Source organism: Phoxinus phoxinus (genome assembly GCF_949152265.1).
Source record: "Phoxinus phoxinus genome assembly, chromosome: 16".
NCBI lineage: Eukaryota > Metazoa > Chordata > Actinopteri > Cypriniformes > Leuciscidae > Phoxinus > Phoxinus phoxinus.
This window is the reverse complement of record NC_136891.1, coordinates 7,684,001-8,828,927: the sequence shown is the minus strand read 5'-3', so window position 1 is coordinate 8,828,927 and position 1,144,927 is coordinate 7,684,001. Positions and strand designations below refer to the sequence as shown.

The 1,144,927-nt window shown below is 37.5% G+C and overlaps 41 protein-coding genes and 3 long non-coding RNA genes across 97 annotated transcripts; 22 read left to right on the top strand and 22 right to left on the bottom strand.

Annotated features, from left to right (window-relative positions):
* Positions 1-1,962: 1,962 nt before the first annotated feature.
* angel2 (angel homolog 2) lies at positions 1,963-10,184 on the bottom strand. Of its 2 annotated transcripts, none has more exons than XM_079639012.1 (9): positions 9,976-10,184; positions 6,604-7,064; positions 6,284-6,510; positions 5,684-5,753; positions 4,757-5,178; positions 4,437-4,545; positions 3,431-3,470; positions 3,041-3,207; positions 1,963-2,749 (listed from the first exon to the last, which is right to left on the bottom strand). In XM_079639012.1, the coding sequence occupies exons 1-9, from the start codon at positions 9,981-9,983 to the stop codon at positions 2,598-2,600; spliced, it is 1,656 nt and encodes a 551-aa protein (XP_079495138.1). In that variant the 5' UTR covers positions 9,984-10,184; the 3' UTR covers positions 1,963-2,597. The 2 variants fall into 2 exon arrangements, with proteins under 2 accessions (XP_079495138.1, XP_079495137.1); XM_079639011.1 differs by lacking the exon at positions 9,976-10,184 and adding an exon at positions 7,507-7,728.
* galnt14 (UDP-N-acetyl-alpha-D-galactosamine:polypeptide N-acetylgalactosaminyltransferase 14 (GalNAc-T14)) lies at positions 7,751-94,728 on the top strand. 3 transcript variants are annotated; one of them, XM_079639015.1, is made up of 20 exons: positions 7,751-7,844; positions 25,789-25,927; positions 26,122-26,187; positions 33,415-33,439; positions 33,527-33,634; positions 60,081-60,250; positions 71,893-71,991; positions 76,238-76,305; positions 77,099-77,164; positions 80,187-80,308; positions 81,204-81,291; positions 81,573-81,657; positions 85,321-85,424; positions 86,272-86,398; positions 87,732-87,824; positions 87,931-88,014; positions 88,593-88,737; positions 91,234-91,353; positions 91,742-92,057; positions 94,510-94,728. In XM_079639015.1, exons 5-19 carry the CDS (start codon positions 33,599-33,601, stop codon positions 91,898-91,900), a joined length of 1,566 nt encoding a protein of 521 aa, XP_079495141.1. In that variant the 5' UTR covers positions 7,751-7,844; positions 25,789-25,927; positions 26,122-26,187; positions 33,415-33,439; positions 33,527-33,598; the 3' UTR covers positions 91,901-92,057; positions 94,510-94,728. The 3 variants fall into 3 exon arrangements, with proteins under 3 accessions (XP_079495141.1, XP_079495142.1, XP_079495140.1); XM_079639016.1 differs by lacking the exon at positions 26,122-26,187; XM_079639014.1 differs by lacking the exons at positions 7,751-7,844; positions 25,789-25,927; positions 26,122-26,187; positions 33,415-33,439; positions 33,527-33,634 and adding an exon at positions 54,129-54,466.
* Positions 94,729-127,061: 32,333 nt separating this feature from the next.
* Positions 127,062-154,042, top strand: ehd3 (EH-domain containing 3). Of its 2 annotated transcripts, XM_079584731.1 has the most exons (7): positions 127,062-127,148; positions 127,572-127,790; positions 131,700-131,876; positions 133,588-133,685; positions 144,162-144,574; positions 149,924-150,088; positions 150,622-154,042. In XM_079584731.1, exons 2-7 carry the CDS (start codon positions 127,741-127,743, stop codon positions 151,147-151,149), a joined length of 1,431 nt encoding a protein of 476 aa, XP_079440857.1. In that variant the 5' UTR covers positions 127,062-127,148; positions 127,572-127,740; the 3' UTR covers positions 151,150-154,042. The 2 variants fall into 2 exon arrangements, with proteins under 2 accessions (XP_079440857.1, XP_079440856.1); XM_079584730.1 differs by lacking the exon at positions 127,062-127,148 and having other exon boundaries at positions 127,428-127,790.
* A 17,219-nt stretch (positions 154,043-171,261) lies between these two features.
* Positions 171,262-172,446, top strand: LOC306983470 (C-C motif chemokine 13-like). The gene is made up of 3 exons (XM_079583895.1): positions 171,262-171,765; positions 171,914-172,025; positions 172,122-172,446. Exons 1-3 carry the CDS (start codon positions 171,696-171,698, stop codon positions 172,246-172,248), a joined length of 309 nt encoding a protein of 102 aa, XP_079440021.1. The 5' UTR covers positions 171,262-171,695; the 3' UTR covers positions 172,249-172,446.
* A 3,760-nt stretch (positions 172,447-176,206) lies between these two features.
* Positions 176,207-178,558, top strand: LOC306983657 (C-C motif chemokine 2-like; the record flags this gene model as incomplete). The annotated part of the gene is made up of 7 exons (XM_079584212.1): positions 176,207-176,273; positions 176,463-176,571; positions 176,665-176,853; positions 177,037-177,165; positions 177,371-177,451; positions 177,590-177,700; positions 178,092-178,558. 5 exons carry the CDS (start codon positions 176,207-176,209, stop codon positions 177,402-177,404), a joined length of 528 nt encoding a protein of 175 aa, XP_079440338.1. The 3' UTR covers positions 177,405-177,451; positions 177,590-177,700; positions 178,092-178,558.
* Positions 178,559-182,530: 3,972 nt separating this feature from the next.
* stum (stum, mechanosensory transduction mediator homolog) lies at positions 182,531-207,271 on the top strand. Of its 3 annotated transcripts, none has more exons than XM_079639020.1 (5): positions 182,531-182,625; positions 187,743-187,971; positions 200,269-200,448; positions 201,567-201,575; positions 205,857-207,265. In XM_079639020.1, exons 2-5 carry the CDS (start codon positions 187,803-187,805, stop codon positions 205,889-205,891), a joined length of 393 nt encoding a protein of 130 aa, XP_079495146.1. In that variant the 5' UTR covers positions 182,531-182,625; positions 187,743-187,802; the 3' UTR covers positions 205,892-207,265. The 3 variants fall into 3 exon arrangements, with proteins under 3 accessions (XP_079495146.1, XP_079495145.1, XP_079495147.1); XM_079639019.1 differs by having other exon boundaries at positions 200,269-200,449; positions 201,559-201,575; XM_079639021.1 differs by lacking the exon at positions 201,567-201,575 and having other exon boundaries at positions 205,857-207,271.
* LOC307012402 (uncharacterized protein) lies at positions 182,568-187,338 on the top strand. The gene is made up of 3 exons (XM_079639017.1): positions 182,568-182,860; positions 183,933-184,227; positions 185,507-187,338. The coding sequence occupies exons 1-3, from the start codon at positions 182,857-182,859 to the stop codon at positions 186,381-186,383; spliced, it is 1,176 nt and encodes a 391-aa protein (XP_079495143.1). The 5' UTR covers positions 182,568-182,856; the 3' UTR covers positions 186,384-187,338.
* Positions 207,272-216,609: 9,338 nt separating the features above from the next.
* itpkb (inositol-trisphosphate 3-kinase B) lies at positions 216,610-254,571 on the bottom strand. The gene is made up of 8 exons (XM_079639597.1): positions 254,353-254,571; positions 250,992-252,248; positions 227,870-227,969; positions 227,471-227,684; positions 225,669-225,873; positions 222,271-222,372; positions 220,657-220,728; positions 216,610-220,172 (listed from the first exon to the last, which is right to left on the bottom strand). Exons 2-8 carry the CDS (start codon positions 252,060-252,062, stop codon positions 219,960-219,962), a joined length of 1,977 nt encoding a protein of 658 aa, XP_079495723.1. The 5' UTR covers positions 252,063-252,248; positions 254,353-254,571; the 3' UTR covers positions 216,610-219,959.
* Positions 254,572-257,378: 2,807 nt separating this feature from the next.
* coq8aa (coenzyme Q8A-a) lies at positions 257,379-286,718 on the top strand. The gene is made up of 15 exons (XM_079584258.1): positions 257,379-257,547; positions 261,917-262,102; positions 263,679-264,017; positions 265,334-265,400; positions 269,675-269,749; positions 272,357-272,482; positions 277,796-277,881; positions 277,978-278,118; positions 279,264-279,345; positions 281,342-281,435; positions 283,330-283,471; positions 284,564-284,671; positions 285,260-285,325; positions 285,414-285,500; positions 285,587-286,718. Exons 2-15 carry the CDS (start codon positions 261,938-261,940, stop codon positions 285,878-285,880), a joined length of 1,872 nt encoding a protein of 623 aa, XP_079440384.1. The 5' UTR covers positions 257,379-257,547; positions 261,917-261,937; the 3' UTR covers positions 285,881-286,718.
* A 108-nt stretch (positions 286,719-286,826) lies between these two features.
* Positions 286,827-289,344, bottom strand: LOC306983692 (uncharacterized protein; the record flags this gene model as incomplete). Its single annotated transcript, XM_079584259.1, has 7 exons — positions 289,258-289,344; positions 289,061-289,118; positions 288,820-288,944; positions 288,141-288,207; positions 287,806-288,039; positions 287,261-287,443; positions 286,827-287,032 (listed from the first exon to the last, which is right to left on the bottom strand). Exons 1-7 carry the CDS (start codon positions 289,324-289,326, stop codon positions 286,827-286,829), a joined length of 942 nt encoding a protein of 313 aa, XP_079440385.1. The 5' UTR covers positions 289,327-289,344.
* A 214-nt stretch (positions 289,345-289,558) lies between these two features.
* znf512 (zinc finger protein 512) lies at positions 289,559-298,151 on the top strand. Of its 2 annotated transcripts, none has more exons than XM_079584256.1 (16): positions 289,559-289,604; positions 290,104-290,192; positions 291,059-291,114; positions 291,774-291,823; positions 291,948-292,132; positions 292,739-292,816; positions 292,901-293,014; positions 293,101-293,225; positions 293,318-293,404; positions 293,513-293,611; positions 294,540-294,707; positions 294,825-295,019; positions 295,119-295,220; positions 295,379-295,441; positions 296,270-296,368; positions 296,541-298,151. In XM_079584256.1, the coding sequence occupies exons 2-16, from the start codon at positions 290,126-290,128 to the stop codon at positions 296,937-296,939; spliced, it is 1,887 nt and encodes a 628-aa protein (XP_079440382.1). In that variant the 5' UTR covers positions 289,559-289,604; positions 290,104-290,125; the 3' UTR covers positions 296,940-298,151. The 2 variants fall into 2 exon arrangements, with proteins under 2 accessions (XP_079440382.1, XP_079440383.1); XM_079584257.1 differs by having other exon boundaries at positions 289,598-289,879.
* Positions 298,152-298,549: 398 nt separating this feature from the next.
* gtf3c2 (general transcription factor IIIC, polypeptide 2, beta) lies at positions 298,550-318,925 on the top strand. 2 transcript variants are annotated; one of them, XM_079583803.1, is made up of 19 exons: positions 298,550-298,765; positions 299,729-299,929; positions 300,178-300,391; positions 300,737-301,016; positions 301,113-301,186; positions 301,298-301,375; positions 301,458-301,556; positions 302,884-303,111; positions 303,219-303,330; positions 303,997-304,108; positions 309,050-309,081; positions 310,330-310,459; positions 310,589-310,733; positions 312,777-312,938; positions 313,044-313,131; positions 313,218-313,337; positions 313,420-313,584; positions 315,745-315,852; positions 316,889-318,925. In XM_079583803.1, exons 2-19 carry the CDS (start codon positions 299,767-299,769, stop codon positions 317,108-317,110), a joined length of 2,532 nt encoding a protein of 843 aa, XP_079439929.1. In that variant the 5' UTR covers positions 298,550-298,765; positions 299,729-299,766; the 3' UTR covers positions 317,111-318,925. The 2 variants fall into 2 exon arrangements, with proteins under 2 accessions (XP_079439929.1, XP_079439928.1); XM_079583802.1 differs by having other exon boundaries at positions 301,110-301,186.
* A 4,177-nt stretch (positions 318,926-323,102) lies between these two features.
* On the bottom strand, positions 323,103-332,858 carry slc30a2 (solute carrier family 30 member 2). Its single transcript, XM_079584450.1, has 8 exons — positions 332,502-332,858; positions 329,030-329,238; positions 328,345-328,491; positions 327,738-327,891; positions 327,013-327,232; positions 325,884-325,989; positions 325,445-325,579; positions 323,103-324,810 (listed from the first exon to the last, which is right to left on the bottom strand). The coding sequence occupies exons 1-8, from the start codon at positions 332,579-332,581 to the stop codon at positions 324,665-324,667; spliced, it is 1,197 nt and encodes a 398-aa protein (XP_079440576.1). The 5' UTR covers positions 332,582-332,858; the 3' UTR covers positions 323,103-324,664.
* Positions 327,647-329,227, top strand: LOC306983782. The gene is made up of 4 exons (XR_013794435.1): positions 327,647-327,767; positions 328,107-328,228; positions 328,323-328,444; positions 329,122-329,227. It is a non-coding gene; the product is annotated as an uncharacterized lncRNA (long non-coding RNA).
* A 1,124-nt stretch (positions 332,859-333,982) lies between the features above and the next one.
* On the top strand, positions 333,983-360,242 carry LOC306983281 (uridine-cytidine kinase-like 1; the record flags this gene model as incomplete). 3 transcript variants are annotated; one of them, XM_079583528.1, is made up of 17 exons in its annotated part: positions 333,983-334,048; positions 334,148-334,171; positions 335,036-335,178; positions 336,695-336,891; positions 340,875-340,981; positions 341,325-341,495; positions 343,470-343,541; positions 348,099-348,288; positions 348,847-348,908; positions 351,883-351,902; positions 353,254-353,352; positions 354,077-354,170; positions 354,378-354,440; positions 355,549-355,671; positions 356,432-356,539; positions 357,961-358,117; positions 358,199-360,242. In XM_079583528.1, the coding sequence occupies 17 exons, from the start codon at positions 333,986-333,988 to the stop codon at positions 358,273-358,275; spliced, it is 1,770 nt and encodes a 589-aa protein (XP_079439654.1). In that variant the 3' UTR covers positions 358,276-360,242. The 3 variants fall into 3 exon arrangements, with proteins under 3 accessions (XP_079439654.1, XP_079439653.1, XP_079439652.1); XM_079583527.1 differs by lacking the exon at positions 351,883-351,902 and adding an exon at positions 350,793-350,809 and having other exon boundaries at positions 336,665-336,891; XM_079583526.1 differs by having other exon boundaries at positions 333,986-334,048; positions 336,665-336,891.
* Positions 360,243-360,488: 246 nt separating this feature from the next.
* mpv17 (mitochondrial inner membrane protein MPV17) lies at positions 360,489-383,879 on the top strand. 5 transcript variants are annotated; one of them, XM_079584251.1, is made up of 8 exons: positions 360,489-360,817; positions 361,823-361,904; positions 372,531-372,646; positions 374,711-374,803; positions 376,688-376,783; positions 382,239-382,271; positions 382,375-382,427; positions 382,869-383,879. In XM_079584251.1, the coding sequence occupies exons 2-8, from the start codon at positions 361,832-361,834 to the stop codon at positions 382,936-382,938; spliced, it is 534 nt and encodes a 177-aa protein (XP_079440377.1). In that variant the 5' UTR covers positions 360,489-360,817; positions 361,823-361,831; the 3' UTR covers positions 382,939-383,879. The 5 variants fall into 5 exon arrangements, with proteins under 5 accessions (XP_079440377.1, XP_079440376.1, XP_079440378.1 ...); XM_079584250.1 differs by lacking the exon at positions 382,869-383,879 and adding an exon at positions 382,512-382,758 and having other exon boundaries at positions 360,508-360,817; XM_079584252.1 differs by having other exon boundaries at positions 360,815-361,141.
* Positions 383,880-384,928: 1,049 nt separating this feature from the next.
* On the top strand, positions 384,929-387,654 carry uts1 (urotensin 1). The gene is made up of 2 exons (XM_079584255.1): positions 384,929-385,068; positions 385,758-387,654. The coding sequence occupies exon 2, from the start codon at positions 385,780-385,782 to the stop codon at positions 386,203-386,205; it is 426 nt and encodes a 141-aa protein (XP_079440381.1). The 5' UTR covers positions 384,929-385,068; positions 385,758-385,779; the 3' UTR covers positions 386,206-387,654.
* Positions 386,015-407,231, bottom strand: trim54 (tripartite motif containing 54). Of its 5 annotated transcripts, XR_013794419.1 has the most exons (10): positions 406,889-407,231; positions 404,117-404,289; positions 399,951-400,125; positions 398,197-398,292; positions 397,603-397,836; positions 395,031-395,053; positions 392,277-392,401; positions 392,056-392,159; positions 390,796-390,863; positions 387,815-387,935 (listed from the first exon to the last, which is right to left on the bottom strand). XR_013794419.1 is itself a non-coding variant. In XM_079584249.1 (9 exons), the coding sequence occupies exons 1-8, from the start codon at positions 407,054-407,056 to the stop codon at positions 392,074-392,076; spliced, it is 1,080 nt and encodes a 359-aa protein (XP_079440375.1). In that variant the 5' UTR covers positions 407,057-407,231; the 3' UTR covers positions 386,015-386,115; positions 392,056-392,073. The 5 variants fall into 5 exon arrangements, 3 of the variants coding, with proteins under 3 accessions (XP_079440375.1, XP_079440374.1, XP_079440373.1); XM_079584249.1 differs by lacking the exons at positions 387,815-387,935; positions 390,796-390,863 and adding an exon at positions 386,015-386,115; XM_079584248.1 differs by lacking the exon at positions 390,796-390,863 and having other exon boundaries at positions 387,432-387,935.
* A 1,867-nt stretch (positions 407,232-409,098) lies between these two features.
* dnajc5ga (DnaJ (Hsp40) homolog, subfamily C, member 5 gamma a) lies at positions 409,099-422,056 on the bottom strand. Of its 4 annotated transcripts, XM_079583648.1 has the most exons (7): positions 421,594-422,056; positions 418,386-418,519; positions 417,062-417,275; positions 416,098-416,260; positions 414,138-414,220; positions 411,713-411,751; positions 409,099-411,132 (listed from the first exon to the last, which is right to left on the bottom strand). In XM_079583648.1, exons 2-5 carry the CDS (start codon positions 418,508-418,510, stop codon positions 414,141-414,143), a joined length of 582 nt encoding a protein of 193 aa, XP_079439774.1. In that variant the 5' UTR covers positions 418,511-418,519; positions 421,594-422,056; the 3' UTR covers positions 409,099-411,132; positions 411,713-411,751; positions 414,138-414,140. The 4 variants fall into 4 exon arrangements, with proteins under 4 accessions (XP_079439774.1, XP_079439775.1, XP_079439776.1 ...); XM_079583649.1 differs by lacking the exon at positions 411,713-411,751 and having other exon boundaries at positions 421,594-421,778; XM_079583650.1 differs by lacking the exon at positions 414,138-414,220 and having other exon boundaries at positions 421,594-421,756.
* A 196-nt stretch (positions 422,057-422,252) lies between these two features.
* cad (carbamoyl-phosphate synthetase 2, aspartate transcarbamylase, and dihydroorotase) lies at positions 422,253-447,385 on the bottom strand. The gene is made up of 43 exons (XM_079583525.1): positions 446,950-447,385; positions 444,159-444,298; positions 443,914-444,043; positions 443,655-443,797; positions 443,419-443,560; positions 442,529-442,700; positions 441,368-441,553; positions 441,168-441,277; positions 440,885-441,027; positions 440,529-440,660; positions 440,141-440,374; positions 439,418-439,639; positions 439,084-439,272; positions 438,874-438,998; positions 438,644-438,777; positions 437,790-437,902; positions 437,424-437,674; positions 437,007-437,253; positions 436,798-436,896; positions 436,164-436,388; positions 435,867-436,049; positions 434,891-435,109; positions 434,628-434,795; positions 434,318-434,500; positions 432,981-433,085; positions 432,618-432,860; positions 432,417-432,498; positions 432,146-432,312; positions 431,891-432,055; positions 431,485-431,616; positions 431,155-431,356; positions 430,076-430,266; positions 429,858-429,998; positions 429,362-429,451; positions 429,101-429,257; positions 427,430-427,596; positions 427,253-427,327; positions 424,910-425,122; positions 424,102-424,227; positions 423,709-423,864; positions 423,510-423,611; positions 423,334-423,428; positions 422,253-423,198 (listed from the first exon to the last, which is right to left on the bottom strand). The coding sequence occupies exons 1-43, from the start codon at positions 447,041-447,043 to the stop codon at positions 423,099-423,101; spliced, it is 6,693 nt and encodes a 2,230-aa protein (XP_079439651.1). The 5' UTR covers positions 447,044-447,385; the 3' UTR covers positions 422,253-423,098.
* Positions 447,386-448,229: 844 nt separating this feature from the next.
* On the bottom strand, positions 448,230-450,256 carry LOC306983279 (epidermal retinol dehydrogenase 2). Its single transcript, XM_079583524.1, has 6 exons — positions 449,700-450,256; positions 449,443-449,577; positions 449,233-449,332; positions 448,946-449,090; positions 448,732-448,857; positions 448,230-448,511 (listed from the first exon to the last, which is right to left on the bottom strand). The coding sequence occupies exons 1-6, from the start codon at positions 450,063-450,065 to the stop codon at positions 448,343-448,345; spliced, it is 1,041 nt and encodes a 346-aa protein (XP_079439650.1). The 5' UTR covers positions 450,066-450,256; the 3' UTR covers positions 448,230-448,342.
* Positions 450,257-450,716: 460 nt separating this feature from the next.
* ift172 (intraflagellar transport 172) lies at positions 450,717-483,079 on the top strand. The gene is made up of 48 exons (XM_079639376.1): positions 450,717-450,890; positions 451,174-451,317; positions 451,440-451,552; positions 451,716-451,755; positions 451,840-451,905; positions 451,999-452,078; positions 453,149-453,236; positions 453,351-453,565; positions 453,636-453,759; positions 454,688-454,783; positions 454,904-455,065; positions 455,484-455,537; positions 455,698-455,801; positions 456,360-456,445; positions 457,663-457,775; positions 457,863-458,030; positions 458,913-459,049; positions 459,152-459,259; positions 460,614-460,698; positions 460,804-460,896; positions 461,309-461,386; positions 461,951-462,199; positions 462,369-462,447; positions 462,589-462,709; positions 465,787-465,931; positions 466,642-466,731; positions 467,154-467,251; positions 467,443-467,578; positions 467,712-467,828; positions 467,935-468,077; positions 468,244-468,337; positions 468,981-469,045; positions 469,954-470,134; positions 470,768-470,865; positions 471,888-472,017; positions 474,811-474,909; positions 475,226-475,335; positions 475,698-475,761; positions 476,990-477,076; positions 477,169-477,285; positions 477,425-477,535; positions 477,647-477,766; positions 478,633-478,728; positions 478,998-479,057; positions 480,445-480,543; positions 480,641-480,794; positions 481,205-481,296; positions 481,618-483,079. The coding sequence occupies exons 1-48, from the start codon at positions 450,852-450,854 to the stop codon at positions 481,705-481,707; spliced, it is 5,238 nt and encodes a 1,745-aa protein (XP_079495502.1). The 5' UTR covers positions 450,717-450,851; the 3' UTR covers positions 481,708-483,079.
* A 10,114-nt stretch (positions 483,080-493,193) lies between these two features.
* Positions 493,194-493,802, bottom strand: LOC306983686. The gene is made up of 2 exons (XR_013794418.1): positions 493,688-493,802; positions 493,194-493,509 (listed from the first exon to the last, which is right to left on the bottom strand). It is a non-coding gene; the product is annotated as an uncharacterized lncRNA (long non-coding RNA).
* On the top strand, positions 493,404-566,729 carry msraa (methionine sulfoxide reductase Aa; the record flags this gene model as incomplete). Of its 2 annotated transcripts, XM_079584245.1 has the most annotated exons (7): positions 496,898-497,952; positions 498,054-498,190; positions 529,618-529,686; positions 531,440-531,559; positions 538,127-538,231; positions 540,519-540,625; positions 566,275-566,573. In XM_079584245.1, 7 exons carry the CDS (start codon positions 497,879-497,881, stop codon positions 566,443-566,445), a joined length of 783 nt encoding a protein of 260 aa, XP_079440371.1. In that variant the 3' UTR covers positions 566,446-566,573. The 2 variants fall into 2 exon arrangements, with proteins under 2 accessions (XP_079440372.1, XP_079440371.1); XM_079584246.1 differs by lacking the exons at positions 496,898-497,952; positions 498,054-498,190 and adding an exon at positions 493,404-493,539 and having other exon boundaries at positions 566,275-566,729.
* Positions 566,730-569,588: 2,859 nt separating this feature from the next.
* rcan2 (regulator of calcineurin 2) lies at positions 569,589-640,444 on the bottom strand. 2 transcript variants are annotated; one of them, XM_079583521.1, is made up of 5 exons: positions 640,285-640,444; positions 636,737-636,954; positions 583,276-583,449; positions 582,608-582,779; positions 569,589-572,193 (listed from the first exon to the last, which is right to left on the bottom strand). In XM_079583521.1, exons 2-5 carry the CDS (start codon positions 636,950-636,952, stop codon positions 572,039-572,041), a joined length of 717 nt encoding a protein of 238 aa, XP_079439647.1. In that variant the 5' UTR covers positions 636,953-636,954; positions 640,285-640,444; the 3' UTR covers positions 569,589-572,038. The 2 variants fall into 2 exon arrangements, with proteins under 2 accessions (XP_079439647.1, XP_079439648.1); XM_079583522.1 differs by lacking the exons at positions 636,737-636,954; positions 640,285-640,444 and adding an exon at positions 592,553-592,766 and having other exon boundaries at positions 569,637-572,193.
* Positions 640,445-640,579: 135 nt separating this feature from the next.
* LOC306983276 lies at positions 640,580-642,663 on the top strand. Its single transcript, XR_013794331.1, has 3 exons — positions 640,580-640,718; positions 641,610-641,666; positions 642,559-642,663. It is a non-coding gene; the product is annotated as an uncharacterized lncRNA (long non-coding RNA).
* Positions 641,704-655,860, bottom strand: cyp39a1 (cytochrome P450, family 39, subfamily A, polypeptide 1). The gene is made up of 12 exons (XM_079583499.1): positions 655,524-655,860; positions 654,285-654,420; positions 653,947-654,121; positions 653,537-653,686; positions 651,814-651,907; positions 650,946-651,041; positions 650,764-650,854; positions 649,915-650,048; positions 649,452-649,547; positions 648,515-648,603; positions 643,722-643,809; positions 641,704-642,599 (listed from the first exon to the last, which is right to left on the bottom strand). Exons 1-12 carry the CDS (start codon positions 655,698-655,700, stop codon positions 642,531-642,533), a joined length of 1,395 nt encoding a protein of 464 aa, XP_079439625.1. The 5' UTR covers positions 655,701-655,860; the 3' UTR covers positions 641,704-642,530.
* A 443-nt stretch (positions 655,861-656,303) lies between these two features.
* reps1 (RALBP1 associated Eps domain containing 1) lies at positions 656,304-674,583 on the top strand. Of its 6 annotated transcripts, XM_079583490.1 has the most exons (21): positions 656,347-656,622; positions 656,737-656,944; positions 658,592-658,715; positions 660,994-661,178; positions 661,744-661,900; positions 662,273-662,394; positions 662,710-662,875; positions 662,959-663,022; positions 664,582-664,736; positions 665,659-665,780; positions 667,413-667,493; positions 667,903-667,990; positions 669,658-669,756; positions 669,842-669,914; positions 670,099-670,229; positions 670,331-670,398; positions 670,506-670,679; positions 671,769-671,858; positions 671,938-672,086; positions 672,259-672,364; positions 672,461-674,583. In XM_079583490.1, exons 2-21 carry the CDS (start codon positions 656,792-656,794, stop codon positions 672,527-672,529), a joined length of 2,376 nt encoding a protein of 791 aa, XP_079439616.1. In that variant the 5' UTR covers positions 656,347-656,622; positions 656,737-656,791; the 3' UTR covers positions 672,530-674,583. The 6 variants fall into 6 exon arrangements, with proteins under 6 accessions (XP_079439617.1, XP_079439615.1, XP_079439620.1 ...); XM_079583491.1 differs by having other exon boundaries at positions 656,304-656,944; positions 670,334-670,398; XM_079583489.1 differs by having other exon boundaries at positions 656,304-656,944.
* A 902-nt stretch (positions 674,584-675,485) lies between these two features.
* Positions 675,486-681,923, bottom strand: clu (clusterin). The gene is made up of 9 exons (XM_079583502.1): positions 681,494-681,923; positions 679,544-679,665; positions 679,308-679,456; positions 677,879-678,049; positions 677,382-677,793; positions 676,488-676,628; positions 676,114-676,340; positions 675,856-676,031; positions 675,486-675,758 (listed from the first exon to the last, which is right to left on the bottom strand). Exons 2-9 carry the CDS (start codon positions 679,629-679,631, stop codon positions 675,746-675,748), a joined length of 1,377 nt encoding a protein of 458 aa, XP_079439628.1. The 5' UTR covers positions 679,632-679,665; positions 681,494-681,923; the 3' UTR covers positions 675,486-675,745.
* A 4,681-nt stretch (positions 681,924-686,604) lies between these two features.
* scara3 (scavenger receptor class A, member 3) lies at positions 686,605-698,767 on the top strand. Its single transcript, XM_079639596.1, has 7 exons — positions 686,605-686,926; positions 691,580-691,615; positions 691,943-691,987; positions 692,472-692,591; positions 693,801-693,881; positions 694,530-695,573; positions 695,815-698,767. The coding sequence occupies exons 1-7, from the start codon at positions 686,920-686,922 to the stop codon at positions 696,249-696,251; spliced, it is 1,770 nt and encodes a 589-aa protein (XP_079495722.1). The 5' UTR covers positions 686,605-686,919; the 3' UTR covers positions 696,252-698,767.
* Positions 698,768-727,258: 28,491 nt separating this feature from the next.
* ccdc25 (coiled-coil domain containing 25) lies at positions 727,259-730,665 on the bottom strand. Its single transcript, XM_079583477.1, has 9 exons — positions 730,288-730,665; positions 729,997-730,044; positions 729,868-729,907; positions 729,726-729,777; positions 729,573-729,648; positions 729,398-729,501; positions 728,523-728,725; positions 728,066-728,111; positions 727,259-727,981 (listed from the first exon to the last, which is right to left on the bottom strand). The coding sequence occupies exons 1-9, from the start codon at positions 730,391-730,393 to the stop codon at positions 727,952-727,954; spliced, it is 705 nt and encodes a 234-aa protein (XP_079439603.1). The 5' UTR covers positions 730,394-730,665; the 3' UTR covers positions 727,259-727,951.
* Positions 730,484-734,901, top strand: esco2 (establishment of sister chromatid cohesion N-acetyltransferase 2). The gene is made up of 12 exons (XM_079583474.1): positions 730,484-730,636; positions 730,752-731,043; positions 731,553-731,607; positions 731,702-732,599; positions 732,703-732,781; positions 733,022-733,058; positions 733,272-733,410; positions 733,494-733,625; positions 733,712-733,801; positions 733,885-734,028; positions 734,114-734,298; positions 734,395-734,901. The coding sequence occupies exons 3-12, from the start codon at positions 731,564-731,566 to the stop codon at positions 734,525-734,527; spliced, it is 1,881 nt and encodes a 626-aa protein (XP_079439600.1). The 5' UTR covers positions 730,484-730,636; positions 730,752-731,043; positions 731,553-731,563; the 3' UTR covers positions 734,528-734,901.
* A 111-nt stretch (positions 734,902-735,012) lies between these two features.
* On the bottom strand, positions 735,013-738,586 carry pbk (PDZ binding kinase). Of its 2 annotated transcripts, none has more exons than XM_079583476.1 (8): positions 738,438-738,586; positions 738,144-738,217; positions 737,873-737,966; positions 737,641-737,780; positions 737,388-737,557; positions 736,219-736,348; positions 735,944-736,129; positions 735,013-735,849 (listed from the first exon to the last, which is right to left on the bottom strand). In XM_079583476.1, exons 2-8 carry the CDS (start codon positions 738,211-738,213, stop codon positions 735,614-735,616), a joined length of 1,026 nt encoding a protein of 341 aa, XP_079439602.1. In that variant the 5' UTR covers positions 738,214-738,217; positions 738,438-738,586; the 3' UTR covers positions 735,013-735,613. The 2 variants fall into 2 exon arrangements, with proteins under 2 accessions (XP_079439602.1, XP_079439601.1); XM_079583475.1 differs by having other exon boundaries at positions 738,397-738,509.
* Positions 738,587-741,855: 3,269 nt separating this feature from the next.
* On the bottom strand, positions 741,856-745,140 carry slc35d3 (solute carrier family 35 member D3). The gene is made up of 2 exons (XM_079583746.1): positions 744,567-745,140; positions 741,856-743,724 (listed from the first exon to the last, which is right to left on the bottom strand). Exons 1-2 carry the CDS (start codon positions 745,000-745,002, stop codon positions 742,895-742,897), a joined length of 1,266 nt encoding a protein of 421 aa, XP_079439872.1. The 5' UTR covers positions 745,003-745,140; the 3' UTR covers positions 741,856-742,894.
* Positions 745,141-747,361: 2,221 nt separating this feature from the next.
* pex7 (peroxisomal biogenesis factor 7) lies at positions 747,362-769,158 on the bottom strand. Its single transcript, XM_079583918.1, has 10 exons — positions 768,722-769,158; positions 768,588-768,645; positions 767,962-768,112; positions 767,796-767,873; positions 766,610-766,718; positions 761,380-761,486; positions 758,746-758,859; positions 757,176-757,231; positions 753,660-753,759; positions 747,362-748,577 (listed from the first exon to the last, which is right to left on the bottom strand). Exons 1-10 carry the CDS (start codon positions 768,825-768,827, stop codon positions 748,512-748,514), a joined length of 945 nt encoding a protein of 314 aa, XP_079440044.1. The 5' UTR covers positions 768,828-769,158; the 3' UTR covers positions 747,362-748,511.
* Positions 769,159-771,069: 1,911 nt separating this feature from the next.
* Positions 771,070-774,482, bottom strand: hey2 (hes-related family bHLH transcription factor with YRPW motif 2). Its single transcript, XM_079583505.1, has 5 exons — positions 774,307-774,482; positions 773,329-773,407; positions 773,146-773,229; positions 772,911-772,992; positions 771,070-772,507 (listed from the first exon to the last, which is right to left on the bottom strand). The coding sequence occupies exons 1-5, from the start codon at positions 774,387-774,389 to the stop codon at positions 771,843-771,845; spliced, it is 993 nt and encodes a 330-aa protein (XP_079439631.1). The 5' UTR covers positions 774,390-774,482; the 3' UTR covers positions 771,070-771,842.
* A 2,499-nt stretch (positions 774,483-776,981) lies between these two features.
* Positions 776,982-837,444, bottom strand: LOC306983272 (uncharacterized protein). Of its 7 annotated transcripts, none has more exons than XM_079583517.1 (5): positions 837,187-837,322; positions 836,714-836,868; positions 792,767-792,916; positions 791,542-791,644; positions 777,200-777,367 (listed from the first exon to the last, which is right to left on the bottom strand). In XM_079583517.1, exons 2-5 carry the CDS (start codon positions 836,858-836,860, stop codon positions 777,318-777,320), a joined length of 450 nt encoding a protein of 149 aa, XP_079439643.1. In that variant the 5' UTR covers positions 836,861-836,868; positions 837,187-837,322; the 3' UTR covers positions 777,200-777,317. The 7 variants fall into 7 exon arrangements, 3 of the variants coding, with proteins under 3 accessions (XP_079439643.1, XP_079439644.1, XP_079439642.1); XM_079583518.1 differs by lacking the exon at positions 777,200-777,367 and adding an exon at positions 788,308-788,348 and having other exon boundaries at positions 837,187-837,444; XM_079583516.1 differs by lacking the exon at positions 777,200-777,367 and adding an exon at positions 788,951-789,880.
* LOC307012677 (uncharacterized protein) lies at positions 801,158-815,000 on the top strand. Of its 4 annotated transcripts, none has more exons than XM_079639594.1 (7): positions 801,158-801,280; positions 803,453-803,545; positions 803,620-803,664; positions 806,855-807,877; positions 808,162-808,317; positions 808,457-808,549; positions 813,843-815,000. In XM_079639594.1, exons 4-7 carry the CDS (start codon positions 806,864-806,866, stop codon positions 814,155-814,157), a joined length of 1,578 nt encoding a protein of 525 aa, XP_079495720.1. In that variant the 5' UTR covers positions 801,158-801,280; positions 803,453-803,545; positions 803,620-803,664; positions 806,855-806,863; the 3' UTR covers positions 814,158-815,000. The 4 variants fall into 4 exon arrangements, with proteins under 4 accessions (XP_079495720.1, XP_079495719.1, XP_079495718.1 ...); XM_079639593.1 differs by having other exon boundaries at positions 803,620-803,668; XM_079639592.1 differs by having other exon boundaries at positions 803,620-806,336.
* hddc2 (HD domain containing 2) lies at positions 836,784-839,955 on the top strand. The gene is made up of 6 exons (XM_079583515.1): positions 836,784-836,933; positions 837,009-837,130; positions 838,135-838,237; positions 838,320-838,388; positions 838,487-838,625; positions 839,487-839,955. Exons 1-6 carry the CDS (start codon positions 836,889-836,891, stop codon positions 839,621-839,623), a joined length of 615 nt encoding a protein of 204 aa, XP_079439641.1. The 5' UTR covers positions 836,784-836,888; the 3' UTR covers positions 839,624-839,955.
* Positions 839,956-840,086: 131 nt separating this feature from the next.
* tpd52l1 (tpd52 like 1) lies at positions 840,087-857,078 on the bottom strand. 6 transcript variants are annotated; one of them, XM_079583507.1, is made up of 10 exons: positions 856,923-857,052; positions 855,481-855,522; positions 855,006-855,029; positions 848,804-848,919; positions 848,038-848,186; positions 844,889-844,990; positions 842,906-842,920; positions 841,713-841,751; positions 841,311-841,371; positions 840,087-841,143 (listed from the first exon to the last, which is right to left on the bottom strand). In XM_079583507.1, the coding sequence occupies exons 1-10, from the start codon at positions 856,939-856,941 to the stop codon at positions 841,021-841,023; spliced, it is 690 nt and encodes a 229-aa protein (XP_079439633.1). In that variant the 5' UTR covers positions 856,942-857,052; the 3' UTR covers positions 840,087-841,020. The 6 variants fall into 6 exon arrangements, with proteins under 6 accessions (XP_079439633.1, XP_079439634.1, XP_079439635.1 ...); XM_079583508.1 differs by lacking the exon at positions 842,906-842,920; XM_079583509.1 differs by lacking the exons at positions 841,713-841,751; positions 842,906-842,920.
* A 6,523-nt stretch (positions 857,079-863,601) lies between these two features.
* rnf217 (ring finger protein 217) lies at positions 863,602-879,918 on the bottom strand. The gene is made up of 6 exons (XM_079583495.1): positions 878,945-879,918; positions 868,576-868,806; positions 868,268-868,432; positions 866,414-866,615; positions 865,897-865,968; positions 863,602-864,524 (listed from the first exon to the last, which is right to left on the bottom strand). The coding sequence occupies exons 1-6, from the start codon at positions 879,791-879,793 to the stop codon at positions 864,445-864,447; spliced, it is 1,599 nt and encodes a 532-aa protein (XP_079439621.1). The 5' UTR covers positions 879,794-879,918; the 3' UTR covers positions 863,602-864,444.
* A 13,912-nt stretch (positions 879,919-893,830) lies between these two features.
* Positions 893,831-1,076,629, bottom strand: nkain2 (sodium/potassium transporting ATPase interacting 2; the record flags this gene model as incomplete). Its single annotated transcript, XM_079583513.1, has 8 exons — positions 1,076,345-1,076,629; positions 1,049,296-1,049,412; positions 1,047,290-1,048,306; positions 996,729-996,866; positions 992,823-992,903; positions 933,959-934,159; positions 901,482-901,542; positions 893,831-893,916 (listed from the first exon to the last, which is right to left on the bottom strand). The coding sequence occupies exons 3-8, from the start codon at positions 1,047,341-1,047,343 to the stop codon at positions 893,831-893,833; spliced, it is 621 nt and encodes a 206-aa protein (XP_079439639.1). The 5' UTR covers positions 1,047,344-1,048,306; positions 1,049,296-1,049,412; positions 1,076,345-1,076,629.
* Positions 1,061,634-1,105,544, top strand: trdn (triadin). Of its 11 annotated transcripts, XM_079583480.1 has the most exons (33): positions 1,061,634-1,062,016; positions 1,064,584-1,064,793; positions 1,065,666-1,065,704; positions 1,070,001-1,070,054; positions 1,072,593-1,072,721; positions 1,077,999-1,078,025; positions 1,080,114-1,080,140; positions 1,082,123-1,082,661; positions 1,082,770-1,083,430; positions 1,085,848-1,085,892; positions 1,086,094-1,086,195; positions 1,089,745-1,089,801; positions 1,091,135-1,091,230; positions 1,092,012-1,092,038; positions 1,093,338-1,093,382; positions 1,093,520-1,093,561; positions 1,093,682-1,093,726; positions 1,095,194-1,095,250; positions 1,095,395-1,095,448; positions 1,095,569-1,095,616; positions 1,095,817-1,095,867; positions 1,095,959-1,096,006; positions 1,096,115-1,096,162; positions 1,096,325-1,096,372; positions 1,096,450-1,096,485; positions 1,096,567-1,096,614; positions 1,096,844-1,096,885; positions 1,098,803-1,098,841; positions 1,099,794-1,099,853; positions 1,100,459-1,100,503; positions 1,101,921-1,101,950; positions 1,103,778-1,103,822; positions 1,104,463-1,105,544. In XM_079583480.1, exons 1-33 carry the CDS (start codon positions 1,062,001-1,062,003, stop codon positions 1,104,630-1,104,632), a joined length of 3,030 nt encoding a protein of 1,009 aa, XP_079439606.1. In that variant the 5' UTR covers positions 1,061,634-1,062,000; the 3' UTR covers positions 1,104,633-1,105,544. The 11 variants fall into 11 exon arrangements, with proteins under 11 accessions (XP_079439606.1, XP_079439607.1, XP_079439604.1 ...); XM_079583481.1 differs by having other exon boundaries at positions 1,082,123-1,083,430; positions 1,093,691-1,093,726; XM_079583478.1 differs by having other exon boundaries at positions 1,082,123-1,083,430.
* A 14,828-nt stretch (positions 1,105,545-1,120,372) lies between these two features.
* On the bottom strand, positions 1,120,373-1,140,958 carry clvs2 (clavesin 2). Its single transcript, XM_079583506.1, has 5 exons — positions 1,139,797-1,140,958; positions 1,137,908-1,138,082; positions 1,125,291-1,125,401; positions 1,124,835-1,125,055; positions 1,120,373-1,120,771 (listed from the first exon to the last, which is right to left on the bottom strand). Exons 1-5 carry the CDS (start codon positions 1,140,183-1,140,185, stop codon positions 1,120,678-1,120,680), a joined length of 990 nt encoding a protein of 329 aa, XP_079439632.1. The 5' UTR covers positions 1,140,186-1,140,958; the 3' UTR covers positions 1,120,373-1,120,677.
* Positions 1,140,959-1,144,927: the final 3,969 nt, after the last annotated feature.

Genomic DNA, 1,144,927 nt, shown 5'->3' with positions numbered 1-1,144,927 from the left:
GTATTTAAATTATGTCTAAAATCAACTAGAGCATGTATAAGCCTTTTTATATAAAGCTATACAGCATTCTAGTGGTTACACCATGGCATTACATAAGCTTTTCTTTTTTTACTCCCACCAGATGGCACTAATCTGTCTTCAAAAATTGGATTTTAAAGGCATTGTCTCTATTTTATCATGAAAAACTGCTTTAATTGAAAAGTAATACAAAATATATTAGACTTTTTTTTCAATGGAATTCTTTTTATCATATTTATTGCATAAATATTAATTAGTACCATGAAATTCTCTCAAAATACATAATATTATTGAACAAAAATATATTACATTGATTTGACTTAAAATAAAATTAAAAGTTTAATTTCAGGTGTTCGGTCACTTTTGACCGCTAACAACACAATTGTGACCCCCCAAATGAACAATGCCAGAGGGTTAAACCTCTCGCTGCACTCCCGTCTGAATATTTAGCTTGCTCTTTCTCTCTGTTAGCCAAAGAGCTGCACTTGCAAAAGAGAAGATTTGAGATTAAACCAGGTGATGTAAATTCAGTTGCCCTAAATCTCAGTTACAGAACCCAGCCTGAGTGAAGTGTTTCTGCAACAGAGGGAATATGCCTGCAATAATCTTCTTACAAAGACAGCGTCACACACAGGAATAGAGCCGCAGCGGATTTACCAAAAATCCTTCATTTCTCATCTCTTCTCCCAGGATAAAAGGACTCCTAGAACACCCACCATCGTCTCGCTCAGAGAAAAACATCCCAAAGAACACTCGGCTGAATCTCAACGTTTTATCATCTGGATTTTAATAATGCAGAAAGTTTTCCATTTGCTTTCAGAATATATATTTTGAGCTGTAATGCACATTTAATTTGCACAGTCATGCAAGAATTATTTTTGGAATAGACAAAGTTTCTGCATATTTAACTGATAGGAGAGCCAACAGTATTATTTTGGAAAGATGAGGAAAGTGCCGCTAGCTGTCTCACACAAATATGATCTTATATTTGAAAGGAAGGAATGATCTTGATGTAACTGAGTTGATTTGATTTTGTAACATTTTCAAACATCAAACATTTTTTAATTATTCTCATGTACCAGTAGGTTATTGATGCTCACTATAATTACAGAAATTTTCCAGTTTGGAATAAAATATCACAGAAACTGCATCTAGTTTCTCATCTTGTCAGTCTTGGAGTCTTAATATATATAAAACATGTGGCATCCCATATCTGTATATAAATATTACACGCTATATGCATGTAGCGTGCATTATAGCACAATAAGCTTAGTTTACTACTTGTGATGTATTACAAATTACGAGAAATGGGATCAAGTAGTTTGTTCATGATGATCTGGGTTTTAGTTTTTAATCTGAGAATCAGAGAAAAGGGCCAGGCTAAAGGCGAGAGTTTTTACAAGTCTAATTAGCAGGGTTATTATAGGTCAACTAAATAAAAATAAACATTAACTGAAATAATACAAAATACATAAACTTTATTTTATTTTGGCTATTGTCAAAGCATAATTTTCATTTAGTTTAACTTGATTTATAGGGCCTAGGCTACTAAAATAACTAATAACAATACAAATAAAACGTAGAACTATATAGGCATATTTTTTTAAAGAAAAATATGGCAAAACAATAAAATAACTAAAATTTATCTAAAAAAAAAAGAATATTTGCTTCTATTTTCTCTTCTTGTAGCTCAAATAGAAATGCCAAGGTCATGGTTTGATTCCCATAGAAAGCAAAAACTAATAAAATCTTGAATGCAATATATGTCGCTTTGGATAAAAGCATCTGCCAAATGCATAAACGTAATATTTAAAATTTTCTAAACTTAAGTCTAAACTTAACTTGAAATTATTTTAATTCTAAATTATATATCCATATATATATATATATATATAATTTAATATAAAAAAAATAACAACAGCAATACAACAACACTACGCAAATACTTCAACAGGTTAAAGATAAAATCATTTATTATTTTCTTTTTTTAATTATAATCTTTAATATGATGCAGGTCTGAAACAGAGATACCTTGTAAAACCTTGAAAATAAAAAAATATTAACATCTTCATGAAATGACTTGCTTAGTATCAAAGCTGCCATAATTCACAATAAAACATCCCTAATTTATTGGGTATAGTATGAATGTCCCCATAATGAACTGGAAAAATCAGGTATACTCACAACTTACAGACAAGACACATTATTACAGACAGTCTTAAAGGAATAGTTCAAATAGTAAATCAGTCATCATTTACTCACCCTCATGTTGTTCCAAACCTGTATGAATTTATTTCTTCTTTATGGGGCCCATCAACTGTTTGGTACTTCTTTTGTGTTCAACAGAAGACAGACATGCATACAGGTTTGAAACAACTTGAGGGTGAGTAAATGATGACAGAATTTTCATTTTTAAGTGAACTATCCCTTTAAGAGAATCTGTGAATCATGTCTTTGCTGTTGTGGAAAAACGGTTTGCATTGTACTGTGAGTTTCTTAAACAATTTATTTTCTGGCCACAAAAGGATTTAAAGGCTGTAGGATCATCGCAAACACTTTTCGTTCTGTCAGCCGTCAGCTCAAGGGTGTAGACGGAAGCGTGTCAAAAGCGGCAGGTGGTCAGAGGAGTTATGCTGGTTGGGAAGGCCATTAACCTCATGGAGTTCATCTTTCCCCACCAGGGCTAACCTGCCCAAAAGCTGCAGACCCTTCTCTGATGGCACACTGCATTCTGGGTAAGTGGAGGAAAAAAAAAACACTATGGTAACCAGCAGCAGCAGAAATTTTGCTGTTGAATGTACTGCACTGCAGCAAACTGCAGCATCACGGGTCACATGACTACAGGAGTGGTGATGTAACATTTACATTGATAGTCTAGTGGCATCAGCTTCTACTTTGAGGATATACATATTCATGTGGCGACACAATAGCTGTAGTAATAAATCATTTGAATGAAATGTTACATTACACAACAACTATCGAGTATTTCCTAGGAAAGATAATAGTAATGTAATGGTCAAACCTGCTTGAGCCATCTCATCCCCCAGAGCGGCGGAGTAGAAGATGTAATCGACAGTGATGGCTGTACGTGAGTGACATGTGGTGATCTCAGATTGACCGCTCTCTTTAAGGTGGTGGGAGTACGCAGAGGTCAGCTTTAAACCGTGCTCTATGCTGGGCTCGGTGAAACTACAAAACAGATCACATGAGAAGAATGATTACTGTTAAAAACATTTCAGTTCGACACGCTGACAAATTTCTTCACCTTAAATTTGCTGAACAGCACTGACTGTCAAGATTTTAAAACGTCAACAGTTAAGGAACATAAAAAGAGCTACAGAAACTCGGGGTAAGGGTTTATGTGAGTGAATCAAGCAAGCCACTGTAGAGATATATAGGGATTTATATTTACCCATCCAGTTCTGTTTGCTCCAAATCCTTCAAATCAGAATCTGTGAAAATAATTCAAACTAAATGTTAGCAGCTGCATATTTAAAGCTATTCCAGAATGCATTATAGCTGGGACTGCCTCTGTTTAAATCAATATTACAGTTTACTACACTGCAATGTATAGTAAGACTAAATGTCAAATTTGCTTTCAAAGTGCATATAGTGGCCCCAAAAAGTATTTGGACACTTAAGCCAAATAAAGTATGTACATATTTATATATTTTGAACCAAATATATATTATTTTATATATCATTTGCCTAAAGTTTAAATAATAAAACAATAGATATATTGGAGACATATTTGGATGTATTTGGACACTAGATTAAAACAGGTGAAGTAACATCAGTTGCCCTAAATTACAGAATACATGCATTAAAAATCATTTTTCAACGACACCAGCTAGTTCAAATTCACTGCAAAAATTACTAAAATGGAAGTGTTTGTTTTTTGAGAAAAGGTCTGGCATCATTTATTTTCACATGCCACTTTGTTTGATATTTTAATCTAGTCTTATAACAAATATACATTTGTATTTATGACATAACTGTATGAGGGTTACTGTATTTACTCTAACTGTTAATAACAGAGAAGCAAAAAAAATCCCCATAATGGTTATCATACAGTACCATTCAAAGTTTGGAGTCAGTACGTTGTTGTTGTTTTTTTTTTAAATAATGTTTTACTCTTATACAGCAAGGATGCTTTAAATGGATCAAAAGTGACATTTAAGGCATTAACATTGTTAAAAAAATATTTCTATTCCAAATAAATGCTGTTCTTTTAAATAGAAAACATCTAATATTCCTAAAATGTTACAAAATATTACTTTTTTTTACAGTGGTCATTAGAAATAACATTTAAAATATACTGTGGAACATAATGTTTGTTGTTACAGTTTTCAAATGTTCTTGGAAATTATAATTATTTGTTTATATTATATTAGATGTAATAAGGGCTGAAAGGTGACCTGTTGTTTGGCTTTCGTACTGGCACTGCTGAGAGATGCCCAGACTTTTGGGCCAAATTGGCACAGTAAGAATACGCTGCCCTCTTGGGTTCTCCTCCTGTCCTGACACCTGCAAAATCAAGTCAGAAAATTCAAGAGATGCCAAAACTGTGGCTGCATCCGAAATCGCATTCTTCCCTACCATATAGTAGGCAAAAAACAGTATGTGAAAAAAGAAATATGTCCAAATTTACAGTAGCCTACTCGTAGACAAAAAAAAAAATCGGACGCAGCCATAGTCTGAAAAATAAAAAGCAAGGAAATGCCTCAAGATTCTCTACCTTCCCAATAGTTATGCCATCATAGTCCAGTCTGCTGTCCTTAATAAAGCGATACAGGGGAGACCAGGGAATGGAGTTAAAATCCCCACAGAGCAGCACAGGACAAACGCTGCTGTCAGGTAACTGGGCCACCTGGCTTATCTCTGCCAGCAGCATAGCCAGCTGGGCCAGTTTAATGTCCCCGCGCCTAGGGTTGTACAGTAAATGTGTGTTGGCCACACAGACGTTGGTGAGAGAGCTATGGGGGTCGATGGGCCGCAGCAGAACAATCAGGCCCACGTTATCACGGTCCAGGAGAGGGATGCCACGCCGGAAATACTCCACAGGATGACAGGAGACCAAAGAGAAGCGCTCACGTTTGAAGACCACAGCACAGCCGTCAGGCTTAAGTCCCGTTCTCCGTTTGTATTCACAATGGTATCCTGTTTTAAGGGCAGAGAATTGCGGTGTTAAAAATTAAGTCCTATTCCTCAATATTTATTAAATAAAGTATGGTTAAAAAGTCTAAGTCCACTTGTAATATTTTATTTTACAATCAAAGTTTTTTTTTTTTATTATTACAATAACGTCATAATGTTTCATTGTTTTACATTTTGAAAATCCCTAAAACTTGCCAGGTTTACACAAGATTTGGAATCCCAGATTTTCATGTGAAATGGGCCAGTAAGATTTTTATTTTTATTTTCAAAGAAATTAATGCTTTCAGCAAGGATTCGTTAAATTGAATAAGTGACATAACACATTTACAATGTATGTTACAAATAAAACCTTTTTCAAATAAATAACCTTCTGTTCATCTCAAAATCCACAAGAAATATTAAGCACCACTACCATTTTGTTGATAATGAGAAATGTTTTTTTTGAGTCGATTATTATATTAAGCTTTGCCATCACAGGAAAGAGATATCAAGGAAGTAAAGCAAGTACCTAAAGATTCTAGCGAGGGTTTGATTTGTTGTTTATAGTGGTCCTCTTGCACCTCCTGCAGGCACATTATCTACGGAAAAAAAAGTTATTGCAGATATTTTAAAGAAAATTATCCATTCTTGTCCACTGAATATAAAAACAAAGCATCGTTAGGCATCTAACACTTAGTCTTTTTAATAACTCTGCTAAATGTAATCTTAGCACATATTAAAATCAATGTATTTATTTGTCATACTGCACATTATAACACCTCATTTTCTCCTGCATTTAAAATAATTGAGTTTTCATTTGAATTTATTTAGAGAAAATAGTATAGAATTTTAACACCTGACATTTACCGTTATCAGTCATAACATGAATGGCTTATTGATATTAGCCGGAATTTCAATATCTGTGTATCCCCACCATTACATAAAAGGCTTTCCATGTATAATGTATACACTCTAAAGTTAGAAATTTGCTGGCAAAGAGTTCGAGTCAGTCAGACAGTTCTGAAGGGCACACAAATTTTATCCAGCAATTTTACCTAAATAAGTTTTACGCGGAAATGATGAAAAAATTCGAACAAATGATTATTTCAAGAAAGGCCCATTCACTTACATCGGCGCTGTGTTGTTCCAGCTCTTTGATGATGTTTGAAAACCTATGGCGCCAATCCAGAACGGGAGGATTACAGTGCCTGTAAAGGTACGTGTTATCACAGAGCAGGTCTTGCGAGAGGATATTGTAGGACATCACAGAAAAATCAAATGGCCGTTTTTGTTCCCCCCCTTTCGCAGATGCAGCATTACAAAGCTGAGAAAGATCCTCCCAGTGTCTCTTCAACTCTGTGAAGGAAAAAGATTATGGATTTGGCTTTTTATGCACAACAACATACCAATACATCAATATGCATTAAAATGAGCATCCAAATCATTCACCTGGTGTGGCTTCAGTCCACTCTGGGCTTGAAGAAAAGTTCCCAGGAGGCACTGGAATGCCAGTTTTGCGTAGCCATTCAGGACTTCCTTTAGGACTCCTGCTGCCATTTGGAGGTGAGTGTTGAGATCTTTCCCCTGCCAGCCTTCCATCCGCGCTCTTCCTCCTCTTAGGAGGTGGCTCCTGGTCAGAGCGGTCCATCAGAAATGCAGAAAGGTGAAGGCCCCGTCTGGGTTGAGTGTGTGGCAATATTTCAGATCGCCTCCAGGAACTCCAGTTGTACGGATCCGGAGGTCTCGGAGGCCTGTTGGAGAGGTGTCTGACAGTGTTGAAGGAGGAAAAGGGATGCTGCCGGTGAGGTGGTTGTGTCCACCATAAATGACTAGGCTGATACCAGTGGTTGTAAACGGTCCGAGCTGGTGGAAAGCCCACTGTGCTCAGGTAACGGCTAAACATGGGATGACTGCAAGAGGAAAGAATCATCATAAATTATAAATAAGACTTTTTATTAAAGCAGTTATGTATTGTAAATGTGTTTATGCTAAAAAAAATTTCTAACATAGTTAGAAACTAAGCATGGAAATCAAGTCACTCATGCTTTTACCTGTGGTTACAGTAGTTATATAAACAATTCCAGTTAAACTGAGCAATTGCAATCAATAAATGAGCACAATGAACTGTATGTAAGTTACAAATAAATAAAAAATGACCTAATTTACGACATGATATACATTTGAATGTATTTATTTATCGAAACATTCCATGATATATTTAATAATTTCATTATTTTTATTTAGTCTGTTAAAAGCCTCCATAATTATGTTGAAATGTTAAAATAGATCATAGTATCATGCCGTTTTGCTAGTCATCGGCATAGTCAAAATTCACAATCCATATGAACTTACTCTGGAGATAATCCTGGTCGGACATAATTAGAATTAGTGTGTCGAGGCATGTAACGTCCTCTTATCGTAAAACGACTCTTTTTAGCAACATCTGAACTGAGTGAAACCAGAAAACTATTGTGAAAAGACGTCTAATGTTGTTACATGCTAACACACACAACAAACACAGACGATCATGGCGTTTGAATATGACGTCACCAGCCATGTCCGAATCTCGTGAATGAATCATTCTTTAGAGTCGGATCTTTTCTATGAATTACTATCAGCCGAGAACCAGTACCGACAAATTTGTTAGCCGACGCTTGGATGCACCGATGATTTGAGTGACGACGCGAAAAGTAAGTTACTAAAGCAATTTGTAGAGCCTTCACGACATTATATAGAAAAAATAACAGTGCTATTAAATTATATTCACCAATATTCATTTTGTCACATGGTAGACATGCCTATTCTTGCTTGCCTCTCAATTTTTAGCTCTGCATATGTAGTAGTTACAGTAGACAATAGACAAACTATCATTAGTCAGCTGGCTGATGATGACACCACTTATATACTTAGAAATTGCAATGAATAAAGACCAACAAACAAGATGTAGGCTATAGCTAAACTAAATATCGACCTTAAAAATGAAAACCCAAAGAAAAACCCAATTCTTGGCTGAGAGACTTGTCGATAAGAGGAAGAATTTTACTCTCTAAAGCTGAAAGATGGTCGAGACTTATTCCTTGGAAAAAGCTTGAAAGCATGTTAAATTATTTTGTTTGGAAAAATAAAAGAATTGTATTATTACTTTAGGCCTATTAGAAAAACTGTAAAAAAAAAAATATTTCATTTTGCTACCTTAATCAACACCTTAAAATTAATTGGCTTAAAATGTCCTCAATAATCCCTCTTCAATTTGGAATATTATTCCTAATTATATTTTCTCTAAAGTTGGTGGCCTGGATTTTCTCCTACTTTAAACTATAATGTTACAAAGATCCCTATCAAACTTTTTATAATTTCCATAGCAGATGCTTTTGACCTGGTCCCTAATACACAAACTAACATAAACAAATTACTTATGGAACTATAAGGATATTCTCTACAAGAATAAATCACTTTTCTTTGACAACTGGTTCAAAAACAACCTTCTTTTAGTTTTTTTTTAGTTTTTAACATTTACTCACATGTCAGACAGTTCAGATTTTTTTACAGAAATATAAAATTCCTATATAACTGCTAATGAATTCGCCATTGTTTCCAATGCCATTCCCTATGGAGTATCTTTACTCTTGCAAGGGACATTCCCATGGCCATGTAGGCCTACTTACCTTTTGAACTGACACAATGATCAGAATGAAATCTATGCTTTTCTGTAGAGTGACAAAAGAATAATTATATAATAAGAGCTATTAGAGATAATATAAGATTCCTTGTGTAATACCATATTTGAATAATATTGTAGATAATTTGTGGAGAAAGTATGGTCTTTGCCTCATAAGTATCTGCTTATCAATAAAGTAAAATAAATAACATTTAAATTAATTCACAAATGTTTTGTCAGCAAAAAAATGCTGCTTTTGTCACTCTTCTGAGGAAGATGATAATTCACTTGTTATTGTACACACACACACACACACACACACACACACACACACACACACACACACACACACACACACACACACACACACACACACACACACACACACACACACACACACACACACACACACACACACACAGAGAGAGAGAAATTTTGGTACACTCTTATTTTGTAAGATACTTTTCTTTCTGTTTTAAAGAGATTTTCTTTGGATTGTTTGACTACTCAAAAAAGAGAATAGGGAAATATTACATAATTAATTTGTGTTTCCTACTAGCCATATATTTTAAATACATAAACAAAACTTTACTGGTTCTAAACCTCTTTTTTCTCTATTCAAAGATGATCAGACCAGTAGCCTATATGGAAAGTATCCAAATATCTGATCCCAAAGCTGTGAATACTATCTTCATTTTTGTCATTTTCTTAATGTGTAAATGTATTACATTGTTGTTGTTGTTTTTTTGTTACCCTGACAACACATCTGTATCTGTATCTTTTTGTCTTATTTGTTTTGTTGTTTCCATGTTCCCATCTGTATGGCCTTAATGCTTTGATGTTTTGGAATGTTTAACAAAAAAAAAAAAACTGATCGAATGAATCGATTCGCGGAAAGGATTCAGATTCGAACTATTCATGACGGAAAGCATTATGTGACAAAATACTAGAACGGTCGGTCCTCCACAAGCAAATTTGTTAGTTACAGTAAATCTGTAGATTCTGTATACATCTGATTGTTTTTGAGCAGACTGATGATAACCCTGGGCATGGAACTGCTGTTATATCAAGGCTTGATCGATAGAATAGGCCTATTCATTAAGATTTGCGTCGCATATATAAGTAAACGTCCACTGTAGCAGTTGAAATCGCGTTTTACTTACCGGTGCATTTTACAGATAAAACAATGCAGCAGTGTCGATAAAACACACCGCGGAACTCTCGATCCATCCAGATATTAAATGATTGTTGTCGGTGTCGCAGTGGTGGAATGCTCAGCTTGTCGTCTCTTGTCTCCCTGTCTGTCTTCTCTGTCCGTATGGTTTCGTGCTGTTGTTACAAAACATTTGTGCGAAGCTTTTCAGATGCAATGGACCAGTCACATCTCGAACGTTTGGCCTTTTCTAAATATTTATTTATTTATGCTAGTAATTTGTGACTCATATAGTATATGTTAAATTATGATATATGTTATCCTATCAAGACAAAATATTTGTAGGCTACCTATTATTAGGGGGTACAAAATAATTCATCTGGGTTCAATGGGTTTAAATGTAGGCTATTGTGTGAACAAATGTTGTAACCACTAGGTGTCACTCTTGTACAGGTGAAACAGGTGAAAAATTGGAATATCGTGCAAAAGTTCATTTATTTCAGTAATTCAACTTAAAAGATGAAACTAACATACAAAGTGAGATATTTCAAGCCTTTATTTTTTATATAATTTTGATGATTATGGCTTACAGCTATGAAAAACTTTTCACAATATTTTAATTTTGAATTTGGGGTTTTCAGACCATAATAATCAGAATTATAACAAATAAAGGCTTGGAATATCTCACTTTGCATGTAATGAGTCTATATAATATATTAGTTTTACCTTAAGTTGAATTACTGAAATAAATGAACTTTTGCACAATGTTAAAAAAAATTGAGTTTCACCTGTATTGTAGATCCCGGGTCAAACTCCATTTACTCTACTACTCAATAAACAAATTGCCTTTTCAGAATTGAAATGGTTAACTTTTGTCATTCTTAAACTTGGGTAAACAGAATCCTCGGTTATCATGTTTCATATTTCACACTGTTCATACATTTGTTGTCAGGTAAACACTGGGATTATTAGCCATTAGCCTAATGTGTAAATGTTGCCATGTAGATCTGCTCTAGTGTGTTAAGTTTCCTGAAACATACAACAAAAGTAATAGTATGTATTTATTACTCCTATTATAAATTAAAGTCATCGTGAAATCATAAATTGTGAAATATTGCAGTATTTATTATAAATGATTTATCTGTGCACATCTTTTTTTCTTTCATCAACCTGCTACTCGAATGAGATCAACAATAGCAACGATCTAACAATCCAATCAGTTATCGATAGAGAAAATCAAGTCCCCGCCCTACCTATTCTCGTTCGAGAAGCTGTTTCACTCTGATATACTTCACAATAAGGAAGAAAAGACCATCACATCTTTCATTTCATGGCATGCTGACTTTAATTTTTTTCCAACTGTACAATGCATATGATTATTTAATAAGTTAAACAACTTGGGCGGTTTATAATTGGTTGTCTGATTCCAAAAATTGTAGAAGTATAGAAGGTCTCTGTAGCAGGTATTTAAGACCCAGGGTTTTCAGAATTAGAAAGAGCTTTATTGCTAAGTGTGCAGGAATTTACCTTGGTATTGAAGCTTCCAGTACACGCATAAAAATAACAAGACATAACATCTAAGATAAAAAAATATAAAAAAAGTTTAAAGACACAATAGGTATAGTCAGAATAAACATTTACCGATAATGAACATTGCAGTATTGTGAATAATAATATGAATAGGATATTGCACAAAAAAGTTGCATTTAACTGTTCAAGAGAGAAATAGCCTGTAAGAAGAAACTGGTCCTGTGTTTAGATGTTCTAGTGCCGTCCGGATGACAACAGTTCAAGGTTGTGGCCGGGGTGAGTGGACTCTGATGTTTTTACCTGCCCCTTTCCTCACTCCGGAAGAATACAGGTCCTGGAGGCTGGGAATGGGGGCACCAATAGTCCTTTCCACACTCCGGACAGTCCGTTGTAGTCTCCTGATTTGGTGCGTGAACCATACCAGACAGCTAGATATTAGATCAACACCGGACAGACCAGCTTACTGGTGGAGAGGAGACAGTGATGTAGCCAATCAGTGTATGGGGATGATTAGGAGGCCATGATGGACAGAGGACAAGGGGCAAATTTGGCCTTGATGCCGGGGTTACACCCCTACTCTTTTTCAAAGGACATCCTGGGATTTTTTTAATGACCGCGCACGCGCGCAGTGAGTCAGGACCTCGGTTTAACGTCTCATCCGAAGGACGGTGCTCTTTGATAGTATGTGTCCCCGTCACTATACTGGGGTGTTAGGACCCACACAGACCACAGGGTGAGTTCCCCCTGCTGGCCTCACTAACACCTCTACCAGCAGCAACCTGGTTTTAGGAGGTCTCCCATCCAGGTACTAACCAGGCTCAGCCTTGCTTAGCTTCAGTGGGCAACCAGTCTTGGGCTAGGATGATATGGCTGCTGGCATTATGGAGTCCCACTATGACTGTCCCACTTCAGTGAGATGGCAGTGCCCAGAAACCTGAATGACTCCACTTCTTCCACAGTGCTGTTCATGATGGTGAGTGGAGGGAGTGCTGGGGTGTTCCTCTTCCTCCTGAAGTCCACTATCATCTCCACTGTTTTGTGTGTGTTGGGCTCCAGGTTGTTATTACGACTGCCCCAGACAGCCAGTTATTTGACCCCTTGTCTCTATGCAGACTCGTCACCCTCCTGGATGAGGCAGATGACTGAAAACAGAGCTGAACACAAAGATTAATCAAACTCATAATCCTACGGATTAACTTGTGTTCCATATTTCCGATATTGCTGGCTAATGTGAGCATCAGAATTTTCCTAAAACAACGCAGTCACGGTCCCACAAATCCAGACCTTTCTGTTCCCTTTAATAAGGCTGTTGATCAACACTCTCCCGCCATCTGCCTGGCAGCATGACCTTACCCACCGACACACTCCATTAGCTCATATTGCTCTGTGCATTTGCTGCATAAATACCAGTTTTATGAGAACATTTCTTTAAAATCATTATTTGGAGAGGCTGTCAAACCGACAAGTAAATAAACAAATAAGTACACCGAAATGTCTTCATATACTAAATATAAATTGGTTGGGTGGAAGGTGTAATTTGGCGTAAAAACGTGTTGATCAGGTTGACACAGCAAGGGACATTAGAAGAGGAGGTGTTGTGCTGTAATTGGAGGCAATACTGGGAGAAAGACTATAATTAGGAGACAGTAAACTGCAACATTTTGTTAAAATGAGCTGATTTTTTAGTTGTTTTTTTTGCGATGTCTCAGAAAGGATTCATTATTCTTAGTCCCTTTTTTTAAATAGACATGAAAAGGCACATTCCGAACTTAAATGTTTGTAATTCAAGAATGCTTTGGAATATAGACATAAGATTGGTCTTGTTTTAAAGAAGACATTTGGCAGATTTTTGTAGAAGTGAAATAAATTAAGAAAGTTAAACAGAAAAAAGTTATAGAAGTTTGAGTTTATGAAAATGTACAATATACAAAATTTAATTATTCATATTTTATATAAAATATATTTTTTCAAAACCTGGGCGACTCTAAAACTGCAAAAAAAAATAATCAAAGCCAAAAATCTGAACAAGTTGTGTTTCAAATTTTAGGTTGATATAAAAAAAAAGAGCTTTCAGTAAGATTTTGTTTGGGCGCAGTACCAAACTTTTTTGTTTTTCTTTATATTTAAAACATTTTCAGACCTTTTTTTCTAAAATAATTGAATGGATGCTATGTTTTGAACTCTTGGCATGAAAACAAACTGAGGTTTTACCATTCTTTCATGATTTTTCATTTATCACTATTTCAAAATAAAGGTCTGAACACACCTTAGGAGTATGAAAATATTCTTGTTGCAAATTGATAAATTACAGCTTCTCTGTAATTTATTTTGAAAATCAGTCACCAAATATGAAAACTAGAGACTGTAAGCTTTCAAATGATATATAGTGTGTCAAGATTAGTTTAGGTTTAGTAAAGGATATTACTATTTTAAATATGTAATAACTTTGGGCCCAACGGTGGGCAATTAACAGGTTAACATTTTCATGCAAACCCCTCCAATTATTATTATCATGCAAAAAACCCAGGGATGAAAAATTAACAGCTTCTTTTATAACACTTGTCAGCCTCAGCAGTTTTGAGGTTCACCTTGGTCCTTTTGGCCACACATACATCAAATATTAACATCTGCAGATAACCGTGAGGCAGAAGGCTCAAGAAGTGTCACGGTAAATGGGTCAAAGTAGACGGAGATCTTGCATAAATTTAGTCTGATGTGTGAAATGCATTTTCAAGTCTTTCCTTCCCCAAGGACAGTATGAGGAAAAGGTCACTGAGAAATGAGACACTATGAAAAGCAATGATTCTCAATAAAGATATGCTCTTGTTTTAGACCACCAACAGTGCACTGCAAAACTGTGGATGCCACAGGAATGAAACATCCAATATTTTGCAATATTTGAAATACTCATTAAACTAGTCGGCCAATTTTTCCACCAATAAACGCATAAAGACACATTATTATGATTAACACATCTATTGTATTTAATAGCGATTACTCATTCTCCTCTTTAATGTTCAGTGCTCTCATAGTTATGATGAAATTAATTTCAGCCTGTCATGTGTGTAACGCAACAGAACACCGTTTGAACCTGCCTTTCTGTCGTTTTGAAGGCCCGCAGGTTTATTACGATTCAGTCTTTACGCGAAACATCAGGTGTCAGGCGTAGATGCAGATTAGTAGTTTAGCGAGCAAAGGCTATTGCCATCTCACTCTTTAATAGGATCAAGCTGGAGTGTAAAATGTGACTTGAATTAAAGTATAATTACCTTACAGCAAAGACAAGCCACCAGCGGCTCAGATGTATTGATTTAATAGTAATCGAGTGTGACTCCATGTTCAGCTGGTTGGAAATCGAGCCGCTGTTTAATCTGTTGTTTTATACCATCTTTGCAAAAGGACCGATCCTCAATCATGTTCGCATTTTCACACATGTAAATATTATTATAGGAATAGAAAATGGATTTTTGGCTCATGTTATGCTACAAGGTTCTATACAAGACATTTTTTTTAATAAGGAAAAATATACCCGATATAAATATACATACTACCATTCAAAAGTTTTTGGTGAGTAAGATTTAAAAAAAGAATACTTGTACACTCTAAAAAATGCTGGGTTGTTTCAACCCAATTTTGGGTCAAATATGGACAAACCCAGCCGTTGGGTTAAATTTTTTAATTACATTTTTAACCCAACGTTTGGATTTGTCCATATTTGACCCAAAATTGGGTTGAAACAACCCAGCATTTTTTAGAGTGTATTCAGCCAGGATTCATTACATTGATCAAAAGTGACAGTAACAACATGTATAATGTTACAAGATATTTCTATTTCAAATTAATTCTGTTCTTTTGAAGTTTCTATTTATCAAAGAATCTATCAGGGTTTTGGCAGAAATATTAAGCAGCACAATGTTTTCAACATTGATAATAATAATAAATTAGCAGTATTAAATCCAAATATTAGACCAGAAATATGTTATTCTTAAATTGTAAATTATATTTCACAATACTACTGTTTTACTGTATTTTTGATCAAATAAATTCAGCCTTGGTGAGCATGTGATTCTTTGACAGAATTGACTGAAACATAATACAAACACTTTATACAGTAAGAAACCATACTAAGACATAATACTAAGAAAAGTATTTACAGTGTACAATTGTGTGAATTGTCAAACCATCTCATATTGGTTAGTTGCTGCTTTGGGGATAGTTTAAGATGGAACAATTCTGTTTAGGATGTTGAAGATGCCCTTGCATTAGCCATTGTTCAAATCTGACGTCCGAGTGACACAGACAGGTCTAAAGGATGGCAAAGGTTGAGGTTGATAGATAAAGAGCAAATCTTCTAAAATATGAATTCTCTCTCTAGCCCTGCAAGCAACTCGTATCCCTGACAAATCTCCTCTGGAGTATTGGGCAGATCAAAAATAAATCTGTATTCTTCTCATTATCTAGAACATTCACAATGTTAAAAAAAAGAATATTCATTGAGCTCATTATCATCCTGTCTCGTAGATTTAGCTAAGATTAAATGTATTATGAATGAAACGATTGATTAATTTGATATAGAATCACAGATAACCTTTGTGTAGTTCAGCAAAAGATTGATATCGTTCAAAAGTTTGGGGTCAGGAAGATTTTTAAATGACTTTGAAATCTTATGCTCTCAAAGATAGTATTAAAAAGTTTAGCTATATTTTAATATTATATGTATATTGTGAACTATTACAATTATAAGTAACTTTATATATATATATTATACCTTATTTTTATTTATTTTTAAATGTAATTTATTCCTGTGATCAAAGCTGAATTTTCAGCATCATTACTTTAGTGTTCAGTGTCATGATCCTTCAGAAATCATTCTAATATGCTGATTTGGTACTCAAGAAACATTTATTATTTTTATCAATGTTCAAAGTTATACATTTCGTTTTGGTTTCTTTCATTTATTAAGGTTTACAAGAATAGCATTTATATTAAATATAAATCATTTGTAACATTATAAATGTCTTTTTTGTAACTTTTGAAACATTTAAAATTCCTTTCAAAAAGAAAAAATAATCTTACTGACTCCAAACTGTTTAACGAATAGGCTATAGTGGGATATTCTAATTTTACACATATAAAATATGTCCCAACTAGGGTTCCCCCAGTGAATCTCAGCCATTTCCACCACTGTAGTAGTGTATGTATACTGTATATAGAGAAGCTGAATGCCTGTTATCAAACGCGTATGCCTTTGTGATTGTGTTTCTGTTAAAAGTATGTGTTGTTTCAGTAGTTAAAGAACTAATCATGTTGATTGACAGCACCAGCAAACTTCACTGACCCTGTTCATGTAATCAATCTGTTTTCGTGGCCCTCTGTGGCATATCTTAAGCACAATTTGGAGAGAACTCTAAAAAAAACAGTATGTGAGACATCAGAATTCATTACTGTTGATTTTTGTTGAGTTGTAAGTGCAGTGAAATGTATTCCATACAAAAGTGTCATATTTAATTTAGAAAATGCTGTGAAACATGAATATAAATGGGAATTAGATGCTTGCGTGAACTAATTCCCAGGCAAACAGGCCACTTCAGTTTGTAATTTTACCTTCCCTTGATATAAAAATGTCTGAATATTGTGGGATAATGCAAACAAGAATATACAAAAAAATCCCTGGGGACCAGATTATGCAAGCGCATGTCCGTACGTTATGTTAAGACGCTTCTGATTTAAATGTGCGATTACGTAACCATCATGTCATTTCAAGAATATGCACAGGTTAGGGAATAGTTTACTCAAAAATCATTTAGTCACCTTCATGTCGTTCCAAACCTGTATGACTTTTATTGTGTGGAAAGAATGTTGGTGACCAAACAGTTTTGTAACAGCTCTTTCTTGGTGATGATGATGATGGCGGTTTGTTTTGAAGAGGTGTTTCTTTGAAGGATGCTGTACAGGAGACAACCTAGATTTGAGGTCATCTGTTGCAGTTTCGCTCCGGCTCTATAAACGCACTAGGAAATAGAACCCTCTGTGTTACGGGTTCAGAAAAGTGTGATTATCCTTCCTTACCGCTTCTGCTTGCAGCCAGAGTCTGTGTAAATAAAGACAGTCTCACTCCAGAGGGCTGTTGTGTTGTGTTCTCTGTATGAAATGTTAATGAACTGAGTGATACTGAGACCCTCTGGTTCGTTTGAGGCAGTGGAAGTTCTACATTGTCTTCAGCTCTCTGACAGCCGTAATGTGTTCAACCGTTGTCTCAATTTCCAGTTGATTAATGTACCAAGAAGTGGGAATGCATCCTTCCCTGTAGGGAGGGGAAACGCATGCCAATTTGAAGTGTAATTTCATGCACTTCTACTGAGGCATTCAAATGTGTAAAAAAAAAAAAGCTAGTATTCTTTGCGGGATCAAGCGGCTGGGTAAATGGGTTTGCATGATCTGACAGCTGTACTGTGGTACGAGGCTTTCATGAAGGTGGTTTACTGGCGTTTGAAAGACCTGAGCGATCCATAACCAAACATCAGTGCATCAATGCATATTCTCACCAAGTTAATTTCTGCTCAGGATTCATGTGCGGTGTCAAACAGGCATCTTGTTCTCTGAAATATTCATTTTGAGCTCCAATAGACTTCTGATAAAATGCACTTCATGACAGATTCATTTCCGATGGAACAAGCAATAATGTGGGGTACATTTAAGATGTTTTCATTTCCTTTTCCCTTTTTATCACATCCTCAATTCCAACAGGCATGAATCTTAACAGGCAATCTGCCTTGATGTATACTTGGAAGTGTTTTTGTATTCATTCTCCTGAGCTGCAAGACCAGGCAACACAGATATGTGACTATAGGGCTTTTAACACTTGAAACAGTGAACCCTGGGTCATTCTAAACCCCAGGTAAATGGAATCCTGCTAACTTGCTTCAGGTTTTACATTTCTCATAATTTACCCGAGGTTAACAATTAATCCTGGGTATTCATAAGCTACCAGTTCACACTGTCAACCTGGGTTAACGTTCTTATTTGCAGTGTCAGTGATTGGACAAATGGCACATGTATGCTTCCATAATGACTCTAGCATGCGCGTCATCATATCCTATTTATTGCCGACTTCACTGTCAAGTTTTTCCTAAATGGACTTTTCACACTATAAAGGTGTGAAACAGTCTCTTTTTCACTTCAATTGACCGTTCGCAAAGACCCGCCCCCCTTAGTTACTGTCGCTATGTCCGACAAGCTACGCCGCTCTCACACCACACACCATGTTCTCACGCAGCGAAAAATACATTGCGGAGCAGAGAGGACACTGACAACGCGCTGACAGACAGGACAGACCAGGTTACTTTTGATATTAAACATATTAAACAAAGTCTCACCTTTCAAATTTGGTAATTTTTAAAGAAATTTAAACAATAAATACCGTTTTGTGGCTCTTTAATGTGCCTGACAGATCGCTGTAGAGCATCAGTTAAAGCTGCTTGTGAACCGATCTTCTCTTCCTTCTAGTAAATTTATCACTTCAAATAAACATGAATGAACATCAGAAGGAATGTTGTTTTAACCGCTGAAAGGCGTCAGTACACTCCGTTTTTCAAGTTCAAATCCTCCCATGTTAATCTACTAACTCTCCTGACTGCTTTGTCGGACAAAATGGCGGATGGCGAAGTATGATCGGTCAGATCACCTGTCAATCAAGCTCCCTGCGAAGGGTCAATTGTTGCGTTTTCTGTCACCATTTAAAAAAAAATGTCCCCTCAAATGCTGAAACTACTGTTTATACAACGAATGAATATATGTGGCACGCTATTGGTTGTCAGTTGCTAAGCATCCATGTGTAACATTCTAACACTGCATTGTTTGATTTCACACTGTGAGTAGACTGTAAAAAAAAAAGATGTATGACGTGTCATATTCCACTGTAGAAAAATTAAGCCACTGTAGTAGAGGAAATGGGCGATGTTGACGTGACGATTTCGTAATTTGGAGCCAGAGTCTGCGCAGTAGTGATTCTGAGCTGTAGCCGGCCGTGGTATTAAGGTCCTTCCCACACTCCCACAGTTTCAATCGCAATGACGTTACACCCCATTTCTATAGTCTCAAATAACTAACTTCGATTACATGGAGAGAGTGGAGTTTATGACCTATGCTGCAGCCAGCAACAAGGGGGTGATCGAAATGTTTTGGCTTTACTTTTCAGGACGTGTTCGGCACACTTGCAATGTACAAGTTTGGCACAGCAATGTGGGATTAATATTACGAAAGTGGTGCTATCCCTGCATGCTTTCGAGTAGGTTTCATAACCAACCCCGGTGCCAACCCCCGCTTCTAAATTACAAGTGTGAAACGTTCCTTTACCCCTGGGTTAAAAGCGGAATAGCGTTTAGAATGATAACCATGCACAGCCTGGGGTTAAGCGCAGTGTGAAAAGCCTTTTTGTGAGTACACAACACTGTGAGCAAAATGAATGAATTAGTCAGAAATTTCAAAATTTGTGAGATGTGGGATGTGAATTTTTTTTTTAAAATCCATTGAAAGCACGATAAAGTTGTGATCGTCCTCCAAACTTGAGTAGAGTATGAAGTTCATTTGGTGACTAAGCTTCGCACATTTATCATCCCGCTGTTATGCTAGCCCTGACTGTACCGTGTGTCAGAGATGTGAGAGGAGGATATCAACACATCCGCTACAATCCAGTCTCTGCATAATTTACAGGACTGGGAACTTAAAATAGAGCCGGGTGCATTTGCAAGACCTTCTCCTGCATAACATTTGTCATACAACATCCAGAGACTGTAGAAATAATGCATACATATATTTAATTAAGAAGAGGCTTGCATTGGAAGCCATTACTTTTAATAAGATTTTCAACTGACTTGTTGTTGCATTGGATAAAGCTGTCTGCTAAATGAATAAATGTAATGGTATATTGATCAATAGATAAATAATTCTAAAATTAATTGATATATTTATTCACATCAAAGACAAAAATACTGAATTGGTTTAATTTAATTATTGGTTGAATTAAGAGGCTCTTTGTTTGATTGGTTTATATGTGACTTTGGTAAAAGATGCTACATACATTACATTTAAAGGGTTAGTTCACCCAAAAATGACAATTCTGTCATTAATAACTCACACTCATGTCGTTCCAAACCCCTAAGACCTTCGTTCATCTTCGGGGCACAAATGAAGATCTTTTTTATGAAGAGCTTTCAGTCCCTCCATTGGGAGCAACACAATTTACACATTCAAGGTCCAGAATGACAGGAAAGACATCATTAAAGTAATCCATGTGACTCTCCAGTGGTTTAACCCCAATTTTATGAAGCGACAAACGTGCTTGGTTTGCTTATAATGTACCTCTATATTTATAAAATAATAATATCCAAAGCGCGTTCACAGAACAACTTCTGGTCTTGAGTCAACAACACGCATGCGTCGTGGTGCTCAGTCTACTGGATTGCAGGTAAATATTTTCAGAAATAAAGTGGTAAATTATGTTTTTTATGCAAACAAAGCACTTGCGTCGCTTCATAAAATTGAGGTTAAACCACTGGAGTCACATGGATTACTTTAATGATGTCTTTCCTATCATGCTGGACCTTGAACGTGGTAGCCTTGCATAGACTGTCAATGGATTAACTGTCAATCTCAGATTTTTGTAAAAATATCTTCATGGGGTGAGTAAATGATGACAGAATTTTGGTGACGTTTTTTCGGTGAACTAACTGTTTAAGGTAAGCTTCTTTTTTTTTATAATATAAAATATATGCATTTCAAAAAATGATAATTTTTTTTGGATTTCATTTTTTATGCATTTCAAAAAAATATTTTTTTTTGGAGCACCAAATCAGGATATTAAAATTATGTCTGAAGGATAATGTGGCACTGAAGACTGGAGAAATGGCTGCTGATAAAATATATTAAAATAGAAAACAGTTTTGAAATGTAATAATATTTTCAAATATTATATATTTGCTGTATTTTTCTGATAAATGCGCATAAGAGACTTCTTTAAAAACGTTTGAACTGAAGTGTTATTGAGTTATTAGTAAATTGCACAGAAACACATACACATAGTTATAGCTTACCAAGATATTTTTAAATCAGCTGGACATTCACATTCTTCAATATTATATTCTGAACAAGTCAAGTAGCCCAAATTCTTCAGTTCAGACAGATCAACTTTCAAACGTGCGACATCGCAATGCATCTTGATAATTGTGCATTTGCTTTGTATCTCTGTTTACCCGGGGTCGATAAGCAATATGCTTACAGATGGATGTATTCATTTTAGAGACACTGATGGATGAGAGCAGGGAAGAAATCAATCTCTCTTTCCTTTTAGGTATTGATCACTTGTTCAAGAGAGTTCAGTGTATCGGGACACGTATTAGAGGCCAGGATGTGAGGAAGTGTAAAGATGTTTAAATCAGTGTTGTTAAATGTGTGACAGTGGGTTTTTATTAGCCTTGTGTCTGTGTCTTTACGGCTTCAGCACATTTATACGCATATAATAGAGTCGATCATGTAGAAAAGCACATAATGTGCGTGGCTTTGTTTAAAGCTTTTGAATCCACTATAATGTGTCCTATACATTTTTTTTCTTATTATAAGTTCATTAAATTAAAAAGTGAAATATGAAACCATAGAAATGTGAATGCATTGCAGTATTATTGCTAAGTCCATTTTATTATCATTATAATCATATAAATATATCAAACCAATATATAGTCATCCGGAACTTCTGAAACATATTACAAAAAAAACCCCAAATAAATAAACTCTATTTGAGCATGATTATTTGTTGCCATTTTCATGGAAAGACACTATGAAATCCTTTTCCAAGAAATTGATTTCCTTCCTCACCAGGCAAAGGTCTTAATCACTGCCAATTTTTGTTACAGTTTTGAATCGTTTGTAAAATTAAAATGACTTGAAATAATGAACGATACACTTTCCTTCCCTGTCCTTTCAGTGACATTATTATACATTTTTACTCTTCAAAGCTAATCGTCACAATTCTAGGTTTTTGTGGGCATACAAAGGTGCTGCTATGCGTTTACAAAGATTTTTCCGAGCACATTGCTAGGACATTCTGATTGCTATAGACTTTATGTAGCTCCGCCCCTTTTAAGCGCTGTGCTCGTTGTCTTTTGTCTTCCGGTCTGTATTTTCACAGCGATCTTGCGTATTTATGAATGAACGACTCGTTTTAAAACCTTCCCGGTCTACTGACATTTGTTAAGACATCTGATTTAAACATTACAATCCTCATGATGACTTTCGTTAACTTTACATTAAGTAAATCCACTTCAAAAGCTAGTCACTCCTGGACAGCGATGCCATAGAGCGACCGCAAAAACGGAAGTTCAAAGACAATATTCTAAAGATGGCGGCGCCCTCGTTTCTCTGGCGCATAAGGTCTATAGGTTTGCGTGCTTTCTTCAAGTCAAAAGAGTTGCTATATTCTGGTCTCAAGCTCGGTTTCCTGCTTTAATGCAAGTTTACGGAGGGGGGGAATGGGTGCTTCATTTATCGTCCATTGAGTTAGATCACTTAGAAACGTAATAGGACCTCTCCTGAACAAGCTGCATGATTTAAGAGACTGCATCATTTATGCCTATAAAGCGAATTGAGCTGGACAAGTTACATACCAACTTAAGTGATTTGTTTAAATCCCTCCATGTAAATATGAGCAATATGATGTTTGCCACAGCCACATTTCAGGCCTGCTTTACTAAGCTCTACATTACCTAATTAAACAAGATGCTTCAGCTCCTGCATGGTCGAGTGCAAAACTGGAATCTACCTCGCTTGTATTTTCCCGTCAGTGGTATTGGACCTTTTCTGAGCACTCCATTCTGCTCTGAGAGTTTGCACCTCAAGTAAAAAGCCACAGGACTGTCAGCGTGTAGCGGCGGTTTCAGTCGGTGCCCCGTAATCATCTTCACAGCCTGTTGTTATCTCCAAGAAACAAAATCCAACCTGCTGTCAAATTACTCACCATTGAACAGCTTCTCCTGAGAGCCACATTGGCATGTTGCCAGCTCCTGACCCAAATCACAGATTTTGGAGAGGGAGTTTTCTTTTAAATGCACTCACATAGAACCATCTTGTTATTTCATTGACATTAGATGGAGTCGTCATTAATGCTTATAGTCCCAGGACTAGTACAAGGAAGTTTTATATTGTCCCGCTGTACCAGACAGATGTTAACCCCAAAAATATAACTATTTGGAATTATTTGGCAGTTTCTTCTGTGCTCAACAGGACAGTCTGTCCTGTCGCTCTAACTAGACAAGACTTTTATTCTCGAGTCAACTTTTTTAAATGTATAGAGTTCCTCAACAATCAAGATATGATACTGTTTAAAAGTTTGGGTTCTTAAGATTACGTTTTAAATAAATTAATATTTTGTATTTAGCAAGGAATTGGTCAATAGACTTTTACATTGTTTCCAAGAAAATCTTTTAAACTTTCTAATCATCAAAGAATCCTAAAAAAAGATGTATCATGGTTTCCAAAATCAAATAAATATGAATATTAATTAGCAAAACTGTTTTCCACATTGATAGTAAGATGCTTCTTAAGCACAAAATTAACATATTGGAATGATGGCTGCTGAAAATTCTGCTTTTCTATCACAGGATTTAATTACATATTACAATTATTTTAGAAAGTTATTTTAAATTGTAATAATATTTGACAATATTGTATTTTTAATCAAATAAATGTATAATAATTTTTCTAAAACATTTGTAAAATCTTACCAACCCTAATCTTAATGATAGGGCAAATATATATTTCGATTTTTCAATTTTATATATAGTTTTGTTTTATAGATTTTTTTTTTTGTTTTATTTTCAATGTTGAAAACAGTTTTTGCTGCTTAACAATGTTGTGGGACAAAATGATACCATTAAAACATTTGTGGTGAGATTTAAAAGAGAGAGAAATGTACTTTTAATAATCCAGGATGCATCAAATTTGATCAACTGACAGTGAAGACATTTATAATGTTACAAAAGATTTCTATTTAATAAATGATTTAATAAATGCAAATAAACGCTGTTAATTTTTCTATTCATCAAAGAATACTGAAAAAATAAAATGTATCATGGCTTACATAAATATGTAGCAGAACAACTTTTTTTTCTTTTCTTTTTACATTGATCCACATATTAGAATGATTTCTGAAGAATCGTGACTGAAGACTGGAGTAATGATGCCAAAATTCAGCTTTGCCATCACAGGAATAAATTACATTTGACAATTATATTCAAATAAAAATGTATTTTGTGTTTATATATATATATATATATATATATATATATATATATATATATATATTATATATATATATATAATGATTTCAGTATATATATTGTGTGTGTGTGTGTGTGTGTGTGTGTGGTATACAGTATATATCACACACAAGGGAAGTATCAACAGTTCTTTCCATTTAGAGCGCTGTTAATCATGTATTCCATTAGTTTGTTATCTGTATAGATTTGATCGGTGCTTTTAGCACTCTGTCTTGAAAGCCCACATCCACCGCATAGAGAAGCAGTTATATCCTGACATTCTAACCTGTTTCTATTTCTCCTTGCACAATCCGAACAGTGTAGGAGGAATTCATTAACAAATGTTTACCTGGATTTTTTTACATGGTCGCTTAGCCTTCTGCACTGTCTAGAATGTCTGAATAAAGCTCTCCCTATCCTCACAGCTCCGTGGCTGAATTTACACGGCAAGAACTAATGCTCTGATCCAATACTTCGTCACATATTAATTTTTTTTGTAATGTGCGTGTGAAATTAGAGTTATCACCAGGATTGAATGCTCCATCATGGCCCTTAGAAAAGGTCTTGTAGACATGTTATTTTTTGGACCCCATTCTTCAAATTCCTTATTTTGTGTCTCACAGAAGAAAGAAAGCCATACATGTTTGTAACAACATGAGGGTGAGTAAATGATGACAGGATTTTCGTTATTGGGTGAACTATCCCTTTAAGGAATGTGTGATTAAAAAAAAGGTTTTCCAAGGACAACTGTAGTCTGTTGCCTCGTTTTGTGTGTCTTTTAAAGTGCATCTACATTGTTGTTGGGATTTAAATCTGAATGTTTCATTGAATAACTCGCATTGCTTTGTTTATTCGCTGTCGGCTTATTCTCTGAGTCAGAACCACTTTACCACATCACACAATAGTCTACAGACAAGGCTGGATCCCAAACGCTCTGCTGCTGGCTGTAGCTTCAAACACATTGAATCTCTGATACCTTTCCACAGATTCACCTCCGGAGTGCTCTGTCTGAGGTCAGCTTTACTCAGCCAGCTGGAACAGCTGTCTCGGCATTTGTTTCACCAGAGAAACACTGATCGCCTCAGATGTACCTTGCAGGTCCTGTCAGCTCTGTTCCGCTTCCCGGTGAGAAACATGCTGAGGGAGCTGCACATGCTCTGGGAGGTTGTATCGCAGGGCATGTGCATTCTCAATATAGCAGCACCTTACATTCATACTATATCTTTGTCGTATTTTCTCGTTGTTGAGTGTCTAGGTTGTGTTATGTAGATCATTTTCTTCTCATCAGCATTTAATCTCAGATGTTAATTTTTGGTCAGATGGTAGATTGTCTGGACCTGACTTGATGGCACAAGTTACACCTGGCTATGCAAGGTATTTTCTAGGTAATGTTTGGTTACACTTTATTTTAAGGTGACGTATTACATTGTCCTTACTCAAATAAGGGCTTGGTTTAGGGTTACAGTACTATGCATAAGTTTAGACACCCATGCTAAAGTTGCATATAAATAAAAAAATCATCTTTTGGAAATTGATCTTAATGCCTTAATTAAAAAAATGAGGAAAAATCCAACCGTTAAGGACACCGGTTTTCTTTGTGAATGAATAATGTATCGTAAATAAATCAATGTTCTTCCTTAAAATAAAGGGTGCAGGACACCCCTATGTTAAATTCCCATAGAGGCAGCAGATTTTTATTTTTAAAGGCCAGTTATTTGGATCCAGGATACTATGCATCCTGATAAAGTTCTCTTGGCCTTTGGAATTAAAATAGCCCCACATCATCACATACCCTAAAATAAAAGTATATTCCTTTCTTTCAAGAAAACAAAAACAAAATCTTACTGACCAAAAAGAATAGAAATAGAATAGAACTGCAGAATGAATTTACATAGACATGGAAATTTGCAGAATTACATTCAAGGTCAATCCCTAAGTGAAAATGCTAAATTGGTTTAAGCGACTAAATAAAACCATTTGGTCAGTAACTTCTGACCTTGGGTCAGAATTGCAGCATAATACTAGCCTGGCTAACATCAGTCCTCGTCATGCGCAAGGCAGCATGGGGAAACCCAGGCTAGCATAATACATGATCAAATTAGAATTGAACACTAAGAACTTTTCTGGAACTTGCTGTTGACACAACGTGAGCATTTTAAATCAAAGACGTACAATTTGCCTGCTAAATGTTGTGACCCACACGTCATCTAATAACTTTACCTCAGAGGAAATGAAAAGTTTTTTGCTCTGTCCAGAAGTCCATTTGGTGACACAATAGGAATATTCCTCATATTAAGAAAGCAACCATATTCAGTAGTTTCACAGACTGTAAACTTGCTCAAGTTGTATATGATGCTGCGACTGACGGTGAAAACCGCTACCGAATCCCATTGACATAGGGGCAAAATATATATATTTAGACATTTTTGGGGACGTGGCCTTTAAGAGACATTTTGCCGGAACATTTTCTCAATTCACCCACCATTGGCAGGTGTGGCACAAAGTTAATGTATGACCCTGATTACTTTAGATTGAACAAATAGCCAAGAATCAAGCTGTTCAAACTCATTGCCAACTATCCTGCTGTCTATGACTGACAGCATGTTGCCTTCTGTTGAAAAATGGATGCTGACAGCTATTACAAATCGCTTCTGCACATCCACAGGCTCTAATCAGCATTATATTTGGCTTCCTGTCAGCTTGTATCCTCAGACAGATGTCTATGGGCCAGGATGTTAGATTGAGTTTCTCCCTCGTGAACCCTGGACAAGAGAAAGTCAACACAATTCACACAAAAACCCACCTGGGTGCTGTATAATCATTTAACACTTACACTAAAGGCAAGGGTGGATTAAAGAGGGGACATGTTCATTCATGTTCAATGAATTGTCATTAGAAGCCTCTTATTTAGTTTTGTCTTGTCAGTTTATTTCTGTTTCACAATTGCTTTCAATCCATTTAGCATGATCATTCTTTATTCATTATTATTAAACAAGTCTATGGAATACTGGATTCTAATTAGTCAACCGCATCATCCAGTATTCCCCAATATTTCCTAATCTCCATGTCATTGTCATCATTATTTGTATCAGTAGTATTGCGGTGTTCGTCTTGTTGCTAGGCAGATTGTTTTGTACATTGTACTGGACTATTTTTTAAAAAAAAGATAATATGATAATATACTGTACAGGTAAGATTATACAATAAATATATAATCTTAAATATACTCCCCCCCCCCACCCCAAAAACCCCCAACCCCCCACATGGTTACATTTAACAACTGACAAATTACAGTGTGCTTACACAGTTAAAAAAAGTCTCTAGTCTTCAGCATAATGGTTTCCTATCATTAAATATATATATATTGCTTCTCAGCGCAATTAATGTTGTATTGATTTGGGAATTTAAAGCTTCACTCTGTCTGTGAGCTGCTATGTATGTTGGTTGTGTCTTTCTGCATGAGACTGGCAGTCAATCTGATGTCCGATCCGAATGGGAGTTGGACAACGACAAAGGCAAGGAGCAAAAATTAACTATATTTCCTGGTTGAATTCGGGCTGTGAGTGAATCGTTCTTCAATTTGACCTGAATAGAAAAACATTTGAATGGCAGCATTCATTTTCAGCTTGCATTAGGGACTTAACAAAAACTGAGGTAATGCATTAAATATAACAAAATTCTAAACAAAATTTTAAGTCAAAAACTGAGCATGCTCTGTGTTTGTTCTATATTTTGCCAGAGACTGGGGAGGCAAGCCAAAAAGATCTGTGTTCCTCTGTTAGTGTGTACGAACATGTTCAAAGTTAATTTACATCTTTATCTCTCCTTCTTTTAAAATAATCAATCCGTGCTGCTCTATTTTCACTTCTAAAGCGCAGATATGCTGGCAGAGGCTGCAATCTTTCTCCCTGTGATTTCATCTGTGGGATGTTTCCTATCAAAGCCAGCTTGTCCTCAAAAAAGTCTCATATCCTCAATTTGAAGCTGTGCCACATTTTGGCATTGGTGTGTGTGTGTGTGTGTGTGTGTGTGTGTGTGTGTGTGTGTGTGTGTACGTGTATCACTGCTCACGAAAGAAGTGACACGAGCAGCGATCCCTGGTGCTTCATTTTTTTCATCATCATGGTTAATGTCAGGTTCAGATATTTCTTTTATATAAGTAGATTCAATCCAATAGAGCAGACATATCTTGGAAAACAGGATTTTCTGGCTCTTTTGAAATAAAAAAGTTTGATGTTCCATGTAGACATGCTCTGACATTCATAAAGCAAAGCTTTCTCTTAGTCCACAGAAACTATTTATGGAGATTTATGCAGCAAAAATGGGGATTGATGTCACACCCATGAGCAGATTTACATATGACCACCTATGTTTACATATCAGCTCCTAGTATTTGGTATTCAGCAAATTTGTGGGGTTGTTTCATATTTGAAAAGGTTAACCAATCAATCATAATAAACATAATTTACACTCCTGTTCACAAGTTTGGAGATGGTAAGACATTTTTTTTTTTGAATGTTTTTGAAAGTCTATTATCCTCACCAAGGCTGCATTTATTTGATAAAAAAATTGTGAAATATTATTACAGTTTAAAATTATATTTGAATACATTTTAAATGTATTAAATGAGCCGTTACTCTTTAGTGCCACATGATCCTTCAAAATCATTATAATAAACATGTTGAAAACAGATGTGCTACTTAAAATAACCAATACATTATTCAATACTATTTGATGAATAATATGTTTGACAGAACAGCGATTACTTGTAACATTATTAATGTCTTTACTGTCACGTTTAATCAATTTAATGCATCCTTATATTATTTTAAATGAATATATGTATATATAGCTTTTTTCTAAATATACTGTATATGTATGTGTATATATACATTATATATATATATATATATATATATATATATATATATATATATATATATATATGATTATTTAGAAAAAAGGCTATTTCGTTTACAAATGATGGGATAATTTCAATAATAGAAAAAAGTTTCCTCTACTTGTGATTGCGTTAGACCCTAACTATACATATTAGATTTATTTATTTATTTTAAAATACTACTGACAAAAGTGATATACATATAACTGTTTGGTTTATTTCAGCATTGCTTTGTTAGCCGGTCATAATATGATGCAGAAACAGGTATTACAAGATGGAGCGGTGCAACCATATTGAATCCGCCAGCAATCCTATGAACTGTAAGTAACCTGTTTAATTATAATGTTTTATAATGTTTCATCAGAGAAGACATTCAAAATATAAAAGTAATTTTAGGCGGACAGACATCGAGTAACTGAAATGACACAGCGACCCAAACCGTTACAGTCACTCATCAGTACAGTGAACCCAGCAAATAATGCAAAATGCCAGTCACAGACACTTAAACTTATCTGGAGAAACTTAATAACAAGGCTTCACAGGAATAAGCTCTTAGGGCTGTCAGCGCAGTATCACAATAGGCTGATGAAATGGCTTAATCAGCCTCCTCCTAACCATTCATCTGAAACCTTCAATATTATCCCACCTCGGCAGGAATTACGCTACAATTCCATGCTAGAGACATAGACAGAACGAGAGAGATGATTAGCGTCTTATCCTGCCAGAACACTAGCTTTTTCCCAGACTGCCTTGCTCTTCCTGTTGACACGTGTGGTGTAGTCATTCATCCTCCTGTTGGACACGCTCAAGTGATTCAGTGCGCTGCCATATCCAATATGACTGTGATCTCTTGTTGTAAAACATATTTGAATGCAATTTCTTTTCTGTGGCACTACAATGCCTTCCCAGTAAACAATTACCGTCTTTCAACGTTGAAATATGGTTGAAAATATGTCGGTCCGCCTTGGACTGGTTTACGACGTGATTTCAACTAAGTAGTTTTGGCCGGACTGTTTGACTACGTGTTTTCAACTGATCATCTAAAATGTTTTCAACTGATAATCTAAGACAGCTAGGATAAGTCTGTTATACATGCTAAAACAACAGAGAAAACAAACTACCAAACCATGTTCATTATTATCTTAAATAAATTTAAAGAGTTTTACATATTCCGTCAAAGTTATAAAAAAAATTTAAACGTTGAAAAGTCGGACAAATTTGACGTCTTTTCAATTTTCATTTTCAACCTTCAGTGGACCGTAATTAGACCGTAAAAATTACGTCTATTCAACGTCTAATAGACGACTTTTTGCTGGCTGGGTTGTTTTTATCAGCATATACTGATATATATTCTTGTCTTATGCTGCCTTGTATAAGCGAGGCCCCTCTTGAATGGGAATATTTGAACATCCATCAACTGATGAGCTGAGCTTTTATGAGTATGTGTGTGTGTGTTTATATATACTGTACTGTATGTATAGTGTGTGTGTGTACTTCAAACGTGAGATTTCAAACGCAATAAAGTAAGACAATAAAATATTTGAAGCTATATTATTTCTTCTTCATCCTACATAATCCTAATTAAAGAATCACTCGCATACATTTCTCTGTGTATAAATGGATTTTGATTGGACTGTCTTTAGAAAACTGCAGACATACGCAGTCCAAGCGGAGTGCTTTATCAGCTTGTCAAGTGTGTGAAGCACAGGTAATGTTCCCTGCAATATCGTATTATCCTGCTCTAAATTGAAGTTTCATTAAAAAAGGCCCAATGGGTACTCGCTCCAGTGGTCGCAGATTTACAAGTCTGCCCACCTACCACCAGGCATTTTAATCAAAGTTAAATCAAGGAAAAATGAAATCTCATCAGTGCACGTCGGCTCATTTCTCTGTCTCCCCTTCCGTAAATCAGTCAGAGATCCCAGGGAATCATGACTTTATTCTTTACTGGTGGTTTGTACAAGTTTTAATTTCAGCTACGGCAGACTTTCTCAGCTTTTGTAAGAAAGAAAAGGTTGATTACGGCCTGAGGTATTCAGATGCAAGTTGGATTTCTGGGTGAAAACAAAAGGCACAGAGACAAAAACAAGCACAAAGGGGAAGCAAGAAATAATGACTTATTTTGTTATTTTTCCCCCTGTGTTTTTGCTAATTAATGCTTCCAGCAGAGTGAAATTGTCAGAATAGTTTTAGATGAAAATGGTGCTTGATTTTGAAAATCTTAAAGGAATAGTTCACCTTTTTCTTCTGTGGTTATACATTACATTACATGTGTTTATTATTGTTACACTCTCAGAAAAAGAGTGTATAGAGTACAACAGCGTGTACCCTTACAACATTACCCTTAAAAACTGTCGTTGTACCTTATTTACCCTATAAGGTTTTTAGTAGTACCTTAAGGTATATGCTACTCTAAGGTAGCATTTATGGTAAAGAAATATCTGTATTTATTTTTTTAACAGAAGGTCTCCTTTTGTGTTCCAGGTGATAAATACAACATACAGGTTTAACATGAAGATAATGAAATGTAATGTCAAACATTTAATGTCAAGTAAATAATGTCAACATTTTTATGTTTAGGTTAACTATTCTTTTAAGGCTGCATCTTCAAGTAAAATGTCTTCAGAGAAAAGACTAAAGATGTTCTGCAAAAATGTCTCCCTCAAACAGCTGCCTATTACAGTACAAATTGGTGGGGATATTGTCTTCCACAAAAGCAGTTTATTTAATATATTGTACTCTCCAGTCCAGAATTGAAGAAATGTGTTCCCTGCCTTGGGTTCATCTTCTTCTTCTGATGCCTATAAAGCAATAAACATCAGCATTATGGCTTCAGGCCCACATTAGACCAGAGCAGTGTCTGATTGGTTTGAATGACCTTGAGAGCACAATAACTGTCCAGGCCATTTCCTGCATATCTGTAAAGGAATTTTATTCACCCGTAGCTATTTTTTTAAGCCTATTATGTTTATTTTGAAAAAAAAAAAAAAAATTGTTTTATTCATTAGCTTCAAAGTATACTGTAAAGTAAACTGTAAAAATGTCCACCCATGTCAACTTAAAAACACAAGTTCAGTTGCTACTTTAAATTAAGTAGAATCAACTTGGTTGTACAAGTCATTCAACTTAAATTACATTAAAATGACTTAAAAAGTTGAATCTCATGTAACTCATGAATCTCATATAAATATTGTATTAAAAAAGTTGAAATTGCTTAAATTATTTGTAAATGTTAAAGTAATGTAAAAACATAAGTTGCCATGACTGATTATACCGGTATATATATATATATATATATTAACAGTGTATGCCTTCCAGCACTGGTAGCTTATTATGTTTATACATTTTGCTCTATCATTTGTAATCGTTTGCAGTCATGTGACAGCACAGTTGATATGACTGAAAAATGAAAGCCCAAAAAGATGTGATCAGTGCTTTTGTAGCCACAGATATGCTGAATTTCGATAGCCCACCTTCACTCTCATATTTCCCTTTTAATAATGAAAGGGATTAAGACACCACACAGGTAATCATTGATTCCCGCTTCCAATTCACTCATGCAAACAAAGTCGATACGAACATCTGATTTCTTGACTCGTCTCCACAGCCTCATCAGAATATCAAAGCCCTGCTGTCCCCATGAGGCTCTTGGTTATTTTGTGTCTCCTGCTTGCAATCTCAAATGTATAACCTCTTATTTCTCTCTACTCAGGTCTGCCTAGACAGAGGAAGGAAGGGTAAGAAGTCTCCTTTTATTTTCTCTTTCCATATTGTTTTTCAGAGTCTAAATGCATTTGATGCTCTTCTTCAATATGATCACCTAGGTATCTGCAATAAAGGCGGTACAGTGGCAGAGAAATAACAGCTTTAGTGTGCATTACGACCTGTGCACCAGAATGATGAAACCTGTCATGACCTCTGCAGTGCAAAAGGTAATGGAAAATAGACTGTTATTTTTAAGCCAAGCATTTATGTGGCAGAATGCATTTAGAACAAGAATTTAGAGAATTGCGGTTGAAGGACAGGATTGAATAGCGGGTATTGAATATAAACACCATTTGATGTGCGACATTTGTCATATGCTAAGTCAGCATAAGAATAGATGAATTCTCATTCGTGCTTCAGAATGAAGTTTCCCCGGTGTCTGAGTAACCTGAATATGTGTTCAAGGAACAGTTCACTCAAAAAAATGAAAGTTCTGTCATCATTTACTCGCCCTCTTGTTGCTCTAAACCTGTAGGATGTCTTCTTCCATAGAACATGAACAGAGAAATTTGGTCATATTTTTTGTATGCAATTGGACGCGGTTCTTAATCTTCCAAAAAAAGATTCAAACACACCATAAAAAAATGTAATTAAAGTGTTTGATGATATAACTATACAAGTCTTCTGAAGTCATACAATAGCTTTGTGTCAGGAACAGACATTTTTAAACCATTATTCACAGTGAGCTTGCCTTTTAGCCGTTGGAACAATGTCATTGAGTCAATTTTGAACTTGAGAACAGGATCAGTCTAATTTGTGTGTGAATTGATTATACTGGTTTTGTGAACCGGAACAGCCGAGAACATCCCACTCAAAAGAATGATTCACTCATGAATCAGACATTGCTACTTCTCTCATTTCTCATTCTCTCGTTAAAAAGTGTGTTAAACATTCTCCATTGCTTTCGCATGGAAGAAGTAAACTCATACGGGTTTGGAATGACGTGATAATTAAATGACAAAATCTTCAGTTTTGGGTGAACTATCCCTTTAAAGATGAATAGACACAATACTACTGTTAAATGTGTTCACCACTGTAAAAAAAATGTTGGTTTAACTTAAAAAAGCAAGTTACCTTAAAATGTTGAGTTCGTTGTAATTAAAAATTTGAGTTAATACAATGAAGAAGAATGGTTTAATAAACAGAAACTCAATAGTACAGTATGTTATCTTCACACATTAGTTATCAAAGTTGATTTGACAAAAGCTAAAAAGTTGTGATAACAAATCATAAAAATATTTTTTACAGTGCCAGGCTGACCATTGCTACTTTCAGTTTTATTTTCTTAGCGATGATGCATTTTCAAAACCCATCTCCCACTGAAATTGTTGGGGAAAAAACCCAACAAACAACAATTTGAATATCCTACAAACCCAAAAAGTCCATTTGATTTTAATTGGTTTTCATTCTGAATGCACCAACAAGTGATTGTCTGTCAGTAATTGGACCGTAAGACTGATCATGACTTTTTGGACTGTGCACCATCATATCTTTCAACCGCTCAAAGGCGCCTGGCTCTACCCTGGGTCTTCAGCGACGCCAAATCCAGCGTTTGAGCACCGCAGCTGTGTGGTGCAGATAGCTTGCTGTCAAAAGCTGTTTCTCAGGCGAGGGACAATTATGCTCAATCAGAGATGATGCTTTACTGAGTGTTTTCCTCCCTCTCATGCGCCTCTGATTTGCTTTACGAGAGAATGTGACTGATGGCGATCTTCCAGAGATGTTGAGCGAGTGGGGTTTTAAAATTGCAACAGCAGCCAATTATGGAACAGAGAGAGCACATGCTCATTAAATTTGCACTAGAATCTCGGCATTTCGAAACCATTAACTCTGAAACTTCGTTCTCTATTTCAGATGTTTCTCTGGGAGCATACTGATAATAGAAGTAGTGGTGTAAAGCATTATGGAAATTCTGTGTACCAGCAGCAGATGTGAACAGTTGAGAGTGCAGTGATCATGTTGATACACCAGCAATTGAGGCTGGAATTCAGTTTGTTTGTTTTCGGTGCCGCATGGTGCCCATTGACGGCACTCTGAAGTGCACTAGTTCATGTTCAAATAGAACCTTTAACGGGAAAGTCATCCAACTCAGTCTTTCATAGTTCATTTACTCACCTTGGAATGGGAATCGTGAATAATTTAAAGGGGTAGTTGACCCAAACATGAAGATTTTGCCATTGATTATTCCATAAGACTTTCATTCATCTTTAAAACACAAATGAAGATATTTTTTAATGAAATCTGAGAGATTTCTGTCCTTCTATTGATGGTCTATGAAGTCTATTTGATGGTTTACAATGACGAAGATGAATTGAACGATAATCTTATTGGTTTGGAACGACATGAGGGTGAGTAAACTATCCCTTGAAGAAAATTATTAAATTTGGGTAGCCTTTTGTTAAGGAAAATTCCGATTGCTTTTAGTGATTCTTGTCCCTTAACGATTCCATTAATAATGATGGAAATTCCAAATTCTGAGATTGAAGACTTTTCATGTCTTTTCAGAGGTAGCATAAATGCAATGCAATAATTCACCTTAATATTAAAAAAAATTGTTGTGTCGCGTCGCACTGCAGTGTCAATCTTAAAAATAATAGTTCTTTATTGCCATTGATTGTCCCATAAAGAACCTTTAACATTCATGGAACCTTTCTACTGTACAAAAAGTTCTTTATAGTGGAAAAAGGTTCTTTTGATTATTAAAATATGTTTGATACTAATAGGAAATAGGTACCTGATCACTGAAAGGTTATTTGTGGAACCCAAAAATGGTTCTTTGGCACATCTGCAAAAAAGCATCATTGATTATAAAGGTTTTTTGCTTTTTATCGCATCACAACGTGTCGTGCCGCTCACGTCCGGTGTTTGAGGACTCTGCTATTCTCTTAGAACAGTATTTATAGTTATATTTTTCATTCTTGGTGTGAACAGGCCTTTACAGTTGTACGTTGTAGGCCTATGTTTGTCAGTAATGAACTGGTTTTACTGATTATCTTTGGCTCACATTGCGCACTATTTGAATGATGCATGCTATGCAGAGCGTTTCAAATCAGTCACTTATGCTTCTTTCAGTTAGCATGCTGTCAGTAGCTACAGTATGTAGGTAGCGAGGCATTAGGTTATGGATTCTCTGTAAAAAAAAAAAAAATCGTCAAAGAACGTCCTGTTTTGTGCAAAAACATCAGCATTTTCTAGCACAAGTTTCAAGGAAAAGTGAGGTTTTTCCTTGCTCAGCAGAGAAAAAGAGGTTTAATTTGCGCTCCAAAGTGACAGCGACTGTAGATAAGCACTATCACACTCACCTCGCAGAGAACCGCATGTTTCAATTTGAGATTTTGATTTAATCCTAAAATCCTTGTTCCAAAATCTGTATTTTCGAGCGCAACAATAAAGCAGTGAATTTTAATTAAGATCTTCAAGCAGAGCCCAAGATAAAGATGGATGATACAATCAGTTATAGCGTGTCTGTGAAGAATGAGATGTTTTTCTAGTTACTAATACGCACACTACAGTGAATTATTAAGACTGTGCTTCTGCTCCTCGTGCATTCATAATAATGTTTCATCGCACGTTACAGACAGTCATCCAGCCTCATTCGATGCAAATTATTATTGCTGTAATATATTAGCACAAACATCAACACATTTTTTTTTTTGGCTTATTTATTATTTGTGACCCAACGTGTAATTCCACTTCCCATTGTAAGTGGGAAGAACATCATATTAGATCAATAACAGACAGCCGTGTGTGTGTGTGTGTGTGTGTGTGTGTGTGTGTGTGTGTGAGTGTATGTGTGTGTATGTGTGTGTGTGCGCTCACAAAACTCACCCTACCCAATGCGAAACTTGGAGGCGAGACCCCTCAAAAACTCATCTGTCTCTGGCTTCACTACATTGTCATCTGTATTCCTCTCTTTAAGGAATACCGTTATATGCCAGGATCAAATGGCATTCTGTCAGCATCCTGCAATGCATTTCTAGCTTCCCAAAAACCCTTGTTATTCTCCACAGTGACAGCAGGATTTGTAAAAATGGACAAAACAGAACAGAAAAACAGTGCAGGATGCTATCTCGACTTGTTCACGTATAAGCTATTAAACTGCAAAATGTCCGTTGTAAATGTGATAATTGCATTTTACACTTTCTGTGGTTGGAACAATACCTCTATTATATTATTGCTATTTATATTGTGGTAATTTTCTCTCGAGGAACTGTTTTACTAGAATGTGTTTCTCTGTTTTCTGTGCCAAACTCTGCAAGGATCTCGTGATTTTGAACTCCCACTTCAGAATGTGAACTCAGCGCACTGCCGTTTTGCATAATTTCTCTTATAAAGCACTGAATCTTTTGTTGGAGCCGTAGTCTGCATCCTTTGTACTAGTACAATCAATGCTGTATTTATGCTTTTCCCTCACATCATTTCATGTTTTTGTCTCTGATTCGAACAGAAAAAAAAATATATATATATATATATATATACAGTATATATATATATAACTGAGCTGTCTCAAAACAGACAAGCGTTCAAAGCAAGATTCATCCACCCACTTGGATTATGTCGTGTTGAAACAGAAGGCCGGAGAGGGATGCTTTGTTCCTGTGTAGGGGTTTTCCTGACTCAGGTATTAACGGATCTCAAGCAGCAGAGAGGGTGGACTTGAGAGTGCACGGATGGGAGCGATACAATTTCTCTTCTTGGTGATAGTGGGAAAGGAAAGAGTGGAATAAAAAGATACAAAAGTGATTCTGCTCCATTTAACAAATCTAAGCTAAAAATCTTGGATGCACGTAGTGTTCATCCCTGCTTCTCACTTGAATAGGTTTGTGATTAATGAGTAGCATCTGAAACACAGTATAATGAGATATAAATAATGTTGTTACCAATCCGCGTAGTGATTGCGACTGCCGGAACCGGAAAAAATCCATTAGTTAGGTAAAACACTTCAACAAACATTCAGCTGAAAATCTAGCAGAGGCATTTGTGAGGAGAGTATTGATTGAGATGTTTTTTGTGCTCAGCAGGTTTTTACCTTCAGAGCCGACGGTCCAGAGGTCTCTTAATATACGAGCGTGTGCCGTTTAATGAAAACCGTGTGCGATGCTTCCCATGCTGTGATTGCTCAGCAGCTTTGCTCTTTTCACAACTCAAGCCCTCCTAGGGTTAAAGTGCGGTCATTACTAATACAGGTATGATTGAATTAGATTTCCTAATGTATTTAGAAAAATGGCATATAGTTTTTCTTCTTTTTTTGTTTTTTACTTTAAAACAATGAAATCAAAATAGTAGTTTTGTGTAACTTGTGTAACTTCTAAAAAAAAATGTATTGCAATTATAAATAATACTACTACCATTCAAAAGGTTTGGGTCGGAATTTGCTTTTAATATTTTTGAAAGAAGTCACTTATGTTCAAGCTGCATTTATTTGATCAAAAATACAAATAGGAAACATATTATTACAATTTAAAATAACTTTTCTTTTTTTATACAGTTTCAAAAGTATTTATTCTGTATGATGGCAAAGCTGAATTTTCAGCAGTCATTACTCTAGTCTTCATCTTAGTGAATCTTCAGAAATCATTCTAATAACCTGATTTGTCAAGTCAAGTCACCTTTATTTATATAGCGCTTTTTACAATACAGATTGTATCAAAGCAGCTTCACAGTGATAACATGAAAATAATACAAAAAACAATTTCATCATCGTCCACCTTTAAGGCAGATCTATAATATTGTTGAATATTAAATGTCCCCAACTAAGCAAGCCAGAAGGTAAGGCAACAGCGGCAAGGAACCAAAACTCCATCAGTTGACAGAATGGAGAAAAAAACCTTGGGAGAACCCAGGCTCAGTCGGGGGCCAGTTCTCCTCTGGCCAATGAGTGAACAGTGTATGATTATGATTCAGGAGCATTACAGGTCAGAAGTTCAGAATGAATCAGAGTATTTGTCCAGTTCCGGTTGGTTGAAGTCGGATTGGAGAGGAGGAGAGACTGGTTGACACTTCAGGTCAGCGTCGTCGTCGTGTCCTGGCGCTGGTCCTTCATCAGATCTGGATCCGGCCTGGTTCCGGTGGACAGCGGTAAACCTCGGGATAGACAGAGAGACTAATATTAGCGTAGACGCCATCCTTCTTATGATGTACCAAGTACATCAGGATTTACGGGAAGTGTTCCCGGTCCCGGCTGTTCTAAACTATGCAGCCTAACATTGAATTATAGAAGTCTATAATGTGTTATGTGTATGCTAGGCCGAAGAGATGTAGTCTAGATTTGAACTGACAGAGTGTGTCTGCTTCCCGGACAATGTTAGGAAGACTGTTCCAAAGTTTTGGTGCTAAATAGGAAAAGGATCTACCGCCAGCAGTCGATTTTGATATTCTAGGTATTATTAACTGGCCGGAATTTCGAGATCGCAGTAGACATGAAGGACTATAATGCTTTAAGAGCTCTCTCAAGTACTGCGGAGCTAAACCATTTAGTGCTTTGTAAGTGATCAGCAATATTTTAAAATTTATACGATGTTTAATAGGCAGCCAATGCAGTGTTGACAGAACGGGGCTAATATGGTCATACTTCCTGGTTCTGGTAAGATCTCGAGCTGCTGCGTTTTGGACCAGCTGTAGTTTGTTTATTAAGCGTGCAGGGCAACCACCCAGTAGAGCATTACAATAATCTAGCTTTGAGGTCATAAACGCATGAACTAATTGTTTTGCATTATTCATTGAGAGCATATGACGTAATTTAGATATATTTTTAAGATGGAAGAAAGCGGTTTTACAGATACTAGACACATGACTTTCAAATGAAAGATTGGTATCAAAGAGCACACCCAGGTTCCTAACCGATGACGAAGACTTAACAGAGCAGCCATCAAGTGTTAGACAGTACTCTAGGTTATTACGTGTGGAAGTTTTTTGTCCAATAATTAGAATCTCTGTTTTTTCTGAATTTAGTAGTAGGAAATGACTAGTCATCCAATTTTTTATATCAGCTATGCATTCCGTTAATTTTGTGAATTGGTAAGTTTCGTTAGGTTTTGAAGAAATATACAGCTGAGTATCGTCGGCATAACAGTGAAAGCTAATTCCATGTTTCCTAATGATATCTCCTAATGGTAGCATATACAGAGTGAACAGCAGCGGTGCTAGTACTGAGCCTTGTGGTACGCCATACTGAACTTGTGATTGATAAGACATCTCTTCATTTACTGCTACAAACTGATAACGGTCAGATAAGTATGATTTAAACCATGCTAGTGCAATTCCACTAATGCCAACATAATGTTCGAGTCTATTTAAAAGGATGTTGTGGTCAATGGTGTCAAATGTAGCACTAAGATCAAGTAATACTAATAGAGAGATACAACCACGATCGGATGATAAGAGCAAATCATTTGTGACTCTAACGAGAGCTGTCTCGGTACTATGGTACGGTCTAAATCCGGACTGAAAATCCTCGCAGATATAATTTCTTTCAAGAAAAGAACACAGTTGTGAGGATACTGCCTTTCTAATATCTTTGACAAAAATGGCAGATTAGAGATCGGCCTGTAATTGACTAGTTTTGTAGGATCAAGTTGCTGTTTTTTAACAAGCGTTTAATCCTAGCTAGCTTAAAGGTTTTTGGTACGTATCCTCGAGACAAAGATGAATTAATGATATTAAGAAGAGGATCTATGACATCTGGAAGCATCTCTTTCAGCAGCTTAGTCGGTATAGGGTCTAACATACACGTTGTCGATTTAGATGATTTGACGAGTTTGCAAAATTTTTCCTCTCCTATAGCAATGAATGAATCAAATTTTCCCTCAGAGAGACTACAATGCACTTCCTGATGCGATACTGTATTAGACGGTTGCATAGTTATAATTTTGTCCCTGATATTATCGATCTTATAAGTGAAGAAGTTCAAAAATCTTCTTTAAGCGCAACGGAGCAACTGTGTCTAAAGTGCTGGAAAAGAGAGAGTTAAAATTTTCTTCTAAGCTATCCGGGATGCTGAGATGATGAAACTGATTAGGAAGATTATTGATAAAGCAATCTTTAGTGGCAGAAGTGATAGGTCTAACATATTTATAACACGGAGTCGGCTTTGCAGCCTTGGCTAAATGTAATTTACACGAGACTAGATAATGATCTGAGAAGTCATCGCTCTGCTGCAGTATTTCAACGGCATCAACATCTATTCCATGTGATCAGGGGCGGAGTGGCAATCGGGAGAGTCAGGACTTTTCCCGGTGGGCCGGTATTGTTTTGAGGCCGCGAGGGCCGGTCTGATAATAATTATACATTGCAAGTTAGCAACACCATCCGGCGGCCTGATGTGCGGCCGCTGCCCGCTGGTCAAACTGTGCAGCCTCTCTCTTTTTTCATCTCGCTGCACCTGGAAAAATGAGCGCGTCGCTTCAATTATGAGCGCACTTGCCGCGCGCCTACATTTGAAATAACGAACTCGAGCGCGCAAAAGACGCAATATGTGAACGGCCCCTTGGTAGCACTGGTAGCTCGCAAGCGACGTTTTGGAGACCCCTGGTCTAAATGATGGAAAGGCAAAAAAGAAAAGGGAAAGGTGGCGTTGAGAAGGGCAGACTCAAAAGGTAGCAATTCAATAAACAAATCAATCTAACCATATGTGACCAGTAGCGGTGGCTTTCTTAATCTAAATCTATTTTATAGATTCATAACTCCACAGTGGTGTAGTCTACGTGATACGCAGGTATACGCCGTATAGGAAATGCCAAGTATTTCCGTACCCACTAAAAAAAGCGTGAGGATACGTAACAACTTCGTTTTGTGACAGAACTTTCACACTTTCATTCATAAATTCACCGCGTCTGTGTTTGCAATGGACACAGATCAAATCGCGTGAATATTAAAAACTCAAAGAGACTGCAGTTGTTCAAAGCGTCTCTGGGAATGAGCGCTCAATGTGTGCTCTACTACACACACACACACACTGAAGCAAGCGCGTGCTTGTGTCAGCGCTTCACTGTAGCTATGAGGACATGATGTAGGTACACATGTGAACTTCATCACAGAGCTGCTATGAGAGTCACTTCATGAGAATTTCACCATTTCATTTGATAAAACTATCGCCATTCATTCGTATCATACACACACAGAAACTGTAATGTCTTTACGACAACCTGTCAAAATAAAAGTTCGGTATAAACTCAAAGAAATTATGAAAGAAATTGCACAGTAAAATGTACTGTAAAATAATAATAATGATGAAATCTATTAAAACTTATTTTAAAAAGGAATATCACACAAGTTTTCATACATGTTTTAATTTAAACAGTAAACTTGCCAAAACAATAACACAATTTTCTTTCAAAAGCACCATTTCTAAAAGTAAATTTGTATTTGTGCCTATAATGTTTTTTTTATTTTTTATTTTTTATTGTCAGCTGATAAAACCTGTCACAGTATACTCACTACAAAAAACTAGACTACACCACTGTAACTCCCCCTGTAGGGCCGGTGGTCTACGAAATTTCCCGGTAGATTTTTTGGTCCCACTCCGCCCCTGCATGTGATAGTATTAGATCTAGAGTATGATTACGGCAATGAGTAGGTCCTGACACGTGTTGTCTAACTCCAATTGAGTTTACAATGTCTTTAAATGCCAATCCCAATGCATCTTTTTCATTATCAATGTGTATATTAAAATCACCAACAATTAGTACTTTATCTGCAGCCAATACTAATTCAGATAGAAAGTCAGCAAATTCTTTGATAAAGTCTGGGCTTGAAGATTTGCTGCTCAAGAAACATTTTTTATTATTATCAATGTTGAAAACAGTTGTGCTGCTTAAAATAACCTGATCCATTTTTTTCCAGAATTATTTGATGATAAACAAGTTTAAAAAAACAGCATTTATTTGAAGTAAATTTTTATGTTATATGTTAAGTTTTATGTAAATTTAAAGGTTGTATCAGCGATTTCAGGCCCAAAAATAAATTATCACATTCATCTAATCTTTCCTAATGATCCGCTAGCTGCCCGCCCCATAAGCAAGCTGTCAAAAAATCGCGTCTCTGTAGGCAGCCTAGGCTCTGAGATCTGCACACAAAAACAATTGGTTTCACCGACCACTCAAAACCAAAATAAATAGTGTTCAACCAATCAGCGACAGGGGCTGGGTGTTGTGAGGTTTTGCGCTCGTGCACGGCTGCACGCGAAGTCTGAGCTGAAAAAGAAGCCAGCGTCTATCAATGAACAAGAAAAATTTAACATGGTTGAGTCAATCCCCAAGAGGAGGAGGAGGAGGATTAGGGCGAGGGAATACCATTGTGTTTATTCCAAGACACGACTTCTTCTTCAGCTCCGACTTCGCGTGCAGCCGTGCACGAGCGCAAAACCTCACAACACCCAGCCCCTGTCGGTGATTGGTTGAACACTATTTATTTTGGTTTTGAGTGGTCGGTGAAACCAATTGTTTTTGTATGCAGATCTCAGAGCCTAGGCTGCCTACAGAGACACGTTTTTTTGACAGCTTGCTTATGGGGCGGGCAGCTAGCGGATCGTTAGGAAAGATTCGATGAATGTGATAATTTATTTTTGGGCCTGAAATCGATACAACCTTTAAAATAAATAGTTTTCTTATTTAGTCAATGACACACAACATGCAAACAAAAATCAGTTTTATGGGGCCTAAATCACTTTAGATGGTCAACTTTGTTGATTTTTGTCTGCAAGGCTATTCTTTTTTACGGCAACACCGTTTTAGGTTCTACACTGATGAATGTTTTTTTGTAACTAACCGAATGAGACATCTCGGCTAACAAAACTGTTAAAGGTTAACTATGTTTAAACTCATCTGTCATCCTAATTCCCACACAGAGTATTCCCTGTTCTGCTATGTTGGTTCCATTAACTTTAGCTGAAGATAATCGCTTCTGCTTTCTCTTTACCCAGCTGGCCAGCTCAGATAGAAGAACTCAAGCCTAATTTGCACAGTCAGTATGCACCTACTCCATAGACAGTGTAAACCAGAGGAGGCTGAGTTCACCCATCCAGAATAAAGCGTTATTGAGGATGAAATGGGATTTTTAATTGGCTAGGGTTACAGTGCCATGGAAGGCCTCCGACAGGTCCGGTCTTGTCACAATGACACTGTCCTACAATACAATGCTGTGGCATTTGGCTGTCCCAAGCACAAATGTGTGTCTCTTCACATTAAATGGAATGATGGCATTATGGGACAGTGTTTTGTTGAGGAGAATTCAGGCCTTTCATAAATTATACCCTCACGATACTGTATTTGCATGTTAGACGGGTTTAGATTACTAGCACAGCAGTATCTCATTTGTTTTTATTAAACACTGGAGACGAGATGTTCTGCATTGCATTAACTTTGCATCTGAATTTATGATTAATGCAGGACTCCAGGGCTCACCTATCATGCTCCAAAGCCTGTTGTTTTTGGGAAATCAATATCTGAAAGGTGCAAGGTGGATTTCTCCCAGCGCTTCATGCATCGCTGGCTTCTTATTCAGCACGTGTATGTATTTCTAAATGTATTGCTTATCGACCAGTGTAAGAGCAGACGCAAAAGAAAAGCACGCTATTCATAATGCATCACGGCAATTTATTAAGCTGTTCTTTTACCAAAGGGATCAAATCTGTTAAAAACAGAAGTTGTCATTTTTGAACTCAAACTTTTAGAACCATACATTTGAGAAGTTAGACATTTGGTGTGATTCAAGGACGTCTTGTATACAAAGCAGCTAAAGGTTTATGTGAAGGATATTGCCAACATAAGCAGTGGGCAGATGGGATCTAGCCATTAATGAACCATTATACTGATTAAAGCCATTGCCAGCAGAAATTATTGCTTCAATTATTGACAGCCTTTACACTAAAAATTAATTAAGGCAGAGAGAGGGATTCCTGTTAGCCGGTCCTTAACGCACTAAATGCTCTCCAGATGCAATTCTGATTATATCCGTGCATATTAATTGAGATTCCAAATCGTAGGGAGTGTATTTGTTCAGTCCAAAGGGCACTTCAGATGGCATAGGGAACAAGTGATATTCTTCCCAGACAGAGATATTAATTTGGAACGCCCTGCAATGTCATGAAATAACAGCTGAACATGCAGTATATATATATACATATACAATAAACATATAATTATACACTAAATATCACACAATACATTCACATTATTACTACATTCATGAGTGTTTGTATAAAACGCAGTTACATATTTAAAATAATATTCTTCTGCAGTGGAGAGGGAAATTTACCCACCAGCCATTTCGCAAGTGCATCACTTGAATATTATACACAGTTATATTCATATTCATATCCATATATCATATTCAAAACTCCTAATGACTGTTATTTCATGATGTTCCGTAAGTAGTTAACCAGGAACAAGTCAAAGAAACGTACATCAATTTAAGTCTCATACTCAGAAAGTGGTGCTGCAAGAACAAACAGAAAAAGTTTGAGCAGAACTATTGGTACAGTTATATACTTATGATCTATAAAACATCTATGGAAATCTCTGATATCTGAACAGCATGTAGGGACCCTGTGAGTTTGAACACGGCTTCTATCGCTCTTTCTCTCTTTCTTGCAGGTTTAACTCAATTGGAAGCACATGGTTGCCAAGAAATGAGCTGGGAGAGGTGACCCCTTTAACGGCTAAAGTTTCTAAAAGGAAGAAAAAGCAGGAAAGTAGAATCTGGTTGGCATGAAGAGATAGTGTGTGTGTGTGTGTGTGTGTGTGTGTGTGTGTGTGTGTGTGTGTGTGTGTGTGTGTGATTGGTGAAAATGGGAAGGTGTTGGTCAGTCAAGTGGGAAAAGGCCTCAGTTTTTCATTTCATCAAGCAATAAAACCCCCAAGCCCTTGTGGCCTTTATCTGTGCTGTGATCTAAGTACATTATAAGGTTGAAACTCTATGTTGAGAGAGCAGCTGGAGGAAGTGATGATTACTACAGAAAGTCCTGGCAAAGTAATGAGAATGTAGCACAGGATAACATCAAAACCAATTAAGTCCATCCAGGTTCAATTCAACCTTGAAAAATTTCAACCTGCTTCCATTTATCTATTTTGAATCCTGTCTAAATTTACGGATTAATCTGCTTTAAAATACAGAGGGAATTTACTGAGAGTGAAAATGCAGTGTGCCCACTGATTGTTTATTTGCATGCTGTCTGCATTGTTTTAGTGCCCAATTCACCAAAGGAATTATGCAAATCTAGGCAACACAGCAAACATGCTCCCAAAAATGTGATTTTTTAAATAATTGCCAGTGAAGAATGCAGCAGTCTGTCAAAATCTGGCATACTTTTTTGGAACGGTAGTTTCGTTCCACCACTGTGACCTCTTTAAAAGGCCAAAATGCGCTTGTTTTTTTATTGTTTTTTTTATATGCCTGATTATTTCACTCTCCTCCATCATTTGATCTTTATTTGATGAATTAATGCTGCCATCAACAACAGAAAATGTAAACAAACATATCTTCTTAATAAAAAATCTGTTTACCTCCTGCTGTCTGTGGGTGGTAAGAGCACTGCGTTTTGTAAATAAGGCGCAATCTATAAATAATAAGCCTAATTTACATAGAAAGAGGCGTATTTGTGCTGTAAAGAATGACAGTGACTTGAACTGATTTTAACACTGATACGGCCTGGTTAAACTAGAGCTTCTGGTAAGTGAAATGAAATGCCATGCAACTATACTGTAGTCTCATTTCATTCTGAATGCTATCTTACAAACCCAGGATTGTGATGTTATAGCGATTAGCTAATGTGGATTTTTGTCAGTTTGATGAGCTGGAGGATGACTCAAAGTGAGCATGTGATAAAGAGATGCTCTGACAAAAAGCGTGACACACATACAGTGGATTCCTACCAAGTTGTGCTCTATTTTCAGTGATGACACCTTTAATTGATGCAGTGACTGCATGGGGACTCGTGTACCGCAAAATCAGATGGGTGTGAAAAGACAGAGGGACAGAGAAAGCGAGAGAAGTGTTGCTGCTGTTTTTCCCTAAGCATGAAAAATGAGACCGAGTCCATCTCAACCATATTATCCCTCTCCCAAAGTGCTTTGTGGACAGCCATTCATCTTTCTGCATCTCACTCCCTTTATCTGTCACTCCTGTCTCATCTTTACACCTCTCATCCTGCTCTACTCTCCTCCTCCACCTGAATACAATTTGCTAAAACTTTACCAAAGCAACTCAGGGACTGTAACTCATCTTCATTGGCTCAGATCACAAATCTCCAGTGTCTAACCTCACTGTTACCTTCGGATTCATAATAGCTCTGGTAGACCTGTTCCAAATGTAGTGTTTAATGACAAACAGTAATCAGGAGGGAATTGGTGACGCATTTAATCTCTGGTTTTACAGCTTTGTCCATGGATGATTTTATCTCTCGAGGCAGATTCTTACGAGCTTACTTACTCAGCCTGACAGAAAGCGATGTCAGAACAGCATGATAAAAAAAAAGCACCGCACTGGGGAAGAGGAAAAAAAAATCACAATTCGGCATTGTACTGGATCTTAACGACAACCACTGGGCAGACTTTTCCTTGATGGCAACTCATTACTTTTTCAAGTTAATGAACATTATAAATGTGGATGAATGAAGTCTCAATTTGACCAATTAGGATCCAAATCTCACTATTAACTAATTGCTTATTAGCATGAATAATGCTAGGATATTGGCTGTTTATTAGTACTTATAAAGCACATTTTAATGCCTTATTCTCCATGACCATATCCCTTAATCAACCCAATAGCTAAACTTAACAACCACCTTACTAACTATCAATAAGCAGTAGGAGTTTATTGAGGCAAACGTCATAGTTAATAGTAAAAATTGGATTCTAATCTAAAGTGTGACCAAAATATTAGAACGATTTCTGAACGATCATTTTTGAATTAAACATGTATAATTATTAAAATATTCCATTATAGAAAGTGATGTATTATCTGAATATACTGTTTATATTTGTTTCATTATTTATATTGCACTACCGTTATGGAACAGGGATTCACTCTAGGCCTGATGTTATTTATGCAGCTCAGCTTATGTGGTTCTCTGTGTTGTCAACAGTGAATATTAAGCATATTTGTTTATTGGTGGGCATTTGTGAATGCTTGTGTGTGAGGGGTGTACATTATTGATAAGAAATGCGAAATGAAAAATATTCCTCTGTTATTTTGATTCTCCATTCTTCACCACTCTTATCTGAATTTGTGAAAGGCAAGAGCTCTGCAAGTGTCTCCTGTTCACATCCATCAAGTGGTATTTGGACAACACCCATCCAAAGAGAGCGAGATTGTGTGTGTGAGTACACATCTGAGAAACACATCTCACGATATTACATTCAGAGAGATGAATGTTTCTTCTTTGTTGTTTTACCAACCACGATTATTTGGTGTGTGTGAGACGGTGGTCTCAAAGAGGATATTTGCTGATAAAAGTGCCAGAGAAAACAGCAGTCTTAATCGTGATGATGTTAACCCAAAGACCTTAAAGTCCCATGCTAATGTGGGATGTTTTATAATTTAGTCTTTTAACCTGACAAACACTCTTCCAACAAACTACATTAGCCATATATTCATAACGGATGGATTATGCTATCATATTTAGCAGATGCCATCTAAAATGTATTTTAAAGGGGTGGTAAAATGCTATTTTCACAAGATGTAAAATAAATCTCTAATGTCCCCAGAGAGTGTGTGTGAAGTTTTAGCACAAAATACCCCACAGATATTTTTATATAGCATGTTAAAGTTGTCACTTTTTGAGGGTTTGCAAAAACGCACCGTTTTGTGCCTGGCCCTTTAAATGCAAATGAGCTGCTGCAGAGGGCGGGTTTCAAGAGCTTGTGTGTGTTAGCAGCTGCGATTACCTCACGCAGACACACTAAAATGACAGAAACTGTTCTGTCTTTAATGTTAAAACGGAGTCAGACAAAGATGGAGAGAATCAAGCAGAAGTGACAACATGTAGAATGCAACAGGACGTCTCTGAATGGTTAGTTGATGAATTTATGTTGCTGATGTGGAGTTAACTATCTTCAATTAGCATATTCTGTCATGGTAATCTATAAACCGCTTGTATAGGAACTGTTGTGAGATGCACACGTCACACATGAGTGACTTTCGTGAAAAGATGGATGCTAAAGTTTGAGCTGACTCACAAATGTACTCTTATACAACAACTTTTCCTCTTCTCAACATGGACTGTGTGTTCCCGGGGGCGGGGTTTATGTACATTTTAGGCTTGCTGATGTCACTAAACCCGGAGGAATGTCGTGTAGTCCCTACCAGCCGTTTGTTGTAGTCCTTTTCTTTAAAAGCAAATATATTCGTTTGCTTTGAACTTTGAGCGTTGTAACTTTGCAGATGTTGTTTATGCTCAAACAGCAACATTACACACTAACTCAAGTTAGAAAAATGAAATGATACTTTACCACCGCTTTAAGCTTTCGCTCAAAGCATCATCACCTTGTTTAATTTAATTGAACATCAGTAAAAAAAAGAAAATTTTGTCCAAGTATATTTGAGAAAGAATGCTTTTCTCTGGTGTAAAGTCAGTGAAATTGTTTCTCTTGCAGTTGCACCTTGCCTGCTTTGCTGTTGATCTTTGCTGACTTTGTGAGGAAGGCTGGCTTTGAAAGCCTCCCATCTTCCCCACTGGCAGCTCCTCCATTACTTACAAAGTGCTTCATCTCTCTCCGCTGAGGCTGGGGTGTACTGTGCTACTTCTGATTAATGACTCTGCCATTCCAGCTCAATTTATTACCATACATTTCACCATGCAATATAATCCAGCACAATCACCCTGTATGGAGGTATTACCATTGTGCCGTGATACTTGACACTGTAATAGTGAAAATTATAAGAACTTATTTGTCTGGCATTTGAGGCAAATCCATTAGGTTGACTTGAATAATAGCGGAGCTGACGCTAAGGTACAACTTACTGCCCCTCGGTGCATATATGAACATTTAATAGTCAAAAGAGCATTATATAATAATAAATCCTTTGAGGGTCTGAAAAAAAGCCGACAGCACTGAATAGAAATGATCAAACCGTGATATATCATATACCTGTATGATATACAATACGTTGGGTGTAGAATATAGAGGATAAGCATAAATGTTCTCTTTTATGAGAGAAAAGTAGAGAATGTTTGTCAGCAGTTTTGTGCCTCACGGGATCAGCGCTAATTGTTGGAACTCTGGTATAGCTTAACAGGCAGATTGTGATGGTGTGAAAGTATGTCCTTATTAAGCTCTCCACATTCACTGTGCCTGAACAAACATGCTTGGACTTCTCACCCTCAACCATTTATTCTGTTAAAGTCAGCTTTTTTTCCGATCTTCACAGTTCGCCAGACAAGATTCATCTTGCACTTGTGGAATCTGACTAAGTCTCTGCTCCCACAGTCCTGCCTCCGCTTTCCCTTTCCAACATCCAAACACGCAGAACTGCCTCATCACCTGCTATTCTGCGTTTACTTTCTAGCTATGCTGGTATTTTGGCACATTCACTGCCAAAAACAGCAGCACTTTTATGTTATTGTGTGCCCACTCAGATAAAGCATTGCGAATACTGCAACAGAATCAGTCTCCCACATTTTCAATAAACTTTGCAGGATGGCGTTCTCACCCATTTTTTTTTTTATTATATTATATTATAATATGTTTTTGTCAGCCCAACATCTTTGACAATATAGAGAATTGAATAAGCTTTTCTCTTTGTATTTTTATATCAATATGGTTCAGGATTATCATATTCAAATCAATGTGATAAATTAGTTAGGTCAAAAGTAATCAAAAAGTAGTCCGATTATATTACCTGAAATGTAACCGATTTGTAACAGCACTGTAGATATACACACCTATATGCATATTTATTTATTTAAATCCAATACTACAATAGATATTTTTCTCTCTTAATTTGCTGGCTTCAAATGGAATACAGAAGAGTATGCTTGTATTTGGGTTCTTTTTCTTTTACTTTACAGTGCGCTAGTTCAGATACTTAAAAGACTAGCCATCCTAAATGATGCTCTCAGATGTTGTTTCTCTCTTCACGCTCCTGTTGGCTTCTTTTTGGCCATCCACTGTTATCGACCCATTAGACAAAGCAAAATGGAATTTCTAGCTATCTGCACCCTCTTAGTCTATTGTTTCCCTTTCAGTCACGCTAAGGTAATTCGTTTTTCAGGGGCCGTCGTTTCGCTCCCCTTTCACTGCTGGCTGATTGCCTTGTAGAACAGACCTGTCCATGTAACATTATCCTTGGTCTATGCTCTTTACCTCTAATTTATCTGTCTAGTAAATGCCAGGATAACCAGGGCTTCTGACATATCCACGCCCTTCTAAAATGCCATGTTCTGTTTGGCTCTTTTTAGCTAGTCAATAGAGCTTTTCTAATAAAAAAAGGTTATTTTTATTATCTGATTATTATTATTATTATCTGTAAATTAAAAAGTGGAAGTTAATATTATTGTAGTTTATGACCGTCTAATACATAAACTAAGGGGAAAGCACTTGTGAAAACCTCAAGCTCCAATCATATTGTCCGACAACCTTTTTGGTTTGTCTTCTCAGAAACAAAAAAGGTACTTGATTGATATTGCAACGAAGAGCTAATCACTTGATTTGCCAAAGTTTCCCAGGTATCCGGATTCAAATTGTAATATTTAGAAATTTTGCTATAAGTTAAAGATACATGAGCTGAAGTATTCAGCTTTGCTTTCTGAGTTGTGAAGAAACCACTGCTAGTATACAGCACACACTTGTGTTCTCATCTTATCCATAGTGCTTTTCCAGAGATGCTGAGGACACCACAGAGAGAATCAGAAATCATAAATCCAATTTCATCAAGAATAACACATTATGGCCATTTTTGTTATTATGTCCATTGTTGCTAACCCTAACTTGCATTCATTCTGGTTCCATTCATGTAACTCCCACTTTCCAAATAATTTCCATTGGATAAATCAATCTACATTCCTCTCATTGAATATCCAGTTGCACTATCAAATTCGTCAAATTGAGTTTCATGAGCAGAACTGTAGATTCAGCTTTCCTTTCTGAGTCATGTGAAATAACCACTGTCTGCAAGTGTTGTATTGCAAATGTGTTGTATTTGCATTGCATTTATACCACAACTGAAATGCAATGCACTCTCAAATACGTCAAATTGTGGGGTGTGAGGAAATGGGTTTCAAAAAGCAATTCACATTGACTTTAACAGGTGTACGAGATGAATTGCAGAATAAACAAACAAAGAATAAGCTAATGGTTTTCAACATCATTAGCAACACTGGCACATACAAGTGTGTCACGAACACTATCCACAATACTAGTGAATATGCAAAAAATTTGAGAGTGGGTATAGCATAACTAAAAGAGTTTTTCAGGTTTCTGTGAAAATATTCCCTGAGCTGCATATTCAACCTTTGGCATATGGCATAAGAGCTAATTAGAACTATGCTAATGTGCTCCCTCAGGCCCAGCGACTGAAGAGGAAACCAACTATGTGCTTTGATATATCTGTCATGCTTCAGCAGACACTAACAAGGATGAATCTGAGACACTAGACCCTGCATAATAGGTCTGTATCGTTCAAACTTATTCTTTACAGGTGGTCTTATCAGTTTAATTTGTGACTTTTAGTGAATTATTTACTTTTAACTTCTGCACATCATATATGTGGGAAATACTTGAAGCTTAATGTTTCAATATAGCTGATGATTTAATTGATTGCATCCTTGATTGCACTGCACTGCTTAATTCATAATTTGTCATTTAGCTGCACTTTTGTCCTCACTGTCTTACACTGCATTTAAAAGTCCTCTTGAGGTTAAGTGCCCTGTTTCAAGGATACAATGGTGAAGGATCAACTTAATCTCAGCCTCAGACGGCACGTCCACTGACCACCCACAGTCTGTGGGCTATACTGGCTGTCTGATGCATGTTGTGCTAAAAAAAATGTCAAGAGCCAGCTGAAATCGTTTGTTCCAATCTGATTGACTGGCACTATGCAACATCCGGGAGTCAAGGGAAAAAATGTACATGTGTAAATTAAATGTAGGCCTACAAGCGGTTAGGCGTCTTTGAGGCACTTTGTAGCTAGTAAACTATGTTCACAAGCAAAATGACCTGTTCTGCTTTGTTTTTTGTGGACTGGTACTTGTAAATGAGGATTTCAATATTGTGGTTATTCATAAATAACACAATATTTCATATTCCTTTAATTCAGATAAAGAGCTTACTAAATGACACTTAAAAACAAAACAACGTTATTAGCCTACGTTTCATGTATACCTGTAATCAAACAGATTTTTCCTGTCTGAAGTGGGAATTAATTTACATTTCATTTTCCTGCCATTCATGTTTACAAGACGGTTTTCAAGTTTGTATGCATTTGCATGGCTTTTCCAGTAGCCTACTAGAAATCGCCAATGATAAAATCCTCTGATATTGTCAGGCTTTCCATGGCAGTACATCCATAAGCACATTTCGCGAATAACGGAGAGAAATTCAGAGCGAGTCAATATTAGAAGCGCATCAGGAACAGGCAGGTCCGTGAAAGCTCCGTTCCGCGGTAGGTGGTGCTAAACTCATTCACATTTTGTCGGTACCTCGGTGGCTACACAGGATGATTTTAATCGCCCTGGACAGCGTCCAGCGTCACTCACAGTCTCAGCAAGTCAGCGCGCTGCGCACGAGAGCAACAACCTCATTCCTGGATATTAGGCACTACGGGCAAGTGCGCGAGCGCAGCGCGCGGACACAATTCGCCTTTTCGTGCGCTGAGAGAGGAGCGCGCGAATGGTTTTCAAACTGAAATGAATCGTTAACGGCCGTTTGAAAATGAAGAGGCTTTCTCGAAAGCTGACTTTAGCTCTCGCAGCGCTGTTTTGGATAGCCGCTTTACTCTATTTCATATTGCTGAATAGCCGGAAAATACTACCTGACCAAAGAAACGAGCAACCGAAAGTAAAAGAGGTGAGTGGTACATCATAATCTCAAAGACGAAATGGCTTGAATTGGTTGGTTTATTGTTTTTTAAGATCGGTCTGTAACTCTTTAATCCCTCATTTTTCTATCTCCGAGAGCAAATTATTTGTATAGTTGCGTCACTTTTTTGATATCGGAGCCGATAATAAAGAACAAAACTGTCCAATGTGTAGAATCCTTTTTTTTGTTAGGTGAAATTTCTGGAATCCTTTTCTGAAATAGAAGAAATGTTGCCTATTGCTATACTTTTCCCTTGGGAGACGAAATAATATGCTTTGCGATAACCTTTTCACATTAACGTTTTGTTGACACATTGATTCTTAGCTATTTTTTTTCTCTCTTTTCCTGTTCAAACATTAATTCCTATCAGTCAAGATGATGGACGCATGGAAACAGCTTTAATATATAAGTGCACATGAGGACGCAGATATTCAATCTAGATTACTGAGTGGAAAGTAAATATTTAAATAGTTCGTAATTAAGGCTATAAATGAACCAATACCATTTGTTCCCATGACATTTGCTCTAGAAACTGTGTTCAGCCACTTTCTGACTCCCCACGGGAAAGACACAAGCCAGATCTCTGCTATCATTTGTTTCTCATAGACATGCAGCTATCTCAGAGTTTTATTAGGCTTTATTTCATAAGTGTACTATTTTCTTTTGACTTATAGTGATCTCACATGTGGTTCTTCTATTCTGGACTTTCAAAGGAGTCTCAAACGGTTTGCAAAAAAGATACCAGTCTGAGATTGAACTCAAATTCCTTACAAAATCTAATTATGTGAGCTAGCCTATATATGCCATCCACGTTCATTTTATCTATATTCTTTTTTGTTGTTGTAAACAGCTGTTTGATTTGAATCCATTATAAGACATTGAAGGAGAAACATCCGAGACAAAACTGATACTTAAAGAACTTAAATCTATATCAAAGAGCAAAATTTTGGCTCATACTTCATGTTTAATTCCCAATAAGACTTATTCAAGATTATGTTTCTTATTAAGATGAACTCTGTATACTGCATAAAAAACAGTCAATTTTGTATGTGTGTGAGATAGGCTAGTGAATATAAACAATTGATAGTTCTCTTGTTCTGAATACGTAGTACTAGATTTTGCAGGAGGCAATCAATAATTCCACTATTGTGTTCAATATATCTGTCCCGACTAAGATAGAAAGTAATGGGAACAGAAGGTCAATGATATTCTTCACAAACAGTATAAAGTGAGATTATGCTCATATCTGTTGCATTAATGAAAAGATCTAGTTGCTGTATTGTTGCTGTAGGATGCGTAAATCTGCAGCAAAATCTTGTAAGTCAGTTTTTCACTGAAACAGCGGCTGGTATATGACAATAAAGTATCACTGAGGGTAATGGGGTATGAAACATGATATATGGTGCAATATATTACAACACTATAGGAACGGAAATATGACAACAGTTAGCACGTGCTCCTTACATCTGTATGGAGACAATGATTGACTTTTTATGGTATGATGACTGGATTCATCTCAGAAGAAACAGAAAAAAATCTTAGCTGGTGAATGCTTGAGTAGTGATGGATTTGACTTTTTTATTCTCAGCTTTTTTATGTTATTGTACGCCCTTGTGTGAGACGAGTATGTAAAACTAAAAAACAAGTAAACAGTTAATGTGGCCTTGAAAACCGCAGTGTGATAGATTTTTCAGACACTCCACTTTAAATACAAGAGCTGGGAGAGAAATATCTACTTTAGTATTCTGTGTTGAACAACATGTTTCCATTTGCGGTTTGCTTCAATATTTTCTGTAATAACCCTGACAGGGAAGGCCGAACCTGAAATAGCTGTTATTGGCGAGGAGGAATATGAAATACAGGGTTGGCACAGCGGCTGTTGAGGTGAATGCGGTGTGTGTGTCACGGTGGCCGGTGTGTTCAAACCATTCATCAAATGGTGGTGACATCTCACTCAGATTCGATGGGAAGATACTCCCCCATCAGCAGAGTGATGCATTATCTTTATAATGGTAAGGGAGGACTGAGATATCACCTATGACATCTGCTATTACCGTGATTCATGGCAGATATGTCCCACAATACAGATTACACAAGCAGACAGTGTTGTTGTGTGGTATATTCACGGTGGCTTCGTGTCACTGGTGTTGAGGTGTTAGACCGGACAGATGGGGTTTGATGGACTCATCATTTGCTTGCACATGAATTCTGACAGAACATCAGAATGAATCATTTTAATGCAGTTTACCGCAGACCAGTTTTACAGTCATGCATGACTTCTGTACCTGCTGAGAGTCTGCTGAGGCCCTTAAAAAAAGAGCAGGAATTCAAAGAAACCTTAGGAGAGTTCTGATGTGTGGTTTTGTGCATTGCAAGAGGGCAGAGGCTTTGGTGGTGTAGAATGCTCTATAAAAAGGACCCACACAACCACACATACAGAGTACAGACGACAGGACAGGGAGGATCCAATTACCACTTCCTCAGTCTGTCCTCCTCCTCTCATTAGAAGGCTGAGCTCTGTGGGAGCTGGGGGAACACTGAGCCCCAAACGTGGCACAGCTCAAATGCCCTGATCAGTGACTGTGGAGCATCAAGGAGCTAATAATTTCAGCGGGGAGAGTGGGGGTGGGTGCGCAAACGCTGCCTCTTGAAGGCGAATAAAATTGTTAAGCAGATAGGAAATTTGACACATTGATTCAGAACCTGTCATCTTTTTTTCATGCGCTAATTAAATTCTGTTTCTATCACTGAGTATGCTTAATCATTAAAAGAGTTCATTTTGCTGCGTGTCATTGTACCCTAATCCTAAAGTGTCTAGAACAACAATGTTACATTTTTACTTGCGATCTCACCTTTTGTCATTTAAACTTTAGCTCGAACATAACAATAACTAAACATTAACAATACGCTTTCAAATTATGTTGATTTTCTCATGAAATGTGGCATGGTGAATGTGATGTCTGGATTACATTCAAACATGTTCATATAGAACACTTTTTTTGTGTGTGGTTGTGAAGTAATTAGCCTACTTATTAAAAAAAAAGTACCTACTCAAGAGAGTATGAGATTTTGGACACACCCCAGGTGTTTTCAAACCTGTCCTGGATCATTCCCAGCAATGCACATTTTGTATGGCTTCCTTAGGCTGGCCACATTTGAAGATTTTAAGCCCGATTTGAGCCCAATTTGCACCCCCAAGCGATCGGGGGGCGTGGCCCGATTCGATGCTTGTTGCAAACGACTTTTTGTCCAAAAGATCAAGTGTTGTCAATTATTTTACTGCTCCGGATCACGTCGGAGCCCGCACAATCCCAATCGTACATATCAAACATGTTTCATATTTACGACTCTTGATTGGGCTGCCTCTGACTAAGTTTTTCTTCAAAAACTCACGCCAGGAGAACAAGCTGACGACTTCGATCGTCGTCCATCTGTTTTTCTTCTCAAGTCACGTTTGATCTTGCGAGTCTCTGTGAGATCTCTTCTCACTGTGATAATGTTAGTACAATCGACAGTATGTGGTCTACAAATCATTTGAAACTGCCCTTCTGTTTGTGGTCTCCCACAGTTTTAAAATTTATTAAGATTTGAAATAGAGTGTCCCAGGGCTTATCTGACTCACCTACTTCAGGTCTTGCAGTCTCTACTAATGAGCTGATGAGTTGAATCAGGTGTGTTAGATAAGGGAGACATACTAAGGCTACGTTCACACTGTCAGTCCAAATACGATTTTTGTTCATCCTTTTGAAATCCGATCAGATTTATCTAGTGTGAACGGCAAAAAATCACATGAAATGCGATTTTTTACAAATCTGTTTCAAGCTACATCCATATGTGTGATCTGATCGGATATTGCGCGGTTTATGTGACTTTTTTACGCCACGTAAAACGTAACGTCAGACGTTGTTATAGGAAAAATTCAGAAAGTCGCTGCCGAAACGAGCTGTGCTGTTGCAAAGTGACAATATTACGGAGACACGTTTGTAAACCGATGGAGATTCTAATTATTCAGAATTGATTTGAAAAATATGCCGTTTTGCATGTTCCTAATTAGAACATTTACATATTATATGTATTATCAAAATGCATCTCTGCATTTTAATATCACCCTGATTTTAAGACAGACAGAAACCAACAGTTTTGAGAGAGAAAAAATCGCCAATATATCTGATTCCAATACGAATGGGAAACTGAATTGGCGAGCTGAATTAAAAGCCCAGCCATTATCATGCTAAGCAGTCTAAAGAAACAGACATGTGCAATTACCTACCTCTATTACTGGCTGTAAAGATGCTGTTGTGGCTGTTGTAAAGCAGCGGGCCATGACATTCCCACCACACAGGCAATACTGTGAAAAGGCATGTGAGCTCACTGGTGAATTCTTAACTCACTCTGTTTACAATGCCCCGAAGTGTACTTAGTCCAGAAGTAAAATTGAATAGCTCAATATTAATGTTGTTTTATTGTAAAAAAGTGACTATAAAGTTTCTTGATATTATTCCAAGTGAGAACTGGTTTGTGCTTGATGACTTACAGGTATTTTTTATTTTTGGGCAATTTTTTACATTTGAGATTATATATATATATATATATATATATTTTTTTTTTTTTTTTTTTTTTTTTAACGTCTGTACACAAGCTTCACTAAGGCTTAGCCTATATTTTGAGAAAATCCATGCTTTAAAAAAATAACACTCTGTACCCCCTAAGTCCTAATTTGCAATACCTCTGAAACTGCACCGGTCATGATCATTGGTTATTGATTTATGATGTGTGTTTTCATAGTAACAACCCTCTCTATTATTTCAAGCAGAATCTCTACACAAATATGAATACTAGTTGAAATGATTTCCATGGAGGGTAGTAGCTGCATTTGAAAACGCAGGAGAGAAGGAAGCATCATCATCAGTCAGCATTCATACAGGCATCTGGGGAGAAACTAGCAACCTGCTGGCATGCGTAATCACTTGCCCCAACCATAACCAACAGCCTCCAGCCCCCTTAATGGTCTAACATCAGCAAAAAAAGCTCAAGAAAATAATAAGTGTGAAAACATGGAAACTCTTATACTGCTGTCAGTGCAGAATGTGGACGTTTATTAAATTATGATTGATATGGCCTCATGGAGTCCAAGATGTAGTGTGTTCAACCCTCAAAATATGAGACTACTGCTTGCCATGTGCTTTATATTTGAAGGGTTTTGGTGCGATGGTGCTGCAGAACACTGAAATATTAATGACTTTCTTATGATAATTGGGAATATTGCCTACAGCCACTTTATTTACTTTCCCTACTCTTTTAAATAGTTTATTGAACGTTTCTTTCACTAACTGAACATGTTCATTTTAAAGTGTTGGATTTTGCAGTGTGTTGTTATTGATTTATTTATTCATTCATTCATTCGTTTGTTTGTTTTTTCTTTTTGTTGAGATTTGAAACTCTGAGATGCTAGGCTTTTTGTTTGGTCAGACCTGTAGGGTTAACTTACTCAACTGAAGTGTCTTTGACTAGTATTTCTGTGGAACAAGACAACAGACAGTGAGAAATGGATAGACTAAATGGTTACAATAAATCTGACTGCTGTGTATCCATTATGTTGTAGATTTCAGATGCTGAGTGGGATGACCTGCTGGAAGAGTTTGAAGAGAAAAGCTACCTCAATGCTCACAAATGGAAGCCAGGCCAGGACCCCTACAGTCTGTATGCCTTCAATCAAAGAGAGAGCGAGAGAATCCCCAGCAACAGAGCACTAAGAGACACCCGGCATTACAGGTAAGCCGTGTGTGAGCGTGTGTGATCTATATATGATACCCACACGGTTCATAATAAATTAATGAAGGTGCCTCTGTGAGTTCTTGAAAACTTTTAGAAACTGATGAAAGGTGTACTAAGATAAAAAGAGTGAGAATTTGTGGTTCATGGCTGGGTAGTGGTTCTCAGGTTCTTTAAGGTCAGTATGCTATACGCGTTTACACTACAGTTGGAGTGGGTAAGATTTGTAATGTTTTTGAAAGAATTCTCTAACACTGTCCTAACTACAAGTGCCGCGGCAAAAACCTCATACTGGATTATTACAATTCCTTCAGTTTGAGAGTCACCTCTGGAGCGGAAACATCTGCATTTCATCGGCTTGAGAAGGGCATTATCACTGGATGCACTATTTCTGTGATATTGTTTGCTTTGGCGATGAATATGCTGGTTAAGTCAGCAGAGGTGGAGTGTAGAGGCCCACTCACCAAGTCAGGTTTACGGCAGCCCCCCATCAGAGCATTTATGGACTGACAAGGCCCAGGGAAAGGAAAGGCGACAGCTGATCCAAGATGAGGTCCGAGCTGGGGTGGAAGAAGCCCGCTGCAGTCGGACAGTAGGGATGCGGCAGCAGGGGGCATGGACCCGATGGGAGCAGGTGGTAGACCGGAAGATATCGTGGACAGAATTGTGGAAGTCTGAGCCACACCGGATCAAATTTCTTGGTTCAATCTGTCTATGATGTCCTCCCCAGTCCATCCAATCTCTTCCGCTGGGGCCTGGCAGACACACCACTGAAAGAACATCACGGATGCCGCCGAAAAGGCGTCAAGATGTCTGATCAACCCTGGCTGGGTCGCCTGGGCGAGGGTGTATGATGTTGTGAGACCCGAAACACCCAATGAACCCAGGATACATCACTGATGATGTGTCTGAGTTGCACCAGAGGTGTATTTCAAGAACTAACACCGTGTCCTAACTACAAGTACACGCGACAAAAGGTATCTTTTCCATGTTAATCCGAGTTTTTGTCCTAACCAGCTGCGACAGCGACACGCGATGATTGATGAACCGAGAAATGGTTTCTATGTCTGCGACGTCGTGCTGTAACAACAATGTATGGTAATCTCAGGTACTGTTTATGTGCTTTATTTAATGTGTGTGTGTCTTTTATAGCCGTACAAGCAACAATTCACATCAGATCTTCAAAATAAATAAAAGTGAACAAGAACGTTCAAGCTGTCAACTCATTGTTAACGGACAAGTGTATTCTATGACAATCGTTGTTTCAGTAACTCAGTATGTATTTTTAATAATGTTAAAATAGTGTAATATTCATGAATTTGATGCACTTAACCATTTCGTTTGCGAGTGCTGCGAGCTTGCCAAGAGAGCCCGCCACCCGTTCTTCTGATTGGCTGTGATCTTTATTGCGTCCCATAGTTGCGTCTGATCTGGTATAAACAGACAAATGATTTGTCACTAGCTGCGTTTACATGGACCCTTATAATCGGATTGAAGGCTCAATCGGATTGAAAAACCTTCATGTAAACACCTTAATTGATCCGATTGAGCTTGATCCGATTGAAATTTCGATCGGATTGAAAGGGGTGGTTTATTCCTTTTGTAATCCAATCAAGAGAACATGTAAACACTTAATCGGACTGAAAACCAAATCTGAAAGGAATGACGTAGAAATTACGTAATGACGTATGACGCACTGTTGTTTTGGAGATGACACGGTATTCCGCACAGCTGGCGAGTTTATACAGTACGATTGCGACTCGCATTGTCAATGGTATTGGTGCTCTCACCGTAATTTCATCGGGTGCCATGTACCCCTCTACCATTGAACATAGGGTCATAAATGACTGTCGTGTCATCGTAAAATTTTCCTTCCACTCCACGTCCGTGAAGTGGTGCAAGACAACGTTGTCCCACCAGTCCTTGCTTCGGACTTTCATCCACAAACGCCTTGTTCTGGGCTCTGGCAGAGGCATTTTAATTGCTTGATAAATACAAGCAGCACGGCACAGAACATCACACGCTCATCGTCTCCTAATTAGCAGCTGAAGTACGTAAATGTTAAATCTGATTTTTAAAACAAAAAAAATAAGCAATGGTAAGAGGGTGGCTGTTATGCGCATCGTGGAACGGCGGCGGGAATCGTCTAGTGCACTGATTGTGCGTAACTGCGCATGTCTAAAACGATGTCAGATGTAAAGCTTGTGACATGTAAACGCGCACATCAACCCGATTACTTTATTTGTCGTCCATGTAAACACCTTGTTCGGATTCGTTAATCGGATTGATTTCATTCGGATTGAGCCATTTAAACGCAGCTACTGTAATCTTAACGCTTCGCATCTGGTTAAGACACGGTGTTATGCTTACACAGGCTGAATTTATTTGATCAAAATTATAGTAAAATAGTAATATTGTTCAATATTATTACAGTTCAAAATAACTGTTCTCCATGTTAATGTATTGTAAAATATATTTTATTCCTGTGAAGGCAAAACAGAATTTTACTCCAGTCTTTAGTGTCACATAATTCTTCAGAAATCATTCTAATATGCTGATTTGGTTCTCAAGAAACATTTTTTATTATTATCAATGTTGAAAACTTGTGCTACATAAATTTAGTTGAAACTGATTTTTTTTTCAGGATTATTTGATTACTAGAACATTCAAAAGAACAGTATTTTTTTTTTATATAGAAATCTTTTGTATCATTATAAAGGTCTCTTTTGATCAATTTACTGCATCCTTGCTGAATAAAAATATTAATTTCTTTCAAAAAGAATCATACTGACCACCAACGTTTGAACAGATTTTGGTAGAATTCTTAAATCTAATTCTAATTCAGTGATTGCAGACAAAACTAAAAAAATTCAGTTTACTTGTGCCATTTTTCTCAACACATTTTTCTCACCCTCGGCCATATGCAATGACTAACAAATGTAATATAAACTAAGGGTATGTTTTCACAACAACAATTAACTAAAAACAGACGAGAACGCTGTCAAAACAACCCCGTTTCAAACATATCTGCGAAAATGACTAAAAAGGCTGTATTATGCATGACAGGCCAGCAGTTGGCAATGTTACTTTATCAAGTAACACCCCGCGAACATGTAAAAAGAATGGATGAACATGTAATAGGCATGCGCATGACGTCACATTTTTCACAAATTCACATTTTTGTTGTTTACATGGAGACGGTAAAGGCATCGTTTTCAGGCCCTGTTTTCAAGCTTTCAGGCCCCCGAATACGCTGTTGTCATGTAAATGAACGGCCACAACGTATAAAAAGTTTTCTGTTGAAAACGGTGCCGTGTAAACACCCTATAATATGGTTTGTGCTGTTTCAGATATTCAGCAATTAATTTGATTGTTAACATGCTTTCACTTACACCGGTATTTGTATTCGTATAAGCTTCTTAATGAGACAGCTGTTTGTGATATTTGGCAGCTCTTGGTGGCAACATGACCTCATGGTATTTGTAGCTCATGAAATGGGACTGCTCTTGGCCACAGTACATTTTCACCCTCTGCAGCACTGCGGGAGGTCGCTCACTCATTAGTGCATGTCACTTCAGTCAGACAGACTGCCATAGTTCATTTTTCAGCTATTTCTGGATTCTTTTCTTGTTTACCCTGTTTACACCTGGTATAAACATCCATCTCGGGTAATCAGATCGCAAGTGATCAGCTGTGACAGATTTTCTCATGTTACCACTTGTGTTCATATTCATTGAGAGGAATTTGTCATGTTGAAAAAGAAAAAGCCAACACACTGCTGCTTCCAAATATACTTGCATTTTTAAGATCACTGCAAATGTTATGCTTAAAAGGATAATCTCTTTGTTTTATTGCAGTGGATGATTAATAGATAAGTAAGCAGTCTTTAACTGTTGTCCCAGACACATCAGGACATACAAATATTTATACTACGGACATGATACTGTCACATGCGTTTCTGACTACCTCTAAATGTGTATGAGAGATCAGTGCTGTCCACATGTGATCATAAGGTAAATCCAGGCCTAAACAGGGTCAAAGTCTCAACTGAAGAATATTTTATTTGCATTCCTTGAATAAACAAGAACTTTCATCATAACATTCTCAACTTCATTGCTTGGGTTCAGAAATAGAAAAATAAGGAGTAATTTAAGTTTTTGTTCTTAAGTAACTAGCTTAAGCCAAGATCAAGCCCAGCCTTTCTGCAAAATAAATGCAAGTTCTTAGTTTGAATATCTTTTTTTTTATTAGATTAAAATTTAAATATGTATATTCCAATATTTATTATTATTGCAACTTTATAAATGTATTACAGTATTCATTTATGTATTACTTTAGTAACAGACTAGGCTTTATATAGATTACAGTTAAGTTACAGCTTGTAACAGCAACAAATAACTAAAATAAATTCATTGGGGTTTAGAAAACATCATACGTTTTCTATTCTTAAAACTGCAGACATATTTTATAACGTGGACCACAGACCCACTGTTTTGTCAACAGAGAAAATTATTGATAAATGTGCCTTGTCAACTAAAACCTAACCATGGGTTATTCTCAGTTGCACAGTCTCCAAAAATATGTGGGTAGGCTATATGTCAGGTTTATAAGAAATCATATAGAGAGCTGTTGGGACCTCTATAGCAGTGCAGTATAATTCTCTATAAAATTATTCTTGCAGGGGCTGGGAGACAGTAGAGAGAATCTCAGATAAAAGGTGAAGAGGCGGCTCATTATGCAGGCCCAGTGCTCTAATGCGATACTCTCTCTCTTTCACGGTGTCAACTATTTTCTATGTAGCCCTCGTTTCTTCCTTCCTCTGACATGACTCAAATGCCTTTGTAATTACAGTAGGAACACCACACTCATTGTTCATTCCGTTGTTGACCAGTAGCGCAATATTGAAATTTCCAGGGGAATGCAATCAAAGTGCCAACCTTACCTCTTAATTAACTTTAGCTGAAATTCGACAAACAAAGGATAATTCTACCGTTCCAGCAGGAGCCACTGTTTGATTGTGGCTTTGGACGCCTGTATTGACGCAAGGTTTTTGTTGACTATTTTTAGTCAATAAATAGAACCTTGCAGGTTTTAGATTTGTACTTTTAACAAGCTTCTATTGAATCTTGGTGCATTTTCTCATATTGCATGATCAGATTAGAGTACAACCTAACATGGACCATTCGCACTGAACATTTTCTATCAGTTTACACATTCCTTCAGGTGTCTTCAGACGAGCTTAGTCCTCTCAGTATGGGGAAGGCAAAATGCTACATCTCAGGCTGAACTGGAAGAGCATTCAATCAAATGCAGAATGAAACTTTGACAGCCATCTGTGGCAAGACCCTGGTCCTTTCACTTAGCCTGGTGCCTGAACCTCATTTTGCTTCAGAGAAAAGAGCCACCACCAGAGGAAATTAGCATGAACCTCAATTCAGAAGGACTTTCATTTCTCAAGGGCTAATAACAGATAAGCTCAGGCACCAGGAGCTTTGCAAATGTTGTTCATTAAAGCTGCCATTTATTCAATTCAAAAAGAGGCTTCCGAATCACCGTGATTTAAACACCAGGGAGGGGGTGGAATATAACCATGGCAAAGATGGCCTGTAGTTTTTAAGATTACTAAAACACAGCAGTCTGACTTGATGAATTTCTTTGAAAGACACTTACGTTTTTACTGTCTACTTTGCACCTTCTTGCAGAAAGCAGGATATTATCAGGACTTCCAATTTTAAATTGTTACATTTTATACAGTTAGTTTCAGACCTTAAATCTTCAAATGACTGGCCAAATAGAGTGCTGATAACAGTCCAACAGCACCCGAACTTAAGCCTTGTTCAGACTATCTGTCCAAATCAGATTTGTGTGCATATCCGATCGGAATCCGATCATATTTAGCAATTGTGAACACCAAAAAATCACATGAAATCTGATTTTTACAAATCCGGATTTCATGTAGCTTAAATGTGCACTTTCTCACGCCACGTAAAACGTAATCACATCAGGCGTCGTTGCAGAAACATGGTTGCATTGTGTTAGTGTCAATGTGCAGGTCACACAGAATTATAATATAATGGAGACATCTCTGTGGTCCAGTCACAGTGATTAGATGTCTTCACTTCTTTCACTGTGCGGCAGAGATGGCAGCACAGAATAAAGCCGCTCATGCTAGCCTCCGTTTCTGTCGCTGCTTCATTAGCTTTCCAGCACTGCAGCTACACATTGTCATATTCTAAGAGAACAATGCAAACCTCTCCATCTGTTTTTTGGTTTAGTCCTACCAACTTAATGGCAGTCTCATAGTGCTTCTTACACAAACCACATATAGGATTATCGACTCAAAAAAATGTGTTTATTAAAAAAAGTTTACCGTTAATATGTATCCAAGCTAACCGTAATAAGCATAACAATGCAAAGGACAAACATTATTGGAGCAAAATGGTCAATTAGTTATCTCAAAAGCCATCAAGGAGCTTGTGAATGAGGTTTTAGAATGCTGCCTACGTAGGCAGTTCACTTGGTTTTGGAACAGAGCCAATCTGTCTGGAAAGCCTGCTATTGAAAGTGACTGAAATTGACTGTTTAGCAGAGTGTAATTTAGGCTTTTCTATATTCTTTTCACTCTAATGCGATCATTTAAATATTGAGTCAAACTGTGAAATAACGTGATATAGATTTCACCATTCATTAGACAAGCCGTAGTCTCTAAAATGGTTTAAAGGGCACCTATTATGACATTTAAAATGTTCCTAATGTTGTTTAGGGAGTCCCCAACAACAGTTTTACATGCATGCAATGACAAAAAACACTTTTGTTGTCGTATAATATGCATTTATTTTTACCTGATTTGCTCACCGACTCCCATATGAATCGTTCAACGACTCATTTTCCAAACCCCTCCTTTGCGCGACGCTAATCTGCGTTGATTGGTCAGATGACCCAGCAGTGTTTACAGAGATAATACTTATTTTTAACACGGAGTACAATGATGCTTTTATCAATTCAATTTTGTTATAATAATGATTATAGTCCACTGCTTTAGTTTGTAGTAAAAAAAACTAAAAATAAGATAAAGAATTTAATGTTAGCGAGCATAGCCCAGAGTTCATATTGTAAAAGCACAATCAGTCTTTGTTTGCGTTAGCCCGATGCATAAACATAACGTTTTTACAAATTAAAAAAAAAAAAAAAAAATGCAGTTACATTACTAGTACGAGGTATTACTCTATTCTTTAAGACAACTCCGAAAACAACGACAAACACTTCACATATCTCAATACAATTGTCATTGAAGACCTAGAAGCTAAACGGTGCTTACACAACAAACAAAATAATTATTAAGCATGCTACATAAAATATAAAAGCAACAGTTATTAATAACACTTACAGGTTGTGATACGGAGGAGGAAGCTGATGCAAATACACTTGGAACTGAACCTTCCTTCAATATCAGCCGGCTCGCGAATCCAAGCTTGATTGCATTTAAGTTGGTAAAGCAATCATCTTCAAAATGGCGCGAACAAATCACAAGGACTATACTTCTGTGGTATAGTTGTATATATGAATTGTAGCCACTTAGTCTTCAAATGCTCCTCCTTGGGCAGCTGAAAAAAGTTGAGTTTGAGTCGCACTTCAAAACACAGCGTCTCGTCGCCATGATATTTTCCCTGCTGGCCTTGGAGCGCAATAAGTGGGCGTATCGTATTCAAATAACTTGACAAGTTGACGTCATCTAGTCAGAGAAAAAGCTTCGGTCTTCTAACGATTCATAAAAATGACTCCGAGTCGACTCTTACTTTTGAAAGACAATAACTTTATATACGGTGCACTTTCATATTTCAAACTTTGCAGGATGTTTTTGTTCACTTAGATCTATGTTACACACTACATGAAAGGTACATTTCAAAATTCCATAATAGGTGCCCTTTAATCAGAGCATCAGTGTTCTGTTGGAGCAACACATACTGTCAAAACTTTTGGGGGTTAAACAGTCATGATAAATTTGCTTTGGAATAAGGTACATATATATCCTGCTTTTGCTTTATTCATTCATCAATACAGTAAGATGAGCCTTAAACACACTTTATGAGCTAAGGGCTGCGTTCACAGCTTTATATGCTGTTTGAAGCCAGCCTGGGAGCGGGATCCATCGCTCAATACAGCTATAGCCCAAGGTCTTTTGAGATGGGGGATGCTTTAAACAGCAAAACACAGAACATCATTAGGGTTTCTGTCAGAAAACAACATCTGGGAGAGGGGAAGCATTTTGCTGTGTACTTGATATTTCGCCAAAATGATGGATGTGTCCCAGAGAAAATTGGGAACTGGGAATTTGGTGTTCTCATTATGATGTATACAGCTCGTTCTCCTTAAGATTGCTACTGCTGGACAAAATCACAACATATGGCCACACCAATGAAAATAGTGCATATGACAAATAGGAAAAGACAGGAAAAGCTAATTAAATAAGCTGCTCTAGTGAGTAATTGCTCTGCATGCTTTGCATATGCTTTATTGTTTGATATACGAAGAACAATGATGGGAACCGACGAGGAAGTTTATCATGAAAATATGTATTCATGTCTCAGATGCTCTGTGGAGATGCAAACGCCCTTCAGGTGCTCCTTTTGTTATACACACAATAGGATGTCTAAGAGCTCTAGGGAACTGAGTGACACTGCTTCAACCTTGGCGAGTGAGAAAGGCCCAGGAGGCAATATGCCTTTCATTAAGCTTGAGCTACAATGAGAAATGAACAGTACCAAAATATCCAAAAAGAATGCCTTATAAGGCAGTGGAGACCTAACATGAAGCAAGAGGGAAAACTGGAGATACTGTATCATGGTTCTTCAAGTAATGAGCATGAGATCATCAGTTTGAAAAGCCTGTGCTTGATTTGGAAGGATGCTAGTGTGAGGACACTGTCCTTGGTGTCTAATTGGCTTACTGCTGATGATCTGAGGCACTTCCTCTCAGGCCTGCCACATGCACATGCCCATCATTACTGAGCAGTGGGAGCCGATACAGAGGGGTTGACTCTAATTAGAGGAAAAAATTACACTACTCTAATATGAAGCCTAAAATGTAAGTCATAAAAGCATCAAAGAAATATGGTCAATTATGTTTCTGGTAGGCAGAAAATAAACACTGCAACTGTTACATATATCAGAATTTCAGTGTCCTGTCATGTGAGTACATTTTCAGTGACTTAGTGACATGCCTGACATTCACCTGAAATAAATTACATCTATTTAATTTTTCACTACAGTGTCCTTGCTATGTTAAAAATGTCTGGGGTGCTCAGTATAATGGTTTCCTATCATTGCAGAGATCTATCGATTGCAGTTGCTAACACTGTATTGATTTACAAATTCATAGTTTCACCATTGCCATGTAGGCTATTTGAACGTCATTATACAGCAGCCATAACTCACAATACAACTGAATTACAGTAACATTTCACTCATAAATGGCTATAAAAGGGTCCAGTCCTGCATTCATCAAGAAACAAAGGTAGATTTACAACATTAAATGTCGAATCTCTGCCAAATGTGGACATCTAGGAAAATTGCTTTGTTAGAATGAAACAATTTTACAAAATGTAGACAGTAACATATTCAAATGTATTCATCTCACTCAATGACTCACTTATAAAGAGAGTCAAGTTTTATTCTTGAAAGAATCAAGGTTTTGAACGAATCGGTTAAATAAATGATTCAATAACTTACAAAAACAGTCACTTGATTCGGAATTGAAAGAATTAATGATTCAGTTACTCACTTATAAAGACAAGAATTTAATCAGCAGAAAGAGTTACTGAAAAATCCCTAACACTAAAGCCTTGTTCACACTGTCAATCCAAATCCGATTATATTGAAATCTGATCTACGTGATTGACTGTCTGGACTGTGTATTGCAACTGTTCAGACCTGATTTGTGCGTTCTGTGACTCTTTCGTTTTGCGGAATATTGAAATGAAGTTGGTTTTCACTGCAATGGTGTTAATTAAAGAGTTAGTTCACCCAAAAATGAAAATTCTGTCAGTAATAATTACTCACCCTCATGTTGTTCCAACCCCATGAGACTTTCGTTCATTTTCGGAACACAAATTAAGATATTTTTGATTAAATGTATAGGCTTCTAGGTAATTTCATTCTTCCGGCCCAGAAAAGTTAGTAAAAACATTGTTAGAATAGTCCAAGTGAGTGGCTCAACCTTAAGTTTATCAAGCGACGAGAATACTTTTTGAGCGCAAAAAAACAACAAAAATAACGCCTTTATTCAACTATTCATTTTCTTCTGTGTGGGGCTCTGACGTGATTCCACGAGAGTGCCACGACGCATGCGCGAGAACTTAATTTGTGTCTTACAGGGTTGGAACAACATGACACTCTCTAGTAATTACTGACAGAATTTTCATTTTTGAGTGAACTAACCCTTTAAGTAGTCAGTGCTGCTACCTATATAACTAATTTTAAAAGGGTTTTATAGGAATAGTGGATATACTGTATATCAGACCACCTCAAATTTTTGGTTTACTGAAGTAATGATGATAAATGTAGTTTAGTGATGTTCAAAGATGTATGTGCTTCTATAAAGATAATGCTTGATCATATTTAATTTTTACTAAAGCCATTGCTGCGGGCAATAGAGTACATTGACCACCCACTTTATTTGGTTCTGGAAATGATTTTGCCAATAAAAAAATCATAAGGAGATTAAAGAAATCTTAATTTAAAAGTTAAATCAAACCAAAAGACATGCTTTTTGGGGGGCGTTAAATAATGGTGTATATACCAGTAAATTGACTAGTGTAAACCTTGCATGATTCATTTAAAAACTCTCCTCCCAAAAATGTTGCATCTGAAATGGAAACTCCTATAAATGCATATACAATAAGTTCAGCTGCAAAAATAACCCTGTCCATGCCTTTTCAGTGCAATTTTGTTCACTGTGTGTGTATTTTACAGTATATTTTTGACGCCAAAAGAGCTTTTGCGCTGGAGTAAGCTGTTAGTAAATCTGTCCATATGTGTTATACAGTATATACTTAGCTGGTCATTTTGATATTTTGTTTTTTTTTCTTGTCCACTGACACTTTTTACAACCAAAACCTAAAGTATCCTGTTTTTCTGAGGTGGAGCGATGCAGGGTAATGGTTGGTGTTTACCGCAAGTCAGAATGTTCATCCTCAAAACAAAGTGCTTTTTGCTGGCCCACTCCTCCTGCTGTTGGGGTGAAGCGAAAATGCTATTTATTTTTAATCAGATCCTCCATTATTGATGCTCCTGCTCCTCTGGGTTCTGCCTGCTGTCCTTACCATTCTAACCACATGCTCCCTCTTCCTCCACACAATGGGGTGCTGTTGGCCTGTTAACACAGGCAACATCTCTCTTGACCATGGCCCCTGTTTAATATTGTCTATCCTTAAATGCTCACTGGTTACTAAAGCACCTTAAAAACAGTTGCTTTACGCATTTCAGCAGTTGCTGTTGTTCGCCATATGCTTAAGGGCTGCCTTGACCTCCTTTAAGTTTGATTATTAAGTAAGTGTAAATTTAGCAAAGGTTTTGCTACACGTTAAACTGATGCTTAATTAGTACCACAGAGTCTCATTATTTTGACTCCCTCCTGTCTCCCAGGTGTACAACACTGCACTATGACCCCGACCTGCCATCCACCACTATAGTGATCACGTTCCACAATGAGGCACGATCTACCCTACTGCGCACAGTTATGAGGTAAGGCTTGGACATTAATCCATCTGTTCCATTCTCATGCATATATTTGTTCATTTTTTTCTTGTGAAATAAAATGTACTTTTTCTCCCCAATTTTGCTACATAATACTAGGCACTATTATTTCCTTTCCCCTTGTTCAGACAAAATATCCAAAAATGGTATCTTTCGGGGTACAACAGCTTTTCACTGTGGAAGTACTCTTAAAGGACATCTTTGTATGTTATTTACCACTAAAAGTATTTCTTCACTTCACTTCCAATCCTGACCTTTGACCTACTGTAGGTTGATGGAGCACTGAGCAAGTCTTACTGTAGCTGCAGGTCAGGGCACATGTCAATATAGCTTCAGTCTAGCTTAGAGTAGGCCACAAGAGACAAGGAGTCCATTTTAATCTGTTCCCTAAGCAGTTATTTTATTGGAGTAAAGCTTTGTGCATGCACTTAAGAATATATGAAGACATTACCATATTTTCCCTATCTTCTAATTACCATAAAGCAGAAGTAATAATTCTGATATCTACTTTAAAGTATTTATACGTGTCTATATTTATATTAGACAAGTATTATACTTTACATTTTACTTAAAATGTATACTTTTAGGTTTGTAAGTATTTGTTGGACTGCCTTAAATGTATGTTGAGTATTGTCAAATACCCAGTATATGAATTAACATGAATAAAATATATTGATTCAAGCACCTGAAGTATCAATGCAATAGATGCATTTTCTGTATGCTAACAATAATATGAAAATTCAAATATAATTTATCGGCAAGACTTCACAATAAGGTTACCGGTAGTTAATTTAGTTCATTACTGTGCATTAACTAATATTAACAAACACAAGTTTTGATTTTAATAAAGTAGCCTATTAGTAAATGTTGAAGTTAACATTAAGATTAATAAATGCTGCAGACGTGCAGTTCATCATTAGTTCATGTTTACCAATGTAGTTAACTAATGCTAAGCAATGAAACCTTATTGTAAAGTGTAACCAATTTATCTTTTTTTTTTTGAGGGGGGGGGGGGGGGGGGGTGAAATATGACTGCATTAGCAGTATCCAGGTGCAGTTTGGCTCTTGAGGCTGCGGTGAAGCGATGTGATGTGAGGTGTTTTGCCCTCGAGTGTGTGGAATCTAAACTAGTCTCATCACACATTAGTCATGGCAGCTCTTGTACACAACAGAAATGACTTTCACCCTGCTTTAACCCTCAACCTTTGTTAAAGTTACCAACCATTTAACAATATATTTGACAATAAAGTCAAAATATCCTTTTGACTGACTCAATTAGACACCTTGCTGTCAACGCTGCGGCTGTATTAAACCTTATCTTTCAATGGCCTATTCCCTATGTGGGGAATCTCTCTCTCATGCACATGAACACTCAAACATCCCTTCACATGAATGCTCTCATAAACTAAACATTCACACAGAGTGGGTTTGAAGTTTGGACCCCAGGCAATTTTTGATGGGTGTTGTTGCTGACAGAGGTTATTACTACAGGGGAGTCCTGAGAGGTGGAAGAGAACTTTCTGGAGCATTTCTTGGTTTCCTCAGACTGTCCTTGCGGCTACTTATCAGGCAAAGAGAGCGAGAGAGATGTGAGAGGAGGTATGCGGAGAGGCTGTTTGTTTTTCTTCACCCCTCAGGTATAGTGAGCTTAGAACAGACCTTGGCGACATCTACAGCACAGGTGCTATTTCCTCCTGTCTCAAGATGAGCTATTCGTACTGTAGACTAAAAAAAGCAGTTCAGGAAATAAATAAGAAGGGACATGAATTTATATGCCAGAATGTCTTTAAAAAACTTTTAACATTTCTGTCAGTGTGATGGATGACAATCAGCTATGTTGCATTATTTGCATCTGAAAGCAGCACAGAGTTTATGATAACTTGTATAAATTGGTGGAATAATTATTGGAATAATGAATGAGTTACTTTTTTTTAATTACATTTGTCATATATGTTTTTAATATTATGGCAGTAAATAATTTTTTTTGCCATACATTTAGAGAAGTATTTTATATTAGCAAGTTCAAGAAAAATGTGAATCCTCGTATAACTGCTTTAAGGTAGAAAATGAGTTGCAGTAACTGTTTTGTCAATGTGTTTTACCAAATGCTGCACAATTTAGAGCCACAGTGACTTGTCCAGTTGTCTTTTTTATAGTTCGGATTGGTTTCAAAGCCTCAGTTGGGCGTCATAGCCAATGCGCTATACCCTGCTCAAAGCCACCTACGAAACTAAAAATCAATAGACTGACATTCACTCCCACAGTCAGTACAGCAGTGATAGGAAACAGCAACAGAAATTGGTGTTGAAAGTCCTTTGATTTTTAATTAGTCTTTAAGCAGGTGTAAAATGATAGGAGGGACAGTATTCCACTTCAATCAAAACAAATCAACGAACAAAGTTACCTGTCACTTGAAAGCACAAATATCTCAATGAAAAGCAGTTAAATCCATGTAGTATGTAAAATGTTGTGATTGTTTAAACATTTCTTGACTGAGAAGTAAGGTAAGCCTTAGGGAGGTTTTTTTTTTAGTTTATATATATTATTATTTTTATTTATTTTTATTTGGGGGGTGCGACTGAGATCCGATAACCTTTAAGCTCTGTAGAGATTCCAAGTGAATTTGAATCGTGCATTTGTTTACTTGTGTATGTTAGCGTTGTATCTGTGCGCATGTTCAGTACAGGGAGTGCTGAGATGAATGTGTCTCACTGACTCAGACATGTGGAAACATACCCGTGAGGTGAGCGTGAGTGCAATGCAATCAGTCACCTAGCGTGAGGACAAAGAAAAGAGGTTTAGAAGAGGTCTGTGCTCTTCAACTGCACAGCACTGCATATACACATCACCCTGGCACTTCCTCCATACCTGGCTAACAACATATCTGTTTATTTATTTCTGGCGAAATGGCTAAAACTGAAACAACTGCACATTTTTTTGATAGTATTATGCATAACATTATTTCTGAAGATATGTAGTCAATCTAATAGTAAAACAAATTACTTATTAATAATTCAATTTTGGTATACCTAATAAGGCTTTCTCTTCAGAAATAGATCTCATGTGATATGTTAAACTGGATATGAAGTGTCATCCATACAGAACTCAGCAGTAAGTTATGGTGTATGCTTTGAAATGAAATAAAGTAATTTTGCTGTATATATAGTTTTTTTTACCTTGCAAATAGTAATTTGAGACTTTTTAGAACTTTCTGAATGTGAAAAAACTTGCCATTATTATTACAGTTTCTTAAAGTATTACTACAGTATTTTAAATACAAATCTGTGTAAATAATATGTATATAGACCTTTTTTGTATTATATATATACTATTATGGTATTTATTTATATATTTTAAGTTTTATTTTATAATTTCAGTTTTCATTTTTAAAGCTGCAGTCGGCAAGTCTGGCAGATTGAGGGGACTTTTAATGTTTTTTTTAATGAGGGGACTTTTAATTTAAAAAAAATTAATGTTTACAACTCTCATGCCCCTCCCCCACTATCATCGAGCTCGCGAGCTCGTCAGTCCGTGTGCACTTTTTCTCTGCGCCATCATGCTTCGTACAATCCAACACACCTGCGAACTTCAGGCGTGTGCATGTGATATTGTCACATGCGTGAGGGGGGATCTGTGGCGTGTGCACGAACTGTTATTGACAGTCAGATCTCACACAGACCTGCGCTGATTGGACCAGAAAAACCAGGAGCGGTGGATTTTTGCAAAACAAATAACAGGCTCCAGGTGGAGGTACAGTATAAGCGCGAGGTTTTTTTCTAAACCCGGCTGATTTATTTAGTTCTGTCGGAGCATAGTGACGGTTTCAGTGAATATGATCAAAAAAATCTTGCCGACTTCAGCTTTAAGTTTCATCTGCTTTTTGTCATTTTTATTTTTGTTAAGTAGACTTTTTATTAATAAAATATTTCCATTTAGCTTAAATGTATTATTATTTCTGTTTTAGAAATTGTAGTACTTTACTTTAAAATTGATTTCAGTTACAATAGTAGGCAATAGGCATGGCAACATTTCTTATAGTCATTTAAGTTTTTTAAGTTTAAGTTGTACATCTATATTTCAGTTGCTGAATTAAAATACAATTGTATTAGGTAACAATAAGAGGCACTGATATAGACAAGAAATATACATTTTATAGCCTACAGCCTAAAGAGATTTGTATTACAGTTTTCTGCTGGACAGCAATTCAGACCGTTTTAATTCTGTTTCTCTTCAGTGTGTTGAATCGGACTCCTGTGCATCTGATTCATGAGATCATACTGGTGGACGACTTTAGCGAAGATCGTGAGTACCAGCACTGTTTATTACAGCATTTTTTCAAATTATATATGTTAGAAATAAAGTACAAATGAAACATGACAGTGCCGCCCCCGAAGATGGAAGAAATGGAGAGCAACCTGCCGAAAAGCGGACCCTGCAATAAGACGGGACAAACGCTAGGAGAGAGAGAGAGAGAGAAATAAAGTACAAAACATGACTGCACTCTTTAGTTACATTCATATTTTTGATTAATATTTTAAATAAATAAATACATTTACAGTCAAACCAAAAATTATTCAGACACCAGATATACAGTAATTTGTTTTACTAGTGGGTGCAGGACACTATAGTTAATTTATGTGAGGATAGCAAAATAAAGTAAACTGTGACATATTATACCCCAATATTCTTCATACAGTGGACTACCAGTAACATTTATAAAAATGTGGGACCAAATATTATTAAGCACTTTGACCTGACCATGTTTTTTTTTTTCTTCTTCTTCTTTTTTTCTTTAATTGCTAATGTGACATTTTTACACCACAGTCTGAACAAAATTAAGCATTGCTTGGAAATTGGTGGACCGAAATTTGTGTTATCTAATTGTGTACTTAAATTTAACAGCTGACAGCTATTCAACCTAATTTATTTGTGAGACAGTCTAACAGAAGGATGGCCCAAACCAGTGAAATATCAACTGATTTGATAACTCTGAGTTCTTGTCATATTTTATTACCATTTTCTAAACTATAGCTAATAAACTGTGATAATGTGAGAAATGTTGAAGGTTGACTGTAAATCTATCTGTTCTTTTCAGCAAATGACTGCCTTCTTCTCACCAAGTTGCCCAAAGTAAAGTGTTTTCGCAATAACCGCAGAGAAGGTAGGCCTCTGCTGACGTCTCTCTCCCTTTCCCTATGAATTGTGTGGTGTCTGTCAAAAGTTAATAAATATCCATCATCCATCTTGTTTACTCATTCACTCATTCACACCTTACATCATTACACAACAGTTTAGACTTCCTTTTCAAAATGGTAGTCTTATGCTCTAATATGACCATCATCACCCAGGTGTTGATACCATGCGGGCACAGATGAGACCAAAACAGAACACATTGCCTTATGTTATTAAACTGGCACTCAGTGCTAATTCGGACAGGCACAAAACAATAATGAAAGAGCAATAACTGCCCGATGGCCCGGGGCTGCATTGCCACAAAAATTGATCAGTTGTGTGTGTTTTTAAGCCTTGCCAATTTAAACATTCAAGCGCAAGACGACGCTAAAGAGAACTCAGCATTTACGGAAGGCACGTTCAGCTGCTATGTTAGCTTGTGACACGAAGAAGGCTTTTAATGCATCCTTATACGTCATACCTGTGTTAGGCAATGAGTAGAAATTCCGTTGTCCCTCTGTACCAAGGCAATGACGCAGTACAGCTCTCCCTCGTTTGCCCGGCTAGGCATCCCCTGTGGCATCAATAACCCATAGATCATTTTCAAAAATCCGCCGCCATGTGGCATAGCAGGCTCACTGGGGCAAGGCAGGAAAAAACTTGGGAAAGGAAACTGCCATCTTCGTGACCAATGATGGTGAAAAAAAGTGCCTAAACCTTGTCGCCCATTTGTGGTGTCTGTCAGGAGTTAATAAGTAATGAAGGACATGAGACAGGAGTTGTGAACTTTTATGAATCTTATTTACTCATTCACTTCCGTTCTCCCCCAACTTACGTTATTACTCAACAGTTTAGACTTCCTTTTCAAAATAGTCCCAATATAATTCTACGCACGAACACAACAAATTAAATATTTCATTTTTGGGCTGGCCACATGCCTGTTTGTAATACCGTCCAGATTCTAAAAGCAGCTGTTTGATTTTCGCCCGTGTGCTGGCGAGTGTTTTAACAGCAGGTGGTGCGTTACAGGGAGGGTGACTGTGAACAGACTGTGAAGAAGATTACTGCACATTGACTGAACCTCTCGTCTGTGTTTCACACTTCCTTACATGTACCGGTGGCACAGGTGGAAAACAGAGCATACAGTTCCCCCGCCACGCACTCGTGCTGTCATCCGTATCTTTCCATTCGGATGAACAGATATATTGAGTCTAGAGGGTGACGGAACATGGATTAGTTGGCAAGCAGCTCGCATATACATAGATTTAAGCTCTTGATAAAAAATAAATAAACATTTAAAAGTCCATTTGTAAGCAGAGCATTTCGATGTGCATCTAACTGAAAACATTGGTCTTAAACTGTTATAGCAAGTATTGATTTTGCCACTGCTGTACTGCCTGTGGCAGATTTTATGTCGGCCGTTGTTCGGAATGGCTGTCTAAGCCCTTAGAGATTGACTTTGGTAAAAATGCCCACTTAATGTTTAATGAAATCCTATTAGCACGGTTTAACAACATTATGGATGTTGAAAGGTTAAGTCATCTTTATGGCTGGTTACCTTTTTGGTAAATTAAGCAGGTCAAGCTTTACATAAATTTCCATGTCCAATTTGGATTTAAATTTCTCATGTAGTTTATTAGCACTATGCTTTTAATGTCACTGGGCCAAAATGCATTCAGATGTTAATAACTAGATTTTCATACTTTCTGACGGTAATATGAGTAGGGCTTCCTTGTGCAAAACTCGCTGCCACAATGCAAAGGTGTTATGGATGATTGCAGGGTGCTGATATGCGGTTTTTCTATGTAGCTTTAATTAATTTTTAGTCTTAATATTTTAGTTGCCAAGGCAACATTTCAAACTCTGGTTCTGAATGGTTCCCCAAAAGTTGCTATGATATTCTTCTCCATAGATAAGGCTTGATTCCATCCTTCATTTTAAATCTGTTGGATTTATTTGCTAATTTCATCTTCTGCCAGGCAAAGTCCATAAGAAAAGTAATAGTGCAGCTCTTCTCAATAAGATGCAAATAAGCTAATCAGTCGCGTCCCTAGCTAGTAATGCACAAAAGTGAAATACCAGTGCTTTGAAGTTTGTTCCCTAAACCGAAGTAAGAGCAAGCTCCACTAATAATGATAATATTAATACGAATCATAATGTAACATTCACTCATCACTGTCACCTAACACGTGAAGAAAGAAACATTGCAAAGTTCTTATTAGTAATGATAATCCACTTGCTGCCCCCTCCCTGTTTATTCCAGCGCTCCGAGGTTCCATTACACACTGTCACACATTGTCGCTTAGACAGCATTGATTAATGCATAAAACCCCTGTGCAGCCAACTCTGTACAAGAGAAAATTGTTAAAAGGTTTAAGGCATTTAAACCCCATTGTCGTCCCGGAGCTACAAACAGGGTGTGCGGTTCTGCTATGTTAACTCTATTAGCTGTAGGTGAATGTAATCACTGCCGTTCACTCACTTTCTCTCTCTCTTTCATTGTCTGTCTTTCTCGCTCTTTCTTTCCTTCTCCATCTGCCCAGCGCATACACAGAGGCCACACTGGCCCAATATGCATGCACACACAAACACAGCCTGCTCTCAACAACTCTGTAGAGGGTGCGCTCACCCATCTGGAAAATACAGCCTTATTGAGGATGAAATGGGATTTTTAATTGGCTGAAGTTGCCATGCAGCGTGAAACTTTGCACGAGTCTTGCACGTTTACAATTATTATGCATCCTCAGTCAGGCTCTACCGATTTAACAGCCTTGACTTCATGGAAAAGCTTCTTGCTCTGATTCGATAATAACCATAAGGCTTTAATTGTCCCTTCAACTAATCAGATTTAAATGGCTCTTCTCATATCTTTTTCTGTGAATGAGATTGTTGAGATGAGAGTATTTGTCAGTTTAACAGGCTTCTCAACAGATGTAATGTGTTGCTCGAATTCTCCATTGCCCCTGATCACCCTCTCTCTCTCTCTCTCTCTCTCTCTCTCTGTTTCACAGGACTGATCCGGTCCAGGGTTCGAGGGGCGGATGCTGCGGGAGCCGGGATCCTGACCTTTTTGGACAGTCACTGTGAGGTCAACAAAGATTGGCTGCCTCCACTGCTGCAGAGGGTCAAAGAGGTAAAATTTTAACCTCATTCTTATTGTGGCCCGTGGTCTTTTGAGTATTTTTGCCTGGCTTCTGTGGTATTGTCTCCTTTTTCAGTTCATTTTCAATGGGAGAGAGTCAGCAGGCAGAATGGAGGCGGCACTGAATGCAGCACCGCTTGCCAAGCACATGCACGGAAATCCTGCCGCTTTGTTCTGTCTGACTGTTAGCAGCACTGCCATTTGACATATTTTAGAAAATCTATATATAAACTTTTATTTAAAATATCTTAGTAGTGCACAACATTAAACTGTTGATCCCCCCCCCCCCACCCCCCCACCCCCCAAACGGCAACCAAACGGCATTTCGCTTTTATTGGCACAAAAAAAACAACATGGCGGTGAACTTTTGTTCATTTCTCTGAGCACTTTTAAGGAGAAATAAATGTCATTTAGTTCTGTTTGATCACAAGCAAAGCTTGCCGTCTATTGTGTGGTGTGAAAAATACCCTTTAACCTGTAATTCAAGTGTGAACTCAAAACTCGTTAACTGAGAAGTGACAAGATTTTCTTACCTAGAACAGAATGAATAAAATCACATTTTTCTAAATGCATTTCATTAGCAGTTTGAAGTAGTTTGAAAGCCTTTAGTGCTGACACATCTCAAGTATTCTTTTCTTTCAGCAGGACTATTTTGTGAGGCATGAGAGGGTTGAGTGATGAGGTCAGAGCGTCTGGTGTAATGATGTTGGATGAGTGTGTGCACATTCACTCACTCTTAGTAACACAGATAATCCCAGCTCTCGCTGATTTTCCACCTCCTTTGTTGTGAAATCAAGCTGAACAGACAGAGAGTCGAGCCATCCACATTACCCTTTCAAGTCTCTTGTGCTCTTTTGTCTCAATTTGTAATATTTTCATTTTTCAGGACCCGACCTGTGTCGCAAGTCCTGTGATTGACATCATTAACATGGACACGTTTGCCTATGTCGCCGCTTCCTCAGACTTGCGAGGAGGTAAAAACTGCAATTATAATCCTCCATTCAATGTCCCAGCCCTGACATCAAGGGGCGTCGGTCATACTCCCCAATCAGTGGTGTCACCCAGAAACAAATCTAACAATTATCCATGATGAAAGCCCTGGCCTATCATCAGCAGTACACTTTAATCATCACCGCCACTACGGTGTACTGTATCATTATGACTCATATAAATTTAAGTTACAAGAAATTAGAGCCAAAAGATCTTTATTGATCTCTTTGTCTTTCCCCTGTCTCTCCCTCCATCTCTGCCGCAGGCTTCGACTGGAGTTTGCATTTTAAATGGGAGCAACTATCAGCTGAAAAGCGAGCCAAGAGAGCTGACCCTACAGAGCCCATTAAGTAGGTGAAGAGAAGAAAAGGGGATTTAAAAAAAAAAAAAAACATTCTGCTAAATGAGGACAGAGGTTTGGTCTAACATCTATTGGGCTTCATGTTTAGCTTCTTGTTTTTTTATTTGTTTGCTGTAAGTTCAAATCACTTTCCGAAAAAGCGTTTAAAAGGTTTAAAACCAACTTGAAATGGCATTCACATTTAATTTCTGTAAAATTACAATAAGTGAAACTGAATTTTTAGTTGGAAATAATGTAGGGTGGGATTTTTATCCATCAGGGTTTGATTGAATCATGAATAATATTTTATTAAATTTATTAATGGCATTTGTTAGCATGACTGTAACTATTGTTTGCATTTGGACTCCTGTTGAGGGTTAGCAGTTTCTAAGTATTAAACTAGCACAATGGTTCTCAACTAGGAGGCCAGGGGACTCTAGGGGTCCTCAGCAAGCCTCCAAGAGGGCCACAGGACTTAAAAGTATTTAAATGAATACATTATCAATTTACCGTATATTAAAATAATCTAACTTTAGTCAAAAATGTAACTTTAATCTAAAACCGTTAAAAGAAGGACGGAACCCATATCTCACATCTAGGGTCCAGAATGTCATAGAGATTCTTTTCACTTGGGCCAACAAACAATTACCTGTTAGCGCCCTAAAAAACCACTCACAACACTCTAGCAACTTCAAAGCCACATGCTTAAATCACTCACAACACCTAGCAATGCCCTGACAAAAACAAATCGATTGAGTCTCATCTATTGAGATTTACTTTGTTTGATTAGAATTATTTTGTATTAAATCAAAATTTTATGAAGTGAATAATGTCAGTTTGATGTACTAATTAGTTTTTAATTTTGATTTTAATTGACGATTAGTTTTTTGTGATTGGTGAGAATTGGCATGGTCTCAAATACACGAGAAGAATGGAGCCTCTTTTACACAAACATTGTGGGGGCGAGTTTTACATGGGAAAGCATCATTTGCATTTTCTTCAGAAAATATAAAAATAAGTTGGCTAATATTATTTTACTCCCTTGTGTGGCCTTGGTAGCAAAAAAAAAAAAAAAAAAAAAGTTATTTCAGATGTGGAAAAATATATTAAATTTTAAATCAACCAAACAATAACAAATTCTTCAGAATAACATGCTGAAAATCATCCCTAGTTAGAGCGGGGACATTTATTAGGAACGTACAGTATGTACTGTAGTATTTGAATTTCATGTCTTTGAAGGGAGAAAATGGCGTTTGAAGCATTGATTTCCACTGAGAGGTTCAGTCTGGTTGATCATTAAGAACTGAGGAATTATATCATAATTAAAATATTGAGTTGCTATAAAATGATGTAATTCATTATTTTTGATTGTTTAAACAAAGCAATATCAACCTTTAAATCTTGGTTGTTTTTCCTTCTCCTCAATCTCCTCTCTCTTTCTCCTCTTGTTGTGGTGTAATCAACATTGTTCCTAGCTCTCTCAGAGGCTGTTGTAATGAAGGCTGTTAATAGCTCAGATAAGCAGGCAGTCAGGCTGAGAGAGGCTCAGATCCCGTCTGCTCCCGCGTGTGCTGTGCACCGGCCTGGGTCTCTCACAGCCCATCCGCCAACAGATGCAGAAGAGATCGAGGATAACTGCTGAGTGACTGAGAGGTGTGTGTGTGTGTGTGTGTGTGTGTGTGTGTGTGTGTGTGTGTGTGTGTGTGTGTGTGTGTGTGTGTGTGTGTGTGTGTGTGTGTGTGTGTGTGTGTGTGTGTGTGTGTGTGTGTGTGTGTGTGTGTGTGTGTGTGTGTGTGTGTGTGTGTGTGTGTGTGTGTGTGTGTGTGTGTGTGTGTGTGTGTGTGTGTGTGTGTGTGTGTGTGTGTGTGTGTGTGTGTGTGTGTGTGTGTGTGTGTGTGTGTGTGTGTGTGTGTGTGTGTGTGTGTGTGTGTGTGTGTGTGTGTGTGTGTGTGTGTGTGTGTGTGTGTGTGTGTGTGTGTGTGTGTGTGTGTGTGTGTGTGTGTGTGTGTGTGTGTGTGTGTGTGTGTGTGTGTGTGTGTGTGTGTGTGTGTGTGTGTGTGTGTGTGTGTGTGTGTGTGTGTGTGTGTGTGTGTGTGTGTGTGTGTGTGTGTGTGTGTGTGTGTGTGTGTGTGTGTGTGTGTGTGTGGACACTGATGGGAAGTAGTGGTGTGTATATCAGGATGATATGTGAGAGGGACCGCACAACCATGACCCTGACTGACAGCCAGTTGTTTTCTTGGCTAGCAAGAGTTTGTGTATGTGTTACATACACTGTCATTTAAAGGTTTGTGGTCGGTACGATTTTTTTATATGTTTTTGAGAGAATTGTCTTATGCTCACTGGGGCTGTATTTATTTAATCAAAAATACAGTAATATTATTAAAATTGTATTATTCATATTATTAATATAAAATGTAATTCATTCCTGTGATGGCAAAGCTGAACTTTCAACATCATTACTCCAGTCTTCAGTGTCACATGATCCTTCAGAAATAATTGTAATATGCTGATTTGGTGCTCAAGAAACATTTCTAATTATTATGTTGAAAACTGTTGTGCTGCTTAATGTTTTTGTGGACATTTTTTTTTGGATTCTTTTATGAATAGAAAAGTTGTTAAGAACAGCATTTTTTTTAAAGAAAAATATTTTGTAACATTCTAAATGTATTTACTGTCACTTTTCATTATTTACGGTGTCCCTGCTGAATTAAAGTATTAATTTCTTTAAAAAAACAAAAAACGTATTGACTCCAAACAGTTGAATGCTAATTTATGTACAGAAAATTAACCCAAACACAGCAGGTGTGTGCAGTTAGCATCCAGGGTGGGTTTGGTGGCACTTAAAGTATATTTAATGGTTATGTTCTTCTATGACCTTCCTATAAAATAGTTATTATTAGAGGTATTTGCTAAGGCATACTTGGGATCAATGTCTGTTTAAACTCATAAATGGTCCCACATGTTTGTGCTATGGACACCTTCAATCAGGCCACTTAAGGAGGTGTACTTTTCTAAGTGATCCGACCTAGGATTATTACATCTTTTCAAGTCTGGCAGTGACGTATGCATTTCATTTATTTGCATACCTTTATCCTAGAAATTAATTTTATTGTATTATTTAAAATTCATTCACACTCTCACCTTTACAACCCTTGACAGGTTTTTCTACTTTACACTCACTGAGCCCAATTGTTGAAGCTTTTGGGCTTTGTTTCTGCCTCCTAAAATAAGATGAGAATAGCTTTGTGAAAAGTAAATGAATCTGAAATGAAAGTACGTGAGTGGCCCCGAGGAGAGGCAGGGGAAACGATGTGTCCTATCACTTCACATTGAGAGATTATGGCTGATGCAATTCAAATGCTTCCGATAATACCGGAGCCACTTCCTCTAGTGTCCTTCCTTAGCACTTGAGCAGCTCTCTGGGTACAGTGATTTTGAAGGGCAAGCTGAGCTTCATCGGGAGAATGAGAAATGGGCCACACACCCCCACTTCAGTGACCTTTTATCCTCTTTTCTAGTTCCAAGACTTTTCACCCAAACCACATTCAAAAAGAAATGCTTTCTGGCATCAATCCTGAGTGACAGCAGTATTTTAAGCAGTCACCTGGATTGAAGTGTTTAATGTCAAGAGAGACTTAATGTCTCACTCTTTTTTCACTCTTTCAACCCTCAGAACACCCATCATCGCAGGCGGACTCTTTGTGATTGACAGATCCTGGTTTAATCGCTTGGGAAAATATGACACCGCCATGGACATCTGGGGAGGGGAGAACTTTGGTGAGTTATTACTATGCATGAGAGCACCTGTCTGATGGCACATAAACCTTCAATCACTTTTCCTCCGTGATCGAGCACTGACGGAGGAAACTTAGTGTTGTTGTCTTATCACAGAGAGGAAATGGCTCGCAATGACATTTGAACGTAGAAATAGCTTCTCTTGATCTCTGGAATCAATTTTCTCAAACCGTACAGTATTTTGGTGCTTTTATTTACCTGCTAAGGGTTTTCTTTTCTTGACTTTGTAAAATCCTTAAGAGCAATGTACTGTGGGGAATTGGATGGTTCTCTGAGCTGAGTTATCATCATTCACCATGCATGTATGACAGAATTGTACTGGAGCTGTTGCAGCGCTGTATTTTTTTTCAGACTCAAGTATGCTACTGTGCTCATAATTGCAAACGAGCGTTGGGCAGTGGTATATTTAGACAGGAGATTTCAGCCGTATGATCTAATTCTTGCCATGAGAGTAAGACAAGGGAGTTTCCTGGAGGGCTACTGTAAATCACATATACACAAGTTATTTTTCTCTACATGACATAATATGCACATACAGTTTTATACTGTACATTTCTGCAATATATGGTGTCAGGAGAGCCACCTATGAATGTACACTACTGTTTTTTAAAAGAAATTCAGAATTTTATTCAGCAAGGATGCATTAAATTGATCTAAAGTGGCAGTAAAGACATTTTTATTAACATTTTTTTTACTATTTTACTGTATTTGTGGTTAAATAAATACAATATTGGTGAGCGTAATGGTGAGCATTATGCTCTAATGCATAATGTTTTTTTTTTTTTTATAAAACACACTGTGATTGGTGTTTATTGTATTGTGTTTGTAGAGATTTCTTTCAGAGTATGGATGTGTGGAGGAAGCTTGGAAATAATTCCCTGTAGCAGGGTCGGCCACGTATTCCGCAAGAAACATCCCTACATCTTCCCAGAGGGCAACGCCAACACATACATTAAGTATGTCCTGAGCAGTGCATATACTTATAATATCCTATCCACTGAGTTTTTAATAAAACAATCTGGCTTATAAAAGATGTAATATTTTTATTAACATTAGAAGACTGTTTTGTCCTTGGGGGGTTTTAACCTGTATATTTGAATATGTTAATCATTTGTATTTGTATCTCTGTTGAATGTTTTCCTGTGTTATTTGTTGGATTTTTCTTGCCAAAGATAGAGATAATACTCCAACTTCTGCCTGGAAGAAAATCTGCTGTGTAAAATTTGTTTTCTTTTATCACGTTTTGCCTCCGGGGAAAAACCTCAGCATGAAACCGAATGAAATATTAAGAGCATAGCACAACATTCTTTCTGAATCTGAATTGCTATGCAGTGTGCTCAGTCAACAAAATCTGTTTCCTCATATAGTTCAGAGGCTCTAATGAATAATTGCTGAAGGCATTAGCTGGCTTTTCTTAGATACTCTTTAAAACCATGTCCTTTTACATCTGTTAGCAAAGTTATTTGTTAGATATGTAACAATCCGCTATGGTTTTTTTATGTGGAGATTTAGTCCATTGCTTGCGATAAAATGTCTTGACGAACTGAGACGTGCAAAATATTGTCAGTTTTCATACAGAAACAAATCATTGATAACACCTCCACTCCCTCTGAATATCATTTATACAGCTGTTGGCATCAATCATGCCACACTTTAAATAAATACATAAAGTATTATAAAGTAAATAAATAAATTGATTAAATAAACGATCAACTACATAAAAGTAAATTAGATTTAAAGTATCTTGATATTAATTTCACAGTAACTGTATTACAGTAGGTGCTTTCTTAAAGTTCCTCTCAGTAAACCCCTTAATATTACACATAACCGTGGAATTCATCCTGCTCTGCTTGTGCCATAGACATGAATGAGAGCTCAATTTGTGCGACTTAAAAAAAAATCTCACATACGGGGAGAGACATGAGCAATATCTAGGGATCGGAATATTGAGAGAGGTACAATCTTTTGATTTTCGCCAGTATGAACCACCCAGGACACCCTTGCCGCTGCATAGCAATGTGCAAAACAAAAAAGTCTGAATACCTTAGCAACTGCATAGCAATTTATCTGACAAACCCCCACAATACCCTAGCATGTGACTGTGAGTTTTCCACTCAGATTTTCTTCACAATCTGTCTGTTCATTACCTGGCTGTACAGACAATATTTGTAGTAAATATACTGATGAATTGGCAAATCTTTCTAGTGATCTTCTTGAGGTTGAAGTGTGTATTTTAGAGGAAAGTGTTTAGCACAGTTTGGTGTTCACATTCAATGCTCTTTGTTTCAGGAACACCAGAAGGACTGCTGAGGTTTGGATGGATGAGTTCAAACTGTTCTACTACTCGGCTCGACCGGCTGCTCGGGGGAAGTCCTATGGAGAGTGAGTGACTGATAGCATGTGTGTGTTTATATGTGCATCTATAATGGGGAGGCATTAGGGAAAAGATTCATCTCTTATTCTGCTCATTCTCTTCCTCTCTTATCAGCATTCACGGCAGGCAGGAGCTCCGCAAGAGTCTCAAGTGCAAATCCTTCAAGTGGTATCTGGACAATGTCTACCCAGAGCTCAAGTGAGTCAGTGTGATGTGTGTATTTGAGTGTCTGCGGGTGGCGATGGATGATTGTAAAGGGCCACGTTATTATTTAGCATGGCAGTGTATGGCCTCTCTGTGTCTAAAGCTGGTTTGTTGTAGACAAGCTGCTGACCATCTGCTCTCATCTGTCTCGAGGGAAAGATTTTCCACCCACTAAGGCAGATTTTACTTAGTTTTAGATTGTTATTTTGCTTTTCTTAAAAGACGATTGTTATTTGTGTTTATTTATTAATCTCTAATCTGGCATATAAAAGTTGACAAAAGTCCAGGATACATCACCAGAGAGAAGTCTGTTGTTTTCACTGAAAGATCGAGTTATTATATTTTAATTAAACATACTGTAACAAGATCAAAAAATAAAGTTATACATATACATGGATGAACCACATGCAGATTTACCACATGCATTTACAAAATTGACTTTTTTCATTTGATACTAATTGCTTTTTAGGAGAAACATGTAATATATTTAAAGAATATTATTAGGTTTTTTTTTCTCTATGGGGTATTTATTATCATTCATTACACTATGGTGTTTCTATCTCCAAATCCAGAGTTCCTGATGATTCTGATGCCAAGTCTGGTGTAATTCGGCAGAGACAGAACTGTCTAGAGTCTCGAATAGTTGAGGGACAGGATGTCCCAGTGCTCACACTCGCACCCTGCACCATCACCAAAGACATACCAGCAGCCAACCAGGTACAAGACTCTGGCATAATATATAAAAAAAGCATGCTTGAAGCATTACATGAGCAGATTTATTTTTACTTATCAATCAATGTTGGTACTGCCATTGCTGGAGGAATTCTATTCTATTAAGATCAGAAAAGGATCAAAGGTAGTGTGTATTTTTACTCTCACGCCAGGAATCGGTGACATCTCACACAGTTAGGCTGCTACTGTGAGATGCTAGATTACATTAACTGCTATGCAACCAGGGGCATGTTAAAAGGGCAGCTTTTACAGCGGGGTAATGGGATTTAATTCAGGTCACATTTATGCACTGCTGTGTAATTATATTAAACAAAGAGGTGCCCTCTGGTCTCTGAGCAGCTAATCTGCCCTACTGTCACCCTTCATGGCTCCCTCACCTGCACATGAGCCTGGAAAAAAACAGCGTTGTGCGTCATTCAGAATTGAATCCATGAACAGCTCCTGAATTTTAATTGAGGCATCAAACAGGATACAGAACTGAATTTTGAATTTAAGGAAATAGTATTAAAGTGCAATACAATTCCATATTCATTAATCATAAACTACATATGGGGTATTTTAAAATGAACAATACATTTTTAATTGTAATAAATGTTTAACAATATATCATTTTATATGTTATACAATTTATAATTTGGTTAAACCAAAGCCATGAACTAATAGCCATAAAGCCTTAGGGCCCTATTTTAACGGTCTAAAACGCAATTATCAAACGCGAAACGCAAGTAACTTTGTGGGCGGATCTCGGGCACTGTTGCTATTATACCAGCGGGATAAATTACTCTTGCACCCGACTCAAATCTAAAATGGGTTGATCTGAAGTTGCTACATTACTCATAGGTGTGGTTTGGGCGTAACGTGCAATAAACCTGTTACGATTGAGGTCCACTGGAGGCAAGCTGGTTGAGAACCCAAATGCAACTTTACTTAACAAACGTAATCAAACACAAAACAATGGCATGGCATGGCAAGGCAAGGCATGAAAACTCAGAACTCGAATCTGGACAACGACATGAAACATTGAATACTAGACAAAGACACAGGGCAAACATGAGGACTTAAATACACAGACTAATTACAAGACAAGAAACACCTGTGAACAATAATCAGACGATTAAAAAATGACAAGACACATGCCAGGATCACATGACAAATAGGGAATCACATGACAAGACAAAGAAACAAAACCCAAACCGTGGCAAAACCAATCAGAGCATCATCTCACATTCGCTTTAAAAGCAGGCGTGCTTGTTCCATGGCGGATTGCTATTATACTGTAACTGCGGATTTGCCAAGCGCACGCAACTTAGGCTACATGATGGTATAAAGGTGATTTCTTCAGAAAAAAATTTTCCTGGTTCTTGATGGACAAGCCACTTTGTCAGATGTCCTTATATGTGTATTGCTACTATTGATCAAACAGGTTTGATCCGTCATTACTACAATTAGCCTGAATAATTTGGGTAAATGTGCAAGCTAGATTTATGCTGGACACCACAATGATTTCCCTCGTGTGGTATTTTTCCTTGTGGTATTTTCGCTGGGTGCAAGATAGGGCCCTTAGACTATCATTATTCCCAATCTCTTACACATTGTAAAAAAAATCATTTTTCAAATGTTTATTCCCTAAATTATAAAGCGCAGAGACGATGAGAGACATTAGATGTGGTGTTCAGGCACCAAAAGTGATTTCAGAGCACTTAAGTGTGTTCATAACACCACAAGACCATGTTTCCCTGCTGCCTGCTGCGTGTGACCTTGTTAAGCGTCTGTAAGACTCACCAGATGGGAAGCGGTTCATCAGCATGGCTCACAAAAGCACATTTTCACACTGCCCTCGTACGTCATTCTCTCTACATGTCTCAGAACAGCAAATGAGACCACCTTCTCAGAGGAAAGCAAAAAGTATCTGTTTTCTTCCAAGATCTCTCTCTCTCTCTGTTTACCATTTAAGTGGAGGTGACAGATTAGAACAGACATCTTTAAATGAACAAGTCTGGGAATGCTCTAGCTTGTTTCCTAATCTAGTTTTCTAATAAACCTGGCATTGTATACTATGAATATTGTTGTCTCGTGACGAATTGCTTATTTTCCTCTATTGTTAAATCGCTTTGGATAGTGTCTGCTAAATGCATGAATTTAAATTCAAACCTATTAAAGATGGATTGTGAAGTAAACCCATGGCATTACTGTTAAGAATAGTAAAAATTACACTCATTTACATTTTTTACATTGATCAAAAATTACGATACTTGATTTAAAAACATTGAGGTCTATTGAGCTTCCAGTCCAATCTGTCTCACAACATTTAAAACACCTGGAAGATCTTTTCTGTTAGTCAGTCTGTTTTCTGTTCTAGTCAGTAATGACATGCAATCTATTGAAATTTGTGTAATTCTCTGGAAAGAAAATTGCTATTGCTTTTTCATTTCATTATGTGTTGGTTCAGCATCAGAAAAGCCTGTGTTCTTTCCTGTACAGGAGTGGATCTACACCCACGGACAGCAAATCCGCCAGCAGCAGCACTGTCTGTCCGTCTCCACCACTTTCCCTGCCTCCCAGATCCTGCTCGTGCCGTGCAACATCAGCGACGGCAAGCAGGTACCTCCACTGCAGTCATTTCAGACGAGAGCACGGGAGACATCTGTGACAGACCATAAATCAGGCCGCACTTAGAAATCTCCCAGAGGAACCTACTGACATCAGCTCTATGAGTATCAGTCCCTGTGTTAGACAGCCCCTCAGGAGAGGCTTTACTCTCAGGCCGATGTCAGCGTTTCCACACGTCACATTTGTCATGTCAGTGTCAGGGACATGCAGCATACTGTAGCATCAGAAAACATTTTGTTTGTTGTGCAGGGAGGCGTACGTATAGAAATAGATATGTGTGAAGTATGAATGCGCACTAAACATTATATGCATGATATTTTATACTGTCTGCTGCAAATGTGTACTTATCCATGTGTTTATGTCTCCTGTGTTACTGCAGCGTTGGCAGAAATCTGGCACTCACCTGGAGCACCTGGCGTCTCGTTTCTGCGTGGACAGCGAGATGGCTCTGGACGGCATCGAGAGCAGTAAAATGCTGGTGATCAGCCCATGCGAACTGTCAGCGCACACTCAGAGATGGGAGATGCCTTTCTCGTGATCCTTCCTCCTTGGCCTCTCCTCACCTTTCAGAGCTCAGCTGGAGTCAAAGATGGATAGAGAGGCAGAGAGAGCGAGTGTGTACCTCCAGGAGGGGCTACATCTGTGTCCTGCTGTTCTGCTATGTCCACTCCCTTTGTCTCTTCAGCACACCCCAGGTATGGTGGGATTGCAGAACATCCTGACTTAATGAAATTACCTCATTACAATCACTCCGCCCAAGTAGCAGTGCTTCGCCTTCTGTGAATATAGTTCCCAGTACGGTTAGAAGATGGCTGTGTCTCATGTGACCTTGTTATTTGTGCACGCTGTGACTATACAAATCACAACATGTAAATAGGAAAATGTTGGCGTTATTTTGTCACTTATTGGGAGCAGTATGCTAGCTGGAGCCGTTTACCTCCAGTCTTTGTGCTAAGCTAGGTTAGCGTTGTGTGCGTCAGACAGAGTTACGGCACGCACGGAGATGAAATGGTTATGTATAGACTTATATAACTCTGGGGGATACGGTTAATAAGCTAAAGTCCCAAAAAGTTGCCGTGTTCCTTTAAGGGCTTGTCTGACAATGTTATTGTTTAAATGTTAACTCTTAAGCAAAACAAATTTGAGTCCGCTCTAGATAATCATGCAAATACTTAATGGTGAAGTATGTCATTTTCTAATGGCAAATTATTTTTTTCTATCCCAGCTTAATATGCAAAGTCAATTATAAGTTAGGTGCTTGTTGGCTGATTCCTCTGAAGACACGGTAAATATCAAAACGTTGCTTGTTTGTTTGAGTATCCCTACCAGGACTGTGTTTCCCAAAAGCATTGTTAACCTAAGTGGACTTTAGAAATGACTGGTACTAATGTTCTATATGATCTGTCAGGGTTGTGGTAAGGGATAAGTCGAAGACTTAAAGTCCGCGTGAACCGGAAGTTGCAAACGACTTTTCTCAAGTGTTGTGACGCATTTCCGAGTGAACCGGAATATTGAACAGAGGGCAGGGTTTTACTTTAGCGCTCCTCCTCTCCATCTCTCGCCCATAGCAGAGTAACGGTTTGAGGGGAGTGGTGAAGCGTTTAACCAACCCAAGTTGTCAAGCCTATGTCATCAGAAAAAGACCCATTCCAGAACCGGAAGTAACTTTTCAGACTTTGATTAAAGTTTGAATAGTAGGGAAAAAAAATACTATGGAAGTCAATGGGTACAGACTACTGTTTGGTTACTGACATTCTTCAAAATATCTTTCTTTGTGTTCAGCAGAAGAAATAAATTAATACAGGTTTGAAACAACTTGAGGGTGAGTAAATGATGACAGAATTTTAATTTTAAAGTGAACCATCCCTTTAAGCTGAAGTACAAGAATTGCTAAAACTTAAATAAAAATGAATTAAAGATGAATATTTTAAAAAATAATATTAAAGATGACTGTAGCAAGGTTAGATGTTATGGGAAGAAGGAGGCGGGAACCGGCGAACATTCAAAGATTTTAATAAACGAATAAAACAATTACAAAAATAAAAGTATAAGCCAGCAGCCCCTCGCGGACGACTGCTGGCCACACAAAACAGAAACAAAACATAACATAAAATCAGGCCTGTTCCTCTCGATCTCCACTGTCGTCGCTCCTCCTTTTATGCTTCCGCTCCTCCGTGAGAGATATGAGGCTGGTGCGTCGCGCAGGTTTCGCTCATCAGTAATCACGCCACCGGTCTCGCGCCGCTCTCTCACGTCCCTCGACCTCGTCCTGCTCGCCACATACCCCCATCGCCCCTCGCAGGCCGGGGGATACCCACGAGACTGCGCTCTACTCCCTCAACCAATAAGTGCAGTGTTCAGAATTATTGGTTAGATGCAATTAACATTGTTGTTTTAATGTCATAATTATGTTTAATGGCAAATAAATTACACATCTTTAATCACTGTATTCTATGCTGGGGCAACAATACTTTTAAAAGTACACTTCCAAAAATATACTCCCAAGAGAAAGTAATTGTTACATTTATTTATTTTTTATGGAAATAATGTATTGGTCACTATCTATCTAGCTTTTAGCTCTAACAATCAGTTGGCCGAGACTCTTCCAAAAGACAAAGTTGCAGGGGTTTTCTGGCTTGCAGTTTTTTTTTGTGTGTGTGTGGTGTTTTTTGCTGTGTTTATCTTCCTGACAACTTGCAGTGTAGACAGCTTTGTTGATTATAATGGGGGTGGCCTAGTTTTGTTGCTTTGCGTTGTGCCACTCGCTTGCAGTGTAGACACTTTTTCTCATGCAATGCCCAAGCCTACTTGACTGCATTATGGGGAGACAGTTAAAAAGTAGTTTTGGTGTTGTTATATTATACATTCAAGAAGTATCACGTATCTTTACTCATTACATCCAAAACATAATCTTGATATCTAACGTGTTCGTAATATCCCTGATTATTCCGAATAATTTATTGGTACAAATACAATCTTAGTTTGTAAAAAAAATGATGTGTAAAATGTGTAGTTTAGAAATTAAAATTGATTTAATTTATGAGTTAATTTTGACATACAGTGCATAGTAACCAGTCCAGCCTATAGGCCTACCCAGTCTCTCGTGGCTGTACCTTGGCTGATCTTCTCTTCTGTCTTTCTTTCAAGGTTCCCCAGAGTGTCAATCATACTGATGCTCTCCAGAACAGAGTTTGGCAGCTGGACACACAAACTTGCGGGGCACTCACCGAGTGTGATACACACTCACACTGGAGAACAACGCACAAACTTTTTATTTCTGTTTCGCTTGAATTTGCCCCAATACGAAGCACTTGTGAGATACATCTTCTAGCACATCGATATACAATAAATACCCTATTTTTTATTAATGGCCTGCCGCTTGCACTTATTCCTGGTCATAAGTAAAGAGTGATCCAAGTGTATTTAAGGTAGTTGCTAACATCATCATCAAAAATAACAAATCCCAAACGGATTGCAAAGGCCGTCTGCTTCAATTAGCATGTCGGCACAGCCTCATCAGTCCATAATGTAATGGCATAGCTTCTGCATGCAGTTGCAGAGAGCAAACTTCTGTTCTGCAAGCAAATGAGCTCAAGATGGTCAGGAGTGGTTTGTTCTCACAAGCTCTGTGTTTGCTGCTAGTAAGTGGAGAACTGAGACTGTTTGCCTGGAGGATCTAAATAAAGCACAGCCCCATCGCCACACATGCCCAGGCGACATGACAGGGAGGATCCAATTACCACTTCCTCAGTCTGTCCTCCTCTTCTCATTAGAAGGCTGAGCTCTGCTGGAGCTGGGAGAATACTGAGACTCAGACGGGGCACAGCTCAAATGCCCTCATCGCTTGCTGTATTCTAGTCTAACCCGGCAATTACATCCAATTAGGTTCTGCTGTTTCCTTACATACAACTTCCTGATGCTTTAGATGCCTCCTGATTTCACCACAGGGTTTTCACCACCAGCTTTGCAGAGTTTGAACCTAAAAGCTTTAATTATGTGATTCCTGACATGCAAAAAGTGTGCACGAGTCTCCACATGCCTACTTTATTTCAGTACGAATGAGTCATTATAAGGGAAGATCGAGATGAGAGGGGTGAGAGCAGAGAGATTTGTTTCAGAAATGTTATCTAATGATATGTGTAGGAGAGAGCTGCACTAGTCAATTGTCTATTTTTAGGCAATCTCGGAATCCTGGCGGTTAAGAATGAAGCGTCACAACAGAAGAGCTTCTTTATGATTTAAATCGTTATATCATAGAGGTTTCTTTCTTTCAAACCCAAATTGCGTCAGCAGTGTGCGTCAGAAGTGTGTAATTTTCTCAATTTTAAAATACTTTTTATCAGAGCTTAATGTGCAGAAACAAATATGAGCCTTTTATAAGTTGATTTCTCTGAAATGTGCAATGTGTAATCGCTGTGGTGGCAATAACAAAGTGTTTGTCTTGGCTTTTTGGACATCACAACCAGCAGTACAACAAGATTTCTGGTTTCCAGAAGTAAAAATACTTTCAGAACCAAGGCCGCAGAAAATTGTTTTTCACTCTAAGGGTGTGAGTTGGGGAACAGGGCTTTCTATTTTTCGTCTAATGGAAGACGTGTTCAGGAAATTGTTTGTTAAATGGAATGGTTGATTCCGCATGGCCAACGTCAACCTGTAATGAAATTTGCGTGGGGAATTCTTTCGCCCTCACACTAAATTAAAGATGGCATAGATTCCAATTGAGAGGACTGGATTTTACCTGCAAAATGTTGCCAATGTTAAATGACCACACATTAAAATGTGCGGGCGCTACTTCATGCCTCTCGTAACACACTACGGACTCGCTCTCCCTCCTTTAACACAAAGCCACCTTACATACAGTTATTGACTAGTGAAAATAACCTCAAAAGACATTTCATCAATTTAATCAATGTAATAAAATAGTTGTATTGTACACCTTGTTGCAAATAATCAATTATTTTGTACATTATTGTGGACTATTTTTTCTTAGCGGAAGCTTTAAGATAATTATGTCTCAAAATATCTAGTGTGTTAAGCTTAAAAGATTGTAAACTTTTCATGATAGAGAGAGAAAGCACTGCCTCACCAGAGGGCCTGAAAACGGCAACTCTGCATTAGCCTGATAAAGACAAATTCAGTGATGCTAAATAGAGAGAGCAGCCCCTGCCACAACCTTGAACATCATTCAACCAAGGTGGATTAACTTCCACTGTATCGAAGGAAAGGGGCTAGAGTCCAGATAGAGAAACATATTAACCAGCTTTATTGTGTCTCAGTGGACAACAATTACTCCAACCTTGGCATCGCATGAAAATGAAATGTAATCACTGAATAACAGCACCAGGTGTTTCATTCCTCTTATAAGTTCTTGCAATCGACAGAAAGGCTTTTGTCTCCATGTGAATCCCTCTGTCTCTCTGTCTCAAAGAGATTTTCCTGTCTAGACACATGGTGTGTGGGGTCATCATTATCCAGCTCTCAGAATGGTTATCATGAGGCAACTAGCAAGCTGTCACAGTGGGTTATCACAGACACTGACCAAATAACTCAGACCTACTGCTCTAACAGTGCTTCAAAATTCACAATATAAAGAACATTCGACCATGAGGAATAATGAAAGAGCATGATGATGAATTATAAAAATAGAAAGGAATAGAAGAACTAAAGTTTAAAGTATTGATTGTTTATACTTTTTACCAAGTAAAAAGCGTTGCACCAATCAGATCAATCTAATAATTATTGCAAGCAGATGCATTGGTGTGGAGGAAGAGCATAAAGCTCAGGCTGCATCTGAATATATACTTCCCTACAATGTGTGAAAAACAGTAAAAGAGTAGTATGTCCAAATTCAAAGTATTCATAAAACAGTAGACAAAAACTACTACCGGCGAGATTTTGAATTGCGCATCCAGTTTTTCTTATTCCATGAGGCTACAGGAGAGGAGTTGTTGTGAATGGCAGTGAAGCAACGCAACTGAAGCTGTAAGTCCCATGATAATGAAAACATGACAAATGTATGTGTCACAGTTAACAAATGAAGAGAAGAGGAATCTATGGCAGTGCCTATTTTAATAAACACTAAACACTGAGGATAATCCACACAGGAGTAGGCAACTCTGGAGAACACGTAACAGAGGTACAATGCAAGACCAAGAACTGAAGCAACTGAGGCCTAGAAATTCTGGTAACAAGGAACTGAACAAGAGACAGGTGAGACTAATCAATAAACTCATTGGTAACCATAGAAACACAATCACACAGACTAACACAAACAGAACAAAACTAAAGGGGCTGTTTACACATTTTACACTAAAAACTGTTTTTTTTTTTACGCGTTTTGGCCGTTCGTTTACACAAAAATTGTGTTTTCAGGGTCTGAACAGAAAACAGAAAACATGGATGTGTGAAAATGGTGACGTCATGCATATTACGTATTCAGTCTATAGGTGCGCAGCTTTTCTTTACAAAGTGACAACTTTGCCAAACTACTGGCCTGGCAGCAGAATACAGCATTTTTACGCAGATCCGTGTGAACAGGGATCGCTTTGACAACATTGTCTTCTGTACGCGAAAAACCCAAAGGAAAATCATCACCCTTACAGTATGTTCAGATTACTTTCATACACTTACTACAGTAGAACATACTTTTTTAACGTTCACAAAAAAAAGTAACTGCTAAGAGAGTATGCGATTTTGGACGTGATCCTTTTTCGGATTTGTGAATAGAGAAAATGATGTGTAGACTACACTTTTCTCACATCGTGATTTCTTAATTATTTGCTATTTCTTTTTCCTCCACGCAGTAAATAATTGCAGTATAATTCCTACTCTTTTACCTGTTTTTGAGGTTTTTTTTTTTTTTTTTCAGTGGCTGCCATGACATCTTTTTGAAATGATTTGAATTAATTTTAGTTTGTATCTTTTTGGTTTTCTTTTTGTAGCTCTGGCAACTATAATGCAGGCCATACAAATGTATTTTCTCAAAAAGCTAGCTACATAAAACAGTTAGTGCTTTTTAATTAAAATGTATGATTCCTGGGTCAACATAATATATACATACTGTATACATAACATAGTATATCTCTAGCATTTGTAATCTTTTTAATATTTAATAATAGGAAACTTGCTCTGCCTCCTAAGCAACAAGCATCTTTGGCATATAAATGGCACGAGAAATAACATTTGTGGTATAGATACACACTTTCATGAGATCGTGTTGTTGTTTTTGGTTGACATCACCAAGCCATCTTAACCTATAGCCCTACTGTATAACGCACACTTTTCATGATCCAATCAGTTTGTGATGGATAAAAAAGGGATAATAATAATAAAGGGATACTTCAGGATTTAGCATTAAGCTTTGTTTCAGTAGAAAACCTGTAGTATTTTAGAATGACCATGCTTTCCTCCCTCATATCCCCCTGAGACGAGAGATTTATGTATTTTTTGTCTGAAAAAAATATCCTCCGATGACGCAACAATCGTAATTTTGCGTCATCGGAGGATTTTTTGGCCAGAGGCTAAAAATTACAGTAGAAAGAGCTCTTCCGCATGTTTTCAACCCGCCCATAGATCTCAGTCACGGAATGTACAAATAGTGTCAGCCATCTTTTATTTGGAAGCTAAGCTAACAGGCTCTTGTTCTGTGGAGAAAGCTGAGTAGTAGGGGTTACCATACATCCTTTTTCCCGGACATGTCCGGCCGTCGAGATCGTCCAAAATGTCCGGGATTCGGCTTTTGCTTTCTGCGGTCGCCATTCATTGTTTACATGCACACCTTTTGTTTCAATCTAAGTGAATTCATTACGATTGGTGAATCTGAATGTAGTGTTTACATGAACGCTAAACAAGTGATCGGTTGATGTGCGTTTTAACATTGCTAAGAAAAATCCCGCTCCTTCGTGAGAGATACGAGACCGGTGCGTCTCACAGGTGTCGCTCACCAGTAATCACGCCACCGGCCTCGCCACGTTCTCCCGCGGCCCTCAGTCTCGTCCTGCTCGCCACAGTAAACATGATGAATGGCGACTGTAGAATGCAAAAGGCGAATCCTGGACATTTTGGGCAATCTCAAAATCCCGGACAGACTCATCACGGAGACTCACTAGTAGCATAGCCTTGTTGTTTAACTGTGGTCTCTTACCGGTAGGCGTGGCTTGGGAGTGGCCTCCTAGGGCAGTGAAGCAAGTGCATTCTGGGAGCAAAAATACATTTTCTGGCTTTTCTCAGTCTAGAAGGCTCCAAATTCAAAAATAATTTCACATTACTACATAAATGACCCATTTTAAAGGGGTGGTAAAATGCCATTTTCACAAGATGTAAAATATATCTCTGATGTCCCCAGAGTGTGTGTGTGAAGTTTTAGCACAAAATACCCCACAGATATTTTTATATAGCATGTTAAAGGACAAGTTCGGTATTTTACACTTAAAGCCCTGTTTACAGACCGTATCTGATGAAATAGAATGGTTAAGATTAAAATTTGGACACATGCTGCTGTCGCGAGAATTTTAGGTTTATTTAGCTTTTGTGGACCTATTTTGCCAAACGTGTCACACCCGTGATTCTTCCGTTGAGAGCTTGAATAATAGACACTCCAGCGGCGGAGTAATACCGCACCTCACACAGCACATTCAATACAAGTCATGGAGTTGGACAAAAACTACGATAAAACCTGTTGGAAAGCATCTTTTTCAGCGATTTTTTTTGGAACCGTATCAGTGAACACCCCTGACCACTCGGTGAGTTTCACGTCTTTGTAAACGAAAGTTTAATGTGTTTTAGGAAGGAATCTTCCAGTGCACATAGACAACCATTGTGGGGGTGAGGGGGGAAAGCGATATAAACCTAAAATTCTCGCGACAGCAGCATCTGTCCAAAGTTTAATCTTAACCGTTCTATTTCATCAGATACGATCCGTAAACAGGGCTTTAAGTGTAAAATACCGAACTTGTCCTTTAAAGGATTTGCAAAAACGCACCATTTTAAATGGCCCTTTAAATGCAAATGAGCTGCTGCAGAGGGCGGGGTTTCAAGAGCTCATGTGTGTTAGCAGCTGCGATTACCTCACACAAACACACTAAAATGACAGAAACTGTTCTGCCTTTAATGTTAAAACGGAGTCAGACAAAGATGGAGAGAATCAAGAAGAAGTGACAACATGTAGAATGCAACAGGACGTCTCTGAATGGTTAATTGATGAATTTATGTTGCTGATGTGGAGTTAATATCTTCAATTAGGATATTCTGTCATGGTAATCTATAAATAGCTCGTATAGGAAGTTAGGAACTGTTGTGAGATGCACACAGAGTGACTCTCTATTGCATGTGAAAAGATGGGTGCTGAAGTTTGAGCTGACTCACAAATGTACTCTTATACAACAACTTTTCCTCTTCTCAACATGGACTGGTGTTCCCGGGGGCGGGGTTTATGTACATTTTAGGCTTGCTGATGTCACTAAACCCGGAGGAATGTCGTGTAGTCCCTACCAGCCGTTTGTTGTAGTCCTTTTCTTTAAAAGCAAATATCTTCCTTTGCTTTGAACTTTGAACGTTGTAACTTTGCAGATGTTGTTTATGCTCAAACAGCAACATTACACACTAACTCAAGTTAGAAAAGTGAAATCATACTTTACCACCGCTTTAAATACACATTCATATTTCCAGAGGTGAAGTATCCCTTTAAAGGACAAGTTCGGTATTTTACACTTAAAGCCCTGTTTACAGATCGTATCTGATGAAATAGAACGGTTAAGATTAAACTTTGGACACATGCTCCTGTCCCGAGAATTTTAGGTTTATTTAGCTTTCCCCCCCCCCCCCCCCCACCCCCACAATGGTTGTCTATGTGCACTGGCAGATTCCTTCCTAAAACACATTAAACTTTCGTTTACAAAGACGTGAAACTCACCGAGTGGTCAGGGGTGTTCACTGATATGATCCCAAAAAAAATCGCTGAAAAAGATGCTTTCCAACAGGTTTTATCGTAGTGTTTGTCCACCTCCATTGACTTGTATTGAATGTGCTGTGTGAGGTGCGGTATTCCTCCGCCGCTTCTTCTTCTGCTTCTTCTGTGTATTCAATGAAATGCCAGCGGTTTGCTTGCAATTGGCAAAGGTGCATTATCGCCACCAACTGGTGTCTATTATTCAAGCTCTCAACGGAAGAATCTGGGTGTGACGCGTTCGGCAAAATAGGTCCACAAAAGCTAAATAAACCTAAAATTCTCGGGACAGGAGCATGTGTCCAAATTTTAATCTTAACCGTTCTATTTCATCAGATACGGTCTGTAAACAGGGCTTTAAGTGTAAAATACCGAACTTGTCCTTTAAGGGCTGTAAATCCTGTCATGCCGACTTCAGACATTTTCAGATTCATGCTTGCATTTCAAAATAACTATATTCAAAATCAAAACAGATGCAAATATATGAGGTATGCCATAGCTGTTCAGGGACTAATAGTTCAATGCTGATAAAAGGAAAATAATTTTCAAAGTCATTTATATTTAGGAGTAAACACTGGAATGATCTTTTGGCAGAGTGTAAAGAGAAAAAAAAATAGCTTGTCGCTCACAAATGGAAGCCGGGCCGAGACCCCTACAGTCTGCATGCCCTCCGTCGGTCATAGAGAGAGAGAGCGAGTGAAAGGATCCCCAGCAAGAGCACTTAAACACTCTGAAAAGTCTACAGCCTCTGGCCACATTGCCTTTTTAAATTCCACTAAAGTAATTGTTGGCTATTTGCAACATCATCACAACTGTGCTAAATACCATTTGAAAAGCATTTACATGATTTGAAATGGCTTCTCCATATAAGGGGCAGCTATATTAAATAATGATTTAAGAGAAGATTTTATTTTATCTGTGTATTATGTGCCTCCACTAAAAAAAAAGTTCAATTATATTGTAAAAAAAAAAAAATTGCAACAAGACAAAGCAACACTGAAACATTACTGTAATATATTATTAATACTAAGGTCCTCAGAGGTCATAATACAAGGAAGCAAATTGGCGGCGTGATACAAGATACATAAAGGTAGAGCCAGTTTGAGGGGTTCTGATATACATTGTTAAGGATGACTAGATGCCACGATTAACCAATCAGAATCAAGCACTCATTTAGGATATAGGAGAACATGGAGCTCATACTCAAGGAGGAAAAAAACAACTCAATTTATTCAGAGGCTCAAACTAAAATAATAATATACAATTTGGTGCAGTTGTTGATATGTATATGGCCGGAAGAAGAACTTCTCATAGATTGTATTGTAAATCAATGAGATCTTTATAACTGTATAGCAAACTACTTAAATAAAATGCATGTAAATATCAGTTTTCACTTTATGTCTCTCAATAATGTGTCTCAGTATGATATTTAAATGGCTAGTTTTAAGATCAAAGCTCCGTAGGTTTTATGGTGGGGGGAAAACATATAATGCAATGCAACAATGATGATCGAGAAATGTACAAATGAACCTTCATCAAAAAAACGATACTCTCATTTTAACACAATTTCTAAAAGAAATGAATGGATAATAATCAGGTAAACCTGAGTTGCTTCAGTCCAGTAATTGTTCATCTTGAAATATTACTAACAATATAAAAGTTATTCTCATGTTTACTTTATAAAAGTCAGTAAAGGTTTCACAGCAAAAAGCCACATGCACTAGTCTGTGGTGCCACGATCTGAAGGTGGACATTTTTAGAGTTACTTGTTATATATTCTTGATAAAAATGATAAACTAAAAATAAGATGACAAGAGACATGCATTAGATTGCGTACAACACGTTTTTCAGCAAAGTTTTGTGCCAAAAGCCTTTCTCTTTTTTTGCGGATAAAATATGCTTCAGGTTTAAAGGGTTAAACGCTCAATTTGTCTTTCCAGAATCCTCAGCAGGATCATAGAGTTCTTTGTTTTAGCCAGTGAACAGTTTCTATTCTGAAGTTTCCCCTGCCAATACCATCAACGCAGGGCTGCATGCACTTGAGGGGGAGGACACAACAGATTCTCCACTGGGTTTGTGTGTTAGCATAAACCCACTGACTCCAAAATGCTAGTCGCTCAAGAGGTCAACAATGGAAGATCCACGGTTCCACTTTTGCTTGTGCTCAGCACTGCCAGCACCCACATCTCCCATCAGTCCACATCGTTTAAAAGATCAGGAACAGTGGGGCCATTATTGATTTTCTCTGTTATTGCTGAGTTCATGTCTAGGAGTTTGGCAGTGCTTGTTATGTTCTGGCTCCTTTGTCAACTGCATAACCCCGCTGATATTTCTCTCTGATATTGGAGGGAGGACGATGAAATTGCTCTGCCAGAGACAAAGGTCAAGGAAATTACTGCTGCAAGAAAATGTGCGATCCTGCCAAAAAAGGCTAAGATGAGCGGGGATGAATTGCTGTCAAGAAATGAAGAATTGAGGATTTGGCAGCAATTTCTCTGCCTTTGTTCTTCGCCCCTTCGTGCTGATCACTCTACTTGTAAGCGCGTACGTTTTCCCCTCATTGATTTTGCCTCAAACTGTCTGTCAATCCGGAGAGGTTGACAATTACCTTCTTTAAAGAGATAGTTCAACAAAAGAAATCATATTCTGCCATTATTTTTTCATCCACATTCCAAAAAACGACGCATTAGAACTAAAATGAAAATGAGATATTTAAAAAATATTGGATTGAATATTTTTCAAATTTTTTATTTCAAGTGTGGCGTCAGTTCTGGCAGGTCACGTTAGACAAGCTCGCATCAGCTGACTCTCAGCTGATACACGTCTACCTATAGGAATATGATGCCTATCACTGTATACATATATAAGCTCCTTCAGTATTATCAACAGCTAGCGCGTTTCTCAGGAGCGAATTACCCTCCTCCATCCCCAGCTCCACCTCTCGTCAGTCAGGATTTGGCATTCTGGTTCCACTTTGAATCAGAATAAATCCTCTAATTATATCTGCAATACATTCATATTGGTTCTGTTCTGTTTACCGTATTATTGCTGCTCTCCCTGCTCTTATCCATGCTGCATGAATGCGCAGGAAACCCTTGCCCAGAACAGAACCATTCCGCCAATCCAAACTGTATGCTAATTGTCAATCGTATTTGACGATAGTGGTCCTGACAGAAATATATATTCTACATTACACTATAAAAAGTGCACATATACTTCTTTAAACAGTACATACATACAGTATATGAGTGTTAATTTCCAGGTTGGAAGGAACCATTCCTTTTAAATTGTCTGTGCAGGTGGTCTTGTTACACAGTGACCTGTGCTATTCTATTTCGTGTTTTAACCATATCTAGATAAAGGGTGTTCTACAATACATTTAGTCCTATACAATTTTACATAATGAGAAAGAAAAACGTGCATTTGCACCAGCTTCTTTTTCTGTAGCTGCCCAAATTAAATTAGTAACTGTAACTGCGCAAGACCCCAAACTCGGAAAAAAACCCCTCTTCATTCCCCATCAGTGCTCCTTCTAGAGTGAAATTAATACTGTCTTGATTCACCCTTGCATTACAACCCCCCCCCCCCTCTCTCTCTCTCTCTCTCTCTCTCTCTCTCTCTCTCTCTCTCTCTCTCTCTCGTTTTCCCTCTTTTGTGGCTCTCACCACCAAATTTGACTTTGCTTGATGTCTGAGCCGCAGTGAATCTTCCATGCTTGAAGCTTTTCCCCCTTGCATGGCTGGCTATACATGTATCTTGCGCTTTTGACATCAGGTAATCTTGTTTTGCGGCAGACACGCTGTGTTGTGACATTTTATTGCGCAGACATGGTATTTCAGATGTGCAGCTGAGCGTATGCCTTTTCTCTCTCGCTCTGTGTTTTCATCGCTCTGCCTCTCGGTCAGCCATCGATCTCCATTTGGCTGCTGTGGTTTAGTAATTACACAGCAAGCACAGGGGCACTAAATGAGTTGATTGCGCTTTGATGCCTCCTGGGTCCCTCCGACTAATGCGGTTTTCACGCGGCTCGATGTTTAACTGCTTAGGAACCAAGTCAAACAAAGAAATCATTTCATAATTGCATTGGATGATAAGTTAATTTATCATCCACCTACACGTTGCTCAGTAGAGGCCTTTTAATATAACACAAATACAAAGGGTGTTTTTTTTTTTTATGACAGATGAAACAAACTGTTTCATAAGATTACAAATACATGTCCAGTTGGAATACAAGGCTATAATAATAATAATATAGTTCTTGTATGGCGTCTTTCTTCTGTACATATTTTGAGAATCTTTGGTTACCAACAATCTTCCATACTAGACCATCTTCTTTTTTGAACTATCCCCTTAAAGATCTCACAAAAGCATTTGTTAACTGATTGCATGAACCATTTTTTCAGTATTTTTTCAAAAAATGACAATTCCGACAAAAGAGACTCCAGAATAATCCGCACAAGAATGTTTTGCAGGAACTGCTCTTTCCTAATACCACCGGTAGACAATAAAAGCATGTACAGTACGAACCTCTGTATGCTTGCCAGAAAACAAGACACCGGCGTGTCAGACATGAAAGCTTTTTTCTTCTTTGGCGCTCTGTCTTCAGAACAAACATGCGACATGTACAAGTACCTACAGATGTGTCAAACTACACGTCCACCTTCTGTTATGCACATCTCACAGGACCCGATGAACAGGAGCTGTCGCGGAAAGAATGGAATAATATAGATAAAAAAACAGCAGAATCTCTCTCTATAAATACTTCTAAATCAGTCTTATATTGTTATGCAAGTTATTTAAAACGGTAAGCATCATTTACCGCAGGTCTTCACCTTCTTCATGAACGCTGATTCTGTCCTCTACTGTTGCATTGTTGGTCAAAATGCCCTGCGATTTAATTATGCTATTATAACTCATCCATTTAATGACATCCAAATGCCCTGTACGGTTGTTTTAAATCTTGCATTTGAAATCTCTTCCTTTAAAATAAGACCTGAGTTGGGTTCAAATTAAAGGCAATCTTAATAACGTTTGTCGCCTCTCACGGCACTCGATGGGCAGAGGCACAATGGGGGAAAAAATACTGTCTGGCAAACCACTGTCTGCTTGACATTGAAGACTGTACTGTCATTTACGCCAGTCTGTCAGGTCCATCACATCAGCCACTGCTCCACTCTTGCATTATTTAGATTTGCTCTGAGAGCTGACTGGCAATTCGGTCTCTCTCTCTTTATATATATATATATAAATATGCCATGGAATGAGGAGGGTTGGGGAAAGACCTGGGAAACTACCCCGGAAAAATATAGAGGACAGTCTTTAAATGTAGTGTGTCGTAAATGCACTATAATCTCTTGTTACTTGCTTGTTTATTAAACCTCAACATTGTATTCACAGCTTCGAGTTTTAATGATGATGTCGTGATTCCATTATGAATTCTTTTAGCTTTAAGCGTCTCCACTGAGATTTTGTGACCTGAATTTCGAAGTCAGTACTCACCTGTGATCTTTTAATAGCCTGCGCTTAAAGTCATGCATGAAAGGATGTGAGCCACGTACAGAATCCGAAAAGATTTGAGAGCCAATCTCTGTGTGGAGCACCTCATCTGATGTCGCTCCCATGGGTTTGTGGGAAATCTCAAGCGACCCCCAGCTGTGCGAGTGGAAAGAGTGCGCTGTCAGATCAGTAGAACAGAGGATGTGTTTGGAAAGTAGGACGCATGTTTCTCAAAAGAGCCCACCAGTGGCACCACTACACTGTTGTCTGTAGTGTCTCCAGGGTTTTCTCTTATATGCTAGAATCTGACATCATCTTGGTGCACTTTTCTTGACTTCAGTAAGTCTGGTGGTTTGATCTTCCAGACAGTGGCTGTTACTGTCCCTTTTGCTTCTTCTAAATGTTTATAGGTTTCCTGCTTACATTGGGTGCAAACTAGATCTAGATCATAAAAACTGATTTACATAGAGGTCCTCCTGGAGGGCCACTGTCCTGCAGAGTTCAGCTCCAACCCCAATTAAACACACCTGAACCAGCTAATCAAGGTCTTGTAGAAAGTTCCAGGCAGGTATGTTTAGGCTAGTTGGAGCTAAACTACAAGACAGTGGCTCTCCATGCAGGACTTTGGACACCCCTGAATTTATATATATTTATAAGCATAAGTCAGGGGTGTCCTGGAGTCAACTCGGTCCTGGAGATCCCAAAAATCTACAATCATTTGTGACCATTGACCACAAAACCAGTCACAAGGGTCAATTTAAGGGTCAACCCGAAAGCTTTCCATTGATGTATGATTTGTTAGGATAGCAACATTTGGTCGAGATACAACTATTTAAACATCTAGAATCTGAGGGTGCAAAACATTGCAAACATTGAGAAAATTGCCTTTAAAGTTGTCCATTTATGTTCGTGATTTTGCTGCATCCACTCACAAAAATATATTTTTTATAAATATATTTACGGTAGGAAATTTACAAAATATCTTCATGCCATTATTTACCGTATTTAATATCCTAATGATTTTTGGCATAAAAGAAAAATCGATCATTTTGACCCATACAATGTATGGTTGTAGCCTGGGAAAACCCTGACGAACTTCCGGCAAATTTGAGATTTGCTCTGCAAGTCTGGCCAAGAGCCCATTCAAGCCCATTTCCATTTTTTTCCAAATCGAGGCACCAATCACAAACATTGAGGCGGGCTTTACACGATGACGATCGCTCTGATTGGTTTTAGGCCTATCCAATTGCGCCCAGAGGCATTTGAGTATGTCCGTTGGTGACGTCTCTTTGGAAATGGGCTGTGAATGAACCATCCCCAGACCCACTCTCAGTTACAACTGAAAAGGGTCTGATGTCAACCAGGCTAGTATTGTTGGCTATTGCCACAACTATACCTGTGTGACTCGTGAATGATTTTGAGGTCCTGGGTCATATTTTCTTATCACAATGTATCCATGATGTATGTATATCATAATCCATTCAGATGACCTCATAGTCTTTCTTACATATCTGAATCTCTTCATCAGGGAACCTAAACCCACAAAAATATAGAAAGGAAATTCAGTTTTACTTTATTTTGATTGTCCCTTTAACATTCTGTTGAATACAGTAACGTTGCACCTACTAACTCTCATTAGAGTGTATAGAGTATTAGTAGACTGGTAGGGTTAAGGTTAGAATAAGTTGACATGTAGTTGCAAAGTTACTTATAGTTAACAGAATGTTCAAAAAAGGACCATCAAAATAAAGTGTTACAGGAAATTATTTTAAATGCGCCTCTGATGGGAAAATTATGATAATTGTGAAGTTGTCAAAAATGTCAAATTTTGAAAGGAAAAAAACAATATCATACTAGATACATTCAGAATATGAATAAAAATAAAAATAGCTCTTTATTATTCAGAAGATTATGATCATTTATAATTGAGAGCACTAGGCATATGCTATGACACTAATTGCATCTCGTGCAACGTGATCTTTTTTGTTTAAGTTGTTTCTAAAAATATGGTATAATCTCAACATCTGCAATTTAATGGTAAAAACGTTTATTTTTTTTTTATTTTTTTATGCTTGATAGCAATGGTACCTTTACATATATTTATTTGGCAGGCATTTTTATTAAGTTGTATATCAGAATATGTGTTCACTGGAAATCAAACCATGACCATTTACATTTAGCAGACGCTTTTATCCAAAGTGACTTACATTGCATTTCAAGGTACACATTACATTCTTATCGGTTCTTGCTTTCCCTGGGAATTGAACCCATGACCTTGCCGTTGCTATGATGTTAAAGGAGTAAGACTATACATGAACAGTATAATGCATTATATACTGGAAGATACAATATGTAGAAGAAGGTACAATACATACCTAATTTTAATGGAAATTAAATTCTGGTATGAAGAATGGAAAGTGTACATCTTGGGTCCTGTAACTGCCACTATTTTTGCTGTCACTAATTCATGTGAAAATGTCCTGCAGTGTGACAAATAAATTTTTAAAGGACACATATTCCATGTAGTCTCTGAAGTGTTATCTGAACTGAAATTTTGTAGGACCAAAAAATGCTAATTTAAGCTCCTTGTTATTCCTAATAATGCAGCTCATTGTGGCAGCAAGTGTATGCTGAAGATTGCTTCTCATACACACATTGGAGGCATCCACTAAATAGAACAAGGTACTGCAGGTTTCATGAGGAATTTGTTGTTTTAGTTTCCAAATTGTAGTGAGCTATTTACCTCCCACCAACATATTACAGATTAGTCAAATTATGCATCACAATATTCATCACACTATTCTATGCCGTTTTGTAGTGTAAGTAGTGTGTTCACATTGAAAATTCCAAATAGAAAAAGTACACTTTTAAATACCTGGATGATGCCCTTAAAATGCTCCTATTGTGGCATTTGAAAGGTTCCTATTTTTGTTTTGGGAGTCCCCAACAACAGGTTTACATGCATGCAAGGACAAAAAACACTTTCATTGTCTTATAATATGCATTTATTTTTACCTTATTGCCAAGTGGGTAAACCGAAGCTTCCCCGGGGGCCGCCATTGGCTATCAAGCCATCACCTGCTGTTATCCTTCCATTGACTCCCATTCATTTTGGCGTCACTTTGACAGCGAATAACTTTACATTTGAGGCGTTTAAAGAATCCATTTGTCCATTATTTATTTCTAAAGAAACATGACAATATACAGTATAAAAGGCTCCATTACCTATATGTAGAAGCAGTTTTTGTAAAAATAGGCGAACGATTGCGTCATAACCACTCGAAATTACTGTGTAGACAGGCGGAGAAGCTCGCAAGCAATCGGGGGGACGTGGAGGCATAAAGTCAAGGGAGAAGCCCATAGAGAGTCGTAAAGTTGCTCCCGCTGCTAGCTCACGGACAGCTAATACTCACGCTCTCCGTCTCTGCAAGATTCGGAAGGGAATGATTCAGATTTCTCTTGGCACAGCTACTAGAAGACTTACAACTGTCAGACAGGTTGCTCACGTCACATATAGGCCTACGTCATCAAGCTCAGTTTGAGCCTACGCAATACGCTCAGCCATCAGGAAGTGAGTGCTTCTAATTGACTTAATTTTTCTCCGTTGAAATCTGGGGTCGCTCTGTCCATTTATTTGACTGTCTATGGGATTTGTTGCGGAATGGCTGTGGCCATGACTGACAGCTGAAGTCATGAGGACCCGCGATATCTCGCAAATTCACGTATGATCGCGCAATATAACCTGTCCCGCACAATCTGCCCTGTGCTGAATTGCTGCGGACTCGTGCGGCATCCGGCAGAAATAGAAGCTCTATCTGCTCCGGAGGGCTGCGGATCGCCAGAGCTGGGACGGAGTCGGAACGCAGCCGTTTCGCACTCAGTGAAAATACACACATTGACTTTAATGGAAACCTATTGACTCCGCCGCCGTTCCGCAGTTGGTGGAAATTGCCCGTAAGAATGTCTGATAAGTGACGTTCTGTAATCTGATTAATCTTGCTGTCTGTCACCATTTGCTAGTTCAGTGTAACGCGTCATAGACAAATTAATTACCGAATTTATTTAGGTGCACATGTGGGACCTGTTTTAAAATGCTAGGCTGAAAGTGTAGTGTTTCGTCTTGACATCACAATGTATGACTCGTTTGAAAAACGATTAATTTCATTGACTCAGAGTCGACTCTACTTTTGAAAGACAATAACTTTATATACGGTGCACTTTCAGATTTAAAACTTTGCAGTATGTTTTCATTCACTTAGAGCTATGTTACACACTATATGAAAGGTAATTTTCAAAAATCCATAATAGGAGCCCTTTAATTAAAATGAAGTTTGGAATGTTGGACACTTCTCTATACAGTAATTGCATTGGGCTCCTATCATACTCCAGTGTTGAATGAAAAAATAACCTCATAAAATGTATACACTACATGGTTGAGTACATATAGTGCATACTGTATAAGTGCATTTAGTGTATACTATATGCATCATTTGGGGCACAACTAAAGTGTCTTTTTCTTGGATATTGAACATCTTTTCCTCTGTGCATTCATTTCAAATGACTGACATTTGCTTTATTTTTCCTTGCCAAAAATAAAAAATAAATAATCTCATTTCAACATATGTCTGTGTGACAAATTTCCCTCTGTTTTGCACCTTTTGGCAGGTGATTCATGACTGCCTGCATGCAACTGGATTTTAATTAAAAACTGCCTCAACTCAACTGCCAGTGGAGCTGTTGTTTTTGAGAATTTGAGCGTACACAACATCTAAAACATGTTGACAGCAGCTTGCTGAGAACTAGAACATTAATAAGGTTGTCTAGCTGTCTTGGCCACCATCCCAACACTGAGGGTCCAAAGTTTTCCCACTATGACAGCATATCTCAACCTGAGTTCTCCAGTAACTGTGAACACGTTCAAAAACAGTGCACCTTAAATTGGACGGAGAGTGGATTTGAAGAGCAGGCCTTGGGTGCTGTTTGATGGGTGTAGTCTTGACAGTAACTATTACTACACAGCTAAGAGGTGCAAGGGAACATTCCTGTAGTGTCGGTACATACTTTCTGCCGGCTTCAAACTGCTGCTGGGTACAGATCAAGGCAGAGGACAAGGACAGGGGTGAGAAGGTGAAGTTAATTGAAAGTGGAAATTTAAAGGCAATTTTAATAAACAGTTGACGTCATGTACGTTGCGATAGCTTTTCTTCCCTATAGTGATGTATATGAGTGAAACGGCTTCTCGAACAAGAAAAAATGTGGGACTTTGATTGGATGGTTGTAGTTTGCTATTGCTGTGATGTCATGTGAGTGACAGGTTGTCCCGCCCTCGCGCCAGCAAACACGTCATCAAAGAAGAGATGTTGCTGCAAGAGGGAGAAGTTATTTTTAAGGCATATTCATTTCACGGTGACTTTAATACTTTTCTCATCTTTCCCTATTTAATGAATGTTTAAAAAGTGCTATGAGTCAAACTGTTTACGCCCACATTTTAAAGAAGACCCGAAGAAAGCAAAAAGACTAATTGTTTTCTCTGTTGCTATCTTTATCATCTTTAAGTCTAGGGTCATTTCTCTTGTTTTCTGTTGTGTGCGAAAACTAAAAAAATGGGCTAAAATGACATCCAGTTGGCAAAGTAAGCTGCATAAAACAAAATATTCTTCAGATGAGTGCTTTAGAGACATTATGTTTCCACCCACTTAAATTGCGCTGCACTCACAAGCTGTCTGACTATTAGGCTCATTACGCAGCTCTCTGGAATACTTGATTCTGATTGGTCACTTGCGCCAGCGGACTGATATTTTGTAATATTCACCGTCACCCACGGTAATGTTCCATGTTCTATATATCACAATTAATTTATTTAGGTATATTCATTTATTTTTCATTTTAGCCCCTTAACTTCCTATTTGAGCATAGACGTGAAACTCATAAAACCAAACTTAAATGTTTGTAATTCATTACTGTTGAGAAATACAGACCTAAGGTTTTTTCTCCTTTTAAAGAAGACAATTCAAGCACTTGAAAAATGAAAGTGTAAAAAAAAGTATAGAAGTTCACTGTAAAACAAATGTATTGTAATACAATTTTTTTTTTTTAAACAATAAAAATTATATTTAATTTAAACAAAATATATTAAATCAAAGCTATTAAATCAAAGTCAAGATGTGTTCCAAATTTGAAGTTGAAAAATATATAAGTTCCTTTAGATTTGCCAAAAATAGCCACCGGGTGAAAACCACATTTTTTTTTTTTAATGCGCTCTCCCGTGACAAATGAATACATTTCTGTCACAATATCTCTTCTCTCACAAGACAGTGAGTCATGCGTTTTGTCATGATTAAACATTTTTATATTATAAAATTGTAATATGAAACATCATGACATGTTTAAGTTGTAATACCAGTGTAATACACATGTCATTATACAAATTTGTGTCCTCATAAATCACATAAACAAACACACACACACACACACACACACTAGGGGGATGAGCCTCCTAAAATTATTTCAAAATGGTTTTCGCAGGATGAATTTGAAGTTTTTGCGCATTCAAATAATACCTAATTTATGATGAATACTAAAATATGTGATAGGGAAAAAAGAGCCATAAAAAATAACACAAAAGGTGACAGCTAAAGGGAGTTCAAAAGGTGATATATGACAGGAATGACCCATGTTTTACCTCACTCCATCTTTAATATTAAAACACTCAAACATGGTTATCCTGCTGTACTGGAGGACCACTGAGATTTTTCCATTAATTTAATTAAATATACAACAGAGAGGAAAGAAAATGCAATCTGCATGGTCTGTGGTCACAGCTTGAAAAGATTAATGGCTTCCAGGACATAAAATAATCTAATAATAACCTTACATTCTTGAGAAAGAATGTTCTTATCCATGGCGATGAAGCTCAAATGAAATATACATTCAATCTTTGGCTTCTACCATTTCCAACCTGGCAGTATGCCTGGTTATAATGTTGTTATGGTTCTCCAAAGCAGCTGCTAGCTAGTGAAGTGATCTAACAGCAGGTTGGATTTTGGTTTTGGAGAGATAACAACAGTCTGTGGTGATGACTGTGGTGTGTTGGCAGTAGATGCTGTCAGTCCTGTGTACTTACAACAAGTCAGAAGACAGAAGAACGGCGCAGTGTTTCCGAGGATGGACTTTGTTTAATTTGCTGTGTAGAAGTGGCTGTTTACTCGAATTTGTTGTGACGGCTTTTGTCTGTCCGCAACAAATATTTATCCAGTATCGCTCAGAAAACCTTCATCAAAACTCGTTTTTAGTAATAAGAATATCTGGTGAAGATTGTAGCCAGCTGTCTCTGGTGATAGTGCCTGCCTCCTGCGCGGTCCAGCAGATTTAGGTCTTAATGAGTATGTAGATTGCTGTATGTAGAGGTGTCCATAAAAAGTCTTTGAAGTTTCCTGCAGAGAGCTCACCAGCAGAATTAATCAGATGAACTTCACACAACCTTCTGCATTGCTGAGAAAGGAAAGAGAAAATAGCATTGCATTGTGCCCTAACATTTTAGGCAGTACATACTTTCATCAAAGAGAGTACAGTATATGGGTGAAACGTATGCGGCTCCTATGACTCATTTTATTCGTTTGTTATGAATTTTATTCATGATGTTCTCCATCAAGCTATTCGATGCATTAAAAATATGGATCATTTATAGAGATCACAAATAATGATTTATATTAAAATATTAATCCTTCTGCATAGATCTTGGGGGGGTGGGGGGGGGGTCAACAAATGGTCATTGAAAGATGTTTAAACTTTAAATAACATTGATTTGTCAACATTAGGATGTCAAACTATACATTCATTTATAATATTACAGTTTTATTTTCTGAGGTTTGCGATTTTGTACTCCTGTTGGGACATAAATACAGAGTAATACTGTTTTGTTTTTGTTTTTTGTTTTTCATTTTCTAGAAAAAAATATTAGTTAACTAAATAAGAAATGAAACCAAATTAAAGAAATGAAAATGTTGCTTTGTAGTTATTTATATAGTCATATTTCCTTTAAAATAAAGACAATTACCTGTTGATACGTATTTCTTTAATTAGAAAAGTCTTTAATTCTGCAATTGTGTAAATGGTATTTTACATTTTATTTCCATTTAATATGTTACTAATAATTAAAAATAGATTTAAAAATAAATAATATATTACAAAATAATATGATGTTGTTTTGATTGATATACAGTCAAGAAAGTTAAGGCCTCTGAAATCAAGATAACAATGCATTACAACTTGTGTGATTTAATCATGGGAAATAAATTATTTTGTAGTATATATTCACTATTTTAAAAAAAGTATATGATCAATTTCTTTAACTCGTCAAAAAAAAATCTATATAGATTCAACTAATTTAAGTTGTAATGACTTAAACATCTAAGTTGATTGTACTTAAAAAATTTAAGGCAGCAACTTTTCTTTACAGTGTTGTCCAAACTGTTGAGGAAAATTCTGGATGCTTCAAAGTGTGTCTGGCACTGCTAAGCAAATTAGCGGTTGTGATGAGTGGCAGAAAGTGGGCATGTAACACAGTAATTTGTGTTATTTTGTTGTGTTACCTCATAGTAGGAGGATCAGTCTGCCACCGGCTCTGTCTGGCCCGATTAGACCTCTTAAACCCCATCTGATACAACACAGCATGTACTGCTACACAAAGTCAGAGTGTGCAGGGGAAGGGGAAGTCATCCAACCAAATAATAAAGTGTTATTGAGGGTGAAATGGGAATTTTAATTAGCTGGAGTCAAACGTGCCATGTGGAACTTTAACAATGGTTGTGCACTTTCACAATGACACTGCGTCCTCAGTCAAGCCCTGGTGATGTGACTACTCAGCCCAAACGTACGTCCTTCAGCCATTAAATGCTTTAATAGGGTAAAATCCCTTTATATTGCAGTTATCGAGATGCCACTCCCCATTTATGAACTGAAAGGTCCATTTTTACTAATTACTAATTTGTGATTTCGCCAACACTTTCAACCACAGTGACACAGTAGCTACAATGATATGCCTAAAGTGACATGAGATGGATATACAGTATACAGACGTATATATTGTCTTTACCAGTGGTACTAGTAGAGCTGACCTCAGCTGGACAATGATGATACAGCAGAATTGAACTCTGTTTGCATCATTGGATCATTATTTTACTTTTTATCCCTGTAAAGCTGGTTTGAAACTATGTGTATTGTATAAAGCGCTATATAAATAAAGTCGACATGACTTGACTCATAAACAAGCTGGATGCATAATATCTGCTTCAAACGGTAGAAGACATTTCCAAGTTTTGTTTCCAGAAATGGATTGTAGGTAAATATCCACCTCATCCGGTGCTCTTTATATTATCTGTCTTTTAAAGTCCTGTTACTATTTCGATGTAAGAAACTGCTGGAAATGATTCAGTGAGTGATTCATTCATGAATCTAGAAAACACACAACATGGTTTTATGAAATATTGCAAGGGAAAATTATTATATGGTGATCTCCACTGACAGACAGGAATTTAAGTATTTTTTTAGTGGTTTAACTATCAAATGAGTAAGTGATATCAGATAGCACTATTTGGAATGTTATACAACTTTTGTGCTTTAATTCAACATTTAAATTAACAATTAAGATAATACCGTATATGATACGGAATAGTTAAAGAAGAGTTACTATACAACAGAAGAATCAACTGTTAACAACAGAAGAATCAAAGCAACACCAGACAAAGATGAACTGAAACAGATGGCATATATATCAGGGTATATATACAGGGTAACAAACTAAAGTACAGACAGGTGTGTGCTAATTAAAGCTACACTGTGTAATTTTTTAAGTTGATTCTTAACAAAAACCACTTTGTTCTTTCAAAATCATGTGTGCATGTATAATTACCAACTAATCAAATATTCTCGTAAGCGTAGAATCTGCCATTTATAATACATACGGGTGAGCTGCTCGAATGGCGGAAGCCATGTTGCGCCTCCATCTTGAAAATACATTAGCCAAAAAGGGGCAGACCTGGAAATTCATGCTTCGCCTTTCGCGTTTTTACACTCAGTGGCACCGTGACGAATGCGAGGGGGAGATTACTCGCGACTGCCGGCAGATTTGAAATAATACGGCCACCGTAGGAGTTAAAACGCCCTCGGAATGGGAGGGGCTAGAAAGTAATATTCACTTGGTAGTCATATACAATTTCACCGCTAGATGGGAGTAATTGCTACACAGTGTAGCTTTAATGATAATAAAAAAACATGGTAATTGATAATAAACGGGAGCATGAACAAGGAAACCGGAAGCAAAGATAAAACATACTCAAAGTCCTTGAAAACATAACCAAAACACTTCAAACTAAGAATAACTGCGACACCTATATTTTTTATACAATATTCCTAGTTACTACTTAGTATGTTTGCACTGCCATTGAAAATAATTTCAAACGAAGCCATCTGGAATTAACTACTTACGTGTCTCCATGAACGAATCAGTGTTTTGAATGAATCGATTGAGTAAATCATTCAATGACTTATTGATAAGACAGTGGCTGTGTTTGAAATCGCCCCTTATACCCTCATTCACTATTCCCTACATTACTCCACTAATACAGTCCACTTGAAGGTGTGAATGAAAACGAGTGAGGGAATTCGGACACTGAGTGTGCAGAAGGGCTGCTGTCTTTGCAGTTTGTGCTTGCTGTTTAATAAGCATTTGAAAACTTAGCAAACTGGCAGCTCCAGTAGTAAGGTGAAAATTTTTATCTTGAACTCTGTCATAGAAACTAGCATGGAAATCTTAATTAAAAAAAATTAATAATTAAGTAAAAAGGAATTTATACCAGCATGATATTACACTGGACCCACACTGGACCAGCGGTTTGGAAAATGGATGGATGGCTTGTTTCGTTCCTTATGATTCAGTGTTTTGAATGCATCGATTGAATTAATGAATTAACCAGATTGGTCCCTTGTTGCCACTAACCAGTGTAACTATGTAACTTGCAGAACTGAAAAGTCCCCACACTTATCCACACTGCAGTCTATCGACTGGCTATAAAATTATGCAATATGCAAATAAAAAATAAAAAGTAGCCTAAGTAAATTTCCCACTTTATAATTATAGACTGGGCTTTGTCAAGTACATTGTGTATTCACTTGAATTGGTGTGTTAATGTGTGAGTTTTAAGGGATATGAAGACAGAGACATCACGAACAATGAATGAGATCTATAAAGTGCACAGGCTCGTGCTCGTCTTGTTGACCCACGAGGATCATCCTGCTCATTGATTTACTCTTTAGTTGTGAAATCAAGCTGAACAGACCTGGGGCAGTCTGACCAGACCATAATAACCAAGGTTACAGTCTGAGCTCAGAGTCACTGCGAGGTCATGCGAGACAGATTTGATGCAATGACCCATATCATTTATTCTCAATTAGGTGCAATTAAATACAGCAACAATCTTAAGCGCTTGTGTTGAGCTATACACTTTAAGTTGAACTTAGAACAACAACTACAGTGCAATACTGTTTGTAGAGGCTATTTTCTGATCAATGAGAAATTAAGGAACTGTGTTTTGTTGTATTGTTTTGTATGGAGCTATAGCTTGAATCAGCTACAACAATGCTAGTCAAAATCGTTTTAAATATAAAACAATATAAACAACACACATAAAAAAAATAAGATGATTCGATCAGTTCAGTTACTTCATGCCATCTGAAAGAGACGATCTCACCATCTATTCAGAAGCTCAAACAGTGCCCATAAAGAAATGTCAGAGTCAATAGGGATAATAGCTCCTGCCTAGCTTAGATTGATCAGTTTAATTATTCATGCAGCTATAGCTCATGACATGAAAAAGATGTGGTGTCAATAGAGCTTCATTGATCCGCTGAGCTTCTTAGCTGCTGACTGCAGCAGAAACATTATTGTGCGATACTGCAGCATTGTACCTGTTTTGACTGTGCTTTAATGCGTCGTATGAAGCCATACACTTCATCTGACTTTTTAATGTGTTTTGGGACTGGCACGGTACAGAAGGAAAATGTGAAAATGGATTTCTCCTCTTTGGACGTGGATGATCATATTCTCCAAATGCAGGCCAAAATATTGGCTTTGATTGCCTTATTATAGCTCTAGAAGTATAGCCTCAAACACAATGGACCAATCCACCGCAATATACATTCTTAAGCTGTACTTGATAAATATATGCATGAATTCTCAATAATAATCCTATGAATCCCATGCCGAGAAACTTTTAAAGAAAGCTATATAGCAACTCAAAGTGAGTTATTAGGACCTGTGTATATTACATCACTGCTGCAGTTTTAAATTCATATTTGCTAGCATATCTCGGTGGAAAAGCAGTTACTGCTGCATGGCAATAATAGCAAGGAATGACATTCATGCTCTCAATAATGAATTGGCCCGGGAAAAACTCTCTCTTTTATTGTAGACGCACTTACAGGGGAGAGAGTGAAAGAAAAGACTGTCTGTCTGCAACATATGTTACAAAATGATAGAGGGACTATTTATAAAGCAACCATACTTGTTGAATACAGCAACCAAAAACAGTAAGCCTATAGTTTTTTTTTTTTTTTGTAGAGTGTAAAAGCCTATCAAGAATATGAGATGATGTGATTTAAAATAATCTTTCACGCTTAAAGGATTGTTCACACAAAAATGAAAGTACTGTCATCATTTATTCACACTCACATCATTCTAAACCTGTATGACGTTCTACTGTGAAGCTATTTTTGATAGTTTTCTAGTTTATCTTTTTTTGCATGCAATTACAATGGGGACTGGGGTTTTGAAGCTACAAAAAAGTATGTAAAACCATAAAAAATATGATTTAAGTGGTTGAAGTAGATGAAATAAACGAGTTTTTGGAGATGAATTATAGATGAAAATTGAAATGGCTACTATTTTACCTGTATATTATCCTAAATATTCAGGCGCAAGTTGAATTTGTATGAAACGAACGCTGAGTTTGCGATTACATCACAAACCGCAACCATCAATTCCCCATGAACAAAATCAAGTCCCGCCCCACATTATTTCTTGTTTGAGAAGCCGTTTCACTCTGATATACATCACAATATGGAAGAAACGGCTATTGCATCTTCTGTTGTGCTGACTTTTAACAAAAACATACACTCAAAACACACCAGATTCAAAGCATATAATTTCCATTGCACACTGACCACATTTCTGGCCTGTCCTGATATTTTTATCACTATTATCTGGTCACGTCATGTGGCCCGCTGATCATTTAGAACATCACCTTCCCTATCCTCAATTAGAATGTCATCCATCATGGCTGTAGCACCAAATCCCCACTCCAGTCAGAGAGGTGACAAAGAGCTGAACTGTGGGAAGAGTGCCTGAGTGTCTGACAGAGGGAATCACTCCACATGAGTGCACCTGACTGGCAGTGGCAGCACGTCACCTTTAATCTCTTTACTGACAAAACTCAATGTGTTCTTCAACAACGGCTCATTTGCATCATGCTACATCACATACATAACGTGTTGACATTAAGAGTTCAAATAAAAACTGTGTATTCTTTAGTGAGATTGCTTGCATTGATGTAGCTCCTCCATTATTTACAGATGTTTTATCTCTCTCAGTTGAAGCTGTCTTGTTCCGTGTCCGATGAATTAATCTGCCATTCAAGCATCATTCGTTCACTCACATTTCACATGTTCTTGAAAGCAGAAATTTTGCAGACATTAGTACGATGACCAAATACATCACATTTTAAATAAGTCTAAACCCAGCTAACAGGGGAGGGTTATGGTTAGGGTTAGGGTTAGGGTCAATAACTTGTGATGTTCTGGCAGGGTTCTCTCAAAGTTATGAACAAACGTTCTTACAGTAACGTTAACATAATGTTTTTTTTAAGTTATTTGGTATTAAATGTCCTCAAAACATTAGCGCAAAACATTCATACACATCATTTATGGAACTTTTTTTCCTGAAACGTTTTAGTTGGACGTTCATCTAATGTTGTTGTTTTGTTTTTTTTTATGTTAAAGCTACTTGTTACTTTTGAATGTTCTCTGAACATTCTGGAACATTCCCATAATGTTTGCAAAATGATAAAATGGAATCTTCTCTTTGAAATCCTCTCTTCTTTCAAACGTTTTGGCTCTAAACCATTTTAACATGAACATGAAGAAATAACATTAATGGCAACATTATCATTCTTAAAACATTTTGGTTAGACTTTATTTCGATGGTTCACTTTAGACATTCTAACTATAAGTAACTTGTCAACTACATTTCAACTAACTCTCATTAGTAGACTGTAGTTAGGTTAGCGTTAGGGTTCAGGTTAGTAGAATAAGTTAACATGTAGTTGCAAAGTTACTTATAGTCAGTCTGTTGGGGAGCATCAAAATAAAGTGTTCGCAGATATGACAGTCTACTAATACTCAACACTCTAATAATGGCTGTTGACATGTATTCGCAAATTTACTGGAATGTCTAAAGTGGGCCGTCGAAATAAAGTGTTACCCATATTTTTGTTAGCCTGGAAAGACGTGTATGCATTTCAAAATGAGTCATGTCTTCATAGGATCAGAATGTGAATCTATACACTAGAACCAGAATAAGTCATTTCTGCAGTTATTAGCCTGATGGCAGAGCGAAAATGCCTTCATATAAAAACTGAAATCTCATCAACCACTAAAGAAGCACAATAAGATCATAATGTATCCATCTAAAAGGCAATAGAGAATTTAGCGTAATAAAATCAGTGTTATTTCGAACATTGATCTTTTGCTGAAAGTCAGACAGGAAAATCGGAGCCACACAGCAGCAGCAGCAGCAGGCGTCCACGGGAAGTGATTCTGGACATCGTGGGAACACTGAATTGCCTTAATGGCCATAATAATGTTCAGCTATTAGCGTAGGGCAGTAATATTTGATACAGGCCACACATTTACAGTGCTGTTTAATCCTGCTGCGCAGTGGATGGCAGTGCTTTGATTGACCCACTAATATGCCTGTGGTTCTGACCCACCTGCAGTTTAGTCCATCAGTCCATTAGCTTCCTCACCATTAGTGATCAGGCTGGGTGATTTTCACATCTCACTCTGTCCTCCTTTCAAACCCTCCATCACTCCCACCTCCATACATTTGCATGCATATTATGCCTTTTTATCTTATTTTAACCCTTTGAACAATACTCACTGTGCATTTTTTCCTTCTGATAATGAGTGTGAATGAAAAACTAGCAGTCCTCCCAGAATAAATGTTATTGCTTTACATGTTGTTTGCATTGCTCAAAAGATGTTTTATTCAAAGTCAACATGAAACACCATTCACAATACACAAATAATTTCATAATGTGATATATTTCTGTGTAACAGCTATCGCATGAGACATTTTTTTTAGGATGGGACTTGATTGTATCCACTAGAAACTGATTGAATAATGAAAAATAATAAGAGCACAGTTGTGTCAGAGGTAGAGCAAGATATATTTTGATAAAAAATTATGACAAATATAATTAAGAAAGAAAACTGTTAATCAATATAAAGTATTTTAGTTTTGTCTTATATTTCTTCTAAAATCCCTTTAAGAGATATAAAAGAGACAGTTGTTGACTGACAGTTGAAATCTAGTTTAGTCATCAAAAGTCATGAAACTCTAAAGGGTGCAGAGTGATCGTGCTTGAGATGCAATCTACAAGCAATCACATCATTACCGAATGACACAAGCTGATTGGTCTACTGTATGTTGATCCTGGAGTCAATGAGAGTGCTTGTTCAACATTTAAATAGTCTGGTTCATTGTTTGCTGTAAGCTAGTCCTGCAACGCGCTATCAGAGTTCCTCTGAAACCCTCCACCTCCCCCAGCTCCACCTGCCTAGATCTGGTACAGGATTTATTACTATCTATGCAGCAGCAGCAGCATATCTTACATCCCAAAGTAGAGCTATACAATTAAAGTGGACAATCTGTGGCTGATCATTTTGGTTTCAAAATAATTTGAATACAAAACGTTTGAGTTCATGTTGAGCTTGCTGATTTTTCATTCAATATCTTGCCGAATCACACTGATGAGGTCTCATCTGAAACAATGACTGGGGTGTTTGAAGTCTTCTTTTGGTTTCTGTAATCTGCTGTCTGTGAATGCTGTCTAGAAGCAACAATTGAGATATTACTGTAAAGAGATCTCATTTGTGATATTCCTTTTCTGACTGGATTACCCAGAGCTAGCCGCAAAACCCCCAACATCTGATATGGTAAATACAACATAATTTTAACAGGATTGAAAAATACGCCTTGGCGTTTATGCTATTAAACACTCCACTGTATGGCTTAATATGTGTGTATAATTGGATCCTTGTGGAGCCACTCAAACTGTTAAATGCTCAGAATGAGCTGCCAGTCCACATCTCAGCTCAAGAAGAGAGTGAGAGAGAAAAAAAATATTTTTTTTCTTATCGATACAGTAATGCTACACAACCATGAACTGTTAGGAAATTGGACGTGTGACAAAAGCGCAAGAAGATAAATGCCGGATGGCAGATTCTTGAATTTAAGTAAGCTCTATTTGTGATTCCACTATATACAGATCTGCCCAGATAACTCAAGAGTGAATTGGCACAAACAGGTAGCAGGTCTTCATAGCCTCGTGGGCTCAACCAAAGTGACAGAATCACACAAACACACGCTATGCTATGCCTGGCGAACTCATCAAGATGTATGACAGATTATAAATCAAGTCTGCGCGAGCTGCCCCAGAGATTTAGGCCTTAAATATGATAAGACAGATGGAGCATTGCACTCCCTAGGTATCCACCTCTCTCTGCCACTTTATGAGACTGTCTCCTTTCATTGTTCCCTCAAAATGTACTCGAACACCTTCTGCGGTTTTTCTTGAGATTGCATTCCAATGTTTATTCTAATGTTTATGGCTGCATTAAATGAATGGTTCACCCAAAAATTACAATTATGTTATCACATCCACATTATTACATGACACACTAGAATTATTGATTCTGATTGGTCAAGTACTGCATTCCACAATTTCCTAATTCTTGATGTCGTCCATGGAAACACTGGACTGTACATCACTCTGATTGCCCGGGTAATGTTAACCGGTACTACTTTCCCTCCGATCACACTGCAAACTTACACTTTCTTGTTTCGTACAAATGCAGCTCCATCTAGTGTCATTTTCTCAACAATCAGTTTTCACCTGCACAAATATTACTGTAATATTGCTGCAGTATGCATCCTGTTGCTAGGCCAATTTTTTTTGTTTTACATTGTAATGGATTTTTTTTCTTTTCTTTTTGGGGATGTTTTAAGATAATAGGCCTACAGGTAAATAAAATAACTTAATTTCAAATTATTATTTTATGACCATGCATTTATTTGTTGTGGGTCATGAAATATGATGGAAAATGGATAAATCCGTTGTAATAGTCATTGTTGCAAGTGAGTTTTGATATGTGCATTTTGGAAAATATCTCCTTTTGTGTTTCACAGAAGAAACTAGGTATTAGAGGTTTGGGAAAATGTTAAATTGAGTAAATAATGACATTTATTCCTTTAATAATGGCCAACTTACTATGATATACCTACCCAAGAAAAAAATTATAAAAGCACACTGTGGAAGTTTTTCACATTAATAAAGTGATAGTTCACCCAACAATAAAAATTCAGTTATCATTTACTCATCTCATTCCAAAACAGTGTGACTTTTTTTCTTCTGTGGAATTAAAAATTTTGGAACATAAAAAAACAGAAAATATTTTTTTTAAATGTGTGGGGTAATCTGGCCATTTAATGAAAGTCAATGGTCACCAAAACTATTTAATTCCCAACATTCTTCAAAATACCTTCTTTTGTGTTTCACAGAAGAAAGAAAGTCATACAGGTCATACAGTGAGTAAATGAAGACAACATTTTAATTTAGGAGTGTCTTTGATACTTGTATAGCTTTGATACATTCCTGCTGAATTTAGACACATTCACGGTGCTAAAGGGGCAAAAGTCTTCTTATCATACACACTTATTTTGCTTTGATCGTCCATTAGGCAAACTACTGTTGTGTCACAGTACTACAGTACAACAGTTGGCTGTTGTAATGGGATTCAGAGAGCAACATGAACAGCCTCAGGCCTTCATGCACATGAAACAGAGCTTAGCAGAAGTGTGTCTTCGTATCTGTTGTGCTTCATCAGCCACTAACAAGGACAACAGTGGTATACAACACAGGTCCTGAATATTAAATAGCCCAGTTTCAATTATCTTCCTTTTTCAATTATAAAAATTCAGCCCCTCATCTAGGAAAACGTGTCATGGTTGTTTGCTTCCATGTTCCTTTCATCAAAAATACAAAGGAGAGGAATTTGTTTCTGCTCTCTATTACATGACCAAACTGCTTCACAGCATATTACATCTATTATCTGACTCTGTCTTTTAACTCACAAGAATGTAATAATAATATGATCTGATTACAGCAGCAGCAGTTTGTTTTCATTTGTTTCTCCAGTAATCCTATGTTTTTGTCCTCGATTTGAATTAAACTTTGAAACGAAAGACCAAACCCGTTTGTGTGACTGAGAGAGACATCTAGTGGTAAACTCATATAGTCACTCTTTCCAACTTTTGGAAGTGTTGATGTATTAAAATTGCCCGTCTACGTTTGACCCAATATATTTTCGCTTAACTTTGCTGTTACATTACATCAGCATATTCATCCACAGCTTTATGAATTGGACAGTGAGTGTCAACAAGTGTTGTTATCAAATTGTTATTAGGCTTTCGAAGTTAGTGTTTCGTTGTCTTATTGCACCATCTAGTGGTATGTTCTATTTACACGCTTTGTACTCGTTTAAAATGTGCATACTAGCACTTAAATACTCGATTTGATAAAAATGTCTTGTGTTCTAGCCTACTTCCCGTTTTATTAATGAGTTTAAGCTTTTTAAAGTAATACAATTTAAAAATACATTTCCATATTGTGTATAGTATAAAAAAAATATTTACTGAATCCTCTTCCATTCCTCTGAAGTATGTGGTAACATAACTATGCTGAATATTGCCTGCAGGCTTATCTTCTTTTAGTAAATTTCATTTGTTTTGTCATGATTCACTGCAGTCTTTGTGCCCACCTCATAGTCTAGTTCTTGAAGTTATTACAATCAAAACTGAACTGAACGTGCCATAGGCCTATCTAGCCTATTGTCACATTCTTGGTTTGTTCTATTCAACACATGAAGATGTACGAATTCAAAAGTCTTCAATAATCAAACCAAAACGCACAAGGTTGCAGGATAATACACAGGAATACAAAATAGCATAAACACACTCAAAGTAAAGACGATAACCGACAGTAAAGCAAACAAGGGGTACTAAATAAGACACAGGTGTAATACTAAACCAAGGAAATTAACAAGACTAAACTGCAAGAAAACACAAGAAGCAAAAGCATGAATGAAAACAATGAAATCTAACATAACCCTGACAATAATATAAAATAGGCTATATATATGTAGCCTATATAATAATTTGATTATAGGTGAGCACTGAAGAAAGCAATGTGCTGAAACTTTTGCTCATGCTTGTCTAGTTTTTAATTCACGTGCACTTTTGCACTATGCAGTTTAAAATTAAAAATATTTTTTCTAGACTTTCCCCAGTCTGGATCTAATTCAGTGTGTGGTTAGCAATTTCTTTGTTTGTCAACATTGACTTTTTGGGCTCTACACTTTTGAGGCAAAAGGGATTTAACCTATTTTGAGCACAATAATTTCTTCTATACCCTGTTTAAAATTTGACATGCTTCATTATCAAGTTTGTTGCTCTACAAAGGCTTGCCACCAGGTGGACATGTTCAACCACACTTGTTTTACCTTTACACATTAGATATGCGAATATAGCTAGTACAGTATGTATATGGGATGTTGTGATTAAATGTAAGTGCTGATAAATAATGCTTTTTTTATTTTTAACTATTTTTGAGGATTTTTTTATTTCTTTGAGATACATGCCACTGTTTACTATTATAATATTATATTATATTATATTATATTATATTATATTATATTATATTATATTATACATCCTTTTACGTATGTTTTTTTTATTTACCAATCATTGTGATGATGTAAACAAAAATCTCTCTGGAGGAAAGCAGCAGCAGTTCCAACCATCACCACCGGCCAGCATGGCGCTGCATCCCTGACTGAGCTCCTGTGCTCTGGGTGGGGCTTTGCCAGCAGTGGGGCATTTCCTCCAGTGTCGGGTTTCTCCAGCGCACTGGCATTTAAATCTGCTGCAGTGGAAAGCCTGTGGACGCCTGTCATCGTGAGTGAATCTGCTCCGCTGCAGGATTTCACACTCGTTTTCTTTTCTCTTTCAAATTTCCAACACTGTGTCTATTGCGTTCGCTGACTGATACATTGTTGCGTCTAGCGTCGCGCGCTTTTATTCCAACAAAGCCTGAATGAAAGGCTGCCTGTTTTGCTATGTTTTTGACCGTGACATATACGCAGAATATTATATAATGCATTATATTTTGTAATTATGGTCTAGTCTTTTGTGCATTTTGTGTCGTGAGGGGCCTAGAGACCAGGGAACATTTTCAATGGACTCTTAAACACATCTACGTCAGGGAAAAAAAGTCATTCATTTGAATACTGCTCGTTGGTGCGTATTGTGATATAATTGTCCAAAGAAAATCGAAATAATCGTGTAAGGTTGCCTATTCTCGAATTGCACCATGTTCAGCTGGTTGGGAACCGATGACAGGAGGAAGAAGGATCCAGAAGTCTTCCAGACTGTCAGTGAAGGACTCAAGAAGCTCTACAAAACCAAACTGCTTCCACTGGAGGAGCACTACAAATTCCACGAGTTTCACTCTCCCGCTTTGGAGGATGCAGATTTTGACAATAAACCCATGGTTCTCCTGGTGGGACAGTATTCCACTGGCAAAACCAGCTTTATAAGGTATGATATGTGTTTTGGCTCCTGTTTAACAGGTGCTGGTGTCCTGAGCACTGTAAGGACATCAGCCAGGAAACTTTATAATAATGTTCATTATTGTTATTCATGAGAATATATTTTAATAATTATAATAATATAATATTTAACAGGATACATGTAATAATATTTGTCACGCACCTATTTTTTGTGAAAGATATATTCAGGACTGAGAAGCTCCCAACAACGTGTTGCAGTAAAATCAGAAAATATTCCCCATTTATGATTTATGACCACTTAAATATTTGGTATATATTTAAATAACTGTCACAATCACATTTGCAACATCCAAAACCAGCTTTTCAAGTTCCATGTGAGATTCCTCACAATCCTATAAGCCACAAAATTTAATGACTTCAGTGATACAGATTTATCATTCATCTGTTTACATGAGAATGTCTGTGTTCATTGAATACATATCTTGATGTTACATGCTAAACAAAGTTTAACATAGTACTATCATTTTAGCTTGGACAGAGACTGTTAACCTGTCAACAGAACAGGCCTGGCTCCAGCCCTAAGATGTATCTGTATGACACAATGTCGCTGCTGTGGTGTGATGCTTGTCTGCAGGGTTATTTAAGGCTTTCAGGTCTAAAAAGAAACGCAACAAACTACTAAAGATCACCAGGCAACAAGAGACACGTCCAATGACTCCAGCATTGCCATAGTTACTTGTTGTCACTAATAGGTTCCAGAATGCAGAAAAGTTTAGAGATGTAAATGTGGATGGAGACATACCGGTTATCCATTTTAAAAGAAGTAATGGTCATTCCAACATTTTTAAGACTAACCTGAAGATTATTCTGATAGATAAATGAAACGAATAGCCTAAAGGTAGACCTTTGTAAACAAGTTTGATATTAGGGCTAAAAAAATTTTTTTTATAATAAAATATAATTTTATAATGCTAAATGCAAAAAAAAATAATTGGAACAGCATTTATTATGAAACAATCCTTTAAAAAAAATGTATTACGATTTCCACAAAAATATCAAGGTGCACAACTGATAATAATATGTTTCTTGAGTGCCAAATCGGCATATTAGAATGATTTCTGAAGTATCACGTGACACTGAAGACTGGAGTAATGATGCTGAAAATTCAGCTTTGCCAGAATAAATACATTTTTTAAATGTATTAAAATAGAAAAGGTATTTTAAATTGTAATAATATCTCAAAATATTACTTTTTTTTACTGTATTTTTTAGTAAATAAATGCAGCCTTATGTTGACCATAAACTCCTTTAAAAAATTGTATACCAACCCCTATACTGAATGTTAGTGTATATATTTTCTGATTCATAACCATCATAAAATGTAATGTCATTGGCTATAGTTAATTTTAATAACATAATCTGGGATTTTTTTTTAATAACTAGGCCATGTTTGTACTCAATGTGAGAGTGAGGTATTGTCCTGCACCAGCAGTAACAAATGTGCCTTCTCACTTTGGCTCTGGCTCTCTTTCCTCCTGTGCATTATTCATAAGGGTCGTGAGAGCCTCAGTGGACTGGACACAGTGTCTGTTCTGCTGACTGCACACATAACTATGAAAGAAAATAAGCTCAACTTTCTCTGTATGTTTCCTGAATGTGCGAAAGCCCATAAAACTTCATCATAATGTCATGAGGAGTTTCATGCTTAGCATTGAATCTTTTCAACATGGTGGCATAATAAAAAAGTGTTGCTCTGATTCATTTTCATCCCTTTGTTTAGAAAAAATGGTGGAGATACCCCTGGTTTTGACATCACAAAAGTGTAGCTCATGAATGTTAATTAGATTATGCACAAACCTTTAAAGTGCAATATTACCATTTAATAGATTAAATATACATTATGTGATGTATAGACCAGATCAGTGTATCTACCAAAAAGTTAGGCAATATTTTTTAAATGTTTATTTTTAATTTTATGCTCAAAAACACTAATATTGTCAATTATTATTCCAATTTAAGATCACAGTTTTAATATAATTTTTTATTCTTGTAACTGCAAAGCTGAATTTTCAGCATTATTACTCCAGTGTCACATGATCCTTCAATGCTGATTTTGGTGCTAAAGAGTTATTAGTTGTACACTTTAATATTTTTTGATCAATTTAATGCATTCTTGCTGAATAAAAGTATTAATTTCTTTAAAAACTCCTTTACTGACCCCAAACGTTTGAACGATTGTGTATATTTTGAGCCAGGGAGAGATTTGTTTTAATTCTTTTGTGATTTCACAGGGTTACAGAAAAGCGATAGATAACTTCCTCTGCATTAGATACACTGGCCTTGGCAAAACAGTGTTCTGTTGACAGACACTCTTGTGTTACTGGCATAAACCGCAGCTAATAAGTTTTCAGCTGAGGCCAAGTGTCCTGTAGTTACTAAAACTCTCATTTTGACCTACACTGTATTCCAAACAGTCTCAGTGCCGTCACATGTCCACAGCAGGGTTTGTTTGAATGAATCTGTGCCGATAACAGTAAACATTATCTTAGCAAACTCACATTCTCTTTTAGAGTGTTGCTTTAACGGCTGCAGAAATCATCTGAATCCTGTGAACATGGTCTTGCATGAGGTGTTCATTACAGGGATGGATCCCTAAGTCTGAGAACACATTGGAATTTTGGGATATTTTCCCCCCCATTTAAACATGGAAGTAATCTAACCTTTAGAAATTTGACAAATTTAAAAGAAAGAAATATTATGACATAAAATGCTTGAAATATTTAAGATCCTGCACTGTTGTTTAAGTAACTAGTTTATTTGTATATTTGCAATCAAATTGTTTTGTAGATTATTTAAAAAGTTAATTCAATTAGAAAAAGTGCAGAATCTGAGCATTTTTTACATGTGTTCTCAGCAGTGGTGTAAAGTATTTGAGTAAATATATTTAGTTACTTGCATATATTTTTGGATATTTTTTTAGCGTGAAGTAATTACATTACATATTCAAAAAAAGTACTTACTCTAGAGAGTGTGCAATTTCAGACGCACCCATTGCATTACTCATCATACTTTATACTCAAATTTTTGAATATGTAATTACCCCACGACCGGTAAAAACATGTTTTATAGTATGAGTGTGTGTAGTATAAATGTTATTCGGACTTACTACATTCGCCATGTTGTCATTATCATGTGACCTCATTTACGTCGCTTCACTACCATTCACAAATCCTCTCTCGTGGGATAGGAAAGTGTCCATCGTATGCTCACGTCAATCACTTCACAATCTAGAGATCTACTCTTTTATGAGTAGTGTAAATTCAGACATGCTTCTTTTGTCACATACTGTTTTTTGACTACCATACAGTAGGAAGTATGCGATTACTCGTTACATTTTGCATGGCCCCTAACTTTTTCTGCAGCAGTTTATTTCTGTTACAGAAGAGGTGATATCGCCATCTACAGGGCATTGAAGGTACTATATATACCGGTAGTCGTTTTTTGCCCTTACTCACCCAAACCAGCACATCAGTGCAAGTAGGCTTTGACTATTTCATTTTGCTTAACATTATTTGATTTATCCGTTATATTAAAGAGACCTTTTTGAAGGATATTGGTTTACTTACCGGTATGTCCTTTTTTGAGCACTTGAGCTTTTCCTGAGACTGTGTGAGTGTTTGTAAGCATTTAAGAGGCTGTTGTGGCGAACTTGATTTATTGCAATATTGAGGTGTTTTTTTATTTAAAAAAATAGTTTGCTCTCCTCTCAAATCTATTGTTTCTTGTTTTGTTTTTTTTAACATCTTTGAGCCTACATTCAGAATGAGTAAAAATTGACATACTCATAAAAATTTACATTTTAAAAGTTTAATTTATTTTACACATGATAATGTTTGTTAGAAGTGTTTTGATCTAAATGAATCTCTTTTTTTTATAGATATCTCCTGGAGCAGGACTTCCCTGGTATGCGGATTGGTCCAGAACCCACAACTGACTCCTTCATAGCGGTGATGCATGGCAACATGGAAGGACTAATTCCAGGAAACGCACTGGTTGTGGATCCCAAAAAACCCTTTCGGAAACTCAACGCCTTTGGCAATGCCTTTCTTAACAGGTGGGATAAAAACAATAATGTTTTATTTTAGTTCTCATGTTTATTTTAAATGAACAGTTCAGCCAGACTTTATAAAAGTTTTACTTTATAAAAAATGTTTTGTATTGAATGTTATGTGAACAAACCATAAAAGTATAAGCAATTAAGTACATTAACAATGGATGACAGAATTTCTAAACAAAAGGATGGAAGACAAAATAAAAAAATAAAAAAAATATCTGCAAATAAAAGCTCATCAGCATATTGAGTCATTCACAGTCTGAAAATTACTCAAAAATAAAAGTGTGCATGATAGAGTGACAGCTCTTATGAATAAATCCCTAAGGATGCAATCGCATGCTTGTGATTATTTGTGCAAGTGGTCTCTGCTGCACGTAGTAGTCTGGGGGTTTGGCAGGCTGCACTGCTTGTTGTGCAAATCAGCAGAAAAACTCTTGAGAAAATTGTCTCTGCCTTTTGCAATCGCAAAGTTGCATATTTGTAAAATTGTCTCTTGCAATTCTGTCAGAAGACCAGCAACACGCACTTTTTAAGGGATAGTTCACCCATAAATGATAGTACTGTCATCATCTACTTAACCACATGACAGTCCAAACCTGTATGACTGACTTTCTTCAGTGAGAAGAATGTCAATATGAAAAACAATGGGGACCAAAACAATAATGACCTCCATTGTGTGGACAAATTATTATTTTTTGAGTTCCATAGAAGAAAAGAATGACATGAAGTTGAGTAAATGGTTACAGAATTTTGGGTGAAATTCCTCTTTACCATGTTTACCGTCTTAATGCAAATAAATGCTCTCTTCACAGTTTGGTACAAGGAGGTAGTAAACATGCTCATGCGATATTACTTGTCATGCACCCTTTTTGGCTGTGGGTTTATGTCATTTGAAATGCTTTAGACAACTGCCCTGGTTTTAAGATATATTTTTAGATATGTATATCATTTATGAATGCACAAATAGCAGCAGCTCAGTGTACATGGTGTAAACTACTGCATATAATTATACATCAAATTATTCAACAATACAAGCAAGATCGCTACAAATATGGTTATTTTGCAATTAGATTTTATTTATTGTTTTAATAATTTCTCATATTAATTAAAACTCTCCAGTTTAAAACGTTCATATTTGGCCTAAACCGCTAGCTATTTTGTACTAGTGTGAGGTCTGGTGCCAGATGTTCAGTAAATGTTCATGCTAGAATGTGCTCTTCAATGCTTTCAAGTTGTTTGTGTCCAACATGTTCTAACTGTCAAAAGAAGAGCAAATGATGTTAGGAAAAAGTTTCCCTAGCCTGAGATCCTTAGCAATTCACTCCAAAACATGACACACTTTTTCTGGGCCTAGTTCACACACTATAAGCCACAAAAGCCATTCACAACATTTTGGCTTGCTTTTAAAGCGTCTCAGGGCCGCCATTTTTTCCCGGGCTATACAAATGTGAAGTCTTGCTTGCTTTTTATGTTTTACCATGTCCAACTTGGTCAAACTGCAGGGGTAAAATAATGGTTTATGGCACTCAGCTCCATATGTCTATGCCAAGTTACTGCAACTTCACAGTTTTGGATATTTAGGACTTTTTAGTTGAGAGCTTGTTGAGCACAAGCTCAAATCAAGAATGAAGCATATAAGTGTAGAAAGTGGGATGAAGAAGGATTGCAGTGTCCTTGAGCGTGACTCCTGTTTGTTTGGTTTGGCCTTCAGGTTTGTGTGTGCCCAGCTACCCAATCCTGTTCTGGAGAGCATCAGTGTGATTGACACTCCAGGAATCCTGAGCGGAGAGAAACAAAGGATCAGCAGAGGTAACCGACTGCCAAAATGCATAAACCCACATGTGCGCAAAATAAAAATGTCGACTGACCCAGGAGCTATTGTATATATACACTACTGTTCAAAAGTTTGGGTCGGTACACTTTTTATATATAGCAATATTTTTGTGGAAACCCTGAAAAAAAATTTTCTCAGGATTCTTTAATGAATAGAAAGTTCAAAAGTACAGCATTAATTTGAAATGGTAATCTTTTGTAATAAAGTCTTTATTTAATTGAATGTGTCCTTGCTGAATACAAGTATTTAAAACAAATCGTACTGATTCCAAACCTTTGAACCGCAGTTGACATGATATTAGATGCATATGCAGTTTCTCCTTGGCTTCCCCAAAACTTCTCAAATATAATTAAGTTGGATTTGCCAAACTTTAATTTCATTATACATGTTTGTACTGTTTTTTTGTTGTTGCAGGAAATAGTCAAATATGAAGGGTTGGAGATTTAAAGTTTATCATTTTACACATTAGCAATACTAGATGTAATAGTTTACTATTGTTTTGGTTGGTTATACCAGTCCATACCAGAACAGCATATCAAGTTCATGTGATTTTAACATTCGAATACTATTTTTTGTTTTCCATGTGACTGAAAAAGTCACAACTGAAAAAGATTTTCCTTAGGAAATTCGAACCACAAGACATGATCTTGAAAAAAAGTGATTATCATTTTTTTCAGTATTTGTCCATGATTTTCTCATGAAGAGTAACAGCATGTGATGGTGTATTGTGTAACCGAAGTTTCAATCTGTTTTTAATTGTGATGTGTTGAAACAACATGGTGAGGCGAGGCTTTATCAAGATGAAGGGTGTTGTTTTGGCTTGTAAACTATAAAGACATATACAAAATTCAATGGCCTCATAGCAGGCCTTATAGTGTGAAACTAGTGCATAAAACGTAATGGACAAACAAACAATAGTTTTGCACCGAAGGGGTTAGGTAGCCTAGAAATCTAGACGCACCCTAGCGGCAGCAAAATTAATTTTGCAGCCAGGGTAGTCTAGCAACTCTCCGTTGACTTTCGAGCTGGAAAAACCTATATTGGGTCAGGCCAATCACATCGTGTATAGAGTAGGCGGGACGGGCTTAACATAATGACGACAGAGTTGCGACGGTTCCCTGCCACTTGAAAACAAAGAATGGCTGCTGCTGCTGGCGAACAGCGGTCTTTTGAATCGGCTTTGGCCGCGACTCTGGAGGACTTGGAGTTACGTTTTTTTTTAGCAAAGAGCAAAGAACGGCACTTAAGTCATTCTTAAAAAAGGAAGAAGTGTTCGAAGTTTTGCTGGACCGGATTTTTGCCGCTCTGACTACGTCACCTTCTTCGTTGCTCTGGTTGGTTTTAGCGCTATCCTATTGCGTGCAGAGGGAATTTGAAAGACAATCGTTTATCCCGCCCCTCGGATTGAGCCATCCCAATGGTGAGTTGCCAGACCTAACATCAAGATGTTAGGTCTGGCTTGCCAGGCTATAGGTTTGCAGTTTGCACCAAATATTTTTTTCATCCAAAGCTGAATTTGTATCAAGGAATGGTTGGTGTGTGCTTCTTTCCGTTCTCTGGTTTGCTGCTTATAGTGATGGATAACAAGTTTGGCAGATATTTTGATACTAATTTGGTTTTATAATATAAGAAAACACGAAAACCCCGAAAATTTGTTTAAAAAAATTTCTGTCAATGGTGGCGAAAGAGTTAAACAGTTGATAGGAAAACTACCTTATGTTAAAATGTTTGTACAACTCTTATCTATTTGAGTGTTAATTATTAAATAAGTTTGATTAATTAATTAATTAATTCGATTTCGGTTTTCAGCCAAGTGCTTCTTGAATTTTCGGCCCAGAATTTTCATTTTGGTGCATGTCCACTTTCATATATAAATGTTGTGACATTTCAGTGATTTTAAAAGATAGTATACAGTAACTTCTAGTTAAATTACTGTACAGATGGCCTTGTAACAACAATTAGCACATGGTTACCTCATCACTCATTCAGAAAACTCCATTGCAGCTGAGGGGCCGTAGTATTACCACTGTGCTTCCTGGCATCAGCACTTTTCATTTTACCCAGTCACCGCACTGAGCCTCACCGACCCAACTGATACGCCAGAGGATTATAGACACTCATGTTTCTGAGGCCTGAGCCAAGAGCTGGGCTCCCCAAGGTCATTTCAGATGTGACTTCAGAGAACAAATATTTAGCAGCCCACATTCGTGCAGAAAGTAGTAAATGTTGGTTTAGAGGTAGTCACTTGACAGTCAAATTAGTTGTCATCTGATACTTGACCCTCTATAAAAATGACTTGTACTACTGCAGAACAGAAGTTCAAGCAGAAGTGTGTCATTGCTGTGCCTATAGATGCACCAAATTAGATGATCGATGCACAGTACTAGTGTATACATTCAATACTGCCTACTATTTTTCAAAATATCATGTGAAACGGTATGCATTATGTTATGATAATCATTTCAAACCGTAGTATGCTGCAATGTTGTCATATTACATTTGGCGTACTGCAATCATCTCAGAAATGAAAACTATTTTGCAGGCATCTGTGTTTGTGTAAGAAAATGTCTTAACTTTTAGTCGATCAAATATTTGGCGGGGGAAATTTGATGTTAATAGGATGTTTACTGGAAGGAAGGCCAAGCACATTGCATTGTGGGATAAAGTGACCCATGTAGTGTGCTTTGGTTGAATACTCCACATTTTTGGCAAATGTACTCCAGATATCTCATCTACATACTTTTTTAAAATTCTGTACATACACAGTAGGCTATACACTACCATTCAAAAGTTGGGGTTCAGTATGATTTTTTTTTTTTGAAGGATTTAATAATTGAATTCAATAATAATGCTTTAAATTGATCAAAAGTGACAGTAAATATTTATAAAATACTTCTATTTCAAATAAATGCCATTATTTTGAACTTTTTATTCATCAAAGAATCGTGAAAAAAAAAATGTTTTTAGCATGTTTTCAACATTGATAGTAATAGGTAATATTTCTTGAGCATCAAATCAGCATATTAGAATGATTTCAGAAGGATCATCATGAGACACTATAGACTGAAGTAATGATGCTGAACATTCAGCTTTGCCATCACAGGAATAGATTACATTTTAAAATATATTAAAATATAAAACCGTAATTTTAAATGAATCATATTTTACACTATTACTGTGCTACTGTGTTTTTGATAAATACAGCAGTGATGATGAGCATAAGACTTCTTTCAAAAATATTTTACAACATTTAAAAATGTTACCGAACTTTGGAACGGTTAAGTGTACAGTATTATGCTATAGTAGTGTTTACACTCAATTGGCAAATTATGTACTTGCAGTCTTTCTTAGGTAAACAGGGAAAAGTATTATTTAAACATCAAAATAATTATATGTTTAAAAATAACAGCACTAGAGTGCTAAAGGGTGCTAAAAGGGTTTGAAATGGACCGCTAATGATTTGGGTGTGTTCTAGTCTGTAGCTATGGCTTTAAAGAGCTATTGATTGCAGTGAACGCGTCGTTTTTGAGCTTTTAAAGTTGCCATTGAATTGTGGATCGAGTCATTTGGAGTGTTCTCACACATGAGTGCAGGGGATAAGAGCAAGCGGCTTCTTGCCAACTAATGGCACCTTTACACCAAACTGCATTCTGCTTCATTCATAGCATTAATCTAGTGTTTTACGATCAATCTTCCTGCTTGAACATGAGCTGCTAGAACAGTTTCACTACTTTCACTTTCTCTCATCGTCTGTCTCTCTTTTTTAGGATTGAGAATCAAGAACTGGGGCCGGTTGCATAAACCAAGATCTTTTTCTTTTTTTTAAGACTGCTCATAACTTTTTTTTTTTTAATCGGTTACATAAAAATGTAGTTTGGCCTAATTTGATACTGAAAGTAAGACTGAATGCCCATTGACTAACTGCTAAGTGGGCCATACTAGATCTTAAGACACTGTTTATACAACTCTTCATAAAATTTAGACTAAACTGCTCGATTCATATGGCTTAGTTTTATGATCTCTTTATGCACTTTTTGAAGCGTCAAAGTGGTAGTTGTGTGGAGTGTCAGTGGAGGGACAGAAATCTCTGATTTCTTTAAAAATATCTTAATTTGTTTCAAAGATGAATGAAAGTCTTACGGGTTTGATGACATGAGGGTGAGTAAATGATGACACTTCTTTTTTTTTCCATTTTGGGCTGAACTAACGCTCAGAGTCAGACCCAGATTTGTTAAATTAGCATCCCTGCTGTCTTCTTTTTCTCTCTCCAAAAGTCTCATTTACACGTCAATGTGATGGTTGTATTTAGCAGGACGTAATGAGAAAATGTCTGTCATGTGCCCTCTGTTCTTTGATTATGTCAAGCGTGACTGTGGAATTTCTCTCGCAGTCACATGAGATGACAGTTCTCTCCCGTATTTATGACTACAGGCAGCTCATTTCACTTCTTCCTGTAGACAGTGGTTGATATGCACTCAGTTTAATCGGTCAGCCAAGATGTCTGTTGTCGCTGTTTGTGAGGAGGGTTTGGCCAGGTGTGTTCAGCCAGGTGCATGTGTTTATGTTTATGCTCGCTGTGTGTGTGTGTGTAATTAGCTGCTCTTATTGTCTTTCTACTCAGCCTTGTCCCAGACGGCACACCCACAGGTCTTTCATGGTCGTCATTTGATTAAAAACATTTTTAAACACGCACAACATAAAAACTGGCTGAAACTGTCAGGTCTGATTTGCTTTCTTGCACTCAATTCTGTAGTGTTTATAAAGAGCTTTACAGAAGATATACAGTGGGTCCCAAGAGTCTGAGACCACATTCAAAATCTGGGATTCAGAATCAAATTTAAACCTATACGTAAAGGTTTAGGATTTTGAAATATTTAAAACATGATGACTTGATTTGATATAAAAATGAAATAAGAAACATAATAAGATTCAACACTAATTAAGAAATTGGACAATTTATAATTCTTAATTGGCAAAAGCTAATTTTTTTAGCATGATTACTCCAGTCTTCAGTGTCACATGATATTTCAGAAATCATTCTAATATGCTGATCTGCTGCTCAAGAAACATTTATTATCATTATCAATGATGAAAACAATGATGCATTCTTTTCAGGAGTCTTTGAATAGATTAGAAAGTTCAAAAGACCGGCATTTCTTTGAAATAGATATTTTTGTAACAATGTAAGTCTTTACTGCCACTTTTAATCAATTTAATGCATCCTTGCCGGATAAAAGTACCGTATACATTTCTTTAAAAAAATCTTAATGACCGTAATATATACCGGTAATCATAATTTGGCTAGGTGATTAACTGAGCCTTTTTCTGACAGCACCTGCAGTATCAATGTCAGAGTAACCCTACTGATGTAAAGTACTGTATAGAGCACCAGCACTGAAAGATGCTTCCTCACCCAGATGACCCCATTAATAATGTCTGTACAGTTCTGACAACCATCAGCACGTTTTAATGCATCCATTACAAAAATGGCATCTCACAGAAAGCATCAAACTTTGTCTGACAAACACCGAGCATACAGTATATTCGCAATATAGCCGATCGTGTGTGTGTGTGTGTGTGTGTGTGTTTAGGCTTCTATCTTTTAGGTTGTGTAGTGTAAGTATTTTTTTTATTTTTTTGCAATTGACAAAGGAAATATGATCCTAGTTACTCCACTGCTTAGAGAGTCATTAGTAGAGAATGGCCATTCGCTTCATCATTCAACTTTTCATCGCTGTAATACTGTAGGACCCCTTATCCCTTTCTCCCTCTCTTCTACTCCATATTCAAGTGTTTGGCAGTGCAGCGTGTTTCTGAGCGTGCAGCTGTAAGGCTCTATTGACCGCTTGCCAGCGCCGCTCCCAAGAGTAGCTTTATCATTCCCAGCTCTCCTCTACCTCCACCACAGTCAGGTGCTGTGAAATAGACCTTGTTTCCTTCAGGAAATACTTCCTGCCAAATCCAATCACTGGAGTTCTGTTGTATTATATGTTCAGCTGACTGTGTAAGAGAGTGTCTCCGGTGTTTGTAGATACGCATTGGTCATTGGTTTGTGGTTAAGGTTCATTTAATGGCATTAGTGTTGTAGTAGAATGGTGGGTTAATAATGCCTTGCATGGCTCTGAACCACACAGAGCTCAAAACCACACACCTGATGGTGTTTGTCTTTAATTAGAAAAAGGTTTGGGGCTCAGATCGCAACAATATGTGAAACACCTTGTAGCCTACGGCCTTGTCCACACGAACACGGGTATTTTTATAACCTTGACTTTTTTTACGCGGTTTGCCCGTTCGTCCACACGGAAATGCAGCATCAGGTCACTGAAACCGAACATTTTTGAAAACCCCTGCCAGGGTGAGGATTTTCAGAAACGCCGGTTGCAGTGTTGTCGTGTAGACAGTAAAACCGGAGTTTTTGCCTTGCGACGTCAAAGTGTGCGCCGTTATACGCTGTGTTTGACGTCAGATTGTGCGCCGCTGACGGCTTCTAATTGGCCAACGTGGCTTTACGGTTAGGGTTTTATCGCCGCCTGCTGGTGTGGAATGCTCTTGACGGCGCTTGATAGCGTGTTTTTGCGTTTTCATGTAGACGGAGATTTTTTCAAAAACTCCGGAGGAAAAACTCCAATTATAAAAATACCCGTGTCCGTGTGGACATGGCCTACATTGAGATTAAAAATTCTTAATCTGACAAACATTTTTAAATTCTATTGAATTAATTATTGAATGATGTAAATTTAGCAGTAAACCTGCTGTGAATACAGTATGTTTGCCATTTAGTCGCATCAGACATGTTTCAAACTGTGTTTGTAATCGCCCCCTATACCCTCATTCACTATTCCTTACATTACTCCAGTAAAATAGTCCACTTGAAGGAGTGAATGATATCGAGTGAGTGAATTCAGACACTGAGTGCCCCGGAAGGGCTGGCGCTTTTACATAGTTTGTGCTTGCTGTTTAATAATTAATTGAAACATAGCAAACTGGCAGCTCCAGTAGTAATGAAAATATCTATCCTGAACTCTGTCATGGAAACTAGCATGTATAAACCGTGTATAAATCGTAACATTGTGTTTTAATGGTGCATGTACTTTTTAAATAACCATAAACTTGCTCAATTTTCTACCGATTTTCAAACGGGTTGGTTTGTTATAAACGTCAGAGATGCTAAATGCATACTTATGAATAATTATAATATTATATATTTCAACATGTTCAAGCATCCAGAATTATAGCCACATTAATAACGTTTGTAAGAAACCAAACCGTTTGTAAATCCATCAAGATTTCAGCGAGATAAGAGTATTTGTGTTCGTGCAGATCACTCACCTTACATCAGGTACCACAGAGCCCGCCAGAAAGCTTGCCTGTGACAAGATGGCCATCGGGTGATGACGTTAGAGACTCCGCCGTAAGACATCTAGCCTTTATTATGTATATCTATGGTTGAGCGTACAGCAGTTCAGTTGTACACTTGTTATTGTGGTGCATTGTGGGATTGAATGAGTGCACTTCCACAATGGTTTCGGACATCACTACAAATGGCTGTCCCCTCAAATAGTGCCCTATTTAAGGGTATAGGGGGTGATTTCGGACACAGCCTTGGTGTAGTCTGATTCAAAAACAACTGATTCTTATGAGATAGTTCTTTTCAGTGAATCAGTAATACAGTACAACCAATAGAGTCTGAGTCATGAACAAATGATTCTTTTGAGATGGTTCTTGTCAGTGAATCATTAACATCTGGCACAACCAATGTAGTCTGATTCATTAACAAAGGATTCTTATGACCTTGTTCTTTTTAGCGAATCACTAACAACCGGCTCATACGGTGTAATCTGATTCATAATCAAATTACTCTTATCAGCACATTCTTTTAAATGAATCAATAACACCCAGCACAACCATTGTAATCTGATTCTGAGTCGTTTCTTTTTTTGCGAATCAAAAACATACATAGCAACCAGTGTAGTCTGATTCTTGGACAAGTCAGTTGTATCTCTTAATGTATAGTTCAAATGTTGGGTTACCAGTTTGAATCAGTCTGACTTCCACTGAACTGAATCCATAGAAGCGGTTACTGAATCAACATCTTAAATGAACTGAAAGAAATCATTAGTTTCAGTGATGTCTGTATAGACATTGTCCATTGAAATTATGTTTTTTATGATTGTTTTTTTGTTTGTGTTTGTATCTTTTTCTTCCCATGAACAGTTGCTACTGAAGACGGCTGTGGTTATAGCAGCCTGCATAAATGTCCGTATGGAGGTATTGTAGATATTACCAAACTACTGTTAACACCTGCAGCTTATTACGCCAATGAAGTTCCAGCACTCCAGACGTGCTGTGAAATCACAGGGCCTCCTGATATTAACACTCAGATCTGTCCCTCTTCAACAATATAATCACAGCTGTAATGCCAAGCCCAGTTTCACCGCTGTTATTGTCCTGCTCTCAATGACACCGTCTCATGTGTCTGTTACTGTAGATGTTGTCTTTATTAGATCTTTAGAGTTTGCTAGTCTCAGTCTGAAGTCACAACAATACTGGATAGAGATCTATAAATTGTTGAAAAGAAAAAACACACTATTGCAGGTGACAATAAAGCCTCTCCTTGTGAAACTGCCAAATCGGAAGGGATGGTCCACCCCATTCCTGTAGGCATGGGATCTTCCTGTGGAAGAAATGGTTATGTCGGCCGTATTCCATGTCACTGATTTGAAATATTAACACACTAATTTTTGATCTGATATCTATGGTTTATAACAGAGAATTCTGTGCGGAATTTGAATGCTTCTCACTAGATCTTGCAGCGATAATACTGCAGTGAATTTAAAAGCTTTCTCACTGGATCTCCTGGCAGCTGGCTCTGTGTAGACGGTGTCGTGATCGAACTCAATGCTGTGCTGTCTAATATTGGTCCGCGCTGATAAATTGCCCGTGCTGCACAGCTCAAACAAAAAGCGTGGTTTCATTGCGCTTACTTTTTGTTTGCCGTTTGATGTTTCTCATATTCAACAGAAATGCCAGCTGTTATCAGTTGGTCAACGTGGTGGTCACACCAGTGCAAACCTCCAACAAAATGTACTGGAACCAGCAAGAAAAAAGGTTGCAAAATGCTACCATTTGGTTGCAGTCTGGAGCCCTGTATAATAATAATATAAAAATTTGTATATACTATTATTAAGAATATTTCAAGTATTTATATAATATTTCAATAAGTATAACATTTTGAATAAGCTTTTAATATTTAACTTAAAAGTGTCTTTTTTATCATTTTTTTCTACATGGCTTTCATTTTTTTTATTTCAGTTTTAGCATGTAATGTAGAACAAAGGTGGAGTGAGGGGACAAAAATGTTTTTTTTTATTTTATGAGCATCTTTTCAAGATTTTTCTTCTGTCAGTGTAAACTTTAGCAATATTATGATTTTCTTGTCACAAGCAAACAGTGTCCTAACCGGTTGCAATGGGATAGTAATTTGTCTGTCACCACTAAAAGCAAACACTGCACAATAACTATCTCCCGTTGAGGCTGATTAGGACACAGTGGTGTGGTTTCTGATTCATTTTAACTGTATTTATTTAAATTTTTTCATAAAATGTCCTAGAATTAAGTTTTTAATCCTCTGTTGGATTGCAGCAATGCAAATGGATTGGAGATATCGTATCGTGCATTACAAGACTAATTAGACCGTAGCATTAGGTTTCATTTTTCAGGATTCTGACCCCTTTCAACATCTCAGCAGATAGGAAGTTGAACGTGCAGTCACCCAGATAATGTAAAAGCTAGTTTTACACTCCTCCATAAGAGTCTACAGTGTGAGATCCAGACTTTTAAAAAGGGTCATTCTGAATCATACAGATGGGCTTTTGCCATTAACATCTTCAGTACTTGATGTAGACTTGACTTACAGTAGAAGTATTTACAGTACAAATACCTGAAAATGCATATACTGTAGGGAAATTTACAGGTAAAACAGTGTTATATTATCTGTTAAAAATGATGTATATAATAATGTGGATATTATTATTATTTAGACTGACTTTTAATATGGAAAGACATTTGCTAATATTGCTTAGTGCATCTAAATACATAATTTACTTGAAATTTTTCCAAAACATTCTACATAATGGAGCCTTTAAAATGAATCATCATCTTGCTGTCGTCTTGAATGGTGGACTTGCTGTTTGACTCGCTGCATCACCAGAGAGAGCTGCAGAAGCCATTAACTGGCAGACATTAGATCATAAAAACCACAACAGGCCTGAGCATTTTAACGATACTTGGAAAAGAGTCAACAGCTTCAGTGCTATTGAGCGTCTAACAAGGTCATTTTACCCGTTCTGATTGGCCTCTCCGCTCTCGTGCTAGCATCCATGCGGTACAACAGCTTTGTGGACCGTAGATATTGGACAGGATATCAATCTCTTTTCCAATCTCTCCTTCAGGCTATGACTTCGCTGCGGTGTTGGAGTGGTTCGCCGAACGCGTGGACCGCATCATCCTGCTGTTCGACGCCCACAAGCTGGACATCTCGGACGAGTTCTCTGAGGTCATCAAGGCCCTCAAGAACCACGAGGACAAGATCCGTGTGGTGCTCAACAAGGCCGACCAGATCGAGACGCAGCAGCTGATGCGCGTCTACGGCGCCCTCATGTGGTCGCTGGGGAAGATCGTCAACACACCTGAGGTGATTCGTGTCTACATAGGCTCCTTTTGGTCGCATCCGTTGCTGATTTCAGACAATCGCAAGCTGTTTGAGGCGGAAGAGCAAGACCTGTTCAAGGATATCCAATCGCTGCCCCGCAACGCCGCCCTTCGCAAGCTCAACGATCTGATCAAGAGAGCTCGCCTGGCTAAGGTAAACTTTTATTACTTTAACCTATGAAGTTTGTCATGTAATCCAGCAAAGACATGACCCGCCTGAGGTTTTATCGAAGACACTGACATTTGCATTTAAACATTGATAAAAGGATGATCTAACCATTAGTATTTTCTGGAAATCACTTGATAAAGTCATTTACTCATCCTCATGTCACTCCAAACACATTAGCTGTTTTTTTTCCTTGGAGCTCAAAGGAATAAATTTGAAGAATCTTTTTATGCAGCTATTTTTCATACAATAGTTCCAATAGTGACCATGAACTCTTCTTGTATATGGGTAGATTCTCCTTTTGAGTAAAAAAAAAGTTGGAAAAGTTCCAAAGTCTTGAGTTCTGAACCAAACTACTACTGAAACCAAAAACTGGATATGGCTAACAAACTGCTCAATGTTTGGCAAGCTGTTTTTTGAGTCTCAGCACTTATGCTTTTATATGTTGATGTTCAAAGGGAAACTATTTGGTGTGTGATTCAGAATAAAAGTCTGTTTCTTCATTTATTCAGTTAACACGTTGCTGTTCCAATGTGTTTTGATGTGGTCCAGCATATAGCTCTAGTGTAAAAGTAATAGCAGTGTATACATGCATTTTGTGTGTTTACAGGCATTTTGTCTGTCTGAACTTGCAGACTTTGTACAGTAATGAGGCCATTTTCCAAACTGTACAGTCTGCTGATGTGGCTCTTTGATGAGTGGCTACATTTTTGATCAAGACTGAATTCAAGGGTCATAGGAGATACTGGAAATCAGCTACAGCTAAACTAGATGAGAAAATGCAAAGAAAGTCCTTGACTTTGACTCAGTGGTCAGTGATTAGTTGGGGATTGTTAGATGTGCTGAAAGATACTGAGGGATCATGAGTCAAAATGTCGTTCCCCATAAAGACATGATTATAAATGACCTTGAGTGATTTAACAGTCTTCCTTGCTTTAATTACAAATTCTAAAATAGCACATTCATTTTAAAGGAAGTTCACTCAAAAATGACAATTCTGTAATCACTTACTCACCGTCAATTTGTTCCAAACCTGTGTGACTTTTTCTCTTCAAAGGAACACAAATGATAGACTTAATCTGTTAACTGTCAACCCCTCTATTTGAGCATAAATCTGAACTTAAACTGCTAACTAAGTGTCTTCTTTAAAAAAAGAGAGAAAACTTCGTTCTGTATTCCAAAGCATTCATGAACTGCAAACAACCATTTATTGCAGAAGTGAGCGCTCTTCAAAAAATGAGAGGGTAATAAAAGTTATAGAAGTTCCCTGAAGGTCCCCTTTTTTTTCTTTTTTTACTGAAATTACTGGAAAATCGAATCAAATGTTGATGTCACAAAACTTGAGCCTGCTAAATGGTTTTAAAGTACCATGGTAAAGCAATGGCTATCACAGAATGATTTTTGAGTGTTTATGCTTTCGAATGATAATATAAAATAGATATGGGTAGGTTTAAGAGTGAATTAGGGTGCAAGAGAAAGGTCAATAGTGTAATTATAGATGTATTTACAGAAATTAATTACATATGTAAATACATGCAGGTATCTTTAAGTACAAATGTGAAAATATGTGTGTACACAATAAGTGCATTGTATTAAATGATTAATTTAAATATTAATACACAGTAGTTAAAGACTCTTGACCAGCATTATTTTTTAAAGCATATTACCTTTTTAATTATTACAGTGTTGATGTATTAATTTGACAGCCAGCGTTTTTATTATCTTTTGTCAGCTGCTGTAATGGCCAGATTCCACATTAAAACATTGTTTTTCCAACAGCAATCCACCGCCTAGATATAACTGTAGCTCGGGTAGTCAAACATAAAGCTGTCATTTAAAGCTGCAGTCCGGCACTTTTTTGGGTTTAAAAATATCCAAAAAGACATTTTTGAAAAAAAACGTAACCAGCCAGTGTTCAAAACGATCTGCTTGCCTTACCTCGATTCAAAACGGTAAGCTTGTAATAATGATTTTAATTCCAGTGGTACTGGTGGATTTCCGCGGGAATTTCGAGCATGTCTTTGCGTCATTACGTCACTTCTGAACATAAGAGAAGGAGTCCCCGGCTAGCGTGTGTGGATGATGGAGGTGGAGATTTAGCTTAGCACTTGGTATGGCGGATCCCGAAAGTTTAAAGCGACAATCACCAGTGACAACTGGAGATTCACCAGTTGTAAAACCCAAAGAATTCTACAGAAATGGCTACAGAAAAAATATATTTTTCACGTTTTGACGTGATATAAGCAATCGTTAGATATAATCAGCATGATATAGCTACTGCAATGCTTCCCCCCACCCCCCGAATTTGGTCAGAACAAAAGTGAATGTTACTTACTTGTTCAGATGACATTTTCCGATGAAAATTCTAATGTTGACACTTTCAAAAAGTATACTCTGAGATTGCTGATGACAGTAACGTTACAGTATCCACAGCGACGCGGCAGCCTCAATACATTGTGTTCATCCGCGCTGTTTCATGCCGATTTACTACCCACGCACAGTTAATAATTCCGCGAATAACTGCAATTGCAGATTTCTAACAGAGATGGCGACAAAGAGGAAAAACGACGGACTGCAGCTTTAAAAGGAAACTGAAACTCTCTTATGTCGGTTCATTTACGTCTGAAATCAATTATTATTCCCTTCAGTGCACATGTTGCTCAAAACACAAGGGCCAGGCCAAAGAGACCCGTTCTGGAAGAGGAAATGTTAGGGACTGTCAGTACTAGTCACTTATCAAACTCCATTTAGATCTCCAGGTCCAGTCGGATGCATTGAGAAATAACATTTAAGTTTTCTCTCTGACCCTCACCCTGATCATACAGATGTGCTTCCCCTCCTGTCATCATGTATACAGTCACCTTCCTTCCACGCGGTGGCCAGGCCCCTCTCTGCCGCACATTCAATTCAATTCAATTCAAGTTTATTTGTATAGCGCTTTTCACAATACACATTGTTTCAAAGCAGCTTTACAGAAAATGCATTTCAAAAATATACACACAAAATACAGTTAGTTAATCATGAAATTTAGGGCATAACATATCGCCGGCGTTGGGTCGTCTCTTCACAGGCGTCGAGTCGTCTCTTCACAGGCGTCGAGTCGTCTCATCACAGGCGTTGGGTTATCTGAAGTCTCCATGAGAGGCTGGATACATAACTGGAGCTGACGAACTCTATTTGAGTTATCTCGGGACAGGCGTCCCGAGATAACAACAAAAAAGGCAGATGGGAAATAATTAGCGTAGCTGCTGTTCATAATATGAATGCATTTGATCTGATTTAACAGTAGTATAAAAGGTATGAGATGCATCATGTGAATGCTTGGCTAAAGAGATGCGTCTTTAATCTAGTTTTAAACTGGGAGAGCGAGTCTGAGCCTCGGACAATATCAGGAAGGCTATTCCAGAGTTTAGGAGCTAGATGTGAAAACGCCCTCCCTCCTTTAGTGGACTTAGTTATCCTAGGTACGACCAGAAGCCTCGAATTTAGCGATCTTAAAGAGCGCGATGGAATATATGGCGATAGAAGATCTCTTAAATACACAGGAGCTAAACCATTTAGGGCTTTATATGTCAGTAACAATACTTTGTAATTGATACGGAACTTAATAGGTAACCAGTGTAGAGATGATATAATTGGTGTTATATGATCATATTTTCTTGACTTAGTAAGAACTCTAGCGGCTGCATTTTGGACTAACTGTAGCTTGTTTACGGAGGATGCAGGACAACCAGCTAATAAAGCATTACAGTAATCTAGTCTCGAGGTCATGAATGCATGAACTAACTTTTCTGCATCAGAAACTGATAGCATATTACGTAGCTTAGCAATGTTTCTAAGGTGGAAAAAGGCTGTTCTTGTGACATTTGAAATATGATTTTCAAAAGACAAGTTGCGGTCTAGTATAACACCCAGGTCTTTTACTGTAGAGGATAAAGTAACAGGACGTCCTTCTAGATTAAGGTTGTATTGTAAGAGGTTTTGTGGGCAGTTTTTTGGACCAATCAGTAATACCTCCGTTTTATCTGAATTTAATAGAAGAAAATTACACGTCATCCAATATTTTATATCTTTAACACACTCTGTCATTTTAGATAATTTAGTGTTATCATCTGGTCTAGATGAAATATATAATTGAGTGTCATCGGCATAACAGTGGAAACTTATTCCATGTTTTCTTATAATATTACCAAGTGGCAGCATATAAATTGAGAATAGCAGGGGGCCTAATACAGATCCCTGCGGCACTCCATAATTTACTGACGTTATCTTTGATTTTTCCCCATTTAAATGGACAAAATGGTAACGGTCTGATAGGTACGATCTAAACCAGCTTAATGCCTGTCCCTGAACACCAGTGTAATTTTGAAGTCGATCTAAGAGTATTTTATGATCTATAGTGTCAAACGCAGCACTAAGATCGAGTAAAACTAGTATTGAGATACAGCCTTGGTCAGAAGCTAAAAGTAAATCATTTGTAATTTTAACCAGCGCAGTTTCTGTGCTATGATGTGGCCTGAATCCTGACTGAAACTTTTCATAGATATCGTTTTCTTGCAAGAAAGAGCACAATTGAGCGGACACAACTTTTTCTAGTATTTTAGACATAAATGGAAGATTTGAAATGGGTCTGTAATTTGCTAGGTTATTTGGATCTAATTGTGGTTTTTTAATAAGAGGTTTTATAACTGCCAGCTTGAATGTTTTTGGAACATGTCCTAAAGATAGAGACGAGTTAATAATATTGAGAAGAGGCTCTTCCACTACAGGTAACACTTCTTTCAGTAGTTTAGTGGGTATTGGATCTAATAAACAGATCCAATAAACAGATCATGCACATGACGATTTATTTAGTAGCTTGTGTATTCTGGGTAATATTCAGCTTTATGAGTAATGTTTTAACACATGTTTGGGCTGAATACAATGGGTAAAAGCTACATCTTTTTTTATCTATAAAGGCTATACAATCTAGTGAAGCCTGTTAAGAACATTTTCAAGTCATATTTCAGACTAAAATCAAGAAGAAAATTTAAGCCTGTTTTAGTCATATTTGGATCGACCATTCACAGTCATTTTTAAATCCGAACTTGATTTAGCTGCAAAACTAATTAATATTGTGAAAATGTCACTATAAAAAAAAAACGTAATAGTCCTAAAACTATTAATTAATTTATGAATTAATCATTTTTTTTATTATACAGTATTGAGTTTCAGTCATTTATTTAATGTATTTTATTTCATTTATTTTTGTGAACTATAAACCAGACATGCTCTTTGTAACTGTACTGATGGTTGCTTTATAAACTTACAAAGAGCTTTGTTTTTGTGCTCTCACAGGTCCATGCATACATCATTACCTCCCTGAAGAAAGACATGCCCTCGGTCTTTGGGAAAGACAACAAAAAGAAGGAGCTGATTAACAGCTTGGGCGAGATCTACAGCCGCATTGAGAGAGAACACCAGATTTCCCCGGGAGACTTCCCTAATCTTAAGAAAATGCAGGTAAGGTCAATCGAAACAACAGAGGCTGATTCAAGAATGCTTCACTGGGACTTTTAAAAGGTCTTTCTCTAGAATCAGTTGGCACTTTTCAGTGCACATTAAAAAGCAGCATTCATTTTTCCACATCATTTCATTCAAGCCCATATGACTTTTTTAAATCAACAAAAGCAATAGAAATGCTTAATCTTTGGGTGGACCTCTTCATACCTGATTATGTGTCTGTCTTATAGTTAAAAAATGACCACTTGAGTAAGAATGCAGTTTATATAATTGATGCTTTTATAAAACAGCTCTACAAACAATTGAATATTGAGTAATTTGCGTTTCAGACAAAATTTGGCCAGTTAGTTTGTATGTTTCTTCTCCGCCAACACAAAACTATTTCCAAAAGAAGCCAAAGCATCAAGATATATTCATATTGCCAAGCAGCAACAGTCTGGAACAGAGTATGTGAGGGGAGTGGAGCTGTTTTACCCTAGAAGTATCAACAGATGTTGACAGGATCTTTTGTTGCATTCTTTCCCGCTGAATAGGATCAGCTTCAGGCACATGACCTGAACAAGTTCCAGCCTCTGAAAATGAAGCTATTGGACAACGTGGATGACATGCTGGCTCACGACATCGCCCAGCTTATGGTTCTGGTACGCCAGGAGGAGACGCAGCGCCCCAATCAGATGGTGAAGGGCGGCGCCTTCGAGGGCACTATGAACGGGCCGTTCGGACACGGATATGGCGAGGGAGCCGGCGAGGGCATTGATGAAGCCGAATGGGTGGTGGCACGTGACAAACCCATGTATGATGAAATCTTCTACACTCTCTCACCTGTCAATGGCAAAGTGACTGGGGCCAATGCCAAGAGGGAGATGGTGAAGTCCAAGCTGCCAAACACTGTGCTGGGTAAGATCTGGAAGCTGGCTGACATTGATAAAGATGGGATGCTCGATGACGAAGAGTTTGCCTTGGCCAACCACCTGATCAAGGTCAAACTAGAAGGTCACGAGCTTCCGAGCGAACTGCCTGCTCATCTTGTGCCGCCCTCCAAGAGAAAAGTTACAGAGTAAGATTGAAGCGGCTTGGAATCTGGATGGATTTTGGAAAAGCGAATAGTGTGCATTTAGGTTGCAGTTGAATTATTGATGGCTGGACAAACATTATATAGAAAAAAACAGTGACTTCTTTGAAATGTGTGGTTTATGCTTCATTTGCAAGAATGGATTTGAAAACGATCCACCTTTTCAACTATTTTGACCTGTGTATGGTTTTTTTTTTAGTTTATTTTTTTTTTTTAGTTTTTATGAACAAGTCGTACTGTCTGCCGTGTTTAAAATCGTTTTATGTGTGCTTTCAGATTTTACAGTCATATTTTTATGCCATAGTTTCAATTTCATCTTTTCAGCTATCATGACTCTAACACTGTGTCCTAACCAGACGCGTTGCGATAAAAGATATTATATGTAAAACAGCACATTTTGTTGATCGCTTGGTTGCATTTCTGCGACATTGTGCTTCCCCACATCGAAATCTCATTGGACCTACTTCACGTAACTACATTAAACATCAATGGTTGTCATTGTGTCATGTTGCATAGCTGTTTCGCGTTCCCAAGAATTACTTGTCGCTTTGCGTCTGGTAAGGATGTGCTAAGATGCTTTATCAATATATTTCACTTTCATGTTTAATTTACACTACTGTTCAAAAGTTTGGGGTCAATAATATGTTTTTGAAAGTATCTTATGCTCACCAAAAGTTAAAAAAAAAAACGTAATATTGTGAAATATTATTACAAATTAAAATAACTGTTTTCTATTTGAACATATTTTAAAATGTAATTTTTTCCTGTGGTGTCAACTCTGAATTTTCAGCATCATTACTGCAGTCTTCAGTGTCACATGATCCTTCTGAAATCATTCTAATATGTTGATGGGGAAAGTGAGATCAATATTTCAGGATTCTTTAAAAAATAGAAAGTTCAGAAGAACAGGATTTATTCGAAGTTGAAACCTTTTGTGACATTATAAATATCTTTTAATGCATCCTTGCTGAATACAAATATTTTCTTTTAAAAAAAATCGAACTGACCCCAAACTTTTGAACGTGGTGTATATCAGACTGATCTGTGTCTCAGGTGGGGTGTGTGTGAGACATCAATTACTGCAGAAAACCATGAATTTTATTCTGAATCTTCATATCAGTTGTTGTTTTACATGCGCAACTGGTAAAATCGAACGAGTAAAGCAAAATTACTTTTATAACTGTGTAATTGTATTCTCTTCTTGTTAAGGCGGCATCTTAATGAATGCGAGTCCTTTCTAGCCTGACCAAGAGACTGTTAAAACTGTATAGCCGTCATGTCAGAAGACTCAATGTTTAGTGTTTTGATGGACCCGTAGAGCTAGTATCCTTGTCAATAGTATACTGTATATGTTAATGCTTAACATATCTAAACTAACTTGGGTTATATTAGTGTTTATATAATTCCGGTCTGGTTTCCAAAGAAAATAACAAATAGATTGACTCTGCGAAACAGCTGTTACACTTTATTCAAATGATGTGAATGAGAGTTTCTACATTCAAATGCTTATTGAAAGAGCAGCGGCTTTGGATCTAATATGTATCAAGTCCTATTACTTTATTATATCAGCATTTAATTAACTATTTACCTCTCTATCCACCCCTTGAAAAGCAGTTATCTAGCTGTCACATTTTCTCCTGCAGATATTTAGGATCTGAAGGTAAATTGATTGGGTTTTATGCACTGAACTAAATGGTCTTCAAAGGGATAGATCACCCAGAAAAGGACAACTCTGTCATTATTTACTCAACATCATGTATTTTTTCCAACCTGTATGATTTTAATACTGTGGTTGACAAAAAAAGGAGATCTGCTTTGTTTCTATACAAGCTCAAAAAAGCCCCATAAAGTGTCATAAAATAGTTTGATACAGCTTATATAATCCATGTCTTCTGAAGCAAGTGATTATTTACTGAAAATCGCCATATTATGTACATATTGTAATTTGGCATGTTATGATTGGTTATGAGGCACACTGACGTTTGGCATCATTGACATTAAAGGGATAGTCCTCCAAAAACTAAAATATTGTCATAATTTACTCACCATCGTGTTGTTTCAAACCTATATGACTTACTTTCTTCTGTGGAACATAGAAGAAGATATTTTGAAGAATGTTGGTATATAAACAGATTTGGTTCAGATTGACTTCCATTGTGGACAAAAATACAATGCAAGTCAATGGGAACCAAAACTGTTTGGTTATCAACATTCTTCAAAATATCGTATTTTGGGTTCAGCAGAAGAAAGAAATACAGGTTTGGAACAACATGATAAAAAAAAAACACATTTTGATGGACCTGACTAAATAATAACAGGATCTTTACTACGTGTACTGTTCCTTTAAATCTGATCTGCTTTGATTTGACTGCCCAGTTGCTTATGTGAAATATCTCCACTGGTTCCAACAAAACCTCTAAGCCTGTTTAGTTTGATGAATTAAACCTAAAATCTGCCTCGGTGCCTTGAGACACACCCGCCTCAATCAGATTTGTGACATTAGAAATGTATAACGCACATTGTCGTATTCTACAATACCATTACATGCTAATAAAACGAACTGACATTCTTCAAAGACTTTCATTAATGCTCCATTTACAGTTTGATGTGAGTCTCAAATGAAAAAATTCCAGAAGTTTTGCACATCATATTTTTTTTGGCCATAAGGTAGGGTTGTGTATTTGTGTGTTTGACAAATGTACATGTATATGGGTGCAATATGGTTTGCAAATGTATTGTGATGTAGTTTGTGTACATGTGCTTGTGTGAAGCACAGATGCTCTGTTGCTCATTGTGTTTTAACCAGTGCGGACAAACTATGTGAGACACTACTGTTCAGGGAGGTGGACATTATTCAACTAAATAAAGATCAAACTCATTTAAAGGTCTTTTGTGTTCAGGTTTTTTTGTTTGAGTCTTGTTACATGTCGGCCCTATTATACTATTTTAAAGGTTCCTAATTTTGTTTTGGAGGGCTCCTACAGTTGGTTTAAATGAATCCTCCCCCCAAAAAACATTTAAATTCTCTCATAATATACTTTGCACATCACCTCATTTCTCAAACAGTCTGAAAACGGTACGTTTAAAGATTCAGGGCCCTATTTAACTCTAAGCGCACAGTGCAAGTGCACTTCGGGTGCGTCCGAATCCACTTTTATTAGTTTAACGATGGGAAAAATTGTCTGCGCGCCCGGCGCATGGTCTAAAAGGGTTGTCTCTATTCTCTTAATGAGTAATGGGTGTGTTTTGGGGGTTTACGTGGAATAAACCAATCAGAGTCTCATCTCCCATTCCCTTTAAATGCCAGTTGCTTTTGCACTATGGCGGATTCGCTATTTACATGACGGAATTTGATTGTGAAATGACTGAACGCTTCTCCAGATGGACTCTCTGACTGAAATGGATCTGGTCGTGCGCGAGGTTAAAGCGCGTAAGCAGACCATCTACAGGGACAAGCCGGATTCCACCATATCTTTATGTACACAATAATAATCTTTTACTTTGTAATCCGTTGAATTTGTTATATTTGGCATGTTTGTGTGCTGCTGCGTTAGCCTGGGAAAACCCTGACAAACTTCCGGCAAATTTGAGATTTGCTCTGCAAGTCTGGCCAAGTGCCCATTCAAGCCCATTTCCAATTTTTCCAAATCGAGGCACCAATCACAAACATTGAGGCGGTCTTTACACGATATCCCTCTGATTGGTTTTAGGGCTATCCAATTGCGCCCAGAGGCATTTGAGTGACGTCCATGGCCCATGGGTGACGCCCCTTTGGAAATGGGCTGTGAATGAACCTTCCCCAGAGCCACTCTCAGTTAGAACTGGTGTCAGCAGGCTACTGCTGCATGTCCCTGTGTGTGTAATATGCCTATAGGCCCATATTACTAACACGCTCTTTAAATAATAAAACAAATATTGCGCCATTGACTTTAGACCAGGTTTCAGTTGGCCAATGGCGCAGTCTATTTCAGTTGCCTCAAAATAGCAACGCGCCAACAATGCGCCCGAACACATCTCGTTTTCAGACCAGCACACCCATGGGCGCACAAATAGGCGGAAATGCATTTGCTATTTAAACAACGTGGCACAGGAAGTGGAAATGATAACTGCGTCGGGCTGAAACTAGCAAAAAACACTTGTGTTGCGCTTATAGTCTTTCTAAACCCCTCCTTTCCGCAAGCTTACTCTGCTCTGAATGGTCAGACGGCCCAGTCTGTTGGGATTGGTCTACCGCTTACAGCGCATGTCAGAAATGAAATGCCTGTTATATCTCAATTTCAGCTCCGGAGTCAAGTCAAAGCATCTTCATTTATATAGCGCTTTTAACAATGTAGATTGTTTCAAAGCAGCTTTACAGTGATAACCCGATAATTTAAGGTAACAGGGTTTGTTTTGGCTTTATAGCGGTTCTTGAATAAAGATATTTTCCAGCTAAAGTTAGTTTTGATTGATTCACTTCCGTCGCAACGATCATTAGTTATTAAATTAGAGACCGCTAAGGCGATACCGTTCTCTCTACACAGACTTTAAACGTGAACCTGTGAGAAACGCTGATGGCGCTCACGTGCCCATTAAGAATTAATTCTATAGTTATGCGCATTTGAATATATGTGCGCAGGTTTGTAATTCCCTACAAACCAAGCCTTAACAAGCTACTTGTCTGGCCTTAAACATTTTTAGACCGAATTTTATCACTTCGAGATAGATACGCGAAAACGAAATGATCCCGACAACGCTTTATCTGTAGAGTGGTAAAGGGACCCTCCATAGGGAGAGACTAGTTGGCACTTCAGCACTGCGTTGTCATCGGGTCCAGGCGAAGGTCCTTCATCAGATCTGGATACGGCCTGGATCTGGCAGGCTGCGGGAAAACCTCGGGATAAACAAAGACACTAAAATTAGCGTAGATGCCATTCTTCTTATGATGTAACGAGTACATCAGGATTTATAGGAAGTGACCTAATCTATGCAGCCTAACATTGAATTATAGAAGTCTATAATGTGTTATGTGAATGCTAGGTAAAAGAGATGTGTCTTTAATCTAGCTTTGAACTGACAGTGTGTCTGCTTGCCGGACAATGGTAGGAAGACTGTTCCAAAGTTTTGGTGCGGAGTCTTCCTCAATGATGAAAACAGCATGTTGTTAAATTGTTAAGTTGGTGTGTAACAGGAAGTGAGACAGAATATATTCTTTTTTTTAGGAGGCAATAACTATGCAGACCTTTTATCTTCACAAACAGCTACATACTGCATGAAAAGTAATATCTGAACATGCATAATAGTGGCATTTTAAACAAAACCACTACATACCTGCAGTAATAATATTCCTTCAGTTTTCCCAAAACATTTCAAGTCTGTCTTTGTCTAGAAATGGGATAGACAGGTCAGATCAGCATGAAAAAAAAACATTGGTAATCATGCTAAACACAGGAACTCCCGGTGGAGACAGTACATAATGTTTTCTGCAGATCCTCGTCCTGCATTAACAGGGCCGTCTGCGTGAGTGATGGCTTCCTGTTTGTTGCATCATGTATTGTATGTCCTAGGAAACGCAAGCACAGGGTGGATTCTCATCTGGACATGTTCTTGACAGCAGGATATGATAAGCAGGGAACACCTGACCCTTCCTCACTACCCGTCACGGAATATTCTCTACAAGTGATGGAAAATGCTCACTTAAGGACAAGCTACAGGGGTGTGGGGAGACTATGTACTGTATAAAATGATAAAACTTTGCATTGAAAAAATTTAATAAAATAAAAAATTGTATATATATATTGTTCAAACCACAATACGGAAAAATATTTCCACTACTGTTCAAAAATGGGGTTGGTAATGTTTTTGAAAGAAGTCTCTCATGTTTACCAAGGCTGCATTTATCTACTGCAAAAACAGTAAAATTATGAGGAGAAAAAAGTATGTTTTCTATCTTAATATACTTTAAAATGTAATTTATTCCTGTCATGGCATAGCTGAATTTTACATGATCCTTCAGAAATCATTCTAATATGCTGATTTGGTGTCAAGAAACATTTCTTTTTATAATCAGTCTGGTTGTATATGTATATTTATAAACAGTTGTGCTTTCTAATATGTTTGTGTAAACGTATATATATATATATATATATTGGAATTCTTTGATTTATATACAGTTCAAGAGAACAGCATTTGAAATAGAAACATTTTGTTACATTATTGTTGTTGTTGTTTTTTTTTATGTGTCCTTGCCGAATAAAAGTATTAATTTCTTTCAACAACAACAACAAAAAAATTGTATGGACCCCGAAGTTATCTATCCAGGCCAGGTGATCCCACCACAAGAGCTGATCAATAACATCTGCTGGGAGTGACCAGGAAGCCTATAAGATTATAGGACCCATAAACATACTGCAGATTTATCAGGCATGTTTGCCAGGTAAAATCAAAAGGGTGTTGGAACAGTGTGTTGTGGACTGATGAGACAGAGTTAGAGCTGACTGGCAGCAAAACCTGACATGTCTGGCAAAAAAACAACGTTTGCCTTTGGCTAAAAGCACCTCAGGCCATCTGTAATGTTTGGTGATGGAAGTTTTATGGTTTGGGGCTGCAGTTGTGCCTCAGGGTCTGGCCAGCTCACCATCACAGAGTCAACCATGAATTCCACACTGAACCAGAAAGTACTTGAGGGTAAAGTGAGACCATCTGTCTAAAAGCTGAGGCTGAACCACAAGTGGACATTGCAAAAACAAGACAATGACCAAAACACTCAAGAAAAGCCACAAATTAATAGCTTAAAATGAAGAAATTAATGGTTATGAAATTATCAAGTCAAGGTTTACTTCTTTCCACAGCAGAAGTTTTTACAGTAAGACTTATGTTAAATAAATATTCAAAAATAATGTTTTTGCCATGGTAAACAACTTAAAACAGGAATGTATAATCAAATCAGGAAGTCTGTTGCACCACTGATATGTATTTTCTTGATAAAAAAAAAACTGACTAAAATCTTAGTTTAAGAATAAAAAATAAAAAATAACTTATTTCACAAACAAATAGATTTGATTTCACCATTGATAATCTTGTCATGTGATTAAAAAATAAGAGAATACCACTGACTGAATCCTTTGTTTAAAAGTGCCTCAAAATAATGATAATAAAAATACAATAAAATGCCTCATTTCATATAAACAAACAAATAAATAAAAATAATACTGAAACCATTGTTTAAGAGTCAATCAAATCAACCAATAGAAAAAATTAATAAAAAGTTTTTATTTAAAAAACAAATAAATAAATATATTTGATTGTGCCATTGATATGCATGTCATGTGATAAAAAAGGAATAACTCTCTGACTGAATCCTTTGTTTAAAGGTTGGCGACACTGTAACTTTTCTTGTTCAAAATGAACAAAATTTAAATAATGAGTCAATACAGCATCAATCCTTCTTCCATAACGTGGTTTTGTCTTACCCTGATTCACTGCTAGGGTAAACTTATTATAAGTTATAGATATTTTAGACCTGACGGGACCGTTTTCAGGGGAAACTGCGTGCATACTTCAGAGACCCGTGCGTGTCTCGTCATATCCGTAAATAGAGAAAAGTTGCTCGCTACTTTGACGCGAGAGAAAGGTTGACATGGAGCACGCGAAATCTCCAACCTTATAAAACGAGAGTCAAGACTGGCTTGGCTTTTCGGAGATGACGAAAACTGAGGGATTTGGAATGGAAAAGCTACGCTGAGATGTTTTTATTACTCAGCAGGTTAGTAAGGTATTTATTGAACAGATAAATGACTATGTAGCACTAACATTTCATTGAGCATTATCTATTGTGAAGGGTCATTTCATTATTGTAGCTCTGTGCTGGAATTTATTTTCAAGGAAGTACATTTGATGGGTATAGCCTGCCCTACCTTATAGCTACAGTGACATCTTCAGCTATAGTCAGCTTGAGAACCTGTCAATCTAAACTGGTAATACCTCTTGTTTTATGAGCAGTAGGATAATTCAGCCACATTCATGCAGAGCCGAAGCACAACCAAAACAATGTTCTTCCGCAAAATGCATGTAGTGTTGTGTTTTTAACCGCTAGAGGGACAACGTCACTCAAAATAACGTTAATAAATTCATTTAATAATAAATAAATAAATATCCCCTGACCTTGAGTCCTTCCCCGAGTTGAACCATGAGAGGAAAAGGAAGATTTTCATGATTCGAAAACTCTTAAACATCCGGCGCTCTAGATAAATCCCTCAGGAAGAGGAACACTCCATCACAGCCGGTTAGGGATAACACGTGAATCCCTGTATACTAATGTATGCTATTTGTGCATGTGAACCTGAGTGGGATGTGTGAGGTTGTGACATTTAGATGCTTAATATTTTACAAGTGATTACATAACATTCATTAAAAAAAAAAACTTTCCTACAAGCAACTACATTCAAAATAGCTTTTAGAGTAATATAGACTGACATTTCTAGATTGAAAGGGAAGGCAATATGATACAATATTACTTGTTCTCAGGGAGATACATGACAGTGAAAATAGCAGCAGGAATTTAATCATTTTAATTTTGACAGAACAGTATATGGTTTTCAAGATAAGGATATCAGAGAGGAGGATATACTGTACAGAAATGTGAGCGCTTGTTATCAATTACATGCTTTATTAATGATGCTGATAAGATCATCCATAACTAAAAGGAATGTAGCTGTAAAGATTGTCTGAACACAGATGGTGAAAGATATAGTAAAGATGAGAAACTACAGCTCTCACTTCTGTTCCCAATTTTCCCAATTATGTAACTGGTTACATGTAATCTTTTTGGCAACCCAAAAACAAATGTTGATCTGTAAAATCAAATTAGCACATTCTAAAGTGTGTTTTACACTGGAGAAAAAGAGTAGAGCGAGATAAAACATTATTGTGAATGTTTTTCTCAGGGTCATCGGGTTTAAAACTAGAATCCTCTTTTGAGTCTAAGTTTGAATGAGTCCAGTTATTGTAGGCAATGTTGCAGGTCAGGCCTAATTTTCTATTGGTAAATAAATAAGCCCCTCTCAAGTTTGTGGATAAAAAAAATGGAATTTAATTGAATCAATAATATTGAGACTGATATTTCAGTGAGTACAAAATGTGTTCTGAACTATTTTACAAAGTTATCAAGTTTCGCAACTCTTTACTGAAATTCGGGACTATTTTGTATTCATTTTTGTCATTTTCTATAATAGACAATTAAACAAACATCAAAATAAAATAACATTTATCAAATTAAAAAGTAAAATAAAAAGAAACAACTCCATATCAGAATGAGAAACAGTGTTACAAGTAACATGTTTGCAGATAAGTGGTTACACAATAATAGCTAACTAGTTTGGGACCAAATGTTGGTTTATACCTATCAATAAGCCTATATTTCCATTAAATAATGAGAGAGGAAAAAATGCTTGATAATTTACTATAACAGGGTTGAATAGTTGAACTGTGTGCATAAATCCTTAACACTGAGCTTTTGCATTAAATTGAGAAAGTGAAAAATTATATTTTAACTTTTCATGCTGGTAATTGTGTTAAATAAGTTTATCTAGCATATCTAATCATTTTTACAAAAGAAAGGATATACCGTAATATGTGCTGTTCACATTCCCCTTTGCCAAACTGAAAGACTGTGTCACGAGTGTCAAGGTTAGACTGTTGTACTCATGAAAGCTCACATCAAGTTGCTAATTGTTTCAGACATGAAGAGCCCTTGGTTGACAGAGCTGAAGATGAGCTGGCTGATAGTAATGCAGAGAAGTGCTGAACCCAGGGCATGAGGCCTCACGAGTTTGTTACTCAGCGCTTGGACCTGAAGACACTCTCAAGTATGTGAGGAGAATGTCTATTAGTATGCAGCAAACCTGATTAACATCTCCATGCTGAGTTAAACTCAATCTCTGGAAATTTTGGATAGTATTTGGTGTGTCTGACTCTGCTGAAATTCATCCTGGCCATAAGAAATGTCTATTTGTGGCTGTGCGTACTTATATTTCCATAGTAGAGTGTGTATAGTAGAGTGTGTATATCATCTGCCTGTTGATGTTAGTCTGTGTTTGTTTGATTTAGAAAAAAACCTGCCTGCGTCATACTTAACAAAAAGGGTGTCACTCACAAACACCTACGGTGTGACTCATAATTGGAGATTTTTGTGAGTATTTGTCTCCCCCTAATGCACAACAATGAGTGACGCATGTAAAGCTTTGATTACAAAAGATGAATGATGCTTTAAGTTTGTTGTTTTTTCTGTACCAGTATAAAATGTTCCTTATGTACTACTACTTGACATATATCTATGGTGTCTTTGGAAATCACACCTGTCTTGGCGACAGTTGGCTATGTTAGTGGAAAAACTGAGTTGGCAGAGCGGACCAATCTTTTTTTTTGCCAATCAGAAACTACTAATTCAGAAACTGTCTTGCTGAATTTGGAACTAGCGGTACATACTGGCTCTATTCATTTCTGCCATAGAAAGACATGGTAAAAGTAATACGAGTAGTATACTAGTTTGCGGTTCTGAATTCAGCATTTGTCTTTTACGTGTTTGGATTTGCTGACACCGGGTTGGCTGACTTGTCTTTGGGGGATGGGGCTTTAAAGTGAAGGTATGTGTGTTCGACTTAAAGCGGCACTGCACTGACTAATCGGTGTATGGCATCACAAGAGTGATTCGAGCGATTCAAAAAATAGAATACTAAGACAATCTTAGGATTTCATATAGGCACATTCATTGCAGTGCACCTGACTTCCTGGTTGCGCCACTTGACTTTTGCAACTAATTTTACATTGAACAGGCTTCTATTTGGAATGCCTATAGCATTTTCCTACTTTTACATTGGTTGTACCACCTGACATGGAATACAGTTGTGCCAAAATTACAAATTCCTGGACAAAAGTTTTTCAATTATCTCAACCGTTCAACACAGTTTTGTTACTTTTTTGTGAAACATAAAATTATGCCATATTATTTTATTTAGAATTTCTTCTTATTAAAGCACCATTGTAAATAGGTTAAAAAAATATTTTCCATATAGAGTACAGTTACGTTTGTACGTGCAGTCTGACATTGTGATATCTGTGGGTACATACTGTATGCAGTTGTTCTCGTTTCCAAGTGTTTAGAAGGGAAAACAGGATGCAATGAAAATCTATCTCCGTGAGTGAGCCGGAAGCAATAATCCTGTGGGAAGAGTGGGTGAACCCTGTCTGTCCATGGCCGAGTCCTGAACTTCTCTCCTCGGCACGGGTGAAGGACACACAAGGACAGTGTCCTGTCCGTCTTGGCTAAACGTATGACTCAACCTACTCATGCCTAGCCCTAGATAGTCACAATGGTCCATTCATATTTATCACCACCCTCATATTACCAAAGTCCAGTTTTTTTTTTTTGCATTTCTACACGTTTCCTGTTTTATCACAACTGATAGCTTGTGGCCTCATGGGAATCGCTTGGCTTTGTTGTTGTAAACACTATGCAGTGGTGTTTTAACTTTTACATAATGTCTTTTAGCCTGGACATTTCTCTGATTTCTTTTGGAATACACCGTATGTAATATTCAAATGTTATTTTTTGAATATTTTTGAACCCATTCACACGATGATAGGGTATTGCTTTGGCTGCTTGGTTTTTCTGAGTGGTGAAAGTGGTTACGTACTAGCCCAAGTCAGTTGTTTGTTATTGTCTGTCCATAGATATGGCTCAGTACCTCATAAATGTAAGTTTTGGGGAATTTTTTATTTGCCAGCCAAAAATGGTCTGATCACTTTAAAAAGTATGTACTGTGTTCATATCATATTTGATATTTTTAAAGCTATGACACTGTACCTGGCACTGTCTTAACCATCACTACTGTGCATGTCAGTTTGAGTGAATATCTGTTTTAGGAGATGATCTTCCTTCTGCAGCCAACCAAAACATTGTGATGCATGATGTTCAAAGCACTTCTTCCATGAAATGTCAAAGAGGAATTTCTACTAGATGTGCAATTTTATAGCTTAGCTCACACAGAGATGTAATGCACTGAAAGACTGACCTTTGACCTTTGAGGTGAGGGCATGTGTGGAGGATGTATAGGAATGATCGCAAAAGTCCCGCTCGTATGGGCAAAGTTCAACACATGATTTTTCGTTTGGCAGATTTACAGCTTGAGAAAACCGATGAGGTGATAAACGCAGGAGGGATAAATCAAGAAAAATATTGAAAATATGTTTTTGGAGAAGGAGTAATCTGATATGTCTGAGAGAAATGGAAATAATAATGAACCATTGCTGCTCCAGGGTCATTGTAACAGCATGTAACCCCTAAAAGCCAATACTTAGATACATGGATGTGTAGTGTTGTCAAAAACACACACGTTGAAATTCCTCTAGGCTTTGTCTTTTTATATCTACAATATGTATCTAAAGCAAAGAATACAGTTGGGTTGCTTTGGTCATAAAAATGAGGTTGAAACATCGTCTGGTGCTCTTGTCAGGGTTTATTTACATCTTTTTGAGAGTCTCATCTCAAGAGGAATTTTCCCAAACTCAGTTGAAAGAAGTCCCAGCTGTGCTCTTCTAGGTCAGAGCCCCTGTCCCTATATCAGGAGGAGAGTTTCAAGACTCACTGATTTGTGTTTGGACATGTTGTCGAAGATTGTAAAATATGAAGCTAAATGAGAACTTGAAAGCAATAGTCCACCCACAAAATCCTCTCATTAATATTTACTCACTCTCATGTCATTCCAAACAAATGGATTAAATCTGTGGAACACAAAATAGACAGAATGTTCATTTTTGAACTATTGTGAAATTCAGTACAATCTCAAGGGAATTCGTAACTGTTTTATGTACGATTCATTTTATTAACTATTTGATGTACAAATTACAGTATGTACAATCTGCTTACACCCCAGTATGCTTAGGGGTGGACCTTTCTTGCTTACTGTTTTCTAATTGTAATGCTGTTCGTGGTTGTGGGAAGGAGGAGGCGGGAACCGGCGAACATTCAAATACTTTAAAAATAAAATAAACAAATACAAAATGAAAGTAAAGACAGCAGCCCCTCACGGACGAATGCTGCCACATAACAAAACACAACATAAACTATTTCGTCCTTCACTGTCGTCGCCCCTACTTTTTTCCTGTAGATCAGCTTGATAATGTTTGTTTTGTCATTCTGTCATCACAACTCTCGGAGAGATTGGCATTGTAATGGACATATCAATGTTAATGTGTTTGGTCTTGGCGAAATAGATCTGCTGCTGCAGAGCAAGTACAGAGACTTTTTTTACTGCCAATACATCCACAGATATGCTGCTGCTGCACATATAACATATGAAATTACCCGTAGCAGATCTATACAGCTGGAGCTGGGGAAGGTGGAGGGTTTCTGAAATTGCTCTGCAGACAAACAATGGCAAGTTTTTGAATGTTGAGCAGCAAGCTCATTGGCTGATGATGCAACCGCAACCAATCAGCTGCACTATGTGGATAATGATGTGATCGCTAACAAATTGAGTTAAGGAGCCTGCGCCATCTGTTTCATGACTTTGTATGTTTGTTTGTTTTTTAACAAGCATGGCCTTCACAGACATTATCATTACTGTTCTCTGATCTGATCGAGTGACTAATGTCTGTATTATCTATCCCCATGTTCTTAGGCAAATGAAGAACCAAAGCTGTACAGTGCATTAAGGCAATGGTTGACAACCAGGGACAGAAACGAACATTAAAATAAGCCGAAACCAACTAAATATCAAGATATTTCTTATTTTAATTCACACCTCCAAAACTGTCTTTAATACGCCTGAAACAAAATATAGGAGCTCAATTTTAAAACAGCTGGTCTATGGTTTGTCAGATAAACCCCTAAATTCAGTGCACAGTTGGCCAGTGACTCAGTCAATATTGGCATTTGCCAACAAAACACCTCTTATGGAGTTCTTAACCAGTCTCTTCTCCTCTTGAATTCATCCTATCACATGGCATTTTTCTAGCACAGTTGTCTTTGTTCAGCGATTTCCCACACTCTGATGAAACAAAATGGGGGACGAAGGGATTTTTGTTGTGGTTATTTTTGCAGGGTAACATTTAGCAAATTTCTTTCTTCTGATCTTCTTGAAAATGAGGATGTTTCTTACAGAGTCAAAACCACAACCACATCAGTTTCCTCCGTTGATCAGCAAACGTGCCATAATATTACACGTTCTCAATTGATCAATGTTGTTATTGTTAATTAAAACTAAAACTGATTTTGTAATTGAAATCATTTTGAAATAGAATTTAAATATCAGATGAAAAACTTTTTTTTTTTTGCCTTGGAAACTGACTGACAGAAATACGTTTAGGTTGAAGAACTAAAAATAGAAATATAAAAAACTAGAATTGAAATTCTTTCTTTCATATCCGTGTATGTTGAGTCAATGACAATGCTGCAAACGCTATTTGTCAGATCACATTTCTATCCGTTCTATCATCAGCTACATTTACGCAACAACAATGTCCATGGTTTATTTAAAGATTCAAGATATTGTTGTCTTTTCTGGAATGCCATCTAGATTAAGTTGCCTTCTTACAATGGATGATAAGTTTAGTTATACAGGGGTTTGATAAGAAAGACTGGTCTGTTTCTCAAATGAGGTTCATGCTAAATTGATAACAAAAATGCACAACATTAATGAAAAATGACATTCCTAAGACAGCACAGTGTTTCTGTCTGAAGATATTATGCAAGTAGATAAGAAAGAGGTTGAGGAAATTCAAAAATACAGTCAGTACTCTTTAGGAAGGTACATATTCCTGTTTTCCTAGGCCTATTATCAGCTTCTTGTATCCTTTGTCAAGAGAAAAATTGCCTTTAAGCATGACAGGATGTGTAGTGTTTTTGTTTTTTTAGACAGAGTCGTTTCATCAAAAGTGATTGATTCTGTTTGACACTGAGGACTCAAGAATAATATAAGATTGATTGATTTATCAGAAAAATCAGTCTTTATTTAATTTGCGAATACATTATTTACAGTCTAATAAATCATACCCATGGGAGTGTTAAGACTTTTTGGAATGTACCGTGTCCTTTTTTTGTGAAGAAACACTAGCTGCTCTCATAACAAGAGGTTTAAGGGCGCTAAATGAATTGACATGCAATAGCGCTGCTTAGTGGCTCGTCTCCTGAACTGCCTCTTGCGTGGTTCCAAGATTCAAGCCAGTGAAGCTTCTGATTTTATTGCTGTAAGATATCCTGACATCTGGTTTTGATGCTACAGACTTCTCATTTGTGAACAGGATCAAAAGGTTCATGGCTCTTGGTTTATTTTTACAAGGTTTGTAAAAAGTAGTATCGGAGAGGTTTTGACACGAACGGCAAATCTTTTTCCGGTGGCACAAAGTACACCAACTCTCCTAAGATCAAAGCTAATAGTGCATCCAAGGTGACACTGAAAAAGCATAAAGTTGTATAGAACCAGGATGGAAAGTTTCATTTCATTGATCATTATTTAAAACCAACTGGTGGTTTTATTCAAGGCAACAACAACAAAAATATTTTATAATGATTTATTGTGTGTGTGTGTGTGTGTGTGTGTGTGTGTGGGATGTAGCCAATTTTGTATTAAACACACTTATAAGTCGAATAGATTATACTTGCAGTAAAAATGTTTTGTCAGGGATTTTTAAAATATACTTCATGTGGGAGCTTTTAAAGGGATCGTTCACCCACAAATGTCATCAGTTGATGGTAGACATTGACTTCCATAGTAGGAAAAAATACAGTAACACTTTACTTGAAAGGGTGTGCATAAGATGAATAATTGTCTGACCACTTTTTTTTCCAATGGTACAAATTGAATTTGTCATTAAAATGTCATTAAGTGTTAATACTCTTTTATATACTATTTTATAACAGTGTCATGTATACTTTTCTTGACCTCAACTACAGTGGTACAAATGGAATTTACTGCATTGTTATCCACTGTAGTTGAGGTCCAGAAAAGAATTCATGACACAGTTACGTATAATGGCCTCATGACAGCCGATGTCAAAAAACCAATCGCATGACAGTTTAAGGTAATGTTAACCCATAAAGCTAAGTGGTTTCTTAAGTTTCATAATTAATCTGCTATGTCATGTTTACTTCCATATTTTTGACATATTTTTGATGACATATTTTTGACAATTTATGTTGTCTTGGTAATGTCAAGTTGTCATTACCAAGACACTGACATGTTATGATGTATTGGTTTATGTCAAGTTGTCATAACAAAGACATCTCAAACAATGTCATAGTTGCATTAAAAATGTCATAATTGAGCGAATGACACTTAGGGCCCTATTTTAACGATCTGAAACGCAAGTGTCAAAGCGCAAAGCGCAGGTAACTTTGTGGGCGGATCCCGGCGCTGTTGCTATTTTCCCGGCGGGATAAATGCCTCTTGCGCCTGGCGCAAATCTAAAAGGGGTTGGTCTGAAGTAGCTTCATTATTCATAGGTGTGGTTTGGGCGTAACGTGAAATAAACCAATCAGAGCGTCCTCTCACATTCCCTTTAAGAGCCGGCGCGCTTGTTCCATGGCGGATCGCTATTATAACGGCGGATTTGCCAGGCGCACCGTGCACGCCAGGAGCAGTTCACAGCCAAAGAGACCGACGTTTTCGTCAGGGCCGTAAAACACAGAAAACGCAGAGAAGTGACATTGGGGATGATGGGAGAAACCCACCCAAATTAGCTTCGGTTAAACAGGCGTATAATTTGGGTAAATGTGTAGCCTAATCTAGATTTATTTTTTTAAAATCTAGATAGATCTTTTTCACATCTTCACGGTCACAACAATGATTTCCCTCGTGTGTTAATATTTTTCCTTGTAATAATGTATGATTTGCAAAAATGAAAACTGCTGCGTCTGTTTATAATTATTAGAGAATCAAAGTGGATGCGCGTTCACACGCTACATTATGGCCAAGCACGCGCCCTTAAAATACCATATCACTAACGCGCAACGCGCCACTGTCTTTAGACTGTTTTTTTCCTGGTCAGTGGCGCAATTGCTTTCTAAAACTGGAAAATAGCACCAGGGCAGTTTTGCGCCGGAACACGCCTCCTCTTTGCGCTGAACCGCCCCCGCGAGCGCAAGTTCATTCCCTAATTTACCGACGTGCGTCTGTGGAGGGAAAAGTCCGCTGTGCTCGGGTGCAAAATAGGAATGATACATGCGTCGGTGTACAAAGTCAATTGCGCTGGGTGCAAGATAGGGCCCTAAATGACAGTTGTCATAAACATGCATAAAACCTCCTTCATATTAATGGCATGTGTCATGTCATGATTATGAAGGTGTCATGTCAGTCTTATGCACACCCCTTCAAGTAAAGTGTTACCAAAAAGGCTATGGAAGTCACTGGCTACAATGGCTACTTTTGTGTTCAACTGAAGAAAAACTCATACAGGTTTGGAACAACTTGAGGAGTAAATGATGACAACATTTTCATTTTTGGGTGAACTATCCCTTTAAACAAGTTGAAAATATTGTTCAGAAATTTTATTTTATGTCAAAAATATTTGTATTCATTTATAAAAAATATATATTCAGTATTATTCAATAAGACTGAACCAAACAAAGTCATTTTGAAGGGTTAGATCAGGTAGAAATAGACCCTTAAGGTGCATGTTAGCACTCTTTTACAGTTTGTATATATAATAACTACTATTATTAGTAGAGGAAGTAATAAATATTGGTATGTATGTGAATACATGTACACACGTATTCTGTCAATCGATATTGTATTTATATAGAAATTTGGAATTAAATGGCATTTGACTACCAGGTAAAACGTGGGGTTGAAGGGAAAAATACGATGTCAGTTCTCATCGCCTCTGTGGTTCTATTTGGAGCTCTGCGGTTTCATATCTTGCTTTTGCAAAAACCCACACCTGCTTATGCATGACTCTGGTAGACTGAAGCTTCTAGATGGATGGATGGATGGATAGATAGATAGATAGATAGATAGATAGATAGATAGATAGATAGATAGATAGATAGATAGATAGATAGATAGATAGATAGATAGATAGATAGATAGATAGATAGATAGATTGATTGGACTTTTGTGAAGGATGTTGTTGTTGTTATTTTTGTGTATTTAGCTTTATATTACATTTACAGTCATGTTCTTTGCAGAGGTTTCATTTTCTATGACACTTAAAGGAATAATTCACCCCCAATAAAAAAAAAATCTACTCACCAGTCGTTCCAAACCTGGAACAACATAATGGTGACTTTCGGTGGAACGTGAAAAAAGATGCTCTAAAGAACTATTTTTGTGCATCTGAGTTATTATCCTAACCTAAAAACATTTCTGTTCATTGAAATAAAGCTGAAATAAAATACAATTATAAATATTAGTTGCCTTGGCAATAAACTGAAATAAGTTTTAAGTAGAAGCACTAGAATTATTAACTGGAAATAAATACAAATTAAAACACTTTACTCTCTACTACTCATTTATTAAAATAAATGACACCTACAAAAAGCAATATTTTAAATATATATATACATATATAAAGACTTCAGATGCAAAAACCTCTAAATGCCATCTGAAAATTCCTTCTAAAATGAGCATTTTTATTAAGCTCGTATATTTAGGTTCAGTAATTTCATTTTAATGACAATTAATAGGTCATTTTCATTGTCATTAAAGTGAAATAACTGGACATAAACCATCAAGCTTGATAAAAATGATCATTCTAGAAGAAAATTTCAGATGGCACTTACTTAGAGGCTTTTTTTTATGTTAATCTTGTCAGAATCCGCTTTCCATTAAACATATTTTGCTGGACTGTAATACTTTTAAGGAATTTGTTTCATTCTGTTTAGTCTCAAGGTTTTTATTAAAAAAAAAAGAAGATTATTTAATGTTTTTAGTTTAATTTTTAAATGACTGCCTGGCTTTATAGAAGCCATATAAACTTATATAACATATATAACTTGGTGTTAAAAAATGAAAGAAAAAAAATTCACATGAAAACTAAAAATATATAAATAAAAGCTAATTCTTAATAATAAAACCAAAATGAAAACTAAAATAACACTGTTTTCCAAACAGTGAAGAACAGTGGGGAAGAACAGTGGGGTCATAAAAAATACACTAAGATATTTACTTCACAGAAGAAAGAAAAGTCATACAGGTTTGGAACGGCACGGTGACGGTGAGTAAATTATGACAAGTTTAATTTCGGGGGAACCGTAGCTTTAAAAAAAAAGCATGCATCGTTGAGTAGGCCTTTACAGAAACAGGTAGTCAAATGAACTCTAGGTCAAATGTGCATTTAGTACCAAGAACACTAAGAACAAGACGTAACCATAATTCTGAATATACTGCTGACATATTTACTGAAATTATCATTATGACTTGTTTCTAGCAATATGAGTCATTAGTTATCTTCAAACAAAACAAAACATCATGTTTAGTATTGTTGTGGTGATGCCATGGTTTGAAACATTATGTAACTAACGCACTGTAACTAATTATTATTCATTTAATCTCTTTAGACTTCCATCTTAGATTTCACGTAGAGAAATACTTACTTGTGAAGAAGGTATGTGAGACTTAATGGAGATCTGTCATTCTTTGATGGAATTTCTCACTTAATGCTTGAAACGGGCATACATAAAGAAAAAGTGCAATGGTGTTGGAGGAGGTGATGTAATGTTCCGTCGATAAAAAGAGCACACAAGCCCCCCAGAACAGGACATGTGAAAAACAAAAGGGATGAAACAAACTATCTGAAAAATCACAGTAAGAAACGATCAGTATTCGGAAAGAAAAATGTTACTCAATATGACTTTTTCATATGTCTGTGGTTAAATTGATTGCAAACATGATAACAAATCGTGATAAAGCGTTATTTATGTGGTATGAAGCGAGTGAGTAACTTCTGATATTAACTGTGTTCAGATCACACTGTGTGCATATCTGTTAACCACACGAAACACTTTCAGCCCAACCGCTTTTCCACCTTCACCGAGTAGAGTAGAGCTCATAATTTCCTGCATTGAGCCCCAGACTCATTTTCCACCATGCATTTGCAGAAAGGGACTTTTCTTGCATCGCTCTGCACTTAAGAACATGGGGCATCTTCTTGAGAAGATGCAACCTGACATTGCACATGCAAGATGGGTCATCCGGGGGTCCTCCTGAGGGTCCTTCAAGACATTTCCAATGCTTTCGATGGAAAAGAAAGAAAGAAAAAATATGACGCACTCAAAACGACTTGATTTCATTGGTTACCTTTGTCAGCAATTTCGACTAGATTCGCAGAATTGGGGAAGGGTACAACCGGAAGTACTACCTCTGCAGACCACATCACGGTTTTCCCCCGTCACTTGTTCCTCCTTGGCCAGAAACCTATAGGTTTGTATAGTGGAAAGTACAATCTCAGCCCTATATAAAGCAGATAACATCAGTGAGATTACCATCTTCCAGACGATCAGCCACTGATAAAGAAACCAGCACATCCAGATCTGATCATCGACCGACCACAGACTCAAACATGAGGCCACACTGCATCTTCATCGCCTGTCTCGTGCTCTTCGCCTTCTGCTCACTGGCTCGCAGTCAATGTGAGTCTTTTTATAGAATTATCTCATTTTTTCAATGACAGATAAACAATAGATTCCCAATGTTATGCATAGTTGTGAAGTATTGTCTTGATTTATATATATTTTTTTAATGCAATATCATTTTTTTCATCTCTATTTCTTCCTGCAGTCAGCCAAGGTCCCGATAAGTGCTGCTTTTCTTTTTCCAATGTAAGAATCCCAGTAAAGCAGGTCGAGAGTTATCATATCACACATCTTGAGTGTCACAGGAACGGTACCATGTAAGTATTTTTTTGTAATGTATTCATTGAATTCAAATGAATAGCCATTGTAAATATTTTGTGAAATCATTAACCATCTTCTCTTTGAAAATCCAGCTTCATCACAAAAGATCAGAGGGAGATCTGTGCCGACCCGATGGTGAAATGGGTTCAGAAACTGCAGTTTTTGGTGGACGATCGCTCATTAAAAAACATGGAGGTCAGCTCTGGGGAACAAGCCTGATATGTGAATGCTCTTCTATTTTCAAACTATTGCTTTGAACAGTTTCTAAACTGTGTGTACGTAAAAAAAAAAAAAAAAAAAAAAACGTAATCAGTTATGAAGTTTGTGATATATATTCAAAACATTTAAGCTAACAATTTGATCGGAATCTGTTTGAATTGTGCATTACTCTACACAAATAAAGAATATTGAGAAACACTGGATTTTTGGTCATTTGTTTGAATAATTTTTAAAAAATATATATTTTACTGATAAAAAAATATTCAATTAAACTATAGTTTAATGATATCAATAATCATGCCAGCAATGTGAATATTGATAGTAGTAATAATGTGTAATAGTCTGTATTGTAATATGTACTGTACTATGAAATATGTTAAAATAAATACACTTGATCTAATCCTTAAAAATTACTTGGATTCAATCATATTGAATAATAGAGCAAAAATGTATTTTGGTATAATTACTTGGGCTTATTTACTTAACTAGTTCAGATCCAATAAATAACTATTGAGAAGAGAGTAATTCATAAATACAGGACTATAAAAAAAGGTGGTACAGATGCATTATGAATATTTTGGTGTTGTTTAAATGATGCACATGTTTTGTTACCTGAATCACGCATAGGCTAATTTATATAACACAATTAATTTGTAAAACACTAATTTATATATAAAATTTTATATATATATATATATATATATATATATATATAACAAGTGTATTTTACCACTTTCTACAGTATATATTACAATATTTTAATTATCTTTTAAATTTCTATATATTATTTATAATATATATTAACAATAATATATACATAATTGTTTTGCTGATCAGTGAGATGTGATGTGAGGGTGGTTTAGTTTTACTAAAACTAGTTACTGTTGTGAAGAACTATCCCACTGTCAGAATTTGACAAAATCATGTTACCATACAATTACACTGTCTTTTGCAGGCAAATCTTGCCAAGGGCCCTACAATTATTTGATACATATCTTAATATTAATGTGCTTCTCTCTGCTATGGAAATGTCAATGGCAGAATTAATTCTTGAATAACATTTTTGTAATATTAGACTGTATTGTAATATAGACACAAATACACGTGTGTGTGTGTGTGTGTGTGTGTGTGTGTGTGTGTGTGTGTGTGTGTGTGTGTGTGTGTGTGTGTGTGTGTGTGTGTGAGAGAGAGTGTGAGAGAGTGTGTGATATGGATAGTTACTTCATGTAAACTAAATAACATAAAGCAAGAAATCTGGCCTAAACAAACATAAGTTCTTGTTTAAAGCTAAGTTTCCCTTTGACTCTTCTGATCCACTGATCATCATTTCATGAGCAACCTGTAGGCAGCATTCGTGTGGTTGGCTGTTACCACTGTGTGAAACTGTGTGAAACTGTGGCTGTTCCCATCTTATATAAGGGCTTTTGACATTGTTGCCCAAACATCAACTATTTGATCTGTCCTTATACTTTCATTCATTCATTCATGATCAATACTGTTACTGTTCTTTATATCAGTAGGCTATATATAATATATATGGAATTTAAATCTTATTCCATAATAATCACTTGCTCGTCACAATTATTCTTGAGGACATTTCCCTTTTTTTTTCATATCCTCCTTCCTGACTTGCCGTGCTTCTGTTTTCCTTGGTTTTTCTCTCTCTCTATTTCTCTCAGCTTTTGATTATCTGCCTTTTCATCAACGTTCTTTATTTTTACTTTTGCCTGATATCCAAAGTCTTTTTTTACTTTCCTGTTTTATTGTTTTATTTTGATTTATGCCACTTTGCCAGTTTCGACAAAAACCTTTTTTTTTTTTTTTTTTTTTTTTTTTCTTAATCTCTCTTCATTGCACTTTCATTTTCCATTCACAGAGAATGTTCACTCCTTTTCCATCATCCATCCTCTCCTCAGACCTCAGTATGTTGTGCTGCTCATTTAGTTGCCTTCTTTCTTTCTCTTCTTCATTTGGAGTCCATACACAAGACCTGTCGGCCGGTCGCTCCTCCTGACCACTAGAGGCCGCCATTCTATCACAATTCTTGTGAAGCACGGTGATGTACACTGCAGGCCAAAAGTTTGGAAAAAAAGAAGTCTCTTATTTTCACTAAGCTGACTTTATTTGATGACAAATACAATAAAAACAGTGTTATATTTTAAGTATGAATACTATTAATACTATTTAAAATAACTGTTTTCTATTTGAATATATTTTAAAATGTAAACCTAATTTATTCCTGTAATAGGTAAGCTCAATGTTCAGCATCATTACTCTTCAGTATCACATGATCCATCAGAAAGAACATTTTCTTATTATCAATGTTGAATACAGTTTTTACTGCTTTATATTTTTGTGGAAACAGCGATATACTACCATTCAAAAGTTTGTACGGTTTTAGAAAAAATACATTAATATTTCAGCAAGAACATATTTAATTAATAAAAATGATAATAAAGACATTTATAATGTTACAAAAGATTTCTATTTCAAATAAATGCAGTTCATTTGAATTTTAGTGTCCACAAAATATTAAGCAATAAAAACTGTTTTCAACATTGATAATAAGAACCATTATTAGACAGTAATGTAAATCTTGAGAAACACACAGGCACTTTATTAACTTTCTAATACTTTACCTCCAGCAATACATTTCACGTGGCATGAATTCAACAAGGTTCATTTCATATGAAATTGAAAAGTCAAAAAAGGATATCAGACGTCTCTTCTGTAGTGCAGTTGTGTGCAATATAAGCCCATTTCACATGAAATATATTTATAGTCTATAGATGAATAGTACATCTGGGTATCTTTTACATATCATTTTCAATGTACCTGTACTACGATATTAGTCTTGCATACAGTTTAGCAATATGCTTTAGAGCCGAGGACATTTTGTAAAGTAATATGCAGAGGACATTATGTACAAAAAAAGAAAGTATTTATAGACCACATTATGGTTTCTCCAACCCCCGGTGGCATGTGTAATATAGAAAAACAGGCCACATGCATGTACCACCTCAGTGAGATGATCACGAGAACTTGCTAGCGACAACACACACAAGACCACAGACTTGAACATGAGGCTTTACTGCATCTTCATCAGCTTGTCTTCTTGCTCTTTTCTCTCTGTTCACTGTCTCTACTGTATATGTGTCTTTTATCACATGATTTTTCATATGAATGCAGACTAAAGAAAATGTACTGAAGTTCATTCTGAAGTTCAAATTGAATATCTCAGTATGCTTAACTATCAGTATCAGCATAAATATTATAATTTTATTTTATAAAAACTGATCCATGAACCTGATTAACTGATTATGCAAATTTTGATTGTATATTCAAATCATATTATAGCTTCAATCTTTTTTATTTTTAAATCACCAGAGCAAATATTTAACCTGATGGGAATATTTTTTCTTAAATTTGATCCAAGGAAAATAATCAAAATCATATAGAGCAAATGTTAACTTGATATTTTACTATTAAATTACAGTATGGCCTTTTAATGCTTTATGGGTCTTAGTTTTTTGGATTGTGAGGAGTGTAGTGAAAATGTTTCTTGCAATAAACAATAAGGATCTTCTAATAGTGTGATAAAAGATTGTTTAAGATGAGCTGGGAAACTAAACACTTTGACACATGCCAACCACTTTTGACCAATAGAGCTCACCATTTCCTGCATTGAACCACAAATTAATTTTCCACCATGCATTTTTTCACCTGAAAATGCACACAGTGAGATAAACAATGGGGTCCTTATAAGGGAACATTCACATGAAGGAAGGGCTAACAGGAAGTAGGCCTATACCTCTGCAGACCACATGGTTTTCCCCTGTGCAAGTCACTTGTTTTAGACACACCATTGTACAGTGAGGTGATCATACACGAGACGATCAGACACTGATACACTAGCTGCACATCAAAATCTGACCATCGACTGACCAAAGACCCGAACATGAGGACACGCTGTAACTTCATCTTCTTCACGCTGCTCTTCACTTTCTGCCCACTGGCTCGTCAATGTGCGTCTCTTTCTTCATTTCTTTATTTTTATTTGGGGATGTCTAGATAATCAACTGCTAACAATTTCATATATATTTATGAGGTATTTTCTTGATCATTAAATGTATCTCATTCACATAATCTTTTATATTGAACATTTTGAACACATGTTAATTACATTGTATTTTTCATTTATATTATTTCTGCAGTCAGGCGAGGTCATACGTGTTGCTTTTCTTTTTACAAAAGAAGAATCCCAGAATCAAAGGTTGAGAGTTATCATATCACAAGTCATGAGTGTCAGAGGAGCGGTATCATGTAAGTAACTTTTGCAATGTCCTCATTTAAATTAATTGCAATTGTGAATCATTTATGTTAAAATTGTGAACAATCTTCTCTTTAAAAATTCAGTTTCATCACAAAAAAACACTTGGAGATCTGTGCTGACCCGACAGTGAGATGGGTTCAGAGACTGCAGTTATTGTTGGACGCTCGCACATGGACAGACATCGAGAAAAACATTATGACTGCTCGTCCAATTAAAATAAGGTCCAGACCTGAGACGGCGGTCGCCAGTTCTAAAGTGGACAGAGTAGCAAAGTAAATTGCTTGTTATAAAATGCTTTTTATTTTTTTTTCATACAAAAAATAAATAAATACTGACTGAGCAGAACTTGTGATCATATAAAACATTGTTAGTTGCAAATATTGAAAGAAGGCGTTTGAAATTATCCAAAGTCTTAGCAGGCGTTGTAAAATGACATCTCTTTTCTATTTTGAAAGGAAAACAGAGTCAATCAGGACGTCAGAAACTTCACCACTCCAGCGACCAGAGGAAACAACTCTAGTCCACCTCATAGAGTCCAATGACGGGTTAGATTTTGACACAACACAAGCAAATCCAAATACTGAGTAAGTAAAACCTAATGAACAAAATTTAATTTTCCTGTCCCATAGTCTCTTACAAACTATTAGTACCTTGTGAATGTTTTCAGTCGAGTCAGTAAATAGGCTCATGCCTTATTGACAACATATTAAAGCCTCAATTTCATATTGGTACCTCAAAATTATCTAAAGTCTTAGTGATGGTAGTTACATCTCTCTTTCCTTCCTAAAGAATGGCATCAGAGTCAATCGGCACAAGAGGATGAACAAGAATCCAGAGAGCAGATGAGTCCGCTGTAGTCCACCTCAAAGAGTAATAACAGCTTTGACATTTGAAAAGTATATAAAAAGATGGGGGTAGAGAACAAGGGGTTCCATATTGAATACAAAAATAAATCCATATCTTTATTATATACTAATCAATGGGCTTTCTCTCCTCTGTTCCTTACAGGTCTGCTTACTTCTGCATGCAGCCAGAAGGAGAATAACTATAGTATAACTTCATACAGTATCTACAGTATAATGAGACATAAAAGACTGAATACTTTAACCGTTTTAGCAGGTAAAAGTTCCATGAATAAATATATAATAAATTATATTATGTAAATATATAATTACAGTATATAGTTTTTGCATGGCACCTGAATGTTATATGACATTACCTAATGTTACCAAAAGTATCGTAATTTGCTTGGACTGTAGGGAATTTCTGAAACTGAAGCATGCGCCCTCTAGCAGGACACTGAAGTATTGTCATGTCATTACATGTATTGTACATTATGCTTTTAGTCTATAGATATGCGCGTTTAAATATCTATGTAGTCTTTCTTTAATTGACCCCGCAACAAATTACTTGTCTGGCCTTAAAAATTTATTATACAGAATTATTTATTGCTTCCGCGTAGCCATGTGAACTGGAAATATTTTTACAACGTTTTATCTGTAGCCTACAGAGGTACAGGGAAGGAGGCCTTGACACTTCAGGTCTGCGTTGTCGTCGTATCCAGGCGCAGGTTCTTCATCAGGTCTGGATACGGCCTGGATCAGAGTAATACACCATATACAGTACAATGCCACTAGCTTTTTTTAAAATACAAACAGGATGAGTATAGGGAAGAACATGTTGTTAAATTAAATAATATGTATAATACACAATGAAGAATCCAACATGTCAAAGTGCATGCATGTCTAATTCAGGCATGTTGGTTAGTTTATAATAACGTCACTGAGAGGAAGAAACTGTTCTTTTTCCTTCCTCCATTTGTCTTGCATAGGCCTATATTTTTTTTTTCCTATATATATTTTTTTTGAGAAAGGATTTTCAGCCTTTGCAGGCCATCTCAATGTGACGTACGTATGTGTATCATTTAATAAAGGCTACATATCCAGAACTGTGCATAAAACAAAGCAAATTTACTCCACTAAACGGCTCTTTTGATTCACTAATGATAGCTAATTCAGTGGCACACTGAGGCTGTCAGCAACATTTGTGAGGTTGATTGTTACTACTGTGTGAATCTGTGGGTGTCTGACATGTCAACCCTCCCCTTTTATTTCATCTTTTCTTCAGGCATGCTCAAGAAATAGTTCCATTTCTTTTCTCTTATTCTCCTACTTGACTTCTATTCAATCAGATTTTATTCTTCACTCTCTATAGCCACATGGACTAGAATAATTGTTCATTTAATTTTAACAATTGAACATCATATTTGTTTGTCTTTGCCTTTGTTTTCTCTTCATGCTAGCTTGTTCTCTCATATCACTCTTAGTTTGTCTCTTTTAATTTCTTCCGTGATTTTTCTTTGTTATATTTGATTTCTGCTCCTTTTTTTCTTTTTTTTTTTGGTTTCAGTCAAGACGGCTTGAACTTCACATTTCATACAAAGGTTAGCATGGTCGTGTTTGCCCCTGCTGTTAAATGCTGTAACTGCACCATCTGGAAACAAAAAACATCTTTCTCTTTTGACAGCCTGTCAATTCAAAATTAGAAGAATACAAACAAGCTAGAAAACAAACAAGCTAGTTGTGAGTAATATATGGTATTTTAAATAAATTCTATATATATATATATATATAGGCCTATTTGTCATTCTTCAAAGTGAGTAACCCAACCCTAACCCAACTAACTAATCACATTTTTTTCTGTAATTAATCGCCATTATATAACAATTTCACAGTTACTATCCAAATTCATGTAGAAACAACTTAAAAACAGTATATTTTAAATATATTGTTGTAATGGCATCTTTTTACGAATGAAGGCCATCACAGATAGCCTTGCTGCTACTAATGTCTTATGAGATTTCTTTTTGAAATTAATGACAGACATTCAACATTAGTATAATTGAAAGCTATCAATTTTAACATTTATTAGTTTTTAAAAAAGGTTTACAATAAGAAGTTTATAATAAATGTCATATTTACTGGTGCCCATCTTTCAGGTATGAAATATAGGCTACAGAAATGTAATACATTTATCAAACAAGTTACAGTCTTAACTGCATAGATTATAAATGAAATATAGATTATTCCTTATTAAAGCTACAATTTTCTCTGTTACTTTTGTTCTTTGCTTAACATTAATGAAAAACATCATGGCAACTGGTTTATTACGCTGCTGTCACTTTAAGATCTGCCTCTGCCACACATGATGCGGATCTGACGCGCTGTCACACACATCACAACTCTTTATGCTAATTTAAGACTTTGTTGAACTAATTTAAGACTGCTCTTAATACTCGACAAAACTGCCATTTTGGCAATTGTGTTATTGTTTGTTCAAGTGTGAAAGAGAACTGGATTCTGACCCGTTCTCTTTTGTCTTGTTAAGCTGGTTTAAAAGCATTTGCATTAATAAGAGTGTGATCATATAATGTAACTATAGCCAAAGGATGACAGAAAAAAACAGATGCTGCATTAATTGCATGAAACATTTTTAATACCTTAAACTGAACAAATTAATCGCATACGTTAACGCGCTAATTTTGATAGCAGTGATTATATTATATTATATTATATTATATTATATTATATTATATTATATTATATTATTTGTTGAGGTTCGTATGCAATTTTGGCCTAAGCTTCAATATTTTTTTCTTACAGAGCAACTGAAAGGAAAAAAAATTATTTGTCTGTCACAGAGCTGCAAATTGAATATTTCACTCCAAAACAATCAGCAGCCAAGAGCCGAGTCGAGCAGAAGACTACCTGAAGGAGACCGCTTTGATGTAGCAGATAAGACATGAGACCAGACAGGTGACCACACACACTGATGCCAGCCTGTGTCTTTTTTCTATTGCTGACAAATGGATTTGAAATGTGTTGTATTCAGACTTGACAGCCAAAATTCAAAAAATTACACTAAATAAATTCCTGGATTAATTGTCCATCTTATTCTTCATCCAGGATATCTTATTATTCAGGAAAACAACTGATAAACAAGCATCAAGGGAATTATGAAACAGACATTTTGACAAAAGGACAGACTATCATATTCTAAATACATTTGTTAATTTAGGTGGACAAAAGCTATAGCTCCAAAATATTTTGTACATGCATCTCCACTCCCCCCTTCCCTTTTCCCAGAAGGGCCAGAGAAATATAAAAAATGAGATATGAAGTAATCATTAATATTTAGCCCACAGCCACTCCTGTCCCTCCAGATGGAAGACTATAACACGTCCCATTATTACGGTGCATTTGATATTTCTTTGGTGTCCTGATTTCTAAAACCATGTGCACAAAATGCACTTCAACAAACATGAATGACTTTTTACCATTTCATGTTACACTTTTACAGCTGACGTCATAAAAGAAAGATTTGATATTAACCCCATTCGCCTAGAATACCCTGTTGCTAGGTGACCTGACAGTAAATGACTGACTTTGGTATGGGGGGAGGGGAGGGGGGGGTCACCCTTATGAATATTGATAGCAAAATGTCCAACGACGTGTTCCTGTTTAAGCTTAAAAATGGATCTAAATCTCACTAGTGGAATTGCTTTCACTCTCCAAAGACTGACACGATATGATTACACAAAAAGTGCAAGTGTACTTAAAATGTTAAAACAGTCTGAGAGCTGAAATCGATTGGCTTTTGTCATTTGGCTGGTTTTTTTCTTCTTCCCAGGGGCAAGAAATAAAGCAGAAACACATATCCACGGTGCATACTATACATTAGCTCATGCACCTAACAACCCTCAGACTTTATGCTTCAGCGGTTGGGTTGTCATGACCACCCTGAAAAAATTATACTGCAAATAAAAGAGTCTTAACAGCATATTTTAAATAGCTTCCTTCAGGGTAAAAAATAAGGACAAATGCATCACAACCCTAATTCCTGGGGGTCTATGGAGTTACTTGGAGATGAAATCTGGAGAATATGATGATGTAACACTCTTAGTTAGAATTAAAGGTTCCAAATGGGATTTAATTTAAATGCATCGAAATATCTTCATTATATAAATTATATTGTTTGGTAATTTTCTCAGTTTTTCAAGCATAAAACATCAAGTGTGTGCATGTTCAAATAATGGCACGAGAAGAAAAATGCACTGAAGTGATGCATATTATGCAGACTGTTGCCGGTCTGCAGGCTGGGAAATGGCAAGTGTTCTAAGTGTGTGCCACTGCTTCAGACCCACAGCTGTTGACACAACAGGCCCAGATGGTTTTGATTTGCAGCTTGGTTCATTGTGACGGCTCTGGCTTTGGATGGCCTTTTCAGTCAAGTTGCAACACTTCGGCATTTTCGAACACTGTCAGTGACAGGCTATGGCTCCTCTCAGAGTATGCTTCTATACAGTGCTTAGCATAAGTGAACACACCCATGCTAAAGTTGACTAAAAAGATTAATAAAAAATCATCTTTTGGAAATTGACAGGATATGCATCCATTATTCCATTGGCCTTTGGAATTAAAATAGTCCCACATCATCACATTCACCATAGAGATTGGCATGGTTTTATTTCAGTTAGCCCCGTTTGATTTGCATTGAGAGATGATCTTATGGAAAGTACCCCATGCCAATCTCTAGATATGGTGAAGGGTATGTGATGATGTGGAGATCAGATCAAGACTTTTTTTTTCCGTGTTCCCTAAAATGTATATTTTTGCGTTCAAGAAAAAAAAGTTATAGCCTAGGTTTAATAAACTATGATTGAATTAAAAAAAAAAAAAAAAAAAAAAAAAAGCTTTTAAATTGCTTTTAAATTCTGACAGCAAACCTACAGCTTTTACCGCCTTTGAAGACTTTGAGCATAAACAATTAGGGATACCCACAATATTACAAACAATCGGGATAATCCGTGAATAATCGTTCGTTTAGCTTCGTTAAAGTCACCACTGTGACTTTAAATCTATTGTGTAACGACCTTCTCATCTACTATGGCTCACTGACACAGTAGTAAGTGTGACGCCTACCGTTCGCTGCGCGCACTCACTTCAACATCAAGCTTACGCTCGCGCTGGAGCTGCGCCTGTTAGGCCGGTGACACACTGGATGCGTGGCGTGAGCGTGGCGTTTCTGTTGCGTGTCAGCTGCGTCGCGGCTGCGTCGCGTTTTCTCTGTCTTTACACACCAGAACCGTGCCTGACGCGGCGCTGGCGCGCTGCTGCTGCTGTAGGTGACAGAGGGAGGCCGTCGACAGACCAGGCTCTTGTCTTCACGACAACAATTTCAACTTTTTTCACACACCTACATCCAAAATCCAAAAAATGGGTAAGTGGGCTGTCTGTTTATTTCAATAACATTTACAAATCTGTGTAGCTTTAAATAGCTTATTTAGCCTACCTAATGTTGGACCGTCACTCAGAATACAGACTACGTTGTTATTGTAGTGTGTCATATTTTTTCATGTAATCACATTGTTAAGAGCATAATAAACAAATTGGGGAAAAAAAATTATATTATATTCTTATGTTATGCTATGACCTCTGTATTGGACACCAGGACTCGATTGTTTAAAAAATAAAATGACATGAAATGATATGTTGGCTATTGGCAAAAATAATGGGATATTTTATTTTCAGTCACCAATATATTTTGGGGTTTCAGGTTTTCTCTAACCACAATTTGTATTAAGATGATTCTCAGATATGTTATGAAAGATCTAACGTAATGATTTGATGCACCATTTTACTTTATCCAATATGTAGTTAAAATGGTCATAAATTAATATTCCCATTTAATTCAATATATCTTTTCACTGGATCTAATTTGCATATTAATGTGTTCTTGCAGTAAGATGTAATGATGAAATTAGTGTAATTGGAGTAATAATTTGCAACATTTTAATAATAATATCTCATACTTAATTGGAATATTAATGTATAATTTATTTCAATATTCAATTGTTGTTTCTCCAAAAATGCCTGGTAAACATGATTTAAGTCCTGATGTCCTCTACAGTGGACATATATGAAATCAACGCCCTGTTCTGTAAAGATGAAACCCCATAACGTTTTCCTGAGATGTTGGTTTAATGAAATTCAATTTGAAAAGTAGTTCAAATTAATTATGATAACAATATATTATCATATTTCCATAAATATGAAAATATGACACATTTTAAAAGTGCTAAATTTGATAACTAAATAAATGTCAGACTTAAACCTCAAAACATGTGGTGTCTCTGAAAAGCCCTGAATGTGTTATTTACAGGACACCAGATTGTGACATGTATGGTGTCAGAGAAATTAAATAAAAAATAATTTCCATAACAGTGGACAAAAGTCTATTCCTGGGTCCCTATTACTATTGAAAATTATAACGGTATTTTGTTCTTTTTCAGTTCGAGTTGTTGACAGAAGAAAAGCCATTGCGGCCCTTCTTCTGTTAAGAATTCGCCGGAGGAGAAACAGACGATGGTGGGTTCACCCCATGAATCAAAGAAGAAAAACTTTCGGCGCTTATTATCACCTCGTTGCAGAGTTGCAACTTGATTCCGAAAAACATCTGAATTACTTTCGGATGTCAGTGGAACAAATGGAGGAGATTCTGTCTATTGTCGGACCCGACCTGACGAGGCAGACAACCAATTTCCGTGATCCTATCGAGCCCAAGCAGAGGCTTGCCATTACACTCAGGTAGGCTTTTTATTCTCTATAATAAAATAACAAAAGACAGTTCAACAAGAATACTTTTTTTTAATAAACAATTGAACATTATAAACGTTTAAATAACAAAACACTATTCTTTACACTAAAACAGATACATTATTTCACATAATGTTAATTTTCAAAACTGAACTATTTACATTTTAATGCCATTATTTAAAAATTGTGGTAGCTGTGGGGTAAAGGGTCAGACATATTCTCCAAAAATGTCCTGGTAGGGTCATCTTGGGGAGGAACAGGATGATATTGGGACCGGGCTGTGTGTGCGGGGCTGTATGGGTGAAATGCAGTGGAGGTGGAAGAGTGGCTTCCTCTTATAGGGCCTGGGGTGTTCATCTGTGCCAGCTGTCTGTCCTCCAGTTCAGTGAGAAATGTCAAAAAATGAGTTTGGGCCTGGGCCTGTGCCTCACGTGATAGCCTATTTAGCCTAGGCACCAAACTCAAAGCAAAATAGTACATCTCCTCTTGCGCAGTAGGGACATGAGGGGGGACATTCGAAGTTGGAATGGAAATGATGTCCAGTAGCTGTTGCTCAGCTTCACTTACTACTTGTCTTCTCCTGTCACGTGCAGGTCTTGTTTGAGACTGGGTGCTTTGTCTAGTCTCTGACAGAATAGCTTGAATGCGGGGGTGGGCTGGAGTGGGACTAATTCGGGAGTGGGGTGTTGATGTGATTGGCCCAGATGGTGGGGTTGGGGTGTTACACCTCTGTGATGTTGGAGTTGCTGTGCGCTCCACATCCTCCTCTATTGCGCTCAAATCAATGGGGTCCTGTGTGTCTTCCAGTGGTTGTATTGGATCCAATGAACATCTTGAGCTAAAATAGAGTAACAGTGGTCCTTGTGATAATTAATTAACACTTAACTTTATACAATTAATAAACAACCTTTGTGTATAATGTAAACAATTTAAAGTTTTGTCCTAAGAAGTTATTAAGTATTTCTATAACCAAAATAAGGAAATTAAAGTACATACTAACCTTCTTGCATTCAAATGAGGCAGTAGAAATGACATTTCAACCTCGTATTTCCATTCCTTGACTGTTCCACCAGCAGAGCCACTGGGAGGATGCTTTTGTTTTTTATGTTTTACAAAAGCATCTCTCAGCACCTTCCACCTTCTTTTGCAATCATCACCTATGAGGATAAAATATAATCTCATCAATACTACTAACACTTTGTTGTAATATTATTACTACTATATTATAATTACTCATATTGATAATGACATTTTGTTCTTTCTGACACAGATACCTTGCAGCAGGAGAAAGCTTTGCTAGCCTGGCCTATCAGTACCGTTTGGGGGCAATTACTGTGTGCTCATCTGTGCACATGACGTGCAGTGCCATAGAAAAAAAGATGATGTCAACCCACATTCCTCCACCAACTGAGGACCAGTGGAAAGCCATTGCTTCCAAATTTTGGGACAAGTGGAAATTCCCAAACTGCTTGGGTGCAATAGATGGGAAGCACATCACCATCAAAGCACCTGCCAATTCTGGAAGTCTGTTTTTTAATTATAAGAAGACATTCTCAATTGTTCTTCTGGCACTTGTGGATGCAGACTACAGGTTCACCTACATCCAGGTGGGAGACTTTGGCCGGGCCAGTGACGGGGGGGTGTACGGCTCTTCGCGGCTTGGCAGGGGCATGGAGGCCAAAACACTGAATGTGCCCGAAGACAGCCCTTTACCAGGTTCAGGTGTGCAGGGTCCCATTCCCTATGTCATTGTTGGAGATGCGGCATTTCCGTTGAAAACCTACCTCATGAGGCCTTTCCCGGGTCATCGTCTGCCAAGGTGGCGAGAAAATTTCAATTACAGACTGTCTTCAGCCAGAATGGTTGTTGAGTGTGCCTTCGGCATCCTCACTGCGAGATGGAGAGTGCTGCTTTCGAGGCTGCAGATGGCACCACACTTTGTGGACACTGTCGTTATGGCTTCGTGCATCCTGCACAACTTCCTCACCAACCCAGCGCAAAACCGACGATGGCAGGATGAGGCAGAACATACAGGACACATGTTGCCTATTATAAGGAACATGGGAGGGAACAGGGGCAGCAAGGATGCCTATGGAGTGCGTGAGAAATTCAGCGCTTTCTTCAATTCTCTGGAAGGGAGCATGTGATCACATCACAACATTCATTCATTGTAAATAGTTTAACAACTTTATTTTCTATTCTATAGTTTGTCATGTTTGTTTGTAATTTAAAATGTTCACCTTGATTAATGACAAATATCCTTTAACTAATATCCTTTTTATGTTCATAATTATAATAATTATCTTAAATAAAGACTGACATCTCTACAAAATGACTTATTTTATTTATATTATCACAGTCAATAGGCCTGCATTAAAAAAAGCTCTGGTTTGTAGTCTATTTGGTGACTTGTGTTTTAAAAGGTTTTTCTGTGGTATGTGGCAGATGAACATCACTTCAAACTTTCGTTTGAAATGCTAATTATATTGTTAGGACAATGTAAAAGTGACAAAAAATAACACAAAATTTAACAACTGGACGTTAAAATATATATAAAAAAGATTTGTATGGCAAATGTATTTAATTATGTATTGAATGGATTTATAAACTTATCAGGAGACCGCATTAAAGTGTGTGCTGGTTGAGAAATAATAATGGAGGGAGGGATGATATTGATAACCGACCTGAAAAGATAGGCTATAGGCTATAGCTAATTTTTTTATACACCCTGAAACTTCGATTGAAACACATGTAGGCTATCGGTAAGTTGCCTATGTAGGCAATATATAGTAAACCTACCATTATAACCAATAGCTGTAGCAACTGAGTCCCATGCCTTCTCCTTTTTTCGTGGATCTTTATAGCAAGGATCCTGTGGATCGTACAGTTGTCGGTGTTTCTCCACCTCTTCAATCAACCTGCCGTCGTCCATCGTTGCAAACTCGAAGTGTAGCCTACTTGAAAGTGTCAAGTCACGTGATTTGGATCACCCTTGTTCACATATGGGGAGAGTTGTGGAAGGCTATACTTCATGTTAAGCATACATACATATAAAGCCTACTGATAAAGGACACCGTCAACAGTATTGACGGCAAAATAGACTGTTTGACAGGTGCAATATTTGAAAATCGATAATTATTTATTATTTATTTTTTTGTTTTTTAAATTACATTTATATCTGAATTTATGTAAACCTATAGACTTTCAAACATCAAAATGTCATTAATTAATATGTATTTGTGTACAAAATGACATATAAACATATTTTCCTATTATATTTTGCCTGGAAACGCTTCCAACACGCTTGCGTGTCGCGTGAAAAATAGGCGTCGGTTCTATTTCTAGCATGCACGCGTTTTCCGCGCGGCTCGAGCCGCGCCTGAGACGCGCGTGTCACGCAAGCAGTGTGCAAGCTCTAACCTGTTAACATGGGAGCCGAAATAAAAACGGACACGCCACGCAGCTGAGACGCTTACGCCACGCATCCAGTGTGTCACCGGCCTTAGTGTCCAGCACGCACCAAAACAAGGAGTTCAAGGTTTGTAATTAATTAAAAAAATTGGGAAATGGACCAGAAAGACACAGAAATGAACGAAAAAGGAGTTTCTTCTTCTACCAGCGGAGTTGTTGTTCAAGTCAGGGAGAAGAAAGGAGCTTTACGCGCTGCCATCCCATATATGCCTTTCCCAGTAGCTGTCATCTGCTTGTTTCTCAACACATTTGTGCCCGGACTGGGTGAGTACGAGTGGACAATTCGCTCATTTCACCACAACCACCTGCGAGAAATAACACCGTTTGTATTTGTATTTACACCCGAAATAAACTGCTTTCCATCAACAAGTTCTTTTAATGTGCACTTGAAGTAGCCTAATTTAAATGAGCTTTTCATACATATACTGTATAGCCTATATACATAAATATACTATAAGGGATATTGCATTGTTTATACTTCAAAACAATTGCAATGGGAATGTCTTTATACTTTTAGCAATGCTTATTGTATTTCTTTCTAATTCTAATTCATCTGTATGCATTCCCTAATGTGTTTTCATTATGGTTTTGGTGAAAGTATAGGCTACAATATTGTTGTACAGTACATTAATGAGGACACATTCATTATTATTATTTTTTTGTACTAATATTACTTCTCACACTACAAAACATTAAAAATGCACTTCATATAGACAATGGATACACCTACAATGAACATGTTTTCGATTTCTGAATTAAAAGCTATTTTTATGTTTTTGTGGGGCATGAAGTCAGAAGTGGGTGGTATAATGAAGAAAAGAAAAGTCTCATCAAAAGGCTGAAATTGTCAAAAGGATAACCCTTGAGTAGGTTGGCTCACCATGTGTTATTATTTCGTACAATAAATAGTGAATCCGTTTTGTTTGTATAGAAGTGGTATAAGTAACATGCAGAAAGCCATTTCATTGTCATGTGACAAGAAATCCATAAACAGGAAATGGTTAGGTCAAGTTGTCATATGGTAAAACCCAAAGAAAATGCTATGAAATTAAGGTTTAAATTAGCTAAATACTGATGAACGTTTTTACACTGTAGTCAAAGTGTAAGAAAAATATGTTGTTACTTGATGGCCGTTTTAGAGTTTGAGTTTATCTTGAAAAGGGTATACAAATCATTCAAAAATTCTTAAAATCAATATGAGTTAAAAGATTATACTTCTGACAGCATGGCACATGTTTTTAAGATAGATTATTTAATGATATTTTCTTTTTCATTATCATGTTTCATTATCATGCTATCATGCAACCTTAATTTCTCATTGAGCTTTAAAGCACCAAAGTGCACTTGGAGTATATGGACATGGATCAGATCAAGTTTCTTGCTAATATTTAGGTCAAAATTCAACGAGAGCTGTTTTTATTTCAGCTCATGTACAATTTTTATTCTGTGGTAATAGATCCATCATGTGAATCTGCAAGCGTACCAGAACACATAATCACAAAGATCATAAATAATTGCATCCACACCATTACTCTGATTGATAACTTGACCTTTTCTCCTTCCTAGCTGATCCATTCATCCATCTCGGTACTGTCATTTCCACCTTGAATCTCAGTCATGATCTTTTGGTCTAAGTAATTGTTAATCTTTGGTATTTGGTCATCTTCTTGCGACCATCTTCTTTCATCCCGTTTTCTTAATTGCATATATAGATTGTGCTGTAATGTTGTCTTCAAAGAGCAATTGGATTGTCTTATTTCTCTTTAAGGATTAGTAGCACTGCACATTAAAAGCATCAGCTGTTTTGTAGGATACTTTAGAAAGCATAAAAGCACACATGGCAGAAGAATATTGATCTCCTTTGTGTCTAATAAGGCTGGGAAGCATGACCTCAGGGAAAAGGAAATTATCGTACTCTTGGTTATTTTGCAGCAAAGTTTGTAAGCTTGTTTCTGCCTCAGAATAAAACATAAAGAAGGTAATTGTGACTTTTTATCTCACAATTCTGACTTGTGAGTTTACATTTTGCAATTCTTACTTTTTTTCCTCAGGATTGTGATATACTTTTCCCCCCTCAGAATTGGACTTTATGACTCGCAATTGCGAGTTTATATCTCACAATTCTGAGAAAAGAAGTTGTCATGATGGCTTTGTTTCTAGACACACAGTTGAAAAAAGCAACACACGTCTTCCGGAAATCCTATAGAATTCAACCAATCAGCTGACGACTTAGAAACTTCTTGTTTTTTCCCCCTCCATTTTGTGTGCCTTAAAGGAACAATATGTCATATTTTTGCATTAAAATATCCCAAAATATATCCCGGGTGAGCTGGGAGTCGCCAGTCAATGGCGTCATATCCGCGTTACCCTCGGTTTCCGCTCGTACTGCGTGGAGTCCTGGACAAATGCGGAAGTTGTAGTTGTAGCGTCTATCAAGCAACAAACGTTAGCTTGTTTCACGCAGTTGTTATGGAACACAATTATTCTTTACCGATTGCAGCTGTCGACAAACACAGGTCCTATAAACGTACGGGTCAATTTTAAAATAGTAGCATTCGGTAATAGTTCGTTTATGTAAGGAAAGTATTATTGCTTTAGGCTTGTGTTTAGTTTATTGACATTGTTTATCACGTCTGGTGTTTATGGCCATGTAAAAAAATATAGCATGTGTTATACATAAAGATTAATCAGTCTTTTGCCAAATGATGTGGGTATGTTCGAATGTACTTTTACAACAATTGTTTAGAACACGTAAAACTGCGCAGCGTTATCACAACAATGAATTCGACAAATACAGTAACATCTATGATAACCAATTTAGTTTTAAATACTTTTCTTGCGGTTAATTCATTTTAATTAAATAAAAGCATGTAATTAAACGCAACATTTATAAAAATAGAACTCTACCTCATCCATGAACCATGAACATGACTTTTCGATTCCTGTCTGACTGATTTACATCCACGGTGGAGTTAAAAACGACAGTTCCCATGATTCCACGCTCCTTCACATCGTCATCAAGCTACGCTGTTGTTGTTGTTTGGAATGTAGCGCCCTCTAGCGGCAGAAAATATTGCATATTGTACCTTTAATCATCAGATGTTCAGCCAACGGTCCGTGGGCATGATGTCGAGACCTCTGTGGGTGGAGCTATGTTTAGCAATAGGGTTATGGGTGGAGTTAGAGTGTGGTTGGACATCTAGCTCCGCCCATTACATCTAGTGACGGTAAGCCGGTCGTCAAGCTCCACCAGTGTTGCCAGACGTACGATAATTATCGTATTTGTATGATAATCTTGACCTTGTACGATCAATAATGAAAAAAATCTCATATTGTACGATAATTTTGTGACACTTAAAATGATGGTCGTTGTAATCACAGGGCTTCTATACTAATTGATCTAGCTGTGGATCCTATGTCTACCGTCATGATTGTGAGGAGAACGTGAATGTGGTGTTACGCATGTCTTCCATGTCATCTCACGTTACGTCTTCTCGGCCAATCATTGTGGAGAATGACTCTCTTTCACAAGCACAAGTTAACTTGCCGGGGTGCTTAGGTCAGTTGTTTCCAAGCTAAAGTCAATAGTTTAGCAATAAAGTAAAATGCAGGTCATGTCAAAAAGTTGTTGGTCTAGATAAATAACTGTATTCTTTCTGTACGTTTGACTAGTCTACAGTGATTTTCTTCCAAATACGAAAAATGTTTAGCTTCTGGTACGATACTGGACATTTCCAATCTGGCAACACTGAGCTCTACTCACTCGCTCTGCAGTGATCAGCTTCTCTTTATAACAAATACTGCAATATTCTATAAATAAATAAGAATTGTTCAGTTTTTATTTCATGGTGACTTTAATTAATGCATTAACTGATGTTAACAAATGAGACTTTATTGTAAAGCGCTACCCAAGTCCATCGTTCGTCTTGGTAGGTGAGCTGATACGCTTTGGCTCCCTCGTCTTTTATGGATCATGTAGGGCATCAGATATCTCTCTTTAACCCCACAGCCATGGATATTTACTCCCTTTTTGTGCGCTGGTGTGTGTGAACTGATACCACGGTACCAGGAATATGCCGTTCCTCTATGACATCTTAGCATCAGGGACATTTGCAGAGCTTGGAATCCATCTCTGACAGTTGCAGATAGATTGATCATACAGTAATCAACCCTGTGACCACATCACTCAGCCACTTGTGGCCCTCTGGTGTTTATGTCAATATTGGTTTCATCCATCAGGATACCCCCAGTGGACCCATGCCTAAAGTCATCTAATCTTGCAGTCCACTTCAGCATAGCGTTTCCTCCTCAAGTTTCGGCCAGTCCCTCTGGAGTCTGGAGGACACGGAGTGCTTTTGGAGGACGCAGTCCACGGGTCCGCACCATGAATCAATGCATAAACTACTGTATATAAATACTTACAAAACAAAGATGCATTCTACAGGCAGTAATGTGCCTGTCTCATATCATCTCTGCACGCGGGCTCCATCTTTGCCGAGCTCCTTTTTTGCCGCACAGTTGCTCATACATAAACTAGAGCAGAATATTATGACAAGAGAGCCCATGTTTGGATGATGAGGATACAAGGGAGAATGCCAAGAGCCAAATGGGGCTCTCTTGAGCTCACAGTCTGCGCTCAGGTTGTCAGAGACCATTACCACTCTAGTTAGTGAGTCATGCTTGACAAGCATGCTCTCTTCACCTTTAATTGCAGATACTTTGCAAGACATGTGTTGGGTGCCAGATCTAATCAAATCATGCTAATTTGGATGTGCACCAATTGAGATTCTTATTAGAAGATTTTGTTTAAAAGGAAATGACAAAGATCTGGGTACCTGGGTGCTTGCTTATGCAGAGATGTTGCAAGAAATGGTTGTTTGACTAATAGTACAGTAAGCTAATTTTTACTCCTTCCTTGCCAGCGTTTACTAAAAAAAAGTTGCCAGCCAGAGTGATTTTTGATCACTCACAAACTTTCATTTTATTCTAGCTTTATTTTATTTTTTATTTATTTTTGAACACTTGAATCTGGGCAAGTTTCATTAAAAAACAACAACAAACACATTTCAAACAAAAAGCTTTATCCGATATGATCACATTAGCTTACGTGCGCATAAGGAACTTCTATATCCGCTCCTTTACTTTTTTTTTTCACAGATCTTCTTCAATTGTTTTTGGATCTCGTGATGCTGTACTGTTTCAGAAGATCCGTAACAGTAAAAACATCAATTTCCAAAAAAACTCATCAATGGCGGGGAAGCGACGTGTCATAAATGACGGAAAATATCTTCAGTGGCATGGAAAGAGTTAAATAAGGTGCTTCAGAAGCTGTGACTACACTAAGCTTTGACTTGAGCATTGAAAATGCCTTTTAATTTTCAATTCAGTTCCTGAATTTCAAGTTCAACTTTTCTCTTATGATATGACGAGACTCACACAGGCAAGTGACACGTACGCAATATCCCGACAGGTCTAAAATATAAACATAATAGGCTTACCATATCAGGGTAAGACAAAAACACATTTTGGAAGAAGGATTGATGTTGTATTGACTTATTTAAATTGAGTGCATTTTGAACAAATAAAAGTTACAAACTGTAGTGTACCTTTAACCTTCATCAGGACAAACTTTGGATGGATGGATGGATGGATGGATGGATGGATGGATGGACGGATGGATGGGCGAACGAACATTTTTTTCTCAGAATTCAGGAAATCCCACTTCCTGTCAACCCTGGTTCCAATGAGTTTTTGAATCTGGTTCCTATACCCAACACTGCAGATTTCAAATTAAATTGTGATACTGGACTCAAACCTCTTGAGTGGCATCTTTCAATATTTTTTTTTTCCTTATGTGGTCAGCCATTCTGATAAATGTTGGCATCAAAATTATGTTGACAGTTGGATTTACAGCCGTTTAATTTTAGGCTTGCGTGCTCATTTGCATCATTTGTTCAGGGTACTAGAAAAACAAATCTCTTGTTTTGCATTCGGGCTTTGTGTAGACCAAGAATGTATCCTTTTCAAACAATATTTGCTTTAGACGTAATCAGATATGGATGGAATTTCATCTGAAGAAAGTTCTCAAGGTCTAAAAGTGGTAAAAAAAAAAGTCATTTCACATGGGAAAAATCTCAAGCATTTAGCTTAAAAATCAATGCTCAGAAGCACAGTTTTATGAAAATGCTAAAACTGAGCTAAATGTGGTGAATAATAAAACAATTTAATGAAATGCTTTTTGCTTTAATTTTCCCATTTCCACAAGATATTTTAAACCAAATAGGTTGAACAGTAAATCACAGTGACCAGAGGTGATGACCGAAGTAATTTACAGTGAAAACAACACAGCATAAATCTTATGCTGGTTTAAACTATTTTTTTTCAGCAGGGCAATTTGAGAGATTTGTGTTGCTCATGCCGATGCTATCCCAACACTCTTTGAATTGAACTTATCGCTCTAGCCCTGCTCTTCTAGTTTCCATGACAGCAGAAGCTTCTCTGCCTGTCTTCACTAAGATTGAAAGCGGTAGATAAGCCGGCACATGAATTCATTCCGAGGGGGTACTTCAAAGTGCACTTAAACGGATGAGAAAATTAAGCCTGGTTATCATTTTAGATTACATTACTTCTTTTAGATCTTTAATAAAATGTTAAAAGCTTCTTGTCTGCCTTTTTCAAAGCAAACAGAAGTATAGACATGCTGAAGACCCCGTGACTGTCAGGTAGAGGACGCTTGTGTGACTAACTCAACTCTCTTGTGGACTCAGGCTAAAAATAGACTGGCTGCAGAGGTCAACAATATAGTGGTGCTGTAATTTGGTGTTTTTTAATGTTACTCGGTTCATTATTTTAACATAATCAAAGCTTTGCAAGTTGCAATGCGAATTTAAGTGTCCATAATGACTTACAGTATGTATGATATTCAATGAAGAACTTTCTGCTCAACAGTAGAAGTACGTTAAGAACAGTATGCAGGTGGGAATTATGAAAATATACTTAATACATCCACTAGCTTAGCATTGTACTTTGACCTGTATATATTTTTTAACGGATGTACATACAACTGTGGAAATGATTTACTCATATGCTTCATTTAACCATAACTAACACGTTTATTGCTATACCAACGCTTACATTACTGATTTAAAAAAATAAACTAACAATTTTACAAACAAAATAAATAGATGCTTTAAACAAAGAAAGAAATCCTAAAAAAAAAAAAAATAGTTTGATCAAAAATATTAAGCTGCACTGTTTTGAACATTGATAATGATAAGCAATGTTTCTTGAGCAGCAAATTAGCCTATTAGAATGATTTCTGAAGGATCATGTGACACTGAAGCCGAAAATTCAGCTTTTACTAGAATAAATGACATTTTAAAATGCATATTAAAAATATTTAAAAGATTCAAGAAAAAAATTCTAATTGTATTTCAAATAATATTTATTTTAATTTTCTTTTTAAATAAATGCAGCCTATGTGAGCATGAGACATCTTCCAAAAACATAAAAAATGTCACCAACCCCAATCTTTCGAACGATAGTGTACATTTGAGCAGCCTGGCTGTTAGTTTAGTTTAGTTTAGTTATCTCAGCATATGCAGATAAACTTTTTCGCTGTTTGCATAATTGCTCTAGGGAAGTGTGCATTTTTGGACAATGTTAGATTTGATAGTCTAAACCTAGATCTTAGACTAACCAACAAAAGGTCTGGTCAACTTTTCATCTTATTAGGCCAAGACAAAACAAAAGCTGTAAAATATGCATCAGAGAGTCAGTGAACGGACAGTACAGTATGTGTGTGGTGGACGTGACTTATAAGGCTGAGACCCAACCCAAAAGTAAGGAAGAAAAACAAACTGGAAACCAGTGTCTCGCAAAAGTGCATTGAAAGAAACCGCAGAGGATTTCTTTAATTAAACTGGAGCTGATTGTTTTTTTTTTTGCACAGCTCAGTTACAATATATGATTACTGGAATTAGGGGTCATTTGGTGTTTTTGTGACAATAGTTTGCTTTGAGAGCAGAAAAATAGCTTCCAGCGCAACGTTTTTGGCAGCAGATACGAGTCCCTCTGAGCACTGTAACTTCCTAATTTTATACAGACGGTCTCTTCACTCAAAATGAGATGAATGGATAACATCATCCAGAGACTGTTATTGCTCTGGTCTCATTTTTAATACAGCTGCACTGTGGCAATCAGCAAAGACACCCGATAACAAATTACCGTACACTGATGCTCTTGCTTCAGATTACATAAGACATGCAGTGTGATTAATGAACGATTCTATATTACCAATAAACAGAGCTACAAACTCTGTGGACTGAAAAAACATATTGTAATATTCGGCAATAAAGTTTTGGGATGATGAAAATTACTTGTGGGTTTTTTCATATAGCAAAATGTTCAAGCGCACTTGTTTCTCACATTTCTGATCTTCTCAAGGCCCAGTTATTCCAAGTGAAATTGTCCCTTAAATTCTGTATTAAATGAGCAGTATTGGTGCTGTGAGCCTCATAAAAGACAGTGTTGACCTAAACGACTCTCTCTCTTTTTTGGAAAGGATTGAACAGAGAGTAAATGACCGATGAGTAATCAGCACCTCACAGAATGAGTGAAAACTGTGATGACTGCAGGCTGTCAGACTGACTTTTTTGTGTCTATTCGCAAGCTGTCTTGGCGCTCATCCTTGAGCTGTTATAAATAGAGGCCGCAGAGCTGTTGCGGAATTTCCGGTGCGATCGCTGTGCATGTTTTCTAGGCCTATACCTTGAGGCTAATCCTTCACCTTGCATTTGAAATACCTCTGTTATACTAGCTAGTTGCCACCTGTGGACCAAACACAGTGTGCATTGTATTTTAGAGGGTCAGTGTGTACACTGAGGGCTAGTGAATGATGCGTTTAATGTTTTCCATATGGATTTGAAAAAATTATTACATTAGCTTATGCTACCTAGCTAGCTTTCACAGAAATCACATTGATGTGACTCATGGATAGTAGATACCCTCAAAAATGAATAAATATATACATTTTATATTTTATTTAATTATATATATACATATACATACATAAAATCATACACTAGTGGCTGCATTTATTTGATCAAAATACAGTAATATTTTGAAATATTTTAAATAAAATGTAGCCTATAATTTTTTTTACATTTATTAGATTTTAGATTAATTTTAAAATATTCTAAAATGTAATTTATTCCTGTGATGGCATAGCTGAATTTTCACATGTCACATGATCCTTCAGAAATCATTCTAATATGCTGATTTGATGCTCAAGAAACATTTCTGCAAATCATTGCAAACTGCACTGCAAATCATCAGTGTGATCTTGCAACAATGCTTCTGCCTGTCAAACATGGCAAACGTCTGCTTGCATACGCCACACATGTAATTCAGACATGCACACATTCACGCTCGTTTTCTCTTTGAAGAAGGGATTCATGAAGATAAGATACAGTAGAGGTCCTAATCCCCGCACATTAGGCTCACAATCACTATAATTTCCCCTAGCCTTCCTCACATGTGCCCCATTGCCAGTGTGGGAGGTTAATTATCCCGTTGAGTTCCTTTTCTTTTGAGAGAGAGACAATGTTGCTAGGAGAGCGTTTGCAGACTGCTGAAGGTTTTCGGGTGCCACTGTCATTTTCATAAAAAAATTTGGTCAGTTTTAAACGTCTCTGCTATGTAAGCACTTTTGTTATAAATAGGCATGGTGACCTTTGGTTTAGCTACAAGAAATAGAAAATTACATTTTAAACTATAATCAAATTGAAAACAGTTTTTTTTTATTGTAATATCTTACAATATTACTAAAATTAGAAAATAGATTAATATAAATAGATGAATGAAAATGTTGGTGCATATCCTTGAGTAAAAGGGATGGAGAGAGAAAGAGAGATTGTTGTTTTCCATTTCCTAAATTCATTCTTTGTTTCTTTGGTGTCTGTTGTAAGCTGCTTTTTGGGACAGTAAGCGTATTGTTTGTATAACGGCCGTGGGAATAAGAACATTGAGAAAGGTTTTTTTTTTTTTTTCATCCTCAACTTGGAAAGCCCCTTCCAAAAGATAAACTTAAGAGGTTCTGTCCCAGTTACTCTCTATAATAGCCAAACATTTCATAGTGCCAGCCAGACCATACTGTTGACCAAAGGACAGGCTGTAACCGCTTACAGTACATTTCTCACAATCAGGAGACTCGTCAGTTTATGAGCTATGCGAATGTTCAACCCCTGTCCTCCCCATTTGAATCTATTATTGTGATAATACTAATGAGATGCTGAACTGCGCATGACAGCACAGTGCAGCTTTCTCACTCAATCTCTATCTGTGGAGCTTACAGTATGCTTATCTGCCTTACAAATATGGAAAGCTCCTCATAACCTAATTGCCCTGGATAGAAGAAATCTATATGACAAGAGATGTCTTGGTGAGTTACGGTGCCATGCTGGTTAAAGGTGCTGTATAAAAAAGCGTAAAAATACCATATATTTGCAGATATTTAGGAAACATGCTACATATACATACTTGTTTCTCCGTAAAACAATGCTACAGCCAGTTATTCTACTTTGAAATGAATTTCCTATGTCGGAATGTCTACTTTTGGTCTGTGTGATCACGCCCACTGCCAATTTACCCAATAGTATTTCGACACCCCGGGTTGCCAGTTGGCGGAAAACACAGCGCATTGCAGCTGGGTCAGAGATCACAGATTCTACAAGAAAAAAAGCTTCAACGTCTATTATAAAAAGCTCTATGTCCAGAGCGGCATGTTGAAACACGGATAAATCATCTCATCAACTTACAGCGTAAGGCTCGCTGCCTTCTATTGTCAATTGCGCTTGTGCCGGTTGCGTGTCCTCAATCTGACAAGTTGTGGCCAATGAAATTACCAATTTCAACCGCCAGCTGTAATGCCCCTTTAATACAAAGTTTCCAAAAGTGCCCAAGTGATACTCCTCTTAAAAGGCTGGTAAAATGCCATTTTCACAAGATGTAAAATAAATATCTGATGTCCCCAGAGTGTGTATGTGAAGGTTTAGCTCAAAATACCACACAGATATTTTTATATAGCATGTTAACTTTTTGAGGGTTAGCAAAAACGCACCGTTTTGCGTCTGTTCCTTTAAATGCAAATGAGCTGCTGTTCCCAACACAGAGGGCGGAGTTTCAAGAGCTTGTGTGTGTTAGCAGTTCTGATTACCTCACAGACACACAGTAAAATGTCAAAACCTGTTCTGTCTTTTGTTTAAACCGGAGTCAGACAAAGATGGAGAGACTCAAGAAGAAGTGATAACACGTAGAATGCAACAGGACGTCTCTGAATGGTTAGTTGATGAATTTATGTTGCTGATGTCGAGTTAACTATCTTCAATTAGCAGATTCTGTCATGATAATCTATAAGTCGCTCGTATAGGAACTGTTGTGAGATGCACACACAGTGACTTTCTATTACATGTGAAAAGATGGATGCTAAAGTTTGAGCTGACTCACAAATATGCTGGACTACAACAACTCTTCCTCTTCTCAACATGGACTGCTTGTTTCCGGGGGCGGGGTTTATGTCAATTTTAGGGTTGGTGATGAGGAACCCGAGAGGAATGTCATGTAGTCCCAGTGTTTGTTGTAGTCCTTAAAAAACGATTTCTTTAAAAGCAAATATCTCCTTTTGCTTTGAACTTTGAGCGTCGTAACTTTGCAGATGTTGTTTGTGCTCAAATAGCAAAATTACACACTAACTAAAGTTAGAAAAGTGAAATCATACTCAACCACCCCTTTAAGACTGGTCTTGCAGATCAGTGGATAAAGACCCATACCAGAATAGTAACATTTGAAGATTTACAATCTATTTCAAATTTTAAAGCAATGTACTTATGAAAAATTGACTTGTTATATATTATTACATGGAGTTTTGTATTGTATTGTCTTGTCTGGCTCCATCCGGCTATGTGAAGCCAAATTTTAACCATTCAATCAATACATTTTTTTTTCTTGTTACATTTCCTGTTTTACTTGTAAATACTTCAGATTATGGAAGTAAACAAGGTTGTGGATGCCAATTATGTTAAAAATGAAAATTTCATGTTGTTCCAAAAAGTTTAAAGATTCTTGACAAAGATCTTTTTTCATATAACAACAGTTAAAAACATAAAAACGACCAGAAAGAATCATATTAGTAGTCCATATAATTTGTGTGCTATGTTGTGTGAATAATAATACGGACCAAAATGTAAGTTGTTATTCAACGATAAAGTTTTAAGCATAGAACAAACATTAATTTCAACCCAGACCACCAATGTACGAAACCTACAGGCATGTCTGACACTGACTGCTCTTAAAACCACCATGTTCATTTATATTCAAGTTCTGTTGTTAATATTTTATGCCATAATTATGCCTATAATTCACAACCTGATGAATGATATCATGAGTGTGCGGTTTTAGGCTGAGATTAAGACTGAGATCATACTGCTTGCGTTAACCATTTTAACCACAGAAGAGGATCATATCGTCTCATGTTGACAGCATCTCACTGTATTTTTGTGACAGGTACATTCATCTCGGCCTTCACAGTTCTGTGCGGAGCCAGGACAGACCTGCCCGACAGGCACATGTGCTGTGTGTTCTGGCTGAACATCGCCGCTGCCTTCATTCAGATCGTCACTGCCATTGTCATGGTGGGCTGGATCATGAGCATATTTTGGGGAATGGACATGGTCATTCTCGCAAGTGAGTATGCTTCAGTAATACCAAAGCAAGGTTATTTTATTCTTCATTTATATTAAAAGGTCTTATTTTTGGTCCTTGCTGGATTTTGATAGCAACGATCTCTATATGAACTGTTAAAATAGAAACTAATAAAATAAATAAATCCCAAAAAATGGATCCTTAAAATAATTCTACTTTTGTGTTCCATTAAATAGTGAATAGATAAAGTTTAGATATACTTTATAATATAAAATATATTAATTTAAATCACACTTTAAGAAGTTGATGGTCATGATCTCACAGATCTTTTTTTTATAATTTCCTGAAAAACTAGAACATAAAGTTAAAGTGTTAGTTCACCCAAAAAATAAGATTCTGTCATCATTTTCTCACCCTCAAGTCGTCCCAAAACCCGTATGACTTTATTTCTTCTGTCGAACACAAACGATGGTATTTTAAAAAGATATTTTGTCTTTTTTAGTCCATACAATTAAAGTCAATGCCATCAAATGTTGTTTTGGGCTTTCATTAAATGGACAAAAATAGTTAAAACATCCTTCAAAATATATAATTTTCTGTTCCGCAGAAGAAAGAAAGTAATACAGGTTTGGAACAGCATGAGGGTGAGTAAATGCTGACAGATTTTTCATTTTTGGGTGAACTATCCCTTTATCATGCGTAGTAAGTGTAAGAAAAGATGACAGGATTTCAGCAGTCACAATTTGGGCCATAGTCAACTCCTTTCATGTTTAAGTTCAACCCCACGTTTCTCGCTCCTTATAATACCATCTCCGCCTTCTAGGGCAGTAGAAGATGCCAGAATTCTTTGAACAATGACTATTAGACCGGTCTGTTGGTAGGAGTGGACTGAAAGCGCTGCAGTAATTGTTCTGTGTAGGCGGACGAAGCAACTCGCAGAACTTTAATTTCTCACGTCACATGGTTTTCCTATGGAACAATTTTACTCTTATTGAATATTTTAACACAGATTCGATTTTATTGCGCTGTTGTTGAATGTGATTCAGGATTCCTTTTTGACTTGCTTTTGTTCTGCATGTATCTTTTTATGGATTTATTTCAAATATCTAATCTATTATTTATTTATTTATTTTACAACTTCACAACCTTTGGATTGAAAGTCTCTGAAGGTAGGTGGACCTAATATTTGACTTTTGTTGTGTCACAACTCATACTCAGACCTGTCTCAGATAGATATTATAATATTATAAAACATAACCTGCATGCATTGGCCACATACTGCATCTACACTGCAAAAAATAAGTGTTTTGTTGTAAAGGCAATGTTTCTTCGTCCTTTGTAACCTCAAGATCGTCCAGGAAAGTAAGGGATTTGACATCAAATATTTGAGTAAAATGCTCAAGCAGGTGAGATGCAGTGCAAAAATAAGCTTTTATTATAAACACTAGAGCTGCACGATTCATCGTTAAAAGATCACAATCTCGATTCAAACGGCTATGCAATGTTATTCCTAAATTACAATGATTCGGCTATGTCTATTAAACGTTTGACAAGTATGTCCACAGCGAACATTCAAATCGGTATTAGCACTGCTGAGCCGTTACTTTTTTTTTTTTTTTTTTTTATTAAACTTTGAAAGTTTACAATGACATTTAACATCAAACATAAAACAAACAGATATTGGGGAAAACGTATAACAGATCTTACCTTATACAGAGTAAAACATTAAATTCTACAAATTATTTTTTTCAACAAAAGAGATGTTTTTATGCATTTCTTATTTCTAGTAATTGAGTTCAATGAGTCATGGAATATTTTAAGATCTTTACAGAAAAAATTAAAAGAGGGTGTTATAGACATTACTTTAGCTTTATGTATATGAAACTTCCCCAGAAGAATGATTAACTTTAATGTGTTATCAATTATATCTGAGCCAGTATTACAGTCCAAGAAGAAAAACATGGCCTCATCTATTTTGATTATTTTGTAGAATGTATCAAAAACCATCAGATACCTGCTTCCAAAAGTCTTCAGAGTATTTACAGTTACAAAATAAATGTATAAGCGTTTCAGATTCAAGATTACAAAAACAAGCCGTTACTTCTCATGTATAAGCAAATTATTGCAGCTTTCTGATGACGACACAGCTTTTCCACGGTCGGTCGGATTCACCGATGACAACAATGACGTGTGTTTCGTGCTTATTCTGACACCTTCAGTTCCGTTAATGCAAATGTTTTTATAACAGAAAAAACTCTTTTCATGTAATCATAATGTTATATTGTGTCATGGCTATCAAAATAACACTGATAAAAATATATAGACCCACTTTATTGGTTTTAAAATAGTATAGGCTCATGAAATGTATTATTTTACAGATGGTGCTGTATTAAGCAATACATAAAAAGTGTTTCTGTTGCCTCGTGAAAACATCTGAAATTTCTATGTATTTGACTAATATTCCATCTAATCCACTTCACCTGTGATAAAGTAGCCCACGTAAACACCATGCGAGCATCGCTACGGGAAGCAGAAAGTGTCTGACTTGACGGCCCTGTTTTCAATTCCGCCCCCGACTGCGAGCAGCAAATCTCGTTGATCAGTCTGCGCAACACCACATTAACATCCCAATACTTTTTCATGAGTAAGTCATTGAATATATCTTTTTTTTTTTAAAACAGTGATTCATCCTGAAACAAGATACGTTTTTCAAGAATCATTCAAATTATAATATATTTTTTAAATAGATTTAAGCAAATCAAAATTTGTCCGAACCTCATGTAAATTACATGTATATTTTATATTCAGAGACATGAGCCAAATCACTCTATGGATAATCACTGTCAACTATTCCAATTTTTTTTACAGAATGGTAATTTAGGATTCACTTTTGCATTTGAATGCAAATGTTAAAACTTTGCAGTGTGTATGTGAGCATTATGAAATAGTACACTTATGTAAACCATTCTAAATGCAATACAAAAAAAAAAGCATGGCAATATCCTAAACAGCAAAACATAATATATTTGATACAGGTCTGCTGTCCTCACAGTTTGGTCACTCATTTCAGCCCATTATCACTACACATGCTGCAAGCTCGGCTTCTCCCATTCTGTTTATTCTGATCCATCTTGGATAATGTGCCTCCCACTACCTGCCATCTGCCAGTCTCCTCTCAGTCTGTTTGATCCACTTTTTGTCCATTAAATGCCAGTAGAACCATAGCGCTCATTAGAAAAGAAGCTTTGCAGACGTGAGACTTCATACAACGATGCACCACTATAACTCCTTCAGTCGCACGCTGAGCCCTTTGACTAGATCTTTAAGCAGCCTTGCCTTTGTGGCACAGCAGCCTTGAAAGACAGTTTAAAGTAATAGTTCACCTCAAGAATCAAACATGCATGATTTTAGTTTTCATGAAACTCACATTTTTTAACAATATTGTGTTTAAATGATATGATAAATGAGGCTAATATAATCAAATTGAATGAGAAATAGGGCTGTCAAGGTTTAAAAAGGATGCACCATAACAATAAAATAAAATAGTTAATAAAAGTAGTTCATATAGTATACCATATTTTCATAAAGTAGCTTTGTGGGCTGTTAACCTCCTGAATCATTTAGTCAGTGAGAATCGGATCAGTCTGTTTTGTGAATGAATCATTCAGACTATTGTGGAATGGATCGACTGAATAATTGAAGAGCTCTGAAGGAAGAAAGGACCAAATTCATGATACTTTTATGGTGCTTTTTGGTCATTTGTCAGCTTGACAGCCCCAATCCTCATTCATTTTCATTACACTGAAAAAAGTGGCCTGGAAGAAAGGCATACAGGTTTAGAATGCCATGAATATTAACAAATAATTACAGTTACTTATCCCTTCAACTAATACATTTGGCTTACGTTTTGCAGCACAGATTACTAAATGGCTTGCATGCAATAAAAAAAAAAAACTGACTTGTTATTTGAAGCTTGGATCTTGAAAGCTTTAATGCATTGAGTCATCTGCGTTTTAAACCTGTTATAATGCAATGCTTTAAGAAGGCCATGACGAGTCATTATAGTCTATCCCCATTCTAAATATCACTATAAATGCTTAAAGATAAAGCCAAAACCTGTAATATGTAAATATATGCAGACTCGAGCTGAACCAGCGAGGCACTTTAGAGAAGATGTGTAAGAAAACCGAACTGAGTCGCCCCTCTAGACGCCTCCAATTGATGTGTCAAGTGCCACTCGCATCAGGTGGTAACATTGAGCATTGTTGGCGAGGAGCTGATTTTTTTTTTTTTTTTACATATTTAGGTATGCTGAAGATGGTTTCAAACTTTCTGTAGGCTTTCTGTAAGAAATTAAACTGTTGTTTGGTCATTCAGTTTTTAACCTCGTTTGACATCACAAAAAGGATTCAGTGTAATAAAATAATTATCGATAACAGGTTTATTTTAGTATTATTTATATACAAAAAAAATTATCTTAGCACCAAGGCATTTAGAATTTTGCCGCCTATGTTTTTATGTTCAAGTTTTCATCGAATATTATTATTTTGACTTTATTTCAAACTATTTGAACTAGTTTTAGTTAACAATAATTATTACTTATTTGGTAAACTATTATGCTAAAATATAGCACACACTAAAACAAAATGAGGAACAAACCAAAATTGCAGTTATTAGTCACTAAAATTAGTTGTTTTGTGGCCTACAAAAATTATTTCCTACGAGTTTGTAGTGACACGAGGCTGAGTAAAAAAAAAGGCTTTATGGATATACTGTATTTGACTTTATGGATCAGGCTTTGATTAGAACCTACAACCTACAATCATTAAGCTACACAATCTACGTTTATTCTGTTCAAAAGTTTGGGGTCAGTAGGTTGTTTTTGTTTTGGAAAGAAATCAATACATTTATTAGGCAAGGACACATAAAATTGATCAAAAGTGACAGTAGACATTTATACTGTTTCCAAGGATTTATATATGAACTTATCAAAGAATCCTGAACATTATTTTAGCACGGTTTCCACAAAAATATTAACACAACTATTTTCAACTTTGATAATAATATCACCAAATCAGCATATTAGAACGATTTCTGAAGGATCATGTGACACTGAAGACATCTGTAAATTCAGCTTTTTCAGAACAGGGATAAATTACATTTTAAAATATATTGGCTGTTAAGCTTAGCGAACGAGTCAGTGCATCAGAATAAAAGCAAAAAGTGATGAAAGTAAGCAAAGAAGTCCGAGAGACAGACCGAGCAGAAATATTTTCATTCAACATAGTCAGCTTTTGTCGTCGCTAGTTCTTTTACGTCGGCTTGGTGTGTCACGGCCATAAGAAGACGTTTTAAAAACATTATTATTTTAGTGACCCTAAACGTTTGAATTGTGATGTATACGTACAGTAACAGCCGTCTTGTGATCTCTGATGTTCTTGTACTGACAGGCTACAGGGAGCAGGCCGCCCCTCAGCAGCTCTGATTGCTGTCCTCCAAACCTAATGTTGAATGTGCACCTTTCTCCTGCGCTGTCCGGCCAGCATGCTTGGGAGCTTTGAGGCGGACCCCACGTGGCCTGGGAGATCCAGGGGTTGATCACATGCAGATTTTCAGCCCAACTCCTGCTACTTCCTGTCCTGTCAGGTACTGCATCAAGGGGACCTGACTGTTGAGGGACAGCAGAAAAGAATGAACATTCTGTGAATATCTCAAAAAATTGTGCAAACGTACGTGCCGAACACATTATATTCCTGTCAGGGAAAACCGATCTTAATCGTACTTTACTCTGTAGTCTTAATTTATGTATTAAATTGACCAATATACATTATGAACATTTTAGCAGTAGCTACAAACAGTAGCTGAAAGAATCTTAAAGGAACAGTACACACAAAATGACTGAACCTCGTATTTGTTCATATAAAATCTAAATAAAATACATTTTGGGTGAACCATCCTTTTAAAATATTGCTTCTCACAGAGCACTATGAATACATATTACACTAAAAAAAAAATTTGTGTACAGTGTCTACAGTATTTCTTTATAGTGTGCTGTGTTTTTATTACTTAAATTAAGCATAATAAAACAGAAAGTGTGTATTTGTTTTATAAAATATAACTTGTATTCTGCACAAATACATCACCTGTTATTGGTAATCTCTATTAGTCCTCGTACCCAGAGACTACCAGCCAGAAACATAACCTTTTTTCTCCAGTAATAATCTGTTGTTAAGTAAAACAGCCAAGTATTGGTGAATCACTGTATGCCAGTTTCCATAGTGACTGGCCACTTTAATCAACCCGTGCGTAGGGTTTGAAATAACGCAATTAAGTGCGAGTTATTTTTATGTGACCGACATAGGAGAAAGGCAAATTGAAATAGGCAAAACATTATGATTTAAAACTGACATTGAAAAATTAACCACCAATTTCAAATGGCAGCACCAACCGAGCAAGCAGAATTTGTGCTGTTGCTGAGTATGCGATACATGCAGAAAATTCAAGCCCTAAATCATAAGTCATAAGTCATACATTTTGTTTGAGTCTCTTTTTTGGATGTTATAAATATATATATATATATACATACAGTAAGCTGGTCTCTGGTGTGAATGTGTGCTGTGAATGTATTTGAGGATTTGTTGTAAATATGGACAGAAAGTGAATTAGTAATTCATCGTAATTAAGTTGTGTGCTGTTGTGTTTAGTGCTGCCTTTTTAAACAAACATTATATTCCAGTGCTAAGTCCAAAGGCCTAAATATATTACGGCCAAACATATGTTATTTAGCAGACTTACACAATGACATTATCACATCTCTACAAATGTCAGAGGTACCATATCTAATAAATTCTGCTTTTAAAAAGTGACATTTTGGTGTCTTGTTTCGTTTTCTAATTACAAACTAGGAAATACACCCAGAAGTAACTAATCTGGTGGCATTATTAAAGCTTGAGGCAATGTTTATTTTTCTGCATTGGGGAAATCTTGCTCATTTAATCTTGAAATTTAATTTGTTTATTTGTAAGGAATTTTTATATCATCGCCATGGCGTTTTGAACTACTACATGGCCTGCCAGCGCGAGAAACAGAATGCCCATAAAAGAAACATTAATAAAATTAACCAGGCTATCATCTAATGATAACAGAAGCCGTTCCTTGGTCACAACGGCTCACAAATGAGTATAGAGACATGACTTAAAGGCATTTACCCAACTTACTGAAATTAACACCATTAAAAAGAGATGAAAGGCTTCCTCTCTTGAGGAAAGATGATGTTTCGCAAACAAATACGGATGTACTTTGGTACCAAATCGATGCATAAACAAAAATTAACGTAATTATATCAGTCTTTCTACTGTCGTAATGACTTAAACTGACAGACGGCTTTGTATTTCTGTGCTTGGTTTGGTAGGAGTGTATTCACACTTGGTGAAAATGCTCATCTTGGCAAGGTATAATGTAAACAGATGTTGGTTATGTCTTACATGAATGTAAACTGGTGGGACTTGAATTTAATTATGCATAACGTTTTTGCTACTGAAAAGCATGAGGCATGATAACCATCAAAACAGACTGCACTGCTTTTCCCCAATATTTGTAAGTCTAATTCCTGTTTGCACTGGAAGTGGATATGACTAAGTGCACAATTACTTCCTAGCTTAAGGGTTGGTTTTAATAAAAGCTGTGAAAGAAGTACATTTAGTACTTCTGTCAGAAATAATCAGGTGAGCTGCCATTTTAGCTTTCTACAAGCTGCCCAAAAATCCACAAACCTCACCATTTTTGTATAGAGGAAAGGACAAAGAATCCTGTCTGACATTCCAAATGACAAATGGTGTTACCATAAAAGTTGCTCTTTAATACGGTAAATAGAATGTTTTTTTTTATCACTTCTATGATTTCAGCAAATGTCAATACTGTTTTCCTAGTACACTGAAAATGAGAAAATTGCTTCATAAAACTTTTTTGACCAAAATGGGATTGACTTGACATGCATTTTCACACTGTAGTTGAGCTTAACCCGTCAGGACAGATTATAGTCAACCCTGCAAACATTCCTTCTTAATGAATTTTTTTTTTATATATATTTCCCAATTAAAAATAAAACTCCTTGAAAAGGTATATTTACTTTAACACTTATTATTTTCTTGAATTACATGAGATATTAAGAGAAAGAAAGAATCCACATTGAATATAAACATATTTTGTTACTGCTCTGGCCTTATTTTAAGTATACAAGTTAAAAATATCTTAAAATAAAGTACCTGTCAAAAGTTTGGAAACATTACAATTTTTTTATGTTTTTAAAGAAAGTATCTTATTTTCTATTTCAATAACTTTAAAAATGTAATTTATTCCTGTGATGGCAAAACTGAAATTTCAGATGTCTTCAGTGTCACATGATCCTCCAGAGATTATTGCCCATTGCCCAAGAAACATTTCTTATCATTATTAATAATAATGTTGAAAAAGGTTTTTGCTTCTTAACATTTTTGTGGAAATTGATACCATTCAAACCTTTGTTAGATAAAAAATAATAATAATACTTGTATTCATCAATGATGCAGATTAAAACTGACAGAGCCATTTATAATGTTACATGATTTCTATTTAATAAATGCCTTAATGTAAATAAATGCTGTTCATTGAACTTTCTATTCATCAAAGAATCCTGAAAAAAGTATTACCATTTTCACAAAAAATGTTAAGCAGTGCAACCATTTTCTACATTGATAATGTTTCTTGATTAGCAAACTAGCATATATCAGAATGATTTCTGGAGGATCATGTGACACTGAATGTAATGTAATGATCACAGGAATGAATTACAGTTTAAAATAACAGTTGTTTTACTTTATAAGAATATTTCACAATATTACTGTTTTTAATGTATTTTTTAAACGCATAAATGCAGCCTTGTTTTTATCTTTCCAGTTATATATACAGTACCTGTAAAAAGTTTGGAAACATTACAATAATTTTTTTTGGAAAGAAGTTTCTTATGCTCAAGAGACTTCTTTCAAAAAATATTAAACATTTGAATGTTTCCAAACTTTTGTCAGATACTGTATATAACTGGGAAGATAAACAAAAAGCCTCTTTTTTGCAGTGTAATAATTAGTAATTGGATATTTACAAAATACCTAATAGTTACAAAATGTTGCCTTTATGCGGTAGAGTAGGCTACTTTACATACAGCACTTAAAATCCATACCAAAACAGCTACCACAATTTTTGCTGCAGTTTTTCTCCCTCTTATAGCGTTTCTGGGTCTTGGGTTATCTCAGACTGTTTCCAAAGCGTAACCATTTGCCTCCTTTTCCAAATAAGGCTGTTCCTCATGCAGTTGGGCATGTAGGCTATTCTATCATAGCAGGCCTTTCCCTGCATTCCTCTAGTCTCGCTGGTTTTTCTCGTCTCTCGTGATAAAACCAACCAAAGGCACTGTGAATAGTTTCAGTAAACAATTTAATGTTATGTGTACAGCCGTGCTTGTAAAACCAAACACTTTCATGATCTACATGCCAAACAAACTGTTCTGTACTATGAAGACTCTTATGAACCATACTGGGCAGGTTTACAGCTGAGGAGAGATGGGTAAATAAAGAGATTCTGAGGTTAAAACTGATGTACACCAAGAACGTGCTCTGCACAACTGGCCCCTATTTACACGGACATCTTTAATCACTCCCTGTCCACATCCTCCGTTCTGAGAAAACCACTATGGTGCCAATGTGCCCTCCAAAAAAGGCGTCAAGCCGAAATGAGCAACCAGATGCACTAAGACGAGGCTCGTTTTAGATGTCCACTGCCTCCACGTAGTAAACAAGAGTGGGTAGTTACAGTCAGAGGGAGGAATTTGGTCAATTTGCTAACTCTTCTAATAGCCAGGAAAAAAATTCAAGACAATAATATAAATGAAAGTCAATAATAGCATTAACTACTCTCCACTCCTAAGGCCTGGCAGAAGAAGTGCAACATTACAGTCGGCTTTTCAAACAAACAAAAAATAGACTGCGCTCTACCTCTATAGGATAGCCCACGGTGGATGGCCCCTTTGGGTTCTCCGCCACCTGGTGGATGGCGACGTCTCACAGCCGCAAGGGACATGACAGGGCGTTCCTCCTTCCTCCCGGGTTTCGGCACCAATGTAACGAGGTGAGTTGTTATGGGAAGATGGAGGCGGGAAGCGGCGGACGTTCAAACAACTTTAATAAATCAAAATATACAAAACACAAAATTAAAGTAAAAGCGGCAGCCCCTCACGGACGACTGCTGCACACATAAACAAAACATAACGTAAAGTCCAGGCCTGGTCCTCTCTCGTCCTTCACTGTCGTCGCTCCTCCTTTTATGCTTGTGTAGCTCCTCTGTGAGAGATACGAGGCCGGTGCGGCGCGCAGGTGACGCTCATTATTAATCACACCACCAGCCTTGCGCCTTTCTGTCACTGCTCTCGGCCCAGACCTGCTTGTCACAGATATGAATCGAGCCGTTTAGTCCACATTTTCCGAAGAGACACAATAGCTTTATATAATGAACAGATTGAATTTAGCCTTTTATTCACATATAAACATTAATCATATTAAAACTCAGTCAAATCAATATTTTGTGTACAGTTATTTAACTATGCCATCCAGTATCATGGAGTTGCTCTCTTGTTTCATACAAACGCAGCTGCTGCCATTTTGTGACTATTGTTTTGTACACTGTTGGATTATAAGATACATGGAAGTTTTGCGTTTACTAATAAATATTTAAATTCAGATCAATATTTCGTGTCTATTATTTACTTATGTGGCAAGTAGATGTGTAATAAGCGGGATAATGTACATCCAGCCGGTTGTTCTCTCAAAATAAACCCCCAACAGGGTGATGAGGACTGTTCATCATATAAAGCGATCAAGTCTTCAGAAAATGTGGACTAAACCGCTCAATTCATATGGATTCGTTTTACGATCTCTTTATTAACTTTTTGAAGGATCAAAATGGTAGCTGCCAATGGAGGGACAGAAAGCTCTCCAATTTCATTATAAAGATCTTCATTTGTGTTGCGAAGATGAATGAAAGTCGCACAGGTTTGGACCGACATGAGAGTAGCCTAATTATTAATGACAGAATTTTCATTTTTGGGTGAACTAGGCTAACCCTTTAATTTGATTATGATTATGAGGGGAAAAAAATGTGTACAGGTAAATTATTTATAATAAATACTGCAACATTAGGGGGGAAAACAAGTGTCAATTTTGATTTCATGGCAACATGGTGTGCAATTCCTGTACCACTTGTTTGCCACTGTTTGTCTGAAAGCTGATTTTGTTAATGTACTGTTTGCAGATTTAAATTCATATTTGTACAAAATGTAATAAATGTTGCACATGTTTAATAAACATTATTTTTTTGTCTTTTAATTGCAGTATTGTTGAAGGAAAAGACGTTTGTTATTACTTGAAGACCCAGCAGATGGCGCTCTTATATTAGCACTCATTCTCCAGCTGATAACTAGACTACATAAGAAGAAAAATGAAAGGAAACTTAAAACAGCTGTCATAATATGTTATGCATAATAGGCTTATATAATAAGTAGCCTAGGCTATATGATCAGTCCTTTCAGTTTCTTTGTATCCACAGGACTACACACACAATTGCCACACAAATATACCAATACTTTCAATCACTCATCATGTCCACTGAGTACCACGAGAGTCAGCCAAACAAAAACGTCAGTGCCAACATTTATAAACGGTTGTTTATGTATTTCATATTTTCGCATATTTTTCGATATTCACATGATATTAGGTTTAAGGAATAAAACAGATGACGTCATTGTCTGGATATATGTTGACATAAACTTAAACCTCTCTCATTACCAAACTGTCTTCGCTGGCGAGGAATGTAGGAGATGCACTTCCCATGTAGGCTACGTTATATATCAATGCATGACATCACAAACATAAACAAATGGTATAGCTTCTTCAGAACATTCCACTTAAGTCCACTTAAGAGTTCCACAGGGAAATAAACTAAACAGTATTGGCTAGTTTTCCACAAAGACTAACGTAGTAAGCCTACTGGAGCCTACTTAAAATAAAATAAAATAAAATAGCTACATTGTAGGTAGGCTAAAACATCCTAATGTAATGTTATTAAAGTAGGCTATACAAACCCGTATGCTTAAAAATCAATATAGGCCTATAATATCTATAATAATAAATAAGAATAGCCATAGGCCTACTTACTGAATATTAATAATCCGGCCAAACGCTGTATAACTGACCGCCGATTTTATGGATTTTACCGATACCACTACGTTCGTCATTTTCATATCACTTCGCGCTGTCTATTTGGCGCCATCTATCGGCTCAAACGGTAACTGATTAGATTAAAAATGGCATCGTGATCATTTTGATTGATAAACTCAGGTCTCCAAGACATCGAAAATATCGGAAGAGTAAGGTACAGGTAAGACACACACAGTGCCGGGTGAGAGGGTAGTTAACAGATGATAAATATTTATTTATTATCAGACTATCTATCTGTACCTGTCCCAGGCCCGGTTCTACGGGGGTGCTTGAGGGTGCTAAGCACCCTCAAACAAAAGTGAAAGCACCCTCAGATGAAATTATTAATAGCACACATGTAAATGAGATTTTGCCGACAATAGAAACACAGACGGATTCACACCCATACATATAGGCTAATACACAAAATAAATCCATTAACACGATTTTTCAAATCAGAAATGATTTAATTATGCTTTCATGTTTAATGCATTTGATTGGTTGTGTCCTTTCGCGATCGTGATATGCATAGGTGAAGAGGTCTCTTTAATTGCCCACTTTGTTTGCGTGTGTGCGTCCTGCTCAGGAAATTAGTTTACGCTAAAAAAAAATGAAACCTTATTATAAAGTGTTACCATTTTTTAGATAAAATGCGTTTCTGCTGTTGGTTTGAAGCTTTAAAAGAATATTTAGTTGCTAGGCAGGCAACGTGAAACCTTTGAGCGCTAGTCAGCTTCATATCAGTGACTATACTTCACAGCGGTAGAGTTACTCACAGGACACTGCACTTATTCGCAATCACAAAAGTTCATTATTTGCTCGTGTTTTAAAGCTTTGCCGGGTTAACATTTCATTGGCGTTCTGTTCTGACATGATGCTCTTTTTCTGAGCGTGTACGCGCGCGCGCACTATCAAACGATTTTTGTTGGGTCAGACCCATCTGCTGGCGCTGGGGGGCCGAGACTGAGAGAGCTACGTTACATGGCGCCACATGGAAAAATATGCACCAAACAAGCCACTTTGAAATTTTTCTATTTTCATGAATACAAAAAAACGGTACAGTATGAAATTTGGGTGACCCTCCCCCTAGACTAAAAAAATTTGGATGACCCTACGTTTATGTAAGCACCCTCACTATTTTCAGAAGCACCCTCAGTGATTTGGTTCTAGAACCGGGCCTGACCTGTCCTAATGCTAATATTGTCTGCATGTGTGTTAGTGTGCCACTATTGATTAGTCCAAGGTGTAGAATTAATCAAATCACCCTGTAGCCCAAGACTGGTTGCCCACTGAAGTTAAGCAGGGTTGAGCCTGGATGGGAGAGACCTCCTGGGAAAACTAGGTTGCTGCTGGAGGAGGTGTTAGTGAGGCCTGCAGGAGGGTGATCATCTGTGGTCTGTGTGGATCCTAAAGCCCCAGTAGTGATGGGGACACTAAACTGTCAAAAAGCACCATCCTTCGGATGAGACGTTAAACCGAAGTCCTGAGGTCTGTGGTCGTAAAAAATTCTAGGATGTCCTTCAAAAAAGAGTAGGGGTGTAACCCTGGCATCCTGGCCAAATTTGCCCACTGGCCTCTGTCCATCTCCTAATCATCCCATATATAATGGATGCTGCACATTTGTGGTGGTTGAGGAGATTCCCCGCTTCCATGTAAAGTTCTTTGAGTGCCGAGAACAAATTATTATTATTATGTGCCATATTCTGTGTATCAATCACGATTCGATGCGACAGGTGAATGCACATTTGATCTATAGCCAGATTAAATGCTGTATTTCACTATATCATTTAAAGGCCTTATCAACAAGACAGCATTCACTTCTTCCATGCAGAGAATAGTCGATACTCTCTCTGTATTATGATGGGCCAAACTTCTCTTGTCTTCTAATCTTTTTCTCTCCTGGGTTCTGCCTATTCCTCTGAGCTGCTGCTCTGAAGTTTCACTTGTATGACTGAATTTATTTTTTAGCACTGTGCTTTCTGATGTCAGTGCTTTGTGGGAAGAGTACCGCCGAGGTCAAGGGCTTCATATTTGAATGTTTTGGCTGTATGGTCCTTTTATTAGTATAGTTGTGTGTGTGTGTGTGTGAGGCTGGTGGGCGGTTCAATAGTATCCAGCATGGCCTCACTCCAAGCTCCCCGCTCCCCAGGCTAATATTTCTGAGGCTCACTGCCAGCGGTGTGAATCAGTCCAAGTATGACTAAATAAGGTAGTCCAGTTTATTCAAGAGAAGAAAATGCTAACTAAGCTGCTTAACCTCCGCTATTTTTATGCCATCAGATAAAAATAGTTTTATGTGTGCACCATAGACTAATAGCCTACATCTGATCAGGTCAGGATAGATGGATGCCAAAAATATGTAACCAGTGCACAGCAACCACTGATTAAGCAACAATGTTTGACTGAGTGCATAGATGCCGTGAGTGTTGTCAGTGTCAGTATGCATCATTTTGAATAGGCTTTAGACCAAGTGCATTAAACAAGCGAGACACTAGGTGGCAACTATTCACTTTGAGAGAAAAGAACTTGCTTTACTTACACTGTAAAAAAAAATGACATCCCCAAGTCAAAATTTTCTAGTGACTGATAACATCTAAATTTTTCACTTAGTCTGACATATTATTTATCATAGAGCCAATGTTAACAGACTATTGCAACAATTATTTCAATTTATTTTACAGAATTTCACTTGGGCCAATTTAAAAATTTAGATGTGACCAGTCACTAGAATATTTTGACTTGGAGAGGTTACATTTTTTTTACAGAGTATTTCCAGCATATCAGTTTGTTTAAAAGGGATCCTATTATTATTTTTATTATTATTTACATTTTAAACTTAGTAAGCACTGTTTCTGAACTCCTTGAAAACTCCTTGAATGCAGTCTTGAGTTGTCTTCCAGGAATGTACATGTCCCAACATTTCTTATTTAAAAAGTTCTTGCCCCAAGGCATATGCAAAAAAAAGGGGAAAAACCTGTTTGAGTTGCTTCAGTTGTGTGTTGAAACACACGGTTAAAGGCAGGGTAGGCGATTTGTTCCAGAAACCTTTATTGTTATGCTGATTGAAAGTCTCTTCACATCCTGATAGCAATCGCTGTTAAGTGGTCTAAATGTATATGTATGCACTACTACCAGTCAAAAGTTTTGGATCTGTAAGATTATGTTTTTAAAAGAAGTCTCTCCTGCTCACCAAAGCTGCATTTATTTGTTTAAAAATACATAAAAAACAGTAATACTGTTAAATATTCTGACAATTTAACATAACTATTGTCTATTTGAATATATTTTCAAATGTAATTTATTCCTTGGATCAAAGCTGAATTTTCAGCATCCAGTCTTCAGTGTCACATGATCCTTCAGAAATCATTCTAATATCTGGATTCAGAATATGCTCTGGAACTAAACAGAATGTTACTGACAGACAGGATAGAGAAGTGTTGCAACAATGAAAAATATGTAGGGGGGAAAGGTGTTTTTTTTAACTTTCAAACATGGAAACCTATTCTAGACTCAAAAAACTAAATCAAGACTTTGAAAAAGGGCAAAATAGGACAGGTCCTCTTTTCTTGTAGTATGGGAAAAAAATATGGAAGTCAATGGAACATCAACTGTTTGGTTACTGACATTCTTCAAAATATGTTCTTTTGTGTTCAGCAGAAGAAAGAAACTCATACAGGTTTGGAACAACATGAGGGTGAGTAAATGAAGACTTTCAAAAAATTGCTGCATTGACATGGCAAACATACAGCAAGGTAGAGATGCAAGATCTTTGGTTTCCTAAAACATAGATAAAGGTTCTGGACCACAGCACAGATATTTAGGCCACAGGGGCATTTTAATGTTGTGTAAATGTTCCTTGTGTCAAACAGGCTGCAGCAAGCCCTTGACCAACATAAATGCAACAGGGTCAAATGTCACTGGTTTCAGAGATTTATTTTCTTGAAGAGACAGAGCACACTCTGAAGACGTTTGCACTTTTTTTTTTTACACAGCAATGAGCTTAGCTTATATTACAGTGAACCACTACGTCACCAAGATATGGGAAGCCAAACAAACAAGAAAAACAACAACAATGCAGCTACATTTAGTGTTCTTGTGCAAAATGTAACAAAATATAAATATGAGTATGCGTATGACACCACTAGAAATTCCCACACAATTTTTGACCTCACAAATATGGCATGAAATGTAAAACGTCAAGGGCAAGAGGAAAGACTTGGTCAGTTTTGTTTGTTCTCTGTAATACAGCACCATAAACAGCAGGGGAAGCCCTACTTCCATGTTTTAGCTTGTGTAGGGAGAAAGTACATCTGGCTTTAAGATTTAGTACATAAAAAAAAAAAGCATTTTGGGGTGAATAGACCTGATTAAAGCTGCTATAAGTGTTTTTTTATGCAATCAAATCAAATGCAAAAAATAATTTTAGTTTCCGAACAAGTCACCTTTTTCTTTCATTTTTCAGGCTATTTTTTTAGTTTAGTGTCACACATCATGTGGTACATGCCATAACTACACCATTATGATGGTGTTTGAAGAATAAAAAATGTTTCCTGATTGCGTTTTAAAAGCTGTGTATTAAAAAATATTTTTCTTAGCAAGTGCTTTATTATATTATTATTTATGTTTTTATATATCTTGGCTATGTAACCGCAATTTATGGTGTTTACGCATTGTTCTTATTAGTGCAGATTTATGTATTGTAGGCCTATTAAAAAAATCACTTACAGCAGCTATGATTTGACCTATTTCATTTTTCCTACCCATTTTAAGCGTGTTTAGGGAACTGTGGCTTTAGGACAGGGATTTGAGACCTTTTGTCCTCTCTGTTCCTTTTGCATTCGTAAAAGGTCATTTATTTAACAACAGCAAAATCTCATCGCAAATATATGACGGGTAAAAAAACAACAACATTGTGGTGACATTTGGTTCGAGGCCTCTCAATAACCCATAGCCTTTACTGTGTGACTGGAGTGCGTGGTGTTGACGTCCCGACCTGTAGGTCTGCCCTAGGTGTTCCTCGCCCCGGGGCTCAATCAACAACGAATAATCGCTGATTGCGTTTATCCTGGTGTCAGCACATGGTTTCCATACTGACCAACAAATTAGTTTTTATCTCCAACGATATTTTGCTTTGAGCATTATCTCATTGTTTGGCGGTGTGCAGGGATGGTTCATTTGCATGGCAAATAGTCATGCAAACAACAATCACCTCTCTCAAACATGATGCGCTCAGAGAGTGGTGAATCAGCATTCAGAGGCACTGCATCGAGCGGCGCCCTCGGGCACTTTTCAAAGGAAGAACGACATTTTCTTAAGGCTCTGGTGACAATCTGCAATGTTTGAACTTGCGTGGAATGCTTGACATTTTTGGTCAACAGATGTATAGATTAAGATCACAGTCTGTATTAATAAAATAAAAAATACATTGTAGCTCTTACAAAAGCTCTTATTTTACCCTTATTATAGTGACAACTGCTGATTTTTAAATAACTGTGTGTTAACAGGGAACTTGAAAACTACCACAAGCCGGTATTGAAAGATTAATAATCTCCTTGAACTGGAGCCACTTCCTGAGAAAAACTTTGACACTCAATTCATTATTTTGGGCACTTGGGGATAGGGCTGGGCAGAAATATAGATTTTCCAATTAACCATGATCTTCATTTGAACAATTCTGATGTGGATTCTTAATATCCCATTTGGTCAGTGGGTGTGTGATAAAGTATTTGTACCGCGCATCCCATCCTACAGATGGCACTGTGTTCACCTAAAATTACTCGCTCCAAATCAACTCGATCTTTAGTGACACAGCAACAAAACAAAAATCATAGTTAGCAATATTTAAAAGTTCACAATCCGTTTTGAATGTGATGCAAATCAAATGATGGCAAAAAAAATGTCTGGGGTTGCATGCAAAAATGTGACCAGTGGGTGAATAAAGAAAGTCGGGTCTTTCAACAGTGCGACCAGTATAGCGAGATTTAGATGTCTGAATTCCCATGGCACCTGACTTGTGGGACTCAAGTAAAATATACATAAAATTAAAATACAAGTTACTCAAATTTAGTTTATGTTTGAAGCTACTGAATGTTACTGTGCAAAAAAATATATTTAAAAAAATGTGCAAGAGTTGGAAACTCAATAGTTTTTGGTAGTTTATGACAGCTAGGCATCTTCTTTTTGCCCTCTGTGACAAATTCAGGTGAGGTCTGACTGAGGCGTTATATGTATGTGGGAATTGGGGGGGGGAAATAGCCTATGACACCGGAGAGGGACAGAATCTTACTGGAATGGGACTAATCTGTACCTGGGGGACAAAACTAAGATTTGTGGAAAAAAATAAGTCTTTTTTTTTTTTTGCGGGAGCGTAGCCTCATTCCCAAAACGAATGACTCAAGTCAAAAACTTTAACTGAAATGCATTCCCAAATACATCGGGATCGTATTAAATTGGATTGAAGTCCGAACTGAATTGAGAGCTTGTTAATTGCAATCAAGAATCGTAACTGAATTGGAAAATCTGTATCGATACCCAGCCACTTGGGCACAAAACCGGAGACTGAATTTAAGGAATGTCAATATGAAGAATTGAAGTATAAAAGCACAGCGTAAGACCATCCACCAAATTGGATAAATTAATTTGTTCTACTAAAGGCACTCAGTATAAATTACATATTTAAAAGTACATTAACATTATCTTAATAGGGTAAAAAAAGCTATAAAACAAATGAATATTGTTAGAATCCTAAAAATATAAATATATCTCAATAAACATTTTGTGGTTGATCTGATTGTTAGGCTTTACCATTATATATAACATTTAGTTTTTTGTTTCAAATAAGAAATGGTGGCTATAGGTGAGAATAAAATAAAAAAATCTTAATTTTCTGCAGCATCTAATAACAAAATATTAAGACGATCATGAATAAAACAGCTGCAACTGCTTTACACTTTTCCGTTACACAAGCATGTTGAAAAGAACGCACATAAAGGGAGTGTGGCTTTAAGATTCACCCGTTTGTTAAAGCGCTAGCTGCAAAGATCCTATTCACACATGTTCTGAACTAAAACACTGGCATTTACACTATATGTACAGCATCTACAAGTTTACAAACATACACACTCGTTTTAAAGGCCATTGCGGCTGGTATTCTGTTTTAAGTATTACAGTTTTCTTTTTTGGTGAGACAGGGCGAACGGTTAGGATAGCTTTAGGGGGAACCCAGCGAGGTCTTGAACTGTAGTGCGGGCGAGAAGATCCAATCCTCTTACTCTAGTGGGGTTTAGGAACTAGTATATGGGAAATAATGTCGATGAGGTGGTCTAGGCCGTAGAGGTATCCGTCTTCCCTGTTACCCTCCACCCAGGTGGCCCTGTGGCACAGCTCCTGCCCCTCCGGCAATGGTGTGGTCTTCCCAAAGTCTATCATCCACACTTTTGCCTGGTCCCGTTTGTCATGGACGAATAATAGAGAACTGCCAATCACCTGAGCACGAGAGAGAGGAAGAGTTACACGTGCACAACACGGAAATGCATTAAATGTCAGAGTCTGTTCCTTGGGTGTCGCGTCTTTACATTCAAACCATGACATAACAGACACAAAGATCCTGTTTCCTTCATATTTGTGCAGCAAACATACGCTCACTTATTAAACAGACAGTTGCGCATAACTGTGTGCTGTTTTCCACCGTACGGTTAGTTTTTGTTATCTATTAATGTGAATAAGCACGGCTCTGTGTTTGCATAGCCTGTTCTACCTTCTTGTATTAAAACCAAGCAGCTCTTCTGGCTTCAAGCATCCAGTGTAAACAGATCATTACTTCAGAGCTGCATAGATGCTATTGTGTATTATACATTTTCACATGCTCTTATCACATGGGTGCGTAAAAGGTTGCATTTTATTAATTCCGCCATGGTCGTTAGTGTAACTAATGTGTCTTAAGATGATAAACAAAAGAGTGACTGTTTACCTCGTGCGTTTTGAAAAATGATGAAACTTCCAAAGTGTCCCTGATCTCGTTCAGACGGTTCAGATAGGAATGCTTTGGGAAAAGAGACAAAGTGTAAGTAACTATAAAACAATAAAAATACCCGTGTCACAAATACTTTTTTCAGAATAATATTGGATGCATGTGATAAAAAAAGCTATAATGTAATGAGAAAATAAGCCTTTTTCTTTAAATCTGCATATAAATTTCATAATTTTATATTTATATTATACAGGTATAGTTTATTTTGTAAAAAAAAAAAAAAAACTTATATGAATTGAAGACAATATCAAGATATGTTTGAACCTTTTTTAAAGAGTTATTTAAATGTGGCACCTCAACAATAATGTTCTATTATGTTATAGCTTTAGTTAATTGCTATAGTGAAGTATTAATAAATAAATAAAATCTTGCATTTATTAATATTGTTCATTTCTACACATCCTAATACACTTAGCTATTTGATATATTTACCTCAATATTTAAAATAGTTAAAATTAACATTATTTAATATGTGTAACAGACATTAATTATCAAAGTGCAATATTTTATTTATAAATTGACATGAATATAAATTAATAAATTGCAATAAAATGTTGTTCATTTAGTTGATGATACCTTATGCATTAACTAATGTTAATTAATAAATAAATTGACCTTATTCTGAAGTTATATATATAACAAAACAAAACGTTTTAAGGTTGGACCCAGCCGTTGGGTTATTTAAATTTAAATTACATTGTTAACCCAACGTTTGGGGGTTTGTCCATATTTGACCCAAAATTGGGTTGAAACAACCCAGCATTTTTTAGAGTGATAGTTACATCCCAGATTTTTTCAAGTATACTGTATATTTGGATGCTTGCGAGTCAAGACTTATTATCAGGAATTATTAGTGTCCTATAATCAGATCATACAATACCACCACACTCTTTTCAAAATAATTGCATTAATTCAGCATTTAAATCAGAGGTTGTTAATTGTGGAAATAAAAGCAAGTTTATCTGACAAATCTAAAGCACATTTATCAGATGAATCACAGAGCAAGTGAATAGGGATGCACATCAAGCTTCAGGACACGCTGTGGACAAACATTGGGTTAAATAAATGCCCCACAGGCAATAGGATAAGTTCTTTGGTACTGTTTGTCTATAAGGCTTAACTTTAAGGAAACACCCCTGTTGCAACATGGGAATCCTTCCATGTAATGTAATTTCTTTGTGCTAGGTGCAAACATCCTATTAATATTTAAACCAGTAAGATTGCATTTACAGTACTTTAATATCACAAGAATACACAGTCGTGTGTCAACAACTGCATTATGCAAAGCATTTGCATGTGTGTATTTCTCTGTAATATAATCAAGTTTGTGCGCATCTTAAAGAGTGGTTTTGACAACAGGTGAGCTTTCGCTGGTTTCAGACATCTATAACTCTGAAGGGACTGCACCACACAAAGGAAACCCTAAGGTTCACAAACCACCCTGGGGGGTAAATGAGAGAGTTTGGCTCCACATGTCATTCACTTCCCCTCCTTGTGCCTCAGGAGACTTTGAAATTGGCCCTAGAGCACATAAACACATGAGCGCAGACTTACCAGGATGTTCTCGTTTCCTTTGACGAAGTCTTGGAAGGCCTCAGTCACTTGTTCTCGCGTTTTAGTCTTTTTAAAGTCCCTGTTTACTGTTCCATCCTCATTCTGTAGAAGGGAAAGGGAAGATGACTTCATTGTGCCGATCAAAAAAAAAATATATATATTTATATATATATATAAACACTGCCGTTCAAAAGTTCGGGATCGGTAAGATCTTTTATGTTTTTAAAAGAAGTATCTTATGCTCACCAAGGCTGCATTTATTTGATTAAAAATACAAGCAAAAAAACAATAATATTGTTAAATATGACAATTTTAAATAACTGATATCTCTTTGAATATATTTTAAAATATAATGTATTATAAACTCAAAGCCAATGCTGTTTCTAGGCCATCAGGGCACATGCTTAATCATGTTGATACATTTGAGCCAATGTTGCTCATAGCTCAATCAATTACAAGTTTAATTATTTGATATTAGTGTAATCATACAATTTAAGGATTTGTTGAAATAACCCGAATTATGACCATTGTAATAGTGATGGTAAACATCAAAGGGCAAGGCAATGTCATATTGATTGACTGTGGACAAATAAATGTGCTTCTAAGTTAAGACAGTAATCACAACAACAGGAAGCTCAACAGTCTGTCTTAAAGGAGCACTCCGCTTTTTTTTGGAAATAGGCTCATTTTCCAAATCCCCTAGAGTTAAACAGTTGAGTTTTACCGTTTTCGAATCCATTCAGCCGATCCCTGGGTCTGGTGATAGCACTTTTAGCATAGCTTAGCATAGATCATTTAATCTGATTAGACCGCTCTCTAAAAAAAAAAATGACCAAAGCGTTTAGATATTTTTCCTATTTAAAACTTGACTCTTCTGTAGTTACATCGTGTACTAAGACCGACAGAACTGTGCTGCCGTACCATGGGTGCAGCATGCGCAATGATATTACGCAGCGCCTGAAAATAGTCCCCAGCTAGGTAACTTCCAACGTGACCGGCACTAAGTTTGTAATATCATTGCACCTGCTGGTACGGCAGCACAGTTCCTTGATTATTATGCAGGAATGAGAGTATAGTTCCTACTGTACTCATATTGGCCTAGAAAATTGCAACTTTTTTCCGTCGGTCTTAGAACACGATGTAACTACAGAAGAGTCAAGTTTTAAATAGGAAAAATATCTAAACTCTTTGGTCATTTTTTTGAGAGGGATGCTAACGGTCTAATCAGATTCAATGATCTATGCTAAGCTATGCTAAAAGTGCTACAGCCAGATCCGGAGATCGGCTGAATGGATTCGAAAATGGTAAAATTCAACCGTTTAACTCTAGGGGAGTTGGAAAATGAGCCTATTTCCCAAAAAAGTGGAGTGTTCCTTTAAGGGTGGGACATATTGACTGCACGAAATTTGTCAATCGGTAGAGATTTTGGACTATTGTCTCTATCACGGTTATGCTCATGTGACGTTGCTGTTCTGCATGGTTACAAAAGATTATCGTTTAAGCATTGCACTTTAAAAGCAAGTGATTTTAAACCATTGAAGCCCAATAAGAGAACTCATTTCGCTATATTTCTCTCTCTGAGAGACTGTTTGGTCAGTCTGAGTGACGCGCGCACATGAAGCCGCTGACATTCAGCGTGTGAGGACTGAACTGAGTGTTTTTGCCACATAATTAGTTTCTTTGTTCTTATTTTATCACTGACTATTTACTTGTCTTCTGTAAGCTTGAGTTTTTTTTTTTTTTACTTAGGCTATTATTACTATTTTTCATAGTGATATGAAATTTCAATAGTATAAACATAAAAAAAAAAAAACTTTATTTAAAGCAATAAAAATTACTATATCGAGAGATATATACAATATCATTGAAATTAAATTACTTAAATCGTGATTTGTGATAGAAGATTTTGGTCATATCGCCCACCCCAAGTCTGCCTGTTATTCAGAAAAGACTTTAGAGCCGCCCAGGGCATCCCCCATCCACGAAAATAGTTAAAGAGGGGGAGAACCTGCCCTTTGTGCTAATGGAAAGTGCCAAAAGAGAACCTATACTTCCCTATTCATGCAGGACATCTGCAGAGCTCTCATTAACGAAGATTTATTTAGGAAAATCATGACATAAGCTTTCTAATCTCCTCTTGCTTGTTCTTAATGGAATCACGGCCGCCTGGTTTGGCTTAATTGGCTGACTGTTTTTAAACGTGTATTAAGTCTTTTTGACATTTTCCATGAGGGTGTATTTACATTATTAGGGCAGTGTATCTAGGCCGGAATTACAGAACTGAAATCATGTTGTGAGAGCTGCAGCCTGTCACGGACTGATGTTGAGCTCAAAGAGCGTGCCACAAACAGGCTGTGTGTGTGTGACAGAAACATTCAGTCACAATCAACCTCTTGAAAAAGGCCAATCCTGCCCCCTCACCTGAGTGTGAGGTTCGGGATCTAATTAAAACGGTACCGGGATTTCTCAGATAAAACGGCACTGCGCTTCCAAGATCCCTTTTGTTAACTCATGATTAAAGTTAAGCTCAATGAACAGCATTGTTGTGGCATAATGTTCATTCTCAAAAAAAAAAAAATTCATCTCGTCCCTATTTTTCTTTTTCTTTTTAAGCAAAAATCAAGGTTACAGTGAGGCACTTATATGCAAATAAATGGGGCCAATTTATGAAGGATTTAAAAACAAAAAGTTAGAAATTTCTTTTTTTTTTTAAGATAATTTTTTTAGTCAGGATTTTGCCACATGTGCTATCAATTGTACTCAATTTGTTTTGAATCTGGAATATTCCTTTTAACTCAAGTACAAGTAATGAATAAGGCAATATTTGGCACACGTGGTAAACACTAGCTACGGTTACATGGACACCTTTTGTGTTTACATGAACGGTAAATAAAGTGAACGGGTTGATGTGCGCATTTATGTGTCACAAGCTTCAAATTAGAATATATTATTTGGCATGCGCACATTGCACGAATATACAGAGTTCCCCACTCTTTGCGCATACTAACCATTTTCCTACATTGCTTCTTTTCTTAGTTTTAAAGAGCAGACTTAATATTTCTCTATTTCAGGTCCTGATTAGGAGAAGATGAGCCACATGATGTGCCGTGCTGCTTATATTTACCAAGCACTAAAAATGCCCCTTTCCGTGAATGAAATTTTAATTGGATTTGGCCAATTCATTCCTATTGACATGGTTACATTTGACTTTTATTTATTCTGCCTGTGCTACAAGCTACATGTAAACGTGGCTTCTGATTATCAGGAAACCAATACCTCCGTGTAGTTTGTCTAGTACACACTGAGAAAAAAAACTTAATTTCAACCTTTCAGTTGAGACGTGTAATGATGAAAACATGTCAAAGCTCCTTTAAAGCTTTTGTGACCGAAAGTCTCACCTTGATGCCCTCGATACGGAAGCCTAGCGTGGCTGTGGAGCTGATGGTTTCCCTCCACTGCATGTAGCGAGGCTTAGTGACCGCTTTCTGTTCTTGCTCATGTGCCGTGGGGGCATCGGGATCCACCTCGATCATCTTCTGGTACATGTCAGACCTCAAGCTAGGCTTCTTCCTGGCTTTCGTCAACTCCTCTTCCAGATACGTCCTGCAAGAGGGGAGAAAAACGACCCACTGGCTCAGTTTCTGTCATTTGACTTGTTGCTTGTGTTGCATCATCAATCCTATTCTGTTGAAATTTGTAGTGCCTACTAAAGTGTAGTTAGTCTTATTAGCTAATGGCATGATAACTAAATCAATATTTATTCTCCAACTTGACTTTTCTTGGAAAACACTCCCTTAGAAACTGAGAAGCGCACTGAATGTGCGTGAATCTGAAAGCATCACATTGTTTTGTTTGGCCAGGCCAGCAAGGATTCTGTTAATATCCTGACCATCTGGTTATCTCTATATTTGTCCATGGCTGCTGCCGTGATTCGGTCAAGCTTGCAACAGCAAACAGATCAGTCCCGGGAACAACAGAGATGAGAAAGTTGAAATGTGAGAGTAGGGAAAAAAGTGATGAGCGATGGACGACGTGTTTCATGGTCTCGCTGCACCAGCCGCAAACAAGCACAGCTATCTTTCGCCAGATTAGATGACACAGAGCGGCTCTGCTGTGAAATCTCTAGGGAGTGAGGTCCTTGTTCAAGTTCTCTGGTGCTTGGAATGTATAACATCTGTACAAATAATGGGTCAATGGAACTATTAATTTTGTAATAACATACAAGATTTTCAGCAGCGGACATGCAGTTGCATAAGTGGAAGATAAAAGATGAAGATTCCGTTTTTGCAGGAGGGGAATTTTTGGTGTACTTTATTTTGATTTATAGATGAATCTCTCTCTCTCTCTCTCTCTCTCTCTCTCTCTCTTTCTTATATTATACACAAGAGACAAGAAACTATTTTCGATTTGAATTTTGAACTCTTTCAAACAGGATAGAAGAACTTGTAAATCATTCTAGATTAGCAACTAAGCACAGTATTATTCATAAACTATTATAGTATTTATTCATATACTATTATTACTTTTTTTGTAACTTAGTTTTATACATTTTTAGTTTGTTTTGATAATTTTGTGATTTTTCTCATGTTTATTAGTATTTTCATATTTCTATTTAGCTTTAATTCATTTGTATTACTTAAATGAAAATGTGAAATGTTGCGTTGGCAACTAACTGAAATAAATTAAGTTTTTAGGTTAGGTATTTTTTTATATATTTTATTAATATTTTATTTTATTTCAGCTTTATTTCAATTAACGAAAACGATTTATAATAGTTTTAGTTCTTATACAATATATTGTATCTAAGCTGGAACCAGTAAGTTAAGTAACAATTAAAAAATTGTAAACACTAAAGTTTCAAGGTTATATACAGTCATGGAGCATTACTGAATGGTTGCTAAGGTGTTGCTGGACAGTTGTCAAGGTGTTCTTGGTTGTTGCTACGAGGTTAATGAGGTATTCTGTGTGGTGCTAAAAGGTGTTGTGAGTTTTTTCTTGGTAAATGTTTGCAGTGGTATACTGGGTTTGTGGGGTATTATAGAGTGCTATATTGTTGCTAGGTTATTCTGGGTCAGATTTAGATGGTCTAGGTGGTTACTAGGGTGTTCTTGGTCATTTCTAGGGTTGTAGATATATTTTTGTAAAGTAAAAGGTAAGGTGAGGCAGTGTAGCAGCAAGTGGACAAATCTCTGTAACTGACCTGACGCCCATCTTGCAGTCCATGACACAGGGAAGGTCAAATTCTGCCAGCAAGTCCTCCATCTGATTGTACCTCTCTCCATCCTTCTCTACATCTCCATGGTAAGCGGGAACGTATGGCTTTAGCACGTCTCTCATTAGCCTATCGAGACATTGCTGCTCACACTCACAGTGTTTCTTCAGGATGCGACCGTTTGCTCCAGCTTTGAAATTGCCTAAGGATAGCAGAGAGAGAGAGAGACAAATGGCAATGCATTGCATTCTCAGCATTACCACAAGGGATATGTAGCGAGAATTCTTTCAAATATAAAGCAATTTACTATGCACTGTTTTGAATGTATTAACTGGCTTAGATTCATGAAAACTTATGCAACATCTTTGGCTCATTTTTTAGGCCTACCTGCATGGCCAGCCAGCTGGATCCAAGGATACTTCTTCTTGAAGGACATAACAAATGGTGACCAGTGCACCATGTTCTTGATTTTCTTCCATGATTTATGCTGTTCAATGACAAAAAGAGAGCAAGATGAGTCCCCATTTAAAGTCACCATGAAATCAAAATATATTGCAGAATTTATTCTAAATTATTTATCCGTGCAATTCGTTATTTTTTAATGCATGTGCCCTCTTAATCTTTATTCAAAATAACTTCTCCCTCATGCAAAAACATCTCTTCTTTTCTCTGATGATGTGTTTACTGGTGCGAGGGCGGGACAACCTGTCACTCACATGACATCACAGCAATAGCAAACCACAACCATCCAATCAAGTCCTACTCTTTTTTTCCTTTCTTTTTTTTCTTGTTCGAGAAGCTGTTTCCCTCAGATATACCTCACAATAGGGAAGAAAAGACTATTTCAACTTCCGACTTTGTTATAAAACTAAAACAGTGATAACAGGGTATTTTAAACAACATTTTAATGTTCTTTTATAATTATCATGAATGCTGTTTTTATGACATTGTGTTATTTAAATGGTGTACATGGAATATTTATACTTTTAAAAATATAATTTTTCAGTACAGGAGTAATATATAATTGTATCATGGTATTTTGTTCAAAAATATCAAGCAGCACAACTGTTTCAAAATTGATAGTATCAACAATAATTGCATATTAGAATGAAAGAAAAAATCAGCGTTGCCATCACAGGAATAAATTACATTTGAAAATATATTTAAAAAGTAATAATTTATATATATATAATTATATAAATAATATATAAATTATTACTTTTTTAATATATTTTAAAATGTAATTTATTCCATCTTGCCCATGTTATTTTGAATAAGTAATTACTTATATAATGACATTTGGCAGGTGGGGTTCATTTTCCTACAACAAAACCCAGACTGGCACAACATGCGGGAAAATAAACAAACAGGTCTTTTGCATGTATTTACATACGTTTGCTGGCACTCCTACAGTGGTCAGTGCTGATAATATTGTTTACACAGCATAGTAAATTGCTTTTTGCGAAGGATTTATATACAAACATACAATCAGATATTGCACATAAACAAATGACGAATATGTGCTTTTTTTTTTTCCAAGCTTGTTTTCCTGCCAAGGTGAACCATTTCACCTGGAACCATCTCAAAATGTTCTTGCTCTATTTGGACATGCTCGCCCCCTGCAGAAAACTCTGTTTTCTAGTTCGAGAAGAGCTGCTCTGTTGAGCCATTACACTGTTATTCCACTTCACTAAATGTCCTTGAGTGAGAACTCTTTAACTCTCCATGTTGGCATGGTAAACACATTCTTTAATCTGCTCTCAGTGATAGATGAGGGGTTTCCTCGGGTGACCAGGGAAGCCTCTCTCTCCCCCCCCAGCACATTTTGAGCCAGCTCTCCCAGGAAGAGCACTTCAATGCTAGACATGCAATGACCACAAATCAGCCCCCTTCCCAATCTAGAGAACCTGTCTGGGCAACAAACACAAGTGCATTCAAAATCTGTTGAGAGCCGCTTAGTCGTGCATTAAAAAAGGGCAAACTGTCAACAGATTCGACCATGAAAAAACCCTTTCTATCAATCAAGGGTAATAAAAGGCCTTAAAATCAGAATAAAATTACAGTGATTTATCAGTTGACAGCTTTTTCTTCTTGAGTTGCTATGACATCATTAAATGAATACAATTCTGTTATTTATTTATTCAGCTACATGTGGTTTCAATCCTTTGTGACACAGAATGGGAAATTCTCATATTCTTGAATATTCTCATATTCATATGATGAAAGTGAATGTAGAGCTCTAAAATTACACACACACAATAACAAAAAGTCCATATGACTTCTGCATTTTTTTTTAAGTCTTCTGAAGCCATATGATAGCTTTGTGACTAAAATGTAAGGCTTTTTTTTTACTGAAAATTCGCCTCTAGTATACAGTATAACTGTGACCTTGAGAACTGAATCAATCTGATTTTTTAAATAAAATAATTCAGATCAGTTTTATGAAGCGAATCAAATGATTAATTGAAAAGATTTATCTGAATGAATGTTAAATGATTTGTTCACAGACTGGATGTCAATTCTTCTGTCATGCAAAGGCGAACTAGAGTGGATGTCAAGATTTTTAGTGAATACATTTTAGTCTGTTCCACATGCAAAACTATCACATGGCTTCGTGAGACCACTTTAGTTTTAGGGTGCTTTTTTAGTCCACATTTACTTACGTACATAGATAGCATAGAGGATGCCAGTTTGATACAACATGAGGGTGAGTAAATGAAGAATTTTTGCCTGAACTATTTCTGTAAGCTGGACATTTCTCCCTGTAACGTCTATGCCAAAAAGGTCTGATTTAATTTAGTCTAGAAAGAAGCCCATAAAAGGTATGAACCATCAACTGAGAGCTGCAAGAGTTTTATCTGTCACATGAAGGTTGTCCTGTTCTGCTCCAGTGGAGGAAAACCGTTCCTCCCGCTCTTAAGATGCTGTTAGAAAGGGGTCGGGAGCATGTCTGTAAGGGCTGGTTTGCTTTGTGTGTCCCCTGAAGGGTTGGTCAAAATCCCTTGTCTCTTCAGTCATTTATATATATATTTAATTCTATATCCTTTTGAAAGCTTACATTACTTTTATACAAATCAATAATCAAATATATGCATTATCACATAATCATTTCTATATTCTTTTGTGCTTGTGAAGCTATATTTTTCTCTTGAGAGCAATGCAATTTCTCTCCCTTTCTTCCTGAGGAGCTATGTTTTGGCTAACTGATAATACGAAGCTCAAGCACTCTTCGGCCTTGGCGATGTTATTTGGCGATGTTATGTGCGTGTGTGTTTGACTTTCTACGTAGGCATTTGGGACCCAACGCTCAGCCTCATCGACGCTCTCCTCTAACTTGTGAGGTCAACGCTGACCTAAATCTAAGGATTGGCGACAGCTATCCTGACTAATGGCGATTGGCACCTTTTATCTGCTCACATGTGTGAAATTGTTTATGGTTCTATATTCTCTCAGCCAATCAGATGTATGATGATGCTATGCTTGCCCTTGCAAAATGGTATAATTGGTGTATTATTTTGTGTAAGGTAGAGTTGGCTTGCGACCTCCTCGTGAGACTTTGACGCTCGCTCTACCGATGAAACTGCAAACTATTCTTCAGTAAATTTTTATCTTTTTGATTGAACCTCACGACTCCTGGTCATCTTTCATCATATCTGGTCTCGGGTCTTATAACTGTTACCCCCTAACAGTTTGGTGGAGGATTGGCGGGAAACCATTCTGTGGTGACATCTCTGGCAAATCAGCAAACAAGGTAGAAAGATTTGATTAATTATTAGGGCTGTCTGATTGGAAGAGATTTTGAAGGGGAACGGGAGAGCTTCACTCCGACGAGGCGAGTGAAGATTATTTATACTACGAGAGTATAAAGGGTTGCTGTTTTGTTTAAAACAGCAAAAGTGAAACGCACTCTGTGGGGGCCCAGTGGGGCAATACGGGTGTGGTACACCACCCCAGCAGAGGGCGTCCCTGGATTAGGTCCAGTGGCACCGCAAAACCTGATCAATCTCTTCCATCTCAGATAGGGGATCCCCGAAGTTAGTGATTCAGGCAGATAGGGAACAAGATGTTAGTTAAATCAATAAAATAAAATTAAAATAGTAAAATATAGGGTTGTTTGCCAGGGATGCATCAGGAACGGTCCCAAACATATAAATATATATATAGTCTGACCCAAATTGGCATAGACCAGTTTTATGTGACTTGGGAAGCGAAACATAATTTGCAGTTTCATTGTGTAGAAGTCTCACTATTGTTGCTAAACGTATTTTTCCGCCAAATTTATTGTTGTGGCTGCTAAATCTTTTTCTGTGGTGGTTTTTCATCTGTGACCAATAAGAATGACTGATAAAGAAAAAAGTCCTGACCAAATGGAAGAGAGCGAACGCTGTAAACAGCTCTGCTCTGACGAGCTCAAATCAAAGAAATATGCACAGCTCATTAAGAAAATGGTCAGTCAGGGGTTTGATTCTGATTGGAAAATCACACAGCAGTTAGACTGGCTGCAAAAAAAAAAAAAGAAGCTGATAAAGTCAAATTTTTATCTGTGTTTGCCTATTCATGGATTTGTAAAATGGGTGGTATACCAATAACTCCTGAAAAAAAAACAATCCCTAACATGATTAATGGGTGGTCCAGCTTGATTGCTCAACGTGATAGGATGACAAAAATTATCGGACGAGAGATAGGATCTGATCTGTGCAGTTTGAGTGAAGGTCTAAAGGCAGTGTGTGATCAGGCTGAGAGAGCTGCGAAATGTGAGACGGTCTCTCGTGCTCCCTCCGCCCCCACCATCTCTTCTCAGACTGTTCAGGCGGCAGCTTTAGCCGGTCAGACTGAGAACCAGTATGATGGACCCTATACTGAGGTGCGCGGACTGTTGAATGTGGCTGTTGTAACCAATCGATCTTGAAATCACTTCTGAAACTTTGTATATAGAAGGTCTAAATGGCAAACAGGTGTATCACAAATCTGTTTCTGTCCCTCTAACCATTTCTAACTCTGAAAATGTATATTAGACTGAATTTTGGGTAGGAGAAAACACTGTAGGGACAATTATTGGTGTTTACATTTTGAAAAACCTTGAAGCTGATGTTTTGCTTTCTAAAAATAAGCTAGTGCTTGGCTGCAATGAAACAATTCGCTTATCTCAGACTGGCCCCCACCACGAGGAGAGATGTGCAGTGGCTGATTCTGTGAGTATCGCTGAAGTTTATAATTTCTAAATTCCCAAATGTATGGGCAAAAGACAAATATGATTGTGGTCTGGCACAGATTCAGCCTCTGAGCATTCCAGGTCCCTTGCATGAAGCCAAAAGACAATACCCTTTGAGAAATGAAGCACGAGAGGGAGCTGAAACTATTCAGACTGTTTTGAAGGCCCTCCAAAACGGGGGATTCAAAGTGAACTTGAAGAAAGCACAGCTAGCATTACCTGAAGTGACTTATCTGGGACAGATTGTGGGGGTGCGTGGCCGACGCATCCCCCCCGAACGAGTTAAAGCTATTATTGAACTTCCAAAGCCAAACACTGTCACTGGTTTAAGGCAAGTGATGGGTCTTTTGAATTACTGCCGCCAGTATGTTTCTGAATAGACTAAACTCTCTAAACCACTCACAGAGGCACTGAAAGGAGGAAGACCTGGATCGGATTTGATCGACTGGACTGAGGAGATGGAGGAGGCTTTCGTGAGTATCAAAGAAACTCTTGCTTCCTCCCCAGCATTACGACATGCCGATGCCAGCAGGCCTTTCCACCTATGGACATGGGTGGGGACCCGGTCTTACTCCGCTGCTCTGGGTCAAAAGGTTCTGGGCCGGAACTCGTATGGGATGGTAGGATATTATTCTGCTCCTATTTCTGTTTCAATGGCAGGGCAACATCCGTGCCTGTTGATATGTGACTGTGCAGAGTGGGCAGTGACATTGTGACACATCAAAAGGTGATACTGCACACCAGACACCAGATTTTGAAACTGTTAACAAATACCCGTTTAGGCTCCATCTCTAATCAACGACGAGCCAAATGGGAGACCACTCTCTTGAGTAAAAATGTGGACATACAAATTGACATTGAAAACTGCTATCAATCCTGCCTCCTTGCTTCCAGAAGAAGGAACTGCACACAACTGTGCCCGACTGATCGAGGCGGACAGCCAAAGCCCTCTTCAATCTGAACCCCTGTCTAATGCTATGAACTTGTTCGTGGACGGCTCCAGCTTTCATGAGCAGGGAACACGCTTCGGCCCCGTATGGAGGCGCAGGGGATTTCTGACTACTGCAGGACTTCCTATCTCACATCAACAGCAGGTACAAGAACTTATGAATGCCTGTGATCTTCCCGCAGAAGGAGCAGTCATCAAAGTCACCGGGCACGCTACTGACAGCTCCCCGGAAGCCAAAGGGAACCACCCTGCAGACGCTGCTGCCAGAGAGGCTGCAAAGCTGACTGAATCATGTGTGAGTGTGATGACTCTTTCCCTTCAGGAGAATGAAACTTCCAGAGACATTTTTGAACTTTATGCAGAGGATGACCCTGAAGAGATAGAACAGTGGACAAAGTTAGGAGCACAGAAAAATTCTGAAGGACTTTGGAAATTTAATGGACGCTTTGTTTGCCCTGTTTCTGCTCGAACGGAACTTATGTCCTTGTATCATGGGTTGGCACATGCAGGGCCTGAGAAATTACATGCAATGATTTCAAAAACCTGGTGGTGGCCAAGGCTGAGGGCTTCTTGCAATGATTTCTGTAAGAGATGTTTAGTATGCCTTAAGGTTAATTCTTCCTCAAAGCTGAAAATTCCCTTAGGACATGCCCCTCGACCTCAGGGTCCGTGGACACACCTCCAAATTGATTTCATAGGTCCATTGCCCCCTAGTGGAGGGTTCACATACATTCTAATGATTGTTGATCTTTTCTCCAGATGGGTGGAGGCATTTCCACTGAGAAACTGCACCGCAGACGCAACCGCAAAAGTAATGTTGAATGAAATTTTCCCAAGATGGGGCTTACCCTTACAAATTGATTCAGATCAGGGTACACATTTCACGGGAAAGGTAATGAAAAATGTCATGAAACTGATGGGAGTGAAGCAACACTTCCACATCCCGTTTAGGCCTCAGTCTAGCGGCTCCATTGAACGTACAAACAGAACACTCAAAACGTCATTGAGAAGGAGATTGTTGGAGTGGGGGAAGGGGTGGCACGCAGCTGTTCCAATGATTCTTTTAAGTCTGAGAGCCAGCCCTAACAAAACTACTCAGATCAGTCCTTTTGAAATAATGACAGGTCGTTACATGCGACTGCCTTGGGATGCTCCCCTGCAACATGAGGGACCGTCCGGGCCGTTGAAAGATGCTTTACAAAATTATCTGAAGGCTTTGGATAACTGTTTACGCGATACACGAGTTAGTGTCAGTGTCCGACAAGCAGAGAGAGATAATGTTGAGCAAAAAGACATGCCTGCCTTGCCTGAAATAGGTGACAATGTAATGTTGCAAAGAGAGATTGTTTCTCCTCTAGGTCCAAAATTTGATGGACCTTTCCAGGTGCTCTTGACAACTAATACATCTGTTTTACTTGACAGAGGGGTTCTAGGTACTGTCTGGAGACATTGGTCACAGGTGAAACCACTCGATAAAGGTTCCAACCAAATCACCGCATCATAATAACGAACTGTCTCGTAAAGGTCTGTCGTTTATATGTGTGATAGTGTAAAAATTCTGTAACAATATTTTATCATTACAGATGGCGGAATCCGACGATATATTGAAGCTGCTAATTCTTTAGGAAGAAGTGCGAAATACCAAACGACTGAAAGTGAGGTGGGCCATCATTCGATTGGCACTCCCTCTCTCGTTTGTGGCTTTGATTATAATAGCCTTATCATTCCTGATGTATTCAGATTTCAATTTGGACCGGTAGACTTCATGCGTTCTCCACTCACTGGGATTGTGAGGAGATTGATAACCGTCCATCATGGGTTCAATACCCGTGCCTAAATTCAACTGAGGGTCTAAATTTAATTCCAACCATGTATCAGAACGTTAATGATCGCTGCTATCGCTTGGACGGAAATGAGACGGTGACCTTTTGGCTTGGTCACTCCCCAAATTATCCCTGTAATACCCTCATTATGCAAAAAGGTCGGTGGGATAGAAGTGGAGGCGTGGGTTGGCTCTTCTTTGTTTTTGTGTGTGTATGTGTGTTCGTTTCTTCTTCTCATATATTTGAAGGTCTTCTTGCAGTAAGTTGAATCCTGTCGAGGAGGAAAGCAGACTGATCAAGCTGACAAACCGCCTGATCGATAAACTGAGGAAGAACAACATTGATGCCCTGTTGTGAGTGGAAGGTGGGAGAGCCTTGGAATGGGGACTGGAATTTTTAGTTTCCAGCATGTCCGTAAAAAGGCGAAGAGACAATTGTGACCCGCCAGGGGAGCATGCGTCACCACTCCACCTTCCGTAGCGACCTCACTTGTTAGACCAGACGTGGCGGTATTGGACCCCACATAGGTCTAAAACGGGGGACTGAAGGGTTGGTCAAAATCCCTTGTCTCTTCAGTCATTTATATATATATTTAATTCTATATCCTTTTGAAAGCTTACATTACTTTTATACAAATCAATAATCAAATATATGCATTATCACATAATCATTTCTATATTCTTTTGTGCTTGTGAAGCTATATTTTTCTCTTGAGAGCAATGCAATTTCTCTCCCTTTCTTCCTGAGGAGCTATGTTTTGGCTAACTGATAATACGAAGCTCAAGCACTCTTCGGCCTTGGCGATGTTATTTGGCGATGTTATGTGCGTGTGTGTTTGACTTTCTACGTAGGCATTTGGGACCCAACGCTCAGCCTCATCGACGCTCTCCTCTAACTTGTGAGGTCAACGCTGACCTAAATCTAAGGATTGGCGACAGCTATCCTGACTAATGGCGATTGGCACCTTTTATCTGCTCACATGTGTGAAATTGTTTATGGTTCTATATTCTCTCAGCCAATCAGATGTATGATGATGCTATGCTTGCCCTTGCAAAATGGTATAATTGGTGTATTATTTTGTGTAAGGTAGAGTTGGCTTGCGACCTCCTCGTGAGACTTTGACGCTCGCTCTACCGATGAAACTGCAAACTATTCTTCAGTAAATTTTTATCTTTTTGATTGAACCTCACGACTCCTGGTCATCTTTCATCATATCTGGTCTCGGGTCTTATAACTGTTACCCCCCTAACACCCCTCCATGTCCCCAATCCTCACCCCTAGAGACAATTGTGGAAACTCAGTGATCCAGGGGTCGCCATCGTTGCTTGAGAAAGTAGAGGGCTGATGTTAATAAGATTGTAGCTATAAGTGTGTGAAGGTTGACGAGCCATTTCATAAATATCCAAAAAGCGAAAACAAGAATTCACATGCCGTATTTGAATACAGTGCTTTGATTTAAACATTTTAAACTTTAAACTTTCTATTATTACTATAATTATTGTTAATATTATTAGCCCCCCCCCCCCCCCTCCACATTAAAAAATATTATGATCAATAACATTTTAAAAGATTTAGTGTGTTTATATATATATATATATATATATATATATATATATATATATATATATATATATATATATATATATATATATATATATATATATTAGGGCTGTCAAAAGATTAATCGTGATTAATCACGTCCAAAATAAAAGTTTGTGTTTCCATAATATATGTGTGTGTACTGTGTATAATTATTTATATATATAAAAACACACACAATCATGTATATATTTAAGAAAAATTGGTTATATTTATATATAATACAAATTATATAAATGTATATACAGTATATAAATGCAATTATTCTTTAAATATATATACATGAATGTGTGTGTATTTATACATAATAATTCTACACAGTATACACACATATATTATGTAAACACAAACTTGTATTTTGGATGTGATTAATCTTTTGACAGCCCTAATATATATATATATAAATTGTGTCTGCTGACTAGAAGCAACATTGTGCGACAGTGGAATAGATATAGATGTAGAGAATAAATGTGTATACATTATTAAATGTTTTAGGATTTGCTACTTTTAGCTTTTAAGTAAACTTAAGTAACTTTAAGTAAACATTTAATAAAAAGTTAAGCAAGGAGACAATTCTGTCATTTAGCAGTTTGTTTTCAATATTCTGACATCAGCAAAATCTTAATTTAATAATCATAATTATAATTTATTATTCTACCATTGTGTGGAAAAAAAACTAATAAAAATCATGATGTACGAAAATTACTTCATTTTTTTCAGCAGCTAAGATTACTGAAGGTGACTGAGGAGAGAGGTCTGATCTGTTAAATACAACAAAATAGCTACAGTATGCAGAGGTTCTGGTTAATATTGAAGCATTTGACATGAAACAGATGCTGTTGGTGTGCTGTGGTTTGGGCCACTGCAGAAAACACAAGGATATTGAAGCACAGGTACAATACAGACATTAAGATCCGAACACCACAGGGTCCTAGTGTACCTCCTGATGACAACACAAATTAAAGTTCAATGGAAATACAAAGTGGATCTGAGAGAAATTTCTATAGTGAGGTAAATATTTAGGATGTGGGAAAACAATACAAGTGGAAAACTTGCAGGAAGAGATGTAGACTTAATCCGAGACAAAATACCCACTGTGTAAAACAACAGCTCTAGATCATAAAGACTTCTAAATGTGTCTGACACAGTTTACTTTCACAGATTATTTGCTTCCATGAAAAATTGTGAGATTTATAATTGTAAAAACACATAAATCTCATGTGGCTTTAAGCCAATACCAGGGTTTTTTGGGGGGGAAATTCTAAGTGTTAAACTGAGCTATACTGCACTCTTATTCATAGATGAAAGCATAGTCAAATTAGTCCAAAATATTTAATAACTGAACACTCAAATGGCCAGAATGTGATTTTACAGTCCAACTACAGAGAAATTGAAGCAAACCAGAATCTATTACCTGTAACGCTTTGAGCACCAAGATGATTGACGTGGCACAAAAAACCAGCACGGGGACGATCAAATTCCAGATGTGCGTGATGAAAGATGACATGGTAAAAATCGGTAAAATCATACACTAGTGTGCTGCGTGCAATCACAACGTAAGCTGGAATTTGAGTGAAGGAAAGTGCAGGGCAATGTGGATTTCTCATTTGTTTCCATACAAAGCATTCAAAAGCACAATTGGCCCATGCAAATATGCTGGCAGGCCAAGCTCAATGTGAAGAGACCACATTAAAACTCTTATGACATGCCTGCGAAGGCCACGAGCGATGCAAATGTTCAGTGTTCTTTAAACTCACCTAGATCTAAGAGTTTGGGATAACATGAGAAACAGCTTATACTTTATGACACCTGCCCATGATTTTGGTCCAAAGATTATATCTGAAACCCTCGAAAACAAAATGCATTGCTCTGTCGCATCTGCACTGTAAATGTTTTTTTTAAGTTTTAGCTCTTAAAAAAAGGTGGCAGTTGAATTATTTTTAACTCCTATGTTTTGAGTTAAATGAACTTGAACTGCTTTTGCTCTTTTAATGTGACTAAATGGGTTTCATGCGTAGGTGTCTATAATGGGTCTGTGGTGTGTTAGTCAAGAGGGTCAGCCATCTCAATGTTTATAATATCTTTAAATAACTAAAGGACAGTGTCACCAGTGTTTTCAGACTGAGATGAGGTCAGCACCTTGTTTTGACATCACCAACGTGATTTGTGAGAAACTGACTTCCTTTTCCCGAAACGGCATGATGAATGAAATATTTTTGTGAGTATTGCAGACCGATGATGAGAGAAGATTTTCATTACAGATTTTTACAGAAAATTACAGAAATCTAATCATAATTTGAAAGGAATAGTTCCCCCAAATATTGTTATAATTTACTCACCTCTGTGTCGTTTTAAAATTGTATAACTTTCATACGGTGGAACAACCCGGGTGAGTGAATGATGACAATTTTCATTTTTAGGTAAACTGTTCCTTTAAGATTTCATATAATAAGCTTTAAACAGTTTTGAAAGCAATTCATAACTTGGAGGCTTAAGATTCCATCATACATATGAGATTACATCAATCACAATGTATTTTAGGAGCAAAACTTTATCGCTAGGAGGTAAATTTACTTGAAATCCTGAATAGTGCTAAGGTTTGATGCAAAATACGAATTCACGAATCTGGTAAACAAGCCTCTCTAGACAGGGTAGCTTGCATTCAGATTAGACAGGGTCTGATATTTGCATGCAGAAACGCATTTGCATGGCTTAGTTTGTGGTTGGAGAAATACTTAAAGGGTTAGTTCACCCCAAAAAATAAAAAAAAATCTGTCATTTACTGATCCCTTTGCCAACCCTTTTCCATGCAATAACAATGAATGATAACTTTGAGATCTTTGAGATGCTCATACTTTTCATGTTCATACTTTTCAATTGGCCAGCATTTCTAAAAATCCTTTTTTTTTGTATTGGTCTTAAGTAATATTCTAATTTTCTGAGATACTGAATTTGGGATTTTCATTAGTTGTCAGTTATAATCATCAAAATTAAAAGAAATAAACATTTTAAATATATCAGTGTGTCTGTGTGTAATGAATGAATATAATATACAAGTTTCCCTTTTTGAATGGAATTACTGAATTAAATCAACTTTTTCATGACATTCTAATTATATGACCAGCACCTGTACTTTTATAATATTTTATGGTGCTTTTTATAGTTCTTCAAATCTTCTTCTTTTTTATTCCAGGGAAGAAAAACGTCATAAGGATGAGTACATGATGGCAGAATTATCCTTTTTGGGTGAACTGTTTTTGTTTTTGTTTTAGTACGAATTTTAAAAGCAGGTGTGCTCACACATTCTTTAGAGCATTACTTATTACAAGATCCAATGGAAAGTATTTGCTGCATGAATTGGGCAGTGACTTGAACAGTTTTTGAAGCGCATTCAAATTCGACTCAATTTTACAATCTGAATGTATTGCAGTTCATTTCCTGGATTGGCTTTGCTCATTTTATCATAAGCGTGTAAAAAATAAACTGAATATAAAAAAGGAGTTAAAGAGAAAACTCTAAGTATGTGTGGTGAAAGCTGACATCTTTAATAGCATTTGATTGCACGCACAACAGGGTCAAAAGGAGAACTAAAGGTAGGTAAGCGACCTCCCCTCTGATGATAAGTGCAACATCATCTCAAAACCACAAAAGTTTCCGACGGCAATGCACCCTGGGAAACACCAAGCACCTATGAGTTCAAGTAGATGTTTGCATGCACTGCAGCACTAGAAGACTATCAAGTCATGCTTATTTTACCGAAGACCACAGATTCTTGCTCTGTAAACATCAACCCGCAATAACAATCAAAGCAAAGCCTCTGAACAAAGGAGACTTAAAACTGCGTAATCTCACAGTGAGCCTAATAACAAGACGTAAGAGTTTTGCAGTCTTGCCTTTCTGGAATACCAGAAAAATAAACTGTCCCGTAGCGGACGTAAATGCAACCGCTTATTTAGACCCCCCTTCCATCTCAAACTCTTCTCCCTTTGCTATTGTATGGCCACTATCAATAGCTCAGGGTTTTGTTCATTTGGGCAGCGGAAGCAGGAGCGCCGTATCGCGAGGGGAGCACTCCGTGGCGCTGGGTCGTGCCATTGTTCTGATAAGGGCAGGGTGAGCTATATCGAGCACAAGGAAAGGGATGCCGCTCTTAACAGCGTCTCCTTGACCTCACGGGTGTTGTTGAAGTTTCCACTGAGCACTGAGGGAGGAAGTGGCTTTTAACCCCTCGAGAGGAACCTCTCTGCGAGACAGGAAAGCGCAGAGGACTCTGAGACAGTATTTTCCACATCTGCAAGCAATACTCAGCAACATAGCCAAAGACTGGGTGTTATTTTCTGGAGGCCTGACAGCCACCATTAGCCCCTTAAGCACCTAAATGCATCCATGGTCAATTCCAGCCTTACCACAAGCTATGACATGTTTTCTTTCTCTATATATATAGACCTATATATATTTATATATACACACACATATATTAGGGATGGGCGTTAATCTTTGCGATTCATTTGAGCTGTTTAACGCATTTTAAAAAAATAACGCAATTGACTGAGCACTTTTTTTTTTGCCTCGTTTTAATGACTTCTTGTTGCGGCTGCTATTGTGAGTGTGTAGAACCAAGTCACCCTGTCATGATGGAGAAGGACAAGGATGGAGTTTTAGGAGGAATGTTTGCATTTAAAAAGTTGCCGATGGCATGTTTGACAAAACAAAGATGCTGTGTACAATTAGCAAAGCTGAATTCAAATAGGCTACCATAGAAGCTGGATGCCCCGAATTTTCGAAAATATGCCGCGTGTTGATATTTTAATTATTTCTGTGTTGTTTAATTTAATTTGGTGATTCTACGTTCAAATATTGATGATTACAAGCTTGGGGGAAATGTGATTAATTGCAATTAATTACAGCAAATTGTGCAATTAATTAGTAAAAAAAAATTATCAATTCCCAGCCCTAATATATATATATATATAAACATGTCATAGCTTGTGGTAAAGCTGGCTACATTGAGCACGGATTTGTACACGCATACATGTATATTCAAATGTTTCTCAGAAAGACAATACTGGTATATATATTATTATTTTTTCTTATAGTCTATATCTATTATTCTTTTTGTGCTTCTGTGAGCTTAAATTTCGACATGCTCCTGCTATCCAAATATCAGCATATGTGGTTATGGTAACCAACAATTATTAATATACAATGTAAAATGGAAGTATAGTCTACTTTATAGTGGAAGTATAGTCTACATTAGCTCATGTACGGCTACATGTTTAAATAGAATGAACTTAAGTTGTGACAAGATGTTAAAGAGTTGTATCATCATTATCAAGTATCATTCGCTCATTTGTGATATTGTATCATCACCTTGAGCCTGACAAAGACATGAGGATGGTTGTTTTGCTTTAGGCTAGACAAATCTTCAGGTATGTATTTGTCCATATTGTTCATTCATTATTGGGTGTCACATAAATGGCACTTGAAATTATGTGACATGCTAAAGCGTAGAGCTTTCTTACGGGAAAAGGTAAGACATTTAAGATATGCATCCATATCTTGAAAATCCTGAGCTACAAGTTTCCATTGGCAAGTCAGGTACATGTCTAAATTCCAGCAGACCGTCCATGTCTGTTCAGAAAAACATGCATGAAAAAAATGAAATTGGGTACAGCTAGACTCGTTCATTCTGTTAGAGCATATTAGGATATACAGCTCAACACTTGTCGGATAGCATTATTTATTATGAATTCCTCTTTGACTGTTGAGAACGAAAACCGTCATGTTCCTTGACACTCCCGCCCTTTCAAAGTATGTCATAGCTGTTCCTGCTTGTCCTGAAACCGGTCTTTTCTCATCAATGACAGGAGAGTTCTTTCACAGAAGCGAGACCTCCCATTAAACTGTCGTTTTACTGCACCCTATGTACACAAAGGTGTAAAGCTGCTATAAGATGCTAAGTAGAAATTTGTATTATTCGCTCCTTGTGGGATTCATTGAAATAAAATACACCCTCTTCTTTACATATTTCCTTGTTTGAAGATGACGTATAATGGAGTAGGGGTGGGTCTGCTATGTAAGGGAACATGTACACAACATAATAGCTCTGCCCCAAAACACAGTGAGCTACTGCCTACATAGGGAGCTTATTAAATAGGAAGCGTCCTAATTGTCATAGTAAAGAGATCCACAGAATCATTTCTGGGCGGGGTTTAATGTAAAGTGTCTAAAGTGAATGTAAACAGACAAAAAAAAATCGGGAACGGTCAAAAAGATCAGATCTGTGCATTAAGACTTGCAGTGTAAACACAGCCTAAGTAAGCGGTCAGTTATTCTGTTTAGTGACGCGAAATGCCATGACTGACCAATTGGAAGCGAGCATTCCACTGAGCCATGCAATAAGGAAAGGCACGCAGGTTTTAACAAGGGGAAGGGAGTTGCAGGCCTGGGTTACGCCTGTGCATCAAAGTCACCACTTCAAGACAGTCTAGCGAAAGTGCAGGGGGCATCAAAGAAGTATAGCTCACTGCTCATTTCCAGGAGTAAACCATTACACACATCTGTTTCTCAGAAAGGCATCACAATAGCATTCCTTATCTTGGCCAGCTGTGCTGAGAATGGCTCGTCTCATTCTGTGTCTCTTTTTCTTTTTGCAAAATTAGTAGAAGTAAATGTTAAGCTTGCAAAACAAAAACAAAACAAAAACATTTAACTTGTAAAAGGCCTTTTCCTCGCATATTACCGGTAAGTGTAAACAACCACACATTAGTAGGTTTCCCAGTATATAGTGTTCTACGGTGCATACAAGTGAAGCCTCCTATTTTAAAAGAGTGGCCAGCGTGAAAGAAAAAACAAGGCCGGTGCACTTCCTGTCTGTTGCATTTGAAACGGCTCCCTCCAGCAGCACTGCTGCAGCAAAGAACCCCAGCTGTTTGAACCAGGCATGCCTTGACGTCAGCTGGTCGCCAGGCAACCGTCAACCACAGGGGTGTTACATTTTCCATTGCTCGTAGCCTTCAGATCCTCCAGTGTATCATGCTACAGCACTTGTATGCTCACAGTTAGGGCGATAGAATCAACCTCACACAAAAACTGTTTGTGTTGGGTTGGCTCGCACTGCGCAGCAGGAGTGTCCGAGTTCAGAGCAAAGCCACGCTAAGACTGAACAAACACTCAGAGCTAGTCTATATCTGGTTGGTGCTGAACATTTAAACTTTATTCAGACAACATATTTAGTATTTTTGGCTTTAAAATATATATTTTTTTGCACTTAAAACACTGTCCTGTCTTTGTTTTATCGTTCCAATATGTCAGCTTCTGGCTCAACCAGTGGCGTAAGTTTGGGGGCGGGACTACCTGTTGGTTTGACAAATGCAAGATTGGGGCAGGGTAAAAAAAATAATTTTAGAAACTATTATTTTTTAAGGTTACATTTAGTCTTGGTACCATGTAGAAGAAATTACACAAAATAGCATAAAAAAAGTAAATCTATAAAAAAAATGTACTGCACATTCTCACTCCTGTTGATATATGATATATTAGTGCATGTGCCAGTATTCATATTGGGTTAATAATCAGTATTGTTAGTGTGGGCACTTCAAAATATTGTGAATAATTGTAGGTAGCGGTACCTTATTATCCAAATTGTTTACATTTTTGAATGTACATTAGCTTATTTTCCATTAACTAGGTTTTAAAATGTATAACATGTATGCTGCGTAAACATTTGGTCCGATTTTCACATGGTCTGAACAAAAAATTTCAGATGGGCTGAAAGAAAATACAAATTCACTCTCTGACAATAGGTGGCGCATATGGAAAAGTAGAAATTAGGGCTGCAACAAGTAATTGATAAAATAAATAATAATAATGAAAATAATAGTGAATGTGTTATACGAAGCACTTAAAAAAAAAGAAGCATATCATTTGACATATTGTGCTTTGACATGCTGTTTAGTCAAATAGACTAGGTTAGGGTTAGTTACTTGTAATTGTAATTATGCATAATTTACTGTTATTAGTATAGTACGTACATGTACTGTAGTAACGTGTAAATAAACCTTAAAATAAAGGTAAAAATAATTTTACCATATATTCTTGTTATACTTTAAAGGTTCTCTAAGCGATCCTGGGTGACGTCACTTCTTGTTAACGTTCGAACTATTGTCAATCAAAACGGAGGCTAGCTAGACCCTCCCTCCTCCTCATCTGCGCACTAACCCCGCAAACCCCACCCCCAAATCCTTCTCGTCGGTTATTGGCTGGAACACTGTTTGTTATGTTTCGTGGTGCGGGTTAGCCCAGTTTGTTTTTGTTGCTGTTTGTGGAGCCTGGGGTGTCTACAGAGATCGCGTTTTTTTAGAGTGTGTTCAGGAGACAGACAGCTAGTGGATAGTGAGGAGATATTTGCTGTATGTGACAAAAAAAAGTTTGGCCTAAAAAATGCGTGACATCGCTTAGAGCACCTTTAATTATCTAAAATTCTTGTACAAGTAACTGTATTTTTATGAGGGCAGTAAAAGGACTATTGTAATGGAGTATACATGTTATGTTCAGTTGGTGGCATGTGTTTTTCCCACCTCGTACACAAGTTAACATTTACTCTATGCTTTTATTTTTCTTTATTATCATTTAGTAAATGAACTTCTGCTTTCAAATGTAAGCAATTGGTTTAAATTTTAACCACTTTTTTGCACAAAGTGATTAATTGTACATAGCCAGATACAATCACTTAGCACATTGTTTGAAGGACAACATTGAGCAGGATGTGGAATTTTGTAAATAATGGATCCATATTAAATTAATGTGCTATACTTTAGTTCGATAATTTTTTTATTTAATATTTTGTACTTTTAGGGGATTTTATGGTACTAAATTATATTTATGGAATAGTTATGATCCATTTATAACCTATTAACCCCTTTTTGAGCATTGACCGGAAAATTAAATTTCCAACTTAAACTGTCGAGGAACTTGAATGCTTTGGAGCACAGACTTTAGTATGGATCACACGCTTTAGATTATTGCTAAAGTGAAAACATTTTTTATAGAAGTTTATTATTATGAAAAAAATACTATTTTAAATCTTATATGAAATATATATTTTCCACAAAATGTTTTTATCTAAAACTGTGAGAAAAGCAAAGCCATAAATCTAAGCAAGTTGAACTTTCAAATTTGAGGTTAATACCCCCATAAATTGGCTTTCAGTATAATATTGTTTAGGCGCAGTCTCCCTTTCAGTTCATAATGCTCTTGCTCACTTTTCACTATCCAATCAATTCATGATCTCTCAAATGGTGACTTGTTAGGAATAATTAAATTATGTAATGCCAACTAATATGAGAACAACAACAACATTTCCCAACATACCGGCACTCATGTGAGTGTGTTCATTCAGTTAGCACCGCACATGAACATGTGTGCCACACACACTATCTCTAGAAAGCTGTCCGCACTTTCTGTTGCCTACAGCAATCCACAGGCCTAGACATGTTTCATCATATCTTGTTCACATTTTTACATAAACTTTAAAAGCCTTTTGGGTTTACATTAGGGTTAAAACAGCCAATAATATGCCAGAGCTTATTAAACTGCCAATTATTTTAGTGTAATGTAACATCATTCCAATATTGACCTATAGTCATCATCAAGGCCTACATAAGCAGAACAAATAGAGCAGTTTTTAAGCTTTACATTCCAGAAATGTAGTGTGCAAATAGATTAAGTAATACTCTAAAAAGCAATGGTTTTCAAAAAGTTTTAGTTTAAGACAGATTTTCACTAGAGTGGACATCAAGTGGTACCATAGTTGTTCAGACATTGAAATTATTATTTTATGTGTATCATTTTATATATTATATGTTATATTGTGTGAGGGGATAGATTGTTGTATTTCTTTTTTCCTTTTAGAAATTGATTAATCCTATTTATTTTGCTATCCTAACTAAACATGATTATATGGTTAGTTGCATTTTATTATTTGCATTTAACATTTTCATCTTCTGATCCTATAAGTCACACCAAAATGAGAGCCACTGCACTGATGTAAACTAACCTGAATCATGCAATATAATGCAACTCCACGTTTTGGTAAGTAAACAAAAAGTGGCAATGTAAATGTTCACAGCTTTGTTCACAGCAGGCTTGGTTAGGCTACACTTGCTGTTGGGTTTGCTAGAGCAAGTAACCACAAGCCTCTGTGCAGAGACAGACAGACAGACAAACACACACACACACATTCACAAGGGTTCTTCCCTCATCTGATTGACACAGGAAAAGGAGACACCATATCAGGGGAGATACTGAGCATGCAGAAAAGTGAACCACATCTCTGACTTGCACTGGAACAAGTGTATCTTGTGCATCTCATCTTTCTTAATTAATAGAACTTGCCGCATAAACAACAACAACAGTGCATTGCAAACGTTTAGTTAAAACAGCAGGTAGAACATTTTTCAAAACATTTCAAACAATAATTAATAGTGGGGCAAAGCATAGCCTATAGCAAATGGTGCATTTTTGACACACTTAAACAACCAGTCCAGGTGCATAGCCCAAAGCACATCCAGGTGATACACCTTTAACCTGGTTGCAAGTAGGAAGTGCACAGAATTTGAGAAATCTTGAGAAACTCATCTGTGGTGTAGTTTCACTTTCTGTGCTATTCGAAAACATTCGGTGATCCAAAAAAAATGTATGAGTTTGCAGTCTCGTAAAGTGAAATGTGCAACAGCTGTCAAAGGAACCAAAGGAACCGTGCTTGAGGGATCCCCTCTGCTGAGCACATGGGACGTAATTAGCAGCACTAAACCACAACACACACCCATTAGCGCTTAAAAGGCAAGCCCACTGGAAACTTTTCTGGGTCGCTTGTTTGACTAAAAGCACTGATAACAAGTTTGTGGTTTTTATCACTGTTCATTTTTTCCGAAGGCCCAGTGCAGCCCACAAAACAGAAACCACGCTGCAAGTGTTTGTAGAGTAAAATTAATACAGATATGTTTATCGCTCATGAATTTCACCCCATAATGTGTTACTGTGAGTGCGAGAGGCTAAGCAGAACCATGAAATGTGAGATAAACCTGTTTTGGAAAAAACGAATGAGATAATTGAAAGCATCTGTCTTTCCATTCTTAGAGTGATAACCCTTTGGAAAATGTGCTTGTGATATCACTTGTGATCCCTCAGAGCCTGGAAACAACCGAAGAAATAAACTTAAACAACCACAGAATATTTCAACAGTCTAAGAACACAGTGTGAGCCAAAGGGCTTTCCTACAAAGCTGTCTACAAAAAAGAAATGAGACCCTAAAGCGAAGAGCACACTGGTCTGAGCCAAGCCAATTTCAGTAATACATACATAAAAACATGAACTGAAGTCATCTAAAAAGGTCAATACATGTTAACTGAAACATAGACTAAGCCAGGGATGTGCTAAGAAACTACATATTTATTTTGTTTAATGACTTTATTTCGCAGGACAATGAAGGGATAGGAAAGTACAGGTAGAAAGCGGAGAAGAACAGGACAGGGACATGACCGTGGACTGAGGTGATCCCGGATCCCTCTGTGTCAAGGCACCATTGACAAATCTGTTGTAAGGAAACCCCCTGTATTATTATCCTGGTTTCAAATTCAACCGTCCCAAATCAGACACAGGGGCGTTCACATACGACACGTCCTTGTGCTCTAAAGCGGCTAGACAGAGCAAAACATAATAGAATAGAGTGCAAGGATCTCTTTTTTTTTTTTTTTTACCTGACAGACCATCTTGAAAATGCAACGTTGTCAGCGCCACGAGCAGCCATCAGACGTGCAACTGTACCTCAGGCAACCCGAGATCTGAGTCCTGACTTGTCCTTTTTAGTGTCCCATAAAAATTATATAAAATATTTCAAAAAATAAGTCAACATCACTAATTGATTAGACTAGAACACTTTTTAGCAGCAAAGCTTTAATTAGCGTTCTGACAGAATGCTAATCGACTAGTCAATTACAACCATGACCCATCCCTAATGTAAGCTTAATATAAAGCACAAATCCTAGTCTTTAACTTGTGCTGGTCTAGAGTGCACCAGTAAATATGACCAGTAAAGTGAGCAATAAAAAGCTCCTTTTTATTGACTGTTCCCTGAATCCCAACCACATGCGGCTCTTCTAGTACGTCTGCCCGCCGAAACCAAAGCCATTCCATTGTAAATGCACATGTCCGGGAACAGCAAAGATTCCATCGCAGAAATTCAAGTTTATCAAGTAATCTCGCCCTTGTGATCACTGAGAATAGTTAAACAATCTTTTATGAGTGCTATCATTCCTCCAGATACTACAATAGGATGTTTGCTCTCCCCGACTGTGTGTTTACAAGAAATAGACGTCACATAAAAGGGACCTACGGCATAGATCCTGTGTGGCAAGCAGAGCCACATTATTCTACAACTTAGTGTGAGGCTGGAGGACTGTGTGACATCCATGTCTAAACAATGAGCTCCTCTGTAACAGCATGCTAGCTGCAGGGTCTCTTGATGCGTCTGCAAACGCAACATGCCTAAATAGGCGGGCCCACACATTCTCACGAGGGCAAACATGTCGCAGAGACAAGCGCAACCCCAAAGAAAATGCGTCACACATGTCACTCTACAGGACATGATTGTATAAGCTAATGAGTTTTTGTATAGCTGCAAATGCAGTTGATTATCAGGTCTTCATGTTTCAATTACTTATATATGTTTTTGCTTGAAAAGCTAATTCTTAACATACTGGTAAAGTATTTATTCCCATGTAACCACTTCATTTAACGACAAATAATGAATAAAACAGAGAGTATGATACCATAGAATAGTTGCTGTCACTAACTTTACATGTACACCACTATGTGTTCCTCACTCTGTTTTGTACTTTGTTTAAAGGGCGGCCAACTAAAGTCAGAGAAAAAAGTCCATCTGACAGCAGGACACAGAAGTACCTTTGTATGTGAGAATGTCAACAGTTACTCTGGGTGAATACAGACGAGCACTGAGCAGGAAAGCGCAAGGACAGTGTAAATGCACTGGAGGAAGTCGAGAATACACTAGATTAATTGTGAGACTGACCAGTACGTGTATCTTCTCAAGGTAAAATCTATGCCCCTGAAATAATTTCTGCCAATCACAGAAATTGCAGACAAGCAATTGCATCTGAATCTGACCATAATAATAATTTCATAAGCATAAGCTTATGAAGCACAAGCACATTTCATAAGCATTACTGTAGCTTAAACAGAAGTACAAGGTACTACTAGCCACACCAAAGTCATGGGTCCGATTCACAGGGAATGCTTGAATTGATAACATGTACCTTGACTGCAATGTAATTCGCATTGGATTACAGTGTTAAATGCATAAATGTAAGCTAGATTTGCTGCCCCAAATTAAAAACCCATTCCAGGATCAGACTGCTTGAATTAAAACAAAAGTGTGTTGCTTGTATTATTAACGTGTTATTAGTGTGTTGCTCAGGACATATAAAAGGCTGTTGTGATCATGTGAAGCCGGGTTCAGGTCCTAGTTCTCTCTGACATCTTTTCTGACTTCCTGTATACTCCCAGAAATTATTTAGCAAAAACTGTACCTCTAGGGGTACAACAGCCTGTCACCAGGGAAGTACCCTTAAAGGGAGAACTTTGTACCTGATTTACCCCTAAAAAGACCCTAGTAGTACTTTAAGGGTACATTACTAGTATATACTATTATAAGGTACTAATATGGACCTTTTAGGGGTAGATAAGATTTTAAGATTTTTCCTTTAAGAGTACTGGATTGGTTGAACCCTTAAAGGTTCAATTTATTCACACTTTTTGACAGTGTACTTTCCTGTCAATTATCCACTATCCTGTCTACTAAAGCCAACAAATTAAATTAAAAAGGACATCATAATTATGTTGACTTACCGCTTTCTGTTGTGTCTGCAGGAAAGCTGGGGACCGCTCTGTGTCACTGGAGATGTCGTCCTCTGATTCCTCCCAGGACGAGGAGAATCCCGTTGAGGAGGCAGAAGAAGAGGAAAGCTTTCTCACGGCTCTGTTAGTTTGAGGACTAACCTGAGGCTCCGTGCCCTCCCCACTGACCTCCATGCCGTGGTCCGTAATAATGACAGCAGGGATAGAGCCCAACTCTGGACTAACCCAGTCACACTCTGCCTGAGTTTCTGCTGGCTCAGCTCCCGGCTTTGTCAAACATGTCTCGGTCCAAGATGCTGAGCACTCGTTGGCCTCTGGTGAAGTCCTGGAGTGATTGTCTGTAGGGCTGTCAGCTTCGCTCTTAATTCCTGCTGATGTGCTCTCAAGTGGGCCGCCCTCTTCTCTATTTGGGTCAGCCCTGTCCTTCTCCTCACTGCTGACCTGCAGCCCCTCCTCCGTGCAGGAGAAGCGCTTTCCATTTTGCAGTTCTTTGGGGATCCCTGTTGAGTGATCCTTGTTCTGTGTTGCAAGTGTTTCCTCTGGATTCAAGCAAAGGTTGGCGAGTTGGACAGGGACAAAGTTCGGGGGAGTTTTCCTGGAAATTCGTGGGCTTCGTTGAGCCTCTCTGCTGTGAGTCTGAGCAGATATTTGGGCCTCAAACAGATCCACCTTCTTGTTCACCTCCACATTCTGCAGTTCCTTGCCGCGCTCAATTTGCTGAGCGGCACGTCGCTCTTCGTTCTCCTGTTCTTCCTCTAGGCCGGACCCACTGAGTCTGCGCACACGACTTCCCACATGCACACCCAGTGATTCTGGCCGTCGGCATGGTGAAAGTGCCCTTTGACAACTGGAACCGGTACCTGTTGGGAAGACAAAGGATTTGCCTCCAGACCCAGGGCTCAGGCTTCCTGGGCTATAGGGACCTCCGCTGCCCCCCAGTACCGGGCTAAATGTAGAACGACTGGGCACTGGGAGCACAGGCCTTCCTGTTCGAGGGCTGCTCTTACTGGTCAGGTTGTTGGGGTTCATCATTATCAGGCTGTTCAGAGCATAAGCTGCCATAGTGGCAGGCTGACTCTGTCCGTTTTTTCTCCCATTTAGGTCTATTCATCCAAGGTCCACTGGCCTTTGGAGCCAACCATTGTTGGAGGGACCGAAGGAAAGCTGACACGTAGAATAAAATACAATCCCTGACTCCTTTCCTCATTCATATATTATGTCCACTTCTGGTTCATCCTTAGCAGAGGGCTGAAAAGAAGCACAAACGATTTTTAAATAGCAAATATCAAGTGTTAATTGTTGTGTGCCATTGTGCAAAAATACTGAATGCAATAGCTGATTTAACAAGCAAGACTGCCTGAATAAATTCTATAAATATGCGAGCATTTCAGAAATGCAAAAGTGCCTTGGGCTGATTATTGTGGTCACTCTCTTCATATTCATTTGCATGAAACACTTCTGCTGAAATACAGATAAAAAATGTCTCATGTGAATGCTTTGTTCGATTTTTAGAATTGTGTTGGTTTTGATTGCTATCAAGATGTCTCCGTTGGCCTCTGTGGTGAGACCTTGGCATACTGAAAACTTTTTTAACAAGTTTTGCTTGTCTTTCTATCTAATACCCTTTTATTTATTTGTTTGAGTAATCTTTACTAAATCCCACTGCTTATTCAGTTAGGGAGTCATATTATGAACATGAACCCACAGTTCTATGTGTGTCGGGCAAAATACTTCTTTCCATTTGTAGAAATATAAACAGAGCAGATCAAATATTGGAAACACTTACTACTAAAAGAGACGGTCAACATAACCTTTTATGTCTTCTTCACTGGAAAAAAGAATGACTGAGGCTGTAATACAATACAACTTCATGTAAAAAATAATATTCCACATACCATAACCCTCATATCACATTTAGTTTGTCTTGGCACTCTATAAACGAAAACATAATGGTGCACTGCACATTAATTCTGAAATACCAAAAAAGTACCCGTGTCTAGTACCTTGTGAGGCCTCAACCCCACTGATGTTAAACATCTGAGGATCTTAAGAAAAAACAGTCTGTGAGGTATCAGTTAGCTGCTTCCATTTATAGCAAAATCTATGACGTGGGAAAAAAAGATTTGTTTAACTTGTGTACTGAAATTGAATTACCTCATTGGCTGAAGCAAATTATTTCATAATGAACCAGAACAATTTTCTGCAAGTTTTCCAAGTGGGACTAATTATTTTTGCAGTTGAGGCAAATGATCCGAGGATCAACACACCGAAGAAAGAAGCAAAATATATTTGTATAGAAACGGTTTGGTTGCAAATAATTTTCCTAAACACTATGTCAAGATCCTCACCTTCCAACAACTATATGCGAATTAAAAATCCACCTATGAATTCGGATGTTTGATTGAATAGTGATGTCTTTCGCATAGTCAAGATTAACATCACTAAGAAGTTAGGTAGGATGGACAGATTGTGCTCTGCATGTTAACTCGAGGGGAGAGGTCAAGGTTGGAATGCACCTCCTCTCTCTCAGAACACAACCACCACCCTTTTAAGTGATTTTAACGGTCCATTATGCTATGACATTTCAAATGCATCTTGAGACATCCCACCTCACTGGTGAAACACTACCACAATGTGTTTCAAGTGTGATGTCTAAAATTATCACAGAGGATCATAAAGCTGCAGAGTGCTAATATGAACTAAAATGACTCAAAGAAAATTACTCTCGTGAGGCTCAACAAAAGCCCTTCACTGAACTGCCTACTCTTTGGCATTCACTGAATTTGAATGAGCTGGAAAACACGTGGTGACTCTTATGAACTCAGTAGAAGAAGCATTTGTCACATTCTTATTCCAAGAACATTTTTATTCCATTGGGATTATTAACTAATTTATAAAACGCGCATGAATATAGGAACATTAATGGGTAGTGAACTCTCTCTGTGTTACAAATAAAACTTAATCACATGTATTGCAGAGGTGGAAAACAATACTATGCATTCACGCCCTACATTGATTGAGTGTAAGCTATTATGGACAGTTCGGACGTATATTTCCAGAGTATTTCAAATGTTTTCAGAACAGCGGTGCCGATAACATAAACGTTCTATTGTCATCACTACTGGAGCTTTCTCAGCAACCCCTTATTAACGAACTCCGAAATGAAAATGCTTAAACCTACATCATTACAGTGCCATTAACTGAACTAGATATCTGCTGCTCTCTCTATACACTTCGTGAAGTCATATAGTTGAGTCTGGCTGTTTAAGTCTCCTTCATGTAGACGTTTAAAAAAAAGAAAGAAAAAAAAAGTGAACTTTTACAGAATGCCACACCAAAGTCGGATGCTTACCTACAAGTCTCCTTGTTGCAGACGCTGTTGTTTAAATTGTCCAAGAAGCGCGTACTAGCGAATTCGGGACACGTAGCAGAAGAAGAATAACTTGAGCTGCTCCGCTGCTGCTACATTCCAGGAGTTATTTCGCCTATTTAAATCAATGTATCTGTGTTACTGTGTATCGCACGAGCTGTTCGACACCTCGCGTCAGAGCCGTATGTTTGTTTAATGTACAAAAGGCAGGAAGGAAGTTAAAATGACAGTGAGTCTGAATTCAACGGAACAGGCAGAGCCTCCGCGAGCTCTTTCACACTTTCAGCGCAAGGGGAAGAAGAACGACTTGATGTCTAAGACTTCAGCTCAGAGGAGAAGAGCTCTAGTTGATTTATTGCTTTATTTATTAGGCTGCTGAACATATTGACGTTTGTGTGTTTGGACGGTTTCTTGCTTTGTTTACACGTAGGCTATTTTACAAATATGCCAGTCAATAGTTTTGAACCACTTGACTGAATGTCACTTGACTTGAGGCTTAAGCTTCAGTTGGTAAATAAACATCATATAGTAGCCTATATAGTAGTTAAATAAACATAATATAGTAGCATTAATATATAGCCTATAGGCTAGCCTACTATATTATTAGGCTACTACATTCAGTCATACATGACACACTTTCTCAATTAGCCTACATTTTAAAATGAATAAATTACATGTATAACTTTCTGCAAAAAAACAAACAAAAAAACATGAACTAATAATAACCAAATATTCAGAATAGCAGTTGATCATTATGGTTTTTGCAGTATTTGATTCTTAATTTATTACATTTATATCCATATTCCGTGCAGGACATATTTGCATCCTTGCTGTTAAGCATTATATTGTAGTTATATGTGCTGATCTATTAAAGAATATTGTTATTAAGTGTTACTCATTCATTCTTTTGACAACCAGTTGTAGTTTGAATTACTTACCAGCAAGTAGAAAAAGGGTCTTAGTGGCTCAGTGGAAATTCCTTCTCGGATGTATGGTTATGAAAAGCATAAAAACAGGCCTAGACTCTGTCAAAGGTCAAAAAGGAAGATGTGAAGTTCATCAACCGGGCTGACCTGCTATTATATAGTTCACCCACCACAACAATTCATGTTACTGCTGCCAATGTACAGTATGATAAAACTGTTCTGATTTTCTTTCTTTCTCTCTTATGACCAGCCCCATCAACAAAGGAAAGTGTGTCATATGCACAAGTAAAATGGATGGAAAATATAATGCTTTAGTGGCCACTCTGATTTGAATGAGACGGGTTTGCTGATAGGTGGTATGAAAATTCATTTTCCATCCTCTATGTTGGAGACGGGGTGCATGACCGTGTTCAGCAATACTATTCCTTTCTTCAAAGTATAGAGCTGTCTCTGAGATCTTTCGAAGTTTCAGGATATGTGGGCCCTCCAGCCAACCTAATTCATTTCCACCAACATTTCCCTATCAACTGCAACGACTATAAAGTCATGTCCGTGCAATCGTAGAGCTCATATATGCATTTCAAATGAGTTAGTTAGAAATCAGCCACATTAAACTAAATCATCTTTAAGACAAAGTTGAGAAATTGCACAATGATGTTCTTGCATTTAAACATGTTTGTTAAAATTACTTGAGAATCTTTGAGTATTGCATTGGTTGATGATTCAACCTTGCAGAAGCAGAAGTTGAGAAATAAAGCTTCACATACTTATTATGAATGTGTTGCACCAAAGCAAACGCTTATTCTATTTCTCTGTTTGTATATTTTTCATAATTTCTTTGTATTCTTTCTAAATGTGTCAAGTTATAGCTTACTGTATATAAACATCATGTACAGCATGCTTGATTACGTTTATGTTTTACTAAGTTTTAGAGTCCAGCTTTATCCAGTAAAGCAAGGCCTCTTTAATACGCAGGCCAGCCACAATATAAGCAGCATGGAACATAGACTAAACTAGGGATAAAACTCGGATGAGTTTTGACATATCGTTTATAGATCAAATTTTCTTCATTCAATTAAATAAGGAAACAAACAAGTAAAAGTTCACGATTAACATGTAATGAAGTCACTACTCTCAAATCACAGAATAACTCATATACAAGACACGTATTCCACCTAGTGGAACAACACAGAACATGCACCAATATTTTCAATGAATCATTAGTAGGCTAATACTTGAAAGAGCTTTTTTTTATGTCCTCACAAATACCCTTTGTATCATAAATTGCATGATGGGTTATATAGTCCTCTGTCAGGCAGTATAGGCCTATTTGTTTAATTATTCATAAGCATGCCATTCGGTTACTGTGTTTTTGGGTCAGTCGCCGGTTTTGGGCCAATAGACCTTATTCACACCAGCTCCATATTTGATTTTTTAACGAGAGTGAAAGCGAGGTTGTGACGATTTAAAGACATATCAGTGGGTTATACTGTTACTTAATGTGTTTATGGACTGTTCTGCAGACGAAACACTGCAACAAAAACATTTTTAAAAAGTTTTAGTAGGCCTAGACAAAAAACTCCAGACAGCGCTGTGGAAAATTATAAGTAACCAAGGAGCTTTATACAGCTTTTTACTGCGGATACCACTAACAACACACGGCAATCTCACAGCCTCGCTTTCATACCATGTTTCATCGTGCTGCTGTGACGGGGGCTTCTGAACCACTAGAGGGCAGTATATGATCAAAGCATGATGTTGTTTTGAAATTTAATTATGCGTAATTTCAATATTATGATTTGTTAAAAACTGCAGTAGGAATCGGTTTAATCCTTGTGATGCAACTGCTCATGAATAAATAATAAGACAGACTAATTAACTATATTACTAAAATATGGCTAATGAAGCACATCACCACAAACTTCCAATTTAGCATTGCGGTAAAAATTTCAAGACGTTCTTTGTAATGAGAGTTTTATATAAAATGTTTGTCCTTTGTCGTTGTCAGTATATAAAGGGTCAACCTTCGTTGACTGAAGAAGAAAAGAACCAATAAAATCGCAGATGAAGTTTCCAACCACTGCTCGCGTCGCGTCTACTGAGTAACCAATAGCAGCCGAGTGGGGGAGGGGCCAAACAGCTCTGACAAACACACTTGAGAAGGGTAAACAGATATCACCTCATGGACGCAGATCCAGCGTACACAGAGAGCTGGACACTGGAAACAGAGACGTATTTGATAATTCTGTTGGTAAGTACAAATTAATCAATTTCTTAGGCTGAATAAACTCATATTAATGCGTTTAAGTCGTTTAATGAAAATCTGTAATGTGAAGAGCGCAGATTGTTTTTAAGTAACGTGTACTTTAGATGGCTGGCTAACAGACGTTCAAAACACACGTGTCGTGGTACCATACTTTGACCTGGATTCGAATGGTGTTTTAATACGTGTATATTGTTATATTTATGTGCATATAGATTGGTAAGGTTGCACGTACATTGCGCATGTGTTTTGATTCTGTCCACGTGGTCCTGGGAACATATAGTGCAATTTTAATAACCCTTTAACCAAAGAACTCCGTAATATTCTGTATAGTCTATTCATTACGGTGTTGATTGCTATGCAAAACTCTGTCAAAGCACAAGGCCTGTTCGTTTACACTACACTTGAACTCCTCTAGGATTGCTGGTGCTATTATGTGCCAGAAATCTTGCAAAACAGTAAGGGTTGGTACACACAGGTAGAGATGTGGTATGCATGATCTGTTTTGTTTGGAAAACACACTACCAAAACAAAACAAAAATCAGTTATTGCCTTCTTTTGCAGTGAGGTCATCTTTAAAATAATAGACATTTAATTTAATTAAAAAGCAATAGCATATATCTTTATTATGATTAAGTTTATTTTATTACCCTATTTGTAAACTGTTGTAGCATATTGTACAGTACAAATAAAATGCATTAAAACACTTTTGCCAGTGGGGTACAATATAAACTATATGCAATTAACTAATACATACTTTAACTTGAATGACCCAACTGAAGGGCACAATATGGCTTGTTTTGATTTTGCGTTATTGCTTCACTGCAAATGCAACTGGTGTATCAGTCAGATGCCAGGTAAGTCATAAAATGCATCTTATGATTTTTATCTTGCACAAATCTTCTTACACAAATGTGCTTATCTTACACAAAATCATCACAATTCGTGCATTTATGCACTATTCTATGCCATTTTTGTAGTATGCAAAATAGTGAATAGTGTCTTCACACTAAAAGTTCCAAAAAGAAGAAAAAGTGCACTTTAAATACCGGGATGATGCACTTAATTAACTGAAAAACTGAAGTGTGGCTCAACTTTCGCAGCTTTACTTGCGTAGCGGAGGGCCTATCAGACTCTCTTTGTTGACAGAACAACCTTATAAAACTTATAACTTATAACTTGGATGACCTGACTTAAGGGCGCAATTAATATGGCTTGTTTTGATTTTGCATTATTGGTTCACTAGTCTGTAACTGATGTATCAGTCAGTTGCCAGTTAAATCACAAAATACAATTTTTGAGAAATTCAACTGCTTTACTTACGTTCATTTATATATTTTAATGTATATTAATGCAGTATTATATATGCTTATTGGTGCATTTTAGTAGACATCAATGCATTATTATATTTTTGTAATGTTTTGTATTGATATAATGATATATTCATACATGTATGTAGGCTATAGTTATCAGCCATAATTATCAACAATCCTTTTAGCATATTAGTTAACCAATGACCACATGTCACAGTTTTTGATTCAGTAGCTCACAACCTGGCCTCCTGCAGACAGAAAGAAAAGGGTGTTTCCCCTAACTAACTCTCTGATTGGCTGTGATTTGGGTTTACTCTTGGTTATTTCCCCTCAAAGCGTATCTCACAGACTGTCATCAAGTTCCCTTTCTATGTGACACATCAGCTGTCGATCGCCTAGCATTGCACAGTGCCTTAAGAAAGGGTGTCCAAAAATGGCAGACATTTGTTATTTGTTTCATGGTTATGACACAACAGTGTGTGTGATTTAAGAGTGTATTAAGAGGTCAGTCCTGTTTCGGGGAGGAGTAGCCATTGTTTTAGATGTAAAATAAATAAAAGGGTGTTGAAAGAGGTATGAAATGAGCTATGATTTTCTAACACTTTCTTTAAAGAACTTTATGCATAGTCATATGTTTGTACGAATCTTAAAAAAAAAAAAAATATTCCTACATTTTATGTCTTCTAAACTATATCAGTGTGATACATTTCAACTATTGTTATTGTCTTAAAACATAGTAATATTATTTTTGGGGACTCCTACAAAATATTAATTCCTAAGTGTGTGTGTGTGTGTGTGTGTGTGTGTGTGTGTGTGTGTGTGTGTGTGTGTGTGTGTGTGTGTGTGTGTGTGTGTGTGTGTGTGTGTGTGTGTGTGTACACAGTAGTCAACATTTGAAGTGGATAAAAACCTTTCATCAAAGTTATACATGAATTTTGAACAATACCCGTTCTTGCCTTTGATTAACTTTTTCCACTTTAAATGTTGACTACTGTATGTATGTGTGTGTATATATATATATATATATATATATATATATATATCTACTGTTATATGTACACTTGAGAAGAATTCGGTCCCACTTACTCTGCAAGAATGCATTAAATTGGTCAAAAGTGACAGTAAAAACATTTATAATGTTACAAAAGTTTTGTTTCAAATAATGCTGTTCTTTAAACATTTTAAGCAGCAACTGTTTTCAACACTGATAATAAAAAGAATTGTTTCTTGAGCAGCAGATCGGCATACTATAATGATTTCTGAAGGATCATGTGACATTGAAGACTGGAGTAATGATGCAGAAAATCCAGTTTTGGAATAAATTCCACTTTAAAATATATCAAAATAGAATATTATTTCCAATTTGAATAATATTTTGCCGTATTTATACTGTAATAAATGCATCGTTGGTGAGCATAATCAACATGTCCTTCTGTTAACCAGCTGAGCATTTATTGTTTGCAGCAAGCATTGTCAGTTTGACATGCTAAATGTCTCAGTTGCAAATATGCAGATATGTCCAGGCATGTGCAGCCTTACTCATGTGTAACAGTTCAGACTCCAGTTAGAATGCTGCTGTATTGCCAGACCACACCTAGTTCACTATAGATTAGGGCACAAAAAGTGGATTACCACATATGTACAAAGTGTTCATTTACACCCAGGGCCAAAACCAGTAAGCTTGATTGTAACTAAATGAAAAGTCACTTGTGTATTGTTTATCATGACTTGCTGTACATTGCTATTGTTAATCATAAACGGCGTAGAAAGACTAAAGCAAACATCATGAATGATGCTGCAAGCCGCCTCTCTATTGAGTTATCCATGTGTTAGTAGTAGGGATAAATCTGAAATCATGTGCATTGAGCATTTCCAGATGTATTCTCTATCCAGTCTTTGAAATAAAAGCTGAATAATTCCTTCCTTGTTACCTAGTGTCGTATGATCACGTTGTAGAATTAGCCTAAGTCTGCGACACAAACTGAATTTTGACCTATTTTCAGACGAGGTGTGTTTATATCTTGACTTGCTCAAGGTCTGTTTGAGAGAATTTTTCCTTGTAGGAGAACCTTTACCTCAGGAAAGAGGCCAAGTTTAAAGCCCTTTTTATTTACAGGATAGTCAGGCTCTCATCCAACCCCTCCCCTCAGTTAAGCTTATTTGTGTCTGCGCTCTGAAGAGTTTACTGGTGCAAAACCCAAGTTGCTGTGTAAGTAAAGAGCATTTTATAGTGGCGAGCTGGCAGAATATAAAAAAAACGTTCATCATGAAGTTTTACAGTAGTGCTTGGGCTGAACCACACGTTCACAGCTCCTCGTATGCTTCTTGTGATTGACTTAGTGTCTGCAGCCACTTTGTAAGACAGTTAGTCATTGGCTAAAGGCTTTGAGACTTGTGTCATCGTGAAAACGTTTAACCTTTGATAGCGCTGCCAGGAACGGTGATAACAGCTGTTTTCTTGATGCCCCATGACACTCCGGTGTTGATTTAAAGACATTCTGTTTACATATTACAGTCCCCATACAAAAAATATCCCATGTCAACCACCTATGTTGGTTTGGTGTACACTAACAATAAATATATACACGCTTCCATTCAAAAGTTTGAAGTTTGTAAGATGTTTTGTTTTCGTTTTTGAAAATTCTCTTTCCATGGCTGTATTTATTTGATAAAAAAATATTGTGAAAAGTTAAAATAGCTGTTTTCTATACTAATATATTTTAAGATGTAATTTATTCCTGTGATGTCAAAGCTGAATTTTCAGCATCATTACTCCAGTCTTCAGTGTCACATGATCCTTCAGAAATCATTCTAATATGCTGATTTGGTTCTCAAGAAACATTTCTTATTATCAATGTTTATATGAATCAATGTAATTTATGTATTAGCCTATATTAATTAATTCAGTAACATGGGCAATGTTATTATATTTGTTTTATTTTTCATTCTTAAACCAAATTTGTGTGACGGATTTCCACAATGATTGTTTGCTTAAAAACGGTTGAGGTTGAGGCTATTGAATCACTTCCTTCTCTCTGCTACAGAAGGTGTAAAGAGGAACCATCATGGCAGGCGACATGTTGTTGCTGATGAGGGGTTTAGCCAAGCTCAGCCAGGCCGTGATCGAGACCCAGGCCAGCTCTTTGCGCATTGGAGGGGTCCAAGCTGTGAGCCACAGCATGCAAATGACGGCCGAAGAGGGCATGAGCGTGGCCATGCAGAAGATCCAGGTGGGTTTCCACTATAAAAGATATTAGTTTTCATTATAAGATGGAAAGTTCTGGCTATGAATTTGATCGGATTATCCATGTTTGATGTCGTTGTAAAATAGCAGGCAATGTGCTCGCACCTGTGACCATGCATCAGTTACATTCTGTATTATTTATTATGCAATTGAGGCAAGTTGCTACAGAGTCGGACCATTGCAAAATGTAAACAGTCTATTGCTTATGAAGTTTTTGAGTAATAATAATCAAAGTAATATAAATTATTTACACTGTTGTTCAATGTTGGGTGTCAAGATTTTATTAAAAGCATTTAATTGATCAAAAGTGACAGACATTTAAAGTGTTACAAAAAAATCTGGGTGGTTTTCAATCAACTCTCTAGTTCAGTATTCAGGGCACTGCTTAGGGAGTCGGCCGTTTTAAGTTATATATTAAGACTATATAAAAGCTCCTCTTTTGAGCTTTTCTATTTATCTGAGAAGGATGTATCATAGTTTCCACAAACTGTTTTCATCATTAATAATAAGAAGATGTGAATGTTTCTTGAGAACCACATTGCAATGTTTCTGTAAATGCAGACCCCACCATTTTTAATGGTAGCATATATAATTTATTCTAACAACAATAAATGTTTTGCTATAATAACAACAATATATATTAGAGCTGCGAAACGATTAATCGCGATTAATCACATCCAAAATAAAAGTTTGTGTTTACATAATATATGTGTGTGTGAACTGTGTATAATTATTTTGTATATATAAATACACACACATGCATGTATATATTTGAGAAATGTTTGCATTTACATACTGCATATATATTTGTATATAATTTATATTATATATAAATAGAAATGTTTTATATATAAATAAAACCTTTTCTTAAATATATACATGCATGTGTGTGTATTTATTTATACAAAATAATTTGACACAGTACACACACATATTATGTAAACACAAACTTTTATTTTGGATGCGATTAATCGTTTCACAGCTCTAATATATATTACGATCATCATCATAGAACATTGGTTGCCTTTACCATATTGTTTTAAGAAAATAGCTTTTGTTTTTAACAAGGCTTTTCGTGACTCATGGTAATCTAGTTATGTGTATCTGTTATTTCTTCATTGATAGCTGTCTGGCTTTGTGTAATTCGAAGCGCTCTATAATGGTGTTTGGTTGCACCTCTGTTGTTCTCGGGTTTCTATTCTCCAACAACACATATAGGGTATAATAACTCCAACAATACGATTATGCAAATGAAATTTAGGCCTACCTGGAGATTGGATTACTGCCTGGGTTTCCAGAGCATAGGAGAGCAGTGTGTGCTGCCAAGATATTTGTGCCATCAAAGCCTCTGGAACTGATTGTGCATTTCATAGTGCTTTGAAAAGTTCCTTATCAGAAAAGCATACCTCATCACTTATAAAATGTATTACATTGTGTCTAACAACACCCTTTAGTCATGATTATATTCACAATATATCATTAATTTAATTTAATTTAATTTGTTTCAGCTGTGGGAAAGCACATGACAAAAGCAAATGATGTTCATCTACTTTATTTTTTAGGAGTTCACGGGCGGCCAGCAGAGCGTTTCTGATTTCAGCACAGACGTGGACTCCAAGTATGACTTGACAGCTTCAGAGGAGAACTTTGAGAGTGCAGCACATGGAGGTTTGGACAGTGATTCAGTTTTCAGGGACGCTAACGCAGGTGCTGCTAGCACATACAGCCAGGCCTCAGGGAAGTCAAATCTGTTCGAAGGCTACAAGGACCCTACTAACCAGTTCACCGGACAGACGCGGTCATATCACCAGGATCACTCTTCAGTGGGAGGCATTACGGCTGAGGACATTGAGAAAGCCAGGCAGGCAAAAAGAGACGGCTCCAAACCACATAAACAAATGGTACAGGCGACCTTTTCCAATCCCTCATCACCCATGAGTAACTAGCCATTTGTCCCACCTATATATGTCATGCCCTACAGAGGATAATAATAGTTGCTATGCAACTTGTTTGTTCCCCTAAAGTTAGAAGTCGTTTGCAGATATAGACACCTAGACCAAAAAAAGAAATAACTTCATTGGATTTTGTTGAAGGCCCCATGAAACAACAAAACAATTTGGCTGGACGTTTCGGTGGGCTCATCCCTTTTTTCATTCCTACATTAAATCTTACTATCAATTGCTTGATTGGGAAAGAAAGCTAACAAAAACATCGACACTAAAATCAACAAAACACCATTTTTTTAATATTTTGAGTTGAGAACATTAAAAATCAGGGCTCGACAATATGGCCCGGGGCCAGCGTGAACGATGCTCGGGACAGTTGGCAGAACAGTCACTTACCCGATCTGGCCAGTGCTGCATTGTCACAAAGGCTTGTCATTTGCACATGTGTTTTTTTTTAAAGCCCTGCCAATCTAAATATTCAATCACAAGTAGACACGAAAGAGAACTCTGTACTCGAAGTGTGTGCCGAGCAAGCCGCATCTCAGACAGCGTGCAAATAATTTCTTTCACGTCGTCTTGTGCTTGAATGGACATATTCTCAAAGCATTGCGTCAAAATGCCCATATTGGCGAGTGTCCTCGTAAACAGTCAGTTACATGTTGTGTTGTAACACTATATTGGATCCAGGAAGTCTAATAGAACTGCTGCTGTCTGTGTTTTTAATGTTAATCAAACAACAAAGGACAATAACAAAAATAATTACTCGCTGCTCTTTAACTAAATAACTTTTGTAATTTTAGTAAGGATTAATCTATATTTAATTTTTATAGATAATATTTACTTTTTTTTTGTATCAGAGAACTACTGTTAGAAAATTTTAATTGTTATGTTTGTTCTATTGTATGTATTTGCTCGTAATTAGATTATTATTTCATATTTTATTATTGACCGTTTACTTGTCTACAAACAGTATTTGGAATATATGAGTTGGGCTAGTAGTTTTTGTGTCATAATCTTGTTTATTAAGTGGTCAGGGGTTAAAAAAAAAACAATAACTAGGCCTGTTTTATTAGATTTATTTATTTATTACTTTTTTGTGGTGGGGCAAGTGAAAATTTTGGCAGGGCCAGAAGAAAAAATCCTTAGCATTGAGCCCTGAAAATCCTAAAGTTTGTATGTCCAGTACTTTTAAAAAGGATATTTGTACTAATTGGAAAGCACATGACATAGGCTAATGACCCACTCTAAATGCCTGTTCTTTCCCGCTGTAGCTTAGTGAAAGAGCGAGAGAGCGGAAAGTACCGGTCACACGGCTGGGGAGACTAGCGAATTTTGGAGGTAAGGTTATTGAAAATATTTCTTATGCATGTACACTTACCTTTCAAAACTTTAACACTCTGTTTAAAATGATGTACATTCTCTTGAGATTAAGTTGCCTGTTATCAGTAGCCTATAAAATGGCGTTTTATTATACGTGATTGCCTCACGTGGGCAGACAAATTATTGGCAGTTGAATATTTTACACTTGGTAATTCTCCTGTTACTGGACTCTATGGAGAAATAAATGAAGCATGGATGAAGGTAATTAGGGCATTTCTACAATGCCCATGGTAACTGAAAACTTGCTTTTGCACAGTGCATCCAAACCAGCGAGTGGATACTACTTCAATTTTGCTATTTTGCACTGTGCTGCCACCAAATCTATTGAATATATTTAGTACTGTACATGTTGTCTAATGCATCATTATGAGTTTATCTTTACCATACCATTACCAAGTTATGAATTCCTAAGGCCATTTTTTGGATTGGTATATTTGGCTTTCCTTTGTTGCTGTCCTTTCTGGCATTGTTAATCGTGCTATGATCTAATGCCTGTTTAAATTAGCTGCTTCTCTATCCTCATACAACATGTCAGAGCCAGATTGAGGGCTCAAGGTTAATCTGCATGTTGAACAGTAATATCGTAGACTGCGGCTGCCGCTGATTTGGATTATGGGACAGAGCTTAACCGGTCTGGGAATGTGCATCACCTGTTTCCCCTTAAGATAGAGCTTCCCATTCTGCTCTGGCGATGTGTAACTTTACACGCTTTTGTTGTTTAAATGACAGTGTATTGGTGATTTCTCAGAGGACTAGTCCTGAATACAGTTACAGGGAGTGAATGGCTAGATATAGACGAGGGTTTGAGCGAAAAGTGCTGTCACATGGGAAAATGAAAGGCTAGCGGTCATAGTAGCTCTCTGTCTCTGGTTCGCTGCAAGCTAGTTTTCCACTGACGTACACTAATTGAGACGTTAAAACGTGTATCTACTCTCATCTGCTGTTGGTGTGTGTGCGCATGCTGGGTGAAAGGTTTGAGTGTCTGCTATCAGATTGAACTCTTATCTACCACGGTTGCAAGAAAACATCTTCAGGCATCTGTTTACTACAAGCCCATTGGTATATACTTGCAGTGACCTAGGCTGCTTGGATTCAACATTCTCTGAACCACCAAGTCATCATGGGACTGTGTGAATTTATAAGGGGGATGTGTTGACAAGTCTTCTTTATGTGCTCTATAGGGATCAAAGCTACCGAGTCTGTTCAAGATGACTTAAGTTTTATGTGGCATCCAGTTTGAAGACTGCATGCAACATGCTGTTAATATTATACTGTGTATAAGCAAATTCAACAGCCATAAACATTACTACATTATTGTTCAATATTAAAGCAAATGTTTTTCATTATTAAACATTTATACTTGTATAATAAAAAATGTGTATAGTTTTATTATTATTAGAATTAACATTAATGTAGCAATAATAATAATGTATCTGTAGTTATTCTTTTAATCATTAGGCTATGTATTATTATTAACACTAACAGTAATGTAGTAGTAGTAGTAAATAATAATAAAATGAACAAAACTAACCTTGTGTAAATGGACCACCTCACGTTCTAATAAATTTCTGATGGATAAATCAAAATCAAGGCCGCCCCCTAATTTTTTTTTATAGATATTTTGATTACCCTTAAAGTGTCATATTACAGAATTTAAGTCATTTTGTTACTCTTACTGACAGAACGTCACTTCGAGGAAACATTGTTTGTGTTGTTATTTATGTTGTTGTCACAGTTGAAGTTGTTTTATGTGATGTGCGTCTGACCTCTGTCCTCACCTTGACCTCACTCCTGGACATGAGCAAGCTATCCAGTTCAACTCTTTTCTGGCTCCCTTCCTCTAGCTCTCGTTGGATAGTTAAAGATAGTGATTGTGATTGATTGAATCTAAGAATAGTATCCGTCACTTTGGCAGGCTTTCGTGTGGTTGCGTTCTTCTTCTTCTCAATTTTAGTGACTGTAGATGTCCCTTAAATCAGTGCCCTAACAACTGTTTTTAAGCAGCATGTTCATTTTGGTGTATATGTTCAGAAGCATACCTCTCTGTTTTTGTAACACGAGACTTGGGCCCGTAGTGGCCTTGGTCATGCTATCAGGCAATCTGAGAGCGATCTAAACCACTGTGCAATCTTGCAAAAAAAAATTTGCTTTGACGATATGTGTGAATATTACTCTGATGTTTATGAATTTCAGATAAGGAACTATAAAAACACTACCGTTTAAAAGTTTGGGGTGTGTAAGATTTTTAATGTTTTTAAAAGAAGTCTCTTATGGTCTCTTTATTTGATCACAAATACAGTCAAATCATTAAAATTGTATTATCAGGTATAATATTATCAAAGGGCTATTTTAATATATTTTAAAATGTAATTTATTCCTGTGATTGGCAAAGCTGAATTTTCAGCATCATTACTCCAGTCTTCAGTGTCACATGATCCTTCAGAAATCCTTCTAATATGCTGATTTGCTGCTCAAGAAACATAGCAGTTTAGCAGTTGTGTGCTTTTGTGGAAACTATGATGGATTTAAAATAAAAAAAGTCACTTTTTTCAGTCACTTTCACCAATTGAATGCATCCTTTCTAAATAAAAGTATTAAAAGTAAAAAAAACTTACTGTCCCCAAACTTTTTAATAGTTTACTATAGTGTACTAATAGTGTACTTGTTTTTGATTGCTAGATTTCTGAATTGTGTAGTCGCATGAATTAGTCCATGTGCACAATGGAATTGCAAATGTTACGTGTTTAAAAAGAGCAAATGCAGAACAATGCATCTGATGTTGCAGTGTTTGAGTACCCTGGCATGGCCCCTTTTCCTCGAGTCCTTAAACTCCTGCAGGCATGAAGAGACATAAAAACAGGAACCTGCTTAATCATCAACCTAGAACTTCCCTAGCAGTGTTGATGAAAAACGTAACCAGGATAAGAATAGGCATCAAAATGCGTTTCTGAAACGTTAAGATTCCTAGGAGAGAGAAAAAAGAAAAAAAAGAAATATATATAATTTATTATTTTTAAAAAATTTTAGTACAGAAAATTTAGTCTGCATATGGAATTATTGACTAAAAAAACAGCTATTGCTCTGTGTTTGCTTTAACTAGACTGCATGTATAATAAAATATGCATAATGACATTTATAGAGTTGTCCTTTCTAAAGTGCTCCTAAATTAGTCTCAGAGGCAGAGTGTGTATGTACATATATGTGTAAATTGAAACAAAATTTTCAATGATATATATATATATATATATATATATATATATATATATATATATATATATATATATATATATATATATATATATATATATATATATTCATATATCTGAATATATATATATATATATATATATATATATATATATATATATATATATATATATATATATATATTCATATATCTGAATGAAAACATTTCTTGCCAGCTTACACTGAGGCGTTTAGTTTCAGTGCTTGATTTACAACCGACTTGACACCCGTCCTAAATTTCTCAAAAGCAGGAGGGTTGCATAATCAGAAAATGATTACATAACTATTGAAGAAGATTGCACCCAAACTTGTTATTGATTCTCAGCTCTACCACAGAAAACGTGCTGACTACAGTGGTTTGGAAATGCTATTTCTGATGTTTCCTTCTTGTCAGGTTCACATTATACAGCATCAGTGTTGCTGTGGGTATTTTTCTCAAAGCAATTCAAAAGACAGATGTAAATACAGCTCTTTTTGTTCAGGGTGGAAGTGCTGTTTTGAGGTGTGAGATAATGATTGTTTCAGTATGTTTAACTTCTGTTCATTTATGGACCATTTCCTTGTTCCTTCTTTTTTTATCATGAATGTAGTCTTTTGAGACTAATTGCTTAAGGTCAGCTTGAAACGGAAGTTGTGAGTCTCTTCTCTATTGTGACTTATATCCAAGGGAAACGGCTTCTTGATCAACAAGAACAACAATTTTTTTTTTCCATCGTGAATTGATTGGATGGTTTTGATTTGCTATGGCTGTGATGTCATCTGAGTGACAGGTTATCCCCCTTGCGCCAGTAAACATGTCATCAGAAATAAGAAGAGCTGTTGCTGCAAGAGGGAGGGGAATTTATTTTGATTAAAGATTACAAGGGCTCACGACATGAGTTAAAAAAATGTGCACAGATAAATAATTTATATAATACTACAATATTACATTAAAAAACAAGAATTGTCCATTTTGATTTCATGGTGACTTTAATAATCTCTTGCAGGTCTTGCTGTGGGTTTGGGAATTGGAGCTTTGGCCGAAGTAGCAAAGAAAAGCCTAAGATACGAGGAGAAGAATGGTAAGACAATTGTATTCAATTCTACTAGATCTTTACAGATACAGTTTGGATCAGGACAATGCATTCATAATTATTAGTCATTAGTCTGTTTTATTGAAAGTGACAGGTATAGCATGATTACAAGTGATAAATCGCATACAGTCAGAGTTTTTTGTTTGTTTTTGGACTTTAAACCATTGCATTAACTGAGAGAGTGAGTGATGAGACAGGAAAGAATAGAAAGGAGATTGTGGGTATTTAAACTCCAGTCACCCACACATAAACACGTGTGCACTACTCACCACAACCCCACAATAGCCTATATCATAACCAATGTGCATCATTTGTAGAAATGAAAAAAAAAAGTCTTTCTTTCGTCCCTCCTTTCAGCACAAGCTGTACTAAAAATCTAGTGTGCGTATGGAATTATTTACTCTTAGACAGGTGGGCGCTATTGCTCTTTTGACTGTCTGTGTTTGCTTTAACTAGACTACATGTATAATAACATACGCATAATAACATTTATAGAGTTGTCTGTTCTAAAGTGCTCCTAAATTAGTCTGAGAGGCAGTTTTAATGTAGAGACAAGCCACTTTTGCAGCACAGACCATACACTATATAATACATAATCTGTGTAATTGGTATGAAAAATTGTCAGTATCTTATTGAAATGTATACTATTTTTAAAAATTTTGTTTCTCATTATTTAAACATTTAACTTAGTTCACCACTTGTGATTGTCAATATGTGCACTGCTCCCATCATCTAGGATCTCTCAGCTCAACTTCAAATCTTCTTACGCCACAGAAAGAGCTTTAGTCGGACATACACGCTGCCACATTTGTGTTGCCATGTTTAAAGGCAATTGTGAATGTGTAGAGCGTTGTTATGTTTAATGAAAGATTATGAATGCAAACTTTTATTTTATTGTACATTTTTGCATCTGGCAGACACTTTTATCCAGAACGACTTGCATTGAATTCAAGGTACATATTTAATTATGTTAATGCTTTGAAAGTAATAAATCGAACGTTCATGAATCAAACTTATGATCTCAGCATATCTAGCCACTTACTCTGCTGTTTTTTTATATTGTATTTTAATTTTTTTTATTTAATGCTTAAATAATTTTAGTTAGTAGATTTTTTTTTTTTGTCTTTAAACGCAGTAAATTTCTTATGCTCTGAGTGCTCTGTTTACTTAGATTTACTTTGCTTTAAAAAAAACATTAAACATAACCACAACCACAGAGTCATCGATAATGAGTTTTCAATATTACCATCAGTTTTCAGATTAGTAGATCAGTACAAGTTTGATTACTTTGGTCGTACCCTAATCTTGAATGTTGGTTTACAAACGTTGCAATTTTTTTAAACTGCTTATTTAGTTTGGTGTTTGGATCTACGCCCTCATCTTTTGACTCCATAGGCATTATCAGCTCAAAGTGTCATTGAAATGGCGTTATGTCAGAATCAGAATGCACTTTATTCGCCAAGGAAATTGGTTTGGTTTCCTGGAGCTCTAAGTTTTCGCAAACATACAGTAAATAACATTTATAAAAGCTTTCCTGTAGCTCAGACAGTAGAGCGTTGGCGATTGCAACGCTAAGGTCATGGGTTCGATTCCCAGGGAAAGTAAGAATGTAAAATGTGTACCTTGAAATGCAATGCCCTATTCACACTGGATTAGTATTATCTGGGGACCTCGTCTGATTTAGAAATTACCCACTCACATTTGAATTTCGTGTGGCGTGTCCGCTCGGGATAAACGAAGCCTGTGATGGTTTTTATCTTTCTCTTTCTGCGAATGTTATAGTTGTATGGTGTAGCGATATTTATCAGCACCCAAAATACTATTAAAACAGTCCAACGCAGCCTCCATTCTTCGCAAAAGATGGATAAAAAAAGCACAAAGAAAATAAAAACCTTGAAAAATATATATATACGACGAATTTTTACTTTACAAATTACAGACACGGCAAGGGATTAGGATCACAGGCAACCTCCGCAATTATTACAAATGACTAGAGGTCACCAGGTAATACTTATCCCGTGCGAATAGGGCTATAGTCGCTTTGGATAAAAGCGTCTGCCAAATGCTTAAAAATGTATAAAAAATTAAATAAGTAGGAGAAAATGAAGGGATAAAAGGAATGTACATTTAGATGGTAAGTAGAAGGCCTATGTACAGATTTACATATTAAATAAGAACTGTATAAATATAAATGTGTACACAAGTTATTATTGCCTAATGTCTTGGTGGCATCGACACCATATGGGAACTGAGAAAATGTGTTCTAAGGACAGCAGCCTGTAACTATATCTTATCTATGTAGATGCTGGATAATTATTACCGGTACCTTTGACCTCATCATCACATCCAGGAATAGCTCTAATGTCCTCACAGAGACCATGACGACTCTGATCTAATAGTTTGTGGGGTTTTGTTTACATGAGCAAATGGTTCTCAGCAGCACAGATTATCTTTGTTTCAAATGGCACATGCAATGGTTGTCTGAAACTTTTGGACCTCTCTGTATAAAAATGTGTCTATTTGTCCCATTAGGCATTATCAGTGTTCTTGTTTAAGTCCTGTCGAAAATGTTAACAGAGTTGTAATTTCACATAGGTGATAAGAAGGCAGTTCTGGACCAAAGCCCCTTCCTTTCGGAGGCCAACGCGGAGCGTATCGTCAGGACACTGTGTAAAGTTCGTGGGGCGGCCCTCAAGCTCGGTCAGATGCTCAGTATCCAGGGTAAGAGAATGCTGTTTGTGTAACAAGCTGCCACGTTAAGGTCACTCCTCAAAGATTTGTTAGGACCAATAAGGAGTCATCCATGACTGACAAGAGCTCATAACCTGCGGCTGATTCCTGTTTTAAGTCATGGGCCGCTCTCAAGTTAGGCTGGTATGTGATCTTGGCCTGTCTCGGATTTAAAGCCTGGTGATGTGAGTGACTGGGAACCGCTTACAGAAAGGTGCAGAGAAATTGGAGATGCAGATTATTTCCTCTGATATGCAAACGTCTAAAGATAAAATACCCTCAAATAAACTTCCTGCGTTGTTTTCCATACAGCGGTGGAAAATGGATGCTAACTTTTTTCCATGCTGGCACTTTGGGGTCCTCGCACACTACCAGTTTAGACATACTTGAATGAGTTTATAGTTATCATGATCTTAAAGATCTTTTCGTCTAAAGGTTTACACTATCTTCTAACCAGTTGAGACATCATAAGATAACAGCGACAAGCAATTTGTCTATCCACACTCAAACGGGAAAATTACTTATTTTTTGTTAATAAATGAAATCATTTTGGTGAATGTTTCTCAACTGCCAATGTTTGAGTTATGGTTAAATGTGTGAATGTGCCAAAGCATCAATTTCTTAATATGCAAATCAGCATATTAGAATGATTTCAGAAGGATCATTGACACTATAGACTGAAGTAATGATGCTGAAAAAATACAGCTTTGCCATCACAGGAATAAACTACATTTTAAAATATAATGCAATATTCCACAATAATAATATTTATTACTGTCTTTACAGTATTCTTGATCAAATAAATGCTGCCTTGATGAGCATAGGTGACGACTTTTAAAAAATATTACTGATCCCAAACTTTTGAACGGTTGTGTATGGTAGGAACTGACCGTTTGCTTTCCTGTTCACGACTCTTGAATGAAAAGTTCATGAAAAGTTGCCTGTCGTTTCCTCACGCCCTTGAATCCGCTTCTGTCTGCATTGACAAGCTGCTCAAACATTGTCTAACTTCTTCTGACACACAAATGCGCCTCTTCTCTGTGCAAATATGTTGATTATGTCTGGTAGGCATGTGAGGTCATTCTCCCCCGCTCTGTGTGCATTAACGTGTATTGGACAGCCAGAACGAAAGCATCTGTGTCACCCACTCAAGAATGCAGCGCATAGATCAATGCACACACAGCCTCCCTGCATGACATTTCCAAACCTCGGCCGCTGCTCATGCACCGGCCTCATGCACCGTGTCATTTTCATCAAGATAGGCAGGATTTTGTAAGCTGCAGATCGCACGACCGGCAGTGAAGGACAGCGACAGCACTGGCATCGGCGAAGCTCAAAATAAGCCCGCAGCTATGCCAGAAACGTGACCTTTGCGCTACACTTCAGGAAGTTCTGAAAAGACTGGCACACACAATCGCCCGTCAAGACATGGCTAAACTGTTGTGTACAGGGTCTGTTTTTACAGCTGGAATGGAGAGAGACCTCTAATGTTTTTATGAATGTCCATATTAAAATGTGGAAAAAAGAAATGCATTACCTTTCAAAAGTTTGGAGACAGAAAGCTGGGGTTTTTTTGGAAAGAAATTAATACTTTATTCAGAAAGAACACATTAAATACATTTAAAAGTGACCATAAAGAAGTTTTATAATGTTACAGAAGTTTCTATTCATCAAAGAATCCTTTAAGAAAATGATCATGGTATCAAGGGGAAAGTTTTTCAAGGTTTTCAACATTGATAATAAGAAATGTTTCTTGAGCAGCAAATCAGCATATTAGAATGATTAATGAAGGATCATGTGACACTGAAGACTGGTGTAATGATGCTGACAATTCTGGTTTGTCAGCACAGAAATTGCATCATGAAATATAATCTAAAATAGAAAACGGTTATTTTAAACTGTAATAATATGTCAGAATATTGTGTACGGGATCTGTTTCTACATCTGGAGTGGAGAGAGACCTCTACTTAAAAAAAAAAAAAAAAGTAATAAAAACATTAATGGATGTTACTGCAAAATAAACCCAGACAGTGTTTATTTGTGCAATAATGTAGATTGCACATTTATACTGCTTATTATATGGTTGCTTACCAAATAAATTAACAAATGTGTATGACATATTGATTTGAGGCAAAATTAGTTTATTTTTGTTGACAATGCAGTATTACGATAGACACACAACTATGCGAGAATTTGCTGGGTTGAGACAAAGGTCAATTATGTATGTATTTTGGGGAATACAAAAATACGAATGCTGCAATGTTGTTCTAATGTTTGTTATTGAACAGATACTGTAGGAATTACTGACACTATGTAGCCCACATTACTCAGTCACAGTATCAGCTCAGAAAATGTGAGGTCATCAGACTAATCTGGGTCAAACAAGTGAACCAGGATAAAAACCATGGCAACTGTAAAGCTTTCCTTTTTTTTAAGTTATGGAAAATCTTTCAACTTTCTTTCCTGCATTCTGAAGGAGAGGAGCTCTCACTGGGTTCGGATCAAGCGGGTTGTTTCTCTCTCTCTTTCGCACTCTCTCTCTCTCTCGAAGACTTAATTCTTTTACATTTATATAGCGCTTTTCTGGACACTCAAAGCGCTTTACATAGAAGGGGGGAATCTCCTCAACCACCACCAATGTGCAGCATCCACCTGGATGATGCGACGGCAGCCATATTGCGCCAGAACGCCCACCACACACCAGCTTACTGGTGGAGAGGAGACAGTGATGAAGCCAATTAGTATATATAGGAGGATGATTAGGAGGCCATGATGGACAGAGGCCACTGGGCAAATTTGGCCAGGACGCCGGGGTTACACCCCTACTCTTTCGAAGGACATCCTGGGATTTTTAATGACCACAGAGAGTCAGGGCCTCGGTTTAACGTCTCATCCGAAGGACGGCGCTCTTTTGTCAGTATAGTGTCCCCATCACTACACTGGGGCGTTAGGACCCACACAGACCACAGGGTGAGCGACCCCTGCTGGCCACACTAACACCTCTTCCAGCAGCAACCTGGTTTTTCTCAGGAGGTCTCCCATCCAGGTACTAACCAGGCTCAGCCCCGCTTAGCTTCAGTGGGCAACCAGTCTTGGGCTACAGGGTGATATGGCTGCTGACTTGTTTACAGTACATCTGTACATCTGTGGTGTACATCTGTCACACAGTGACACGAGAAGGAATACTCTGTTCCTTCTCGTGAAACCATCTCTAAAATCCTGTTTACATGTATATGGGTTGACATGCACTGCAACTGAGTAAACCTGTAACATGACCACAGATTTAATAAGATTAAGAAACGCAGGACAACACCGTTACCGTTTATACCTGGTATTGACATCTGCCTCAAGTGATGCAATCATTCAAACCATATTCAAATGTCACCACATCACATTTGTTGTGTAAAGATTAACGTGCCCTGAACAGAAAAGTGACCCGTCAGTCAAGTGTTGTGTGAAAATAAAAAAAGGTATTACAGGGCATTCTTTACAGTGACTTATTCTGTTACTATTACTCTGTGGGGTCAGTAATGTTTTTATTTTATTTTAAGTTGACGTAGTTACATGTTACAACGCGTACTTACTATAGTAATTACAGTAAATTATGCATAATTACAAGTAACTAACCCTAAACCAAACCCGAATCATCACTTTATTAAGTACACGTAGTTAATAATTATTACTCGGTACTTAATTAAGTACAATGTAACTGTCACCTTAAAATACAGAGTTACACTATTTCAAGGAGTCTGTGTTAGTGTAATTATACATTAAGTATTGAGTAATATGAAGTAATTGCATGTACTTACTATAGGTAATATGTATAAGTATATAAGGGTTAGGATGTGGGTTATACATAATTTATAGTTATTACTATAGTAACTATATCTAACACACGTAACAAGGACACTGTAAAATAAATTGTTACCAAATAAAGTGAAACTTTTTAGCTAAAACCCATTAAATTAATCAAAAGTAGCAGTAAAGTGTTTTACATCATTACAAAAATCTTCTAATTCAAATAAATGCTGTTCTTTTGAACTTTCTATTCATGTGAGAATCCTGAAAAACAATGCATCGTGGTTTTCGACAAAAATGTTACGCAGCACTATGTGTACCAAATCAGCATATTAGAATGATTTCTGAAGAATTATGTGACACTGAAGACTAATGATGCTGAAAATTCAGCTTTGCCAGCACAGGAATAAATTACTTTATAAAATAAATTAGAAAAAAAAAAATTAAAGTAATAATATTTCACAGTATTACTGTTTTTACATAATAAAGAAATAAATGCAGCCTTGGTGAGCATAAACCGACATCTTACCAAACCTAAACATTTGAACGATAGTGTATCTATACACTGTTTACAATTGATAAGCAATGTAGCATTTTTCTGCATTAATAGTAATTAGCATGTAGTCACAGGAAACCCATTTGATGTTAGTAATACCTGTAAAGGCGGGCATACACTGTGTGATTTCAGCAAGGTTACCTACTCGCACTGAACGAGTAGATCGCATTCGATGTAAAGCCAAAGCTCAGGATTTATGTGCTCACACTATACGGTCCGAACGTCGAGCTGCGACTTCACTGCTCACACTATACGTGTGAAATATGCACGAATCGATTACAAAAAATTATAGGCATATAATTAATTATTAATAGTCTAATATGTCCGAACAATGCAATAATTAGTCATCAATGAAAATTAAAAACATTTATTTCAAATGCATTGTTTAACAAATGAACAAAAGAGCAACACGAGAAAAGTTTGCAACACGAACTAGAGGCAAGCAACAGTAATTTGCAGATAGTTTGAGCTACAGAACTTAAAGATCTCTTTTTTTTTTTTTTTTTTTTTGCTGCAGATCAAATGGTTAAACTTCTATTTTCGCACAGTGAGGGAAAAACACTGAGTTTAGGGCAATCGGTTCATAGCTCTGCTTCAACTGTGCGATATAGTCACAAGGAGCGACCACAATTTCTAACATGCCAGAAATTCATCCGACCATCCGATTGCCGGTCAGGAGAGGTTAATCGCCTCTCGTTTCTCCCTGTACACTGCACGACAAACGACGCACGACAAAGCTGAAAATCGCCCCGACCCGAAAAAGTCGCACGAGTCATCGGATGAAAATCGTACAGTGTATGCCCGCCTTAAGTGGCACCCTGTCTCTGCTGAGCACTTGTGATTGGATCACCCAGGAAGGATGTTAATACCAGCTATAAACAGGGCCATTGTTTTCATTTGGCAATAGCATTAGTACTATACCAACATTGTATGTGTGTTTAATGTTTCAGATGATGCATTCATCAACCCACAGCTGGCCAAGATCTTCGAACGTGTGCGTCAGAGTGCTGACTTCATGCCCATCAAACAGATGACGGTACCATCTTCTTAAACTACAAAATATTTTAATGTTTTACGTCAGTATATAAAAAAAAAGGAAAACTCCATACATGTTGCTGGTTCATCTGTGCAGAAAGCTCTGAGTCAAGACCTGGGCCCGAACTGGAGGGATAAACTGGATTTGTTTGAGGACAGACCGTTTGCTGCTGCTTCCATTGGTCAGGTCCATCTGGCCAAGATGAAAGACGGTCGAGAGGTCGCCATGAAAATCCAGGTTAGTTGTGGGCAGAAAGTACTATTTTAAACTTGCTGCCAGTCAATAATGGTTTATGGTCATTAAAGGTTGTTTATGAGTTTAGTTAATTTTCAATGTGACACCACACAAGATAAAAAGATTTAAGCTGAAGCAGCAGTTGGATATCGTTGCTTGCATTCCACACAAAAATCACAAACAAAGCTTCCTGCCTATCACATACTGTATATAATGCCCTTTAAAGGTGCAATAAAAGTCTCCTAAGGCTATGTTCACACTTAGCGTCTTTTTTCAAACTGCCAGCGTCTGTTCTACATTAGAACCCTATGGAGTAAACCGTTTTTTCAAAAAAGTCCTGAGCGCTTTTTTAAACGCCACCGCCGGCGTCTTTTTCTGCAGCTCAGAGCGTCTTTTAAAGTTGAAAAAAGTTTAACTTTTCTGAAAAGAACGCCCTACGTCAAGCGCATTTTTGACAGCTGACCAATGACAAGCGAGTAGCGAGACCTGTCGTTTCCATAACAACAAGAAAAATGGACACGGTGCCGGTAGAAAAACTAATCGTCCTTGTTTCGGAGCACAAGGAGCTGTTTGATATGAGTACACAACTCTATCATAACATATCACAAAGAGGCTGTGTGGGCACACTACTGTTGCAGCTGTTGTTATAGCAACAAAAGACGCGCTCGGCTGCTATTTGTTACCGAATGCGCAGCGTTTTTTTTTTTTTTGCTAAAAAAACGCCGTTGTTAACTTTTTTTTTTTGTCAAAAAAGACGCTAAGTGTGAACGTAGCCTAACAGGTCAGTTTGGAGCTCCAACTGCTTGAAGTCCAAGGAGCAATTCCCACTATCAGCTTTTGCAAACAGTTGCAACCATGTTTATGATTATATAACCTAGATCTATCTGAATGTGGCACCTCTCAACTTTTTTAGTAAAACAAACAGTTTTGAACTTTTATTAAATGAAGTAGCCCCCCTCCCCCCAAAGTATGTGCAACAAGGTCAGGGCTGTTTTGCTGGAGGCCACTTGTGTTGCGTTTGTTTGCAGCAGCCCAGGTGTTCTTTCCCCTGGATGCTCTTACGGTTTGAACATGTTTTGGTTTACGAAATGAACTGCCTCTGCATAATGTTTTCTAAACCCAGTGTAACATACTCTTGGTTCCTGCAGTACCCCGGAGTCGCACAGAGCATCAACAGCGACGTGAATAACCTGATGACGGTCCTGAGCATGAGCAACGCCCTTCCTGAAGGTGATGGCCCCATCACTCATGTTTTAGATCTTGAATACACATGATTTATAGAATTTTAGGTAAATAAATAGATGGAGATTGTCCTGAACCTGGAGGGTAGTGCATATGCGTCGACACGGGCAGCTCGGGTCGCTTCCCAATCCCAAATCTGAGAGTATACACTTCCTGTCTGCCACTGTATGTCCTATAACTAAAAACATAAAAGTTTGGGGTTGCTAAGAGTTTATTTATTTATTTATTTGAAATATGTTGCTTGCACTCACCAAGGCTGCATTAATTTGATCAGAAATCCAGTTAAAGAAAATCTGCAATATTGTGAAATAATATTAGATTTAAAAATTCTCTTTTCTCTTTCAATATATTTTATAAAATAAATGTAATACATTTTGTTTGTGTTTCTGAAATTGTACTGATTTTGAAACTCTTTAATTGACCCCTTTTTTTCTAAGACCTTGGTGTCAGTGCACCCAGATCTATGTTTAGTGTGTTTCAAACTGAGAACTGAGAGCTCAAGGCCTGTTGGGTCTAAGTGGGCTGATAGAACTCAGACTGCATGACTGGCCAATCAGAGCCCGGTAGCGGTGCGCATGAGCTGCATCATCGTTACAACAGAGTCCACTGCTGCATGATCAATGCCGGTTAAGTATTCAGCTGTCAGAGAAGACTAATCCTCCAAATATAGTCTGAACTTTCATTTGAGCTCGTAAATACCACCAGAGCATTGCCGATCCTTCTTTTTGCCAGAAGAGAGACATGACACAAGGCAGATACCCAAAATATCTTTCATGTCACGGCAACCCTTGTGAAAAAGAAGTATACTTTAGCATACTTTATATTATGAAAATAGGTGCTGTATGTACTTTTTTTTACTGTCCTGAAGCATTAAAATACCTTAATATGTTTGAAGATAGGAAAAACAATGCTACAGCCAGTTATTCTACTTTGAAATGTATGTTACGTGTCAGAATGTCTGTTTTTGTTTTGATCAGTGTGATCCCGCCCACTGCCAAATTACCCAATAGTATTTCGACACCCCGGGTTGCCAGTTGGTGGAAAACACAGCGCATTGCAGCCATGGAAGTAGCAAACGAACTGGGCCAAAGATCGCAGATTCTACCCGGCCTATAAAAAATGCCTCGACGTCTATATAAAAAGCTCTGTGACCAGAGCCATATTAAAACATATTAAAAAGCCATATCATCAACTTACAGTGCAAAGCTCGTCACCTTCCGTTGTCAATTGCGCTTGACCTCTCGCTCCTGTTGCGTGTCCTCAATCTGGTAACCCGTGTGAGCGTCGAGTCTGAGGAGGAGGGGACGGGGAAAACGACTCTTTCACAATATTTTTTAATTTGGATTGCAGTACCGCTAGCTGTAAATATTACGTACTGCACCTTTAAGTGCGAACTGAATGTATTTTTTTCTGACACTTGATTGCATGTTAATTGCAATTAAATGAAAATCTTTTAGTTTAAATGTTATATTAAATGCAATTAGTTGAATGCTTTTGGACCCACTTAAGTATATCTTTATTTATAAGGTCATAATTACTAGTGTTGTCTTTGAAACATGGTTAAAGTGTTCTGCCAAATATACTGACAAGCATTATGGTAAACTAAAATTTACTTTAATATATAATATACTACTATACTTTAATGCCATTTAATTCAAACGCACATCATGTATTTGAATATATTTGAAATGAACTTCTTTAAAGCATAACAAATGATCATTAAAACAATGATTTAAAATGTACTTTAAAGAAAAACATTTAAATTTGACTATTATAAAGTGCACTTTTTAAGTGTACTTGTCTTTTAACAAGAAGTTATTAACGTGTATCCTCTAAGTACACTTAAGTGGCCTTTTATTTCATTACTGTTATATTATCTGCAAGTAGAGTTCAAAGAATTGTGAGTTCAACCTTGGTGAATCACATCATTTTATCTAAATACAAACTAACCTGTTCATCTCTGACTGTGTCTCTGAACATGCAGGTCTGTTTCCGGAGCATTTGATAGAAGTGATGCGACGTGAGCTGGCGCTGGAGTGCGATTACATAAGGGAAGCCCAGTGTGCTCGGAAATTCAAGTGAGTACACAAAAACAAGCTGGAGATGTTTTTCTCACTGCTATTTCAGAGCATCCCATCATTGTATTCGTCAATCTAGCCCTCTATAAAATCACGGGCGGCCCGAGGGCTCACAGACAGGACATTTCAGGCTTCTATGTAACTGATATTTGAGCTAAATCTATCCTGTGCCATTTCACCCTTTGAAAGAAAGGTTTACGCACGGGAAATAAACAGAATGATTTTGCACTTCTGTATCCTCATATAAAAGATTCACTGGAGCGGTGTGGCCTCAACACCCGGCTAAAAATATCCGCTTGTCATTTTCAGCCTAGCTTATAGGCTAGGGTTTAATTTTGATTTAAATTTAAGGAACAGTTTGCACACTGACCTATTTTAAATATAGCACAAATGTAAATAACTATTGACAACAAGCCCGTACCCTGCGTCCTGTCCTCTACTGGGGACCCTGACTTCGCAGGAGAGATATAGTTACGTATGCTTTCAGGATGGGATGTGTGTCTTTATGCTTTCAGGATGGGATGTGTGTCTTTTTCCTTTTGAGCAAATCAATGAGAGTATCAATGGTCAGTAGATTAGCTCGGTTTAAAATAAGTTAACATGTTTGCTTCCTTGAAGTATTGACGTAGTGTAAACAAACATTGCACACATCCAGAAGAGCTGAGGAAATAATCGAACACGTTCTTCTAGAATATCTTCTCTTTGTCAGGTAGTCGAATTGATTTTATTGAATTTGGACAATTGACCTTTTCACCTCTGTTGTCACTGTTGCTAATTTTACAGAATGTATATTTGAATAATTGAATAATTTGCGTTTAAATCTACCCAACTCAACCATCCTCCTTAGTCTTGCATTAGAAAAGAGCTAAAGCTTGTGGTCAGTATGTATTTTAGGTAAGTAAAGCTTTATTAAAACGGTGTTTACAATGTAGCTTTACAGAAAACATGAATGTATTAGAATAATATATACAGTAAAAATAACTGGAATTAGTTGAACCAGTTCGATTCACTGATTCAGTTTAGTCATCACTCAGTAGTGTTTACACAGCAAATTTCACTTTCTTTTTTAATATTTGTGTCTTGTTTCTAGTGCAAATATCAAGATACATTTACTAGACATGCAGAATGGCATATTAAGTTTTGTTATTTGATAAATTTGTTTGTGGTTTATGCTTAAAACAAGAAAACAAATATGCAAGAGTAAGAAAAATCAACTTTTCTCCAATTTTCTTAGCCCATTGGCAGAAATATTTTCTTGATTTTTTTTTTTTTTTTTTTTTTTAGAAAAGAAAACTTTATATGTAAATTTGGATGACTATCTATTTAAGAATGTTCTGGAAAACAATTAAGAAAATGACTTTCTGAAGTGAATGTGTGTTTTATGTATTAATTTGCTGCCTTTTGATTCAGCTGCATGTTTTCAAATAATCTGTTTAACACACAGACATGCAAATTTAATTTAACAACAAGTTTATTTGCAAGCTAAATATGGCTCAGATTTTTTTTAAAGTATAATCTGATACTTGTATATTGCCTTGTTAAATAGCCTGAGTATCTACCTTTTTTTAACACTGAAGGTGTTTCCTGTGAATATGTGTGAGACTATAATATAGAGCTTGACAATCTAGTGCTGCTATAATCTCTAATTCAAAGCTGACGTACCCCTTATTGCTAAGCAAGCTGTAATTTCAAGCTGCTGTACCAAATTTTAGGCTCCATTTGGGAATATCTCACACCCAAAGAATAGCATCACGGCTTTTCCCACATCCCTCAGACCAGACGCGTGCGTGTGTTCATCAGCACGTCCTGTCTGTGGTGCACGTGCGGGATGGCATGCTTTTACGGGATTGCTTGCTTGTGCTCAGTGACTCAGAAGTTTTGTGGGTTTTGGCAGGGAACTACTGAAAGATCACCCCTTCTTCTACGTGCCAGAGGTAATCGACGAATTCAGCGGCCAGCACGTACTCACCACCGAACTGGTGCCTGGGTTCCCCTTGGATCAGGCTGAAGCGCTGACAAAAGAGCTGAAAAATGAGGTATTCACTGATGCTGTTAAACCAGTAACGCTGTATGAATAACCCTGAATTATGAACTAATAGCCAGAAAACACCCAAGTTTTATTCAGAGGCCCAAACTGAGCAAACTACACAATTTAGTGCATTTGCTGATATGGCTAGAATGTAAGATGAAATTCGAATGGCTTGTAATGTAAATAAATAAGATCTTTGTAACAGTATAGCAGACTACTTGCATAAAATGCATATAAATATCAGTTGTCACTTTATAGCTCCCAATAATGTGTCTTAGTAAGATGATTTTTAAATGGTTATTTTTATGATAGTTTTTATTGTGGGGGCAAAACAAATAATTCAATTCAACAACGATGATTGAGAGATGTTCACATGAACTTTCCTTGAAAGCCTGATGTATCATATTTGATTTGATACCAAATTTTACATTTTCTTAAAAAGTATGTATGGACAATCAAGAAGTTGCTTCAGTCCAGTAAGAGTAATATTTAAATATATATTATAAAAATAACAAACAATATTGGATTATGAATTGGCTGCTACCCTATTGGGCTGGAAAACATATTTTCAGTTTACTTTCATTTCAGTAACTTGCATTTATCATACTGTTTAGCAAGTTGTATAAGTAAAAGCAAATTTGTCAAATCTTCATTATATGCTATGAAGTGTGTGTCACATGGTCTCAAATGTGCCCAGTAATGAAGCCAGTGGGCTTCCTGGAGCACTATCACCACCTGCTGGTGGAAGGATTTATTTAGCATTAGTAGGGCAAAGTTGAAACTAGGCCATGTCCATGCCAAAAAAAGTTAAGGAATGAGGTTTAAAATAAATAAAATGTGTTGACCAAATGCTCTACACTGACTGACATAAATGAAGACAATAAATGTGATTGAATTTTTTAAACAGACAATTTAAGTTTGATTTAAGCCTGCATCAGTCATGTAGTTTGTAAACAGTATTTTCAAACCGTTTTTTGTTTTGAGTTAGAACTGATCTATTACTTTATGTTAAGTGCTACATATGCTTTAATGCATAAATACTGTGAATTTATAGCAGTCCAGTGCATGTGTCGTAACCACGCTTTTTATTGATGCTCAGATCTGCGAGAATATCCTGACCCTGTGTCTGAGGGAGCTCTTTGAGTTCAGATACATGCAGACGGATCCCAACTGGTCCAATTTCTTTTATGATCCACAAACTCACAGGGTAAGTAAGAGTGTCATGATGATCATTCAATGATCTTGCCTAGTTACTTACACCACCAGAAAGTGTACATGCACTTTTATTACTGGAAACTAAAATATAAGATAGTTTAGATTTGTTAAACATTTGTTTTATTCTGTTATTCCTATATCTTCACACTTTTATTTGTATTAATTTACATATATTATATATTACTCCAGTATTCAGTGTCACATGATCCTCCAGAAATCATTCTAATATGCTGATTTGGTTCTTAAGAAACATTCATTATTCTCAGTGGTGAAGAGTTTCTTATTATTTTTGTGGAAACAGTGATGCATTTTTTTTTCTCCAGGACTCTTTATATAATTAATAGGATAATTTATTTTAAATAAATAAAAATTTAAAAAATGAATTTGTAAGGCTTAACGGTCACTTGATTAGTTTAATGCATCCGTATTAATATATATGAATAATTATATTATTAGTGTATGATTTATCATTATATTTGTTTTTAAATGTATTTCAATTGAACATTTTGTACAGTAAATCAAAAGTATAATTTGTTTTGACTTTTTTATTTTTATAATCAAGCTGTTCTTCAATCCACAGGTTGCTTTGCTGGACTTTGGTGCAACGAGGGGGTTTGATGAGAGTTTCACTGATCTTTATATCGAGGTAAATATACAGTTAGTTATAAAAAGTAAACTATTAAATAATGAATATTTCCTTTCTTAAACTTGCTGTATCTTTGTCTTTAAAACAGTTAATCAAGGCTGCATCAGAGGGTGATAGAGAAGGAGTGCTGAAGCAATCCATAGAAATGAAGTTCTTGACCGGTTATGAGACTAAGGTAGGAAAATTCCACCCTGATATTTTGTGTCCGGGGCGGCTACACGCGACAGTCACGTGTTTACACTACGTCTTCTCCTCATCCAGGCCATGGTGAACGCCCACGTGGATGCGGTGATGATCCTGGGCGAGGCTTTTGCCTCTGTGGAGCCCTTTGACTTCGGTGCGCAGAGCACCACGGAGCGCATCCACAACCTCATCCCTGTCATGCTGAAACAGCGGCTCATCCCTCCACCAGAAGAAACCTACTCCCTGCATCGCAAAATGGGCGGCTCCTTCCTCATCTGCTCCCGCCTGAATGCTAAGCTCAGCTGCAAGAACATGTTCAACAAGGCCTACAACAATTACTGGAGCAATCGGAAGAAAGGACCAAGCCAGTGACAGGGCTTTTCAAACAAAAGACACTTGAAAAAGCACAAAATGCTCCTGGCCAATCACTCGAATGTAAACGAATGGCACTTTTGTCTCGACTGACCCAACCATACCATCATACATGTTTGTTTTTGGCTTTTGTTTTTCCCCTCTGAGTGTGTTAATGGGAAATAATATCCATGATTATCCATGGTCGTGTGGTGCAAAGACGGATGTATCTATGTGCCTACGGAAATTCCAATAACCTGGAAAGCTGGTTACTCATCAAGTGTGGCGATTGGCTGTAGAACATTTCATAATCATGCCAACAGTTTTTTTCCGGGTTGCTGGACTACTTTTGTGAGGACCGTCTCCCTAAATCAGTATATTAACTCGGATGCATATATTGTTTGAGAAAGCATTACAATGGTTATTTTTCTTTTTTCGTGTTTGTGATTTGTGAATGATGCGCACAATATAGGCCAAAGTATGACAAAGAGAAGTTCGCGGAGGAAAAGATCCGAAATCAGCGCAGGTTTTGACGCACCTGCTACAGTCACATATGCGTTATCTATGTAGGTTGTATACAAGCTTGCTTGTTTAGCCTGTAAAAACACGCAACTTCTCATAATGCATTTTAAAAAGCCAGGTTATTAATCATGATGGCATGAGGTATCACTTCTCTGATGTGTGAGATGTACGTGAATTTAAATGTGCCTACTAGAAGGTGAGAACTAGAAGAAAGCATTTTGGCATGATATCACAGCATTGGTGGAAAAGGCTTTTTTCTAATCTTCCTGCTATTGGCGTTCTTACTAAAATAGTGTTGAAATTGTCTGAATATATTAAATTTTTTGGAATCAAAAAACCAGTCCTAAATGTTTATTAGCAGACTTGTTGGTTTTGTCCATTCATATGACCATATAACAGACATGCATTGTATCATCATTTTAAGAGTTTTTCGAGGCGGGACCGTTTACATGTTCTGGCAAAAGACAGATTGAAGTTTGTTAATAGCAAATTCATTTGCTGAACATTTCAGAAGTCCGCGTTGCGAGTCATGGAAGAGCATGTTAACATGTTCCACAATGTTCACTTGAGAAGATGCTGTATTACAGCTGGGAAACACATAGTTAGGGTTGAAGGTATGGTACATCAACACTAGGACTGCTGGTTTATCAGCTGTGAAGGTAAACAAAATGAGAATGAATTACGATTTAAATTGAGCAAGAATGTCTATGAAGGACTGAACCTATGATATTAGCGCTTACAGACTAGTTCCCTAACCATTGATTAAAACAGTGCTTTCTAAGACAACTGTATTGTACATTACACACGTTTCTGGATATATTGACGTTAACCTTGTCGTAAATTGGCTACATTCCTCTCAAAAACCTTATGAATAATTACCTGGAATTTTCCTCAATGCATCTTCAATGTCAGTTCCAGCTCGTGATACTATGGGACAGAAGACCAGTATAAACTGACAGTCCCATAATTCACTCATACTAACTCCCTTGAGCAGTGCAAAAATTTCCCTGTCAGCTCCCAAGGTTTGGCCACAGATAAGTGGATGCACTTTGACTAGAGGCTCTGCAAAAAAATAGAGAAATATAATAGGGTGGGAATGAAAGGTGGGACCCAGAAGTTAACTTTAACTTTTATTTTGTATTTTGATAAATCGCCACCTTGGAATTATAAGGTTCTATCTGCATTCTGACTTTTATTTTCTAAATAAAAAGTTCCAAGATATACACAACTTAAAAAACAACATCACATAATGTAAATAAGTTGTCACAGAATAAGAATGTGAATAACTCAATTTTGACAATGTCAGATAGAACCTTATAATTCCAAGGGGACGAAATGTAAAACTAAATGTAAACGTCATGATGTACAGTATATTGAATTATTAATTGAAATATAAAAGGTTCTGAATTTGAACTGTTACTCACGATAAGGAGTCTTTATGGTTGGAGAGTTTAAATCTGTTTGGGATGAGCTTGGAAGTTTTCTCCTGCTTGAAGTTCCTTCTGTATCCCAGAGCTCTTGTTTAGCTGATGCCTCAGTGAGACTGTTCATGACCTCAATGTATGGTTTCAGGGATGCCAGTGTTGTTTTGAGCTGCTCCTCCATTTCTCTAAAAGCTCGAAGAGACTCCTTCAAAACATCCTGAACAGCAGCGTCATCTGGGACAAAGTTGGAAGACTGCTATGAAACGTCTCTTACAACAAAAAAAAGTCACGGTTTGCTACAACTTAAAAAATTGTGGGGGTTATAAGTTACTCACTGCTGTTTTTGTCCATTAAATGCTTCAGTGCTCTGGCAAAAGTTTCTGGGCTAGATCGAAGTGAATCCTTTTAGGAATCAAGAAAAGAAAAAGAAAAAAAATCACACACACTTGCTGGTAACCAGACAGTTGACAGTAGCCACTGACTTCCATAGTAGAGAAAAAAATATACTATGGAAGTCAATGGCCACCGTCAACTATCTGGTTACCAACATTCTTCAAAATATCTTCTTTGTGTTCAGAAGAAAGAAACTCATACAGGTTTGGGACAACATGATAGTGAACTGATAGTAAATTATGTTAATTTTCATTTTGGGGTGAACTATCCATCCCTTTAAGTATTCATTTGAATGCCTTCTAGTTGTCAAACATTGGTGGAACATGTTTCTATTTACCATAATGAACTGCACCTGTGTGAACTTCAGTTTAGAGCAAGTGGCCTCAAACATTCATCAAGTGGCAAACATTCATCCAAAATAGGCTTTGGTACTGGTTGGTTAAAAGTTATTTCAAAACAGTTTGTTCTGAGGAAAGATCTAGCATCATTTGTTTGCATTATGTCTTTAAGCTTGAATTAGTGTTATCTAATACCATAAATATTACCACTTTTAGGAGTGTGTGAATATTTTTGGGGGCCACTTGAGTTCAATTCCACTAGCTTCTTGACCGCTGACATTACCTTCACTGTGTCTGTGATAAGCACCATAATGGTCCTTCGGAGCTGAAAGTTCTTGATACCAGGAAAAAGCTCATTCAGATCCTCTCTTGTCAAAGTAAGAACTTGAGCATCATCAATGTGTGCATCTAGAAACAGGTGGAAATAATGTAGCATGTCACACTGCAGGAGCTTTAGTTTAATACATTAATTTTTACATTTGTCATGGGGGTGTGTCATTAGAAACATCGGGTGAGACACATACCATCTAGGACAGTAGACCCAGATATTGCCTTGATTTGTTCTCGAAGAGCTCTGCCCTCCTTAAACATGTGACAATAAAGATTATTAACCATGACGTGTAATACACTTCCTTGCTAGCAGCTTTGGAGCAACAATGGCGTATTTTGGATTATTAGTTAGTCCATGACAGATTTTAAATGTTTGTTTATTGTAGCCTACCTTTTCTTTGGTGAACCCCAATGTGTTTGACATCCACGTCTGAAACCTAGAGGACCCTGAGCGACTCATTTCTGCTGTACTGAAACCGAAAGTTGATGTGATAAAACTAAATAGCATAAATTAATTTTGCAGACTGACTCCGGTTCAGTGAAGCCGTACCAACCGTAGCAAAGTGTAACAACACAGGCGTGTCCAAATCTGATCTGGGACCTGTAGTCTCAGAGATAGGTTGTTCTGAAGGGAGATCCGCCTCTTTTGGTGTGTGGATGGGAAGACGCGTTCTCATTGGCTGCTCAGAAAAGGAGGCGTGTCGTGCATGAAGTGATCTCGCCGAGAGGACATTGTCGGTATGCTATAGCTACTCTTGGTTGTTTTCTGAACATTGAGTGTTGGATATGCCCATTCAAATTGAAAGTGTATTGTATTTCGATGTCATATGAATTGTTTGACGGTCGGGTGCATCCGTGTAGGGCTTATTTATTTTGACGTAGTGCCGTCATGCGTCCTTTTTTGGCTGGAAATATTGGTGGGCAGTGAATGTGATGGTGGCAGGGATTTTGAAGACTAGTTATGCTCTGCAATAAAGCATAGGGAGCTTTCAGCTTCTTTGTGCAAATACAGGGTTAGTCCATGCATGCAAACGTGTTTTATTCTCAGATATCTGCCAGTATTGCCTGTTTGGGGGACATTGAATTAATGAAATAATGAAATTCCACATAGGAGCTTATCTATACTTGACTGTTGCTTATTTGTTTTTGATGATGATAAAGTAAAAATGTATCAGAGAATTAGTAGTAGATCCCTATTCATGCCTCTCTGTATCTATCCATGGTGTGTGTATAATAGGACGGATCAGACCCAGGGTAACATGTCTGCCATATGTGTACCCAGCAAGAGGAAAATGCCAAGACCAAAACTAAACCCCCCAAAACCAGGTAATTCTTCATTAGTCTGAGATTTATTAAACACTAAACTTTGTGAACCCTTATTCTGAAGTGATGGCTTTCCCACATCATAATTACGTGATTGTGAAGTATGTTCTGATTAGATAAATATACATGTATGCATTTGGCAGGCACTTTTATTCAAAGTGACTTACATTGCATTTAAACTGCAAATTTTAATTAGTTCTTGCATTCCCTGGGAATCGAACCCATGACCTTGGCATTGCTAGCGGCACCACCGTGCTCTCAGGTTTAAGCTACAGGAACTAAATACATTTACATTATAGGGCTGGTGATACATTTTTTATCTGTAAAGACAGTCAATTAAAGTTACATCGTTTAAAAGGTTTATTTGTTCTTAATTTATTATAAATCGATTCAGTGTTGGGTGTAATTCATCTATAAGTAATTATTAATTTTGAAAAAGTAAAGTAAGGGATTACTATAAATTTCTCTGTAATTTAATGACAGTTATTTAGAGATGTAATTGCATTAAATCCTATATAGACTATAAAACAATTATCTATCAAACAATAGTGGATCTAAAATTAAAATTGTACATCTAATGTTAAAATGTATGTTTGTAATGTAACCTTCAGTTCAAAAATAATTGTAACAATTTTATATTTATTTGAAAGAATTAAAAGTGTATTGTTCAACTGGTCGAGGTAGATATGGTATTTAGAAAGTAAAGAGTAATGCAATACTTTTTAGAGAGAGTAATAAGTACAGTAATCTAATTACACTGTTAACGATGTAATTTGTAGCTACTGATTACTTACTTTTTAGTAAAAGTAGCTTAGTAGCTTACGCGACACCGAATCGATTCAACACAGTTGATTGTCTTCCTTCAACAGATGTCATAAAGGATTTGGGAAAAGACGCCGAAGGTAGTGGAACGAAACCATCCAAAGTAAGACCAAGCATCCTCACCTTGAGTTGTGCATCAATATGCCAGTGTATATATATTTAGTATTATGACCCAGTTGTTAGGTTACCCTATTGGAATTGCTCCATTTATTATTGCGTTTGAGGTCTGGCTGGGGTTTTTTTTTCTCTCTCTCTTTTTGGTAGGTCTGATTGGGCTTGTAAACTACAATTTCTGATCTAATAAATTATTTTTTGAGCTTTTTCAGCTGTGCCGTCGACCCTTAAGGTTGCATCTTTGAGCAAGGTATGACACGCATATTATTAATTTATTACATCAGAAAATTAATAAAACAACATAATCAAAATATCAGTAATATACAATGTTAGTGAGTTGTGACTGCAAATAAATGTATGGATAACTTTAGAAAGTTTTCAGAAGAATGCATGAATGTGAAACAGAAACAACAGCCCCAAAACTGAAGTGCAGGTCTGGTAAAGTAGCTTAGCAGCAACCCAGACTAGCGACCGCACATCGTTTAAATAAGGTGCTATGATAAGCTTAAGTCACGCACCAATCAGATCTACAAAAAAGAACAATCATAATCACAAACATTCATAGCATGTTTATAACAGTCATAAGATTAGGTAATTATTCAAATGAAACATGAGCCCATCGGAACTAATTGTATTATTGCATTTCAGAATGAGGGGACAAGCTCTCAGAAAATAAAGAGAACTTACTCCAGAAAAAAGTGAGTTTCATGTGTTCACTTGTGTTCATGCATGACATTTAGTAGTAAAGTAGTAAACAGTAGTACATTTCATGCATAATCTACATTATGGTTTAATAATGGTGTCAAAACGTCATATCCTAAGGTATCATGATCTCCAGCCTGTGATCATGAGACCTTCAGAGGATTCAGGCCATGGGTCATCTTCCAGTTCAGTTATCGTATCCAATCTGATCAATGGTTTGGAAAGCCAACATATGCACACTGACCACACCAGCAGAATGATGGGGGGACTTGATGGATCCAGTTCAGATACTTTAATAGAAACAGGTTAGTAGACTTTCAGATATTTAAAGGGTTAGTTCACCCAAAAATGATCATCATTAACTCGCCTTCATGTCATTCCAAACCTATAAGACTTTCATTCATCTTCGGAAGATGTTTTTGATGAAATCTGAGCCAGTTTTCTGTACTCTTCTGCGTAACACATGAGAATGAATCTCATTGGGTCTCGCACGTCAAGTGACCATGCTTGAGCTTCCGTTTATCATAACTGATATGTGCATTGATGAATGTTTATATGTGAATAAAAGCCTAAATTAAATCTGTTCATCATATAAAGTGATCACTCTTCAGAAAATGTAGACTAAACCACTCAATTCATATGGATTAGGTTTATGATGTCTAACTTTTCGAAGTGTCAAAGTGGGAGTTGTGTAGCTGTAAATAGAGAGACAGAAATCTCTCAGATTTCATAAAAAATTCTTCATTTGTGTTCCGAAGATGAACTGAAGTCTTACGGGTTTGGAACGACATTAGGATGAGAAATTAATGACAGAATTAAAGATTTCGAGGGAACTAAACCTTTAAGTAGAATAAATGGATATACGACGGTCTAGATAATGTCCAAGACTACAAGTAGTATTTGTACCACAGATTTTAAATCGAAGAAGCAGAAGATTGAAGCTCACCATCCCTCCTTAAAAAAGTACATTGAGGAAGTAAAGCAAACAGGTATGAAGTTCATCTCTGTTTTTCCTCAATAATCCACATGATAAAATGTGAAAAGTGCAGACGGTATCTTTTTTTCTTTAACAGTACCTGTTATAGTTCCTGTTGCTCAGTTCACTCACAAGAATCCGATAACTGACAGCACGCAGGAGCAGAAATCATCTCAGTGCACCAAGAAAGAGTCGCCTGTTTATCTACCAGGTAAAAGGGGTGGGTGTTAAGGCTAAATGAAAATGATACAAACTCAAATATTCAAAAATATTTTTGTGTGATGCCTTTCTTTACAGGAAGTCAGGAGGAGAAATGGCAGCTGCATATTTTGGCAAAGGGTAGAGTGACCTGCCCCAAATGCAAAAGTGTTGGAAGAAAGACAGTGGATGGGTTAAAGAAGCACCTGGAAACCTGCAAACTGGTACGTCCATATATTGTAACAATGTTTATAAAAAAGATCATTGGTTTCATGATTTTCTAGCACTTGTTTGAGCTCTGAACCTGATTTTGTAGAATCCTTTTACATGTCCACACTGTGAGAAACAACTGAAAACTTCAACTGGAATGAAGTACCACCTCATGGCTGACCACAACGACCTGGTTAGTTTTTTTATATATTTATATATATATATATATATATATATCAAAATTGACAACGAAAAGGGTGATAGTGTTGATTTCAAGATTATTTTCTTGTTGGTTTTTCAGCCCATTCCAGATACTGGGAATGACCTAGTTGACCAAGCAGTAAAGGAGAAACTACGGAAAGTACTAAAGAGGATGGGGAAATTAAAATGTTCAAAAGAGGTGTGGTCATATTTTACTATTAAAATGTAGTAACATAATTTGATACTTATACAGCGCTGCATGGAACATTTCTGGAGATTTAATTTATGTGATAGCATAAAACATCATTTTTATAGTATATATACAAAATACTATACCTGGACAGCGACCTTGAGCTTAGGAAAGACGCTTTATAAATGAAACATTATTATTATTATCATTATCGTTTGAAGTACAGGTCACCATATTAAAAATGGAAAGGTATTAGTAATAAACAAGAAAATGAAAATAAAGTACACGACAGTTCAAAAGTGTAAAAAGTCGGTAATATTTATTTTAAATAAAAGATCAAATACTTTTATTTAATAAGGACACATTATATTAATCAAAAATGATAGTAAAGACATTTAAAAATATTTATATTTTTAAAAAATGCTGTAATTAATCATGGAAAATAATAAATTATGAAAAAAAAAAAAAATCATAAAAACAATCATGAAAAATAAACATAATCATAAAAACAATCATGGTTTCCACAAAAATATTGAGCAGCAAAACTGTTTTCAGCATGGATAATATTAAGAAATGTTTCTTGAGCAGCAAATCAGCATACTAGAATGATTAATGAAGGATCATGTGACACTGAAGACTGGAGTAATGATGCTGAAAATTCAGCTTTGCCATAACAGGAAAAAAAACATTTTAAAATATAAAAGAGTTATTTTAATTTGTAATAATATTCACAATATTACTTTTTTTTTTACTGTATTTTTGATTAAATAAATGCGGCCTTGACAAGAGAATTCTTTCAAAAAAAATCGTATCGACTCAACAGTAGGTGAAAAAGTGGAAAATATAATCAAATAAAAATAATGACTATATAGCATTGTGGATGTTTAGATTAGAATTATTGCTGTTGTACCATTCTTAAATTAATGTGTTTTTCTAGGGTTGCACAGGAAGTTTTACTAGTATAATGGGTTACGTGTATCATATGAAGAAATGCGGCAAAGAGGCGTCAGAACTGGAGAAGCTCTTAATGAACTGTAAGCACTGTGGGAAAGCGTATCGTTCTAGAGCGGGTCTGGAGTACCACCTCAAGAACGAGCACGGTCCGGTGAGTGTTCCTACCCATTATTTAGTTGTATAATTAAACATTTACCTTTTCTGACATGATTGATTCTCATTCAGGCTGTTGACGTTTCTGCAAATAAGACACCATTATCTGTTGCAGACGGACCAAGAAATTGAAGTAGAGGAGGTAAAGACACAGAAAGAGCCCGTCCCAGAGCGTACACCGAGCGGACGGGCCAAACGCTTGTCTGCGCAGGTGGCCGTGTTCCACCTGAGGGAGATCGCCAGTGAGGAGCTGCTGAAGGAATGGCCCAAAAGGAAAGTCCAGCGTGACCTGGTACCAGACGACAGGAAGGTACTAGACGATACATGCATGTCCTGACAGGACTGTGAATGAAGAATTGGCATTTCATTCATTTTTATAGGCATTTATGGTGTTTTTGTGTTCTTGTAGCTGAAGTATTCTCGTCCAGGGTTGCCGGCCTTCAGCCAGGAGACTCTTCGGAAGTGGAAGAATGAAGTCAAACTGCATAAAAAAGTGTTGTGTCCCAACAAGGTGTGAACATCATGCATAAACTGTTTTCACCATTATGTTAAACTTAAAGGTGCATTCATTAAAGTTTTGCATTGGTGGCATGAATGTAGCATTATGCAAAAGGAAAGATTTTTAGTTGGTTTTGCTGTACCAAAAAGTGATCTGTGTTGTCATTTTAGGGATGTGGCTGCTTCTATACCAGCGTATCTGGTCTAAAGGCTCATCTTGGGTTATGTACCTTGGTAAGGAATGACTTCCCTTTTGTTTTAAGTACTTGTACATACTGCTTACATTACAGGATATTTGGTATATTAGATTGAATAAATTCCTATACACTGCCGTTTCAAAATTTGGTGTCGGGAAGTGTTTTTTTAAGGCTCACCAAGCCTGTATTTATTTGGTTTAAAAAAGCACAGTAAAAAATGATATTCTGAAATATTATTACAACTTAAAATAACTATTTGTATTTATTATTTTAATATATTTTAAAATGCAATTTATTCCTGTGATATAAAAGTGTCACATGATCCTTCAGAAATCATACTAATATGCTGTTTTGCTGTTCAAGAAACATTTCTTATTACGGTATTATCAAAGTATAAAACAGAAAAAAAAAAGAAGAAAAAAAGTATAATTACATAATTATCATTACATGGATACTTATATAATTATAAGGATCCATGACTCTTTTTTTTCTGGATTGAATATACATTTGAAAAGAACAGCATTCATTTGAAACAGAAATCTTTCATAACATTATTCATTTCTTTACTGTCACTTTTGATTGATTCAATGAATCCTTACTGGATGAAAGTATTAATTTTTTTTTTTTTTTTTAATCTTACCAAACCCAAACTTTTGAATGCATTTTTTTTAACCAGAAAAGAAATCTATCTGCAGTTTAATTCAAACTAAATAACTACGGTATTGCCTTTTTATTTATTACCTGAATCAATGTTTTTCTTATAATCATTTTTTTTCTTGTTTGATTATTTTTCTTGTTTATAATTGGATTTGCTCTGGAACATTATTCAATTATGAAGATATGAAGTTTTGCTTCTTCTCTGCAGGGTGAGTTTGAGACTGGGAAGTATAAATGCTTGATATGTAAGAAAGAATTCAACTCTGAAAGCGGAGTCAAGTACCACATCAATTCCATTCATTCTCAGGTAAATTGTTAATAAATGTAATGACATTTAATTTAATGAAAATAAAAGGCAATACATTTTTTTAATAAAAACTGTAATAATATATGAAAAATACTAAAATAACACTGGGTAACACAAAACCTTTAATTTTATGCTCCTTAATAAATATTTTCACTGTTATTGTTTTACACAGGACTGGTTTGTTGTTCGGTCCAAGTCTAAGAGTTCAAAGTTAGATAAACTGCATAAGACTCAGCCAAAGGAAGACTCCATGAAGCCTCCAGACCTTCCTTCACCAGATCCAGCCCTCAGTTTTCCTCAGGTACCCGGCACCTGGCAGGATAGAAAGACGTCAGCGATGCCCATGTCAAGTGGAACAGCAACCCCTGGAAGAGTGGAAATAAAGAGGAAGGAGGGGCGAAACCGACGGAAAGAGAAAGAAAGCGGACAGGAGAAAGACTGCTATGAGTTCAGCGGCAGTGACAGTGCGAGCAGCAGCAGCAGCGAGAGCTCCAGCAGCGAGTCAGAGGCAGGGGACCAATGGGCCCTCACAAAGCCTGCGTCCAGCCAGAGACCTGGAAGTCATTCATAAATCATTCCTGCTCCTTTTACAAATTGAAATTTCTCCCGTGTTTACCTCCAAAGAATAAAGAGATACACTACCGTTCAAAAGTTTGGGGTCGGTAAGATTTTTAAAATGTTTTTGCGTCTCTTATGCTCACCAAGCCTGTATTTATTTGATCAAAAATTCATTAAAAATAATAATATCGTGAAATATTATTACAATTTAAAATTACATGTAATTTATTCTTTTGGCAAAGCTGAATTTTCAGCATCATTACTCCAGTCTTCAGTGTCACATGATTCTTCAGAGATCATTCTAATATGCTGATTTGCTGATCAAAAAATCGTGATGAATCGAAAAGCGTGATGTTTTTTTCAGGATTCGTTGATGAATAGAAAGCTCAAAAGATCAGCACATTAGCAATATCTTTACTGTCACTTTTGATCAATGTAATGCCTGCTTGCTGAATAAAAGTATTCTTTTCTTTAAAAAAAAAAAAAATCTTATTAACTCCAACCAATGGAAACGGTTGTGTATGTACTTGTAGGATGTAGACTTGTGTTTCCCTTTTTATTGACAGGAAGAGCTGCATATATTGAAAGGCCACAGCAAACATTTTAAAACTTCTCTTAAAGAAAGTAATATCACAAATTGACTTTTATTATTTATTTCATTTTTGGAATAAAATATTTTAAATAAGTAAATCTATGTATGAATGTAGTAGCTCTGTCTCATGCGCAGCAACTCTAAGTTTTACAGTAGACCAGTGACCAACTTATTGAAACAGATGCATGTTACAATATTCATGAATGCTGCTGTTTTTTGTGGAATTATTAAGTGTGATTCTTCAGTATGAAGTTACATGTGCTTTAGAAGAAGTGTTCCTGGATGCTAGGGGAAGTAAATGAGTTCAAAAACTGTTGTGTTGATTAAAATGACCCAAAATGAGCTTGAATACTGAGATACATCCTTATTTTTTGTAAGACACTCTAACGTTTTTGAAAACCACATCTGTCTTTATGAAAACCGAATCTTTTAAATATACATGCACACACACATATGCACAAAGTAAAAATGGCATACAAATGTAAAATAGATAGGATTAATAATGTGTAAATGTGTGTCAATAAATGTTTATATGTTAGCTTGTGGCTATTTTTTCTGTGTTCAGCAATGTTATATTATTACAGATTTTTTTATGTACTATTAGTAATATTAAATAAAGTTGTGTGTGTGCCTATGTGGGGTCTTTTCTTTTTTTTGCTTGAATGAATTTCAAATCATGTAAGCAAAAAACAAAACAGTAAACAAAAAAAACACTTCCAACATATCCATTAAAACCATAACTACTATAAAATGTAAAAAGAATACAACTCAAAACATAATTTGTGCACATGATTAATCATAAATACACCTCCAAAAGATTACACAGCTTTCTTGTTATTCATACATTTTAAGATTCGAAAAAGATAACAAATGGCAGAAGATAAGAGGAAGTGGTGTATGTTGTTTTTGTAAAAGTGTGCACGTGTACATGTATGGCAGTAAAGCTCTCTACTGTGCTTGACCACATTGACACCACCTCGTGGTCAGGCGGGATCACACACATATTTAAAACCTCTCTGGTGTCAGTGTTGGATAGGGGGCGGTAATGAGCAAACGAGGTCATGGGCGACCCTTAAAACATGGCGGCGGCTAGCTGATATGTCAAAAATGCTTTAGCTGAGGAGTTTCATAGAAAAGCAGCATATTTCTGTACAGCACATTTGAATACTTGTGTTTTAATTTAAATCAGGATCGGGCAGATTGTACCCAGCGGGCGTCTGTCGGCAGTGAGTCTTTCATTGTGTCAGGTGAGTTGGATTCGAACCCGCGTGAATCCCAGACCGTGTGGTTGAAGGAAAGAGTGGACGATCAGCCTGAGCCACTGTTAAAAGCTGTCAGTGTAGAGAAAAAGCCCATGTCTTTCCTGTGCTTTGTGGAAGCAAGGGTTTCTTATTATAAAGTTATTTTGTAGAATATTATGGACTTCTGAAGGAGAAGAAACATCCGTCAACTCAATGCAGTATATTACGTTGCTTATTTTAAAAGCAGTTTTCAACTTTTTACAATTTATTTCATTATTTATTTTGCTTGTATGAGATTTAAATTACTTGAGTAATTATAGTTTGGTATAACCTGAGTAAGCTAAGCTCAATGTTGTGTAGGCAAGTCGCCTGTCATCGGGACTTTGCGCATGCGTGGATTAACGTTACTATTTCTGAACAATTTTAGTATCATACTAACAAAGAAAGTACCAGAAAAGTGTATGTCATGATGACAATACCATGGTTTTGGTATGGAATTTACTATTTTTGTTTATATTGCATATACATATATACCGTATATATTATTTTTATATTCTATTTTTGCTCATATTTTATTAAGTTTTAGTATCACACTAACAGAATAGTACCAGAAAAGTGTATGATGCCTTGCCAATGCCATGGTTTTTGGATATGTAATGAAATGTTGCTTGAACATGCTTTTATTGCCTATATTTTTTGTTTTATATTCTATATTTTTTATTTTTTATTCTATTTTTATACACATTTGAGTTGATTTTAATATCGCACCAACAAAATAGTACCAGAATGCATGATGCCATGAATGCCATGTTTTTTATATATATATTTTTTTTGTAATATTATGGTAATTGATGAAATGTTGCTTGAACATGCTTATATTGCCTATATATTTTATTTTGATATTCCATTTTTGTACACATTTGATTTGAAACCATTGCATATAAAATCAACACATTTATTTTCTTCTAGACTGTTCTGGGAGCAGTTCTGTGAAAGAAAAGGTATTAATGGCAGCAGCTGCCCTGAAGTTGGGCGAGCAGAAAGGCGAAAAAATGGGTTTGCCATGTGAAAAGAACACAGATAACCAACCGGGACAGATTAACCAGGAGAGTAAAGGAGCTATTCAGGATTCAGAGCCGCAAAAGATAGAGTCAGAGATGCAGATGTCTGGTAAGCGTGTTATTTCAGTGTTCAATGTTTGTTTTATTTCAAGTTACAAAGGTACTATAAAACCCCTGCTCTTATATGACTAGTTTGTCATTAGAGAAGAACAAAGTTCTGCCAAAAAGGCATGTTTGACCTTCATGATGTGATTTAAATTGCTTTTGTTCTTTATGCCTTATAAGTGAATAAATACTCAGAAATGGATCTAATTCCCACTGCGTTCATGAATCTTTTATTGTGACTTTCTTTTCTAGAACTGGCCTCCCAGGTTCCCCCAGGTGTGGACCAGGAACGCCCTGTTAATGCAGAGGGAACCCAGAAGAATCAAGGTTCTAAGGCAAAGACTCCTGTCAAAAGGAGGAGAAAGGAGATCATTCCACAGACTCCACCAGAACATGACATTTCAGCAATCTCTGATACTTCTGAACTCACTTCTAGTGGTCGTCCCAAGAGGAGAGCTGCTAAAGTGTATGCTCTCCAGTTTTATGCAGTTTCCCACATATTTTATACAGCATGTATAGATTATGAATGTATACTATAGTGTATATTGCTGGATTAAATACATCTTGCTCTAGAAAAATCAATGGTCAGATGAAGTGTTCTGATCAGGACTTGAACTTGGTTATTCCACGTTGCGTAACCAACATGCTTACCATTGAGCTATTCACAACGTGTCTTAAGCATTTTCATATTTGGGTAAACTACCCCTTTAATCTAATCCCTGTCTGTGAAACCAGGTATTGGTGTGTAAAAATATTTTCTTTAGGATTTGATTTGTCCTAATCAGCTGCTAATGTTTTTCATCTTGATCAGTGCTTTAGATTATCTCCACAAGCTGGCCAAGGACCTCGGTACTCAATCAACAAAAGATAGGCCCGAACCTGGCGAAGCGAACAGCACCTCCAAGAAGAAGAATGCAGCAAGGGGAAGGGGGACGAAAAGGAAAACTCCAGAGTGTGACAGCGACTTGGATGATGATGAGGATTTTTTCCCAGGAAAGAATGAAGTGGCAGAGAGTGAAGAGGAGGAAGATTCAGAGCCAGACTTCAGCTTGAACGTGGAGCGCAGAAGCAGACCATCCAGGGGAAATTATGTGAGTTTATAGTCCAATACTCTTTGCTCTGTTATTGATATTGATTTCCATATCTGTGTGATCTAATTTTTTTAATTACGTTCTGCTCATCAGCAGTGTCTGCTTCCAAACGGCTTGGCTAACAATGTCATGGAGCCTGTCTGGAACTGTTTTAGTAGGACCAAATCATTGTAAGCTATACATTTTCTACAATATTATGTAAGAATTGCAATTTTAGCAATTTATAATATCTGTATCACTTGTATCTTTAAATGACTTTTCCTTCTTTTACTAAATGCTAGCCGGGATGAAAACTTTTCCCCCTGGGTGTTTCCTGAGTGGATTCCTTCTGCCAAAGATTGGCATTTCCTGTCCAACAGGTATTAGTATAGCTAAATACCACATAATGTCCATGGAAACAAAGAAATTGTCATTTTAACAGGTGTTTGTTTTGATTAACAGTGAGGCTGAAAAATATTTACCCCAAGAGAAAGAATCTGCCTCTTTTACCTTTACCCGGGAAAAAATCAAGGGACAGATCAAACCGCAAACGGTGAAAAGGTAAGATATCATTTGTAAGTTTCCACTAACACGCTTTGGTTCTTTAAAACTGCATTCACAGTAGCTATTCACCTATCATTTGCATTTTGGGATATCACATAAAAAAACACTGGATGGAAATGCCAAAATGTTTCTCAACAATTGAGGCGGCTACATTTTTGTTTTATCTGATAAGAAGACATGCGAATAAACTATGATGGAAACACATTTACTGAATAAATCCCTCAATGTACAGCAAAAAAACTCATGTGACTTCACCTCTACAGAGGATGTGATTGGATAACTGGACTAACCAGCGGATCAGTTTCATTGCACAGTCATCTCAAATGTTGGTTTTATCATTCTGTAATGCCTGAGCCAAACGTCTGTCATCAAAATTGATTTGATAATGCAATTTCCCTGGAAGTGACGATTTTGTTCTCTTTTCTCTCTTTTGCACGTAAGTTAAATTCGCAACTTTGGATGGAAACGTAGCTACTGACAGTGATTAAATCATCCTGTTGTTTGCTAGTACGCAAATAATTGAAACTGACAGGTGCTGTCATTGTCTTTTTCATACAAACATTTTTAGCTTGGTGTGATTGTTGCCATTATTTATAAATTAGATATGTTACCTCAGTCAGTCCCCTTTGACCTAAAATATTCACTGAGAGTTAACTTTAAAAAAAAAAATTTAACTACACATTCACATGTTCACGTTTCTCTGTTGTTGGTTATTGTTTGGTTAGTTAAACAAATTAAATAAATCTTTTTTTAGTAAGTGTTTTATTTTTTTATAATTTATTTACATTTTATTTTTAATTATTAGTACACTACCGTTTAAGAGTTTGGGGTCGGCTATATAAATGCCTCATCCATTAATTTATTCATTCAGTAAAAATGGCAATATTATGAATTATTTTTTACAAAAATAACTGTTTCCTATTTTTATATATTTTAAACTAATTTATTCCTGTCATGGCACAACTGAATTTTCTGAATCATTACTCAATCATTCAGTGTCACATAATCCTTCAGAATTCATTCTAATATGCTGATTTGGTGCTCAAGAAACAGAACACTTATCATTATCAAAAATGTTGAAAGGAATTTTGCTGGTTAATATTTTAGTGGAAACTTTTTTTTTTTTTTTTTCAGTGTTTGTTGATGAATAGAACGTTTAAAAAAAAACAGCAGTTCTGAATAATGCAGAATAAAAGTATTATATATATATATATATTATAATAATAATAATAATTATATATATATATATTTTTTTTAATCTTACTGACCTAAATGGTAGTGTATACTGTATGTGCTCTCATGTAAAATGTCCTCTGATCTGCAGGTTTGAATCATTGCCTCATCATTCTGAGCGCTGGGACGCTCTGTTCTTTGTGGGGGGTCCTGTGCGGTCCTTGGAGTGGTGCCCATGTCCTGACGGGGCAGCAAAAAGACAGTATGCCGCCATCTACTGCCACAAAGGCATGGACGAAAAACACAAAATCAACAACCTGTACTCAGGTCCTGTCTTACTGCAGCTGTGGGACATCGGAGACCTTCAGTGTAAAAACAGGTGACCAAGATATGGCACTTACAGATTGGCATTATGAGGAAATATGTATGGCGTGTTGGGCTTTATATAAAATAGTAATTTCTGACACTTTTATCTGCCCACTTCAGGCCCTCAACTGCTCCTCATCTAGCATATGCTCTAGCGATCGATGACGGGTGCATCTGGAATATAAAGTGGTGTCCTGCAGGAGTGTGGGAGCTGCCCTCCACCAGCAGAAAGGTAAGAAATTACATTAGACCAAATAGTCTAAGAAAATGTAAACGTATAGAATGTATATTTCTTTGGTCAATTAACAAAATTTAAATCGATACATCAACCCTTCTTACAAAATGTGTTTTTGTCTTACCCTGATTCACTATGGTTAAGCATATTAGTATATCAGTTTATATTTTAGACCTGTCGAGATGGTTTTCGCAGGAAATTGCGTATGTGTCACTCACCCGTGGCGTGTCTCGTCATATCCATAAATAGAGAAAAGCTGCTCCGGCTATTTTGACGAGTGTATTTTGTGGGAGTGGCAGAGGTTAGTTGTCACAATGAGAGAGAAAGGGAGCCGCTAAATCTCAAATCTCCGGGGAGGAGACGAGAGTCGTAATAAAATGAGAATCATTTCTTGGCTTTTCGAAAACGTCATAATTATCCAAACAGTCACACAACCAAAACAATGTACTTATTTGTTTAACCTCTAGAGGGCCGAATGTTACATAGTGTACCTTTGAAATATATATATATTCTTTAATTTTTATTGAACAAATATTTATTAAAATAATACTTTCAAATTAATTGTGTTTGTGAGAACATTCTTCTTAATACTTTTCTGTGCTCTTTTTTTATTGTGGTTGACTGTACTGTACATTGATGTAAATGTGTATTCATTTTTGTCAGGCTCCACAAATGCCTAGATTAGGTCTTCTAGCAGCAGCTTTCTCTAATGGAACCATCGGTGTCTACAGTCTTCCACACCCAGAAGCCCTTGCAGCACACCATCAAAGTAAAGGTGAGAGAAGAGAAAAAAAGAAAATAAAAAAAAGCTGTTTTTTCTAGAACAGGGGTGTCCAATCCTGCTCCGGGAGGGCCAACTTCCCCTAGCGTTTAGCTTCAACACACCTGCCTAGAAGTTTAATAGTGATCCTAAAGACCTCGATTAGCATGTTCAGATGTTTAATTCGGTTTGAGGCTAGACTCTGATGGAAGATGGCCATTCCTGATTGGACACTCATGATTTAGAAACACCCAGTGACTTCATGTGCAATGTCTTGATCCTTCCAGAAGAGGACAGCACAAGACAGAAGAGTCTCAAGCCAAGTGCTATAATGCATTTTTCTTACTAGCACTAAACAAACTATCTAAACTAACAATCAAATCTATATCGCATGTCTTTTCTTAAATTTTACAAACATTGGAAAACCGTTTAAGAACAGAACAAACGAAATTTACTGAAATTGTTTGGAAGATGAATTGAATTTATGTTATTGATTTATTGCTGTTTTATAATTGTTTGACTTCATTCGTCTATTAATTAATAATAATTATTTTACCCTATAATTACAATTTTAGTCAAGGTGTGGTATTCTCATAGACAGTATATAAAGGGTGTTCTACTAGGCTTTCAAACAAATATTTTCTGAAGCTATTCAGGCTCTTAAATGTGGATCGTGGGATGTTATTTTATTTCATTGCCCATCTTAAGGCCACATGCGCTGATAAAATGGCCAGCGTAGGCTGATTGTCCCGTGGGAGCTCGTAATGTCCTCTCCTCGGGGAGTGCTGGGAACAGACTGATGACCTGTCATTCACTGCATCATTCCCTGTTTTCCTCTTTTCTTTATTCTCTTAAACACATTATCTGTCCTGCTTGTGTGTGTGTTTGCAAAAGATTACCCTCCCAGGGCTTCTCATTCATCACGGTCGCAGTGAGAGTGCTAGGGAAGAGGAGGGAGGGTCTAGTGCCTATATGAGTTCCACAGCCGTTTGATTAGAGGAACCTCTTTTCACAGCAGAGAAATGTCGCTTGTCTACAGTTAAACCGATCCGATCGCTCCTCATAGCCGAGTCTCTTTTATGAGCTATTGACCATTTGTGAAAGCAAAACTCATATTTTATCATAACTTTATTATATAACCCGATCGGAAGTCAATTGAAGTCTACAATGCCTTCAATAATGTAGTGAAACAAACATTTGAGTGTTTGAGTGAGAGAAAGAGATCTCCCTCTTGCACTGATCTGCTGGGACTGCGTTCTGTATCCAGATGCCGCTCATGGGTTAACATGATGAATGCATATCATATTTGAATTGATTGAGCATACAGCCAACAATCCATCACATCTCAAGAGCTGATTATATATTCATAATGAGTTGTGTAGTGTACTTGTTAAATAACAAGGCTGCTAATTGAAAGGTTGCAGGTTTGTACCTGGTGAAAAGCAAAGCATTAACTGTTTCCATACCACTGCGATTTAATTAGTTCTGTAGCAGGCTTTAAACAAAACATCATGGAAACATTTCTGATATCGTGTGCCTGACACCCATTACCAGCAGTAAAATCATTCTCTCGCAACTTATTGTTTTGACTTCCACAATTTTACGATGCAGTAATGTTGCAGTAATGCAAAATTGTGTTTGCCATGATATTTATTGTTTAGTTAATGTTATATTCTAATTAATATTATTTTAATAAAATGAATTGTAATTTAAATATGTACAATTAGAAATTTAGAATAAAAGAAAAAGTACATTGGAATAGCATTGAATAATAATTGAATGAAATGTAATTTAATGAAAGATAATCTTATTTAATATGCACTAGCATTCAAAAGGTTAAGTCAGTAAAAAAATAAAATAAATAAAGTAGTTAATTATTTTCAGTTGATGTTTTCAACCCTGATAATAACAAGATATGTTTTTTGAGCAGCAACTCAGCATATTAGAATGATTTCTGAAGGATCACTGAAAACTTTTCAATCACAGAAATAAACTACATTTTAAAGTATATTCAAATACAAAACACTTGGTTTAAATTGTAAAACAAAACAAAAAATGTTTACTGTATTTTCGAATATATGTACCGGTACCCCAAAATTTTGAACAGGAGTGTATATCATTTTTGTATTATTATTATTATTTTTTTAAATGTAATTTTATCAAGAATCAATATTCATATACGGCTTCTCATGGCTATTGAAATCCTGGATATATAATGGAATTAATGGACTTTTCCACTTACTTTAATACACTAGTAAACAGGGGCAATTTCATGGCCGTCCTCACTATTTATCATTCAGACATTCAGCTTTTGTACTAGGCTTCTCTAGTTATTGAGCAGTGATATGGTCCGTCCTTCTGGTCCCTCGGGGGCCCTCGGTGTGGTAGACTCGGGCCCTGCTCCACTGGAGATAAGAAGCCAGCCAGCTGCCCACGTTCTTTAATGAACCGTCTCTGTTTCTTCAGCGCTGCCAGTGTCTTATTCTCCCTGTTTGCAAGCTTCTAATTCATCGATCCTACTCTAAGCTTTAATGCTTTCTTAATTACACTTTCCTGAGGCCAGAAGAACTGTTCGGATGTGACAAATGCTTTCTTTAAAGACCTCTTTCTCTCAAAGGACTGAAGCTGTTAGTGAGTGTTAATTCTTCTTTAAGTTGAGTCTTGAATTTAAAAGGGAATTTGAGAAAAAAGAAATCCTGGTTGAATGTGTGTTTTTGATCTTCACTATGATCTGGACTGAAATGGGCATGTACTGCACCGCTCGCATTTTATTTGTCTGTGTTGTAAATACTGAAGGAATGCCTGGATATTGAACTAAAAAAAGTGCTCCACGACCTTTACAAAGCTATTCCTTCTCTCGCTCTTGTATTTTCTGGATATTACTGCAGAAATTGCTTCTCACACTCCACCAGTTTAACATCTTTACACTGGTTTTGGAAAGTGTTTTCTTTTGACACTCTTCGTGGCTCTGTTTGTGGTTCTAACTGGACTCGCTCTCCTGGAGTCTTTGGTCAGTGACCCGGCAATGAGCTCTGGCCAAGAACTCTTTACTCCCTCAGGGAATTACACTTCATTACTGAACGCACAATCCTGCTTTCAGACCTCAGACCTGCTCTTTGGCTTGTGCTTGCGTGTGTGTTGGAGTGAGTGTGTGTTGGAGTGAGTATGTTGGAGAGACATTGTGCATATAAATGAAAATCAAAATGTTTTTTGTTTTTTTATAGGTTTTTATCTGTTTAAACAAAAAAGTTAGCTTTTTTTGTTTTTTGTCATATTTTTTTTAGGTCATTTTCATATTTAGTTCATTTGTTATATTTACTGTATATTCATTTTATTAAAGAAAATTACATTTTATTTTTGTTTTTAGGTCATTTATTCATATTTAGTTCATTTGTTATATTTACTGTAAATTCATTTTATTAAAGAAAATTACATTTTATTTTTGTTTTTATTTTTTATTGGTTTGGTTATTTTGTATAGTTTTTTCCAGTTTTAGTTGTTTTTATTGTTTGTTTTTATTGTCATTTTATTAATTTTTTATTCTGTTTTTTGTCTTTTTATTAGTTTATATTGTTTTTTTGTCATTTTTAGGTTTTTATTTATTAATATTTTATTTATTGTGTAATAAATACAAATTCATTCAATTATTTTTTAAATACAAAGAAAAACTTTTTTTATAGTTATTTGATTAAATTTAGTTTTTTTTATTGCTTCATTTGTTTTTGTACATCTTCTTGTTTTTCTCTTCGTTTTTATTTTACTTTAGGTTTTTGTTTATTTAACATTTTGTTCAAATTTCATGCTATTCATTTTATTATATCACATGAACATTAATTTGAACCTTTCGGTACTGTAGATTGATTATTGGATTGTCCATTGATTTGAAAAGGACTCACAGTAGCAATTATAGGACACGTTTCAAAAAGCTAGTGATAAAACAGTTAACCACATTCCCACTTTCCATTTATGGTCTCGGGTTTGGAAGGTTTATGCCAGATAATTATAAATCGGTTTTCTCTGGAGTGAAAGGGTGTCCCGGAAAAGGTGACGAGAGAGACGCTGACTCCTCCCTTCTCAATGGAGATAATTTACTGGCTTGTTTTCATCAGACAAGGATCTATAATTGAAATGACAAAAAAGATGCATCGCTACACAGTTGTTAGTGTTTGAGGCCATGAATTTCAGCCGAATACCTGACATCCGTTTCCTCCTGGCCTGTCAATCAAAAAAGCCTTAGTCAGCCTGGAGAAAGGGCCTGTGATCAGGACTGTCTGCCACGTTGCCTGAATGAGTGGATCAGAGGTGCGATGCTTTATCGACCTGATCGACCCGTCACCTCTCTCTGTACGGCTCCGACCTGAAGCCATGCGGCAATATATCACTTCTGCACTCTACTCCCATACACACAGTGTCTGACCATAGACACACACAGTTTCATACATGCGACTCCATTCACCACCTTTAGCACTTCTCTTTTGTTTTCTATTCTCTGCTTGATGAGAATATGAATCACCGTTTAAAGAACTTGATAATTCGTTCTCATTTTTGGGAGTTTTTAGTGGATTATTGAATAATTAAGTATTATTTATTTATAAATAAAAGCACAATCTCTACAGCTATACAGATTTTACGCAGGAGTCTTAAATGGATTGTAGCAAAACAGCCCATTTGATTTTAATAGTACATGAGAGCAAGTGGAAAATGGTGATGGAAACTAAATTAGGACTTTTTAACGGGGAAAAAAACTCTATAAGATAAAATGCACTGTATTTGACCCCTTCAAATGATGACATTGTTAAATTGCTGCTTGTTTATTCTTCACATTATTTCAGTTAAGCACATGTCATTTGATCCTTGTTCCCTTGATTGTTTTTCTTGATAAATGCAGTCATGTGTTGAATAGAAATGCTCCTGTCTATAAGCGCACATTGAACACATTTATGTGTTTTCCAATAGGAGAAACCAGCCAAGCACCGCTGATATGCCGGGTAGGTCAATATCCACTCTCTGCCAGCATGCTTCTTATTTTCACAGATAATACCTCAGTCTTTGTTTTTACACACATTAAAAAAACATATTGTATTACACAGTCATTGCATCAAACCTAAAGCAACTGATGTAAAGGTAGAATGGCAAGAGATCATTGGAATGCTTGCTTGAATCTGACGTGTCATTTTCACTGTAGCTTAATTTCACAGTTGAAGTGGTTTTTCACTAAAACTGTTCTGGTTATGGCTCCTCTGGGCCATTTTATGGGCTGTCTATGTAACATTTTCAAGCATCCAAGAGATGATCTTCTGGAAATTAGCTGTCATGGTAGAAGGAAGTGTTAAGTGTAGAGTGAAGGATTAATCTAAACTTATTTTGGATAAGGGCAGAAGGAAATAGCTTTATAGAAGTATTGAGCAAATATTAAACTGTTATTTACCTTGAAATATAAGGGAATTTAAAAATGGGATTTAATAAAATATATATTGTGTAAATATTAAATGGTCATAATAATAATCATATTTTCATAAACATAGTTCTATCATTTCTATAGTGGGTTGTTTCTATAAATTTTTGTATATTGTATATTTCATATAAATGGGAATCTCTATAGTGCATGTACATTTTTAAGCTGTGCTTTCATCTAAAATATATATTTTTAAACAGCTAGAATTTTTTTTTTGTTATAATACATATTTTAAAAAAAACAGAAAAAAAACCTTCTATGGAAGTAGAATACAATTTTGTAACAAGAAGTGAAATAAGCGTTTATACAAATACAATAAAATAAAATAAGTGTTTATACAGATACTGATTGTAAGAAGTCTATAAAGGGTTGCCAAATATTATAAAAACTTGAGAGATTATCCTTCAACAAATATAAAAAAAAAATCCAAATGTAAAGTATTGGACAGATCCTGAAGCCACATTTTGTCAGTGGGGTATCGCTGGCCCTTTCCATGACATCAGATATATGCACATTGCACTAATATTTTGCATTGTCATAAAAAATATTTATATATATAATACACTTATGTATTATGTATATAGTATATATTTTGAACTTTTTTGTATGTCATTTGTATGTGGTAATCATGGAAAAACATTGTAAAGTCATGGATATTCATTGGTCAAAATCTGTGGGAACCCTGAATTATGTATACCATTAATTTTGTAATTATTACAGATAGATGACGTGTTCTAGATCAGTGTTATATGACCTGTTTTATGATGGTGTGTTTTTGCAGGTGAAGAAGGTGCTTTCTTTGAAGATGGGCTCCAGCCAGGCAGATCATAAAGGTCAAAGTGGCCTGTGCTTTGCTATGGATTGGCTCCATGTCAAGCCACATAACCTCTTGGCAGCTGGCTTCTATGATGGTGATTTAATGTTTTGTCTAGAAGTCTATTTGTTTTTCTAAAGAGAATTGTAAAAATGTAAATATCTTTGTTTATTTATGTCGCAATATTTTACTTTTGTGATGTTTCACTTCACTTTCTCTTTTCCAGGTCTGGTTGGTTTGTGGGATCTTGCTAGCAAGTCTACACTACTGAGAGTCAAGTCTCCAGATGGAGTTGTGTCTCTCTTCCCTTACCACTGTTTTCATGCCCACGACGAGAACATCAGAACCCTGAGCTGGTGCAAAGCCTCGAGGTGAGAATCATCTGTAGTGAGGTTGGTTTTTATTTGATTGGTATAGATTTCTTCTGAACATGGGTATTATTTATATGAGATTGTAGTATCCAGTATTTTTCATTGGTATTTGTGGTGTATTTTGTGGTGAGCCCGCCCATGGAGTTTTCTCATTTAGCAACAGAGAAGCAGTCTAGATCAAATATATTTCATCAAATAGCATCACACATTGTTTCAGCATCAGTAGTTTCAACAGCCTGTTCGTAGCATTCGATTTAAAGAGCTGTGACCTTATAAAAGACTGCGGTTAGTGGCATTAGAGAAGTTCATTTGGGAAAGGACACCCTATCCCACTGCCCCACAGGGGGCTAGTGAAATCAAGTTGAGATTTCTTGTGTTTTTTTGTGTGTGTGTGTGCTTTAGGCTCTTTAAAAGGATAACTTGATTAAGCGTTAATTGAACCTAGGCTCTTTTTGTTAATCTACCCGAGTCAAACATTCGTGTAAAAGCATAATTAGAATGGAAACTCCACTTTTAAGTTTGACCGTATTTCCGTTTTTGGTCAAAATGTCTTTTGAATGGGAGTGCATGATAGCATCAAAATCGCTATTTTTAAAACACTAAGGAGGCTCGACACAACATAAAAATGTCACCAGGGGTGAACTCGACGCATGAACTCGAGCATTGAGAACATTGTTTGTGTACACAGAGTTTACTAAAAAGAAAGATTTTGAACAACTCACTGTGTTTCCGTCCGCCGGCATTTTGTCAGTCAAAAGTAGTCGAATGCAAATGCAACGTAATGAACTGACTCCACATGAGGAAATGTTGTGAACTTTTATCTAACTGATAAAGTGAGTCGTACAAAACCTTTCTTTTTAGCAAACTTTGTGTACACAAACAATGTTGTCAATGCTCGAGTTCATGTGTAGAGCCCCTGGTGATACTTCAAGCACAGTTTCATGTTGTTTCGAGCCGTCTTAGTTTAGTGTTTTAAAAATTGTGATTTTGATGCTATCATTGTAGTGCCCCTAGCACTCCCATTCAAAAGGCATTTTGACCGAAAAACGTAAATACGGTCAAACTTAAAAGTGGACTTTCCATTCTAATTATGCCTTTACACGAATGTTTGACTCGGGTAGATTACCAAAAATAGCCTTGGTTCAATTTTGGCGAGAGTTATCCTTTAAATGTGACTGCTCATGTAGAATTCAGATGCACGTAAAGAAAAGCAGTCTTTTTCTTACACTAGCCTAGTATTAGTTTTTGCTAAAGTAAAAAGTATAATTGTGAAATTTCACTGATATTTCTAATGACTCATTTTGTGAAATAAGACTGGTCATATCGCCCACCAATATTCGTGATTTCAATGTTGACCAAAGATAATCGTGTTTATGATTTTTGCAATAAACGAGCAGCCGTACCATGCACCCAATTTCAAGCATTCAAGCCGGAGGGTTTTGAGGGGGATCAGCTGTCTCTTCTGCCCTTTTACTGTCCAGATGCTCAGAGGAGAGCATCTGGGGTCAGAAGGATTTTATTTTTAAAGAAGTTACAACTTTTGTTCAGCAAGGATGCGTTAAATTGGTCAAAGTGACAGTGAAGTGTTTTATAATGTTACAAAAGATTTCTGTTTCAAATAAATGCTGTTCTTTTGAACTTTCTGTTCATCAAAGAATCCTGAAACAAATGTATCTCAGTTTCCACAAAAATATGAAGCAGCACAACTGTTTTCAACATTGATAATAATAAGAAATATTTCTTTAGCACCAAATCTGAATGAAAAAATGCATGAAAATTCTAAGGGATCATGTGATGTGTAAATTCAGCTTTGACATCACAGGAATAAATTATATTTCAACATGCTGTATAATAAAGTGGAAAGTGGTTATTTTAATTTGTACAAATATTTCAGAATATTTACTTTAACTTTTGAATAGTAGTGAGAGCATGTCGCTAGCAAGATTTCTGGGAATATTGTTAAAATGATTGGTCTGTTTGTAATTGTGATGAGGTATGAAAAACATGAATTACATGATGTTTTTATCTACTGTGGTTGGGAAGTAACTTGTTGGTGACAGTCGGAGATGATCGCATGGCTAAAATGTGGGATGTGAGGAAAACCTACGTGCCTCTTTTGGCAGTAAAGCGCTGCCTGTCCCCTGAAGTGTACTGGCCCCTCTTTTGGAGCGGCATCCTGATGGCTCAAGAGTGTTGCTTTGCCACGTGAGTCCACACATTTTCGCTCTTCTGAATATATGATATAAAGTTTTAAGTCAGGCATTGTATTTATATTCTTATCAAATCATCTTTTTCCTTTGCTTGGTGTAGGTTTGGACAACATGGAGTCCATTATTTTGATTCAGGTTACCTTGGAATTAAGCCTTACTTTGTGTGTCCTAGAAAAGCCACTATTTGGGTGCGTGGACATTTCACACGATTATCTTTACATGGTTTAATATAATCACAATGGTCTAATAATGACAGAACGACTCTCTCTTTCAGAGCCTGTCTATGTCTGATTGGATGAATACTTTTGCTGTTTCGGACAATGGAGGAGATTGTTTGTTTAGTTTGCTTCCTGAAATGGATATGGACCCCAACACTATCAGACGACGGAGATATGTATGTTTTTTTTTTTTTATTATCATTAATTGAATTCACACATATTAAAGCCTTAAATTAACATTTTGCTTAATCCCCACAGTCAGTGTACAGGACTGACATGGTCCAGTTTGAACCCGGTGAGAGGCCTGGAGATGAGGAACAGGAGGAAGACTTGGAAGACGCTACAAATAACCCTGGGAAGGAGCCATTGACCTACAAAGGAGCAGTCAGAAAGTACTATCTCCACTTTCATGACTTGGACCTGGTGAGAAACTCAAAAACACGATTCATTGTTTAACTTAATCATCGTCGAGCAGTTTTATCTCTGTGGAAATGAGAGTATTGATCTTTTTTTGCCACTTAATCTATTTTCTTTCACTTTCACCAGAGCATTAAACAAAATTATTTTTTGGAGAAGTAAAGGGGCTCACTGTAAACCTTATTGTCCTGGCTCATTAATATATTAATTAGGTGATGTATTGTTAATATTCATAAATGGCTTTCCTGTAGCTCAAACAGTAGACCGTTGGCGCTAGCAACGCCAAGGTCATGGGTTCGATTCCCAGGGAAAGCAAGAATTGACAAAAATGTAAAAAAAAATGTCTACCTTGAATGCAATGTAAGTCGCTTTGGATAAAAGCATCTGCCAAATGGATAAATGTAAATGTAAATAACTGATTTGCTGAAAATCAGGTGGGCGCTAGCCATATTAGGGTTTGTTGAAGCTGTTATTTTATTTGACCGACTACATTTTTGTTTTTGCACTTCGACCAAACAAACAAAAAAAAGCTTTTAAATTGTAAAAAAAAATTGGGGTATATTCCTGGAAGTGGGAGGGATGTGTCCACCCCAGTTTTAATAATAGATACGCCCCTGATTTTCTGTATGTTTTTCTGTGTACGAAGTATGTGTTTGCAAGACGATGTAAAAATCCATTAGCGGCCTCACTATTATGTGTGTATATGATCATGGCTGTGTGTATGATCTGTGTGTGATGGCTACTGTGTACTGCAGCCTATTCCACAGATCATTACACACGGAATGTGCAGGAGCCGTGGTCGGGCTGGATTTATTGGCTTAGTTATTTTCCCAGCACACCTGAGCGAGTGCAGGAGACACAGTTGAGAGCCCAGGAGTGCTGTCTGCGTGTTCGCCTCTTGGCACCCCTCTCTCTCGTATCCCTCTGAGACTCATCCCGCATCTCATGGGTTATATGTTGATTAAGTTCTGCACCCTTCATTAATTTAAAGTCATACCCGCCTGGAGGCCTACCCCCATCACCGAGATGCTCCATCTGTTCTGCCCTCTCACGCTCCAGCGCTCCACCCCCCCTCCGTCCGTCCATCCATGGCGCGCTGCACATGTCCACTTCATGGCCACGGTCTGGATCAGGCAGAGCTGTTTGAATTGGGTTAATTGAACTCTCCTCAGTCATCCTTGCACATACACACATTCAGGCAGCAAAGGAACAATGGTCTGAATGGTAGCACTGCTCTGTGTTTTGGATAAACTGCAGTAGTTGGGATGGAAATGTCCTTTTTAAAGCATTAATGGTAGAGCAGAATGCTAACAACACCAAGGTCATGGGTTTGATTCCCAGGGAATGCATAGATTGATAAAATGTATACCTTAAATGCAAATGCATAAATGTATTCAGCAGACAATATATATATATATTTATACTAACCTATATATATTATATATTTATATATATATATATTTACCTTTACAGTCTGGGCATCTAACACTCTCTTTAAGTTCTAATGTAATAAAGTTTTAATCTAATAATACTAGTAATTTAATAACACTATTAAATAGTAAATATTAAAATGAACATCCATTATACTGTACATTAATATATTTATTTTGTTTGTTTTGTTTTAAATTTTAGACCTATTAATAATTAGACGTAATATAATATTATAATACCATCCATTTATTGTTTATCGGCCATATCATGAAAATAATTATTAGCGGTATCAGACAGAATTTTAATATCAGCACATTTTAAATTCCTAGTCTTCTGAAGCATTGCAATAACTTTGTGTGAGGATTGGATATAGATTAAACTGCAAGTCATTATATTTACTGTCATAGTCACTTTATTTCTAAAATATATTTGTCATTTTCTTTTAAACCAACAAAATGTATAAACAGTCATATTTAGCATTCCAAACCAGAGTAACAACTGCTGTGTGAAAATCGCCAGTGATGCACTGTACCGTACAAAAGTAATTCAAACTGTGAGAGATGGAAACTAGACGCACTGGGTTTCAGGCGCAATCTTATTATGAGATTGTAAAGTTGTGAACGTGACATGGATTGTAATGTGAAGTAGTTGATGATATCCGCTTTGTACGTAACCGTACTTTCTATCTAGTGCTCTCTTAACTCTGGAGTTAACGGCTTGTTTTTTCTCTCTCAGGGGAACTTTGCTAAGTGTGAAAATCGGCCCATGATGAAGCACCTGCATCAAAACGAGGTCAAAGGTGTCGCTAAAGTGGACCAGATGCCATTGAGCGCACTCTTCAAGGTGAGATCACATTTATCTATACAACAGTAAACAAGACCAGCTGAGGCCCTCGCTGACACCTATTAGTGGAGAGCTGTGAAATACCCTGAAAAACTGATGCCAGCTGCACATGATACTTGTTTAATGCCAGAATAACCATGTGAAATCCCAACAGAATTTTTTGTAGTAGTTGACCACCTACTAGACCACAGGATGGGCTGCTGTAGACCAATCATAATCAAGTATCTGAGCTGTGTGAATTTAAGTACAGCTATATTGTTACTCACTCTGGAAAAGCTATAGTTGTACAGTATGTAGCAGTGGCTGTGCACTGCTGTCTGGAGTGTTTGCACTGGCCAGTGAAAGAGAGAAAGAGAGAGAGAAAGAGTTGGTGGTTTGCCGAGTTAAGCAAGAAGATGGACAGAAGCTAATGGCCTGTAAAATTAGGAAAATGTCACTCTGGATCTAGAGTGGATGATGGGAGGAGAGCAGGAAAGCAGTCTGTGTAGATTGAGAATGGTGGGTCTTTCTGAATAAAACACTGTAGTGTACAATGAAACATTTGATCATTTATGGTTATAAGGATATATACACATTTTGATAACACTTTACCTTAAGGTCCCATAAGTTTAAGTGAAGATATTGTGCGTGTGTTGGTTTGTTTGTTTTGACCTGTAGTGTAAAGTTTGAATATACTCCCTTTAATCCCATTTTGGAAATAAAAACTGTGGCCAAGGAGTAAGTTACAGGCAGAACTGGATGTCTTCCAGCAAGAGAAGTGTTTATTGTTCATCAGAGACACATACACAGAGTGATTATAGCAGTGCTAAAATGCTTTATTGCTGACGGTTACAGGAACAGAAGGTTAAACAGACCTTTAGAATGACCAATTAATCCAATTTAGACCATAAATATATCTACACATGGGCCAAAATGAACACTATCCAAGAGCCAAATGCAAGCTACTCACCACTTGATGTGAATGACTCAAATCAGTGACATGCAAACTATCTACTTAAGAAATTCAGTGTTTTTACGGTCTCTTTCTCTCTCTCAGGTCCGTTTTAACCCAAACATGGATTCATACAACTGGGTGTTGTCGGGCGGTCAGTCGGGTTTGGTGCGTGTGAACTGCGCACGTGGACTGACCTGCTCTGTCATGCTCAAGCAGTTACGTGAGGCTCAAGCCCAGTTCAGCGCCATGTTCCAGTCTCAGGACCCCGACGACTCTGTGACAGCTGTCCGTCACAGCACAGCGGATACCGTACAAGTGCGCTAGCCTCCTCTCTACCTTGAAATGGATCGTGATGTCATAACAGGCTTATACTTTTGGACTGTTATTTTTAAATGACTGATACACACACTTTTTATCCTTAACTTATAATGAAAGAAGCAAAAACTATTTTGATACAAAGCCTCTGTATATTCCCGATTTTTATATTTTTGTGCATTCCGCTTTTAGCGCTGTACAGAGAGGAAAACCTTTTGAACTTCTTTGCACTGGTGTGAAGCTCAGACAGGAAGGTTGTGATGTTTTTAGGTTAGTCTCGTTATCTCAATGTTTTGTCCTTTCCAAGGTATGTGTGGACATTGAAATCATCAGCACTTAAAAGTACCCGTTACATTTATGAAGAGCTATATTCTCCGTTTCCTCCTAATCCGGGTTCAGTGTTATATTGTGATCAAACGTAACAGTCTTGACATGTAGTGCGTAAACATTGGACTGGATCTTTGCTATTTGCTAGCCTGTTCTTTTATCTATCATATCATCATCTGTTGTTTTTACTTGTAGCATTTCTTACCCTGAATCTCAATTTTAAAGGAATAGTTGACCCAAAAATGTAACGTCATCATAATGTCCTTCCAAACCTGTATGACTTTATTTCTTCTGTGGAACAAGAAAACAGAATGCATTTGCACATTTTCCCATTTAATGGAAATGTAAGGGCATCCAAGCTCCAAAATGACACCTAAAAGCACAGAAATGGTCTATATTCACAATTCTTCAGAGGCCACATTAATTTTATGTGATCTTGCCATTTACTGTCCACATATACATATATTCAAATATGGAGTATTTAGTATGTTATTTCTGACATCAATCAATGCAAGGCAAATAGTTGACGATTACTTGTCCAATCACAGCGCAGCATTGTAAATGAGACGAGAGCTAGGAGTAGATTATATGTGAATAACTTAAATTTGGGTCTGTTTTTGTTCTTGTAGAACAACTAATGAAGTATTTGAGTTGCATGGACATTTTTCTTTTGTTTTATTTTCTGTCACTTTGTTTTTTGATAGCCCAGATCCCCATTCACTTTCAATATATGGAAAAGAGTGGCCATTACATTCGTGAACATTTCTCCTTTTGTGTTCCACAGAAGGAATAAAGTCAACCAGTTTTGAAACGGCACGTGGGTCAGTAGATTGTGAAAATGTTCATTTTTGGCGGAACTATTGCTTTATGTGTGCATCTTTAGTTTTGTTGTCCTTTGTTATTGTTATTATTATTCTCCCTCCCCCATTTAAATTCTTAATTAACTCGTTTCCAGCTTGTGCGTTCTTCTTACTCAGGGTTGTAAGGGGCATCATTCTGTTTATAGTCGTGCACGTGAGTTAAAGTTGTCCCTGAACCAATAGCACTCCCGGCCTCATAATTCATGACCTCAATTACGTGTGTGTGTGAATATAATTGACTCCAGAGATGAGAATCTGGAGAGTCTAAATAAGGATGCTTATTATAACGCTGCTGTTTATGTCTGTTGTGGATTTCAATTTAGTGTGTTGATTTAAATATCTCAATCTCACTGTGAGGTGCTGGATATGGTAAGTAGACTTGGGAGGCTTTGTCATTGAATATTCATACTTTGTAAATTATATTTCTTTTGTACTATTTACTGGATTGTTTACAGCTCCCGAAAAGTGTAAAAAAAAATTCCATCATCATTTTAGATCAAATTGCTTTGTATATTGCACTAAATATCAACTCATGATGTAATTATTAATGTAGGAAATTGTTTGTTTGATTTACATGATTTTATTACAGTTTACAAAAATCATACACGTTATGTGACACATAAAATTAAAAGCATGTAAAAATTAAATATCCATCATTAATTTCGGTTTATATAGGGGTTTTATGTGGTCACATACAGGATAACTAAAACATTTACACAGTACTTTTATAGACAGATAAGTTTATACAAGAAGCAAGTTTGCATACACATCCACAAATCTGAGGCACGGCGAAAATAATCATGTTGATTATTTACAGTTTCCACAGAACAACATGAATGTCTTTCAGTTCATGACACAAAATGCAGAACATGTCAAAAACATGACCAATGATGTACCACGTCACGCTCTGCTATCAATTTCGAAGCTTTCTTTAGTTTAGGTTGAGTGCACCTGCATCTGAAATTGATTTTGGATTTATCATGTTCATCTCATCTTTTGAGTTGTGATGCTCCGTGTGCAATATTCAAACTGGGCTCACGGACATTTTTCCCAATTCTAGCAAATAATACCAGGAGGGTGTTTTCCACTCCTTTGTTGTGTGACTATGAAATAGTCCTATAGATGTATTTTATTTTAAGAAGATCAGTAAATGTTTCTCGGAGATACATTTTTTGCCATCTAAGGTTGACGCAAATTCACAACTAGGAAGACGTTCCTAGATCAACATCTTTTCTTGGTATTGGAACTTGAAACGGCCTTCCTGTTAAATTTTAAAGGGATAGTTCACCCAAAAATGAAAATTCTGTCATAAATGTTTCACCCTTATGTTGTTCCAAAACCCATAAGACTTTGTTCATCTTCAGAACACAAATGACGTAAATAGAAGCTCCAACATGTTTGCTTGACGTGCGAGAACCAATGAGGTTCTTTCTCCTGTTACGCAGCACGTTTGAGCTTCAGCAAGAACCAATGAGGTTCATTCTCGTGTTACGCAGCACGTTTGAGCTTCTGCAAGAACCAATGAGGTTCATTCTCCTGTTACGCAGCACGTTTGAGCTTCCACTAGAACCATTGAGTTTCATTCTTGTGTGTTACGCAGCACGTTTGAGCTTCTGCAAGAACCAATGAGGTTCATTATTGTGTGTTGCACATTTGAGCTTCTGCAAGAGGTTTGTTCTCACTCATAAAGCAGGTTCGGTTGAGCTTCTGTTTATGTTCGCTGATCAATGTATATATGTGAATAAAAGCCTAAATTAATTCTGTTCATCATATACAGTGGGTATAGAAAATAATCACCCCCCTTTAAAATAATCACATTTTGTTGCTTTGCAGCCTGAAATGAAGACAGACACAGTTTTTGTTTCATTCAGCTGTATTTACTCAATGCAACTTATAACATCCAAGTAAAAGATATAACACCAACGTGTCATAAAAAATAAAAAAAACAATCACTGAGTTGGAAAAAGGATCACCCCCTTGTTTTAGTATTTTGTTGAACCACCTTTTGCTTTACAGCCTTTAGTCTGTTGGGATATGTCTCTACTAACTTTGCACATCTAGACGTTGCAATATTTGACCACTCTTCTTTGCTTTACTGTAGGAATGGTATTATTTGGATGGTGAGCTGTATTCAATTTTCGCCAGACATATCGTTTGGCGTTGAGGTCAAATAATTCAATTTTAGTCTCATCTGAACATAAGACCTTTTTCCACATGGCCTTAGAATCTTCAAGGTGCGTTTTGGCAAAGCTCAGTCGTGCCTGCATGTGGCCTTTCTTGAGGAGTGGCTTTTTTCTTGCAACCCTCCCATACGAGCCACATTTGTGGAGAATTTGTGATATTGTTGACACATGCACACAATGACCACTCTTTGTCATGAATTCCTGCAACTGCTTCAAAGTTGCTGTAGGCCTCTTGGTAGCCTCTCTGGCCAGTTTCCTCCTGGCTCTTTCATCCAGTTTGGAGCGACGTCCTGACCCAGGGAGGGTCTGTGTTGTACCAAATACCTTCCACTTCTTAATAATAGACTTCACTGTGCTTCTAGGCACTGATAAAGCCTTTGAATTTTTTTTGTATCCATCTCCTGACTTGTGCCTGTCCACAACTTTATCCCGGAGATCTTTTGACAATGCCTTGCCACCCATAGTTGATTGTTTTCTTCAGTTGCACTACCAAGGACTGAAATGCTTCAGGAAAAGCTTGTTTCATGCTGCGCTACCGTAATCAAAATGACCACAGCTGATCAATTAGCTTTGTGTGCTATTGAGAAGGTGATTAAATACACCTGGTTGGGTTTACAAGTCATTTTTAGGATCTGACAAGTTGGTATTATATCTTTCACAAAAATATTTTTTGTCCGTTTTCATTTCAGGCTGCAAAGCAACAAAATTTTATTATTTTAAAGGGGGGTGATTCTTTTCTATACCCACTGTAAGTGATCGAGTCTCTTCAGAAATGTTTTAATAAACCTCTCAATTGATATGGATTAGTTTTACAAGATGAACAACAGTCTTGCAAGTTTGGAACAACATGAGGGTCAGCATGACAGAATTTTCCTCTTTAGGTGAAAGTATCCTTAATGTTTTGAGTTCTGTGATGATTTGTGGTTGTCTCACTCTAAAATGTTACATGTTGTCTGATCACATTTCCATATATATATATATATATATATATATATATATATATATATATAATCACACTGTATCTTTTAAAATGTGATCAAACAGTATGTAACATACAATTTAAATGTTCGCTAAACCCTTTAATAGAAATAGTTCGGCATAACAGGAATGACCCACGTTCTAATCACAGTGAATTGTCTTTTACTTTACTCTAGGCCACTGTGATTGCTCTAAATGTTCAATTTTTAATGTAGAACTTTGGCACACCAACCCACCAACATTATCAAAAATATACTGCTTATGCATTGGTCCATTCATATTATAATTTGTTCACACTCTCTTATAAATGACTGTGATATTCAAATTTAAAATATATATTCATTTTATCAAAACAAATAGACAAAATATAGAATTTAATGAAGGTTTTTCAGTGAGATCGCGAGGTCACTGGGTTGATCAGTTATGATTACTGGCCATCTAAATCGCAGACACGTGAAAAACAGACAAAGCAACCATGCAAGCAAACCCTTAAATCTCTTTCACAACGCCACAACAATCACAATGGCTACATTTTATCAGTACACGCAAACTTTAAAACACAATAATTACATGTCAAGTGTGTCTTTTATCAGTCTCAAATTATATGCAGTGTTTTATTTATATAAAATCTTCACATATAATGTAAATGAACATTAGTGCACAATTAGGGGCTCTGAAAATTGGTACCAAAATAATACTTTTCAAAATCCATTTAGACGAAAACTGCAGTGAATTATGGAAACCATGTGTTTTGTTATTGTATGTTACTGGAACGTGTTGCACCACTTGCTGGAATGTCTTAGAGTCATTGCGGCAGTGTGGCGGCACCGAGAGATCAGAGATGGAAATCCTGTGCAAAAAGTGTGTGTGTCTAGAGGCTATTCTCTATACCTCAGCACAGAGCCTGAAGACTTGAGCATATGGAGGATGTACTATAAACTGTAGCTTGAATGACTTTGACAAACCAAAGTGACCCACAACAGCATCCTAACAAGGTGAAGTGTGTAATTTCGGTGCCACTACTAGCGCCATCCAATGCAACTTGCAAAATGAATTTCCCCTTCATTATCAATCATTGTTCAAACTAATTAGTCACTTGCTATATGGAATAGCAGATTATTGAATACTGTGTGTGCAGTGTGTATACTACTGGTTTTCCTTTTTTAATCAATTTGTGTGTAAAAATGTCTTCACTTTTGGCAGTTGTCAATAATGAAATATAATTGTATGTATATTATTTAAATACAGAAATTATTAGTATGGTTATTATTAAGTACACACAAAAAAAAACATTTTAAGTCTTTTTTTAAGATTCACGCATTCAAATAATTAGTACAATTCTATTGAATTGAATAATCCTTACATATGTTACTTGATTAAGGATTGTTAAATTATTATTTGGATTTTTACTATTAATTGAAATGCGCAAAAAAAAAAAAAGTCACACAATTGGTTGATTTAGAAGACCATCAAAAAAAAAAAAACGTTTTACTTGTACTGGGGCTTCATTTATAAAGTGTTGCATAGAAACATTTGATCTTACAATCATTTCTCAAATATGCGTATGTGTGATTCAGAGAACGAGCAAGAAAAAAACGTAGGCCCTACGCCTCTCTTCCAGGTGTGAAACTTCTATATCACAAATTATCTTGAAATTGTGCGCAGCTGAATGGTTTCAGATCTCCACCAGAAATGGTCTTATTATTGGGAGATATGAGGGTATCCGTGGCTCTACCAAAAGCGTAACTGCTAACTTGAATCACGTGTGCCTTGATAACCAATCATATTACAGTCTTCTGAAATTCGTTCAGAGTTGTACGACAGTCAATCACTGTTTGCAGATACCACAGAAATTAACTCTTATATACTGTCTATGGAAATTAATGAGAAGTGCCCTAAACTGAATACCTGTCGCACAATTGTTTGTGACTTCCCTTATAAAACAGCATTTTTGAAAAATTAGATTCAAATTAGATAAAATTAGATCAATCCAAAACTAATGTTTAAGAGCAAACATGTTGGAAGATTAGCCAATGGGCTGTCAATTCATTAAATGAGAAGATATTTCCTCACAAAAGTGGTTTATTCAGTGTAGTGAAGCCTCTCGTCCATTGACATCTATTTACGATTTTTTTCGGCTAAGGTTGCAGCTTCAAGTGGCTTTGTTCAAATCCTTTACTTTAGAATGGCGAGCGGCAATAATTGCTTAGATTTTCAAATACCTGCAGTACTCCGACTCTCAACCACAAGAAAAAGTGCGTAAAAGACTTTCTTTAAATATGAACCTTGGCGTGGATTTTAGTGCACTTTTAAGTTAAAATCTCTCCATACGCACTTTTTATAAATGAGGCCCCTGGTTTCTGCTCAAGAAATTGGGATAGAGCAAGTATTTAAAATTACACACTTCACCTTCAGTATCATTCTAAGTGGATTCATTCATCTGTCATTTTGTCTCTGCCGTTCTTTCAAAGCCCCATGAAGCCACGCTTAAAAACAACAACAGGTCCTTAACTATCGCAGCCAGCGAGAAAGAACAGAGTTAATCACCCACTTGCTTTTGCAGATAGTATTGTACCGTGAGACAAGACATTAGTGAGAGATCGCCAACAAAATCCATAATTACACTTGAGCTGAATCTCTTTTTAAGCCCTACAACACCATGCCGCAGTTTGCCGGACATTCACATTGATTGCAGAACCGTGCTGACAGCAGACGCCAGGCTGGATGGGGGCATAATAAACCCCATTTTAATTGTTTTTAAGGAAGTCGCGTCAATACCCATCTTTTACCCTCCCAACACCACGGACAGGCAATTACGGTACACTCCTGCAATAATATACAATGCCAGCCATCCAAGCAAAACCTTGCAAAGTCACAATAAAAAGGCTCACAGTGATGCCTCCAGGCCTCATATTTATGTTCTACCGCTCGGTTCACTTCATCTTTGCATACAGTACGTGAAGCTAAACCTCCCCACTTCACATTAAAGCTATTCCTCCCATAAACCGATGCACTTTTAAGATGGCACAGTGTGAATTTTTGTTTTTTTCCTTGGTAATCAGTAGAAATGCATTTGGCATGTACATATTCATAATGATATGTAGATGATACATTTGCACAGTGTTTCCATTTCTGGCTTGGACCCTCAATGAAGCTTAATATGTGTGCATACATTTTATACAGGCAGCCTCCCCTCACCGGTGCACCCGGAGAACTTAGTCCGTAGGGTCCTGGCACTGGACGCAGTGGATCATGTCCTCGCAATAAGGCTCCACTTGGATGGTTGTGCTGTAAAAGCCAAATTTGGTCTGAAGGAGTTCAGTGGCTTCCTTTAAGACACTCTGAGGGTCAGCATTCTCCTCTAAAATGAGAAAGAAAGAAAAACAGTTTTGTTTAGCCTAAAAGATGACGCTGTGCTAGAATGAAATGAAGTAAAGCATGAAACGCAGAAGGATTTATTATCATGGATGCCATTTGTAGCTAGGAATTTTGATAAGTTGGGAATCCAGATACATATATCTTATGTGTCAACTATTTTTGACCCCCTTTCCACCAAAAAAAAAACAATTACAGTGATTTGAAACCATTATACTCAATACCTACCTTGAGGGCAATATAAGTGAGACAATAATACAACAGATAAAGATTAATTTCCAATTAGACTGTAAAAGCATGATATTTTAGTTTTAAAAACAGTGAAATTTTGCTAAAGTTCTAATTGATAAATGGCTACATGCAAATAATATTCTTATAAAATATAACAGCTAAATTGAGTTTAAATTCTATTTGATAAATGGCTATATGCAAATCATATTCTTATAAAAACAATAATATTTTTTTTTATTTTTTTTTATTTAAAAATAATGTTGCATTTCGTGCTAAAATAAAGATATGTACCAAATAACGTTTAACAGATTTAGATGAATAATATGAATAATTTGCATAAAACATACATATAACTGAGCTGTAAAACAAGTGTTATTTAATGATCTTACCAATAGCTATGTGCACAGACAGCAGACTCTGGCCTACGGTGAGAGCCCACAGGTGTAAGCTATGCATGGCCTTCACTGCCTTCAGAGACAACAGCACCTCCTTCACTGAATTAAAGTCTATTCCTTTGGGTACCCCTGAACACAGACACATGACACCGAGTTTACAAGTATAGCAGGAGACCTTCTGCGGGATTCATAGGTTTGCGTTTAAAGGTGAAGTGTGTCATTTTTCTTTTGTGGGACTGGATTGTGTTTGGGAAATTTGTTTGGAAACAGTCATCATTTCTGCAATTCCCTTTGGTGTCACTAGGGGTGCAGACGTTACACACTTCACCTTTAAGTAGAGATTTTTAAACCATGTGTACTATGCAACTAAAACAAATGTACTGTATTATATTAAACTGTAATTTAATAGTCAATTATTGAATGTGAAAATTACCCTCCATGAGAATGCGGAAGACATCTCTTAGAATGGTGATGGTGGTGCCCAGGACGAACACAGAGAAGAGGAAAGTGCAAATGGGATCAGCTATTTTGTATTCTGGCTGTGTTAGAAAGTTGGATAGAGAACAGGAGGTACGGACGCATTAAAGAACAAAATCAGATGGGTCTTTGCAAAGTGTCAAATTGAATTAGACTACAGATGTTAGAAGAAACAATCTCCACTGAGGTAAGAGTCAGGGAAAGAAATCAGTGTCCAATTCCTTATCATGGTGATTTTGATTACTTTAGAAAAAAATTGGGGTCAGTAAGATTTTTCCCACGTTTAAAAAAAAAAAAGGAATATTATGAAAAAAAGTATCTTATTTAGAGGATTAAAAAAATATTATAGCCTACCTGTTTTCTATTTTAATATATTTTAAAATGCTATTTATTCCTGTGCTGGCAAAGCTGAATTTTCAGCATCATTACTCCAGTCTCCAATGTCACATGATCCTTCAGAAATCATTCTAATATGCTGATTTCTTGCTCAAGAAACAATTCCTATTATTATCGATGTTGAAAACAATTCTGCTTTTTATTATACTTGAGGAAACATTTTTATTAGAATTATTTGATGGATAAAAAGTTCAAATGAACAGCATATCAATATTTTAAATGGAAATCTTTTGTAATATTATATCTATATTATGATTATTCTGAATATTATTATTCTGAATAAAGTCTCCCATTAATATATCTTTCTTTAAAAAAAAAAAAAAATCTTACTGACCCCAAACTTTTGAATGGTAGGCTACTGTAAATAATCAGTTCATAATTACTTTATTTTCTTTCTTTCTTAAAATAAAAAATATATCATAACATATATCGTTCATTAACCTTTCGTTACGCCATTATATAAAACTAAATATTTAAATACAATATAATTGACCCCTTTTGCTTATATAATTTTCAAGGATCTTACTATTGCCTCTATAAAGGGAACAACTTTTAAGTCCATTATTTACACCAAATATTTCTGATTCATTGGCAAATGGAAGTTAATGAATTGCCATTTTATATTGTCTTTAAGGCTTGACAGAGGTGAGACATTTTTAAGGTGATTCTTGATGTTAGTGTTCATTTACCCTGAAGAAGATGATAATGGCGGCCACCATGACTCCAAAGCTCTGTAAGAGATCCCCCAAAACATGAATAAATGCTGCTCTGACACTGGTGTTCCCGTGATTACTCAGGAGGCTGTGGGAGTGGCCATGGCCCACAGGGCTCATCCCATTCTCATCAATCTTGTGGTAGCCTGAACCGTGACTGTGGAAGGTCGTGGAATGGTGTAGAATATAGGCCATTCTGGAATAATAATGCAAACAAAAGCATATCAATTTATCGAAATTCTAGTTCTTACTGTTTAATTCATTTTTAAAAAAAAAAGTTAAATAGCTGTACTCTTATAGAATAGAATAGAAAATACAATATCATTGTGCAGTATCTGTACGTAAAAAATATTTAAAAATAATAATAATAATAATTACTTTAAAATAAAATAAAAATGATGTAATATTGCAGTATTTATTCTAAATTATTTATCCGTGCACATCATTGTATTTTTTTTTTCATGTGCACTCGTAATCTTATCGTGTTTACTGGCGCGAGGGCGGGACAACCTGTCACTCACATGACATCACAGCAACAGCAAACCACAACCGTCCAATCAATTCCCGATGGACAAAATCAAGTCCCGCCCTACATTTTTTTCTTGTTTGAGAAGCATGCAGTTACACTCGGATGTACGTCACAATAGGGGGGAAAGACCATCGCAACTTTAACTAATTCGTAGGAATCTCTGTTTACTCACACGATGTTGACCACGACTGCACAACCTGAGGTGACGAGCATCACACTGCCTTCGATTTCATAATCATTTTTTACTATCCTCTCAATGGCAAGGTAGACCAACACCCCAGTCACGATCCAGATGGACATTACGGATACCAGGGCTCCCAGAATCTCTGTGAGACGTTTATTTGAAACAAATAGGGTTTGGCATCATAGCTGGATATTGCAAAGTCTTCAAATCTGCTTCAAAGGAATAGTTCATGCAAAAAATAATAAAACTTCAATGTCAGCCTGCTTCTCATTCAGAGCTATCTTATAACCTCAGAAGATGAAGAATATAGCACATAAATTGTATGGATTTATTTTGTGATATTTTTGTTGTTTTTAGAGCTTGACAGACAGATGTGATCTGGTCACTATGAATTAATGTTGTATGGAAAAAGTTTTTCAACATTTCTCCTTCGCTACATGCATTGGAAAACCAGCATATGGGTTTGGAACAGCATGAATGTGAGTAAAATTGTCTTGTTTTTGGGTGAAATATTAATTTAATTTAGATTGAACATTTTCAACATCAACCATGTTTGTAAAATGCATTTGTCAGGATTGAGATGGGATGGACTCACCTGATCTGTGCCAGCCAAAGTTCATTCTCTTGGTGGGTGGTCTTGAGGAGATCCACAAGGAAAAAATACTGACCATCATACTGCCAAAATCCGTCAGAAGGTGAGCTGCATCGGTCATAATGGCCAGACTGTGTGCTAGATAACCACCTGCAAGAGCAGCAGAGAAGAAGAAAGTAAGAGAGGTACACTCCTAAAAATAAAGTTTCTGCCAAAAGAACCATTTTCGGCTCCCCAAAGAACCTTTCAGTGAACGGTTCCTTTTTTTCCTCAGTGTGAATAATATATTTAAAAAATCTAAAGAACCTTTTTCCACTATAAAGTCCCTTTTGTGAAATGTAAAGGTTCCATGGATGTTACGGGTTCTGCATGGATCACCCAGCAAGCAATTTTGCATTTAAACATCAGCGTAAATATTTTCTTGTTTAAAAGAAAGAATTATATTTTAAAGTATTCAACTTGTGAATGCTGATAAAACAAATGTGCTGTAAAGGCTGAACAAAATGAGTTATTGTAACATATATTTTTTATATGCAGTAGTTTAACTCAGTGGAAAGTCGTTGCCACAACTTAAAATGTGATTATCCTATTGTATACATGAGAAGTAATTTATGCCAGTTCTTAAACATTTCTGGCTTCAACATTTAATAAACCCCATACGTTTCCTTAAAAGACACAGTGTTCTTACCAATAACTTCTCCAATCATGAAAACCAGACAGACTATGGAGGCGATGTACAGTTTCTTCTTTGCTAAGAGTTTCTCGCGGCTCTCATCGCAGGCTGCTTTTTTTCCATGGCAATGAGTTCCAACGGGCCTCTTCAGCTCGATGGCACCAGCCATATCCCCATTTCCCAAAGGCAGGTCTGGACACCCTTCTTTGGAACCTGAGAATTCACTATACGAAGAAACCATGATGTGCAATGAGACCATTTCAATGACTTTTAAAACTCTCACATGTAAATCAGCCTTCACACACATACTGTAATAACCCTTGGTTACTATCAGGCAGTTATGTAAAGTATATAGTGCAAATTTGACAATATCATCAAATAAAAATCAACAGTGGCCTGCATTAGCTCTAGCATCCCTGCACAACCCTAAGCAGTTTGGAGGATGGATGGATGGATGGATATCATGAAAGTTACATAATCAATTCAGGCACTATAAGCATGTTTTATATAAAATGTGTATAGTGCTTTCTGGGGGGAAATACAGTGTGTGCCATGAACACCCAGATCAGCCTGAGTTTAAATCTGCTGACAGTGTCGTTTTCGGCCCTTCTGTCTTATGTGTTGACGAGAGAGACGCATGATGGAGCTAATGGGGCGGAAAGCGCAATGTCGGTGCGCATGAGATAACCAGAGTACTGCATCACACGCGCGCACACACACGCGCACGAGCGCTGCTGAAAGGAGGCAGTCGAGTGGAACACGGCGTCTGTTTAATCACCCCACCGGGACACACAGACATGATAGCCTACACACTGGACGATTTTTGTTTTTTTTGTTTAGTCAAACATACTGCATACATCGTCCAACAATATTCAGAAAACACATAGGTTTTCTGATCTCCTGATATGAACTTTGGACATATTCTATTAACTTTTAAATCAGTATTCATTTGCAGCGTTGACTATTATTAAAATACAATAGTGATATAAGTGTGTTAAAATTAGGATGTCTCAGTTTGGCTCGGTTTCATTTTTATGCAAATTTTAATTCTATCTTAACGGATTTTTTTTTAGCGTATAGGCTATGTAAAAATATATAAATATAAATTATTTTTTATAATTTACTTTTACAGTAAACTAATGTTAAAATCATGTTTTTTTAAATAAAAACGCAAGGCACCTTATAATTTACGATGCAAAAGTTTGTTCCCAGAAGCATCACATGGTTTGATTATAGGCTACTTTAATTGTAATATTATGCACATTAGTTTGTTTTATGTTGTTTATTTAATGCTTAATTAGTAGCCTGCATTAATACCACATTGGTGACACATACAGCTACCAAAATGGCTAGCCTATGCCTGAAACGTATTTTTTTTTACAGTGAATTTTTGGCACTGCTGGCAGGTTCAACAGCATTTGTATGGGCTATGTTGATATTATACAATTCACATTCCTCCTCTAACAATATCTCATATGTTCGTATTGTATTAAATGCATGAATTGGCCCCTTTTGTGGTTAAGGTGCATATATGGAGATGTTTCAGTTTGGCAGGAGGTTTCCGCTCTGGCTGAAACATGCTGTCGACCCTGTGGCAAAGCAAAGCAAGACAGGGTCCTGGTTCTGAGCACTTTAATATCATTAGCTTACACCCCACTGGATGAATACTGTAGAACGTGTTGTGCAGTGATTTTCGGTAGCCTAACTGATATAAATGACGAGCATTTTGATATTTGAATATCAAAATATGGGATTTTTAGTTCTTAAAAATACACGTTACTCTTTCTGAAATCAATGCAGTTTAATTAACATTACAGTTTTTAACATTATAGCTATGAGTGTTGATAAAAAATATAATAGGCCTAATAATAGGTAAAAAAAAAAAAAACGTTATTAATGTACAGCATGTGCATTTCTCCCTTCTCTTCTCTCTTAAAGACAGAAAGAGCAAGCTGGGCAGATTTTCAATTTGAGAAAATATAGCGCTACTGCAGAATATCCGAGTAACAACATCCACTTCTACACAACACATCTACTTCTCAGCTGCTTTGTTTCATGTCCTCCGAAATTTGTTCAGGTGACCTGTTGATACACCAATACCACGATACCATTCTCTGAAATACCGTTATTGTTCATGTAATGCAGGCTATCAGATTGTAATTGTTTCAGCCGCTTCAGAAAATGCTTCTGCCACATTCATCTAATTATTTCCCGTTTCTTCAAGACCACAATCTAACTAATGCAAACAGCAGGATATTAATCGAAATTCACTGCAAACAACTAGAAAACGACTTAGGAAATATATTTTGCACTATCGGTTGTGATATAGGCCATCTCCTGCTGGACTCACTCATTTTGTCGCATAGACACTTTTCTAATATGTAGGCTACGTGTTTTCAATTGTTCTGTTCCTCGACATCATCCTCATTTAATGTCACAAAAATGATAGGCTAAGCTACTTTATACAGCTTTGGTTTGTGAAAATTGTCAATGTTTTAACATGAGTAATTCTACTCATGCCTGTGTAATTTTATATCCATCATTGTGTAATTTTATGTCCAGCGCAAATTTGTTATGCTTTCGTATTATTCATGATAAATACCGTCGGATTTTCGTTTGTAGGCTACTCTTTATCTGTTATTTAGACATAATAATGACCGAGTTACATATTTCATCGCCTAATAAAAATCTAAATTGTATTTAGGAAGCTGCTTATAACCAAGAGTAATAGGCTATTTAAATGACACACTATTTATAAACATTATGGATAATGATGGGTTATCATTTCTGAGACACGTTAAATTGTATTGCTCTTTTTCATATTGACAACTCAAGTGTATCTGTCCATGGTGCTGAAACTCTCCTCTCACCTGCTTGCTTAGGGCGGTAAGGGAAAGGGGGCTGTGAAGATTTTTATGCAATATGGTTGTACTTGTATCTGATTGTATTTCTTCAAAGAAACAAATGACAAGCTTATATCGTGTGTAATCTCCATATGGAAGTCATAATAATTATGTCGATTTTGCTCACTAAAGTTCCCTGAGGCTATTGCTCAAAAAGGCTACTGTCCAAAATCAACTTAAGCATGAAACTAATCTCTTCATTAAACTGCATATTCACTGCATATTTAACACTATTTAAATTATGGACTGTGTTAAGAATACACGTGAATGACATAAGGAAACTAAATTTGGCGCATATTGTTTTATCAAGACTCAGACTCCATTTGTTCGCTACAACAGGTCATGTTGTTAAGGGGTTTTGAGAATTAAGTCGGAAAATATGAAAACATTTCTATGTTTTCAATAAGAACTAAATATTTTACCATTTTAAATTTTCAAAAATGTTAAATTTTATTGTGCAAATTTCCAGACCATGTATTTTCGAATCACACTAATATCTCCAATGCAAATTGATGATAATAATAATAATAATAATAATGGATAATAAATAGGCCTATATGAAATAGACGAATACATCATTTTACCTGTTACATTTTAAGGAGTATATTTTGGCATTTCTGTCGTTGATGAGATGCGATTTCTCTGAAGTCGGTGGAGGATCCATTGATTCCTGTGCAGCTTCAGTGACCAGTGAGGAAAAAAACGAATTGCGAGCGAAAATTCAAATATGCGTTTTAAATTAGATGGCAAAATAAAAATTCTTCCAAGTCATTTTCGGAGGATTCAAAAAAATGAGTGAAAGCACTCATTGCATCAGGGTCCACAGAAAGGAGAAAACAGGATTGCGGTCAGTAATTCCGATGCTGTGTGCGGAGCTGGCAAACTTGGCTGTGGAGGAGATCGGATGGATGTGGTGCAGAAGATTCAGCAGTCCAGTGAACTCATTGACGAACCTTACTATGGCGAAGGCATGGCTGTTAATATTCACGAGCTTAAGGACAGCAACGTCATCATTACAAACGTAATATTCACAAGCCAGTCGTTCGCCATTGGAAAGGTACCAAGCAACGTCACCGGGACGTAATAATTAAGTGCTTAAGCCTTAGCTATAGTAGGATCCGCAAAAGGTGGCAGAGCTTGGTTTACGTGAATAAAGTCTGCGTCTGTTAGGAATTAACGAGTAGCCTATGCCTTGTGTTTGGGACAACTCATAAACTGCATGCGCAATTCTGGCTGCAGTGCAAATGGGTGCACGTGTCAGTAAGACGGAAATGGAAAAGTTATTTTCAATTTGAGGCAAATATTGTAAATAGGCATACAAAAAAAAAGAGAGAAAAAGTCCCATGGTGAAACCAGACAGTGCACACAAAACGTCTCAGGCTACGCATAGGCCTACTGTTTAAAAAACAAACAAATGTTTATATTAAAACTAATTTAGTAGAAGTTTGATTTTACTAAATATAGCTATTCCTGTAAACCAGGGGTGTCCAAACTCAGTCATGGAGAGTTTAGATCCAACCTGCCTGGAAGTTTATGTGGTTCATGTTGGATCTTAACCTTGTTTTATCCAGTCTGATCTAAACATCCCAGGAGTGGCCCTCCAGGGGTATTCAAAGCAAGGTTAACTTACCTTCACATACCCTGCCCGAACTCTCGATTGATTAATCCAAAACTGGCTTGGGTATGTCAGTTTCAAAATATATGCTGCATATTGTAATCTTAAGTGCTCTTAGATGTTCCTAATGAATGTCTTTTAGTATTTGTTTGAGAATATGCACTGAGTATCTTATTGGTTTAATTGTCTTGCAGGTGCTGATGGCCACATTGTATAAGGTTATAGGACCATCCTGCAACACCACACTCTGTCACAGTTGTAAGTGATTATTGTCTTTAGTTTTCTGTTTGCTAGACCAAGCATCCTTACTTATTTGCATTGTAGGATGAAGATGAAGAGACCACCTCTGCTTTCACAGAAATCGAAAATGTGGGGAGGCCCATAGAGGTATGATGCATATAATGCATTCCCCCTTTTTTACATAAGAGAATAAAAAATTTAATTTGACAGAATATGCTGGGGATTTACATGCAGATGAGGGTCCATCTACCGCATAGCCTACAGAATCTTAGCAGTGTAAGACATTTTCTGCAGTTGTCCTTCCTCATTTAAAGATTTGGTCTGTGTTTGTATTACAGACTTTATCAACCATGTTGAATTATTTTTTCTTTCTAGTTGCCTGCCAAAGAGCTGTATCAGGTAATGAGGGGGATTTAAAGGATAATTCCGGTATTTAACACCTTGAGTCTATATTGTAGTTTGTTTTGGATAAACAAGAGTGGTGGACAACATTTTTTTGACAATGGTTCCTCTCTCGAGTTTTTGACTATAATAGAATTGGCCATGGACCCATTTAACATTGGAGTCAATGGGCATGTCCGAAAATGTCATTAAAACAGCCAATAATGTTCGTTTACAAAACTGTTAAACTCACCGAGTGATTAGTGATGTTAGTTGATGTATCAGAACCAAAAAGTGTTGCGAAATACAGTTTCTGTCGTGTTTTATTCGTCATTTTGTAAAATCCCATTGTTGAAAAAATAGTTCCACTATAGCAAAATAAACGGATTGGAATCATATATTGCGACGATATATTGTTTATAATCATCAACGAACACCACTAACCACTCGGTGAGTTTAACAGTTTTGTAAACGAACATTATTGGCTGTTTTAATGACATTTTCGGACATGCCCATTGACTCCAATGTTAAATGGGTCCATGGCCAATTCTTTTATAGTCAAAAACTCGAGAGAGGAACCATTGTCAAAAAAATGTTGTCCACCACTCTTGTTCATCCAAAACAAACTACAATATAGACTCAAGGTGTTAAATACCGGAATTATCCTTTAATTGTTTAAACACCCAAAGATTTAGCACCCAAAAATCTATTGTTACCTGCACATGCTATGGATTGACTTACTATTAACATAGCTTTAATAGGAATGTGGGTTCCATCAATGCACCCAATCACATTTGGGAACCCTGACATTGAAAGGTATTGAAACATTTTAGAATGATTATGATTAGATATGGCTCTGCGTTTACTATGCGCCACCACAAGCGTGACGTAAACGCACTTCCGGACATGCGTTTCCGCGCGTTCGCGGCACAAAACATGGCGATGACAACGAGCCAAAACGATGTCCAGGTGCAACAGAAAGAAGAAGGAGAGGAGGATGATCAGTCGATGTCTAGATCTGACAGGTGAGTAGATCAAGTGCCTGTCGAGCTCTGCTAATGTGATTAGTAACTGATCTGGTTGACAAATAAAGGACAGTGTTGTTTTGACCAGTGGCAGCAGTACAGTAAGGGACACAGGTTACACAGTGTAACGTTACCTGCTGGTTTGGTCTTATTTTTTGTCTGGTTGAGATCTAGATTAGAACTCAAACAGAATGAGCAGCTTCTTTTTTTTCTGGAGCTGCTGGCGTGGCAGCAAAATCAAATCAAATCAATGGAAGAATGAGTCGAATGAAGAGGGCTGTGTTGCAGTTAAATTTAAAGCAACATACAGAATTAAGATATAGCTATAAACGCAAGCATTACATTTATTTTAAATGCTAATAGTCGATATTATCCTCTTTTAGTTGTCGAATCAAAAAGACGCTAGGGGTGTGTTTACATTAACCCTTAATATGACGATAAAGAAAGATATAGTTCTAAAAATCGTTCTCAACATTAAATAATAGCGGAGTCCACACCACAGCTATAACGATAACTGCACAGTGAAACTATATCGTTGGATGATTGTTTCAGAACGATTTTATCCTGATGAAAAGCGATAAAACATTGACAGCCAATCAGAAACCGTCCTGCTGTAACTAGCTCGAGCATTTAAAGGGACAGTCAAGCACGCGCCTGGAATACATTGAACGAAATCGTCCGCTGGTGTGGACGCTAATATAGTTAGTTATCTTCATAGTTATCGTTCTTGGTGTAAACGGGCAGGGTAATTAAGCATAACATGCCCGTTAGAGTTTCATTTGTATATATAACCTGATATTGAGAACATATGGATATTTATAAACTTATAGGCTAATGCATATTTCCATTAATTTAAAACAAATTTTAATCGCCTTTTAGCCTTCTTTGTATCAACAAAAGTAATGTGACTCATATTCCTCGTATTCCTTCCAAAACAATCCAAAGAATCAGCAAAACGCACACCACATGTCACAGCAGCACAGACAATAGAAATTCATGTCAACTACCCTTAATCCACGCAAGCCTAGTCTTTCAAAGCAAACATCATGACCTTTTTAGCACTGCCATTGTGTAATGGACTGTACTTCAATTGAATGATTCATTAGCGCCTGTGAGTGTCCAGTGTCTGTCCATGTGATGAGAGTCTTACTCAAATGAGGCTCCAGGTTTGGCTGAGCAGATGTGTGGTTTCCTGGACAGGATATGAAGAAAGCTCCTAGTCCCTCTACCACACCAACAGAAATGATCATGTGAGCAGCTTTTTCTGAGGGCATCACAAAGACCCAGATTTCCTCAAGCTCTCTATGAAACAGTGTCCAATAGCAATGCTCAGGTCAAATGGGGCCGTTCATGATTCTAAAGGCATGTCTGATGGCGACGTGGACACTCACACTTACTACTTTACTCTGTTCAGTGATAATTTATCAGTTATTGATGATTAAAGCAAATCCCATTGTGCTACTTTATAAAACATAATTTTTTGCAGTTTGATTTGTTTGTCCCTAATACGTGGTAGTGGCGAGGATTCTCTCGATGGCCTTATGAGACCCAGATGTCCCCTTACCCCTTCGCTGTCCCCACGGAAACGGACCACCAGCCAAAGCAAAACTGAGCCTCCACTTCTAAGGACAAATAAGAGGACAATCTACACTGCAGGGCGACCACCCTGGTACAACGTTACTGGGACCACCTTTAAAGAAGCCTTTGTGATCGGTACGACACGCACGCATACCTTTACTACATTTGATTTCCACAAATCAGTCTTATTATGTATTATCTTATTAAGTGCAATGAATTATCACATTTGACAAAAGATTATAAAAACATTGCACAATAAGTCATTATTAAGAAAATTAAATGGGTCTAATTTTGGTTTTCATACAGCATTTTATTAATACTTTATTAAACTCATAAATAAAAAAGCATAAATGTAAAATGGAGTATAAATAAAAACTCGTAAGGCTAATACAGAATTAATGTTTTTTTTTTCTTCTAGTTTGTAGAATAGACATTGCTTGCTCTAAATATGAGACATGATATATACACTATCGTTCTAAAATTTGGGCTTAGTAAGATTTCTTAAGGTCACCATTGCTGCATTTATTTGATCAAAATACATAAAACAGTAATATTTTTAAAATTCATATTATTGCCATTTGAAATAACTATTGTCTGTTTTTAATGTATTTTAAAATATAATTTATTCCTGTGATGGCAAAGCTTTTAAGCATGTTTGAAATCTTTTGTGGAACTTTCCGAGAAGACATTATTGCAGGGTTTACACTTTTGTGGTGTGAATCGGGTCTGAGAACATGAGCTCTCTCAGGACTGAGCTCTGAGGTCATTAGTATGCAATCCATTACTCACAAAGAGCCTGTCGTACGGCTTACAATTTCACACTTGGATGTGCTCCAGTCAATTATTCCTGTAAAAAAAAAAATAGAAGTCTGGTGTGACTGTCATCCCTGCTCGCTCGGTCAGAGAGAAACTAATAAATCCACCCAAGTGGAATGATCTTCCCTTAACCAAAGGTCAGAGAAACAGGGAGGCGAGAGAAGACATAAGAACATTAAAGCAGTTTTAAGTAACTTTACTACAAGAAGCTTTTTGTTATTCCCACTAGTGGTGTATCTTATTTTTTGTCTCGTTTTCTTTATGGCCTTTTATTCTATAGATCTATCTCAGGGGTTCTCAAAGTTTTGATAGGTGAGGGCCAATTTAGGAACCCAACATTGAACTGAGGGCCGCCAAAGGGGCGGGGGAGAAAAAGAAAAAAAAACTGAAGAGAAAATCCCATTTGAAATAATTTTAATGACCAGGTTGCATCTCTACAGTTTAAATTTACTGCAATAAACACATTTTAATTTATAACTGAGGCTAAACCTGGCAAAACTTGTGAAAATCTTGAGAAAAATTGCAATTCAAACAAAATCCCTAGTGTTCTCTACCCTCAACAGACAAATTTTGGATATAACAGTCCTGTGTGCAGTCCATTTCAAGTACGAGAGAGAGAGAGAGAGAGCGCAGAGAGAGAGAGCGCAGAGAGAGAGCAGAGAGAGAGAGAGAGAGAGAGAGAGACAGACTTTTAAAATAGAAGCTTACCAAACAAGTCATCATCATCATGCATATCATCATATCATTGCCTGTCATGGTGCTTTCACACCGGACGCGAATAGCGCGTCAGGCGCGAGTCATTTCAATGTTAAGTCAATGCAAAGACGCGTTACGCGCGTAAACGTCTTTGCATTGACTTAACATTGAAATCACTCGCGCCTGACGCGCTATTCGCGTCCGGTGTGTGGGTGCAGTCAGTCGCGTTTCCATTATTACTGCACCCACACACCGGACGCGAATAGCGCGTCAGGCGCGAGTGATTTCCATGTTAAGTCAAAGCAAAGACGCGTTACACGCGTTTTACGCGCATAACGCGTCTTTGCATTGACTTAACATTGAAATGACTCGCGCCTGACGCGCTATTCGCGTCCGGTGTGAAAGCACCATTACAGATTTGCGCAAATGTTTTGCCCTATTATTAGCCTATCTATCTATTTTAATCCGTAATTGAAAAATGAACGGTTGTTGTCTTTTTGAAACGAAACACTTCTCAAAACGTCTTTTTGAACACCAAAATTTTAATTTGAAACACCAACTGCTGCGCAAAAAAAGTAAATATCGACGAATTTTCAGATTTTTGTTTATGACTTTTTGACACTTTTTTAAGCATTGTTGTATTTTATTTGACAAAAGCACAACGTTTTATTGTTATTATGAGTTCACATAAATAAAAGTAGTTGCGAATAATGTATTATTATTTTATGTATGATCAGAAATTAGATAAAAAAAATGTAAGGTAATGGAAACGAGGCTATTAATAAGCTTGTCATTAAATCACACTGAATATTGATTACTTGGCAACATACCCTTTTAAATTGCAATGGGATTTGAATTGCAATGGGATTTGTGGTGCTCTTTTCGGTTGGCCACGATGATCTGATGTTCCTCTGTTGCAATTACCTTCTTGCAGATCAGGCAAACCGACTTTATCCGACCCGTGAGGTTCGACAAAGTAATCGTTTGTCCATTTATCTTGAAACTGCCTTTTCTCCTCGCTAACATGACGTTTTTTTCTCGAAGGGCCAGGCTCCCGCCCTGGCTCTCGCTCCATCATATCCATCTAACGTTACAGACAACCGTTCCGTTGATGCCTTCTGGGAGTGAGAGGTCAAGTGCGATCGGTCGTAATTACCGCTTATGCCTATAGATGCCGCTAAACACCACTAAACGAAAAAATATTTTTTCAAAGCAATGTACAGTTTTAACAGTTTTACAAATGTTATCAGATGTTATCGCGGGCCGCCAGAAATGTTTCCGCGGGCCGCCATTGGCCCGCGGGCCGCACTTTGAGAACCAATGAATCTATCTGATACTTAAAACTTTAGTATCTGAAAATGTAGTGGTCAGCATAATGTCTTACTTGAATGGCTTTTGTATAATGTAGTCAGATGAGTTGTGCAATTCAAGCAGATTTTTCTTTCTTTCTGGTTGTTACTATAAGTTTGGAGAGATCCTTGCAATTTATTATATTAACTAACTATTTCTAACTATTATATTAGCACCGTGACTCTAAAACCATGTTTTTTTTTTGTGTGTTTTTTTAGATTTACTTCACAGCCATTTTTGCATTAAAAAGTTAAATTGATTATTATAAAGTAGCTGCAAAATTAATATTTATATACCATATATCATGATTGTTCTGACAAGTTATGATTCAGAGAAGGCTTGGGAGAAACGTCTTGCCTCTGTGCTTGCCAACAAAGGTTTATCCACCAAATACTAAGGCCTGTTTTGCCTGGGGATCAAATACTTATTCCACTCACTGAAATGCAAATTAATTTATAACCTTTAAAGGTGAGGTATGTAATTCTCTTTTTTGGCCATTTTTTTTCAAAATCACTTAAAATCCTATTCCTAACCCACTTACAGCCACTGAGTTAGAAGCACTGAAATAAAAATTAAGCAATTTAATCATCTGTGGAACGGGCAGGACTTGAAAAACTCCAGCCAATCATTTCCAAGACCACCTAGAATCATTGGACAGTAAGTGCGTCAATCAATCGGTCGTACCATCCCCCCTCCCCCCATCCATGTCCATGTTCTTTGAATGGGTGGAGTCAAAGGAAAGAAGGTAGGACCATTGGAGTTGTGTATTTTCAAAATCTGCCAGCCGTTTTGCAAATCACATACCTCACCTTTAATTAAAGTGTTTTTTTCTCTGGATTTTTTGGGTTGATTTTCTGTCTATCTGTTAAAATAAACCTATCATTAAAAATTATAGACCCTTCATTTCTTTGTGAGTGGGCGAACTTACAAAATCAGTTGGGGATCAAATAATTATTCCCCCTACTGTAAGCTATAATATAATTTTTTATTGTAAAGCACAATGAATCTAAAAGCTTGTTGTTGTTTTTTTGGGAACCTTAATATAAATTCATACAAGGTGTCTTTCATTGGTATAAGTTTCTCGAAGATGCTTTTGATAAAGGGGTTTGCTTGACAGGCCTTTTTGAATTCAGATGTTACCTTAATAACAGCAGCAAAATTCATGGTTGTGCCATGATTGTGGTCAAATAATGTTTGCATTAAATATTTGCTCTTTGTGCATTTGAACAAGCTGCGTCTTCTGGTGTGTCCTGCAGGTCTGTGCGGAGGGAGTGCTTCTGGGAAAACCACCGTGGCCAATAAGATCATAGAGGCTCTTGATGTTCCTTGGGTTGTTCTGCTTTCTATGGACTCTTTCTACAAGGTACGTGCCATTAAAATGCTCCAAATGGAACTTCTTCATGTGTTGAAACTATTGAAGCATTAATATCATTTGGTCCTGCCACTGTTGGATGTGCTGAAACACTATAAGGTCTATTCATTAATCCTTATTTGATTTAATGGCATATCCTTCAGCCTATTAGTGGTCTAATTAAGTGGTTCAATCAGTCAATCTGTTTCTTTATGGTGGGAATTCGACAGGACGCTTTCTTTGAATGTTATCTTTTTTGCTATTGTCAACCTCACAACATTTCTTCGCCACCATCCACCGCCGAAGTATACTTGTGTTAACGTATTTGTAACTTCTTTTTCTTTCTGACTTGTAGGTTTTGAGTAAAGAGGAGCAGGAGTTGGCAGCCAGAAACGAGTACAACTTTGATCATCCTGATGCCTTTGATTTTGAGCTGCTGGTAACCGTGTTGAGAAAACTGAAAAAGGGCAAAAGCATAAAAGTGCCTGTGTATGACTTCACCACCCATAACCGTCGCAAGGAGTGGGTAAGCATGTGTGTGATTGGCTGGTTAGTATGCATGAGCTTATAGACTCATGCATTCTAGTGATTACTTTGTTTCCCCCTACAAAATAAAGCTGTGTAGTTTTTGCATCACCCAGTAGAATTTGCAAATATAATAATATAATACAAATGTTCCTACCAACAGTTTACTTGCATTTGCCTTTGTGCATTTAGCTGGGATAGAAGAATGTTTTCAGGATAGAATAACTTACTAGTGCTTTATTGCTTTAAGTTTGATGCAACAATGCAATGTAATTGTTCTATTAGTATATGTTCTAGTTCTATGATGCCACATTGTGGCAGAAGAACATTACCATAACATGAATAACTTATATTTTTCCTTTATATTGATGTTAATTTAGATGGATTTACAGTCTAAAACTGATTATTATTTCTGTATTGATTTAATTTAACTCGTATACTTTTATTTTAACACAAAACAAAACCAAAAACTATCACTCAAATCATTGAAATGTCAACTTGGTACAATGTTGGTTGCATTTTTTTTCTTTAGGCAACTTGCAATTTCATGCCTGATAGAAATAAAGCAAGTACCAGTTAAACCACAGCACTATAATTACGTCAGTTCAGACATGATTATTTAGGGACTGTGTTGCCTTTTATTGTCTTCCTAAAATTTAAGGTTTAATTTTTCCATAAATTGATCGTAATGTTGATGAGTGATAAAGGGAGATCTCTGGCTCTGTGCCATATACAGGCCACGTGTGCTGATCAATACAGAATGAGTGGCCATTGACGGGAAGCCTCATGGTAGTGCATCTCTCTTAATGGGATCATGACACCATCAGGGTTCCCCTCATTCTGAAGCAGGGAAGCATGGAGGAAATGCATCACTGCACACTTCCACAGTCTCTCCCTGCACCGCCTCAGTTTATTAACATCATATTTGAAGTGAAAAAATAGTTGGAGTCCAGAATAAGCACTTCAAGGAATTTTTCGGGGTGCTTTGTGAACCTTATTTTTGGATAATTTTGAGCCGAGTCTGAAGACATTTATATAAAGAATAACTTTATATTAGTTAGGCTAGGAGTTTTTGCTTTACTTTACTTTACTTTATTGGTTTATAGTAATGTGGACAACCTCTTTTAATGAAAAGAGCAGCTTTAGCCTCTACGGCTAATTTCCAGCTGTAGTCCCCAGCCAGTTGTTAATTGGCATACATCAATAAATACATTACAATTAAAACAAGGCTTAAGCAAGAGCTTAGACAAACAGACAAGGTGGTACACAATTGAGACAGACAAGCAAGCACAAATTACAAAGACATAAAAGCAGGTCAAGCAATAAAATAGAAAAAATTGACACAAAAGATAATCATGCAAAGGCCACATGAAACACATATAGGACATAGCATTGAAACAGTCAGCAGAGATCAAGTGGCAGAAGCATGATCATGTCACATCTAGTGCGCACATCACATCTAGCATATTAATGTGTGCAGGTGTAATTGTCGATTAGCCAATTTTTAAGGTGTACAGTAAAAGTCGAATACATATGTATGTTTTTAATTGTAATGGGCAATGAGTTCCAGTTATGTATTGCAGTAAATGAAAATGATAATTGACCAAATGTACTTTTTCTGAGTGGGATTACTAGATCGCCACGTGTGGTGCTTCTGGTATTATGACTGCTGTTATTGCGTTTATTGCTGTTATTGCTGAGGTATCAAAAAAGTGGAATCAATCGAGAATTGTGAAATTTGAATTTCACTGGTATCTAAAATTTTGGTGGCTTATTTATTAGAATACAATGTTACATTGGTCAACACAACTTTATTTATTCATATTAAAAAAAAAACATTTGGTGGGGCCAGTGAAAATGTTGGCAGGGGAAAAAATCCTTAGAGTTGAACCCTGTAAATTGTATTATATTATATTGTGTTATATGCTATGTTATTACTGGTCATTTGATATTCTGATTATAATCCTTTGTGCAGAAAACCGTCTATGGGGCCAACGTTGTGATATTTGAGGGAATCTTGGCTTTTGCCAACAAGGAGCTTTTAAAGGTAAGCCTCATATTAAACTTGTCGCACTGGACATTATATAAAAGTGTCAGCTATAATCTTTAAGTGTGGTTTGTGACATCACAAAGGAACTTAAGTGAAAGAGGGGAAGAATTACGGAAAGCTTCATAGCCTGATATATAGAAGAGCATCATGGGAGTCATAAAGCAGAGAGGGAAAAATGGAGGTGTAGTGAAAGATAAGGTCAAATGAAAAGAGATGTGTAATGATAGGAAGAGACGAGAGGAAGTTTTATGTATTATATATTCCCACAGGTTAGTGATGGATGCCGAATGACCATAAATTTTTTTTTTTTCCATTTTCTTAAAAGTACTGCGTCCATGCTGATGACACTGTTTTTCCCCAATATGCAAAATATATATTATCTTTTTATCAAGAAATTCTACAGTAACCTACCATAATGCTATGTACAACCCTATAAAAAATAAAATATTTAAATTATAAAGGGCATTTTAAACTATGCATTATGGTTTTGATGGTTTAAATGGCCTGTGTATGATGGTTTTATTACTGTGTTACAAGTCATGAGAATGAGATGTTTATATATATATATATATACACACACACACACACACACACACACACACACACACTGCCATGGAAAAGTTTTGGGTCGGTAAGTTTTTTTTAATGTTTTTCAAAGAAGCTCATCAAGGCTGTGTTTGATCAAATATATTTTTCAGGGTTCTTTTATGAATAGAAAGTTCGAAAGAACATAAATGCCTTTGCTGTCATTTTTTATCAATTTAACGCTTCCTTACTAAATAAAAGTATACATTTGTCTACTGACTCTAAACTTTTGAATGGTAGTGTATAACATTTATGAGAATCATTTAAAAAAAATGTATTCTGCTAATGAAAATGTGCTTGTGGTCATGAAAATATTGCCATGCAAAAAAATCGTTATGGTCTTAATTATCGCTATGTAAATTATAATGTCTTAATTTTTAGAGCATGAGCACCAAGGACCCTCTTGGAATTGCTCTGTTTATTTCTTTTTGAATTTGGGGTGAAATGATCCTGAAAATTTCACCCAGACTGGTGTGTCTCCGCGTCTTGAGTAATAGACCTCATTCCCACAACCCAACCAGGAAGATGAGTTTCCTTCTCTGCAATACCATCTCTGGCTCTTTGCAGCCCTGAATATACATGAATACTGGTTAATGGTTAGATAATAAGTTCTAGTTGTCTCTTCTATCATTTAGGGGAGTTACTGCATCTCTGGTTCAAGAATAGATTTATAAAATTACGTTTCTAAAGCCTGGTCCTATTAAAACTGCACAAGGACTGTCCTCGCTTGTCCGTTTTCCTCTCCTTGTGTTCTATTCTTCTTGCATCCTGTTGTTCTCCTCACATAATGAAGATGACTGATTCGTTTCTCTCTTTAATGGTGAAGGTAAGGACTGGCTACAGGAAGTGAATAGGCGGCGTTTATTTACACCAGCGTTGACTGCTCCCATAGCTGGGTTTCGATTCTTCCCTGTGCAAAGTTTCCGGAAATCTATACAAATTTAAATTGGAGTTATTATGTACGCATTGGCAAAGCAGTTCATCCTGATGTGATTTATGAGCACCTTGCAGCAGACGTGCCGCAGAATGAATGAAACTCAACAAACGGTGGACACTTTTGCATCTGTCGGCTTGAATAGATCAGGGTTTTCAGTTGAACTCTTTCTCATGGCAGGTCTTTGTGAATACAGTGACAGCTCACATTCATTATTTTTATTTGAGAGAAATTCGTTCTGGAAGGATGAGCAATGACTTCCTGTCCTGTACAAGTTGATATACACTCAACCTTTTACCCCATTCTTATGCTATACTTGCATGCCTGCGCACAGTCTTATAAGTTATATTTCGCCGTGTTGGCAGGGCTGCTTGCGCTGCTGTTTAAGATTGTTGGATTGTTTATCGTTAGCCTGATGCTTTTGCCGTATTTTGTCGGCTCACTGAATGATATTCATTTTCAGCGCCAGTGTCGGCACCAGCGGTATGTCTTGGCTAGTTGCCGTCACGCTGCACTAATGCTTTGATTGATCCCGACTTCCACTTTGCTGAGCTGCTTTTTAAAACATCCTATCACTTCGCTCCGTCGAGAGACAGTAGTATTTCCTGGACAGATTGTGCCTGCGTTGCAAAATTTCATCACTTTGGACTGGAGGAAAATTAGGTTTTACCTGATGAGCCAAAACATTATGACCACCTGCCTAATATGCCATTGATCCTCCGCGTGCGGCCAAAACAGTGCTGACCTGTCGAGGCATGGACTACAAGACCCCTGAAATTGTCATGTCTTATCTGGCATAAAAGGAGTTAGCAGCAGAACCTTTTTTTTTTTTTTTTTTTTTTTTTTTTTTTTTTTTTTTTCTTCTCTTCAGATCCTTTCTTGCAGTTTGTGAGGTGGAGCCGCTGTGGATCGAACTGGTTGGTCCAGCACATCCTACAGACACTCAGTTGGATTGAGATTTGGAGGCCAGGGCAACACCTTGAACTCTTCATCATCTTCCTCAACCATTCCTGAACAATGTGTGCAGTGTGTGAAAGAGGATCTTCCCCCAGGGAACACTATTGCCATGCAGGGGTAAACCCGGTCTGCAACAATGTTTAGGTTGGTCACGTGTCAAATTTACGTCCACATAAACGTCCGGACACAGGGTTTCCCTGCAGGACCTTGACCAGAGCATCACACTCCCTCCACCAGCTTATCATTGTCTCACAGTGCATTCTGGTGTCATCACTTCCCCAGGTAAACGGGGCAGACAAACACGGCCATTCACGTGATATAAAAGAAAACCGAACTAATAGGACCAGGCGACATTCTTCCACTGCTCCAAGGTCCAGTTATAATTTAGTTATTTGATAGCAAATCCTGAATTTCAGCATCATTACTCCAGTTTTCAGTGTCACACACATGATTCTTCAGAAATGATTGTAATATGCTGATTTGCTGCTCAAGAAATATTTCTTATTATAATCAATGTTGAAAAACGTTGTGCTTAAGATTTTTGAGGAAACCATGATATTGTTGTCATGTTGTTTTGATGAATGGAAAGTTTTAAACGCATGTTTTGAAATTTATATCTTTTGTAAAATTATAAATGTATTTACTGTTACTTTTGATCAATTAAATTAATCTTTGCTGAATAAAAGTTCAAAATAAGATCTTACCCCATGATTTTGAATGGTGTTGTACACTACCCATAATCCTAAAGAAACAGCTCCTAAAACGACCAATGAACTGCGGCGGGAAAAATTTGTACGTTTATCCGAAGCACAGGAACACTTAATATTCAGTCTTGCGGTGCACAATGTTGTGTCACACCTGGACAGGAAAAACACCTACGTGAGAATGCTGTTCATCGATTACAGCTACGCATTTAAAACCATGATCCTGGCCAACTTATCGTAAAGCTTGAAGACTTGGGCAACTATGCAACTGGATTTGGGTTTTTCTGACGAACAGACCCCAAGAGGTGAGAATTGGAAACTGGCTCTCTTCCACGCTGACCCTGAGCATGGGTGCTCCACTGAAAACCAAAGAGATGATCGTGGACATTAGGAGGATGCAAGTGGGCAGTCACGCTCCCCTACACATTGACGGAACTGCTGTGGAAAGAGTCAGGAGCATCAAGTTTCTTGGTGTGTACCTCTCTGATGTCCTTGGCCCAGCACACCAGATCAGTAGTAAAGTCTGCTCGTCAGCGACTACTTCCAAAGGAGGCTCAAGAAGTTTGGTCCCCCCCCCCAAAAAAAAAATCCTCACAACCTTCTACAGATGCACCATTGAGTGCATGCATCCTGACAGGGTGCCTGATCGTCTGGTATGGAAGCTGCGCTATTGGCGATCGCAAGGTCCTTCAGAGAGTTCTGAGAGCAGCTGAAGTGATTATAGGCACCACATTCTTTACCTTACAGGACGTCTTCCACACGCGATGTCTGATGAAGGCTTGCAAAATCATTGCTGACCCCCAGTCACCCAGCACACTGTTTAACAAACTGCCATCAGACTGGATATTAAATCCAGAACCAGCAGATTGAAGAACAGCTTCTACCTGCAGACCTGTAATGGAGACTTAACTCCTTCTTGCACTGTCTTATCGTATACCATGACAGAAATTATTCTACGGTCTACTCCAGGTTCTTGCACTGCATACCTTTGCACACAAACCTTTCCTTTACAAATAGCTTTTTTTTTATACACAAAGCAAACATATATATTTGGTTTCCATATTTATATACTTTACTGTAAGTATATATATATTTTCTCTAAATTGTATTAAATTGCACTACTTCAATGTATATATTGCACTACTGTTGAATGCCTGAGCCTCAACCAAATACATTTCGATGTACAAATTGTCTTTTGACATTTGTATGACAAATAAATAAACTTGACTTGATTAAACCCTTAAAAGTGCATCAGAATGCACATAGCTGTGGCCGTTCAAAGTATTTATTCGTTGCAGTCCTAACTGTTTGTCTATCACACATGTTGTCAGTTTTTTACATTTTGTATTGCATTTCTGTCTGTGTGCCCTTCAGCTGCTAGACATGAAGGTGTTTGTAGACACCGACTCTGATATCCGGCTGGTCAGGCGTCTGAAAAGGGACATCACGGATCGAGGGCGTGACATTACAGGAGTCATTAAACAGTACAACAAATTTGTCAAGCCAGCGTTTGAACAGTACATCGAACCCACTGTGCAGGTTGCAGATATTGTGGTCCCAAGGGGTAGGTGAATTTGGAAATTGTCAAAATTGCAAAACGCTCACCAGTTTTGACTATTAAGCATATTTTAGTGAAATGTTACTTGGCAATATTTTTATTCAGAAATGTAATTAATATATAATAATAAAAAAAGGTCTTATAAATATTTTGAAAAAACTTATATAGTTGTAACTGATGTTATAAGAAGTCAAACCAACAATTATTCAGACACCAGATATCATTTTTGATTTTTTTTTACTAGTGGATGCAGCTGACAGCTATTCAACCTAATTTATTTGTGAGACAGTCTAACAGAAGGATGGACAAAACCAGTGAAATATCAACTGATTTGATATCTCAAATGTTGAAGGTGTCAGAATAAATTTTGGTTTGACTGTTTGTGTATATATATATATATATGTATATTAATATAGCTTTTGATGGTGATATGGCAATTCAATAATTAAATGCATAAAATAACTAAAATATCCCTAGTTTATTGAAGTATAACATGCATTAGAATTCATTATTCAAGTTATTATATACATTATAAAAGGCTGCCCCTTTCCATTGTTGCCCCAGGTGGAGAAAACTTTGTAGCATTGGATCTGATAGTTCAGCACGTCCACAGTCAACTGGAAAAGGTACGTAATAAAAATGGCTCCTTATTCTCTTCTGTTCAACATTGAGTGAGAATGGTTAGTTGGTCTGTGCATATTAAAGTGCTGAGAATGGTCAACATGCATGTTATTATTCCTGCTAGATGATCCACGTGCTCCTAATACAAACACTTAAATGTTGCATGCATGTGCATATGAATCCCATGCCATGGTATAAGTATAATGTGCTCATGGTATAAGTATAGTTTGCCCTCTGGTGGCCATACTTTACCTGTTATAAAATATATATTGTTCCCAAATAGCATGTGCATTGGTTAAAACAAGAAAAGGTCAGGCCAGTGATCTTCATTTTACAGTCCGTCTGACCCTTTATATTCCCTTTTAATTTGTTTTCTGGACAACTAGAATCATTAGGATTAATTTCTCATAGTTTAGGACCATATAGAGTAGTTTTTTTTTTTCTTTCTTCAAATTATTATCCACGAAACCTCAACATAAAATTTAATTTGCAACCTGTAAAATTCTGTATGGTCATTTCTAACACATTAAAACAAAGGAAGGTTGAAATGATGACCCTATTGTATTCAAAAGTGGACATTTTGTTCCAGTATAAATAAAGCCTGGCCTGATTGTGAATGTTAAAATTGTCTAAATGGTTGGTTAACATTATTCACTTTTTACATGAATCATTCAGGCAATATTCTGCGAAACCAGTAGACGTGCATTAGGAAAGCAAATGTAAAGTCAATTTTGATTTCATGTTTACTTTAGGTGTCTACCAAGGTAATTATTAGCTAGACAAAGATGTTAACACTAATGAACGTTTGGTGAGAGATGTTCATGTATTGATGACAGATGTATTCTACAAAATGGGTTTAGAGCCTCTTTGAAATATAATCCTTTTCTTGTCTGGCAGGCTGAATAAAGTCATGAATTATCCTGAGGTGGAAAATTCTTTTCTCTTCTTCACTCGATCAGTCACAGTGAGGAATGATCTTTAAGACTAATGAACCATGTGCTTTTGTACAAAAGATATCATGCTCTAAAGCCACAGTGCCGCATTGTGTTTCTCATCCAATTGAGCTCAGATTTGAGGTCTGCGTTATTTTGGTATAACTTGGTGTGGGTTTTCAATATTGTGCATGATGGTAATGATGGTATTGACATTTTTTACTTTGAGAGAAAATATTAGATGAACCTTAGACTTGCTAACGTGACAGGTTAGGCATCTATCTATCTATCTATCTATCTATCTATCTATCTATCTATCTATCTATCTATCTACTCTAACGTAAAATATATTATTTTTTCATGTATTATATTATTAATACAAATTAATATATAAAATATGTAATATATGAATCATTTGTTAAATGTTTGTTGATAATATTTTAGGGTAAGTGTAGGCTAAAAAAGTCTAGGTTAAAGAGCAGACTCTAAAAAATAAAAGCATTTTTCTTTAAATTCACTGTAGGAAACAGAAAAGTTTATTTTAATTTAAAGTCACCCTTTGCTAAGTAAAATTGTAACCTCAAAGCTATGGAAAATATATTGTCTGTATATGTGGTGTATGGGCAGTCTACTGTACATGCCTGTACTGATGAATACTGTTAAATCAGCTGGAGACATTTCATTTGCAGTGATGTGAATATGAGATACATAAATGTAAGCATGTGATTTATACCCGGTTAAATGTAGGGATCAAGAATAGCTGATATTGCCATGAAATATTTTCCAGTATACCATGGAGAGGGTGAGGGGCTGACTGTTTGGAATGGCTTTTTCTGAGTGAATATCTCATTTCATGAGTTTGTCTTTTTTTCTTTTCTTTTTTATTCTTCTCCTCCTTGTGTGTGTTTGTAATGAAATACTTGCTAAAACCTCAACCGATTGCTCTAACCATCCCAGCGTGAAATCACAGTGAGGTATGGCTGCTTTTCCCCTCATTCCCTTCCGTTTATCTTTTCCTCATTCCTTAAACTTGTGCTTCATCTGTGCTTTTTTTTTTTTTTTTCTCAAACCTGCAGAGATGCAAATAGAGACAAAAGGAAAAGCGTAGCTCTGGTTATGGTGTTGTAAACGCACGACTACGCTAAACAAATTAAATGTCGAGTGTTGTCGAGGCCGCCGTATAAACGGATACACAGCCCCACCCACATTGTAATCTCATTGGTCTAAAGTCTTGGCTGTTCCAATTTAAACAGCTAATACATAACATTTCAAAAGTTTGTGGCCGTTTTTTTAATTAACTGTTTTTAAAAGAAGTCTCTTATGCTTGCCAAGGCTGCATTTATTTGATCAAAAATACACTTAAGTGAAATATAATTGCAATTTTAATAACTGTTGTCTATGGCAAAGCTGAGTTACTCCATACTTGTCACATGGTCCTTCAGAAATCATTCTAATAGGCTGATTTGCTGCCCAAGAAACATTTCTAATTATTATCAGTTAAAAAACAATTGGGCTGCTTACTATTTTTATGTATTTTTCAGGATTCTTTGATTTAAATAGGAAAAGTCTGTCACTTTTGAACAATTTCATGCATCCTTCCTGATAACAAAAAGTGGAGACTGTTTGTTAAGGACCTGAATGATTGATGTGAAGACAAAAAGATTGTTTTGCAAGCAAAAACACACCATAGCTTCACGGTGTACCTTTTGTCTCCACCTCCACTGTTATTTTGATGCTGTTGCTAACACGGGGATGGGCCTATTTCAGTGGTTTTTCTCTTCAGGTACTGTGCAGCTTGCAAATCCCATCAATACATTTTCTCTATTGAGACGTCCGCTGTCCTTTTATCACTTTATTCAGGCCAGCAGCATCATTTCAGCTGAAAACCACTGACATACTGCCCAGACCTGAGCTCATCTCGGCTGTGATCTGTCCCATCTGTTCCGTATAGACTTTAATCAAGTCTTGTTCTTTTCTCCCCCCTCCCTCTCTCTTTTCTCTATCTCGTCATCATTGTCTCCCAATGATCATTTATTCCCTTCTTCAGAGGAAACTCCGCTGGGATATGTGAGGATAAATTCTTGCATCCTCTCGTCTTTTTTCTGTTTCCTTCATTTTTATTTGTTTTTTATCCATCCTCTGCATTCCTTCCTCACTATATAAAACCATGTTCTGCTCCTTTAGTAACAATCAGCTTTTTTTACTATTATTGTTTGACTTTTTTTTTCAACTTGCTTGTGTATGTTTAACTCAACTTCATCTTTTCAGAATGGTCAACTAACATTCACACTGTCAATCTGTCAGTGTCCTAACCAGTCTTAACAGCGACAGGACATTCTGTCTCTTGTTTTCTATTTTTGTGACATTTCGCCTATATAGCCACACCCACAATGAAATCTCATTGGTCCAAAATCCTGCCCCTCAAAACTTCTGATTGGTTATTGCATCGCGCTGCTCAGCAGTTGTGTGTTCAGTGTAGACAAATTTTTGTCGCTGAACACATTTCGCATCACTCCTGGTTAGGACATGGTGTCTTTCTTTATGGGATTGTTGGCTGAGGTTTGGTGAAAACTGGCAGCCACAATGAAGGAAATTTAGCAGCTAAATATAATTTCTAATATATTAGCTAAATACAATTTTCTTTCTTCTGTGATTATTATAGGCTGTAGAGGGCAGTGGTGGCTCTCTCAGTCCTTGCTTAGTTTTTCCACATTTACAATATTGTAATTTTAAACAAATCAATTGAACACAGTGATTTAATATAGGTTCAGCCCTAAACCATCTTGTTGGTTTTATTTAATATCACATTATGTCACTGTTTTAAAAAGTAGTTTACCCTAAAATTCAAACTGTCATTTACTCTCCCTCAAGTATGACTGACTTCTCCTTTGTGAAGAAATTTTGTCACGTGTTTGGAAAGAAATGAGAGCGAGTAAATGTAGTTTTTAGGTGAACTGTTCCTTTAATGCTTGTACATCAGATCTTTGGTTGCAATGCCCTTACTTCTGCCTACTTCTAATTTAAAGGCCCATTCACACCAAGTCTGATAGTTACATAGATGATGCACATACTTATCACACTGCTCCTTGTACTGAGAAACTAGCTATATTAAGCCAATACATAACCCTTTCTTTTTTGGGTGAGGGCGATTCATTTGTGTAAATTATGCCTTTGTTTAATTTTAAAAATGTATTCATAATGGAAATTCTGACTTGAAGTGAATCGGCCTTTTCTCTACCTTGACCTGCTACCATAACACGTCAGGCTCGCTTTTCAAACCATATTTGCACTGGGGGGAAAAAGTCAAATATTATTATATTTGTCTCTTTTCCATTGACAAAATGTGTTGTGTGGTACCGTTTGTTTGCAAGCCATTTTAAAAAGGAATGTTTACATCTCATATCCATGTGCCATATAGATCAGCCCTGGCATCTGCCCATCAGGGTCAACCTCTACCCAAGACTCTGAGCCTCATGGAGAGCACACCACAGGTCAGAGGAATGCACACTATTATCAGGTACGACCTCACTGTTCTGGTGAATACTCATGTAACATTACATAAGAACTTCAATTTGGAGAGTGTTTCGTGATATATTGTAAAAAAAAGTTACGGACTGCAGCTTTTAGTGTGTCAGATGTTGATTCAGTAACCACTCTGACAGATTCAGTTCATTCAGTGATTGATTCAAACTTTGAGTCTTTTTGAGTGATTAAAAGAACCGGCCCACAAGAATAATTTGTTTGTGAACCGTTTGTTTTTTGCATGCTCCTAGCAAAGCCAACATAATAATAAAAAAAGACTTGTTGGCATTACTTCATGGTGCACATCTCATCACATTAACAAACTGATTGCTCGCAGCTCAGATAAAAATAAATATATTTTACTGTGACGCTGTAGATTTAGAATTGTGTGGATATATGGTTTTAACTTCAAACCCAGCCAGAATCATCACCATTGTACTCTTTAGGTGTACACCTTGGGTTACTCCAGTATAAGTGTAAATAAAGAGCAAAATGTATCATCGTGAGTTGGACTTGAGCAGGCCGGCAGCAGTTTGATTTTGTATTTGTATGTTTTGGGCCACAGATTTTCTGTAATTGGTTAATTAAAATAAAATAAGGATTGTTTTCTCACTTTATCTAAATTCTCAGACCTGTGTTTCATGTTTACAGTTTCATACTCTCCTCCAAAACGCACATCATCTCTTGTGTATTATTGACTCTGTCCCCTGTGCCCCCAGGAATAAAGAAACCAGTCGGGATGAATTTATTTTCTATTCAAAGAGATTAATGAGGCTTCTCATAGAGCACGCCCTGTCCTTCCTGCCGCTGAAGGTGAGTGGACCGTCATTACCAACTTTTAAACCCAATGTTATGAGCTCTGGATATTGGTCATAATACAGTGACTCATACGCGTGCGTATCTAGCAGCGTCCCCACGGACAAATAAAATTTTGATGGTGTGAAGTGAAGCAAGTCTTCATTGATGATTATTGCACTAGTTAGTTCCATCACTGATTCTTATGTCCTCTTCTCTCTCTAGCCGGTGTCTATTGAAACTCCTCAAGGAACTGTATATGAAGGGAAGAGGCTGAGCGGGAAAAGGGTTTGTTTATTTGAAGATTAAAATGTGTACATGCTTTGCTGAAAAAAAAAATTACTGATCAAATCAGGGTTATTATTGTTAACTAATGGTGTATTCACACTTGGCATGTTTGGTTTAATTCAAACGAACCCTGGTGCGAGTGCTCTGTTAGTGCGGTTCATTTAAATAAATGTGAACGCTTCTAAACATACTCTGGTGCAGTTCAACTGAAATATGAACGCAACACTGACCAAAGACTTGTAAATGAACCAAAAACAGGACATGATGCGACCCTAAAAAAACTCAGAATGCTCAAGCATACCTGTTTTTTTTCTCGTCATAGTCACAATGTTGCCCATTCAGTACATGCATCAGAATCTCCTTGCAGCAGATCTTCGTTTGTGTGTGATGGAGGGTTTCCGGACTCAGTTTTGACTAATTTACACATTTTATACGCTTTTCACGAGGTGTCAGCACCAGCATTTGTAACGTTACGCACATACAGCTAACGCATTTAGCCCAGCACACAGCATTGTTTTGGATGTTCTGTGAAAAAATATAGGTCATAAAAGTTTTTTCTTTTCTTTTTTTTTGGTATTTTGAGCTTTCAGACTGTAGTTTTTAACACTGAACCTAAGCGAAACAGGACTAAATGTATTGTTTTCTTATTTTGGTCTGGATCAAAAGAGCCAAAAGAACCGAACTATAAGTGTGAACACAACCTAAATCTGAAACTATGAAAAACTATCTGTAATAAAATATAAATATTAGTTAAACTTATTTCAGTTTATTGCAACATTTCTCATTTTCGTTCATTTTAAGTTGAAGCACTATAATTATTACCTGAAAATAAATGACTAAAACTGAAATAAAAATAAATTAAATTAAAATAAATAAATAAATAAAAAGACAATCACTAAAATTTTTACTAAATATACAAATATAAAATACAAGCTTATTATTAAAAATATGAATTGAACTGTAATAAAACTGACTAAAAAGAACCACTAAAATAACGATGGATCAAATTAGTTAGCATGTCTATATATTTGTCACATTAGTTGGTATTGTTATTATCTATATGGCAGGACTTTATACCCGTGTTCTTTCTTGTTTATTCGTTTGATAGATCACTGGTGTGTCCATTCTACGGGCAGGAGAGACCATGGAACAGGCCTTGATGGCTGTTTGTAAGGACATCCGACTCGGAAAGATCCTCATCCAGACCAATCACGACACAGGAGAGCCTGAGGTATTACATCTTCACCCATCCAACTGACACTCATGTCTATAAACAAGCTGTGATCAAGAAGTGTCCGTGTTATCGTGTGCCCTTGTGTTCTCAGCCTTGGTAAGACAGAGCGTATGAATTACTCATACCCTACTGTTCAGGTCACGGTCTGTTTCACTCCAGTGGTTTGTCAGATTTGATATCTATGCCTTGTATTCAACCTGATGTATAACATGTGTCGTGATATACATGATAAACTCAACTGTGCTGACGCTGATGGATTGTTTTGTAAATGTATGTCGTACAGCTCCCTCTAGCTGTACTTTCATTTTACATTGGTACACTACTTATGACTGTTATTTTAGCATAATTGATATACTATTGTGGTATTTATTCATATTTTGGATTAGGTTATTGTTTAATATTTTTTTTTAGTTTTAGTACCGGTAATTTTAATGTGCTCGTCATTTTTAGTTTTTGTAAAAAATATTTCTATTTAGCTTTTGTGTGTAATTTTAGTACTTACTTTTTAGTGTGTAACTAGCCACTTTTTAGCTTTATCACTCTCAGATCTCCAAATCTGTAGCATCTCATTTGCATTTCTTTGAAGTTCAAGTTCATCTGATGTCCTTTTTAAATTTAGAACATAGTCTCAGTTCAAACCCACTCTCAAATTCCTTGACGTCTCCATCTGTTTTGCATGTTTAGTGTACTACCTAATGCTGGCACATAAATCTCTGCTCAGCCTAAAAGTCTTATTACGGTCTAATCTCCTCTGCAGCTCCATTACCTGCGCCTGCCCAAGGACCTCAGTGAGGACTATGTCATCCTGATGGACAGCACCGTGTCAACAGGGGCGGCAGCTCTCATGGCTGTCAGAGTCTTACTTGTAAGTCACTTTAGCAGACACAAAGGTCATAGTGCATTTTTATTTCCCAAATGAGTACAGCTATTGATAGGTTTTTTATGTATTAATTTTGTATTACATGAGTGAATTGTAGAGTAGTTTATGCCTTGACACCCAGTTTCTGCCTTTTAAGCCTAACTTTTAAGATGTGCAAGATAAATGTCAACATCTCACTATGCTGAATGTTGTGATAAGGGATGTTAATACTAAAACTGATTTTTGATCTGTACGGACTGATCTGTTTCAATGGACACCCCACATACTTCTCTGAATGATCTTTGACCTCTCTCTTGCATACAAAACAAACAATCCTGGTCAAATTTCTACATTTTGTGGGTACAAAGTTCACATAGGATATGGGTGTTTAAAAAGGTCTGTCTGGCCTTTGTTCAATACTTCTGTTATCAACATGGGTACTTGGGAATATGTTGCACATTTATAAAAGATAGGTAGGTAGATGGATGGATGGATAGATATACATGATGTTGCACCACGTGTTGATTATATTATACAAATATATATAAATATATGTTCTATATCAACTGTTCTATAATCTATTCTATATATACAATATAATCAAATTTAATTTTATATAATACAATTTTCTTCCTAATTTTTTATTTATTTATATGTTTATATTTTGTTTGTTTTTTTGATAAATGATAAATGCATACATAAAACTTTTATTTTTTATTTAATATATATATATATATCAGTGCATAACAGACACTAATACACTATTCTAGGTCAGAGATATAAGATTTATTATTAAAATATTCCAAAATATTAAATAAAAATATCAAAATTCTTAAATCTGTTATGCAGTTAAAAAATATATATACATAAAATACTCCTAAAATTTCCTAATTTTAGAAAATACCCGCCCTCTCCAATTTTTTTTAAAATGCACATGCGCAACACTCTATTTGCTCCCGAGAGGGAACGCTTACATTAACTTTTACTAGCAGTGATTTTAAATGGATTTCTCCAAATAGCATGACAAACTTTACCTGTCTAGTAGAATCCTCGCGACTGCGGCATCAGTGGGAAGCCCAACCTGTGCTTATAGCGCACGCCAGCGTGTGAAATATTCACCCAAAATCACTCTGGTCTTGTTTCTATATTCTGCGGCCTTTCTCTTCTTATCATACACTTTGTATACATTTTTTCTCTTTCGACCCTCAGCCATTTTCAAAGGAATGGCTGAAACTGTAACTCATCACACATAATACACCAGAAAGCGAAAACTACATAGGGACGAGCACGTACGACGGCCTTACGTAAACGTATCACCAGAATGATTGACACTTAGGTGGACCAATAGTATAGGCTACCCACCCGGAAAACGAAAATCCTCCGCTATACCTTTAAATAAGGGTGATTTGCAAACTCCTCTGTTACAGGATCACGATGTCCAGGAGGATAGGATCTTCCTGCTCTCTCTGCTCATGGCGGAGATGGGGGTTCACTCAGTGGCCTACGCCTTTCCAAAGGTGCGCATCATCACCACAGCCGTGGACAAGAATGTCAATGATGAGTTCCACATCATTCCAGGGATTGGTAAGAGCTCTTTGATTGGCAAAAACAAAGGGAAAAACGGAACATTCAGTATCTTGTAATCCAAAGCAATTGTTTTTGCAGGTAATTTTGGGGACCGTTACTTTGGGACGGATGCTCCTTCAGACTGGTATGAAAGTGATGATGGCATGGACTACTGAATTTCATCGAGACGTGTATGTGAGCAACTCTGTCTGAAGGGAACATTTAAGCACTTATCTCATATGATTGTCGAGCCAATGCCCTGCCCTATTTTAGCATAAGCCTTAGCCGTCTTTTGCTACTAGGTCTTGCAATACTATGTGCTACCCGTGTGCCCATGCTCAATACAGGTCAAAGCATCAACGGACCCCCAAACATGGGAGATTACTGCTCATTAGCTTACCTCACAGTGCCCACATGACCATCACAGTTTGCAGATTTTCATTAATACCTGAAATGATGGAGATGAATAATAAGGACACAGCACAGTTTGTTCATGGGTGTGTTTGAAATGGCATACTACCAAACTACTTGTACTATTTTTCAGTAGTATGAGTATACAGTAAATACTGTGTAGAACACAGTATGTATAATTGATTGCAAATGCAGCACATACTCACCAATGTTTGTTAGCTGTTTTCATGTTGTCTTGACTTTCCTTTGTATGTATATATGGCATACATGTGCATTTGAAGTGCTTGACCAAATCGACATCTTATCCTTAGTGAAAAAATTATGCTCATACGCCTGCATTTTTTCAGCTTCAATTTACAGTAGCCTGCCTTTAATATAGCAGCTTTGCTAAAACTGTGCAGAAATGTTACTACCTCGAATAGTAGCCCATGGACAAAGTAGAAAATGGACTTTGTTTTCTACATTTTCTACGGAGTAAACGATCATTGTTTACTCCGATTATTGTTTACTACAATGATCGGAGTAAACAATGATCGTTTACTCCGTAGAAAATGTAGAAAACAAAGTCCATTTTCTACTTTGTCCATGGGCTACTATTCGAGGTAGTAACATTTCTGCACAGTTTTTACATCATTGTTTACTACAATGCTGCAATACTACTCATAAACAATACGTTTATTGTTTTATCTACTTTGTTGCTTTGGATTTTTTTCCAATTGATTGGTGTCTTGAAGGCCGATAAAGATGCGAAGTGCCAATCAATATATCAGTCTACTTGGTGGTGTTTGTGTGGTTGTAAAAATGTGGGAATTTATTGAAATATTGGAAAAAAAAAACTTTTAATTAATAGGACATTCAATTTTAACTCCAAATGAGTCATTTCCATCTCATCTTTGGTTTTAGTATTTAGCACCAGTGTCACAGAGGGAGCAAAATCAGGGTTATAGTTTGTTGCTGCCATTTTCTGTTATATACTTGAATTTTAAAGATGTATATTTATTTTTCATCAGTTTACTTGTCATGCCTGATTGATAAGAGGCAGTGACTGATTGCTTTGCAATTTCAAAAGTTGAGAGAATTATTGAAGAACATGTTGGAGGTATTTTTAGCAGCAATTATACCAAGAGAGAGCAAAACATGTGCTTCTGAATTTTCACTGTTACATCTTTTTTTTTTTTTTTTAAGCCTGATTCTAGTAATAGTGCCAATATGCACATACAGCAGCCTCTGATGCACTTAGATATGTCACACGTATACCCATTGGTTGAGTGTAGCACATTATTTAAATTTAATTTACCGTAATGAAAAATGAATTTGTCTATTTGGTCCCACTTGACAAAATGTACTTGAAATTGACGTCTTTGTCTCAGGACCCTCCATTAAATATATTTCGTTGTGTGTTTGTCTCCTAATTGGAACTGCCTTTTGGTTTTTGTTTTGTATGCAGCGATTTTATGGCTTGGTTGTGTTATTCTTCTAAATAAAGCATAACCAAATATCATTAATGAATTTCAGACTTCACTACATTGGCAATATTGTTATAAGGAAAAAAAATATTTTTCCTCTTTTGTCTCTCCAGAGATGTGTACTGTACTTACTGATTTTGTTGTATGAATACCATAGTTTATCTGTTTATATGCTTCAAACTGACCTCCAGTGCTGTAAGTCATTCCACTTATGTTGAACATTTTTGTGTATATATAAAAAGCGCAATAAAATATCTTGTGCCTAATGCTATTTTTTTCTTTAAAAATTCTTTAACAAATACTTCAAAAATAAGTATTTAATGTTTGAATGACAAATGTGTGTCCTGTCCATAAATCCGCTTTATTGGTAGTAGCTCTTTATTTTTCAAAATAAATGTACTCTTTGCTCTTCATCATTATTTTTAATTGGTCCTTTTAATTAAAAATTGTATTCTAATGCAAGACTTTTAAACTAGGTGTTTTAAAACGGCACACAAAATCATTTCTAATTCAACGGTCACTAGACTTTTATTTTGAAACCTCTTGTTTCTCTAGTTTGAACTTTAGCTTGCTTCACACTGACTGCACGCTTAAGCATCACGCTAAATTGTTGACTATGGTGTAAAATGAACTGTCAACCACTTATCAAGTTGTCATGATACACGACTGAATTAATTCAGCGTGTGTGTTTAAACTGCAGCCACATCTTCTGATCTGAAGTCACTTTCCGTCCTCTTTTGACACTGACAGTCTTTAAAAGTAACGTTAGCAGTCACCGGTTTAATTTCAGCAACGCCAACATCTCGGGCACTCATTGTACCACTTCGGTTTACGTGACAAGGTAGGACTAAACTTCTAACATAAGCCACAGTACCGGTCAAAACTTTCTGTGCAGGAGTCGTAAAATAAATTGAATTACAATTAACAGTTACGAAAGATTGGTTACGTGATAGTGTGTGCACGTGTACAACGGATGGCACTTAGTTTTATATGTCACTAAAGTAAGAAAAAGATTTACCCTTATCCGACCGAGTAAAACCTAAATTATCATTTGGTTTGAAGTTTGGAAATTCATCATGATTTTTGGCACGCGCCTTTGATCAGCAGAGCGCGCGTCTTTCCTCACTGTACGGATGTGACGGGACTGTTAAAATCAGAAAAAATCGTTAAAAGTTCTCGAACATGCGTTTTACCCTATTTTTTTTTACAGTCTATGGTTTTACCGCACTAAAATACTTTGACATAAGTTAGATTACTATTCAGCGGCGCAGCAAAGCCAGCAGCCCAGGGCTAATTTACAGCGAGAATGTCTAGTCCGAACAAATTACTATTATGAGCCGATTCTTTTTATTGAAACAAAAATGTACAATGCGACATTGTAGTCCAATTTCCAAATGAATGACTGTTAGTGGTTGGAGATAAATTGCAGGAAAGTTGATCTCAAGGGCCAGAGTTGTTTTATGATTATGCTTTACCTTTTACTTGTAAAGCTATTGTGCTTATAATTCTTAATAATTACAATTTTGTTTTGTTTTTTATTTCGCACTGTTCTAAATTTGCAATTTTAACTGGACGCAACAACGCTGCGAATGCTATTCGTCATACTAGCAATAAAGCACGTGTTGCATAAATCTGCATAAAATTACATGTTGCATTACGTGTTTCATAAATTTACAAAGAGATATGTGTTTGAATATTTTTCTCAAAATAATTGAATGCCATGACATGACGTTGATATTATTCTGGCCAGGCAGCCACATATTAATAGCTTTAAATTGTCAGCAATTTTTCTATTTCTGCCGCAGTTTTCATTGTAGTAATTTCAGTGGTCTTGCGTTTTTCTTAGACTTTGTCCATGGCGGGTCTCTGGAGATCTTATCAGCTGCTGATAGCCAAACGTCCATGGACAGTGCAGATTATAACTGCGGGTAAGAGCTGTATTCCTCCCTTTATCACCACCGTTTCTTTTTTTCTTTTTCTTTTTTTGTAGCCCTATTGTTCCCAATACCCTTTAGGTCAACTCCATCTCAGATGCTATTGATGAAATATTTACCTTTCCTGTTTTAGCACTATCATCACTTCTAAACAGCCGGATTGTTTCTGAGCGTCAATAATAGATCAGCCATATAAACAACGGAAAGCCCTTCTCAGCAACAGTCTGCCTCGCTGTTTGCTTGAACTTTGTCACTGTGTGTTTTACAGGGTGGGAGTATAGATTGAGGGGTGGGAAAGTCTATTTTAACTGTTGTTTTCAATTTAAATGCTATTGAATATAAATTACAACTTTTGAAACAGGAATGTTTACATTATCTATCACCTTTTGCATCCAACACATTTGCCCCCGGTTTCACAGACCAGGCTTAAAGGGATAGTTCACCCAAAAATGAAAATTCTGTCATCATTTACTCACCCTCAAGTTGTTTCAAACCTGTATGAGTTTCTTTCTTCTTTTGAACACAAAAGAAGATATTTTGAAGAATGTTGGTGACCAGACAGTTGATGGACCCCATTGACTTCCATAGTAGGAAAAAAAGATACTATGGAAGTCAATGGGGTCCACCAACTGTCTTTGTTTGAGCTTAGCATGTTTGAGCTATTTTAATGGAAAGCAAACTTGCACTGACATATCTTAAAATATGTTACTGCCATTGGTCTCAAGATGCACAGCAATAATGTTTTTTTTTTTTTCTAAGTCACGTTTATAAAAGCTACTTAAATGTCCTAATTGAACTAAGGCCTAATCCTGGCTTAATCTAAACCCTGTCTGTGAAACCGGGCCTTGAGATAAAACTATGGCAGTAACATATTTTAAGATATGTCAGTGCAAGTCGCTTTCAGTAGAAACAGCTCAAACATGCATTTTAGTCTGGGACTTGGCTTAAGCCTAGTCTGTGAAACACGGGGTAAGAATTTATTATATTTTTGCTGCAATTACACCATTGTACCAGAAGATGACAGCACAAAACAACATATTTAATGAATGGTCAAAGTCGGAGTTGTTCTGCTGGAGACTTTCTTTTTAGCTGAACACAGATGTTGATGTCTAGATTGAAACATTCAGGTGATGAGGAATCAAAATGTCATTTGCCTTTTGACATCAGAGTTCAATGTACTATGGAAACATATTAACACTTTCAGAACTTAAGTGCAGTTTAAACTTGAAACCAAGCAATTGTGGGAAATGTCTTGTTCTGAAAGTCTTCCGTATGATTTTACTTCTCTTTTTTCTTCTTCTTTTTTTTCAGGTAAGACTGATCAATTAACCATTTCAGAACAATGGCAGACACAGGGAGTGTAAAGTTAATTTGAAAACAATCACTAATTTAGCATTTTCATTTGGTGTCGCCGTAGTGCTGAAATGACACACTTCAGCTTTAATTTCATGTGTGATTACTGTGCATTAACTAAGCAGTTTGACAGCAATATTTTTCACCTCGTTTAACAAAATGAGTGAATGAGAATACTTCTTATTGTTAATCAATGAGGCTGCTTAAACAAGCTGTTGGGTGTATTATGAGTCATTCAAACTGTAGCATTAGGATTAATTAGTGCTTGGCTAGACTGCCACTGACAACTTGGCCAACATGCTTAAAATCAGCAGTGGCCTCGTGTCGCAGAGCGATTGAGTTTTATGTAATCAAGATTACAGACATGAGCTATGATTCATCGCCTTTGTTTTCCACATCAGGGAGTGCTCGAGTATTTATAGAAACTTTAGCCTTATGGGTATAGGTTTAATATTAGACCGCAAGATGCTTTAAATGAGAGGGAAGCGGGGTTATTTCAAAATTAAATAATAACTGGATGTTTTCACAGTCGTGTGGACCAACGCTTATTCACAGACCAAGGGACGTGATCTTGCCTTCAAATAAATCGAATGCAATAAAACTTGGCATTCGTGGGCAAGGTGAACAACTTGAGTGAGTTGGAAGTTCAAGGTTACGTTTTTTGGTTAAAATAGGCCTATTTTTTCATAAGCCAGTTTGATATACAGTGTCAACTATTTGTAGGTTGTTTGAGCATCCCGATCAGCCCAACCAGTGACATGAGTTTAGACATGAGCGAAGCTATTTGTTGAGCAATGGCAGACGGGGAGTTTGAAAAGAGACATTATTTTAATTGTCATTTTTTTCATTAATATAGTCGGGAAATAAATCTGATTTAGTTATATTAGATGCACACCACTGGTCTTATGTGCACCAGTGCTGCATATATCTGATCAAAAATACAGTAATACTGTGAAAATTAAAATAATACAATGATTGTTTTCTATTTTAATATATCTCTGTGATGGCAAAGCTGAATTTGTCAGCAGTCTTCAGTGTCACATGATCCTTCTGAAATCATTCTAATATGCTTTTATGGTGCTCAAGAAACATTTTCTATTATTATCACAATTAAAAACAGTTGTGCTGTTATACATTTTTATGGAAATACAAATTTTCAGTATTCTTTGATGAATAGAAAGTTCAAAAGAACAACATTTATTTAATGTTTATTTAAAATGTATTCACTTTTTATGTAGTGTATTACCTTATGGAACCCATAACCATGATAGCTGCATTAAAAATGTTTGCATCCTCCACACTTTACATCCCCGAATAACTGGACGCAAACTGGGACTAATGAAATTCCACTGCATTTATTTTAGTCAAACTCTCCACTTTCTGTGAAGTGATGAATTGATGTTCACTTAAGATAGCTGAACACCCTGTGAAGTCCTCCTCGCAGGGCACTACAGGCTGATGGGAATACACCCATTGTTATTGCAATTCCGTTTATTTGCCACTGGTGGCACAGAGATTTCCCACTTCACCTTTAACCGATGCACTTGGTTGAAGTGACAAATGGATTTATTTATAACAGGTACAGATGTGAAGAGGAAGAGATTAATGAGCGAATGAATAAATGAATGAATAGATGGGATGAAGGCGCTACATTTCCGTTTTCGCGTCATTAGCGATGCATTAACCCCATAATCTGTGCTAAATGTAGAGCCGAGAAAATCAATGTCATCCAAAGAGGGCAAATCCCTGAATGAATGGGGCTTGAAAATGTTTACTGTAGCCCAGGTAAGCCATGTCACACTGGTCTCATCAGCTAAATGGGTAGGGTTGCCGTAGCCTGCCGCTGGTCCCCATGGAGAACCTGCAGATCCCTGCCAAATTGATCACAGATAATTTCACTAAGCACAAGATGCGTCAATCAGGGCTGTTCTTCCCCTGAGACTCTCCCTCAAGGACAGACGGTGGGAAGTGTTGAGCTGACATCAGCATATTTCGAGATGCATTTAGCATAGATGAGTGCCATACTCCAGTTGGCACGAGGTACGGTGCAGATTGCACCTGAGTGTGTGGTAAATTGCATTTTATTTGGCACAGCGTATGACAAACAACCATGTTTATGTTTGGTTGGTGTCGTCGTTTTTGCTAATTTAGATGGACATTGTTTTTCCTCTGAAATTGCTGTTTTTTTGTAATCCGAGACCCGGAATATAACTTTTAAGCCTCTGTTTTTCATGGGGCAAAGATGAAAGCAAATGAGAAAAGGTCCCTTACCAGGGCAGGCTATTCTTGACGGATGTTTTAAGAGTTTAGTCTTCTGTGCTTCTCAACCTGTTAACGTCAAGTTAAACCAAGAAGTGGAAAATATAAGTGTTTGTCATCACTTCACAACATGCTGTTAGCTCTCACTCAGCCTCTGCCCTCCTGTCTGCCTGCTTCTGCCTACCTTGATCAATAAGCTGGTGCTGTTTTGATAAGATGACCCAGTAAAAGCATGGCAAAGGTTTCTGGCTCTTTTCAGTCTGCTATACTGGATTATTAGTCTTTCCTTGACATTTTACGAAAAGGTTAGGTCACTTAAAAGGGGCTACGTTGCCTCGCTTGGCTCTGTTGTTAAGGCAGAATGTCCTTTGTAAACCATGATATTTGGGCAAGTGTGAGGAAGCAGCTGTCCGCTAAATTTAAAGGCAGTTGCATTTTTTTTATGTGTTGCTCCATTTCTCCTCCCTGGCAGTTCTGTATATGGCTTCAGAATAATTTTTTTAAGGATCCTGCAAATTAGCCAGTCAAGGTGAAGCGTAATGAGTGTTTAGAGATCAGGGGGTGTTGATGTGGAAACATTGTTGTCATTGTAAACAGCTTGACTTTATATAGATGTGTTTTCATTAGGCACGCACCAATATACAAATTCTGGAAGATTTATGCTATGTATTTATGTTATGGCTGATAATCTGAGATGATTGTCGATATGTATAGGTCTGTCTTATTTCTTTGAAACAGTCCCAATGCTTTCATTAGCAGTCTAATCAGTGATACTTATAATACCAATACTTTTATATTTAATGTTAGTATATGATATATAACTGTGATATATAACTGATATTTCATATAGTGTTGTCACGATACTAGAATTTCTAACTTCGATACGATACCTAGAAAAATATCGATATTCGATACCATTTTCGATACCACAGAGAAAAAAACTGCCACTATATTAAGGGGGTATTTTTTTTATTTAAAGCTAAATATAACAAGTCTAGAACATGACAATGAGGTATATTTTACATGAACAAAAATGTACTGAGTTCTATCTGTTAATATTTTTTTATTGGACCAGGGCTAACATGACCCGTTGTATTTGTATAACCTACTGTTATCAAAGATTAAAATATAGCCTACTGTAACAAAAAAGCACTTAACAGTATCAAATTGGAGGATAGAGTGTCAGTAATGTATAATAATAAGATTAAACATTAAATTTTCAGTTAAAGGCATTTCATTATTGAATTCAGAGATGCCATTGTCTAGCTGTTTAGTTTAATTCATATCTGTGTAATCAAATTGATGATAATCGCTAATGAAGGCAAATTGCAGAATTAAATAATAATTTTCTGAATAAAGTTAAATAGGCACAAGTTAATTTACATTTGACCACAGTTAAAATATTTACTTGTCTAAGATTCCTCAGTCAGATTATGTTAACTTTAAGAATTACGGTGAAAAAACGAGACAACACAGACTTATTTCAACAATACTAGGCCATCTTGGTTAATGTTTCAGAAAAGTTAAAATGAGAAGAGTTACAGTGTTTCGTTTAGGATTTTTTTAGCAGTGGGGAAAGGTCTGTCCAAACAACAAACACCCCTGATGCTGAGCGTAGCCTATGCTTGCTAAATGGTACCCCTGGAGCCTGTTCCTTAAGTCTGTTTTCACCTATAAAATAATTTTAAAAAATGAGTGATGTGAGGGATTATTGATTGTCAAACAATCTTTTGGGTGCCCGCAGCCCGCTCGCAGTGTGAAGTGTGTGTCCGCGCTATTCTCCCCGCTCGCAGTGTGAAGCGCGTGTCTGCGCTATTCTCCCCGCTCGCAGTGTGAAGTGTGTGTCCGCGCTATTCTCCCCGCTCGCAGTGTGAAGCGCGTGTCTGCGCTATTCTCCCCGCTCGCAGTGTGAAGCGCGTGTCTGCGCTATTCTCCCCGCTCGCAGTGTGAAGCGCGTGTCTGCGCTATTCTCTGACATACCCGCTCGCGGTGTGTAGCGCGTGTCCACGCTATTCTCCGACTCCGACATGCCCGCTCGCGGTGTTCTTTATCAATCAACCAAAGCCGGTCGCGGGGGCGCCGCCCTCGCCATCTTTCCATTCACTTCACTTTTGCTATTTAACCAGAGCGAATGAGACGAGTGCGTCACGTGTGGTGTTTGTCAACGCGCCTTTGGAGAGAAGTGAAAGTGACCGCTCGGCTAGTATCGATACTTCGGGAAATTAGTATTGGTACCGTTCAGATATTTCAGTATCGATATTTATCGAAATATCGATATTTTTGACAACACTAATTTCATATATACTAATATTTAAAAGTTTAGGTTAAATTTAGTTTTTTAATGAAATAAAAAAAAATATCAGCAAGGATGCAATAAATTTATCAAAAGTGACAGTAAAGGCATTTATAGTGTTACAAAAGATTTCTATTTTTAAAAAAGCTGTTCTTTTGAACTTTCTATTTTTCAAAGAATCCTGGAAAAAAATGGTTTCCACAAAAATATTATACAGCATAACTGTATTCAACATGGTCTGCTGAAAATTCAGTTTTGCTATTACAGGAATAAATAACATTTTAAAATGTATACTAAAATAGAAAAGATTTATTTTAAATGGAAATATTTCACTTTTTTTACTATATTTTTGAAACAAAAACAAAATCTTACCGACCCCAAACCTTTGAATGTTATAGTTTTAGGTTTTGCTGTTATGTACTGTTAGAATTGCAAAAAATAGGTGGCAATATTATCTGCTTCCAATAGCAGTCTAATACTAATGCCTATAATAAAATAAGCAATGGCTGTTGTATATTATTATTTTTGCTATTATAAGCTTTAAATAGTGACCTAATCACAGATAATTATTTGCTACAGCATATACTTGATATGATGTTTCAAATTATAGGTCTAGACTATTTTGCCTTTTCTGCTTCCAAGGACTGATTTAAAACCCTGTTAATCTTAACTTCAAAGGTTTGTGAACTTGCGGCTTACTCTGGGCTTTCTGTGAACTCGATGGTATTTCTGAAGAAACCGATCATCTAGAAGCAGCGTTAGTGTCACAAACCCACTGCTGCTACCATCAGTCCAGTGCCTGTGTACAATTAGTCATGTCATAACACTGAGTCATTATGTCAGCGTTTGCAGTGAAGCACAAGGCCTGTGCTTGTAAAATGCAATCGGAGAGTCCAGCGTGTTTCTCTCACAGATCAGAAAAAGGCTTCGCCTGCTGTGTTTGTGTGGGGTTGAGTGAGAGCATGACACAGTCTTTCTGTTGGTGGATCACCCCGCTGTGCCGTTAACAACCTGCTGGAGAGAGACCAGAGTTCCCAGCATTCTCCTCTCCGAGGCATTTCATCTCACACCACCCTCCTGCTATGGCATGCTGTGTACAATAGCGGCTTCTCTCCAGCTCGCCATGCGTTTTGAACCGTGACCTCACTTATCAGAAGTGAATCCACCATATTCAGGTTCTATTGCATCAGAAAAGTTGAAGATATCTTTAGTGTGTGCTTTTTTCAGACTGTGGTAATGCAGCTTTTGTCCTAGGTACACTTGCGAATAATTTTTTATGTAGCTTTGGAGACGTTGTCACAGTTCTTCTGTGATTTAGTCCGTCTCAGTTTTTTCTTTTGTACACAGATTAAATCCAGAAGAACTGTGGCAAGGTCTCCAAGACGCTTGGAAAAACTATGTGCAAGTGTACCTGGACAAAAGATGTTTTAAACGTCACACACCAAAAATGTATTTGATTCAGTTAATAGAAGTTAATGGATAAATAAAGTCGATTTATGACACTATTTTCCAAAGCATCCTCACTTTAGAGCATTTTTACGCAAGTGCATACAACTTTTTACAGTACTAGTAGCTTTGCAGGACGTTGCCGTAGTTCTTCTGGATTTAGTCTGTCTCCGGTTTTTCTGTTTCTTCATGTAATCCCAGATGGACTCTGATGGTGAGATCAGATCTCCGTGTGGAGCAAAAGGTAATGGCAAAAGGAATGTTTGGAAATGCATACTGATATTTCCTTTTGACGCACTACTGCAAAATATATAAATAACTAGCTTAAAACCATTTTTTGGGGTGAAGACTTTTGCACAGCTATATTAGTTGAATTAAATGGTCTGTGTGACAATCCACACAGGCGTGCATGTGAAAAAAAGGGAAGAAATCTCCTTTTTGATGGGTTCTATTGGTTTTGTTTCTTTTGTTGAGGTTTGTATTCATTTTGGGTTTGCGATACATGTCAATATCCAGTGAGGTCTCTGTTTATGTACACATGCATAATGCATGGCTCTATTTGCTGCCCTCGCGGCTTTGACTGCAGACGATCGAAGTGTGTGTGAAGAGAAAGGAGACCTGTGACATTTCCAGCAGTTAGGAGGAAACCGCTCTGTCAATGTGATTGGCACACAGTGTGTGTGAAAATGGGGAGAATGTGATGAGCTGCAGTCTATCTAAAGCTTTCAATCACTCATATTCAACCGCTTTTGTTCATTCCTCAAGGATGAATGCACACATACAGTAGTGGGCAAAAGTGATGTCTGGAGCTTTTAATGACATTTCAGGTTCTAAACAATCAAAACATGAGGAGTATGTTATATTGGGAAAATAAATACATTTGGTTAATGACAAAATTATTTGGCAAGGCAAACTCCAGCATACAATTAAATATGGTTTTGTATTATGCATTAAAAAAAGGAATAGAAAAACAAAAATCTCACTAGAAATAATGCATGCATTGACCACAATGTAACCAGGTATTCATATTTTATTGGTTCTCCCTTATTTTTGACTACATCTGACTCACTAAACTTTGCCCATGTGTCATGCTTAACTTCTCTCCCATCCTCCTTAAGTTCTTCCCAAAGTTAAATTTCATTGGAAGACCTGCATGAAGTATCACAATTGAGGTTTATCATTTCCCTAAGTTTTTAAATGGCTTTATGGTCAAGGGACTGAAGACTACAAAATGCTAAACATGAACACTTTCATTGTGTTCTTTGTTGCATTCACGGTGTGTTTGGGATCGTTATCATCTTGGAAAATACAAATTTGCTCTCCAAACAGATCCTCCATACTTGGCTACATTGTGTTCAGCAGGATTTCCAAGTATTGGTCCATTTTCAAAGTGGATGCATCATGCAAGTTTGTAGATCCTTCCAACACAGACATGCATCCCCATTACCAATATGTTTCCCCTGCCGTGCTTAATGGCACCATGCGTTCATTTGGTATTAAAACACTCCATTCGTCTTCTACGAACATACCTGACACCATCCTATGCTAGGTTGTTAAATTTTCGACTTGTCGTTTTGCAGAATACGGCCCCAATCTTCCACTCTCCAGTCCTTATTTTCTTTGGCAGATATTTTTTTTGCAGTAGATAAAACTAATAAATGGCTTCTTTACTGGTACGAGACCTACGAATCCAGCCTCTTAAAGCCATTGGCTTACAGTTCAAGATGAAATTGGAGGTTTGAGTTCTCATCCAGGTCTTTAGAAGCTGTTTCGAGGTGGTCCCTCATTCAGGTGATTTTCATCTTCCTGCCAAAATCTGGTCTTCCTTGACCAGCCACAGCACTTTACATTCTGCATGGTAGTTGTCTCACTGTGGTTTGAAATAATTCTGTGGACATTGTGACCATTCACATCCAACACATGAGCAATATCCAAAACCGATTGACCATGGGCATACAAAATATTTAATTATTGAAAAGTTTGAATAAAGTGCGAAGGAGCCAATTTCCCTTGGTTGGACATCACTTTTGGCCACTACTGTACTTATGCACAGACATGTCAACACACTAACGTTTAAAGGTGTCTCTTGGTTTAGTTGCTTAAACACTTTGAGATGAATTTATTCATTCATCCAATAATAGTGCAAATGGACTGTACTAAAAGCGGAAGACTTTTCAAGTTGGTCTGTAAGAGGAAAAGTTGTCAAATATATCTTGCATCGGGGCACATTGTGGAGCTTTTGAAAGATTTTGATTAATAAATTAGAGTTTGGTATTACTTTCTGCAATGGATTAAAATGTTTCCGAAGTGTTTTCAGGAATTTGTTGCATGGCTTATCTGATTAATCGTGTTTTACAGGATAACATCTGTCCCTGCTATTAGGAAACTACCTCCCGTGGTGTTCCTAAGGGGGTCTCGATGCAACGTGAAATTTACAATGTGACATTTAAAGGTCATTGTGGAGTGACTGGATGGATTTCTTGAAATCTTTGCGTCTTTGTTTTACTATAGTTATGATCTCTGTTATTTTGAGTTGTCTACTGTTGTTTTTATACAAATTTAGTAAATAATATGTTTTTGAATCATTGTAGAAGAAGTATAAATGTAATTAAGTCAGTACATGGTAGAATTGGTAATAAAAAAAACAATAAAAACAAAAAGCTAAAGATTGTAATATTATGTACACTTGAACAAAGTTTTGAAGTTGAAGTTTTTTCATTACAATTAAAAATTATTGTTTTCTATTTAAATATGCTTTAAAAATATTTTTTATTTCTGTGATCGCAAAGCTGAATTTTCATCAGCATCATTACATATTGATCAGTGTCACTATATCAATGTTGAAAAGAGTTGTGCTGCATAATTTGTGTTTCTTTGATTCTTTGAAAGTTCCAAAGAACAGCATTTATTTCAGATAAATATCTTTACTGTCACTTTTGATCAGTTGAATTATGGTGTTTTTTTTCTGAATAATAGTACTAATTTATTTATTTAAAAAAAATGCTGACCCCAAACTTTGTAATGGTACCGTAAATGATAGTCTAATGGTCAAAAAGTCAGGATTTGTTATCCTTTACGACTACTTTCTGTTATCCTTTAGCCTCGCTCTCTACACCCAGTCAGTATGGAGTGAATGGGGCAGCAAAAATCTTGAAAGAGTCTTTCCTGTCAATTCTCTTTTGGCATGATTACCTGAGTGCAAGCCTTCACGCTGGGCAGTGGGGACAAACAGATGCCTGACTGGCACCCCCTCTTTCTCTCTCTTCCAGGCTCTCTGGTGGGTTTGGGTGATGTCATCTCCCAGCAGCTGATTGAGCGCCGTGGACTGGCCAATCACAGCGTGAGACGCACCGCCAAGATGATGAGCATTGGCTTCTTCTTTGTCGTAAGTCTCCTGTGATTCTGTGACACTAATGCATGTTTTAACTAAAAGCAACTTGCACTGACATACCTTAAATAGCTAGCTGCCATTTTCATCTCAAGATGCACACTAGTATTTGAAATAGTTTTTTTTTAAGGCACGTTTATAAAAGCTACTTAAACTTAGACTTAATCTAAACCCTGTCTGTGAAACCAGGCCTTTGTTTTGTATATTTTATACTCTTGCAAAAATATATAATTTCATTAGAATACAAGCTTTCAGTGGAGAAAGATGCTTTTTGGCCCAGAATGGTGTAGCTATAATCTCATGTGGACGGCCACAGTTTGTTTTGTTCATACGTGTGTAACGTGCCTTTTAGAGGCTGACATCTGACACACAGTTTGTGGTCAGTAAGATGTTTTTTTCTTATGTCGCATTAAGTCTCTTATGCTAACCAAGACAGCATTTATTTGATCATAAATGCATTAAAATATTGCAGTAATATTGCAAAATATTATTACAATTTAGAATAACTGTTGGATATTTAAAACATTTAATTTATTCCTGTAATGTAAAACACAATTTTCAGCAGCCATTGCTCCTACATGATTTTTTATCATTTCTAATATGTTGATTTGGTGCTCAAGAATCTATCTTATTATTATTATTATTATACATTTTCATAAACAGTTGCACTGCTTAATATTTTTGCAGAAACCATGATACATGTATTTGAAATAGAAATCTTTTGAAAGATTATAAATGTCTTTACTCACAAATTTGATCAATTTAATCCATCATCGCTGAACAAAATAATGCTTTTTTTTATTTATTTTTATTACGGTAGTGTATACCAAATTATGTTTTTGTTTTACAATACATTTCATACGATTGCTTGACTGTTTTTTTATTAATTTAATTTTTATGTCATTCTCAAAAGCACTCGCTGTTTTAACCTGGAATTAAATACAACTATTTCCAGTTCAGACTTACATTAGATGATAACAATACAATTTCACAAAGACAAAAAAAAAACGTATAATGGTATGTTGCAAAATGTCTGTTGTGTTATGGCCATTACAGATCATGTGTAGGGTGTCATTTGTTGGAACAGGTGATAAAGTTGCATAACTGCACACAGTGATTGACACATTGAGCATCCTGCTCTTCCCGTCCTCCCTCTCTCTCTCACACACACAAAGCACTAATGCACTTGTTCTGTTCAAATGACTTGAGGACTAATCTGCAAATGGCCTGTATGATTTAAAGCTTTTACAAGTCTGAGTGTTTTAAACATCAGACCTCAGTCGTTATTATTAGTGCAGTAAGAACTGCGTTTAGAACAAAAGTGCGAACCATAGGTCAGAACTTGAGGTAAAATTTGTCCTGTATCTCCTGTGGAAATCTGTGAAAGATATTCTGTCCATTGAGCTGTAATTATATTGCATTTCTGACGTGCTTATTTTCTGTTGGCGGTTTATGGTTATAGGCTGTGTTCTTATTGCCCAATCAACCGAATTAAGCAGAAGCTCAGTATTAATCATTTTTATGTGTCGTGGTATGACATCCTTTGTTTTTCTAATAGGACAGGAAACAGGAAAAAATGCAGAAAGTTGGCATACAGCTGCTATATTTTCACCGTGCTTAGGAAAATGACAGACGTCTTTTCAAACAAGTGCACAGCTGTTTGTTAAAGACGCCCATATGCATAATTTAGCATTGGTGGGTGATTTTACATCGATGCTGCTGAACCACAAATTATAATTGCATTAAAAGAGAGATTAACCGAAGAATTCAGTTGTCATCATTGACTGAAACACCCCCGGTAGACACTGTTTGACACATTTATTGATCAGTTTGCTAATCAGGCCCAGACTGAAACCACACTGGGAAATAAAAGGAAAGCTCATTAATTCACAGAGGATTGGAGCTAATTACAGCCCGCTGTTTTCAGAATCACTTCATAAACAAATGAAACCACTGGCACGTCCTCAATGTTCTGAGCTTTTGTTCATGATTGTTTACTGAAGTCTTTGGATTTTTTTTAATGTACTTCACATATTTAATTATGTTTCCTGTGTTTTGAAGGGTCCATTGGTCGGTGGATGGTACAAGGTGCTGGACAAACTTGTTACTGGCGGTACTAAAAGTGCAGCTCTGAAGAAAATGCTGGCTGACCAGGTGAGCTATGTATTGCACTTTTGTGTGTGAGATCTACATGGTATTAATATCTATAGTTTTAAGACACATTTGCGATGCATGTTTGTGTATATATATATATTTATATACCGGTGTATACATACATATACATACAGGGTTTGAAATTAACTTTTTTCACCCACTGGCCAATTTGGCTACTAAATTTTTAAGTTACCGACCATTCAGAACTTCTACTAGCCAAAAAAGGAAGAAGGATTTAACCAGATTAACTACGTCACAGCTTTTATAGGCTATATATATATAAAAAATTTGGATTTCATACATTAATTTCTTATTCAAACAAATCCTGTCATCCAGCAATCTTCTTCCCTTCCTCACAAGCGCGCCGTTATGTTGCATAGTGACATGTGTTCAAGTAAGCCAGATATGCGCAAAACCCTGTGTTTAATATGTCATGATGACTCATGAGTTGAGTATTTGCACTAAATCTGCGCAGATTTGTCTTACATGAACTTCCCCAGCAAAGTGAGTAAACATAATAACACAGCAAATTGGCTAGTGATTTGGCAGCGTTACCCGCCACAGTTGAGTTTTCCCGCATTTGGCAGGTTGGCGGGTGTTAATTTCAAACCCTTTAGATATATATATATAGTTTATTTTATAAATACAAATATTCCCCCATGGTGTCCTCCCTGTTCTCCTCACCGTATTAATAAAAGCAATACAAAAGACCAACAATAAAATCAGATCTCAACATTCGGTATGTTTTAAAATGTCTTTCCTGTCTTGGTAATAAATAGACCCATGGAAAGTTGTCCTTTGAGCCGACTGTTGTGTCTTTTTTTGGGAGTCTGCAGACACATTTAAAGTGCTTAGAAGCTGCTATTTTATTTTGAGATTTGTAGTTAGAGCTGCTACATACTTTATCCCTTTTGGGTATCCCATCTGAGCTCTCCCTTCATGCATGTCAAGTAATCCATCTCCTGATAGGCAGTCAAACAAATGAGCGTTTGCATAAGTCATTGTTTACATGATTGGTGGAATGAATGTACAGGATGAAGCGGACAAAGGCACGCAAGACAGGCCCTCTCCCCATCACCGGATTACACCCAAACAACAGCGCTTACAACGCCAGCCTGCTCTCCCACATTTATTCAGAAAACAGATTCGAGGGCTATTTTTAGAGACCCACTTTCTAAATTTCTAAAAGCCCATACGGCCAGCGAGAAGTTGTGTATGCGGTTGTTTTCGTCTCTGGATATTACATTTTGTTTCTTTGATGGTCTTACAACGCTGTGTAAACCTTAAGGAAAAGTGGTCCACAGATGTTGAAGTCATTTGATATTTCAATTGTCCATTTTGTACAATATTATGAATCAAATATGGCTCAATAGCTAAAGATTCCAACAGTCAGTGGAAGGTAATGCCAGCATGTCCATAGCTTACATCACTTTACATGCCAAAAAACATGTCTCTTGCCATTTAAAATTATAAAGGATAAAACATTGTGGAATTTCTACCCTAAAAGTAAAAAGAGAAATAAAGGGGCTGGTTTTAGTTTGTGTTTGACACATTTTTATGATATCTGTAACAAATCTGCTTGGGATGTCCTTTGGAAAACCACACATGAAGGAATTTCTAGTGTGCTAATAATAAATGGATGCATCAGTCTGTCATTGTCTCCTTGATAGCTTTCAATATGCGCATCGCATGCATATTTCATCAGATGTGAAAATGTGCGCCAGTAGTCTATAAATTAACAATTAGGCTGTATTAGCTGTATAATGGTATTTATTATGAACACTGAACTTGATTGACCATGTACATGTATATGTCATCTATAAATGAACAGTTACAGTTCCTGTAGGTGCTCTCTGATCTAACCAGGTCTTTGTATATCCACAGGTGTGCTTTGCTCCGTGTTTCTTGGGTGCTTTCCTGGGAATATCTGGAGCGCTCAATGGACTGACTGTGGAGCAGAATGTGGCCAAGCTCAAGAGGGTCAGTTTTCATCACAAGCCTGGATTCAAAATTAGCATTAAGACAACACCAATGACTAGTATTAGTATTCCGCTTTTGGCAGAAACTGAAACCAAAACAAATTGGATGCACTGGAATGTTATGAAAACCGAATGGAATAGAACCGAAAATTATCCTGTAGCCTTGTATTGGAATATTTTATGTAATGTAAGTAATAGTATAAGTTAATTTTTCTTCAGCATTAATATAAAATAATTAATGAAATATATACTATCATTCTAAAGTTTGGGGTTGGTAAGATTTTAAATGTTTTTGATAGAAGTCTCTTATGCTGACCAAGGCTGGATTTATTTGATCAAAAATACAGTAATATAGTGATGTATTATTACAATTTAAAGTAACTTTAAAATGACATTTATTCCTGTAAAGGCAACGCTGAATTTTCAGCATCATTACTCCAGTCTTCAATGTCACATGATCCTTCAGAAATCATTCTAATAGGCTGATTTGCTGCACAAGAAATATTTATTATTATTATATGTTAAAAACAGTTGTTCTGCTTAATATTTTGTGGGAATCGTGATATATGTTTTTCAGGGTTCTGATGAATATTAAAAATAAAAGTAATCTAAAAGTGTTTACTATCAGTTTTCATCAGTTAAATGCATTCTTGCTGAATCAAATTATTAATAAATAATAAAAGAAAACCAACTGACCCCAACCGTTTGAACAGTGCTGTAAAATAATTAATAACTATAATTTATATGAATATTATAATTAGGATTAAATGCCTCCTATACTGATTTTAGTCGCATACACAAATCTGCAAGATCCTGAAATATTTTTTAGAAGTAATCTAGTTCCTCACTGCCAATGTAAATATTTTCCTACTCCATCGGTCTTCCTGAAAGTCCACTCTCTGTCCTGTGATCCTTATATTAGCACGGGACAATTAGAGTATTTCCGCGGATGGAGGGATGAAGGGACGGAGGGCTGGACCAGCGAGGAGTGACTCATGGGCTTGTAGGAACAACGGTTGACGCAGCAGTGTCTCTGAGTGTGGCCATCAATTATTTATGTAGGGAAGGTGGCGGAGTTAAAATGAGACTGAAAGGTCAGTCACCTAAATGCCAGAAAAGACAGAAAGCTAATGATAAATGCTCTCATTAACCCAAACAGCCAATGTGAGCTGAAAGCCAATCACTAACTTTGGTGATGCGACTCGATTGAAAGAATATCACTCTGATCCATTTTTGTTTGAAACAGGACCCCTGATGCTGATTAAAACCCACGACTTGTTGTGGATGGCGTCTACCTCTGTTTATAATGGCTATAGGTCAGGCAATTTGGTGATACAAGAGTGACAAGAGGGCAGTTCAGATGCTGCTCGCAGAAGTGCCCTTTCAAGCAGAGCTAAACGCAGGATGCTCCTGCAATGGCAGCTCTCTGACCATCATTATGAGCTTGCTGAGTGGTTAAGGCTGTGGTTGAGGAATGGAAAGGTCATAGGTTTGATCTCAGGTTGGAATGGCCTGTGAATTGTGAACTGGTGTTCTGATTGTGTCAATGGCACTTAACCCAGAGGAGATCTCCAGGGAAACTGGGCTTCAGTTAGGCAACTCTGTGTCGCTTTAGGTCCAATGCAACTGCTAAATAAGTGACAAGAAACCGTAACCGGATCTGGAGTTTTCAATGGATGATGCTGATGCCGTTTATCTAAAGATCTGTATAATCTCTTCTCATTTTCTTTTGTTTGTCTTTTTCTTTCTTCTTTTATTCTTACTACTTTCATTTTTATAATTAGTTTTTTCTTTTTTTCTATTCTTTTTACTTTTACTTTTTCTTTGTTTTCTTTTCACTTTTTTCTGGCTATTGTTCTTTTTTCTTTTGTTTTACTTTAGTTTTTATTTTATTTTCTTTTTTTTATTTTCTTTTTTATTCTTTCTTTGCTTTTCTTTTTGTACTTTTTTAACTTATTTAGCTTTTCTTTGTATTTTCTTTTCTTTTTCTTTCTTTTTTTCTTTCTTTCAAATCAGGGTTCTTTGGAAAATTCATAAGTTAAGCAAACATATTTTACTATAAATCTAAAAATTATGATTAAACATATTTGTCTTGTCTATGTAATTAAGAACGAACCAGGCACCGTTAATATAATTCATATTTAATAATAATTTATAGTTAATAAAAAAGTTCATTTTTAAAGGTAAAGTATGTCATTTCTGTGCCAATAGTGGCACCAAATTGAACTGATTGAATTTTCAAGCAATAAACAAAAAATACACTTCATTTTTATGAAAAGACTTAATTTAAGTAATTTAATATAATAATGAAATTAAATGTATTAAATACGTTATTTATATAATTATATTTATTAAAAATGCACAGCTAATCTAAAGTAAATCAACATAACTTTGGCAAAGACATACAATTGCTAAAACAATTTGATTTGTCTACATAATCTGTGAAGTCGAGGTAAATGCCATCTCCCCACTGACTACTTTCTCTAACTTTAATGACACCAAGTGCAAACATCATCATCAAGTGTGAGTCTAGAGAGTTGCGCAGCTTTTGATGTTATATTGAAAGGTTAAGTGCACATTAGCTCGCCGAAAATCCAAGATTAGAACCAGCAACTCATCCGCTCATTATTGTTTTCACCATGAGCCGTTTGGCGCTTTATAACCTGGTGCTATAACAGATCAATGTCAGAATGAAGTGACTAGAACACGGCACATTCAAGTCTTCGGGGTTGTTCTGAACCTCTGGTTTGATCATTGTTAACAGTAGCTTACAGCTTTCTGCTTGTGGGCAGTTTCCAGGGCATTCGGGATTTGTCTGGTCTTTGATGTTGCTCGCTTCTAAAGATGTCGAATATTAGCATCCCTCTTGTGTTCTCTGTCTTTGTGTGTTCAAAACGGTCCAAAAAAAAAAAGAAAAGCTCTCTGTCCCTCAGGGGCTAAATTCCTGTGACGTCAAATTCAGCGGGAACAATATGACGACGTCTCGGGCCCGCGGTAGTTTCACCCCAGGTGGCTGGTGCCTTGTTCATTCTTAATTAGAAACTGTTAAGGCGAAGAGTACAAACAGAAAGAGCACAAGTTTCTAATACGGGCTTCTTTTTACACACTCAATCTCACTAAGATGACCTTTCAAAAGATGACACTAGCAGAGAAGAGGGCCCTCATGTTCCAGATGACTTGATTTTTATATGGCACCAGGGGTAGGAGGGTGTTGACTTGTGGTTGATGCGGTGGGACGGAGTTGTGGAGCTCTTACAACACTTCGAGGGAACCGTGACCACTCTCTGCCTCAGTGGAGACCCTTCGGCTGGGTTTAAGAACCAGCGTCATGACATGATGGAAGCATGAATGAACAGGTAACAAGGGGGACAAAAAGAAGAAAAAAAAGGAATTATAACCAGTGAATTTCTACTTCAGACACTTTAATCTTATTAGTTAATTGTTAGTAATATATATATATATTTTTTTATTTATTTTGATAACGATAAATATTTTTTTTAAATGAATCGATTAATTGGATGAAAAATTTACAAAATTATTATACATTACAAAAAAAATGTATGCATTATTTTAAACAATGTTATTCCATATCCTGCCCAATGCTGTCCTCCAAACAATGAGTAATATAAAGCCTATGAAAACAAACAAACAAACAAACACAAAAAAAGTGTTAAAAAACAAACATTACATTCTGAACCTAAAAACTGATTGCTTACTATTTTAAAGCAAAAATTAAAACGATTAAATTAGAAAGGATTATACACAAGCACACAATGTTATCGTGTACGAGGTATGAAGAACACACACAATCACTGCGCCACAGACCAGAGTGCCTATGATGACCCGTCCACCGTCGAAAGGGCATACAATGGGCACTCGAGCATCGGAACTGGACCTTGAGCAGTGGAAGAAGGCCTGGTCCGATGAGTCCGGTTTTCTTTTACATCACGGGCCTTGTTTATGCGCCACGTTTTCCTGGGCAAGTGATGACACCAGAATGCACTGTGAGACGATGATATCCAGATCTCAATCCAACTGAGTGTCTGTGGGATGTGCTCCAGTTTGCTCCTCACAAACTTCAAGACTTTACGGATCTGCTGCTAATGTCTTACAGTACCACAGGATAACTTCATTCCTCAACGGGTCAGCACGCGGAGGACCAACAGCATGTCAGGCAGGCGGTCATAATATTTTGACTCATCTGGAGCAAGCAGAATAATATCTAAATGTTGTTGTGTATTCACTGCTGTTCTAGTCGGGTCCTTTGACAGATCTGTAAAAGCAGCCGGCGTGGTTCTGATTAGGTCTTTGCAACAGCATGATTATTTTTAATTACATGGAAATTGATATTAATCAAAAATTTGTATTATGGTTCTCACATAGTCCTTCAGCTTATGCTTGAAGAAATGTCAATTAGCTCAAAACATTGCAGGGAATATTAGATGGGAACAAGCAGGGTCAGAAACACTTCATTATATTGTATTCTAAGCCTAGTTATGATCCGTTGCCTGAAAATAATGAATTAAAACGAAGCTTTTTTCCCAGTTTTCTCAACTAAATTGTGTGTGTGGAAGGCCACAGTGGATGTTGTGAGTGGTTTCTAAGGGCATTGCTATGGTTGTTAAGATGCTCAAAGTGTCTTTTATGCCCAGACGAAAGATGAACAATCGTGGAGATTTCTGTGGTCATGACTCCTAAACGCTGGTCCTACACCTTACAGTGAGAGAGGTTCAAAGACCGCCGTTGTCACAGTGTTGCGACCAAAGATAACCTGTGATGATTTTCTGACAGTGTCATAAATGAAGCATGATCATCTCGCAGTGTGTTTACTGCTACGACCTACGTCCAATAAAAAGCAACATGAAATTGATCAACGTGACATGGTGCTACAACTTAAAACTACTTTCCTCAAACTCTTAAGTTGGCATGTATTTTTCCACTAGCCATGACCATATGACGTTTTATTTTTCTATACTAACTTGCGTCGTAGCCTACGATTCAATAGGTGTCATCATCCCACAGTTTACATGCATGTCGTACCCAAGTTTATTAATTCATGCCGTACAAGTTGGATTTGTAATGATCTTATAGCATTGCCGAAATCGCACAGTCTGCGATTGCTAATGCAGTGTCTATGGGGCTCTACATGGTTTAGTGTTTGCTTACTGGCCCAAGTAAAAAGTGCCAATGACCTCTATGATGCTCTATGATAACCTGCTGCTTCCTTTAGTAGAATTTGGGGTTTTATGTATTTTATCGTCCAGTAAGTAAAACAAAAAAAGTCTGATTGCTTAGAAATGTAATAGCACACCTCTCCTCAACGAGCTTTTTTTCCCCACCAAAGTTTAATACTTCAGGGTTAGGGTTCACATCTTTAACCTGAACTATAAGCAATAATATTAAACAGCATTTTTGTCGGATCATATATTTACTCTGCATTTTTCATATCCCAATAGGACTACACGGATGCCTTGATCTCCAATTACTATGTAAGTGGCGTACCTTTTTTTTTGTGTGTGTGTCTTTTTTTTCTCTTCAATTTATTCAGTTCAGTTCTACAGTATTTAATGCAACATGTCTTCATTTTTCCAGCTTTGGCCTGCAGTGCAGATAGCCAATTTTTATTTCATCCCTCTCCACCACAGGTAAAGCTCTTTATTTATAAATATGAGCCTTTTTTAGCCTCAAAAGTCAAGTGATCAATGATAATGATAATTGGTCCATCGCAGCGGGGCACAAATCCAACAGTGCTGGAGATTTAAGGTCGTCTCTGGGAAAAGAACGTTCACGACGTCCTCAGAAACCCTGTGTGCAGCACGGCATTATGGAAGGAGTTTAAAGCTGGGAAACTTTAATTAGGCTCTTATTTTTATTTTGACTGTTGGGATTTTTGATGTGTGCATTGTTTGATGTTACTTCTTACTGGCACCTTCATTTCCCCACTGGGATTAACAACTAGAGTCAGCTGGTCTGTTTTGCCTGGATTTGGATTATGTTTGTATTATTTTTTTTAAGACATGAATGGGATGTATATGTAAGACACAGATGATTTCTACGAGTCATTTGTTTATGCTTGTGTTTTTCAGATTAGCTGTTGTCCAGATCGTGGCTGTTGCCTGGAACTCTTACCTCTCCTGGAAAGCCAATAAGATGTAACGAGATGTTCCAGATCTTCCACTACCTCGCACATGGGATTTTTTTATTATTATTTTTTTAGCAGTTTCTTTTACGAGTAAATATAGTAACATACTCACTCAGTTTACATGGTAGCATAAAGCTTACAGATTTTTGCACAACAAAGTTCAAAGCAGACGATAATGTAATTCAGACTTTTTATTAACAAAATTAATGCTATGTGATATTTGTGATTATAGATTATGTAAAGAATGTACATTGATTCTATACAGTTGATTTATGTCTATTTTACCAAAGTTTTGATGCTGAATTATGCTTTATCAATAATCAATAAGAACAGCAGGACTGTATGTTACAAAATGTGTCTCCGTTCTTTTTCTTCCGTGGCCATGTGAACTCACGGATGTGACGTCTTCTACTGGGGCATTGAATTGCATGTCAATACACTAATGTGAATAAAATACATATTTTACAATTGCCAGAACATTATTCATAAAAAGCATCACTCACACTCTAAATCTCTTTGATTTGTTTTTACATTTTTTCAAAGTGCATGACAAATTCAGACAGTAAATGCAAAAGTGTGTTTTTTTATTTCTGTATCAGAAACTTGTAAACCCATTATTAAATCATCCTTATGTCATGGAGCGCGTTTATGAAATGGTGCTCTAGATGGTCCATATTTCAAAGGAAACAGCTGACACTGAAAACATGGGCTGAATTTACTGTTTTCCTAGCACAATGTTGAACTAATAGACCCTGTTCTTTGCTGCCCTTGCCAATAGGATGTAGGGCGGCTGTTCCTCAGCTTGACTGCAATTCACAGCTTCAGCCTGCAGATAGATAGATAGAGTCTTTATTCAGATCAGATCTTTCAATTGTGAACAAAGCTGTCACTGGATAACCAGTGTAACTGCTAATTGTCATCCTTACAAAAACATTAAAGAAATTAAGAATATATTAAGAAATACATTGGCTTTATTATTTGTCCGTTCACACTGATGAGGCAGTTAAAGCCATGTTTAGGAATTTCCTTTAGAGAGTGTCAGGCTTATATAATATAAATATCTTTGTCCAGTTAATGCTGCGTCACTGGGGAATTGACGGCTAGCCAAACAATACTCAACAGTGACTAAACCTCTGCATCTGACTATTGAACACATTTTTCTCAGCCACGCTTTAAAACGTTATCTTTTTACAGTCACAAAACATTTTAATTCATGACCATGTGGTGTATTTTTACTACTGGTATTATTATTATTAGAATTATTAGAATATTATTAGAATTATTATTTACAGAACTGAACTTGAATAATGTAGGTTATTTCTATTGTGGATATGGCTTGTATAGCCTACTATAACTCTAGAGCTTGTTCTTACAAAGTTTCTAAATCCTTATAACTTTATAGGCTATTTAAAAAATGAAATAAATTCAAGTTCAAACAACATTTTGCATGTCAGCCATATTGCAATGTAAGATGTAAAATGTATTAAACTATTTACAGTTAATCCGTTACGGTTGCAATATATATTAGTATATAAACAAACAAACGTAGAAACACTTCACCCAGAATAGACAGAAATATGCAAAGAAATAGTTTTATTGTAATATAATGAACTGAGGTCTGGCTGCGTCTTGAAGAATTTCAGCACCTTGGACAGAGTCTCGTGTCCCGGTCGCGCGCTTCTGCTCTCCTTCTGACCACAAATGACCATCCATGCAGAAATCCATCACGACAGCAGCTCATCAGCTCACTTTGCTCGGGTGCATTTAAAAAACAAAGTCTTTTGATTGTCAAAGTATCACCATCCACTGATCGCCGGTCTGTTCCAACTTCGGATACATTTTCTTTGAAACTAAGTTCATGACTTTGCAACGGCATCAAGATCATCTTTGCTGATTGAAAACTTTGGAGAGACAAAAAAGAAAAGAAAAAACGCCTCACCTTGTCCTTCGGATCTACAGCACCTTTTACTCCACTCTTCCTTCCAGTTCAGAATTGCCTCATTTACAAGCAGTTTATGCAGCTCCACTGACGTCAATGGAGCGGTGTGTGATGTATATAACCATTGAGCTACAGGAGCTCCACTCCAGTCTGTCTGCAAACACTCTTCCTTACAAGTACCTTTGAAGCAACAGAAGACGATCGAGTAAGTTACCTTATATGACTTGCTTTCAACTTCTTGACTGAGGCCATTCAAGCTTAGGTTCGAGAATGAGTCTTAGTGTTTATATTGTACAGGACTGTCATTATTGTTCATTCATTGAGTTTATTGTTTGGATTTCTTCAAGATTCGGTTTGTCTGTCTATCAGAGTAGATTAGGTAGTATTATAATATTAGTTGACGGTTTTTGCTCGTTTTAGGCTAGACATTTACTGTGATATTGACGATCATCATAGTTATTAAACCGTGGACCAGCGTTTTAATTGTTTTGCTTTATAAACGAGTTGCAAACTCTTCACCGGTATTGTTTGATGTACGACTTATATTTGTATATAGCTATTGAGACCACTTTTTTATATGAATTATTTTATATTAGCCTACATAATACAATAAATCTATTTTTGTAGTTAACATATGAAAAACAAAGAATTTTAAAGAAGAATTATCTCAGAATGTATCTATTAATTTTATAATCGATAATAGTAGCCTACTTTTATAGAAGTCTATTTCTAACTTTAGCTTTTTTTCTTTGTTTTGGCCTAAGCTTTTTTGATTTATTTATAATAACTCGTTTGCTAATGTCAATTTTGACATACTAATATAACTATTTACTTGTCAGCATGTGTTAAAGTTTTGTTTTGATGTGAAGTAACACACCTGGGTGTTTTCCTCAGGAAGCGCGCGGCTGTGTCCAGCATGAAGCCCGTCCCTTTGGTCCTGCTCATTACTTCAGTCTTACTGACCACCCACATCCCGCTGAGCACCTGTCGACCCCGCGAAATGAGCTTTATGAGCAGCCAGCTAGACGACGTGCTCCTGAACAGGGCTGGAGACGACGCCGTGTCGTTCCTGCTGGGCGAAAAACTCCTTCAGTATTTGCAGAGAACCGTCGGAGCGCGGAAAGCAGGTGTCCTGCATCTCCAGCACTTCCCCACGGCGCAGATGCGCTCTCCTCACGAGGACAACAGCTTAGAGGAGTTTTCCAAACGGAACGACGATCCTCCGATCTCCATCGACCTCACCTTCCACCTGCTGAGAAACATGATAGAAATGGCGCGGAACGAGAATCAAAGGGAACAGGCGGGACTGAACCGCAAATATCTAGACGAGGTTGGGAAGTAGCTGTAGTTCAACGATGCTTTCAGTCTGAGAGTAAAGATCAAGCTCAATGCACTCTTTCACACCCCCAAAACTCTCGCTAAAGCATACGACATTCACCGATGCCTCCTGCTCGACCCACACTCTTAGAAATAAAGGTTCTTCAGTGGTTCTTTGCAGCCTCCTTGTCGTTGTTGAGTTGGCTGTGGTTCTTTGGAGATGAAAAAAACAAAAACAAAAGATCAGGCTATTGGTTTCTGGGTTCTTTAAAGCAACCCAGCTTGACTACAGAATAAAACAGTTCTTCAAAAAGGCTGTGGCATCAGGGTTATGTGGAACCTTTATTTTTAAGAGTGGCATCCATCTGTTAGCCAGAAGAGTTTCTGGTGACCTGCTGCTGTCTCCATGACCTCTGGACCATTTCAGAACTCGGGAAACCACATGCAAAAGCCACAACAGACCTGTTCAGGACCTCTAAACGCTGTGCAGGAGGGTTCATATGTTACCAAATCAATCAATTTATCTACAATTGACTGGCTTTTAGTGTTTAAAGATATCGGCCTCCTAATTAGTGTTATGAATGGAAGAGGCACAGTACTACTAAACCATTACAAATATCGCTAATTCTATAATATGGTTGAAAACGGGCCACTGTTAAGGGTCGTTTTTTATATGGCTGGTTTGGTTGCAACCTCTTGCTTTGCCAACAGGAGTGTTCTCATGACATAAAATGCTATACTTTGGTAATAATGCCAATATAATCCCAGATGCTCACTGTATAAGTGCAAAAGTATGTTCTCCTCACATGGTGGGAAACAATGATCTTCGCACTTCAACCGAGAGGCTAACCCACGTTTGTGACAATAATGTTGGACAATATTACAAAGTGGTAGAGATATACTGTACACTGTATATTGCTTATCATTATGTAAATGACATCTTATATTGCACCTAAATGCATAAACATGAATTTGTATTTTGAACATGAATCTGCAGAAATAAATGAGACTACATGCCTTTTACAAGTAACTGCAAACATGTAAACCTCATTATCACCCATTAAAAGTGGTAATGATCACAGCAGACACGGGTTGAATTAACATTACGCAAAACATAAAAACACAAAGTGGTGAGGTACAGGCGAGATGTCACAATGGAAATTACTCTATGCTCTTTTGAAATGTTAAATACATATCATGGATTGAAGGGCTGTAACGGTAATAATTCCAAAAGTTTTTTTTTTTTTTTTTACATGTGATACTAATGGTTGAGTATAGTGACATTTGCAGTTTCGATTTAAATTAATCATTAATCTTTTTTTTTAAAAATAAGGTTGGGTGTGTTTGTAGATCCAGAAATATCAGCCCATGCTATACACATCATTCACCACTTTTAATGAAAACACAAAGCATCTTTATTTGAAAATGAAAAATGTTGATGTATAGATTACCAACAAAAGAATGCAAAACTGTGTGTGTGTGTCTCTTCTGGTTTCATGTGTTCTCCTCTAACTTTCAGTGGTATCAACTCTGCTAAAGTTATGTGATCAAAAAAGCAAAAGCTGCATCACAAACACATAGTTTTTAAACATCCAGAATGTAAAAGCTATGAATAAATTTGTAATTCCTCTTACTGAACTATAGCTCAGAGTCTTAGGGCCACGAAACGCCAGATGAAAGAAGCTCTTGCCATGTTGAAAGGATTAAACAAAACCTCCTCCTTATAGTCTCTCTTAAGTCAGCACAGGAAATACCCTGGAAATGAAAAATAAAATATATGAGATAAATCTTCCATAATCTTCCACTTACACTCAGTCTATTTTAGTCATAAATGGGGCAAGTGGGAGAGGACAGTGTGTGATTTGCATTGGCAAGAACATATGTTGACTGAAGACTCATTGTTTTAAGACGTGTCATTGTGCGCAACGGGTTACATAAACAGTTTTTCTTTAGCCATTTAAGCATACAATAAAGAAATGAAACTCTAAATGATATATTAAGCTCGAGTAACGGTTAAACAAGTCGCATCTCATCCCGCAGATTGCCTCTTCATCCTGCTTCTGACACCCGCAAAAAAAAACAAAAAAAACATTTTTCTAGGAAAAATTACAGCTTTAAATTACACGAAGGCTGGTACGTCAGCTTGTGACGCACCACGTCCTCAAAATAAGATCCATCCTCATTCCGAGTGGACACACTCCATGTGTGGAGTAGCTCTGCACATACTTAGACCGAATGCTGCTTCTCCAAATGACTCTTCCCCTCTCCTTCCCTCCATGAATTGATCAGTGAGCTGACAGCACGAGTGACAAGGTCAGCGTCCGTGAGCACGTCATATATCTCCACTGCCATATATCCATAGCTGGTGGCACAGAGGCGAGCGGTTATTAAGTAATGGGTGGAAGTGGACTCACGGCTCCAGCACAGGTGGGGGTGGATGGTCCATCAGAAGCCAAGAGGTAAGATGCAGAGTGCCTGCCACTGCGATTTAGCCCTGTTCTCAACGCTGCACTTACTCAATGGACACACAGTCCTATTAGATCAGTAAAGTGCCAGAGAGAAAGCTGCACGCTGTCCTGGCCCGATTCAAAGAGGTTTCTGACCTTTAAATTGAAGTAAGAGGAACGGTTATTTAAAGAAAGCTTGCAGAGATGGGGATGCCCCTGCATGACAGGATACCCACCTCTTAAAGAACAGGATATGCATTTTGCGCAAATACTATTTTCCAAGTTGTATAAAGCATGAATCTTAGAAACAACTTTTACACCTTGGTTGGTAAGTTTTTGCTGTTTACTCACACACTCTTAAAAATAAAGGTTATTTATTGACATCTATGGTTCCATTGAACCTTTCCACTGCATGAAAGGTTTTTAGATTATTAAACAGTTCTTTACTCTAAGAAAAAAAATGGTTCTAACTGTTTATTGAAAGGTTCTTTGAGGAACCAAAAATGGCATCACTGTGAAAAACCCATTTTAGAACCATTATTTTTAAGTGTGTATATGCTGCACAATAAAAGGATAAATTAGGCATAATGATCACACTGTTGTCTGTACAATTAAAGTGAATGGGGACCAGGGGTTGTCATGCTTCAAAAATGACAATTAAGCACAATTAAAGGTGCAGTAAGCAATTTCTGAGTAATATATATTGATATTTGAAATCAACCCAAACAAACACACCAAAAAAACAAGCATTGGACGGGGCCCAGTGTGGTCCATTTGCAATTTGCCCCCGAAAGCACGGGGCACGGGGCCCGGTGCGGTTGCACTGCACTACCCTAAGGTTGGCCCTAAACACACACCCCTCCCTTCATTGCTCCGCCCCCAAAACGCATGAGTGGATGTCTCTTTATCATAGCGATAACGCTTCACGAAAAATAAAGCAAAGATGACGAATGAGAAGGAAGAACAAAAATGAACATACTATACATGATTATATCTCCAGGCAAACAATTACACCCAAACGTGTTCTGTTATAATAGCAAACATTACAACAACAGAATATCTTGGTTCTGTGAAACATAGCGTGGTGGTGTTTGAGGAGATTCCCCCCATCCATATGTGAAGCGCTTTGAGGTCCCAGAAAAAAGCGCTATATAAATGTAACAAACTATTATTTATAAACTATAGCAAAGCCAATAATACTCATGTGTGGAGCTGAAACAACACAACCCCAGCAACCTTTTCAGGCTTTTCTAATATGGGTCCTTAAGCTCTTCCCTGATCATGACCCTTCTTTATTCAGTGATATTCCCCTGACCTTTTCTTTTTTGCAATGTCTCTCAGCCATCTCTCTTTCTACAGTCTTTCTTCAAATCTCCCTCTTACTCACTCTCATCATGAGTGGACACGCCCCCTACTGCTGATTGGCTACAAGTGTGCTGTGGTACTCAGTCTGATCCACTTCCAACAGCGTTTCTCAGAAATCGCTTACTGCACCTTTAAACACAGTCTATGCCCAATATTCCAAGTCCTCTGAAGCCGGCATGAAGGCTTGAAAAAGAGGCAGTGAGAAAGAGATTTAAATTTAAATCAAAGGATCTTGACAAGCAAAGATGCATCGACTGAGAATTAATGAGATTCAGAAGGGATAATGATTTCATATAAGCACGTGGAATATTGCAGATGAGTCATAAAAACTACTTTCATTGACTTTTAAAGTGATTTTTGTCATTTTTGGAGCTCAACAGCTCCTTATAAATAAAATGTTGGCATTGATGGTTCCATGAAGAACTTTCTATTGCACAAAAGGTTCTATAGTGGAAAAAGGTTCTTTGTATAATTAACATTTTCTTCACATTAAGAAAACGTTTTACATTTCACATCACCTCTCCATCGCCTATGTTTTTCACACTAAAAAAGCTAATTGTGTCAGATACAAAATTATTAAACCAAGTGGCTTCTGCAAACAAATGATACTAAATGATCTTTTCTCACTCATCTTGCAATTTCTTAATAACTGGCGTTAAGGTGATTTTTATGTATATGTTTCACACAGGTGGAGTGCATCACATCAACATTTCACCAGATCTAAATGTTTATGGACCCCTTGCAGAGACTTTAGTCAGCAGATTTTTAATAGAGTTTGGTAGGAGATGACGAGTGTACTCAACACAATGAGTGCCACTGTTGCCAAGAATGTTCACGTCACAGGACGTCTGCATGATCTGCCAGATTCACACTAATAGAGAAGAGAAACACTTTAACCACATAAAGCCTGACATTAAATAATAGTCAGAAATTCTAATGTTTTGAATTGGAAAAGTTTATTGAACTTTTAGACAAAATATAAAAAAAACATCTAAATAACAAAAAAATCTTTGCAGGTGTGTTTTGCTGAGTATCATATTTAATACATCAGGCCATATAGCTCATATAGGATATAGAAGAATATGGAGCTCATATTTAAGGAGGATAAAACACCTTAATTTTATACAGACGCCCAAACTGAGCAATATGCAGTTTGGTGCAGATGCTGATATTTATATGGGCAAAAAATAAGATGACATTCTGATAGCTATAATGTAAATCAATGAGATCTTTATAACAATATAGCTGACTACTTAAATAAAATGCATATAAATATCAATTATTACTTTAGATCTCCCGATACTGTGTTAGTAATATGATATTTAAATGGTTAGTTTTAAAATCAAAGATCTGTAGTTTTTATTGTGGGGGCAAAACATAATGCTATGCAATACAACAGTGATCGGGAAATGTACACATGATCCTTCATCAAAAGCCTGATGTATCATATTTGATACATGTCAAGATGTTTATTTTTTATTTTTTATGAATGGATAATAAAGTAAACCTAAGTTGCTTCAGTCCAATAAGTATTCATACTAATATATTACTAACAACAATTAAGTTATTCTTACGTTTACTGAATAAAAATCTGAAAAGATTTCACAGCAAAAAGACATGTACCACAACCTGAAGGTGGACATTTATTAAATTACACTACTATATACCTGATTTTTTCAGAAATTTGTAGAGGATGTTGATCATTTAAAGGCCTTAGTGTATCAAATATGATACAGTAGGCTTGAAATGGTTTTCAGACCATCTTGTACCAATGTTATAACATTGAAAAAAAAAAAGGCTAATTCCTTAAAGGAATTTTGACTTGCTTTCATTTGTGGAGCACAAAAGAACATATTTTGTGAAATGTCCTTTTATCCATCCAAGCCAATGGCCTCCATAGTTGTTTGGCTCCCAATGTTCTTCAAAATCTCTCATTTTGTGTTCCACAGGAGAAAGAAACTCATACAGGTTTTGGAACGACATGAGGGCGAGCAAATGATAGCAAATTATCCTTTTTGGGTGAACTATCCCTTTAAGGCCATGATTTCATCTTTGAAACTAACCTTGGGTTTAAAAATAAGTTAGCATCTCCCTGATCCACCACTCTGACCAGGCGAGTTGGTCAGGTCTTCAGGAGCTTCATCGCAGCCGTCTTCCCCATCTTCCCCTGCAACTAAAGTACGTTTCATCACTAAATACATTGCAATGCAACTTCAACTTACCAATGCAAATAATAACTGGACATATGAGAAAGATGATGTCATCATAGGTGTGAAGCCTTTACCTGATGGGAAGTCAATGCCTCTCAGCATGTCGGCCACATCCTCCGTGTTGATGATGAAGTGGTCCATGCTCTCAAAGCCTGCCTCCGCCTGCTCAATGTCGGTGGCCTTGGCAGTGTCTGTGATCCTGTCAAGGACAGAGCGGTGAAGTTGCTCGGATAAATATAAAAGTGACGGATAGCGTTAGGTCCCAGTTCCTCCGTCTCCCCGTGGCTGCTGGTGACGCAGGTGCACGAGGCACCACTCGCAGTCTCCGCAGGTGGAGGGTAGCATGAAACATAAGACACAGCTAGACAGTGTTGTAAGCGTAAGCATTTTTCCAAACAGTTAGAGGTTTTGGGGGAAAATGTGATGAATGCTGATTCATACGTTATTGCGCACGCTGCATAAAGTTTCGTTTTGCAAAGAAAAGTTGCTTTTGGAGGCAATTAGCTAGCAGCATCAACGGAAGACTTGCATTTACTGAAGGAAATACCTGTGAAAACCTCAATGTTGAACGTTCATGTCTTTCAACTTACAAATCATATTTTCCCAATAATGCTCAAAGTAAAAGTTTTTTTCAATAGCCGTTTCTTCGACTATTACCGCCAATTCTAAAAATGTGGTTACAGCATTGTAAATTACCAGTTATTTATCACTATAATTTATAATTATAATAAATAAATGTGCCTCGACAAAAAACAACCCTTTTTTTTTAAAGGGTTGAATGTTTAGCCAAAATGGCTATATAGACTTTAAAAATCGCAACATATTACATTATTATGTATATGTTAATATTTTTTCAACTTTTTATAAAGAAAAAAATCTGCATTGATTTTTCCCATAGCAGAGTTGAAATATTGTGCTTGACAAAGAAATTATAAAAGTAATCCTCAACTAGTAAACAATTAAATGCTGATAAAGACTGTAAGAGAAAAATAGTCAGCATAAGTCCCTGAGGGATTTTACATTTTAATCTTACATTTCTTCACTTTTCTAACTTTAGTTAGCGTGTAATGCTGCTGTTTGAGCATAAACAACATCTGCAAAGTTACAACGCTCAAAGTTCAAAGCACCACAACAAACGGCTGGTAGGGACTACACCACATTCCTCCAAAGTTAGTGACATCACCAACCCTAGAATTTACATAAACCCCGCCCCGGGAACGCAATTTTTAGATTATCAAGACAGCTAATCAATGACTAGAAGATAACTACACATAAGATACATAAATTCACCAACTAACCATTCTGAAATGTTGTCTACATGTTGTCACTTATTGAGTCTCTCCATTTTTCTGACTCCGGTTTGAACATAAAAGGCTACAAGTTTTTGAACTTTCCAGTGCATTTCTGTGTGAGGTAAAATAACATAAGCTGTTGAAGCTCCGCCCTCTGTGCAGGGAGCTGCAGCTCATTTGCATTTAAAGAAACAGACAAAAAAAAACTGCATTTTTGCTCTCCCTCAAAAAGTGAAAACTTTAACATGCTATATAAAAATATCTGTGGGATATTTTGGCCTAAAACTTCACATTCCACATACACACTCTGGGGACATCAGAGACTTAATTTACATCTTGTGAAAAGGCCATTTTTACAACCCTTTTAACATACACAGTTCAAAGTTTTGGAATCAGTAAGATTTTATGTTTACACTTTATTTTGATGGTCGACTTTAGACGTTCTACTAACCATAAGTAACTTTGCAGATACATGTCTACTACCAGTCAGTTGAGTAGTAGACTGTTAGGTTATAGTTAGATGTTAGGGTTCAGGTGAGTAGAATAATTTGACATGTACTTGCAAAGTTATACTTATAGTCAGTAGAATGTCTGTTGGGGGAGCATTCAAAAATCGCGGTAACACTTTATTTTACAGTCTCCTTACACATGTTACATGTAATTGCCATAGTAATAACAGTAAATTATGCATAATAACATGCAACTAACCCTCAACCAAATCCCAATCCTACCCTAACCTTGTAGTAAGTACATGTAGTTTCTTAATATGACTCAATACTTAAATGTATAATTACAATGTAACAATTACACCTTAAAATAAAGTGTAACCAAATGTGCTAGCAGATAAAACATTTATATTTACATTCAGCAAGGACGCATTAAATTGCTTAAAAGTGACATTAAAGACATTTATGTTACAAAAACAAAAGAAGCAGCAAAACGGATTGAACATTGATAATAATAAAGTATTATTGAGCAGCAAATCAGGATATTAGAATGATTTCTGAAGGATCATGTGACTGAAGACTGGAGCAATAATGCTGAAAATTCAGCTTTGCCATCACAGGATTAAATTACATTTGAAAATACATTAGAATAGTACAGTGGGTCCACAAATCTCTACACATTAAGCGTTTGAAGCTGAATTACACGCAGAAGTCAGCAAAAGATAAATAAGTGGAAGTATGAGGGATTTCAATAAATCCAGAATCTTTCCCACAATATTGATGTAGATGAATGTTATGAACCAATGCATAATACAGTGGGTTGTTAGGGGTGGGAGGCTGGTTGAGTCATTGTCTGTGATGTTGTTAATCATGATTGTTAGTCTTTAGGAGGCATCAGATATTGATGAAGCACGCATGCTGAATATGGTTTAGTTTAAAGGGACAGTTCAACGTAAAATGAAAATTCGGTCATCAAGAAAGTCAAACACGCTATGTAACACGATATCAGTAAATGATAACAGATTTTTTTATTTTTGGGTGAACTATCCCTTTTAGACACTTCAAAACACATCACTCATAGCTGACTTACTTCTTGGACACTTCTTTTGCACTCTGTGAACACAGCAAAGAAGAACACTTGTTTTAGGACTAGAGGATTCTGCAGCAGATTAAAACATAAAACCCCCAGTCCTCTTCATCATAGTTTCGTTGCGCACATACTAAATCACAGACACTTGTTAGGCAGCCTCCTTTGACACTGAGAAGTGCTAGTTAAAAAGAGCAGCGCTGCACCTGATGCTTTATCGTGAAAGATGTTTCGAAAAACAATTTCACCTCTCCATCACCTGTGTTTAAAGTCTCTTTCTGCAGAGTGCAGCTCTCAGCCATGGTGAAGTATTGATCGTTTGAGCCACTAGTCAAAGGACAGGGGTCTGTGTTCCTCCGTCCCCAGCTGTGGGAGGTTTTCGCTAATCAATGCCAGCCCCCCTCTATGGGCCTTGTGGTTAAAGGACGCTTGAAATGTAGCAACAGGCACAGTGTCGATCAGCAAACAGCATACGCAAGGGCTAGGTCATTTGCATCAAGCATCTCTGGGCGGCTCTGAAAGCAACCAGCTCTGCCACTGTTGCAGCATTAGCTCCACACAGCTCAATAAGTCCACGTCACATATTCACAAGCACCTGTTTGCGGGAGTTAGATGTAGAAAGTGATCATTAAAGACAAGGTAATATTGTCTCTAGCTTTGAAAACTACTTTGAGGCGAATGATCTAGATTTTTAAGGGCAAAACACTACAGGGGAAAAATCCATGCACTGGTCAATTTTGAATGAAATTTTGGTCAATTTTGTAGTGGAATGAAAACATCCAAAAATGTACACTATATATTTGCATCTGTAGATTTCAAGTACAATATATATATTAACAGGCCGTTTTCCACTTCATTAGCACTTTTCAGTTTGATTTATTCTTACATATTTTTGTTCCAGGGGCGTTTTCTCCGAGGAGGCAAGGCAAGTGTCTCCTCAAAAAAAATCGGATGAGAAAATAATCGATATTACAAAGAAAGAAATGACAAAATGTGACATTAAAAAGGTCTCTCGTGCCTCTCCTGAGCCTATTGACTCTTAACAGGCCGCTTAAAGTGTGCACTGGGTTTGGTGGGGGGTAATTGAGAATGAATGGGGGAAAGTCACGTGAGAGGAAGCAATGATTGTATATGATCTGTTATGGTTGGATATGATTGATTTGTGCGATAAATCCTGCCTCTTGTTTTCATGCACGTTTGCGAATGGGCCTAAATTAAGAAAATGATGGCGTTAATGGGAACACTATTAGATAAGCAATTATACAACTCACCCACTTAGATATCACTGCTTTGTCACGAAGAACAGCTGAACTTCATTTCACAAATAAAATATATTGTTTAAATTGTTACTGCCCTTAGTTATTATTTTGAAATAAATGATGAGATTAACTTGATGAGATTTATACTTGGTTTTAATAAATAGAACAATAGTTATATAGTGTAAAAATACAAAATAGAATTGTATTTGGTCTTTATGTAATGTTTATTTAACCAGGAAAATGTATGTGTAACAGGGACACACATTTACATTTGAGATAGATAGATAGATAGATAGATAGATAGATAGATAGATGGATAGATAGATAGATAGATAGACAGACAGACAGACAGACAGACAGACAGACAGACAGACAGACAGACAGACAGACAGACAGACAGACAGACAGACAGACAGACAGACAGACAGACAGATAGATAGATAGATAGATAGATAGATAGATAGAGTAAGACTGGGAAAACTGGTTGGAGAGATAGACTGGTCTATGAGACAAAGGACCTTGCTGGAAATGAACATCTGACCTCCCCCATGCAGTCTCACTCCCTCTCAGAAACACCTAAAAACTCACACAAGAATATATATATCGGTTTTAATGTGAATGATTATCATTGAGTGTTATGTTTAGTGTCATTTGGAATGTCTCAGAGTGAGTGGTACAAATGTCTCATTTCCAACTAAGTTAAACAATAAGAAATCAGGTTTTGAGAAATTAGAGAAACTGGCACACAAAGGAAGGTTGTCTCTAGGAAAATGGTCTCCTACCCCCAAAAGGTGTCAACTCTGAATGTAAATTCCCATTGTTAACCATGTGAAAGAGGTTTTGGCTATTTAATGGAATGCGGCAGAGGAATCGGTGCGCTTTCTGTATCCAGACTGGCCCATGATGGCTGGGAGTGACCGAGACTCCCAGCCTCATGTATTTATTCAGGTTGGGTTCGCATTTCTTATCTGTATTCATGTTTTGTATTGATTATCTTTGAATTGATTATACAATTAACCTGATACCTGACATAATAAATTGTTTACATTTGATTATTCAAACTGATTTTGACATTGTTCATTTAATAGTTTAAAAAGGAATAGTCAAACATTCGCTCACTTTTAGTGATGCATAGATATTATCAAAACCTTTAATTCATGGAGTCAGATTAAAACAAGATAATTGCATATGTGAATGTGTCTTATTTAACCAAATTACTTTGCGACGCTAAAAAGACGATAACACGCCTGCTGGCCTGAAACCGGAAGTTGGGCCGATCAGCCGGATCTTACAATAGATAGATAGATAGTTTGTACCTGCAGAAACACAGCCATCTGAGGTTCCTCCATGGACTGGATGGCTGTTTCCACCAGTTTGATGGACATCTCTAAGTGGTCTCCTTGGAGACGGATAAGGGAGCGAACATGGCCTAGCTTTTGGTCTTGCTCACGGCCGACTGTCTCTACTAGTTCCCTTTTACGCTCTTCTAGGATGGCAAAAAGCTCATCAAACTTATCAGAGATGTGCTGCATCTGTCGACGACCATTTTCCTGCAAAAGATTACCAGCGACTGCTTTACTTTGAAGTAAAAGTTACACATCAATAGTTTCAACATTTTTAAAAATATTTAAAAGTCATCACTGTCTAGAGATGGGCAATATAAAAATCCTCTCTCGATGGATGTATGCATTTTTTTCAGGATACTTTTGTAACATTATAAATATTTGCCCTAAAATTGAGAATCAGAGGATCCATAATTTTAACTAAACAGCCACTGCACCCAAGAAGATTCAAAATGTTTAATGCTAGAAGTAAATCATCATGAATGTATCTTGAATATTCAATATATCACCCAGTCCTATCACACAATATCATAATTGTTGTGGTTTACAGTAACATTTCTTTCTCACCTTGACAGTCCTACAAATATCCTCCATCTGTGAGATCAGGGCCTGTATTCTTTCATTTCCTGCCATCAAGATAGCTATGGCATCATTTAGCTCTGTCTGAGACAAAACAGCAGAATATAACCAATTATCACAGGTCTTCATAAAACATAAAAAGAGGGTGGGGGGTGGGGGGGCAGGCACATGACCAATGCACTCATCTTTCACAAGAAAGCCATGTCAGACTTGGCTATGCAACTTGTGATAACCACACTTACAGACAAGAGAACAGCATGTGAACTAAAAGCCGAGATTGTAGGAATGTTACCCGTCATGACTGATCAAACTTAGCTGATTTGCATTTGAAATGAGTGATTCACTGTTTATAGTGGGCCATGACTAAAAGAGAAAATGTCATCATAGCCACCTGGCAAAAATTATGGTGGTTTGGGAGCTCGGTTTGGGCATCGACCACCCGATATGATCCGTTACGTCATTCTGTTCCAGTTCCCCAAAACCAAGAGTCACAGAAGTGGATATACTGTAGATATACTACAAGAAAAAAGAGACTATTTCTGACGATGAGAACTGACCTTCAGCATAGGAACACTACACATAACAGATCGACATATGGTGTCCACCATGCACATGCTTTTCTATTGGGAAAGGCTGATACGTTTAGTCATTGTTCATCTGGTAGCTGCTGAAGGGAGAGAGAGAGAGCTGAGAACAGGCACTTACAGAGGACAAAACTGACAAATAAAAGGTAAAGACCAGAAGAAGCTGCTATGACTCAAACACAACAGGGAGGAGTGACTCATTTCTCAGGGCCAGTTGCACCCTGGTATGAAGACCTTCATTACTAGCAATTTCACAAGAGGTGCAGGTCAAGACCTCAATATCATGTAGGTTAAGAAAGCATCAGAAAGTGACAAAATTGCATGTTTTTGTGTGACGAAAGACATTGTTGTTTTGTTGTTTTTTAACAACCTTAATCTCATAAGTATCTTGGTCCTATGTAAGACGCATTGTCTGTTCTGTGATGTGCTATTATTGGTGTTTGCTGTATAGAGCATTACAATTGCTCATACTTAGTCAAGTCAAGTCACCTTTATTTATATAGCAGCTTCACAGTAATAAACAGGTCAATTCTGATGTAAAGCAATAGTGTCATTATTCAGTTCAAGTCAGTTTTGTTCAGCTCAAGTCATTGTTGATTCGGTTCAGTTTAATAACCAACTAAAAGTTCGTCAGTTACAGAGAAGAAGAACGATAGATGATGTATTGACTCATTATTTAAATGTTGTTAATTTTGAACAAAAAAAGTTACATAGTGTACCTTTAATATGAAGGAGGGATCCGTGTCATATTTAGATACCCGAATATCATACAGACTGGGGTGGGCTCTTTTAAATTTGACTTCTTGATTAATCTCTTCAGGAAACATAAATAGCTAATTTGTTAGACAAATTAGATGCAGCATAAACTGAAAAAATAAGTCATTGGTTGAAGAGAAAGCGGTCATTGGTTGAGGCAGGAGTCAGGGCTGCTGGTGGTATTTGTACTGTATGTGTGTTCACATGTGAGTGGGTGTTGATGCGAGAGAAGTTTGGTGAGATCGAGCACCTATTAATGTGTGAAACTTGCTGGTCAGCGTGTTATAAACACATCTGTCTAGTTCTCAGTGTCGCACCACAGCCTCAAAACAGGCGGTTTTATTCTGAGGTCATTCACAAGTCAATTGATGAAGTCAATTGTACTGTATGCAAATCCTCTACCTTTTGTCTCTTGTAGATGAGCGGCAGTGGGGCCACATCACAGTCCTTGTGAGCCCCGAACACCTTGCACATGGAGCATGTCGGTGTCTTACAGGTGAGGCAGTAGATGTTGATCTTCTCCTCCACATGCTGGTCACACATCAGCTGCTGTTGCTCTGTTTTGGGCAGGAGTAACCTGTAGAGTCCAAACAGAAAGAGATTTATGGTATGGTGGAAAGGTTTTAAAGATTTGCATTGGTAAATCAGAGATTGCAAAATTGAGCTATCACCAATTTTTTCTCCAGAGGAAAAAGTAACTGATTATAAATATATAATTATGATAATAAATCAAATATATAAATAAATAAATATATGATATAATATTAAAATTGTATTTAATATTTCTATTTAATGACACAGCTATTGGGGCATGTCAAACAATTTGAATATTGATCTTTTTCAAAAATGTTCTTTTTTTCTGGGCAATTAATAGCTTTATTTTAAAGTCAGTTTCTGTATAGACACATACTGCACCTTACAGTATAAACAAAAAAAAGAACATTTTTCTTGACCGATACAGTTTAATTACCTAAAAGTTTTGACCAGTTAAATACCGTAAAACAATTATCAAAGCAATCAAAATTTATTTTCATTTTGCCATACAGCACCACACAATGTCCAGCTCATTATTTTAACATACCTATGTTCTAGGAAATTCTAGAATTCTAAAACTACACATAAAACTAGTTATATTATGAATTCTTACCTAAATTCACATTTGAATTAGAATTTTACAATAGAATTATTCCAGTTTGCTACCTCTATTAAAACTCAAAATTTAAAAGACATCCTTAATTCTAAAATCGTAATCTTCCTTAATCTTTCCTAAATCCTCAATTCTGAATAGCAAATGACACTGGTTCTAAATTGCGCATGTAATGATATACTACACACAACAACAAGCGTTCTTTCTTTGTGACATGGGAGGTGAGATATCACTTTCCCTGAGGTGAATCACTATAACGGGAGCTGATGCGGAAATCTGACGTTAAAGGCATTTGCAGCAGGTGCTCCGTTTAAAAGTGATTGATGCAACTAATATGATATTCTGTCCTAAAATGGGCACATTACTCACATAGACCTTTTCAACAAGCATCTGTCCTAATCTGTCTTCTCAAGTGGAAAGAGATGGTTTGTATGTGCAGTGTGTTGGCAGCAGGCCTGTTCAAAACAGAATATGTTTATGAAATACTGCCATCCAGTGGATGTCTGCTGATAGGGTAGTCATTTGAAACCATATTATTGTGAATGGATATATTACTACAGGATATATATTTATAAATTGTAATTAGCATTTATAAGTTTATGTCAAAAAATTTAGACATTCTTGAAATCTCCTTGAAATAATATTTTTCTCCTGAAAACATTTTACTTCCATAATGTGATGTATTTCAGAGTGAAGCAATATTCAACAAGAAAAAAAATAGGATGTAAATTAACTAGACATTTTTAAATAAACATTTTGTGTAGTCTTCTTTTAAAAAATGTTAAAATAAAACACATTTACATCACATTTAATAATATTTATTTTTCTTACCCGCTGGGCAATTTTTATTCTTGTTTAAAAATAATAATAATAATAATTTTGCAAAGATTTATTGTTAAATATAGAGAAAACATGACCTAGCTGATATCACAAAATAATATGGTAAATTTTTATTTATTTTTCCCCACAATTTTTCTTGTGCGTGTACCGGTATATATATATATATATATATATAGGCCTATATATATATAGCCTATATATATACATATACAGTCCCCTCCAAAAGTATTGGAACAGTGAGGCCAATTCATTTATTTGTTCTGTAGACTGAAACCATTTGGGTTAGACATCAAAAAATGAATATGAGACAAGAGATCAACATTTCAGCTTTTATTTCCAGGTATTTACATTTAGATCTGATACACAACTTAGAAGATATAACCTTTTGTTTAAACCCACCCATTGTTCATGCGACCAAAAGTATTGGAACATGTGACTGACAGGTGTGTTTTGTTGCCCTGTTGGTAAATAAATAGCACTGAATGTCTGCGCTCAGTTTCAGATTTGGGTTTTGCCTGTGCAGACTACATTTATAATTAGACGTGTAACCAACATGAAAACCAGAGAGCTGTCTATGGGCGAAAAACAAGCAATTGTGAAGCTGAGAGAAAATGGAAAATCAATCAGAGCGATTGCACAAACATTGGCCATAGCCAGTACAACCATTTGGAATGTCCTGAGGAAGAAAGAAACCACTGGTGTACTAAGTACCAGAACTCGAATGGGTAGACCAAGGAAAACATCAGCAGTTGATGACAGAATGATTGTGAGAGCTGTAAAGAAAGACCCTAAAACAACTGTTAGTGACATAAGCAACAACCTCCAGAGGGCAGGAGTGAAGGTATCTCAATCTACTGTTCACAGAAGACTTCATGAACAAAAGTACAGAGGCTTCGAGCTCATCTGTGAAACACGGTGGAGGTAATGTCATGGCTTGGGCTTGCATGGCTTCTTCTGGGACGGGCTCATTAATCTTTATTGATGATGGAACACATGATGGCAGCAGCAAAATGATATCAGAAGTGTACAGAAACATTTTGTCTGCCAATTTACAGAAAGATTCAACCAAACTGATTGGGAGATCCTTCATCATGCAACAAGATAATGACCCAAGACACAGTGCCAAAACAACAAAGAAGTTCATCAAGGGCAAGAAGTGGAAGGTTTTAGACTGGCCCAGTCAATCTTCAGACTTAAACCCTATAGAGCATGCTTTTTACCAGCTAAAAAAGAGACTAAAGGTAGTAACCCCCCAAAACAAACAACAACTGAAAGAAGCTTGGAAAAGCATTACAAAAGAAGATTGCAAAAGTTTGGTGATGTCAATGGGTCACAGGCTTTATGCAGTTATTGCAAGCAAAAGATTTGCAACTAAATATTAAGTCTTATTCACTTTAATCTATTTTAAGTTAATCTGTTCCAATACTTTTGGTCGCATAAGCAATGGGTGGGTTTAAACAAAAGGTTATATCTTCTAAGTTGTGTATCAGATCCAGATGTAAATACCTGGAAATAAAAGCTGAAATGTTGATCTCTTGTCTCATATTCATTTTTTGATGTCTAACCCAAATGGTTTCAGTCTACAGAACAAATAAATGAATTGGCCTCACTGTTCCAATACTTTTGGAGGGGACTGTATATATATAAAGAGAGAGAGAGAGAGAGAGAGAGAGAGAGAGAGAGAGAGAGAGAGAGAGAGAGAGAGAGAGAGAGAGAGAGAGAGAGAGAGAATTTAGCGACAATTTGAAATAATTTGTCAATTTATATGCATGTATATATATATATATATATATATATATATATATATGAATGTAGAGGTTGTTTCAAAGACACAAAAGATCAGTTGTGTGTATACACACAACTGCTCTTTTGTGTCTTTGAAACAACCTCTGCATTCATAGAGGTTATATCAGTATATATGTATGTATATCAGTTGTATATACACACAACTGATCTTTTGTGTCTTTGAAACAACCTCTAAATTCAGGTGACCTGCTTTCCATCAAAGACACATTACTAACCATGTTACATTATATATTCATGATAAGCACCTCAGCGTTTGTTACAAAAGGCCTCAAAGTCTATCTGTCTTATTATACCCAATTACGCATATTTTTCACAGGAGGTCTCATGACACATTGTTTATTGCCACAGGGATAAAGCGTCCTAGTTATATTTAGTGTTTTTGGCAACGGATTGCAGCAGTCACCAGAGCCTCAGGTCCCATGCCTCTGTTGTGTTTACGTGGCGTGGCAGAAAATCTCCCACATGTGAGTAAATCACATATTTGTGTCACTACACAGGGTTTAAGTCTCATTGATGAAACAGAACAGTGTCGGTTAGTGGCGTGTCACTAGACTTTTGTAACAATTTAAATTTGTTGGCATACAGTGTATTTTTGCTTCACAGCTCGGGGGGGATTGCTGGATCTCTATACAGAAACGACTGCTTTGAATTATCTACAACAAATAGCTCTCATTCATATCAGTGGTGCTTCCAAAACAGATATGCTTGTTCTTGGAGCTTGGAACAGGCCCAGAAAAAGCCAGCGCTTTGGAGATGACTCCAAGTCGAAACTGACCTTGTAGTCTCAGATTTGTAGATATCAATGATATTCTCCACTAGCAGGTTCCTCTGAAGGCCATATACACCATGCCGGTCCAATATCACTTCATGGCGACAAGATGGGCAGCGGAAACGTCCCCCTGTAGACAGAGTGGTAGGGCCCCGGTTTTGCCAAAAAGAGCTAGAGGCCTAAACCAGTAAAAGAATATTAGTAAAAGTAAAACATTAGTTAATCTGCCATTGCACACATCAGTGTAATTTCTGTAAGCTAATGGAGGAGTCAACAATATCATTTAATAATCAATAATCATTTATGGCATTTAAGATTTTTTCATCTTCCATGTGGCTACAATACGAAATAAAGTAGGACTAAGAAAAGAGCAGACCTGCTGTGTGGACAAATTAATAGGTGAATGAATGGATGGATGCCTTTGCCCACCAAATGGTGTAATTTGTATGTCAGTTATCTTTGGGTACTTGTTAAAAGTGAAAGATGAGCATTAATAGATGGATAGCAGCTCTCAGTCATGGTAAAGTCTGGCCCAACTAAGTCACCCACTGAGAGGGAATAATGGCTCTACTGAGAACCTCACCTTGATGATGAGATGCCTAGACTAATACCTCAAAGGAACAAAGTAAAAGAGTTTTTGCATAAATCAGAAATGCTTAATGATTATTGATCTCTATTTGTCTGCTTTGCCTCTAAGGTCTTGTTTCAATCTCACTAAACAGTAGTCAACTCAAAATAGACTTTTAAGTACGTTTTAAAACTTTTAAAGTAAACGAGGTTGAGGAATAGAATAACTTCGGGAAAATAACATCACATTTTTCATATGTTACGCTTTAAATGTCCAAATAAATGGCAAATTCACAACAGCACACAACGAATTATCAACAGGTTCTCGGCGGCGTCACCGAATGTCAACAGATCCGGGTCCTTGAATTTGAATGATTGAGCGGCATCAACTGACAATTTTCGCTGCTGTTTGTATCACTCCGCTTTTCTGTGCCCCAACTAGGCCTAGCCTACTATACATTTTCTTTTGGGGGAAATTATTCTATTTTTCTTTCTTTCTAATCTCTAAGCCTTTACCTTTTTGTAAACCGTCTTTTACAATCTTGTGTTACTTTCAATCGCTTCCTTCCTCCATCAAAAAAAAAAAAAAGTGACATTCTCAGTGGCCCTCTCTGCAGGTTACATCGATATGCCACTAGATGTCGTCACGCGACTGAGTGAAATCATCCACTCAACCGAATCATTTAAAAACAACGATTCATTCACAAGTGGATGTCTGGGTGTTTTTCAAACGGAAGGCTGCATCTCGGCTGCATCTCGCTGAAGGCCATCTCAATTTGAAGGATTCTTGGAAGGCCTTTCGTTTCGTGTCCTTCATTTGACCTGCTTTGAAGGGTGAATCGGGTGTATCCTTCGCGGCCTTAAATCCCCCACAATCTTTTGCACACATTCCAAATCACGATAACAAACAGAGGGAAAACGAGTCGGAGTTTATTATGAAATGTAAATAATGTTATCAGACATGAAAGCAGATGTTATATTTTGTTTAGCTGAGGACTCCCGTTCATTCATTCAAGCGATTTGTTCATTCCAAACACCACTGTTGCTCTGCTCTGATACGCGGCTGATTCTGCTTTGCCTTTGACTTGGAACTATTACTTGGCAGAGCAAAAATAGACAAAATAACTACCAATAATTTGACAAGTGTCTACATGAGGTCTACAACAGTTGCTCAAATCATAAGACACTTACATCTTTATTGCAGCCATATGTTTTAAGCAACTTTCATGTTGGCTAATTAGGCATGTTGTCAAATGTGGAAGTAATTTTAACCACAGACATTTACTCATAAATCCAAAACCACTTTTTCAAAATCCAAAGAGGAATGCCAAATCTCTTCCAGATTTTAAAGGGATAGTTCACCCAAAAAAGAAAATTCAGTGATCAATTACTCACCCTCAATTCGTCCAAACCCGTAAGACTTTTGTTCATCTTCAGAACACAAGTGTATCTTTTTGATGAAATCTGAGAGCTTTCTGTCCATCCATTGGCAGCTGCATGTTGACACTTGAAAAAGTTCATAAAGAGATTGTAAAACGAATCCATATGAATCGAGCGGTTTAGTCCAAATTTTTAGAAGAGACTCGATCGCTTTATATGATGAACAGATTTAATTTAGGTTTTTATTCACATTTACGTGAATAAAAACAAGAACCTCATTGCAAGAAGCTCAACGTGCTGCGTAACATGAGAATGAACCCCATTGGTTCTTGCTGAAGCTCAAACGTGCTGCGTAACACGAGAATGAACCTCATTGGTTCTTGTGGAAGCTTCTGTTTACTACAACTGATGTGTGAGTTGATGAATGTTTATATGTGAATAAAAGCCTATATTCAATCTGTTCATCATTCAAAGTGATCGTGTCTCTTCAGAAAATTAAACCGCTCGATTCATGTGGATTCGTTTTACAATCTCCTTATGAACTTTTTGAAGCGTCAAAGTAGTTGTGTAGCTGCCAATGGAGGGACAGAAAGCTCTCAGATTTCATCAAAAATATCTTAATTTGTTATCCGAAGATGAACGAAAGTCTTACAGGTTTGGAACGACATGAGGGTGAGTAATTAATAACAGAATTTTCATTTTCGGGTGAACCCTTTAAGACTTCAAACTGAACAGCTCTATGTTAATGGAGTTTCTGGATGCCACAGAGAGAATGATCATTCAACCTGACAAATAGGACACTAGAACACTATAATAGGAATGAAGCAATACCTGGTAAACATCATTGGCACACTTCCTACAGAGGTTGTGCTGGCAGGGTAAGATGACCACAGGCTTAGTGAATATCTCCAGACAAATGGGGCAAATGAGCTGTTTCTCCAAGTTCTCCATTGAACTCGAGTCTCCCAACCCTGCTTTGAAGCCCAAAGTGAAGTTCATTCCAGACTGTTTTTGGACACCTCTCAGCCAATAAAAGTAAGATCCTAAACTTTCTTTCCTTCTGTTATTCTTTTTGCCTCTACTCCAGTGCCAGTCTTCATCCAGATGCCCACTCGATCCCCCACCTCAGAGTGGCTGTGGATATATTTGGGCTGTGTTTGTACTGGCTTGGGTTACTGTCCAAACTGCACACCCCCTGATATCCCTAAGAGTCCCCGCTTAGCGCTCTATCATAGGGGCCCGGGGCCAAGTGAGGGAGGGGTAGGAGGACAGATTTCTCTGAGCTGTGTTATCTCTGGTAACTTGAGGAGAGGGTGGGCTGGACTGGCACGAGGAGACAGAGCAGCTGGCGTACGCGGCTCAAAACCTAGCGAGACAACCGGGCCCATGAGCCTGAGCTGGCGCCGATGACATTAGACACTTAAAACAAAATTAAGTGCATCAAACACACCCTGAATTCTGCCACTGGATAACATGGAAATGACATGGTTACCTGCAAATCCAAATCTTTATGTATTCCATGTGCTAAATGACGGCAGCAAAAACTATTATAAAATGTAATGTTAGACGTTGACAATCATGCAATGCATTATGCATAAACGTTTTGTTTAAATTCAATTTGAATCATATGAACTTTTTATGCGCACAAATGTAAAATTTCTAGAAAAGCGTTATTTCTAATGTTCCTTATTACTGTTCACTGCTAGTGGCCAAAATCCAGTGGTCTGGAAGGGATATTTGGTTTAATGACCCTACAAGTTTGATTGAACCATCAAAATATGATTTATAAGATGTAAGGTAAACTACAGCTACAGGTTTTATTTTACTATGCAAGAAAAAAAGAGCATAGAAAAACAACAAAACTCACTGGCAAAAGCATAAAACAAGCAGTTATTAATATTTTGTTGGTTCTCTCTTGCTTATGCATGTGCTCTTAATTTCTTTGTTTGACAGCTTGGCCAAAAATGACGTTGTCACAATTTGGCATGTTCCATTGACTCCCATCTCAATAATATGCTTACACATTAAACACATTTTTTAAATAATATTTGAATAAAGGGAGATGTCGTATATTTTCCTAGGCCGGACATCCCTTTTTGGGGGACTGTATAGTCGTATAGTCTGTACTGTATAGTCGACACATTTTTTATATTATAAAACTTACAGTTCAGGTCCTGAATGCTGAATGGCGTGTTAGGTGTGTAAAAATACACAATATATTGATTCAAACATTTAAATGAAAAACCCTTAAACGGGATGGGTCACCCAAAAATAAAAATAAATCTACTCGTTCTCATTTCGTTCCAAACCGGTGTAACTTTCTTTTGTGAAACATGCAAGATATTTTTGTCCATACAATAGAAGTGAATATTAACCAAAAGTTGGTTACCACCAGCATTCTTCAAAATATCTTCTTTTTTTGTTCCACAGAAGACAGGAACGCTTTCAGGTTTGAAGTGACAGAATTCACATTTTTGGGTAAACTATTATTTTAATATTGTCATTATGGCTTTTAGAAAAGCAAAAAAGCAGTACTGACAGGCCATAATATTGTGAATATAGCATTTGCTAACAGGGTTGCATACAAACGGTGTTCACAATTTAGCACAGGCTACTACACCTTAACGCTTAAAGAAGCAGACCTTCCACACACACAACCCAGGAAATTTGACAAATAATTTTTGGCCCACTCTAAGCAAAGGCATTGAAACTTGGCTGCCACTGCAGTGTCGTCACACACAGGAATCAAACCTTTCCACATGACCCTCACCATTATTAAATCCGAGTCTGCACTTATGTTGTAAGGACTGTTAATGAGGGTGTGGAGTTGTACTCTAAGCTGATTACAAGCTTATGGGTACAACTATAGCACATAAAGCAGCAGTGCGAAGTTAACCAGATAGCAGACACACGCTACCATTCATTTCCAACCACAGCCTAATAGTACCAATTAAAAAATAAAAACCTGAAAGCCATGTGATCGCAACATTGACGTGAACTTGTGAAAAGCTAGTTCACAATAAGAATCACTCAAATGCAAGTTTTTACAAATCCCCATTTATTTAATGAATTCAGATTCAATAATATAAACACAATTAAATATGTGATGCATTACGAACCATGTTGAATAAAACAGGAGGAAAGTAACAATGTAGTGCCGTGGTTCTTAGCTTAGTTTTGGCCATTGGAAAATTCAGACCAGCCTTGGCTTTCCCCCTCATCATCAACAAAGTTATTATGCACAGCATCATAAAACTTAATATGTGCACTGGTGAAGAGGCCAAAACCTTTCAAATGCTTTAAAATCATTTGCACCCAAAACAAAGTGCCCCAAAAAAAAGAAAAAAAAGAATTGATTGCTGTAATGTGCCTTGTCCATTGAAATGAAATGATCCAGTCAGTATAGAAATGTAGTAACGTACCATTGGAAAAAATGAAGAGAAAAATATTCAGAAATAATGTAACAGTTGGTTTGGAAGCAGATCACATCACAATGCTTTCTAATGAATGACTGCCCTCATCTCTTTATATTTTGGCAAGTTTATTCTCTGAAAGCAATATCCAGTTTTAACGGGGGAAAAAGAAAACGTCTTGGCTATAAGAAAATGCCCCCCCAAAATGACAAACAGAACAGACACATGGTCATACACTACTTGAAATTATTACATACTTTACTATTTGCACACAGAAACAAAATGGGTGTACAATCCAAGTATATACTACGGCATTCGGAACAACAATTTATAGGGAGAACATTTGGCATCTAATGTACTGACTCTAATGTAGGGTTTCTAACAGTAACCTGACTATGATTGTTGACTCCTTCACATTTAACACAATGGGCATTTCCTTATTGCTAGTCTCTTGCAGATCCCAAATTTCAAAACGAAGTTTGCACAGTGCATCGTTTGAGTCAGAACATGTCATACACAATCTCAATTCTGATATATTAAAAATAAATAAGATCATTAAAAATATTTGCGTTTTGTCGTCATATACCTACGGGCACGAAGAAAGCATAGGTTTGCTCGATGATTTGGGATGGCGTTCATCAAAAGCAGGGTTGATCCCATTTGAACAAATAAAAAAAAAATTCACATTTACAGATATTCTTGCTTTCTCAGTTGATAAGTAGCCATAAGGGCTGAAGCCATTAGAGTTGCATTAGAAGCCTCCTATGAAGGTAGTGGGAAAAAAAGTGCATATAAAAAAAAAAACCACCTTTCACCAGCATATTCAACCGATTGGATTTTAGGAAAATGTACGACCATTGCATGCGGCTTGGAATAACAAGCACGGCACATCAGATGACATTTCAGGCGTCTGCCTTGGCTTTGGTCAGAAAGAGACGTTACGCAGCTATGTCTTGCCATTTGATTAAGATTGACCGATTCGATCTTAAACGATATGCAACAATGATATTGTCACTTGAGAACGAAAAACTCCAGTCTGAAGAAGCACAAAAAAAAAAAAAAAAAGTGCCATGTTATGGCTCCACTTTCGGATGAAGAGAAGTGGGAGGGGTTTTGCACACGTTCCTATGCTGTATAGTAGAGGCATGCTGATATTGCTTTGCATGCACTCACATGGTCATTCCACTCACATCCATGCTTCTAACACAAAATAAAAATAAAAAAAATAGCCAGAACCAGAAAGAAACACCCCAAAAGTAAACCCACTTCCCTCCTGGAGCACTGCCCAATGGAACCAGTCTCGTAGCTTTTGGAAATGATTGTGTGGTTACAGATAAACAGACAGACATACACACCAGTGGAGACAGATAAAGTGAGATTGGCTTCCTTGTCTTTTGGCAAACTGTCACTTGTTTGCAGTGGGTCAGAGTCAGAGTATGACGCAGTGGCACAGTTTAGTCCTGGTGCCGTGATGCCCTGCGATCAGCATATTATATCAGGGGCCTTAGAGTCCATCAGCAGGACCCCCTCGACCTGATGACCGGGACCAGGCAAGGGCGGCTCATTTCTGGGTGTTGTACACGGACTGGCTGGCTGTGAAATGCGTGGACTCTGAGGTGTTGATGTTGGAACTGGGCTGGATCCAAATAGGGAGATTTGAGCCTATAAAATAAATAATAAAAGGACAGAATTAAGATCTGGATATAATTACTTCAATTACTTTAGCAAAACTACAAAGCAGTGGCCAACATGCATGGGTTTTGGACAACGTCAAGACGTATAAGTATGTATATATTTATTTATAATAAAAAGATCAAATTAGCAGGATCCATCATCCATTAATTGTTGGTATCATGCTGTTTTAATACTACCAAGAGAGAAGAGACTAGAGAGAACCACCACTTTTCATCTTCCAAGTCGGCAGAATTATCAACAGGTGGTGATAATCTCAAAATGTCCAAATATCAGCTGACATATCAGTACTAATGATGCAGATAAACAAAAATTTGTTTCCGTTTTGCATGAAGCCATCACTTTTGAGGATTATACAGCAAGAGGTACAGAACATACAGTTTTATTGAGATGCATTACCAATAGGTTTAATGGTGTGAATGATATGTGGGTTTCGCTAGCAGGACATTTGCACACTAGGCCTACACTGTTCTCTATAGTGAAGCACATCAGATGTTGTTTCTTGGGAATATGTCCAATGGTGGTCACAGCTCTGCTTTAAGCAACGTACCTCCCTTCCCTGATGCAGCTCTTCCAAATCACCGCCCCACTAACGGACAGCATCCATGTGCAGCAAAGAATAAAAATTGAGAATTTCTTAATCAATTTGTTCATTACAATTAAATCACTCCTAGCAATACGTTAAAGATGAAAACAGAACACTGTAAACCTTGTTTAAATAACAGAGAGCTAAAGAAACAGAAGTGTGACACGAAACAGTAGTGGGGTGGTAAAATAGGCTATAGATGGAGATGCGAGGTGAGATGAAGATGAAGATGACATTGGTGAACAGATGGCTGCGATCCCTGAGTGCGAGACGGCTCGTGTTGATTGCGTTTCTATCGATGACATGCACCTGCTTTGACAGCTTTGCTTCATGCTGACGCAACCTTTCCAACAGAAATCCCATTTCCTGCTGACTCATTCTCGCACTCACCGGCATATCCTAAGATCCTCTAACATTGTGGTTTTAATGCAGGATATTAATAATAATAATTTATGAATTCCTCATCATTAATTACATTTGTGTTACAAAACACATAGTAATGTTTAACCAGTGTTTCCCAGTAATTACCTACACTGTGGTCTAATCTGTGCCGTTGGTTTCATAATGAACCAAACAGATTTTAAAACTTCTCATAATAACATAAAAAGTCTCTAACGGTGGTTTGCGCCATTGCTTTGGCAAAGTATACGTCAAACGAACCAATATCGAAAGTGCGATATGGCTTTGTGCCCACAAAATGCAAAAGACAGCGATTTATTTAAATAAGTATCTGTTTGTGCTGCGCGTTTCAAAGCGAAGTGCACACTTTTCTCACGCAATCGGCTTGTGACCCGGTGTTTTCCGTGCCTCAGAACGGCTCAGTTCACAGTGAATGAATGCAGTGAACTTCACCTCTGCACGTGTTGTGAGTTAGCGGGCATTTGGGAAGATGATTACAGCATTTTACTATATTTGTAATGAGATGCATTTGTAAACCTAGTTTTCCACCAAAATAAAAGCTCTCAACTGCAGTTTCTGTTAAAATAATAGCTCAAGGGTTTATCTTTAGTGATGAAATAAGGACAAATTAGTATTGTAATTACTCTACTGTAGCATACATTTTCATAAACAGTGCATTTGGTTTAGAATATATGGATATTATAATTATAATATAATTATTACTACATTCTAATTGTAACTGACTTTTTTCTTTGTTCAATTTGCACATTGAACATGGGTGGGAGATCTTCATTTTGAACTCTCAATGAGCACCAGATTGATGAATTTAACTTTAATCTTCTTATATATAATCTTTAATCTTCTTATATATATATATTAGTAATACACTACTGTTCAAAAGTTTGGGGCCAGTAAGATTTTTTAAGCTTTTGAATTAAGTCTCTTATGCTCACAAAGGCTGCATGTATTTGATCAAATATAGTTAAAAAAAATAATATTATGAAACAGTAATACATTTTTAAACACTTTTCTATTTTAATATACCGGAATATTTGAAAATGTAATTTACTCCTGATGGAAAAATGCATTTCAGTCTTCAGTGCCACATGATCCTTCAGAAATCATTAAAATATGCCGATTTGCTCCTTAAGAAACGATTCTTATTATTGTTGAAAATGGTTGTGCTACTTAAATTATTCTTTTTGCATATTATTTCAGGATTCTTTGAATAGAAGTGTAAAAAACAGCTTTACTGTCTTTAAAAGTCTTTACTGTCCCTTTGATCAATCAAATGCATCCTTTTTAGCTGCAATATATATAATATTTACAATCATATTTGAATAACTTGATATTAATAGTAATAATGTTAATAAATGAATATATTAAATATGATAAAGTTATTAATTTCTCAGCTGTGTGGTCTGGCAGGCACTATCATAAACTAAATGGTCAGATGGTGTCCTTCCACCTCCTGTTCATCAAACTCCAATACCTACAGGTGGGTCAAAGTACTTGGCAGAAAAAGGCTCGGCCTGACAACATGCAAAACAAGGACATCCACGGCATGCACATGCAAAGCTTTAGGTTCATGCATGTGCCTAGTAAAGCAAACGCAACTCAAGATCTCCAGATAATGCAAGTCACTGGCTTTGGGTTTCAGTTCATTGCATAGTGTTTCAGAGCATAAAGTTCCTTAAAAGTTAAAACATTTAATCTACTGAATGGGCTGTGAAAGTACTAGCGCCGATTAATAAGCCTCATTGAGGTTGTTAAGTGGTTGGGCCTTACAATGTTTAATTAAGTCTGAAAACCAGATCCAATGACTAACTCGAAGCCTTTGTAACAGCAAATGCAAATATCAAATGCTGCACAGTAATCCAAATGTTAGTGAAAGACAATGGTGTGAATCATGGACAAACACAGGGTTTTGTAGGTAGACATTCACAATGTGTGACAGTGACTCATGCTGGCGATAGATTTTTAGTCTTACAAGTCATTTCGAATCCGGTAAAGTTTCACTGCAGATTTCTGGAACAGGACTAGGTATAGGCTGGACAATAATTATTGTTTCACCTGTCGGGCAAAAGAGTAAAACCATTATCTGACATCACAGGTCACATGAAAGATTTCATTGTAATGTACTCTCTCACAGCTGAAAAAAAAAATGGGTGGTTCATACCTTTAAATGTAAACTTTAAACATGTAAACAATTTAAATTCACTTAGTTTGCACTAACTTCACATTAAGGGCAATATCTGTATGATTTACTCTGTGTAAAAATGTATATCGTCTACATTTTGTAATATTCATAAATATAATAAATTGGCACTTAAAAATACAGAAGTTGGCATCTTTAAGAGCAACAGGAAATGTAAATAAAATCCTAACCAGAAAAATACTCAAAAAATTTTGTCAATATTACTGCAACATGCCAGTATTTCTTGTCTACTGAACTTGACTGTCATACATTTGCTAGTGCTAAATTTAGACACAACAAAATTGACCAAACACATTGCGCTTGCACTCTATAAATAATATAAAAGCCATATTAGCATCAGGGAGACAAGAGGTGCTCAGTACCCAATGTCCTAGTTGACTGATACGTACGCATCTTGAACGGTCAAAGCCAAGACAAGTGAAATGAGTCCTGTCTCATTTGACTCTTCATTAAATTCAGCAATAAACAAGATAAACTGCAGACACCTTCAGGTCATTTCAAACACCGGAATACAGAACTGGACTATTAATATAAAATGTAGTGCCACATTTGAAGATGATGGGTGATTGTGACATTTCAATTTTATATGAATCTGAGGCAATCCATCTTCCATCATGTCCGCAGTAATATTATTTATCCCATATTTAAAGGACTAGACAGAATGATCCATCAGAACTGATTATACTTGACAATATCCAACTTCTTTATTTTTTTCAATTTGTTCTGATGTTGAAATCCCTCTCTCTAAGTATGAGCATTAATAATAAACAACCCTCAGAGGGCAACCCAACAAAAGCACTGACATCTATATAAGCAAAATCAGAGTTATAAATAGCTGCATGTTTATTCTTTTTGCTTGATCTGGTAAATTTGTTCCTGCTGTACATGCCACCTGAGCAACATCACGTGTCTCTACTGAGACAGCAGAGATGATCAGACACCTCAACTGCGGATGAGGCTTTAGCAAACACTATCTAGTCTTCCCTTGTAAAATAGAGACATTATATAGTCAGCAGTGCTATATATTAATAAATGAATTCGGTGTATATAACTGCAAGTTATTAATTTCAAAAATGTCAGCCTACAAGTTTATACATGGGAAAAAAAAAGTAAAATTATACTCCATTTGGGGTCAGTAATATTTTTTTGAAAGACATTAGTCCTTTTATTCAGCAAGGATGCATTATATTGATAAAAAGTGACCATAAAAACATTTGCAAACAGATTACAAAAGATTTATATGTTAAAAAAGAAGAAGAAAAAAACACTGAAGACTGGAGTAATGATGCTGAAAATGCATTTTCACATATTCAAATAAAAATCATAATATCTCACAATAATGCTGTTTTTACTGTATTTTTTTATCAAATAAATCCAGCTTTTGGTGAACATGAGATTTCTTTCAAAAATATAAAATCGTACCAACCCCAAACTTGTGCATGGTATATTACGTATATATAGAAATAAAAAAAGCACACATTGCTGAAAGTAATAACTTACAGTTCAATAATAATGATGTTGATTCTGTGGCCATTCTGACGGATTAAGTGAGTTAATTCAGTGAAAGATTCATCAGCAGAGTGATTCAAACAGCTAATTCCCCAGTTCATGAGCCTTTTGAACAATTCCCGACATCAACAAAGTGCCAGATAAGCGATACATTAGTCATCCACCTAGTGTTACTAGAGTCAGACCAAAACATGCTCGCCATCCTAACAAACTCCAGGCTCACCTCCTCCTCCATCCTGCTCTGCTTTGATCTGGGCCTCCAGGTCTTCTGGGTCCACGTATTGGTAGTTGTCATCCTCCTCTGGTGGTTTGCACTTTCCACAGCAGAAACAGCAGCAGCAACAGCAGCAGCAACAGGAGAAAACGGCACAGCACATGACCGTAGCCTGCGGAAAAGACAGACCTCAGATCATTGATCTCTCTCTCAGAAAGGCACATGTTGGAAGCTTAATGCCACGGCGACAGGGACGTTAGCAAGATGCTACCACCAGCTACTACTCAATCCTAGTCGGTCGGTCACTATACTGACATTGTTGGTCAGTCACTATCATGCTAGAAAGTTCGAAGAGGTTTTCGATAGCTCCTAAGCTGAAACACAAGGGAAATGATTAGCACATAAGCAATTATTTATAGCTTTGTAGATCAAAAACAAACAAAAAGCTGATGCATTTTGATCAGACTCAGCTGTCTTGCTTTCTGTATCAAGCCTATTTGAGAAAATGATTGCATGTGGATCAAAATCCACCATCATCTGTAAAGTAAATTCAGAACGTAGCATCTCAAAGAGAACAAAGCTTGCTAAATAACATCTGTTCTGCTCAGATTATGGTAGTGGATTGGAGTGACAACAATTTCCTTCTGAAATCATTCTGCTCTTTTCTCGATTCCAGGTTTTCTATTGCCCACTCATCTCTTCTGGTGACAGAAACCCAGAGTTCGCACAGTCTTTTTGATCGCTGTATTTCCAATAATATTAAATAAAAAATGATATCTTAGAAAAGAGATTTTTTTTTTCGTGCTAAGCAAACTCATTTAATCAAAACTACATCCGAGTAAGTGAATGTCACCAAAGAGTGTCAGTGTAGTTTTAAGTAAAGACGGCCAGTAATAAAAAAAAATGTCATGCAATATATAGCAATTTCATGCTATAAATAAAAACTTCTGTATATAGGGAATCGAGCTCTCACCTTGAACCACCACTTTGACATGAGGAAGTAGTATTTGACACTCTCTTCTCCAAACTGCTCGGACACGTAGAGCCCCATGGAACCATACTCATCGTAGATTTTGCGTTTGGTCTCATCTGTGAGGATTGAGTTGGCATTGTTGATTTCTTTGAACTTGTCTGCAGCTTCAGGGTTCTCTGGATTCTTGTCTGGATGGTATTTCAGAGCTAGTTTTCTTTAAAAACAAAGAATTGTGGGTGTCATTAATCTTTTGTAAAACCCTGTTTGCAGTGCAAACAACTCAATTGAAATGATAAAAAATTGTTAACAGATATTACCAGATATTTTGATATGGCATATATCATGGTCAATGCAAAGTACATAAAAAATAGTGTTTATTTCAATAATAATTACGATAATAAATAATAATCACCAAACTTGTTCCCTGGAAAAATTCAAACAAATTGAAGGGGACAAAAAAAAAAAGGAATAGTTTGTGTCAGAATCAAGTCAAATGCTTATTGCTAAGTGACAAAATAGAGAAGCCTTTTATTTGGATTTAGAGTATTAGCAATAATGTTGAAAATAATACAATGATGTACATAAAACGTAAATTGTTAAAATAATGTATTAATATATATATAGACATATATTTTTATAAGTTAATGAAAAGAACATTACTAATTATTATTTTAAAATCACTTTTGTATAAAATGAGAATAGTGTAAAAAAATATATTGAAAAAAATAATATTGATATCCTAAAATAAATATCCAAAAATTTATTTTGTGTAATAATTGGTACTATGATAGCGGCACTGGTGAATGTACTTTCATATTTATAAACAGATTAATCAGATTATTAAAATAATTCTGAAATAGCAAATTAAAGGGGACGGGGTCATGACATAAATCAAATTTGCCTTGATCTTTTGACATAGAAGTATTTGTACCATTAAAACATCCTGCTTCTTAAGTTTCTTAAAATGTCCTCTTCATTACAAACAAAGCATTTAGATTTAGTTCACTAAAGATGAGTTTCATTTACAATAATCAATCCTAAAATTCATCATTTGTTGCCTTACTTTTCGCTCCATTAGTTACACGCACACTGAAGTTCTGAGGATGTCCCAGTTCTTGGCTCATTTTGAGTCAGACTTGTATTCAGTTAAAAGAATCATTCGTTGCGATTTGCAAACCGCTTTAGCAGGTTCATTAAAAAGAATCAGCTCATTCAAGAATCGGACACGGCTGTCTCAGAGCACCTGGCGATTTCTTCCGTTTAAAAACAAAAACAAAAAGAGTAACGATATGTTTTTATGAAATGTAGTGGAGTAAAACGGTACCTGTAGGCTCTTTTAATGTCCTCTCCTGTGGCCCCTTTCTCCAGTCCCAGCACCTTATATAAACTTTCCCCTGTAGTGGACATCTTCCTCTGAGGCCTGTCAGAGGGCGGCTTGACATCTGCCATGATTCAATGCTAAAAAACAGACAAAATGTATGCATTCAAAAAATTCATTGCATCCATTGGGAGCTGCTCTTCAAACTCTTCTGCGGCAAGTCAACCCATTGTTGACAGACGGAACAATGTACACAGCCAAAGCAAGCAGAAAGCACTCGGCTCTATTTTAACAACACACTGTGCAAGTACAAGGTGTGGCGAAGGTGAATTCTGTTGATGTTGAAGTAACAGGTGCAGGTTTCGGATGTTTATAAGCAATCCATCAGGAAATTACTTCAACACTACTAAGAAAACATTAATAAACACTACTAAGAAGAAAACATTAATAAGATGTTTGCACTCATAATCATTGGATATGTACCAGCATGCAACGGTGGGCAGAACACCGGCTTCCCGATTCTCATAACGCCTTTGCTAAAGAAGATTATGTTTTGCTGATCTCACAAACCCCATGTTGACAAAGGCTAATAGACGCTTGTATACACATGACACCTTTCCTGATCATGAAAGCCCATTTTAAGTGGTTTAAACACAGAACATGGATCTTTCTGAGAAATACCTTCATCTGAACCACATCACCACCATTGTGAAATAAAATAACCTATCACGGTTTCCAAAAAAAAGAAAGAAAAAAAAAGCAGCAGCACAAAGGTTTTAACCGGTAGCAAATCAGCATATTAGAATGATTTCTGAAGGATCACGTGACACTGAAGACTGGAGTAATGATGCAGAAAATTCGGCAAAATACATAAAAATAGAAAAGAGTTAGCTATTTAAAATGTGTCAAGTTGTAATAATATTTTCAGAATATTTCTGTTTTTACTGTACATTTGATCAAATAAATGCAGTCATGGTGATCATAAGAGACTTCGTTAAAACACATTTTAAAAAAACATACCGACCAAAACTTAAATTATTTTGTGTATTTATTATTGCAAATGCAAAACAAACAATAGACACTTGAATACATCATCCGCAATGCTCCATGAGGGAGGGCGGTTGCTGCTCACGTCTTTTACAACAGTTTGTTTCCATGGTAACAGTGATTTCTCTGATTGGAATTATGGGTAGTAGAACAAAAATCTGGTAATTAAACTCTGAGGTGGTTTCTACAGAAGTGACTTGCACCTTTTTTTTGGAGAAATGAATAAAATTGTACATACAAAACTCTACTGCTGCACTCTATTCCAGTCTTTTCCAAGTTGCAAACCCCTAAGGCCACACTGACTTTTAAAGCTTGAAATCATTTCTATTCATTCATTCAAGAAAAGTTTAGAGCCAGTTAAGAGATGATCACACAACCAGAGATATAATAATAACAGCCTGGTAAAACAATCATAAGATAGACAGATTCACATCTTCAATGAAGGTTGCATACACTAGAAAGCTCATCACCAGTATCAAACTGCAGCTGTGCGAGCTTCAGATGAGCCTCTGTTCATCAAGCTGTAAGCTTATCTCAGGCTTAACTCTACAGTCAGTGTATTTTGGATGAATCTAGCGGCTGTGCCAACGCCTGATGAGAACGCACACTAATCACACAGGTCACTTTCTTCCAGATGATGACAACTGGCTCAACGCTCTAAAACGAACCGGTCCGACATGATGAAGCCGACACAACTTTATATGCCATTTCAAAACTAATGCAACATACGCCAATGCTCTCAGACCGGTTCAAAATCGTTAGAAACATGATCAACAATACCTTGAAAAGTCAAAGCAGCTAATAACAAAAACAAAATGATTTTCATAAATCGGCTAATGATTTGGAGACACGTTGCTTTGGAAGTCCTAATCTAGTTTTAATACCTATATTCAGCAAAAATGCATTGAATTGATCAAAAGTACCAACAAAGAATCCCGAAAAAAGAATAACAGTTTCCACAAAAATGTTATAAGAAGATATTAATAAGAATTGTGGGAGCAGCAAATCAGCATATTAAATTATTTCTGAAAGATCATGTGACACTGAAGACTGGAGTAATGATGCTGAAAACTCAGCTTTGCCATCACATGAATAAATTAAATTTTTACCATAAATTAAAATAGTAAATAAACAGTTATCTCACAATATGACTGTATTTTGATCAAATAAATGCAGCTTTGGTCGCCCAGGAGCAGAATATATCTAAACCTCTCTAGAAGCACTGTACTTTGCTGGGGGTTTTTTTTTTTTCAACATTTGATAGATTGTTTGACTATGACCAATGCAAAGGCATTAATACTTTAATTTTAACAGAGGACTTAATGTCTTTGAAAGGACCAGTGGGTGATGTAATCAATATCAATTCACATAATAAAGATGCATTGACACTACTCAAAACAACAAAAGCAACTGTTTAAAATGGAGCAGAACAACTATTTATTAGAAATACATGTGATATAATTTGCTCAACTTCATTGGCTTTCACAATAGTTCTACATCAATAGATCTGAACAGAAACACGTGTTAACTCTCCAGTCACGCATCCAAACACATCTGGGATGACTCTTGTGACGTCACGCGTTCATTGATAAGGTTTATTTTTTATCCTGTCGTGGATATGTATCCGAGTTATTATCATAGTCATCATATTTGTTTGCAGTACTTGCTGGGTGTTGAAACGGGCAAGTGTCCTTGTAAAACTATAATCCAGTCTTAATCCAGTAACGTTACAGATTACTATCCCCTTCAGACCCTGTCTTTTCCTTCACTCTTCACTTTAACCATGACCTGTTTGGTTTGACCTGGGCAACATCTACTAGAAACAATATCTAAGATCAGTTAACACAGGTACACATGGGGTTTATTCATCTTTATTCGGGATTATTGGATCTGGGAGGAAAGGACGAAATTCGACCGTCTAATTCATACCTAATGTCAACAATACCACTTTGAATATAAATCTTCTAGCAAATTTACATCCATAACACAACTAATATGAAATTCATACACGATGCTGACTGGTTTATAGGGTCATTTTGAATTTGCAATTACTTTTATCGATGAAGCAAACGGCTGACTAGGCAGTTAGCATTAGCAGGTTTAGCAACATTAGCAAATTTGTGTGGATTTTAAGCTGCAAATTTCAGCACAGTCGATTAGAACTCACCTTGAACAGGGTGGTAATGTGATATAGTCAGTTGTGGCTGAATCATAGGGGACTCAGCCAAATGGTTATTTAGATATCCTATGTACAGCTCCTCATTGCTATCGCCGCATGCATGTCCTCCCTGCCTTGAAAGCGTAGAGCGCTCTAGGACGCGCTTGATTACAAGAGTCGACTCTTTGAACCGAGTCTCCAGCATATTCGGCTCTCTTGAAATGGGAATCGCGAACAAGGGCATGATCTGGGAGTCGATTCTTTAGCGGAGTCGACTCTCGTTCTATGGATTAAGACCGTAGAATGCCATTGGACGTAATCGATGCTTTGACTTTGATTTACTCAAACGACTCCAGTCCAGGACGGATTCTATCATGTTTAGCTGGTTAATATAGCCCTTTTATAAGTCAAAGCAAAAATACTTCACAGGTTAAACACACCGCACATAAGGCGGGGTTGAATTTAAGACTCAAAAGCATGTGAAAAACAATAAGGGTTTATGTAGTTCATTTAAATTTTCAAAATAAAAGTCTGAAATGTCTTTTTAGCTGGGTTTGGTTTAATTTACAAACATTTTAAATTATAATATTCAAATAAAATAATTTTGTACTCCATGTAGTCCAAAAACACCATGAAAATGTAAGATTTTGGGTGAAATTGTCAATTTTAAATGTTAATTTTATTATGTAAACTCATAAATTTAACTGATGCCATTTTTGCGTACTTGGGACTTTTTCGTCATGCATTTTGATTGACAATTTCACAAAAGCATGTATAATGAAGAAAACATCCAATAAAAGTTTTAATCTTACAGTCTAGCAACTGTTCAAGTGCATTATGAGGATATGGTCTCCATTTATTTGTATTTGTACATTGCGTGCTTATAGGGCAGGCAGACTGTATGATATTGCAGTGGAATGACATTAAAGAGCAGAGAAAGGTCAGAGATTGCAAATCTTTTTTATTTTCTAAAAAAACAATTACTTAAGTTTTACTCCGTAATGAAAAATAATCTTCCTACCATACTTCTACCAAATATCTACCTATATGCATCAAGAAGATTGAGTAACAAAAGTTTGGTCTTCAAATGGAATGTCAAAATGAACGTGATGTCTGTACTGTTGTAAATGCACAACAAAAAGTACAGAATTAACAATTATAACAGTAAGATATGTAGTAGTAAAATGGTTTCTACGTTTGCAAGATTTTTCTAACAAAACTGATCAGCCTGCTATTCTAGAGTGCTACATTAATGTAATGATCTCAGATATTCAGGATGAAACTAGGTTAACCACACCCACTGTGGTTGCATTAATTTATATCAAATAGTCAGTATATGGAATTTTATTGTCAATACTGAAAGGAACAAATCTGAGTACTTCCCCTCAAAAATGACACCTACTGGAGCTATACAGAGGGTACACAGAATAAACAATAGTCATGGAATCCGTACGTTAGCAACAAAATGTTTCCCTTTACTGCCAAATGTCCGAGACTAAACCATGATGGTCCTTTCACCGACCCAGCACAGTAGCCAGAAGTGCCATCCGAATATACATCCCGTTCTCCGCCTGCCGAAAATAAGCAGCTCGAGGATCCGTGTCCACCTCCGCACTGAAAACAAAATTGGATTACGAGAGACTACAAACAAAACTTTGTATTCAGCACTCCAGTTTATGTAACTTCTGATATTTGCCTTGACACTCCTCCTAGATTTTAACCTGACGCTTTAAACTGAAAATAGCAAACCTGATCTCATTGACTCTGGGAAGAGGATGCATGACCACCATCTTCGTTTTGGCTCCCGTCATGATATGTGGGGTTAGGATGAACTGCCCGAAACACTGTCAGTAAAAGTAAATCTTTAATAAAAACCATGTTTAAGAAATAAAAGATGTAATGTTCTCATCAGAAAATTCTCCCACCGCTTTGTACTCTTCTTCAGAGGCGAATCGCTCCTTCTGTATTCTCGTCATGTACAGGACGTCAGTCTCTGGGAGGGCCTCTTCAATGCTGTTAAACTCCTCCTGTGGACAGACACATTTAAGGGAAATGCAGCAATGCAAATTTTAAGCACCCATGTAACAGTCCACTCCTGAATTTATATTTTTGATTGTGACGCACCTGTTTAATGCCTTTAGAGGCCACAAAGTCAATGATCTCAGCAGGCATGGTGAGGTTTTTGGGGGCCACGTAGCGCAAATTGATCCTGTATTGAGTGAGAAGTCTAGCCAGAGAATGCACAGTGCGGCCATGTTTCAGATCACCAACCATGGTAATCTGAGATAAGAAAAAAGATCCAAAAATTAGAAGTAGAAAGTTATTAAAGTCATTATAAAAACTGAGCATCTTGTCCAGAACAACACAGCAACATTGGCTAAACTTTGAGAGCGAGTTTGAGATGAGATTCTCAGTTTGGTGATGCTAGTGGAACAGAAATTACATCCTTCATCTCCAAGTGGTAGTTGCAAGCTAATAAGTTTGAGAAGACAGAATATTTTTCCCATGTGAACTCACAGTCATGCCATTGACTGTTCCCAGCTCCTCTCGGATCGTAAAGATATCCAGAAGGGCCTGAGTGGGATGTTCTCCGACTCCATCACCAGCGTTGATCACCGGCCGCCGACAATGCCTTGCTGCACTCTACAAACCAGAAGCACTTTTCAGTTTAAACTGAGGTATAAAATCAATTAAAAAAAATAAACACAAAAATAATTATTTTGATGATGAAATATAATAATAATAATACTTTTAGAAAAACTTGCACAGAGGAATTGTGCACAAACAAGCAAGGGATATTTATGATGAAAATAGACAATTTATGTCATGTCTTAAAACTTTCTTTATCAAAATTTCCATGCCTTGGGTCAGTGTTTTTTTTGTTGTTGTTTTTTTTTTTTTTACAAATGTATATTTTTATTCATAGAAGATGCATTAAATTCCTCAAAAGTGACAGTAAAGACACTTCTAATGTTACATAAGATTTCCATTTCAAATAAATGCTGTTCTTTTGAACTTTCTATTAAGCAAAGTATCCTGAAGAAAAAAAAAGAAAAGAAAAAAACAATCCTGGTTTCCACAAAAATATTAAGCAGCACAATTGTTTCCAAAATCGATCATAAGAAAATTGTCTTGAGCATCAAATCAGAATGACTTGCCTTCTCAAAGAAAATATTTTAAATTGTGATATTTCACAATATTACGGTAAACAGTATCAAATAAATGCCGCCTTGGTGAACTTACGAGACTTCAAAAACATTCAAACTTTTCAACAGTTCTGTACATAAAAAAAGAATTTAAAAAAAATCATTAACGCGTGGCTCACTTCTACAGCTCCAGGTATGGGGTGGCGCAGAACAATGACATCAGCATAGCAGCTCATGGTGTGAACAGAGTCGGCCAGAGACTCGCCCTTCTGTGTGGAGGATGTGGACTCGCTGAAATGCACCACTGAACCTCCCAGACGCTGCATGGCTGCTGCGAACGAACTACTGGTGCGAGTGCTCACCTCGTAGAACATGGAGGCCATGACTTTACCCTGGAAGAAGAGGAGCAGAACAGAATTAAATGAAGAGTTTACAAGAACTGAATGTTCATTTCATCTCCTTCTGCAAAAGGTTCTGTTTCCAAGGGCCACAGATGCCCATTTCTAAAGGAAGAGATCTACTTCAAACTGTGACACGTCACTGCCAGATTGAACACCATCCTGACTCCAGACTGCTGCTGACTTGAGCAGTTAAATACTCCTGCTGGGGGAAGTTTATGTAATGTTCAAAATGGGCTGTGATAAACTACAAATCCTCCAGTGACATCTACTCTGCTATTGGACCGAATTACACTATCAAAAGTCAAAAGATAATGTGGTCTACAGGACCAGTTGAATCAAGGTCCAATCTGCTCATTCTACTTTGTTCCTTAATAATTCTATTAACAATTATATTAGTATGAGACCCACCACCCATCCTGAAGCAAATAACCAATCCTACTTCTACCACTCAATTTTAGGGTTGATAAGATTGAATGTTTTTGAAATGTTCTCTTTTTAATACTCACAAAGGCTGCATTTATTTGATCAAAAATACATTAAAACAGTAATATTGTGAAATTGTATTACTATTTGTTTTCTATTTAATTCATTCCTGTGATGGATACACATTTTTTGCATCTATTACTCCAGCATATTAGAATGATTTCTGAAGGATCATGTGACTGAAGACTGATTTCAAAATACCACTTATTTGATATAGAAATCTTTTGTAACATTACACATTTCTTTACGGTTACCTTTAATCAATTTACTGCGTTCTTGCTGAATACAAGTAGCCTGGGTGCCAGCCCGAACCCCGCCCACAACCTTTTTTGGTCGGGAAGTTCGGTCTGGACTCGATCCGTTGAGGAGAAATTATGCTCGGCTCCTAGAAGGCCGAGCCAATCAAATTGCCAGGGCGGGCTTTAAATCGATGATGGACAGATGATCTGCGGTTACGTAATCACCACGTCATCAAAGAGCGGTTGGGTTGAATTGGTTTTCAACAAAGATGACTGCAGCTGGAGAACTGAGATGTTTAGATTCCGCTATCGCGTCTGTTATAAAATAAATCGACAGCGCATTTGTCGATCGGAAAGAGGTGTTTGCCGTCCTTCCTACAGGATTCGGTAAAAGTTGAATTTATCAGCTGGCTCCGATGATCGGTAAGAAGATGGGACGCCATGAAAACCAATGGAAGGGATGTGCTCACGATCTCTCTTCTCTGAAGCCTCAGATGAACACGCTTCTTCAGCCTAGTCTCTTTCGTCATCTTTCCATTTTTTTAAATCAGTCAAGTCGCGTTGCAACCGTGTTATAAAGTTGAGACAGGGCTGACAAATGCGAGAAGATTTATTTGTTTTATTGTCGAGATCTAATCCTAAACGGAGAACTTGTTCGTATATACATACACCTTTTGTATTTCTCTCAAAAATGGTATTCGTGCTTGTAAGTACTCCGCAAATTCTTACATTCTTTTTACAACAACGGCAAAGATAGTTTACACTCATTAATTTACTACTTCCAGTGTGCGTGCAGTTGAGCTCTGTTGACAACTATGCGTCGCTCTGATTGGTTGTAGGTCTATCCAATTGAGTGCAGAGGGGTTTTTTTTTCCTGGTTCGGCTAAGACACGCCTCATAATCAAAGCCCTAGGGAGCAGTATCAGACTCACATTCTGCCTAGAATATGAGTATGACGAAGTCAGGCTAGAATATTTCCAAAAAAACTCACAGAATACGAATAGTTAAACAGTAGAGTATCTAATAACAATACTACTTTTTGTGCACATTTAGACAAAACTCTGTGAGTGTTTATTTAACAAAAATAAGCAGTCAGTTATTATTAAACTGATTTACATCTTATGAACCAGTTCTCTAGATTTTCAATTCGAGATGGACCTGATGAAAGTATTGATGCGATTCAAAAAAAATCAAGAACCACTCTGACAGATTCAGTCAACAAGTGAGTCATTAGACTGATTCTAACAAACAAATCATGAGCTGATTTGAATCTTTTTGACATTCATAAAAAATAACCAGATTCACTCTCAAACGTATTACATTTCTGTTTTTAACAAATATCACTTGAAAGTGGCAGTTTTTGTAAAGTCTTTTTTTTTTTTACTAATAGTCAGTGTACCTTCAAAATATCCAAAGGTCTCTCTTTCTGCACCATGAGACGAAGAGAATGTGCCACATTGAACAAGTGTGACATCTGAAATCCCAAGACAGACAGGAAAGATTGATGAGCAATTCTTTTACATGCACAAAAGCAATATTTCTGGACTCGACAACAGGATAGATAACATGATGTCACCTGTTCCTTGCTGAACTGGCGCACGGACAGGATGTGCTGGCCCACCAGCGGGTGCAGCAGCGGGGAGGTCTGGGGGTGGGGCAGGATCTGCTGCTGCCCAGCTTGAGGTGACAGGATCCTGGCCAGGGGAGGAGGGTGTGCGTATGGCTCTGCTAGAGGAGCCAATTCTGATAATGGAAGCAAAAGAACGTCACAATCAGCACACAATATTTCACTGCCAATCTCCAGTCAATCTCACTTTACACCAATAAACAGGACACTGCATACAAGCTCATTGAGATCAACCTGAATCACAAGGAACAGCATGCAAGCAAAGTACAGTACAGGCAACACTGATAAACAGACCATCATGTCTTGTTTTGATTATGCTTGTGTAAAGGCTAAAATATGCCCATGAAATTAATCCAAGAAAAAACACAGATTGGAAGAGAAAACAAGGCAAGTGTGGCAAAGCTCTGGTAAACATCCCTACAAATGTCAAACCTGTATCATACGGTGCTCTAAATGACACCTCTTCAGCTGCTCGAACGTTGAGGCACAAAGTTTGAAGAAATCGATTAGTAACTGTACAATTATAACCACGTTTTTCATTAATAATTGCCAATGCACTTTGTAAAATGTTTAGTTTTAGGTTTCCAAAAAACGGTTTGAAAGCTGGAAAACTGAAAAAGCTTTTTAGATAACTGAATAATATAAAGCAACACTTCTCTTAAAAGGTGAGTCATGGATATTGCACACCAGGGATGGTGATACAATTCCAGATGGTTAGTATTACCCTTTCATATTTTAATTACTAAAACGGTTTGATTACCGCGATTTGAAAAACTCCCAGTAAATATTGTCCAGCACTAAGCAAGTTAGTAGATAAGTTGTGTTTTAAGTCACTCACTCAATTAAAAAAATTGTTCATTTAAAACCCGGCCTCCTTCGTTGTTATTATAGTTATAATAAATGCATTTTCATGCACACAAAGTGCATAGTGATGCTAATTTTATTTGCTTTTCGATATAACACTTGATGAAATGATTTCAGTGTGTGTATATCAGTAACTTTTGAACATTTCCAGCAGATTAACAAAACCGTGATCATGTTGGTCACTAAAATAGTCACATGACATTTATATTTTCATTTCTAACACACATTTTTAAATATTTGCCTTATCCCAGCATAATCTGCAATATGTTAAATGTAAAAAAAAATAATCACCAAATTAATAACTTCTAAAAATCTGGCTTTAGCAGTATTTTGCATGCATCAAATTGTCTTAAATGACCTTGAATGAATGAAAATAAGGAAGATGGAAAAAACAGATATGAAAGAATTCAGACAGTTGCAGAATCATGAGACATATTGATTTGATGAAACTATACACATCACATGGACGTTACCCAATGCCTTTTGGCGCTGTATGGTAGATCTTTTGAAACCTGCATATCAAAAACATTTCTTGCTTGAAGTGTAATTTCGTGCAAGCTCACAGACAAACAAACAAATGACTGATGCTAGCAAACAAATACTGCCATTGTCCAAGTGAAGCACTGTCTGAATTTCAAAGTTTGTTTTACAAAAATTAAAAAGTATTTGTTAACCGATCACAGTCAGTACAGTGGTTCATTTGGCACACAAACTCATGCACAATCTCTGAGCGAATACACTGCAGGCCCATAGTACCTGGAGGCAGACCAGGATCAGATGCGTGGTGAATCCGAGGAGGGAGAATGAAGCGTCCATCCCCAGCTGAACGGCGTGGGCTCGGGGCACGGCTACGGACCACATCAACAGATGTTGCCTGACGGGGGCGCTCGGGAGTTATTGCCTCACTCACACGCTGTAATAAACAAGCATGGTTATTTGTTAGCCAGTACACATCATAAAGCAAGAGCTGAACCGTGAACTGCATGTTCAGGGTGTTAAACATTTATGGAATGTTACCTTAGAAGCATCCTTGATCACCTCGGTTGTTCCTGCCGGGGCTGTTGACCATGACTTCACATCCTGACCATAACCTGGAGATACAAACACCTTAAGAGAAAGAGGAACGATTAAACCTAGAAATTGATGAGCACAAATTTAGCTGGGCAGCTGGTAATTACATTTGTGAGAAAAGGTACCAAGTAACACACTTGGTTCAAAGGTTGTGTGTGTGTGTGTGTGTGTGTGTGTGTGTAAGAAAAAAATACTTTCAGCAAGGATGCATCATATTAATAGCAAGTGAAAGTAAAGAATATTTTAAAATAGCAGTACAGAAAACAGTTATTTTTAAATTGTAATAACATTTCAAAATATTATATAAAATAAAATATGTCTTGAAAAGCACAAGAGATTTCTTAAAAAATTTTTTTATATATATACATCATATATATATATATATATATCTTACTGACCCCAAAATTTTTAATGGTAGTGTATACAAACATTAGCCCTTTACCTGTCCATCAATATAGGCCAACTCTCCTCTGAGCACCACCCTCATGACCTTTCCCTTCACTTTCATGCCCTCGAATGGCGTCCACTTTGACTTGGTGAATTGCATGTGCTTCGGAATAGTCCACTCTTGCTCCAGGTCCACCTGAAAAATTCAAGCATCATTTTGAAAATCCAAAGTTTCCAGGCAGCAATTTACTGAACATTGTAAATCTGAAATACCTCTACATAAGTGTCTTCTTGAGCAGGAAGAGAGAATATTCTGCTGGGGTTTTCGTAGAGCCTCTTGATGATGTCGTCAATGGTAAGGCGACCCTCGCTGACAGCTGTAAGCAGCAGAGGAAGCATGGTCTCCAGACCCGGGTAACCTGGAGGTGGCTTCTCAGAGTTCTTCTCCTCTACTGAATGAGGGGCTGCAAAAAATAGATATACTTAATATACGCTTCCAAGAAAAATCTATGATGTGGCCATCATAAATTGATGTACACGACCAATCAAGTTTGGGGGCAGTAAAAGTAAAAAAGGAAAGAAGTTAATACAGCAATGTTGCATTAAATTGATCAAACGGACTTTTAAATAGTTACAAAATATTTCTACTTTAAATGAATGCTGTTCTTTTTAACTAGCTGAAAAAAGTATCACTGTTTTCACAAAAACATTAAGCAGCACAACAGTTTTCAGAATTTATAGGAACAAGTCATTGTAAATAGTAATTACACAAAATAACTTTTTAAATAAATGAAACATTGGAGAGCATAAGACTTTTTTATAAACAAACAAAAAAAATTCTTACCAACCCTAAACTTTTAAATGGTATTCTACAAGTACGCCTGACAACAAAAAGTGTTTAATTAGCCCTTATGTAGAAAACTACTAACAAATTTTAAACTGAGTTCATTAGTATTTTAAAGGGTAAAATACTTAAGTCTAGTTAGCTTCAATGTCAGGATAGTTTGAAATGGGATTTGAAGGTGTATTTTGAACTAAAAAATAAAGCCTATTATAGATTATCGTGTAGGACTGTGCCAGCTTGTAGGACTGGGGACAGCTTGAAAGTCTATGTGTGTTTTGTTTTTTGATCAACCACAGGAAGGTATGTCCGTCTAATCAATTAGAAAAGATATAGAACACTAGGGCCAAAAGACAGGCCAAAGGTCTGTACAGGGTCTAGATGTAGCTTTAATGTTCAAGCTGAATTTATTTATTTGAGTCTCAGGTTAGTGTTTTTAAAACTGTCAAGGCAACATAAATATTTGCCTCAAGATGTGAGGCATAGCAGAGAAATCTGAACCTATAATTACCGTGGTCTGTTGCGAAACAGTCAATGATGTCTAGATTTTCCCACAACGCCTCCATGTCCTCACGTGTACCCAACATGGGCCGCACTTGTGCTCTGCCATCCCCAATGGCAGGCACATTATCTTCACACAGGAAGAGATGGTGAGGTGCCACTTCACACGTCACCTGGATACCCTTTTGTTTAGCAGCTCGAATGATCAGAATCTGAGAAACAACGCATCATTTTAGTTGGTTACAAAATCACAGGAACATGTAAAGAAACTGGATGAAGGCTTGACCATGAAGGTAAAATAAAATGCAGTTGTTAGACCACCACACATAAGGATTCTTACCTCTTCTTTCTTGGCAACATGGCAAATATGAACAGGTCTCTGATACAGCTGCGCTACCATCAAGATTGCCGCCACTGTCTGCTTCTCAGCATGTGCCACAATGGGCAAGTGCTTTGGCCACTTTTCAAAGTGCTGCATGCAAAGAAAATGATACTTAAGATGTGACATGACAAATTGCATCAACAAATAAAATATTCAAATCAAAGATGTATTTAAAATAAATACAATTTAAACAAATATATTTATGCTTTTACTTCATATGCATTTTGTATTTTAAATAATATAATAAAAAGTTGATTTTTTTTTTTTTTTAAATAAAAACTACATGCATTTAAAATAAAAATATAATAAATTAAAATGAAACTGTTGTCAAACAGGTTTTCTCAGCCTCCTCAGGTCTCCTTACCTCCATCCACAGAGAAACATTGTCCATTTTTAAAGTTGAGTATGTGTCATTCAAGTACATCTTCAGACCAGCTGTAGAGCTTGCAATGGACGGAAGTAGTGTAGCGTTGTCAGATGACGCCCCCACGAAAAGAGCATAATCACAGCGGCACCCAGCCTTGGCAAGCTTGACATATTCAGAAAAATAATCCATAAACAACTTCCCCATTTGTTTTCATGTTAATAACCAACCAAATCTGTAATTTGTTGATGTTACCTTCTGTGCAACAGTGAAGGAACTGGGGTCAATGATTGCAGGGTTAGTGTTGGGCATGGCGCACACCATGGTGATTCCTCCAGCCAGGGCGGCAGCAGTGCCCGAAGAGAAGTCCTCTTTATGGGTGGCACCAGGCTCCCGCAGATGCACATGGACATCAATCAAACCTTTCGACATACAAGTATGAATGGTATCAACCATCATAATTAACCATCTTAATTTATTTGCTTTGACAAATAAAATAAAAACATCTGAAAAGATGCTGCCATACCAGGTAAACGGATGAGTTTCTGTGAAGTCATGCTGTCTACATGAGTCTTTACACGAGGAGCCCGACCAATTTGTCCCAGCGCCTGCCAACCCCACATACATTTCAATCTTTACATTTTTAGGGGTACAACAGCATGTAGTTGACTTCAAAGCGAATAAAAACTTTTGTGGGGTCGTCAGCAGTGAGAGCGTCACTGCTCACCTGAACAAACAGCTTGGTGCATTTGATGTCAGTGATGAGTGGTACGGAGTAGTCAATGGCCATTCGACGAGTGCGGTATCCTTTGGTCACAAAGGAGGACAAGCGTCTTCCACCAGAGTTCCTCATAGACAGATTAATGACCAAGTCAAAATGGTTCTCCTCTAAATAGTCCATGATGTTCCTCTGTTTGTCCTTATTATGGCAGTCACTCTCCTCTTCAAAAGGCCAGTCCACTGCCATCACCTGATCAGAGACGGATAAACAAATGGAATAGTAAAACAGCATATTTTGCCAACTCAAACACTTAAAAAAGTTAAGCAATAGACATTTTAAGTTAGGGCAAGTTGTGTTATTCCACAGTACCTTAATTCCATGTTCAGTGTAATAGTCAGCGGTGCCTACACTGGCATACAAGTCATAACCCAAACTCTCCAAAGTCTGGACTGTGGGCAGAAGCTCGCTTTTATTCTGAAAGAATTTAAAACAAATACATTTTTTCCATTACAATCAGAAATTGGATTTATACATTCTCTAAAGAAAGAGAGAGTGAATTTGCAAAACGTGCACCACTATAATACAGCATTCCTGGGTGTTGCTATGTAGTTGCTAATGTGTTCCAGTGGTTTTAAATATGCAGTTATGCTAATATGCTAAGGTGATCTGGGAGGTTGCTAGAGCATCACTATGTGATTTGTTTGAAGACCAATTGCTTGAAGAAATCGTTCACCGGCATTTTTTAATTCTGTCATTACTTACTCACCCTCAAGTTGTTCCAAACCTATATGAGTTTCTTCTTTTAAACACAAAAGAACATTTTAAATATCCAGACAGCTGACGGTAGCCATTGACTTCCATTGTAGGAAAAAAGTCAATAGCTACAATCAACTGTCTGGTTCCTGACATTCTTCAAGATATCTTCTGTGTTCAACAGAAGAAAACCTCATACAGGTTTGGAACAACATGAGTGAGTTGTTACATGATGATTGTGCAGTTACATTACAGATGCAGGTCAGGCCAAAGCATAGGCAACGCGTGCCACACACAGCCTACGACACAGCTACGGTGTATAACGCAGAAGTATAAATCAGCCTTAATGTGATGCTTGCCATAGCATAATAAATAATACAAACCACAGCTTTCAGTAATGTGAATTACATTATGAAAACAAATTATTAGAGAGAATCAACTCAAGAGTCACGGCTGCGTCTAACTTCCCCAAGCACTTCCCCTCGGGCGAATCCCCACCGCCATTTTGAAGTGCTTTCAACTTCAAGTGAGCAAGGGAAGTTTATTTGGACAGACCCTCGATTTTGACCAAGTGAGCGAGTCTACTCAATATATACACTTCAGGCAGATCCACGGACCACAATGCAACACGACTGGGTTGTTGGCAAGAATTTAAAAAAATTACACAAGCATACAGGCCAATAGAATGGTGCATAAAACAAACTGGTAAGGATATATAATCTATAGCAGATTCCAAGAGATCAAGGGTTTAGGGTGTTCCAAAAAAAACAATTCAAAGCGTTCCGCCAGTAGTGGGCACTCGGGCAACGCAAGCAATGACATGCATCCAAGTGAACAACACGGAGGAAAGTTAGCTAGGGAAGGACATTAAAACAAGGAAATTAAAAAAAATAACTTGTACACAACCAAACTCAAGTGAGTCAACCGAGTCATGCTGTAAAGGAACTCGTTACCTTGTAACTACCAATAGAGAGGAGAATATTCTTTTTAGGGATTTTGAAGCCGGTGCTGAGCATGGCTTTTAGATAAGCCTCATATCGGTTCTCCCCAAAGCAGGCCACTTCTCCAGTGCTGGTCATTTCAACACCGAGAACCACATCTGCTCCAGCCAGCCGTGAGAAGGAGAACTGAGGAACCTGAGATCAAGGCCACACACAGATCAAGGTTATGTAGATCTTGGAAAACACTGGGATAGTTCAGATCAAGTATTTCCTTCAACAACAGACATCATCAAGAGTTAACAGACATTGTGAAGCTAATTACCTTAACTCCCACAATGCCAGTCCCCTTCATCAGCCCAACAGGCTCAACTTCCTCTCCCAAAATGACTCTTGTTGCTAGGGCAACAAGATCGACACCAAGTGTTTTGGACACATAAGGGAAGGAGCGTGAAACTCGCACATTGCATTCTATCACCTTCAGCTGATCATCCTGTTGACAAACACATGCAATTTAGTTTCAGCATCAAATATTTTGAAACACTCTTCCTAGCTATTCCATTTTTTTATTTTTATTAAAATAAACACCTTGGCAATGAGCTGCAGGTTGAAGGGGCCGGTGACCTGAAGCTCCTGTCCGATGGCGTGAACGATCATCTTAATGCGCTCCATGGTTTTCTGGTTGATGTCCTGAGGGGGAGTCACCAGTGTGGCATCTCCAGAATGCACCCCTGCGTTCTCCACATGCTCAGACACCGCAATGGCAATGACCACTCCATCACAGGCCACGGCATCCACATCTATTTCCTGATGGCCAAATATCACATATCACAAAATTAAGTGCACAAAACTTACCACCACAGCTTCTACAACAGTACCGCAAAAAGGAAATAAAATATAAATGAACGGAACAAGTACTACAATTAATAAAAATAAATGAATGCTAAATAGAAATTACTGACACTAAAATTAAAACTGAAGATATAAAAATAAAAGATAATTCAAATATTAATACAAACTATGATGTATGCAAATAATAGTAGAATAACACTACCATTAGGACGCACAGATATTAAAATAACAGCCGATAATTTTTTGGTTGATAACCGATAAATGGCTAATAATCAAATTCTATAATATTTTATCTAAAAAAAAAAAAATTTAAAAAAAAAGTTTGATTTTAAAAGCAAAAAGTTAATTTAGCCATAACAACATTAGACTCAATATACATTTACTGTACTGGTATTGACAATGGATATTAATTTTGTGCATGCCTAATTACACAGTCATATGAGAAGTTTTCATACAATCTTTCTCTTCCATTCCCAACTTGAAAAGCAAAATAAGACTTTTAGCATGGAATGAAGTTATTGTACAACATTCACCGCTCAGGTGATGGCAGTGGTGAAAAACCTGTTCAAACAAGCAGTTTCATTTTGCAACAAATGACTGTATAACCCAGTAATTAACTCCTGTCTCTCCCATATATACACATTTTACAGAGACCTGGAACTGCCACAAAAATGAAGTCTGTAAAAACATCTCCCCCTTTTTTTTGACTAACCTTGGCTTCCTGAATGAATTTGGAGATAACGACAGGGTGTTCCTTTGACACGGCAACAGCACTGGTCAGGAACTTTTCAAGTTCAGTATCCGAGTAGGCAACGTTCATAGCAGCCCCGCTGAGAACATACGACGGCCTCACCAAACACGGGTAACCCACTGTCTCGCAGAAACCTACTGCAGACTACAAAAGAAATGTCATGGGGATATTTGAAGTAACAAGCAATTACAGAACAACTTTTAGTGTGCTCTTGGTATTCCTTTAAGTGTGTTCTAATGAATTCTCTTTATAACGTACCTCAATATCAGAAAGCTCTTTCCATCGGGGCTGGCTGATTCCTATTGTGTCCAGCATCCTGGAGAATTTGAAGCGGTTCTCTGCAGAGTCAATGAACTCAGGTGAGGTGCCCAGGATCCTGCACTGCTGTCTATGCAGAGACATGGCGATGTTGTTGGGGAGCTGTCCACCCATGGACAGAATAACTCCCTCTGGGTTCTCCATCTCATATATGTCCATCACCACCTGTGATTAAAACCAGGTGTACTAAAATAATTAACTTAAAACTCAATCTCAATGATACTAAAATAGCACTAATCGTTAATAAATGCTACTTTACACACATTATAAGGTACAGTATAAAATATGGATATTCAATTTGAGATTTGCAAAAGGTTGCATTATTAATTTAATCACACTGTAAAGAGTTAAAAAAAAATGCCTTTGCCAATGTCTAAATCTGACTTAAAATGAATCTAAATGAATCTGAATATGGAGAATTAAGATTCCAGCGTAGAATCTCTAATTACAGCAGTTAAATGATAGGGTACCAATATATTGTGCATCCCTAATTCTAAGGAGATTAAAGTATACATTTCAGTTATCAGAACAACAACTGCTACAACAATAAACAAGATCAAGATTAATCTCTTACCTCAAAGGAGATCTCATCAAAATACAGTCTGTCGCACATATCATAATCTGTGCTGACTGTTTCTGGGTTGTAGTTCACCATAATTGTTTTGTATCCCATCTGTGAAATAGATTAGTTCACAAATACACACGAACATTTCACAAATGTATGATTTTATATTTCCTGCTTTAATTCAAGCCACATATATCACTTAATACAGATGGGCTCACCTTCCTCAGCTCCATAATACACCCAACAGCGCACCAATCAAACTCCACGCTGCTCCCGATGCGGTAAACCCCAGAGCCGATCACCATGACATGGGGCTGCTCGAAGACCACATCGTTTTCTGAGCCATTATAGGTCAGGTACAGATAGTTGGTGTAGGCGGGCCACTCGGCAGCCACTGTGTCAATCTGTTTGACCACCGGAAGAATCTTCCAGTCTCGCCTCATCTTCCTCACAGCCAGCTCAGTGCTGCAGTGGGGGAAAGAGCAGGAACCTTACAGTTTTTCTTCTACAGTTCTACTGCAGGCCATTTTAACTATTCCTTGTACAAACAAGTCTTGAAACTTAAAACTGTTTGATTTCGCAAAAAAAAACAAATGCAGAAAGTGAGTCATTGCATGAGCACTTTTCCTGGGTACCTTTGCACAGCTTGGGCAATCTGTTTGTCAGAGAAGCCCAGCTGCTTGGCTTTCCTCATGACCTCAGGTGGCATTGCACTCTCATCCCGATTATACATCTCCAGAAGCTTCTCGTGGTCTGCAATGTTCTTCATTTTATGCAGAAACCAGTGGTCTATCTTGGTCAGCTCATATAGCCGTTCAATTGTGTAGCCGGCACGCAGCGCAGCTGCCAGAACAAAGATGCGCTTGTCTGTGGGTGTCTGCAACTCCTGAGATACAAGACAAAATATTTCAGAGAACGTTTTGTTTTTTCATGCATAATTTTTTCAGCCTATTGCATCTGACTTGGGAGTGAGATGGAGGATCTGTATCTTCAGTACAAACCTCTTCAGACACTGGTTTGATTGTGTGATCAAACCCAACGCAGTTCTCATCCACCATTCTCAAAGCTTTCTGGAAGGCCTCTTCAAAGCTGCGGCCGATGGCCATCACTTCTCCTAAGATGGAAGAGAGTGCTGAATGAGATCCCAACATACCATTTTGTCAATTTAAACTTTTAAAGAATTCAAACTACGCCATTTAAAAATGCACACATTTGAATAACGTGCTGTAATGCATTAAAAAATATACCACTTTTAAAAAGATAAATGGCTTCTAAAAAGTCCCTCTTACAATAACAATCAACTTAAGGTTTAACATCACATTTACCAAATTAGCAATAAGGCTTTGAATAGTAATATGTGCTAATATAAAAGGCCAAGCTTGTATATATAAACAAAAAACATTGTTTCAAAAATATTGCAAAATTGGTAACCCCACCCAAACCCCATAAAATAAATGTATGTGTAATGTGTTTGAGAGATATTTTAGTATTTATAAAATATCATAGTATTTATTAATAGTTTGAATAAGCTTTTTTTTTTGTATTTTACAGTTTTCAATCTAATTTTAGTTGTATTATGTGAGGTTGTTGTTATTTTTATTTTTTTTGTAGTCATTTTAGTACTAAGCAACATTTCTAATTTATGTATTAAAAAAAAAAGATTTTCCATCTAACATCTTTTATTTCAGTTTTATTAAAATGAACAAAAGCACATTTTAATCGTTTTAGTTAACAATAACAACTTCTTGTGTATTGTGAACAACTTAACAACAATATTGTGAACAACTTAACAACAATATTGTGAATTATAATATACAGATCTCCGCTGCAATTTATATCCATGTAGGATGCTCACCAACGCTCTTCATGGAACTGCCAATTGTAGTGCTGACTCTAAGGAACTTGCTCAAATCCCAACGAGGAACCTTCACTACACAGTAATCCAGACTAGGCTCAAAGTTGGCTGTAGTGGAATTAGTCACTGAATTCCTAGAAAACAGTCACTTTTAAGCAACTTTGAAAATAACAACACACAAATGTACAATTACGTTCAGTATAATAGCTCATTTTACTGAAAGAACTCACTTGAGCACAGGCAGAGGGATTCCCAAGCCGAGCTTGGCGGCCACATAGGCCAGAGGGTAACCTGTGGCCTTACTGGCCAATGCAGAGCTTCGTGAGAGACGCGCGTTGACTTCAATGATGTAGTACTGCCAAGACATAAGCATGAGATTATGGGTTGACCGTTACTTCCTAAAATCCATTATTCCTGGATGATACAATTGACTGAATTACCTGCTCGGATTCAGGATTTAGGGCATACTGAATGTTGCACTCTCCCACAATGCCCAAGTGGCGAATAACTTTGATGGCCGTGTTTCTCAGCATATTGTATTCATAGTCGTTCAGTGTCTGACTAGGAGCCACCACTATTGACTCTCCAGTGTGGATTCCTAGAGGATCAACATTCTCCATGTTACAAACCTAAATGAAAAGATATCAATTTAGAAAAGAAAACATGGGAACATATATACTGGTAAAATGTGAAGGCACTGTTAATCATTTTGGATTAAAGTACAAGTCTAAATGTCAGAATAAAAGGAAAAACACAGCTCTAGGCGCTACGTACCGTAACACAATTGTCATAGGCGTCCCGCACCACTTCATACTCAATTTCCTTCCAGCCTTTAAGTGATTTGTCAACCAGGACTTGTGATGTGTGAGCAAAAGCCTGGGTAACCAACGTGACCATTTCCTCTCTATTATTGGCAAAGCCTGAACCCAGTCCACCCAGGGCAAATGCAGAACGGACCAGAACAGGATAGCCGAGTCTTTCAGCAGCAGCCACTGCCTATCGGAAACACAAAGTTGGAACAAGCATACATTGAGAAAATTATACTAACATTTTTATTAGTAATAAAAGCACAATATGGATATAATATTATAATGTATTTTAATTTATTGTCAAATGACAAATTTCTACAAAAAAATATTAATTGGAACATACATACTGTACATATATACACAAACACACACGTATATAGTGCGTGCATGTGTATATAAACATTTAAACAACTTAGTAAAGAATACATATTTTCTAGATGAAATCGTTTATTTTTTGGGCTTTCGTAGAAAGACCAATAAAAGCCAATTATTTAGTATTGGCAAACGCATGTTGCATTTTATATTACCATATTATTTCCTACAGCATAAATAGGTCTCTATACATGAAAATATATTATAAGGCTTTGTATTTTAGGAAGATAGTCTCTTGCAAATGAATCATAACTGGAAGTCATAGACAAAAAAACATTATGAGTTTCCCTAGTGTACAGTAGATTAATGAGCTAACCTGTTCAACAGACATGGCTGCTTCACTGGGGGCAACATGCTCATTGATTTCCTCCATCTTCTCCACAAAGATCTTCCTGTCTTCAGTCATCTCTATGGAGGCTACTGGGGTTCCAAGCACACGCACTTTGTATTGTTCCAGCACTCCTTGCTTAGTGAGCTCCACACCACAGTTCAAGGCCGTCTGACCTCCGAATGTGAGCAACACTCCATCTGGACGCTCGTTCTTTATCACCTATTTGAAGGGTAGAAGGATGGAGGGTTGAGCTCAATTTTTAGGCTCTTAAGTCCAACCTAAACTTTATGTTAAAAGCATAATTTCAGTTTTCAAAATCTGTCATGAGAAGAATGCCTAGTAAATTACTTGGGGATGGACAGCTTTCTCCTACCTGCGTGACATACTCTGGTGTGATCGGGAGGAAGTAGACTTTGTCTGCCAGGCCCTTTGAGGTTTGTACTGTGGCAATGTTTGGGTTGATAAGAATGGTTTGTATGTTCTCCTCTTTTAGAGCTTTTATAGCCTGAAAAAAAAGGGGACAATTTTGGTTTCATTTGCTACACTGATGATTCAATTTCTCCTTTAATGTTAGCCTTCCATATTCAGTGAGAAGCTTCTTTTACATAGACCAACCAAGTTTCAAATTAATGAAGGAAACTGAGAAAACAATAATAAACAGCTGGCTTGTGAGATGCATTCCTTAATTTCCACACCACACAGTCTCAAGGGTTTTTCTTTGATACTCACCTGAGACCCAGAATAGTCAAACTCGCCAGCCTGTCCAATGGAAAGCCCTCCTGAACCTAGAACCAGAACTTTACGAGGCCGAACAAACGCTTCCGGGTCAGGAGATCCAGGGTAAGTAAGGTGCTCTGTTAGTCTTTCCTTAACTGTATAAAAGATTATGAGTAATAATTAGTCATGTAAACATTCGCACACTATAGGAACATTTGCAAAAGTGACAATCAAGTATGCAAACAACCCTACAAAAATTTTGATAGTTTTACAGGCATACGTCATAACAGATCACCTGATTTTCCAGCTTTGCCATCTTTTACATCTTTGACTGTATCCAGAAACACATCAAAGAGACTAACAAGGTCTGTTGGACCCGCCATGTGTTCGGGATGAAACTGGACACTGAAAAGGATATAAATAGATTTGATAATACAGATATACATTTATAATATAAATATAAACAATACACACAAATGAGAAATGAAGGCAAACCTGAAGAGTGGTTTGTGGTTATGAACAATGCCCTCACTGGTTTGGTCATTGGCATTGGTGAAGAGCACATCCCAGTCTTCTGGGAGAGTTTGGGGATCCACAGCAAACCCATGATTCTGAGACGTGATGAAACAGCGATTTGTTCCTTTATGGATGCAGGGCTGGTTATGGCCACGATTACCATACCTAAAATACACAGGGACCATGAATGAAGTTGTAGCTTTTAAGATTCACAATTAGAAGATACATTGCTTGACAGAAATAAACCATCTCTGAATGAACCTGCTGACAATCCGCTTTGTCAGCAAAGCATGAAAGAATGTCAAGAAAGGGCATGAAAGAATGCCTGAGACTGGGATCACAGCCTTGAGCACATGCAAACAAAGCAACTATCCCAGGACTCTTAAAAAAACAACGACGCTTATCCCAGGAGTAACGCAGTGGCTCCTGTCTAAACGGCTGAGCTCAGCATAAACTAGATTTCACACCATGTTGGTTTTTCATGAAAACTGGAATGGCATGGAAAAGGCCAAGGAACCAGTCTTTTGTTCCTCTGGAAACACTTTAATCCACTGACCATAGCGCGATGCTGTCTGGTTCAGCTAAACTGCACAAATTCTATATTTTTTTCTGTAACTATCTTGTTTAACTACAAAGATTTCCCTGAGAACAAATTGAACAAGATATTAAGACTTTTCAAATTTTATCTTGAACATAAGAGCATTATACTATTAAAAGAATAACTTTCTAAAAATCCTTTTTATAAAATTTTCCTGTAGATGCAAGTGTTAAAACGGCATTAAAATGCATTTGAAATAAATATTTTACTTTTTGATGTATGGATAATACATGTAAGGATAATTGTCTATTAAAGAGATAACATTAAATTTTGCCATTATTCACCCTCATGTCATTACAAAACTGTATGACTTTCTTTCTTCTGTGGAACATTAAGATTTTTTTTGTCCATACAATGGAAAGTCAATGGGCTTGAATGTTGTTTGGTTCCCAATGTTCTTCAAAATATTGTTCCAAAGAATAACAATGCATGCAGGTTTGGAACGACATGAGTGTGTAAAGAACAGAATTTTAGTTTTTGAGTGAACTATCCCTTTAATAAGAAATGTGCATTAATACTCAAAAGATGAATGGATTGCTTACTTCATTTTGTATGTTTTTGCACCAATGACCAAAGATAACAGCTGATGGCCCAGACAAATCCCAAAGACAGGTTTGGGATTCTCCACACATGCGACCTTCCGTATGTTCTCTACAGTCTCCTTACAGTATTCTGGATTGCCAGGGCCATTGCTGATGAACAACCCATCAAAGTCTAGAGAGAAACAGAAGTAATACCGAAGTGATAACATTTTCATTCTCCTAAAATAGCAGTCGACACTATATTTAAAAATGTATATAACAAAACACATCCTTCTAGGGCTGTGCAATTAATCACAATTTATTTTTATTTTGCCTTCCAACAATTAATCAGTCAATGTTAATCAAACAACAAAAGGCAAAGATAAAATCACTCACTGCTCTTGAATGAATAACTTTCGAAACTTTAACAAAGATTAATCTATATTTAATGTATTTAGTGAAGACTATGCAGTGTTATTTTACATTTGATTCCTTTATTCAGTTTCTGTTTTAGGCTATTACTTATCTGAATACCACTGTTAGTACATCTTCCTGAAAAACTTACAACAGAACAAACACACAAATTAAATAAATGGTGCTTTATTTTTCCATTTTATATGTAATCAGTTTCTTTGTTCTTATTGTATTGCTGACTGTTTACTGGTCTTCTTTAATGTCTCTTCTTGTCTTCTGTAACAAGGATCTTTTATTTAGCTACATTAGTCAACCTAGAATTCGTTTTTGCTGTAGTAGGCTATCGATAATTTTACTGATATATAACATTACTCATATCACGGATTAAGACTTTGATCATATCGCCCAATAATAATCATGTTAAATTGAGATTTCAACATGGACCAAAATAATTGTGATCCTTATAACAATATGTGGGGAACAGCACCATGGCTCACCATTGCAGTCCAGAAGATGATCCCAGGGGACAACAGTGACCCGGGCACCTCTCTGGCACAGGCAACGGATCTGGTTGTATTTTATGCCACAGTCTATGGCAGTGATTCTCACTGTTCCCTCTGGATTAAAAACTTTTGGTTCCTGTTGGCATAAACAACACAAGAAATAAAATGTCTTTAAACTAAATTAAATCATTGAAATTGATCTGAAAACATTATCAAAACTAGCCACCTACTTTCATGGAAACTTCTTTAACAAGGTTTCGGGTGTCCGGATTGTCAAACGGAATGTTGTTGGCTGAAGTTCCTTCCACCACAAGTTTCCCCAACATGGTTCCCTTTTCTCTGATCTTTTTGGTCAAGCTTCGGGTATCAACCCCTTAATTTCACAGGAAGAATAATTTGTTTCCCCGATTAATGCTAGAACCTAAACCAAATGACTTGCTTTACTTTGTATAAGTCAACGCAAAGCAAGCGACGCATGCACTGACTGACCTTCGAGTCCAGGGATGCCTTGCTCTCGCAGCCACTTATCCAGAGACTTGGCGGAGATCCAGTGACTGGGATTCTCTGAGACCTCCCCAACAATGAGAGCAGCAGCATGGATTCTGGAAGATTCAAACCACTAGAACACAAAGAGGGACATTTAGAAGAAACCATACCAGTAGTATTAGAATAATCTATTTTAGAAGAATGATGTACTATTAAGACGACAATGTGGATACAAGAAAGGAAAAAACCTTGCTGAGTCCAAACTCTCCATCCTCATCTTCAGGAACACCATAATTGCCAATCAATGGGTACGTCAGAGTAAGTATTTGAGACTTGTAAGAGGGATCTGTGAGAGCCTCTGGATAACCCACCATTCCTGTCTGGAAAACTGAGGACACACAATGTATGACTTTTGGATATCAAAAGTACTGGTACATCAGTACAAAAATCAATACATACAGTAGGTTGTGTAACATGCCATTGATTTGACTTTTTTGAATTTGTTAGAATTAAACTTAATAAAGAGGCCTTAATAGAATATTAATTGCTGTGGTATGAAATTGTATCAAGAACAGTGAAATTTTAACATTGTGACTATACTAGTAGGACTACTGTTTGGGGGCAGTTTTTGTCATTCATATATCCTGCAAAAATCCATGTCTAAATTAATGAGCATGAATAAGTAGGGATGGGAATTGAAAACCGGTTCCACGATTTATGAACCATCGTATCTCCTCGACGTTAACGAGTCCTCTTATCGATGCTCCTGCTCCGAGTCAGCCATATATAGCCTACATACAGACCGTGAACTCACAACGGTCCCTTTTGTCCTTTATCGAGCACCATGGCACGGCGTCCAAAACAATTTTTTTTGATAGGGGAGTAATGAACTTGTGACAGGGTACTTGTTTAACTGAAAGAACGATGAGCAGAGAGAGAGCCCCGGTCGCGCGCGCGCACCCTTTCTCTTCGGAGCCAGGCGAAAGTATAACGGTACGTTCACACGGGGCGTGAGCGTCAACGCTTGACGGAAGGCGTGGCTGAAGTTTGGCACGACGCCATGGTCATAGCAGCGTCAGCCAATGAAATTAGACAGGAATGACAGGATGAACGTGATGAACGTGATTGGCTGCCGCCTGGCTACTGTATTTGCATAGAGCGATCCTGATTGGCTGACGCTTCCGCCTGCGGCGATTCACTGGCGTTGCTCGCGGCAGAAGTTGAAAAATTCTCAACTTCTGCCGCGAGCAACGCCAGTGAAGCGCCGCCGACGGATCCACAATTCATTTCGGCAACGCTTGACGTCACCCATTCAAAGTCAATGGGAAGCGTTGACGCTCACGCCCCGTGTGAACGTACCGTAACGGTACTGATCCACTTGTCCGACACGAATGTCGTGTGGTGTCGCAACGCCTCCCCACATGTGAACGTTGATGGGCGTTCTTCTAGTTTACCGCTATGGGCGTGGTTTTGAGCCAGCGGCCAGTCAAAAACAAAGGACCCACGAGAGACTTCCCTCCGTCTCCATGTGCGTGCTTCTATTGGATAGACGCCTCGCGTTCAACGGAATTCATTTGCATAAAGATGGGCATCGGCCAGCTTTTTGACGCGCGGCATTTTTTCAAATGAAGCGCCGCCTTCCCGGAATGCTTTGCGAGCGCGTCAAAGTCGCTTGACGTCACCCATAGGAATATAGTGGAGTGCAGCGCGACAGAAGTGTTGCACGGACAAGTGGATCACCGCCGTAAGGCTTCACAGTCTCCAAACTAAGCGCTGTCTTGCTCCCTCGCACATTAATCAAAATACATCGACACGATGGTAAGGTCGCAAGACCAAAGTTTCATGTGGAGCATTCGGAGACTATTTTTTCCTTAATTACCGCTGCTGTGCGAATTGTGCTAAAATACGTTGCCTTTTCTCATCTGAAAAGCGATCCGCACATTCAGCTGACATAAAACAAACTTTAAATAAACGAAAAAAAAAAAAAAAAAAAAAACTATCCAGGGAGGAAATGTTTTCGGTGTTGACAAATCTTGTGGGATGTCCAATGCCGGGATAATCACACAACGCGATAATGAATGACACGTCCAATTCGCGAACTAATGACTCATTTGAACCAATTCATTTTAATGAATGGTTAAAACAACTGATCTTTCCAACACTGAACTCACGAGACGTCTGAATCGGTAACTAATCGGGAACACTTTACAATAAGCTTCCATTTATTACATAAAAAGTATATTGCTTACTCAAGTGTAAGCTTTAAAACAAATAAATCCACTTGGGGGTTTTTTTGCCGAAAAAGCATGACTACTTTTTTTCCACACAGTGCTATCAGGAATCAATAAGAGAATCGTTAAAGAATCTAATCGATAAGCAGATTTGTCAGTGGAATTGATATTGATAAAATCTTATCAATTCCCATCCCTATGAACAAGTCAGACCTCTGACCTGCAAAAGTGTTTTTACAAGTGTGCATTTAATTGGTCTTATAGCTTCAAAGGAAAACATTTATACAGGCCAAACTTTTGGACACACCACCTACTTGTTCTTTATTTTTATTTTATTTTTAAATCACACACAAAAAGTGTTGCCAAAAATAAAACATTTTATAACATTTTTGTGATGGGGCCAGTGAAATTCATATTTTAGAGTCCTGAGCAACTTTATGGAGTCATCTAAACTGGAGGTGCTTATTAAACAATAGTGTTTTTCTATTTCATTTATTATTTTATTTTAAATAATGGGACTACATAATTCGTACTGTAGACATATAAAAAAATTATATGACAAGACAAGATAACGAACTTTTGTCTAACGATTTACCACTGAACCAGAAACTGTTTCTGGGATGTCACGTTCACTTTAAAACGTTTAGCGCGAAATCAAGACACGTGTAACTTACTTCCTGCTCATCTTGTTTATTAATCACTTTCCGGTAAGAGGACAGGAGGGACAAGTGTATCATAATGAGCAGTGGCAGAAAATAGGGCTGACAGGGACACATATTTCCAGTACATTTCCTTTGATTTCACTTACCAACTTCACCAGACACTGAGGATACGGCACCGAACATACGGCCTTTAAATGCTGTCCCGTCCTCCAATACTAAAGTTGCAATTTTCTCCGACATGGCTGAGTGTTAGTACTTCTAAAAGCAAAAAGATTCACAGCGAATATCTAGCGCTTAAAAGTTTGTGAACCAAAAGGGCTGCCCCGTGGTGCGTATGTTTTCCCCTTTTCGCCGACGTTCCCACGTGAAAACCACGCTGCTCAAGATGATGTTCACCCGGATGCGGAGGAAATATATGCGATCTTAGATATCGTTGTCTAGGCCAAAAACCATGCTGTCCTGATGTGGAAGAAGCTCATTGGCCGGTAACGATGTTTCATTTAGGTTAAAGCCTAAAAAGGGTCAGGTCAATAGAGAGAAGTCCACGCTCTGCTCCAGTCACAGCAGCGTGGAGCCGTGCGCGTGAACTTCAGTTGGTTTTATACGAGCGTGCATAACTACTGCGCGTCAGCACGACGTCAAAAGGAGGGGGAAGGCCTGACCCAATGCTTGCTGCCTGTTGCCTACTTTATTCTCAAAAATGCAATGACCTATTCTCAAATTTTTTCTTTATTTGACCTGTGGGCAATCTGGGCATGGTCGGTGAATAAAAAATAATAACGTAGGCTATATCTCGTGGATTTTAACCTGTAGTAAGTGAATCTTACAGGTTACCCCCAAAAATATAACTAAAACTATACTGTGTTTTTTTAGCTATAAATACATTATATAAATACATTATATAAAATGTAATGAATTATTATTATTATTATTATAATGCCTGCTCTAGAACTTTTGGGATTCTCAATTAAAGGTATTGACCCTTTTCACATTTCCAGGTTTCTCAAAAGCAGAATTCGTCATAGTTGGGTAAACTTCTATAGTGGTGAATGAGAGACTACATTAAATATTTTAATTTTTTATTAGAAAAACTCAATAGAGAGAGAGAGAGATCGATACCGGCAATCAGAAGATAGAAAGATGTCAACTTTACCGTCACTCCCATAGCCACGGTAATAGAAACATTACCCTCACATTAGTTTTTTGTAATTTGAAGCAAAGGTCATATATATATATATATATATATATATATATTAGGAATTACAATGTTGATGACCAATAAGACATGTCATCACAGTCTGTGAAAAGAGTCCATAGAAAGCTTGCTTTGACAGAATGAGATCCCACACTCCCTTCATTCAAAAATTAAGATATTAGGTAAATCTTCATATACTGTATGTATATATAATTTTGAAGACAAATGGACCACAGAGAAAAATGAAATTTATTCACAATTTTATACTCCGTTCAAAGGTACATTTGAGCAGACTGATATTACTCACTGGTGATTTACAATGTTTTGTGTTTTGCAACTTTTGCTTAGTTATAATAGATAAGAGTGGCATGTTGATCACTGACACTGTCATTGTGTTGGCGCTGAGGCTTTTTGTAGCTGTTGATGGGTACAGGGACCCCTCTGAAGTGATCCATCAGATCCATCCCACCAAAGAAGTTCACAAAGATGATGCCCAGTTTGGCAGGCATGAGACTGCAAGAACATGTATAAGGGTCAAGTTAAATTAAATCTTGCCAATCATTTTGTGCAATATTAAAATTAATTAGACATTGATTACATTGAATACAATTATTTTCTGCTAACTTTGCTATTGATTTATTTGTTTTTTAATTATTAAAGGTTGGCGAAAGGCATGAAGATAAATAAACTAATTTTATATCTTCATTAACAAATATTTAGAGGCCTAAAATACCTCTTAAGTGCCATCAAGAAATATAGACTTGAGGGTAACAGCAAGTACATCTTCTCCCTTAGTATGGCATCCACAATCTGTTTTGCTGCATGTCTCTGATCCAAGACTGGAAGAAAAGACGGTCTCCTTAACAAAAGTAAAATATCAATGTTACCGCATCACCAGAGCACAAATCTCTAATAATGTTTCATAAATGGAAACTGTATTGGCTTACTTTGTTTGACATCCCCAAAACATTTTGGTATTTATTAGATAGGGACACACTATTGTTGTTTTGATTCCTTCCTTTTTAAGGACAAGCAGCTCCAGAGCAATAGATTCTGCGAAGCTCACTGCTGCAGACTTGCTTGCGCAATAGTCTGTGGACAAAACGTGTTGGAAAATCCCATTCTATTTTTAAATCACACCTCAATTTAACACTAAATCATGAATGTGCAATATCTAAAGTTTAGTGTCGCACAATGATGTACAACATCTCTAAAAATCTCTCTATAAATGTACCTGCAAGGCCATTCATTGCAAACAACCCTCCATGGCATGCCACGCAGACCAGGTGCCCGTGGTTCCGTTGCAACATAGCTGGGAGAAACGCTTTGTAAGTCTGTGAATTCAAATATTTGAGATAACGGTAAGCTCACTGTTCCCATAACACAAAAACAGAGGTTTAAAGAATGTAAAACGTGAAGAAAACACTGAATTAGCTTTCTTTACCCAGAAATGAGCAGCAACATTGACCCTTAGTGTTCTATCCACCAGACTGTCAGGGGCTTCAACGAAAGTGTATTTTCCTGTTACCGTGCCTGCGTTGTTCACCAAGATTGACACATCTCCAACCTCCCTTTTAACCTGTTGAAATGTTTTAACATGAAAATACACCTTCATATTATTTATCCCTCATTAAAACTGTATATGTTTTTTAAAGGTATAAAGTTTAAATATATATATAATTTATTAATTAGCCTATTTACCAGTTCAGCAGCCCTGTAGACCTCACTTCTTCTGCTGCAGTCACAGGTATAGGCATACACTCGTACATCTAATACCTGCTTTAATTCTTTTGCTGTTTTGTCCAATGCCTCCGAGTTGATATCCCATAAGACTAATGTTGCTCCATAGTGTCCAAGTTCTTTGGCGATCAGTTTTCCAATCCCATTTGCAGCTCCAGTCACCAAGACTATCTCTCCCTCAACATCTTTCTTGCAATGTGGAATAAAGAGTCGAACAAAAGCTTCAAAAAAATAAAAGAGTGCTCCAAGAACGAGCCCAATAATGTCTTTTATGAACCTGAGATTCGGAAGTATCCCCTCAAAGCTCTGAAAAACCTGGTTATGCATGTTTCTGATGATCTAATTTGATCTGTGTTTTTACATAGCTGTTTTGGTTCTTCTCATTGAACATGCTTCAGTAAGTTTGGATCTCAGGTACAGCTTGTTCTATCTAGAGGTTCTTTATGTGTCACATCTGTTGGTTTCCAGTCACAATGGTGTTTGTTTGACCTGTCACCTAGAGTAGGCTACATTAGTGTAGTTAATTTTAGATGTTGCTATTACAGCATGTGACCACAGTTTAATCTCATGATAATGTTATTATGAGGAATTATTTGTGTGATTAATAAATGTCTGTATTAAAACTAATGCAATTATTTGTGATACCATATATATATCATAGTATCATACAAATATATGTATGTATATGTGTGGAAGCATACAATATATATGGTATGTTAATATTTAAATAACCTTTTAACTTACTCTTTAAACAGGAAGGGGATGTAGCTCAGTGGTAGAGCGCATGCTTTGCATGTATGAGGCCCCGGGTTCAATCCCCGGCATCTCCAGTATTTTTTTTAATTATCTCAATGTAAGGTTAGTAAAAGCTGCCATGAAACAGTATTTATTTGATCCATTATTTTTTTTTAAATTTTTTTTTAAAGAACGGCTTTAAACGAGTCAAACACGTTTAATCTCATTCTACGTAATTACGTCATACGTTCTTTCCTTGGCGACGGTAACCAGGGAGAAAGCTATGTTTACCAAAATGTCTTCAGCCTGACAACTATTACCCAAAACATGGCTATATCAAGAAATACGTCTTTATAACGTCTTTTATAAATGTAAAGGATGCAGCTAAAGTACCTGAAGACTCTTCTAACACCTCAGGTAAGACATTGACCACGTTATTTAGCGACGCTAGCTTACTAACGTTAGCTCTCAGCAGTCCGCTATCTAACGTTAGCGTTATAGGCATGAGAACGCGTCTTAGCTTAGCAACACTGCTTATGTATCTTGCCTGATATCAAGTAAAGCATTAAGTTGTGCAAATAAAAAATAAAAGAAATCCGAACTAATCCGAATGTTAAACGAATATTATTTAAATCTGAGTGACTCCAAGACTCTGATTTGAAAGTAGTTTTGTGTCTGTATTGTCTTTTCTTTTCTGTAGGATGGAGCTGCTAAAGTCACCTGTATGGCTTGGGCTTCAAACAATGCAAAGTTTGCAGTGTGCACTATTGACAGAGTGGTTATATTGTATGATGAGCAGGGAGAGAAAAGAGACAGATTTACCACAAAGCCTGCAGACCCCAAAGTAAGTAATCAGCAGCTTATTTAATTTAAATATTGAAAATTAATTTTGTATCCTGCAAGTGCCATACGTATGTTAGTACGGCAGGAAAATGTATTAATAAAGTCATGACTAATTTGTTGCAGTATGGAAAGAAAGCCTATGTGGTCAAGTCCTTGGCATTTTCCCCTGATTCGACAAAGATAGCTGTTGCTCAAACAGACAACATCATATTTGTTTACAAAATTGGAGAGGAGTGGTACGTAATCTCAGTATAATACCAAAAATTAAAACATTTATGTTAATATAATATACTAATAATATGTCTATATATATTTTATATATATATAGTTTTATTATATTGTTAGCTTTAAGCTCTATTGTATTATTTTTAATTTCTTATTTTATATTTTCTGACCCAGGGGAGATAAAAAGGTTATTTGCAACAAATTTATTCAAACAGTAAGTATTCTGATGATAAATAAAATACATCATTAGGCTGAAGTGCCATATATTGTGTGCAATAACTTCGTTGCTGTTCTATAGAGTGCTGTAACATGTCTGGTTTGGCCGTCAGAGCATGCAATAATATTTGGACTTGCAGAGGGAAAAGTAAGTGTGTTGTCGCATTTTCTGTTTTACACCTTAAGCTGAATTTCCTATTTTGTGAGGATTCATTTTGTGAATGTTTAATGTCAAATTCAGGTTCGACAAGCCAATACAAAAACAAGCAAGTCCTCCACGATATACGGAACAGACTCTTATGTTGTATCACTTACTACAAAGTATGTATACTTCTTTAAAATCCTGACCCTATGATGCTTGCTACTTTGTCCAAGTACCCTTTTCCGGTTTGTTCACAGTGTTATTTTACTATTATTTATACACTGATGTGATATGAGCCAAAACATTATGACCACCTGTCGACAAAACAGAGCAGACCCGCAGAACCATGGATATTACACGACCTCTGAAGTTGTCCTGTGGTATCTGGCAAGTCTCGTAAGTTGTGAGGTGGAGCTGAAGTTGATCGGACTTGTTGGTTTAGCACATCCTACAGATGCTCAATCAGATGGAGATCTTGGGAATATGGAGGGCAGGGCAACGCCTTTAGGCTCTTCGTCATGTTCCTCAACCATTCCTGAACAATGTGTGCAGGGTGCATTATCCTGCTGAAAGTGACCACTGCTATCAGGGAACACCATTGGCATGAAGGCATGTACCTAGTTTGCAACGTTTAGGTAGGTGGCAAGTCTCAAATTGTCATCCACATGATTGGCCGGACCCAGGGTTTTCCAGCAGAACATTGCCCCAAGCATCACACTCCCTTGACCAGCTGTAATCTTCCCACAATGCATCCTGATGGCATCACTTCCCCAGGTAAACAGTGCACACGTTCTCAGCACTGCTGACCAGGAGAACCCCACAACTCTTGCCATTTCAGAGATGCTCTGACCCATTGATCAGGCATAACAATTTAACCCTTTGTCAAAATCTCTCAGGTCATTACCCCTGCCCATTTCTCCTGTTGACTACGAGAACTGATTGTTCACTTACAATCTGATCAACCCAGACCTTGACATGTGACCGTGTTAGGAGATGATCAACATTTTTTGCTCCTGTGTGTGGTCATAATGTTTTACTTCATTAGTGTATACTATTATAGTATATACAAAATTGAATTAGCCTTTATATTATTTTAATTTTAGTTTAAGTTTTAGTAATTGGGTTGTGTGCTTTTTTTAAAAATCAGTTTGATTTTTTTAAACATTTCTATATTAATTTCTTTTTATTTCAGTTTTAATCAATTTAGAATTTGAACAGCACTGTAATCCCTCTCGATCCATTCTTGCAGTGTCTCGGGGAAGGGAATTCTCTCGGGTCATGCAGATGGAACGGTTGTTCGGTACTTCTTTGACGATGAAGGTTCTGGAGAATCTCAGGTAAAAAGTTTGCTTTATTGTATTGAAATGTATTTACAACATATTATACTGATGTTAATTAAAATATTATATCTGCAAGCGAATTAATGAATGATTTGTTCTGATTGTTGAAAGGGTAAACTGTTGACTCATGCATGCCCACCGTATGCCCTGGCATGGGGCACCAACAGCATAATTGTGGCTGGATGTGACAAGAAGATCGTGGCCTATGGGAGGGAGGGCCACGTGCTTCAGACATTTGACTACAGCCGAGATCACTCTGAAAAGGAATTCACAGTTGCAGCATCTAGCCCCAGTGGCCAGTCCATAGTTGTAGGAAGCTATGACAGGTGAGAGAACACATTAAATCGAAAACAAAAACATTCAGCCAATGTCTTGACATATCTCATTTTTCTTTAGATTGCGAGTTTTCAATTGGAGTCCTCGAAAAGGTACCTGGGATGAAGGTTCTCCCAAAGAAATTCCAAACCTGTACACCATCACAGCCCTATCCTGGAAGAAAGACGGCTCTCGGCTTTCTGTGGTCAGTCTGGACGGCCAATTTCTTAAAGATTTCCGAACCTCAATGTCTTTCAGAAAATCTTTAACCCTTTTTACAACGGGTCATTTCATGCATCCTCTCTGATCGGATAGCTATCCACTCTTGAAAAGAACAGATGTAAATGGCCTTTCGAGACAGATTTAAATTCGATCACCACTTCAGGATGCGGTTTGAGACACATTTCAGACGCAACAAGTGTAAATGCATCTGGTTGTTGAAGCCACGTGTAAATTTGACTCCTCCTAAAATAGTAAAACAAAATAAACGTGTGAGCGCATGTTATGCCAGCTCCTGTTTGCCAAATATGACAGCGCTGTTGCAACACATCGCCACAGATAAGGCCCACAAGTGATGAACAGTTGAGCATCTTTCTTTAGCAAGCAGATGCGCAAACTGCCTCAAATGAAATGTAATGTGCGGTGTGACACCGTGAAGGCTTAGCACAGAGTAATCTTTATTAAAAGTGGTGAGGGGGTAAACACTATATTCCCTCACCAGTGCTGACACATCTTTGGTGTTGAAATAAGCTGATGCTAAATAAAATGCAGCGCATATCTTTTGCTTTCGATGATGTGAACTACATTGAATTAGCATATAGCGTGGGAATTGTAGATCGGATTTATTTTCGTTTTGTGGAGACACATCTGCAAGTGTAAACTAAACAGTTTTAACAAATCTGATCAGTAAAAACGCATTAAGTTAAAAGTGTAATTAGGCCCAATATTTATGTTTATATATTTAAGCACTAATCCTGAAAATATCCCCAATCAGTTCTGCTCAGAAGTTTGTCTGCACAATGTTTATAATTTGGCAATTTGGCTCAATGATGTTGAGGTCCAGCTTTGCCACTTGGGACAACTGAGGGCCTTTGGAGATGATGTGTTATTAAATGTCCTTCTGTAAACCGCAGGGCACACTGTGTGGAGGTGTCGAGCTGTTTGACTGCTGTCTCCGCAGGAGTATTTACAAGAACAAATTTGAGATGACATATGTAGGACTAAGTCAGGTGAGCATTACTTTTAGATATTTAAAGTGCGCAGTGTCCGTTCACTTCAGTAGTGACTGTTGTTTTTAATCTGGTTTATATCCTACAAACTAAAGAACCTTGTTTCTTAAACCCTCCTAGGTGATTGTGAAGAATTTGTCCTCTGGCACACGAGTGGTGCTGAAGTCTCAGTATGGTTATGAGATAGACGAGGTGAAAGTCTTGGGGAAGGATCGATATCTTGTGGCTCACACCTCTGACACACTGCTGCTGGGAGACCTGTTGTCCAATAAACTAAGTGAGGTAGGATGTCGGGTTTGGACTTGTTTGATTCATTACGGTTGCTTTATTTCTGTTGGGTGTAGTTTTGTCAGAATGAAAATGCTTCTATTTAGATCAAACTGTCTGGATTAATCTATTTCTGGGCATTTTTATTTTATTTTAGCAGAGTCAACGGCTTATTTGGATGAACAAAAGTTTAAATTAAACTGTCTAATTAAAAGTTCAAGGGCTTAATGGTTCACTGTGTTAATCCATGTTTAATTGAGTTTCTAAAGTGCTCTTATGGGAGTTGGAAAAAAGTGCAGTGTGACAAACAGGATAATGCTGAAGGGCCTTGGCTGTGGAGTCTGTCTGCTTATTTCTGTGTAATGTAGTGGAAAGCAAAAGTTGATGACAACAATGATGTACTTCATTTAATAGCATCGCTCTCCAATTTCAGGTGGCGTGGCAGGGCTCTGGGGGAAATGAAAAGTTTTTCTTCGAAAATGAAACGGTACAGTCTTTTTTTTGTGTTATTGTGTGTTATTAAGATGCTTCAGTTGTTTATGAGCATGGTACAAAGGAAAACAACTGGGTTTAATGAGTCATGCGGCTCTAGATTATATAATTAAACTCATTGCTGGCTAATTGTAAATTGCTATATTTCCTGGTAGGTGTGCATGATTTTCAATGCTGGAGAGCTGGCACTGGTGGAATACGGAAGCAATGAAATCCTGGGATCTGTTCGAACAGAGTTTATGAACCCACACCTCATCAGGTCTGTCATTATTACACTTTGGAAAGCAAAAGCTATTGTTTAAAGGCAAAGTAATTCAAAATGATTTACTTTTCTTTCTTTTTTTTACTACTTTTAGTTTTATAATCCTTAATCAAAATAATGTAAAAACCTCTGCAATTGTATTTCTTATTAAAAGATACATTATATAGTTTTATGTATGATTCAAGCCCCACCCTATGTTATTTGCTGTTGTACCATTTAATGTATAACATAATTTTATAGCAAACAACATTTTTGAACAGATATCAGGCAAGGTTACATTGCCTACAAAAGTCATGTATAAAGCTGACCACTAGATGGCGGGATTTACTTTAGATTTCCCAGTTTTCCTCCTGTCATTCTGCTCTGAAAACCGCTGTTGATACATACAGCTGGCTCTTAGTGAGCAGACCTAGTCATCACAAATCAGCATTCATGTAAAAAGCCTGTCAGGTGCTGTCAGATTGCAGTGCTTGGTTCCTCTTGATGGAGCACTGACAGGTCCCTCAGCACTCACGGGAAGTGTTCAATCCTTGGTTGGTGTGTTTGTGTTTGCAGCGTGCGTCTGAATGAGAGGAGGCAGAGGGGAGTGGAGAACAACAAAAAGTTGGCCTACCTGATTGACATCAAAACTATTGCCATTGGTAAGCTATTGCCCGTTACATCTGCCAGGGGTATGATCTCTTTATTATTTAGTAAAATGAAACGATAATTTTAGTAGCTGAAGGATAATAACACATTATCATTGAGGAGAATACGGTTAAATGACTTTTGAATGATTTAAGATTTTGAGTGACAGAAATGTATGCAACTTTTCAGGTGGTAATTAGGGATGACATCATTTTATTTTAAGTTTTGACTACGTCTTCCTGCTCTTATTGCTCCCGACAGTTTTGGTGATTAAAGATTCATTTAGACATTTAGCCCATTGAGTGAATTCAAAAATGCACGGAATTATAGTCACATTAGCTCATAAAGGACAATCTAAGTCTATTGTCATCATCAGCTAAAAGAAATGATGTCATCGATGGTATTGATTACATAATCGTCTGTTTCCAAGCCTATTCCATATGACCCGTTATTTGATTCTGCAGAAAAGATAATCTATGGGACAATAGGAAGGTGTGTTGATGTTGAGTCAGTTCGGACGGTATCTTTCAATTAGACGGTTACCCTGCTGTGCCATCGTCACAGCCCTCTCATTCACCGGCTACCGCCAGCCATCTGCCACGGCTCTGACCACTTCCTGTGCTAATTAAGTCCTGGCATGCTCCCTCTGTCCTGCTTGCCTTGTTTCTTCTTCAGGTGGTGAAAATGAGAAACAACTTTCATCCAATTTATTTTCCTCTGACAGACAGCAGAGTGCTTTCCCCCCCTCACTGATCCATGTGTTTAAAACCTGTTCAGAAAGTGCAAATTGGAAAGTGTTTTTCCTTCATAAGTGATGCTTCCCATCAGAATGGTTATTTGTGAACAAAGAGCTAGAAATGCAGGGAAGCGTCACACAACGTGATTTATGAAAGACTCATTGATTTGTTTTTGTTAGGGCACGGATGTACGGGGTCTGTATGAAAGGCAATGCCTCCATTTTTGCAGCATGTCTTTGTGTATGTGTATATGGTGACATTCATGGCTGTAAATGGATCTCTAAATGTTATAATTCTACTTATTACAAGGTTTTTTTTTTTTGGATGGAAAATACTCCATCTGTTCTTTTAAAACATTGTCTAAAAGACTCTTACTTTTTAAAAGTTTTAAATGTAGTGCTTCATTTCTGACCTTGGATCAACAGAAAAGAATCTGCATCTGGTATTTGGTGCATTCATCTCCCATGATCCTTTTCTTTTCCTGTTTTTCTCAGTGGACCTAGTGGGTGGGTATAATCTGGGCACTATAAGCCACGACTCCAAGATAGACTGGCTGGAGCTGAATGAAACGGGGCGTAAACTGCTTTTTAGGGACAAGAAATTAAGGGTAAGTGGGGAACATTATTATTTTAGCTCTAATATCGCTAATAAAATCAGAACGCTGTGTCACTTCTGTCTCTTTTTCCATGTTCAGCTCCACCTGTATGACATCGAGAGAAGCGTGAAGAGCACCATGCTGAGTTTCTGCCCTTACGTTCAGTGGGTACCGGGTAGTGATGTAGTTGTGGCGCAGAACAGAGGAAACCTGTGTGTTTGGTACACCATCGACAGCCCAGAGAGGGTCACAATGTTTCCCCTCAAGGTGAGCTGAAGCTACAGATCACTCAGAGTGAATAGTGTTTTTATTTGCACATTTTGTCTATGTTGTTTAAGCACCTGATTAACTAAAGGAACTGTTCAAATCAGCAACTACGCAAACAACTCACAGAATTGCTCCACCATTGCAATTCAGACACAAATTGGCTGTTAAAAAAGCAAAAGATATACTAGGCCTACACAGTTCAAAAGTTTGGGGTCGGTAAGATTTTGTGTTTTTTTAAAGAAGTCTCATCTATGTTCAGCCAGACAATTATTTTAATCAAAAAATTTAAACTGTAATAATATTAAAAATAACCGTTTTCTATGGTAATATATTTTAACATTTTCTGCATCATTACTCCAGTATTCTGTGTCACACGTTCCTTCAGAAATCATTCTAATATGCTGATGTGGTGCTCAAGAAACAAACAAAGTATCATTGTGGAAAACAGTTGCGCTCATTATTTTTGTGGAAACATTGACTTTTTCAGGATTCAGAATTCTTTGATAAATAGATAGTTCAAAAGAACAGGATTTATTTGTGTAACATTACTACGGTAATGTCTTTACTGTCACGTTTGTTCACTTTAATGCATTCTAACTGAATAAAAGTATTAATTTCTTTTAAAAAGTCTTACTGACCCAAAAGGTGTAATGGTTGTGTAACATTGTTTTTTTAAACCATTTGATCATGATGAATTATTGCAGCCATAATTAGTAGAAAAAAATAATAAAGTGGAATAATAATAAAAAAAAAATAATGAACTGCAGGTGAATAAGACAGATTTTGCACTGAAATATTGTTTAATGAATTCACTCCTCATTGTCTTAGTTTCTTGTTTGAGGCGACTGTGAGTTTGATCATGTGACTTTGTTTTGGCGACAGGGTGATATTGTAGACCTGGAGAGATCCAATGGCAAAACTGAAGTCGTTGTGACTGAAGGGGTTAACTCCGTCTCCTACACTCTAGATGAGGGGCTGATTGAATTTGGCACAGCCATTGATGATGGTGACCATTACAGGTAAAAACAAAACACCATAACCACCTGCAATATAACATGAACTAGACCTCAATTATGTAAGTATCCTTATTCATAGCTGGACTTGTATTTGTGTGCGCACAGAGCAACTGCATTCCTGGAGACCCTGGAGATGTCGGCAGAGACAGAGGCCATGTGGAAGACTTTGAGTAAACTCTCCCTAGAGGCACGACAGCTCCACATCGCTGAGAGGTTAGACAAGCAAGACAGTCCACCCACCTCTATGACTCAGCTACTGCTGCGATGACTTCAGCATAGCTGTCCAGATCATGTGTCTAACCTTGACAACTAGGAAACAGTGACAGAATAAAAAAATATTGAAGTTTGTTTGAATTCCTTTGCAGATCATCTTAGCTCAATGTTTTAAACTTGTATTAATTACAGCCCTTGTACTGGCTGTACAGAAATACCATTCACATGATTATGTAAACACAAATACTTCTTTCTTAACAATTCTCTTGTTCTACTTATAGCATTGCTGCATTTATTTCTGCACCTTTGAATTTTTCCTTTGAAAAATAAAACATTTTTATTTTTGTCTTAAAATGCAGAATTTAATTGGCACTACAGAAGAACTAAATTAAATATAAACACATTGAATCAACAAAGTAGTGATACATTATTAAAGGGGTCATATCATGAATATATAATTTTACTTGATCATTTGAAATGATAGTATTTACTTCAGCCACACTGTACTTAAAATATCTTGCCCGATAAGTTAAAAAATATATATTTTAATTGAAACTAACCTTTAAAAATGTATTGTTTAGAACTCTCTTTTAAATGTCAACAACATGTCACAAGGTGATTCAGACTTGGTTTTGGGACTTGCATATTTGACTTGAGACAAAAAAAAAGCTGTTGAATTCCATGGTTCAGAGAAGAGGTGGTCATGTTGTTGGTGTAAATTATAAATGGATCTCAGGAATAAAATGTTACAATACATGCCCGAAGCATTCGTCAAAAGAACCATAAAGAAAGCTGCTATTTTGCACAGCTGCTCTGTGTGTTGCACTTTAAATGTTGAAATGTGTCTCAGATAATATTCTGCCTAAAGAAAAATGTGTGTAATCTTGCGCTAAAGGGCAAAAAACGTTCACCTGAGCTTGTGCAGGAAGATAAAAGCTTTAGATCTAAGCACCAAAAGTCCTCTTAAGAAGGCTTCCAGTTGCTTTAGGTGGCAGTGAGCATGTTTAGAGTTTTCCTTTTACTGTATAAGCATTTTTAAGAGTGTTTGAAGCTGGAATTTAAATTAGAGAGGATTGGTTTGTTATGAACAGGCTCATCTGCATAAAGCATGCAGAGAAAAAGTGCTCTCACCGTCAAGGAGAATGCAAATGAAGGAATTGCCTGGATACTCTTCCTGCTGCCTGTTTGCTTGATCTCACTTTTGTTCATCTGATCATGACCGATAAGCGCTGTCCAATCTAAATGCCATGACTTATTGCAGCATTGGCGGTCGAATGTGAAATGATACGCCATGTGATGTTGTTTGTATTTGTTTGCTCTTTCTCATCTGAGGTGCTATTGGGTTTTTCTGCAGGTGTTTTGCAGCCCTTGGGGATGTGTCCAAAGCTCGATTCTTAAACGAGACCAACAAGATTGCAGATACTGTCTCAAAGGAAAATGTATGTATTGCATCAAACTAGTTATGCCTGTACACTTCTAGAATGTACATTTCTGTTGTTGTACTCATGCATTTTAAAATTCAATGTTACTGTACTCTCCTGTAGGGTGGTGATGGTGCAGACCACTACCAGGTGAAAGCTCGGCTGGCCATGCTGGAAAAGAACTTTAAACTTGCAGAAATGTATTACATGGAACAGGTAAGGAACAATTTCTAATATCTGCAACTAGGAGTGTGACTTAAAAATGCATTTACCATAGTATTAAATTCAACACTTTATATTAAATAAATAAAATGTAAAACTGTCAAATAAACATATTAAATTCATGATTAAAAATAATAAAATGTTAAATGTAACAATACAAATATTATTAAAAAAAAATTAAGAATTAATTAAAAATAAATAAATATCAATTAAAAACATTAAAATGATTAATTGATTTTGAAATGTAACTTTTAAATTGCAGTTTTAAAAATCATTTTTAAAATCACTTTATCTATTTACCAATTGAGTTAAATGGCTTTGGACAGTTCATACGTGTACGTGGGAGCAGCAGAGTTATTTCTGAGTTATTTCTCAATTGCCGAGTAATATTTCTGTAACCCTTCAGAATGCAGTGGATGAAGTGATGGAAATGTACCAGGAGCTCCACATGTGGGATGAATGTATTGCAGTGGCAGAGGCGAAGGTATCTGTTTTTCACATAATTTTCATAGTCAACAGTTTTTTGTCTTTTATTTAGCTTAAAACAGGGGTCCTCAATAGGTTTGGCCCAGATTAGGCATTAGAACTCAAGTGGTGAGCCAACACAGAACCATAATTGTTTATTGTACAAAAGTAAACAAAATGTCCTTAAAATCAAACATTTCAATTTATTAATATTATCATGAACTGCACATGGCCAACTATATACAAAATTATTGCCTGGATTCTTAATGTCTCTTGAATTTTGATGGTTTCATGCCGTCAGCAGTCAATAATTAACAGCACTAAACATGTTATAGACAACACAAACCATGTTTCTTTTAATTTTATGGATATTAGGATGAGGACATGTCCCACAACTTATCCATGTTGCCATGATATGGGAAGAGTTTTCTCATCCCTTATAAAAATTGATAAGCCTTTAAATGCTGCTATCTTAACTATGCCCAATTTTGTGGTTAGTTGCAGTTTATTATGTGCATTTAGCAGCTGTCTATGATGCTGTAAAATCAACTTTTTACTAATATTAAATGTTTATCCCATAAAGGGCCACCCAGAGTTGGACAATTTGAGACGCAGTTACTATTCTTACCTAATGGAGACCAATCAGAATGAGAAAGCCGGTGAGGTGAAGGAGAATGAAGGAGACTTCACTGGTGCTGTTAACCTCTACCTGAAAGCGGGACTTCCTGCCAAAGCTGCTTGGCTGGCCATGAGCAGAGATGAGCTCTTATCAAGCCAAGACATCATCAGCCGCATCACTGCTGCGCTCATCAAAGGAGAGTTCTATGAGAGGGTGAGTTGTACCTGCAGTGGCATATGGCTTGACAAAATGGCTACTGTTAAGATCCTTGCATTCATAACTTTCATCTGAGTAGCAGATCCACTCGCCCAAGTAACTGACATGGTATTGTTCCAAAGGGAAACTGTTCTAATTAAAATGTATTAATTATTGAACTCAACAGGCAGGCGACCTGTTTGAAAGGACAAGAAATAATCAGAGAGCTCTGGAGTGCTACCGTAAGGGAAATGCTTTTAAGAAAGGTGAGCATAGGTGGTAAGAACAATCAGAATAGGGTGTTACATTACAATTGGAACAACAAGTCAATGGTTGTAATGCAAAGCATTAGAGCTATAGATTCATTGCCTTTATTGACATCTGCTGATTGCACTGTGCTTCCACAGCGGTCGATCTGGCTCGTATTGCCTTTCCTGCAGAAGTTGTAAAGCTGGAGGAAGTGTGGGGTGACTACCTAGTGCAACAGAAACAATTGGATGCTGCTATCAACCATTACATAGAAGCTGGGTGAGTTTCTAGAGCAGTCATATACAAATGGAGGACCGCGGGCCATGTCCAGACCCAGAAAAGGGCCAATGCTGACCAAAGAGGATTAAACAATATCGAAGTCAATAATATAATTTTAGTCAGCTTTCAAACATCGCATGCTCTGTGAAGAAACCGTGTCCGATCCAATTGCCTGAGTTTCTGCAATTGGACGAGTTCTGCGTCCTATCCAACTACATGCGTCTATGCAAATTGTTCTCATAAAGAGATGCACGTCTCATCCAAACGCATCATTATATGTTAATATCTTCACACATGAATGTTGCAACTGTGAGCAAGCAGCGGACTGACACACAGAAACCGAACGTCCATCGATATCAGACATAGACTTTGCAAATTTGATTCTGGCTTGTTCAAAGAAAAGAAAAGTTGATAGCAAATATTGTCTTTTCAAAGACGAGTGGACAGAAAAGTACGCATTCATTCTCCCTGCGACAAGTTCAAAACCAATGTGCCTTATATGCTCAGAGTCCGTAGGGCTCGTCAAAAGTGCCAATGTGTAGCACCACTGTGACACAAAACACAGTACATTTCGAGCAAACATATCCTTAAAAAACAGTGCTGAGAACGAGAAAAAGAAACCAGCTTAAAGCCCAATATGAGAAGTCCACTAAAGTATTTGTCCATTCCCTGACAGCCCAAGAGCATGCAATGGAGTGCTCACTGTGAATAGCTTGGATTTTGTAAAAACACAAAAAGCCATTTACGGTATGTATGAATGAAGTTGGTGAGACCTTGCTTGATGGTAAACAAAAAGATGAGCTCAAGGAAAAGATAAAACAAATCCCATTGTCTGACACCACAATTAGAAGAACTGAAATATTAGCTGAAGATGTGATTTCACAACTTGATGAGGCCATTTAGAATGCACCATGCATTGCTTTAGCTGAGGATGAATCAACAGATACCACTGATAATGCCCAGCTTCTGGTATTTGTGAGATTCTATGATGAAACAAAGAAGGAATTATGTGAAGACCTGTTGGGTTTAACATCTCTTGAAGCACACACACGAGGAGAGGACATCAAAGGAATGCTGACAAAAAGAGGGATCCATAAATCTTAAGTCGGTGGTCTTTATCACCACAGATGGAACTCCATCCATGATGGGAAGAGATAGGGGACTGGTTGCACTTTTGAAAGAGGACCACACTGACCTGATGTCTTACCACTACATTGGGCCCAGACAGAGTATGCTGAGGTCATGACAACAATGATGAAACTGATCAACTTTTTGAGAGCATTATTGTCCCTACAGCATCGTCTGCTAAGAGGCTTTCTGACAGAGGTCATTGCCAACTATGATGACTTAGTACTGCACAACAATGTCAGATGGCACAGCAAAGGCAGGGCTTTTGGAGTGCTTTTGGGCCATTCGGCAGGAGATCAGAGCAAAAGAGTGACAAGGCAACTCCGTTTTTGGAAGATGTAGAGAAGATGCAAACAGCTGCCGTTTTGGCAGACATTACATTAAATCTTAATGAGCTCAACTTTAGCTGCAGGGACAGAACAACACAGTATGTGATTTGATAACAGCAGTCCGGGCTTTCCAGAAGAAATTGGAGATTTTCAAGACTGATCTCCAAGCTGAAATTGTCCACTTCCCCAAACCTTTGGAGCAAACCCATGGAGAGAAAGATATGACCTACCATGCTGTTTTCATGCAGAAGCTGATGAACAACTTTAAGGCTCACTTTGATGATTTTGTACTTGTAGGACATCTGTGAGTTTTCAGAAGAAGCCAAAAAGATTTACAGATTGGTAAATGATGCATTACTACAAATGGAGTTGATTGAACTGCAAGAAAATGTGGCTTTGAAAGAGCAGGTTGGTAATTGTGACCCTGTAACTTTCTGGGGAAAGATGGTGGCTGACGCTGATTTCCCTGTTCTAAACAAAATGGCACTACACATCCTGCCCATGTTTGGTTCCACATACTGCTGTGAGTCAGCATTCTTCACAATGAACATTATTAAACCAAATACCGCACCAGACTTAGCAATGAACACCTGCACCACTGTCTCAGAATAGCACTTTCCCCAAACTTCAAAGTATTGGCAGGACAAAAATGTGGTTATTTTTCTCATCAGTCATTGATGCAAGGTAAAGAGTGACTGGTGCATGCATGAAAAAAACTCTGTGCAGTCAGATTTTCTCCTCTTTTGGACTTTCCTTTGTTCTCCTTAAAATGTGCACTTTAGTTCATTATTATTATTTATTACGGTAATTTAAGAAAAATGCACAATTGCACATACAGTAGTAGCTCACTGTGATTTTTTTTTTTTTTTTTGCATACAAACAGATTACTATGGAACCACTTTTGCTCAGATATGTTGTCACAAATGTGCAGTTTAATATGTTTTTGTAAGAAGTGAAACAATGTTAAATACATTTTGTTTTACTAATTTCTTAAATGTTTTTGATGCAGCAAGACAAATATTAATAGCCTACTGACAAGTACAGCCTTTTGAGCTATCTATTTATCAAAGAATCCTGAAAATATGCTTCACGATTTCCACAAAATATTAAGCACAACTGTTTTCAACTGATAATAATAAAAAAATTAACAATTTCTGAAGGATCATGTGACCTTAAGACTGGAGTAATGACTTCTGAAAATTCTCCTTTGCCATCACAGGATTTTAAATATATTTTTAAATATATTCAATAAAAAACGGTTTATAAAATTATTTAAATTGTAATAATATTTATGTAATAATATGTATTGTATTTTTGGTCAGATAAATGCATCCTTAATGAGCATAAGAGACTTTTGAATGGAAATGTATAGGTGTGTTTCTTTCTTTTTTTTTGTTAGTTTGTTAGTTTTAATTTCATATAGAACCTCATATTGTTCCTTCTGCTTTAATTTGTTTCATATAGCCTTTACAACATTTCCCAAAGATGATTGCATTATAATTTTGCTGTGTCCACTCTGTTTTATTATTGTGGTGTCACCTATTAGGGCTACCCGCCCCTAACCATGGCAGGCACCATTTTATTGTCCTTATATAACTGATGTTTCTTTCCCTGATAAAGACGTTCCACCAAGGCCATAGAGGCAGCAATCGCAGCACGCCAGTGGAAGAAAGCATTGCACATACTGGAGCTACAGGAGGACAAGACTGCTGCTAAATATTACCTGAAGATTGCCCAGCACTATGCCTCTGTACAGGAGTTTGAGGTGAAAAAAAGCACATTTCAGCTATTGAATATGAAAGGTACATTATGTAACCTTTGGCACTCGCGGTTAAAAAACAAAACGTCATGCATTTTGCAGAAGAACATTGTTTTGGTTGTGCTTTGGCTCTGTGCGAGTGTGCGGATGAATATGGTCATCTACTGCTCATAAAACATTCACTACGAGGTTTAAGAGATATAACCAGTTTAGATGGAAAGGATTTCAAGCTGACTAGCTGAAGACATTACTACTATGTAGCTATACCCATTAATAGACATGGTACTTCCTTTCATAATAGAGAATGCTTTACAATGAACTACATATGACAATTTATCTGTTAAATAAAATACCTTTCTCACCTGTTGAGTACGGTAATAAAAATCCATGACCACATCACATTTAGAATTTTTTTTCAAATCCCTCAGTTCTCACCATCTCCAAAAAAGCCAAGCCAATGTTGATTCTCATTTTATTACGAGCTCTGTCGGATTTTCTTTTTGCCATTTTTTAAATGGGTGGTTCCCTGAAGGTTGGAGATTTAGTTGCTCCATGTCAACCTAACTGGAGAAACTTTTCTCTATTTATGGATATGATGAGACATGCATGGGCGAGTGACACAGTTACCATAGTGAATTAGGGTAAGAAAAAAAAAAAAAAAACGTTTTGAAAAAATAATGGCTGATTTATTGACTCATTATTTCTCTGAGCTACAGGTGGCAGAACGTCTATTTGTGAAGGGTGATCATACCAAAGATGCTATAGATATGTACACTCAGATTGGGCGATGGGAGCAAGCTCATAAGGTAAGTGTCACATTGTGCCCTTCTGCAAATTGTGCATTAATTAATAATAGCTGTATATTTTAATGCCAGTATTTTTGTCTGCTATTAAACATCTTTAAATATTCTATAGATTTACATTGAATGAGAGAATCTAAACGTATATAAACATTGAGGTTTTTGACTTTGGCCAATAAGCAACTGCCTAGCAACCACCAGGAACACTCTAACAACGGCATAGCAACATGCTAATAAATCAGTGTAGTGGTAATTATAAATCTGATGGATGGAAGCTGAGAACACAACTGCATGTGTGTTTTTTTCTTAATTCAAATCATGAACAATTTACATTTAAATTATCACTAATCACGATCCATTTACATTTGAATTATTATGAATCGTTTTGTTCTCCTCTCTTGTTCTCTCTCTGTCCATCTCCAACTCAGCTTGCTGTGAAGTGCATGACACAAGAGGATGTGTCTGCCCTTTATATTAGCAGAGCACAAGAGTTAGAGAAAGAGGGGAAGTACAAAGAAGCTGAAAGGTAAACACACACAAACACACACACTGATTTTTTTTTTTATCTGATCACTATGTTTTATATTAATTAATGTTTGATTGACAAACGCTTTATTTTCTGACTCTGAATTAAGAGACTGTCATATGATATTTCATGTGTGCATTTTTACATATTTGAAATTTGTTCACTGTCTTTGTTTACCTCTCTGTCTATAGGATTTTTACCACAGTAGATGAACCGGACTTGGCCATCACTATGTACAAGAAGAACAAGATGTATGATGACATGATCCGTTTAGTCGCCGTTCATCACAAAGACCTTCTTCAGGAAACGCACATCCACCTGGCCAAGGTTCGTTTGGGCCATTCTTTTATTCTTCCTATTCACATTGTTACAAAACACCCAAATATCTTTCGGTGCAGTTTAGTCTTGTTCATGACTCACTAAGTCCTCCACGTGGTCACGGTTGTTGTGTTTATCGCAGGAGCTAGAGGCTGAATCCAGGTTTCAGGAAGCGGAGTATCACTACCTAGAGGGTCAGGACTGGAAAGCAGCCGTAAACATGTATAGAGTCAATGATATGTGGGAGGAAGCTTATCGGGTGTGTGTGTGCACACTACATGGTCTTATATGATGTTTGAGTTGATAGCATGAAGAATGTAGAGAAATTCAAACTTTGAAAGTTCTTCTTCATGTCTTTGCCACAGATAGCAAAGACCCATGGAGGAGCAAGTGCTCATAAGCAAGTGGCCTACATGTGGGCAAAAGGTCTTGGAGGAGAGGCAGCCGTTAAATTGCTCAACAAATTTGGCTTTCTGGAAAACGCCATTGACTTTGCCGCTGATAATAAGTAAGCCTCTGCTAAGTCAAGACCTAATGAAAGGACTTAATAGTGTTTTTCTGTCTTTTCATTCTCTTCAGGTATAATTGGTACATACAGATTACTATTAACCGATGCATTATAGTAAAACTGGTATCTATTTACTATTTAACAAAACGTTCTTTGTCTTCTTTAGCTCATTTGACTTTGCCTTTGAGTTGGCCCGACTCTCCATGAAACAGAAGATTCCTGAAATCCATCTAAAAAATGCAATGTTCCTTGAGGACAAGGTATTACTGACTAGTGAGAAATGATTCCCCTTTTCTACACTGTTAACGCCCACAGCTCCATATAAATGTGGGTGTGATTGTAAAGTAGATAGAAACAACCAAAATAAGACTCGAGTCCATTTTCAAGGTCAGGGACTGTGAATGCAAATTAAACTGGGATCTTTTTCCACTTCAGTTCAGTTTTTGAGCAAAAAGATGTCTGATTTGGTTTTTATAATGTAGACTTCAATGTGAACGTAGCTAGTTTATAATAGTTATTTTATACTGGCCAACTTGAATTTATTTAATAAATGTAAATGCATATAATAATTATAAATAAAATAATATTTTATATAAAAATATAATTTTAGTTAAAAAAAATTATAATAAAATGGCTGGTCATTTATTTTACTTTCACTAGGCAATGTAGCTAGTGGGAAAAAACAATTAAAAGTTAATTTCCTGCCTGTAAAAAAGGGCAATTGATTGAAAATATTGCTGTATTGAAATTTGTTATTATGACAGATTACTCTACACTTACTCTAAGACAGGCCCACACCGAGTTTTTATTCTTATTATTAATACCCAGACCCAGAGTTTATTATTCTAGTTATTAATGACTGCATGGTGCACATTATATTAATTGTAATTTTTAACTTTTAAGGGCAAATTTAATGAGGCTGAGACTGAGTTCATCAAAGCCGGGAAACCCAAGGAGGCTGTGCTAATGTGAGTGAGCTTTCACACTTTCCTACCTTACTACACACACACAGAGACCACTCTATAGGATGGATTGCATCGCTTCAGAACTTTTTGCATAGATTACTGATAGATTTCCTGCACTCTCTCACATTACAAGCAATGAGTGAGTGGAAGCAGGTGTTGCTGGGATTGAGAGTGTTTGATTCGTAGATCTCATGCAGGAGTTGTGAGCTGGCACTGCTACAGTGGCACAAGAATATTGTCACTTCAGTGAAATAAAGATGATCTGATGACTCCAAGAAATCATATTTGTGTTGTTTTCCAAGACAAATATCTAAACATCCTTAAACAATAATATAATACTATTATAATATATATATATATATATATATATTATATATATATTTGGCCAACCACTTTTTGTTCTTGTAAACACAAATATAGGCCTAACAATATTTCGTGAAGCTTAAGCTTAAAAAATACATTTCCCAATGGGGAAAGAAAAATTAACTGAGGTGTATTCTCTGAAAACCTTTTTGTTTCATTTTAACCCATTATTTAAGTAATTTTATCTTGTTTCTATGATGTTGAGATATTTTTGTACTGGAAAACAAGACAAAAATACTGATTAAGTCAAATGAAACCGATGAAAAAGGCAATAGGAACATTTATTTCATTGCAGTTTACTTATAAATTCCTTTATAAATGACATTAATAAAATATATATATATATATATATATATATATATATCAACAAATAACATGCATATTTTACTAACTTTGTTCAATTATTTAATTGGTTTTGCACAATAGTCTCAATGTCTTTAATCCAACTACTTCATGATTTATTATTTGGTCATTGTATATACATTGTATTGTTGAATTTCTAAAAATTAGGTTTGAAATATGGATGACTGTGTCTGTTTCTATTGCAGGCACGTCCATAACAAGGACTGGAGTAATGCCCAGAGAGTGGCAGAGGCTCATGATCCGGGAAGTGTGGCAGAAATTCTAGTGAGCCAGGCCAAGTTCTGTTTTGACCAGAAGGAATTCCAAAAAGCTGAGGCCTTCCTGCTTAGGGCACAAAGGCCTGAACTGGCTATTAAATACTACAAAGTAAGAGTTCTCAATTCTTCAAACACAATCTGTACTAAACAAAAGTGTTCTTCATTGTAGAATATCATGGATTTGATGCCTTTTAAAGATACCCATGCTGCAGTCAACATCCTCATAAAGCACAAAGAGATCTAAACTTTCTAAACATTTTTAAGAAAAAAATCAGGGTAGCTACTTTCTGAAGTTACCAAAATGTAAAAAAAAAATTCGTACCAAAGGTTAAACGGATAATTCACCCAAAATATTAATTTAGTCTCCCTGATTTTGTTTGTGATGTTTTATCATTCATTTTCATGATATTTTATCTGACTGTAAAATTCTAAAAGTTCTTATTGCATTATTTAGTGTTTTATTTATTTGTTTGATAGAAAAAGATATTATTAGCAGCATATCAGCATTAAAGAATGATGAAGACATTCGTTTTTTTATAGAATTAATTGCATTGAAATAACAAATAAAAAAAAAGACCAACAACAATACATGTAACTTTAGAATTACAGGAGACAAAATTTATCACAATTATATTTTAATAAATAGTTGATTTATTAAAAAAAAAAAAAGTAAGATTTCTTCTTAGTATAAAAATATTCATATTAAGTTCAGGCTTTGAATAATCATATTTTCCTTTTCCAGGATGCTGGGATGTGGACTGATGCAATGCGGATCTGTAAAGACTATTTGCCCAGCAAGCTGAGCGTCCTTCAAAAGGAATATGAGAGTGAGGGCAACTGGTAAAAGAACTCTCTTTTAACTCTTCTACTATCTGTTTCTTTTTCTTCTGCCTTACTTTCATTTGCGTCTCCTTTGCTGTACCTCCCTTGTTTGTTGTCCTTCAGAAACTAGGGCTCTGCAGTTGTGTGGAAAAGCTTGCAGCTCTGAACTACATTCGGATCCTCTCTTCGTTGCTTGGCTTCCCTCCTTTATTAGAACATGGCAGCTTTTTATCCTAAATTAAATCCATAATGAGCAGCTCATTAACGCGCAGACACGCAGCAAATCCGTCTCCACTGATAATTTTCCTATTTTTAATGACTTGTGGGAAAACATCAAAGGCTTCTTCGCTGTCTTCCCTGGGAAGATAGGAGAAACATTTTGCATAGTCAGTTCAAGGCCCACTCAGCAATAATATAGGCTTCTTGTATCATTAACCTATTTTCAGTCAAGAGTCTGAACTTTCTTGCCATGTTATGTTTTATGATTGACTCAGTTGATCCCAAATGTCTTTTTCTCTTTCCAAAGGCAGAGGTGTAGGACGTGTGTCTCTTTAGGTGTCCCTTCAGCCATGTCGCTTTCTTTTGCCCCTGTCCATTCTGACGAAACCTTACGTAGTACGAGGCGGAAAGTGATACTGGTTGAGTGCTAGACTTCACAGCCGTGAAATTCAATTCATTCCCGGCAGTTTTAAAGCCATCATTTCTAAACATTTATGCACACAAAACATGCTACTAGATTTTTTTTATTTTTAAACTGAATGTAGATTTCATGGTCATTAACCGCCATGTCATCTCAAGATTTGAAGCACAGAGGAATGAAGACCTTTCATAAATAGGGGTTTCAAGTCTTTATTCAAAACACTCATAGTAAAATAATCAGCACACTAATAAAATGGTATCACTTATTGCTTTTTGCAGAATAAGAAAAAGCAGTGAGTGTTTTTCTTCTCATGAGCACTATGTTAATAGAGATGGAAGGAAAGCAAATGACAACGTCTTACAAGTCTAGGAAAAATAAGTGTATGTCTGTGTGTTTACAGGGGTGTGGAAGGTATGGTTGAGCAGGCTCAGGAGTGGGAACAGACGGGAGAGTATACCAGAGCCGTGGACTGCTATCTGAAAGTTAAGGACTCATCTAACAAGGACTTGCTGATGAAGTGTTGGATGAAGGTAAAGTCCAGACTCAGCTGGCAGGAGTCACCATATAATCTAACTTCATAAAGACCTCCGATGTCATGCTTTTTATTAAATATTCATTGTGTTTCATTTGAATTTCAATAGGAATCGGGTTCAGATAGACAATTCAAATTTGCTGTGTTGACTAAAGTTTGAAAGTGACTCCTGTGTGAGCGTTGCTTGGTTCATACATCACTACACTATTGACAATAGACAATTGTGCTTTTTTGCCTGCAAAATATCACCAAAATTTCACTAATGTGACTGCATCTTACAGTAAGACATTAGTTTTGTATTATTTTGAGAAATTTTTTTTATTAGTATTATTATTTTTTCTAATGATACTATTTTGAATATTATTATCATTATTTTGTTAAACAAAAAAACTTTAAAGGGCACCTATTATGACATTTAAAAAGATCCTAATGTTGTTTAGGGAGTCCCCAACAACAGTTCTACATGCATGCAATGACAAAAAACACTTTTGTTGTCGTATAATATGCATTTATTTTTACCTGATTTGCTCACCGACTCCCAAATGATTCGTTCAACGACTCATTTTCCAAACCCCTCCTTTGCGCGACGCTAATCTGCGTTGATTGGTCAGATGACCCAGCAGTGTTTACAGAGATTATATTTATTGTTTAACACGGAGTACAATTATGCTTTTATCAATTAAATTGCGTTATAATAATGATTATAGTCCACTGCTTTGTAGTTTGTAGTAAAAAACTAAAAATAAGATAAAGAATTTAATGTTATGTTAGCGAGCATAGCCCAGAGTTCATATTATAATAGCACAATCAGTCTTTGTTTGCGTTAGCCCGATGCATAAACATAACGTTTTTACAACAAAAAAAATGCAGTTATGTTACTACGAGATATTATTCTATTCTTTAAGACAACTCCGAAAACAACGACAAACACTTCACATATCTCAATACAATTGTCATTGAAAACCTAGAAGCTAAACGGTGCTTACACAACAAACAAAATAATAATTAAGCATCCTACATAAAACATATAAGCAACAATTATTAATAACACTTACAGGTTGTGATAGGGAGGAGGAAGCTGATGCAAATACACTTGGAACTGAACCTTCCTTCAATATCATCGGCTCGCGAATCCAAGTTTGATTGCATTTAAGTTGGTAAAGCAATCGTCTTCAAAATGGCGCGACCAAAGCACAAGGCTCGGACTATACTTCTGTGGTATAGTTGTATATATGATGAATTGTAGCCACTTAGTCTTCAAATGCTCCTCCTTGGGCATATCGCACTTCAGAACGCAGCGTCTCGTCGCCGTGATGATTTCAAGTATGCTTTGGAGCGCAATAAGTGGGCGTATCGTATTCAAATAACTTGACAAGTTGACGTCATCTAGTCAGAGAAAAAGCTTCGGTCTTCTAACGATTCATAAAAATGACTCCGAGTCGACTCTTACTTTTGAAAGACAATAACTTTATATACGGTGCACTTTCATATTTCAAACTTTGCAGGATGTTTTTGTTCACTTAGATCTATGTTACACACTACATGAAAGGTACATTTCAAAATTTCATAATAGGTGCCCTTTAAATCATGACTGGAATAGAGCCAACAACAATAAATTAAACCAAACTACAAAAAACAAAATTGATCACAATTATATTCTAATACATTTTATTTATATATTTGCATATCGTTGCTGTAATGCAATACTCTAAAAAGTATTGGATTATTTATTACTAATTATTTTCTAAATCCCATATCAACCTGACAAGTTGAACAATACAAGTAATAGCCATGAAACTGCTCTTGTAATAAATAATACAAATATAATATAATATTTAATATAAATAATATTACATTTCACAAATTATTCTTGAACTGACCAAAGTATTACTTTAAAAACATACATTTTGTCATAAGACATTTCATTTTCATGTTAAATCCTCTTATTGTTTTATATAGAATTGTTCTATAGTCTGTACAGTATTTAATGCAATTATATCAGAAGTACCTATTATTAAATGAAGGACAAATTCAGAGTAATCCATTACTTTACTTTTTCAAAGGAAGAAATAATTAAATTATAGTAATTCATTTCTTAGTAATGCATTACACACAACACTGGGTACGACTCGACAACAAATGTTAGAATAAGACACTCGTCTCTGCTCTTCAAATACATTAAAAAAACGACAATATTATAAAAGCTTTGGTTATTTTAACAAAGCTTTCTGCCTCTTTGAAAGGTTCACAGATGTTTCAATAACCCTGTGAATCTAAGACTAGACATTGCGTTTTCATCTGCATCCCTTATACATTTTTTACTGATTGATCATGTTTTGCATTGAAGTCAGGGGGTGTTGAGTGTTTAGGTTTATTATTTAGCTTGAAGGTCTTGCAAAAATCTGTTTATGTCCACTCAACAGAGACAGAATACCATTAGCAGTATATTAGACTAATGGCTCAAATCAACAACAACAAAAATGCTTCTATTGAAGCTTCAGCCAAGAAGCTGAACTATAAAAAAGGAATCAAAACATTGATCTTTCAACCTAGATCAACTGCAAATGTTCAATTGCCCCGACTGCTGTATGTGTCATCCATTAGAGAGCTCTGCTCAATTTCCATGAAATATCTGTTCATTTAGGTCATTCCTTTCAGAATTAATTGCATAAAAATGTTTGTCAACTATTTCACTGACCTGCTGTAAGTATGTTTTTATGCTCCTTAAGAGCTTGATTTTAGTTGCATCTACAGTTTTACTGAGGTTTTCTCATCTTTTCATGTCCTTTAGGCAGCAGAATTGGCCATTAAATTTTTATCCCATGACAAGGCTGTGGACGTCAGTCAGGTTGTCGGGCCACGGCTGATTCAGCTCAGAAAGTACAGCGAGGTATGTTTGTTTTATTTATTTTTTCAGGTATAGAAGCACACTCAGTATATGAAACTCAACATTGGCATTTGTTTTTTATTTTCCTCAAAGATTTTTAGACGTTTTTTAAGCAGAAATACAAAAAAAGCCACAAAGCTTTTTTTATTCTCGCAAAGTATTGTGTTTTGAGAGAGAAAATGGTGCTTTCAATGTGTTAGTGTGCCCATGTGTGCGAGTATATATTTAGTGTACATGACACAAAAGCTCACAGACTTCGTCTATTCTTCGGCGTCCTTGAGCCGTGGACCTATTGAGGTACACAATGTTTTTTTTTCAGGCTGCTGAGCTCTACCTCAACCTGGACCTCATTAAGAACGCCATAGATGCATTCATTGAGGGAGAAGAATGGAACAAAGCCAAAAGAGTGGCCAAGGAGCTCGATCCAAGGTGAGCCCTTAGCAGACTGGTCGCCCCTAACAACGCTACAGCCAACAATGTAAGGGGGAGTGAAATCACTCTCTCGCTGTCAGAAAAATCACTCAGTGCAACAAATGAAGTGCACGACAGCACAAGGCCAGAGAGGTGCAGATGGCCTTCGCAGTTTATCTCTGACTGTCTTTTATTTAGGCACGGAAAAATAGGTTTAGGAATCAAGTCTAAATGCTTTCCGGTTGCTGGATGAGGTGTATTCTTAAAGATCAACTGGTAGTATAGAATTGATATTTATGCCTTATTGAGAATACTGTGATGTCATTCTTTAAAAGAGTTTGCCTTTTAATGAGTTTTTATGACCTTTCCTCTCTTCACAGGCTAGAGGAATATGTGGACAAACGCTACAAAGATCACTTGAAAAATCAAGGCAAAGTTGACTCTGTAAGTTCTTTATATCAGATTAATCTGTCTTTTTGCCAATTTTATTGATATATATATATATATTAAATACAGGACTTTAAATGATGGGGAGAGAGCAAAGGGTCAAGTTTTGGCTGTTTAGCCAGTTAGCCTTCTGGTAGATGCTGGAACTACACCATAGTAGAAGCAAAAAGCATACAAAGTAGCATCAAACATAGATGTATATATACAAAATTGCAAGCAGCATATACATATGAATATATCGTTATATAGGTTTGCCAAAGACTGACTTTTTTTTTTGAGGGCTCATAAACACAAGGAATTGACTTACAGCTCAGAATAGTTGCTACTTGCCATTGAGATAAATGAGAATGCTACCGGATAGCTTTTTCCAGGTATCGCAGACCTCCTTGGGAGAGCGAGAGGGAACAGGATTGTTAATCGAACTCCTGTCGCCCACATGAGCAGCATGGCTCAAAATGTCAGGGAACTGCTAGCTGTCAGAATCCTGTTTTAAGTCTGAAAAATTGTAAATCTATTTGCAATGGAAGTTGAAGTTAAAGAGTGCATTAAATGAGCATAGCACAATACCGCAGACTGCAGCTCCTCCGCTCCGGTACTTCATTGTTTTCAGTTATTGTTGTGAGGGGAGAAAAATGGAGACGATTGGCTTGATTCAATTTGGAATAACAGATATGAGTCACCAAATTGATGTGAGCGCTTGCCTCTCATTGCAATGATTTACTGGCAGTTTAGTTACATTTACTGTCGCTGAAGGATGCAGGTCAGGGCTTTATTGAAAAGAAAGATAGAATGTTAATGAGGAAACTAGTTAAATGTACATGTTCATAATAAAACGTAGCCAATCAAGGATGTGCCATATCATATACTATAATATTGTGTATGAATGAGAAGAAAATTTTGATTATAGATTGAAGCAATAAGCCATGAGAGGCATGTGTTAAAGGGATATTATTATTATTAGTGTTAATAATACTACTAAATATCATTATTATAATTAACACCATTTTTTATTTTGATATTATTATTATTATTAATAAAATATTTTAAACCAATTGTTTTTAAAATAATTAAAACTATTACCTATTACTAATAAAGTAATAGGTAATAGTTTTAATTATTTTAAAACTTATATAATAAATTATATATGTATGCATAGTTTTATTTATTTATTAATAATAATTACATCTTAATTTGTCCTAACAGTTTTCCTCTATTTTTCCATCAGTTGGTCGGAGTAGATGTGGTGGCTGCCCTGGACATGTACGCTGAGAGAGGACAGTGGGAGAAATGTATTGACACAGCCTCAAAACAGGTGCCAATTCATCTGTTCTGCCACCGCAGACGTGTTAGTGACAAAACGTGCCATCATTTTCACAGAGTATCTCCCTTATTATTCTTCAACAGAATTTTAAGATCCTGCACAAGTACGTTGCCCTATACGCCACTCACCTGATCAAAGAGGGTGGGGCAGAGAAAGTGCTCGACCTGTATGCCCAGCACGGTGTGCCAGCTTATTCACAGGTACATGCAGTTATGCATTGTAAATCAATCCATGTTTTTAAATTCTGCTTTTAAAAAGAAAGCAGAACGTATTTTCCTTTAAATGCCCCCTCAAACTAAGCATACAGTCTTTTATCTTTCCTTCTTTCCTATCTTGCAGAACTTTAACATTTACAAACGGATGTTCCTGGAGCTGGTGAGCCTGAGGGACCGGGATTGTGCAGAAGCTTATCGGATGTGGGCCGATCTGAGGGACGTCCTTTTACTGCTGGTGAGCTCTGGGTTACTATGGCAGCTTACACTTGGGGGATTTAGTCCGTATTGATTCTATATTCAAGTGGGAAATAGTGAATCTTACGGTGTGTGTCTCTGTGCTGTGCAGTGTGAAAACCTGACCAAGTCTTCAGAAGCTAATTCTCCAGCCCATGAGGAGTTTGAGCAGATGCTGCTGGTTGCTCACTATTACGCCACCCGCTCTGCAGCCCAAGGCATTGACCAGCTGGTGTGTACATACTTCAAGATGATCTTTATTATGTGCAAACAGTATTGTATATGCATTTTGATACCACTTAAACCCTTTTTATTAACTACTGTTCAAAGGTTTGGGGTCTGTAAGATTTTTTTAAATGATATTAATACCTTTTTTCCGCAAGAATGCATTAAATTGATCAAAAGTGACAGTAAAGACATGTATAATGTTACAAAAGTTTTTTTTTTTTTTTAATAAATGGTTGCCATTTCAACTTTCTATTCATCAGAGAATCCTGAAAAAATGTAATCACGATTTTCACAAAAACATTAAGCATTACACAACATTGATAATAATAAGAAATGTTTCTCGAGCAGCAAATCAGCATATTATAATGATTTATAGAAGGATCATGTGACACACTGAAGACTGGAGTAATGATGCTGAAAATTCATATTTGCCGTCACAGGAATAAATTACATTTTAAATTACATTAAAATAGAACATATTTCAAATTGTAATGATATTTCAGAATATAGGATTTTTACTGTTTTGATCAAATAAATGCATAAGCAACATGAGAGACTTCTTTCAAAAACATTTGAACGGTAGTGTATATACAGAAAAACTAGAAATTGTAATGTCTTGAGAAAAAAAAAAGTTTTCCTAATCATTCATCAAAAAATTGCATCACCTTTTCTGCTAATGTAAAAATGGCCATAGGGATAGGATCAATATTAACCAATAATATCATAGCCTAATTTTCACATCTAATCAAATGGCAATGGATAACATAAAGCCTCTCACATTATTTTATTTAGAAAAATGTTAAACATTCATAGCACTTCTCTGTTATGTTATCTGTCAATGTAACTGCATACATGTTTACTTGTCTACAGAGTTCTGTGGCGGCCAAGTTGTCCGTCTCTCTCCTGAGGCTCACCGAGCTCTTTCCAGCTGACAAGGCCTTTTATGAGGCTGGCCTGGCTGCCAAGGTGAACGCACAGCGAGCCCAGCTCCAAACACACACTCACATTGCTGCTTCAACTATTCATGTGACACAGGAGGGCAGCTAAGAGCCCTGGGAAATGGGCTTAATTCTCCTCTGTTCGCTCCAGTAATTTGATTCGCAGAGCAGTTTGAGGCGCCTCGCGTTCTGAAGACGAAGCAGCAATGTGTCCTCTTTTAAATATTTCTTGAACTTTTAATTTTTAATTTGAGCTGTTTCAGTTCTGCGTGTCACTGATGAAAATTTCTCATGCAGGCCGTGGGATGGGAGAACATGGCTTTTATCTTCCTCAACCGCTTCTTGGATTTGGCTGATGTAAGTAAAAGACTTTTGCTTGTGTGTGCTGTGCAGTCTGATGAGTTTCTCTCAAATGAGACCATGACAGAGAACGCAAACCATCTGTTGTGCCACTAACCTTTTAGTTGGAATGAAACAAACGTAAACTTTACAGACCGCTTGCAGAAGTTATTCCGCTTGCTGCCCCAGTTATTCAATAGGGGAAGTAAGGGGCATTTTTATTTTGAAAGGAAATAATTATTGTATTAAGAGAGGATGCATTAAGTATATCAAAAGTAACAGTAAAGACAGCAGCAGAATATGGTTGTCTGTCTTGTAGCTGAGTCCTTATTATGGCTACGTTCACACACAATTCGTTTATTCACAGGAGTGACAACCCCATTCTATAAGCGAACTCGCACCCCCAAATTTTCAGGACTCACAACCACATTCTCATAAAACCCTCGCTGTGTGAACGGAACCGGGCTACAGTCACGTCATACAGTGCGAGAGAGCCGTTCTGTGGTTTTGGTACTGTAGCTTACAGTGACTGAGATTTGAGCTGTGTGTCATCTGAAGGTTTTAGATCCAGTCTCCACCGTCAGTTTTGAGTTCTACGTGTGACTCGAATGCTCCTCTCTCCACCCAGATATAAAAGCTGTTTTAGGTTAATGAAGATTTGATGGATGAACTCGTGGATCGATTGAACTCTTATTGTGTCAAAAGTGATACGATTTGTCTGTTTTATGGACGTCGCCATCTTTGATATTACTTTGGTCACTGTCGCTATGGTTACTGGTAAGAGAATACAGGCTTGACACCCATCGCACATTCGTACAGACGGTATTCGAGACGCTGCTGTAATTTGCTGTGTGAACAGGACATTGCGAGACTCACACGCGGTTGTCAATCCCCCCAAAAAACGTACATTCAAAAATCTCTGTGAACGTAGTCATATATAATGTCACAAAAGATTTATATTTCAAATAAATGCTGTTCTTTTGAACTTTCTATTCATCAAAGAATCTTGGGAAAAATGTATCACAGTTTCCACAAAAAGAATACATTTTTTCAATATTAATAAGAAATGTGATTTAATAAATAATAATAAAAAATTAAGCAGCAAATCAGCATATTAGAAGGGTTTCTGAAGGATCATGTGACACTGAAGACTGAGGTAATGATGCTGAAATCTCAGCTTTGCCATCACAGAAATAAATGACATTATTATAAAATATAATATTTCACAGTAATTATGTTTTTGCTATATTTTTGATTACATAAATGCAACCTTGGTGAGCATACATGATTTCTTTCAAAAATATCCCAAACTTTTAAACGATAAGTGTAGATTAATTTTTTTTTTTATATATATCTCCTTTAAGTGTTGTTATTTTTTCCCCCTGTAATTTTTCTAAATTTCCAGGGCATCGATGAGGGCACGTTGGATGCTTTAGATCACACAGACTTCCAGGATACAGATATTCCATTTGAGGTCCCCGTACCTTCGAAGCTGCATGTGACCGTAAGCCTTCGCCACGAAAACTGCATCACTGCTAGTGTTTTTTGTTTGTTTGTTTTTATACTCTTTGAGCAAACTCTTTCCATTGGCTGTGTTCTAGGTGGAAAAGAGAGAGGAGATTCGGGAATGGGTTCTGACTGTGTCCATGGACCAGCGGGTGGAGCAGGTGCTGCCGAAGGATGAGAGGGGCACATATGAAGCCTCCCTAGTGGCTGCCGGCACTGGCATCCGGTCCCTACCTTGCATCATCACAGGTGAGGCAGTCTGCACAAAAGACGGTCCAGTGAGCGCAGGGACGCTTGGATCAATGTTTCCTTTGAATGGCTTGTAAACTGGCTCGTTTAAAGGGATAATTCACCCCAAAATTTACATTTTGTAATCTTGTATTCACCCTCATGTCAATCCAAACCTGAACGTCTTTCTTTCTTCTGTGGAACTCAAAAGAAGATAAATTTCTCTTGTGTGTTTTGTCCATATAACGAGTGTTCTTTCATTGTATGGGCAAAAACATTCTTCCAAAAAAAAAATCGAGGGTGAGTAAATGATGACAGATGTTTAATTTTTGGGTGAACTATCCCTTTAAACAAGCTGTTTTAAATGGCTCCTTTTATGAGTAGAATTATACAACTAACATGAAAGTTTCTTCTTTTTCTTTGGAACACAGGTTACCCTGTCCTGCGCAACAAAATTGAGTTCAAAAGACCAGGGATGGCAGCAAATAAAGATGACTGGAATAAATTCTTGATGGCTACAAAGGTACAAATGAGTCAGTGTTACCTTTGAGCTTTCACAATTAGTCTTCAATCACACTGCAATCGTTTGAAATTATAATTAATATGCCATCTTGATCAAAAGTTAACTCTCAGGACTGAATTTATCAGCATGTGTTGTGTTGAAGTAAATGTAAATGCTCTCTTTCGATGTATTTCATCATCGTTTTTTTATTTTTTTATCCTTGTGGGATTACAATTTACAATTTTTGCATTACTTTACTATTTCCCCCTCCCCCCACCCATCATGCCTAGGGTCGCCTGTGGTGCTTTGATCATGATTGGTTGTTTTTGTTTCACCCTTCAGACCACTCACAGTCCAGAATGTCAAGATGTGCTGAAATTTATCACACAGTGGTGTGGAGGTCTCCCGTCAGCTGGATATTCCTTCCACTAAGATCGGGGAAGGTGCACACTATCTATTTCTCTATCTGTCATCATCCTGTTCTTCACTTCCTTGCATTCGCCTCTCGGCTGTTCTGCTTACACATTTAATCAGCCTTTTTCATTCTCTTATCCAAAGGCAATATTCACTTCTTGGTCATCATTCCCTGGCTTTTTTAAAATATATATTTAAAGTATCATAAGGTCAGTGCCTGAAGGTCATTTAACGTGTGTTAAATTTGCTTGACTACAGAAAGCCTTTGAAATGTCTTCATTTGAATATCTGTAACTTTTATACATATTCCATAAGTTCATATGAGTTGGATATTTTGATATTTAAACACTAAATAAATAACGAAATATATTATTAAGATTTTCAGTGTTCTCATGGACGTTTGTATGAAGCGATTTTAAATTAATATTCAAGTGTAATAAAAATGAAAATTATGTCCATATTTTATGAATCAGAATTATTGTTGAACTGTTATGTGTGATAACATTTCTAAGCTTTCAGAAGGCTTTATGCCTATTGTGCTTCATATTTGTAATATATTATTTCCAAACTAATAACTTATCAGTGACATTCACTAGTGTATTTACATTTAATGTGTAATGATCAGCTGGTTTATAATAATTAATAGTCATCTGTCAAACAACGCCACCTTGTGGACACCATAAGGTGTTGGGGTGAGAGAGGACACACTCGCACTCACATTCGTGGCCTGGTACAATTTCAGTTCTCATGATGTAATAATGTGGAGCATTCCTTTTTATTTCGAGCCAGATCTTTGTTCCATAAAAACGCCTTAAATCTCGAGGCATATTTATACAACGCATATTTTAATATGTAATAATAAGCATCAAAGAAATTAGTGGACTTGTGTGTGGGTTTGATTTCACTTTCTCCATATTATATAACTGAATGGATCATTACACTGATGGTGCTTAGTTGCATCGCTTGTATAAAAAGACAGAAAAGAATGAACTGCCACAAAGGAACGATTTATGGGGGTCAGGCCCCCTAAACATGCACAAGAAACGTAAAAAAGAAAATATGATCATTTGCATTGTGCCAGACAAACCTCGACAGAGTGTGCTTGAAAACATTTTAACCACTAAGTAGGCTAAGCAGGTGTTTTAAATTCTTTAAAACTCGAATTCATTTAAAATAGTCGTATAATTTGCACCCAGGACAAGTCGTTTTTATTCGTCACAAGCGTAGTCTTACCTGACAGTTTCGCACATCTCATTAACCAATTAGACTAACATATATCTGTATTTGGTCATAACAGTCTACGTTTTCCAACATTATTCCAGCGTTATATTTCCTTGATCTGTAATTTTCAATGTTGTTTTTCTACTCCAATAAATTAAATCCACCCATGCAAATTCCATTGAAACAACTTCCTTTTGTGTCACACTGCCACTGTGTCCCCGCGTCCTTCAAGAATCAACATTTACAAAAATTACCAACTCGCTGATTGAAACACAGGGGCAGCTGTGTGAATTGAATCTGCGACCTAAATATTCCTTTGATGAAATATGCTAATGTAGGCTACATCTCTGCCTAATGAGGTTGATCTGACATTATGCAGTGTCCTTAAATACCCTTTAAAGGATATAGCATTTTCGACAAGGCCACACACGGTTCGCTTCTCCGGTGCTAAAAGGCGGAAAATTCTGTGTTCTGCATAATTCCTCTTTTTTTTCTACTGCGATGTCTTTGGTCATTTTAGTGCCCTGGTTTGAGGTTACATCATTCAATTCCAGTTGAATGAGGCCATTTATGTCACGTTAACTGCCCGTGTGCGCTTATTTCTTTTTCCTGAACATTTGAAATGAAAACTCCAGCCTAAGTAATGCACGTGTGGTTTATAAAATTGCATCTTGATTATCTCCATTTATTGGCTTGAATTGCCTGAACGGTTAATCTGTAAACGGACGAATGGTTGCATTCTAGAACATGCAGGAAGAAGGCCTGGAAAGGAATATTTCTGAGGTGAATTGGCGTTTTAATAATATTTAAACCTCTAACGGAAATTATACATTACGTTAAGCTTGATTAGTAGCCTCGTGGACGAAAATCGTTAGACTACAATTCGACTGGTGGCCTAAATTATAATTATTATGATGCAACAAAAGCATGTTTTCTTTGATATCTTTGATTGGCGAATATAGCTATACGCGTTTACCTATATAATATAGTTTCAGTTGCCTATTAAATCATAAAAATTATTTGGCAAAAGCCTATAGGCCCACATTTCCAAAAGCAACCATTCGCTATAAATGACCTTGAAAAAAAGGTTCGCGGTTAGTCTATAATACAAAGATTATACACTGTGTAGGATGTATCTCTAAAAATGAACATTTTATATGAAATGAAGATGAAATATTATGTCAGGAGCTGTAATTAATGGCATATTTAAGGCGCCATAATGTGAAATGCCAGTTTCCATTATCAAACCGGAATATGGACCATAAGGCTAAGCGTGGTAGCCTATATACACTTTACAATAAAGGTTCTTCATGGTCCTCTTAAATTCACCAAAGAACCATCAAGAACATGTTTGCTGTTCTTGCTGGTTCTTTAAAACGTTCTTGGTGTTGCGTTGATTCTTCAGATCAGTGTTTTGATTGCTGGGTTAAAACCGTAAACAACATTTTCTAGAACTGATCAAAAGTATATTCTAAAAAAATATTCTATGGAATCAGGCAGTAATGCCCCTTTGCTTCTATCTTTTCGACGCCAACTAAAATGTTGATTTTGTAAATCGTGAATGTCATTGTGAATTTATATGAAATATCGCTTAAATTGCAGTTAAAAATCTGTTACTTTGTATCTAAATTACACATAGGCCTATAGCTCGCGGCCTGCATCGTAATTACTGCGCATCATTAGCATCCATGTTTTTTTTGTAAATTTTGTAAAAAAGTGTCAGTCACAAAATCTCAGAGATAAAAAGTGTTTATGTTCTGATAAATCGAAACACAACGTGGCAAATATTGCGTGGGGGAAAAAAGAAATTAATGTCTGCTTTGTGAATATGACATTTTATTGACAAACTAAAATGATTTACAGTATCAAGGATACAATACAAACGTACACATGCGTAATATTTCCTGTGCCTTTAGAATGAGGACACATGACAAGTGTCACTTTGAGGACCCACTGCTGTCAGAAATTCAAGAAATCCGGAACAGTTCGTGATGTGTTGTTTAAATTGGTTGTCATTTTAGGCCTCACAACTTTTCTATCAATATTATTCTTCATCTTCTCCCGAAGTCATATATAGTGTCCCATATCTGCAAATGAGACTATGTGGCGTTTCTATATTTTAAAAAAACGTCCTCTAAATAGCCTAGACAAATAACAAAAGGACGTTTCATCAGACCTCAAGGTTAATTGTTAGTGTTTTGAACCCGTATATGCCCATAATGGCACTTCATAGCCTAATATTCAAGGATACGCACTTTTGCGCAGCACAAAATTATGGAAGAACGCAATGAAATATTAAAGCTCAGTTTGGCCGCATTGATGCGTCGGTTCGCCACCACACAAGCTTCTCTCTCTCTCTCTCTCTCGCAAAAAAAAAAAAACCGAGCGAAAGAAAATAAGAATTGTCATGCATCGCAAGCACGGACTATCTGCGTCGTGCAGTTTTTAAAAGCATTCATCGATGATATTTGCCATCTCTCTTGGCATTCACCGCGTGCCTTAATTGTATGGACATTTAAATCAAGGTCCGCTGTGAACACGAAGAAAAGCAGGCCTGTTTTCAACCACAATGTTGAGAATCGCACAACTAGCTACAGATATCCCATGCAGCAACGATGTTGCACCAAAATGTCTACGTCCTCCTCCGACTGGTGTAGCATCAGCATCAGCATCCAACATTGCACAGAGCATCATGCATTCTTATGGTATCTGTGCATCAACACACACATAATAATTCAAACAAGCGTTCCCAGTTATTACATTACCTATTTTTTTCGAATGGCACGAGTGCGTTATCTCCACAGGACGGTGCGCATCTCTCCATCATGTGTTGGTGCAACATAAGGCCCGAGTAAAAAGAAGGCGCTCAGTGGCGTGCTGCATGCAGTTGGTCCCTTGCTCAACTCCCATGAGATGTAAAAAATAGTAGAGGGCCCATCTGGCTCCTCACCAGCTTTGTCAAGTCTTGCATACGCTAAAATGCTAATGACCTAGATAGCTCATGCAAAATGCAGCAGAGGTAAGAAAGAAGGGGGGATCTGTGGGACTAGAGACACCGCCGCCTCGCGTGGGGGGCGGGCGGGGTATATGTTAGAAGGTGGGGGCAGTTGAAAGCACCTGCATCAGGAGGGGGTAAACTAAATATTGGGGGAAAAAGTGGAGGGGACCATTTGTCAAAAGCCGACCTTGCACCATATACATCGAAAGGAAAATTCCCCGCAAATTGGATTTTAATTAGGCGATCCATTCAGTCTGAAAATCAAAGAACCTATTAATATAGCCTGACATATATTGATACAGTGGCACCCTCAATGCATTTACAGTCTGCTGTCATATGAGCTATAAAGAAGAAAAAAAGAAACATGCTTTAGTAAAACAGACGCAGTTGATTGACATTAACAATTTGTTTAAAAAAAAATAACATCGCACATCGATTTCATCAAAACTTACACAAATACACCTTGCGAAGCAGGACATAAATAACAGGTTTTTATCCCTCGAGATAATAATTGTCCATATATCCAGTTTGGGGAAATGTCCACAAGGCAGCCGGTGCAGAGGAGCGTCGTTCAAAAAAAATCATCAAATGTTCCGCACGCTTTTGCGCACCTTGATGCTGCTGGATGCGACATAAATCATTCCCGGTTACAGTGTTGCATCACTCGAATTTCTTCATGATAAACGAAAAAAGGAAAGCAGAAAAATGCATGTTAGAAGCAAATAGCCAGAGCAGAAGGCTTCGGTGCTCGTAAGCAGAGTCGGTCATCATGTGAAATGGTGTGATGCAGAGCGCGATCTGACAGAGAGGAGGAGAGCAGCCCAGTTTATCACACACACTGAAGCTCCCCGTCCTGCTCCTCTGTTCCCTTCCCTTCAGAGAGGATTATACTCTGGTGGAAAGAGGTGGCATCTGTCGGCTTACTAAACATTAGCCGTTTGGAAAATAGTTTCTGCACTTTTCATGATGCACAGGGGTCGTCGTCATGTGTTCTAAACAATGCACATTTGTCTATTTACTCACCTTTTTTTGACGCACAAGTGCCGTTTGAGTGCACGATTTACTGGTTTATAATATGAATAACAACAAAAATACGTTTTTATTTTAAGTTTGATTAGATTTTGTTTTACTCTTATCTTAACACAAATATGCAAATATGTAGTGCAATGCGTATCGGCAAATAAACCACAAGTCTCTCGAAGAAATAAGGTCATCGTGCGCCATAATACCATTGACTGTTAATTCTTCGATGTAAACAATTTCACGTGAAATAAATATTTTGTTAACACCGCGATACACCCTTTGAAAGTATTAGTTCATCAAAGTGTGTCCAAAAATGAAGGCCGACTCCATATGGCCTGTCATCTGCGCGTTGAGTCCCATCCCCCACACACGCGCATCCCTCATGCCGCATTGATTTATTGTCGAACACTGATTTATCTTCATCCTTTCCTCATTTTATTGGTACACGAAAACGTTTACACCGACTCGAAATCACTGATAGTTCTCATTTGGTTAGTGATGTAACAGTCACCTAGCCTACAACAGCATGCCTTGTTTATTACGCAGGCCTATCTATCTATCTATCTATCTATCTATCTATCTATCTATCTATCTATCTATCTATCTATCTATCTATCTATCTATCTATCTATCTATCTATCTATCTATGCACTTTGCAGAATTCCACCTATTGCATGTATTGTGAGGGTTAGTATCCGCCCCTGCTCTTGCTTTGAGGTCAGCAGAGGTCTCTTGATCCTCTCTCGTGTTGCAGTTTTGAGGACTGTCGTCTGCCGCACGCGTGTCTCCAACAAACACATTCGACACGCAGTGAACTCCAGATGGTAAAGCTTTTCAATCCACCCTTATGCTGACGACACATGGATAAAGACACTGTCTCTGAGTACTCGCAGACAGACGACACCTTCAAGGGACCGGGAATATCATCTCGAACAAAGAAATGTCTACTCAAATGTTCTGTTTTTGTGTTATGATATTAGATTATTATTGCTTTGCTACATCCTATTGTTTGAAATTAAAACACCTTTCTATCAGTCTATTAACACATCCTAAATTGACGTAAAGTGATCACGTAAAATAAATGTAACTAATTTTCTACAAAAAACACTTACGCAGGGGTGCACATACGTTTTTCAGTCTGGTTCTCATATGAGCACCTGGGGATTTGGTTTGGTGCTCACACTGCACATAGTGTGACCCTTTAAATATAACTATAAAAAATAAAAAATAATTAATAATAGTATTAGGCCTACTGCATTTTATTTATTTAGTTAAAAAAATAAAGTGTGGTAATACTATTATGTATATATTTTTTTAATTACTATTAAATAAAAAACAATTATTGTATAGTACACTTAAAAAAATACAATACTAATACTTTACATTTTCTTTTTTTTTAATAAATGAATTTTCAACATTTTCAAACCTAAAATCAGCCAGCTTTTATTTTGGCGGGTTGCCAGGAAGTAAGTAATTCAGTGTTCAGTACTTTAGTAACGTTACTGGCGTTAGCCATGGTTTTAGCACTGCAGAAGCGCGCAGTGAATGTCACAGTTTTGCGTTTTGCTCTGAAACCGGCAGATTTAGGCATTCAGTTAAAATGGAAATCGTATACAGTATTAAAGTGTCGATTTAAAACTGTGTTTGTGCATTAACCATGTCGGTGCGCAAATAAGCGGTCTGAACTTATTTACCCAGCGCATTTTTATTTTGGTCGCGCATGCGCACCACTTGTGTGCGCACCCCTGCCTATGGCGGCTGTAATGCATGCGCCAACATACTGATAAGCAGGGACGTGCACAGGAATTTTGAGGGGCAGTTGCTCTGACATGAAAAAAGGGCACATGATCATCACTTAAAGGGCACCTATTATGACATTTAAAATGTTCCTAATGTTGTTTAGGGAGTCCCCAACAACAGTTTTACGTGCATGCAATGTCAAAAAACACTTTTGTTGACGTATAATATGCATTTATTTTTACCTGATTTGCTCACTGACTCCCAAATGAATCGTTCAACGACTCATTTTTCAAACCCCTCCTCTGCGCGACGCTAATCTGCGTTGATTGGTCAGATGACCCAGCAGTGTTTACAGAGATAATACTTATTTTTAACACGGAGTACAATGATGCTTTTATCAATTAAATTGTGTTATAATAATGATTATAGTCCACTGCTTTATAGTTTGTAGTAAAAAACGAAAAATAAGATAAATAATTTAATGTTATGTTAGCGAGCATAGCCCAGAGTTCATATTGTAAAAGCACAATCAGTCTTTGTTTGCGTTAGCCCGATGCAACATAACGTTTTTACACAAAAAAAAATGCAGTTACGTTACTACGAGGTATTACTCTAGGCTATTCTTTAGACAACTCCGAAAACAACGACAAACACTTCACATATCTCAATACAATTGTCATTGAAGACCTAGAAGCTAAACGGTGCTTACACAACAAACAAAATAATTATTAAGCATGCTACATAAAATATAAAAGCAACAATTATTAATAACACTTACAGGTTGTGATACGGAGGAGGAAGCTGATGCTATACACTTAGAAATGAATCTTTCAATATCAGCCGGCTCGCGAATCCAAGTTTGATTGCATTTAAAAAGCAATCGTCTTCAAAATGGCGCGAACAAAGCACAAGGCTCGGACTATACTTCTGTGGTATAGTTATATGAATTGTAGCCACTTAGTCTTCAAATGCTCCTCCTTGGGCAGATGAAAAAAGTTTGCTTTTGAGCCGCACTTCAGAACACAGCGTCTCGTCGCCATGATGTTTCCCTGCTGGCCTTGGAGCGCAATAAGTGGGCGTATCGTATTCAAATAACTTGACAAGTTGACGTCATCTAGTCAGAGAAAAAGCTTCGGTCTTCTAACGATTCATAAAAATGACTCAGAGTCGACTCTCACTTTTGAAAGACAATAACTTTATATACGGTGCACTTTCATATTTCAAACTTTGCAGGATGTTTTTGTTCACTTAGATCTATGTTACACACTACATGAAAGGTAAATTTCAAAATTCCATAATAGGTGCCCTTTAAGCCTACCTGCCCTATGTGCCTCCTGGTCCACATTTTCCTCACATAGTCTGGAGGCTTGTGACTGCTCCTCCTCATCTTAAATGTAATGTAATTATGAAACATTGCCATTAGTCGGCTAAAATATGAGTCTGCTTAATTAATCAATTGTGACCCTGGACCACAAAACCAGTCTTATGTGTATTTATTTTTTTAACTGAGATGTATACATCATGTGAAAGCTGAATACATAATATTTCCATTGATGTATGGTTTGTTAGGATAGAACAATATTTGGCCGAGATACAACTATTTGAAAATCTGGAATCTGAGGGTATAGACAAATCGAAATATTGAGAAAATCGCCTTTAAAGTTGTCCATTTCTATTGGCGATAGTGCTGCATCCATTCACAAAAATAAATGTTTTATATATTTAAGGTGGGACATTTACAAAATATATTCATGGAACATGATATTTACACAATATCCTAATGATTTTTGTCATAAAAGAAAAATCTATCATTTTGACCCATACAATGTTTTGTTGGCTATTGCCACACAAATATACCTGTGCAACATAAGACTGGTTTTGTGATCCAGAGGGTCACAATTCGCCTACACAGTGTCATGTCATCTTTATCACAGTGCAAAGTCTCTGTCTCACCTGCTGGTTGGCGTTTTCGCAGCCAACCCTGCAGTGATGTGCTGCCCTCATGCCTCCCTGAATTGTCTCTCCCTCTCCTGAATCCGCCTCTTTTCAGTGGGCATCACTTCAAACAATACCCAAAATAGTGATAGGATTTAGGCATAACCATTTTGAATAAAATAATTAATGTGATATACTTTCTTTCATCCTTCATTCTTCTTGCTAAAACGAAATGTGAGAAACTAACTATTAGCAGACAGACATAGCTTAGTTTGCCTAATGTAATGTCTACCAAAAAAATAGTAGACTAGCTAGGCTGCTTATCTGCAAGCTATCTGTCTGACTCTGATTATTTAGGCTAAACGTGGCAAACGCTGGATTTATGAAGATTTTAATTAATTTCATAAAACTTGATGATGATGATCTTTCGTTTGCAGTAACGCGTTACTAATCCCATTACTTTTTTCAAGTAACGAGTAAAGTAAGGGATTACAATTGCAAAAACAGTAATTAGATTACTGTTACTTTCCCGTAAGGAGGCAGCGTTCCTGCGTTACTGTGATGTTGTTTCGTTAGACTGTCTCGTGAGTCGTGGCTTAATTTGAGCCGGAACACGCCCAACGTTGGATACGGAACCTTTTTATTGGATCCGGCACCTCCTATGTCACCATGGAAAATTAATCGCTTAAATAAAAAATAAAAAATAATATTTGTGTAGCCTAGTGTTCAATGTTGTTATCGATAGAGCTGCGCGAATGGGGTATTATTTATTTAATCCGCAACCGCATCACAAAACTCATCATCCGTAATTGCTGATGCGAGCCGCAAGAAAGCCCTTGTCTGTTCTAGAAAGGATGCAGCAAAGATATTTAATGCTAATGTATGAGACATCGGCCTACGCTGAGTTTCATTCATTTATGAGGTGCGCGCTCTAGTTAACAATGAAAGTGAAAGTGAACGCGGCGCGCCGGCTCCTCCATGTCACGGTTATTGTCTGCTATATTTGCCTTGTATTTGTTAAATACATGCAAATGGTTGATGAAACATTTATTAAAATAAGATACAAAAATAATTGAATTTATACAAAACGAAATTCACTTTAAAGAAAGGCTTTTAACAATGCAATGCAAGTGAACGCGGCGCGCTACCGCCTCAATGCACGGTTATTATATTGTCTGCTATATTTGCTTTTTATTTATTAAATACATGCAATTGGTTGATGCAATATTTATTAAAATTAAGATACAATTTATACAAAACGAAATTCACTTTAAAGAAAGGCTTTCTACAAAGGAAAACTCCATGAAATGGTAAAAACATGTCTGACGATTTACAAAAACAAAACGAATCTGCACTTTAATGTTAAAAGACGTGGGCTAACTGTTAATAATTTGGAATACAGTCATGAGAGACTTTCATTTTAATTAGTTTATTGCTGTATTTTATTTGAATCTAATCGAATAGAGGATTTTACAAAAAAATATTTGCATTTTATATGCTGGAATATGCAGAAATATAAGTTAACAGAAGAAAGACTTTGTGTATTTCGTTAAAATATGGTGGACTCTGCAGAAATTGGTTAAATGTTCAACATTTTTCTTCAAGTCTGAGACTGTTGCATTTAATTAAATTTTTGGTTGATGCAATGTGCATAAAGTTAAAATATTGAAACTAATTAAACAAGTTTTAAAAAAGAGAATGTTTAATTTGATTCAATTTTAGATGATGGAATATGCAGAAAGAATAGAATTAGGCTGAAAGGAATAGAAAAGGTCATTTTCAGGTCGTGCATCATGTTTTTAAGTAAATAGTAAAGCTAACTAGTAAAGTAACTAATTACTTTTGAAAATAAGTAATCAGTAAAGTAACTGGATTACTTTCTTGGAGAAGTAATCAGTAATCAGTAACTAATTACTATTTCCAAGTAACTTGACCAACACTAAAACTCACCTTTTCCGACAACGCTGAAACGCCTCACCGACAACCGCGACAATCTCCTTCTAGGGAGCGCCCACTCATTCATGACATGCAGCGCTGCAGCCACGTAAACAGAGTTTGTCCCCTACTGACTTTCACTTTCGGTGGCCAATTGGAAGTGAATGAGGCTTTGCGATTTTTTTATTTGTATTATTTTTTAAAAATCTATGTCCACGTGATTTTTTTTTTTCTCTCTCTCTTTCTCGGAAGGGCAACGTGAGTCGAAAAGGGCATTTGGGCAGTTGCCCGGGCAACCTGAGCAACCCCCCTGTGCACGTCCCTGCTGATAAGATAACTAACTTTCAATTTGAAGACATTATTACACATAATAAAAATCACAAACTTCCAGTAACTGACAGAAGCACATAAGCCCAATGATCAGCACAAAGTAATTACATAATTATTAGCATTTTGAATATTAAATACAATATGGGGTAGCCTACACAAAATAGTGGGTCATGAAGTTGATGCTCATGGTTTTAGTATATGGGTGTGACTTATTTAAAACTTTTTATAAGCTCACATTAATTAATAGACTATATATTTGTAGTATTAAACATATTTTTCACCACGGAGCCATCAAAATATAAAAGTAGCAACACAAACGAGGAGCTTATAATTTTTTTATTAAAAAGAACAGCTATTCCAAGCTCATAAACTGTTTTTGATCACTAAGCGATATCTTCCAACACACCAGTGACTCTGAGTCGTTTTAGCACTGGATTAATAAGCATACTTATTTACTTTATTAGAGTTAAGTAACGAGCACGCGCTTGTGCAATCGTTACACAAGTGCATCGCGTGCTGCGTGTTTGTGCTCATGGTCGCGCGGACTTCCGTGCGTTTGGTCTGGAGTCATTTTATCCAAAGTAGAATGGGAGATATGTCCTCCAAAGTGCGAATGCCATCTCCGGAGGAAGCGCTGCCTGGAAGGGAGCAGAGCATGAAAGTGTCAGGTATGGCGTTGTGAATTTCTCTGACTTTCTCACTCACGTGCTAACGCGGCTATCAGCGGTCAAACAAAGGCAGCGCTGTAAGGTTTTAATTCGCGATGGGATACATACATACAATGTTATAGGTTACGGAATTGCAGCATAAGCTTACGTGTTCAAAAATAAATCTATGATGGGTCTTCTGCGATCGTGGAAACGGGGGGGCTTTGTTTTGTTTTTCCTGGATCTGTGCGACGCGCATGCGCAGTGCTACAGTAACATCTAATAGGCAGTTATTTGGTTTATTCTTGACATCCAGATAGCGGGTATTTGCAGACTTTATTTACTCCCATTTCCTTACTCAATAGTCAATTCATATATGTTTTGTGACGCCCTATAGCAGTACATTTTACTCAGCCCCTTTTCTCTTTTTCATTTTTAATAAATTTTTCACTTCAGAGTACCATTTAGGTGGAGCAAAATGTTTTCAAAGTAAGTCTTTTTTTTACTGCGTAATATCTCCTACACTTGTTGGCATTAAATATTCAATATCTTTTTCATCAGAGGCAAGAGTACAGGGTAGTAAAGGGCAATAAAAAGCACGCTTGCAGTGGAACAGAACAGCTGACTCAGGCTCTTACATAAAAATGGAAATGCTGCTTCAAGTAGAGTGAGTGAAGAGCTCTGATGGGAACAGAGGCTGGCTACGAATCCTAAATCACACCGTTTAAGTGACATCATTTAATCGGAAAAGAAAACATTTAGTTAGAATAGTAATTAAGTATTTATTTACCACACTTTTATCCAAAGTGAAATGAATAACGTGGGTGCAGTTATTAAAGGGACAGTTCAAAAGGTTAGTTTATACAACAACAAAAACATGACACACCCTCTCTAATTTCCAAACCTACATAGCATTTTTCCCTTTGAACACCTTTTTTTTATTGAAAAAATGGAGCATGTATCCACTGCGTGTTCCACTGAAAAAATAACAGCATATGGGTTGGAGTAACAAGAACAGACTTTTCATTTTTGGGAAAACCATCCCTTTTGGAGCAAATCACTTGTCTTGCTCAAGGGCACAATAGTGATAAAACAAGGCATGTTTCTTCTGGAGGTCGAACTAGCAATTTTCTGGCTTCCAGCCCTGGGCCTGTCCTCCCAGCAGCAGGTCCAAGTGGACATTTCCTTCCCATTTTTGCAGATATTGCATTTGCATTAATTTAAATTGGACAGCTGTGGACTTAGGTTGGAAAGGAATCTTTAGAGTAGCCGATGATAAGTTATTGTTGTAAATCGGCCTAGAAGTTAATACGTTTAATAATAATATCGTGTCTGCAAAGCATCGCTCTCAGGAGCATCCGCAGGCTGCTTGACATGCGACTCACATTGGCGTTCAGTGCAATGGCATGAAGCGTGCCCGTGCAGGGATCCACCCCTTCAGACTGCAGTGAACTGATCATCAGCGCTCGCCTCTCAAGGCTTCCCCTTGGCAACGGGACTCCACCGCGGAGCTGGAAGGTTGCCAGGTAACACTCTGCAACACTGACACACGCGTGTCTCGCTTTGAAGATGTAATGAACCTGGTTGAAGGTTACAGGCCACAGAACAGATGGAAGAATGAGATCAGAGCTTAGGGCAGTGCGATGTCTCTTTGAACACGAGCAGCTCGTACAGAAAAACTTTGTGGGCGCTTAGCTCATGTGCTAGTCACTGCTTCAGTTCTTTTTAAGTTATGTAGTTGGTGTGGACTTCCTTTTGGAGTGGGATTGTACTTTTTTTTATTTTACTTTTATTAACATACAAATACCCCCTCCCTTGACATGGCTTTTTAATATTTACTTTAAAACAGTGATTTTGAAACAGTTTTATGAGTATGCGAATTGTTAAACAGTTTTTTTTTATTTGTTTGTAGGTTTGAAATGAAGAAGACTTATTGTTTTTGAAACAAATCATTTATGCTCAACTAGGCTGCATTTATTTAATCAAAAATACATAAAAAAAAATTATTTTAAATTCCAATAATATTGCTAAGTATTAGCATATATATATATATATATATATATATATATATATATATATTTACATGTGACGACTTCATTTTATCTATAAAAAAAATACATTGGGCCTCATTCACCAACCGTTCTTACGAATAAACGTGTTCTTAAACGCCACTTACGCACTTTTTACGAAGATTCTGACATTCACTTTTCTTATCTTGGATTTGTTCTTAGCTAAAAACAAAATCTACGCACACACACTCAAGAGCACTCTTACGCACATTTGAGTGATGACAGTTTGCTCCAAATAATTGGTTACTGCATTTTATTTAATTCTACAGTCGTTTACACTGATAGTATTTTACTGTTATGTATTTCTGATCATTTGTTGAAAAAAACCCTCATAGTATGCAAAAAAACACAGACACTGCAATTTACGTGGGATTCATCAATCCTAAGAACACAGGTGCGAACAATTCTGTTGTTTAAGAACATGTCATGAATCCGACATAGACTTTTCTTAGCAAGTTTATTAAGTACAAACTAGAAAATTCTTAGGAAGATATAAGTGAATGAGGCCCATTGTACTTGGATTCATCCAAAATTTAAATTCTATAATCATTTATTCATCCTCATGTCATTCCAAATTTCTATGACTTTCTTTCTTGTGTGGAATACAAAAAGACTAGTAATGTCAATGGGGTCCAAAGTTGTTTTGGACACCAGCATTCCTCCTGAATACATCTTCTTTTGTGTTCTACAGTTGAAAGAAAGTCACACAGGATTCATTTTTGTATGAACCTTTAAGTATCACCCACAATTACACACAATTGAACTTCTGATACGCAAATTATAACAGACATTTGTGACTATACATGAATATTTCATTTATTTAATTTTCTACTTAAGTGCTTTGTATTTTAGACAAAGAAAAAAGTCCAAGTTTTTCATCCGGTGGACCGTGCTTGACCTTGGAGTCCGTTTAAAAGTATATTTGATTGTTCCCAGGAAAAGATGCAAAGAAAATGAATTGTGAATTTTGAATAGTGGTTTAATAGCGATTAAGTAGTACAGAATAAATACTTCTCTAATAAGGATGCTGTGCTATTGAACATCATACATGTGGTCTTTGCTTAAACATTAATTCTAACCAAAGCAGCAAAGATTACATTTGGTATTAAAATGAGATTTTTAATGATTGTCAGTGCAATATAAACCAACTGTTTTCAGAGCCTCTAGTTGTTCATTTGCCATGTTAAATATCACAACAGTTTTGTGGAAGTGCATTTGAATACATGGTTTGGTTTCCATGTAAGTGAGGAATTTTTTTAGGGAGGGCGTCCTTAGGGCCGTCCCGCTTTGGCACAGCATCGCTGCCATGTCCCCCAAAATGGCAGTAGAAGCACAGGAGGTACTGTTTTGGCACGCGCTGAAAAGAGGAACGGCAGCAGGACTTTTCCCTGCTAAGATAGATCTGAAAGTGAGTAGGTGAAACACGGAGCAACTCTCGAGTGCCAGTGGCTAACAACGGATGAAGCGGATGGGCAGTCAAAGGAGGAACGTTGGAAGTGCGGGGACGCTGGGGAGATTGGCATGACAGACATTCCAATGTCCTCACGTCTGTGCATCTGGCGAGGGAGGAGGGGAGGGGACCGTATCTGGATGGAGGTGGCAGGGAATGGCAGAGAAGAGAAATTAATTTGAGATTCGTTTTGATCAATTTGCCTAAATTGGCGCTTTTTCGGGAGGGGGGAGGAGGGGGGCCCAGACGAGCAGACACAGGCTGGAGCTCCGCCAGGGTTTCTCGGGAAAGTTGCCACGCCGGGAGTGCGGGAGCACGGAGAGGGAGAGGAATGGAAGAGAAAAAACCCAGGCGAGACTTGGCAGGGTTTTATCGCAGCTCCCTTTGTCTGTTTGCTCAGCTTTTGCGCAAAGGAAATCAAAAATACCCAGAGTGCAGGAGCTCAGCTTTAGTGCTAAAAACCCAAATCTGTCAAGAAATCTACCTTATACTTTGCAAGAAGCCAGTGCAAAGGTGACGAGACGTTTTGAATAATTCTGGAAGAAGTGTGCGTTCCCCATTTTTTTTTTGGACTGGACTTTTTGAAGTTGATTGCGCCAAGAGATGACCATGTGTCTTCAGGGGTCTTCGTTATCTTAACCGCAAATGAAGATGCATCTGACTTATGTTCTAATGGCTTCACTATTGGGAGAGAATGTCTGCAACTACAAACGGCATGTGCTAAAGAAAAGTTTGCGCCTCCACGATCGGACTACAAAGTTTTGTTTTACTTTCATACGTTTTAAACTTTCAAAACTAAGACCCAGAACCAAGACATTGGGCATTCCTAAGATGGAAATGGATGTTTTCGTCTAGGAGGAGGAAGTTAGGTGACTTTCCAAGTGTCCTCATCAACAACAGTCTTCTTTCTTTGAGGTGTGTCTCCAGAAAACCAAGACCATAATCCAAAATGTTGTGCGTTTAAATCTGTTTATCACAGTGCATTTAGATAAGTGACCATTTACCATTTATTACAGAATGAGAGAATTTAATGCTTTACAAGAAGAAGATGGACCGTTGGTCGGCCATTTTGGTGCTGGAAAGCTTGCGGTCAACAGTGAATGCCTGGAGTATAAAGAAGGCCTGGATGTTGATTTCTTAACATCTGTAAGTGGTTTCTCTTTCAAGCCAAATAATGCAGGTTGGTCTCATTTTAATACAGATACAATCACATGCTAGCCATTAAGTTTAGAGGGGTTTTTTTCTCAGTTGGTATTCTCGACGCTGAAGAGTCACTGTTACAATGTTGTGCTGTTGGTTGATTTATATTTATCAGGATGTGAGGTGCATAAAAAGTGAGTGATCGTTTTCCACTCATTCTGCACCTGCTTTTTCTCATACAACCCTGCTGGTACACGGCATCCGTCTGTACTTACTTTATACCTTCCTCTCACCAACTTTTATACCAATACACTGGCTTTTCTGTCTCTCACAGCCACACATTGGCATTGCACTCGGATTCTGGCTGCATCAGCAGGCTTCCAGTTAATAACTGTGAAAAGGGCAGGAATAGAGAAGAGACAGAGATAGATTTTGTTGATTCTGTGCCAGGATGAATTTGCCAGATGTGTTTCATCATAAGACAGGTGTCCATGGCCGATAGAACAGGTGCATTATGATGTTTGGTGTTATAGTTTGATATGATGTTTTTCTGAAAAGGTTTTTCTGTTTTACATCAATACTCATAAAAGCAAAGGCCTAAACTCTCTTCGGCAGAATTTTAATCATGTGGACTTTGAATTTTTAATCACCAGACAGTATCTCTGACCTTTGAAGATGGATCCAAATTGAATATCTCTTCACTGTTGTGTGTGCCATTTCTTATTTGTTTTATGAAGAAGAAATATCTATATTTTTCTTTTTGCCACCAGCATCTCAGAACAGCTGCTTGGGAAACTGCAAAATGGCAGTAGGAAACTCTCCTGCTTTCTAAAAAATAAATATGAATTATCAACAAGATTATTTATATAACACCTGGATGGATCTAAATCAACAACCCTAATTGTCTACCTTTTGAATATGTTCATTTAAAGCTTATCTGTAGTGTAATTTTTTTTTTTTTTTTTTTGAATTTAAAGTAAAATACCACATCTGCAAAGGTGAACCCATTAAAGTACAAAAGAAATGGACAGAACTCCCAAAGATTGGTCGGGAAACTGCTAGACTCTACACCACATTTAGCTGTTTATTTAGATGATTTTTTTGGTAATTTTCTTTTTTTTTTAAAGGCGAGTTGTGTGTCATAAGCACAACCATTATGTAATGTCTAAATATCTTTCCCAAACAAAATGGTCATGTGACACCGAAGACTGAAGTAATGATGCTAAAAATTCAGCTTTGCCATCATAGAAATAAATTGCATAAAAAACTTTTTTTAAATAGAAAGCAGTTATTTGACACTAATTTTTTCTGTAGTTTTGATCAAATAAATGTTGTCTTTGTGAGCATAAGATACATCTTTCAAAGACATTAAAAATATCTTACCTACACCAAACTTTTGAACAGTATTGTGTATATGCATGTATTGAAATATTGCATACTTTTTACATCAGCAATTTTTTTTAGTACTGAGAACTGAGTTCCTCATGCTTGAGGATTGTATTTTGGGCACTTGAGCTTTTTTTTGCTGCCTAAGTGAACAAGTAGAAGAATCCAACCATGCATGTGTAACTGTGACTGTAAATTATTCATAACTTCCTTGGGAGATAATAGAAAACCTAATGTGTTGCATGCCTTAAGTTAGAAGTAGACCTTTTAATGGTTGCGGAAAAGCAGTGTGGTGTTTTTGGTGAATTATTGTGCATGTTGACCCTCTTTAAGTCAGCTGATGTCTTGAGAATCTAGCCTCCTTTAGTATTATTTAATAGTCTCTTTCTTTGCTGATGTGTTGTTGCTCATGTGATGTTCCTTTAGTTCCTAGTGAACACACATACTCTATAAATATGTACCTTGTAAGTCAATTTGGATAAAAGTGTCTGCCAAATGCATGAATGTAAATGTAATCTGACCTTAGAACCCTAATGTGTAGAGAATAGGAAGATCTGTAAGTGTGATGTGATTAAGTAGATCGTTTAAAAAGGCTGTTACACACTCCCTCTGTCTCCCACAGTGCACTTTGCCCCGCTCAAGAACACATCTGTCAACACACAGGTCTTGTATTGCTTTCAGCAGATGTCGGACCTGTCTGTCTTGCCACTGATTTATAAAAGTTGGCTTATGTAGTGTACTGGCTTAATGTTTGTGTAATGTTTTATGACAGATTTGTACTAAGGGATTAAAATCATTCCAAGGTCTTGAATGGGCTTGCACTTCATCAGCTTGAGAAAGCATTAAAGGAATGTTCTGAGTTCAAACGTTAAGCTTTATTAGAAAATTAATTTGGCTCGTTCCTCAGTTTTTTTGTGTAAAAAAATTGTGGAAACGTATGCAAACAATGGAAGTCTATGGGGTAAGACATCACGAGAAATGTTAAAATATACTATAACCACAAGGGAAGGGATAGTCCACCCAAAAAATTAAAACCTTCACGTCATTTTGAGAAACCATATCTTGTTGTTTGGCTCTCAATCTTCAAAAGAAAGAAAGTCATACATGTTTGGAATTGAATAAATTATGACAGAATTTTCATTTTTGGGTGATCTATCCATTTAAGAACATTATATAGGCTATGTTAACATGAGACTTTACTTAACTTTTCAATGAATTCAAAAATTCAATCAAATTTAAAATGAAACCAAAAAAAAGAACCGTTTACATTGAAATACATGTTCATCTACTGTTGTTAAAAACGTCACATAGACTACTTTGCAACTCAAATAATACTCATTTTAGTATATAATTAGTATAAATGCATATCTGCTTCTAAAACCACCAGAATGCTTTGTTCAGTAGACATCCATTATAACTGCACTGGCCGAAATCATGTTCTCTTGTAATTGACAGCCTGACAAAGCTCAGTTTGTTTTCAACTTTTTCGCAATGTAATGGAAGTGCCAACATATTTTTTCCTCTCTAATGTGGTGGGGTTTAAGTGGACTAAATTATTGGAGAGTTTCTCAGAAAGAAAGAATTTTTGATCAATTATGAGCTCAGAACATTTTTAATAAATGAAACATGAATGGAAGACTCGTTCAATAAGATCAATTACAATCATTTGGATTTGCATTTCTATTTCATGCCTAAATAGTAGGGCTGTAACGATTAATCGCGATTAATCAAAATTCAAAATAAAAGTTTGTGTTTACATAATAAATGTGTGTGTATTGTGTATAATTATTTTGTATATATAAATACACACACATGCATGTATATATTTAATAAAAATGTGTTATTTATATATAAAATAGTTCTATTTATATATAATATAAATCATATAAAAATATATATGCAGTATATAAATGCAAATATTTCTCAAATATATACATGCATGTGTATGTATTTATATATACAAAATAATTATACACAATACACACACATATATTATGTAAACACAAACTTTTATTTTGAATTTTGATTAATCGCGATTAATCGCGATTAATCGTTACAGCCCTACTAAATAGTGGTGCTGTTGGATGTATACGAAATGGCTATTTTAACTTCTTTCAACCTAACTGAATGGGATTTTTCCAAAACTGGTTTAGGCTCAGTGACGTCTTCTCTCTTAAAGCTGTGATTTATCTTTCTTTTTGCAACATGGTGGAAGTTGGAATGGCTTCGAACAGTTGAGTCCAAGAAGACGGAAAATGAATATCACTGCGTTGAGTTGGTGGATTTGGCATCGTGGATGTGCGTATGATAAATTCCAAATCTCACAGCTTGAAGGGTTGTTTCAAGAGATCAAAATTATTCTTTCTGAAAATGTGTTTGGATTCCTAATGCAGGTTGCAAAAAGACTCGCTCTCTTTGCTCAGAGGACGCAACAGTCCACCTGTTTGTCTGAACAAAGAACTGAAGGAATTAAAGATATGATGTGTTCTGGGTCCTACAGTGCATTTCATTTTGCTGTTTTTTTTTTAACCTCTGGTGAGCAAAACCCCCTTTAATCTTAGCTCCAAAGAACTGCACTGACAGGCAGGTGTGGAGCGCTAGTCGCCATGTTTGATGTTGACACATAATCGCAAGATGAAGGGAGAAGGAAGCTTTTTCACTCACAAAGAGATCTCTCTCACTCCTTCACCTCTGTGGCCACACGTCTACCCGTTACCGACTCATTAGTGATCCTGTCTTCCTTTATATTGAAAGAATAGGAGCAGGAGGGTAAAACCCTGTCTGTCGCACATGCCCTGTGTTGCAGAAAGAGAGTCACAGTAGTGTCTAGGTTGCTATTTTTGGAGGACTTCTAAATGTTCCGTAGTTGAAGAAAATCAGGTAATAATGATGTAAACACACTGACCCACTATGGTTTAAGTGCTTTTTTCGTAAGTTAGTCTTGAGGAGATGTGTAAAAATGGCATCTTAGAGATTCAAAAGATTCAAATTGAATCATTCACAGATGTAAACTGATTGATAATGAGGTGTTTTAAATGGCGTTCTTCCATGCTACTATTTTTGTAGCATGTACAAATATGTACACAGAATGCAACATTAATTGGTGTTGATGAGATATGTGAAAATAGTCAAGAAGATTCAGTGTAAATCATCACACAGTAGTTTGCTACATTACACTAGCAATGCTACTTTTGCAGTAGCTTATATGTAAAAGTAAGTACAATGTGCACGGTATGCAACATTAATTAGGCAGGCCTAGTGTTTATGAGATTAAGTTAGGTGTTAAGTGTTAAGTATTCTCAAGCTCAAGGTATTTTCATGTTTACAACATTAAATACATCAATAATACCCTAGTGTGATTTTTTTAAAGCTTTTACTTGAAAAAGACTTGCAAAGTCTTCTAATTAAATTTTGTATAAAAATTGTTTTTTTTATATAAAGATTGAAAGAGTGGTTGAAAGCTAAATATTGGTAGCCTGCTTTCTACCAGACTCTCGTACATTTTATTTGTACAGAGAGTCTGGCCTCTCTCCATTGACAAGCGTTAACTTCCTTGAAGGCGGGTCCTCTGTTGAACTTTAAAACTATTGGATCTGCCCAGAGTCACTCTGGATCTGCCATAACCAATCGCTAACGTTTGGTCGTGAAGTATGACGACTCAAACTAGCGCACAACCTCAACGTCATCGTTCTCAGCCACTCTGTTTTCACTCCAAAATTAAATTCATAAAAGTTGTCCTCATTTGTGAAGTGTCATGATGAACAAAACGTGTCACAAAGCATATTTTCTGCAATAATCCAAAAGCCAATGGAAAAATGGTTCAATGGCATCAATTCCAGCGCGAGCCGAGTCCTCATCGTCCTTTTGAAGTGCTTGCAAAGTGGATTTTCAGTGCTAATAAAAAGAGTTTTCTTGACATGTCAACAATACGAACCAAACTCGTCCAGGTCGCATCTACAACTACAGTATTTAAGGGTGGGTCATATAGACGTTGTTCGTGGGCAGCCAATGAAGACCATAGGCTGGCATTATGCAAATGTGTTACATAGGTATGTAACAGGAAGTGAGACTGGAATTGCTGATGACTTATTTCAGTTCAGAATCGATTCTTTCTTTTAGGAGACAAAAACTTTGTTTGTTGTGTACATTGATCTTTAAAACTTTGCAGACTGTTTATATTCACAAACAGATTTATTGCACTGCATGATAGGTAATATTAAAAAAAAGCATAATAGGGGACTTTAAACATGCAATTTACAGTGAAGTCATGTGACATCATTGTAGCATACTACTGTATGCAATGTTTGGCTTGGCATACCAGTTTTGCAAAATAGTGGGCGTATACTGTATATACTATGCAGTCTGCTTCAAGCAATACACTTGCATTCTATTCCAAACAGCCTTGTTTAATCACCATGACAAAGGAAGTGATTAAGTGTTGGGCATTTTACAAAATGATAGTCTCTTGGCAGTCCTTGGGTGACTACATGCTGTTGCCAATGGTGACAATATCAAATGAACTGGAATGAACACTTCCATTCCATAGCTGAACATGAAGTATGAGGAACGCTTCAGCCATGTAAATATAGCTTTGTATTTGATGCGGTTTCTCTTTCTTATTTCACCTCTGTCGTTCTCATTCTCTTTAGCCATCCCCCACCCTTCTTCTGATTGGTCGAATTAACTCTGCAGCCTCCTGTTGTGAATAATTACTTTTGATCCAATGCGGATCTCTCTCTCTCTCTCTCTCTCTCTCTCTCTCTCTCTCTCTCTCTCTCTCTCTCTCTCTCTCTCTCTCTCTCTCTCTCTCTCTCTCTCTCTCTTTCTCTCTCCTCCGCAGTTTTCAGATTTCTCTTTTTAAATGTTCTTGTCACTTCCCTATATCATACGCACATGTAAACCATACACTCTACATGTTAAGAGCTCTTTCTGCTCCGTTATTATGGCAGACGATACCTCTCTGAGTTCTTGCTTTGGTTGTTAAAGCGATAGTTCATGCAAAGATATTGTTGTATGATTATTCACTGTCCTTTTCCTATAGTAAACCCTCTACAACACCCTAAAAGTAGTTCATATGACTCGTCATGTGCTATATTCTTCTGAAGTCTTTTGAAGCCATAGGATATCTTTGTGCGAAGAACAGATTGCCATAGCTCGTAGCATTATGTTAGTGTGGACATGATTTCTCGCACCAGTTCAAGGACTTAAAAGGGATTTGAAACGGAGCAACAGATATTTTCTTCTATATTGTAACTTACATCTGAGTTTAAAGCTTTACCTTAGTGTTGCGACGTATTTATTTCCAAGTGAAACTGAAAATTGAATAGAGGGCAGGGTTTTACTTTAGCGCACCTCCTCTCCAGACTGATGGTTTGAGGTGAGTGGTTAAGGATATTCAACCCAACCCGTCAAACGGGCGTCATCAGAGAAGGAACGCCATTCCAGAGAGGAAGCAAATTTTGAGATTTTGATTCAAGATTTCCACGACAATTTTTTCTTCTTCTGTGCATTAACTACAGATTAATTGTTCTCCACAAGATTACTAATGTGCGCTAACAAAGTAAATGGGGTCAATTTTGAATTCATGATGCCAAAATATATTTTATCGCTTCTGAAGACTTTTAAAGCACTTTCATTATTCTTTCTTGTGCCTTTTGGAGCTTTCCGTTTTAATGGGGGTTGGGGGACGGCAGGAATATTATGCCTACATCTCCTTTTGTGTGTTCCAGGGAAGAAAGAAAGTCCTATAAACCATACTGGAATGACATAAGGCTTAGTAAATGATGACAGAATTTTCATTCCTGGGTGAGCTAACCATTTAAATGAAGGTAATAGTGGTGTTTTGTCTGCTTTTGCTCTTGCGCTGAACTCTGTTCTTCACTGGATGTCCTCTGAAAGTGGCAGGCCACCTCTGGACAGTCTGACAGGCAGAGGAATCAGCTTGTCCTGCGCTCTCTCCACGTCCTTAGTGGACCACATGCCTGCACTGCTCTGTTCCGCCTGGCTGACCTGTCAAAAATGTTCTAGTCACACGAGTGGGCTTTTACAGCGCTGCTGCATGGAAATGACTTGGCACCTTTGCATTAATTTTTCATGGGCCTCGCCTTTAGATGGCCCCCCTCCTTTTGAATATTGCTATTTCAAAGGCCCAGCCCTGCAGATCGCCAGCATCATCGTGGCCCTGTGGCCGAGGAGTTTCAATACAGGATGATGCTCCCATGCTGACAATCAAACCACATGGAAGTTGCCCACCTGGAGCATCTGTATCAAAATGCATCGTTGTTCATGAGCTCTATAAATAGCTTTCCAATCAGACTTGAGCCCCCCTTACCCTCTAGATGGAAATTGCTTTAAATGTGCTGCTGTATAGCTAGGTTACGTAGGTGGGGGAAGCTGAAGTGTCTTCGTAAATGCAAAGAACGTGTCAGCTGGGAACACTGGGAATTGAATTACAGGAAAGCATAATGCAATCCTTGATATCTACCTACTCTGCCTAATGAAATCAGCAGATGAAAGCACAGCTGGACATTCTTGCAGGATATTACTGTATGAGAAAGTGCTTAGCTGGCTGAGGGAGGGGGTGGAGAGCGCCAGCACCTTTGGGAAAAGTACGTGAATGTTCTCACACCAGTGCATGTTCTTTCCACTTCAAGAAAACTCTACTTTTTTTTTTACTGAGGCTTTTGTTCAGGGGCGGGGCAGGGCTATTGGCGGGCCATTGTGGGAAATGAAAAAACGTTAGACTTTAAGTTCTTTATTTACTTTAGAGTGTCTTCTATTCTTGTGGTATTGGGTTGTATAATTTATTATAATTTATATATTATAATTTCTACACTATCGGTCAAAAGTTTGAAATAATTAAAAATGTTTAATGTTGTCTTATGCTCACCATGTCATTTATTTGAGCAAATATACAGAAAAAAAATCATATTGTGAAATATTATTACAATTTAATAGTACCATTTTCTAATATATTTTAAAATGTCATTTATTTCTGTGATTTCAAAGCTGAATTTTCAGCATCATTACTCTGGTCTTCAGTATCAGATGATTCTTCAGAAATCTTTTTAATGTGTTGATTTGATGCTCAAAGTAAAAAAGGAAAGAAAAAAGAAAGAAGAAGAAATTAATACTTTTATTCACCAAGGACCCATTAAATTATTCCAAATGACAGTTAAGACATTTATAATGTTATCTATTTCAATTAAATACCTTACTTTTGAACTTTATGTTAATAAAAGAATCCTGAAAAAAATGGATCATGGTTTCCACAAAAAATATTAAGCTGCAAAAAACAGTTTTCAATGTTAATAAGAACCAATGTTAATAACCAATAATAAGAAGAACTGAACGCCCAATCATCATATTATAATGATTTCTGAAGGATCATGTGACACTGTAATGGCTGTTGAAAATTTGCTTCACAAGGCAAAATTAAATTTTAAAGTGTATGAAAACAGTTATTTTATAATAATTTTTTATAATTAAGTTTTTACTGGATTGTTGACCAAATAAATGCACGAGAGACTTCTTTAAAAAACAATAAAAATCATAATTATTCCAAAGTTTTTACCAGTAATGATGCGATGGGTGATGATGTTGTTGCTTACCTTTTTTCATGTCAAAAATTGTATTGACATTTTATGTCTTCTCTGACTGAAGTTGCCCACCCCAGGATGGCATCGTAGCGCCACTGCATTTGTTGATAGGTACAGTTAGGGGTTGAATTGCCATTTTGGAGTTGGGGGAACCCAAATATCCTGGTGGTTTGGTAAGATATGATATAACCCCCTTCCACCCTTAAATAAGCACATTTATATATGTGAAAGCACTATTTGCACAAATTTACAGATAAAGAACAGACAAGGGTATTTGGAACAGCAGGTATGACATTGCTTATTATGTATTTGTTGTAGTGTAATATTATACCACAGGCTTTATGATATTTACTACATCTCTCTGACAGTTCAGTTTTCTCTATATCCTTTTGGCAGATGAGAGAGTCATATATCAAAGCGATAATGGAATGTGGCGTCTTGGGCGCACACACAACGAAGGAGCAATATCACCTTATGTATCTGATTCATGCTTTTAAGACAATTATCTTTTTAGCTCCCTTAATTGCAGGTAAAACAGTCAGCGCTGAGATGCCCATTATTTTGGCAGAGATGACTGCTATATACACAATCTTTTATGCTCGGTTTCAGCTGCGCCACACAATGGCAAGTAGGAGGATGAGAGAGAACAAGAAAAAAAATCAAATCTGAATCTTTCATCTTTAGCTAACAGTAATGACATAGCCACAAACTGAAACAATCTTCTTCTTGACTTCAAACGCACATTTGTCTTGCTGCACTAACATTTGCTCCAGACAGATGACATAAAAGTGCTTTCCTCACCATTCGTTTTTACATTATGTAATTGTGACTTCTGATTTTTGTCCTGGTTCACTTCTGAAAAATCGAATTTGCTTTTATTATGAAGGCTATTATGAGGTATTGTTTATTTATTTAGATATATCTGTTATTTAGTTATGTAGACCTCATTTAGGGTTGGTAATTGAGAACAAACAGAAAAAAGAATGAGGTTCACATGTGCATTCTTCTGTTGAATGAATGACACATATTTGTCGGTTCTTTTTAGCGAGTCAAAAACACACAGCGCAACCCAGCTGCATCCGAAGATTTAAAATGCTGCCTTCGAAGGACGCATTCCAAGGAGGCATCAAGGCATGTCCGAATCCAACGTTAGCTCCACTTCCTGTCTGAGATGCCTTCATCTAATCGATTTTTGAAGGCAAGACAGATGTATCCTTCGCTGCCTTTGATATCCCATAATCCAATGCGTTCCATTCGGTGAAAGTTGCGGTTGCAGTTGCAGGTCATTTTGTGTAAATGTACGTTTTTTTTACCAACAGTTCTGTTCTGATGTCATTTCTAGTTAGAAATGACTACTGTAGTAACTAATATTTAGTTAAGTGTTTAGTTTTGCTGTAGGCTAGATCATTAAACTGTTACGCTGCCTCAGAAATCGCGAGGTACCTTCTTGCGCAAACATTTTGCTTATTAATCCGTTTCGGATGCAGCCCCCTTGTCTGACTGCCGAATGAACATGACTCTTATGGGTCGGTTATTTTTAGAGAGTCAAAAACATACAGCACAGCCTATGTAGTTTGATTCCCGAACGAATGACTCTTATGAGCCGGTCCTTTTTAGCGAATTAATCACATGAAGAAATAACCAGTCCATTCGATTCTAACTGTGAGACTTAAATCAATGTAGATACCAATTGTTGCCAACTATGCACATTTTGTCAGTTGTATAAAAAGAAATGAATGAAATATAGGCTATTACTACCACATATATTTCTCTAATAAATAGTTTATACGAGTTTGAAAGCTGAATATTTAGATCAAAGCCACAAAATATAATCCCTCTCATAGTAAGTCAATCCCTTACATAATCATTAAATAATCAGCATTCATTCCACACTAGCCTTAGTGAGATTATTTATGTGTGTTTGTTTACATCCCCGGGCTGGCATGCTAGAGAACAGTCTGTTTACTTCTAATAAGCTTTCTGCGGCCATTCAATGCAGGCCTGGCTGTCCCTGGAGGTCCTGTCCCAAATCAGGCCCCCTGACCGGGAGAAGGATGCATGCAGGGCTGACACATGAGTGGTTGGCACATGCCAGGCTGCCTGCTGGGAACACCATCCCTCCCAGCACACAGCTCTCACGCCCTCTTCATCCACTCACCCGCCTCCTCCCCTCTGCAGGCTTTTGTTGAGGAATTTTCTATTTCCTATAAAATAGTTGCCAGCTAATGGATTTTTCCTTTATTCATTGGACGTGCTGAGCGATGACTCTCTCGGCACTTCTTAAAGGTGATTTACAATTAAAGAGACTTGGGCTATTTTCTAATGATTCTTTAGCTGAGTGGGTTTTATTGCACTACTAAGCTGTGTTATTAACAAACTGCCGCTTCGGCCCGTCCCTGTGGGACATGCTGAAATGCTTTGTCCTTTTCTCTGCTAGTGAATAAGGCCTTTCTCTCAGTTTGAGGCAGTCCAAAGCTTTTACAGTGTCACGAGAGAGGATCCTGAATAGCGCACAATCCCGCATGCAGCCGGCAAACACACTTGTGCCTATTTAGTGGAAAGCGTTCCTGCGCAAACGCATGCCATGAAAAGAAACTCTTCGTATGAATCTAGGCATAAATAAATAGGCACATTTCTGTATTCTGTTGCGTCCCCTCTCTTTCTCTGAAGGCATAACATTGCTCATTGTTAGCTTGTTTCATAAAGTCATTTTATATGCTTTTTTTTAATGCAGGCGGGTCAGTGACATTATTATTATTATTATATATTTTATTAATAGGCGCCTTACATGACACTCAAGGACACCTTACAAACACAATAAAACATTGAACAAATAATCATTACAGCCTGGACAGACTGGATACAAGTATAAAAGGAATCACATAAAAGCCTGCCTAAAAAGATGGGTCTTAAGGCGAGATTTATTTTATGACATAATATATTTGTGTCCATTATTTCCTTTTAAAATAATGTGACATTCATGACATGCATCACGTTATTTAATACAACCCATTTAGTTTGAATAAATTTTTAGTACATTCAAATAATAAATATTATTTTATGTATTGGTATCTTAAACCCCCAAAATGTCAGGTGCGCAACCGTCTGCACAAATGAACAGACTATTTAAAATGGTGTTTTAATAATAACAAAATCAAAATAATATACTGTGACATAATTTTATGTTTGAAATTTGATAAATATCAGTAGTTTTAAATTCTCAAATGTCAGGGTGGCGCAACTGTAAACGTGGGTCTTTTATTCTGAATTGACAAGGTAATAACGGTAGGCATGATAATGCAGCATCCAAAGGACCCCAATAGATCCTTGTGGCAGAGTTAAAATTTGTGTAGATCTATCTCAAATACTGATGAACATAGCTACTTTCAAGGGTTGGTTGGTACACATTCCATGTCAGGTGGTACAACGAATGTAAAATTAGAAAAATGCTCATTTAAGATAAACTTCTTTACTGTATTTATGAACTTGCTAGCATAGGCAAAAGCTAATACAGGCACCCAAAAGTAGAAGCCTGTTCAATGTAACATTAGTTGCAAATGTCAGGTGGCATAACCAGGGGGGGTTAAGAGGTATGGGAAGGGTCAACAGTGTAATTATAGATGTCATTACAGAAATGTATTTCAGATGTAATATGCAGCCATTTTTTTTAAATATAAGTACAATATAAAACATGTATGTACACAGTAAGTGCATTGTATCTAATGATTAATTTAAATAGTACATGGTAGTTAAAGGCACTTAATATAAAGTGGGACCGAGAACTCGGCACAGCACAGGGAGTGGATTTATAGTGTTCCGCTAAAGTTGCTATGTTGCTAAAAATGCTTTAAACACTTTGATGAATGCATTTTTTATTTTTAACTGACTTAAGTTGATCATTATTTTTGTATAAATATACCCTAAAACATGACTTCGATGTGATTCAATTACAATTATTATTATTTCTTAATGAAAATATAAAGAAAATAAATATTAGTATTGTAATTTCACTGTAAAATAACAAATTGAGTATTTAAGATAAATAATAATTTGATATTGCAACTAAAATTACAGTAATACTATTTATAGCTCTCCTAACTTCTGCATTTTCAAACATTAAACCATCAAGCTTTTATTTTGGCATAAAACTGCAAGGAGCCCTAAAGATTTTTTGACACCAGTTTAGTGCTTCTCATAGGCTCTAAGACACCAGATCATGAGCTGCTCATGTATAAAAGAACACAATGCCACACTTCACTCTGACAAACACAGTCCTTATACTTATTTCAATAAATCACAGCCTTTGTGTTTTGATAAACGCACTGAGCCATATCACAATTTCGTTTTTTATTTCGATTATTTGTGCAGCCCTACTGGAGCCCATTAATAGCGTCTAGCAGCGCTTATGATTTTATTAACTATCACTTACAGGCAACATGTAATATAATATTTATAGTAATTAATGTATCATTCCAAGATGTATAATTTTTTTCTAGCTAGTGTTGAAACAGTAGTAGCTACCATTGCTCTACTACTGACATGTTTGTATGGTAAACCGGCTAGGTAAAATGCCTTTTACGAAACCATGAGTCTGTATATGACTGAGTGTCTGTATCAGGCGTCAGATGCCCCTACTTTATTAAATGGATGCAATTCACAGCGTAACATAAGAAGCTAAAGTGTTCTGAAAGTGTTATGGATCGATTTTTCTCTTTTGAATGGCGATTTCTCAGACAGAGCTGCGTATAAGGCTTTCCACGAGTCCACCCATGTTTTTTTTCTTTGGATTATGCTAACAAGCACATTTCCTCAATTGAGTGGATGCAATCTCAATCTTATACCCCGCCATCATCTCCGTCTATATGTTCGACTGCAATCAACCGCTGGACTTTTCAAAAAGACCAGCGGATCTCATTCTTGAGCAGGTGGACGTCTGGGAACCTATTGACCAGCTTAATGGCAGCGCATTAAAAGCATCCTGGATGACATGGCCTCTCCAACACACAAGTGCCTTGTCTCCCCTTTAAGCCCTGTAATGGATAAGAGCTTGGCCAGAGTCTCATGTCAGCAATATGATTGCCTATATTTCCTCCTTGCACAAAGACTCACCTCCAGACAAAGTGCTCTTAAAGTCCATATAGGCCGAACCTTCTCCATGCATCACGGTGATGCAAAACATTGGAGGAATTCTATCCGTGCCATCCATTCTTGCCTGACAGCAGATAGTTATGGGCCAGATACAGTGTGAGTTGTCGCTGTTTTCTTCCCATGAGTAGGTTTGCCGGTTTGTTTCGCCTTTTTTTTGTCTGATTATGATGTGTTGGCAGCGCTACAGACAGGCAGCCGGTATAATCAGCTAAAACAATGGGCCGTAATAGCTGAGAGCGTAGCCGCTCCTCTCATCAGCTCTCATTATAAACACAGACGCTGTGTCGCTATTGCTAGACGACACAGGCGCGGATCAAAGTGCATGCCTGATCGCAGAGAGCTATCGAACAAGCCGTGTTTTGCGGTGTATGAGGACATCGTGCTCTGAAAGTTTATTGCGGTATCAGCAGCACTTGTGGTCTGTTTTGATGGTCAAAGATGAGAGTGTCTGGTTGACCGGCGATGATGTATTCTCTATCCCCTATATGAGTGGACCATGCATAAGAGCCATGTGAAATGCTGGAATCCATATCTCATTTCTTCCATAAAGTACATGTCGAGAACGCTAGTTAAATGTTGTTTAGAAAGCTTGAGTAATTCACCATTTAAATACGTCAGTGCAAATGCGTCTAGCTATTCAAGCTTGATTTCACAAATCGTTGTGCTCCCAAATGCGCGTACACATTGTATTTTTTAATACTGCCCTTAGAAATACCTACTGCCAGTTTCTCTTTCAACTCTCATCATGGTAAAGTAACCGTATGAAGAGAATGTTGCTGAACAATTTAGTATAGCTGAATAGCTAGTACCAGACACATTTAAAGGTAATTCTGTTGCCCATTTAAGTATTGAGGTTTGCAAGTAATTCATCAAAATATTTATTGACATATTTTGTCGATCCTGGAACAACATTCTTGTCTGAAAATGTAGGCCACATCCACACGAAGCCAGAGCTTTCCCTATCCGATCTTTTTTTCCCCTCATTCTAAAAATGTTTTCCATGAACACGGCGTCGTCTCAGGAAAATTCTGCGTACACGCGAAACCACCGAAACCGACTCAAAACGTTGTAGTATACATGCCAGACCAGTATGTGGCACTGTAATTCTGCCACAGAGATGCACTAAAAACAGAGAAGAAGACCTGGAGCATGCACACAAGCCTTGCACGCTGTATACAATAATAGTACACTGTACACAGGAAAAACGCAAGGGTGTCGTTTTCAGATTCATCCACTCTGAGACCCGGTTTTAAAAAATAGCGGTTTCAGGCTCCCAAAAACGCTGGATCTGTCTGGACGAAACACCAAACTTTTACGTATACAGCTAAACATGTCTCCGAGTGTACAAGGCCTTAGTCCTAATCCTACACCTAACCCTACCCATAACTTATCCCTAAAATCAGAGGGAAATAATAGGTGAATAATGGCGCTTTTCCATTACCAGTACCAGCTCGACTCGACTCAGCTCGTCTCGGCTCGGCTCGCGTTTCGCTCCGTTTTCCATTGCATAGTACTTCCACAATAGTACCTGGTGGTCGTCATAGCGACGCGACACACACCCGCTACCCACACACACAGGACAATGGAGGAAATCGAGTGTATGCTGTTTTACATAATATTAGTAATGGGTATATCACGCAATCTCTGGCAAAACTATTTAAAAATGCGGTGGTTATTCAGGATACTCCGTCTGGCGCGTGCAATGATGGCGCAGTGAATAGTGACGATTCTCTCTGACCAATCAGCAGTCACCCGTGTGTCACGTCACGTTTTAGTATCGCCTCAGCTCGCCTCGGCTCGCTTAGAACCTCGCCGGAGGTGATACGAAAAAAAGTACCTGGAAGCAGGTACTGGTACAACTTTTACAGTTACACAGTGGAAAACCAAACAGAGGCGAGTCGAGTCGAGGTGAGGCGAGCCAAGGCGAGCTGGTACTGTGCAGTGGAAAAGCGCCATAACACTGATGTAGCACCTAACCCTGTTTGTAAACCTAAACTGTAAACTTGTCCCTCAAATCTGATTGGTTGATTTGAAATGCTTTTCCAGGAGGACCAACAAAAATGTTGATCCAGGAACGTTGTGTTTGGTGAAATTATGTTAACCGGGATGAACATGGGTGTAGGAATGTATCTAAGTGCATATGCAGGATGAAGAAACCGTAATATAAGACCTTTTTGAAGTTCACTAGGATCACAATTACATTGCAGCTGTGCAAGGATGCAGCAGTTTCCCTCCAAAAATGTCGTAATGGGTCTCATCATTTTACTGTCAGTCCTCCATTAGCCCAAAATTCTCAGTTTCCTCCTGTCGTTTTTGTATTCTTTCCCAGGTCGTCATTCTTCGTTCTCATGCTGTGCCTACTCTCCTCCTTTCCTCCTCATCCTCCTTTCCTTTCAATCCCTCTTCCATCCCTCCCCCTCCCCCCGCAATCTGTCAGTGATTGCCGCGTCTGCAGTGTCTCCTGAGTCATCAGCAGTGCTGGTGTAATGGTGTGGAACTAGCCAAGGTGAATGGTTATTACTTATTGAGCTCCTGATTGCTGTGCAGAGACTAGCACCCATTTATTAGCACTTGAACAGCATGGGCCCAGAGTAAACCGACTTTCTCCTTATCTGTTGTTGGAATGTGTTTAATGTTAGCAGTGAAACGGTGGCTGTACCTGGCTGTGTGTAAATATGTTAAAACATGTATAAACCTGGTGGGATTATAGAGCAAAACATTTTTTTATATATATCTGACATTTTTGTAACCAGTAATGTGTATTTATAAGGAAAGAATCAACCTAGCCAGCTTGGCTACATAACATTTAGCATGTTTCTGAGGCATTCTTTATATAGCCTAGACCGTATTGTGAATCTACTCTTTGCAAGATGCTACTTGCTAATAAATGGACATACCTCTATGTTGGAACTTTAAATCCATGTGCAAACTTGTTCAAATGTATACTATACAAACCAAAGAAGTTTATAATAATTGGAGAAAGCTATCTGTTAGCCGTTAGCATTTCCATATTTTGCTTGGCTTTTGCTTAACCAATGACCTGAGCTGTAAACATTCAGTGCTTGTACTTACGGGGACACTTATAATAGATATTATTTAGTATACAGTATGGAAAGCAATTAGCCTGGGAAAACCCAGACCACTTCCGGCAAATTTAGATTTGCTCTGCAAGTGGGTCTGGCAAAGAGCCCATTGAAACCCATTTCCAATCTGTCGAAATCGCGGCACCAATCAGAAACGTTGGGGCGGCTTTTACACGATGACGACAGAGCAGAGACGGTGACGCAGATTTTGTACATTATGGATGCCGCCGTGGAACATCACAACAACATCACTCGTTCGAATCAGCTATCGTGTCTGTTTCAAGCGATTTAAAATTGTCATTTTCGTTAACACAAACAGAGAATTGCTTAGAGTCTCGAGATGTTTCTCCGTCGCTCTTGCATACGTCATGTCATTCATCGCTCTGATTGGTTTTAGATCTATCCGACGTCCGTTGGTGACGCCCCTGTGGAAATGAATTGTCTATGGAGCTTTGCCAGACCCTAACTCAGTTACAACTGAGAGTGGTCTGGGTTTTCCCAGGCTAGAAAGCAATAGCAATTCAGGCATAGAAGTCACTTAAAGGGGTCATGAATTGATAAATCAAAATTTCTTTTGATCATAAAAATAATTGCTCAAATTATGGGAGTAATTTCCGTTAAACTGTGAACAATCAGCGAAATGTTCGCTCTATGAACGCAATAAGCATTTTTAAAAAACTGAACTAAATATCCTTTTAATGTTTTATGGTTGAAGGGTGAGTAGAATAATGTAATCTCACTGTACCCAGTTTTTTATTATTGTGTTCAGAAAGCAAAACTTTCACTGATTGTTTACAGTTTGACAGAATTGACTCCCATATTTCGCTCAAAGCAACATGGGGTGAAGGAAAAAGGTGGACAATGTTACAGAACTGATTAATTGAAGTCAATATAGACTTAAACCTTAATGTCAATCCCTGAATAATGTTTTTTTTTCTCAGTTTTTACAAAAAAATTAAACCGCACGAAGTGTTTTCAGCATTGATAATGATAAAAAAAAATTCTTGACCACAAAAATCAGCTTATTAGAATGATTTCTGAAGGATCAGGTGACTGAAGACTGGAGTAATAATGCTGAAAATTCAGCTTTGCCATCACAGGAATAAATTACACTTTTGAGAAGAGCTATTTTAAATTGTGATATTTCACAATATTACTGTTTTTACTGTATTTTTAATCAAATAAATGCATCCTTGATGAGCATAAAATACTTCATTCTAAAACATTAAGAAATCTCCCCAAACCCAAACATTTCGAGCAGTAGTTTATTGGCCCGCAAACCAATCAAATATCACTTTATGTCATTTTTTGAAAAGGTCAAGTTAAGACAGATGCGACAGGCCAACTATTCACTGAGCATCTACCTCAAGGTAGCACAAAAGCTTGTTTCTGGGGAGCACAAACTGAATGGGATTCAAGTTGTCTTGATAGAATCTGGGAGATATATTTGGCTCCATAGATGGCTAATTGCACCAGTGCACAGAGTCCTTTCAGAGCCCTTTTCTTTGCAGCCATTGACAAAGCAGGCTCCGCAGGGCCACATTATTGTGAGGTTCCTTCTAGACAAGAGAACAACACACATACACACACCTAATATTTCACAACCCCTTAACTCAACTGACGTTGGCCACTCTCCCTTTTGTTAAGGGTGCATTTGGCCCCCCGTCCGCTCTTGGTGTTGTGGCTCTTAATGGGTTTCCCTGTGCATTGATCGGAGTCAAGTCCACAGGGAGGCCGCTAGACCGCAGAGGGACCAAAGGCCAAGGCCTGAGGGAGCCGGAGAGACCCTTAACAAGAGGCACAGCAGTAACAGTCTGAACTCCTGCGGCACCATCACTGCTGCATCTCGCCTATCACTCAAGGGCTTGTCAATCAGAAACTTCCAGAATAATAGCCGCTGACCGGACTTCAGACAGACCAAGCGTCATTTGATAAATGATTTGTCATGATTACATGAAAAATCAAATCACTCCAGACCCAACCAGCGAAATTGTGCTTTATTTAAAATACAATAGAAGGACACAGTCTTACAGAGACATTACTCATGGCCAGCCATTATTATGTGTATATGCAGGACTCAACAATACATATTCTTTCCTGCTTGCCTTTTTGGGCCATTAGTTCAGATTTCTGCCTTTCCTGCCTATATTTTTACTGGCCCCAACCTAAAACTTTTTTATTTTATTTTATTTTATTTTTTCATTTACATGTATAATTTAAAAAATTCGATTATTAATGTCATGTTTGCACTTTAAACATTTTTTTTTAATTAAATTTATTTTAAATAACAATATAATAATATTTCCACTACTTTTATTATATATTTTTCACATCTATGTTCACACATATTTCTTTAAATTTATTTAAATATACTATTGCACATTATACATCTTTCTTTGCAAGGCATAAAATGATCAAATCAAATACATGATCAAATTATTTAAGGTATAGCCCTAGTCAGCCTTCCTTTTTGTTGAATCCTGTGTATGTGCGTCTCTGTTTGTTCATTTCTATTCAAGGAAGAAAAAGGAACCCAAAAATGCTTTATTTATTGTGTATTGCAATTATCAGTCTTGGTTTGTTTTCATAATAACCGGGCATGTTCAGGGGCAGATTAATTTGTGGAAGTCTTCTTCTACCTCAACCAGAGCACAGCATTAGTTTGCTAAAATTGAACAATTGAGTTTAAGCACCCAACAGTTTAAGCAGTGGGCTGCATTCACAGGCCTGTCAAAGGAAACAAACCCACAGTGCCTGTTTCTGGAGACTCATGACCTTGGGAGAAAGATTATTTGAAAAAAAAAAGAAGCTGTTAAGCTCTTGTTGGAGTTTGAAATGACACTTTTTGGCAAAAAGAAAAAGATTAGGGCCTCTATCGACGTGGACAGGGGTCTTCTTATGGGGGCTGGAGGTTTCAAGGTTGTGTGACTTCTCATCACATTCGATAAGCACATAATCTATTCCATGAGTTTTACAAATCTTTATTTTCTAAAAGAACTTTACTTCTGTAATATGGTTTTGAATCCTCCAGTGCATAAGTTATTGCTACTGCTTGGAAATTGTGTATAGTTTGGAGACATACAGGGCAATAAATCAAGCCTAGACCAATAACATTCCACCAGAAATGGCAGCACTATAGTGTTGGGTTGAAGTTCAGACGTGTTTGATATTATGTCTTAGAGGGTCTTATTTGTTTACCACCATTGTTGCCTTTAACTGTTTACCTTCAGATCAGAAATCCATCCACATGAGCATACGGAGTTAATATGTTGTGGAGCTTGTATCTCGTCCTGTTCTTATTGGTAAGTGTATCCTATTCTGGTAATATTAATTTAATTTCGCTTTTATTTATTTTTATCACACAGCTCTCTGGAATACTGGATTCTTATTTGTCAGTCACTGCATTCAGCGGTCAGTAGGTGCATTCACGTCATGTCGGAATTAGTGTAATTACGAGATTCCGACGTAAAAAGCGCCATCGTAGAACTTTTAAATACAACTTGTAAACTTGACATTTTCTGAGAGCTCTGACTTGTACCTTGTGACTATGCCATGTTGATAGAGTTGCATTGCATAATTCTGAGTCCGAGAACAGCTCTGAGTAGAATGTCACGGGTTGTCATCTCGTAATTATGGTACTTATGTAAACGTAGAAAGATATTGCCTAATATTTGCCATCGTCTGTGGCAACGCTATATGTCAGACCGCTCCTCTGGCTGAAACTGATGCTATTTTCAAATTATAAGGTGCGATCACATTAGCAAAATCTAGCTATATTCTTCCCTTATATTTACATTTAAGGAGTTATATCACTGATCCAGAATATTATAGAAAGTCAAGCAGTGCCTTATTTTGACTGGGGCCAGTGAACAACCATCATGAACACCCTAGCAACTGCACTGATATGTGACCAAATGAGAAATGAGTCATTTTTATATGTAAGTGTCCTTGCAAATGCTCCATCATGCTCAATCTCGGTTCTAATAATCTGAGGCCTGTCAGTGGAGATCAATCTAGCATTTGTATTCTGAATTAAGACAAGCCCTGATGACTCTCCTGAGTGCTGGGTTCCTGCCCAAATGTTTTGTGGTGTTTGACCACATTCTCATTTCCTATCATGGCCCCTGCTGAGGAATCAATGCATCAAAATCCCACAGAGCCTCATCTGTTTAGATGCTTGATACCGACAAATTGGCCATCCTGATGACGTATGTTAATGGCTGATTCAGTCCTCATCTAACCATCCACTCTTCTCGTCATTTCAGGATATTCTCAAATTCATAATTAGCTGTTGGGCCAATAAATTGTTATCTATAGAGTGAGCGCACGTGTTGAATCTGAAATGTAACATTAAATAAATCTGCATGAGAATATTTTTAATTATTGTCACTCTGCATGTGAAAGGACAATTGTGGCTCTTTACATAGTTTGTCATTTCCATTAGCAGTCCATTAGTGTGTCCCTCTATGGTGTTGTGTTGCCATATGGCAACGGATCCTTTTCATTTACTTTTCCACTTTGTCCAAAAAAAAAAAAAACTACAATAACTTGCATTGATGGAATTAAAACACAAGTAAATATGCAGTTTTTAAGCCAAATGACATTTCAGGCCCAAGTCATTTTGTTTTTCCACGTTTTTCCTGGGGTCACTTGTATAAGAAACACAAATACGAAAGTTCTTCTACAATTTTACATTTAAACAAATTTCTGTAGTAGTACATCTGAATTTTTGTATTGAATCATTGATAGGTTAAATATATGTTTTTGTTCACAGATGTAACAAATTGTTTGGTCACACTTTACAATAGGGTCCCATTAGTTAACACATTGACCTAACTAACTAACTAACTAACTAACTAACTAACTAACTAACTAACTAACTAACTAACTAACTAACTAACTAACTAACTCCAATACACAATTGTATTACAAAAATACAACTCTTCGTTGTTAGCTCAGGTCCATTAACACTAACAGATACTTTTGTTTTTAAAAATGTATTAGTAAATGTTAAAATTAACATTAACTTAGATGAATAAATGCTTTAGAAGTGTTTTTCATTGTTAGTTAATGTAAACTAATGTAATTATCTAATGTTATCAAATGTAACTCTATTGTAAAGTGTAACCTTGTTTATTTTTTTTTTTTGCATTTCCTATCCATTTCCTGGAATTTTTAATGGTCGGTGACACATTATATTACTATAATTTTTTTAAAAAAAATCCGTTGTGATAGAGAGTTATAGAGCAATGTTGTTGTTTTTTTGTTGTTGTTTTTTTTAAGTTATTGGACCCATGGTACATTCTGTTAGAATATAACGCGTACCTTAGGGGGTTAAACCAGTGGAACGTGTGCCCGCTCATATCGCAGAGTGTGTGTGCAAGGGCACAAGTGCAAGGACTGAAGGTGACTATTTTTCCAGAAGGGCCTTTTTAATCGAAAACAAGTAATTAACTTCCTACAGCAAACCACTTTGAAGGTCTGTTCATAGAATAGAACCAAAAGATTGAAGATAAGATACAAAACAGAGGGAAACAAGTGATAAGGGACTACTTAATTCAAAACCTATTGCCATTAAAAGTGTAAATACTAACTGTATATCAAGAGTCTTGACAGAACATGCAAATGAAGAAGAACCCTGCAAAATCAGGATGGAGACCGTTTAAAAAATGTGTGTGAAATATATATGAATTAAAAGGATCAAGGCGTATCAATCCTACACAGAAGAATTGAACTGGAAGAGGATTGAGTGGCTGCCATATTTAAACACGAGCGAATGAAAGCCTCCTATGCTATCACAAGGAGTATCTCCAATGCTTTCTGAAGTACCGCAGGAATGTTTCTAAGTTTTATCTTGTCAGCTCATGGCTCGTTCCGTTTCTTCTTGAGATCCTTTCTGAATGGCTTCGGTGCTAATCTGTTTACAGAAGCATGGCTGAAGAAGAACTGTAGCCAAGCTAATTTCTCTTAGCGTTTACCTGCTGTTTGTGTTTGCCACTCACAAGTCTCCGGCGTAGCACTCTCAGATCGTAATGGCTGTTCCCTGCATCAAGGCGCTCTCACTCCGCTAAGATAATTGCTATTATGGCTCACAATAGCCGTAATGGTGCTAACGGTCGTTGTGAAGAAATGATGCAGCTGATGACGGCCACTGGGTCTGTTATTAAAAAGAAAGGAGGCTGCTCCAATCAGCCGCAGACCGCCATTAGCCTAGCATGCCCATTCATCAATGTCACTCTGAATAGAAGCAGTCAGGATGGGGGTGGAAGGGGATGTTGAGAGACTCTGGGAGGGGGAGGGGCGAGGCACGCGTTACCCAAGTCGCCGGGTCTGTCGTCTGGCTGCGTGTGCACTCTGACTCCCAGGCCTCATGGGCCTGCTAATCTGTGGGCACGGAGGAAGCCATTGGAAGGGGGGAGGAGAGGTGCACGGCTGAGATAGCATATCGCCTTGCACACACAGCACTCGCTATAGCCTGATCCCCTCTGCACAACCATTTCCAATCGCTTTTCACAGGCTCTCTTCACCACAGAATGGGGGAAAACAAAAGCGCTGAGAGCTGCACTGTCTGGTCCATTTCTACATTCTCCTTTCGACACACACACACACACACACACACACACACACACACACACACACACACACACACACACACACACACACACACACACACACACACACACACACACACACGTCTCCACAAGACTGCTCTTTGAAGTTGCTTGAGCAAGCATTATTCAGTATTTCAAATCCATCCTTCATCCCAGTGCTAATTTTACAGTTTTTTTTGGTCACAGTTTTTGTCTTGTGAATTCATGTCATATTCATAAAATTTTGCCTATTTTACTGTGACTGTAGTGGCAAATGATAATACTTAATACAAATGTCCTATAGTATATTCTATATTCTAAATCATGATGAATCATTTTTTTAATGTTCATTTTCAATTAGCTGAGTATTTTGACTAAATAAGGTTTTTATTTTATGTTGCACTCGTCTAAAAGACCATCGGTGACTGGTGGTTATGATCGGAGGCTTCTCGTCACAGACTTTGAAACATGAAAGGCAGACAAGTCTGGTTTTAAGGCTTCAAAGTGTAACTGTCACAAGTCAAGCTTCTGAGCACAATAGCGATCAAAGAACTGTGTTTTTGTTAGTTTGCTATTCATAAGGGAATGCTATTGACTTATTGCGGGCACGGGCAGTCCTTTCTGATAGTTCCACTCTTGGGGCATTGCCCAAAATGTTATCTTCCTCCTTCATTAAAGTCACTGCAGAGTAATCAATGAGTCTCAGCCCTGAAAACATTTGTCCTGGCTCTTTTTTGTCACTCACTCTTGCCTGTCAGAAGAGCATCACTCATGCTGAAAACTCAGCATGCACTTGAATCACTTTTTAATTCGTTCGTTTAAATCAGATTAACCGATTCGCTAGAATGAATCAGACTTCCCAATGTGCTAAACAGGAGAAAGAACCGATTCATCTGAACTACTTTTAACCTACTGACTGATAAGTGTTGATAATTTAGTAGCCTACTTTTAGTTAGTTGCACTGGATAAGAGCTGATAGAGTAGAGTACTAATGCCAGTGGCGTCTAGTATGTAGGGGTAGGGCTGGCTATAGATCAATGAAGACCTGAAAAAGGAAACTGAGAGCTCTGAACATGGAAGTAAATGAGTGTAGCCATGCCTGCAGGACCTTCAAAGCGAGAGGGAGGGAATATTATGCTGCTAGTTTGAATTATCAGCCAGTGGATCACTCAATACTCTATCTGATATAGATTAATATGGCATCTCACTACTGTATCTAACAATCTGTCCAGATGAGATGCAGATTCAGCCGACACTAGCCTAAAAAGATCATTCCTTATATCATAGAATCAGATCCCAGATTGATTCCTGCACCGTGATGGATTTTGTGCCATGTTTCAGATCATGGAGGGTTTGAAAGATGCTATTTAAAGTAAATGAGCCCCTGTTGGATTACGCTTCTTTAGAATTTATTTATTTGAAGTTTGAAAAAGTGTTTGCTTCACAAAAAAGGGAAATTGGGAGCTGCTTAAACAGAAAAAAAGATAGATAGATAGATAGATAGATAGATAGATAGATAGATAGATAGATAGATAGATAGATAGATAGATAGATGGAAAGATAGATGGAAAGATAGATGGAAAGATAGATGGAAAGATAGGCTAGATGGATATAGATGTTATTACTGCGGTATTACTTAATTTAGCTTAATTTTATATATATAAAATAAATGTCATCTTTGTAACTTAAAATTTACATTTATTTATAACTCTTGTCTTTGGTTATTTCAAGCATGTGGCTAAATGAGCTTAATGTGACAGTACCAAAGGATATAGATGATCATAAACTATGGTGACTTAAATACCGCTTAATATTTGTCTGACAGTTCAAGTTGGCTTTTCTTTAAGGAGCTCTACATATTTAATAGAATATTTATAGCTATGGTGTGCGGAGCTGAAATAGAGCAGCACTAACTCGAAGAGCGCTGCGCAGGAATGGCATTGGCTGGCAGAGAGTGCAAATGCCAGCACGGATAAAGACTTTCCCGTGATTAGCCTCATTATTCAGACAGATTTTTCGGCTTTACGAAAAAGGGCTCCTAGGCATCCTAGTTATTCATCCAAAACCCGGACAGAACAGTCTAAGAGAGCGGAAATGTTTGCTTCAGGGGTGGGACTGTCATGGCACTGTCTTCCTTATTAGACCCCATGCCCTCTACCGTTCTCCATCCTTATAAATGTTAGATTTTAACATGTCAGTGATGTTTATTCATGAAAATGGTTTTGGGAGCCCCTCTTCTCGTGAAGAATATCATTGTTAAACGAGACGTACAAGTTGTCCCTGCCCAAACTTTCGGCTGGAAGAATGCTTGAGGTGTGCATATGCAAAGAAAACTTAATGAACAAATTCATGCTACTGTTTCTTCTCCTAGTGTTAATTATTAGATGGAGAGAATAATTTATTTTATCTGTTTGTCAAGAACAAGGTAATTAGGGAGCACCAAAAATACGTTTTTGTCCTAATAATTTTCTTGGCTTTGATGAATAAATGATTTAAGCACGACTCTTCATACTTGAACTTCTTGAAAAATTAATTTTGAGAGCCAATAGATGTTATTTTTCTTTCTTGATACATTAATGAAGCCCTGCCTCTTTCAGCCAAAGCCAAAAGAGCTTCTGATCAGTAGTGATTAATAAAATGTAAAGCACTATACATATATGAATTTCAATGATGTTGTGGGAGGGGCGAATCAAAGGACCGGGGTGGTAGGGAATACTTTGGCACATGGCACTGGATTAACTTGGGGGGTGTAGAGAAGATGCAGAGAGCGAGGGATGGATGGAGAGAATGCTTCATAATACCCCACTCCCCTCCCCCTCGGTTGTGTCTTTCTCCCCCCAACCTCTTCGGCTGAGAGGAAAGCGTGCCACGCTTAGATTTGAGCCATTAATATTCTGTCTCGACTCATTGTCTTTGCCCGCTGACATTTACATTTAGATTGTTTATCTGACTGTGGGGGGTGTCCGACCATTAATGAATATGCTTCTGTTGTTCCAGAAAGCCGGCAATTACCGGCTCTGCGTTAAGATAATGAAAGTAGAGAGATGTGGTAGGTGGGCATTAGCCACGGCGGAGAAAAGGCCTTGGTGCGATTGTGCTTTTTTACACACTGCAGCAAGGGATGAACTGGAGGAGCACGGAGGACTCTGTGCCGGTTTCCCTGTCATTCTACAGTCAGATCTCTCCCGGTCTCTTGGTTAGATATAATGAGGGGTTCGGGCATAAACACGCATGCTAGCTCGCAGCTTTCTTCGGCTTGCGCTTATCTATAATGCAAGTTTAAGCCAACACTTTTCTCCATTAGAGGGGGAAAACATCTCATTGTTTTCAGTTGTTTATTATTAAATTCTCTATATTAGAATGTATATATTTGTATATAGATACAAATTATAATATAAATTATATAAAAATAACAATTAAAAATGTTAAGTATAAGAAAAAAATATATATATTCTTAAATTAAAGATCTTTAATTATTTTATTATTTATATAATAATGTGTTTAAATGTATTGATTTATTTTAATTTATTTAGTTCATTAATTCTTAAATTGATAAAATAAATGATATATTAATATTTATTCTTAAAATATATAAAACCAACTTAATGTTGCTCTTGTGTACAGTAAAAAGCATGGCATAGTGATGTCTATGAAGCCCCTAAAGTGACATTTGCAGAAATAAATAATTCTTGTTCAGATTACAATCGACACAAATCATTTTAATTCTTTTCAATTAATCATTTGAACCAAATATGTCTGAATGATTCATTCGTGAATCAGTCTGAATTTGAATTATAAAAAAACCCAAACATAAATCAAGTAATTGCATATGACAGGAAAGGTCACGTAAGTTCATATCCATTTTTTTCATACTATCTGCCTCCAAGCACCTGTCAATCTCCGCATCTGTGTTCTGAGGTCACACAGAGAGAGCTGAGTGCTTTGGATTCAACATGATGGAATGGGTTGAGATGTAACCATACACTATATAAAATACAGCTAAGGTGAGTGCTGGCCATTAGAGAGCATGAGCGTGGTGAGAGGGTAATAGAGAGCTCTGTAGCTCAGCGAGGGTAGTGGCCGGGGCCGTGTGCACCAGCTGTGCGTAAGTCACAACTAGTCTAGGTTTGACGTAAATGGACACTAAGTTACAACTTGCGCACTATTGAATATTTTTGCGTTGCACCATTAAACTTAGTTGAAGCGTGACTATACATATAAACTAAATATTTACCTCCGAGTAACTGTTGGAATAAAATAGCAGACAGACTGAACTGCATCAATAAGCTCTTGTTTTACCTGGTAGACTACAATTATTTAGATTTATGATAATGCTGACATACTCTCACTTACATTATAAGAAAGAACATTATATTACTATTTTGTTTGCGGCTCATCAACACGAACCCGTCCTAAACGGCGTCGTTCCGTATTGTGCATGTCAAATAAAATCAGTCATAATAAATAAATGTAATTTCTTGTTTTGTTTTTTGTATTAGTATTTATTTATTGATCCTTATTCATTTGAAATACAGTTTCTGGATGTTATTTATGCTACATATAAAAGTATTATGATCATGGTTAAGTAGTATCCTATTTAATCTTAATTTTACCGTAGTTACGTAAGACAAAAAGTTAGAATGAAGGATAAACTGAAATTCACAAAATTTCAACACAAATGCAAAGTTCTGTCGTGAGAGATGGCGCGCAGGCTGATTGAACTCAACCTCAACTCAAACTCAACCTGCTTGCAGTCACATCATTCTCTATAGGTCACAGCTGATTGGTTCCTGCTGTATCAGTAGCCAATGAGCTCGCTGCTCAACCTTCAAATACTTGGTTAGCATTTGCCTTAGCAGTGTAGCGTGCTTTCAGAAACCCCCCACCTTCCCCAGCTCCACCTATACTGTAGATTTACTACAGTTAATCAAATGTATCAACATTGTTTTACACATTACCATGCTAAACATTCATGACAGAACTTCTGTTCACAATACTTCATGGGAATTTTTAAATTAGCATTTTTATGTTCCTCCATTGTTTTTAATTCCATTCACCTTTTCACAATGCTTCATGCGATTGTAGTTCTTTCCCTTAATAAAGTCGTCCAGTACACAGGCTTGTACCTTATCTTTTCCCATTTAAGAAAGATATTACGAATGGGTTGTGGCGCAACCCTACCCTGGTCACTCTCCTCTCACTGAAAGGCAAAAGTACAGCCACTGACCAACCTCTCAGCTCTTGCCAGTCCTTATAGTCAGGCAAGCTACTTTTCAGAATGACGCACTGCAGATCAATAAGACTATTCCACTCTGTGCTACGCACTGCAGACCAGGTCTGAGAAACATATGGCGGGTGATCTGAATGGCCTGCTTTTTAGCTGATTTCGAAAGCCTGTAGTATGTGTTCAGTTTGCAGATTACCTTTATGCAAAGAGCACCTAGATGACACCGCATGGAATACTGTATTTAATGCAAGTGTGACTTGTCAGTTTCAAGTGTGACGAATGAACTGACAGCAGTATCAGCCACGGTTTTTCTTTTCAATCCTTTTTCATACATTATTTGATGACTGGCAAAACTTATATTATTATTATTTTTTTATATATTATAATATTAAATATAAAAAAGTTCAATAATTATGTAAAAAGATCAAATAGAAAGTTAATTTGACAGAAAAGTATTTGAGTTCTGTTTAAAACATGTATTGTACATTTCTATTTCTAGCATATACAGTGGAAAAATGGGATGTTGATTTGAAACCAATATAGCACATTTTATTATTATTATTATTTTTTGCATGGAAGACATAAGATACATGTTTTAAAAGAATATCCTGTCTGTCTGTATAAGGCTGTCAAGGAAAATGACAAAGAAAGCACTATGTAAGGGGTTCATACTACTTTGCAATGTATTAGTTCATCTGGTTCACAATCACAATCGCTGGTTCACACCGGCTTAAATGATTTGTATAAATCATCCAATGATTTGGATGAATTGGACTGATTTGCTTCTCATATTAGTCAGCTGATAGATATAGTTACATGGACCACTTTAATAATACTTTTATGGTGTTTTTGTGTCCTTTCTGATTCATTGTCATTACTTTGAAAAGAGGAACCAGGATATTAAAAAAATAAATAAAATTGTGTTCCACAAAAATAAAGTTATACAGTTTTGAAATGCCACAAGGATGAGTAAATGATAATAGACATTTAATTTTAGGGTGAAACAATTCTTATTCTTCTAGCCGGTGTTCTCTCTTTTTATATTGATTGATATTGAATGAATAGACTACATGGAATTTTTGCCCAATGTACTGTACGCTGTAAGAGTGTTGAGCGGTTGAAACAGATCAGCACTGAGAGTCTGAATGTAAAAGTGATTTAATGAAGTCTGTTCTAATGCTTCTCTTCAGTCCACTTACACAGATTAGATTAGAGTTCTGGCCTCCACAGAAAGCCTTTCTTTTCACTGTTTTGTTCGAGTGCCATTTTAATCCTAAAATGGAAAGGTTTACTGTGCCAAAAGAAGATTTGCACTCTGTTTCACCACCAATTCGTATATATATTTTTTTATCATAATTTAACACAGCCACATTTCAGCAAGCCCCTTGTGAAGCACACCACTGACCTTGCATGCAAACACATTTTATAGATATGACTTTGAAATGAAAGAAAATAGAGACAACAATGGACTGAACATTCATTTATTTTTATTTAACAGAAAAAATGGCAATAATGGATTTTGTTCATTTATTTATTTAACAGAAATTGCCAATAATGGATTAAATAAAATACATAATATAGAATAAAATAATATTGCCAATAATGGACTGAACATTTATTTATTTATCATAACTTTTTTTTAATTTAAATAAATGTTCAACCCAAGGAACATTTTATTAATTGGAGTCTATGTACTGAACAGACATTTATTTATTTGTTTGTTTACCTATTTATTTATTTTATTTAACAGAAAAAAATGTTAATAATGGATTGAACATTAATTAATTTATCTATTTATCAATTTCCTAATTCTTTGGCGCATAATTAACTTTACATTGGAAGCTTTGCCCTAATTAAAAGTGGTTTCGCCATTCAGGATTCGTGTGGCCGTGAGTGAGTTACAGTGAACTGCATGCGATGTAGGTCTGCCATCAGTCATGGCTGTATTGGCATGCCCTGCTGCCATGGCAACATACTCGTACAGTACGTGTACGAGCCAAGCTCCGGCATGGCTGCGCCCAGATGTTGAACTCGGTAACCTCTATTTATTCTAATCCACGCAACGGTTTTCCATGCCTTGGCCCATCTGTATCCCTGTCACATGTTAAAACATCGCATTGACATACATTAATCCGGCCAGGTGTTGTTTCCCCTCCCCTCCTTTAACCTTCCCTATGTCCTTTCCTATCTTCCCGGTGCTCCTAAAGTAAAAGATAAAGGAATAAAGCCAAAACTTATGGGTTGAACTTAATGAGCTGCATAGGAATAGAGCCGCTATCCTCCTGGGAGTTTCTTCCCTACAGTGAGTTGTGGTGCTTTTGCGTCGGGAAGAGCACATTATGAAGTCCTGTTGACATTGTGTTGATTTATAAGGGCATTCTCTCCATTGTTTCCCCTGTGTCCTGCAGCTAAGCACGACGTGAATGGTAACAGGACAGTGCCACCGTTCCCAGAGGGATTGCAGATGGTCTTATTCGGTAAGTGATCCGAGCTGTGAGATGTGTGTGTGTGTGTGTGTGTGTGATCGCGGCGTGGGTGTAGACGACCGGCGGTGGAAGGTAATTAGTCCCCTCATGCACCCCCCCATCCCCTTGAAGAAGTGCAAAACCAAAACTGCAAAAGGATGAGGAAAATAAAGGGGAGGGGTGTGCCGATTAATTGCAGACTGCTGATTAGGATCTCTTTAATAAATGCATTTGTTCAGCCTCCCTTTTTTCTTTATGTAGGCCTCAAACTGTGTAATTCATCATGGCAGACAGGAATTAAATGGCGGTTTTATCACAGGGTCTTGAATACAAATAAAATAATATTCAAAGTATGTATGCGGCTTTGCAAATCACAACCCCTCCCCCCGCTGAGAGCGATGAAGGGTAACTCAGGTACCTTTGACTCCATGAAAATGTGCCTTTCTTCCTGCTAGACGGCACGCACAGCAGCGCTCACCCTCATTTACCGAACATTGACGTCCCCCATGTGAAAGCGTCATCTTATAGTCTTGGCGTTCGGGTGTCCCTCTGGGCCGCCGTAATTGAGCTCCAGATTCTAGATTCTCTATCATACGCCTTATGCTCGCTTCTCCACAGCAGCTTGTAAATCAGAGAAATCTGGTCAAGCCGACAGTCGTGTACGTTTTTTTATTTATTTTTTTTTTTTTAACAATTGAATTACTTTCCACCCGTGGGATGTTGCAGTAGATAACGATATACTAGTTACCCTCTAATTTATTTTTACTGTTATAGTATTATTTGGTAATAAATGCTTACAGCGGGTGTTAGTTTTATGGTGGTTGATATGTTTTTATTGGCCCTGAGTAAATGCGTGATGGAGGAGTCTTTAGGTTTATGGGATTGTAAATTCATAGCTAAAATATAGAGCTTTGCATAGAAAAAATAGGACCTGATTTAACACCAATGGGAAGGTGCTAGAGGAGGCTCGTTCCCAGCAGAACACAAAAACACACGGCAAAGAGAAGTTGGTTAGGAAAAAATACTTTTTCCCTCACCCAAAGAGTTTTTTATGTTTTTAAAAGAAGCCTCTTAGGTACACCAAGGCTGCATTTATTTGATCGAACATACAGTAAACAATGTTTTTTAAATGGTATACACTGAAGAATCTTAGTGACTATGTCACTTTAATGGGATAGTTTGCTCCAAATTTCAATTCTGTCATTATTTAGTCTCTCTTCAAACCTGAACGCTGTTATTTTTTTCCATGTTTGGAAATTTTCTATAAAGTATTTTTTTTTTTGTCAAGCTCCAAAGCGGAAAAATCTTAAAAGCATCCTAAAAGTATTATAAAAGTAGTCCATATGACTCCATATGCACTAAATTCCATGTCTTTTGAAGCTGTATGGTAGCTTTATCGAGGAAAGGAAAGTCATTTGGACTACTTTTCTGTTCCTTTCATGGTAGTGTTTTTTGAACAATTGAACATGGTGCTAGCAACCCAAAGTCGTGTTTGATTTTCCATGGAATGCATGAAATGTATGTGTATAGTTTGTAAATGTATACTTGGAATGCATGAAATGTATGTGTATAGTTTGTAAATGTATACTTTGAATGCAATTTAAAAGTGTCCATCAAATGCATAAATGTTCTCAGAATCAATACTATCTTTTTAATTTCTGGCAATAATAGAAACATGATGTTTTATTGTCTCAATTATGGATCAGTTATCGTCTATGGCTATATATAAGGAATATTTATTTGTTCTTTTATGTTTTTAACACAGGTATGGGCTGTTTCTGGGGAGCGGAGAGGAAATTCTGGAAGCAAAAGGGGGTCTATTCCACTCAAGTGGGCTACTCTGGTGGATACACCCCAAACGCGACCTATGAGGAGGTGTGCACAGGTATGTCTCATTACCATTTCCAAGCTGTCAGTCACTTATTGTCTGTGGAGCTTAAGCCACATAAAGAATGTGTGCACAATTGGAGTATCATGAAATATACATGAACTGTATTGGTGTTGAATGAGTTGTAATGACTGTAAAATATCTATCTATCTATCTATCTATCTATCTATCTATCTATCTATCTATCTATCTATCTATCTATCTATCTATCTATCTATCTATCTATCTATCTATCTATCTATCTATACCTATCTATGTATAAATAATGCACTAATTGAAGAGCAGAATTCTGAACAGAATTCGTACTGTAATTATAGTCTTGTTCTTTTTCGTAACATCTGTAAGCATCCAGATGGCATTCATATATGCTTATACTTAAAATGATAACGCTTGCTCATATTGCAATAATCCAGTAACTGGCTAATATGCCAATACAAAACAACACATGCTCATACTGTCGAGCTTTGCCCATCCAAAAATCACCATGAAGCTTCTGCTTGAATGCAGTAATCAAGATGGGTGTTTTTGACATGGCTGGGTTTAGTAGTAGTAGTAGTAGTAGTAGTAGTAGTAGTTAGTAGTAGTAGTAGTAGTAGTAGTAAGGTCCAAGCCTTCCCTTCCTTATCCTACAGGATTTGGAATTTAGAATATTAGGCTTTTCCCCTCAAAAAACAAGACGGGAAAACAGAATAGGAATGCAGTAATCCTCTTTTATTTTTTTATACACTCAGTCACTCAACAAGGATGCATTAAATTGTCAAAAGTGACAGTAAAAGGACTTTTATTTGGTTACAAAAAAATCAATTTCAAATAAATGCTGTACTTTTAACTATTCATCAAAGAATCCTAAAGAAAATCACAGTTTCCACAAAATAATAATATAATAATAATAACAAAATGATACTGTGTCTGATAATTGTGTCTGATAATAATACGAAATGATTCTTGAGCACCACATCAGCATATTACAATGATTTCTGACACTGAAGAGTGCTGCAATTCAGCTTTGCCATCAAAGGAATAGATTACTGTTTGGATTTATTTTAGAATATATTAAAACAGAAAAAAATATATAAAATTGTAATAATATTCCACAACTTTACTTTATTCTGATTAAAATAAATGCAGCCATGGTGAGCATAAGAGACCTCTTTCAAAAACATGAAACAATCTTACAGACCCCAAACAATTAAACAGTTTTTTTTTTTTCAAATAAACACATTTCATTTTTCGTTACTTTGCAATTCTTTTCCAAAAAAAATCACAAATAATTTTTATTTGAAAAATAAATTAAATGAATTCTACATTTTGAGTCCTGACGTATTTAGCGGATGCTTTTCTCAGCTCGAACTTACTCTGGTAGTTTTCCTCAGCCTAGAAAAGCATGACAGGTCTGGGCTTTGATCTCCCGAGCTTTCCCTGTGTTCAGTCACAGCGAGTGAATTTGCTGAAATGGTCTCTCACAGAGTATGCACAGCCATTCCTTACTATGAAGTTTAGATGCAAACATGCATCTCACTGCAGGGCATTTATATTTAAAGTCCCTCTTTTTCTTAGAAACTGTACATTTTTGAGAATCAAAGCTGTTTTAAAGCCGGGTGTGATGATTCAGCAGGTGGTCCATCACTACAACTGGTATATACGGCGTGGGGTGCTGAAACGCAGGGGGAGCTGTCCATCGGTTGGTGCTGAAATGAATGCTGGTGCTGAAATGGTTGGCAACACTCTGTGCTCCTCCACAGGGTTTGAATGCTGACATCCTTTTGAAACAAGTAACAGGGTTTTAGAAGAAATGGAAATAAGAGGCTGGTGTTTATGTTGTGCTCTTAGATATGACTTGCAAATGCATAGCTTCATTTCTTTCTATAAAATCTTTTTCAAGACCTTGTGAGCGACCTACATAGGCAGCTACCTTCTAAGGCAGCATCTTAACTAAATGAAACCTCATAAGTGACTAAATGCACTACATAGGCAGAGTACCATACAAATAGGGCTCAGAATTATAATCTAGTAGCAGGAACAGGTTCAATGTTTATGCAGGAATAAATTACAGGAATAAATTATTTAAAAATCTATAAAAATAGATAACTGTTATGTCAAAACCTTATATTAAACACAGCTCAGAATAGTACTCTACTTTTAAGCTACTTTTTAACTTGATAATTTAAAAAAAATTGTATATATACTTTTTATTATTGAATGAATTATATGTATATCTCCAGTCCTTTTGCTTTATCCACCATCTTGAGAGTTTTTTTTTTTTTTTTTACAGAGCTTCTCGCAGTGCATTCTGGGATGCCCCCCCCCCCCCCCCCCCCAAGTGCATTCAGGAGTCTGCCTTGATGTCTTAAAATATAGGCAGCCTACCATGGTTTTGTAGCAGTACGATAGAATCATACACAGGATTTAACTTATGCATCTGAGGGGGAGGGGACGTGCCATTATCCTTAAATGCTCTCTCGCTTTGTCTACGCGCTCAATCGTTCTCTCTCTCTTTCTGTGTTAATCTCAGTCCTGTCTGCACAAGAGCTTGTGTCAACAGGGGATTAAAGGGTACAGACATGTCCGCCAAGCAGAAACATGCACTAAAGATAAAGCCACCAACGCAAGCAATCAGAGAAAATAGCATCTTATGGGTCATTCTACAAAGCGGGAGATATTTGCCCCCTTCACATAAAGAAGTGTAAAAAATAAAAAAACACCTCTATAGTTGATGTCAGCTTGCAGTTTTTCTTGAAGTTTATATATATAGTGCCATTTATTATCAGGTAAACAAATTATTTATTTAATAGATGTTTCAGATCTTACAACAATACTTTAAAATTCACCTTAAACTGGAAAAGGCACCAGTTTCACACTTAAAACTGAAGCAGCTCGCAGTCTCTATTTTCAACCATTTTTTGAAACAGAATCAGAGCTGCACAAAGAGAGATCATGAGAGGATTGTGTGCTTGTGCCTTTTCAGTATCACACATAACCATTATCTCTGAATTTCAGTGGATTGTAGTTTTGACTGCTCCCACTTGTATTGATAGTCTGTAAAAGGCACTTCCCTTGACGCCTACTTGCATCACAGCTGTACCTTTGCTTAGAATGTATGCTATTCTCAAGCTGCAGCAAATATGGCCGCCTGTGGTTGACCTTCACCGTGTCTAGAGCGACACAGCCCGGAGAGGGGGTGGGTGAGGGGATTTCACCCAAAAAAAATGGGGGTTGAGAAAAAGGATTGGAGCTGGGAGATGGGAAGAAAAAATAGGCAAGATGCTTCAAAGAGGAAATGAAGAAGGGATGGAAGCTGAGCAGAGGGAGGGAGGGAGGGATGAATGTAAAGAGAGGAGTGGGAAGTGTAGGAACAGGTTCAATGGGTTCATTACTCTTCCATAAGCCAACATGCATAACGCAGTTGGAGGATGATGCTGCCGGCTCTTATGCCTCCATTAGAACACCATTGTCTTATCGCTGAATCTACGAACATTTGCATAACATACTGTCAAAAGGTTACAACGAGTGCAGAAATGTAGCTTTCTTTTGCTGTGGCAGTCATTTTATACCGCTCATGTGTATTTCTCTATCTAAAAAAAGATTATAGATGGATGGCCAGAGAAGATGCAACTGCAGTATCCAAATTAATAAGTGCCAAATGCAAGTACTGTCAAATTTGACTTTGAGAAAATAAAAGTTTGCTTGTCCTTTAATAGGGAATTGCATAGTGAATTGTGATTATTTGACCTTGACACATCTAATTCAAAGACATACAAACCGTCTGCTAAAGAAAACTCGGTAACACTTTACAATAAGGTTCATTAGTTAACATTAGTTAACTACATTAGTTAACGTTAACTAATAATGAACTGCACTTATACAGCATTTATTCATCTTTGTTAATGTTAATTTCGACATTTAATAATACTTTATTAAAATCTTGTTAACATGAGTTAATGCACTGTGAACTAACATGAACAAACAATGAACAGCTTTATTCATATTAACTAACATTAACAAAGATTCATAAATACTGTAACAAATGTATTGTTCATGTTAGTTAATACATTAAATAATGTTTAATAAATGAACCTTATTGTAAAGTGTTACCAAAAACTCAGTAGCACTTTACTTAAAGCCTTTCTCTATAATGCATTATGTAGGTATTCATAACGTACATTATAATGCATTATATCTTTTTATAAGTAATTGTTACCAAAGTTAAAATGCAAAATAAAATTTGCAGATTATTTGTTCCATCAGAAATTGGTTGATTGTCTTATGTTTTAATGCATTACACTTTATAAAAGGCATAACATAAGTAATATAATCTATTTTAACTGTAGATAGTTATTTATGAGCCATACAATGCATTATAAGGTGCATTACAAAGCACAATTAATGCATTAAAAATACTTTCTTGACACAACCTTTAACAAAATTTTCCTTAAAATTGGATGGTGTATTTTCTAGGAAATGTTTCTAGGATTCCAATATATATCCGTATACACACACACATACATACATATATAATTATTTTTTTAAAGATTGGCTTATTTCGTGTATGAATATTGTGAATTAAGGAAAAAGGAAAGAAAAACAACAACAATAGTGTATGTGTGTGTGTGTGTGTGTATAATAAAAAATGCAAAATACAATTCCTTTTCTATTTATTTTATTTAATGTTAAAATTAAAGCTATATTTGATTTTATGTTGAGTGTGCAAGCCAGTGTTGTTTTAGTTTTTTGCTTTAATTTAGATGTATTTATATATATTTTTATATAGCTTTTATTTTTTATGTTTTATGTTAATTTTAGTTTAATTTGTAGTCATATTGTTGTAGTCACATTTTTCTATTTAATTAATATTTCATTGCTATTTAAGTTTAATTTATTTTTAGTTCAGTTTAAGTTTGGGACTGAGCACCAATGGTGCAATTTTATTAAAAGGCAACATAAGTTTTTCAACTAATATTTGTATTTTATTTCAGCTTTAAGTAAATTAACGGAAACGTTTTTCATAGTTTTAGTTTAGTTAATGATAATAACCCTGGTGTAAGTGAATCCATGGCATTGTTCTTTGAAGTTAATGTAGTTCCCAGACAACAAAAGTGTTTTAATACCTTTCAACTTGGTCCTATGTTTAATTTAGGCTGTATGCAGGGCTGTCATCAGAGAGGGACAACTGGGAACATTGCGACTCGCTAAATATATTATTACAATGCTGAGTGTATGGACGTGAATTGAAGCGACGGCCCTTAGTGTATGGCCAATGGCACGGCTTTGGTTTTCCATATCTCAGCTCTGATAATGTTACTACCCCTCTGTCGTCTTGCCTGGTAATGAATATAACCCCACAGGTTAGTCCTTTATTACTTTTTTAATATCAAAGCAATATAGATTTACTGGAGATAACGTAGAGGAAGGCCCCCCATAAGACTGAACCAGAGATTATTAAGCAGACTTCTTTGGTAATAAATTAATGATGGGAGATATGGAATTAGGACCTTGGTTTTTCAGTTTTGGGGTTCTATTCACAGCGGTTTCATGTTCCCTGATTAATTTGCAACATGTTGCTCATATAGTGTGAATGTAGTATATAGACATAGTCATACAAATAGCTAGACAATATGAATCCTGTTTTTGGAAGTGTATTTATGCACTGAAATGAATGTAAACACAGACACACACATAGAAAAACCACATGAATTTCATTTATTTCAAAGAATCGATCAGTAAGATATATATAGAACATAAATTGTGTTTGTTTTTGTGCTATTGCCTTTTGCCCTTTTGTCATTTTTTTGCTCACTGTTAAACAATGCAGTGCAGTGAATAAAAAATAAAAAAAATTTAATAAATACTTAAATTTGAAAGTAATTGTCTTAATACTTTGATAAAACTTTGATGGCTTCTGTAGGATAATACCAACAACAAAAACACCTTGCAGTTTTGCTCAGTGGCTGTTGTTTTGTAGACGTTGAAAAAAAAAAGACATCTGCAATTCTCACTTTCATCTCAGTCTGACCAACTTCTTGTCTTCCCTTTCGATTGTTACTAATGGCTGCGCTGTTGTTTAAATCCAGCCTTAAATAGAGCATAATCATCAGGTTGAGTATGTAATGTATTGTGCTTGTGTTTGTTTGATTCTCCCTTTATGCTTCTCCTCCAAGCTAACCCGCAAAGAGTCATTTAAAAAAAATGTCTTGCTTTTACGAGTCCTTCTGGGAAGCTCTCTTTCTCTTATACGTTTTTCATGGCTTTCTCCTTCAGGTTGCATTTCTTTTTCAGCTTATTGAAAAGCACCCAGCTGATGCAATGAGCACAGGTAGATCGACTGCCCTTGTACTTTTATGACAGGGTCAAAAGACACATAAAGTTAATCAATATGGAGGACTGACCTTCCGCTGGAGACGCGTCCAGTCAAGCCAAGATCAGTGACCCTTGATGACCTCACTGGAATGGGACCCCGGACCACCTCTGTTTAACCCGAGTGTGTGTGTGTTTGTGTGTGTGTGTGTGCACTGTGACTCTTCGGCAATGATGTTTACACAGGCACCTCTGCTCTTCTTCCTCACGCAGGTAAAACAGGGCACTCAGAGGTGGTTCGTGTGGTCTATGAGCCTGAGAAAATCAACTTTGCGCAGTTGCTCAAGGTATTCTGGGAAAGCCACAATCCCACACAAGGTAACATTTCATTCTGTCACACAATAATATCTTAAAGGGATAGTTAGCTTTTCAAAAATGAAAATTCTGTCATCATTTACTCAGCCTCTTGTCGTTCCAAACCTGTATGACTTTCTTTCTTATGTGGAACACAGAAGTTTGGCAGAATGTTCTTGCTGTTTTTTCCCCCCCATGCAGTGAACGTGAATGGGGAAATGTGGAGCTCCAAAAAGCACCAAGTAGGCCATATGACTTAGCGTATTATATTCCAAGTCCTCTAAACTCTTATAGCTTTGTGAGGATATTAAATAAATCTTAAAACACATTTTGGAAAAATAATTTATTGGAATAAAAAAAATACAAAAATGGCCAAAAAGATATGAGGAAATGTTAAAAATGTTGAAAATGTTTATTTATTATTAGAATTATCTATATTAACTGTATTTTTGGCCTTATTTATATATTCGTAAAAATATTTATTTTCCAATATAGGACACTAGATCAAGATGTAGCATTGTTAGAAGATTTTCACTAAATACATTTTAGTTTGTTCTTCACATCCAGCAATTTAATTGCATCAGAACACTTTGAACATAGACAATGAGTCACATAGACAACTTTTTTGAAACTTTATTTATTTGTTATTTTCGGAGCTCCAAAGCCTCTTGTCTATATTCACTTTTATTGAATGGAAAAGAGCAGCCAAGACATGGGTTTCCTTTTGTGTTCCACACAAGAAGAAGAAAAGGAGTTGAACAACATGAGGGTGAGTAAATGACGACAGACTTTCATTTTGGGGTGAACTATCTCTTTAAGATTATATTTAGTTCATTGGCTCTGTCCCAAATGGAACCCTAAGCCCTTGCGATCTTCCACACTTTCGTGGCGTAATTGTAATGACAATTTGACTGTCAGGTAGAAGTTTGCTGTGGGCTTGGCAAAAGTTTACATCGAGGGCACATATCGGCCGCTTGCGAGCACCCTTCTGAAACCTAAAATGACAAATAGGACACCCTACAGTGTCGTTGACTTAACTGGGAAGCGAACACGGCAGCCATTGTAAGTCCACAAGACCACAAGTGCACATGAAGTGTGCCATTTGAGACAGGGCGACTATTAGTTGAAACCCAGTACACAGTCATTTTTGTTTAGCGCAGTGTTAATTTAAGAAAAGTTAAGAACAAAGCCATTTAAAAACCTGCAAAATAACAGCTCTTTAACTTAATACAGTCTTAAGTTCCAGTGGTGTGTGAGGTCCGAGAGGCTCATGAATTCACAAAGAAGAGAGGCAACAGTTTGAGTGGCTGCAATCATGAACAGAGAATTCAGATCGGAGATTAAAGTGTCTCGGCCATCCAATCACATTCAGACTCATCGAGATGGCCTGTATAATGTCCTGATTGTGTCTGTGGTGATGACTAATACTCATCTCGTTCTTATACTTGTATATGTTCACAGTAAAATCAGGGTTTTGCTTAACTTCTGTTTTAAAGAACATAAAAATCTCTTCTTAAACCTTATAGAAACACTAAGTAATAAAAAAAATGGGTTTACAGCTATAACGGACACCAGGAATACTCACAGTATAGTTTCTTCAGTCACTCTTCCCATCCAACAAAAATATCTGTTCAGGACGCAGCTGTAGAATCGGCTATAAATCTATGAAGTCATATCTGGATCAAGAACAGATAGAACAGAGCTTTAATTAAAAAAATGCACTCTTTCCAAGATTTCATATCTGGTGGATTGGGAGTTTGTTTCCCAAGAGACTAAAGTACTAATAGATGCTAAATTTGGACCCACAGAAGATGTACTGAGTGGCTGCACTGCATGATTACATCAGGGATACATGACTTACTTTAGTTCTCAGGTGTCTACATTTAAAGGGTTAGTTCGCCCCAAAATGAAAATTATCCCATAATTTACTCACCCTCAAGCCATCCTAGGTGTATATGACTTTCTTCTTTCAGCCAAACACAATCGGAGTTATATAAAAAATATCCTGGCTCTTTCAAGCTTTATAATGAGAGTGAATGGTAAAAAAAGCGCATTCATCCATCATAAAAGTAATCAATACTGCTCCAGGGGTTAATAAAGGCCTTCTGAAGTGAAATGATGCATTTTCTTAAGAAATGTATCTATATTTATAACTTTATAAACCGTAATCACTGGCTACATAAAGGAGTAGTTCCCCCAAAAATGTAAATGTACATTTGTAAACACAAATTACAATGTACATTTGTATTGTGAACCGATCCTCAGTCCCCTTGATTTTAGCTCTGACATATCGCTGCCTTTTCTTTGATAGGAATGCGCCAGGGCAACGATGTTGGAACGACCTATCGGTCAACCATCTACGCATACACACCGGAACAACTCGCCGAGGCATTGCGCTCCAAGGACGAATATCAGAAGGTATCCCTCTACAACCATTTCCCATTTCTCCCCTCCCTTTATGAAGACCCCACTAACAACCCTTGGGTGATCTTTACGGTAACTCAACAGTTTGTGGATCAGTGGTTCTCAACTAGTTTAGCTTCAGCATCCCGATTTGACATTGGTCAAGTGCCAAAAGTGGCACGAGTGTTTTCAACATCAATAATAATGTTTCTTGAGCAGCAAATCAGCATAATAGAATGATTTCTGAAGACCACTAAAGACTGGAGTATTTTTTGTTTTAATATCTGGAGGAATAATTATCTATCAAAATACAGTTTGTCTATCTTGAAAATATTATTGACAGTATTGTTTTTAGGATCTTAGCACTCTTCAATTGCATTTTAAAAATATAATATACAATACAAATATGTGTTGTTGTTGTTCTTGAGTATTGGAATATTAAAATTGTGTTAAATTCTACACTTTCACATGCCATTTTTAGGCAACAGGCTTATTAGCATTGTATTTTCCTTCTGTCCACGACCCTATCAGAACAGACCTGCGTCCCAGGTCTGGAGAACCACTGCTGTAGAAAACAAAAGCTGCTCATATCGATGTTACCCTCATCTAATGGAATGTTAACATCCCTGGTCCCCAAGTGGATGGTAAGGAGGGACAGGCGTTGAGGATTACATCCCTCAACGGTTCTTGCACTGTTTGATAACCTGTGAATCCGTAGCAGATGAAACAGGGTTTCTGCAAAGCAGGGAAGTATAATACATGAAATAGTAATTCTCTTTGTCTTGTTAGACAGCTTGGAGAAAGGAGACTTCAAATCCGTGCATGAGGAGGTTCAAAGCCTTTCGGCGTTGAGTGCGAATGCTGCCATCTGCATTATGCATATATTTTTCTCTAATTGCCGAACGGCTCTGTCGTCGAGCCGAAAATTGAGGTTTCTTGGTCTCGGTGGTGCAATGCATTACAAACCTGCGTGTGGTTCACGCTAACAACCCCACCCTTTCCGTCGAAGGGAAGCCTGTTGGAACAATAGAAGCAGAGGAACTGACTATGGTTCTTGCAAGCTCTAATCTTCCCTACCGTACCCATGTAGTCTCATTTTCTTCCTTCAAAACCCTTCTCCCTCCCCCTTCCCCTTGTGTATGATCATACTTTGTTTTTTGGGCCGTTTTCCTTCTCATTCCCTCAGATCAGTTCACCGTCTGAAATGAAATTAGCAGCGAGCCAGTATTCGCGCTCGGACACATTACGGACGGTGTCATGCTAGACACATTTGACCGTGTATTGACGAGATAACCTTGACTGTCTCATCATCCCAGTGTTCTCTCTTGCTCTCTTCACACATCACATCAGATCTCCGCTGCCTTTGTGCTGATACCAAAGGTTTCTGCAGTCTCGCTTTTCTACATCAAAAGAGCCCAAATGAACAGCGCAGTCACTCTTCGCTCTTGCTGAGCACTCCATTTTGAACAAATTCTGAACACAATATCCAATATCTTTTCCTGTGGATATGGTACATTTGGTATCTCAGCAACTAATTCTTGAGGAAGGATGGATCTCACTGGACACTGGTGTCCACAGACACACTCGCATATGAACAAGTCCTCACTTTTCATAATCAAAATGCTTATTTTAAAGGTATATTAAGAGGTTTTCTTACTGAATAGTGACACTGATGACAATTTAATGATTTGGAGACCCTCAACCGCAAAAAAAAATCACAAATAATGACAAAGAAATGGCAAGTAACACACTGTTGTAGAAAGACTGAAATATTTTTTTGTAAAGCATTATTGTAATGTTTTATTTGCAAAGTAATATACATTTTATGTATGCATTTTTATGTAATAAAATGTATTTTAAATACACAGTTTATATACTGTATATAGCTGTTGCTGAGATATACCAAATCACAGGAAAAGATATTGGGCATTCAGCGTTTGTTCAAAATTGAGCGTACATGGCATGAGTGAAGAGTGATGCATGATTCTTTCGATGTGTATTTATTAATGAAGTTTTCGTAGAAAAATGGCTGAAAATCAGACCATCATTACTGTTGAGTCCTGCCCACTGAAGTGACCGAATGAAGGAAATGTCTCCCTTTTCTAACACACACAGTCATTCTTACAGACAGCAGCTGTAGTATTGGGACCCTGGGGATGAGAATAGGGGGCGCAGGCCTCCAAGTGGGAAAAGCATAAGGGTGCGATTTGTTTTTTCATGGAGCGCTGGCTCCAGCTGATGATGACTCCCAATGGCCTGCACCATTGGCATCTGACTTTCTGTTCAGTTTCCTACTTTCAAAATCGCAAAAAAACAACTTTGTTCTAAAATGTGAATTGGTTGTAGCGCGTTATCCCATAGAGGTCACCTATTAACCTTATTATGCATGTCAAGAACTATATTTGCTAGCGGATGATTTTTCACAAAGTAATGATGACCTTAACGTTTTTATTCTGTTTTGTAAAAGCCTTTTGTATCTTTACAGCAGCCTTTTTGCTTAGAGAATCTTCCAATGTTAATTGCTTTGTTTTCTCATCCTGAAATTTCATGGTCAAGGGTTTTATTAGTGAGTGGAAATGAGAGTCACTCTATAACCCTCTAAAATACTTCTGTTTCATACAAACAGGGTATGAAGAGAACTTGTATGTTTTTTTGTCCTTGGAAAATTGAGTGTTTTCAGGTTGGCATGTTGCACAGTTGAATACATGTTCATAGAAAAGGGATTTTGAAGCAGAGTGTTCATTTAAGACATCCGAATTTAGTTTGAATGGTGTATCACTTATTAACCATTGTGTTTTGTTTATCATGTTCAAAAAGCCTTTTTATTAACTAACAAAATATACAATAATTATATATATATATATATATATATATATATATATATATATATATATATATATATATATATATATATATATAGTCCTGTCATTGTTAAATTGGATTTGCTTTATTGTTTTTTTTTTTTGCAATGTGGGTTTGCTGTGCTCAAATTGACCCCAAAAGCAACACTACTAAAATGGTTAACAGTGACATTTCTAGTAGTCTGTTTGAATGGAAAAAAGGTTAATTTCAATTACTATTAAGCGTTTTATGTTTAGACATAAACCTCTCTGAACATATAGCCAGTAAAGGCAATCTCATTCTCAACAGAACATGCACGAGGGTTAAATCAAGTGTATCCCACAGGAGAGGCTCTCTTTTAGCTGGTCAAGATGAATAAGACAGGAGTTTATAAACGCTGCATGCTGTCAAAGAAGCTTTTAGCCGCACAAGGCTCTGCATTTCTCATTGTGTTCCTTTTCCGAGACGCCTGCAGACTCATACGCTCCTTCTACCGGCCATCCTGCTAACTGCATTTCCCCTTTCTCTCTCTCACTTATTCACTCCATCCTCCATTGTCTCCTGTCTTTCTCTCTCCACCCACTCCACCCCCTGCTGAGCCATCTGCGCTTCGGCAGGCCCTGTCTCCATGGCAACAAGGGAGGCCGCGCTGCCTCCTATTGGCCCGCTGCCCAAACGGAGAGGCTGCCGGGGGTCGAAGGTCATCTGTAGAGTGCCGCCTCACCGGTGTTCTAATCAGCTGTTGACCCCTAGCCACAATGAAATGAGTGTCAGAAGACAAGGGGTTAATAAAGCCCGGTCTGACTGGCAGCTGGGTCCATTATGAGTGAGGGACAGGAGAGGGAGAAATCAGGAAGACCTGGGGGCGTTGGGGGGGTGTCGGCTTGGTTGGGATGCTGTAGATGAGGGACTCAGATCTTGGGTTGGGGGCCCGTCTGTGTTGTGTAAGGCAAGATTTGATGTCGCCATAAATCTTGTCTGCAACGGTGGAATGAAAGCTGTGGGTGGCTTTTTTAGGATTATAGCGCCTGGTGTTAGTGTGGGGGATGTTTGGAGGGTTACTGTATCGGTTGTGGGGCAACAGTGCTGGTTTTCACTCAGTGTAACATTACTTTAACAAGGAATAGCTAACATCAGCTTTTACTCTGTTAATATATACTACCATTTTAAAAGTTTTGGGTCTGTAAGATTTTTTTAATGTTTTTGAAAGAAGTCTCTTATTCTCACCAAGGCTGGATCAAAAATCTATCCATCTAATCGTACATTTTATTTGTGAAAAGTGGATATTTGTATATATATCTTTATTTGTGAAAAGTGGATATTTGTATATATATCATTATTTATTCTATTTATTCTATGTTGTAGTTGCACATGAGATGTAACCCTGTTACCTTTCTGAAGGCATAATTATATCCCAACATATCTTAAAATGTTTTAATTTTGCACAAAATACAAATCACTAACACCTACTGCATGAGGGAATGTTCATGCAGAAATGTAAAAATCTCCTTCTTTAACTGGAAAAGGCAGCCGTTTAATAGAGCGACCCACTTGTGACATTAGCTTCTTAAGGTTTTAGCATGTTGCCTGAGGAGAAAAATTGTCATTCTTTATTGAATGTTTTCCATCACTCCAGTAAGAACGTCATAGTGTGTGCAGATGGAGACTTGGCACAGTGTACAATTTTACACATTAACTTGTCGGCCATTTTGGATTCCATCAAAAACAATCAATCAAAAACAGCTGCAAGTAGCAATTAGCAGAAGTGTGTAGGTGTAAAGAAGTAGGCTATATGAAATGGACTTATTGACATCAGGTTTAGAATTGAAAAATAAAAATCACTTTTTTTTAATACCTGATAGAGACTATGTATTATATTAGAGATAGAGTATGTGTGGGTGACTTTCATCTAATACTGATATGATGTTAAGACCAGTTTCTTGAGTTTTCTTCAAGTCTATGGAGTTGCATTAATGGTTTTACATTTGCATGTTTCAAAAACCATGTCCAAAGATGACGAGTGCTTCATAAGAAGACGATTTTAAAATATACAGTTCTAACAGAAAATTTCATGCAGAAATGTATGTCCTTGGGGCAGATTTGTTCCCCATGAGAAGAGTGACTCTTGTGTAATATTTAAAGTCTTTAGCTCAAACGGTGTAGTGCGGCTGACATTTTTGAATATTGTGAATTTAACCCGCTAGTTGCTAAGCAACCATCAATTCCATCCATCCCATAATTACACAAAATGCAATTAGCCACAGACCCTTCACGCATGCAATGTTCATTGAGTTTCACCATAGGGAAAAATAGTTCAAAGCGAAGAATATTAATAATAGACCAGTGCCAAAATGAGAACACAAGTTTTTTTCCTACTTAGCTTAGCAGATCTACAAATCTGGCTGCACTGGAGCCTTGTATTACAGTCACATTTTTACATATGCATATAGACATCAGTGTTTTAGTATTATTTTAGCTGCAGTAAGCCACCAAATCCATCTGCCCTCATTTTAGCCGACATCAACACACTTTTACCCTAGCGTCCTTGTTCAGATCATCTTTCGGCTGATTCTCAAGGCAGACCATGAATGTCATAAGCTAACAGCACTTTGCTCCAAGAGCAGACCGTATTACTGCAGAGAGTGAGGATCACTCAGGGTTTAAAGGAAGGAGATTTGCTCCTATCGATCACAGCGAGATTGTTCGATATTGAATATTCCGGCTTTACCCTTCCTTTTTCGTTTATGGGCTGTTAATTGGCAGAGATGGTTGCATCATAATGCTAGCTACAATGGTGGTACAAGTAACCACAAGGGGGCACTGTGTCCTATCTACAGGGGGTAGAGCTCCATCCATCCACCCCCTGCCTTTGTGCTCATTTACTCTCTCTCACCTTCTCTCCTTCTCTCTGTCCTCACGTCTCAAGAACTTGGTGTGGCATGTTCCCATCTATTAGCATCTCAATTAAGGGCTAACAAAAGACAGGTTTTTCCCCTCCGAGGTCTCCACATCTGTGGTTTACCTAGTCTCCGTGCGCCCTGAGCGAAATCCAGGAGATTGACTGCACTCCACCAATTACAGCTCCCCATCAATGTCTGCAAGAAATCACAATGGCCTTAATTAGCGACTGCAGCCTCACTCTATTACACGCTAGCGCAGTAAAAGCCCAGTCGCACCTTCACCACCAGTCTCCCATGGATAATGTGGGCTGTAATTACGAGGGAGGAGGTGTATCGGAAGTGGGTGTTTGTGGCGCTTTTCTACTTTCATTGTGTGGCCTTCCAAGGACGGCTAATTGATTTTTAAAGGAACAGTCCACCCAAAAAAAATCTAAATTCTGTAATTATTTACTCACCCTCATGACATTCCAAACTTGTGTGTTCCAGTGAACACAAAAGCTCTCAAAAAGCACCATAAAGGCCCCGATATACTTGAAGCGAAATCAAAGAACTAACTGATGTGACGTAACTTCTAACAAAATCAAGTCGGTTTTGGGAGTTCGAAACAGCGGAAAAGTTTGCTACATCTGGTAAACACCTTTGTACTACCATTGGACCGTGGTGATTACGTAATAGGAGGGTGTGCGTGGAGGCTCCGCCTTCTTTCATTTGGAAATCTTTTATGGTTCATTTCTCCTGTTCAGTCCGTCGAAGTCGGACGTCTGCTAGTGAAAACATGAACATACTGGAGACACACTGCTTTATAGTAGAAAATTAAGTTGTACTTTAGATGAAACGAGGCACTGTTTTTCATGTTTATTATGGTAAAGCTGCTTGATTTTAAGCAATCTATTGTATGAAGTGCTATATAAATAAACGTGACGTGACTTAACTAGAGTGCCGAATTGCAGAGCTTGTGCAAACATATCCATGTTGCTATGATCAGATGCTTTTCTTATGCTTTATTTAAAAATGCTTGCTGTTTTCTCAATTTTGTTGTGTGTGTGGGCAGCGTCTGATGTTTGGTAACATTTCGGTAAAAATTGGTCAAACTTTTTCAAAAAATGGTTTTCTTGATATAGATGATATGTGATGTTGATCAAATGATAGGTAGCATTTGTATTGTTTATTTGAGTCAAATAAACACATTATATTGTAGACGTACAGTGTACACAACAGAATTTCACACAGTTCGCTAGTTTGTCGCAGTGTCATTTAGTAGTTGTACTATTGTAGTTTTTATTAATATTTTGAAATAGCTTTCATTTTGTACGTTTTTAAAAAAAATTTAAATTACTATTTATATATATTTTTTATTTCAGTTTTGGTTTTAGTTCATTTTTATTTTCCAGTTATCAAATTTAATGCTTCATCTTAAACTTTTTGCTGCCAACGTGTTTCATAATAAAAAACAAATTGTTAACGACAATAACACAGGCTTGCCGATGCCACTATATTTTGCCATCAAGGGGCCCATGCCAATGTTTTTGAGGAATACATGAACAGACAGAGAAAGCAAAAGAAACGCATCGAGCGAGAGAAACGCTGGGCCAGATCAGACTGCAGTAGATTGAGAGGAATAAATCGGATGTGGAAGGGGGCCGAGGTGATTGGATCAGTATTTTCTAGGTCTCTCTATCTGTGTGAGGTGTCAAACATACCTGAGTCTCATTATAGAGTGTGTGTCTGTGTGTGAGACTGCGGGCCATGCGTGGGCTAATTAGCTTTTCCCCCAGCCGCTCTGCGACCGCTCCCGTTATTTCCTGACCAGCTTGCCAGGCCGGCACCCCCTCTTCCCCTCCCCCATGTGTGGCTGTTCTAAATGGAGACTCAATGCATGCTGCTCCCCGACATCCTAATGTACCCGACCAGTTGGTTTAACAAACACAGCGCTGCCAACCATCTGCCGGCCAAATCTGTCTTCAAATTGCTTTAGTAACAAACTGAACTTTCTTTGCTGCTCTTGCTTCCTGCGTCCTGCCTTCCTCAATGTGCCGCTCTCTGCTCCTCATCGCGGCCCTCACTCCTGCTCCCTGCGGCTGACCATTGTAGTTTTCTCTTCTTGTTGATCCTGGGCTTGTCTCATCTCATCAGATTTTATTGCTTTTATTTGATCTGTTCTCGTCTCATCTCACACTTTGTCTTTTTTTTTTTGCTTTTTCCGCGAGTCTGTCGTGGAATCTCTTTTATTTTATTCTGGAATCGCCTGGTCTTTTCTCTTTGTTTTTTTCTCTTGTCTTCTCGTAATGTATCATCTCATCTCATCTCATCTCATCTGATGATGTCTTCTCGTCATGTATCGCATTGTCTAATCTCATCTGATGATGTCTTCTCTTCACATCTCGTATTGTTTCATCTCATCTCGTGATCCCTTCTCTTCATGTCTCGTATTGTATTGTCTCGTCTCATCTCATCTCATTTCATCTGATGATGTCTTCTCGTCACATCTCGTATCGTCTCATTTCATCTGATGATGTCTTCTCGCCACATCTCGTATCGTCTCATCTCATCTCCTGATCCCTTCTCTTCATGTCTCGTATCGTATTGTCTCGTCTAGTCTCATTTCATCTGATGATGTCTTCTCGTCACATCTCGTATCGTCTCATCTCATCTGATGATGTCTTCTCGCCACATCTCGTATCGTCTCATTTCATCTGATGATGTCTTCTCGTCACATCTCGTATCGTCTCATTTCATCTGATGATGTCTTCTCGTCACATCTCATCTCGTGATCCCTTCTCTTCATGTCTCGTATCGTATTGTCTCGTCTCATCTCATCTCATTTCATCTGATGATGTCTTCTCGTCACATCTCGTATCGTCTCATCTCATCTGATGATGTCTTCTCGCCACATCTCGTATCGTCTCATTTCATCTGATGTCTTCTCGTCACATCTCATCTCGTGATCCCTTCTCTTCATGTCTCGTATCGTATTGTCTCGTCTCATCTCATCTCATTTCATCTGATGATGTCTTCTCGTCACATCTCGTATCGTCTCATTTCATCTGATGATGTCTTCTCGCCACATCTCGTATCGTCTCATTTCATCTGATGATGTCTTCTCGTCACATCTCGTATCGTCTCATTTCATCTGATGATGTCTTCTCGTCACATCTCATCTCGTGATCCCTTCTCTTCATGTCTCGTATCGTATTGTCTCGTCTCATTTCAACTCGTGATCCCTTCTCTTCATGTCTCGTATCGTATTGTCTCGTCTCATTTCATCTCGTGATCCCTTCTCTTCATGTCTCGTATCGTATTGTCTCGTCTCATTTCATCTCGTGATCCCTTCTCTTCATGTATCGTATTGTCTCGTCTCATCTCATCTCATTTCATCTGATGATGTCTTCTCGTCACATCTTGTATCGTCTCATTTCATCTCGTGATCCCTTCTCTTCATGTCTCGTATCGTCTCATCTCATCTGATGATGTCTTCTCGTATTGTCTCGTCTCATCTCATTACATCTGATGATGTCTTCTCGTCACATCTCGTATCGTCTCATTTCATCTCGTGATCCCTTCTCTTCATCTATCGTATTGTCTCGTCTCATCTCATTTCATCTGATGATGTCTTCTCGTATCGTCTCATTTCATCTGATGATGTCTTCTCGTCACATCTCGTATCGTCTCATCTCATCTCGTAATCCCTTCTCTTCATGTCTCGTATCGTATTGTCTCGTCTAGTCTCATTTCATCTGATGATGTCTTCTCGTCACATCTCGTATCGTCTCATCTCATCTTGTGATCCCTTCTCTTCATGTCTCGTATCGTATTGTCTCGTCTCATTTCATCTGATGATGTCTTCTCGTCACATCTCGTATCGTCTCGTCTCATCTCATTATGTCTTCTCGTCACATCTCGTATCGTCTCATTTTCTCTGATGATGTCTTCTCGTCATGTATCGTATTGTCTCGTCTCATCTGATGTTCTCTTCTCTTCTCTTCTCTTCTCTTCTCTTCTCTTCTCTTCTCTTCTCGTGCTGTATTTCACACCTCATAGTTTGACACATTGCATCTCATAAAGATTCTAACACGTCCAGAGAAACTGTATGGTTATTTACGTCTGTGTCATCTGAAGCATAATTCAACCCCCACAAACCCAAAGCATAAGAGCAGATTTATGCCCACCAGAACTACTGTTTCCAGATCAGAAAGCTGGCTGTCTTTCTTGGTTTGCTTTCCCTGTTTACCATCTGACCACTGATCCTCCCGTCCCATTTCCTCCCCTTGTCGTACTTCTAGCGGCTGCAGACAATCCAGGTTTCATTTTCCTTCATGACGATATCCTCAGGAGACCTCAACAAATGGTATAGAACAGATTTTTGGCACCGTCAAGCACATAGCCCTAAACATCATTATGGACAGAAGCGCAGAGCTGCCAGGAAACGAACGGTGCCACCTTCCTCACCAGCCATGCCATTCTCAGTGCCAGCGGATGCGTTCTCAAAGACACAGTCCCTGATCTCAAGGGCAAACCCTGCACAATCACACAAAAACACATACGCACTCTTAGCCCAACCACTTTTAACCTTAAAACCTCCACCTAGAATCTGTGCTAGACAATTATTTCCGTATTCTTTATGACACTACTTATTTTGTCATTGAAATACATTTTAAGTGTGTTTTATTTGGCATATTGTGCCTTACCCTAATGCTGTTCCAAACCAGAATTACTTTGTTTCTTCTGAAAGAAGATGTTTTGATGGATGTCTTTGGGTTTTCCATCCATACATTGTTGTTTTGGACCTTAATGGCTGGAAAAAAAAGTTAATTCTTCAAAAACAAATATTATCCTTTGTGTTCTACAGAAGAAAGAAAGTGATACAGATTTGCAATGACATGAGGTTGAGTAAATGATGTTAGAATTTTCATTGTTGTCGGTGTCGATAGCCTCGTGGGCAAGTGCGCCGACATGTAGCTCCGTTGTTCGAGTTCGAGTCCCGGCTCGTGGACCTTTCCCGATCCCGTCCCCCCTCTCTCTCTCCCACCTCACTTCTAGTCTAGCTGCTGTCCTATCCTAATAAAACGCCAAAAATTAATCAAAAAAAAAAAAAAAACGTTTTTCATTGTTAGCTGAACTACAGGTGAAACTCGAAAAATTTGAATATCGTGCAAAAGTTCATTTATTTCAGTAATTTAATTTAAAAGGTGAAACTAATATATTATATAGACTCGTTACATGCAAAGTGAGACATTTCAAGCCTTTTGTTATAATTTTGATGATTATGGCTTACAGCTTATGAAAACCCCAAATTCAAAATTAGAATATTGTGAAAAGATTTTCATAGCTTTAAGCCATAATCATCAAACTTATAACAAATAAAGGCTTGAAATGTCTCACTTTGCATGTAATGAGTCTAAATAATATATTAGTTTTACCTTTTAAGTTGAATTACTGAAATAAATTAACTTTTGCACGATATTCAAATTTTTCGAGTTTCACCTGTACCTTTAACACTGATGGAGAAATATGTGTCGATACTGTAGATAAGTGCCCTCAGTCCTGGACATTACATATTCTCCTCTGCACAAAAACCTCTAACCCTTTCCTTTGTGTGCAAAAAATAGGCTTAAACCAATTAGAAAAGGTTCTATATAGAACCTTAAAAGGTTCTATAGGCGCTTTGTATTTGGAACCCCTAAAAGGTTCTATAAAGAACCCAAGAAAGGGTTCTTTCTTGTCATTATAGAACCTTTTTAGCATAAAAGGTTCTTTGGAGTTGAGTAAAGAACCCTATGGTTCTATATAGAACCCCAATGAACCCTTTTTTCTAAGAGTGTAGAACCTTTTAGGGGTTCCAAATACGAAGCGCATATAGAACCTTTTAAGGTTCTATATAGAACCTTTTAAGGTTCTATATAGAACCTTTTCTTCTAAGAGTGAAGATATATTATTTGAGCATTTTGAATGATTGGGTTGAATCAATGAATTAACAGAAGTATTCAAGGATTAGTTAACCAAAACTGAAAATTCTGTCATATACTCACATATACAAACATATATACATATATGTACACATATGTAGATATAATACATATATATATATATATTACATGATGAATATAGAAATGGACTACTTATATGGTGCTTTTATGGAGTTTTTTATTTATTTATTTTTGTGCTCATAAACAATTATTGTAAAAAAAAAGTTGCATGATGTTTCATTATAGATTTATACCTTTATTTTCCACTGTAAAAGATGAGAGCATTACCAAGTTTTTAAGTGAACTATTCCTTTAAAGGTTTAATTTTTTGAGTAGGCCTGTGTCACCTTTAAAAGTGTTTAATCTTTGCCTCAAATATTCCTCTTGGTAATGCGATGCTAGCTTTATGACACGTAGCTTTTTCCTGCTCTTTAATTTTACAGTTATCCTTCTGCAGTATGAAATTGCTTCACCAAAAAAAAAAAAAAATTGGGCTCCTTATCTCTGACTCTCACATTTTTCCCTTAACCAGGACATGCAGGTATTTGCATACCTAATGACTGTTCTGTCTGACACGCAAATTAATTAGTCTGAATTTTATGCATTTAGCAGCGTGCAAACAAAACACAGAAACATGTCACCAAACAGCTCAGCACTACACCACCTACTCCACTACATGTTTCAGAGATGACTCCGTAATCATTTCACTCATGAAATTTAGCTAGGTATTTAGCATCCGGAGCGGGCCTCATGTCTCAAATGCTTTTGTTTGATGTCCTAATTTTAATAGCATTATTTTTTGTTTTATTTATTTATTCCTTTTTGCATTCTGAGATTCATATAAAAGATAAACTTCAATTGGGTTCATGCAGAACCAAAATAAGAGTCATTACAGTTTTCAATTTTATCTTGGATTGTCTTTCCAGTTAAACGAACTGACATCATCCATCACTGTGTCCCTCAAAGTGAATCTAACGGTCTTTGTCTTTACACTTTGAACTAAACAGGCTGTGCATGAGGTCATTTGAATCTGGCCCTGTGCGTTTGTCTGCAGATCGTGTTTGTCTAGCCTCTTTGTTCTGGTGGACTCCGGGTCCCTGTAGGCTGACGACCCCCTTTCTCAAGCCGCATGACTTGAGCATCACTCATGGGTGGGGTGAACCGCATGGTCCCCGGAGTCAAAGTGACCCCTGACCACGGGAGGCATGTGGCATAATGAAGATCTGATTGAATAAGTGGACAAATGAATAAAAGATAGAACTGACACGCAGAGAGAAACACTCATCCAGCCAGTGTCGCTTTCTCTCTTTGTGTCTGCTGATTGAAGTAGATCTATCTTACAGACAAGCCCTGCTAAAGAAAAAAAACATATGCTGTGTCCACACTGGACGTGTCTGATGACGCATCGTTTTCAGGCGGTGTACACTGGAAAAATCAAAGCTGCACGTCATCTGCGAATATTAGCTAAAATAGAGTGAGATCAATGCTTGGCTTTCACAATGGTGAGCTTTATTTTCTCTGGAAATCCATTGGTTAAAACATTAACTCTTATAATTATAATGATAGTAAAATTGCATATACATGGTAAGAAATAAAAGATGATGTGGATTCGTAGACCAGAAACGTAACAACATAACAGCCATAAGTTACATATATATATTTTCATGAAATTATAAAAAAAAACGTACATTTTATTTATTTATCTAAATAATGTAATATGAATAAGATTTATTTTTCTATAGGATGGAAAAATAAAGTAGGTGGCTATTTTTTATAGTGTATATATATATATATATATATATATATATATATATATATAAACTTATTGAGTGACCATCAAGTGTAACTTCCGCAACGTTAACTGAAATAAAATAAAATATACAACATTTAAATTTAAACCTCATTTAGTTTAACTTTATGTCCTAAAATAACAAAAACTGAAACTAATAAAAAATCTATAGACATATTTTAAAGGGAAAAAACTAATACACATTTCAAAAAGATACAACAAAATTAAAACTGGAAAATATAAATATATAAAAACTCTAATATTATTAAAAACTATCTAAATGATACTAAATCAAGTCTGTTTAACTTCAATAAATGTAATGTGAGCAATTTGTTCTTTGTTTTATTAAAAGACAGGAATTAAAGACTAAATTGACTTGGTTAAATAACTTTGTTTACCTCACTATATGATTCCCACTCATTTTTTGTCAAAGCATTCAACATTTTCTAGCTGTGATTTGTTCCAGGTTTGATTCATATAAAACTGACTCTTCCTCTGAGAATGAAATGATTTGCTGGTTTTGAACGGCCGTCTCGACATCAAGGCCACTTCGAGCTCAAGGACAAAGGGATGAGGTGAACAATAAAGACAGAGCAGAGACCCTGAGCCAGACTGAGGATTGGAGTTCAATTGTAGGCTAGAGTCAGGCTGAAACAAAAGGATAAATAGAATAAACCGGGCAACATCTCGTCGCTATTTATTCATTCGCCCTCCCAGCAGTTTCAAATCAAAGAACCGGACATTATTTACATTCCTTGTGCTCATTCCTTCCTGCTATAAAACATGAATCCTCTTCAAGGAATTAAATAATTGCGTTCCCGTTCCGCGAGCTAATTTGAATGCTGTTCTCCACATCAAAGCCACATAAAGCTCAGTAAAATCTCTACAGACAAAGGAATGAAGGTAAACAAAAAACAAACCTGAGCTCTTACAGTATCTGCATCCCAGTGCGCGTCCTATCCGTACTATACAGTGTGGGCAAGATCACGTTTGATTAAAAAGTGTGTTGGAAATGACAGATGCTAATGCTGTTGCTGCTCGATACCAAAAATTGACACTTTAAAATATGTAGTTGAAGACTGATTTCAATATATTAATGTATTTAATACTCCACGTATTAAATGTAATGTAATACATTAACTTTTGTATTTGCTACCACTTTTGCTCAATTTAATTCACCCTAGCTAAAAGACGGAATATGTCCTTTTTTAAAAATCTTCCCGCTCCAAAACTTTTCAACAGTAACACTGCCACATTGCCATGGATAACTTCTCCGGTTACTTAACTGTAACCTTGTTCCCTGAGAAAGCGGAACGAGATGCTGCGCTGCTTAGCGCATTGGGAACGTCTTTAATCGTGACCTGCTGTGAATATAGTGTGTAAACACGTCGATGAAATCGACCGGAAGTAATATAGCCTCGGTCGGTGACGTCAACGGCGCGCACCCGCGACGCGAGGCTATAATTAGATGAGCCGCAGGTGCATCGTCAGGATATTTTGTCTGAAGAGCAGTCCTGGGACATCATCAGCACGGCAAAGTAGCGCAGCATCTCGTTCCGCTTTCTCAGGGAACAAGGTTACAGTTAAGTAACCGGAGAAGTTCCCTTTCGAAAGCTACAATCGATGCTGCGCTGCTTAGCGCATTGGGAACGAGAATACCCACGCCGCCGTGCTTGAAGGTGTCTGGACTCCCTACGGCTGTGTAGGTGTGCTCACAAGAAACGTAGGAAAGCCCTAGACATTAGCTTGCGATGTCGACTCAAGGACGTGAGAGCCCGGAGTGGTATGAACATCCAAACTATAAAATCTTATGAATGTGTGCGGAGAGGACCAGCCTGCCGCATCACAAACAAACTGCAAGGGGGCACCTCTTGCCAAGGCAGCAGAGGAGGCGACCCCTCTGGTGGAGTGAGCCCTTAGACCCGTTGGCGAAGCTTGGCCGCGCGCCTCATAGGCAAGAGCAATAGCATCCCTGACCCAATGTGACATGGTCTGTTTAGTGGCGGCAGCACCTCTGTTGCTGCCCCCATAACAAATGAATAGTTGCTCTGACTTACGCCACTGGCTAGTACGGTGGACGTAGGCCTGAAGGGCACGGACTGGACACAGTCTGTGAGATCTCTCCCGCTCCAGCGTTGTGAACGGTGGAAGGCAGAAGGCCTCTAGAGTGACCGGATGTACAGCCGAGAATGGTACCTTAGGCAGGTAATCAGGATGAGGATGCAAAATCACTTTCACCATTCCTGGGGCAAAGTCTAAGCAGGGTGGCGATATTGACAGAGCCTGCATGTGCCCGATTCTTTTTAGAGAGGTTATAGCCATAAGAAAAAAACATATTTATGGTCAGAAGTTTATCAGACGCTGACTCTAGAGGTTAAAAAGGGGGTCTCAACCAGACCCTCTAGGACTATTGCTAAGTCCCACGAAGGGATCTTTGGTTCTTACGGGAGGCCTCAGTCATCTGGCCCCAATATTGAAGCGAGCGAGCAGAGGATGTCTCCCGAGTGGCACCCCGTCAACCAAGGCGTGGCAAGCCAAAGAGCGACCACATAAACCTTGAGAGTGGCGGGGCATGTACCTGTTGATAATTTTTCCTGCAGGAAATCCAGAACTGAAGCAATCTGGCAGTTGACCGGATCTGCATTATGTACAACACACCACCTTTCAAAGACACCCCATTTGTTGGCATAACTCTTTCTAGTGGAGGGAGTCCTAACACTTAGAATGGTCCCAATAACGGCAGGCGAAAGCCCAGTGTCCCTCAGTTGGTACCCATCAGGGGCCAAACATGAAGATTCCACAGGTTGGGCCTGGGATGGAATATCGTACCCTCCGCCTGAGAAGATCCCTCCTCTCCAGAATCGCCCATGGCGAGCCGTTGAGGAGAGAAATATCTCCAAGAACCATACTCTGTTCGGCCAACGCAGCGCTATCAGTAAGAGGCAAGACCCTTGCTGGCGAACTCTGGCTAGAACTCCTGGGAGCAGAGCCACTGGAGGAAACGCATACAGGCGCATTTTGGGCCATGTGTGCGCAATCGCATCCAGACCCAGGGGGCTGGGTGACTCAGAGAGAAGAGGAGACATTGCGCTGTCCGCTGGGCGGCGAAGAGGTCCACCTCCGCTTCATAAAATCTGATCCAGATCTGTTTTACTACATCTGGGTGGAATTTCCACTCCCCCATTGGTAATTTCTGTCCGGACAGTAAATTTGCTCCCACATTCAGATGCCCTGGAAATGTACACTGCCCTGAGTGACAGGAACTTTTCCTGGGCCCAGAGAAAATCTGCCTCACTATTCTGTACAGATTGCGTGAGTGTAGACCTCCCTGGTGATTTTAAGTAAGAGGCTGCTGCTCTAGCACTAGGACATGACAGCCTAGGACATGACAGCCTCTCAACTGAGGGAGAAAGTATTTCAGGGCCAGAAATACATATTTCATCAACTTGAGGCAATTGATTTGCTAGTCAAGATGATGCCTCCCCAAACCCTTGGGCTGGACGATCACTTAAGACCGCTACCCAGCCCGACAGGCAGGCGTCTGTCGTTAGCATTATGCGACGAGAAGACGCACCAAGAGTGGGACCCAAGGTGAGGAACCGGGGTCTGAACCACGTAGAAAGGGAACGAAGCTACAGCGCGTAACCCTTACCATAAACATGGATTTTAGAAAGTACACGAAGCGTTCAGCGCGTGACTTACCATAAACATGGATTTTTAGAAAGGACACAAAGCACCCAATGCGTGCTCTTGCCTCTATTTGCCCTTGGGGAATTTGAGCCACAAATGAAGTGGTCTCATGTGCAAAAGGCCCAGAGGGATCCCTGTGGACGCAGCTGCCATGAGACCTATCCTGATCTAGCCAGATGTTGCTTTAGGGTGTTAAAAAATGGTCTTGACAAGCGGGGGACAGTTGTGCCCCCGATGGTGACAGAGTCCCATTTAAACCCCAAGCACGTTGGAGAGTGAACGCTCTTCTTAGCGTTGCAACTCAACCCCATAGAGAGAAGCGTGGATCGATATTGATGTCGAAAGCGCAAGCTCCTGAGACTGTGCCAGTATCAGTCAATCGTCTATGTAACATGGCTAGGTCGAATGGAAGAACCCGATATTGGTAGGCTTCGCCCCCAAAAGCAAACCTCGGGAACTTCCTGTGTTGTGGCAATATTTCTATGTGAAAATATGCGTCTTTAAGATCGACCGTGAAGATCCAATCATGATGTTGAATTTGCAACACGATCTACTTGATAGTTAGCATCTTGAACTTGAGCGTTCTGACGGAACGGTTCAAGCCTCAAAGATCTAAAAACAGACGCAGTCCCCCATTTCTTTCTTGTGACAGCAGATGCGCCTACTTCTGTTTTATGGTAGTGGGAACACACCGTTAAAACGAGGAGGGCAACATATTCCTTTTACTGTCTTTAGGACACAAAAAGAGATACTCGGCAGTAGCTTTCACACTGCCAAAGTCTCTTAAAGGGTACCAAATTTAATACTTCGAATTGGGGGAATGTTAAATGTTCTGTGTCCTGGGCGATAACAGGAAACAACAGAACCTTCAACATTTCGCTGGACACCGCTACCCCCTGAATCACCAAAGGTGGCAGGGATGTAACAGTGGTTTCGTGAGGGTGTCAGGTAGGAGCTGATTGATGTATTTTACATGCCCTATCCCGGAGGGGCACACCCCCACAGACCTGGGACAAAAAACTCAGGATTTCTGTCTCTGGTATATTATGAGGCTGCTGAGCGCGACAAACCGGTCCCCAGTCATTACGAGGGGGAACGCAACTCGCCACACTCTGCTTTTGAGCCCTCTTTTTTTTAAATCAGATCAGCCTGGTACGTCTGCAACACTGCCATAGTGTGCAGAGCAGCACCAGTCTGACCCCCACCAGCGTGGATGTCCTTATACACAGCATGGTGGGGAGTGCTGACTCCTTAAATGACGATGAGCCACAGAGAAGAGATAGCCAGCGAGCGTCTCTTCGGACTGGCGCATCATCGTATGCACATGCCCCCATGATAGTCTAATAAATTGACGTCAAGGGCACAAAGAATAAAGTTTTCCCCATGCACGAGTTAACGTCATGGAGATCCTCAAGGAGGACAGTCTAGCTGTAATCTGGCCACTGCACGAGTCACCAACTCGAGTAACCTCTCACACGCTTTATCATAACGAGAGAAGTGCTCGGAGTCGGTACTCTCAAAGTCCATCATAATATATATATTTTTTAGATGGCTTTTACAATATTTAATCCCTCAGAATTAAATGTGGCCAAAGAACAGCCAGACAATAAATTATTACAAGCATTTGATATATTGCATTGAATATCTGATTTCTCATCATCATTCAATTCATCAGCAATAAATACAGCCAAATATCAATCAGACACGGTCTGGATGACAGGCTGTATTTAAATCTTTCATAAGATCAGCCTGGTATGCCTGTAGTGTACAGCGCGGTACCAGCCTGACCCGCTGAAAATGCATGTGATAATACGATCCCAGGGGAGAGAAAGCTCGCGCGCGTCTCTCCAATCTGAGACAGCATCATATAATCGCGTGCCTTTGCACCTGCGATAGTCGAATTGGTCGACGTCGAGGGCACAAAGACACGTCATGTATAAATATATATATTATATTTACATCTTTATTTATAATCTTTGAGTGTCTTTTTGTTGTGATCAGTGTAGTCTGGCCACTGCACGAACGATCGATCGCCCCGAGCAGTTCTCCTTTTATTATCACGGGAGGAACGCTCGTAGGCGGCAAACTCACGAGATTAAATGTCCTCTGCCCGAGCCGAAGAAGCGCCGAGGCACGCTTCGGTAGTCAGGCAAAAGGACATCGCGATCTGGAGAGAGAGCGAGCGAAAAGGACGCACCCGTCTCTCGCTTCTCAGCCAGATCGACACGCGAGCCCCACAATCGCATTGTGGGTGCCACCCCTTTGAAATAAGCAAAGCGAACGCGAAGCACTTTAGCTGTGAACATTCCACTGTGCTCGAATTCACCATGCTCAAACGCAAGGGCAGCATGCTCTTTTCCAAACAAACAAAGCAGTAAGCTTGTGTATCCAGTTCTGACATAGGACGAGAACATGGAGGGACACAGCGCTTACTCCGTCGACACATTTCTCTTTCTCCTTTTTAGATCGTAGAGAGATGAGAAAGAGAAAATCTGCACACTGTCAGTGATAAACTAAATAACTCCTAACAAAGATCTGTAGTAGATAGAGAGGAGATAAATGCTTGCACACCAAACACAGAGAGATCTCTGAAGACAAAAGACCTGACGATGCACCTGCGGCTCATCTAATTATAGCCTCGCGTCGCGGGTGCGCGCCGTTGACGTCACCGACCGAGGCTATATTACTTCCGGTCGATTTCATCGACGTGTTTACACACTATATTCACAGCAGGTCACGATTAAAGACGTTCCCAATGCGCTAAGCAGCGCAGCATCGATTGTAGCTTTCGAAAGGGAACTATCAAATACTGTATGCAATACAGCGGTCATCATCATACAAAATGTAGGACTGCTCAATACCCCGATAGGCCAATCAGAATCAAGTATTCCAGAACGAGTGTAATAAAACTTCCTGTTTCCTATCTGAACCTGATCAATTAAACGCATCTTAACATTCTTCATAATTACAGCCTCTTGGCTCATAGCTGGTCTGTTTTCAGCAATGTTCTTGGTTCAGCTGTCCATATCTGTGATCCAAAAGGTAGAAATGGAAATCGACAACTTGATATGCCATTAACAGCGAATTGGTCATATTCTCCCCGATAGCACAGAACCGTGCTACGCTGTCTCCTTGGTGACTGTTCCTGCTAATAGCTGCACATGTGTTGGAGTGGGAGCTGGTAACTGGTATGTTGATGGTGGAGCCTGACCCTGCACAGGGCATCAGAATGCTGGGATTTGTTGCTTTCTGCCCATGCCAGCTTGGCCAGCTGCTGGTTGGCACTGAGAGTGGCGGTTGATGGTACAGACCTGGAGTAGCCTACTTGTGCTGAGTTATTTAGCCAGTGTGAAGGCATTGCTAGGCCATGTCAGATGGGTTTACTGATTCAAAAAAGGACACAGCAAAAACTAAAAAGAAGTTTTTCACTAGCAGCAGCTAGACACATGCAACGAGTATTTTTAAATAAGCAATGATTTTATTGAATATACATTCTTAGGAAAAAAAGGTTCAATAGGGTTCTATATAGACCATTAGGGATCTTGACTCAATTTTAAAGAACATCTCTATTTCGATTGTCCGCTTTAGACATTCTACTAATTACCTAGTTCTGGCATAAAACTCTAGATGTCGCAGGCTGATTGGCTACCGGTTTGGTAGCGACCGCATCATCATCTACATAGCGCAGCTGATTGCATCAGCGGCCAATGAGCTTCCGCGGCTCAACATTCAAACAAAACCGGTAGTGTTGCTGTTAGCACTCGTAGCACTCTGCAGCGCACTGCAGAAAGCATCTGATATCAACATTTGAGATAAGTGAAGCACTCTTTTACTCCATATCTTTGTACATTTAGTAAAAAATAAATTAAAAAAATGCACAACTTCATTAAAGAAATGTATTAGTATTTGTAAGAGTTAAAATTTAAACACACAATTTTTTTTATTTGTGAATATATATTTTTATTACAAGTAACAGTTCCCAGTTCATTTAGAAAACAACAGAAAAATGACTCATGGTTCAATAAAGGGCTCTAATTCATTGAATCAGTGACTGTTTAATGATTCTTTTTGATTGATGCATTAAAAAAATCATTCCATAAGAGTAATTTGCTCACGTATTGGATATCACGGTGTTCACTGTGTACGTTGTTACATGCAGAAAGAAATTGCATTGATGTGAACTAGTTTCCTTAAGAAGATTTTCAATTATTGTCACAGTTTTAATTGATTTGTCTAATTTTAGTCTAAATTAGAAATTTGGTTCTTTTTTTTGTTGAAAATAATCATCACATCATGTATTATATTCAGAATTGTCCAGCACTGTGGCCGGTGTTTTTTAATGCTGGTGGAGTGCTAGTGTTCCTACAAAGCTTCTTAACTAAGTTAACTAAAAGATTTACCAGAAAGCCATGCCAACAGATAACCTCAAGTCACCAAATCTTTTTCTTTTTTTCCTGACTAGAATAATTCAGCCTGGGCCAGCATGGAAAAGCACGCTGGTCTTAGCAGCAGGTCTCAATTTTGAACATTTTAAGTGTTTTCTTCAAATTCCGTGACATTGTGGCAACCTCAATTTTCTGCACAGGATGAAATGTTTCATCTGGTGAAAGCAGGCACATTTTGCCCACATGCCTTCCAGTTGAACCTGTATTAATTTGTCTTCTCTGGCGGAGCTCCCTGTGGCCCCTTAGGGCTCCTGATGGATGGGTGGACGTACAGGTTTTGCGAAGACTTTATAAAAAGACAGCGAGACAGAGAGAGAGATGATATGTCTGTACCTAGCTCCCGTCTCCTGCAGCTGCTCCTAACAGGTGCATAACTGCTTCTTGCCAGATGGTCAGCAAAAATGCGGTAGTTGGCAGGTTTCTTCACAGAATCTACCCTCGCTCTCACACAGGCACTGAGACGCAGAGATGGAGAGAAAGAGGTTAAAGAATGGGAAAGGTTGGTGACAGAAAAAGCGCTATAGCAAGCAAAACTCATTTTTCAAAAACCTTTTACTTGTTTTAAAACTATGTGAATGGCGCTTTCTCGGTGTGTAATTCTGCACTAAATCGTTTCAGGTGTCAGTGTCAAATTGAGAAAGGTAGAAAAAGCACACACACTTTTTTATATTTTGAACAAACTAACAAGGTTGAGAAAGGCAGGACTCAAGCAAGTTAGTTGTTTTACAAAGGTTAACTTAAAGGGTTAGTTCACCCAAAAATGAAAATTCTGTCAGTAGTTACTCACCCTCATGTTGTTCCAACCATGTAAGTCTTTCGTTCATCTTCGGATCACAAATTAAGATATTTTTGATGAAATCTGAAGGTAGTCTCACTCACTCCTCCATAGGCTTTCAGAGGGACCCAAACTCGACGGCCCAGAATAGTTATTAAAACATCTTTACAATAGTCCAAGTGACTACAGTGGCTCTGCATTAAGTTTATCATGCGACGTCAATACTTTATGTGCGGAAAAACAACAAAAATAACGACTTTATTCCACTATTCATTTCCTTTTCTCTGTGTCTCTAGTTGGTTCACATAGTGTTTTAGCGCAGCGCGTCTTGTGTTGTGCGTCACCACGCATTACACACATGACCAGCGTCGGCCAATAGTGAGTCTACGTGGTGACGTGCAACACAGACGCGCTGCGCTTAAACACTACGTGAACCAACTAGAGACACAGAGAAAATGAAATGAATAGTGGAATAAAGTCGTTATTTTTGTTGTTTTTCCGCACATAAAGTATTGACGTCGCATGATAAACTTAATGCAGAGCCACTGTAGTCACTTGGACTATTGTAACGATGTTTTAATAACTATTCTGGGCCGTCGAGTTTGGGTCCCTCTGAAAGCCTATGGAGGAGTGAGACTGCCTTCAGATTTCATAAAAAATATCTTAATTTGTGATCCGAAGATGAACGAAAGACTTACATGGTTGGAACAACATGAGGGTGAGTAACTACTGACAGAATTTTCATTTTTGTGTGAACTAACCCTTTAAGGGATGTTGTTGGGTACAATGCAAAGTGAAGCTTTGGTAAACGCTGGCAAAAAAGCATAATAAAACACTCACTGGCCACTTTATTTGGTACACCTGTTCAACTGATAATCAACGCAAATATCAAATCAGCCAGTCTTAAGGCATGTAGACATGGTCAAGACGATCTTCTGAAGTTCCAACTGAGCATCAGATTGGGGAAGAAATGTGATTTAAACGACTGAACATGGCATGGTTGTTGGTGCCGGGCGGGCTGGTCTAAGTATTTCAGGAACTACTGATCTACTGGGATTTTCACGAACAACCATCTCTGGGGTTTGCAGAGAATGGTCTGAAAGTAAGAAAATATCCAGTGAGTGGCAGATCTGTGGGTGAAAGTGTGCCTTGTTGATGCCAGAGGTCAGAGGAGAATGGCTAGGGCTGATAGAAAGGCAACAGTAACTCAAATAACCACTCGTTACAACCGAGGTCTGCAGAAGAGCATCTCTGAACGTAGAAGAGCTACAGCAGCAGAAGACACACCGGTGACACTCCTGTCAGCTGAGAACAGGAAACTGAGGCAACGATTCACACAGGCTCACCAAAATTGGACAAAAGAAAATTGCCTGGTCTGACGAGTCTCGATTTCTGCTGTGACATTCAGATGGTCGAGTCAGAATTTGGCGTAAACAACATGAAAGCATGGATCCATCCTGCCATGTATCAACAGTTCAGGCTGCTGGTGGTGTAATGGTGTGGCAGGACTTTTCTTGGCACACTTTGGGCCCCTTCGTACCAATTGAGCATTGAGTATTATTGCTGACCATGTCCATCCCTTTATGACCAGTGTTCACATCTTCTCATGGCTACTTCCAGCAGGATAACACGCCATGTCACAAAGCTCAGATCACCTTAAACTGGTTTCCTCAACATGCCAGTGAGTTCACTATACTCAAATGGCCTCCACAGTCACCAAATATCAATCCAGTTGAGCACTTTTGGGATGTGCTGGAGCAGGAGATTCACATCATGGATATACAGCCGTCAAATCTACGGCAACTGCGTGATGCTATCATGTCAATATGGACCAAAATCTCTGAGGAATGTTTTCAGCTCCTTGAATCTAAGCCACAAAGAATTAAGGCAGTTTTGAAGGCAAAGGGGGGTCCAACACACAAACAATTACAAATTAGGGCTGGTAAAAGATTAATCACGATTAATCACATCCAAAATAAAAGTCTGTATTTGCATAATATATGTGCGTGTACTGTGTATAATTATTTATATATAAAAACACACACAATCATGTATATATTTAAGAAAAATTGGTTATATTTACATATAACATATTTATATATAATATAAATTATATAAATGTATATACGGTATATAAATGCAAATATTTCTTAAATATATACATGAATGTGTGTGTATTTATACATAATAATTATACACAGTACACACACATATATTATGCAAACACAAGTCTATTTTGGATGTGATTAATCGTGATTAATCTTTTGACAGCCATATTACAAATACATGTTATTTTTATTAATTAAATCATAAATACTTTTATTAAATCATTATTTATTACATAAATTATTAAATGTATTACATAAATTACATTTACATAATGTAACTGCAATCAGATTTTAGCATCTGTCTACTTATTTTCAGATGTCGAACTGTCTTCTGGTAAAAGGTGGGTTGTAGAAAGGTAATGGGATGCCGTGATCTCTTAGTTTCACAAACACCACAATGCCCAACTCTCATCAACCCCAAACAATCCAGCTCTCACCGAGAGAGAGAAAGACTAAATCAATATGAACACCATGCACCAGTCGTGTGTGGATGCTGCAGGGATCATTGGGAGTGTGTGCTTGGCCTCAGGCATTAGGAGTGCAGGGTACTCATCCTTCCCATAATCCTCCTAACGGACTACTCTGAACATCTGGAATGAGAAGTGAACATCTGCCCGTCCCTATAAATTTAGAAATCCCCATTACTCCCCTTTTCTGTCTCTCACTAAATGAATGCTGTACTGCTTCACAAAGGACGTGGGCCTGGTAAAGAACACCAGGATGGTTAAACATCACAGAGCAATATAGCAAATCCTAACAGATATTATTTATTAATACATTTGAATGAATATTAATAAATTATGTATGTACTACCGTTCAGAAGTTTGTACCTCAAGTTTCTTATGCTCCAAGGCTGCATTTATTTGATCAGATTATGTGGTGATTAGAAAGGTCCAAAGCATTTAATTGAAACGGAAATCTTGTGTAACATGTATTTACTGTCACTTTTGACACAATTGAATGTGCCCTTGCTGAATTAAAGTATTAATTTATTTAAAAAAATCTCAGACCCCAAACTTTTCCACAGCACTGTAATACATATATAAGAAAATCTTAAAGATCAGGCAAAAAAAGAAACACAGATCTCATCAGGTTAAATGCTCAAACGCTCACTGTATACAGTATTCATCATAAATGGGCTTTCTGTTGACAGGTGCTGACTGAAGAGGGTTTCGGAGCCATCACTACAGAAATATCAATGACCAAGGAGTTCTACTATGCAGAAGACTATCACCAGCAGTACCTCAGCAAGAACCCCAATGGCTACTGCGGGCTGGGCGGCACTGGGGTCTCCTGCCCAATAGGGCTGAAGAGTAAAAATTAATAGCCTTTTCCTGTCCTGTGATTGGACAAATGTATATTAACATGCCTTAACTGAAGCAATCACTGCTGTAATACCCAGGCCTATACCTCATTGTTGGATATAAATTAAAAAAATATTATAATGCTTTTTGTATATGTGTGTGTGTGTGTCTGTGATCATTGCATTTGATTACAAAACCAAGTGACATTTTCTATCTAGAAGAGGAAGACACATTCTTGTTTACGACAGGCAGGATTGCGTGTTCACGTTTGTGTGCTTGTTCTAGATCCATCTGTCTATTCCATTCGCATACATATCTATTCATCCCTCCATCTGTCCGCTACCTATGTGTTTCCTTCTATCCCAGCAGCACAAACAAGCGCTCTCGTCCCTCTCTAAAAGTGTCACCACATATTTCATCTCCTCAATTAAGGCTCGACTGCAATCCCACACAAACAAACACAGCCTCTTGCATCCACACAGCGGAATCTGTGTATGTTTTACAGGGAACACTGCAAAAAAAAAACCGGGCCCTTTGGTTTTCATGCACAATTGTTTGTGCCATCAACAATGTAGCTCTCCTAATGAGAAGAGCGCTAAGAATTGTTTATTTATTAACAACAGTAAGTCTGTTAAAACCTGGCCCAATTATGATTTTAATATCAACGAATTTTCTGTTGATTTTTCACGGGTGTTTTAAAATGGAGTGCTGCGGATAATGTATTTTTGAAGGCCAAAACTCGGAAACAAGTTAGCATTTTTTAAAATGTTTGGTTAAATGCCTGAAATAAAGTCTGCGGTGAAAACAAGCGCAAAATATTTTCACATTTTATTCTACAGCATAAGTAATAGGTGCATCAGTAATACCCCCTTATATATATATATATATATATATATATATATATTAAAGCTTTTACTAAATGGGACTACAAAAGTTGTCAGGCCATTAAAACGTCCGAACAGGAAAATTCATCTACTCACTAATCCGCTTTTACATCCTCATTGTGTTTATAATCACACTCTTGAAAATGATTCCCACGACCGTGGTGTAGTTCATTTATAGCCTATGTTTAGCTTTTTACTTCTGCTGATAGTTTAGGCTTCAAAACTCATTAAAGTTTATTGAAAATTTTCATTTGTGAATAAAATATAAAAAAAATTAACAAAAGATCATAACCTTTTGTTGGTCACAGCTTATATTCTGCAAAAATCTAAAAAGCCAAATGGAAAAATCCTATTGAGTTCTTGTGACTGAGATGCAGGTTTCTGGGTTGGCCTACAAAAATACATCATTACTGCAGCACAGTGTGTTGTGTTTTGAAGGACTCAAGTGAGTTGAAGGAAATGTCTGTAAACAAAGGTATGGCTACTGGTAATTTTCAGGCAGTCTGTCATATGATAGCCTACTGTTTACCTAATATCCCCCCAAAAGGTTCAATACAGCTTAGATGTAAAAATAAAATGAGAGAAAGCTAAACTCGTTGGAAATTGCATTAGGCCTATTAGAAGTATATAGCCTACAGTGAATGTGATATTCTACGCGAGTCAAAGACACTATTCCTTCAGTGTTCACAACAAAAATATGTGTTTGAGAAAGCAATTGGTGTTTACGGAGGGTCTCTGGTGTGGTTTTGGCTAATCCTCTGAGCAGGTGGCGACCGCTCCATGCACCTATTCCTGTGCCACACTCGGAGGGTCTCTCTGGGCAAGGCTGGCACTGGTGCTCAGGAACCTGGCCTGGCACAGATTCCTACAGGCTGCTTTCAGCAATGCTGTGAAACAAGGACACTTGGTGACGCACTGACTTTGGCCCTGGAACCTGGGACTGGAACGCACACACTCTGTTTACTTGGATTAGCGAAGTGACCGGGAGGGTCACAAAAGATTGTCACTTAAAAAGTTTAAGGCGGCAAGCCGCAAGCATAATTGACATACATTGACATACAAAGGACATCATATTTAAATCAGATCGATCTCCCCTTTATTACAGCATATTGTTAATGACAAAATAATGAATGTGAAATTTTGTAGAAATTTAGTTTTAAAATGTTCATTAACAGTCTGTTTTCTCTTACCTTTGAGTAGTTATCAGTAACAGATGGTAAGACTGCCATCTTCCGGTGGATAGTGAAATTGCATTTGCGGGCAGTCTTAATAAAAAAAAAAAAGGGTCATATGATGATTGGCTAGAAGTTTAATTATATTATTGAGTTGGTGCTTTCTTTTTCTTTTCACATCCTGATAGCAATCAATATCGAAGTGGTCTAAATATATATATATATAAAAAGTAGGCCTATAGCCCTATCTATCTTCGGTGGAAGTTGCAGGACCAAATTTTTTTCGTTCTATCCGATAGGATGTCCTACCCATATAGACATAATACATTATGTATTTATTATGTCTATGGTCCTACCCATAGATATACATAATACAAATGTCCTACCAGCCTGTCAACGTATTTCCATACTTCTGCGCACACTGCTCGCGCAAACATCACACGTCATCAGCGCGTTCCGTGAGGACACTGTTTGGCTTTTTTGAGCTGTATTGGTCTATCTATGGTGTTCGATCGATCTATCTATCTATCTATCTATCTATCTATCTATCTATCTATCTATCTATCTATCTATCTATCTATCTATCTATCTATCTATCTATCTATCTATCCATCCATCCATCCATCCATCCATCCATCCATCTATCTATCCATCTATCTATCTATCAATCGCTCTATCTATCTATCTATCTATCTATCTATCTATCTATCTATCTATCTATCTATCAATCGCTCAATCTATCTATCAATCCATCCATCCATCCATCTATCTATCTATCGCTCTATCAATCGCTCAATCTATCTATCTATCTATCTATCTATCTATCTATCTATCTATCTATCTATCTATCTATCTATCTATCTATCTATCTATCTATCTATCTATCCATCCATCCATCCATATCTATCCATCTATCTATCTATCAATCGCTCTATCTATCTATCTATCTATCTATCTATCAATCGCTCAATCTATCTATCAATCCATCCATCCATCCATCCATCTATCTATCTATCTATCGCTCAATCTATCAATCGCTCAATCTATCAATCGCTCAATCTATCTATCTATCTATCTATCTATCTATCTATCTATCTATCTATCTATCTATCTATCGTACAGTATAGTAGTCATCAAAATTCACACCCGAGTTTTAAAACCAAACTTTTTTTTTAATACTAACAAAGAATCATCTCAACTACTTGTACATGGCTACCATGAATATTTGTACAAAAATGCAGTAAAAATATTGATTAATATATACAGATATGTCTCCTCAGTGTCGGCAGGCAGGACGCACATGTAGATGACAAGAACACCAATGGTCTTGCACGAGTATACACAATACAGATATTGTTCTCCAACATCAGTGACACTAACTCCAGATCAAAGACTTTAAGAACAGAGATATTAATCATGTCTTCAGGAGTACATGAAAAATCAAAAGGAAATACAGTTACTGAATGATACCGTGTACAGTCATGTGAATAAGAAAGTGCAATACAGAACAATACAAAAATCTTAAATTACATGACAGTAAGGAAGGCTGGCAGCATGAGAGACTGCGATAGATTTTTGTCGATTGTGAGAAGAGAATATGGGAAGAGCTGATTGGCCAAGCAGGCAATAATGAATTGGAAGGGAAAGTCCAAGGCAGTGGACCGTTGGTATCGGTTTTGTTATATTGCTCTCGCTCCATTCGTTTACACATTTATCGTATTGACGTGTTCTGATCCCATGCCTCGTATTTTCAGAGAAGCGGACCAGAGTGTGCACTGCTAACCTTGTGAGCGCTAAATCAAATAAGGCTTGAGGTTACGGTAGCATATGGAAACATCTGTGTCACAATGCAGACGGCGATGTCAAAAGAGAGCAGTAAGAACCCTGTTTCCAGAACAGCGAAGGAGTCACTGCTTCAACGGGATGGGGCTTATTACTTCTACATTCTTTTAGGCTAATGGACACAGACAGACAGCGTTTGGACCAAGGAACAATCCAATTCAACAGGAAAGATGGTATTATGAAAGCTGTGGCTACCCTTAACAAGTCGTGAACACTGAACAACAGATGTTTGAGCCTGATAACCTTCTTAAATGTACAACACACTCGTACAATAATACTTCAGCGTAGGGTGTCAGTCAAGTATCACAGTAATGACACATCACAGTGTTGATATACTGTCCGGGATGGGTGTCATTTATAGTCTTGGAAGAAATAATATAACCTTAACTAACTAATGCTTTTTTTTGTGGTGCGTTTGCCGACTACTCGGGGTTGTATAGCGCCTTTTGCGACTCAAATCTACGGATATGGTTTGTGCATGCCTTCATGTACTATGGATACATAAATCAGTTGTTGGTTTTTTGTTAAATAATCCGTTTATGAGTTAAGCACACCAAAAAGATATTGAATAGGATAAGAAAGGTCGGCATCACCCTCATAACAATAGCTTTTTGTTACACACTGTGTAATAGCACTTGGAAGATCTGTCTCAACAGCATCATACATGATTTCTTTGAAATGATTAGAAATGAACTGGGACAAAGTCTCACAAACTACGAGGAAATCTATGGTTTTGGACAACTACGATAAATTCTAGAAACGAGTAACCATGCATATTACAGACTTCATTAAAATGACATCTGATTAGCCATTGATGCCATCAAAACTGTAATGGGAGCTATTGGGGAAAAAAAGTTCTTTAAGGTTTCCGTCTTACAAGGGGCGTTGGGGACCAAGCACGACACACACAAAAAAAAGATTCATATTGAGGGAGCAACTCATAGTTTCCATTGAAAGGTGCATGGTATGAACAAAATTTCAGCTTATTGTTCAGAATAGCATCGTTTTTCTGTAAGAACACTGTCGGCGAGACATGTAGACAATTATACATAGCGGGAAATAAAAACGTATATTTTGCTACCAGAACATGCACTGGCCTGAAGGGAACTATTCCTGCAGTCTGCACTTTTTGCTATGCACACGTGAACCGTTTACCATTCTAGGATTATTCGACAGAAATTTGTTAGGCAAGATATATTTTTAAGGGTGCCACATGCAGCGCTGGTGTTTAGCCACATTTAGTGGCTTGCATGCCCTTATGAAGAACATACTATTATTAATGGCTTGCTGGGTACAAATGATACATATTTGCTGTGCAAGAGCAAAGCCAAATGGCCAGCTATTAGCCAATAGGCACATCTGACACCATCATGTGCCACAGTCCAGTAGCCAATCAGAGACGTAGGTGAGAGCAGGGACAGGTACATGCTGCCTCTAACTGGTGATCAGATGACATTACAACAGAGTCAGATTGGGAAAGAGGGACAGAGAGCGGCCATATTGAACACAGAGTATTGCCAACATAAAAAAAAAAAAAAACTTGTGACAGCACATTGAGGATTGTATACATGTGTGTGCTGAACGAGAAACACAGATCAGAGTCCCTCAGACCCTGGTTGTGTGTTTAACAAGGTTCTGAAGGAGGGTGGCCGAGATCCTGTGATGGAGATGGTGGAGGGCTCAAATCCTCCTGACTCTGTGTGGAGCTGTAGAGTTCAGTGTGAGACTGGCAGGTCTGGGCGCCGGGTCTGGATGATTTTTGGTTTAGGGTTGATCTTTGATTCCTCCTCCTCCTCCGTGTCACTGTCGCAGACGTGGACCACCACGCTGGGCGTAGACTCCGTGCCTGCATGCAGCTCAAACTTCTCACCTGTGTGTGTAGAAGAGAAGAATCTGTCAGCTTGAGAGTTTCTGAACTGGCTCATATATCGAATACTTGTAACATTTGTTACACCCTCAGGTTGTTCCAAACCTGCATACATATCTTTGTTCTGTTGAACAAAGAAAGATATTTTGAAGAATGTGGGAAACTGAAAAGTTTTGGGGCACCATTGACTTCCATAGTATTTATGTTCCTACTATAGGAGTCAATGGTGCCCCAAAGTGGCCTGGTGGCCTGTGTTCAGCAGAACAAAGAAATGTATACAGGTTTGGAACAACATTAAGGTGAGTAAATGATGACAGCATTTTCATTTTTGCTTGAACTATCCCTTTAAGAGAGAAAGGTTTAATTTTGTGTGTTTTTAACTTGCACGTAAGATTTGATTAATACACCAAACCTTTGAATGGTATTGTAGGTACAGGTGAAACTCGGAAAATTAGAATATCGTGCAAAAGTTGGCTTTCTATGGCTTACAGCTTATGAAAACCCCAAATTCAATGAAATCAATAAAAAAAAGGATTTTACATACAGAAATGTCGGCCCACTGAAAAGTATAATCATGCATATGTATGGCCCTTTTGCATTAATTACTGCCTCAATGCGGCGAAATAAATAAAAATAAAATAAAAAACCTTTGCACGATATTCAAATTTTTTCCAGTTTTACCTGTATTGTTTATTATTATTATTTGGTGTTTAAATGGAAATTATTACATTTAATTGGTGGAAAAAGAAGATTTTAAATATAATTTTTGCATTAAATTTTTTTTTAAACAAAATGTTCTTATTTTTATAAAAAAAAAAAAGAAATTAAATACAGATCTTTATCTAACATTGTCAAGTTTTTTTTTGTCTTTACCGAGCACTAACTTGATACTGTAGCAATAATAAAAATAAAAATAAAGTTTTTGTACATATAATGCATTCCATGCAACATCCAACTTGGATCCCTGGTTTCACCTTGGTGAGGGTATATGATGTCACATGTTAATAGTTAATGGTAAACAACCACTTTTAAGCAAATACAATGCATTAATAAGTCAAATGTACTTCTGTCTGGTTTAAAAAACTGTCCAGCAAACATTTGCAGAGAGAGATGTGCATTTTTACTTGGTCAAAACACATGCTAGCATCATTGCTAATCTGTCTGCAATATAAAGTGAATTTCCCACTTCAGACTCCTGAATGGAATGCATATTTACCCCGCAATACTAACAATGAGACCTAGAGGGCGCTCTCCCTCTCCGGATCTCAATGTGAGCATAGCGAGGATATTTTAGGCTGGCTTTAACTGCGGTTTTGCCAGAGAATACCAGCAATGATACATAGCATTACACGCATTAAACATACACCGAATGCACTGGGGGACAGTGTTCTATATCCAATGCTAAAAATCCTTAACACTACCAGAATGAGATCTGTTCACTTAGAAATCTCCAGAGCCCGTCAGTCAGAGCAGTCTGGAGGGGTTTCCACACTTCAGGTAATTAAAACTACAACCGCACACATTCACAAGAGATAAGCAGCTTTTCTGCATCTCTCCATCCCAGTTGCACGACGGCTGGATGAGGGTCAATATTTGAAATGTGTTAGACGAATTCACTCTTTTTGTGTTTGTTTGCCACGATAGAACAGAACAGGGAGCTAAATCAAAGTTTACAACTGTGCCTTTGGGCGGCATGTGTGTGCAGTGCATTGTGGTCACCAGAGATCCAGCACACTCTAAAGACCCTCTTATCTTATGCTTTTCTAGAAGTCTGGCTTACACAGTCTTTCTTCCCCTTGTGTTTTTATCCTGTGCGCTCGTATGCACGCAAACAAACGTGAACTGCATCCAAAAAGTTTGAATCTTCTCACTATTTTGACCTAATTCCTCTATCAGTTACGCATCTTATGTTTTATTCATACAAAACGCACCCGTTCAAACAATTCCTCAGCTATGTTCCTACAAATTTACAATCCCTCGCATTCCTCTTCTCCTGCACAGCCTCCCGAGGGCTCAGCTTCTCTCAGAAACCTGGGCATGACGTCAATGCTGCATATTGACGTCAAGGGTCAGACAGTCGAAGACAGAAAGAGCAAGCAATCAAGCTGGTTACCGCAGAGATGAAACTTTAAAGGCTTCGTAGACCGTTCGAATCCCTACAAGGGGATCAAAACATACGGTTGTTCGGTGTTTGTGGTGATGTTACTTCGCAGGAAGAGCTGCTAAAAACGAGTCTTTATTAAATCAGCAGTGATTTCTTTGGCATGCGGAGCACATCTCTCTCCAGCTCTATCCTCCGCCACTCATCAAGAGCTGTGTGTGTGTGTGCGTGTATGACAGGCGCGCACCGCTGAGAAGAGAGAGGTGGTGAGCGAGTGTGGCTGCAGAAAGGCCAGATGGATTTCGTCTGGTTAGTATAGGTTCAGTGGGCCGACACAGGGTATTTTTAGAGCATTCTTTGGAAAGAGGGGCAAAACAGTTCACTTCCGCTCATCCTTTTAAAGTCCTCCTCTCCGAAAACACAAATGACAATTTCTGCATTCCTAAGCAACCGTCCTAAAAATAAACCCCCTCTTCTGATTGAAAAAAATTAACCCTTTATATAGCGAGAACCTCGTAGAAGCAGGAGCGTACAAGGAAACCGAACCAATCTGATAATCCCAGCTGCAGACTGAATAACAGCCCGTGAATGGATAATGACTCGTGCAAATTGCTGCGTATTTGGTGTCAGCCATCTGCCAGCGTGATTGAAAATACCCTCAGATAAATAGTCAAAAGCGAGGAGCCATGCTGTAGCGTACTTTGATCCATTGACATTATGCCTGTTTCGAACCTCTACAGTGGCAGTATAACCTTAAAGCAACACTAAAGAACTTTTCCTCTTCGGTCGCCCTACAGGTCGGAAGCGGGATTGTCCATTACCGCTGTCGTGAATAATTTAGCCTACCGCAGCTACTGTCGCACACACGCTCGCTGTTTATCCAGCACCGGCTTTGGAATGAACAACGTCCACAGACAAGGTAGAGTATGTTGCATGATTTCATGAAAGTATGATGTATTGCGACATCAGAAACGAAGAAAAACTAAATAATGACTATTGTAACGCTTGACGTAAAGCAAGTCAAATTTGTAAAGTTTTTCTTATTCGAACTACAGAAACGCTACCCGATCTGGCAGACTTGCATAGTGCGGTTGTAGCAGATATAGGGCCGCAGAGCGAATCCAGAAGTGCCTTTCAATCTTGTTACGACTTGATGAACCACTGATACGATTTTGGAAACATTATTTTAAGGTAAAAAAAAATTCTTTAGTGTTGCTTTAAGAGTTCTGGTTAGTCCGCTTGGGTTTCCGCATGGATTGATCAGCAGTATCAGGAAAAAAGTGCACAAACTGCACCTTTAGATTTTCACAGTGGCAGAACCCTCAGATGCATAGTGTGTGTTCTCGGGGTGCAATCAGTGTGTTCCTGACACCATTTTCATGCGTTCAGGTTTCTGTCACTGTCTCAAAAACTTACATTGCTCAGAACTGAAACAAATTGTGTATGTCGATGTCTGTTATTTTTAGGGGACCGTTGGACCCCTGGTCCTCATTTTGAAGAAACGATTGAGCATGACAGTTCTTAACGCATTCATGCTAATAAATATGCCACATAGTTTGAGATCTGAATCCAGTACAAATCTAAAGCATAGGCTCTCAAAGCCTCAGATCAGGTTCATAGGTGTTCATTTGAAAAGTGCTTGTGCTTTGTGTAGCTATAAGAACCCTCTCTGGGCCCTGCACACCCCACATGCTTGGCTCCAGGTCTGTTATCTAAGCGTCCACAGATGCAGCAGGAATATTTCATTAAGTGCCTTTGCTTTCTCAGGGTGAAGCGGCTGGGTATGCGCCTTGTAAACAGAGCAGGGAACAACAAAAGCCTTTTGCTTTAATGAGCTGGAGTGTGCGTGTATTGTTGTACTGTACAGTTTCAGTGCGGGCCATGTGGAAACACAGCCTCTCAGACACAAACCTGTGTATGGAAACACACGCTTAACAATGGAAAAAAAAGCTTCCTTCCACAACAACCACAATCATTATTGCCATCCGACAGCAGTCTAACACAGTCAAGGTGCCTGGGCTGAATGGGCTGTTTGTTTAGCTTGCCACATGGTTCCACTTGAGTGCTGTGGATTGCTCACTAGTTTGTACCGTCTCCTCTGTTCCCTAATTGCCTTCAATTGCTATTAACATGCGCCGGCTTTGTGACTGAAGCCCATCACAGGCGGACAAGGTCAAAACTTTGAGGGAGTGAAACGTCACTGAAGCGGCAAAACAGATCTCAGTCAATGTTACGTATTAATATTGAAATTAGGACTGGCCCATGTATTGAACACTCATGAAATATTTGTGAAGATTTTGCTGGCAAAATCAACTTCACTTTTTTAACTTTAGTTAGTGTGTCATGTTGCTGTGTGAGCATAAAAAACATCTGCAAAGTTACGAAGCTCAAAGTTCAAAGCAAAGGGAGATATTTGCTTTTAAAGAAATAATTTTAAGGACTACAACAAACGGCTGGTAGGGACTACACGACATTCCTCCAGGGTTAGTGACATCACCAACCCTAAAATTTACATAAACCCAGCCCCCAGGAACGCTATTTATAGATTATCATGACAGAATGAGAATATGCCAATCAATGACTAGAGGACAACTACACATAAGATACATAAATTCACCAACTAACCAATCAGAAATGTCCTGTTGCTTCTACATGTTGTCACTTATTCTGAAGTCTCTCCATCATTGTCTGACTCCGGTTTGAACATAAAAGGCTAAAAGTTGTTGAAATTTTCAGTACATGTCTCTGTGAGATAAAAGGACACAAGCTGTTGAAGCTCCGCCCTCTGTGCCGGGAGCAGCTGTTCATTTGCATTTAAAGGGACAGACACAAAAAACGGTGTGTTTTTGCTCACCCTCAAAAAGTGACAATTTTAACATGCTATATAAACATATCTGTGGGGTATTTTGAGCTAAAACTTCACATACACAATCTGGGGACATCAAAGACTTATTTTACATCTTGTGAAAAGGGCATTACACGGTACCACCCCTTTAAATAAAGACTCCTTGTATTCATTTTGCAAGCATGCTTTATCTTGCGTCTCTGCTTTAAACTTCAGTAAGAAACAGTTAAGGATAAATATGTTTTAAAGATTTGTTCGAGTCATCAGTCAAAAATCTAGTCTCTAATAGTATATCAAAATATCTAGATAAATGTATCCCTTTTTTAGCCCTAGCTGAAATGGGTATTTGAACTGAATTATGCAATTCAGTCTGCCTTGCGCTTGTCTTTTCCCTTTGCACTGCATCTACTGTAGTAACATGGGCCTTGTTTCATGGTTCAATGCTGCTCTTTCTTCATTTAGACTTCTTTGTCAGGCAATTAAGTGGTAATCAATAACAATAATGTACTGTTCTCTAAATTCACACTTAATTGACATTAAATGTTGTAGACTTAAAGCAGAGGATTAGTTGTTAATTGTCAGAAGATGCCAGCTTGATCTCTGGAGTGTGATCTCCCGTCCTGTAATTCAGTTCAGATTGATTTTACGCAAGCATACGTGATGCGTTATCCTCAGACAACTTATATTTGACACTTCTTTCATTTGAAATGTGATGGTCTCTATCTATATTTATGTGTAGTTATTCATAAAAAAATTATTATTATTTTTTTTAGTTGTGGTATTTTGTCCTATGCATGTCCTATAAAACCTTTCCCTGCAAATGAAAGAGGTGGTTTCCATTAGCACAAAATCATCACAACCATAAGCATTTTATCGGCATTATGCAATAAGCAGAGATTAACACACAAAAAATATTCTTTTTAGGACCAGCCTGTGGCTTCTTTTCTCACCCTAAGCATGTGGAAACATTTCTGATTGGCTGACCTCAGAACAGGCTGTGAAACCACTAGAAAAGTGAAGCCGTTTCAATGTACCGCTCTGGGATTATGCAACTCTGAAAGACTCACTTACACAACCTCCCAGCAGCCATTGAGGGGATATGGCCACTTGATACAAATCTAGCACTGGTGTGTATGTTTATATATGTGAAGTAGTAAGCGTTGTATGTGTCACTGTGATGTAAAACAGTGTGATATGCATGCATTTTTCCATTGAGCATGTCGCTGTATGGCGAGCTAAATCAAGGTTTGGCTGGTTAGCATAAACAGTTAGCCCCTGCTTTTTCCATTAACATTGTCATTCAGATATAAATATATGTAAAATCTACACATATTTTATAGTAAATGTTTTATTACTTTTCTTTCACGGTTCATGAAAAATGAAAAATTGGTAATGTGAAAGCTGTCATGCGGACCGAGTTACCGAACCTGAGACTACCTGTCAGAGGGGGTCTGAGTTTGGTTTCACTGGAACCAAAGCCACTTGAAGGCAAGCCTGCAACCTTAGCCAAAAAAGGGTAACACCTGCTAATAAAACAAGAGACCTTTATTTTTTATTTTTTTATTAATGTCTCATTCATTTCTGTGGTATCTGCAAAAAGTGATTGACAGTCTCACAACTCAATGAAGAGGCTGTAATGTGATTGGTTATCAAGGCACACGTGATCACCATGGCTGCATCTGAAATCGCATATTTCCCTACTACTATAGTAGGCGAAAAACAGTATGTGACAAAAGAAGTGTGTCCGATTTCACATTACTGATAATAGAGGTGACATTCTGAAGTGTGCATTCGATGGACACTTTACTATCCCAAAAGGCCACGGGACGGGAGAGGATTTATGAATGGAAGTGAAGCGACATAACTGAAGCTCACATGATAATAGCAACATGGCGAACGTTGTATGTCCAGATTACATTCAAACTGCACACATATTATATAGAACATATTTTTTAGAAGTCGTTAAGTAATTATTCAAAATAAGTACCTCCTCAAGAGAGTATGCGATTTCAGACGCAGCCCATATCTGACTGGAACTGTGGCGCGATTCACGTGAATGTGAAAGCAACAAGGACTCGGGTTTGTAGGCCTACTTGTTTAGGAAATAAAGTAACCTGCGCAACGCATGCATTTTAGCCGATGACGACATCATTAGTTCAACAAAACACATAAAAGGATGACAATGGGGATGATTCACCTTGGATACGAGCGAGAGCGTGCAGTGAAATCACGTTTAGTGAGTGCAATCAGAGCGGCAAATGAATGGCTCACAATCTGCTGTCTCCTCAAAAGAGTGTTCACAAGCAACAGAAAGTCACCTTCATACAACGCACATACAGTAAACCCAAGTGTTGTTCACTCAGGTGCGCATAGCATTAGATAATAAAAAAACACAATGTATTGACATGCTTAATGTTTTCTATAATGCGGCGTGCACGTTTGTGATGATGTAAGATGGATGCAAGTGCAGGGTTCGATAGAATCAAGTTGAGTGTGAAACCAGACCAATGCTGAAGGAGGCACAGGAAACAATCGCAAAACTTACTAAAAGCTGAGACTCTCATTGTCCTACATCTCGTGTACCATCTGCATGTTAGCCTTGCATCTCACAGTGACTCATACTATCACAGCTGCACATTCTTTAAAGGCAGGGTAGGTGATTTCTTCCAGAAACATTTTTTGTCATGCAGGTTGATAGTCTCTTCATATCCTGAGAGCAATCATTAAATGAAGTGGTCTAAATGTATTTATATGTATATAGATATATTGTCTGTGGAAGGCGTAAGACCATAACATATTTGTACAATCATTGAATTCGGTCCGAATGCATGAATTGTTATGTGCTTTGAGACATGAGGTATAAACGCAGTCTCTCGACATCTCTTTTGTTTGCCCGCTGCTGTTTGCGTTCATGTTTTGAAGGAGCCGTGGCTTTGGAGACACTCTGAAGGGAGGATGGGATCTCATGCTTTCAAAGCTAGCTCGCTTTCGCTAGCCTCTCTGAAAATTGCCTACCTCTACCTTTAACAGCATGTAAAGTATTTGACTGCACTACAGAGTAAGCGTTGTAACACTGTGATAAGCTATGACTTATTTGTATGCACATCACATATAGCCACATTACATAAATACTATAGGTTAAAACATCAGTTATACTTAAACACCCTCCGTAGTTATTTAGAAAGAGCCAGGCAGAGAGAGATTTAGAATTCAGCAGGATGTTTTCACAGGATTTTGAAATTGATCCCTTGGGGGTTTGATGGATGAGAGTCCATAATGCCAGGCCCTGTTGCATAATTCAAATGTTCCTACTCCATAATCCCCAAACGCCTTTTACACTGTCAGCTAAAAATAGACCAAACAAACAGAGGGTGGCATTCAAAATTGACCTGGTTCCATAAGCGATGTACTGCCAACCGGAGCTTTTAAGCCGTCATATACTCACGTGCTCTAAAGCCGTTTGGTTGCAAAACGGGGCAAGATGGACTGAATGTGCCGAGCAGCCGTTTAGATGCGAACACAAGACGACGATGCTCTAGCCAGGGAGGCAGATGGATCAGGCTGAGTGATATAATACTGACATATTTAGACGCATTACGAGAAACCGCATGGCACTAAAAAAAACGTCTCTCAGATGGATTGTTTAGTTTGAAACAGCTGTGAAAGTGACTGACAGTAACGATGTTGTGTTCTCGGCTTGATTTTTGGAAAGATCCAGTTCTGCAGATAAAGGGTGATGGCTGGGATTGTCTAGTATTACTGGAAATCTGCAGACAGCATAAATGCAGCCTGTGTCGTTTATACAAGGTTATTGACATGAGCCTGTTGATATGGATTTGATAGAAAGGAATGATATTCATGAGGCAAGAGTCAATGATAGTAAGAGCAAATCTGCAGAAAGCTCTCTCTCTGGTCTCTTCTGTCGTAGCGTCTTCTTGCTCTCTCTACACTACAAAAATCATATTGTTAATTAGCATTTTGACTTTTTTTGTAGTTAAAATTTCCTTGAAAAAATATATATACTTGAGAAGCAACAGCATTTTAAGATTTGTTTTCAAGTGTATTTTGCGTTACTGCTCTGGCGGATATTTTTTTTACATTTATATATGTAAACAAGTTAAAAAATATGGGAAACATCTGCCAGTGAATTGAGAAAAAAATACACTTATATATTCATGCTGGACTTCTCATTTAGTCCTTCAGAAAATTTGGAATGAACCGCTCAATTTATATGGAATAATTTTGCGATCTGTTTATGAACTTTTTGATGCGTCAAAGTAGTAGTTGCGTAGCTGTCTAGGGACAGAAAGCTCACAGATTTCATTAAAATATCTTCATTTGTGTCCTGAAGATGAACAAAAGTCTTACGGTTTTGAAACGACATGAGGGTGAGTAATTAATGACAGAACTTACATTTTTGGGCCTTTTTTAAAAGTCTTAATGTACCATACACTAGCCAAAATTATATGTCCTACTTTACAATAATTAATCCATTAGGTTTCATGAGCTTACAATGAACAGCAATATTTCACATTATTCATTAATCAAGCGTAGTTAATTCCTCTGTATTGTTCCTTGTTAATTCACGTTTATGCGCAAAATATGAATGTTAATTTATACGACTTAAAATGTAAAGAAATGTATATGTAGAAAATAACATGAACTAAGATTAATAAATGCTTTAAAAAATATATCATAGTACCACCGCAGTGTTTTTTGTATAAGTAAAGTAGTGGTGGACAATGGAACGACAAAGGACAAAGATGATTTTAGGTAACCTAACAGAGTAACATAACGTTATGGAAGAACAGTATCCATTTGTAATTTAATACACGATGCTATAAAAAATCCACAGAAAAGTCATGATAGCTCGCTAATTGGGAACTGGAGATACACAGTAACAGGAAAGAGACACTGAAAAAGGTCACCCAGAGGTGCTTCATAATGTGCTTATTTACTCCGAGATGGCTGAGCTGTTCCCAGGAGAGCAAGGGCACTCACAGGCCCACTGTGTGGAAGTGTGTGTGGTCCATACCAAACACAGCCCCCTGTCTGCACTGTCAAACACCCAGATAAACAGAAGCAACTATACGGCAGCTTTAATCAAAACACATTACAGCTCCACAAGCACTGACTACGGTAACTGCTCATCAGGGCACAGTGGGAGTCGCACACACACGCACACACACACCCTTGAAGGTCGGCTAAAGAACGCGCATCGATTAGGAGCAGGATAGTGGACGTACAGTAATCACCTGCACTGCAGTGAAGGGGACAATTTAAGACAACGGATAACCGAGTGAGTAATGGATGTGCTTGATTTGAGAGGATAAGGATTTATAGCATGCGACGTGATATATCAGCACGCAAGGCTGAACTTAAGAGTTCAGGTGTAGACCTTTCATACTAGCACATGATGCACAGAGATAATGATGCCTTGAAACAAAGATTGAAAGCGAGTTGTGACTGACCTGGGCCAAGCTTGGCAACTGCATACAGCAGGTCGTAGTTAATAACCGGTGTGGTCTCGTCAATCTGTTGCCAGCCGACTGGAGGGGAGCCAGGAGGGGAGATGAGGAACTGTTTCGAAGGCTGGGGAGGAGCCAGGTGCAAATTGTCTCCTTCGGATGCTGGTTTCTGCACCTGAGAGCCAGAGAGTGTGTTAGTCCAGTCAGGATTCAGTCGTGACTGGAACACTTGATGGAGAGATCTAACCAGATGTTTCTCAAGTAGCTATTCACAAATATGTGCTGTATGTTTCGCATCTGAGAACATTATGCAAGAACATCATTCAATAAAGATTTGGCAAAATTGAACAAGGGCCACACTCCACATAACATCCAATCAATGAATCAATGAATCAATGAATCAATCATCCAATCAATCAATCAACCAACCAATCAATCAATCTGTCTTTTTCTATTGTCCTATTTATCTATAAATGTTCAGACATGGCATTGTAAAAATTGGTATTGTCTTTTCTAGTATTGAGTTTGGTGGCACTAGTGGCGGAGAAATGACACACTATACTTTGCTTAATCAGCTCAGGCTTATGCAGAAAAAACATGATATCACTTGGCAAATGCTTAGTTTGTCTTTTGTGTTGTTGTGTTATATGTAACTAACTACCACTTCTCACCTGGGCAAAGTAGAGTTTGAGTTTCTTTCCTCTGAAAGGTGTCTCGTGCAGCTCTATTCTAGCGCTGGCTGCTGCTTTGGGGTTGCTGAAATTGATCCGTACACGTCGGAAGCTCTTAAACTGCTGGAACGTCACACCCTCATCGTACGCAAGGAAGAGCGCCTCGAACATTTCCTGAAAGACAAAAAAATAAACAAGGTGTATTAACAAGAGATGAATATTTCAATTCTGTCTACTGGCAAATGTCAAAACATGAATAATTCATGTCTTCACAGAGGACAGAGAAAGTTGAGCAGGAATGCTTCTTTACTGTGCCAGAAACAAGCAAGAGCCGTTCCACCAATATCAATCTTATCAGTGTCACGAGAGAATGATTGCGAATATTGTCAGCATATCACTGACAAGATGAACGTCATTGTATTCTTTATGAGACAGAGCAGTTTTTGGACTAGGCACGCCTCGCGAAACATCCAATCAGCTCAGCCAGAACTGGAGACTGTTGGAGAGACAGATTGGCTGAGTTATGACACTTTATATTAATTTCCTGGGCAGGAGAGGAACTGATGAAAGCAATTCTATCTGCAGCTCGTCTCTCAGTTCAATAATCAGTCCTGCTGGGCCTGAGCAACCTTCAGCACTCTCAGCCTAATGTGTTAAAGACAGGATTTTCCCAAATCAAATGTATTCTAACCTTCACCATGAGGACTTAAAGGGATAGTTGCCTTTAAAGGGATAGTTTAAAGCTTTTTAAATAGCTTACTAAATAAGTAAAAACACGCTGTTATGAAACTCCTTCAGGGTAGCATCTGAAACAGGATTGCTGGAATAGAAACACCTTAGAACGATTAGCATTTTCCAAAAGAACGCCATCAAATGTGCGCAGGCTATCACATTCCTGATTTGATTGTTCAGCTTAGCGAGGTATTTAATTGTATTATTTTCAGAGACCTGTTAAAATGGTAAATGTCTCAGTGTTGGGTTTGCTTTGCCTTTTAAAGGCATTGCACATAAGCAGTTGGAAGTGAGGCTAATGTGTACACCAAAAATAGGTATTCAACATGAAGCCCCTCAAATATGCCCAAAAGTTCTTATACCTAACATGGCATGGGGAAGTAAATATAAAACATAACGTGAGGCCCACGAGACATGCTTGATTTGTATCAAAAATGTATTTCAGGTAGAGATTGTGAAATCAGTATCACATAAAGTGTGGATGGTGTGATGTAAGTTAATATAATTGTAGAATTGAAGGTTTGTGACTAAAAAAGCTAAAGTTTCTGGTTTGATCCCTATATTGACAGTTAAGGGTCTCATACTTCCTGCTGGCTGAATCACACAACCCTTCGGGTGTGAATAGTTTATACTTACAACCCTGCATGCAAATCAAATTTCTTTTTAGTCTCGGGTAACCTGAGTTTGAGACTCCTGCTTGAAGGGATTGTTCTGTGATAAGTGTACAATTTGTTGCTTTTGATAAAAATGTCGTCTAAATGACTATTTACCATCAGTCACTAGAGACTCGGCTCAATTCTTCCCAACACGTAGAATCTAAACATGTCATTTTTAGCATCAGGGAATAGTGAATGTGCTCTATAAAAATGTCCAGAGACAGGGGAAGATGAAGGATTGGTATTCTCCTGCAGAAACAGATGGATGGCTGAGCCAGTTCTCTTCCACAGCGTCAATTCGCCAAACACCTTGTATCCTGTCACAATCTGTGAAAAACCTCCAGCATATTCCTTCATCTCAGTGCCAAAAGTGAACGTCCCCGGAGATGACAGCTGTGGATGTGTCGTGTCCACCGTGTGTCAGGACGTGAGGTGTGTATCAGCAGTGACAGCTGGGCCGATTCTGAATGACTCAGCGATGACAGGTGACACCAGATGAGTCCGCGCATTCGGTATGTGCACATTTTCTATACTCCAGCTTTCTGACTCAGCACTTCCCTGAAGTTTTGCAAGATGTCAAGTGTATCCAGAGCGAATTATGTAACAAGAACTTGATGGTGTGTGAAATGCCGATCAAAGCACATTCGTCTGATCCACTGCACCTTGAAATGAGATCACTCACTAACGTCACAGCACTACTGGTCATCAGCATATGTTGTGTTGTGGATGCTGGTGTCCCTTTCAGGCACATTAACTAGCTTTATTAGCCTCCCTTGGTCAAACAGCTTCATCCTGGTCTTTTTTAGAAAGGCAGTCAGACATTTCCCAATTTTTTTGTGATAAATGGCTTTCCAAATATGAGCTGAATTTTCAGTGGCACAGTGTACTGTAAACAGCGTCCAGGTTTGTTCACAACTCAGACCAGGTTTATTTCTAGGCTGCTACTGGTGGTTGCCAATTGGCTTATAGTCAAAAGAGCGAATTACTGATATTCTGGTCCTTATTTTTCAAGTCAAAGTCGAAAAACAAAAACCTGTCTGCTTAGAAAAGTAAAGACAGGTTGGGCTGCGTTTCCCAAAAGCATTGATCGTAGAACAATTGCCACCAATGGTCTCTATGATCAACTTAGGCTCACAATGCTTTTGGGAAACGCAGCCCTGCAGAATCGGAGTTATTATTCATGTCCATATAGCACAAACAGTGCGGTAATATTTACAAGGTTTACACTTAGGGTTGATCAAATCACTAACCCCACGTATTAACAATAATAGTAGTGATTATTTAATTATTAACACCAAAAATATACAACATCTGGCCATCACAGCCATGGAATGTGTTTAGAAAACAAACCCAAATGGAAACACTGAGGTTATGAGTATCACTTTATGCCTTGAGTATATGAGGCCAGATATACAAAGTAATAAACAAATAGAAGTAATATTTTAAACAGATGGAGATAAATATAGCTGAAGTATGACTGTACTTTATTACAACGGGTTACATGGTGTTATGTTCCTTTTTGAGAGCCTTCAGCGGACATTTCAAAGCAAATTATTTGTAGTGGAAATAAATGACATTCCTTTACAAATATGGACACTGAAATGAAGGGAGGAGGATGCAGGGTTATGTGCAGTGGAATATTTTGCCACTGGCATTCTAAAAATATTACTCTATCTAATCATAAAAGGATCTGTGGAATTATATATTTATATAATTTTCCATTTTTAAAACACCAGAACTTTGGCGCATAGTGGATTTTCCATTCTCAGTAGATTGATCACACACACACACACACTTACACACATGTATGTCCGACTAACTAGCTAATTTCATGTAATTTTAAATTGCACACTGAAGAAAAAACATTTTGAATGAAAATAGATTATTTGTGCACAGACAAACATGTCATTGCTGCATTTCTTTATGATACTGTTCGTGTATCATAGGTTTCTTTCAAAACAAGATCCAATATTTAACTACTTGGTTGGTTGCAGGTAAAGTTGGCAAGTCATGAAAGTGCAGAGAAAGACTGGCAGAAACATCTCAAATTCTCCATAGAAAATATCAGTGGTACTTTGTCTCTATTGAGAGCTGCATATGTGCTCTCCTCAACAGAATGGATATAAATCTGTGTATATTGCTGTGCTTTTGGTTTGATGCACAGATCTGACATCCCTCTCCTCTCCCCACTCTATATTTTTCTATTTAGCCTATTGGACATTAGCAAATCGACAGGTCTGCTCTTCATTTACCACCACCTTGAAACACATTTAAAAACAGCAACAGCATTTGGCTTTAAGTGCCCTCATTTAAGGTGTTGGAAATGAACATTGATACCATCTGGTACTTGCTGGTATAAATGTCATGAGAATCAGACATAATGTTGTCAAGACAAAGTCATTATGGCTATGAAGCTCTACAAATACAAATACAATCCCCCGGTTTCACAGACAAGGCTTAAGCCTAGTCCCAGAATAAAGTGGATGTTTTAGTTGTTTTAACTGAAAGCAACTTGCACTGATATATCTTATAATATGCCAGTGCCGTTGTTTGGTAATTTCGTAATGTGTTTTTCAAAGGCATGTTTATAAAAACTTAACTAAGGCCTAATCCTTGCTTAATCTAAACCCTGTCTGTGAAAACGGGCCATAGTCATGCAAATCAATGCATTGTATTTTTACCAACTTGGGGCCAGATTTAATAATAGCTTGCCTTGCGCCAGCGCCAAACTGCTTTTGGTGTTAAAAAACTATACTATAAGGATTCAATAAAGACACGCAGTGAAGAATTTGAGCTGAAAAGGCATGGACAGTTATTTTTGCAGGTGACTTTATTGGAATTTATGGGAGGAGCGTATTTAAAGGAATCATGCAAGGTGATTTACTAAGGTTTGTGCTCGTCAATTTACAGTTTTTTTGCGGCATTATTTAACGCCCAAAAATAAGCATGTTTTAAACCAGACGCTAATTTGCGCTGCTCTTGGTAGATTGCGTTGGCCATTATGGAAATGATCCGGCTGTGTCTGTACGATACCGCACAGAACTTTCCACTTCCATCCGTGCTTTTTTATGAATTGCGCTCTTACGCTAATTTGCCCTGTTTAGTATGGCCCTTGATGCATTAAAAACATGAATTTCTAAACCTCATTTTTGTGTAAAGTCTTCTGGATCAAAATGAAAGCATTCCCTTTGAATTGAATTAAATATAGTGTTTACTAATGTCAAACTAAAACTAAAGGCTGTGAGTGACATATTTACAATGTTTCTTTTGGCACAATCCCAGGTAGGGACTCAACAGTACAATAAATTAAATGACTGTACTTCCATCACAGCTTACTTATTAGCTTGCGACTAAAGTACTATTTTGTGTTTTTAAAAAATCTATTATAGATGTCTTTAATAGATATATTTAATGTATTAGTATCAGTTGATATTGATTGTTACCTTTGCAGTTATTTAAATTTCACTTAAAGCCAATCTTCAATCAAACATTGTCATTATTTGCTCACTTTCACGTCGTTCCAAATCTGTATGGCTTTCTTCTGTGGAACACAAATGATGCTATTTTGAAGATTGTCTCAGTTTATTAACTATGCAGTGGAGGTTAATGGGGTTAAATTTTGTTTGGATCCCATTTTCTTTGTGTGGACAACAGTTGAAAGATTCTTCAAAATATCTTCTTTTATGTCATGGTTTAGAATGATAAATAATGGTAAAAAATGACAGAAATCGCATTTTCGGACTCTCCTATTAAAATGTAGTTGCAGTATTTATTAAAGGTCAAAACAAATGAGAAATATTGTTTAGTCGCCTATATTGCAATCACAAAAAGGTAAAGGAGGTAGCTGAGAAACATTAGGTAATTTGCTATGAGCTTGTGCAAGAAAAACAGATTCGGATGTCAGTGAAACAATTTTACCTGACCTTCTCAAGAACATGTCCATTTTAGGTGAGAGTGGAGCGTTAAAGGACCAATCAGGCTGAATTATTTTAGAAAGAAAGGGAAAAATCCTTTGTTTTGGAAGCAGCCAAGCAGCCATGTTAGTTTATAAACAGCCTGTGGTGACGTCTAGGCCGCTGTATGATCTCAACCCGCTAAAGCATGAAATTACTGCGCAATGACACACTCGGTTAACAGCTTTTTGCTTGACAGATAAAAAGTCCATCAAGGATAAGAGAGATGCTAAAAATAACACACATTAGCCCAGTGACACCTCACTTAACTTCACATAGTTGCTTTCCAGCCAAGACGAACCAAAGCGAGTACAAACTGTGTCAGATGACAATACAAAAATGTAAACAGCAGATATGGCTGGAGACTCCATTAGAATGGAATGATTGGCCTTACATCAAGGAGAAAAAAACAGAGGTTCTATGCTTTTCCACTCGTCTTTAAGGATAGTGTGGTAGGCATGTGGGCATTTAAGAAATTAGCTGATCCTTGGCCAAACTGTGTGTTTACTGTTCACGTTGGGGCTTGAAAACGGTCTTAATAGGGGGTGGAAGAGGGGAAAACGCAAACTGAGCCTAACCTTAACATTAATCCTGAAATGAATGTCAAGTTTAACAGTCCCCTGCTTTTAATCAAGACCAGATCCTCTCCTTGCTGGGAGATGAATTAACCTCAGAAGGGGGAGGAGAAAAAGGTGAGTTTTCCTTTGCATGGAGAGAGACTATTCATCTTATACAGATTCAGGCCAGATCCTCTCAAGCTCATTTTCCTCAACTTTGACCTCGGTTAAATATAACTCTTTGAATTTACCACTATAAAAAAGCACAATGCTTCCATTAGGCAAGCCCGCAAGCCTAAATTTTACACGAATACTTGGATCTAGTATAATACAGAGATGTAAACAAACATATAATACTTGTTTGCTGGCCTTATAATGCATATTTTACACAACATTTGTGTTTGCTTGATCTGGCAATCTCTAATCAGTGCATGGAAAAGAGAATTTCATTTCGAAACAAGATGATGAGGTCTTTTAATTGTGACGTCATACAAAAAGGGATGAAAACATAATCTTGAGAGTCTTTTATCACAATCAGAAGGACTATCAAATGCGTCCCTCGCAGCGTACAAAGGCTGAGAACAAAGGGGAAAAAATCCAATAATAAAATAATAAAAATCTAATATTTGGATGCTTATTTGGTGACCTGATATGACAGGAAATGGAGTCGTGCTGCAGTGCCTGAGATGTTCTTGATGTTATTAGAGGAAGCAGGTCACCACCATGGCACCAAGAGAAAACAAAAGTGACCTCCTGACTTGCCGTGTTCCCAGCAAGGAGCAAATAAATGTGGAAAGCCCAAAGACCCACTGCTCTTCCTGCTATTACTCAGCATTACGGCCCAGCTGAAACTCAGCCCAGTCACAGCGCAGGCACTGTGAAACATGTCGCGAGAAACTCATGAGGCAGGAAGAGACAGACACAGGGGGTCAGAAACACTACGTTATCTTATAATGGCTTGCAGGGATACGTATAGAAAAGATAAAGAGGTATTATTTGAGACTGGAAAATATTGGGATATCAGTCTATATTCTTGACAACATGAAAACTTCTTTGTTTAAGGGTTAGTTCACTCAAAAATGAAAGGCCAGTGATTCTAGTTTCTAAAGTTATATAAATATGGATATTTTTCGGACAAAAAAGCATCGCCTCGCTTCAGAAGGCCTTTATTAACCCCTGAGCAGTTCCGATTACTTTTTTGATGGATGGATGTGCTTTTTTTGGGCTTCTCTAGCAGGCGCTACTCGATCCCATTATAAAATTTGGAAGAGCAAAGATATTACTTATTATAACTTAGATTGTGTTTGGCTGAAAAAAGGAAGTCACAAACACAGGATGGCTTGAGGGTGAGGGTAAATTATGGGTTAATTTTCATTTTTGGGTGACGAAGTCAGTGAGTAAGTCTTCGGTAAGTCTTCTGAAACCATGATACTGTAGCTTTATGTAATACACAATACTCAAAGTAATAATTCAATCTAAATTTGGATGTGGGTTTGAGGGTTAGCAAGTCACATTTTCGGTTTGTTTCTCACACAAAGCCATCATATAGCTTCTGAAGACTTGCAATTTAGTGCACAAATCTTATGGACATTTTTCTTTTCTTTTTGTGGACTGTGAATGGTTGTTGTATGGCAAGAGCAGTGTATCATTTCTTCAAAAAAATAAATAAAAATAGAAACCCTAATGTTGTTTACATCAAAATTTGGCATTTTTTTCTTTTTAGCCTACAAAACACTTTTTTCATGGGTGCCTCATGGGTGGGGAAAAAATAATATTTACCAATAACAGGACAACCTAAAGGCATGTTCACACCAATGTTCAGCACATAAATGTGATCCGATTTTCACATGTGATTGTCTGTTCATACCAATGCAGAAAATATGGCAGACAGGCTGAATAAAATGTGATTACATTCTCTGACAGTAGGTGACACTTATGGAAAAGCAGAAATACAAACACACTTTAGTTTGGGAAACACATTTTCACTATTAACTAAGACTTCGGCCTGAATAAACTCCTGATTTACTGCTTATTAATAGTTAGTAAGGTAGCTGTTGTAGTGGTTAAGTTTAGGTATGGGGTAGGAATAAGGGATGTAGAATATGGTCATGCAGAATAAGGCATTAATATGTGCATTATAAGTATTATAAATATAATATGCAAGCTAATATGCAACTAGTTAATAGTGAGAACTGGTCCCCAAACTAGTGTTACCAAAAGTGCTGCAGAAGTGTCTGACTCCCGCTTGTCACAGGGAATAGGAGGAAGTTAAACAATATTCATATGTTTTTAACGGTGTTTGTCAGACAGCGTTAAATACTGTAGTACAGAGACAAAAGAGTCCATTCCAGAATCTTCCTCTACTATTCAATATCGCTTAACAAAATATTGTTTGTGAGCGACACCAAGTCATAGTTTAATGTAACACCAGTGGCTCTTAGGGACCAAAAGTATGAAAATCATTGCTAGGCCAGTTTTTTCAGTGTGATAAAAAAAGAGATAATTGCATTGTCGGTATACCCGGAAATAATGTCCCTTTATTTTTCCTTAGATGCTTCCATGATGTTAGACAAACAAATTCCAATATATTTCTGGATACATAGTGCTCAGGAGCACTGATAGTCTTAAAAGAAAAATCCTTCGCTACTGACATTCCTTCCATGCACGGTGAGGATACACTACATTCAAATTGTCATCACATGTTGTCAGGACAAAGAGATGTGTCCCCATCAGATCTGACCCTGCTTGCCGAGCTCTAATATTTACTAAATTGCCAAGTACAGTATAATATAGTTCAATTGAAATAGATTCCACTGATTCCAAAGGGTGCAATGAAGCATTGTAAACACCCATCCAATTGAAGGATGTGGAATCAATAGTGACCTTAGGTCTGACAGTCTGTGATGTGAAAGATGAACATGTTACAGACTTCAAAGAATGATGGTCAGTCGGCCAAGAGTGTGATCCACTGAGGTGAAGTGTATTTTTTTAAATGAGAGGTGTGCGGTGTGAATGAAAAGAGAGTGCATGACTCAAAGCAAACCTTTTCTCAGACAATCTACCAATGAGTGCAAAACAATTAGACAGAAAATCATTTGAAGAGGCACATTTACAAACACAATCACTTGAAAGACGAATAAAAGCACTTCATTTCAATCGATGAGCCTTTTAGTGCAAAAAAAAGGTGTCTTTTTCTATAGATATTTATAATGATGCACTCAAGTCTGTTATAATTACATACGCACAATGTCTAAACATTATAACCCTTTTTATTTGTACTTTCAGAATGAAGGATGTCAATGTGACACAGTCTTAACGTCTCTCTAAATCAGTTACGCCAACTCTTCGCTGTATACAAGGATGGAAGTTCCTGCCCTACCTTGACCTCCCGATTGGTGAACACCTCCACGTCCACCGCGCAGGCGATGAGGGTGGAGATATTACAGTCCACGCTCCTGGAGGGCATGCTGGGCTCACTCAGAGTGAAGGGATGACCGGCCCCAGACAGAGTATATGTGAGCAGCACGTCTGAGTGCTTGGATGTGTTGCTTTCCTGCTCTGAACAGCCTGCTGTAACTCTCAAATAGTGTGTATGTGTGTGTGTGTGCGTGTGTGTTTAGTAGGCGGCAAGCGGAGTGTGAGCCCCCACCTCTCCTCTCTCTCACTCCATGCAGTGACATCACTGCCTCTCTTTATGAATGCTCGCTTGCTCTTGCACAGAGCTGTTTTTAATTCATACGCCAAGTCTTTCCCCTTTCATATTGTCTCTTTCTTGGGTTCAAAAACACTTTATGTGGTTAAAGTGTGAAATGCAATAACATATTTTCTCTTTCAATGTCTTTCCACCTCTTATTTTTGTCAGTTTATTCCTTCATCTGTCTGATAGGGCAAAGGAAGACAGGAGAGTGACTCAGCACTGCAGATTTATATTGAGTCACATCATAGGCACTATAGTGAGCGGACGGAAAAAAGAGAGGTCTAACAACAAGGATAGTAAGCGAGAGAGAGAGAGAGAGAGAGAGAGAGAAAGATGAGATCTGTGTATCTCAGCAAGACAGGTGTATTATTAATATCTCACTCATTTGTGACATCATTCAGCATGCAACAAAAAGGCATTCATAGGGGAGTCTAAATTTAGGTGGCTATTTTTGTTTCTGAAGCCTGATGTCATACTGTATTGATATTTATCTAGTAAACTAATTTTTTTTACAAAACCCTTCCGAATAGTCATTTAGCGAATAATCAGTTAATGTGCGACAACGACCAGCTACAGTAAATGTCCTCAGTTACTCAAGGCTGAAAATATTGAATATTCACAATAATTTTGTAATAGGTTTAAGGACAATAAAGTAACACCATGAATATTGTAATGGATTTAAAGGCACAGTGTGTAATTTTCGCCACTAGAGGTCGTACATTTAAAACAATAACATTTAAAACAATAACGTAATAAGGCGTAGCTTGATGATGCTGTGACGGAGCATTGCATTATGGGAGTTGTTGTCTTCACCTCCACTGCCGCTGGAAATTATTCCGACAGGACTCACAAATCATGTTCATGAATGAGGTAATGAAATAGAATGAAATAAAATCATAACGGTTATAAAAATCGAATGAATTAGCCGCAAGTAACGTAATGTTTAATGCTAAATTACTCATTCATGACACTTTATTTGTCGAATTAAATGGTGGGGTATCACAGCACATTTTTACGTGTTCAAAACAATCATACATTTGAACGTACCCACAGCATTTAGCAAAAAGGCTGACTTAGTATGTATAACACTGTATGTAATTACTCTGCCATAGACTTGATCACCAGACCTGCAGGAAATGGCACATCGATATTGATCATCGTTTTATTTCTCCCCTTGTCCAAAACTCTTCTTGGGTCATTTGATTCACCCGTACATTTACGTTTATTGGAGTTATCTTTGGCAACAGAACCTGCTGCAAACAATAACGAATAATTGTGGTCCATGGCGATCGACAACAGAGAGGCATGCTAGACGCTGCAACTACTTCCTCATTGTTTCATGAGATTCACTGTGTTGATATGGTTTCTAGTGGAGGATAACGCGGATGAGGAGGGATGTTACACTGGTTAAAGTTGCACATTTCTTTTGATTTCCTAAATATAAATTTAAAAGTAAAATATGTGAAAAAAGCTATATTAGCAAGTGGAAATGGCTAATAAGCCAAATAAGTGCTACTCTGCCGCCATCTACTGGTTATAGTAGTAATTTCATGTCTTATTTTTAAATAAAAGCGTTTGCCACGAGTTAGTTTTCCTACATCTTGAAACTTTTGGTTTTACAGATCGGGACAATCTTTGATAGATGTTTTTGGTCATCACATTAAAAATAACATTTAAACTGTATAATATTTACATTACATTACAAAGTTTTAAGAAACAGTTAAAAACCCATCTTTTCTAAGATGGTGTTTGTGTCTTAATTGGTGACACTGGATATTGTATTCTACCTGTGTTGCATTCTTTTTTATTGTATATGTGTATGTATGTATGTATATATATGTATATGTGTGTGTATATGTGCATATGTATATATATATATGTATATTATTGTATTTTTTTTAAAATTATTTTTGTACTGTACTTGTTGTAGCGCTTTGAGTATAAGAAAAGCGCATTACAAATAAAATGTATTATTATTATTATTATTATATTTAGAGCTTTGAAGTGTTGGAAAAAGTGTCAAGCACTTGAAAATCCTTGAAAAGTGCTTGAAAAATTTCACTCACAAAAGGTTGTACGAACCCTGAAATACAGTAACCCTGTTACTACTGTACATTAAATCCATGGTGAATGTTGGGGATTTGTGAATTGAAAAGCATTAGGGACGCACGATATCGGTACATACATCGGTTATCGACTTTCAAATATAAAGAATTATTGGTTATCGTATCAGCCAATTTTTTTTTTTTAAATGTGTTCATGGCACAATGTTTTTTTCTGGTTTACGTCAGCGCTGTTTGATCTGATATCTATGGTTTACAACAGAGAATTCGGCACTGAATTTGAAAGCTTCTGCAGCGATGTTAAGAATTCAAAAGGTTTTCTCACTGGATCCCCCACAGCGCTGTGTAGTAACGTTGTCGCGTGATCGAGATTGACCAGCGAGTAGCTGTTCTGAGATCGTGCTGCGCAGTATATTGGTCCGAGCTGATAAACTGGGTGTGCTGCGCAGCTCAAACGAGTTGCATGGTTTTGTTACACGTATGTTTCGTTTGTTGTTTGATGTTTCTCATATTCAAAAATGGCAGCTTTTATCAGTTAGCCAACGTGGTGGTGGTGGTGGTGGTGGCACCAGTGCGATCTCTGACTAAATTTTGTCGCACCGGCAGGAAAAAAGGTTTGCGACAAAATGCCTATGACATTTATACATTATACAAACAAATTTGACTTCAAAATGTCACAACTGGCCAATCAGAATTAGAATCCAGGTAATAAAGGAATGGCCTATAAAACAGGGTCAGAATGGAAAAAAACATAGATAGAATGAGGACAAAAACAGATGCATGCGAGATACAATCGGAAAGGTCAGTGCCCGTCCTAAATGAAGCATGCTAAAAGACTCCAGACAGTTGAGTCATCATATTGTCTGTACTGAGTCCCCAGAAGATCGTGTTTACTTTTCCAGCACTCCGAGGGCACTGATAGAATGGACCTGTGCGAGTATGTTACGTTGTCCCTTCTCGATGGAAGCACTGGTTTTATCGGAGCGAGTCAATAAATGAACAGCTTAAATGACTCTGGCACCAAGGCAACCTTGAGAGGGAAAATGGCCTCACTACATAACACCTGGTGCAGAAACCCCCAGATGGAAGCTGCTAATCTAAGCAGTCTTGACAATAATGGATGGATATGAGGCTCCTGGTATATACGCCAATTGGGATAGCTGATAGTGACTGTGCAAATGGGATGAGGGTCCTTGAGGATGACAAGGCTAGAACAGAGTAATACTTCCTGAGATGCCATGAGACTTTTTTAATTAAGAGGAGAGGACAGCCCTGACAACACCATCAGTAACACACACACACACACACAAACACACACACTGTTAGATGGATTGAATACTATGCCATGCACTACAATAGACGCGTTTCCATTACCCTTCAAATTGCGCAAATTGAAATTGCGAATTGAACTAATTGGAAACACGTCAATTGTGCAAAAACTCCCATATATTGCACAAAAAAAAAAAGCTTTTGCGCTCGCTTGAGTTGGTTTTTCAGGCGATTCGAAAAAGGAATAGGCCTATGGAAACAAGGAACTGCAAAGGAAACATTTTCACTTTTACAGTTCACATGGCATACGTAAAAGTTGATCATTAAAGATGGCATGGTATGTTTGGACAGAAGAGAGACAGAGTTATTTAATGAACTCATAAAAGACGAAGGAATTACGGGAATACTCGATTCTAATAAAAAATGCCACAATTTATCAAGACCTCAAAGCAGAGGGAGGGAGAAACACCCAGAAACACCTCATACGTGGCTTTCCTTGCCATTAATGCTTGGATAACACGGCTACGTCTCCTTCGATTAAAAATAATGGCCAGTGCGGTGGCTGTGATATACTGTACGTAAACCTGCCAACATTCGTTGCCATGATTTTTGGAATGACTTATCGCAAGAGGAAAAATTATGTTTTAGTCGCACAACATCGGTTAATGGAAACACCGTCATTTCACATTAGTTTTTATCGACATTCAGAAAATGATGCAAAAGTTTTGCACAAATCTTTAATGGAAACCAGGCTAATGCCAAGCATTTTTATCAGTTTGTGCTTGAATATTTAGCAATAAACCTCAAATATATGCTATTCTATACTTATAATCGATTGCTTTATAGTTAGTGGCTTTAATTTCAATCATTGGACTGATCATTTGATTACATCATTTGCAAAAGACGCCAAGTATACGCACCATTGTCTTTTGGTTTTCAAAGTGGCAAAGGTTGTAATGTTGTGATTGATATGAGAGCCAAATGGTTTGGTTCAAAAATCAATTTTGGAATGGCTATGTGAAAAATAGAAGGTCTGTGGAGAAAATAAATGGGAAAAAAATACTTCCAGAACCCAGGCCACTGAAAAAGTGAGTTGTCACAGTCGAGCCTTATTGAAATGAATTTAATTGGATTCCAAACGCCTACACCACTATATTCTTTCAAGACAACTATTTATATTATACCAAGTGGGACAGAGCATTCACTCTAGACATCCTTCAAACAACCTTGGACTTCAGGTTAAAGCTCTCTGAGGAGATTGTGACTTGTAAAACTTTTCTATATGCTAATCTTTCCCCAACATTTTATCCAAGCATGTCATGGAAATGGTGGTATGGCTAGTGGGCACAGTTTGCTGTCGGTTGTGATATGTTTCTTCCAGTCTGGAAAGGCTTTGGTCAGTCTGCACCATGATTTTTTTTATGTATTTGTTCTTGAGCTAGGTCAGGTGATAGTTTCTTGACAATTCAGGGGTTGCAGATGGTCTTTACTCACTAAAAGGGTCATATAATTTGCACTTTGATCCCTCATTGGGAAAAACTGATTAATTCTGCACACGTAAAGTTATCTAAAAGCAACAAGTCTGAGGTGCCCTAAGAATGTGTGCCCTTCCTCATCATCTCTACCTGTCCTGTGGTGGAAAGAAAGAATGAACCTTCATTAACAAGTCAACAAACATTATACTTACAGGTCAAAAGTTCATATACATAATATTAAGTTTCATGACATTTAAATCTACATGGACTAATGATGACTAACCAAAACGCAATGTTATTAATGAAAGACGTTATAAAATGTTACAGAAGAGTGCCGATGTTCCTTGTGACCTTGTTGGAGGGAGACCAGTGTAAAAACTAAAAATAATATTTGGCCGAACTAAATGTTCTGAATTAGAGGAAGCTATTGATTCAATTTGAAAGGTTAAAAACAGAGTCCATGCACTTTACAAGAATTGTAAACATCGTGACATTCATTTTATGCCAAGCAGGATGTAGAAGTTCAAAAGGAAGCAGCAGATAGTGTGGGATCAGCACGCACACAAATTTGTGATATAAGAATATATATATATTTTTCAATATGCAAATATGGTGAGGGGCCAGGGTTAAATTGGGCCAGTCAGTGCGTTTTTTAACCTTCTTGCATTAAAAGTATTTAAAAAATTGTTTTATTCATATATATTTATAGTATTTATTAATAACAATCAAATAAAGTTTGCTTTTTAGCTTTGATCCCAAAACAATCTGTTACCTTAAATTATACTGTACGTTTATCTCTGTAAAGCAGCTTTGAAACAATCTACATTGTTAAAAGCGCTATAGAAATGAAGATGACTTGAGCTTTATTTCAGTAAAATTTAGTTTTGTAAATATTCAGTTTTAGATTACAATAACAGCGTTATGTTAAAAAAATGAAATGTGGCTAAATGTGTTGCTAAGCCACAATGTTGGCAGATAGTTAGCACTACAAACTCTTATTAGTACTATGGACAAGATGTCTTTGAAGGATATGGTGTCAAGCACAACTGAATCTACAGTTTGTCATTCAGAACATCAGTACTTTGCTCACTTACACGTGAACTAATCATTTGCTGAGTAAACAGGGTGCTCATATTGACCGGTAGTCACTCTTCCATTCGCTCCAGAATAAATCATGATAGAAATCGTGTTCTTCCTGCTCTATTGTCACATTAAAATTAGCTCATGCTGGAGCACCAGGTGATCTCAGACAGGGCAGGAGACCATGTGACATAATAAACATGCAGTCTGTCTGACAGTGATGCAGTCATCCCTTAGTTATCCATCTCTCTCTCTCTCTCTCTCTCTCTCTCTGGCAATATTTTTGTGGACTCTAAACCAATCTATCTGGGCTTTGTTATGGAAATGCTGTAATCCCCAGTTCCCTCCAGCACAGCGCTGAACACAGTCGCCAATAAATCCACATACACAGAGTCAGCGCACAGATGCAAATACACGCTGTGTAAAAAACCCCTGAAAGTCAGATTGTCACAAAAAAAGCTTATTAATACTTTTAATAAGCAAGGATGCATTCAATTGATCAAAACTGACAGCAAAACATGTATATGTAAGATTTATATTTCAAATAAATGCTGTTCTTTTGAACTTTCTATTTTTTATTTTTTTTGAATATTTTATTTCGAGCTACAGAAAAAAAAAACAGAAATACATATATACATTATAAAAGAAAGAGAAAAAAGAAATACAAAATAATTTACATTACAGCTCGAAAAGGAGTGGGAAGTAGACAAGCTTATTGACTCCCACCCCTGTTCATAAACCCAAATAACAATAGACAACACACTGCATATTTCTTACCATTTTGCAAACAAATCTCAACCGAGTCGGTTACATATTAACAACTGCAACACTGCATTATACCAGGTCAACATTTACAATATTTCACACGCTACAATCAGTGTATTATTCCTGTCACTCATACAGAAATCATTACCATGTTGACATTACCACTATTCATCATCACTATTAAAACCCATATAGCATTACTCTGTATCAAGTGTTTGAATGATACATAAAATACTCCACTTTTATTCATGAAAGGTACAGTAATCTCAGACCGATTGATGCTCATGACAATAATAATAGTCTTAATGATGTGTGAATGATATTAATGATATTAAAATGTATAAATAAAAAATATTTATTAAAAAAATAATAAAGCAGCACAACTGGTTTCAATATAATACAATATATATAATAATAAAAAAAAGTTTATTGAGTACCAAATCAGCATATCAGATTGATTTCAGAAGGATCATGTGACACTGAAGACTGGAGTAATGATGCTTAAAATGCAGCTTTGCTATCACAGGAATAAAGTACATTTTTAAATATTATTAAAAAAAAAAAAAACTGTTTGCTGTTTAATATATTTCACAATAATACTGTTTCACTGTTCTTTTGATCAAATAAATGCAGCCTTGGTGCACATAAGAGTGAATCTATATAAATCTACAAACAGCCTTTATTCATAGCGGTGTAGAAAATGACATGCCCAGATTTGGTGGAAAAATACATACAGGTAATACAGAGTTCATCTTCATAGTGTATTCTTTATGCAGTATAAAAGTGTAGGTTTGTGTGTGTGAGCTAGCATAAGTGGGTACGACCATTAGCACAGGTCACAAACATCAGGAGGGTAAGAGTCACAGGAACAGTGTCTGAATACATCCATTATGCAGGAATGCTCTGCATGCAGAGCACAAAATACAGGTGCTGAATACTTAATCAGAGTTCACCGCTTCGCCACAGACACACAGAAAAGATGTCACTGTTTTCTCAGAATCAAAGGTCTCAAATATCATCAATATTAGTCAAGTCAAGTATTTGACTTTATTTATATAGAGCTTTATACAATACGGATCGCTTCAAAGCAGCTTTACAGTGATAACAGGACAATTATGCATTTCGGCTGTTGTTCAGCTTAAAGGAACACGCCACTTTTTTTTGGAAATAGGCTCATTTTCCAACTCCCCTTAAACAGTTGAGTTTTACCGTTTTCGAATCCATTCAGCCGATCTCCGGGTCTGGTGATAGCACTTTTAGCATAGCTTAGCATAGATAATTGAATCTGATTAGACCGTTAGCATCTCTCTCAAAAAAATGACCAAAGAGTTTAGATATTTTTCCTATTTAAAACTTGACTCCTCTGTAGTTACATCGTGTACTAAGACCAACAGAAAATGAAAAGTTGAGATTTTCTATGCCAATATGACTAGGAATACTCTCATTCCTGCATAATAATCAAGGAACTGTGCTGCCGTAGTACCATGGGTGCAGCAGGCACAGTGATATTACGCAGCGCCTGAAAATAGTCCCCAGCTCAGTAACTTCCAACGTGACCGGCACTTCCAACGTGACTGGCACTAAGTTTGTAATAACATTGCGCCTGCTGGTACGGCAGCACAGTTCCTTGATTATTATAATTTTTTTGAGAGAGATGCTAACGGTCTAATCAGATTCAATGATCTATGCTAAGCTATGCTAAAAGTGCTACCGCTAGACCCAGATATCGGGTGAATGGATTCGAAAACGGTAAAAGAGCCTATTTACAAAAAAAGTGGAGTGTTCCTTTAAAGGAGAACTCCAGCGCAAAATGAACCTTTGGTCTAATTACACATTGTTACCTAGTCAACCGTTATCTGAGATTTGTTTTCATGATTATCGAATGTAAATAGTTTTATCTCTAAAAACAGTTTAGCCTATAACGCTAGTATAACGCTAGTATATTGGGCATAGAGTAATGACAAATACAAATCGCTTGTTAATACCACTAACAAGGCTCAAAATAGCCCCACACTAACACGGTAGCATAATGAGGGTCCCTACCTTCAAACCGAAGCATTGAGAACTTTGACAGTGTCCAGACAGTTTAATAAGAAGATATTTTATACATACAGTCAACTTCACGTATACAAGCAGAAGCCATCTTTGAAAAACAGACTCGATCAGTCGATCAACGAAGCGCCGATCAAAATGCGCTGAACTGTGTAGAATCTCATATGGTCCAGCGCATTTGGATCGGCGTTTCGTTGATTGACTGATCGAGTCTGTTTTTCAAAAATGGCTTCTGCTTATATACGTGAAGTTGACTATGTATAAAATATCTTCTTATTAAACTGTCTGGACACTGTCAAAGTTCTCAATGCTTCGGTTTGAAGGTAGGGACCCTCATTATGCTACCGTGTTAGTGTGGGGCTATTTTGAGCCTTGTTAGTGGTATTAACAAGCGATTTGTATTTGTCATTACTCTATGCCCAATATACTAGCGTTATACTAGCGTTATAGGCTAAACTGTTTTTAGAGATAAAACTATTTACATTCGATAATCATGAAAACAAATCTCAGATAACTGTTGACTAGGTAACAATGTGTAATTAGACCAAAGGTTCATTTTGCGCTGGAGTTCTCCTTTAAGTCAGTTCAGTGCTGATTCAGTTTTGTTGTGAAAATCATGAATTATTAAATTACTTTTCATCTATAAAGCAGCTCAGCAAAAAATTATGTCATCGTACAGCTCAGTTCAGTTCTCTTACAACAGCATCAGTCAGATCAATAATATTGTTGAATATTAAGTGTCCCCAACTAAGCAAGGCAGATGCGACAAGGAACCCAAACTCCACCAGGAGACAGAATGAAAGAAGAAAAAAACCTTGGGAGAAACCATAGACAGTATATAAGATGGACACAGCGACCCCATAGACTTCAACGGAGAAAAGTGAAGCCCATTTGAAGCACTCACTTCCTGATCGCCAGGCGAACTGCGCAGGCTCAAACTGAGCTTGAACACGTGAGCAACGTGTCTGACAGCTGCCAGTCTTCTAGTAGCTGTGCGGAGAGAAATCTGAATCATTCCCTTCCGAATCTCGCAGAGACGGAGAGTGTGAGTATTAGCTGTCCATGAGCTAGCAGTAGGAGCAACTTTATCACTCTCTGTGGGCTACTCCCTTCACTTTATCGGACTTAATGCCTCCACGTTCCCCCGATTGCCTGCGAGCTTCTACGCCGGTCTATACGGTAATTTCTCTACAGTGCGACAGAGAGTCGCGTGAGTTATGACGCAATCTTTAGCCTATTTTTACAAAAACGGCTTCTACGGGGCCATAACATAAGGTACAAGGTAATGGAGCCTTTTATACATTGTCGAGTTTCTTTAGAAATAAATAATGGACAAATGGAGTCTTTGGACGCCTCAGATGTAAAGTTATTCGCTGTCAAAGTGACGCAAAAACACTGTCAGTTATGGTTCTTATTTTATAAATCTTTTTTTTTTTATAATGCAGTATTTATTATAAATGATTTGTCTATACACATCTTTTTCTTTTTCAAAATTCATGAGATCACAGCAACAATCTAATCAATTCCTGATAGAAAAAAAAATCAAGTCCCGCCCAATATTTTCGAGAAGCCGTTTCATTGGATATATGTCAAAATAGGGAAGAAAAGACTATCACAACTTTCATGGCGACTTTAAATTAGGAACTGCTCTCCAAAATTAATTTACATACATCCATGTCCAAAATCAGACACCACAATGAAAATTAAAAATGAAAAGGTACACCAAAAATGAAAAATTAAAAGGTACACCACAGACTGATATTTCTTTATTTGTTGTAAAGGAATAATTGAGCGGTACATGAAAAATCTGATCTGTATTTAAATAAATGTTCTCTATTTTGCTTTTTTGCTAAATTATTTTTCAATATACTTCTTTTAAGACTTTTTTTTTTTTTTTTTACTGCAGTTATACTATTTTTACTATTGCTCAGATGGACAAAAATGTCCATCTGCAAACAACTTGCAATTTTATGTTTCAAACACAGAAGTCAATAAAGAGACTAGAATTATGTATTTTGCATATTGTTAGTGAATACATATAATTTTTGTAGAACTGAAGCACAAGATGCCCTTAGGGACATTCTCAATCAATCATACTAAATAAAATAATAATTTGTGTAAAACCTGATGATTATACTATGTATTGATGGTGTTAACAGGTGTGCACTGCACTCACACATTCACACTTCATTTGTGAGCACTGTTATCATAAATATACCTAAAGGAGAATCAGGTGGCCAGATGTCCTTTATTTCCTCTCTGGACATGTTTAATTTGATGAAGCAGATAGTGTTCGTGCGTCTGCAGGGAGCGGCCGGAGAGAGGAGATTATTAGCTCAAACTGAAACCACCTGAATATACTTCACAGCAGACTCCTGTGTGTGTGTTCAAATCTTGAACCACCAGTGATCTGCAGCTATAGATGAAGATGAAGGGAGATGAAGAGTGCGTGTGAAAGGCCTGTCTGGAATGATGATCCGACTTACACTGACCTTCCGGGGGAATGTTGAGGTGTAAGAAAGAGGTTTTTATACTGAGAGTATGTGTGAGGGATATGTTTGCAATGGTTTACTAGTGTACTATCATTATTTCGGTAGTATGCAGTACTTTACGTATGCTTGGAATACTCAGATTTGGTCAATATGTGCAGTGTACAACCAACACAAACATGGAATAATATAGCATTCAAAATATATATATATGTGTGTGTGTGTGTGTGTGTGTGTGTGTGTGTGTACCATACTGCACACTATTTCACATTCAGGAATTAAAAGAAAAGATTAAGATTTATAAAAAAAAAAAAAAAAAGAAAGGCATTTGAGACTTATAACCATAATATGTTGTGAAAATAGGTTAAATATTGTTTGTCAAATGAATGTACACTACTTTTTAAATATTTTGTTTAATGCAGAGATGCATTAAGTAACCAAAAGTGACAGCAAAGACATTTATAATGTTACAAAATCTATTTAAATAAATTAATATAAAAAAATCTATACATACAGTACTACATACTTTCTATTCATCAGATAAATCCTGAAAATAGTATTGTTTTCATATGACACTGAAGACTAGAGTAATGATGCTGAAAATCTGGCTTTGCCATCACAGGAATTAATTACATTTTAAAATATATTAAAATAGAAAAAAAGTGATTTTAATTTTGCAATAACATTTCACAATATTACTGTATTTTTGATCAAATAAATGCAGCCTTGGTAAGCATAAGAGACTTCTTTCAAAACAGAAAAAAAAAATCATAACTTTTGTACGCTAGTGTATACAGTATGTAAAATAAAATATATTTTTGTGACGGAAAATAATACTTTCTTATTAAAACTGCAGACGTAAACATTTGAACACTACAAAATAGTTCATTCAAACACATTTTATACAGTATGCTAGTATTCCATTCCAAACATATTCAAAGAAAAGAAGAATAAATGGGAAACAAAGAGACAAGAGTGTTCGGAATGAAAGAGAGCAGTGAAGCAGTTTGGAGATAAACACACAATGAGAATGAAAGGGGCACGAGGAAAGGAAGAAGAGAGGACAGCAGCGAGCTGATTAATGTCACTGCTGATGAAAGGCTAGTATTGACGTCAGACACACAATAGACGAAGAAGAAAGTGAGAGAGAGAGCGAGAGAGAAAGCCTTTCACACTGTAGCGCGCACACGATATTCATGGAATATATGGACACATAATTTCATTCAAGTAGACAATGTTACATTCTCTCACATTCAGCACAGTTTAAAAGCAGAATGAATTTCCCCTTTGATGAACACTCTACAAAATCCTTTTCATCTTGAATCAGCTATACTGAACCGTGAATTAAAGACCCTAATAAATTGCTACTTTGCTCGGAGCCGTGGCCTAGCAGTTGCCACAAAACTCCAACACATCGAGCTATGATGCTCATATAGGCTACATCACTAGAGCTATTTATGTGGGATGGTGGCCATAAAACTTGGACTTCAGTATCTTACCTGTGGGAACAATAATAACAGATTAAAGACTTATCTTTCAGATATCTTTCAGATTGATCGCTTTATATGAAGAACAGATTTAATTTAGGTTTTTTTTATCAACATTGATCAGCGAACATAAACAGAAGCTAAACCGAACCTGCTTGATGCGCGAGAAACGAAGCTCAAATGAAGCTCAAACGTGCTGCGTAACATGAGAATGAACCTCATTGGTTCTTGCTGAAACTCAAACGTGCTGTGTAACACAAGAACGAACCTCATTGGTTCTTGCTGAAGCTCAAACGTGCTGCGTAACACGAGAATGAATGAACCTCATTGGTTCTTGCTGAAACTCAAATGTGCTGTGTAACACGAGAATGAACCTCATTGGTTCTTGCTGAAGCTCAAACGTGCTGCGTAACACGAGAATGAACCTCATTGGTTCTTGCTGAAGCTCAAATGCGCTGCGTAACACGAGAATGAATGAACCTCATTGGTTCTTGCTGAAACTCAAACGTGCTGTGTAACACAAGAACGAACCTCATTGGTTCTTGCTGAAGCTCAAACGTGCTGCGTAACACGAGAATGAATGAACCTCATTGGTTCTTGCTGAAACTCAAACGTGCTGTGTAACACGAGAATGAACCTCATTGGTTCTTGCTGAAGCTCAAACGTGCTGTGTAACACGAGAACGAACCTCATTGGTTCTTGCTGAAGCTCAAACGTGCTGCGTAACACGAGAATGAACCTCATTGGTTCTTGCTGAAACTCAAACGTGCTGTGTAACACGAGAATGAACCTCATTGGTTCTTGCTGAAACTCAAACGTGCTGTGTAACACAAGAACGAACCTCATTGGTTCTTGCTGAAGCTCAAATGTGCTGTGTAACACGAGAATGAATGAACCTCATTGGTTCTTGCTGAAACTCAAACGTGCTGTGTAACACGAGAATGAACCTCATTGGTTCTTGCTGAAGCTCAAACGTGCTGTGTAACACGAGAACGAACCTCATTGGTTCTTGCTGAAGCTGAAACGTGCTGCGTAACACGAGAATGAACCTCATTGGTTCTTGCTGAAACTCAAACGTGCTGTGTAACACAAGAACGAACCTCATTGGTTCTTGCTGAAACTCAAACGTGCTGTGTAACACAAGAACGAACCTCATTGGTTCTTGCTGAAGCTCAAACGTGCTGCGTAACACGAGAATGAACCTCATTGGTTCTTGCTGAAACTCAAACGTGCTGTGTAACACGAGAATGAACCTCATTGGTTCTTGCTGAAACTCAAACGTGCTGTGTAACACAAGAACGAACCTCATTGGTTCTTGCTGAAGCTCAAACGTGCTGCGTAACACGAGAATGAATGAACCTCATTGGTTCTTGCTGAAACTCAAATGTGCTGTGTAACACGAGAATGAACCTCATTGGTTCTTGCTGAAGCTCAAACGTGCTGCGTAACACGAGAATGAACCTCATTGGTTCTTGCTGAAGCTCAAATGCGCTGTGTAACACGAGAACGAACCTCATTGGTTCTTGCTGAAGCTCAAACGTGCTGCGTACCACGAGAATGAACCTCATTGGTTCTTGCTGAAGCTCAAATGCGCTGTGTAACACGAGAACGAACCTCATTGGTTCTTGCTGAAGCTCAAATGTGCTGTGTAACACAAGAACGAACCTCATTGGTTCTTGCTGAAGCTCAAACGTGCTGCGTAACACGAGAGTGAATCTCATTGGTTCTTGCAGAAGCTCAAACGTGCCGCGTAACACGAGAATGAACCTCATTGGTTCTTGCTGAAGCTCAAATGCGCTGTGTAACACGAGAACGAACCTCATTGGTTCTTGCTGAAGCTCAAACGTGCTGCGTAACATGAGAGTGAATCTCATTGGTTCTTGCAGAAGCTCAAACGTGCTGTGTAACACGAGAATGAACCTCATTGGTTCTTGCTGAAGCTCAAATGCGCTGTGTAACACGAGAACGAACCTCATTGGTTCTTGCTGAAGCTCAAACGTGCTGCGTAACACGAGAATGAATGAACCTCATTGGTTCTTGCTGAAGCTCAAATGCGCTGTGTAACACGAGAACGAACCTCATTGGTTCTTGCTGAAACTCAAACGTGCTGTGTAACACGAGAACGAACCTCATTGGTTCTTGCTGAAGCTCAAATGCGCTGTGTAACACGAGAACGAACCTCATTGGTTCTTGCTGAAGCTCAAACGTGCTGCGTAACACGAGAACGAACCTCATTGGTTCTTGCTGAAGCTCAAACGTGCTGCGTAACACGAGAACGAACCTCATTGGTTCTTGCTGAAGCTCAAACGTGCTGCGTAACACGAGAATGAACCTCATTGGTTCTTGCTGAAACTCAAACGTGCTGCGTAACACGAGAACGAACCTCATTGGTTCTTGCTGAAGCTCAAACGTTCTGCGTAACACGAGAATGAACGAACCTCATTGGCTCTTGCTGAAGCTCAAACGTGCTGCGTAACATGAGAATGAACCTCATTGGTTCTTGCAGAAGCTCAAACGTGCTGCGTACCACGAGAAAGAACCTCATTGGTTCTTGCTGAAACTCAAACGTGCTGTGTAACACGAGAATGAATCTCATTGGTGCTCGCAAGTGAACTAGTGAACGTCAAGTGAACATGCTTGAGCTTCTGTTTACCACAACTGATGTGTGAGTTAATTAATGTTTATTTGTGAATAAAAGCCTAAATTCAATATATGTTCATTAGCCTATATAAAGTGATCGTGACTCTTCACAAAATTTTCAACCACTGAAATTATATGAATTTTTCATATGGATTAGTTTTACGATCTCTTCATGAACTTTTTAAAGCGTCAAAGTGGTAGTTGCGTAGCTGTCAATGGAGGGACAGAAAGCTCTCAGATTTCATCAAAAAGATCTTACAGGTTTTGAACGACATGATAGTGAGTAATTAAAGACAGAATTTTCTTTTTTGGGGGAACTATCCCTTTGCATCCTTAATATATAGCTGAATATAGCTTATAAGTATACATTTCTTTCAAACTAAATCCTACTGACCCCAAATCATAGCATGTTGAGGCAAAAAACATGCAAGTTCAAAACCTGACAGCTAGTCTAATATAGGGCCAAATAACTAAAATGCCGTATGCTATAAGATGCATCAGATGCTGCTCAAGACATTTAAAATATTTAAGCACAAGTCTAAACAGTTTTAGCAAGATATGGGTGTCCAACTTAGTGCAATATAAATAGAAACAGCGTACTGCATATATGGTGTATCATGCCAGATACAGTAGGGTAATTACGGTAGTTGAAATGTATATACGCAAACATAAGACGTATAATATTCTACAAGATGACTCAAGATTCAAGAGTCATAACCTCAGTCTTGTCATATAGAGCTGTCTAATACACCATGACCGATGCAGTGTTGAACCTTGGTCATCATCTCTGCTAGTAATATTCTCATTCTCATGACATGACCTTAATCTTTGCTCCAAACACATGCTCAAGGTCAAAGCCCTGCCTCGTTTGGCCCGTCAGCCAGGCGGTTACCTTGGTGACATCAGGGTGCCAGCAGAGGAGGGGGGAGTTGCTGTGGGTACCTTCTGCTTAAACGAATGTCATGCCTGATAGACCTGTCTCCATGGGATCAAGGCCAATTTCAAAGAGATTAGGGACAATTTCGATGGGATTTAGTACATTTCATATTGGATTTCAGTTGACCCAACGAACAATTTATGGCTGGGATTATATAGAGATAAAATCAGGTTGAGAGCAGATTCCCAAAAAAGCAGACAGATGCGTTCAACTTAAGAAAACCTGTTGAAATTGAGAGAGCCTAAGACCCATGTTCTTGAGCTTGACAGACTATATATAATAAAATAAAATAAATATATATATATATATAATAATAATTTTTATTTAGCTAGGATGCATTAAATTGATCAAAAGTGTGATTAAATACATGTATAACGTTACAAAACTTAATTTATGAACTTTCTATTCATAAAACAATCCTGAAAAAATATATCACAAAAACGTTAAGTTGCACAACTGTTTTCAACATTGATAATGATAAGAAATGTTTCTTGAGCAGCAAATCAACATAATTTTATTATGATTTCTGAAGGATCGGGTGACACTAAAGACTGAATAAATGTTAAAATCACATTTAAAAATATATTCAAATAGAAAACAGTTATTTTAAATATATTTCACAATATTACTGTTTTTACTATATTTTAGATACAGTAAATGCAGCTTGGTGAGCATAAGAGACTTCTTTTAAAAACATTACTCTTATTGACCCCAAACACCTATATACATGCATAATTTAACCTATAATTATATGCACAAGTGTGAAAATAGTATATATAATTTAAAATAGCCTTAGCTTAGCTATAATTTTTTCCCAATTTTAATGGAAATATAATTGTCTCATCATTGTAAAATGAACATGAACATGGTGAAATGTTCATGACCTTTCAGAAAACGACAAAAAAATCTCCTGTAATGCATGTATAAACACAGTTGGACATTGTTAGTGGACAAATTAAATAAACAACTGAGAGTGCTACAAATGTGTTTTACGAGAGTTTATTTTCTAAAAGTTCACAGGGCCGAATGTGTCCATAGTTGAAGAAACGCCCATAAACAAATCTGGGGTTGGTGTGGTCAGTTCGGCTCGGTGATGCACAGGAGGCTTAAATTCATGGTGCAGGTGTGTTGTGTGACCGAAGTGAATCTGTGTGCTAAAGTGCTTTCCCCCCCAACAGGGCGTTTGCAATACTGTTACACATTGCTCGGTACGTACAACAACACACAATCACACACACGCACTTTTGTTAATGCCAGGAAAACGCCTATTTACACAAATAGCCCATCTTCATGTAGTTCCCTATCTTCATGTAAAACACAACAGCTGCACAACCAACACACACACACACACACACACACTTTTCATGTTTTATGAGCAATTTACATAGACATAATGATTTTTTTTACTGTACAAAGTTTATATTCTATCCCCTTAGACTAACCCTACCCCTAAACCATACCCATCACAGAACACTTTCTACATTTTGAAAAAACATCACAGTATGATTTAAAAGCTGTTTTCCTCATGGGGACAAAACATGTCCCAACAAGGATTTCAGATATTGCCATCTTTGTGGGGACATTTTGTCCCCATAATGTAGGGTTTACCAGGCCACACACTCACAAACACCGCCATGCATGCGTTCATTCTCAAATGCACTCTCCCTGTGTCTCTGAAGCGGTGTGAACAGCATTAACCACTTGGGGGCCGGACAGTGACACTAAAGGACTAATGTGGTGCAGTGACGCCTGAGCATGAGTCATGGTGGCTCGGATCCGAGCTCTTCGGCGTGACCGCTGAACATGGCAGCCATACAGCACCAGTCGAGCATGAGACGGCCAGCAACGCGTCTCTGCCAATCAGGAGCATCAGCCTTTCAATCCTAATAAAACTGCTAAATCTTGCACTGTAAAGGAGCGCTCATAGCAGAAACAGATTTAAATAAATGTAAAAGAGAATGCAATGAGATGCATGTCCAGCAATGAAACAAAGTTGAGACAAGTTTATCTTGTTTATCTATGCAAACGAGCCGTGATGTCATGTGGAAACCATAGTAGAGACACTGGACTAATCAACTGAAAAACTAAAATATCAAATAAGAAAGGAGCCTATTTTTTTGGATACACCTGGTCAAAGTTCCAACTTCAAGCTGGTATATCTCTGGAACCAAGCCGAGTTGGGGCTCCATACTCTGGGCACATGTTTTTTTAATTTTCCTCTTGACCAAAGAGGAAAATCCTTTCTTGCATAATTTGTCACACTGAGCCGAATGCAACAATTTACATATTATTTTTTTTACAAAATACATACTACATAAATGTGTTCTGCTCATGTTCCAATGAATAAGGCTATTGTTACCAAATGTTGCAAAAAATAATAATCGGATGTCAGCGAGAAAAATATAAAAACAGAATTTATTATCAACGATAATCTGAAAATAGATTTCACCTCTGTCATCACCTCACTAAACATCCAGTTCGGCCAAGTTTCTGTCAGCTATACTTGGTCCCCTTTGACGCCAATGGAAACCGAATGCACTTGTTGCATTTGCATCGAAATGAAAAAGGAAGATCTGGCAGTCGTATGTTTATTTGTCTGGGCCCGTGATGGAGAATTCAATCTCATCAGAGCTATTTTAACTGCATGGAGACAACTCATCACTTCTGCTTATTTAAAGAGAAAATGAGCATTGGGCACTGTCAAATAAACCAGTTCCAGTTCTGAGACCCAGACTGAGGAATAACGTTCTGGGAAAATAGAGTGGTCTCCATGTCTATCTCATAGTTAAAACATGGAACGTTTGGAGAAATTGTGATGCATGTAAAAAAAGGCAAATATGACCTCATATGAATTTAACCATTAGGATTTGGGGCCAAGAAAAAAAAAAACACACCATCCCAAAAGATGTGAAAGGTTGGTGTGGCCCAGTGCTAGCAGCTGCTCGAGACCTTCATGCATCATAATAAAGTCACAGCTGCGTTCTGGGATCTGAACATGCTGTGTCTCCATACACAGATAGAGATTAGCAAAGCCCATACGTCATTATCAGAAGTTAATCCTCAGCCCCTGAGCTCAGGCTCTCTCCTGTGTTAGTGTTCGAAAAAGTTCTTCCATTTCATTCCAGTCGACTTGAGTTATATTTAGATACCTGTAATACCAGAAGACTTGGACCGACGTAACTGGTATTAACAAATCTGATTGATTGTGTTATCAGTGGATTAGAGGAGTATATTTAGACTTAGAAAGGTGAGATGTTCTGGGATAAACGTGGATTGACTAAGAATGTAAAACCAAATAATTTAGTTTGAACAAAAAAAAATCAAGGGTGTTTATTGTACCGTAGAAGGTTTGCGCTCAAAAGAAAGACAATAACTTCATTTGTGTAGATAGTGCTTAGTCAAACTGGATTGGAGGTGTTAGAAAAGCATGCAAATAATGTGAATTCAAGTGTTTTTGTGGCACTTTTATTTGTGAAGTTTGCTACGTTTAATATGACTTCATCTGCACATTTGTTTTGTTTGACTAATAAGCAACGATTTATTTTCAGCAAAACCCAGGAAGGACAAAGCTGTACGCCACAGTGCTGTCAATATCAAATGTTTTGTGGTGACTTCAAGTCTAGCTTGCAGACAGCATAGTTTATATTGGTCATTTTAACAAAATAACTCTGGATGCCAGGAAATACAATACAGTCACTTTTGTCAAGGCTTTATTGATGGATTTTGAAGGCGTTATTGTTTGTGAAGCGCAAGGAGCGTGATACCTAAAAACAAAAGATTGTAGGTGAAAAGTGTTTGTCTAAAAGGAAATCGGAATCTAGTCAAAGGTAGAAACACGCAGTTTGAAAGGGCATGATGCGTCTGCACTCATGTGTGTTTATATATTTATTTATTTATTTATATACAAACTCTTGTTTGAGATCATGCCACCTGCAGTTAACAATAGCCAATTATACAACATATGGTTATTTATACAGAATTCTTAAAAATAACGGTCAACTATGCTCCTGAAAGTTTTCTCCACTTCATATGCATTGCACATTATCGCACGCTATTGCCAATCCTGCAAAAGACGTTTTCAGTTCCGTTTGACTTGTTCAATTGCATTTGAAGCTGACAGCCTGATGACTTTGGCTCCGGGGCTGTTCGGGCTGCTTAACCTAAGGAATGAATGCATAAACCACCTGAGAATGACAAACACACCTGCTCAGAACTCTACCTATTTACTATATAAACCATAGAGAAAACGCATGACAGCTTGGATCAGAATAAATATGTACGTGTGAAGTGCGTCTTGGCATGTATGGTTGCCTGCTCGTCTTGAGAGCTTTCTGATGAGCGCGTGTGCGAGAGGAGATTACTAAAGAGAGACGGGCTCCAATACACAAGGGTCACAAAGACGCTGATTTATAATTTGTCATCGTGCCCATTCTTAAAACACAATTAACCTCTGCTATCTGGGGCTGTTTGCCATGAATTTGCCAATTACAGAGAGGAAAGAGTCTTGTGGAATGAGCGCGAGAAGGGGTTACGTAACGATGCCCTCTCTCCATCCTGTTAAAAGTGCTCTTTCATGAGCTATTGTGGTATATTGTAAATATGCAATTGAAGTGAAGAGAAACAACACTCGTTTTGAATAAATGCAGCAGAGGCTGAGATGCAGTGAACAGGGAAAACAAGCTAAAAATGAACTGTCAGACAGCAGAAACTATAAGATGCAGTTGTCCATTTCACCATTAAAATGACCTTATTAGTCCGGTAATTCCCCAACTGAGATCTCAAGTTTACCGTATTCTAGAAAAAGCCAACTTATTACTTTGGTCTGAAAAAGCAAAAACAAAACAAAACAAAAAACGAAATGGCATATCCCGATTTCCAAAAATATGTTCTTAGAACGTTTTGCTATCAGGAATGGTTCACCCCAAAAAATTAAATTCAGTCATCATTTACGCATCCTCAAGTTGTTCCAAACCTGTATGAATTTATTTATTTTGCTGAACACAAAAGAAGATATTTTGAATAATATCAGTGACCAAAGAGTCGATGGGTAGTCGATGACTTGCATAGTATTTTTTATTTTTACAACAACAACTTGAGGGTCAGTATTGTGACAATTTTCATTTTTGGGTGAACTGTCTCTTTAAGTTATTTCTAAATGTTCGGAACGTTTTTCTTGGTTAAATGAACATTAAGGGAACATTCCATTCTATCATTCTGCAAACACATGGGAGTGTTAATCTTGAATGTTCTCTGAACATTCTCAAAACATTAAATGAACGTACAACTAAAACCTTCCATGAACAATGTGTAAATGCTTTTGTGCTAATGTTTTGAGAACATTATTAAAGACGAGATATCTTTGAATGAACATTCTATTTACATTATTTGAAGAACGTTTTTTCATGGCTAAAGTTCTGAGAACATTCCCTGTTAGCTGCATGACACTGCAAGTAAATTAGGGAGTCATTAGGCAAATTCAGACCAATAACTGTTCCGTTTGAGATGGATTTTTTTGTCTTTTCTAAATGATTCATTAAAAAGATCTGTCTCAAAAGAGTCAAAATCACATACAAATTGGAAAACACCATCCAGTTCATCTTAATAATGTTGCCTATCTATTGTATTTTTTTTTCTTAGCATCCAGTCTTTCTCTCTCATATTTTTTTAATTCAGACTACATTTATTTTGCTGTCAAACACTGTCAAAGTATATAATTATTATCAAATAGAAAGAAAGAAATAGAACCATATCTGAATGAGAATCGGTTCTCAATTCCACCCTATTTTTGGATGGACTATCCCTTTAAGAACTCAATCAAGACAGAGGTATTTTGTTTAACAGAAGGAAGGCTTTGGCAATGTTGTTCAGTGAAACATTATAGCATGTCCAAATGTTCAACAATACAGAACATTGCAAGCATACTTTCCCAAGGGAGTAAGAGACTATTCTGTACTAGCGCTGTAAAAAAGAGGTCCATGTTCACCTCACAGGACTGTGATATTTCTTCTTGTTGTCAAGTTTAAAAGGGCAGGCTTTATTTTTCCACCAAATATTACTTGTTTCATCCAGTAATCTTTCTGAAAAGTCATGGTACCTGAGGGACATAGCTTCATATCTTTGCTTCCAGATATTTATATATTATTGTTTCAACATCTATTTAAGTAAAGAATGTATAATAATGTATAAATCCATAAGGAATGGACAACAAAGAGACTACAAAGTAATCTCAGAAAAAAAGTCAGTCTCATTTCAAACAAGTCTGCCATCTAGTGCTGCGTCTAAGAAATCTAATGTTGTTGCATAACATTTTAGTGCAAAAAAAGTGAGAAACTTAAGAACAGTGACTTAAAATCTTTTTTTTTTTTCAGCAGAAACTAGCAAAGTATAACATAGTTTGCTATTTGACACCATTGGACAACATTTCAAATAAAGTAAAGGTGAAGTGTATAATTTTTGAGCAACATAAAACAAAACTGAAAAAAAAAAAGACTTTTCAAGCACTCCCTTCATCTGCTATTGGTCAGCTGGACAGTTAGCTCCGCCCCAAACTCACGCGATTGGTTGCTTTAATGCCACTGTATCAAGCTGGTTGACATGCTTAAAAAAATATACACTACTACTGCAGGTAAGAAAAATTGGGGTTGGAGATTTTTTGATGTTTTTGAAAGAAGTCTCTTATGCTCACCAAAAGCTAATACCATGAATTTTTAATACCATTTAAAAAACTGTTTTCGGTAACACTTTAGTTTAGGGTCCAAATCTCACTATTAACTAGTTGCTTACTGGTATTAGCATGCATATTACTTGCTCTGGCTGTTATTAATACTTTATTCATATATTAATATTAATGCCTTATTCTGCATGACCATATTCTACATCCCTTAATCCTACCCAATACTTAAATACCTTACTAAAGGCCATTGCACACTGAGTCCGAAATTCGCATACGAAATTTTCGCACGTCAAAAAATAAATACGACCTCACGTTATGTCAATCACGCTTGCACACTGCCTCCGAAACTTTCGTCCGTCATAAAAAATATCGAAACGGGTTCGATTTTCTGCATTTTCGCATCCGTAACAAGCAGTTTGAATGGTGTTTGAATGGTGCTTTGACAATTCAGAGCCACCGAATCACGAATACGAAAAAACGCATACGAAAATTTCGGACTCAGTGTGAGTGGCCTTAACTATTAAAGGTGGGGTATGTAATTCTCTTTTTTGGCCATTTTTTCAAAATCACTTAAAATCCTATTCCTAACCCACTTACAGCCACTGAGTTAGAAGCACTGAAATAAAAATTAAGCAATTTAATCATCTGTGGAACGGGCAGGACTCGAAAAACTCCAGCCAATCATTTCCAAGACCACCTAGAATCATTGGACAGTAAGTGCGTCAATCAATCGGTCGTACCATCCCCCCCTCCCCCATCCATGTTCATGTTCTTTGAATGGGTGGAGTCAAAGGAAAGAAGGTAGGACCATTGGAGTTGTATATTTTCAAAATCTGCCAGCCGTTTTGCAAATCACATACCCCACCTTTAATAAGCAGTAATTATGAGTTTATCGAGGCAGTTATCGTAGTTAACAGTTAGTTAATAGTGAGAATTGGACCCCAAACTAAAGTGTGAGCCTGTTTTATTTTTGAATATTGTCAAATGTAATGTATTTCTGTGATGGCAACGCTGATTTATTGCAGTTGAAAACAGTTGAGCTGCTTAAATTTTTTTGGGAAACTATAATAATGTATTATGGTTAATATTATGGTTAATAGAAAGTTTAAAGTTTAAAAGTGTAACTTTTGATCATATTAATGCATCGTTGTGTCATGAAACACCCAACACAGAGAGATCCAAGTGCAGCGTGAGTTTAATACAGGGTAGTCAGACAGGCAAGGGTCACAGACAGCAAACACAGCATAGGAGACAAGGCAATACTCAGAGTCCGATAACCAGGCGAGAAGACAGAGGCAGGCGGCAGACGAAACGGAATCCAGGAAACAGGCGATGGGTCAGATACACAGACAGGACTAGACTCGGAAAAGCTTGGTGATGTCCACAACAGTAAAACAAGACTACGCAAGGGGTAATAGTGTGAGTGGGGTATAGATGTGTGTGGAGCTGTGAGTGGAACTAGATGCCGGTGTGAGAGTGATCAGTGGAAACAGGTGTAATAAATCAGTCCAGGGTGTGTGTGTGAACAGTCCAAGGGAAGGTAGTGCAGAGGTGGAGCGCCCTCTCATGGCACTCGAGGGCAATCCAGCCGAACATGGTCACACGTTGCTGATACATTTTTATTTTATTTTAAAATAAAGAAATAAGTAAACTGACGCTAAACTTTTGAACGGTAGTATAGCAATGTTGTCACAATAGTGTCACATTTACATTTTTCAGGGAAATTATCCAACAAGTTGTCTACTTATAAGCTATTTTAGCAGGGAATAATTATACACCATGCTTATTTTCGGACAAAAGGTGAACAAGACTGAAATTGTGAATACTATTATCTAAACACACACAGCCTCACGTGTAATAATATCATCTCGCCTCAGATACCACTGTCTGGCAACCCTGTGCTCTGCTCACCCGCTGGCCGCCTGCACAGCTCTCGTCACTGCCAGCATATGGCACAGTGTCTGAAGGCCCCCTGAGGCTCTCCTGGTCCCTGAGCCCATCGGCTTGTGAATGTGAGTGTGAATGTCAGGGATCAGCACACTTTAGGCAACCCAAGAAGCAGCTGTGCTTCTAAGAAAGCGGCAGGGTGTAGGTCACAGGAAGTGCAGTTTTGAAAGGAAACAGTTTTGAAGATGGCTGATATAGCACTCAGCTGAGCTTGATACGAGTTGGAAGGGCTTCTGTCCATGACTGTACAAATTCTAAGTGCAGTGTAGCTACGAATTTATTGTAACAGTTTTCTTGGAACCTGAGGCCCCTGGTCACTTTGGAATCAGATATTTTTTTTTGAATACTTCCAAAATCCCCCAGCTTAACTTCCCATGGAAAGTTTCTGGAAATTACCCTGAAATTAAATATAAAAAAGATTAATAATTGAATACAAATATTTATTTCCCTAAAAAATAGTAAAAGAGTAAAATGTTCCTGATTTTACCCTATATGTTGCAATGTGTATTATAAGACATTATGAATATCTTTATACTACATGTACATTATTATATATACAGGCTTATATATAGTCAAGTGCTGTCAGACGGACTAAACTGATAATTCATTGTGCAGCTCTAAAAGCTTCACAATATTAACATTTAAAGAATATATTGTGCAAATTTAAAAGCAATACAGCCACAGAGAAATAGCTTTTATCTAAACCACAAAAGACTAGTAATTATATACACAAGAGAGGACAACAGAAGAATCAAATTGTTAAGCATTTTCAGTGAATATCCATGAGCTTTAAAGCAGCACTAGGTTACTTTTCTTTTTTTTGCTCTCGGGGTCCCCCTACAGTTGGGAAACAGTATTGTCCTCTACTACTGTCGTAAACTCTGTCATACATGCACGTCCATTTGTTGACAACCATGATAGCCCTGAACACTGTAGGAGTTCACATGCAGGTGTTCTGCTTGTGTCGCGTGTGAAATGTCTTCATCCAGGTACAGTGGCATATATTTCAGCATGTCATATGAATATAATTTCATGGGTTTTATTTTTTTCAAACGACAAATGATCGTGATGCTTACGTTTACAAGCCAGCGTCATTATAGTAGCCTAGTCTATTGGTTACCGTTTTACTGAATCTATATGATACTTCAATGCAATGTTTGAGTGGTAGATATAATAACCATATATCGTCAATATTATAATATCAAGCTACCATAGATGAATCTGCAAATTTTACAAATCGATTTATTATAGCTTGAGGCAAGACAAATAAACAAATATCACAGACATGTTAGGTATCCTAAAATATTATTTTGTACATCTTATATATTTACTTGAAAGAATGTAGCCCCTACCAAACTTGTACACGCCCTTTAGACATAGGCTTTCATTTGATATTTGAAAGTCCGCATCGGTCGAGCATAGGGTTGCCACCTTTGAAGTGTGAAAAACCGGGACACAGATTATTATTATTTTTTGTGGTCTGAGTCTGAGTTGTAGGTTGTAAATAGTATTTTCTTTGACACTGGTGGCTCATCCGACTTTGTTGTGTTATCCTCATAGACAGTGGTTATCCTCCTCGTCCGTCTCTCTCCCCATTTCACACAATAGATGTAAATAGACATATTTTAAAAAGCTATCTAGCAACTAAACTCACACTGTATCATCTTGGATGTGTGTTGATGCGCGCGCGCGACCGACCGACAGCACAGGCAGTTGCTAGGCGATAAGTTGAGCTTCCAATCAAATAAAAGTAAACGCCTGGCATTTGCCAATCCACTGTTTTACCCGTTTTTACCATGTTTTTTACCCGTTTACGGACACAGGATTGGATGTACTGTACACAACTATGAAGAAAACACAGTAACAGTAGACGGAAACGGTTTAATTTGAAACCAGGAAATTCTACTTTAGAAGTACATTTTCACAAAAAAACGGGACAATTCGTGTCCCGGGAAAGAATATGAATTTTCTGGGACTGTCGCTCAAAAAAGAGAATAATCCCTGGAAAACCGGGACGGGTGGCATCGGGCACCCCTCCTCCTCCTTCAGCTCACGCCAGCGAGGAAACGCTGGCCCAATGTAGATCCTCGTTTTGCCTTTAATACGATCACTTTCTCGTTTCCTCTTTTTGCTTTCCTCCGACAAAACCTTTGCTTTCTTGCTTTTCTGTGCTGCTTCGGCCATGACTATAACATTTGGCAAACAAACGCTAGTTTGGCTCGCACGTCCGATTTTAAGGAAGTGGGGGTGGTGGTGGAAGTGACGTATATGCCGTAAAGCAGTCGAATTTTGTAGTTCTCTTTGTTCGCCGGTTACTACCCGAAACCCGAAGTTTAAAAGTACGATTAAAAACTATACAGACCCCGTCAGGCTATGGCAGACGTGTCATTCAACCTAGTGTAAGTCGATGTACCATCACAAGAGACTTGGAAATATATTATTAAGGTTGAAAAGTTACCTGGTGCTGCTTTAAAAAGAGCTGTCACATCTGGAACAGTGCCCTATTCAACCTCAAAACTGCTTTTCATTTATAAAGAAAACACAAACCAGGACACTGAAGCAACTGACAGTATGAGTCAAAGTAGAAATGTAATGACCTTTTATTCTGAATTTAAAGCGACGATAACAACAATACTGTGCACATGTGGGTTAAAATACTGCATTTCCTATTGTTACAACTATACATTACATTACATATTGCTTATATGATTAGTGCAGGCAGGGTAACAGTCAACAGGCAGAAAACACTGTCAGATAAGAGTCAGTTGTTAAAGCACATGTCGATTCGTTTTGTCTTATTTTCCAGGTACAGTATCTAAAAAAATATTGAACTTGAAGCAAGATATGTTTAATAGAAGCATTACTGTATAAGAAATTGAGTAAGTGTATTTTGGGGCGTTTTCACTGATTTTAGTAAATAATATGAAGTAATATTGTATTGTAATACTGTATTTCTTCCGGAATATGTTTAGGGACTGAGTATTTTTAGTTATCTTTATATATAGACAACAGTCTATAGTATGTCCTCGTTTAAATAGCTCAGTAAGGGTGTGTGTGTGTGTGTGTGTGTGTGTGTGTAACAAGCAGACGTTCAGGACCTCGGAGAGCTCCCTGCGTCAGGTGTGACCACTGACTCCCCCCGGCAGACAGACACACACACACACACAGCTCATGAGTCGAGGTTATTATGGCACACACAGCAGCCCTGGGCAACCGGGACACACTCTGGATATTTCCATCAACTTTCCACTCCAAAGCAACTAGGCAGGAAAAAACCAGCCCACATTTTCCCCTGCCAATACATACACACACACACGCACACACGCACACGCACACACACGCACGCACACACACGCTCACTTCCAGATAACTACTCTCCCTGACTGACCTGTCTCCTTATCTCTCACATACATATATGTATACATGGTTACTGCCAGTAAACAAACTAAATAACTATTTAACGTCAGAACAGCTGAGGTAAACACCTCATTTACAATGCCGATTCTGAGTCATAGAACAACTAGTTTTCATATAACCCACATGTTAGACTGCAACAGGGCATTTAAGTTTCGTTTTCCTATTTCAAGCCTTAAGCTTTCTCTGATCCCCGGAAGAAGAGATTTTATCCAGGAATCCCCCAACTGTCACCACATGGATACTGTGACTGCCCACAGAGATATATTATCAACAGATATAATACATCCTAGTACGAGCAAAAGATAATTAATTTGCGTTCGACCCAGCTGCAACTGAAAAAGTGCAAATATAGATATGTGATGCACTGATTATACTAAGCAACTTCAACGTGACAGGATCAATTTTCCTCTCTCACTTGTCCCTCTATACTAATTGTCCATTTCTCTCCAATGTTCCCAGTATAACAAAGAGGTAAAACTAGGGTGGTCAGGGTGGTCCAGGTGGTTGCTAGGGTGTTTTTAAGGTGTTCTGACTGGTTGCCAGGGCATCTCTATGCGGTTGCTAAGTTTTACTGAATGGTTTCCAGCACACTGTTATGGGTGGTTGCTAGAGCCAGTAACTGTTATTTTAGTATTATTTATATACTATGATAGTATGTATTAATATTTTGAATGAGCTTTAATTTTATATTTTCAGATTTCGTTTTGGTTTAATGCTGTCAATGCATTGGTTGCAATACTGTTCTGGGTGGCTGCTAAGGCGTTGGTACGTGGTTTACTGGGTGTTCTGGGTGGGTGCTAGGACACCGCTATGTCGTTGCTAATGTGTTCTGAATGGTTGCAGTTCTGGGTGGGTGGCTGCCAGAGAATCCCAATGCTGTTGCTAAGTGTTCCAACAAGGTGTGAGTGGTTGTTAAGGCATTGCTACATCGTTCATAGGGTGCTCTGGGTGGATACCAGGGCGTTGCTATGTGGTTGCTAAGGTGTTCTGAATGGTTTCAAATCTGTTTTGGGTGGGGTGGGTGGCTGCCAGGAAATCACTATGCTATTGCTAAGTGTTCTGACTGGTTGACAAGGTGTGGGGGTTGCTATGGCGTTGCTATGTCGCTTGCCTGTATATGCTCTGGGTGGCTTCTTCGTTGCTATCTGGTTGCTAATATGCTGTAGATGAAAAAAGAGAAGAAAAAAGGAAAAGGTTGCTGTAATGCAGCATCCTGGAGCTGGAGGATGAATAATGATATTCACATATGCCCTTGGCACAAAAAAAAGAGATCTCAATGAGGCTTGAGCAGGCTATTTGCATCAAATTCACAAGGTGGAATAAGTGACACAAGCAAAAATTCACTGGTGATTTGCCAGGAGATATGATGGAAATTTTATAGCGTCTTCTTATTCAGCAGAAATCCTCCCTGGGCATTTAAACACTTATAGCAACTGACAACCGCAAAGCTGAGATCCAGAGATCTGACAAGTAAACCAGACAATATTGGCCAACAGCAACACTACAGCGTAGATAATAGCTGAAAATAAACAACTGCTGCAGATAAACTCCCTGGTCTCACATGGAGAGGGAAAAAATTAAATAGTTGTTTTAGGATGATAAATATCTTTACAAACAATTCACTGCGCAGATGCATCAGGGGAATTGACATATTATTTCTTAATTTGATTCATTTGTAATTCGGCAAGGAAACAGGCTGGATCTCATTTAATCTCTTTCCCGCAAACACTAAATTCCACGTCTTAACTAAAGACATGCTTGTAATCTGCTAGCATTAATAGGCTTTGTTTGATGACATTTACGCACTGTTTTACTCTTTATTTATTCGATAGGGGAAGACGTTCGTTCAAAAATGTCTGCTGAGAACAGCAGATAGATAAATTGCACATCTTTCTGACAGGTAAATAAAGAGTGTCAGCCTCCTCAACAAGGCAAGATTGAATCTAATATTACATTCCTCCCATGAGGGCTTGTTATGTGATGACAAAAGCAACAGAGGAACACGATGAAAAGGCAAATAAGTCATTAGGTGATGTGTAATTAAGCATCATATTGGAAATGTTGATCTTAACGCTAGGCTAGATGAATAGGAAACAGTTGTTTGTTTGCTTATTCTTATTTCTGTGTAAGAGCCGAGATTACAAAAGTCTTTAGAGAAATCAAAATGTTATTTTGAAAAATGACAAAGTCATGAACAATGTGGCGCAGGTCCCAGACTAAAGAAAAACGAATTCATTTTCACCTCTGGCTCACCGAGACAGTTGTGTAAACAACAGTCGATAGAAGCTCTGGGAAATATACAGTTCCCAAAAGAATGGCATGAGCTCTAAATTATATTCAATTATTAATAAAAGGTGTTCCAAACAGCCAAAGAATCTTGGATTTTTATATTATATATTGAAAGCATTATATTACAAGATCTTTGTACTAGTTCAGAATACGATTGCGAGTGTGATGTTGCTTTTAACATAGTAAAATAACATTTCCTAAGTATACATTAACTTATGTTTTAGACAAAGTTGACAATCTAATTTTGCTCGTAAATATCTCCAAACAAATCCACAATCGAATAAACCATTGAGCGTGTTTGAGCAACACAGATAGGTTGACTTTATGATTCAATGACTCACTCATTCTGACGCTTGTTTCATTCCTGAATGAATCAGTGTTTTTTAACAAATCAGAACGAATCGATAATTCATGCATTACGTGACTAAAGGAACTGTTTTTGAACGATTCATATAAACGAACGACTAAAGACTGGTTTAATGAGGTAACCTGCAGAAAGAGTCCCTGAAAATCCCCACATTTTTGGTGAATTACTACTGGTGAAGAGTAAAAAGTATTACGTTAGAGTATATCATCACATCAATTTGAAATCTGTGCCTGTTATATGTCATTATAGAAAAAAACACACAACAAAATATGACACTGTAATATGTTAAAAAGCTTTACTGAGGCTTTTCTTAGAATCAGTGGAGTAAAAGCCCTGTTTTGTAAGTGGTCATGTGACAGTGGCGGGGGTGGACTGGTTGTAGAGCCAGTCCCTGCTTACAGAGTAATAGCTCAGTGATTAGAAGATGATGTCCATCATGATGTCCATATGTATTCTTTCATCATAAGCAATTCCAATGTACTATTAATAAGCAATTGCCCCCACCCCCCAGCAGGAGGGTGATCATCATCCTGTGATTTGTGTGGGTCCCAATGCCCCATTATAGTGATGGGGAGTGTGGACACAATACTATCAAAAAGCCCATCCTTTGGATGAGACGTTAAACCGTCTCTGTGATCATAAATAATCCCAGGATGTCCTTCGAAAAAGAGTAGGGGTGTAACCCCGGCATCCTGGCCAAATTTGCTGGCCTCTGTCCATCATGGCCTCCAAATCATATAAGACACTGATGGACTGCATCAATCTGCTATCTAGTGCAATATGGCTGCCGTTGCATCATCAAGGTGGATGCTTCACACTGGTGGTTGAGGAGATTCCCCCCTTCCATATTGCAAAGTGCTTTGAGTACCAAGAAAAGCGCTGTATAAATATAACAAATTATTATTAATTATCAATTTTGATTTTTGGTTGAATTGTCCCTTTATAACATGAAAAATCACCTTTAAGACAGTATAGCCAGGGGAAACCAGAAAGTAATTTTGTCCATTGTGAGCAAATGTATGTGCCATTCATTTGCTATAAATATATCTGTTAACATTAACTGTGCATAAATTTAGCCTATATCTTAAAAGAGAATTCTTGGAACGAATGGGTCCTGTCCCAGTTCTACAGTCATTACTCATAGCACACACTTTGATAATGTGTGTGGAAATTGTCAGGGTTGGAAGTCACAATGGCACTAATCTCTGCGCAGGATTCTTAAAAAGAGCCTTGCTGTGAGTAATGTGGATTGAGTGAGCTATTTCCAGCGCTCGGTGCAGTAAAACCTCACCCTGACTCACCGTGCATACTTTAGGAGGACATTAATATTTTACCAGCATTATAGCTCACAAAAAAAAAACTTCCTCAGATCTTCCCTCTGTAGCGGTCTCACAGTAATACACTTTAACACTTCACAACGATGAGGAAACATCCAAGCAACAGTTTGTCAAGTTAAAAATGTTTTTCAAGGATTCTAGCAAGGTTATATTAAAACTAAAACTAAGATGAAAACTATTGTCCCCCTGCAGTCAATCATTTTTTCACCTAAAACCAGACTGTATTAAACCATGGACGTAGTGTCCGTGACATCACCCGTAGGTTTCTGAAGAGCTTTTTTTTTTTAAGCCCAAAGTGGGCGGAGCCGGCCGTCGCCATCTTGGCAGCGCGTCACTCCCAGATAACCAAAAATGAGCAAAGGGGTGGGATTAGCTGAGGCGACATGACGCTAACAGACAGCAGACAAACGGCTAGTAGTGACAGCAGCATGTCACTCAAGTGGCCACTTCCTTAATTATGCAGAACTTAAAGGCTTAATAATTTAAACGGATGAGTTAGAAACAAATTCACCCCCCTCACAGTTGTCATGAAGGGCAAAATTAGCTATATACTGTAGACCAAAACCACTTTTTATGCCAGGCTGTAAACATATTTTTTTCTGTTGTTAAGTCGGGCATATTAACAGGGGTATATGGGATTGACTCTCTTTTGGAGGCTGTCTCTAGCGGCCAGTCGATGAATTGCAGTTTAAGTCACTTCCGTGTTGGATTCAATAGAGAGAACGGAAGGTTTAAAAGATCTAAATGACATATGTAAATATTTTTTCTGTGAAAATAATTTATTTATGCCATTAAAATATCTTGATTGTAACTTTACACCCTTCATTTAGTGCGGACTTTCGGAAAAAAAATTATGCTAAAATAAGTAAATAAAAATAATTTGTGCAAAGTAAATTTCCACACGGTCTGACCTTTAGCATTAAATAGGCTGTTTTGGGGGAGGATTTATATGTCAATAACCTCTGGCTGACCTTTTGTTTTACATTAAAATAGGTGTCATACATACAGTACACTGAACTCTTATATGTATGTATGTATGTATGTATGTATGCATGCATATATATGGAAAAAAGTCCATGATTTGTCAGCTTAAAACAGGAATATTGTGCTCATGCCCATGTACATTTTATGTGTTACTCATCTCTAAGGATGAAACTATGACGGCACCAACATTCTCTAGTCTATTAGAGCACTTTTTATATTCATTGCGGTGCTAATCCATGTAGCAGCTGCATCCTAATAGACACTCTCTAACCTTTGATTTCAATAAATCAGAGCCCAGAGCTTTTTGGCTATCTTTCCAACAGGGTTTGATTTGTGGTCTTGAACAGAGAGCAACGTCATTGCCCCTGCATACAAAGGTTAAATGGTAGGCAGCTGTGGCATGTATGTAATGCATGTTATATGAATACAATGCTGAAAATTAATTAAATGTGAGATTGCCAAAAATTGCTGTTTTAAAACTTTTGACTTTGCTGAAAAAAAAAAGACTGAACATTTTAACAGTTTTTATTCCAAGATGCTAATGGATGCCAGTGAATGCAACACGCGTTTACATTTACATGAATTAATTTGGCAGATGCTTGTATCCAGTGTCTTACAATGCATTCCAATATACGTAATATATTGTTGCTTTCGGGGCGGAAACCTCGTTTCTCCATATACGTTTTTTTCATAAATCATTACTATTGGTCACCCATTATATCTGTCTGTGGGTTTTGCAAATATTTAACCAATGAAAACTAAAAAGAGCTTGTGACTAAAACTCGTAACTCCATTGGATCCTCAAACTGCTGCTAAAACCTCATAACTCCACACGCCTCTATCAAAGAAAACTGAGTGCCCACATGGCTACAGTGAACTTTATAACCTGTAAGATGATGAAACATAATGCGATGCACTTACTGACTCAGATGCAGGCGTTCTAATGGCGGACAAAACAAATATGTCCAAATTCTCAGAAATTCACTGGTCAAGAAGCTTGTAACTCCATTTGAGTTTGATTTGGGTAAAATATTAATAATATAATATCACATGCAAGTGTCTGAAGCAAGCAGCAAATCAACATATTAGAATGATTTCTGAAGTGCTAATGGCTGCTAAAACTCAGCTTTGCCATCACAGGATTAAATAAAAAATGTAAATATATAAAAAAGAGAAAATATTTCATATTATTGCTGTTATTACTATATTTTTGATCAAATAAATGCAGCCTTTGTGAGCATAAGACTTTCAAAAAAACATTTTCAAAAACATTTAAAAATCTTACCCATCCCAAACTTTGAACTTTTTCGAACAATCCTTTTTTTTTTTAACAATCCTTTTCAGTGAATGAAATAATGTAATTAATTATAATAAATACCATTCAAATATAATTAATCGATTATAACTATTCAAATAATTCATCATTTCTCTGGCCTTGTTTACCATCTTGAATTAAAATGTTCACTCAGCTCAACGCAATGCATTCTAGTATTACCGTCATTGCTGCCAAAGTAATGTATCTTAGAAGGCATCATGATTGTGCTGCCAACGGCCTTCACGTGTGATGATGGTCTAGGTAAGCAGCACACTAGTTTTTGGAAAACAGTTACCGTATTCATGGACACAGGATTGTTATGAAGTGTCGTTAACACTTAGAAAATGCTATAAGAGATGTCCGGCGGATGAGAGGTATGAGCGGCGTTATGTAATGGGGCTGATCAGGAGAATGCAGGGAGAGAGAGCACTATGATGACATAAGCATGAGTAGTGACTAGCGAGTGGGAGGTATTAAACCCCCCTGGCAAAAACATTGAGCGCAGCACTGGGAACAGGTACAGCAGAGAGGTCATGCACACGTCATGCACAGTTCCGCATGGATGAGCAACATTAATGCTAATAGATCCCCATTCATGTATTTAACCTTGACAGTTTGCAAAACAAGAACCATAGCATCACGTATCAGTGCTAGCCAGCACAATAAAAGTGGCACTGGAATGTTAATAGCTCACTTGAGGATAGCATTAGCCTGTTTTTTTTTTTGCTGTGTCCCTGCACTCTATAAACGTCATTGAAGAGAGCAGACGTCTGATATTTCTGCAGTGTCACATTACTGGGCTATGGTTTCATCCGTTTGGTGAACTTTAGCCTTTCAAGCAGGAGGTTGGGGTTGGTAGTCAAGCACACACACAGGAACAGCCATATACTTCGGCCCGAGGAAAGGAATTCATGCAGAACAAAAAGCCATACTTGTAACTCCACTTAAAACTGATATGACCATATAAAGCAGAACTCATGACCAGCACGCTCGATTACATAACCCCAATGAAACTAGAGCTCATCTAAACTCTTCTAGATTCCTCTGTCTTTTGTCAGGGTTTTGTAGTGACATCATATAGGAAACTGTACAACGAAGAGTCCATTTCTGTGCATATTTATGGACATTCTGTACATTTAAACTCAGTTTTTCTGTCTCTGGTCCCAGTAGGATGCTGGTGTGTAGGTGCCTCAACCATGATGGGTCGTTTGCTATTCAGAACTGAATTCAGAATGCCTTTCAAATTCCAACTGAATTCCTTAACTTTAATTGAGGTAAGTCAAGTCACCTTTATTTATATAGCGCTTTATACAATACAGATTGTTTCAAAGCATCTTTATAGTGTGTGGGCAACCAGGGGGGGCCGAGAGCCGTGGGAACAGAGCGTGGCTGGTGGCGCAAGTGATGATGAGCGTCACCTGCACACCACACCTGACGGAGGGGCTCCGGAATGATAAAAGGAGGAATGATGACAGTGAAGAATGAGAGAGGACCAGGCCTGGATTTTATGTTATGTTTTATTATGGTTCGCGGCAGTCGTCTGTGAGGCGCTGCCGCTTTACTTTCATCTTGTTTTTTGTTTATTTTTGGATTAAAGTTAACGTTGGATGTTCACCGGGCGGTGAATTATGCAAACAGAAGTAATTTTGGGCTGTACAGCAGTTCTAAAAGAAAATAGTGTGATTATTCAGCTGAAGTCAGTTCAGTGTTGATTCATCTCCGTTGTAAATATCATCAATTATTAAATTAGTTAATTTTCATCTATAAAGCAGTTCTGCTGTGACTACGTTTACAAGCAGCCAATAACCCGGAATATTAGCAATAACCCGGTCGCGCATGGCCATGTAAACACCGGCAAAAACCCGAATATGATCCCTGGGTTACCCCTTTTCTAACCCGAATATTTGGTCATGTAAACGCGTATCGGCATATCCCCATCAAAAGGAACATTGATTTGTGTTCTGCGCATGTTCTATTCGCAAGGAATCTTGGTCTTTGGAGTAGAGGAACTTCTTGTATGCGCCGTCTGGCTACTATTCATTATCCGTGTGCTGCTGCTGTTGTTGTTGTCTTTGGATACAGGAAGAAGAATCGGAAATGACGCATATTGCGTCTTAAGGTTGTCCGTACGTCCAGACGCTAACCGTGCGTCGCCGTTTACATCGGGATATTGCCAAATGATTACAAATGTCATGTATAGGCCTACAGGAGTAACTCTCTCCGCTCACGCATGTAAACGGGTTATTCCGAATGTTTCAGAAACCCAAATAGTGACCTTAACCCGACCATAACCCGAATATTGACAGCTTGTAAACGTAGATGTCATCGTCCAGCTCAGTTCAGTTCTCATCCAATAGTGTCAGTGCAGTCAAATCAATATAATATTGTTGAATATTAAGTTTCCCCAGCTAAGCAAGCCAGATGCGACAGAGATATTCTACAAACAGGATGTAGAATATCATTCTGACTGACAATCTTTAAAAAATATTGTTCTTCTACATTTTGGTTACCTGGACTTTCAATGGAGGGACAGAAACCTCTAAGGTGTCATTCAAATACCTTAATTTGTGTTTAACCAAGATTAACCAAAGTCTTAAGGTTTTGGAATGACATAATGACAAATGATGACCGAATATTTATTTTGGGGTAAATATCCCTTTAATTTAATTTAAATAATTGAATATTTATTTTAAAAACATTTATTTAAATGGTTAGGTCACCCAAAAACTAACATTCTGTCATCATTTACTCAACCTTACTCAACTCAATGCCGTTCCAAACCTGTAGGACTTTCATGACAATGGCGGAGAACCAATTGAGGAGCAATATTAATTGTAGGTTTTATTGCTGATTTTAATATTTATTTTATGCCATTAAATGCATATTTTGTATATTCTATGTATATTTATATATAATGAATAAAAAAACATTATAAAATAAATCAATTATGAAATAGAGTAAAATGTTGTTTTACTGGTAACAACAGCGAAGAATATGGCTCAAGCTGGGGGCCTTTATCACACACACCTCTTGTAATCTGAACACTGCATGCACTGAAAACAGCATATCTGAAGGATAAATCTCACTCTGTCTTTCTGCTTGGTAATCACCCCCCTGTCACAGAGAACATTTCTCCATGTTTGCCATGCTAACATCTCAAGTGGCAGCTCATAAGTGAGACACTATGTGAATCATGTCTAGGTTTACGTGTGTGACATTTCCAAAGTGAAGATTGTATTGATGCAGTATGAGCTCAAGGGAGAGACACAGAAAAACCTATGACGGATAGCCATGACGTACCGCTGGCTGACGTGGGTAATTCTATCAGTAAATGCCACCGTAATATATAAAAACTAGAAAACAGCTCTTAGTATGTACTATGTAGCATGCAATGAGAAGACAAATGCCAAATAAAGTTAAAGGGATAGTTCACCCAAAATAGAAAATTCTATCATCATTTACTTCCCATTATGTCATTAAAAAAAAGACAAAAAAATATATTTCGAAGAATGTAGGTAACCAAGTAACAGAAAACAGTTTCTGTTCCCACTGACTTCTTCATATGAACAAAAAATGGTACAATAATTGGTACAAAACTGTTTGGTTACCAACAGTCTTCAAAATATCTTATTTTGTGTTCCACAGAAGAAAGTCATACAGGTTAGGAATGAGATGTTTTGAGATGAGATATGAGATATATATTTTTTTTTTCTGGCTGGGCTATCACTTTAACTAGTAAAAGACCATTTGTCTTTGAATGCTGCTTGACAAAGTCTTTCCTGAAAGTAAAAAAAGTTTAAATAGCTTAAAGTTTGAAAGTTTGGCTGTCAAAACAACATAATTAGAAAGAAAGACAGTTGGTTTTAGTCTTGACAGAAGAGTCAATCCACATAATTCGCATTGCATCATCTCTCCGCGTGGGCTCCAGACTGCCTGATTTTGTAAAATCTGTAAGATTGCTTTCCTATTCTTAGGGAGCTAATAACGCCATACGTCTTTAAATAGATCCTATGCATCACCTGGGCCTTTCATGGGGTTAATATAATCACAGCCTACTAAATTGATTCAGCGGCTCGGATGCACAAGAAGTGCCTCTTCCAGAGGTGCCAAACACAATCAAACATTTTGACAGCGCTGCGAATCACGGCTGAAGGCAACGGCACGGTGCTGATGCTCCTTTGCAACAATTTGACCTCCCTTGATCAATCAGCAAAGTGGGGGCACTCGACAGCAGTCCGCGTCCAGGCGAGAGGGGAGAGCGGGAGAAACGAGAATAGCAACAGCCTATTCTGTCTCGCTGTCATCTGTCATTAAGCTTCATAAATCTGGAGCATTCCATTGCTCTCCGGATGTTAGCCAAATCCAATCAGGGATGCTGAATACTCTGCGCTGAAGGGATTGCAGGGTCACAGGGGGCTACGGCCAAGCAACAGCCGGCTTTGGGGGTAGAATGTTTCAAATGCAATAATCTCATACACATGAGTGAAAAATAAGGATAGAAATATAATAATAACTTCTAAGATGATGCAGATGACATTATGGCAGCTTACTATAATAGCATCTATGCGTTTCCAGCATGCCCTTGTGGTTGCAGGAACTTAGTTTTACATCATTTTCCAACCTCTCTCTGATTCTCTGAATCATTAAGACCTCGAAATCAGGTCTCAATCAGTTAATAGTTATGCCAAGTACACACAAATTATATACATTTAAAATATGTAAACTAATAAATCAATAATTCATTACAACATTATTTTTATAACTTAAATATTTGGACATTTACTTAATTTAACAAGTAATTATAGATTACTAATAATGATTATTGTGATCAGGCTAATCTCATAGGGTGTCTGTATGCTATGCTAGTACATAAGCTAACTAAAACAGACATTTTGCCAGAGATTTTAAAAGAGGACCCAATTTGTCACTACATCAGTACTGAATTCAAGTGACCGCAAATCATTTCTTGGTTATGTCCGATTCAAACAAACTGGGAACCGTTACTGTGACATGTACATTTGTATACAGTAATTAAGCTTGTTGATATACAGTAGAATCAGAATATGTCTACATGGTGTATCAAATACTTTTATTTATTTTTTTAATCTGGTTTTTGATTACATGTCCACTCTATAAGCAAGAAGAAAGAAAAAAATTCAAGCTAAAATGCTGTTTAGGTTATGGTGACCGACGATAGCATATCCTTCGTAGCTCCATCAACGTAAGTTATAAATAAATGGGCCAGTCAGTCCCATTACACCCAAAAGTGTCCCCTTCCAATCAGAGACAGATTCATTAAACAGCAATCAGTTGAGTAGCTATCAGACAGCTTCTGCATCCCACAACCATGTGCTCTGTAATCAATTTAGAGGAAGGGGAGAAGATCTTTATCAAGAGTAAACAGTTCAGCAAAAAGCCATTTATGAAAGTTGCCCAATCCAGGAGATGCAATCATGCTCTGTTAATCAGTTAATATTTCATGGCATTTGTAGGGGAAGAAGTCAAACATTAAGAGCAGAATTATCAGCACAATTAGCTGGCTAATTAAGTATATGTTCCCTCCTTTATGATAGGCGTTTGTATTCTGTAATAGACACTATAATTGAAGTTCTCAAAGAAATTAATTATTACATTTACATGTGGCTAAAGAACTGTTTGGTTCAGAGTTTTGCTCAAACACAAATTGCTGCGCAATTTTATTATTTGATAAAATAATTTGACTGCACTTTATTTCCACCCTAGAGTTGTCAACAGCCATGTTTTATTAGATCAATGTTATTAACAAATATCTAAATATAAATATACATTATTTATACATTATTACTACAAATAATATTTAATATAAATCATACAACAATTAGTTTTTTTTTCAAAAACGCTTTCTGCAGGTTACATCAATATGCCAGTAGGTGGCGACATGTGACTGTTTTTATGAGTGAGTCACTTACTCAGATGATTTGTTTAAATCATTAATTAATTCACGAATGAAACTAATGACTAGTCTTTAGGTGTGTTCGACTTTTGCAGACCGACCGGTGTATGACATCAAAGTTCTGCGAGAGCGATGTCATACATCGAATGATCTGTGCAGTGCCGCTTCATGACGAACACACCTTTTATTATAAGTGAGTCAGTGAATCGTTCATTCAACCGATTTGTTCAAAAACACTGATTTGCTAGGCGTTAGTTAGGTGACTTTGTTTGGAATTCTTTTAATTGACAGAGCAAATACTGTCAATATTGTGCCTAAAAAGGCAGAACTCTGTATTAACTTCTTGTTTGTTGAACGGTTTTGATAATTTATTCATTTTTAATTAGGACCAGGACTGGTACACTATTAAAGGGGACCTATGTTGCTCCTTTATGCAAGATGAAATATAAGTCTTAAGTGTCCCTAGAATGTGTCTGTGAAGTTTCAGCTCAAAATACCCCATACATAGATAATTTATTATACCATGTTGTAAATTACCAATTTTTTAGTGGAAGCAAAAACATGCTTTTTTCGTGTATTTATATCTTTAAATGCAAATGAGTTGCTGCTCCCCATTCCTTATCCAGAATAATACTGTGCCTTTACAGCTCGTGCCTTTTGATTATCATCTATCATGGTCATGCTCACGTGACATTGCAGTTTTTCTTCATCATTAAAGTGGGGCCTGTTCCAATGTGACAACACATTGGAGAACATTCCTGTTTCAGATTTATGGGGAAAATAACAAACATGGATGGATTTTTTTACCACAATGGGGTGATTATGTACAGACACCATGGACGTATAATTATGTTTAAAAAAACAAAACAATATAAAAGTGAATTATGCATAATAGGTCCCCTTTTAAAATAAAAATCTGCATGACACCCACAGTGTCACAGTGTTGTAGTGAAACTCTATTCGGGCTACAATGTAACTTAACTTTTAACAAAAGCATTGAAGCCACACAACCTTGCCCCAAACCAAACTACCAGCATGGTACAACAAAGTCCCTGATTATGGATCACTGAATTCACCTTAAAAACAATAACTTTCAACACTGTTCTTGTTATGTAAGGAAATTAACCACATGAGTCATGCCAAGTCAGGTTCAAGTTAATGCGAGGCAAGGGGACACTTTTCAAGAATACTGTGTGTGCATGTTCGTATTAGTGGAGTCATTCAAGAGTAAAAGACAGGGCACTTGTTCTATTTCATAAGGAGCCCTTCTGGAGCCTGTGACTCAATGGAGCGAGTCATGGACCACCTTTTATACAGCCCTTCAATCAGATGATCTAGTCTGTCTGAGAGTAGCTGTCAGGATGGATCAGTGTAAGAAGTGTAGCCTATGTGCGTGTGTGTTCAGATTTCTTTTTCCATGTGTGTGTGTGAGAGATGCAGTCCAGTGCAGGTCAGAGAGGCAGAGAGACATGTTAGACCTCAGCATATCACATGATCGGTGTTCTTAAAACTGTTCGAAGAAGGTCTGGGCTAAATATTCATCTAGAGGTCAAAATATTCAGTAACTGCTGTGTTTGCTGTTCCAAGCATGGTTCCAAGTGATGTAATATTCAGGAGACATAAAGAGCTTAAAGTTGGCATTACATTTTCTAAATGTGTCTTAATGATCTCATTGTGATTCATCCATTCATTCATTTATTTCTTTTCCCATTTAATTTCATCAAAATAATGATGACAAAACTACATCTTCCGGTGAAACAATAGATTTCTCTCTGGTGACGTATGCCGGATTTTCCTAATCATTTAGTCCACTTCAACCCTGCCCCTATTCTTGCAATCTATAGCAAGTTTGCATTAAGATCTGCTTCCATCCAATCAACAACCGATGGACAGAACCAAGCCCTGTTCTACATTATCTTTTTCGATAATCCAAAAATGTACATCACGATATGCAAGAAATGATCGGTTGCTACCTATGTTACATTGCCAAGTTAGAGACTATAACTAAATGATCGAACGATCGATCTTAAAAAGAATAGCTCACCAAAAAAGGAAAATTATGTCATAATTTATGTCATCGTGTCGTTCTGCCATGAAACACAAAATGAGATGTTAAGCAGAATGCTAATATTTGTCATATTTTGGAAATGTTTGACCTATTCTCATTTACTTTTATTGTATATGCAGGGTTAACATTCTGCTTAACATTTCCTTTTGTGTTTGACAGAAGAAAATCATATGGGTTTGGAACTACCTGAGAGTGAATATGATGACAGAATTTACATTTTTGTAAGTTTTCACTGATTAAAGTTGGCATGAAATGACAATTCTATCATGCATATACATCCATGTGTATGTTTCATTTTTAAATTTTGTTTTATCAAAATGTCATAACTGGATTTTCTGGTGAGAATTTGATGATATACTGTATGCAGGAATTTGTCAATCATTTATTCCGCTTAAACTCCGGTTCTGCAAGCTCATGTTCGTCTGTCACCATTTTTGAGCGCAACACCCAAAAGTCCAATCAACAACCAATGAATGAATAGTCTCCGCACCTTTTTTGGTGATAATCCATTACACTTGGATCTATGTCACAATAAAGAAGAAAAGATCTGTCACTACATCCGTTTCATCGTGACTTCAAACATTTCTCCCATATTTTATCACCAAAATGTTGAAGCCAAAAGCTCATTATAACTTCTATTAGAGCTTTTCATTACTACGTACATGAGATAGCTTTAATCAGCCATGCGGCCTTTTGGTTCTATCTGTATCCATTGTGAGAAAATAAGATGCTGAACTGAAAATATGGGAAGAAACATAATAGTTATCTGCATTTTGTCAATATTTTTGCCATAGGTCATCATAAGCAAATCATACCAGCAACAAAACCACAAATAGGCTTTCATAAGAACTGAAAGATACTCCCTTGCCTCTAGGTGTAAACTCACTCCTTAGAGCGTTTGCAAATGAGGAGAAAGCAGCGGCGATGAGAGCCCACAAGCCGAATTTCACACCTGAAGTGGCCTACATGGATAATTGGGTTGGAGAGGCCTAATTCAAAATCATGTAATGCAGGTCGAGGGAATTGCTTTTCCACTGGAGCATTCTAGCATACCTACCAATCAAATTGCCTTTGTTCCTATGTCTCCATGAGGTTTTAACTGTGCCCACAATACATTTAAAACTATCTAAAGGGGGAAATATTGTTTAGAATCCTGTTTGGAAACAATCATTTTTGTGACTCCAGTGCCACTAGCGCAATGAACTTCCACTTCAGCTTTACAGGAGTGCTTTTTTAAATTAAGTGCTGGTGAATATGCGAGTCATTTCATTTAGCCTTACCTTGCCCTCATGGTCTTCAAATACTGATTGGTCAACGTTGCAGGCGAAGAGGGACATGGGGAGATCATTGAAGTCTGTGATTTGTTGGAAACTGTCGCCCAGCGAGGACTCCCCCACGGTGGACTGCAGGACCACCAGCTCCTCTCCTCCAAGGAGGTAAACCCGCTGGAGGAATGGAGAACTTCTCATGTTGGCAAATAAATGCTCTCCCTTCATGGCTGTAAGGGGTACACAACAATATCAAAACTGAGGATGTTTTTCTAATATCACCAATTGCTTTCAGGATATATTCTACACTTTACAGTCCACTTACAATGTTTTTCATTGACATGTTTGCTTTTTGGCATGACTAAGGTCACTAAACATCCACACCAAATGAATAATCAATATCTTTCACCAAATGTTCTTTGTAGCTATACAAATTAAAGGGTGAAAACAGTAACAGCAAACAAACAAAAACAGTCAATACTTTAAAAGTACAAAAGTATATATATATACTCTTAAATATTGTTTAATACACATGATTTTTTTCAATTGTTTACAGGCTGTATTCTACACTTTGCAGTCTACTTACAACATGGGTGAAACAGAACAGAAACAGGAACTGGACTGACTAAAAACCGAGCTAAACTTACGAAACAATAATCAATATCATTCAACAGATCTTCTTTGTAGCTATACAAAGGGTCAGTAACAGTAAAAGCAAACAAATAGAGGCAATGATATACAAGTATACTCATATATTGTTTAAAACATATTTTATTACACAACAAGGAAAACTAAAAAAGCTACTAAAAGTACCCTCACGTTCTGTTGATGCTGATATATATATTATATATTATGCTATATATATATATTAGTGCTGGGCAAAGATTAATCGCATCCAAAATAAAAGTTTGTGTTTACATAATATATGTGTGTATACTGTGTATAATTATTTTGTATATATAAATACACACATATGCATGTATATTTTTAAGAAATATTTGCATACAGTATACACTGTATATATTTATACATATATTATATTATATATAAATATACATATTTTATATATATATATATATATACATAACATTTTTCTTAAATATATTCATGCATGTCTGTGTATTTATATATACAAAATAATTATACACAGTACACACACATATATTATGTAGACACAAACTTTTATTTTGGATGCGATTAATCGCAATTAATCCTTGCCCAGCACTAATATATATATATATCCTGTTTTCCCTTGTATTGCTTTGAGATATTTATGAACTGTATTCTCTCTGCACACCCAGGCAGCATAGGAAGCGCTTGTCCTCACGACAGGTGACACGGAACTAGAACAGTTACCTCCCAGAATCCCATCGAGCAGATGTTAACCCCTGGCTTCTGTAACTAATGCTCCACCAAAAGATTAGGTGATGGGCTTAAAGCAGAACTGGTCTCTTGTCAGCCCACAGAAACAACAACGGCAAGTGGGGAACAGCTTGCACCCATTTCCATAGAGCTTTTCCACATGCCCTTTCTTCCCATGATCCCCCCTTGACAAGATCGGTCCGTGGGCAAAGCCAGCACTGTCGCCGGTGTCACACGCACTGTTAAATCTCCCGCAGCTATTTTTGGGATCAATAGCCCATCCACCAGCCACACATACACGCTCTCTAACACACGCGTGCTCTCACTTTCACTCAAGGCTATAGATAGAGGCTGGAGCTGTCTGGTTCATTCTTGCCCTGTGTAAACGAGGCTAAAAATAGAATGAGGACTAATGAAATGCAGAGATTGTGAGGAACTTGATTGACATGAAGACTTCCAGACAGGGATCAATTTCATTTACAATATTACAATGACCCTGTTATGAGATAAGGATGTGCATAAACTATGCATGAGCATGCTATTGGGGCTCAGCTTTAGATGTTAAGTGCCTTTAATTTGGGAAATGGTCTTTAAAGCTCAGCCAAAAAGCATACTGTTTAACTAAAGCTATAGACATGTTTGCTTGTTGGCATGACTAAGGTCAATAAACATCGGAAATATATGATTCCTCTCAACTCACCGAATGAATAATCAATATCATTCACTAAATCTTCATTTTAGATACAAACTAAAAGGGGAAAACTGAAACAGTACACACAAACAAATACAGTAAACAAGTATAGTATTAAATATTGTTTAAGCTTGATTTTTATAAAGTAGGGGCAACTAGAAAGCTGCTTAAAATACCCTCATATGCTTTGTTAATATTGACTTTACTCTGACCCCAAATTCCCCAATGATTTTTTTTTTGTGTATTATGTGTATACATAAACAATTATATAACCAATCTCTTAATTAATTAGCCTAATCTCTTATTAATCTCTTGTTTCCCCAATCAAATTATTTTTGTTTTCATGACCTAATTAAAACCTATTTGACAGATTTGGAAGATTCTTTTCAGAAATACTGTATGACTGTTCTCCAATATTGTTTTGCGTGTGGTCAATCTGAGATGCAGCATATTCTGGAAAAACAGCATTAAACAATTATAAATTGACAATTGGATAGTGTGGACACTAATCAGAAAATATTATTTTCTTAAACTTATTTTTAACTTTTTATTTTTATTAAAAGGTCATTGGGGTCTCTCAGATCATGAGGTTTAAAAACAGTCACGTTATTATATTAATTGCTTTCATAAATTATGTATAACGAAACGCTCTAACAGTTATTATAGTGTATTATAGTCAATTACAGTGTAGGCTACATTACTTTATTAGTAACAACTAAGAGATTTTAAAAGCCTTTGGGTACAAACATTGGCTGTTTAAAAATAAACAATTCTGTATTATATAAAATGTATTGTTTGTACAGTGCATAAAGGGCAAAATGAAAAGGGCAAGTGTCAATCACAGTCTACTGCAACCTGTTTGCTGCATCCCCTTTGAGTCATCACTAGAGGAGCGGTCCCTCTGTCGTCATCACCTGACATTCACTTTTCTTCTATTCGCAATAAGGGTTTATTTATATCATTTCTCTCTGTCTGATGACTAATATAACAAATTAGTATGGTGAACATGCCACATCAACATTTCAATTCCAGCAACTGTCAATACAGCACACCACTGGCCGCGTCTGTCAAGGTCAAGGAGTGCACTTCATAAACTAGGCTACTGTTACAAATTCAATAGCATCATCAAATGTGTTGCATACTCTTTTTAGGATTGTAAGGCTGCTTATTGAAGCATAACGTTATCTGTCTACCATTGCAGACTTCCGAAGTCCCCATAAACTCGTGTAAAAGTGATTTGTTTAAAAGTGACATGCACACAGGACTAAAGCAGTGCCGAATAAAGTAAATACACTATAGTTAATACTACATAATATATACTATAAGTAGAATAGTATGTAGTATAAAACACTTAAAAATGTTGCATTCATTTGACACTCTCTCGCTTTCTCTCTCCGTCTCTCTTTCTCTGAGCATTTACAAAAAGCAGCAACACCTGTCAAAGCACTACAGTAGCCTACAGATACAGGATGATCTAATGGAGTAAGTCGACACGGTTTCTCGGTACCTGTGCGGGATGTGGCAGTCCAGTGTGCGTATCTTCTGCGCGGTGGCTTTGTCTCCCTCTCTTGCCTTTGTGAATCAAGCTCGCATTCCAGCTGCGATTCACTAATCTCCTGACGTTACTGCAGACAGCTCGATTCACCAATGACCGCCTCCCGGCATTCAAATGATGTTTGCTCAACCCACTAATGAAATGCAGCGCTGCGAGCGCGGGGGAGATTCTGGGACCAATAGCCGTCTCCTAAAAGCGAATATGCAAATTTACGAAACTACGTCAGAGGTTTCGCCAGCAGTTGGATGCATAGAGGTTGGATGTTGCGGCGCTATATGACGTTCAGCAGGTTGTTTTTAGTAAATGTGGTGCAGGGCAAAGCAGAGATTTCTCGAAATGAATTCTGTCAGACTCGAAAACACTTGCAGCTTGGGTTGAATTGTGCGGTGAGTTGAATGCGATAAAATATGATAGTCTTTGTGGGTATCTAATTATACAGTCAAAAAATAAACCATGCTGAGAGAAACATTTGAAACTGGTTTGCTGGTCTACGCTGGTTTTTTTTTTTTTTTTGTAGCTGAAGACCAGATTTGCCAGGCTAGGAAACCAGCTTGTAAGAACTTTTTTTTTTTTTTTTTTTTTTTTAAATCGCAGTGGTTCCTTTTATTATATATTTGCTTATTATTATAAGGCCCTATTATTAACAAAATTTCAGCAGTGATGTATTTAACATAATTTAATGCTTTTTAATTTACTTACAGCTCAATAGGCCCGAGTAAATTCAGATTTTATGTGGCTGGCTAAATGTATTTAGTGCTCATGCTAAATATAGCTTTTGCCTTGATCAGTTAAACAAGGTAACACATCACCTTTACCTTACAAACTAGCTAAAGGGTGAAATCACATCATCAAATATATCATATCAATATATAATATCATATCATATGACCACTTGATGTGAAAAGGAGTTTCTGTGTACTTTTTGTATTATTGATCATGTTAATGAATGTAAGAATTACAAAACTTGTATCATCTGATCAGTAGCACACAGTTGTTTTTAGAGTTTTTGTATATTTTAGTTTTAAATTGATTCTTATATGGAAGAACAAAGTATGTCAAATGAAATGCTTTATTTGGTTACATCACACCACTTTCGAGTATCCAAACATTAGCCTTCTGCTGAACATCTCTGGAATGTTGTAGGCTATTTGATGTAGTACCTCCCATGATTTTGCAAAGTAGGCCATATTTCTGGATCCAACATCCTAGTTGATCCTGGATGAACATTCCTATCCTGTTCAATAAGATTTTAATGTTAGGCTATGTTTATTTGACAGGAATTTTGTTCCAAGATCAACAAAAGATTGTGTTTGCTTGGCACAGTCACATGGTTGGTAAGTAAATGGAAATATAAAGAAGAAGGAAACTTCTGCAGCAAAACATGTTATTTACTGAAACACAATTAAACTGGTTCTTTATTGAAACAGCACAAAGGTTTTTCTTCTTCCAAAATGTATACAACACCAGTGATTGATTCAATCAAGTACATCATCATATTTAATTAATCTAAACATTCTGTTTGCCTTACAAATTAAAGATGCTTGCACCCAAGCACATAAAATTGCTCCATGTAACTTGTGTCATGTAATGTTTTATCCAAAAATAAGTGTACACAGATGCGGTGAAGAACTTACAGACTAGACAGATGTGTTTATAGAAACAATCCTTTTCACCACTACAGAAAAGAAGCACGGTGTTTATACATGTAATAATGTGTTTACATATTTCTGCTTCACAAAAAAGAACCTCCACTTAGTTATATTGTCTATAAACTTTGTCTTTTCTTTGTCCATATCATGCACAAGATGTTTAGCTGTAATATATGAGTGCAGTCGCATACGGCATCACATTTTGTTTATTTCATACATCCTGAAAATGATGAAGTCTCTCAGTTCGAGAGAGGAATTTCCACAACCTCATGCTTTCTGATATATATCATCTCTATTATGCCATCAGTTATATAAGAGGTTGACCCAACAAAACTGTAATATAAACAACTAATATCCTAAATTACCTTTAGCATTTAGCACTCTGGTTTAGTATTTGCCTGTGTCCAAGTCACTGTTTAACATTCACCATGATGCTTTGTACCTCTGAAGCTCAGCCCAGGATATTATGCGGTTGATCTCCAAAACTCTTATGTGAAGACTGTCAACAGAGCTCTAAAGTAGTAGCACAGCCCTCTGAACACATGTGCTCTATCTGTGCTTGTATCTCACTGTACAGGGTCCATCTGGCTGCTGGGTTCCCACCAAATGCAGAGGGCTCTACAAGAAGCAGATACATATATTGACCAAGTGCAATGACCACATATGATGTACAACCCAGTAGGTATTTTACAATGTATGAATTGATTGCATTATGCAAAAAACACTGTATAAAAGCAGATGGCATTCACAAACAAATGATTGAACTTTCTAAGCATTTTTAAGCGTTTTATCCAAATCTATAGAACTACACCACCGGTCAAAAGATTTTTCGTTTTTTTATGGTTTTGAAAGAAGTCTCTTTCATTTATTTTATTAAAAATACACTAAAACAGCAATCTTGTGAAACATTGTTACAATTTAAAATGACTGTTTTCTATTTGAGTATGTTTTCAAATGTAATTTATTCCTGTGATGGCAAAGCTGAATTTTAAACATTTAAGCATATATAATGTTTTAGAATATTATTTATAATTTTCTTAAATGTAGTTTGATTGTAAAAATAAAAACATTTCTGTAACACTTTACAATAAGGTTTCATTAGTTAACATGAACTAATAATGAACTGCACTTCTACAGCATTTATTGATCTTTGTTCATGTTAATTTAAACATTTACTAACACATTATTAAAATCAAAAGTTGTATTAGTTAACATTAGTTAATGCACTGTGAACCGACATTAACAAATAATGAACAGCTGGATTTTTATTAACAAAGATGAACAAATACAGAAACAAATGTGTTGCTCGTGGTTAGTTCATGTTAGTTAATACATGAACTAATGTTAACAAATGAAACCTTATTGTAAAGTGTTTCCGAAACATCAATATCAACAATTTATCAAGTTGCTCTAAAACAAACGTTTTTCCTGATCCTGTCCAAAGAAAGGTACTGTATACGTTTATGACCCATACATGAATGCATGATTCATATCTAGATGAGTGTTTTGCCCACTTGGTCGTTGGTGGGCAAAACTTACAAAGTTATTTTTGGTCAGGCCTGAGAATTGCAAGGGTAAAGAGCAGGACGGTGCTTAAGCATTAGATTGGGCCCTTGTTGGGTAAATACTGCCATAGGAACACATCTGGAAATGATTAACCTAATACCTACTTTGAAGCCATCTCTTTCAAGGCTTATTTCCCATTCTCTATTGGATGTTACTCTTTCTCAGGCTGCTTACCGGTTTAGGCACTGGATCCAACAGGGTGAATTCAAACTTGTGGAGGATGAGGGCAACAAACATATGCAATTCCATGATGGCGTACCACCTGATGACACAATAAACAACAAGTGGTTCATTTTCTTTTTCATGTGCTCTTTCTCATTAAGAACATTTTCTAGAAGCAAACTCATCGCTCTGAAGTGCTCATCACTTCACAAGCCGGCTTGAATAGCATGTGTATTAGTATTCTGATGGAATATCGCATGCTGTCTAGCTGCCTCCTTCCCTCGAGTGCTACTGAATACTGGGAAAACTGTGATTGAAATTGCAGGTAGAAAAGCAAAATGTGAATGAATGTCTTGTATTGCGTTCAAATTCCAGGTGCATTCATAGCCACAGTGGCCTTGTTTGGCGGATGGGGGAAGAGGGATATTAGATGCAGCGGAGTGCAAGAATGAAAGATTCCTGGGTGAGACAGAGAAAGGAATAATGCCAGGCAATAAAGGGAGGGCGAGAGATGCAAGTCATGATTCTTGAAATAATCATCCCAAATAACCTTGAGGGCCGTGACTCATTCAGGGGCACTGTGTTAGTGACGCAAGTAGCAATCTCCTAAAATGATCCAAATCAAATCAGATTGAGTGAGAAAAATGAAATACGTGGGTGTGCCACACTCAGTGTACTAATTTATGGCCATGTCCAGCTGAGAGATCTGTACAAGCCTCAGAAATCATTACATACGCCTTATGACAATGTGACATTTGAATGCAGGAAGTTGGTAAGCATAGATTGAATATGTCAACGGCATTTTAAATTATTCCAGAGAGAATGTGATAGTGATGTTAAAGGGGTTATCGGATGTCCATTTTCCACAAGTTGGTATGATTCTTTAGGGTCTTCATGTAAAGTTTGTAACATACTTTGGTTAAAAATTCTCAATGGTTGTGTAAAACAACACCCTTTTTACCTTCTCAAAAACAGCTCTGTTCGTTATGGGTGGAGCATGAGCAATATGACATCATATTGCTCAGAAAATCCAAACGGCTTGATTATTGAGTGTTTCGGATTTTTGAGGATTAAAAAAAGGAGTGAATGTATTTTTTTTTTTCGTCGTATGGTGGTTGTGTCCACACACTGCAAAGACACATTTATATGCAAATACCATATAAAAGTGAATTTTGCATCTGATGACCCCTTTAAATGGTGCTATGTTTAGTGCAGTGTTGGGGTAATGTAACGCGAGTTACGTAATCAGGTACTTTTTCCTAGTAACTAAAGTAATGCATTATTTCTAAATGTACAACAAAATATAATTTTCAAAATTCTGTAAGTAACGCAAGTTACTTTATTTTCCAAATTATTAACTGACACCACTCCTGTTCCCATTGTTGAGAGAAATCGGGAGTTAGGTGCATGTGTTGTGTACGCTGTGTAAACACAATAAGCAGAAATGACTTTAGATAAACATCTAATTGTAGTTTTTGTAGTTTATATTGCTGAAATAAAAGTGTTGAACTCTCTTCTCCTGCGTCCTATTCTTCTGCAATCCAGGATGGCAGAAAAACTGAAAGGTTTGTTTGAGCTGCGTCTTCCACTGTACAGGCGTAAATTTACATTTTCTTCAGCCTGAGGCTTATTTATTTAACTTTTGTGTCAAAGGGACTTTACATTTGCCAAAAATATAACTTTTTTTGTTATTAAAAAACAAACAAGCAAGCCCTGCCCAGGTGAGAAAAATGAATGCAAAAATAACGCAATTAGAAACTTTTTTAGGGAGTAACACAATATTGTAACACATTACATTTAAAAGTATCTTTCCCTAACACTGTGCAATGCATAATAGAAAATGAATTTTATATATATATTTTTATATTTGTTTGAATAATTCATGATTTAATTTTTTTTTAGCTCCCAATATACATCTGCCTTCCTCTCTACATTACTCCACCTCTCTCTTACTTTTTTAATATCTGCTTCTCCATCTCATATATTCCCAGACTGATAATCATAGATGCATCTGTTGTGGAGGGTCTCAAAAGGTCACTGGTCTGTGCCTATGCTTTTGATCTTCCTGTGCAGCTGGGAAAGTTCTTCCAGTCTTTATGCAGCTCTATTAACGTCATACTGACCCCGGCCACACACTCCCCGTGGTCTTGATGATGTCATCAGCAGGGACCCAAAGGGCTGGGACATTAGGGCCAAGAATGCTCGGTGCAACATAAAAGCAGTGCCATGGATTTATATCAACATGGCACTATGCCAGGAATGGGGCCATAGAGCACACTATCAATAATGCAGCTCCATGATTTACAAGCATCACCTGTAAATCGAATCACACGCTGGCAAAGTTCTAGGTGGTAACAGCTATGAACTTTTCGTGCCAGCCTTGGTGTAAATAACCCAAGGGAACTGACATTCTCATCAATAGAGCCAAAGGGGAAAAGATGGGCTGGTGCAGCTTGTGGCATTTGCTATAGGCCAAGTACAACCCCTAGTGTTCCTGCTACAGGCTAAAGACTCTGACCAAACCTTGAAGGCAAAAACAGCCCCCGAGAGCATTAAAGGTGCAATAAGCGATTTCTGAGAAACGCTGTTGAAAGTAAATCGGACCGAGCACCTCAAAACACTAGTAGCCAATCAGAAGTAGGGGGCGTGTCCACTCATGATTGGGAAGGAAAGAGAGTGAGCAAGAGAGAGATTTGAAGAAAGACTGTAGAAAGAGAGATGGCTGAGAGACATTGCAAAAGAGAAAAGGTCAGAGCAATATCACTGGAAAAATAATGGTTATGATCAGGCAAGAGCTTTAGGACCCGCGTTAATATTAGAAAAGCTTTCTGAAGAGACCTAAGCGGGAAAGCCTGAAGACGGTCCCTGAGGTTGCGTTGTTTCAGCTCTATATGAGTATTATTGGTTTTGCTATTTTTAACAGAACCAAGATATGCTGTTGTGGTAATGCTAGCTATTATAACAGGACAGTTTTGAGAGTCATTGTTTGTCAGGGACTGGTGTGCTGCTGGTGACTAACAACACATTCTTGCTTGTATATACTGGATGTACAGTATGTTCATTTTTCGTTCTTCCTTGTTGTTTGTTCGTCATCTTTGTTCTGTTTTTCACAAAGCATTATTTTGCATTGCTTCAGCTTTGATAAAGAGACATCCCCTCTTTCATTGTGTGTTGTGCATTTTGGGGGCAGAGCAATGAAGGGAGGGGTGTGTTTGTTTGATTTGTCAAAAATATTTAACGCAATTAACGCAGCATCCGTTTTTCCTGTCATCCTTTGGCTGCGCTATAGTATATATATCATTCATTCAAGTGCTATTAAACCATTCAAGCGCAAAAACATGAAATAATTCACACAGAATGCCGTTTCAGACAGCGCGTGGCAGCATTGAGTTCTCTTTCACACTTCCAACGGACAAAAACACACAAAAGTATGCCAAAATGTCAGCTTGGTCGAGTATCCTCGTAAGCATTATCCTCGTTTTTAATGAGCTAAATAAAGTCTTAAATGACTGTAAAGAGTTGTGAGGACATCGAATGTGTGTCATATCTGCGCAGGTCTTAAAGTGACAGAAGCCTAATAAACCTGCTTCTGTCACTGATGTTAATCAAAGAACAAAAGACAAAGAGAAAATCACTCGCCTGCTCTTGAATGATCTTTTGTAGCTTTAATATGGATTAATCTATATTTAATTAATTTTTTATAACATTATTCAATTTCTGTATATTTCCTGCCTGTTAGATCAAATATTTCAAATATTTTGTCTTTGTTGTTTCTACATAAAATTATTACAATATAAAAATATATTAAAAATGTTTATGTTAGGTGTGATTAATTACATAAAAAAATGTGCGATCAAGTTTTGAATCGATTGACAGCACTAGTTGATTTCAGATGTCAACAGTGTTTCTCACAAATTCTCTGAACTAGCCTGGGGATTTTGTTGTTGTTGTTGCATGATTTAAGCTAATTAGTATGATGCCATTGTTGTCAGATTTTATTACTACATTTTTTTAATTGTAATCTTGACTAAGGTTTCTATATATTTCAGTCTTTCCCCATTCAAGTAACCTGGAGCATACGTGTTTGACTGGAAAAGGAACTAAAATGCAGCCAGATGTGCATGGCATGACATCTCTAAACTGACTTCATGAAAGATGCAACAAGTTCAATTGTGTTATCTGTGCAAAGTTCAGAGAAGTTCAAGACAAAGGCCAGCTTGTCAAAGGAAAAAGAAACAATGATCAGCACTATGATGCATGAAAATATACATTTAAAAAAAAAAAATAAACTTTCATTAGTTAAAATATTAAGTTAAAATTGTATTTCATGGAATTGTTTCCCAGCATGCAGTGGCATGTTTAAATCTGCAAGTCATTTACTGTTTATTGTGTTGGCACTGGTGGTTGTGTTTGTTGCCCCTTGGAGTAATAAGTGATGTGTGTCAACTGTCAAGTGCATCTTTTTCCTTAAATATGTGGTTGTTACCATTGTGGTTTATGTGATGGATGTTAAGATGAACATTTTGGATGAAAATATTGTTATAAAAACAATCAAAGTGTTGCAATATGTTGCCTTTTACACTTTCAGTAGCAAACGTTTGACAAAACCCTGAAAATTAAATATATATATATATTTTTTTTTTACAGTTAAACCATTTTTTTTCTAGAATACATGAAACAAATATTTAAATATTAATTGCATGTAATACTTTCCTCGATTTAATGAATTTATGAGTTTATTGAATTTAAATTTTTTTTAAAAGTACACAAAGATTATTTTGTATAAACACAACAGTTTTTCTAACCTTCCTGGGCACTGATTTTTCCCTCCTCCAAATGCCACAAACCCTTCCAAGAGGACATTCTTTTCTAAATCTGCCTTTTCCCATCGTTCCTGTGGGAAGAAAAGTTTCATTAAAAATAATCCACTCAGACGAGGGCCAGTCCAGAATACACCAACAGAGCCCCGTCTTCCAGCACTCCAAGGTTTAATTGAATAACAAGACATATTTACAGTTATCTCCGAATGACTTTCAATGCAATGTCTTTATTGTGCGCATAAATCAATAACTGCTCGAGTTGCATTAGCAACTCAAAAGCCGACAAAATGAAAGCAACTTTTGAATTGGTCAAAAAGTCCAGCCCTCCGAGGTTTTCATAGATTCAAAACAATTTGTATAGTTTTCCAATGGACAAGAATACAGAATGTTCATTTAGACATTTAAGTGCATTTCCACTGTTCGAGAGAGAGAGTTTTTACTAACAGAGTGGCTTTACAGTATAGATGTAGGTCTTACCCAGTCTCTGTGAGTGGTGTTATTTCTTTCAAGAGATTAGTAGACAGAAATGTAATGGAATCTCTAGGCGTTTGCCGGAAGGTTAATTGTGAAGATAACTGTCAGGCCTATTATTCCTGTTTTAATGGAGCACAGCTGGAGTTTTCAAGCACATTGTGACCAGCACTCCACAGCTTGCCAGACAAACTGGAAGGAAGTTTTATTGAAAGAAAACACTAATAAAAAGAGATGCCGGTTCTATCTTTGATACCTCATAGAGCAAAAGAAACTATGTAAAAAGACTCCTCAAAAAGTGCAGGAACATTTAATAGTAAAGCACTTTACTTGCTGGGGGAAACGCATTTTATGAGCATGTGTCTTGTGTCTATTTTATTTTGGTTTATAGTGGAATTTGGGTTAACCTCATCCTGTGGCTGAGGTCTTTCAGAAAGGTGAAGTTACTCACAGGTTTGAAATCTTCCGGGTCTGGGAAATACTTGGGGTTTCGGTGAGCCCAGTAAGGAGACAACATCAACATGTCTCCAGGTGGGATAATATAATTCTGAAAGCAGAAAACATACATAAATGCAGTTCCTTTTTAGCTGACAGAAAGCCTGTTAATGTTTGCTTTGTAGACTATGTACCCCCCCCCCCCCCCCCCCCCCCTCTTTCTCTCTCTCTCTCTCATACACATACATTAGTAGTAGTCTACAAATTTTGCATTTGTCTTAAATCACTGTTGTTAACTTACTATACACAGCCTGCACTATGGATAGGGATTTTAAGAATGAAAAGCTTTTCTCTCCTTATTGTATATACGGTTTATATTAAAACACAGGAAATATGCTGTTTATCTATGTGCTACTAGAGTATTTGTTCTGCATAAATCAAGAGAAACAGAAAAATATATAGATTGTACACTGGCTGACCTGTAATTTAAGAGGTCGCACTACTTTACGAGTGATGGCTCCAGGGGCCCTCAGCCGAATGCCTTCCATGATACACCACTTCACATATGGCATCTGCTGTAAGTCATCTAGGGTCACCTTCGTTTTCTTCTTGTCTTAAATGCAAAGCAAACACACAAGCACTATAGTGACTATCTAGTGACTCCTGGATCAAACAGAAGCACAATGAAACAATTTTATACTTATATCCTATTTAACTGTCATATGCTTTTGCGTTATGCATATAGAGGTGCATATGAGTAATTTTGACAACATCCAAATAATGATTATTAGTGCATATGGAAATATTCATCTTATTTTCTGAACAGATTTGACAGAAAAAAAAAATATACTTAAATGTAAGGCTTGTCAAACACAATGCATGAGAGCTTGCTGTCCTCTAGTGGATTTGTGAGGAAATTCATGAATAAGTGGTCCCAAATATTGAGAGACAGAGCATAACATAAGGATTATGTGACACTGAAGACTGTAATGATGCTGAAAATTCAGCTTTGCCATCACAGGAATAAATTACCGTACATTGTAAAATATATTAAACATAAAAAACTGATATTTTAAATTGTAATATTACAATATTCACACTGTATTTTATTAAATAAATGCAGCCTTGGTGAGCATAAGAGACTACAAAAAGTCAAACGCATTGGAAAATCTTATTGACACCCACATTTTTTAAGTTAGTTTATGTTTATAATGAAAGCAATTATAAAGTGCTACCAAATATATCAGGCTTTTTGTCTAATGTTGGCTGAGAGTATGGGAGGGGCTATAAAGATAGAAACCCATTTGTTTTGAGAGATTGGTTTTTACCTTGGTCACCGAGGGCAGTGCTGATCTGATCCATCGCAATCTTGTACACTTCAGGATTGGACACAATAAAAGCAATGGCCCAAAATGTTATCTAGAATAAAGTGAAACGTTTGGTCTCAGTAACATTCTGTTCATCTGTTAATCTGGGTTCACAGCAGCACTGACATAAACCTCTCACTTACTGGTATAGCATTTGCCAGGGAAGCCCAAAGCAAAAGTAAACCATAATTTGGTAGAAATTTGTCAGGTACTGAAGTAGTCAGGTGCTGTAGTAAAGTCTGAGGAGAAACAGTGACAGATTAGCTTTGGCTTTAATTGCATTATTAAAGGGATAGTTCACAAGAAAATTAAAATTATGTCATCCTTTACTCACCCTCGTATCGTTACAAACCTGTATACATTTTGTTCTTCTGCTAAACACACAAAAAATATATATTTTAAAGAATGTTGATAACCAAACAGTTTTAATTCCCATTTACTTCCAATATATTTGTTGTCCATACAATAGAAGTCAATTGGAACCAAATCTATTTTGTTACCAACCGTCTTCAAAAACTAATACAGGTTTGGAATGACATGAGGGTGAGTAAATTTTTTGGGTGCACTATTCCTTTAAAAAAATGGCCAGGTATGGCAGACAGAATGAGTCCATTATGCAGATTCCAAATATACATATATGATTGATAATGAGAAGAACAAAACTGTGAATTTTCAAATGTCTCATCGTCCTACAAAAAGGGCTTGGAAGCCTGACTGAAACTCTTTAGCTCCCTCTATTGTGCAAACATGTTCATACATTTATACATTTCACGTATCAATAAGGAACTATTCAGTTTGGCATTAGACTCAATGCCATATGTTTTGAGATCAACATCTTAAGTAAAAATGTTAATAATTTCACACTGTTTTTGAGAGTACTGTATTGGCCGACATAAGCACTCCATTTCAGTTTCCAGGGATTTTAAAATGTTTTAAGATCCCCATAAAGGCTATAGTTGTCTTTTATCATCAACATGTGGAGGAATTTTGGGCATAGATTACCTATATTACCTTTTCATAACTTTCACTGTAGAGAGTGTCCTCTGCGTTGGCAACCATATTTCTTAGCAGAGAAATGAGCCATTGCTTTGAGTTTGCCCATTCCCTGAAGACAGAAAAGAAACATCATTTACCTATTTGGCTATAGATGTTTTGAATGCATTTGAAAAACATATGTAGATATGCAAGACCTTCTGTCGAGTATTGTTTTAAGTAACTTGTGGAAACATGATAGCCTGGGAAAACCCAGACCACTTCCGGCAAATTTAGATTTGCTCTGCAAGTGGGTCTGGCAAAGAGCCCATTGAACCCCATTTCCAATCCGTCGAAATCGCGGCACCAATCAGAAACGTTGGGGCGGGCTTTACACGATGACGACAGAGCAGAGACGGTGACGCAGATTTTATACATTACAAAGATGGATGCCACCGTGGAACATCACAACATCACTCGTTCGAATCAGCTATCGCGTCTGTTTCAAGCGATTTAAAATAGTCATTTTCGTTAACACAAACAGAGAATTGCTGAGAGTCTCGAGATGTTTCTCCGTCGCTCTGCATACGTCATGTCATTCAACGCTCTGATTGGTTTTAGATCTATCCGACGTCCGTTGGTGACGCCCCTGTGGAAATTAATTGTCTATGGAGCTTTGCCAGACCCTAACTCAGTTACAACTGAGAGTGGTCTGGGTTTTCCAAGGCTAGAAACATGATTAAAGGGACAATAAGTAGGAATTACTCCCATCTAGTGGTGAATTTGTATTTTGCATTCAAACTAATTTTGCTCTCCAGCGCCTTGCTTTTTTTTTTTTTTTTTATAAAATTGACTTTAATCAAACCACGGATCCGTGATAAGTTTTGTGATCCGTCTCGCCACTATGTAGTAGCACTATGATCACTTTGAGGGGAGGATAAATTTATCCCCACCGGGGATAAAAATAATTAGAGGCAGGGATACATTGACCAAAAAGGGGGAAATCCCACGAATCTCCCCGGCAAATCGCACCCTTCTTTATTCATTATATTTTCTGAATTATGTTCATTGTTATCATCATCAGATGATTCAACAATAGGGAGAGGAAGAGGTAGAGGTAGAGGACGTGGATCAGTGGGATCTAGGAGGAGAGCGAGAGTCAGGCATACAGTTCTATGCACGTAGCAAAATATTCACAACTTGAGCTAATGGATTGGTTTTGAAAAAGGAGAGCTATATAAAATTAGCCACATTAGCGACATTAACTCTTTGTTTTCTGTAATCTACGGTCACGTTTCCTTTTACGTTCTATTTTTGACTTTTTTGACGACGATGTTTTCTTCTCCTGTGGCGTGGCATATATGTATGGTCCATAATAACAATGCAATCCAGACTTTTAAACTTGCCGGTGCAGTTTCAAGCGCCTCTCACTGCTCTGCACCTGCGTTTCTGCTGGTTTCGGCTGGCTCTGAACGAAAACGCGTTGTGGAAACGCGTTGGCTTAGTACTTTTTGTCCCTCTCTGCTATTATAGTTTTGCAAGATGGCGGAACTACATGGAAGCCTCCGTGGACCTACCCGTATAAAGATAATAAATTCTTCATTTATAAGTATAAGTCAGATAATTGGCCATGGTATTTGTACACCATTGAGGACATATTTATGAATAAAAATATTGATTTTAGATAATAAAATACCTAAAAAGATACTTGTCCCTTTAAGGAGGCTAATTGTGTTTAATAATTGCAGTACCGCTCACATACTTCAGGAACATGTCTGGGAGTTGGGAGCCATACTCAAATCCATCATCATATGTTGTGAACTTCTCAAAGAACTCCTGCCTGGATAGGGCACTACTGGGGGAGTTACATCGGCCCAGTAAGTTACTCATCACTGCTGGATACATAACACTCCTAAAAAACAAGTTAACACGTGTCCAATTCAGTTTTAAAGAACAATTTTTACTTGAATTTATTTTGTCCGATTTCAGGATTAGCGTATTATAATATATTATAGTCTATATATCATAAGCATAATCGAATGATATGCAGTGGCATTATTAGGCACATAATTTCTCATTTCCGTGTTAAGCTGCAAAATGTGTGGAAGGTATGTACTGTTCTCTACGGGGAGCTTAAGCACAATGTAAATAATGGATGTAAGAAGACTATACTTGATGAGCTCATTTAGCTGTCCAGATCCTTCGCTTCCAAGGCTCTCCAAATGGTCATTAAATTCTTCACAGAGATGAGCGGAGAGCATTGCCGTGTTGCCCGGAGTCAGTCTGCCCTTGATTATGGAGATACAGGTCGGATGGGTCTTAAAGAAACTGTCTTTGCTGATAGAAGCTGGACAGAAACGCCAACAAGGTTAACATGAGTAATCACATTATCACTGACTACAATATTGATGACGTTATCATCTTATATTGAGTTCAGTCAGTTCTAAGGTCACGTGTAAAGGAGTAATGGCATAGATTCAAATGCATTGCATTCATTGCTAACATTGTACCTGTGTTGTAAACAGGTTCTTGCACTGCTTGTTCAAAATCAACATCTTTGGAATTGAAAAAAGCTCGGAAGTCCTCATTTAGGGTCACAAACGTCAGTCTCTTCCCAGCAGCTACAACAGTGAAAATTGGTCCATACTAGGGGGAAAAAATGCTATTATAGTTTTAGGAATTGTATTTTATTATTTCCATTTCACAGAAATGATAACATCAATGAAAAAAATACAGTACAAAACAGGCAATTTATTTAGTGACCACCTAGTGAACCTTAAAAGACTTGAAAGCACTCTTTTTGTGTGATTTTTGCCTTGGCAGAAGCAATTACTGACTTTTAGAGCAGTTGTCCATTCAGCAAACCTCTCACTAGCGTCGATGCTTTCACAGAACTGGCACAGTCGTGCCCAGAACAAAAAAATGTGTCAAAAAAGGCCACTGTGTGCAGCTCCTGCCCTAGTTGCATAAATTAATGATGCTGCACTGAGCTGTCCTCAAACTCGGTCAGTATGGCACAGCTCAAAAACAAAACACACCAAGATTAGCCACAGGGCTCCAGCACAGTGTCTGGGTAATATTTTTGCAGTTGGTACTGAAAGTATAAACAGCCAGCCATCACAAAAAAATTAAAATCTTGCAATCCCACAATGTTAATAAATATGCATGTGTATATAGCAAGCATGGTAAAGCAAATACAAATTTTTGTTTAGATAGAAAGCCTGAGTGTACATTTTCTAATATGATTATATTGATTATATAATATAAATAATGTGCGGCTAACTTTAAAAGAAAACGTAAAACATAAAATTATAATGCATATCTGTTATTTTTCTATTTTTCTGTGCTTTTAAAATTTTCGCATAATAGTTGAGTGCAAAAGGTTCATCACAATTTGCATGGGAGGAGCTGGACTTCTGAACCCACTGGCAGACCAAACCTGTATGATTTATTATATCACAGACAATTTGCAGACTTTTAAATACAGTCTTACTTTTTTATTTATTTATTTTTGTGGAAAAAATGTACAACACTGAAATCAATTTCAGAAATCCCACTGCACTGTCACTTGCATAAATGAAAATTTGTATATTAATAAGTATTAGTAATAAAAAAAAATAAATAAAAAAAAAATATATATATATATATATATATATATCATATATCATATATATATATATAGGCTAATTATATAGACAGAGACAGTTATGATTCTTCATGCAAGTAATTTTCTCGAAGGGCAAACTTACTTTGGCTCTGGCTTGCTGGATGAAATGCAAAGGTGCTTTGCCAAATTCAAAAGCAGCACCAAACCAAGGTATCCAACCTCTTATGCATGGAGGAGCACTGGGTTGACTTTTACCAAAAATAAGATGAAAAGAAATAATCACAATAGACACAGTCAAAATTAAAGTAATCCATTCCATCGCAATCTAGAGTGCAACGCATATGATGAGTCGGTGTGTGGAAAAAGTCCTGTTAACATATCTGTTACGTATCAGATTGGATTCCCTCATTACGAACTCTGAGCCATGACCCCCACACACCACATCGCTAACCCCTCCCACACTCTTCTCACACCACGACATAACCCCTCCTACTGTATATTTTTTATCTCTATAGCCCCATCCCACTTTGCGACAGGTGTTGCTGACTGAGCAGTTTATTTTAATTCAGTTGATCGAGGTATATATTTATATACACGTAATGCATGTCATGCTAAATGTTATAAAGTAGGCTATATCTTTGTCTGTAAGCAACATTATTTTAAAGTATACACATTTTCAAAATCTGTTACAGAAAAAACAACAACAAACGTAATGTAATATATTTATACATCCCTACAGATTTAATATAAGATACAATAATAAATAACTTGCAATAATAAGAAATACAGGATTTCATTATACTTATTCCCAATATATGTAAGAAACAAAATAAGTTAACCAAACAGTTGTAAAATATTAAAACATGGTTTAGATTAGGCGAATTTGCTTTTTGATATATGAAGCAGCAGATTTTTGAAACACGATAGCTGACGGCACATCTGTGACGCCACACTCCATCCGGGTCCTCCGCGCCTGGGCCATGACGTCACGGGGTCCAGGAATGGCGGCGCTGTCTGCAGAGGGAAGCAGTCCGAAGAGCCCGAAACTTTATTCCTAACATCACTCAGCGGCTACACGAGCTCCACTGTTCCACCGACGGCCATATCCAGCTCTTAAAGAGCCAGCGCAGCAGAGGAACCCAGTCTCGACGTTGTTACCGCTGAATTCTAACGTCCCAGGCTCTATTAGTTTGGTTGACTTTGCGAGGGCCAAAAGACAAGAGCAAAGGCAGCGACTAACGGTACATAAAAACAACAAGCACCCCAAAGCATCATCATTCGTGTCCGTCCATTTCATAGAAGGATCTTACTTGTGTTTTGCTAGTTTTTTTTTTGTCTTGCTCATAAACCGAAAGGCAAAAGACGCTGGCCTGATAAGGTGAAGCCACCAGCTGCGGGTTTGATGCCACGATGGAGAGTTTAACACTGAGCGATGTCGAGCAGAAATATTACTCTGAACTCTTCCTCTCCTGTGATGTCGATAACACCAAGAAAGTGGCTTCCAATGGCAAAGTTCTGGACCTCTTCCGGGCGGCCCAGCTCTCAAACGAAGTGGTGCTTCAGGTAGAGTATGCATCTAATTCAGATATGTGTGTATTAGTCAGCAGTTTGTGTGTTGTTATGCTTATACACGTACAGTAAATCGAATTGATTACTTGAGTTAATCGTCTCAGACATGCCAAGGACTATAATGGCTCATATGGGCGATGCCAAGAGTATTTAGACCGGAATGATGAATCAATCTCCTTGTTGACGAGTTGCACAGATGAATTGGTGATGCATCATAGTGTTAAACTTTGTTTCCGGTTGTGCAAGTCTGTAGACTTATTAGTTGTGCCTGCTTCCTCTTAAATATAAGCATAAATTGCATTTTTCTGCTTATGTTAGGAAATCCATTAGGTTGATGAATCTTGAAATGTGTTTTTCTCACTTGACAGTATTATTCGCAAACAAGAAGGTTTGGTGTGATCCTTTATTTAGGGAATTAGACATCACTCAAACTTATTAACTGTATTACAGCTGGTCCATAACTTGTCGATAATATGCTATAAAGCTCTAACAGTTTTATACTGTCAAGCTTCTTTTGGGAGACCCCTTACATGGTTGATGGTTCTTGAAATATAGAGATGTTTTTGTTTCATCACTTGGTGCTTATTAACACTCATCTGTTGGTAGGGTATTGTTAGAGCATGAACATTTCATAAACGTGTGGTCTTCCTAGTCTAGTTGCTTCTATATCTTTGGCCAAAGTTTCGTGAAGGGGTGTGTCCATGTGCTGCTAGTGAAAATTACATATTGTTAATGTTGTCTGAGCAACAGATTTATTAATATGTTAGTATCTCTAGTATAATATGTAAGTAATTGACAGAAGGGTATTTCATTGAAGGTTTACAGACCATTAATTTTTATATCAATATTTAGCATTTAAGATTGAAACCTGTTAATCAGTCAAGTAAGCACTGTAATGTGTACTAAATATTTTAGTTTTTTGTTTTAAGTGAGTTGCATTAGGTAGGCTGCTGCCATTATATTGGTGAATGCTTGGCCATAGTGTTCTCTAATTTTAGGGACACTTTGAGAGATGGAGAGCAGAGACCCCTTGTTACATATTATGTATAAATGTAAGCGTTTAATTTTACCGGTGTTCCTGGCCTGTAGTTAACATAGGCTACATAGTCACTACATACACTCAACATACACTACTGTTCAAAAGTTTGGGGTCAGTAATATATATATTTTTATTTTAAAGAACTACTTAATACTGTTATTCATCAAGGATTAATTAAATTGATCAAAACACAGTAACATTTATAATGTTACAAGATATTTGTGTTTCAAACAACTACTGTTCTTTTAAACTTTCTATTCATTAAAGACTCCTTACAGTTTTCACATATATGAAGCAGCAGCACCACTGTTTCAACACTGATAATGCTTTTTTTTTTTTTTTTTTTTCTTGAGCTCCAAAGTAATGTATTAGAATGATTTTTGCAGGATCATGTGACACTGAAGACTGGAGTAACTGGAATCATTAAAATATTAAAGTTATTTAGCTAGTTATTTTTAGTGTTTAGCTGTATATTGTATTTTTATGTGCATTTACTTCAATAACTTATATTCACCTCTGGTCATGTTATTGTATGTTCACCTTTTTTTTGTAGATGTTAAGGTCAGTTTATCTTATTGAAAGTTTTGTTTCCATTGTCTTAGATTACTGAACTTTGTGGGGCCACACGTCTCGGTCATTTCGGTCGGAGTCAGTTCTACATTGCACTGAAGCTCATTGCACTGGCCCAGTCTGGGATGCCTCTGCGTGTGGAGACCCTGAACAGTGGTGAGTAGCAACAAACCTTATTTTTAACTATTTCTGCTTGTGTGTACTGTATGCACCAAATCAAAATACTATTTGAATGTGAAGTTATCGCATCTGTGTAGTATTGCAGACACTCTTTTTGCAGATGAATCCAATGTGACATTTGCACCCCATTACATAAGAATTAGACTAGACTAGAGGATAAAAAAATACTTCCTTTCTGTTGCATTTGTATATTTCTGTAAACTGTTTGTGCCTTTAAGCCAAATGCAAATGTTCCAGTTTGTTTGTTGTCTATCATTGTTGTTCTCTCTCTCTATTAGGGGTGTAACTGTTCAAATTGCTTATGGTTTTGTTTTTATCACTGTTTTAGGGTCACGGTTTCAGTACTGTTCAGTATGTGCTATGTTCAGGGAAAAAAACTGATTGTTTGCCTGCTGTCAAATAAAAATAGTAATCAAACAAATCAAACTACAAGCAACAGAACAAATAAATACAATAGAGCAATGATACAAATAAAATAAATGGTGCTTTTTAAGTTTTTTAGATATCTAATAGTAATCTTCAGGTACAGAAATTGAATAAAGTAATCAAATGTAAATAAATAACTGCATATAATCTTCAGTGAATGAAGATTAATCATTATTAAAGTTACAAAAGCTATTTAGTCAAAGGCAGTGAGGGATTTCCTTGTCTTATGTTGTTTGATTAACATTAAAAACACAGACTGCAGGAATATTAGGCTGCTGTCACTTTAAGACACAGTGCACGGATCCAGTACACTGATACTGAACGTATGCATTCTTTCTCTACTGTTTACATTCACTTAAGACATAACCTGCTGTGTTTACATAATTTTTTGTGAGAATTTGTCTGTTCAAGCGCAAGACTTAAATGCAAGCTCAACCTTTTCTTACAGCGCGCACAAGTTCTCTTTTGCTTCTTTCTGCGCTTGAATGTTTAAATTGGTAGGGCTTAAATGAGTTTAGTTTAAACACAGATAGCAACGTGTGCTGTTCAGGTTTCACCGGCACTCGTGGTGACGGCGTAAATGACTGGTCATATTAGAGCATACAGCACTCCTATTGAACAAAGTTTACAAACAATGGTTATTTTTTTCCACATTTTTTGATCATTGCTGTTGTAACATATTTGGGAAGCCAGAATGCGGATGCATTGACAGAAACATACATTAGCCGAACACGGTCTGTTTTACTCGTTATTTTCAACAAACCATATTAGAGATGCGTCGTCAGATTTAAAGGGGACATATCATGAAAATCTGACCTTTTCCGTGTTTAAGTCCTATAATCGGGTCCCTGGTGCATCTACCAACCCAGAAAATGTGAAAAGTGACAAACCAGTAACTTTGTTTTGGTAAGCCTTTCTCTGCAAGCATGTCAAAAAATAAAGCCGATCAGATTCCGCTCCCCTTCTGACGTAGGAAGTAATAATATTACCGCCCCATTACCACATTATCCATGAGATGAATCAATGTAACTCCACAACAACTACATAAATGTATCAACTAACCATTCAGAAACGTGTAGTCTAAAAGTTTCAACCTCTTCCTGAGTCTCTCTGTAAAGCTGCACTCCACTGCTGGTTATTTCTGAGATTTTGGATTAGTGAGATTATTCGCGTGTTTTGTTATTGTATCCGAAGCTCGTGTAAAAGATTGGTTGTCTTCTGAACGGAGACGGTGAGCAGCAGCTCATTTGCATTTAAAGGGGCACACAAAATCAGCACGTTTTTGCTCGCACTCAAAAAGGGGCAAATTTGGCAAGCTATAATAAATTATCTGGGGGTATTTTGAGCTGAAATTTTACAGACACATTCTGGGGACACCATAGGTTTATATTACGTCTTGTGAAAATCTCTCTTTCATATTCATATTTATTTATATATATATTTATATATATACATATATATACACCCAATACCTTGTGCAAACGCTCTACATGAATTTTGGGAGGTTAGACACAAGACCTTGTAAAAGAATGAGAAACTGACAGTGGTATAAATAAGCAGGAAATAAGACCCGACTCATAGCCTTGAAGATACTGCAAGAACACAATGTCACAGTCAACAGGAAATTGCTGACAGTGCCCTGGAGTTTAGATATGCTTGGGATGAACTTGGTTTCTATTGATTTCTGTTCCATTGATTTTAAAGTTAGTAATGAAAACTTTCAACCTCAAAAAAAAAAGAGAGAAAAACATCAGTTTGGTAGTGCTGACAGTTGCTATATTAAATCTGGCTCTGTGTGTAGAAGTCTAATGTGGAGTTGTGTTTGCAGTCAGGGATCTGCCCCTCCCTCGCTTTGTGATGGGCAAGAACGAGCAGGAGCCGAGGCACGCGGTCATGTTCGCAGACGCAGAGAATCAGGGGCACTACTTCCCCAGACCTCCACTCCGAGTGCAAGCCAAAAAAGTGTCAGCGCACGAGATGATTCAGCCCTGTGTGCCCACTGCTGATCCTCAGGTACTACAGCATATATCCCACGTACTATCATTAAATGTCAAAATATGAAGAAGAAAAAAAGTCTGTTCTTTAGGCCTTTCAGGGTGAATTGTAGTCAGCTAGATCTGTCATTGCCTTATGTTATAAGGACAGCAACATTGACTGTTCAATTACTTGAAAACTAAAAAATGTCTATTAATTTGGGGTCTATTAAAATGGGGCTACTTGAGGCTACACTTAAAAGGCCATTGTAGTTAAATCAACAGGTGTGTTGAATAATGTATTTGTTTTTGCTGCAGTAATATACTTTGTATAGCCAATTGTGAAAACAAAAAATATTATTTAAATAGAAGTAGTATTTTTTTTTTTTGTTGTTGTTGTTGTTGCAAGTTTGAACCCCACAAAAGGGCGGACATTGAACTGTGCCATGGCAGTTAACTCCTGGCTGCTTCATGGAGCTTCTATGTCCTGTCTCAGATCTGTTAAATGACTACTTGTTAGCTCCACCATGTATCTTCTGTTCGGAGGCCATCTGTTTGGCCAAAAGACTTACTAAGTAATTAATTTTGTTTATCTCTGGCTCCAGCCGGACACCACATCTCCTGTAGTGTCGCCGCACCAGTCGCCTCCCACTTCGCCCCATGCCTGGAGGAAGCACAAACGCCAGGCCAGCGGTGGAAACGTGGACAGACAGCCCTCAGTGCCAGGAGTTGTTTGGCCATCTTTTAGAGAAGCACAGCCAGGTATTCTGTTTAATAATGGCATAATTTATTATTTTGGAAACAGAATAACCTTCCTTGCCCCAACATTAAAAAAATATATTATTGATTTATTTAAACATAATATTTAATATTGATGTAGTAATTATCTATTAATAAAAGTTATTATAGTATAGTATTATATAAGTGTTGCTCTTATTTCTGTGTACCTGAGCAAGTCCTAGGCAAATCTAACTTAAAAGATCAGTTTATTATACTGGTGGGTGTTTAATATTAAAGGTCACATGATGTACTAGATTCTTATTAAATGTTGACGTATTATTTGTTTAATTGATTCAGTCCAACCTTTTTTTTAACTATTCATTCTTTCTTTCCCTTATCTGTGTATTGTTTAAGGACCAGTAACAGGTGACGGGATGTGGTCCGCCCATTCACCCCCTCCTGTCCAAGAAACTTGGGTCAGCTTTACAGACACCCCTCCCTCCAGCACACTTCCAATGCATCCCCCCTCAGCTCAGGTAATAGAGTGCAGGCCTCCATGTATACATTTGTTATGTATACAATGAAGTCTGTCACCACTAGCCTGCTGGAACCAAGGCTTTTGTGGCAGAACAGATGTGTGCACGGCAGCACAAAAGTAGACTATATTAAATATTTGCCAAAGCCCAAGTGGATGCATGTCCAGCGAATTACCAGTAATACAAGGAATTTAAAAAGGTGGTAGCTGAGCAGTTGTTTAAAAAAATCTTACCAACCCCAAACTTTTAAACTGTAGTGCACATATACGAGTGTAGTACAAAATCTAATTCTTATTTTTCCCTCTTCTTTTCCAGCCGGAGAGCACAACAGTAAGGACTGGGATGTCTGCAATGATCACAAATGAAATCCAAAGACAGACCAGCGGTTACGATGATCCCTGGAAAATCACAGATGAGCAAAGACAGTATTACATAAACCAGTTCAAGACCATTCAGCCAGATCTCACTGGTTTAATCCCTGGTAACTGAGACCTCATTTTGAACAGTAACTGCCTATCTGCTGAACTTAACAACCTAAAAATGCATCCGTCCTCTGTTGTTCAGGCTCTGCCGCGAAGGAATTCTTTACGAAGTCGAAACTGCCTATTCTAGAACTGTCTCACATTTGGTAAGTAGTTTTACATTGAAGGGTTATATTGTCTCTCTTTGTTTATTTCGGATGACCTTGGTGTAGAGCGCCTTAAAGGATAGTTCACCCAATAATTGTGTCATCACTTACTCAACCTCATGTTGTTTCAAACCTGTATGAGTTTCTTTCTTCTGTTGAACACAAAAGAAGATATTTTGATGAATTTTGGTAACTAGACAGTTACCGGTAGCCATTGACTTCCATAGTTGCTACTGTAAGTCCGTGCTTACCGACCAGCGGGGAAGGTCTCTACTTGTTACTGTCTTTTCGCGTGGCAAAGTAATTTTGGTTAAATGCAATACATTTTCTCATGTATTAAACTCGTTATTTCATCTGACTTCATAAATGAAAAGGTTTTAATTATATCCTTGCATCATTAAAGGGATACTCTACCGTTTTTTCATATTAAACTATGTTATTCCCTTAACTAAGACGAGTTGATACATACCTCTCTCGTCTCAGTGCACTTAATCGCTCTGGCGCGCCGCGACACTTTGATAGCACAGTTCATTCAATAGGTGCCAAGCAGAGAAGCTACCAAACACCTCCACGTTTTCCCTATACAAATACAGTTACTCGAGTAGTGTAATTCGACCTAGGACGGTGACGCAAAACAAAACGTTGTGCTTTTCTAAGCGTGTAAAGTGAATAACTATATTGTATGGCGGAATACCATAGCAAGTGGTTGGTAGCTTCTCTGCTTGGCCCCTATTGAATGAACTGTGCTATCAAAGTGTCGCGGCGCGCCAGAGCGATTAAGTGCACGCACTGAGACGAGAGAGGTATGTATCAACTCGTCTTAATTAAGGGAATAACATAGTTTAATATGAAAAACCGGTAGAGTATCCCTTTAAATGTGAGCGTATGTTTGACTGTTCTTTTTAACTCTAATGGAAATAATGTCAAAGTCGGTTAGAATAATCAAATGTAACAATTTATTATGTCAGGTAAATGTATCATGCCAATTACATAATCAATTCAAAGATAATCGATACAAAACATCAAATGCTCTGGAATAAAGATAAGAGATGTGAACCCGACATTAGGAAATACATGACGGGCTGATCTGAGGTACAGAAGGCCCCGACCTCTTTGCTGCATTTCATTATATAGACAGAACCTCTTTCACATGGATACATGTAACAATGGAAATTTGCATTCAGAGGTTACACCTTCTGAGAGTAGGAGACCGTTTGTCTAGAGATCATCTTCCTTTGTGTGCCAGTTATCTCTAAACTCTTAAAAACCTTATTACCTTTTGTTTTACTTATTTGGAAATGAGACATTTGTACCAGTCGCCTTGAGACATTTCAAATGATGCTAAACATCTATAATAATACTATAGAACTGTCCCTTTGAACAGATGTGTATCCAAGGACAATAGCCTACTCGAAAACTGCATATGTTAATCATCCTAGCCATTTGCAATCGATTTGTTAATGTCCTGTCTTTGAAAAAGGAAGTTGTCCCTGTCATATGCTTCTTTGTACCTAAAAATATTCATCTGTATTGACTGACTGACCTCCTTTTACTTGCAGGGAGCTATCAGATTTTGATAAAGATGGTGCTCTGACCCTGGATGAGTTTTGTGCTGCATTTCATCTCGTAGTCGCTAGGAAAAACGGTTATGACCTTCCTGAAAAGCTCCCCGAGAGCCTAATGCCAAAGCTTATTGACTTGGATGACTCAGCAGGTAAGCAGAAAAGCCTCACGCTAACCACAGCTTCAAATAACATTTCACTGATTTTTGTATTCATTTTTTTTATTTAAAGGGGCATGTTACATTTATTCAAAGTGACAGTAAAGACTTTACAAACAAATTATATTTCAAATAAATGCTGTTCTTTTGATCTTGTTATTCATAAAAAAAAAATCACGGTTTCCACAAAAACATTAAACAGCACAACTGTTTTCAACACTGAATCATGATCATAAGAAATGTTACTTGAACACTAAATCAGCATATTAGATTATCAGAAATCAGCATATGATTTCTGAAGGATCATGTGACGCTTTAATGGCTGATGAAAAGCTTTGCCATCACAGGAATAAATTATATTTTAAAATATAAAATAATAAAATATATATATATATAAAACAGTTAATTTTATATTATTTTAACATATTATTGTGTTTTTTCTGTAAATAAATGCAGCTTAAGTGGTCATAAGAGACTTCTTTCAAAAACATTTCACAAACCTTTTAGTTGAATGTTCAGTTGTTGTGTGGGTTGTCAAATACTCTCTTTTCTTTTAAATAGACAACGTTTAAAGGGATTTTAAATTAAGTCTAATTTAATTGGTCCAAAATCTGCATATTAAACCAAAAATATTTTACAATTATTGTTTTTGTCACTTCCCGGCATTTTACTTTCATTGTGGATAGAGAACAAACTTGCTTCTTATTCCAGTAACAGCTTCACAGGACGTGAGCCTGTATCTTAGCAACAGGTTCGCATATTAAAATGGAGCATAGAATATGCCCTTGGGACCCCTGAGAGTCCTTGTGAAGTTTGCCGTTTTAGATGCAAATTATTGTTCTGCTTATTCTATAATTATGCTGAATGACTATCAGGTGTCTGCATAACGTTTTTATTGTCTGTATGTATGTTACAGGAGTTCCAGAACCTGCTACTGAAGTTAGCTTCTCTGCTTCCCCTGTGGAAGTCACTCCAAATAAGTCTCCTTCCATGCCTTCCCTGAACCAGAACTGGCCTGAGCTCAACCAGAACAATGAGGTTTGGACTGTGGAGTACTCTATGGACCTTACCTCTGTCACTGATATTTGTATTTCTATCTGCATTTGTCTTTATGGGAAACTAAAACTAATACACTTCTGCTTGGAAGAAAGAGGTGCTAGTGAAGCACTCCTTCATCGCATCACATGTAACACTCACATGAGAACTGTCGTGACAGTTAATGCTTCACTGTGATGTTGTGAATGTGTTGTCCTTGTAGTCAAAACTGCTGACCTGAAGTCACATTTTTAAAATAAATCTTTTAAGTTTTAGATAAACCTCCTAGAATACTCCGTAATGTGAAACATTTCCAAGTAAAACAAAATATTCAGTGGGAAACAATGGCAGAATTTGATTGGATTTCGAGCACTTTAAACCAAGACAATGGGCTATAATTTTGTGGTTGCCATTATTTTTCAAGGTTATGTCAAGGTTTAGGTCAGCATAAAGCAGTTATGAAAGTAGAGTAGGTTATTACATTTTGATTGTAGGTCATGAAAATAAATTCTATGAAAGCCCATTTAAAAATAAAAATAAAATGCTTTGATAAATAATTGACATAAAAACGTGAAATTGAGATACTGCATCATAATTATATAAAAAGTCTTAAATATGAGATAAGTACTGCATCTAAGTACTGAAAATTCTGCCATCATTTACTTATCCTCAAGTTGTTCCAAACCTGTATGAGTTTCTTTCTTCTGCTGAACACAAAAGAAGATATTTTGAAGAATATGGGTAACCAAAACAATTGATGGACCCCATTGACTTCCATAGTATGAAATAATAATAATACTATGGACGTCAATGGAGACCATAAACTGATTACTGACATTCTTCAAAATATTATCTTTTCTGTTCAGTAGAATAAAGAAATTCATACAGGTTTATAACAACTTGAGGGTAAGTAAATGATGACAGAATTTTCCTTTTTGGGTGAACTATCCTTTTAAGAAAATAGTAAATAGGGTCTGTTTTGATTTTATTGGGATATTATAATAAATGTTACAAGATGTATAGGTTGATTTTTAAAAGAAAGTTTAAAACTGTGGCTCTGTGGGGCTTTCAAAATATTAGTTTGAGCATCCCGACTGGTCTTACACAGTAGTATTGGCTCAACCAGTGGCAGTGGAGTTTAGGGCAGGGCAGGGCTATCTGTTTCACCGGCCAATGCCAGACGGGAAGAGTGTTGTTCAGAAAGCCTGTTTGAATAGTAATTTGTTTTGCAATTCCATTTGAAAATGCAAGTGCCATGGAAATTACCCACTTCACCTTTAATCAGGTCAGTAATGTTTTAATCAACTGGATATAATTATTGGGGTTTCTCTTTTGATGACGGCTACCTTTTTCTACCAAACTGATCATTGTAATAAGGAAATAAAATGTGACATTCTCCCTCCCAGCCTGTAAAGCCATTAAGATGTAGCATATTCTCTGGTGTCAACAGAGGAACAATTATTGAATTGTTCCTCTGTTGACACCAGAGAATATGCTACAGTACAATGCAAGACAAATCACGGGTTTCTCCTAGCAGTCAGAGTGCGCACTGTTGTTGTATTATGGTCTCTGTTTGCTTGTGTGAGGAGTGGAGTGGCTCCACCTTGCTGACATGTTTCTGCTCTGTCTCTCCAGCAGTGGGAGACTTTTAGCGAACGCTCCTCAAGCTCACAAACTCTGACCCAATTTGATTCTAACATTGCACCAGCTGACCCTGTAAGTCAATCACTCAGTGCTCTTTCATGATTAATGATATTCATTAACCCAGTACTCTGTAAATTCTCTCTGAGAGCGCATGTCCTCAGGATAAATTCACAGCCACAGTGCCATCAAATTATTCGTTTTTTGTTTGTTTTTTTCTTTTGCTTGCTGAGCTTACAGATAATTCTTTCATGCTCTTTCTTTCATACTGTATCATGTAATCCCAGTGATGACTCTGGCTGGCTGTCCTTTGAGGGTGTTGTTCTTGAAGTCTTTTGATGTGATACAATGATTTAGTTACTCAGTGCCAGGTTCTTAACTATTCGTTGTTCTTCTTTACGACTGAGATGACAAACCTTCATGAAGTTGAACGGAACACAATTGTAGTTTTACGACAGCAGCAGTTGTGCTTGTTTCTTTTTAGGATACAGCAATAGTCCACCCTGTGCCCATTCGTATGACACCCAGCAAGATCCACATGCAAGAGATGGAGCTCAAGAGAACTGGAAGTGGTGCGTCCTTTAATGTGCTTTTACAATCCAAATTCGATTGCCACTTTTGTAAAAAAAAAAACATTTTGTTCTCAATTATTTTTGGTGTATTCTCTTATCTTAATCATTATCTCTATTGCTCATACTTTTGGTTAGACATTTAGAAATTAATTTTTACCTAGTGGATTAAAAAATCTCATTGACTTGCATTGAAGAAAGAACCAAAAGCCATATCTTCCATATCACAGAGACTTAGGATTGGGCTTTTTTGATCTTAACAAGCAACCACTTAGAAACCTCATAAAAACACCAGAACACCTCGGCAATGCCCTAGCAACCATCCACTACACAACTGTCAGGCTGATAATGAATGTAATTTGGTTGTTACGACTTTATGATTATGATCAAACAGATAGTTTGTTACAATTGCGCTCAGTTGGTGTTTAAAGTCATGTAGTGTGCAGTCTAAAAACTCTAGTCTTAGAATTTAAGAACCAGCTGTTGCCAGTTGTCCTCACAAAGATTTTATTAAACATGTTTCAAATTTGTGACTGACGCCGGCGACTATGCTGTGGAGATGCATCCCCTATGAAATAATACAAACAAACATAAGTTAACATTGCAAGTTAATTGTTTTTAGGCTTTTCATTTTGTTCTGCAGATGGAAAAAAAGTGAAACTTTATTTTGTAAAAATTCTGAATAAGCTGTGAGTTCTCTTTTTAAAAAGAACGTTAAGTAGCGTTAAGAACGTTATTTCAACCTGGAGTCTAATAAAAGTTAAACAGAAAAAAATAAAATGGTACCTTATGTAGGCTATATAACTGCACTTGTTTCTGAATATGTACTAATTTAAATAGTCTAATGAATAAAACAAATCACAAACATGACATTTGTAAATAAAATAATTTATATATACACTTTAATTATATCAGGAAATATGATGAGGAAATACAGTTCCTTGATTATCTCTGCAGATCTTCTGTCAAATGAAGTCATGCTTTCAGAGTTTCCAGTGTTGGCAGTCCCATTAAATCGTTTTGGGAACGTTGTACATTTACTGTTGACTGATCATATTAAAATGTAGAAATAAAATTTTAAATTACTTCTCTGTTTTGGAATAAATAAAGCATTATTTTATATATTTTTTTGTAACCGATAACTTTTAACTCTGGAATTGGAACTGACAAATAGCCCAGCATTTTTAAATCCTGATTTGAGAATAACAATTAGGAAATACATAATGAAATGTGTCTATAGGCGATAATGGCAAAAAAGAAGACGTGTAAGAGAAACAGGACTTTTTTTTTATTCAAGTTATGTTTAACGTTTCATAAATAAAAACAGCAGTGTTGTCTGCAGGGGTTTTCCTTTTTTTTTACTATGTTTGTTAATCTTTGTTAACGTTAGTTAATAAAAATACAGCTTTGTTCATATTAATTTGCAGTGCATTAACTTTTTATTTTAATAATTATTAGTAAATGTTGAAATTAACAAGTATTAATAAATGCTGTAGAAGTTCAGTTTATTATTAGTTCGTTAAATAATGTAGTTAACTAATGAAACATTGTTACCTTAATTGCTTTACAGTACAGTTCAAATTTTGTGTTAAGATTTGTTTTAGTCACAAAATGGAAATCTTATAATTTGGTTATTAAACAAATTTTATTATTTACTCTTGTTTTAACAGATCACACGCATCCAACTAGTCCGTTAATGGCGAATCCACCAGAACTTTCTGACGAGACCAAGCTAGCAGCATCTATAAAGTTTCCTGGTACCAGTGTTGGTAAGTACATCTGGACTATTCAAGCATTTAATTGGCTGATCTTCTTATGCAATTCATTCGAAACCATTACCCTTACTTTCTACAGGAGATGGCTATAGCAGCTCAGATTCATTTACATCTGATCAAGAGCCCATTTCCAGTGCTGTGAACAGACAAAGGTACTTTACTTCTTGTTGTGGCACCAAATTCAGACTCACTTTGATCTGTGCTCATCTTAGTGTTTGTGTTGTCATGGCTTAAAGAAAAACTCAGATTAACATGGATTAGATTTGGAAATGATTTGGTGCTTTAGATGTGAGTTTCGCCAACCAAAAAAAGTACTAACAGCTCATACTTTTACAGGTCTCACTCTGGCACCTCTCCGGAAGGACTGAAGGTTGTAGCTCCGCCCCCACCTCCGCCCCGCCCCCACGCCTCTCACTCACGGTCCTCCTCTCTAGACATGAACCGAAACTTTGCTGCTGTCCCTGCAGGTATACGTGCACACAAACAGTTATAAAGTAACTCATAACTTCCTGTTTTTTGGTGTACGGTTAGTAAAAGCTGAAGTTGTCTTTTGTAATAACTTCTCCAGCAGGTTCGCAGCAGCCAGGTGTAGTGGCCTTCCCCCCCGCAGTGCCTCCGAGACCACTGCCCACACAGGTACAGCCCAGTGGTTAGCAATGCTGTATAAACTGCTTTCAGACAATTAGTTATCCATTTCGCTTTCTTTAAAAGAGTAACGCAATGTCTAATTCTCAAATCCCCAGACATCAGTGCCACATGGCCACCGTTCAGTAGAGGGAGATGGTCTTCCAGCACATACCAGCACGTCACCCCATCAGATGCCAGAACAGCCCAACTTTGCTGACTTCAGCCAGTTCCAGGCTTTTGCTGTGGACCAGCCGGAAGATGATGAAGAGAACCCATCTGATAGTGGACAGGTACAAATGGAACCATATGTTACGTTAATGACTGATTATGAAGAAAAAAACTATTTTTTTTCTGTGTGAAAATGTGCAGAAATGAATTGTTTGCAAAAAAATATGTATCAAACAAGTAAACAATACATTTTTTATAAAGAAACATGCGCTACCATTACATTTTTTTTAAAATCTTTTTTATTGTTTTTGAAAGAAGTCTCTCATGCTCACTAAGGCTGCATTCATTTGATCAAAAATACAGTTAAAACAGTAATATTGTGAAATATTATTACAATTTAAAATACCTGTTTTTGATTTTAAGATGAAATGTATTCCTCTGATGGCAAAGCTGAATTTTCAGCATCATTACTCCAGTCTTCAGTGTAGTGTTGTCAAAAGTACCAACTTTGGTATCAAGTCGTTGAGCGGAATCGTAAACACCTCTGATTGCCCATTGTGCCCAAGTGCTCATCAAGTATGTTGGTGATTTGCTACAATGAGCAGTGCTTAAAAAACATGTTGTAAATATACATTAATGACGCTCTTCACCGAGCGCATACACACGGGAGCGTTTGAAAGCAGGCGTCTATCGGCAGACTGGTCCACTGATAGAAGGCTGCTTGTGCTTTCAAAAGCTCCCGCTCCACTTCAGTGTGCTTTCAAACGCTCCCGCGCGTTGATCATTGTAGCCAATCACAGACATATCCGATGAGCGCGTGAACACAATGGCCAATCAGAGGTGTTTACGATTCTGCTCATCAGCGCTCAATGCGTCACAATTTCAGTACCGACTTGGTAACGAACACTACTTTAGTGTCCCATGATCCTTCAGAAATCATTCTACTATGCTGATTTAGTGAAACATTTCTTTATTATCATCAGTATTTAAAACTTTTCTTCTATCTTGTATTTCCTTTTTTGGAAAATGTTTTTTTTTTTTTTCAGGATTTTTTTATAAATAGAAACTTAATCAAAGAACAAATGTTTTATTTATATTTTCACTTTTGATCCATTTAATGCATCCTTGCTGAATAAAAGTATTAATACTTGTATCTCACTGACTTCACACTTTTGAACTGTAGTTAATATGATGCATATTTATAAATACAGGCAGAAAGATGTCCAGAAGCTGCCGGGACGATGAGAACAGCAAAGAACGATGTTCAGGCAGAAGAACGAAATGCAACCACTGTCAACTCTGTAAGCCAGTCTCTACCAACCAGTCTTTATATTGCATATTGCTTCAGCATTATAATACCTCAATGTATGTTATCCATAGGCCAAAGTATCCACTCCATTGGCCCCACCTCCCAAACCGGTCCGTCGAAGACTGAAATCAGAAGATGAGCTCAGACCAGATGTGGAGGACCTTCCGCAGAAGTCTAACGTCATAGCCACTGTTCTAGCAACCCAGCCCTCAATTCCACGGTAAGCTCAACAGTCAATACACCAGGAGAGAAAACTAAATATTTTATTTTTATTGTGGCAATATTTTCACAACAATTAATAAATAAATAAATAAATAAAATTAAAAATTCTGGATACAATGTTTGCTTGTATCCTAATGTGTGCTTCCTTTGCATGTTCCGTTTAAAAACAGGTCTATCGGTAAGGATAAAAAGGCAATCCAGGCTTCCATTAGAAGAAACAAAGAAACGAATACAGTTTTAGCCAGACTCAACAGTGAATTACAGCAACAGTTGAAGGTATTGTGAGACGTGTTTTGAATGTGACCACCAGTTTTATAAAACATACTGTTCAAAAGTGTGACGATTCGTCTTTCCCAAATTTTGTCTTCTTAGGACCTGCTAGAAGAAAGAATATCTCTTGAAGTGCAACTGGAACAGCTTAGACCTTTTTCGCATTTGTAACCGGAGTGTGCGCGTGCTTGAGATTGAATGCGTGTAATGTAAGAGTGATTACCCCCTTTTTTTTTTTTTTTGAGTGGTCTGTTGGATCCTCTGGCAGGATGTCCATTTCACCCGTCTCCACTCCTCTGCCGACTGTGTGAGATGAGACAAAATCGCTGCTTCCTCCAGACCGTTCTGTCTCACACAGCCATTCAGAGGGATGGGGCCCAAGATTATTATCCGTTATGGCACTTTGATGAAACAGAAAGTATGAGTGGTTGTTTATGTAATACCCCAGACATTGCAGGTAATGTTTAGTGTGTGAGGCAAGAGCCTGATGTCATGGCCGGCAAGAGGCTGTAATTCTGGTTAACATGAAGGAGCCTCTTCCCCTCCTGTTCTCCAGAGTCTCGAGGCAGCTTGTCATGTTCTTCCATGTTAGGGCACCCGTGTGTGCTCAGACAATCATATGAGGCCATGCGCCGGTCCTAAAAAGGGGAGAACTGATTTTTGGGAGAGCATGTTATTTCAAAAGTATGCTTCAGTAAACTGATTCTGACAGGCACTTGTTAAAGGGACAGTTCATCCAAAAATGTCATTGCAAACCTGTATGATTTTAAAACATTTTTTTTTTGAAGAATGTCCTGGCTGATCTTTTTCCAAATGAGTAAATGAGGTCAAGCTCTACAAACACAAAAGAAACGCCAAAAAAGTGGTCCAAAAAACTTGTATGCTATGTTTAAAATGTTTTGTAGTTATATGATTGCTTTTTACAAGGAACAGAAGCTTATTTTCTGCTCTAGTTAACTGGAGTGACTGAATCATTGAGTCATTGAGTTGAACTAATGAACTGGATCAGTCAAATTTGTGAACGATTCATTCTTTTTTTTTTTTTTTATCTGGATCAACTGAATCATTAAAAGGATTCAAACAAAATCAAATGAATCACTTGTTCACAAATCAGACAGTGCTACCTCTCTTATGACAAAACGGCAAAGAGAATTACAAATAACGAAGTTTGTTCCTCAAGTAAAATCTATTTTATGGCTGAAATATAATGCACAAGTGAAATAAGCTGATACTGCTTTTGTCTGTTAGCCCTCATTTACTTTTTTTATATTTAAAAGATTTGAAAATTCACTTTTTTTGATGCACGGATGAAGGAAACTAGTACGGGTTTGAACAATTTGGAGCAAATGACAGAATTATTTTCGGATGAACTGACCCTTTAATATTTCTTCCTTGCCATACCAATGGACGGCACATTGTGTGTGTTTGTTTCATGTGCACGAGAGAGAGTTTGAGGACAACCGTTACAAATGAATGGCATTAAAGGCTGCTTTATTTCCTTCTCTTAACACTCTGTTTTGGTATAACAAAAAAACGACCCGTTCGACCTTGTACAGTCTTTCACCCTGGGATGGCAGATGTTCCTCTCTCAAGTCTCAAATGTTGGCTGTACCTCATACGGTACATCATCTGCATCATAAACTCTGTGACATCATTAGTACGTAATTGTGAGACCTGAAACGATGACTGCACTTTCTCCCCGTCGGCTTTCATTTGTCTTTTCTCGTCACTGTTTTTGCATGTCATTCACAATCTCATTTTGTATAAAACGTCTCTTAACGATGAACCACTTGATTTGTATCTGTAACGTCTGAACTAGTGTGACGTTCGTGTTGTTACATAGATTTGCGCCATGTCTCATTCATTCATTGTTTTTGACTGATGTCTGTCTTTTTCTTTTACTCATCCTTAAAGCCTTACTTCCTGGTGTGCAGGTTTTCACAGTAATGTGTCCCCCATGTTAAATCAAGGTGAGCCTTTTCTCCCTACTGTTCAGGCTGATTTACTGTATCAGGGGTATGTTGTATATTGTATGATACACACCTTTTGATCTCGTATGTAAATTTGCATTAATTGCTGACTAACAGCAAATATTCTATTTAATTGCTCATATAATGGCTGTGGGATCATAAATGTTTAACTGCATGGATGTGTCTCTGCAGAATGAACTAGCAGCTGTGTGATTTTTACACAAAATAAAAATGGCACAATATTTTAATAATTTCCTTTTTTGTCAAGCGCTCCAACTGTTTTCCAGTAGTCCAAAGTCACTGGGGCATTTCACTGTTTACATTACTCCACTCGTCTGTTTTCTTGTTAAGACAGATGGGCAAGCTGTGCTTTAGAGATGGGAATTATTCACTGACTCTGCTGGTCGCATCACAGGTCATTAATGTGTTCGGTTCATTTGAGAATGAAACCAGTGACTATGAGTGAGCCATTGAATCATTCACTTTAATCTTTGATTCATTCAAAAACTGCTGTGTTCGTGTTGTACGGAAACCCAATGTTTTTTTGGTGGAGCAAAACCAAAGTAATTGGCAATATTGTGTCTAAAATGTAAGTAACTCGTCACTAAAGTAATATGTCACAAAGTCATGCTGTTGGTCTTGCTTAATAATTATACAAATTACATGGTTCCAGTCTTCTGATTTGATTGGACAAGAGTGCCGATACAATGGTCTGAAACCACTTTTATATCCATTTTAAACCTAAATGTTTTAGGATAAGAATATATAGAACAGGAGCCATGCTCATCTGATTTTGCGTGTATATTGAAACTGAAGAGTGTTATTTTTATATTGACATATTAATTTAGTTTTCATCCAGATGAGGGCGAAGTTGAATGCTAATAATTTGTTCTATCATAGAAAAATTAGAGCAGAAGTGTAAATGCAGAACAGCACATAAATACATTTTTTTAAGTGCAATTAATCATAAGGCGATGAATTACTTAAGTCCTCTCAGAAAAGATGTCTTCAGCCTTGTTTTTAAGGTTTCATTGGATTCTGCTGTTTGGATGGAGGTTGGAAGTAAATGAATGTTATAGGAGTTGACCTTTTATATGGAAACTGCTATGCCGGCAATTTTACACCACCTTTTAGCTCATTAAGAGATGAAGAAAATCAGAAATTTTGTGTGTTTTATTGATATTTGTCAATGTACAGTTGATTATATTTTCGTAAGCACTTATTCTATTCAATCTCTGTAGGGTCTCTGAACGTTAAATAAGAGACAGAAGGAATAATGCTAGACAACAGAAATCCAGCTACATGAGCACAGCATCTGTCAATATTAATATAGTTCTAATTCATAAGGATCTTCTCAAGTGCTTTTCAGAGAAAAGAAATGATCATCTTCACTGGAAGTACCCGGCCTCCAAAACGTTTAGTTTGTAACCCTGGAGAAGAAAGCATTAATGGTTTTGATAATTTTGTAATCATAGCCTATAAGTTTTAGAATAAACCGAAAATGGAAATATTGCTGTAATAACTCACACAGTGTTCTGTTTGTAATGATCCAAAGCCTCCTGTGCCACCACTTCTGAGAATTTTGGGTCGCTCCAGGGAATGTCTCCTGGCACTGTGAAGCTCATATCTGGCCCGTCGAACAGTCTGGCTGACACTTTAGTGTCAGCTGGATCCTCTGCATTATCTGAGCCTTTTGACATCACCTGCACACAAAATGTTGGTGAGTGAGTGATGTGCGTAGTGAAAGGGGGTACAGTTGTTCTGAATCACATAATTAGGACCTACTGCCTGTATTTTAAAGAAGCCATCCTCATTTTTGGTGTGGTTAGCTAGAGAAGACACCCAACCGAATTGTTTGTTGAAGAGGTCCAGCACACTAGAGGTGTTGAACATCTTCTCTTCGAATCGCTTCAGCAGATTGTTGTACACTTGGGTGAATGTCTCGGCCCTGGCAAGAGCCTTCTCCAGCTCCTCCTTCACGGGGCCTTCCAGGGGCTTCTTTCCAGAACAGTCTGAGGAAGAGAACAAGGCCGTAATTGTTAGATAACTGTGATTTCTCTTATTAATATCCCAAACTGGAACCAAAATATTCTAAGTTCTGTGTTGGATTAACTTGGATAATATAACATGAAATCAAGGCATTTTAATATCGCACTTACCAATATGCTGGATCTCTTTACACTTCTCACACTCCTCCTTTAGTTTAATGCAGCCAGCCGAATTGTGGCGAATTTCCCTGCAGGTCATCTTATCGTTTCCAAATGGTTTAGATATAATAACATCCTCGTTTACTCTCCCATCTGTAAATACAGGTTTACAAATGAAATGCATTTGGAGTATAAGCAGTCCAAGTAAACAAATAGTTAAAGCATTATTTCATGCTATCATATCATAGTATATTATAGGGTGCATTGTCATATTGCCACAATTGCAAACAATGGAAGCCAATAGGAAATGAATCTGTTTGGTCATGACATTCTTTGAAATATCGTCTTTTGTGTTCCACAGAAAGAGTCTTATGCTCCATCCGAATTCACATACTGTATAGTAAGTAGTACATTTGGTTTGAAACTTACTTCACGAATCACGACCGTTAAAAAGTATGTTCTATATAGTATGAATGTGTAATGTATGGTGTAGAATGTAGTGAATTAATGTATAGTATGAATGAAATTAAAATGTATCACATCTGGCATATTGTTATTGTCATGTGAACTATACGGCGTCCGTTGTGTTGCTTTACTGCCAATCACAACTCCTCTTCCATGGCCTCATGGGAAAGTAAAGTGTCCAGCGAATACGCACTTCAGAATCTCGACGGAAGTAGTAAGTCGTCCAGGTGCTTTTTAGCTTACAGTTTTTAGAATACTATGCATTCAGACATACTCTTTTGGCGCAATCTTTTGATTTCAGACACACCGATACAGTTTAGGAATGGCATGAGGGTGAGTACGTAAAATTACATGATTCAAATTTTTGGGTGAACTACCCCTTTAAGTGTGACTTTTAACATTGTACATGTTACATCGAGACTTGTAGATTCTGAAATTTACCTTCGGTGGGGAAATCCACATCACTTCCCATGTAGTTAAATGACTCAAACATGTTTCTTGCCATCTCCATCATGGGGCGGAACATGCTGTGGAAGCTGTGGAACTCCGGGTCATGCAAGGGGGACCTGTAGATACGAGCGGCCCGGCTGGCGGTCGCATCCTGTCTGCCGAACATGCTGGGCATACGGAATGGACTGGGGAAAAAGCCGGGCTGATGGAAGGCATGCATGTGGTCAAACACCCTCCTGCTGTCCGTGAAGATGTTGTCCACTCCATCGGCAACCTCTGTGTACCGTTCCTCCAGGTCCTGGAAGCGCCTGGTCTGCTGCTGGTCCTCATCCACCAGCGTCTCAATGTTCTGCCCATTTATCCAAATGGAGATGGGAGAGGTCCTGTTCAAAACCTCCTCCAGCTGGAGACAGACAAAGAGAGGGGTGGATACTAACACCAGAATGAGGTCAGGATTAAATGCATGGATGTTTGTGCGGACGTCTCACCTGTCGTCCCACCAGGCCGGCTCCACTGCTGCAGGTGCGCGAGTAATACTTCACACAGGTTTTTCTCAAGCAGGGCTTGCACTCCTCCCACAGAGCATGCATGGTTTCATTACACATGCTCTGTTCCTCACTTAGCTTCTCCTCCATCTCTTTAGCCATCTTCAGAGCAGTCTTTATAGTGGAACAGCACAAGATAAAAAAGAATAAAACAAGATATATGTATTATAAAAAGTGACTGACTGCAGGGGCTTCAGAATATATTTTGACAGTTAAGTAACACTTGAAAATGAACGAATGTCATTATACAAGTACACTTTACAATAATGTTCAGCGTGTTCACATTAGTTAATGCATTGGGTATCATGAAGTAACAACAATGAACAATGAATTAATGGTAATTTATACAACTTGACATGTTAACAATGCATTAATATATATACTGTATATAGGTTGTGTATTTAATATACATCTCAGAATTTTATTTATTTATAGATCTAGGTTAATATTAATATATATACTATTGTTCATTAATAATTACCTTATGTTAATTTATAGTTAATTAAGACAACTTGAAATCTATAAATTAGCATTTATACATGTAGAATGTGTATTAATCTACATAATATTTTCTCAGCATTTATTGATTTATGTAATGTTAAGATACATTGGCCTGGTTTCACAGACAGGGCTTAGATTAAGCCAGGATTAGGTCTTAGTTCAATTAGGACATTTAAATATATTTTATTAAAAAAAACAAAAAAAAAACATTACTGGTGTGCATCTTGAGACAAAACAATGGCACTGACATATTTTAAGATGTGCCAGTGCACGTTGCTTTCACTTGAAACAGCTCAAACATGAATTCTAGTCTGGGACTAGGCTTAAACCTTGTCTGTGAAACCGGGGGTTAGTTAATTTATCATAAATTACCTAATGTTAATTATGCAACTTGAAATATAAATGTATTTCTATGTAGATTATGTAACTAATCTACATAATGTATCTTGTTTTTTATTGATCTAGGTTAATGGTAATTTATGAACACTATTGTTCATTGTTAATTCATAATAAATTAATATTTTAAGTTGTATAAATGAACAGTAGTTAAAAATGCATTAATATACTGTATGTAAATAATCTACATAATTTTTTCCCCAGCATTTATCTGTTAATGGAAAGATATAATTATACTGTTGTTCATTGTTAATTCATAATATATTGCCTAATGTTAGTTTATACAAATTGTATAAAATGTATTATGTCATTTACATTTAACCAAGATTAATAAAGGCTGTATAGTTTTGTTCATTATTTCACAATAGCTACTATAAACTAATGCACTTTTAAAATGTATATCATTGTTTATGCCTGTTCAGTTCAGAACATTATATTTTTATAAACGAGTATGAGTTTATTTTGGCTCTCTCACCTCTTTCTGTTGCTTGGTTTTCTCCAGTTCAGACAGAAATCTTTTGTGATCCTCTCCTGACCGCTCCATCACAGTCTTCATCTCCTTCACCCCACTGATGGCATTTTCAATCTGCTTATCCAGGTATTTTTCCCCAAGCACTGAAATCTCTGCCAAAAAGCATTAATGGATATATCACTGTCCTGTGGTTGTCCACAACATGTCTGCCCAGCTTTTTTTATTTAACACACACTTACGGCTGAGCTCCTCTTTAGTTGGAGGTATCAGACACTCTGCGGAGAGGTAGAAGAGAGAAAGCCCCAGCAGAGACCATGAGACCTTCATCTTTGGTGGCGGCTTATGTCCTGATGAACAAAAGCTGTGAACAGAAGTCAGGAAATAGTGGGTCACTCAATAGTGAACCTTTATTTTTCAATGAAGCTGTGGTGAAAGTGACTCAGCAAGTTTATGACCATGAACGATTTGCAAAACCCACACTTTAAAAAATGCGTTTTGTGCGAGACACTCTCCTACAGACTGTGGACAATGAATCCACTGTATCGGTGTACCTATTTATAGGTCTGAAATAAATAGTGTCAGTGTCTTTCTGTGACCTTGATGTTTCTGAGCAGAGGCCCAACCTTGACCTTGATCTGAGCAGAGGCCCAAACAGATTTTTTGTGTCATTTTGTATTATCTTTGTCCTTTTTGAAACTATTTAAGATAGTAGTTCAGCTACATGTTAAAGGGATAGTTAACCCAATAAGAAAAATTCTACAATTTACTCACTCATATCATTCCTAATCATTTCTTTTTTCTGTGAAACACAAATGAAGACGGTGTTTTGTCTGTACTGTGAAAGTAATGGGGTCTAATGCTAATTTGTACCCCATTGTCTTTCATTGAATGCACAAAAACAGTATCTTCTTTTGAGTTCTGCAGAAGAAGTCATACAGGTTTGTGTAAATGATGACTCATGTTTGGGTGAACTATCCTTTTAACCATTATCAAACCAAAAGGATTTGAAGAACACAATCAGTGGAAGTGCCGCAAACTTGTGACCCTTTGAACGTTTACATGTTCCCTTCGGTGATTACATGGATTTGAGTGCAAATCCCCTTCACTAAAGCTTTCAAAACGGTTGTTCTGACCAAACTTAATCCTACTTTTGTGAGTTTGCCGAAATGTGTGTGATTGCCCTTTTCAAAACGCAGCACTTTTAATCATGTTGGACATTTCTGAACGGTAAGACAGAACGGTTGGTCCTCGACAGCTGCTGCTGGATTTGTAATTCACACCAGAGTCCAAGTAAACATCATAAAAGCTTTGACTCAGTCATGGGGATAAGTTTCCTCATTTTACTCTGGGTACGTGTACATAGAAACCCCAACTCGGCCAAGTTAAAGCCAGGAGCCTAGTTACATAAGAAACATGCACAGATGTTAACAGGAAGAGCCAATGAATGGAAAGAAATCTTAAGGCAAATGGAAATTTGCTGTTCTGTAATGTTACATATGGTGTATTTTTTTTTTCTCCATAAATTTAACAGCCTTGAGGTTCCTCAAAAAGTTTTCATTTTATCTTCTTGTTCCCTTTGTGTGAATAAATCTTGTCCTTGTGATATTTGTTTTGGAACAAAGTTATACATCTCTGTCATGTGGTGTTTATAAGAAACAACGTGCATCACACAGATGTCTTGTTCCGAGTGAGGAGATTTGCTTTGTTTAATGTTATCTTGCTAGGGCACAGTGTGCATTCTGAATGCATTTGACCTTCGCTTAGTTCCCTCATCAGCTTGTGGCTGCGAGACAAAATTCCTCTCTGCAATGAAAAAAAATCAATACAAATTCGCCTAGGGTAGGCACAAACTCCCAACAGCCCAGATAGACTTTTTGGATGACGTTAACTACATGAGGGTGCATTGTCATTCATAAACAGCATAAATGATATGTTATAATATCTCATGCCAAGTTAAACTGTACAAAAAAAATCTTGTTTACATTTTTGCAGCAGTGGTTATTGCTTAGTTGTATGGTAATTTGCATAAATGTAGCATTAACTACAATGCAATTTTATAGTACATTAAACACTTAAAGGTATAGCATCACTGTAATCTTAATATGAAAAATGACTCGCATATATATTGTTCTAAATATCTATGAAACCGTAATCATATTACATTCTTTTAATGTGCTCTCTGTACTCACCCTGCTTTGATGCTTTTTCTTCCTTGCAGATGGACTGTGCCTCCTCTGGTTTGTTTATATACTGGGAGGCTGGGTGATGTTGACGACGTGATTCACGGGATGAGAATGGCTGTGGCTTTGGACGGTTCCAGAAACTATTATTCTCAACAGCAGAAGCTCTCTCTGACCAGAAGTGGGCAATATTGTGCCGTTTTGCTAATCTCATTGAGCTTATAGGGGCACAGACTGAACATGAGGTTTACGGGAATAATGCCTTCTGGAATTTACCGGCAAAGCAAATCGGAAATCGCCAGTATGTGGAGAAATCATCACTGTCAGAAAGCTCCAACTTTCAGTGGGGAATCACCTTAACATGATGACACACATAACATCTGCCCTAATGGTGCAGAGAATAATCCGGTGAATCGTGAGGAAGTAGAACACCAGTTCTGAAACTAAGTAGGTTATACAAGCCTGAGTTTAATAGGCATACTCGACATTTGCCCCTATAGTCTAGTCACCCAGGTGGCTTCATTTACGTGCCATTTATTTTGCCGGTTATGTAACATTACTCACTGTAAAAAAAGAGAAGGCAGAAATGTCAGTGAAGCCTGCAAGACTTTCTGGAAAGACTTACACTGAGACTTATAATGCTCACAGTCATAACAGACATAAACATGTTATTTTGTACGAGATTATTATGTGTGCTTTGACCAAAACATGTCATCACTTATTGCATATTGCACATTAAGATTGGGCAACAGCCACAGTAATTCACTCCTGCAGTGGATGGAAACTGGTGTTTCAGTCCACGAATCGCATCATAGCTCAGGAAGAGGTTTCGTCCCCTAGTCTCAAGTTCACTTAGCTTTTTATGACGAAGCCAGTGGAACCTAAATATCAGGAAAGCACTGTTCATAATGTTCTGAAATGTAGGCAAAGGTGATTCAAAGCTTGTTTTTTACGCCGTGTTTATGCTTGTTTATGGCACTCAGTAGGAGCATGTTTTAACCCATACTTTCCCCCACGGCCACACGACATCTGCACAAACAACCAACACGGCCAGACAAACACTCACTCTTTATGATGTCATGCATCTGTCATCCTACTCTTTAAATACAATACAGTAAAAGATTTGTTTTACTCCTACACTCAAATTTCTTTATCTAATTAATTGTGTTTGCTAAGGCAAGCACCACTATTATTATTATTATTATTGATTTTATATATATATATACACTTAACTCACCCTGCACAAATCATGTGGCTTGTTGAAGAAATGTGTGTTATTTCTTTTCTAAACAATCAATGTTTTCAGATTTCACCTGGCAGACACTAACACTGAAGGAGGGAACTACTAAGCCATATCTAAAGACCAGAATTATATACTTACTTGCATGGCGGAGAGTTTTGCACTGGTAAGTTGCACTTATATATTTCAGAATATGTAAAAATCAAATGATTGACAAAGTATTTTGGAAAAAAATAAAACTTAAGTCATGGGTCTTGGACATTGACTTGAACAAATACCTTGAGGTTTTAATTGTGGCTCCATTTTCTTAGTGGCAACAGAACTGGCGTATTTAATTTGCATCCAGCAAATATGACCTGATCGCCGCCTTTGACCCCTGTCCTCTCAAATGGAGATCTCACCTCATGAACAATACCAGTGAGTGGTCCTCCTCTGTCAATATCACTCACAGCATGCTGTAAAGTATTAAACGTTCCTCCCTATTTTTTGGCATTTTAAATGCGATTGCACAGTGGTTTCATATCTATTGGCACGTTGCATTTGCCAGAACATTGTTTCTCCTGCCATTGGTTCAAGAAATTGCCTTTTCTAAGTTTACCCCGTTTTTGAAGGAAGGCTATGTAACTTTTTTTCCGTCCAAAATGAACAAAATGGAAATAAAGAGTAAATGCATCCTCAGTCTTTCTCCCCAAAAAGTGTTTATATTTCAGGCCTGTCGGGATTGTTTTCGTGGAATTTTTGCATACATGTCACTCGCCCGTGCGTGTCTCGTCATATCCGAAAAAGAGAAAAGCTGCTCCGGCTACTTTGACACAGGTGTGTTGTTGTGAGAGTGGCATAGTTTAGATGTTGTCACAAAGAGCGAGAAAGGCTTGGATCACTCTAAATCTCCAACCTCTGGGGAATCACCAGCTTTTCTTTGTTTTTAAAAAAACGCCAAACAGAGTCTGCTAGCAAAGAGAACGCAACAGAGCTCGTGATAAAACAAGAATCAACATTGGCTTGGCTTGGCTTGGCTTTTCGGTGATGGCGTGAACTGAGGGATTTGATGTTGTAAAAGATCTTGAGATGGTATTTAAGTAAGGTATATAATTAAACAGACAAATGACCATATGTAGCTCTCCAACAAAATTCATTACAAATCATTAGCTATAGTGAAAGTTATTTCGTTGTGGATGTTGTAGCGCTAGAATTTATTTTCAAGGAAGTACGGTGTCTATTAATGGGTATAACTACAGTTACGTCTTCAGCTAGTCATCTTGAAATCCTTTCCATCTAAACTGGTTATATCTCTTAAGACTGATAGTGAACGTTTTATGAGGAGTAGAATAACCATATTCATCTGCACAGTCACCCAGAGCCGAAACGCAACCAAAACAATGTTCGTCTACAAAATGCATGCATTTTTTTAACTGTTAGAGAGCCAAAAGTTCCATAATTTTTATTTTATAACTATTCCTTGTAACATTAGTTGTGTCCTCTGGGTGGCAGTAACTCCTATGAACGTCCTAGACTAGGAAGGAATGCATAGCTGTGGGGTCACAAGCAGAAATGCTGCTCCCTATCAAATTAATGACAACAATATCTTCATAAATATGCATAACAGTTGAAGAGACATTATAGAAAAAAATGGTGTTCTTCCCCAAAACCGAACAGCTGTGCAAAATTTTGTTTACATATTCTGAAGTCGTCTGAATCAGTTTGAAAGCATATTAAGTGCCAGATGGTTTTCACGCTAGTCTATTAAACACTACTCTATTTGCTGGCATTATTATAGTTTTGGCAAGCAGATCAAAGCTGGTGGTTTTGGAGTAATTTGATGCATGCTAACACTGCTTCACCGCATATGGAGGTACACTGGTGCAGTTAACAGCAGATCATCTGCTAAACCTCTCATTCACTTAAATATAAGTTGCTTTTAGTTGCTTTTTAATCCAACAGCTCAAAATAATATTTGATTCTGGTGAAATTTGATAAACCTTTAAGCCGTAACCAGTAGGCTACAATTGCACAACATCTTTAAATGCCATTTCACACTAGCTGTCAGCATGTCATTATTCTTTCCTCAGTAAAAACGTTATCAATCTCAGATTATTTATTAAAAGCACATTTACTTCCACATCTGCACAAATATTAACAACAAAGCTAAAATAGTGAGCTGTGAACACCATCCAAGTGTTTGAGAGCTTGCACTCAAGTTAAATGAGAAACATCATACCCTTTTGTATTAATTCAGTTTAGTCCAGTTCTTTATTTATAGAGCTGCTTTGCGAGAACATTGGATTAGGAAGTGTTTAACAAAGACTAAGTGAGTGTAATAGCTTAAAGGAACACTATCAAGTATGTACTATATAATATTAAGCCATAATATTATTTTTGACATGTCCCAAGGTATAACAATGGTCTTCTTTAAACACCATGTGAATATTTTCATGTTTATTTAGTACCATGGTACTACATTCTAATTACTTTTAGTGAAGGCAACTCTTCTTGTCAGACAGCACTTTTACTATCTTTCTTTGTGTCTCATGTTTTTTCTTTCTCTTTTTCATCTTGTTTTGTTCTCTTACTGTAGGTGATCACGGAAGAACAATAACAGACCAATAATCTTGAGGTGGAGCTTGTTTTTGTTATGAACACATGAGGATGAAAAGAAACCTTATATCATCATCTTCTTTTCCCCAAATCCCAGCACCATGAATGGAAACCGTGATTGCAAAACGTCAATATGGGACACAGAATTCCAGGAATCTCCTGTCCTAATTTGACCTTTCTCTCTTGATAACACCGTATAATTCTTTGATGTAAATGCATTTGAGGCCATGATTGACATTTCTTGACCTTTGGCTATTACATGATTAATGGCTTTTAGATGGTTTTAATTAATATTTTTTTTAAATACGAACAGGAACCATGTGCTTAATCAGAAACACAAGCCATCAAAGATATGTGTGTCTCTAATGGAAGGAGAATGGCGTACCGAAAAGAGGTAAAAGTCATGTGCCTTCAAAGGCATAGACCATTGACACCCAAATAGAATCACTTGTTGTTTTTTCAAATAAGAAAATTACAAATTACAAACACATGTTCTTAAAGCAATAGTTCATCCAATATAATAGTTCATCCTCATTTGTTGCGAAACTTTGTTTCTGCTGTGGAACAATATGTTTTGAAGAATGTTCATTCTGCTCTTTTATATTCATAATTATCGGAAAAAAGTTAAATAAAAGTGGCCCATATGATTTGTGCGCTATATTACAAATCTGAAGAAGCCATGCAATAGTTTGTGTAAGAAACAGACAGAAATATAAAAATCAGAATACTTCCAGGGGTCACAGTTTGAAATTAATAGCTTATTATTATAGCAAAATAATCTAACTCTAAATTAAAGACAATCAAGATAAATTGAAATAATTTTCAATTATCCCCCCCCCCATATAGATTTTCCAAACTTTTTTGTGTACCAAATTCTCATTTCCTTATTCCTTTGTATAAAGGTACATGACTTGAATTGACTTCAAACTGAATGCTAATATTGCTCAATAGAACAAACATGGTATTTTAAGCATATATACACTGTAGTTGAGACAAAAAGTATGAATCTGCACTTTTGCGTTCATTAATAGCTCATTAATCCTCTCAACAACAAACTCTTGAAGTACAGCATGTCCCTTTTGGCAAACACAATTTGTAAATCTCCAGCAACAAGAGGCCACAGAAGATAAAGGTGCCTGTTGCTCCAATACCAGACATTTGTTAACAATTAGACCAGTGCTCAAGACTGACTCACTGAAGCACATGCACCGTGTCCCACCTCCTTTACTCCTCCTTCTCCCTTCATCGACTCCCTCCCTTTCCCACACAGAAACAATCACTCCCTCTCTCCGGCATGTTTCCCAAAGCTGCACATGGTTACTGTCCAAGGTATTACGTTCCACTGGTTCTATAGCAAAGAGGAAGCATGTTATAGAGGGTTTCTCTTGACACACCAGTTTGTTGGATGCTGTGCCCACAAGTGTCCTCGACATTGGATTAGTCTGCAGATTTAGTGATTTATTTCTTGTAAGCAAACCAGAATTCTTCTTGACTGATGCTCTGGAGTCTGAGTTTGAACGTTCAGACAGGTGAAATTTATTTGGTCTCAAGTCTCCACACTCTTTACCAAACTTGACCTGGCGTGTTTTACAGAATCAACATGAAAGGTAAGGAAACGTTTCTTTTTATTGATTCATACTTTGACTAATATTTTTTATTTTTTTATTATTCATGTGAGAAATACTTGTAAATACTGGCTAACATGAGCGTGCTGACAGCACACATTCAAAACTGAAACTCCGAGGTTCTATAAAGCAGGGAGCTGTTGATGTTGGATTAGAGTTTGTGGTTCTGTTATTTTGACAGCAACATACATCACACCTTCACCACTCTCAGCTTGACACTATTTGCTATTGAATTTTCAACATTTTAGATGCTGGTTTTATTCAACACGGAATAATTTAACACTATTGGTTTTCATAAAAGCCAAGCGAGATCTTTTTGAAGGCAAGTGGAACATGTGGATCTGCATCCTTTGTTGTTAGGATCTTGAATTTATAAGAAACGTATCCAAAATGAAGAGAAACATTTCTCTCTTTTAATGCATAAACCAGAGACTCGTGAAAGAGCATGGCTCCTAATGCATTCCTCATGCTGTGAGAGATGTGAGATTTAAGTTCTTCATTCTTCAAGTGTGGGCAGCAGGTGTGGAGCCAGTGTTAACCGCACACATTCCCTTCAGCTGTTTTCCCAAGCACTGACCAATGAATCTATTTGTAATAGACAGAAAGAGGCAAGCAGGCTCTTCTTATTCTTAGTCTGATTGAAGCGTATCAGATCTAATGAAACACTCTTGATCAACATATTTGATTATAATTGAACACAGCACGTCCTGTTTTTCCAGACACATCCTGGGTCAACATATTTTGTTGAGCCTGGAACAACATTACTGTCCAAAAATGTAATCCTAACCATATTCCTACACCTCAACCTAACCCTTCCCATATGTTAACTCTAAAATTAGGGAATGATCAGTGAATAAAACTGTGGTACTAAGATGCGTTTTGTCGATCGGATCACAAGTAGAGGAGGGAGACATTCCCGTTTACACCTGGTGTTTTAATCCGTCTCTTTTGTCCACTTTCGACCGCTTCTTTCCTGATTTTTTTCGAAGAGAGGGTCTATGGGCGGGTAAATGTATGGGATTTTTCAGAACTTTCAATCTAATGGACAAACTAAGATCACGTAATTTACATATGTACGCACGAAGACGATGGAAAAACACGAATAGCAGCAGGTTTTTCTTCTGCTTACGACGCCTGAACCAGATGAGTGTGTGCTAAAAATCAGGAATGGTGAGAGTATATTAGTATATTTTTCGTCTTCAAACGAAACTTGGGTCTCCAGCCGAGAAAGTTTAAATCCTGTCTTGCTAGCACGCTTCCCATTATATTTACGCATTAGGTCAGTAGGCGGAGAGTAGGCAGTATTTAGTGGTTGTTCGAGAACACATTCAACCACATGAGCGTTTAAACTACAAAAGCTTTCCGGTTGAATGCATTTTCGACTACCTCTGGACATGGTCGAAAGTGGACAAGCTTAAAACATTTTAGACCCCGTTTACACCTGTTTAGCGTCGCCCACTTGTGATCCGATCGACCAAAATGCATCTTAATACCAGGTGTAAACAGGGCCTGACGTAGAAGCACCTAACAATGGTTGTAAGCCTAAAGTTGACCAACTGTATTGTCTGATTGGTTGATTGGAATGTTGTTCCAGGATCATCAAAGTTGTTGATCCAGGAACATGTTGCATTTGGTGAAATCAGGTTCTACATAGGCAAGAATCAAAGGATTTAATGGTCAAATCATTTATTTTTTAAAAAGCCTAATGGGGTTGTCTTTAAGAAGCTGTAAAACATCCCAGAACATGTATTTTAATGTAGTTAATGTGTGACTGTAAACATGCTGATATCTAAAGATGGGAGGGGATGGGTGAGATTCACCTCCATTTTTTTTAACTCCTTTATTTTCATAAACTACAATATACAGTAAGAATGTTTTCAATTATTCTCCATTGAACTTTATGGTTGAACTCTGCACATACTTTTTAAAATGCGTGTAAAGCAGTTGTACATCAAGTAGAACTGTAGAGACACTTGTCTTTATTAGTTGTGGTTGGGTTTCTGTGGTTTGGAAAGACCATGCCCTCTGCCTCTGCTTCCCATCTCAAGTTGCAAGCATTCCTGTCAGATGTTTTATACCCACTGCATTTATCTGGTCACATAATACCAGTATTACTGTATGTTTCCTGTGTTTTGGTGCTTTTCAATAAAGTGAATCCATTTAAAGGCATGGGAACACTAGACAAACTCTTGAACCCACAGTTTAGAGATCATGTACACACTTCTTTTGGACATCAAAGCTCCTGAAGTTACCCTTGAGAATGCCTCATCAAGTAGCTTTACATTGCCAGATTTTGAAGGATTAGGAGAAACCTCAGACATCTTTGGCCTCTGTAGAAGGCGTTGAAGAGGTAAACCTCAAACTTTTGACATTGTGAAGTTCTGACATGAGATATCCTCTTAAGCCTTATCCAAAGAGTTCTCAACTCTTGAGTTGTATAAACATTTGTTGCCCTTGCTGTATTTGTGGAAAAAAAGGATAGCTGAAAGGATGCCTCATAACAAGAAAAAGACTAAACATCTTGACAACCATGTTTTGATGGAGTAAGGGAATCTTGGTGACCAAGTCTTTAGAATGGGCACTGACAATATATTATCTCAGATTAGTACATGCCACCATTGTAATTCATGTGGTTTTAATTATTCTCAGTGTTTCGAAGACCAAGAATGAAATTTCAGCCTGTAATGTTTGGTCAGGGCACAGATGTTGTTTTCATTGCTGGTTGTTAACATACTGTCAAACATCTGCCCAAGTGGACTGTTTTACTTATGCTCTACACCTGAGATAACTGATGTTTTAAGATTTTATCCTTCAAATGCTACCTAAATTGTGTCCATATAATGTTATATGGATCATACTCTTTTACAGTGCCCCATATTAAAATAAATTAGACAAATTAAATGATATTTCTATGTTCTAAGGTCAACAAATGCTGTTGATTTTGAGAGAAAACAGGAGACCTGGCCAGATTTCAATTTTTCTTTTTTTAGTTCCATTTACTGTATTATATTGTTGCATAACATGCAAACCGAAGACTGCCTCCTTGTTTAAATTTTGTTTACATCACGTAACTGTATTTTGAATTTTGACTGCCCACTCTTAATAAACACTGGCATATTGCCCTTATGCTCTCAGACTTCTAACGAAATCTAGAAACTTTCCATTTCCTCCAGATCCTTGAATGACCCGTCAAGCTAATTAAATATCCTGCCTCTTTTCATACTTCTCAAGTACTTGACCCTGCCATAGTGCGTTTCAATGGTTCTTTCCTTGTAAGCAATGTTTTCAAGGGGAATTCAGACATCCAGACCAGACTGGAGGGTCCCCTCCTTTTCCTCTGTATGTTGGCAACACTCGTGCAACCACAAGACCAAAGGTTGCGCCTGTTCTGAGCCACCTGTGTAGCCAGGACTGGTGGGGATATGTAAAGTCTCTCCACTTTCTCCCTCATCAAGCTTTTACCCTTTCTAGCACTCTGGCTCCGGTAGACCTGACCTCAGCGGCTTGAGTAGTAGGTATAAACAATCTCACCGTGAGCTTAGCAGGTTTGGCATGCAAAGCATGGCTCCAAGACGTGCCTGAGGTTTGAAAAATACAGACCCAAGATTTTAACCAAACGGAAAACGAAGCAGGTGCAAACTCCCTGAGACTGTGGTGTGGAGGGATGTTGTTTTAAAAGTGCTTGCTGAGCAATAGTGTCCGATAAAGAGAAAACAGTTTGATGTTTAACAGCATTGGCAGTGATGACTGGCATACCTCCAGTTCTCAGACTGGCACAACTGTTCTCAGGACCTTCAGTACCAACCCAGTGCTCTTCAGCTCTTCAAGGTATAGGGACGTTGAGTCATCATTCCTTTGTGTGGTTTGCTTCTAAACTTGTCAAACTTTTTTTCACAAAGTGCTGCTTTCTTCAGACAGTTGATGCCCAATTTTTCCCATTTTTTAAAAAGTAAACCCTGGCTTATCTCCAATGAAACTATGACTTTGCAACATGTTAGATTCCAGCCTTCAGAGACGCCTAAACATTTTCATGGTTTTTGTTTTTGTTTACTTTTTGTGTATTCCTTCTTCCCTTGGGATAGCAATCTCTGTTGAACTTAGGTGGTCTTGGAGACCTTAACACATCTCAATGTTTGTGCTCAAGTAGTATATAAAATGGAACAGGCTTAACAAGGTCTTCCCTCATGATTCAGTTTAAAAACTCCTTTTTATCTTTGTCCTTTGTTGATAAAGCTTCTTGGAAAGATAAATTGTTCCTCACTTGAAGCACCTCATGCAATGTTTTGGTTGTACTTCTCCAGGTAGTCATCAGCTAATTAGGTTAACCGTCATGGGTGGCTGAAATAAGCTTAGCCTCAATAACCCTCTGCTGACAATGCTTTTCCAGATGTTGTGCTGTGTGCAATAACATTTATCCTTTTTTCTATTCATAGTGACCTCATATAGTACTAATCCGTCCAAGTTTTTGTCTTGTACTAGCAAGCAGGCCTTATAGTTTTTCCACTCTTAGTTTATGATTTGTTTCTGTTGATAAAGCGAATGTAATCATCATTCTCCAAGATGAATTTCAATCTATTGACCTTAATTTGCAAACACATACATCAACCCTGCTGCTTTTCCCCCTCTCTCTTGCAGATAACTATTGTGGCTACGAGAACCAGCTTTTTAATGGTATGTGGAGACTTTCTCTTCTTTCAGTTTTATTTGGACCCTCTTGATATAGAGTTATAAAACCAAATATGTGCTTAATCCATGCAGTGGATCTAGTTGTCCTCTTATAATCTCCTGCAATTAAACTCTGTGCCATCATATTTTCATCATGTCAGGTCTCAGTGTTTTGTACTGTGCAGGAGGTAGATGATGAGTCTCAAGAGGAACTGTGTTTGATTAGCCAATACGCTGAACGATGATTTAATAGAATTATGATTACATTCAAGTATGATGTTATAAATTGTAAAGTCGTGACTTATTCATGTTTTGTGCCATTTCTCTTTGTAGAGGAGGACTTAACTGGAGAAGAAGAGGAAATTCCTCCCCTGAGAGGTTAGAAAAATCATCTTTCTTAAAGCGTATTGCTCTCCTTATTAATGAGGCATAACAGAGTACAAAAGATGGACGTAGGAAAAAGGAGTTATACAGTAGTGATTTTTTTTTTTATGTGCCTGAATGTCTGTAATCTCCACAAATATGACTCACCTTTTTATTTGTTGTGGTCTGACTTATATAATATATTTTAAGTGTTTGTATGTAGGCTACATGTCGACATTTATCCCCCACGGTTTAGTTTGTGAATGATTATTGTACATCTGTTTTAAATGTTCAGTTCCTGACGACATTTAGGCTTTGAAAAGATTAATTTCCTGAATTTACAAGCTCAGTTGAATTATTAGTCACGTGCAATTTTAATTGAGCCTCTTTACTGTTTATTTTTTATTTTTTTATAAAACAGTTAGGATATAATGGTTCAGATCTGACAGGAATACCAGATTTTTTTTATGAGAATGAGTGTCTTTTTTTTTGTCCACAGGAAGGGCAAGAGGAGGATGTATGAAATGTCAGCAGACACATTCTCTTCAGCTAGCTGTCAAAATGCTCTATGGCTTTTTAGCTTTGCTCATCATTGCAGTGACCGTCTTGGCAACCCTTGGTAAGATTTCACGGCACTGCAACACTATCACTAATAATCTGTGTTTTCAACACAATCATTATCTTGGTGAGGTGAACGATCAAAGTTGAAAGGTAGATATAAAACTTGTTCTTGAATCAGCAATGGATCAAATTAATTTGAGGATTTCCACATGAGAAGACACAGCTGGAATAGAGACAGATATGGGCCAGAGAAAAGGAATGCAGGAAACCCTGGTTTTCGTCCATCAGATGTTACAGCATTTAGTGTGGGGTTTGATTCAGCATTATGCTTATAAAGACAACAATCTCCAGATTTTATAGAAGCAGGCCAAAACCTTTACCTGTGTGGAGCTACACTAAATCTCACGTCATGTGATGTTATATATACCAAATCTGAATATGTTGCCCCAATTACTAGCATGAAAGCATAACAAGTCAATAGTGAAATAACTGCGAATCATACCTTCAAGACATTTACACAAGTTTCTCCTAATAATATTATGACATACAACAACAAATCCATGTTTCAAATGCAATGGCCCTCCAACAAGAATGCCACAACATAGCTAAACTCTGGCAAAATAAATCAAGATGAATGTTTGGTTTGATTAAAAATATAATGACAAGATGATGGTTCATTTAAAAAAACAAAAAAAACAGGCCTAACTACAAGATATTTCAGAATGATGCCACACACATCTGTTTCATATTGCTTTAACTCCTCAAAAATGTTGTTAAAAGCAGTTATGTGTGTAATATGCATGCTATTATGTTAAGGAATGTTATGTAGGAAGTGAATCTGAAGTTTACACAGGACAAGTTAAATCAAGTAACTCAAGCATCCTGTTTAGTGACAAAAAGTAAGCAATGTCCTTTTAGCACTTTTTTAGAATACAGCAGGTGACATGCAGACATACAGCTGGAAAATAAATTACAACCACAAGCGAGGGTCCATTACACTTTACCAGTCCCCGTAGTCCAAGATTAAGTCTTGGTGTGTGAAGAAAGCTTCAGAAAAGAATTCCAAACCTGTGTAGTATTCTCTAAGGAAACTGAGATCACTTAAACTGTTCTATGCAATGAATATTATGCAGTGTCACATTTTTTATTAGAATTAGAAATTCATATCGAAAATATATTTTTAAAATAATTTTTGCTTGTTTGTTTGTTGTTCATCACTTAATTCTCCAAAATGACCGTTTTAATATCAATAAATTTGTCATGTCAGTCTTCAGGAGAGTTGACAACTTATCTGAAGAGGAATCATTTTATCACAAACACATTTCCAAAGTCCAGGAGAGTATAAAAGGTAAGAATTCTTGTTTTATGGTACATCAATTTTTGGGAACTGCTGGGCATTACAGTGTTATTATAGGCTCTATTATTTATACACTATAGTTAATTTATGGTTTTTAGAATTTATGATTTTTTATATATTTTCACTTTTCTTTTAAATTTTAGTTTAAGTTTTAATAATTGTATGCTGTGCTTCTGTCATTGTTATTAGTGTTGTATATTTCTACAAAGCTTTAAATTATTTTTAATTACATTTTAGTCAATTAAGGCATAATTTCGTTTTTCATCTAATATTTGTATTTTCATTTTAATTGCCAACAACTATTTGAATAGTTTTTGTTTTAGTTAACAATAAAAACACTGATCTACAACAGGAAAGTGAAACTGCAAAAAGAAAGCCATGTTTTCACACAGTTGCTTCTGTTTAAAATAGGCCTGCTAGATTTATCTAATTTGTTTATCTAATCTCTCGGTTCACTTCCTGTGGTCGGTGAACCCCTCAGAGAGTAAAAACTCATGAGAAATCATTTATAACTGAAATAATGACCTAAGAAACAGCTGTCCACACAGAGAGCTCTGACTGTTAAAACACAATTGCATTTTCCTGTGTATTTTTTTGTCAGCAATACAAGAGATTCATGGTTTTGTGGTTCTATTGTAGATATCAGCACTGCAAACAACTATTCCAACTGCTTAGATGTTGCACAATTCCAAGAGGAGATTGCCAGACTGAAGAAGGAGTTTGAGGAGACCCAGAAGATGGTACTCGGTCAAAAGCAGCAGTTGGACCAGGCGATCCAGTCTCAGCAAAGTCTTACGCAATCCAGCAACAGAATGACGAGAGAGCTCCAGACCTATGGAGTCATCATCAAGCGTATAAACCAGTCTGTAGGCCAATACCTGGATCAGGTAACAGGCTGGCAGGTTGTCATTAATGAAACAGATCAAGGGATGAAAACCCTTATTGAGGATCAGTATGATTTAAAGGCCACAATGCAACAAGTCAACACCACTGTTGCTCTTAGTGCGTCTTGGATAGGTGCTCTTCAGAGGAAGGCTGAAGAGGAGACCTTGGTTCTCCAAAAAATAACTGCAGACTGGCAGAATTACAGCAGAGTTTTAAGTGCCCTGAAATCCAATGCCAGCGTAACCATGCAGACCGTGAGGGCTGTTCAAAGTGGCGTCTCTGCCACTCACCAGCGTATCAGCATGAGCTCAGAGATGGTGCATGACCTCACTCTGCAAGTCATGAACCTTCAGATGCAACTGGACAATGTCTCGTCTTACATTGACGAACACGAGGAGAACATGCATGACCACCAGTACCACACGAAGTACTACGAAAACCGGACCGGGGAGCGATTTGTGACATTGGATGCGAGAATGAACTCCATTGAAATGGAGATCGACACAGTTTCTTCCAGCATCAATGCAACCGTCAGCCATGTTCAGAGCATGTACAAATATATCAACATAGAGAGTTCCTCTTGCCAATCCAGACTGGGCAGTCACACTGAAGATTTGCAGAACTTGAACAACACAGTCTTGCTTCTTCTTCACCTAGCCGACACTCTCAGGGTGCAGTACATTATGCTGAGTGTGCGCCTCGAAGTTGATGTGAGGAACCTATCATTGGTGATGGAGGAGATGAAGCTTGTAGACACCAGTCATGCAAAGCTGATCCAGAACTTCACTATTCTGAAAGGTTGTTATCTACTTGTAATGCTGAACGGCCACTGTCCTGCAGAGTTTAACACCAACACTGATCAAAACCTGAACACATTGATTAGCTTGTTCGGGAGGGTTTGATAGCGTTGGGGGCTAAACTCTGCTGGACAGTGATCCTCTTGGGGCAGATTTGAAGAGCCCTGCTGTAGTGTCTATAAAATAGCTTCACTTGCATGTTCTTGAAGAGTCTAATGTCTCTTTTTCTGGATTCTTAACAGGTATGCCTGGTCTACCAGGTCCAAAGGGAAGCAGGGGAGAATCGGGAGCCAAAGGACCTCTAGGTGTATCGGGACTGAAAGGAGACCGAGGACTTGCAGGAAATCGCGGACCTCAAGGATTAAAGGGCGCTATTGGAATTAAGGGGGATCAAGGTTTGCCAGGAATTTCTGGGATGAAAGGTGGGCCAGGACTTAAGGGAGAAAAAGGGTCTTTAGGGCAACCAGGGCCTCGTGCTGAAAAGGGACCGAAGGGTGATATGGGGGTTCCTGGGAAGGATGGAATTCCTGGGACCAAAGGACCGCCAGGAATCCGGGGACAAGCTGGACTCCCAGGGGTACATGGACCTCAGGGACCGGTAGGACTACAGGGCGCTGTAGGACCACCGGGGCCGCCTGGAACACCTGGACCACCAGGGGAGCCTGCTCAGAAGTCATGAACAGATAGACATACAACTTAAAAATAACCCAAATGGTGATACACTGACTGCCTTCCTGGATACGGTTATGATGTTTCTTGCAGTAGATGGTGGTAGACGTCAACTTGGAGATCTCTCTTTTTCTAAACAAGACGATGGTGGGGACTCTTTGGAATCTTAGAGGCCCACATGCACATTCCCCAAAAATGGAGCTTTCTCTGAACAACAATACACTATGTATAGGCTTTCAACACACTTAGAACTATACATGAGCCACTTCACCACAATTTGGTTTTAACAATGCTTATAGAGCCAGGCTTCTATATGAAACCATTAATTGTACTAGTACCATCCATTAGACTCAATAATTCGCCAGCATCAGCATTTGAAGACAGATAAACATGCAACAAATCATACTTTTGCTTTTTATGGAGTGTATGTATTACAGCAACATTTTACATTTTGTATTTGCATCATAATCCCAGAACATTCAGAGCAGGTACTCTGAAACACGATTTTTATTATGAGTTCAAGTAAACCAAATATTTTCACTCATCAAAGGTAGCCTTGGTACAAATTTGATGAAAAAGTATAGAAACTCGTCATTTTACAGTTGCTGGCATTGCATGAACCTGCAAAAACCTTTACAGACCATTTTTTTCATTCTTTAGAATTGAACAGTGCAACTTTAAGTTTTAATGTTCATATTGGTTTGATTTTCTGATTTGTAAATATGGATAAGTTTAAAAGGAGAAATTTTAAGCGTTGGTTAATGTGTTTGAGGAGGACTTCATGATGTGTTGGCATTCAATTTATTCTCTTTGCACAACAATAAAGGTTTATAAGAATGTAAATAAGAGGGGGACATTTTTGTTTAACATTTTCAACTTCATTAAGCAAGTAATGTACCATTTTAATTATTGCTTTTGTCATTTTATACTAAAATCATGAAACAAATAAGAGAAATGCCTTTTCACGATTAGCTATCAACCCAGCAATTACACAATGTTTTTAACATTTCACAATGTTGCATTTTAAAAAATGCCCCATAACTCAATAATTAAAAAAACAAGCAAAATGTGCAGTTTATGGATTTGAATGGCCAAAAGTGATCAGTACTAAACTGCTAATTTGTTTTATACAACCAAAATAAATCATTTTGGAAACATTATAGAATACCTAACTGGAAGTTTTCGTAAATGTAAAGCATCAAAATTATGTTTTTTATTTCACAAACAATATAGCAAACTGCAGTATTTATGGGATGTTTTATTTAGGTGTTAAAACAACTTGTGCCAGCTGCATGGTGCTGCACATGGCGATGAGACGCCTCTGTGATATCTGACTACTAGCAAGCTTAAACAGTTTCCACATGTGACAATAAATCATCATCATGGCTACAATAAAAAAGGTCAGCTCCATTTGATGGATTATTATATGGCTCATTTCGACAAAGAGAGCAAATCAAAAGCAAGTGCAAAGCTAAAATAAGATCTACATGATCAAAAGTCTGTCTGCTCCCATCACTAATGTTAGAACGTGAAGTCTGATTAGCATGTCACTGAATGACCTTTATGTTTTATCTCTTGTACATTATTGCAATGAGTTTTTTTTTATATAGTTTAGTTTTACTTTCTCTTATTGTATCATGGCTATGTTGTAATAAGGAAACAAACCATTAGCATTAGATGATTGACGTTTGAATGTGTTGTTAGATCTCTAATTCCTAGTCATTCCCTTTTGTTTCTTTAAGAAATCTGTTTTTTCCTCAATCCCATTATTTCTTTCTCAAATTCAGTACTGTGCAAATTGATCTTTAGCCTTCATCTTCAGCTTGCCGATTATAATATAATAACAAAATTCGATCCAGAAAACTTGGGTACCAAACAGCTTTTCAAAGGAAATTGATTCCTTGTGGGAATGACAACATAATAGTAACTGTGTGGGAACCAGCTGAATCATTAAACCTCACAACAGCTAAGCTTCAAATATTCTAATGAGTTCCAGTGGAACTAAATTTTGGTTGCCTGTGTGTTTTGTGACTTTGGCATGTATAAATGAGAGGGAGCCAAATAAATATTCAAGCAAGATGTCTACCCCTATAGGACCCTGCAATGATTGTAGGCAAGTGGATATGATGTCATGCTCTGGGGCATTTGAATATTGAATATAATATAAATTATAAATTACAAATAATTATAAAACGTCAGTGATGCTTGCCAAACTCGGTGCCATGGTATTTTGGGAAATAGTTGCTAAGCTGTTCTGAGTGTTTTAGTACATTGTCATGCAGTTGCAAAGGTATTATGGCTTATTGTTCTGCACTCACTTGGGTGTTTTTAAGCGGTTGCTTGGCCATTGCTATGTGATTTCAAAGATGTTGTTTTGTTGCTGTGCAGTCGCTAGGGTTATCGGAGTGGTTGCTTGGTCATTGCTATGCAGTTATTATTGTGTTCTGTGGTTATTTAGTCGTTGCTAGGCAGTTACTAGCTGCTCTCACTCTGTTCTGTTCACTTATAAATTAAACATGTAAAAGTGTAGGCTATACTTTCTACTCCATTTTCGGACAACTTGCTCACTAGCTCAGTGGTCGTCCCGAAAGGTGAATTGCTACAACAGAAATTACCACACCTTGACAGACAGCTTTCACGACCAATGATAAAAACCTTTCACCACGCCCCTACCTTTCGTCACGCCCATTTATACACACTCTTGGAGGTGTCCAATCCCATGAATCACGATGCACGACTAAAAAAAAACAAGCTAAAATGGCATGGTTGCTTCAGCAAATTGCGATTTTATGTCACAGTTAATTTTGTTAACACGATAAGGTAGGTTTAGTACGTGTGGTATTTTAAACCACGATGGTGCATTAACCTTTTAGCCACGCCACTCACCGGATATTTCAATTCAGAACTGCTGTGATGCGTATACAACAATTAAAGAAGAAACTCCGGTCAATTTTAAAGCTACACTGTGTGATTTTTACCCCCATCTAGCGGTGAAAAGGTATATGACCATCCAGTGAATATTAGTTTCTGTTCCTCTCAATTCCGATTTCGTTTTAACTCCTACGGTGGCCAATGTAGTCCAAGATTAACATGGCTTCCAGTTCGACCTCGTCCATGAGTATTCCTTCAAGTGATGAGGTTATTTTAGAAAACTATCATAATTTGCAGTAATTTAATTTGTCAGTTAACATATAGGTTATGACATCTATGTAAAATGAATAATAGTTTTATGTTTTCGTAATTTTTTTACCATTTCATTGCTAACATCAGCTATCAGGTTCCCAGACGAATGCAAGCTAATCTTAGTAAAGTAACTTTTATCAGTGCTATCGTTATTCTGTATATTGTACGACATCACTAGCGTAAGGCAATGTTGATGTGACGGAGGTGCGAGGGAGAGGTAGAGGGAAAGGAAAAAATAAAAACAGGGCCGGTGCCAGTGAATTGCGGAGACGCGAAAGCCGAAGCTTGAATTAACGGGTATGTCCCTCTTTGGCTAATGTACTTTCAAGATGGAGGGGCAACATGGCGACCGACATTCGAACCCCTCACCCGTATGTATTTTCAATGGCATATTATACACTCACGAGAATACTTTATTACTTGAACGAAGTAAATATACATTAATGAGCACGTATATTTTTGTTTTTAGCTAAGAATAAACTAAAAAAGTTACACAGTGTAGCTTTAAAGGGTAACTAAACCCCTGGTCAGAGCCTGACTCCACCCACTGGCAATATTTGAAAAATGCTGGAAAAGTGGGCAGAGCCCAACGGACGAACTGAGGGCGGGGCTGAGCGGGTGATTGACAGACCCGCAGTGACTGACAGCTGCTGTCAGACTCGCTAAGATGGAGAGTGACGCAAGTAGCTTTGCAACAGAGCGGTCATTTAAAGTTGAGGACTTTTCTCACCTGAAGTGGAGGAATTGTCTGTGGACACAGAGCTAAAACCATATCAATTCGAGCCGCTAGCTCAAACTGCGGTGTCGCATCGCATTAACTCCCGCATCGCGATCGGCATCCGACGATGCTAGCGAAGCAGCCGCGCTAGAGAGAATGGGTCCAGTATCTGAGTGGATTATTATTACTATTGACCTCCGTTAAGCATATTTTGCCGCTATGTGAAAAAAAATATCCAGCAAAACGCGCCGGCGGTTGTGGAGTCCATGAAGGAAGAGCAGCGTTTGGCACACAAGTGCATGTAATCACTGGCGCCTAATTTCTAAGTCTGGTGGGAAGTTATACAGTCCAGCAGTGCTGTTGCAACCGGCAACACTACACCTATACCAGCCTAACCACTGTACTAAACACAGATAAAGCTAATGCTAAAAATCTACACTATCCTAACTGATGCAATAGCCTACTATGCTACTAACTAACTATGCTTCTAACAACACTAACAACTATGCTAAATAACTACCTAGGCTACACAAAATAATCTAAATAACTATAAATGCTATGCTAACTAGATGCTAAAATACGCTATCCTGATCGTTTTCAAAACTCGTAATTCCAATTTCCAGCTCCTGACTCGCTCTGGTGTTGACGGAACCAGATGCTTTTATACCAGCGGCTGCCAGGGGCGTGGTGAGCTTGCAGCGTCAGAGAGTACCCTACGTCAGAGAGTACCCCTGCTTCAGGAGATTCCGTTTAACCTGAAGAGGGCAGCACTCAGACGTTTTTACACCATATATTTGAAAATTAAAACACTTTATACTCAAATGTTAAAAAAAGTACTCGAATCAATGAACAGCATTTATGAAGCTCCATTCGTACAGATCATTAACTAAAAAAAGTTGGTTTAGTGTTTAGTTACCCTTTAACATTGAGCTCATTTTTTGTAAATTTGGAGTGCTGTCAATACAGAAAACAAAATGACATCAGGGTCCAGCTTAAGTAAGTTCAGTGATGGTTAATTTTTGTTTTGTAAAAAGTTATTAATTAATTTATATTTAATTTATTAAAATAATATATATATATATATATATATATATATATATATATATATATAAAATATAGCCGCTCTGGAGAAAACAGTGATGTCATCGTCCAGCTTATTCAGTTCTCATATAGGCCTAATGGTGCCAAATCTGCCAATGCAGGCAGATGATCAATAATATAGTTGAATAGTAATTGTCCCCAACTAAGCAAGCCAAAAGCCAAAGGCAACTGTGGCAAGGAGCCAAAACTCCATCAGGTGACAGAATGAAGAAAAATACACCTTGGGAGAAAACAGTCGGGGGACCAGTTCTGTTGCCACAGGTAAGTTTTTCTAATGAGCCGGGGTTGGAAGTTAATGAAACACTACCACCCAGTACACTAGGAAACAGCGTGCAGAATGTGTTGCCCATTCTTGAGCTTAAGCTCTCCTGTGTGCTGTGGCCCAGAGTCTCTGCAGCTGGCCTGAAGGTTTAGGCCCCATCCTCTATAATAGTGCACGACACTTCAAGGAAGTTTCCTCTTGCCAAAGAAAACATGATGATCTCAATAACAGGTCAGAGATTCTCACAAAACAAAGCGTTACATAATTATTCGATGACTAACAGCTTTATATTGTAACTTTGTAACTTTCCAAGACGTGTCCTTACACCATCCATCAAAGCTGCCAAACGTAATAACCCAGGCGAAGTAATAATGTTCAAAGTTTATATTAATCATCAAAACGCACTCATGCTATTTGACACTTCTCTGTTGTCAGAAACAGACCTGAGACTTCAACTCAAATTAATTTTAGCCCAGTGTATCTTTAATAACTTGCATTAATGTGTTTGCAGATGTCCCAGTGTCAAACCCTGACCTCTGCTGCTCTACAGCAAAGAAAACTGGATCGACACAATGACAGAATTCACTCAGGAAGTCATGGGCCGTGAGAAAAATCTGTCTACCTCTTCTGTCAAAAAGAGCGATATATGAAAACAACGTACAGTAGATACATATTTCTTGTGCTTTAAGTTTAAAATAGAAAAAAATGGAGAGCTAGAGGGTGTCATGTTTTCCCTCTCCTGAATAACACATGACTTGCCAGAGTAAACTGCGCCAGATGTTAAGTCACGGGCTGAGGCCAATTTCATTTTCTTCCATGCTGAATTCATTTCACGTAAGCATTTTCTCACTTAGATGTTTCATAAATTGTCCGTAGCAACAGGTAATGTCGAAGGGAGATTCAAAGAAATATTAAGAACTCAATATATTAAGAATATTTAAGATTTTGTGCTAAAGGCTATAAAAAACAAGTTTGTGGGGTTAAATAACTGACCCTGTGGAAAACTTCCCTGACTGTTATGACTTGTGACATTATTATTGCATGGAAATTAATTTGGGGACCGAACTTGTGTTTGATATTTTTAATGGTATGTCGTTAGTACAGGGTTAGGTTACGATTTATACAAGCACATGCATTACGCAACAAAAAATTATAAAAGCTCTACAAACAGATTATGTCAAAAGCGTCTAGACAGCCGCCAGAGTGTGTTGAAGTCAGAGCTAACTTTAAAGCATTACTTCAGGGTGCAAGTTAAATGGTGTTGTTGTGATGGCAAATCTAAAAAGTTCATAGGGAATTATTGTGCAAAATAAGCCAGCTTCAAAACAACAAGTTTAGAGCCAGTATGTTTTTATTTTTATGAAATTAATGCTTTTATTGAGCAAGGACGCATTAAATTGATCAAAAGTGGCAGGAAAGGCTTTTTATAATATTACAAGAAGATTTATATTTCAAATAAATGCTTTTAATTTATCAAAGACTAATCCTGAAAAAAACATATCATGGTTTCCATTAAAATATTAAGCAGCATACTGTTTTTGATATTGATAATAATAAGAAATGTTTCAGCAAATCAACATATTGGAATGGATCATGTGAAACTGAAGACTGCCGTAATGATGCTGAAAATTCAGCATTGCATAAAAATAAATAAATATATATTTTTAAATATATTAAAATAATTGCTTTTTTTTTTTAAACTGCAACAATATTACTCACACTCTTTTTACTATTCTTTAACAGATGAATACAGCCTTGGTGGACATAAAAGACTTCTTCCAAAAACATAAAAAAATCTTACCGACCCCAAACTTTTGAACGTGCATCAGTGTTTTGCAATAAACAATAATACTTCACTGTTGGAAAATGTTACTAATGTTATAGTCAGTGCCTGGGAAAACGATCAAAATATCATCCAAAATCTTAAAATTTCTCCTTTCGCCCCCAAACTTAAACTCATCGCACTGGTATTAGGCTAATCAAAAACAGCAGAGCTCTGACTTGACACCAGCACAGATCTGCGGATATTTTATTGGATATATGTCCTTGGAAATGATAGATGCTCTTGCTTGACATTTTCACTGCAAGTTAGTGGTTTGTAACCCTTCCAATGCTTTCCTCGGCTACAGATAGCATGACATTGCTTTTTTAAGAATGTGAGAGCATGCATAGAGTTGAGAGTAAGGCAAGTTAAGATGAAAATGATGACCATCACAGTTGACACGGCCTGTTGTTTGACATGAATCTTGACTGAGAGCTGGTTTGGTACAGTATTGACTTGTGATGGAGGACATGGTGAACATTATCTAGAGTAATTTCCTTGCACAGCTGTTGAAAACGTATGTTCCAGGAAAGGTTCTCAAAGTACTGCTGCATTACCGTTTCATTTTCACTTTGCGGATGGTCTTTTTAATTGCGTCGAAAGGGGCAAACAGCGCACCTCATGAAGCCACCTGTAAGGTCTTGATATATGTTCTAACAACATGGCCAGACATGTAGACATCCTGTACAGCATAACTTTCTTTTTTAGCCAGTGCTCAGGGAACTGTAAATTACACATAAACCTTAACAGACTATAAACCCAGACAGCAAGCTAACAATTAATAGTCTCGGTGAAAGGTCCTTTTGTGACAACCTGAACAAAACCAGAACCTCTGGACAGACCTGTTTAGCATCTATGGTGGATTTAAAAATCATATAACACTGCAGATCAAATTTGAGGGAGGAGGTTGCATTCTCATAGAGGTCCAAAAAGCATAGCGAGATAACAGTGGTGAAACTAATTTGCATAAAATTGATGACGCTGGTGTGATTTGATTTTAATAAATAGTGTTAATGTAAATGATATCATAAATATAATAGTATAGTTACAAGCCTTTATGTAATGTTTTTAATGCCTTTCATTTACATCAAATGAAACTGGAACGGGAATTTAAATCAGTCACAACCTCATTTCAGAAGTCCACCACACGCCACCAATTAGATTAATACATGAGATGTCATTTTTTCTTATTCTGTTTGTTACTTTTAAGTTAAATGATCCAAATAATTGAATTGAAGCTGCAGAAATTGTTTGAAATCCAACCAAATAAAACACGAACATAGCATATTTATTTGGATTTCATTATACAGACACACTCAGAGACTCCTTATTAAAACCATATGGAGGAAATGCTTCTCTCAAAACAAACGCCATCAGTTTGGAGCTTTTGGCAGAGGGAACGGTGTGATGCTTTATTGTAAAGAAAGAAAGAAAGAAAAGAAACAACTCTGGTATGTCAGTAACAGTAAACAAGGGTGGGTTAGGTTTTCATCAAACATAAAAAAAAATAATAATCTGGCAATGGCAGTTGAGTCGAACCTGAGTTCAATTAAAGTGCAGATAAAAGGATTTAACCATTAAACTTTATAATAGAACGAAGTTATTCCAGATTTCTGTTTGCAGGAGAAGCATTTTGATATAAATACAAAAGATATGCATTCATATGCATACTCGTAAGTGGCTTGAGCTTTGTTGTGAAATGTTTTCCTCCTTACAGGTGCTCTTTAAGAGTCTATCATTTTCTTACTTTGCAGCAATAGGTTCTCTAAATAATTTTTTCTTGGCATGTGTGTAATTAAAATATGCTTGGCAAATGGCAAATGGCAAATTCCAAAACATGTCAAATGGGAAAATAAATGTACATTTGATAAGGACATTGGGAAGATTCTCTTTCTTTTTAGATAAATATTATTTTCCGCAAAATATCATTGATTTATTGGATTAAGGCAGGCGAAATATTTAACATTTTTGAATAAAATCCCCGAGAGCCCACTGCCTCTGGTAAGACATTTTACACTTATCCATGTGTTGTTTTCGTCAATCGAGCCTTGGAAAGTCAGAGTTGTTTCGTTTGAAATCATTTGCGATGTGCATGCATGAAGAAAGCCAAGAGATGTTCATCTTCCAGCCATTCGGTTCAAAAGACTATTTGACTAAATGCAAGAAAGTTGTTTTCCAGTGTACTACACTTTTTTTTCCCCCAGTATGGATTATATAATCAGCATAACAATTTTATATTAAAAAAAGTTTAATTGCAAAATGTACATAATGTCCAAGTGTTTGGTTTGTCCTCGTGCTTTAATGATAGCATGCCTGAACTCTGTGCAAGTTTGTGTACTATAGTTCACTCCAAAATTAAAATTTTGTCATCATTTACTCACCATCATGTTGGTCCAAACCTGTATGAACACTAAAGAAGATATTTTAAAGAATGTTGGTAACCAGACAGTTGATGGCACCCATTGACTTCCATAATAGGAAAAAACTATGGAAGTCAATGGGGGCCATCAACTGTCTGGTTATCAACATTCTTTAAAATATCTTCTTTTGTGTTCAACAGAAAGAAATAGAGGTTTGGAACAACATGAGGGTGAGTGTCTTGATTTACCAACCGTCATCTCGTTCCAAATATGTATGACTTTCTTTATTCTGTGCAAGATAAAGAAGATATTTGCTGGCAGGTTTATAATGACATAAGATTTTTGGGGTGGACTATCCTTTTCGTCCGTAGGAGTTCTGTATCATCTGAAGTTTCTTGTTATGCATACAGCTCGGCCCTGATTTAGCATTTTCCCCTAGAAGCGTCTTGACATGATTCCAACCTCCCTCCAGCTTAGTGTGTTTCTGCTATAGATTAATCAGCAGTTTTTGACTGTTTTGCACTGCTGTTTTGGTTTCTCAGTAATATTATACATTGAGCTCAAGATTTTGATCTGAAACGGCACAGTATCTTCCGTAGGGCAATAAACCCCAGCTGTTTCCCTTTTACATACTTTGTTAACATGCCACAACAACATTGCGAGTGGCGGACATAAAATGAAGGCTACACCAGCTCTGCCCTCGGTTGGCTGTGACACCTTGCATGTGTTTAAACACCCCTCCTTTACCTCTCCATATGTTTTTTTTTTTAAAGGTTTTGGGTGCGTCCACCTCATTGGGTGTTCACCTCATACAGTTATTGTAATATGATTTTCCACTGGCCTGCCTTGGTGCAGAGGAACCCGCAGCTGTAGTAACAGCCCCTGACCCCCTTCCCAAATGCAGGGGCGACATCTGGACCCTGTTAGCTATACTTGCCAGTCAAGTCCTGTACCTCCCCGAGGGCTCCTCATAGGCAACCGCAGATGAACAACTCAGCATAAAAGCCAAGACCCTCCTCTTCGTCCCACGCCATGTTGCCATTTCCTCTAATTGTGCTTGGAGGATGTCTCGAAGGAGGCCGCGACTGCTTATATACTCATTTATATAAACGCCTCCACTGTCTCCATGCAGTCTCATGTGTGGCATTGTTTACATATATGGTAATAAGATGAAATGACAGCTGTAGGCATGCCAAGTGTGATGCAGGCCTCTATTCTGCATGATATTTATGTTACATTGCATGTAGGTTTGTTTGTCAATGTAATTGCTTACCTCATGGTTGGTTTGGAATGGAAGGTAATTATAGTTATGTCAGTTATTCTGATCCTGTTTATTGTATGGCTAGTAATCAAATGATTACAAATGCATATATCAAAATAACAAATATTCATAATGATAAAATAACTAAATAAATGAATATGGATGGAATATTGATTTGATTCAATATTGAACACGTTAGAAGAAAAACTAGCACAATGTACAAGAACGACAGACAAATAAATAATTTGGCAGTCTTTATACCAAAAATATGCGTCTGCTGATCGGCCAATAAGATTAGAGTATTACAGAGTCATGCAATAATGTGTGTATGAAAACTAACTAAATAATGTATATTCATGTTTTATTTGATTTTAAATCATTTCTGCAGATTGGGTTAAAGTATTTGGCTCTCTCATATTAAAATATGACGTATAATATTTTATTGGAAAATTAAACAACATTTGATCAAACTTTGATAATTGCCTTGATCTTTTAACCGAGAAGATAGTGAACGAACTAAATATTAAAAAAATCACCTGTCAAGTTTATAATATATATTAAATCAGAATACATTTAACAGTTCATCTATTGCCAAAATTATGAATATTAGATCGGGCAAGAATAGAAAATTATTGAAAATATTTCAATCAGGAATGTCTGAATCAGAATGCGTAATTCGTGCATAAAAATGTCCGTCAAAACCAATACGTTGTACGATGTTCACTAAAGTTTTTCAATTGGATTTCACTAAGCTCCTTGATCATTCCGATTCAAGTTCGGCGAATGAAGAACAACTCTATACTCACGTGCGTTATGTATTACGTTTGTTATTCTCTCTGACAGACCGCATGTTGAATCCTCTCAGCCGCTAGTGTGTGTGTTCTCCAGGAAATGCATGCACTCGCTGGACCTCTGCTTCTCATAAATACTACTGTGTATTGTGCACGTTATTTTTGACAGACATCGATGCTGTGATGTTCGAATGATGTGAATGTAAGGTTTAATGTAAGGTTAAAATTAAATTACTTATTAAATGAACTTTTATGAGTATTTAGCACTTTCTTTTTCTTTCAAGTTCACAGAACTGATATATTTTAAAGGGATACTCCACTTTTTTTGGAAATAGGCTCATTTTACAACTTCCCCAGAGTTAAACAGTTGAGTTTTACCGTTTTCGAATCCATTCAGCCGAACTCCGGGTCTGGTACCAGTTTTAGCATAGCTTAGCATATGTGAGCGGAGGCCAATGCCACCTAAGGGGTAAACGTATTTTATACACGCTCCCAACTACAGGGTTCCAACCAAATGGAAAGGACAAGCAGAGATGTGTACAATCTTTATTTGATGCTCAGAGATAAAAGGATATATATTATGAAATCACACAAGTTGAGAGCGCAATGCAAAAGTACAATTCCATTCACACAACAATAAATAAATAAATAAATACTGATGTTATACTGCGGTCACCTGAAAAATTCGGATCTTGGACAACAGTCAATATCAATATCCCATGGGATAAGGTAACATTTGGGAAGGAGAAAAGAAAAATTAATTCAAACCACCTCAAATCACACCATCATGCAATTGTATAACCAAAACCACAATCAACTCAATAAATAAACAAAATAAATCAAATAAATCCTCCCAGTCCCAACGGTAATCCTTGATGGTACAAGCAAGGAATTGACCAATATGATCTCAAGAAAACAATTCACAAGCAACAACAAATCAAAGAAAAATACAATGAGATCAAATTATAACAAAAGTATCAGATTCAAAAAAAACTATTAAATCTACCAATATAACAAAACGTTTATCAGAAAAGAAAATACAATTAAATCAAACAATATAACAAAGTTTATCAAAAAAGAAAATACAATTAAATCAAACAATATAACAAAATTAATCCATATCAAATAGTCTTAAGACACACAACCACACACACACACACACACACACACGCGCGCGCGCGCACACGCGCACGGCTCACTCAACCGCGCACTTGCATCAACACACACTCACATAAAACCCTGCGCACACAACCGTGTGCGTCGATCACAGTAATCAGTGGAACTTGAGCGCACAACTTCTCCAGTCTCCACCGCACAACACCACTGGTCGCCGTAACGAGCCGCCACACAGCAGCAAAACAACAGCGGGCAGATATCTATAAAATAATTACCCAATTTAGCCATTAACCCCACATACCCTGACTAAAATTAAATCTTCGGTTAAAAAAACAACAACTCACAAAGTACTATATAAACTTACCTGCAGCACAATTGACTGGCCCTCGGTACGATCGGTAAGAACGGTGAACAACCACCAATACCGCCTTGATCACACTACATAAACGAGCAATAATTAAAACGACACTACTATCAAATGCAACATCATATCAATGCAGTAGCGTACCTTAAAATGTTTATGTAGCTGGACATTCACAGGCCCACGGCGAGAGTCAAAAGAAGTGAATTTCCCACTTATGCAGTCTGCTATCTTGCTCAATGCTTAACGCATATTAGGTAGCTTTTTTCTGCGACACAATGACGCCACCTGCATACCATGCCGGAGGGAAAACGGAAGTGAAAGTAAATCTCCGCGTTTTTTAAAGGGGCCGTGAGCTTCCGCCCGGCTCCACCCACCTTAAAGGGTCACCCCATTACATTCTACCCCTGGCTTTTCGATCATCGTCCCGATGATCCAATCTACAACCATGGACGGAAAGGGCAATCCTGGGACTGACCAGGTTGAAATGGAGCATTTACAGGCCCTTGGTCCAAATGTACATTTTGAACCGTTGCGATGGCCTTTGGTAGATGATAAAGGTTAGAATGTTTCCCGGCAGTAGTCCGAGTGGTTTGACGCCGATTCACTTCACTCATTTGAACTGGGGGATTAGCAATCAACACAGGGCCTTCAATCCCCATCTCAACAGGACTTTCTACAACCCTCTCTGGCTCCAGTGGTAGATCCACTTCGGCTGAACTCAAGGCAGCAGGGGTTTCCTCTATAAGAGCTACATCCCACTCTTCCCTTGCCATTGGGGAGACTGAAAACGCATCCAAGTCGTCATCTGACAACCCTAACCCTGGATCAGCCATGTGGTCAGAGCATGCTATTTGTGGTACTAACTTTAAGTGAGACCTGTGCACCTGTTTTACCAAGGAAGGGTTATCTACCTGTGCTATAGTGTATACACCACCATCACCCCTCGGAGCTCTAACTACTTTGTGAACAATGCTGGACCAATGATTTTGTATTTTATTACGACCACGGACACCATAGTCCCGCAGATAAACTTCTTGACCCACCTGCAGCACAAAATCCCTTCCTCCCTGATCATGGCGCTTTTTACGAAGCTCAGCAGCTCTGTCCAGCCGAGACCTTACTCTCGTATAAGTTGTTTTAAGTCTCTCCCTATGCTCCATCACCCAGTCTTTCACCAGTCCACTGCCAGGTTCATCCACTGCTGAAAGCAGAAAATCCACTGGAAGTCTGGGGGCCTGGCCGAACATCAAAAAATGTGGTGACTCACCGGTGGTCTGGTGAGGAGTTGTATTATACGCAAAACATACCTGTGCTATATGATAAGTCCATGACCTTTTCTGCTCTGAGGACAGTGTACGAAGTAAGTCATGAAGAGTTCGATTGAAGCGCTCACACTGCCCATTTCCCTGAGGGTGATATGGGACAGTGCGAGTCTTCTTTATTCCATACAACTGACAGAGCTGGGAAACCACTGCACCCTCAAAACTCCGACCTTGGTCTGAATGGATTTGCGCCGGTACACCAAACCTATAAAACCACTCATGGACCAAAATGTTAGCTACCGTAGTCGCTTTCTGGTCCCGTGTGGGCACAGCCTGGGTGTACTTCGAGAACACATCCGTAATAACAAGGACATGCTCTCTTCCATCACTAGCCTGTTCCAAAGTTGTAAAGTCAACTGCCAAAATCTGATTCGGTCTTGATGCCGACAAATGGCCCATTGGAGCACGGACTGATGGCTGATTTGATTTTGCAATAGCACACTGACTACATTCCTGGCATTGCTTCCTGACATCCGCCTCCATTCCCGGCCAATAACACCGGCTGCGTATCAGCTCATAGGTACGCTCCCTACCTTGATGGCCATGAGCACTATGCAATAGCTGAAAAACCTCAGGCTGAAAAAGCTCAGGCAGCACTAACTGGTCCACCTCCTCTCCCCCATCAGGTAGTTTTAAATGACGATACAGCAAGCCATCTTGCTTGAACAACCGGCTCCACTGACGGAGCAATTCCAAACATTTTTTGGACATAGACTGACGTTGTTCCCTAGTCGGATACACTTTAGAAGAAAAAAACCCAAGAGCTGGACCAATGACTACATCCTGCTCCTGTGCCCGTCGTAAATCTACTTTCGATGTTGTAGAAAAAGCAGAAATTGCACTCTGTACTGCCTCTACAGGCCTCCCCTTGTCCAGCAATTCTACCAGAGTGGCCGGCAGAGCGGTTCCACACTCTTGCTGTGGAGAAGGTGTCACAGTATACTGCCTAGACAATGCGTCTGCATTACCGTTGGCACGGCCAGGGCGATACCGAATATCAAAGTCGAACGCGGCAAGCTGGGAAGCCCAGCGTTGTTCCAAAGCACCGAGTTTTGCCGTCTTCAAATAGCTCAAGGGATTATTATCTGTATAAACTAAGCACTTCTGCCCTAAAAGATAATCCCTGAACTTTTCAGTTAGAGCCCATTTTAATGCCAATAGCTCTAACTTCATGGAGCTATAATTTTGCATATTCCGTTCAGTGGGTCTGAGACCCCTGCTAGCATATGCCACTGGCCTCATCTTACCATCCCTCTCCTGCCCAAGCACTGCCCCTAACCCAGAGTGGCTAGCATCAATCTCCAGCACAAATGGGAGGGAGAAATCGGCATATGCCAAAACAGGAGCAGACACCAATCGCTGCTTCAAAGTCTGGAACCCCTGCTCACACTCCTCAGTCCAACAGCTTGCAATTGACTTCCCCGAACCCCTCTTCTTCTTTGTCCCTACCAAGCTTGCAACCAGCCGATGTAACGGGGAAGCCAACTGGGCAAATCCCTCGACAAAACGCCTATAATAACTTGCGAACCCTAAAAACGACCGCAGTTCAGTCACATTGGTTGGATGCTTCCACTCTGCAACTGTGCTGATTTTAGCAGGATCAGTAGACACCCCATCCTTAGACACTAGATGCCCCAGGTAGCCCACTTCTTGCCGGAAAAAGCAGCATTTTTCTAACTTGGCCTTAAGTCCCTCTTGCTGAAGTCGGACAAAGACCATTTCCAGCCTCTCCAAGTGCTGTGCAATGGTAGATGAGAAAACGATAATGTCGTCTAAATATAGCAACAACGTCTGGAACCTTTGGTCACCGAACATGCGCTCCATAAGCCGTTGAAAGGTACTAGGTGCATTGCACAGCCCAAAGGGCATTCGATTAAACTCAAATAACCCAAAGGGTGTGCAAAAGGCGGTCTTACACTTATCCCCCTCTGCCACCGGAACCTGGTTATAGCCACTGGCCAGGTCCAATGTGGAAAACCACTGGGCTCCACACAGGGCATCCAGGGACTCCTCGATCCGGGGCAGAGGAAAAGCATCCTTCCGTGTCTTACTATTCAACTGCCTATAATCGATGCAAAGACGAATCTGACCATCCTTTTTCCTCACGACTACAATAGGAGAGGCATAGGGACTAGAACTCTCTCTGATCACCTGACTCTGTAGCAATTGGTAAATATGCTGCTTGACTGCCTCATAGTCTGAAGGGGGCAGACGTCGATACCTTTGCCGTATTGGGTCAGTATCGAGCAGAGGGATCTCATGGGTAATGAGCTTGGTACAGCCCAAGTCACCCTCATAAGCTGAAAAAACAGATCTATATGCGTACAAAAGGGACTTAACTTGAGCCTGCTCATCCTGAGGCAACTGAGACAAATCCATCTTTTGGATTGCCTCATCCATTTTATCTACTTCAGCTGCCTGCTGGTGAATCGTGGCTCGGTGAAAGAATGGTTCCTCTGATGGTACAACAACACCACAACCCTCTGACTGTGAAACAGTCTCGACTTTACACAATGTTCCTACCGCAACATGAGGCTGCAGTAAGGCGTCCTGTGCCCCTATATTAACTATAGGTACAAAGGCCAACCCTCGGACAATTGGTACAAGCGATACCGAGGCCAAAAGGCCAGCAGGGAGCGAAATCTCTTTCTCCAAAGGCTCAAACAGCAACACAGGTGAAGGGCCTACAGGTAGGGAAAACGTAACGGGCAAAAATCGCAATGAATTGGCAGGGATTCGCACAGTTTCTCTGCCCCCAACCCTAGCCAGTCGTTCAGTAGTCTCATCAGCATCCGTTTCATTTCTCTTACAATACTGCAGGGCAGAAAGCCATGCAGGAGTCTCTTTTACTGTTGGAAGGTCAAAAAGCGTATGTCCATGTTGACTAAACAACTCCCTATAGCACTCCTGAATAACGTTCATGCCCAACAACCCCGGTAACCCACCCGGTAAAGAAGAGTGGGACAGGTCTTTCACCACAAGTACCCCCTTATTCTGGATTTTCTTCCCGAGAACAACAAAATCCAACTCCAAATAACCCAGATAAGGTATATCCAAGCCATTTGCCGCCCGCAACTGTAGCCACCCACAACCAAGCAACTTCTCTTTACCCCAAGGCTCATAATGTTGGAGAAAGAACCTCTCTGATATAGTGGTCACCATCGACCCAGTGTCCAATAAACAGGGAACCTCTACCCCACCCATAGTAATAGTGACAGAAGGACAGCTACCTAATAATTTAAAAAGGGCTTGGTTCCCACCTGATTCAGAGGGCCGGGAGCCGACTACTACCCCTCCTGAAGTGTGGCTCATCAATTCAGGGGGCTGAAGTTTTCCGCCGGCCTACTAGGATGCAGAGAGCTACCTGGCTGTGACAAAGATACCTGCTGCTCGGTAGGTCTACGAAAATCCAAAACACAATTTCGGGCAATATGACCTGGTTGGTTACAACGTCTACAAATTATAGTGTTAACTCGCCTAGATTGATTAAAAGCATGCTGCGACTGTAGTTGCTGTAGACCTTGGGTGAGTTGATTTAGCTGCTCTTGTTGGGCCCTCAACATCTCTTTCAATTCAGCCAACTCAGACTGATTCTCTCGACCACGGGAGGGTAAACTATTTCCTTGGACTCTATACTGAGTAGCGAGAGATGGAACCGAGTAACTTCTTTCCCGTGTATCAGGGCGGAAACCCTCATCAACCCACCTAATTGCCTCTTTCCTTACATCCAAAATGGTAGACTGTGGATGGAGCCGGACATAGCGCTTAAGCTCACGGCATAAGCTGTTATCGATCACGTGTTCTACAAACTGATCCCTAAGTAAAGTAGAGGAGTTAGGTACGCCATCTGGAGCGCATTGTACAACCTTCTCCATCAAAGCAAAAAGGGCATGTGAGAAGTCTTGCAAGGACTCCCCCTCTTCCTGTTTACGGGAAAAAAACTGCTTTTGAAGAGAAATATACGAGCGTGCACACCCATATAACTCCTTTAGTACAGAAAACACCTTTTCAGGATCCTCCCTCTCCTCCCTTGATCTAAACTTGAGTTCACTTCTGGCAGATCCCCCTAGATGGTCAAGAATAAACAGAGCTTCTTCTCTTGCTGATAAATTTCGAGCCCTTAAATTACTCTTAATCTCCTCCACCCATTCAAAAACCTCCTCGTCATCCCTCCCACTAAACATGGAACATCGTCTCTCTCTAGGGACAAGAATGACACGCTCTGCCATGGGCCTGGGGGCATCCACCACACCGGAGACACGAACGTGTGTATCAGCGGCAGAGCTAATACTAACCGAGGGCCCTGCTGTAGAACTAGCTTGACGCTGTAACTGTTCATTCTCTGACTGCAAGGACTGAACCTGTCTTCGCAGCTCTTCCAACTCGTTCTCCATTAGAAAAAATGCGAAAACAAAAACTAATCAAAAACTAGAAATTGTACTCACGAGTAATGAGCTTCGTTGTTCACTGCCCGCTGCTGCTTTGCCGCTGTAAAATAAACACTCACTCCAAAAACACATACAACAAAGCACCCCAAGATTTAAAGTACACACCCCTGCTTGAAAACAAAACCCTGCCCGACTACGCCAAATGTGAGCGGAGGCCAATGCCACCTAAGGGGTAAACGTATTTTATACACGCTCCCAACTACAGGGTTCCAACCAAATGGAAAGGACAAGCAGAGATGTGTACAATCTTTATTTGATGCTCAGAGATAAAAGGATATATATTATGAAATCACACAAGTTGAGAGCGCAATGCAAAAGTACAATTCCATTCACACAACAATAAATAAATAAATAAATACTGATGTTATACTGCGGTCACCTGAAAAATTCGGATCTTGGACAACAGTCAATATCAATATCCCATGGGATAAGGTAACATTTGGGAAGGAGAAAAGAAAAATTAATTCAAACCACCTCAAATCACACCATCATGCAATTGTATAACCAAAACCACAATCAACTCAATAAATAAACAAAATAAATCAAATAAATCCTCCCAGTCCCAACGGTAATCCTTGATGGTACAAGCAAGGAATTGACCAATATGATCTCAAGAAAACAATTCACAAGCAACAACAAATCAAAGAAAAATACAATGAGATCAAATTATAACAAAAGTATCAGATTCAAAAAAAACTATTAAATCTACCAATATAACAAAACGTTTATCAGAAAAGAAAATACAATTAAATCAAACAATATAACAAAGTTTATCAAAAAAGAAAATACAATTAAATCAAACAATATAACAAAATTAATCCATATCAAATAGTCTTAAGACACACAACCACACACACACACACACACACACACGCGCGCGCGCGCACACGCGCACGGCTCACTCAACCGCGCACTTGCATCAACACACACTCACATAAAACCCTGCGCACACAACCGTGTGCGTCGATCACAGTAATCAGTGGAACTTGAGCGCACAACTTCTCCAGTCTCCACCGCACAACACCACTGGTCGCCGTAACGAGCCGCCACACAGCAGCAAAACAACAGCGGGCAGATATCTATAAAATAATTACCCAATTTAGCCATTAACCCCACATACCCTGACTAAAATTAAATCTTCGGTTAAAAAAACAACAACTCACAAAGTACTATATAAACTTACCTGCAGCACAATTGACTGGCCCTCGGTACGATCGGTAAGAACGGTGAACAACCACCAATACCGCCTTGATCACACTACATAAACGAGCAATAATTAAAACGACACTACTATCAAATGCAACATCATATCAATGCAGTAGCGTACCTTAAAATGTTTATGTAGCTGGACATTCACAGGCCCACGGCGAGAGTCAAAAGAAGTGAATTTCCCACTTATGCAGTCTGCTATCTTGCTCAATGCTTAACGCATATTAGGTAGCTTTTTTCTGCGACACAATGACGCCACCTGCATACCATGCCGGAGGGAAAACGGAAGTGAAAGTAAATCTCCGCGTTTTTTAAAGGGGCCGTGAGCTTCCGCCCGGCTCCACCCACCTTAAAGGGTCACCCCATTACACATAGATCATTGATTCTGATGAGTCCAGTAGCATTTCTTTCAAAATGACCAACGAGTTTCAATATTTTTTCCAATTTAAAACTTGACTCTTCTGTGTTCTGTAGTTAAACCGTGTACTAAGATCGACGTAAAATGAAAAGTTGCGATTTTTTCAAGCCTATATGGCTAGGAACTACTCTCATTCCGGCGTAAGAATCAAGGAACTGTACGGCCGTACCATGGGTGCAGCAGGCGTAATGATATGACGAAGCACTTGCCGTCAACAAGTTCGTTGGTATTAGGTGTAACATTACAGTAGAATATACCCTCGACTTACTATCACAGCCCTTTACTACGCACAGAACCATGGCTAATCGCACAGGAAATCTAATTTGCCGCCTAAAAATTACACAAACTTAGTCCCGGTCCCGGTCATGTTGGAAGTTACCGAGCTGGGGACTATTTTCAGGTGCTTCGTCATATCATTACGCCTGCTGCACCCATGGTACGGCCGCACAGTTCCTTGATTCTTACGCCGGAATGAGAGTAGTTCCTAGCCATATAGAGAGCCTAAGTCCCTCCCCTTCCGGTCGACCACCATGGGACCTTATTTCGGAAAAATATTGTATGGTAGTCAATGGCGAGAGACAACAAATATTTTGATCTCGTTTGAATTGTGCCCTGAATTACACATATGATGTTTGTCAATTTAAAAGATACATTTTAAAGTCAAGAAAGTCGCAGTTTGATGTAAAACTGTTGAGGTATAAGACTGTGAAAATACGTAATTACAAAGACTACAAACCCAGAAGGCGCACATGCGACGTCATACCTTTTCTCTCAATGAATGAAGCTAACTTTACTGAAGCTAACGTCTGTCATTTTTTCTATAGTCTTACATTATAATCCTAACGTTACGCCGTCATGCCTGACTCGTGTTTTGAGCCAGAATACACACATACGAGCAACGGATCTTGTGACGTAGGCTACATACTGCGAGACGAGAGATGTAGTTCATCGAGCGATTTTCACATACAACTAAACGTTACTCTTCTGTTTTATGACAAACTGCGACTTTCTTGACTTTCATATTTACCTTTTAAATTGACAAACATCATATGTGTAGTTCAGGGGACAGTTCAGACGGAATAAAAAGATAAGTTATCTCTCGCCATTGACTTCCATACATATTTTTTCCGAAATAAGGTCCCATGAGCCGGAAGCGGAGGGGCGGGACTTAGGCTCTCTATAGGCTTGAAAAAATCGCAACTTTTCATTTTCCGTCGATCTTAGTACACGGTTTAACTACAGAAGAGTCAAGTTTTAAATAGGAAAAATATTGAAACTCGTTGGTCATTTTGAAAGAAATGCTACTGGACTCATCAGAATCAATGATCTATGCTAAGCTATGCTAAAACTGGTACCGTCAGAACCGGAGTTCGGCTGAATGGATTAGAAAACGGTAAAACTCAACTGTTTAACTCTGGGGGAGTTGTAAAATGAGCCTATTTCCCAAAAAAAGTGGAGTATCCCTTTAAGTTAACTGAACTGTTTCATTGTTTTTAGTTTTATGAAATTATTTCTTTTAATTTAGACAAACTTATGTTTAACTGAAACGGCATGCTTTCAAATTTCCCAGCATGCTTTGCCGATGGCACTCCAAAGGGAGAGTAAATGCTAAAATTAAGTGTAATATAATGTTGTTGTTTTTTTTAATGCAAGATTAATGTTAATTGGGAGATTTAGTGGTGATTCATGTTTTGTTATGCTAATTTAGAAGAATTTCTGTTAATGTTGGTTTTAGGATAGTTACCATCATGGTGACAAGTGGTGCATGCAGCTTGATTTGAGAGCAAATCATTCTTTTAAATTGATGAGATCATACAGCAAGTGCTTCTGTATAACATACTATTGCTAAAATGTTAGCAAATTAGCATGTTAGCAGATTAGCTTGTTAAAGCTAATTAAGTTTATACGATCACATTGAAAATTGCATGAAAGTTTTAAGTGAATTGTATGAATTATTGTTCATATTATTGTTCCCCCCCCACCCCCCACACACACACCCTTTTGACATATAGCTTGGCAGTCTATTTAAATAATCTTGAAGGAGATATCATAATCATAACATAATCTCTAGTCTGAACTGAGTATATTGTATTGTTGGATTCCAGTGAGCCACTTTTGTACATTTATGCATTTTGCATAAACTTTTATCCAAAGTGACTTTGCATTCAAGCACTGCACATTGTATCATTTTAGTAAATCAGCTGTCAAAAATTGTTTGGCCTTCTGCAAATCAAAGATGGTGAAGCTGCGACTGCAGTTCTGAAGTTCTAAAGGCAGACATTATTTCTAAACGTCAGACATGTCTATTTTGACTATTGTTTCCAAAATTACAAGAAATGTATTTAATAGGCTTTGTATGGTCACCCTGAAATGAGAACCCTTTATAAGCAATGCGGTTAAACAGGCAAAACAATAAAAATACAGACTGCATTGAGTCATTAAAACAGGCCATTGTAGCTTTGTTGATGAGATTTGACAAGGCACATGCAGTGAGACATTGAACCATTACTGGGACAAAATGGCAACTTAACTGGACCACAATAAAGGAGCTTTATTTCACAATAGATAAAAATAAACAAGCTCATTTGGACATAAAGAGAATGACTTCCAGACCACAAAGATTACACTGACGCCTCCCTCTGACAAACCCTCAACCGCAGCCTCATTCTGGGACTGAAACCGCAGCCCCCTCCTTAACGTGTTTTGCTGTAAAGTGTCATTGAGAAAGCGGAGGGACTGTATGTATAAAATGCTTGATTTGCATTTGCCAATGATTTCACTGACTCAAGAGATCTAAACTCATGAACTTTTCTGTGGGACAGTTTTGAGAGAGGAGACTTTCTCCATATGGCATGTTCGTAAGTGATGTTTTATGTTTTCAGATGCAATGCTAATATCCTTTGCTGTTGTGCTCCATGGTTCCTCCTGGGCTTGTATTCAAAGATCCAGAATCATATGGTTGGACTCCCAAGTGAATCTCAGTGCATGACAGTGCCAAGAGTTTTTTGGACTGATGGTGAGTGTCACATGACCTTGATTTAATGGCTCCCTCTGGTGCAATCCTCGCACATTCTCCAGCTTTCCACACATGCCTGAGCTGCTCTGTGCGTTCTACACAATGTCTCTGAAGAAAGAATTTTTGCTTTGCCCTACTTAGGATTGTTGAACTTTTGACCCATATATGCTGTGGAAATGCTGTTCTAACACTGTGAGTTGATATGAATGTTGAATTACAAATAACTTTACTAGCTATGTCTGCTTTCAAAATCAGTTTAGATGTTTTGGAACATACTGGTTTCTAGCAGTGGTGTTATTGTTAATAAAACTAAAACTATTAAAAACTTTTCTTTAAAATAAAGCTAAAATAACACGTTATACTGTATGTGTGTGTGTGTGTGTTTGTGTTTGTTTTTGGAAACTTAAGTGCATGTTATTCGGTAGCATGGTAGCATATCAACCATCCATGCTAGCTTGGATCAGCACTGTTATTTTTTGTGTTATTTTTTATAGTATTATTGTTTTTTATCAGTCATTTGAATTAGGTTTTGTTTTTATATCTTCAGTTTTCAAGTAATTTTGTCATAGGCTTTTGTTCTTTTCATTATTTATAAATATAAATATTTCTGTTTAACTTTAATTTATTGCAGTTTTATTTTGTCCTTTTAGTACTTCAACTTAAACCTGTTTATTTCAGTTAGTTCAGTTTATTTTTGTTTATTTTTTTAAGTCTTTCAAATTTTTTACCATAACTGTTTTTTTAGTTTACCATAAAGTGTGTCTGATTGCATTCACATAAATGTATATTATAATACATTTACTGTAAAAAAAAAATGTGTTGGTTTAACTTAAAAAGGTAAGTTGGTTTAAGGTTGCCTTAAAATTTTGAGTTCATTGAAATAAAAATTGAGTTAACACATTGGACATTGGTTTAATAAATAGAAACTCCAAATATTATGTTATCTGAACCACATTAATTATCTAAGTTGATTTGACAAAAGATAAAAGGTGTGATAAATCATGAAAATAAATGTTTACAGTGTTTAAATCAAATTAACATGCAAATAACAAATAGGCCTATGTATTCTGCTGTATTCTGATGAAATAAACATTTTTGAAAGCAATATATCACAGATATTTCATTTAAAAAAAATCTACTGTAACTTAGGGAAATTTTTGCAATTTATTATTATGAGATATTTGAATGTCCGTCAATGTAGAAACATGCTTTTTGCTGCAAGTGGTGCTCACTGCAGAGACATGGGGTGCTTCTCAATATCCCTCCTCGTCTCCTATCTCCTCCATCCTCCATCCTATGACCCGGAAACCGATCGAGCTCAGCCATCTTGAAGGACATCTCAATTCTCTAATTGCACCGTGAGGAGGCGAGGATCGAGGAGTGAGGAGGCTTCCAGAGGAGCTATGAGCGAGGACACACAGGTGTATCCTATGCGGAAGTGTTTTATTGACTAAACGTGACGCACGTGTAAATTCTCCTCCCCCTTCACATCGGTCACAATAATTTTATAGCTATATAATTTTATTGCAGTTTATATAAACCACACATGTCACATATTTCAACAGGGTATCTTGCTTTATTATTATTTATTATGAATTTATTAAATAACCAAACATTCAACAACATAAGTGCAGATCTTTTGAGCGCAGCTGATGACACTGCAAAGTGACGCTCGAGTGATCAAGTATTCCAATGTATAAAAAAGGTTTCATTCGATTCCTCCATCCTCCTTTTCTTTTCTTGCAGCCTTCCCCCGTGTCCTCCAGGGGGTGGAGCTGAGACGCGAGGAAAGGAAGCGAGGAAAGGAAACGAGGATGCACAAATAAGAATTGAGAAGCACCCCTAGTGTAGCTTCACCTAATTAAGTTCAAGTTTAGGGATAGGGATATGGGCAGGGCTAGGTGTGGCTGGACCTTCAAGCCCCACCCATTACATCCAGAGAGGGCGTGGCTGGATGTCCAGCTCCACCCATTGGCTCTGCAGTGAGCAGCTTTTGCTGTCAGATGCTGTAGTTACATCATCTAGCATGCAGCAGGGGTTAACTGGGCCATGCTAACCATTGCAATGTTCTCCAAAACGTGTGAATGAGCAAATATGACAGCAAGCAGGTTGTGTACACTGGAGGATCACACATTCAGATGAATGTTCCTTTGATTTCCTTCCTTCTCCACCAGCTGCGAAACCATCCAGGTACAGTGTTTTGAAAAACATCTACCACCTTAAAGGAGAACTCCGGTCAATTTTAACATTGAGCTCATTTTTTTGTAAATTTGGAGTGCTGTCAATACAGAGAACAATGACAAAAATCAGTGTTGCCTACACCGTGTTATCCTCTTTTTAAAAATTGCACCCTGTTGACTTCAATGGGGCAAGTTTTAAACCTGCTTTTAGCCTCTTAACATCCTTAATGTTTCATTACAAGTGCCCAGTCATGTTAGATGATTCCTTCAGAGTGAACACGAGTGAATCTGACAGTCTGACTGCAGTAGATGTGAAAGATATGAATAAAAATGATGTTATTTCAGCCAGCACAAATACCTGTATTTACATCCTGTTTTCGGTCGAAGTCCAAAGTAGTCGATTGTCGAGTTCACGCGCATAGGTTTAGTTACCTATGATCACGCAAGTGAACTCAACAATTGACTACTTTGGACTTCGACCGAAAACAGGATATAAATACAGGTATTTGCGCTGGCTGAAATAACATCATTTTTACTCATATCTTTCACATCTACTGTAGTCAGATTCACCCGTGTTAACTCTAAAAGAATCACTCACATGGTTGGGCACTTGTAATGAAACATTAAGCAATGTAAAAAAAATTAAAAAAAGAAGAAGAAGAAGCAAGGTGAGATAAGGTTTTGACTGGAAATCTTATGCTGCTGGTGTAAGCTTTGCATCCGTGCCAGAGGAATGTGTGTTGTCAGCTGGATGGGTTGAATAGATCAGTGGGTCACGTCTCTGTTGATCTTGTCCAATCACTGTGTCAGGGGCCTCTGGAGTGAATCATCAGCATGAAGTATGCTGTCGATGAGTCGAGCACAAAATAAACCTCTAACTGTACCCATGGGGAGAGCTCATGTGTTATGAAGAATGAAGCATGAAGCCGAGACGCTTTCCACTGGGTTATGACCTCACAAGTGAGGGTGGTTAAACGTTAATGTTCATAATTTCTTTATCGTAGTTTTTGTCCAACTCCATTGACTTTTATTGGATGTGCTGTGGAGACGGTATTACAAAAACTACGATAAAACCTGTTGGAAAGCATCTTTTGGGGGGTGCTACACAGAAACCGATAATTCTCGGGCCAGCAGCATGTGTCCAAATTTCTATTTACGTTCTATTTAATCTATTTAATCAGAAACGATCTGAAAACAGGGCTTTAAGTGTAAAATACCGAACTTGTCCTTTAAGCAAATGTGGTTGTAAATGTGTGTAGAGATTTTGTAAAGATGTTACTGTAAAGAAGAGCTAAAATAGTCAAACAAGTGATGCATTTATGGTTTACGAATGTGGCTTTTTCATGAGGTAATCACAAGTTGTGCATATTTAACATTTCTCCTGTAGAATTCATAGGTGGGGAATAGCAAAATGATGTCATTATAGAAATGTTCAAATGGATTGTGTGAGGGTTAGCTTTAGGGGTAGTGCATATCAAATATTAGCTCAGGATAAAAATAATAGAAGTCAACGGATAGCCTGCATCGTGGTAGAAAAATAAATGTGTTTGGTCATGTTTATTTAAAATATACATTTTTGTACCAATGTTAAAATCATTACTGTCACACTTGGTAAATTGAATACATTCTTGATGTTAATTTTATTTAAAAAACGTTTATGTGTAAACTTGGCACATCTTGACATTTTTGCATTTTGAAAGAGTTGCATTGCATATGATACAATGATGAGAAGGCCTGTACAGTTTTACTTATGATATGATTTCACTACTTTCTTTTTCAAATGAAGTTAATGCTTCATAATCATGACCCTTTGACAGTTGTTTTTCACGGCGGTTCATAAAGCAGGACTTTATCACATTGTTTGCTGTATTCTCACTCCCCGACAGTGCAGGAACTGTTGAATCAGACCCATGTGTACCGCACATTTCCTCACATCACAGTGGCTCTTCTCCAGGCCTGTTCTTTTCTGCACCCACTTTATGACCTTGTTTGCTTTTGCTGAAGGCTCCAGCTGGTCTGACCGGTTCGGAAGACCACAGAGGCACATCCCTTTTCATTTTGTGCGGCGGTCCACGCTTCTCACTGCTTTCCTGCCTCTTTATCCCCACTCTTTCAGTGCGAGTGTACGTGTGTGGTCCCTGACAACAGTTTTGGCCGCAGCATGTGCTAATGGCCAGTGAAGATGTGAAGTATAGCTGACAGGGTCTGGTTTGTGCCCCACAGCCACATCTAGAGAGACTTTTTTTCTTCTAAACATGAGGTTAATGGAGCAGACAGGTTATGTGTGGCAGGCCATCCACCCAGCGGAGGTCTAAGCTAACTGTGACGGTGGATGATTGGACGAAACGAGTGTTTGTTAGGATTTCAGGAAGTTTTCATACTTTGTTGATGCTAACTTCAGCCATGCACAGGTATGTGTATACATGGTCTGATAGTCCAAAAGAAATCCTCCATACACTTTTAAAATAAATGTTCCAAAAGTGAGTTTTCGCAGTGATGCCATGAAGAAATATTTCGGGTTCCATAAAGAACCCTTCAACGAACAATTCTTAAAAGAACCCTTTTGACTTTGTGTAAAGAACATTTGAATTATCTAAAGAACCCTTTTCCAATATAAAGAACATTTTGTGGAATGGAAAGGTTCTTCATGAAACCATCATTGCCAATTAAAAAATATATATTTTTAAAGGGATAGTTCTCCCAAAAATGAAAATGTTGTCATTACTCACCCTCTAGTTGTTTCAAACCTACATGAATTTCTTTCTTCTATTGAACACAAAAGAAGATATTTTAAAGAATGTCAGTAACCAGATAGTTGACGGGACCTATTGACTTCCATAGTAAAAAACAAAACAAAAAAACATGGAAGTCAATGGGTCCCATCAACTGTCTGGTTACTGACATTCTTTAAAATATCTTCTTTTGTGTTCAATAGAAGATAGAAACTCATGCAGTTGGTGTTCCTTGGTGTCCGTGCCGGTAGGGATCCTTGCTGCTTCCTGAAAGGTTTAGGTTATCTTTTTTGTCTTTTAAATTTTTTTTTTTTTACACAAAATGACACCAAAGTGCCAGTATGATTTAGTCATCTAGACAGTGTAAATGCGTCGCTGGATTGGCCTGTGTTATAATAGTGCAATACCACTGGCTTGAAGAGAATGTGACTGAATCTTTCCTATAAACAGAGCAGAAACATCCCGCCAGTGAAGGACAGCTGAGGTGCCAGTCCATGGTCATATTTTCCAGCCCGGCCTTGGACAGGAGACGACGCCTTCACACAATAACTCCTTTCTTTTGTGTCTGTCTGCTGCAACAAGTGTCCTTATGGCAAGCCGTTTTAACTTTTATTCATTTCCAGGATATTAATTATTGATATCAACAATCAAATTGAATAGTTAAAATGATAATTATAGATATCTAGAATTGGATTTCTACTATTAACAATGGCAATTTTTTAAATCAGGAATTACATTTCCACTAGTAACAATGCTAATTCATGATATCTACAATTGAATTTCAACTAGTAAAAACTATAATTCTTGATATCTGTAATTGTGTTTTAGTGAAATGTCACCATTCAAATAAAAATTTTGATATCAACAAATGATTTCTTACTAGTTGAAATTCCAATTTCACATATCAGAAATACAATTCTTACGGTAAATCCTTTATTTTCGACGGTGGTGTCTGTGCCAGAGTCCGTGCCGGAGACATTGGTGTTTGTGCCGGAGACGGTGGTGTCTGTGCCGGTGTCTGTGCCGGTGTCCGTTCCGGAGACGTTGGTGTCCGTGCCGTAAACGATGTTGTCCGTGCCGTAAACGATGTTGTCCGTGCCGTAAACGATGTTGTCCGTGCCGTAAACGATGTTGTCCGTGCCGTAAACGATGTTGTCCGTGCCGGAAACGATGGTGTCTGTGCCGGAGACGGTGGTGTCTGTGCCAGTGTCCGTGCCGGAGACATTGGTGTTTGTGCCGGAGACGGTGGTGTCTGTGCCGGTGTCTGTGCCGGTGTCCGTTCCGGAGACGTTGGTGTCCGTGCCGTAAACGATGTTGTCCGTGCCGTAAACGATGTTGTCCGTGCCGTAAACGATGTTGTCCGTGCCGTAAACGATGTTGTCCGTGCCGTAAACGATGTTGTCCGTGCCGGAAACGATGGTGTCTGTGCCGGAGACGGTGGTGTCTGTGCCAGTGTCCGTGCCGGAGACATTGGTGTTTGTGCCGGAGACGGTGGTGTCTGTGCCGGTGTCCGTTCTGGAGACGTTGGTGTCCGTGCTGGAAACGATGGTGTCTGTGCCGGAGACGGTGGTGTCTGTGCCAGTGTCCGTGCCGGTGTCCGTGCACCCCATAATAGAATTATGTGCACCCCATTTAATTCGTTTTTTATCTCCTGCGAATCAATTCTAATTTAAATTATTTTATTTCTAGGTCTTACTTTTTTAATACCTTGTAAAAAAAATTCTCATTTTTATGTAAAGCACTTAATTACCATTGTGTATGAAATTTGGTAAATAAATAAACTTGCCTTGCAATGAAGCTAAAAAATATCTTCAATTGTTGCTTATACCGAGCTGCAGCGGACACATTTGCAAATGACTTTACTAGTGCAAGTATGTATGTAAAAATTGAATTGTTGATATCAAGAATTAATATCCTGGAAATTAATAAAAGTTCAAACGGCTTGCCATAGTATGGACAATGGGCTTTATGCACAGCTGCACTACTTCCTGAACTTTAGCCAGCTCCTTTGTTTCCTGTCTGCCAAACTGATTAATCCAGTTTGTTTATCAGCTGTGCATACAGCCCATTTAATTCTTGATATCAAAAATAAAGGTTTTTACTAGTAAGAATTGTACTTCTGATGTGAAATTGGAAGAAATTAATTATTGATATCAACCATTGAATTTGAAATTGAATGGCAGCCTATTATGACATTTCACTAGTGAAAATACAGTTACAGATATCAAGAATTAGCATTTTAACTCGTGAAAATGTAAATGTTGATGATATCAAGAATTAGCATTGTTTCTAGTGGAAATATAATTCCTGATATCAAAAATTGCCATTGTTACTTGTAAAATATAATTCCTGATATCAAGAATTATAATTTTAACTAGTGAAAATTAAATTGTTGATATCAATAGTTCATATCGAATGATTAAAAGTCAAAATGGCTTGCCTATTGCCATTCTCAGGATATATATTGTTGATATAGTTGATTTTTAAAGAGCTTCAGAACCTGTTTTTGTCCAATTGTGGAAATTGCCTTAAACAAACCAATACTTAAAAAATAATAATAATAATCTAATATTCGGTGTATTTCTTTATACAACTGTATCTAGTCGTTTTCAAATTATGCGGTGAAATGCTGCCATCTAGTGGATGTTTTCGCCTTTTCCCAGTGACAATAAAGTAACCTAAAGCAACGTATTTCTCCTCAAATCGAATAATTACCAATTTGACTTGAAAGCAAAATATACTACTGAAAAGAAAACCTAAACAAAGTAAAACACAGTAAACTGATTTTATATTTTAAATAATTTAACACATTTTAATGCAATTCCGCATACATCCAGGCCATCCATAGACCTGAATATTCAAGATAAAAAAGTGTGTATGTGTGTATATATACATACAAACAGAAATGAACTGAGAATGTCAAAGATTTTTATTTCATTTCAGAACATCAAAAAAGGAAACGTTCAAGAGCTTGTCGCTCAATGCCATCATTCCAGAAAGGCATCATTTATAAGCACAACAAACTCTAGGTTTTAGTGTACACACAGCCATTAACATATCTCCATTGTGAATATCGTTTAATTCGTTCAAAAACATCAACAAAAAAACTGTTTGAAGTACAGAATCAGCAGATATTCTCAAATTCTTTTTGTTTCAATGAGCCATCTACTCTTTTATCATTTAAAGAGTTTTTGTTTTTACATACTTTACATATTGCATTTAATTTCCAAAGGAATGACGAAGCAAGATGATCTAGAGCGCTCTTGGAATTGTGCTTTATTGGCACAAGTAATGATTCCTTTGGATTGCTTATTTCTGAAGCCTGCTATGACGTCCTTTCACAAACTTGAAGATACTGTGGGGGGGAAGATGGTGGTTCTTCTTTATCGCAGATCCATTTATTTATTTTACATGAAGTCATCTGAATCATTGCCATCCTGCAGAGAAAATGATAATTTTAAGTCACAACAGAATTTATGTCAATGATCAGCAATGTATATTAAACTCCAAGGACGTATTACCTCGTTTGTGGTCATGTTGTCACTCTTCATGAGTGCAGAATAATTCCTGCAGGAAAGTAGATGTTACATGCAAGTTCACAAAATGAATGCCTGTACCTGTAAATAACAGCTCTCAAAGGGACTGATTATTAAATGTTATTTTCTTTTCAACATTTCAATTTGTGTATATACGTGGAGTGCATAAGTCTCAGAACATATTGGGAAAACGCTGCTGTAACTGAAGTAAAAAAAGTTGATAAAAAAAATAAGAACAAAATAAGAGATAAAAAAAAATACTCAAATCGTTTTGCTGAAAAATATAATTTGTAATTAAATAATAATATAAAAAGCATTTTGCAAGTGGTCTCAAACCTTTGGATGCCAGTGTATTTTTTTTTTTTTTTACCAAAAAACACAAATAAAATTGTGTTGAGATCTTAATATCATGTTAATACGATTGATAAACAATATGCAGCACCTTAATTCTTCCATCTCTTTTTTATTTTTTATTTCCTCCTTCTCTTTCTTCTTCTGATCTTGTATTTGAGCCTTCTTCTCATTTCTTTCCTCTCTGTCCCGAGACTCCTTCTCAGCGGCCAGGTCAGGATAGCGCTCCTCTTTCGTCTTCTCTAGTCTGTTGACAATTTCGTTGATTTTCTTTTCTACCGTCACAATTTTCACCTGTTGATATCGAAGTGCAGTTGAATATTTATACAGAATTTCCAATAATTTACGAGATTTCATAGTACAATAATAATTCATAAACACTTCAAAATCATATAATGGCCTGTTCAGACAAGCAGTACGTTTTTTTTTTTTTGGACATGTGACCCTGGATCACAAAACCAGTCACATTTAGCACGGCTATATTTGAGGCAATAGCCAATAATACATTGTATGGGTCAAAATTATAGATTTTTCTTTTATGCCAAAAATCACCAGGATGTTAAGTAAAGATCACTTTCCATGAAGATATTTTGTACATTTTCTACCGTAAATATATAACATTAATTATAATTCAGCACAATCGCGAACATAAATGGACAACTTTAAAGGCAATTTTCTCAATGTTTAAATTTTTTTGCAGCTTAAGATTCCAGATTGTCAAATAGTTGCATCCCGGCCAAATATTGTCATATCCTAATAAACCATACATCAATGGAAAGTTTATTTATTCAGCTTTCAGATTATATATATAAATCTCAATTTAAAAAAAAATTACCCATGTGACTGGTTTTGTGGTCCAGGGTTTTCTTATACTTTCTTAGAGTTTCAATTGTACAAATACAAGAATAGGTTGCAGTGTGCACAAAATCATAGTGCTTATTATCAAAGAAGCATCTCTCATCATACCTCCTTCTGCCGATGGAAGCCTATCTGACCGACATCCATGTCTGCTGTTTTTTTCAGATTCCCCCATGATGTGTAGACAATATTAATATTGTTCATTTTGCATCCTGTAAAAAAAATACAGTTGAGATCACACCTTCAAAACAAAGTTTTGCTGTTTCTTGTAAAAAAACAGTACCTTGAATACTGTTGTTTTTGACCAGCTGGGCACAGTCAATCAGGACTTCTTTTGGTAAGTCTTCTATCGGTACACCCTTTAATCAATTAACAGTTGTCAACACAGAAATATTATAAATGCATCTGTACGCTAAAATTTCACTTCTCAAAATACCTTTGGCATTCTTAGATATACATGAGCCGACGAAAGCTTGTCCACATGGAACCTGGAATCACAGGAACATTCATTGCAGATCAAAACTAGAAGAAAAATAATACTTCATTCGTGGTGTCAAGCAGCAAATAAATGTTCTCACCAAATATCTTCAGGCCATCCATACTTTATCAGATCTTCATCTGTTGAAAAAAACAAAAACAACTATTAACGGTCTGACAAGCACAGAATGCTTAAAAAAAGTATTATCTATGATAAAACAAGCACTTACTTTCGTATTTATCTTTGCCCATGTAGATGGTATAGGGCGGTGAGACAACTGTAAAAGATAGCATTTTTTACAACTTTTAAAAAGCACTGTTTATTCTTGCTATAAAGCTGAAGACACACTGAACCGCCAACAATATCATCTCACCATGTCAAGCTACATATATTGCAGTCTTTTTGTTGTATGCTCTATATTGTAGCATTTATTTTTAAGCATTATCATTATTTCGTATTCATGCTGTCTTTGTTGACAACATAAACAGGGTCTTGTCTGGGCACACAATTCACTACTCACCGTCGCTTTTAAAGTAAAACACCATCTTTCCGCAAAGACACAACCTTTGAAATGTGTTCAACAAAACAGTGAGCACATCAGAGACACATGTGATGTGTACTACCATCCATTCCGACCACAACAGGAACCAAGCATCGCTGCAATGAAGTAGCGATTCCCAATTCGTGAAATAATTGTTCGTTTGAATCGGATCTTTTCAACGAATTGGTTGAACCATGTGCCTCTGCATCGTCGCAAGCAACTGCATAATATTTCTGCCACAAATATGTGGTAAAAGTAGCAAGAGAGAATAGTATGCGGTTCCGAATTCAGATAGTTTTATCAACACAGACACGAATCAGAGCCAGAGGTGATTTAAAATAATAAATAACAATAATAAAAACTTTTGCAGATTGATATAAATGTATTTTGTGTGTGATGTAGATGCACATTTTTTTTAAATTCTATTTTACTTTATTTTTTAGAATAACCGAGTGGCAGCACAAAACTGAAGGGAACTTGAACGTATTGTCCGACAGTACCGGTTCTTTAAAACAAACCGTTCAAATCAACCGATTCGCAAAGATGAATCCGACTTCCCATTACTAGCCGGATGTTGTCATGCAACACACGTTTTTCCGTTTCCGTGTGCGCCACAATTGACTCTGGCGCGGTGTTCAAAGCAGATCGCGGGTGAGGGGGAGAGTTTTGCCGCGATTATTTTGTCCCAGTGTTTTCACACAAATCTAAAAAACAGAAGCGGATTTATTTTACCTGGTAAGTCATCAACTACAGATATTGTTATCGTGTCAGTATTTAAATGGAATTTGTGATGATGATCATATTCAGCATGTATTTTTAGGGAGATTTTGCTTGTTGTCACTTGGCGCCTAGAAAATAATTGCGGTAAAAACAAGTGAGATGTGACGTTGTATATGCTGTATGCTCCATACCCTGGGCCAAACTACATATATATGTAAGTCCTGTATCATATTAGCAATACGTTTGACAGGAAAATATTCAGTTTGATTCTTTTATATCTCTCAATTTAATGACACAATATTCTCACTGTCTACTGACGCAATTGAGTGTTTGTGTACTAAAATATTGTGTACTAAATTTGCTCATGTTACTAACGTTACTTGAGATAATCTCAATGTGATATAATGGCTAGAAAAAAACAATATTGCAGAAATATAAGAATATTCCAGAAATTCAAACAGTGGCGTCCTATAGAATTGTTAGAAATCAATGTCATGCTCTGATTCCCTGTCTTCTCATTTCAGGTGATTTGAAGATGTTATCCCGAAAAAGAAAACATGCCTCTCCTGATGCTGAAAGGTATGTGATGTCATTTTGTTAGATATTAGATCGCGAAATGTTCTTTGCTCTGACTCCGATTGCGAACCATTTTTCCCTTTGTAACCCTCCACAGTAACCCATCTAAGAAACAAATAATAAGCCAGAGAAGTTCTCCAAGAAGGACAACTCGACAAAAAGAGAACATTCCCATCTCGCTGGCATCACCCCAAAAAATTCTCAGTACACCCAAGAAGATGCAGAGGACCTCTTCACTAGAATCTCCTCCAAAACGGATCTCGCCTCGCAAAACAGTATTAGGAGCTAAATCTTTCTACAGCAAGCAGAAGCCCTTGTATCTCACACCTCTTGAACGGAAACTGTTGAAGGAAACCAAGTCCCCACCGTCAGCCCCTAGCAAAGAGCCATCACACCCCCCTTCAACTGCTGCGAATCCTGTTAAAAAACCAGTGAGGAGGGTTCAGAAGAAAAGCAGCGCCACTGGTCCACAGTCTAACCTGAAAGGTTACTTTACCGCTAAACCCAAAGGGAAAAGTCCCTCTGACGCACAAACGGATCAGTCGTCAAAGGTCACGCTTCCCCCCATTTCATTTAGCTCTATGAAATCCAAAGGTAAACCCAAGCTTGTTGTGGGAGCAGCTTTCTTCAGCACCGGAAAAAAAGCCAATTCATTGTACAAGAAGTCTGCTCAGAACTCCAAGCCTAAACAGCCCTCAACTTACGAGAAACCCAACTCTCAGAAACCCACGAAGAAGAAGGAAGTGACGTCAGCGCCAGGAGAGCGTTCACCAGTCCGCCGCGCCGTCTTCTTAAAAAAACACCCGGGAGTGGACAACACAATTAAAGCTACCAATGATGACGATGCTGAGAGCAGCGAGCCAACACAAGTGCCGTTAAGTCCCAAGAATATGTCTCCTCAGGTCCTGGCTGATTTGCATGGGATTACCAAAGATTTAAAGGTGATTTTGAGGAGATCCGTAAGCCCAAACGAATCCTTTGAAGCTGGTGGCCAGGTAAGATTGAACTATTGAATTATCTGCTATTAACTTATTATATAGCAAATAACTAAAAGCTTTCATCATCTGTTGAAACTGTCAAACTGAAAATGTTTTCCAGGACTCACCCGCAAAAACTGACTCGGTGTTTGATGTGAGTGACATTCCATCAGAACACAACAGCTCTCATGATGATGATGGTAACATCCACAAATTATATGTATAATATAATGTATAATCTATCTGTCTACTATATATATATATATGATCAAAAATACTTTCTAATTAGAAAATAATTTAATATTAAATAAGTAATAAAAAATCTAGTTTTGTGGATAATTGTATCAATTAAGGTAAATTAACATTACAAATTATCTGTCTGTCTCAATAATATCTGATATTTTTTTAAAGAGGATTTATTATTATTTCTCTCTGTTCAGAAGAGTCATCTGTATATCCCATCTTTGGCGCTAAAAGGTAAGTCCATCATATACTAATTTCCCCCCTAATGCAGTTGTGGGAAAATATTGAATACAATACATGTTCAAATGTATAGCTCCATAGAACTAGTGTGATATAATAACTTATATTCTTTCCTTCATATTTAATTTCATGACTATGTAAAGTCTGTAAACCTTTGATTGAATGCGTTTAGTTTGAGCTTTATTAGTTGCTCTTTCTTGGTCTCAGATCTCAGAAAAAAGGGATTTTGTCACCACCACTGAACAGCAGCACTCCTGCACTGACTGGCACTCCTGCTTTTAAGGCCAAAGAGAGGAGTGCTTTGAGAAGAGAGATGAAGAAGCAAACGGATAATCAGCTCATCATTGTGAGTAGAAGGTGCAGTTGTTGGATGGAAATAAACGGGTGGTTCTTCACCTCTTGGTAATGGTTAATGTGCCTGCTCTTTAGGATGCTGGTCAAAAGCAGTTTGGCGCTACTTCATGCGGGTCCTGTGGGATGCTGTACAGTACAGATAGTCCTGAGGACAACTTCCAGCACACGCAGTTCCATCAGCGCTTCTTGGACACCATTAAGTTTGTGGTGAGCCGTCACGATGTTGTCATCAATGCGGTTTACCGATTCTGCTACAAAAATGTTGCAGTTTCACATCAATTTGTATGTTTTAGGGTTGGAAAAAGGAGAGGGTTGTGGCAGAGTTCTGGGATGGAAAGATTATTCTTGTACTTCCCGAGGATCCAAAGTATGCCACAAAAAAGGTATGCTGGTAGTTGGTTAGAGTTTAAACGCTTCTTCTGCCGAGCTAAATCAGGATTTTCTAACCTGTGCTGCTTTGTTCCAGGCAGATGACGTGAGACGGATTGCAGACAGTGAACTGGGCTTTCAGCAGATCACACTCAGTAGCCCGAGCTCGGCTAAAACCTACCTGTTCATTAACGGTGACCGGATGGTTGTGGGATGTCTGGTGGCTGAGAATATTAGACAGGTGAGCCTTTGTCTACCTGAAGACTTCAGAATGGCAGTGATGAACTAAAGTAAAAACTGATCTTACTGAACCCAATGTTTTCCAGGCCTTTCGTGTGCTGGAGCAGCCAGAGAAACACAAAGACATGAACAAGGAGGATTTCATGGAGCGCCACAGAGCCTGGTGCTGCTCTACCGTGCCGGAAAAAGCCCTCTGTGGCGTCAGTCGCGTCTGGGTCTTCAGTCTGATGAGGAGGAAGGGCATCGCCACTCGCCTTCTGGACACTGTCAGGTACCAACATTTGCAGTGCATTAAAAAGATGAAAGATCTTATTGTGGGAGTTAGCATAAATTACTTTGTGTATAAAACTGTTTCTTACTGCTTCAGGAATTCTTTCATGTACGGGAGCCATCTGACCAAAGAGGAAATCGCCTTTTCTGACCCAACACCTGAGGGGAAGCTGTTTGCTTCAAAATACTGCCAGACACCAACATTTCTGGTGTACAACTTCATCAGTTAAAGGAAAAACAACTACACTAGGTTTTAGTTCGACTGCATTTGTTAATGCTTTTGTACGTTTTTTCAGAGTTTTTAATGGATAAAAAAAAAAAGGTTATGTTCAAGTGAAGTTCAGTGTAATATGATAAACATCTAATTTTACTGTTTTAGAGACTGATGTTTTGTCTTTAATGCTGAGTTCATATTTAAGGCAAGTGTACTTCAGCACAAATACTGGCTGATTATTGTAAGCTAGCAGGTCCTAAAGGTTCTTGTTTGGAAAATTAGGCTGTCATAATTCCTTTTAAGTTGATGGTAAAATGAGCAAAAAACGTTCAGTTGAACTACTCCTTGCTTTGTACATATTTTTTTAAAATAAATGGTGTTGTTCATATATTTTGTCTTGAACTTGTTGTGAATCAAGCAGTTATACCGCTTAGGTGACTGATCACTATTTAAGTTTTCAGTTTGTAATTACCCTTTTGCCTTCTAGTTCATTTTAGTTTTGTGGTGCGATGACATTTAAAAATATATTTTCTAATAGTTTTTCAATCTGCCCATAAAAACTTGCATTCATTCTACAAGGATTAGCTAAATGCTTTAGAATGAGCAGAGGTTTCAAACTTAAATTGTTAAAACAAAAAACAAATCAAGAACTTTATTTTAGTTCCACATGTATATATGTACTTGTAGTAAATTACAAGGTACTAACCATGAACCTACTCTTGATACCTTACCTCATGTATTTACCTTTTAACCAGTACTTTCTTAAGTACACACACTGTAAAATAAAATTTCTAAGTATTTTGTCAGTAAGAACTTAATTTCCATCAAGTAATGAATCAGGTGTGCTGATTTTATACACAAAGACCATAGTTCAAATAGACACTTTAATCCAAATTGCACTGTAACTACAGTATCTAGAAAATGTCTGAACGTCAATAGAGTACAAACGTAACATGACAATTCTTAACAGAAAAATATTTACAATGTGACAAAGAAACCGCTCACAAAGTAAAGTAAAATTATAGACAGAAAAGCAGAGCAGAAACCAGACCCAACCAGTAAACATAACATACCAATATATTTTACATTGATGGGAATGGATTTAATCAATTATAATGACCTCACTGTTTTTGTCACAAAGCTGGTTGTTGGATTCCAGCACCTGAACAATGTGAGCTGCAGAGGGTCTTTTACGAGGGTTTTCCTCAGTACAGAGACAGAAGAGCTCCACCATCCTCTGGTAAGACCCTCCAAGAGTGGCTGCGTCCAAAGCCGGTCGAGTTCCCAGCCTCTCATAATACGCATCTTCATCAAAACCATCCTCATCGAAGGAGTCATCTAAGAAAAAGACAATAGATGATTTGAAAAGTGCTAAATCTACTCGCTATAGGATATGACAAATAGCACATGGATTTGATTACAGTAACTTTACCATCATCATTATCATCATCACCCTCAGTGTCCAGCAACTCCAGGTGAGGAACAGAAAGTGTCATCATCTCCCACAGCGTGAGTCCATATGCAAAGATATCGGCTTTGTCTGTGATAATCCCATCCTCCAAGGCTTCCTTAGGGTTCCACGGCTCCGTCCCAATGTAATGGGCCTTTGGATCGCTCACTGAGGAAAGATAGGTTTGAAATTATACTTTAACATAGTGGATCTTACAAAAAAGATGAACAAATGAAGGAAAATAAATCTTTTCATACCCTGCATGTTTTCATCCAGTGGCAGTGACACACCAACATCACAGATTTTGATGCTTTCAAAGTCGCCCTTGATGACAACATTGCATGACTTCATGTCTCCATGCAAAAGCCTTTTCTCATTATGCAGGTACTGAAGAAAAACAACAGTTGTAGGAGCTTGGGATTACATCATAATTACATTTGATTATGGAAAAAGTAGGAAAGGTCTGTTCACACAAGGACGATAATTATAACATACGTAGTTAGTTATAAAAATCTTTCTACATGTAAAATAGTCCACACCACAACTACAACAATAATGACAAAGAGGAACGATATCATTGGAATGGATACACTTTCAAAATGATTTTTTCCAAATGATCAATGTTAAAACCAGTTTACACCAATAACGATAATTACCGTATAACGATAACAATATTAGTGTCTACACGTACGCACAATATCATTGTGTATTATAAGCATGTGCTGCAGTTATATCGTCTGGCTCTAAAATCAGGATGAATTCTATGGATGCTTGATTCCGCCACTGAATAAAAAATAAAAGGTAATTGTGACTTTACAATCTCGCAATTCAAAATGTTTTCCCTCAGAACTGCGAGATATGACACAATTCTGAGAAACAAAGTCTGAATAGCAAGATATAGACTTGCAATTTTGAGAAAAAGTCTGAATTGCAACATATAAACTAAAAATTCTGAGAAATAAACACGCAATTGCAGGAAAATGTCAGAATTGTGAGCTGACTTCTCCTTTTCCCTCACAATTGCGACTTTATTTTTCAGAATTTCAACTTTATAACTCGCAATTGTGAGTTTATACCTCACAATTCTGAGGGGGAAAAAAGTTGTGAGATAAAAAGTCACAATTAGCTTTTGTATTTTTTATTCCATGGCAGAATAAAGCTACCATACTCATCAGCTGGAAAAAATTGGTGTGAAAATGATTCCAACAATATCGTTCCTCTGTGCCGTTATCGTTATAGTTGTGGTGTGGTGCGGGCTCTGCTATTGTTTTACATTTAGAACGATTTTCACAACTATATCTTTAGTTTTTTGTTAAATAGTAATCGTCCTTGGTGCAAAAAGGCCTTAAAAACATCGACAGCCTTAGTTTATAGTTATCGTACTGGGTGTAACAATACTGGGTTTACAAATGACTCACAACCACACCTGTAAACCACGTGCCACGTGAAGAGCCACTTTTTCAATAGTGGCCACTGGAAATGCCTGAAGACCCTCTTCACTTCTTTTCTCAATGAGATCATTCAGAGACTGCTCTCCACCGTACTCCATCGCTAAACACTTAGAGCCGTCCTTTGCTGTAGCAAAAGCTCTGAAGCCTTAAAAAAAAAATTTAAAAAATGTTTTTGGCTTATAATCCTTGTATTTACCTTTGCCTGTAATATTTTAAAGAAATACTTGCCAACAATATTGGGGTGGTGCAGGTCTTTTAGGATCTTTGCCTCCTCTGTCAGACGCTTCTGATAAACATTCATTTGACTTTTTTCACACTTGCTGTTGATCTTCTTAATGGCCCATGGTGAATGAGACTGCTTGCCCATCCTGATGTTAATGTTGGCATATATGTTTAAACTTGACCATTACATTAACATGGAGTAGGTAGTACAAATATGCATCAAATATTATGTATGAACCTGTTCATGAGATAGACATTGACTCCAGTCCCGCAGCCGAGCTTCTTCATGAAGGGAGAGGCAGGAATGGTGACCGGGGTTCCACAGGCACCGACTGAGAACAAACAACACATTGAAGAGATTATTGACTAACTTCACGTTACTTAACCAACGACAACATTTGGATCAAAAACATCTCGATGACGAGAAAGCCAATATAACGTGTAAAAATAACTTAAATAACGTTAGATGTAGCGTGAATATAGTATCAGACGTTTAAATACTACTCTACCTGGACTTTTCACTTTTGCAGGCTTGCAAGGCGTTTTAAAGGCACCAGGTAATTCTTTGTTGGCCTCCATTTGTCTAAAATTAAAGAATAAAAAAATATATCATATTTTTGTTTACAGTAACGTACCACAATCCGTACGACAAACGTTAGACACAAGTTTAATCACGCTATACACAACCAATTAAACACTAAAAATCAAACCACAATTCGTAATATAATATATAGATAATGTAAAACATTTCTTTTTCATTACAATAGAGATGCTGAAAAACGCGCCCGTATTTCAAAATTCACCGGTTTGGTTGACGTCAAACGTATAGCAAGCAACAGTGTCCGTAGAGGGACAAAACTGATTGCGTGGGTTTTCGTTTCGTTTTTTCAGATCCTTTCCCTAATTTTATTCTCCAGTGTTACTCAACATTTGTTAATCACTTTAGAACACTGTTATACCATTATTTCATAATAGATTTATAGATAAATATATATATAATGATATATTGCATAATTTATAATAATTATTATTCCCATATCCCATTAGAATTACATATAGGTTTCGCTGGATATCATTTGCATTATTTATTGTTAAACAAAACTAAAACTATTAAAACATTTTTGTAAATCAAAATAAAGTTGAAATAAAATATAAATACTAGATGATTTTTTAAAATGAGATTAAGTTTAAGTAGCCTACTTAAAAATTAATAACTGAAAAAAACTACAACTGAACTAAATCTGAAAGAACAATAAATTAAACCTAATAAAAAACAGGCCTACTAAAAAAAATCTAAATAAGATTAAAAAGAAAGGTCAGTGTTGTTTAAATATTAATTCTATACTATTATTAGTTTCATTAATATTTTTAAACAACAAGACGCCTTTTATTTGGGAAGGGTTTCGTGCAATTTCTTTTGGTGTAAAAAGTAGAAAAAATGCGCGCATTTAATGTAGATTAACTGAAATAGTTACAAAAATAATATATATTTTTATACATTTGTGAATAAACTGGTCTCTTAAGCATATTTATTAATGATTAGCCTGTTTTTTAAGTGCTACACAACAGCTTATTTTGTATCATAAAACTGCAACACCATTATTATGTAAACAGATGCAATGGACTCACCTTTGTCCACTAGATGGCAATATGCATGCATGCTTAGGTTTAGTTCACCCAAAAATTAAAATCATGTCATCATTTACTCACCTTCATGTTGTTTCAAACCTGTATGAATTTCTTTCTTCTACTGAACACAAAAGAAGATATTTTGAAAAATATGGATAAACAAACGGTTGATGGACCCCATTGACTTCCCGTATGGAAAAACGTCAATGGGGGTCCCGCTATGGTTACATACATTCTTTAAAATATATTCTTTTGTGTTCAGCATACAGGTTTGGATCAACTCGGGGGTATAAAAAATGACAGAATTTTCATTTTTAGGTGAACCATTGCAATTGTGCAAACAATATTTCATGTTCTGATATGCCAAAGCCAAGTCTAGATAACCAAGTGGCCCATTGAACAAACATGCTTTTATTTTATTTTTGTGTTTCACTGCAGAGTTCCATTTTTCAAGCTTTTGTATTCAATACTCAGGGCAGAGAAGAGAGATAATAAAACCCACTTGAAGGCAAAGAAATGTACAGCCTGATTAGGTCAAGATATGCAAATCACTTTTACATTCAAGATTTTTATGTGCTGATTAAAGAGAGAAAAAAAAAGATCAGAGGAGAAGCATGATCCATTAAAACAGCAATGACCCAAATTCCTGTTCAAAACAAAACATATACGTAAAAAATACAGATGTCCTGCACTTTATATTATTGTGATGTTGCATGTTTGGTGAGGAAATCAGCTGTTGCCATTCATCTAAAGAACAATCTGTCCTGGACATATCTATTTGACCATTGCATTTTAAATTAAACTCACTGGCCATAAATCATATTAAGAATGGGAACATAAAACCAAACAAATGCTTCATGAAAAGTATGAAATGTGATCAGTACAACACCACAAAGCACATCTAAAGGCTTCAAGCATGACATTAACTTTTTATACGTATGGCTCTGAGGGTTTGTGCTATATTGTCTGGCAAATTGTCTTTTCGTAATATGCCTTGAGCAAAATGAAGAAGATAATACTCCATGCTGTGCTATCTATTATAACCGAAAAATGATAACAAAAGCACCTGGTACTCATGGGAAGTTTATTTGTTTTCACTTGTTCATTGTCAGGCAAAGATGATTTTAAATGGAAGAAAGCCACGGAGAGTTTAACATGAGTGTGCTCTAGTGTAACAACAGATAATACTGTTCTGAGAGGCCTGAAGTTTACTTCATTCAAGGTTTACATTTATTTATTAACAATTTGAGAAAACGTGTAAACTATTGCTTTTGCAAACAGCCAGTTTTTAATTTTTATTTTTTCAATTCTTGGTTATGAAAACATTAAGGGAACATTCCATTTTTATCATTTTGCAAACATGTTCTTTTTTAATGTTATCTGAAACAATAGTGACATTAAAACTTTACATGAACTTCCAACTAATATGTTTCAGGAAAATGTATACACTGTAAATAATTATATGATCAATAAGTTGTGACAACATGTTTTTACATTGCATTTTTTTTACAACTTATACAAGATTTAACCATTTTTTAAAAGTCTGTTTAATGTAATTTAAGTTGAAATAACTTAAACATCCAAGTTGATTGTACAAAAAGTTGCCTTAATTTTTTCAAGTACAGTGTATAATATATATATATTGTTTTTGTGCTAATGTTTTGAGAACATTATTAAAGATAACTTTGAATGCACAATCTATTAACGTTACTGGAAGAACGTTTGTTCAACTTTAGGAAAACATTTACCAACCTTTAGCCAAATTGCTGAGAATGTTCCCTGTGAGCTGGGATTGGGAAGGAGATGTTTCTCTGACTGAAAATAAAGAATACTAGCAAACCAAAATAAAATTGCTTCTGAAAGGCACCTTTGGATATATTATCCCACCGTAAAGCGCTGACTGTGAAAGCAACCGATGTACTCTTGTTTTAGCAAGTACACCAAAGAGACATGTTCACTGTGTTGCATAAAGAAATGGGCTTCTATATTTAGAAATATATATTTCATTCTATCTTTTGCATTTTCAGTAGTCAGTCCCCAAAGAACCGGTGGTGATGGTGGTCTGCTTTTGCTGATAGGAACCCACTCAAATGCATACAACATTACATTTAGTGAAGTCAGCTAACACAAGATCGATAGATATTGACTTCAATATCATGGAGTGGTTCTCAGCTGGTGTCAGTAGGCTACTCACATTTTAAGATTGAACAACAAGTGGCAACTCAACACAGTATCAAAAGTAAACATAAATGTTGCAAACACTGAACTATATTTTGATTATTTGTTCTGAATGTGATCAGATCCCCAAAAGGCTTTGTCTTTTTCTTGTCTCTTGATTTCATATTCTCGACATACAATCATGAAACACACGATGGACGGCTCAAACCTTATGTGTCCTTGCTGCAAGAGAATCTGTATTTGTTTAGGACTGATCATATTTTTTTTTTTACCTTGCATAATTGTGATAATGGTTATTGAGATTGAAGGCACGTCACACAACCAGTCAATGTTGACATTGCTTTATCTCGCATTTTCCCTTCACTATTCATTTTGCTTTCGTAACTGTGTCTTAACTGTGCGTTATTATTATAGTTGATTTTTTTTTTATTGGATAAAAATTTGTTTTTGTCCCATTGTCAAAATAGACTTGCAATCCATTTCTGGATTGTGAGACCAGTTTTGAATCACTGATAAAATATCTCCAACTCTATATTGTTTTGTTAAGATGGTTGGTCTCCTATGGTTGCATGGAAGTTATAGAGGATTTTAAATAATTGTTAATAAAAGCTAAAGCAGTTTGTGGGAGCTTGAATGTTTTTAAAGATGATACACAAAGAACATAATTTTGATGTAAAATCATTTAAAATGAATTCCGCATACTACATGCAAATGGGAAAATTCAATGCCTCCTATTCAAGAATCGCATTCTTAGACAAAACACACTAAACAGGCACAGACACTACGTGCATAGGAACATAAATAATCATTCAAAATAAAAGCAATCCAATTAAATTAAAGGGATGGATACTCCACACACAAAAATACAATTCTATAATTTACCCTCATGTCATTCCTTTCTTCATGGCATTTCTTTCTTCTGCGGAAGACAAAAGAAGATATTTTGAAGAATGTTGGTAACCAAACAGTTTTGGTTCCCATTGACTTCCCATTGTCCATATAATTTGACTTGTTTGAATATAAATTGACTTTTTTTGTCCATATAATGGAAGTCAATAGGAACGGAAACTGTTTGGTTACCAGCATTCTTCAAAATATTGTTATGCTCCACAGAACAAAGAAAGACACATGATGGAATGAGGGCGAGTAAATGATGACAGAATTTTCATTTTTGGGTGGACTATCCCTATTAAGATATATATATATATATATTTTCTCTCTCTCCAATAGTAATTTCAAACTGATCCTAAAATAAAAGGATCTTTTATTTTAAGTCAATAAATTGGCTCATCTGTCATGTGATTATACTCCCTCTACTATACAAACAGACCATACCTTTTTTATAAAAAATAAATGTTTTTCATAAAATCATGTCCAGGAGAGAAAAAGGCAAACATTGTTCACACCATCAACAATACTTCAACTATTATCATGCACTTCGTAAAACCAATCATCAAGGACTTTGGACCTCCATATTATCAAGTAAAGTGTCTTTCTTAAAGATGTTTAAGGTGCGAATGGATCTCCAGACCCCTACATAACTGTCGCTCAGAGATTGTCTCGTAGGATCCTCTGATGGGACCCCTGGCCTTTCTAATTCTATGGACTCTGCCACTTTATTCTCACGAATGGGACCCTGGTCATTGCCATCGGCTGATGGCGTCAGGCTGCCATTGGGAACGTTCTCCAGATCATTCGGAACAGTTTCCGTATCTCCATCAGGCTTGTCTGGTTCCACATAAGGTTCTCCTGGAAGTTCTACATTTCCAGCTGACTCATCCATATCCTGGTAGGCCAGCTTCTTTCTGGTTTCGTGATACTTCACTGCACAGTAGGTGACTGAGCCGACGGTGTTCACTACCACGCCTGCCACGAACAGTTTGGTTGGCATCACGTCAGTGAAGGCCAGCATGCCCACGGTGATAGTCGCTATACTCTTGACCACCCCCACAAAACTGGTGGTGACGGCGGAGTTGATATATGTACAGTGTAGTGTGGTAAAGTTCATCGCACAGCCAATGAGGATGCAGGTACAGAAGATTCCTGTGATATACGGGTTCTTCCAACCTTCATATGTCCACATGTCAATGGCATCCATGCTTACAAGGGAACAGATGAAGAGAACAGGAGAAGCCACCACTGCAATGGTGTACTGGGCTGTGAGTGGCCCATAATCACTGTCTGCACTCACTTTTTGGATGAGCACCAAATAGGAGGCGTGGACAATCACAGCTAAAACTCCAGTCACGTAGCCAAAAGGGTCACCTGTTAGATCTCCAGCACCTGCACAAGACCAGAGAGACGGGGTGCAAGGTTAAAGAGACTGCGCCATACATGATTTATGGTCATTAAAGTGAAACTCGTGTGTGAGAGAAATATTTCATGCAGACATCACATGCATAGAATCTCATATTATGGACAAGACAGCAATTAGGCAAGATTGGTGTAGTTGCTTTTAATTCTATACTGGATTCTATATCTTTAGACTTTATGGAGGGACAGTTATAAAACGGGGGCAAGTTGTCACACTGGCTGTGTAGGTTTTGATTCAGAGGACCAATTACACAAATGCATGCAAATCTATATGAATCTAAAAAAATATCTAGAAAACCTTCTTAAGTTAGAATAGTCTTTAAGATATTTATCCTCAAACCTAAAATTAAAAAAAAAAAAAAAAAATCATTAGCCTATATAATATTTAGCTGTTGGTAAACAAATGGAAATTAGGGATTTTGTTTGTCCATAAATGTTACATTTCTGTGGTCATGTTTGTTTTACATGCTGGGCCACTTTATTAACACGCATTATTAATTACAATATTTATTTTCAACATTTTTGCTGTTTCATGAATATTGTTAACATTTTGCTGAAACCCAACTAAGCTGTTTAATGACAGGTTACGTTGAAAAAACTTTCCCCCAGATAGTGTGACAACATGCCCCTATAGTGGTAAATGATTTCTCCTATTTTCCCCTTGCAATAGCGGTGATGTTCAAATGCTTTTTTTTGTACCCAAGACTTTAAGGTATGTGCAATAATACTAATAGTAATTACAAGTTTAATATATATAAAAAATAAAAATAAAGAACTAATATATTATCTATAAATGTCCAAAATATTCCTACCAGCCAGTGCTGCTCCTCCAGTGGTGATGAGAACTGCTGTTATCACCCCAGGCGACGGGAACCCGTTCTTCAGCACACACACTCCAATCCCTAACGTTACCAAGGGCAGGCATCGCTTAAACACAACATACATGGGTAAACTCAGTCCCTTGAGAGACCAGAGGGTTAGCGTGGACTGCAAAGTTGACAAAATACAGACACTCGCAAAAACTTTCACTAACTGGAGGCTGAAGGGTGGTATATCTATTTTGCCCAGTCTCCTCAGCACCTCTAATGTGAGAGCCGCAGTGCCGCTGGTCAGAGACTGGATTAAAGTCAGATACGTGAAGTTATAAGTCGTAATGAGGAATTTTAACAAAATATTTAGCGACCCCGAAAAGAATCCATGAGCAACGGCCACCGAAATGCCCAGCAAACGTCCTTTGCAAACTTCCATGTCTTCCCCTTCGTAGACTGGGGGTTCCCGGCGTCTCCGTATTACGCACTGAGCTCTGAGTTCACTGCTGAATATTCACGTGCACTCTCCTCTCGCTCGCGCGTAATTCACACAACACGCGCGCTGGTGCTGAGCGCTGCTGAATAAATGCGACACGCGCTGCAGCTCCGACTGTCTCCTCTGTACAATGATTGAATTGGAGTCAACTGCAGCCAATCCATTTACTTTGATGTACTTTATTTCTCCTTCCAGGTAGTTTACAGTTGTAAACAATACAAGCTGTGGGCAATTTAGACCTGTAAACCAATGCGTATAAGGTGTATGTTAAAGTGTTAAATAAAGTCACAATGAAATCACACAATGAAGTTTTTCTACTTTTAGTGTGAATATGTAGCCTTGCTGTTATCTATAAGCTAGTGTGCTCCAAAATAATGACACAAATTCGTATTTAGAAGATTCAAAACTTACAGTCTCTCACTTCCGCCAATATGGATCAGCGATTTTGATGACATCCCTCTGCACTTCATCAGATTTTCTGTTCAATCAAATTCTCTCTAGAATCTTAAGTGTCCCGCCACTACACTATAGATGCTGAAGCTGCATCTAAAAATGGTCACTTGTTCACAAATGTACTATTTTCTACATGGTGAATGGCACATGGTGCACTATATAGGCTAGGGGATAGGAAACTATTCAATTTCAGACAGTGTAAATATGATTTCCATTGGGGTGAATGAAGTCTGGTTTCACGTTTGTGTCGCGCGAACTGCTAGCGGGCAGAGACAAGATAGCACAAAGCGGATCATATGCGCGAGCCGGCACAGACCTTAAAACGTATCAGACCCATTTGAATTCTGCACAGAATGCTATATTTTAAAGCGATATGGTTAGAGATTAAGAGGAAACTGCGGCTTTACCGAGCTCAACAGCTCTGGCCAAGCTCTGATATAAACGAAAAGTCATTGGCTAATTTAAAAAAGGGGAGGAGCTGTTCAATGTCTCTCACCCTGTCTTAGTGGAAATTACGTCAATACATTGAGTAATGCTGTACGTTTCAAGGCACTTCAGTGGGTTATGGTTAGGAACAACCCCCCCGGAAGGTAACCGGAATAGTACGCCCCGAAACATTTTTCAGGACGGGGTTTTCAAATCGTTCCTGAGAGTGTATTACAGAATCTTATCATTCTTAACTTAAAATTTTAAAAAGTTCTATCGTTTGATATGAGGGTGAGGGTGAATTTTCATTTTTAAGTGAACTAAATCTTTAATTAAGTGGGTTAAAAAGAACTTTTATATTAAGTTCAAGAAAGGTTGTTTGGCTGTACGAGAACAGATTGCGCGTCTAAAATGTTCTGTTTTAGCCACACCAGCTTAAGCTCTGAACATGGAAGCAATATCTAAAGTCACAGTTTGAGCTTCAAAACTTTCTGTTTACAATTTCAAAGGCTTCATATCAGTTCTGGCGATTCAAGGTCATATGGATAACAACAAGCCATCGGAAAATCCTTGACAGCCACTATACAACTTGGGATTATATTAATATATATTCTGAAAGTAAACTGTCTTTTATTGTTGAAGCCCAAAACTCACTTGAAGAATAAAGGAGATTGGGCTTTTTCTGTTTTCAGCTCGAGGTTGTGGAATGCCTGACATCACATGCGTTTTTTCCATTGAAATATTTAAATCTCAAATGAAAACTTGTTTTCTATGGATTTTAATTATTGCTATTTGGAGCTTTTTTATTATTATGTTTGATGTCTTCTTTTTATATATTAACGGTATCTTTACATAGTCCTTTGGTCTGTAGTGTAGTTTTAAAAGGCTCTATAAAAAATAGACTTGATAAAATGCTACAAAATTTATACATGAAAATGAAACTCATTCAATACAACAGTATATACTAAAGTAGGCTACCATAGTGTTAGTTGATAACATTGTGGTACCATGTTACCGCTACATTACTTTTTTTCTTAACACTATATTACTGTTATACCTCTAAATGCTTGTATATTTGGCAGTTTTATTCCTATATTTTGCCCCAAGTGAAATAAAACAAACAATAATTATTTTGTGTCTCAAACTTTTATATAATATTCACCTACTGTATTTGTCTGTTGCAATCTAAACTGAACACAGTGCTGGAGGCAATAATACAAATATAAATTAGATTTTTAACAAACCAGGCTCATCACTTGACTCAGAAGATTGAGAATGATTAAGAATTGCACTGATTTATTAATATAACAAACTGGAAACATTCCGGTAGGGAACAACAATACGTACTACATAATTTACCAATGAGCTTTAGACAACAATAAGGCACTCACTTTTCAAGGTAAACTCACTTAGTTTGATTTTACACTTAAAGTCCCACTCCGATCATATTTTAAGCTATTTTTAAACATTCCCAGTGGTCTATAAATTATGATTATACCATTTTTAGCCAAAATCTCAAAACCTGTGCCGTTTTCTGGGACTTCGCTTCAGCAGAGCGGCAGTAGCTCATTAGCAATTCGCCTCTGCGTTGTGGGCGGAGCCGTTGGCACGGAGAAGCATTACAGTATTATATATACACGTTAATTATTATTATCCGAAGTTAATCAAAGTTATCACCGATCATTATTTCACTCCGAGACGTCGCGGTAAAAAACAGCTCGACTTCGCCTCAATATTTCATCCCTCCCACAGTGATCAATAAGGACATATTTAGTATCAGTGGATTGCTCTGAATTTCGGGATTATTATGATGCTAATGTCACCGCTCTATCTGAAAAACGGACTGACTCTCTCACGAGTGATGGGCTTGACACACGAGAGGACATACGACTGCGACAGGCGAAACTCGTCGCCACCCGGCGTGTGCAAGTCTACTTGGACGAGCGCGGAATTTCACATGCACAAATGTCGCCTGTTGCTTGGCTGGAGGAGGCTGGCTGCCCTCTCTCATTATGTAATGATGTAATTACTGACGGGATCCGTCTGTGCTCTCCAAACTTTAGTTTTGACGATTGGTAGACGGTGAAAAGTGACTTATTTGTTACAGTAAGTGTTCCAATTTGAGTATGAGCTTGTGGCCCCGCCCAGTGGAGTTACTACGTCATAACTCCAGTCTATTTTAAACGGCATTTTAGCGTCTGCTACTGATTCACAGACATTTGAATGTAGAAATACTCAGAAATACAACTTTGAGCTTATTTTTTTCAAGATATGTCCTCTAACATCAGAAAAATGCCACAAGAACATGTTAACACCTAGAAAAACATGATTTTCATCGGAGTGGGTCTTTAAGAAACACTATAATAACATCACACTTCTGAAAGCGAGCAGTTTTTACACTCAGTGACAGCACGAGATTCCCCGTCCTCTGCAATGATGTGTCCCATGGGTTCTCCTTTAATAGCGTCATTAGGAAAACTGCAGTGAAATCTTGGCAAACTCTGCACCTGTGATTAAAACCGAGCCGTGACTCCCACGTGCCTTGCGGAGCCATCTTTCTGGTGCATCAACTCCTACTGGGCGGCCAGGCATGAAGGGGTGAAGACTTTTACAGTCTCATCCCAAGAGCAGTCCACAACCTGAAAAAAAAAAAAAAAAAAAATGAAGTCACACAATTAGAATGGCATCCATGTAATGTAAAAAAATCTGATAATTAACTCTCTCCCCGCCAGCAAGTTGCCAGCCACCATTAGCATTTTTGACAATTATTTTTTACTAAATTTTCATGGCCTCCAACATATTTCATGACATAACTAGGTATTTCATTGATTTGATTATAAGGTGTAATCTAAGGTTAACATGCTTTAATGTTCAAAAAACATAATTTTTCACATGCTGTACATTATTGCAGCTCCTCTATTCCCAGTCTGTCTGAAACGCGCTGATTTCTACAAAGCCCCTCCCAAGGCTTCTAAAGCAACTGTAATCACACCGTCTCATTTAGAGCCCGAGTCGGATTCTGAAAATGCGGATGATCTATCGGAACCAACTTTTGCAAGCACGACTTGAGCAGAACATTCGCCAGTGGCAAGTAGTCTTTGTGTATTCTCCCAGGTTCAAAAAGATGTCCTCTGTAAAACACACTGTGCACAAGCAAACAGGAACAGCTTTATTAAGAAAAAACCTCTGAGAGCAAAAGCGGTTTTGCTTTTGCATCCAAACACAGTTTCAATTTACTGAAACCTGCTTTCTTTCTTCATGTACGCTTTTGGGCGGGCATTATGCTAACATAATACTAATATCACATAATACCTTGTGACATGTGACAATATCTGGACTTCAGGTCTTAAGATGGATGCTGGTATGATGGTACTGCATAACTGGTAACAAGCGCTTCAATTTAAAAGGGTCATTTCATGAGAACTTAAATTCTTTATCTTTTTAGATAAAAGTGCTTGATGTACTAACAACATAGCATTAGATAAAAGGTGGAAAACATTGATAAATGATGCCTTATTTTTGGCACAACAAACTTTACTAATATTACAAATAGAATTCAGGGATAAAAATAAAATAAACTTCTTGCCTGATTATAAAGAATGACAAAGCTAAAAAAAATCCACCGCTGATTGAATACAAATTTTTAACAGAGAGAGAGAGAGAGAGAGAGAGAGCGAGAGAGCACCCTTGATATTGAAAAACAAAGGGATTTCTATGCACATGCTGCTTTACTGAAATTACTGAAATTATACAATAATAATGTTCAGCCAATGAATTGCTTGGAATGGTTTGTTTCTTTTGATTCTGCTTCAAAGACTTTTTAAAGCCTCTCCTTTTGAGCATGTAAGGAATACAAGAGCATAAAAAATTGCTACCGTACCATGTACAACTCAACAAAGAACCTATGTTATGTTTTCCTCATTAAAAATCATAATAGAAATATAAAGACAAATTGAATAAGGGCATCTGACATAAAATGGACATGAACTTATATTAATATTATATATTTTTTCTTCTTCTTCTTTTTTCCCCTTAAACTCCTTCAACTAAAAAGGAAAACACCTTTATACATTATTTTTCAAAAGAATTCCCTGGACTAGAATAGAATGGACTGGAATAGAATACAGAATAGAAGGCACAGTGTTTCCTAAGACAATATGAAAGTGATATAGTGATTCCAAAGCAAAGTTCCGCTCCCTTTATTGCAGTCCTTTTCTCCTTGTCTCATTACTCCAGAGCGCTCCAGCAGAAAGCCAGTGACTCACCCATTGAGGGAGAAAAGTCCTTCATTAATTACTTAACTGCAAAATGCACAACAGAGACCGAGTGCCAGAGAGCAGTGCAGAAAACCAGATGCAGAGAGCAGCCGCGAGGAGTGAACGGGTGGTCAGCTGATAACACAACGTTAAATATAACTGGAGGCGAGAGAGCAAGAATGCCGCTCTTCTCATCTGAGGAACAATATCTGAGCACAGAATACATGTCCTCTTTGGCAGAAACGTTGTAGCTCCTTGTCAAAAGGTGCAGAGTATGATGCATTACCTGCTGTGGGTGTAGATGAAGCTTTTCCTCAAGAACCGGTTACAGTATAATTATACTTCACTTTGTTCAAAGGCAGATGTACAGATGTTCAGTGCGGAGAGCAAATCTGAGCAGAGGTGATCAATCAAACTGATATGAATATAGTAAGGTATGAGTATAGCAACCATATTTTCAATGAGAATTTGTGTTTTTAAGTCGAAGTATGTGCATAAACTTTTGATAGACTGATATATCAGCTATTTGAAATAATTGATATTGACCTATAATCAGGCCTGGTTAGCCGGTAAAGGACACCGGTCGTGTTAAAAATGTATATGCGCGAGTATTTAACAATGGCTCAGACTGATTTGTGGGTTTGGATATTGGCCTTGACAGCACCTACGAGCAGCACAAGGTGTGTATGTGCGAGCGTTTGTGTGCACGGTTGGCAGAGAACAGGGAGACTGCGGTAGAAAAAGCACTTCACGTCTTGCAGGAACAACCCACACCACCTGCAGCCTGCCAACAGCTGCACTTACGCCCCGCGCCGAACTAACAATAAGAGAGAACCCATACATACATAATTTTCCAATCCTGCTATTTGGCTGACACACTGCGATCCATTTTTTGTGATTTCTCTAGTTGCGCGCTATTAGTATAAGAGACACATCACGTCTTGTAAGAAACTCACAAAATGGGCAAGACATCTAAGTGAGCTTAAAAGCTTCCCAAATTTGCATTCTGATTGACAGGAAGCTCTACATTACCAAAATGAGATGTGAAGGTAATGGCAAAGCCATTATTATTTCCTGAAAATAATGTAAATAACTTTCAGGATGATTTGATGGCGCAAAAAGGAATCTTTAGGCCTTGAAACAGAAGCTCAAACCCGAAAAGTGGATAGTGATAAATAAAAAAACTACAGAAATTAAGTACCGAGTATCAAGTATCTAAGTATCAAATAAAGTTAACATTAATTTATTTATTAAAAAAAATTGTTTTATATATATATATATATATATATATATATATATATATATATATATATATATATATATATATATATATATATATATATAACATTTTTTAAAAAGTCTCATGCCTTGTTAAGGTTGAATTTATTTTGATCAAAATACAGTAAAAACAATAACATTGTGAAATATTAAGAAGATAACTGTTTTGTATTTTAATGTATTAATGTAATTCACTCAATTTATTATATCCATGTCAATTATGGGAATTTTCATCATCATTACTCCAGTCTTCAGTGTCACATGATCTTTCAGAAATCATTCTAATAAGCTGATTTGGTGCTCAAGAAACATTTCTTATTATTATCATTGTTGAGAACAGAATTTATTTGAATTAGAAATATTTTGTAACATTATAAATGTCTTTGACACCTTTTATTAACTTAAAGCTTCCTTGTGTAATAAAAAAAAAAAAAAAAAGACAATTCTTACCCCAAACATTTGACAAAATACTCTAACCAACACAAAAACACACTGAACACGCACATATTAGGTGGCACAATGCATTTTCAGTTAGATATATAACAGCTTACTTTCCAGTACTGCATTAAAATTGAATTACCTAATGACTTATTTCTCTTGACTGCATAAAATTAATTGAAAATCAATCAAACAAATCTAATGCATCATGCTCCATGTACACAGATGGAGAGAAAGACCTTTATATTTACAGGCTTCAAAGAGGGTCTGAGGTGACTTATAGTTTTGCAAGAGCTTCAATGTTAAATCTGAGAGACATGTCACGGTGGAGCTGAGGAGAGGTTTGCTGCAGACATCTCGTGTCAGCTCAGTGATGGCTCATTGACTGCTCTGACTTTTATTCATCACTGTGAGTGCTGACGTCAGACAGGACCAGCTCCCCAGAGGACTGCGGCCCACATCTCAATGAGCTGAGTGCTTGGTTACTGTACGTGACCGATTCTACGTGCGCATATGGCATAGAACCTCTCCAAGGATGAATGTTTTCCGCGACGGACAAGACATCTCAGGTGAAGTGAGGTCAACAGACCAGGCCGTACAGTGAGGGTTCATAAAAAGTAATGGCTGCAGATGGAGTCATGGAAATATTGATTTAAGTTTCTCAATTACTGGTCCATCAGAACAGATGTCATTAGGTGTCAATAGGTTAGATGTCAATAGGTTTCGCAACAAACAAACAAAAAAAAAAAAAACAATCAAAAAAAGATCACAGAAAGTTAGACTATGATATAGCCTAAAGATATCTCAGTATTGTTCAGCATTTTGGAAATATACAGTATGATATAACTTATATTTATGTATTTGCTCTGAACTGGCTAACAAATGCAACAAAAAAGATATCTCAAGTTACAGTAATATTAATGTGAAATATTATTACAATTGAACTCCTCTCTATTTTTTTTATATTTTAAACATGTACTTTTTTGTCACAAAAGATCACAGAAAGCATGACTGATGTACTATTAAACAAGCAGATCTCAATATTGTTCAGCCTTTTGTCAATATTTGATATATAACTTATATTTATGTATTTGCTCTGACATGGCTATTTTTTCTATTTGATCAGTAGTACTATACATTTTAAACTAACACCCACTGGAGATTCAAGTAGATTCTTTTAATTAAAAAAACTAACTAAATAAAATTAAATATATATAAAAACAAACAAAAAAATTAAATAAAAGGTAAACTAATAAATAAATAAAACAACAATAAACAAAAAAGATCAAAACATTTTTTTTAGAAAAAAAAACTAAACTAAATGAACACTGACAAATTATATTTCACTTTCATTTACCAATATAACAGAATATGTCAATAATCAGCAATATTTACCTACCGTATATATTTTAATAGATCATTGTAATACATGTGATGACAACTTATGAAATCATTTTTTGATCACTTAAAATGCACATAACATTTTTTTTATTACAATGTGGCATTTTTTGACTACTTAAGTTTACAGTCCAAGGTTTCTTGGGAGTCTTTTTCTGCATTACTGAACTTTCTCCTAATATTAATTTCCTTTTTGCCACTTATTGAAAGGAGAGCATGGGAGGATACGTCTGGATTAGGTGGAATGGAAATGGGAGCTAAACTGGATTTGAACCCAAGTTGTCTACAGTATATGAGCACTATAGTGAAGGCTGAAGTGTTGCCCACAGTAGTGTGTTTTGGCGAGTTTACCTGGTTGGGGATGTGCAGGTTGAAATCCAGGCCACACACGAACTCTGAGTGGTGCTCCAGTGTCTCCAGCAGTGGCTGGCTCTTGGAGTAGTCCCAGAATCTGTGGACGCAGAGCAGCAGAAGGCAATCATGCTAATTGAACGGCCGTTTGTCTTTTCTGACGGGGCAGCGGCTCAAAGCCCTGACGCAGCCCTGGCTCACCAGGCCCCGACTGATCCATTCAGCAAATGTAATTAAATCACCTCTCGGGAAAAAACTCCCTGTCTAAAAGAAAACATTAGGCAGGCATTAATACTAACATTGCCATAGAGCAGAAGTGAAGGATATTACAAGCACAGATTTTCACCCACAGCCAGTGCAGAAAAATGCAGATGACCAAAATCCAAATTTAACACACAGAGCTGCACAATTATTCGTTAAAAGATCGCAATCTCGATTTAAACACCCATGCGATCTTATTTCTAAATTACATTGATTCAGCTAGATGTCTATTAAACCTTTGAGAAACCTATAAAAGTTTATAGTTCGGATATGTTTATGGTAGCGTTCAGTATAGATTCAATCACCTTTTGAAAGTAACTCGACGCTTCAAATAAAGATAGCTTAAATTACATTGTTACACCAGTAGGGGGCAACATGTGACTACCGGTATGTATTTATCATTGAATCATTCATTCAAGAGATTTGTTCAAAAAACACTGATTCGTCCAGTAATGAAACAAGTGAAGTCTTTATGAGTGAGTCATTGAATCATTCATTCAAAGTGATTAAAAAAAAGATGATAATTCAAATTAATAATTATTTTTTTTTTATATAGACTGCAGTAATTAAAATTGTGTCACATGTTAATAATTTACATGTTATTTAGTTTAGATGTCTATTCAGAATCAAGGGAAACTCGTAATCTCTTATTTTGAGTGTAGATTGATATTCAGAACACTGATATCTGTCGTACTTCATTTAAAGCTATGCATCAACCTAAACAAACTGTCGTCATTGAAAGAAAGAAAGAAAAAAGCAGAGAACAATACAGCGAAACCAATATCCCAGTCTAATTAGTTGTTAAATAACACACAGAAAGACAATTTTCCTTCTGTACAGCACCCCGTATTAGCAACTGCCATCATAGCAACTCAGAAAAGCCAGCTGTTATGTATGAAAGAGGACACCTTATCTCCCGTAAACGAGACCTGACAGATCTAAAAGAGACTGGGTTAAGTAAACAGCTAGGTGTGTGTGTGGCAGCAGGTGGCTCACATGTTCTTTTGAACACAAACCCTTCAAAAAGGCTTTGTATTTGAATAAACACACTTTTCTCTTTAATGCAAGGGAACAAAAAAGATTCACGTTGTTCTGTTCCTCCTGCGGAAATCACTTCTGGTAATTACCTCACGGTCGGTATCATCGCAGTTTACTCTGAATGTAAAACTAATTAAATGACACCTTGGCCAAGTATGAGTGCTTGTCCTATTCAAATAGCACATTTCCTGTAATCATTAGAATTGATTTCTATGAAACCGAAACCACAAATACCAGTTCTAAAGCAAATTAGCTATAATTTATCTTAAGTGAATTGAGAAAATGACAACAAACTAAAAGTTTAACAAATATAAAATTTTCAATCCAAAATCTTTTATTTTAGGTACAGTAAAACTAATATAGCTCCTTGTGCAATTTGTATATGGCCATTCACACTGACTGCAATTTTATGGAAAATATTATCATAAATGAGATGTATTGCAACAAATATTCAATGTTTACAACAAATATATAAATTGTGCTCCATTGCAAAAGACAAGAGAAACGCTGCCTGGTCTGACGAATCTCGATTTCTGCTGTGACTTTCAGATGGTAGGGTCATAATTTGGCATAAATAACATAATAGCACGGATCCATCCCACCCTGGTGGTGTAATTGTGTGGGGGATATTTTCTTGACACCCCCTTAGTACCAATTGAGCATAATTTAAACATCACAGGCTACCTGAGTATTGATGCTAATCATGTCCATCCCAGTGTACCCATCTTCTGATGACTACTTCCATCAGGATAACGCACCATATCACAAAGCTCAAATCAGCACATGACAGTGAGTTCACTATACTCAAATGGCCTCCACAGTCACCAGATCTCAATCCAATAAAGCACATTTGGGATGTGCTGGAACAGGAGATTCACATCATGGATGTGTAGCCAGCTTTTTGGATGCATGAATAATTTAATACAGGTTTCTTTGTCTTGTTTTTACTTGGGATCTGGGTGGTATAAAAAGGTTTAGATTATCGTACTACACAAATAGTTTATTTACAGATTGCCCCGGCACATTTAGCCTCCAGGCTTAAATAAACACTGTTTAAACAATAAGGTGACTAGCATCGATGGAAGGAAAATCAAACTCGCCTCTAATAAGACCACTGCTCAATGTGCAAGTCAATTCTCATTTTAAAAGCTTGTCAGCGCAGATAAAGTACTCTCTGCAATCTTTCTCCAACAGCCACGGCAAAGATCAGTTGTTACTTTTTAGGGACAACAACCATCCATCCCTCTATCAATTATGGGGCTCTCACAACAGAACAGACTAACTAAGGAATGGAATTTTCCATTTTCAAAACAAGTTAAGCATTTTTTTTTTTGGACAGGCTGTCAATTACCACAGTCACATGTCCCTTAGTATAAATAAAACCAGAAATGTGTAGCAGTATTTTTGTTAAAGCACTTAATTTTTCTACACAAAGTGTCATCTAAATTATACAAATTATGTGGTAGACCTTCATTGAACCTGGAACATTACTAGATGTCTGGCAGGAACATAAATATATACATAAATATCTATCAGACTTTATCACAATTAACGGTTATTAAGACTCCAAGGGTATATTTGTATAAACCTACCGGTAATTTGTGGTTCCTTTATCAAATATACAGCGACTAGGCAGCCAGCAATCTTGGAAATAATGAAACCAAAAATTGGCTTTTGCTTTACAACAGTGGTTTCTGCTGATACGTCCTTGACGGTCCTATTAAAGATCATTCTCCCTGTGCAAAAATGCAATAATCTCCACGCTCAATAAAAACACAACCATGCACTAACAGAATAAACCCACTGCAAAAGGAAATAAAACGGTCTACCCTGAAATGAAATCAATGGCTTTTACAACCCCGTTTGATGGCAAAGGGATCAGTTCTTCTGCAACTGTGCCAGCAATGCATACTTCAACCATTCATCCAAAGGCCACTAGGAAAGATCAGCTGTCCTCAACATGGACGAGTAGATTTGAATAGTTAAGGGAAAACTTTGGAAAGTTTCTTTAGAAATCATACTGTGTTTTTGATGGAACACCATTCTAGTAAAAACTATTTTTTTAATATATTTTTTTCTTTAAGTGCTCAGTGTAAGATTGTAAACAGATGTAATTTCTTTGTGAAGGAAGGAAACTCTCTGAAGTAGCAAACATGCTGTTGTGTTGATAATCAGAAGAACAGAACAGATGCATCTGTGGTCAAACATTTGGCTTACCTGACTGTGAAATCATATGAGCAGGATGCGAGGACGGTCTTGTAAAATGGGCAGAACTAGAAAGGATGGACAAATGAAAGAAGAATTAATACAGTGGCAGCAAAGCCTTTATTTGTTATAATTTTGATGATTATGGCTTACATTCATGGGGATATTCAATTTAATGAATCAATCAATATTACTATTGATTAGCATTACCAAACATGGACGTTTTATAATTATTTTATTTTAATACTGTGAAGCTGCTTTGATACAATCTGTATTGTGAAAAGCGCTATACAAATATTCTTGACTTGACTTGACTTACAGCTTATGAAAACCCCAAATTCAAAATTAGAATATTGTGAAAAGGTTTTCATAGCTAGAAGATATAATTTATAATTTTAAATGAAAATATAACTTTTTATTTATATATACACACTATATATACACATTTATTATATAGACACAATTATATATATATATATAATGTTAATGGATTTGAGCAGAAAAGCAGAGCTGAGCAGTCTGGTTTGAGGTGTGAACATAGACATTTTACGTAATTTATGATTATGAATTTATTATTATTTAAAATAAAATGGTCAGTGATTTTCTAGAAGCGTCGACATCAGACAGTCCCCTTCAGATCAGCCCAATTCTATACTTGCTAGAAAGCTACAATTATTTGATCAACTAGGGTCTTGGAGATCTTATTCATTACCCTACAGGAAGAGTTTTTTGATAATCTACAGAACAGTAAATGTGAAAGACAAGGAAATAACCTCTTCATCACTGATACAGTATAAGATGACATAATAATAATATAAAAAGTGTTCATTTCAAAGATATCATTATATTCAGCAACACACAATCTCATGCTTCACAGCCCTCCTCTATTCCCAGTGTAATAGCAAAACTCTGTGTTCGTAGCTCCTTATTTCACACATTTCAGCATTACCTGAAAGCTGAGAGCAAAACCATTAACTTGAAACAGCTTGTGATTTCACCCTGACCCATCTGGAGTGGGTTTTATTCCCACAGCTCCATTTGGAGATGCAAGGATCCTCCAGTGGCATAAAATCAGATGGAAGGACTTTTTGTTTTGTTCACAGGTTTTGCAGCAGGCTGGTCAGGTGCAAAGTGCACTGAACTCTTTAATCGACATAATTGCTGACTGTTTGGACACTCACGCGCTCACATTTTCTCCAAATCAATTACACAGATCCCTAAAGATAATCTGTTTATATACGGAAATCCATAGCTGTCACATACAGTACAGAAATACGCTTTGAGTTTCACACAGACAGAAGCTGCTGCAAGCCTCATTAATGTTCAACAGACTAGTTAAGTGAATTTAAGTCAAAGCAATGCAATGACCAAACTAATGTAACATTGAACGCAGATGTAGTAAGATTCTTCACCCTTTATCCAGCTGAATATTTCAAACTGGTATGTGATGTTACTCCCTTTACACAAAGTTTGCATCGCCCTTGAAATCACATGATTCAAGACACTCTTCTGGAAGAAATTAAGACCAGCTTTTTTTAGTACTAAAATACTAAAAATGAGTTGGCCATCCAACTAAAAATACCTTTACTCTGCGGATGGCGTAAGAATGGCCTATCATTTGAGCTAAAGGATTTCGGATGTTCCGCAAGTCCCACACACGGAGACTGCAGTCCACGGCTCCAGTGACCAGAACATTCTGAGAACAGAATAGAAATGAGAGAAAATGTAATTTCAGATCTTGCTACATAATTGAAAGACAATATGAATGGAATTAAACACCACTTTGCACCATTTAATTTATACAGCATACTTTTTTTTAAATAGTATGTGCAGTATACAGTATGCTACATTGTTGGTCACATGACTCCACTACATTAAATGCTTAATTTAGTCAGTGGTATCTGGTAAAATACACAAGCTTGGAGTCACTAAGATTTTTTTTAAAGATATCAATACTTATTATAGCAAGAGAACAGTAAATTAATCAAAAGGCATTCAATGTTACAAAGAAGTTGTATTCAGGGTTCCTACACATTTTCCATTTCAAAATTCCATACTTTTCCAGACTCAAATTTAAAATCTTCTCTGTAGATTTTCAGACCATATTCAAAGTGCCCCTATTATGCTTTTTCAAAGATTCCCTTTCATGCAATGTGTAATGCAGCTCTCTGCAAAGGTATGAAAGTTAAAGAGCACGCAATAAATTAAGTTTTTGTTTCTCAAAAGAAAGAATCGACTTTGAACCACCTAAACGAGTCATCAGGAATTTGAATCCCACTTCCGTGGCGGCTACACGTCACTGGGTAACCAACCCGGTCACACTAAATGCGTTTTTACGTGCATAGGATATGCATAGGTTGGTTAGGGTAAGTTTAGTAGTGGTGTGGGGTGCGTGTGTATTATACGTTTGGTTAGGATTAGTGGTGTGGGGTGCGTGTGTATTACATGCAATTTTCGCGTATAAATTGCCCGATAAACACAATAGGTGCTAACATTTTCATTAAATCAGGCTGGGTAACACATTTGCCTAATGCCCACCTATCTTCTACGCTGTCCCCCCGTGAACAACTTGACCTGCCCTCAAACACTGTAGCTGGTTCTTGTTGTGTATGTCGAGAAGACGCGGTTTTCTCCTCTGCAAAAGCAAATTCTCTTTGTAAACACTTCTCAAATCTCCATGAAGTCTAAATTAGGTTTACAAAACGCTTATCCATTAAAGATGGGACAGTACCCACTTTATCTGTATGTATGATTATTGATGTATATATTTTCTATTGGATGTTCTACTAGCGTATCACGTTCTGCTCAAATAATGCTTGCGATGGAGGTTCGGGTTGAATAACTAGTTCTTCCAATGTTTCATCTAACTCGAGCTCAGATTGATATGGTAAATTACTGTCTTTACAGTGTGTACAATCTATAATATGGGTGTTTAGCTTCTGACAAGCACTGTAGACCAATCATAGCAGAGTAGGCTCATGACAAGGAGGGATTTAAAGAGACTGAATCATCGAACCTGTGTTTGAGAATCATGAAAAATGTGGTGATGTGCAATGTATATTATTAGAAAATGAAAGCGTTTTTTCTAGGAGACCTCCAAAGCAAAATTAGTATTTTCAGTCCCCCAAAAAATGGTTTTAAGCCAGTTATTTTATTCTGCTGTAGTGTCAGTAGACATAGGTTATATATAAAACTAGAAATTGTAATGCGCAAGTATGCAAAACAATTCCCGTGCACATGTGAATAGTTTCTCGAGGGCACAAAAAAGTTTATCATGTACACTACTGTGCAAAAGTCTTAGGCATGTCAGTATTTTCACCCCAAAAGTGGATTTAAGCCGGTATCACCCGTGTCCCATCATGGCAGTTTTACAGCATCCACTCCATCACCTCACTTTTGGCTGGTTTTCTATCCCAGTCAAAGGGGGGATACATTACTATATCTGATTTCATGTAAGTGTGAACTTGTGAATGCACAGCATTTTTGAAAAAAAAAATTCATTAGATTTTCTATTGTAGAAAACTAAACAGGGGCAATAGTCTGGAAATGCAAATATTTTTCCATACTCTACTTTCTTTTTTCCATACTTTTCCAGACCTGGAAATTACTCAAATCAAATTCCATACTTTTCAAAACCCCGTAGGAACCCTGTGTATTTCAAATTTCAAATGCTGTTTGTTTGAGCTTTCTATTCATCCAAAAATCCTGAAAAAAAAGTTTCCACAAACAATTCGATAGATTTGAATAAATGCAGCCTTAGTAAAGCATAAAAGACAAAAAAAAAAAAAAAAAATCTTAGCCACCCCAAACTTTTGAACAATAGTTTATGTTAATACTTTAAATTATTTTAATACTTAAAAATAATCATAATCTTGTTTAATGTGCCCTTTGTTTAATGTGTTTAATGTGCCATTTGTCTGATAATTTCCTCAAAAGGTATTTTAAAACTTTTTCTGGATACAGAACATACTATGTGTACTGTATATTCTGAAAATTGAAGAAATAGTACAGCAGTATATCATTTTGAACATACCTCATTCTTAAACATATGCATAGGAAAATATTCATATCACATTATGTCTATCTTCCTTAAGTGCTCTGAAACACTTCAGCACAACTCCACTTAAATATATATAGTATCATAAACTGTGTTTTGAAACTCAAATCCCATTTGTGCCCACAGACAGTGAATGAACTGAATAGAGGAAATCCTCACCTGGTCGTATTTGCACCAATCACAGCTGAGGGCTTCAGCCCTGTGTGCAGGAATGGCCAATCTGCAGGATCCCGCTTTCACATCCCAAACTCGCAGTGTCCCATCCCCTATAGCAACAGAGATGAACATCAATTCTCAAGCGTCAGACCTTTAAATCTTATAAAAAGCCACAACATTTCTCATATAAAATTTCCCAGTTTGCGACCTCAGCAGAAACCTCTGAACCATAACATTCATTTCAAGGGCCACTTGCACTCAGCATGAATGAACCCAGGGCAAGGGCGCAGAGGGAAATGTCACTGGCCAGTCCTCTGTACGCTGCACAGGCCACAGATTTCTAAAGGGAATTTCTTCTGTCATGTCTCTTTTTACACCTTTTATCTGACCTTCTTAAAGCACAGAATTTCGATTCTGAAGCAGTAAATGTTCCAATAATTCACTTTTTAAGTATAAATGTAGTACTAACAGCCTGGTGGAAAGTTTTTCTTATGATCCCTAAAACCACAGGTCCCACTTTGAATAACCTAGGATGTGATTGATTGGATGGTTGTGGTTTGCTATTGGTGTGATGTCATGTGAGTGACAGGTTGTCCCGCCCTGATGCCAGCAAACACGTCATCAGAGAAGAGAAGAGATGTCGCTGCAAGAGGGAGGGGAAGCTATTTTGATTAAAGATTATGAGGGCACATAAATAAATAAAAAACAATGATATGCACATATAAGTCATAAAATCCTGCAATATTCCATAAAGAATAATAATGGTCAGTTTGGATTATGTGGTGACCATTTAAAAGCGTGCTAAGGCAAGAATCTCTATTATTATTGCGAACAAACCCCTAAAGTATTAACATTTTTGTATGCATCTCATCCTGTACCATCTGCAGCACGAACATGAATGATACCTCAAATAGCAACACACAAACTTGGTAGCACACAATCCAAGTCTGGAGTAAATATGTTAATAAAATATGTCTCAATCCTAAATACGGCATCAAAATACATTGCATTTATTGACGATCCAATAGATCGCCATTTAAATGAATAGCCCTACTCTAGTTAATAACATCTCAGGAGACTTATGCCAATGACTATTGTAACCCTTATTGATTAGGTGATCTGCAACCGATGGAATAAATAAAAGTCAGTCTGAAGTGCGACCCGTGGGGAGTTCCTGCCTGAGCTGCGCAGTCACAATAAATTAAGCCTATCCCATAAACACTTTACTCTAGGAAGATTTAAACAGAGTGGTGTTTTTGTATCACGATAAACGACTGCAACATGGTTCCATTTTAACATTGTAGCATCAGGAAAAAGTGTGAGAATCTAAAATATGGGACCTATAGGTATGATTGATTTTTCTTTTTGTAATTCGATAGTATTACCAAACTTTGCTATGCCTATTGCCTATCATTTAAAAAAAAAAAAAAAATCAAATGCTTTTTATGTATAGACTTTATGATTTTACCCTTGTCACAGATGCAGACTTTAATTTTAAAATATGAAAATCCCCATACAAATCTTAATCTTTTTTTAAATTATGAAAATGTTAACAGAGTAAACCTTTTCAGCAAATATTGTGTGAAAATAATTTATTCAAATCCTCAACTAAGATCTTTAAATCACAAGGCCCCACCGCTATTCTCAGATGAGAATATGTCAGAAAACATCACAAACAGGGCAATATGTAGGAGGCAGCTTGTAGATGGAAATAAAAATTGTTTCAAGGTTTTGAGGAAGATTAATTATGTCAATATTTCAATGAGCTCAAGTTTAACAATAACTTTGATATGTGGTCTGCTTTAGGCACTTCTATTTTAATTATAGCGGAACAGATCTCTTACTGAGATTGTTGGCATGCAAGCGTTTTGCATTAAAGACTTCATTGGCATCCCGTCAGAGAAGCCAGCGCTCCTGCTATCACGGCATTGAGCGGGAGGAGGGGAAATCTCTGATAAGGGAGGTGCTGAAATTGTCTCTTCAAAGCACAGAGGCACTTCTAGGCCCTGTTGAATACATTATCAGATGACATAGCAAAATAGAAAATCTAAGTAAGATTAAAAAGATTTACACTACTATACACACACACAATCCAATATAAGCAATATGTGCATATACATACATATTAATACAATATAAAATAACTGTTTTCTACTTTAATAGATTTTAAAATGTAATTTATTCCCGTGATGACAAAGCTATATTTTCAGCATCATTACTCCAGTATTCAGTGTCACATGATCCTTCATCATTCTAATATGATGATTTGATGATCAAGAAACATTTATTTTTATTATCAATGTTGAAGTGTTGTGGTTAATCATTTTGTGGAAATTGTGATACATTTTTGTTTCAGGATTCTTTGATGAATGGAGTTCAAAAGAAAATAATTTTTTTTAACGTTATAAATGCCTTCACTATCACTTTTGATCAATATATGTGTCCTTGCTGAATAAAAGACTGACTCCAAAACTCATTTAATACATAGAAAATTAACTTGATTTAGACCCTAATATGAGATATTATAAGATTAAGAGAGAACTGTATTATTAATATTTATTGAAATAATCATACAATGAAATATGCCAACATTACATTACACAGCATGAACTAGCAAATTCTGTGTATTTTTTGTCTCACCAAAGACTTGCAGGCTATGGAGTCATGTGGAGGTACTGACGTCAGTGTCCATGCAAAGACTGGTCAGACTGAAATACCAAAATACCAATTTGGCATTAGCTTATTGAAGAGAGGAATGCGACTTTCTGCAAGCCTGATGTTTATAAATAAACTCTTTCAGAGTCACAACCGGCCCTCTTAAAAATGTGCATGAAAGCTGTGGAAAGTTGCCACATACATGGACAGTGAAAACCTGATGTTGGCTTTATGCTATCTGCTTACATAAGTGGTTTCTGTGATGAGAAAAGACAGCATATATAAAACTTAAAAATCTTTGCTGAGGCGGCATTTCATGGTAACCGCTTCTCCCATGATCACATTCGGCATTAGGTACTGGGATTTAGTATTGATTTTCAGACACATCTCATTACACACATGGTGTCAACATTTAATAGCAAAAAAAAGGGTCCTCCATCAGCAAACGAGTGTGCTGTTCTTACTTCAGCTCCTGAGGAGGGCTCAACTCAATATGAATGAGTTTTTAAGCATTATGATCTTCCAAGGAAACATGGGCTTCATGTGTGTATGTGCAATGCAACCAGGGCCAGGCTTTAAATGTCTCATGCTTGACTCCTCGTCACCGTTCATGCATAAAACGCATTATAAAGGGATGCGTATCTCCATTGGTGCTCCATAGAATAAAGTGAGGGTGAGGAAATGATGGCACAATTTTCATTTCTAGATGAACTATTGGTTTTAGACACCGAGTCTGAGATCACATCAGCAGTAAGTGGGTGCTGCAGGCCCAATGTGCTGCTGATAAGAACACAACAGAGCCGATGAACTCTGGGCTCTGATGGCAAAGCCTGCTGGTTTAGAGTCACCAACCCCTGCTACATCTGAAAAAGATGTGTGCTCGTGAGACCCTTGTGACTCTTCTTACCCACGTACGTACATATACAGATCACTGTGCAGACTCAAGAGTACAAGCAAAAAAAAAAAGAAGCAAATATCCAATATCACGCAATCATGATTATGCAGATCTCTACTATGAATGAATGTAATGTCAATTTTCCCAGCACAAAATGTATCAAAACTAGGGTTATTCAGTCGATTGGAAATGTAATTCTACATCAAAAAGCAGATTACTAATTAAAAAAAAAAAGAAAGAAAAAAAAGAACCACTTATTAATATTTTTTTGTTGAGAAAAGGGAATTTAGAGACATGTTAGGGGGCATGGATAAAGGGATAGTTCACCCAAAAATGAAAATTCTGTCATCATTTACTCACACTCAAGTTGTTCTAAACATGCATGAATTTCTTTCTTCTGTTTAACATAAAGGAAAATATTTTAAAAGAATGTTGGTAACCAAACAGTAGGAGAGAGAACTTCTTTCAAGGTGTAAAACAACTTGAGGGTGAGTAAATGATTCATAATTTTTTCATCACAATCATTTTTTGGGTGAACTATCCCTTTAACTACATTTACTTTGGGCTATTCCTCATAATTAATTGTACTAAATTAACACGTTATATAAAAATTCAAAACTAAACAAAAAAAGGGAGATGAAGAGGATGATGAAAGCTCGCTGCTGACCTCATGGGGTGAATGATGGTACTGATGAGGTCAATCATTTGGCTAATTAGACATAATTAAATAACACAAGCTCAGTCTGCTTTTGCTGTTAATTATTCTGTTACATTCTTTTGAAATGGTGCAACATGTCTCAATACACAAACTGTATTTCCTTATTTATTGTAACTTATTAAGTGTCTCTCTAGTGTATAATTTGCCTGTAATGCAATTTTAATGAGCCAATTATTACAGCAAGATCAAAACATGGCATATACACAAACAAGCAATTTACTAACAGTTTGAGTATAGGGATTTTACTACAGGGTTATCATAGGTATTAAGGTTATACTATTATAGGTTATAATAACTACATATAAATAAAACACAAATAAATAAATAAATAAATATTAAAAATTAAATAAATGTTAACTGATCAAATAAAATAGACAAACTTGTTTTCTTTCAGCTATTTTGCCAAGGCAAAATTGTCATTTAGTTTAATTTGATGTACTAAAATAACTAAAACTGAAATAAAAATTAACAAAAACTATGGACGTATAAAAAAAAAACTGATCAATGACAAAAACACAAAAAATACTAAAACTTTATCTAAAATAAAAATGTATATATATATATATATATATATATATATATATATATAAATCTAATTATGAATAAAATATAGTTTCTTAATGATAGTAAAACAACACTGTTTCAAGATCCCATACCTCTTCTCATCAAAATTGTCTGTCATCTCCCATCCCTCAAAATAAAATTAGCAAAAAGATCCTTGAATTGGTAACCTGTACTGATAGTATAATACACAGCATATTTCCCCAAAAAAAATTATCAGTACATGTGCTCCTTAGGAATCAAACCCATTGTGCGGGTTTACTTTGGTGTTGCTCTACAAACTTGCATATGCATGTCTAGATTATATAGTATTTCTAGTCTGCATCCCAACACAGCAATTTTCCGAAGGAAAGCAGCAATCCTTCCAAGCTTCATGGGAGAACAGATACAGCTCATTATCCTACCTGAGGCTGAAGCAAAGCATCCTGGGATATAAGGAGACCAGATGGTGCTGTATATGACACCCTCGTGACCCTGCAGGGAGCTCACTAACTGACATCGCTCCGGATCCCACTGTGTGGAAAACAGGACAACCATGTAACATCATTAGCAGTATGTTTGATCGCCAATGCACATGAAAGAATGTTTTCATCTTTCTTTTAAAGGTTCAACAAATCTGTTTCATTTGGTATCCCAACAATGCATGAATATATGGTTAGTCGCATTTAATTATTTGTATTTAGCATTGTTTAGTTTGATATGAAACGGAAGTTGCGATAGTCTTTTCTTCCCTATTGTGATGTATATCTGAGTGAAACGGCTTCTCAAACAAGAAAAAACTGTAAGACAGGACTTCATTTTGTCCATCGGAAATGAGTTTGATTGTTGTGGTTTGCTATTGCTGTGACAGGTTGTTCTGCCCTCACACCGAAAAACACGTAATCAGAGAAGAAAAGAGATGTTATGGAAACTTGTTTCCACCGCGGATTTTTTTTTAAAGTAAAAAAGAAGACTTTTTATCTCACAATTCTAACTTTTTTTTTCTCGCATAAAAAGTGGTGGAAACAAGCTTCCATAAGATGTTGCTTCAAGAGGAAGGGAAGTTATTATGATTCATTGTTATAATAATTATAATAATATAAAAAAAGGAAAAATCCTTTATAATACATACATATTATACCTTTATATACCTTTATAATACGTATTGCATTAAAAAAAAACATTTTGATTTCATGGTGACTTTAAAGGGGTCATGAACTGGATTTATTTAAAATGAATGTAAATTTAATTGAATGTTCTTTGAGGTCCACTTGTAGTGTTAGAAATATTTTTACATAAAAAAAATTCTAATTTAGAAGTAATAGGCTATTTGCTATTTTCTATCCCGTTTTGACCCTCTCTTTTGAAACACTCCCCGCTACATGTATGGAATGGTTTTGATAACACAGTTATAGTTATAGTTGTAGTTGACAGGATAATTTAAATTTGTTGCACTGTCATTCTTATATTCATCGTTCATCATTTCAGTAAAGTGAGTGAATATCAAACAATCTGTAACAGATAAAGCAATAGTGACACATGGTAAAAACATTATTACTGACACTTGTGTGTTTTGACTTTACTGTCAACCGGGCATACAACTCCACTTACCACTTTTGCCGTGTGATCCCAAGATCCCGATACCACCAGGTTCTCTCCCTGTGTCTGACTCCAGTCTACCGAATACACCTGTAAGGCCAGATGTTTTGCAGTCTAGAGGTTATGAAGTGCAGGAAGCTTTATCATGCTGTCTTGGAAGTTAAAAGTGTGAACTGACCTCTTGTGTGTGCCCTTTCAGCACCTGCAGAAGACCTTGCGGGTTGGCCGTGTCCCAGATCTGCAAAGATCCATCACCTCCTGCCGTCACCAGCACATGTTCATTGTTCTCGCTCCACGTCACATCGAAGAGGCCATTATTCCAGTCAAAACTACCCATGAGACAAAAAGATACTAAACGATCAGTCACATCACCGACTCCACTTGTCCTCACATCACTGCAAGATGACACGGATTTACAATGGCCTCAAAAACGTATGAATGTCAATGCATTCAAAATAAAATACAAAACCAAAGTGTTATCTGCAAAGAAATTATTCTAGATGTTTACTGAATAATTACAAATACTACTAATAATGATGATAATACATAATATTTTGCTCAAAGAAAACAGAACCAATTTTCAAGTTCAATACGATTTTGTTGCATTGGAACATTACTTTCATGACAATTATGAAAACTTCCCCAATATTTCAAATTCTTAATGCAAAAAAAAAAAGAGAGAGAAAAAAAGTACATTTGTAAAAAACAGTTTTAAGTCTGTTGTTTGTTTCTTTTGGTTTTGGTGATCTATGACACACATATTTTCAGATGCTCTATTTAATTTCCTAAAAGAAAGCAAATTACCTCCTCACAAGTGAAACTTCTGCATCTTTCTGCTCCAGCACAAGAAGTGTCCCACATCCTAAAAGACACGAGAGATGTTTTCATTGGCATTTACGTCAATATCATCTAACCATGGTCATGCAAACTAATATTACCTGCTATTCCATAATACTGAGAGGAAGCACAGGCGACAGTAGAAGCGACAAAAGGTGAAACCTCCACCGCATATCCATGACGTCCTGGAGATTTAAACGACTTCATACTCTCTAATAACTAACGTTATATAATACAGAAATAACAGCGCCTAGGTCATTGTACTATTGACTCTAAAGTCCATCAAATATGTAATCACGTGTAATAATAACCTCTTTTGTTTGAGGTAAAATGGCAAGCTCTTGTCAACAACGGCGAAAGTTCGATACAATCCCAACAATTAATACAACAGAGCATTAAGAAATTAATGCATTTGCCAGGTAAACTGAAATTTAGCGCAAAACATGTGTACCCGGGTACCAGATGTTTACTTCCGTGTTTTGACTGCGTGATGAACGCAAAGCTGTGATTGGTCGGGTGAGGATGACGCCATCTCGGTGATTCGCAGTTATGATTGTTTACATAAATATGCTATTTTTCCTTTTTTATTCAATGTGGTTTTCTAAATTGAAAACTTGATCAGAAAATATTTTACAAAATACCATTCGCACGTTTTTGCAAAACTCGAGTGACTGAATTTAGAACAAGTTGCAGCTTAAAATGATCTCGCACCAGATGGCAGCATTTCTCTGGTAAATATCTTTTTTTTTTTGGGCCTATTCAGACTTCACACATCTAATAATTGAAAACATTTAGTTGTAGTGTCATCATTAATGTAGTGTCTCTACTAACGACACTTAAAATTGAGTTTTATGATAATAATTATGGCACTATGATATATTCAATTTCCATAGGACTAAATTATGCAACATTTTATGTATGTATATATATATATATATGCAAATTATTTGACATACCTCAGAATACTATTTAATATATATATATATACATATATATATATGCAAATTATTTGACATACCTCAGAATACTATTTCATATATATATATATATATATATATATATATATATATATATATATATATATATATATATATATATATATATATGTATACATATATACATATATATATATTAAATAGTATTCTGAGGTATGTCAAATAATTTGTTAAGTAATATTTTACAGTACGTGCAATTACCTAAGAAAGTACTGGTTAATATAAGGTAACCATGGCCATTGGTTAAGTTTAGGTTTAGGGGTAGGTTCATGGTTATGACCTAGTCATTATAATATAGGTAATGCAACACACATATATATATATATATATATATATATAGATAATCCCAAACAGTTGAGGTTAAAAAGTCTACATGACTGTGCAAACTCACTGTGCCCTTGAGCCAAGATTATGACCTGTCTGAGCTGTGAATATCTATATGCTGCTTTTATCTTGTGGTCTGGTTTATGAAGCACATCTTGTAGTAGCTAAACCATTTTCATGTGTGGAAAGTAATGAAGCTGACAGGCTTACTGACCACGTTCACACCACTGACTTTGCCTGTGTGATGTTTTGGGGAGATCATGTGCGGCCTTGATATATGACGGCCACTTCAAAGGCAGGGGCCCGGCGTGAGAACCAGCCGCTCTAAAGCAGATAACCGGCGGATTTATGGCCTCGCACTTTTCCCATGATTGCCGGTGGGTAGCAGGCGCTGTTTGCCTTAATCCCCATTCACTTGGAAATGCTGATACTTTTTCTCTTAAGGAATTTAATGGTGTGACAGTGATTTACTAATGTAAATCTGTCTAACAGACCCTGGCATAAAGGGACTGGATTAGGCCGGCATAAAGACCCATCTTGGGGAGGAGTGACTGGTGTTGTTGTGCTTTCATGTGGCGCGCACTACTGCAGCCCGACCGGCGGTTTGTTCACGCCCGCCAGAACAGCTACATAAGTTTTGACTTGAGCCGTCCCTGAGGGACCAAGGGGGACCTTGAGGGACCGTGCCTTCAAATAACAGTAAACAGCAAATGAGAACTGCTTTTGTTTTTAAGACATTGTTGCAGCGTCAACATACAATGGCATTGAGACATTTCATAAACAAAAGGGAACATATTTTTAAAAATTGCTGGTGACTGTAACAACTTTGACTGATTCAATAAATGTGTTTGCTGTTTACTTTAAAGTTCGTAGACTAATTTATAACTGTTGAAGTAGCACTTATAATTGAAGTTGTTTGTTTGTCTTTAGTGGCTTATTTTGCATTATTAGAAAAACACATTAAAGTACGCAAATATTTTTTTCGACCATACAATTTCAAGAACTCAAATGATGCTATGGGAAAACAATTACTTTCTCTCATAACATTCCACGATCTGTTGTGGTGAAGGCAAATGGAATGATGGTTTTATGGAATATGCACCAGAATGAAAGAAAACACTCAGTTTCTTCAGGGACATCAGTTTTTTTTTCTTTTTTGCATAGAAAAAGGTTACATCTTACAGAGCGTGGTAGGGTTATTAAGAAGGTCACAAAGTTACAGTAGTAGAAAATCTCACATATGAGTATTAGTGAATGTTATTTAAAAAAAATTCAGTAGGCCTATTGTGTAAAGTGGAGAAGATCCCGTCACCCCCACACACACAAAAAAAACACAGTAGTGATTGAAGTGCATCATACCAATTAACTCATCTAATTTCAATATAAACTCTAGTTACAATCTTACACATATACAGATTTACAAACTGGATTGTTAAATCATAGATTACAAAACTGATTCACACCTCACTTAAGTGATTATCTGCAAAACCTTTGGTTTGTCTTTGAACAAGCTGTTTTTTTTTAACTCTAAAGCTACTGTGTGTGTTTGTGAAAATCTGACAATATGCTTTTCTATAGAGAAATATCAAAGCATACATATCAATTGCAGCATTTTAGCAGTGTTTATGCAGGCACTATCCCATAGCGCAGTCCTTTACACAAAGTCAAAACAGTATTTTTCTTAAAAAATGACAATCACTCTTCATCCTTACGGGTGTCCACGCAGTGTGATGTGTAAAAATCTGTCTTTCTTTCCCTCCCAGATTTGATGTTGCATATGTGCACAGGAAGTGTAGAGAAAAAAAGCCCATGGTGCTGACCAAAGCAGGCACAATAGCTGTTTTCTTTCCTTTATGTACAAAGTGTGGAAGACGTCCAGATGCAACAAGAGCAAATCCAACACTTAAAACGCTCCCACTTCAGTCCCCCACGGTCGATATGGTTTACTGCTGCTTCCGCTGTTCCCGCTGCTCTGGCGGGATGTGGTGGATGTGGAAACGGAAGAGCTCACGTTGGAAGAAGCCACCGAAGATGCCGTTACGCTGGGGCTGAAGAGCGGGAATCCGCTAAACGACAGAGGGAAGGTCTGCGCTGCAGCTGCGGCGGCCGCTGCGTGGACGGTTGCCGATATTGAAAGCAGCGAGGTGGAGAGCGGCGGTACGCAAGATGCGACGCTGCCTGTAGAGGGCGCTCTGAGCGAGGAGTCACTGTGGGTGAAGGAGGAGGTCAGCAGGGCTGCACCCCTCTGAGGAACCTCAGACAGCCTGCTGGAGGAACTCTCTGAGGATGGAAGTCCGGTCTGGTGCAGAAACGCAGTGGGGATGGGATGCAAAGCGGCAGCCCAGTGATGCGGGTGGAGGGCCTGCTGGTGATGGGCTATGGATGTGGTCATGGCGGCCGCTTCCCTCTGCGAGGCGCAGCTGCTGAGGTGAGAAACCAAGCGGACGCGGAGCGGGTCGCTAGAGTCCAGACCTTCCACGGAGCTCAAATACCTCGCCACTTCAGCCAGACACTCCCGAAAGCCAATGCTCATGAAGTCCATGGCCAGAGAATGAGCATCAAAATATCCTGAAAGAGACCGAGAGAAGTGAGGCTTTAATCATGATGAATCAAATGCAACCCCACTGTGTTGGAGAGGCTAAACCTAAGCAGACTAGGATTGTGACCTGACCTGTTTGTATGTTTGTTTTGTCTCCCCTCTGCTTCGGTTTTAACACTCATTGGAAAGCTCTAACAAACCCCCAACAGTGCAGCCTGTGAATGTGGCCCCACTCCCCTCCCATGGATTTATGAAAGCAAACACAATCCCAGGGTCAAGTGCTTCTTTTGTCCTGCCGGCACTTTCCCACGAGTTCAATCCTACCATTAACATTGATTTCCACTTTAATCTGGTCAAAAGGGAACTCTGTGCTCAAGTTTCACTACGGCGTTAGGTGGAGGGCAAAACAGGAGTCAATAACAAGCAGTCTACCTTTTCCTCCTGTGGCCTGGAGCATCTTCAAATGATCCACTGTCATCTGCAAAATTTCCGCTTTCTCTAACTTGGCAGATCCCTTGGGAGAAGAAATAGGATAGGTTTTTAATATGATAGCTTTGATGAAATAATGTGGCAACATCCTCTTCCACGTACTTTTAATTTATTGTAATTATTATTAGAAATAATACTTTCATAAAGCATAATAAAGCACACAGGGATGTGAACTCACCTGTTTCTCAAATGCTGTTGGCACCAGACGACGTAACTCTGATAAACTATTATTTATTCGGTCCCTTCGTCTTTTCTCAATGATCTGCAATATATAAAATAATCAACAATGTATCAGTATTCTAAATATAGTATTTTGAAGAATTTAACAAATAAGAGAATTTACTAAAAAGTTATGAATTACCCCTCTCCGCTTCTTTCTAGCCATGACTTGGGATGTTGTGGTAGGTGAGCCACATCTTATAAATGAACCGTTGCTTTGCCTGGGGGGGGGGGGGGGGGGGAATGAAAACTTATCAGTACACTGTAAAAAGTGGTCATTGTTACCATTAAAATTTTTTTTTTTTTATCAAGTCCTATTGAATTATATTTTTGATTTTCGACTAACAAAACCAGTTAAATTTAAATATGAACCACATGAAAACATATTTTAGGTTACCTAAACAGCAGTGATAACACAATAAAGCTTTCACTTGTAGGCTAAGTCATTACCAAACAGAAATACTTAATATAAAAGTCCATTCATATCTATAGCCTACATTCAAATAGATATAAATGTCTACAAAACTTTACAATAATGTTTAGTAAACAATACTTTAAAAAAATGGTAACATACAATTGGTACATTTAGGATCCAATCCAACATCTAAGACTTGATCAAACCCATCAAATTATTGTTGGTGCAATCTAATGTAGTCTAATGTTTGATTTAGTCATATTACATAATATTTTGACTCAAAACAGTTCATTCCACATTTTTAGGTAACATGACAATATACAACTAAGTTACAAACTTTATTTAGTTTACTATAGTAGTTTATGTACATTCACCATATATGAACAATATTAAATTACATTAAACAGTGACATTCTATTCACCTGTTGAGCATTACATACTAATGTTTGTTAATTTTATTAAGTATTACAAAAGCTTTTAGTGTGTGTCATACAAACTGAGTTTATCCATGTCCAAGATTCAAATATTAAAATCAATTATTAATTAGAATTAATAAACTTAGAAACTAGATTTAATTATATTACAGGCCTATACTTTATAGCCTACATGTAAAAATGTCCAAAGGGAAAGATCTTAAGATAACACCTAAGTGAATCCTCAGCAACAGAACAACAAACAAGCATCCCATACATGCATGCAGCTTACCCTGAGTAGTTATTCTCGCTGCCCACATCAATAGTTTCATCCATGTCGCTGTCGGACGTGCTGTCCTCACAAGGCCGCTTCATGATGCAGTGCGCACAGGTACAGTCACCAAACACTCTGAGCGTCTTTCCCACGAACCGCTGGAGCCTCAGTCTCGCATTCACGCCCACGTCCTGCTTTGGGAACACCCACCGAAAAAAAAGAAGAAAACACGCCCCGAGCCACCGAATGGAGGTCTCAAACTTCATTCCCCTGATAATTGACTCTGCCCAGCTTCAGCACTCGCGTTCTGCACCCGAGGGCCCCAGAAGCGTGAGAAACACTTTACACAAGAAAGGCGACGGTGTTTCACAGCCTGACAGAGCTTGGACACAGTGTGCCGATAGGCAGGAAAACTAGGTAAAGGGTTTCTGGCAAGGCTAATTTCAGGATGCAGAGTGACTTGCCAAAATGTAGTTTAGTTAGCGCGCGAATTATTAAGGAAGGAATTCCTGTCAGTGAGTTTGTGTTCAGGTTCGTCTCGCGCATCCTAAATTGTTTTAGCTTCCCACAGTTAGCTAACCTTCAAATATCCTGAAGACGTTTTAATTAGAACAACAATTAATGTTATATATTTATTTTAAATCTATATTAATATGAAAATAACGTCAGAATGTTTTGTCGACTTACCATCCAACACAGACAAGAGATCAAGCTCCGTTGCTATGGTTACCTCACGTGCAAATGTGTAGCCCACACAATCGGACAAACTTGTATTTTTACTTTTAGGTTACAGAAATGTTATATATATATATATATAGTATAAAAAAATATATTTTAAAGACACATTATGCTATATTTTTATATGTTTTAAAAGCAAAAACTACCTTAATTACCTTAAATCTAAAAAAAAGAAAAGAAAAAAGATTTATATTACTTAGAGACTACCGGTATATTTTACCATTAAAGGCAGGGTAGGGTTTTTTTTGCTCCGGAAACATTTTTTGTTAAGGACTTTGCACACTGGGTCCGAAATTTTCGCATGTTTTTTTTTCGTATTCTCATTCGGTGACTCTGAATTGTCAAAACACCATTCAAAATGCTTGCTGCGGATGTGAAAAACGCAGCAAATCGAACCCGGTCCGAATTTTTTTATGACGTACGAAAGTTTCGGAGGCAGAAGCATGATGTGAGGTCATATTTATTTTTTAACGTGCAAAAATTTCAGACGCAAATTTTGGTTTTGAAATTTTGTTTATGCGAATGTATTTATATGTAGCCTATCGTCTGTGGAAGGCATATGGCATGCTCATCCAATCATTGCATTCGGTCCGAATGTATTTTCATACCTTCGTGCACCCTGTTTATGCAGACATAATGTAAAGTTATGTGCTCTGAGACATGAGGTAACGTCTCGTGACGCTTTGCAAACTCTGCTGTGCGCATTCATGTGTTTTGAAGAGGCCGTGGCTTTGGAGATACTCTGAAGGGAGGATGGGATCTTATGCTTTCAAAGCTAACTTGCCATCTTGCCATTGCTAGCCGCTCCGAAGAATTGCCTACCCTACCTTTAAAAAATTATATTTAAGGAAGCAGTAATGGTAAAATATGTGTAAAAAACAAAACAAATGCATTATTGCAGTATGTACATACTCAAAACAAATGTTTCAATAAACATTAATTATTGAGATTATAAAAGTATATTTCAAGTTGTTATGGGGAGTCTGTCTCATGTATTCTATATAGCGCAAAACAGTATGTTGACAAACTAAACACACGCTTCTAAATATATGCATACACACACACAGACACACTTTCACACATGGGCTCCTCATCTAGTTGGAGGCTCCAGCTGTAGTGCATTTCCTGGGTTAAACGGTGAAGACAGCACATTGTTTGGGCTCACAAAACCCCCCCTTTGTCATGTGCCTTCCCCCTGGTGGAGCGTAGCACAGTCTCCCAGGCAGCCCGCCAGTGTGATGACTCGTTCCCACAGCTCGAGCCCTGCGCTGAAACCCAATCACCATGTGACAGACGGCCAGGAACACAGGGAGGGCCGGCAGGGCCGCTGCCACTGGGAGGTTACCGCGAGCCAAGCGTCACCCACACCACTGCAGCCGCAGCCCGTAACCCTATTCTTCACATTGTTTGTTTGTTTCCAAGTCCAATTTAACTAACATGATATAAAACCTTAGAAATATCAAGCTGGCATTGTGGAGGAGGGCAGCTTATGACCTTACACACATTAAGTTCTATAGTGTCGAGCTATATTTTGTTGTTAATTATATCTATGAACTTAATATTCAATTTTATGTAAATGTCTACAATGTAACATTATGGACACATTATTTTGTTTAACTTTAAAAGTATAATACTTCAAAATATAGAAATGTCTTTGCATTTCACAATAAAATGACGTTTACCACCCAATAATTTCTAAAAACAACCATCATAACTAAAAATAAATTTGTATAGTAAAATTATAAATTAAATATTTAAAATTAAATTAAATATTTATAAATAAAATGCAGTTATTAATAATAGTCATTTTAATAAAAATTAATTATTTTACTCCAAAAAGTATATAATATACTTTTATACCTATATAAATGTCTTTATATAAATGTGCATTTCACAACAAAATATCAAAGCAAGTGGCATTTAAAGAAAGACAAACACACACTCGACAAACATTTTACAAACCAAATAGGAGATTTTTAATGGTAAAAACAATAGCTATACAGTACTGTTCAAAATGATGGACTGGACATTTTCAAACTGATCCTGCCTTTAGTTAATGTGATGAACCCTTTGGCTAAAGCACATGTAGTGGTTTGATATTTTGCTAATGCAATAAAAAGTTCATAGGTTTTAAGTATAATTTAGCTGTCCAAAAACTTTATGATCTCCTAATACAATGAATATTATAAAGACACAAACCTCAGTACTGCTGAAGGGTTTCTGCATCACCCATTGCTTTTAACACCCTGCACCAGACCCAGTCCTCAGCACAGATAGCTCCAATCAAGCTGTCAACAGCCTCTCATAGGCCAGGCCAGGCTGCAGCTCTCCCAGGTGTGACCTAAAGTATATAAGGGCTAATTAAAGCAGTCTGTCCGGCTTCACAGACCCGGACTTTCCCTCGTTTTCCCCTGTTGATGGATATGCCCACTCAAGAATGTTCAAAGTTCTTTTTAGGATAAATAAAGACAGTATAATGAAAATATTGACAGGAGAGCAGATATACACCAAGCCCTAAAGGTTTGTTTCACATTTATTCCATTTGGATATTGTTATTGTTCAACACAACACATCTACAAAAGGTCTACTGCATCAGACTGGGTCTCCTTGTATCTATGTTTTTATCTAATTATTAGTTTCTCTAAAAGGGACAGTGCACATTATTAAACATTTCTGTAAATGGACCAGTTCACTCAAAGGACAATAACGGTAACTGTAAAGTTTTAATAATTGTTCTAATTCTGTGAGAATAGGGAAGTCCACACCACAACTATAACGATAACAGGACAAAGAAACGATATTGTTGGAATTACTTTCAGAAAGTTTTTTTTTTCTCCAGATGATGAACGATAATAACATTGGCATATTTGGCAGCCAATCAGAATCCATCCTGTTTTCAGAGCTGGAGCATTTAAAGCGTCAGACGGCAAAACTGCAGCACGTGCTTATAATACAAAGAACATTATTTTGCGTATGTGTGGGTACTAATAGTAATTGACCCTGGATAGAATATTACAGGGTCATCCTAAAGACAAATACAAAATAAGTAAAAATTACAGCAATTATGTATACACCTAATAGGCAAATGCTTAATTTGAATTAAGTGATTATTATGTTTATATGTTTGGCAACAGTTCTTCTAACCCTAATTAATGGAGTGTTGTAGCTTTTCATTTCTTAAACAACCATGTAGGAAGACACATCATGCTCATATTCCAGGATGACAATGTCAAGATTCATCAGGCTCAAATTGTGAAAGGATGGTTGGGAAGGAGCATGAAGAATTGATACACCTCTTGGTGGAAATAACATCACAACTTTTATTTTTACATTTTTGTTCAAGAACTTGTAATGACAATGCAAGAGTCCAGTACTCTGTTAAGTCTCCTCCAGCACATCTTAAAGATTTTCAATGAGTTTAAGGTCTGGATTCAGAGGTGCCAATTCATGTGTGAAAATGATTCTTCATGCTTCCTCCCATCCATTTTTTCACAATTTGAGCCTGATGAATCTTGGCATTGTCATCCTGGAATATGGCAACATATAATATGCTATAAACATAATAATAACTGCAATAATGATCCAATCATTGACAATCAAGCGATAGTCCACCCAAAAATGAAAAATTTGTCATCATTTATTCATCCTCAATTTGTTCCAAACCTGTATCTGTTGAACACAAAATAAAATATTTTAACTCTTTCCCTGACATTGACGAGTTATCTCATAATTTATGACAAAATGCTTCACTGCCATTGACGAGTTTTTCCGTCTTTCCGTGTTACCACTGTTATACAGAGGGCACTTACATATCTTCTGACCGAGTACAGTATATCCAGATCAAAACATAGGCAAAGAAGCAGCAGAAACAAGGGATTTCATATGTAAGCAGACACATATGAAAAATAATACGATCATCAGCCATAAACAGGATAAAAATCAAAATGGACGGAAAAATCAAAATCGACCCAGGACGAGCTATAGGACTGTGAAAACTTTAGGGGTGTTGATGGACTCGATCTACTCCATCTGTGTTTTGATCATCGTTCTGAATCTGAAATCTCTGACAAAAACGCGATTTCCTCAGCTTTTTGCTCAAAAAGCTTTTTTTAATGAAACTTACCCACATTTAAGTGTTGATAAAAAAGAATACATGAGGTTAGAATAAAATTCTAGGTTGCATTCATAAAAAAGGTTGCATTCATACAACAAAATATTCTGGGGGCCATGAAAGTTGTGTGAAAATGACCAAAAACGCGGGCGGTGGCTGGCAATTTGAATTTCTTAAAAATAATTTTTTTAATTTAATTATTTTTTCTTTTTTTTTTGGTAGCCATTGACTTCCATAGTAGGAAAGAAAAAAAAAACTATGGAAGTCAATGGCTACCGTCAACTGTCTGGTTACCAACATTCTTTCGTTTTTATTGGCTGGGCACACACATATACACACACAAAGCAAATATGCACATATTACATATATCTTTATATTAGATGTTGTGAAAAGAGGTTTTCACTCCTATTCTGTTTTGCTTTTTGCATTTCATCCTTGGCTTATAGAAAACAAGTGCTAGTGATATCAGTCCGGGGCAGGACTGCAAAACAAAAACCGGAATATGGCCTCCACCAAGTCTGCCAGCGGGCAGCGTGGAGCTAAAGCTTGTCATTGTCACCTCTGAGACATCTCAGCATGTGGCCAAGCAGGTCCAAACTTAGTGCAAACGTTTGCGTGTGTTTCTTCTATTCCCAGGCAGGAGGAAGGATTCCTTTCATCCCAAACATGCTTGCATGGAGAAGGCGGGCGGGCGGCCCTGCCCCTGGGCCCGGCGAGAGGGGCCCAGCCCTGATGTGCCATGCTATCAGTGGTTCCCAAGGCTGGCCAGCCTGGGAAAAGCTGGGTGGACCCGTTCCAAAATCAGCATTACATGCATTATTGTTCTTACCCTCCCCGAGTCCCAAGCACACAATGAAAACAACAGCAACAGCCACAATCTCAAGCCCTTCTCTGAACACAAGGCTGCCCTTAGTCACTCGCAAACTGCCTTTTTAAAACCAAGTTAACTGCTTCATGGCAACGGACACTGTTGCCTGGGCAGCAGCTTCCTCAGCCCCGACTCTTCCTTGAGAGTACACTGACCTGTTTTAGATTCAGGGCAAACAAACATTTGTCCTGTTAAATTAAAGTATAGTGCAAGTAAAATGGTTGGGAAAACATTGGCATTTATTGCTCTTCAGTAAATTCATCTGAGAACCAGTGGCTAGCTAAGAGTTAGACAGTTAATAACTATAAGTCAGTTGCATAAAAACAAAAATTGGTTATACCACTTGGTCACACTAGTTCTAAAAGACACAGTCTTAAGGATCCAAAGGATTCACTTTTATGCTAATGTTATGATACACTAAGGCCGTGTGTCCACCAAAGCGTTTTTAGCCAGCTGGCGCTCTGCTTAAAACACCTATCGTGAGCGCTTGAGAGCGTTTTGGTAACGCAGCGCAGCGTTTTTTCAGTTGAGACGCTTCGTTGCTATGATACAGATCCGCGCCACAGTTTACTTGTAACTGATTTCGCAAATCATTTGTTTGATAGTACTAAAAAAAAGCACAGTTTTTTAATCGACCAGGCCAGCAATATACATTTTCATCCATTTTGTTCAGTTATCTCTGCTGGTTGATGTCGTTGTACAGAAATAATGTTGTGACAGTTGGTCGGTGTGGTATTTGTCCCGCCCCTCCTCCACTGTGATTGGTCGGTTGTGTAAAAATTGACAGTGATGAGCGCTGCGTTTTACCCAAAGTTGAACATTCTTCAACTCTCGGCGACCTGTAAAAAACGCTGAGTGCTCAACGCTTGAGCGTTAAATACAAGCTCAGCACCTCATTACGCTCCTGGCGTTCTAAAAACGCAGCGTTCCCATTGAAAACAATTGAAAAAATACGCCAGCAGTGTGAAAAAACGTTTTGGTGGACACGGCCTAACGGGGGAACCCGGCTGAAAAAACAGCTTAAACCAGTGTAAGGTTGTTTTCTGGTCCTCAAGCCAGGCCTAACTGGTCTGAAGTGCTGAGAAGTGCTGAAAACCTTTGTAAAAGGCTGACTTAAACTGTTTTTTAAGAAGTTTCAACAGCGCCTGCAGCCCTGCACCAACAGAAGTAAAAGAAACTAGGAAGTTACTGAGATCATAATCTAGTTCCATCCTTTCGTGTTCCTCAAGGGATGCTTGTGATTAGTGAATGAAGTTTGCATGAATGAAAAATGTTTGCTAATCAAAGATAACTGATATCGACGGATCTTGCTGATCAGACAACAAAGATTTTAAGATTATGACTAACCTGATTGTTTTCTTTGGTGACTTCTGGATTTAAACACAAGAAGGTTCCATTTCAGCGCCAAACTGAAACAATTAACCCCTGAGTAAATAATCGACTTCTTTCTCATTGTTATCCAATCTGTCCGAGACAAATGGGCATCTGTTTATTTTTCCTGTCAGTGGAAGAGCGAATAGCCACAAACTGACGATATCCTAGGATTGTGGACTTCTGACTCCAAAGTCATATTATAGGCGCTTTATTAGTGTTTAAGGTCACAGAGAGACAAGCAAGTGCATCCTATATCAGGAAGCCTTGTGCGTCTCTGGAGTGAAATATTTGGCTTTTAGTTGGAGCGCCGGCCGTGAGTCGGAAATCCTGGGAAGCGAGTTCATGGCAGACAGGCTCCAGGCGTCGTATGGGCCAACGTTGAAGAGAATGGGTCAGAATAATAGGGCCCTTCCTGCCATTCTCAGATTCAGGGCAGTATTTCTGTCACGGCTTTCCATCGAACGGTGTCTGGCATTTTGCTTCGGCACTCATCAACACGCATGCTACGCTCAGAAACACACTGATCTGCACTGCAAGTTGCCATTTGGCTCAACACAATGTGTCTGTCAGAATTATGTCAGCATCAGAACAACATCATTGTGGTGATTTTAAGGGTGACTATCAAGGGAGCGTATACTCATGTTAACAAGTTTATCAGTCTTTAAAAGACATTTTAAACTCTGCTATAGTGTGTACTTGTGTGGGTTTATAATACAAAAATGGCATAATGGAGTGAGAACACACACAGACAGGTGCCCCTTCTCTACTTCCTGTCATACGACCTGAGCTTCCTGTCAGGATACATGAGCTTGAGGAAGCCATAGGTTTCCCCTTCTGCATTCAGCTCTCATTGTTCAAACATTGTTAACCAATTGTTATGCATCCCTTTTATTCACCGTGGCACCTTCGTTATTTGCACAATAGCGTTGTTTCCACTGCCAAAACCTGGAACCCGCAAGTCAGCTCTTCAGACAAAGTTCTAGAGCTAAATACTAAAATAAATGAACATTTTGTGGCATTTTTAATTTCCTTACCATTTGCACATTTGATCCGAATAGTTAAACCTGCCACATAAGTGCTTGTAGATCATTGTAGTAAGGCAGCGCTGAGACGGCTTCATTTAGAGTTCAACCTACAGAAATAATTTTTTTTTTTAGTTTAGTTCAGTTCAGTTAGTTCAGTTCAGTTTAGCAAACTCATCCATTATGGATGAATACTTGTATGTCATGTCTTTTGTCAAAAGCTTCATTTATTTGAATCAGGATTGGGATTTCAATTTAGAATTGGTTCCCTTTTAATTTTATGATTTGCAATTCAAAGAAATTCACAGAGCGTTTTCCCATCCAGGTTCACAAAGGTTAAACATGTTATAAAATATATATATATATTTAAATGTGATCTATCCTTCCATCCATCCATCCATCCATCCATCCAAGTTTAATTTTAACAATTCAATTCAATTACAAATTCAATGAAAAATATTACATTCAATTTAAAAAGCTCAATTACCGTAAATTCTGAATGCCGCAAAACCCAGATTCAAATATTCATACATATATATAAACAGTAATATATTATAATATAAGTCATACATCAATACATTTATAAATATTTTCAACATTTTCATTTAAATCTTTCCCCACCAGGTAAAAAAAAGAAAAAAAAAAAGGAAAGTTGCCAGCCACCGCCAGCGTTTTTGATCATTTTCACAAAAATGTCATGGCCCCCATGAATATTTTGTTATATGAATATATGAACATGCAATATATCAAAAGCCTCTGCTTAAAAAATAAATAAAATAAAACATATTTTATTCTAGCTTAATGCATTCTTTTTTTCTCAACACTTGAATGTAGGTACGTTTAATTAAAAAAAGCTACATTGAGCATCGACATTTCATTCAGTAACATTATGGTGCGTTCACACCGGACGCGAATAGCGCGTCAGGCGCGAGTGTTTTCAATGTTAAGTCAACGCAAAGACGTGTGTAACGCGTAACGCGTCTTTGCATTGACTTAACATTGAAATCACTCGCGCCTGACGCGCTATTCGCGTCCGGTGTGAACGCACCATTAGGCAGTTTTGATTCATATGCCGTTTAATGTTAATATTTTACAAATGCATGTGATAGCATATGATATCGCTCGTTTCTGCTTCTTCCTTGCATGTGTTTTGATCAGGAGATTAAGTACTTTTTCAGAAAATGTCTAATAGTGCCCCCTACCGTATTACAGTGAAAACACGGAAAGCCGGATAATTCAATATTATCGGCGGGGAAGCGTTGTCTCACAAATGATTGAAGTTTCCGTCAATGGCGGGGAAAGAGTAAAGAGAAGACGAAACTTAAAAGCATTGATGTTGCTGTTTGACACTGAAAATCTTAACTGTTTAATCCAATTGCATAAGCAGTCTGGCTCTGCTCCCATATCAGTGGCTTCTGGCTCGCTCTGCTTTCAGGGAAGCAGCTGCCCTGGACAACCCCAGTCTGAGCAGACAGGCAAATGTGTTAAAGTAATTAACAGACAAGAAAGAGGAAGTCATCAGCTACACATTAAGTGACCTGACTACTGTGAAATCACTACTCAATACGGCAGGATACAACCACAGTCAGAGAAAGAGATATGCGTTCACACGTGGCACCAGTCAGTGAAGGCCAACAAGATAATCTTCTCTTCTACACTAAAAAACAAACAGAAGAAAGGAGGGGTGTCCTCTTGGGACACCTGTACTAATCATTACTGGTTTGTATTTTATTATTTATCATATATATATTATTTAAAAATGTAAACAAAGTTGATTTATAACTCTCTTGAAAGATAGGGGTTAACATTTAACATTTATCTGTTAACAATTATCTGTGAAGGCGAGTTTTGCTTTTCAAAACATGAGCTTGTGCACAGTTTATCTTGTGCTCTGGAAAACACCTAAATATAATAACACCGTCAACTCAGTCTGGCCTCTAGGCAGCAGCCGAAGCCATTCACCAATCTTTCCCTGAGTTTTAAGACGTTTGGGTATCACAGGCAGTGAGGAAGCACAAGGTTAGAGAGAGATCCAGGAAAGAGCTTTCTGCTAATCTCTACCAGGCTAAGACCCCACAGAGCCAAAACACTGATATGGTGTGTCACTGCCTGGTGATAAACAATGCTGCATATTGTTGTTTTGGGCTGCACCCTATGGTTCTTTATCAGCAAGCATCCTTCCACTCCTCGTGATTGTGAAATGGCAATGGGTGTGCTACAGAGTGATGGACTTATATAATAAATGGCAATGAAGTTGATCATGGTTAAGAGAAATTCAATGCACTTTGATTATTTTGTTTTCATGTGACTTTTAGGTTGGGTTTATCTGAAAAAGCGTTAAGACCTGTTCACACGATAAATATAACGACAAAGACAGTTCTAAAAATCGTTCTAAATATAAAAAAAATAGCAGAGTCCACACCACAGCTATAACGGTAAGGGCACTGAGAAACTATCACGTTGGAATCTCTTTCAGAACGATTTTATTCCAGCTCATGAACGATAAAAATATTGACATCCACTCAGAATCCATTCTGCTTTAAAGAGCTCAACCATTAAAAGTGGTGAAAACTGCAGTGGTTTTTAATGTTTATGAAAGTATTTTATGCTCACCTGCATTTATTTGGTCAAAAATACAGTAAAACAGTATGAAAAATTATCACAATTAAGAATAACTTTCCATTTTAACATATACGTTTATGTATATCCCTGTACATTTCAGCAGCCATTCTTTAGTTTCACGATCCTTCAGAAATCATTCATATGCTGATTTTGTGGACGAGAGCATTTATTATTATCATCAATGTTAAAAACAAGTGTGATAATTAATTTGATTTTTTTTTTGGAAACCATGATATATTTTATTCTGGATTCTTTGATGAATATAAAGATATCAGAAAAACAATTATTTTAAAGGGGTCATGACATGGTTTTTTTTATTATTTATTATTATGTTCCCTTAGGTGCAATTATAGTATTACTATAGTTTTTTTTACAAAAAACTTTTAAAATGTAGTGATTTATGACCTTTTCCCACCCTGTTTCTCATCCTCTGATTCAAAAAGTCTTTTGGGGGTGTTTCCCCTTTAAGAGTTCAGTGTTAACGCCCACTGTTATGATTGGCTAACGTCAGTGCCTATGCATCAATTATTAACGCCCCCAGCCAGAACATTTGCGGATTCAGCGTATTTAAAAAGTCCTTTAAAGTTTTAAATACATTACTTACAGTTTGCGTCGTCGTTGTTGAGCCCAGAATAGTCGGCATGGACTTATCTTTGAGCAACAGTTTTCTGGCAAAGCCATCATCATTTTGGGATTTGTTCTCAAAACAGTCATCAAATGTATAGAACAAACGCTTAAATTAACACTGACGTGACTGGGACGTCCGCAAAAAATAAAGTGCATCCATTTTTCCCTGACGTCTGGATCTTTCGCAGCATATTCAAAGATGTTGTTTGTCCACAGCCAGGAACAGCACATCTGCGTGGCATCATAATTTCCCTGTACACAGACCCACTCGCTGTCCGTCGACTGAACACTTGTGAGGCGCGCGGCGCGCGGGCGAGCGTAGTTGTCTTGCGCTTTAAGCGTAGTTGTCCTGTGACGGAGGCGGTCATATGCAAACGCTGGTACGTCACTTCGTACCGTGACGTCACTTCTTACCATGGATCCAGAACGAGCTGTATTTAGAGCTTGATTAAATAAATGATTCGTTTATAATGGGGAGGACGTCTTAAGCTATGAAACTTGCAGGACGTTTTAATGACACAAAGACCTCTTATATACCAAAAGATCAAGGCAAATTTGGTTTCTCATGTCATGACCCCTTTAAATATAAAACTTTTGTAACATTACACATCTTTACAGTAACTGTAACTACTGTATGCGTGCGTCCTTTCAAAAAAAAAAAAAAGTATTTGTCTCTTAAAAAAAAAAAAAGTATCTTACTGACTCCAAACTTTTGAAAGGTAGTGTATCCTAATATAATGTTTGGACGATGGTAATCATGGATGAATCTAGAGTTTTAGTCATAGGAGAACTAAGGCACTATCTGAATATGAGCCGTTATAGGAAAATGAAAAAATTCTTAAGAGCAAGAACTCACAGCTAATTCGAGCTTGATTGACTTCATAAAAAAGAAAAAAAAGAAAAAGGTAGGATAGGACTAGTAAGGTAGGATTCTGAATGGAAATCTCAGATATCCTTCTCCTGCCACTGTTTTCAGATAATCCCAGATTTTTAAAGTGGCTGCTAGCCTAATCCCTGATTTTTAGGGGCTAAAATGAAAGGCAAGGGGAGCTGAAGGTGATAATGCAGTTTTTTAAGTACAAGTTTCAAGAATTTCAGACTAATACTTTTAATTGGGAAGACCAGGAGGATCACTTAAGCAAAAATGTTAACCTCATGTATTATAAACCTCTGATTTAGTAAATTGGTCTTTCAAACAAGCTAAAAATAGAATAGTTTATTGTAAGCTTGCTGATAGACCCAACTATATGATTAAAACATATTCTTTGGCATTTAAACTGTAAACATTTAAACACAGTATCAAAATGAACTACAATATAGAACTAAAATATCCCTAAACTGAGAGACTTGACTTTCCATTTCATTAGTCTGCCACACGCCACTGGGTTGTGGTGTAAATATTGTGTGGGTTGATTGTTTGCTTATGTTTCAAGTATATACTTCATAAAAGGAATATAGAAGTTAAACATTATTAACTTTAATTGAGCAAACTATTTACATGATGACTATAAAGTTTAGACTGTAAATGGCAGGTCAGTTTTTGAATAGGCAACATGATAATTTCAGCAATCTAACTGCTGCAAAATACTCTACGTTTTTCCGTCGTACAATGTCTCCAGGTGCTAATATCATTTTTGTCAAAAGACATCAGTCTCATTCATAAAGCTGATGCCATCTTGGAAGGAAGTGCAGTGCGCTAGCAGCGCTACTGTACAGAATGGCAACAGCTGCGGCTTTCATTGTTTGTAGCCACACTTTCTTTCTTCCTGTAATATAGTGGTCAGCTACATTACAGGTCGAGCTACTCTGGCCACTCTGGCTTTACTGCAGCAGAGGTTGGCGTTCGGTCAGAGATCAGAGAGCTGGCTTCCAGAGAGGGTCAGTCAGGGTAAGTAGTTGGCGATGACAGGCAGCTGGCAAAGACCATCCTGAGGATATATTGCCATGCTGAAGAATGATCAATGGTTATAAGAACAGAACATAGCTTCATTTACATGATTACACTTCTATTCAAAAGTTTGGGGTCAGTAAGATTTTTTTTTAACTAATACTGTTATTCAGCAAGGCTGCATTACATTGATCAAATAAATGCTGCTCTTTTGAACTTTCTACTGCATCTTAGAATCCTGACAAAAACTATCAGTGTTTACACAAAAATATTAAGCAGCACACCGGCTTCGACATTGCTAATAAAAAAATGTTTCTTGAGCAGCAAATTAGCATATTAGAATGAATTCTGAAATGTGACACTGAAGACGAGTAATCATGCTGAGCTTTGCCTTCACAGTAATAAATTACATTTTAAATGGGAACAATATTTCACAATGTTCTTGATTTGATATTAAAAGGATAGTTTAAAACTCATTTATATAATTCCAAACCATTTATTATTTTTTATTTAGTGACAATTTAGTCTTTGAATAGATCTTTTCCATATAATAACAGTTTATAATGACTATGGCTGTCTAAAAACTATAAAAGCACCATAAAATTACATCAATCATGCAATATCTTTGTGTATTGAACAGCCCATTATTTCAGTGATTAGCCTTTAATATTAAAAAATTATACAGATGAAACTCGAAAAATTTGAATATCGTGCAAAAGTTAAATTCAGTAATTCAGCTTAAAAGGTGAAACTAATATATTATATAGACTCTTTCCCATTGGCAGAAGACTTGTCACTGTCTATCAAAAGCTGAAAAAGTTCAATAAAATTTGTTATTTGAACAGAAATCGACATATAATCGATTATAATCCCCCCGGTTAAACACATTTGCATTGAGGAACAGAAAATATTTCTGTATTTTAGTTAATGACAGTAGTTTATGTGCAATATGGCTTCACTGACACACATACTGTAGAATGCTACCACATAGGTACTGACAGCAAGAAAGCTTCTTATTCAAGGGCCTAAGCTGGTATTGGTGTAAATAATGTGTGGGTTTGTTGTTTGCTTCCATGTGCACTATATTTTGTAAATACACAAAGCACAGTCTGAAAATTTAATGAAGGCTATACAAAAAATTAAGGCTGACATAGTGGTCACTTACACAAAATTTCCACAAAATTATTAAGCAGCACAACTGTTTTCAACAATAATAATATTAGAATGATTTCTGAAGGATCAGGTAACACTGAAGACTGGAGTAATTATGCTGAAAATTCAGCTTTGCAATCAGGAGTCCATTTTGAAATATATTTTAAATAATTTAAATTGTATCATTTTAATTAAATAAATGCAGCCTTGGTGAGTATAAGAGAGTTATTTCAAAAACAAAGACAATCTTACAGAACACAAACTTTTGATTGGTATTTTAATTACCTCACTCATGTAGCAATTCTCCACCCAAACTCCAGATATATTTCTGTAATCTATTAATTAATACTTTTAATTGGGAAGACCAGGAGGATCACTTAAGCAAAAATGTTAACCTCATGTATTATAAACCTCTGATTTAGTAAATTGGTCTTTCAAACAAGCTAAAAATAGAATAGTTTATTGTAAGCTTGCTGATAGACCCAACTATATGATTAAAACATATTCTTTGGCATTTAAACTGTAAACATTTAAACACAGTATCAAAATGAACTACAATATAGAACTAAAATATCCCTAAACTGAGAGACTTGACTTTCCATTTCATTAGTCTGCCACACGCCACTGGGTTGTGGTGTAAATATTGTGTGGGTTGATTGTTTGCTTATGTTTCAAGTATATACTTCATAAAAGGAATATAGAAGTTAAACATTATTAACTTTAATTGAGCAAACTATTTACATGATGACTATAAAGTTTAGACTGTAAATGGCAGGTCAGTTTTTGAATAGGCAACATGATAATTTCAGCAATCTAACTGCTGCAAAATACTCTACGTTTTTCCGTCGTACAATGTCTCCAGGTGCTAATATCATTTTTGTCAAAAGACATCAGTCTCATTCATAAAGCTGATGCCATCTTGGAAGGAAGTGCAGTGCGCTAGCAGCGCTACTGTACAGAATGGCAACAGCTGCGGCTTTCATTGTTTGTAGCCACACTTTCTTTCTTCCTGTAATATAGTGGTCAGCTACATTACAGGTCGAGCTACTCTGGCCACTCTGGCTTTACTGCAGCAGAGGTTGGCGTTCGGTCAGAGATCAGAGAGCTGGCTTCCAGAGAGGGTCAGTCAGGGTAAGTAGTTGGCGATGACAGGCAGCTGGCAAAGACCATCCTGAGGATATATTGCCATGCTGAAGAATGATCAATGGTTATAAGAACAGAACATAGCTTCATTTACATGATTACACTTCTATTCAAAAGTTTGGGGTCAGTAAGATTTTTTTTTAACTAATACTGTTATTCAGCAAGGCTGCATTACATTGATCAAATAAATGCTGCTCTTTTGAACTTTCTACTGCATCTTAGAATCCTGACAAAAACTATCAGTGTTTACACAAAAATATTAAGCAGCACACCGGCTTCGACATTGCTAATAAAAAAATGTTTCTTGAGCAGCAAATTAGCATATTAGAATGAATTCTGAAATGTGACACTGAAGACGAGTAATCATGCTGAGCTTTGCCTTCACAGTAATAAATTACATTTTAAATGGGAACAATATTTCACAATGTTCTTGATTTGATATTAAAAGGATAGTTTAAAACTCATTTATATAATTCCAAACCATTTATTATTTTTTATTTAGTGACAATTTAGTCTTTGAATAGATCTTTTCCATATAATAACAGTTTATAATGACTATGGCTGTCTAAAAACTATAAAAGCACCATAAAATTACATCAATCATGCAATATCTTTGTGTATTGAACAGCCCATTATTTCAGTGATTAGCCTTTAATATTAAAAAATTATACAGATGAAACTCGAAAAATTTGAATATCGTGCAAAAGTTAAATTCAGTAATTCAGCTTAAAAGGTGAAACTAATATATTATATAGACTCATTACATGCAAAGTGAGATATTTCAAGCCTTTATTTGTTATAATTTTGATGATTATGACTTATGACTTACAGTTTATGAAAGTCCCAAATTCAAAATTTAGAATATTGTGAAAAGGTTTTCATAGCCGTAAGCCATAATCATCAAAATAATAACAAATAAAGGCTTGAAATATCTCACGTTGCATGTAATAAGTCTATATAATATATTAGTTTCACCTTTTAAGATGAATTACTGAAATAAATGAACTTTTTGCACGATATTCAAATTTTTCGAGTTTCACCTGTATACTGCAGGTTTAGAACAAGTTTCATGTTTGTGTGAACCCTTACTTGAAATGTTTGATTAAAGTTTAGGGAATCCCTGCGACCCTTGACACTTTTTTGTGAATCTGATACGATTAATGACTGAGACGAGAAGGGGAAGCAAACCCTTGACACGCTCTCACTGTCTGAGCTGCTTCTATCATAAGGATCTCACTCTCCTTCAACCTGAATGTTTACTTTGGATTATAGGTGCTTCCAGACCTCTGAGAACTCACATCCTGATGGACAAGCTGATACGTCCTGTTGCACTCAAACATCCATGCACTTCCCTATAGAACACCTAAAAAGCCCCCAGTAGCTAAACTAGCTGGATACAAGGTTGTAAAACATGCAACAGACACCTCTGCTAATCTTTAATGACAATTCTGTGATAATTAAAGCTTGTTGTGTTTTGCATGACAGGTGCTGGTCAGGTCTTTCATGTGTGAATTATAGACTATAAAACAAGACATGAGAGGGTTTGTGTGATTTCACATCACAGGTATGAGACACATCTGATTTAAAGTGTTTAGAGTAGCATTTATGACTTAAATAAAAATTGCAGCACACTAGAAATGTATTTCATCTACTGAATGAACTTGAACATTTCAATGATTAAAATGTAAAGCAAACATCCATTACATACCAAAGTTTTCTACATGTCTATGCCTCCTGTTCCATTCCTCAATCTCACTGTTGCCCATATACATTGGTTGATTGGCTTGCCATCCCGTCTGCCAGAAGATAAACTGCATGAGAATGTAAAAATGACACATGCTTAAAACAGTGAATGAAATAATAACAGAAACTATTTGCAAAAATCATCCATCCAAAATACCATATTTTTGCCTATTGTGTTGATTATGATCACAGGAGCCTTTACTAAGTGTAAATCTGTACATTTCTGAGATTAATATAATCTTTGTTGGCCTGGTTTCACAGATAGGGCTTACATCAAGCCATGACCTTAGTTTAATAAGGACATTTAAGTAGCATTAATGGTGCACAAAAACATTAATGGTGAGCATCTTAACACAAAACAATGGCAGTGACATATTTTAAGATGTCAGTGCAAGTTGCTTTCAGTTAAGTTAAAACATAAGCTCAAACATAAGCCTTGTTGTATGATTTTTTTTAAACAAAAATATTAAGCAGCACAATTGTTTTTGATATTGAAAACCGCATTTTTGACACTGTCATCAAATCAGCATATTAGAATGATGATTTCTAAAGGATCATGTGATACTGAAGACTGAAAATTCAGCTTTGTCATGACAGGAAAAAATTAAATTTTAAAATATATTGAAATAGAAATCAGTTATTTTAAATTGTAATAATATTTCCACAATATTAATGTTTTACTGTATTTTTGATCCAATAAATGAGGCTGTGGTTAGTATAAGAGACATCTTTCAAAAACATAAAAAAATTCTTACCGACCCCACACTTTTGAATGGAACGTAGTGTTTTCTCTCATACAAAGCAGATCATTGTGTTGATGTTTGTTTTAATCTACACTTTATAAAAGCACAAATATGGTCTACTGTATTAATTATTAATTTACAGATAATTATTGATTTACAGATAGAAAACAGTACATTATTTGAATTTCTCAAAATAATTAACCTATGTGTAGGCTTTTTAATATATATATATAAAAAACTTAATGCACTTTAAATGGAACATTGCAATATTGTTTGCCAACACATCACAGAGGAACTGGCACAGAAAGTCCCTCGGACAGTGTAACAGTGCTCTCTGACCCTGTGTGGTGGTCTACGAGACAGAAGGGGCTAAAAGAAAAGTCTAGATGTGGCTCTGAAGTTGAAAGTCTATGGGGTGTCTGAGCAGCCCTGTTTGATGTAGCTCACCACGGTTGCTGCTGCCGCACGCTTGTGAAGATGTTTTTGTGTGATGGCAGCTGGAGACTCAATCGCCCTCTCTCTCACAGAGAAATCTGCATGACCCATTCTGATGGAGGAAACAGCGTTATGAGGGTCTTGACCCAGAGCTGGAAAATGCTGTGGGGGTTAGAGATGGCGACAGATAATGAGTACAGATCTTCTAAGGACAGTTTTCACTTAACAGGTTATTTGTTTCTTATATTAAAATCACAGGCCTTAATACAGATACATTTTTACATTTATCACATCAGTCACTTATTGCATTCACAATATACATTTTTAGTTCAAGCATTCTCAAGCCATAATCTTGGCATTGATAGCATGGCTAACAATATACCTAAAAGAAACATATAGGCTATTCTATGTTAGCTTTTGATTTGAACTTTCAACGAAGTAACAACTGTTTTCATATCGCAATATAAATCAAATAAAAAATGATGTCTCCCTCATTATATATGACTATATGTAGGTATATACTGTTTTATATAGGCCAATATGGCATGTGTGTGTGTGTGTGTTTGTGTGTGTGTGTATTTGGGATAGTTACATCAAAATGTATTCCGTTATAGTTACAATTTACTTAATAAAACGGTATTCAGTAAAGTAACCCAAGCACCACAAAGGAATGTAATCTTACTTTAGTAAATAAAGAATGATTGCAAAACTGTATACAACCCTGTGGGTGTAGGCTATTGCTATTACACACACACACACACACACACACACACACACACTGCACGTATGTACATTTTTTCAATTAAAATGTTATAAAAATATGCAGTTTGGGATTTAACCCATGACATTTTATAGCATCTTCTGCAAAGGTAAATGAGTGAAAACACATTATTGTCTCTTGCAGTTTGAAAAGTTTGCAGCTTCTGTGCCACAATGAAAACACGACATTAAACTAGCCAAAATCCCGCTCTTTGGTGAATAAGGAAACTTATTTAGAGGTCTAACCAACCGAGCGGCTGCTGCGGTGTCCGAGGCTGCAGCGGCCGGTGTCGGTGGTGCTGTTAAAGCCGGTGAAGGGTGAGGCAGAGGGGGGTTATCGTCTCTCTGTGGGGAAAATAACAGCCCCAAGGTAGACCGCGGCAAACAGGAAGGGTGTGGACAGGATCCGAGCGCAGCTGCTGCCGCTGAGCAGCGTCTGTTCCCTCTGACTTTGATGTGTGGGCACACCGTGCTCTGTGCCACGAGATAAACACTCTGGGAGCGAGGAATTGTTTGTGTTACGCATAGCTCCGTAATGACATGCAGCCTGTGAGAAAGTCAGCTGCCGCCGACAGACCCGCGGGAAGCACGTGTGGAGACCGTGACCCTGAGCTAATTGATGAGTGATGTCATTGATGAGTCATCGGTGGCTCCTTTATTACCTAAATAATATTGCCATTTTAAATTTAACCATTGTATTGGTTTGTATTGTAATCTAAGATAGGTATATATTTTTTTCCAAATTAATATTATATATTTTTTTAATTGCCCTTTCTCTGAAGCAGTTCCTTTTCTGCTTAAGTCACGGCTATTGTAAAATCTGAACCAAATTGCTAGTGTACCTGGCTTTATTCATGTTCTAATCAATAAAATAAAGTCCTGCCCTACATTTCTCGTTGAGCATGTTGTTTTACTTTGTTTTAAAAAACATAAAATTGCTGAGAATAAATTGGGTTGCTATGACAATTCGCATTGACTTTAACTTTATTTATAAAATTTTTGTATTAATATGACTATAGTATTCTCACCTCCACTGTTTAAACATTTTACTGTTTAAATCCATTCTGCAGATTACAACATATTTTCTAAAATCACAACAGAAAACTTCAGCAGATTCCCTGCTTGAAAACGTAAACCTTTTACATGTTCATTGGGATGGGGTAATGTCCTTTGATTTCATATTTTCAAGACCTTCCTGTGAGGCAGGCGGTGTTGGAAAGCATCCCTCTTGTCCTCTCCAACACTCCATAAAACATTACATACACCTTGGGAATACTGGATGTGGAGAAAGACTTGTGGCATTGACTGGGAGGGAGGCTGACATTCTTCAAGGGTCTAAATAAAGTCTGTGAGACACTCTTTCTCATGAGCCCGGCATGTTGACTCATGAAGCATCAACAGAGGGCAGAGTGTGTGTGGCCTTAAATCAATGCTCAGCATTTGAAACAGAGTCTGTCTGACAGAAAACAAGTGACTGGTTTAGTGTTAGCAAAGCACTGCATGATCATATGGAAATAGGCCTGCAGTTCTGCATGTTAGACTAAGTGCTCTCTTCCAAATGGAGGGTTGCCGGTTGTTTGGCTTCATCCCTCATTGGTCATCAATGGTCAGTTAGACCCCTGGATTTTTAAATAGGCCCCTGGGGTACTAAAAAAGCAATTAGGAATAAGTCAGTTTGCTCAGTCTGTTTCAAGTAGCCTACTTTTCAAGTTTATTTTATTGACAGTGCACAAATACAGTAGGCCACAAAAGAGAACCTGAAATTGTTAAATTATTGTTCTTATTATTCATTATTATTCATAATTATAATAATAAATGGTCATCGCAAGTTCCAAAAACCTTCAGATCATGATTATTAAGGTCAAACTAAATATTGTATGAGATGTTTTGTTTTATTCGAGGTTTGCGATTTTTACAACCTGATTTGTGATTGTGTAATGTCAATAAGCAACTTAACTTATTAACACACACACACACACACACACACACACGCACGCATGCACGCACACAAAATATTAATAAAATATAACATGGGATTGAAAAAATATGAAATGGAAAGAAGTTAACCAATTAAAAATTGGTTAATTTATAATTTTAATACATTTATAATTTTATATATATTAAATTATTATCCGTTCGTGTCTTTTTAGACCTTGATTTACATTTAAATTTGATGCTTAAAATAGGTACTTCATGTTGAATGAATCGCAAACCTTATCAGTCACAGAAATGTCATATAAGACTTTTAGTGTTTGATTGGTCAACATATACCGACAGGAAAAAAGAGGCGAGACGTAACTGTTTTTTAATAAGAACTATCCTTTGCTCATTAATTGTGGTCAGTTTTCCAAAGAGATCAGTGCATCAATTTCAGTATCAATGTCCTTCAACACAATGTCTGTTTTATGCTGAACGCAAGCTTTTCAGAGCCAGACCCCTCTTCCTCTGGCACTCTCCATTGTCATTTTCACTCTCTGGCTTGTGACACTTTTGCGGTCTACTGAGTAGACAATGGTTTTTTTGAGCCATTGTTTGGATCTATTTATAAAGAGAGAGAGCGGTGAGAGGCAAACAAGCTCTCAGGTCCCATAGGTATTGCTGTAACCAGTGTTTCCAAAGACGTTTGTGTGCCATAAACCTCTAATTAGGTAATTGGGAATAATGGAATATTGTATTTGTTTTGACTAGTCATCATGAGTTCCTTCCCCGTTATTTTGTGGTATTGCATGAAATCAAGAACATGCGGCACTGGGAAATTGTTGAAGAATGTAACTTTTTTTTTTACAATGTATTTTTATAATTAACAGACACACAGCACACACTGTATGGGAACCAACTGGCAAAGCTTAAAAAAATAAATAAAAAAAAACTATAGTGTGCACAGTTGTTAAAAAAATGTTACATATGATCTGTCAGACTTGGTTTTACAGTACAGCATAAGAGCGATGCAGACAGCGGTGTCAGCGCAGGAATGGTTTCACAAGCCAGTGATTTGTTATTATAATGAAATCAGAAATATTCATTACAAATTACCATCGCAATAGGGCTTTTGGCTAGCTGCTTGCCATTTCCATATTTAAATCGGCCATATAAACCTAAATCTTATTGACAGTGCATGACAGAAGTGTGTAATTCGGTCACGTTTGATGAAGAAAAGCTCGATTCTCTGAGTTCATGGACTACATCGCTGTCTTTCAGGCCTGTACAAAACCCTGGCCCACTTATAGAATGAGAGAGGGTGGTTCGTTTTCGGGCACAATGGGCCAAGCCCGTCAGTGCAGTGCACAATTATGCAAAATCAACCAGCTACTTACACGACTCGGGCCTTTATTTGCGTGACCTCGGCGTGTCAGAGCATGCATTGTAGCTTTGCAACCCCACACGTTCCAGAGATGCAAGCAGTGGGGTGCAGGATGCAGAGTCTTAGCTCTTGCACATTCCTGTGAGGAACGCAGGGGGTGTGGGAAAGACCTTGAGGTTGGATCAGCTGATTCATCCTCATGTTTAATTCTTGGTACAGTTTCCATTTGTGCTTGGGGTCTGGCTCCATCACACAGGGTTCAGCTCGATCAGAATATAGACAGTGGCTGCCGTGACTTCTAAATTGCTTTGATTGTGCTCATGCAAATGCACGTAGCATCCTAAATAAAATGGCCTTTGTATGTTGAATTGAGTTTCAAAGACTCACTGCAAGATATACCGGGACCACCACCGCACTAATCAAAGCGAATCACTGGGGCCTTATAGAGAAACAAGTCAATGAGAGGGCTTAACTGATCTCGATTTCTTTTAAGGCATTAGAAACGGCCCCTTTTTCCCCGTTCGTAAACAAGTCATGGATATTGAGAAGGAAAAAGAGCAGCACCATAAATCAATTTGTGTGCAAATATATTTTCGCAAAATGTTTATTGAGTTTTAGCGTTGATGTAGAATCTTTTCAAATTAACATCCTTAAATTATACTTTGATTAGTGAGTGAGAGTGACAGTGGAAATTAGAGCGTCTCAATGACGCACGAGAAGAAGCCGAGGGAGTTCGCCGCTCAAACGACTGTGAGAATTGTGTGGAGGCTAAGAATGTAATTATGCGTTCAATGAAAGAAAATGCTAGCGGTGGGTCAGTGATGACTTACTTGTCATTTAACAATAAACATTTTACTGCAAAAGCTAAAAGATTTCTCAGACAGCACTCTGGGCAACAAATCTGGCTAAATGTACAGTAACAAAAAAACAAAAAACTAGCAGCTAGCCTAGTTGTCAAAATAACGTCATCAGTTATATACTAATTACCACAATAAGTAGTAAAATAGTAGATAAAAATGGATTATGAACAATGGCTAAAAACTACATAGTCTGAGCAAAGTGTTGAACAAAAAAACTAAATCAGGATACAGGACACTAATGCTATAAACATTGAATAACATAACATCTTATTGTACAAAAATAAAATAATAAAACAAATATTTTAATAAAATATCATTAAACTTGAAGTGAACATCCTTTTACTGTTTTTCACCGTAATTCTTACTTAAAGTTACAGTAATACCGTTTACTGTATTTTACAGTATAATCACTGTAGTGGTAAACTTAATATAATTGTTTACCGATTGAGGAAAAATAACCAATTAACTGGACTTTTTTTCTGTAGCATTTTACAATTTTCCCCTTAAAACAAATACAATTCTGAACATTTTACAGTACATTATTTTATTATAATTTATTGAAAAGAACAATCTGTAATTATTGGTTGTAGGCTAAATTCATGGATTTAGTGACATTGCAATTGGGTGAAAGAGCAGAAAAAGCGCAATGGTTGGATAGCAACCAAGTTTAATTTCAAAAGTAATTTTACATTTTGTCATTTCAGAAAATAAATGTTTGATTTACTACTAAAATGGACAGAACTGGGAAAGCAAAACAATTTTGTTTAAAGATCAGTCCAAGAACAATCTGTAAATTCTATTATCTGCATGTTTAAACCATCATGAACTCATTGTAAATAAATTATCTTTAACCGCAAAGCTTGCTAAATGTAAACTGCACTAACCACAAAGCCCCCTGTCACTCTGCGGTTGGCTCACATAACTAACGATCACATGACCGGGGAGCAGGTGAGCATATGCTCCCACCACCTGTTTAATATTTAACAGTGGGAACGAGGACTTTGAGGAAGCCCCATGGCATCTGCAGTGTCTGTGTTTCTGTGGTAACGTGATTGTTAGTGCTTGTTGGAAGGCACAGGGTCCAACACAACACAATTAGGCTGGCTGGCAGCAGAGGAGCGAGCTGATGCTGATTATAATTACGTGTTGATCTCATCGCCTCCTCCTCCATCAACAGGCTCGTTTAAAAACAGATATCCGTTAGGATTGTTTTCACACGGAGTTCCCGAACGAGACTGCAGTGATGATGTTGCACTGGACATTTCGCTTTTGTTGAACACAAAGATCATCTCAGTGCTAATTATTCAATATCACCATCAGTGATCGATCAAATATTTTTAACAAAGTAATAAAATGTGAAAATCTTTGTCTATTCACTGAAACTAGCAATCTAATGAAACTTTTGTTGTTGTTGTTGTTGTTGTTGTTGCAAGAAACAAGTAATTTTTAAATGATTTTTAATATAAATTTTGGTAAGCCTTTAGTTTAGGGTTCAATTCTCACTAGTTGCATATTAGCTTGCAAATTAGGATATGGCTATTTATTTGTAAAGCACATATTAATGCTTTATGACCTTATTCTGTATCCTCAATAAAACTATCAAAACTATAAGCACACTCAAAAAAATCAACTAGCTACTTGTTGGATTTGGAAAATACAAATATGTCTGATTAATTAAAATACAACAAGTTTACTTCTGTTAAATGATTCATTCTTGTTGTTTGTAACTAAATTAAGAAATAATTAAATGAATTCGATCAGCACTTGCAGGGCTCCAAACTGCGACTAAAATGGTCGCATTTGCGACCAAATATATTTATTTGCGAGTGAAATTTATGCCAAGGTCGCCATTGGCGACAATACAAATTTACTCCCTTTGATTGTAAAATCTGCATCATACATACATGTTTTATAACCAGTAGCCTATCGCTTCATTTGTTTTGTTAACGTCATGAAATGAGACGCTTTGTGTGAACTGAGTGAAAGCGCCAAAATATGAACGGGTAAAGCGAATGTCACATTTCGCGCCAGAAAAGAAATGTCAAAGCGAAAAATATTGGACTTCTTCAAGCAATCCTCATCTCTGTCAATCACCAGCACGCATGACACACCTCTGCTAACAAAAAATATGCGATATTTTAAATGCGTCATTCTGTTCATAGAACGCTCCATATGAAAGTGTTTTTTTTTTGTTTTTTTTGCAAAGCCAATCTAGCGCTGGCTCCATGACGAGCCAATAATCAGAGTTGTTCCCTGCACCGCACAGCTTAGTTTCTAGATGTAGAAACTAGAATGTTTTGCCGGACTGGACAAAAGCGAAGCGAACTGGGAGAGATGAGACAGCGTGTGTCTGTGCGCGAGCAATAGTGCGCGAGAGAGACCGAGGGTGTCTGCGCGCGAGAGACTTCAAATAACAAGAGACCTTTCAAATAACAACTACAGAATTGTATTCACTGACATCGGGATCCCGCTTACATGGCTACCTTCCAAATAAATCAATAATTTGACACAAAATATTGATTTAAAAATGATTGTATTGCTTCCGTGTCCGTGACAACGCTATGTTTTTCATGGCAACTGTGTCTTATCAAGAAATAACATACTGCATTCTACATTAGAATTTAACCAAGCCATGTAATAATAGGTAATAATAATAACAGAAGATAATATCTCTAGTCTATCCTAATAATTATTATAAATACAATGTATATAAATACAATTTAAAATATTAATAAATTATTTATTTTTATTTATTCTGGAGATGCACTGAATTTTGGTGAATAAGAGGACCCATTTTATTTTGATGCACATTAGCAGGAAATGTAGCACAATATGAATGTAAAAAGCAGTTATAATTAGCCTATGTGACAAATCAACAAATAATCGTGATAATTAATCGTGATTATCATTTTGGCCAAAATCGTGCAGCCCTACTGAGGTATGATCACGAGACAAACAATTTTTTGTGACTTTTGTTCAAGAGCGGGCAAAGAAATAGCGGGGAAAACGGAGTTCATTACAGGAACTAACCATTTCAAAAAAGAGACTGTGAGAAAACACGGGGACAGTAACAACAAGCATAAAAATGCACGCGATCACATAATCGCGAAGAATGCTCCACAGACTGCACCGTTAGCACGTGCAGTTTCTCGTGCATGCGAGCTGCGGGAATTTATTATTTATTATATAAAAAAATTAATTTGACTGTATATAGTTCGGAAGTGACATTCAGTTCCCAAATAAGCTTCAATTCCCAGAACATTCACAAGATGAAAATGCTGAAACTGTAAGAAGAGGAGAGACATGCACACAACAGGGTGACTAAAAGTAAATGCATTGTTATGTGGCTCCTAAAAAAATTATTTGGCGCCTGTTTTTTCCCCCTATAGGAGCCAATGGCTCCTTACTTGATTTTTTTGTTTGGAGCCCTGACTTGTTGATTCAATGAGACTGAAGCGCTTCATATCAACAATTCTCTCTGGCGAGCCACTGCGCATGCTCAGCACTGCGGCGGGAAGTTTGGGAGCACGGCAGCACGCGGGTCCACTTCAGGCGGCTGGAAGTTTTTTGAGCGGTCTCGTCGTTCTGCATCCTTGATATTGAGGGGTAAGTACTTGATATTTACCTCTTTGTTTTTAGTACTGTTGGATTATAAATCAAAAATAAGTTATTAGACACTGTTTCGATTTTTCTAATCAGGATTATTTTACCAGACTTGAAGCACATGTGTTGGGTTCAATTCTGTGTCTTCGTCGAGTGTCACCCTAACGTTAATATATCACAATTCAATGTTAGCTAACGTTACGCCTAACTTAACTATTAACTAGGCTACATAACCCACATAATGTGCCATTTTTTACGATATAATGTTACCCCTGGCCCTGGGTAACGTTAGGCCTACTGGCCTGTTCACGTTATCCGAAACAACAGAAGTTAATGTTGAAACAATGTGCTCTAGAGATGCACTGATTGATCGGCTGGTGACCAGAATTAGCCGATTTTCACGTGATCGGCCATGACCCACCGACCGGTCAGTCTAACATAGGCTAATGCCGATTTTAAGCCGGTCAAATGCATTCAGGCGCCGCATGATTAACATCACGTAACATCAGCACATGTAGGAAACCTCGTGAATTACGGCCGTCTCACACCGCAAGTGTGAGCAGCGCGATTTATTTTCGACGTGCTTGTAAATCGATGAGTGCATTCACAACGGCAGCAGGAGCAGCGCGTAAAGCAAGAGCGTCGAGTGAGTAAAGTTACAGTAAGCACAGGTTTCGGCGCCGAATCTATTTTTGCTGTGCTTCTCAGCGACCTCAATTAGTGAAAGCACCTTTGATGGAGAAAATAAAAATGATTTCACACAAAAAGTGCCCAGAATGCACATAATTTGCATGTCTAACGTTAGTGTGTTTTAGCAAGAACTGCGCTTGTTTAGACTTTATGGTGACAGCAGAAATGCTCGATCGCTCTGTTTTCAAGAAAAATGGATGTACAAAGTGATTACAATAGGCCTGTGTGTGTTTTGAGAAATATCTTTATACTGCAAGGCTATATTATTTTATTGCTATTATCTGTTTTCATACAGAAGTTTAGTTTGCTAAATGTATAGGCTATCATTATATTAAATATAATAATACTCCCACACCAGGAGTAATTTATATAGGCTAGTTCTATTTTATAGTGATTCAAATAACTTTCTATGTTTTATGCAAAATGTTCTATTAAAGAAAAGATAGAAAATAAATATTTGTGTGTGCTGTAAAGTGGTTAGAATTTTTTTTAAATCGAAAACGGCTAAAACCGGTATCTGCTGTTTTTATTATCTAAATTAACCAAGGTTCCTGTGTCTCAGCAAAATATTTCAATAAACGTTATGTAACTAGACATTTCTGTCTTTTCAAACATGGAGTTCCAAAATGCCACATAATGCTAACTTACCCAGCTTATTGAATACAGTATGCAAAAAATGTCAAGTAAAATCTATGATGCAGTCGACCATATATTTGAAAAATTGCAGTAAAGGTTATGATTGAATAGGTATCATCATGGGCGTCGGAAGCAAAAAAAAAGTGGGTGGGTCCTCCTCCAGAATTTTTTTACTGGAGTAAATGTCATATATTCTGGTGCCTTTTAATTAAGCAAGTAAACTAAACTCAGCTTCACGTCGGCCTGTTCTTTGCCTCCACGTCGTGCATTAAATGCACAGCTATCCATGGATTATCCCGCTGATACCATGGTCATTTGCCAGCATTGACAACTTAAAGCTGTTATTGATGTTTGCAATGCGATATTTGACTGGAAGGGTACAACGGGCGGTTATTTTCGTCAGTTGCGGCTCATTGAGAAATATAATGTAGCGATTTCCGCGGAAATGGAGTTTAATTCATTAGGGCGTTCCTCAAGTGGAATGGATTTGACTGACGGTGCTCTGAAAACCGAACAGACATATGCGCTGAATGTAAAAGTGAGTGGGTCCAATATCATTGTTCTTAAAAAGTGGGTGGGTCTTGTCCCACCCATATACAATGGTTCCGACGCCCATGGGTATCATGCATGGTTTAATTCAGGGAATAGTTATCAATATAAGTAAAACTCTTGATATTTAGTAACAGCAGCGTATTTTCTTTGGCCCAGTATTTTTTTTTAAGTCAGTCTTTGAAATTACTGAGAATACTGCTTGTTGTGTGTCTTTCTGTTTTCTGGCCTTAGCATACACATTAGGGTAAATTAGTTACAGTTTTGCAGATTAATTTTTATACTTCTCTTTTTTCACAGCGAAATTGTTACTTTTCTTTATACAAAAAAAAACAAAAACAATATAAAGCTGTCCCCATGCTCTTCTGATGTGAACCTCACCTTTATTACATGGTAAGTAGTTTTTCGTAAAACACAGTATATATAACTAACTATCCTTGATTACTGAACTTTTCTTTCTCTTTCAGTGACGTGTATGTGGCAGTGCAGGCAGTGTGTTGCAAAGGAGAGTTGTAGGTACAAATTACTTAAGCACTATAAACTACACCATTTTTTAGGAAGCAGCAATCATTATGTTTGTGTATATTTAAATTGTCCATGCACATTTAAGACATGGGCAGGACTTAAAACCCACGTGTATAGAGTTCACCCATTACATTCTACACAGACAGCAACATGTTCATGTACTTTTCGATGTGAGATATGTGAGCGTTCTAACCTTTCCACAGAAAAAGATTTTTTTCTTCACATTGGAACACATTTGAAAAATAATGAGACCGTAAGTTGTGTATTTTTAGGTTGCTCATTCAAGACAAACATTTTAAGTACATTTTATTCACACAAAAAAAGAAAGCATAATTTACACTCACAAAAAGATTTTAAAGCAGGTTTAACTGTGTTTGCAGACGCAGCACATAGTTCTGAAGATGTAAATGCTGGATGTTCTACCGATGTGTCATATCCTGAAGTTGGTACTGAGTCAGTGTCTGAAAGTGATGATCTTGCTGTTGTCAATTTGCCCAAATTAATTGAGCAGAAAGTAGCTGTAATATTGTTGAAATTGGAACATATATATCATATTCCTGCCAGAGGTTTAGACGAATTGTTGGAAGAACTGCATTTTTTGTTAAGCGATGCTTGTACGCCACTCACAAAACGTACTCTTACAGACATTTTCAAAAGCCATAACCTCCATGTCACTCCAGCTGTAATTGAAGAACTTGCCAAATCTGTTTGTGTTTCTAACCCTGTGGCTCAAATTGTAGGGAAGTATGGACCACTTGCTACCTCCTTTAAAAGAAAACAATACTACAAACTAAATTTTAAAGTTGTAGAGCCTGCCGAGTATTTTCTATCTGTACATCAAAGGAGATCATTTCAGTATATTTCAATACTAGAGTCATTGCAGGAAATATTAAGTCACAGTCACATATTGGATAGAGTGTTAAAGGAACAAACAGCTAAAGAAAATACAGCGGACTTGTGTGGTGGTCAAAGTGTGTACAAGTCTTTTCGAGATGGCAAGCATTACACTACTAATGACTTTCTAGCTGCTCAAGAACTGAGGATCTTAATTACACTCTACATTGATGATTTTGAGGTTTGCAATCCTCTCGGGACCTCACGCAAAAAACACAAACTTTGTGGTGTATATTGGATCTTAGACAATTTACCACCAGGCTCTCATTCGGCTCTTTCATCCATTTATTTAGCAGGGCTTTGTAAAAGTGAAGATATAAAAACTTTTGGGTTTGAAAAAGTGTTGGAACCGCTGTTGAAAGATTTAGTCATCTTGGAGCAACGTGGCGTGTATATTGCTCAGTTAAATGAATGTGTTAAAGGCACTGTCACTTGCGTAATAGCTGACAACCTAGGAGCTCATGGACTTGGAGGTTTTTTAGAAAGTTTTTCTGCTGAATATATATGCAGGTTTTGTATTGCTAAGAAATCAGAAATTCAGTCATTGACTGCTGGTGCATTTGAGTGTCGAACACAGGGACTTCACGAAGCACATTTAAAATCTGTTCTGGAAACTGAAAAGGCGTGTTGTGGTGTTAAACGAGATTGTGTTTTAAGTAAGAATCTTACTCATTTTTATGTGACTGCAGGTTATCCCCCAGATGTAGTACATGATTTGTTCGAGGGTGTTATACCAGTGGAGCTAGCACATTGTTTAGCTCTTTTTATCTCAAAGAAATATTTTACTCTTGAGAAACTAAACCACTTAGTTCAAAATTTTGAGTACAAATGGGGAGATAAAACGAATCGTCCTCACCAGATACCAAAAACTTTCTCAGTAAAGAAAAGTATCGGTGGAAATGCCCACGAAAACTGGGCTCTGCTTAGATTGTTGCCTTTCATTGTTGGTCCTCTTGTTCCTGAGACTGAACCTGCCTGGCATGTTATTTTGGATCTTAAGGACATAGTGGAGCTTGTTGTAGCCCCTGTCCTTTCTGATGAATCAATATCATATCTTGAATGTAAAATCAGTGAACATCGCCAGAGATACCAAGAGCTCTTTCCAAATGTTAACCTTCTTCCTAAGCATCATTATTTAGAACATTACCCTCTTATGATTCGCCTCTTTGGACCTCTTGTTCATAGGTGGACAATGAGGTTTGAGGCAAAGCATAGTTTTTTTAAACAGGTTGCTCGCCATACCAATTGCTTTAAAAATATACCTCTTACACTTGCCAGAAAACATCAGCTCATGATTGCGTCTCATTTGCACTCATCTGACCAAAGAACATCTTTTGTGGTAACTAATACCTCACCAGTGCCAGTTGATTTGCTGAAATCTGACATTGCAGTCGCGATCAAGCATAGGTTACCAGATGAGACCGATGCCCATTTGACATCAAATGTGTCATACAATGGAATGAACTACAGCAAAGGAATGATTGTTGTCCATGGGCATTTATTTGGTCTGCCTGAGTTTGCGGAAATATTGCAGATCTGTATTTTGCAAGGCAAGGTCCATTTTGTAGTGAAAAAGTTGGGTGCTTGGTACAGAGACCACTTCAGAGCTTTTGAGTTGAGTATGTCACATGTAAAAGAGATGGTTCTCATTGAGCATGGGGAACTCTTGGATGACTACCCGTTGGCAGCTTATTCAGTAGCAGGAATGCGTCTTGTCACACTGAAGAGACACGTTGAGTGGCTGGGAAAACATTAAGAACTGTTTGTGAGTATCTTTCCACAATACATAACATGGCAAAGTTGATATCCGTCAGAATTTGCACTAGGGCTATTAATGCTAAAAAAGAAAATTAGGGGGCTGGTCCGACAGAACTTTTAAGCAGCCTCGTCTGGCTTAAAAAAAAAAATAATTACAATGAGTGAATCATTTTCCTTGCTGCATTTTTCTCCGCTATGCACCAAACATATTTAGCTGGAGTCCCCTGAAGTTCTCGAGTTGCACAAAACCCTGACTCAGAACCAACAAAATGCCCAACATCATTTGCATTTTTGTTCAGTCTGTGTCTTCTATGGCAACATAATGAGCCTTACGTTTTTACACCTGCAAGTAGTGTTCTGTCGGATCCGGTCCCTACATAGTTACAAAATATTTGAAACAAATATTTTTTTTTTTTTGTTTTGACCAGACACAATTTTAGATTTGATATAAAACACACACTTCTGTCTAATTGTCTCTTTAGTTTAAGATTTAATTTTTTTTTTCTGTTGTCTTTTAATATTTAGATCTACACAATGACCCAGCCTATTAGACTGAGAATCATCGTTGGTGAAAATGATGCCAGGAAGCTTGTTCTGCCAAGGGGACTTCCAGACTCCATAGAGGAATTGTGCCAGACAATAAAGACAAGTTTTGGATTACAGCAAGATATTCGTCTTCAATATCAAGATGCAGATTTTGGAAATGAATACCTAAATCTGTCAGAAATCTGTGAAATACAAGATAAAGCAAGTCTTAAAGTGATCTACTTGCAAAGTAATGCAACAGAAGATTATGCAATAACACAAGAACTTCCCCAAGAAGTACAGGGCCCAGCAGAATGCTCAATCATCTCTTCGGGTGAAACAGAACCTGTTACATCTCAAGGTTCAGCTTCATCTACAAGGCAGTGGGTCTGGCCAAGTGTTTTTACTATCCCACATTTCAAATATGACGCAGAACTTGAACTTGAGATGGCTAACACTTACTACAAAACAAATGCAACTCTTTTGAAACCTTCACCAAAGCTAAAATCCCACATTTTGGAGAGACTTGCAGAGGAAATCATTAAGTTCAAAGCCTACCCTAGTGACAATGATCTGAATGATGTTGCAGAAGCTCTTGTCAAAACACATCCTTGTCTGAGAGAACAGGGGTCTTTCAATGGCTGTTATGGCTGGAAGATTAGCCTGAAGTATAAAATGGCAAACTTACGGACCAAACTAAGAGGCCTGGGATGTGCTGAGGTGGAGATAAATTCACTGAAGAACAAGGCCACTGACAAAAAAAGTCTAGCAGCATTGAATGTGAAGAAACCAAAACGAGCCGAAGTTAATTACTGTCCACAGCATCCAAAAGGAGAAACTGATGACAGTCTGGAGCAGGAGAGAATCGCAATGCTTTCAGAAATTAAAAAGAGAAACAATGACCACATAGTGATTGAGAAAATGGAAAAGACTTTCTCTTACAGAAGACAAGAAGTTCTTCAAGCAGAGCCTATGGTTGCAGACTTTAAAAGCAGATGGCCAGCTCTCTTCAATGTGAAAGAGGTGTGTATCTCATCACATCAGGTTTATATACGCCCCATTAAAAAAAATTCTAATATATATATATACACAAATACAGACTGAAACACATTTAAGAGAACAGAAAGATGAAAAAAAATTAAGCTCTTATACTTTTAATTTAAAAAACAGAGTAGGCCATATTTAGATTGCTGTGTACATGTCGTCTTAACTATCTTGTTGCTGATAGAGATGCTGAAACAGCTTTTTTTGTTTTATCCTTCTGTAATGATGAGAGTTAACTAAATTATTATCAATGTTTTTTTCAGATTGATAGGGAGTTCTTGCGGATTTCTACTTTACCACTTCTTTCTACATTCTTTGCTGAGCTTGACCGGTACTCACCGCGATTGATAGAGATCTTCAGTAGAAAAGGCGGGCAAGCAGGAAAGAAAATCACAAAGATCATGGATGCCATCTCCAAGGTTTGTATTGATAAATGGCTTTAATAGTCATTCTCAATGCAGATGAAAATACAGATGCAGTTTGGCATTTTCTTCCCAAACAGTATTTTTTAGCTGTGCCACCACTGAAGTTTGAGTAAATCTTGTCCCCACCCCACAGGATGATACTATACATACCCGAAGAGCCTGTGTCATCAAGTCTCTCTGCACCTACCTGAATGAGGACTCTGAAAAACTGGTGAAGGCATATTCGGTAAGTTGATAAGAAAATACAGTTTCAAAAGCCCACTGAATCTGAACTTGTGCCATGTTTTCCCCTATTTGCTACAACAAACATATTCTTCGTTTATTCATTCATTCATTACCTCTTCAAAACATTACAATAATACTGTTTTAAGGTACACAGTAGATTAGGTACAGTGAAATGGGTCTCCCAAAGAAGCAAAAAAAAGCTTATAAGTAGGGGCCCATAGTTCTTAAATGGTTAGTTACAGACAATGTGCAGTGAGACACAATAGATACACACAAAATGTACTATAACATACGTTACAACAACATACTTACTCATACATACAAACATATACATACAAACATACACACATCCCAGTAATCCATGAAGATCAGTTTTGGAAAATTAGATATAGGTTAATAAAAACTTGTGTTTTAATTGTCTTTTGAAGTTGGAGATAGAGGGTAACACCTTAATACCATCATCAACCCTGTTCCAAATCTGCGGCCCCCTACAAACAACACTCATACTGGCGCGCACATGTCTGCGATATTTTCCAAATATAAGTGGTTTGATTCTCGTTTGGTATATATGCTGGGAGCTGGAGATAGGAACAAGATTACTCAATCTAGGGTTCATGTTATTTACAATTTGAAACATTAAACAAGCATTATGATATTCATTTAGCTCAGCTAGTCTCAATAACTTAAAGCGATAGAATAGAGGGCGGGTCGTAGAATTTGTCTCTGACCAGGACAGAGCCCGTATGGCTTTCTTTTGCAACGATTCAAGTTTTTTTAGATGACTTGTGAAGGTGTTGCACCATATAACATTACAGTAATTGAGATGTGGTTCAAACAAAGTTTTATACAACATCATAAGGGCAGATAGAGGAAGAAAATGTCTGATCTTATAAAACAAGCCAACATACCTTGATAATTTACTTACAAGATGGTCAATATGACATTTAAAGCTAAGAGAATCATCAATGAGGACCCCCAGAAATTTCGTTGAGTACACTCTTTTTATCACCTGCCCATTAATTTTAATCAGGCAGTGAGCAGGGTTTTTAAAAAAAGACGATTTTTTGTTCGAATTAAATAAAATGAAATTTGTTTTGCTGATATTTAATGACAGTTTGTTGCATTTAAACCAGGTGTCAACTTTGGTTAACTCTGAGTTTACTATATCTTGTAGCATATGTGGATTCCTGTGTGATGTAAATAGATTTGTGTCGTCAGCAAAGATTATTTTATGAAATATTTTAGAGGAATTTATAAAATCATTTATGTATAGAATGAATAAAAGTGGCCCCAAGATTGAACCCTGGGGTACCCCATAAATGATAGGCTTACAAATAGAGTTTTGATCATTGACATGGACATACTGTTCCCTCTCATTTAGATAACTTCTGAACCATTCAAGTGCGAGACCTCTGATACCATAGTGATGTAATTTGTGCAATAAGATATTAAAGTCGATGGTGTCAAATGCTTTTGATAGGTCCAAGAAGATACCAACACCGCATTTTCCCTCTTCAATACAGTCATTAATTTGTTCTAATAAGTCGAGTATTGCCATACAGGTTGTGCTCTTTTTCCTGAAACCATATTGTGAAGGAACAAGAATATCCAATTTGTCAAGATACCCACTGAGTCTATTATATACCACTTTCTCCAATACTTTAGAGAAAGTGGGTAGAATTGATATGGGCCGGTAATTGCTCATATCATTTTTGTCGCCCAATTTAAAGATTGGGATTATTTTAGCAATTTTTGTCATTTTAGGTACAATACCAGTTAATAAAGAAAGATTAATACAGTGAGCCAATGGCTCTACAATGACGTTCGCTATGGCCTTCATGATCCTACTACATATTCCATCCACACCAGCGGAGCATGAGCTCCTCAAGTCTAAGATGATCTTGAGGAGTTCAGCACCGTCTGTTGGCATCATAAAAAATGAGTGAGTGTAGCTACCAGAGAGAAAATGCTTGAAGGTGACACCCTGGGGTTGGCTTATCTTTTTAAACAGATTTGCGCCTATTGAAGCAAAATGATTATTAAAAGTCTGTGCTAGATCAGCTTTGGCATCACTGATGTCAGGTAGAACAGTCGATTTATGTCTCCTATTAAGAACTTCATTTAAGACATTCCATGACCTCCTGCAGTCCCCCTGCGAAGCTTTTAACAGTTCCGTGTAGTGAAATCGTTTTCTTTTTCTTATGATCTGTGTTAATTTATTTTTATAGGAAATATATTTCTCTTTTTTTAAAATAGAAGGATTTTTTATGTAGGATTTATAGAGCCTACCTTTATATTTAATCGACTTCAAAATCCCCTTTGTAATCCAAGGGCTCTGGAGGGTAGTGCTGCATCTGACAGTCTTCTCAGGAATTGTGTCATGGATGGAATCTTGAATGATCTTTATCAGACTGTCATATGCAGCATCAGGAGTCACACTGTCATAGACAGAGTCCCATGGCTTGGCCTGTAAATTAACAGTTAACTGTTGTAAGTTTCTCTCGTTGGTGATTTTAAATTTAGTTTTTGAAAGTGAAGGAGAGGATAATTTACCAGAGCCAAAAAATATTACAATGGGGAAATGATCTGTGATGTCAGACTGCACGACTCCTGTCTCCATCTTAGTATTTTGAATATTAGTCACGATATTATCAATAATTGTTTTGGATGTCAGTGTAACTCTAGTAAATCTATTGATGGTGGGAAAAAAAGAGGAGGAATGCAATGTGTTCATGAAGTCATGTTTTGCCCTGTCTTCCTTAGAGATATCAATGTTATAGTCACCAAGAATTATGCAATCTTTTTTTTGCTTATTTAGTTTATGTAATAGGTCTTCCAATTTACTGCAAAATGTGTCGAAAGCAGAATCTGGTGGACGATAAATAACACCTACAATAAATGTTTTGTCAGAATTTTTAATCTCAATAAATAAAGACTCACAGTGGTCATCCTCTAAGTAATAATCACAGATATTAACTCGTAGACTGCTCTTAACATAAAGGCAGACCCCTCCACCTGTTCTATTTGGTCTGTTCTTAATGTGTAGATTATACCCATCGATGTTAAATAAATCGGCATTTGAAAAGTCATTGAGCCAGGTTTCACTACATCCAATAACATCAAAATGACAGCTTAAATTAGATAATAGGGAGGTTAAATCAGAGTGATGTTTGTTTAGGCTTCTGATGTTTAAGTGCAACAGTGAATAATTATATATATAATTTAATGGTTTTAGATTATCAAGGTCAAAAGCATTACAAGTTATATTGTCACCCATGTCAATGCAGTGCTGAGATTCTCCAACGATATTAAGATCATCAAAACCCATTTAAATAGTACAACTTGATCATGGAATTTTCTGGAATTACATTGAAACATTTACACGGCAGTAGCCACAAACGCAAACGTAGCAACAAAACACACATACATACACATAACACACACATACGGAAATATTGTAGTACCATTGTGTAGTAATTTGTACCACGCCGCAGTCATCAGCGCCAACTTGCAAAAAAAAAACCCCGTAAAATGTCTCACCTTTCCGTCCTGAAAAACATTGTCCAAGCCTCCCGTAAAAGGGAGTAGTCTATTGGAGACATTAAGTCATGATAGAGTCAAGATAGAGACACTGTCTCCCGTAATCAGCAAAAGTGGGTGCAAGTCACCGTTGTCAATGGAGGATGCAAAAATAGGAACTCTACTTCAAACAACAGTAACAAGTCGTAGCCTGCAGCATCCTCGTAGCATGAATATAGGCGACCATGATCTTATGCGTTCCGTGAGGGCAAGGAGACAATAAAGGCTTTGGCCTCAGCAACAGTTGGAAAGTGTTTCTTACCTCCCGACTCCATCTTGATGTAAAGCCTGGCCGGGTACAGCAGGGCCGGCTTGAACCCTCGCTCGTACAACTCCGACATGACCACCTTAAACTCGTTCCGCTGCTGCACAACCTCTGGAGGATAATCCTCAAATACAAGGATGGAATGGTCCCGGAATTTCAGCCTACCCCTCATGGTCCGGGCATGACGGATGATCTTGTCCTTTACCTGGAACCTGAGGAGACGGATGATGACCGGTCTTGGCCGCTGGTTGGGTGGTGGTTTAAGGGCCAGGGCTCTGTGAGCCCGTTCACACTCCACAGGCGAATCGATGACCGCTCTAAAGACCTCCTCGAGCATCTTGGCGAAGAAAACTGTCGGTTGTATCCCCTCCACGGATTCAGGTACACCGATTACCCTGATGTTGTTACGCCGGCTTCGTGATTCGAGGTCGACAACTTTAATTGCTAGTTTAGCATGGTCCGTCTGGAGCTTGACAATAGCTTCATTGGCAGCTTTCAGGCATGTCTCTCGCGCGTCACCTTCACTTTCAAGAATTTCGAGTTTCTCAGCATGTTCTGTCACTGTAGTTATGACACCGTTCAATTTGGTCTCGAGAGCTGAGAGAGTTCGTTTGAAGTCCTCGGAGATGGCGGTTCGGTGAGACTCAAGCAGGTGGGTGAGTGACGCCATGGTGACCGCTTCGGCGTTTGAGTCGGTTTGCACTGCTTTAGCCTTCGGCATAGTTGCAGCAGATCAGCAAGATGTATATCCACCACTTTTAGATTTTAGGAGCGAATTAGGTTACAATCGGTGAGGTTATTGGGCAAACATTTGCAAGAGCGCGAGACGCAGCGTGCCTCACATGTTACCTCATCACGTGACTCAATATCAATATGACATGAGAGAACACATAACTGTCAAATTACTGAGCTGGACAAATTGTTAATTCATAGGAAACTCATGGTACACCATGACAAAGTTCTTATGTGAATTGGTTGATGCACTAAACCAATGAATGTTTTATTCATATTGGTTGAGCTCTTTTGGGGCATAATTTACATAAAAAATAAACGGTATCAGAAACTGAAACTGTAAATGCATACTTTGGTTTTTATTGCTATTATATTCTTAGATGTTTCTAATGTTTTAGCCACCTCGTTCATTTTAAATATGTTGGCCAGTTAAATTATAACAATCTTATAATATAATTCACTACAATAACACTCCAGCACCCACTGTGACCTCAATAATAAACAGCAGAATTATCACCTTTCGGACAGTTTCAAGTTAAAAACTGAGGAATTATAACTTTGTAAATGTAGAATTCACAGCAGAGCTCCTGTATTGGATTGATGTTTACTTTGCAAGTGTACCTAATAAAGTGGTTAGTGAGTGTATAAGTGTGCAATTCTTGTAATAAATATTTGATCTAATTTTTGATTGTGATCTTTCATGCATTTCGTCCCACAGGATTCAGACTTTGAGTCACAACGTGCAATGGAGCAAACTGTGATGGGAGTGTATGTAATACTGAAGGAGGGAGCGCTGCCTGACGATGACCCAGCAGACATTGGTGTCCTAATTGAAGGTGTGGAAGTCCTCAGTGACTTGAGTAGCATTGCACAGGCTTGTGCTCTGTTATTTGGACTGATATACTGTTTGAACCTAAGCTACCCATCAGAGCTCAAATGCACTTTTGAAGTCTGGCAGAAGATCTTTCTAAATCTAAATGGACAGATGTTGTCATCCAAGGCACAGTTCCTCAAAAACAAGCTTTTGGAGTAAGTGAGCTTGAAAAAGACAAAAGTCAATCAGAAAGCACTTTTGGAGTTCTGCAGTTCTGGTGTTCCGTAGATATGTGGACAACTGTTATTAATGGCACAATTTTGCTAAAACAAGCTTCTGGAGCCTGTAACCCGTGAACCCTGAAACAAGACTTAAGTCAAACTAAATGCACTTGGAGTTTCTTATGTATATGGACAACTTAATTTTGGCACAGTTCCTCCAAACAAAGCTACTGGAGCACGTGAGCTTAAACAAGACAGGTGTACTTCTGAAAGATGCACATTTTACGTTGGATAGAAGCTCTTTTACAGACAACTGTCTATGGTGCTGGAGTAATTTTTTAGAGAGCTTTTAAATGGACTGAGACTAAAACACTGTTTTACCAAAGGAATAACTGGCTGAAGCAGTTGTTACACACTTACAAATATTTTCTGGGAGTGGAGTAGTAACTATTGCACAGTATTAGGTTGTTTATTTTCAGATGTGAAGCATTATAGCTACACCGAGAATTTAGAATTATCAAAATTTTCATGCAATATCACAGCAAGTTGCTGGAAGGTTTTTTTTTTTTTTTAAATAGTATTGCATCAGACTTTTTTTTATTATTATTTTACAGCTCAAAAAATTGTTACACTCACAAATGTTTGTTTTTATGTTATAAATTAATGTTTGTTCAAATGTTTAAAAAAAATTGTGTCAGGCCAAGGTTTAAAAATTCCCTAAAAGGGTCGTGTTAAAATGGCTTAATTTTTCAGATGTGAAGCAACTGGTAATTTTTATAATTTATCAAAATAATTTTCTTGTGATATCACAGCAAGCTGCTGTAAGGGTTTTATTATATATATATATTAGGGCTGTAACGATACAGCAAACCCACGATTCGGTTCGTATCCCGATTTCTGACCCACGATTCGATACAAACCGCGATTCTTGCGAGGAGGGAGGATTTTAAAAGCCAAATAAATAAATAAATAGCTAAAGCTATAACTCTGTTTTCTTGTAACAAAATACTTTTGAAAAACAAACAGAACTATACTCCATTGTGGAGATGATTCGAGCATGTTAAAAATTCTTCTGAGGTAACCGAGGCTTACTGTCTGTGCTGTAAACCACAAATAATATATTGCCTATTCCGCATGACCCGCATCTCAATCGCAGGAATAACGCTTGCCACAAAGTGAACGCGCCTATATAGAGAAATGCACACTTCCTACGAATTAGCCTAAGCAGCCATTTCTTTATGTTTTGAATTAACGTTAAATCAAGTAAAAGTATTTCAAGCTTTCTATATAAGTTTCGATTCGTTTATGAGGTGAGTTCCAGTTCACGCGCGCGCCGGTGCCACACACACACACACACACACACACATACAAGCAAACACCGCGCGCTTTGCTCACTTGCTCTGGTGTTTGCTTGTGTGTGTGTGTGCTCACGCGCGCGCGTGTGTGTGTGTGCTCACGCGCGCGCGTGTGTGCGTGTGGGGGAGAGGTGCGATTTTTTAATAATAATCAAATGATACCGCAGCGATCTTCGAATATTATTTTTGCTTGAAATTCCCATACCTAATATGTAAAAGACCCCGTCACAGCCCTAGGATCTATTCTGGACGAGAAAGATAAGTCTGGGAAGGGGTGTGTCGATCGCGATCTGCCTTCTCACACCGCGACACAGGTTCGTGGATCTGAGTGTCGCGATTTCGGTTTAATATCGTAAATCGTTACAGCCCTAATATATATATATATATTTTTTTTTTTTTTTTTTTTTATGGTATTGCATCAGAATATCTTTTTTGTTATTATTTTACAGCTCAAATTGTTACAAATGTTTGTTTTGTTAAATTCATGTTCATTCATGCTTATTTAAAAAAAAAAAAAAAAAAATCTGTATCAGGCCATGTCAGGTTTACCTTAAAAATTCCCAAAAAGGAGTGTGTTAAAATGGCTTAATTTTTCTACCGAAGTTTTACGAACAAAAGAGCGTTAAAGTCCTACAAGCGTTGCTTGGGGATCAGTTTTCTCAAGAGTCAAGATTTTGTTAGCTAAATGTCTTTAAATGCATTCTGTTACAAAAACAAAAAGGATGGGAGACTTAAAGTGAAGAAAGCAGATTAAACTTGATTGGTGCATGTTTAAAGCCCAATAAAAAATAAAAGTTTAAATTGTTGCATGTTTTCTGTGCTTTTTTTGTAGATTACTAAAGTTTTGGTAATGTCATGCTTTTTAGTGCTGTCATCTAAAACAAATGTAATTGAAACAACAAGACAAGACATTATACTACCAAAACAAGACATTAACTAGTTGATTTAACAAGGCAGAATTTTGTTGAATTGAAGTGCTTTACCGTCATTGAGTGAATAAAAATAAATTTGATTAGAAGAACACAATACAAACATTTTGATTCAATTAGTTGCAAAGAAGTTACATTGACATATTAAAATCATGTTGGATCTACAAATGTATATTGTGTTCATATAAAATATTCAAAGTAGTTCAAGTTTACTTGATTTGATTAGATGCATAATGGGTGCTACGATTAAATCATGTTCATTCAACAATTTATTTTTTTGAGTGCAGTAGTTTATTAAGGCAACATTTTTTGTTAATAGTGAGAATAATACCTGAATCTAAAGTGTGACCTAAATTGTATATAACAATGACATAAAATGTATTGCTAAATACAAATAAAATATAACATTCATAAAAAAAGATAATATTATTTTGTATTATATTGTGTCTGACTGTTCATGTTTCATTCAGACAAATGCAAATTTAACACATTCTAAATAATCAATATTTTTATTTCATAAATATGTTTGAAATTATGTATTTGAATATAAAATGTATAATTAAACAAAGTATATATATATATGGTTTGTTTAATAATACATTTTATATTAAAATACATAATTTCATTATATACATATTACATATTTACAAACGCATCAGCAAACTCATACATTTACAGAATAGAAAATATGTAAAAAAATTTTGAGAGAGAGAGAGAGAGAGAGAGCTAGGTTTCAATTCTAAAATAACACGCATCATCAATCATATAGAAGTAAAAACATATTTGTGCTGTTCAGTGCCTTACATCTGTAATTATCAACAACTTTTCAGCTCTGAACCGTGCTCAAGCCAAACAAGCATCACATCTGTCTGAGTTTATTTTTCCAAACCACAGATGAAAAGAGTGAGCAACCTTAACAAGTTATGGTCCTTCTGCCTACACATCACCTTAAAAGCCATCAGGAGTGGTGAGTGTGACATGCTTTCATGACATGCCTTCCCTTTAAATGTGAGCCAAGTGCCCAACCAGAGACAAAACATCAGCTCTTTTGGCAGGTTACAAGGCTCTCTGCAGTAAGTACCTGTGCGGGTGAGCGACCAGAGCTGGAGAAAGCTCATGCGAGTCCTTCAAGGCACCTCTGCTTTGAACTGGGGTCCTGCCCACACCAGAGCTTCCTTCGCGGAGAGTTCGGGCTGTGCCAATTTGGCATCCTCCCGTACTCACACTGCTCCGCACTGACAGTTAAATTGATTCTGGCACTGCATCGTGCCACCTGCAGCTAGCCCTCTCCTCACCCATGCGAGGTCCTGTCAAACCAGTCTACTGTCACAGGCAGTGGTGCACACTTTTCAAAGAGTTGGCTGCAGATGTTAACTCAAGTGGGAAAACGTTTTTGTTTCAAATTATGATGAGGTTTTTGTTGCCTTGACAGATTCAGATCACAAGATGCTTAAAACGACTGCAATTTGAGCTTAACTTGACACAAATTTCCAGGCAACTACAAGGGTCTCCTAAACTATGTTTCATCCAAAGTTGCGAATTTAACTTTGAATATCGCATTAAACATTTGCTAATAAAGCACCGATTCCATCCCACGCGTCCAAGAGAACAAAATGGTCTCTTCCTGGGAAACTGGTGGAAAATATCTGTAATAAAAATGGACGTTGCTGCAATTAAAGAAGACACTGTCTCTTTTTTGTGCATCATGGCTTGTGCCTCAGAGCGTGCAGACGAAACGCAATACAATTCGGAGGCGGACGCCTGGTGTTTGGGAACACTTTGTGTGAGACAGGTCTGGGAGATAAATCCTCAAGCATTTTGATGACAGACTTTGACTTGGTTTCAGAATGATCAAACCAACATTTGAGATGCTGTGCAACTGGTTAGTCCAGTTATCCAATCAATTACATCATCTTCTGAAGAAAAGCCACAAGTTTTTGCTGCACATTGAGGGATTTACTCGGTAAATGTGTTTCCATCGTCGTCTTATTAGATGACAAAAAAATTTTTTTATGCAAACCTCATATCCCAAATTATGCATATTAGGATATCCCAAGAGGTGGATGGAAACATAGCCATATTGCATTCATTCCAATTCAATCTTTCTCAAAGAACAACAAGATCGAAGTAAAATAAGCATTGAAGAGCTTTGAATTGATGGTCTACAGAAGAACTATAAGGTTAATGGATAGACATGCAGAACATCTGCCAGTCAAAGTTCCTGGGTCTGGGAAAGTATCCTCTATGAAAGAAGACCTTCATAAATGTCACATCTCTCTGATTCCCATCACATCTAAAATAAGAAGCATGAGAAGTGACGGATATTGGCGACTTTCATCTTTTCGAACAATACTGAATCTCTGTATGGGAGACAGCCTTCATGCCTTAATTGAATTACCATCCTGTTATTGGTCTGTGGGATACTGAATGTGCCATACTATGGTGATTCAGACAGTGGCCAACTTCTCCAACCATTTTCCCATGTCTCAGCGCAAGTGAATTGGCACAGGTCCTCAATGTTTTCCCCCTTAGTAATCCGCATTTTTTTGGTCAAGTTGAATGTGTTGAATGATTGAGTTACTGAACATGTTTTATTTTCTGACCAGGCACCCCATTGGGAGTAGCCCCTTGTCCTCAAGCATACGTTGGGTTACTAATAAGACTAAACGTTCGTGCTGGGATAATAGGCCCTTGACAAGTAGAAAGCATAACAACCACAGCAGTCATTTCCTGATCGGTCTTAAGAGCTCTGGTCTTGCAGGCCAGCGTGTCTGGTTGCTGGGCATTGAGTGAGTTTCAAAAAAATACCCAGATTAATCTGCCGTCTACACATTTCTGCCTGTCACTTATCTCTTATCAGAGAAGGGCTGGGTCTTTTCCCTCACAGGTTCACCAGATGAAATAATACTGGAGTGCTGCAGATTTTGGGTGGGGTGGGAGACAACGGACAAATGACACTGATTCTATACACAGTCACGCTTACTAGTTGGAATCTCATGCACATCTGGTGCAGATATGATATATCTTAGTTATTTGATGCATTTGGAGTGTTCGGATGCTTGAACTTTATGAAATGCATTCTTACAACAATATGGCAAATGTTTAGAAGCACAAAAATATGTGTCTGATTGTGAGCTGTCAAACAACTATGACAGCCTCTTCACCCACCTCCTCCCCCCGAGGACTTTAAACAAGGAATATGTAAAATATTGAAATTAGAAAAACTAAAATTCAATAAATCTCATTAAAAAAAACCTCATTGTCATACTAAATATTAGCTACATAATTTTTTTCCCCTTATGCACAGCCAAACACCGCATAAGGAAAAATTTACATAAAAAAAATTATATAGATATACAGTATTTTTAAAATACAGTAAGAGATAGGGATACAAAATCACTTGCCCTAAAATAATATATCATATTTTATGTTATAAATACTTTTTTATATTACATATAAAATGTAATAATAAACAAATTACATTTCTAAAATAAGTAAATTAAAGATAAAGGGATACAAAGAGGGTGACACTTTCCTAATTTGTTTGTATCCTATAAAAAATTATATACTGTTTATATTTTATATTTTATGTTATATTTTTTTAATATGACATTAAAATGAAATACAAAACAAATAACATTTAAAAAAAAAATATATATATATATATATTTAAAAAAAATTTATATTTCATTCATATAAATATATATATATATATATATATATATATAAACTGCGTTTTTATTTATTTAGTGCCTCATCTCCGGATTATTTAAAGATTCCTTAAATGCACACAACGCAAACATTAAGAAAGCTTTGTGGATTTGTGTCAACTCCTCTGGAGAGCCAGGGATAATTGTATGTGATCTTATGAATGAGAGTTATTCATTTTACAAACCAAGAGGAAAAGTGGTGGGAGGTAAGTCAAACTCTTTTTTTTTTTCGCCTAATGAAAATCATCACAAGAGAGGTTGTTTGGAAAGCCAAATGGAAGATAACATATGGTTTAGGCCAGAAATATAACAGTGGATATTTTGTTGTTATTTGTGAACTCAGTTTGTTATATATTTCCTACATTTAACATATGTGAAACATAAAAGACAGTGAGATTAAAGGGGTCCTATTATGCCTGTTTACGATTTTGTTTTTGGGGTGTACTGGAATATGTTTTCAAGCTTGATTGTTAAAAAAACAACTCATTATTTTTCACATATTTTACATTATTACAGCTCCTCTCTCTAACCCTACTGTCTCAAACGCGCCGTCTAGGTCCTGTTTCGATGAAGCCCTTCCATCCGAAATGCGAATTGTGTAATGTAAATGTAAATATTACGGATGGCGTCAATTTCTAAACCAATACAAGCCTGATTCAGACCCTGACAATGTTAATAAACAAGAGGATTGTGCAGAACGGATTTCATGCACGGACATTGCAAGCACAGATTTCATAGGACGTTTCAGAGTGGTATGTTTTTTTTGTAATTTTCTTATACATTATAGATATGATGTTATCCACCATTTAATTGTGATATTTGTCAGAAAACTAAGGTAGCCTAATACAAACAGTAATTCGTAACAAAACCGTGGTTAAAATTCCTAAGGAGCAGTGAACCGTCTTACAAAAGCAAGAGCTTACAAAAGCAACAGAAAACAAGCCGTTCTCCATAAAATGTGCAGCGCACAGATAAATGTTGACGTTACAATGTTCAGGAACAGTGTTAAAAATACATTTTAACCACTGTAAGTTTGTAAGCATTAAGAAGGCCAAACAAAGGGAACCGGTGTGAAAAAAAGGCATCTCTTTGACATTTGCAGCAATTCAACCAAGATCGTCCCCTTTTTTATGTCATCCGTGGGTGGGGATTATTTAAATGAGTAACATTATGACTTTATAAGCAATCGCATTGAAGTCCTAACGAGCTGTTCGTTGTAGTTCTTGGAAAGTGGATTCTGTTAAATAAAATATCTCCCTTTTGGAGCGGACTTGGAGCATAAAAAAGATCAGCAAGGACAAAGGACAAAGCAAATTGTTACTAACAGCAATATTACACAATAGCTAAAGTTGAAGAACTGGAAAAGCATAATAGGACCCCTTTAAGATTAAGTTAATGTATCTACAGCCTCTGATAACCTGTGTTTATATCCGCAGGCTTTGCCCGTGTCCTTAGCTCTGTGGCTTGAAGACATGAAATATTACATTCTTATGCTGTGGACACTTAACAACTATAGCTGAAACATTCTAAGACTTAAAGGTACAATATGCAAGATTTTCTGCCGCTAGAGGGCGCTACATTCCAAACAACAACAACAGCGTAGCTTAATGACGATGGGAAGGACCGTGGAATGATGTAGTTTTTAACTCCACCATGGATGTAAGTCAGTCAGACGGGAATCGAAAAATCATGTTCATGGATGAGGTAAAGTTCTATTTTTAGAAATGTTGCGTTTAATGACATGCTTTTATTTCATTAAAATGAATTAACCGCAAGAAAAGTAAGGTTTAATACTAAATTGGTTATCATGTTACTGTATCTGTCAAATTCATTGTTGTGATAACGCTGCGCAGTTTTACGTGTTCTAAACAATTGTTGTAAAAGTACATTCGAACATACCCACATCATCATTTGCCGATCATTTGATTAATCTTTATGTATAACACATTTATTTACATGGCCATAAACACCAGACGTGATAAACAATGTCAATAAACTAAACACAAGCCTAAAACAATAATACTTTCCTTACATAAACATAACTATTACCGAATGCTACATTTTGAATATATAAAATTCACCCGTACGTTTATGGGACTTGTCTTTGTCGACAGAACCAGCTGCAATCGGTTAAGAATAATTGTGTTCCATAACAACTGCGCGAAACAAGCTAACGTTTGTTGCTTGATAGATGCTACAACTACAACTTCCGCATTTGTCCAGGACTCCACGCAGTACGAGCGGAAACCGAGGGTAACGCGGATATGACGCCATTGACTGGCGACTCCCAGCTCACCCGCCCCGTTTTCTTGGTTAAAATCGCAATTTTCTCACGATTTAAAAATAGTTGGAAACATTTCGGATATTGTGAGTAATCAACTTAACAAAATATATAACACTGGCCTTGTCATTTGGGGATATTTTAATGCAAAAATCGTACATATTGTACCTTTAACTGAACACATTAAATACCGTTTCCAACAACTGGAGCAGATTTTAAACATGACTGTGAACACCGACTGAACGCAACTGTCTCTGACTCTGCGCGTTTGGGCATGATCAGTCAAAAGTATCAAATTAAATTTATAATCGGCCTTACAGTCTTTAAGTGTATCCGCGGCTTTAGGGAAAGGCACTAAACATGTAACAGACAACTGCCTGCACAACAAGGAAACTAATAAGCTAAAGCCAGACTTATAAGTAACCCATTTTTTTAAATACTTATTTTCACTTGTTAGCTTCATTTTACAGTAATAAACATTACAAAAGTTGTGATGAAGAAGTTGTGCACCCATGTTGGAGAGCGTAGGTTAACACCCCTCCAATTAAACTCCTTGCTTGATGAGTCAATGGCCAAACCAACTAGCTGTTTGAATTCTTTGAAATAAGAAATGTTTCTTGAGCACCAAATCAGCATATTATAATGATTTCTGAAGGATCATGTGACACTGAAGTCTAGAATAATGGCTGCTGAAAATTCAGCGTTGCCATCATAGGAATAAATCAAATTTTTACAATGTATTAAAATAGAAAACAAATATTTTAAATTGTAATAATATTTCACAATATAACCATTTGTACTGTATTTTTATCTAATAAAGGCAGACGTTGTGAGCATAAGAGACCTTGCAAAAACATAAAAAATCTTGCCGACCGCAAACTTTTGAACAGTATAGTGCATATATTATAATATTATTTCTTATATTACCACATACTACTGAAATAAATATGCACACTTTTTTTTGTGTGCAGCGTGAAACATGGTATAACACATTGGTCTGTACGTAGTAGACATCAAGGCAGCTCACTAATCTCAGTGTCCATGAAGGAAGGGTATAAAAAAAATCCCTCAACCCACACACACACACGCACGTACACACGTCAAACACTGAAAGTGGTCAAACACTCTAATGTCCCGGTCTCTATGATGTTCAGACACTCACTATCACTGTGAAGTCCTTCTCTCTCACACACACAAATGCTCCTGTTTCACACACAACGCTGTGTCTCACACACAGCTCTCCCTTTCTTTAATCTCTCCAACCACCTCCCCCAAAAACACTCCTCAGCACGTACACACTCTGCAGACCTCCCTCCGAGCTTGTACTCATCTCATCTCTGAACTGCATGAAAATAAGTTTGAAAGTAACTGAGAGGGAGAGATGGGAAAGGTGAAAAGAGGATGGAGAGACATGAGACGAGTGGGACTTGAGCTGTGAGAGGCTAGAGAGAAATAACGAGAGATGGAGAGAAAGAGAGAAGAGAGGCAGGGCAACACCAGGGTTAAGTGCATTGGTGACGGGAAGGGAGAGAAAGCTGTAGCAATGTCCAGTTCGCAAATTAATTGTTCATTCGAGTAAATCTTTTCAATTAATCAGTTGAACCGGTTCATATAATCAGTCTGAATGATTCGAGTTTTAATAAAATATAATAAAAATGACAAAAGCACATAATTACTCAAACTTACAGCATACTTAAAATAATACAGAAAATATAAAAATAAAAGCTCAATTCAAAATTCTAAATATGAATAAATACTATAGTATATAAGTAACCAAAATAACACTGTTTCGAACATGCCCGACTTCTAATCATCCGGGTTAACTACTCGCCATGTGACAACTGTGTTAACCAAAACAGTGAAACAAGAACATTTTCTTTCGAACATGTTCATCTCGTGTTAATCCGGGTTCATGACTCACCCAGTCACTGAACTGTGAACCGCTTCTTTCGGTTCGATTCATTAAGGGCCGGGAATGGACGAGTAATCATGTGGAGTGAACCAAGGATTTGGGTGTCGGAACGGAACAGAAATCATGTATGAAAGAAACCATACTGGAATATGTTTAGGACGGATCTGGACAGTTGTACCATTTTCTGTAAGACAGAAAAAACCCCCAATAATGCTAATATATATGGCTTTATTGGAATGATTAAAGAACCACTGAATTGACTCCTTTGAATCGTTTCATTGAAAAGATTCAAAAGATCCGATTCACTGAAATGCATTGAACGTCCCATCGCTACAGTGTAGAAAGGGAAAAGCAATGGCTTTCCTCCAGAACTCTCTCCTCCACCCTCTCTCAGGGTTGTTCTCATGGCTCTTTGGCCAGGGAGGGAGAGGAGCATCGCTGACTTTCTCGGCCCCTGTGCACAAAACCACAGAGAGCTTTTTGTGATGGGAACCCACGCCTGTCACTTGCATTCGATCCTCCCGGACACGCTGCAGTGGCGGCCTACCGGGGTCGCCCCCGGGGCGCCGATCAGGTGACCTTCCCACCACGTTCACAACTCCTTCAGCAGCAGGAACAACAGCATGTCTCTAGAGGCAGGCACACACGTATTTAACACACACACACACATCTTCCCTTTGTGGATTACTGCCACGTTTAGATACATTAAAGCACACACACACACGCGTGCGCGCGCGCACACACACACACACACACACACACACACACACACACACACACACACACACACACACACACACACACGCACACGCACACACTTCTCTTTCCCACGGATACACATTGTTCACTTCCCAAGCCTCATTAATTCAGTACATACAAAAAGTAACAAATATAAAGTACATTCCTTTCTGAACTTAGGAATTATCTCACGATCAAATAGTACATTTACAGGATTGTCTTTATGTTGATTCAGTGCTATTTTTATTCTTTTTTTAAATGAAGTACTCACCATTTCAAAAATCATGTTTAAAAATAGCACAGATGAAGGCAATTCCCTGCTGTGCACACCTTCTATCTCAGGCATCTTATGAGGAGCCATTAAGTACGTCGGAATTACCTTCAATTTGTCTGATTTGACCATCTGGGATTCTCACTATCTGGATTGACTTCCTCCCATTCAACTTTGTTCTTGACTTCTATTCTTTGAAACTCTCCCATGCAGTGTTAATGAGTTACATGGACGCACCATGTCTTGGCCAGGGCACTGAAGGCTGAGGAGGGTCTGGCCGAGCCAATGAGCTTTCATGAGCTCAATTCTCTCTCAGAATTGAGTTTCAGGACATTGTGGACTGTTGATATTGTCATGTTATCGTCTCTGATGCTAGTAGTTGAAATATTATGGGAAAATTACCAAGTTTCTGGAAATGATAAATACCACTGGTTCTGGAGGAGAAAATTTCAGCACATAAGTGAATATTTCCATGAACATTTGAGAAACTTAACTGTAAGGTCAAAAAAAAAAAAAAAAAAAAAAAAAAAAAATACATTGCAGAAAAAGTGCAATGATCTCTGATGTCTGCAGTGAAATAAATGAGATCATTGAGCTTTGTACTGTTTATCTGTGATAAAATATAATGTAAATAATTTTTAGAAAATATGGGGGGAAATGCTGAAATATTAAAAACAGATTTCAGTGTTCTTAAAAAGTTCTAACCAAGACAGGTTTTGTAAAAGAATATAATATTGCCACAACAACACACACAGAGACACACCTACCCATCACAAAAGGCCTTCTGCTATTTTAGATTTGCAACAAAAAAAAAATCATACATAATTCTGTATGATTTATAAGATTGTTTCCCCACAAGGTCAAATTTGACTGGTATTACTATACTTTTGGTCCCCGTAATGTAGGGAATACCAGAAACACACACACACACACACACACACACACACACACACACACACACACACACACACACACACACACACACACACACACACACACACACACACACACACACACACACACACACACACACACACACACACACACACACACACACACACACACACACACACACACCGTTTTTGTGTCTGTCCCTTTAAATGCAAATTAACAGCTGCTCCCGGCACAGGGGGCGGAGCTTCAAGAGCAACAGGACGTTTCTGAATGGTCAGTTGATTAATTATGTAGCTTATGTGTAATTATCTTCTAGTCATTGATTAGCATATTCTGTCATGATAATCTAAAAAGTGGGGTTCTCGGGGGCGGAGTTTATGTACATTTTTGGGTTGGTGATGTTACATTTGTTGTAGTCCTTAAAAAGCAATTTCTTTAAAAGAAAATATCTCCCTTTGCTTTGAACTTTGCAGATGTTGTTATATGCTCAAACAGCAACATTACACACTACCTAAAGTTAGAAAAGTGAAATCATAATCAACCACCCCTTTAAGTGAGTTGCTGTTTATCACCATGTGATGTGTCACATTACTTTTCTAATCTGCTACTTTTAATATCCTAAGGACTTGAGGATACAGCAGACGAAAAAAAGGCACAAATACCATATATTTACATATAGGAGACTCATAGACACAACCACATAGCCACATGCTAAAACACTCAGAACACCTTAGCAACCTCATGTAAACAATCTAGCAATGTGACAGAGCTTTGGATGGGCATACACCACATAAAAGTGTATTTAGAGTTGTTATTGTTATTGTACACAATGCACAGTCCTTATGGAGCCCCCCCTATTGACGATAAAAAGTAATGGCAATAAAATTGGTCTGCACTTGCTTCATAAAACCTGCAAGTAAAGTCATTGGGTTCAGATTCACGAGTATTCTTGTAAAAAAAAAAAAAAAAAAAATCCTGCAAAAGGCAGGCTGGTGTTTTAGAGCCAGCACAATGAGTCTGTGTGGCAGTGTGCTCACAGCACTTCCCAGTGTTGTACTGAGAGATCCCCTCACTGATAAACAGTGCCCTCTCCACCCTTACACGTCTCTATCAAGATCTGGAACCGCTGCCACTTTAGTACCGTTCCCACATCGGCCTGATGCGTACGCATGCAACGCACTAACACACTCCACGTCCTCGCATTCAACATGCCCTTAGGAAATCCAAGGGAAGTTACAGTGCAGGCTGTTAAAGCAATGTACCAATGTAAAAATATCCCTTTGTGTGAGTGTTTTATCACATCTTTAGGGTTTCTTTGCATGGTGTATAAGATTGATGGGTTGCACTGCGGTGTTAAATTGTTTTTAGGTTGTTTGCTCATACACTCCACTAATTAACATTTGATTAACTCGCTGCAGTGCAGGCTGTTATAGTGGAACATTAAGCCCCTCGGGATGCACTGTGGATAGCAGAGTTTAATATGGTGGTTAGAGTGAAGAACAAGAGAATATTTCATGAGATTATGTCTATTCTGCCGCTGTCAGATCAAACATCAGTCTAAAGATGTAGTATAGTTGACCCAAAAATGAAAATTCGGTCAGCATTTACTCACCGAAAACTGTACAAGTTTCTTTATATGTGGAAAAATAAATGGGGGGGATTTTTCTTTTCTTTTTTCCAAGTCAAGAGGGTCCAATGTTTTGGAACTCAGTGACTTTCATTGTATAGACAAAATAGTTAATATTTGTGTTCCACAGAAAATAAATAAGTAATTATATAAATTTAAATACTGTTCATAAGTTTGGGGTTGGTAAGATTTGTTCATATTTTTGAAAGTATAGTCTCTAATGTTTATAAAGAATGCATTTTTATTTAAGAAAATCAGAAAAAATCAGTAAAAACAGTAATATTGTGAAATATAGGCCTAATTACAATTTTAAATAACTGTTATCAATTTTCAAAGATTTTCAAATGTAATTTATTCCTGTGATGGCAAAGCTGAATTTTCAGCATCATTACTCCAGTCTTCTAGCCTGGCTAACGCCAGACCCAATTCTCGTTGAGAATAAAATCGCGCTGCGCAAAGGCAGTCTGGGGAAACCCAGGCTACCAGTCTTCAGTGTCACATGATCCTTCAGAAATCACTCTAATATGCTGCTCAAGAAACGTTTCTTTTTTATTTTAAAGTTGAAAACAGCTGTTGCTTAATATTTTTGTGGGGAAAAAAAACATATTTTTTTTCCCAGGATTCTTTGATGAAGAGAAAGTTAAAAAGAAAAGCACTGATTTTAAAAAAATATATTTTATATCTTTACTGTCACTTTGATCAGTATAACATACCCTTGCTGAATAACAATCTTACTGGCCCTAACTTTTGAATGGAATGTAAATTTAAAGTTTGTCACAGCTAAATACATTTTTTTTATTGATAAAAAATTTGACATTTGAGAGATTAGACTGAACTTCTTCCCATATAAATGAACTACAATCAAATCTACAAACATTTCAACATGGAAAAAAAGCTTTCAAAAGCTTTAGGCCAACATAATAAATACAGATCTAAAGATGAGGAAGACCAATAAGTAAGATTGGCCAAAGCCAGAGAAACATCCTTCTTAAACACCCTAGTCACAAAAATGTCTCTCATTCCTTAAACCAATGATTTACTGCTGTCATATCAGGGTGGAGAAGTCTGGCTGGAGGGGGAAAAAAAGTGTCGCCCTTTCATGAAAAATGGAGAGCTGTCGGAAACGGTGAGGGCGAGCGAGCAGTGCCATGGGGTTGCCGGTGTGTGTGAGGAAGCGCAGGGGAAAGCCTGCATCTGGTCGCTAATGAGCCGCTCACAGGCAGCGTCGTTCTCATCAGCTCTGTTTGTTTTCACAGGCCTCTCTGAGTCCACTCCACGATTGTTTTGCTTGGTAGGCCCTGCCGTCGTTCTCAGGCTCTCGGACCCTTATTTATCAAGCGACTGCCCTGTTTTTTTTCTTCTTCTTTGCCTCGAGTTCATTGGGCTAAATATAATCTCTCCTTCCTTCTCGCCCCAGTCACTTGCATTGTGACAGACATTGGTTCTCAACTACATCTGTAAGAAGAGATAGATTGGGGGTGTTTCCCATTGCTTTAACCTTCTCTGGCTGTGGTCCAATGAATGCAACGGCGAACAGGATGTAGTGCAAACATTCTCTCAAATGTGTGTGTGTGGAAAAGATGCGGTTGCTTTTTAGATGGGATTATTAGGATTAATAGCTCTAAAGTAAAAAAAATCACTTCCTGAACTGGAACTATGAAGCTATGTGAAGTTTTTTTTTACATGCATTTTTAAATAATTTTTATTGACAATGACCACAAAAACACCTTTTTGACTATTAAAAATAGTCAAACAGTTTTTCAAACAGTGATATTTTTTGTTGTGAGGCCTTTGAGAACTCTCCTATACAATTTAAGTTTCTTTCTGATCTCATTGACAGACATGAACTAAGGTCGTCTGTTTTTACAGCTTGAAAATACAACCACATGACTTGTGATCAGTAATCCCTCTTATCGTGGACATGTTGTGACTCCCCCTGCCATAATTCCTGATCAGTGATCCTTAAATGCTAATATTACTTCTGTGCTTTTTTTTTGGCCCTTTATAGAAGTCCCGCACATTTCTGTCCACGGTGAACGCTCGAAACGCTCGACCAGCTCAGGGATAAAAGTTGGTCCTCAGTCCCCTAAAACCCTCCTGAATACCCTTTCAGGCGGCCAGCGCGGGGGGTTTGGACTCTGATCCACGCTCCTTTTTTTTTTTTTTACAAGTACCACCGTTCAAACGTGACAGCAGGCCAGCACTTCAGAAGACTGATTCAAAGGTATGGCCATGGGCCGCTGTTCAATGGGTCCTACCCATCACATGCTCTTTGGCTAAATCATCATGACCTGAGATTTCAACCAGTCCGCCACACTCTTTCCCAGGCTTTTCTCCTCGTGCATGCTCTGGTGACAGCCAAACCGCCAGCTAGAACGAACCCCCACCCTCTTCCTTTTTCTCTTCAAACATTTCCTAACCAGACTCGTTCTATGAAAATACATAACCGATGCGTCCCCAAGAGAAAAGAGGGACCGAAAGAGAAAAGAGAGACTCCATGTTGCATTATGCAATGGAAAGGGGCCGTCGCTGGGCAGACAGTGGCACTCTGTGTGAGAGAGCGTGGGGCACGGCGGGGCGGCGTGGTGCTGGTGTTGCGCTGGGAACGGGGCGATCTTGGTGAGCCGTGGGAGCGACGGCGAGGAGGACAGGGCTCCTGGCGGCACTGTGCTTCTCTCCCCCAGCCCTTTATCTCTCACGCGGGAGAAGTGGGTCAGCTTTTGGGGCCGAGGTACGGTTACATTTGAGAGCCTCCACTGAATGAGCTCTACTCCCTTGATTACAGGGCAACGTTTCAAAACGCAATTTATCAGAAGTGTTACAAAAGATGAAATGAGAAACTGACGGGAAATCTTTAGGCCAACTGTAAGTAATCTGGGAACAGGAGCTGATACGAGATCATTTGTAGTCTCATTTGCGTTCATTGAAAATTATGACAATTTGATGTCCTCTAATCTCTTTGGATGTTCTAAAATAATCAGTACTATAACCGCAGTGCATAAACACTCACTGTTTGTATCACTCTGCATTTCTATTCAGCAACTGTAGCAGAACAAAAATAGACTAAACATGCCTAAATCACTAAATTAACTCACGTTACATTAGTTACTATTGCTTCGTGGTTACATCATTTTTAAATAAAAGCAATAAAACGATCTCTCAATGCGGTCGTACTGAATTTTAGACATCTGTGATTACTTTAAAACTATATTAAAGGGAAAGTTCACCATCAAAAATGAAAATCCTCATGCCATTTCAAACCTATGCCTTTCTTTCTCCTGCATGCATAAGAGTAAGTGAGTGAATGAGTGAATGACAGACAGACAGACTGATAGACACAGAAATTGTCCAGAAAATGTCAATGATTTATCTCAATGCGCTTCCTGCAAAATCAAGAGCTAAATAATTTGGCATAAATATCTTAGCATAAAACAATCTGTCTTGGTATACATTACAGAGCAGCCTTAAGTTTAAGTTTAGCTTAGCTAAATATCAAGTCAGCATGTAATTTATGCCAGGTTTCTCTTTTAGCCATCATCGCTGGAGTTAAATTTCAGAGCCAAAATGATGGCATTTCAACATGTTTGTCGTCAAAGAGGACGTGGTGCTACTGCGTTTAAAGCGCGTCAATAATCGATTCCATGGCCGCCAAAGGCTTTACCTCCACTTTAACTAGAAGTGAGCAGAGCGGAGGCACAGACCTCTCACTGTGCATCACCGCCGCAGCCTCTCACAGGCTCTAAATCAAAGCTCAGGAGCCATGAATGACAATGTCCCTTTCTTCAGACTCTTCCCTCTGAGGAAGAAAGGCCTGCGAACCCCCAATGTGATCCCTGAGAGGGAACAGCGTGGCCTCCCCCCCCCCTCCCACCGCTGAACTCAGTTTATGGCCGGGCTGAGGTTGCTCACTTCAAGGTAGTGTTCTTTTGAACAGTGGCGTTGCCGGGGCTCGTGTTACACCTGCCCCCGCTCTAACCTCTCCTCATTCACACGGCCCTCCGGGACAAGGCCCTTCTCTGTCTGCCTGCCCTGCCGCACAAAGCACCCACAAGCCATCACTGCCAGTGCTGTTTGTTAGCCACCATCGCCCCAGCACTGTCCGCTCACACAATGTGTGACTGTGGTGGAAAGGCCCCCCTGACACCCGGCATAGGCAGCCGGGGGGATTCCAGATCCATTACCCATCGCCATGGCAATCTACGCAAAATAAGGTTTATGTTTTATTTATGTAAATGTATACCTTGTGAGTCGCTTTGGATAAAAATCTGCTGAATGAGTCAATGTGAAGCTTTATAACGTTCAAAAAAGTGAAAAAAATGTCATCCATTTGTTTTACATGCTTCACAGCAATTGGAATATGTCTATACTGATCCATCAGAAGTTTGGGATCAGTAAATTTTTTTAATGTTTTGAAAGAAGTCTCTCATGCTCACAAAGGCTGCATATTTGATCAAAAATACAGTAAAAACAGTAATATTGTGAAATATTTTAACTATTTAAAAGAACCGTTTTCTATTCTAATATGTTTTAAAATATTTGTTTTTCCTGTAATGGCAAAGTCGAATTTTCAGCATCATTATTCAGTCTTCAGTGTCACATGATCATTCTAATATATGCGGATTAGATTAAACATTTCTTTATTATTATCAATTTTGAAGCCACCTTTACTGCACAATATTTTTCAGGACTCTTTGATTACAAACAGCATTCATTTAAAGTACAATTTTTGTAATAATGTTACGTTAAGGTCTTTACTGTGACTTTTGAGCAATTAAATTCATCCTTGCTGAATAAAAGTATTCATTTAAATAGTATTTCTCATACTGACCCCCACATTTTGAGCAGTAGTGCATGTTTATTTTAAGTAAATTTAAGACATGCTAATTTTTATTCCCTATAGAATCATTAAAGATCCTGGCCATAATTACTCAGCATTTTATTAGTAATTCTGCAGAGTGATTTAACTCATTACAACATAGAAGCACAATAAATAGCAAAGTGTGCTATGAGTTAGAATTAATAAAGTTATTTTGTTTGTGTTCTTTAAAAAAAAGAAATGGCTGCAGAAATAAGATTTCTGCATGCATAAATGATTGCTTTTATTGGGAACTGCCCAGAAATATATGATATCCATTACAGTCACATTTCCAAACCGATTAATACATACAGGAATATGTCAACACGTCTTTGGATTTCTAGAAATTTTGTTTAAAAACAGAATATTGGTTATTGTAAACAACTAGTCACTGCTAAAAATTATTCTTTGGTGAAGTAAATACGACAGAAATAACAAAGGTAATTTCTACCTGAATAAGTAAGTTCAGCCAAAAATTTAAAAAACAAAGTGCATTCTATTTTAGAGCTCAATTTAAGCATGTAGAAATTAAAACGTGAATATCAATGTTATAAAATCAATTAAAACCTCCTCAACTTTCTGATACGGGTTTTCCCATCAGGCACTGGGGTTTGAATAATTCATAAGGTTGAATTTTTCAATGTTTTTCAGCCGCAGTTACACTGTTTTTGTTGTTTGGTTTAGTAACTTGCTGTTTTGTGACATCTGGAGTTCATTTTCTACTCAAGATGACCCATTCATACTCAAAAATGATCCAACGAATGTTACCTTTATTGTGTACTGTGTAGCCTACCAGAGATCTCTGTGTTCAGAGATACTGCAATACTTCTATCATGTTATCTACACACTATCTACTGCATTATATATTTAGATGTTCAAAGTAAAGCATGGCTAGATTCTGTTTTTTTATGTTTGAGTAAAAAGTACTTCAAAATGTGTTTTGCTACGTAAACTTTATGTAGAAATTTTCCAACAAACTTTAACTGGTCAAGTTAAAGTTACTTATTTCTTTGTTAATATTACTTAACGTATTTAAGTAGGTTGTACTTAATTCCACATGTGTGCAAAAAGTAAATTTTACTTATTGTTTTTTTCAGTGTTGTTTACATGACACACACATGATCAAAATATGACAAAATTGGAATCGATATAAAGGTTGTGCATGTAGATGAGTTCGATTTCTGAACCTTCAAAATTGGGCACTTCACTTTTACTTGACTATAAAGCAGTATGTGGTCAGAGCTGTAGAAGTTCTTTGCTCTGTAAACAGAGCGGCCCATGAATCTAATCACAAACACAGACAGCACAGCACTGAGCAGGACGGCCTGTTAAAGTATCAGCGGGGTGCCGAGAGCAGACCTGCCGTCGTCCCCAACACACTCCTGTGAGTGATGCTCTGAAGACCCCACGTGCCCTCTGTAAACATCCCCCTGCGCCACTGACGGGACAGCGCCGCATTCTCACGAGAAACCGTTGTCGTATCCCACTCTCCACATCCGAGGCAGTTCACACACAACTTCCAGAGAGCTGCAAAATCCCCCAAAAGAGTTCCCAGAGCATTTTTAGCTTCTGTTTCTAATATTAGACCTTCTCTGGTCAACTAAGATCAAAGGTCGCGGAACGCTTGAAATGTAATACAACCGAATGGTTAAATATAGAGGAAGAGACAATTAGGGAGATGAGCGGTCAGCAGCCCAGTGTCTTTCTGCAGTCGGCTGTGGGTCTATTTTCTGCTGCCAGAAGAAGAGAGGAAGGAACATCGTGTTTCCTGTAAATAAAGAGAGGAGTGCGGCTGTCATTGTTTTGACAACGGAAGCGACGTCGATGTTGTTCTTTTTCTGACACCCGTCACATCTACGTGTGAAAAGAAGTGTTCCCTACTGGCCCAGAGGTCAAGAATCAGAGAACCATTGGCAAGTTGAAATGAAGATCTCTATGAAGTTGAAAACAACACTGGAGTTTCTTGCCTCAAAGGGATAAAGCGGTTCAAATGACATCCGTGGAGCCTCATGTGAAAACATGTCCTATCTGGATTTTGTTTTCAAAGTTATCTAAACCACGATCATAGTTTCAGTGTTTAAAAAATAATAACAACAACACTAAAAGATACTTGCAATAATGCAAATCACATCAAACATCCAAAAAGAATCACAACAGAGAAATATTGTTATACTTAAGATATCTTATTCATGCTGATATTTACACTGTACTATTTAAAATATCTTGTTTTTAAATTACCGGTAGTAATATTATGCATTAAAGATGCATTAAATTAATAAAAAGTGAAAAAAATCTATTTCAAATAAAAACTGTCCTTTTGAACTTTCTTGAAAGATCCTGAAAAAATAAATCATGGTTTCCACAAAAATAGTAATCAGCACAACTGTTTTCAACACTGATAATAATAAATAAAACGAGTAGCAAATCAGCATATTAGAATGATTTCTGAAGGATCACGTGACATTGAAGACTGGAGTAATTATTCACAGGAAGAAAAATCTCAAATAAATGCAAATTGAATCACTTTTTGAGCTTGGTGAGCATAAAACATGAACATTTTAATTTACCAACCCTAAACTTTTGAACGGTAGTGAGATTTTATTTGTGTTTATTGGATGAGTAATCTGAATTTATGATTTTACGATTTAATTTTCACATCATTAGTGCAAAAAAATAAGTATTTGCCAACACAGACACTATCATTTCACATATACATCATGTTAAGCAGACACTTTCACAATAAAACCCTATTTTCAGCATGAGCTAATCAGATCATTTTAAATCGTATTTCATTAAATCGGATTGCAGGGAAACCTGGAAGACTTCAGGAGTTCTTCACCTCCATGAATCACTGATCTTGATTTCCCACAATGTGCAAAATATCCACAGCACATCCTTCCTGGTGGATGTTCAAGAAGTGATAACCAGAACACCCACGAGAAGGATGTATTGTCTACAAACCCTCTACAAATAGAGCGTACCTCCAGGAAACGGTGTCATGAGAAAAAGCGGTGACATAGGTAGAGGAAGATGACCATCACAGAATGAAAGCTATATCTGTCACAACAAGCACACGCCCCCCCCAAAAAAAGAGATTTGCATGAGAAAGAGACTGAGACACGTATCCTAAATAATGAGTCAGCCGTCTCACACTGTCCATCCGTCATTTGCATCTTATCACTGCTTTATGAAATTGAAAATTATTGTGGTCTTAAATTATAAATCTTAAATCAATAAGCATACTGCAATGCGAAGCTATACCAGATAAGTATTTCTTAAATCAACCTTGAATCAGTTTCGTAGTCTCTGAGGAATGTGCGTTTGTCAATCCCACTCACTTACTTTAAAGGAAACATTGTAGACAATGCATATGTCAAGGCCAAAACAACTGAGGGAAGAATGATTTTTTTTAACATTTACAAACAGTCAAAAGATGGTTAAATGATTAAAATTTAAGAAGCACATGATTTCAATCTATTATAAAGTAGCAAATCTTGAATGGATAATGTTTTTCAGGTTTACATTGATATTTTCCCACAGAAACTTGAAAGAACAAGACATGATACTGTGTTTGTTTACACTGTGAAGATATATATATATAGACCAATCACACAACATTTGGTATAAAATGGTGGTAACACTTTACAATAAGGTTCATTAGTTAACTACAGTTAACATGAACTAATAATTAACGTATACAGCATTTATTAATATTTGTTAATGGTAGTTTCACCATTTACTAATACTTTATTAAAAGCTTGTTAACGTTAGTTAATGCATTGTGATGAACAAACAATGAACAGCTTTATTTTAATTAACTAACATTAACAAAGATTAACAAATACAATAGCAAATGTATTGTTCATGGTTAGTTCATGTTAGTTAATACATTAACTAATGTTAGCTAATGAACCTTCTTGTAAAGTGTTCCCAAAATGGTAATAGTATCGTATGTAGAATTGATTATTTTTGAAGTACTTACAGATGTTTGTTTGACTTGACTCCATTGACTTGCTTGTATTCTGTCACCATCTAGTGGCGGCTGCAGGTCATTACTCTCTCCATTTTCTCTATTGGACGCTGTGGTTTTACATCCGGGTCGTTCGTCGTTGACGTCGGCAGTCGGCATTCTATTGGCTGGTGTAACGGTCAACGGAATGGACAACATGTTACAATTCATGAAATTAGTCGGACAGCTAAAAGTGAGTGAAATTCGTATTAGTACAATGTTTTGCAGGTTAACATGTATGCTATATTAACGCTTGCTTGTGTTACAGCGCGTACCACGAACAGGATGGGTGTACAGAAATGTCAAACAGCCTGAGAGTGTGTCAGATCATATGTACAGAATGTCAATGATGGCCTTAACAATACAGGATATCAGTGTCAATAAAGAGAGGTTTGTATGAGGGGTCATAAAATTGAGGATTGATTACATATATGTCGACTATTTACCTTTGAACTAACGGTGATGTTCTTCTGTTTATTTTTGAAAGAGGGTTGACAGTTCAATCCACAGCACGCGCTTATTTACATAAGGTTGAGAAAACAGATTAACAAAATACTAGTTATATCCTCCTCGGGTTCTTTGTACGATTATAAGTAACTTAGCAACGACGCCATAACGTGTTTTTCGATAATTTCCATAAAATTGTGTATAAATCTATCCAAACAAACACAGATCCTCGGTGTGAGAGATACAAATGTTTGTGTGGCAACAGTTGCTAAACTATGATTGGTTAGTAGAGAGACTTTAAGGCGGGGTTTAGAGAAGAGTCGATTCATTTAAGCATTCATACTTGTGAAGTTTTTTGAGATTGATTGACATTTGTGTAGGTCTTTTTGATTCATTCACAATTGTTCGGTTCATTAGACTCATTTATCATTTGTGAAGTTCATTTAGATTCATTCTCATTTGTGCAATTAATTGAGATTTATTCACATTTGTGCAGTGCATTGAGATTCCTTCACACTTGTGTAAATCTCATTTAACGTTACACGTGTTCGATTAGGATTCCTTCACACTTGTGTGAATCATCTAGATTAATTTACACGTGTTCGATTCATTAGGATTCATTCACACTTGTGCAGTTCATTTTGTTTCAATCACACTCGTTCGATTTATTTATATATTAATTCATATAGGCCTACATATTCATACCAGTCAAAGTTTTAATTAGAAAAACTGTTGAGGCGTATGCATAAATGTTCTAGAGAGCTCATTTCTAGCAATATAAATTGTACATAATGTATAAATATCTTTACAATTCTAGAAGTTAGATCTTTTTTTTTTAAATTTAAAATAAAAAAACTAAGACAATTATTCTAAAATGTGCAAAGTAAATAATAATGATCAGTTCATTTAGATGCATTCACATAATTGATCATCTCTTCTCTTCACAGATGCATGAAGCTGGCTTTAGTTCACGACTTGGCTGAGTGTATTGTGGGAGATATTGCTCCTGCAGACAATGTTAGCAAAACAGAGAAGCACAGAAGGGAAAATGTATGATGGTTTTAAGTTTAATTTTACCTTTAAAATATTTTGTTTGTGTACACATTAAAACATTGAGAATCTTTCTCTTTAGGAGGCAATGGTGCATATCACAGGCCTGCTAGATGATGGCTTGCGGAAAGAGATTTACAACTTATGGGAGGTCAGTTAATGATCAAAACGAAACCACAGGACCAAGTTCCTCTTTTTTTTTTTTTTTGGTTCAGAATGACATTATAAACTGGACTGCATCCCTCATAGGAATATGAGGCTCAGTCCAGTCCAGAAGCCAAACTGGTGAAAGAGTTCGACCAGCTGGAGATGATAATACAAGCTCATGAATATGAAGAGTTGGAGGGGAAACCTGGAAGACTCCAAGAGTTCTTCACCTCCACTGAAGGTTTGATCTTGTTTTTCTATCTTCTACAAGCTCAGGATCTAATTAGATAAGTAATTCTAAGAAGAGCACGCAAAGAAAATTGTATTAGATGTGGTCAACAGTGGCCGTTCACTCCAATAAAGAACTGCAAATGAACAAATCGATTCTGTCTCACCACACTCTACAAATTTTAGCATATTTTTGAATAGGTAATTTTCCAATAACTTATAGTTTTCATACTTGCAATTATTGATTTAAATGCAATAGCTTTATATTAGGGGTGTGACGGATTGTAGTTGATCAGTTTGACCATCATAAAGTGAAAGTTTATCATTTACATTTTATACTTGTTGTTTTTAAGTCCTGACAATTTAAACCATTCAAGCACAAGAAGATGACAAAACAACAAAATACAAAATCGGCTTTAACAAATATTAATTATATTTAATTTATACAGCGAAGACTCTGCAGTGCTATTTTACATTTGATTATTCAATTTCTGCACCTGAATACTGAACTACCTGAAAATTACTGTTTACTTGAATTTTATTAGTTTGGCTTGTAGATTTTGCTACTTAAGGTGTTCTTTAAATAATTAATAGAAAACACAAGTTTACACTTCATGTCAAGTTTCGGCTTACAACCAGGGTTAAGTGCTTCTACATCAGTGGGATTCACCTATAATTTTTAGGGATAACTTTAGCGAAGGGTTTAGCGAACGGAATGTTGTTCCAGGATCAACGCGTCTAACACTGCAAAATCAGGACGTTTGAGTTTGGCACCCCTGAATCTAGACAGATAGAGACCTTTGTCTTTAGGACAGACACTAACTCTTTTGACTGCCATATGACTCCCCAAATGTATTTTCCCCTCTCATCACAGGCAGGTTCCATCACCCAGAGGTGTTGAGTCTGGTGAAGAGTCTGAATGAGGAAAGAGCTCGCCACATCGCTGCCAAAGGAGATACTGCTGCTGAGAAGACCACTGACACAAGCTCTCACACCCTAGCAACACCATGATCTCCATTCCTGTCAGGCAATGAAGCTACCTCCACACGTCTGTGCACGAGTGTTTATTTTGTCGAGATATTCTGTTTTATTATCTTATTTCATTGTACAGGAGCATGGTTTGTGGTTGTGTGATGTTCCCGTTTGTTTGAATGTTCTGCAGGACATGGTTTGTTTCCACGGTTGTAATTTTATTAATGGATATCAACCTTTTTATTAAAATCAAATGGGAATATGTGAAACTGTTTTTTAACCTCAGAGTTCTTTTCTTTTCTTTTGATCAGTATTTTACTGCCTTCCTGTATTACATTCTTTAATAAAAAGAATATTTTATGACCACTGAACCTGATTTTAAGTTGTTAAACGCGTCAAAACACAAGGGAAATGTAAACAACCCGTCCTGCAATAATTCTAACAACTTTCTAAATATGTTTGTAAATATTATCAGTTCTACAGTAATGAAATTTTGACAGAAAAAGTGGAAAGCAAAGCATAAAGCAGGGGCAACAAAAAAAGTGTATCGAAGGTCTTTCGAAAAGGCCACACTTTTACTGTCTTAATGATGAGGGAACAGTAAAATGAATCCTCATGTTATGGATTTTGATTTCAGTTCACCTTTATTTCATGACTGATGAGCCGGGACTTGGTGACTTTGCAAAAAAAAAAAAACGTTTAATGACTAATGTTATCAATGAACCCAGCTCGACACAACACTGAAGAAAGATTTTGGTTATAAAATCCTCTTCCTTAAAACAACAATTGACTTAAATATCAAAGTTAAATATGTAAAGCTGCAACACATTTTACACAAATGAAGAACAGAAAAAACGGGACATAATAATGCTATACATTTTTGGTCAGTGACAATTAATAATTCACACCAGGCATATTAGATAAATTAATAAACTGCAGTAAAACATATTTCCTTAATTTGCTGTTTGCATCTGTTCTCAGCAAACATGTGCTCTCGTTGTGGGGTAAAAGGAGCATTAACAGATTTATGACAGAAAAAAAAGCAAGTTAACATCCATTTAGTTAAACATTCTTTCAAGTACTTCTCTTAGGATTGGATATTCAGCCTTTATTTTTTGGTCCTGGAAATGTATCATGCTTTGTTGCTGTTAATACAATGTTGAGTTAGTATAAATAATGATAAAGTAACGCAGGACTACACCAAAGGCAGTCTCCTTAAAAAATATACATATTTTGAAGAAAACTTAAAAGAATAAACATGCTCCACTTGGTTGTTTTCCTTCCGTACAAAAATAATACATATTTTTGCACGGATAATCCACCAGCATACATCTGAAGGCATGTATTACTGTGTCGTGGGCCCCCGGAGCAATTTTCACAGTGGTCTCCAGACCACTAGGAGGCATCATAGTTCCACCTGTAAACCTTTAACATCTTCAGCATGAGCGCTCACTGCTCTCGGTGACGTTGTTAGTAGGGGTGTCCTGGGCGCTGGCATGGGCCGCTGATGACAGGACCTCTTCAAAACTGCCTGCGCCTCCTGTTCCCCCAACCTTTGACTGCTCACAACACAAAACTCTCATAACATTGGATAGTATGTTGACAACAAGCACAGTGAAGTTGAAAACTCCCAATGATAAGCTGATCAATTATTAACAGCACTGAACTGAGGGACAAACAAAGTTAGTGTTTGACCACCAATAAGGTCATTTTATGTCAGGCTTACCTTAATGTTTGAAACTGTGCTTTCGACTTTCTCCTCAAAGGACTTGAAACTAGGCGAGTTCCTGTGGAATAAAGACAATTTTGTGTTACGCATTTCACCAAACCTAATCTAATTCTAAACTTGGTCCATCCAAAAGGAGTCCTAACATCCTCTCCATGTTTTATTGTTGTGTAATGAAAAAGTTGGTACATGCAGGTATTACCGGTACCAAAATTTACAGTTTTTTAATGCAACAAAACCACAACGGTATAAATGGGGACTGTATAAAACACTCAACCTGTAGTGTACTGTTTTATATATGCATATGATATATGTGGAATCCCATTTTTTGACGCTTTAAAAAGTTTTAGTAAATGCAAGAATAGAAAAAAACATGCAAAGCAAGCTGTCACACATATTTACCTCATTGTAGGCATGCTCATTGAATGACGTATAGAATAGCTGTCCCATGAAAGCATGGCCAAGCAAAAGAGAGGTTCAATCATCATCATGGACAAAGAAATACATTGCAAATAAGACACATAAAATGCTAATAATTTAACAGATTTTATTTCTAGATATATTTAAGTTTCACTACATCTACACTGCCGTTCAAAAGTTTGGGGCCGTTTAGATTTTTCTAATTCATTCCTGTGATGGCAAAGCTGAATTTTCAGCATCATTACTCAGTATCACATGATCCTTCAGAAATCATTCTAAAATGCTGATTTGCTGACACATTTCTGATTATCACCAATGTTGAAACAGTTGACTTAACATTTTTTACAATACTATTTTAAATATAAATCTTTTGTAACAATTTAGATGTCTTTACTGTCACTTTGTATCAATTTAATGCATCGGTGCTGAATAAAAGTATAAAATTCTTTCAAAAAAAATGTTTATATATTGACCCCAAACTTTTGAGCGGGTTTGCACTTTTCAATGGACTATACGTATAACTATCCCATAAATGCAAAGATTCCTGTTATAGCTATACTGGTAGTAAGCTGCATGTGAACTGGGTAACTGTACAGATCGTTTTGCACTTTCTGTTTTATATGCATAGAAACTAAACCACGTGCTTTATTTTTAATTTTTATTTTTTTTAACTACTCAGAGGTGGAAGAAAGGGGTTCTGCTATTTATCAAAGAGCATTACATGCATTATTTGTCATAAACAGTTCACAAAGAAAAGCAACAGATGCTGATTTAGTAAACAACATACAGTCAATGTGGGAGACAAAGAAATGATTGTGACTTTGGAACTGCATTGATTTGCTGAAAATTAAACATAAAATAAGACCAGTCTACAATGCTATGCCATAGTCTCAGACATTGAACCATTTCCAATCTTAAATTATCTAAGTTTTTGACTTCACACAATGTTAGAATCAATGTTAGGCTGACACTCATTGAAATTGTATTGAAATATTCATATAAACTGCTCAGATATTTGAATACCCCTTCACACCCATATTGATTATTTATGGGAGTCCTGTCTTTAAGTCAGATTTGGTTTCAGCACCATCACTGCTCTCATGCATCATGCAGATGCTAAAAGAAAAGCAGCTATCGCTCATCTCTATCTGGGATCTATGAACACAGTATCTTACCCAATGGAATGCGACCTTTGGTGCGCATCAGAGATAGGGAAAGAACATTGTAAATTATTTTTGTTGACAGATTATAGGCCATGCAACATTTGGTCATATGAGACTCAAACCACAGTTTGAGTTCTGCCAGAACAGTACAAACCATAAAAAGCATGCAGTTCTCAAGTTAAGAACAACTAATACTGGCAGAACTTTCAGGTCAATTCACTGGACGTAAAATCTGAGAAATGTAATCATAATTATATACAAACCAAACCGCAACAGCGGTTGAACCCCATGGAAACTGATTTTGTAAATTAATTTTAATACAGAGGTCACAAAAATGATTTGGACGTAAGTTACTGTACACTTAATGTATGAATATCATTGCATTAGGAAAAAAAAAAAAAATCAAATGATGCTTGACCTTTTCTCTGGTCAACTGGTGTTAAGTACATTTTTGGTCGATGCATGAAGTCAGTTTCCCTCAAGTTCATACAAATTTTGAACAATTGTTTTGTCATGGGAAACCTTGTGATTTTTTTTTGCATTAAAAGTGTGCATTATGGCATTCATACATTTTTAAGTGTGACTTAAGTGTAGTTTTTAGGGCAACTGTATATTAAATTAGCTAATGAACATTAACCATTCCCAATACTGACATTTTTGGACTGACGAAGTAGACTGAACATAGCACTCAGGACTGCACAACAAGATAATAAGATTTATCATTATTTAAACAAAATAAAAAGTTAATTTTTTGAAGTAGAAGATGTTGATGAAATCCTGAGAATCCTTGTCATCCAGTATCATCATGCGCTCTGCTGCTATTGCTAGGAGTCGATGAGCATGCAAGGCTACACATTGTTCTTTGAAAGTTCACTGCAAACATGAGGTAGAAAACCCCCCAGACACATGCAGAGAGACAGCGTCACACACTGGCAACCAAACACACATACCTCATGGGATACAGTACCTGAAGGCCAAACATGCTGAAGTAAAATAAGGTAGGAGGTATTGGATCTACAGTAAAACCAACACTACTTTGCTAAAGCAAAGGCAGGAGTGAGTAATAAATTAAAACTGGGCGTCATGCATTGATTTTCAGTATTAGCCTATATCTGCAATTCATTAATTAATAAAATTGTCTTAAAACACACTAATAAGAGCATACAACATAATGAATATCATTAAACACTTCTGCAAAAGTTATTTTTTTGTAAACCAATTTTTGATCTATATTTTTGACTTGTCTTCCAGTAAAAATACCTAAACATCCTTAAAACAAGAAACTCTCATTTGATAAACACTAATAATAATGCATACAGCTAACAATATATATAGGCTATATATATATATATATATATATATATATAATACATTATGTACTGTATGTAAATAAATATACAGGTGCATACATATTAATATAAGATTATTAGAAAAAATATAAATGCATAACATTCTGATAACTGTTCTATTATAGTACAAAATGTTGCTTCTCAACATCTTGTTTTAAGAATATATATTTATTAAGAAAAATTTGTAATAGACTGATTTTCTGCAGTATTTAAGATGGCCATCTTTAAAGCATGACCATTATAAATTAACTCAAACAAACTGTCAACGGTCAATCATTTATCACCCTGTTGCAGACTATGACACTTCTGAAAGCATCTATTGTCAGAGAAAGTCTCAACCGTCCAGGAGCCAGTGAAGAGGAGCTGGTAAATTCTTCATGCCATCACAAGCTCTTATTTCTCTGCCAGCTGGATCTGCCTCCAATCTGGCCCGCTGAAAGCTGCTTAAATGAGGCTTACATAACACAAACATGCCTCTCAAACAGACTGTCTGAGGTGAACGCCTCAAGACCACTGCCATTTCACTGTGCATCATACACAGCATATGTGTGAACTATGTGTTTGTGAGAGTTCCCTACAGAAAACAAAAACAAAACAAGTAATGATGGGACAGCGGAAAGAGGGAGAGGGGGAAGGGACATTGTACCTCATATCCCCGAACTTCCTGGTGATGGTAGTGCCCAGGTTACTGAAGGCGGTTGAGGTCCGCTGTCCTGCCGTGGTCAGGGTCTCAGATGTCTTTTTGTATCTGCCAGAACAGTACAAAAATAACAAATATTGTCACTAATAAATAAAATAGAACAAAATATTTCAGAAAACTATATTTCTGAAATCTGATATACCCTTTTATAGAAATCCTTCTTTAATCCAGAATCCATTTTTTAATCCATTTTTGTGAGTTTAAAGACCCGGTATATATTCCCTTTTTCAGGATATTGTAGTTTTAATGAACATTTTATAAAATCCAAATAAGCTTTACAAATCTTAATTGGAAAGGTTTTAAACCATTTCTTTCATGCTTGTTCAATGAACCAAAAACAATTATTAGAACAGTTCTTAAGACACTAACAGTTTACAGGCAGTAGACTAAGACACAGTTCCAATAGGACACTAAAGAGACCTTTTGACTCGGAAAACCACCAGGAGAAAGATGCCTACAGGTATGTGAAAATGCCATGATGACTGCAGATGTGGCCAGAGCAATAAACTGCAATGTCTGATAGTGCTACAGGGAGACGGGTGATCGTCCTTGCAGTCCCAAACCACATGTAACCAACCAGACATGTGTGAGAACCTGCAAGTGCCTTGGTGGAAGAGTGGAGTAACATCTCACATCAAGAACCGACAAATCTGCTGCAGTCCATGAGGATGGACTGTGCCTTTAGCCCAGTTGTACCCTATATGGTTAAATATTTAGTGCATGATACAGTGCATTAAACATGACATTACAATATTAGACATGCCAGTTCCCAAAGGAGACTGGAGAACGAGAACAAACTCTAAACCAAGTAGCCTACAGGCACAAAAGGTGCCTTTTCTGAATTGTAAGCAGGAAGAACTTTACTTCACTTTTTCTATATGATCTCGTAAAAAACAGGAAGAAATGCTGCTTCAATATAATGGATACAAGAAGACAGTCCACAAAGGGAACAGAAGATTCATAATGCTAATTTCACAGAAATTTCACTGGTGTCTGAAATCTTGTGTTATAACCTTATATTTTAAGGTTATATGGGTCACGATGAAAACAATAACTTTTTTTATTTATTTATTTATTACTTTTTTTTTGTGTGTGTGTGTGTGTGTGTGTGTGTGGTGGATAATAGTGAGTGACTTCCTATTATATGCACTGAAGTCACAAAATCCTTTTGACCCAAGAGCTCCTCAACAAAACTCCCAGATTTAATAACATTTTACACATACAGTATCCAAAGTGGCACATTCCGATCAGTCACGAGACTTTAAAAGCCTAAAATAACTTACGTTTCTCACATAAAGCTACTTCAGAAGACTATAGTACACAAGTCTGGATTAGTTCTATAGTGACGTTATGTTGTTTAGTTGTAATTTTTGGAGCTTGATCATCCCTATTCATGTCATAAGGAAAAGCGCAGTGTGAACTGTGAACAAAAAAAAAAAAACTTGTGTTCTATGGAAGACAGAAAGTCATACAGGTTTGGAATGACATGATGCTGAATAAATTATGAAAGAACGTTTATTTTTGGGTGAACTAGTCATGCTACAAGCCAAGGTACATTTCGCAGCTTAATTATGTGAGGTAAATGTGGAATTACATGCTTTGAATAATAGCACATCTAGACTGACCCAAGAACAAACTAGGAGCTGGAAATCTAGTCAATTGATGAGAGTACGAGTCACTCAGACTAATACAGAAATGATCCAGATCGGTCAGAAGACGTCATCTGATCAGTTTGTCCCTCTCAGCCCATGGCAACTGCGACACGAGAAGAGCTTTTCATTTGAGATGCTAGTTACCATGACACTGTAGTAACTTAATGACCAGATGAACATGGGGATATAAACAAAGTCAGGCATACTTATTATCATATAAACATACCCTTTTATGTTATTCTAATGATTATGATGTTAAACAGTAAAACAAAAAAGAAAGTTTAAGTGTCAAACAATTAAAGTGTCAATGGCGAAAGTGAATTCTGGAGACTTAAAATGTTAGTTTATAGAATTGTTCTATAAGCAAACTTTCTAGCACAGATTTTATTTCCAAAACATTTCAACAAGTCAATCCACCAAAGCTAACGAGAATGGGCAACACTTTGGGCAAACGTGTCTGCTAAATGAATTAATGTACAATAAATAGATGTTTTTCTGATATCATAAATTCACATAATCTTTGCTTATGAATGGTTTCTATTCATCATGCTTGTAACCTGTGTATTAATCTGTTTAAAAACAGAATATTTGTTATTCCCTAGGCTAGTGATCGTAAACAGTATTACTGTAATGCGCAACATTGTTATGATACTTCATGAGTCATAATGAGAAGTGATTTTAAGTAAGCCTCTACGCTATTTCCCTTTAATTGACAATAATAGGCCACTTGTTCATGTCTATGTTCAGTGTGTACGTATAAAGCGAAAGAGGGATGTGCAGCAAGCACTGTGTGTCTCAAACAGGCGCTGTTTGTATAAGTGAATGTGAATTGAAGTAGATATGGATCACATCATGATTGCAATAACCTAAATATACATCGACAGAGGGAAACACAGCAGTTTCAACATACTCTTTCAGACTGCAATTCATTCTCAAGAAGAAAGCATGTTAGTAAAAAACAGGGGTAACACTTTATTTTAAGTTACGTTACTATTGTGCTTAGTATAGTAATAACAGTAAATTATGCATAACTACAAGTAAACCAAACCCTGACCGTAATATAGTAAATGCATGTAGTTAAGTAATACTACTAAGTACATATTTGAGTAAGTACAATGTAACTACTGTATGTCACCTTAAAATTAAGTGTAACTTGACGGCACTAACTACAGACAACTCTCTTTTAGGAGACAATAACTCCATTTATCATGCACTTTGATCTTTGAAACTTTGCAGACCTTTTGCTTTCACAAAAAGCTATATTACATGAAAGGTAATATCTGAAGAAGGTTGTTAAAAAGTGTTTTTCCCCTCCATCATTTTGGTCATGTGTCATAACCACCACTACTTTCCTCTTAAAAGGGTGCATGGCTCTGTAGTCACAATAAGCCACAACGAAAGATGACATTAATCACAGGGTTTAGCAAACACTACTGTACTTACGCAGTGCTGGTCTGCATGTCGTACCAGCTCTTGCTGAAGTTCTGTCGTAGTTCACTCAAGGGTGTGATCCCTAGTATTTGTTTCAACTCCAAGTGACGTTTTTCTTTGGACGCCAGGACTTGTTTCAAAGTAGCGATTTCTTCTTCTAACTGACAGAGGGAAAATAGGTCAAGGTTGGGGGCTGAGAAGCTCTTGTGATGCTCTTCAGATTTATATTTAACAGCTAGAAAATGTACAAATGAACAACAAATAATGCAGTTTTAATATGAATTGTCCACTCTTTTTGTCCTTTCTGTCTCACACGCAAACTGTGACACAGTTAACGCCAGCCTTGCATGGCTTAATGGACTGTGAGGATCTGGGGGGATCAAATATAGCCCAGGGAAATAAACGGAAAAGCTTAGGTCACATGATTTCCAATCAAGGGTGTATGTTCTGGACGAGATAGTGCAGACCGTTTGAGTGGAAACAGCACAGTAAATTTCAGTCAATACTAACCTAACCCGACCTAACTACACTTTTTCACAGATACAAGTAATTTTTAAGGGTTTTTCAAAGGTCCTTTGCACTTTTTACAGTGAGTCACAACATGCAAAGAAGGAAAATGACAGATCTGCAGGATTTGCATAACGTGCGAGACAATTTCTGCTTGAGCTTTGTGGCCTTTGAGTTCACAGACTAAAGCTGTTTCTAAGGATCAAACAGCTCTTAATGTGCCTGCACCTCATTTTCCTAGTTTACAGCACTAAAACATTGGGGAAAGTACCTTAGTCAGTTCATTCTCCATTTCCTCTCGCTCCTCTTCTGTGACAGTGTTGTTGAGGTCCACCTCTGACACCATGTCCTCGTCCACTTCCTTTAGAGGCTCTTTGTCCAATAAACCTGGAAATGAATGTACAAAAATAGAAGAACAAATGTTATTGTTAACATGTCTCAGTCATATGTACAAATCTATGAGAACGCATTCTTTCACAGATTTGATTTCACAGAAATATCTCGGGAAAACTCGATCCACCATTGCTAAAAGAAAAACAAAAACCTTAAACCATTTAGCCCAAAAGTCTCAAACTCATCATTAAAGGATAAGGGTATAATGAATCAAATTAGTTATGTATTTTTATGCCACTCCAACCTGAACATTTACATATTAATTTTCAGCATCATTACTCCAGTCCTCAGTGTCACATGATCAATCAGAAAATTCTAATATGCTGATTTGCGGCTTTAAGAAACATTTCTTATTATTATCAATGTTGAAAACAGAGCTGCTTATTTTGGGGACACATTTTTTCCCCACAATTCTTTAAAGACTAGAAAGTTCAAAATAATGGCATTTATTTCAGATAGAAATCTTTTGTTGAATTATAAATGTCTTTACTGTCAATTTTGATCAATTTCATGCATCCTTGCTGAATAAAAAGTATTACGGTAATTGCTTTTTTTAAATTAATTTTTTATATAAATATTACTGATCCCAAATTTTAAATGGTAGTTCATACGACTTATTTATAAGTCAACCATACAATAACATACAAATTTTCTTTAGCCCACATGTATTCAATTGTGAGATTGCATTAAAAACACCAAGATGTGAATAAAATTGCCATAATTTACATGAAAATTTACTTTTTGGAATGGAATCACTACTTTACTTGCAGTTTATTTTTTGCGATATGATTTTCCACAAAAAAATAAATTCAGAACTTGGATGGAAACAGCTAGGTAAACTAAAACACAAGTTCACCCATTATGTTAAATGGCATTTGCCAGTACACAGAAACTACTGTACCCTTCAGTCAGTGTGACAACAGCAGTGAAGCCTTTAAACACATTTAACCATCACCTTCTCTATGTAATTATCCTGCCTCACCCCTGAATGAAGGTGTATTTTTGCAGTCCTAAAGAAAGGTTGACAAAGAAAAGACTAAAAACACCTTGCAAACATGCCACATCGATCATCTGAAGGTAACAGTTATAATAAAGCTTTACACGTTTCCTTTAAATGGTTAGTTCACCCAAAAAAGATTTACTCAGCCCTCATTTCGTCATGGAAGTATGATTTGAGGCAACAAAAGGCTGATTTCATAATAGCTGACATGCTGACTCAGAGACTAGTGACCAAAACAGTATTCTCTCATGCATTTGAGGACTAAAACCTAACTTAGTAAAGTACAGAGAGGAGGACATGAAAGTAGGAATATGGTTTGATTACCACAACTATCAAGAAAGCTCAACATAGTTCCTCAAAATCCTTTAACTCAGAACACCATTATCATTTGTTTCATTTCAGCATTGCAAGACATGCCTGACATGGCTTACATAAATCAATATTTTACATTAAGTGTGTTTATCGGAGAGTGAAATTACATTTCTTATTTCTTATTTGTAAACTCAAACCCCTTTAAAATTAGACTGTGAAAACTTTTACAATTCATTTAAAGGGGTGGTTGATTATGATTTCACTTTTCTAACTTTAGTTAGTGTGTAATGTTGCTGAGCATAAACAACATCTGCAAAGTTACAACGCTCAAAGTTCAAAGCAAAGGACTACAACAAACGGCTGGTAGGGACTACACGACATTCCTCCGGGGTTAGTGACATCAGCAACCCTATAATTTACATAAACCCCGCCCCCTGAACACGATTTACAGATTGTCAAGACAGAATATGCTAATCAATGACTAGAAGATAGTTAACTCCACATCAGCTACATACATTCATCAACTACCGGTAACCATTCAGAGACGTCCTGTTGCATTCTACACATTCTACTTCTTCCTGAGTCTCTCCATCATTTTCTGACTCCGGTTTGAACATAAAAGACTAAAAGTGTTTGAATTTCTCAGTGCATGTCTGTGTGAGGTAAAAGGACATGAGCTGTTGAAGCTCCGCCCTCTGTGCAGCTCATTTGCATTTAAAGGAACAGACACAAAACGACGCGCTTTTGTTCAACCTCAAAAAGTGCTTACTTTAACATGCTATATGAAAATATCAGTGGGGTATTTTGAGCTAAAACTTCACATACACACTCTTGTGAATCTTGTGAAAAGAGCATTGTACCACCCCTTTAAAACACAATGTTCTTCAAAAGCATTATGTTGGAGAATCAAAAACTAAACCTCACAATATAGAAAATGAAAGCTCAAATGATGAAGCACTAATGCATTTGATATGCCTCCAGTAATGTGAATACGGTAAACGTTGAGGTAGTTTTTGTCCAGAAGGAAACAAGAGTCACATCTCGGAGGTCTGGTCAGTCATTACTTGGGAAACTGATTAGAGTGCTGTGGTATGAAACGCGTGATACACTTTCAGAGGCTAATGCAATCAGCAGGTAAGAGCAGAGCAGAACGGTTTTAGCAAAGAAAAGTGCTCAGGAATGAGATCCCAGGTCCATCATTAATGCCTTTACAGAAGATATCTACATGTTTAAAACTAAAGCAATATGGTTCAGTGCTTGCTATAAGACATTAACTCGGAAGGAATCAGACCAAGCGCGTTATGCATTTCCTTCAAATTTGCTTTCAGCACATACACAGTATGTATATACTGTCACGAACTGCTCAGAGAGTTTGGTTGAGGATCCAAACACAGCTTTCTTAGGGCAATCCAAAATCATAATCCATGTAACAGGCGATGGGTCAAACACACGGGCAAACAGTCCAAACATAAAACAAGGTCCAAGAGACAGGCAAACAGGGAAATACGGGAAACCATAGGATAAAGTCAAGACACGGGTAACTCAGCAACGCAGTGTCACACTAAACAAGACTTTGCAATAGATGCCAGAAAACACAGAGTTTATCAAAATAAAGTGTAACCACCAAAATAGATTTTCTCAGCACATATTAACATGTGATTATTTGTGATTACATTTTAGTGGCCGTTTACAATACACCGGTTTCATGATTCAATTAAGGGGCCATTTACACACCCCAACTTTTTATGTTTTGGGGGCCATTTGAAAATGCAAACTTTTAAATTTGGGTTTCAAAGTGCACGTTTTTGAAAATGATACTGCTATCATCTCCGCGTAAACTACAGAAACACAATTTTGTGTAAACGGTGACGTCATGCGCATGCGTATTACGTGTTCAGTCTATAATGTGTTTCTTTACAAAGTGATGTCGCCAACTACTGGCCTGGCATGCATAATGCTGTCGTTTTTGCGGATCTGAGTGAACAGAGATCATTTTGACAATAGTGTCGTCTGTACGCAAAAAAAATTCTCAGGAAAAACGTTTCTGTTTTTAGTGCATCATTGTCCTGTAAACGTACCCTCAATTAATTATTCAGCATATTAGGCTATATCATTTAACTAAATGGTTTAATTTGGTAACAGACTTACTAAAAAAAACATGGACAAATTAGCTTTGACTGTTTCAATTTTTGTCTGGATATTTAAATGTCATATTATGATGGAAAACAGTCTCCAACATAGTGCATGTGGCTCACATTTAAAATATGAAAATAATCAGTATGGCAATTCAGACACAACATGTCCTCAAAATGACTTTTCCAGAAGAAAATCACTGACATTAAGATGTTAAGAAATAAACACTAACATGACAGTGTACACACAAGCAAACACTATTCGAGACACTGCATAAACCTCTATGTCTTCAGTCTGTAAGATGCTTTATTTGCTTTTAGATATTATAGATTTGTTAAAAAAATATAGATTAATACTGAGGGTTGGATCTTTGAGCATAACTCAGAAGAAAAGCAATTATTTCACAGTTCCACCGCCTCATTGTTCAGGTTGCCTAGTAACTTTCCTGATGTCTTGCATCAACCTCCCAATTATCCCATGAATCAGATTCCCTAAATCTATTTAAGGGTCTGTGTCTCGAATAAGAGGAAGTACAGAGGATCATTTTCACAATATGTAAAATGATACCCTTTCTATTCCGTTGCCTTAATACTGTGTCTACAGACACTAAGTGTAATCTTTGTTGAAGGTTTATTACCTGGAAAACAGAGAACTTGAAATTGCTTTATTCAACACCACCAAGATGAAATGCGGAGATATCGGATTTAAACCAAGATCATTTGAAAACAATAATGCTATGATACAAAACAATTCTATTTTAACACCAATTAAAATAACAACATGGTTCCTGCTGAAACCCCCCAGCTAAACCCCGATTCTGATGGCAGCTAGGCTATACAGTACATGGTTTCTAGATCAACCTTGAATCTAGACTAACTGAACCTGAAGCTGGGAACCTGGCTGAGCTAGATAACCAAAGACAACTTCAAGTGGATGGTCAAGTTGATCATCTGTATCTTTTCATTGGAAAAAATATACGGAAGGAATCATTCTTTCGAGTTGGTTCTTTTTGAATGAATTGGTTAAATCGGTTCGTTGAAATGGACTACTTGAAAGAACCGATTCGCTGAAATGAGTTTGACTTGTCATGACTAAAATAACAGTAAAATGCGACAGAGAAGAGATAATCACAGAGAAACCCCTCTATATATTGAACTTTGTTGACAAGCCTTCGTATATTTTCTTTCTGTTCTATTTTCATCATTAACGGGCCAATCAGAGTTCATCTTTCTCAAGTTCTTATGTCTGGGTGAGCAAGTCAGAGTCGTGTCATGGTGTTCGGTGTGTCATCTGAGTAATTAAGTGTCCCTTTAGGGCAGTGTGCTTGACGGTTCAGCTTCTTCAAGCTCACTGGACTATGCGCTACTATTCTGTCCAACCCTCTCAGTGTCCTCATTTTCCTTCTTGAATCACAAAGAATCACTTCACTGTCCTCAGAGAAAGATTGCAATGTGTGGAGGAGGAGGCCATTCTTATCCTCATCAGATGAAAAAAACATTACTATCGCCCACTGAGAGGAATGAAAGACAACGGCTTTCAAACGCAAACCAGAGATGAGTGGGGGGGAAAACAAACAATCTTGGCCTGGGTAAATCTATGTATAACACTGTTGACAATTGATTAAACCATTTAGGTTAATCACTCATAATACTCGAGTCATAGCTCAATGAACTATAATGTTAATGTGTTAATGCGTTCAGTTGCCTAATGGAAAGAAAACTATAATAATAGCCAATAATAACAATTGTTCAGCAAGTTGTGAGAATGACTTTTATATTCATCTCGATTCATCTCAATGACACAAAAACTATCAATGGAAATCCAAATTCTGAACTTAATGCAAATCTATAAATATTAAATTAAACAACAGCTAAATTAAACATTAAATCAATTGCACATTTTAGTGTTATAGGCCTATTAGAATTATTTAAATACTAGTATAGTATTTTTAAAAAAATGTTTTATTAAAATAATATGTAATAACATTTTAATAATAATACTATCTATATAGGCTATTCGTTTAATATTATATTTTAAATAAGCTTAATAGTGCTTTTGTCATTTTTATTTTAAATATATATATATTTTTGTCAGTCTTAGTAATTTAGGTACTTCAACTTACAAACTTAGCCTATCTTATTATAGTTAAGACAACATTTAATCTAAAGTTTTTCATCTAATATTTATTTTATTTTAGCCTTATACCAATTAATGGAAATGACTTTTAATAGTTTTAGGTTTAGTTAACTTAACATATAACTTTCATGGCACTACACAAAGGGTCCTAAGAAAGGTGTGAAGACTAGAACAAATCCTGCTTTTTTCACAAAATAACTCCAATAATGCAACACAATTTATTCGGACCTTGAAATAAAGCAGTATAATTTAAGAGCATGGTTTCAGTGAAGAATTGCGTCATTTCTGGCCTTGCCGAAGTAATCTGAGGGATTTCTCCTTAGTGATTATCTGACTGGATTTAATTCCGTCTGACTGCTGCGCAGAGACACGACAGAGTGTTTAGTGACTGGCAGGAAATTCCAGATGGTGAGGATGCAAAGTGTGTGTAATGGGTTGTTTTTATAACTCAGCTATAAGCTACATCCTTCAGATGAAATGAGATGTCTCTGTGACCTACCTGCATGGAAAGTTTCTCTGTCTTCTGTGGCTCAGCAAATTGAAAATAAGAAGAACAATGCATGAAATGATTCATGAGCGGATGATGCACCAAATCCAAACAGATTACAAATGGCACTCAAATTTCAAAGAACATGCAAACAGGCTGCATTCAACAATATCATTCAAAAACAAAATGTACACAGACATGCATATCAAACCAATGCTGACTCATTCAAGGAACCTCAACATGACATGCATTTGAAAAACAAAAAAGGGGCTGTGTCTGTCAATCAAATAATATCACATTCTAGGGTTTAGCAGTACAAGTGAAATGTGCTAAAGTCTTAGACTATTTCTATCTAAAAGCACCTGTGAAAAGGCTGTAGACAACCCATCAGCTCAGAGGTGGACATGCGTGATCTACACACACACACAGACTACAGAGGCTGGGTTTGTCACATTCACTTTCATTACATTGCACAGCAAGCTCTTACCCCAGTCTATAGCTTCAGAAGTCAGTACGCTAGAGTACAGCTCTGTGAAGTACGGTTGGCAAAACAAACAGATATTAAAGGTTGAATGCACAAATGAACAATGCAGATGCATTGACTTTACTGATGATCATGTTGATTTAAATAGGCTACATTTATTAAAAAAATTAAACTACAACTACGAATACACTGTTTTCAGGTTTGTACATTACTATACTTTACTATACTGGGTTCAAAAATACATTTGCTGAATTCAGAACTGTATACAGTACTAGTACCATATACTTCTATGACAGAAATAGTAGTATGCTAGTGTGTTTGCAAATTCAGCAACTGGCTACATTTCCAGTTCACAAACTGAACGGATAGTTTATACTTATAATTTACTTGTATTTTGTCTAGTCAAATTATAAAAACGTGTATAATATACATTATTCCATAAATTACCATTTCATTTAACTTTATTGTAGGCCTACTGTATTACTATACAACACTGCAAAACTACTCAAATTCACATTTACTGTTGTAAATGTTTTAGTTATTGACATGATTTAATTTACTATACTACTTTTGTTACTGTTAGTTTCTGAATGTTTACGGTAACATAAATAGGTTTGCTCATGGAGCACATACTGTATCAATGGTCTTGTTGTTACATGTGATGGTCCTTGACCTCAAACATACAGTAGACCGGCTTTTCTCGCTTCAGAGCAAAAAAGGACCACAGTATACCAACGTGTAAGAAGTCTTATTACACTGAGATAGATTGATGGTATTTATGACTTTTCATTGCCCAACCCTGTAATTAGAGTTTGTTGCACTACATTGGTGGAGCAAGGCAGTACCAGGTGCCAACAGGATGTCTACTATAGTAGGCTACTACTACTGTAGCCTACTTATACAGTTTTGTTTATTTAAAGGCCAGCCCAATTCACTGGTACTCCCACTGGAACATATCTGGTCACAAGATTTCAATTATTTAGCTCAGGACAATCACGTGGAAATGAAATGGAAAGGTCACATGGTTGTCCAGATCAGTGCACCTAAAGGAACATGAGAAGGAGGAGCTCCATCTAATTCTCTCATTTGTTTACGTGTTTTGGCAACAGATCCCTGGAAAACTTGATCACGTGTCTGGCTTAAGCTCATGCACCTCATTAGAATTGAAGCCTAAATGAGAAGTATGTACAGATTACTTTTAAGTATAGCTGATATTTATATAAAAGAGTACTATTGGGCTAGTTATATTTTAATCCATTATATGTATTTTTCTGGTATGCAAACTTAAAACCAACAAAACGTGCCTCTTTAATTTGGATCTAACGCTAACGTTACTCAAGTTATTTAAAGATACACAAAGTGAAACGATATTTACAGAAGTATTCACACATTTCCAGTATTTTCACAGAACATAAGACATGAAAGTGATCGGAAAGTAAGCTCACCCTGTTGTCTGGGCTCCATATCAGCGGTACTGTGCAAATGCAGGTCCAGTACACGCACACACACACACACACAGAACCTCTCAGTTCAGACAGAAATATCGCGTCCTACACAACCGTTTCACACACGCGCTGTCTGCTGTCAAAACCACTCCCATTACCAGGGCAACTTCAGCCACAGACCAATAGGAGCGGCTCTAATTAGCATATTATGATTTAGTAATAGGGCATATTTCGTGTATTTCAAATATTTTTTAAAATATCAACAAGCGAAAGTTGCTTAAGACTACAACTGTTGTCCGAAGTTGTAGTCCTCTAACAAATTGTTAGCAGCAACATGGACTTTTTGTTTTGTTTTTACAACAGCTTCAAAATCTGTTGGATTGTGTGCAATTTATGTTGTAACTTGTAGAACAAAAAGAGTTGAATACATTTTACCGTATTGACGTCAACCACATACTTTTTACTTTTACTGTAATACAAAATAGCTAGAATGCCTCAAAAATGATCTTCCGGGGATTTAGAGCAACAACCTGCTCTATGTAATTTATAATCAATAAATGGTAAGTTATAAAACAAAACAATGCTATTAATAAGGCCAAGCTAAAATAGGATTTTTTTTTAATTTTTTATTTTTTATTACAAAGGAATGCCAGTTTGGCATACCAAAATTATGATGTCATGAGTGACACGTGTACTTGAGAGAGCAGCAAAGGAGTTTACTGTCGGTTAAATTGTCCTTGTGGTCAACAGCGGCATCTCCTGGTTAGACACGGCAAAAACACGCTGGCCTGAGAATGGAATGGAGATATAAAATAAATAATAATAATAATTTAGTACAAAAATAGAACAGAATGCTCAGTTTTCAATTGAAGTAGGCTACTGCTTGTGCCAAGTTATGCAAAGCGCTCAATGATGTGTTACAGGAGCTAATATTGACTATGGGAGCTTTAAGACAATTAGGATATTACACTTCCGTATTGTAATAAGGACGGGTTTAAACTGTAATGAGTCAAAAGCACTTCAAGCACGGATATATACAAACACAGAGCAGATGATCCCACAAAATAGTAGCACAGTTTTGTTAAATGAGTATCTAGTTATCATATGGAAAGCTCAAGTCAAGAAGGTAAACAGGTTATTTGTTTCTTAGTAGCTGTTTACATGTATGCCTACTTGTGCTGAGTTCCTTGAATATAAGCCTACTACAAGTATTTAATATAATTTATAATGATGCTATCTATTGCTGTTTGCTAGGCTTCACAAGTGTTGGCAACATACAAAATGTCACTCGAGTTATTTTGACCACTAGGTGTCAGACTTGTTCAAAACGTCCACTTATGAAGAACCACAGCAATCAGCCCCAAATTCACATGAAGATGATTGTGTGTGTTACTATGCATGGGCACTTTGCTGGTGTTTATTATTATTATTGATAATAAAAAGTGCTTGGAGAAAACAATGAGCTATGACTGATATGACGGAAGGAGATTTTTATGGCATTTTCTAAATAAATATCATTTTTTTTTGCCATGTCCTTCCATGACGTTTAAATAAAAATAAATATGACTATTTAAAAGAGTTAATTAAAAAATAATTGTTGCATGTATTTGTTAATATTATATTTTTGACCAACATCGTATAAAACCTCCATGGTATCATGTCATCATCACCACAGTATTTGACAAAAATCCCTGAGCAAAAAAAATTAATCAAACTAAATCACATTTGGTCACCAAATAATATACATTTAGTAAATGAAGAACATCGTTGTCATTAGGCCTACATGTCAAATAAAAAGCATTGCGATAAAATTAGCACCCACCCCATTCAATTCTGATATATTTATCATGCGATTAGATATAATATTAATTTCTTAAAGAGTTGAGCCCTTGCATACAGAAGAAGATCCTTGACTAGATCACAAACTTTGACTTTTTATAAATTGAAACTATAACCACATTCACATTTAGTCATTTAGCACTTCATCCAACAAATGAGAAAGCATAATTAACAAATCAATAATATTTGCAGCACCAAGTTTCAAGAGTAAGAACTACAATATAGCAATGTGAGTCACCCTTTTATTGTATTAACCTGACAGAGATTGATATCAGTTGCCACACTGCCATTAGAGTCCGGTTGAGCAGCTGGTACTGGTGTCAACAGGATGTCAGTCAGTCAGCTGACCCCAGGAAGCAAACCCCTAACAAAGTGCTTAGACAGGCAGGAAATTGATTTGACTGGAATGTGCATTATCAGAGACTACCAGCAGGGAGGGACAAAGAAGGAAACCTGAGGAAACTGGGACTCAAGTGACATGTTGTAATCTCTGTTTGCTAATGTTGTCCTCTGTGTCCAGATGGTGATCTTCACTTATATGGAAAAATATTATATTCTTATGGAATGCTTTAGATGCTCAAACCTGAATATCAATAGCACTGTGCAGATAAGGGTTCAAACTTTACAAGAGGCAATGACTTGCTACTAAAAATCCTTTATGGTGTTCCCGGGCAAAAATGGCTGCCTTTTAAATAGCTTATAAATCTTTCATTATGCTGTATTATCACCAAATATTGGATTATTTTTGTCAACTTGCTTTCTTTCATTAAAATGGACTAATTGACCATAGGTCTCATTGAGTTGAGCTCATGCACCTCAGTTTTTGAGTGAAAAAAGTTAATTCAAGTTTATTTCTCAAAAAAACAGGCGCGTAAGATCAATGAGGCTACGATCAATCTGTTCTAAAAGGAAATACTAAATCTGTCCTAATCAAAAGAAAACAAGTGGATAACATGATTGGATACAATATTTGGCAATACCAAGCATAATGAGTTATTTATATAAGCAATTTCTCTCTCTCTCTCTCTCTCTCTCTCTCTCTCTCTCTCTCTCTCTCTCTCTCTCTCTCTCTCTCTCTCTCTCTCTCTCTCTCTCTCTCTCTCTCTCTCTCTCTCTCTCTCTCTCTCTCTCTCTCTCTCTCTCTCTCTCTCTCTCTCTCTCTCTCTCTCTCTCTCTCTCTCTCTCTCTCTCTCTCTCTCTCTCTCTCTCCTCTCTCTCTCTCTCTCTCCTCTCTCTCTCTCTCTCTCTCTCTCTCTCTCTCTCTCTCTCTCTCTCTCTCTCTCTCTCTCTCTCTCTCTCTCTCTCTCTCTCTCTCTCTCTATATATATATATAGCCTACATTTCTTTTATAAATAACTAATTATGCTTTGGTATTGCCAAATATTGTATCCAATGGAAAAAGAATATCCTCTCCAGGTCAAAATTACCAGATGTGTTAGATGTGTTCCTGGGTCAACATATTTTGTTGATCCTTGAACAACATTCCTGTCCGAAAATTTTACAATAACCATATCCCTACCCCTAAACCTAACCAAATGTAATCCCTAAAATCAGAGGGAAATGGGAACACTGATGTAGAAGCACCTAACTCGGGGTTTAAGACTTGACATAAACTGAAAACTTGTCCCCCAAATTGGTTGATTGGAATATTGTTCATTGTTGCACTTGTTGAACACTTGCCGATTTCTGCAGAACCCAATAAGGGTTAAACGGATATTTCACCCACAAATGAAAATTCTGTCATGATTTACTCACTCTCATGTCGATTCAAACCTACGGTATATAATTTTCTCTCTCGTGTGATTTCGGAACACAAGCATTATTAGACCCCACTGACATCCATTATATGGACAAATTTTTTTTTTCACAATATCTTGTTTTGTGTTCCACAGAAGAAAGACATTCAAGTTTGGAACGACGAGGAAGTCAGTATGATGGCATTCCGTAATATCAAAATATGCTTTCAGCCAATGTCATTGTAAGAGCCAGCCTGCCACACAGGTGACGTTTCTAAACTTAGCTAGCAACAGCTGCTCGGCTGACAGCTGCACCCAGACCACATAATGAAAGGGACAGCAGCTCTATGAGGAAAAAGAAGAGTATTTTACTCCAACATATGGTCAGACTTGCATATTTGATCATGCAAATCACAGAAGAAAGCATTCATTCAGCAGAGACCGCAGTCACCACACTTCCTTGAGGTAGATAGTCATCTGTAGTAGTGAGATTTTGTTGGCTGATAAACTTGCCAACATGTTTTTCTGGTCTTACAATATGATCTAAAATAAACATAGCAGAGCAAAAGATTCACTTTTTAAAGTTTGGATTTGGTGAAATGTTGAATAGTCAATATTATGAAATGAGATTACAATTTAATATATTGTAGCTGTTTTCTATTTGAATATATTTAATAAATGCAGTTTATTCCTGTGATGGCAAAGCTGAATTTTCAGCATCATTACTCCAGTCTTCAGTCACATGATCCTTCGGAAATCATTAATATGCTGATTTGCTGTTCAAAAAATATTCCTGATCATTATCAATGTTGAAAACAGTTGTGCTGCTTAATATTTTTGATGGAACTGATCAATATGTTTCATGGATGAATAGAAAGTTCAAAATAACAGCATTTATTTGAAAAAGAAATCGTTTCTAACATTATAAATGTCTTTAGTGTCACTTTTTATCGATTTAATGCATCCTTGCTGAATAAAAGTATTAATGTCTTTTGAAAAGACTGGACTCTAAACTTTAGTGTATCTGTGTAGCAAACTGTGCATTATGGAATACATGCAGAATACTTCTTGCTAACCTTAAGTATGAGCAATCATAATAGTGATACTTTTCTTGGCAAACACTTCCAATTAAACGCAAGCGAGACCGAATGTTGGCAGCTCCATTTAATTCTCAATTAAATATGATAAAGACATTTTTGCTGTCTGCAGGCCTGAATTGACTTTCTATATCTGAAAATAAAGTGCAGCAGCAAATGTAACAATGAAAAAAAAAATTACAATGTGCATTTTTTAAAAAGAAAACATGAATGTATCACAGGTGTTGTGCTATAGATTCAGACACATAAGTCAGTATATTTAGGGAATCAAATATTACAGGTGTTTGGAAATCAATCACAGCAGATGTGCTCTCAAAATATACAAAATGAACTCATTCATAAAGTTCATTCGAGTAAATTTCAATCCCATAAAGGCACCGTCTGTGGAGACAAAAATAAAAAAAACACAACACCACCAGATTGGCAGTCAATGCTTTCAGTTGACAACGTTAGCAAGTTGAAAACAGCAGACGTTTAACATGCTAACATTCTGATTTTGACTGATTTCTGTTATGTATTCCTCAATATATATGTACGGATAATTCAGTTATATAGCAGATGTGACGAAATTCTCCCTGAGAATATCAGTGGCATTCACTACCAGCCTGAGTGCATCTTTATAATTGATTGTCTCCGAAACCCAATTGAGATATCTGCTTTGAAATGATACCTGGCAACCACTTATAACCGGTTGAATAATATTTTGTAGGGCATTTCCCAAAAAGAGTATTAGACCAGCAGGTCTACAAGTATCTCCATGCCTTAATACTCATATTCCTGATACTCCAGCCTGACCATGTTGCTATGGTTACAACCTTTCCTGCCATGCATTTCCCTGCACTTTCTGGCTATCCTCCAGATCAGCCTTTGTTTGAGTATTAAATGGCTAGCTCAAATCAAATCAACATGGGACATTGGAGTTGAAGCTTTACGGGTTGCCTTTTGTTTAAATTTCATTGCATGTAGTGGAGTGAATGTAGCATGCCTAATGGTCACGATTATATATTTGTTGGCATGCGGCAGTATTTTGTTTTTTTGTAACAGCGTGGGATTGAAACAAACCCAACACATGGTAATGGAGTACAGTGGATATGAATCGATAACACTGTGCAATATACAGCAGGGTTGCCTATTGGGCTGATAGTCTCGAGCATTGTGTCGCTCAGTGGCTACTTCTCAGTGAGCAAAGCTAAAATATACTACAAATGAACGTCAAAGTGTCCATATTATGGACATTAAATTTGAATGAACATTTCTAAGAATTATACACACTCAATTAGAAAACATTATGCATCTAACAGTTTGTTCCGGGCATGCACTATGCTTCCATGTAGGGTTTGAAAGTCTGAGACCACACTTCAAATCTGGCATTTCAAAACTTAAATTCACCATTTCTAGGTCACTAGATAGATCACTAGATAGACAGATAGATCGATGACATTAAGACATTGAATGTGCGTTAAAAAAGTAAAGGTGAATTCTGACTTAATGTTGATTTGATAATAAAACAGGACGACTAAAATACTACTACTAAAATATTCTTAAATTCATGCACATTTTGCAGTTCAGCTTTTCACTGTAATTGTTACGGTGATACATTTCTTCAAATATAAATATTTAGTTATTTTCTAACTTAATTTGTAATACAGTACATACATTAAAAAAATATTCAATAATTGGTTTTCTAAGTTTCTAATGTTTTTAAATGTTTTTAGAATTGTTTATATGTATATATACACACACACACACATTAATATATATATATATATATATATATATATATATATATATACAATTTTAAAGATTTAATCAAATATATTAGTAAATGATGTGTAATTATATACATATATAAACATTTATAAAAATTAGTTCGAAAACAAATGTTAATATATATATATATATATATACATATATATGTGTGTGTGTGTGTGTACGTGTATATATAAATAAACAAATATATATATATATATATATATATATATATATATAATATATATATATACATATACACACACACATTTAAAATTAAGTTAGAAAACAAATGTTTTTAATATACAAATTATATTATCAGCATAACAATTAGAGTGAACTAATTTAAATGTAAATACTAAATTAGACAAAAGCAAAATAGGTATCAGACTTTTGGACCCCAGTGTATTTTGTGTTTGGTTTACAGCTTTAGATTTGTGAAAACACAGAGCTTGAACACTTTTACATGACACAGTGCCGATTTGCATGACCTGGATGACCTATATGTCTTGGCGTGGAGCTCTGGGTTCCGTGTAATTCGGGACCTTTTGTTTTCCACAGTGTAGTAGACAGAAACGTGTTTTGTTGATCATGCAAATTCCAGCGGATGTTGGCACAGCATGAAGGGGAGGGAGGGATCGAGAGGGGATAAAGTGGGACAGACATTAATTCAGCAACTCGCCATCATCAAGCACTAAACGCTTACAGATTATAACATCTGATGCACGTCATAAATAGATTAAAGAACAATATAATTCACACTGTGAGGCTCCACTGCATTACACATCCAGCAGGAAATTATTACGAGTCTAGTTCCATTCCTAAAAAAATGAACTGAATTCAAATCAGCTTGGGGGCTTATAAATAAAACATTCTAAAACAAAATCTCCTCAATTAGTCTTTGATCACGATGCCAAAGACGTCATGTGGAGGAGAGGGTCAATGTGCAATTGAAGATATTCACGAGACGCAACGGACAGGAAAACTGCACGTTGTGATTGTTGTATCTAAGTGGCCAGTGTTTGGTCACTTGGCACCCAGGGCTATTTCGGGGTGTCTGTTTGTGTGTCCAGGTCCTGAGCAGGATGACCTGAAGCTGAATCAGCACAGCCAGCGACCCGATCCCTGTGAGCGCTTCCTCCTCCGCTTACAGATGTAGTAGATAGGCAGAGCAAACAAGCCTGAAGAGAGATCAGTCACAACACAGGACAGCTCGGTCACACTGCAGTCATCAACTAATCTGGTCAAACAATCACAGTCTGGAGTAATGTGTACCAACAAGTCCTTTACAGAAAAGTACAAATAAGTTTGGGATGAGTAAGATGTTTTTATGTTTTTAAGTCTCTTATGCTCGCCAAGGCTGCATTTATTTGATCCAAAATACAGTAAAAACTGTAATAGTGTGAAATATTATTACAATTTAAAATAACTGTTTTCTATTTGTATTCTATCTGTGATGCAAAGCTGAATTTTCAGCATCATTAAGTCTTCAATGTCACATGATCCGTCAGCATTTATCTGAATAAGAAATCTTTTGTAACATTATAAATGTCTTTACTGACTTTTTATCATTTTAATGCATCCTTGCTGAATAATTAATTTCTTAAAAAAAAAAAAAAACACATGGTTACTGACCCCAAACATTGGAACGGTAATGTATAATGTTACAAAAGCTTTCTATTTCAGATAAATGCTGTTCTTCAGAACTTTCTATTCATTCCTGGAACATTTACAAAACTGGTTTCAACATTGACAATAATCAGAAATGTTTCTTGAGCAGCAAATCAGAATATTAGAATGATTTCTGAAGGATCATGCGACTGAAGACTGGAGTAATGATGCTGAAAACTCAGTTTTGAATCACAGGAATAAATTACATTATATATATATATGTATTGTGCATATTTTTATTTGCAGATCGTATTGGAATTTTCAAGGAAAAAATGCTGTATTTTACCAACACTTTGTATTAGAAGATTACGTGTTACAAAGATCAAGATTCATATGGCTTAAAGGGATAGTTCACCCAAAAATGAAAATTCTGTCATCATTTACTCACCCTCAAGTTGTTTCAAACCTGTATGAGTTTCTTTCTTCTGTTGAACACAAAAGAAGATATTTTGAAGAATGTTGGTGACCAGACAGTAGATGGACCGCATTGACTTCCATAATAGGAAAAAAAGATACAATGGAAGTCAATGGGGTCCACCAACTGTCTGGTCACCAACATTCTTCAAAATATCTTCTTTTGTGTTCAACAGAAGAAAGAAACTCATACAGGTTTGAAACAACTTGAGGGTGAGTAAATGATGACAGAATTTTCATTTTTGGGTGAACTATCCCTTTAATGTCACAACCATTTGTATATTTTTATTATAGAATTGATTTTGTTAATTAGATATTTGATGGGAGGGGTGCTTAATTGTCATAAAAATAATGACAAAAAAGCAAATATAATTATAAAATCTTATTTAGTGGCATGCAATATAACCCAGAGATGTTCCTGACACAGAGTTGACAAGATTCACTTAGGAAGTGTTACACAATCCTTACCTACGACCAAAGCCAGAGCTCCTACGACCACCACGAGGACAATGACCACTGGAGCCACCAGCACTTTACTCACTGTGGAATGAGCAACAGAAAAGCATTCAGGCTCACAAAACAAACACATTTACAATTCTTATCTACTTCTGGACTAAAGAGAAATGGATGGAGTGCATTTGTCTTTCTGAGCAAGTCACTTGGTTAAAGGGAACCCTGTGGAACAAACACTTGTGTCTGTGATGTATGGATGGTTGGTTGGGTATCATATGGTTCACTGGACTAGCCTGAGGACACCACACAAACACTGGCTCATGTAAAGTACACACACAGAGATATGCAAACTAAAAGCAGATCATAGAGCTGGACATATCTCTGCGCCATCACTACTCTGCGCGTTATCAGGAGGTTTTAAACTAGCATGGTCTGGATTAGTGTAAACTGTTCTTTCATGGTCTCTAGTTGTGTCAGGACATTTAGTGTCAAAAGCCTAACATAGAAAGATCTTAGTTAGCATCCGACTTACTACAAACAGAGCCTCGGACCAGCCGGCGCAGGTGGGGTTTCTCAGGCAGGTAGCGGTACTTGCATCCAAACACACTAAGGTTGGAGGTGTGGTCCCCAAAGAAGCGCAGATGCCTGTACTTCTCCCCACATCGATAACAAAAGTTTGTGTTGCACTGTGTGCAGGTCATGTGATCACAGCCCTCCGTTCTCTGAATGTGAATCTGTTGGTATAGAGAAGAAATAATCCTGGCAATGAGTAATCTATTCACAAAGATGCACACTTTTTTTCCTTCTTCCACATATTGGTTACATTTATAGCCAGATCTAAGAGCAAGTGGGGCAGATTTTCCTGAATCTGGGCCAGTGACTGACATGTTCAATTAGTGAAAGCCTAAGGTCACAAACCGATAATTTCGAATGATTACACTGATTATTCCAACAAACAATGCACTTCTCCAAATTATAGGTTGAGAAACTCGCTCTCAAAAGACAGATCTTAGCCAAGCCCTCAGGTATCTGGCTCAGGTATGAAGGAATGCCAAACGCCCATGTTATGATGTGTCTTCCAAAGCACCGTGAATGCAAAGCACCAATGTCTGGATGGAAAACAGCAACGCCTTGAAGAGCTTGTTGATCTCTTGAAATTGTGTCAGTGGAAAGAAAATGGTCTCAAGTGAACTTTAATTTAAGATCACTTTGCCCACACCCCAGTCTTGTGACTTCCTGCAATGCCATGTTTACCAAGACCGTAATTAGAATTAGACAAGAGGAAAAGAAAAGAAAAACAATAATTTTTGACCATCTCAAATGGGAACATTCCGTTATTACACTGACTGTCTCTGTTTATTCGAACTACGTACCTCATATTCATTTTAAATTAGTCATATTTTATAATTCTGTAGCAAGTCTACTTGCTTTGTAAGTGAAGTTTCTGGTACTAGAAGTGTGATAAATGGGTTTTAAATTGACATTTTCCAAACAGACAGTTGATGTACCCCGTTGACCTCCATAGTAGGAAAATAAATACTATGGAAGTCAATAGGGTCCATCAACTGTTTGGTTACCAACATTCTTCAAAATATCTTCTTTTGTGTTCAGCAGAAGAAATAAACTCATACGGGTTAGAAACAACTTTAGGGTGAGTAAATTATGACAGAATGTTTATTTTTAAGTAAACTATTCCTTTAAGGCAATAGCTAACATAAATGATATATAATTATTTTACAGCATTTCTTAATGTTTATGCTAATATCTGCATATTAAATGTTTTGAACATTTCAAGTTGTATGAATTAACATTAATGTATCAAATGAACATGAATTAATAAACAACAGTATATTTATTAATTATAATAAATTTTGAGTTTGTTGTAATGAAAAATTTGAGTTAATACAATGAAGAAGAATGGTTTAATAAACAGACACTCGAAATAGTATGTTATCTTCACCACATTAGTTATCGAAGTAGATTTGACAAAAGATAAAAATTCATAAAAATATTTTTTTTACAGTGTAGATTAATAATTGCTGTAAAAAAATGCTGCAGTTGTACATTGTTAGTCTATGATACACAATACACAACCCCAAACTTTTGAATGGTAGTGTAGGTCATTTGCATATAGTTTTTTATATTACTTTACAATAAGGTTTATTTTGTTAAGAAGATTAATGTATCGGGTATCATAGATTAACAATGGACAACAGCCATTTTTACACCAAAGGTTTGGGGTTTCAAAACCCCAAAAGTTTCAAAAATCATGATCATGTGACACTGAAGACTGGAGTAATGGCTGCTGAAAATTCAGCCATCACAGGAATAAATAACATTTGAAAATATATATAAAAAAAACAGTTTTGTTGAGTTCGTTCATTACCTTGCAGCGTGGGCACTTCTGAGCGTTCCTCTGGCCATGTTCGATGACGCTGGCCCAGTGACGCAACAGTTTGTCTCCTTTCTTGTAGTCTCGACACTTCAAGCCTTCATGCCAGGGCGCATGGCATTTAAAACACCAGACAAACTGGCACATTGTGCACTGAATCTGAGGGGGAATATTTAAAGACACAACGATCACAGACAGTTTGCTTACTCGAGAATGTCTTTTACCAAAGAAAGTCACTCTAAATCAGAGTTTAGGCACATAACTCCAAACAATGTAAGGTTATTAACTGTAGTGTCCCTGACCTTATACTTGTGTTCAATCTTGGTGGACGTCTGTTGGCTATGACCCTTCAGGGAAGTAAACAGGCTGCACTGGGGACACGGTTTTGTGCTGGAGTCCAGTCTGCTCAGCTCCAAGAAGTACTTGTATTTTGCAAGCTCCTCACTGGTCAGGTGGGGAATCACCAAGCTCTCCTCCAAGTAACCACTGCACTCCGTGATGGGACACACCAAGTGTGCCCGACCCACGTGAACCTTAAAAGAAACCCAAATTTACACATGACTAAAATACAAACAACCATCTGCAGCATTAAAGGATAATTCCGGTATTTAACACCTTGAGTCTATATTGTAGTTTGTTTTGGATGAACAAGAGTGGTGGACAACATTTTTTTGACAATGGTTCCTCTCTCGAGTTTTTGACTATAAAAGAATTGGCCATGGACCCATTTAACATTGGAGTCAATGGGCATGTCCGAAAATGTCATTAAAACAACCTTTAACATTAGTTTTCAAAACTGTGCAACTCACAGAGTGATTAGTGATGTTAGTTGATGTTCCAGAAACAAAAAGTGTTGCGAAATACAGTTTCTGTCGTGTTTTATTCGTCATTTTGTAAAATCCCATTGAATTCTGTTGAAGGACTGAGTTGCTCGTTAATATAAATGCGCTACCGGAAACGGAAAGGGGGCTGTTTACATTTGGTCGATGTAGTCTTTTTGCTCGCTTCCGTTTCTCATAAGGCTAGCGAGCAGAGCAACTGTGCTCCGGGAGAGTAAGCGAAATAAACAAACAAAACCTTGAAAATATTGAAAGACGTGACCACTGACCAGTGCAATATGAAGTTGAACTCGACTGTGACCGTGAGTGTCCCGCGAGACATAAACATCAGTTATCGCCATCAAGTGGTCGGGAGTGTGCTAACGCTTCAGATTCAAATATTGAGCGGAAGTTACACGGTTGTGAAGTGTCTGAAAAAATAGTTCCACTATAGCAAAATAAACTGATTGGAATCATATATTGCGACGATATATTGTTTATAATCATCAACGAACACCACTAACCACTCGGTGAGTTTAACAGTTTTGTAAACGAACATTATTGGCTGTTTTAATGACATTTTCGGACATGCCCATTGACTCCAATGTTAAATGGGTCCATGGCCAATTCTATTATAGTCAAAAACTCGAGAGAGGAACCATTGTCAAAAAAATGTTGTCCACTACTCTTGTTCATCCTAAACAAACTACAATATAGACTCAAGGTGTTAAATACCGGAATTATCCTTTAAGGAATACATCAGGTCAGAGGTCACCCTTCCGCTGGAACTCGACTCTCGAGTTTTAAATGTGGATATATTGCTTACAAAAACCCATTGCATCGCTTCAGAAGGTACTTATTAACCCACTGGAGTCGTATGGATTCATTTTATGATGGATGGAAGAGCTTTTTGGAGTTCTATTCAATGCCATTACCAAGCCAGGAAGAGCCAGGATATTATTTAATATAACTCTGATTGTGTTTGGTTGAAAGAAGAAAGTCATGTATACCTAGAATGGCTTGAGGGTGATCATGGGATAATTTACATTTTTGGGTGAACCATTCTTTTAATGCAACGTTAAGCCTGTAAACTGAAAACGGTTAACTGCACAGTGACGTGTGGAGTTCTAGCGTTCTTGGAAATCGCGGGTTTTAATCAGTGATTACAAGCTAGTGTACAAGCAGCAGGAAGTCCAACCAATCTGTGTACACAAGCAACTCAAATAGCCACTGTACAATCAACACGATACCCGAGGTACTTCCAAGTCAATGATCAATGTCACCTTCTCAAACAATCACTGGGCTATGGTAAATTGTGACTGAAGATGGCTTAGGTAGGAAGGTAGCCTAGGGGCTCGTTCCTACTAGTTTGCACAGGTTGAATGCGGTATGATTTGTTGATAAAAGGATATGTGCTCGAATGACCTTTCCCAGTCTCCTGCAGGGTTAAGAGATCTCATGGATCAGTGATATCCATTTCATTCTCATTGTTCATAATACTGCAGGGCTTTGGTGCAGCCCTACAGCTGCAGGACTGTGACTATCGGCACCTCCCCTGCGAGAGGATTACGTCCCCACCCATCTTCTTTCGGCTCCCCTTTGGGACGACAGGATTACCGAGCACTTCCATCGCAAAGAAATAATCTACTCTCAGCACTCCTATTTTTATGCTGGGATATCAAGCACACATTTAGTGGACATTATCTGAGGTGACAATAAAAAGAGATGTTTGTAAATTCGAGCAAGTTTTGGGTAGTTACAAATCAGCTGGAATAAAATCTGCCATGATATCTGTAGGCAATGCACTCTGGACCAAACTAGACAAGACTGGATTCCGTCTGTCCCTACATGATGTGAGCACCAGGAAAGGTTGACAACAGTTACCGCATTCGGTTAATTACTATACTACCACAGTGTACATCCCTAAAATATGTCTATGATAGATAATCACCCTTGTTCTAACCTCTATGGAAACTCTTGAGTAGATGCATCTTAAGAAATCTAAGAAAAACAACCAATCAGGGCAAATTGAACCTGAAATCAACCTAATCATACATGATACATTTACACACAAGAATACACACTTTGAGATTTTTTTTCAAAAGTATGTCAAAATCACCTCCATTAAAACAAGATGTGTCCCAATTTGCACGATTTTGTACTATACATAAATAGTGTGAGTAGTGTGTTCACACTAAAAATTACAACCGGAAAAAGCTCACTTTCAATACCCGAATGATGCACTTATTTATCTGGAAAAAAATTAATAAATGTAGATTGTAGGACACTTGAAGCACTCAACTGTCCCAGATTATGTAGCCAAAGGGGAGGATCTATCAGACAAAATACCCATTTAAGCCTCACATACTAGATGGATTAATACATATTGCGTTGTATAAGTGCACAGTATATGTACACTATAGTACGTCATTTGGGACGCAACTTTAGATTACCTCTGCTGGAACAGGCTTGTACTAGTTCAGGGACGCAGCTTGAGTCATTTATAGATGACGCACTTGACTAATGCAAAAGATGGTCTCAGTAAACAGCACTAACAATGCTCATGTTGAGACAAGGGCTCTCGTGGCTGATTGTCTGGTGTGTGCCGTGTTCTCGCAGCAGGTGAGATTCTGCAAGCAGGGTGTGCTTGGAGTTTACTTTGGGATCCTAATGAGATCTGGCACTCCCATGAGAGCCCTTACCTGAGTACGTGGCACCAACTGGTGACAACAGTGCTAGCACTCCCCCAGGGCCACCCACCGGTCCTTTTTACACCTGTCAACCTGCTGCTAATGGGCCGACCATACAGCTAGCACAATAACGGCACTCGGCAGTCACCGCCTACGTGAACAATCCTCTCAGTATGGAGTGACAGAGAGTCTGATTTTCAGCCTCAACTTTGGCATGTTTTCTGATTGACCAGCACCGCCACTTGAGGTGGGCTATTTTCTCGGGGAGATATTTGATGGATGTGAAATCGAGTGCAGAATTTAAGCATAAATCAGTTTTCTTTATGGTAAACACCCAGTCAACAGAATGAAATTGAACCAAATTGCTGTGGGAAAAACTGAAATTTAGTGAGAGGCACTTATCTTTCACATCTAGTTTATATTAGTTAGCCTATATAATATATTCTAATATTAACGCTAACCAGGTATGGATTAACTTAATCTAGAAGAGCATTCCTTTCCTTAGATGACTTTTAAGAAAACTATGCAGCATACGCAACACACAGCATGAGAAACCATGCTTATCGGTCAGAGGATGAACACCTCAGGGTGTAAATTGTGTGTCCAAACACTTACAGTATAGCATCCATAAAAAAAAAAGTAATCAAACATTTTTTTTTCCATTTCCTCAGCAGATTTCTTGCATCACCTAATTTCAGCACTGGATCACATTAATCTAAGGCCCCATGAATATCAATTACAGTGGGTTGTAGGTAACATTCAGTCAAGCAGAAAGTGTATACATTCATACATTTAAACGGATCAGTTATTCTGCAAGCTTACAAAGGTCAGTAAAGCCATCTATACAGTACTCCTAAAAAACATTACAAGATTTGATTGCATATAAAAGATCAAATCTAATGAGGCATACAATACAGTATCCAAAATGCATAATTTTGCTGATATTACTGTAAAGCTGCTTTAAAACAATCTGTTTTGTATAAAGCGCTATGTAAATAAAGTCGACTTGACAGCAAGGCAAAAAGTGAAAAGCAGACAGACAGACATTTCCAAAATGTTTAGGCATAACCACTGTGGCTTTTAAATGCTACTTTCACAGTGCAAGAGAGATTAATCAAAGGCTTTATTAAAATAAAAATTCACCATCAACAGTCACACCAGAGGAATCATCCTCATTTATATATATATACCGGTATATATATATATGTTTTTTTTAGATAGGTACAGTTTTTGGCTTAAAAAGTAAAAATGTATATTGTATTACAAACCATGAATACACACACACACACGCCCATACATACATATAAAACATGTAAACAGTATACATAAGTACAGTATATATATATATATATATATATATACACACAAATACATGGAGGAGGGATCTTGAGACGCATAAAAAAAACAGCTGAACTATTTTTAACTTGATACATTCATGATGCTGAAAATAAGCAATGCTTTACATAGAGCAACAACAATCAAAAAATAGTGCAGAATAAATCTAAGTCACAGTCTATGCATAATAATGAACAAATCACTTAGCAGCCGATCACAGAAGTTCTAATTTATTGTTGAAGTCTATGTAATTGTCATAAAAGCAGTGTTTTGATGGCCGTGGCAGTGCTGCTTCACAGGGAATTCATTTAAAAAGACTAAAACTCTCAGAAATAGTCCGCGCCAAACGCTGTCAGCACACTAGACAGCTCTGAGAAGTTGTCTCTTTATTCATCCCCTTTGAAACAACGCTGCTAAAAATATTAACTACAAAAATCGGAATAAATTAGTAGACTCAGTCCCACAAATGACAAGTTGGGTGAAATATGGCTATGGTTGGCTATGGTGACATGTTTATAGGCAATTTTTTCTGACCCATAAACATGTTATCATATGCACAACATGAATGTTTATTTTTTATTACATAAATTCATATTCAAAATTACAGTTCTGGATCCTGTTTTTGAGCTTAATTCAAAATAAATTCCCCTTAGGAATTTAAAAGTCATTCTGAATTAAATTCTGAATGGCCCACAACACTAACGCACCTCATTCTTTTCAAAATTACGAGATGGATGTTACCAAAATTATCTTTGTGAAAGTTGTGTTGGCATTAGAGATATACCATATATTATGACTATCCATGTCTCTTTAAACAGAAGTAAGCCGCTAATGGACTCAGTAGCACAAGCCAGCATTCTGAAATATTACTCCAAAGAATGGACCAAACGCCCTTGCCATAGGCACCTGACATTTAGACTGGTCACCCCATTTGCCAAGCCCGACACAAAGGGCTGAAATGAGAAACAGTGGCTCTGTGAAGTTAAATATTAGCTATTTAAATGAGTCTTTTGTAGTGCAGACCTCTCGCCATTTCTTTTCAGTAAAAGTGCACATTAACCGTTCACCCATTCCTTTCATCTGGTTACAAACAATATTCATAGTATTCATTTGAGGTCATATATTCATATTATCTAAATTGCTTTTGAAATCATGTCCACCACAGGCCTTCAAATTATTGCAATAAAAGCAGGATTGCGAAAAGATACTGGCAATGTCATCTTCAAAAAGTAGAAAAAGTGCCCAAATGATAACTGAAATCATTCAACAAAAGCAGGAACTTATAATTCATATACTCAGATGTTAAAGGGATAGGTCACCCGAAAAAGAAAGAATATATACTCACAGTTTCTGCAGGTTTTATAAAGGTATATTTACGACTTTTTAAGACCAAAATGTAAGGAATAAAGTCAAGGGAACACAACATGATTGCCAATATGTTCTCAAAATGTAAATGTCGAGGGAGAACACAACGAGTTGTATTAGCAACACTTCAAAGTTTCAAAATAAAACTTATTACCGATCTCCATTACTTTATAATTTATTTGAAAAAAAAAAAAACACTAGACCACTCAAAACCACTAGAATATATGGACATACTGCAAAAAGAAAGAAAGAAAGCAAAACCTAGGCCCAGCTTCACAGACAAGGTTTAGATTAAGCCAGGATTAGGCCGTAGTTCAATTATGGCATAGCTTTCATAAACATGCCTTTTAGAGAAAAAAAAGCATTACTGCTGTGCATCTTGAGACAAAACAATGGCAGTAACATATTTTAAGATATGTTAGTGCAAGTTGCTTTCAGTTAAAACAGCTCAAACATGCATTTTAGTCTGGAACTAGGCTTAAGCCATGTCTGTGAAACCGGGAGTTAATGTCTTCATTTTGTTTCTCAAGTAATGTATCTTGATTTTAGGATGTTAAGATATTTCTACTACAAAACAAGACAAAAATACTGAGGAAGATATTTATTTTTTATGCAGTGCATGCAACATTTAATGCCATGGCTTTATGAATTTAAGGCATTTTGCTCTGATTTAAGACCTTTTTAAGGCCTTAATTTGTGGAAAGGCAAATTAAGTTTTTTTTTTTTAAGACACAGAAACGCTGATTTCAAAGAAAGTTTTTGTCCATAAAATTACATTTTATCTTTCAAAATAACTTCCTTAGTGTTCTGCAGAAGAAAGTAAGTCATACAGGGTTGAAAGGCATACGGGTGAGAAAATGATGGCAGAATTTTCACTTTTAGGTGAACTATCCCTTTAAATAAAACAATTTGCATCCATCTAGACATAGACTGCATATGACTGCACGTCACTTAACTTTTCAGGCCTAAAGCTCACAGGCAAAGAGGAAGTTTTCAGTCAAAAAGCAGCTGGAACCAGAAACTCGCTATGACGCCGTACACAATTGTAAAGCTGTCATTGGATACGATTCAAACAGACAGGTTTTACAGGTAATCAGTCTTTACAGCAAGTCCCTGAAAAGCGAAACACACGCTGCAACAATGGGAGGAGTGGCGATATATCTGCAAGCGGATATATAAACAAAATTATTTTTGGCAGCATCATCTCATAATTGTGCGCTCCAGAACACAGTTGAGAAAAACGGTCTAGGCGTGCAGCTAAACAGGCCAAGAAGTGAGATCACCAAACGCAAGTTAGCCTACCGCTTGGGCATGAAGAAGACAAAACTACACCAATACCGTCAGCCACGAAAGACGGCTATCATTATCACATCAACCTCTGTCTGACCCCCGAGATCATTCACAGGGGCAATAAATCTGATTTGAGAGAAGAGAAGCAACAGGCAAGCCAGCGTTACTCGATTATGTCCACAAGATCCCTCCAGAAGGGCAAATTGTTTCTATGTTGCCTGCAAACCGCACACAGACCTTCCAGCCAACAGTCATGTAATGTAATTAGGGCACAGAGAGGCTGAGCTCAGTGATTAAGCAATCAATTACAGCACAAGTTCTTCCTCCCCTCGCCAGAGTCATGACTCACTGCCACGGGGTAGAAAAAAACCTTCTCTAGACCCTCTTCCTCTTTCTAAGAACCTGATATTACAGAACTGCGTCCAAACTAGGGATGTGATAAACGGCACGTTTTTGATTAAGGGTGACATGAAGGTCTTAAAGGGGTAGGTCACACAAAAATGAATATTCTTTAATCATTTACTCACCCTTATTGTCATGTCAAAACCTGCATGACTTCTATAGAACACAAAAGAAAAATGCTTTTGAAAGAAATACAATGAAAGTCAACGCTGTAAAAAGTATTTTTCATTGCAAGTCGTAAATAAAACAGAGATCATTGGGGTGTGTTTTACATGAAAATACTATTAAATTTTTTTTTGCTTTAAAATCTCATGTTTCATTAAGTGTGTAACTAACCGTTTCTTTGCAACTGTTTGTGATATTTACTGGCAATTTCTAAGTGAAAACTTTTATAGTAAATCCAACACCATTTTTCCCCCAATGAAAGCAGTCCTATGTTGTTTGGATCACAACATTCTTCAAAATATCTTCTTTTGTATTCCACAGAAGAAAGCAATTCATACAGGTTTGGAACAACACAAGGGTGAGTAAACGATGACAGAATTTTTAATTTTGGGTGAACTATCCCTGTTACAACTTAGGTTGTTTTGGGGTTCACCTGATGTAATCAGATGCATTTCTTAATCCGCCTTTTCACGGTCTGCAATCTTTAAGGGAATCTCTTAAAGGAACACGCCGACTTTTTGGGACTTTAGCTTATTCACCGTATCCCCCAGAGTTAGATAAGTCCATACATACCATTTTCATCTCTGTGCGTGCCGTAACTCTGTCTGACGCACCCACCGCTAGCCTAGCTTAGCACAGACTGGAGGTAAATGGCTCCAGCTAGCATACTGCTCCCAATAAGTGACAAAATAACGCCAACATTTTCCTATTTACATGTTGTGATTTGTATAGTCACAGCGTGTACAAATAACAAGGTCACATGAGACACATCCATCTTCTAACCGTATACATACTGGGAACTATATTTTCAGAAGGCGAAGCACTGCTAATTGGGTGGAGTGATTAGCGCAACACTCTGAGCAAACTCTCTGCTCCTCACCACGGGGCTTCTCAGGTGCTGCGAGCAAATCACTCCGCCCAAGTAGCAGTGCTTCACCTTCTGAGAATATAGTTCCCAATATGTACAGTTAGAAGATGGCTGTGTCTCATGTGACCTTGTTATTTGTACAAGCTGTGACTATACAAATCACAACATATACTTTGAATAGGAAAATGTTGGCGTTATTTTGTCACTTATTGGGAGCAGTATGCTAGCTGGAGCCATTTACCTCCAGTCTTTGTGCTAAGCTAGGCTAGCGGTGGGTGCGTCAGACAGAGTTACGGCACGCACGGAGATGAAAAGGGTATGTATGGACTTATCTAACTCTGGAGGATACGGTGAATAAGCTAAAGTCCCAAAAAAGTCGGCGCGTTCCTTTAAATAGTCAAAAGTCGGCTTAAGGCCCTGGTATACTTATGGCAAAGCTCTTTTTTGTTCTTTGATTAGGAGTAAAAAGAAGTTTGAAATATGTAACTAGCGGTATACTGTTAGCAAACATCTGACGCTGACCACACTGCACACTGTAAACATGTGCTGCGCACTTTCCTCTCAATAACAAAATAAACAGACATCTAAAATGACAGTGGTGAGAAAGCAACAGTTAAGAAAGCATCTGATCATAGCGACGTGGATATGATTGCACCAACTCTGCAATTTGGTACTCCAGTCACATTTTTTTTATACAGTACTTTATACAATAGATTGTTTTAAATTAAGCAGCTTGACCGTACTAAACATCAAAAACAGCGTCTCTTTTCAATTATAAAAATAGTAAAACTGAAAATTTTTGCTCTCCACCAAACAAACTTTGTCTTGGTCGGATTTTTTCTCGAAATGACGTCATACCAGTTTGTTCTTTGATTTCGCTCGAAGTCTTTTAAGGGGTCGTTGGATTCATTTAAAGATGCAACGTTTCCAAGAGGTTTTTACAATGCAAACCCTAAAGTACACCGTGCTAATTAAAGCACCACCATTAACAATTTTAAATTAAAATGATCTGGATGACTAATTGACTCCATATTAGTTTAAAGATACAATACAAAAAAAGTTGCATATTTTCCAAGTTTCACCAAAGCCCTTACAAGACTCATTTAAGCACATGCTGGTGTGTCAAGCATCTTTGAGGAACTAAGAAATATGGTCATTCTTTTTTTCATATCACACAGACATGACTGTAGTGTACAGTCACAGTGTTACACAATAAGGGCCTCTATGAAGCAAAGGGAGTCTGTGATGATGATAACATAGGTCAGACTTAGCAGAACACAGGAAATTCATCACTTCTCTAAAGCAGGGCAGGACAGGACAGGCTGAGAACGTTTTCACAAGCACAATAGAGAACCTCTCCATTAACAAACAAAAACATGCTATAATTAGAAGACAAACAATAAGAAAGAGCAAATATCAGGATGACTGACGGGTGATCATCCACCAAAAAGTACCAAAACATTCTTGTTGAAGCACCTTGGTGTACATTAAAGACCATAATACGGTAATCATTCAGTGCCATATATCACAGTATTACCATCACTATAGGGTAGGGAAAGCACATGAAGATCACAGATTCACAGCTTCAGGAGGCTGTGATTCTCATTGCTGGCATGTAGAGGAATATTAGGTTTGCATCACAGACACAAACAAAGGGACATCCCCGAAAACAAGACTTTTTATTCAATGCTGAAAAGAAAAGGATGAATTTGCAATGAAATGAGGTGGATCTGGATACCTGCGAGATGATGTATCTTTTCAGACATTCTTCACAAACGGCCTTTTTGCAACAGTGTAGCGGCATGATTTGTTTGTCATCAAGACAAATGCGACATGTTAACACAACAGATAAACTGCTGTCAGCATTATTATAAGAGTGGTTTATTCCAGACTCCATCAGGTCAGAGACTGTATAGGGCTCTGGATAGGGATCATGGTCCAATTCTGAATTTGGCAAGTCAGGAGGTAAAACCAGCACATCTGATGATGATGATGATGATGTAGTCTCATGATCAGATGTTGTTTTCTCAACAGGTATCCTATAATTATCATTGGCAATACAGTATACAGTGCAGTAAACATGCTCTTTTGATTGGCTGGGATCTTCATCACTCTTGAAATCAATATTATAATCAATATGATGATACCCATCTGGACTTCCCAATCTTGAGTTGCTCTCCATGTCTTGCTGGAGACTTTTTGTGCAACATTGCATCCTTTCATCATACGTTTCATGATCCAAATCGTTCAGTTTGATGCTAAATCCTACTTTCTCCAGGTCTTTGGGATCTTCTGCATCTCTGATAGAACCAAAATTCCTTCTTAAAATATCCACGGCTCTTATGTTTTCCCTCTCGGTATTTTCTTTATTATTACCTCCCGGCTGATGTTTGTGTTTATGAAATTCCAAAACATCCTTCGAGGATAATGATGATGATGACACCTTCGCCTCGCTGCTGCGGACATCCTGGCCGAAATCAGTGCTCCGTATCCCGCTGGATACATGGACAGATTCCCCGTCGCGTCCGGTATAACCGGGCATATTTTGCGCGGTGACATTCACACGCACGGAAGAGTCATCTTCCATTCCCGAGCGGTCAACTTTCCATTTGTGCCAAACACACACGGTCCGGTTTCAAACTCACAAACTAAAAACAGAGCGAGTAACTATTATACCACTTCCGGGTCTGAAATCTCAAAACCTACTACGGCGAAGTGTCGGCTTATGAATATTAATTAAGCCACGGTGACGTTAGTTGGTAACGTCCCAATGGCACACATCTGTCTTGTGAATATAAATTAGGCGGCTTTGACGTTGTGTCGTTGTCTTCCAATGGCAAAGGCCTTGTTTATAAATATTTATAAATACTTCAGCATAGTAGGATTAATAAATTCACAGCTGGGAATTATGCTACTTTTGTTTACGCTCAACTAGGTGAAAACTATTGTATAACAACCTATTAAATGCGTCACATCAAGACTGCAGGAACCTTTTGAACCTTCTTAATCTCATCGAATCTTTGATAATTACCGCTGTGAATGTTTTATACGTGTTAATACAATTTTGTACTTTTTATTTTGATCAGTGAATATTATTTTCTACATCTGACTGTAGCCTATGCCAATACTTTTTTCCTTCCCAGGATATTAATTCGTGATATCAACAATTACATTTTAACTAAAATGCTTGATTTACTAGTAGCCTAACAATGTACATTTGTAACAGTTGATATCAGGAATTACACTTGCCTAGTAAAAATGTTCATTCTTGATATCAACAATGACGTCATCACTTGCAGAAATATGAATTCATGATATCAAGAATTATATTTCAACATGGTATAACTATAATTCTTGTTATCTGTAATTCTAGTTAAATGTTACCATACAGGCTGCCATTCAAATTCAATTGTTGATTTCAAGAACTTAATACTTAGTTGAAAGTCAAAGAACTCATCAGCTATGCATTTCTTACTTGCAGAAATACAATTTTTGATATCAATAATAACTTTGTTACTAGTAAAAAAATATAAATTCCTGATATCAAGAACTTTTTACTTTTTACTAGCTGGAATGTTAATTCCTGACATCTGTTAATGTATTTCAACATGTTACATTTGTTATTTCTGATATCTGAAAATGTGATATCTATAATTAGGAGAGTAATTTCAGATATCTAAAATGGCTTTCTTAGTAACAATCACATTCATGATATCAGAAATTAACATTGTCACTCACTATTATTGAAATCAACAATTGATTTTGAATAGCAGCCAATGGTGACATTTAACTAGTGAAAATACAATTACAGATTTCAAGAATTACAATTTTTAGTTGAAATGTAATTCCTGGTATCAAAAATTGCCATTGTTACTAGAAATCTAATTCTTGATACCAAGAATTAGCATTTTAACTAGTGAAAATTAAATATTTTACATCAATAATTAATAATGTATAAAAGTCAAAACGGCTTGCCATGATATCTGTAGTAATCTTACCCTTTCTGTCAATCATATCTTGATTAATTGAATGTGTCTAGACACTAGAGGGAGGTAGAGCGTAAGGTATAAGCTAAACGAATCTCAATTTGCAAGCTTGTTCTGCTTTGGTGCTTCACAGGATAAGAAGAAAAAGAACCACATAAGGAAATGCTGAGTGTGATGTTTCTTTGGAAAAGTAAAAGGTAAATTAACCCAGTAATAGGTCACAGTGGGCCTATACATGCTGAATCATCATTCTGCACCTTGTTGATCTCCTTTAGGATAAAGAGGCCCCAGGGTCCCTGATGATATTTGCACATTCACAGCATCTTTAAGCCTTGCAAGGTCAGAAATGAAAGCTTTACACTTCATCCATAAGCAAAAAAGGATATCAAGAAGTTGTCATAATGATGTTAATATTACAATATATTGTGTGTAGCATAACTTATGCCCCATGTTACAAATTTTAATTTAATTTAATTTATTGACATGCATTAGTAAGCAATGCTTATATTTATATATTTTTTACATTATGCAAACACATCAAAACACAAGATGGCCATCCTTTCAAAAAGTGCAGCTGCTTCCCAAGATGGCTTTTTAAACGGAGCATGTTGGTCAAATCCTAGTCACTGTCATGTGGCAATTTATAAAAGCGTGACACAAACCCGTCGGTAATTAATAAATCAAAATCACGGGTATTAGTCATGCTTAAACGTCCATCTGTTAGGGGGCTTATTTTAAAAATTCTAAGGAGTGACCATCTGTTATAATCTGTGATGAATCGAAGAGGGGTCACAATGTCACAGAACGCATTCAAGCACACATCACACATTCAAAGCAACCGAATCCTGCTCCACACGGAGGCTCGCAGAGAGCCCCTCCCTGCCTCTTCCTTGAGTCATCTATATTCATATTTACTGCCATTTTAGTGCCTATGTGGATATAAAAGGTTGGATACATTGCCTGTGAAATACATGCCATCACAATGCCAGGTGCTTCTGGGAGGTTGCCAGGGTGTTGCTATGCAGTTGCTAAGGTGATTTGACTGTTTTTTTTTAGCATGCTGCTTTGTAGTTGCTAAGGTGTTCTGGGTTGTTGCTTTGCAATGAGGGTTGTTTACTGTCCTACATCTCTATGATATTCTTTTTTGTGTGTGTGTGTGTGTGTATGCTCATTTTATCATCTGCCAAGCAAAATGTTAGGTCCGATCTACAAAAACAATAGGACCTCTTTTCAAGGAGCTGCATAATTTTAGGTTAAATTCATGTCTGTAGATCCTTTTGAAGTGTCGCTTCAAAGTTTAGGAACAACTCCCAAGCAATATGAGCAGTAATAGGCCTGATAGTGATTCTTGCATTATTATTGGCAAGCACCACTAATTGTTACTATAATAGCCTAATTAAAACAGCACAGGATAACTGTTATAAAAAAAAAAAGAAAAAAAGAAAAGAAAAAAGTTATAAAATAAGAAACTGCCCCAAAAAACACTTTTATAAATCTACAATTTATATGTTGGACCTGTCGGGACGGATTTCGCGGGAATATTACATTACTTGCATACGTACCTTATTCTCCCGTGCTTGTCACGTGGTGTGTAGAATAGCATGAAGCTAAAAGTGACACTGGATGGATCATTCCAGTTGTGAAACAATTGGGTCTCACTAAGAATTACGCACAAATTTGTGCTTAAAAAATCTGCGTACAAGTGTTTTCAGGAACAAACCATGATTCACCAAAAAATTTGGTAGTAAAATCGAGTGATCGGCATATGTTTGCCGAGAGTGACGAAATTTGACCTGCAGTACCTATTTCAAACCGCTTGCTGTCTATCTTACATACTGCACCTTTAGAACAAATGAATGTGCGTTGCAGATATTTTTTGTGAGAATTACGAAATAATCAACGTAATCATTAGTGAATGAGACCCAATGTTATTCCGCGAAACACATGCAGTTTTATTTTATTTTTAACCGCTAGAGGGCCAAAACTTACATATTGTAGCTTTGATGATCAAATCATGAAACTTTGCACTGCCAAAAGCAATTAGATGATTCAGTCCAATAATAAGTCATCCATCAATGATGTAAAATATTATGCATCATAATAATGATTCAACTACTTATGGGGTCTGTGGCACAAAGCCCAGACTCTGTGTTTGATGGGCAGGAATAAAATGGTAAGGTAATGGGAGGGAAAGCTTGTTATGCCATCAAAAAAGTGCAGGGAACAGCTTCAGTGTCAGCAGCATTCTTTAACAAAATCAGGTCTTTCATCCCTATATATCACTTCCTTCCACAGCACAACCTTTCTCTTCTCTTTAAAGGGATACTCCACTTTTTTTGGAAATAGGCTCATTTTACAACTCCCCCAGAGTTAAACGGTTGAGTTTTACCGTTTTCTAATCCATTCAGCCGAACTCCGGTTCTGACGGTACCAGTTTTAGCATAGCTTAGCATAGATAATTGATTCTGATGGGTCCAGTAGCATTTCTTTCAAAATGACCAACGAGTTTCAATATTTTTCCTATTTAAAACTTGACTCTTCTGTAGTTAAACCGTGTAAGATCGACGGAAAATGAAAAGTTGCGATTTTCCAAGCCTATAGGAACTACTCTCATTCCGGCGTAAGAATCAAGGAACTGTGCGGCCGTACCATGGGTGCGGCAGGCGTAATGTTATGACGAAGCACCTGAAAATAGTCCCCAGCTCGGTAACTTCCAACATGACCGGGACTAAGTTTGTGTAGTTTTTAGGCGGCAAATTAGGTTTCCTGTGCGATTAGTCATGGTTTTGTGCGTAGTAAAGGGCTGTGATAGTAATGTCATCTAAATCGTCTCTCACAAATGTCTCCATGCTACAAGGCACGCTCCCTGTGCAAGCAGGTTGTCACGTTGGTTTGTTGACGGCAAGTGCTTCGTCATATCATTACGCCTGCACCCATGGTACGGCCGCACAGTTCCTTGATTCTTACGCCGGAATGAGAGTAGTTCCTAGCCATATAGGCTTGGAAAATAGCAACTTTTCAATTTCCGTCGATCTTAGTACACGGTTTAATTACAGAAGAGTCAAGTTTTAAATAGGAAAAATATTGAAACTCGTTGGTCATTTTGAAAGAAATGCTACTGGACCCATCAGAATCAATGATCTATGCTAAGCTATAAAACTGGTACCGTCAGAACAGGAGTTCGGCTGAATGGATTCGAAAACGGTAAAACTCAACTGTTTAACTTTGGGGAAGTTGTAAAATGAGCCTATTTCCAAAAAAAGTGGAGTATCCCTTTAAAACAAAGAATGCAACGTGGAGATAGGATGCTAGTTTTATCCCTCTAAAATATTGAAGCAAAATTGATTCCCGCTTTGTGCGGCGGGTTTTCCGCACATCCTCAATAGCTCTAAACATTGCGCTTTGCAGATTACGACGTAACCTCCACGTGCAGCTCAAAGCGAATACAGTATCTCAGTATTATTCCAAGAAAGGTTTCATTGTCTTAACTAGATGCATTTATTCCAACATCAGCTTGCAGACTCTCAATATCATTCAAAAGCCCCTTTGAAAAGATTTACCGTAGCTCAGGTAACGGCATCACTGATTAGGGTGTGTGTGTGTGTGTGTGTGTATGCGATCTTTAATCACTTGCTTCCCACTGGGCAATTACACAGCACATGACTGTAAAACAAACAAACGCAGCCTGTTAGCCGTAAGCATTTACACAAGAACAAAAGGCTGTGTGCAGAAGGAACATGCACATCACTGCTGCAATTCAGGGCTTGTGGCGGATGATTGACAGCGGTTCCTTTTTAAGTGGAAGACAGTCATCATTGACAATGTCAAAGCTACAGTCTGTTGCTAGGCACAGTCGCTATGTGCCGTATGACATGTTACTATACTTAGACATTACATAATAAAGCAAAGAAGTGAAGTAAAAGAGAAGAGAAGCAAAATAAAGAGTCATTAACACAGTCTGGTTTTATTTACAGTCATTTTTTTAAAGAAACAGAAATAGAAAAGGCCTATCTAATCAAAACTCAGCACTGAAAACAACCTGGAAAACTGCTTAAAGCATCTAGTGTCATTTGCTTTAGAATATCATAACGGACCACTTAATTAACGAGAATGGTTGAGCTACTCTTACACAGTATATCGTCAAATAAAAGCTATATTTTTGAATTCGTTCGAACCACTTCACAAAGAATTGAAACTAGTTTCTAAATCCATATTTTTTTATTTACAGTTTTGGTTAGAGCATTGTGGTTGTGACATCACATACACTCCTTGGTAGAAGCATCATGCAAGATTTTTTGGAGGATATTCATTTTCATTCAGGTTTCTTCCAGCTCAATAATTCTGATAGTCAAATTTGATACTTAGCATTGTCAAGTCTTGTTTTACATGTATTAATGCAGGGTGAATCTCACATAAGTTTAGACTGTGCCTTGCAAGTAGCCTATATTGAGAATATTTTTTTCCTTTTATTTGCTTTAACTTTGCCCTGTTTATTCATTATAATATAGTCTAATAAAGCACCATGTTGAATCAAGATGTATTTACATAGGCTATGTCTTAAAAGTCACTCGTACTGATGCAAGATGCTAATCTTTGAGTAGTTTAGGCAATCACGAACCTCCAAACAACAAAAGGTATAAGGGCGAATCTCTTGAAAACATCTCCAGGTCACATTTCACCCCAAAATCTCCAAAAATAAAATAAAAAATGCTACTAAAACACTTAATTATATATATATACATATAGATGTATATACATCATTACTCCAGTTTTCAGTGTGACACAATCCCTCAGAAATAATAATATGCTGATCAATGTTGGAAACAGTCGTCCTGCTTAAATATTTTTTAATAACCTGTGATACTTTTTATCTGGATTCTTTAATGAATAAAAAGTTAAAAAAGAACAGCATTTATGTAAAATAGAAATCCATTATTTTAAATTGTAATAATATTTCACAATATTGCCTTGATGAGCACAAGAGACTTCTTTCAAAAACATAAAAAATACTAATGTTTCCCAACTTTTGACCGGTACTATTTCTGTAATAATCTTTGTGCATTACAGTAATGTAATAAATAATATTATAATTTATGATAAATTATAAATTAATTCCACACATTAATACAAACAAAATAAAATCTTGTTTTTTTATACAGCAAAATACATTCTCTATATATTTTGATTTTGGGGATGAAATATAACCTAAATATATATGTTTATGAAAGGTTTTGTGAGATATACCCATACAGGTTTCCCTTTATCCTTATTGAATCGCATTTACCCATTCAAACGTCACTCCACATTGAGTCGGATGCACAAAGTCTACAGGGAGTTATTCGCCAGTGAGTTCTGGAGCGTGGTGAGGCTAAAATATCTTTATTAATTATCAAAGCCACTTAGCTTTGCCAGTGCAGTTCACAAGGGGTTTGATTAAACACAGTTCAGTCAGACCCTCTGTTTATGTACAGCCGTTCTGGGTGAGAGCAGATTGCCATTTATTGGAATGTTCACAGGATGTCATTTCAGGCACTTTCTCTACACCAAACCACAGATATACGTCAACCCCACACAGTTACTAGAATCAGTTCAAGGGAAAAGATAATATACAGTGGAGAAATACATATTTCATCATCCATTATCTGTTAAGGAAGGGGGAAAATGCGTTATTCAGCTGTGTTTGGCATGGTAGTTTGACAGAAATGAAGACATTTCACGCTTTCACGCATCATCCAAGGGCTACAATATGCGCAGTATTTTAGGCGATTGAAAGTGCAGCACAAAAAGAAACTCGTTCCTTGATATTCATTCAGGAAGCAGGTTACAAAAGAAGCCATACAGCGCAGCTAAATCCAGGGGAAACCTCTCGCTTGAAATTCGGGGAACGAATATGCGTTAGGGAAATTATTTCGAGACTCGATATTCTTGGGTTCCTGCTACTACACAAAACAAAAAAACGTTTTAACCCAAGTAGACTCCTTCCAAACACCTCCTCGTACGTCACATCACTAGAAATACTGCATCTCTATCCCTATCCCCCCTCAATATGTACAAGTATATCGAAAAAGAAAGGCCCACTTACACGGCATAACAAATTATTAGTCTACTAGAAAAGAGTGAACACTGGCACACATGTTAAAAAAAGGCTTAAAATAGAAAGAAGTTACAATTGGTTTTCTATCCGTTATCTTGTTAACAAGACTCAACACCGTCTTAAAAAACAACAATATTCACAAGTAACCTTTTCGGAGTAAGGACAGTCGCTCTAGGCCAACTGTTACCCCTTCCGAGGTCGGCCTATGTCTAGCTCAAAGATATTAAATACGCAACAGATTTGAACACCTCATGCAAACAAATACGGCTGAATCCCATGGCGAAGTCGAACCGATAAACTCATAGGTATTTTTTTTTAGGACTGTCTTTAACTCCCAAAAGAAAACAGAATCTCTTAGCAGCTACTGATTTGTTTTTGTTTTTTTTCTTAACTGTTCTTGGCACTTTCAAGACGAGTACATCCAGGAGAGAGAAGAAAAACTACTTGGGTTGCAATTAAACACCGAAGGTAATCCCCAATGCTTGGAATAACCCTTTGTAAACAACCGGAATAATGACTCTCCACTCCATTTACCATTTGAAGGACTGTAGGACTAGATAACTAATATCATACTGACTGGTTAATGAACATTCTTTAAGGATGGATGGATGGATTCCGTGAAAGTCAGTCGGACACACTGACACTATATCCGTTCGGTCCATTGCACGATTCCAAGTCTTTCTTATTGCAGATCTGTCCGCAGACATCGATGCGATCTGTTCCTCTGCTTTTTGCACTGCTAATGGCCGAGAGACGAGAGTCTGCTGAGGGGTTTCGGCCACACGAGGGCTCTCTCGAGCTCTGGAGGAGGAAGGGCTGGGCGTAGACAAAGAAGATCCACTCGGTTGCTCGAGTCTTTGAGGTTAAAGCGTCGGTTTCCGTGTTCCTCCGACAGTCCGTAAGACACTATCATGTTAAGACATTTACGTAGAAAGACAAGTTCAAACATCAGTTCGTCATTTTGACTGGCTGATAAGGCAGTTTTCCTTTTACTTTGACCTGTGAGAGAAGAAAACAAAGGTTAAAGACTGTTCTAAACAGCATAATGAAATACAGTGCACATAATAAAACATCAGATTGACTGCTTGATTAAGGTCAGCTGGGTGAAACTAAGCATTTGTGTGTGTACAAAATATTTGGGCACTTAAACAACATTAAACATTTATGAATGACACTGCATTAGCTAACAAAAAATCAAACCAAAAGGCATTGCTATTAACAAAACAGCACATGATTTTGAGTGGCAATTTCATTGTAGGCCTACAGTTTGTTTAGCGTATAACATTCAAACGGACCTGGGTTCAAAATCAAATCCCATCGTAATATGTTATTTTTATTTTATTTTTTACAGACCTGAATTTTACAGAAAATGATCATTATGCATTCATTTTTGGAAAAAGACAATCTTTGATATTTTGAGTGGTATGAGTTGCAGACTAGACTGACTAGATTTCGACATGAATGGGTAATTTATGCCACAGCATATTAGACAAACACTTCTTTATACACAAAATGTGTCCAACTTCATTTATTAATCAAATATACATTTGAAATACAATATTTTTGGAAAAAGTGCTCCCTCAGTTAGAATGGGTTTGATGCCTCTGAACACAATCACATCAATACAAAACACTAGATACAGTATTAAATAAAGAAAAAAAAAACAGTATTTGGTTATACCTCAAGCATAATTTGTCTGCAGATGACACTTAATTTTATACTTTGAATAAGGCAGTGAAATTCATACACTAAAGTGCCCCTTTTATGCTTTTTCCGATATTACCTTTCATGTTGTGTGTAATATCAAAGATCAAAGTGCTATCAAAGAGATATTGTCTCCTAAAAGAAAGAACCAATTCTGAATTGAATGAAATGAGTTGTCAGTAATTCCTGTCTTACTTCCTGCAAAAACCTATGTAGGTTTCGTTTGTAACAAATTTGCATAATGCCAGCCATATGTTCTTCATTGGCTGCCCGCGAACAACGTCTACTGTGACCCTCAAACACTGTAGTTGTAGCTGAGTTCTGGAAGAGTTTGGTTTGTGTAGTCGACATGACGAAAAGTTGTTGTTTTCTGTGCTGTGGAAGCAAATTCACTTCACGTGAACTTCTAAAGGATGAGGACTCGAATTGATACAGTAAAACCAACACTATTGTTACTGTTCGTATCACTTTGTTTACAAGGGCTGAGGAAGGCTCAGGAGCTGAAATTCAGATATGGTAATGGGTGTTTTGTTTCCGACACACATTATAAGCAGTAGACCAATCACAACAGACTAGGCCGTCTGCCCAATCAGAGCACAGTATGCTGGGGAAGGAGGAGTTTAGAGAGACGAATCCTTTATCGAACCGTTTCAGACACTGAGAAAATAGGTGAACCTGCAATGTATATTGAAAAAATGTAAACTCCATGTAAAGTCAAAATTAAGTATGTGTTCTGGGTTTGACACGCCGCAGGAAAATGTGTTATTAGCCACCCAGCCACATTTTAATGATAAAAAAGACGCCAAGTAAATAAAATAGTTCCAGTGCGTCATCGACAATAGGGGCGGGGCCAGGAGCTCAGTGGCTCCAGTGCGTCATCGACAGTAGGGGCGGGGCCAGGAGCTCAGTGGCTCCAGTGCGTCATCGGCAGTAGGGGCGGGGCCAGGAGCTCAGTGGCTCCAGTGCGGCATCGACAGTAGGGGCGGGGCGGGGCGGGGCGGGGCGGGGCGGGGCCAGGAGCTCAGTGGCTCCAGTGCGGCATCGACAGTAGGGGCGGGGCGGGGCGGGGCGGGGCGGGGCGGGGCCAGGAGCTCAGTGGCTCCAGTGCGGCATCAAGCCACCGCTTTGTTTAACGGTCTAACTCGACAATTCAGTACTTCAAAATTCACAGTTTTTGTAATGTGTTTTAGCAATACATTTATAACATTTATAATGTGGTTAGATTTTTTTTTTAGAACTGCCTTTACAGAGACTTTAAGTTTTTTTTTTTTTTTTTTTAGATGCATCTTAAATCTATTGGAGACCTTCAAATCAAAATGAGGAACCTTTAAAATAGCATAATAGGTTAGATCTGTATGTTTAAGTCTCCATGTACATTTTAGAGCCACTCTAGGCCTATTTGTGTGTGTGTTTTTTTTTGCATTGTGTTAAAGGAGTGAGTTCAATTCCTTTCTCTCATGTCGTCTTGCCCTTCCAACTAATTATTAGCTGTGACCTTTTCCACTTTTCATTATTCTATTCTCTCCACACTCAATCTCAAAAATGCACTAAACAACACACACGCACATGCTTTCGCAGGAGCACGCGTAGAAAAACCTCCTCCCTGAAATATTAAAATATGCCATCTGCTTATGGATGGACCTGCCATTCAAAGCACTCCAATGCATTATGGAAAAGTGAGAGTCTGACATTTACAAAGGCAAGAGACTCATGACGTGACAGAATGATTTAGTCAGCCGGCCATGTAATAAATACAAAACATTGGCTGAAAGTGAATATTCAGTGCATTTTCAACAAGACACTTTCACCAAATATAGGGGAGCACCCGTGGGTACAGAGGGGGTGCGGCTCTTTAAGAGAATAATTAATTTTCTCTGTAGTCTTTCTCTGGATTCTGTGTAATCCTTATTAATCCCAATTTTACAGCATCTGTTCCCAGAAGACGAGGATGGAGTTGCATAAAGCATTGTTACTCGTCACTGATCTAAAAGCCCATGTAATTGCACCTTTCTGCTGTATACATTGGTGGCAGAAAATGAAAATGCATGGAATAATGAAGCAGCACCCAAAATATTTAATAATAAAAATAAAAAAAATCAATAATAACAAATGTATTCCGCTTATCAATACTTAAGTATACACTTAACAAAGTTTTATTTGTTAACATTATTTAATGCATTAACATATTTCACAATATAATTTTTTTACTGTATTTTTGATCAAATAAATGAGGCCTTGATTTCTTTAAAAAAATATATTTTTAACAATATGTGGATATAACGTGTTATTGTAACGTGATTTTTCTGAATTATTTCGTCATTCCACAAGGGAAACCTTAATGTGAATTCTCAAGAGACAAACTATAAGTCTGTATTATTGGTAAATCAACTCAGTCTCTTGCCATTTAAATCCATATGGAGTCTCGTTTCTGATCGCATATCATGGCATGATTCCATTCAGTTTTTTTCCCTGTGTCTAGACTGTGGCGCTGGGCAGCTCAGCTGAGCCCTTCCTTCCCTGGAGGATGGCGGGGAATGTTCCGGCTGGTATTTTGCCGTCAGTGTCACTTGTGTGCCAAAACTAGTGACAGGCACATTTGGACCCCCGCCATATGTTTTCACATCAGTTGGGCTGATGTCATCATCAGGCCAAAGATGATTTAGATGATGCCATAGGGTGAAATAAAAGTTGAAGTTTACAATATATAATATTTCAGTTGACGTCTATTTTATTTCAAGTTACATATATGGTTTTAAGCGCTGTTTACACGACACCGTTTTCAATAAAAAATGTAAATGATTTTATGCATTTTTCGGCTCATTTAGGCGGCCCGAAAACGCAAGCTCTTAAAAATCGGGTTATTTGAAAACGATACCGTTATCGCCTCCATGTAAACTACAAGCTAAATTTGTGAAAACTAATGTGCTAAAAACTAAAACGGAAAAAAAAGAGCAGTACGTGTTCAGTCTATAGGCGTTTCTTTCTTTCCAAAGTGACATCGCCATCTACTGGCCTGGCAGCAGAATACAGCCATTTTAGTCGTTTTCGTGGATCCTTGTGAACGGGGATTGTTTTGACAACGTTGTTGCCTGTATGCGAAAAAAGCAAAGAAAAAACGTTTCCATTTTTAGTACATTGTTGTCGTGTAAACATGCCCTTAGGTTTTAGGTAACTATAGTAACCTTGGGTGAAGATGAAGGGTCTCATCTCAAATCCCAAATACACCCCCATCTTCCATTAATGGGACGAACAGATAGTCACGCCACAAACTCACATCATTGGTTGTTCCAGTGTTGCTATGCTGGCTGGTTTAATGTGTTGATAGTGCCTATATGTGAGGAAATAAACCTATTAATGGCTTACTTAGCTTTCAATCCACATTAAAGACATTTACTGTCTTTAAGAGTATATCTTTTTTTTTTTTTGCGAATGGGTGGCAGACTAGAATATAAATCAGAAATGCTGCATAGTTTTGATGCATTTCCCTAATTTTCAGTGACTCCTCCAAACCCTCCTTTAGATCGGTTTGGTCTTCCATCAAAGAGCTGTCTCTATATAGATAACAGGCCTAAGCTTTGATCGCATTGCTGTCTCACCTCCTGGCATAATGGAGTGCATTGTGGACATAAAGGCTGACTCTATAGAACACAATCACCAATAGATCAGTGTCAATAAGCCAAATCCTCTTAAATCTCCCAACGATCACCCAGTCCCACCTCTGAGCATTCAACTACTTCCTCATAAACATTTAAGCTGCCAACAGAGACTAAGCAAACAGATCACCTCCCCTAATATTGACCTAAGCTATTGTCCCAGCCAGACTGACAATGATATTATTTCTTAGAGATGTTCCGCTAGAGATACTCCTAAGGGTTTTGTTTTGCTCCTGCTCTGTCACGGACCACCTCTCATAAAACCACTTTGTGGAATGTCCAGCATGTCCAACTGAGAGTGTGAGAGCACAAGAGAGCACAAGAGTCTACAGACTATGGCTGCCGCACAAAACGGTTGGGTTCTTATACATTACTTACATTTTGCTGTGGTATTCCAATCTGTAAAAGTTATTCAAATAATACTTTTTTTTTGTTCAGTAACATAAGAAATAAAATTAGGATTTATTCATTCGACAAAATCATGTTTTTTTTAATAACATAATATACATTTTTGATTGTTTTATTTGACGTAGACAGACAGACAGACAGACAGACAGACAGACAGATAGATGATAGACAGATAGATAGATAGATAGATAGATAGATAGATAGATAGAGGTGAAACTCGAAAAATTTGAATATCGTGCAAAAGTTAATATAGACTCATTACAAGTGAGATATTTCAAGCCTTTATTTGTTATAATTTTTGATGATTATGGCTTACAGCTTATGAAAACCCCAAATTTAAAATTTGAATTTTGTGAAAAGGTAAAAAGGTGTTCAAAGCTGTAAGCCATAATCATCAAAATTCTAACAAATAAAGGCTAGAAATATCTTACTTTGCATGTAATGAGTGTAATACATTAGTTTCACCTTTTAATTTGAATGAAATAAATTAACTTTAGCACGATATTCAAATTTTTCTAATATTCAGAGTTTCACCTGTATAGATAGATAGATAGTTAGATAGATGCGGTTTACTAGGGAAACAGAAATTGCCTTGCCAAGTTTCTGTATTTATGAGCAATTGCAGAGAGCTGATGAAAAAACCCAGCATAAATCAAATACAGTGCACTATGAAAATTTACACCAGTAGCCTATATGATATAACACTGCTAAGACTGTACAAGACAATGTTGTGTGCTATTAGGTTCGCTTTGATTTAAAACCATTTGTGGTAGTGATACTTACATGTACATTGGTTGTAGTTGCAAATGCGATGTCTTCTGTGGCCCTTGGTAACCGTATGAATCAAACCCTCCTATAAAGTCAACTATAGAAAAGAAAGAGAAAGCAAGAGGAAAATGGGGAAAGAACGAGAGGATTATTGAATGCTTTTTAGGGTTGTCATTCATTCATTCATTCATTCAAATAAGCACCTTTTGGTTTTGTATCCCGTGTGTGTCAGTGTGATAATCATGTGTAGTGGATGAACAGCGACCGGACCCTCTATGAGACTGATATCTTTGGAGGCCGGCTTGTGGCACGCTGCCGGTCGGATAATATGATAGGCTAACATAAGGCAAGCTGACAGGATTAGCCCCCCGGCCCCTCTGTGAGGGCCCACCAGCTGTTTCAGGCCCTGGAAGACCCGAGTATCTGGGCTTTCCACAAAGATGCAAAGGTAATAATGTGTGTGATAAAGATCCAGGCTTTGGCAATCCAAGGCTGTTTCCTAGACTAACGAACACAGGAGATAAGCTGTGGAATTAGCAGAGAGCTTCTCTCGTGCATCCCAAACAGAAGGAGAGGGGAAGACTGAAATGATTATCATTCTGATGATAGATTTTAGGGGGCATATACAAATCCCCTAAACCACGTAGGTCTCATTGTTGAATTAGACCTTTGTCCTGATCAGTGTTATCTGGGGACCCGCAGAGGTCAGTCTGAAAGCTTGTGCCAGTGTTATAATACAGAGCGTTCACTTCAGCGAGACACTGTTAGCATTCTACACTCTCATATACAGTATATGTTATCTGAGCTTAATTGGATCTCATATAATTAATTCTGTAATTTCTTTAAAATTGATTGACAGTCCTAATACAATATTTTAAAATACATTTTAATTGGATCCAATACAAGATACCAGCTGCACGTTCTCGCTCTCACATTTTATCTCTCCGTCAACGAGTTGACACACAAACCCGTCTCCCCTCACTCACTTGTTTCATTTGCTCCGGATGAATATTGTTGGTGTTACAGGGCTTGAATTTCAGCGTGGGATTGTGCGTTTTGTGCATCATTTGACTCATTCCCGCAGATTTTGTGCTCACATGACTGTTAAACCGCAATAAGCACTGAAAATAACTTAATTTAGTACTGAGAGGTGGCTTATTGTGCGCGCAATACACTCAAACACAAAGATAACTCATGTGTAACAGTATAATGGGTCCACGCGTCAGGTCTTAAAGTGACAGCGTCCTAATATACCTGGTGCCAAATTATGTAAGGAATAATTGACGACAGGCCGTTGAATTATTAGAAAAATAATGCACACCCGAGGTGGTAATGCGGTCACGACGCGAAGCGGTCTAATAATTCAACGGCCTGGAGTCAATTATTCCGCTTATACTACAGTTACCACACCTCGAAATATTGTTCAGATGATGTATTTCAAGACGTTTGTAAAGTTTTTGTCATTAAAACGCTCTTTATGTACAGTAGGACTAATTCCTTGCGCATCTAAACCCATGCTCCGTTGCTAATTCCAAAACGTCATTTTTGAGTTAGTAACGGAGGTTTGAGCCGCTGATAGCAGAGTAATGCTGGGGACACACTTAACCACTAAACATTCTCTGACTGTGAATGCATCAGATTTTAAAAACCGCTGTGAACACAGACTGAACGCGCTGAAAACGCGTGCATGATCAGTCATAAGTATCAAATTACATTCATAACCGGCCTTAGAGAGAAGCATGTGCGTCAATATTATTATTTATTTATTAATTCAATTCGTTTTAATTAATTCGTTCATTCTTTTTTTTCTATTAGTGACAGTAGACTAGACTAATACATGAAACACAAAGCCCTTTTAACAAGTATAGGCATATCAATTTTATTTATTTGTTATATTATCTTCAATAATTACGAAAACCCGTGCAACATGACTATCAATTTATTTAAAAATTTAATTTTCTATTGATTATGTATAGGACTGTATACTTTATTTATAAAAATTAAACTGCATGTTTCCATTGATTGTGAAGTTAGACATTGAAAATTGCAGATCAAGCGCATGGGGCTGCAGTTTTTCTTGTTATGAATTGTATCCTATTTTCCGTTATTACAGTTGACTACGCGAAGTGATATGGAACTGTAATGAGGTCAAGACCTGCCTGGAACTACTTTAGCCGTGCGGTTCCCTGAATATAATTGCACACCGTAGAACGTTTGTCAACCAATCAGATTCAAGCATTCAACGGCCCTGTAGTATAACACCGTGTCCTAACTACACGCGACGCGACGCCGCGACACGCGATAAAAGGTATCTTTTCCATGTTAATCAGAGTTTTTGTCCTAACCAGACGCGACGGCGACACGCGAAGTTTCTAATTTAGAAACGGTTCCTATTTCTGCGACGTCGCGGCTGACAGATCCGCCCACACAGAGATCTCATTGAATAAACTGATTGTCATATGAAGAAATTACACTGGTTATGAGTACACATTATTTATTTTTAGTTAAAAATAGGTCACTGTGCCACAAGCGATAATGGATAATTTACCTCAGATTTTAAAAACATATAATATAGCGTTCAAACTGAATTCTATGCACACATACAACTGTACTTCATAACAAAATTAGTCAATAAGTATATTCTGTTAATGTTTTGATTTTTAATAATGTTATTTCTTGATTTGATTATGTCCTTACCCATTTCCAATGCGAGTGCGGGCCAGCAGTGCGCTTTCACAGAGAGACTCCGCCCACACGCTGTTCTGAATGGCTGTGATTTTTTGATTGACGTGTGCCGTCTCACAGTCGCGTCGCGTCTAGTGTGGACAGACACACTTGCTGTCGCTGGAATTTTATCGCGTCGCGTGTAGTTAGGACACGGTGTAAGAGATAATATTAAACATATCTAGGCCTATATGGCAGTTTTCCCCATGGTTTCGATGCCAAATGTGTGACCCAACTGTTTTTGTGACTTGATTACATAAATGCTTTGCTTATAATGAGGAGTAAGTTTTAAGCCATGAAACTTGCAAGATGTTTTAATGCTACAAAGACCTCTTATATGTCAAAAGATCAAGGCAAATTTTATTTCTCATGTCAAGACCCCTTTAAAATGTAAATTACAGCCCTGATGGCAAAGTTGCCATTACTCCAATCTTCAGTGGGCCTTTTGATCAATCTAATGCAATTTGCTGAATAAATATATTAATTTCTGTAACATCTTACTGACCCCAAACTTTTAAATGCTAGGGCATATAAAAAAAAAACACAAAATAACATTTAAAATGGAAAACACTGATCATATCAAAAAGAAGATTTAAGCTACGCTGCACTTCAGAACATTCTCATGTTAATGTCCTTTACATAAATATATCTGCAGGGGGTAAATGTTAAAATAGATGGCCTTGAGGCAGATATGTGCTCTTAAACAGCTTTTAAAACATTTCCCCTTCCCAATGGAACAAATATCTCAAGTTGTTTTACTGCTGAAATTCCTCCTAGCTAGTCCTGCCAAGATAATGGGAAATGCTGGGATCACTGATCCAGTAATGAAGTAAAAAAAACAAAAACAACAACATACAAGTACTGTCGACTGTGGGCAAGCGGACAGACCGAGGGTCTATGGGCCGCCTTGAGCTACAGCATTAGCATTCAAAGACATACAACAACCATCTCTCGACCTCAACAAAATGACTCAAATAGCTATTTATTCTGCTTTAAGCGACACATCCCAGAAAGGAGCCATTTCAGTGGCACCGGCGCTGCAGGGAATTAGGCTGAGATGGACGTTTTCTCCTCGCAGACTCCATATAGCAAAGCTTTACGAGTTTTATTGTTTTGGCTTCGCCCTTTCGAAAGCTTTTCCTCCGACGAAGGCATTTGTAAACCGCATGCGGAGCACAAAGACTATCAGCATGAGTTCCCACCTCCCTGCAACCACAAAGCCTGATTGCATATCCCCAAAAGGAAAGCCTTAACCTAATTTCCTTGTTATAGATGCAAAAAGTGTTTCCCCACAACTTGTGCGAACTGACACTTCCTAATTCTCTCGCTCTTGTTTTTCCGTTCTCTCAGAGGCAGACTCATTTAAATACTGTCCTTTCTTTAAATGGGCCCTGGGACGTTACCCTTGATAGTAACTGTAATTACGTGCGGACCGTGTTGATTGGTTTGAGCTGTTCATTACCTTTGCGGAGGTGCTTCATGTACTATATTAATTAAAGCCGTAATGGCCAATATGGCTTCCTGATTAGAGTTTCTACATGCCTCAGGGACCAAGGCATCAATACCGTTCACCTGCTTGGAGGATTTAGAGCTTCAACAATTATATTCCTCTATAGAATCTTCCTATGCCCTCCGTTGGAACATCAACGTCGCTGATAAACTCTCAATGGACACTAACATTTCCATGCAGCCACATGTCTTTTATCACAAGCGCTCCGCCAGTCACTCAAACGGCTACCCATGGACTGATTGGGAGAGACTTTCAAGAAGGATTTCCAATTACACAGATGTTCTAGGATCTCTCCTGATCACTGATTGAGGCAATCAGGAACCTCATTGGACACCGGGAGCGCTGCTGAATTAAGTTTGAGGAAGTTAACCGAACAGAGTGACGGCAGAAGTTTTGGCGATGCAAAGCTTATAGCTCATTTGACTAATCTAATGCCAATAAACCGGTTTATGTGAGAGGATGAAATTATTTCGTTTTTGCACACATTGCTTAATTGGAGAGTTTTATTCATAAGGCATTCTGAATAAGGCTGTTGGACATAATCTGCAAATTTCTAGGGATTTCTGATTTAAGATGCTTTTCTTCACCATAGGAAGTAGATTAAATGTTCAGCCAAAGTATAAAGTAGTTCAGTCAAATAATACAATTCTGTCAAAGTCCTTTGTTTGAGGACCAAACCAAAAGTCATTATTTCTTATTCATGCCCCATGCCAACAAAGGCTAATAATGTTTGGAATTGTTAATTTGGAACAAAATGAGGGTGTAACAAGTAGTTAAATATATATATATATATATATATATATATATATATATATATATATATATATATACGCTTTAAGCTTGACGTCGACTAGTCACTGATCATGGCCTATTGAGGGCACAACAGGATAAGAAATCTTTGAAGTCCACATTTACGCTCTGTTTCCAACAGTTAAAATGACAAATAAATGCATACTCCAAGAGTGTTCCACAAGATATGTTTGATTATACCAAATGTTAGATTATACAACCTCATCTGGAACGCACCAACAGCTCAAGGATCAGGCTTATTTGTTCATTAATGACGTCATCAGCTACTTTAATCAGATAAATGTCGACTTAAAAATTCTGAAGTTGTTCAACCCATGATATATATTCTGTGAATATTTTTAGCATGCTATTGTATATGGCAGTGTTTGGATTTGGCGGACTAGATCTGTTATGCTGCTGCAGAGCAAGTATAGACCTGCTACTCCTAATAATAGATACACAGACACACTGCGGTGAGCATGTACGATAGCAGATCTAGGCAGGTGGATCTGGGGGAGGTGGAGGGTTTCAAAGGAACTCTGATAGCACACTACAGAACTAGCTTACAGCAAACAATGAACCATATTTAAATGTTGAGCAAGGAATTTCAGAGGCCAATCAGCTTCTGCCATGCGGTAATGATGTGATTGCTTGCAGATTGCATACAAATGACCTATCAGCCTGCGCCCTCTCGACTTTCATGACTGAACTATATGTATCGGGGCATGCAGGCCAAATACGCTGCGAATGCTCTGCATACCCAAGCCATAAATATTTACATGCTAATAAATATAAACACAATAAATGACTATAAAATCCCTTGTTTGGGGTGTACCATAAAGCTTACATGATAAAATGTTGGTGATATGCATGTACTCCCAATGAACTCATGCAAAAAAACTCAAATACACACAAATATCCTGGACTAATAGACGATCATGCTACACTGGATGTATTCTGCCATAGGGCTCCCTCTTCGTGATCTTAACATGTAGTGAAGGCACTCCGTTTAATGAGAGGCTGGCCCTCCAAATACGGCCATTCTTAATTACATACAGAGTGAAGTTTAATGATTCTGATTACTCAAATGATAAAACGCATTGAAAATACAGGACAAAGAAGGAGGATGCCTAACAAATAAACAGCCACACACACATTTTTACATGCATCTCTTTCTGTTTTAGTTGCTTGGTGATGAGAGAATGACGAGAAAAGGAGAAAATAAGGATTGCCTCTGCAAGAGAACAACAGTATTGATCTTGTATGCCAGTGTTAGGCTGCATATGCTTTGTTATTGTAGCTATATTCCTCAAAAGGCTCTCCCAAGAAAAAGTTGCAAGCATCTGAAGGCAAAACACAGTAAATGAATAGAGTTTCTTTATTCTGTGGAACACAAATGAGGAAATGTTGAACAATGTAGAGCCCACTGTTTTCAATATAATGAAAGAAAAGCACCATAAAAGTATCATAAAAGTATCATGGTGCATATTCCAGGTCTAATGAAGGTATATGATTTGCATTCTCTTTTTGTGTTCCAAAGAAAGAAAGAAAGTCATACAGGTTTGGATACACGCGAGTAAAGTATATGACCAGAATCAGTCCATTGCGATTATTATGATTTCTTTTATCAGGACGGAAGGCGGTTAAAGAGAATGATCCATGTGTCTCAGAGCTGTGGTGCTAAGTGTGGTCGTCTGAACATTACAACGGGAACCATTTTATTCCTTGCTTTTAAACACTAGGCCACGGGCTGGTCGTTTAGGATCAATAAAAGCAATCTTTTAGATTCTGGAACGTCTAAATTCAACTGTTTACTGGGGCATTCAAACTAGGCTACAGAGTCACCAAGAGCAGGAAACGAATATTCCCCCACAATGCTAAAGCATAAAGTGCATGCTCGATATCTGTGAATATAAAAATCTGATAGTGTTATCCAGTTTGGTTTATATATATATAATATATAATATATATATATATATATATATATATATATATATATATATATATATATATATATATATATATTTATATATATATATATATATATATATATATATATATATATATATATATATATATATATATATATATATATATAAAAATATATATATATCATGCATCTTTATAGAAGTTTAGGTTTTAAACTAAAAATAAGAATAAACAAGTCATATTAGATGCTTCTTTCAAAAGAAAATTAATATAAAATGTATTTACATATTTTGTTTATTCTTTCTTTCTCCATGTATAGTTGTTTTTACATATTTCTATTTAAATAATCCTTATATATATTATATCTTATATATCGCTCCTCGAACCTGAGGACGCTATATGCGAAACAATGTGAATAAAATAGAGTAAAGTCAATAGTGTCAATAAAGTGTTCTTAATTTTGTCACACACACACACACACGCACGCACGCACGCACGCACGCACGCACGCACGCACGCACGCACGCACGCACGCACGCACGCACGCACGCACGCACGCACACACACACACACACACACACACACACACACACACACACACACACACACACACACACACACACACACACACACACACACACACACACACACACACACACACACACACACACACACACACACTCATGTCTCAGTTATGAAGATATACTCACAGCTGTCCTCCTCTTCTGAAATGAGCTTCACAACATAACAGGCATAGATGAACCCAGCAAGCTGTGAAGAGAACAGAAAACAACACTGATTAGAATAATCAGCCGCACTAATCAATTTGCCTATATTAAGGTTAAGAGTAAGGCAACAAATGGAAGCGGAATAATAATGTTTCCCAAACAGGTTTCACAAACACTCCTTTTGCGTTGTTCTAATAGACTTGTCTGGAAACTTCAAGTTGATGTTGGATCAAAAATTAAAACAAAAAATAGAAGAAAACTAGTGGCTCTTCTCAAGTGTAAGTACAATAATACATTTTATAACTTTTATAATATACACACATTTAAAATATAAAATAATCTTTCTCAAGAAACTGACCAAAATGACTGAGGAATCCAATAAAATGCTCTTTAGAATGACAAATCATGATTTTACTTTGACAAAACCCAACTTTCAACAAAAAATACATTAACAAAAGAAATAAAATTGTTTGGCAAATAATTTCATGTGGTAATTAAACCAACATAAGAACCATGGAAGACCATTAGTAGTTCATTCGGTTAATTAGAGATAAAATAAAACATTTAACAGTAGAGAAAACATTTATGTTTTGGTCAAAAGAGAGATAATCTGTATTAACAAACAGGAGAGAATGAAGAGATCAAAGATAAAGGGTGGTGGGCATATTTTCATTGATGAAACAGGTGTTGTATCGGCGAGAGCTTCACATCAAACTGAGACACCGCCACAGGAAATGCGTCTTTAGAGCAATGAGGACAGAGAGAAGCAGAAATGTTGGAGCCTCGTCGTCTCTGTCGCTCCAAAACAGCACTTCTGAATCCTACGAGCACACGGATGCACAAAGCTCCTATTTTCCTGGCTCTGAATCACTCATCAGCATCCGTGTTCAATGGAAAAGACGGTCGGTGGCACACTTGGGACTTGAACAGTGAGTAAGAGGGATAAATGTGAAATGATGATGAAAAGATCGTACGAGAATATCGAGTACTGTAAACACATTTACTGGACAAACAAAAGGCTTGGATCTACACGGAGCAGACTCTTTAAAAAGCTCAGGGAGCACAGCTGTGCTTTTTATAAACCCTCTTCATCAGAGAGCCCTGTTGTTGTGTGTTAAACCCGTGATTTTATAGAACTGGACTGATTGGACGTCTCTGATCGAATCAAGAGAAATGATAGAGTGGGACAGCTTGAAGTCCGTTCGTCTGCACCGCAAAATCAAGGTCTACAAGATCAGCACAAACACAAAGTTCACTTCGTTTTACTTAAGTTTACTTGAGTTTATTCCAAGTAATGAGGTGACCAGTTGCTTTTTAAAATTGACCTACACTTAGGCCTATATGTTACTATTTAATAACAAATACACACAAAAACCTTTCAGTTCCGTATATGTGGGAAGAAAAAGTTTAAATAAAGGTGTAGAAACGTTGCAGGAGTTATTTTAATATGTGCTGAGGCTGTTGGGTAATGTAGGCTAGTTCTAGAAAGTGTGTAGCCTATCATGAGTCAGTCATATACAGATCATCTCTCCTTCAGCTGTAGTAAATAAATCTTAGTGCTTCAGTAAAATCCAGTTGAATTCATTACTTATAGTGGTTCATACTTAGTAATGATTTAAAATATATTATACAAATTCATATTATAACTATTGTAATATAGCCTAATATAATTAATTGATGTTCAGCAAATGCTGAATTTTCAGCATCATTATTCCAGGCTTCAGTCACATGATTCTTCAGAAATCATTCTAAAATGCTGATTTGATGCTCAAGAAACATCTTTATATTATTTTCAATGTTGAAAACAGGTGTGCTGCTTAAAGGGGTGGTAAAGTATGATTTCACTTTTCTAACTTTAGTTAGTGTGTAATGTTGCTGTTTGAGCAAAAACAACATCTGCAGTTACAACGCTCAAAGTTCAGAGCAAAGGAAGATAGGCCTATTTGCTTTTAAAGAAAAGGACTACAACAAACGGCTGGTAGGGACTACATGACATTTCTCACGGGTTAGTGACATCAGCAAGTCTAAAATGTACATAAACCCCGCCCCCGGGAACACCAGTCCATGTTGAGAAGAGGAAAAGTTGTTGTAAGAGTACATTTGTGAATCAGCTCAAACTTTAGCATCCATCTTTTCATATGCAATAGAAAGTAACTCTGTGTGCATCTCACAACAGTTCCTATACTAGCGATTTATAGATTATCAATCATGACAGAATATGCTAATTGAAGATAGTTAACTCCACATCAGCAACATAAATTAAATTCATCAACTAACCATTCAGAGAAGTCCTGTTGCATTCTACATGTTGTCACTTCTTGAGTCTCTCCATCTTTGTCTGACTCCGTTTTAACATTAAAGAACAGTTTCTGTCATTTTAGTGTGTCTGCGTGAGGTAATCGCAGCTGCTAACACACTAGCTCTTGAAACCCGCCCTCTGCAGCAGCTCATTTGCATTTAAAGGGCCAGGCACAAAACGGTGCGTTTTCTCAAACCCTCAAAAAGTGACAACTTTAACATGCTATATAAAAATATCTGATAAAACGTCACACACACACACTCTGGGGATTTATTTTACAGTAGCCTACATCTTGTGAAAATGGTATTTTACCACACCTTTAATATTTTTGTGGAAACCGTTCTGAAAATTTTATTTTTAAATGATTTTTGTAACAATGTAATGCATCCTTGCTGAACAAAAGTATCAATTTCTTAAAAAAACTACACCTTTAAAAGGGATTAAACTAGCAATAAAAAAAACAAACAAACAAAAAAAAAACAATCAAAGCACTTCCACTATGTACAAGAGAGACACGTTAATGGTATGAAAAAGTAACACAAAATAACCCAATGAGTGAATAACCCAACTCTTTTTTTTAAAGTAATGTTCCTCAACACTGTGCCACGTGTGCTTACAGTAAATGTCCTTTGACATACTCCTAAAAAGGCCACCCAGACTTCAGCTTATAATTAAGAGGCTGAGCGCCATTTGCTTTTCTACGAGATACAAACTCGTGTCCCCTCAGGGGATGCTCTAGAATGCGGCCGTGTTTACAAGAGTGTTTATGTATCGTCATTTCTTATCATTTGAACAGTTCATTTAACTAAACTCACAGAACAAACTGTCCAGGACTGCATTCCCGGTCCAATCCCTCCAGATAATCACAGTGCGGCGGCAAATGGGAGGATTTAGGATTCCGAGAATACCTCAAGGTCTTGCTCTCATTTACACGGAATAATGTACCCCTCCCTCCTCCTTCCCAGCGGCAGTGGAGAGCATGAGGCCACACTCACACACATGCAATCCGTACCCAGACAGGGTCATTTACATAATACCGCACAGCAATGCGAAGGACAAGGGCCCAATGTGGTGTCACCTCGGCTCAGCACGTATTGGGCCAGACAGTATTCTGGTTCCCAGTTCCTTGGATACAGCAAGCAGCACGGATGAGGAGACAATGGAGGCGGCTAGCAGCCAGCAGCCAGCGTTTGTGTGGGGAAAGGGGTGGATTAGGGTTCAACATACACAATACAGGCTGCTCTTGTGATTACCTGATGCTATCATCTGCCCATTGTGTTTACAAAAGATGCAAACCAAATTAGTGGGCTGTTATAAATATAGTCTGTACTAGCTGTGTGATAAAGAACAGAGAAAAAGACTTGGAATGGAATGGTGGAAAACTGTTTACTCCAATATGGCAAAAAGAAACATGCTAAATAACAGCATGGCTAAAGGAAATATACAAATAAAATGTAATGTAGAACAAATAATGTAGAACCTCAAATATCAAAACATACTTCAAAATGTACGTTTAGACCAGAAAAACATTTCCAATATTGAATTGGAAAAAGTATTTATATTTTGTATAACAAATATATATATAACGAAAACATATCGAAAATATGTTTATGTAAATATAGTACTACAGTAGCTACTCAATGCATATTACTATACAAAAATTACCAGACAAAAATACTCACAATGTAAATGGAAGGTCAAGTAAAGCACACTGCATTGTGGGATACATATTCCATCCACACACTGTAAAAAGTGATCAGTTGACTTCAAATTGTCAAGAAAATAAACTACATAATTGAAAAAATAAACTTATGTTAACTTGACAATTCCACATAACTTAATTTTTTCAATTACGCATGACGTTTATTTATTTAATAATCTTATGGCAACTGGTTTTCTCACTTTTTGTTAAGTTAAGTCAACTGATCACTTTTTACAGTGCACTTCACTGTCATCTGGATATTCCATGCATGTAGAAAACTTAGAAACTGCAAAAATGAGTAATAATAAGAAATGAGAGTAAGAGTTGAATGCTAGTATGCTACTCTAAACAGCTCTCTCTCTCTCTCTCTCTCTCTCTCTCACACACACACACACACACGCACATGCACACACGCACACACACACACACACACACACACACACACACACACACACACACACACACACACACACACACACACACACACACACACACACACACACACACACACACACGTTGTTGTATTGTGTACCCTCTTCCTCTGCCATGTCATTCCCAATAGACAAGACTAAATTTAGATTCTATACATGTGAATAATACATGCAGGGTTTCTAAAGAGGTGCTAAATAATTGAGGATGCGTCTGGGAGCAAGGATTGATCTCGATGCAAGTGTCTTAAAGTTGAACCTCACGTACAAACTTGCTCATTCTTCATCGCCTGCAGTTTCGATTAACGAGTTTTAATGTTTAATATGTTTATCTTCAAAGCATGGAGCAACTCGATGCACTTCACATTGAAAAAAGGCTTTTCAGCACGTTAGGAACACAAATGTTATTGAAGCTACATCCGCTACAAAGACTACAGAAACAGGCTACATGTCTTACATGACACAGAATAGCAAACTTGTGTGTGCATGTTAACACTGATTTACATCCCATTACAGTCATAATAAAGAATTGAACTCCCATAAGTGCCTCTGAATCAATTAATTTAGCAAAACAATAGATAAAAAAACAACAACAAAAATGTACAGCGTATATCATGAAATGAAGTGAATTCTGACTTGACAGGAAATAGCTTGATTGTCCCTTACAGCACAAGGTCATCTTTGATCAGCCTTGTAAATCCACTCAAGCTTGAAATGTTTTGGGTAGTTTCACAAAGCTACCATTTAGCCAAAAAAGTAGACACTTAACAGCTTATTTTTTCATATTTCTTAAGTCTGTATGACCAAAAATGACGGAGTATTTTAAGTCTATTTTGCTGCTTTTAAAAAAAAAAAACAAGCAAAACGCGCCGGCGCGTTTGCCGACCCCAGAGGGTTAACATCGAGCTATTTTCCCCTGAATGATATCTATAATATTAAAAGAAGTGCAGTGCACTTCAACAAATAATTTCACTATTCTTCATGTTCTGCAATTTTATTAAGAAGTGACAAGTCTTTTTCATTCCTCTCTCTGACCCTGAGAATTTAAAGGTCTGTTTTTTGTTGTTGCTGCTGTGCCTTTAAGAAAAAGAAATGTAAACTATACAAAATATTACACAATACAGTTCAAAAGTATGAGTCAAATAAAATATGAATCCTTATATTTAGCAAGGATGCATTAAATTAATCAAAAATGACAGTAAGGACTTTTGCATTGTTACAAAAATCTATTTAGAATAAATGCTGTTCTTTTGAACTTTCTGTTGATCAAAACAACCAAATCATCATATTAGAATGATTTCTGAAGGATCATGTGACACTGAAGACTGGAGTAATGATGCTGAAAATTCAGTTTTCCCATCACAGGAATAAATTACATAAATGTAGTATAGTATATATATAATTTATAATAATATTTTATATAATAATATTTTAAATTGTAATAATATTTTACAATATTACTGTTTTTACTGTATTGATCAAATAAATGCAGTCTTGGTGAGCATGAGAGAATTCTATTAAAAAGTACAAAATCTTGCAGACCCAACGAAAAAAATCTTCAGGTGACTGCTGTTCTCTAGAGTTTCTTCACTTTCATTAAGATCTGTTCCTACAGTTTCCTACATAACCTACTTTCTCTTTCACTTTTTTCGCTGGGCTTAATCAATTTAGTATGTTGACACAGCATCAGTCAACCCATTTCTGTGGCAATGTGGATGCCTGCTTCAAACTGCGCTCTCGCACTTGGCGGCTTGGACTAATTCACATGTCCTTGACTTCCTCCTCGGGCGCTGGGCCTCTCTCCAGGTGGGCTGCTCACTCCTGGCTTTTATAGACTGCGCTAGTGAGCTACTTAACATGCCAACAACCACCCGTGTTCTGACGCACCAAACGTCTTCTGCAATCTTCCAAGTGCAAACACTTATTCAGGGGCAGTCGGCGTTGTGTGTGTGTGTGTTTTTTTTTTCTTTTTCTTTTTTCTAACACAGCATTCTCAGCACAAATCAAGGGTGAATGCTTTATACACTCTTTATGAAATGATTTAAATAGACCACCGGTAAGAACGGCCGTGTTCTTGTAAAACGTGGACAGCTGACACAAAGAAATGCTGATTATATTGCCGTTGGGGTCTTTTATAGGGCGAGAGGAGAAGTGATGTGTGTTTTATTACCGTACTCATTGTGGTAAAGTCAAACCACAATGTTTTTATGAACGTTTTTTCAGTAAATCAGAAAAATATTTTTTTCAGTAAATCAACACAAACACAATAATGGTAACAACTTTACAGTAAGGTTTCATTTGTTAACATTAGTTAACCCAACTAACAGTACATTTGTTACTGTATCTTTGTTAACATTAGTTCATAAAAATACAGCTGTTCATTTCATGTTACTTCACAGTGCATTAACTAATGTTAACAAATACAACTTTGGATTTTAATAATGTTAATGTTGAAATTAACATTAACAAAGATTGATAAATGCTGTAAGTGCAGTTCATTGTCCATGTTAATTAACAAATGAAACCTTATTGTAAAGTGTTACCATAATAATAATAACTGCAACTCGAAATAAAGGTTAAGGGTTTGACTTTGTTCAAATCCCTATTACACTTCCCACCCAGTGTATCTGTACAGTAATCATCTAATAGAGACAAAAAGAGACTCGATCTTTTGACTCGGGCCAGTAAGCAACCACCCGAAAATATCATCGCAACACTATTTTATTACAGTTAATGGTACAGTATTTCACTTGTAATGTTTAATTGGGTCTTTTGCTCTAGGCTACAGAAATACCAGACATGCCATCTTTGACCTTCAAAAAATGCCGAAGGAATAAAAGAATGAAACATTCAAAGCCTCATTTACAGTTCAGATCATCAAAAATTAATTTCAGAGCATTTTCAATCGGAGGCACAAACACTTATACTTTGTGATTTTTTTTTTTTTTTTTTTTACAAATGATTTTGTCCTTCTGGTTTCAGAAAGTCACTTTTTTTAACCTACCGCTGCCTTTTAGTTCTCGGAAGAAAGCAATTTCAGTGTTGACCTCCTTAGGCATTGTCCACCTGGCTGTTAATCTGAATTAGATGCAGTACATTAGTGCGGCTAAGGCCACGCTATAGCTCAGAGCTAGCAAAGGGAAGTCTTGTTAGCAATGCTAAATGGACCTTTTTAGCTTTTTAATCACGGCTAAGAACTCCCTTCATGCACCGCCTTGAGTTCTCGACTCCTAAAGAGTCATTTTATAAGAAAAATCATGCAAAGAGGGAACAGAGGTTTTTAAGAAAATGCCATGGAGGCACGTGAGGCACTGGTGTAATTTTGATTTGAGAAAATATGTACTTTGACATATACTATAATACTGAATGAGTATATTCATGTACCATGGTATTTACCCCAAGGTGCATTAAACACCACAGTCTACCACAGTCAGATTGCCACTTTAGATACAAGCTAAACTTACTGTATGGACAAAGCAGACAGTCTTTTTTGCCATAGTGCACATTTTTCCATAGTGCACTTGCATCCAATAAATCAGTTTCAATTTGCACAGAAATTATTGAAATGATCAATGGGAAAAATGAATAAATAAATAAACATGATTTAATATAATATTATTATAATATTGGCCAGAGGCTAAAAACTACAGCCAGTAGAAGGCGCTAGTTCCGCATGTTTTCAACCCGCCCATAGAGGGTGGGATCTCACTCACAGACTTTACAAATAGTGTCAGCCATCTTTTTTTAAAGCTAAGCTAACAGGCTCTTGCTCTGTGGAGAAAGCTGCGTAGTAGGGGCGACCATATACGTCCTCCTTCTCCGGACATGTCCGGCCGTGATTCCGGCCGAGATCGCCCAAAATGTCCGGGATTCGGCTTTTGCTTTCTACAGTCGCCATTCATTATGTTTGCATGTACCCCTTTTGTTTCAATCGGACTGAATTCATTCCGATTGGTGAACCTGAATGTAGTGTTTACATGAACGCTAAACAAGTGATCGGTTGAAGTTAGCATTGCTAAGAAAATTCCTGTTTTCGTCTCGGTCAGGATCCGCGTGAAGCAGAATGCATGACCTGCCATGCTGGCACGTACATGTCGGTGTCAAATAATAATGTAAACAAAATGAATGGCGACCGTAGAAAGCAAAAGCCGAATCCCGGACATTTGGTGTGATCTCGAAATCACGTCCGGAAATGTCCGATGCTCGTGGCTACCTGTTACTAGCCGCAATACAGCGAGGAACAGTTGCGGATGATACTGCGGATGATCAATTCTTCCGATACTGCCCTCAGTAACCGGTAGGCATGGGAGTGGCCTCGTAGTGCAGCGAAGCAAGTGCATTCTGGGAGTTGTTGTCTTTCATCCACATGAGCCAAAAATACATTTTCTGGCTTTTCTCAGTCTAGAAGGCACCAACTTCTAAAATAATTTCACATTTCTACTACATAAATGATCCAATTTAAATACACATTCATCTTTCCAGCTGTGAAGTATCACTTCAAGCAGCTTTTTTTTCAATCCCAGTGTTGACTGTGAAATGATCACCTGACACTGCTTATGCAGCAATACCAAAATCAAAAAATGCAGTCGACCCTCTTCCAAATGTTTTTAGTACCTCATCCAAATGTTTTTAGTAATTTCTTCTTCAAAAATCACAGATAATAGACTTTAACTCTGTATCTTGCTGCCAATGTTTTTCTAAAGGGCAACAGTCTGTGAGTCAGTTACACACCAAGAGTTTTCGCTTTGTTGACAATTGGCAGAACTCGCCAGTGTTAGTGGGGAAGGAACACAAAAAAAGTGAGTAAAGCCAACACTTTCATCTCAACTGCTTTGATTCCCAAACAACACATCACACCCAATTTTCCACTTTCACAATTGAGCAGGCACTTAGCCAGAGGGGATAAGCTTCTCTATGACACAGTAGCACCCAATGCTCAGAGAGGAAGCTCTGCGGCTGCGACACAACACACAACACAGACCTTCATAGACTACAGTGCTCCATGCATATTGGTGATCTGCCGCACCGAACCTGACATGGCAAGAGAGGAGCGAATGAAGAAATCACACCTTTGTGTCACCTGAACTCTCCAAAGAACGGAGACCCGAAAAAAGCAGTTTTAATCCACCCACAGTAAAGCCCTCTTTCTTGAGATAGATATTATACTGTAAGAAGTCTGACAGCAGGATACAGATCAGCTTTATCCATTTTACTCTTTGCTATTTTGAATTTTTCTTATTAATAACAAATATGATTCACAATAGCCATGTGTTTCTTTTACAAAGAATCTCACGAATGCATGTCTAGTCTAGATAATAATTTATCCCAAAATTTTAAGAATGACCAATTTCTTCATTAAAAAAACAACTTATTTGTTATTAGTCAATTAATCAAATATTCATTAATTTAATATACAATACTTTCAGTAAAACCAACAGGACCAAACACATTATGTAATAATTAATAAATATAAAGTGTCAATAAACATGTTTCTATGTCCATTCACATTAATCTGGGAAAGGAAACCTGACATGCTACTCAATGCATAAACTGTAGGCTATATTTAACAATTAATTTAAACAACTAAAAGAATTACACACCTTAGCTTTAGCTTTGTGTACAAACAAACAGTATACCATGCTGTATAAATAATTCAAAATATAAGGATAATATACATACAATAATGAGAATTGGAGAAGTGGGTGTACCTTAAACGGTCCGGAGAGGCCTCATTTTAAATTTAACAAAATCATTTATTTCTATTGAATTTGGTTTGAAATATGTAAAAATAAAAAAATAAATAAAGGAACGATTCATGATATCAACCCATTAAAAATAAAATGATATAATAACAAATATAATCGTATTTAAAATATTATATTATAATAATATAATTAATACAATACAATACAATACAATAATATAATATAATATAATATAATATAATATAATATAATATAATATAATATAATATAATATAATATCTAAGCTTTATAAGTACTTCATTCATAATATGATGGATTTATGCATTTCAGTTCTGGTTTCTTTAATTTTTACTTGATTCTGCAGAGCTGCTTTTCCTTCACTTGATGGTAATTCATATTGTGGCCCTGAGCTCCCAGCTCCATTGTGCCTGGATTGATTGTCTGCTGTAAAAGCCGACTCTCCAAGTAAAGAGCATAATTGCTCTTTGTTTACAGTAATGAATTCAGACATCTCATTGATCTTGACAAAATAATGTTTGAATACCTGCTCTGCATACCGGTTGCCAAGAGTGCCAAAGGCCTGGAGCGCGATTGTGCACTCTTGCTTCGCATTTCCGGTTTTACACTCTGCAAAGTGACAAAAGCGCCGCCAGGAGTGATGCTATTGAGTTGTGACTCAATACAGAATGGCATAAAACACACAAATCATAAAGCCTCATGAGCTTGTTCAGACAGCAGGAGGAAGAATTTGCAAACCGAATAAGACGCACGACATACCGCTTGGCAGACCTCACGGCCTCCTGATGTGTTAGTGCTCATATTTTAGAAGGAAAAGATGGGTGGTGGGCAGGTGTCCAGCTGAGATCGAGAGGTCAGGCTTCACTTGGAGCAAAGCCGCAACGACTCACGGATAATTGCTTCAGTGACCTCCCGAAGCCCTCCATCAGTAATGGCAATTTTATAACACACCAGAGATATTTCCTTTCCTGGTGGAGTATAACTGGGTAAGTGAAAGGTTCTATCCTCACAAACAGAGGAACAGACAAAAGGATTTAAAGCTGAAGCCTGCAGGTGGTGGGTTGGTTTATATTGGATGGCGCGGCTACTGGCAGGTAGATTGCTTGGAAAAAAGGGAAAAAAAATCCTTGCAAACGATTATAGTAAATAAATTGCATGTTTGTTTTGTCAGGGCTTTGGAATAATCTCTTTATGTCATAACAGACGTAACATAGAAAAATATCTCTGCCTATATATAACAATGACAGATTTGACAGTTATTTGGTTTCAGTCTGGCTTGGTTTTGAGTCCAGCCGCTAATACCATACGTTATACGCGCTGAACATTGATCTCGTTCAGACTCTGACAGATTAATGACTTGTATGATGAAGAACCATAAGATCCCTGCCTGTCACTCACACCTCAGAGTATTCAGATGAGATAAGCTTCCAAGTAATTTACCAATTCTCTTTCTTGCTGGCTTTCTCTCTCAGTGCTCAAAAGATCAGCTTCAAACACAATATACGTGTGTGTGTGTGTGTGTGTATTCAGTCTATGGTCAGAATTATTGGCACCCTTGCTAAATATGAACGAGGAAATCTGTGAAAATAAATATGCATTGTGTATCCTTTTGACCCTTTATTAAAAAGAAAAATCACAAAAAAACTTTCATTGAAGTAAAACAAATGAAAATGGGGGAAAATCTCATTATGAATTAAATGTTTTTCTCTAATACACATCGGCCACAATGAACAGCATATCGTTATTAAATATTTTTTGAAACCTCCTTTTCCCAAGATAGGAGTTTTCTCCAGTTGTGCCAGTTATGAGTTTGGAGAACACCTGTCAAGAGATCAGAGACCATTCCTCCACACAGTATCTCTCCAGATCCTTCAGATTCCCAAGTCCAAGTTGATACACTCTTCGGTTTTCTATAGACTCCTTTTGCGCCGACGTCACAATTACGTCACGACGCTAGCTGGTTGTAAAACAGAGTGAAAACTAGAGGCGGCCAATACAAACCAGCACGGATTCGACTACATAATAAGGAGCTTAAATTACTATTACTATTAAATGTAATCTTGTTGTGTTGACGGAGTACAGGCTCCAGTTTTACATTTTATCGCATAATGTTTTATAAATGATTGTGATTATTTGTGAATCATCTGTAATTGTTGTTTTGATTGATTGCGACTAGACTTTTTGAAGAACCTGGTAAGAAAGGGTAATCGAATACATAGTTATAAAATGAATATGCTGTATCTGGAATTTTTATTTCTAGAAAATATTCACATAATTAAAATTGCACCGTAATGTCACTCTTTACATTGTCGTCTTCTGGCCTTGGCGCTGGCTAGGCAGAACTTCGGATCGTACCACACAAGTCTTGTACGTGATCATTTATCACATAGTTAAAGACAACTAAAGATGTATATGCCCTCAGTTTCTCTCTACCCTCGGCTTCTCTATCGGGTGTAGATATCTTCTACAACCAGAGGCAGCGTTAACGTTAATCCTGTTAGATCGTCCATCATTGACTGAGCATTGACCGTGTACGGGTCGGCCAATCTGGTTCCGTCCGTTAAATTTAACTTTTGCAAATAACAATCGTGGTCCTGGACAGTGGGTGACCTTGCACATTAAGATAAAATCGGATTTTCTCCAGTCATTGTTAAAAAACTAGCTAACAAAACTGGCAAACTAACGTTAGTGAAGCGGCCAGAGGGATCTTTCTGCAACCAACTAAGCTCCGCCCACGAAAAACGTCACCATGTTTACTATCTGAAAAGGGGTCTATAGGGTTCCTTTACTTTGTGCTCAGTGACCAATGTTTGTGTTGATTTTAATGTTTGTTTTGGATCATTGTCCTGATGGAATTTCCAAACAAGGTCCATTATAAGAGTTCTAACAGAAGCAGATTTTTTTATCTCTGTATTTGATAGAATCCAAGATGTTCAGGACCTCCAGCAACATTAAAGATCCAGCAGTATATTTAAATGTGCACATGGGGTGCTTTTATATATATTATCCCTGTGTGCACCAAACCCTTGAGTGTTTTCTGCCAAAAGCTCTTGTTTTTAGTTTCATCAGTCCATAGAACCAATTCAGTTTGAAGTTCTAGAAGTGTCTGACAACTGAAAATGCTGCGATTCTCCAGCTGTGATCCTTGGAGAGTCTTTAGCCACTCGAACTATCCTCCTCGCCTTGAATTAAGACAAGATAACACGTCCTCTTCCATGCAGATTTGTAGCGTTTCCCGTTTATTGGAACTCCTTAATTATTGCCATGATGGTGGAAATGGGAATTTTCAATGCTTTAGCTATTTTCTTACAGCCACTTTTTTTCTGTGAAGCTCAACAATCTTTTGCAGCACATCAAAACTATATTCTTTTGTTTTACCTTGATGGATGATTAAGGGAATTGGCCTGTTTCCTCAAATGTATACTCCTGTGAAACAGGAAGTCATGGCTGGATAATTTCATGTTCCTAGTCACCCTGGTGTGCTTAAAATTGTAAATATAAAGCGGAATATACTTCAGATATTTTACTCATAAGAATTTCTAGGGGTACCAATAATTGTGGCCAACGTGTATTAGAGAAAAACATTTATTTCATAATGTGACCCCCCCCCCCCCCCACACACACACACTTTCATTTGTTTTACTTGTTGAAAACGGTTAGATTTTTGTGATTTTTGAACGAAACAACAAAAGGATACACAATGCAGATTTATTTTCACAGCCTTCTTTGATCATATTTACCAAGGGTGCCAATAATTCTGACCACGGCTGTATACAACTAGCTCTTCTCAGCTGATTCTTGTCAACTTCTTGCTCGTGTGGTGTTTGAGTAATAGGGCTCCGCCATTCAGCCTTGGTCTCCGATTTCTCTGACTTATCAGATGAGATGCTCGGCCACGTCAGCCGCGCCGGAGATATCAGACCTCCTGTCACTCAACCGCGGCCCGCATCGTTACTCACTGCAGCAGAGTGACGGAGAAAATAGCAAGACAAGAAAGAGAATGAAAGGGGTCAACAAATGGATAAAAAGAAACAAAAATAGACTTTGAATAAGATCACCGGGGAGTTCGGCCTAGTGTTGACATTTACGAGAGCTGATGGCAATCGCCTGCTGCACTGGCATCTGCCAAGCTGATGATTTGCAGAGCACAACTCATCCTCGCCACCAAATTAAGTCTTGAATCGAAATTGGCCATGGCATAGGTTTCCACAGAGGTCTTGAGGGATTGGCATGTAATGAGGTCGATTGATTTTCTTTTCCTCCGGGTGTTATGTTTTGTCAAAACAGTTACCTATTCTTCTTTAGGCGCTCCATAAATCGTTCATGGACTGACAGCTTAAGAAAGGTTAATGTTGTTGTTTCAATATAAATGCAAAGGAATGGTCACATCTGCATGGCTAATGGTAGAATAATGGTTAAATACGGATGCATCCGTATTTAAATGCCCTTTTTAAGGAGTTTTAAGATGAAAGAGGGGTCAAAATGGACTCACTAGTGAGATTAGTTGAACCTTCATGTTGAAAAATGGTCCACATTATGAAGTACATTATAAATATATAAATACATTTAAAGTAATTAGTTAAAATAAATAAATAAATACCACAGGACTGCATCAGGGGTGCGTTTCCCATACAACGACGTAACTCGCTCATGCTTCACTACACGATGCATCGTTGAAGAAATCATGAAGAAACCATGATGCAAAGTGATCGTTTAACCACGTTGGTTTATGATGTCATTCAGGTAGTGGAGTAATAACTTATTTTAATGAAACTGTTTGATATCAAATTAAGGCTAGATCTTTTGATATAAATTACAGACATGGCATCTGAGGACCATTTCCCATTTTTCTCAGTTAATTTGCTTTATCTCCAGATGTGATGACGTGATGACATAATACGTGGTGCGTCGCAGACCAGCACAAGACGAACAATTGTGGTTAAAAGGTATATCTTTTTTTATTTTTTTATTACCGATCGTTTCACTAGATAAGACCTTTATTTCTTGACTGGGAATGTGTAGAGACTTTGAAGCTGCATTGAGACGGACATTTGAACCTTCTTTTGAACATTGGGATAGACGGTTGCCATTGAAGTCCATTCTGTATAGACATTCTTTTTGACTGAAGAAAGACATGGATATCTTGGATGACATCGGGGTGAGTAAATCATCAGCGACATTTTTTTTGAAAGTGAACTAATTCTAATCTCTTGACAAACTAAAAGACGTAAATGACATTTGTATGTATTCTAAATAAAAGACACAGGTTGTACTGAATGTCAGCTTGCTTATTTTGCTCAAGATATAGGATTTATTAAGTCCACATGTCATGCAAACTAGAAACTATGCTTCTAACCACAGGTCGAGAGCTGCCGTTCCAACCACACAACTTTTCGATGCTGTTTGCGAATGTTCGTTGGAACAATGGTTTCGGGAAACACTGGAACTATGGTGATAAGGACAGAACTTGCGAACATAGTTGGCTAACAATGCTTTTGGGAAAAGCACCCCTGGATGGTTTAGTAGTCACCCAATAACTGACTCAATTAGGGAGTTTGACCAGTTTATTGTTAGCTCTGCTGTTATTTAGCTGCTGTAATTTGAAGGTGGTGAAATTAGAGGCAAAACTTCTCCGAAAGGCTTTTACTGTCAGCACACCACACGCAACCGTCTTTGCATCTGCTTTGAAGCAGCACCTTTCATCCTCTTTAAAGCACCTCGGCTGCACTCAAAGCACATAAATAAGCCCTCAATAAATTTCAGGTCAATTACTATAGGGCTCCAAATATTTTTTACATTTTTGGTCTATCATCATGCTCTACGAGAGTTGCATTTTTAAATTAAAAACACATCTCAAAACTCCTTTCATGCTGTCAGACTGTTTTTAAACACAAGAACATAGCTAACCAAATATGTCTGATCGGTGTCTTAGCACAGACTAGTTGACCCAGCTTTCTATTTTAATTTCAGGAAAAAAGGGTTAACATATATACCATGGTAAACAACGAGCCATGTCAGAGCTTGAAAAATCGCCTTTGAGCACATAATCCTTTTAGCCTTTCTGCAATGATTGCATCCAATTTCATTCAGTGTTTGTCTTTTCCCATTTGATGGGACACATATTTCCCTCGCAAACCTGGCACTCACCTTTCCTTCATTTTCTTATCATTGTCACACCAGAACAATAGGCATCGGAATAAACAGTGGAAAGGAGAGACACGTCTATTCAGCTGTTAAAATGAATGTGTGAGTCTGGGATCCCAATCAGTCATCCTGAGAATGCAGAAAGCAAGCAGTATTAAACTGAGCAAGTATGTCCACCCATGAATCTTAAGAGACGGCGCACAGAGAGAATTGTTAGAGCACAGGGGGTTATGCAAATTCCACCACTCAATCAACAGGCTTAACACAAAAAAGTTACATAAAATCCAGAAAACTGGAGCTATTAATATACAATGCAAATATGATGCAAAAAGCTTCAAGAGGGGTATACGAAATACCAAAGTAAATCTTATTGAAAGAAAGCTCATTAATGTAATGTTGCCGTTAATGGACCCTCCCTAAACAATTGCATACTAATGGGATATACATTCACAATGTATTTGTGAAGATATTGCTGCTAATATAAAATTAAGCTACATTATTTGCTTTTTATTTAGCCATTAAGTTTAATATATTAGTTTTGCCTTCCTTGCTTATGTGTGTTAAGAAATATGTTTCTAATTTAAACTTTTGAAGTTGCAAAAACAGCATAAAATCATTTCCAATTAGAATATAAATGTTATTTTAATTTCTTGCATTAAACACTTATTGAATCTTGGAAACTGTTTGGTTCAAATAACTTGATTCATTAAATAAAAATACCATAAAAAATGTATTAAAAAATTCAGAAGCCAGATGTTTGGTAAAATAAATATTTTTAAAATACTTTTTTTTATTTTTATTAATTAGTTAATTAAAAATAAAAAAAGTAAATAAATGCATTTATTTTACATTAATAATAAAAAATAACAATAAAACAAAGCAAACCATTCTGCAGCAAACTGATATCAAGATATATTCATATTGATATATTGTTAAAAGGCTAAATAATAAAGATATGTTTTGTCTTATATCTAGCCTTGCGGAACTTAATGATAACCCTGCCATCAATAAGATGATGCACTGTGATTAAACAAAGCCTGATTGATTATGAGTGTCATTGAACATGTTCAAGCTCACCAGTATAGCTGCTGCTAATAGAGGCTTTCATTGAATGTCTGACTGGACTCACGGCTACAGCTGTCTGTTGAGAACTGCGCAGGTTTGGGACAGGTATAATAACGAAAAGGACGGGACTCAAAATCACCAGCTGTCATGAGCCCTATAAACCCGGCATGACCCAGTCATCTTAGTAGAGGCCTGTTATAGTCCTCTGCATGAGAACAGAGACCGAGGCTTGACACAAACCGGGACTAGCTGAGATTTCTGTTAGCATATGTCAAGCCGCACAGTCGTGACAGCTGATGCGGAGGTAACCACCAGGGATTAGAATACACCCAGCGCCCACATAGAAGAGATTATCATGACGTGAAATTTTCATAGTCCACATGCTTAAGCAGCTTGAAGCTGCTCACTATCATTACTGTATAGTCTCTGTAATAGAGATGGCATTTAATATTTAAAACATCATGCAAGATGAATAAAAAGCAATTGCGTTAGATACTGAAGCTCTCCTTGCACGTCCTGAGCTGACTTACTGCCTACCTTCTGAAGCAGCATAACCGTAAAAGAAGTGAGTTTGTCTAACCGGACAAAATCATGTGAGTTTGTCTAACCGGTTATGATTAATTATTCAGTTAATCTGTGTATCGTTAATTAACCTTCTTAGTACTTCAGTGTTCTGTTGTCCGGTCTCATTAACCCCCTGAGGTCGGCAAACGCGCGGGCGCGTTTTGCTCGTTTTTTTTTTACATAGCAGCAAAATAGACCTAAATACTCCGTCGGTTTTGGTCATACAGACTTAAGAAATATGAAAAAATAAGCTGTTAAATGTCTACTTTTTTATGTGTCCACTTACAATCGAAATAAAACATTGTGCTTTTGTAAAATAAAGAAAGTAAACAGGGAGTGCTTTCTGCCTCTCCGTCTCCGTGAACTTTTTTTCTGAAGCACTTCTCTAAACTCAAACAAAACTCAGCGAATACTATTCACTCAGACTTGAGCTATATATCTCTATAATCATTTAAGTGTGTAGTTTTAAATTATCTAATTCAAATCTAAAACAAATATTCTCTGTTTATGTAATCTATATAAAAAGAGCGAGAGATCAACTGTGCTCATTATCGTTCTCTCACCTCATTACTCCGCTAATGTGACACGCCCATCGAGAGCGCGCGCTATTCAAACGCAGATAATCTGGAGCAACACATGCAAACCAGTCAACGCCCACAACAGCTGGACAACACACTCGCTGTGAGGAATAGCTCTGCTAATAATATCGTGATTATCCTGGAAATTTTACCTCAAACGTGCTGGAGTAGCCGAACAACGGATCCAGCTGCAGATCATCAGTAAGTGCTTTGTTCTAATCGCGATATGAAATGGTGTCTGTAATCCGCAAAAGACTGTTTAAATTTGAATCGCGTTTCTGTGTTTGAATGAATGAACGGCACACGTGCATGCGTTTGTTTACTAACGTTACAGCTCGCGCGTGTCTGTGTTTGAATGAATGAACGGCACATGCTGTTGTTTACTCCAGCTCGCGCGTTTCTGTGTTTGATGAATGAACGGCACATGCTGTTGTTTACTCCAGCTCGCGCGTTTCTGTGTTTGAATGAATGAACGGCACATGCTGTTGTTTACTCCAGCTCGCGCGTTTCTGTGTTTGAATGAATGAACGGCACATGCTGTTGTTTACTCCAGCGTTTCTGTGTTTGATGAATGAACGGCACAGACGCATGTTGTTGTTGTTTAGCATGTCTGTGTGTGAATGAAATATATTGCCTACTGAGATGAGTAAAAATCGACTGAATACGTTGAAATAAAATGTCTTTGTATAAGCAACATTTTAAACTGCAAATTAACATTTATGCCCTAATATAGGCTATATTATAAAAGACGATATGTTACAGACGAAATATGAAAGACGACATTTCGTTTTGGATAGATTATAAAGTTTGTAGGCTACTGCCACATCAAAACCTAATTTACAAGGTGCAAACAAAATCTTAAAAGGTCAATATAAGCCTTCTCTTTAAATTATTTTTGTGTTTTATTAGTGACAAATTTGGGGAGAGGATAGCCTACATAATCCAAAACTTTCTGAAAATACGAATGAGAATTAACTGCACAATTACTAGAAATGTTTACCTTGGATATTATACAATTTGCAAGCATAGGCCTACACAGTTTGTGGAAAAATACACTTTTTTTTCAAGATGTTTCCAACTCTGAACCAATTCTGTAGATGTGTGTGTGTATGTATGTTTATATATATATATATTAGTGCTGTGTTGAAAAAATCGATTCACCAATTCTGAATCGATTTTCATATTAATTTCTAAAGATCGATCCGTAACTCAGAGGATCGATTTAATAACAGGCCTACATTTTCCCCATAAACACACCGAGACATGGCGACCGGCGTCGCTGCTAATGCGGTTTCTCTGAATCCACTTGTTGACCAGAAAGGAGGAAAGAGCCGTTCATAGCGCGTTTTTTGCGCGTGCAAATTCGTTTTCTAAGCGCGCCTCTGTTCATGGTTGCATAGCAACGACAGACGCAAAGGGAAAGCACGCGCTTGTGGAGAGGAGAAAGCGGTGCAAACTGCGCTCTCCATGATGACGAGGAAGTATCATCAAATAATTAATTGATTTCTAGCCCTTGCATTAGCTTTACTACTAGATATATTCATTGAGATGAGAAATAAAAAGCCGCCCTGTACAGCTATGATCAGCTGTTCGGCCGAGCTTTCCATGTTGTTACGGAAAGACCGCTGGTTTTTGTCACATGACCTGTTGAGATGCATTGAAGTGCTTCTCACTGAATTTGCACGCGCATAAAACGCGATATGTGAACAGCCCCTAAAGTGGTATCGTGTGCGGTTGTATCTAGTTTAAAAGGCCTTCTAAATATGAACGCAGTTTTGGATTAAATAAAAGGACAGTCAAGTCAAATAAAACACGTTTTATCTCCTGTTTAGTTGGTACTACATTAAGATACCATTCATTAACATTAATGGCTTATCTAACATCAATACATTGAGTGAACAATACATTTTTACAACATTAATATATGTTTGTGAATGTTATTTAATACAAAAACTTGATTGTTCATGAACAATAAAAACTTTTGATTTTAAAAATATAAGATTGGATCAGATCGGATCGAATCGAATCGAATCGAATAATGATAATCGATTCAAGATCTTGAGAATCGGAATCGAATCGATTCTTGAAATTTGAATCGATACCCAGCACTAATATATATATATATATATATATATATAATGTGTGTGTGTGTGTGTGTGTGTTGTCTTTGCATTCTTTGCATTCTGTGTGGCTCAGTGACACACTCAGTGAAATGCTCATTAGTATGCAGCATTAGCAGGTCGTCTTTGTCTCCAGGTGTGAATGAGGACATTATTCATGACCTTGTTGGATCATTCACGCCCCCCTGCATATTGCCTTTCCAAACAAAAAGTGTCTTACAAAATTTAAATCAATCTATTGTTTAATGTGAACGATTAGCCCGGATGATTTTCAGATCATTTTGAAGTAAATACTCTAGCCGACCAGATCCATTAGTCAAAAGTATTGTGGAAATATGTGAAGTTGGTCGTTTGTGGTCTTATATCAGAACATTTAAGTTTGAGTTTTTTGAATAACCACGCATAAATAATATTCTCTCAAAAATGCAAACATGTACATACATGTTGCTCACATATTATGATAGTCATGTTCGTGCTAAATAGAGTGTAATTACACCTTTGCCATTAATATGTTTATAAGCAACTGAAAAAAATACAAATACCAGGTCATGTCAAAACATCTCAAGGACCCCAAAAACACCTTAGACTCCAGAGGGTTAATGTTACGTTGTGTTTGCTTGCCTGCCTTTTGTTGCAGATACTTTTGGATATTATTAAAGACTGTTTAAACCTAATTCTACACATCTTACCAGGTATTGAGACACCTTTATATACACTATATTGCCAAAGGTTTTGGGACGTCTTTCATCACATTCTTAATCCGTAGGGTTTAATATGGAGTTGGCCCACACTTTACAGCAATAACAGCTTCAACTCTTCTGGGAAGGCTTTCCACAAGGTTTAGGAGTGTGTTTATGGGAATATTTGACCATTCTTCTAGAAGCGCATTTGTGAGGTCAGGCACTGATGTTGGACGAGAAGGCCTGGCTCGCAGTCTTTGCTCTAATTCATCCCAAAGGTGTTCTATCAGGTTGAGGTCAGGACTCTGTGCAGGCCGGTCAAGTTCCTCCACACCAAACTCGCTCATCCATGTCTTTATGGACCTTGCTTTGTGCATTGGTGTGTAGTCATTTTGGAACAGTAAGGGGCCATCACTAAACTTTTTCCACAAAGTTGTGAGCATGAAATTGTCCAAAATGTCTTGGTATGCTGAAGCATTAAGAGATCCTTTCACTGGAACTAAGGGGGCAAGCTCAACTCCACACCATAACCCCACACCTCCTTCACCAAACATTACACTAAGGCACAATACGGTCAGGCAAGAACCGTTCTCCTGGCGACCGCCAAACCCAGACTCGTCCATCGGATTGCCAGAGAACAGATCTCCACAACTCTAGAGTCCAGTTGAGGCATGCTTTACACCACTGCATCTGACACTTTGAATTGCACTTGGTGATGTAAGGCTTGGATGCAGCTGCTCGGCCAAGGAAACCCATTCCATGAAGCTCTCTACACACTGGTCTTGAGCTAATCTGAAGGCCACACGAAGTTTGGAGGTCTGTAGCTATTGACTCTTTAGAAAGTGATTTTACGTGGCCTACCACTTCGTGGCTGAGTTGCTGTTGTTCCCAATCGCTTCCACTTTGTTATGATACCACTAACAGAAAATTATTTTGTGGGAGAAAATGGGTGGACAATCCCTTTAATTCAAATTCTAAAATTGATTTGGAATTTTAAAGATATTCTCAATTAAATTCCAAACGGCAACAAACCCTGAAAACAGAGCAGGTCTTTTGGCTAGACTGTCTATGGCAAGCCCTTCTGGTTACACAGTCTGCTCATGGTCAGGCAGATCCCGGGGCCGTGCGACATCAGTGCTGCTCTGGTGTGCTGGACACAGCTCATTTACTGATGCATCCATGCATACGAGAGCCCCCACTCTCCCCTTCATATCTGTGTCTGTGTGAAAGAGAGAGAGAGAGAGAGAGAGAGAGAGAGAGAGAGAGAGAGAGAGAGAGAGAGAGAGAGAGAGAGAGAGAGAGAGAGAGAGAGAGAGAGAGAGAGAGAGAGAGAGAGAGAGAGAGAGAGAGAGAGAGAGAGAGCAGAGGTTTGGCCAACTGCCTGCCAACACTCTCTCCTTCTCTTTCACTGTGAAGGAGAAATCTTCCCAGGAACAGTTCCCAACGGCCCAGAGGTGAACTCTCGAAAATGAATATATGCCAGACATTCAGCTAAACCTCACAAAGGACTTCTGTGGAGAATGTCAGTTTGACGTATGCTTTTTCAGTACATTAGCGTTGCGTATGGCAAAAGGGTTTTGTTTCAGGTGAGTCCCATTTTCTGCATATTACACGAGCGGGGACAAGAGAGCCTCCTCCTCCTCCTCGGTCTACACGCTGGTGGATAGCAACACAACAGACCTCACGAGTACTCAGGGCAGGAGGTGAGGGAGAGAGCATTAATCACAGATGAGAAGTGTTATCCCACCATCGGTGCTCTCTTCCCCTCTTTCCCTCTCTGTCTTTCCCACAATGCACTCACTGCATGCAGCAGCGGACACAAGTGCGCACTCTGTTTCTTCCCAAGCACCTGAGGAAATTAACACACTCTCCTCTAAAGGACCTCCAAAGTTGGTGTCTGCAGAAGGGTTGTTTAGAAACAAGTTTGAAGTCCACTGTGGCATCTTCAAATGAGGAGATATTTCACACGAGTGCTGTCATATAATCCTGATCTTTTCTAGAGATTTAGTCATGGGCCCAAAGAAGAATATTCTTTGATAATAATAAATAAATAATAAATAAGATAATAATAAATAAACTTAAACAGGTACTGACCATGCACAATGCAATAAATTGGAACTACATTTTGTGTGTGCAGGGTAACCCACTTCCATACTCATGAAAAAATGGCATTTGCAATCTATTTTACCGTGATATAACGGCATGTTATAGTATGCTATGGACATTATTTACAATTCTAAAGCGATAGTTTTCCCAAAAATAAACCAAACCTGTATGACTTTGGATCTTCTGTGGAACAGTTTTTTTTGTCCATACAATGAGGGTCCAAAACAACACAACAGACTTCCATCGTAAAATATCTTCGGAGTTCCAAAGTCATGTAGGTTTGGAATGACATGTACAATTGTACGATTGTCCATTTTGATTTCCTCTCGACTTAAACATCAATTCGACATTACTGTTCGTTAAGTTTTTGAGAGATGAGACCCTTTGAGAACTTTTTTCTATTTTAATATAATTTAAAATTCCTGTGATGGCAAAGATGAATTTTCAGCATTATTACTCCAGTCTTCAGTGTCACATGATCCTTCAGAAATCATTCTAATGTGCTGATTTGCTGCTCAAGAAACATTTATTATCAATTTTGAAAACAGTTTTGCCGCTTAATATTTCTTGTTGAACCTGTGATACGTTTCTTTTTCAGGATGAATTCTAAGTTAAAAGGAACAACATTTGTTTGGAATATAAATCTTCCGTAACACTATAAATGCCTCTAATGTCTGACTCCAAACTTTTGAACAATAGTGTAAATGATAGCCAACAATTTTGCTCTTTAATATGCAGAAAGGAATACTGTATGTATCTGGTCTTCTGCATCACTTGATCATTTATAGAAAATAAACAGATATTTATAACCATTCATTTCAATAAAATTCTGTATACCACCTGTTTTCTGCGGGCGGAGAAAAGCATGTTAATTACACCAGGCAAATAGCGCTGAGATTTATAAATAAAGTGCATTCTATAATAAGCTTCATTTGCATAGAAAAGAGGCGTGTCTGCACTGAACAGAAAGACAAATGACTTAATGACTTCATTTAAATACACATGCTAGTGCATAAACCACCTGGTCAAGCTAAACTGCAGGTGTTTAGTAAATATTACGCAGGTTTTGCACTGAAATATCAAGCGACATTGGTGAATTCCCCCCACAGAGTGTAAGAGGAAGATAAGGAGAGCAAGAGAACCTGGGATTATCACGAAGCGATCGTTGTACGATTCCGATATTAGCTCACACCACGGGCCTTTCATTATCGTACAACTCTACTTAATTACTTTCAGACTGACGCTCCCTTACTGTGTAATGATGCATGCGGCCTTACTAATGTCTGAGATGCTTGTAAATGAATGGTCGAAGGCTCCACATCCATTTCGGCTGGAAGAGAAACCTAATTAACTGAAGGTGCCGCACTGTTGCTCTGACGCGGGAAAACAATGGGAGCAAAGGCTCGTCTCGGAGCCTGCTGCAGGTGCCGTTCGGGAAAAAAAGCCGGCACAAAGTGGCTGGCTAGCAGGGAAATGACAGCACTCCCTCCCAGATGCCTCCTCTGTAATCCACATAATTATCTCTGTGTGTGTGAAGATCGAGCTGTCATTACTGTAGTTCACATCTACGGCCTTTCAACAAGCCACATCCATCTCCATATTACTGAATCGAATTAACCCCCAGGTTATTTTCATTAATAAATATGAGATAAGAAATTATTACTTGGACACTTTGTGTCCTGTCAAATGGCTGTGTTTTAGTGAAAGAGAAGACGAGCAAAAAATTTGCTGATCAATTGTGTTCTTGTCAGCTAGATAAAACGAGAAGTGCGGAGAGGGAGCGAGAGAGCGGTTGTCGCCATAGTTAACTGATCAAATAGGCACTTATTCGCTTTAGGAGAAAATAATGAACGAGTCAATTTTTCAACACCCCCGATTCCTATGTGGGGAACAAAGACGATCATTATGTATCTGAAAGCTTGAGGGGATGATTGAAAATGTTGTCTATGCATCCAGACACAACTGGGGAGGGTCTGAGACATAAAGAAACACGTTGTGAGGCGGAAAACGGCACACATTATGAACGGCAAGACAAAGACTGTTGCAATACTGCAGACAAAACTCTTGAAGAACTTGCATCTGAGCCCTGACAGTCTTGGCAAATGCTTTTGATTCTTGTTAGATTTAAACAGCAAAAATTACTGAATGTAAAGGATAATGTAGCTATACATATACAGTCATTATTTTACTAAAACTTTTATCACCCCGAAAAAGTTTCATTTGTGATAAATTATGCCGCCTGAAATACATATATACAACAGTCCAAAAGTTTGGGGTCAGTGTGTTTAAAAATAAAATAAAATAAAAATAAATTATTACTTTTATTCAGATAGGAAGCAGTTTTTTTTAAGAATCCTGAAAAATGTATCACAGTTTCCACAAAAAATGAAGCAGCACAACTGCTTTCACACATTAATAATAATAAAAAATGTTTCATAAGCACCAAATCAGCGTATTAATGATTTCATCACGTGATCATGCAACACTGAAAACTGGAGTAAAGATGTAGAAAATTCAGCTTTACCATCACAGGAATAAATACATTTACATTGTATAATACATTTAAAATATATATGTAAAATATATTTTTTACACAATATGTAAACTATATTTTCTACATATATATGTAAAATAAATTTTTTAATTCACAATATTTTTGAGCCAATAAATGCAGCATTAGTGAGCATAAGAGGCTTTCAAAAAGATTAAAAAATATATATATATATACACACATAAATATATATTATGGCCGATTAATGATAAATGGTATGATAAATGTACAAATGATAAATGACATTAGAATTTTATACTTTTTTTGTCCAAATAAGTTAAAAATAAAACACCATAAATTAAAATCTATTGTTTTAAATTCTACAAGTTAACTCAGGCATCACAAAAGTACAGCATGAAAATGGATATTCAGTGAGAATTGTATTAGATGACAAAAAAAGTGATATAAATGAAATATGGGAAATCATTTTAAATCAACCTGGAAACTAGAAAAAAAAGAAACTTCAATAATCTTGGACCTTCAAGAAACTTGGAGCAATAAACTAAGCTTGTCTCGGCTAGGTGGGTTCATGAAACGACCCAAACGGTGACTCTCCGCAGGGACACCATGAACAAAATGCTAGCAATAAACTTCAAGCCTTGATATTGTTTTACAGTCCTCTGGAACGGCCCGAGCAGCCAGCGGTGGGACTCAACGCAGCACTTCTGCTGACACAGACATATGTCTTGTCCCTTTCAATGCTTCAGAGAGAGCTTAATTCAATCATTGTCTTATTGATCCTGGCCTACTGTAACATTCTGTGTTTAGAAGTCTAAGCTTTATTGAACATGCAATGACTTCAACAGTTTCCTACATAATATCTGACAGCCCTATAACAATATTTCTTATCCCGCATATAAAAGTGTGTGTGACCCATCGGAAAGAAAATTAGATCACTAATGAGATCTCTTTAATATCTCATAGACGGCAATAATGGAGACTTTCTCGAGCTTTTATTATGAAATAAAAAACATTTCTCCTTAAATTCTTCCAAGACCATACGACTTGAGCTTTTGACATTCACATTAATTGTATAGATCTATACTATTTCTGCATGTCAACAACAGTCTCATTTCTATCAATTTTTAATCCTATTTCATTGTTATAAAATTCCAAGCAAACCAATTTTAGATTTTCATTGCATACACAGTATAAAAAGTGCTTTAAAGGATTAAAAGTGCTTTATCACATCACACACACTTATAACAGGCACAGTAATCTTACAAGAACACACAATTTCAGTCGTTCTACTTCAAAATTTCACGTTTACTTCAATGTGTTACTTGCCATTTCTTTGTAATTATTTGTGAAATTTACAAGCACTATCTGAGTGAAAATTGTTTCGACACCATTTTTTTGTCATGTTTAGAAAACGTTCCCACAAAATAAAAGATTCAGATGAGCTTTATGGCAGTCTGAAAAGTACTTTCTCAAATTATGTACTTCATCATAAGGTACAGTTAAAAAAAAAATATGCTAGTGAAATTCTTCACATTTACAGTCAGAGGGTGAAGCTCCCTTGGGAAAGCAGGTGCTTCAATATTGTCATTTCCACAGTGCCACATTCAGATCTGTTTCATCAACACACATGCCTAATTGCATGGCATGTGTGAAGTCATTATAAAACACCTCAGCAGCCTAGGGATTCTCTCATACTCAAGCAATCGAACAGAGCTTTAGCTCTGTAATTACAAGAAAACGGAAAGAAAAAATTAAATAGGGATTTTTTTTTTACATCTACCTATGTGGGTGTATAGCAGCACCCCCAAACCACACATACTGTAGCTTCCTGCAGTAAATATCAGACCATCAATAAGGCAATAGACCTTATTCACAGCAGCAGCATCTTTGTATATTTTCATACTCCTAAGGCGTGTTCAGACCTTTATTTTGAAATAGTGATGAACATGAAAAATCGTGAAAGAATGGTAGAAACCATTTGTTTTCATGCCAAGAGTTCAAAAGATAGCATCCATTCAATTATTTTAGAAAAAAAGGTCTGAAAATGTTTTAAATATAAAGAAAAAAAATAGTAGATTCACCATTTGTGATGTGGCAGCAAACTATAATGCACATGCGTGTTCTTTTTGTGTTTCTTAGAGGTTGAATTCATTTTAAAATCTGCCAAACTTTTGCCAAACCATCACATACTTCTGAATAGGATGTCTACTTTATAAATTGTATGAAAATTGTAAAAAATAATGGTTCAGGTCACTCAAACAACATATGGAAATGAAGGCGCCCCTTATATGGGCAGTAATGTCAACTAGTGAAAAAGTTTGGTACTGCGCCCAAACAAAATCTTACTGAAAGCTTATTTTTTGAGATATCAACCTAAAATTTGAAACACAACTTTTTCAGATTTTTGGCTTTGATTTTTTTTTTGCATTTTTAAGAGTCCTCCAGGTTTTAAAAATAGATATTTTATATAAAATATGAATAATTCAATTTTAACATTGTACATTTTCATAAACTCAAACTTCTATAACTTTTTTTCTCTTTAACTTCCGTAATAGACCAATCTTACATCTATATTCCAAAGCATTCCTGAATTACAACCATTTAAGTTTGGAATGTGCATTTTCATGTCTATTTAAAAAAAGGGGGTGCCGCTTAAGGGGTTAAGGGGAAGTGAGGGATAGACATACATCTTTTCAGTGGGTTGTTCTGTGTTTTTTAATTGTTCTGCTGACGAAACACTGCAAAAATGTCTTTCCAAGAATCTCAGTAGAAAACATGGTAAGTCTATCCCTCAGCCTCGCTTTCATTCCTGTGATGGCGCTTCTCTGAATGAGGTCTATAGCGGTGTGCCTACTCTCCTCTCTGGAGAGAGAACACCACAAAGCCGCTGAAAGCTCCCACCAGGCGCTCTGTCTGCACAGACAAGCAGCTGCCTTTCGCTATACAATATCTCAACAGGAACATCAGTCGTAACAGAGGAAGGTCTATAAATATCGGGGCGAATGGAGCCGATACCTGCCTGTGCTCCGTTTCAGCTCTTTATGAGCCACCAGTGGTCACCATTAAAGTTACTGACCCCCAGACATCATGGCTGGTAAGGTACAGTATACCAGCCTCGCAAAAGAAACGCTCTGGCTTACAGCACGTCACGCTACAGCTTGAGATATTACGTGCAAAAGGCATTATCAGTAACAAAAACGTGTTGACAAATAACGTTCATCAACATGTCAACTATATTTATTGAAGCATATATATTTGTAGTGGTAACTGACATGAAATGGGAGTTCCTGTGGTGTGACATTAATAACTGATATTATGTTAATAACATGATAATGGTACTGACAATGGTCACCACCATTCGTCCAGATTTTCACAATTTATGACCACAATTTATCTCATTAAGTAATAATATTTAAGACGTCTCCTAATAAAATAAAATGTATAAAATGTGGAATGTATACATAATTACTCAAGAATAAAAAAAATCCTGTTTAAAACAGATGAATAGCATGTCATATACTGCACGATACAGTTGCTACTTGAAATATCATGTCAACTACCCATTTAACACATGTAAATGATACCTTTCCAAGTGAAACACAATATTTATATACCGTATATAAAAAAAGCAGGCTCTGATATTACTGCTTCACATTTTTCCTTGCCTCCTTGGTTACATCAACAGAAAAACAAATATCTTTTTGTTAGAAATCGAAGGATATTACAGTCAGATTATGAAAACAAAATAACGTGGACAGATGAATCATGCAGTAAACAGGGTCAATTTTAATTTCATGTTGCGTTGGAAAAAAAAAACATGTTTGAAATTAGATTTCGCTGTATGAGAATGAAAGCAGAGGGAGAGTATTGTACAGGCTTGTAATCAGAGAATTGCTGAATCCACGTTGGAGGGGGTTCACTTCACTATTGCATTAGAGACGCTGATTGTGGAATGGGGGAGTAAGCAGGTGTCGCAAGTAATGGAAGAGATAAAGAATAAAGACTCGAAGGAAGGCAGCATGCTGAGCTCCTATTAACAACCCGCATTCAAGCAATATCAGCACTGGAGCTCGGCCAAACTGCTCGATGCTTCTCATACTCGGAAGCATTTCCTGAACCGATATTTACAGACTTGGTGTAATCAACTGGTTTTCTTTTAAACAGACAAATGTATTGCACTGACGACTGCAGAATTTTCCACACTCTAAAGCAGAGCTTCTCATCCTTGGTAACAACATTCAATTATATAGTCTATAGCTGTCAGTGTACACTAATATTTAATCGCAGAATTCCACGATCGACCAATCAGACGAGATTTAAGACTAGAGAAACTGGAAGAAGCCTCTGAGAAAACAAAGGAAATTAACATTTGAACTCTCTTGCTATATGACCATCCCCATTCGAGACACGATCACACTTGAGTTGATCACCTTCCAATTTACACATCATTCCCTTCACCCATCCCTACCTGAATTCACCCAAAAATCTATATGGTTTAATATGAACAATTATCAACAGTATAATACATGTTTGGTATCATTTGAAATGTCTCAGTGCGACTGGTACAAATGTCTCCTTCCCAAAGAAGTAGACCAAAAGGTAATAAAGTTCTTAAGAGTTTAGAGATATCTTGCGCACAGGGGTGTGTGTCATCCAGGCAAATGGCATTCTGCTCCCAAAAGGTGTAAAACTCTGAATGCAAAGCCCCATTGTTAGCAAATGTTTCCATGTGAAAGAAGTTTCTGTCTATATAATGAAATACAACAAGAGGCTCAGGGCGATTTGTAACTCAAATTAGCCCGTGATGCGGAGAGTTTGCAAGACACTCGCATCATGTAGGCCTATTTTAAAATGTCAGGTTTGCATCTTTTCTCTTTATTCCAGAGCATTTGATGTTTTGTATTTATTATCTTTGAACTGATTGTGAAATTGGCATGATACATTTACCTGACATAATAAATTGTTACATTTGATATTATTCCGACTGACTCTGAAATTGTTTCCCAAAATCGATTAAACGGATTCGTATGTTACCGCAAGTTTTGCGTCAGATTGGTGACGATGAATATTTTGCACTAATTCAAGTTTACGTGGTTCGCAAAGACAAGAAGTGAATTTCCGTTTAGAACAGCAAAAATGCTGCTTGACCAATCTAAATTTGGGTGTCTTACCTTTAATTTAATGTTACTTTAGATAAATGTACGTGCACGGCATGGCCAATCCAAAGCTATTATAAGAGAAGTAATATTGGTCGACTTATATCTGTAATAGTGGCCTTACCTCTTCCCATATTTACTCTTGAAGTAAATATTACGTTACATTCAAGTGTATTCAATAACAGGGGCTATACCAAAGTATCTTGGATTGTGTAAGCTTAAATGCGACAGGTATCACAGGTACGATATAGCCAATTACCTCTGTTCGGTGACCAAAACTGACGAGGTTGTGATCGTGAGACCCGCGTTAAGCTTGAGGACCTCTGAGCGACATAGCTTCCTAATATGAACGGGTAAAATATGAGTAAAGAGTTGAAAAGAATAATCAAATGTGCTGCTAAACTATTATATGATTGACCAATAACCAATTGACAATCTAACCTAAATTCGAGGTCGTGATAAAATGGAGTCAGATAAAAGTTGAATTGGAATCAAATTATTTTGCCACGCGGAAAGACAATAACGCCAGAGAATGTCTAATATGGGGAGAACTGCCACTCAACTTCCAGCTTCTGAAGTGGTTGCAGTTCCACTCTGGTTCCATACGAGGGCGCTCACAGGACGAGTGCAGAATGAATGGAGGTCTATGGAGCTATACCCCTCAAAATCCACTTTTCTCAGGATATAACTTTTTGTCTCGTAATTTGAATGTTGTATTCGAAAGGAGATGCAAAGAAATGACACATTGCTGGGTGTTAAGATTTTTTAGAGTCACTTACAGTATTTGCTTTAAAAAGTATTTTAAAATGTCAATGACGTCATACACATCGTACGGCCAGAGACACTGCTTTACTGCAATCCTTCAGTCACTTTGGTGCTTTCGCGCTCTTTCTTTTCTCTCGAGGCATCGACAACACAGCTGACACAGGTAAATACACGTGCTAGAAGAGTTTTTGCTAGAATACATTCTGGTCCCGCTTCGGATGACACGATGCCATCAAGCGGTATCTCTGGCTGTAAGAAATCGAAAGGACATAAGTACTCGTTCATTCAACTTTCGACCTATAACCAATGTTGAACTTTGCAAAACCTACAATCAAATCTGAGATTTCTCAACGGCAATCGGGTGAAAGAGACAAATTTAGCCGTCTAGCTCCATAGACTCCCATTCATTTTGCACTCATGGGCGATCGTCCCCAGTGGAACTCTGGTGGAACTACAACCAAAATTCGGTAGGACTTAATAGGGTGTGGCCAGGCTCTCCGTAGACGGCCTCTGGTAACGCACAGAGACCTAATATCTCAGACCTACATATTTAATAGCAGAAGCCGCGATCACAAGCGCAGCAAAAGGAAAGAAAAGCCCTGCAAAGGATTACTCACAGCCAGGATAATCTGCAAGGAACTGTGGGCCACCTCCACATACTGGTATTCCAGCAGGCAGCCGGCGATGCTGATGTAGCGATGGTCCTCCGGGGCCCAGGAGGGAGGAGGGGTCACGGGGGTCACCCTGCACCCCGGGCCGTTCTCCATCCACCAGGTGCGATGCATGGAGATGTTAAAGGTCATAATCAGGTCTGTGTCCTGCAGGAGAGAAAAATGAGTCATAAGAGATGCTATACCTTCTTTCAATTGAAACTTGAACGCTCTATATGCTTCCGTGTCACCATACAAAAGTAGAATGGCACCAGAGATATGAGTATATTTAGAACAAATGCCAAAGATCATCATCGAAGCACTTGCTTTTACGGTAAAGTTAGTCCATTTCCTGGCAATCAAATCATTTCAATTATGCATTCAAGCTTACGAGATGTAATACTCTGAACGCTGACTTATTTAACAATGTAGGTCAAATAACAAGCACTCCGGAATATTTCAATCATGCTAAATTCAGTCCACTCTTGTTTAATGGCGTCTAAGAGAGCGATGGATGTCTCCCCAGTAAGAAACCTTAAATTATAACCAATAGAAATGCATGATTTCATTCATTAGTTTATAATAAAACTATCATATATTCTGGCTTGCGATCATGGTAATACTTACTCATGATTTACAAAGTCAGACATTGCCTCACACTGGGAATAGGATCTCTAGGAGCCAGTGAAGGGTTTGTGTTTTGTTGTATCATTAATCAGTTTCAAGCTTTTAACATTTCGAGGCACAATTATTTAAGTGGCTCTTATGTGGTTAATTTCGAGACGTCAAAGGGACTCGCAGAGCAATAACCAGCCAACACACATACTTATAAATGTGGCATGAGATTAATTCCACAATCAAGTGGTGAAAGAAAATCACATTTCTCAAATCCCAAATTCACTTTTGTGTGCAATTTTTCAGCCTTAATGATCCGCACGCTGGCGACTGAAGTGTTTGCAATATCCTGGGTCATTTGAGTGAATGCCAGTTACACAACTATTCACCAGGGCTTTGCCTCTGAGTATGCAAGGAGAACATATTCAAACAAATCCATCAGCCTTAAGAAACACCCGCCAAGCCTAGACACAAAGCAGAAAGAAAGAGAGAGAGCTCTAACTCTAACACCTACAGATGCACAGCTGCATAAATGTGATGCACACGTCGAGTGCCCCATGAAATCCCTCTAAAGAGCAGCGATTGTGCATTTTAAAGACAGATTTTAGGTCCTACAAGTGTTGAAGCTTAGCACTGAGCGTGCTATTCATGTAGGAACCTCCTGTAATTTTCCTCCTGAGGGAAAACAACAACAACAACAGCATATAAGAGTAGCTCTTAAGAAGTGCTTAAAGGAATAAAAATAAGAATTTTGTGACTTTAAATCCATGTCTTTTAGCTTAGAGGTCATCTACATGCTAGTGCACTCCTAAAAAGTGCAGTTTTGTCTTTCTCTTCATTTTGATGACTCATGTTGCACTAAACAGACTCTTGTCCAATCAGTGCTCTTAGAAAGGCAGCTATACTGTATATATGCACTACCAATCAAAAATTGTGGGTCAGAAAGAATTTGTATTAATTTATTCAGCAAGTACACAATAAATTGACAGCCAGAAACAAAATCAAATAAACGCTAAACTGTCCATTCATCCACATCCAAAATCCACATCCAGCATATACTGTATATATATAATGTTTTATTTTGATATGACCCGTACACACTTAAAGGGACAATGTGTAGTTTTTTAAGTATTTTATTAACTAAAATCAATGTCTTTATTCATAAATATGTCCTCACTGTAAAATTACCTCTCCCAATGATCCGACTTATCCTCGTACTCGAAGAATTTCTTATCTTTATTTACATGGGACAGGCAACTCCACGGAGGCTTCCATGTCGTTCCTCCATCTTGAAAAACTATATATTAGCAGAGAGGGACAAAATTCACTAGGCTACCTCAACGCGTTTCCACACCGCGTTTTCGTCCAGAGCCAGCGTAACGTGATTGACACCAGCTGAAGCGGACAATGAAAGAGGCGTCATGACTCATGCGTGTCACTTCCACGGTAAATTTGAAAGGTTGCACTGCATGGTACTTCATAATTCAGGATACTTATGCCGAGCCACAGGAGAAATGCCAAAATTGAATTTAAAAGGAAACGTGACTGGCGAATTCAAAAACCGAGGGTAAATATCCGGATAGCTTTACCCAGTTGGAAAGAGCTAATGAAGGAGAAAGACTTAGGAAGGGACTCTGAAGTTGCCTGCTTTCTTCTCGATGGGTAAGTCAATGTTACGGTCTCAATTACAAGCTTTTTTTTCATTGCTTGGTTGTGTAATTCATTATATATAGGCAGCATAACAGTAGAACATGTAACGTATAGTTAAACTCGACGAAGGGCTATTGTTGTCAGCTTCTTGGTACATACCGGCTACCGTAGTTGCAACACGCATTTGAAAAAGCGAGGAGCTAGAGAGCACTATTCGTTTGAATGCAAAATATTTCACAGATAGATGGGAGTAATTACTACACACTGTCCCTTTAAATACGTCAAATCTGAAAAAAAAGCAACAAGCCCTGATTATATTGATTTTTAAGAACAAAAGGAAATACTGACCAAATACCCATGCTAACAATAGTGTCTCTTTAGCATTTGTCGAAAACTTGCCTCCAGTGTTTTCTGAGGCAGAGTGAATCATCCGAGGGCCCCAAGTCACAGTCCCCATTATGTTTTCTTAAAGGCCGCTTGGAGGATCAATCACTCACTCGCCTCCGTAAATGGCTTCACTGTTTGCCCAGCCAGTGTGGGTGATGTGATAAAGCACTTTTAATCCATTTCAAAACGCACACTAACGGCAGACATTTTTGTTGAAGACTTGCCCAACCTCACACTGCAGTGTCTATCTCAGCGTGAGAATGACATTGGCTGTCTGAAAGGCTCCTGAATTACTCTCCCTGAATAAGCCCTGTTCCTCCTTAGAGGGATGCTTAGCACTTCTCGTTCCGTGGAATACAAACCGAGGCCTCAGCGCACCCTTGCTTCTTATTAAAACATATACAAAGAACCTGAATGGTTGGATTGATTTGTTTCCACCGAATCAATACCACTTTTACAGCAGTGCAGGGCAAAGCCTTGTTTGTCTACAGAAACACATGTATCACGCTCCAATGACGGACATAAATAGCCATCATGATGCAAAAAGTGAATCACAGCTTTGACTGAATGCAGTATCATCCAAGCACACACAGTACACAAACACTGTTGGCTTCAAACTTTTTAAAGGAACTAATTGCTAACATATTTAGGGTCTGTATGAAGGTTCAAGGGGATCTCTGGAAAATGTAAGATTTGTTTTAACAAGATGTACTTTAAAAGTGTACAATCTTTTTGTAGAATATCATTATTTATCTATTTTTTACAATGTGAACAGTCAATATTTTTTATATAAAAAAAACGTTCACATTGTATCACTGCATTTTTTTTATTTTATTTTTCAATAATTTTGCTTTGGCTTCAGCACAGTAACAATAGGCTATATTGTTTTAAAAAAGGCTATATTGTATATAAAAAAGCCAATTGTATTATTTTGTAATCAGCATGTTGTCTTTATAAACTGCAATATTAAAGCTTGGATTTAAGGCGTTTAGACATTTTTGCAGTCAGTGTTAATTTCATCATCAATTAAACTTTTTCCCAGATGAAACGAGACGATAACAAGATTAAAACCGGTTTTGAATGTCAAAAACTATGACGAACATCTATTGACATTTTCGTCAACGCATAAAAACGAGATGAAAATGTTAGTGAGGGATGATTTTGGGATGAGATCCAGTCAGACATGTCCTGCGTGGTGGATGCGCACATTTGAATTGTAACGTGTTTATCAACCCGGCGGGACATAAGTTAGCATACACTTGCTGCATGTCTCATAAAACTTTCAAAAAATGTAAACGTCTGGGAGAAAGAGAAGAGCAGACATATGGGAAAGGGTGACGACAGGGAAAGAGACCTCAATCCAGTCCGGTTTTCTGGGCGCGCACACAAACTGAACCTAACTCACAAACTGAGCACTGAATTGTACTGTCTAATCGTGCTTGAATGGACAAATACAAAAAAATCGCGTCAATGTCAGTTTTGGCGAGTATTCGCATAAACACAGATGGTTATGTCTTAAGTGAACGTAAACAGGTGGAAGAATATCGGATGTGTATCAGTGTATTGGATCCGTACACTCGGCCTTAAAGTGACAGCAGTCTAATAAACCCACTGCTGCCTGTCATTATGTTAATCAAACAACAAAAGAAAAAGAGAAAATCACTCAATGCTCTTGAATAACTTTAATAGCTTTAATAAGGATTAATCTCTATTTATATTACCGTATACAAATAAATATGACTGCTTGAAAGAACGAAGAATGTTGTATGCAAGTTGTTATAAAGAATGCATATCAATTAAAAATAATGTTCTTGTTTCTTTATGAGAAGTGGTTTTATTTAATTTTAAGATAAATAAAGACGTTATATGCTACAGCAGTTACATCTGTGTCTGTACGGCATGTTCAGACCTTAATATCATTCATATTAACAGGTTAATAGATGTTTTCCCCATATAACGAGTGTGGAAATTTTAGGGAATTACTATGCATTACAATTGAACTAAACCCATTAGGTTTTAGTTGACAAAATTCTTATGATATTTAGTCCACTAAAACTAGGCTAAAACTAAATGGCATTTTAGACAAAAGACTTAAAACTAAATCAAAATTTGCTGTTAAAATGAACAATTAATGCAGTTAAACGTAGAATAGGCAATGTTTTTTTTATAAACACTTTTTGTTATACTGGTTGAAACTCTTAATTATAGCAATCAATAGTAGATGTGGTCTAAATATTTTTTTTAATTACATTCGGTCCGGTCTGCAGCAGTCAGGTGGAGCAAGTAAGTTTGTAAGTTTACATTCATTATTGTAATGTTATGTGCTTTGAGACATGAGATAGTTTAGCAGCGTCAGTGACACTTTTCAGACTCTTGTTTTGTAGGAGGCGTGGTTTTGGAGAGCGCTCTGATTGGACGGTGGGATCTTAAGCTTTCAAAGCTATAGTATCTCCAAAATTGCCAACCCTACCTTTAAATAGTATACATATACATTTATATTCTAGAAGGAGGTCCCTTGCAAAGGGTTTAGGTACTTATCATTAAAAAAGTTTGAAATGTCAGACCCAAGATGTGTTGGACAGACATCTTCTAACTCTTACCACAGAAAGAGAAGGACATGGGCTAAATAAAGTGTACATGTTGCCTCACTCTTCCGCTCTGTTGCTTCCTGTCTCTCTAACAGGTGTAATGAACATCAGCCGAGTGGATAAACGCGATCCATCAGCAGTCAAATAGCAGGACAGGCTGCTCAACGCATCAGCATTTCAATCTGCAAAGCGGCAGGGGTCCCGCAGACAAACACTCCTCCATTACTCTCCTTCAGTCCGTGCCAGAGTCACCGCGACAGGACGGCCTGAGAGAAGGCCTGACAGTGAGGGGTTGTCAGGACAGTGTCTGGAGATGGATGAGACCATATTCCAATAGGAATTATGGGCCGACGTGCCAGCATGCTTTACAGTGAGTGATGGTGGAGGGCGGTAAAGGAAGTAGTTGATGCCCTGCTAGGCCAATCAAAACAAAGAACATCCTGTATTTAGGATCCTGTAGCTTGATACTGTTGTGATGTAATGTCTCAAAACAGTAAAACATCCCTATTAATCACCAGAGTTTTTATGTTTTGATCAAAAATACAGTAAATATATACCACAATATTCAGAAATATTATTACAATTTAAAATGTAAATAATGAGTCAATACATGAATCCTTCTTAGTTGAATTTTCAGCAGCCATTACTCCAGTCTTCAGTGTCACGTGATCCTTCAGAAATCATTCTAATTCGCCGATTCCGAGCTCAAGAAACAGAAATCTTTTGTAACTGCCTCTACCGTAACTTTTGAACATTTTATAGCAGCCCTGCTGAATAAAAGTGGTGTATTCTTTATTCTGTATTTATTTAAGAAAAAACTGACTGAAGAAACTTAAACCTTTTGAATAAACTTTTTGTAATGATTTCTGATAGTAAATCAGAGTATGGTGCAGGCAACGCCAAGGTTGTGGATTCGATTCTCAGGGAAAGCAAGCACTGATAAAATGTGTGCCTTGAATGCAATGTAAGTCACTTTGGACATAAGAGCTTGCCAAATGCATAAATGTAAATGTAAAATAAAAAAAGAAACGGCCAAGAAGCGTTTTCTGTAGTTTCATTGACAAGTTTAACACTGAATCACTGTATATGCAAAGAAAACAAAGGTGGCATATTTCAGCAGAGAGTTAGTCTGGGTCCATCGACCTCATGCAAGTTCAATATAAAGATTCATGAACATATTCAGAACAAAGGAACAAATCATGATTTCTATTTGTTGACCTACGACTATGCTTGAGCATATTTGTATAGTCATGCTGTGAAAAGCAATTCAAGACAGGCATATTGAGCATTGCTGACTACAGATAAAACCCTGGTGTTCCACTAGAAACAAGAGATTTGATTTACTCAATGAACAAAGGAACATACACACACCGAGAGAAATTATGACCGTCCGAATGTCCCCTACTGTTTCTAATAAAAATATTTCCGCTGGAACAACATCCTACCATTAAACCACAGAGGACTGTCAGTGCTTTAGGAAATAAATCAAAGACATAATATTTGCTGATAATTAGTGTGTGCTAAGGCAACTACTATTGGGTTTTTGAACAAAGTCAAAGTTTGCTCCATTTTCTGTGCACAAATGAAATAAAATAAAAAGAGAAAATAAAATAATGTACATCTATTCCATTCAATGTGGAAAATGATTCAAAAGGATAAATTGCTATTTAAGTTTTGATAAAAACAATATGAGGGTGACATAACTTTTATGTATGGGTGATTTAATCCTTTAAAGCCAAAGGACCAAGAATGATATGCTCTTCCAAACACCACGGTAAAGGGCCTTGTTTTGATGTCACACTATTTTTCTTACACATGCAATTTATTTATGCTTACAAAACCCAGTGGTCGTGTTGGGATAATTCTCCATCATCAGGGATTGTTTGTTGTCGGAAAGCAATCAGAGGGCGTTTGGAGGGGATCAAGATGGGAAGGCTCGGCCCCAGGATGACTGTCAATCATCTATCCATCAGTAAATGGGTTTCTGCAGGCGAGAGTTACAGCAATATTTCCCTCAGGCTAACACTGTGATATCTGGACTGGGGCAGAACAAAATGTAAGATTAAGACTACCACGGATGGACTTTATTTATTTATTTAGACAGGCTAAGCCCAGTAGAAGTGGCTAAAGTATCAGAAAGTGAGAATTTGAGATGGTTTGTTCTTTTCTCCCCCCCTCCCCAAATGTATTTTCTAGAAGCGTTGCTTACACAAAGAAGATAATAAGCATTACGGACTCCCATAATGCCACATGGCCTCAAGATATCTCAAACGCAGCTAGCATCCAGTGTCAGCATGCTATGCAGTGATGTCACCACATGAGAAGTGTTTCGAAATATTATTGGCTTAAAGTCACACGAATGTGAATTTTTAGCTCTCAGAAAGGTACTTCTCCATTGCTCCAGATATGTTTTATTTTAAAGGGAAATCGATTAGCATGGAGCTTCACAGTCTCAGTGCATCAAATGTTCAGTCTCCGGAAAACTTTGCTAAAATGTCTGTAACTTGAATATACAACACTCCAACTATAAGAGTGACACAAAGCAGTGATTTAAGAGTGTTTGAAAAAACTACCTTAAAACAGAGTAAAATACTGTAAAGCCCCTTTCACACAGAGATTCCGGAAAATACACGGATAATGTGACCCAGGATTTGTCCCAGGATCGTTTGATTTTGATTCATTCACACTGCCAGTGATTTTCCGGGATCTGTGAGTGAGTGCGTTCACACACATCCCGGTAAGATCCCGTAAAGACACGTGACGTCAGGATGAGACGTGTAACGTACGCGTCGAAAACGTACACTAACGCATCGCGTACCGTTCCACAAAGATGGCGAACGATCTCAGCTTCAGCGCGGATAGTAAGGAGCTCCTGGTCTCTGCTTCGTTCCAGTTTGCAGACATTTTTTCGTTCTTTCTTTGTTGACGACGAACACAAGAGTCGCGCGATGGCACGTGCGTCATCACTACGACACACCCCTTACGGCATTGATCCTGGCTTTTGTTGGGACTGATCCCGGCAATGTTACTAGGCCCCTCACCCGGGATCGATGCCGGCATCAATCCCGGGATGTGTTTGCGTTCACACAGAAGGCACTCTGGCAATTTCGCGGCAATTTCCCGGGATCAACACGCTGTGTGAAAGGGGCTTAAGTCACAACAAAAGAAAAGAATGGCACACTGCAAACGCTCCCATATAATAATATATTATTAATAATAATAATAGTAATTAAATAAATATATTGATAAATAAATAAATTTACTTTAATTTATTTACTTTTCATGTTATTATTAGTCTTATTAGTTATTTTTGAATAATGAACAAATTAATATAATTAACAATTTGTTAATTAATATATTGCTGAAACTTTTACATTTATTTTTATTATAAATAATAAATTAATTTTAATAAAATAATAATATATTGATTTAATTAAATTAATTAAATCATTTAGTAAATGAATAATACTAAAAAAAAACTATAAATCTCTTTGGTAAGAATCATATTTGTAACCTATAGATGTATGGCACTTACAGGTTGCAGGTGTCTGTTGTAGAAAAGATCAGAAGACATATTGAGCATGACATTTGCTTGGCATACAGATCTTATTCACTCCTGGAGTCCTGGAGTCTCTGTTATTGTCACAGCAATTACATGACCACAGGACCGGCAGAAGGGTCCGGATCATCACACACACTCTAATTGGCTGTCTTCAAGGAGGTTTACTCTCGGCAGACTGACACACTGGGAGGTCAGCAATAAATGTAACACAAAAAAAATGAAATAGAAGTGTTTAGGTCCATGGACACCAACCCAATATTTGTGTTAATGAAGGCTGGAACCCTGGTTAGTGTGGAAGTATCGATGAAAAGCTTGACTCCAGGTATTACATTGGGCATTGCTGCAATGCATTATTAGATTGCCTTATCTGAAAAGTTTATAAGTGATGCTATAAAATTTGGCTAATATCTGGCTAAAAAGTTGTTTGCTTACTTTTTGGAATAGTCTTCACATTGCATGCACACATGCAATGACTTAACATGTTGCCTGTGTGGGAAGATTCTGGAACAGAGTCAATAGCGAATAAGTCAGTGTTAGGTAGGAAACCTGATTCGAACCTGCATCACGCCAGCACAACAGCTTTCGTGTGTAATGAGCATGTGCAAAACCCACTGTGCCACAGCTAAAGCAAAAGGTGCATCATTTTAATCAGCATAATCATCATCACTGAATTCATATTTGTTTTGTTTATATTTTTGCAGTAATTTTTTTTCCAATTTGAATTTTTAGCAAAGCACTGTAGTTTTCCTAAGCTTGTTTCCGTCATGGAATAAAACAATTGAAAACATAATTGCTTTTTTCTTGCAATTGACCGTTCGCAAAGACCCGGCCCCTTTAATTACTGTTGCTATGTCCGACAAGCTACGCCGCTCTCACGCCACACCATGTTCTCACGCAGTGAAAAATACATCGCGGAGCAGAGAGGACACTGACAGACAGGACAGACCAGGTTACTTCTGGGTTACTTTTTATATTAAACAAAGTCTCACCTTTCAAATTTGGTTATTTTTCAAAGAAATGTAAACAATAAAATACCGTTTTGTGGCTCTTTAATGTGTCTGACAGATCGCTGTAGAGCATCAGTTAAAGCTGCTCGTGAACCGATCATCTCTTCCTTCTAGTTCATTTATAGCATCATATCCTGTGATGGCAAGTTGAATTTTCAGCATCATTACTCCAGTCTTTAGTGTCACATGATCCTTCAGAAATCATTCAAATATGCTGATTTGCATCGGGTCAGAGTTCACTCTTCGGCCGGAACTAGACTTGCGTACCGTTATAAATATGGATATATTTTTTACAAAAACACATCACTGGAGTGAAGCACGCCCGCGCCACGCTTAGAAATGTCAGGGAAAGAGCGTGGCGCCTTCGCTAAAACCGAATCTGAATCCTGGCAGAGCAGCTGAAAGTCAAAAGGTGTAGCTTGGTTATAGCCATTGAAATGTACAAAATGAAAAGATTTAGATGCGGTGGAAGAAGACTGTCTTGAAAAATGGGAGCTTCACATGATCCTTCAGAAATCATTCAAATATGCTGATTTGCATCGGGTCAGAGTTCACTCTTCGGCCGGAACTAGACTTGCGTACCGTTATAAATATGGATATATTTTTTACAAAAACACAACACTGGAGTGAAGCACGCCCGCGCCACGCTTAGAAATGTCAGGGAAAGAGCGTGGCGCCTTCGCTAAAACCGAATCTGAATCCTGGCAGAGCAGCTGAAAGTCAAAAGGTGTAGCTTGGTTATAGCCACATGATCCTTCAGAAATCATTCAAATATGCTGATTTGCATCGGGTCAGAGTTCACTCTTCGGCCGGAACTAGACTTGCGTACCGTTATAAATATGGATATATTTTTTACAAAAACACATCACTTTGCTTCGGCCGTTATTAACCCCCTAGAGCCGTATGGATTACTTTTATGATGGATGGATGCGCTTTTTTGGACTTCAAAATTTCAGGTACGAAATACTTTCATTATAGAGCTTGGAAGAGCCAGGATTTTTTATAATATAACTGTGTTCGACTGAAAGAAGAAAATCATATACACCTGGGATGGCTTGAGGGTGAGTAAATTATGAGATAATTTTAATTTTTGGGTGACCTAACCCTTTACTATCAATGTTGAAATCCGTAGTAATTCTAGTTGTAATACTTTTATCAGGATTCTTTGATATGAATAAAAAGAATAGAAAAGAACAGCATGTATTGTGAAATGGAAATCTTTTGTAACAATGAAAAAGTAGCTTTTGATCCATTTTAATGCATAATTGTTGAATAGAACTATTAATTTCTTTAAAAAAAAATCTTACTGACAATCTGACTGGCAGTCATTCTTAAAGATCAAATCAGAATTTGGTAGTGAGAACAAAGCCTGAGATTCAAATGAAAAAGTACCTTGAAACACCATGTTAGTACCATGGCCTATATATCCAAGTATCAAGGTATTAGCCTCTGACACCTGGTCCTCAGCACATTGTGTGAGAGGGATAGAATTGAGACAGAAGAAAGGAAACAGAGAAAACATGAGGGGGGTGGAGGAAGCTTCCAAACCAGTCACCGCTCATCAGTTCCTCGGGCGCTATATTGATCGGCTGAGCAGGCTGGATATTAGAGAGGTAATTCACTTTTTAGATAGAAGGCGTAGGGGAGCAAGGGCTGCCTCATTTGTTACCCAGGCTGAGGAAATCATTGATACTGCCACACTGTCAGGGGGACCCCTGCGGAGGACAGGGGTTTGATGAGGTGGGACACTCAGACAGAGAGTCTTCTTCATCTCCTCCTGAACTCACAAGCAAAATGGATCAAGGTGCACACTTTAGATAGTGTTCAACTAGGGACAATTGAGAGTTGCTACTATGGAAATCGTAATGAATTGAATGATTCCAGCTTAGTACTTTGAGAAATAAATATTTGGAAATGCAATTCTCACAGAATTTTCTGCCCTCAGCAATCAGTTACCAATTTCAAACAGAGCAGAATAGCAAACCAAAAATAAATTTAATTTTTAAAAAACAATTATTTCAAAAAAAATGTTTATACAGTTTTCACTGTCACAGTGTCTGGTTTATGTTCCTTGGGTCACCACTAGATGTCCTCCTTCCTCACGGTGTCCATCACACTAGTGAACTACATTTCCCACGATCCTTGTCTTCTCATTGCACTCGGCTGTTTCCTAATCACTGATCATTGCACTCAGCCATTTCCCCATTATCATTGTCTATTCCCTGTGTATATATACCCTGTCTGTTTTAGTATGTGTCACGGAGTCCTTATCTATTATCACGCCACTTCGGAGTCCTGGTTTCTTGTCTGTTCTTGTTTTATGTTTGGATTGATCTTTTGGTTTTGACCCCTGCCTGGACTGTTTGTGAGTACGGATTTTCCCCAAATAAATACTGCGCTTGGATCTACCTTTTCCTGTGTGTGTTCGTGACAGAAGGACTCCGTCAAGCCTAGATCCAGCAGTATGAGTTCCAGCTTCTCTTCCCCAGCCATCGAGCGGGAGAGGAGGGATTGTTTTAAGGGGACCCGTCTGGTTATTTTTCGTGGGACCCGGGGAGGTCACAGAGGAGGAGGAGGTGGTCGAGAACAAGGCCAACACCACCCTCCACCTTGGCCCCCCTTCGGCCCTGGGTTGGTGAGATCCAGCCCAGAGTTCCACCCTCCGCTGATTTCGCCCAGCCCAGAGCTCTGTTCGCCGTGGTGCCCGTCCAGTCCGGAACCGGCACATTTTCGTCAGAAACGGCGGAGGAGGAAGACCTTCAGCCTCCCCAAGGACCCGGAGGCCGTCCCCTCCGAGCAGCCCGCTGTCGTCCCGGAGGCCGTCCCCTCCGAGCAGCCCGCTGTCGTCCCGGAGGCCGTCCCCTCCGAGCAGCCCGCTGTCGTCCCGGAGGCCGTCCCCTCCGAGCAGCCCGCTGTCGTCCCGGAGGCCGTCCCCTCCGAGCAGCCCGCTGTCGTCCCGGAGGCCGTCCCCTCCGAGCAGCCCGCTGTCGTCCCGGAGGCCGTCCCCTCCGAGCAGCCCGATGTCGTCCCGGAGGCCGTCCCCTCCGAGCAGCCCGCTGTCGTCCCGGAGGCCGTCCCCTCCGAGCAGCCCGCTGTCGTCCCGGAGGCCGTCCCCTCCGAGCAGCCCGCTGTCGTCCCGGAGGCCGTCCCCTCCGAGCAGCCCGCTGTCGTCCCGGAGGCCGTCCCCTCCGAGCAGCCCGCTGTCGTCCCAGAGGCCGTCCCCTCCGAGCAGCCCGCTGTCGTCCCGGAGGCCGTCCCCTCCGAGCAGCCCGCTGTCGTCCCGGAGGCCGTCCCCTCCGAGCAGCCCGCTGTCGTCCCTGAGATTGTCTCGGAGCCGCCCACCATCAGTCCTGCCACGGCCAAGAGAGCGGTCTTCCTCTTCTATGCGGTGGCGGTACTGCATGCGTGGAGGAGGCACAGCACGTCTGCCGTTCCAGAGACTGTCCACGTCACGTCGTCCGTTCCAGAGACTGTCCACGTCACGTCGTCCGTTCCAGAGACTGTCCACGTCACGTCGTCCGTTCCAGAGACTGTCCACGTCACGTCGTCCGTTCCAGAGACTGTCCACGTCACGTCGGCCGTTCCAGAGACTGTCCACGTCACGTCTGCGGATGCAGAGACGGTTCCTGTGCCAGACGCTGTTCCCGTAAGTCCTGCCATGGCCAAGAGGGCTGTTTTCCTTTTCTATACATTGGCAGTACTGCATGCATGGAGGGGACACACGTCTGCCGAGCCTGGATTTCACGTCACGTCTGCCGAGCCTGAGCTCTACGTCAAGCCAGTTCCCGAGCCGGTGTCGGTTGCAGTTCCTGAGCCGGTGGCGTCGGTTGCAGTTCCTGAGCCGGTGGCGTCGGTTGCAGTTCCTGAGCCGGTGGCGTCGGTTGCAGTTCCTGAGCCGGTGGCGTCGGTTGCAGTTCCTGAGCCGGTGGCGTCGGTTGCAGTTCCTGAGCCGGTGGCGTCGGTTGCAGTTCCTGAGCCGGTGGCGTCGGTTGCAGTTCCTGAGCCGGTGGCGTCGGTTGCAGTTCCTGAGCCGGTGGCGTCTGTTGCAGTTCCTGAGCCGGTGGCGTCTGTTGCAGTTCCTGAGCCGGTGGCGTCTGTTGCAGTTCCTGAGCCGGTGGCGTCTGTTGCAGTTCCGGAGCCGGTGGCGTCTGTTGCAGTTCCGGAGCCGGTGGCGTCTGTTGCAGTTCCGGAGCCGGTGGCGTCTGTTGCAGTTCCGGAGCCGGTGGCGTCTGTTGCAGTTCCTGAGCCGGTGGCGTCGGTTGCAGTTCCTGAGCCGGTGGCGTCTGTTGCAGTTCCTGAGCCGGTGGTGTCTGTTGCAGTTCCTGAGCCGGTGGTGTCTGTTGCAGTTCCTGAGCCGGTGGTGTCTGTTGCAGTTCCTGAGCCGGTGGTGTCTGTTGCAGTTCCTGAGCCGGTGGTGTCTGTTGCAGTTCCTGAGCCGGTGCTGTCTGTTGCAGTTCCTGAGCCGGTGCTGTCTGTTGCAGTTCCTGAGCCAGGGTTTGTCTCTGTTCCGCCTTGGTCTTCACCGCCATGGCCGCCCGAGTGGTCGGCTTCACCCTGGTCGTCTCCGCCATGGCCGCCCGAGTGGTCGTCTTCACCCTGGTCGTCTCCGCCGTGGCCACCCGAGGGGTCTTCACCCTGGTCGTCTCCGCCGTGGCCACCCGAGGGGTCGTCTCCGCCGTGGCCACCCGAGGGGTCGTCTCCGCCGTGGCCGCCCGAGGGGTCTTCACCGCCGTGGCCGCCCGAGGGGTCTTCACCGCCGTGGCCGCCCGAGGGGTCTTCACCGCCGTGGCCGCCCGAGGGGTCTTCACCGCCGTGGCCGCCCGAGGGGTCCTCTCCGTCCTGGCCGCCAGATGGACTGTCGTCTCCGCCCTGGCCGCCCGATGGACTGTCTGCTTCGCCACGGCCGCCGATTAAGTTGTCATCCCCTGTTCCTGTTCCCCTTCATGGTCCTGGCCCTCCATCCCTCCCCCTGATCCTCCACCATTCCACCTCCCGCCTGGACTTTTGTTTTGTTTGTTTTTTGTGGGTCTTGGAGCGTCTGGTAGCCGCTCCGTAGAGGGGGGGTTATGTCACAGTGTCTGGTTTATGTTCCTTGGGTCACCACTAGATGTCCTCCTTCCTCACGGTGTCCATCACACTAGTGAACTACATTTCCCACGATCCTTGTCTTCTCATTGCACTCGGCTGTTTCCTAATCACTGATCATTGCACTCAGCCATTTCCCCATTATCATTGTCTATTCCCTGTGTATATATACCCTGTCTGTTTTAGTATGTGTCACGGAGTCCTTATCTATTATCACGCCACTTCGGAGTCCTGGTTTCTTGTCTGTTCTTGTTTTATGTTTGGATTGATCTTTTGGTTTTGACCCCTGCCTGGACTGTTTGTGAGTACGGATTTTCCCCAAATAAATACTGCGCTTGGATCTGCCTTTTCCTGTGTGTGTTCGTGACATTCACAGGTGCATAGATGCAATCTAAAGAGTTGGTCTTAAATAAAATACTACACATCATGAATTCATTAGTTAATGTAATTATTTTTATAAAATAATACTGATTCCCAAACAACTCATAGTTTGTATATTTAACTACCAAGATATCTGTGCTAATCAGTTTGTTCAGAACTACACTGGTTGCTGTATGCTTTTGATTAACTAAAAATAACCAGCTCATACACTCTTAAAAATAAAGGTTACACATTTTTGGTTCCCCAAAAAATCTTTCCGTAAACAGTTCTTTAAAGAACCATTTTTTGTTTTCTTGGCATGAAGAACATTTCATAATCTAAAGAACCTTATTCCAAAAAACCTTTTTACTCACCCTGGTGTTGTTCTAATGCTGTATGCCCTTCTTTCTTTTTCGGACCACAAAACAAGAAATATTAAAAATATTTCAAGCTTGCGATCATCCTTTTAATGGCAGTGAGTGACCAGCATCAAACTTTTTTTAAAAAGAGGCAAAAGTATCACAGAATGCACCCATGCGACTTGTGTCATATATTCGAAGTGTTCTGGGGGTATATGATAGAGCTTGGTAAAAAACAATCCAAAATTTTATGTATTTTAATTTTCATTTTAGAGTGAACTATCTTCATTGAACCATCAATGCCAATAAATAAATTTATTTTTGTGTAAGAGCAATTCATTCGGTAATCGGACTACACTGGTAGCGCTGTAAGTTTTTGATTCACAAAAATGAACCGTCTCACAAAAGGGATTCAGGAATCAGGCTGTACTGCATGTTTTTGACTGGCTAAAAAAGCTGGCTCATAAGAAGGATTTGTTCGAGAAAATGGAATAAACTGGTGTGACGAAGTTTTTACATCACTAAAAGGACCGGCTCATTAATGGGATTCATTTGGGAATCGGATTACAGAGGTGGCGCTATCGGTTTATGATTCACTAAAAAGAACCGGCTCAAAAGAGCCATTCGTTCGGGAATTGGATAGGTTGCAGCATCACAGCGCAGATAATCAGCGCATTTAGAAATCGAATCAAAATTCAAAAACACACATTCTGTGTGAATTTTAGTGAGTGTTTTAGTACGGTGTTATGTCTCCAGAAAGAAAGCATTGACGGTAAATTACAGTATTTATTTTCTTCTGTACCAGAACCGGTTCTGTAATGTTTACCTCACTGCAGACTGGAGACTCTGAACACTGCATTTATAACATCAGGCATCAATCACCAAACATGTCTTAAAATGCAGTTTCATCACAAACAACCTCAGGGGAAACACATTTGGTAAATATTAAAACCAACTGAATGAATTACATTTTCATTTCCTTACATCGTACAGATGAAAACGATACGGACACGGTTTTCAATATCCTTAGCTGTGTGTGCAATACAATAATATCTGTCCAAGAAAATTGACAATGGTTCATGCATTCATTTCAATTTTGACAATATCAATGTTAGGTAGCAAAACTGTTGTTTTGATGTCTAAATCTGATACATTGTTAGCATATTTATTTACAGATATTTCCAATTACAATGTGACAGGTGCCACTGCATAAGTGCCAGTACATTTGATTCTCAACTGAAAAGTTTTGTACGGGTTTTCCAAAAGTCTTTTCAAAAGAAAACTGCGGGAAAGAGAGAAAACAAAAAGATATTGCTGATTACATCAGAACTAGATATTTCAAAGCAAGAAAACACTACAGGGCGGCTTTTGTGCCATGATGTAATTTGCACTTCAGTGACATAAATGATAGTCAAAATGAGTTCAATTGAGAGGGAATCACATGTTATTTAGCAAACGATGCAGACGGGACAGAAGCACCTTGTATGTGACACAAGCTTTTTTAGGTCATTATTGAGAGCAGACCATGGATGATCAAAACAAAGGAAGGGAGCGAAGATGAAAGCCAAAGAAATCAAAAGCCACTGAACCTCACATGAAAAATAGGGCAAGTTAAAGCAAAACTCTTATCTGCATGTCATTTACACAGCAAATAGGAAGAGAATCATGGGAAATGATGGCAAAGAGGAAGTGGTAGAGAAGATGAGAATGGAAGGAGTGTCCCTCTGAAGTCTGCGACTGCTTTCTGGAGGGCGGACGAAAAAGCGTAGGGGATGAGGGTAATAAATGAGACAAGGGCAAAAGAGAAAGAGCTGAAGATGCGGGTCGTTTCATGGATGATACATGGCACTGGGCGACTAATTGCTGTTGAGCTTTCTCTGTGCTGGCTTCTGATTGGTTGCCCGCTGACATCGAGCGCCCGTCATTAGACAGGTTACACACAGGCCAAAAAAAAAAAGCGAGAGACTTTCGGACACAGCCACCTGTGCCGAGAGCAAATTAAATTCCACACTTCCTTTAACTGGTGCGCCACTTTTCCCTAACAACCCATATGGATAGATGAGCTGGATGCACGTTGTTGAGTCGTCGGAGACATTAACACGCTTCACTAAAGACAAGCACCATATGCAGTGGTTCTGATTGCACTCGGGCTTTGCTGTGGACTCAAACAGCGGCAAAACAGCTGTTGGGAATTGAAGGGAAAAGCATTAAAGTCACATAGCCTGCATGCTGAACCAATAACTGACAGCTTTCTGAAACAGAGTGAAGTGTGAATATAAACGTCAGTGTTTCTTTCTTTTGTTTTTTTTGCAGTGTCAAGGCTCAATCCCATAATTTGGCCGTTTAGGGGGGAAGAAATCAAATGGACCATTAAATGAATGGAAAGATCAACAGGGGAAACGTGCAGATGGGAGACAGGGTAATCGAGCAGACAGAAGAAGAAAGGAAGGTACAGACATAAACGTTTTAGTGTTGAGGCAGGTTAAATACGTATCTAACTTGTGTGCTTGCCAGACTTGCCAGACAAGGTATGCCTGTAACACAGGGACAGTTGTAACACTGTCAGTTTAACTACTTAAAAGTAAAGGACATGGGATGAAATTGCTATCAAACAGGGCCACCAGCTTCTGATGAAAGTCGGTAACACTTTGTTTACAGTGTCCTTGTTACATGTTACATGTAATTTCCAAAGTAATAACAGAAAATTATGCATAATTACATGCAATTAAACCTCAACCAAATCATAATCCTTCCCTAACCCTATAGTAAGTACATGTAGTTGCTTAATAAAACTCTGAACTTAAATATATAATTATATAACAATGACATCTTAAAATAAAGTGTAACAGGAAAGTCTAAAGGCGAAACTGAAAAAATATCTGTTGTACATGACCCTTCAAAAGTTTGGTGACAGTAAAACATTTAAAATGTTAGAAAAGATTTCTATATAAAAAAAATAAAAAAGTTTCAACATTTTCAACATAATGGGATTTTGCCAGTATCGCGATTACACTTTACCAAACTAATGTTTGACTTTTGAGCCTTTGACTCGAAAAATCTAAACTGCACTTGTACTTGACAGTTTATGGAACTTTAATTTGTAGCAGTCAAATGTAAGAAAATGATATCAAAAGTTACAGATCTTAAAGCAAACAGTGCCACAACCATCCCCTAATCAGTTGCTGGGTTCAAGTTGAGTGGAATTGAGAACCCTAAACAGTCTCCTAGTCACTTAGCGGTGCATCAAGGCCAGCCTTTTTATATGATCTGAATGGTCTAATTGAGGTCAGAATGTTGGGCAAATGAAAAGCATGTGATTTTTGTTTTCCTTTTGCAATGCTCTTCAGAGAGCGCTGACGATTGTGGCCCATTGTGCCTTTGACTTTGACCATAATGGCCAGTGGTATTAATAGACATCTGGGGAAAATAAAAGCATGCACAAATGATTAATTATATTTTTTTAAAGAATCTTGAAAGCACTGCCAAAAGCTGATGCTTTTATCTCCTACCACTTATTTTCCAAAGACTGACTCCCCAAAGAAGTCCTAAGTGACTTGCTCAAGGGCACCGTCACTGTAGAAGCAGGAAGTGACATCAGTAATACCTCGTCTTGTTCACTTCAATTCCTTTTCAGTATCGGAAACCCTAACCTTTCAGCTGACAGCCCAGATCATTAACCACTAAGATACCTGTGACTAGAGTACAATTGGTGAAGAAAAGTCCATTTGAAGAGCACTTAGAAATCGAGAAAAAACTGTTAGCCACTCAATCATCACACCTGATGTGTCTAATCTGTTCCAAGACGTTACCACAACTTGTTTTTGACCTTTCAAAGCTAGACACCCAAATGTGAGATCTGTCCTTTTCATCGATGAAATCTCAAATAGCACTCATTATGTGAAGCTGTGATCGCTTGACACCGGGCAGACATCTGAACCCAAGGTGGTGACCAGGGGACACCAGAGGGCGAAAGGTCAGCTGGCATCTGTTTCGTAGCTATTAAGTCCCCTCGCCACAAAGAGCTGGCAGATTGGGCAGGTGGGGACATGAAATAGAAAATTACATCTTAAACACAAGGTTCAAGCTATAAAACCAAATCAATAGAAGAAGGGACATCTTCATCCCCCTAACTCTCGAGTCTGTGCACGGCTCGTTCTGGAGCAGATGCTTAGATGTGGAAAGTGGGTCAAATAGATATAGCTTCTCTGGAGGGGCTCCGCTGCCGTTCTGAAGTTTTTCCCCTCCTCGCGGGGCTCAAGAGACCCGGCCGCTACGACAGACTCGTGTGCAAACCTCAGTCTCGAAACGCTGCCAGGGTGCAGCTGGACAACATGGATAGAAATGTCTCTCTCACATGAGATCAGTTACATTACAAGCTGAGATTGTTCAACGTATTTCAATATACAATCCATTCAAATAGCCTTTAAACTGGGCTTTTCAGGTAATCTCCGCCAAGTGCTCTGAATGGACAAATGGCATTTACAGTACATCCTAAATCATGCATTCTTTTGCGGAAATTACATTTTTGGATTAAAATGCTTTGGCTAAGATACACAATATGAAAATGTCAGTACTATTTACTCTTTACTAATTGACAAACTTTGTTTTGATAAAAAAATACAGTAAAAACAGTAATATAGTGAAATATTATTAAAGTTTGCGTTCCATTTTAAAATGTTAAAGTGTAATTTGGCACAGCTCAATTTTCAGCATAATTACTCCAGTCTTCAGTCACATGATCCTTCATAAATCATTCGAATATGCTGATTTGCTGCTTAAAAAAACATTTCTTATTATTTTCAATGTTGAAAACAGTTGTTGGGTTTTCATATTTTTTTGTGAAAACCGTGAGAAATTGTTCTTAGGAGCCGATGATTAATAGAAAGTTCAAAAGATCAGCATTTATTTGAAATATAAATCTTTTTTAACATGATAAATGTCTTTACTGTCACTTTTGATCAATGTAAAGCATTATTTCTCAATATAATAATTAATTTCTTTCAAATAATAATAATTTTTTTTAAAATTCACTGACCCCAAACTTTTGAACATGACTAAAATCTGGTTCTAGATGAGTTAATCAATAAAACAAAAATAATTGTATATGGGGACATTCTTAAATAGATAGATAATAAAGATTCAACACAAAGTGCGCACATCCAAAGGACAAAACAGCTATGAGGGTTCTCAACCACAAAAAGTTGCAAAAAAGAAGAGAAAAGTTGACACACCACAGCTCCAAAAACAGAAAAACAATGTATTTATGTTCTCACCACATAGATAGATAATAGAAAATAGAAATCAACCCCAGGGACATAAAAGTATCCATAGTGGAAGAAACACCCAGATCATTTATGCAAATGATTGTATTTATGTTCTCCCACTTTTTGTTTGTTGTTTTTCTTGTCAAAAGGGATCATTAGCAAAGCAAGCCTGCAGTATTAATTCACTACCTGCGGGTGACCATTAGCTGTATATGCAAATGACGCAGGCAGAAAAGTGAAAACTAAAAAAAGGGCTCAATGGTACATGTGGGAAGTAGAATAGTTTTACATGTTGTTCTGTAGATGAAGTGTCAGCTCCTTGAAGTGCTGGGCAAAGCCATCGGAGAAACACAGAGTAATCTCTCTCCTGTACTCGCACGGCAAGGCTCATCAAAAACCAATAACACCATCTCATCATTAGCCTTCTGTAAGATACACGGCTCACACACCGACTAGGGCTCAACTACGTGCCTCCAGATCTCCCAGGGAGACGGCCGTGTCACACTGACGGAGGGTATGAGAACTACTCTGAAATGCAGCGCCAGCCCCGGAGACTGAATTTATTCCAGCAGCAAAGGGCATATCTGAAGCAGCTTAAGGTCAAACTAATGCCCACCAGACGCAGAACAAAAGGATTTACAGGCACCTGCGCATTCGCAGGAATTACGAGCAGCCGGTCTAATACAGTACAGTGCGCTGTGCAAATTAAATAAATAATCGCTAAGCACAATCGCATGGTGACACAATCCAGAGCAAAGTTCTGAAATATGTCTTACATATCTCTTCCAAGGGAATGCATGATGTTGTGTAAGGGCATTTTAAGTTTCTAGGCCTGCAAGGGTTGTTCTAAACCTTAAAAAATACACGATATTCAACAAACAAAAACGCACAGACACAGCTATAAGCATAAGTATAACATAAAAATGGTAACGGCAATATTATGCAAATTTCAGACACTTGGGAGCAAAATGATAGTAACAATGAATCATAAGAGAACAGACTCAACAAGCCGTGAATATCTGATGTTTATGTGTGTGTGTTTATATTATATATATTTAATCTGTATCAGGTCATGTAAAGACGCCACACTAAAAGATAAATCACTCCATCTGTCTTTTGTATATGAACTGCACAGTATTTTTCCATATTTAGAAAGCTTTTGTTCTAGATGTGAACAAAGGCACGGCAAAGCAATACAATGCACATGTTTAATATTCATGATGAAGAGTTAATTATTCAGCTTTCATTTTTATGTAACATATTGAACCTTAAAGCTGTTTTGTACTCCACAAAGCCCTGTTAACACAAATCACATAGCATGTTCATGTCGTAATCTCACTGTAATCTCTCGATCTTGAGGGGAAAAACAGGTTTCCATTTGTAAATAAGAATCTAACGCTGTCTCCAAAACGAAAATTAACCTCAGCAAACAAACTCAAAGAAAAGAGCATATTAAAAAGAATATATATATATTTTAATCATTGGTGGAGCTTGTTTTTGTTCAAACCTCTCAAGTGAAGTCACCTTTATTTATGTAGAGCTTTATACAACACAGATTGTTTCAAAGCAGCTTTACAGTGATAACATAAAAATGATTCAGTGATGCAAACAGAGTTCATTTCGGGTGTACAGCAGCTCTAAAATAAAACAGTGTCATTGTTCAGCTGAAGTCAGTTTAGTGTTGATTCATCTCCGTTGTAAAGATCATCAATTATTATAGTTCATATAGAGCAGATCTGCAGAAAACAGTGATGCCATCGTCCAGTGTCAGTGTCAGTGCAGTCAAATCAATATAATATTGTTAAATATTAAACCCCTGACCCTAACTATTAAACTTCAGCATTTAACTTGCCCCGTTTGTGCTACACACATTAATGATCCTTCAAATCAAGCAGTGTGTTGAGGAAAATGATATTTTTTCGGGTCAGCAAAGAATAAGAACAAATACACTGATAAATACAAAAGAAGTAGTAATAAATAAATAAAGTAAGATCTAACAGCAGAATTAAGATACAGAAAAGTAATCATTAAATGTAAAATTACATTATAGTGTTCACTGTATAAATTAAATCTGAATCTTTGTTAAAGCTGTCTTTTGTTGTTTGATTAACATTAATGACATAAACAGCAGCAGGCATTTATAGGCTGCTGTCACTTTAAGAGCTAATGCACAGATCCAATATAATCATACACATCCGATTTCTTTCTGAACTGTTTACATTTATTTAAGACAAAACAGACGTGAATACTAGCCAAGACGGGCAGTTTGACATACTTTTGTGTGTATGTATCCGTTCAAGCGCAAGAAGACGCGAAAGACAAAAAAATCAGCAAATTATAAACTTTCTCTCTATCATGGTTAAACACGAATAAACACGCATGCATGCCAAACCGTGGGGGGCCTGGTCCAAACGGATCACGGATAAACTACAATCACCCCAACCACCCAGGACATCCACCCTAGTAACTCCCAAGCAACCACGGAGAAAATCAGGAATGACATAGCAACACCCTGGCAATGTTTTTCACATGCAATCTACTCACATTTTCTTTAGAAAAAATAAACCCCAGTGTTTAAAAGATTTGAAGATTCTACTGACTGAATCCTGCTGAGCCTAATGCTGAACTTTAATGTGACTAAATTAATTACATAATATGGTTATATGAATCAAACCAATTACTTGTAGAAATGCTCTTTTTGTTCACACTGAATTAAACAGTCTTTGCCTACCAACGTCGTCTACAGATTTCTTCTCGACTAGCATCCGTCTGCTCTGATAGGTCTGGTCTTTTTTTTCTTCTTCTCCATAATTGACCTCTTGCTGCATTTTAATTTGACTAATATCACCAATTATTATTCTCCTGATGTAATGAAGTTGTGCCAGAAATAAATAATAAAAAAATCCCCCAACTCAAGTCTGTTATCATAATTTGTTAAACTGTATTAATCAAAATGGTCTATAGTCAATTGAGGTAAAAGCTTTCCCGCTCCCAGTTTGGACTGAGGCCCAATTTATGAGTGCCTTTTAGGAGAGTGAACGGATCAATAACGGCTGTGAACCGGCGCTTGGGTTCAACATACAGTACCATCTCTAGAGGTACAGGAGTAAACCACAAACTAATATAGTAATATAACCACTGTGTTAATATAGTCTACTAAATTACTGATGACATTTTTTGTTAAAGTCTTTTTCATCATCGATAACTGAGATAAGGAAAATGAGCATCGCCGCAACAATAAAGTATTTTAATCAAGAAACTATAAGACAACTATAAAGATAAAAATATCAATAACTATATTAGTATCCACAGCAATGAACCATAACGTTCTGTTTATTATAAGTGTGCTGCAGTTATGTCAATAGCTTCTTTAAATGCTGGAGCTCTTTAAAGTCAGACCAATTCTGATTGGCAGTCCAAAAAATGTGGTGTGGATTTCTCTATTCTCATAGAATTAGAACTATTAAAACTTTATAGTTATAGTTACAGTTATTCTTTGTGTGAACGGCCCTCAAATAAAAAAAAATGTCCCCCGTCAATAGACAAAACAGATGAAAAAAAAAAAAAAAACTGTAACTGGAAAAAAAAAACTTTATTTTCAATTCCATCTGTTGGTGTTAATGGCAAGCGGAAGAAGATGGATGGATGGATGGATGGTGTTAATGGCACTGAATTTACACACTTCAGATTTGAACCGGGACTGAGAAAGTATTTTAACATGGGGGAAAAAAACTGCACACATCATCTGTAAGCATGCCGAAACAGTCTATAAACCAGAGGCGAAGATTTATATGGAGCATGCAAAAGTGTTTATTTCTAATGAGGCAGAGAGGATAGACTGTTAGGTGAAGATGAAAGATGGGACACACAGAGTATGTGGATGTGTGTTTGTCCAGGTGGGCTTTAGGTATGAGAGCGGGATAGGGACACAGCTCATTAATTGGGAAATGGGACTCCTGGCGATGAGGCTAAGGACATCTGTTCCCCTGACAGGACGTTTGCGGCCAATTCTGCACCACATTGCTTAAGGAAATGTTGTGCTTCACATCAGAAAATGAAATTGATCAAGTTTCTTGGCATTATATGTGTTAAAAACGAGTCCAAAACGTCATAAATGTGCTATCCCATCTGTTGCACGTTTCATTTGCAGCTAATGCTTAAGGAAGGTTTGAGTGGTATGACATTGTGGTGATTATATAAAGGGTCTTTTGTTAGAGATTATGCAGTCCATCCATTGACAGTCCACACAACTACCACTTTGTTGATTCAAAACGTTCATAAAGAGATCGTAAAATAATCCAAATCAATTGTGCGGTTTATATGATGAACAGATTGAATTTAGGATTTTATTCACATATAAAAATTCATCAACTCACACTTTAGATATGGAAAATGGAAGCTCAAGCATGCTTGCTTGATGTGCGAGAACCAATGAGGTTCATTCTCGTGTTACTCAGCACGCTTGAGCTTCCTCAAGAACCAATGAGGTTCATTCTCTCGTGTTACTCAGCACGCTTGAGCTTCCTCAAGAACCAATGAGGTTCGTTCTCATGTGTTACTCAGCACGCTTGAGCTTCCTCAAGAACCAATGAGGTTCATTCTCGTGTGTTACTCAGCACGCTTGAGCTTCCTCAAGAACCAATGAGGTTCATTCTCGTGTGTTACTCAGCACGCTTGAGCTTCCTTAAGAACCAATGAGGTTCATTCTCTCGTGTTACTCAGCACGCTTGAGCTTCCTCAAGAACCAATGAGGTTCGTTCTCATGTGTTACTCAGCACGCTTGAGCTTCCTCAAGAACCAATGAGGTTCGTTCTCATGTGTTACTCAGCACGCTTGAGCTTCCTCAAGAACCAATGAGGTTCATTCTCGTGTGTTACTCAGCACGCTTGAGCTTCCTCAAGAACCAATGAGGTTCATTCTCGTGTGTTACTCAGCACGCTTGAGCTTCCTCAAGAACCAATGAGGTTCATTCTCGTGTGTTACTCAGCACGCTTGAGCTTCCTCAAGAACCAATGAGGTTCATTCTCGTGTGTTACTCAGCACGCTTGAGCTTCCTCAAGAACCAATGAGGTTCATTCTCATGTGTTACTCAGCACGCTTGAGCTTCCTCAAGAACCAATGAGGTTCATTCTCATGTGTTATTTAGCACGCTTGAGCTTCCTCAAGAACCAATGAGGTTCATTCTCATGTGTTACTCAGCACGCTTGAGCTTCCTCAAGAACCAATGAGGTTCATTCTCGTGTGTTACTCAGCACGCTTGAGCTTCCTCAAGAACCAATGAGGTTCATTCTCATGTGTTATTTAGCACGCTTGAGCTTCCGCAAGAACCAATGAGGTTCATTCTCATGTGTTACTCAGCACGCTTGAGCTTCCGCAAGAACCAATGAAGTTTGTTTTTTGTGCGTCAAGCAAGTACGGCTGAGCTTCTGTTTATGTTCGCTGATCAATGCCTAAATTAAATCAGTTCATCAAATAAAGTGGTCGTGTATCTTTAGAAAATTTGGACTAAACCACTCAATTCATTTGGATTATTTTACAATCTCTTTATGAACTTTTTAAGTGACAAAGTGGTAGTTGCATGGACTGTCAATGGAGGGACAGAAATCTCTCCTATTTCTTTAAAATATCTTTTGTTATCATTTGTGTTTCGAAGATGAACAAAAGTCTTACGGGTTTGGAATGTCATGAGGGTGAGTAAATTATTAAAATGTTTAACCCTTTTAAGTTATTAACACCTTACAGTGATACAGAAACATTCATGAATGAGAAAATAAAGAGTGGGACGTACATGATGTTTCAAGGAGTTATTAGGCACAACACGCTGTGAAAAAATAACTAAATGGAGTAATGCATTCAATCCTCAGTGCAATCCAAATTCAGTTTTCTTTTTTGGCTTACTGAGCCTGAATGGTCAAATATACACACAATTATGTCAAAATTCCATGTGGAGCATCCATGTAAACACAATTGGTTATCATGAAATAAAATGTCTCATTTCATGTAATAAGATTTTGGTCATATCACCCACCCCTAGCAAGGCATGCATTCATTTCCATGTGCTTTATTGTAGTTGATGAACCCCTTAAAGACGACAGCTGTTTGCATGAAAAGAAAACATCTTATGTTCATCAAGTTAGTGTTAAAGTGACCTGGTAAAACAGGCAAATGGAATACGCGAAACTGGCGGGTTTTGTGTGACTGCCATTACGCCCCCTCCCCTAACCCCACTTACATCCAAATTGCTGCCATGGGAGACCTTATGAGAATAATGGTAAAATGGCTACACAATCATGCTACTAACACTGCTGACCTACAAATAATTGGGAAATGAGTTAGCTGGGGGCCTGGGGGTGTGTGTATGTGTGTGTTAGCGAAAGAGTTTGTGGTTTGGTTCATTTCGCTGATCTGAACTGCCTGAAGTATTGTGCATCCCTCCTCCAATCACCTTCCGTGGAGCAGGTGCAAGATGGGAAATGGAGAGCTACCCCCTAACCATATGCCACACACACACATACACACACATATATCGCCCCCCCCTAAACCTGTCTCTCTGTGATAGGCCAAATGAATAAGCCCCAGAAGCCACAAATGAAGGGCTCTGGTGTGCCTGGCATAGAGATGGAGAACAAGAGGGCGTCTGGGCCATGCTGCACCCTGCAGAGCCAAGTTGGACCCCAAGGCGGTGAGGTCAGCGCGCTTCTATAGGGAGGCAGGGGAGTGTGCCGGGACCATTTGCGCCGCAGACAAAGTGACAGGGGCCGAGCGTATCCAACAAGCCCAACCGGCCGGAAATGACACAAAGGCAAACAATTTGGTTTGCTGCCTGAGTAGCACTGGCGCGAGGCGAGCTGTGCACCCTGTTTTAATGGAATCACAGCCGCACAAAGAAAGAGAGGGGGGTAAACGCAACGCTTTTGCTTTCTCGGCCCCTGTCAGGCTTTGTGCTGCTAGATAAAATGAAGCCATAAAAACAAATTAATGAGTTTAAAAGGCTGAAAATGAAAGAAATATCACATGTTTTGAGTTAGATTATATACAGATTGCATCCAAATTATGAGTATGGTCACTTTAAATCTATGATTCATGAAGAGATTCATATTGGTTCACTTCAAAAGAAGATAGTAGTACAAATTCAAAAGTGACCTGGTGCGTTTTTGATCCATGATAAATTTATGCTATATTATATATATATATATACATAATTATTATTATTATTATTTTTGTATATATACATAAAAAAAACAATGAGGTATGAAGAGGACAATCATCCAGAAATGTTGGGTATCACACACACACACACACACACACACACACATACACACACGCACACGCGCCTATGGAATGTCCTCACAAGTATATCAAAACAAACACGTGTGTGTGTGTGTGTGTGCGTGCGTGCGTGCGTTGCTTATGTGTTTGCGAGCAACTTTAATGTTTAACTTTTAGCTTGAGAAGCGTCTCCACCGTCAATGGTTAAAAATGGCTTTAAGCATCCGTGCTTAAACATACAGTGTGTGCTCAAAAGACAATACAATATCCAGCAAGTCATGCTAACACACCAGTAGCTCCTCACTTGAACCCTCAAATCAAAACAACACTTGTTTGCAAATCATTCAAAACGGCACGTGCGAATGTTGAATGGTTTTTGTAAATTTTACACGAGGATAAACTTGCTAACAAATAATACAGTGCGTCTAGCCCGAGCCTGTGGGATCGAGAGCAGGTTTAGCCGGAGATCCGCGAACCTGAACCTGGATCATCAATCGCATGGTGTAACGGCTTCTGCTGCTGCTTTTAATTTCCCCAGTGCCTCTGAGTCCTGACTCCGTACCGCTGGAAGGAGTTTCACTTTAAAGTGACAAAGGCATTTACTGAGGGAGAAATAATGCCAGTCGATGCCGGACTCTGAGCCGACCTCTCCGAAGGGAGAGAGGGTCATCTCTTTGCAGGAGGATGCAAATGTTCTGATCCAAAGCCTCCAGTGTCAGGATCATTTGCATTTAATTGCAATACCAAAATCCACTCACATGGTGGAGGTTTAACCATCAGAGTGTGTTATGGGAAGTCATTAAGCCTGGATCAGAACAGCATGCACATGGCCATACCATAGACTACAGTAGGCTATATATATACAGTACAAACATACTCTCTCTCAAGCTATATATACATAATATAGCCTGGTTTCATAGAGAGGGTTTAGACTAACCCAGGATTAGGCCTTAGTTCAATTAGGTTTTATAAATGTGCCTCTTGAGACAAAACAATGGCACTGACATATTTTAAGATATGTCAGTGCAAGTTGCTTTCAGTTAAAACACTAAAAATGTATTTTAGTCTGGGACTTTGTCTGTGAAACTAGGGGTAAATATAATACTCACTGGAACATACTGCTGCTGACATGCTAGCAAAGAGTCAAATGGAGGTTATGATGATGAATGCTGTCAGTCTTTCTTTATGAAACATTACCACATCACCAAGACAAGAGATGTAGAAAGAACGAACAGCTCAGATTTCATTCGGTGTACTTTGCTAAATTTATATAACAACCCTTGAATAAGCGATATCCATCTCCTTACACGAGCCAAATGAATGTCTGGATGTTACGGCAATTATAGGTTTCATTCCACAGATTGAAATCCACTTGCCAGCCCGATAGCAAAATTTTGTGCTGTCAAAGTCAGTTTAAGAAAAAAAAAAAAAGAGAGCTAATTTTAACACTGTTTCTCATGAAAATTTCAGGCTGCCAAGTCTCTCATTGATTTCCATGGAATCCATAACAGAGTGTTTGTGCCTAGAATACATCTAACATTCACACCTAATGTGGCAAAATCACAAAATCAACAGATTTCATATTCAGAACAAAGGCTAACCATCCGTAACCCAATGACATAGTGAGCACGTAAGTCATCCGAGTCCACGCTATTGTTATGACAAAGGTAATCAATCACTCCTTTGTGCAATTGGCATTCTGGTGCGGACTGGTGGAAGTGTGCAAAGATAATGAATGAGAAGAGTGGAGCACATGTCCCGGCCCCAGGAGAGGAACTGTCACTGAGGGGATGTGATGGGGGGGGCGTTCGGGCCCTGCTTGAACGAGGAGGGATCACATGGCTTGTCTCGTCTGCGCAGCTAAGACGAGAAGTGAGGAGAACAGCTTCTTAATAGTCTCAACTGGACAATGATTAAACAAAGAAAACGGTATTAGGACAGATTAATGACTGGACTAGTTGACAGATATTATTAATCATGACTATTTGATGGATGTGGATTGATAAGAATGTTAGTAAGAAAATCTTTGCTTCGCAAGTTCGTAGCATTTTACATCAATTAAAAAATCTTAATCAACTGAATTACGGTACATATGCAGATGAATTAATTTACAATTAAACATCAATATTTGCTAAGAAAAGACAGATGAAAGAACAGATAAAAAGGCTTTACAAATTCTAGATGCATTCAAACTCAGCTTATAATTTAATCAATTATGATGGACACAAAATAAGTAAATAATTATTAAGAAATAATATTTATGAAATCTCCTTTTTAAATAATATAATGTGAAAACAATAACTCTTTTTTGAAAATGTGCTCATTGCGACTCATTTTGCCAGCACGGGTCACGTATATTAAAACAGAAATGTGTTATTTTATATTGTAACAATATTTCACGATATTAATGTTTTTCTGCATTTTTATTCAAATAAATGCAGCCTTGTAATCTTACCAGCTCCAAATATTTGAACAGTATACGGTAGTGTGTTTTCAATACATGCACATGAATTATTGTTGGACATGAAATGTTGAAAAATTTTCAGCATCATTGCAGTCTTCAGTGTCACATGATCCTTCAGAAATCATTCTAATAAGGTTTGCTTCTCAAGAAACATTTCTCATTATAATCAATGTTGAAAACAGTTGTGTCATGATGCTTTTTTCAGGATTCTTTGATGAATACAAAGTTCAAAATAACTGCATGTGAAATTTTTTTTTTTGCATCATTGTAAACGTCTTTACTCTTACTTCTGATGCAACATCATTATTGCTAGACAAAAGTGATTTAAGATAGCTAATTTAACCGTAGAGTCAAATGGTCTTTGTCCGAACACGAACAGCATTAATTCCGAAGCACTATGGTATCCCTGATTAACCCCATAATGGCCAACTTATATTTATCTATAATCAGCTCAATTGCTCAGCCACTGCAAGTTAATTACACCTCTAAGGACATATTAAGCAAGTAGAAAAACTGAGGCGCTAAAATGACGGCCCACTATACCGCCTCAGGGAACATGGAGTCCCAATTTGACGTTCAAATCAAATTTGACTGTATAACAATGATGATTGCAAAATAATGGCCTTGAACCCCCTGGAGAACAGTCCAGGTTTGCTAAACTGCCTCTCAAGCAAGTCGAAAATTGGCACAGACTGCGGTGTGTCTCTCAGTTACTTGATCAAGCATTACAGGCAACTCAATGTTATTTATTTTTTGGAGCACTGGCTTAATTTAGCCTCGAAAACTGTAATAAGATTTGGTTGAATGTGAGGTGTAGGTGGTCTATCAGAGAGTCTTGGATCATTTCCATACATTTACGCACAGCTTGCTAGAATTACTCTCTTTCTTTCTCTCTCTTTCTCTCTCTCTTTCTCTCTCTCTCTCTCTCTCTCTCTCTCTCTCTCTCTCTCTCTCTCTCTCTCTCACTCTCTCTCTCTCTCTCTCTCTCTCTCTCTCTCTCTCTCTCTCTCTCTCTCTCTCTCTCTCTCTCTCTCTCTCTCTCTCTCTCTCTCTTACCTCATGGCCAAGGCTGTGGTATTAAATTCCTTGGGGATTATTGTTATTTTCCACCCTTGAAATGAATGCAGGAGATGCACAGATGAGGCACACGGCCCGCCACATGCACACACAATGAGGATATTATGCTAATGTGTGGCATGTCCGTTTCCCATGGAGCTCCACTCATTTACACAAAATGCCATGTGAAAGAAAGGAAACTGCAGTGATGAGTGGGACAAAGAGAGACTGTGCTGCTTGCTGAGACTTGGTTAACCCAAAAACAAACATAAATAGCTGCGTCATGCTAATGAAAGAGAGGTTATAAGCTGAGATGTGTCTGCTCGGCAGTTATCGATTTACTTGCAGCTATATGTTGCTTAACTCTGAACATCTGATCTCCCTTCTTGGAGCTGCAGACACCACACGTAAGTTAGCAGGTGTTGTGTTTGATAACGTGTAGCAGAAACTTGGATGAACCCTTTTCGGGAAAAACAAAAAACAAACATCTTAGAGCAGTTTGGATCATCTTAAAGGGGTCACTTTTTCATCTTCAGTTAGTGTGTAATGTTAGCCTGGCTCCGCCCTCCTACGTACTTCCGCTCAATTTTAATTTTCCTTCAGTACTTTGTCTGGGATTGTGGTATATTCTTTGGTTTTCTCCGGTCGATTTTTTAGTCCAATCGGCGAACAGAAAGAGTGGCTGAGAGCGATGACGTTGAGGTTGTGCGCTAGTTTAAGTCGTCATACGTCACGACCAAACGTTAGCGATTGGTTATGGCAGATCCAGAGCAGAGACGTGCAGAGAGTTCCTCAGGGGCAGGGGCTCAAATCTAAAAAGGGGCATATATATATATATATATGCCCCTTTTTATATTTTATATTTATATATATGTGTGTGTGTGCTTTGCATCACAGAAACAAAATAATATTTTTAAAGTAGCCTATATTAACCCTTGTGCATTGTTCAAATTCCCATCCTTTCGTTATGTTCGTGGCTGAAAACAGCCACTACTTTAAACTGCTGTAAAAATTGATCAGATAAATATTTTTTTACAATTTTTTTTTGCATAAATCTATTAATCAACCTCAGCCCTGTTCAAAACTACTAAATGTTTTTAAAAAAATCAAGATTTTAACTCTTTAATTGCCAAATTCATAAATTATGTCACTGATTTGGGGGGGAAAAAAACACAAAATGACATATTTTCAATATAAAATGTGATTGTGGACTGGATTTTTTTTTACCTTTTATCACAGTCTTGGACATGTCAAAGATTAGAAACAACATTGGTTTTGATGCATTGTTAGTTTTTGTGCAGCATCAGATTTTAACTTTTTCTCCCTCATTTACTGTTCGTGGCTGTTTTTGCCCCATTGACTTCCATTATAACCACATTTTTTTATTGCAAAGCCATGACACCATAAAATCATGCATTTTTGATTGTTGGTGGTTTTCCCTGTTGGGAAGAGGTAAAATTAGTATTTTTTACTGTTGATAACCAGGTGGCACCATTAACCCTTTAGATAGGCCTGTGCAAAAAAAAGCTTAGTCTCTGGCTTTTTACATGGAGTTATATGGAGTATAATAGCATAATAAAGTGTGTGTGTGTGTGTGTGTGTGTGTGTGTGTGTGTGTGTGTGTGTGTGTGTGTGTGTGTGTGTGTGTGTGTGTGTGTGTGAGAACTCACCTTGATGCGTCTGAGAAAATCAAAATATGCACCTCAGCTCTCAGAACTACATGGTAACAAAGTAAGTGTATTTATGCATCTGCTGCCTTTTGATGGTGAGAAATGCAGACTAAACAAAAACAAAGCAAGTGGACGTTTATCACATGCTTGCAAGCCTGCTGGTCATTTGATGGTGAGAAGAGCAGCAAGCAACATGAGAAAGGGCTTGACTTGCAGTGAAGTTCTAGAGATGATTCTGCAGCCTGACCCTCCAGCGAGCTGCAGGATGTATTGTCTTCTCCCTCTGACTCCACAGACTCAGGAGAGGCAGACCATGATTTGGATGTGGCACCCTCATCATCCTCTCTAGCTTCCACTGAAGGCGAGGGGGATTCGGAGGATCCTGGGTCTGGGTGGATTGGGAGAAACGGCGAAGTTTGGTTTTCCACCAACGCGGAGACAACTCCCTTTCTTCAGCCTGCCAGAGGCATGACTTCATGGCCGACGCGCTATGCCATCGCAAGGGTCCAGAACATCGATTCTGTGTTCAATCTGTTTTTTACGGGCGCCACACAATGAGAAACTGGACCGGGGTGGACTCCACAGATCTCCGTGCCTACATGGGGCTACTGATTTTGGCCGGCATCTACAGGTCCAGAGGGGAGTCCACACGTTGCCTGTGGGATGATCGCAGTGGTCGTGCGATTTTTAGAGCCACCATGTCCCTCTCAAGATTCAAGAAATCAGCAGAGCTCTGCGTTTTGGAGGTTGGTCATGCTGACAATGAGGTCAATAATCTCGTCGGCCCTGGAGTCGACTCTGGCAGGCTGAAGAAAGGGAGTTGTCTCCGCGTTGGTGGAAAACCAAACTTCGCCGTTTCTCCCAATCCACCCAGACCCAGGATCCTCCGAATCCCCCTCGCCTTCAGTGGAAGCTAGAGAGGATGATGAGGGTGCCACATCCAAATCAGGATCTGACTCTCCTGAGTCTGTGGAGTCAGAGGGAGAAGACAATACATCCTGCAGCTCGCTGGAGGGGTCGGGCATGATCATCTCTAAAACTTCACTACAAGTCAAGCCCTTTCTCATGTTGCTTGCTGCTCTTCTCACCATCAAATGACAAGCAGGCTTGCATGCATGTGATAAAGATCCACTTGCTTTGTTTTTGTTTAGTCTGCATTTCTCACCATCAAAAGGCAGATGCATAAATACACTTACTTTGTTTTTGTTTACTCCATGTAACTACTGAGGTGCATATTTTGATTTTCTCAGACACAACAAGGTGAGTTCTCTCTCACACTCTCACATGCACACACACACACACACACACACACACACACACACACACACACACACACACACACACACACACACACACACACACACACTTTATTATGCTATTATACTCCATATAACTCCATGTAAAAAGCCAGAAACTAAGCTTTTTTTTGCACAGGCCTATATAAAGGGTTAATGGTGCCACCTGGTTATCAACAGTAAAAATTACAAATTTTACCTCTTCCCAACAGGGAAAACCACCAACAATCAAAAATGCATGATTTTATGGTGTCATGGCTTTGCAATCAAAAAATGTGGTTATAATGGAAGTCAATGGGGCAAAAACAGCCACGAACAGTAAATGAGGGAGAAAAAGTTAAAATCTGATGCTGCACAAAAACTAACAATGCATCAAAACCAATGTTGTTTCTAATCTTTGACATGTCCAAGACTGTGATAAAAGGTAAAAAAAAATCCAGTCCACAATCACATTTTATATTGAAAATATGTCATTTTGTGTTTTTTCTCCCCCCAAATCAGTGACATAATTTATGAATTTGGCAATTAAAGAGTTAAAATCTTGATTTTTTTTTAAACATTTAGTAGTTTTGAACAGGGCTGATGTTGATTAATAGATTTATGCAAAAAAAATTGTAAAAAAATATTTATCTGATCAATTTTTACAGCAGTTTAAAGTAGTGGCTGTTTTCAGCCACGAACATAACGAAAGGGTAGTGAATTTGCCCAGGGTGTACTGTTAAGTTTTTGAAAAATTTCAAAGCATTTTCCTAAAATATGTGCCAAAATAAGATTTGTCACCAAAAATCATTCCATTTGCTGAAACACAGAAAAAGTTATGGCCAAATTAAGACTCAAAAATACCCCATAGTGGCTGAAAACAGCCCCAACAGCACATAAGGGTTAAAATAGAAAACCATTATTTTAAATTGTAGTTTGTTTTCTGTATTTTTGATCAAATAAATGCAGGCTTAAAGCGCATAATGGGACTTCTTTAAAAAAAAAATAGTAATGTGTGTGTGCAAAAATGTTAAAATAATAAAGTCACCATTTCGCGTGTTGTTGTCAGGCAGCCTACACTTCACATAATAGGCCTGCAGTAGGCCTGGGCTTCATTTAACAAACTATGATAGTTTCATAATGGTAAACGGTGTATCAATATAGACTAAATACAAGTGACTTGAATACTATACTTACCATTAATGTTACTTTTGGTGCTGGTTTGTAGTCAATTAACATCCATTAGGTCAACGACGGAGATTCAGATCACTTCAATGTAAATTCGTCTGTCTATGTAATTTTCAAATGATTTATTTATAAATTACCGTCCAATGATATTTTAACTTCTTGTGCCAGATGACGATTGGTCGGTGTATTATGCATGACAAACAGGCTTCAGCGAATTAAGTAATATTTTAAAATATGTGTTATGTGGATTTTTAATTGAATCGACACGCAACCTTTTATTATAAAAAATAAATAAAAAAAGCTTCTTCTTTTTTTTTCTGCGGTCGAGGCTTCGAGCCATACTCACTGAAAGACGCTCGAGAGCATCGGTTCCCAAGCAGACTGTGATATCTACGTGTACACTGACTTGTACATTTTTATTTTAAAACGCATAACTTTTGCTACGGTTATGCCTGCCGCCCACAGCCTCGAAAATGGAGACTGTCAGTCAAGACCGAGCACGACACGCACAACTTGACGCAAGTGACGCAACCCATAGCAACGCGTTATAGCAACGACACCTCAGACTCACAGAAACGTAAAAAAAAACGTGAATTTAGGCTACTTTAGTCTTGTACACATTGTCATGTAAATTATAAGCAAATGCATTTTGTTTTATTCACCACAATATTATCAATGATATTTGTTTGAGAAGGGCACTTTTGATTAATTTTGAAAAAGGGCAGGGGCTCGAGCACCCAAAGCCCCCCCCCCCTCTGCACGTGCCTGATCCAGAGTGGCTCTGGGCAGATCCAATAGTTTTAAACTTCTACAGAGTACCCGCCTTCAAGGAAGTTAACGCTTGTCAATGGAGAGAGGCCAGACTCTTTGTACAAATGAAATGTATGAGAGTCTGGTAGAACCAGCCTAGAGTAATGTTGCTGTTGACTTTGAGCATAAAAAGATCTGCAAGGTTACAAAGCTCAAAGTCCACTCCAAAGGGTAGTTCATTTTTCAAGAACTACGAACGGCTCGTTTGGACTACAATGCGTTTTTCCGGCCTTTGTGAAGTCATAATGTTACTCATTTAAATAATCCCCACCCGCAGAATACGCAAAAAATCCGTGCTTGCAAAGTCTGTGCATCAAATCCGTTCTGGATGCTCCTCGTGTTTATTAACATTGTCAGGGTCTGAATCAGGCTCGAATTGGTTTGAAATCAACGCCATCTTTAACATTTACACTAGAGAAGAACTCTCAGTTATGGAGGGGTTGAATGTGTCCCGAACACACACTAAGTGCTGCCAATCACAACAAACTGCGCCAGCTAACCAATCACATCACATTTCGTATTTAGGAAGGAGGGGCTTCATCGAAAGCGAAACTAAACTAAGCATTCGGGCCAGACTGGGGAGAGAGGAGCTGTAATGTAAAATATGTGAAAAACAATGTGTTTTTGAACAATCAAGCATGAAAGCAAATTCGAGCACACCCCAAAAACAAAATCAAGTCTCCGTGAGAGGGCATAATATTTTAAATTTAAATATTTTACCCCTTTAAATTTCAAAATGGTCTAAGTTTGTTACTGGCTCAAGCTAGAGGAGCTTAAGCAGTCAAAACCAGCATCAAAGTGGCCAAATCATACCAAATACAGTACTAGTCAATAAGATGCATTTTAACTGGACATTTAAGATAGTCACAAGCTTAAATATAACATATAGCAATATTGTGAAATATTATTACAATTTTAAACATTTAAAATAATGTATTTACGGTCACTTTTGATCTATTTAACATGTCCTTAAATAAAAGCATTAAAATTAAATGCAAAATTGTATTGACCCCAAAGTTTTGAATGGTAGTAGCCTATATCAAATAATTTTTTTTAAAGACATATTATAGTATTATATGATTTATTACTTTAAAATATTTCTAAATACATCTTTTAATAATTATGACTAAAACCTGCCAAGGTCAGGCTAGTCAGTTTTGCTGAATTTAGAGGGCACTTGTTAGCTGGCCCTCCAGCTAAGCCAGATAAACCGCAGTTTTGCCGGGTTGGGAGACTAAGTAATCCATTTTAAACCAGCAAGCCACTATAGACATGTTGTTGTTTTTTTACAGCAGTTTAGCTAGTCTAGGCTGCTTTTCATAGGGTAAGCAAACATCTGGGAGGACTCTGGCTAATGACTAGTTTTGCTCATCAGTGTGGTTTCTGTCAAGGGCACCAGTGGACAGGAAGACATATGCACTGGGTTCACAGTAAATGTCAAGCAAGCTACAGCTGCTGGGTCCCAGATGGGTGATCTTTAACTGCTGCCATCTCCATGACCTCACCTGGTAAGGTGCCCTCTGGGGAGTCATGGGCGCCCAGTTTCTATTCCGGACCGAGCAAAGACTGAATATCCACTGTTCCAGGCCAGTGGCATCATCCAAAGGAAAAATGAGTGTAGATAGAAGTGAAAAAAAAGGTAGTTGTACAAGTTTGCAGCCTTTGAACCACATAAATAAAAAGGGGAAACGGTGAAAATGAGAGCTGAAGGATAAAGAGAGAAAGAAACAGGGTTGAAATTCAGTTGCATCATTTAAACTAAGAAAGATCACATAAAAATATTCTGATTTTTTGCAGTCACTCCTCTCAGAAAACACAGACAGAGAATATTGGACACGGAAACACACCCATTATACTGAGCGCTAAGCTTTATCAAAAGAGCTGGAAAACAATACAAAGAGATCCAAAAAAGAGTGTGAGATGTCAGCTCCAGCTGAGTTACCATTCATGAGCAGTTCAGCTGAACAAAGAATCTGAAAAATTTGTATGATGGGACTCCAACATTTTTTTTTTTTTTTTTTGTGCAGCTAAGAGGACCAACGGCCTTGTTTTTAATATTTAAAATACAGTATATGATATAGTTAAGCAATATCACATGAGCAAGACCATCAATATCACACTGTTTTCCCCAAATATCAGCTCAATTGCAAATGTACTGTTGATTTTATACAACAGTTTAATTACATTTACATTTTAGGCACAATATTGCTCTATTTCATAAAAGTCACTTCTGAGCCGCTGCACATCTCCGAGCAAACACACAGCAGTGAGTAATGGATCTGCCTTTTTGAACGAATCAGGTGAGTCAATGATTCAATGACCCATTCATAAAGAAAGTGGCTGCATCCGAATACTTCCCTACTATATAGTATACTATATGAAAAATAGTATTTGACAAAAGAAGTATGTCCGAACTCACAGTACTCATAAAAGAGTATGCGAAATAAGTGTGCATCAGATGGACACTTCACTATCCCATGAGGCCACGGGAGAGGATTTATAAATGGAAGTGAAGCGACGTAACTGACGGTGGTATAGGTCACATGATAATGACAACATGGAGGACATAGTATGTCCGGATTACATTCATACTACACACATTCATACTATACAGAACATTCTTTTTAGTGGGCGTTAAGTAATTACTTATTCAAAATAAGTATATACTCAAGGGAGAATGCGATCTCAGACACAGCCACTCACTTGCTTCATTCCTAAATGAATCAAACGTTTTGAATTAATCGATTGAATGGATGATTCAGTGACATGCCGCCACCTACTGGCTGATTTAGTTTCAATTTTGAAATATAAAAAATTTGACATAAAAAGATGACACATTTAATTAGGTTCCTGACACACCATAAGGTGTAAATAAACCTGGGCAAACACACTTCCATGACCTTCATCAATACAATTCCCCAGAACAGCTGGAACACATAAATGCAGAACCATTTCAGCTTAACACGCTTATTACAGCCAAATTATAAACATATGTTAAGAGTCTAGGGGGGGTTAGGGACACTTGTCTCAATGGGGGAGAGCTCAATGTCATTAAGTCTTTATTTTTTCTTTAAATCCCCTAAGACACAAAACTGAGCCAGACAAACAGGGAAGCACAATACCAAAGCAGAGCAAATTAATGAACAACTGACCATGTTTACTTTATGCACATTCTGGTGCAGATTCTGGTACTTTATGCAGACACACACACAATTTACCTTTATCCTGAAAGACAGTTACATGATTCATATCTATTGGAATATTCTTTAATACATATACAAATACGTATAAACTGGCATGCATATTCTATACCTTATGATATATTTTATTATTTTTGGACAGAAACTCAATCATTCATTATCATGCATTATCTGTCACAGTTCAGTTAGATGGTTTTCATGGACTTTCAGTTTGTTTCATCAGTCACATGTGTTCTTTTGTTTGATTTTTCCGGCAGTCATCAATTGTCATGGACACTCATCTAATCATCACACCTGTTCATTATCATTTCATTATCTCTGTGTATTTAGTTCCACTGTTTTAGTCTTTGGTTGTCGGTCGATGTTTGCATGTTTACCCCCATGTTTCACACGCGCACTGTTAAACCGTCAGTCGGTTTAAAATCACTTTGTATTGAATCTTGTCTACCTTCAACTTCATCATCCTCGTCTTGTGACAGATCGACCGGCCAAATATGGATTATGCTGCAAGGTTTGCAGCGATTACCCAAAAGGTTGTTGATGTTTTTGTTTTCACGGAGGGATTCTGTCGTTTTGCCATCACCTGCCCCTTCGACGACGAGACCCTGAAGTCTTTGTTCTAGATAACGATTGGCTACCACCAACCCATAGACCTTGTCTGGGAACTCTGGATTAAAATGGAGGGTGGCCCATCATCCGGTGTCTGGGTAGTGTCTACCCCGGTCCAGAACACAGCCGGACCACGGAGGAACCGCGTGTGTCCCCCTCAGACGGAGAGCTACCACCTGCCGCAAGAGGGCCAGAGCCCGAAGATTAAAAGGGACACCGCTGACCCTCGCCCCGGAAGAGGATCCCCCCCCCCCCCCCCCCCCCCCCCCAGTGAGTCTGACCAGGGGTGTGAGCTCCGAGGGTATACTGGTGGAAATGGACTGAAATGGACTCCTCTCCCACCCCCTTCGAATTCATCGCTGTTCCTAGACAGCACCATGGATTATTTTAACTTTTTATCTGTTCCTTCTGAACGTTCATCTCTGTTTTTAGACAGCACAAACATCTTCATGGTCAATGCATTATTATCTTCACCCCTTTCAAGTCTCCATCTGCCTCCGTCACCACCCTTCTTAGCCAGTCCTCCAGTCCTGCCTCTGCTGGAAGTTTGCTGCCCTTCACCATCTCCAGTAATGCCAATGCTGTGACGTCGAGCAACCTCCATCAGTGCCTGAGCGAGTGGATCTTGTGGCTCTGCCTCCCGTCTTGCCCCGTTGACCTGTTGGCTTCCTCCCACCTTCGGCTCCACCAGACACCCTCGGCCTTTCGACTCTACCGGGTTTCCTCGTCCCACCGGCTCCCCCTTGGTCAATCGTCACATCACCTCCGGCATGGCCTTGCGGCTAACCCCTATGGCTGCAGCGGGGTCCTCCTTCCCTTCCGGTATGCCTTGGTCCTCCATCACACAGGCATCGCCTCAGTCCATGGGTAATCTTGCTCTACTTCAGACACTCGTTGCCGTGTCACTCTGCTCCACCTCCGCCGGTCGTCCCCCAGTTGACGTCAGCCTTCACTCCACCTTGGCTCCTCCCTCCCTCTGGGTCTATGCCTTCAGACGGATACCATCATAGCCGCTGGGGTCTCGTTGTCCGTCTGTCACCATTCCTCCACCACCTGCCATCACCATCCCTTCGCCATCTCCTGTTACCATCCCTGCTCCATTTCCACACCCTCCCTCTAAGCCTCCTCCTTCTCCTCACCAAGTTGCGAGGTTGCGCCTTCTCGGGAGGGAACATCCAGCAGTTCACATGATTTTAATATGACCACATTCTGATAAAAATCAGATCATTCTTGTGCATGTAAACACAGTCAGTGCAACAGATCCAGAACATGTGGCACAGTCCTAATGAGTGCACGCTTCAAGCTTACTGCGCCTGACTGAAGAAAAACAGGGGGTCTAAGAAAACGACTCCGTACAGAAATTGACATGTTCTTACTATATAAAGCAAATGACAAGAAACCAATGGTGACAAAAAATCAGATATCTGAGATTGTTTGCTCATTTGTATCAGTAACATGCATGCAGAGCTTTAGTCTGCAGTGATTTTTTTTTTTTGCATATATCTATTTAACCCAAGAGTACAAATTTACTTTCATAACTCGCATTTCACTGGTGAAATACTGGATACACATACTTAAGAAGAACTGAATTGAATGTCAGTTGCGCATCTTTACTTGTTAACATACTAAATATCTATTTATTTGATCAAAGCCTTTGATAAAACTGAAAGGTGTGTCAAAATGATCTTGATCAAGCAAATCTGGATTTCTGTTGTTTCATAGCACTCAACGGATCCTTTCATTCATGAAATTATCTACAGATCAAAACCCCATAATAATATAATATAATATAATATAAATTTAACAATAATTAATAATAATGTAATCATTTCAATTCGATAAAGGAAACAAAATAAAATCCCTACGTTAAAAAAAAATCATATATTTCTTCAGGTAGCTAAATGACAATGTTATTTGTCGTAATAATGTTTCTTTGATGTTGCTTTCAACACAGTTCTCCAAAAACCCAGACACAAAACATGAGCGTAATCATGTTTAAAATAGGCTGATCTGAAAAACTCCAGCTTTTCCCTGTCTGTTCAGCCTCCAGAGCTTGGAGGTGTTTGACAGAGCCTGTGCAACAGATTTATGGCAAAAATATGAACAGCTGTTGGAGTTTAATTTATTTTTTGCCGCTTGGCTGACTGCTTTCTTTCTTTGTCCAGTGTTGGCCCAAACATGTTCTAGGTCTGTAGCTAAGGAGTTTTTTTCCCAGTCATATTTGATCTACATTTAAATCTGGCTAATTCTGAAAATATAACAACTACATAATGTATTTTCAATATCCTTTGAAATAAACCATTTAGGAAAAGCCCTCCAGTCAAACACTTTTCCTGGCACTATACAAATTGCTCTGTGAAAAATTCGACCGATTCACAGAAAATGTGAGGCACAACAGGTAGGCTACTGATATCTTTAATGTTCCATGACAAGAAAATGAAGACATTCCACGGTGGACACTGCAGAAACCAATAAACCATTCAAGTCTCTTAATACCACACCCAGGGGCGCTTTGGTCAAACCTTCTGCACCGAATAAAAGAAAATGAGGAAAAATTATTATTAGACCAATATTTCTTCTACATAATAAGATGATTAATAAATAAATAAATAAATACTATTGAGATTTTAGGTTTAATTACAGTTATTTTTGCTGCCTGGAAAGAAAAAGCTATTCTTCCAAGCAATTGCGAATTAAGCTTGACCTTTAGAACAAGCCCTTGTGTTTCACAGTCAATGAACTAATTGCTCTGCATGTGTAATGGGGCACAGAGAAAAAAGAACAGTGGAAGAGCAAGAAAGAGAGAGATGGAGAGAGAAATAGTGAGACTTACACAACCAGGCATACAAACAATCTAACACGTGCACACACACACACAAATCACCTTCAATGAAGGCTGATTACCATTCATTTGTTTAGCACACACTCGATCAGCTAAGATCCCACAGTAAAGACACATCACAAATGAGATACTTTAATTTCTCACTTGTTTCTCCTAGACAGCAATGAGATTAAATGGAGAAGTCTGCTTCTCAAATGTGTCTTTTGAGAAAAGAAAGGGTTCGTTTACAAGACAATAATGTAATCAGAACGGAAACGTTTTTCATTCGCGTTTTTTAAGTGATTCACGTACAGACGGCAACATTGTCACAATGACCCGTGAAAACGACTAAAAACGCTGTATTCTGCTACCAGGCCAGTAGTTGGCGATGTCACTGCGCACCTATAGACAGAACACATAATACATATGCACGTGACGTCACTGTTTTCACAAGTTAGCATTTCAGTAGTTTACAGGGAGGCGGTAACATTATCCTGCACTTTGAAAGCCGTTTTCAAAAGTTTGTGTTTTTCAGGCCCACAAAACACAGTTGTTGTGTAAGTTGAACTCCCCCTAGTGTTTCACAGCGTCTGTGCTCAGATTTGCAAATATAAAGTCAAAGATTTCAATATTACAATTAAACATTTGTATCAAAACTCTTTGGTGAAATAATTAAATCCTTAAAGGTGAAATGAGCAATTTCTGTCACTAGTGGCACCAAATAAAATGACAAAAGTTTATTGAATTCTTCCTTCATTTCCTATTGGTCAGCCAAACAGATAACCCCGCCCCAAACTCACATCATTGGTTGAGACAATGTTGCTGTATTGGGCTGTTTTGGATGCTCAAATAACCCCACCTTAAACTACAGTAGATACAATAAATATGAATAAAACAACTAATAAAAATGACAAAAGCACATAAAAAAACTTAATTGAATAAATTTGAATTAAAATTAAACAAAAACTCATTCAAAAATGACCATCTCTAATCCCAGCTGGAATAAATTATACAAACAATATAACTATATAAAAACCCCACCACTCTACGACTGCTGAAACCATTTGAATATATATTATTAGATTAATTCCATCTCAAATTAATGCATCCATTTGACAAAAATTTAACTCTACAAAATACCAAATCAACATTAATTTCATACAGCCACCATAAACGGCACACATTTAATATAGGTTAAATTAGATCACCTTAATGACACTCCTTGATCCGTCCACACAAAGGTCAACAGCTCCTCTAAAAGCCTCATTCTGAATACTTGAATTAGAATTAAACAATTTAACTAGCCCATTGCAATTTCCGTCACACATCTCTTCAAAAGTTCAAATGCGTGGGAGAATTAAATTTGCTATTAACAGTTCACTGCGTTGGTTGAGTGATGGCCGACCGAAACAGGTTACACCACAAGAGGATGTTGATCAGCGAGTCTACTGTGAAACAAAGGATGCATGGAGTGAATCAGATGTGAAGGTTTATCAAAGACTACGAAAGCCAGATTCATTTCCTCACTTCTACTTTCAGAAGAATAAAGCTTTGAAAAATGTGAAAAGACATCCTTGTGTGATCACCTAATGCCCCTGCATTTTCAACAAAGCACTGCTGCTCAAGGTTGAACATGCCTGCACTTCCTTCAAGACTTATCTCTGAGAACACAAAGTGATTTTTTTTACTGCTTATGCTCTCTACACCTCTATGGTCTGCAGTGGTGAACGCACATTTCATCATATTACAGCATGTGGAGGAACTACTCTCTGTTCAAATGTTGCCTCCCCTGGGATTCTGATGTATGCAGCTTCCTGTTTTTACCACCCAGCTTCCTGGTCCCCATGAGAGGGATGGGTGGTCTGGGGCTTTGATTGCATACTGAGCCTTTGGTGCCTGTTTTAGTCTCAAGCTGCTGACACATCTCACTCTGAGTGGCTAAAAGCATGTTGGGAAATGACAAGTGGTAGCCTGCACATCCACTGGTCAAGCCCTGACAAATCACTCCATCCTTTCCTCAACTGATAAAGCATGGCAGGCAGGCTTCTCCGCATGCATGACTTTCCAGACTGGTTTATGTTGGTTAGTGCTGTAACTGTAATGGAAAAACACTACAAAATTACTAGAATAAAAACTTGCTAATTTGTGAACTGCAAGATAACATAAATTTTTTCGAATCAGTTTAAGTTAACATTGTATATGTATTATATATAGAGTAATACTATAAAATAGTAGCCTGACTGCGTCATACTCATATTCTAGTCAGAATGTGAGTCTGATACTGCTCTATAGGGCTTTGATTATGAGGCGTGTCTTAACCGAACCAGGAAAAAAAAAACTCTGCACTCAATTGGATAGACCTACAACCAATCAGAGCAACGCATGTTGAGCGACGCATAGTTGTCAACAGAGCTCAACTGCACGCACGCTGGAAGAAGTAGTAAATAATGAGTGTAAACAATCTTTGCCGTTGTTGTAAAAATAATTTAAGAATTCGCGCAGTACTTACAAGCACGAATAGCATTTTTGAGAGAAATACAAAATGTGTATGTATATACGAACCAGATCTCGACAATAAAGCAAATAAATCTTCTCACATTTGTCAGCCCTGTCTTAACTTTATAACACGGTTGCAAAGCGACTTGACTGATTTTAAAAAATGGAAAGACGACGAAAGAGACCAGGCTGAAGAAACGTGTTCATCTGAGGCTTCAGAGAAAAGAGATCGTGAGCCCATCCCTTAATTGCGTCCCATCTTCTTAGTGTCCATCGGAGCCAGCTGATAAATTTAACTTTTGCCAAATCCCGTAGGAAGGACGGCAAACACATCTTTCCGATCGACAAATGCCTTGATTGCGGTTCTCTGTTCGTCTTTTAAAATTAATGCGCTGTCGATTTCTTTTATAACAGACGCGATAGCGGAATCTAAACATCTCAATTCTCCAGCTGCAGTCATCTTTGTTGAAAACCAATTCAACCCAACCGCTCTTTGATGACGTGTTGATTACGTAACCGCAGATAATCTGTCCATCATCGATTAAAGCCCGCCCTGGCAATTTGATTGGCTCTGCCTTCTGGGAGCCGAGCATAATTTCCAGACCGAACTTACCGACCAAAAAATGTTGTGGGCGGGGTTCGGGCTGGCACCCAGGCTAATAAAATAGTACTATACTAGAAAAAAATACTAGAAAAAAATACTAGAAAAAAAATGTCAACATTGATGATAATAATAAATGTTTCTTGAACCCCAAATCAACATTATGAGAATGATTTCTTAAGTATCTTGTAACACTGAATAAAGGTTAATAAAGGCCTTCTGAAGCAAAACAATGAGTTTGTGTAAGAAAAATATTAATATTTAAAGCTTTTTAAAGTAAAATAACTAGCTTCCGGCCAAACAAACATACGACTTAAGTGTAAAGCACAACTTATGCGCGTAATATGACGTACTGCTCATATTTACACTACTCCATGATGCACTACGCTACTTCCGACTCCATGAGTTGCGCATTAGGCGTAAGTAGACTGCGAATGGCGTTTGGCCGGAAGCTAGAATTTTACTTTGTAACGTGTTAAATATGAATATTTTTCTTACACAAACTCATCACTTTGCTTCAAAAGGACTTGGAGGTTTGGAGTTCATTAATGATGGATGCACTTTTTTGAGCTTCAATCTGTTGGTTGCAATCCACTGCCATTATCAAGCTTAGAAGAACCAGTACATTTATTAATATAACTTCGATTGTATTCGTCTGAAAGAAGAATGTCATATACACCAAATGGCTCGAGGGTGAGTAAATGATGGGCTAATTTTCATTTTAAAGTGAACTACTCCTTTAAATAAATCCACCCCTGCTGAGCAGAAGAGACTTCTTTAAAAAAAAAAAACTACGAAATCTTACCAACCCTGAGCAGTTTTACAGTAAATACATTTTTGAAATATGAGCCATAAATAAACTATAATCAGATGTGATGAATCACACCCATTTTACTTCATAAAAAAAAAATTAAGTAAGAATATTTGAATTTAAATGTCTTTTTTAGCAAATCCTTAAAATAGCAAAAGTAAAGCAAGTAAAAATGTGATATGTGCTGTAAAGAAGCTTATTGTGTGCACCAGCACAAATATATTTACTTAAAAAGCAATCCAAAATACTGATTAAAGAAAATAGATTGCAGTGTTAGCCTGAATGTTGAAATTCCTAATGGCTTAAAACAACAACAAAGTATATGCATAACTATGAATATGATAATACGCATCAGTTTAGCACTCATTTCAATGCTCATTTCATAGTTCAGGTATTCCCAAACAACTGCCAATAGTGCATTGAGTATTATCACTTATGACTCAACCCTGCTGAAATACAACATCTGATTGTCTGTGTGGGTGAATAATGGGAGCGTATTCACTGCTCTGAGGAGATCTGTGGGTTTTTCAGAGAATTCGTGCGTGTTTGTTTGTTTTGCGCTGAGTGACATTGAGGATGACACGCTTACTTCACAAAGAGCGCAACGGGACCCAAACCGAGGCCCCCTGCCGAGACGTGATTGATGGCAGTAGCTTCCAAAAACCACAGAAAAGAATCTTTAATGAACAGACTTTCCCTCAAGATCACTGCCAAACGACGAATGGACATAATGACGAACTAAACTCGGAGCACTGCAGCAAACAATGGGAACAGTTTGGCTCTCAAAAGCATGTTGATTAGGATGAGTGCTACACCGTGCGAACGGTGGCCCCGTGTGCGAGCGAGGCCAGATCTAAATGTAGTCTCAACAAATGAACTGACAGTGTGGAAAATGGAGTTCTCCATCTCAGACACGGAGGTAAGACCCCCTGCACACATAGCGAACGTCTGAATGGCGCATTAGTGTCACTCCGATCTTAATGGCACATTGAAAGGGGAACTTTCATTGTCATTTTTAATAACACAGGAAGCCCTTAGAGCTCCATGTTCATCAGAAATAAGATTGGGCTGTCAGCCTGTTCACTCCCTTCACATTAACCCAGAACCGCTCCAAATCCCATGAAGTCTAAATGAGAGCGTTGTGGCTTTTAGTCCATGTGTGTGAACTAAAAATTCACTTTTAGCACAATTCAAGTCTTTCTATTCTGGGAAAATTAACTAAAAATATTGATGACTCATCCACTACTAAATCATGAGTCCTTCAATTTCTTATTGCACTAGGAAATACATCAATGAAGGAGAGAAAACTGCACTTGTCAAGCCATTCTATTTGATATTAAACTCTGCTGATGGAATTTAAAATCTATTGATTTTTTAGACGGTCGTATTTCAAAAGAAAATCATTATTTATCATTAGATTTGCGCCCTTGTAGCAACATGTGTCCCAATGCAAGATTTAGAGTTTAGAAACAACAGGGTTCAAATTGCTTCAAGTTATTTAGCACATCATTAGACTAAATTAAATATAATACAATTTGTAAAACTCAAGACCAGTGATGTTATGTTACAAAAGATTTATATATCAAATGCATGCTGTTCACACTTAGTATTCATCAAAGAATCCTGAACAAAATCTATCAGTTTCCACAAAAATATCAAGCAGCGCAACTGTTTTTACACTGTCAACACTGACTATAATAAAAATGTTTCTTGAGCAGTATATCAACGTATTAGAACGATTTCCGAGGGATCATGTGACACTAAAAATCCAGTTTCTAAAAAACTGTTTTAAACTGTAATAATATTTAACAATATTACTGTTTTTTACTGTATTTTAAAAAATAAATAAATGCAGCCTTGGTGAGCATACATATTTAAAAAAAAAAAAATCTATATAACACCAACCCCAAACTATAACGCAAACCTTAACTACTAAATGCATTCACTTTACTAAACAATAAGTAACAAACAATTGGTATACCGGTACATATAATTTTTTCTTACCCCAAACAACTCCCCAATTGTCCTTAAAATCAGCTTGTGGTTTCCACTTTAAAATCCAGTAACAAATAAAGTGAGTATTGTCAAACTCATAGACCATGTCATTTTGTTATCTTATTAGGGAAAATAAGTGTTGTGTTCACAGTGCTGCGTTCTGAGAGGCTAACAATTATCTCTATGAGCTTTACTGTCAGCCAATGAACCGCATTAGAGCGGGCAGCTCGCACAGGTGTAGCCCGGACTCACCTGCGCCCCGAATACCATCCCAAGCATCTCCTCTCTCCATGGCCAAGTGGCAGTGATGTGTCCTGATGGGGAATGATAGCCTTATTGAGCCACTGGATGAGTTCGAAGTCATTTGTTTTGAGAAGCCAGGGCTGACAGGCCCAGCTTTTCCCCACTAGCTCCCAGAGAAATTGACTATAAATCACCTTATCACTTTCACCCCCTGACAGTTTTTCAGACTTCCAACATTTTACTGAATATGAGGACTCTGAGTATGTTGACAGGCTGGGCATTTTAAGCTGCCTTCTTTGTAAGGGGGAAATAAACCCACGGCGACATAGTTCTATGGATTAAGATGCTGTTATTTTGACATTAATATCAACAGCTCCACAGCAACTGTGAAATACTAATATAATACTTATAAATTCATGCTACCAGGCAAACATGTTAGAAGTTTTTGGAATTTGCATTGGGAAGCTGGAGAATAACTATTCAGTATGGACAGTCACACTAATGCTCAATAAGACTTTTTAATGGTTTTGAAAGAAGTCTCTTCTGCTAACCAGAAATACAGTGAAAACCTAAAAAAAATTGTGAAATATTATTACACTTTTAAACAACAAAGTATGCTATTTTAATATATTTCAAAATGTAATTTATTCCTGTGATTCTTGTGAATTTTCAACATCATTACTCCAGTATTTAGTGTCACATGATCCTTCAGAAATTATTCTGATTTGCTGCTCAAGAAACATTTCTTAATATAAATATTGAAACAGTTATAATGCTTTATATTCTAATGGAAACTGTGATACATTTTCTGTCAGGGTTCTTTGATAAATAGAACGTTCAAAAGAACAGAATTGATTTCAAATACAATAGACTGAGAAGCAAAACTGTGTAAAAAAAATCACAATAATTTTGTATTTTCAGAGAATTTGCCTTCGAGTTTTGTGAAGATGACACAGTCTGAACATGACTAATAATTTATCTTTTTCCCTAAACCTTAGCTTTCTTAAAAAATGAGAGTTTGCATGTATAGACAATCTTAAATAGTCCATATGAACGCAGGTAGCTCATAATATACAACAGCGCTTACTAAACTCGATCCTAAGCAGCAAGGCAAGCACGCAATCTATCCTCAGGGATGGGGTAGTGGTGATGGGAGCGTCTTTCGGATTGCAAAGCGCGGTGCAATCTGCAACTCTCGTCTCTCGCCAGACTGTCTGTGTTTGCTTATAAACTAGTGGACTGGATGGATGCTGCTGTGCTATTTGCTTTGGCCACCTCCTCAAAATCTCAGCTGTCACTTTTGCTCAACACCACTATCCTCAAGTAATGGCTCCCAAATCCCATTCCAAACATGCACATGTGGACTTGGAGATAGGGGGGTGGGGTTGTGACAGACAATAAACTCCTAAATATTCACATTAAGATTTATATAAAAAAAATATGTGGATAAACAGGAAATGCTTGCACACATACATTGGGCCCACTACCTCAAATGTCAGTCATTCTATGTATTTTTCCACATTGCTATTAATCTAACCTACAAAACCATACTATAATGTTTTCAGTATCACATGATCCTTCAGAAATCATCAGAGTTGCTTAATATTTTTGTGGGATGTTTTTTTCAGGATTCTTTGATGAATAGAAAGTTTAAAGGGGTGGTAAAATGCCCTTTTCACAAGATATAAAATAAGTCCCCAGAGTGTGTGTGTGAAGTTTTAGCACAAAATACCCCACAGATATTTTTATATAGCATGTTAAAGTTGTAATTTTTTGAGGTTTTGCTAAAAACACACCGTTTTGTGCCTGGCCCTTTAAATGGAAATGAGCTGCTGCAGAGGGCGGGGTTTCAAGAGCTTGTGTGTGTTAGCAGCTGCGATTACCTCACGCAGACACACTAAAATGACAGAAATGTTAAAAAAGAGTCAGACAAAGATGAAGAGACTCAAGAAGAATGTAGAATGCAACAGGACGTCTCTGAATGGTTAGTTGATGAATTTATGTTGCTGATGTGGAGTTAACTATCTTCAATTAGCATATTCTGTCATGATAATCTATAAATCGCTCGTATAGGAACTGTTGTGAGATGCACACAGAGTGACTTTCTATTGCATGTGAAAAGATGGATGCTAAAGTTTGAGCTGACTCACAAATGTACTCTTATACAACAACTTTTCCTCTTCTCAACATGGACTGGTGTTCCCGGGGTTGGGGTTTATGTACATTTTAGGGTTGGTGATGTCACTAACCCGTGAGGAATGTCGTGTAGTTCCTACCAGCCGTTTGTTGTAGTCCTTTTCTTTAAAAGCAAATATATTCCTTTGCTTTGAACTTTGAGCGTTGTAACTTTGCAGATGTTGTTTATGCTCAAACAGCAACCATTACACACTAACTAAAGTTAGACAAGTGAAATCATACTCAACCACCCCTTTAAAAGAACAGCCCAGGTCCGGACTGGCTACTTATTTGGCTGATTATTATTTTACATTATTGCCTGCCAAACTTACCAAAGTGATAATTTACCAATGCGGCATTTGATAATAAATCGACAATAAATCATGAATCTGTTAGTCTCAACTAGAACGCTATGATTGGGCTCACGTCCATGTTGCGCCTTAGCTAAACAGTTTTGAACAGAGTAATCAATGAAAGGGACTCAAGGGTGAAGAAAGCTGTTTATTTGTATGAATTATAGTTTTGTTAAATGAAAAAAAAAATGAAAAAAGAAATTTCAATGAAGTGTTTGTTTTGCAAAAGATTTCGGTGTTGGTGGTCAGAGTACTGGCAACCTGTGAGAAGTGCTGGTATACGCAAGAAAAAAAGAGGCTAAGCAACAAATTAAAATATACTCCGAGCACTGTTCACAAAGCTTGTCATAAGGCATTCTGGGACTGCCGTCTACATAAACATGCAACGCTGCCTTAGAATGTGAAGGCAGAACAATTAATTTTGCTATCTTTTTGGAACGGTTTCCGCATCAAAAGTGCTCTTAAAATGCTATCGCCGTTGGCAGCTCACTAGGTTTTTGCGATATATCTAACATGCCTATTCCTGCACCTTTACTTCCTACTGATATAAGTAACAGAGCGAGTCTTGACTAACATTGAGTCCTGTGTGACCTAAAAAAATGAGAGACTGGGAATTGTCTCTTGTATTTATCTTCATTTGTTTCTGTGTGATCTAAATCTAATTGCCTGTGCTGGTCTCAACGGATTCTCTGCTGCTTAAACACATTACACCCACATTAATAAATCATGAACTGCACAGTCACAAGGAAATAAATTATGCTAAATAATATCCTATAACTTTTCTAACTAATTAAAGTTGCGTTGATGACTTAGGAAGCGGATTCTGCGAGGCGGATCCGCAAACTCCATTTGTTTGCCTCTTCAAGTTCTCTCTGTTCCAAAGGAGACCGTGAAGACATCAAGGATACCGAAGTGACTTTCTTCTCCAGCTGACAACGACTGACAAGATCCCTTGTGGGATGTGAAGCTCTGCCAATTCTCCAGTTAAAAAACGAAGAGGGCGTCTAACGGCAATGAAGACTCACGGAGAGCCTCTCGAGAGGGTTGTGGAGGCTCTCGATTTTTCCCACAAAGCTGTAGCTGTGACAGGCTGCCAGCCCCTCTGACAACGAGTTTCAGAAAGACACATCAGGACTGCCAATCCAGTGGACCAACAGCACCGCAGCACATCAACTGGCCTTCTCTTTATAGACTTGTTCTGTAAACACTGAAAAGAACTGAAAAGGAACTGATCACGATAAATAGTTTTAAAGAGTGGTTGATTATGATTTCACTTTTTAAACTTAGTGTGTAATGTTGCTGTTTGAGGATAAACAACATTTGCAAAGTTACGACGCTCTAAGTTCAAAGCAAAGGGAGATATTTTCTTTTACAGAAATTGCTTTTTAGGGACTACAACAAACGGGTGGTAGGGACTACAATGAGCTTCTTCACTGGTTAGTGACATCACTAACCCTAAAATTCACATAAACACCACACCCGGGAACAAGATTGATTATCATGACAAAATATGCTAATCAATGACTAGAAGATAGTTAACTCCACATCAGCAACATAAATTCATCAACTAACCATTCAGAAATGTCCTCTTGCATTTGACATATTGTCACTTCTTCTTGAGTCTCTCCATCGTTGTCCGACTCTGGTTTGAACATAAAAGGCTAAAAGTTTTTGAAGTTTTCAGTGCGTGTCTGTGTTAATCTGTGTAATCAGAGTTGTTTACGCATGAGCTCTTGAAGCTCCGCCCTCTGTGCCGGGATCAGCAGCTCATTTGCATTTAAAGGGACACACAAAAACGGCACGTTTATAATATGTGTAATAGAGGAGGAATACCCGACCCGAGCCAGACGGTACCCGACGGGCCGGGCCGGGTTGGGACAGATATTTAGAAATTATGTTTGGGTTCGGATCCGAATGCCTTCCTACAGTTGCTTAATAAAAGGTGCTCGGGTCGGGCTCGGACAAAAATATCTTAACGCCTGTTGGGCTCGGGTTGGGTTGGGTTACTGCTCTGTTGGACGCGGACCGGGCTCAGACAGCAAAATGTGACTGTAAAGTGTAATAATTTTAACATGCTATAAAAAAAAATATCTGTGGGGTATTTTGAGCAAAAACATCACATACACACTCTGTGGACATCAGAGACTTATTTTACAGCTTGTGAAAAAGGCATTATAGGACCTCTTTAAAGGGATAGTCCTTCCCAAAATGAAACTTCTGTTATTATTTAATCAACCTCAAAAGAAGACCACAAAAGATTACTTTTGTTGTCCATAAAATGAAAGTCAAGGTGGTCCAATGTTCTTTGGGCCAGTGTTGTTATTGTTATCTTAAAAATCGTTTTTGTCAAATGACTTAAATCTGCAAAACATTCTCACAAATTTGGAAAAAAAAATGTTTGGGGGGTAAACTAAGCCTTTAAACGAAGCAAGAGGTTAATTATTCATGAAACAAAAAGCAGAGGGAAATTTCAGCATTCGCTTAGCAACATCTCTATTGGAATCTATTGTGATTGGAGTCTCCCATGAGGAGCAATATATGCGAGTTGAAGCGACACATTTCAAATCATTCACTTTCAGATTCTCTCAACAGACACTGGTCTTGTGAAATGGTCACTGGATTTAAATGAACAATATCCCATGAATTATTCCACTAGACTAAATTTATTTCGATAAATCTTCAACCACACATCTCTACCGGCCTATTTTATTTTATTTGTATTACCTTTTTCCTCACTTCTAATCTCAATTAACATCACTAACAGTGGGATTTTTTTTTTTTTTTTTTACTAAGACTCAAATGGAATGCAAGGTGCAACTAAAGAATATCCAGATACCATGCAGATACAAGCAATATGTCAATGCAAGGTGATGGTCTCATGACCTCCTCATCAAAAAGGACAAAAGTGGAAAGAAGAAGAAATAAACAGAGTCGTACAACAAGGAATCTACCCTAAAATAATCTTTGCTATCCTGATCTTGTAAGCCATGACTTTACCAATATAAAAACCTTGATGTGTGACACATCGGAACCTGATGGCATGAGAGGCTATAACAGAGAAATGATAGCAGAAGCCGGCGATCCGTCTGACATCTTTGACACCCTAGCTCGCAAAGCAGATCTAAAGTGAAATGTTCATTCTGTCATCTGAGATGCTTGATAAGATTGCACGTTAATGACATATCAACCAGAAGACCAGATTGACTGCCAGACATTTCTAGGTGATTTAAAGATTAAAGGATCAATCTCCATTACAGATCTGTGCCCGAGGAAAGGAGTGCAGACATTTGCGTTTTTATCAGCAGCAATACACTACATCACTTCTGTCCACCTTATACCTGAAAACACTTTTTGTGAAAACAATCTTTTGACCAATGATGTCATACAAATATGCATAGCATAGCACACATATCCTCTGCAGACTAAAACTGGGTGCACACTGTACGATGTTAGCCATTATTTGGCTGTCTGAGACAGATTTTGCAAATCCTAAAAGATTCCTTTTATCCTAGGCTAAAATCTGCAGTCTTTGATCGCTAGTTTGATCGCTATGTTCGCCGGCAGTAAATAAATGACCACTGTGATCAAATTTTAAATTTTAAATTCTGGCAGTATCAGAAGATTTGACCCACAGTCCTGCAGTGTGACTTCTCCTACGACAACCGTCAAGTAAAATACTGTATTTTCCGGACTATAAGTCGCCCCGGAGTATAAGTCGCATCAGTAAAAAAATGCGCCATGAAGAGGAAAAAAACATATATAAGTCGCACTGGACTATAAGTCACATTTTTTTAAACATTTATTTCACAAAATACAAGACCAAGAACAGAGATTTCATCTGGAAAGGCAAGTTATTCAACTACACAATAGCACACAGAACAACAGGCTGAACAGGTGTCCGGCATGTTAACGTAACACATTAACAGTTATTCAGCTACACAATAGCATAAAGAACATATACCTGGGAGGCTGAATAGGCTAAATTAACATAAGTCCAACAAGTTAACGGTAAGCAAGTTCACCAAGCTCCCGCGATCTCATTCCACAACACTAAATCTATTGAATTCTTCCTCGGTGTCGCTTCTGAACAACTCCGCTAACTAGAGCGCCCTTTCGCAGCTGTAGACGGTAATGTTTTCTCTTGTTTCTTCTGCGTCAGTATGAATTAATTTTGATATATAAGTCGCACCTGACTATAAGTCGCAGGACCAGCCAAACTATGAAAAAAAGTGTGACTTATAGTCAAAAATACGGTACCAATAGGAGCGCAGAAACTAATGACGCAATTAGTGTGACAACAACAAACCACCGCTTTCTCCAACCACATCATCTTTGTTTTTTCCCAACATTAACACTAGAGATTGTTTTAATTTGCTAGCCACCACTTCAAACCGAACATGTCACGGATTAATAATGTAAAACTGTATGAGTTTTCTTCCGTGCGTCCGTTTTTTAATGTTCTTTTGTACAGTCTGACATTAATGCCAACTGAGATCCTACAGTGTGACATGGCTTACAACGGGTGTCCTGTTCATACAGTCTGACAAGCGAAGCAATGGGTTTTTGTAAGAAAAATATCCATATTTAAAACTTTATAAACTACAATCACTGGCTTCCTGCAAATGGCCATACGCACGTTCTCGATAGAGTCAAGTTCCAAAGGGTGACCTCTAAATATTTACATTTTTCTTACAAAAACCCATCGCTTCAGAAGGCATTTATTAGACTCACTCGGGTCGTATGGATTATTTTTAAGATTGATGGATGTGCTTTTTGGAGCTTTAAAAACTCCACACTATTTAAAAGGGGAAAATTGAGGGGACACTAAAGGGGACACTATTCAATGCTATTACAAAGTTAAGAAGAGCCAGGACCAGGATATTATTTATTATAACTCGGCTGAAAGAAGAAAGTCATATAGACCTAGGATTGCTTGAGGGTGAGTAAATGATGGGATACTTTTCATTTTTAGGTAGCGATAATCTTTGGCCTGCAATTACAGACCGGCGTTACATGACCAGTGGCCTGAAATGCCTGTATAAAAGCTTGTACTGACACTGAACTGAAGCAGCTGATGAACAGAAATCTAAATAAAACCAGGGGTCTCCTCTGCTGACGTGGAACCATAAGAGCTTTCAGGATAAAAATGTAAAGGGCTCCATGGATCTAGTAATCAAGTTTCATGGCTGGTTTGCCATTTAATTGGGTACAGTATTTGAAATTTTAATAACATATTTGCACGCTATTTCTACACACATGAGCAGACGATGGACTATTTAATAAATTATAATTAGCTGAAATGAAGGAGGCAAAGCTGGGAAAATAGAGGGGAGAGGGAAAAACTATATGCAAGAACTAGATGTTTACAGATGTTTGGAAGAAAAAGTGCAAAAAAAGTGCGCTTGCCTGTCCAAAACTCACCGCTAAGATGCTAGAGTGTTGTAGACCGGCACCAAGACATCACAGTTGCTAAGGTGTTCTGAGTGTTTGTAATTACGTTGCTATGTATCCGGTTGCTATAGGTGTTCTGAGTGGTTGTCACTGCGTTGTCATGCAGTTGCTAAGGTGTTCCGAGTCAGTGGTCTGGTCGTCAGTGCGTTTCTACGTGGTTGTGGGGGCATTCTGAGCGATTGTCATTGCGTTACAACGTATGTGATTGCTAAGGTGTTCTGAGTAGTTGTTATTGTGTTGCTATGAAGTTCCTGGGATGTTCTGAGAGGTTGTTATTGCGTTGCTATATGGTTACTGGGGTGTTCTGTGTGGTTGTCAGTGTGTTGCTACGTATGCAGTTGCTAAGGTGTTCTGGGTGGTTGTTATTGCATTGTTATGCGGTTGCTTGTATGTTCTGAATGGTTGTCATTATGTTGTTATGGGGTTGCTGAAGTTTTCTGAGTGGTTGTTAATGCATTGATATGCAGTTGCTGGTATCTTGATATCTTACACTCTAAAACAGCTAGATGGAGGGCAACAGGATGGAAAAGTTAGAATTTCTTAAAGTTGGCAAGCCATCTTAAAAACAACAACAGTCATGGCTGCCAAGACAACCACAGACGTCTATCTGAATGTGTATAAGAGCATGCTAATTGATGCACCACCGCTTAACTCTTTCCCCGCCATTGACATATTTTTCTGGCAATCCATGTTTTAACTGTTATATAGGGGGTGCTGTTATGCATCTTCTGAAAGAGTACAGAATCCTCGAATCCAAAATTAAGCGAAGAAGAAGCTTAGAAGATTGCTTACGCACGTGTAAGCTACTGCGATCATCAAACATTTAACAGCAATTTAAATCAAAACTGCCTAATGTTACCGAATTAAATGTCGAACCCATAAGTGCAAGCTTTGTTGATGGACTCTACATTCAAGTGTTGATTTAAAAAAAAGTGCATGAAGCTAGAATCGTTTTTTCACCCTGTTCTTTCTTTTGATGTATTCAATGTTCAGATATTCACACAACAAAATATTCTGGGGGCCATTCAAGTTTTGTGAAAAAAAAAAAAATGCTGGCACTAACTCGCAAAAAAAAAACTTTGGAAGGCAAAGAGTTAAAATATCAAAACTAGAAAAATTATATAAGTAAAATAGGAAACAAGAAAGAAAAATCTAGATTAAGAAGTTAATCTCACTAGGCAAACTGACCCCCAAAACTCAGTCCAAGCCCTGTTTCCAGCTCTAGAAAGGAATTGAATGTACTGTAGACCCAGCTGTGACTCTGAAATACTGATAAAATACTGACTAATGCCGGTTGATGATCTGCAACATATCCTTTAAAAAAAGCCACTTTTAAATGAACAACACTTAAATTCATGAACAACACTTAATAAAATGCTTATAAAGAGCTTAGACATAAACGGAACACACTGATACCCAAGCTGAGGTCGATTATACATTGCAAAAGAAGTACAAAATCAGATGTTACCTTTGAAAGATCACCCACTTCCAAATAGAAACAGATGATGAAGACATTCCAGGCGACCCACAGCACCAGCCAAACCGCATACTGTAAAAGAGACAAGAACATGGTGTTTGAAAGATCCATTTCAACCTCAGACCCCCAATAACCACCTAACCAAATAAACATTTGCATATGCTTGATTAATTGGCGTAAGTGGGATATTTTCTCTGTAATTAATTCTCCGATGTGTGTTCCTTAAAACAGTCTGCCTCCACAAATCTAGAATCTGCCAAAGAAGCGATACGGGCAGGCGATGCATTTCACAGTGGAAGCAAGAGCTATGTGTGGGAGTTTGTGAGGGTGGCTCATTCCCCGGTTCATGAGTTAATGCTTATCGAAATAGCGGGATGTGATTATGAAACGATGAAACATATTCCCCAGCAAAATTGTAGCCGTCGCAGGGGGCTGTCTCTGAAAATGAAGTCAATTTTTGTTAAATAAACACAGGTCTCATCCCGTTTCACATCATTCGGGAATGCAGCAAACTGCTATTATGTTAAACGAATTTGTTCAAAAGACGAGAGTAGCTCGAATTTGCTCATGAGCATTAGCAGCTCGTAGCATGTTTTTACTGATTAAAATGTGAGAGGTACGCCGCGTGAGAGCTCAGAGGTCTTTTAGGCAGGCAGTGATCTTTAGATAAAATAACACTTATCTGATCCAATTCAAAGTGAGACAGGTGAGTACAAATGAAATACTGAGCGAGGGGAAATGCAAAATCAATCTGAATTACTTGATGGGACTTGAGCGGAAAAACTCGGCCTTTAACGCTTGAAAATGAGCAGTTAGCGACATGCATTTCGAGTAGCTCCCCAAAAGTGGCTCTAATAGATAAATCAATACGGACTTAGCTTTGATAAAAATGAGCATGTACAAAGAAACTTCAACCTCCCGTTACAAATGTACTACCTCTCTGCTAGGATTGTGCACCATTCAGAATTGAACTAAGAATGCCTGCTAAATTTTTTATTCAATGCCTGGATTTAAACTGAGCTACATCATGCAGAATTTGAATGCAATAAATCAGAATTAAAATGCAAAGAAATTCGTATCACTAATAAAAACAAAAAAAAGCAAAGATAGTCAGACTTTGTATGTTGGCTTGTTAAAGTCTCTGTTTTGAAAAAGAAAAGTTTTAAAAGCTTTCAACTGTGCAGGTGTTTATGCAGACAAATATAGTTCTGTTCAATTCACAGACAGAAATATAGACAGATGATAGATAGATAGATAGATAGATAGATAGATAGATAGATAGATAGATAGATAGATAGATAGATAGATAGATAGATAGATAGATAGATAGATAGATAGATAGATAGATAGATAGATAGAGTCATAAATAGTCATATATAATTTGATCGAATACATATTTATTAGTTTGCTAATTGGTTGGTTTCTCCACAACCAACAAATGGACACACATTTGATCAAAAACATATATTGTCAGGGAAAATGTAATTTGTAATTTTACAAATTAGTTTGTCGATGCTACCCAGCAATAAAATAAAAAAGCTTTGATAATGAAAAGCTAAATGACTTAAAACCTAACAATACTGAGAAAAAAAGTTAAACTAGTTGTAACAACAGCTCAATACATCTTAAGTGCAAACAATACGGGGCAGCCCTTTATTAAGTCTTACACATACTTGTTGCTGAATCTAGTCATTATGATTTTCAAGTTGAGCATTATTGCAGCCATTTATTAAAGCTGACCTTGTACAAGAGGGTTGACTCACTCGGGGTCAACCCTTGCAATGTAGCTGTTCTTTATTTACAGATTTGCAGTTATATATGCAAAGAATCGTGAGCGCCTCAGGCTAGGGGCAAAGATCAACACATCATGATTGTCTTCCAACTAGAATGTGGTTGATGTATCTCCTGTCTTCCATGCTCTGCTGTACAAGAAGGAGCCTCCTCCGCATGTTAGAGCAGGAGGGGTCTAGACGGAGCGATTGACTTCAATTAAGTCTCATAATCCTGCTTGATATCTCTGACACGCATTTGAGTTGATCCGGAGGGAGGAGGTTATGAACGCGTTCTTGACGAGGGCTGTTTCAGCCTAACCTTTCCCCACAAACAGAGCGCACCAGACCGTTGAGGCTCAGAGACGGGAGGAATTTTGCCATCTTGAAATCTGACGTGTTGTCAGGACATTAGATACAGAAGTTGTGGGCATGTAGTGGAACCTCATTTGGCCATTTGCCAGCCACTGGAACGTGCCAAGTTGAATTAGAATAAAAATTTATCTGGCCTGACAGCATCCCCAAAACAGATATAAGCAAGACTAATGTTCGAATGTGAGCAATTTATCTCTGTAGGAGACTCTCTCTCCATCTCTCTGGCCAGCCACTGCTCCTTGACTGAAAAATCGAGCATTGTTTATTCCAAAGGGAGACACATAACACTAAAAAAGGCAATCTGTTTCATCTCAACTGGGTGACATGGTCCGAGTCACATTTGAGTCAATGACCCGGTCCGTCAGTACATTGATATCTCTCTGTTACGCTGGCCAGGGGTGTTAAATGTCCGTTGTACCCAACTGTAGAGAAAAGCTGTCACAACATGCGGTCTAATCTCATCCGTGCTGAACAACTGTTTCTTCCACAATACCATATATTAGGTATAACTAGCTTGATGGACTGGATACAAATATAAATCGTGCGTAAAACTGTCTAACACCATGTCTACACTGGATGCGAGCGGCCAACAGAATCTATTATAAGCAGCGATTCTGTCTACACTAGATGCAGCGTGATGCAATGAGTCATCGACTGTAAATTGATGCCCCGTTCAATTTCTGATGCGTCACAACAATCTCCGCTCCCAGTGTAGACACGGTGAAAGGGTGTTTCACATTATTCATTTGATTCAGAACCAGATGCATTTTCTCCCTTAATTTGTTTGGGCATACATTAACACAGCAATCACTCAAATCTGCACCAGAAAATTGGACCAAAACTACCTCAAGGAATACAAAATAAAAGAAAGAAAGCTACAATAAATCCATTGAAAAACCAGCCTAAATTAGTTTGCTGGTCTTAGTTGGTCTCCAGGCTGGTCTTTTGCCTTGTTTTACACACTTTTCAGCTGGTCAGATGCATCCTCGCCACTTTTTGCCAGGGTCGATATTGTCCCTATCACTTTTTGAACACTCTAAAAAATGGTGGGATGTTTCAACCCAATTTTGGGTTCAAATATGGACAAACCCAGCCGTTGGGTAAAATTTGTTAATTACATTTTTAACCCAACGTTTGGGTTTGTCCATATTTTACCCAAAATTGGGTTGAAACAACCCAGCATTTTTTAGAGTGAATGTAGAAAGATCTCCAGTTGATAATCAATTCGTTCGTTTGTGTTAAATAAGAGGCGATCTGGAATGTGTTGTTTTTGAAAACATGCTAAGTGCTCATTGCCGCTGTTATCAATGGCAGAAGGCAACAGTGTTCTCTTGGTGAATCGTCATTTACCAGCAACCAATTTTCACTGTGTGTCTTTAGTAAATCCTGACAGTAGTTGTTTAACACCAAAAGAGGGTTTGCGCTGCTGCAAGCTGTTAGTAAATCTTGCCCTTGATGTTGAAGAGCATATGTGGAGCTGGATATTGGACCAATGAGATTTCACTGTGGGTGAGGCTATAGCCAATTAAACAAGACTGAAACCAAACGACTGTCAAAATGTCTCGCTGCTCATCACGGTTGCAAAATGTTAGGACAAAAACGTACCACGGAACAGATTTACCTGCATGGCTAGGACTAAAAGTGGGACAGTTTTATGACACCAGTGGTATTAATACAACAAAATGACAGCATAACCTGCAGGGGTGAAAAAGAATATGTCACAAACGGAGTATGAAAATATATGTAAACTCACCATGGTCACATATCGCGGTCTGAACTGTACTGTTCCAAAGAGTCCTAGAATCACTGTGATGATGTGGACAAAGTTTGTGAGGATTGGAGCCCACTGGTATCCAAGAAAATCAAATATCTGTCGCTCCAAGATGCTGATCTGGCAACGAGAAACAGAGGAAAAAGACACTGTTTTACTAAGCAAAAACAAAGACAATATATTGAAATACAAGCATTTATTAGCATAAAGGCGTAAACAGATTTCCAGCTTCGGGGGTCACTTTATGATGACACTCTGATGCCAGCTGGAAGGCAGGGTGAGATGACGGACCGCCAGGCCACATGTGAAAGCACACAGCCTACAGGAAGCCAGAGGAATACTCGTCACACAGGCGATTAATTAGGACCGAGACATGCCGCTCTCCGGAGTCAAACCCCCACCCTTCCACAAAAACCAGAGTTGACTTGGAAATTAAAGCTGGCAAGTCCAGCCTCGCAGCTCTGGGTGCTCCAATCTCAGCCACTGATTGGACATGACACTGATGTCAATACCACAAGCTATGGCACTTCCAAAAGCGGACCAGTACAGGGTCACGGTTTTATCCCCAAAGGACCTACAAGCAGCCAGCCTCATAAAGCTAATGCTAATATAACCCGTTCCTCCAGCTGCATTCACCAACAGGCACGAGAAGCCTTTAACAACCTCAGATGCTCAAGGTCTTTTCTGGAAAGGAAACCAAGCAAAAATCCCGCCATTGAATCATCTGCTTTGCCGCATGATGTAACAGACGATGGTAAAGAGCAAAGCGTCAAGATGAAGGTTGAAAATGCAGCTGCTGAAAACACGAATGTCATTGTGACCTCAATAGATTCGTTTAACAAACAGCTTCTCAAGTGAACATCAATAGAGGCCTCAGAGGATTCAATAGCAGCATGAATATCAAATGTCTTAAAGTTGCACAGAGATGCTATATATGAGTGTTTCCTACTGGATGATGTTTTATTGCACGTTATGCCCAAACCACACCTATGAATAATGAAGCTACTTCAGACCAACCCATTCTAGATTTGTGTCGGACGCAAGAGTCATTTATCCTGCCGGTATAATAGCAACATAATAGCCCGAGATCCATCAACAAAGTTACTTACGTTTCGCGTTTGATACTTGCGTTTCATATCGTTAAAATAGGGCCCAATGTCTTAAACTGCATGTAGTTATATGAACAGTAAAATTATCAATTTGAGTTTCACAAACCTTTCACAAAACAGTTCTTGTTTTGACAGATATGAATAAAAACAAAGTCCAGTGGCTCAGTAAGCGAATCAGAAGTTAATTCAGTAACCACTCTAGCAGATTTAGGGATTGATTCAGTGAAGGATTTGTAGGACTCACAACTTATTAAAATATAATTTGCAATGGCGCTGTAGATGTAATTGAGCAGTAGTTCATGCTATAAATCTATCAACAGTAGACAAAGCTCAGGAGTCTATTAATCTGTGCATCTTGTCCATGCAGTTCTGCCCAGTGAGGATCAGTTTGTGACCCTCCACCCCCTGGTCTCCCCGAGGGACGTGTCTTCTGTTGTTTGGGCGTTTCCTTTGAGCTTCTGCTAGCATACATCTGGTGAGCGTGTCTGTCCCAAACACTTAAGTCTTCGATCATAATGAAAGGTATTATCCTGACAACACCAAGCAACACCGGCGCACTTCACACACGTTTTTTGATTAAGAATCGTCACAGCTCTGGGGTGCAGATGAGATTAGTTTTGTGTCAGAATAAAAGTAGTTCCCTTTCCAAATTCCACCAATTTTTTTTTTTTTTTTTTTTTTACCGCAATTATGTTTTGGCTTCCCATTCAGCCTTCAGTGGCATGGTGTGTTTTTATGAAGCATGGCATGTGATTTCCCCCTGCACTAGCTCTTGTTTATTTTCACTGTCCTCCATATTTCCTCTACGAAACAGATGGATGAAAAGACAAATGCATTACCATCTGTTTTCTTAAAGGAATAGTTCATAAAAGAAAATTCTGTCATTATTTACTCACCGTGATTTTGTTCCAAACATATAGACTTTCTGAAACACAAAATACTTTTTATGAAGAATTATACTGGTTGCTCTTTTTTAGGAAATTACAATGCTTGGAAACTCCCAATCTTTTAAAAAGGACACCAAATCACCATTTCACAACAACTTGTGAACTATATTTAAAGTCTTCTGAAGTCCCACAATATCATTGTGATGAACAGACCAGAAATTAAGATGTACTGTAACTCGGTTGAAATGTTGACCTCCTTTGAACAGTAATAAGAGTTTATGAGAGAAGTAGCGATTTGTGAATAAATCATTTTTGATTTTGATAAATCACTTTACAATAAATAGACAGATTTTGTTAGCAAACCATGATTCGTTCATGAATTGGACTGAACACATTCTCAAGTTCAACTCAATAACTCCATCGAGTCAGAGGGAATAACAGTTCGCAAGAGGGAAATATTATTAGTAAATAATTACTCAAATCTTAAAAAGAAAATTTCATATGCAGAAAAGGGACGAGGGCTGATTGACTTGCATTAGTTGTTGAAACTCGCAATTATGGTAAGGGGCGTGACATTTCCAAAACATATTCCAAGCAGTTGACCAATTACAATACACTGGTCTAGTAAACCAATCAGAACACATGGCACTTTTCGGAAGGAGGGGCTTCATGGAGACAATAACTAAACAGAGCGTTACTGACAGTGTGTGTAGAGAGGAGCTGCAACAATGTAAAATATGTAAACAATAATCAGTTTTTTGAACATTCAAGCATGAAACCTTTTTCTAGTAGACCCCAAAAATGAAATCAAGACTTTGCAAAAGGGCAGAATATGGCCTTTTTAAGTCTCATGGTCTAATATTGATACCTTGAATCGCTTTTTTGCTGCTTTTTGATGCATGAAAGCGTCAGTTTCTATTATAACATGGAAAAGAGCGACCAGTACAATTCTTCAAACGTTCTGCTTTTGTGTTCCTGGGAAGAACGAAAGTACAAGTTTGAAAAAACTTCAGGATGAATACATAATGACATACAATACAATAATTTTGGCTGGAGTATTTGTTTAATAGGTTGTTTTCCATTATCCACCCAAAAAAACATGAGTCAGAGAGCATGATAGCACCACATTCAATCCATAATGCCTTGATTATCAAAAGCTCTTCCAATAAGCCATGCATCACACCAATTCTCAGAAGCACTGTTCGGCCATAGTTGTGCAGCAACTACAAGCACACAGAAAAAAAGAAAAACGATTGATTGACCAGAATCAGTGGTTCCATTGCTTTAGCGAAGTCTTAAAACTACAACCACCCCTGAAATCATCTAATAAACCACAATGCCATGGTGTTGAAGAGAGACCATATGTCATCACAAAATACAATCTGCCCTGCCTGCGAATAGGTTGCAAAATGCAAATATGGCTAATTATGTTATATTCTGTTGTTTGGTGAAAGATGGTGTGTTGACAATGTCTTTAAAACACGTCTTAATGGCACTCTCATTCACAGTTCTCTTCTGTTAGGCTTTTGTAGACACCTGCGCTTATTGACAGAATTCCCAAAAGAGCCCTGGCATTAATATGCATGTCCAATGGGGTGTGTGGGGGGGGGGGAGAGAACCTAAAGGGATTTTATGGGGAGGTTGCAAGCTCTTGTCTGAGGTGTGGGCCGGGATCACCATTAATGTGGTCCCTGGGCCCCCTTTCATAAAAACAGTGATGTAAACAGCATTGTAGGGCAGCTGTGCTTTGAATGAGATTTATCAAGTCATTTTTATACATGAGAAATTAGATCCATAAATATGAGAAGAAAATCCATTAATGTTCAGAAGATAGGCCTTAAAAGATGAAGTGCAAAATCACTGACTAAACACAAACAAAAAGAGAGCAAACATTTAGTACTTCAGTATGCACATGTACGCATCTATTAAAAAAAATCATAACACTCATACTAAGGCTCTAAAATCACATTCAAAGCTACTGAAACAATTCTTATAACATTATATAACATATCTTATAATTACATAACATATCTTATTATTAGCAATGTTGAAAGCAGTAGTGCTGCTTAATATTCTTGTGAAAACCATACTTTGTCCAAGATTCTTTGACTATATATTTTGTGTAAAGTCTTTACTGTCACTTTTAATCAATTAAATGTATCCTAGCTTAATACAAATATTCATTTCTTTCAATAGAAAAAATCTTAATTACCACAAACTTTTGAACAATGTCTTTTCAAAATTGCTACAACTTACATCGACTCATTTGAGAGACACTTACATAACTTTTATGTGGGAATGTACACCAGTATGTCTGAATTTAACCCACGAACTTTCTGGCACCATGCTCTATCAGTTAGAGATATGAGAACACTGCTTCAAGCCATTAAAGTGGTAAACAACTTACAGTTAGCATAATGAACGGTATTACTTGGTGTAAGAATTGTTTACTACAGTTATAAATATTAACAAATGCAATTATTTATTGAACATACTGCTATTGCTGTAATTTTAGAGAAAAAATAAGCCACTTAAGACCATTAGCTACGTTTTACCACGGCCGAGGGGATTTTTGTCTTGTTTTTTTATTTTTTTGGTAACAACACCCCTTAACCATGGTAAATTGACAACAAGGAGTGAGAGTGTCAAGCTAAAAGCATCACTAAACCAATTCAGTAATGAATATCGAATGCAAAGGTCAGCGTAACCAATTCCTGTAATGATATTTTCCCTTCCTTATGCGCACATAATGTTTTCTCATGATTATTACTTGGCAGCAGAAGCATCCCATTAGCGATTAGCCTGCTATAGCGCACGCTTTCAGTCTGTGATTGAGATTAAAGTTCATTCTCCCTGTGACAAAGCCGAATCTCATTCTCCCAACCTTGTGCTTTCGCTCGCCTCTCTCCCACTCAGTTTCTCTCTGCCTTTCGTCCCATTTATATATTTCTTTTCGGTGCGAAGGGAGACGAGCTGCCTTTAATCAGAAAGACAAAAGCTAATCAATCAGCAGGGGCAGGTTGAATAGAGAGCTTCACCCGCATTCAAAAGAGGCTGGCCGAGTTATAGCGTTTCCCAGCATTAGCGCCACAGAGCATTAACTACAGATTGAGCATGGGCTAATGAAGAAAGCTCCCGTGAAGCACGGCAGAGGGAAGACGCATCTTGGCCTGCCTCCATTGTCCGTCAGTAATCCAATTTCATCTGCTTCTGCCGCCAGTGATTTTAATGTTGCTCTGCAGAGATGAGACTGCAGAAATAACAACAGAATTGAATGGTTAACTAATCTATGACACATTCACTTGGAGTCAGGCCGGGGGGTTTTGAGGTATGGAGACATTTAAAGATTGAGATATCGCAAACTGTATTTACACTTATTAAGTGTGAGGTCACCAAGTACAAACCCTAAGTTGGTGCGTACTAGAAATCATTTGACTCTGCAACGTCAGAGGAACCAGCCAGACATTACAATGGGCAAGATTGTTTCATGAACACAAAATTCAAGAGGTCTTCGCTTCAGGCAGTAAAGACAGTGACAATTGTTTTTTCCAAAAGCACTGCGTCTCGTTTGCTTAGAAACAGTGTATTTGGATAAAGTGCAACTCAGCACCGCACATAAACCTGCTTCTCTGAATGGACTTTGAATGTAACTAACTACAGAAAAAGACAGATTATGATTGCAAATGAATATGGTGCATGCATTTTCTAAAAGGTCTATTTCTTTCAATTGCCTCAAAGAAGATTCTCAGGGCCAACTACTGTAAATAAATTATTAGAAGCTATCAAAGAGCATTTGAAACCACCTACAAACGTATCTTTGTACAGTTATATGAAGAAATCTAAACTACGCAATGACAATTAGACACATTCAAGGACCCCTGCTGTTCTCCCCTGTGTTTTATGTACAATGGACATGTTAATGCAAAAATGCAAGTGGGCGTTTCAATGAAATATTTGCAAGATGGTATGCACAACAAAGCTGATAAATGAACAAAGAAATCATACATCACTGACCATTAAAAAGGTTTTACAATGCATTATTTACACATTACTTTTCAACGCTGGCATTAAAAAACAGAATTCTAAATGAAGGAATGAAATAGGCTTTGTTTGACAATAACTGCATTAGAAGGGAAATCGGAAGGAAGGAAGGAAGGAAGGAAGGAAGGAAGGAAGGAAGGAAGGAAGGAAGGAAGGAAGGAAGGAAGGAAGGAAGGAAGGAAGGAAGGAAGGAAGGAAGGAAGGAAGGAAGGAAGGAAGGAAGGAAGGAAGGAAGGAAGGAAGGAAGGAAGGAAGGAAGGAAGGAAGGAAGGAAGGAAGGAAGGAAGGAAGGAAGGAAGGCCATTATTTCACTGTTTTTTATTTTAATGTATTTTAAAAAGTAATTCATTCCTGTGATGGCAGAGCTGAATTTTCATCATCATTAGTCCAGTCTTCAGTGTCACATGATACTTCAGAATTCATTCTAATAGGCTGATTAGATCCTCAACAAACTTGTTTTTAAAGTTTTACTGACCCTAAATGTTTAAAGGATAGTGTATATACACATGGGACATCAGTTCAATCTAACACAGTCTCACCCCAAAACGTCACATACTGACGGGTCTTGACCATACGGCAACATACGACGAAAAGGGTACCCTTTAACGTCCATGTGTGACGATTCGGGTATGGTTGGGTTTAGGTATGCGTTAGGGTACCGCTAGGAGGCGCTGCTGGTGCGCTTATGTCTGCGTCTCATATTGACGTTATAGGGGTACCCTTTTCGTCGTATGTTGACGTATGGTCAAGACCCGTCAGTATATGACGTTTTGGGGTGAGACCGGGCTGTTCAATCCCACTGTACATTAAATGCAGCATGTTGCTACAATTTACAATTAGAAAGGAAGAAAAAAACATTAATTCATTGTGGTCCAAAAAAATAAAGAAAGTTAATTCGGCATTAAAACAACACTAGGGTGAGTAAATGATTACTTCATTTTTATAATAAGGTGATATCCCTTTAATTAAAAGAAGGGTAATCTATGGTATGGCATGAAAGAGCAAAGGAAGGAAAAAGACTCGTGAAGGAATATCAGCTGGAAGCGTTTCAAATGCAGAATGAAAGAGGCGATGGTAGTTAAGAGCCAAGTTCCTCCACTACTGACTACAGTGACAGGAAGCCATCAGTTTTAGGTGATGTACATCATTATGCACTTCCTTTGTTCCTCTTTAGCTGAGAGCACGGCCTGCGGAGGTGCACAAGAAAGACAAGAAGATGAATCCAACAGTTCAATGGTTCCAGATAAAATATGCAAGTATGATGATTTAATGATGACTTAATGGGGATATCTGGTATAGTTTCAGATACTGCTGTTGTTGTGAAATATAGTGGCATATCCATCATATTCAATGAAAAGGTTTGCACAGGTCTCATTATGAAATTATTCTATCTATCTATCTACTGTATCTTAACATACTTTCATTTATATATGTACATGTATGTGTGAATATATATATATATATATGTATATCCTCTCTTTCAACTAACTATTCAGGCCCGACTGAAAAAAAATTGCATTCCTTTTGAAGGCTTGGAAGAATATTTAAATATGATGTACGGCAAAATATGATATAAATCTCACAAATATCCATTATCATACTAAGCAAACACATTCATGCCTTGAATTTTCATAGTCCATCCCAGGATAAATAAACAAACAACTTCAATTCAAGAGCTTCATTTTATCCTAGAAGTCTTCCAGGAAATGGTGCAAAAAGAAGCCAGTAAACCAGTGTAATAAATGCCAACATTTACACGCATCCAGCAAGAGGTTACTGAAAATGCAAGAGGTTATTTACATATACAGAGCTGCCTGAACATGTTCACCACCACAACGAGGACTTGCTATTCGCACAAATCTAGGCATTCCACGCTAAATGACGCATGTTGGACATTTGAAGAGTAACTGTGTTGTTTGTAATAGACGTTGAGGATGACTTCCAGTGTCAGCATGTAACAAATACAATGATATGTAGTGGAGGGATTCCGTAGAAGCTGTCAGAATGTGTAGCTAAGCTTGAAAAATGGCATTCATTATCTACTTCGCACAATGGGCCGTTTCATATTCTTGGCCTCCTGATCTTTGGCCAGAATCCTCAAAGGTCTAAATAGCAAAAGAAAAGCTCTCTTGCTAAAGTAATTGTGCTTTACACCCACAGAGCAAAGAAAAAAGAGGCCATGGAGGAAACTGAAGACATTAATATACTTAATTTCACATACTGAAGATTTTGCTGCAAGACAAACAACTAAAAAAATGTCAGAAAGCTAGATATATGTTCCTCAAAAAATAAAGTCAAGAACCAACTCAAAAGCCATTTCTCAATATGCGTTCTTGTCTGTAATTGTGTTCTTGTGGACTTGTGAAACGTCCCCATTCGCTGCCCAAGCAAGTACTATTCCAATTCAAAGTTAATCAAGGCAAGTACAGTTCAAATCTCCGGATGTGCTCTTGCTCCACCCCTTTTATAACTTGTGCAAACTTGAGACAGCCAGGAACCCCAGAATGCATCCTGCACCAACCAGTGAGCATCAATCGAAATGCATTTTAAAGGGGTGGTAAAGTATGTTTCACTTTTTTAACTTTAGTTAGTGTGTAATGATGCTGTTTGAGCATAAACAAAGTTACAACGCTCAAAGTTCAAAGCAAAGGAAGATATTTGCTTTTAAATAAAAGAACTACAACAAACAGCTGGTAGGAACTACACAACATTCCTCACGGGTTAGTGACATCAGCAACCCTAAAATGTACATAAACCCCGACCCCGGGAACACACAGTCCTTGTTGAGAAGAGGAAAAGTTGTTGTATAAGAGTACATTTGTGAGTCAGCTCAAACTGTAGCATCCATCTTTTCACATGCAATAGAAATTCACTCTGTGTGTATCTCACAACAGTTCCTATACGAGCGATTTATAGATTATCATGACAGAATATGCTAATTGAAGATAGTTAACGCCACATCAGATACATAAATTCATCAACTAACCTTTCAGAGAAGTTCTGTTGCAATCTACATGTTGTCACTTCTTCTTGAGTCTCTCCATCTTTGTCTGACTCCGTTTTAACATTAAAGACAGAACAGTTTCTGTCATTTTAGTGTGTTTGCGTGATGTAAGCGCAGCTGCTAACACACATGAGCTCTTGAAACCCCGCCCTCTGCAGCAGCTCATTTGCATTTAAAGGGCCAGGCACAAAACGGTTAGTTTTTGCAAACCCTCAAAAAGTGACAACTTTAACATGCTTTTTAAAAATATCTGTAGGATATTTTGTGCTATAACTTCACACACACACTCTGAGGACATCAGAGATTTATTTTACATCTTGTGAAACTGGCATTTGAACACCCCTTTAAGAGTTTTTCAAACATGAATGTAGTTGTTTAAAGCTCAAATCTGTGGTTTATTTATACAATTAGTGCCTATTTAAAAATTTGCTCTGACGTTTTCGGAGTCGTGAGATCCAGGCGATCAACGGACGATCAGTGCTCATGTACCCAGCCCAGGTTTAAGTGGATTAAACACGGAAGATTGAGTTAATATTTTTTTATTAATAATTACTAGCTCACAAAAAAGAAACATGCATTAATGAGTCGTTCACAATAAGATCAATAAAATACATGTATAAAACAGATTTTTAATCTCAATCAATCTCAACAGAATGTAAATCGGGAAGCAATTTGCCATGAATTACTTTTCACACCCATATTTGAGAGCCTCATTAATACAGACCAGTGAAGAAGAGCCTCTTGTTTGCCACCCTGAGGTTTTTAAGGAACCAAGTGGCGAATGTTAATTTCCTTAGTATGGATGGCTCTAGGGGTGGGAGGAGGAGAGCAACTGAATAAAATTCATCAAGATAAAGCAATGTTAATGATGATAATCTATTTTAATATTCGTTTGCATTTAAATGAGGCTGGCGAAAGAGCCGTTGCCCGAGGGCCAGAAAGATGATCGAGACTGATACGGGAATAGACCACGCAGTGAACTCAAATGTCAACTGAGCGGGATGGAAACTGCCAGCATGCGGAGAGAGCACACTGTGAGAGCTGCCACAATGGCTTTACTAATACATATGTAAAATATGAACTAGTCAGGGACAGGGTACAGTAGGAACTCTAGAGATGCATGGAAATTCAATCCAAATGTCATATATCCTTCAGGTTCTTCCGTAAGACCACTGAGGCAATATTAAAAATAGATCCCTGAAATAAAACCTATACTGTAGGTGATGCTACATAAATGACACAAATACATTAAATGATTCAGTCGTCACTGTGACAGTGACCTCCATAGCTACAGGGTAAAAAAAGTAACCGTAAGCTGATTTCAGTGAAGAAGCCCTCTAATTGGCTGACCTTAAACTGTCATCAGGCTTCATAATTGCTTGACGCTTTATTTATTTCACTTCTCACTGGGTGTGTTTGGGGAAAGTGCCACTGCTCATTTAAGCGATTTTGTCAGAGAAGTGCTGGTAAATAGCAGCATTACCAAATTTCGGTGACTGACAGTTTTTCCCGTTCGTGCCAGTTTCTTAAAAGCCCAAAAGCTCTGCTGCCACAAAGAGCTGGAATCCGCTCATAGAAGTTAATGGGAAATAACAGGTCAGAAAAACCTGTTTTCAGGGCTTTAGAGACCATGAAGTCATGGCGTAACAAACACCAGGGCCTGTAGAGCTTCACACTTTTATCTGCTTTTCGACAAAGTACAAAGGTGTTTCATAATGGCAGAGTCAAACGTCCATCAATAAAGTTATCTCGAGAAATTATACGCTGAACTCCCTCAAACCCCAATCCGATATGTTGTTATCTAATACAATAATATTCATACATTTCTAAGTGTGGCTTAAGTGTCCACATACATTTTGAGGCCACTGTATTAGTGCTCAATTTCTGTGTATGCAGTGAAATAAAACGCCAGGCCAAGCTCAGGGGACTGGTGCAAACATGTTATACTAATATGAGACAGTCTTTGCTTTTGCCTTCATCTGAGGCATTATATTCCAATACCAAGGCCAATAAAATAATTTCCACTGTGCTTGTTAAATAAAGCTGTGTTTTTTAAGAATTGTGTGCAAATATGCAAATATTGCTGATTAGGTTGCGGAATAGGTGGGGAGATAAAATATTTAGCTAATAATAACACACACAACAGCAGCGCTGGCTGACTCATCCACCACATACATTACAGGGTTTTTTATCACTGAATAAAAAAAAATAAAAAATTCACTTCGTTGATCAACAATAATAAAACTGTTTAATGGGTGTGTTATTAGTGCTAATCAAATATATACTGAAAAAAACAACTTTATACACAATCTCAGGAACTGAACACTAACTAACACTCCCACAGTGTGATGTCATATATACACACACACAAACTTTTTTTAAATTCGAAAAATATATTAAATATAAACATACATTTCCTTAGCAACTAAGAGCACGTCTAATATACTTATATAATTAAACATAGGGGTAGTTAACTTCTAATACTACTGGTAAGTTGATATGTCTTACAAGATATTGAGAAATTTCTAACTTTAAAATGAAATTTCCACAATGCAGGACCATTAAAATGAAAAATTAACAGCCAATGGTAGGTGGGCATGACGTCCGAGGCTGAGAGCTATTCCCAAGCAGCCATGTAACTGGTATCACAGGCAATGACTAAAGCTGCATAAACCAGTTCTGATCTACGATACAACAACAACATTTGTGGTTCTTCTGGAATTACCCATAAAGCATCGTTTGGGTCAAGAAGTTGAGTGCAGTGGGGCGAAAGATGTGAATATTCATTATCATTCATACTTATGTAAATCTCCTGTGAAAGTCAGGCATGTTCAACAGCCAGGGTATTACTAAGGTCACGTTGCCACAAGCCCACATGCTCTCTTGATGACAGGCACCCTCTGGGGAAGAACATGTGCTGATGGAGATGGCCTATTCCATTCAGCAGAGATGGGGGGGGGACCATCTTCCCACACTGTCACCCATAAAGCACCCCTTACACAACCATCATTCTTCATATAGTATCGGAAACAGTTTCTTCTAGACTGCATGGAGATGAAATGGAAAGCAAATGGGACTCATATTTCTCCAGAGAAAAATGTGTCTCTTCCCCTTCAGAGTGATCTCCAAACTGTGCTCAGATTTGACCAAAGTCAATATGAACTCAAACATTTCTCATCAAAGACCAAATTATCTGATATGCATAGAGTATGACAACACTAGTCTCATTTGTGTCTATTTTTTTATTTTAAAGTAGCAAAGGCAGCTATAGCAGATATGGCATAAAATAGGATTTTTATTTGTTTAATGCTATCTTATCCCTTAAGGTATGAATTCACCCTAACTTCAGTAGGGGAATATGAATGAAGAGTCACCCTGTTCTTACAGATTCTCACATCAATGAATGGCAGCCTGAGTGAAAGGTCTTGGTTATGCAGCATCTCTTTGTTGTGGCATCTGGGTGTCAATTAAGTAGAGCGTCCCTACTGTTAGGGAAGCATTTCAGAAAGAAGAGGCCGCTACTGTGGTGCTTTGATCCTGAGAATTAGACACACAACAGGCCACGAACAAAGCACAGAAGGTTAGGAATCAGTTATAGAGAATCCGATTACAAACTTCACCACCCCTAAACAAGATCTGTAGTCTGAAGAGGGATCTGGCAACCCTTTCTGCAGTTATTTGAAGACCACAAAAAACTTCCCCTCCACTGCCTTACATTTACATCACAGTTTGGTATGTTTCAATATAGAGAGCATTTGATTGCATACATATTTGGATATGCAATGAGAGCAAGATGAATCCTCATGTTTTTTCCCGACTTTCTTTTCCCGAGAAAGTACAATTTAAGTGTGTGCATTTGCTAAAATAAAAGTGAACTTGGTCAACTTTTACACTAATGTTCAAAAGTCTGCGGCTGATAGGAAAAAGTAAAACAGCAATAGGCCTATTGTGAAATATTATTACAATCATTTTTAATTTAAAATGCAATTTATTCCTGTGATGGCAAAGTTGAATTTTCTTTATCATTACTCCAGTCTTCAGCCTCACGTGATCCTTCAGAAATCATTCTAATACGCTGATTTGCCGCTCAAGAAACATTTATTATTATAATCAATGTTTAAAACAGTTGTACTGCTTAATATTATTGTGGAAGCAGTAATATGCTTTCTTTTTCAGAATTATAACATTATAACATTACAAATGTCTTTAGTGTCACTTTTGATCAATTAAATGAATTCTTGCTGAATAAAAATATGTTTTAAAATTTCTTTTAAAACATTTTTTACAGATCCCAAACATTTGAAAAATAGTGTGATAGTGTAAATAGTGCAAAGCTAGCAAACATGGATTCTGCTGCTCCTTTTTCAATTCATGAGATGAACAAGAAACCTCTGAGACTAGCTTTGACAGAAAGTGACATAGACAGGGCATACAAAGGTCAAAACCTATCTGATATCAAAGCAGAAAAATGCCCCTTGTCATAAAGGAGAGGAGATTATGGTAGCTCATCTCTGATCCCTGTGAACGCCTGGGATTTAGGGGCACCTTTTTCCGATGATTCCCTGACCTTTTCAAAGAGAGAATTATAAAAAAAAAGCACAATGGATTAAGTGAAACAAGGAGAGAGAGAAAAAATCAAGCAAAGTGGCTGTCGACTTTAATTACGAAAAAAGCCCTGAAAATGGATGAATTTTCCACAAAAGTGCTTTGGGACCCTGGGTCTGAAAATTGTGTAAAAAGTAATATTGTGCCCTGGGGCCCTGGCAAAGTCTCGCTATTGTGTTTTGACTTTGGAAAAGTTAACAGCCTGTTCCTAGGTCAAATATATGGGCAGGAGGATCCTGCAGAGGCTGCTATCGAAACTTCCTGAGGCTTAATGATATCACTCCATTGGGAGAGGAATTGATCGTGTGCGTCGACCAGGAGTCCACGGGAGAAACTCACTGATTGCTTGATTCATCAATCATCTGACCCTGTCATCGATCAGACGGAACATTAAGGCAGCCAGCCGATCCCAATTTTGTCCCTTAAACACCAAAAAGAATCAAAAGAGAGGCAAAATAGTGTGGCTTGAACAGTATCATTCTACAAGCAATGCCATGTTTTCAGGGAAACACAATGACTGGCTGCTATCGGCATTCTGCACAACACAAGGCTATCAGTATACTGCAAATTCCCTCCAAATTCAATAAAAAAGAAAAAAAGATGAAGAAATACGGTATTTTGTTTGTTTCACCTCCCAAGTAATTTCCTTCAGGCAATGTTAGAGGACAGGACCCATATATCCTTCTCATTTTTCTGAGGTACAAGTTGGCGTAAGGTAACACATAAAGAGAGATGAAAACTTAGCGCAGAGTAAACTGATTCTGCTCACAAACAGGACTCCAGAGTCTCGGCTTTGGTTGCATTTTAATTACAGCTGCACGGCACTTTAAACTTGCCAATCATTGTTGTGTAATTTCATCCATCCAATCATTGTGCATACTAACATATTCCATTTCTCTTGTTGCTGCAGAGGTATTGTTCATGAGATGATTATGATTACATTAACTATTCACTTAGTAAGAGCCCTTGACCTTTAACAATATAATACAATCTTTAAAGGTACACATATTGTCAAAACTGACATTTCCTGGCCTTTTTCATGATAACAGAGGTCTAGGGGCTATGTAACTACCATATACGTTTCAAAACAGTCAATCCACAGACAAATACACACAGCCTGCATAAAGTAGCTGTGCCTTTTTCACGAGCCGTTGTGACTTCCGTATACATGTGATGTCAGAACTACTCAGTCACCGCCTTCAGACAACATCGTTGCAGAGCAACAACAACACAGACACAACAAGGTTCATTCTTGTGGGTTACTCAACACGTTTGAGCTTCCGCAAGAACTAATGAGGTTTGTTCCCGCATGTCAAGCTGTTTATGTTTGCTGCCTAAATCTGTTCATCATATAAAGCAAAAAATTCATATGGATACGGTTTATGATCTCTTTATGAACGTCTTGAAGCGTCAAAGTGGTAGCGCATAGACTGTCAATCGAGGGACAGAAATCTCTCAAACTTCATTAAAAATATCTTTATTTGTGTTTCGAACAAAAGTCTAACGGGCTTGGAATGACATGAGGGTGAGTAAATGATGAAATGATTTTTATTTTTGGGTGAACTAACCCTTTAAACAATTCTCATTCTCTGGGATTTCATTTAGCTTGTGGTTAGCTTGATAGCTTAGCGCTAGCTGTTCAACTGCCATTAAGATGAATGGGAATGCTAACATTCAGCAAAACAACAAATCCCTGCTTGGGAAAAATACAGTTTGAGATGGTTTGTTGGTCTTAGCATAGTTTAAGGTTGTCTATGCTGGTCTCCCAGACTGACCAAGCAACTGGTTGGCTAGCTAGACTTACCGCTGATACTTGCCCAAAACCCCTCTAAAACCAGCAAACCAGACGGGACTCAGAGGCCAAAAAAGACCAGCAAATGTATTACCATCACTGCATTTTGGAACCACCGCAGTGAGGGCATCTACTATCAACATGGAAAAATGAAAAAAAAAATGCAGATTCAAAGAGAGAAATACTCATTATGAGTATACTCCGTTATGCACATAATAAGACTAGCTCTTGAGGAAAGCAAAGTGTGTTGCGGCGGCCATGCTTTCTCCTGTTGAGCCAGCAAAGCACAAAGATCAGAACGGAGTTATTGCTACTGTGATTTCACCCTTCACGTGTCACAGTGTCAGCTACTTCAGCCCACCACGATGAGCTGATTGCTGAATGTGAGCACAGCGCATTACTTTATGAGATTAAATGCATTGCACAGGTCTCTGGCTCCTGCTTGCTCTCTTTCCATCCAACCCCTAATCATCTAAAAAGCTTTTGCTTTGCTATCTCAAAAACCCCTGCCTGAGAAAATATGCTCCTATTCCTATAATACACAAAACCTCACTGGCATTTAAATGGACAAACGTAATGCGATCTGAAACAACTAAATCATAACATCAGCTGCCATTTTCACTGATCTTTCATCCGTCTCAACAGGCGAAACTATCAGCTAATGAAGCTAACAGATTTGATTGGAATCAATAATCTCAGGCAGTGGCGTAATGTTATAATAAGCCACTTGAGAGGGAAATGGCAGTGCTCAAATTGATTTCAGTCCTTAATTTTCTCTCACGCAGACGCAGAGCTTCAAACTAAGAGCCGAGTGAGGACAATCCGAGAATGAGACAGGCTCCGGAATATGCCGGACTTGCTGTTTATGTTAACTGCTGTTAACTGCTTGAAATCATCCAACTGCTCTAGTTTCACTGCAAAAAAATATATTATATCATTTTGTCTTATTTTCCAATACAAAATTCTAAACTATCCTTAAAAAATATACATTTACTTAAAAATCAAAATGGTGAAAGATACTGTAGTATTCAAGGTCTTATGTTCAAAGAATATCTCCTATTTCCTTTTACGAAGCCTTCATTTTGTTTTAGGGGTGAATTAGAATATGGTTTCATGCTTGCTTGTTAAAAAACAACATTATTTTTCACATATTTTACATTATTACAGCACCTCTCTCCCCAGTATGGCTTAGGTTAAACCACTGGAGTCACATTGATTACTTTTATGATGCCTTTACCTTCCCCGGGCTTGAAAGTGGTAGTTGCATAGGCTGTCAATGGAAGGACAGAAAGCTCTCAGATTTCATGATAAAGATCTTGTGTTCCGAAGATGAATGGAAGTCTTACGGTTTTGGAACGATATGAGTTATTAATGACATAATTTTCATTTTTGTGTGAACTAACCCTTTAAACAAAACTGTACCAATATATCTTGCATGTACATATTACTAAAAAGAATACACCATTATTTTCATATGCAGAATTTCCAGTTAAAAGTACTTTTAACTGGAAATTCTGCATTTTGTCACCTTCCTAAAATAATTACATTTTAGTAATTTAGCCAATTTCATTTGCCTATCAATTGCCAAGTCCTTTTCATTTTCAAATGACTTAGGCAATTATTTTAGGAAGGTGACGATATATTCGTTTTTTTTAGTTAGTTCCTACTGATAGTCCAGATGGTGAGGAATGTATTACCAAAACTAAAACTGACAATCACTGTCAAACACACACACACATTTCCCCTCAATCAGCATCATTTAAATAGCATTAGGGGGTTCGTCATTAGATGAAGACTTCCTCTGCTGTGATTTGTTTTATTGGCAGAAAAATAAATGAGAATCACTTATGAGGAAAAAGTAACCTTAAAAATGTAAATCATCTCATCTGCCATTCCATTACAAAGGGGAAAACAGGAAAGACAAACAGCGATCGATTCAATTCGGCATGATGCTCTATCAAGTAATATGAAATATATTGGCAAGTTAGCACATCTGTGGCTTTAAAACGTCAGCCAACTCTGTTGAAATCTATAGGAAGTGGCAGCGGAAAGAGGACAGGAAGAGAAGGCCAGCACTGCGCCCGGCACAATTAATTACTGTCAGACATGCATGAAACACGTCTCAGATGCATGACCTTGACTGGACCACAGCTGCGCACAGCTAGATAGTCCTTTAAAACGAGTCTGTCCATGGCTTCAAGCAGCAGCAAAGTGCACGTGTGCAACCTAGATCTGAAGCTCTCACCAGAGCCACATGAAACACCAGACGCTATTAAGATCGGCACTTTATCAAAAAGGTTTTCATCAAAAGCTGTTTTTGAATGCTCATCTGATCCCGTGGAATCACACTCTCGTTAATCATATAACAGTAAAGCCCTGGCGACTGGAGGTCACGCTCCCCAGCAGAGGGCCGAGTGTATGTTAACAACAGAGCTCATTAGGATGCAAGCGTTGAGTAAAATGAGATCCGGGGGAAAATAACCTGTGGCATTCAGTAGTAAACACTAGAGTTGAGAATCAGATCCTGGAAAAAGAATATACCTTTGAAAAAAAAAAAAAAAAATATATATATATATATATATAACTAATATTCATGCCTTTCAGTGGTTATCAAACAATTGTTAGCAAAAAAAAAACGTACAGCACTACTATATATAATATTATTGTCACATTGTTAATGTGTTTTCTGTTGTGTCCATGGACTTTTAGGTTGTTTTTCTCTTTCAGTGTTTTTCTTCTTCTCTGTCGTCATTTTCATTAGTTCATTTTCATCACCTGTCTTGTTAATCAGTTAATCATCCGTCATTGTCTTCACCTGTTGTACCCTCGTCATCCTCTGTATTTAAGTTCCTGTCTTTCTCCCTTCAGTTGTCGGTCAATGTTTGTTTGTTTGTATATGTTATTGTGTATGGAGAGTGTTACCCTTGCCTGTACCAGTTTTGTTTAAGTGTTATTATAGTAAAAGTTTGAATTGGAGCTTTGTGCCTCTGCCTGTCTTCATCCGCACCATACCCGTGACAGATTGACCGACCCCCCTAAAATGGACGAATGGGTAAAAATTTTTGTCCTGGCCAAGGAGAGCCAAGATCTCCCAGCCTTTGCCCATGGAGGGTCGTTTGAGGGAACCCGTCTGGCCAGATTTCGCGGGACCCGTGGAGGCCGCAGTAGAGGCGGTGGTCGAGATGGACCCCGACACCATTCTCCGCTTTGGTCCCTCTTCGACCCTGGACGGTTGACGTCCAGCTCCAAGCCGCCTGCACCGCTGGTCCCGTCCAGCCCAGAGCTTCCTGCGCCAGAGCCCGCTGATCCTGCGCCAGAGGCCGCTGATCCTGCGCCAGAGCCTGCTGATCCTGCGCCAGAGCCCGCTGATCCTGCGCCAGAGCCCGCTGATCCTGCGCCAGAGCCCGCTGATCCTGCGCCAGAGCCCGCTGATCCTGCGCCAGAGCCCGCTGATCCTGCGCCAGAGCCCGCTGATCCTGCGCCAGAGGCCGCTGATCCTGCGCCAGAGCCCTCATCTCTGCCCAGCACAGAGCCCTCATCGCTGCCCAGCACAGAGCCCTCATCGCTGCCCAGCACAGAGCCCTCATCGCTGCCCAGCACAGAGCCCTCATCGCTGCCCAGCACAGAGCCCTCATCGCTGCCCAGCACAGAGCCCTCATCGCTGCCCAGCACAGAGCCCTCATCGCTGCCCAGCACAGAGCCCTCATCGCTGCCCAGCACAGAGCCCTCATCGCTGCCCAGCACAGAGCCCTCATCGCTGCCCAGCACAGAGCCCTCATCGCTGCCCAGCACAGAGCCCTCATCGCTGCCCAGCACAGAGCCCTCATCGCTGCCCAGCACAGAGCCCTCATCGCTGCCCAGCACAGAGCTTCCTGCACCGCTGGTCCCGTCCAGCCCAGAGCTTCCTGCACCGCTGGTCCCGTCCAGCCCAGAGCTTCCTGCACCGCTGGTCCCGTCCAGCCCAGAGCTTCCTGCACCGCTGGTCCCGTCCAGCCCAGAGCTTCCTGCACCGCTGGTCCCGTCCAGCCCAGAGCCTTCGCCGCTGGTCCCGTCCAGCCCAGAGCTTCCTGCACCGCTGGTCCCGTCCAGCCCTGAGCTTCCTGCACCGCTGGTTCCGTCCAGTCCAGAGCTTCCTGTACCGCTGGTCCCGTCCAGCCCAGAGCTTCCTGCACCGCTGGTCCCGTCCAGCCCAGAGCTTCCTGTACCGCTGGTCCCGTCCAGCCCAGAGCTTCCTGCACCGCTGGTCCCGTCCAGCCCAGAGCTTCCTGCACCGCTGGTCCCGTCCAGCCCAGAGCTTCCTGTACCGCTGGTCCCGTCCAGCCCAGAGCTTCCTGCACCGCTGGTCCCGTCCAGCCCAGAGCCTTCGCCGCTGGTCCCGTCCAGCCCAGAGCCTTCGCCGCTGGTCCCGTCCAGCCCAGAGCCTTCGCCGCTGGTCCCGTCCAGCCCTGAGCCTTCGCCGCTGGTCCCGTCCAGCCCAGAGCCTTCGCCGCCGGTCCCGTCCAGCCCAGGGCCTTCGCCACTGGTCCCGTTCAGCCCAGAGCCTTCGCCGCTGGTCCCGTCCAGCCCAGGACCGCCTTCGCCGCTGGCCCCGGTCAGCTCAGAGTCCTCTTCGCCGCGGGTCCAGTCCAGTGCTGACCTCCCCAAGAAAATTTTGGGGGGGGGCAATAAGTCCTCTGAGGGGATCGTGGAGGCCCTGCCGACACGACCGCCATGGCCGCCCGAAGGGTCCTCACCGCCATGGCCGCCCGAAGGGTCCTCACCGCCATGGCCGCCCGAAGGGTCCTCACCGCCATGGCCGCCCGAAGGGTCCTCACCGCCATGGCCGCCCGAAGGGTCCTCACCGCCATGGCCGCCCGAAGGGTCCTCACCGTCATGGCCGCCCGAAGGGTCCTCACCGCCATGGACGCCTGAGGGTCCGTCTGCTCCGCCATGGCCACGCCCTCATCCTGCTCCGCCCTGGCCACCTGCACGTCCTGCTCCGCCCTGGAGGCTTCCTGCTCCAGATCGGCCACCTGTCCATCAGCCTCCAGGGCGCCCACCCTCCCACCCCTTTGGTTGTTTTACGGCGCGAGGACGCGCCTGGGGGGAGGGGGGGGTTCTGTCACATTGTTAATGTGTTTTCTGTTGTGTCCATGGACTTTTAGGTTGTTTTTCTCTTTCAGTGTTTTTCTTCTTCTCTGTCGTCATTTTCATTAGTTCATTTTCATCACCTGTCTTGTTAATCAGTTAATCATCCGTCATTGTCTTCACCTGTTGTACCCTCGTCATCCTCTGTATTTAAGTTCCTGTCTTTCTCCCTTCAGTTGTCGGTCAATGTTTGTTTGTTTGTATATGTTATTGTGTATGGAGAGTGTTACCCTTGCCTGTACCAGTTTTGTTTAAGTGTTATTATAGTAAAAGTTTGAATTGGAGCTTTGTGCCTCTGCCTGTCTTCATCCGCACCATACCCGTGACAATTATCTATCTATTTCCAGCCAATACCGATAAGTTGATAATTACTGGCAGATATAAAATTCCACAAAACAAAAAACCACTACAAATTAAAATGAATCATTTTAGGCATCAGCAATATAATGCACGGTATGAAAAAATATATATTATTGAATAAGTAATAATAGAATTTATTAAAATTAGATTTTTGAGAATATATTATTAAATGATTTGTGTTTTTTTATTATTATTCAAAAGCATTAGATGAAGGCAAGGTAATCAAAATGTTAAATTAGAGGAAATGAAAATGCATGATTAAATATCTAATACTAACCAATAAATGGTCAATAGCACCAATGAAATGTCTAAAATAGTTAACAGTGTGGAACATACGAATGAGAATGAGTTTTATGAGCAGGTTATTTTCCATGAATCAAAAACACTGATCAGAAATCATTCTGATAAATTACTGAATTATTAAGACCCACTTACTGAACTGCAAATGATTCATTTCATATCCAACCCGGTTCGAATTAACAATTGTTATTGTGTTTTGCGAACTTAAGGCATATTTTTCTAATATTCCACAAAAGTATCATTAATAGTACTTATAGAATCAAAATAAATCTGAAATCAATACATTCTGATTGTTATTCAATTCAAATACTTATCCCAATAATCAGAATTTCATAATAAATCATAATAACCATGTTTCAGGCAGACAAGTTCATATTTAAGTGCATATAGAGAAAGTACACGGACCAGAACTCTCTCTCTCTGACATTGCCATCCTATAGTTAATTGTTCGCCTTGACTATCTTTCTCCTCTACCCTCTGGTCAAACGCCGTCGGCCATCCGACCTGTGTGATAAATAAATAAAATGCATACAAATGATTTCCCGCTCATGAAAACAGACAACTAAATGGTTGATATATGGATTGGTAACTCTTTTATGAGGAGAATGGTGGGCTCAAAATTGAATTCCTGCATGATAAATAGCCTGCATTATCTCCCCTTTGCCCGAAGAAGCCATTGGAGCTACTTAAACAGAGTGGTGATGACACTGGAAAAATGCTCACAGATGGACACCCAGAAGGCTAAAAACATTAGCGTGGTCCACTCCATCAATAAAGCCTGCCCATCTCGGAAGGAAATTGGCCGCTCATGGCTTATCTCCCTTCTTAAAAGCGTGGCATAGCAGCAGAATTAAGTGCCCGATACCCCGCTGCAGCGTACTTCAGGGGCAGTGCAACTCGAGACTATCAGTCATTTACATCGGGCGGCATTAATAACGGTGACGGTCGTGCGGGAGGAGAGAGGGCCGCAGCAAACGGTTTGAACTTCCCATGTTTGATTTCTATCTTTGCTGAGTGAACCGGGAAACGAAGCCTCTGGCACAAGCAAAGAGGAGGAAAAATCTCACTCATATATTGCTGGTATTTATGAAAGCATAATTTTTACCTAGATAAAAACACAGCTAATGACTCTTCCAGATAATTACAGCTATTTGGACCTTTTATAGTAAAAAAAAAACACCCCCACAAATGAGCCTGGTTTCCATAACCCAAATACAGTCTAGACTCTAGTGAGAGGAAAGCAGCTAATGAGGTGTTTCAGACGTAAAGCTTGTACCGAGGTCATCAATTTTTCAAGTCATTTCTCGGATGTTGCTGGTTCGCGGGCAAATGTTAATTTGCATGTAGAAACAGTTGGGGTGGAAAGGAACATTTCACTTGACTCGCGATTTTCTAATAGCGACGCACGTACTGTACATGCTCAAATCAGAGAGCAGGATAATACAACTTTTTAAGAAACAACATTTTTAAAACTATTTGGCCTAACATTTAATGTTTGAAAAGTGTGAAAGCTGTAACATATAATCCATAGTGCACATTAAACATGTAACAGTGTGCACTAAACAATCAACACCAGACAAATCACAGAGCAAACTGAGCAATTGAGACCTTATGGACTAGATAAACAGCCATGTTTAGATCATCACACATTTAGACCATCTTTAGATAATTGCTGTCGAAGAGTAATTAGCTGGTGTATTTTCTCATTGTAGAGTTAACGAAAGTTATCATGAGCATTGTAATATTTGAATTGGATGTCACAAATGTCAGTAGACCGGGAAGATTTTAATGAGCGGTTCATTCATAAATCCGTAAGATCTTACCTTCATGTTGTGGTAATACAAACCGGAAGACAGAACACAACGAGTGCAGCGCTGAAAAGGGGCGGGGCTACAACTGAAAAACTAAACAAACTAAACAAAAAAAAAAAAAAAATATATATATATATATATATATATATATATATATATATATATATATATATATATATATATATATATATATATATATATATATATACTTAAAATATTAATATTTTCATCTTTTTATGGAGGGACAGTGAAAATATGTCACAAACAACATAAACCTACACTGCTGGAGTTCATATATGGAACCAATTCAATCAAGCTGCAGTGGCTTTAAAGTCATGTAATTACCTTAGTAAATGACTTTGGGGAATAGTAAACACCAAGGTTACGTTCGATACCTGGCTGGCACACTCAGTAGTTAGATTTAAGACTGAAACAGATATCCAAGAGCCAAGCTTTGTGTCAATTAAGAGAAAACACTTGTTGTGATTATACACAACCTTGAAATCAAAAGCAGAGCTATTGTTAAATCACTCAAAATCGCAGGCGTTAACTTGGTGATTTGCATTTAATAACCTCAACCTCTGAGGAGGTGAATGAAAAACCCCAGCTCCTGCAGTCTAAATAAATGAAGATTGATATAATTTGGGGAAAATAATACTCTGCGCATGATGGTGGACCTAATCAGGGCCTGGTGCGTCTATCTGCCTGTCCAGTGTGACAGACTGGTTACACTTCAAATCATCTCGAAGATTGAGGTGGGAAATTGGGTCTTATTTCCCCATATGCTGAAAATAATCAGAGTAATTTCTCTCTGACGGCTGGAGCCACAATTGCATGATGAAAAGGGAGATGGATAATAAAAATCAAGCTGTCCCATTCTTGCTCTGGAAAGGGCTGGCGTGCGAGCACACGATGTGCTGATTGCCTCCCTGTTGCATCCAGTCTACCCGTGTGACCTTGGAGCATGTGACCTCCATGTGAACGAAACCGAATAACGACAAAGTTTAATGAAGATAATGAATAATTAGAAAAAAGATTGTGCTTCTGAAATGTAATACCAGTGCACTTATAACAGAATACTATGTGTTGCACTGTGTGTATACTGTATAGACTACCGTTTAAACGTTTAGGGTCGGTATTTAAAAGAAAGAAAATAAATCAATACTTTATACAGTAAAAATGCAGTTATACTATTACACAATACTTTTATTTAAAATAAATGGTCTTCTTTTGAGCTTTCTGTTTATCAAAGTTTTTAAAATTTTCCATTTTCACTGTTTTCAACTGTAGCTATGTTTCCATCCACACGTTTTTATCCGAATTAAGTAATATCGAATGAAAAAATGCCTTATGGAAACAGTAAAATTCGATTGAATTTCATGAATATCGACTCAAATGAAATACGTTCGGTCTCATCGAATTGTATCTTGATCGATATACGGCTTATGCGATAAACGCTGATGGAAACGTTATTTGCCGAATAAATAATGAATCCATTTTGTCTAGCAAAACTTTGTTCGCAAATGTTGGCTTGAATGTTGAGCGATTCAGTGCGAAAATGAATGGAAACACCTTAAAATGTCTCAAATCAATTCGATATACCAATTTGATCGCAAAACAGCATGTGACGTCATTACGCACAGCTTTTTATTTACTTTAAAGCCGTTGGATGGAAACACTTTCACCAGCTTTTTTTTACCGAACTTCAGATAATTAAATTGACAAGTGGATGGAAACTTAGCTTGTGATAATAAGATATGTATCTTGATCACCAAATTACAATGATTTCTGAAGGATCATGTGACACTGATGACTGAAGTAATGATTGCTAAACATTTAGCTTTGCCCTAACATGAATAAATGACATTTAAAAATATGTTTAAAAAAACCCGGTTATTTTACTGTATATTACTGTTTTTACTGTATTTTTGGTATTCTTGGTAAGAATAAGTGACTTCTTTCATTAATTCAATAATTCATTAAAAATAGTACCAACCCACATATAAATATTTAAAAGCGTTCATTCATCACACTGGAAATGAACGGTCAAATCGAACGCACAAAACATACACTAATAGTAGAAATATTAGTATGCTATTTCAAACGCAGCCTGTAATAAATCATCTTCGACTAAAGGCGGCGTTTACATCTCGTCATCAAAATGCAGCATAAAATATGATGGCGATTTAGCCATCTAATTGGATGTGAATTGCTAGCATATAAATCAGTAAATAATATGATTCAGCTATATCTACACAATATTTAAATAGATCTTGTTGAGCCGAGGAGGAGGCTGGGATATTTTAATATTGAAGAGAGGTAGAGGACTCTCGAACGGGGATGCTGATGACAGAAAGTCTTTGTATGTACGTCATCATAGCATCCAGAACGCCATGACCCTCTCAGCGGCCAGTGCATCTGGCAGGAGACACTCTATGCTTTTCGTCTAATGCAATTTATCAGCCAATTCCATCCATCTTATACAAGCCCGGCACTTTAAGTCTCATACTACTTATGATATTGCTATGGAGCTACCACACACACACACACAAACACACACACACACACGCAGTCCAAGTCTTCTGATACGAGACGTCTGCAACTTCCTCTTCTGGCAGACCAAAACAAAGAAATAATGGATCCTCAGACGAACGAAGGTAGAATTAAATTAAGAGTCATTCATTATTTTAATGGATGATTTAGCTTAGTCAACGTTTTGATTTCAAAGTGTTTACCGCACCGTGTCCATTGTCGACGTATGGATTTTTCGTAATAGCCGGTGAGCAAAGACTGCTGAGTGTCAGTTTGTGTAACAAATCGGTCTGTCTTGAGTAGTCAACCTTGATGAAGTCCAGAACAGGGTCTGATTAGTTTTGAACAGCAAACAGGCAGGGGTTTTGACCCAGACGCTACCGTAAAGATTGGACATTAAAATCAGCAGAGCTGAGCATCAACCTTTAGTCCACATGCTCCTTCTGAAACGACAGTGAAAGGTCATGAAATAACGCTAAAATTATGTGTGAACCATCTACAGGTTAAAAGGTGTTACTAACAACAAGACATTTTGCTAGGCAGAAGTAACTCAACTATGTCAAATTATAGTTCTGGATGATATTATCAATTCTGCTTGATTGCTCCAATTAGGCAATGCATAATTGGTAGATAAAGAATACATTGTGTGAAATACAAAGGATATGAAAGGATTATTCCAGGTTTAGCTCAAGTTAAGTTTAATTAATAGCATTTCTGGTGACAAAAAAAAAAATGTTTCCAACATTGATAATAACCAGAATTTTTTCTTGAGCACTAAATATGCATATTAGAATGCTTTCTGAAGGATCATGTGAAGGCTGGAGTAATGATGCTGAAAATTCAGCTTTGCAATCACAAAGAAAAATTATATATATATATATATATATATGAAGACTTCAGAGGCAAAAGCCTCTAAGTGCCATCTGAAATTTTCTTCTAGAATGATCATTTTTATCAAGCTCGTATATTTAAGTTCAGTAATTTCACTTTAATGACAATTAATAGGTAATTTTCATTGCCATTAAAGTGAAATAACTGAACATAAATATACAAGCTTGATAAAAATGATCATTGTAGAAGAAAATTTCAGATGGCACTTAGAGGCTTTTGCATTTGAAGTCTTAATATAGGGCCTATTGTATACATATTTTCCACTTTTTCCTGAAAGTGAATGGGGCATATCCATAAACATAACATTTTTGCTTCAATTGTACAGTCATAAGATGTAAACAATATTCATGTTAATATGATTTTTTTTTTACTTTGTTGAGACTAAACTCACAGAAGTCTTTGCACGTAGTGCACCTTAATGTGGAGATGGTCTCACTTACCAAGTGACTTGTTCACTCTCACTCACTCTCTCTCTCTCTCTCTCACACACACACACACACACACACACACACACACACACACACACACACACACACACACACACACACACACACACACACACACACACACACACACACACACACACACACACACACACACACACACACACACGTTAATAAAGCAAGTGAGAGATAAATTGTGCAAAGAGATAACAGATCAATCAGTCCTGAAGGCTTGACAGCAAGGGACAGTTTGTCTTATTTCCAGCCACCCTCAAGCAGTCAAGTGCTATCAACTCCTGAGCTGTTCTGAGCTTATCCGGGACGCTCAGAGCTCTGGCTCCCTCTCCCTCTCTCTCTGATTGTCTCACTCTTCAAGCCTGTCTCAATCTCCCTCATCTATAGTTTCCATCTCCTTTGCACACATGTTTCCTCTCTCCCAACTTATTCCCTCTTTCCACCACTTCTGTTTGACCCCCAATCTTCCTTGCTCTGGTTCTACCTCCACCACTTCTCCACTTCTTCTCTCTCTCTCTCTCTCTCTCTCTCTCTCTCTCTCTCTCTCTCTCTCTCTCTCTCTCTCTCTCTCTCTCTCTCTCTCTCTCTCTCTCTCTCTCTCTCTCTCTCTCTCTCTCTCTCTCTCTCTCTCTCTTCTCTCTCTCTCTCTCTCTCTCTCTCTCTCATCTCTCTCTCTCTCTCTCAATGCTCCTCATAAAGTAGGCTACACTATTCATGAATAATACTGTAATTATTACTATAAATGCATTATATTAATTATTGTTTTAATGTAATGGTGTTATGTAATAATCAGGATACCAAAAAACTGGTAACTGTAATTTGTTAGAGTTACGTCAATTTTTTAAATCAGATTACAGTTATATTTTGTAAAAAAAAAAATTAAAAAGGGAATACTACCAGGATTACAATGGTTTCAAACAAAACTATATAAATTAGTATTTTGACATATTGACGCTATATTGACAGCTGATGACTAACATAAGCCTCACATGTGCAAACAACACTCGTCTCCAATTGTTAAATACGATGCTGTCCGCTGGGAAAACGGTTTCATGTTTTGGAAATTTTGCAAATTTCCCGGTAACGGTGTTTTCAAATACACTGCAGTCAATACAATGCATTTCATATGTGATATGGACAAACTATAAACCATTCGAGATTTAAGCATAGTTTCGACATTGGACCACTCTTTATGAATAAAACCGCTATAGTGACAGAGATTTCTTACTTTCTGTGGGCAAAATAGGCAATCGTTATTTATATTTCGAATGGAACAATATGACGCATTCAAATGACACATTCACATTCAATGACACATTCAATAGCGTCTGCTCCCATTTATTTGAGTTCACATGGCTTCACTTATCAGCTTACATTAGTGATTTTAGTTGAGAGAGATGTGACATTTATTTAATATTTCTTTATACAGAAAATAATTGAACTATCCACTGAATTATGTTATCTGATCACAGAGCGCTGTTTTCTGCAGCGCTCTGTGCGCTGTTTCAAGCTTATTGATGCATTCTTGCAGAATACAAGAATTTATTATAAATCTTAAAATGTTATCAAAAAGTTGATATACTATATATCCGCCTAAAGAATGACAATAGAAGATGAAAAAACAGCTAATTTAACTCTTCTTTTTTTTGCTATTGTACATTTATGAATTCTATGTAAACAACCGCTTCGCTTGACCTCACAACAACAACATTTTCTGATCAATTTCTTTTGCAGTTCTGTTTTAAATGGGAGGAGATTCACACTGTGAATATCAGAGTATATTTACATGGTTTCCGAGCTGTTATTTTAGGGGGAAAAAACTACAAATTATAACAATATTGCTTTCTTTTTCTTTGGCTAAAATGTATGCAAGCACTCAGTCTTCACTTATTAAAAACAGTCCCCCAGTGTGCCGCTGTTGTAAATGCAACCTGCATTCACAAGTCCTTGTGGTCTTTTAATCATGTACTCTAAATGCATGATAATTTTCCTCCATCAACAGTTTTCTGACAGTCTGACACCAGTCACGACCTATAAAACGCCGTAAACGCTAGCGTCCGTAGGCCGTCTAGTAATGAATGTGTCAGACATTTTTGCTACTTAATTACCAGTCATGGAAGACCGGAGGATGTGCTATTGCCTATGAACTCGTTTTGGGGCTGCTTAGCACAGACGTGTACAGATTACAGAGCCAGATTCTAATGACAATTCACAAGGCGAATGGGAATTTGTCCGGCAAGGACGGCTTAAGAGAATAGAAGACTATTTAACTCTTTATTTCACCCTGTATAAAAGTAGATATACATAAAAAAAAAAAAAATGTCTCACCATTAAACACCTTCAAATGGTCCATGAACTGATAAAACCTTTGAGCATCAGCTGTGACCTTTCATTTCATAGGTCAAGCAATTAAATAAATTAAACAGGAAGACAATATTGACCCGCTCCTGTCAAGCCTACCAATGAGGGTCACAAGGGTATCAGCTTCATTCTCATTTTCTGCTATTACTCATGTCCATGTGACATCGCCCATGGGTCAGCACATATTTCCCATAAGTGAAGACTCTATTAATGGCAAGCCCTAAAATGATGATCGATAATCTACAAGTGCATCCTTAAGAAAACGTTGAGTGATGCTACATTACACAATGACCGTTAAAAAATGTGTGGTCAGAATCCAATTGTCATCATTTAATCACCCTCATGTCGTGCCAATGAAATACGTTCCAGTGCATACAATGAAAGTCTATGGGGTCCAATGCTGCTCTTCGGAAATAATCTTTCGTGTACATACAGGTTTGGATCAACATGAGGGTGAGTAAATGATGACAGAATTTTTATGTTTGGGTAAACTATCCATTTTACAATAGCAAACACATGTACCATTATTCAGTTCCACACTGGCTTACACAGCTTAGTTAAGCTTATAGAGAATATAAATACCAGAGAATTATGTTAAACAGGGTAAACAAACACAGCAGTGTACACATTCTCATCAAGCAAGTCAGAAACGTTTAGGAAAATCAAAATCACGAACAAAAATGGTTGAAGTTTGAAGGTGCAGTCACACAAGTCTCAGCATATGAAATCATTTCATATCCAGCTAAAAATATGGACAACAGATATTGATACCACAAAAATGTTGATGTTTTTTTTAAAAGGAGATCCTCTATTGTTCACAGAATTTGAAATTTGTTGTCTGGAACTTGCTTGTTTTGGGAGTCGTACAAAAAAAAGTCTACAAAAAGCCTAATTTACATAAAAATGAGCATGTTTGAGCTTAAAATAACATACATTTAAATATGAGTGCCTAGATGACCTGGATTGCAGTTGTTTTGCAAATAATAGTGCTTTTACTGAAAGTGGCTCAACTGTTTACCACTTGAATCCACTGAAACAGCTAATGAAAAGAAGAGTACAATATTTTCTTTGTGACTTATAAAAACTATTTTTTAAAAGTTACACTAATAATACAGTAATAAAGAACACAGTAATAACAGAAGACCCCAAATACTACAAAACACCAGTCACTTCAACAGCAGTAACTATGACTGCTTTCCGCATCTAGAAACTGTGACTGCTTTCCACAAAGGCTACCATTTATTTTCTTCCTGCTTAGTATTATTAGAAGTGAGGTAAAACACCCAAAGCATCATGAGACATTCATTATTCACTCTCACAAACTCTGAAAGCCTGAGAAGGTGTTGTATGTATGTCCATTTTTCATCCCAGTAGCGACAGTTGTATCTGCTGACAGGGATGTATACGTCTAATCCTCGACAAACTGGGACAGAATGACAGTGCGACACTGATGTGTGGCGTCCCTGTGAGTATCCACCCCTGTATTCAACGCTAGAGTCATGTCTTCAACTTCACGAAACTCACTGTCACTCTTGCTGAAGCTCCCCACCAATGGGACAAATAAAACCAACCATACCACCTCTGAGACTCAAGATGGAACCTTGTGGCTACGCCTGCCACCTATGAAAACAATTCTTACACTAGTGCATTATCACTATAATGATATAATGAACACTATAAGGTACACATTCATTTATTGATTTGATTATGTAATGTATTGTATAAACTAAATTGAAGCATTTGGGGAAATTAAGTGCTCTTCCAGCATGGCCCATAAAACAAAAATTCTTCTTTTTATTATAAGAAATATAATAAAATGATGGATTGGTGGACGATAGAATGATGAATGGATGATAGAATGATAGATAGATAGAACGATAGAACGGTGGATGGACGGACAGACGGACAGAAGGATGATAGAAAGATGGATGGATGGACAATTGGATGGATAAATGGATGATAGTAGTGATGCACCGAAATGAAAATTCTGGGCCGAAACCGATACCGAAAATTTAGGATGCACTTGGCCGAAAACCGATACCGAAAATGGCTTCTTTTAAAAACTTGAATATATATTTATTTATATTGCTTAATTTTTAATGGATCTGAAATGAAAAATCACAAACCAATAGATTAATCATCAAACTTTTATTACCACTAACAGTTACATAACAAAACCTAAAATATTTTATATATTATATATATTTTATATTGCATGCGCTTCATGAGGCACACGCGCGCGGTCTCTTGCTCTCTCTCCCTCTCTGCCGTGCACGCGCTACACGGTTTAGAGCACAGTCTCTGTCTCGCGGGCGCGCTCGCTCTAGATTCCGGAGATTTTAACTAATTCGCGGGCATCAGTGAGCCGCTATCAATATGCGGGAGACTCCCGGAACTTCCGGGAGACTTGGGATGTCTGCATTTCTATACTGAAATAATATCGGCATTATAATTATTGATTTTTCATTTCGCAATTTTTTGGTGCCCTCTCAGCTCATACGCGTTGTGGGAGCGGCGGCGCTGGTTGTCCTCATCTGAAACTTTAAAATACTTCCATACCGCTGACATGCTCAATCTTTGCAGACACGTGCAAACAGCTCGACCGTGAGTGAAACCTGCTTGAGCACGGAGGGGACGAGTGGGTGACGAGTGTCAGCTCGACCGTGAGTGAAACCCAAGCGCTTGCGCGCGGATGGAAGGGGAACGGTTGACATTCAATTTCGGTTGACATTTTCGGCTGGCTTTTTTATTCCGGCCCGAAACCGATAATGCCATTTTCGGCCGAAATTTCGGTGCACCCCTAGATGATAGAATAATGGATGGATGGAATGATGGATGGATGGATGGATGGATGGATGGATGGATGGATGGATAATAGAACGATGGGTGGATGGATGTACAGACAATAGAACAATGGATGGATGGATGATAGAATGAAGGACAGATAGAAGAATGGATGAAAGAATGATGGATGTATGGACAGAAACGACATAACAATAGAACGAAGGATGGATGGACAGATGGGCAGAAGGATGATGGATGGATGGATGGATGGATGGATGTACAGATGATAGAATGATGGCTGAATGGATGGATGATAGAACGATAGATGGATAGACCGATAGAACAATGGAATGATGGATGGACGGAAAGACGGACGAAGGGAAGAATGATAGAATGATGGATGAACGAAGGAAGGATGGATGATAGGACAATAGAATGATGGATGGATGACAGACAGACAAACAGATGACAGAACAATAGAATGATGGATGGATGTATGGACGATAGAACGATGGATGGATGGACAGACGGATGGAAGGATCATAGAATGATGGATGGACGACAGATAATAGAACAATAGAATGATGGATGGATGTACGGACAATAGAATGATGGATGGATGTACAGAGGATAGAACGATGGATGGATGGATGGATGTACAGACGATAGAACGATGGATGGATGTACAGACGATAGAACGATGGATGGATGGATGGATGTACAGACGATAGAACGATGGATGGATGGATGGATGGATGGATGGATGGATGGATGGATGGATGGATGGATGGACAGACAATAGAACAATGGATGATGGATGGATGATCGAATGAAGGACGGATAGAACGATATAATGATGGATGGATGGGTGGATGTAGAGACATTAGAACAATATATGATGGATGGATGGGTGGATGTAGAGACATTAGAACAATATATGATGGATAGATGATAGAATGAAGGACAAATAGAATGATATAGGGATGGATGGATGGACGGACGGACGGATGTACAGACGATAGAACAATGGATGGATGTACAGACAATAGAACGATGGATGGATGGATGATTGAACGATGGATGGATGATAGAATGGAAGGATGGATGCCAGTAAAGACACAAGGAAACTTTTGGACAGGTTTAATACACCTCTAGTGAAGTTCTAGGCTATTAGCGAGTTGAGATCTCAATGTAGCTGGACTGGCTGTAGCGTCAGCAGGACACAGAGAACAATAATGGCAGCTGACATGCCTGACCTTTCCCATTAAAAGAGCCTGGCTGCCTCCACATCTCATTAGCCAGCTCAGCACCTCGCTCTGTGACTGAACCCAGCAACTTCAGCCACCACTCGTTAATTCATTTATGCCCATTATACACCTCTCTAGCTCTCGTTTCTGGGGTGTATATATACAAGACATTTGTGTGTGGCTTATTTTTCTTCTTTTACAAACCTGTTTTTCTCCCTCAGTCTGTCTTTCTCACGCATATGCTCAACAAAATGCTTGTGCGGTTTATCACTGATTATACAGGCTTATGCTGTTCCATGTGACACCTTGGCAGGAAATGAGGGGAATTATTTATGTATATATGCATAGAAATGCAAATGTGCAAACATACATTTAAGACACATAAATCACAAAGAAAACATGAAATACTTCCGGAGTTGTTTAAGGGGTCATATAATTATCTTTAAAAACATCTAAGAAAGTATACTAAAAGGATGCATTACATTGATTAGAAGTGACAGTTAAGACTAAAAATATAAATCAAATAAATGCTATATATCTTGAAAAAAAACCGCATCATGAATTCCACAAAAACATAAGGCAGCACAACCCTTTTCAAGAAATGTTTATTGAGCACCAAATCAGCATGCAGGTGATGAACTGCTAATATTTGATGTAAAAATAATATTTTAAAATCTATTAAAATAGAACAGTTATTTTATATTGTAATATTTCACAATATTACTGTTTTTACTGTATTAAGCATAAGAGACGTCTTTCAAAAACATATCTACGGTAATCTGACCACAAACTTTTGAATGGTAGTATGTTTCATCTTACAGTACATCTCAAAATATGAAGAAAATGTGTTAAAATGTACCAGATTCCCTTTCTAACACATAGACTTGCCTTTTTTTTTTTGGTGGCATGGGCAGTTTAACTTCCTGTCACGGGAGAAAAAGTTCAATCCCAATAAATCTGAGTGTAAAATGGCACGGCATGGCATTTTACGTTTTTTTGACGGACTATTTTTTACAATAAAGTGAAAAAGGTTGTTTCTTTGAAATCCTCACTCCGCAGAGTCTTTCCCAGGGGGGGCGACAGACAAGCATCATAAGCACGAGGAAATCCATCATTCCTGACCACTTCCCCCAGTTCTACAAGGTCACTATGTCGAAACAGGCAGTCTGACACTGGCTCTGTCACCTCCAATGCAATCAGAACTTCCCCACAGCGGTGCACGGCTCACGGGTTTCAAGGAAATTATATTTATGAGTGGCAGACAGCGATTATTTTTTCACTGACACCAAGAACAATGCCACTAAAATGCAGGCAGGCTGACTCACAATAATCGTTTGTTTGAGATTCCCAAGATGTGGCGCTTTGGGTGTTATGAAGAGACATCCCCAAATTACCTAAAAAATGATCAAGCAGGTTTATAGAAGAAAAAATGAGCCAACAGCAAGCATTTCAAACTGGAAAACAGCAAAAAAGTGTATGTGTAGGGCTACTAGTGTTAAATTACTCTTCCCAGCAGGGCTCAACAGAGAGCCTTTCGCTCGCATTTGCGGCTAAAAGAGTCAAAATCTGCCACGGGGTAATAATAGGAAAACACTTTTTACAAGTGATTTTTCACTATTATTTACAACAGGAACTGTATTTTCATGGGTCTAAAGGGGATATATCATCAAATCTGACTTTTTCCACGTTTAAGTGCTATAATCGGGACCCCGGTTTATCTACCAACTCAGAAAACGTGAAAAGTGACAACCCAGTAACTTTGTTTTGGTAAGCCTTTCCCTGCAAGCGTGTCAAAAAAGAAGTCGATCAGATTTCACTCCCATTCTGATGTAGGAAGGGGATCTCATTATAATATTTCCGCCCCATAATCTGCATGTTTCCAACCCCTGGCGCCACCACTTGGTTTTCGCAAGCGACAACAGTGTAACCAGTTATAATACAATGGCAAAAGTTGGAGCAAAGCATGCAAACAGTTCTGTCGTTGCTGCACAGACGAACGCTATTTAGAGTCCCAGCCTCAGAAGAGGCAAGAGAGCAGTGGATTTATTTTATTTTCAATCGAAATACCCCAGAAACAGTAAGCAAAAACCTGCTTGTGTGCTCTAATCACTTCAAGTAGAAGTGCTTTCGCAACCTTGGACAGTACAAAGCAGGATTTGCTTCAAAGTTAAATCAATGTAACTCCACAACAACTACATGCATGTATCCACTGACCATTCAGAAACGTCCAGGTGCGTCTAAAAGTTGTAACCTCTTCCTGAGTCTCTCCATAAGGCTTCACTCCGCTACTGTTTTTTCTGAGATTTTGTATGAGTAAAGTTATTCCCGTGTTTTGTTATTGCCGGTTTATCCAAACCTCGTGTAAAGGATTGGCCCCTCTTCTGGAGTATAACACTTGCCTGATGGCTTATGCTACCGCAAACCCGGACGTCGAAGTCACTTCCGTGATTTGGGAAAATGTGTGCAAGTGTTATTTAAATAAACTCCTGATGTACTTACAAACTTTCCAATGCCTGTTTTATGAGTACAGAACCTATTTGTACTACTGTAGAAGTTTGGTACCATTTCGGGCATTATTAGTGGGATAATTTAATAAAGATACAACCTTGGATCCCATTCAGCTGATATATCTAAATAAGCTCTAACTTTAAAGTTCAACCAAGGTAAAAAAAAAAAAAAAGAAGCTTTGTCTGGGTGGGGGGTATTGGGGTATTTGGCTCAAGGCCATGGTGCAAAGGACCCTAGGGTTGAAATTACTCTGAACCATCCCTTTAAACCAGCCTAAGCTAGTTGTTGGTTTTAGCTGGTCTCTCTGTCTGGAGAGGCTGATATATTGGCTGGTATAAGAGGGTTTTGGGCACTGTCTGCTAGTCAGACTGGGAAACCAGCTGGCCAACCAGCTGAACACCAGCTTAAACAAGCTAAAACCACTCGCAAACAGCTTAGGCTGGTATTAACAGGGGTTTTTTTCAACAAAGATGTAAGATTACTAGCCTCTTAGAGGCAGGACCTGAGTAAAAGTCTCCATTTGCTTAAACAACTGATATTAAAGAGATCACAATGCTACCGTCGAAACGTACATGCAATCTGAAGTAGCGGCCCAACTGTGAGTTTAGTCTTGACTGCATTCCTTAATGTTGTGCTAAATGGTATATCTTTAAAACATAGGCTAGCTCAGTACCCTAGTGTGTAGCCATTGCGCTTGAAAATCTAAGCACACCTCCTACCAAGCGCAGCAGCAGTCATGACAGCTGAAAACAATAATTAAAGAACAGACTACTGTATGAAGAGAGAATCTCAGCATGGCTAGTTGAGCTGTCGACACTAGTCAACCAATATGGCCTTTTTGATTAAAGCTTCTACCTTGTTGCTAAAGCCTATTCATAGCTCAGGAGAGTAAAAAAAAAAAAAAAAAGTTTGAACTCCAGCACACCAGCATCCAACCTTGGGGACAGCAGGAAGACGTTTTCAATCGTTGAGCGAAGTCAAAAGCAAAAACTATCAATTTGTCAGTTCCACTTTTCAAGCCCAGTGACAGCAAATCAGCAAAACCCCATTATAATTTATCTGGTAAAAAGTGTCTAATACAGCTAACATATTCCATAAAGGCTTCTCTTCCTGTGCACCAAGAACGTAATTGCATTTGCACACTGTAATATGAAGCCATTGGCAATGGCCTGAGGCACATTAAAGCATGTGATCTGCCACCGTGTGCCCTGGCTAACAATGCCTTCAGTCCCCATAACCTGCTTCCATCAAAACCGCCTCATGTGGACACCACACATCTGCTCCTCTCACTCTAATAGCTTTGATGGAACCCTATAGGTTCCTTTAAGAAGTGAAGGAAATTACGCTGGACTCCAGAGCCCTATGGTGCCACTTCCGTGGCTATCTTCTCTTAACAGACAATAATGTCACCTAAATAGACAAAATGTGGGCATGTGATTGAATTCTCTATTATCATGAGACACAAAGGTGATTTTGCTTAAAAAAGGATACCAGACCCATTATCCGGTGGACTATCCATCCATCCATCTTACTTTAAAATGTAAATACATCATTCAAAACTTTCAAATAACATTTTACTTAGCTAAAATTCAAAGTCTGTCCTGAAAAAACTTTGCTTTTCCATAATTACTAAACATCCATTTGAATTCTAATTCCTTACATTCACATTAAAAACATTAAAAGCTTCAAATGCAATTAAAATGAAAAAATGAATTGGTTAAAGGACCCTAGTCAACGAGAGCAGGTGTTTCCCAGATAATGTTCAAAATAAAGAAGGATGGCTATAAAGTATGTGCTAGATATGGGCTTTGACCCGAACAGATGCGGAACAGCCCACCTCATCAGCGAGAGCGGTTCTTCACCTGAGCCACGCCGCGATGACAGATCACACGTCAGGACCGCCCTCGCAGCCGTCCTTGACCAGGCATGCCATCGCAGTGTAAGGAAATCTCTTATCATGTTACGATATGCAGAGGCACAGTCGTAATCAGGCTAAGTGCCATTCTCAGGCGTGAACCCTGCTAAAATGCCATTCCAGGCAGGCACCCATAAAACACTTTATGGAAAGTAAAGACCAATCTCACTACTAAGTATCGATCGTAAATTATTTGCAGGCAGTCAGCAGAGCGATATTAACCACTGGAAGTTATCAAAGGGTGTGAGTGGCTGTTCTGCTTGGACATGTTCGCATGTCTTGTAAAGCAGCTTGGTATTGTAACCGTCTTCAGATTGGATTACATACATCTTCATATTACAGCCACAGCTACAATCATAGTTTAAAGGAACAGTTCGTCCAACAAATAATGATTGGGTCGTCATTTACTCATACTCGTGTCGTTCCAAACGAGAATGACTTTCTTTCTTGCTTGGTGAAAAATTATGACATGATTGAACTATCCCCTTAAGTTATGAAACTGAAACGGTTCTAAGGCAAACAAGAACTGGACAGCAGTAAGCCTACGTATACATTGAAGGTAAAGGCAAACAAAGAAACGTTAAACCTGGATTTCAGCTTGGTTAAATATTTATGATTCCTCTGGCATCAAAAAGCACTCGCCCTAAAAGCTTTTCTTGTAACAATATGTTCTCAGGAAACAGCCTTTTGGATTACAGGACTGAACGCTTTAAACAAGAGAGTTAATACATTATCACACAATCACTTTACAAACACATACTGTACCAGTACTACAGTATCATGACGGTAAATATGGTCACCTTATTCGTAAAATTTGTATTCTTAAAGCATTATCGTATCGCATATTGAATATCACATTATTTACAGAGTTATCGCATTTTTCTTCGATTTCGTGCAGCCCTAGTACTAAGGGCTATTGATCAATTAAAAATGTTATCTAATTAATTACATATGCACAGTACATTTACAAAACATTTTCCTTCCATATTTAACATAAACCTATTGCTGACTTACAGTCCACAGTTCACAATCAAGTCAATACCCAGAGTAGATTTAGACTTAACATCCGAGTCAGTGGGAATGATTAATTGTTTTAATTATTTTATGTTTTATTAAATCACATTACTTTTTTATAATGAACCACACTAAATGATTGTATCAGATTGACAGGCTTTTGATATAAAGCAAAACAGAAGAAACCCACTTATAAACTCACTCCGGCGTAATCACATTTTACTTAGCTGCAAACAACCAAGGAAGGTGACGCCACAATATCATACACACTAAATATGTGACCCTGGATCACAAAACCAGTCACAAGTCGCACGGGTATATTTGTGGCAATAACCAACAATACATTGTATGGGTCAAAATTATTGATTTTTCTTTTATGCCAAAAATCATTAGGATATTAAGTAAAGATCATGTTCCATGAAGATATTTTGTAAATTTCCTACCGTTAATATATCAAACATTTATTTTTGTGAGTGAATGCAATCGCGAACTTTGAAGGCAATTTTCTCAATGTTTCGATTTTTTTGCACCCTCAGATTCCAGATTTTCAAATACTTGTATCTCGGCCAAATATTGTCCTATCCTAACAAACCATATATCAATGGAAATGTACAAATCTCAATAAATTGACCCATGTGATTGGTTTTGTTTGGTTTTGTGGTCCAGGGTCACATATATTCTCATCAACTACTGTACATTATCTGCACTCTACGACAACAGGTTACAATTGACATGTTAAGCATGAAGCAGGATAAGGCTGTGACCTGAAATGTATTATATATTTATTTTCTATGCAGATGCACAAGATTTATTTCTTGACAAATAGAGCTATTCAAATCATCTGGTGAAATTGGTTTAATATCGCAATATAAATCGCAGAAAAACTAAATAATCGCAATGTAGGTTTTTTTCCCCAATATCATGCAGCTCCGTACCTCTGACTGAGAATATGGACAATAACAAACTCTCAGTTTCACTTCAACTACGCTTGAAAACACATACAAAGCTATGTAGCAAAAATGCTTTTATTCACAGCAATTCTACTGCCCTGCCTCGTTTCGTTCTGCTGAAGCACATAAGCGCCTTTGTCTGTATTCCCAAGGGATCACATCCTCTAGGCTCTACCGCTGCAGTCAGGTAAAAAAGCTTCTGCTGTGGCAACAACGCAGAGGATTTATCAGACAGGCGATACAAAAGCGTTGTGGGTATTCATATTTCCAGACAATAACACAAGGGACTGTTTATTATTAGATCAAAAACTATAGTCAACCGCATTAGGGAGAAGATGTTCTAACAAAGTTTGCTGAAACACAGCCAAACCGCAAAAGATGATGGCTTCATTCCCAGACGCAAAGTGAGGTAACTTTACCGTAAAACGACTTTCGCAAAGTGGCCGGATACAAATTGTGGCCGCACACCGCCTGGAGTGGTGGTGAATAATTTGAATGACAGCAGCAATGACAGGCAAGCAGAGAACGGGTATGCTGTCAATTTAACAGTATAATTAATGGAACTGATTACACAGCTTGAATATACAGTAACAGCACTCAAGAGTCACAAATGTGTTGAAATACTGACAATAAAACATGCATTTAAGATGCAGTGTGGAATTTCTGCAGTACTACTTCATTTTTTTTAAAAACATGTCAACAAAATTAAATGTTAGTTAAAGGGATAGTTCACCCAGAATTTTTCATTCTGTCCTACTCACCCTCATGTTGTTCCAAACTTGCATGAGTTTCTATCTTCTGTATAACACAAAATAATATATTTTGAAGAATGTTGGTAAACTGACAGTTGACGGTAGCCATTGTCTTCCATTGTATTTTTTGTATAACTGTTAACCAACATTCTTCAAAATATATTATTTTGTGTTCAACAGAAAAAAGACATTTTTGGATGAACTATCCCTTTAACAAAGGGTTTTTAGATTTTGGCAATAATAATGAAAGAGATAAATAAAAAATTCACACCAAGGACGATTACAATAAGGTTCATTAGTTAACTACATTAGTTAGCATGGATGAATAATCAACTGCCCTCATACAGTTAATCTTTGTTAATGTTAATTTCAACATTTACTAATACTTTATTAAAATCTTGTTAACATTAGTTAATGCACTGTTAGTCTCGCGTAGCCAGGAATTCATAGCAGCTTTCTTTGGCCAAGGCCCGCCCATAAGGCCGTTTGACCGACATGTCAAACAACCAATTACAGTTCGTTTCGTTCAGCGTCACGTTTCGGGGCGTGGAAATGTCCCCACAACAACAGACCGGCGTGCAACAAGTCTCCACTAAGTGCCTCAAACAAAACTCCTGGACATCTCTTAAAGAGTCTATGCCGTTAACCTCGCATACTTTTGAGAATCCTACGTTTAACTGATCTTGATAAATGCTCATTGTCACTCATGTAAACACAACAGTTTTTCATCCGCAATCACATGTCTGCGCTTTGTTTCCCGGCGGACCGAAAATAAACGCGACACTCGCGCCCCCCGGAAATCCGATAAAATTCAACCAATCAGATGACTTCGACATTCCTGAAGTGTTTCCAGTTAAGTGTACCATATGCATCAGACGTTTAGCCAACGTTCCGTGGGCGTGACGTCTGAGGCTGAGACTAATGCACTGTGAACTAACATGAACAAACAGTGAACAGACAACCCGATCTCACGGCAATTCGTACGAATTTTACGAGGTGGCTAATTCGTACCAATTCATACGACCTCACTCGTACGAATTTGTACGTTTTTTGCTAAATCGTACATATTTTACGATTTGCCAAAATCGTATGAATTCATACGAATTACCTACCCCTGACCCCGCCCCTAAACCCAACCGTCACGTGGGTTTAGACAAATCGTACAAATTCGTATGAGTGAGGTCGTACAAATTCGTACGAATTAGCCACCTTTTAATCACTCGTACAAATTCATACGAATTGGTCGTGAGATAGCGTTGGAACAGATGTATTTTTATTAACTAACGTTAACAAAGATGAACAAAAACAGTAACAAATGTATTGCATAAGTTCATGTTAGTTAATACATTAACTAATCTTTAATAAATAAACCTTATTGTGAAGTGTTACCATAACTTTTTTTTAAAGAAAAAATCTGATTAGTTTTCACAATCACATGTTGTTTTTGTTACGTGTTCATACATATTTAAATGAATATATAAAATATTTGAATATTTGGTTTAATTTTATTTTTTTCCTCACCAACTTAATTGGTATCATTTCAATTAGATGGCATTTTAGTATAGTACATTTCATTAAAATTGATATGATATGACATAATATTGACTAAATTAATACTGTTGTCAAAAAATATCATACATACTAAATAAACTATTAATAAAATATTAATAATGAAATGAATATCGCACCAAACATAACGGAAAAGGAACAGATTTCTGAACACCAAATAAAATTAATAAAATGAACAAAATTAAAATGCACACAGTTCATCTTGTAGATGAGCCACTTGAAAGGAAAATGAATCTAATATTGCTAACTTTCTTATGAGATCTCTCTGATCTAATGCCAAAGATTTTTTTTTCGAAATCATTTGTATTCTCCGCAACCTGTCCCGAAACAGCCATTAATGTGATTTGTGCACTTTATTATGTGAACGCCTTGGTTGGAAAGGCTTTGCCAAGAACATAAAATGCAAATTCAAATCAAATAGATTCAGAAAACAAAACCAGCCAAAAGGCATCATGATACACATAATGTATTTCTTGTACTGTTCTGGGCTTTGACGGGTCAAAAGGGCAACTATGAGGAGTCTGGATCCTCCGTGTTCAGCTACTGGGCAGCATTCCAACATTTATACCTATTGTTGCTAGGAGACATTCCCGCTAATGTTTATGGCTTGCCTCAATCAGATGGGAACCTGGCAAATAGCGTGCAGCACAGCACAGGTATCATCACTGTAACCTTTTGTGCTCTGAAATCTCACGACTACGAAAGAGGCATCCGGGCCGGGAAAAGAAAGGTTAATTTAATGCCAAAAGGAACGAGAAACGCCTGAAAAAATGTCCTGCAGCAAAGACTTATTCCCACCACACCTTTGCAGCAATTGTGTTTATTGGTTTTGTTAAGCTGAGAATGATTTATAACATTCGAAAAGCCATTAATTCTTTCTGCCTTTTTAGATTTGGATTGTGGTGTGGAGAAGCCAATTCAATTCACTAGCCAAATATCAAGGACTTCTTTTCCCGGAAAGGCAGCTCTTCAGTTGCAGTCACAAAGCCAAAGAGCTTCAGTTGTTCGCTGTGCTATTCTTTCTCTATCCTGCTTCTCAATCTGGCGTTCTTTGTTCAAATTCATGGAAATATTAGCAAACAAATCTATATGATTCAACAGTCTAACAAATCAATGGATTTGCACCAAACACGGTGGGAATGGTTCCCAGTCACAGGCTTTTTGCCTGTCCACATGGTGCTTTATTCGCAAATGTTTTATGCGATATTAAATTTTGTGTACAAGTTAAATTCGTAACTTGTTTGTGAAACTGATGTCACCATAATAGCCAATTAGAACACATTTCATGTTTAATATTCATGTGAGTTTGATTACAACCAATGATATTGCACAGGAGGGCTATTTGCAGATTGATGGCGAAGTACTGTAATACAAACCAAGTGATCAACAAAACGTTGCACAAAAATCTTATTTACATGAAAAAGAGCTGGCACTTGTCGTTTAATTATGTTGAGGTGTAAGAGAGAAAGTTGACAAAAAAGCATTTTAAAGGGCACCTATTATGCAAAATTCACTTTTACATGGTGTTTGAACATACATGTGTGTTGACAGTGTGTGTACACAACCACCCTATAATGATAAAAATCCAACCAGTGTTTTTTTTTTAAATCCCCATAAATCATAAGCACTGTCTCAGAACAAGCTGTTCTCATCAATGCAATGTGACGTAGAATTGCACAAGCCCCGCCCACAACTGTTGATTGACACTGCAGTTTGAGCATAGACCCGCCCTGAGTGAGCTGGACACAGTCCGCCATTGTTTCGACGCTGGAGCAGCTGTAGAATGTCTCCGAAAGCGATTGAGGTGTTTTGGATGTTAGAATAAACATAGCAGTCTTCATTTACTCTCGTTGTTACTCGAGGATTGATCAGTGTAACTGCTCTCGTGATCCAGCTTACAATCTTCGGAGCGACAGGACTAACGTTACTGATCACGGCAGAAATGAAAGTGAGAGCGAGCACTTTATGACAGCTCGAGCTCATCGAGTCGTTTTACAGATATACAGTTTACCAGTTTATAAAGCACCCACTGAAAAGTTGTGTATATATTTTACTGTTAGTTGTAACGAGTGTTTTGTGTACTTCGTGTAACCTTATGTTCCATGATAATGAAAGGGAGAGAGAGAGAGAGAGAGAGAGAGAGTGGACTTATTATACTGTGTTTATTCTTACAGTGATTTTCTGCAGTAAAACTAATGCTTCATCTTTTGTGTGATGTACAATAAACTTAATTGAACTCAGTATATTTTGTTCATCATTCAGATGGGGTTAACTACAGCAGGCTTGTATTAATAGTGGAGCAGATGGCATATAAGTTATAAACGTAATTAAAATAAACATACCTGTTCTATCTCTATTCAGCATATATTCTCTAGCTTTGTGGGCATTATTGTCCGACTCGAACACCGTTACTGTGAGTTTCTGTTTTGATATTATCATCTTTCTGTGAGATGAGATTGTCCTGGCTCTGAGTGTGAGCTGGTTAGGCTCCGCCCCCTGTGCGTGGAACCGCATCTCATTAACTTTTAAAGGAGACACACTAAAATGGTGCGTTTTTCTCAGCCCCCAAAAAATGACAATTTAAACATGCTGTAAAAAATTATGTGTGTGGTATTTTGAGCTAAAACTTCACATACACACTCTGGGGACATCAGAGACTCATTTTACATCTTGTAAAAAGGGGCATGATAGGTGCCCTGTAATGCAGATTTTAATTAGCAAATTTAAATTCATGGTGTACAAAAACATTAATTTATACATGGTAGAGTTATGGAATCAATGCTTTGATAAGACAGAATGTAAATATTTGGATTAATTATGCAAAACGGCTTCCGAAACCATCTGTCAGTTTTGGAAAATCAAGGTCAAGTCGCAAAGGCATTGCACAGCAATTTAGAGCAATACTCTGCCAATGTGATTGTTGTGTTTGGCAAAGGATCCGTTTCCATCTGTACGCTAGGAATCCGTTTACTTCTAATTCTAATGAGTTGTCGCAGCACTTTTACATGCTTATGGACGAACTCAATCATTACACACTACACAACATTAACCTCAAGAAAATCTACATTTGGCAAATCACCTGCATTCAGGAGAGTAATTATTTTCAAGAACACAAGCCTTTCTCCTGCATTCAACTGATTACGATGAAGGAAAACAACAATTAAACCTTTGTCTTTGTGGTGTTCAAAGAGGAAAAATGACAGCAGACATTCATACCTGTCGGAAAACAAAGCAATTATAGAAATGTGTAGTGCCAGGTGTATAATATTTCAAGAGACTTTAGAAATAAACTCAGTTCATGACCTCAAGAACAACAGGTGTCTGTCAGTGTCTGGGCAATAAGTTATTCGCCAATGAGAAAACAATCTAACAAGTAATTTTCCCCTTTTTTTCTATTTACCCATTCTATTTTTACTCCCAATGTAACATTTGTGTTAACAATCAATCTTGGGTTTATTTGGCTAATTATGTATTTTATAAATTGTACATTTTCAATGCCTAGTGCATATATTTCTAGTTGATTGGACTTCGGTTTAATGTGTTACTTTAGTACAATTAATTATAAAAAAATAAATGCATAAAAATTAACACATTTGATCATGGTTCCTGACTCTGACAATTCAAAAGGCAACTTGCCAAATCACACTTACTGAAAGCCGACAGCACGAAACGAATAAGGACAGATGGACTCACTCCGAATGCATTACGGATTGCTGTGGACTGCAGGCCAATGGTAGACAATGAAAATAAACAAACAATATATTGCCTTCTGTCTATTCAACATCTTTGAATTATCCTTATTCAAGAGGGCTTTTCTTCGAAAAAATTGATATATGTGATTAATTGTGATTAGTTTGATTAATCATCCAATTAATTCAATCAAATAATTTAAACAACAAAGAAACAGGCTTGGGGAATAATATTTATGATATAATCCAGATAGATGTTTGACTATCAACACTAAATCTACTGCATAGTTTATTCTGGCCAAGTACTGCCCACTTAGACAGAAAAAAATGCCTTCTGATGAACATGTAGGATGACCAACTGTTGTTGATAAGTGTGTGAAGGGGCAGATAAATATAAAATCGATGCAGCCACAACAACAGACCTGCATACAACAAAGTGGTAAGACGTTCCAATTATGATGCTTCAGTTTCCACAAAAGCTTACAGAGATAAGAAAATTAGAGCAAAATCTGAGAGAAGCACATGGTCAGAACTTCCCTCAAGGACATAACAGATGATAAGGCATGTCTAAAACAAAACTCTTAAATAATTGTATATGTTCCAATACAATGAATGGTGGACCTATCTTCTCCATCACAGTTACACTCACGTGAAATTGCCGTCACGAAAGCTAATTGTTTGCATACGTTTTCAAGCATTGCGATTTAAAACCAAGCATTTCGCTATCTGCGCACACTGTCTGAGAGACACTCGTAAAGCTGCTGCTCATAGAGCGCGTGAGTACTGAACTGAGTTCTTTTTGTCGCCTAATTGCAAGTGTGTCCAACTGCGTCCCGCAGTACTACAAACCATGTGCATGCACAAATTACGCACCAACAACCAGTTTTGGCCCCACAATGAATTCGCAAAGGCTGCAATTGTTTTTTTATGCGCAGCTTATCAGTGAAGCACGGCACTGTGATCAGTAAATGCTGCTTCATCTGAAATCACTGCGAGTTTGAGTCGTTAATAACGTGCATTTAAAAAGCAACACACGAACATTTTTTCAAACATGAGAAGCATTTATGAGCCAAACTTTTAATAACGTGTTTTGCCTCCAAACTCACTTCATAACGACAGTAGAGCATCCTTCTGTCATGATGTGGCTTCTTACACAGAATAAGACATTATTTCATAGTATTCTATACAGTGATAAAGGCTATGTCGATTAGCACTGAAGTATAAATATACTTTATTATCATGAAAATACCTGAGAAGGCTTGAAGAACTCAGATAAACCATTTATTGTCATAGTCGTGTGTTTATTAGATATGTTTAATCAATCAAAGTGTTTCGATCTTCTGTTTATTCAGCTACAGCGATAGTATGATGCCCGTAGGGATTTCCTGGAATGACGTACGAATTAACGTACGGGGCAAATTTGGAGTTTATGCGCAAGAGCGCAGAAAGATGAAGCAGCATTTACTACTGATCACAGAGCCGTGCTTTACTGACAAGCTGCGCATAAAAAAAAAAGTGCAGCCTTTGCCGAATCGTGTGCCGTTTAATTTTCGCAGCCCTAGCCATTCTGGATGTCATCAGAGCCATTCCCTCTCTAATTGCGGATGTCGTCATTAGTACCGCTCTTCTTCTACTTCACTTTCTTCTATTTATTATCGCCACCTAGTGATAAGGCATTCAGATCGTATGACATAGATCACCAGACTCAGCAAGTCATCCGGTTTGTTTTCCTCAGTTTTTAATTGGGAAAAATGGGGGTGTTAGGACACAGACCACAGGGTGAGCGCCCCCTGCTGGCTTCACTAACACCTCTACCAGCAGCAACCTGGTTCTCAGGAGTCTCCCATCCAGGTACTAACCAGGCTCAGCCCTGCTTACTAGCTTCAGTGGGCAACCAGTCTTGGGCTACAGGGTGATATGGCTGCTGGAAAATGCATATATATTTACATTACATTTAATCATTTAGCAGACACTTTTATCCAAAGCGACTTACGAATGAGGAGAGCAATAGAATAAATCAAACCAGCAATAGCTGTGACTAGTCCCCGTTAGTCTAGCACAGTACACGTGGCAAGTTTTTAAAAAATAGTTATATAAAATAGTTAGTGTTAGTATTAATGGGTCAAGTGTTGACGAAAAAGTTTATAGTACTGCGGGACGCATACTGACTCTTCTCTCTTCAATTTTGTAACTTTAATAAGAATAAATGTATTAATTTACATAGTAAAGACTATGCAGTGTTTGTATTCATGCGATCACTTACAATTTATGTAATATTTCTTATTTCTATTTAATTTCTTCAAGTAGGTCTATTTAATTTGTGTCTTTGTTCTATTGTAGTTTCATCCTATTGTCCTATTAGTTTCTTTGTTCTTATTTTATCACTGACTCTTTACTTGACTTCAGTAAGCTTAAGAGTTTTTTTTTTTTTTTTTTACTTAGGCTAGTATTAGTTTTTTGTGATATTGAAATTGGTGACAAGAATTATTCAAAAATATATAATATCTGAAAATCCTTATTTTTAAGCAAAAATAAATCTCTCTCTCTCTCTCTCTCTATATATATATATATATAGATTGTTATCATAAAATAAATGTACTCATAGCGTTATCCGATTTTGGTCATATCACCCACTCCTCCCATAAACCCTGCAACATTAGCAGCAATCTGCTAACATGTAAACAAATCTTCCTGACTGACTGATAAAAAACTTGTGCATGCCTGATTCCCAGAAGTTCTCTTGCGGGCAGCCAGTTGGAACGGGCGGACTTCACCAGCTGTATTCATCTTAGTATACATTATGCATCATAGGGAGGCTGTCGGAAGCTGAAGCTAAGAGGACAATTTGACAACGGTTATCAAGTTCTTCATCCGCCATAATAGAGTCAAACTATTTTACCAGATGTCCTTCGTATGAATGCATCTTTGAGCAATCTCCATGAACACATCCCTTGAGTATACATTATTCCTTTCTTTGTTTCCATGTCAGAATGTTGGGCCTCCGGGCCAGACTGTTAGACCACAGGCATTTATACACGCCAGACACAAAAACCACCAGAGAGAACTCTTATAAACGCTTTAACTATGGACATTTTATTTGTATTATTGCCTTAGGCGATAAAAACTGCCTGGTAATTTAGCAGAGCTGGGTGCATTATGCCTTTTCTGCAGCCATTCCTGGAAGAAACGGGTAACAAAGATAGAGGAGAAAAGAACTTGGACGAGAACCTTTTTTTTCTTATATTTTCTTCATAACTCTGTCACATGTTGATCTACATGCCATCTTTGGTTAAAAAAAAATAAGTTGTTGGAGGAAATTATATAAACCATACAGTATCTCACATAAGAACCAATATTTCTCACATAATAAAATGTCTGTGTTTTTTCCCACCTTTTCATGCCACTAATTTTGTTAGTTGTCAGGAATAAATGTGGTTAATTGGACAAAAGGAACAAATACAAAAACCTTTGCAATACAACAATATGTTTCAAAACCTTCCAATTGGCATCCCAGTAGTGTTCAGAATGAACTCTCTCGCAGAATAGTAGCAAACATGGGGAAAAGGGGATTGGAAAAGGTCAGAGAAACAAAAAAGAAAAGAGAGGGCAAAAAAGACCTCAGATCAGTGCACCAATAAATAAATAAAAGTTTTACACAACCCACCCTAATTCTGTAATATATTTCCAAAACAAAAAGCTCATAAAACAACGGCTATACTTAAAAGGAACTTGCTGGCCTATGACATCATCCAGCTCAAACTGTATGCTTATGACACCATCCCTGCTCTAAGAGCGACTTCTAGTCATGAACACTGAGTAAGGTCTGATTAATAGACACCAGGTGGTGACATCACCCACTACAGCTGATTCTTCGGGTTGATGACCTGCTACATTAACCTACAAACGTCCATTTGGATTAGTGTAGTCACGCTAGCCAGTTGTCATGTGATCTATCACGCACGTCTGATTCATCATGCCAGCTGGTTGGCATGCCGAGACTGTCGCTGCCCACTATCCATTACTGTAAATGAAAGAGCGATTCGAAAGGTGTGATGGAGATAGTCCGGGAAGAGTTTACTCGAGAAATTACTCTTTACAGAGCGCAATGTTGTTGTACAAACACCAGACTGAAATCATCTTTTTAAATGGGACTGGATTGGAAAACATTAAATGAAGAATTCTAACAGTCAAAAATCCCGATTAAGCTCTGCAGAAGCAATAAGTAATCGTTTTCTGCTTTAGTAGGTCAAAGAGACTTGGCTTAGCATCTTAAACTTAAAAGTCCTAATTGGCTGTCACGACCCGTGGTAGTGGGAAGATAAGCATAAATGATAGCGGCCCCAGGCTAATGACACAAGCCCTGCCTTTATGAGCACCATCATCCCTCCGGTGTAATATAACGAGGCAGGGTTTCCACATATAGCCCTACATTATTTCCAAGATTACCCATGGCCACATATACATCTTAGTGCCGTATCACTGACCACTTGTCAGGTGGACACTTGGGTTCTTGCGTCCTCGGGTTCACTACAGTATTTGCACAATTACAAGTGACATCTCTATAAAATTACATTAAATAGCAACGCACAAGCGTCCAGTAACCAAGTAATCTGAAAGGTTGTGGGTTCAAACCCTCTATGCACTTTTACTCTAGGTTAGTCCAATCAGACTGTTCTGAGTCACCAATTCACCTGTTTTTATTAGAAACTGATGCTGTAATTTAGTAATTAGTAATGAAAGATATTGGCTGGTAATCTGAAAGGTTGTAGGTTCGAATCCATAAACTATCACCATCACCGCAGGTCACTATAGAAATGACTTAAGCATTATCACTTACCAATTGCATGCCACATATAAATGCCAGCGTGCATCTACCACTGCAACAGCCCATCTTGCCCTCCTTCGAGTCCGTGTTTCCACGTGGGTCGCTGTAACTCCACAAAATGATGCCCAGGCAACGGGTTTAAATGGATCTTTCTTCACTCCAAACGCGATAGACGCGAATCAAATACGCCCTTCCGATGAAAGCTTACCAAGCACTCCACCGTGTAGGGAGAAGATGTGAAGAAAACTGCATGTGTTTGTTAGAAAAGTAGAATTGAGGTGTAACGCAAAGTCAAAGAGACACGGACAACACTTCCCTAAGTTAGTGGAGAAATAACGGTATCTCCAAATCCAGCACTGAAAGACATGTCAATGTGATCTTCCTCGGGTCCGTGTCTGAGAAACAAAGCCACCCAGTGTTGTTTACGCTCTCATTGCTCCTCCCTCGCGAGAAAGAAACCGAATTAACACGTTTTAAACAGCTATGACTCGTTTTCTTTCTCTGGGAGCCGCGACGCGCGTGTTTAGTTTTCCAGCAGGAAATCCACGGGAATGGTGATACGAGGACAATAATCCAAGCGCGCGTCCTGCAAGAGCCTTTCAAGTGCAGCTCAAACGTGTCTTCTCGGATCCCTCAACTACTATTGGTCCCTTCCAGTGTTAACTTGCTCAGTCCGGGTGTAGAGGAGGACAAAGAAGCGGCGCATCTTGCACCATCTGACGCTCCAGATTGAATGAAGCGCACGCGGCGCTGCTCTCCGCGGGGATGCGACTCGGTTTGTTTCTCACGCAGCGGCTGGTGCTGATGCTGTACAGAGCTCAGATGAGGACCTGGACGTCCCTCAATGCACCGGATGAGCTCTCTGCTCCCTCTCTCAGTGGGCGTGAGAGCAACGCGATATGGAAATAATGACTGTGTGGAGTTGGGGGTCACTCGGCAAGATGCAGATATATAACGGGCTGTAATTGCTTCAATCGCCCTCAGGAAATTCCCGGTCTGAATTTAAACGGCTCCCTCGGGTTTCAAAGTCTGCAATGAAAAGACAGGGTCTAGTTAGTAATATAACTATTTGTTTATTAATCTTCCATTACTGTTGTTGCTGAAAGGTTCTTTTGACGAGATAAAAAGTTTATTTCTAACGTTTTTGCTGATTATTAATGGATTTTTTTTTTTTTTTTTTTTGCGAAAACGACCTGACTCTATCCTGCTTTTATGGCTACTAACAAAATAATAATAATAAGGTAACTCTTTAGTTTAGGGTCCAATTCTCACTATTTGCTTGTTAGCATGCTTATTGCTAGGATGTTGGCCGTTTAATAGTACGTATAAAGCCCATATTAATGCCTTATTATGCATGACCATATTCTACATCCCTTAATCCTCCCCAATACCTAAACTTAACTACCTTACTTACTATTAATAAGCCGTAATAAGGAGTTGTAGATTAGTTAATAGTGTGAATTGGACCTTAATCTAAAGTGTGACCAATACTACTACTACTAATAATAATAATAAAATAGGAAGACATAAAATATTGATTTGTTTACACTACTTTATCATTTTAACTGTATTAAGAAAAATATATAAATCACTTAATCTATTAAGAAAAATATTCAACAGCACATGCTACAAAACAATCGGCTAGCAAACAAACACATTCAACAATATTAATAGTAATATTCTAATAATAGTAAGTCTTCCAAGGTTATCATCAAACACAGTCGAAGACATGAAAGTGTACCATAGCTTTAATATTTCTGAATGCTGTAATTGAAGAATCAGGAATCAAGTGTTCATTAGAGCCGTGTAACAACATGCAATATACTTTACATTCTATATAATGTATATACACACTCTGAAGCATAACTGTATCCTAATTTTAATGCTGGTGCAATGCAATCCCAAACAGTCGACATAAACACAAGCCCACACCCACAAACAAATACACACACAAATAGTCTCTCTTATCAATGTTTATGACATGCTTTAATTTTCCCAGCAATCTTGAGTGGCAGTACCATGTATTTACATTCCGATTTCCGGAGGTAATGACTGCAGGCGAAAGTGCGGACCCCTCCTCCCTGTCATGCTTGTCCTCTCTGGTACGGTTTAATCTCAGATTCATTTCACTTGTACTTGCAGGAAAACCAACAGAATTATTGAAACTGCATTTTGCTTGTGTGAATGTTCCATGCCACATGACTAAACCCATCTGAGTTTCCCAGCCATCACGTCTCTCTGGTCCTCGCATTTGCCAAGTTTAAACAATGTCCAAGCAAGCAAACCGTTATAAACAAATCCGGTGGACATGAAAGACATTAACCTCAGCTCATGACAAAATTACTAATACTGAGTCCTCCTGGAATGTATTAGCACTTTTTTTAAAACATGTCATAAATAACCTATTATTATTTTTAGTTTCTTTGCACCCTTAAATATCATTATAACTCTTTGAGACAAATCTTAGATTCAAAAGATTTTAATTTATAACATTCACGTCACAAAATTCCAATGATCCGCCTGAAACTGTCACACTAATTTATCTGATGGCTTTCTCAAATCTTAGATTGGGCAAACTGAGACAAACCATTAAAGAATGTGAAATTAAGGAGGACTGTGCATCTGTAGCATCTGTATGGGGAGATATCGATCCTTTAAAAATTCATGAGCTACTGCAGAGCCCGTGACTTCTATCACTTTAAATTGGACACCAGACTGATGCACTTTCCTGCTTTGTGCTTTAGTGAGGTTGAACTTTGGGTCCTCCTAAATGTTTTATTTGATCTGCTCCTATTCAGTATGCCAAGGCTTTTCAACCCAACAGTGAAAAATCAGGACATTATTCTTTCAAAGGTTCCATTGCACCTCAAAACACATTCTCATTGGCAGACTGAGGATGTTATTGCTTTATCATTGAAATAACACGATGGCTATTTCACAGATTTATAAGACTGATATGACGGTCGCTGTGGCTTTGAATGCATTTATTGGCCGACTACACCACAAAACATGTCCCCTGTGTTATGCTAATACACTGTATAGCCTGTTTTCCACTGCATCTCATATCTAAATCTCTACTAACTTTGCAGCAGTTTATATCGCAATATCAATTGCTGAGATGGAACTCTTATAAAAGATTTGTGACATGTGAGCAGATGGTTGCCCTGCTAAATAGACCTTTCTCTGAGTCACAAAAGGTTCAGCTATAAGGGCTAAAGTACTTGCACTATATACATTGATTAACACACACACACACACACACACACACACACACACACACACACACACACACACACACACACACACACACACACACACACACACACACACACACAATCTATTAACTATTAAAAACATTTCTGTTAATTGAAATAAAGCTGAAAAAAATAAAATATTAATATTAATTGAAGACTTAAACAACTAAATTAACTATAAATGAAACCTAAATAGCAATATAAAAAAAGACAAATGCACATAACGCAATTACAACAAATTCAATTTAAATTACCATGAAAACTTATAATATAAAATAAAGGCTAATTCATAATCTCAATAAAACTATAATACAAGCTAAAATAACATACTGATTGCTTTGGGTAATAGCATTTTTATTTTTTATTTGTCTTCTGCGATCTCCCATAATTGCAACATTATTTATCTTCTTTTTTTTGTCTTTGCCCAAGAACACCCATTCTGCAGGCTTGTATATTAACCGCCTCTATTTGTCACACCTCAACTATGGGTATGCGTGACTGCAGTGAGGTACAGTATATTAGATGTAATTGGTAATTAGTTCAAAAAGCCAGTGTTAACAAACAGTAGCAGTCCTGCTTTACGCTACCTGTCGGTATGTCTTAATAAGTGTAACACTGAAAGCTGATTACATAAGCTCCAATAATGAGGTGTTCAATAACAGCCTACAGAAGGGCTGTTCAATTAATTTTTTAATAAGCCAATGATTGGCCCCTCTGGGTGTTTCAGTGCCCCCTTGTGGATGTGGGATAATATTTCAGCATGCTTTATTACCAACTCTGCATTAAATGCTGCCATCTATTATATGTCGGGGCTGTCAAATGTCTATTAAAAAGTGTGTTGATTATAATATTTAGATTTTTGATTATAAAATACTTACTTTAAGCTTAATGTGTCCCAACTGGGCCAAATCTGCAGGATTCCACATACTCCTTTCCTTTGTGAAATGTATGAAACATATGCAATTATCCAAATATGCATACAGTGAAGTTTGAAAAAGCAATGCACGGAGCATAATTAAATGTTATTTTCATAACATGCAAAACAGATGTTCATGTTCACCACCTAAAAAGTATATTGGCATCAGATAAAGACATCACACAATGTCTGCTGCTGTGTTAGGAAAAGCGCAGCACTTTTGCAGCTCTCTGCTAATCATTTAAACCTGCATTCCAGAGGGCCATCAGATATTGATGATAATTTCCTGCCCCCAGCTTGTTTGTTGCTCTGTGACAGACTGTTTGATCAAAGTTTCCAAGTGATGCAAGCTGCTGTTTATATGAAGCAATCCACCGAGCACAAGGGGAGGTGAATAACACTCAAAAGATAAAGAATAGTTCACCCAAAAACTCTGTCATTGTTCTGAACCAGAACTGTAAGCTTTTTTTTTCGATGCATTTTTTCACCTCTTTCCATAAATCAAAAGCTCAAAGTGACCACTGTCAAGCTACAGTACAAAAGGAAAACTCTCATAAAGGTGGTCCATTTGAATTCCAAGCACAAAAGTTGATTGGACCACTTGTATGATTGTTTTTTGGGTGATTTTTACAGACAGCTCAACGTGCTGCAAGTGAAGAAAACACGTGCAAATAGAAAAACACCTGCAAATTAAGAAAAGATCTTCATCAGTTTCACAACACACGTGTGCTCCAAATACTCACAACACATCCTAATACAGAAACATGCTGCAAAAGTTCACAACACAACCAAATACAGACACGTGCTGCAAATAGCACAGACAGACCACAACGGAAATGTTTCCAGGGGACCTCAATAAGTGACGAACCCGGATGGTACATGCTTATTGCTCAATGCTGTTTACTTTTTATTTGACTTTTTATTCTTGCAAAACATACAGAGATGACATGTTTATGACATACAATATACAAAATGTATTAGAGTTAACAAAGAGCTGAAAAATAAAATAGAAAAAAGATAGAGAAAAAGTCAGTAACATCAGTAACATTGTAAAACATTGTTACAAATGTTTGTAATGTTATGTTTAAATAAGTTTCATAGGTAAGAAATGTTAGGTAATGTAGGGTCCAAAGATGAGACAGCAATTTTTTTTAAGTTGAGACAGATTTGCAACAGTTATGTTAACAGCAATAATAAGCCTAAGAACAGCTATTCAGCTGATGGATGCCGTTGTCATGGGAACATCCCAGGTGAAAATAATGAGGAAATTACGTTGGCTGAATCTGAAATCGCCCCCTAAACCCTCATTCACGAATCCCTATGTTAGTCCAGTAATACAGTTCACTTGTGAATGAAGACGAGTGAGTGAATTCAGACATCCGTTGATCGTACACCGACTGTACACAGCCGGGTTCGTCACTTATTGGGGTCCCCTGGAAACATTTCCGTTGTGGTCTGTGCTATTTGCAGCGCGTTTATGTATTTTGTTGTGTTGTGAACTTTTGTAGCGCGTTTCTGTATTTCTTTTTTTGTCGTAAGTATTTGGAGCACACGTGTTGTAAAACTGATGAAGTCGTTTTCTTAATTTGCGGATGTTTTTTATTTACAAAAAGTTGCAGCGCGTTGAGCTCTCTCGGCCACCGTAGTGATTTTTTAAAATCCTTTTTGTATAGTTTCATGGTGAGACCAGAGCAGCACTACAAAATGTGTTCATTCAGGAAAAAAAATAACAACAAATACAGAGTTTGGCTAAATATACTGTTAAAAAAAAAGTAGGATTTACTTTGAAATTACATTCTAAGTTAAAATAAAAAAAATTATCTCAGAAATTGCTAGTATATTTCATAAATAACTACAAAGAAACAAAGTTCTACATTGAATTAAACATAAAACATTTTAAAGACTAAAATTGAAATTTATTGTAAAATCAAAAAAAAAAAAAACAAACGTTGTAATGACTACAGTGCCATTGGACTACGGAAGAGGGTTAGGGCCGAGTAATTCGAAAAGATATTATAAAAATAAAAAAAAGTCATTATAATGCAAGATTAAAATCACAGTTTTTTGAGTAAAAAACTCAAAATACAATGTTGAGAATAAAATCATAAAATTTTGATAATGAATTCGTGTTTTGAGAAATAAAAGTTGTTAAATTGAGAAAAAAAAAAGTCCAAAATAAATGTTGAGAATAAACTCGTTATAGCCTACTTTGGAAATTAAAAAAAAAGTCTGGTTTCACCTGCGCGTGATCCACATGCGTGAGGTTTTGTGGTTTCCCAGAATACCATAAGGAACATTATCAACCTTGTTGATTGTGTGTGGAATATCAGCAAACAATACACTTGAGAATCAGTGGAGGAACTAGACTTGTATACATGGGGTGGCCATGCCTATTTAGGGGTCCATAGAACATGAAAGAATATCATGTGCAATACTTATTTGTTTTCATTGTTTTAACCCATGTAACATTGTATTGTAATAAATAAGCTACCAAAATTGACTCCAGTGAAATTTCACAATTCTCAATTCCAACTATCTTATACCACAAGTCTTACTAATATAAATTAAAAACAGTCAGTAAGAAGTAAGAACAGTGCTAAGAATTAAGTGCTTGAAGTTTTTCAGGTCTAACAGTAATTGAGATACAGAGATTGTATAATAAAACATCAAATAACTTTGAAGGCTAATCTTCACCGTAATTAAATCTAGATTAATCCTTGCTAAAGCTACAAAAGTTATTCAGTCAAGATCAGTAAGTGATTTTGTTTTTGTTCTTTGATTAACTTTAATGACAAACAATCATCAATAGTCATCAATAATCAAAGTAAATCTTCTCGACTTTTTTTCTTTCTCAAAATACACATTTATTCTTTACATTTTACTCAGCCTTTTTTCTCAACATTGTATTTCGACTTTTTTTTCTCGAAATACTGTGAGTTTAATCTCGCATTACAACCAATCTCGAGATGTTTTTTTATTTTTTTTTTTATTGCTCGGCCCTAATCCTCCGTAAATGACAGAAATGTCATATTTAGGAGATTTATTTCTTTAACAGTCGAGCTGTGAGTCTAAACAACCATTGAGTGGTTCACTCAGTTTACTGTTCATATTTGTTAAGCGTTTGCCTTGCAAACACAGCTGACCCATCAGCCCAGACATAACACATTACCACCGAATGAGGCCATTTTCACAACCTCTGCAATTATCCTACACGTTTAAAGTGTACATTTACAGCCTAGTGTTTCAGCACATTTTCTATCCCGAGGCATCCACATCTGCTTCTATTATTGATAGGTGCCAGCAAGCTCTGCTAGCTGCCAGTGAACTTGAGAGAGAGATTGGTTGAACTTTCATTGTGACACTCTTAGTGGCGCCTTTTAGCGGTGTGCTTTGAAAATGAATGAATGCCAGGAGAGCGTCTGCAATGCAGGGCTTTTAATTGATGGTACGGTCTCTGAACAAAGAAAGTTGGGTAGGTATGCGGCTCCATTCAGGTGTCCGGCACATTTTCCTTGAGTGGGAATCAGTGATGCATTGGGCTGCCCATCTCAGCACTTTAATATGGGATGTTGCGGACCTGTCAACTCGAATTACACATGAACACATCCAATTGGGCCGCATTCAATTCAGAGGGATATATTGCCAAAGTGCATGTCGCATGGCCAAATCTTTATACAACTCAAATAATATTGTGGACTTTACAATGATGGAACGCTTGCAATTTAGCCAGCAGGAGCAATCCCAGATGAGTCACTATCAATATCCGGCTAGCTTTTAGGATGGGCTTTTATGGATTGGTGCCGTGGACGAGACCAGCATAACTAGGGTTACCCAGAGAAAGGCTAAAATTGTTTTACTTTCTCCTATTAAAATAGTTTGTTTCTTTATTGTCCTGCTCTATGATTAGACCTAAAGGACTGCAGCTGAGCCTGCGTCAGTCTTCCTAAACATATTATTGTAATAATAAAAATTAGGGCCTTTCAAACATTTCAAAAGACATTGATAAATGGGTTCACTCATAAAAATGACATTTATGCTCCTGACTTGTTGAGCTGTGTCGTCTCTCATCGTCTTGTCTAGTCGGGGGAAAAAAGGTCGTCAACGAACATTATTCGTCATAGTTTTCGTTAACGAAATTAACAACGCTGTGTGTGACGCTGGTTTAAGTCTCATCTGCGATGTTTTTCACTGCGTTGTGTTAGACCAGCCTTATATTTGATCATCTCATTCATCAAAACATTCCGAAGCTCCATTTGAATTTTTCTTAACATAGTTCATTTTGAATTTAACTTTTATATCTAATACACATAAATTCATAAAGGCCTTTTCACATTTCAGCTACTGTACTGTATGTTATTGAAGAAAACAAATTCACTGTCATTTATTTTTAAAGGTCAAAAACATTACAAGGAGAAAGTAAAGCTTATCCCACTGTGTTGAAATAACTTACCCCAAAAAGTGACAAGTTAAAGTCATCATTTAATCGCCTCATGTCGTTCCAAAACATTCATGGTTATTTTTTAGTGGAACACAAGTAGAAATGCTCACAAAGCTCTTTAAACACAACAGTTCAAAATGACCATGAAATGTACCATGAAAAATGGTAGGCAGCACAGAAAACATATATTTTAAGATAAATGCCAATTTTAAATGAGTTTTTAAAACAGTATTCTCTGATCAATGGTACAATTTTGATCCAGAAAAAATAACACACAAACATGAATTTTGAATCCATTGTGTGCTTTTAAAAATGTCAGTTGTTTGTACGTTGCTACATAAGAACTACAACTGTTGTCCGATACATAATGTAAAACCCACGTTCTTGTGGTATTTGTAGTCATTAAGGAAAGTCTTATGCTCAGCAAGGATGCATTTATTGAATCAAAAATACCGTAAAAACAGCAATATTTGGAAACATCGCAACAATTAAAATTAACTGTTCTCTTTTTAATATATTTTTAAATTACATTTATTTCGGTGATGCAAAGCTGTGTCACATGGTCATTCAGAAATAATTCTATGCTGATTCGGTGCTCAAGAAACATTTCTTATTATTAGGGTTGAAAACAGTTAATATTTTTTATAGAAACCATGATTTATTTATTTTTGTTCAGGATTCTCTTGTAAAATCTCTTTACTGTTCCATGCAGCCTTTCTAAATGAAATTAACTCACCGACCCCAGACTTTTGAATGGTAGCATCTGTTTTTTAGAGAAAACGATGGCTTTAAAATTAGTAATGTATGAGGAATGACTTGTGTCATATATTGTTATAAAACATAATGTGAAAGTCTCTTCAAGTAATGTAGAACCACACACAGACCTCATTTAACTTGAAACCTTATCTAAGCTAAAAACCAATTCAAAATCTAGAACTGTTGTGGGCTAAAAAAAAAAAGAGATCCTTATTTGTACATCATTACATTATTATGAATTATGTGATCACATAAATACCCGCCATTGAACGCAAGGCTTAGTTTGCTGTGTGTTACTCATATTCTTCCTTGTTTATGGCTCTGTTGTTGCTACGGCAAGCATCCAGATGGCCGGTTAGAAGAGACAAGACTAAATTATGATTGGGTTTGGCATGGCATAACAGGGGTTTGATGCACTCATAACATCCATAACACCCCTCCCAGTGAAACACAATGACAGAACCCATTAGGCATATTTTGTTCTTTTTTTTTTCGCCCCAAATTCCAGTTCTCCAAAAGCATTTGAATCAGGGCCTGACCTCTCCTCCCATTATGGTCATTTAGCGCTGCTTGCTATTGCACTCCAGGCAGACTGTCTTTAAGTATTAATGACTTCATCAGCAGTTCTTTTAAATTACCCATTAAGATGCAGTTTTGTCCAATCCTTTACTGCTGGGTCTGCTTCCTCTCACCAACAGCTACAGATCTCTTCATACGAGGAGGAACATAACCTGACGTCTATTAGGGAGACGTACGCTTCTTTAAGTCTGTGCCTGTGCTGACGGATTATTTCCCAATGAAGCGGCACAAATGTGTATCATGCCAGGTTAGTAATGCTAGTTTTACTGTACCTTAAATAAGACTAAATGATTTGGAGATCATTGTCAGAGAGTTGTTTCATCTGACATTAGCTAACTGTAAAATCCTTGGTTGTCAGACAGGGAATGCTATAAAAGTGAATGTTTTGGTTTTATAGACAAGTTTACGCATCACATTTTCGTTCCACAACCTGCTGGTTTATTGCTTTCCTTTTTCCAGAACCCACATCTGTATGGCTTACAAAAAGTCATTTCTTTTTCTAAATGAGTTTTTAAATCATTCACGGAGGGAAAGAATTTGTCTACTTTGCATTATTTTTCATCATTATAGGCTCATCAGCTCTATGTCTTCCTTTTTTTTGTTGCTTCCATTTTTTCTTTTTATTTCACAGACAGTGAAATGTGAGAAGAAGAAAAAAGACTGAGATGATATAAGAAAAATCTGCATCATGTTTCATAAAGCTTTTTGAAGAAACACTTCAATTTTGGCCAAGTCAGCATTGTCTATATTCGCTCTTTTAAATGTACAGTATATTTATCTACTAAAAGATTCCTAAACTTCTCCATTTTCATTTTCAAATTTAAAATTACACTAACAAATTACTACAACATACACTGTAGCACTGGCTCAACCAATGGTGTGAGTTTGGGGGCGGGACTAACAGCAATGGGTGGGTGTGTTCTGTAATATATATTTGTATGCCAAGTCACCTTTATTTATATAGTGCTTTTTTACTATACAGATTGTTTCAAAGCAGCTTTACATTGATAACAGGAAAGTAATGCAACAAAGTTTGTTTTGGCTGTACAGTGTTCAGTGTTGATTCATCTGTTGTAAAAAAGTTATTTATTTAGGTCATTTATCTATACAGAAGCTCTGTAAGAAAACAGTGATTTTATCGTCCAGCTCAGATTAGTTCTGTAATTCAATGGTGTCAATCCAGGCAGTTCAGTAATATTGCTGAATATTAAGTGTCCCCAACTATGCAAGGCAGAGACTGCAGTGGCAAGGAATCCAAACTCCATCAGGTGACAGAATGGAGAGAAGAAGAAGACAAAAACCTTGGTAGAAACCAGGCTCAGTCGGGGGGCCAATAAACAAACAGTGCATGATTATGATTCAGGCTGCATTACAGGTAAGAAGTCAGATTGAATCGGAACATTCAAAAAATGTATCCAGTTCCCTCTGCATGTAATATACACAGCACGAAACAGACAGATCAAATGTTCGATTGCGCGAGTTGGTCTTTTTCAAAAACATACAGAGCACAACCGGTGTAGTCTCATGCGTTGGTTCTTTTTAGTGAATCAAAAACATACAGCAAAACTTTTCCCCAAATATTTATTCCTTACAAGAACAAAAAGAATAGTTAATGAAATGGTTAAGAAACCAGAATCGTTAAGAGGAATCATAACCAAAACCATTCAATTCTTCCCAATTCCCATCCCTAAAATCTAAAAACTGAACCTTGATTTGTTTAAAGGTTTCTGTATCTGCTCTTAATAATCTATTGGTTGCTTTGCTTATTTAATGCAATAACTAGTTATGTAGCTTCTACTTTTAGTGTCACATTCAGTGCACCGCTGATGGAATTGTCTGCAAAACACAATGCTTTTTTTCTCGCCTTTGCACCTAGATAGAGATACAGATAGTTTATTCAGACCCTTGGCAAAGTCTTGTCTCATTCCAAGGACTTGAGAAGCTATTCAGGGAAGCAGCATTTAGATGTAAATCTGGATGATATAAAACCCTGCTATTGTGAGATAAGGAGGTCACAGATGTCATCACAGTGTCTTTTATGTGATAGCTGTTCAGAGACGACGAGCTAGGATTGAACCCTGAGGTGACATAGCGGTGCACTAAACAGGACAGAATGTGTCTGCGTCAACCTTCTCCCAACGTGGGCTCCGCACGAGCACACAAACACACACGCGCGTACGGAAAAACACCCGTGATTCGCATCACAATGCCAGTCATTTTTCCTCCTCATTGCACCCGATTTCATCAGACCTGCATGTTTCATATTGACCTGCAAAAGGGTTGACTGACTACGACAGCCATGCAGATGAGTGGGTGAGAAATGAGAAGCTTCTGTTGAATATTCTGCTCTGAAGGGATGAGAATAAAGAAGCAAGATTGTACTCCAGCACAGGGGTCTTCCAATAAAATGAAAAAAAAAAAAGGTATAATAATTCAACTATCTCACGGCAATTCGTACAAATTTAAAGAGGTGGCTAATTCGTACAAATTCATATGACTTCACTCGTACGAATTCATAAGATTTTTGCTAAATCGTACATATTTTACGAGTTGCCCAATTCGTAAAAAATCTAATAAATGACCTACCTCTGTCCCCGCCCCTAAACCTACCCATCACTGGGGTTTAGACAAATCGTACGAATTCGTTCTAGTGAGGCGTACAAATTTGTTTGAATTAGACACCTTTAACTCACTCATACGAATTGATCATGAGATAGCATTGAATAATTTCCACTTGTAGTGGTATAAGTAAGGGATAATGTACATCCAGCCGGTTGTTATCTCAGAATAAACCCCGACAGGGTGATGAGGATGATCTTGCATCAGCCTGAAGGGGGTTTATTCTGAGATAACAACCGGGTGGATGTACATTATCCCGCTTATTACACTGCTACTTGCCTCATAAGTAAATAATTAGACATGAAATATTGATCTGTGTTTAAATATTTTATTAGGTCTTTAAACGCAAAGCTTCTGTGGGGAGAGCAGTTACTAGCGCGACAAGTTCAAAGTGAACTAGACGAAAATTTAAGAGATACGGTCTACAGTCATACCACTTTACACAGCATTTCGCCACATAAATAATTATGGAGATAAGAGATATTGATTTCAGATATAACTGTTTTAAAATTGTACCTGTTTGTATCTTATAATCCAACCGTGTACAAAACAATAGTAATAAAATGGCAGCAGCTGCGTTTGTATGAAACAAGAGAGAGCGAGTCCACGATACTGGATGGCATAATTAAAAAACTGTATAAAAAATATTGATTTGACTGAGTTTTCATATTTTATTACCTCACCAAATGCAAAACTTCCATGAAGAAAATCCGTTCCCAGTAAGCAAATAGCGCTGCTGACTTCAGTAACCCGGATGAGTCTGTGTTATCTTTTTTCAGTGGTTGTTATCTGGGAATAACATACCGCTGGATGGCGCGATTGACCAATCAGAATCCACAGAGCCGTGTAATATGTTTATAAAGGTGAACACCTCTAGCATCACCAAACGGAATAGCAAAAATCATTTATATAAAAGTTATTTCTGTTTATATGATATATTGTACTTAGCTAGTTAGTCCCTGCCCCAAACTCATGCTATTGGCTGATCGGGATGTTCAAATTTGTCAGTTATTTTGCTGACAATACAACAAATTCCTCAAAATAACATCCAAACTTAGCTTCAAAATGTAGACCAAAAGCTACATAACTAAACTTTTTGTTAAATTCTTACATTTATTAGCTTTGAGGTCATCTAAATGCTAAAATACCCCCAACAGTCTTTAAGCAGCTACAGCTAGATACACATTTTTCTGCAAAAACAGGAAAAAAACAAAAAAACAACTTCATATTTCAATAGCAAATACCTCAACACAAGAAAGAAAACTCTGCTCATCAAGCTATTTTATACAATCTTTAAACATGGAAAGTGTGGTTATATTTTGACATCTCATGCTCTTCCCTACTCCCTGTAATTCAGGGAAGGTAGAGCTGAAATAATAAATGCAATTTGCTCTTTAAAGGTCAACTTTCTAAATGTTCCATTTGCACGGTTTATGAAAAAGGTTTTGCTTGATTTGCATGAATATTTAACAAGCAACCGTAAACAGCTTACAGACTCCGTTTCTTAAATGCATCCATTTACAATACTTCTGTACCTCAATCTTCAACCACATTAAAGAGATCTCTATACAGTACATCATGCTTTTAAAGTATAATGTATGCAAATGAGGAGAAAATGGTGCTAAAATGGATCAAAATATACATTTCAGAGGTGTGTTGTATGCGTGTGTGGTTGCCTTCCGCACTCTCACTCGATGACAGCCTGGCTCCTCTTCGGGGGTAACACCCCTGGCCTAAAAAGGCAAAACATAATGCCGTTGCTGCCGGGGACTCTAAGAATAAACCACACAGTCCAGTCACAGATAAGGTTACCTTGAAACCCGTCCTCCCTTCTCTCCCGTGTTTCCTGACCCACACACATCATGGGTTGGTAACAAACATAAGGACAACCTAGGGCTTGATTTGCTCTTTTTGACAGCATAGCTTGTTTTTTCCCTTCCTGCTGGTACTTGGTACCAGTTGGAAGCGTATAGGTTTTTCCTTTCCTGTCACTTTAAGCAACAGGTGCCTTTTGGCTTCCTTGTAGGGGGCCCTGGCACAAATCCAAGTTTTTTCGGGACTCCAACAGGAAAGGCACAGAGAGACATTGTGGTGCTTTCGATCGGAAAACTATTCTGGACCGGGGAATTGACTCTTGAGATTGTGTTCAGCCTGTTAGTGCATGAGAGAGATGGAAGGTACTGTCAACTTCATTTTCCGGTTACATTTCTAAGTGCATTTAACTATAAGAAGGTGGAAGTCAAGTAAATGTTACTGTACTGCATGTGACAAACTATGCTACCAACAGTATACAGTCAAGTACCTCAAGTTAACCAAGTCGCTTATCAAGTTATCCGTCTTTTAGATGGCAGCCATCTGCTTTGAAGGGGAATTTTGTAGCTGAAAGCTGCTAAAAATACACCATATCATATGGCTCTATGGGAATCTGTACTCCTTTGAAGCAGGCCTGTGATCTTAGCACAGCTTTTTTAAGGTTTTTAGGTAGTCATCAACTGAAATATGGCGGTTTAATCAGCTAGAGAGAAAATATATTTAAAGGAATAGGTCACCTATGATAATTAATTTACATTACAAATCATTCATGAACTCGTTTACTTAACCTCCTGCCGTTCGTAACCCATACGATTTTCTGTTTTCTGTGGCACACAAAAGGAGAAATTTTGAATAATGTGCCAGTCACTCTTTTTCGTGCAATTACAATGAACAGTGAATGAAGCTTCAAAATGGTCACAAATGCACCATAAAAGTGAATTTGAATTCTGAATTCGCTGCAACCAGTTGTAAATGATCCATTTACAAACAGACAATCACTGCTTCTCTCAAGAACAGCAGATGTCATGATTATCCGTGAATAACAAGTTTCAGAGTTATCTTATGAATTTTAAATACTTGGAATAACAATAAGTCATGTGGACCACTTGTATGTCTCCGGAAAAGTTTCAGTCCCCATTGAAAGCTTAAGGTTTTAGTGTCTATAAGTATTTCAGTGTCTAACCTTTTGAAGAGTGACTTAAAAAAAACAATTATTGACGTCAAGGGCCTGCATAAATGAGTCCCAGTCTTGCGTGAAATGGCTTAATGTGGCAAAGACCTAAAAGTAAATTTGATATACTTATTAAACTGTGAAATGTCTCCCAGATCAGCCTGAATAAATCACATTTAAAGTGACACTTGAGGGAATAGCAGTGCAGAGTGTTTTTTATGCTGACTTCATTGTCTCAACAGCTCTCATTTGCTAACCTGGGATTAGTTGCCATGGATATCAACACACGGATCTAAGGAGGACAAGGTCTTATATTAAAATAAGCAATGCAAAAAGGGCTATTTCTTTCCGCCACTGTTCGGTTTACAGCGCAGTGAGTTTTGAAGTGGCATTTGTGCACCGTGTTGCCATGGAAGATTTATCCTAAACCTTTGGTGTACACAATCTGCGCTTATGTTTCTGTATAATCAGATACTGAAGCTTGTAGACAATCTGCAGGGGCACAATCATGATAATATACAGAAAGATGCACCAAAACTCCAAACTAGCTAAGCATAGGGTGTCTACAGAAAGCTTCTTGAGTCAGCATTTGGATGGGATGTCTAATCCTACGTTTGACCACTGGGACCGATGTGAAGAGATGCAACAGGTGGTCTTAGTGGACACTTTCAGCGTGTGACGTCTGTACCAGACCCCCAACATGCATAGACACGTCATTATGTGCAAGCCAAGAGTAGAGATAGCAGAAAACACTGCTTATGTGAGCAACAGGAACCACAAACCCGATCTTGGCTCAGATTCACAATGGATCATCCACAAATATATTTCTGTAAACACAATCACAACTGCTTGCACAAGAATCAATCATTTATTATGACTTAAGTCAACAAAATTGGCAAAGATCAATAAAGGGGTCTTGTAAACGCAGCAGCGTATAAAGGTTACATGCAACGTATGTTTAGACTCTCCGTGCAGCAATTCAGACTGAGCTGCCGCAAGAATTTATATCCATTTAGAAAAGAGGCTTTTAAAGGGGGCTCCGGCCAACAGATGACACAGCGCCAGCATTCCTCTTGCGGCCTTGGAAATGTTTTAACGATGAAACATTGCCATTGCAGATGTGTGCACTATCTACAGACAGCAAGTTCAATTCAATCTCTCTCCCAGGCAATGCACTGATAAAGACAAAAAGCAAACATTCATCTGCTGTCTAGCTGTCTTTGTTTTTATAACTCTTGCATCCCGTCTACACCGAGTTTTATTAACAACTTTCATCCAGCATTTTTTATACGATAACCCAAAAGTAAAAAAGAAAATAAGTTTTAGTCCATATTATGAAAGTCAAAGAGAAAGTAAAGTTCCAAAGAGTAGGTCTTCTGTTCTTCCAACAAAGTGATTGTCACCTCAGATCAATCCCTTTCAAATCAAGGCAAAAATCGACACACGCATGAATACACAAACTGTAGCAAAACTCTTTTTTTTATCTTTGGCTCAACTCTTCCTTTAAATGTTATGATAGCTAGCTGGTTAGATATTGTTCCAATGTGATCAACCAGCTCTAGCCATCATGGACTCCAAAACAACCAAGATGTCAATCCTCCAGTGACTACTATAAAAACAGGACCTTATTTTTCACTATAAATGACCAGCTCGAACCAGTTTGAAACCGTTTAGAATGGTTTTTTTATGGGTTAACCTGTTTTGTACAGCAAAGATCGTGTCTGCACTTATACATTTCTAAAGCTCTATCTGTCCCTACAGCTCGGTCCTCCACCACCACGACTACCATAGTCGAGACCAAAAATGACGTGAGTGCACATCCCGTACGTTCGTCCAAGCGCACCATGACCGATGACCTGTACAGCACGTTCAGCTCACCCATGGCCTGGATCCTCGTGCTGGCTCTCGTCATAACATGGTCAGCCGTGGCCATCATCATGTTTGACCTGCTCGACACCAAGGGTCTTGAAGGTAGGTCTAGCTCTCTTATCTTTGTCTAATTCCCTTCGATGGAGAGTTATTTTGGTACAGTTGTCCTGAAGGGCAGGTTGGGCGCAGCAGTCCATTATTACGTAGACTACCTGATTGGGGACTTTATAACAGCACATTCACTTTAACTTTTGGTAAAACAGGACCCAGATTAAGCGTAATTGGATGCTTGGGTGAGCTTTTACAATGTGATAAAGCTCAAAGCTTGTTTTCTGGCTGGAAGTTTATCAGCAGTGCCACAGGGCAAACTTGTGAGGCTTCTAAGAGCGGGAGGGAGGGATATTGACTGGATCCTGATAGCATTGACAGTGACAAGGATAGATAGGGTGTCCCGTTGGCGGGCTGCTATCAGCCACCGCTGCATTCATGCAGAGTGCCGAAAAAGTCCTTGTAGGACACCGTTTTACCTTGTATTACCACCTGATGATACATTAGAGTCCATCGTTGATGCAAGGAAGATGATAGAATGGTTGTTTTTGGTGCTGAATTGCTTGAAGTTGCAGTCATTTGTTTCTCAGTGTGATTCCGTAATTCCATAATGACAATTTTGAACTCCTTCAACTGTTTAAAAAAAATTGTCATTGTTTAGAAGGATTTATCACTGTCATTGAGATCACATCACAACTCATTCACAATTCATTCCATCAAAAGCTCTAGAACACATAACACATTACATACATTTTGAAAGTATTTCAAAATGGAAACATTAGACTTTCATTTCATGTAGTTCACTACATGAAACACACCACCCCACATTGTAGGTGTCACGTTTACATTTACTTATTTCTAATAAGTTTCCCTCCTTTTTCCACCCTGTCCATCATCATGTCATCCTGTTGCCATCCAATAAAAAGCCCATACATTATACTGTGACGACCCCTGTTTACCACCTGGTAAAGACTCTCTGCCTGCAGTTCAGTGTTAATGCCCGCGTGTGTGTGTGTGCGCGTGTGTTTTTCCTGCATGCAAACAGGGAGCAACTGTCACTATCATCTCAAACATTCATTCAGACATGCAAATTTACTGAACCATCTAATATGCCTGTCATGACCACGACATCACTTCCTCTAGACTGTCATGCATTCCATTCAGAGTGACACTACACCTTTGACTTTATCATAATGACAAAGTGAATTGTGGAACTAAGTTCACTTTGAAAGCAGATCGCACAATGCTTTATGGTAATAAAAAAAAAGTGATTGCTTCAGATTTTAGACACCTGATCAAATTTTACATTCGTTTCAATCACCTCCAGAAAAAGCCAATCTCCTTTGGAGTGCTTGTATTAGAAAATGCACAACTGCGTTATTAATATTTCTCTATACACTGCAAAGAATAATTAGCATTTTTATCTTGCTTTCCATTAGTATATAAATAATTGATCTAAAACGAGATCAATTTACTTTATGCAAAATGACAATGTATCTTGCAATTTTCTAAACCACTGGCAAAGAGTTTGTTCTCCTGTTATGAGATATAAATAAAATGATGAGAAATAATATAATATATATTATTTTTTAAATCTCAAGACTAAATTCAGCTTCAAGTACAATTATCTCGTTTTAATATTTAAATGAAAAATACAACTTTTGCCTTTAAGGAAAAAAAATTAAAGAAAAAGATTATTGTGAAAATAAAAAGGTGTTGTGTCACCAGAATGTAAGTGTTCGTCTTTCATAGTGCATAAAATGATGGTTTATTTTGGTCTCAAAATGAAACACATTTGCTTTGCAAAGTAACACATTTGCTGTACATTTATTTCAACGTGAAACTAATTTAAGCTCAAGAGACAAATAAAAGCTTGTGATTTAGACTTAAATTCAGACCTGATATCATGGTTTGGCCTGGACATATAGGCCATAATACAGTATGGCATCATCAAAAAGCTTGCGGAACTGATTTTCAGCAGAACTAAAATTCCCAGTGCAAAAATATATATTGAACTTTTTAATTCAAACAGCAAACTGTATATTTTTTGCGAGACTTTAAACCATAATTTTATTCGAGCCAGCATGACATCTATAAGCTTTGTGCCAATTGCTCCCTTCCACCCTGTGATGATATCCAACATTCATGAGTTGACGCCTACTTTGCGATATTGCTTTCAATAAGCCTCAAATTATCCAATCAATTCATTTTATTCTAACATCGATAACTATGCTTTGAAAGCACTGTAGCTTGACTTCGTTTATTAACTGTGTGGTATTGAACGGCAACTCCTCCTTGCCATGCAGAATGATTTGATTCTTCTTTTCATTAAATGCATTGAGCAAAACAATGATATTTCACCTGTAGAATATTAACGCAGTATTCTATGTTGCAGATTTCTCACGTTCTTTACAGGAGAAGGAATATATACTTTAATTTCCCTCTCAATGCACAGCTAAGCCTGGAGAAATGGCCTCGTAGGCTACGCGATGCGGAATCACGGGGAGGAAGTTGGCACTTTGGCCCATCTTAACACATCCTTGCATTTACAGAGTCTTTACCATTTGACTTCAGGTGGTCTATAACGGTGGTTCTCAACTGGTTTTGCTTATGAACATCAAAAGGAAGTCCAAAACGGTACTAAAGCTATCTATCCTAAAAAACGAAACAAAAATATCCATAACAAAAGTTAACCAATATAATGATTTTACCTTGTGTAGCTAAATTTCAATGGGTATTTGAGAATGAACGGATGTCATGCAACCTTTCCATGTTGCCATCTATCTTTGTTTTGCTAGCAAGTCCCACCAGTTGAGAGCCACTGTTCTACAAAACAATAAAGAGAACATGCATTTCCACCAATTACATTGAATGGCAAGAGAATTGTGATGACAATAAAGGTTTTTTATAGGTATAAGATATATCAGAACTAATCTGCCATGGCCTCAGATAGCAGGATTACGTCACATGTACAAAAATCAACACGTTGTGTAAACACACACATATGATTGGTAACACACTGTAATTCCCTTTACTGTTGGAGAGCTGTGGTCATGAAAAGAAGAGTAGAGCGCAGAGGACTGTGCAATGAAAGTGAAGGGTGAGGCTCTGCTTACTTTCAATACAGGATTCAAAGACCGTGTTCCCCAGTGCCGTGACTGAGATTCTCTGTTGGGAATGATCCCCCTCATGCCAGAGTTTCTAAGATGTGGAATAGTGTCCTCTTTTTGCCCTGGAGCCTCAGTCACATGACTGGTCTATGCAGCAGTATAAGTCTAAGAACAACATATGTGACCCTGGACCACAAAACCAGTCATAAGTCGCATGGGTTTATTTGTGGCAATAGCCAACAATACATTGTATGGGTCAATATGATCGCCGATTTATGCCAAAAATCATTAGGATATTAAGAAAAGATCATGATCCATGAACATATTTTGTACATTTCCTTCCTTAAACATGTATTTTTGTGAGTGGATTCAGCACAATCCCCAACAGAAATGGACAACTTTAAAGGTGTATTTGATGTATAAATCTCAATTAAAAAAAAAATTACCCATAAGACTGGTTTTGTGGTCCAGGGTCACATATAGGTGGTGCACATACTCACCTTCTAAGCAACTGCATCAGAGATAGATAAAATTAAATTAAAAGTACAGAAAATTGGTAAAGTTAATGTTTTTCTATTATAACACTTGTAATTGGCTATGATTATGCCACGTTCCTGGATCATATTTCATATTTGGTCACAGAGAAACAATCAACCTATACCATTTCCATTTTCCATTCAGGAACATGTCCTATTTGGCAAAATCACAGTCACCATATCACAACCATGAAAAACTGCAGAGCTAGATTTTCAAATATGCAGAATAATGTCATGTACAATGAGAAAATAAATTGATTTTACCACCAAATTACATTCCCGTAAAAAATAAATAAATAAATAAATAAAACAATTCTCAGTATCTTTTCCAATCTCGTTTCCCAATATTTGTTATACCCAATAGGCTAAAAATTATATTTCAGTATTTTCTCTGCATATTTATCAGTGAGGTAAAAAAAAAAAAAAAAAAAAAAAAAACTAAATATTCATTGGAAGAAGAAAAAAAGTCTTCTGGAAAAAAAACCCGGCAAAGTTTCTTCTCATGTACATTTATCGCATTTTAATAATGCTTAGACAGAACTCCTTGTAATTTGTCCTCAAGATATACAAAACAGCAAGACATTCCTTTAGTTTGAGCTCATTGTGTCTTCAGTTAAGCTTTCATCTGTATGGTTTTCTGTCCCTTATATTGATTTCAATGGTTTAGCTGCACTGCCCAGAGGAAAATGTCTATTGTTCCAGATATCTTTTATATCTTAGATTTATTGGAGTTATCTGTTATTGAGATATCAACTTTGTCTTGTATTTTTCTCCTTAAGAGAGATAAAAATGGAAACATGATACAGAAACAACGAATTGTGGATATATAGCACATCTCAGATTATTGGTCATGTTTTGATTGCAGACTTTGGTTGGCAAACATCTGGAGGTGTCACATGTGATATTATTGGTCTTTCAAGAAACATAGCAGGAGACACAAGCAAACGCTTCCATTTGCTCTCCTTTTAAACTTATTTCTGTCTAGAAATACAGAATTAAACAAAACTCATTTGTATTTTTCCTTTCCTACAAGTGTACATGTCACACTCAAGCACCCAAACATTTAAAATATTGTCAGTTTTGAGAGTGAAAGCTTATGTTTAATTTCCATAAAGTAGGTTAAAAAGTGAATCAAACAAATGTCACTGAATTCATCAGTATTGCATTAGCATCTCTGTGTAAAGGAGATGTCACAATTACGTTACGAGGCCTGAATTTCAATGCAGCCGGAAGCAGACATGAGAAAAGTGTGACAATTTAATTTGCTATAATAAATGCTCTAAAAAAAGAGACTACAATACAGTGACTTGCGTAACATACTGTATTCACACTATGTATCCTGCTTCTTGTAACTGTTTTTTTTCCCTCTTAAAATATGTATGTTTGCAGTTTCATTTTCACTGTGACATGGATTAATATGATGTCTCTCTTCACACCTTTCCTGTGATTTCGTGCTATGTGATTGTGTTTTGTTTATAATGGTGGCTAAACGAGCCTGTTTATCCTGCCTACAGTTCTGAGCATGCTCAGTGAGGATGACCCAATGAGAGTGTGTGTACTACAGTATGAGTGTTGCTATCACACACCTCTGCTTCTGTGTCTCTCATCCTAACAGGACCTCAGCCACACCGTGTCAGGAAAACATTAAAGGAAGCGGGCAGCCTTAGAGGCAAGCCATCTTATTACATCTTACGCATACAAGCAGCGATTATGTAGTGACCAACACATTTAAAATAGTTATCTAAATTAACAAGTCACAGTATTAAAAATGTGACTAGAATAATGTCACTGTAAATTTAATTTCCTCATCCTGAATGGCATCTTCAAGCAGCATTTTTAAGGGACGCAACCCCTTTTCAATGTCAAGGTGACAAGATCTTTAAAGGTGATGCGAGTCTTTTTGTTTACCTTAAAATATAGACTCCTTTCCCGATTTAATTTGTAAAAAGATCTTTAACCTGTTTACTGTCACTCACATTTTTGAGTTTAGATCTGAACTTAAATGGCTGCAGGCTAATTTATGAATGCTTTGGAATACAGACCTACACTGTAAAAAAATATTTTCATGATTTGTTATCACAACTTTTTATCTTTTGTCGAATCAACTTGATAACTAATGTAGTGAAGATAGCATACTATTTTGAGTTTCTGTTTATTAAACCATTCTTCTTCATTGTATTAACTCAAATTTTTAATTACAACAAACTCAAAATTAAGGCAACAAGGTAACTTGCTTTTTTAAGCTAAAAACGTGTTTTTTTTTTTTTTACAGTGTATGGTTGGTTTCTTTGTGGTAGATAATTGCAAAATTACTTCAAAAAAAGGTATAGAAGAGTAGGTTTACCGTAGAAGCAAATGCACAGGACTAAACTATTTTTCTTTTCAAAATATATATTTGACAAAAAATTATTTTGACTCTGAAATTGCTGGAACATCATTTCTAATTAAGTTGTGTTCCAAATTTCCAAAAATTGAGCCAGCTAAAGTACCATTTCCATGATATCACAAATGTCAAATTTCAAAATTGTTGAATTTTACCTAATTTATGGTGATTACTAAAATATGTTGTAGGGGGGAAAATGCTAATAAAAAGCACTTCAAGTGTCCCGTTACTGGGGTCTAAGAAATCACCCACTTTAGCTTTAATTAAGAAAATGTTAGTAAATTATTATAATAATAATATTATCTATCAGAATTCTAAATACTATTTTGTGCTAATTAACATAATGAAATACGGTTATGCAAGTCATTATCGACCTAATAGGCTTTTTAGATTTACAACATTGCAACTAAAACAGCTTTACTGCCCATCTAATGTACCTTTACAAGCTAACTTTAACACCAGAATATTTTATAATCATATACTAATGTATTCTAACAGGAATAGTGAACATCAGGGTGTTTAGAGGCTATAATAGAGGTCTGATGAGTCTGGAGTCTGTGCATGCAGTCACGTCACCTCTGCATAATGGCTTCTGGTAAAATGGCTTTGACTCGGGTCATGCTGTTCACCTGCTGATAACTGCAGACAGACAGGCACTACATGATGATGTGTGAAATATGATGAGTATTCCTGTCGATGGGCAGTGGGAACGCAGGAAAAAAACCAAACTCATCCAAAATGGAAACAAGTTTAACTGACTTGGCAATGGCATTTATATTTGTAGATCAATATATGCGCCTGTCTTTTTTTATGACGTGTGTGTTAAATCCTTTTCGACGCTGAATTTGAAATCATCAGATCTTGTCTTATTATTGAAGATGTCATTCCGGTTCAATATACACTGATTATCTGAAAACAAGATCAGCATACAGTACATGGCCAAAAGTATGTGATTGTGAACACCTGCTTCTAATGAAATGGTTTGGTTATTGCAGCATCATCATTACTGAGAAAAGCATAATCAAGCACACAGTCAAGCAATCGGTCTAAATTGGTCCTTCTGATGCCAAGGACCCTAAAAATAATGATCTAATATTAATGAGGAACCACCTTCCAAAAATATATGATCTAAAAACCCTTTTGTGAAATATTATAATAAAGGTATATCTTGCCTCCTAAATTAAATAATTGCCTTTTATACTGTCATTTTATACTGTGACAGTATAAACAATATAATGACAGTATAAATGAAAACACATTTTTTTTATAGGCCTACTTGTTTTATATAGTATAAAACAAGTAGGCCTACAATTATTTAGTTCTGAAAACAATATTATAATCAGTTACAGTGTATCTTTTTCTTCCTACTATGACAGTAAGATATAGAGCTGATATAATAAATATTTTTTCACAAGAATATATGCAGACTTACTGTTGATTTGTTTTTACTTTCAAATAATATATAAAACTCATGATTTCTTGTCTAATCAGAATGAAAAAGTAATAATGTCAAATGAAGACAACAACAAATGCAACAACAACTCCCAATTAAATGTCCATGATTTTGAAATGTTCAACCAGCATATAATGTTCAAGTGTTCAGGTATTACATACTTTCGGCCATATAGTATATATAGCTTTTGAGCTGGATTTTACACAGATAAAGATTTTGAGTTGCTTTTGTAGAGCATTGACAAACAGACTGATAGTTTAGAAGTTTTTGCTGTTGTTATTAGATCTGGTTAAATGGCTGTAAGTGAATGTACAGTTTGTTGAGTGTATGGAAATATGTCTCAAGATGCCCTGTTTAAAACATGCTCTTAGGGGGTATTCACCACATCAGCCCTGATCCTATGAAGGCGGTGAACGAAGCAATGGATGACACTACCGATTGGATAACGTCAATCTTGACTTTTATGACTAATTTGGTAGCACCAGAAGAGGAGGATGAAGGTATATAAACTTGTTGTGGCCTTTCTTTCACAATAGCAGCATGATGATTACACAACAAAGTGTTTACTGTAATATCAACAACATCTCAGAAACCACAGACTAACCCACAGCGGTTTGATCTGACGAGCCATGTGTAGTAATAGGACTTATTAGAAATATGAGCTGGCTTTTATGGTCACGTTTCCCCTCCCTTCTGCAACCTGGTTTAAAACTGGTTTCCCAAAGGGATTGAAGAAGCATGGATCAAATGTTTGCAAATATTTAGTTTCAAGCAATCTATATTCTGACATAATATTACAAGGTCTGCAAGAAAATGCTAAATGGAGTGTGTCATAACCAGAAACATTAAAGGAATGGGTCACTATTTTACAGCTTTACACTCCGAAGAAGAGTTTTGAGAAAGAGGACGAGGAATTTCTACCGGGAACTGTCTGCCACATGTGTGATTCTACAAAATAACAATAAAAACCAAACAAAACAGTATCACATCTCTGTCATTAATCTCGCACATCAAATATTCTTGGTTTCTTCTGATAATAATCTCAAATTGTGTTAAGTTAAGTTGATTCACAAAGACATATACATAATATGCAGTAACATTTATCCAAGGCAACTTGCAAATGAGAATACAAGCATACGAAATTGATTGAAAGGGGACGATACACGTAATGCTACTGTACAGAATTTAATTTGAGTACTAGAAGTGAAGAGTATATAATATAATATAATATAATATAATATAATATAATATAATATAATATAATATCTAAAGGCTAGTTGGCTGGAGATGTTTTTTGTTTGAATATGAAGAAAATCTAATTCAATAGAATTAATTGTAGGAAAGCAAGTCTTAATGTCTTGGAATTCTTTAATTTCTCAAGTAACTTTAAAGGACAATTCCGGTGAAAAATGAATTATAACGCTAGTATATGGGGCATAGAATAAGTAAAAGTAAATCGATAGTTAATACCACTAACAAGGCTAAAAATAGACTCACACTAACACGGTAGCATAATGAGGGTCCCTACATGCAAACTGAAGCATTGAGAACTTTGTAAGTGAAAAGACAGTTTAATAATAAAGACAGTACATTACACATACAGGCAGGAGCCATCTTGGAAAACAGTCTCGACTAGTCGAGCCACGAACGCCGTGCTAAGTGAGCTGGTGGATAGGAATTACGTTTGTGAAATCTAACGTAGCACGGCGTTCGTTTTTTTCCAAGATGGCTCCTGCCTGTATACGCGTAATGTACTTTATAAAGTATCTTCTTATAACTGTCTGTACACTTACAAAGTTCTCAATGCTTCAGTTTGCATGTAGGGACCCTCATTATGCTACCGTGTTAGTGTGAGGCTATTTTGAGCCTTTAGTGGTATTAACTAGCGATTTACTTTTACTTATTCTATGCCCCATATATAGCATTATAAGCTAATCAGTTTTTAGAGATAAAACTCTCGATTATCATGAAAACGCATCCCAGAGAACGATCGACTCGGTAACCATGTGTTAATTACCCCTAGGTTCATTTTTCACTGGAATTGTCCTTTAAGTTAAGAATTTCTCTATACTGTATATTTTTTACTGGAAAACAAGACAGCAATACTGATTAAGAAAATGATGTTTGCAGTTTAGTGCAAGAGAACAGATGATGCACTATTTGTGATATTTGTCACTATTGGAGAACAATGAATCTCAGGGAAAAAAAAGAGAAGCAAAACAACATGAGACATCGTAATCTCCCCTCTGTAATTTTGGAAGCTAATGAGTCATTGTGGTCTCATTGAGGGCAGCTCATATGGCCTAGTCTTTAACCACAGATGCACTTAGAAAGGTCAGAAGAAATGTTTATTAGGTGCTCTATCTCGTCTCCTGATTTTGTATCAAGTTTAGCCTAGTTAATTTCCAATTGACTTCCATGACCTTGAAAATGTATCACATTGTTACTATCCAACCCATACAATGAGGGTAGGTTAACAAACAAAACTGCCATTAAAACACTTTTGACACTTTTATTAAAGGCAAATATAAGCCTATTTGCTTTAATGTACAAAGATAAATAAGGCCTATGAAGATTAAATAAGACCTGAAGTATGAATCTGACCACAGACCACTGTAATCAGTTAGGAAACCTACAACACCAGAAGACTCATTATACAAGAGTTTTAAGATCTACATAATTCACATTACTACATTAGTAGTATTTAGCATTGAGCGGAGCACACACGTTTGAAATCATCTAGTTGAAATCCAGCAGAAATAAATGTTTATAGAGCTGTCAGAAAACAAATGAAGTACACATACGCACAGTGAACACTTTCAGATGCATCAATAAAGAGAGCTCAAAACAAAGAGAGGCACAAAAGTGACATTGCCAGGATTGTTGAACCAATAACACGCTTGGCTAAGATTCTTCATAAGTCACCTTGAGGTGCTCTGAATAAATGCATGTGGACTGACTGCCACATTGCTTCAATACCTCCAGTTATAAATGAATGATTTCAGATAAATACATAACATACCAACAGAATCATCTCAGCAAAACAAAAACATTGCAAGTACTGTAAACAAGGTATACAAACTGATCACAATACTATATATACAGGTCATTATTGGGATTCAGTAATATTTAATAATAATAATAATAATTAATTACATTTATATAGCGCTTTTCTGGGATTTTACACAAAACTTGTTATAAAACAAACATCTACCTACTGCTTGTGTCCCTCATGAATAACTACAAATGTAATATTTATAATATTTTTATGGGACTGAAGTTTTTATTTTTGTAAAAAAAGAACTCAACCCTTTAAAAACATATTCGTGCCAGGGTTTTTTTGCTCAAAATGGCCACTGCTCCTCTTGTAGTGTAGGAGCGTAGACCATATACGGCAGTAATGAAATAAGAACATTGTATGGATTAAAATTAAAAAATTAAAAATGATAATTTTCCATCTTAATTTTATGTGATGGGGAGGTTGAGTTGTAAAACTTACCAGTACCCTCCCTGACCGTATACGCCTCAAAAATATTAATAAAAAGTATGATACTACATACCATCTTCTGCACCACTGTTAAAGAGACCTAAATTATGTAAATTCAAAAATGTCACATATGGGTGGAGTCTAAATTATTACAGGCTGAGAATGGTTGGCATGACAGGGTTAATTTCAGACCGAGGGACATAACTTTAGTCTATATATATATACACACACACACACACACACACCGGTATATATCTTTAAATATTTTTCACAAAAAAGTAACACAATAAATGCTTACAATACTGCCCAAAATTATATACACTCTATGCTAATAGAGCATTATATGCTTTGTTAAACATTTTCTAAGTAGCCTACAAATTCAGTGAAATGCCTCAGGGACATGACAAAATGCTTATATGATAGAAAGACAGAATTTTATTATAAAAATTATTTAAATGCAAAAAAAATATTTGTATTCATAAAAATGGACATAGGTAAACCACCACTGGAATATTACCAAATCCCAGGAATGACTCATAATAAATATAGGAATTACCTATACACACAGACACATATCGGCTACATACACAAACAAGCGGAGGAAAATAAAAATCATAATTTCCCAGAATGCATTACCAGTGTCCAGACAGAATAGTGTCAGATGGCACTGGCAGCGTGCTGTGTGTACTTTTTTGAAACTGAAGATGAAAAATGTCTTCACCTGGGTCGTTCACAAGCAGCACGTGCAGATGTTGAACTTCATAAAATCCTTTGCATCGCTAGCAAACGATAGAAGGTTTTTCTTTCAAAGGTCTGTAAGTAAATATTAATTTAATACAACACTCTGTAGTCTCTCTGTGAAGTGACTTTAGTATTGTTAAATGTCGCGAGGAACCGCTCCAAACGATTTAATGCGTGAGTGAACTGAATGATTCACTCTGGTTTTTTAAAGCCTCCGAACGATTCATTGATAAGAACCGATTCAAATGCGTGAATCATTTGTTTAATTTGGTGCTATGCTAGTTTTGATTCGAAACTGACAAAATACCGAACACACTAACATATTGAAAAAAATGTTCAATAAAATATAAGAAGAGTTTAGATGCACTGTGATTTAAGCCTAACTGTTGTATTTATTTAGTCCCTATGATATCAAAATTGAAGTAGCCTAGATATTCTGCTTTGGCTTTTAGTATGAATATGTTATCTTTACTGTTATCTATAAGCTAGTGTGCTCCAAAACAATGACAAAATTCACATTTATGATTAAAATAAATAAATAAACAATACACGAGGGTAAGTGTAGCCTACTATACAAACACAATTCTATAGCCTACTGTATATAGCCTGGATGAAGATGATGATGTAAAAGTGGAACATGTGCCTAGGATGGAAAAAAGCATATGAATAGGAACCTATTAAGACCTATTAACTACTTGGTGAATACATTTTTATTGTGAGTGAGATGCACCATTTTCATTGAATTTCAAACAAATCATTGCCATTTTATCATGCTGAATTAACCTATAATGTTTTTGACAAATGTCACAGCCAGGGATTAAAATTTTTTTAATGTAAAAACTGTAGCAAGTAGAAAAATTACTCCAATGGCTTGAATTAAATTGTTCACACCAGGAATTTGAATTAGATAGACAAGAAGAGGAATTCACTGAATTGCTATTAAACAGGCGATGCATTCTGGGAAATAAGTGTTCTTCCACCAAAATATACAATTCTATACTCTATACAAAATCAGCAATATGCTCTTCTTTTTATTTGAGCACCAAAGGATGTATTTACAGATCACACTGAAGAAAAACAGGCTCGCCAGATCAATTCGCTCAGCAGACAAACAAGCTGATTAATTAATCATTCTAATTGCACACATGTAAATGCATCATCGGGCATAAAGGTGGCTTCACATGCTGAATAATTTAGATTTGAACCTGTGTGTCGCATGCAAATTAAATGTGTAAAAAGTGTGAAATACAAAGATTGCAAGAGAACGTGTGTGTGTGTGTGTGTGTGTGTGTGTGTGTGTGTGTGTGTGTGTGTGTGTGTGTGTGTGTGTGTGTGTGTGTGTGTGTGTGTGTGTACTGATGTTGGCATGTCCTTTTTTATAAAAGATCTTAGAGGCCAGGAATAAAGTGCTGTGGATCGTAGACGTAGACAAGCCTTTTCCCTTCTCTGATCCACATTTATAATTTATTCAACCCTCATCAATGTTTCAAAAGATCTATTTTGTAGGTTCTTCTCTAACACTGTATTCCTTCCTTCTCCGCCAATTTAGGTGATCATCATTTTGTGAAGAAAAAAGGTTAGTGTCATACTCTGTGCTCACATGCACACTTAAAGGGATAGTTCACTTTAAAATTAAAATTATGTCATCATTTACTCACCCTCAAGTTGTTTCAAACCTGTATTAATTTATTTCTTCTGCTGAACACAAAGAAAGATATTTTGAAGAATATCAGTAACCAAACAGTAGTCTGTACCCATTGACTTCCATAGTAGGAAAAAAAAATACTATGGAAGTCAATGGGTACAGACTACTGTTTGGTAACTGACATTCTTCAAAATATCTTTCTTTGTGTTCAGCAGAAGAAATAAATTAATACAGGTCTGAAACAACTTGAGGGTGAGTAAATGATGACAGAATTTTAATTTTAAAGTGAACTATCCCTTTAAGAGATGCGTCATTTTAAAGGTGCACTAAAATTATATTTAAATTGTTTGACATAAATAAATGAATAGTGTTTAAAATTAACATGAGATGAAGAATCCAGTCATATCTGATAGGGTAGGATATACCAAGCCTTTTGCACATCTTAAACATGGCCACTACTTGAGCTTTTCCCCTCTGGCCTGACCTTGCGAGATGTACGTTCTTCTTCATGGTTTTCTGAAGCATTTATTCTCCATTTAAAGTGGACTACACAGCACTTCAAGGGTGTCAAGTGGTCTTTGCATAAATAATGATATTCAGACGGTTGTTTTGAAAATTGATACATTACTGCTGAACTAAATAAATATGCAAATCTCCTCGCAAAACGCCTCTCACATTATGTTTGTGGGACTTCCAGCTGTTAATTGAGGAAGTATTTGGGGCAATATTTGAAGAGCAATCATTAGTTGAGAATTTTTTGAATTTTTTGTCAGGTTGTTAAATTTTTTTTGAGTACCATATTCAAAGTAAAGCCTCACAAAATGTATTAGGCTACAAATTTGGTTCTTACAAAGCAGTGTACATTGTCATTGATAATATTAAATAGATAGTTCACTCAAAAAATGAAAATGTTGTTCTGAACCCCTATTGTTTTCAATCTTCTGTCGAGCACACAAGAAGATGTTTTACAGAATGTTGACAACACTCTTTTCCATTAAATGCAAAGTGAATGGTGTCCATTGGCAATAAGTATCAAAAATGATTGTAAAATTCCCTAAAAAGCATGTACGCAACGGACAAATGTGCCAAATTTTAATATGCACATAATCAAATCGCACAAATGTGAGAGGTGGAGAGAAGATATGACTATGTACACTTTTATGATACTTTTATGGTACTTTTTTTGGTGTCATTTTTGGAGCTTGACAGCCTGTGGGCACCATTAAAGGGATAGTTCACCCAAAAAAGAAAATGCTGGCATTAATTACTCACCCTATGAAGATCAAATCTTTTTGATGAAATCTGAGAGCTTTCTGTTCCTCCATTGACAGCCTACACAACTACTGTACCACTTTGAGGCTTCAAAAACTTCATAAAAAGATCATAAAACTAATCCACATGAATTGAGCGGTTTGGTCCAAATTTTCTGAAGAGACTCGATTGCTTTATATGATGAACAGATTTAATTTAGGCTTTTATTCTCATATAAACATTGATCAGAGAACATAAACAGAAGCTAATGAACCTCATTGGTTCTTGCGGAAGTTCAAATGTGTTGTGATACAAGAGAATGAACCTCATTGGTTCTCGCTCGTCAAGCGAACATGCTTGAGCTTCTGTTGGTTTACCACAACTGATGTGTGTTAATAAATGTGTAGATGTGATTGTGAACAAAAGCCTAATTTCAATCTTCATAGCATATAACGATCCGATTGTGTCTTCAGAACATTTTGGACTAAACCACTCATGGTGAGTAAATTATGAAATAATTACTGGGTGAACTATCCTTTATACTGTTAGTTAGTATCATGTGTTAAAGTATGCCAAAACAGCATCATGATGAAGAAGCAGCTGACAAGGGGGCCGAAGATAGACTTAGATATTTGTCTCATTTTTCACCACCGTGCTGCATATATAACTTGTACAACATACAGTATATACAACTAAACCTCATTTAAACCTACTAACTTAAATCCCAGTTGTTCTTATATTCGTATGGTCTGTGTATCTCTCCTCTAGGAGAATTCCTGCCACCGAGAAAAAAAGGTCTGCGTCTTAAAGAGAGCTTGATGAGATTGCATTCATTAGAGAATACATAACCCATCAGCATAACAGATAACTGTTTGCTTGAGTCTGTAATTAACACATTTATATTAAAGTTGCATTAGGAGGGCAAGCATTAGAGTATTTTATGGAGAATGGGCATTATGCTGTCATTGATTGCATTTGGAGCCATGCATTCATAATCATTTCCCTTTGTTTTCACACACCCCTAATTATGCTCCCCATGCTAATCAGTGTTCCATAAAGCTGCATGTATTTGTCCATTAACATCTTCATGAAATTATCATTAAGCTGTCTCTAAATGGTAAAGCTATTGCAGAAAGCATCTAAACACCATTATCAGCTTCAGCAAATGCTAATGTTTGTGAATAAAAATAGTCCCACATATGTGTAATAAAAGTCTGTATTTGATTATATGGGCGACACATTTGCTCTCATTTGTCATATTAACACTTAAGGGAACTCTGCAAGCCTCATAAATTGGTGTGCCCCTGTTTTGCTTTAAAGGTACAGTCCATAATTGTTGACACAGGGACACCTAAGAGACCAGGAAATTAGATGAGTGCTCCTAAGACATATAGGCAGTGTCACTGGAGGAGATTTATAAACCATATAAGTATTGTTCTTATGATGATGCTATACGCCCCATAGTGGCGCGGTAATTTAAGACACTGTGAACTTCCCTTTTACAATGATTTTTATTGTACACTGTTCAAAGTACCTTCTTAAAGACATGATATGTATTAATGAATGCTTACAGTTTTTCCTAAGGTAACAGGAAATTAGGGTGGGCGTTTTTTCGTATCCATCATTCGGTGGCTCTGAATTGTCAAAACACCATTCAAATGCTTGTTACGGATGTGAAAAAACGCAGAAAATCAAACCCGTTCCAAATAATTTTATGACGGACGAAAGTTTCGGAGGCGTTAAAGACCACAGCCTCTGGCGCGCCTCTTGAGGCCAGGGGAGTGAGGTTTACACGCACAGCTCTTACGTCCTACGTCCATTACACATGATTTATCCATGCACATCTTTTTATATGTTCCCTGGTAATATCTGTAAATCGGAAAAAATAAGCTCCCCCTCCGCCTTTCAACAACATCTCTTCTTTAATGATGACTTCACCAATGCAGAGCAGGAGAATAAAACCTCCCCTTCCGCAACCTGACACTCACACAAAATCGCAGCAGTTTGCAAACAACAATGCAATGATCCAATCAAATTCTAATCGAAAAAATCAAATCTCGCCTTACTTTTTTTTTCTTGTTCATAAAGCCGTTTCACTTGGTCACCGTTGTGAAGAAAAGACGGTCATGGAATCCGTTTCATGCCGACTTTAATTCATGCCGAGTTTCATTTTCAGACATTGACTAATGGTGCGGTCACATTAGAAACATTTCAAAGGTCCATTATTGTCAATAGTGTAGCGATATGTGAAGCACCGGAAGTCACTTTCAAACCAATCAGCTTTCTTGGTTTGTGACCAACTTAAAACCTGCATGGGGAAATCTTTCGCCCTCACATGAAATTCAGTCGTGTGGATTCCAGTTGATACTGATTTTCGTTAAAATCTTTTTCAAACAACAGTAAATGCAACCAAACCTTAAAAGCCACAAAAGTTTGGACAATTTGTTATTCTGACAATACATAGTATCATTAAGAGACATCATCAAGCTATGAGCAATATGCAGAGCTCCTTTGTGCATTGACACTTGCACTTAAAAAAAAGACTTAAGGAACCTATTTGTTTGCATGTCTTCTAAGTATTCAACTATCTAATAGCATACTACTAAAGGGATGCTGTCACAGTAAAATACATAATATGCATCATACATCTGATTATATGTTATGCACTGGATTGTGTATGTCTAGCCAAAATGATTTTGAGTCTGTCTCTTTCTGTGGGGGTTGAACCCCACACTCTCTACAGCTTCACTGACATTTCTGACAACCTAATGATATAGTTGCAGAGATACGGGCCAAGGAGATCTTAGAAGAGGAAGGGGAGTACGAGGAGGAAGATGAGGATGAGGAGGAAGAAGAGATGGCTGCTGATGAAGAGGTGGAGGAGGAAGAAGAAGAGGATGATGATGAAGAAGACTTAGAAGAAGAAGATGGTGAGGAGATTGAGGAGGAAGAAGAAACTGCTGAAGAAGAGGAAGATGAAGAAGAAGAAGAGGAGGAAGCATCAGAGGAGGCTGAAGAAAAGGAGAAAGAAGAAGCTGATGCTGAAGACGAAGATGAAGAGGAGGAAGCAGCAGCAGAGGAGGATGAGGAAGATGAAGAGGAGGAAGCAGCAGCAGAGGAGGCTGTGGAGGAGGAGGACGAGGCTGAAGTAAAGGAGAAAGAGGAAGCTGATGCTGAGGAGGAAGAGGAAGATGAAGAGGAGGAAGCAGCAACAAAGGATGCTGTGGAGGAGGAGGAGGAGGCTGAAGTAAAGGAGAAAGAGGAAGCTGATGCTGAGGAGGAAGATGAAGAGGAGGAAGCAGCAGCAAAGGAGGCTGTGGAGGAGGAGGAGGAGGCTGAAGTAAAGGAGAAAGAGGAAGCTGATGCTGAGAAAGAAGAGGAAGATGAAGAGGAGGAAGCAGCAGCAGCAAAGGAGGCTGTGGAGGAGGAGGAGGAGGAGGCTGAAGAAAAGGAGAAAGAGGAAGCTGATGCTGAGGAGGAAGAAGAACATGAAGAGGAGGCGGCTGCTGCTCCTGAAAAGGAAGATGCTTCCATCCCTGCCGAACCCGATGAGGAGAAAGATGAAGCTGCAGAACTTGTCACCTCTAAAGAAGCTGAGGCAGCTGAAGACGATGATGAGGAGGACAGAACGGATGCAGATGAAAAGGTTCCTACTACACCAGTAAATGATCAGGATGATGAATCGAGCAAAGCAGACGAGGAGGATGAAGATGGCACCATAGATGATCTAATATCTGATGCTGAAATCCTCCCACCTTTGCCCACAGAAGAGCATGACGACAATGTTGAAGTTGCAGCTGATGATTCCTCCTCTAAAGATATCAAAGAAGGAGAAGATACTCTTGAGGGTGGGGAGGCTGGCCATGAGGAACCACCTCAGGAAGAAGAGGATAAAGAAGAATTAGCTGAGCCAGCCCTTAAATTGGCTCCTACTACAGACGATGACAATACTGATGATGACCAAAAAGATGACCAAAGTGAGGAGAAAGATGATAAGGATGATGTCCAGGAGGCTGATATCCCCATTGTGCTTGGTATAATAGCAGATGCTGGTACAGTCACTGATGTTGAAGCTCAGGAAATTGGTGAGGAACCTATACTTAAAGTTGATGGTGATGCAGAGATATTAACACCCATAGAGGAGAGTGCTGCTAAAGCTGACGACGCTGTAGCTGATATAGCTGACTCACAAGATGGCTTAAGCGCTACTGATATCCCATCCGATGACCACGATGATAAGATAGCTAAAGAACTAGCTGACAATCAAGGTGAGGGTGTAGAAGACAGTCTTAAAGATGAGACTGGTGTTGGGCTGAAAGACGCTGACCTTGAAAAAGATATAACAAGTGAAGGTGAGGGTGTTACTGAGGAGCTTGAGCTAGCTGAAGATGTTGCAGATAAGAAGGAGCAGGAGGCAGAGGGAAAAGAGGAGGGAGATGAACAGATAAGTGGTAAGGATGATGATGGTATTATAGTAACAGCACCTGTAGTTAGTTCCGAACCAGGTGGAGATGAGACAACCGTGGTGGCTGATGAAGATGATGGCTCTTCACCTCAGAAAGGTATACCAAAAATATGAGGTTTGTTTGTTTTTCAAAAATGTGTTCATGGTAAAATGACAGATAATCTTGCAGCCAGTGATTTTAGGGTTGGGAACTGAGATTTAAAAAAATATAGAACCAAATAATGTTTTGTTTCTGTAGTTCTCACACATCCATTTGGATGCAGTCGGAAAAACAAACTAAAATACTCGGACAGAGTTTCCTGAACTTTTTCACTGGCACTGCAGCATCATTACTGAATCTGCATTGCAAAACAAACCAATGTAAACCAATGATTCCCAAAAGAATCACTTCGAGTTGGTTCTTGTTAGTGAATCATAAAACATCCAGCGTAGTCTGATTCCCGAACAAATGACTCTCTTTTCAGTCGACTCTTTTTAGTTAATTTATTTTTAGTACGTTTTGTCAGTAGTATTTTATCAAAATAATGAATGAAATTTGTTTAAACATTTTTGTTTGTTTAGTATTGTACTGAGTTTAACATATTTAAGGCAAAATTATTAATACAAATTATTTAAAAACCTTTAAAATAAACAAAGTTTGTGAACACCCTTTTCAAAAACTGTTTTTAAATAATTTGTTTAATATAATTTGGCAGGAACATTGCATTTCCCAACATCACATTCTTTACAAGTACTAAAAGAATAGGCTACTAGATGGAACCAAGGAACCAAAATCATTAGCAAAACATTCTCAAGAATTCTTTATGATTCACATCACTAATTGTTATATCAGTCTGCAACACTGTAATGGTGCGTTCACACCGGACGCGAATAGCGCGTCAGGCGCGAGTGATTTCAATGTTAAGTCAATGCAGAGACGCGTTACGCGCGTAAAACGCGTGTATCGCGTCTTTGCATCGACTTAACATTGAAATCACTCGCGCCTGACGCGCTATTCGCGTCCGGTGTGTGGGGCCAGTAAAAGTGATCAGTTGACTTAACTTAAAAACAAAAATTCAAATTATTAAGTAAATAAGTTATGTGGAATTGTCAAGTTCATGTAACTTATTTTTTTAAATTACGCATGAAGCTCATTTAGGCTACTTGAATTTAAGGCCACGGGTTTCCCCAATTTTGTTAAGTTGTCAACTGATCACTTTTGACTAATTTAGCTCTTTTTTTTTTACCAAAGGTTTGCTTAATTTTAGCCAAAAACAATAATCATTTAGACGTTACTTTGCTGTCACACAAAAATAGTTTAGTCTAAGTTTGCTACCATACGCTGGTAGGAAAGGACCCCATTTGAGTTCTAATTGAATTGAAGTCTAATTCATGCTGGGTGGATCAAAGAACAGCAGCTGGTGTATTGCTGTTCAGCTGCCAGTGAAACGGTTAGAATCCATGAGAGACTGCTTTCATGTGAACTGTCACCAAGCGGTTGCCTCGAAAGAGGTCATTCAAGGGTATCAAAGTTCTAGATGATCAAGGAAAAAATAGGAAACTAAGCTAAATGAAGGTCAAAATTGTTGGCTTGAATGAGTAAGTAGTTAAGAATAGTGGTCATAATCGTTGTCTAGCAGCGCATAAAGCAATTAATTAGTAAGCTATTTTTTAAGATAATGTATACTGCTTATGCTTTTTACTAATGGTCGTTAGGGCTGCTTGACTTTACCTTGCTAACCTAATTTAGCTGATTTGATCATTCACTCTGCGCAAATCTAAACCAACTGTTCCAGCTCTTAACTCGCTACTGATGTTGCTAATGAATTTTGAAGGATCAGCCTCAATACAATAATTGAAAAAAATGTTCTGTATGTAAATTAAATCTGATTATATCTCTTTGTAAAACACTAATGCAATCTACCCAACAACAAAGGGAAAATCTTAGCTGCGCCAAAATTGCTTGGCAGAGTTCAAGAATAATAGGTCAAATGAAAATAAATTGTTACCCATTGAGGCCTCTGCTGACTTTGTCAACTCATCTATGTGATACAACAGCTTCTGAAGCCAAAGAGGATGTGGACATGGAAGAAACGGTTCAAGGTATAGTCTGTTCAAAATGCGCAGTATGAAAAGCATCTCACTAGTAAATGTTGAAAGTAGAAATTTCTGTTTTATCACATTAATTGAATTTTAATGGTTACTAAAGGCTTTTAAAAACTTGATAGATTCGACATAAAATCACAAAGACTTCTTGTGATCTATCGGGCAAGCCTTATAAATATGTTTTCTTTTCTTTCAAAGACATAACAACCCTGAAAGAAGAGGAAAAAGATGAAAAGGAAGAAAGTGCAGACGAAGTGGAAATAGCAGAAAAAGCACTAGAACCAGAACCGGTCCCTAAAGGTAACAAACACGGCAACAGTTTGCTTGCATGAAGCATATAAAATGAACCAGAATTAAAATGAGAAAATTATGCCAACACTAATAAGCTCCAAGGTTATTGACTGTGGAGGAGTGGGGTTCTATACAACACGCAGAGGTCTGATGGTGGTGGATGAGGGCGTGTGTGTGTGTGTGTGTGTGTGTGCGTGCGTGCGTGCGTGTGTGTGTGTGTGTGTGTGTGTGTGTGTGTGTGTGTGTGTGTGTGTGTGTGTGTGTGTGTGTGTGTGTGTGTGTGTGTGTGTGTGTGTGTGACAAGAGATGTGAGGGTTGAGAAGACCCTTAGGACTCAAACTTTGATCTCCAAAGACTTTCTGATGACTCATTTTTCCATCTACACAACAGTAGGATCAATAGGATGATGCTGGTGTGTGTCTATAGTTTGGTAAAAAATACACATTTTGCAACTGAACTTGTAAATTTACATTCATTCATTTAGCAGATGCTTTTATTCAAATCACTTACAAATGAGGAATAAAACCAGCAAAGATGAAATCTTAAAGGCCATACATTTGAGAAGTGCTACATACTATAAGTTTATTTATTCAAAATAATTATTTAAATTATTATATATGCCTATATCATATGTACCCTCAAATACTATTTGGCATATTTTCTTCACCTCAACAGTTTTTCTGCATATATGTGAGGTCCCCAAACGGGAAGGAAGAAAAAAAAGGTTAAGGTAGCGTCAGCCTCTAGAGTTATTTGGCTGAACACCACAAAATCATAAATAATGCACTAAAAATATAAAAAGGTATAACCTTGGCCATGTTAAAATTAACATTAAATAAAAGCACAAAGAGCACAAGGGTCTCAGCAATATGATTTTCTTCTAGTGAGATGCATTCCTCCCTTTCCAATTATTCCTGCTATTTGATTTATTGATATGGTGTTGAACTACAATTTTTCTGAAATCCTCCGGAGGGCAAAATATCCTACTGGGTATCAGATTAAAATCTGGAGAGGAGATTGGAGATAAAGCAATGTGTGTATTGCAGGATGGAAATCTAATCCCGTGCTGAGACAGTGTATGACACAGCAGTATCACAGACTCAGAGCTGAGATGAGTTCAGAGCACTGCTAGTTCTTCTGTCTGGGAATAAGAGAATGAGGTGTACTTGGATGTACCTACAGAGACAACAGTGGAACATGGCGAGACTGAGCCTACACTGCACTATATATGAAGTACCGGTACTGATACTTGTACTGAGAGTTTCAAATATTTGGTTAAGGAGAAAAGGTCATTATGTTGTCAATTCAAGAACAGTCAAGCAACCATGGTTAAATGGTTTTTAAATAATCTTTGGTTGATGGCTAGGGCGTCACTAGGGAGTAACTAAGGCCCTGTTTACACCTGGTATTAAGATACGTTTTCGTAGATTGGACCACAAGTGGGCGACGCTAAATACAGGTGTAAATGGGGTTTAAAACGTTTTGAGCATATCCACATTCGACCACATGAGCATCTACACTATGAAAGCAATCCGGTCAAATGCGTTTTCGACTACCTCTGGAAGGACCACTTTCGACCAGAAAGTGGACAAGCTCAAAACGTTTTAGACCCCGTTCACACGTGAGAGTAAGGGCTATCCTAATTCTCGTTTTGATCGAGGGGTAGTGCTTGGTTTCAAGAAAGCTCACGAAAATGCTTGGTTTTAAGGGGTATCTACCACTTGCCCTTAGCCCTACCCCTCGATCAAAACGAGAATTAGGATAGCCCTTAGTCTCACGTGAACGTGCAAAACTAAGGGGAAGGGGTAAGACAGAGAATTGGGATTCACCCCAAGTGTGGCATTGGGTGTGGGCAGGAATTTTTTGACATCACAAAAGGTAGTAGAATCTGCGAACGGCTTGTTCTGAGACAGTACTTAAGATTTATGGGGATTTAAAAAAAGGAGTGGATGGATTGTTATCATTATAGGGTGGTTGTGTACAGTACACACACTGCCAACACACATGTTTGTTGAAACACCATGTGAAAGTGACATTCGCAACTGGTTTGGGAAAAAAAAATCACGCTTGAGAATGTGACATATGGACATAGGCGTCACACTTGGATGTAGGCTTGGATGGATGTCCACCGCAGACTGCAGCGAGACACTTCTCAACTTATTTTGTCCATTAGATGAAAAAATGCATACATTTACCTACCCATAGACCCTCCACTCGAAGAAATCAGGACTCCACAGATCTGCCTGTGGGCTGTCCGGCGAGGAAACATTCCTTCTCTATTTTCTCGCTATTACTGTTGCTCTGTGAATGTGATTTCACCAAGTAGAACATATTCCTGGATCAACATCCCAATCAACCAATCAGATTTGAAGGATATTTACAGTGGATGTCAAGCTTATTGCAAGGGTTAGGGGCTTCTACACCATTCTTTTTTTTTACCTGTCATTTCTCTCTGATTTTAAGGATGAGTTATGAGTAGGGTTTGGTTTTGGGGTAAGAATAGGGTTAGGACTAGGGTTTTTGGACAGGACTAGGGTTTTTGGACAGGAATGTTGTTCAAAGATCAACAAAAGATGTTGATCCAGGAACAATTCTTACTTGGCAAAATCACGGTGACCACCGGTGCTCTTATGATTTATATCCCTTATGACACCCTTGCCATTAATATGTTTATAAGCAACTGAAAAAAAGCACAAATGTCAGGGCATGTCAAAACATCTCAAGGACCCCAAAACACCTTAGATACCATATGGGTTAAATGATAGATATGTTACTAAACTCCAGCTGTTGTAGGTGATAGAAAAATATTATAATAATTTCAGCTATGCTTTCATTAAATTTCCACAGCTACATCCCTGATAATCTCGCTTAGGTGTTTGTATAAAGTATTTTATTTTTAATTCACTATTATTCAGTAAATTGGTGGCAGCAATATTGTTTATGCACTGTGTGTGCTTGCTTTGGCCCCATCATAAAAAATATATATATTTGGGAGTCTTAAAAAAGTCAAATGGTTTTGTCCCGCTGATCTGTTTTATTGACAAGTTTAACTCACTTGTTTTTGACTTTAGTACTCTAGTTCTTTAAAATGTTGTGCTCCAAAGAAAATTACAGCAATAACATCACCCCATTCCATTTACTGCAGAGAGGAGGCCAGAAAAAATGAGAATCTCTGCCCTGCCTGCAGGCAAGCAGCATATACTCTGTCATTCCTCTATCAAGAACATCATTAGATATGTTTCACACAACAAAATAAATCCCCGCTGAGAGAAAGAAGCCTGCTGGTAGGGGAGAGAGAGCAGAAATGTGGGACTTGAAGAGATCCATTTTGACCCATGGGGTTGAACAGTCTTCACAGAAAGCACAAACAAAGTACAAAAAAGATCTGAACATCAAAGTTTGAGAGCGTGTGTGTGTGTGTGTGTGTGTGTGTGTGTGTGTGTGTGTGTGTGTGTGTGTGTGTGTGTGTAAGCAAGTACAAGTCTGTGTCTTTTGTCTTTCTTTTTTGGGGTCTATAAGACTCACCTTTTGTTTTGTTGGTTTTATTTCTTAAAACAGCTGAGGAAGTGAAGGAAAAAGAAGCAGAGAAACCTGTGGCAAAGGCTGAAAAAGAAGGTCGGTACACAATTACAGTGTAAGTGCAACTATTTTCTTTAAATGGGGAAACATATCTATATATATAAAATATACTGTATATGCAGGGCCTAAAATTAAACGCTCGCCAAGCGCCGGTAACATTTTTAGGAATTCTAAAAATGCAATGTTGTGAGAACATGAACAAACATTTTATTTTATTTCATTTTGTACTTGTACACTGAACTCATTTTCACCTCCAGCTTGTTTGCGCAGAAAATAATGATAGTGACTTCAAATACACATGGAGCAGCACCAGTGCAGATAGTGCCTGGTTACACTATATGAAGTTTCAATGGCAAATCAAAGTCATAGGGATAATATCCTATCTTACAACTTCCAATGCCCCTGCTGATCTTAATCAGTCAAGAGTAAATGCATTTTATTAGCTAAGAAACGTCTGTGCCAAAGGTCAGTGAGAAAACAAAGGAAGAAAGAATGCATGCTGTTTTAATAACACAGATCATGTACTCGGCTGCAGGGTCGACTGATATCAAAAATGGCATTTGCATTTTAGGTTAAAGGCATTTTGAATGACACCTCCCTGTAATTCCCCGTGAGCATGTAAGCAACACAATCAAAACCGGCTTTTTGAATTTCAATTATTATTCAAAGAGACTTCTTGGAATTCTTGCAGCTGCTAAAAACATTTCCCTGCTTCTCAGCCATTTGCCATTATTGTTAATCTCCGTTTGTCGGCGGGGTTGTCAACCTGTTTTTATTTTTAGCTGGCTTCCTTCTTGTTGTAATAATCCAATCTCTGTACTGATGGGGTGGCATTTAATCATAAAATGTCACATTAATTCTGACAAATTTATGCAATCCAAACTTATAATGAAGGTGTCATATTTGTATCCTGTGATTTACTACCACCACTTTAAAAATTAATTTTAGTAATAACATTTTGATTTATGGATATAAAATCTGGCATTGGTCTCTGATGGCATAAGCATATTATGGGTTTTAAAGATAATGACATCAATATATTAAGCTGTGGAAGACATTTATCTCTGTGTTTATCTGCCAATGTGATCTTTATCATCCTTTGTTGATTTAAACAAGGCTAATCTAATATACATCGCTCATTAGACTGTCTTTTTTAACAGTTTCTCAAAAAAAAAATGTATTTAATGGATTTTTGCAATTGATTTGGTTTCGGTATTGACAAGTCTGCCTATGCTAGCAAAAAAACTAAACACAATAACGTCACATCCGATGATTCATATGAACCAAAGACGGCTAAAATTGGCAGGAAATGAAATGATCACTGTAAGTCTATGATGACACTCACTATTTTGCATTTGTTTGTATCCAGACAAACAAAAAGAGCCCTCTACGTGTCCTTGTATGCATTCAGTAATACATAAAGATCCTCCAAAAGCCCAAGACACGAAACCAAAGGAAGAAAAAGGTATTTGGTATTGACTTGCAAGGTCAATATCATGCATGTTGTTTTAAAATATAAAAAGAAAAAGCATGGGCATATTTTCAATTTTCTGCATAACAGAGCCATTTTATAGCAAATCACACTGGCCATGTTTAAAGCACAGACCTAGTCAGAGACATGCCAATATCTTTGTTCTAACAAATTTAGTGAGCTCTTCATGCAAAAACAACTGACCAAGAGATACTTAGTATTTTGCTCATGAAATAAATCGCATGCTTAAAATATAATCATTGATTGGTGAATGATGTGTATCTAAAAGTATATATATGCATCAGTGGTATAGTAGTGGCTGAAGAGGTGTGTGTACTGTGAATTGATCAAGATAACATGCATGCATACACACACACAGAACAAGGATTGTAAATTATGCGTTTGTGCACATATGGGTCATTTTTGTATCAGCAGATACAGAAAATCATATTTGAATTAGACCCTTACTCCTTACTGTAAACTCATCATACTGATTTCTACTAAAAGTATTTATTTTACATTCGTTTACAATAAAATATGGATGGTATATAAAAAGCAGGCTGTGTTTCAAAATTGCATTTTGTCCATCCCCTTAACCATGTCTGAATTTTCTATACCAAAACTTTGGGCTTTAATATTGTATGTGGAACACATTTCTCTTATATTATGTTATGTACTGTAAGCAGACAAATGTGTCCACTCAGAGTCGCCATCTAGTGGGATGAATTATATCTCTGCATTAACTCGTTGTCCTTTTTATCCGTTTTTCCTCCAGCTGAACCTGATAAAGTGAAGAAAAGAGGTACTTTTATTACAGAAAAGACTTGAAATGCAGCTATTATAACTGCGTGTAATACATTTACTGACCACTACAAGAAGCTAACAATATACTTTTAATGTATGTCTTCAAGTAGGCCTATTCATAATTATGATTCACCTTGATAGTGTATAGTACTTGATAGTATATTGAATAAACCAGTATGCAGTTTAAGTAGAACTGAGTAGCTTTTCCAGTAGAAATGTAGACATTATTAAGTTTATAAGTATGAGGCCACAGACTTTTATACAACAGTTCTATGAACATAAATGAATATGTAACGTGTATTGTAGATACAGTATGATCTGTTAGATTGTCTATTTTTGCTCATCTAGCTTAGTTCGACTTTCAAAGCATAGTAAATTAATGAAAAATCTAACCCATGATCTCCTCGATGACCTATAATAATATAGCAATCTGTTTTAGAGGACATCACTGAGGATCTTATATCAGTATTACCTTCAATAGCTGTATTTTTTTTCTCACTTCCAAAAATTTTGACAAACACAATAGTGCCCCCTGGTGCACATCTGTTAATCTATTTTTTTTATTTTTTTTTTATTTTTTTTTATCAAAACCCCAACACTTGTATACTCAAGGATTCTTGACAGAGTATTTCAGCTCTAGTGTGATAATAATATATTGCAATATTAATCATGGCTACTGATCAATCCGGCAAATGCTTTTTTACAAGAACACTCTTTAGGACAGTGTGATTGATTTAGACATCAAGTGACCTGTTGCTGCACACAGTTTTAAACTCTCTCCCTCTCTCTAAACAAATCCGTCTGGTTTGATTCATGTCTGACTGTTTTTATGTCACAGCTAAAAGAGTCTGCCTTGAATGCAAGAGTTGGCCTATGTGATGCATTGTTTTGTTTGATTAAAGCTGGTTAAGCTCAAGCAGGCAACTGTCGATTTCTACAGTAAACTGCTTGCTTTAGCAGCACAATTCAACAAGCATGTGCAAAACTATTAACTTAAAGTAGTTAGACTAATATATTGATAAATCACATGTAGCCTACTGTATGCTTGAAAAGATTAATTTGTTCTGTTATGTTAGCAAAATGGATAAAATAGGCTAATCAATAAGGCAATAAAATATTAAAAAGCAGAACCAACAGCATTATGGGACATTTTTTAAAAATCCCAATTTTTCACGTCAGAAAATGTATTCATTCATAAAATCAATGCTTTTGATGCAATGTTTGGAGATATACTGAATATGTTTTGATCAGGAAGCAAATTTTTTGTTGTTTAATGTTTTTTTCCTCTCCTTACCAGAAGTTGAGACCAAGAGAAAGGAGCCCCTGCTTAAACAGAGAAAAGGTGCAGTATAAGAGCTCTCACTCAGATCAAAATAATTAAAAACACACTTATATTCAATATAGACGTGGAGTTTGTTCATAAGAATATTGCACTAAAGGCTTTTTTCTTTCACCTCCTCTCTAACATTTTCTCACCAGAAAGAGAGGCTCCAAGAACAAGACTAGAGAAAGCAAAGAAAGGTAGTACAATGTGTTCCTGCTTTTTTTATCATCATGCACTGAAAGATTCATTTCAAATATTTTGTTATAATAGCCGTGAATTTTTAAGCCTTGAGATAATATTTGCTCTCTGGTCCACAGCTCCAAAAGCAAAGGCAGTGGCTGCCAGCATACTCAAAAAGAGAAGTAAGCTCACATGAACTGATCATACTTATTTAAAGCGATTGTTCACCCATTAAATAAAAAGTCTGTCATTATATCACCCTTATGTTGCACCAAACCTGTGTGACATTCTTTCTTCCGTGGAACACAAAATATTTTTCTGAATGTTCACGTGCTCTTTTCCATAGATAAGAACGTAGGCCAGTAAGAGCTGTGCATGTAAACCTCACTCCCCTGGCCTCAAGAGGAGAGCTGGTGACTGTTGCTAGCAGCTGCGGTCTTGAGTGTCCTTGTTAGCTTGTCCACCTCCCTCGCTGGAGAACACGGTTCAAAACCGGTTCAGGGGTGCGTTTCACGTACAACAACGTAACTCGCTGCTTTACTACCATAGCACGATGCATTGTTGAAGAAATCAACTACGACTGTTTCATAAAACTGTATTGTCGCAAATTGGTCGTTCAACCACTTTGGTTAATGATGTCACGCATGTGGTGGAGTAATAACTACTTTTAATGAATCTGTTTGAGATTGAATTAATGCTAGATGTTTTGCTATAAATTACGGACATGGCATCTGAGAAATATTTCAAATTTTCCTCCGTTATTTTGCTTTATTTCCAGATTCAATCATAGGCTCGTTTTTGCAATCTAGAACTATGTTAGAACTATGGTTTCAGGAAACACAGACTCGCTGAAATATGCTGATAACAATGGAACTTGCGATGTAAGATGACTAATGATGTTTTCGGGAAACACACCCCAGAGCGGGTTGAGTAGGACTGGTAACATTTGGTGCCATGACCCAGATGGGAGTGAGGTTTATAGGGGTGAATAACGGACGTAGGCCAGTAAGAGCTCGGTGAGTAAACCTCCTTCCCCATCCCCAGGCCTCAAAAGATGCATTAGTGATTGATGCTAGAGTTTCAGTCACTTGTAAAAAGTGTTCACGTCCTAAACTGGGAATTTTCTGCGAGCAAACGACTTGTACCACATGACCGCTGAACCACCTGACCGGCCTGCAGATTCATTTTGGTGTTGATTAGTTGACTCGTTGAAAATTCCGAGTTCACAAGTTGTAATTTCCAGTTCTTCTTACGGGAACATGAACGTTACGGTTATTCCAACACCTTTACGTTACGGAGAGTTTACGACCTACTAGCTACGTTAGTGCAGTCGAATGAAGTACTGAGTTAGTTACGAAGTAGCTAGTTACTAAGCCTCTGGTGTGGACTTTACGTTACAATTTAAGTAACAACTTACGAATGGCTGGTGCAAACCTACCAGGTCACCATTCATTTTCATTTTGTATGGAAAAGAGCAGCATGAATATCCTGCTTAACATCTCCTTTTGTGTTCTACAGAAGAAAGAAAATCACACAAGTTTTGATCAACCATGAGAATTTTTGGGTGATCTCTTTTAAGTTGGTGGCAAATGTTCAAATTCCGTTTGATCTAAAGATGACAGCAGTGCTTTCCCTTCTCCTAATAACAGGATCTAGAGCCTCAAAGGACGTGGAAGTGTCAGCTGCTCCAGCTCCGATACAGGAGCGTGAGTGCAACTCGTAGCCTTGTGACTTTTTAATATTACAATGCGTTACATTCACGTAATGCAAAAAGACAGCAGCAATAACACGCAATATACAGTCAGTCTATTGTAACTCTGAATCTTTCTTTTCACAACCCCTTAAAACAGTTCCTATGTGCCGACCAACACCCGTGTACTGCCCAGCACCCCCTGGCTGGTACGGTGAGTATTGCAGTCACCTATGATTACTGTAACTTAATGTACTTTAACATAAAATACCTTTATACATAATGTATGCATCCTTTAATACCCTGAAAATTCTCTTTATCCTTTATCTTACAGTGCATCATATAGTTACAAGTAGCCCATTACCACCATCGGCTTTTCCAGGTACTCAAAACTGTTAATTCCTTTCAAATACATTAATCAAGATAGTTAACATCTGTTTTTACTAACTTAATTATGTGCCTGTCAAAGCTTAAAAATAAGAAACATCTGTCAGTTTCAATATGTTTGATAGTTCAGTATGCTTAGACATCGCTGCATTACAAGCTTTTTTATAACATGACATTTTTCACTGTATTTTTCAGAATCAGAAGTTCCTATTTTAACGACTCATCAAGCTCCTACTGTACTGAAAGGTGTCGATCTCATAATATTTCTGAATTTTAATTCTACATTTGCCATTTGTCAATTTTTTTTAAATCTGACTTAATGTTTCCTTTGCTTTAGAACCGGAAGCTACTAAGGCAAAACCAAAAAAAGACACTCAAAAGAAAGGTATAGTAATTTTTCTTGATTTAGTGCCTGTGGTAAAGATGTAGTATTTTTTTCCAGTTACATTGACAAGACCTGAAGCAAGTAATAACCTCTGACCTCCAATTTCAGAACCAGCTGCACCAAAAGAAAAAGCCAAAGCAACTCCTGCGAAGAAGGGTGAGAACTAGTTTGAAATGAATGCAGTATCTTAGTTAAAATACCATTAATAATTTTGGAGAAGATACTTAATGTTTGTAATTATTATAACATCTATCTATCTATATCTATCCATCCATCAAAATCTGTGCATTTAGATTTGTTTTTGTACATGTGTTCAAGAGCCCACAGTTACTAAAGACAACGTAAAACCTTCAGTGGCAAAGAAAAGTAAGGACAATAGAAAAATGATGGCTAAACTTCCAGTTTAGATCTATTTACTAAATAAATACATTTTTATGACTTAGGGCCAACAGTTGTGACGGAGAAGCCTAAAAGGACAGGTAATTATGGTTCAGGAACTGACTTACAGTAGCAGTAGTTCTATATTAATGAGCAATAACTTATAATTTCCTCTTTTACAGAGCGAGTGATCACAAAAGAAAAGGCAAAACCTACCTCTACTAAGAAAGGTAGATTTTATTGTATTTCAACTTTATTGTATATAATGTAAAATTACATTTATATGATCATACATGTAAATGCAGTTCATTAAAAAAATCCTGCATTTACCTGTGCAATACAGAAGCTTCATTAAATGGAGTATAAATTTTGTCAGGCTATCTTGAAAACAATGACCACCAATCTGGTTGGCATACAGGAATCATGAATCCTAAATGTTTATTCATCCTGTTCTTATAGAGCCAGCAGTAACAAAGAAGGCAAAAGTAACAACAACCAAAGGTAACATCACATACTAACACATCTGATTATACATACAGTAACCTATATTCATATTAATAGCTTAAACGTGGAATTTGTCATACTCAAAAGCTTTCATAATGTTATGAAAGAAGGAATAAGTCTTAATCCTTGTGTTATTATCTTGTATTAGCTCCTTTAATACTCACATAAAGAGGTTTAACTGTGTCAAAAACGTGGTGTTTATAAATTGGTAACAGTTATAAATATTTCAGACTGGATGATATTTGTCTCGCTTCTATAGGCAGGTGTCTGTTAGCTCCCCCGTGGCAATGTCATAAAATGGTCTGCTCAGCTTTTTTTTTAAAGTGTTGGACATGAAGACAGAACCTCAGAGTTTTGCTGAGAGTGAATAGTTGAATTCTGCATTACTCCTCTACTTTTGGATTTCAATTGCTCTCCAACTCTACTACTAGATTTGGGCACATGGAAAGAGATTTGTTGTGGCATTTCCACATGCCATTTCGTTTTATCTGATACCACAAAATTCCTGCAGTCAAAAAAAAAAAAGTATTTTTGATTCGTTTTCCAGTACAAATATCTTAAAACAAGAAGAAGAAAAAAAATAAAATACCAATTGGGTATGAAAATGTAATATTGTTTTGCCTATGAATTAAGTTTATTTTCTGTCTCCATTTGCATATATTTCTCTCTCTCTCTCTTTTTTTTTTTTTTTTTTTTTACTTGCTTAATTTTCATAGATTTTTAAGAAAACAGGACTTAGTGGGCCATATTTTAACGATCTAAAACGCAAGTATCAAACGCGAAACACAAGTAACTTGGGTGGATCTCTTTTGCTACTGTATTATACCGGCGGGATAAATGACTCTTGCGCCCGACGCAATTCTAAAATGGGTTGGTCTGAAGTAGCTTCATTATTCATGTGGTTTGGGGGTAACGTGAAATAAACCAATCAGAGCGTCATCTCACATTCCCTTTAAGAGCAGGTGCGCTTGTTCAATGGTGGATTGCTATTATAACGGCGGATTTGCCAGCGCACGCCAGGAGTGGTTCACAGCCAAGAAGACCGACGTTCTCGTCTGGGCCGTAAAAGACAGAGAAGTGACATTGGGGATGGGAGAAACCCACCCAAATTAGCTTCGGTTAAACAGGCGTATAATAATTTGGGTAAATGTGTAAGCTAGATTTATTTTTTCACATCTTCATGGACACAACAATGCTTTAAATCGTGTGTTACTATTTTTCCTTGTAATAATGTATGATTTGCAAAAATGAAAACTGCTGCATCAGTGTAGATGAGAGAATCAAAGTGTATGCGCATTGTGCACGTGCTACATTATGGCCAAGCATGCGCCCTTAAAATAGCATCTGAATAACGCGTAACGTGCCACTGACTTTAGACTAGGTTTTTCCTGGTCAGTGGCGGAATGGTTTTCTGGAACTGCAAAATAGCACCAGGGAACATTTGCGCCGAAACACGCCTCCTCTTTTCGCTGAACCACTACCTCTTGAAACCAAGCCCTCTGCAGCAGCTCATTTGCATTTAAAGGGCCAGGCACAAAACGGTGCGTTTTTTGCAAACCCTCAAAAAGTGACAACTTTAACATGCTTTATCAAAATATCTGTGGGGTATTTTGTGCTAAAACTTCACACACACACACTGGGGACATCAGAGATTTATTTTACATCTTGTGAAAATGGCATTTTCTATTCTTAAAGTGGTGTCAAAATGCCATTTTCACAAGATGTATTCTTTTACATCTTGTGAAAATGGCATTTTGACACCACTTTAAGAATAGTTAGATATTTGTACTGGAAAATAAAAGAAAATAAGTGTTTGCAGTGTAGGATGTGACGTATATGGATATTGATAAATACTACTTTTATTTCATAATACATACTATAAATCTATACTTTTTTGTGTCTCTACATGGGAAGAAGAGAAAGCCGTTAAGCAAGTGAAGCCCACTGCAGAGGGTAAGTTATTTTATTGTAAAGTAATAGGTGATGCTTGCTTAACTTTTTAAGAAAAGTTTTACTTAAGCTCATATTTAACCCTCTAATACTGCATATTACACTATTAAACTCATTCAACATTGTTAGTGCTGCTTACATTTATTGACTTGTTGAAAAGATCAGCCTTATGATTTTTGCATGAATGTTAAAATGAGTGAAAAAATCATTCTTGAAGGAGGGACACGCACATTATCATTGAAATTGTCTTAGTAACCATGTGGGAGAATAAGCAATTGCCTTGTGCTTAAAAACACTCAAAACTCAAAAGCAGCAAGACACTGCATTTTATTCAGAAAATGTAAACATGTAATTAAAAATATATTGTTGGGATATTTAGAATACCCTACCTGTTTTTCTTTTTTAATAAAATGTGTTTATTAAAAACTTAATTATTTATAATCAAACTAGTAATACTAAGCATTGCTGTCTTGCTCTGAATGTGTTGAAGACAAGTTTGTTTGAGTGGATATTTCAATCAATAATCCTGTAAAGAACATCTACATTTAGTGAATGATTTTGTTCATCCTGAGAGATAGGTCACTACATTTTAGATTGCTAATGGGCTCTTTAGAATTATTACGTGCAAAGCTTATCGACTTCTTGACAGGAAACCAGTATACAATGTTTATGTGCTTTTAACTTCTTTAGTACATTGATGTTGTGCAAGGACTAATACATGAAATACTGCAAGAGCTGGCAAATCGTGTTTACTGTAATCGACAAGAGCCCTGACTGAAAGTAAAAGTGATAAAATACTTTAAAATAGCTTTTACTGCAAAAACAAAACAAAATCAACCCATTTAAATAAAGGTTTAAATGGTGCCAAAATGACAACTTTCAATGATAAGTGTGCATAACATTGCAAGTATTGTATAGCATCAATGTAATTTGTTTGATTATGTTTGATCATTAGTCAAGAAGAAGGCCACATCAACACCAAAAGCCAAACAAGCCATTAAAGAAGTTGTTGTGGGTAAGTTTTAATGACTATTTTTAACATTGCATCATAAAAAAAGCCCAAAAAGATGTCTCTGTATTTTTTAATAAGCCCAAAAAATATTTCCAAGGCTAATAAACCTAAAACTGGATCCATAGAAGGTTTAGAGTTCTATTCTTGTCTGCTATCAGGATGAAAAAGGCATGCATGACAAAATATTGAGGAATTGTTTTTATATCAATTTCCCAATGGATGCGCAGCGTTGTGAACATCAGTACATGTTTTATTTGCTTTTGTAAAAGCACAGAGAACTTACTGCATAGATGATTGTAAGATGGATCAAGAAAACAAAAAACTTAGACTCCAGTTGGCATAAGAAAATTGGATATGTCAAGTAATATAATATAATTTTTCTATTTTTATGACAGGAAGTGTACCTTTCACGTTCTGCTCCATGACTACATAATCACTTAACTGAGCACGTTTTCCTGACACATTAAGAATAGAAATAACTGATTAAGACTTATGCACACTTGAAGTGCAATTATGAAGGTGTTACATTGTAAATGTGTACATGAAAAAACACATGATATTGAAAGAAATTAGATAATGTAATGAGCATTATTCTTCTTCACCTCCAGAAAAACCTGTTCCAGCCGAGAAGAAAACATCTGAAGAAACCCAAGGTATGAAGGCTCTGTTTCAAAAACTATTATGCTGACTATGTACATTTAAAAGGGACAAGTCAACCAGAAATTTTAATTCTGTCATTATTTATACACCCTCGTGTCATGTCATCTGAGTTTAACTCAAGAATTGGAAACTGGATCAGCCATGTAATTTGTAAGATCTGACTTAAAATAACGATTTCTATGAGATTTTTATTATATTCTATTATGTTATTCCTTAATTCAACAACATAAGGGTGAGTAAATATTTACAGAAAACGAGAGTTCATTTTACACAAACTATCCCAGCAGTGAAATAGAGAAAGCAATTCCATAATCCATTATGAGAAGCCCAGTGGAAATGTGGATTATAAATGTATTTAATTCAGTACTGAGAAGTGCTAAAAATATTTGATACAATATTTTTGTGTTATATATTTGTGTCCTTTTAACCCTTAAATGCCTGAATGTTTCGTCAATCATTATTACGTATTCGGGTCTTTAGCGACCCGGATCTATATCTAACACGGATGGATCTCTACCTGTCGCGATAATACACAAGTCTCCTGATATTAGAGTAACAATTACAGAAGAATAAAATAAAGCATACCTTTTGTTAAGTTTTATACCATCATCGCCGTCCTCATCAGAGCTCATTTCCCAGTACATTCAGCATCTGGCTCATCTTTGCGATGCGATCTCAAACATATTCTCGAAATTATAATGTTCAACATTTTCAAAATCAATATTGAATATAACGCTGACAGCTTCTTCACCAAATCCACCATCAAGTGACAGTGATGCTAATATTTAATTGTGTTCAGTACTTGCTAGTATGCAGTAAAACGCTGAGTTTTGCTGATGATACTTCCTATTCTTTTGTTTTCTGAATGCGGTAACTATGAGTGAAACGTCACTTCATCATTGTGTATCAGACATTGCACTTATCAAATATTCAATTGTTGTGCAGAAAAAAATACTTACACTGTTACACACCTCGGGTCGTTAGCGACCCTATACGATTTGTACAAAATATTAATGGGAAAACAGGCATTCTTTTATAATTTTTTTCTTGTTACATTGTTTATAATAAATTAATTGAGGAATACTAAGAAGGTTAATGTCTAATTTAAAAAAAACTAATGAGGAGGAGGGTAGTGAATGACGTCCTGGGTCACTTAAGACCCGAAGTATGCGTTTAAGGGTTAAAAGTATTGCATTGTTAGCTTAGCAATGTGTTAACGGAAAACATTGTTGTGAGGGGTTTGTAAGTCAGTTCCATGTGGAGTGTTTTTTATGCGGTGTGGAGTTCAAAATCAGTCACTTAAGGCAGTGAGACATCTCTCTATTTTTTTGGAACAGAGCCCATGCGTTGCCATCATTTTCAGGTTAATCTTTGCTAACCATAATTCTGTCCTCAAATTTCTGTCTTCAGACAAACCAGCTGAGGCACCAGCACCAGCAAGTAAGTTCCGATGTTTTCTGGCGTCCATGAGGTGTGGAGAAGTATTGCGTGACGCTTGAGATTAAATTTAGCCTGTGTGCTTCGTATAGTGCTGTACCTAATCATTCCAGATGTCAAAAGCAATAATCAAATGCATGCATTTGTGTAAGCAGTTTGAAACATCTGCAGACCACATTTAGAAATGCATTGTTCAGCATCCATAGTGATCATGCGTACCTGCATATTGTAGAACTTGGGAGAACTTCAAAAACTTCCAGGCGACATTGAGGTACAATTCCTTATTCACCGGATGTATTAACATCACAGTTTCAAAAACTGAGCCACAGTACACATTGTTACTATTCTAGGTTATCCCACTTAAACCGAAGGGATTAAACTATTTTTAAACAGCATCAGTGAAATTACAAATCACATTTAGCTATTAATACACTAATGCTGCTGGCTGGTTGGCCCTGTGTGAACTCCTAATGTCACTCTTTCACTGTAACTCCTGCCTAACACAAATCGCTTGACTTGCTCGTAGAGACTCAAGGTCAGATTTAATAACCGTTGTGCCACATTATTTCAGTGAAAACCCTGGGTCTTATTCACAAACCACTTGCCGTCCAATTTAACAAGGCACTATTCACTGCAAATTTTTTTCATTTAATCAGTATATTTTTCTTATTTTTCTGTAAAAATAGTTAGTTAATAGCATCCTTAAAGGAATAGTTCACTTAACATTTAAAATTCTGTCATCATTTCTTCGCACTCAAGTTGTTTCAAACCTGTTTGAATTTCGTTCTTCTGCTGAACACAAAGGAAGATATTTTGAAGAATTTTAACAGTAACCAAACAGTGCATGTACCGCATTGAAGGGAAATAATTACTATAGAAGTCAATGGGGTCCATCGAAATTCTTCAAAATATCTTCCTTTGTGTTCAGCAGAAGAAAGAAATTCATACAGGTTTGAAACAACTTTAGGGTGAGGAAATGATGACGGATTTTATTGAATTTTTCTATTACCGATTCTTTATTTATTTAATGCAACATGAAGTGGCAAATAAAGTCAAGTCACCTTTATTTAGTGCTTTATACAATGCAAGCAGTGATAAATCGAGAAATAACAATTAGTGATGCAAACCGAATTCAATTCAGCTGTAAAACAACTCTAAAATAGACAATAGTGTCATTTTTCAGCTGAGGTCAATTTAGTGTTGATTTAGTTTGTTTTTGAAACACATTTTGAAAAATAGAGAATCAGCTATAATGCAGCCCTGTTGTCAATTTAGTTCAAGTTTTGTTCTCATCCAATCAAACCAATAATATTACTGAATTTGAATCCCCACGGTTTGTGAATACCCACTGTGTTATTTCAGCACCACTTACTTGCAACTCTTCAGATGGACATTTCTTACTGTTATAGTTCACCAAGGAATTCTCTTTAATGTAAAAATGTGTTTCTCCTTGGGAAATCTCAGGATTTTTGAGGATATATAATCCCACCAAGGTCTCAAGTGACTTTTTTTTTATTCGCAAGCCTGGTTTTCATCCATTTAAAGTCACTTTTGAAGGTCGCCATTACTTTCGAATTCAAGTCTTCAACTCTGCCTCAGTGGGTGTTCGCAGATATCGTGGTCTACCGCTTGTAAAAAGTATTCCTCTGAGAACAAAGCTTTGTCATGTCACCTTATAACAACCCTGAAAACTAAATGCCACATTAACAGATATTCTATCCTTAACTGAAAGTATTTGCCATGTCATTTAAAGATTTGCTAAAGCAGCACTTCATGTTATATGTTGAAATGAGTACATTTTTCTTCAATTTCTCTCTAACAACTAATTAGAAGAGCTGAAAGTGGAGGAAAATGTCACGGAGGACAAAAAGCCAGGTAAATTAATCTAATTCCACACCATACATTGCATCATAGTAGTTTTTCCAGCAAAATCTCCCACAGAGTTTTAGAAACAGTACAATAATATGTTACATTGCAGTATGGAATTTAACATAGCATGTAACCTTTTGCCGGACAAACATCAAGCACAACTTCAACTGAATAGAGATGCTTTATAATAACTGAATACCTTCAGTTATTGCTTTATATTCTGTTTATCAGAGTGGATGTAATGCATTAAACCCAACATGCATTACTGTAATTGAATTACTTATCCGTTAAAAAAGTCAAGTAGGGAATACTCTAAATTGTTCAGTAATGTAATTACCATTACTTCTGATGTAATTGCATTGAATACTATAGACTATAGAACAATTCCATACAATAGTGGACTTAGCATCAAAATTTTACGTCTAATGTTATGTATGTTTTTTAATGTAACCTTCTCCGTTTAAATACTTTGATCAGTTACTACAGTAATCTAATTACACTGTTGAAGATGTAACGTTGTACTTGCACATATTTGAACTGTGTGTGTGTGTGTGTGTGTGTGTGTGTGTGTGTGTGTCTGTGTGTGTGTGTGTGTGTGTGTGCACCTGACATCAGAACTGAAAATCACTTGTTCTTTGTGTTACAGGCAAGATACCATACTTCCAGTGTGTTTTAATGAGCACGAAATCCAGCCAATATCCACTGCGGCCCATGTCCCCTGCTATGAGTCCGGCTATTAACCCCAGCATGATGAGAGCCATGATGGAGCAGAGGGCCGCTTTACTGCAGCAGAAAGCTCGTGCAGCTGGACAGTAACAGTCCGGATCTGGCAGGTGCAAACTGCTTATGAACCGCTGTAAAATCACAGTGCTGCTGAGCTCTCAAGAGCTATTCACTTAAACCATCGCAGAGACTAAACAACAAATGGAGGTCACTGGTTTTCCAATGGACTCTCTCCATTCCTCAATAAGTGGCTTTTGAATCTAATCACAGTTTCACAATTTTGACAAAAATGAATATGCAACTACTTCAAAGAAATATAAATAAATTATAATGTACGTTTTAAAATATATTTAATGTATGCGCCTGTCAAAGAAATGTTACTGGGTAGATACATTTATTTATTTATTTATTTATTTGAGATCTTAAAACATCTGTTTACATTTTGTTGCAAGATTCTGCTGGAGTTTTTTTTTCACATTGTACATAAGACTACTCAGCAGCTAAACAAATTTAGAAGTGGTTAAATAATTGACGTGTGCCTCTAAATATTCAGATATTTATTTTTTTATGTCAGAGTATATGATCTCATTACGGAAAGGAATACTGCAGCACACATTCACTTAGGGCCTTATCTTTTGGCGCAGGCCATTTCCTTTGGCTCACTGGTAATAAGATTATGCGTAGTATGTCTGGGTTCTACCAGGGTCTGGGATCTTTCTGCATTTGTATGCATGGCCATTAGAAAAAAAGAAGGACACCATTTGGACCGAATCCGATTTCTATCTTAACCAATGAAAAGAGCTTACATCCTTATAGAATTGAAAGAGACATTAAGAAATTAAGGCACAGAAAAGCCTCTAAATAATGAAAGGCTTTCATTTTACTTGACTGAAACTTTTAGTATCTCTTTAGTTAATTGAAACCCCCTATTGGGGTTATTAGTTTTATGGTAGTAAATTCAATAGTGTATGAATATGTATAATAAAACTTTTTATGGAAAAACCCAAAGCAATTGTGCTATAGTTGTGTAAAGTATACCGAAAATCCAGTGTTTTACAGTATTTGTCCACCCTGCAAACGTTTTCTCTTATTTTCCCACATTGATCAGTGGTCTTTAATGTTTTTCAAACTGAGTGACCCTTTTGTTGATACACAATGTATAAAATCAATTGTATTTTAAGCTTGGCCTAAAATATCATGCCATTTACATTCTTTGTTTTGTTGCTACATGGATGAGCCATTAAGTAATTATTATTAATAATATAATATTAGTAATAATTATTGGTGGTAACACTTTACAATAAGGTTTCATTTGTTAAAATTATTAGTTAACACAAACTAACAATGAACAATACTTCTACAGCATTTATAAATCTTAATGTTAATTTCTAGAATTACTAATACTTTTTAAAGTGGAGGAAAATGTTTACATTTATTTAATTCACTGTGAACTAAAATTAACATGAATATTTTGTATTAACTAACAATTAACAAAAGGTTAATACATGCTGTAAGAATATATTGCTTGCTCATGTTAGTTAATACAATTATGTTAACCCCTTAAATTGGCCATTACATATTTAAAACAGTAATATCCTATACTAAACCTAAACTATTCTTGACAAACGATATATCATTTGAAAGCTTACAATCTCTAGTTTACATATTTGGTGACAGATTTTACAGAGTACAGAGGAGAGGAGCCGTATTACAGAGGAGCTGTAATTTATCAATTTGCAACAAGAATATTTTCATACTCCTAAGGTGTGTTCAGACCTTTATTTTTTATTTTTTTCATGCCAAGTGTTCAAAAGATAGCATCCATTCAATTATTTTAGAAAAAAAGGTCTGAAAATGTTTTGAATATATATATATACATATAAAAAATAGATTCACCATTTGTGATGTGGTAGCGAGCTATAATGCACATACGTGTTCTTTTTGTGTTTCTTGGAGGTTGAATTTATTTCAAAATCTGCCAAACTTTTAATACTACTTCTGAATAGGATGTCTACTTCATAAATTGTATGAAAATTGTAAAAAATAATGGTTCAGATCACTCAAACAACGTTATAGCGCCCTTATATATGGGCAGTAATGTCAACTAGTGAAAAAGTTTGGTACTGCGCCCAAACTAAATCTTACTGAAAGCTTATTTTTTGAGATATCAACCTAAAATTTGAAACACAAATTGTCTTACATCTTACATCTATATCCCAAAGCATTCTTGAATTGCAACCATTTAAGTTCGGAATGTGCATTTTCATGCCGATTAAAAAAAGGGGGGGTGCCGCTTAAGGGGTTAACATATGATACCTTATTGTGAAGTGTTACTGAATTATTTTTAATCATGATTGGGATTATTGTATGTTATTTTAATATTTTTAATCTGGGTTGGACAATTAAATATTTAGCTTAGTTTTGCTTACCAGAAAAAAATGACTTTCTAACTTAGTGTTTTTGTGTTGTTTTTTCCAGTACAAATAGGACGTTGTTAAATCAACTTGTATTTACATAAGAAGCTAAATGACTTGATATTAAGTCTTGTTTTCTAAAAAAAAAAAAAAAGAAGAATGGCAAATAAAGTGAATTCATGCTTAAACCAAGAAACAAAAAATCTGCCAATGGGGTCAGAAAAATAATCTTGTTTTCACTTTGAATTAAGTTTTTTTTTTTGACCAAATTTTCTTTTTTAAACAAACTCACTTCATTATGATCAACTGTTCAGAAAATAAAATATCTTGAGTCCTTTTGTTTCTCAAATAAATATATATTTTGAGTTAAGAATGTTTTGATTTTTGTGCTGAAAAACAAGACAAAAACAGGTTTTTTTTGCAGAGTATACACGCCTGTTGAAGACCCCTTCCCTAGGTAGTCATCAAACAGTGTGTGGATTAACTGTAAAGTACAATAATATGTTATTTGACTTTACTTTGACCAACAGTGATTTTCAAGATGTTGATCTGAAGTCACTGTCCATTCTCAGAGGCATCTTGTTCTTGTAACATTTCGCTCCGAGCGGGATTCAAACCAACGTTTCCGGCATGGGGGGGCGGGCGCGCTAACAAGGACACTAAAGACCGCAGCCTCTAGTGCGCCTCTTGAGGCCAGGGGAGTGAGGTTTAGTCTGCCTCCGTTAAAAAACACACCTCCCTAAACCTCACTTCCCTATTAGTCACGGCACCAACGTAACCCTTACGGTTCAACTCGCACCGCTCCAAGCTGGATTTGAAGTGGCGTCTCTGGCATGGGAGGTGGGCGCACTAACAAGGACACTAAAGCCCATAGCCTTTTGAGGCCAGGGGAGTGAGGTTTACTCGCCCATATCTTACTAGCCTGCCTCCATTACACTCACCACCCTAAACCTCACTTCCATCTGGGTCACGGCACCAACGTAACCCCTCCAGTTCTACTCGCATCGCTCAGAACAGGATTCGAACCGGCGAGTGCAATAACAAGGATGCTAAAGACCGTAGCTTCTAGTGTCAGTCGCTACACTCTAAACAAGGCTGGGTTGTTTCAACCCATGTTTGGGTCAAATAGGGACAAACCCAACCATTGGGTTTAAAATTTTAATTAAAAACATTTAAACCAACTGTTGGGTTTGTGGACCACAAAAGGAGTGTATTTCTCTCCTTGAGCCCAGGGGAGTGAGGTTTAGTCACACAGCTCTTACTAGCTGGAGCTCTGTTACACGGGTTTGACAAGTTCAACCAGAAATAGTTTGTCTTATTCAAGAACACACTGGCGTGTGACGTTTATTTTCAGTAATTTAATGATCAGCACGACCTAAAATACTGTATGTCCTTGAATGTCTTCTCATAATCAACAGCAGTGGAAAAAATCAAAATGACAAGAACAAGAGTGAACAGCTGGCTGATTTTTGAGTGCCGCTGTGCATATGGGCTGCATATGGTCATAGAAAGACTGCATAATGTTAGTACTGTATGTAGTGATCGCAGCTGAAGGCTGTTTCTCTTTAATCAGGACATAGTACGACAGTTAGCTGTAACTCACCGACTTTGAACATAGAAGTAGGGCGCAGAAGTAATCTCACTTTGAAGTTACAGCATGCAGCTTCCTGCAGAGAGGACGTCAACTGTTGATATTCCAAATATATATATATATATATATATATATATATATATATATATATATATTATATATAGACAATGCAAATATTGATGACCCTGAAAAATATGTATAAAATGGGACACCATTTTTTGTCTGACATTGAGAAAAATCACTGTCTAAGCTTAAATGAGAGACAGTTTACAGTGAAGCTGTAATGTTTACGAGGTGGAACCTCAATTGTTTATTCTCAGAAGGCTTTGAGCTCCATAGATGTATAAAATCCAAGTGTGGGGCTAAACATTTTATTTTTAAGAGGTGACAGAAGTTGTTTTTAAAGTTTTTGAATGTGTTTGGTATTTGCATGACTCCTGAGACCCTAGCCCTAGCGGCATGTCAGTTTCTGATGTGTTAAATTAGCTTGTTACACTGAATTTCAATGGAGGCTGCTAAATTATCTTTCTTTCACAAGACTTGCGCTGGTGACATTAGGTTGGGCACCTGGAACTTGTCAGCCTTATAAGCGAAATGTTTTTTAGCTTATAAAAGGATTGATCACTTTTTTTCACAAAGTAGTAGGATTTTGTGGTTTGATTTGTTTGTTTTACTATGGCATGTCAGATTGCTCCATCATTTGTCATCACGTCGCAGAAACCTAATTCAGTTCTAAATATGTCAAACTGTCATGTTCTTATGAATGTTGAATAAGATCTGTCAATAGAACCAAAGGAAATTTTGAATAAATCAATGTTTTTTTCATTCACATTATTGCTGAATTCTATTTCGGAGTGGGCAATATTCCTGTATTAAAGCAATTTCTTTGTGCAAACTTGTCTGTGACAGAATGTCTTTTTTCTTGTAGCTATTTATTTTAAAAAAAAAATTGGAAAATGAATGTGTCAAGCCAAATGTGTGAAAGCAATTATAAATAAAAGCGGCCTGTATAATTCCGTCTATCAAGGTTTTGTTATGTAACGCCCCAAGACTTTTTGTTCACAGTTCAGAGACCTTGGCCTTCTAAACTTTGATACAAACATTGTGTTCTCTGGTGAAACCACAGCTAGCTATATGAGCTTGACTTTTTGGTCTTAAAAATGTTAAAAGGTCCCTTACCTTGCAAGACAAAAACCAAGGCATCAAATCCACACGAGAAAGCCAAGGGCACACCAGGATATGATGAACAACTTTTTTTAAAACATTAGCAAGCATTAACTTAGCATAGCCACAACATGGGCTGAATTCAGAATAACATACAGGCATGCATACATAGGCTAGTAGGTAGTATGAGTAAAGAGTAGTAGGCATATGCTATTCGTTTCCAAATACCTTTTAAAAAGTACTAGCCTGCATACAGTACATAGACTGCACAGTATTCAGCGATTCTAGTATTCCAAATATAGCATTTCTAAAATGTTTTTATGCTCTTTGCTCGTCTTTGCACAGTATATAAATTTCGCCACTAGAGGTCGCTTATTCAAAACAATAACAAATGCGTAGCTTGATGACTCCGTGAATGAGCATGGAATCATGGGAGTTGTCGTCTTCACCTCCACAGCCGATGGAAAGCAATCTGACGGAACTCAGGCAGAATCATGTTCATTGGGCAAATGTATTACATTTGTATTAACGTTTCTGTAGTAGGCCTATAAAGCAGGGCAAAAAGCCTGGGACATTTTCAATCAAGAGAACAAGAGATTCAAACAATAAGACTAAAATTGTTCTTGTGTTTTTGGGATATTTGAATGCAAAAATATTATATATTGTGCATTTAAGATATATGTTAGGTCATCTTTTCAGCTTCACACAACTGTAAATAAACATCTTGGAGATTCACAGAAAGACTCTTCATACCAGCAATTCTGAGCTGCTTCTAATATTACAACACTGTTGTCACCCTTGGTAGGCCTAAATCCATTCATATGTTTAATTGAATCTAATCTGCTCAGGAGAAGCTGGTGAATAAATTGTTCGTTTTTCCGCTGTAATTCCCTTGTATGCCCTCTTCGAGCCCACATCTGTTGAGAGCAACATAAAACGAGTCCACTATTTTAAGCTGAATTCTCTGTGGCTGGCTGCCTGGCTATAAAAAACACACGATCTAAGCCAAGGTTCTGGATTCTAGGGCTCAGTCTGGATAAGTAGTGTGGCTCAAGCAGGTCACATTAGCTGATGAGTAAAGATATCTGGGTCAGTCAGAGAACTACATGATTGCAGTGTGCTCCATTCTCAGACCAGCTCTATATAAATAATACAGAGAGAGGGGTGGGACTTCTTTTTTCTGTAGTATATGAAAACCAAAGCATTATTGAGGTACACCCATAATATGAATAAGTATATGTATATTCACGCATCTCCCTTCCAATAATAGGCTATATATAGATATTTATTTAATTTTTTTTTCATTTTCAGCATCACTACTCCAGTCTTCAGTGTCAAATGATCCTTCAGAAATCATTCTAATGTCCTGATTTAGCGCTCTAAAACATTTCTTATTATTAGAAAATAATAATGGTTCCTTCCAAAGCTAATGATAATCTGAATGAATATAATTGGCTTCTGCTTAAATTATTTTAACACACATGAATGAAACATAGCATGTTTAGTTAGTTTGTCATTCATCATGCATGCATGAACATCCATGAATCACAAATACCCTGCTGTTCCATAAAACCAAGTACTCTCCCTCTATCATGAGCAGCAAAGGTTCCTCGAGGCAGGATCTGTGCTTCATCTCCATTTAAAATAAGCCGGTTTAGACGAGGGTAAACTCTCCAATATGGAAACTGCTGTCTTGAGAAGACACAGTGACTGTGAATCTTATATTAGCACTGGCATCCCATGGTCTCGGTAGACAATAAAAGCCCTGGAGATAAATAGGTCTGCACATCCTTACTGAGGAGCGAGCGACTCCTTGCTGGAAGTAAGGCGATGCATGCAGACAGTGACAGTAAGCACCATTACGTTCAGGAGACGTACGACATGGTCTTAAATATGACAAATGCTTTTTAATTAGACTCTCCGCCGCAGTATATTATGCACATGGTCATCGGAGAGCTGATTGCACACTTAAGGTGGCGTGAGGTTGTCTGATGACACCCTCGATAAATAATGCAGGAGGCCAGTGGTTTTGTGCTGCGTTTGTGCAGGAGGGCTCAGGGTGTGTCCACAGCAGACCGAGTCAGCAGATGCTCTGAGTGGGTGGCACACAGTGAGATCAGGACAACAGAAAGATTCTGGCACCAGATTTGTGCACGCTCAGCAAACAAACTGTCCCTTCAGGGTCCGGATCCAAACTTATAGCTGCATGCACGCATAAGCTAAAAAGGCTTTTTGGATTGTAAGAGCATTTCCGAACTGAACTGAAACCATGTTTATGTGCTCTATGTGTGGTTGTGATACCTCAAATCACGTGACTTGTTGTGCTATTACTTTTCTAAGTGACTGAGATTTTCTCCTGGTAAATGATACAACGGACAAACAAATATTTATGTTAAGATAGGCTGCAGTTTGCACCAGATTATAGCCTATACACAGATAATAATAATAATAAAAAAAGAAGAAATTTGTAAGAATTATCTTATGTATGGAAGCTTGTTTCCGTCACAGAATAAAAAAAGAGAATTGAGAGTTTACATCTCGCAATTCTGACTTTTTATCTCAGAACTTGTTATAAAGTCAGAATTGCGTGATATAAAGTCGCAATTGTGTGTTATAAAGTCAGAATTCTGAGATGTAAACTCACAATTGTGAGATAAAAAGTCGCAATTATCTATTCCGATGTTTTATTCTGTGGCAGAAACAAGCTTCCATACATATGCTCAGCAAAGCTGCATTTATCTGATAAAAAATACAGTAAAACCATCCATCCATCCATCTTCTTCCGCTTATCCAGTGGCCGGGTCGCGGGGGCAGCAGTCTAAGCAGAGATGCCCAGACTTCCCTCTCCCTAGCCACTTCCTCTAGCTCTTCCGGGGGGACTCCGAGGCGTTCCCAGGCCTTCCCGGGAAGGCGTCCAGGAGGCATCCGGAACAGATGCCCGAGCCACCTCAGCTGACCCCATACACCAAAACCGTATTGTGAAATATCATTACAATTTTAAATATAATAAAATCTAATTCATATATTTTAAAATGTAATATAAGATCCTTCAGAAATCATTCCAACATGCTGATTTGGTGCTCAAGAACATGTCTTATTATTATCAATGATATATCTTTGATAGGCCTGACGTTAAATGACCTGTTAAAAACGAAGTACAATGAACAGAAAAAAAGCAATCTGAGTTCAAAGACAGAAAGCAATACGGTTTAAACTATGTATATCAATATTTATTGGCTGCTTTTTTCTTTCTTTCGCAGTTTAGTTTCAGTTACATAATTTATCTCAGCATTTTGAAAGGACATATACACATATTTACTTCCATTCAACATGTTCCTTTAAACCTCATGTAGTGTTCTGCATGATAATACTTCTATACTGTATGGGCTTCTCAGCACTAACACCCTATTATACAATCAAAGTGAGATGGAAAAGATAAGCCAACAATCAAAGAAATACCGAATGCATTGTTCCTGGAGTCTTTAGAAAAGCAGGGAATAATTGTCGTTTTCCTTGACCCAGGGTTGCTTTGGTTGTAATGGCAATATATACGTATCGATAGAAAGCAAGGCTACAAAAATGGAGACAATTTGATCAACATTCCGATTGCCTAAAATACAAACAAGGCTGTTCATAATGCAGCATGACCAAAAAAACATATACAGGAATACAAATAAATTCAAGGTGTATTAAAATACTGATCATGGCATTAACACAGCTCTACTAAATATACAGTATATACTGAAACAATTTACACCATCGTTTGATTCATTTCTGCTCACTATATCTGAACATCCTCCCATTATTCAGGAAGTGTAACAATGACTCCTAATGGCATTCTCTGAACCCAAAGTAGTAGGACATCACTCTCTGGGAAATACATTCAGATTCAAAATAGCCAATTTTCAACTTTTTGTCTTCCCTGTTCCTGTTCAGGGTGAAACAGCAATGTGTTTAGAAAGAGTTTTTGCTCCTCGAGATGTTAGAAACCCAGTATAGTCATGACAGTGGGCAGACTTTAGTTTTAGCAAATACAAACTAGAGATCGTCTTCTTTAACACAAGTTGTCAGCAAAATATAAAAAGTCATAATCTGGACTGTTAACCTGCTTGTTGTGAAGAGGAAAAGTCTAGTATAAATGTAAGTGGAACAGATTTAGTATCCGAAGCTACAGATGAAAACAGATTATTTTGTTTGTATAAACACCAAAACATACATAATTAATGTATTAACGGGATTTAAAATATAACTAGTATAAACAATTTTAGAGATGTTTATGAATAATGAATACATGTAGTTAAATAGGCTGATTGTATACATAATCCATGACATCATGACATTCCAAATGATATTGCCAAATAATAGATATAATATAAGATATATATACCTTATAGCATTTTGAGCTTCCCTCATACTTAAAATATCAAGAAAAAAATAAATAAATATTTTTCATATTTTGCTGGTTTACTCAAATGTATAAACACTTCATATGAATACTTGTGGATTATTATGAAATAAGAAGGAAAAAAAACTGGGCCACTGTACAGAAGCTGTGCCCACAGAATTTTACGTTATACCACACAAAAGAGTAAGATAACCACAGCTTTTCTAAATTTGACTCTTTAGCTATTTATACGTTTTGATGCTATTGTAAATTTTATCAGGGAAGTATCATTTGCTCAAAATCAGTGAGGATGTGTGTAATTATTTGCTTCCATGGAGAAAAATCTGGAAGATTTGTACGTACTTCATTTTTTAAATGTACATTGTAAATGAATATTGCCCTTGTTCCTTACACATACAAAGAATGAAAAAACTTTCCTGAAATCAAATGGTGACATGATCTGTGTTTTGCCCAAATGCACTGGTTTAGGCTTGAAACTAAACTGCTGTAAAATCCTTTTTGCCAAAAACACTAATGACAACACAGCATTCCATTAAACAGCTAGTAATTTAGAGTAAACTATTTTCACACAATCTAAACCATAAACTGACCATACCATGATAACCACGTGGAAGCATGCATTAGCATGTGTCTCTGTACAACACCTTGTTTATGGCTCTGTGTAAACCACTGTATTAGTGTTTATCTTTGTTTTTGAAAACTGAATAATTTAGGCCTTGTCCACACTAATACTTTTAATTTGAAAATGCATAATTTTCTATCCTTTTTGGCCTTCTGTTCACACTGAGATGGCGTTTTTTATGAAAGTTTTTTGAAAACGCTGTCCAAACTGGATAAATTTGAAAAAGGGAAAATAACGTCTCGGTTACTAACGTCCCTCGGTTACCCTGAGGGAGGGAACGGGAGACGTTACGTCGACGTGACGCCGTAATTGGGATCACTTCAGGAAGCTCTCTCATCTTCGAGTGTCTACAGAACGAGCCAATGAACGTTGGCGTGCGTGAATCGGATCACGCACCCCGCCCTGCAGCGCGGGTATAAACAGGAAACGGGCGCACGCATTGGACTGCCTTACGACTGCCGAAGGGGTGCGGAGGAACTCTAGAGGGTTTGTCAAGTGGGGAACTCGACTGGAGCAAATAGCGCACGTCTCCGCTCCGCATGTGTGTTAGTGGTGCAGCAAGCAGACACTAGAGCGGGAACTTTGGTGTTACCGGCTGGTTGAAGCGAGCACACAGGAAGATACCGGCTAAACACGTAGGCTATAAAACCTAGTGAACGTGTTGGGTGTCGCCCAGCCTGCAGCTCTATAGATGTCTGTCAGCGAGGCGCCGTGTGCCAGCGCCCAAGAAGAAGCGACACTCCTGGCGGGCGGGCAGAGCACGGTACCTGCTTCCATCGAAGGGCAGAGTGTGTGCGGAGGCGTCAATACGTCCAGGACACAGCCACTGCTGCTCGCTGGCGATGAAAGAGGGGCTTGAGGGTGACAAAGCATAGCGGCGTCGACCGCCAAGCGCGCCCTCTTGGGACCCAGAGGTCTCAGAAACTGCTCTTTTATTGAAATTGTGTGTATTGAAAACAAAAAGAAAAGGAAACAAAAGATTCTCCGCCCGGCCCTCCACCGGGGGAAGGAGCGGCGCTTTCACCATCTCCTGAAGAGCAGTCTGATCCACCTCTGGGTCGCCCGTCTCAGGGTCGTTTGCACCTCCTCTTGCCTCCTGGTTTGGCAGCGGTCTGGAGGGCAGGGCCGACTTCCTTTCGTAGGAGGTCGACCTCGGCGATGAGCAGACGGAGGGTCTGCAGCCAGCGGACAGGTGGAGGCAGCAGCGGTCCGCCGGGGGAGGATGTGGCGGATGGCCTCCATCTGCTTCTGGGCGGCCGAGAACTGCTGGGCAAAGCTCTTGACCGCATTGCCGAATAACCCAACCTGGAAAAGAGGGGCATTTAGGAAACGATATTTATTGGTGTCCCTCATATCGGCCAGGTTGAGCCAAAGGTGGTGTTCCTGGATCCATTCCTGGAACCTTCGCCGTAAGACCGGATGAAAACTTACATGCCTTGGACGGGCTTGTGGATTACCTCGCCAAGAGGAAGTGGACGTTGGACACAGCTGCATCGCAACGGCACGTTCCACTGTCGGGACATACCCCTTAGCTGCTCCGCCATCGACGGTGGTGAGGAGGAAGGAGCCACTAAGACGGCTTCTGGCACTATACTGCGCCGTCCACGTCCTAGTGAGCTCCTCATGCTCTTCCGGAAAGAATGGTACCAGGGAACCAATCGTCCAACCGGGAAGGTTCGGGACGTGGTGGAGGATTCCACTCAAGCCGACCTTCTCGGCGGCCCGGGAAAGCATAGCCGCCCATTCTGGATCGGACTCGGGCAACGCTACACTCCCTGAAGATTGTAACGCAGCCGAATCCTAATTTCCAGAGGACTGAAGCTCCAAACTGGTCGTTCATGAGAAGGACCAGCACGCTCTTTATGAGGCTCCAATGGCGGCAGTGTTTGTGAGGCATGAGGGACCCACGGAGATTGCCTCGGCAGGGAAGCCCTCATGGTAATCCTCAGATCACCCTGGCCAAGCATAGGCAAGGGGACTGCACCTCCCTTGAGGTAAGCGGGTCTCGATCTTAACGCTGCCATAGTCATATTCCTGCAATGGGAACATGAGCTATTCACAAAGGCTGCCTCAGTGTGCTGAATGCCCAAAAAACACTAGAGGCAGCTTTTGGGGCCGTCTGCTGGCGCCAGGGAACAAAACGCACAAGAAACGCACAAGTGGAATGACATCCTGAAAAGGGCGCAGGGTCACGCTTGTGTTGCTCTTTTGTGAAAGAAAGTACTCTTTTGTGAACTCTCACAGTGCTGAGGCACCCAGGGAATGGCCGCTGTGTACTGTGTACACTGATGGAAATGCCCACCGAACCGGCACAAGCTCTTTTACTCTGAAAACAGCAGTTTGTTTGAACATAGAAATGTTTGCGGCCACTCGCTGCTCGCGCCGTCACACCAACACTGTCTTGAGTCGTGAGTCTTCAAACGAACAATAGCAGAGTTCAGAGATGAACAGGAAGCTCGACTCCAAAGTAAAACACAATGAGTGCGTGCGCCCGCTTCCTGTTTATACCCTCGCTGCGGGGCGGGGCGTGTGACGCGATTCACGCACGTCAGCGTTCATTAGCTCGTTCTGTAGACACTCGAAGATAATAGGGCTCCTGCCTTAAGTGATCCCAATTACGTCGTCACGTCGACGTAACTTCAAACATGAGCGACTGAAAGGGAACAAAGGTTAAAAATAAAAAAACTTTTTTGCGTTGTAGAGTGGAAAGTGAAAATGGAGGCTTTCAAAAACAGTGACACATTTTTTGTCATGTGACACAGTCATGTGACCCATTCAGTCCAAAGCAAGATGGACGATGTTGTACTGCGGTTGTTTTGGCTGCTCTCCAGTTTGATGGCATTGTTAAAGATTAATGTCAATTTGTACATACATCAGTGGAAAGTAAACAAACGCCTGACATGGCACATGTTGAAGCGTCTTACAATTTAAGTTCACTGTAAAAAAAAAAAAAAAAAAGTTGATGCCTTAGATTTTTTAAGTACAATCAACTCGGATGTTTAAGTCATTTCAACTTAAATTACATTAAACTGACATTAAAAAATTTGTTGAATTTTGTACAAAAAAAGTAGAAAATTTCTTAACTTATTTTGATGAGTTAAACCAATGTAAAACATATGTTGTCAACTTATTGATCACATAATTGTTTACAGTGTACAAGCACATAAGTGTTTTCAGTGCGGATGAGCGACTTTTGGAAAACTCTTTAAAACGCTACTGTTGATGTAGATCGTTTTTAAGTGAAACATTTTCAAATGTAACTGGATTAGTGTAGACGTAGCCTTAATTAATACCTTAGGGATAATGCAGCCAAAAATTAGAATTTGGTCTTAGTTTACTCACCCTTGTGTTGTTCCAAACTCGTATGATGACAAATCTTGCTTCAAATGGTGCTCTCCTTTCATGTTTCAAAGGAAAATTTTCAACAAAAGGGTTTGGAATGACATGGAATGACAAGGGTGAGTAAATAAACAGAGAATACAAATTTTGGGGTGAACTATTCCTTAATTCTGAAGTTAGAAAAAAGGGAAAAGACGGTACTTTGTTGTACTGTATCTGGTCCTTGGTGTGATGCCTTGGAAAACAACTTAACACGGAAATGGTTACGAAATAAATGCGTGCGCCCGCTTCCTGTTTATACCCTCGCTGCGGGGCGGGGCGTGTGACGCGATTCACGCACGTCAGCGTTCATTAGCTCGTTCTGTAGACACTCGAAGATAATAGGGCTCCTGCCTTAAGTGATCCCAATTACGTCGTCACGTCGACGTAACTTCAAACATGAGCGACTGAAAGGGAACAAAGGTTAAAAATAAAAAAACTTTTTGCGTTGTAGAGTGGAAAGTGAAAATGGAGGCTTTCAAAAACAGTGACACATTTTTTGTCATGTGACACAGTCATGTGACCCATTCAGTCCAAAGCAAGATGGACGATGTTGTACTGCGGTTGTTTTGGCTGCTCTCCAGTTTGATGGCATTGTTAAAGATTAATGTCAATTTGTACATACATCAGTGGAAAGTAAACAAACGCCTGACATGGCACATGTTGAAGCGTCTTACAATTTAAGTTCACTGTAAAAAAAAAAAAAAAAAAGTTGATGCCTTAGATTTTTTAAGTACAATCAACTCGGATGTTTAAGTCATTTCAACTTAAATTACATTAAACTGACATTAAAAAATTTGTTGAATTTTGTACAAAAAAAGTAGAAAATTTCTTAACTTATTTTGATGAGTTAAACCAATGTAAAACATATGTTGTCAACTTATTGATCACATAATTGTTTACAGTGTACAAGCACATAAGTGTTTTCAGTGCGGATGAGCGACTTTTGGAAAACTCTTTAAAACGCTACTGTTGATGTAGATCGTTTTTAAGTGAAACATTTTCAAATGTAACTGGATTAGTGTAGACGTAGCCTTAATTAATACCTTAGGGATAATGCAGCCAAAAATTAGAATTTGGTCTTAGTTTACTCACCCTTGTGTTGTTCCAAACTCGTATGATGACAAATCTTGCTTCAAATGGTGCTCTCCTTTCATGTTTCAAAGGAAAATTTTCAACAAAAGGGTTTGGAATGACATGGAATGACAAGGGTGAGTAAATAAACAGAGAATACAAATTTTGGGGTGAACTATTCCTTAATTCTGAAGTTAGAAAAAAGGGAAAAGACGGTACTTTGTTGTACTGTATCTGGTCCTTGGTGTGATGCCTTGGAAAACAACTTAACACGGAAATGGTTACGAAATAAAGCGTTATTCCACGGATATACGACAGTGTAAACAACAAGGCCATCAGTGAAGAATCAGCTAGCCTACTAAATGTGACTCGACCCCTCTGGGATATAAGAATACTAAATCGATAACACAGCTTAAGTTGTGGTAAAATAATATTAGCAAACACTTGTTAGAAAAATCCGTAAAGGGGTATTTGCTGTGAAACCTGGATGAACTATGGTGTTTTATTTTATGGAAGTAGCATATGTCTGTCTGACACTGTCAACATTTCTATGAATTCCTTTCGAAATACTCCTGAGCGACCTTGATTTTTGGGTATTATGGTGAGTTCAAGTCCTCCTGGGAAGTTGGCATTTACGAGTTGGGAAGTCGCAATGTCAGGTGCGTTCAAGTCACTTTTGTCGGATCAAGATGGCAGTGCACCTTCTCTTAATTAACTACAGCAATGTTTTTGAACTCAACTTCTAGAAAATGTTAGCTTATTCTGTTATAAATAAAAAGCCTGACAATGTAACTGCTAAATACGTATAGGCCTAAGTATTGTTCTAAGTATCTGAATATTGGTATTCCGCCACATTTCTCATTGACGCCCCCAACTCGTAAACTCGGGCCCCACTCGTATTTACGACTTTGTGGTGGCGTTACATAAAAAAGCAGAACATGCACATTATTTGTCCTTCATTTTCTATAAGTAAAGAAACCTTACTGTATTTTTGTCTAGTTAAATATAGGTACACTATCATCTTGCTCTGACGAAAGGGACGTGAACGCACCTGACCTTGTAAACGCGACTCATAAATGCAAACTTTGGGGTTAAAACCCCAAAACTTGTGAATCTTTATAAGCATGATTATCCATCCTACAGTACCATGTTCTACATAACCACGAGAAGCACACACAGGATATTCACAGCCGTCTTTACAGGTTCATGTCACAATTACTCAATCCCTCAATCTCACGTCTAGAACTGAAGTGTATTTACAGATTTGAATTGGCACTTGACAATTACATATGGACGTCCGCCGTTAGCTCTTTGCTTCAAAAATATCACTTTAACTGGCAGCTCTGCAGTGTTCCTGGAGGCTGTTTGTGTGTTCTTTCGCTTCTTAACTTTCTTTGTACATTTTTTTTATGCCGTTATAGGAACAAGGTGCACTCCTCTCTAGAATACGAGGCTTGACGTTTCCTTGTTGCCTGGGAAATTAAGAGCCTTTAGTCCAGCGAAAGCAGCGGCTGCATGTTCTCTTCTTCGCTTTTCACTTTTTCTGGTCGTTTCAGGACACCTGGCTCCACCACGGACTGAGACCTGTGGGGATAAATAAAATATGAATACCATCCCGGGAACTGGATTTCGATTCGAGATGCACAACCGAGAAATAACTAATTCTGAAAGTGCATTGAAAATCTAAGCTAGGAAATAAATTAAACCTGGAAATAAACATAAAAAATTTGAATAATATAAAATTGTATTTATTATGTATTTATTGTATTTATATTTTTTATTGGATAATAATGTTTATTATCATTATTACAAAGTGCTGCTGACAATAAAACTAAATGTGCACACAATTTGATAATATATGATAATATAATAATGGAGAAAAATTAAATTATAAAAAAAAAATGTAATTTTATAAATAATATAAAAAATTATATATATATATATATATATATATATATATATATATATATAACCTTAGACATTTGGACCCCAATGAAACATTTAAGCACACACACAGAGCACTACAAACTCAGTAGTTCAAATGAATGATGCATTGTGCATGTCACAGTCATTTAAAGTGAAGGATGTGTAATGGAACATGTCATCTTAGTACACTGCGTTGGCCTACTTTTGATTTAGCTCTTTCGTAGAGACATAAGAAGCTTTGAGGACAGTGTGCTGTCGTTCATGCACAGATCTGGGGCACTTTCCTCTGACGGAGGCATTTATGTACTAACCCTGACTGTAATCATGAACAAAAACAGCTGTTTCTTATCAGACAATTGTGAGATCTAACAAAAGATATCAGTTTGCAATGCATTTACCTTCAGTATTGTGGTATATTTGATGTACTGAATATTAAGAGGGAAATAATGTAGGACAGGGTGATTCCATTGGGATTTGAGTGGATTGTGAAAAGTGGGCTATGATCTTTTAGGAGTAATATAGAGCCGGTCATTATCATATTTAAATGATAGTCCTTCAATTAAAGAAGTAAATAATTATAATTTTTATGTTGACTTTAAAAGTTATATTGTTATAAGTTGCCTTTTATTGTGCAATTCCACACATGAAATACACCACCCAAATCCCAGCAATCCCAGTCTCAGCAAACAGCAAAAAAAGAGAAGCTTTTGGGAAAGTCTGAAATCAGTTACCTTCAATCATAATAACACAAGATATCTCTTGAGGACAATGAACTACACTGTTTTATTAATTGTTTTCCACTAAGAAATCACAGAATGAAGCACAAAAGCTGTTGGACTCCACAGCAAGAATCTGTGCTATTCGAGTGCAAACTGATGCAAACACAAGAGAAAAGTGGAAAAACAAGTAATCCGTGTGACCACCTAAGCAGACAAAATGACAAAGTGTGGTTCTCGTTGGTCATTCCAGTCAAATGAATTGCTAATCTCGAATACACATGGTCTTGGGCTATAAAAAAACTGGGTCCTAGAGACTGAGAAAAAGTATATATATATATATATATATATATATATATATATATATATATATATATATATATATATATATATATACTATAAGTACTATATATATATATACAGTATACTATATACATACATATACGTATATGTATATATAGTCAATAACGCATCATGTACCACGGACGTGGTTTAGCATCATTCATTTCTATTTGGATAAAGAGAAACATAAAATACTGGGGTCTTTTTCTAAAGAAAAAATGCTCAAAATGCTTTTTTGCACTTCAAAAATTAAAAATTAAAAATAAAAATACTTTCAGTTGAATATGTTCAGTTGATTGCTATTCTCACAACCAATTCAGTGATGAAAGGTTATGGTTAATCACACATCTAAATGTTTATGTGTGAAGTCAACTTCTGCAGTTTTGAAAAGGGGTCAAAAAATGATAAAATTCAGACTAATGGGGTCGTTTCTCACCACAGTAAACCAAAGCCCCAATATATGACCAATCCATTAAACTGCATAGCTGGAAATGAAGAGCAATATATACAGATCATCACCAGCAAACTGTTCCCAGAGCTAAACGTGATGAATTATGTTAATAATACAGAGAACAATGAGTGTAGAATTCCACTGTAGCTAGTTATACACTACACAGATGTGTTATGTGCGGACAGGGAGGTTTCGTTTAATAGCCAAAGCTGTTAAAGTAACAGTTCTTTGATCTTAGCAGTAGAAGAACATCTAAGACCTACTTTCTCCCAAATGCTGCGCCCCCCGGATGCTTTGGCATAATTCAAATACTACAAACAGTTGCTTCAAATATGAGCGCAAAGTAAGCCATTGTGATCTAGGCTATATTTGGTAGCCAACGTCTCTCTGCGCACGTAGAGTCCCAGCTGCAGCTAGAAAATATGAATGTTTGCCACTGGTAAACCTCCATCATGTGTGTTTGCTTGCATACATGGGCAGTGCATCATTTAGCAACTTCACTCCCTCATGCTGATTTCATGACCCAGTAAGTCAAGACACTTCACCTTTTCTCGATCAGTGAAACGATGCACAACAAGAGTTCCTAAAGTCGGCCGGTCAACTGTAACTTCTCCAAAAATGCTTATTTTATCAAAAAGAGCTGTGTTTAATCATAAAGCCAGGGAGTCGGTTGCTAAGCACTGTAACCAAGAAGAGACGGACAGTATGCTGCTAAAATGTGACTCTTTTAACAAACACTGTAGCTTCTTTACGCCTCTAGCAAAGCTGCTTATTTTTGTTATCCAGAGCAATTCTCTTGATAATTCCACTTGAGTGAAGACTGCGAGCAAGCAAACGCTGTTTCCATGGCAAGCGACCAAATGATTTCATTAAACAATCATAACAGAAATAAACAACATAATATGGCCAGTGCGGTGACATCACATGCTTGTTTTAGAGAGCACCAGTGTTGTTGTTGTTAACTAATAATAACATTAAAACTATTAAAAAAATATTTATGGTATTTGAAATAAGACGGAAATATAAACTTAAACTGTACTTATTAATATACTTATTAACTTTCAAAAACTCAAAAAATAAAAATAAAGTTGAAGTGCTAATATACTAAAACTAAAAATGCTAAAAGCTAAATAAAAAGAAAACTAATTAAAGAAAATGACAACAGCACATAACAAAATTACTAAAAAAAAGGATAAAATAAAAATATAAATAGAAAAGCTCATTCACAATATTAAAGTGCCCCTATTATGCTATTTTAAAGGGTCCCAATTTAGTTTTGGACGTCTCCTACATGCATCCAAGGCCAAATATTCTCATAATATACATTGCAGCATCACCTCTTTTCTCACAGTGTCTTAAACGGTTTGATAAAGGATTCGTCTCTCTAAACCCCTCCTTCCCAAGAGCTTACTCTGCTCTGATTGGTCAGATGGCCCAGTCTGTTGTGATACCACTTACAAAGTGCGTTGGAAACAAAACACCCATTACCATCTGAATTTCCAACCCGATCTCACGGCAATTCGTTGCAAATCTCACTTGAACGAATTCATATACGATTTTTGCTAAATTGTACATATTTTACGAGTTGCCCAAATCGTACAAATTCGTACGAATTAGTCACCTTTTACTCACTCGTACGAATTGGTCGTGACATAGCGTTGGAATTTCAGCTCCAAAGGTTTCCTCAGTGCTTGATACACAGTGATGCGAACAGTAACAATGGCTTCTTTCCAATTCCAATGCCTCATCGTTTAGAAGTGCGTGCAAAGTAGTTCTTTCTTTTAGGAGACAATTATTCCACTTACTGTATAGTGCAACTTTGCAGACCTTTCACATTCACAAACAGCTATATTACATATAACAATAATATCCCAAAAAAGTAATAGGGGTACTATTACTAAAACAATATACTATACTATTCTATACTACTATAATGTAATGTAATATAATATACCAAAATAACACTGGAGAGCAAACTAAAACATCTTGGAGATGATCCAGCGGTTAACACATGTGCTCTGACATTGAGTCATGGTGCTTATGCAGGCGGTGCAAGTTTTAATGCAGTGATTTTGCCCTCACCATTATTTCTTGTCCTTTTTTTCCACTATATTTGCAAAAACTTAAGTAAAGATGGCAACAGGCAAAAAACATATGTGATAAACTTAAAAAAAAAAAAAAGAGTAAAATCTGGAAATTGACAAGAACAAACCTTTTCATGGTTTTGGGGGATAGATCTTTCTCCAGGTCTTTGACAGACAAGGTATAGGATTCGGGGCAGTAATCCGTCTCCTCGTCATACGCATGGTCAAGCAACGTCCTGGCCCAGGTGCCCATGTCGTAAGGAGGCAACATGCCACCCAGCTCAGACGGCAGAATCTCAGGTAAGATCAGCTGGTGCAAGCTGTTCAGATTGTTTCCATGCATGAAAATCTAAATATACAACATGAAATATTGTTATTTGCCTGGTTATGTTTTCATATTAACTGTAAGCTGCAGCATTTACTGTTTATCAGTCAGTGTTGCATTTTGTTGCACTGGCCTGTTGTTGTATGAATATGAAAAGCCTATAGTGTAATGTTTACATAATCAGAACAGCTAACATTTATATGTGATATAAGTGATAGATGTATATAAGTGATAGAAAAAATTATAATAATTCTCTCACCCTTTTTCTTGTTTTGTCCTTGAGGAAAGGCCGGATGACTGTGTACAGAGCATGGATGTACCAAGGTTGGTTGACAAAATGAATCCCTCCAAACCTGGCTGGGAAGCTATCCTGTGGGAAATAAATAAATAAATGATATGTAAATATATAAATAAAACATTATATTATTTAAATATGGTTTTATATACTTGTATTTAATACAATTAAACTGATTCACTTATGCAGTAGAACAAAATCAGTAATGTTATGTAAACAAATATGCACATTTTGCAAATATATGCCTCTACACCATACAACCTCATACTTTTCCGAATGAAGATGGTTCACATGAGAGTTACTGATGTTCATTTAAAGTACCTTGAAGTCGTTCATGATTCCACAGAGGATTACACCAAAAAGTGGGCATAATTCCTATTTCTCCTGATATCACACTGCTGAAGTTGATACATACTTTTCTGTGTTGGCTAATCTGCCCTGAACAGTAATCCAGATTCATAAAGCTGACTGCAAGGGTTCCGGAAAGCTTCATAATTATTCTGTCTTTCGCTAAGCTCACAAAAACCAAGTCTTAAGAAAAAAATTACTTCCAAGTCTAGGTTACAGGGTTTAAATTTTAGATAAGTTATGAGAAAAAAGTATCTTATGCTCACCAAGGCTGCATTTATTTGATCAAACATACAGTACAAACAGTAATATTGTGAAATATTATTTAGTCACAGGGCACAAGTGTGAAACAAGCCTGAGAAGCTACTGGGCACCTTCCGCTGAAGAAAGAAAGAAATGGAGCTTGATCCTCTCAGGAAACAAAAATACAAACGAAAATCAAACCAAGGATCACCAGGAAAAAATAAACTCTGCTAACATGCAGCCCCATGCGCTTGATCTTCCATTTTCGATGTCTAATTTCACAATTAATGGAAGCGTGCAGTTTAATTTTAATAAATAAAGTAGCCATTGTCCTATTTATAATCAATAGAAAATTAAGCTGAATATAGGCTACATAGGCTATAGATAGTCCTGCTGCACGGGTTTTCGTTTTTTAGCTCATAGGCCTATAATATAAGAAAAAATGAATTAACGAATGAAATAATAAATAAAATAATATTGACGCACATGCTTTTCTGTCTCATTATGAAAGGTGAATTGCAACCTCTCTCTCTCTCTCTCTCTCTCTCTCTCTAATAACTGCATTAGTCTGCTATCAGTGGCACAAACCTCCGTTACTAACTCTAAAATGACGTTTTGGAATTAGCAACGGAGCATGGGTTTAGATGCGCAAGGAATTAGTCCTACATAAAAGAGCGTTTTAATGACAAAAACTTTACAAACGTCTTGAAATACATCATCTGAACAATGTTTCGAGGTGTGGTAACTGTAGTATAAGCGGAATAATTGAATAACTTCGGAATAATTGAAGCGGAATAACTCCGCTTCGCGTCGTGACCGCATTACCACCTCGGGTGTGCATTATTTTTATAATAATTCAACGGCCTGTCGTCAATTATTCCTTACTTATAATATCACAATTATTATTGTGAAAATACATTTTCTCTTTGACTTTATTTCAAAATGTAATTTATTTTTTAAATGGCTAAATTTTTGCATTATTACGCCAGTCTTCAGTGTCACATGATCCTTCAGAAATCAATCAATAAGATTTGAGATTCCACTTGAAACTTTTATCATCTTATAATTTGCAATATTTTTTTTTTTTTGGGGGGGGGGGGTGAAAATTCAATATAACACATACACTTATTTTAGAGTGCTCTTCTTTCAACAAACAGACACATTTGGACATTTCTATTCATTTAGTAACTACGCAATTTTTAAATTCAGTGTATTTGTTCACATCAAGGCCTTGTTTAATGCTTCTCATTGACTCTCAAATAATAACAGAACTGTGTTGTTGGCGCGACTGGCATAACGCCGATGGTGGACAGCTGCAAGTAAAAGTAAGCAGGCCGTATAGACACCGAGGCCCTCAGGCCAGCGTCCGGCAGCAGACCACAGGCTTGTGGGCGTTAGATCTGGCACTGGATCTGACACAGAGGCAGGTGATGCTGAAAAGCGCATGGTGATTGGCCAGCGCCTCAGAGGAGGGGCTATGAGGCATTTGCCAGCAGGTGTCAGCACATACGATGATATCTCTGCTCTGGGACCTGCTGCTACCGAGTGAGATAAAGGTCTTAGCTGCATTAAACATGAAGAGCTAAACTCTGGTGTGAGCTGGTGGAACCTGATTGATCTGTGTCCCTGCAGTGTGACAGTGGGAGGAGACAGAGGGAAACGGGGGAGGGGAAGCTGCCACAATGCTCTTTTTCCGGGATTCTAGAATTCAGAATTCACATGATCTGATCCTGTGATGCTGAAAAAGCATTGTTAAAGTCCCCCTGTAGTCCCCCTTAAAACTCATCTTTGATCACCAAAATGGCATATTTACACCTTTTTCCTGTGAACATTTTTTTTATTCATGCCTTAAAATAGCTTGAATGTAACTCTACTACACCCTTACTTGCTCAGGTAAGATGACGTAAAATTAGGACAGCCTTCTTTGCTCACTTTCGCTTTTATTCTCGTGCACTGACTCATTCGCTAAGCCAAACAGCCAATCAGAGTTCTCCCTTTCACTAACGGCGAAGACGGACGCCGATTCAACATTCTCACGATGACGATGTCCATTCTCACGCTGACGATGTCCAACTAGCGTTGACAGTGTGGAACAAACCACAAAAACTGGGCCGACCGACGCTCAACAACCGATGGCCAACTTTCGGCTTAGGGGCTGTTTACACAACATCGTTTTCAACTAAAAACTTAAAATGTTTTATGCGTTTTGGTCATTCATTTACACGACAATGGCGTTTTGGGTGCCTGAAAACGCAAACTTTTGAAAACGGGTTTCAAAGTGCAAGTTTTAGGCCTAAACAACAAAAACGCGAATCTCTAAAAAAACAATGACGTCATGCACATGCATATTATGTGTTCAGTCTATTGTGTTTCATCGCCATCTAATGGCCTGGCAGCAGAATACAGCGTTTGTAGTCATTTTCGTGGATCCATGTGAACAGGGATCATTTTGACCATGGTGTCATCTGTACGCGGAAAACTCAACGGAAAAGCTTCTCCATTTTAAAGGGATAGTTCACTTTAAAATGAAAATTCTGTCATCATATACTCACCCTAAAGTTGTTTGGATATTAGATATTTTGAAAAATGTCATTAACAAAACAGTTAACTGGTCCCATTGACTTCCATATAATTTTTTTCAATGGGACCAGGTAACTGTTTGGTTACTGACATTTTTCAAAATATCTTCCTTTGTGTTCAGCAGAAGAAAGAAATTCATACAGATTTGAAACAACTTGAGGGTGAGTATATGATGACAGAATTTTCATTTTAAAGTGAACTATCCCTTTAAGCATATCGTTGTCGTGTAGTGTGTCAGGACCCCTAGAAACACACTAAGGTGAGAAAATGGTAATATAATTTTTTTTTTGAGTTAACTATCCATTTAAAAACTAGCTAAACAAAAATGCTAAACAAAAAAAGTGCTGCTAGCGGTAAACCAAAATCTGGATGCTTACAAAGCAAATCAATTAAACATAATTAATTATAATTAAAATACATGAGCGAAAAACCATGCTACACTAAGCCAGTGACAAAACATTAATTGGCGTAACTGAAGTCGCCACGGCAGAGCAAAAAAAGCAGACAAAAAAACAACAAATAATTTTTGTTAATGTCAAGGTTTTTTTAATGAATTACTCAAAAAATAACTCCTCTTCGGGAGTGATACAGGTTTATAATTCTCCTGTTTTGGTCAAGTGATGCACTCAAATGGATTGTTGAAAAAGGTTTTAGTTTGCTTGTATTAGCTTGAATACAAATCCATCAAGCACCTAACAGATTCTGGCAGCAGGTCAGATTGACTAGAAAGGAGTAAAGCCAGGATAATTGCTCTCAAACGTGCCTCATCGTACAATCAGGAACCATTTAAAACATCTGCAATGTTAAATAATTACCGGTTTTAAACAGCGCCCCTAAATTACAGTTTATCAAAGAATGGCTTTGCTTAGAGCTTTATGGGGTTGTTTTTAGTCTCTGTATAAGCTGATGGACCGCGGATGTCATCTGTGCATTTTGTTTCGGTGGCTTGACATGAAACATTCCTCTCTTTTCTTGTCAGGAGCCACTGATGATGCACGACTGAACTCCAGCAAGGTAATTGAAGGGGGAAAAAAATCCATTTGCTGAACCTTTTGAAAGACGTAGCCTGAGGAAAAGCTAGTATTTTATCATGGTCCCTTTACCAAATAATACATACTGTACCAGTCAGCGTCAGTGAGCCGTCCTAGTTTCAGTGACAGGATTCCTGGATTAGAAACCTGATTTCTAAGAGCCTTAAGAAGAGAAAAACAATGGTTTCTTTACCCAAAAATACAAATAGACTTTTTGTCTATCAGTGGTCCATATTCTGGCCTATTCGGATCAAGAATAGCTCTCTTGTACAAACAGTTAGCATCCTGTTAGCAATACTTGGACAAATTAACCATAACTGAACAAACCAGCAATATGAAGCTTCACACTCCGACACATGCCATTGCTCACGTCAATAATTGGAGCTCTACAGGAGACATTTTATCTACACTTGCCAGATCCAGCCCACTGAGCATAGCCACGCAAGCCCGCCCGGTAACACAAAGATGAAGCTCTACTCACTAGCTTGTCAGCTCTGCTACAGATCAGAACAGTCCCCTTATAGTGCGATAAACAGAGCGCGACCATAACTGTGCCACTTTGCAGAGAGCAAAACAATTAGTCTAACTCTAGTCCTGCAGGCCCAGATATGTCTAGTGGCGTTTCCCAGATAAGCAAGACGCGTACAAGCTTTGCTTTCAGGGAGGCAACGGATCTTTGCATCCAGATGAGCCGGTCTGGTGTGAGGATGCAAACTCCATTCCATCTGTTGATTAAATAGGGACTGAGATCTTCCCTGGATCACGCTTTCCTGTGTTTGCTTATGGGACATAGACTGCATGGCACTATCAATATTGTTGCCCTGCCCCTGATCACATAGCTGTTCAAGCAAAGACAAATTGAATCAGTGTCTTGGATTGGGGAGTGCAAATTGAGAACAATTTATTGTTTTTAGAAAGAATTTAAAGGGGTAGTTCACCCAAAAATGTTAATTCTGTCATTATTTACATTATTCCTATGTAGGACTTTCTTTCTTCTGTTGAACACTAAAAGAAGATATTTCAAAACTAAATAGGTTCCAAACAACAAATTTTTTTAGTTAGAGGTTTGGAATGACATGAGGGTGAGTAAACGTTGATTTTAGTAATCACCAGTAATTTTGGGTGAATTATCCCTTTAAGAGAAGTTACATTCTATAATACGGCTTTTGAGAGAGATACAAAAGAGAGATTACGTGTGGCGTAGGTGTAATGCTGCTTTAAATCTATCTGTTGTAACGAGAACGAGTAGCTCTTTCTTTAATGATGGGGAGAAGTACTTCAATCAACAAGACATAAAGGATTCGGCTGTTTCTGGAAGGCTAAATTAGACCCTTCTGCCTATAAAACATTAGTTCAATACCACAGATATATTGCAGAGATTTTATATTGGTGTCTATTTACACCAAGTGCAAATGTAAATTACAACTCTCTTTGATTGTCTACTTTCATATAGGCCTACGCCAGGGACACACTTAACGACTGTAAGGCCGATTATGAATGTGATTTGATACTTATGACTGATCATTCCCAAACACGCAGTCAGAGACAGTTAAGTCTTATGATGTTTCAGCTAGCCATTAAGTGTGTACACAGCAATAGGGGAGAAAGGGGCTAGTCGATGTCATAAACTCTATATCAGTACCTATGAGGTTTTGAGTAAAGAGTCAATAGAAATATTTTTTTTATATAAATGTAATTCTCAAAAACAAAAAAAGTACAAACATGTGATGTTTTTGCTATATTTGTTGGGTAATGTAATGTAGACATGCATTTTTTGTAAAGCTGCTATGAAACGATATGTATTATAAAAAACGCTATACAAATAAATGTGAATTGAATTGAATTTACAAGTAATAGCAATAAAACCTTGCAATAGGTGCATATTGTCACAAAAGGTCAAGTTATGTGCAATGAACTGTACATGGCAAAAACAGTGAAAACTAGCTACGGTTTTACTGTATTACTGAGGAAATATTCTGAAACATATTTAGTTCATGACGTTTACTAAACTAAATTGCATACACACAACAAATTAAATAAAATCATTGCTTACTCCAGCTGATATCAGTCCCAGACGAGCAATAATTAAAAAAAAACGTACAGCACAAGAAATAAACACTCGTAATACCCTCCAAAAATAACTAATAAAATGTGTTATTATTATTTTTAATAAAATAAAATAAATAATTATACTCTATATTTTAAGGTAAACTTTATTTTAAGGTGTCAAATGTAATTGTATATTTAAATATGAAATATTATTTAACAACATGTACTTACTATTGTCACACCTCACGGCACTACACTTCCCAGCATCCCTCATGTTCCCCACCTGCACACTATCGGCCATCACCTGATCACCTATCACTTTCATGTCATCAATCACCACGGGGCACGGACCCTAATGTTCTTTCGTCATTACCTTTGTATTTAGTTCACTTCTGTTCAGTCAGTCTTTGTCCGTTTGTGTGTGCGTGTGTTTGTGTTAACCTTCTGCCCGTCATCTCTGTACCTGTGTGAGTAATTATTAGTAAAAGTTTGTATTGGAGCTTTTTGCCTCTTCTTCAGCCTACACCACACCGTGACAGAAGAACGGACCACAAACAATGGGACAAGATGGGCATTCTCAACACCCCTTCAAAATCCACCAACCGTCTTCTGACCTGTTTCCAGGACGGCCATCACATCGAAGAATATGTCGCAGAGTTCCTGGAGCTCTCTGATGGGGTAAGCTGGTCAGATGATGTCCAAAAGATCGTCTTTTGGTGTGGGTTGGATGATATCTTTTACCAGCAAGCTCCAGCAGCAGCGATCATAGGTACGCTCACCCAGTGCCTGGATCATGTGCTGTGGTTGAGTGGTTCAGCCTTCACCGATGATGACATCGCCACTCAACCACCAACACCAGCCATCTTCTTCGCCACGCTTCCTGTCCTCGTCCAGAGTCATGAAAAAGATGACTTAATTGACTTTGACACCGAGCCTAAGCTGCCCGTCATGTCTTCCTAGCCTGAGAATCTTCACGTCATGTCTTCCGAGCCTGAGAATCTTCACGTCATGTCTTCCGAGCCTGAGAATCTTTGCCAGAGACCGCCTCCAACCTCCGCGACCAGGACCCCGCCTCAGCCCGTCGGTCCATTAACGTCCCCTTGGCTCCTACCTCCCTCAACTCCACCGTGGCCCATCAGGTCACCAGTTCCGCCAGGCTCCCTCGTCCCCCAGGATTCACCTTGGTCGCTCATCGACCTTCCCTCACTCTGGACTGCACTCCTCTGGCTTCGCCACGTCCCTTCGCCCCCCTGGCTCCGTTGGACTCCTCACTCCCTTCAGTTCCTCCTTGGTCCTCACTCCCTCTGTCTCCACCGTGCCCTTCTGTGTCCCCGCCTGCACCTCAGTCGCCAGAGCCGGCGGCCCCGCCATGTCCCGCCGGATCCTCCGCGTCGCCTGGGCTCGTCGGCTCCACCCTGGTCTCCTCACCCACCTGCTCCTCCTCCATGGCTCCTCCCTCCGTCGTCTCCGCCCTGGCCGCCTGCACAGCCTGATCCGCCCTGGCCGTCTGCACAGCCTGATCCGCCTTGGCCGCCTACACCGTCTGCTCTGCCCTTGTCCCTCCTGCCTTCTGTCTGCCCTTCACCTGCTCTTCGTCCTCCTCCTGAGCCCCCTCCCTCCCTCTGCAGTTGGTCTATCTTCGGCGTGAGGTCGCGCCTTGCGGGAGGGGGAGGTACTGTCACACCTCACGGCACTACACTTCCCAGCATCCCTCATGTTCCCCACCTGCACACTATCAGCCATCACCATGATCACCTATCACCTGCATGTCATCAATCACCATGGACACTAATGTTCTTCACAGATGTCTGTCATTGTCTCGTCGTCACCTTTGTATTTAGTTCCCTTCTGTTCAGTCAGTCTTTGTCCGTTCTACTTTGTATCCTATGTGTGTGTGTTAACCTTCTGCCCGTCATATCTGTACCTGTGTGAGTAATTATTAGTAAAAGTTTGTATTGGAGCGTTTTGACTCTTCTTCAGCCTACACCACACCGTGACAACTATAGGGTAAGTGTAGGATTAGGATTTGGTTGAGGGTTAGTTAATTATGCATCATTTACAGTTATACTGTGGTAAGTACATGTAACATATGGAACAAGGACACTGTAAAATAAAGTGTTACCTTATACTCCAACAGACATTAATCCCAGACAAGCAATAAAAAAATGACTTTTGAATGCAATGCAACAATGTGATGCATGTCAATCTGTCAGTACAATGAACTTCCTGTGCTTTTTAAGATGCACTTTAAGTGCCATACATAGAAACACACATACGGACACGGTGTCTGAGTGACATGAGTGCGTGTCTCTCTGTGAGCACAGCCCATCTGGAGGGTGCATAGCATGGCGGTTAGACAGGTTGCCAGGGAAACTCGGCATGGGGTGGGCTGGGGAAGATTGGCCCATTGTGATTGGCTGCCAAGCGTGGGTTATTTCTCAAGACTAAGAGAGACAAAAGGCATGTCCAATGCAAAGAAGCAAACAACAGAGGCTGAAACAACAAAGCACTGCTCCAGGAAAGCCAGGACCACTTTCTCTCACTTCTATTCGACTCGGGAGTATGTTACTCTCTATTGATTTTGCTAAGAACAGCCATTTTCTGCACATCAAGTGCTCATTTCTGAGCCACCATTTGCAAGGAAACATATATGATAGATGGCTCTACTAAACTAATAATAAAAGCATACTACCTCCAAGAACAGGCAATAATCAATGCCTGCAAACCATGAGGTTTTCTAGGAAGAATTAATTAGTTCTATTTCAACCTTGCAAAACATACATACAGTTTCTGGCACAAAAAGTACTTTCAAAAGCAACAGATTCTAGCTCATCAAATGGACTCAGCAGAAAGAAAAAATGAGCAGAGAACTTCGTACTTAGTACTTTCTCCTATTCCTTCAGTCCATGACCTTCCTTTCTGTTTCTATCACTCTCTCTCTCTTTCATGTGTTCACTCACTGGTATGACAATATGCTAAAACACCAAAAAGCTTAAAAAGAAGGTTTTAATGCTTCATTACGTTGATGATTGAGACAGACGGATGTCCATATGAACAATGGCATCAGACTGATGTAACGCTTTACATGACCCTGCACTTCTGGGTCGGAGAGCTGTGCGCTTTTCCCGCGGGCTCTAAACGTCATGTTTAATGACTCAATGTACATACTGTCGGTCTGTCACTGTCAAAATAGAACCATAGGGCTTCACACCTCTCATTCTGGCATTCTCTCAGTCATTTCCTGACCTAAAAGTGTTACACTTCTTTTCAAAAGTTTTGGGACGGTAAGATTCATTAATGTTTTTGAAAGGAGTCTCTTATGCTCACCAAGTTTGATCAAACTGCTCTAACGAAATCCCAAATTTCAGCACTTTTTATCAACCAATGAGCACAGCCGTATTGTGCCATCAGCACATTTCACGGTGTGGTTTCTCGACCTTCACTGAAGATGCGTTAAAGCAGACATATAAGACAGTGATATTAGAGATATAAGCCAAAATCTTTACTAATTCATGCGCATCCTATACTCTCCTTTTCTTCATAGTAAAATAGCAGTGACGTAGATATAGTATACATAATCTGGAAATTGTAATGCGAGAGCCCAGAAAAAAGTTTCTTGTGTGCACGGGAATGTTTCTCAGTCTGTATATTTGTTTTATTTTTCAGCATCGTTTGATATATGACAAAATAAAAGCAATTATTTGAAATAGAAATGTTTTGTTTTAAATCTTGTAGTTACTTTTGATCAATTTAATGCATCCTTGCTGAATTATTACTATTAATAACTATTAACTTTCAGGAAAAGAAAAAAAAGGCAGCGGTTATTTGCACATCCAACTAGCAATAGATGTTATTTACACTAAGTAAATTACACTATGTAAAATTAGCAATATTTTCTTAGCAATAAGTGAAAATTGTAGTTAGATGCTATTTATACTAGTAAATAGTATAAATACTGGCAGATACTATTTGCACATCAATGTTGTACATTAAATGGTATGCAATTATAACATAGATTGTAAATGGTTATATCTATTAAAATGATTAAATGGATGCCGCCTTTTTGGAACAATAAAGCTCTCCCTTCACCTACCCCTAACCCTAAACAATAAACACTTTATTATTATTACACTTTATTATTAAACACATGTTAGACACTTTATTTCCACTTTTCAAATATTTTCTTTATTTTTAGTGAAAATAAATGGCGTTCCGATCTGATATGTGATGGGATAAGGGAGTAGAGCGAGTTCGGATAAAAGGGGATTTGCACTCGGATTGATTTGCGTCAAAACTTTCTGCCACACGCCTTACCCCTCACACTGTTGCTCCTGCTGACAATTCAGCATCTTCCATAATTTTAACTGGCCCAACCAGACGTCAGTGGGTGGGTGGGCGGGCGGGCGGAGTTAAATAGACACTCCGAAATCGGAAAAACGTCAAACTTCTGAATAGTAGCGTATATCTGTAAATGCATGCATTCATCAAGTCGATCCTTGTAACTTTTTATGCATGCAAATTGGATCAAAAATGCCAAAAATCTAAATTCCTGTAAATATTTACACATGTAAAAGATGACTTCTGCTGACAAGCTAGCTGCTGAGCACTCTTTTGAACTGTAACTAATTAGCTGGGGCTCTTTTCCCTCAATCTACGCTATTGTTTCCCTTTCAAACGGCTACAAAAGCGATGTCCCACTCGATGTGAACAGCACATTGTGGATGCAAGATGCTAATGGCGGCGATCAATTATTCACCGGCTAATCTGTCTGAAGAGGCACTGGAATGTGGAATGGGCTCATCATGCACCCGCATTAATATTCAGTCAACAGGCCTCACTCTGCACTGCCTACATGTCATATCAGACCCAAGCCCTCCTCAAAGAAGTGATGTCTAAATGAGAGCTTTCAAGAGGCTGCTGCATTTGGAAATGTCGATGCGCAGATTAGCTCTTGTTAAATGCACAGTGACCATTTTTCTAGCACAATGAACGATTGCTGCTCAGTTGTGTGTAATAGTGATGTTAAAATAGCGTAACTAGATTGAGTGTTCATCCAAAACACACCACCAGTGTTGTGGGTGGTTGTCAGGGTGTTGCTACGCGGTTGCTGAGGTCTCTTTGATATCTGTTGCTTAGATATTGCTCAAATCCTCTCAATGTAAGTACATGGGACAGTTTTGCTAATTTTATCATATCCTTTATGTTGTGTTTGGGTCATTTTGACCCGGAGAGGATTTTCTTTTTAATTATTAAAAAGAATTTTTTTTTTTTGTACTTTTGTGATATATACCCAATCCCTTTAAAAAGCTTTTAAATCTTATCGTAATGTTATATTATCACCAAATATGGGATTCAATATTTTTGTCAACTTGGTTTCTCTCAATTAGGACAGGTTTTGTATTTATTTTAACGGACTGATTGTAGCTTCGAAATGCTTTGAAAATCAACGAGTTGTACAGCAAAGTTTAATGTGGTTAAAGGGATAGTTCACTAAAAATAATTGAAATTCCATCATATTTACTAATTTAGCTGACGTTTCAATCCTGCATTACTTTCTTTTTTTCTGCAGAACACAAGAAAAGATATGTTGAAGAAGTTTAAATTGTTTTTGTCCATACAATGAAAGTCAATGGGGTCCAAAACAACACTGGACCACACTGATTATAATTGTATGGACAATTCCTAAAATATCTTCTTTAATGTTCCACAGAAGATGAAAGTTCTACAGGTTTGGAACCACATGAGGGCAAGTAAATAATGACTGTCCCTTTAAGTGTTTGAGCAATTATAACAGAAATGCTTACCTTAGCGAACACCACTAATAAATGTTAAAAATGTGCTGTACTTCATTACAATGAAAGGGACTAGACCTCAACCTGATGCATACTAATACAAAAGACTTGAATAACAACTCCTAAGCAAACTAACAATAAACTATTTCTCAATGCATTGCCTCCTGTTGTACATCTTTATAAACTCCTTTTGAGTTGGGTAAATTAAACACAATACTCATTCTTGGTTTCTATGCAGATAGCGTTCCCTTGCGTTAGTTGATTGGTTATAAGAGAATAACAAATGTTTGACAGAAGATTCCTCTTCAAGCACCTGTTCAGCTTCACACATGCAGCATTTCTTCACACACCCTAAGCAATTCTTATATCTGATGCATGGTTCATGAACATTACATATTTAATACCATAATACATTGCTTCTAAGAACATCGACTGAACCATTTAGATGCATGAAGGCACACATTTTAAGAATTCGTTTGTAACATCCATGTTGATTCTCTATATAAACATAAGATTAAAAAGCAAACAGTTGTGTTACCTGCAGGCCCTCAATAGCCAATCTCAGCATGCTTGGAGTTAGCTTGGAAGCTTGCTTGAAAGTGAAGTTACTCCAGTCGATGATCAAGACAAATCCATTTACTTGTAGCTCGGGGTCTTCTATCATCGCCTCCAGAGAAAGTAAAATAGCTCGCAGAATATCCACAAAAGTGTACCTACAGATAAGCACAAGACATTAGGAAGGTTTGCAAACAAACTCTAAATGTGCTGAAACATTAAAACAGATTAAATCTGGAGAAATACATGTACATACTGTATATCATTTAAGTAATCTTAATTTTGTGCACAGTGCATAAACTAATGAATGCATAGTGGTCCCAAAAAGGTGACACTATTAAATATGCATGTGACTGCATTACATACAAAATATGTGACTTCAGTGTCCAAAGATTGTTGAGGCCACTGTAGATAGAGAGTGCTTTACTAAACTCTTGGTTTTGGGCCATAAGCTCATGCTGAGTTCAAGGGATGAATCAAAATGATTTCATTTGGAACATTAGGTCACATTTAAGCTCACACACTAGTATACATGTTACAGTATATACACACAACCTCACTCTTAGAAGATAAGGTTCTATATAGAACATTACAGATTATCAGGTGCTTCATATATATAATATTTTAGGGGTTGCCATCATGGGATCGTCTTATGAATTGAGTTAATTTATTTAGTTTTTATTTGTTTTTTTAATTGTAATTCAATTTTATGAATTAAAAATTGTAAACATACTTTATCACCAGAAAAACGTTTGAAATATCCTGATAAACAAGTAATCATTTATACAATTTTCCTTATATAAACTATAAAGTGTTCTTTAAAATTGAGTCAAGAAACCATAGGGTTCTATTTTAAAACCATATTGAACTTTTTTTTCTAAGAGTGGATACTTAAGGATAAAATGATTCCCTTGATTACTCTGCAAGAAATGTATTTATTTAATTAAATAATTTGACATTTATTAGATCATCCAAAGGTCACTTACAGTGCACGTATTGCATGTACAGTGTCCTTGGAGTAACCTGAGATGAAGTGCATTACTCAACAACACATTGATGAAAGATTAACCCTTGTTGAATCTGAAGTCTCAGCCAAGCCTATATAGGTTGCTAACCACTAAAATAAAACATTATAAATGAGGCTAGGCTATATATAGGTTTTTTTTATTAATAAATGCAACAAAACAAAAGAAAACTCTTACTTGCCAAGTGAAAGTCAGCATGTTGTACTGTACATGCAGGTAGCCATTTTGACATGTGCCAAGAGACCAGAGACTCTTAGACTGCATGACTGTATGCGACTCATGAATGTATGTCAAGGTCATTACGTTTTTTTTAATTATTATTATTAGATTATGCATTTTGAGAATGCTACTGTCTGCTCTTAAAAATAGAAGATAACAGTTAATATTCCAAAGATACTTGGTGCATCCATGTTGAATTTTATGTTGTCATTCTACAAATAAAAAACACAATGACATACATGAAGGACAGTAATGTAGAATATTGGGTCAGGTCAAAGGTCATCACCCATTATGGCTTGGATGAAACATCAAACCCTCAAATGGTTAATATATCTCTTAAAGATCTACATATACATTTGATGTAGAAAATGGTATAAATGTTCTTTAAAAAATGTATTTCTAAAAACCAGGCACATATGTGTTTTAAAGATTTTCTTGTCAACATCTCAGACATCCTTATTTGTCACTAGTAATATGTAACATGGCCACTGTGATGTACACTGTTACCGTACCTTTAACTTTAACTTAACATCATGCTCTAGTGAATGACAGAAGACTGATGCTGAAAAGACAGCTCAGACAGAGCGTGTCATTACCCACAATTAGCCAAAATCCAATAGCACCTTACCTGCTCTGATCCCAGTTTGCCGCGAAAAGCACCAGAATCTTCCTCCCGTATCTATCCAAATTGGACAGAACTCCAGGAAATCCATCCTTCAGAGCCTGCTTGATCCCGGGATCGGTGGCCTTCAGGTTCTTGAACATATCTAGGTTCTGTTGCCGGTACTCAAAGTACTGGGCCAGGAGACGGAAGGCCTCGAAATGGTTAAATTTCCGGGCTCTGAGAAAGCGCAGGATGAAAGGATCGTCTGTCCTGAGAAAGCCAATGTCTGGACGGGTGATGATCATGTCCCTCACCTCCTGTATGTCCTGATGTAAAGTGTCGGGGTTCTCCTTTAACTCCACCTTGGCTTTCTCCAGGGTTTCTGGAGACAGGCCTGCCTGTAAATGAGTCATTGTCCTTGCAATGTACCAAAACGGACTATAGCCTACTGTATTATACACTAAATATGCCCTATGCAAATGTTTATGAAAATGCCAATCATAAAGAGCCCTGTCACTGCAGTGCTTTCAAATAAAAACCTGACTTTGGAGATGGTCCTGAGTGTAGCTATGACACTGATAGTTCACCTCATATACTGTATAGTCCTTATGAGTTCACCTGTATTGTAGGTTTTTGATGCTTGTCCTGCAACATAAATTCACATACATTCATCTGGTCGTGCTCATCGATTGTATACGTCTATGGCTTAAGCAGGCTGAAATCGTCTTAGTTTGCGTATGATCAAATCTGAGGCAGTGACTCGACCACAAAATCCGTTCATTCATTCCATCCCACCCCAAAAGCGTTTAAGAACGAACATCACGGTTAAAAGCTCTGCTCTATCCTAGCATCATCAAGCGGCCAGGCAATGCGGCACCCTGCAGCATCTCTTGTCATGAGTCTCCATTTAACGCGCATTTCAAATGTTGCCGTGCATTGGAGTCCGAGCATCCTCACGATCCCTCAGCGCTCCGTTTGCATCATATTCGTCCTTCGGAAGAGACGATGTGGTGTCGGTGCAGGTCCGTATGGTTCCGGTGATGTGGTGGATGGTTTACGTCAGTGCTGCTGCTGCTGTTGCTTCGCTTTGTTGCTGATGAGAGTGACTTCAAGCATCGCTCCGGTGATACAGTCTGTCCGTCATCACATGGCGGAGGAGGGGAGAGAGAGCTCGCTCTCGAGACTCACTAAATAAAGGTTTGGACATTTTTTGGCACTTGCCAGATTTATTTTGTTTCACATAGTTGTTGGTGTATTTTTTTCCCTTGAAAAAAGTACAAGAACAGTAGCCTATTAATAATTATAATAATAATAATAAATGATCGATTCTATTTATTTATTTCCTGTCGTTATGTTGTTGTTGTTTGGGGATGACATAGGCCTATTTAAAATTCTGAATATATAAATATAATTTAAATATGATGATATAAAGATGCATTTCATAATAATGTAAACAATAATATTTCATGACAACAACAACAAAGCGGATGTCACTAATGTCAGGTTAGTCGAGTCATACAACTATGTCACTTTACAATATAGATCGTTTCAAATCAGCTTTACGGTGATAACAGGAACATTATGCATTTCGGCTTTTGTTCAGCTGGAGTTCAGTGTTGATTCAGGTCCGCTGTAAAGATCATCAGTTATTAAATTAGGCTATCTATAAAGCAAAAAAAAAAAAAATGATGTCATCGTCCTGCTCAGTTCAGTTCTCATTCAACAGCGTCAGTCAGATCAATAATATTGCTGAATATTAACAATATCCACAGCCTCCACCAGGTGAAAGAATTGGGGAAAAAATCTTTGGAGGATCCAGGCTCAGTCTGAAACCGGAACAGGAAAACAATGACTCGATGATCTAAACAAAGTTCAATTCTGCTGTACAGCAGCTTTAAAAATAAAATAGTGTCATTGTTCTCCTGAAATCATGTCAGTGTTTATTCAGTTCTGTTCAATAACGGTGTAAAGTCCATATATGAAATGTTCAATTCAGCTATAAAGCAGCTTTGTAGAAAATGGTGATGTCATCGTCCAGTTCAGTGCAGTCAAATCAGTAGCCTAATATTGCTGAAGATTATGTGTCCCAAACTCAGCTAACAGCTAACGTTTGCTAAAACATGCTTAACATTTAGCTAAAAATATGTTTTATGCGGTAACATTTAACCGGTATTATCAAATAAAAATAATTCTCAAACTAACATTCTTTTCAAAAAATTTTTTTTGATTAACATTCATATTGGGAAAAATTGCTAAATGTGATAACTGTGAAAATATTTGTTCACTTTGTTAAGGAAGGGCATTGTGCTTCAGAGGTATTGCCTATGGGTCAAGCCACAGGGCTTTGTATTCAAATTAGATGCAGAAGTTGTTTGTTGTGATGCCATAGAATTAACAAAATGCAGTTGCAAGCAGAATTGCACGTTAAACTATATCTGCAGCCAAAAGCAGTGAATCGAATCATATTAACCACCGGAATAATAAAACACATATTCAGAAAAAGAAGTCGAGCCTTTAGGCTATCTGTGACCATCCACTAGTTCAGGCCTGCAAAGCACTCAGTCGGGAAAAAAACACATGCATACAAACACATGTTAAATTGAAATGCACACACACCACTGAGGACACGCATGTGCACATATGGTCAAACAAAAGCATGCACACACACACTTACAGGCAAGTACTTGACTGAGCGCAATCAAAGCCCTCAAGCACCATCTGTGATGATGCAGTCTCTTTCTATTCTGAGTGGACTGATTCTGTCCGGTGGCTATGATTTCATAATGAAAATCTCGGTAATAAGGCTGTTTTTATGGATTCTGATGAATTATCCTTAAAATATGAATGCAAAGTCTTAAAAAAATTAAAAAAAACATACATCGGACACCATTATCATACACTTTCCAATTAGGCTCCATATTGTCTGATATCTACCCTTTAGAAGAATATTTACCGTAAAACATTTAATCTATTTCCCTTCTTGTTTATTCATTGCCACTGAGATCAGTTGATATAGATATATAAATACTGTATATAAAAATTCTCATATTTGAGTTACAGACCATCTGAGAGACATTTAAAACATCTCAAAAACATGCTTAACATTAAAACATCAGGTTGAATACATGATCAACAGACAGACAGACAGACAGACAGACAGATATTATAAGGCTATAATGAGAGTCAATGGTGACTGATTCTGGATCAGGCATTGTGTTGAGATTATGAAAGTCATACAGCTGGTGCTGGTGGGTGGGGACAGGCAGGCGGGACAGGATAATGTCACGTGATCAGGTGGGGGGAGGGCCGAAGGGCCGGGGGACGGTCACAGCTGAGCATGGAGGGGGAAGGGCTCCCTAGGGACGCTAGATGGAGGGACGATAATTACATTCAGCACTCTGGGAGATGTGGAGGAAATCAAATGAATGGACCTGCTTGCATTTGAAATTACCTTTTGTTGCAAAAGAGCAGCTGTCACTTAAAATGGGTCTGCGGCCTTTTTGCCTTTCCTTGGACTGGCTTGATGCCGTTCCTGAAGTAGACAAGGGGTTATGTCACTATTTTGAAAAGACAATGCAATGTTACAATGAGCCTGAAAGATTGAATGATGAGGTTTTTTAGCATTATGTTTCTCTCAAAGAACACAGCATGCATCTAATGCAAATATTTCTCTAAAAAGCTCTTAAGTAACAGGTGATTTAAAAAAAAAGATGCTAATATCTCCCACCAGCAAGGCATTCGCACTCTCGTTGAGTGCGTCTCAATCAGCTCCATGATCAGAGCGTCTGACATTTTAAGGGCTATTTCAATCTTTTCAGTGCACTGACAAGCACCTGTTGTTATGATTACAAGGGATGTATTATAATCCATTTAGAATAACCTTATAATGCATTATATATACAGGCTTTATAGAAAGTGTTACCAAATTTTACAGAATTATTGATCTTGTATTGTATAAACCCATTTGTTCAAAATAATGTAATCCAGTAGAAACCCCTGCAACACTGAAGGTCAATGCAAGGTTAAATGTGAAATGGTATTTGAAATTAAAGTATCATCCAAGGTATTAACCAACACATTTAGAAACAAGAAAGTGTACGTATTTTTAGTATTTAGTGGGATTAGGCCATGAGATGATGCTTCAAATGATTTCAGGAAATACTTTGAGAATCTCTGTAACATACGCAGGTACGGGAGAAAAACACTGGTGCCACTACATATCAAGGCAGCGTCCAAGAGCTTATCGCGTGCAGGCCAGATGGTGAGTGCATGCGCCCTCAGTCCGTAACTCTCCGTAACACATAAACAATGATTCAACTCTACAACAATTCACACTCATACTAATTGCGATCCTCTTTTAATTAAGTTGATAACAAACATTTGTCACTGCCTCGATTATATGAACTACTGTAGGCCTATGTCAGCTACGACGGTGTTTCCCGACCCTATTCCTGGAGTCACACTAAGAGAACACATTTTGGATGTCTCAATTAGACCCATTCACTTCAGGCAGTCTTAAATCACCCCTTAAATAGGGAACTATTTGAGGGGACAGCCATTTGTAGTGGTGACTTAAACCATAGATACTATTCTCATTCAATCCCATAATGCACCACAATAATGAGTGTACAACTGATGTAGTACACTTAACGGCTAGAGAATACCCATAATGCATAAGGGTCGTGCCAACTGAATTCCCGCGTGTCGCCAGAAGATGGCGCTCACAGCTGAATCATCCATCCATTCATTTTCCAAGATGCTGGTCCAATGTGGGTACAGCATAATATCATACAGATTTCTGTCTTTTTAATTGGTTATTAAATTGTTTAATTAAGGTTTATATACTAGTTTCCATGACAGAATTACTAGTACATTTACTTACATTAGTTTCAAATGATTATTAAAAAGCAAGCACAAACTATGCAAAAGCAGCAGCCATTCCGGAGCACCAAGTGTCCGAATTCACTCACTCATTTTCTTTAAATGACGTCATGGCGGCAATTTTGAACACAGCTTTGGAGTTGTGTTTGAGAATGAGTTCGAGAAAGTGTAGTGTTTTGGTGTGTCTCCAGGAACAGGGTTGAAAAAACACTGAGCTATGAGATGGTAGATGGGTAAACTGATGCACTGATGGAGGCAGCATGACTAGCCCTGA

Excerpts from the sequence above, each read along its gene's own strand:
- angel2 (XM_079639011.1), bottom strand. The coding sequence starts at position 7,556 with ATGCCTCGACACACTAATTCTAATTATGTCCGACCAGGATTATCTCCA. Across the intron at positions 3,471-4,436 it reads GTACGAAAGCCAAACAACAG|ATTCTGATTTGAAGGATTTG; the intron begins GTCACCTTTCAG and ends TTATTTTCACAG. Across the intron at positions 2,750-3,040 it reads GGATGAGATGGCTCAAGCAG|AATGCAGTGTGCCATCAGAG; the intron begins GTTTGACCATTA and ends CCACTTACCCAG.
- galnt14 (XM_079639014.1), top strand. The coding sequence starts at position 54,332 with ATGAAGAGGCTTTCTCGAAAGCTGACTTTAGCTCTCGCAGCGCTGTTT. Across the intron at positions 76,306-77,098 it reads GGACGACTTTAGCGAAGATC|CAAATGACTGCCTTCTTCTC; the intron begins GTGAGTACCAGC and ends TGTTCTTTTCAG. Across the intron at positions 88,738-91,233 it reads ACATACCAGCAGCCAACCAG|GAGTGGATCTACACCCACGG; the intron begins GTACAAGACTCT and ends TTTCCTGTACAG.
- ehd3 (XM_079584730.1), top strand. The coding sequence starts at position 127,564 with ATGTTCAGCTGGTTGGGAACCGATGACAGGAGGAAGAAGGATCCAGAA. Across the intron at positions 131,877-133,587 it reads GGCAATGCCTTTCTTAACAG|GTTTGTGTGTGCCCAGCTAC; the intron begins GTGGGATAAAAA and ends TTTGGCCTTCAG. Across the intron at positions 144,575-149,923 it reads AGAGAGCTCGCCTGGCTAAG|GTCCATGCATACATCATTAC; the intron begins GTAAACTTTTAT and ends GTGCTCTCACAG.
- LOC306983470 (XM_079583895.1), top strand. The coding sequence starts at position 171,696 with ATGAGGCCACACTGCATCTTCATCGCCTGTCTCGTGCTCTTCGCCTTC. Across the intron at positions 171,766-171,913 it reads CTCACTGGCTCGCAGTCAAT|TCAGCCAAGGTCCCGATAAG; the intron begins GTGAGTCTTTTT and ends TTCTTCCTGCAG. Across the intron at positions 172,026-172,121 it reads TGTCACAGGAACGGTACCAT|CTTCATCACAAAAGATCAGA; the intron begins GTAAGTATTTTT and ends TTGAAAATCCAG.
- LOC307012402 (XM_079639017.1), top strand. Across the intron at positions 184,228-185,506 it reads AGGCTTGCCATTACACTCAG|ATACCTTGCAGCAGGAGAAA; the intron begins GTAGGCTTTTTA and ends TTTCTGACACAG.
- stum (XM_079639019.1), top strand. The coding sequence starts at position 187,803 with ATGGACCAGAAAGACACAGAAATGAACGAAAAAGGAGTTTCTTCTTCT. Across the intron at positions 187,972-200,268 it reads CACATTTGTGCCCGGACTGG|GTACATTCATCTCGGCCTTC; the intron begins GTGAGTACGAGT and ends TTTTTGTGACAG.
- itpkb (XM_079639597.1), bottom strand. The coding sequence starts at position 252,062 with ATGGCAGCTTATGCTCTGAACAGCCTGATAATGATGAACCCCAACAAC. Across the intron at positions 225,874-227,470 it reads GACTGCAAGATGGGCGTCAG|GACGTATCTGGAAGAGGAGT; the intron begins GTCAGTTACAGA and ends CCCCTCTTGCAG. Across the intron at positions 220,729-222,270 it reads AAGGAAACGAGAACATCCTG|CATTCCTATCTGAACCGTCT; the intron begins GTAAGTCTGCGC and ends CTTTTCCCAAAG.
- coq8aa (XM_079584258.1), top strand. The coding sequence starts at position 261,938 with ATGGCAGGCGACATGTTGTTGCTGATGAGGGGTTTAGCCAAGCTCAGC. Across the intron at positions 264,018-265,333 it reads CCAAACCACATAAACAAATG|CTTAGTGAAAGAGCGAGAGA; the intron begins GTACAGGCGACC and ends TTCCCGCTGTAG. Across the intron at positions 285,501-285,586 it reads TGACCGGTTATGAGACTAAG|GCCATGGTGAACGCCCACGT; the intron begins GTAGGAAAATTC and ends CTCCTCATCCAG.
- znf512 (XM_079584256.1), top strand. The coding sequence starts at position 290,126 with ATGTCTGCCATATGTGTACCCAGCAAGAGGAAAATGCCAAGACCAAAA. Across the intron at positions 292,133-292,738 it reads AGATACTTTAATAGAAACAG|ATTTTAAATCGAAGAAGCAG; the intron begins GTTAGTAGACTT and ends TTTGTACCACAG. Across the intron at positions 293,015-293,100 it reads GTCGCCTGTTTATCTACCAG|GAAGTCAGGAGGAGAAATGG; the intron begins GTAAAAGGGGTG and ends CTTTCTTTACAG.
- gtf3c2 (XM_079583802.1), top strand. The coding sequence starts at position 299,767 with ATGGCAGCAGCTGCCCTGAAGTTGGGCGAGCAGAAAGGCGAAAAAATG. Across the intron at positions 301,187-301,297 it reads TTTAGTAGGACCAAATCATT|CCGGGATGAAAACTTTTCCC; the intron begins GTAAGCTATACA and ends ACTAAATGCTAG. Across the intron at positions 301,557-302,883 it reads AAACCGCAAACGGTGAAAAG|GTTTGAATCATTGCCTCATC; the intron begins GTAAGATATCAT and ends TCTGATCTGCAG.
- slc30a2 (XM_079584450.1), bottom strand. The coding sequence starts at position 332,581 with ATGGATCCTCCACCGACTTCAGAGAAATCGCATCTCATCAACGACAGA. Across the intron at positions 329,239-332,501 it reads TACTCCTTAAAATGTAACAG|TGAATTCTCAGGTTCCAAAG; the intron begins GTAAAATGATGT and ends TTCTTCGTATAG. Across the intron at positions 325,990-327,012 it reads CCATTATCATCTTCTTCAGG|CCAGAATACAAAATAGCTGA; the intron begins GTAAATGAACAC and ends TTTCTAACACAG.
- mpv17 (XM_079584250.1), top strand. The coding sequence starts at position 361,832 with ATGGCGGGTCTCTGGAGATCTTATCAGCTGCTGATAGCCAAACGTCCA. Across the intron at positions 372,647-374,710 it reads GCATTGGCTTCTTCTTTGTC|GGTCCATTGGTCGGTGGATG; the intron begins GTAAGTCTCCTG and ends TGTGTTTTGAAG. Across the intron at positions 382,272-382,374 it reads CCTTGATCTCCAATTACTAT|CTTTGGCCTGCAGTGCAGAT; the intron begins GTAAGTGGCGTA and ends TCATTTTTCCAG.
- uts1 (XM_079584255.1), top strand. The coding sequence starts at position 385,780 with ATGAAGCCCGTCCCTTTGGTCCTGCTCATTACTTCAGTCTTACTGACC.
- trim54 (XM_079584249.1), bottom strand. The coding sequence starts at position 407,056 with ATGAACTTCACTTTGGGCTTCAAAGCAGGGTTGGGAGACTCGAGTTCA. Across the intron at positions 397,837-398,196 it reads ATATTTGTAGGACTGTCAAG|GAAAATGGTCGTCGACAGAT; the intron begins GTGAGAAAGAAA and ends AATCTTTTGCAG. Across the intron at positions 395,054-397,602 it reads AGATGGCTGTGTTTCTGCAG|AGTGCAAAAGAAGTGTCCAA; the intron begins GTACAAACTATC and ends CTGTGTTCACAG.
- dnajc5ga (XM_079583647.1), bottom strand. The coding sequence starts at position 418,510 with ATGGCAGATGTCAAGCCGCCCTCTGACAGGCCTCAGAGGAAGATGTCC. Across the intron at positions 417,276-418,385 it reads GACATTAAAAGAGCCTACAG|AAAACTAGCTCTGAAATACC; the intron begins GTACCGTTTTAC and ends TTGTTTTTAAAG. Across the intron at positions 416,261-417,061 it reads TGTCAAAGTGGTGGTTCAAG|GCTACGGTCATGTGCTGTGC; the intron begins GTGAGAGCTCGA and ends TCTTTTCCGCAG.
- cad (XM_079583525.1), bottom strand. The coding sequence starts at position 447,043 with ATGTCGGAGAAAATTGCAACTTTAGTATTGGAGGACGGGACAGCATTT. Across the intron at positions 441,554-442,528 it reads GCAAAAACATACAAAATGAA|GTATGGTAATCGTGGCCATA; the intron begins GTAAGCAATCCA and ends TGTGTATTTTAG. Across the intron at positions 431,617-431,890 it reads ATGTTTCTCTGTGGATGGAG|CACTTTGAAAAGTGGCCAAA; the intron begins GTAAGGAGACCT and ends CTTTGCATGCAG.
- LOC306983279 (XM_079583524.1), bottom strand. The coding sequence starts at position 450,065 with ATGCATAACCAGGTTTTTCAGAGCTTTGAGGGGATACTTCCGAATCTC. Across the intron at positions 449,333-449,442 it reads ATGTTGCTGCTCATTTCTGG|ACTTACAAAGCGTTTCTCCC; the intron begins GTAAAGAAAGCT and ends TTGAATTCACAG. Across the intron at positions 449,091-449,232 it reads TGCAATGAATGGCCTTGCAG|ACTATTGCGCAAGCAAGTCT; the intron begins GTACATTTATAG and ends TTTTGTCCACAG.
- ift172 (XM_079639376.1), top strand. The coding sequence starts at position 450,852 with ATGCAGCTAAAGTACCTGAAGACTCTTCTAACACCTCAG. Across the intron at positions 451,553-451,715 it reads TACAAAATTGGAGAGGAGTG|GGGAGATAAAAAGGTTATTT; the intron begins GTACGTAATCTC and ends TTTCTGACCCAG. Across the intron at positions 461,387-461,950 it reads TTGCAGTGGCAGAGGCGAAG|GGCCACCCAGAGTTGGACAA; the intron begins GTATCTGTTTTT and ends TATCCCATAAAG.
- rcan2 (XM_079583521.1), bottom strand. The coding sequence starts at position 636,952 with ATGAAGGGAGAGCATTTATTTGCCAACATGAGAAGTTCTCCATTCCTC. Across the intron at positions 582,780-583,275 it reads TCAAACTCTACTTTGCCCAG|GTGCAGAAACCAGCATCCGA; the intron begins GTGAGAAGTGGT and ends TCTGGCTCTCAG. Across the intron at positions 572,194-582,607 it reads AGTTGCCAAGCTTGGCCCAG|GTGAGAAGTTTGAGCTGCAT; the intron begins GTCAGTCACAAC and ends CTACACACACAG.
- cyp39a1 (XM_079583499.1), bottom strand. The coding sequence starts at position 655,700 with ATGGAATGGATTACTTTAATTTTGACTGTGTCTATTGTGATTATTTCT. Across the intron at positions 649,548-649,914 it reads TGCGACCTCTTAAATTACAG|AATTATATTATCCCACCTGG; the intron begins GTCAGCCAGTGT and ends TTCTGCTTTCAG. Across the intron at positions 643,810-648,514 it reads AAAAATCAGTGCCCAGGAAG|GTGGTACGCCATCATGGAAT; the intron begins GTTAGAAAAACT and ends TTGTGTCATCAG.
- reps1 (XM_079583489.1), top strand. The coding sequence starts at position 656,792 with ATGGAGAGTTTAACACTGAGCGATGTCGAGCAGAAATATTACTCTGAA. Across the intron at positions 661,901-662,272 it reads TTTTAGAGAAGCACAGCCAG|GACCAGTAACAGGTGACGGG; the intron begins GTATTCTGTTTA and ends GTATTGTTTAAG. Across the intron at positions 669,757-669,841 it reads GTTTCCTGGTACCAGTGTTG|GAGATGGCTATAGCAGCTCA; the intron begins GTAAGTACATCT and ends TACTTTCTACAG.
- clu (XM_079583502.1), bottom strand. The coding sequence starts at position 679,631 with ATGAAGGTCTCATGGTCTCTGCTGGGGCTTTCTCTCTTCTACCTCTCC. Across the intron at positions 678,050-679,307 it reads AAACCAAGCAACAGAAAGAG|ACTGCTCTGAAGATGGCTAA; the intron begins GTGAGAGAGCCA and ends TCCACTATAAAG. Across the intron at positions 676,341-676,487 it reads TAAAGAGATCCAGCATATTG|ACTGTTCTGGAAAGAAGCCC; the intron begins GTAAGTGCGATA and ends TCTCTTCCTCAG.
- scara3 (XM_079639596.1), top strand. Across the intron at positions 693,882-694,529 it reads AGTCCAGGAGAGTATAAAAG|ATATCAGCACTGCAAACAAC; the intron begins GTAAGAATTCTT and ends GTTCTATTGTAG. Across the intron at positions 695,574-695,814 it reads GAACTTCACTATTCTGAAAG|GTATGCCTGGTCTACCAGGT; the intron begins GTTGTTATCTAC and ends GATTCTTAACAG.
- ccdc25 (XM_079583477.1), bottom strand. The coding sequence starts at position 730,393 with ATGGTAGTACACATCACATGTGTCTCTGATGTGCTCACTGTTTTGTTG. Across the intron at positions 729,778-729,867 it reads GGATGGCCTGAAGATATTTG|GTTCCATGTGGACAAGCTTT; the intron begins GTGAGAACATTT and ends CTGTGATTCCAG. Across the intron at positions 728,726-729,397 it reads GCTTCCATCGGCAGAAGGAG|GTGAAAATTGTGACGGTAGA; the intron begins GTATGATGAGAG and ends CGATATCAACAG.
- esco2 (XM_079583474.1), top strand. The coding sequence starts at position 731,564 with ATGTTATCCCGAAAAAGAAAACATGCCTCTCCTGATGCTGAAAG. Across the intron at positions 732,782-733,021 it reads CAGCTCTCATGATGATGATG|AAGAGTCATCTGTATATCCC; the intron begins GTAACATCCACA and ends CTCTCTGTTCAG. Across the intron at positions 733,626-733,711 it reads TGGACACCATTAAGTTTGTG|GGTTGGAAAAAGGAGAGGGT; the intron begins GTGAGCCGTCAC and ends TGTATGTTTTAG.
- pbk (XM_079583476.1), bottom strand. The coding sequence starts at position 738,213 with ATGGAGGCCAACAAAGAATTACCTGGTGCCTTTAAAACGCCTTGCAAG. Across the intron at positions 737,781-737,872 it reads AATGTCTATCTCATGAACAG|GATGGGCAAGCAGTCTCATT; the intron begins GTTCATACATAA and ends CATTAACATCAG. Across the intron at positions 736,130-736,218 it reads ACTGGATGAAAACATGCAGG|TGAGCGATCCAAAGGCCCAT; the intron begins GTATGAAAAGAT and ends ATCTTTCCTCAG.
- slc35d3 (XM_079583746.1), bottom strand. The coding sequence starts at position 745,002 with ATGGAAGTTTGCAAAGGACGTTTGCTGGGCATTTCGGTGGCCGTTGCT. Across the intron at positions 743,725-744,566 it reads TGGAGGAGCAGCACTGGCTG|GTGCTGGAGATCTAACAGGT; the intron begins GTAGGAATATTT and ends GGTCTTGTGCAG.
- pex7 (XM_079583918.1), bottom strand. The coding sequence starts at position 768,827 with ATGAAGTCGTTTAAATCTCCAGGACGTCATGGATATGCGGTGGAGGTT. Across the intron at positions 768,113-768,587 it reads GAAGTTTCACTTGTGAGGAG|TTTTGACTGGAATAATGGCC; the intron begins GTAATTTGCTTT and ends TCTCATGGGTAG. Across the intron at positions 766,719-767,795 it reads GGGATCACACGGCAAAAGTG|TGGGATCCGGAGCGATGTCA; the intron begins GTAAGTGGAGTT and ends TTTTCCACACAG.
- hey2 (XM_079583505.1), bottom strand. The coding sequence starts at position 774,389 with ATGAAGCGGCCTTGTGAGGACAGCACGTCCGACAGCGACATGGATGAA. Across the intron at positions 773,230-773,328 it reads CTAGAAAGAAGCGGAGAGGG|ATCATTGAGAAAAGACGAAG; the intron begins GTAATTCATAAC and ends TATATATTGCAG. Across the intron at positions 772,508-772,910 it reads CCAGGCCACAGGAGGAAAAG|GATATTTTGATGCTCATTCT; the intron begins GTAGACTGCTTG and ends GGTCTCTTTCAG.
- LOC307012677 (XM_079639594.1), top strand. The coding sequence starts at position 806,864 with ATGACCCAGCCTATTAGACTGAGAATCATCGTTGGTGAAAATGATGCC. Across the intron at positions 807,878-808,161 it reads CTCTCTTCAATGTGAAAGAG|ATTGATAGGGAGTTCTTGCG; the intron begins GTGTGTATCTCA and ends TGTTTTTTTCAG. Across the intron at positions 808,318-808,456 it reads TCATGGATGCCATCTCCAAG|GATGATACTATACATACCCG; the intron begins GTTTGTATTGAT and ends CCCACCCCACAG.
- LOC306983272 (XM_079583516.1), bottom strand. The coding sequence starts at position 836,860 with ATGCCGACTGCCGACGTCAACGACGAACGACCCGGATGTAAAACCACA. Across the intron at positions 792,917-836,713 it reads GTCAAGTCAAACAAACATCT|CATTTTCCAGCTCTGGGTCA; the intron begins GTAAGTACTTCA and ends TAACCCCCACAG. Across the intron at positions 791,645-792,766 it reads GTGCGGCAGCAGCAACCGTG|TTTATCTTCTGGCAGACGGG; the intron begins GTGAGCTACATC and ends ATTCTCATGCAG.
- hddc2 (XM_079583515.1), top strand. The coding sequence starts at position 836,889 with ATGGACAACATGTTACAATTCATGAAATTAGTCGGACAGCTAAAA. Across the intron at positions 838,238-838,319 it reads AGAAGCACAGAAGGGAAAAT|GAGGCAATGGTGCATATCAC; the intron begins GTATGATGGTTT and ends CTTTCTCTTTAG. Across the intron at positions 838,626-839,486 it reads GTTCTTCACCTCCACTGAAG|GCAGGTTCCATCACCCAGAG; the intron begins GTTTGATCTTGT and ends CTCTCATCACAG.
- tpd52l1 (XM_079583507.1), bottom strand. Across the intron at positions 844,991-848,037 it reads GACATGCAGACCAGCACTGC|ATACAAAAAGACATCTGAGA; the intron begins GTAAGTACAGTA and ends CTGTTCTGGCAG. Across the intron at positions 841,372-841,712 it reads ATGAGCATGCCTACAATGAG|GAACTCGCCTAGTTTCAAGT; the intron begins GTAAATATGTGT and ends TTTATTCCACAG.
- rnf217 (XM_079583495.1), bottom strand. The coding sequence starts at position 879,793 with ATGGAAGATGACTCTTCCGTGCGTGTGAATGTCACCGCGCAAAATATG. Across the intron at positions 868,433-868,575 it reads AGATTGAACACAAGTATAAG|ATTCAGTGCACAATGTGCCA; the intron begins GTCAGGGACACT and ends ATTCCCCCTCAG. Across the intron at positions 866,616-868,267 it reads AGAAGTGCCCACGCTGCAAG|ATTCACATTCAGAGAACGGA; the intron begins GTAATGAACGAA and ends CTATACCAACAG.
- trdn (XM_079583478.1), top strand. Across the intron at positions 1,065,705-1,070,000 it reads CGACCCCTGTTTACCACCTG|GACCTCAGCCACACCGTGTC; the intron begins GTAAAGACTCTC and ends TCATCCTAACAG. Across the intron at positions 1,091,231-1,092,011 it reads GAAACCAAAGGAAGAAAAAG|CTGAACCTGATAAAGTGAAG; the intron begins GTATTTGGTATT and ends TTTTTCCTCCAG.
- clvs2 (XM_079583506.1), bottom strand. The coding sequence starts at position 1,140,185 with ATGACTCATTTACAGGCAGGCCTGTCTCCAGAAACCCTGGAGAAAGCC. Across the intron at positions 1,138,083-1,139,796 it reads GCAAACTGGGATCAGAGCAG|GTACACTTTTGTGGATATTC; the intron begins GTAAGGTGCTAT and ends GCTTATCTGTAG. Across the intron at positions 1,125,402-1,137,907 it reads TGGCTATTGAGGGCCTGCAG|GATAGCTTCCCAGCCAGGTT; the intron begins GTAACACAACTG and ends TATTTCCCACAG.